This window comes from Rhinatrema bivittatum, chromosome 1, assembly GCF_901001135.1.
Source record: "Rhinatrema bivittatum chromosome 1, aRhiBiv1.1, whole genome shotgun sequence".
In the NCBI taxonomy this organism is placed as follows: domain Eukaryota; kingdom Metazoa; phylum Chordata; class Amphibia; order Gymnophiona; family Rhinatrematidae; genus Rhinatrema; species Rhinatrema bivittatum.
In genome coordinates this window covers 359,497,908-360,633,312 of record NC_042615.1, presented here as the reverse complement: position 1 = coordinate 360,633,312, position 1,135,405 = coordinate 359,497,908, and the positions used below count along the sequence as shown (strand labels likewise).

Genomic DNA, 1,135,405 nt, shown 5'->3' with positions numbered 1-1,135,405 from the left:
ATGTTTCATGACAAATTCACTACAAAACGCAGTAAAAAATCACCTAACTATATTGTACAGTAGTACTTTTCAATCAGTGTGCCATGGGAAAGTTGTTCCTGTGCCAGAGTGCTGGCAGCCTCAGCATGATTCTCCTCTCTGGGCTAATACCAGAGTCTATTGCACAGTGCCTCAAATCTCTTGAATGCTGCTTCAGCCCCTCCTTTCGGTATCCACCTTATCCAGCACTAAGGAAGACCAGAGAGAAGGGGCAGGAACAGCAGGGAATGACAAGATCCTCTGCTCCAGCTCCCCCTTCCTGTCGACTCCCCAACCCCATTTACTGCCCAGATTATAGGCCTCTGCTGTGGAGAGTCACTGCCCCAGGAACTGTGCTTCAGGGACTTGGGGGGCAGATGACAGCAGTCACACAGAGATGCAGCTAGGTGAGAATAACTTGTGGGAAAGGAAAGGGAGGTGAATGCTGAAGGGAGGTGAGGGGCAAAGGGGTGAATGCTTGGGGAGGGAGAGCAATGCAAAAGATGAAGCTGAGGCAGACAAAGAGGTACATTGATGAGACCTCCAGGGACATAGTAGTCAAGTCCCAAATCCAGTCTGGCAGCCCCAGTGCTGCCTTGGATCAGAAAGGTCTCCTGGTTGGAGACTATCACCCTGGTGTAGCAGGAAGTGATCCTGTAGCAAGGACCTGCTCTCCAGGTGATGTATTGTCCTCTCTCACTGAGGACAAGTCTCCCAGGGCTACTGCCCAGGAGGGAAGGGTTAGGCCGGCCATCATAGTTGGTGATTCAATTATTAGAAATGTAGATAGCAGGGTGGCTGAAGGACGTGAGGACCGCCTGGTAACTTGCCTGCCTGGTGCGAAGGTGGCAGACCTCATCAGCGTGCCCTGCTCTGCGGACCGCTATCATCACTACTGAGGAACCTCTCCAGTGTAACCTGCTTTGCAGACCATTACCATCTCTAATAAGGACCTCATTGGTGTACCCTGCTCTGCGGACCACTACCGACTCAGCTGAGGACCTTCTTCGGTGTACCCCGCTCCGCAGGCCACTACCATCTCTACTGAAGACATCATCAGTGTACCTCGCTCTGTGGATCATTTATACTCTACGGAGGTATCCACTAGGGGATATTCTCCTATCCACAGACCCTGTGTCTCTGGGTCTGTAAGACCTTTCTGGCACCCGCCACTCCGCGGTGGTCCACTGGTGGTCCTGGGAGCGATCTCCTGTTATCGGGCCGTCGGCTGCCACTCATAAAGATGGCGCCGATGGCCCTTTGCCCTTACCATGTGTCAGGGTATCCATGCCATTGGCCAGCCCCTGTCACATGGTAGGAGCACTGGCTGGCCTGCGCCATCTTTAAATATGGCCTCCGCCATCGTAAAGAGAACGGGAGATCGCTCCCAGGAGCACCAGGTAATTTTAAAATGTTTTGGGGGGATCGGGAGGGTGGGGGAAGCTAAGGGGTCACTTTTAAAGGGTTGGGTGGATGTTTTTTTTTTATCGGGCCATCGGCGCCATTTTTGAATGGCAGCCAAAATGGCGCCGATGGTCCGAGAGCGGGAGATCGGTCCCCGCACCCCCACTGGACCACCAGGTACTCGTAAAAAGTTTTGGGGGGTTCGGAAGGGTGGGGGAAGGTAAGGGATTAGTTTTATAGGGTTGGGGTGGGTTTAGGGGTTGTTTTGGTGTGCCGGTTTTCCCACCCTCCCCCCAAATAACTCCCGTTAGTGGACACTAACGGGAGTAACGATTTTTCACGATAAATCGGGAAAATTTCTATTGTATCGCGCACTCTAACGATTTTTGACAATTTAAAAAATATCGGACGATTTTTTAAATCGTCAAAAAACGATTCACATCCCTATAAATCAATATTAAAGCGTCGAGCACTTAATATTAATTTATTCACTCCTTCACTTATTGCCCATTGGTCCTTTTCACTGACATCTGTCAGTGAAAGGACCAATCCCCTTTCAGGACAGCCTTCTGAAAGGTGATTGGTCCTTTCACTGACATGTGACAGTAAAGGAACAATCAGCATTTGGTCCCTTCACTGTCACATGTCAGTGAAAGGACCAATCACCTTTCAGGACAGCCTTCTGAAAGGTGATTGTGTTGGGAATCCCGGCCGTGGACCATCGCAGCTAGGTCCCCCTACCTTGATCGGCAGACACCGGCTTCTGCCTTCCTCCACAGCACCTCCGGGTAAGCCGCTCCGGGCCTCTGCTATGGCGTTCTCCCCACGAGGGAGACGCCGCTGACTGCATCATGGGCTCCTCCCCCTTAGGCGCGTGCACACGGCCTAGCTGGGGTTTTAAAGGGGCTGCGGTGGGAAACCTCGGCCTGGCCCCAAAGCTGACATCATTGGCTGGAGCTATTTAAGCCCACTTCCTGCATCCCTTCCTTGCCTTGGCAATAGGACACCTTGTGAGAGTAGCTAGTTACCTGTTCCTGCGTTCCAGTCTCCGTTCCTATGTTCCAGCTTGTTCCTGCCTCCATTCTAATGTTCCTACTTGCTCCAGTGCCTGTTCCTGAGTTCCTGTGTTCCTGCTCCCGTGGTTCTGCCTTCGGTTGTCTCATCGTTTCTGACCGGCTTGGTATCCTGATTCTTCTGTCTTCTGCCTGTCCTGACCTTTGGCGTGTTCTCTGCTCCTGCTTGTCTTCTGCCTGCCCCAACTTCTGGCCTGGTTTACCGTGTTGCACCGCTGCTGCCCACCTCGACTCCTGAACCATCTCCGTTCTTCTGGATCTCTGCCAGCCTCAACTTGGACCACCAACTGGACTTCCTCTGCCAGGAGACCTCCACCTGAGTCCTGCCGGCCCCAGCACCCAAGGGCTCAACCTGCGAGGAACGAGGGCTGGTAAAGGTGAAGCTCTGACAGATCTCCTGGTCCTGCACCGCCTCCTGACTACGAGAGCCACTAGAGGGCCTTCCCGCAGTGGATCCACTAGCTTTCAAGCCGGCTCAAGGGTCCACAGTTCCAACAGATTGGTCCTTTCACTAACATGTGACAGCAAAGGGACCAATTGGCAATAAGTGAAGGAGTGAATCAATTAATATTAAGTGCCTGACACTTTAATATTGATTTATTAACTCCTTCTGGTGCCCCTAGTCAGGTTTGGAGAATGGACGCTGAATTTATCAGCATTCATTTTCCTAACCCCTGCATGTGCGCTGGTTAGGAAAACAGAACGTTGATAAATTCAGCGGCCGTTTTCTTAACTGGAGGACAGCCACCGACAGCGGACCTCTCTCCCGCTCGCGCTGTCAAGGAGGCGCTAGGGGCGCGTAATCGCCCCTAGTGCCTCCTAGCAGCATGAGTCTTAATTTAAAAATTGCATCGCAGCCTCAGGAGAGGTGCCTGGGGGCGCATTATGAAAGCGGGAGCTGAACACACAGCGCCCGCTTTCAGCGCAATGTTTGTGCATCGGCCCCTATGTGATTAATATCTACATGGTGTTATTATTTGTCATAGTTGTGAGTGGATCCTTGGGCTGGTGGCAAATGACCACGCCCCCGGGGGAAGATCCCGAGAGGGGCCACCGGTCAGGCTCAGAGTTGGGAGACAGTCATACACTAGATCTTTTATTAAACTGTAAGTGAACCACCAGAGGTGGCAGTAGTGAGCTGGAAGAGCCCTGCTGGGCTGTAGTCCCTCAGGCACTGGAACAGCGATCCCAGGATGGCTGAGCTGTAGAGAAACTGAATATAGTGAGTAGGCAGAGTATGCAGCGATGGTAACGCTCACACAATTGTCTCTTGAAGCAGCCCACAGGCTGGAATGAAGTAGGCCCTCAAGGAGCGAGAACCTGGTTCCAGGGAAAGCTCTGAGAGAGAGATGGTAACTCTCTGGTGTTGTAGGCAGCGGTGACTTCCTGGCAGAAGTTATATTCGGTAGCAGGTCCGGGAACGTGGGCCCTCTAGGAGCGAGTACCAGTTCCAGACTGCGACCTGAAAGGTAAGAGAGAGAGTGAGGCCCCCGAGGAGTGGGTACTCCTGGTAAAGTCCGAGGAGGCAGAGTAGCAAGGTATGCAGAGAGCGAATCCCATCCGCAGCGATACCTGGAGGAATCCCCCTTGCTAACTCGAATAGCTAGCAAAAACGAAGACCTTAAGTATCCGGTGAGGATGACGTCATCTCAGGGGGGCGCCCCTGAGGTTCGCGCCACAGCTGATACTTGAGGGGGCTGCGCCGCGCGCGCACCCTTAGGCATCAGGAGAACATGGCGGAAGGCAGCGTCTAGCCAGTCCGGGGACACCGGAGGAGAACGGCAAGATGACGCCACGGCAGCCAAACTTCCATCAACCAAAGAGGGAGTCGCAAAAGAGGTAAGGTGGGCGGAGTGGAGACGTCGGGCAGAGATAGTCGCAACACATGGACCAAGACAGCCAACTCCTCCCCAGCACTATCTAAAATCCTATCTGTGTGATGCGTGAGATCCGCCACCTTCGGATCAGGCTTACAAGTTACCAAGTTATCCTCATGTCCACCAGCCACCCAGCTATCAACCTTTCTTTTTTTTTTTTAAATTTTTTATTTATGCCAGATATTTTACAAAACAAACAGCAATAACAGTTTGCTAAATATACAGGTGCAAGCAAATTCACAAACCTAAATAGTAATCATTGTTTAAGGAATCAATCCCTGTTATAAAGTAATTAAAGAGCCAAGATAACATACATTATGAGCAATTTAAAGGAAAAATTTTAACTAAGAAATTTGTGGTACAACACTTTCATTACCAATGCTAGGAATCTGTATAGGTAATTTGGCATCAAGAAATTTCCTTAACTCATTAGGGTCCAAAAACACATACCTTTGCTGTTGATGTTTCACAACGCATTTACATGGATAATAAATTGTACTCTGAGCACCTACAGTTCTTAACTCTTGATTCATCTGAAGGAAATTCCTTCTGCGAATTTGGGTGGTCCTTGTTATGTCTGGGAAGGTCCATACCTTCTGACCCAAGAAGAGTTTATCTCTATTCTTTAAAGACAATTTCAATATCTTATCTCTTTCTGAATTTTTTGTAAACTTTACACATAGAGTTCCCCTAAATTCTACCTGTTCTGACATAGTTTGTTCTAAGAAGGCAGTTAGATTATTAATTCCACCTTGTGATGTTATATTTTGCTGAGCTGCTTCCTGCATTTCGTTATTCCTTTTTCCCAATGAAATAAAGAAAATTTTTTCAATAGAAGGTAACTCAGTTATATCAAGCATTAAATTTTCTAACATCAATTTTTTATACTGTTCAAATGGTGATATAAGTTTAACATTAGGAAAATTTAGGACTCTTAAGTTGTTATATCTGATTGTATTTTCAATCATTTCAATTTTCTTATTATTTATCAATTCCCCTTGAATCAGCCCTGATTGGACCTTTTCTATTTGCTCACATCGATTTTCAATCCTAACAATTTTCTCTTCATGTTTACACATTTCTGGCTCAACTTTCATTACCCGATTCTGTATATCTACTACTATATTATTCAACGATGAAATCATAGCCTTTACATCAGTTAAAGTAGACCATACATTTTCTAGGGTTACAGGTTGTGATTGAGGCACTTTTGAGTTAACAGATAAATTCACAGTTCCTGGAGAACACAGTGTAATCCTCTCGCCAGAGGCCTCTGTTCTCCCCTCATGCCCCGATGGTGTAGACATCAGGGGAAATTCAATCATTCCATTAGAATTTTCCCTGATTTTAGGCCTTGCCCCTAAATTCTCTAGATTCCCTCCAATAGTGACGGCTTCCTCAAACATCTTAGGTAGATTCCGCACGTCCAAAACTGGAGATTGAGCAGGGTTCGGTGGCTTCGGAGCATCGGGTTCTCCGGGGCTTAAAGAGGTGTTAAAGTCCAGCGGGAATTGTGATTGCTCTACACTCAATCCCATATCTGGAAGCCCTCCCGGAGTTAATATACCACTTCGTGTGAAAATGGAACCGATAGTAGGTTGAGGCAAACTAGGAGTGGTTGGGGTCGGGGGTTCCCCTCTCACTTTCCCCTTCCTTTTTGAATGCGGCATCTAAGCAAAGGAAATATGTCAACGGTCCTTTTCACACAAACAAAGACTGTTACCTTGATATCAACCTTTCTAATAATAGAATCACCAACTATAATGGCCGTCTTAACCCTTCCTTCCTGGGCACATTACCCTGGTGCGAGAGGATACTACATTACCTTGACGGGAGGTCCTAGCTACAGAATTGCTTCCTTACCATGGTGATGCTCTCCTTCGAGGTGACCTTTCTCTTCCAAGGCAGCACAGGGGCTACCATAATGGAGGTGGGACTGCTCTACGCAGGGCCGGCGCATCCATTAGGTGAACTTCAGCGGTCTTCTAGGGTGCCGAGCTGTAGGGGGTGCTGAAGAGCAGCCACGTGGTGCCGCAAGCGGGGCCTCTCCCGCTCGCTGCCCGACGTCTCCACTCCGCCCACCTTACCTCTTTTGCGACTGGGTGCCCAGAAATAGAGACTGTGTGCTTCTCAGGGCCGTGAGAAGCACACAGTGTCGCGCTCCCCCCTACCTGTTTTGGCGCCAACTGTTTCTATTTCTCTCATAACACTACAATTACTCTATTTATAACTACTGACTTACCCACTTTATTATCTCTTACTTTGATTAAATTCCTTCTGTATCAAATCAGTAGTAAATTTATAGTAAGGAGTTCTGAGGCGCACATTCTGGTTCTCTTCTGCTGCAAGGAGTCCGGGGTCTCTGGAAGATGGAGCTATGGAGACCGAAGCCTGATAACTAGTGGAGCCCTCTCCTTAGAGCTGCTGGGATAAGAAATGTAAATAAGTCTTCTGATCCTCTTCAGTTCCAAAACAAATATGTTCTTAGGGCCTTATTCAATAAAGAATTTTCTATAGGAATAGAATGTGAATAATTCCTTTTTATGCTTTCCAACAAATGGAATGTTGAAAAGAATTATATAAAAGGGACTCTTGGCCATGTGGCACAATAAATCTTCAAAAAAAAAAGATGGAAATTCACCAAATTTGGTATGCAGGGAAAAAATGGAAATATCTTTGCATACATGCACATGGACTGGAAGGGAATGGATCCAGTCTGTTCCTGAGTTCCAGCCCAGCCTGCACTCCATTCCTGAATTCCAGCCTAGTCTGCACAGCCTGCCTTGCTCCAGCCTCACCGGACCACCCAAGTCTAGCACTAGTCTCGTTATGCCATCCTGAGACACTCCAGAAGTGGTGTCCACCACCCTGCTCCAGCACCGAATCCGCAACAGTCACCCTCTTCTCCATCAAGTTATAGAAACTTCCTAGGACCCCAGAAGGCCCAGAGTACCCCAAATGACGAAGATGCCACTACCTAAACCACCACCTGAGAACAACACCTCAGTAACACCTGAGGATCCCCAAAGACACAGAAGTCCCCAGAGGACCTAGAGGACCTCAGAAAGCCCAGAGGACCCCAGAGGATGAGAACGCTACTACCTAATGCCACCACCTGAGAACTGCACCTCAGTAACACCTGCGTCAAGTGCCTATCATAAGCATCGGATAACCGACCTACAGTGCTCTGCTATTTGCTCCAAATAACACAATCAGACATGGATTTTTTTTTTTTTATTCTTTATTTGTCAAATTTTCAAATTACAAAAAAGTAATATTTTGCAATTACAGAAATCAAAATGGAAGTCAGGATAATAAGACATTCTTGAAATTAACTTGAACAAATTATAAATCAAAACTTTCCATTAAAAGTCCATAAATCAATATAGTTAAATTCAATCAGATCCGAAATATATTTATTTATTTATTTATTTATTTATTTTTAGTTTTTATAAACCGACGTTCCTGTATAAAATACATATCACACCGGTGTACAGTGAAGTAAAAAACTGTCGCCACGTGGGCGGCTTACATTATAACAAATAACAATTAACATTTAAATAACATTATAAATATTATAAATACATTTAACATTTTTAACAGATAACATAAAGATTAGAGGAGAGGTTACAGTAAACCATCGGGGTTGATTAAGATTCAATGATGCTCTTCAAGGACTATGGGCAACAAGTGAGTCTGGTCAAAGGCTAAACTGAAATAGTATTAGCTCATCCTGCTCTTAGTTCTCCGGGAAAGCTTGTGTGAAGAACCAAGTCTTTAGTTTCTTTTTTAATGTATTATGGCAGGATTCAAGGCGAAGGTCTGTAGGGAGTGAATTCCAGAGTGTGGGGCCCGCTGTGGATATTGCGCGTTTCCTTAGAGCGGTTTTTGCCGGCTGGGTGGTTAGCAGGTTCTTGTATGCGCTTCTGGTCGGTTTCTTGGAAGTATGTAGTTGGAGTTGGTAAGTTAAGTTGAGAGGCGCGATGTTGTGAAGGGCTTTGTGTATCATCATAATGGTTTTGAAGTGAATCCTATATTTAATCGGTAGCCAATGGAGCTGCTGAAGGATGGGGGTGATATGTTCCCTTTTTTTGGTGTTTGAGAGAATTCTAGCCGTGGCGTTCATTACCATCTGGAGTGGTATATATATACTGAGAGATATTCAAAATTAACAGTTAATTTAGAAAAAGAAATATGCACGACCAGGTACATTTATTATATATTTATGGGAGAAGAAGTGGTGGGGGTTTTTGATTGAATAAAGGATTTTAGTTGATCCAAGGTAAAAAAAATATGTATAGCTCAGACCCCCTCTTTACCCGACATTTGCAGGGAAATTTTAACATGAAGGTATAACCTAATGAAATTACTTCTTGTCGTAGGGCTAAAAAAGCTCTACGGCGTCCTTGGGTAAAGGAGGAAAGATCTGGAAAACTTTTTATATTTTCATTTAGAAAGGAAGTTGGAAATTTCCGAAAGTAATTTTTCATAATAATTTGGACATCTGCTAATGAGATTAAAGAAACCAGTAGAGTTGCTCTGTCCAAAACCTCAAATGTTGAACTTTCTAATATTTCTGTTAAGTTTTCTTGAAGATTGATTCTGTTAGATGTTGAAGCAGTTCTAGGCAAAAAATAACATTTGTTAATCGAAGGTAAATTCTCTTCTTCAAAACATAGGATCTCACGAAGAAATCTTTTAAAGGAAAAATAAGGGGTTTCTCCCAATATTCTAGGAAAATTTAGGATCCTTATATTTAAAGAGCGAGAGGCATTTTCAAGAGTTTCTACTCTTCTGGCCAAAAATTCTTTATTTTTCACCACAGCCACCTTAAATTTTTCGTTGTCACGTTCCTTCACTTCTAGTGTTGAAACTTGGTAGATATACTTTCAACTTTCCTTTGTAAATCAGTAGAAGTTTGATTATTCTGTAAGGCTAAAAGTTCAACTTTCTTACTCAGAGTATTCATCGAAGTTGCAACCCCCACCAACAAGTCCCATATCGCAGCGTTAGTGACGACTTCAGGCCGGTCAGGGATCATTAGGGGCTTAAATTCTAGGGTAGTTTCTTGTGATAGCTGCAGGCCGCTTCCAAAATTACTTACCCCAGCTGCCCCTTCTCCTGAGCCGACTGTTGCTAGCTCCACGCTAGTCTGTATACCCGGGGCCACCTCCGAAGATGTCGAAGCCTGAAAGGCTGCGGTCGTCGATGTATTCACTGCACAGGACCCGGATGGTGTTCCCTCGCAAAACAAGTCGGGTTGAAACACCGGCACTGAAGTTCGCATTGGGGCTGGTCTGAGATCTGGGCTCAGGGTAGTTTCCTCCGGCGCGGAGACTTCTCTCTCCGTCCCCTGCACCAAGGGTTCCTCGACTCCTGGAAGTGTTCCTGATGAGGTGAGGTAACGGGCAATTTCTTGCTGCATAGTTAGCGTTGGTGGGGGAGTAGAAGGGTAAACCCTTATCTTCTCTTTCCTTTTCGAGGGCATAAGTTTAGCGTAGGGTAAACATTTTAAGCCACGCTGCAAGAAAACGCTCCACTCCTACATTCAATGTGCAGCCATCTTGGATCCTCATCAGACATGGAATTTAAAAACAGGATACAACCAAAAACAGGACAAGGGAAAAATGGCAACCTTATAAACAACAAAAACAAAAATTCAAACACTACTTTAAAAAAAACTCTACAATGCACAACAAGCACTAAAAACCAATGCATCAAAACATGCCTACTGCTTACCCTACTTCTACTGAATGCACAATCTAGTTCAAGAAAAATCCCACTAATCCATGATATTATTTATGTATTTATTTATTTAGCATTTTTATATACCGACTTTCCAATAACAGAATTACTGATCAATTCGGTTTACATTCTAAACGATAACATTGACAGGTAAATGTCTTACAATGAACAGGTCGATATAACTTGGATTAGTATATATGGGGTTAATAACATAAGTAAAAGATACGGTGCCTAATGTAGGCTAAATAAACAGTTGATAGTTATGATACTGGGTTTTGAAATTATTATTACTTACCAACAACCAACAATATTCTGCATAACTGAAACCTGGCTAAATGACAAAGACAATGTACTGCTAAACCAATTATCACATCCAAATTACAATCTATTCCATATACCATGACAAAAAAGAAAAGGAGGTGGCCTACTAATTATCTGCAGAAAGGAACTCAAGTTAACACGAAAACTGAAATCTACCTTCCCTACGAAGTAGCCATTTTAAAATCAAAACAAATTAACATTGGATTGATACACTGGCCTACTCCAAAAGGACTGCTCACCCTTAATCGAACTTTTCATAAAAGAATTCCCTACACCAGAGACAACAATAATACTAGGAGACTTTAATCTTCATGTAAATGATTCTCTAAGATCCATCTCTTGTGACATGTTCCTAGAAGCAATGGAAGCCCTAGAATGGACTCAATACTTCTCTGAGGCCACACACAAAGCAGGTAATACTCTCGACCTCATATTTGCAAATTATAATAACTATAATATAAACACAAAATAATTCCTTGGTCTGACCATATCTAATTAAAGCAGATCTAATATACAAAAAACAATCAGAGATTAGCTCTGAAATCAAAACCTCTCAAACATTCAGAAGGAAAATTAAAACTGAAACTCTAACTAAGGCATTAGAAACCAAAATAAACAACCTAAATCTAAACAGCTGCAATGAGGCATTTAATTGTTACGCTCAGGCTTGTGGACCCTTGGCCGACGGGGGGATGGTATACCTTTCGGAGGATCCGTAGGTTCTCTCGTCGAGAGTCGAAGCAGGGCAGAAGACGGGACGAGCTGACCCTTGGCACTGGAGACTGAGATGGCAGCAAAGACTGATGAAGGGACGAGAAGAGGAGTGGTATCTTCACCCTCGGAAGTCTGTGGTCCCCCCAGGAGGAGCCCGTAGGGACCCAGACCGCTGGGACTTAGGCGGACCTTTGAGAGGTCAGGTGTCGGTGCAAGGGCTGACTGGAGCTTCGCCCTGGAAGCCCGCGGTCCCCCCAGGAGGAGCCCGTAGGGACCCGGGCCGCTGGGACTTAGGTGGGCCCTTGGAGACGGTGGTCTTGAAGGAGTCCTAGGTCAAGTGCCAGAGGGTCGATGCTCACCAGTCCGAAGTCGTGTACCAGAGAATCACCGTAAGCCAATCCGAAGTCAGGAACCAGGAACACCAAGTCGAAACAGGAACCAGAGTCCGAGCACAAGGAACTCACCGAAGCAAGCAGACTAGACAGTGTTGGAGGACATTGCCAAGTCGAGTAATGGGCAGAGGAAGCCTTCCTTTATACTTCCCCTGCTCAGGCTGATTAGACACAGGTGCAGCTGGTTAAAGGGATCAGGTCCCTTTAAGTCTAGGAAGGGGGCGTGGCCTCACGCCTAAAGATGGCGGTGGCCATCTTGGATTTTCTTCGCGGGGGAAACGCAGGACGCCGCGAGGGGGGAGCAGGGGCGGCTCCTCCTGCGGCGGTCGGCATGGGGGGACCCGTGCCGGAGCGAGGGCCTAGCGTCAGGGTCCTCCCCCGGGATTCCCGCGGCGGGTCGCCGTCGCGGGTGAGGTAGGGGGTCCACGGCTGTGGCTCCCATGGCCGCGGAGCACAACATTAATTTGTATGGAAAAAAAGATCATGGAAATAGCAGACAAATATGGCCCACTCCAAACCAAAACTTCAAACAAAAATTATGATAATCTCAAAAAAAGTAACTCCTGGTAAATGAAGAACTTAAAGAAGCAAAAAAATACCTCAGAAAACTTGAAAAACTGTCGAAAAAAAAAACCATCAGCTGAATGCCTAAGAAGATACAAATCATATCTATTATACTACTGAACACTAATGAATAAATCCAAAAAGAACTACTGTGCAAAACAAATAAATGGAGTTGTTTTCAACTCAAAACTTCTGTTCAAAACAGTTAAGAGTCTAATAAAAGACCCTTCCACATTCCAAACTTCAAACAATAATTTCTCAAAAACCTCATGTAATGAATACGCTACAGCATTGACTGAAAAAATCCAGAGGTTGAAACAGCAAATCACCTATATTTACCCTGTTAACACATCAGATGACCTTAATGCTCATGCTAATTGGTTATCATTTGACACAGTATCGAAGCTGGAGATAAAGAAAATCATAACTAAACTAAAACCACTCATCCACTTGACCTGATCCCTGCCTCTTCGCTGAGTCTCATCTAGAAGACAGTAAAACCCTGTATCCTAACCAATTTGGATTTTGGAAGAAACACTCAAAGGAAACGTTTCTACAATCCTTAACTGACCCTATATTACGAGGCTTTGACCCTAATAAATCTTATTGCCTAGTGCTGATTGATCTCACAGCAGCCTTTGATACATAATCTGCTTTGCCAACAGTTGAAAAACATAGGGATTGAAGGAAATGTACTTAAATGGTTCACCTCATTCCCAGAAAACAGATCTTTCCAAGTTAAACTCAACAATCACTTATCAGACAGATTCCAATGTTTAACAGGCGTTCTACAAGGATCAGTGCTTTCTGCAACCCTGTCAATATCTACATGCTGCCTTTGTGCAAATTACTAACAGACCTAGGAATAAAATTATTTCTATATGCTGATGATTTGCAATTCTATATCCCACTAACAAAATCATTTGAAAAAACAGCATCACTTATCTCTGAATATATGGTCACAATAAAATAAAAACTTGCACAAATGAAGCTATCAATGAACTAACCCCCCCCCCCCCCCCCCCCCCCCCCGAAATAATTTGGCTGAACCAAAACCCTCCAAAATCTATTCTACCAGGTATAGGTCTCAGAAATTGCCAATTTAATCCCAGCAACTCAATTGAGAGATCTAGGAGTTCAAATTGATGAAAACTTAACGATGAAAACCCACATTAACAAACTGATCAAATCTGGTTTCTACAATTTGCGAATCTTGAGCAGATTAAAACATCTACTAAACACCACAGACTTCAGAATGGTATTATAATCTCCAATAGTCCCAAACCTTGATTACTGTAATTCCCTACTTCTGGGACTTCCGACTAACTAGGGATGTGAATCGTGTGATCGATCGTCTTAAAGATCGATTTTGGCTGGGGGGGAGGGAAATCTGATCGTCATGGTTTTTTTTGTTAAAAAATCGTAAATCGGGGGAGGGCGGGAAAACCGGCACACCAAAACAACCCTAAAACCCACCCCGACCCTTTAAAACAAATCCCCCACCCTCCCGAACCCCACCAAAATGTTTTAAATTACCTGGGGTCCAGTGGGGGGGGGGGGGGGGGTGTCCCGGCGCGATCTCCCGCTCTCGGGCCACAGCTGCGTTAACAGAAATGGCGCCGGTGGCCCTTTGCCCTTACCATATGACAGGGCAAAGGTAGCGCCGTCGTCATTTTGGTTCCTGTCACCCGACGTCACGAGTGCAGGAGATCGCTCCCGGACCCCCGCTGGACCCCCAGGGACTTTTGGCCAGCTTGGGGGGGCCTCTTGACCCCCACAAGACTTGCCAAAAGTCCAGCGGGGGTCCGGGAGCGACCTCCTGCACTCGGGCCGTATTGCCAATATTCAAAATGGCGCCGGCGCTACCTTTGCCCATAGGGCAAAATGACGCCAGCGCTACCTTTGCCCTGTCATATGGTAAGGGCAAAGGGCCACCGGCGCCATTTCTGTTAACGCAGCTGTGGCCCGAGAGCGGGAGATCGCGCCGGGACACCCCCACTGGACCCCAGGTAATTTAAAACATTTTGGTGGGGTTCGGGAGGGTGGGGGATTTGTTTTAAAGGGTCGGGGTGGGTTTTAGGGTTGTTTTGGTGTGCCGGTTTTCCCGCCCTCCCCCTCCCCCGATTTACGATTTTTTGACGATAAATCAGGGGAATTGCTATTGTATCGCGGCTCTAACGATTTTTGACGATTTAAAATATATCTGACGATTGTTTTAAATCGTCAAAAAATGATTCACATCCCTAGTAACTACTGCAAGATGCTGCAGCTAGACTACTGCCTGGAACTAGGAAATACAACCACATTACCCCCAACTCTGATCGCTCTGCTTTGGCTCCCCATTCAATCAAGAATAATCTACAAAGTCCTCACAATAATATTCAATAACATGTATCAGAACAACGATCTGATGGGAATAACATTTAAACCACATAGTCCACTACGAACGCTCAGATCACAAAACAAAAGCCTCCTAGAAATTAGACCATAAGAAATTCTCATCTAATGCAAACAAGGGAAAGATCAATTTCAGTCACTGGCTCAACACTATGGAACTCCATGCCAGAGGACCTGCGAACAATAACAGACTTTAGAAAATGTAAAAAGTTAGTTAAAAACATGGCTATTCATTAATGCCTACTGTCTGACAGAAAACTCATGTTTGCCATGAGTCTGATAAACTCCAGTTCTCCATAAGTCTGACAACCAGAACTGTCCTAACCAATTCCCTCTGCCCTTGGCCCTTCTATTGCCCAGCTATGCCTTTCCGTAAATGTTTTTATCTTTGCACCCTCTGTCCCTGTTTCCCTAGTTTCCTACCTGTACATTTGCCTACCTGAGTTTTACATTATTTATTTATGAACGTCAAACCTGTACACCATTGTGAACTAGTGATTCTCACATGGAACGACGGTATGTAAAACACATAAATAAATCAATCTTGAACAAGTCTGAAAACTAGAAATATCAGGTTAGTATTTTCAGAGAACCAAATCTCCACACAAAAAAACCTGCCCACTGCTTTCTATGGTAAACATGTTAGAGCTGTGGAAGGTTGATCACCAGTCCAGTCCAAAGGGATCCTCCTCCCCCTCGCCCCACCAACCTTCCACACACACACACACATCCAGCTTTTTGATCCATAAGACAGACACACGGGAAAATAACTGAAGCAACTGGTGAAGGATGGCCCCAAAAGGCACCTTCAAAGCCATCTCCACCCACAAATCCAAAGTCAAAACATACACCTCCACCTCCGCACTCACAGGCTCACCTCTCATGCATGCACATATACACAACTCTCCATATACCCCCAGTCACCTGCCATCCCCACACACATCCTTATGTTCCTCCACCCCCACACACCACACATTCCTATACATAACCCCTTCTACCATTTTGCCTGACACGGAGTTCAGACTCACTGGTTTGTAGTTTCCCTGATCACTCCCTGATCCCTTTTTAAAATGATTTTAAGAATTTTTAAAGGGACAGTCATATGTGGAAAAAATCTGACAATATTAGTCAGAGAAAAACACTACAATAATCATAGTCCCCACTTTTTACTATTTCTTCAGTGCTCACCTTACATGTAACAATTAGTTTATCATATCGTCAAAAAGGAACTTTCCTGTATTAAAAGACTGCACCAGACACGTCCGAGTTTTGTCTTATTTGCTCCGATAATTAAAATGTCATTGACTACACTCCTGAAGCAGAAAATGAAACAATGACATGTCAGGTGCAGTCTTATAATACAGGAAAGTTCCTTTTTGACGATATGATAAGCTAATTGTTATATGTAAGGTGAGCACTGAAGAAGCAGTAAAAAGTGGGGACTATGATTATATTAATGGTTTTTCTCTGACTAATATTGTCAGAGTTTTTTCCACATGACTACCCCTTTAAACATGTTATCTTAAAATCATTGTGTTGTGTGAGTGAATGGTTTTGAAGGTAATCAGGATCTATACATTTTTTTTCAGTGAATTTTGTTATAGATTATTGGTATTTTTCTGGGTGACCTGCGTGGTTTATATTTCTGTAACCTGTAATTTTACTTTACTGTTATTATTTTGTATTTCTCCCTCTTTTATTTTAAGCGTGTACTACTTTGGCAAAACATGTAAAATTGTCATGTCAATAAAGTTATCTGAATGTCTTCTTCAGCTTCAAGCGTTGAGAAATGGCTCTCATCCTTCCCTGCACCCCTAGCTCCAGTGCCCGCTAGCCAAGGGAGAAATGCTGCTACCAATCAAGGTGGCGGGGGGGGGGGTCGGGGTTTATGGATCCGTTTCCCCATCCCATAAATTCAAGAAACTTTGAGCTTGATTTCTTAAGCTTTTCTCCCCTAGATACATAACGGGGGAAAAAACCTTAGTAAATCAGGCCCTTTATTAGTCTGACAATTTGTATTGCGCTGCTAATAGTAAACGAGAGAAAAGAAGCGCTGGATTTGCTGCTGCAGCGCTACAGAGGTATTCATGTCGGGCGGACCCTTTACTCCCTGGGCGCTGCAGATGCGGTTTCCTGTTTCCCACCGGCTTCCTTTTCTCGGTGCTCCCCAGCATGGCGCTGCCGGTCGCCCAGGTTGCTGTTGCTGCTCGCTTCTTGCAAACAGGTCAGAGCCGGTGGGAGAAGCAAATGGACCTTGGAGTAGGGGAGATGGGGGCGCCCCTATTGAAATATATCTAAGAATTTCCGTTCGAGGAGATCTAAGTAGAGAGCACGCCCAGCCCAAAGCAGGCTCTGCACAGGATAACAGAGGCTGCTGCTGGCAGGGTCAGTAGAGAGTCAGTATGTATAACCTGCACCGTGCAAGAATATGGGGAGGGAGGAAAATAAGTAGGTATGAATCAGCCAATGGAGCATGCTTGTGCAGCATCATAACATTGCTTGGTCTCTCCTGCCAGCTGGGATCCGGTGCCATGCAGCAAATGTCCTCAGGGTTGCTGGAAGGTCTCTGGCTCTTCATGACAGTGCGCCGCGCTCTGTCCCAGGCAGATCCTATGCTGCTCCCTCTGCCAAGTAAGTTTGTGGGGGGGGGGACTGTTCGTCTTTCCCAGTGTTAAGTTCGTTCTTTTAACCTTTATTTTTCTCTTTTCGAAGATGGAGCGTTCTTTTAAATTCTTTATTGGCTAACTATGGCTAATTAGAACAATGTATTATTAATACGCAGGTGGTTGGATTGCATTTTTGTCCAAAATTTACAGTGAGTGACGAAAGAGATATGCGAAGGGAGGAGACAGGAAATGAGGGAAAGATAACATGAAAGAGTAAAACGAGTGAAAATAAAGGGAGATGTCTGAAGAGAAAAATTAAGGAAAGATAAGGAATCAAGCTGAGATGGAGAGGATTAAAGAACAACAAAACTAATCTAAAAGTTTTGGAACATCTGCACAGATTTCATCTGCTACCATACAAATGTTGTCTTTAAGGCAGTCAATCTGTACACAAACTTCAAAGTGAAATGTTATTCCCTGGGAAGCTTTAGCAAGTTTTTTGGTGTAAGATTTTATTTGGAAGAAAGCATATGCAATAGATTTATGCCTGCTTTCCTAGGAGCCACTGCAATATTTGTGTGCAAAAAACAGGCGCTCAATGTTGAACACCTGCTTTCGTAATATGAGCCCAGTCACCTGTCCTGGGAGCGTGATCCAATATTTAAATGAAATGTCGCGCTAAAAAGGAGGCGCTAGGGACAAATGTACATCCCTAGTGTCTCCTCATCATCGGGCGCACAGGAGAGGTGGCTATCAAGTGGCTTGGGAAAACGGACGCTTAATCTACAAGTATCCATTTTCTCCCGCTACTGGCATATACACGCAAAACATACATGGCCTGGACCATGTATCTTGTGTGTGTATTGGGTGTCCAGAATTTGTTTTTCAAAAACTTTTTTTTTTTTTTTTAAACTACTAGCAAATCACCTGGACCGGCTGGTGTGCATCCTAGGACACTGAAGGAACTCAAAAATGAAATTTCTGATCTATTAGTTAAAATTTGTAACCTATCATTAAAATCATCCATTGTACCTGAAGACTGGAGAGTGGCCAGTGTAACCCCAATATTTAAAAAGGGCTCCAGGGGCGATCCGGGAAACTATAGACCAGTGAGCCTGACTTCAGTGCTGGGAAAAATAGTGGAAACTATTCTAAAGATCAAAATTGTAGAGTATATAGAAAGACATGGTTTATTGGAACACAATCAACATAGATTTACCCAAGGGAAGTCCTGCCTAACAAATCTGCTTTATTTTTTTTGAAGGGATTAATAAACATGTGGATAAAGGTGAACCAGTAGATGTAGTGTATTTGAATTTTCAGAAGGCGTTTGACAAAGACTCTCAAGAGAGGCTTCTAAGAAAACTAAAAAGTCATGGGATAGGAGGCGATGTCCTTTCGTGGATTACAAACTGGTTAAAAGAATAGGATTAAATGGTCAATTTTCTCAGTGGAAAAGGGTAAACAGTGGAGTGCCTCAGGGATCTGTACTTGGACCAGTGCTTTTCATTATATTTATAAATGATCTGGAAAGGAATACATCGAGTGAGTTTATCAAAAATGCAGATGATACAAAATTATTCAGAGTAGTTAAATCACAAGCAGATTTTAATACATTACAGGAGGACCTTGCAAGACTGGAAGATTGGGCATCCAAATGGCAGTTGAAATTTAATGTGGACACGTGCAAGGTGTTGCATATAGGGAAAAATAACCCTTGCTGTAGTTACACGATGTTAGGTTCCATATTAGGAACTACCACCCAGGAAAAAGGTCTAGGCATCATAGTGGATAATACTTTTAAATCGTTGGCTCAGTATGCTGCAGCAGTCAAAAAAGCAAACAGAATGTTAGGCCTTATTAGAAAGGGAATGGTTAATAAAACAGAAATATCATAATGTATTCCTCCATAGTGAGACCGCACCTTGAATCCTGTGTACAATTCTGGTCGCCGCATCTCAAAAAAGATATAGTTGCGTTGGAGAAGGTACAGAGAAGGGCAACCAAAATGATAAAGGGAATGGAATAGCTCCCCTATGAGGAAAGGCTGAAGAGGTTAGGGCTGAGAGGGGATGTGATAGAGGTTTTTTTTTTTTAATTTTTTATTTATTCATCTTTTAATAATATACAAAATAAACTTTTGCATTGAAATACAGAGAATTAATTAGTAACATATTTACTCTCTTAACATAGAGAGATTTTAATTGACAAATCTGGAAACTTCTCTTGTTACATAGGAAACATTAGGGGGGGTTGAAACAGTACTAAGGAGATTAAAGGAAATTATTTTAAATCATTCTTTAGCATCCTTAACCTTACCCTTAATACACATACTCCTTTCATGATACACTAGGTTGTCTCCTCCCATCCAAAAAGGCCCTAAGTTGGTCAGGTAAAAAGAAAATATAAGTATTTCTGATCAGCTTTATTATGCACTTACACGGATAGCGCAGTACGAAACTGGCTCCTAGTGCTTGAGTTTCAGACCTCATTAACAAAAAAGCCTTTCTACGCTGCTGCGTAGCTTTAGCTAAATCTGGGTAAACACGTACAGGTCCACCGCAATATAATTCATTCATATTTTTAAAGTAATTTTTCATTATCTTTGAAACACTGCTTCATCATAAAAGGTAACAAAACGTACAGCCCTGTCCACAATTTCAAGAGTTGAGTTTTCTAGGTAATCCGTTAGATTTTGTAAATCCAACTTTTGAACATTTAAAGTCCCAGAGACAGAGTTGTTTCTTTTCGGTAGAAAAAATAATTTTTTAACGGCAGGAATCTCATCTAACAGAATCTTTAAAGTCTCCATTACGTATTTCTTGAAGGTCAATAAGGGAATCTCACCCATAACAATCGGAAAATTTAATAACCTTATATTTAGATGCCTCATATAATTCTCTATAGATTCCAATCTCCTCGACGTGCTCGCCCTTTCAGATAATATAGTGGCATTTATACATTGGAGACTTTTTATTTCTTCATTAACTTTCTTTAAAGATTCTTCATGCTCCTGGAATTTCTGCAGATTTTCCCGTTCCTGTGTCCCAGTTTTAGCTACAATCTCGTCCAATTTTAAGGCCTGATTGTCTAGTTGGTTTGATATCCTCACCATGAAATCCCAGATTGTATCCAGAGTAACAACTGCTGATTTAGTACATTGCTGTGAGAATGATTTCCTTACCCCACTTTCAGCAGTCCCGCTACTTTCTCCCGATGTTGAAAGGGTAATAGCTCCTGCTTCCTGTACTTCACCTCTCAGCGAAGCAGACTCTTGGGTTTTCGGTTCATCTCCAAGCAAGCCGGCGTCTTCTGGGCCACCCAGCCCGGCGCTCCCGGTGACATCATCGGGTAGAGCTTTGGCTCCTCCGACGCTGACTTGCGCAAAGCTCTCAGCGGTGTTTTTGGAGTTGGAGGGCTCAACGAAAGCTCCCCAGGAGAGTAAAGCGCTCCTCTCGCCTGCTCTCCAGCGGGGGTTGAGACACTCAATATGGGTAAGGATGAGGCGAACTCCAATATTAAACGCTGTCCTGTTGAAAGGTCTGAGTCTGGTGGATAGACTCGGACCTTACCTTTTCTCTTGTGAGGCATTTTTAAACGCAGAAATATTGCCGAAGCTCACAGTAGAATCTCGGTAAGACAGAGCAGGAAAAGTTGCAGCCTCTCAGGACGCCATCTTGGTTCCACCCCGATAGAGGTATTTAAGATCATGAGAGGTCTTGAACAAGTTGATGTGAATCAGTTATTTACACTTTCGGATAATAGAAGGACCAGGAGGCATTCCATGAAGTTAGCAAGTAGCACATTTAAGACTAATTGGAGAAAATTATTTTTCACTCAACGCACAATTAAGCTCTGGAATTTGTTGTCAGAGGATGTGGTTAGTGCAGTTAGTGTAGCTGGGTTCAAAAAGATTTGGATAAGTTCTTGGAGGAGAAGTCCATTAATTGCTATTAATCAAGTTTACTTAGGTAATGGCCACTGCTATTAATTACATCAGTAGCATGGGATCTTCTTGGTGTTTGGGTAATTGCCAGGTTCTTGTGGCCTGGTTTGGCCTCTGTTGGAAACAGGATGCTGGGCTTGATGGACCCTTGGTCTGACCCAGCATGGCAATTTCTTATGTTCTTAAATACTGCTTTATTTGGTTCTTCCTACTTAGTATCATGATGATACTATTAGGAGGAATCACAGAAAGCAGGATTTTTCTTTTTTTCAATGCACCCTTGAGTGTGGCCACATAGAAAATTTATTGGATCGTGGGGATTAGCTAATAGCCTCATCTACATGAATTTACATGTGATGAGTGCTGTTAGCTATGCGGTGGCTTGGACGCGTTAGTCCCCGTATTGGAATTGGGGGTTATGGACATGCGTCCAAATCGTGTATTAAGCCATGCTCAGCGGCTAGCGCACGGTATTGCATCGACCACCTAGTGATGGAACATTATAGTGCAGTTCTCATTTGGAGGTAAGAGTGCCCCACCACCACCTCTTGCAGCACCCAGTATACTGTGGCAGTCTCATATCCATGTACTGGATAGGCCTGATCTTGATTTGCTTTTGAGAGATCACAGGATCAGAAGTAAAGATGGCATGACTGTATAATAGTGTTTAATTTTGACTATAGTGTTTCTGCTATACATAAATTTTAAGTTCACAGCTTCAGTTTAGAAGGCAAGAACTTCCGTATTTCTTTGCATAAAGTAAATACAGATATGGCTTTGCGTGACTCATAGTTTAAGGTTTTGCATAGTGCATACATTGGCAAGCTTAAGTGTTATATGAAGCTGACAGATTCTTCCCTCTGTATTAAATGTATGCTTGAGCATGGAACCATGATGCACTGTTTTTTCACATGTTCAGAGTTGACTACTTATGGAAACAGATTATTCAAGTGATACATAGCTGTTTGGGGATGTTGCCTCCTCAGCAAGGCTTAACACTGGTTCTGGGAAATGTTTTGCAGGTCCTGGGAATAGTTGAATAGGTAGACAATTCCTTAGGTTGACTTTGGCAGTTGCTTGTAAGTGCATGCTGCTTAAATGGACTGAAGAGGCAATACCCACCTTGATCATCAGAAAGTTTCAGAGGTGTATGTGGAAGCCTGGGATAATTTTTTTTTCACTAATTGCTTGCAAGACTTGAGGGACTCTCTACCTGGGTAACATCAAGCTAGGTTGAGAGAACATTGCCCAAATCTCATCTTGGAGTGAGTTTCCTCACTCCGAAGGCCAGCAAATCTTCACAAGAGACCACTGTTCTGTTCGTTGGTGTCACGTAGAATGTCAAAGTGGCCCCTAAACCCCACCTCGAGTTACTAGGTGGGCCTACCATAGGGATACAAATACCTACCTATGGGCCATGACATTATGGTCTGTCTCTCTCTCTCTCTCTCTCTCTCTCTCTCTCTCTCTCTCTCTCTCTCTCTCTCTCTCTCTCTCGTGTCTAGGTCCCCTGGTGGTTGAATGAAGGAAATACATCAGGTCTGGCACTTATCTCAGAATCTGAAAATGGTATCGCAATTTGCGCTAACTTAGCTCTTCGCACAGGTAATTAGCGCAAATTGCAATAAATGCTATATTACCATAAAACACGCCCCTTTTGCTATCGCATGGGGTACTTACCGCATTTTGATAAATCCACCCCTATGGCACTTAAGAGTCAGATGAAATCCTTATCCTTCTAAACTGAATGGGCACTCTTGGATTTCATTAATATATCTCACCCATCTCCTGATGAAGGTGTACGGCAGAGCTGGTTACGTTCATGGATATTGTGCTTTGTCCAGCATGTCCTGACTGCTGTTATCTGCTCCGAGAATGGCACAGGGAAATGGCTGTACTAGAGAGAAGGGCACTGTTTGGACATGGAATATTATGAAGATACAAAACTTGATCAGAATTTTGCGGCTGATGAGAAAGCTATGAAATTGTGTGGAAGGAGACTACTACCAGAATTGTAAGGAGGACAACAGTAATGAGTTATTTCAGCTCCACTCTTTCAAGTGGTCAGGTAACACATATTCCCTCCCCTATATCATAGGCATGTGCCACTGTATATCCCAAAACCGAAAACAGATTTTCAATAGAAGTTACTCTGACCCTAGTTTTGGAGTTTAAGTATGTGGCTTGCAGTGCTAACAGCACCTCACTGAGCCCATGGGGCTTGCAGTGCAGCTCTTTGAGATGCTGTATGCCAGGATGACCAGGCAGCCAGGAAAAGGCCCCAGTCTAGCTATTTTTTTTTCTTTTTTTTTTTTAAAGAAAAAAAAAACAAGATTGTGCTTGTGTAGCTCTGTATTTAACAGTATCCCTGTAAGGGTCAATTTCTACCCTGCTGACTTTTTTTTTTTTTGAGTGGGCCCAGTGCAGCTTAGCTAATTTTAATGTCAACTGGCCTGAAATTCTTCTCTCCAGATGTATAAAGCTGTACCTTATTGGAAGTAGAAATAATTGATTTTTCTTACAGTACACTCTGCTGTGTGCTAACTCCCCATGGACCTCCATCAGGACATCATTGCAGGAATGTGAGGTTCCCTAATAGGTTCAGCAATGTGCCAGTTGGAATGTTTTATTACTGAACCTTTTTTTTTTTTTTTTTTTTTTACAGCAGCATTTTTACCTTTTAGAGCTTTTTGAGTTGAGTAGGTGGTTGTGGCCTTAAAAGTGCCATTTCCCATTTGTATTCCATTTCTTCTGTGCACCTGCAGATGGTGTGTCGTCTGTCAAGCTGAGATCCAGCATTAATTTTGCTGGCTGACCGGGAGAGGAAAGGCTTTTATGTATATCCCTGATGTTTGGGTCTGAGTCGCTCTGCAGCTGTAAACATTAAGACAATCTCAGCAGTAGCTGTCAGAGAGCATTGCATACCAGAGCATCCATAACTGCTCGCTGTTTGCACTCTGCTACTCTCCAGTCACTTGGCATGCAGGCAAAATGGGTTTGTCAACATGCATACAATGCTACTTATCGGTTCTATACAAACACATAGGCAGCAGTCACAGTAAGTTTAATATGTATTGGGTTATTAGTCATTCTTTACGGAAAGTGTTGTAAAATGTCTTACACTGATGCTGATTTTTGTTTGTGTTCTTTGTCCTTTTTCAACTTTTTTTTTATATATCTTTTCATTGCTTGGAAAATTATGCATGTAAGTTCAGTGGAATTGGAAAAATTGGTGTGTGTATCAACTGTGTTGGATGTAGCAAAATGGCATCCACTGTCATGTTCAAATCCACATAAGCACCTATTTTTGTTGTGAGGAGCTTTCAAAACACAGACTGAAGTTCCCTCCCTCACGAGCTTAAACTACAGTTGGGTTTCTTGCTACAGCTGAAATTGCAGAATTAAAATCTATAAGGGTGGAAGTGTTTGGTCAGTGATATTAACAGGCACCTTTAGGCTGCTTTTAAAACAAACACAGTATCTGATTGTTAGGAGGAGGAAAGAAATCTGTAACTTTTTAAGTGCAGTTGAACTCCAGCCTAAGTTTTTATGCAGCCATAGAGTGGTCATCCAGGTAGGCAGAGTTCAGACTTTCTGCCCAGTGCAGAACCAGTGAGACCAGTGCTTCCTGAAAGAACATCATAGAGGTGCAAAAAGCCAGTCTTTCTTTCTGCCCCAAGCTGAGAGATAGAGAAGTGAGATAGTCAGGACTGGCACCTCACCCTCTTTACATTCTCTATAAAAACTGCTCTTGGTACTAGATTTCAGAAGCAGTGCAGGGGAAGAAGCTGGAGAACAGAAGAGGCAGAATTAGAGCCAATGGGTGATTGCATTTTTGCAGCAAGAGGAGTCATAGAGGATTGGAGAAAAAGACAAGACTGAGTCACAACCAGGAGGGATTTTTGAGAATTGGCTGCAACAAAGATAAATCACTGAGGTTGTGGGTCCCCCCCCCCCCCCCCCCCCCCCCCCTTTCTACCATGGCTTGCTTAATTGCTGGTTATCAGGTTCCTGCTGTCAAGGCAGTGGAGCCCAAGTGACAAAAAGAGATAAATAGCGGACTGCACTGAATCTGAGATAATGGGAGAGAGGGGCGAAATTACTTCCAGCATTATCGGAGATTTAATGACTGGAATTTCTACTGCTATCGGTCCCTTTGGGCTTGATAACTTGCTGCAGTGAGAAACGGGTTTGGATGGATTCAGTGAGACAAGTGCCCCACAGGGAAGGATTGAAAGTAAGTGGTTCCAGCAGTTTCTTGACATATATCTGTAAGGACACAGAATTATCAATTCAGCTCTAGGAGTGGCTGGACAAATTCCCCCACCCAAATATTACCAGGGGTTATAAAAAAATCGTCTTTGCCCTAAGGGGTGCAGTTTGAATTGGTACCAAATTCATAGTTTGAGGACCTTCCTAGGTATGAAAAACCTTTGAGTACAAACTATTGTTCTTATTCACTGTTTTTTTTTGTTCGGGGTGACCCACATCCTGTTTTCCCCTTTAGTTATTTACTTATTCTATTATTATTCACAGACATGTTCTTGTTGTTTTATATTGCAGTATTTACCTTATGTTCTATGTTATGCTTTTATTTCTTTAAGCAAATATTCTTCTATTCAGAGTGTGCATTTTCCTGATTCTGATGGGATCTGGGCAATTATGTGGGGTGATCCAGAGACAGAACAGAGTACCCCAGGTTGGTGGGGAGTTGGTACAGAAGCAATGTCTATCCCCAGTTAATCACAAACCACTGGGTCTCTAATTTATAGTGAGGCCCAGTGGGTTTCTTGTGTGCCAGTTTTCCCTCCATTGGTGGGGAAAACCTGAGGGAACGCTATATTTCTATATAGATGGAAATCAGCAAAGATATATACACTCACTCTCGCTCTTCTCTCTCTCTCACACACACACACACACGTGCCCATGCAAACAATGACAACGTGTCACTAAAAACACACATTCAAGCTCTGTAATATGCTGCCGACCACAGGGTACCTTGAGGTATGGTCAGCATTCCATACCTCAGGGTCCTGAGTCTAGCATGGTTCCTGGCATCCAGATCATCTGATGTATCCCACTGCTCTATCTAAGGGGCCTCACTCACTCTGTAGTTTTATAGGCACAGGATTTCCTGTGGGCATACCCTGATGACATCATCACTGCTTTCCTATAAAAGAAAGTCCATCCTCTGAGCCAGTGCCTGAGCAACAGGTTTTGGTTCCATGTGTTCCTGTTCTTGTTGCTGCTTTCATCTGTGACCTGGCCTGATCTTTGACTATGCCTTGTCTGCTGCCTGTCCTGACCTCTTGCTTGCCTCACTTGTGATTGAACTCTTCCTGCCCTGGCCTTGACCTGCCTCCTGACATTGTATGAATTCTGCCTGCCTCAACCCTACCTGTCTAACTATGCCTCCTGATTCTGTTCTGGTGCCTTGGGTCCTGATTGTTAGCTGCTGTTTGTCCACTTCTACCCCTAACAGTTTGCTCAGGTCATGAACATGGCTGACGTTCCCCTGCCAGATCATCTGCAGGGTCTCTCGCAGATGGTTCTGTAGCAACAAAAGAACAAATGTCATATTCTTAGTGTTCTGCAGGACCTGTCTCTGCAATTGAGCAAGCTGCCATTGTCTGTGGTAGCAGCTATACCACCCATAACCATTCCATGATCGGTTGCTGCTTCTGCCTCCTCACAAGACTGCTGTTGCAGTACATCTCCCTCTACTGCCCTGGTTTGAGGGACAACCATAAGACCTTCAGGGGTTTCATTAATCAATGCTTGCTTATTTTGAGCTTCAGCCAGCTTCACATGAGTCAACATGGCTTTTATAATCTCCCTACGCTCAGGCCAGGCCCTGGCATTGGCCTTCCCTCTGGGAAAGAAACAACCCCAGCCTTGCCAATCTGCAAATATTTCTGACTCAATTCAGGAAGTTCTTCAATGAGCCTCTTCCTCACCCTCTGACAAGGGTCTATGACCTCCGCCTGAGACGAGGGTCTATGATAGTGGACAGTACATGGTACAATTCCTTACCTTTGCCTCGGAGCTCTTCTGGAGTGATGAAGTGCAGGTGGCTGTGTTTTGTCAAGGTCTGTTAGACAAAATCAAGGCAGGCCATAATATCCCAGCCAAGTTGGACGACCTTATATCTGTGAAAGCTGACATCCAAGTAAAGATCCCGACAACGGGACCTGTCTTGATGCTGTGGCTGCCTGGCTCCCAGGTTTCAGAGACCAGTGTTGTCCCCTGTTTTGGCCTCTGCCAGAGCTGACCTCAGAGGAGGAACCCATGCAGCGAGCTCATGCCAGGCTCTTGGAAGAGGAGCAATGCCAACAACAATTGTTCAACCTGTCCCTACACTGTGCAGGCAAAGGCCATCATGTCGCCTTGTACTCCAAGAAGTTGAGAAATGCTCATGCTAAGGTTAATGTTGGAAGCTACCCAAGGCAATACCCACTCCACTCCCCCCTCAAAAAATTATTTTGACTGTCCACTTGAGCTCTGAACATAAAACCTTCTCAAAGGTAGTTTTGGATTCTGCTGCAGCCGGCAACTTAGTTGACGAAACTCTAGTGAAGGAATTCCAGATACCATGAATATCACTAAACAACCCTATGTGCATACAATTTGTCTATGGGGAGCTACTACCCAGCACTATTCTTTATATGATGGAACCTGTGATTCTAAAATTGGGACTTTTCCGTGAGGAATACATCTCATTCTTTGTGCTCTGAAAGACTGTCAATCCCGTGTTACTCGGCCTGTCCTGGCTCCAATGTCATTGCCCAGTTGTGGATTGGGAAAAAGGAGGGATCCTCTCCTGGAGCCCTCAGATCACTCACTATTTTCTAACTTGCCTATTTCTGGTGTGCCCTTTCAGGCAGCTTGGTGCAACAGACCTCTGCACACTTCCAAGATTACCCATGCCCTATGTTTCTTTTTTTGTGGATATTTTCAGTAGAAAAAAAACAGGCTGAGACTCTCTACCTCCTCATTGTCCCTATGACTGTGCATTGACGTAATGATGGGTAAGATATCGCCCTGTGGTGGAGTCTACCCTTTGTCTGTTCCAGAGACCAAGGCTATATCCAAATACATCTGATACAACCTTGAGAGAGGGTTCATCAGACAGTCCTCCTTTCCCGCCGGGGCTGGGTTCTTCTTCGTGGGCAAGAAGGACGGTTCACTACCCCATGTATTGACTATCGAGGTTTAAATGCCATCACCATCAAAAATTCCCCTTGCCACTAATATCATAATTGTTTGACTGGATGCAAGGAGATACCAAGGATCTGGAAGGAGCATATAACCTCATATGAATACGTGAGGGTGACGAGTGGAAAACTGCTTTCAATAAAGAGATGGCCCTTATGAGTACTTGATGATGTCCTTCAGACTCTGTAGTACCCTAGTTGTTTTTCAAAATTTTGTCAATGACCTATTTAGAGGCTTACTATATACTTGCCTCATAGTATACTTTTTAAAAATATTTATAACTCTCCTATCTACAATACTAAGTGGATAACAATTAAAAATATTCATAATTTAAAAAACATAAAACAAATTTAGAAACATTATCAATGTAAAACGAGTAAATAAACTATAAACAAAATACAGCAATGCACGTATTACCAAACAGTTCTGCTTTATAACCAGCATCTATCATACAGTCATGTAGTTTCTTACTGACAACAATTGATTTATTTATACATTTATATCCTGCCTATCTAAAATATTAGGCAGGTTACAATAAAACATACATATGATAAACAATGACATCACATGCATATAATAAATGTGTAAAACAGAAAAACAGCTTAAAAATATAAAGAATAAAAGCATAAAAACAAGCAAAAGAAAGCGAAAAAATACCCCACATCTCTGGTCAATATAAAAAGCTTGCACACAGGCAGGAATGTTTCTTCAGGCTAGAAGGTATAAACTGCATCATAAATCATAATACTCATAGTTCATAAACAAGAAAAAACCAATATGTTAAAAATATCACCATTTCACATAGAAAAAGGTAAACAGTGGAGTGCTTCAGTGATCTGTACTTGGACCAGTGCTTTTTAATATATTTATAAATGATCTGGAAAGGGGTACGAGTGAGGTGATCAAATTTGCGGATGACACAAAATTATGCAGAGTAGTTAAATCTCAAGCGGATTGTAATGAATTGCAGGAGAACCTTGTGAGTCTGGAAGATTGGGCTTCCAAATGGCAGATGAAATTTAATGTGGACAAGTGCAAGTTGATGCATATAGGGAAAAATAACCCATGCAGTAGTTACACGATGTTAGGTTCCATATTAGGAGCTACCACCCAGGAAAGAGATCTCGGCGTCATAGTAGATAATACATTGAAATTGTCTGCTCAGCGGCCAAAGAAGTGCAGACTTATGTTTCTGCCTGCAATAACTGTGCACAAAATAAAACTACCGACCAACTTGTGGGCTTACTTCATCCCCTGCCGGTGCTCCAGAAACCCTAGATTCATATACCTGTGGACTTTATTACAGATTTACCGTGTCAGCAGGACACACTGTTATCTGGGTGGTCGTGGATCAGTTTTCCAAAATAGCCCATTTTATCCCTAGAAATCTTACCCACAACCCTCTGCTTTTACCACCACTTTTTGCAGTATGTATTCCGCCTTCATGAACTCCCAAAACACATCGTTAATGACTGGAGTTCAGTTCACTTCAAGTTTTTGGCAGGCCCTCTGTAAACAGTTGGTAGTGACCCTAGACCTTTCCTCTGTCTACCACCCTCAGTCTGATGGCCACAGTTAATCAGATCCTTGAGGGCTTCCTCAGAAGCCTATATGTTGGCTAGGCAAGATGATTGGGTGTAACTACTTCTATGGATCGAACTGTTACAACAACATGTTGGTAATCTTCGGGATCTTCTCCATTGTACATCATGTATGGCCAACAACTTAGAGTGCCTCTACCTCTCCATGTGTTCACAGACATCTGGTAGTGGACCACCTTTCTGTCAACCTACAGGAGATATGGAAGAAGACTCATTTCCTCCTTAGGCAGGTAGTTGACTGCTTCGAGAAGAATGCTGACAGAAAGTATAGAACTGCTCCACAGTTCATTCCTGGGGACAATGTCTGGCTCAATATAAGGAACGTCTGGCTGAAGGTTCCTTTGTGAAAATTCGTCTCTAGGTTCATCAGATTTTATCAGGTCAAAAAGGAAATAAACCCAGTGAGCTATCAACGCAAGATTCCCCCCTTTCTCCGAATCCATAACTTATTCCGTGTCTCTCTGCTCAAACCTCTGACTCTCAATAGATGCTCTCTAAGGGAGGCAGCCCTTTGACTGCTCCATGAGCCCTTTGGACTGGTCGGGGTGGATATGTGAACCCTTAGGGCTGGTGCCAGAAGAAGAATGTCCAGTGTGAGCAGACCTGCGGATAGCTGTCAGATGACAACCTGCAATCCAGGCAAGAAGTAAACTAAGTCCGATAAGTAGGCAGGGCTCAAGGCAGGTGGCAGGCAAGTCACAATCAGGAACAGGTCAGGACCAAATGCAAGAATCCGCAGCTCAAAAATTCAAGATACACTGGGAGAAAACCTTTTGCTTATGTGCAGAAAGAATGTTGACATCATTAGGGTGCGCCACAAGAAGTCCATGATGCTGGGCCTATAAAACCATGAAGAGAAGAGAGTCTGAGCAAGGTAGGAAGCAAACAAATAGCTGGTGCCAAAAACTATGCCAGAACTCTCTCAGGTAGCAGAAGTCAATGCTGGGGCCAGAGATGTGGCACAGTGGGTGCCCTTCTGGGAGCAGAGGCTCGTGGCTGGTGGTATATTACATACTCGAAGAGAAAACCCCTCTCCACCCCTGTCTCTGCTGATTCAGAAATGGAGTTTGAAATCAGCAACATCATAGTTTCTCACTATTTTGGAGTCAAACTTTATTATTTAGTGGACTGGAAGGGCTACGGCCCTGAGGTAAGATCCTGGGAACCAGCTAGACCCTCAATGCCCCATTCTGGTCAGGGAAGTCTATTGTCTTTCTTCACAAGCCCAGGAACAGATAGCCTGGTGGGGGGGGGGAGTACTGCTATATCCTGCTAACTGGTTTTGAGTCCAGCATGGTTCCTGGCGTCTTGATAGTCTGATGTATCCTGCAGCTTTGTCTAAGGAGCCTCAATCACTCAGCAGTTTTATAGGCCCAGCGCACAGGATTTCTTATGAGTGTACCCGGATGACATCATCACTGCTTTCCTATAAAAGAAACTCAGTCCTCTGAGCCAATACCTGAGTAATAGGTTTTGGTTCTGTGTGGTCCTGTGTATTGCTGTTCTTGTTGCTGCTTTCACCCTTCTCACTGTCTTGTCTGCTGCCTATCCTGATGACTTGCTTGCCTCTTGACTGATTAAACTTGGCCTGCCACCTGATATTGCATGAATACTGCTGCCTCAACCCTACCTTTCTGACTATGCCTCTGGTGCCTGGTCCAGACTGTCAACTGCTTTGTGTCTGCTTCTAGCCCGTGACAAGTTCTTGCTCAAATACACACACAAACCTTGATTTTACGCACACAGACATGTAAACCGGTGTGATTTGTATCCGTACAGGAACATCGGTATAGAAAAATTAGAAATAAATAAATAAATAAATGTACAAATATATACATCTTGCCTCTTGCACCAAAAAAAATATATCGCTGTTCCCTTTGTTCCTTTCTCTCACATATCACAGAAATAGTAAATACACAAGCACATCCTCCCCTTTTCTCACATACACACACACACACACACACACACAATCACATTTTGGAAATTTTGTACTAGATTGTAAAAAAAACCAAAAAAAAACAACTTTTGGGAAGTATGTGTACTCAAAGTATACCTTTCCAATCTGGTATTCCAAACCTTTATATAAAAATAAGCTAAAACAAATATAGGAGCAGCATAAATTGACCTTCCAAATGGTAATATTTGCCAGGGAACCACTTGCTGACCAAAACATGGTTTTTAAATTTCATTATTTATCTTTTCCTACATGCTGGGCACTTACAACAATCTGTCTACCATATGTCAAAAAAGACACAAGTGAACTTCAAAGACCTTAGAGGTACTTGAATTTTCTGACTCTCTCTGCACTTGTGGTGTATGTTTAATTATTTTCTGCTTTTCAGCACTTCAAAGCAGATTACATTCAGGCACAGTAGCTATTTCCCTGTCCCCAGAGGGCTTACAGTCTAACTGGGTGATGCATCAAGCTGTGATAGAGCTCTGACATGTGTTAAATAGCATATATCATATGATATAGCCCTATCACAGCAACATGCGTGATATTTTTGCATAGCCCTGCCCAGATTCCCTCCTCTATTACAATGAGCTGCTTTGCATGCATGAATTTTACAAATCCTTGCAAAGCAGCTCATTAATATGCAGTTTTGGTGTTAGAAAGTTGTCAGCTGCACTACTTATTTGGGTCCCAAGGTTCCTGCATTAGATTTAAAAAATCCTGCACCAAAAAGGAAAAGGGGGTCAAAGCTGACACTTCGAGGCAGCCCAGACATGCCAAGTTTAAAAAAAAAAAAAAAAGTCACACAACTACTATCTTTTCAAAATGGCGCCAACCTGACCTTGCCCCAGTCATATGACTGGGACAAGATCCAGAGATCGGACCTCAGCTATGTGGCCTAGGTCCAGTCCTTGGACCTTGGTCTGCCCCCACACCAATGCGGAATCACTTTGCAACTTTCAAGGTTTATGGGGGGGGGGGAGGGGGGTGTTAGGTTTCTACTTGATACCAATGATTTTTTTTTTTTTTTTACATTTGGAGGGATTTGGGGGTGGGGGCCCTATACTGCAACGATTTGTTATTACCATTGGGTTGAGAGGAGGAGGAGGGCCAATGCCACCATAATTTTTTTAAGGAAAGGAAGGATGGGGGACATTTATTTTGTTCAGACAGGGTTGGGGGGTGTCGCACGACTTTTTTTTTTTTTTAAACTTGACATTTCAGGGCTGCCTCAAGTGGCAGTCCTAAGGTGAGCAGGAGGGTCAGCTTTGACCTCAGGTTTTTTAATTTTTGGCACGGGACTTTTGGTGGCATGGCCCTTTAAGGCGATGGTGGTCCCATGAGGGTTAGGACTGCCTAAAGGGCTGATATAATATTGCATTGTCCCATGGTATTTTGCCACAAGACAAACCCATGCTGTGATATGGCTGCAATGTTTTTTTCAAGGGAGGGGGCTATCATGGCTACACCCCCTGCGATTATGGGACCTTTCCTGTGAAAACAACATCACAATTTAGTACATCTAGGTCTCAAACTTTTTCCTGAGTCAACAGAGGGTAAAGTGACTTTCCCAAAGTCACAAGGAGTGTTGGGGTGCAGCATGGCACTTTTTTTTTTTTTTTTTTTCTTCAGTCAGCGTTGAGGGCCCTTGCCTGATACTCCTGTCTCACTGTGTCTTGGTTTTTCAAAGGACTGGCAAAAAGGCTTCAACAGAGGCGAAGAAGAAAAAGTTGTTTTCCAAAGTGGAAAAGGAGAAGCCGCAGAGTGATACCAGCCGCCCTAAACCTTTCCAGCTGACAACACGGGAGCCTGTTGATGATGTGTACATGGTACAGTATTATGCAAAGCCCATCTACGAGATTGAGACAGCCATCGACAGGCTGAAGCAGTTTCAACAACTGGACTTCACCGATCCTAGCCAGCTGGTCTATACTGAATTGAGACTTGATATGACATTGGAGAAGAAGGTAAGAGGGTTTTTTTGTTTTGGTTTTCCTCCTCGTATTGAATTTGACAGTTAAAAATTATTTCTCCAAATACACATACAAACCTCAGTTTTACAAATAATACTAAAATAAGGGGGCGCTCCATGAAACTAACAAGCAGCAGATTCAAAACTCATTGTACTAAGTATTTTTTTACTCTGTGCACTGTAAAACTGTGGAATCTATTGCCAGAGGATGTGATCAAGGTGACTAGCATAGCAAGATATAAAAGAGGTTTGGGCAAGTTCCTGGAGGAAATGTCTATTACACATTATTAGCCAGGTAACTTAAGATAGCTTTGATATCTCTGGGAGTGAGTAAGAGGAATTAGACTAACTTTATGGGAAATGCCTGGTACTTGCAAACTGGATTGGCCACTGTCAAAGGCAGGATTCAGGACTGATTGGATCTTTATCGTACCCAGCATGGCAATTCTTATGTTCTAAAATTTTATTCTTCAAATGCGTGACAACTTAAGGCTAAACTCACCCAAATTTGAGCCTTGGGGAAAATTTCTTGGCAAATAAATATTTGGCAATTTTTGTGAATAAAATTATTCCCATTCCAATAAACCAGCCATAGCTCAAACACCCCCTGTGTCTCAGGAGAAGTGAATAATCCTCCTTCATGCTAGATTTTAGTTGGGTGGGTGCCCTTGGAATTGCATAATTGTAATACATATTTGACTCTTAAGCACTGAAATGTGGTTCATCTAAGGCAAGATGAACTACATTTCAGTGTGCTTTAAGCTAAAATGAAAAGATTTTCTCTGAGGACAGTAGGATGGAAGTCTTAACACGTAGGTGACATGCATCCTTTAATCACTTCTTTTCCGCAGAGCCCACCAGTCATGGTTCCTCACTCTCCTGCCTATTCATCATAGGGCCCAGAGGTCTAGTTTCATCTCCTTGTAGTTCCCTAGGTAGATTTTCAGTTTTTCCAGGTTTCTGTTTTCCATGATCAGTCAGGGGCACCATCTGACTGATGTTAGGTTCCATGTTAGGAGCTACCACCCAAGAAAGAGATCTAGGCGTCATAGTAGATAACACATTGAAATCGTCGGTTCAGTGTGCTGCGGCAGTCAAAAAAGCAAATAGAATGTTGGGAATTATTAGAAAGGGAATGGTGAATAAAACAGAAAATGTCATAATGCCTCTATATCGCTCCCTGGTGAGACCGTACCTTGAATACTGTGTACAATTCTGGTCGCCGCATCTCAAAAAAGATATAGTTGCAATGGAGAAGGTACAGAGAAGGGTGACCAAAATGATAAAGGGGATGGAACAGCTCCCAAATGAGGAAAGACTAAAGAGGTTAAGACTTTTCAGCTTGGAGAAGAGACGGCTGAGGCGGGATATGATAGAGGTGTTTAAAATCATGAGAGATCTAGAACGGGTTAATGTGAATCATTTATTTACTCTTTTGGATAGTAGAAATACTAGGGGGCACTCCATGAAGTTAGCATGTGGCACATTTAAAACTAATCGGAGAAAGTTCTTTTTCACTCAACGCACAATTAAACTCTGGAATTTGTTGCCAGAGGATGTGGTTAGTGCAGTTAGTGAGCAGTGTTTAAAAAAGGATTGGATAAATTCTTGGAGGAGAAGTCCATTACCTGCTATTAATTAAGATGACTTAGAGAATAGCCACTGCTATTATTAGCAACAGTAGCATGGGATAGACTTAGTTTTTGGGTACTTGCCAGGTTCTTATGGCCTGGATTGGCCACTGTTGGAAACAGGATGCTGGGCTTGATGGACCCTTGGTCTGACCAATCAACTCCTGGCATCAAGTTCGATGTTTCCCTTTTTTTTTTCTGGCTGGCCTTGGATAAGCAGATCAGAAGTTTCCAACAATGCCCTCAGTATGCCAGGGTTAAGTCTATCATGGATCCCCATGATAGATGTATCCTGTACCTAGGGCATTGTATGGCATCCGAAGGTGACATTTGTGTATATCATGACCTCAAAAAAGGAACGGTTATGGATGGAGATGATGGAGAAGCACTTTGGGTATTGGAAGACTAATTCATCGGCACTGGAGGCATCGACCTTGATGGACCCAGGAGTTGCACTGGACACTGGTGATACATTGATACCGAGGGGGAATTCCACTCCCTTGAAGCCTAGTGTTGGTAGGGACCAGAGAGAGAAGCCATTGCCTGCCTTTTCACATTTGAAGAAGGCATTGAGTTCCACTTCTTTAACACCAGCATCGAGTGATGGCAAAGAAGCACAGGCATCAGTTTCCATTGGTGCGCAATGCAAGGAGCGAGGAGGGTCCAATGGTGGCCAACTACCCCCTGAAGTGGTCCCATGGAGAGTAGAGCTCATCCTTGCTGAAAGCCCAGAAACCGCACTGATTTCTAGGGATCCTAATGCCAGCCATCAGTACATCTCTCTGTTCCCAGGAAGACTTGGCCACCTACCTCTCTTTTCAGCCAGTCAGTGTTGACATTGACTGTCTTTGAAGAGGAGCTGGACAAAAAGAATCAGCAGGCCTTAGACAAGCACTGCGAGGACTCTGTCCTCTGACCAGTGTCAGCTAAAATTGAGCCTCTGCTTGAGTCCTTCCAGCTGCCTGGTGGCCTTGCAACGGTAACAGGTCTCGGAGGGGAATTGGTGTTAATGGCAGCTGCCCTGATAGACTGAAAATCACTATCAGAAGAGAAAGCTTCCCTGAGACATCTGAGTTCCTTGGGTTCCAGGCCCAAGAAGACTAATGTATTCCTTTCTGAGGCCCTGTCTGCTGGAAGAGCACTGTCTGGCTCTTCCCCTCCTGCCTACCAGTCGGGGTCTGTCTTGAGGTTTCTTGGGGGTATGGCTAAAGATCTATAGATATCTCTGACGAAGCAGGATTAACGGGTGTTTCCTTTACCTTCCTTCCTAAGAGAGAAGGAAGTCCCACCTGAGGACCTCTCTTTCATAGGTTTCATTAATTGAATGTCGGAGGCCATTCCCTTTACTTTGCTGCTCGAGGATGAAACCAGAAATATGACTTATTTATTTATTTATAAACTTTTCTATACCGTCGTATAGCACAGGCCGTCACAACGGTTCACAAACATAAGAAAATAAAAGTTGATCTGTAAAACAATATAAAAATACAGTAATAATAATAATGCTGAGCATCCTCCAGTTTGTGGAGCTCCCTAAGGAAGTTGTGGTAATCCCAGATCACAAATCCTTCAAGAGTTGTAGATGAGGATGTTGGAGAACCCCCCCCTCTCTGTGGCTTCCCTGAACAATATGGTGGATGTGATATATTTCATCCAGAAGACTTCTGGATTTGAAAAGTGGCAGCTACCGCACCATTCTTTGGTGGTCCTATATGCTCTTAAGAGGGTTAGGATCCATTCCATGGTGTTCTAGAACCTTGGACCCTCTTTGGAGTGGTGTTTTGGGGGTTATGCTAAAAGCCTGCATAGGCTTCTACCAAGTTTTCATGGATCAGAACTTGGAGGACCTGTTAAAGCAGATTCAGAGAGTGGTTGAGCAGCTTCCTTCAAAGCAGCAGGACTCCCTCCAGACACTGGTGGAAAAGGGAACAGAGTGCAGAAAACACATGGTCCACTTGATTTTTTATGTTTTCAAGATGGCATCCAGAGTCTGTGCTGTAGGCAGGCCCGATTTTAGTCATAAGCAACATGGGCAACTGCCTCTGGCACCAAATTCTTATAAGTTCCAGAGCATCGCCACTGCTATCCAAGCCTAAATCTAAATCTTCTGCCATGTTGCCATTTCTTTCTTCTGGCCGCATAGACTTCAGTTAGTGCAAGAAAAACAAAGAAAAATAAACACGAGGCCTTCAGCAGCCTTCTTGCACTGACTGACTCTATGGTGCCCAGCCCCTTACACGGGTTTCCCTGGTAACAGGAAGTGAGAGGAAGGGGACGGGACATCAGAGGATCCTTCAGCATGAGAAGGCTGTAGAAGGCTCCTTGCTGATTTTTCTTTGTCTTTTGTTACTGCTGCAGCCCAGACTTCAAGGTGAGGAAGGGAATAGAGGGAGTATTGCCTGAGAAAGAAGGCTTTGGATAGGATGGATCATATCCTCCCCCCACCCTCACAGGGAAGAGGTAGAGGATAAATGTTCTTCCCCCAATGCCTAAGAGCACCACATGCCCCTTTAATCCTACCTTGTTGTGGGGGATTTGTGCCCAAAGATTTGCCTGGCTGTGGGTTTTATACCTCTGACTTGAAATCCAAGAAAGACTCCAAGAGAGAATCTTTTCAAAGATAGGGTTGAGGAAGAGGTAGCACAGATATTTAAACTCTGTGCAATGCTTCAGCAGCTCACGATAGCCACTCTGGACCTGCCCTCCTCTTCTAGAAGTTATCTGAGAATGGGGCAGAGGAGTCACTTTGTCCAGCCAAGGAGATAATACCCTTCACCCCCTCAGACCCATACTTAGCAGGCCCCTCGTGCACATCCAAGGCAGCAGTGGGCCCTTAAGCCACAACTGTCACCCCAGTCAACACCTGAGATGGTTTTTTGATTGGATCACAATCATATACCCATGCCAGAGAACCTTCCTGTCAGGCTGAGATTTTACATAAACTGCTAGCCCAGTGTAACTTCAGATAATTGAGCCCTCGCCATCATAAGAAGAGCGTACAAATTACATCTATGGGATCTTCCGCCAAATCACCTTCCTGGACTCCAGTTGGGGTCACTTGCCACATCAAGAACTCTTTCAAAAGGAGCAGGAAAGAGGGGAGGGATTCTACTCCATGAACCTCTGACTCCAAAGAAAACAGGAAGCAGGAGGACTTGTCTCATCCTAGACCTAAGGGCCTTGAACACGTTTCTGAAAAAGAAACATTTCCCTGGGTACCTTAATTCTCTCCCTTCAGGGAACTGGCTATGTTCTTTCATTCTCAAGGATGCTTACACCCACATAGAGATTTTTCTCCATCACAGGAAATATCTCTGATTTGTTGTGGGGTAACGTCGCCTCCAGTGTTGCATGCTGCCTTTTGGCCTATCGTCAGTCCTGCATGTCTTCACCAAATGTCTGGCTATGGAGGCGACTCACCTGTGCAAACTGGGGATGCATGTGTATTCCCATCTGGACAATTGGCTGGTCGAGCTAATCACAGGTGAGTGCCACAGAATCGATGCGCAAGACCATTCAGGTGTTGGAGTTACTAGGGTTTGTCATAAACTACCCCAAGTCCTATTTGAGCCCATCATCTCAATTTGAATTTATCAGAACCCCGCTAGACATGACTCAGGCAAGTCGTCGTTCCATAATAGAAGGCTGTCTTGATATCCACAATGAAAATAATCCAGATGAGTTAGTGGGCATCAGCATGGGACATGATGAGGATGTTGGGTTTTATGGCATTAATTGTACATGTAATCTCCTTGGTACATTTCCACATGAGTAGCCTCGTATCACAGTGGCTGCAGGCCATTCAGGATCTGCAGACAGCATCCATGTCATGCAACCATTCATGGACAATTCCAATCTGACTAGGGGTATACTCCAAATTACTTTGATCGAAATTGTCCTCACCATAGATGCGACCAGCCTGGGTTGGGGAGCTCATGAAGAGGGGCTTTGCATCCAGGGGCTTTGGTCTGCTCAATAAAAGCATCATCAAATAAACTTCTTGGAAGCTGAGGGCAATTCAATATGTTCAGAGATCAGTTAGCCAGCAAAGTAGTCCTGGTCCAAATGGATAACCAATTTGTGATGTTCTACATCAACAAACAGGGAGATATGGGATCATTCCTCTTCTGACAGGAGACTGTCCAGTTGTGGGACTGTGTCATCTTCCAAGGTATAGTTCTCAGGGCATGTGTCTGGCATGCGTGGAGAATATTCTGATGGATAGGTTGTCAGAACCACATGAATGGTCAATAGACTGGGAGGAGAGGGTGGTAGCAAACCACATATTCTGTTAGTAGGACACACCCGTGGTAGATCTGTTTTGCATCCTCTCAGAATAGGAAGATTCTGCACTTCTGTTCCAGGAAAAGGACACAGATTAGCCTTAAAGGCCTTTGCCCTAGATTGGAGCAAGGGTTTGATGTAGGTATATCCTGTGATACCGCTAGTTGCAAAGACTGAAGCTGAAAGAACACTGGGGGACCATGATTCTCATTGCTGGTCCCACTCCTCAGGGAGATATCCATCAGGGAACCAATTAGGCTGGGGAATTCCCCAGATCTCATCACTCAGGATCAGGTCTTTGACTCACTGCCTGGATGTTGAGAAGTTGACCTTGCAACCTCTTAATCTGTCAGATGATGTGTCTTGCTTTATTTTAGTTTCAAGAATGGGTTTCATTAGGAAGTTCTATGGACTTAAATGGAAGAAGTTTGCCTTATGATATGAACAAAAGGCCCATCCCTCACCGCGATCTGCGCTCAGCGGGGAACGACGGGGGGGGGGGGGGAGGACTGGCAGCTCCCCGACTGCCACGCGACTGACTGACCCCGTATCATGATCCCCCCCTGGTGCCCACTGAGGATCCCTCGCCGCCGGGGAGGCAGGCCAAACAAAGTCCGTCTCAGGACAGGCGCGCCCAACCGGAGCCGCGTGCGCGACAAGCTGCTCTGCGCGGCATCGGAACAGAAACTGCAAAAATAATGGCTAAAAGGAAAACCAGCCGCAAGTAAACACCGGCGCACACACAGTCGCGGCAAAGAAAAACAAGGGAGAGTGTTGAGAATAAAATTAATTAACTTGCCTTTTATTTATTTATTTTTTTTAAATTAAACTTGCCAGTCTGCCGTGGTCTTTGGTCGGTGATGCTGGAGTGAGTGATCCAGGCTCCCTGGTATCACAGGCCAGAGGGCTCTCAGCCCCTGCCGCAGCTGCCTTACACCAGGGGGGGGGGGGATAGTCCCCTCAGCCTCCCAGGGGGTCGGCAGGTCCTGAAGTGCTCTCTCCGACAATCTTCCTTGCAAGTAAATTTATTGATCTTTTCTTTTTTTTCTTTTTTTTTAATAAAAGCTTTATAATTATAGCAAAAGGAGAAAAACCTAAACTACCAAGTAACCTATTCCAGACTGAGTTTGGCACCCCCACCATCTGCTGGAGACAGAGTAATACTGGCAGACTGTGGGCGGCACCCAGGTATATATGGCAGAGTCTGTCGCAACTTTCTCTGTCTCCATCTGCTGGACGGGAGGCAAAACCCAGGAGTCTGGACTGATCCGGGTACGTACAGGGTATTGTATTTATTGTATTTATTCTATTTATATACTGCCCAATTCATATGGGTCTCCAGGCAGGCATACAAAAACATATATAAAATGCAAAATAAAATTTCAATATGACGTGTGTAACAAATACAATAACAGAAAAGATGCCCTGACTCTTAGGCAAACTCAATCTTTTAAATAGAAGACTCCAAAAGCTTCTTTGAACTGAGTTAAAATTGTAACTGACTGGGCTCAAAAACGAAATACTTGTACATTTTCATATGTCACAAGACATTTACAAGGAAAACAAACATTTTTGCACCAACAGCAGAAGTTTCTGCATAGAGAGATTTGCTGCTTCTATCTTAATTCTCTGGTGCAGAAATAAAACATTTTTTGTACAAAAATTATTGTACGAAAAATCATCTGTTTATGTTCAAAAAATCATCTGTTTATGTTCAAAGACAAAAAAATACCAAAAGAGTTGGTCTGTCTCATCAAAGGACTGTTTCTGTATGGCAGTTTAATCCAAGCTGTCACATGACATACCAGTGCCCTTGCTATTCCAGTTTTAATTCTGTGCTTTAGGATAGGCAGTGCTGCCAGGAAGATGGTGGGCAGTGCTGAGGGGGCAGCAGTGTGCAGCGCCCCGTTGCCTGCTTGCAAACGTGCGTGGCAGAAAATTTTGATTTCCAAAACTTCTCTGAATGCAGAACAGCTAGAAGGCAGTGGAGGCAGAGTGGTTAGCAGGCCGTGTGCCGTGGATCAGCCTGGTGGGTAACTGTCTGTCTCCTTTTGTTCTTTACGGCTTTCAGAAAAAAGTGGATCCATTCGTCAGTACCCTCCATCTGCCCTATCTGTTTATAGCTGAAACGAACAAAGTCTTGGTATTCACGGAGGTACGTGTGAGCATGCGTGTGTGCCCAAGTATTCTTCACCTGCAAATGCAAGAAATTTCTCTTTTATACCTTGGGTTTAAATCCTAATTTTTGGTTTATAAGAAACTCTATCCTAAGAAAATAATTGCAAATATTTGCTTTCTTCATATTTATTTATTTATTTGTTGATGTTCAAGGTGATAACACAGATTGGCATGGTTTTTTGAATGGGGTATCAGATTTGATGCTTTTGTTCACATACTTTGACAGAATGCAGATGAAGCAGAAATTGCTGAAAACAACGGAGCTGCATTTGTTGGAGGAGCTGAACTGGTTGAAAAGGTACTGATTTTTGTATTTTTTTTTCCTGTATGACACACTGATAGCCAAACCATGAGTTTCACATTATCCGAATTAACACTTCAAGAAATGAAAACCATCTAAAGATGAAAATCAGCAGTTTGTTTTCCTTCTAGTTTTCATTTTATGTCTGTTTGAAATGAGAATTTGATATGTTTGAAGGCTTCTTCACCCTGATTTCCCTATATCCAGCACCCCCACCAGCATATTCACATGCACATATGTGCGCACCCATATATATGACTTTTATGACTCTAAGGGCAATGGAGTGTTGTCCTGGAACTCAAGGCATCCAAAGTAGGAGCACAGTATGGTCATCCAGGGTGGATGCTTACGTAAACTGAAAAGATCCATGATCTGTAAAATAGCCAGAGAATCTAGCCAAAATCGTATCACTAAGAGAGACATGGATACACATTGGAGCTGGGTACCCTGCTGTGCTGTACATCCCTACAAATAAATGAAATGTTTCTTAGCATCCAGAGACAGATGAATCCAGAACCAGTGGGTTTTTACCTCTACCAGCAGATGGAAACTGAGCAAACTGACATCACAGTGTATATATACTCCCGCAGTGACATCAGCCTGCCAGTATTCTCTTCAAAAGCTAACTGTGAACAGACTAGCAAAAAACTTGATTAAAAAAGTCAACCATAACTGTAGTCAAACAATACACAGCCGCATCTGTGCTGTAGGGCTTTATGCAAAGATAAAGTGATATGATGAATATGTGGAAGGTGTACATTTTGAAGTCATCTCTTCATCTATATACAAACATTTTATTGTTGAAATGCAGCTGCTTTGGAGGAGTTCAGCCTGCCAGTATTCTTTCTCTAGAAGATGGTAGGCAAGCATACCAGAGCTGAAGCCTGGTTAAGCTGAGTGAAGACTGAGATTTGGCAGGCTGCTCCTGAGGTGAGTCTATTTAGCAAAGTCCTGGACACAAGGGGCTTTTCACAGTCCAAAAAAAAAAAAAGTGTGAGAGAAAATGAACAAAAATGACTATAGTAGATGAAAACTCTGTGGGATTTTTTTTATTCCAGTAAACAGGTGGTGCATGTTTAATAAACCATATGAATATTTAGAACTACATGTAAACCATGCTTCAATATCAGGATTTCATGCAGAAGTCCAGCAAATCATAATGCAATAAAGCTTGGTACCCCAGAATTAGAGTGCCATGATGAAAGTCCACATAATCAAACGTACAAGCATACTAGGTCCCCTGACACGGCCATGTTTTGCTGGATGGCTTCCTCAGAAGGAACATTACTCAAAGCACTTTCGGCATAGTGTCCCGCTCTGTCAGCATCAGCAAAAAGAATTTCCTAGCGTGTAGCAGATGGACTCATGACCAATGGGTATAGTGTACTCCTGCTAGCAGTTGGAGATGGATCAGATTTCAATCTGACGTCAGACCCTAGAACATACACCCCTGCAGGAAGTGCAGCTCTTCAGTATTTTCCATCTCCATAGCAGTTAGGGACTATCTGCACGCTCTCACAGCGTTAGAACCAAATTCAAAGAAGAAAACCAAAAATTTAAAGGAGAAACCTACCTGAAGATGAGCCCTGCTCTCCTGCAGTGATACCCTCAGGTTCCTCCCCCAGTTGAGATTCCCGAGGTGATTTCCGAGGTCCCTTGGAGGTGAGCCTCGGTCCGGCGGCTGAATCGCGGCGAGGACCTAGCCCCCGATCCTCGGGCGCGGCTGAGAGGCAGCGGGTACACCCTCGAGCGCGGCGGTGAAGGTATTGGCCCTCTCCTCCCGCAGCCGGAGACCACCCGGGACGAAACCGGGAAGCGGCGAAGACAAGATAAGCTAGAAATCTTCTGCTTTAATCCGGTCTCCGAGGATCAAGGAGAAGCACAGGCCACCGGCCGGGACCAGTGCCACCGGGTTGATCCGCCCTAGCAGTGCCAGGCCCCGGTTATTTCCAAGGTTCTACCCACGTGGAGACCCTCCGAAAGGGTCGCCATATTGCCCGCATGCTTGCCGTCGCCAACTTGGCCCGATTCACCGTGCCGTTCGCTGTTCGGCCCGAGCGCACAAAACCGAGTTAGGTGCACAAAACACTTGTGCGCATAGACTTACACGCACATAAATCGCTGTGCGCATATCTACGGCTGGACGCACAGCTACGCGCACAACTCACAGGCTCATCTTGAACGCACAGAGCGCATAAGAGTTTACGCGCCAACAGCATGGCACCACCAGAAACAGGGATAAAAGCTCAAGACCTCTGCCCAGCATGCCACATCAGAGCCGCACAAAGCGAGGAGGCCGAAGCCCTGTGCACGCAGTGTGAGGAGGCCCTGGGAGATCCAGTTCAGGGCCAGTTTCACCCAGGGCCGAGTTCTAGCTCCTCAGGGAGTACCCCGGACCTAGCAGATCCCAGTGGGAGCTCCCCACAGACGGGGACCCCCAGGGAACCAGCGCCCCTCAGCTTGGATCCAGTGTCGATCTCATAGGTGGAGTTCTTCAAGGGGATTCACGCCTTTGTTCAAATGCAAACTGAACCTCCAGCTGGACAGCCACATGCTCCGCCGGAGGACCCTCAGGCCCGAGGCCCTTCAAGACCTAGTCACAGGCTTCCACTACCCAGAAGCCCCACCTATGGGGACACGGACATCTCTGAAGAGGAAGCCGAGCCCCTAGAAGAGGGGGAGCTCCCCCCGGGGACAGAGCCTCACCGAACCATGAGACGCTGCTTCACAAAGGACGAGCTCCCGGACCTGGTCACCCAATGTCTGACGGAGCTTGCTATCCCGGGCCCAGGTACTTCGGGGGAACCTAAACCGAACCCCCTGCTGGAGGGTCTTTGTTAGACCTCTCACCATTTCCCTCTGTTACAAGCGGCACAACAGCTGATTGACCTGGAATGGAATGCTCCGGAGTCCACATTCAAAGGGGGACGAGCTTTGGCAGCCATGTACCCCCTGGACCCGGCGACCAAAGATCTTCTTGCATGCCCAAGAGTTGATGCCATGGTCTGCGCGGTCTCTAAGCGCACCACTATCCCAGTAGAGGGAGGAGCAGCGCTCAAGGATGCACATGACCGGCGTCTGGAATCCATCCTCAGTCATTTGACGTAGCCGCTATGTCTCTACAAATTGCGGCCTGCTGCACAGTGGTGACACGTACCTGCTTATCCCAAACCAGGAACAACACCCCGGGAGAAGACATGGAATCCGCAGTATCATTCCTCGCGGACGCTGCCTCCGACCTAGTGCTTACTGCGGCCAGAGGAGTGTCATCTGCTTTGGCGGCCAGAAGGCAACTCTGGCTCCGAAGCTGGTCGGCCGATGCATCTTCCAAAACGCGCCTCACAAGGATGCCCTTCAAAGGATCCCTCCTGTTTGGCAGCGAACTAGAGAAATTAGCCGACAAATGGGCGAGTCCCCAGTGCCGCGCCTGCCAGAGGATAAAATGAAGAGAAACCAGCGACTCTTCGCCAGGTCCTCCAGGGGCAGAAGTTCACAGTGCTTCAATCCTTACAGGAGCAACTATCAAGCGCCCCGCCCTACGAGCAGGAACCAGTCCTTTCGGAACAAGCACAACAAGAGGGGTACCAGCTCGGGTACAGGCCCCAGCCGCTCCCCACAATGAGATTCAGCTGACCCGTCCAAGGGAAGAAGCCATAGGGGGCAGACTAGCCCTATTCTACCGCAGATGGGTCGATATAACTTCGGACAAGTGGGTCCTAGCCATCATTCGAGAAGGGTACTACCTGGATTTTCTACGTACCCCTCCGGACAAGTTCGTGGAGTCCCCCTGCCACGACCTCTTCAAGAGGCCGGCAGTGGAAGCTACACTGTCTAGACTACTGGCCCTCGAGACCATAATCCCAGTGCCTCCACAAGAAATAAATACTGGACATTATTCCATCTATTTTATCGTCCCCAAGAAAGAGGGAACATTCAGGCCCATCCTGGACCTCAAGTCGGTGAACCGCCACCTGAGGATTCCCCACTTCCGCATGGAAACCCTGCGATCCGTAATAAGGGCGATACAACCGGGAGAGTTTCTCACATCCCTGGATCTTTCGGAGGCCTACCTATACATCCCAATTCATCAGGAACACCAGCGCTACCTACGCTTCAAAGTCCTGAACCGTCACTACCAGTTCTGGGCACTATCTTTCGGGTTAGCCACAGCACCCAGGACGTTCACCAAGGTAATAGTCGTGGTGGTGGCAACACTGAGGAAGGAAGGAATCCTCGTCCACCCTTACCTAGACGATTGGCTGATCAGGGCAAAGTCACTGGAGGAAAGCCACCAAGCAACCAGCAGAGTCATAGCTCTACTGGAGAGCCTAGGATGGGTGGTGAACACAAACAAAAGTTCCCTACAGCCCTCACACCTAGGAGTCCGATTCAACACAAAGGAAGACAAGGTCATCCTGACCCCCACAAGGAGATCAAATCTGTTACCGGTTGCAAACCTTGCTGAATGATCCTCGTCCCACAGCATGGGATTACCTGCAAGTCCTCGGGCTGATGGCATCCACACTGGAAGTTGTGCCATGGGCGCGAGCCCACATGAGACCCCTACAGCGCTCACTTCTATCACGGTGGAATCCACGGTCCCAGAGCTACACCGTACGTCTATCACTCCCGGGCAGAGTCCGGACCCAGCTACGGTGGTGGCTGCAGGCCAGCCACATGAGTCGGGGATCAAGACTATCCTCCCCAACCCGGACCCTACTCACCACAGATGCCAGTCTACGGGGATGGGGGAGCACACTGCGAGGAGTTAACCGCCCAAGGGCAGTGGAACGCAGAAGAGGAGGGATGGAACATCAATCACCTAGAAGCGCGGGCAGTCAGAGTAGCCTGTCTGTGGTTTGCTCACAGACTTCGGGAGAAAGCGGTCAGAGTAATGTCGGACAACGCCACAACAGTGGCCTATTTCAACCGACAGGGGAGAACCAGAAGCCAACAGGTGTCCCTAGAAATAGACCCCCTGATGGCGTGGGCTGAAGCAAATCTCCAGGAGATCTCCGCCGTCCACATTGCCGGGAAAGACAACATCGCAGCGGACTACCTCAGCAGGGAAAGTCTAGACCCAGGAGAATGGAGGCTGTTGTCTGCAGCCTTCCAAATGATAGTGAAACGATGGGAGACACCGGACATGGACCTTCTAGCAAACAGATCCAACGCCCAAGTACCCAGATACTTCAGTCGCAGGTGGGAACCGCAGGCCCAGGGGATCGATGCCCTGGTACAGACCTGGCCACCGGGGACCCTGCTATACGCCTTCCTGCCGTGGCCCCTATTGGGCGCAGTCATTCACAAGATACAGCTACACAGGGGACTAGTTCTTCTGGTGGCTCCGGATTGGCCAAGAAGACCGTGGTACGCAGACATGAGAAGACTGCTGGCAGGGAACCTCCTGCCACTGCCTCCACACAGAGACCTGCTACAACAAGGTCCGATCCTCCACGAGGACCCAGCTCAATTCTTTCTTATGGTCTGGCCATTGAGAGGGCCCGCCTGAGAGAGAGCGGATAGTCGGGGGCTGTAATCGACACCCTCCTCCGAGCACGCAAGTTCTCCACATCGTTAACATACATAAGGATTTGGAGAGTATTTGAAGCCTGGTGCGAAGACCACAACATCAAACCACGCTCATTTAAAGTTCCCGTGATCCTGGAATTCTTACAGAACGGACTACAGAAGGGACTGTCCCTCAACTCCATCAAGGTACAGGTGGCCGCATTGTCATGCTACGGCTCTAAGAGCGAAGGCGACAGCATAGCCTCTCACCCGGACGTGTCACGCTTCCTAAAAGGAGTCAAACACATTTGTCCACCACTAAAGTGGCTGGTACCTCTGTGGAATCTCAATCTCGTTTTGGATTTCCTAGCGGGAACCGCCTTCAGATCCCTCCGAGGACTGTCCCTCCACCTGTTAACCTTAAAGACGGTGTTCTTGCTGGCAGTTTGTTCAGCCCGCCACATCTCGGAACTACAAGCACTGTCCTGCCGTGAGCCATTCCTCAGGTTCACCCTGGGAGCCATCCAACTACGCACAGTTCCCTCCTTCCTCCCCAAAGTGGTCTCACACTTCCACCTTAACCAGACCATCTCGCTACTAACGACAGATGGCTTGAAGAATTCGGAAGAAGCCCGTAGTCTACACCACCTCAACATCGGCAGACTCCTATCCAGATACCTGGAAATGTCGGAACCCGTACGAAAAACGGACCACCTTTTTGTCCTTCACAGCGGAAAGAGACAAGGGGAAGCGGCCTCGCGGGCAACCATTGCCTGCTGAATCAAGGAAGTCATCAAGGTGGCCTACGTAGAAGCTGGCAAGCCACCACCTCTACAGGTCAAGGCCCATTCTACCAGAGCCCAGGCAGTATCCTGGGCAGAAACTAGAATGCTGTCGCCTGCCGAGATCTGCAGGGCGGCGACATGGTCTTCCATCCATACCTTGTCCAGATTCTACCGTCTGGATGTTCAGGCTCGGGAGGACACGGCATTTGCAAAGACAATTCTAAGTGGGTCACGGGCAGCCTCCCACCCGGTTCGGGAGTAGCTTTTATACATCCCATTGGTCCTGAGTCCATCTGCTACAAGCTAGGAAATGGAGAAATTACTTACCTGACAATTTCGTTTTCCTTAGTGTAGATAGATGGACTCAGCATTCCACCCTTGGCTGCCGTTACTCATGGTCTTTCAAATGATTCAAGGGTAAGCCACGTTTTCATTTACCTAGGGCATCCACCCTGCTGGGTGTCGACGCTTTCCGGTTGAGTACACTGGCCGTCTCCAGCTATAGTCAATCAGCCAGTTCAAGTTAATCAAGTTTTAATGTTTAACTAAGTTATGAAGTTCTTCAAGTTAATCAAATTATTAAGTTAATCAATCAGTCAGTCACAATGCTTTTCGAGGAGAATACTGAAGAGCTGCACTTCCTGCAGGGGTATATGTACTAGGGGCTGACGTCAGATTGAAATCTGATCAGTCTCCAACTGCTAGCAGGAGTACACTTTACCATTGGTCCTGAGTCCATCTGTCTACACTAAGGAAAACTAAATTATCAGGTAAGTAATTTCTCCATTTAACCCCTGTCCTTCCACTTGTACCCCTTTGATATGATTATTGGTCCTTATCCTGTATGCAAGAGGCACCATAACAGTACAAACAGTAGGGAAGATAAGGGGATTCTTTGGCTTTCAAGGCCAAAGAATTCCCAATACCCACCATTTATTTTTATGGTAGCCTCAGGTAAGCTATACAGTTTCCTTGACAAGAGAGAAAAGTTATTTCAAATTCCCATTTTCTCTAGAGCAGTGGTTTCCAACCTGGGGTCCTCCAGAAGGGATACAAGAATGTTTTGCTGGGGAGAAAATGAATAAGCTGCTGCCACAGGCCAAAAGAGTGAGAGTGGAGCTTAGTATGGGCCAGAAAACCTCACCTCATATTGCTGCAGACTAGGAGAAGGAGGGACTGAGAGGAGCCATTCATATCAATGGGAAGCCTCAAACCGCACTGCCGCATGTTTAAGGGAATTATAGAAGAGAGGGAGGGATTGTAAACTCCAGTGCTGCACGTCATGATCTTTTCAGCTTCTGCACTTTGAGGAAAACTACGTTATCACAGAGGTGAGAAACACTTCCCATTACTGCCACACAGGGGCATAGGGTGACCGCTGAAGCTGGTGCTGCACCAGAAAATCTGCTGCTGCCAGGAGACCTAGAACACAGTCCACCCTCCTACATTACCTTGTGAACACTACTTTCTTGGATGTAAAATGCCTATCAATTTTATGCTCAGAGCAACCCAATCCTTGGAGGGAAAATTAGCTAAGTCCATCCCTTAAAATAATCACCTAATCTACTAACAGCAGTTACAATAAAATGTGAATAAAAAAATATTTTCTGCAAGAACTTTCAAAACCGATTTCTGCATGCAAATGAAATTAATAAAGCACAAACCTGTTTAAAATTAGAAATGAGGAAGAGAGGACCATAATGCCATAAAAGCCAGTGATAAGTATCATTTTCACAGCAAGAATTCAAGTTACACAAGACCTGGATCTTTAAAATATAGACAAACCTTCACAAAATACAAAATAGAAACATGCCAACAAAAATTTTACTGGAAATCCCATGCTCTACTATGTTATGCAATTTAACAATGGAAAAACAGAAACATCATCATTCTTCACAAACATCAAGCAATAAAATAGTTTTCTCTGTATGTACCCGGATCAATCCAGACCGTGGGTTGAGCCTCCTGTCCAGCAGATGGAGACAGATCAAAACTGAAAAGGGTATCCTATATCAGGACAGAGCCTACTCTGCAGCCCCTCAGTATTTGTCTGTCTCCAGCATATGGATCAGCTCAACCTGCGGTCTCCTGATCTGGGCTAGTTTAGCCCTATTTCCAGTTTCGGTTTTTTCCCTAGAGGATCAAGCAAGTACCCTTTTTGGTTTTAGTAAAAAAAAAAAAAAAAAAAAAGGGGGGGGGGGGGGAATTGGCTCTGCTGTTTCCAAAGGATAAAAGACACTGTCTCCATGCTCTTGGGGGGCTTGGCCCCTTGTGTTTTGTTTCTTGCAGCATAGCCTAAGCCCTGGTGCTCCTAAGGGGGTGAAACTGGTGGTCCAGTCACTCCCCCATCACCTGGCTGCCTTTAAAGTGGTCAGAAGATTACTCTCCTGTCAGTGCCTTTAGGGCACACACATACTCTTTTCCTTTTCTTTTGAAAAAATAAATAAAAATAAAATAAATAAAACCAGAGGTAGTCTTAAATATCTTAAGTCTCCCCACTAGTTAAGTCTTTTTACCTCTGTTGTCGGCAGCCGGGTGTTCAGTCAGGAGCGAGCAGGATTCAGTTCTCTGCCTCCGCTCCTCCCAGCAGCAAGGGAAGCCTAATCAGCTGATTTTCTTTGTGATTGCAGCTCTCTTCACGGACAATACCGCGATCACGCTGCTGCCAAGCCTGTGGGGAACCCTCGACATGATTTTCGCACGAGGGGCTCTGTTCTGCGTGCCTGCCGGGTGGGGAAGACCCCTCCCAGGCAGCGCAGCTAAATCCAGCCCGGGGTCGCTCTTCCAGACGCGTGGCCAGGCCATTCCCAGGTCGGCAAACCGTGGTAATGGCGGCCATTTTGAGTGTTTTAGCAGCTCCCTATTTGGGGCTGCTCGGTGCAGGGGATGACAATTTTGTGGGTTCTCCCCCTGATTTAAGCCCCATGCGACCCCCGGATGGAGTCCCAGACCCCCCCCCCCCCCCCCCCCGGCAAGTCTAGGCCTTGTTTTCTTCCGAATTTATTTATTTAAAAACTTTTCTATACCATCACAACGGTTTACAAATAGGCACATAAATAATTTTGCAATAGATTGTAATTTATCCTGAAGGTGCCGAAATTGTTCAGATAGATGATTCAAATACTCTATGCTATATGTAATGTATATTGAAATTGTATATTGAAATTCCATGCACAAATCCTACCTGGCCAGCTTGCAGGAGGAGGAGGACCCCTCCCCAGGTCTCCCGCCAGCCAAACGTCTGCAGTTGGACCCTCCGCTTTTCTCGAGATCTACCGGACCTCTATATAGTCTTGCCGTGCGGACGTCTGAAGCGGGAAGCGGTGGCTCAAACTCTTGCCAGGCTTCAACAGCTGGGAGCCATTGTCCCGGTCCCGGAGACTGAGTCTGGCGCCGGCCAGTATTCCATCTACTTCGTCGTCCCAAAGAAGGATGGTTCCTTCCGCCCGATCTTAGACCTCAAGAGAGTCAACCGGGACCTCAAGGTACCTCATTTTCGTATGGAGACCCTGAGGGCGGTCATAGCAGCTGTTCATCCCGGTGAATAACTGGCCTTTCTTGACCTAACTGAGGCGTACTTGCACATCCCGATTCGTCCCACGCACCAGAAGTATCTCTGCTTCCACGTGTTGGGCCAGCATTTTCAGTTTCGGACGCTTCCCTTCGGTCTAGCCACCGCGCCGCACACCTTCACCAAGGTCATGGTGGTGGTGGCGGCGGCTCTCCGGGAAGGAGTTCTAGTCCATCCTTATCTGGACGACTGGCTAGTGCGAGCCAAGTCGGAAGTCCTCTACAAGCAGGCAGTCAGCAGGGTTCTGGCTCTCCTTACCTCGCTTGGGGGGATAGTAAACTTTCCCAAGAGCCATCTTCAGCCCTCCCAGGTGTTGGAATTTCTGGGGGTGTGCTTCGATACTCGGGTCGGAAAGGTGTTTCTACCCCGTGCTCGAGCATCCAAGCTCGTCGCCCAGATACGCAACCTTATCTCGTTCCCACTCCCGAAAGCGTGGGACTACCTCCAGGTCCTGGGGACTATGGCCTCCACCATCGACCTCGTCCCCTGGGCTTTTGCACATATGCACCCGTTACAGAGAGCCTTGCTATCCCGCTGGCAGCCAGTGTCGGAACAGTTTCAAATGGTTCTCCCGCTTTCGGCCTCTACCATCGCCGACATACAGTGGTGGCTTTTGCTCCCGCATCTTCTGAAGAGAATGCCTCTTCGGACTCCACAGTGGATCATAGTCACCACAGAAGCCAGTCTCACCGGCTGGGTGGCAGTCTGCCAGTCTCAGGCCACTCAGGGTTATTGGTCCCCGGTCCAAGCACGCTGACACATCAACTGGCTGGAAGCCCGGGCAGTACGCCTGGCTTTTCAGGAGTTTTTACCCCTGCTCCGAGGTAAGGCAGTGAGGGTCCTCTCCGACAACTCCTCGATGGTAGCTTATATCAACCGGCAGGCGGGCACGCGGAGTCGCTTGGTAGCTCTGGAAGCCGGTCAACTCCTTGCCTGGGTGGAACGACATCTGGCTTGTCTAGCGGCCTCCCACATTGCGGGCAAGGAGCATGTGCAGGGCGACTTCCTCAGTCGTCAGCATTCGATCCAGGAGAGTGGGAGCTCTCTGACGAAGCCACGACCGTGATCACCAACAGGTGGGGCCTTCCGCACCTGGACCTCATGGCGACTTTGTCCAACTCCAAGGCCAACAGGTTCTTCAGCCGTTGGAGGGAGCACTGTTCAGAGGGAGTGGATGCCCTCGCTCTACCGTGGACATCGGATGTCCTCCTTTATGTGTTTCCTCTGTGGCCTCTCGTGGGAAAAGTTCTCCAAAGAATAGGACTCCATAAGGGACCAGTCATTCTGGTAGCTCTCGAATGGCCCTGCAGGCCGTGGTTCACGGATCTGGTCAATCTGGCGTTGGACGGCCCTCTGCGTCTCTGCCATCTTCTTCGTCTACTACGGCGGGGTCCCGTATTTTTCGACCAGGTGGATCGCTTTTGTCCAGCGGCCTGGCTTTGGAATGGCGACAGCTGAGGCGTAAAGGCTACAAGGAAGAGGTGATTACCACCCTTCTGCAGGCGAGTAAGACATCTAATTCATTAGCTTATGTCCGCATTTGGAAAGTGTTTGAGAACATCTGTGCTGACTCTGGTGTCTTGGCGCGTTCGGCGTCGGTGTCCGTGGTCCTTTCCTTCCTTCAAAAGGGCCTCTCCAAGGGTCTGTCCTTCAATTCGTTGTGCGTCCAAGTATCCGCTCTCGGTTTGCTTCTTGGTCATGTAGAGGGGCACCATCTGGCATCTCATCCGGATGTGGCTCAGTTCTTGAAGGGCGCCAAACACTTGAGACCCCCCGTCCATCCCACATGTCCGTCCTGGAATCTCAATTTAGTTCTCTGGTCTCTCTGTGTGGCTTCGTTCGAACCTCTCCGTCGGGCTACGCTAAAGGACTTGAAGCTTAAGGTGGTTTTCTTAGTCTCTATTTCTTCCGCGTGTCGGGTTTCGGAGATTCAGGCACTGTCATGTCGGGAGCCTTTTCTGCGTTTTTCAGATTCGAGAGTCTCTCTTAAAATGGTTCCTTCCTTCTTGCTGAAGGTCATTTCTTCCTTTCATGTTAATCAGTCGGAGGCATTCTCGGCGGAGGATGTCGCGGATCTCGATGGGGGCGGCTTGATGTGAAACGGGTGTTACTCTATCTTCAAGTCACCAATGAGTTTCGACTCTCCGATCATCTTTTTGTCCTTTGGAGTGGTCCGAAAAGGGGAAAACAGGCTTCTCGGGCTACTATTGCTCGGTGGTTGAAAGAAGCGATTGCCTCGGCCTACATTTGCCGAGGCCAGTCCGTTCCTGAGGGCTTAAAGGCTCACTCATTGCGTTCTCAGGCTAGTTCGTGGGCGGAGAGTCAGTCAGTCTCTCCGCAAGAAATGTGCAGGGCCGCTACATGGTCATCCCTGCATACTTTTGCTCGACATTATCGTCTAGACCTGCATGCCCCAGTTTTTGATTCATTTGGGCGGCAGGTGCTTCAAGCGGGACTGTCTCGGTCCCACCTGGTTTAGGAAAGCTTTGGTACATCTCACGGTCTGGACTGATCCGGGTACGTACAGGGAAAGTTCTTACCTGTTAATTTTCGTTGCTGTAGTACCGCGGATCAGTCCAGACACCTTTCCCTGTTTGTTTTCTTCTCTTCCTGTCGTCCGCTCGAAGCTCTTCCTACAGGTCTCTGGATGACTGTTACCTATCATTATCTTAAGGACACCGGAAGCATCTGTATGATGTCCAAGGATATGCAAGAGCACTATTTTACAGAGTCCATTCCTTGTTCATACTTGTTCATAATTGTTTCGTCTGTTACTCGTTTGAGTCGTGTTTACTTGCTTGATCTTTTTACTGGGTTTTCTTAATTCTTTCTGCTTTGACAATGGTTATACTGAGGTGCTGCAAAGTAGGCTCTGTCCTGATATAGGATACCCTTTTCAGTTTTGGTCTGTCTCCATCTGCTGGACAGGAGACTCAACCCACGGTGTGGACTGATCAGGAACAAAAATTAACAGGTAAGAACTAATTTTCCTATAAAGCATTCATAATATTAAAACCATGCTAATAAAAATAATTAATATCAATAATAATATCAAAACAGCATATGATTATCTAATTAAAAAAAAACTTGTATAAATTTATTCTAATATTTACCAAACACAAATAAAATATTTCAAAACATCTGATGAATAAAACATTCAACAATTAAAAAGTGTTCTAAAATTTCCCCCCAAAAAACCAAGAAAATATTTTAAAACAATAGAAATATCAAATTACATTCAATAGTTAAATCTAATAAGGATTAAAAAATCTCCTGCTTTCCATACCTGGGATCTTTTGATTTCCACTCACCCTGAGATTATCGTAGTTTGTGTGGCCCTACCTTCCCCCAATCTATCTCTTTTCTCTCTCATTCACACACACATACTAACACGTTCATTTAGCACACTCTCTCTCTCATATACATTACATGTCAGTGTTCTCTCTCTCTCACATGCACACGTGGTCTTTCTCCCTCAAACAAATTGTGTGTGTATACATGTCTGTGAGAGCCTTTGTGTGACTTGCCAGGCCCTAGAACACAAATACGCCACCTACTGGGCAAACAGAACAAGCCTGAGTGCTACAAATACCTACAGAGAAACTACACACTAGTCAAAATACTGCACCTCTGTCTCACATGCGCATCACAGACAGACCTTTACCTAATACAGAATAAGAGACTACAAATTAGAAACAGAAACATAGGGGGGCTGATGACGTCAGCGAATCGAGTAGCTGCTTAACCCGGAGCTTCTGACCAAGCCGACCAGAATCTCATTAATATCTTAGCCGTCCCAGATGCTGTTCGAGTGGAAACTCAAGATATCAGCTCTCTATAATCTCTAGATGTCGAGTCGGAAAAAATTGATTGACTTTCACAAGTATTCTTACCAAAAAATCGATCGGGAAGATACTGCTGAAAAATTCAAAATGGCGACCGGAGAAGAGCTGCTGGAGGTCGCTGACGACTCGCCTTCACTGACTGACTCTGAAGTACCCTCCCGGGGTGAGTTTAAAACTTGGTTTGGTGAATTAAGACACGATCTTGAGTCATTTAAATCGGAAATAAGAGAGCTTGTGGGGGACATGAACGAGGAACTGAGTGACATGGGGAGGCGTATTTTTGAATATGAAACTCTCACCGAGGCTCAACAGATAAATTGAACAAAATACAAAAAGAACATAAAGATATGGCAAGTGAATTACAACAACTCTCATCCAAACTTGAAGATTTAGAGAATAGAAATCGGAGGATTAATCTACGATTCCGTGGGATTCCAGAATCCCCAGAGTTTAATAATTGTATGCAGGTAATATCACAGTTCTGCACGGATTTATGACAAACAGAGAATGGAGAGGACGTAACAAACCCAGAAACAGTGAAGCAAGTGAAGATTGAAAGAGCACACAGAGTTCAAGGACCGCGGGTCGCTAACAAACCTAAAGATGTGATTGCTTGCTTTCATGAAAAAATTCTGGCAATTGCACGACGGAGAGGAAAAATACAACTAGAGGGCCATGATGTCCAGGTATATGCTGATATTTCCCCCACTATCATTAAAAAGTGTCAGGACATGAAACCTATTACTGCTGTACTGATCAAGGAAAACATTAGATATCGTTGGCTTTTCTCGTTTGGAATTGGGTTTACCCTGCAAGGCAAATCATATCGAGCTCAGTCAGTGCACGAAGCGGCTGGAATTCTTAAAGAACTTGGATTCAATGTGACGGAAGTGCAACCATCTTCCTCCCCACGTGCTGAACACAAAGATGAACCTTGTTGGCAACGGATGGGGAAGGGGGGGGAAAAGACTCCATAGAACCCCTGACCCAGAAATTGTGGCAGCAGCACCTACATGATGGGCCACCCGCTAAATATTGGATGAGATTGTTCCTTACACTGATTTCTGCAGAGATGGATGGCTAACCTACACAATGGCGTTTTTTCTTTCTTTCCATAAAGATGCTACCGGGACAGATAGCGATCAACAAGCTGTCTTCATTCACCCGTGCTTGGCAGCGGAACCCAAGAGATGATTGTGGTTCCTATAGGGTTGGGGGGAGGGGGGTGGGGAAGGGGTACATTTGGGATCTATTTTCTAAGTCACCACTGGGACCTTTTTGCCGAAGACCAGTGCTTGATGATTGCCCCAGCAGCAGTTTCATGCGGGGTCTCATTCCAGCTCCAGATACGTTGGGTTTCTTTTTTTTTTTTTTTTTCTTCTTTTCTTCGCAAGACAGATTTCAACTGCTTAGATGGTGACCTTCAAAATAATGTCCTTTAATGTTAAAGGGCTGAACTCACCCCGCAAGAGAAAGCTGATGTATAAGGATTTGCGGAGGGAAAATATTGCCATCGCTTTTGTGCAAGAGACACATTTGAAGAGACGTTTTGAACATTTAGGGGTAGATTTTCAAACAAGGCGCGTTGGCGTACTTTTGTTGGCGCTCCAGGCGCCAACAAAAGTACGCGGGATTTTAGTAGATACGCGCGGAGTCGCGCGTATCTGCTAAAAACCTGGATCGGCGCACGCAAGGCTATTGATTTTGTATAGCCGGCGCGCGCCAAGCCGCGCAGCCTACCCCCGTTCCCTCCAAGACCGCTCCGAAATCGGAGCGGCCTTGGAGGGAATCCTCTAACGCCCTCCCCTCACCTTCCCCTCCCTTCCTCTACCTAACCCACCCGCCCAGCCCTGTCTACACCCCCCCCCTTACCTTTCTCCGGGGATTTACGCCTCCCGGAGGGAGAAGTAAATCCCCGCGCGCCAGCGGGCCTGTTGCGCGCCGGGACGCGACCTGGGGGCGGGTACGGAGGGCGCGGCCACGCCCTCGGACCGCCCCGGGCCGTAGCCACGCCCCCGTACCCGCCCCCAAAACGCTGCCGACATGCCCCCTAAACGCCGCGACGACCGGGCCCGCCCCCCCGACACGCCCCCCTCGGAGAACCCCGGGACTTACGCGAGTCCCGGGGCTCTGCGCGCGCCGGTAGGCCTATGTAAAATAGGCTCACCGGCGCGTAGGGCCCTGCTCGCCTAAATCCGCCCGGTTTTGGGCGGATTTAGGCGAGCAGGGCTCTGAAAATCCGCCCCTTAATGCGTTCAGATCATTATCCTTTCCAGTGTTGGGCTGCTAGCTCTAAATCTGCTCGGTATACGGGAGTGGGGATATTATTTCAAAAAGACTTTGCTTTTGAGTTAATTGAATGTTTTTCTGATCCTCTGGGAAGGTATCTCATGCTTATAATTAATGTAGTGGGAGAAAAGTATACGTTACTCAACATTTATGCCCCCAGTGTACAACAATCTAAGTTTTTTGATACCTTATTGTCTCTGGTACAATTGAAAATGGAAGGACAACTAATTATGTTGGGTGATTGTAATATCCCTTTATATCCTACTAAGGATACTTCTGGGGGCAAAGGTTCTGTCTCCAAAAAAGATCGCAATAGCCTGCTTAAATTTTTAACTCCGTTTCAGTTAGTTGATGTGTGGCGTTTTTTACATCCTACATTGAAAGATTATACCTTCTTCTCTACGTACTCTAGGCTGGACTATATTTTTGCGGATAAGGGGATCCTACATAAAGTGCTTAAGGCTTCCATAGATACGACCACCTGGTCAGACCACTCTCCCGTCTGAGCGGAAATATCCTTCCCTAAATATGATAGGAGTCAGCATTTTTGGAGACCTAATGACAGTCTCCTAGATGATGAACCCTTTCTTGCTCAATGTAGGCAAGTCCTAACTGAATATATATCACTGAATAAGATGCCTGAATCATCTCCTATAATTATTTGTGATTGTCTGAAGGCAGTTATTAGAGGGACGTTTATTGCTCGTGCTTCATATGTTAAGAAATAGATTTGCAGGAGCGTTAAAAATTTAGTTGCTAAGTTATTAGACCTTGAGCATAAACATAAATTAAATCCTACTAAGGAGTTGGGCATGGCTTTAGATCTTTGCAGATCGCAGATTGGGGCGCTAGATCCTGCTAAACTTGCGCATGAGCTAGAACAAACAGAACAACTGTTCTTCGAGGGTGGCAACAAGGCGGGGAAGTTGCTTGCGAATAAGTTGAGAGCCAAACATTTGCAAAACATTATCACTAAAGTCAGAGATGAACAGGGCACTATGCTCACCTCTAACGATGATATTCGTCAGAGATTGTTGCGTTTTTGCTCAAAGTTATATTTTCATAATAGGAATATTGAGTCCCAAAATATCCCCGTTTTTTTACAGGATATCCCACTACCAAATTTGCCGGAGGAGGCCTGTGAACTGCTTGATAAGGAAATAACGGAACTAGAGGTTGTACATGCCATCAAGCAACTCAAAACAAATAAATCACCGGGCCTAGACAGTTTTACCGCTAGATTTTATCAGTGTTTTGTAGGCGACTTAACTACACCTCTTACTAATATGTTTAATGCTCTCCGAACGGAAGGTATCTTAAGTCCCAACTCGAACGTGGCCGGAATAACGATCCTTGCGAAACCAGGTCGGGAATCCCACACAGTGCGGCTCCTACAGGCCTATATCCTTGCTCAATATAGACCTCAAATTTACTGGTCAAAATATTGGCCAACAGGCTTAATATCCATATTGCTCAGATCATTCACCCCGATCAGGCAGGCTTCATCCCGGGACAGATGGCTTCTGATAATGTTCGGAAGCTATTGAACTCTTTATGGTGGGTCAAGCGTCAGGGGTTCCCTTTTTATTTATGGCCATGGATGCAGAAAAAGCTTTTAATTTGGGGTTTGGTAGTTTTTTTATTAATTGGATCCAGAAATTGTATGACACTCCACATGCTTGTATTAAAGTGAACGGTGGTTATTCCACATTCTTCCCAGTGGAGCAAGGCACTCGACAGGGGTGCCCACTTTCACCGTTACTATTTGCCTTGTTTATCGAACCATTGGCACAGAAAATACGGGACTCTACTGAGGTTACTGGTCTACAAGTAGGGCAATATGCATCTAAGCTAGCTATGTTTGCGGATGATGTCATACTTACCTTAACCGACCCCTTACGATCATTACCTGCTGTGGTTGATATTATTAAATCTTATAGTCGAGTTTCTGGTTATTCTATTAACTGGGGCAAAACTGAAATTTTGAATGTTACTTTAAGGGATGACCAAGTGAGAGACCTTAAGGCTAGATTTGCTTTTCGCTGGGTGAAAGAAAAGATTAAGTATCTCAGAATTTATATTGGTTCACATCAGGATATATATAGCCTTAATTATCCACCCCTCATTACGAAATTGTATAAAGAGATGGAAGAATGGAATCGCTACCACATTTCCTGGCTGTGCCGTATAGCCACCTTCAAAATGAATATATTATCAAGGATTAGCTATTTGTTTCAAACTATTCCCTGTAATATTCCCAATGCCATATTGCTAAAATGGCAGCGCAGAATATTGAAGTTCCTATGGCAGGGAAAGCATCCCAGGGTAGCCCAAAAGGTTTTATATCAACCCAAGGACAGGGGTGGTCTTGCTGTCCCCAATCTTGTAAGATATCATGCAGTGGCTCAGTTACGGGTTGTGGTAGAGTGGCATAGAATGTCTACTCGCAAGCCTTGGATAATTTTGGAACAAGAACTATCAGGGCCTATTCCCCTGGCAAACTTGCTATGGCAACCCCATAGAACCTGGCCCAAATTGGACAGTTTATCAACCCCAATCCAACACACCTTACAGATCTGGCACAAATGGAAATCCACGCTGGTGGGTGATAAAACTGGGTCCATACATCTTTCCACTTTTTATCAACCGGATTTTCTAGGGGGTAGGGCATCCATTGTTTTCCGATCATGGCTTGCTAAAGGCATATATAATTATAGTCACTTATGGGAAAATTCTAAATGAGTTGAGTTCTCGACTTTACAGTCCAAATTTGATTTACCACAGGTAGAACTGTATCATCATTTACAACTGAGTAGCTATATTCGGGCCTCTGGTATACAACTGGATTTAACTAAAACAGTAACTATTTGAAAATTATTGTAAGTCAGCAGACAAAGTCCAAAGACTTATGTCAAAAATTTATAAGTTACTTATCCAGGGCTTACGCATACACCCTACATTTATCACCTCTTGGGAGCGTGACTTTGGATCCCCCCAGGGATTGGACTTTTAGGCTGAGCTTTTTATGACTGGGAGTAAAGGGTTGACCTCAGCTATTCTTATAGAAAATAGTTTTAAGCTATTAATATAGATGGTATTTTACCCCTACTAGGCTGCATAGAATTAACCCAACATTCTCCGACAGATGTTGGAAGGGCTGTGGGGGGGGAGGGAACTTTCTTCCACCTTTGGTGGGAGTGTGCTATTCTTACTCAGTTATGGGGGGACCTGGCTGAATGGTTAACAACTATTCTACACACACCTATCGTACTTACACCCTCAATAGCTTTATTAAATTCTGCATATCCTCGGGGATAGACCGCTACAGCAATTTATCAAACTAATGGTCACTTCCGCTCGATGTGCAATTGCTCTTAACTGGAAAGATACGGCCTTGCCTACATTGGGTAAGATTCAAGCCCGTGTTTCTAAGCTTTACATTCTCAGTAAAATAACAGCCTATAGACTGAAACAAATGGGGGTATTTCATCGTATCTGGAATCCTTATCTACTCTGGAGGCAACATCAGTTAAAGGCTTGAACTGCTTTTGTACTCCTTACTTTTATAGTCTGTACCAACTCACATTTATAGAACCCAACTGGATTTTGAAACTGATTTTGATGCTGCTTTTCTTCTTTTTTTTTGCTTTTTGCAAGATCCCAGGGGGAATGGGGGGGGGGGGGGAGTTAAATAAGATACATAGAGATCGATTGGTGTTCTCAGTTTATTCATTTTATTGATTGTAATTATTTGTACAATGCTGGTTATATACTGTTCTTTGTTGCATTGTTATTTTGCATACACTTTCTCTAATACAATTTAAATTGAAAAAAAAAAAAGAAACGGAAACACACAGGCAAAACTGAATGGAAAGCCAGAGAAACCAGACTGTGAATTCTGAAATACTGAAGAAAAAGAAGAATACCAATATATAATAAATGCACATTCCCAAAGATAGCATATTCCAATCACTGAAAGACAAAATAATTTTTTTACCTTTTGTTGTCTGATCTTATTTTTCTATTCATTTGGTTCCAGCCTATTTTTCCCCTTGTCTGAGTGTTTGTATTTAATACTAACTGAGTGTTTGTATTGAAAAACAAAAAAAAAAAACCCCAAAAAGTAGCCAGAAGCTAGAAATAAGCTAGGAGCAGTGTATACCTAAGTAAAAAAGTTGAATAGTTCAGCTCAGTTACTCACCTTGGAAAGGTGTTGAGGTAGTATGATTGGGTTTGAATAGGGACCAATATTAGTTAATCAAGAGAGCAGTGAGTCACTCAGGCTGACTAACTGAAATTAGACTGTTTGTATCGCAATGACAGAGAGGAGCACTCGGGAGGAGGTGTGGCGCTTAATGTCCGGGATGGCATAGAGTCCAACAGGATAAACAACCTGCATGAGACTAAATACAAAATTGAATCTTTATGGGTAGAAATCCCTTGTGTGTCGGTGAAGACTATAGTGATAGGGGTATACTACCATTCACCTGGTCAAGATGGTGAGACGGACAGTGAAATGCTAAGAGAAATCAGGGAAGCTAACCAAATTGGTAGTGCAATAATAATGGGAGACTTCAATTACCCCAATATTGACTGGGTAAATGTATCATCGGGACACGCTAGAGAGATAACATTCCTGGATGGAATAAATGATAGCTTTATGGAGCAATTGGTTCAGGAACCGACGAGAGAGGGAGCAATTTTAGATCTAATTCTCAGTGGAGCACAGGACTTGGTGAGAGAGGTAACGGTGGTGGGGCCGCTTGGCAATAGTGATCATAATATGATCAAATTTGATTTAATGACTGGAAGAGGAACAGTGTGCAAATCCAAGGCTCTCGTGCTAAACTTTCAAAAGGGGAACTTTGATAAAATGAGAAAAATTGTTAGAAAAAAACTGAAAGGAGCAGCTACAAAAGTAAAAAAATGTCCAAGAGGCATGGTCATTGTTAAAAAATACCATTCTAGAAGCACAGTCCAGATGTATTCCACACATTAAGAAAGGTGGAAAGAAGGCAAAACGATTACCGGTATGGTTAAAAGGGGAGGTGAAAGAAGCTATTTTAGCCAAAAGATCTTCATTCAAAAATTGGAAGAAGGATCCAACAGAAGAAAATAGGATAAAGCATAAACGTTGGCAAGTTAAATGTAAGACATTGATAAAACAGGCTAAGAGAGAATTTGAAAAGAAGTTGGCTGTAGAGGCAAAAACTCACAGTAAAAACTTTTAAAAATATATCCGAAGCAGAAAGCCTGTGAGGGAATCAGTTGGACCGTTAGATGATCGAGGGGTTAAAGGGGCACTTAGAGAAGATAAGGCCATCGCGGAAAGATTAAATGATTTCTTTGCTTCAGTGTTTACTGAAGAGGATGTTGGGGAGGTACCCGTAATGGAGAAGTTTTCATGGGTAATGATTCAGATGGACTGAATCAAATCACGGTGAACCTAGAAGATGTGGTAGGCCTGATTGACAAACTGAAGAGTAGTAAATCACCCGGACCGGATGGTATACACCCCAGAGTTCTGAAGGAACTAAAAAATGAAATTTCAGACCTATTAGTAAAAATGTATAACCTATCATTAAAATCATCCATTGTACCTGAAGACTGGAGGATAGCAAATGTAACCCCAATATTTAAAAAGGGCTCCAGGGGCGATCCGGGAAACTACAGACCGGTTAGCCTGACTTCACTGCCTGGAAAAATAGTGGAAAGTGTTCTAAACATCAAAATCACAGAACATATAGAAAGACATGGTTTAATGGAACAAAGTCAGCATGGCTTTACCCAGGGCAAGTCTTGCCTCACAAATCTGCTTCACTTTTTTAAGGAGTTAATAAACATGTGGATAAAGGTGAACCGGTAGATATAGTATACTTGGATTTTCAGAAGGCGTTTGACAAAGTTCCTCATGAGAGGCTTCTTATTTGTTTCTTCTCTCTCCTCCTGTCTTTGCTTCCTCTGTGCGCGCTCTCTCTCACATGTTTTCTGTCACACACAAGCTTTCTCTCACAGAGGATCCCACTCTTGCATGCTCTCTCTCTCTCTCACATGCAGGTGCTCACTCTCACATGCTCCTATACGCAGGCTTCACTCTCACAAACACACACACACAGGCTTTCATATTCCGTCTCATATGCAGCTTCCCACTCCCATGCATATGTACACACATAGGCTCTCACTCTCACATGTTCTTGCATGCAGGCTGCCACTCTCTCTCTCTCACACACACACAGGTTCTCACTCACATGCTCTCACACACACACAGGCTCCCATTGCCCCTCTCACAGACCACACACAGGGTCTCACTTTTACATGCTCTCTCACACAGCTTCATAATCCCACACACAAACACAGGATCTCACATGCAGACTCCTAGTCTCATACATACGTACACACACACAGGCTCTCATTCTCACATGCAGGCTGACATTCTGTCTCTCTGTCCTCTTGTCTCTTATCTCTAATCTCTTTCACATGCTTCCTCTTTCACATACATATATGGGTTCTCACTCCCACATAATCGTACTCTCAAATACATGTACAGACTCACACCCACATGCTCTCTCTCTCTCACCTAGGCAGGCTTCCACTCACTTCCGCCCCCCCAACTAGGCCCCTTTACACAACCCCCCCCCCCCCCCCCCCCCCAGGTAGGTTGACAGACAGATAGACACATGGATGGGCGCATGGATGCACAGATGCAGACAGACAGGCACACTTTCACAGCCAGGCAGGCCAGGCTATTATTCACGCGCGCACACACACACATCCAGGCAGGCTACCATTCACCCACTTGCGCACTCATTCCCAGGCAGGCTCCCTGTTGGGAGCAGAAGGGAGAGTCTCTTCTGCTGCTGCTGCTTCTTGTATGCTTGCCCATGGTATTCAAAACTTGCAGGGACAGCACATCCTCCATGCCGATCTCGCAATTCATGAGATCAGCATAGGGCCCTTGCTGGCCGCACGTGGTCTGAGTGTTAGAGGTCAGGCACACTTAGAGGAGTGGGAGAATGGGCTCCTTCCTCTTCTTGGTCGCCAGTGTCCTCCTGGGCATGCTGCTCTTCTCAGCAGCCAGCAGGATTGGGACCACCGGTGGCCTCCCAGGCCTGCTCCTCTTCTTGGCCGCTAGCAGGATCGGGTCCACTGGCAGCCTCCCGGGCCTGCTTCTCTTCTCGGCTGCTAGTGAAATAGATTCCGCCAACGGCCTCCCAGACCTTTCTTTAGCCGCAGCGGGATGGGGTTTGCTAGCGGCTTCCCAGTCCTGCTCTTTTCGGCTGCCAGTGGCCTCACGGGCCTCTTTCTCTTCTCTGTTGCCACTCCCCTGAATGTGCATACTGTGGCCTTGCTTCAGGGCCTCTGAGGCTGCTAGGCAGTTTGTGGTGCACAGACCATCCCATTTAAAAGTTGTTGGTGTTGTGCATCACTGTGCACTATGGATGCTACACCCATGCTGCCACATGCTCTGCCACTAGCCTGAGAGAGAGAGAGGAGAGCTTTACAAAAAAAAAAAAGTGAATAGAATGGCTCAAAGGAGGAAATATACTATCAATCCCTGTACTGAGGAGAAAGATAGATGGAAGAAGAAAAGAGACAGGAATGAAGAAATGGAGGATTATGAGTGGAACAGGAATCTATGATTTAATTTGGTTCAGCCTTTCAGGAGAGAGAAGGAGAGAAATACCCAGGGATTATTCTGGACAAGTAGAGAGAGAGTGCCACCATGGTCTAGGAGGGGAGATGGGAAAGATGACCATCAAGGAAGAGGGAGGATGAGACAGCAGCCAGGTTTGGATATGACATTAAACCTAAAAGTTATTTCAGCGTGCACACAGACGGACATGGAGCCTTCTTCCCTTTGAAAAGTAGATTATTATTTTGCTTTCTCGATTCTAAATTACTTTGTGACTATTATGATGTATGTTTTTGTAAGAATCCTAAAAGAAAAGAAGAAAAAAAAAGTTGGCTAAAAAGAAGTCAATTTTTAGGGAGGGTAAGTCTCAAAAGTTTTTTTTGTGTGGGTAAACCCCTGTTTATCCATGCAAAAAGGCCCTCTGAAAATTGCTATTCCCTGCCACTGAGGGTAAACGTATCTATGCTGTGAACAGCGTGCATGCTTTTACCTGCGGGAGGGGGAGGCAGGGAAAGTACTTGCAGAGATCTAATTTTGAAACCCCCGAGCATGCTTTCATGCATGTACCTTGCACCTATTTCAAAGCAGGTGAAAATTATGCAGGAACAAAAGCACTGGCTTTCCCTACCAGCCCGAGTTTTCAAAAAAAAACAAACTCTATGGGATGTTTCTCTTTGAAAATTAGATTGCAGGTCTGCAGAACTGGTGCTGATTTTCAACCTTGAACTTGCGTCCTTTTCCTCAGTGCAGCTGGACTGGAAAGTGGAATGGCCTCAACCTTCAATTATGAGGGCAGTTTTTAAATAGCTTTGGAAATTACCTCTCTTCCCCATCTTTGCTAAACATTCAGCAGTGCGATTTGAGGATTCTAATGGGTGTGAATAAGCCCCTCTGTTCATCCTTTCCCGCCACCTTCTCCTCTTGGTCTGCAGCAATGTGTGATTAAGCTTTTGGGGCCAAAATAGGCTCCACTCTCACTTTACTGACCTGTGACAGCAGCTCAGCTAATCACAGGTAGCAGCAGCCCATTCATTTTCTCCCTAGGTAAACTTTCTGACATCCCTTCTAGAGGACCCGCCGAGATGGTCTTGCAGATCCCAGGTTGGGAACCATTGACTTACAGGATTGGTTGTTGATTGACCTGTTTCTTTCGGAGCAGAGCAGAAAACTAGATCTATTTTCCACAGTTCTACCCTCCGATCTCATACTGACTCAAGATGCTTTCCTCCTTGTTAGGGGGATAAAACTCGTGCATTTTTTTCCACCAATATCACTGATTTCTAGAACAGTGCAAAACCTGCTGCAAGACCATTCTTTCTTGACACTTAGAGCTCCTGCATGGCCCAGAAAGACATGAACATAAGAAAATGCCATACTGGGTCAGACCAAGGGTCCATCAAGCCCAGCATCCTGTTTCCAACAGTGGCCAATCCAGGCCATAAGAACCTGGCAAGTACCCAAAAACTAAGTCTATTCCATGTAACCATTGCTAATGGCAGTGGCTATTCTCTAAGTGAACTTAATAGCAGGTAATGGACTTCTCCTCCAAGAACTTATCCAATCCTTTTTTAAACACAGCTATACTAACTGCACGAACCAAATTCTCTGGCAACAAATTCCAGAGTTTAATTGTGCGTTGAGTAAAAAGAACTTTCTCCGATTAGTTTTAAATGTGCCCCATGCTAACTTCATGGAGTGTCCCCTAGTCTTTCTACTATCCGAAAGAGTAAATAACCGATTCACATCTACCCGTTCTAGACCTCTCATGATTTTAAACACCTCTATCATATCCCCCCTCAGTCGTCTCTTCTCCAAGCTGAAAAGTCCTAACCTCTTTAGTCTTTCCTCATAGGGGAGTTGTTCCATTCCCCTTATCATTTTGGTAGCCCTTCTCTGTACCTTCTCCATCGCAATTATATCTTTTTTGAGATGCGGCGACCAGAATTGTACACAGTATTCAAGGTGCGGTCTCACCATGGAGCGATACAGAGGCATTATGACATTTTCCGTTTTATTCATCATTCCTTTTCTAATAATTCCCAACATTCTGTTTGCTTTTTTGACTGCCGCAGCACACTGAACCGACGATTTCAATGTGTTATCCACTATGACACCTAGATCTCTTTCTTGGGTTGTAGCACCTAATACGGAACCCAACATCGTGTAATTATAGCATGGGTTATTTTTCCCTATATGCATCACCTTGCACTTATCCACATTAAATTTCATCTGCCATTTGGATGCCCAATTTTCCAGTCTCACAAGGTCTTCCTGCAATTTATCTCAATCTGCTTGTGATTTAACTACTCTGAACAATTTTGTGTCATCTGCAAATTTGATTATCTCACTCGTCGTATTTCTTTCCAGATCATTTATAAATATATTGAACAGTAAGGGTCCCAATACAGATCCCTGAGGCACTCCTCTGTCCACTCCCTTCCACTGAGAAAATTGCCCATTTAATCCTACTCTCTGTTTCCTGTCTTTTAGCCAGTTTGCAATCCACGAAAGGACATCGCCACCTATCCCATGACTTTTTACTTTTCCTAGAAGCCTCTCATGAGGAACTTTGTCAAACGCCTTCTGAAAATCCAAGTATACTATATCTACCGGTTCACCTTTATCCACATGTTTATTAACTCCTTCAAAAAAGTGAAGCAGATTTTGCAGATTTTGCATGCTTTGCATATCTGGCACATCTTTCCAGCAGTGTCCCCATATATCTGGGGACAGACCCCTATGCTGTTCACTCGGGATGAAAGAACGCTCTCTCATCCAAAGCTTCCATATCTTAATCTAACAGATTGGATGTTGAATGCTAAGTAACTGCTCATTTCTCTTTGCCTTGAGCAATCAAATATGGTTTTGTTTCAGCTACAAAGCCGTCCACCAGAAAGAGCTCGCTTTCAAAGGGATCAAATATTCCCAATGATGCAACACAAAAGCTTGATCATATTTTCTTGTGAGTCCAAGCACTTGATAATATACTTGCTCCTACTTTTTGTCTCAGGCCTTGCAACATCATCAATGATTGTACATCTTACGCCTTAGTAGCTTACCATGTTCAAGTATACGCTTAAACCCATTTCTACTCATCTCCTGTTATCGAGATTTATGAAAGGCTTGTGCCTTATTAAGCCCCCGACATGAAAACCTCTGTTTCCGTAGGTCTTTTTTTTCAGTTCATGAAGCGGTCTTTCGGATCACTACAGATGGGGTTTTTTTTCTTATTTTCCTGATCTGGAAAGTAACATTCCTCATCACAATTACCTCAGCTACAAGAGTCAACAAGCTCCAAGCTCATGTGCGCTATACGACATACATGCGATTCTTCCATGATCAGGTAGTCCTTTCCACTCACCCAAAATTTCATCAAAGGTTGTCTTGACTTTTCATATTTACATTTTTTACGACACTGCATGTCCATGAAGGAGAAGGAGCCTTTCATACCTTAGATTATGAAAGAGACATTGCCTAATACTAACTGAATTGCCAAGCTTTGCATTTTTGTTGTATACAACCCTCACAAACTTGGCGTTGCAGTCCGTCAAGCCCAGCATCCTGTTTCCAACAGTGGCCAATCCAGGCCATAAGAACCTGGCAAGTACCCAAAAACTAAGTCTATTCCATGTTACCGTTGCTAGTAATAGCAGTGGCTATTTTCTAAGTCAACTTAATTAATAGCAGGTAATGGACTTCTCCTCCAAGAACTTATCCAATCCTTTTTTAAACACAGCACTAACCACATCTTCTGGCAACAAATTCCAGAGTTTAATTGTGCGTTGAGTAAAAAAGAACTTTCTCCGATTAGTTTTAAATGTGCCACATGCTAACTTCATGGAGTGCCCACTAGTCTTTCTATTATCCGAAAGAGTAAATAACCAATTCACATCTACCCTTTCTAGACCTCTCATGATTTTAAACACCTCTATCATATCCCCCCTCTGCTGTCTCTTCTCCAAGCTGAAAAGTTCTAACCTCTTTAGTCTTTCCTCATAGCGGAGCTGTTCCATTCCCCTTATCATTTTGGTAGCCCTTCTCTGTACCTTCTCCATCGCAATTATATCTTTTTTGAGATGTGGCGACCAGAATTGTACACCGTATTCAAGGTGCGGTCTCACCAAGTTTTTGTTTTTTTTAAATTATTAGATATTCATATGCTGTTTTGATATTATTGATATTAATTATTTTATTAGCATGGTTTTAATATTATGAATGCTTTATAACTATTTTATTGCTTGATGTTTTCTTTTTCTCTGAGTTAGAAGCGAGAAATATGTGTGGAAAAGCCTTGTCCCTCAGGAGACGCTCATCCTTTCTGAGGAAGTGTGTTTCCTGTATAAAAAATACAGTAGCTTTGTAGGATTTGTCCTCCTCAAACAGCAATTGCCTCTTGCGAGGGTGATTTAGCCCTTTGACATTTAAGGATACTAAAATTACCTCAGCCATACCCAATGCAGGTGGTTCTATGCAAGGCTACCCCTTCAAGCAGAACTACATTTAGGTAAGCCCGATGCCATGGTTGTGCAAAGTGTCCTTCGAACTTGTACTCTACCCCCTGTCCCTCCCTCATCCCCCCCCAAGCCCCTGACCAGACCTTCCATGGGGTGTCTGCCCCCATCCTTTGCATAGCGAGGAATAACGTCATCCCCCGCAGCCCTTATTCTCAAACCTCAAGTTGTGGTGCTTCGAATCATAGCTACAAGTCTCCTCCCTTCCCCCTGATACCAATGCCCCCCCTCCCGGCGACATGTCGCAATGTCCCCCAGTCTCTGGATAAGTCTCTCTTACATTTTAACAGCCGTAGGGGACCAATTGTCACTGCGATAAGTTGCTGAGTTCAAACCATTTTGAATCCATCTCCCATCACCTTCAGGTATTATTATGGCCGGACACATCACTGTTTCCAGATTGCCTCCGTAGGCGTTTTCCACCTTTGCCGACCCTCTGCCATCTTGCCATCTCCTTATTCCCAGGTTGTGGTCCTGGCTCCGCTGATGTCTTAAGGGCAATGCCCTGCTGCCGAAGAAATTTTTCTGCTGCCTCGGGTGATCTTGCATTACAAGATTGACCACTAATATTAAACGATATCCCAAAGGGATAAAGTCACTTATACTGGATATTTTCTGCCCGCAGGGACTCTGTTATATATTTCATGGATTTTCGACATTGTAGGGTAGTAGATGATAAATCATTGTATATTTGGATTTTTGTTCCCTTCCATATGATAGTCCCCAGGGTTCTCGCTTTCCCCATTATAGCCTCCTTGAAACAGGGGTAATTGTGCCTATGATTAAAATTACCCAAATCTGAATCTTACCTTTGCATTCAGTTGCACATGAAGGGGCACATAAGGAGGCCCACCATAGGACTCTCCCTCTTATCGGGTCATCAGATAAGAGGAAAGGCCCTAAGGTGGAGGGGCAGAGTCTAGGTAAGCATGGTAACTGGTGAGGACAGACTCTTGGGAGAAAGAGTCAGGTAGCAGTTCTTCTCCCTTAATAAAATGCCTGGTGCAGGTCTTATCAGATTTTATATTCATGAAAGGGTTGAGCAGGCTGGACACAGGTCATAAACTAGACAAAGCAAGACTTGGAGGTGTGTGGGGTTGACAACAGAGACATAGCATGGGAATTCAGTAGGGGAACATGCATTAGGGATAAAATAAACCACTCGAAAATATATATGTACAGTATCTTTGTAAAATATTATGCAATAAAATGGTTTACTTACTTAACATTCTGAGACTTTTCTCAAGGTATTATTAGAAGCAGTGAAAAGTTGGTCTCTGGGGAGCCTTGATTGTCACATTTCTGCCAATTGACATTGAATAAAACTGCCAGAAGAACCAGGGAAAAGTTAAAAAAAAAAGTGAAAACACTGTATTTTTCCTTTTTATAAGGCTCTGGGTATCCCTTTTCTTTTTCTTTTTTGACCTGACAGTTTCCTCTTGAGTTGGAATTTCAGCTGCGTTAACATCGAGGCTGGGATCTGGCATCATGAGCCTTCATGTGCAACTCCCTGGGGATTTAACTCCCTGTTATATATCCCTTCCTAAATTGCATTAGCTCATTCATTTCAGTGACAGTGCTCGGCTCGGGGCTAGGCACCAGGGTGGCTTTTGAAACCCTACAATTCTGGGTGTCATCGTTGTATAGTGTGTGACTGACTCCCTCCCTCCCAGGGACTGTGAACGCTGCCTCTGCAGCATCCCCAGACCTGGCTGAAATGAGAAGCAGAATACCTGAGCCAGGAATCAGGAATCACTGGGCTGGCCTATCCCTTTTTTTTTTTTCTTCAAAGGGAAAAGGGACCAACAGTGCAAAAACTTCACTCTAAAAGGATTCACTGTTTTATGCAGAGATTAAATTCAAAAGTAATAGAGAAACTAATATTAAGCTGTACCCTCTCTTATTGCACTTTTATTTCATTCCAAAAGCAATATTAGTGGTGTTTATAGTCATTTGATATTCTTCTTTTTATCGAAGATGGCTTCAAGGTGATTACAACAAATTTAATAATAGAAAATAACCATTTTTAATTTGCTATACTGTTATAATCAAGTTTAGCGTTGCTTTCTTCATAGCTGGTAAAGCAGAAACAATCCAAAAGGTATGTGGCTTATGACTTTGTTCGAGATAGGAAGTTAGGTCAGTGAAATGGAGGTTTCTGCTTTAGCTTCTGCTTTGGCTTTCTTTTCTGAAACTTTTTGAATACTCATCCTCCTTAGCCTTGTTTGCCATTATAAATGTAAGCAAATTTCAGTGCAGCCATGTTGAGTCATGAGAACACCATGCAGGTACTTAAAACGAGACTCTAGCATGGGCAGCTGAACTTGGGGAAGAACTACTGAGAAGCTTTCCTCGGGCAGTGCCCTTTCTTTCGATGGAAAAAAGGAGACCTAGAAATAAGACCAAAAGAAAAGCCAGCAATCGAGCAGGTTTACGCAGCCAGCACTTGTGACTTATCAAATCAGTTTGCATGGTTAGGATGGAGTGTTCTTATGAGTTTGGCTGTAAGCATCTGAACCAGATCCCTGAAAGTGTGAAAAGATGGCACATGTCTTTTTAATTTTTTTTTTCTTTGATAAACTGATGCTTATCACGGTTAAACATCCGTATCTCTGCAAGTAAATGAAGAGACACTTCCATACCTTTTTTTGTGACTTGCAGATTTTGGATGAAGAAATCCAAGCGGACTTCTATATAGCTGTTCCACAAATTCTGCCTAAGCTAACTCCTTTGAAAGACAAGCTAAGAAAGAAATTTCCAAAAACCAAAAGAGGTAGGTGTGTCTCAGGCTTCCCTGTGCCTCGTAAGCGGCGCTGCGTGCAGTGCGTAGTAGTCATCTTTCGGGACTAGTTAGCAAAGTGCATTCTTTAGGCTGCCCATCATGCTTGATGGATGGTTATCTTAGAGCCATGTTCTGCAGGCACTATCGGCTTAGAAGAGTGCCAAAACTATGGAGCAAAACCGAGAACTGATTTTATTACAGAGTGAACCTTGAGCTCTGACCCCCTGTTATCTGCCCCTCTGACGCTGCCTAAAGCATTAGCATGTTTGGCTTGAAGGTTTGAAATCTCTATTACCTCTGTTAAAAACAATTGATAATAATAAGAGGAAAATAGAGCCCTTGCAGGGCAAATGGAACCCTTTTGCTTCTGTATCTGGAAACCAGTTTTTAAGTAACATGGGGACAAAACACTAGGAAGAGGCATTATTATACAGATGAAATATTAAATGTTGATATTTGTCATACATTTGCAAGTGTAAGTTGGCTTGTGACCTGCTGTACACAACTGCACTGTACCTTTTTGGTTTTCTATTAAAAAAAAAATTAAAAAGTACAAAAAATGTACTCCCCAAAAGCAGCATTACGTCCTAAACATGTTTTTGATAGTTTAATAAGCAAATGGAAGAAATAACTTGGTTAGGTTCCCCATGGTTTTTGCTTTAAACAAAAACACACATGCCTGTTCCTGGAGCCAGTTTCAAGGTGAAAGATTTGTATAAGCACTGCTTCATCAGTCACTAGCAGAAACCTTCTTCTATCCTGCTACAGATAAAGCTCTTTGTTTTTCGTTTTATATCCTGATAGGTTCTGTAGGCTCTGACATAGCCAAAATGCTGGAGCTATTCAAAACGGGTTTTGAATATCAAATCGAACGGGACTGTTTTGTCCGGACGGAAATAGCAACGGTGAGTTCTATAATTTTTTTTTTTTTGTTTTGCTTTTTTTTTTGCCTTTTGTAATACTATTGGTGCAGCAAATGATTTATTGGAAATACATCGACCACAGTTTTGGCTGCTGTTTTATTGTGCATGAGGCGTTAGGAATGACTTTACTGTTTTTACACTTAGTAAAGCTAATTACAGTTTTTGGTAATAAGTGGAAACTGGTAAATTTACACTGACTCACAAGTCCAGTCCTGATTGACACCAAACAAGTCTGGTTTTCAGGATATTCCCCAGGAATATGCATAAAATAAGCCTTACTATGTTGAGCCTGAGAACCAGATACATTTGCATAGTTGTTCTGCAGACTGGACCAGAGTTGAGAACCACTAGATAAATACCGTTGTACTATAATGTACGTAATTGAAAATGATTTTTTTTCCTATGCTTTTTTAATGTTTCCTATGCTTTTTGAATGTTTCCTATGCTTTTTGAATTTTAAGTTTAATTTGACAGTGTCAATGGTGACAAACTGCTGGCATCTTGCAAAGGCTGACGCCAAGGCTGATTAGTGCACAGTGCTGTTGCTGTGTCAAGAAAAATGAGACTTGCATTGTCTCATAAGAACATAAGAAATTGCCATGCTGGGTCAGACCAAGGGGTCCATCAAGCCCAGCATCCTGTTTCCAACAGAGGCCAAAACCAGGCCACAAGAACCTGGCAATTACCCAAACACTAAGAAGATCCCATGCTACTGATGAAATTAATAGCAGTGGCTATTCCCTAAGTAAAATTGATTAATAGCCATTAATGGACTTCTCCTCCAAGAACTTATCCAAACCTTTTTTGAACCCAGCTACACTAACTGCACTAACCACATCCTCTGGCAACAAATTCCAGAGCTTTATTGTGCATTGAGTGAAAAAGAATTTTCTCCGATTAGTCTTAAATGTGCCCCCTAGTCCTTCTATTATTCGAAAGTGAAAATAACCGAGTCACATCTACTCGTTCAAGACCTCTCATGATCTTAAAGCCCTCTGTCATATCCCCCCTCAGCCATCTCTTCTCCAAGCTGAACAGCCCTAATCTCTTCAGCCTTTCTCTTATTATGATGTCACAGACTTCATTTGTTCTTCTAATGCCCAACCTACCTTCTTGTCTTAGGCATTGATCAGGATATTTTCCAGGCCACTCAAATAATGTTTGGTCATAGCGGAGCCTAGCGTTGCACGTCTTCCTTCAGACTTGCTCTGTGTATCCTTTTTTACTTGCCATGTGCTTTCCTATCTGGCTATCATCAAAGAGCTGCTATCATTTTGGGTCAGTGGAAATAAACCAAATGTATAAACAAGTGAATTCCTCAGCATTTACTGCATCTACAAATTTTTTGGGGGAGTGTTCCCCTGTGGATTTTCTGTTGAGCCACTTCATATATGACTTCCAGGATTTTCATTGTGACAGGAAAGAGATGAATTCTACTTTTCTTTTTAACTTTTTCTTTAAACTCGCCAGACATAACACTCAACCAAAAATACAGAAACTCACATGTACGGTCCAACACATACGCAATTACACATTTTTACAATAATGTACCCCCAAAAGCATCAAACAGCTTCCAGTACAACCCCCAAATTTTATCATACATCTCCATCTGATTTTTCAACATGTATGTCAGCTTTTCAATTAATGTAGTATCATGCACCTCTGCCCATCAATTTGCCACAGTGGGAGTTGACTTCCATCTAGTTGCTATTACAAATCTAGCTGCCAGTAACATGGCGAATCAGTTTTTTTCTTTAATTTTCCAATTCCTTTATTATTCCACCACCTTAACATACTCCGCTCTGGAATTAAGGTGAAAGGCACTTCCACCATTTGCCCAATCAAGTGTTGAATTCTCCCCCCCCCCCCCCCCCCCCCCGAAGTACTGCACCATTGGGTACCTCCACCACATCAGCATGTATGATCCCACTTGCCCACATCGTCTCCAACAGAGAGGAGACTTAAGTGGCGCAAAATGTATGAAAATACAACTGTTAGCGATATGTGAGCAGAATTAGTTTAACCATGTTCTGCCCTATGTGCACACATCAAAGACCTATGCGCATTGCGCCAGATCCTTTTCCATTCCGCTACTTCAAAGTGGTGTTGTAAATGTTTCCCACTGAATCTCTGCAGCTAATAAGGGTGCTTTCTTCAAAGGAATCCTGGTAAGAGCTCTGTATAATGCCGAGCTAGCTTTACAATATACTGGGCCTGGCATCAGAGCTCGTTAGATTGAATTGGAGTCTACCCAGACTCCAACCCTCAACCCTGCTCTTATTCAGCTTCAGTACCAACTTGTCATAATATGATCTCATCTGCTCTGGTATCTCATACTCATCCTGGAGCTTGACAAAAGATTATAATTGCCCATCTTCATACATATGTCCCAGACTTCTCAAATCTGCCTCCCACCATTGCTTAGCTTCTGCATTAAAAGTATGAACTGAGAGCGCAGGGTTACCCAACAAGGCAGAAAGGGCAGTCTGATCCCTCCTCCTTAATCCAAACCTAAACCCCTATACATAGATGCCTACACCTTCACAGTACAAGCAATAAGGGGACTTCTCCGACTCGCCCTTCTTCCCCCAATGGACATTCGGGTTTGTAATATAATTCACATAAGATCCATCTCCCCTGCCATTTCGCCCTCCAAAGAGTACCCAGGGAGTAAGGCGATCATCTTTGATAGGGCACATAGAGCCCTGGCTAAACCCTGGGGCAACCAACCCCGGGATATAATAGTGTGTTTTCACTCCTACCAAATCAAGGAAAAAGTATTGTCAAGCGCAAGACAATACGCTATAGAAGTGTTTCAAGACTTATCTGCACATACCATCCGGAAACGACGGGAATTCAAGGACATAGTTACCACGCTGCGGAACAGAGAGGTCAGATATAAGTGGCTCTTCCATTTCGGACTATCTTTCACCATTAAAGGCTCTACCACACGAGTGCAAACTGTGGAGGAAGCCAGGAAAGTGCTGATTTCCGCTGGGATGATTACTTCTGATGGCAGTGATGATACACAGCACGAGTAGCTGGACAAGCGGGACCAGCCTCAACGATGGCAAAGGGTTCAATCAGGAGGAAAGAGACTGCGTCGAAATTCAGGAGGATCTACTATATCAACGGAACCTCATCGTTGAAGTTCTACCTTATGTGTTCATCAGTTTCCTGTTCGCTTTCTTTTCACATCGAAGGTCCTTGGACAATTGATCCTTTGACAATGTTCAATCTAGTTATTCGGTTGAGATTATGGATGATGTTTGAGAGTTGACTTATTAATGCTGCAAATGCCATAGTAGTTGGCCTTTTTACTTTTAATTTGGCCTATAAGAGATCGGGTTCGGGCTCCTGGGGGGGCCTCTGAGTGGTCATTCCTTCATTACATGAGATGGGAGGGGGGGAGGGAAGGGGGGAAGGTGGGAGAGGGTTTGTAAGGGACCTGTAATTAACAGTCTGGGGGTAAAGCGATGGCTATGGAAGATGAGGGGACCTTTTATTATGACGGACTGGGGTACCGAGGTAAGAGAGCAAGGGGCCAACTTATCCAATGGTGGGTACAATTAGAGTGCTATCTTGGAATGTGAAGGGGTTACAAACACATTATAAACGTAAGCGCCTGTTACAAGATGCTATCCAGGCTAAAATAGCTATTTTGTTGTGCCAGGAGACGCATCTACGAAAAAGGCATGAGAAGTTAATGTTATCGCATCATTTCACAGTTCAGTATTATGCAGCGGCTACGGTCCAAGGGAAATATAGAGGGGTTGGTATTCTTTTCTCAAGGAATATGACTGTTGATGTGCAAACTGTGATTCGGGATACGGAAGGCAGATACCTCCTTTTGAAACTTAAACTTGGACATCAAGTGTACACGATAGTAAACATTTATGCACCGAATGCGGGCCAAGGACCCTTTATCGATAAGCTAGCAGCGGTGTTGAGACAATGGGCGGAGGGCATGGTGCTCGTGGGGGGAGACTTTAATTTGCCCTGTTATCCGTATCTGGACACGAGCATGGGTGGCTCGGCCTACTCTAAAACACATAGAAAATGCTTGAAGAAATTCATGCAGGAATGGGATTTAGTGGACATCTGGCGTCATATTCATCCTTCTAAGAGAGACTACACCTTCTTTTCTGCGGCTCATAGCTCATACTCGAGAATAGATATGTTTTTAATTGATAAAAGTTTGGTTAACTTTGTACAGGATGCTAGTATTGATGTACTCACTTGGTCGGATCATGCAGCGATTCGGCTCACCTTACATGGCTTAGGAGAACAAGGAGGGGAAAGATTTTGGAAACTCAATGAAAGTCTGTTGGATGATGGACAGTATGAACTCCAATTCCATCAGGAAATGGAACATTATATTGTAGAAAATGATAATGGGGAAGTTTCTCCCTTAGTGATGTGGGATTGCCTTAAGGCGGTAGCTCGGGGTAAGCTGATTGTGCGGGCTACTCATGTCAAGCGAGAGAGGGAGAGTCAGAGATTCACTATTCTCCAGAGAATAGGGAAACTGGAAATTCGGAATAAGAGACATCCTGAACCACAAACCAGTACCCAGTTGAAAACTTTGCGGAAAGAACTCGAGCAATTGGATATGCGCTCTATTGTAAGAACATAAGAACATAAGAAAATGCCATACTGGGTCAGACCAAGGGTCCATCAAGCCCAGCATCCTGTTTCCAACAGTGGCCAATCCAGGCCATAAGAACCTGGCAAGTACCCAAAAACTAAGTCTATTCCATGTAACCATTGCTAATGGCAGTGGCTATTCTCTAAGTGAACTTAATAGCAGGTAATGGACTTCTCCTCCAAGAACTTATCCAATCCTTTTTTAAACACAGCTATACTAACTGCACTAACCACATTCTCTGGCAACAAATTCCAGAGTTTAATTGTGCGTTGAGTAAAAAAGAACTTTCTCCGATTAGTTTTAAATGTGCCCCATGCTAACTTCATGGAGTGCCCCCTAGTCTTTCTACTATCCGAAAGAGTAAATAACCGATTCACATCTACCCATCAATTAGACAGGGTGAAACAGGAATACCATGAGGGGGGTAACAAAGTAGGCAGGTTATTAGCTAGGCGTTTAAAAGCACAGATGAGTCTCAACCAGATACTCAAGATTCAAGATGAGAAGGGAGGCATGTTGTCTGAGAATGCGGCCATTAGAGAATGTTTTACTAGATTTTATCAACAGTTGTATTCTAGGCGACAAGATATCTCACAGGAAGATATTCAGACATACTTGTCTGACATAACTCTTCCCCATTTGGGGGATCTACAGCGGGAAATGGTCAGTAAGGAAATAACGGAGTTTGAGGTGGGATAAGCTATTAAGGGCCTAGAATTGGGTAAATCACCAGGGGTGGATGGGTTCTCGGCAGGGTTCTACAAAAAATTGAGTGATATTATTGTGGGACCTCTAACTAGGGCATTTAATCACTTGTTAGATGGTGGCATGCTCTCAGCCCAGGCTAACAAAGCGGGAATCACAATTTTGGCTAAACCAGGCAAAGATCCGACGCAATGCGGGTCTTATAGGCCTATCTCGTTAATAAATCTGGACTTAAAGCTTTTAGCCAAAGTCTTAGCTAACCGTTTGGGGGCTGTGGCACCCTTTCTCATACACCCCGACCAGACTGGGTTCGTCCCAGGTCGGCTTGCTGCCGATAATGTGAGGCGGGTGCTTGACTTGATTTGGTGGGGGCAGGAACAGCAGGTGCCTATGGCGCTTCTCACAGTGGATTTATTTTATTTATTTATTGTTTTTGTTATACCGAGTTTCATGATAGGCATCACATCAACCCGGTTTACAAATAACAAGGAGTGTAAAGCATAACGTAACGTAAAAAACAATATTTTCAATAAGAACCTTGAACTTTAAATACAGTGAATCAGAAAAAGGGAGAGGGAAAGTTACAAAAAACAAGGAAAATAAACTTGGGATGGAAGGGGAGAAATTGAACAGCACAATATTTACATTTCAGCCTATTGATACATTAGAATAGCAAGTGAAAAAATAAGACTATGAAACGGTACATAGGTAATCAAATGAATAAATATGACACAGTTGTGAATGGTAATTGTATGATAAATATTCAGCAGGAATTAGTGAGAGAGGGTTTGAGGTTGGTTGATTCGTGTTTACATTCCATTATTGCATACGGGTTAGTGCTAGTGGCATTTGATATGGTGCATTGGGACTATCTTATAGTGGTATTAGATAAAGTGGGGCTAGGTGGCAATTTTTCTACCTGGATTAAGGAACTGTATCGCACTCCCAATGCATGTATCAAAGTAAATGGGGGATATTCCCCAACTTTTCAAATTGAATGGGGTGCGAGGCAAGGGTACCCTCTTTCGCCATTATTATTTGTGCTGTATTTATTTGATTTGATTTATATATATATATATATATATATATATATATATTTGATTTGATATATATATCAAGAAAGTCGGTATATAAAAACCCTAAATAAATAAATAAATAAATAAATAAATATATAGAGCCGTTGGCAGCAGCCATTAGATCACAAACGAGATACAAGGCTTACAAGTGGGAGATCAAGAATATAAACTTTCTATGTTCGCTGATGATGTCCTGTTTACCATTTCTCACCTTGAACAGTCCTTAGAATATTTACTCTCTGCAATGAACCGATTTAGCGCTGTGTCTGGCTATCGTCTCAATGCAGAGAAATCTAAATTATTAAATGTATCTGTTCCCGCAGTCCACTTTGATCGACTGCAGAAGAAGTTCCCGTTTAAGGTGGTTCATCACAGTCTGAAATATTTAGGGGTTAAAATTGGGGGGATGACTTGAAACTGATATCGGTTTCTTATCTTCGAAAAATGGATTTTGAGGTTGTTTATGTATTATGTTCTATGTTCAACATACATGTCCAACATTTGGCCTCTGCTATGTATTTTGACTCTTTTGGAATTGTATGTGATGCTTCTCATTCCAATAAAAACCTTTTGAAATAAAAAAAAAAATTGGCCCTAGGTTAGATAAACTATATCAGCTCAACTATGGGGGACTTTGGCCCAAAGTTGTACAGGATCTACAGATATGGGAGAGGTTTGGTCTATCGTGGCTGGGTCGCATTGCGACGGTGAAAATGAACATTTTGTCCAGATTTAACTATCTGTTTCAAACACTGCCTATCGCCATTCCGGCGGAGTCCTTTACTATGTGGCATGAGGGGAAAATACCCTTCTATGACTCTGTGGCAGAGACAAAAAAGTTCTTGCAAGCCCAAGCTTCTGACATTACAATGAATAATGCAAGTGATTAGAGACTCACAATAAGGACGATGCCCGCTTACCTTCAAAAAAAGACTCAAAACTTGGCTGTTTGAGCAAGCCTTTCCCTAATTCGGACTAACATTCCAGTATTTCTTACATAGTCTATGAGTTGTTCTCCGAGTACCTTGGCGTCTGCCCTGACCTTTCCCGGCTCCAGGAAAGAGCCTTTAATTATTTGTTCTGTTGTTCATTACCTTGTTGATCCCAGTTCTCTAATCCCTTGTTTAATGTAATTGCATTCTTACATGCGAGTTCTCGTTCTTATGTAAACCGAGGTGATATGTAATTTTTTTTACATGAATTTCGGTATATAAAAATGCTAAATAAATAAATAAGGCATTGTGTCAGGAAGTAACCTCTTGTGGAAAAAACTGGAGGAATACCAAGGACATGTTTCTAACATTTAGGAAGTTTTAGCCTCCGACACTCCTGCGTAATTGTGACTTATTATTTTTTTTTATGTAGTGTGAGAGAGTTCTTACTGATGATGGCCTACACTGCAGTAACAGATGCTACATAGAAACATAGAAACATAGAAATGACGGCAGAAGAAGACCAAATGGCCCATCTTGTCTGCCCAGCAAGCTTCACACATATTTTCTCTCATACTTATCTGTTTCTCTTAGCTCTTGGTTCTATTTCCCTTCCATCCCCACCTTTAATGTAGAGAGCAGTGATGGAGCTGCATCCAAGTGAAATATCTAGCTTGATTAGTTTGGGGTAGTAGCCGCCGCAATAAGCAAGCTGCACCCATGCTTATTTGTTTTACCCAGACTATGTTATTAGCCCTTATTGGTTGTTTTTCTTCTCCCCTGCCGTTGAAGCAGGGAGCTATGCTGGATATGCGTGACGTATAAGTCTTCTCCCATGCCGTTGAAGCAGAGAGCCATGCTGGATGTGCATCGAAAGTGAAGTATCAGGCCCATTTGGTTTGGGGTAGTAACCGCCGTAACAAGCCAGCTACTCCCCGCTTTGTGAGTGCGAACCCTCTTTTCTTCTCCCCTGCCGTTGAATCAGAGAACTATGCTGTATATGCATTGAAAGTGAAGTATCAGGCTTATTTGATTTGGGGTAGTAACCGCCGTAACAAGCCAGCTACTCCCCTCTTTGTGAGTGTGAATCCTTTTTTCCACATTTCCTCTTGCTGTTGAAGCTTAGAGCGATGTTGGAGTCAAGCCTGTGTATGTTTATTTAATAAGGGTATTGACTCCAGGCAGTAGCCATCATTCTGGCGAGTCACCCACTCTTCATTGGCAGCCTCTTGACTTTATGGATCCACAGTGTTTATCCCACGCCCCTTTGAAGTCCTTCACAGTTCTGGTCTTCACCACATCCTCCGGAAGGGCATTCCAGGCATCCACCACCCTCTCCGTGAAGAAATACTTCCTGACATTGGTTCTGAATCTTCCTCCCTGGAGCTTCAAATCGTGACCCCTGGTTCTGCTGATTTTTTTCCTTAGGAAAAGGTTTGTCGTTGTCTTTTGATCATTAACACCTTTCAAGTATCTGAAAGTCTGTATCATATCACCTCTGCTCCTCCTTTCCTCCAGGGTGTACATATTTAGATTCTTCAATCTCTCCTCGTACGTCATCCGATGAAGATCCTCCACCTTCCTGGTCGCCCTTCTCTGTACCGCCTCCATCTTGTCTTTGTCTTTTTGAAGGTACGGTCTCCAGAACTGAACACAGTACTCCAGGTGAGGCCTCACCAAGGACCTGTACAAGGGAATAATCACTTCCCTTTTCTTACTCGATATTCCTCTCTCTATGCAGCCCAGCATTCTTCTGGCTTTAGCTATCGCCTTGTCGCATTGTTTCGCCGACTTCAGATCATTAGACACCATCACCCCAAGGTCCCTCTCCTGCTCCGTGCACATCAGCCTTTCCCCCCCCATCGAATACAGTTCATTTGGATTTCCACTCCCCATATGCATGACTTTGCACTTCTTGGCATTGAATCTCAGCTGCCATATCTTCGACCACTCTTCCAGTTTCCTTAGATCCCGTCTCATTCTCTCCACTCCTTCCGGCGTGTCCACTCTGTTGCAGATCTTAGTGTCATCCGCAAAAAGACAAACCTTACCTTCTATCCCGTCCGCAATGTCGCTCACAAAGATATTGAACAGGACCGGTCCCAACACCGATCCTTGTGGTACACCACTTAAAACCGCTCTCTCTTCAGAGAAGGTTCCATTTACCATCACACATTGTCTTCTGTCCGTCAACCAATTTGCAATCCAGGTCACCACCTCGGCACTCACTCCCAAGCTTCTCGTTTTATTCACCAGTCTCCTGTGCGGAACCGTATCAAAAGCTTTGCTGAAATCCAAGTATATGATATCGAGCGCTCTTCCTCTATCCAATTCCTTGGTTACCCAGTCAAAAAAGTCAATCAGATTTGTCTGACAGGATCTTCCTCTGGTGAATCCATGCTGCCTCTGGTCCATCAATTCTCCGGACTGTAGATAGTTCACTATTCTCTTTCAACAGTGACTCCATTACTTTTCCCACCACTGAAGTGAGGCTAACCGGTCTGTAGTTACCAGCCTCCTCTCTGTTCCCATTCTTGTGAAGCGGGACCACCACCGCTCTTCTCCAATCACTCGGCACCACTCCCGTTTCTAGGGATCTATTGAACAGGTCGCACAGCGGTCCCGCCAGCACATCTCTGAGCTCCCTCAATATCCTTGGATGAATCCCATCACGCCCCATGGCTTTGTCCACTTTCAGATTCTTTAGCTCTTCCCATACATTATCTACTGTAAATGGATTTTCCTCTGTTCCGCTTCCCTCCAGTTTCTTGTTGTGTAGAGATGGTCCTTCTCCAGGGTCTTCTTTAGTGAACACAGAGCTGAAGTATTCGTTTAATATTTCTGCCATTTCTTCGTCTCCCTCCACACATTGATCATTTCCACCTTTCAATTTCACTATACCACTTTGGACCTTTCTCTTTTCGCTGATGTATCTGAAAAATGTTTTGTCACCATATTTTATCTCCTTGGCAATCCTCTCTTCTGCTTGACTTTTTGCCAACTTGATTAATTTCTTTGTCTCCCTCAGTTGATACAAATATTCTTCTTTGTGCTCCTTCCTTTGGGATCTTTTGTATTTCTTGTATGCAGTTCTTTTAGCTTTAATTTTGTCAGCCACCTCCTTTGAGAACCAGATAGGTTTCATTTTTCTTTTGCTTTTCTTTACATTTCTAACATATAGAGCAGTTGCCTTGGCGATTGCTCCTTTTAGATTGGTCCACTGTTGATCCACATCTCTCTCATTTTCCCATCCATTTAGTTCTTCCTCTAGGTACTTCCCCATTTCCTCAAAGTCTGTGTTTTTGAACTGTAAAACTCTGGTCTTTGTGCTCCTTTTCCATATTCTTTTAGTGATATTAAACCATACCGTTTGATGATCACTGGTGCTGAGGTGGGCGCCCACCTTGACATCAGAGACGATTTCTCCATTATTGAGCACTAAGTCGAGAATAGTTCCTTCTCTCGTGGGTTCCAATACCATTTGTTTGAACAAAGATACTTGCATGGCATCCAGTATTGCTCTACTGTTTTTAGATTCTGCAGATGGGATTTTCCAGTCTACATCTGGCATATTAAAGTCACCAATGATCACCACTTCCCCTTTCTTACCTATCTTATGGATGTCTTCAACCAGATCTCTGTCCAGCTCTTCCTTTTGGTTTGGAGGCCTGTAAACCACTCCAATATAAATGGATGCTCCATCATCTGTTTTTAGGTCTACCCATAGTGCTTCTTCCTTGCCCCAACTTCCTTGCAGCTCAGATGCTTGGATATTATTTCTGACATAAAGAGCCACACCTCCCCCTTTTCTATCCACTCTGTCCTTCCTTAACAAATTATAGCCTGGTATTGCCGTATCCCAATCATGAGATTCTGTGAACCATGTCTCTGTGATAGCAACGATGTCCAGTTCTGCCTCTGTCATTAGGGCCTGCAGATCTGGGATTTTATTTCCCAAACTATGAGCATTTGTAGTCATAGCTTTCCAGGTACTCTCTTTACGGTTATTGCTTTTCCTGTACTCCTTATGAGACTTTAGTTGAGATTTGTTATTCACTTTACTTGTTCCTTTTGCAGTTGTGCCATTGATGACAGAGTTATCCATCTCAATGTTTTTCTCTAGAATTTCTTCAGTTAATATAGGGAGGGCTTTATGTTCTTGTTGCATTTGATACTGTGTGTGTCTCCTTGTTACAGGTCTAATTCTACCAGAGCCCACTGTGATCCTGTTTTTTAATGATTTACTTGATGAACTGATTGAGTGGGGGGGTATACTTGTTGGCTTCCCATCTGTCAAGAATGGGTGACTGTGGGACACATGTGTTATCCTACCTGAGTCTACTGTATTTCTTTTTCTTGACTCCTGGTTATTCTTTGGTGTTGGGGAATTATTTTCTGAGTAATGCAATATGGGTGTAATTCTTTTAATTGAAGCTAATTGAGCTTTAACCTCAGTCAGCTCCGTTTTCAAAGAAGAGAGCTGTGCACAGATCGGGCAAGCTCCAAGTCTCCAGATGTTTTCCCTCAGAATAAAGGCTCTACAACAGTTGCATTGGATAGTTCTCATATTGGTTACGTTTTGGATTGGTATGTCCTTAGCTGTTAACTTACTAATTGATCTTGTTGCTAATGCTAATTTAGACAGTCTATATTAGTAATCTAATCCCAGGGGTGGGTGGATAGAGGGGTAGGGTGGGAGGGAAACAGTTGAACCTGGGACAAGCAGGACACTTTCTGGAACTTTATTAGTCCTTTAGCTATTAAAGGACCCCCTCAGCACTTCTGTGCCAATATTAACCAGATTATTAAAGAACAGCTATACAATAATAGAAAAGCAGGTATACTGGATCTTAAAAATAACAGTTTGCAAGCAACAATTACAATTATTGTATAATAACAGACCTAGAGAAAGGTATAAAACACAGAAGTTCTACTGCTCAGAGAGCAGTAAAACGTTACTGGGAGTGATGATATGGGTTTATTAGCATGTATTTCTTTTGATCTTGGTCATATCTGAGCTGTTGTGCCGCTGATGTAACTCTGTCCTGCTACATGCCTTGGAAATGTATCTGTGGTGGTTTGCGCCCTTACGCATCTTATTTCCCCTGTTTGGTGACAGGCAAATGTAGATGTTTATGTTGGAATACAATTCGGTTTTGAAGTTGCTGTTAATGGTTATGCTGCTGGTGGGGGGGGGGGGTTTGTGGAAGGGATCTTGGGGGGGTGGGGAGGGAGGAGACTGTGGTGGGTGGTAAAGAGAGTGACTGCTGGAATCTATATGGTAGTAGATAAGATCTCCTGTTGGTAATGTTTGTTCTCCACATTGTAATCATCTGGAATCTTAGAATTTTAATTCAGCCCCTTATATGGGATGCATTGGAGGATATCGGGTTGTTACGAAAGCATATTTCGTGGAAATTTGCAAGAGAGGCCCACTGATACTGAATAGTGTAATAGATTGACAATGCCTAAGTTATAGTTAATCATGTGTAATGTTGGGCTAGGCATCCCAATTAAAAGGGAAAAAGTCTTTAGTCTCTTGCGTAGGCTTAAATGTTCTATAGTGCATCTGAATAATGTGGAGCATCTCAAATTAAAAGAGCACTGGGTTTCTCAAGTTTGTTTTGCCTCTGGTACCACTAAAAGCAAATGAGTTGCCATTTTAATAAATAAAAATCTCTTTTCAGTTGGAGAAATCCATCGTAGATAGCAAAGGGAGGTTTATTATACTGCTTGGGGAATTGTTCTCTCAAAAAATTATACTCCTGTCTGTGTATGCACCCAACCAGTATGAGCATGGATTTTTCAGCACACTGATGACCCAACTTGTCCCCTTAGGTAGTTTCCCTCTAATTTTGGGAGGTGACTTAAATTGTATTGTAGATATGGAAATGGATAGAATGCCATCAGGGAAAGGAAATCCTTTAGGTTCAAATAAGGGATTTCCTTTTTATGTTCACATTTAAAACTCCTTGTTGCATGGAGAATTTTGAACCCAACTATCAGATTATACCCATCATGCTAGGGTACATGACACTACTGATTAATCTGAAAGAGCTCCGTTGACCAAAATACATGCTCTAGGATTGTGATACAAAAGATGAATAAAATCTAAAAAAACAACCACCAACTCATACTTCTCAAGCACAGTAAACATATAGTTCCAATTTACCCGGTCGAATGCTTTCTCTGCATCAAAGCTGATAAGCAGAGTTCAGATGGAACTGTACAGAATGGGGGCTATGGAGGCAAGCACTTTACCCATATTGGATATAGCATAGCAGCCTTTTATAAAGCCCACTTGTTCTGGGGAAATCAAAAGCGGAAGGAATTTAGACAGTCTATCTGCTGATATTTTTGCCAGTAACTTGACCTCAAAATTCAATAAAAAAATTGGGCAATAAGGACTGGTCAGCTGTGGATCCCTCCCTGGTTTTGGTAGAACAGTTATGGTCGCTGTGAATATAAGAACATAAGAAATTGCCATGCTGGGTCAGACCAAGGTCCATCAAGCTCAGCATCCTGTTTCCAACAGAGGCCAAACCAGGCCACAAGAACCTGGCAATTACCCAAACACTGAGAAGATCCCTTTCCTAGCGTGTAGCAGATGGACTTAGGACCAATGGGTATAGTGTACTCCTGATAGCAGTTGGGAGACGGAGTCAGATTTCAAGCTAACATCAGCCTACATATATCCGTGCAGGAAGCTTAGCTCTTCAGTATTTCTCCATCTTCTAAGCAGTTAAGGACACTAAACACACTTGCACAGTGCTAGAAAATTTAAACCAAAGAAGAAAGAGAACTTACCTCTACAAGACGAGCCCCGCTCTCCTGCGGTGATACCTAAGGATCCCTCCTCCAGTCGAGAATTCCTGAGGTGATTTCCAAGATCCCTCAGAGGCAAGCCTCGGTCTGGTAGCCGGTTCCCAGCATGGACTTAGCCCCCAGAGTGGCTGAGAGGCAGCGGGTGCGATATTGAGCGCGGCGGTGAAGGTAGTTTCCCTCTCCTCCCGCATCCAGAGACCGCCTGGCACGAGACCGGGAAGCGCCGAGACAAGGTAAAGTAGAAAACTTTCTTAAAGTCTCCAGTCTCCGAGGCTCGGATAGCCGCACAGATCGTCCTTCCGGCATCTGTTAAATCGGGTTGAGCAGCCCCGTCCGGGCTAGACCCCGATCCGATGTGGAGACCCTCCAGGGGGGTTGCCATATTGCCCGCCTGGTCGTCGGCGCCATTTCTCCCCCTTGATCGCCGTATTGTCAGCATAACTGAGCTGTGCGCCCAGCAGCGAGCCGGACACACACAGGAGTTGTGCGCACAGTGGCGCGCGCATCTGTGCCGTGCGCACAGCGGCGCGCGCATCTGTGCCGTGCGCACAGCGGCGCGCGCATCTGTGCCGTGCGCACAGCGGCGCGCGCATCCCCGCTAAGTGCACAAATAGCACCCTGCACGCACATCTTCCGGAATTCTGCACGCACATCGTCAGTGCATCCGGAGCGCACAACTAAGTCTCCCGGCGCGCGCACAGACGAGTTTTGAGCCACTCCACGCACAAATCATGGCACTGCCAGCCAAGAAAGCCAAGGGACAAGCCCTCTGCCCAGCCTGCCACCTGAGAGCTGCGCAACCCAAAGTGACCTCTGCCCTATACCTGCAAAGAGACTCTGGGGGAACCGCAGCAAGGCCCCCCTCAGCCAGTAGAGGAATCCGGCTCCACCAATGATAGTACCCAGGACCGCTGTATCTCCGGCTCGGACCCTCCTCAGATGGGCACCTCGGGGAACTCCACTGGATTCAGAATATTGGGTGGGTCGTCAGTACAGCCAAGAGCTGCCTACCCAATCGCTAGAGTACCTGGGAGTCTGGTTCGACCCCAAACAAGCCGGGGTTGTCCTTCCCCCTACAAGGGAAAGGAAACTGATGACCAATTGCAAAAACTGTTGGACTATGCTCGCCCCAAGGTATGGGACTACCTCCAAGTTCTCGGTCTCATGACGACAACCCTAGAAGTCGCCCCATGGGCAAAGGCCCACATGCACCCACTACAATGTTCCCTACTGTCACGATAGAATCCAATGTCCCAGAACTACTCCATTCGCCTCCGACTATCGGCAGAGGTTCGGACCCAGCTCTACTGGTGGCTACAGGAAGGCCATCTGAGCACGGGAGTAAGACTATCTCCACCGACCTGGATCTTGCTCACCACGGATGCGAGCCTGTGAAGGTGGGGAGCCCACTGCCAGGAACTGACTGCCCAGGGGCAATGGGACAAGGAAGAGTCGGGATGGAACATAAACCGACTGGAAGCCCGAGCAGTCAGACTAGCCTGCCTACAATTCAGTCACAGACTCTGGGGAAAATCTGTTAGTCATGTCGGACAACGCCACAACAGTTGCCTACATCAACCGCCAGGGAGGAACCAGAAGCCAGCAGGTGTCCCTGGAAATAGACCCCCCTAATGGCGTGGGCAGAAGCAAACCTGCAAGGGATCTCAGCTGCCCACATCACAGGAAAAGACAATGTCACTGAGGACTACCTCAGCAGAGAGAGTCTAGACCCAGGGGAATGGATGCTGTCGACCACAGCCTTCCAGTTGATAGTAAACCGCTGGGGAACCCCAACCATGGATCTTCTGGCAACCCGGTCCAACGCCAAGTTCCCAAGTTCTTTAGCCACAGACGAGAACCGCAATCCCAGGGAATCGACGCCCTCGACCAGACCTGGTCACAGGAAGACCTGCTTTTTATGCCTTTCCCCCATGGCCACTACTGGGCGGGATCATCCGCAAGATAGAACATCACAGGGGGCTAGTATTTCTAGTGACCCCAGACTGGCCAAGAAGGTCATGGTACGCAGACATGCGAAGACGTCTTGCGGGGAACCCTCTGTACCTTCCTCCACACAGGGACCTTCTCAGGCAAGGACCAATCTTCCACGAAGACCCAACTCTATTCTCTCTTATGGTCTGGCCATTGAGAGGACTCGCCTGAAGAAGAGCGGATATTCTAAGGCAGTGATTGACACCTTGCTCCGAGCACGCAAGTTCTCCACGTCTCTAGCTTACATACGAATATGGAGAATATTCAAAGCCTGGTGTGAGGATCGTGATATCCTTCTGCAAACAGTCAAAATCCCCATGATCCTGGAATTTCTGCAGGAAGACTTGAAGAAGGTGGCCATGCTGGTCTGCTTCAGAGCCAAAGTGGATGGCATCAGTCTATAATCACATCCTGACGTTTCCCGCTTCTTGAGCGGGGTCAAGCAAATCCAACCACCACTAAAGTGGCCGGTGCCCCTATGGAATCTCAACCTAGTACTAGATGTCCTAGCGGGAATTTCCTTCAGACCTACACGTGGTCTGTCACTACGGCTCCTGACCTTGAAGACTGCATTCCTAGTGGCAATATGTTCAGCCTATTGCATCTCCGAGCTTCAAGCACTATCCTGTCGGGAACCGTTCCTCAGATTCACACCAGGATCCATACAGCTTTGCACTGTCCCCTCCTTCCTCCCGAAGGTGGTTTATCATTTCCATCTAAACCAAACTATCTTGCTGCCATCTCCAGACGAATATAAGGACTCGGAAGACTCACGCCTTCTTCGCCATCTTAATGTCTGCAGACTCCTAGTCCGATACCTGGAAAGATCGGAATCCGTACAAAAGACGGACCACCTATTCGTCCTTCACAGCAGGAAGAAACAAGGGAAAGCGGCCTCACGGGCAACCATAGCCCGCTGGATCAAAGAAGTAATCAAGGCAGCCTACGTAGAGGCAGGGAAGCCTCTGCCTCTACAATTCAAGGCCCATTCTACAAGGGCCCAGGCAGTGTCCTGGGCAGAAACCAAGATGCTGTCACCCGCCAAGATCTGTCGGGCGGCGACGTGGTCCTCCATTCACACCTTCTTGAGGTTCTACCTCCTGGATGTCCAGGCCTGGGAGGACATATCATTTGCAAGGGCAGTACTAAGTGGGCCACGGGCAGCCTCCTACCCGGTTCAGGAGTAGCTTTTGTACATCCCATTGGTCCTGAGTCCATCTGCTACACGCTAGGAAATGGAGAAATTACTTACCTGATAATTTCGTTTTCCTTAGTGTAGACAGATGGACTCAGCATCCCGCCCACGGATGCTCCAAAATCCGGAAACCTCGGGTGACAATCCCTGAGAGCAAGACAAGCACGGGTAAGCCAGGTATTACCCCTAGTTCAGGACACCCATAGTTGCCGGATTTTGGTGTTTTTCGGTTGAATGCACTGCACTGGTGGTCTCCAATTGGAAATCAGTTTAGCCAGACCAAGTTAATCAAGTTAGTAAAACACACACATATCCACAATTGCTTTTCGAGGAGAATACTGAAGAGCTAAGCTTCCTGCATGGGTATATGTAGGCTGACGTCAGATTGAAATCTGACTCCGTCTCCCAACTGCTATCAGGAGTACACTATACCCATTGGTCCTGAGTCCCATCTGTCTACACTAAGGAAAACAAAATTATCAGGTAAGTAATTTCTCCAATCATGAAACAAACCATAGTAATAAAAGAAATAATAAAATGGTCCTGTTCAAAAGTTTTCATACCCTTGAATGTTTGGGTGATAATATACCTTCAAGTTGACAAACAGATTGAGATGGCATTGAAGGATAGGTATCTCACACCTGTTCCTTGTTTGATTGTAATAAGTGTCTGTGTATAAATAGTCAATTAGTTTCTTAGTTCTTGAGAAACCCTTGTGCATTTCATCCAGGACTGCACTGACTTTGGTTACTGAAGCATGGGGAAAGCAAAAGAACTGTCAAATGATTTGCAAGCAAAACTAGTTCACCTTTATAAATCAGGAAAAAGATATAAAAAGATATTCAAAGATTTGAAAATGACAGTCAGTACTATTCAAATTCTAATCAGGAAGTGGAAAATTATGGGTGCTGTTAATACCAAGCCATACCAAGAAAGATTTCAGGCACAATTGCCAGGAAAATTTGTTGGAAATCAAAGAAAAGCCCACCAGCAACTTTTACTAAAATATATTTTTCTGAAACAAAATGGTGTGGGCATTTCAGCATTTACAATAAGGAGATACTTTAATAAAAATGGATTGCATGGCAGAGTTGCCAGAAAAAAACTATTGCTGCACTAACACCAAACAGCACCTAGAGAAGCCTCAAAATTTCTGGAGCAAAATAATTTGGAGTGATGAGACCAAAACTGAACTTTATGGTCACAACCATAAATGCTGTGTTGGAGAGAAGTTGACATCATCCCGACCATGCAGCATGGTGGTGTATCTCTGCTGTTGTGAGTGTGTGTGAGCTCCAGCGGCACAGGGAATTAGTCAAAATTGATGGCAGGATGCACGCAGCATCTTATCAGAAAATATTGGAGGAGAATTTGCAGACATCAGCCAGGAAGTCTTTGCAACATGAGAATCTGAAAGATAAGGCAAAGTTGACCCTTCAGTGCCTGCAGCAAAAGAAAATGAAGGTTCTGGACTGGCCATCACAGTCTCCTGTCCTCAACATCATTGAGCCACTTTGGGGAGACCTCAAACATGCAGCTCATGCTAGATAACCAAAGAATTTACAGGATCTGGAGGCTTTTTGCCAAGAGGAATGGGCAGCTTTTACCACATGGATCTTAATGTATTGCCACTTTTAATATTTTTTATTCATTTTATATATTTAATGTTATTTTAGGTGCCTCAGTGTAAACCGTTGTGATGGTAATTACTTAACGATGGTATAAAAAAAGCCATTAAATAAACAAATAAACATGAGAAAATAAAGGGCCTCGTTCACAACTATCACAAAAGACTGCAAGCTGTCATTGATGCAAAAGGGGGAAATACACAATATTAAGAACTAAGGATATGTAAACTTTTGAACAGGACCATTTTATTATTTCCTTTATTGCTATGGTTTGTGTAATGATTGTGCTAGGCTGTGATGCATAAAATAGCTTAATTTGAAACACATTAAAAATAACAAATGTGTTTTGTCTGATCACTCATGTTTTCTTAAAATGCTACACATCTTACAAATGTTGCCAGGGAGTTGTAAACTTACGAGCACAACTGTATATCCAGATAACTTTTAGACAAATACATTCAGCAGAACATTTATCCTGCTGAATATCCTTGACTACTTATTTGGCTATCTTTTCTGAATTTTATTTTCCTTGTACTTATCAAAACAGTCCAAAATTGGGTGGGAAAGAATATGATATTTCTGTTTCAGGCAATGCCTATTTAAAAATTCTATAGTACCATGTTTGTCGAAAATTAACAGCAATCAACTTAACCAACTGCCCCCTGCCAGGCTGGTTTCTCTGCAGAAGGAATAGACACTGTGGATCCTTAATATGCTTTAATAGCAGTGGTTCCCAGCCTGTGGTTCATGAGACCGTCCCAGTAGGTCCTCCAAAAAGGATGCAAGAAAGCTTAACTAGGCAGAAAGTGAGTGGGCTGCTGTCCCAGGCCAGGAGAGTGAGAGTGGAGCCTATTATGGCCCCAAAAACTTCATCCCACATTGCCGCAGACCAGGAGGAGGAAAGACAGAGAGGGGGCAGTTCACACCCATTAGAAGCCTCAAACCGCACTGCCACATGCTTAGCGAAGGTGGAGAAGAGAGAGGCCAAATGCAGCTGCCAGAACCCTTTGCAGCCTCTGCTGTACACTGAGGAAAGCTTGGGTTATCACAGCGGTGAGAAACATTTCCCACTACTGACATGTACTCTGCACTGGCCTGAGAGAGAGGGGAGGGGAAAGCTGAACCGCGCCAAAGAAGTGAGTAGAATGACTCAAAGGAAGAAAGGAGGAAATGGGATTGGGGTTGACAGTATAAGGAGAAAGACAGAGGGAAGAAAGAATGAGACAGAAATGGAGGCTAAAGAAGGGAAAAGGACCCATGATTGACCTGGCTAAGGGGAGTGAGAATGGATGGCAGCCTATCAGGAGAGACTGGACAGAGGTAGAGAAGGGAGGGGTAGAGGACCATCATGATCCAGGAGGGAAGGAGGGAAAGATGACCACAGGGCTCAAGGAGAAGGGGGAGAACAAGACAACAGCCAGGGGAGGATGTGACATTAACACAAGTTATTTAGGGGGATAGATAGACAGACGTAGAGGTCTCATTAGCCTTCTTTCTATTGAAAAGCAGGCTACTGTTTTGCTTTTTCTAAAATTTGCATTATGTTGTGACTCATTTTCTGTATGTGCTTCTAAGAATCATAAAATAAAATAATGCAGTATAAATACGGTCCTGCTTTGGAGATTGGTGAATAAAATGAGAAGCTTGGGAGCGGGTGCCAAGATAGTGGCATGGATTGCAAACTGGTTGACTGTCAGGAAACAGTATGTAATAGTAAATGGAACCTGCTCTGAAGAGAAAACCGGGCTAGGTGGCGTGCCACAGGGATCGGTTTTGAGACCAGTTTTGTTCAATATCTTTGTGAGCAACATTGCGGAAAGGATAGAAGGTGAAGTTTATCTATTTGCAGATGATACTAAGATCTGCCACAGAGTGGACACACTTGAAGGAGTAGAGAGAATGAAAAGTAGTTGAAGATTTGGCAGCCGGGATTCAATGCCAAGAAGTGCAGAGTCCTGCATCTGGGGTGTGGCAATCCAAAAGAGCTGCATGTGATGGGGGGCTGAAAGAAAAATGTGCACTGACTGGGAGAGGGACCTTGGGGTGATAGTATCTGATGATCTGAAGGCAGCAAGGTAATGTGACAAGATAATAACTAAAGCCAGAAGAATGCTAGGATGCATAGAGAAAGGAACAACCGGTAAGAAAAAGGAGGTAGTGATACCTTTTGTCCTGGTCCTTGATGAGGCCTCACCTGGAGTTTTGTGTTCAGTACCGGAGCCCATATCTCAAAAAAGATAGGGACAGGATGGACGTGGTCCAGAGAAAGGTGACCAAAATGGTGTGGGGTCTGTATCGGAAGACTTTATAAGGAGAAGCGGAAGGATACAAATATGTGTACCTTGGAAGAGAGAGGAGGTGCAGGGGAATGTGATACAGACCTTCAGATACCTGAAAAAAGTTTACAATGTACAAACATTAAACCTTTTCCGTTGGAAAGAAGGTCACAAAATGAAACTTCAAGGGGGAAGACTCAGAACCAACATAAGGAAATTTTTTTTTTTCACGAAGAGGTGGTAAATGCCTCGAATGACCTTCCAGAATAGGTGGTCAGGTTGAAAACAGTAAATAAATTCAAAAGGGCATGGGATAAACACTGTGGATCCCTAAAGGCTTGAGGATGATAATGAAGAATGGTGTGCACGGGGTGGGGTAACCTGCATGAAGCAGCATTTAGTACCCTTAACCAGAAGCCATGGGTGATTACTACCCTTAACCAATTAGCCTTCATGTTTTCGACACAGTTGGAACATCACTCTCCATTTTGACGGCGGGGCTGGGAAAAATAGGGTATTGGATCTGAAGACAGCCAACGCTGGGCTCTGACTTTTATGGTCTGGGGTACCGATATGCTGACATTGGGAATAAAGCTTCTACAGCAAAGAACATTAAAGCAGCATTGTCTGAATTATCAGGAAAGCTACTACCATGTAAAAATGTTGCAGTCATTTTGTTATAGGCTTGACAGTTGCTTGGTCTTGCTTGTAAGTATTACTGTCCTTAATTTTTGTCCTTAATATAAGGCATGGAGGGTAACCTGCACAGAGTGGCAGTTACTACCCTTAACAAACTCATAGGGGTAACCTGCACGTGACGGCAGCTACTGCACTTGGGGGTAACCTGCATGGAGCTTTGCTGCCATGGGAAGGTTGCTGGGCAGACTGGATGGACCATTTGGTCTTTTTCTGCTGACAATACTTTGCTATTGTGTTAAAATAAGAGCAGGCTAAAAGGGGTTCAATTTTCAGAGAGAGTATGTTTCAAAACTTTTTATGTGGGTAAACAGCTGTCTACCATGTAAAAAAGCCCTTTGAAAATTGCTATTCCCCACTACTGAAGGTAAAAGTACCTGTGCTGTGGACAGCATGCTGACTTTTACCTACGGGGGAAAAAGCAGGGCTAGATTGGGGGAGGGTAATTTAATTTTGGAGACTTCCTGTATACTTTCACGCATGTACCTTGCACCTGCTTCAAAGCAGATGAAAAATACGCAGGAACAAAAATTCTGGCTTCCCACCGCTGCCACGTGTTTGCAAAAGGAAACTTTGTGGGCAGTTTCCCTTTGAAAATTAGATGGCGGGTCTGCAGGTACCAGGGATGACTTTCTGCAGGCCATTCCAAGTTGCCAACTTGGAACTTTTTTGAATTTGCTTACTTTTCTCCATTGCAGCTGGACTTTGTTGCCAGGGGATGTGGTTAGTGCAGTTAGTATAGCTGGGTTTAAAAAAGGATTGGATAAGTTCTTGGAGGAGAAGTCCATTACCTGCTGTTAACCAAGCTGACTTAGAAAATAGCCACTGCTTTTACTGGCATCAGTAGCATGGGATAGACTTAGTTTTTGGGTACTTGCCAGGTTCTTGTGGCCTGGATTGGCCACTGTTGGAAACAGGATGCTGGGCTTGATGGACCCTTGGTCTGACCCAATATGGCATATGTTCTTATTCTGAATGAACTTTATATATTATGCATATCATTTCTTTTGCTATGGCATGAAAAAATGAAAGAGAAGTATGTGGGGATCCGTGAAACCTTTTGAAGCTGAAAAAGGGGTCCGTGTTCTCTGAAAGGTTGGGTGCCCCTGCTTTATAGAGTATTATTATTCTTAGCTTTACAGAATTCAGTGTTAGGTGAGGTAGGGAGGATGCTTTGTCAGGAGTCGTAGGGCTGGCATGGGCAGTGAGAGCAGTAAAGCAGAAGGCAGTGGGATCCATACAACAAAAGTCAGCAGACCGGCCTTGCCAACAACATTGAGAAAAAAAGGTTGCCAGGATGCATGGGAATGCTGGAGCTGGAGAAACAGCTGGGCTGGCCTCGGTAACCAAAGACTGATGGGCCTTAGCTACAGTGGCAGGATAGAGGGAATAACTGGTGAGGGGAGGGCCAAGGGCAGCATGCTGCTTTGCTGTGGTCGGTGGTAAATTGCACAGCTATTACCCCCGACATCATCACAAGCTAGAGGCAATGAGTACTAGTTGGTTTAATTGAAACTATATTTTCAGTAGTATGACCATGTTTGAGTAAATAGTTATAGTTCTAATCACTAAAGTTGGAGCATTGCAGAACAAGAAAAAGGGTTGTTTGGGCAGACAAACACATTGCATGAAATGTCACTGGACAGAATGAGATGAACATGGAAACCTGCCTGCTCTACTTTTGCTGTACAGTCTGTAGGAAGACAAAACAGATTTATTTGTCTGCAAAAGTGAATGCAGTGGAGATTGAACTTTTAGAAAGCACAATTCCATGACTCGTGTCCATTTTAATTCTACAGCAAAGCGTCTTTTCGCCCCTGGAAGCTTCATTATTATGCTTAGAATTAAAATGTAGCTAAAATTATTTGAAAGGTGACTTTGAACTTTTAAAACTTGGCGGCACTGGACTTTCATTTGGATTAATTCTGACGGTGATGGCGTTGCTGTTTTTCAGCTGGATATGCCCAGTGAGCAAATAATTGCCAATGTGAGTGCACTCATCAAGGATATCTGCACACACAGACCAGTAAGCTATGGTAAGTTGGAGAGAGAGATTGATACTCACTTGAACTTGCTTTACTGTTTGAAATTTACAAAGGAGGCAGTGGGACTTCTTAATGTACTGATATATTTCTCATTGAAGGTGGATAAACCTATTGAATCCCTTGTTCTTGCATTGTTTAAAACATCATTGGATTGGGTTTTAGAACATGGTTTCCACACAACTGCTGATTTGGTTGAAAAGGGGGAACCCTCATGAAGGTATATTTTTGTGGCAGAAACTGAGGGGGTTTTTTGGAATGTAAATAAATATTCTGGAGAATTGTTTTGCCTTTTGGAGCATCTACATCTACTAATAAACTTGAATAGAGTGTCAAAAGTTGTAAGCAGCACTGTACAGAAACACATAGCATAGAATGCTTACTCTGGAGCTTACAATCTAGTCAAGAAAAGCATTTGGGAAGAATCGGACTTTCGAGTAGGGAAGCATCTAGATAATTCTACACATCTATAATTAAATGGTTACTGTTGTGTATATATAGGTCTTACTATTTGCAATAGCAGATAATTATCTTGGTCACTTGGGTTCATTTTATTTTTTAATATTTAAGGGAAAAGTCTCTCTTAGATCATATGTATGGACACTGTCACATGCACCAACATGTAACCATTAATTATTTGGTTTTATTTATTTATTTATTTATTTATTTATTTATTTAAAGGCTTTTATATACCGGAGTTCATGTACTAGTACATACCACTTCAGTTTACACAGAACCAATATTGGAAAATTACATCAAACAAGTGGGTATAAAATAACAAGGCTAACTTTGTAGGAACTTAGAACTTGAGGTAAAGGAGAGAACAGGACCAAGTGGTAACAGATCAATGTAAATAGCTAAATAATAAATACAAATTCTTACAATAAATACAAATGCTTACAGATTACAGTTTTCTCTCCTAATTGTAAAATACTGGATTTAGAAAGATTTTAGCTATGAGGCAATTTGGTATCCAAGATTGTTTCTAAAACTGTAATAGATTCTGTTCAATATAAAACTTTAGCCCCTCATGCCCTGAACTAGCGCAGTGTAGAGCTGGAATCTGCACAAATTGCAGAGGGGCAGTTCAGGTACAAAATGGCCTGGTCCTGGAAAGAAATAAGCCGAGTGCCGAGTTGCTTTCTACCTTACCTGAGGTTTTGGGATTTTGTTCTCCCTTCTTTGTTGTCCCTGATCCTTTGTGGTTTTCTGGCCTGTTGTTTTCCCTGTGTTCTTGGCTTAGTGTGTATTTGGTCCATCTTTATAGTTCAGTTTTTTCTATGTACCATTTTAACATGAGTGAGTATCTGTATATTTGGGTAAGGTGCCACATAAAAAGCAGAATGATGATTTGTAATTTCTGCAGTTGTCGGATGCAAAGAAAATGATTTTACATTTACTGTTTACCATTTTTTGTTTTAGAACAGTAAATATGAGATGCAAATCCCAGTATTGTGTGATAATGTACACTGTAGGGCTCAGGACTTTCCCTGTTGAGCATTCTTCCAGCAAGAGTCCCATCTCTCCATCCTTAGTTATTATTTGTACTCTGGATATGCCCAGTAATGTTACATAAATGTGATTACCCAAAGTCGGACTATAGTCTGTCCGTATGTAATTGATGATTTGTGCTTTTTTTCTCCAGGCCCTTTTGTAGAGTGTGGACTTATCTGCAGTATGTCGAGTGAAGATTTGACATTCAAGTTTGAGCGTTTCCTTCCCCAGGTAGAAGAAGAAATAGAGCCAGAAGATTCCGCTTAATGTACAGACATTTACACATTCTGATTTTTATTGTTGAGTTAATGATGGTAGAAGCCTGAAATAAAATTGTATGGCACATTCTTAAGTATGATTTTATGTTACCAATTAGCACCAGATCGAAATTCCAGTTTTTTTCTTGCCATGCCACTCCATACCTGTGGCTCTTATTGCGATTCAGGGGAATGTATGTGGAGTGAATGAGGGTATGCTTGTGGATGGTGGCTGTGGGGGGAACATTAACAAAAAATGTAGATGGCGAGAGGTTAGACATAAATCTGTAATGCCATGTCTTTCATTTACATTTGTGTTAGTTTTTAAAATGGCATTGATGTTTGTGTGATGCTTCTCACTATAAATAAAGAGATTATTTAAAAAAATACATGATTTTATGTTGAAATCACCTGCTTTCTCTTTGGTCATCTGCTTTGTAAATTAATGTAATCCTTGAACGTTATTTTGTTAGAACAATAAAGATGTCTTTATGTTTTGTCTTTGCTGTGTATGAATTAATCCTCAGCATATGACAGAATGAGTGTGGAGATTGAGAACTTGTATACAGGCCTTAGATGCAATGTAAGATAGAAGGCCAATAGTCAAGTTCACCCAAGAAGTGCATTTAAATAGCTTAGTATACATTTTGCATTGTGCTAGTGGCAAATAAAATATCCTGTAATAAAACAGACCTCAATTTGTTTTAAAAAAAAACAAGATTTTAATCGTAATTAAACAGCTTATTAAAATTTTGGTGAGAGCAGAGGCCATTGTGTAATCATTATGCATGGCTAAATTGGGGTCCTTGACAGCCATAAACTGACTTGATTTTCAGGACTATCATAGTGAATTTCCATCAGATATCTTGCATATAAGTGACCACCAAATTGTTAATTAGCATATTTAGGTTATCCTGATAGCCCTGTTTGGACTTCTGAAGAACCAGAGGTGCCTAATCAGGATATAAGTTCTTAGTTGTATATCGGCTCTGTTGCTTTCTGTTGGTCTTAAGCTAGCATGCCATTCTTTTATGCCCAACATGTTTTATTTCTCATTTTTTCTTACCTTATTTTTGGAGGGGAGGAAGAATAAAATATTCTAGTATGACTGTGCCCCTTGTATTTGCAATTTAATACTTGGGAAATATACACATTGCCCCCGTGCAGTGGCCAGTCTGGCTGGTAGATAGAGGCACAGGGATGGGAGACTGGTTTGCCTGAGATCACGCAGAGGCTTAAGTGGTAGAGAGGAGTCTTGATCACATGTCCCCAAAATTTGGCCTGACAGAGTTATTAAACTAAACACTGACATTCACACACCAGCTGAGCACAAAAGTAATTAATTGGGAACAAAAAGCTTCAGTACAGCTGTGAGTGCCAAGATGTGATTAAAAAAAAATCAGTCTATGTTACAGTGAGCTATGCATATTCATATGACAGACAAGTCATTTCACAAGGAGCAAAATGAAGATGAGCTTGGTTGTTGAGTACAAAGAAATTGCCAGGGCAATAGGAAATAAGGCCACCTGTGCCAACATTGCACCTTTTGGGAAGGTGGCAGACAGGCCTGTCAGAAACATGTTGCCTCAACTGTGCCCAGCTCACCGTAGGAAAGGTGGGAGTGTCATAAGATTAGGAAAGAATCTGTAAGGTCCTGGATTTTGTTGTACTGTTTTCTTGACCATTCCAGGCAATGCACACTAATTAACCACTAGAAATGGGGGTACTGTAATCCAACCGCAAAAAACACCACCTGTAACCCACTTCTCAAAGAATATGTTAATAGACCATCTTACTAGGTGTCATCAGTGAAGTGTAACAAAACACTATGTAAACCGTCGGCCTTATATATAATCATCGGTCTATATCAGTGTCCCATGTCTTTTTTGATATTTTTCTTTGCACTTAAAAACAATAATAATTGCAATGCAGCATTCAAAATAACATGTAACTTATCTGGTAAGACAATTCCCACGATGAAGATAGTCTATCAAGGACTCTATTCAGATGATTTCAAGCTTCACTGGTGAAAAAGATGCCATCCAAACACTTTACAAAACGCCACCACTTTTTCAAAATTCCGATCACCTCTTCAAAACTCCGCCGACACGTATTTCCTGATCATGTGTTATTGCTGTAATCGACTGGGATATTATTACCCTGATGAAGAATGACAGTTCAAAATCAAGACCAGTGTTGGCCCCGTTTTGAAAAAGTGGTGGTGGTTGCTGGAAGTACGAAGAGGAGCTTGAAGCAGAGGCCAATGGAGGAACATGAAGATAATTGGAAAAATAAGAACTACGAGGAAGAGATTTGTTCCTTTAGAGCTATGTTTGGCTATTTTTCTCTGGAAGGACTAGATACACCCTTCAGGTCCTTTCAGAGTTTATCTTCAAACAGTTCTCAAGGACTGGATGGAGATGCAGTCCCTATGAGCCTTGTGGGTTTTTTTGTTATTCTGTAGGAAGGTTGGGATGAAAGTGTAGTTGAAACTCAATGCTTGAATGCTGTTCATTTTTCTTTGGTTGAATGTGTGAGTGAATGGGTGCTATTTCAAAATATTTCTATGATATCTGGTATCATTTGGGTAAAGTTTATATTTAGTATGATCCCATATTATACAGAATGGGAAACTGTGATGTTGAGGCTGAGCAGCCTCTCAGTCCTTTGGCTGTTTTTTGAATGCTATATTTTCTATCACTAGTACATTAGATATGGCTGAATTACAGATAGCCTCCTTCAATGTTGATGGAACTCATTTGCCAATTAAACGGAAAAAAATACTAAATTTATTTTAAAAGGCCAAAAGCCATAGGGCCAGATTTTCGAATCTACGCAAGGGCGTAGATTTGTGCGCACAACCCGGCACGCACAAATCTACGCCCGATTTTATAACATACGTGTGCAGCTGCACGCATGTTATGAAATCCGGGGTCAGTGCGTGCAAGGGGATGCACACTTGTGCACCTTGCGTGCACCGAGCCCTAGGGGAGCCCCGATGGCTTTCCCCATTCCCTCTGCCCCCCCCCACCTTCTCCTATCTAACCCGCCCCCCCCCAGCCCTATCTAAATCCCCTCCCACTTCCTTTGTTTTAGTATTTACACCTGCCTGCGCTGGCCAAGTGCCGGCACGCGATCTCCGGGCCCAGTGACAGCGGCGAGGCCTCTGGCCACGCCCCCGCCCATTCAAGCCCCGGGACATACGCACGTCCCGGGGCTTGCACGCGTCGCCGAGCCTATGCAAAATAGGCTTGGCGCGCAGAAGGGGTTTTAAAGGGTTACGCACGTAACCCTTTTAAAATCTGCCCCATATTGGTTTTCTACAAGGAACTCATCTTAATGATATGGAACATGGGGTGGGCCAAAGCCATTATGCTGCCTTTTCAAGTCGATAAAAGGATGTCACTATTTTGATTCATAAGGATTGTCCTTTTGTATTAGATAAAAAGATTGTGGATAAGGAAGATCAGTATCTTACGTTGAGTGGCGCTGTAGCACAACAACAATTGGTTTTATGCAATGTATATGCCCATAACGTCTTCAATCACACTCTTTTCTCTAACTTGGTAAATGAGCTGGGCCACTTCCTTCAACACCAACTTATAATAGGGGGTGACTTTAACTTGCCCATCAATTCAAAATGTGATACTAAATCTATTAGAGCAAGAAATCCTCAAAAAAAAAAAAGTGTCTATTTTCTTATGAAAGATCTTTAATTGATGGATAGTTGGAGAGCTCTAGATCCAACTGAATTTGATTTTACTTTCTATTCCAAAGTCCATGACTCCTACTGAAGGATTGACTATTTTTTGGGGTCTGCATCCCTTTTTCCCTAAATGTCATGCAGCATCTATTGATACATTTACTGTATCAGACCATGCAGATCTCACACTAAGTTTTGTCCTTGCAAGCACGGCCTTTCAATGGTGATTGCAGCCTTTGCTTTACTGAGACAGAGAATTTTGTACATATTTAAAACCAAAATGGGCAGAATACGTGGAATTCAATGAGATGGATGATATTTCTAGTGATATTTTCTGGAATGCAGGAAAGGCGGTCATGCATGGGCACATTATCGCATATACATCTAAAAAAAAACAAACTTAGAGGTAAGGAAATATTAAACCTGCATGCTTAATTAAATCTCTAAAGATGATGCATATGCAGGCCATGAGAGGAGCTTTACAAACACCAATGAGCTCCATTAAAGAAGCTTTAAATCATCTGTTATTTCAAAGAGAAATCCAACATATTCTACATTTCAAAAGCCAAACTTTTCAGCAAGGGAATAAAGCTGGTAAATTTCTAGCTAGAATGGTTAAAAATATCAAGCCTAGACATTATCTAATGGCCATGACTCCTAAAACTAATCAATTACAAAATAATACAAAAGCTATTTCTCAGGTAATGCTAGAGTATTATCAAAATGTATACTCTGGATAGATCCCTGAGGAGGGAGCCAAAGAAATGTTCTTTACTAATTTAGGGAATGGCCACTGCTATTAATTGCATCAGTAGCATGGGATCTTCTTGGTGTTTGGGTACTTGCCAGGTTCTTGTGGCCTGGTTTGGCCTCTGTTGGAAACAGGATGCTGGGCTTGATGGACCCTTGGACTGACCCAGCATGGCAATTTCTTATGTTCTTAAATATTCTTCACCTTTACTATCCTCCATAAGCAAATAGCAGATAAGCCCTTCTCTATAATGGAAATGACATCAGTAATTCAAAAATGAAAACTTGCTAAAGCTCCAGGCTTAGTTGGCTTTGGGGGCGGCATTTTACAAAATTCTGTTGACTGGCATATCACAAACACTGCTCCATATGTATAACAGCAGTCTAGCAAGTGGAGGTTTTTCTTCTGATATGATTCATGCCTTAATAACAGTTTTTCCGAAACCTGGAAAAGATCTTTTGCTTCTAGGCTCTTATCAACCAATCTCATTAATAAATGTGGACTTGAAGATTTTGGCAAACTGTCTTAGTTTAATGTTGCCAGCATTAATAGTGGATGATCAAACAGGCTTTGTTAAAAACAGGCATGGTGTAACTAACTTGAGAAAGCTAAGTGAAGCAAATCTGGTCAGGGGAAACATAGACAAGGTTTATTCATTAGTCTAGATGCACAAAAAGCTTTTGATAATGTTCAATGGCCTTATATGTTTTGGTATTACAACAATATGGGTTCCCTGACTCATTCAATGGATAAGATTGCTATACACTTCCACTAAAGCCAGAATCTTAATAAATGTTGGTGTCCTCTTTTTTTGTTGTATAATGGTACCCGGCAAGGACACACTTTATCACCTTTGTTCTATATATTAACAGTTGAACTTTTGGTGATAAAAAATAAAAGCAATCCCTGAAATTAAGGGTTTCACTTTAGGCCAGAAAGAATATAAAATTTGTTTGCAGTTGATGGGCTGTTATTTTTGGAGACTCTTTCTGTTTCCCTTTCTTTGACTAGATTTTATTAAACAATTTGGCAGGTTTTAAAATACATTTTTCCAAGTTGAAAGCTATGCCCATCCCAGAAACCACCAAGACACAATGGTCAGGAGAATTCTTTTTAACTTGGGCAGCTGGTTGCTTCAAATATTTGGGTATCTGGATGCCACAAAATATTTCCAGACTCTGTATTCTTTAAATATTACTACGGTCATGGAAGGGATTAAAAATCAATTCATTGCCTGGAAGGATCGCCCTCTTTCATTATTTGGTCATTGTACGTTATTTAAAATGTCCCGAGTTGTTATATAAAATGCAGATGGTGCCGATTTGAATGAAAAATAAATATATTGCCCAATTATGTACAGTGGTAATACAATTCAAATGGAAAGGTTAAAATATCTACACTTAGTTATTCTGTTCTATTAAGATCAAAAAAGTTTGGAGGATTAAAACATCCCCACTTCCTCTTCTATAATATGGTATGTCAAATGCGATACTCCTGGGAGTGGTACAAATAGCAATACAAATTTGAAGTTCCTACACTTATTACATAGATTGTACATCCTCTTCAGGAAGTGAATGTGTTGCAACTACTGATGCTTCTCTTCTACATCATATAAAATCCCATAATTTGATTTGGCCAGGGTTATTAGCTTGGAGCTTTTTTTTGTAAAATGAACCATGTAAATCCATATGCCACATAATTGATAGAGTTAGTGGGGAGCCCTGGCTTTACTCCCGGTGTACACAATTCCCTCTATAGCGGATTTTATTGTACAGCACAGCAAACCATTTTGTCATTTGAACAATTACAAAGTAAATATGATTTGAATGAACACTGTTTTTAATATGTATTTACTAACTAGACATTATATCAATAATCTGATGTTGCAAACATTTTAACCAAGAATTGTTTACCAAGGTATTTAACTGATTGAAAATATATAGTAACACTTATCATTTTGGTACAATTTGCATTTTGCTGAAGAATCATTTCTTTTGTGTATTACTATTGTCAATTTTGTTCAGCAATGTTGAGGAAGTCTATAACAGCAAATAATATAATCACTTATTTTGATTTGGTATTTAAAACAACACTAGATGCCAAAATATAAGAAATGCAATTAAGGATAATACACTGTGCTTATGTAGATACAATTAAAGCACATAAAGTAATTGATTTAGATACATGTATAAAATGCCATATTGAACATGGCTTTTTGGTACATAATTCTTTTTTGTCCTCTATATGATTTCCATTTTGGGCTGCCTTATTGAATATTATTGAACGGGCTACCAGTCTTAAGCTACCTTTTTGTGGAGAATTTCTTTTACTGGGATCCTTGAATTGGGTGCTTAATAGTACTAATAGCAAAGCTAAATTTGCTTGTACAATTGTATGGTTGGCTAAATCTTGTATATTATATAATTGGATTAAGACAGAAAAACCAGCTATATCTGTCATATCAGAAATTGGCAGGCTGGATGCAAATTGAAATTCACTAAGAGAAAGGTGTTGAGTGGATATGTGCACTTATGGGTGGCCGTTAATGATTTATTGACCATAGCTAATCAACAAAACTCGACTGGTAGTGGATACTCCCCTACTTGGTGGTCAGAAATGAAAGGATATATTAATGGGATTATTAAAATGGTGGTTTTTTTGTCTTTTGTTTAAAAAGGTATAGGTGTGGATGTGAGAATGAGTGCGTTGTCCCATGTTCATTGTTTTGTTTCCTTTTTGCTTCTATATAAAAAAAAATCATGGGGCCCGATGCAATATCATGCGCTGAGCCTAGTGCACAGGTTAACTAGCATTTGGATGCACTAAGCTAAGTAGGAAGGACCACAGAAAGCAGCACCATGCAAAAAAAAAAATGTAAAAAAAAATTTCAGGGCGCACCATATACACCCACAGTGTACACGCTCAGGGCCGTGTATATGTGTGTGCGTATTGTGCCAGTAAATTAGCTCCTGCAGGATAAAATGAATGCTTATAAATTGAGCATCCGTTTTGATAACTTGCACACACACACTTAAATTATTCACTGCTTAACTTGCTGACGATTGGTCCATTCACTGTCACATATTAGTAAAAGAACCAATCGGGAACAGCCCTGCTGGAGGTGGGGAGGGAGCTCTGGCCAAGCGGTTGTGGATGCACAACCACTTCTCCTGGGTGCCAATGTAGAACACCAGGGATGCACAAATATCCATTATGCATCCCTTTTAGCGCTGCTGCTCATTTGCGTATTGTATTGAGTGCCCAGGAGAGGTGGATGTGCACGCTTTCAAAAAACGTGCATCCACTTTGCAAGCATGTTTTTTACACGCATGATTTTGCATCAGCCCCCATGTGGGATACCATCAGTAATTGTATTTTGGCAAAGCAGAGAATTTGCTTTATTTGTTATTCTTTGGTTGATAATTGCTGTATTGTTCCATATGTTTAAATAAAAATATATTTAAAAAGTGTAGTCCGTAGAGGGAGCACTCAGGACTTCAGGTAAGTTTTTCCCAATAAGCACACTGTAGTATAGAGGATCCTGTAATTGTAACCCTTTGTTCAAGCAGGCATAAGCTAAAGCATATGGAAACTAGATTTGCAGCCAAGAGAGGGAGCAACGGGGGCATTCTGCCTTGGGTCACCCTCACAGAATTGTCAATATATCGTAGCAGCAGCTAGCCAGGCCTGAGTTGGAGAGTGCAGCAGCTCACTGCAGAGCAGTAACATGCCTATGGCCAATATAGCCACAGCCATGTGCCAATGAGAGCAGTACGGCCAGCCGCCGGCGAGTCCTCAGTAAAAGGAAAGCAGCACAGCCCCATCAGAATTGACTGCTTAGTCAGCGCAGCCTTAGTAAGCAGAAAAGCAGAGCAGCCCCATTGGCAATGCTGATAATTCTGGCGGGACCATGCTGCTTTTCCATTTACTAAGGCCGCTCTTAACCAAGTCAGCAATTTCAGTGGGGCCAAGCTGCTTCAGAGGAGGAGGAGCGCGCCTGCCGGAAGTAATCCAGTGGTAGAGCTAGCATGGCCCCATGGCTGGAAGTCGTTCCCTTGGCCATGGGGGGTGAAGAAGGAGATTGCTGCTACCTGCTCAGTCAAGGAGGAAGTTAGTGAGAGAGAGAGCTTGTGTGCAGGAGAGTGAGAGTGAGTATGTGTGCGGGAGAGAGCATGTGTGCGGGAGAGAGCATGTGTGTGAACAACTACCCCAGTTACTCACTGCCTGCTAATCCATTACAATTTCAGGGCATCGGGAAATCAAAAATTCCAAGGTATGGATAACGGGGAATTTTTTAAAATCCTTATTTTAATTGTTGGGTGTTACTTGATGTGTCTGTTTTGAAATATTTTATTGATGTTTGGAACATTTTTATATGAGTTTTTAATTTTTGAATGATATTCTATTCATTAATCATTTTGAATTATTCTTTTTATTGGTATGGTTTTACTAATTTTGATTTATGAGGAATGTTTTTGTTTTTTACATTGTTGCAGTGTATACAGAATTTGGCTTGTTGCAGTTTCCAGTTCAGATTTTGGCTGTACATTTCTATTTATACTGTATGGTCTCCTTATTCTGCATTTTAGGGTCTATCTGTGTTTTGCATGTGTGACTGAAATGAGTTATTTTATTACGGCCTGATTTTAAAAGGGCCACACACGTAAATTTTGGGGGTTACACGTGAGGCTGGGCCTTGCGCGTGCTGTGCGCATTTTACAATGGGCCCAGCCACATGCATAACCCCTATTATGCACCGAAGTGCTGGGCCTGCTGAAAGGGGTGGCCCAGGGGTGTGGTCTGGACGGGCAGTGGGCGGGTCAGGACAGCGCCATTAGCTGTCGGGAAGCCAGTGCATGGAAGATACTTCTGCTCCGGAGGAGCAGTAAGTATTAACATAAAAAATTAGGGGCTAGGTAGGGTTAGGTTAGGGGTCAGAGAGGGGAAAAGTTAGGAAGGGTAGGGTTAGAGTTAGGGAAGTTCCCTCCCAGTCATATCCTTAATTGGAGTGGACTAGGAGGGAACCAGAGACCAGCCGATTGCATCACCACATGTAGGTTATAAAAATCCCCTCCCCCCGTACACGCGAGTCACGGGCCACCTGCATATGCGCACATAGATTTAAAAATCCAGTGTGCATGTGCGCATGATGTCACCCATATGTGGGGACTAACATCCTGCTGTTCTGTGAGAACACCTGTTACAGGTAAGCAACATTTGCTATATTGATTTGTATGTTGGTCTGCCAGGATCCAGCAATGTTGAAGTAGATAAGATACAAGCACAGACAAAAAAATCTGTTCTCTAATTGTATCTTGTTAAGGTTACTCCGGCCTAAAATATTTGTTTGTTTTTTCATTTCTAGGTGGGGGGGATTCATTTTTCAGTTTAAGTTTTATTTTGGTTCGATTCATTTCCTGAACTGAAAAAAAAAAAAAAGCATTAAAGAGCCAAAAAACAAAACAGACCTCCAATACTGGCCCCACCCAGTAAAATCAAGGCAAGGGCTCGGGCCTACTCATCTGAGCTGAATGTGCTGGGGCTGGGCCTCTGATGGGGAAAGGGATCTTCCAGGATGTCCACTTGCTCTTGCCATGAACAATGTAGTACTTTAAAAATGGTGCCAGCAGGATGGCGACAAAGTGACGTCACTTTGGCACCTGTCTCAGGTATCCTTGGCACCATTTTGTGGTACAGCCTTGAATATATGGGGCAGAAGGGGGTTAGTGGGCCTGGGGGAGGCCCTTTTTTTAAATACCAAAATGAAAATAGGGGCTGTCCATAAATGAAAATGTCCTCATTTGTTGCGTTTTTCACTATCTAAAACCCATTGAAATTCCCTGGAGGTCTCCATTTCCTGTCCTCGTTCCCAGTTCATTCCCAGCACTCCCTTCCACCCTTCTCAGCCTGACTTCAGCACTTTCTTCCTGTCTCCTCAGGCCTTCCCTAGCATACTCTGATCCCCATTCCCCTGCCCAACTCCAGCACTCCTTTGCCCCCTTCCCCCCCCCCCCAGCAGCCCAGCCCCAGTACACTGCTGATCCCCCCCCCCTTCTCTAACCTGAGCCCAGTATACACCCAACTTCCCTTCACTCCCCATCTCATTCCCCACCGTCCCTTTCCCATCCCTGTCCCAGCACACTCTGACCATCCATTCCCCAACCGAGACCCAGCACGTCTGGACTAGGGTGACTAACTGTCCAGTTTTGCAGCCTGTTATTTGGTGTCCGGTTACAAGGGTAACCAACTGGACACTGTAAAACCCAGTCAGGCAAGGCCAGGGGCCAATCAGTGGTGGCAGCCTGGCAGCGCTCCAATCACCTGCCTGTTTTCGAGGCTCGGTCTGACTCTCCTCCTCCTCTGCCTCTCCCACAGCTGTGCCGCACTTGTTGCTACTTCACGTTGTCCTCCTGAGAGTCGCAGATGAAAAAGAGAGTCGAACATGAGCCCCAAAGACAGGCAGGAAGAATCTGCCTAGGAAATAAATCAAGGCTTGATTTGAAAGGGAGAAGAGGGGATGGGGGTGGCTGCAGCCAGCCCCCGCCTCCCCCCTCTCCCCCACCAAGTTTCCAGTCCTGCTCCGTGGAAACCTTGGCAACCCTAGTCTGGACCCTCTCCAGATTTAACACAGTCTAACTCTCCACTTCCCAACCCAACCCCAAGCTCTCTAGTGCCTTCTCCTGAGCACACTCCCGTTCCGGACTCCTGCGTACTCTGACCCTCCCCCGAGCTTGACCTAACACATCCTAGCACATTAATCGGCCTCAGACCCAGCACATTTCTGACCCCCCTCTCTCACTCAGCCCCAACAAAATCTGACCCCTTCTCTCCAGTCCCAGCACACTACCAACTCTGGTTCCTGGTCCAACCTGCCAGCCCTCCAGGGGCGGTTATATAATGAGGCAGGGTGAGGCGGCCGCTTCAGGTGGCAGAATTTTGAGGCAGCAAAAAATGCCCCTGCAGTGTCTGCCTCATTTCAATGCCTCATGTTACCAGAGCGGCCAGCACACGTTTAAAAAAGTAGCATGAGAGTCCCACATCACCGCCTCATGCTGCACTGCTTCACTGAGCATGGGGCAGGGATGAAGCTAAGATGCGATTGTCGTGTTCTCCTGCCTTGCAGCTTTGCCCTGCCATTGTGCAGGATGTAAGTAATAAAACAAAAAAAGATTAATGCTACGGGCATGGCAGCGTTATTATTTTTAGAAAGTTGGTGGGCAGCATTTCATCGGTCAGCCTCAGATGGTTCCCCGCAGTGGCATACCGAGGGGGGATCAGGTGGGGGCGCTGATGGCCAATAGAGAGGCCCATATGGTCACCAGTGGACCTCATCCCACCGGCGGCTGAGCAGGGAATTACTGCTGCTATGCTGTGCCGGCCATGGTGGAGCTCATCCCACCACGGCTCAAAGAAAAAGGTCACATCCAAACACAGCTTTTCTTCAGTATGTGGCCAATGCTGCTTCTCCTCCTTCCTGCCAGCGTGACCCTGGAAGAAAAATGTTGCTGGATCCACGTGGGCAGAAAAGAGGAGGACTAGCATTGGCCGCGTACTGAAGAGGAGCAGTGTTTGTGGTAGGGCCTCTGTGGATCCCACCTTGTGGCGACCCGAGAAGAGGAGAGCCAGAGGCGAGAGAGAGGCTGAGGCCTTGTAGAGTGTTTGTGTGTATTAGAGTGAGCTGAGAGATTATGTGTGTGTGTGAGACTGAATAGAGAGACTGTGTGTGGGAATGAGAGCCTGAATGGTCATAGAGACAGCATGTGAGAGCTTCTGTGTGTGTGTGTATGAGAGAGAGCTTGTTAGAATGAGAGCTGTGTGTTTGAATGAGGCAGCATGTGAAAGAGACAGTGTATATGTATGAAAGCATGTTAAAGTGAGAGCTGTGTGTGTGAGAGACGGCATGTAAGTGTGAGAGAGCATGTGAGTGATTATGCATGTATGAAAGAGCATGTGAGAGTGAGAGCTGTGTGTGCGTGAGACAGCATATGTGTGTGTGTACATGTAAGAGACAGCGTGTGAGAATGAGAACCTGCGTATGTGTTTGAGGGAAGAAGGGAGAGAGAAGAAACAGAAAAAAAAAGACCCTGTAAAAGGAATTGGCAAAAAAAATAAGAAAGGCAAGGTGGGAAAAAAAAGACTGTGACCAACCGATTAGAAAACTAAGATCAGCCAGCAAAGATTAAAAAAAAAAAAAAAAAATTTATTTTTTTTTTAATTTTTAGTGATTGGCATATGCTGTCTTTGGGAAAGTGCAAGAGTAGCACTTTCTCTATGCTGAGCTTGCAATATACGAGATCAGCATGGAGGAAGTGGAAGCCCCGCAAATGTTTAATACTGCGGGGCCTGCACAGAGGAGGCAGCAGATCGGGCTTCGGTGCCAGTAGCAGCAATCAGCGCCTCCCCAATAGCTCCACGGCAGCAATGACAGCAGCAGCAGAGGAATGAGAGAAGCACTGAGGTTGCTGACAAAAGAAAGGGGGGGGGGGGGGGGGGGGGGGTTGCCTTCAGTGTGTGTATGTGCATGAATGGGTGCTTTCCTGAGTGTTTGTCTGTGTATGAGAATGAATGGGTGCCTTCCTGGGGTCTGACTGTGTGAGAATTGGTACCTGCCAGGGTGTGTGTGTGTGTGTGAGAATGAATGAGAGCCTGTCTAGGGGTCGGTGTATGTGGGAGGGAAGCCTGCCTGGTGGTCTGTGTGTGTAAGAATGACTGGGAGCTTGTGTTTGTGTTTATCTGAGGGGGCCAGTAAGAGTGAGAGCGTGTGTATGGGGGTGGGGGGGAGAGAAAGGGTCATAGAGCCTAAAAGTGTGTCTGAGTCTGTGAGAGAGAGAGGTTGTGGGCGTGTATAAAAACATATATGTATGTATGTGACAGTGTATGTATGAGAGAGAATGGACATGTAAGTATGTGTAACACAGAGAGGATAAAGTTTGTGTGCCCTCTTAATCCCCTAATCCTCGACAATCTCAGGGTGACTGGAAATCAAGAGTTCTCAGGTATGGACAGCAGGGTCTTTTTAAAATCCTTATTAGTTTTGATTATTGGGTGTTATTTGATATATGTGCTCTTTTGAAATATTGTATTGGTGCTTGGGAAATTTTTAAAAAATGTATATGATTTTAATTAATAGAAATTATTCTATTTATCAGTAGTTTTAAAATATTATTTTATTAATATTTATTTATTTATTTATTTATTTAAAGCTTTTTTATACCGGCATTCATGATAAAATCATATCATGCCGGTTTACAGAAAACAGGGGAGTGATAAACATTGAACGAAAACTGGTGTTGATATGTAGCGAAGAAGTTACAATAAACAAGGGAAAATTAGAACTTGGAGAAGAAGAAGAGTAGCTGGAACGATTTAGTCAATTACAATAAATTAATTAATTACATAGTGTTCAGATTAATTACATAGTGGATGTAGTATTTTTGGAGAAAGTTATGAGAGTCCATTGTGATTGTCAGTTGTGATCAGGAAAGGCTTGCCTAAACAACCATGTCTTTAGCCTTTTTCTGAATGTAGGTAGGCAAGGCTCCTGTCTGAGGTCGGGGGGGATGGTATTCCATAATGATGGTCCAGCGGTGGAAAAGGCCTGTTCTCTGAATGTTTGATGGTGTGTAGCTTTTGTTTGTGGAACGTGTAGGGATCCTCTGTATGCTTCTCTGATTGGTCTTGACGAGGAGTATAGTCTGAGTGGTATCTGAAGATTGAGTGGGGCTTGAGAGTAGATGGTTTTATGGATGATGGTGATGGTCTTGTGGAGTATTCTGAAGTGAATTGGGAGCCAGTGTAATTTTTTGAGAATGGGGAGATGTGATCTCTTCTTCTGGCGTTTGTTAAAATCCTAGCAGTAGCATTTTGCAGCATCTGGATTGGTTTTAAGGATGAGGAAGGGAGACCTAGCAAGATAGAGTTGCAGTAGTCTATCTTGGAGAAAATTATGGATTGTAGGACTGTTCTGAAGTCTTGAAAATGAAGAAGTGGTTTTATTCTTTTCAATATCTGTAATTTGTAGAAGCCGTCCTTTGTAGTGCGGTTGATGAAAGTTTTACTATAAAGTTTTACATATTTACTATATGGTTTTACTATTATTATTGATGCTTTATGTTTCTTGATTTTATTTGTTTTATGAGGAATGGTGGTTCTGTTTTTCCATTGTTAATACACAGAGTCTGGCTTCTTGGGGTTTCCATTTCAGTTTTTGTCTAATTTGTGATCCTTTATTGTGTATTTGGTGAGGATATCTCTGCTCTGCGCTTGTGACCAAGATGAGAGGTTCTGCTAGCATGTAGTGTCTGTGTTGGGATCTATAGCAATCGGGTTTTGTTTTTTTAACCTGGTAGGTGGTGTATTGGTATTCTGGGACCCAGTGTAATAAGCGGGGTGCCATCTCATCCCTCGCCTCTGGCAGCAGATTGCCTTCCTCACCCCTGCAGCCTTCCTCAATATCACTTGCCTTTCATCTCTGCGGCTCAGGGAACAGAGCAGTCTGGCAGTCATCGGGCCGGCACTGGAAGAGGCAGCAGGAGCGTGGTGATGGAGTTCCCGCTGCTCTCCGGCCAGGTCTCTGTCTGTTGCAGCAGCAGCGGGAACTGGGGCGAGTAGAGAAATGAGTGGCTGGTGGGATGCACGTGTGACCTCCTCCAGGGCCACGACCAGCTTTATCTGCGGCTGGCACAGACATTCATAATTCATTATGGCCCCTCTCCCTTTTGTCTTATCAGTATCTGCTGTGGCACATTGCTGTGTCCTTAGGTGACAAAGGAACAGCTCTCCCTCTCTCTCCCTCTCCCTCTCTCTCCCTCTCCCTCTCTCTCCCTCTCCCTCTCTCTCTCTCTCCCTCTCCCTCCCCTCCTACCCAGCAACCCACTCTCTCTTCCTCCCACCGCTTGTCCAGCATCCCCTCTCTCTTCCCCTCCATTCCTTCCCTGCGCCCCCCCCCTTCTTTTTATCCCCCCACCACCACCACTTACCCTGGGTCCCCCTCTTTCACTCCTTCCAACTTCTTATCTTGCATCCCCTTTGACCCCCACCTATTCCTTAACCTGCATTCCCTTTCTCTCCCCCACCTACTCCAGTCCTTGCTCTGCATTCCCCTCTTTCTCCCGCACTCTCCTTGCCCTGGATCCTCCGCTTTCTCCCCCTCCAGCCTTTCCCCAGCAGCTTCCCCCCTTCTCCTCCTCACCCCCTGCACAGCAGCTTCCCCTCTCTCCGCCACCTCTCTGCTAAGCAGCAGCAGCGCCCCCTTTCTCTGCCCAGCAGCAGTCCCCCTCCCTGCTCCCTCTTTCTTCCTCTCGCCTCCCTCCTAGGCTCCTCTGGCTGCAGGGCTATAGATCTTTGTGTAGCAGCAGCAGCAATAGTTACAGAAACTTAAAATCAGCACAGGGCTTATGAACCATCCCACAGCCACAGGCCCTGAGGCAGCCTCAACCCTCCTCCCACACAAGCTTATTAATCATTACAGCCTCCTGAAAACCTGAATGGCTGCTTTGGACGCGCTATTCCCTTTATTGCAAAATGGGTTTTGGACGTGCGTCCAGAATGCGCATCCAACTGCGGGTTAACCTGTGCGCTAGCCTGAGCCCATGGTATTGCTTCGGCCTGTAGGTGTATTGGTGGTTTAGGTGCAGGTGGATTATATTTGCAGGGTTGCCTTTTCATACATGATTCTTGCTGTTTGAGTTCTGGGAATTCGTGCTGTTTGTTTATGGCAGGTTTGCTATATAGGTTCTGAGTGATTTTTTTGCAGGGTTTTGTTAGTTCACAAAGTGTCTGGTAATGGTGAGACTTGGTGTCACTGTTACTGAAGTGACAGCATAATTTGAATATTTTTCCTGTGGTGAGTAGTAAGGGGAAAACATTCCAGTTCATCCCAGCCACCCATTTTAGAGAGTACCTTCAACCAATGTAGTACATCTTTTAATTGATAAATGTAGGTATTTCTTCGGATTTTGGGGTTTTATTTTTGCAAATCTCCAAAAATCATAGATGACATATTATTCAGATATTGTGATATATTTTTGAAGCATATGTGTATATCATATATATATAGATATATAGATATAAATACACACACACATATGTATATGCCTTTAAATATTAAACTTTGTTTTGTATGTATGAATGTTTGTGTATATAAATTCCATTGAACTTCCTACAATTTAGTACAAGGGGAGTGGGTGGATTCCAACCGATCTTTCAATAATTGTTCCTCCCCAACTCCATATGTGTCACAGCAATAGTTATTATGACCATTATATTAGGCATCATCAAAATCATTTTACACTTATTTTAGGGTTGTTATAGTTGCTGTTATAGTGACAATGGTGACTATGACAAGCCTAAAGAGAAAAGCAAAAACACATGGATTAAAGCCCTAATTCGAACATTTTATTTGCAAAATCCTATTTAAAAAATATATTAAAATGACCTATGATTAAATTTAAGGTGGAGACTTTTATATGCGTAAAACATTTTCGATGATGTCTAGTACGGTGATCATAATAATTATTACTGTGACACATATGGAGTTGGGGAGGAATAATTATTGAAAAATGTATATGATTATATACATTCAAAACCAAGTTTACTATTTAAAAGTAAGATGTCCAATTATGTGATTTTACAGGATTGTTCTGGGAAGGGCTGTGGTGGAAATATACTAATTGTTTACTTTAATTATCAAAATTTCATGGGTGCTTACGGCTCTGAAAATGAATTGGGGAGGGGACATTGGGTTAAAGGTGGAAGAACCTAAGGAAGAGATTCCCAAACCTGGGGGGTTGAGGGAAGCATCTACCTGGGACAGAAGCACACAGGGCTCTTCCCCCGATCACTCTATTGGCCAGTGCCCCCAGTCTCAAGCAACAGAGAACAGCCCTATGCTTCCTGCTCCAGCACCTCTCCTCCCAGGTAACATGCAAGGAACAGGATGGCGGGGGTGGGGGGGGGAGGGATGAACCTGGGTGCTGGTTCCAGAAGTTTGGTTGATGATTTTTGGACTTGTCCCTTTGAGGTTTCCTTCCTGTGAGAGCCCTGGTACCCCTGGCTGGAGGATTTTGGGGAGACCAATATCTAGATTAGATCAGGAGGTAGGGAAGATTCCGCTGCTCTCCATCCCACAAACCATGGGTTGGATCAGGGGTGACTCTCTGCAGGAAGATTCCAGATTTTTCCCATTTTTGTGAAGATTTTTACCTTGAGTTACTGGGAAGGAAGTTTGTTGCCACCCTTCCTACTCTGAAGAGAGTACATCTGGGAGAGCTGCTGAGTTCCCTACTATCTGCACCGTTCCTATTTTGTCATCTGAAGAGAAGAACTTATATATTTATGTCAAGGTTTTATATACCATCGTTCCAAGTGGGAATCACTAGATCACAACGGTTTACAGTTTAAACATTCACAAATATGAGAGAACAGACAAAAGGACAGAAAACACATCTAGAATACTAAACGAGGTATGGTTAACAGGTAATAAGTGTAGGAGCTGGTAAAGCCTCTTCATACAATTGATTTCATAACTATGATTTGCGAGGGCATCATTCTATTACAGTTTGTTATTTAGATATTGTGGATCTGAGAAATTGGATATTTTATTATAAGATTATGTAATCAGTTTGTTATGCTACCTGCATTTTGGAACAGCCATGTTTTCAGGTCCTGTTTGAATTTCTTTTTGTCTCTTGTAGTTCTTAAGTCTTCTGGCATACATTTCCATAGTTCAGAACCTGCTATAGGCTGTACTCTTTCTCTTATTTGCGACAAGTGAGAGGTTTGTAATGTTGGGATTGAGAGGAGACCTTTATTTTGTGATCTCAGAGTTTGTTGAGGTTTATGCTGATTAAGTGACACCCCAAGCAGATTATTGATATTTAGGTTACTGTTATTGAATATGATCATTAATGCTTTATATTGGATTCTTGATTGAATTGGTAGCCAGTGTAGTGCTTTCAGTGTGGGAGTGATGTGTTCGTATTTTCTGGTGCCAGTTAATAGTCTTGCTGCTGCATTTTGGAGAAGTTGAAGAGGTTTTATGTGACATGCAGGAAGACCTAGGAGTAAGGAATTGCAGTAGTCAAGGTTCGAGAATATTAGTTTGTAAAACAGTTCTGAAGTCTGTAGCAGTTAGTATTGGTTTCAAGCACCTTAGTAGCCGCAACTTGTTATATCCGGTTTTAATCAATTTACTGATATGTCCTTTCATTGATAGGTTTTCATCAAGTTGTACCCCTAAGTCTCTTACTTGCGTCAATGGAATAATTTGGCAATTTCCCAAATCTACAGTAGGTGGTAATGATTGGGGGGGGGGGGGGAGGTTCAGCTCAGCCAGATGATTTCGGTTTTGTTGGTATTTAATGTAAGTTTAAGATAAATAAATAAGGGAATTTTTCCTCCCATCTAGGATACCCAGCCTTGCTTTTCCTTGTCCTGGGGATAAAAGTTTTCCTGGCCCAGATGCTGAGATACCCTGACATAGATGTGGAAGAGATTGGAGACCGGTGATTTCCATCTGCTGTGCCTACATTTGATGTGAACTGTGCCATTTTGCCATTTAAGAACTTTTTATAGTAAAGAATTATGATGGGCACTCAAATTGAGCCTCCAGAGAATTTTGTTGGCACTCACATCCTTTAATAGTGAGCTTGAACTGATACCTCCCCATGACAGTAAATTTGAGTGTCATCCCTGCCACCTTGGGCCTTGGAGAATCTATCCCCCCTACACACATCCACACCCCCCCCACACACACCCACCCCCCCCCCCCCCCACACACACACACACCCCCCTGTCCTGGGGCCCCTGGTCTGTGTTGGAATGGGAGAGAACTCGGATCTTCGTGTGTACCCCTCCTTTCTTGGCTCATAAACTGGAACAGGGGCTATACAAATATTTATTAGAGCGAAAAAGATTAAAGGGATAGGCAATCTCTAGTCCTCATGGACTCCCAATCCACTTGGGTTTTCAGGATATCCCAAATGAATATTTATGATGTAGATTTGTATAGAGTTGAAACAATGAGCATGCAGATTTATCCCATATATATTCATTAAGGATATTCTGGGAATCTAAGCGGATTGGTGTCTTTGAGGACTGAAAGTTGCCCTACATTTGAGCCTATTTTTTTATTATTTCATTTGTAAGTAAATACCAAGGCAATTGTCACAACTCACTGACTTGTATTACTTCTGTTTGTTTGTTTTTTTTTTATTTAAATGACAGTCTATAATTGTTGATTCTCCCAGAAGGAATTAGTAGATGTGCGAACATAATTTGATTTCAACAATAATGAGCAGGTGAGTAATTGTAGTACATTAGTGATGTGTCATTAAAACTGTTGCACTGAACAGAAATGAGTAACATTAACAAGTAGAATTCAGCATTCAGCGCTGTAGCCTAATTAGGCTGGATTTCATCGATTCATCATGAGCTCAATTCAGGCTTCCTACTTCTTAGGCAAACTGCAGACTTTTTACACTTGTATTGGATTGTGTCAGCCCTATCAAGGTTATCAACATATCATAATATAATTAAAATACAAAGTTAGTTTAATTAAATAAAGTAATTTGTAAAAAGCTCCATTCAGCTCCCTACCCCTGCCCCTCTGTATTTTTTCAGTTCCAGAAAGCAAATAATAATAACACACAAATGATAATTCTGCCTCCTGCGCGCCTTGAATTTTATTTTTTGGAATTGCAACAAATATCTTTTTGAATATCCTGAATATCTCTCACATATCCCCTTTTATGAAACCTAAATATCCTGAAATATTTATTTTTTTTAATGTATGTATCCACCCCTTTTAAATCCTATGCTAAATACCTTATCCACATCATCTGGCAGTGGCAACACATTCCACAGCTTGATTGTGCATTGAGTGAAAACATATTTTCTACAATTTGTTTTAAATATACTACCTGTTAGTTTCAAGTAGTGTCACCCTAGTCTTGCTACTATTCAAAAGGGTAAATTACTATTCCCTGCTATTTATCTGTTTCATATAACATAACATGCCAGGCTGGGTCAGACCAAGGGTCCATCAAGCCCAGCATCCTGTTTCCAACAGTGGCCAGTCCAGGCCATAAGAACCTGGCAAGTACCCAAAAACTAAGTATATTCCATGTTACTGTTGCTAGTCTGTTGGGGTACTGTTACTAGTTACTGTTGCTAGTACTGGTTGGGGTATACAGGTGACTCACAGTCACCTGTATACCCCAACCAGTACATTTCAACCTTACCTACCAATTATTTGCAGTTAACCGTATCATGTATTCATGTTATTTGACAAATTTTGTAGTCTATTTTATATTTAATATTTAATATTTATTGATTTACGTTCTATTGTTCAATTCTCTGTTTATTGTTTAATGTAACGCCGTATGTTTTTTGTTCAATACTCTGTTTATTGTTTAATGTAACGCCTTACCAGCGACTGTTTTGTTCTATGGAAACCGACTTGATTCGATATGTATATCGAGAATGTCGGTATATAAAAACCCTAAATAAATAAATAAATAAATAAATAAATAAAAGCAGTGGCTATTTTCTAAGTCAACTTAATTAATAGCAGGTAATGGACTTCTCCTCCAAGAACTTATCCAATTCTTTTTTAAACACAGCTATACTAACTGCATTAACCACATCCTCTGGCAACAAATTCCATAGTTTAATTGTGCATTGAGTGAAAAAGAACTTTCTCCGATTAGTTTTAAATGTGCAACATGCTAACTTCATGGAGTGCCCCCTAGTCTTTCTAATATCTGAAAGAGTAAATAGCAGATTCACATCTACCCATTCTAGACCTCTCATGATTTTAAACACCTCTATCATATCCCCCCTCAGCCGTCTCTTCTCCAAGCTGAAAAGTCCTAACCCCTTTAGTCTTGCCTCAAAGGGGAGCTGTTCCATTCCCTTTATCATTTTGGTCGCCCTTCTCTGTACCTTCTCCATCACAATTATATCTTTTTTGAGATGCGGCGACCAGAATTGTACACCGTATTCAAGGTGCGGTCTCACCATGGAGCGATGTTGTGATTCACTGCCCGCGGGTCCCCCCGCGAGCAGACTTTCACTCACCTCATGCTTTTCCCGACACGGCATGGACGCCGCTGTCGCCCCTGCCCACGTAGCCAGAGCCGCGGGCATCCCTGCTTTGTTGCGGCCCGGAGGCCATCCCTGGGTCCTGCCTTCGCTGCGGTTGGAGCCGCGGACCTTCTGCCGTCCCCTGCGTGGCTGGGACTGCCGCCGACATCATCTTGCCTTCGCGGCACGTGGGCCGCATCCCCGGGCTCGGAGCTGCTGTCATCATCAAGGCCTGCTTCCCAGGCCCAGCCTGCCTTCTGCGTGAAGACGTCTGTGCAGGCCACTGTCCGCGGTCCTGCACAAGTTCCTGCTTCCTTCCTTAGGCGCCGGCGCACGTCTCTCTTCTGTATTTAAAGGGTCAGACACAGGAAGTGTGCTGGCTCCGCCTAAAGTTTGGACTTCCTGCTTCAGCCCTATAAGAGGGCTGCTCCGTCAGTACGTCTTCGCCTTGCATCGGAGTGACATCCTTCTGGAGGCTCCTGCCTTCCAGAACCTTGTAAGGTTTCCTGTTCTTCGTGGAGCTCCGTGTCTCGTCTCCCCTCGTACCACGACTCGTGTCTTGATGTCTTGCCTGAGGTCCCTGTCCAGGTATCCTGTTGTTCCCGTCTTAATCTTCCATGCCCAGATGTCCTGCCAAGAACCCTCCACGTCCTGATGTTCCTGCCTTTCTGGATGTTCTTCCCTGCGTCTTCATCTGTGCTCCTGAGCCTTCTGACCTGCTGGGTCTTGGAGTGGCCTGCAGGAGGGATTTGTCCCTGTGCTCCTGAGCTTCCGTTCCTGCCAGCCGTTGGAGCTTCGGATGTCATTGGTCCCATCATCAGAGTTCCTCCTCGCCTGGATCTTCCCTGCGCATGTCCCGCTCTCCTCATGGTCCGTGACCAGCCTCCGGGTTGTGTAGGGCGTGTAGTGGGACAGGGTGGTCCGCGACTCAGTCCCGCGGGTGGGCTGAGTAGGGCGCCCTGAGAGACAGTGCAATTGTCCTTCCTTCCAGTTGCCCAATCCAAGTGTCTTCGTCTGTGATGCCGTTGCATCAACCCAAGTGTCTTCATCTGTGATGCCATTGCATCAACCCAAGTGTCTTCTCCTGTGATGCCGCTGCATCAACCCAAGTGTCTTCGTCTGTGATGCCGTTGCATCTACCCAAGTGTCTTCGTCTGTGATGTCGCTGCATCATCCCAAGTGTCTTTGTGTATGATGCCGTTGCACCAACCTTTGTCCTATCTACGTGTCAAGGCCTCCGTCTGCCCTCAACCTCAGGCCAGGCCTGCTGCTCCATGCTGTTCCTCGCAGCAGGTCCGAAAGGGCTTGGAATGGTCGGAGGACCATTCAACTTCCAACATCTCCTTGTTGTTGGCCATGGGAGCCTGCAGGCCTGGTGGAGGGTAAGACCGCCAGCCATGCTGTATACGCCATCAACCCTCGGCTTGGCCCTGGAAGCTCTGGGGTCGGACTGAGGCCCAAGGGCACACTAAACACCCCGAGTGGGGTTCGCTGTAGCACCCCATTCACAACAGAGCGATACAGAGGCATTTTGACATTTTCTGTTTTATTCACCATTCCCTTTCTAATAATTCCCAACATTCTGTTTGCTTTTTTGACTGCCGCAGCACCCCACTCATGATTTTATAAATCTCTATCTGTTAGGGTTTGTGGACACTTGGCCCGAGGTAGAGTTGGCACTACCTGTGGGGTGAGCCCCACAGGTCCCCACCATCAGGAGGCGAGGCCGGATGGGAAGCAGAGGCAGACAGGAGCTTTGCCCATACCAGCCCTCATTCCCCGCAGGTTGAGCCCTTGGGTGCTGGGGCCAGCTGGTCTTAGGTGGGCCTCTGTGAGGCTGGTCCCGAAGAGTGGCTGAGGTTGGATCTTGGGTCCAAGATGAGTGGAGCTGGAGATGATAGGCAACAGGGCGATCTAGTCCAGTCCGAGGTCAAAGGCAGGCGGTAGAAGGCGATGGTCAAGTCCTGTCCGAGGTCAAATGCAGGTGGCAGAAGGTGATGGTCAAGTCCGGTCTGAGGTCAAAGGCAGGCCTGGAGGGGCCAGAGCCGGAGACGTTGGGCTGACGTCCGACACTGAAGGGTGGAGAGGAGGCAGCAGAGCCAGGATATAGAAGCAGGGACTCCTGAAGCTGGAGCCTCTGAGGCAGGTACGTGGAGACCAGGACCTCCGAAGCAGGAAGGCTGAGACCAGGACCTCTGAGGCAGGAATGCTGAACAGGAACCTCCGAAGCAGAGATGCTGAAACAGGATCCAGAGAACTTGTTGCCAAGTCGGTCAGCTGGAGCTAGAAGCAATCTTTAAATAGGCCGGGAGGCCTGACGTTGTCACAAGGCCCGGATCGCGTTTCCCGCCATTGGCCCTTTAAAGGAAGCCAAGGCGGCGCATGCGCGTGCCTAGGGAGGGCCCAGATGGGTGCAGCGGTCAGCAGCATCTCAGCCACCATGCAACCTGCAGGAGGGCTGGAACAGGAGAGGAGCGGCAGCAGCAACTCGCTGCAGTTGCGAGGATGCCGGAAGCCAGAGGGAGTCAGAGGCTGCGGGTGAGGTCCACAATGAAATCTGTTGAAATGTGGGTCCAGGGCTCACTGGAGACTAGTAGAGGTTGTAGCAAACCCCAGGGGCGGCCAACCAAGGGTTTATGACAGGATTCAACATAAGTCTGGGTATCCTTCTTCATGTTGGGACACCAATAATAGCATTGAAGGGAGGCTAGCATCCGGGCTTGTCCGGGGTGACCTGCGACTCGAGAATCATGGGCCCAATAAAGTACCTTGTTGCAGAGCCTGCATGGAACTAAGGTCTTCCCAGGAGGAACAGGAGTGGTAGCAGCCAGCAAGACCCTGGAGGGGTCAATGTGTTGTGGAGGATCTGGCACATCCTCGGGGTTAAAGGACCGTGAGAGGGCATCAGCGCTGAGGTTTTTGCTGATGGGTCAGTAGTGAAGCACTAAATCCAACCTGGTAAAGAAGAGGGCCCAGCGGGCTTGGTGGGGGTTGAGGCGCTGAGCCCGGTGCAGATATTCTAAATTTTTATGATCAGTATAGACTGTGATCTGATGTTGGGCCCCCTCTAGCCATGGGCACCATTCTTCAAAGGTCAGAAGCTCCTTGTCGCCTATGGCGTAATTTTGTTCTGCTGGAGAGAACCGCTGGGAAAAGAAGGAACATGGATGGAGAGTGTTGTTGAAGAAGTATTGACTCAAGACCACCCCTACCCCTTCGGAAGAGGCATCTACTTCTCAATGAATGGGCGCTGAGGGTCTGGGTGCCGGAGACATGGCTCATGGAGGAAGGTGGCCTTTAAGTTCAGGAAAGTGCTGACGGCCTCAGGAGGCCAGTGCGTGGGGTCTGCCCCCTTGAGGGTTAGGGCTGTGAGGGGAACCGCCAACGTGGAATAGTTGCGAATAAATGACCGGTAATAGTTTGCGAAACCGAAGAACCTTTGCAGGGGTGCAGACCAGAGGGCTGTGGCCATTCGCAAATGCATTTAAGCTTTTGCGGGTCCATCCAGAAACCTTGGTTGGACACGATATAGCCCAGAAACGGTACGGTCTTCTTTTCAAAGGAGCATTTTTCTAGCTTCGCAAACAGTTGGTTCTCCTGGAGGCGTTGAAGAACGCGGGCGACATCCCGGTGATGAGTTTGGAGGTCTCTAGAGAATACCAGGATATCATCAAGGTATACTTCTACACATTCATACAGCATGTCTCGGAACACTTCATTCATCAGGTTTTGGAAGACAGCTGGGGCGTTACAGAGGCCGAAAGGCATGACAAGATATTCATAGTGGCCATCCCTGGTGTTAAAGGCCGTCTTACATTGGTCACCCTCTCGAATGCGGACCAAATTGTAGGCCCCCTGGAGATCCAACTTGGAGAATATTTTGGTCCCTTGGAGGTGGTCGAAGAGTTTGCAATGAGCAGTAAGGGATAGTGGTCTTTCAGAGTGATGGAGTTCAGACCACGATAGTCAATGCAGGGGCGAAGGGTTCCGTCCTTCTTCCCTACAAAGAAAAAGCCAGCTCCTGCAGAAGAGGTGGACCAACGGATGAAGCCCTTGGCCAGATTTTCGCAGATATACTTGGACATAGCCAAGGTTTCTGTGGGAGACAGCGGATAAACTCTGCCCCTTGGGGAGCTCTGTGTTGGGCATGTAGTTAATGGTGCAGTCGTAAGAGCGGTGAGGTGGCAGAGTATCGGCAGCCTTCTTGGAAAGATGTCAGAATCCAGAAGAGAAGCATTGTATGAAGAAACTGCATCTGAGGACTCCCAGAAAGAAGGTATTTCTTCAGAGACCGAGTGTCTTGGGAAGGTACAAAGAGAAATAGCATGCCCAGAAAAATCTACAGGATTGGTGACTGACTAGATCCATCAGCCAGAGATTCCACTAACAGAAAGAGCGAGGAACAGAGAGAAAAATCTCATCACCCAAAATGTACTGGGAGGGTCCAGGGTGAAAGGGTGCCTTCCTCAAGAGCTGACTTGTTTGGGAGGTAGTGTGGATTGTAAGAAGAGACTGAGTTTTATTTTTGGACTTTGTACAGTGTGGTGCACTATTCTCTAATTTATTGTTGGACTTTGAGTTGTTTTCTGCCACCAGTTTGCAGGAAAACTATTATGTTGAACAACAGTTTGGAATAAACAGGGGTTTTTGTGTAATTAGACTGGTGTGCAGAAAAGAGCACCAGAGAGATAAAACCTTCCAAACTTCCTTTCAACTTAGAACCCCCCTTCACAAAAGTGGTAACTCCCCCCCCCCCCCCCCAGTCAGAGCGAATAAAGGTAGGTGGGGGTTTAGATAGGGCTGGGGGGTGGGTTAGGGAGGGGAAGGTGGGGGGAGGCAGAAGGAAAGTTCCCTCCGAGGCCACTCCAATTTCGGAGCGGCCTCGGAGGGAACAGAGGCCGGCTGTGCAGCTCGGCGCGCGCAGGCTGCCGATTTTGCTCGGCCTTGCACGCACCGATCCCAGATTTTAACAGATACGCGTGGCTACGCGCATATCTATTAAAATCCCGCGTACTCTTGTTTGAGCCTGGTGCGCGAACAAAAGTACACGTGTGCGTAATTTTGTAAAATCTACCCCATTGTGAATAGTTTTCAATTTAAAAAATTGACTTTTTTTTGCATATTCTGAGGTATGAATTTTTATGCAAAATTATGCAAATCTGTCACATAATTGCAGATTTTAAAAAAATCTGCCACAGGACAGAGGCTCTGGATCAAGGTGATTGCCCGCATATTGATCTGATTTTATTGTCCTGGATTTCTCAGGCTTACTGCTGGAACTTGGTGCCTTGGACACAGCTAGCTGTATTACTTTCAGATTGTTTGACTTCCAGTATGCTTTCACACATTTGTTTGTTGTTTACATGGTTGAGTTGTGTGTTAAGAATTGTATGGTTGGGTAATAAAAATGGAAACATGTTTTATGCTTTTTTTATTTTTTATTTTCTCTCTGTTTGTTCATAATTTTGTTTTGTGGTTCTCAATGTGGGCCATTAACTCAATTTATTCCCTCTGTCACAAAATTGCAGTTTTCACCAAAAAATTGTCACACTTAACATCTCATTGTAACTCCATTCATCAAGGCACATAAAATGATGGGAGGGTTTTCCCTATTGGAGTAAGGGTTCATCTCTCAAATGTATTTAGTGGGTTCCAAATTATGGGTCATGCAGATTTATTTATTTATTTATTTAGTTGTGTGTTTTTATATACCGAAATTTGGAACTAGCCTTCACTCCGGTTTATAGGTAAAACAACTTGTTACAGCAAAAGTTATAACAGATAATTTTTACATTGTTAACAGATAAAGTTTGTGCATTACTCTTCTTAGCAGATAACGTTTAACTTTACTGCCAGTGAAATGGCCAGAAGTAATATAACTTTTAACTATATCAAGGTTATAAATATAACATCCTTTTAACCAATATCGCTTAGCTTTATTAACAGTAATATGTTCAGAAGTAATATAACGTTTAACATTGTTGACATATTCTATTCAGCGTTTTAAATGCAAATAGTCCCATAGTTTGATTATGTCAATCTGGGGTATAGTTGAGTAGGGTGTCAATGCATGCATAGAAAAAGGGGTGGTTTGAGGGAGGGAGTGAGTGCAGCGAGGTGTATAGTTCGGGTGGTAGTTGGTTTAGGGGGTTTTGGATGGTGATAATTTCTATCTATGGGTGTGAGGGACGGTGGGCTTCCTAGATTATATGCATGAAGAGTTTATGAGGTGGATACTAGCCAATGCCATCTTTGTAGGTTTGCTGAAATAACCAAGTTTTGAGTTGTTTTTTGAAGAGCTTTGTGTCATTTTGTAACCTTAGGTTTTCTGGTAGTGAGTTCCTTAGGCGTGGTCCGGCAATTGATGTTGCTCTTTCTCTGACTGTTGTAAGGTTAGCAGTTATGACTGATGGGATGGCAAGCAGGGCTTTGTTAGCAGATCTTGTGTTACGTTGAGGTTTGTGTAATTGGAATATGGTATTAGGCATTTGATATCATTGTTGTTGACGGATTTGTGTATGATGGATAACATTTTGTACTCTATGTGTTTTTTTATGGATAACCAGTGCAATTCTTTTAGGAATGGGGTGATGTGATCAGATCTTTTGAATCCGGTGAGTATTCTCGCTGTGGAATTCTGTAATATTTGTAATGGGCATGTGGTTGCTTTGGGTAGTCCTAGTAGTAGAGAATTGCAGTAGTTGAAGCTTGTGAATATTAGGGATTGAAGTATGGTTCTGAATTCTGGTTTGTTGAGAAGTGGTTTTAGACGTTTAAGGATTAAACGTTTGTAGAAGCCATCTTTGATTTTCATGGCTATATGTTTTTTTAAGCTTAATTCAGGATCGAGCCATATGCCAAGATCTTTCACGTTTTCGCTTAGTTTGATTATGGTGTTATCTATTTGAATTGTGTTATTGGGGTGGTTTAGCTGGTTTTTTCTTTCAAGTAGTATACATTCGGTCTTGTCCATGTTAAGGCATAGTTTCATTTGATTTAGCATATTTTTTATGTTGTTGAGATAGGTGATTGCGAGTTTGAGAGCATTCTCAATGGTATTTATTACAGGGATGATTAGTTGGATGTCGTCGGCATACATAAAGTAGGTGATGCTGAGGCTTGATAACAGTTGGCATAATGGAAGGATATAAATGTTAAACAGTGTGGCAGATAGGGCTGAGCCCTGTGGGACTCCAGTTTCTAGAGGAATTAATTCTGAGAGGGAGTTGTTGATGTTTACCTGAAATGATCTGTTAAGAAGGAAAGAGGTGAACCATTTTAGTGTTTTTCCAGTTAGACCAATTTCAGATAATCTGTGAAGTAGGGTTTGGTGGTTGACAGTGTCAAAGGCTGCAGAAAGATCTAATGATATGAGAATGTATCGTTGGCCTTTGTTGAAACCTCTTAGGATTGTGTTGGATAGGTTGAGGAGTAATGTTTCTGTACTGTGATGTTTCCGGAATCCATGTTGTGTTGGGTATAAGATGTTGTTTAGTTCTAGATGTTCATTTAGTTTTTTCAGGACCACCTTTTCTGTTAATTTGGCGAGGAAGGATAAATTTGATATGGGATGGTAGTTATTGAGTTCCGTGGGGGTCAAGGTTCTTTTTTTTTATAATGGGTTTAATTGTTGCCATTTTCAGTGAGTCTGGTAGTTCACCTTCTTCAAGTGATTTATTAATGATTGCTGTGATGATTGGGGTGATGGTATGAGATAATTCTTTTAGGGTTCGAATGGGTAATTTATCAAGATCACGGCACGCCAGGTTTAAGGTTTTGATTAGGTTCTCTGTTTGGATGGACGATATGGTTTTGAATGAGGACCATGGAGTTATGTCGTTGTTGATTAGCTGTATGTTTTGCATCGGGGTTTTGGATATGTTTTCTGTGATTCTTCTAGTTTTGTTTTTGAAAAAGATTGCTAGGTCTTGGTTTAGATTTGTGTTTGATTGTGTGTTTGAGTTGTTGTCAGAAGTTAGGTTATTTACTATGTTGAATAGAGTTTTTGGGTTGTTCGAGTGTTTTTGGATTTTTTTGCTGTAGTAATCTCTTTTAGTGTTGTTTATAGAGTTTTTGTAGTAAGCTAGATATGTTCGGTATCTGGCTAGTGTTATTGGGCATTTGTTTTTGCGCCCAAAGGTTCCACCTGAGGGGAATAAGCGCTGGTATAGGCGAAGGTCCTGCTGGGTCTCTGCTTCTCCTGGGTCTACCTGCCAACTGTGGGAATCTGCAGAGTTCCTCTCTGTAGGTTGCGCCAATCCTGCCGCGGCCCAAGGGTCCACGAATGCAATATAGGGTAGGAAGCGCTAAACCAAATCAAGAAGATCACAGCTCTCCTATGTGGGCTACTATGTTGGTTCTTCCTTACTACTATAAAAAGGGGAAACAACTAGAGCAGGGGTGGCAACATTTTTATGCTGGGGCCACATTACAAGTTATCGACTGCAACAAGGTTTGGAGGGGGGAGGCACCCTTGGAGTTCCTCCTTGGAGCTCCTCGACAGCAATCAAACCCCCAGCACTTGCTGCAGGGATTTCAATATCCATCATCATGGATCCCAGCCTCTACCAAAATCAGCAAAACCTTCAACCCAACAGGTACAAGGCATTTTCTAAGCTAGCAGACTACCTCACCTCAATCATAAATGCAGAATAAGGACAATCCCTCCCTAAATAAGAATAAAAAGACCATAAAGTATAAATAGAAAGGTGCAGACAAAAAAGTGAACCTGAAAACACTAAAAGCCAGACTCATGTGCATTCCTCATAAAACAAAATCATCAATCGTAACAGTGAGTAAACCACGATAATAAAAAAAATGTTCAAAATAGATGATAAATAGAACAAAATCTAATAATTAAGAAGAATAAGGATAATATAAATTAAACATTTCCCTAAAATCAATCAAATATTTCAAAACGGGTATATCAAACACCCAATAAGTTAAAGCTAATAAAGATTAAAAAAAAAAAAAAAATTCCCTCTCTCCATATCTGGAAACGTTTCATTTCCAGTCTCTCTGAAATTGTGGAGGATTGTAGTGATTCATTCACACCCATACCTTCATGCACCCTTCTACCCTCTCTTCTTCTCACTCCCCTCTTCTACTTCTTCCCTCTCCCTACCCTCTCACTCACTTTCCAGTCATTTATCCCCTCCCTTCTCATTCAGCCCTTCGCTATCATTCAACCCCTTTCCTTCTCAGTCATTCAACCCCCTCAACCTCTTCCCTTCCCTCTGTCACTCACCCCTTACTTCCACACACCCTCGCCTTATTCTCACCTTTCCTCGCAGTCACTCATTTCTCCCACTCACCCCTTCCCAACCTACTCCTCAATCACCCCCTCCCTCCCATTCACTCCCTTCCTTTCCCCTGTCATTCACCCTCCCGCTCAGTTCTCCTTCCTATCAGTCACTCACCTCCTTCACTATCACTCAGCCTCTTCTGTTTCTCATTTTCACCCTCTCCCTCCCTCATTCATGCCCCTTTCCATTCGGTCACTCACCACCCTCACCCCTTTCCCTTTCTTCTCTCTTTGTACTTTTCCATGCCTTTCTCTCACCCCCTCATTCATTCCCTTACTCATACCCCTTCCTTTTTAGTTAGAACCCATATTACTCATCCTTCCTCCCCCAGGATGTTGTTCTCAGCCTGCCGGCAGGTTACCACTGGACCTACAGAGCACGGGGCCTCTCCTTGCTGGTGGTGGGAAACCCCCCTAGCGTGTCATTACACAAGGTGTTTCCTTCTCGCTGGTGAGGGGTGGGAACCACGCCAGCACACCGTCATAATGGGTCTCTCCTTGCTGGTGAGGTTTGTTGGCACCTACGCCCGCTGGAGGGAAAGAAAAGGCATACCTCTCCGGGAAAAAGTAACAGTATCGCCCCTGCCACCCTGGGCCTTGGAGGAGAAATTCCTCCCCCCCCCCCCCCCCCCCCCCCCCCCCCCCCCCACCAGTAAGAGAACCCAGGCCTGGAGCACAGAGACTGAGCCTTGGCCCAAAATATGCAAATTCTTTTATGGCCCTATCGGGTTTAAGTTCTCACCCAGAGATGGGGTTTCACTTATTAGAAATATTCATAAGAATATAAGATATGCCATACTAGGTCAGACCAAGGGTCCATCAAGCCCAGTATCCTGTTTCCAACAGTGGCCAATCCAAGTAACAAGTACCTGGCAAGTACCCAAATGTTCAACTGTTAAGATTGTAAAAGGCATGAAAATCTGTGCAGTGGATTTATTATTTATAGAGGAATAGTTGCATGCACCACTAGGGAATAGACAGCAAGGCTAATAGGATGTTATGTCCATGTAGAAAGTGTGGTTTAAAGCCAATTTTTCTTAGTTTATTTATGAGACATGTGAGACACAGTCAAATGCCTTGCTGAAATAAAGATTTATCATACCTGCTGCTTCCTTCCATCTACAAGGCCATAGAAGAAACTTGAGCTGATTTGGCATAATTTGTTCTTCAGAAATTTACGTTGGTTTTTCTTTAGCACCTTCCTACCATCTAGGGGCTTGCAAATGCATTGATTGATTTGTTCCAGCAGTTTTCCGAGTTCTGCTATTAAACTAACTGGTCTATAATTCCCTGAGTCTGCCTTCCCTTTCCTTCTTTTTAAATAAGCACTCTGCTTGCCCTTTCCAAGTCCTCTGAGAACCAATTTGCTTTTTATGAGTTCTGAAAGATCACTGGCCCTGTGATAACGTCCATCAATCCTCTAAGTATGTTAGGATTCATAATGATGAGGTGTTTCACCTGAACCAAATACTGGATTTTATTGTGGGTATATAATTTAATAAAACTATTATCTGGATTGTTTATTCATCGATTATTGATATTCCTACCCCAATTATTTCTTCTATCGACAAGGCCTGGCATTCCCCTTTCCTTTACCTCTGAAATATGGTGTTTGCACTCACATATTATTATTATGTGTAATCTAAAATATCCCCTCATGGCTTATAGGGGTAGTCTGCTCTAATGCTCAAAAGCCACAAGTAGGTCTGTTTTTTTGGACATCCATATGAGATAGATTTGCATGTGACAGAGGCAGTACCTGCAGATCTATCTCATGCATACCCATCGTGGCTATCCTGAAACCCAGAGCTGTTTATGGCTCTTGAGCACCGGAGGTGGACATCCCTGACTTAATCAAGTGAATCATAGGTCATATCCAGTCACTGTGACTATTACTTTTTTTTAGAAACAATTTTGATAATGCAAATAAGAAGCACTTATCTGGAAGAGTTGAATACTGAAATCAAGAATGCAACTGACAACAAATGGCAATCAACTGAATTCCATTTAAGATGCCAGTTTCAATTGTTATTTCTGGAGTATGAATTAATTCTATAAAGCATATGAGACATTAGCCTGCAAGTCTATGAAAGCTAATGCACAATAGTATCCATGTTTACAGACTTTTTTTGTTCGACCAAGAAAAAGTATCTAGTTTTTCTAGAAACAAGTAAGGCAGCCAACATTTTAAGTCACAGGGTTGTCAAGCAGCACAAACAGCTATGCATAAAGACTACGTGCTCTTTTCACATACATACATTTTCTGGATCAATCAATGTGCAAAGTGAAACCTCCTTAAAAGGAACTCTCACTCTTCTTGAAAAGCAAATTAACCATTTCAGGAGTTTAATTTTATCAGGAGATAGAAGTTTTTCCACAACTCTCCCAGAAAAGTGATGAACTCATGTTGGATACATCATTCATATAATAAATATCCCATACCTATACTTCTATCTCACTGTGTTTCATCTAACTGAGAATCATGCTGCTTTTACATAAATGCATTGAATATGAAACAGATGAAAATATTTAAGCGGTGTCTCCATTAAAATAATCTATTCTTCCCAGAAAATTTCACTTTAATAGGAGGATATTTCTTCAACAAGACAGCAGCTTAGCTCAATTGAAATAGTTTGAAAAGCAATAAGATGTCAGGAAAAGTTCATTGTGTCAAAAATTGTCTGTGCTGCAAGAAGAGTGTTTTCTATAATAAGATCCCAGTTTACTTTCATCTATAAATATGCAACTGAATTTACCCACTCACATTTTGGGTTCTGGAAGGCAAATTTTTAGCAATGTTCAGGTCTTGCCGAATAACAGATGTTGAAAAGAGAGATATTTTAGATGGTCAAAGAAATATTTATCAGAGTCTGAAAACAAAATATTTGAAGGGGAAGTCATATTGGATGGCCCATTAACATTCTTTATAGAGCAGGTGCTAGATGCATGGAACAACCTCCTGTCATGGTTTCTCTGACTGGGGTACACCACTAAAGGTGCACTGCAAGACTTCAAGGTAAGGCAAGGGCCGGTCTTCCGCCTACCCAGTCCCTTCCCCGCAGATTGAGCCCTTGTGTTCTGGGGGCCAGTGGGTCTCTGCGGCGGCGGTACATCATGGTAAGTCCTGGTTAAACTGGAACAAGGTAAGGCTTGGTACAGGAGCTGGACAAGGCAAGGGTTGGTACAGGAGCTGGACGAGGCAAGGCTGGAGCAAGGTTGAACTGGATTCTGGGACTGGATATAGAACAAGGCCTAGGGCTGTGATAGACAGAGACAAAGCAAGGTAGTGAGTACATCCAGGGAGAGATACAAGCAAGGCAAGATATTGGGCAGAACACTAAGCAGGAACTGGGACAGGGAAGGAGCTGTGGACAGGATACTGGAACAGACGGGGAGCTGTGGATGGGATACTAGAGACTGGACTGGGCAGGGCACAACAAGACCAGACAAGGACAGGATTGGAAAGGACAGACTAGGACAGGACCGAACAAGGACAAGGCAAGACCACACAGGACAAGGAATACAGAAGCCCAAAGACAACAAGGCTGGAGGCCCATAGTATCAAAGGCCCCTTAGTATAGAGAGAGGCCTGAATAGGCCACAAGGTAGGATATAAGTATAGAGCAGGCCCAGAGGCCACAAGACAAGGTAAGGCCTAGATAGGCCCCAAGGCAGGAGGCAAGAAGGCCTCAAGGCAAGGACTAGGGTAAGCCACAGAGCAATGCTAAAGGAGCAACACATAAAACAAGGAAACAGTGGCCAGGTCAGAGAGCCTCTATGAAGAGGCAAAGGTGAATGGGCAAAGCAGGGTTACAAAAGGGCTGGAACTTAGGTGTAGTGCAAGCAGTGAGGTGGAGCAAAGCTCGCTGAGATCCCCTGAGTCAGAAGGCCAGTGAGGAGATGGCTTGGATAGCTCTGAACAGAGGTTACTGGAGGCCTCTGCAGGTGAGGGTGTGTCACAGCTGGTAGACTCAGCACACGGTAAAGCTGTGAAACAGAAGAAACCATGATACCTCACAGTGGAGGTGGTGGAGACAAAGATAGTATCGGAATTCAAGAAAGCATGGGAGAAACACAGAGGATCGCTGAGGGGAGTGGTAGAGATTGCAGAGTTAAGCAGTTGGTGTTGCTGGGCAGACTAGATAGGCCATATGGTCTTTTCCTGCTGTCATATGTTTCTATGAACTGCTTCTCCCACAGGACCTGCTTACAAACAACTATTCACCTCTATATACAAGTACCATTTATTTGCTTCCCAAGACCTTCAACCCCAAATACTCCTTTTCCAGGCTGCTGTAAGTGTGGAAGATCCTTGGCCATGGCTGTGCAACTCCTATTAGTGTCAAATAGGAGCATTCTTGATACTTTCTTTTCTTTTTTTTTTTTTGCCTGTTATGGTAAACATCGGAAACCTACCTAGAACAACTCATGACATTTTCCTCTATCATGTGGCAGAAAAGGAAATCTAATAAAAAAAAAATAACCACAAAACAAATTATTTGTAATCACCCACGAAACGCCATAAGGGTTAAGTCTGAGAAGTCTGCCATGGAATCTGTTTGCCGAGCTTCCATGAGATGTTTTCAAAGTGAAAGAAAAAATTGGACCGTCTAAGGGTTATGGGTGACTAGTGTATATTTTCGATTCCTTAGCACAGACCTGGCTAGGCTGAAACTCATGGGAGTCCAGATTTTTTTTATGACCTTTTTTTTTATAATGTCACACCAATTCACTTGCAGGTAAAATGTTGGTAAGTCATGTAACTGACAAGGTACTTGCATGCTTTTCAGCCTACAAGAACCAACTTGAACTTCAAACATAAAATTATAACAATTATGTGCATTTATGAGAAAATACTTATTCTCCCTTGTTGATGAGCACATCTGTGCCTTTGAATTCACTTAAGAATCCCTGATTTTGCCAAATTATGTGCTTTATAATTTGTGTTAGCTTTTTGGATGAATATCAAGATGGATAAGTTTTGAACCAGCAGACTCAGGGTTTTGATTGAGCAGTGGGGGGGGGGCAGTGACAAAGCTTCATTGAAGTAATGAAAAACAAACTAGAGACACCTTCTATACAGGGAGGAAGGCAGAAATCAAAATTAGAGAGCAGCCCTGATTGGACAGCAGAAATAAACCTGGTGGATTTTCTGACCAGCCTCCAAAAGTACAGCTGCCTAAAAATGCCCTTGGAATTTCTCACGTGGACTCAGAGGGCAATTTTCAAAGGTAATTTCCACAGGTAAATGGGTGGGGAAAGGAGGTTGTACTGGGGATGGGGCCAGAGTGGGCCCGGAAAAACAAGCACAGGTATTTAATTTTCAGATCCCCTCACCTGCTTTCTACTCATTTTAACCGCATACTGTGCACCTGCAAAGTATGTGTGTTAAATACTCTTCTATGATGTGGGCCTGCTGGGGGATTTCTGAAGGGAAACTCCATGGAGAATTTCCCTTTGAAAATTGGTTTGCAAGCCCACTGTCACCGTTTCACTTGTTATGCAGTCTCTCTGTGCCAAGATTCCGTCTGCTGTGCAATCTTCCTTCCACCAGGGGTCCTCAGTGAGCCTTGCTCACAGCTCTGTCAGTTACCTCCTCACTGGTCATACCACGCCTCAGCCTCAGCCCTACTTAACCCAGTCTGCTCAATGCCTCAGTGCCTCTTCATTAGTCACCTCAGCTCTCTGACCTGGCCACTCTTACTTGGTTATCCTGTCTTGCCTTGTGGCCTCTCTTGGCCTAGCTATTGCCTTGCCTCGCCTAGTAGCTTCCTGGGACTGCTTGCTTTGCTGTATGGCCTCCTAGGCATCCTTGCCTTATTCTGTGATCCCCCCCCCCCCCCCCCCCCACCGGACCTCTCTGCCATTGGGCCTTCTAGTACTCCTAACCAGCCTTTTGCCCTGTTGGGCTTCCCTGTTTATTGTTGCCTGTTCTGTCTAGTCCGGTTCTAGTCTAAGCCCTGGCCTTTTCAGTTCTGTCTTTGTCCAGTCCTCCTTCTGTCTTGAACCATCCATTACAGTTCCTTGTCTATTTCCATGTCCTTGCCTTTGTCACTGGTTCAGCCCTGTCTGTATCTAGCCCCTGCCTGCCCTCAATACCTGATTCCAGCTCTCAGCCAGTCTCTGGTTCAAGCCCCAAGCCTGTGCTCTGCCCTGCCCTAGTACTCAGCATTCGTCTCCAGTCCTGCATCCAGCCATTGTCTCCAGTCTTGCATTGCCACAGTACTCCCTCCCTATCTCCAATCCTGCACTGTCTCAGCATCCAGTCCTCACGTAGTACCTGTATTCAGCTTCCAGCCTGCGCCTGACCTCAGCTCCCAGCCTGCACAGAAGCTCCCAGGCTGTGTCTGCACCATGATGTTCCACAGAAGACAAGCCCTAACAGTCCCTAGAACCCAAGGCCTCAATCTGCAGAAGAGGGGTTGCATAGGCAGACCAGCTCCAGTCCTGTCCTGCAGCACTGTACTGTCTCTGTGGGGGTGCTCCCTGACTCCAGCCTGCCAATCCAAGACACCCACAGGTCCCTGAAAATTGCCCTCCCAGTGGAACTACCTTGTCTGGGACCGTGTGTGGACTATTTTGCATCAACCTTTACTTGGTGTACTGTCTGGATTTGCTTGCTGGGCTCCAATCTGGACTGGTCTTTCCAGATTAGTACTGGAAGTTGCTACAGGGCATAACCAACTGCCCAGGACTCTCCTTGTCGGATCTGGGGTAGACCCATCCAAGTCTCATCCAGACAGGTGTTTATCATTCATATCTATATCTGGTCGCTCATTTGCCTGATCAAAGAATCTTGACAGTTTGAGCAAGCACAAAAATATCTGAGGAGTTGGTTGGGGGGAGGGGAGCGGTATCAGAATGGAAGAGGTGACCAGAGCTAGTGCTTCAAGAACTAGTGACCCCCCATGTAGGCCATATAGGCTCATAAGAAGATAAGAACTGGTCAGTTATCTCATTGTCAGCGAATCCCTCAGTGACAAGAGCTAAAAGCTCATGAACCCCAATTGCTCTTTCAGGAAAATTTGAGGGAACTCTTAGGAATTTCTGCTACTTTTTTTACTCCAATTGTGGTTTTACAATGCAGACTATCTTAAAGTGAGACTCATAGTAAGTCTATAACTGCAGAGGAACTGGTATGGGTCATGTGCCTTCTAGAGCAGAGCAATCCAATCCTGGATAATCTGAAACAATTTGTAGCTGCATCAGCATGTACATTCCGGAAACCCAACAGACCCCCAACTTGCCAAGATGAATTACAGCAACATGTACACTCGACTGTTACTGAGTATGCTACAGAATTCTACAGATGGGCTATGGAATAGAGAATTGGAAAGCTCTATTAAGGATGAATTAGCCTAAGTGGAGCCCTCAGAAAATCTGAAAGCATTGATTACATTATGTGTCTATATTGAAAAATGTTTGCAGAACATTATCAGGAAAAAAAAGAAAGTGTCAAAAGAGCTGCAGTCAGGAAATACTCTCTCAGGAGCAGGGCAGGTCCGCAGGGTAGGACCTGGCTCTGTCTTCTGCTTAGCCAGCCCCTATTCCTCATAGGTTGAGCCCTTGGGTTCTGGGGGCCAGTAGGGCTTAGCTGGACAGCTGGATAAACTGGTCAGATCAGGGCAGACACAGACTGGAGGTTGTGGGCAAAGACAGACTGGAAAAGGCAATGAGTTGAAGACTGGATTCTGAAATAGGCAAGGAGCTGCGGACTGGATGCTGGAACAGACAAGAAGCTGTGAACTGGACACTTGAAAAAGCAAGAAGCTGTGGACTGGACACTGGACTGTGGAGGGCACAACAAGACCAGACAAGGATAGGATTAACTGAGGCAGACTAGGACAACATAGAACAGAGAACACAGAAGCCCGAAGGCAGCAAGGCTGGGGAACCGAAGGCCATTAAGCAAGATAAGGCCTGTGTAGACATAGTGCATAGAGTCCAACAGGATAAACATCCTGTATGAGACTAAATGCAAAATTGAATCTTTATGGGTAGAAATCCCTTGTGTGTTGGGGAAGACTATAGTGATAGGAGTATACTACCGTCCACCTGGTCAAGATGGTGAGACGGACAGTGAAATGCTAAGAGAAATTAGGGAAGCTAACCAAATTGGTAGTGCGGTAATAACGGGAAACTTCAATTACCCCAATATTGACTGGGTAAATGTATCATCAGGACACGCTAGAGAGATAACGTTCTTGGATGGAATAAATGATAGCTTTATGAAGCAATTGGTTCAGGAACCGACGAGAGAGGGAGCAATTTTTGATTTAATTCTCAGTGGAGCACAGGATTTGGTGAGAGAGGTAACGGTGGTGGGGCCGCTTGGCAGTAGTGATCATAATATGATCAAATTTGAATTAATGACTGGAAGAGGAACAGTAAGCAAATCCACGGCTCTCGTGCTAAACTTTCAAAAGGGAAACTTTGAGAAAATGAGAAAAATTGTTAGAAAAAAACTGAAAGGAGCAGCTACAAAAGTAAAAAGTGTGCAAGAGGTGTTGGTCATTGTTAAAAAATACCATTCTTTTTTTTTTTTATTTTATTTTTATTGCATATTAAACAAATTAACAAGAATTTTCTTGCATTGAAAAACATGAGATTACAAAAACAGGAAATAAATTTAACATGTGGTAAACTTCACTACTAATCTGAAATTAACCTAACCCCATTCTTATAGGAAACTTGGAGGGAGAGACATCAAGAAAACGGAGCAATCAAATACATTGTATATGTTACAATAAGAAAATACTGGACCCCCTGCTTTTAATTATCGGAGATTTATACAGTTTTTCCCAAAAGCCCCTTTAGATGTTCCAGGTCTGTAAAATTCTAGAAGCACAGTCCAGATGTATTCCACACATTAAGAAAGGTGGAAAGAAGGCAAAACGATTACCGGCATGGTTAAAAGGGGAGGTGAAAGAAGCTATTTTAGCCAAAAGATCTTCATTCAAAAATTGGAAGAAGGATTCAACAGAAGAAAATAGGATATTGCATAAACGTTGGCAAGTTAAATGTAAGACATTGATAAGACAGGCTAAGAGAGAATTTGAAAAGAATTTGGCCGTAGAGGCAAAAACTCACAGTAAAAACTTTTTAAAATATATCCGAAGCAGAAAGCCTATGAGGGAGTCAGTTGGATCGTTAGATGACCGAGGGGTTAAAGGGGCACTTAGAGAAGATAAGGCCATCGTGGAAAGATTAAATGATTTCTTTGCTTTGGTGTTTACTGAAGAGGATGTTGAGAAGGTATCCATACTGGAGAAGGTTTTCATAGGTAATGATTCAGATGGACTGAATCAAATCACGGTGAACCTAGAAGATGTGGTAGAACTGATTGACAAACTGAAGAGTAGTAAATCACCTGGACCGGATGGTATACACCCCAAAGTTCTGAAGGAACTAAAAAATGAAATTTCAGACCTATTAGTAAAAATTTGTAACCTATCATTAAAATCATCCATTGTACCTGAAGACTGGAGGATAGCAAATGTAACCCCAATATTTAAAAAGGGCTCCGGGGCAATCTGGGAAACTACAGACTGGTTAGCCTGACTTCAGTGCCAGGAAAAATAGTGGAAAGTGTTCTAAACATCAAAATCACAGAACATATAGAAAGACATGGTTTAATGGAACACATTCAGCATGGCTTTACCCAAGGCAAGTCTTGCCTCACAAATCTGCTTCACTTTTTTGAAGGAGTTAATAAACATGTGGATAAAGGTGAACCAGTAGATGTAGTATACTTGGATTTTCAGAAGGCGTTTGACAAAGATCCTCATGAGAGGCTTCTAGGAAAAGTAAAAAGTCATGGTATAGGAGGCAATGTTCTTTTGTTGATTGCAAGCTGTTTAAAAGACAGGAAACAGAGAGTAGGATTAAATGGTCCATTTTCACAGTGGAAAAAGGTAAATAGTGGAGTGTCTTAGGGATATGTACTTGGACTGGTGCTTTTTATATATTTATAAATGATCTGGAAAGGGGTATGACAAGTGAGGTGATCAAATTTGCGGATGACACAAAATTATGCAGAGTACTTAAATCTCAAATGGATTGTAATGAATTGCAGGAGGACCTTGCAAGACTGGAAGATTGGGCTTCCAAATGGCAGATGAAATTTAATGTGGATAAGTGCAAAATGATGCATATAGGGAAAAATAACCCTTTCTGTAGTTACACAATGTTAGGTTCTACCTTAGGAGTTACCGCCCAGGAAAGATATCTAGGCGTCATAGTGGATAATACATTGAAATCATCATCTCAGTGTGCTTTGGTGAACAAAAAAGCAAACAGAATGTTAGGAATTTTTAGGAAGGGAATGGCAAATAAAGCAGAGGATGTCATAATGCCTCTGTATCACTCCATAATGAGACCGCACTTTGAATATTGTGTGTAATTGTGGTCACCGCAACTCAAAAAGGATATAGCTACACTGGAGAAAGTGCAGAGAAGGGTGACCAAAATGATGGAATGGCTGCCCTATGAGGAAAGGCTAAGGATGTTAGGGCTGTTCAGGTTGGAGAAGAGACGACTGAGGGGGGGATATGATAGAGGTCTGCAAATCATGAAAGGACTTGAACAAGTTAATGTAAATTGGTTATTTACTCTCTCAGATAATAGAAGGACCAGAGGCAGTCCATAAAGTTAGCAAGTAGCTCATTTAAAATGAATCGAAGAAATTCTTTTTCACTCAGTGCATAGTTAAGCTCTGGAATGTATTGCCAGAGGATGTGGTTAAAACAGTTAGTGTAACTGGGTTTAAAAAAGGTTTGGATAAGTTCCTAGAGTATAAATCCATAAACTGCTGTGACGGTAAATAATAAGCAGTAGTAGCTTGTGATCTATCTAATGTTTGGGTATTTGCCAGGTATTTCTGACCTGGATTGGCCACTTTTGGGAAACAGGATACTGGGCTTGGGGCTTGATGGACCCTTGATCTGACCCAGTATGGCATATCTTATGTTCTTAAGAATCAATGGCAGCGGCTCAGGTAGCTTGGAACAGTGCTCACTGGAAGCCTCTGCTGTGGGGAGGTGTCACAGAAGGCTGAATGAGGCATGGTGAGGCTGCACGGCAGGTAGAACTGTGACAGAAAGGAATACATAGTTTGGGAGCAGGCCAGGTAAGTGCAGGTTACTCCAGAGCCACCTCTGGAGCCAATGATGATGGACAGTCTTAGGAAACGATTATCTGCAGAAGAAAGGAAGAGATGTCACAGAGAAGGAGTATGTTGATTCTAAGGCAGGGCATTTACAGGCATACAGACAATTACCGGCAGAAAACACATTTTATTTAAAAATGTTTTATATTCCACCTGTCTAAAAAATAAAATCATTCTAAGAGGATTACAATTCAAATCATCCACCATCAGATTTTGTAAAACATACAAACAAAGAACATAAATGAAAACATCTGTTATAGAAAGTGAAATACATTACAAGGCCATACAGCGTAAACTAAAAAGGGCTATTTAGGCCCGGACCAAAAGCAATTCTTCATCACATACATTCATCTTATTCAAACAATTCTTCATATGTTAATCAGCTAAAAATCTAAGAACTATTGCTAAGAAAGGCCTGTTGAAAATAAAATACTTTTAGTTTCTTATGACACATTTTATAATCAAATAACAACAACCCCAGTTGACGTCATAGGGTTGCCGTCCCAGTGATATGGAAACCAGCTATCCCCTCCCCTAACACTTTCCATCTGGCTAACCAGGGAATAATGTACACTACAAGCAGTTGCAATGGTAGACTCTGGGGCCTCCACCAGATTTGTGGCTATCACATTTGATCACCAATATCATATCCCAGCTCAGACCTAAGGTGATAACTGATGGTTCTACACCAACTTCAGGACCAGTGACCATCGAGACAGACCTATTAGTAATGACGACAATGCAAGAACATCAGCAGCCCTTTATTGTCCAGTAATCTTGGAATTACCTTGGTTAGAGTGGCATGATCCAAAAATCTAATGGATGAGGATGCAGGGTCATGTTTCTGTTAAACGTTCTGTCAATAAAACTGTTGTTAAATCCTGAGCTGGAATCTAACAAATTCAGGGAGTGCAGGAGACAGAAGAATGCTAACAGTGAATACCTCAGCAGCTTCCAGAGAAGTATAAGGATTTTCAAAGCATCTTTGTTAAGAAGGCTACAGAGGAATTGCCCCCACTTAAAACCTACAACTGTCCAATTGATTTATAATTAGGGGCACAGATTGCATTTGGCAAAATTTGCTGTAATGATCCTGGCTGCTAGGCAGCTCCCTTGCCAGCAGAGTCCTCACAGAGCCATGCTCTCTTCTGCTCTAGCCACCTCCTTGATAATGCCATAACTCAGCAAGGTCAGCTTTATTTAGCCCTGCCTCTCCCACAACTCAGTTTCTGTTCATTGAGTCATCTTGGCTCCTAGCATTAGCCCACTTTGTCTGGCTATTGTTTGGCCTCTGTGGCCTTGTTGCCTCACCTTGCCTGGTCTTGTGGCCTCCTTGGCCTGCTTATCCTGCCTTGTGGCCTTCAGGCCTTTTAGTCTCAACCTGCCTTGCCTTGTGTCCTGCTTAGACCTCCTTTTCTGTTTCTCCCTCATCTTGTCTTACATCTACCTTGCTTTAGTTTCCTGTTAGTCTGTGTTTGTACTTTCCTTGCCCTGTTCTCACGGTCCTGTCCATTCTTAGTCTTGTCCAGTCCTTTTCTCATCCTGCCTGGTCCTCCCGGTGGCCCCTGCTCCCTGTGGGCTTTCGTTTCCAGTCTTTATCTCCCACATCTGCCTTGTCTCTAGTTCCAGTCCCTGTCTCCAGTGGCAGTCCCCAGCTCCCACCTGGATCCCCTGTGCTGACTTGTCTTGCCTTGCCTTCTCTGTCAGCCTTCCTTGGATTGATCTTGTTTGCTGACTCGGACCGTCTCCGGCTTTGACCTCGCTTGTTCAGTGCCTGCCCTGATCTCTGCTGCCATGTACTGCTCCCGAAAATCCCTGCTGGCCACCACAACCTGCAGGGCTTAAACCCAAGGGGATCGTGGCTGGTCAGGCGGAAGAGCCTGTTCGGCTCTGCCCAAGTGTCTGGCCCTGCTCCTGCTGGGGGAATTATCCCATCCAGCTGGTTCCCCACTCCATGACATTTGCTCTCTATCAGAGACAGAGCTAAAGACATTACAAAAGCATTTAAAAGAGAACCCAGAAAAGGAATTTATTGGACCGTCCATTTCACCAGCAGGAGTTCCAAATGTTTTGTTCCGAAGAAGGACAGGTTGTTAAGTCTACGCATGTAAATACAGAAATGCTTCTGATCAGTCTACAAGCGATGGTTTATTGGGACAGGAGGCTGGAGCTTTGCCTTCAAGCCATTGGTTGGCTCTGATAAATAGAAGCTAAGCAAACCAGAAGGGGTTTACATAGCGTCTGAGTTGAGCCTTGCAACCCTGCCCTGAGGGACTGATCCTCAGGAATTACAAAAGGGATTGCTGGAAATACTTTGGGGGCCATATTCAGTAGGCTATCTAGTGGAGGCGTTTCTGGCTACAGTTAGCCGGATAACTTGTCGCGTATATTCAGTAGGATAAATATACTGCTGAATATGCTAGCCTAGAGTTGCCAGATAACTAAACAAAATCCTAACTGGCTCTGTTGGAAGCGTAAAGCTTAACTTCCAGCTTTGCTCTAAGAAAGACAGCACTGGAAGCAGAGTCAGTGAAGGTATCGGGGGGAGGGGGGCAGTGAGGAGGATCGGAGGGCATGTGGGGAACCGATGTGCCATATCTCCACAACTGGGGGGGAAGGAAGGAGAGCTGCCCAATCTTTCTTTTTTCATGAAAACCATGGCAGGAGGGCCGATCCAGCAAACTCGGGGATTTTAAACTTTCAGCTAAAGATTTGTGGATTTATGTTTTCTTTTTTTTAGTTTTGACAGCTTTTTAGGATATCTGTTTTTTCCAGCTACAAAAGGCCGGATAACTTTAGGCCTTGAGTTATCTATCTAAATGGCTTTTGAATATGGACCTCTTTGTTTCTAGCAATCTGAGGTCTGTTGAGCTGTGTGTAGGTGGAAACTGTTGCAAGAACCATAAACTTGATTGTTGAAGTATGTGAACTATTTATGTGTTTAGATTAATGTTCTGGAAAATTGGATGCGGGATTGAACTCGATGAGCGTACTGCAAACTGGACTCGTATATAGGTGCTGTAGCAAGCTCTTATTGTGCAAACAAACCCTGGAAGTAAAAATACTGTTTAAACCTGCAATCTGTAAGCCAGGATGCCAGTGGTTCTTAATAAAATCAGTACTGAAGATACTCAAAACCCGACAATGTGTGGATTATTGGGGCCTGAATGCAATCACAATTCAGAACCAGTACCTGCTTCTGCTGGTGAGTGAACTCGGCCCAAGTGCTTATGAAACTGGATTTGAAAGGAGCATTTAATTTGATTCACATCGGAGAAGGAGACGAGTGGAAGACCGCATATCAGACCCAATATGGTCATTTTGAATATTTGCTGATGCCATCCAGACTTCAAAACATGCCTGCTGCTTTTCAGGCCTTTGTTAATAAAATCTTCAGGGATCTGCTGGGCCAAGTGATGATTGTCTTCTAGATGATATTCTGACCCTTTCAGAGAACTCAGTGGAGCATGAACAGCAAGTACAACAGGTCTTCAGTTGCCTCAGGAATGATAAACTATTTGAAGAATTAAAGAAGTGAAAATTTGAAAGACAGAATATCAAATTCCTGAGGTACATTATTTCAGCAGATGAATTTGTGGAAAATTATAGAAATCTAATTTTAAAAAGTCCCCTTCCCCCCTAGATGTCTTCCTCCCCTCTCCAGAATGCCCCCAAGCACCCCTATCCCAGCTTATCTGCAATGTCTGAAGTCCAAAGAGGAGCAGGAGGAATCTCTTGTGGCTCCTGCGCCCTGCCCCCCCCCCCCCCCCCCCCCCCAGTGTGATATTTCAAAATGAAACCAACTGACCCACGGCCGGTAGCATTTTGAAATGTGTCCATATCTGAAATTGGCACTGACCTCAGCCCAATTTCGTGCCTTTTTGAAATATGGCACTAAAGCCAAAACAAACTGAAAAGAAAACAAAAAAACTCCAAAATGAAACAAATTGAAAACCTTGAAACAAACCCAAACAAAAAGGAAAAAAAAAAAACCCAAAAAATGTGTGCACATCCCCAGTTGTTTATACCATTGATGTATTTGAATGCCTCTATCATATCCCTTCTCTGGTTCTTCATATTAGGGTTCTTAAATCTCCCTCAGGGTGTTCGCAATGCAGTCTCTGCAGCATCAGAGAAGCCCTCGCCTCTGCTCTGTTTACATCCGACTGGAAACACAGCCTTAACAATTAGACACAAGACTCTGAATCAGGTCTCGCCAATAATTTGCGCAGAACACATCTGGAGCATTATCAGGGCCATCCTTGGGAAAGCAGGGGGCAATCTGGGGGCGACTGGCCTGGGCCCCTCAGTTTGGGGGGCTCTGCGCTGCTGAGGTGGCGCTGCCCCCAACACCACTTTCTATTCCTGAGCACTCCATGGGCCAGGAGTTGCTGCAGAGACCTCAGGTATAACGGCATAGGGTCCCCACGCTTCAAACTCGGGTGTGGGAGGGGGCCCTCTGGCAGATTCACCCCAGGCTCTACACCCCTCCTAGGGCCATCCCTGAGTATTATATCCAACTTTGGAGGCCAATTTCCAAGTTCAACAATGAAAAGCAGTAAACATATAATTTAACCAAGGTATGTATTATCTTGGGCAGTCTGAGTATGATGGAAAATATGTAAAAAAAAAAAAAAACATACAATCTATTTGGAACAATGGAAATTCTTCTAGCAAACAATATATGCTTATTAGATGGAAATCACCCAACATTCCAGACATGCTTATGAGGGCACTTAAAATAATTGATGCCTTGGAAGCTACTACATACTTGGAATTGGATGACTAAATAGGGAAGATATTTGAGAAAGGAGCAAGATTTCATTGCCACCTTGTCAGAGGTAGACAAAGTTTTTTAATTTATTATATTTTTCCAGGTTCATCTTGGTTCCCTACATGATCACTAGGACATCACTAGTATCTTGACTAACAGCTTTCCATGATGATCAAGTGGGCGCAGCTAACTTTTTGCTGAGTGATTTTCTGGGACAGTATATTGCTCGGTTTTTCAAACCTGTCCTTGTGAGCCCTCATGGTCAGTCAGTTTTTCAGCACATTCACATGCAGTGGAAACTCAGTATATGCAAATTTATCTCATGCACAATTCATTGTGAATATCCTGAAAACCTCATTAGCTGTTGGGTCACCAGGATATGGTTGAGGAAACCCTGAGTCTTCAATGATATTGATTAAATTAAACATGACTTTAATTACTTTATTATATAATTCAGTGTATATGACTAGAGTGCTATATTATATAGGGCATTAAGCCTTAAGAGTCTAGTAGCCATGTTTTGCTTTCACTCTGCACTAAGATAAATATATATGCCAATATAATTTCATTAAAAAAAACGTAATTCATGCAAACAAAAAAACCCTTTAAAAGTTAATATTCATTGTAGACTAATGATCTACTTCGGAATTAGGTTTTCTTTAATCAAAATACAGATTTTGCATCTTTAATTCAAGTGCAGCAGTACAGCTGAAATGCACAAAGAGGTTATATGCAGAACACAACACCCAGGATGCTTAGAGGCATATCAGCAATACCCATCCTAAAATAAAACTTATGGCTTGTAGTTTGATGTCTCCGGGGTTATATGTAGCTATTTCCAGATGAAATAGATGCTTCCGAGTTTCATTTTTCTTGCTTGTTGATTGATTGAAATGTCATATCTAAAAAATTCAGTAAAAAATAGTGTAAGATATATTTATCTATATACATCTGAATGCATATTATATATCTCTATGTCATTTTGGTTAATATAAAAAAAATATTTTTTTTTAAATTGATCTTGAAAGAAAATGTGCAGATTAATGAGATTGTATAAAATACTGCATAAAATAGGCCCATGTTTAAAATACTGCCATTCTAAACAAACCCCAATAGAAATGTTTTATTGAAATTAAATAATTATATCTAATGTATGCAAGATCTTTTTGGATGAAGCGCATAAAACATGACTGCAAAGCAGCAAGCCTAATTTTAATGGAGTATAAGTGAGAATATAATTAACACTCACCATTTTTCCATTAAGCCTTGCCCTGTGACTAATCAAACTAAAATATGTGTGTGTGTAAAAAAAGAGAATAGATCAGATTTCAGCAATCATTTCATTTCTTGCACTCTTGTAAATGTTTGCCATAGCTGCTGATTTTAGATCTGCTATACATGGGATAGCAAGAACATATATAGCTGATGTGGAATCTCTGCTATTTCCCTTGAATGGCACCCGCTGTGCTGAGGGGCTGCAATAGCGAAGTTAAAGCACAGTAGGCCACTGCCAGCCAGGGGCTTCATTGCCTGCCTTGGGTGAGACAATCTGCAGCTGCTGCTCCAGGGGCTCATGGAAACCGTAGCAAAGAAAGTGGGTCATGGGAACCCCAGCAGAGAAAGCTACGCTGGGAATCCTAAAGAATAAGGCTGGTCTGGCTTTTTGAAGGTGGAAAAGATAGCCAAATGAGACAGAGAGACTGAGAGATGACATGGAGAGAGAGAGGAGAGACAGGGGAGTGATAATGAAAATTCTCGGAAACGGTGCGTTAGGATATTGTGAACTAAATCAATTTAAAGTTTGCGAATAGAAACTGAATTTACATCTCGTCGTGCAGTCCATTCCTTCTCCTTGTCAATCCATTTCAATTCAAGACCCTTTATTGCCGTAACGCTTCGTACCTATTTTCCCAAAGTAAAGCATTTGTCTCTTTTCTCCACAGAGACAAACGGGAAACAAGATTTAGTGTTTCGGCCCCTAAACGATAAAAGGAAAATATAATCAAGCACAGATAAGAAATAAGCAAAGTCCTGTCCCTGAGTGGTACTCTCCCCCGCCTGCTAGTCACGGGCATTACGATGCTTCTCCAACAGGTGGCGCTCTGTACCTTCAGTACAGTAGCTGGCCTGGATTTATAGGCATCCTATCTGCAAAGAAACGCTTTATGTCCGTCCGTCTGTCTGCGAGCCCCTTAGTTGCAGAACTCCAGACCATGACGGGTGGGGGGGGGGGGGAGCACTCTGCCGGCAAAGACCAGGAAGGCAGCCGGGTCTGTGGTGCTGGTGCTATCGCTCGGACATAAGCGTCCGCATGTCCCGGGCAAAAAGGCACTAGAGAGAGAGTGCGGTGGCGGTGAAAAAGTGTGTGCCAGCTGCCCGATCCTTAGAGGCACTGAGCGCGCCCATCGCAGCGCCTGCTAGAGGGCGCTGTGGCAGGGAAGAGCAACCAGAGCCGTGGAGCTTGCAATCGGCCACACGGAGGGGGCCGGACCAGATGGCGGCAGTCGCGCCTCGCCGAGCCAGCAGGGGAAAGAACATCAATTACATCCCGACAAAACGCCACCCCCCTACCCCGGGAGTACAGCAAATGCAACTCGTTTTCTTCATAGGATAAATCTCGAGGAGCAGCGTTTTTTTTTGCAGAGCTAACAAAATGAAACGGCAGCGGGTTTGATGGGGGGGGGGGGGGGGCAGGAGATGTGGATGTCCTTGCCCTCAGCATTGGCAAGACTGTAGGGATCAGCCGGACTGCCTGAGAAACGGAACTCATCCGATAGGTTTAAACGGATTTATAGCCCAGGCCAGTAAAAATGCAGTGACAAGTTGATGGCCACTCACGTGAAGCATGCCTGTTGTTTTTTGCCACTAAGCATAGGACTTCTTAATGTCTGCTATCATTTTAGCTTTCCCCTCTTTCAATGAAAAAAAAAAAATGTTTCCTAACATTCGGGCCGATACAGTAAGGAGCAGTAGGAAGAGCTGCGTTAGTGCCGGGCGCACCCGCGTTTGCCGCACGCACAGTCCGGCTCACCTACCGCTCAATACTGTATTAAAATGGCATACAAATGCAAGCCGCGTCCAAGAAGCGTCTGTGAAGCATTAGGCCTGCGCAATCCATTTTACTGTATAGAGCGCTATACAGCGCCTATACAGTAACCTGGGTGCGCTGGTACCTGTCATTTGAATGACATTTGAAATGACAGGTACCAGGAAGTGGACGGTTCTCCTACGCTCGGGATTGCCAGTCCTCTCTACCCTCCTCCCGAAGCAACGAAAAGCAAAAAAGGAGAAAAGCGAAACGACATGTGAATTGTAACTTACTTTTCTTGCAGCCCTCCTCCGGAGACGCACCGCGGCTCCCCTTCCTCCCGGGGACTGCCCCCTGCCTCCCGGGGGCAGCCGGCGGCAAAAGTGGCCCCGCCGACGAAGATGGATGCCTGCACGGGACCTCTGACACGATCGCTCCCGGGAGAATCCTTTACTGAGCTGCGGCCACTTCTCCTGCGTGCATTCAGCCTGTGCGTGCAATTTGGCCGCTCAAGGCGTGACGTCACTACGTTTGGCGTCACGGCGAGTGACGTCGGTGTTCACTAATGCAGTGCCTTGAGGCACTGAGGGCCCGTGCAGGCATCCATCTTCGCCGGCAGGGCCGCTTTCGCCGCCGACTGCCCCCGGGAGGCAGGGGGCAGCCCCCGAGAGGCAGGGGAGCCGCGGTGCGTCTCCGGAGGAGGGCTGCAAGAAAAGTAAGTTACACTTCACATGTCGTTTCGCTTTTCTCCTTTTTCGCTTTTCGTTGCTTCGGGAGGAGGGTAGAGAGGACTGGGTTGCCTCGGAGACCGGCACCCATGGACGCGGCCAGGGCAGGTGAGTGAGGGCTGGGGGAAAGTTTGCCGCCTACCCTTACCCTGCCTCAAACGCAGGGGTAAGGGTAGGCGGTAAGTTAGCAGGTTAAACGCGCGGCAAAACTGCAGGTTCAAAAAGCGATAATCGGGGCGCGTGTTACTGTATGGGAGGGAATAGCTAATCTGATCGTTTACATCTCATATACATGCCGCGGGCGGAAGGGGTTACCCGTTGATTTAAAGAGGCGGTAAGGATGGGTTAAAAGGGTTAGTGAATCGCGGGTTGGACTAACACGGCCAAATTTTGAGTAGAAAGCGGGTTAGAAGCAGGGTAACCGTGGCCGCGCTTTACTGTATTGACCTGTTTGTGCATGAATCATACTTTTGGAGTCGCATATCATGACTCCTTATTCTAGAATTTTCCACTGGCGAAAGTTTTCTTGTGCATTATTATAATAGCTTTCAGGTCTTTGAATGCCTGTATCATATTTTCCCTGTCGTTCTTCTCCTGCCGGGTGTCAGCTATATATATTAAGGTAAGACTCATCTCATAGGGCTTTAGGTGCAGACCCAACACCATTTTGGTTACCTCGCTCTGGATCACTTTTACCCTGTCTGTATCATTCTGGAGGTAGGGCTTCCAGAGCTGGACACAGAAATCCAGTGAGGTCTCACCAATGACTTGTACAATGGTATAATCACTTTTTTTTTATATTATCCTAATTATGCCTCTCCCTGTGCAGCCTAGCCTCCCTCTTGATCTGACCACCATTTGGTCACACTGTTTTGCTACTTTGAAATCATTGGATATAAATGATCCAATGTCTTTGCTTCATGGAAATTAGTACATTACTCCCTATAATGTACGTCCTCAGATTCTGCACCCCAAATTCATAACACTGTATTTTTTAATATTTAAACTTAGCTGCCAATCAATTGACTACTAGATTAAGCATTATGGTCATATGCTTCTTAAACCTTTCAGGAAAATTCCCTTCAGCAGGAAATCCTGGAGGATTTATTTATGTGGTGGCCTGTGATGCCTTCCTCATGCTCCCCAGACTCACTTGGGAAGCCTGGGATGGGGAATCCCCTTAGCTTTTTTTTTTTTTCCAAAAGATAGCATTCATGTCAATCTGATTGTTTTTTAGCACTGTAAAATGAAAGCCTGCATTTGTCTACAGAATAGGTACAGCATGGCTAACAGAAGGCAAGCTTCCCCAAATAGTGAATATAAGAACATAAGGCTTGCCATATTGGGTCAACCAAGGGTCCATCAAGCCCAGTACCCTGTTTCCAACAGTGGCCAAACCAGGCCCCAAGTACATGGCAGGCTCCCAAGGGTAGATAGAGTTTAAGCTGCTTATCCCAAGAATAACAATGGATTTCTGCAACTCTACCTTAATATTTATTAATGGACTTTTCCAAACCTTTTTTAAACACTATTTTACTAATAGCTTTCACCACATCCTCTGGCAATGAATTCCAGAGCTTAATTATGCGTTGAGTAAAAAATTGTTTTCTCTTATTAGTTTCAAATGTATTACTCAGTAATTTCATTGTGTGTCCCCTGGTCTTTGTACTTTTCAAAAGAGTAAACAATTGATTAATGTTCATTCGTTATATTCCACTCATTATTTTATAGACTTTTATCATATCTATCCTCAACCATCTCTTCTCCAAGCTGAAGAGTCCTAACCTCTTTAGCTTTCTTCATAGGGGAATTGTTCCATCTCCTTTATCATCTTGGTTGCCCTTCTCTGTATCTTTTCTCTCTTACATCTTTCTTGAGATATGGTGATCAGAACTAAACACAATACTCAAGATGAGGTCGCACCATGGAGCAATACAGAGGCATTATGACATTCTCAGTTTTATTCTCCATTCCTTTCCTAATAATCCCTAGCATTCTATTTACTTTCTTGGCTGCTGCTGCACACTGAGCTGAAGATTTCAACGTATTTTCAACGATGACACATAGATCCATTTCCTGAGTGGTGACGCCTAACATGGAACCTTGCATTTTGTAGCTATAATTTGGGTTACTCTTCCCTAAGTGCATGACTTTGCACTTGTAAATATTACATTTCATTTTCCATTTGCATGCCCAGTCTCTTACTTTTGCAATGTCCTCTTACAATTTCTCACAATCCTCTTGTGATTTGTCAACTCTGAATAATTTTGTGTCATCAGCAAATTTGATCACCTCATTTGTCGAACCTATTTCCAGGTCATTTATAAATATATTAAAAAGTATCGGTCCCAGAACACATCCCTGGGCACTCCACTATTTAACTTTTTCCATTGGGAAAATTTACCATTTAGCCCTACTTTCTTTTCTATCTTTTAACCAGTTGGCAATCCACAATAGGACACTGTCACCTATCCCATGACTTTCTAATTTCCTAAGAAGTCTTTCATGAGGGACTTTGTCAAATACTTTCTGGAAATCCAGATACACTATATCAACTGGCTCACCTTTATCCACGTTTATTTATGCCCTCAAAAAAAAATAGCAAATTTGTGAGGCAAGACTTCCCTTGGCTAAATCCATGTTGGCTTTGTCCCATTAAATTATGCTTATCTATATGTTCAGCAATTTTGTTCTTTATGATAGTTTCTACCATTTTTCCTGGCACAGACGTTAGACTCACTGGTCTGTAATTTCCTGGATCACCCCTTGATCCCTTTTTAAAAACTGGCGTTACATTGGCAACCCTCCAGTCTTCAGGTACCATAGATGATGATATTGAAAGTTTACACATTTCCAATAATAGGTCCACAATTTCATTTCTCGGTTCTTTCAGCACTCTGGGATGTATACCATCTGGTCCAGGTGATTTGCTACTCTTTGGTTTGTCAATGTTCCCTAGTATATCTTCGAGACTTAATGAGATTTGTTTCAGTTCCTCTGAATCATTACCTTTAAATATCATTTCTGGCATGGGTATATCTTACATCTTCCTCAATAAATACTGAAGCAAAGAATTCATTTAGTCTATGGGCTATGGCTTTTCATCCCCAAGTGCTCCTTTTACCCCTTGATCATCTAATGGTCCAACTGACTCCACAGGCTTTTTACCTCAAATGTACCTGCAAACGTTTTTATTATGAGTTTTTGCTTTCACAGCAAGCTTCTTTTCAAATTCTCTCTTTGCCTTCCTTATCAATGCTTTGCATCTGACTTGCCAATGCTTATGCTGTTTCCTATTTCTTCATTTGGATCCTTTAACATTTCTTGAAAGATGCTCTCTTAGATATAGCCTCTCACCTCACCTTTCAACCATGCCGGTAGTCATTTAACCTTCTTTCCACCTTTTCTAATGCATGGAATACATCTGTTCTGGGCTTCCAAGATGGTATTTTTAAACAACATCCATGCCTGAGCTAAACTCTTAACCTTTGCAGTTGCTCCTTTCAGTTTTTTCCTAACATTTTCTTCATTTTATCATAGTCACCTTTTTGAAAGTTGAATGCTGTCGCAGATTTCTTTTTACGCTCACTCCAGTTATTAAGTCAGATTTGATAATGTGATCACTATTCTCAAGTGGTTTCAATACTGTTAACTCTCACACCAAATCCTGTGTTCTACTAAGGACTAGGTCTAAAATAGTTTCCCCTCTTATTAGTTTTTGTACCAGCTGCTCCATGAAACAGTCATTTATTCTTCCCTAGAATATCCTGATGTAACATTCACCCTGTCAATAAAGGAATAATTGAAATCACCCATTATTACTGTGCTGCCAATTTTGTTAGCTTCCCTAATTTCTTTTAGCATTTCATTGCCTGTTAGTTCATTGTGGCCAGGTGGACGGTAATATATCTGCATTACTATTTTATTCCCTTTTTCACCTGAAATTTCTATCCATAAAGATTCAACATTGCATTTTGTTTCCTGCAGAACTTTTATCCTGTTTGACTCAAGGCTCTTTTTAACATATAGTGCCACCCCTCCACCAATTTTATTTATTTTATTTTATTTATTTATTTATACCACCTATACAATAAGGGCCAGATCTTAAAAGATACGCTCGGGCGTAGATTTGTTCGCGCAACCCGGCGCGAACAAATCTACGCCTGATTTTATAACATGCGCGCATAAGGAGATGCACACATGTGCACCTTGCGCGCGCCAAGCCCAAGGGGAGCCCCGATGGCTTTCCACGTTCCCTCCAAGGCTGCTCCAAAATCTGAGCAGCCTTGGAGGGAACTTTTTTCTGGCCCCCCCCCCCACCTTCCCCTCTCTTTCCCTATCTAACCCACCCCCCATCCCTAACTAAATCCCCCCCCCCCCCCACCTTTGCTCGAAAAGTTACTCCTGCCCAAGGCAGGCGTAACTTGCGTGTGCCAGCCGGCTGCCGGTGCACTGGAGCATTCGACCCCGCCCCCAATCCGCCACCACGCCCCCGAACCGCCCATTTTGGAAAGCCCCGGGACATATGCGCGTCCCGGGGCTTGCGCACCGCCGAGCCTATGCAAAATAGGCTCGGCGCACGCAGGTGTAGTTTTCGGAGGTTACACGCGTGACCCTTTGAAAATCTACCCCTAAACAGTTTACGTGAAATAATGTGCATAATCATAAACAAAACGATAATAAAAACATTATATAAAGTAAAATTAATTACATAATTAAAAGAGAGACAAACTATAAAATAATACAGAATATAAAAGCAAAAACAGTCATGCCTGCAGTTTGTTAAATACAGTGGAACATAAGTTTTTACAGCCTTTTTGAACTCTGATCCATCCTATCATTTCTATATAATTTGTACCGTGGTATCACAGTGTCTTCCACCGGGTCTATGAATTTCCAATTATATCTACCTCTTCATTCAGTGCTGTACACTCTAACTCTCCCATCTTATTTTTTAGGCTTCTTGCATTGTATACAGACATTTCAAAGTATGTTTCTTGTTTGTATTAATAACCTGCTCTTCAGTTGACTGGTAATTTGGAAACTTTCTGCACTTTACTTAAAGGCACCTGGTCCACTTCGGCATTTATTGCAACCTCTCTACTGAGATGCCCTATTTTCCCTGTTCTCTTAGTATCCTTCAAAGATACATCATTTCAAACCATAAGCTTCTGAGCGACTATTGGCTTTCCCCATCATCTAGTTTAAAAGCTGTGCTACCAGTGTGCCTCTGCCTTGCCCTGGAGACTCCATTTATAGAGGTGAGAGGGTAATTCAGCCCTCACACCTGTGCAGTCTTTGGCCTGTCTGCGGAAACTCATCAGGAGGGTCAAGCTGTGCTGGCAGTTTTACACATACAGACATCCTACACCTCAAAGATCTGAACTGAGACCTTCACTTCATTTCATGTAGGACATGGAACGTAAATCGTGACAGTTCTAACAATTTATGAAAGTTTGTTTATTTATTGCAGTATCGAGCTGCTCTCGGCCCTGCAACCAGCCCTGCTCTCGGTCGCAGGGCTCCGAGCGAAGCTGAGTGATGTCACTGAGGCAGAGTCTCGGGGCGCCTGGCACTGGTCAAGTCCACTGTTTAATTTCCGTCGTGGACCCCAGTGTGTCTACCACCAGCCCTCCTAGTCATTCAGAACAGTACTATTTGAGTTTCATGTCTGGTTACTCTGGGTGTCAAATTTAAGCATAAATTATCCTGCTTGATTAAAGCCAGAACATGTTAAAAAAAAATGTGTCTGTTCCTTGATGGCAGCGAGACAGTAAATTCTGGTGCTTAGCGAACTTTCAGAAAAGACAGATGTAGAGCCTGATTCATTAAGGCTTTTTCTCTCGTACCGTGTCTATGTAAAAAAGTCCTCGAAGAATCAGGGCAGGGCCCCCTTATTCGTAAAAATTCTGAACCGGCTGCACTGCCAGTGTCCAAGTTAAGGCTGCCAATTAGTAACCACCAGCATGACGGCATGAACTTGATTGTGTGCTACCACTTCCCTCGCTGAAATGCAAGAGCAGTAGGGTCATGCTGGCACTCCCCCAAGCCAAGCAATGTCATGAAGCCTGTATGTACAGTTATGAACCATTTTTTTTCTTGTTCTTTTTCTTGTTCTGTTGAGCTGTGTGAGTGTGTGCATGGCATCAGGAGAGCATGTGGCACACCCCCCCCCCCCCTCTTACGTCCATCCCATATACACACTTTGATGCTTTGTAACAGCTAGCACAGGGTTTCCCAAACCTGTTTTATAGACTCCACATAAAAAATCTTAATGTAGAGCAATATGTGAATTACCCGGATGGAAGATTCAGACTGGTTCCCTGAGGTGGAAAGTTTGGAAACTCCTGAAATGTGGGCTAAGTTGACATGACAGTCTTTCTCCTTTCGGAGTGTAGTTGTGCAGTCCAGATGGGCCTTTCGATGGATTTCTAAGGTAAATTTTATTTTTCACTCATATTTACACTAAAAAATCTTATGAGCAAGAAAAATTAAGAAAAATTGGTGATAAAACTGGGAAGGTTGGTGGACAGACCGATGATTACAAATATACAGGCGTTAAAAAAAAAATTGGTTGCAGTGAAATTTACAGCAACAGATGATGCCTGTCGATATGATGGTCTTTGCCACCTTTCCAAAAATTTTGGAAAGGTGGCAAAGGTGGCAAAGTATGGCAAAGTATATTGGAAGGATTTTTTGATATTTGAATAAATGTACACATACCGGCTTTCCAGTGTATGCAGATTAATCTCATACATATTCCTTGTGGATATCCTGAAAACCCGACTGGCTGGGGGGGGGAGGGGGTTTGGTTTGGATTCCACTGAACTAGGAAGTCTACATCTGCTTCCAGAGGGTCACCCTGAGCAGGGCAGTGGGTGAGTTGTCAGCTAGGGAAAGTGATTAGACTAAAGGCTCACTCTGTGAAAAAGTGATGAGCTATTCTAAAAATCTGATTAGATTGCAGTCAGATGTTTGATTACAGTGATTAGAATTTCATAGCATAGAAAATGCTTAAAAGAAAACTGGAACCTGCATGTACTGCTCAATATTTCAAAGGTGCACACTGCAAGTGGAAATACCCATCCAAAGAACAGGGGAAGAAGGGGGAGGATAATTACTGACAACCGCAAATGTACTTACTGAATAGGAGCAAAAAGAGAGAGCGTGTACTATTGAATCACTGTGTACAAAAATGTTTTTGCAAATAGATACAACCTTAATTTAGTTACCCATCATGAATCAGAATAAATATGTTGCTACCAAGTTTTTTACATTTTGAAATTCTTTTTGCAACTCACCTACAGTTCCTTTAAATCAGTTAAATCAGCCATATTAGCAAGAAAGTCACAACATAGCTCACAGTCAGTTAATTGGACTGATCTGCTCTGACTGTGAGGTCACAAATGATATCACCCACATGCATGATCTAATCTGGTCTCACTCCATGATATATTTTTAGGAGCATCCTTCTCTCCTGAAGGAAACATAAATCATCTAGCATCCATTCCTTCTCTATGGCAATCTCCTTTCTTCAGAACCCCTCAAGTTTTCAGATTACTCCAGGGTTTCCCAACCTGTTCTGGGGATCCCACAGCCAGTCAGGATATCCACCATGAATGTGCATGATATAAATTTGCATATACTGACTTTTCTTGGTATGCAAATGTATCTCATGTATATTCATGGTGGATATCCTGAAAACCTGACTAGCTGTGGGGTTTGGGTAGCCCTGGATTACTCTCTCCCCACTTCAGTGATGTGCTGGAGCGGGAGTTCTCAGCCCACTCCACAACGAATATGCATGAGATCAATATGCATTTATTTTATTTGTATTTATATTCCGCCTTCCAGCACTTCAGAGTGGATTACATTCAGGTGCTGTAATTATTTCCCTATCCCAGAGTGCTCGTTTGTACCTGATGTAAAGTGACTTGCCTAAGGTTATAAAGAGCAGCATACTCTTACTACAGAAAATTATCTTCCCTGTACTAGTTTCTTGCATTTATTAAACTACAATTTTTGGATTCTTAATACATTTTGAGAAGTCGACCTTAGTTCCATCTCAGAAAATCAAATTCATCAGAAGCATGGATAGACTCACTACAGAAGACCATGTTTCTGTTATCAGATCTCAGGTGCCTGGCTTATCAATTCATGAACACGGATCAGGCAGCACCCAGGGAATTGCTAGTAGTTCTAGTCCATATGGCAGTGGTGGTTCATGTAGTGTCACTAACATATCTCCACATGCAACTCCTGCAATGGGGCTTCTGCTCCCAATGGGAAAAGCCCTTAAAAAGTTTAGCAATTATCTCACAAGAAATGAAGCAAGAACTCCGCTGGTGATTAGAACCCCACATCTTCAGAAAGGGGCATGTCTTTGACTACTTTCTCATCAAGCAACATTAGTGACAAATATCTCTACCAAAGAGATAAGGAGCCCATATGGGTCTTTTCCAAACCCAAGGATCCTGGTCCATAGCAGAAAGCACAGTTGCTTACCTGTAAAAGGTGTTCTTTGAGGACAGCAGGATGTCAGTCCTTGCACATGGGTGACACCATCCGATGGAGTCCGTCACGGAAAATCCACGTCAAAGTCTCCAGAACCCCAGCCGAGCCCCTTCAAGCATGCACATGTACTTGCCACACCATGCATCCACTGGATCCACCCAGTCTTATAACATAGAATTTCAATAAAATAAGAAAATAATACACTACCCAGGAAGTGGAAATCCAACTCTGCAGGGAGGCAGGTGGGTTTGTGAGGACTGACATCCTGCTGCCCTCAGAGAACACCTGTTACAGGTAAGCAACTCTGAGGACAAGCACGATGGCAGTCCTCACACATGGGTGGATCCCTAGTTAGAGGCGGGACCCCCCCCCCCCCCAACAAAAAAGGGGATCAACAAAATCGGTGCCAACTGGCACAGCAACAACATTTTCTTGGTAACAGGAAGGGGACTGCCTGAACAGATATAACGGGCCCTAGGGGGGAACAGAGTTGGATTCTAAACCTCAAGTTGTAAAGGACAGATTGGCCAAACCTGGTGTCGCATTGGCCATCCCTATCCAGACAGTAATGTGCTGTAAATGAGTAGATAGAATTCCACTTCACAGCTCTACAGATCTCCTGCATGGGGACTGCTTGCAAGTGGACCACTGACACTGCCATGCCTCGAACAGAGTGAGCCTTGACATGACCCCCAAGATGTAGTCCCACCTGGGCATAACAGAAGGAGATGCAGTCTGCTAGCCAATTGGAAAGCATCTGTTTAGCAATGGTAATCCCCAGCCTATTTATGTAAAAACAAAACAAAACAACAAAAAGCTAGGTGAACTGTCTATGAGTTTCTGTTCGCTCCAGATAGAATGCTACGTCTCTCTTCCAGTTCAAACTGTGCAGGCTTGTTCGCCGTGGAGTAAATGGGGCCTGGGAAAGAATGTTAGCAGGACGATGGATTGGTTAAGATGGAAGTCTGACGCCACCTTAGGCAGGATATTAGGGGGCATGCTCAAGACCATCCTATCATAAAAAACTTTGTGTAAATGTGATGCAGTACGACCTGGCCAGGGGCAGAAACAGCCTGGATATAGAAAAGCAGAAGCGGGCAGTACCAAACCTATCCACCGGAGGGCGCTGAGGAAAGCAACAAAGACTACACTTCCCAGGTTCCCTGAACCGGCACCTGACCCCTGGCTGAAGGGTGAGCAGGAACAGGTGGAGGAAATAGGGACTGATCCCTATGACTCAGCAGAACCCATGGAAGCTGAGGAAGAGGGCGTGCCGCCGTGATGGAGCTGGTCACAAAAGCCCAGCGCCTCAGAGTCAGGGAGGAGGAGATGGAGGTAAGCTGGGGAGAGGAAAGCTCCAGCTGTTCCTCTATGGAGGTGGAATAACCAGGAGGTTGGGGGATGGTAAATCCTGTGTTGGGAAATGATGTATGAGAAAGGTTGGAAGGGAATTGTGGTTTTAAAAGCTGTTTAACTCTGGGCTTGTTAAGGAGAACCTAAGCAGTTAGGCTTGGGGCTTGTAAGGACAACCAGGCATTATTACAGGACTGCAGCCGGTGAGGCTACAGGAACACATTAAACCCTTTTGTGATAAAGACCTTTTCTGTGTACTGTTTGGGAGTGCCAGGACTAGGCCTGGCACTCTGACTAGAGACCTGGAGGAGTTCATAGCAGCGGTGTGCAGGAGCTGTACGAGTGGACAGACAGGGGGATATGAGCGGAGAAGGAGTCCTGAGGCCCAGCAAAGCCCACACAGAGTGCTGAGCGGAGGGGCGTGATCTTGACAGTAAGGTGGATAAATCACTAAGGACTGGAGCCCATTGACTGCATGCTGAAGTGACTGCCCCCTAAAATACGACCTCCCAGGTCAGGTACTTCATCTCATACATATTCATTGCAGATATCCAAATAATTCTAACTGGGCTGGGTGTGTCTTGAGGAGTGGGCTGAGAACGACTGCACAGGGAAGGGGTGGGGGTAGAGGAAGGGCATTTGCGAGCCCCTTGTGAAATGATTGCAGAAAACAAAGACTGACAGAGTTAGTGAGAGTCCTTTCACAAGAAATTGGCAGCTTGTCCCTTCTCTGTTTTGTGAACATAAGAAGCTGCCATAGTGGATCAGACCAAGGTCCATCAAGCCCTGCATCCTGTTTTCAACAGTGGCCAATCCAGGTTACAAGGACCTCGCAAGTACCCAACCATTAAATAGATCCCTTGCTACTAATGCCGGTAATAAGTGGTGACTATTCCCTAAGACATCTCGATTAATAGCAGTTAATGAACTTCTCCAAGAACTTCTGCAAACCTATTTTAAACCCATTTACACTATCTGCACTAACCACATCCTCTGGCAACAAATTCCAGAACTTAATTGTGCATTGAGGGATAGATTTTTAAAGTTATGCGCGGGCGTAGATTTATTCACGCAACCCGGCGCAAACAAATCTACGCCCAATTTTATAACATGTGCGCGCTACCGCGCGCATGTTATAAAATCCAGGGTCAACGCGCGCACGGGGGTGCACAATTGTGCAACCTGTGTGCGCCAAGCCGAGCAGCCTGCCTCCATTTCCTCCGAGGCCGCTCCAAAATCAGAGCGGCCTTGGAGGGAACTTTTTTCCACCCCTCCCTTCCCCTACCTAACCCACCCCCCAGCCCTAACTAAATCCCCTCCTACCTTTGTTAAGAAACGCCTGCCGGCGGGCTGTCAACACACCATTCCACAGCCCAGGGGCTGGTTTGGAGGCCTCGGCCACGCCCCTGGAATGACCCCGGGCCAGCACCACTCCCACGGCCCTGCCCCCGGAACGCTCCCGAATGCCGCACTGCCCCCGACACGCCCCCCCCCCCCAAGCAAAGCCCCAGGCCTTACGCGCATCCCGGGGCTTTGCGCGCATCGGCGGCCTATGCAACATAGGCGTGTTGGCGTGCAAGTCCCGGTGGATTTACTTGCGCAGGGCTTTTAAAATCTGCCCCTGAGTGAAAAAGAATTTTCTCCGATTAGTTTTAAATGTACTACTTGCTAACTTCAAGGCGTGCCCCCTAGTCCTTCTGTTATCTGAAAAAAAATAACTGATTCACTTTTACCAGTTCTAGCCCTCTCATGATTTTATAGACCTCTATCATATCCCCCCCCCCCCCCCCAGCCATGTCTACTCCAAGTTGAACAGGCCTAACCTCTTTAGCCTTTCGTCATAGGGGAGCCATTCCAACCCCTTTATCATTTTGATCGCCCTTCTCTGTACCTTCTCCAGTGCAACTATACCTTTTTTGAGATTTGGTGACCAGAATTGTACCCATAAGTCAAGATGTGGTCTCACCATGTAGTGATATAGAGGTATTATTACATTTTTCATTTTATCCACCATTCCCTTCCTAATGCTGGTAATTCCTAACATTCAGGCCATTTCAGTACAGTGCGCTCAGGCTGAGGGCACTGTTAGCCCCCGTTTGGATGCGCATTTTTGATGCGCTATTATTACACCTTATACATTAAGGGGTAATAGCGTGTGGAAAATGCGCGTCCACCCCCCGAAACTAATAGCGCGCTCAACATGCAAATGCATGTTGATGAGCCTATTAGTTAGTCCCGCTCGATACAGAAAGTAAAATGTGCAGCCAAATTGCACATTTTACTCTCAGAAATTAACTCCTGCCGGCACTGGGAAAGTGTACAGAAAAGCAGAAAAAACTGCTTTTCTGTACACCCTCTGACTTAATATCATAGTGATATTAGGTCGGAGGCCCCAAAAAACAAAAAAAATTAAAAATCTTAAAAAAAAAAATCTGCCCACAGGTTGTAAAATGGACGTTCAATTTTGCTGGCGTCCGTGTTCCAAACCCATGGCTGTCAGCGGGTTCAACAACCGACGCCGGTAAAATTAAGTGTCGGCTGGGTGATCCAGCTGGCGCTCGCCTCGGAGCGCCGGCTCTCCCGCGCGGTTTACTGAATCGGCCTGAAAGTTAATTTTTTTGACTGCTGCAGAATACTAAGCCGAAGATTTCAATGTATTATCCACTATGACCACATTGTTACGCTGGAGGTGGACCCTTGGCCTGGTGCAGGATTGGTACGGCCTTCTGGTCGGATCCAGAGAGCGACTGTCACCAGGAGGCGGCGCACACGAGGAGAGAGAGCCTAGCTGGAGCTTCACCAATAACAGTCCAGAGTTTCCGCAGATTGAGCCCTTGGGTACCCCGACCGCCTGGGCTTAGGTGGGCCTCCGGTGGTCTCCTGGAGAGATAGCGGAGGGGTGTGCCCACCATGAGCAAAGGTGCACGGCTGATGCAGAGTGGATGAGCTAGACTTGAACCAGAAGCTCCGGAGACCTCAGGGAGGCAACAGTTCAGGGAGGTTCTCCGGGCGAGACAGGCAGCACCTGTAAGTCTAGCCAAATGGAAGCTGCGGTTGGTTTCCAAGCAGGTTGGCCCAGTGGTAACAGGAGGCCAGAAGAGAGTGTCTGAGTGAAGCGCAAGGGTCAGAGCCAGAGTATCAGTCCAGGAGAGGTCAGCCAAAGCAGAGGTCAAAACCAGAATCAGTCGGGGCGTAGTCAAGGCAAGCGAGGGTCAGTTCCAAGCGGCAGGCAAGAGAATGGTCAAACAGGCTGTGGTCGGTTCCAGGTGGCAGGCAAGAGAATGGTCAGGCAAGCAGAGGTCAGTACCAAAAGGTCATTCTGGAGAGGTACTACCTGGGAAGGATACAGGAACACACAGAGCCACTGGGAATGGAGGACACAGGAACACGGAGACGCTGGAACAGGAGACACTGGAACACGAAGGCAAACTCACTACACCAACGGTGTCGACCCGATTGCCAAGACGAGGTCCTGGGGAAAAAGCCTCGCCTTAAATAGTGCATCTAAGTGACGTCATCGGGAGGTGTCTCTGCGGGTTTTCCCACCCTGGGCCCTTTAAAGGGCTGCATGTCGGCCGCACATGTGCCTAGGGGCATGATTGAGGACGCCGCAGAGCCCCCAACGGGAGCTGTGCCGTGAGGCCTGTGAGGAGGATGGTGAACTGGGAGCCCGAGGATGCTGTGAACTGGCTGCGGTCGCAAGGGAGGGGTGTCCGGAGCTGGTTGACAGAAGCGCAAGGTGAGCAGGGCCGGCCACGGTGCCAACGCGGCCGGGACACACAGCACACATTACATTTTTCACCTTGCACTTGACCACATTAAATTTCATCTGCCATTTGGATGCCCAATCTTCCAGTCTTGCAAGGTCCTCCTGTAATGTATCACAATCTGCTTATGATTTAACTACTCTGAATAATTTTGTATCATCTGAAAATTTGATTTTCTCACTCGTCGTATTCCTTTCCAGATCATTTATAAATATATAAAAAAGCACTGAACCACATAAAGATCCCTGAGGCACTCCACTGTTTACCCTTTTCCCCTGAGAAAATTGGTCATTTAATCCTACTCTCTGTTTCCTGCTTTTTAACCAGTTTGTAATCCACAAAAAGATATCGTCTCCTATCCCATGACTTTTCTTAGAAGTCGCTCATGAGGGTCTTTGTCAAACCCCTTCTGAAAATCTAAATACACTACATCTATTGGTTCACTTTTATTCACATGTTTATTAACCCCTTCAAAAAAATGAAGATTTCTCTTGGGTAAATCCATGCTGACTGTGTTCCATTAAACTATGTCTTTCTATATGCTCTGTGATTTTGATCTTTAGAATAGCTTCAACTATTTTTCCCAGCACTGAAGTCAGGTTCACCGGTCTATAGTTTCCCGGATCACCCATGGAGCCCCTTTTAAATATTGGGGTTACATTGGCTAATGGCTACCCTCCAGTCTTCAAGTACAATGGATGATTTTAATGATATGTTACAAATTTTAACTAGTAGATCTGAAATTTTATTTTTTAGTTCCTTCAGAACCCTGGGGTGCATACCATCTGTTCCAGGTGATTTGATATTCTTTAGTTTTTCAATCTGGCTTTATATCTTCCATGTTCATTGTTATTTTGTTAGGTTCATTTGACTCATCACCCTTGATCACCATCTCTGGAACTGGTATCTTCCCAACATCCTAGTTAGTGAACACAGAAGAAAAAATTAATTTAGTCTTTCTGCAATGGCCTTATCATCTCTAAGAGCCCCTTTAACCCCTTGGTCATCTAATGGTCCAACTGACTCCCTCTCAAGTTTCCTACTTTGGATATATTTTTTAAAGTTTTTATTATGAGTTTTTGCCTCTACATTCTACTTTATTTCAACTTTTCTCTTAGCTTGGGTTGACAATGCTTATGCTTTTTCCTGTTTTCTTCAGCTGGACCCTTCTTCCATTTTTTTAAGGATTTTTTTGGGCTACAATAGCCTCTTTCACCTCACCTTTTAATCATGCTTGTAATTGTTTTGCCTTCCTTCCACTTTTCTTAATGCATGGAATACATATGGACTGCGCCTCTAGGATTGTATTTTTAAACAATGTCCATGCCTGTTGTACATTTTTAACATTTGCAGCTGCAACTTTCAGTTTTTTCTATTTTCCTCATTTTATCAAAGTTTCCCTTTTGAAAATTTAGTGTTAGAGCTATAGATTTACAAATTGACCCCCCTTCCAGTCATTAGTTCAAATTTCATCATGTTATGATCACTATTGCCAATTGGCCCCATCACCGTTACCTCTCTCACCAAATCCTGCGCTCCACTGAGAATTAGATTTAAATTGCTTCCTTTCTTGTTGGTTCCTGAACCAGTTGCTCCATAAAATTGTCATATATTCCATCCAGGAACTTTACACCTCTAGCATGTCAATATTGGGGTAATTGAAATCTTCCATTATTACTGCACTGCCAAATTGGTTAGCTTCCCTAATTTCTCATAGAATTTCCTCATCCGTCTGATCATTTTGACCAGGTGGACAGTAGTATACTCCTATCACTATACTCATATCCATCACACATGGGATTTCTTCCCATATGGATTCTAATGTGCATTTAGTCTCTTGTATGATCTTTATCCTTTTGGACTCTATGCCCTCCCAGACATAAAGCGCCCTCCCCCCCACCAAGTTGATCCTCCCTATCATTATGATATAATTTGTACCCTGATATAGCACTGTCCCATTGGTTATCTTCCTTCTACCAGGTCTCTGAGATGCCAATTATGTCTATCTCATCATTCACTGCTGTTACGTCGGTGGACCCTTGAGCCAAAGTGGAGTTAGCTCACCTACAGGGCAGGGCCCTGAAGATTCCCACTGTCGGCAGGCGGAAGTAGGAAGTTACAGAGGCTTAACAGGAACATCACTACTACCAGTCCTCGTTCCACGCAGGTTGAGCTCTTGGGTACTGGGACTGGCTTGACTTAGGCGCAAGCCTTTGAGAAGCATGGTATCCGAAGAAGGAACAAACTAAAAGGAGGTTCAAGCAGGCCGAGGTTGGGGCAGGCAGCAGAATAGCGAATGTGAAGACGAACCATGGTCAGGATAGGCAACAGAACAAGTAAAGTCAAGAGGAGATCCGAGATCAGCCAGAAATCAGTATAGGAAGAAGTCTGTGCGAGAGGACAATGCATCACCTGGAGAGCAGGTCCTTGCTAGAGGATCACTTCCTGCTATATCAGGGTGATGCTCTCCAACTGAAAGATCTTTCTGATCCAAGGCAGCACTGGGGTTGCCAAACTGGAGTTGGGACTTGGCTACTATGTCCCTGTAGGTTTTATCAATGTACCTCTCTGTCTGCCTCAGCTACTCCAGGTCTGCCACTCTAGACTCCAGAGATCATACTCGTTCTCAAGGAGCCAGGAGCTCTTTGCACTGGGTACACATATGCAAACTCTCATCAGTGGGTAAAAAATCATACATGTGATACTCGATGCAAAAGACTGGAAAGCGCTCCTCTTGCTAATGGACTGCTGCCTTCTTCTTAATTTTGTTGAGTTCCTTGTGTGATGAGTTGAGCCAGAGCAGAGTATCTGTGCTGAACAACTTTGAGGTGTTTTCCTCAATGGGATGGTTATTTTGCAGGAAGGAAACTACATTTCCCAGGTGCCCTGGTAGTCAGCCTCAGGAAGGATTGGGGGCAGGGAAACACAGAGGCGGTGTCTTCCTAGGGAGGGGCACTCTATCTGACATAAAGAGAGTAGCCCTCCAAAGGGAAGGGAGAGGAGAGCTGGAGGGAAGGCAAGTAAGATCTAAAGCCTGAGGCTGGGGGATGGTGCCCAGGCAGACCTTTTCCACTAAAAGCTAAGTCAGCTCTAACAAATGGTTTTAGGACTGCACAAGCCCAGGGAGCTTGTAGCAGGGAAAAGAGTTGTTTTACTTAAGGCAGCTGGAGGAAAAGAGGTAATTAGGACCTGGCAGCTGGCCTAAGGAGACGTTCCTGCAGTGGGGGAGGTTTCAGTAGTAGGTTATGCTTGGGGGAAGTAGAAAGTACTGAGGGAAAAACCTACTTAGCCCACATGTTGTGCAGGGGAACGTACACTAGAAACTCAGAGTGAGAAGCTTGGTGTTTTGGGGATTAATGAATCATGCAGGTCTGGTAATGCTTGTTAAGTTGAGTGTTTTGCCTTTCTGTGGAGTCTGGTTTAATTAATAAACTTCAATACATAAGAAGCTTCTGCCTGAATGTAATATGTTATGTTAAAGGGCTGCCAGGGAGGTGACCCGTACTCTAGTGGAGAATGAGGGAAGTTTGGTCTCAGGGGCGTATTTTTAAGAGGGCCTTCCCTTACAAGTGGTGCTGACCCATAGCCTCTTTGCCTTATGGTTATCCTCTACTCCTGTCTCGTGGGAGAAACTTCAGGAAGGGATCAGCTATAAAGGACTTTGTGGAAGCAGTCCTTGATAATTAGCCCCGAGCCTGAAGTCACCGCTGAGGACCTGCCACCAGGGGCACCATCATCACCACACTAGTTAAGTTTAGGTTGCTATGGGAGTTGGAATTAAAGTCCTTTAAGTTTATAGGTGTACTAGCAACTGTATCCATTCTACGTCCGGGGGACAAGCCTGTTTATTGGCACATATGCTCTTGTATGGAAGATTTAGCTGAAAAGGAAAAACAAAATTGTTTTCACCCAGGGCAAGGGACGTGGAGGCACATTTGCTAAAGCCAGGGCTGGCAAAGTTTATTTACCAAGCTGTCTCTCGCACTCCCCCACACCCCCTCTTCTCTCTCACACACACATTCTCTCTCACCGGCATCCCCCTTCCCTCATATAGGCTCCCTCTCTCTGAAACCCACACTCAAGCATCCCCCCACCCACCCTCTCTTACCTCCCATGCTCTCTCTCACACCCTCCCCACCCCCCTCTTACCATCCATGCTGTTACCCCCCTCTCACACACATATTCTCTCTCTCCGGCATCCCCCCCCATGCTCTCTCTCACACCCTCCTGCTCTCTCTCACTCTCCCCTCCCCAACACACATTCTCTCTCACCGGCATGCTGCGGGAGCTGCGCCATTTGCAGTGAAGATGAAGGCCCGGCGCGCCTTTCGTGGCACACGGGGGCCTTCCATTTTCTCCTTGAGCAGAAAATAGCAGCGGAAACCCCGGCATGCCGCGAACGGAGCACATCCCGCTGCACACGCTCCGTTCGCGGCGAAGATGAAGGCCCGGGCGCGCCGATCGCGGCACACAGGGGCCTTCCCTTTTCGCCGTGAACGGTGCGCAGGGCCTTCATCTTTGCCACGAACGGAGCGTGTGCCGCGGGACGCGCTCCGTTCGCAGCATGCCAGGGTCTCCTCTGCTATTTTCTGCCTGTCCCGCAATGGCCGCTGTCCTTCCGGTTTTGAATAGTCTTCCGGCGAGGGAGGAAATCGGCGAGGTGAGGGAGGAAATCTGCAGAAGGAGGAATTCTGCACAAATTCTGCATTCTGCGGTAGTGTTGAATTCCCCCAGGAGTACCTCTTGTAGCTGGTGTTGTGACATGGCCGCTGTACGGTGTGTTTGAGCCTCCAAGGCGGCCAGGGAGCCACCTGGGTTGGGGAACATGCGCGAGCACTGACGGACACATTACCAAGCCCGATATATTATGGATTAACTAATTAATCTGGTAGTGACCTACAACGGGATGATTAAACTCTCACTAAGGGCTGGTGAAATAGTATGATTTAGATTTTTAATCAGAAAGTATCTCTTGCCTATAAATCAAGGAGCTAGGGTTGGGTGGGAAGGAAGGACAAACACTAGAATTAAGTACCTCTGTTTTGCTTATTATCTCCGACACACACAGACTCTAAAGAATATACCCCACTATTTCACCTCTCTCCAAACTTTTTTAAGTCCTAAGATTTCCCAAAGCTATACTTACCGATCCTTTTCAACCACCAGTAAGTTGGTCTTCTCTCAATGAATTGAGAGGTTTGAATTTTGCATGCCTAATGGCTCGCGCTTCCATCCTCTTCTACTGAAAGGGATGTGGCGCCTCTGGAAGCTGGGGCTGTGGAGTTTGAAGCCTAGATCGCTCACTGTAACCTCTGGACTCCTCTCCCAGGGGATGCTGGGAACAGTATGCAGATAAGCCTTCTGGTCCTCTTCTACTGCAAGGGATTCAGTACCTGGTGTTGCCAGATGCCAACATTTTTCATAGCCCAATCAATCTCAAAATCTAGCCCAAAAGTAGCCCAAAACTAACAAATTGCAAAAAAAAAAAATTAAAATTTAATTATGCAAGATTCTGTACAAAATCCTGCATTGCATGCAGACAAATTGACAAAAATACCTATGGATATAAAAAAGTTTAAAAACAAGGCTAGAAAAGCCTAGAAATCTAGGTTGTCGGAGAGAAGATAGCAGATTCTTATGCCGGCGCTCTAGTTCCTTTCTCTCCACTGGAGTTTTCTCTTTTGCTCTTAAATATCATGGGGGGAGGGGGGAAATGCAGAAATCACATATATCTGAAAACGACAGTCCCTAATTATAGTGTACAGGAGGTATATTTTCTGTTAAGTAGAAAAAAAGATAAGCAGACAAGTCTTAGGCAATACCTTTTTAATGGGCTAAATACATCTGTGACTAGCTTTAAGTTAGTGTGACGATGTCATCTTATACTCAAAGCAGTTTCTTCATACTTCCAAAAATTAAGCTATTACTGCACTAAAAACTTTTTTTTTTTTGCTTCAAATCTCCAGTACCATTATTATTCTGCCTTTCAAATGTATGGGCATCTCTCCAAACCTTGCGACCTATGGACCTTTTGTAATTCTACACAAACTAAAATATTATTGAATTTCAGCAAGTAAAACCAGCTTCACTGATAGTGCACAAGATCTGAGAGACTCAGTACATTATTGAGCAAGTTTAAAGTATAGGTGTAGTTTGATTGCTTAGCTGGGGGAAGGAGCCCACCGAGTAGGGAGAGCCTATGGGAGGGGTGGAAAGGGGAACTGACTTAGCACTAGCTTCTAGAGCATTTGGTGGTGGGGCAAAAGTGCTTCCGGAGACCAGGCAGAAGATGTCCCAAAAGATGCACAAGTAAAAAGTAGCCCAAAATCCCACAACCAAAAAAATTTCCCACACACACATTCATTGAAAAGTAGCCCAAGTGGGTGTGAAAACCACCCATCTGGCAACACTAGGCCTCTGGAAGCTGGGGCTTTGAAGTTCGAAGCCTGGATCGCTCGCTGTGACCTTTGGAGTCCTCTCCCAGGGGATGCTGGGAACAGTATGCAGATGAGCCTTCCGGTCCTCTTGTGGGGTATTATGTTTGTGCTGCTTCAACCCTGTTTGGTTTTATTTCATTGCTGTGCTTTATTTTGAAGCAAAGAAATCACATTGATCTCCCTTCATAACAAGCAAGCTGGGAGTGCAGTGAACTTGTTTGCTATGCGAAAAGGTTTGGGGTGCTGAAGGCTGTGATTGCTCATATCAAATACTGTACACCTAGCACAAGATTTCCACTTGTTACAGCCAAGGGTTGTTACAAGGGGCCTGTTACATAGAAGGAGCAAGGCACGCATTTATTGCCAGGCAGATTTTCAGATTTGTCAGATTTTCAATCCGTGGTGCTCTCTTACAATGAGCTCCTTAGTCCTTTCACGAATAAGCACACCGCTTATCCCAGAACAATGTTCTTACTAACCTGTAATCAGAACCAGGATCCTGCGGAGTCAGCTACAGTGTTACTTGTGCAAAATATGTGATCAAGGATAAGGGGCTCAAGTTGCTTCCTCTTCCCTTACCTACACACGAAAAAAACATTATTATTATCTAAAATTATTTTTGAGAGACAAAACCAGCATCTGACTTCAAGAAAGCATGGAATAAATAGATGGGAACTCTAAGGGAGTGATGGGAATTATAAAGCTAAATTAATTGGGTAGATGGGAAGACTAGATGGGCCATACAGTCTTTTTCTTTTTTTTTGTAATTGTATGTTTATTGACATAAATACCAGTACACATTTCCATAGAACAGTAACAATGCAGGCTAATACAAATACAATCTAGCCCATAGTAGAAAACCAGCAACCAACATTGCAATAAACAGACGGTCAAGAATATTCATGTCTGTTATAACCCCCGTGGGAAAACCACCCGCGAGGTACCTCCCCACCCCCAGATCCCCTCTAACAACAACCCCTTCCCCCCGGCACCCCTGTCCCCCCCCCCATTCCCATTCCCGCTAACATGTTCCTGCTGAGCTCGGTAAGGTGGTATCAGACCAGTGTGTGTACAGATGCCAAACTTTGTCCAATTTGGCCATATTGTCTCTACGAATTGCCGTCAGATACTCCATATAATAGATCCATTTCAATCTCCGCAAGATATCAGACAGAGTAGGGGAACTAGGTTCCTTCCACCGCCTGGCAATTTCACCCCTCACCGCATGCGCCACTGCCCTGAGTAGTAAACTATGCATATGAGTGTCTTGCGAATCTGGAATGTGAAGCAAAACTTCCTTCGGGTGAAAGACTACAGGCACACCCACTAGAACCCCAAACCACTGTTCCACTTGTTCCCAGAGGACACGAATTACGGGACACGTCCACCACATGTGGTAAAAATCTCCCTCCAGCCCACAATTCCGCCAGCACAACGAATCCTGTCTAAGCCCCATCTTATACAGCTTATAGGGGGTAAGATGCCACCGGAATAGCATCTTGTAACCATTTTCCACCATAGAGGCTGACGTGGACGACCGTCCCACAGCGGAAAAACATGTTTCCCATTCAGCCTCAGATAAGGGGCCCCCCAAGTCTTTTTCCCAAGCTTTCACATGAGTGGGCTTGCCCTTCAGCGCTCCATTCAGAACAGTATAAAGCTTGGAGATTACCCCCCCGTATCGTATGTGCAGTAGCACAATAGCCTTCCAGTAGCGTCTTCCCTTTAAGCAAGTCTGTGCGCACTGGCTTAGAATGCAAAAAATGACAAATTTGTAAATAGGCATAATACTGGTTGGCCCCCAGATGGTAAGTGGACCGAAGCTCCTCCCAAGAGCGTACCCCCTGATCATACCACAGTTGCCCCAGTGTCAGCAAACCACTACGCTTCCATACTTGAAAGGTTCTCTCCGCCCATCCAGCAAGAAAAATCCTGCAGGCTCGAATTGTAGTTGAGTGCAAGAATTTCCGATCCCCAATAAACTGCGGTCGCCACTTACGCCATATCAGTAACGTAACCATAGTACATGGAGATTGGATACCCATATCATGTGGGATAGACTCCAGGCCCCAAAAACACTCATCCGAATAAGCACCCTGGATCAAGAAACTTTCTAGGCGGACCCATTGTTTGACATCCTGATGGTTATGAAAATCCACCATGGCTCGTAATTGTGAAGCAATATAATAATGTAGAAAATTTGGGACCCCCACTCCCCCATCGCGCTTGTGTTGATACAGCACCGCACGAGCTACTCTCGGAGGTCGTCTCTTCCAAATAAAAGAGAAAACTTTAACCTGCAGTTTTTTTAACACCAAAGCAGGCACCAAACATGGCAATGTTTGGAAAAGATAAGCAATCCGAGGCAAGAAGGTCATCTTAAGAGCCGCAACCCTTCCCATCCAAGAAAGTGTCAACCTATCCCAGGTTAGCAAGTCTAAGTCTAACTTCTTAAGTAAGGGCTCATAATTCAACTGGAATAACTCTTTGTACTCCGGACCCAGAAAACCCCCCAAATATTTCACTGATTTGGAGGCCCAAACAAAAGGAAATTGAGCTTTGAGTTGATCAACCAGAGGTGGGGCCAAAACAATAGGCAATATCTCTGATTTGTCTTTGTTGACCTTAAACCCTGAAACCGAACCATAATCCTCCAAGATAGGCAGCAGGCTCGCCAAAGAACAAGCCGAATCAGCCAGGGTAAACAACACATCATCCGCATAAAGCGCAAGTTTATAGGAAGCATCCCCAATTTGAATCCCCTGAACCCCTTCCGCTTCCCGAATCTTGGTGGCCAAGGGCTCCAAACTTAAGGCAAATAATAATGGTGAAAGCGGGCATCCCTGCCGGGTCCCCCGCTGCACCTCAAAATTCTCAGAGTATCCCCCATTAATTTTAATGCAGGCAGCCGGGGATCTATATAATTCTTGAACCCACGTGAGGAAACCCCCTCCCAGCCCCACCTTTCGGAGCACCTGAAACAAAAATGGCCAGTGGACCCGTTCAAAGGCCTTCTCCGCATCAACCCCAAACAACACCGAAGGGATGGATTGCCGTTTAGCGTAGTGTATAATATTGACCACTTTGCGAATATTATCGCCCGCCATCCTCCCGGGCATAAAGCCGGCTTGATCATCGTGCACCAATAAGGGGATAACAAACTTCAAACGGGTGGCCAAAATTTTAGCTAATAATTTTAAATCAATGTTGATAAGGGAGATGGGTCTATAGGAGCTACATAACATTGGGTCCTTTCCGGGCTTAGGGAGAATCGTTATACCTGCAACATTAGCCGCAGGGAGCATATGAGCTCCCGTACCCAATGCGTTGAACATGGCCACCAAAGGATTCACTAACACATCCTTAAATTTTTTATAAAAAAGAGGTGAATACCCATCCAATCCCGGGGCCTTTCCTGGTTTCAACTCAGCTATGGCTGCCAATACTTCCGCTGAAGTAATAGCCTGACCCATTCCCTCCGTCAGAGGGGCTTCCAGGCACGGTAATGTAACCCCATCTAAATAGTCCCGAATGGTGTCTTCCGAGGCAGCCTGTTCTCTAGAATATAAATGAGCAAAAAAAGTATTAAATTGCGTTCTGATTGCCGTTCCTTCCGTCGTCACTGCCCCTCCCGAAGTCTGAATCTTGGTGATCTGGGTTTGTGCTGCCCTAGCCTTCAAAGTATGGGCTAACAATTTCCCCGCTCTATTACCATGCTCATAATAAGTTTGGCGAACCAAATCTAGCTGATGGGCCCTCTCATCAGCGTCCAGCTGCTGCAACTGATACCGAAGTTCCCCTAATTCACGTAACAGAGCCTTAGAAGGTGCGGCTTTATGAGCCGCTTCCACGCGTCCTAATTTAGTTCTCAATAGATTGCTTTTCCTAAGCTTTTCCTTTTTCCGGTAAGATGCAATAGCTATCAACTTGCCCCTTACAACGGCTTTCAGACAATCCCAAACCACCACTGGTGTAGACTCCCCGTTGTCATTCAAGTGTAAATACTCCTGAATGGCGAGTCTTATGTCTTGCTCTATCTGCTTATCCTTAATAAGAGATTCGTTCAAACGCCAAAACCGGCGACCAGTATCAGAGCCTGCAGTACTAAAGGACCACCAGACCGGGGCATGGTCCGACCAGGTAATCGAACCAATACCGGTATCTATCGTGACCCCCACACATGCAGAGTCAACCAGCAGAAAGTCAATTCTAGTGTAGATCTCATGTGCTGTCGAAAAATACGAGTAATCCCTCGCCGCGGGGTTACGTTCCCTCCAGATGTCCACTAAATGCCATTTAGCAATAAAGGCATGTAGAGCTCTACTATCCACTTGGGCATAATGTCCAACTCCTGTGGAACAGTCCATTAGTGGATCACAAACTAAATTAAAATCCCCCCCAAAAATCAACCGCCCACAAGAGGATTTTAGCAGCTGGTCATCTATTCGCTGTATAGTAGCCCTCTGCAGCTTGTTAGGATTATAAACATTAACCAAGGTGTACAAAATCTGCTGAAAATATATGGACACTATGAGAAACCGACCCTCTGGATCCCTAAATACCGAATCCACCTGCCCCACCAGGTCCCTGGAGATCAAAATCCCCACCCCATTGTACTTAAATTGGGGAGTACTTGCTGCCAGAAACACCAAGGGATAACCCACGTGATGCAATAACTTTTCATGACGTTTACGCAAGTGCGTTTCCTGAAGAAATAAAATATCAGCTTTCATCCTCAACGCATCTTTAAATAAACTATTGCGCTTGGCGGGATGATTGAGTCCCTTCACGTTCAGAGACACTATTTTAAGAGATGCCATATTCATAACCATCCACACCTCCCCCTGTCTTACCTAAATTACGCCCCCCAACCAATCTGACCAGAGCAAGTTCCACAGATGGCCAATAATGGCTGTCCCACCTTACCGCAGAGAAGTCCAAAAAGAAATAAACCCCCACGAAAATACACCCCCCGACCCCCTCCCCCCTCACCCCCCTCCCCCCCACCCAAAAGACATGTTCCCCGCCAATGACCATAGGCCGGGGAATACAGAGGTGAAGTGCGCCCCCCCCCCCTCATCCTTTCATACAGAATAGTAAAAACAGCGTATAACTAAACACAGAAATTGAAACATACATCCAGCCCTTATCAAAAGACCACCCTATAGGGCATAAAACTTAGGAACCTATAACCGATTCCTGCAACAGTTCCCCATATAGATAACAGGGAATAAAACCCTGCAGCACAGGGTCGCCCCCGGAACAAGCAGTGCAAAGAATGCAAAGAAAAAGCCCCCACCCAACCGGGCGAATATGCAGGGAGGGCCACTCAAGGAACCTTGGCCTCAGAACTAATACTCAGAGTCATATTGGATTCAGATGAATTTCTACGTAGACGTGATCCAGATGTCCCCTTTCGTTGCCACCGGGGCCGATCCGCAGCCAGCGGCTTAGAGAAACCATGTCCCGAATCCGGAAGCTGCATACCTTCCTCCGCCAAAATAGAAGCCGCATCCGCCACCATCTTTATAAATCTCGTACGGCCATCTTTAGTAAAAGCAAGTCCTGCAGGGTACACCCATCGGTATCTCAGATTTGCCTCCCGGAGAATCAAGGTTACCGGCTGAAAGTCCCGTCGTCTCTGAAGCGTAGCGGCTGCCAAGTCGTTATAAACCGTAACACTGTGCCCTTCCCAGGTTATTGTGCCCAACTTACGGGCCTGTTGCATAATAGCTTCCTTCAGGCGAAAACTATGTAAACAGGCTATAATGTCTCTGGAGATATTCGGTCGGGGTGCCCTCAGTGCACGGTGCGCTCTATCCAGCATGATGTCGCCAGCCTTGGTCCCAGCCGATGCAGGGCTGTTATGGAGAATAAGCTCACATATTTTCTGTACCACCCCTGTGGCATCAGCATATTCCGCCGTGTCGGGGACTCCCCTCACCCGGATGTTTGCTCGGCGAGAACGATTCTCTAAGTCCTCCATTTTGAGTTGCAGCTCCTCGTTTGCTTTGTGAAGCAGCGCCACTTCTTTCTTAAGGGTCGAGGTTTCTACTACCTGCCCCTCAACAACCCCTTCTACATCTTCCACTCGCCTGCCAATATCTCCGATTTCAGTGCGAAATTCGGTCAACGCCGCCTGCATTTCGGAACGCATCGATTTAATGTCACTTTGAATTTCCCGGAACCAAAGCTGAAAATCACTTTTAGTCGGATCAGCCGATGCGGAACGTGAGTGCGGGTCCGAACCGTCAAGCGCCGCTTCAATCGCCAGCACCCCAGCGCGCGGCACGGCATCCGCCATTGCGGGAGCTCCTGGATCAGATTCTTCGCTCAAGGCCGCAAAACGGGAACCTCCCGGTTCGTAGGAAAAAGCCTTAAGATCCGCAGTTTTCCTCCTGGGGTGCATCAGTAGGGATTTAGACAACCCCTGATGCTGTCCAGAATAAAAAATTTGCCGTTAAAAAACTTTTAATGCTTAATGCAGGATGAAGGGGAGCGGAGCTAACGCCTCAGACGTCCATGCTGTTGGGATGACGTCACTTCCCCCCCATACAGTCTTTTTCTGCCATCATGTTTCTATGTTTCTATGACTATAAAGCTTGATCAGTGGCGCTCTGAGAAATGCCCTTATCAATTATAAATTGTACCTAAATTACAATACTGTATGGCTCTTCAGCATGGACTGGATTTTTTTTACCATTGGATTTCATGTCCTCTGTATGACTCCATCCTGTGTGAATCTCCTGTGAGCTAATGCATGCTGCGTGTCATTGCCGCATGGGTGGGCAGAGAACTGTGGGGTGCTGGGAAGTGGAGCGCTTTTGTTTTCTCTCTGGGCATGATGAGGTAATATCTCTTGCCCAGTCTGACATAGTCCTGACTACAACTAAATCTCATTAGAAACCAAGTACAATCAATTTCACATTCACAGGCGCTTTATTATATGTTTCTGTTTAGCTTAGCAATACTCAAAAGAATGATTTGCCTGATTTTTAAGTACACTGTGTCCCCTTTTAGTTTTATTTCAAGGTCTTCTCACTCTTTTTTTTTTTTAATTGTAGTCCAAATATATTCTTTTTCCCTTTTAAAAAAAATTCTCATTTCCTAGTATGTAGACAGATGGACTCAGGACCAGTGGGTTATGCTTCCCTGCCAGCAGATGGAGACGGAACAAGCTGACATCACAGTATATATAACCCTGCAGTGACACCAGCCACCAGTATTCCAGTATTCTCCATCTCCAGCAGATGGTGGACATGCATCTCCCTATGGGGATTGCTTCAGATTTTGGAAGGAGAATTTAAATAGAATAAGGAAAGCCCTGCTCTCATGCGGTGATATCAGATGGTCCCTTCCCCATTTGAGAATTCATGAAGTGATTTTTGTGGTCCCTCAGCTGTGTGCCTTGGTCTGGTAGCTGGGTTTCCCAGTGTGGACTTAGCTGATTGTACAGCTTAAAGGCAGTAGTACAGGAGGCCAAGTGCAGTGGTGACGGCACATGCCTTCTACCCCCCCCCCCGCAGCCGGAGACCGTCTCTGTACTCAGTCAGTAAGGTTGAGCTCGGTAAGTTTAAAAAATAGAAAAAAAGTAAAAGCAGAGACAGTGTAGAGGGATTTGCAGGACTTCCTCTGGTCTCCGCGCTCGGCACACCATTCCGATGTTCGTTCCTGCTCCTGAGGGGGGTTGAGCGGCCCAGAGGCTAGGCCCTGCAGTTAGGCTTTTTGCCTGCGTGCCACATGGTAGGTTGCAGCAGCGTTTCTGCACACTTCTATGCGTGCTTTACTGACCTCTACATGTTCGTCGGTGTGCACAGTGCATTGGCTTTATGCATGAGCTGTGCACTCAGTTTTGGGCGTGCCTTTTGTGTGCACAAATTTTTCAGCATTGGCGGTGCACCCAGGCTTTGGCACACAGTTTGTGTGTGTGCTTTTGCGGCACTTACTTTTGGGGCACCTAATTTTTGTGTGCATACATTTTGCACGCTTGAAATTTTCAGCATGAGCTAGCTGGACACACATTCCCCATCACCTTTGCACTGATGCCGCCGGTGAGCAAGAAACCTAAGTGCCTTTCTCTCTGTGTTGCCTGTCATATTCGGGCATCTCAGCCTGACAGGTCTTCTAACGTGTCAGCGCTATTTAGAAGCTCAGGGAGAGTTGTCTTCCTCTGATTTCCCTAAGTCTAAATCCTCTCAGTCTGATGATGGTCTGGTTAAGGATCTGTCTGGAGGTACGCCGGATCTTGGAACTTCCTTGACCGGTTCCTCCACAGGAGATGGAGGTTCAATGGGCACCGCTCCAGTTCCTTCTGGATTTGGCCGGGATCTGGCTGCCTTTTCTTTGGTGGAGTTTTTTCAAAGTTTGCAATCCTTTCTTCAGGCATAGTCCTCAGCTTCACCCACTCCTGTCAGGTCAGACCCTCAGCCAGTGGCCCCTCCCTCTTCCATTCCTATGTTTAAGCTCTGGAACACGCCTTGGTTCGCTGTGGGTAATCCCGACAGGAACCCGGGTGGCACTAATGATGAGACAGATCCTGATTCCCTGGAAGATGGGGAAATTCCTCCGGGACTGGAACCGTATCGGACCATGTTGCGGTTCTTTCATAGAGATGAACTGCCGGCCCTGATTTCCCAGACCTTAAAGATGCTGGATGTTCCTGCTACGGATTCCATGTCTGAACCGAAGAAGAATCCCATTTTGGTTTCCTTGTCTAAAGCCTCTTGTTTTTTCCCTGTTAGGTTGCCATTCAGGAATTGATTGATCATGAATAGGATGCTCCAGAGGCAATTTTCAAAGGGGGTCGGACATTGGAAGGCCTTACCCCTGGATCCAGATATGAGGGAGCATTTGCGTTTTCCCAAAGTGGATGTGCTGGTCTGTGCCATCTCTAAGTGGACAACTATCCCCGTGGAGGGAGGAGCGGCCCTGAAGGATGTGCATGATAGGAGGATTGAGGCTATCCTTAAGCAAGTCTTTGAGGCAGTGGTAATGACTTTACAGATAATTTCTTCTTGCAACCTAGTGGCACGATCTTGTCTGCTTCTCTCTCAGGAAATTGATTATTCTGGAGTGAATTCCAGAGCGGCTATGGAACTCGCTGCCACCTTTTTAGTTAATGTGGGCTGTGATTTGTACCTCGGCCAAAGGAGTGGCTTCGGTGTTAGTGGCCAGGCATCAAATGTAAGAACATAAGACATTGCCATACTGGGTCAGACGAAAGGGTCCATCAAGCCCAGCATCCTGTTTCCAACAGCGGCCAATCCAGGCTACAAGTACTTGGCAAGTACCCAAACACTAAGTAGTTCCCATGATACTGATGCCAATAATAGCAGTGGCTATTCCATAAGTCAACTTGATTAATAGCAGTTAATGGATTTCTCCTCCAAGAACTTATCCAAGCCTTTTTTAAACCCAGCTATACTAAGTGCACTAACCATATCCTTTGGCAACAAATTCCAGAGCTTAATTGTGCACTGAGTGAAAAATAATTTTCTCCAATTAGTTTTAAATGTGCTACTTGCTAACTTCTGAAAGAGTAAATAATCAAGTCACACATGGTTGTGAAATTGGTCAGCTGACAGCCTCCAAAGCTAATCTTACAAAAATGCCTTTTAAAAGCTCGCTCTTGATTGGTAGTGAGCTGGAAAAAATGGCCAGTAAGTGAGGCGAATCCCCGGTCCCTCGGTTGCCGGAGGAGAAGAAGCCGTTGCAGTGCCCCTCTGGTATGACGGGTCATCTCCAGGTTTCCAAGTGCTTTCATCCCTATAGAGACTTGACCTTTCAGAGGACTCGGCCTTTCTGTAGGTCTCAATCCTTTTGTCCCCGATAGCCCAAGAGAGGAGTGGGCTCAGGTGGTGGATTCTCCCAAGGTTCCCAATGAAGGTTTGTTGACCCACTTTTGGGAACAAGAAATAGGGGGACACCTCTCACTTTTTTTATCAGAGGTGGGTTACGATCATATCAGATCAGTGGGTCCTGGGGTGATATGAGACAGATATGTGCTGGAATTTTGTAGTATTCCTCTGGACACGTTCATGGTGACTCCTTGCCACTCCCTGCAGATGAAGCAGACAGTGGAATTTACATTTCTAAGGCTCCTCCAACTGAGGGCTGTAGTTCCAGTGCCTCAAGAAAGTATGGGGCAATAATTCATTTATTTTGTGGTGTCCATTTATTTTCATACCATCCTGAATCTCAATAGTGTCAATTGTCATTTGGGGGTGACTCATTTTCACATGGAAACCATATGCTCAGTAATAATGGCCTTGTAGTCGGGGTAAATTCTGACTTTCCTGGATCATCTCCGAGGCCTACCTTCATATTCCCATCCATTTGGAGCACCAGAGTTTTCTGCGTTTTATGGTGTTGGGGCACCATTATCAGTTTTGGGCTCTGCCTTTTGGTCTAGCCACCGCTTCCTGAATGTTCTCCAAGATTATGGTGGTTGTAGTGGCAGCGTTGAGAAGAAATGGGATCCTGGTACGTCCGTATTTGGATGACTGACTGATTCAATCCAAGTCTCTGAAAGAGAGCTGCCTGGTGACTTGCAAGGTGATCTCCTTGTTGCAGGAGCTCGGTTGGTTGGTGAACCTGGCCGAGTGCAGTCTTCAGCCATCTCAGTCATTGGAGTATCTGGGTGTTCAGTTTGACACGAGGCAGGTCAAGGTTTTCCTGCCAGAAGTTCGGATTCAAAAATTGATGTCATAGGTGCATCTGTTGCTGATCGCTATACGCCCGACAGTCCTCGGTTTGATGGCAGCATCCCTGGAAGTGATGCCGTGGGCAAGGGTGCATATGCGTCCTCTTCAGCGCTCACTGCTGTTTCATTGGAACCTGCAGTCTCAGAACTATTCGGTTTGGTTCCACTTGCAGATGGAAATCTGCTCTTGTCTCCAGTGGTGGTTGCAGGAGGCTCATCTGAGAAGGGGTGTTTTCTTGTCCTCACCAAATTGGTTGATACTCATGACAGATATGAGTCTCCAGGTTTGGGGAGCTCACTATCAAGAGCTGTTGGCCCAAGGATGTTGGAATGCTGAAGAGTCCCTCTAGAATATCAATCGCGTGGAAGCCCGGGTGATCCAGATGGCATGCTTGCAGTTCAGCCACAGATTGCAGAGTCAAGTTGTCCGAGTGATGTCGACAGGGAGGAACCAAGAGCCAGAAAGTATCACAGGAAATAGACCAACCTTTGGAATGGGTGGAAGGACATCTACAGATGATCTCAAACTCTCACATTGCAGGAAAAGACAACGTAAGAGCAGACTTTCTCAGCAAGGAGAGTCTGGTCCCAGGAGAGTGTGTTGTTGGACGAAGCATTCCAGCTGATAGTGGATTGCTGGGGCCTTCTGTTCTTGGACCTGCTTGCGACTTCTCACATTGTGAAGGTTCCTCGATTCTCAGTCGCAGGAGAGATCCCTGGTCCCTGGGCATAGATGCTCTTGTACAGGTCTGGCCAGAAGACAAGTTGCTTTATGCCTCTTCTCTGTGGCCTTTGTTGGGCAGGATAGTTCACAGGATTGAAAGCCACAGGGAAATGGGACTCCTGGTGGAACCAGATTGGCCTCAACAACTGTGGAATGCAGATCTGTGAAGACTTCTGGTGGAGTCCCCCCTTTGTCTTCCACCGCACAAGAATCTGTTGCAGCAGGGAGTTGTCTTTCATTAAGATCCGACTCAGTTCTGTCTTATGGTTTGGCCCTGGAGAAGGCTCGCTTGTTGAAGAGTGGATATTTTTCTGTGGTGATTGCTACCTTGCTCCATGCTTGGAAGTTTTCCACTTCCTTGGCTAATCTGTGGGTTTGGAGAGTGTTTGAGGCCTGGTGTGAGAATCGAAGTGTTCTTCCTCAATCGGTTAAGATCCTGCTCATTCTGGAATTTTTGCAGGATGGCTTAAATAAAAGGATTGGTCTTTAATTCCTTGAAGGTACAGGTTGCAGCTCTTGCCTAATTCAGGGGCCTGGTGAATGGTGATTCCTTATCGTCTCATCCTGATGTGGCCCATTTTTTGAAGGGAGTGACACATCTTCGACCTCCCTTGAGGTTCCCAGTGCCACTGTGGAGTCTTAATTTGGTGTTGGAATTCTTGGCAGGCCCTACATTCTGACTGCTGCATAACCTTTCCTTGCGGTTATTGACCTTGAAGACAGTGTTCCTGGTGGCTATCTGTTCTGTGTGTCAAATTTCTGAGCTGCAGGCCTTGTCTTGCTGGGAGCCATTCCTTCAGGTGATTCCAGGGGCATTGCAGCTACGTACTGTTCCATCCTTCTTGCCCAAAGTAGTCTTGGAATTTAATTTCCTTGCCGTCCCTGGATAAGGCCAGGGACACGGAGGAGTATCGACTCCTGCGTTCCTTGGATTTCAAGAGACTTGTCATGTGGTAGCTAGTGGTTTCTGAACCTTTCCGAAAAACGAATCACTGTTTGTCCTTCATGGTGGAAGGAAGTAGGGCGAATCAGCTTTGCGGGCTACTGTATCTTGCTGGATTAAGGAGGTAGTCATGACCATGTATGGGGATGCTGAAAAGTCTCTGCCTATTCAGGTTAAGGCTCATTCTTCTAGGGCTCAGGCAGTGGCATGGGTGGAGGTTAGATTGTTGTCTCCTGTTGACATTTGCTGAATGTTGGGGGAGCCCGCTTTTGGGAAAAGTGGTGTGCCCTTGGACTACGACGCAACTGTAAAGAGGAGCTCCTTAGAAGCACTGAGGCAGGTGAGACGTATCCCAGCATAGGCAGAAGACCAGGGACTCGCACCTCCGCCGAACCTGATGCATTAGTAGAGACCCATCAACGCAATGCTGATCTCTGGGGTAGCCCTCCGGCCACTTGATAGTCCTTTTGGACCTGCCATACGGGAACGGCAAATGCACTAGGACAGACAGAGGTCAAGGGCAGATGATGGAACTGGAACAAGATGAGACTTGAAGACTGAAGATGATCAGATGATACTTGAAGACGAGGATCAAATGAGGACTTGAAGACAAGGATGAGGCATGGCTGAGGAGAAGAACATCAGGGACACTGATGAAGACACTTGCTGAATGATTAGACGACAGAAGAGTTAAAACTCAATATGAAGGTATCCGGTCATGACTCGTAGCAGCATCCATCCTGGACAGAGCTTTGGGGACCAGGCATGATCGGCGCCAGGCCAACCTGAAGAAGAAACGGCTTCAGACCCAGCGTGGAAGACGCATCTGAAGGTCATCCCGAAGTTGAACTAAGGACGGTCCACTAGGAGGTATTTATTTATTAATTTTGTTGTGCTCCGGGTGTGGATCCTTGGGCCGTCCGGCAATATGGGACGGTCGGAAGGCAGACACACACAGTGCGGGATGGATCTTCACCTGGAAACCCGTGACCCCACCAGAGGAGCTGTTAGGGCCCGGGTCGCTAGGACTTAGGTGGCTTCGCCCTGGAAGTCCGAGGTCCCCCCAGGAGGAGCCCGTAGGGACCCGGACCGCTGAGACTTAGGAGAGTCACAGGCGTGAAGGGAAACCGAGGGCGGACAGAAGTCTGGACTGGTAACTGAAGACAGGAACGAGGAGGTGTACCGGAGTCTGGGTATGCAGCAAGTAGTGGATCCAAGAAGCGAGCCAGAGTCGAGGCAGGCAGCAGGCAGGCAGAAACGTGAGACAAACCAGGATCAAGACAGGCAGCAGGCAGGCAGAATCGTGAGACAAACCAGGATCAAGACAGGCAGCAGGCAGGCAGAATCGTGAGACAAACCAGGATCAAGAAACGCAGGATAGCAGCAACTAACTCTCTCCAAGGAGTGACCACGTTGCAAGGCAAAGCAAAGAAGAAAGCTGCGGGTTTAAATCCCCCTCCGGGTCTGACGTCAGAAGGAGGGCGGATTGGCACATCCGGGTGCTGGGAGCTCAAAAGGACAGCCCTCGCGCGCGTGCATTCCCCCGCAGGGGGCGGAGCTATCCTCGGGCTTGCCGGCGTCCCCACGAGGAGGACGCCGCTGCCATGCGGCCAGGCCGGCCCGGAATCGCTCGGCTCGCGGCGCAGGGAGGAGACCCGCGGGGAAGGTAAGAGCCCTGGTCGCTGCGTAAGCGACTGGGGTCGCAACAAATTTAGTTAGTTCACTTTTATATACCGGTATTCAATTTAGTTAGTTCACTTTTATATACCGGTATTCAAGGAAGGATATCATATTGGTGTACATATTAAAAGCAAAAACAATTTAAAAATATTATAAACATTAAAAAACATCTAAAAACCATATAATAACAATTTATAAAATACCTAACATTAACTGCACATTATTACCATAGAACTCTCTCCATTAATACTAAAACTTTAAAGGGAACAAAAGGAAAGGGTAAGAGAAAGACTCTTAGTTAGAAAAGGCCTGCTCAAATTGCCAAGTTTTTAACTTTTTCTTAAACGTGTTAGGCTGTGACTCCAATCTTAGATTGAAGGGTAAATTGTTCCAGATTTTTGGGCCAGCCTTGACACGAAGACAGGACTATGGTCGATGCAACGGCATCACGGACGAGGAACTTGACAGCAGCAGGGTTGATGCAACGGCATCACAGACGAGGAACTTGACATCCAAACAAGCACACATAAGGCATGGACATTGGCACTGTCTCTCAGGGCGCCCCACTCAGGCCTCCCACGGGACTGAGTCGCGGACCACCTTGCCCCACTGCGCGCCCTACACAGCCCTTGCAGGCTGGTCACGGACCACGAGGAGAGCGGAACAGCGCAGGGAAGATCCAGGCAAGAAGGAACTCCAATGACGGAGCCTGTGTCATCCGAAGCTTCCCCCAAGGCTGGCAGGAACGGAGGCTCAGGAGCACAGGGACACTTCCCACCTGCAAGCCACCTCATTCTCGGGCATACACCATCCGAGAGCACCGGCTTACAGGAACAGAAGGCTCGAGAGCACCGGACGAAGACACAGGGAAGAACATCCTGGCAGGCGGACACATCAGGATAAGGAGGATCATGGCAGAACATCAGGACATGGTCAGGGACCTCAGGCAAAACATCAAGACACCAAGACATGGTATAAAAGCAGACGAGACAAGGAGCTCCACGAAGAACAGACAACCTTACAAGGCTCTGGCTGGCAGGCGCCTCCAGAGGGAAGTCACCACGATGCAAGGCAAAGACAGACTGAAGCTGAAGTCCTTTTATAGGGCTGCAGACCGGCGACTCCCTGGGAGGAGTTTGGCAGGCCCACACCTAGCTGGCCCTATAACTATGGAAAAGTGCTGTGGGCCGGCCCCTAGGGAAGGGCGTGGCTCAAACCAGGAAGTCCATGCAAACGCAAGCAGCCTCAGGCAGGCCCCACGGACATCGAGGCCTCCCAGGCCCTGGAGCAAATCCTGGACAGTTCGCAGGCGAGGCCCTGGCTTGGAGTGGCCTCCAGGAAGAGATAAGGAGCCTCCTGTAGCCCAGTTACAGGAGGGTTCATAACAGATTTAAAGCATGACACTCCAGCCCTGGACCACACAGGAAGAGGAGGCAGCCTGAGGCACCGTGTTGTTGCTGCTGCTTTACTTTAAGGATTGGAGCACTTGGGTGCAGTGAGGTAGGGTAGTGTCCTAGCTTTGGTTGCCCACAGCAAATCCACAGAGAAGGAGGAATTCCATGGGAAGGTCTGGATTTTGTGGCCCTTCCTGCAGTCAAGGAATCATAGGAGACCAGTAAACCTCCCATACCAAAACAGCACTAATTTTCAATACTCAAACAGCGACTACCCTATGAGGAAAGGCAACACTGCAAATTTACACCAAGCCCTAAAACACCAATACATGTCCTTTCAGGAAAATATAAGTCACCAGGCTTCTATAGATCCCTACCCAGAAACTACAAGCTAGCAAAATACTTTACCTCAGTCACCGCCAAATAGAAATGTGCAGACCAAAACTGAACAGGAAACCGCAAGAAGCCAGACTCTGTATGCTGTGCAACAATAGAAAAACAGGAACATCGGCCTCATAAAACATAAAACAATACATCAAGAAATATAAAACATCAAACATGCATGCTAATAATAAATATGTCAAAACAGCTGATGATTAGAGTAACAATCAATAATTAAAAACTCATAGAGGTCCGTATTCAGAACCATTCAGATAGATAACTTAGAAGTTATCTGGCTAAATGAATATCTGGGCCCTTAGCCAGCTATATTATGGCCAGCTATTTTCTTAAGGGCATTCTGGGGGTATTTCAGAGAGGAGTTATGTTATACGATATTCAGAGATAGATGGATAACTTAGCTGGCTAAGTCTGGTGGGGCCAAAGACCTGTCCTGAAGTTTGCTGGATAAAGTTAGCCAGCTAAATTTAAGATAGCAGACTATATTCAATAGCGCAGCTGCACTATTAAATATACCTCCAACGTTAGCCGAATAAATTTATCCAACTATCTCTGTTATCTGGACAGTAACTGAATATTAATCTTATAAATGTTTTAAAAAAATTTCCAGATACATAAAAAATATTTCAAAATAGCAGATACATCAAATAGCCAATAAGGATTAAAAAAAAAATCTGTTCTCCATACCTGGGAATTTTTTATTTCCAGCTACCCTTTAATTGTCATGCATTAAGAGGGTGAGTTGGAGGACAGGGTGTGTGTATGTGTTCAAACTTTTTCTTCTCTCTCACATGCACACACTGTAACACACACATATACACACGCACATGTTCATTCTCACACATACATGCTTACACACATGTACTCACATGCTTGGCCACACACGTACTGTCATGTTCACGCACATGCTTTCTCAGGTAGCTTGACTCACTTGCACTCTCATACATACTCATTCTCACACACATTTTCACATGCTCAGTCTCACACACACTAGAGATGTGAATCGGAACCAGAATCGGATCCGATATCAGTTCCGATTCACATCTCTAACACACACACACCCACATTTTCACATGCTCACAGACACAGAAACATACACACTCACTTCTCTTCACTCCCTCTGCCACATGATTCATAAGCAGCAGCAGCCTTCTTCTTTGGCACTGATGGGACACCTCCTCTTTCTCCTTGCCATGTAGGCTAACTCTTCTGCTCCTTCTTTCAGTCGCTGTGATTGTTCCTCTTTCTTTATGCCTGCGTGAGCCCACACGACACAACCTCCTTTTCCGGACTTGCACAGGCCAATTATGGCACTATACGCAGACGTTTTCCAGTGCTTGCCCAGAGAGCCAGCAATTCCTTTACAATTCCAAAGTCTCCAGGTCAAACCCACAGAGTCATGGTCCAGTCCTGCCACTTCCTCTGCCCTGCTGCTCTGCAAAATTATGGCACACTAAGTGGCCACCCAGTGCTTCTCCTGACCTTGACAGGGCTTCCCCCATACCCAGCTTCATCAATGTCTCTCTCCCTCCTCCAGCCCTCACCACTGTATATCTATCCCGCCTCCCCATCAGTTGACAGAAGTAGACGGAGGGCAATCGATTTGTTTTCTTAAAACTGTGGTTGCACGGTACCAGCACTCCCTAAATGTTGCACCTGAGGCTGCAGCTCTCTGCCTGCCTACTCAGATTCAGATAACCGTACATGTGCTGCCAAAATAATATACAGAATGATTAAAATAAAAAGGGAAGGAAAAGAAAGGAATAAATTACCAATGAATAATAGTAAAGTAAAGTTACAGGTTTCAGAAAGTATAATATTTATTTATTTATTTATTTATGGATTTTATATACCGGGAGTTCCTGTATACAATACATATCACTCCGGTTCACAGTTAAACGGTAATAACTACTGCCGTGTAGCAGTTTACATGGAACAAATCAGAAACTTGATCTAATAAGCATAAGCGAAACTAACTAGTTACAACTTTAAACATATAAGTAAGGCAATATAAATCTTAGCTAAATAGTGTAGAGAATAATACATTAGAACCAAAGGACCAGGGTTGTTATGGGTTGTTATATCAGTTTGTTCTTAGCTCTCTGGGAATGCTTGCAGGAAGAGCCAAGTCTTTAATTTCGCCTTAAAAGTGGTATGGCACGGCTCCAGGCGGAGGTCTGGTGGTAAGGAATTCCAGAGGGACGGGCCCGCGGTTGATATAGCGCGTCTTCTCAGTGAGGATTTTGCGGGCTGAGTAATCATTCTGTTTTGGTATGCACTTCTAGTCGGCTTGTCCGAAGTATGTAGTTGCAGCTTGTAGTCAAGGGCATGTCTCAGGATTTGATGCTGATCCATATTGTCCCTGGTCAGATTTCTTTTCTGGCCCCGTGGTAGGATACATATTTTTCTGCTGTAGCTGCTGTTTCTCCCAGGATTATGCAGAATTTTTCTTGATCATACTTTTTTGGGAAGTCATTGATTTTCTCTGTCAGCCTTGGGAAATGTTTGCCTCTGATATCTTTGTAGTTTGCACAGCAAAGGAGGAAATGAGTTTCTGTTTCTATTTCGCTGGTGTTGCTTTGCATGCAGAGTCTGCCTTGGGGTTTTTCAGTTTAGTTTTCGTCTGCATCTTTCTATTTCTAGTCTGTAATCACTTATCCTGTATTTTGTGATGGAGGTTAGGTATTCTGCTAGCGTGTATGCTCTGTGCTGGGAACTGTAACAGTCCATCTTGTTCTGTTTTCTAATTTGCACCTCCCAATAGGAGGTATATTGGTGTTCTAGGGCACGTTGCTGCCTTTTTGTAGGCCAGCTTATGGTTGTTTGCATACTGGGACTACATGCTGATTTGGTATGGTAGGTTTTCTATGGGGTTTTTTTTTCCAGACTTTTGTGTTACTTCATGGAGTGCTTGATAGTGGAGAGAGTTAGTCCCCTTCCTCCCGTTACGAAGCTGGTTAGTCCCAAGGGTGCTGCTGCACCGCTGCTCCTCATCCGAACCCTGTGCAGGTATTGCCCTGAAACATGTATAGCATGGATACAGCACAGACAGCTGCAGAGTAGACTCAGAATGAGATTTCTTTTGCAAGCAGGGACTATAGCCATACTAAAAGGTGCACACCTTTCATTCCAGAATCAGACTGAAATGATAAGAAACAAATATATTTGGATAAAAATGAAGGAGTCATAGGACTCTAAAAAAGCAAAAGAGCTGCGAACAGAAGAGTTGACCGACCCTTAAGTACATTGGTGAACCCTCAGAACTAATGGTCATACTCCTTCCAAAGGAAATCCATGACAATCTATGCAGAATATTTAAATTAAAAACACTACCCAGATACTTACAATTATAGGGCATGAGGATTCAATGGCTTCTCTGCACTTTAGGGCCGATGCAATATTTGTGTGCAGAAAACGGGCGCTCAGTGTTGAGCGCCTGTTTTCCTAATGCACATACAGCCACCTCTCTTGAGTGTGCAATTCAATATTTAAATTAGGGGTCGCACAAAAATGGAAGCGCTAGGGAAAATTTGTGCATCCCTAGCGCCTCCTCGACATCGGGCGCACAGGAGAGGTGACTGTCAAGTGGGATGGGAAAACGGATGCTCAATCTACGAGCGTCCATTTTCTCCCACTGCCGGCATAGACACACACAAGATACATGGCCTGGATCCTCCTACTTAGTTTTGGTACAATACCTTTAGGAGGAATCACAGAAGACAGGAATTTTCTTTTTTTTTCAATGCACCCTTGAGCGTGGCATACCTCTACCCCAGCCCTGGGCTGGCATGAAATTTTCCACATTGCAATGGGCACATTGTCCACACGGGAAATTTTTTGCATTGCGAGATTAGCTAATAGTCTCATCTACATGGAATTTACATGTGATGAGCACTATTAGCTACACGGTGATTTGGATGTGCGCTTTGGACGTGCTAACCCCATATTGCATGAGGGTTATGGACGTGTATCCAAAACATGTGTCCAATCACGTGTTAAACCGTGTGCTAGCCGCTGCTCATGGTATTGCATCGGCCCCTTTATGTTTCACTCAAATATTTTCCCAACTTCTCACTTTCTTGTTCAGTTTTCCATTTTGTTGTTGCATTTTCCGTACTCTTTCTTCTAAACAGCCCTTTATTTCATTTGCCGTATTTTATTTAATGTTTTCTACTGTTCTCAGTTATGTCTTTATTTATCAGTTATGTCTTTATTTATCTGTTTTCAGTTATGTCTTTATCTGCTTTTCTTTCTTCCCAGTTTTTTTGTCATGTTTCTCTTGTTGAAAATTCTGCTGCCCTTACAATTGTTTTTATTTACAAATGCTTATATGTATTCCGTATTCATTACCAACAGGGTAATGAATACGGTTTGTTCGAAGAGGATCACAACAATTCATAAACAACAATCATATACATTAAAAAATAAAACATAAAATCATAATAACACAGGTCATTTAAAAGCATTTCATGTCTATTCTGGAGGATTTAGAAGATCAACATGGGAATTCTATATTGGTAACGTTGGATGTTTCCTCTCTACACACTAATATACCTAAAGATAAAGTGCTTGATATTATCAGGGAAGTTTTGGAAATGCATCCCCGTCCCACTCAATTTATTGTGCAGTTGCCATCTTTGGCCTCAAAATAATTTTTTTTATAAATTTGTAGCTAAATTCTAGACAAATTCCTTATGTAGTCAGTCTTAAGGTTGCTAACTGGCTCCATAGTTTCAGGTCAGGTCAATTCAATCCTGTTTTTTTTTTTCCCATTGCATACAGGGAACTGTAGTCTTGCTTTTCTTAGGCACTGCAATAGGAATAGCAAAACTACAAGTCCCTGCAGGTAATAGATGTAAAACCAGGCCTAGATCTGCCTGTCCTGAAAATCTGGAGCCAGTTGGCAGCCCTGGTAGGTCTGTGATTGTCAGTGTCAGTCTGTGGGAGAAGTTTTCCAAAACAGAGTAATTATTTTACAGGCTGGGGGAGGGGGTTGGGATTTGACACCATTTTGAGGTTGGAAAGGAGGATGAGGTGAAATGTTACTCAGAATACAAATATTTGCTGTCAGAGCAGGGGCAGAACCAGGGCAAGGGTATTAGGTATCCTGGGTAAACTTTACAGCCGGAATCTCTCCCTTTCCCCACATAATTAAAAATTAACACATTTTATAATAACAGATTGTTCATTGAAAAGGGCATTCAAAGGACAGTCTTCTGAGGTAAAATATATATCTTACAAAATGTATATTATACTCACATGCACTGCTGTATTGCCAAGCAAAAAATTCTGCAAAAAAGAAAAAAACAAATCACATTGAACTCATATGATATTAGGTCTATTGTAACACATGTCGGGTGTGGGCATAGCTCTCACAAAGCCATGAGTAGACTGAATTAAAGTTATAATATAGTAAACCTCCCATATTCAGACAACACTAACTGCCAGCACTCAAACAGTAACAACCTTACCTATGAAAAGACAACACTGCAAATATTACACCAGGCCATAAAACACATATTATACCTGATATTAGAAAAACAGAACAAGCCAAGCTTCAATAGATCCCTACAGAGAGACTTCATGCTGGCAGAATACCTCATTTTGGTCACACATACAGAAAACAGATAGACCCTCTCCAAATACTGAATAAAGAGACAGTAGAAATTCAGATACATAGAAATATGTTGGCAGAAAAAGACCATATGGCCCATCTATCTAATTTATCAAGCCCTTACAATTCTCAACATTCCCTCAGAGATCCCCTGCATTTATCCCCTGCCTTCTTTAATTCAGATACAGTTTTTGCCTCCAGCACCTCCACTGGGAGGCCATTCCATGCATCCACTACCCTCTCTGTAAAGAAATATTTGCAAAGATAACTCCTGAGTCTATTCCCTTTCACCCTCATCCCATGACCCCTTGTCCTAGAGCCTCCTTTCGGGTGAAAGAGGCTCACCTCCTGTGCAGAGAAACCTTTGAGATATCTGAATGTGTTGCATTCGCGGGAGGCACCCCCGAGCCGAGCTACTCACCCCTGACACCGCGCCACTCGCTTCTTCATTACGCGGCCATGGGCCCTTTAAAGGTTGGGCCTCCTTAGGCATGCGCGTGCCCAACGGCCCGGCCTTTAAAGGGCCCATGGCGGGAAAAGGCCATGGTGCCTGAAGATGACATCATCAGCCTGGGCCCTATTTAAGGACCTCACCGACAGCCCTTCTTTGCCTCAGCGATAGTTCCAGCTACCCTGAGTATTGCGTGTTGCTATTCGACCTGTTCTTGCCTTTCCCTCAGCCTGATCCTGCCTTTGCCTCTGCCTGTTCCAGTCTTGCCTGCCCAGCTTGCCTCTGCTTATCCATCTCTTTTCTCTTCCTCGGACATGTCCCTAGTTTGACCTTCGCCTGGATACGCTTGACCTCTGCCTGCCTTGGACCTTCACCTGGACTCTGGATATGCCTGTTCGCTGCCTGCCCCCAACCCCTGCCTGGACCCTTATCACACCTGGCCGCTGCCTTAGACCACATCTCCAGTCATCAACGAGGCCATGTTTTGATTCCCTCAGCGTCCTGCAGAAGACCAGTACAAGGGAGGAATGCAAGTTTAAACAGTGAGAGACAGCTTCAGGAGCGATTATAATGATGGGTGCAGGCTGACGAATTGGCTTCCCTTTTCCCGTGAAATACGTTGTGCATGCAGCCCAAGTTCAAGTATAAGAATTAGAACCTAAGAGGTAATGTGAAGCCATATCGGCTAAATTGAGATTGGTAATCCCAGAAGAGAGACACCCACAGCTGCACTATTTAGTAATCTATGGTCCTTTGTACGTCTAAGATTCCCCCTGAGGAGGCTGATTGGTGGGGGATCTGTGTAACTGACAAGCATTGTGCCAGGTTATAATCTATGCATGAGAATTTGAACAAGACTATAAAGCACTTTTTACACCAGTATTTGTTTTGAACATTTTCTATATTTGTATCATGTTTTTTGATCTATAAAACAAAACAAACAACTTTGTGTATTAAACATATTAAATTTGTTTGCCTGTGATTTCACATGATGAGGATAATGTTTCAGTTTGACTTTGGCATATGTGGTGTCTTGATCGTATTCTAATAGTTCTTATGTGTTGGTGCACAGGGCATGTTTTTAGTGTTTTTCAAGTGAATGTATATTTAAATGTTTATTTATGTATTTATTTATTAAAAGGCTTTTATAGTCCATTTATATCAAAATTATGTGCTAAATTATGTGTTTAATGGTTTATATAGTATTAATCACTAGTCAAAATGTGTATTAGAAAATTGTGCATTAATAATTATTGATCAAATAAAACACATTTTTTGTAAAACATAAAACATTTTTTGCATATATTTTGTATTTTTAAATAGACAACATTAGTGCTTGTACTTTAGGGTTATTGAATTGATTGTACTAACGGAACAGTTAAAGATACCGATTAGCATTGCCGATATCTTGTTATTCCATATATATATATATATATATATATATAAAAGGTATCCACCAGGCAGTCATACTGTTACCCAATGGCTGAAAGCCTCCTTTTTGTTTCTCTTCAAATTGCTCAAAGGAGGAAGCATGTACACACATAAATGGGCATAGAAAGGCAGACACCCACACCCAGACAGACACAGAAAAAAAACGATACCTCATATCCAGACACAGACACCCCACACCCAAATCAACAGAGAGAGTGAAACAGAGACCCAGATGGACATAGACAGTTACAGACATAGTCAGGCCTGGCGCCACGAGGTGTGTGGTGTTGGGAGCAGGGAGAGGCCTTTGTTGCCGCCGGTGGACCCGACCCTACTGGCGGCAGAAGAAGCAGGAGGCCGCAGCAGAAGAAGAAGCCCGTCCGGCAACTCCTCCTTATGTGCTGGCCCCGCAGTATTCAACACTTGTGGTGCTAGCACTTCTTATATTCTCATCTCGTGATGCATGAGATGAGAATACAGAAAGTGCTAGCACCTCGAGTGTTGAATTACCTCGGGACCAGCACATGAAGAGGAGCTGCAGAATGGCTGCTTTCCAAAAAGAAGAAGGTACAGGCTGGCAGCAGCAGCAGTAGAGGAGGAATGATCCATGGACCCTGACTGCCTGGGCTGCATGTGTGTGTGAGTGAATGGGAAGGCTGCCTGTGATGGGTGTATGTGTGTGAATGGGAGCCTGCTGGGATGGGTGTGTGTGTGAATGGGAGGCTGCCTGTGATGGGTGTGTGTGTGTGTGAATGGGAGGCTGCATGGGATGGGTGCGTGTGTGTGTGAGAGTGAATGGGAGGCTGCCTGTGATGGGTGTGTGTGTATGAATGGGAGGCTGCCTGTGATGGGTGGGTGTGTGTGTGTGTGTGTGTATGAATGGGAGGCTGCCTGTGATGGGTGTATGTGTGTGTGAATGGGAGCCTGCTGGGATGGGTGTGTGTGTGAATGGGAGGCTGCCTGTGATGGGTGTGTGTGTGTGTGTGTGAATGGGAAGCTGCCTGGGATGTGTGTGTGTGTATGAATGGGAGGCTGCCTGTGATGGGTGTATGTGTGTGTGAATGGGAGCCTGCTGGGATGGGTGTGTGTGTGAATGGTAGGCTGTCTGTGATGGGTGTGTGTGTGTGTGTGTGTGAATGGGAGGCTGCCTGGGATGGTTGTGTGTGTGTGTGTGTGTGTGTGTATGAATGGGAGGCTGCCTGGGATGGGTGTATGTGTGTGTGAATGGGAGCCTGCTGGGATGGGTGTGTGTGTGAATGGGAGGCTGCCTGTGATGGGTGTGTGTGTGTGAATGGGAGGCTGCCTGGGATGGGTGTGTGTGTGTGTGTGTGTGTGAATGGGAGCCTGCTGGGATGGGTGTGTGTGTGAATGGTAAGCTGTCTGTGATGGGTGTGTGTGTGTGTGTGAATGGGAGGCTGCCTGGGATGGTTGTGTGTGTGTGTGTGTGTGTGTGTGAGTGAGTGAATGGAAGGCAGCCTGTGATGGGTGTGTGTGTGTGTATGAATGGGAGGCTGCCTGGGATGGGTGTGTGTGTGAATGGGAGGCTGCCTGTGATGGGGGTGTGTGTGTGTGTGTGTATGAATGGGAGGCTGCCTGGGATGGGTGAGTGAATGGGAGCCTGCTTGGGATGAGCGTGTGTGTGAATGGGAGCCTGTCTGGAATGGGTAGGGGTGGGGGTGTGCGTGTGATTTGTGTGTGTGTGTGTACACTACATACATGCATACATGGGAGCCTTCCTGGGATGGGCAGGGAGTGTGTATGTGAGAATGGGAGCCAAACCAGCATGGTTTTAGAAAGGGACACAGTACTTAAACCCTGCTCTTATCCTCTTTTGACACCCTACTACATGGGTTTGACTCCCATACCGATTACATTTTGGTACCACTAGACATCTCTGCTGCGTTTGATACCCTAGAACACCACATTCTCATTACAGGCTTGCAATCAATCGGCATTTCTGGGACAGTTCTCAGCTGGTTTACTTCATTTCTGTCCAATCGCCTACAACAGGTAAACATCGGTTCCCACAGTTCTGACTGATTTACTATTCCCTCAGGTGTCCCTCAAGGTTCCTCTCAGACATTCTCTTTAATATCTATTTGCTTCCCCTCTGCCATCTTCTTGATGGATTAGGCTTAAACTTTAAAATTTATGCTAATGACATTCAATTTTTCATTCCCATTTCCTGGTCCAACACTTTGTCCATTGTTAATTTCTGCATCAAATCTATCAACTCTTGGCTTTCTCACAACTGTCTTAAACTTAGTGCTTCTAAAACCAAACTTTTACATTTATCCACTATTCCTCAGTCCTCTTGTGGTCCTCTATCTCACCTTACTTTTGATAACCTCTCTATTGCTATAACAACTAAAGCAAGCAACCTAGGCATTACCTTAGACTCTGAACTCTCCATGTCCCATAACATCTCATCTGTGGTAAAACATTCCTTCTACAAGCTTCATCTGCTGAAACGCTTAAAACCTCTGCTGTTGCCCAATGATTTCTGTTCAGTGTTACAAGCCCGAATACTCACAGGGCTAGATTATTGCAATGCTCTATACTTAGGTCTACCAGATTCTGCTTTATGTCCTCTCCAACTGGTGTAAAATGCTGTCGCCAGTATTTTAACTGGTACAAAAATCAGAGATCACGTTACCCCCTGTTCTCTACTCTTTACATTGGCTCCCTATCACATCACATATACACTATAAAATTTTATCAACTATTCATAACCTCCTTCATAAGAAATCTGCCATCTGGCTATGCACCTCCCTCTGCTTGTATCAACCCTCCAGACAGCTTCGCTCGATGAATAGAAGTTTATTTGAAGTCCCTTCTGACTGAACTGCCAGGCTTGATCTCACCAGACGTCGTGCTTTTTCAGTGGCAGGTCCCACCCTATGGAACTCCATCCCAGAATACCTTAGGCTTCTAACGAATACCAGAGAATTTAAGTAAAATCTAAAAAACTATTTATATACCATCGCATATAAGCAGGCTCCAGCAGATTAAATTCTATCTGGTCTTGTTTGTGCTGCCCTGCCTTTCCCATCCATTCCATGAGTACTCCTATTATCATTATGCTTTCTCTCTTTATTTTTAATGTCTGAGTTTTGTTTTATTTACTTTCATGTATGATTTTTGTTCTTTTTAATGTGTGATTTTGTTTTATTTATTTTAATGCATGATTTTATATTGTTTATTATTTATTTAAGAGTTTTTATATACCGTCATTAAGTTATTCACCATCATAACGGTTTATAATAGGGCACCTATATAAAAAAAAAATATGAGTCATACATTACATAGGCGGTGCCATTAGTTTTCGGTAACAAAAAGGCATTTATTTGGGGGATTGAGTGTTTCATAGCGATATGTCCTGATGGTTGACTACAGTTAAAAAAAATAGGTTGAACTAATTCAGTAAGTTCATTGTAATTTCCTCCTTTAACTGAGTTACTTGTAAACCGGCGTGATGTGCCTCACGAACGTCGGTATATTAAAAGTTGTTAAATAAATAAATAAATAAATAAATTAGGCATTCGGTGCTTTATGCCGCATATCCTTGATTAATTGCCTGCATCAATTTTCTTTCTTGAAGGCTTGTATTGCTTATGTTTTTTATGAATGTACCTTCTGTGAACCACTTCAATCTACCCACATTGCTTAAGCGGTATACAAAAATGTTTTAAATAAATAATTGTTTTCTTCCCTGTTTGGGCAGCCAGTATGCCCCCCTTCAGGATCATTCATGCCTCCCATAGTGGACTGATGTAATAAGGTGTGCTCAGCAGAGTGCACAGTTTAATCCACAGCTGTGCGCACATTTTTTGTAAGCAAACTTTATATTACGGAGCACGCCCTCAGGCCCTGTTAGGAGCTCGGAGGCGCGGTCCCATCTAAAGAAGGAAGTGAGCCCTTGGGCCGTGGAATGGCTCAGGGAGGAGCCCCAAGACACACCGCGGGAGGTGAGCTGGTACGAGCACGGGTGGAGTAGTAGCGAGGCTGGAGAGAAGACAAGGCGAGGATTATCTGTACAGGAACGAGGCAGGCTCAGCCCTCCACTGGACCTACATGCACCAATGAGATCCAGCAGCGCAATCCTGATCTTGAGAGTAGCCCTCTGGCCACTCGAAAGCCCTTTCAAACCCGCTGCTTGGGAACGATGAGTGCGTGATGCCAGATGGAGGCTGAGGGCAGGAACATGAAGACACGGACGAAGGCTCTGGATACTTGGAGGATTCAGACTCAGACTTGGATATTCAGAAGACTCGGGTGAAGACTTGGATACTCAGGAGACTCAGACAGAGACTTGGATACTCAGAAGACTCAAACGAAGACTGGGATACTCAGGAGGCTCAGACAGAGACTGGGATGCTCAGGAGACTCAGATGAGGATTCAGGTTACTCAGGAGTTTAAAGCAAGGATTCAGTTTACTCAGGAGTTTCAGGCAGGGGTTCAGGAGTCAGGCAAAAGTACTGGGTGATAACTGCACCACAGTGCACCCTACACAGCTGCCCATGGCTGGTTGCAGACCACGCTGAACGCGAAGCAGACTCCAGATGAGGTAGTGGAAATAGAGACTGGAACATGGCGAAGATTCAATAGAGGTCTGCACCAGGGCGCGCCCTACACAGCCGCCTGTGGCTTGTCGTGGACCACAGGTTCTGGCAGAGTCTTAGGCATGGACGGATGCAGGCACAAGGGAACTCTGTAGACTGGGAACAAGATACTCAGGAACAAGGCTTTAAAAACAGAAGTCTCCCGGAGGCTTGCGCTGCAGATGAGAAGAAGGCCTTGTACCACAAGGCGCCCTACACAGCCATCCCATGGGCTGGTCACGGACCACGACATGGCATGCCAAGAGAGGTGGACAGACAAGGGACCTGGGAACTGGACAAAGAGCTGAAGATGAGTTGGACTGAGTCAAGACAGGAACATCGGTCATCAGGAACAAGAAACATGGCACCTCAGGACACAGGACATCAGGTCATCTGGACACGGAACATCTGGAACATCAGGAACAGAAGACAGTTGATGAGGGAGCTCCAGCGAGGGACAAGACCAGGGACATCAAGGAGATAAAGTTTAGGAACACGAAGAACATGGAACAAAGATCCATCAAGGCACAGGAGACCATGGAAGACCTGGAACAGAAGGAAGATCACAGACACTGTGCAAACCCGATCCGAAGGCCCTGAGGAATGGCACCAAGGCCCTTTTATAGGGCTGAAGCAGAAACAGGTGGATGACATCATCGATGAGGGCCGCGGGGCTTTTCCTGCCGCTGGCCCTTTAAAAGTCGAGCTGAGGCGCGTGCCCGCGCCTAAGGAGAAGCAGGAAGAAGACAGGCATGTTGGCGGTGTCCCTGCCGTGTGGGAAACCTGACGAACAGTGGCGTTGTCGGCGGCAGCCCTGCCATGAAGGTGGAAGAAGAAACAGGCTGCATGAGCGGTTCGTGCCGCGAAGAAGAGACTCCCACCGGCGGTTCTAGGACCGCGGGGAAGCCCGGAGTGTCACGGCTTGGCCTGCCGCGGAACAGCGTCGGCAGTGGCCTGGCTGGCCGCATTCGAAGTAAGGAAAGGTAGGGAGACTGCCCGTGCCCGTCGTGGGTAGGCCCACAACACTTTACTGTTGATACCAGTACTGATTTTTTGGGTGGGCACAAGTTTAACATGGGTGGGCTGTAGGCATGCAGGTCTGAGACCTACTAGTTGTATTCTTATTGATAAATAATGCCATATACTGCATTCTACAATGGCTTTCTAAGTAGTTTGCAACTGCCATTATGCATCATGCATGAAACTTTAAAACATTTTATCTCAAATATTTCAAGCACTTACCAGAATTAAAAATTCCTTATTAATCTGTATTCATTTGTTTTACATTTATTGCAGTTTATAAATGCACAAGGATATCATGTAAAAAGCAAAGAATATAAACAGATCCAATCAATCATGTAATAAAACAAAAATTAATGTATTCTTTCATGAATCCTCTTTGCAGAAAGCCAGAAATCATTATAACTTCAATAAAATGTTGTTAATAATCAGAACAGGTGCAGAGCAGAGCTAGGATAATTCACATTACATGAAAAAAAAAATCAAATTCTGGTGTCACCTCATAAAAAAATATCCCTCCACTGCTATTTTATGAAGTAACACAAACTCCTGCAAAGAAAGAAGCATCTAGAACCTTGCCATATGGTCACAGCACTGACTCTTAGGACTCAAATAACAGCAACCTTATGAAAAAGCAGCAATGCAAATACTACACCAGACCTTAGAACATTAATACTTCACCTACTGGAATAACAGAGCAAGTTGGACTACTACAGAGAAACTACATATGAGCAGAAATACTGCACTTCAGTCACACACACAGGCAAAACAGAGACCGATCTTTACCTAATATAGAAATAAGAGACTACAAATTAGAAACAGAAGCATGCAAACAAAACCGAAATAGAAAGCCTGAGAAACTAGACTGTGAACAGAGGAATACTGAAGAAAGAGCACAATACAAAAATAAAAGACATGCACATTCCCAAAGTTGGTATATTCAAATTGCTAAAATCTCAAAAAAAATTTTTTTTACCTTTGTTGTCTAATCTTTATATTTTTTTTAATCAGTTAGTCATGGTCTTTTTTTTCCCCATTTTCCCCTTGTCGCTCATTTCCTAATTCCTTTTCAGTGTCTCTCTTCTACTGTCTTCTTCCCTTCCTCCCTCCCTCACACACACACATACGCTTTCTCTCGCAGACTCCCTCACATACAAGCTCTCACTCTCATATGCTCTCCCCCCCACACAAAGCTCACATTCTCTACACAAACACACACATACATACACAAAGCGCTCACTCTACATGCTCTATCATACACAGACATACACCCAAGCTCTCACTCTCTCATGACCTTAGGCTCCCATTAATATACAAACACAGATGCACACCCGGGCTTCCATTCCCCCCACGTACACACATTCAAGCTCGCATGTGTTACGACTGGGCTCCGGTCAGGAGTCGTGAACACCACCCTGAAGGGTGGCTCCAGGTTGAGAGAGACAAGAATGGCTAGTACAGGGTCTGGGTCCAGGCTGGGTCAGGGCAGGCGGCAGATAGCAGTGTCTAGGTCCAGGCTGGGTCAGGGCAGGCGGCAGATAGCAGGGTCTAGGTTCAGGCTGGGTCAGGGCAGGCGGCAGATAGCAGTGTCTAGGTCCAGGCTGGGTCAGGGCAGGCGGCAGATAGCAGTGTCTAGGTTCAGGCTGGGTCAGGGCACAGTAAGCAGGACAAGGCAGGTCAGAAGGCCCGTAGGCCACACACATACAGAGCGCCCGTAGGCCACACACCGTAAGCAGAGCAAGGCAGGTCAGAAGGCCCGTAGGCCACACACCGTAAGCAGAGCAAGGCAGGTCAGAAGGCCCGTAGGCCACACATACACAGAAGGCCCGTAGGCCACACACCGTAAGCAGAGCAAGGCAGGTCAGAAGGCCCGTAGGCCACACATACACAGAAGGCCCGTAGGCCACACACCGTAAGCGGGGCAAGGCAGGTCAGAAGGCCCGTAGGCCACACACCGTAAGCAGAGCAAGGCAGGTCAGAAGGCCCGAAGGCCACGCAAGGCAAGGCCCGAAGGCCGCGCAGGGCAAGGCAAGGAAAGGAAAGGCCCGAAGGCCGTGCAAGGCTAGAGCAGGGAGCCCAGGTGAGCTCGATGCCGAAGCACCGAGGGAACTGTCAGGCAGGGTTATAAGGGCCAACCCAGAACATAGAGTGGACAGGGGAGATGGCCTGGGCCTGTCAGGAGAGCCAGCACTAGAGGGACCCCTGGTGGTGAGGCGGTTGCACTGCAGCCAAAACTGTAACACCATGCTCACCCACACACACACACAAGGTCTTTTCATTAGGCACAGCCAAAGTCCTACTTCCGCCACTGCGGGGATGAGAAGGGATCCTGCGGTGGCCTTGCAGCTCCGGCCCTCCTCTTCACCCAGTTCGCCGTCACAGGGATGGGATCCCATGGCAGCATTGCAGCTCTGGCCTTCCCCTTCGCCACCACATCCCTGGGAACCCTTCCATTTGCCTCTCCAATTTTCTTAGCATCAGCATCTACCCCTGGGGGAATGAGAGGTGCACAAATGGCAGGGCGGTGGTGTGGTTGGGGTACGCTCTCTCACTCATTTGCCCCCATACATTCTTGCTCTTTATGTCCCTCAACCTTTCCTCCACCCTTTCCCTTTCCTCCCTCTTGCATCTCCCTCCCACTTCCTAACCTTCACCTTGCCTCACCCTTGCCTTCCTTTCACTTCCCTCAACAGCCCCTTCCCTCCCATTCACGCCTTCCTCTCACTCATCCCCTTCCCTTAAGCCCCTGCTGAGAGCATCTGATTTTCGTTCTGTTGCCCAGGCATTAATATTGCCTTGGTTAGATTAATGTAATGCACTTTCCTCAGGCTTACCAGGAACAGGACTGAAATCTTTGCTTTGCAGCTCTTGCAGAATACCGCTGCTTGATTGGTTTCTGGTGTTAACAGGTGGGATCATATCAGCCGTGTTTTGTTCGATCGTCACTGGTTTGCCGGTCGAGGGCTGAATTACATGCAAGGTTGCATTGCTAGTCCATAAATTGTTATCGCTTGATGCATGGGCTAATGTGATGCGTCAGGTTTATAACCCGACAAGACTGCTTCATTCATCACAGAGGGGCTTGTTAGATGTCCCTATCATTCTGCAAGCACGGTTAGCAGAAACACGGGAAAAGGCATTTTCAGTGGCTGCTCCAGAATTCGAGTTCCTTGCCACGAGAGCTTTGATTGATAACATGCACTAAAACATTTATGGCTATGTTGAAGACAGTTCTGTTCAGGCTGGCATTTCTGTAACTCGTTGACATTACTTGATACACACCCTTGGTTATAGCTTATATTCTGATCAGGCAATGATCTTTTTGCTTTACTATGTGGGTTAGTGATTTTAGTTTTGTGATTTGTATATTGCAGAGAACTTGTTTTTATTGTTTTTATTTGTTTTAATGTTTTTATTGTTTTAATCGGTTTTATTGCTATGTATGTGGTCTTGGGCACTACTTGGAGCCTTGTGTATTTAGCGGCATATGAATGAAATAAATAAATACATTCATCACCCCCTTCCCTTCCTTTCACTCCTTCCCTTCTTTCCCTTCACTTCCCCTCCCCTCATTCACACTGCTTCCCCTTTCTTTCATTTCCTCCCCTCTTACCTGGGCGTCTTCCTCTTCTGCCAGTGGGGGTCAGGAGCCCCGCCAGCACTTCCACCCACTTTGATGCAGGCATCTTGATAATGTGCCAAAACTGTAGGTCACAATTCCTCACTGCTGATGTTATGTGTCATCATATCTTGAGTGTGGTTCGTGCAGTTAGTATAGCTGTGTTTAAAAAAGGATTGGATAAGGTCTTGGAGGAGAACTCCATTACCTGCTATTAAGTTCACTTAGAGAATAGCCACTGCCATTAGCAATGGTTACATGGAATAGACTTAGTTTTTGGGTACTCGCCAGGTTCTTATGGCCTGGATTGGCCACTGTTGGAAACAGGATGCTGGGCTTGATGGACCCTTGGTCTGACCCAGTATGGCATTTTCTTATGTTTTCTTATGTTTAAACAAAAGAAAAATCAACAAAATGTTGTTGGTTTCTTTTTGTTTTATTTTGGAAAAAAAAAAGCTGGGAAAAATAACCCTTTGCTGCCAGTACAGGGCTCCCTGGGATTGACCTGAGGATTTTCAGGGGCTTCCCTAGGGTTTCCCCCCAAAAGAACCTGCTGGGTCCTGGGACCTCCCTGGACTCTTCGAATCCTCCTCTCCCAGAAACAGGTGCTGTGGTCTGGGCCTCCTGATCCCCTCTCCCTTCCTGAAAAAGGGGTCATGGACCACCTCAGCCTTCACTTATCCCATCTGTGGGGGTCCTATTGGTGAAAGAGGCAGGAGGGATGCCCACTTGCCTCCTGCCCCTCAGACAGCCCTTGAAAAATGGCATTGCCTGGCTTTGTGAACAGCACCATAGTGAATTTAAAATGGTGCCAGTCTCGGGGCAGGTATAATATATATAGCCAGCCATACAACAAAATGCCACCACCTGGCCCTGAGATCTGAGCCATTTTGACATCACTAAGGTGCCAATGTCAGGGCCACTTGGTGCCATTTTGAAGTGACCAGTGGGCATCTCTTCTGCCCCTTTCATTAATAGAATCTGTATAGCAGGGATAAATGGGGCTTGTCAGCCCCAGCCATGGCATATTTTTCAGGCTGGGGGGTGGAAAAGGGTATGAAGGGCTCGGGGAGGCCCTATATCTTTTTTTTGGGGGGGGGGGGTGTTAAATGTTTGTTTTAGTTTGGCAAAAACCCAAACCAAAATAAACATTAAAAAAACAAAATCCCTCCCTTAAAAGCAAACAAAAAAATGTGTGTGTGTGTGTGGGGGGGGGGAGAGAGAGGAGGCTGCACACCCCTTTTATACAGGGTGGCCCATGGAAAAGTAGCCTACCTGCATGGCACTGGTATTGGAGGTGGGCTACTTTTCCATGGCCACCCTGTACAACGAGGTCACCACGTGAAGGTATCCAGCTGCACTTAGCAGGAGAAATGTGCTCTATTCTTTCTCCCTCAGCAATGCACAGTTATGTGGTATTTCATTGTTTCATGTGTAACCACAAACTGGGAAATGAATTTGCACTTGGTGAAGGTACATATGTCATTGTAAGGTTGTGCAACATAAGAGGGAACCTCAATCAGTGGCGGCCAGATTAATTACAACCTAATTGTCTTTGTGAATTCTGTGGCGCAAACACATTAAGGCTTTGTTAATGGGTGCATAATGGGTCTAGCACATTAGTACAGATGGCCTCGTGACCTTTACGCCAGGATTCTGTGAAGAATCTCAATAAGCCTGACTTGCTGCAAGCCTGTTTAACAAGTATATAAGCAGATTTGGTATAATAGCAATAAGAAATGAACTGAAATGTAGTGCATTGTGAATCTATCTGTATGTGTCACTGCATGTTGAACTAGACTGCGAATAAGATTTCCATTTGGCAGCAAAATAAGTGCCTGAGGCATCACAACGTCAAATGTTGTGCAATAAAGACGGAACCTCAGCCAACAACACTAAATAGTCTGTGAATTAATAAAAGGGATTATGAAACAGACCGAACCAAAGACAGAATGTAAGACATTAACACATACAGAGTTTACCCTTAGTAATGTCTTTATGGTGAAAAAAGAAAATAAGATGACAATTTCCTGTAATTGGAGAGTTTCTGTTGGGCCAAAAAGTATAGAAAGCTTTCCAACATAGATTTGTAGGGGGAGACTCTGCTGGGAGGGAGGGGTCTGGAGGAATGGAGGGTGTGAGTATAGCAGGGGTGTGGGGGGGATATGTGTGCATTGATTTGGATGGGTAGGTGTGGATGGTGGAGGTGTGTGTTTGGAAATGTGGGGGAATGTATGTGGGAGTACAGTGCTGTGAGTGTGAATGTGTGTTGGATGTCTGGGGAGATGGGTGCTTGTGTTTTGGGTGGCTAGGGGGTTACGTGGGTGAGACAGGTTTGTGGAAGGGTGTGTATGTATGGGAGTTGTGAGGTGTGTTTATATGGGGGTAGGGTTGTGTTTGTAGGTAGAAAATGTGGTTTTGGGAGAGGGTATGTGTGGATTGTATGTGTGTGGGGTTGTGCATGGAGGTGTTTGGGAGTATGGGTGAGTATGTATGTATATGTGTGGGGGGTGTAAGTGGGTGTGTAGGTGTGTGTATTTGGGTAAGTTTGTGTGTGGAAAGAGTTCTGTGGGGGTAATGTGTGAAAGGTTTGTATGTGGGTGTCACTTTTTTTTTGGGAGGCATGGTTCTGTGAATGTAGGTGAGGGTGTGTGATTGGTGTAATTGTTAGTATGAAGTATGTGAAGGTATGTGTATAAGGGGTCGTGTGTGTCTGTGTGTAGGAGGTGAATTAAGAAACAGTGTCATTTGTTTCCCATGTTTCCATACAAGAAGTAGGCGTGGATTGGTGTGGGTCTGCAAGGAGCATTGTGTGTGTATATGTGGGGTAAGTGTGTGTGGTGGGTACATGTGAGGGTGTGTTTGCGTGTAGCCGTGTGTGGTGTTTGTACTTTTGAAACCCCTTTTTATGCCTTCCTTTGCTAGTTTCTTTAGTTATTTTCCTGTCTCTTTTTGTTTATATTGTTGAGTGGCAAAGTGCTGAAAGGTTGGAGGGGGGAGGCATTTGAAATGGGGCACTGGTCAGCACTGTTTCCTCTAAGCTGTGCGCATGCCACTTTTCTCACGGCCACGCACAGCTTTTATCCTCCAGCGCAGGAAGATCGGTGGGATTGTGGTGGAGCTCATGCCACCACGGCCCAAAAAAAAAAAAGATCCCCATTCCTCCAGGTGCTCTTTATCCATCCTGCCTGTGTGGACCTGGAAGAAAAATGTTGTCAGAGCTGCCCAGGCAGGAAGGAGGAGGAGCGTCGGCCCACGTGCAGAAGAGGCATAGCATCTCTAGCAGGGCCGTTGCAGATCCTACCTTGCGGCAGCTCGAGAAGAGGAGGCCCGGTAGTGGGGCCACTGCGGATTCCATCTCATGGTGGCCTGAGAAGATCAGGGCCTCCATGGAGCCCATCCTGTGAAGAGGAGGCCCAGAGGTGAGAGGAAGGCTGAGACTGTAGAATGTATGTGTATGAGAGTGAGTTGAGAGATTGTGTCTGTGTGTGAAAGAGAGTGAGTTGAGCGACTGTGTGTGGGAGTGAGAGGCTGTATGTTCAGAGAGACAGCATGTGAGAGCCTCTGTGTGTGTGTGAGAGCATGTGTGTTTGTGTGAGAGAGCATGTGAGAGTGAGAGTCTGTGTGTGTGAGTGAGATAGCATGTAAAAGAAAGAGCCAGTGTGTATGTATGAGAGAGAAACAGTAATGAAAGTGAGAGATGTGTGTGTGTGAGACAGCATGTAAGAGTAAGAGCCTGAGTGTGTGTTTGAGGGAGGAAGGGAAGAAGACAGGTGGAGGGAGAAGAAACAGAAAGAAAAAAAAAAGAGACCCTGTAAAAGGAACTGGGAAAAGACCAAGAAAGGGAACATGGAAAAAAAAGCCTGGAACCAATCGATTAGAAAACAAAGATCAAACAGCAAAGGTAAAAAAAATATTTAGAGTTTTTAGTAACTGGCATATGTTATCTTTGGGAATGTGCATTACATATTCGTATTTTGTTCTTTCAGGCTTTCCATTTTATTTTTGTCTGCATATTTCTGTTTCTAATTTGTAGTCCCTTATCCTGTATTAGGTAAGGGTCTGTCTGTGTTCTGCGTATGTAAGTGAGGTGCAGTATTTCTGCTGGCATGTAGTTTTTCGTAGAGCTTTGTAGCAGTACGGCTTATTCTGTTAACTCCAGTAGATGGTGTATTAGTGTTCTAGGGCCTTGCTGCCATGTCATAGATAAGACTCCTGCTGTTTGAGTCCCGAGATAGTGCTGGTATGGTATGGTACGGCAAGGTTCTAGGTGTCTTTTTTTGTTGTTTTGCAAAAGTTTGTCTTACTTCTTAAAGTGTTTGGTAGTGAAGAAAATGCAGTTAATGAGATGAGAGTGTGTGTGGAAGAGGAAGAGAACTGAGTGAATGCTCATGTGCGTTAGAGTCTGGGGAGTGAATGAGAGGCATGAGAGTGAGTGTGTGTTTGTGTTTGTGAGAATTAGTATATATGCATGTGAAAAGTGTGTGTGAAAGAGTAAATATGCATGTGTATTAGTTTGTGTGTGTGTGTATGTGAGAAAGTTTATGTGCATGGTGCTACCAATGTCTCCTCCAAGGATTGGGTTGCTGTGAGCATAAAATTGATAGGCTTTTTGCATCAAAGAAAGTAGTGCTCACAGGGTAATGAAACCAAAGATTTTTGCTCCCAAGCAAAACTTTTTGTGCACAGCAGCCAATCCTAAGAGGGAACATTGCTGGTCAGCATTCTAACGGTTCTAATAGCTTCTAGCCATTTCCCATGGAAAGCAACAGGGATTTGTTTTGGAGGCTGGGTTCTCTGAAAATACCGATCTGATGCTTCTGGTTTTTGAACTCGTTTAAGACATTCACATTTTCTTCCTGCATGCTATATTTGGTGAATTTCCACCCTTTTTTATTTGTGTTTAATTATTGTGCCTACAGACAGACAGATAAACATTGCTCCCTTTTGCATAATTCTTTCCAACATCACTGCATGTGATGGAAAAATTCTAAAAATCCATTAAAGTACTTTAGCCCAGGTAAACAAGAGGGAAAGAAAATTTGTAGCTATATAAATTATGGGTAATTGCACTTGCAGTTCATTGTAATTAAAATATTTCCATATCACTGCTTTTCAGTGTTCTTTTGTGCTGTTACACGTGTAACCATATACGGGGAAACAAGTTTACAGAAAGTAAAGGAACATTAGTGTGAATCACAATAATTGACAGAGCTGTTCCATAATTTGTAGAGGATGAACCTCATCCAGCATCTGGATATATTCCTTTGATCTGGAACTGGCCTTGTATGTCAGAGCCTGATAGACTACATAACCACTGGGATACATTTCAGAACAACTGAAATAGTCAAATAATCATTGTTTATACTGGCAATAAAGAAGTGGCCCTCCTAATGGTCACCATTACAGTAAAAGGAATTTACTGAACAATTGCTTTTATAACCACAAATGAAGGCGCGTCTTACCTCAAAATCCTAAATAAGGAGTTGAATTACTAAAGTAAGAGATCATAAATTCTTTCCTTGGAGAAGCATGAAGCCTGAGGCTTACTTGTTGTGTGTCTCTCTCCAGATTTTGCCTCGCAGGTCTTCCTTTTTCCCCATCCCTTTCTTTAACACATATATACAGTATATAGGACAGGACCATCAGTGGGCAGCAAAGTGTTGCGCTGGAGGTGGACCCTTGGCCTGGTGCAGGATTGGAACGACCCTCTGGTCGGACCCAGAGAGCGCCTGCCAGCAGAAGGCGGAGCACACGAGGAGACAGAAGCTAGCTGGAGCTTCGCCAATAACAGTCCGGGGTTTCCGCAGGTTGAGCCCTTGGGTACCCGGACCGCCTGGACTTAGGTGGGCCTCGGATGGTCTCCCGGAGAGGTAGCAGAGGGGTGTGCCCACCACGAGCAAGGGTGCGCGGCTGAAGCAGAGAGGATGGACCAGACCCGAACTGGAAGCTCCGGAGACCTCAGGGAGGTCACAGTTCAGGAAGGTTCTCCGGGCGAGGCAGGCAGCGCCTGCAGGTCTAGTTGGGTGAAGGGCGCGGGTAGAATCCAAGCAGGTTAGTCTGGTATTCATGGTAGGCCAGAAGAGAGTGTCCGAGTGAAGCGCAAGGGTCAAAGCCAGAGTATCAATCCAGAAGTGGTCAGCCAAAGCAGGGGTCAATACCAAGGTCAGTTCGAGCATAGTCAAGGCAAGTGAGGGTCAGTTCCAGGCAACAGATGAAGAGAGTGGTCAGGCAGGCAGTGGTCAGTTCCAGGCAGCAGACGAAGAGAGTGGTCAGGCAGGCCGAGGTCAGTACCAGAGATCAGTCTGAGAAGATACTACCTGAGAAAGGACACAGGAAGGAACACAGGATGCAGGAAAACTGGAACACGGAGACACTGGAACAAGGAGACACCGGAACACAGGATTAGGCAAACTAGAACACCACAGTGTCGACTCGATTGCCAAGGCGAGGTCCTGGGGACAGGGCCTCGCTATTTATAGGGCTACTAAGTGATGTCATCATACTGCGTCCGAATCGGTTTTCCCACGCTTGGCCCTTTAAATCAGAGCATGTCGGCTGCGCGCGCGCCTAGGGGCGGGGCCGAGGCGGCTGAAGATGCGGAGTTTTGATGGGAGCTCCGCTGTGAGGCCTGCAGCATGGAGGAAGCCGGAAAGGGCCGCGGTGAGCGTTGGGGACGCCGGGAGCTGCCAGCAGCGGCAAGGCCGGAGCTAGTGGAGGGCAGCGCGAGGTGAGCAGGCCCGGTCGCGGCACCCACATGGCCGGGATGCGCAACACAAAGTGCCCTGAGTGACGTCTGTCATTAGCACTCACTTCTCCCCCTCTCCCCCCACTTAGTCCCACTCCCAGCTGTCTGCTCAGGTGCCGCCCACCTGTTGGGACAGGCCGGGCCACTATGGATCAGCCCGGAGAGCGCAAGCATGCACATCCAGGGGTTGGGGGAGGAGGCAGAAGGCTGCGCAGCTCCCTCCCTTCTGCTGGGACAGACTTGGCCCTGAAGCATCCATTTACAAGTCCAGGGCAGGGCACGAAGGAGACAGAAGGGAGCTGGGGGGGGGGGGGGACGGGACGTGGCTTGCCCCACTTTTTCTGTCTGTTTGGTGCCCATCTTGCCTACTCATAATGACAGCCCTAGATGTCTGTGTGTATGTATAATTTATTTCTCTGCATTTCAACCTCTCTCTTTTTATTTTTGCATTTTGTTTCTTTTGGCTATTTCCCAATATCTTTATTCTCCTTTTTGCCCTATGTCTCTCTCTCCCTATCTTCCCTCATCTTTCTGAATTTGATTCAACTCAGGTCCTCAAGGGCCACAGCTTTCTTTGGGCCTGATTTACTAAGGCTTTTCTCCCATTCTGTTTCTACGGAAAATATGCTTAGTAAATGAGGCCCATTTGTGCAAATATATGTCATGCATATTCACGGTGGATATCCTGAAAAATCAGATCTGTTTGTGCTTCTTGAGGGCCACCCCTCTATTCTTTCCTCTGTCTTTCTTTCTTGGCTATTGTATATTTCTATTTCCATTGTCTCATGAAGTTTTTTTTTATCTTATCAGCTCCTCCACAATCCTCTAGTTCTCAAATCTGTCTATCTCGCCTCTCCTTTCTTTCTAGTCCCCTTGACACTCCTCTCTCATTTCTCATTTCCTGCTGCTGCATATCTTTCCTCTTCACTTGTCATCCTCAAGTTTTCTTGACGTATTATCCTTCCTGAAAACACAGCACTTCCCAGCTTTCCCTGTGCGAAATCCTAGCCTCCCAGTGTCCTCCCTTCACTGTTTGACTATGTTTATTTATTTATTTATTCGTTTTTCTATACCGACGTTCGCCCAAGCCCTTTTACCCTATTTTATGTTGTACTCCTGTAAGGGGTCTAAATATTCCTTACTAGTCAGGCATGTGAATCCACATAGGCACACACTGCAATGATGTCAGAGGAGGAACAGTGGCTTTTACCACACTCAGCCGTGAGAGGTATTGAAAAGTTGAGGAGTTTTAATAAAAAACTGAGCAAAGGAATTGTCTGGGACTCTTTCTTCTGAAGTAGTGCACATCTCAGGGTTGGGGGTCCCTGGAACTCCAAGAGAGGGAGTAAGGCTTGAGGGGCCTCTAAGCAGCAATCTTGGTAAAGATTCCTTTTGAGGGGGAACCTGCCTCAGCTTTCTTGCTCTCTTGGAAGTCATTTAGATTTAGCTTTGGTGAAGAAACGAATACACCTCCAGGAGTAGGACAAAGCTCCAGGGAGTGTGTGCTTGCAGCTGAAAAGGTTCTGCACCAAGAGAGCGACTTCTTTTGTTTCATGGGTGGAACAGCAGAGACTTGCTTTGTGGCTACCATCCTCTTTATCACTACTACCTGCATGTGTAACCTGTGATCACTACTACCCTTTCTGCCTTTGTGCATAAACCTACATATGCACATATATGAAGGGGTAAAGATATGTGTATTTTATAAACTGTGCATACATCATATGCACAGGAACTGGCAAGATAAGACAGCCAAGCATGTGCAGCGCTGACTGTGGGAATTACAGGATGCCGTTTGTAAAAAAAAAAAAAAAAAACGGAGAAAACAAAGACTTAATATTAAAAATTTTTGATTCAGTGGCAGGTGCAAGATAAGGATTATTGGAAGTTGTGGGCAAGAAAAGGGCCACTATGCAAGATTAGGAACAAGAGCAAATATGAGTCGGCCCAAATGATAAAGTAGTAGCACACACATATATATATATATATTGCAATTATGTTCTTTTACCACTGGTGGGGGCTGGGCTCTGGCTATTACCATATGTTCTTAGTGTTTGCAATGTAATTGGTACAAGGCTTCCAAGGGTTTGATCATCACTCCTGCACACCTAAAGCGCCCCCCCTGGATCCTTGCCTGCAGATCCAGGTTGACTTTATTGAATTAACCCAATGCCAAACTTACAAGTATGAAGGAAGCAATGTTTTGCAGCTTCTCAGCCTCGTCAGAATTGATTTGCCTCCAGGCACAGGTCACCTATTCAATTCCCAGATGGACTGTGATCTTTTCATCGTATTTTGAGATGTATGGGAACAGGGATCAGGAAGAGAAGAAAAGGGGCCCGTCCCTGCAACCAGGAACTTAATAATAGACCTGACATCCGAAAGAACCTGCAGAAGGCCGAAGGCTTTGAGGGCATGAGCCTCAGCCAGTTAAAAGCTATAACAGACCAAGTATGTGGAAATAGAGAAGTGGAAGAGAAAAGAGAGAAGCAAGTAGGGAGTGGTGAGTAGTACTGTGTATGGACCCTTCCATCGTGGTTTAAGAAAATCGGATTCATCCCAGTCTTTCATCCATACAGAGTTTCCAACTTGGAATGGATGAACTGGGGTTAGCAAAACTAATGGTTCAACGTTACATGTATAGTCCTGAATCGCGATGACTGTGTTATATAGTCCTTTGAGCTGATTACTGAGGGATAATTCTCCTTGTATCTGCAGTGATTCAGGGAAAGAGGGGAGAGGTGGAGGTCTTGCATACATCATCTCATACGGTGTTAGACCAGATCGCTTTGGACTACATCTGATATGTAGCAAAGCTAAAGGTAGGACGTCTGGCCATTTGGTCTTTGTTTCTTGGCATAGTTTAGCTATCTGATTTTTCAAAGTTCTATTAGCTCGTTCAACAGATCCACTGCTCTGCGGTCGATAAAACTATGTGTGGCTATATACCACGCATATGCCACCGCATTAATTTGTTTGAAAATTATCATCTTACTGTGAAGCAGAAATGAGTCACAGCTCTTCTGTGGCAGCATGCAAGGATTCTTTACATGGGAAACTGGGGTAGAAAGTAATAAACATTATATACACAGGTACAGGGTTCTGTACAGGCAATTGCGCTGGAATAAAACCAGCACAACAGCCAGAGAGAAAGATGAGGCCTGGACTCACTAGGATAGATTATATCCTCTCTAGTAAATCCTTGCAGTCCCGCCCCCTTCCCCTACAGTGTCAGGTGACATTCACAGGGTAACGTTAACCCTTTGCTCTCTGGTCTGTAGGATGGCCTTCTGCTGTTGCTCCTCCAACACCCTCCTACTGGGTGGAAGGACTGGAAGGCAAGGCTGGAAAGATGAAGCAGGAATCAGGAACACAGAAGAAGCAGCATGCACTGCACAGGAATGCAGGAGACCTGTTGCTGAGGCGAGGAAGGGAAATCCGGGAGGCCCTTAAATAGGGCTGAAGCGCTGACGTCATTGATGGGCGTCACAGGAACTTTCCCAGCACGGGCCCTTTAACTAGCGTGCGATTCGGCATGCATGCGCCTAGAGAGGGAGGTCCAGAGTAAGCAGCATGGTAGCATTCGTGCCGTGCTGGTTTCTGGAGGCATCGGGTTGAGTCCAGCGGCTTGCAGGACTTTCCCGCAAGCCGTGATTCCTAACACAAGGATAAAGTGAATATACATGTGTAAAACCTAGTTTTAAACATGTAAATGCTTTTGAAAATCAGGCTTATAGGGGCCGATGCAATACAGTGTGCTCAGCCGAGCGCACTGTATATCCTGCAGTCGGACGCGGGTTAAATAGGTGCTTATCCAACCCCTAATGCAATAGGGGATTAGCACCTATTTAATGCGCGTCCAACGCATCATCACATGCTCATCACATGTAAATGCATTTGAATGAAGCTATTACTCATTCACTCCGCATGTAAAAAAATAAATGTGCATCTCAGATGCACATTTATCACTCAGCTATTAACGCCTGCCTGGAGCAGGCATTAATAGCTGTGCGCATTGAAAAGAAGTACAGAAAAGCAGAAAAAACTGTTTTTCTGTACTTCTTTTAAAAGTTAAAAAAAAACCTCAGCCGGCTGCATTAAGAAGACTGACGCTGATATGCTCAGCGTCGGAAAGTGGGCGCTGACGTTTCAGCGCCCACTTTCCTCACTTTTTTTTGCATCGGCCCCATAGTATTTAGTTTCAAATGAGAGCTATATAAATGATTAACAGATGAAAATATCTTGGAATGTGGGAGGCGTAAACTCCTTGATTAATTGTTATAATAAATATTTTGAAAAAGCAAAATGCTAGCTTAGCTATGTTACAAGAAGACACACATCTTGATGACAAGGAACATCCTAACCTAAAGAAATGGTGAGTGAGAGAAATTAGAAATGGTTCCACAGTTAGAAAAAGAGCTGGTGTGGCAATTTTGGCACAGACGGCTCTGTCCTTGTCTGTTAAGAAGGGAGTGACGTGCAGTCAGGGCCTTCAAGGGATTCAGTGAATCCCCGGCCCTTGACGTTTTCTGGGGACTGCTTGCAGGCTGCATCCTTTCCTCTACAGAAGTGCACAAGGGGGGGGACGGACTGTGGCCACTGGGCCAATAACAAGGCAAACAAGGCACACTGCTGGAACAAGCACTGGGCTGTGATGGGGATCCTCACAACGACAACGGAGCTAATCAGCACGGGAGAAGCAATTAAGCCCCGAGATGCAGAGCAAGAGGCAGAAGGCGGGTCTTAGTCCGGCCTTCTACCTCGAGTGAAACGCAGCAACTGAGAGTGCATGTGTGGGACCGGGATGGCCTAGAGCTGCAAGCTGAAGCTCTGTTTATGGCCCTGTGCAAAGGTGACAGCAGGAAGACACTCAGAGGCTATGAGTGTGACCTTAACACGGGGGGAGCATGCAAAACTACTGGGGTTGGGTGTGAGAAGGGAGCTAGATGGGGCTGGGCAAGTGGGCAACAAGATTGCTTGGGACTGGGAGGGGGCTGGGGACCAAGACTGCTGGGGACTGGGAGGGGGCTGGGGACCGGATACTGGGAGGTATGGGAGCGTGGCAAACCCTTGGGATGAGTTTCATGTAAAAGGAATGGAATGGTACAAAGGGCATCAGCCAGCAGGGAGATGTATGTCACATGGGCAGTCATTATAGGAGGTGGGAGACAGGAAAAGAAACTGACCTGGTGACTAATCTATATATTTATTAGAATTATTCTTTGTAAAGCTTTAGCTTAACCTCACCAGTATAAGGTATGTTGACCCTTTATTTATTTGAATTTTGACTTTTGAATTGTTTAAAATAGCAACACTTGATGTCCCTGAAGAGTGAGATGTGGTTCTACCACCACCTCGGTGTCTGCCCTGACTCCCTGGAACCAAGACTGCTGGGGAATGGGAAGGGAGAGGGGGGTGAGGGACTCGACTGCTGGGGAATGGGAAGGGAGAGGGGGGGTGAGGGACTCACATGCTGGGGAATGGAAGGGAGACGGGGGTGAGGGACTCGACTGCTGGGGAATGGAAGGGAGACGGGGTGAGGGACTCGCATGCTGGGGAATGGAAGGGAGACGGGGGTGAGGGACTCGCATGCTGGGGAATGGAAGGGAGACGGGGGTGAGGGACTCGCATGCTGGGGAATGGAAGGGAGAGGGGGGTGAGGGACTCGCATGCTGGGGAATGGAAGGGAGAGGGGGGTGAGGGACTCGACTGCTGGGGAATGGGAAGGGAGAGGGGGGTGAGGGACTCACATGCTGGGGAATGGAAGGGAGACGGGGGTGAGGGACTCGCATGCTGGGGAATGGGAAGAGAGGGGGGGGGTGAGGGACTCAACTGCTGGGGAATGGGAAGGGAGAGGGGGGTGAGGGACTCACATGCTGGGGAATGGAAGGGAGACGGGGGTGAGGGACTCGCATGCTGGGGAATGGGAAGGGAGAGTGGGTGAGGGACTCGACTGCTGGGGAATGGGAAGGGAGAGGGGAGTGAGGGACTCGACTGCTGGGGAATGGAAGGGAGAGGGGGGTGAGGGACTCAACTGCTGGGGAATGGAAGGGAGAGGGGGGTGAGGGACTCAACTGCTGGGGAATGGAAGGGAGAGGGGGGTGAGGGACTCACATGCTGGGGAATGGAAGGGAGACGGGGGTGAGGGACTCGACTGCTGGGGAATGGGAAGGGAGAGGGGGGTGAGGGACTCAACTGCTGGGGAATGGGAAGGGAGATGGGGGTGAGGGACTCAGCTGCTGGGGACTGGGAGGGTTGGGAAGGGATGAGCTATAGCTGTTCTTGCTTCTATTTCTCTGAGAGAGGAAGTGGAAAGAATTTTAATTTTCTGTCATTTTTGGGAAATGTGTATCTATGAACATTTCTGTTGTTTACAGTGCAGGGAAATGCATTTTTTTAAATTTCTCTAGTGTCTGGCTCTTTAGATTTTCCAGTTCATCTTTTGTCTCACTATTTCTATTTCTAATATGTGGTCAATTCTGTATTTGGTAAGGGGCTGTCTGTGTTTTGCACATGGGAACAAGGTGAGTTATTCTTCTAGGAGGCAATTTCTATGTCAGGATCTGTATCAGTCCAGCTCGTTCTGTTTTCCAATCTGCACCTCCTAGTAAAAGGGTGTATTATGTTCTAGGCTCAGAGCAGTGAGCCTGCGTATGAGTCTGAAAGAGTGTGTGTGTGAGCCTGAGAATGAGTCAGTGAGCGTGTCTCTGAGTCTAAGAGTGTGTGTGAGAATGAACATGTTAGGGAGTATGTGTGTGAGCCTGAGAGTGAGTTAGTGAGCGTGCCTCTGAGTCTAAGAGACTGCATGTGTGTGAGAATGAACATGTTAGGGAGTGTGGGTTTATTTATACTTTTATGGTATCTCTGTTCTGTATTTGGTGAGGGTCTGGGTTTTGCATGACTAAGGTAAGACATTTTACTAATGTGTAGCTTCTGTGTAGGGCTTTATATCAGCCTGGCTTGTTCTGTTTTCCTAGAAGGAGGTGCATTGGTGATCTGGAGCCTGGTGTAGTATTTGCAGTGTTGCTTTTTCATAGGTAGCTTCGAGTGCTGGCAGTTAGTGCTGTTTCGGTATGGGAGGTTTACTATTTTGTAATTGTAATTCAGTTTACTCATGGCTTTCCGAGGGCCACAAAAGGCCTAATACCATATGGGTTCCAAGTGTCTTTTTCACTTTTTTGCATGTAAATATAATATACATGTTTATAAGTGATATTTTTACCTCAGAAGGCAGTACTGTGAATGTTGTTTTTCATGTAAAATCTATTATTAGCGGAAAACAGTCAAGTGTAGCCACAAATATGGAAAAAACAGAACAAGACCGTTACCTTGGAAAGTAAAGTATTTATTATAATTAATCCAGATTATTAAAAAACTGCCCGACTCTGGCTGAGTTTCATCTTAACGGCTATATCAGGGGCTTTGTCATCGCAATGTTTTAATATTCAATTTTGTTAAAAAAATGGCAGTGTATACTTTAATAAATGATATATCTTATCTCAACGATTCAGTTATGTTTATTCCTCTTGAGTAGCACAAATTCTTGTCCTTCTAACTACGTCCTTGAAGTGCTGCTACCACATTGCAGGAACAAAAAAATCTCGGCCAGAGTCAGGCAGTTTTTTTAATAATCCGGATTAATTATAATAAATACTTTACTTTCCAAAGTAACGGTCTTGTTCCATTTTTTCCAAATCTATTATTAGGAAAGAGCCTAGGAGGAGCTTGGTGAAGGGGAGGACCTAAGATGATGTTGGGAAGAAGGGATGAAAGGACATAGAGGTTTTTGTATGGGATTAAAGATTTACAATATAGATTAAATTAAAAAAGGCTAAATATATATGATATATTGATCGATTATGATTGTATTTATTTTCTTATTGTTACAATTTTTATTGGTGCAGTTTTTATAGTTTTAGGATGTAATTTGAAATATTGTTTTAGTTTCATTTTAGCTTTTAAATGAAATAGAGATGTTTTAGATTTTATTTTCCTTATTTTATGTTCCCTATTTTAAATGCAAATGTGTTAATTAACATTTGCTGTATGATGTAAACCGACGTGATATGTTTTTACATGAATGCCGGTATATAAAAATCATTAAATAAATAAAAATAAATAAATATGCAAAATAATATAATTCTAAATCTTTCCAGATTTATACGAGAGACACCCACCACCAGAAACATCTCACTGTTTGGCCTTCAGTCTCATTTATTGAGATGTTAAACATCACTCTTTGGGGTGAAGGTGCGGGGACGGTGGTGCTGGGGACAGGGAAAATTAGGCAATTAGCCAGGGGATGGGGGGGAGAGGAAGAGGGAAAAGAATGTGATTATGCCATAGGTAGAGGGGGCAGGGGAGGGAAGAGGAAGTTGTGCATTTACTGAAACCCTGCTTAGAAAGTCACCACATGCCACTGTAAGAAGGTGATTAGTGATCCAGAGGGTCGATATTTGATCCTGGAGTTGGAATGTTATGGTCATCCAGTGGTCTTGTGCCACATCTGTGCCCCAAATAATTATGACCATACTTTTTTTTTTCTTTTTTTTTAATTCTTTATTTATCAATTTTTCAATAAATCACATAAATGATTTACAGAACACAAATATATAATGGTTGAGAGTAAACAAAAACATCATACTTTCCAAGATTAAAAACACAAATGTAATTCATTATTACTCTAAGCCATATCCTATTCAATACAACCTTGAGAGATGTGATGGTTATCAGAAATTAAGGGAGATTATTAGGTTTAATATTCCATTAATCAAAAAGGGCTTAATACAGAAACTGGATATATTTCACTTATTATTAGACACTGGGGATGAGGTCGTGATCTTCCGTTGTTCTAAAAAATGTTTCAAATGGTCTGGAACAAAGAAAATAAAGGCTTCATCTTGCTTTGATATCAAACATTTGCAAGGAAATCTTAAAACAAAAGAAAACCCCAAAGCAATAGCCTCTTGAAGGAAGCCTAAAAAGGATTTCCGTCTTTGTTGTGTCGTTGCAGCTAAATCTGGAAATACCTTGATATCTTTACCAAGATAGCTGATAGGAAATTTGGCAAAATATTTTTTCATAACACAATTTATATCATTAATAGATGAATAGATGAAAAATTTGCCAACAAAGTACCCCTATCAATTATCTGTGCAGATGAATCCTCAAGAAAATTAGTTAAATCTCCTTGAAACATTTGATCAGCTGGTTGCAATAACTGATTCTTTGATTTAGGTAAATAATAACAATTAATTACCACTGGAGAGTCCTCTGAAACAAATCCAAGACATTCACTTAGAAATTTCTTCAAGGAAATTAAAGGGGCTTCCCCGATTATCCTGGGGAAGTTCAAAAATCTCAAATTTAAACGTTTGGAATTGTTTTCGAGGTTTTCAACTCTCCTTGTAATGTTATCTCTATCTTTCAAAACTGCAGTTTGAAAATCTAAATTTTTCTTTTCTTTCAATTCTAAAGATTTTATCTTCTCAGTTGATTCTTTTATTTGTTTTTGAACTTGAAAGAAATCTTTCTGGTATCCAGTATTCATTGCGTCTACCTTATTTTCCAGATCTTTAATATTATTGAGCACTCCCGCCATCATATCCCATAGAGTATCTAAAGTAACCACCTCAGGGCGGTTTATTGGGATAGGGGATGTCCTGCTGGTCAGTTGAGTCCCAGTCCCATCCTGAGGGGACAAGATCTCTAATCCTCCTACTGCTCCTTCAACATCCAACGCTTCCCGTATGGAAGCTTCTCCTAATGACCCATTACCGTTCCTCTGTGCAGGTGGCAGTCCGGTGTTAGGACTTAGGGAGGCCTCCTCTGCAAGTCCTGCCTGTTCTCCCTGACTGGCAGGATCACCAGTCTCCTTGGTACCTTCCTTAACTGATCCAGGTGAGATCATGAAGCGACTTATATCTGGTAGAATTGGAGAAGGTAGGGACAGAGGGGGAAATACCCTCACCTTTCCTTTTCTCTTCGGAGGCATTTTTTTTTTTTTTTTTTTAAGAAACTTAAACTAACACCAGATACCTTTAGTAGCTTCCTCGACTGTATTGCCAAATGATACCCCACAGATAGTCCGGAGATAAAGGCAAAGTGAGAAATTTAGAAAGGTAGTTTACCTTGATCGTATCAGCGATGTCTGGAGGCGATATCAGGTGGAATCCAGGCGAAGCCAGGCAAAGCCAGTATAGCGCGCACCCCTTGTGCGCGCGCGGCTTTGGCGACGCACCGGCTCTGCTACGCGCCACACCTAGCCCGATTTTATGGGGCTTCCTGCTTCCTCTCGCCTGGGTCCGCCCCCTGACTTCAGCAGATCAGCTGTGAGTCAGCCGTCGAAATTACAAGCTGCCGCTGCAAGTCCCGGGTCTCTTCAGCTGGTTAACGGTAGAGTAGCTTTCCTCCTTCCTCCTCACCTCCTCTGCTCTCTCTATGACCATACTTTTTTTTACAGACCTGGTTACTACGTTGATTGGATATGAGAAGATCCCAATAATTGTGGGAGGAGGCATAAATAGTGTTTATAGTCCTAGAGATAGGTTGCATTCTCAACCTCATGAAAAGATGAACAAGAGCAAAGGGATGCCATACCTGTGTAGTCAGGTGGGCCTCTAAGATGCATGGTGAACACTATATCTGTCAGAGAAAGGTTTTACCCATTTATCTAGAGCTCATCAGTCTATGTCCAGGATAGATTATTTATGATATATAGAAATATTTTCACTAGTAAGGCTGGTATTGGAACTATTGCAGTTTCTGACCATGCGTCTGTGAGGCTGGAGCTGGAATGGGGTGATGAAGGGCAGAATGTGGACTTGGATGTTTCCCAACTATTTAGCTCTTGATATCAGATTCAAGAAAAAATGGGATGGGTTTGTGGTTCAGAATCAAATTCTTATTAATACCCACATTATTTTGGGAAACTGCAAAAGTAGTGTTAAGGAGTGAAATAATTGAGGTCCATATTCAGTCACTGTCCAGATAGCAAAGTTAGGCATGGATTTATCAAAATGGAGAAAGAGAGAGAGAGAGAGCCATAATGCCCTCACACTAGATAGGTATTTATATCTCTATGGGAGGCCCACCTAGTAACTCGAGATGAGGTTTAGGTATTAGTGTAGGGGTTAGGGGCCATTTTGACATTCAAAGTGAGATGTACGAACAGAACAGTGCTCTCTTGTGAAGATTTGATGACCTTCGGAGTGAGGAAACGTCTCACTTTCAGGAGCAGTAAGACGATCCAAGTTGAGGCAGGCTGAAGACTGGAGAAGTTGAGAACGAGCCAGAGGTCCGGGCAGGCAGCTGAGATGCAGGACGAGATGGCAGGCCAAAAGTCAGGGCAGGTGGAAGATAGACGGAGCCAGAAGACAAGCAGAGATCAGGATAGCTGCAGACGAAGGATACCGAGAACCAGGCTGAGGTCAAACCGAGGAGTCAAGCAAGCAGGAACTGGATCAAGGAGCAGGAACGGAGCTGGAACAGGCAGGCAGGAACACAGGAATGGAGCTGGAACAAACAGGCAGGCAGGAACAACAGCAACTAGCACTCGTAGAGTAGACCTGTTGCCAAGGCAAGGCAGGAAGGGCAGGAGGAGCCTTATATAGGCCCTAGCTGCTGACTTGGGATTTGGAGCCGAGCCGAGGTTTCCCGCCATGGCCTCTTTAAATTGCGACATGCTGTGCGCGTGGATGCCTAGGGGACGGAGCTGCCCGATGCAGCCGGCGGCGTCCTCCTCATGGAGAGGACGCCAGAGGTAGGCCCAACAAGGGGCAAGTCGCCGCGGAGCGGGCCGTATTGCTGGTAAGAGGAAGCCCGGCAGTGGCCGACCGCAGCCGGGAATCTGCAGATGATACAAAATTATTCAGAGTAGTTAAATCACAAGTGGATTGTGATAAATTGCAGAAGAGTCTTGCAAGACTGGAAAATTGGGTGTCCATATAGCAAATGAAATATAACGTGGACAAGTGCAAGGTGATGCATAAAGAGAAAAATAACCCATGCTGTAGTTACACAATGTAAGGTTCCATTTTAAGAAAAAGATCTAGGTGTCACAGTTGATATTACATTGAAATTGTCAGCTCAGTGTGCTATGGCGGTCACAACAGCAAACAGAATGTTAGGAATTATTAGGAAGGGAAAGACAAATAAAACGGAGGATGTCATAATGCCTCTGTATTGCTCAATGGTTAGACTACACCTTGAATACTGTGTGTAATTCTGGTCACTTCATCTCAAAAAAGATATAGCTGTACTGGAGAAAATGCAGAGAAGGGCATGGAATGGCTTCTCTATGAGGAAAGGTTAAAGAGGTTAGGGCTTTTCAGCTTGGAAAAGAGACAACTGAGGTGGGGTATAATAGAGGTCTACAAAATCATGAAAGGACTTGAATAAGGAAATGTGGAAAAGTTATTTACTTTTTCAGATAATACAAGGACTAGGGGCACGCCATGAAGTTACCAAGTAGCACATTTAAAACAAATTGGAGAAATTTCTTTTTCACTCACTGCACAATTAAGCTCTGGAATTCGTTGCCACGGGACGAGGTTAAGGCAGCCAGTGTAGCTGGGTTTAGAAAAGATTTGGATAATTTCCTGGAGAAGTCCATAAATTGCTATTAATCAATAGAGAATAGCCACTGCTAGTTGCCAGCATCAGTAGCATGGGATCTATTTAAATGTTTGGGTACTTACCAGGTAGTTGTGACCTTAATTAGTCACTGTTGCAGACAGGATGCTGGGCTTGATGGACCCCTGGTCTGACTCAGTATGGCATATCTTATGTTCTTACTGACAGATTAGCTGGGGAATTGGAGATAGGGAGGGGATGGTATGCTTTTCTTTGGATGAGGGTGGATCCTCAGTGGACAGAGGCTTTGTAGAGTCAAGTGTGGTGAAGGGGGGGTACAGTTCTCTAGGTTTACTTTAAAACTGTTTATTAATAAAAGGCATTTGAAAACAAAGCTTGACATACATTGGTTCCTGAAGCATGTTAAGCAACTTACAAATAACAGTCATGGAATCAGTCAGATTTTTTTCAATTTGCCCCCCATCAATGCTCCAATAGACCCCACCCTCCCCCTGCCCAGTCTGAAGCTACCACCTGGATTAAACATCCACAACGCTTTCCATGTTTCACTTTTGAAACCTCTCATTCTCAGTGAGTTCTCTTCCAAGTCTCAGGAACCATCTCCCATCAATACAGAAGATGACCTAGAATATAAGGTCGAAGCCGTCCTTGATGTCAGAAGACGAGGCAAGACTTGGGAATACCTTCTTTCATGGGAAGGTTTTGGCATCGAAGAAAATTCTTGGGAGCTTCTGGCTAATATCCTTGACAAAGAGATGCTCCATCAGTTTCATCTCTCGCATCCTTGGAAACCAAAATCTGGTACCCGCAGAGGAGACCGTCATTTGAAGGGGGTTACTGTTGCGACCGTCACTTCCTGACGGCTTCACTCCGCTTACCTTTCCTTTTTTGCGGCTCCTTCTGCTCTTCATGTTCTATCTGGTCGCCGCATCTCAAAAAAGATATAATTGCGATGGAGAAGGTACAGAGAAGGGCTACCAAAATGATAAGGGGAATGGAACAGCTCCCCTATGAGGAAAGACTAAAGAGGTTAGGACTTTTCAGTTTGGAGAAGAGACTGCTGAGGGGGGATGTGATAGAGGTGTTTAAAATCATGAGAGGTCTAGAACGGGTAGATGTGAATCGGTTATTTACTCTTTCGGATAATAGAAAGACTAGGGGGCACTCCATGAAGTTAGCATGGGGCACATTTAAAACTAATCGGAGAAAGTTCTTTTTTTACTCAACGCACAATTAAACTCTGGAATTTGTTGCCAGAGGATGTGGTTAGTGCAGTTAGTGTAGCTGTGTTTAAAAAAGGATTGGATAAGTTCTTGGAGGAGAAGTCCATTACCTGCTATTAATTAAGTTGACTTAGATAATAACCACTGCTATTACTAGCAACGGTAACGTGGAATAGACTTAGTTTTTGGGTACTTGCCAGATTCTTATGGCCTGGATTGGCCACTGTTGGAAGCAGGATGCTGGGCTTGATGGACCCTTGGTCTGACCCAGTATGGCATGTTCTTATATTTTTATATTCTTATGTTCATGGACACCTGGCTGCTGCGGCGTCCCCCTGCCGTCCTCTCCGGTGTCCCCGGACCGGCTTGGGCGCTGCCTCCCGCCATGTTCTATAGGTACCTTAGGGCGCGCGCGCGACCCTCAATCTTATTTCCTCATTGGCGCGTTCCTCAGGGGCGTCCCCCTATGATGACATCACGCTGCCCGGATATTTAAGCCTACTGTTTATTGCTAGCCGTTGAGTTAGCAAGGGGAATCTTACGGACGGGACTCGCTCTCCGTACCCAGCTACTCTGCCTTTCCAACTTCTATTGGACTCTTTCTGCTAACGGGGTACCCGCTCCTCGGGGGCCTCTTTTGCTTCTTTCAGGTCGCTGTCAGGTAACCGGTACTCGCTCCTTGAGGGCCCATGTTCCCTGACCCACCGCCTGCATTTATCTCCTCTTCTACTTGGAAGAATTCGCTACAGACACCATCAGTGAGTACTACTATCATCCACCCCTCAGAGCTGTCTCCCTGGAGCCAGGAACTCGCTCCTCGAGGGCCTGCCCCCGTTCCAGCGCCAGTGCCATCTCCTACGTGGAACCGCTGGGTGAATACTTTGCCAACGAGTCTCTCTGCTCCCAGGGATCTGATACTCGCTCCTCGAGGGCCAGCTCTCCCTATCTCGGGGCTTCTCCATACTTGGGACTCTGTGAATGTTCTATTGTACTCATTCTCTCAGTTCTCTCCACTTCAGCACTGCTACCGGAGGAACCGCTGTTCCAGCGCCCTGGGGAATACTAGCCCAGCCGGGCTACACCTTGTACTCACTACTGCCACCGCTGGTGGCTTCTCAAACTGTCTAAATAAAGACATATCTGTGTTTGTGTGTCCAGAGCTGAGCCTGACCTGTGGACCCTTACGGGACTTCCCCTCATGGGTGTGGTCAGCTGCCACAGTGTCCAAGGGTCCACCCAAACCTCACTAATTATAGCAAGTGGGCATGGGAGCCCGTCTGGGGCTCCATTTTATAAAAAACTAGTCCAAATTAATAACCAACATTAAACATGATTTTTAAACTATGCAAATAAAAGACATATCGGATCATATGGCACAACCCCCACTTGCCCATCCTCAATATCTTCTATTCACTCAGCCCCCCCCCCCCCGCCCCTTAGCATCATTGCTATCTCCTTCCCTTCTTCCCCCACCATCATTGTCATGCCTCTCCCCTGGTATCATCATCCTCTTCCCTCCCCAATACCCACCACCACCACCAGCATCTGTAACATTACCTTCCCTCAACCAATACTGCATCCCTCTCCCTTGTATGCTTTGTACACAGGACAACCACCAACAAGTTTTACCAAAAATATTATTATAACTAATAAATAAAAACTTTTTAAATAAAAATATTCTAAATCACAGAAGCATTTACAGGGGAGGAAGGGCAGGGATGAGGAGGGGGAAGCAGGGGCTAAGGTCCATTGGGGCCAATGAGGATCATCATTGAAGGGGAGGTGGTGGCTGGCTTGGTGGAGCCCAGGCCATGGCCACCAGTGATTGAGCTGCTGCCATAGATAGCAGCAGCTCAATCATTTCCTTCTGCCAAGCTGGCCACCATCTGCACCATCAGGCCCTCCAGGGCATCCAGACCGCGGATGCACCTGGATGGAAGTAGCCCACCTTCTCCCATGGCCCTTCCCTGGAAGCTGTGCCAGCCTCCAGGAACCAACGACCCGCTGCTGCTGCCTCTGGCACGAGCCTGTCCTCGGCCTCCATAGACAGTGGAGTGGGAGAAATGGGTGCTGGGAGGAGGTGGTGGGGTCCTTTCTGCCTGCGCCCGACTGTAAATAAGGGTTCCAAATTTCAATGAATCATGCTGTTCTCTAGCTTTAAAGTTATTTCGTATTTATGCTTGATGGACATAAGAGTCAGTGTTTCCCAGGCCATATTGTACTTAATGAGTTTTTTTCTGTTTTTCTTCCCTTCTCGTTTCTTCATCTAATAATTTGAATCTCAAATCTACATGGATGGGTGGAAGAGGGGGGTGGGGTATGGAGTCAGGGGTGCAGGGGTGCAGGGTAAAAATATAAAAGTTTAACGTTTGGCAGTTTGTGGGCCTCCCCCGTGAACCACCGCACTTACCTCTTCAGCAGGGCAATCCGGAGGGGTCCCTGTTATGGACCGATGCCACCAATACTTCCTGCCACAAAACGCCGTGCTCCAGTGTGCAAGGCACCACCAGCCCTGCTCGCGGCAGGATGCCACTGTGCTCATCCAGCTGCTCTCCTCCTTAGGTGTGTGTGCACCCGATCTCACTCTTCTTAAAGGGCCTGCAGCGGGAAAAGCCCTGCGGCACACACTGATGACATCAGATGCTGAGCCCTATAAAGGACCTTTCCTGTCCTTCCCTCTCTGCCTCAACAACAGGTCCAGCTACCCTCGAGTAGAGGGTGTTGCTTTTAGAGTTCCTGTCTTTGTTCCAGCCTTGTCTTCAGTTCTTTATTCCAGCCTGGTTTTCAGTTCTTCATTCCAGCCTTATCTTCAGTTCTTCGTTCCAGCCTTGTCTTCAGTCCCTCATTCCAGCCTGGTCTTCAGTCCCTCACTCTAGTTTGTCCAGTTGTCTTCTGCCTTCGTCTCCTTCCACGTTGCCCACATTTTACCACCTTCCCTGCTTGCCCTGCCTCCATCCCTCCTCATCTCTCGGACAGATACATGGTTTGACCTTAGCCTGATCTCAGATACGCTTGACCACTGCCTGCCTATGACCCTGGCTATCCACGAACCACCTCTTCCGCCACCACAGAGACACCACCTAAGTCCTGCCAGCCCTGGCACCCAAAGGTTCAACCCAAGGGGCACAAGGGCTGGTATAGGCAAAGGCCTTGTTGGGTTTCTGCATTGCCTGGGCCCGCCTGCCAATGGTAGGAACCTGCAGGGCTCCTCCCTGCAGGCAGCACCATTCCTGCCTCGGCCCAAGGGTCCACAGACACAACAAAAGGTATTTGCCTTCTATCTCTGTTTTCTTGTTTGATGTATAGGTGAAGCACTGTATGTAAGACTTTGCTGTTTCAGTTGTTTTGGACTTTCAATAAAAAGTTTAAATATAAAATAACATATACATGCTAGCTGAGATCCTTTGAAAATGAAATGGGAGATCTTTGCCCCCCTCCCACTTCCCCAACCTGATGCCAGTATTTTTACCTCATCTCAGCAGCCCCTTCCCCTCCCCCCCCCCCCCCCCCCCCTCCTATATCTCCTGCTGTGGATATACTCTTCCATACTTGCGGCCTGTCCCACACCCTCTCTTCAACCATGTGACTATGACTTGTAGCCCCTGCATGGTTTTGTAAAGTGTACGCATTGAAAGGTGCTCACCCAAATAGAAATATGTGCGCTGTACAGCTGAGGGCACCCCCTGCCCAAATTAGCAGACAGAGAAAAACCACACGGGAGCCAAGTGTATTCTGTACAGTATATATAGAGATGGTAAATATCAACTATTACGGTAACTAATTCATAGTGTTCTTTTTCCAAATTGTAATAGCATCAATAGGAGTCATAAATTAGCTGGAAATGCACTTCCTGGGGACTATAGATTTTCATGCTATTGGTTTTCGGTGTTCTGATTTATAACTGCATGTGTAGTCAGGGGCTTAAAAGACCTTTTAGAGTGAAAAGTCAAAAATGTTTTTAAGTCACCCCAAGGTAACCTGGTATTCAAGAAGCAAACAGCAATAGGCTGCAGGAAAAGTTGATATTGATTTGTAGTTAATGAACTGGCGTAGGGAGCAGCCTGCACTTTGAGAGAGATTATATGCCATACAAAAGTGGGAGGTTATTTAGAGTTTGCTGGGCTTCTCTTTTGTTCTGTCAATTTTGAAAAAAAAAAAAAAAAAGTTACAAATGATATTGTTTTAATAAAATTACTTGATAAAAGGAAAGTCAATGATAAACTATTTACTAAGGAAAGAAAAACGTTATGTTCATACAAAGCAAACAGTGTTAAAAAACGTATCTTGGGTAAGTGAGCTGTAAATCTCCCCCCTCCTCTTTCTCACTATTATACTGGATCACTGGACTGTGCCTTTCCTTTGGTCATAAGGGCACTGAGGAACTAGGTTTGCTTACCATCGGTACATTGCAGTTAACCTAAAATAAGTCTAGAATGGCAAAGAGTGCATTTTATACTGCCAAACTCTGCTTGGGAGTGTTACAGATGCTTCGGGTATGTGTGCATGTGTCTTGCTTGTAGTTGCTCCTGGGAAGGCAACTGTGGGGGAGGGGGTCTTTTGGGGTGGTTGCCGTGAGCAACGGGTAGGTTGTATGGGCATAATGGTGGTGGTGGTGGTGGTGGGGGGGGGATAAGGAGTATATATATAGTGTGTGGGGATATTTGGGGAACTGTTACAGTTGCTGGGTGTGTGCATGGGGCGGGGGTTGTTGTTATAGGAGGTCCCACATTCTCTCTTCTCTCCACCTCCCTCTTATGCAATCTCCTTTCCACTCCAATTCCGTTATGATCTTCCCTCTCCCTCACTTCTCCCCCCTTCCCCCTTCCCCCCTTCCCCCTTCCCCCTTCTCCTCTGTACCCCTCTCCGTTTACCTCTGTGCTGCCATCGACAGAGCAGTTGGCGGGTGGAGGAGAGGTGCTGGGGCAGACATCTGTAGCAGCGGAAGGGCTGTTTTGCCACGGCCACTGGCTCCTCTGGATCTTCAGCTGGCAAGGTCTGGGATCGCCGCCAGCCGTTTTTATTTTTCCTCCAAGGATCTTTGGATGGTGGGGCCTGGGGATCCTTGCAAGACCAGGCTGCTACCTCTGCCGTCCAGAACTTTTTTTTTTTTTTCTCATTTGCCCGCCTGCTAGTCCCGCCACTGATGTCAGTGTCATAGACGGATGGATGGACAAACAAAACTGAAAACAAAAGTGCTCTTTTATTTTATAAAAAGTGCTAAATAAAAAAAGGAACTTCATAAAGAATTAGTGATGGGCGGTTATTTCACACAAACAAGGCTCCAGCAATGCAGCAGCAGCAACAGATATATATTATATAGTACAAACAGGCATCTGTTATGACTGCGGTTTTAGAGCATCCAAAATTGGATCTTTTATGCCTAAATCTTCATGATGCCCTACCGACATGTCTCCCTGGTTAGGTCCCCTGGGTTTACTTGCCCACTTGCTCCATCTGTGAAGGATCCTCCCCTGAACCAGTCTGTGGGCTGGCTCTCCAGTAGGCAAGGGGATTGTTCTCTTTCAGCTGGGATCTGGTCCTCCATTCAATTGCTGAGGTGAACTGCACCTCTGGTTGGGGTATTCTCTTCCAGTAAACAGGTGTGATACACTGCTTTGCCAGTTAGGGGGTCTGGATTTCCGCTGGGTAGCTGGAGTGTGCTGCTTCTTCTGTTAGGACGTGGCTGTGACAGATCCATGGCAGACCCTGGGGCTCTCTTCAAATTTAATTTTATTATCTTACTACCCACTGTCACATGGATACTTCTTCTGGAGATTCCCGTGCATCTTCCATCCCCTTCTTGGTCCTTTTCTCCTTCTAGGTCCTTCTCTTCAACCAGGCCTCCTGTTACGTTTGCCAGTCGCAGGAGGATCCCACGACCAGCATCGCTCACCACCAGGTGCAGACAAGCCTGGGAAGCTGCCAGTTTCCTCTTGGGCAATGGTAACACGGCCATCCCATAGGCCTCCTTAGGATTGCTTACGGCGCACAGCCACATAAAGGCCCCAAGCGCTTCTGGATGATGTCACATGGCTGGGTATATAAGTCCCAGCCGTGCACCCTAGAATTGCCTCAGCAACGGGTCTCCTGCATGAGGCGTGTGGGTGTTGCTCTCGAGAACCTGGTTCCTGCTCTTTCTGTCTTGCTTTCTCCAGCCTTGCTTCATCCAGCATTGCCTCGTCTAGCCTTGCCTGGCCTGTTCCTGCTTGTCTTGTCCAGCCTGTCTTGCCCAGCCTCATCCTCTTCTCCTTGTCTCATCCAGTACCTTCATGTGTCTTTGTCCATTCTGGCCTGATCTCCTAGTCCTCTTGCTTGGACCTGACCATGTTTGCCCGCTGCCTGCCATGATCTTTGGCCTATCTCCAGCTTGTGACCTGTCTTGACCCCAGCGTACCATTGAACTCTTGCTTTCTCCACCACCCTAGGGACCCACCTAAGTCCTGCCGAACTAAGGGCTCAACCTGCAGGAGAGGCGGCTAGTATAGGTGAAGCTCCCAACTGTTTTGCTATAGGGCACATTCGCCAGCTACCAGTGTAGACCTCGTAGTTTCATCTATGAGGTTGCATCAACTATGCTGCAGCACAAAGGGATCACTCCCACATTGTTTATTATAATTTTCTGAGGCCAGGAGTTCAGCAGACTCATCCCAGGCCTCTGCCATTCCTGGGCTAGCTAAGCAGCTAAAACTGCAGCAAGACCAATTGAATACTATGGGAAGCTATCTTCAGGGCATGGCTGCCTGTCCAGCTCCTATGGCACCAGCTCTGAGATCTCCGGTATGGCCTACTACCTCCATGCTTCATGTGCTTCCACCTCTGAGATACAAAGGGGATCCCTCCGAATGTAGAGGCTTCATGAACCAATATCGGATGCAATTCAAATTAAAAGCACCTCTCTTCCTGTCTGATTGCACCAAGATTACCTAGATCTTTGTCCTTGATGGGTGCTTCCTCTCTAGCCTGGGCTTCAATCCTCTGGGAGAGAGATGACCCACCCCTGGGGAATCTGAATAATTTCCTGAGGGAGTTTCATTTAATGTTTGATGAGCCTGGTTGCAAGTCATCCATGGCCACTGATTTGAGAAGGCTCCCAGTCTGTTGGAAAGTATGCAGTTCATTTTTGTATGCTGGCATCTGAACTGCAATGGGGCAGTGACAGCTTAATAGAAATCTTCAGGCAAGGGCTGTTGGAGCATATTAAAGATGAGCTGGCTGACAGGATCTGCCTGATACACTGGGAGGGTCTCATCAGTTTGCCATACTCCTGGATCTCAGGTTCCAAGAACGGGCTCGATAGAGAGGTCTCGCTTGGCACCCCATCCGCCTTGCCCCTAAATTCCAGTGCTCAATGGTATCCAGGGCACCGTCTGAGTCAGCACCTATATCAAAAGAGGCTATGCAAGTAGACCACCTTAAGTTATCGACAGAAGAAAAACAGAGATACCGATGCCTCCGCTTGTGCTAATATTGTGCAGCACCTGGGTACTTCACAAATTCCTGCTTGGCCAAGCCTAGGGATGTGAAGACACGCAGTGCACTCACTGGGCATCAGTAGGCACTGGGCAGTTTGCAGACTCACATATATATTATTGGGACAGCAGTGCTCTCTGAAGCCAAATCCCCAGTGGGCCTCTTTTTTAGTTACAAGCTTGGTGTGTGCATACAGCGGTCCCAGTTTTAGTGTACATCCAGGCCCAGCCTTGTGGGCCTGGGGGCACTTTTGCAGACTCAGGTATATTGGGACAGGGTGCTCTCTGAAGCCAAATCTCCAGTGGGCCTCTTTTGTAGTTACAAGCTTGGTGTGTGCACACATACAGCGTTCCAAGTTTTAGTGTACATCCAGGCCCAGCCTCGTGGGTCTGGGGGCACTTTTGCAGACTCATGTACATTGGGACAGGGGTGCTCTTTGAAGCCAAATCCCCAGTGGGCCACTTTTGTAGTTACAAGCTTGGTGTGTGCACACATACAACGTTCCCAGTTTTAGTGTACGTCCAGGCCCAGCCTTGTGGGCCTGGGGGCACTTTTGCAGACTCACGTATATATTATTGGGACAGCAGTGCTCTCTGAAGTCAAATCCCTAGTAGGCCTCTTTTGTACTTACAAGCTTGGTGTGTGCATACATACAACGTTCCCAGTTTTAGTGTACGTCCAGGCCCAGCCTTGTGGGCCTGGGGGCACTTTTGCAGACTCATGTATATATTATTGGGACAGCAGTGCTCTCTGAAGCCAAATCCCCAGTGGGCCTCTTTTGTACTTACAAGCTTGGGGTGTGCACACATACAGCGTTCCCAGTTTTAGTGTACATCCAGGCCCAGCCTCGTGGGCCTGGGGGCACTTTTGCAGACTCACATATATTGGGACAGGGGTGCTCTCTGAAGCCAAATCCCTAGTGGGCCTCTTTTGGAAATAATTCTTTTAATTGAAACCCCTAGTAGACAGGGACATTAAATCCATAATGTCAGGGAAAGCTGGACGTGGTCGAGTGATTGGGACTGGCATAGGAGGCACTTCAAAAGGCAGTGCTAGTCCCCCATTAAGGTTAAAAAGGGACCTGTTCCAATCTAAAATCTCTGGAGGAGTAGGCAGTCCCATCCGGAAAAACACGAAATTTAAAGATGATGCATTGCCACTAGAGATGTGCTTTGTTTTTTTCTACCGGGTCATTTTTTGACTCGGATACTTCGTGGTAAAATTCGGGTTTTCTTGTTTAGTTTTTTTGAAAAACGAAACGAGGAAACCCGAAACCGGGCCAAAAAACGAAGCGGGAAACGAAGCTAAAAAAAAACCCACCCCAAGCATTTAAAAGCATTTTCGTACATACATACAAACCCCCCCACCCCCATCCCGATCCCTCCCCAAGACTTACGAACATCCCTGGTGGTCCAGCGGGGTCCCGGGTGCCATTTGATCCTCCGTGCCCATGTGTGCTATTGCCAATGCCAGCCAGGCTTGCTCAAAATGGTGCCGAATAGCCTGAACTACCATGTCACAGGGGCTACCGGCGCCATTGGTCAGCCCCTGTCACATGGCCATCGGCGCCATCTTGTGCTCCTATCATGTGACAGGAGCTGACCAATGGCGCCGAAAGCCTCTGTGACATAGTATGGGCAAAGGCTATCGGCGCCATTTTGATTACTGGCAGCTGACAACGAAATCGCTTCCGGACCCCCGCTGGACCCCCAGGGATTATTGGCAAGCCTTGGGGGGGGGTCAGGAGGGGGCTCCTGACCCCTTTTTCCAGGCAGTGTAACGTGGTTGAAAAGGAGCAGAGTCACCCCACACCCTCAGCCCCTTCTAGCAGTCTGGTGGCAGGCCAGCAGCCCCCTGCCATATGGCAGAAGCGACAACCCACCATAGAGGAAATGGAGAGGTATGCAGTAATGCTATCCCGGGGTAGGAAGCAGGCAGCCTCAAAAGTTGTAACCAGGAGCATTGGGGAAATGATTGCCCTTGATGACCAGCCCTTGCAGATAGTGGAGAATATGAGTTTCAAGCATTTGCTGAAGGTCATAGTTCCAAATTACAAAGTCCCGTCCAGAACCACATTTAGCAGAAAGGTCATCCCCAGCCTGTACAATCAGTGTCGCAGTTGCATCCAAGTGCTGCTAGCTAAGGCACAGGGGAGAGTGCATTTCACCTGCGATATGTGGACCGCCATGAATGCTGCACACTCTTACCTCTCCCTGACAGCACACTGGTGGGACCTGGCTGAGGCAGGGACAGGCAGCAGCTCTATTAGTGAACAAGTATCAGGGTGGAGGTGGGTTTTACTGCACACCCACCTGACGGACGAGGCCCATACCTCACCAATATTCTAGCATGCATCAGACAGATGCTGGAGGGCTGGCAACTACACCAGCGAGACAGGAATCCTCAGGCAGGGTTCTTTGTCATAGACAATGGTACAAACATGGTTAAGGCAATAACTGATGGGTGCTTTCAGAACATCCAATGTTTTGCACACACTCTGCACCTGGTAGTGAAGTCAGCTCTGGGGTTGGAGTCCAATCACCAAGAGAATGAATACCTGCATACATTAATACACAAGTGCAGGAACATAGCAGCACACTTCCACAGAAGTGTGAAGGCGGGGTAGATTCTCTGACAAAAGCAGACTGATTTGGACATGCCTCACAAGCGTCTCATTCAAGACATTGCCACCCGGTGGAATTCCACCTTTATGATGTTGTAGAGGTTAGTGGAGTGGCAGACACCCCTTCATGAACTTTCTGGTTCAATGGACATAGGTGTGCAGAATCCCCTAGGGCATCATGATTGGTTAGTCATGAGTTAGCTGGTAAAAATTCTGCAGCCCTTCAAGGATGTCACGGAGGAGCTGAGTTCCAGAAGTGCCACCTTAGCTGACATCATCCCTATAGTTAATTTTCTGGAGGAAAATTTGGAGGGCTTTAAACAGGAAGAGGGAATGACAGCTGAGGTGTTGCATTGTGTGGACATTTTGCAGGAGCAGATGCAAAAGAGATTAGGGCCTTTAACATACATGCTTGCCACAGTCTGTGATCCCTGTGTAAAAGGGAAACTCGCCCTACAGTCCAATTGTCTCTCATTTGTGAAGGAACTGCTGTTAGCAAAGATCCGTGATCAGGAGCGCCATAGGCAGAGACAGATTAGACATGAAGCAGAGGAGGAAACAGCGGCGGGCACTTCAGAGATTTATGCTAGCGCAAGCATGAGCAGTACTCTGTCAGCAACAACTAGTACCTCCTCCTCCTCCACTTCAATACGCCAAAGGCATGTTGCCCAAAAAGATTCATCTTTTGTGCTACGGGCTAGAGAGAAAGCAGCTGGCATGAGTGACTTTCAGCCCACCCAAGCAAAGGAGACATCAGCACAGCTGTCAATGACACGATATCTCTCAAAGCTCACAGAGGACATGCAGACAGATCCACTGGCATATTAGGCACACAAGTCCACTGTCTGGCCACACCTATCCAAAGTGGCTCAGCGATATCTGTCATGTCCACCAACCAGTGTGCCCAGTGAATGTGTATTTTCAATGACAGGGGATATCATGAGCCCTCACCGCTCAAGGCTGGCACCAGAGTTGATGGAAATGCTAGTGTTTTTGAAAATAAGAATGCCTTTGCTTGGGTTTCCAAATTTTCCCTGTGAATGGCAAAATGAATAAAAGCAATTGAAAGCCTTGCAGCAGCTCCAACTGCCTCCTATGCTCCAGATAATATCAGCACATGTACCTGACCTGATCGCTGTGCCTGTCCGACCACTGTCCAGGCCGTATATCCCTACAAGGGCCTGACCTGAAATGCTGTGCCTGTCCGTCCACTGTCCAGGCCGTACGTCCCTACAAGGGCCTGACCTGAAACGCTATGCCTGTCTGAGTTTAGTTCTAGTATTTCTAATTTCAGTTTCATGTATTTGTGCATCACTTATTTTCCTGTTTTGCAACATTTGGAATGTAAGAACATAAAAAGCTGACTTAAGATGTTTGCTCAATAGTTTTCCTGACCTTCATAACATGGGCCATGTTCCCGAAATCTTTCTTAGGTGCTAACAGTAATGTTTCTAGTACTTTAGAAAACTGGTGGTAGTTGCACTCTAGTTCATCTTCCCATAGTTTACAGAGGCACTGTGTAAACTACAAAGTCAACATAGGATGATATTGTAGATTTGGACTTGAATAGCAGTTTTCGTATTTCTGAGAGCTCTTCATGTTCCTTTGTTATCAGCTGAAGTGCATAAGTACAGTTAATAGCTTCTGGGTATTCACAAAAAAATTTCCAGATCAGTTCTTGCTTCAGAAATAGCAGTCTCTATTGCTCTAAAAGCATTCTCTGTTGAATTATCTTTCAGAAATGAAAAAGATGCCATTTTCTTCTGGCAGTGAACCAGTTCAAAAAGAAGTGACAGATCAAACCACAACATATCTGCACAAAGGAAATCCTCTAATGCTGTGCCTGTCCATCCAGGCCTTATGTCCCTACAAGGGCTTGACCTTGAATGCTGTGCCTGCCCGTCCAGGCCTTACGTCCCTAAAAGGGCTTGACCTCGAATGTTGTTGTTATTACTTGTGATAATTGTGGGTGGATCCTTGGGCCGGTGGCTGATGACCACGCCCCTGGGGGAAGATCCCGAGAGGGGCTACCGGTCAGGCTCAGAGTTGGGAGACAGACACACACTAGATCTTTTATTAAACTGTATAGTGAACCACCAGAGGTGGCAGTAGTGAGCTGGAAGAGCCCGGCTGGGCTGTCGTCCCTCAGGCACTGGAACAGCGAACCCAGGATGGCTGAGCTGTAGAAAAACTGAATATAGTGAGTAGGCAGAATATGCAGAGTTCTCTTGAAGCAGCCCAGAGGCTGGAATGAAGTAGGCCCTCGAGGAGCGAGTACCTGGTTCCAGGGAAAGCTCTGAGAGAGAGATGGTAACTCACTGGTGTTGTAGGCAGCGGTGACTTCCTGGCAGAAGTTGTATTCGGTAGCAGGTCCGGGAACGTGGGCCCTCGAGGAGCGAGTACCGGTTCCAGACTGCGACCTGAAAAGCAAGAGAGAGAGAGTGAGGCCCCTGAGGAGCGGGTACCCCTGGTAAAGTCCAAGGAGGCAGAGTAGCAAGGTATGCAGAGAATAAATCCCATCCGCAGAAATACCTGGAGAAAGCCCTTGCTAACTCGAATAGCTAGCAAAACAAAGACCTTAAGTATCCGGTGAGGATGACGTCGTCTCAGGGGGACGCCCCTGAAGTTCACACCACAGCTGGTATTTGAGTTGGGGCCGCACCGCGTGCGCACCCTTAGGCTTCAGGAGAACATGGTGGAAGGCAGTGTTTAGCCATCTGGGGACGCCGGAGGAGGTCGGCAAGATGACGCCGTGGCAGCCAAACTTCCATCAACCAAAGAGGGAGTCACAAAAGAGGTAAGATGGGTGGAGTGGAGACATCGGGCAGCGACAGTCGCAACAGCTGTGCCTGTCCATCCAGGTCTTACGTCCCTAAGAGGGCTTGACTTCTATCCTCGAATGCTGTGCCTGCTGCCTGTCTGTCCAGGATTTACGCCCCTACGAGGGCTTGACCTCTATCCTCGAATGCCATGCCTGCAGGCTTTACGCCCTTACGAGGGCTTGACCTCTATCCTCAAATGCTGTGCCTGCTGCCTGTCCATCCAGGCTTTACACCCCTATGAAGGTGTTGGCGATCTGCTCCCCAGAGGAGAGGAGTTAGAAATCTGATGTAGATCTGCTCCTCCAGAGGGGAGGAGTTGGCAATCGCTTGTAATTCTGTTGCTCAGAGTTAGCAATCTGTTATTGAGCTCCTCCAGTAGGGGGAGGAGTAGCAGTCTGTTATGGATCTCCTCCTGGAGAGGCAGGAGTTAATACTCTGTTATCAATCCCTGCTTCTAAGAGTGGCAATCTGTTATAAGTCCGCCAGAGGGTTAGCAATCTGTTATGAATCCCCCTGCCAAGGGGAAGAGCTAACAATTGTAATACTCTGTAGGCGGAGTTGATGATTTGTGGTGGATTGGCTTCCCACAGAGTGGCAATTGTATAGTACCGCTCTAGTAGCGTAAAGGATGACACTGAGATGAATTGTGAATCCCTGGGCCGATGGCAGATGACAGCGCCCTCAGGAGGATATCCTGAGAGGGACCACCAGCTAGGCTGGAGTATGGAGACAAACACAGATAGTTCTTTATTAGACAGGAAGTAGAACCACCATAGGTGGCAGTAGTGAGCTGATGTGCCCGGCAGGGCTGAAGTCCCTTCGATACTGGAATTGCAGTCTCTGGGTTGCTGAGCTGTAGAGAGAGACTATAGGTAGTGAGTAGACAGGGAATGCTGGATACATAACAAGTAGAAGATGATACACTCACAATTGTAGATATCTTAATGGCTTCTATGCACAGAGTCTTCAGTATATTCAGGAACAGGAGCCTTAGGCGAATGCTGGTTCCTATATGCAGTCTGAAATGAGAACTCACATTATCTGTGTAGGAGATGGCTTGTAGAATAGAAGAGAGTATTTGGAGGGTTTTAGGAACATAGGCCCTCGTGGAGCGATAACCAGTTCCTATCTGCAATCTAATAGTACTGTACCAGATAAAGGTATAATAACTTCTGATATAGAAGAGAGTTGAGAAGGGATTTAGGAACATGGGCCCTCGTGGAGCGAGTACCGGTTCTTATCTGCAATTTATAATAATGACTCACGATCTCCATACCTGTGATAACGTCTTAGACAGAAGGGAGTCTTCGGAGATTAGGAACATAGGCCCTCGTGGAGCAAGTACCAGTTCTTATCTGTAATAGAACTCACTGTGTTCACGTCTGCGATCGCTTCCAGGTAGTCAGGAGTCTTCTGAGTATTCAGAGACATAGGCCCTCATGGAGCGAGTACCGGAGTCCGTCCTAACAATCTGAAATCAAGAAGAGAGAGCGCGGGGCCCCTGAGGAGCGGGTACCCCTGGGTAAGGTGGTGGAGGCAGAGCAGTGGAGAAAATTCCCCTTGCTAACTCGATTTGAAGTAGCAAACAAAGACCTTTTAAAGTGGAAGCGGATGGCATCACTACGGGGGACGCCCCCGAGGTTCACGCCCTTGTCAGTACAAACTCTGGAGTGCATATGCGCGTGCACCTTTACGTCATCAGGAACATGGCGGATCCGCAGCATCAGGCCAGCCTGGGGATTCCAGGAAGTATGATGAAAAGAAGCCACGGCAGCATCTGTCCGTGAGACCCGAAAGGAATCGCCATATAGGTAGAGATTTCTATACCAAGGTTCCTGTACAAATACAGATCACACCGGTTAAAGATGGTGGAGCGAGGGCGAGAACAGACACGAACGCAACTGAGGGCTTGACCTCTATCCTCGAATGCTGTGCCTGTCCATCCAGGATTTATATCCCTAAAAGGGCTTGACCTCGAATGCTGTGCCTGTCCATCCAGGCTTTACATCTCTAAAAGGGTTTGACCTCTAATGCTGTGCCTGTCCATACAGGCCTTATGTTCCTAAAAGGGCTTGACCTTGAATGCTGTGCCTATCCATCCAGGCCTTGTGTCCCTAAAAGGGCTTGACCTTGAATGCTGTGCCTGTCCGTCTAGGCTTTATATCTCTACAAGGGTTTGAGCTCAAATGCTGTGCCTGTCCGTCCAGGCCTTATGTCCCTAAAAGGGCTTGACCTCGAATGCTGTGCCTGTCCGTACACATTTTGAATGTAAGAACATAAACAGCTGACTTAAGATGTTTGGAGCTTGCATAGTTCATATGCTCAGTAGTTTTCCTGACCTTCATAATATGGGCCATGTTCCCGAAATCGTTCTTAGGTGCCAACAGTAATGTTTCTAGTACTATAGAAAACTGGTGGTAGTTGCACTCTAGTTCATCCTCTGTCTTCCCATAGTTTATAGAGGCACTGTGTAAACTACAAAGTCAACATAGGTTGATATTGTAGATTTGGGCGGGAGATGACATCAGCGCTTCTTTTGGTCCTAACGGCTGAACCCTCGCTGCAAAGGGAACTCTCAATCTCTGGCAATTCAAAATACTAATCCTTCACAGCATGGATCCTTAATTAACACAAACACGCTTTGAAGGCTCGTGCTCCATTCTAGGGGCCAATCCATTCCGTGGAGTCCTTTCCTGCTCAAAGGAAAGGGAACTCTCCCCGGGGAAGATGGCCTATCTCTTCGTACCTGTTGACCCATGTTGAACCGCTGTTCACATGGCACCCTGCTCCACATCGCCATGATTTGAAGGCTCATGCTCCACTCTAGGGGCCAACCCATTCCGGGGAGCCCTTTCCTGCTCAAAGGAAAGGGAACTCTCCCCGGGGTAGACTGCCTTCCTATCTCTTAGTACCTGTTGACCCATGTTGAACCGCTGTTCACATGGCACCCTCCTCCGCCTCAGCCTTGGAAATTCTCGTTTGTATATCAGATTTTAAAAGGCCAGCGAGAGCTCACTAGACACCAATGGAAACACCGCACTCTAGGGGTGAACCCATTCTAGGGAGCCCTTTCCTGTGCAAAGTAAAGGGAACTCTCCCCGGGGCCAGCCTGTCTTGCCCCTATCAAAACCAAAGAGACCTGACTACCTCAGCTCTGCCAGCCTGTCTTGCCCCTATCGGCTTTCTGCCACTCGCCTTGCTGCCATATACCAGATGACTCACTCAACTCCTTGTGGTGTTCTTGCCACTATCATGGTTCCTCAGTGTGTTGGTGCTAGTCTTTCTGCTTGCTATGTTCCCCCTTCATTGGGCTGTAGGATGTTGATGCCACTTGTCTTACCACTTTGCCTGTCCTGCTGCCTTCGAGGGTTCATGCATCTGTTATCGGTGCTCTCTTTTGAAGCTGTGGTGTGTTTTTTACACTCTTGCTGCTGCTTTGCACCTCTGTTAAAGCACTCTTGCCACTCCTGGTACCCCTTTGCCCCATTAAAGTGTCTTAGGCTATTCATGCCACTTTGGTGCCACTTTGCCACAGTCTAGGTACCTTGGAGCTCTTTTCTCATTCTGATGATTGCTCCCCAGAAGTTTCATCAGAATTGATAAGAAAACTCCAATTCTGCAGCCAAAAATAGGCTGCAAATACTTCCCCCATTGACTTTAATGGGAAATTGGAAAATGAATAAAACTAATCAACGAATTGGGTATCCCCCCCTGAAACAATTGCAACGGATTTGGGTCCCAGTGAAACGAATACCGAATCGAAACAAATTTTTTTCCTTCTGCACATCCCTAGCCAAGCCAGGAAACTAAGGACCAAGGTCTGGTGGGAGATGCCACCCTAGGTCAACCATGTACCGCTCCCCAAATTCTAGTACTGTTCGTCTCTCATTTGGGGACACCTATGTGGGCACCCAGGCCTTTTTCGATACCAGCGCAGGAGGCAGTTTCATCCATGAGTCCTGATGCGTTACTATGGGATTCTGACCATTCCACAGACACAGTACTTACAATCTTGTCTGTGAATGGGGCACCCTTGCCAGGACTTGTTACTAGAGTCATCGTTCTACTCACTAAGTAGATGGGCATCCTGCACCGAGAAAAAATCAGTTTATATGTCTTGCCCAAAGCGGTCAATGCAGTCATCTTGGGCCTACCTTGGTTACATAGAAACACAGAAAAAACGGCAGAAAAGAAGCAATGGTCCATCCAGTCTGCCCAGCAAGATTCCCATGGTAGTATCTCTCACACCATGCAGGTTACCCCCCCAGGAGCTTGCCATCCTTTTTATGGGCCAGCAAACTACGTGAAAAATTTTACAAAAGAAAATTAAGGCCTACTTTGGCTCCTCATTGTTCTTAATGTATATCAGGATCATTAGGCGGATAGGCAGCCAACGGGAAACAAATATATAGTTACATAAAGACATGATGTCACCTTCTTATGCAAATTTTCGCCATTTTTTGGGTGCAAATATCTCTACTGTATAGTTTTTATTTTTTTCTTTCTAATGTCATTTGAAAGGGCACCTTTTTTGCTACAAAGTTCACCCTGTTTCGTCTTGGACCCTGCCTTGCTTTGGTCAGAATTACAGTCCCAAAGACAAGCACATTTGCATGTGTGAATGCATTATGTTAAAAAGAGCCATCTTTGGCACCCAAATGTGAAACATGCAAATACGTTAGCAATGTGAAATTTTACAATGCAGCTCAGTTTACTGTGCTTACACACTTTTATCTTTTGACACATATTTGTTTAGACATATTTTCATAAATTAGTCATCAAAGTCAGTGCAAAACTTTGTAGGCTGATTAGTTGCATTGGTCAGTGGTGGCTAAGCCACTGCCAGTTCAGCAAAATTGACAACCCCATCGCATAGAGATCACTCCAGACAGCCAGAAAAGGTAGCAGCCACATGTTTCCAAGCTTTTATTTAAGCACAAAACAAGAAAAGGCAAGACACTACATATGAAAATTGCTTAAACTGCAGATTTCACAAAAATTCACTTAGTGATTTTTTCTGCCTTGCATATTTGATTTTTTATCTTATATACCATTGTTCCAAGTGAAGATCACAATGATTTACAAAAGTAGCATTCTTTCTTTTTTTTTTTTTTAGAAACTATTTATTAAGAAAATATTTGCAAACGTTTGACACACAAAACTCTGAAGCATGCCAGAGTATATGACAAGGTAAACCAGTCAAGTACAGAATTTTTATTTCTGTGTTTACCCCTTATGTTAACAATAAAACCAATTCTAGTACCTATAAAGCCTCCCTCCCCACCCTCCCCCATTCGACAGATAAAAAGGGAACATAAATTGGAGATCGCAGTTATCTGGTGTGTTCAGGGGTGGTTAATCACTTCTCTTCTGGTCCTTGGGGATAATTTTTGCAGACAGGGATGCCAGACGTTATATTATGGTGTAACACAAATTGGTATAACACATACTTTTGTAAGATACATTTAGGTATTACATATATGTAGGTAAGCTACATGCTTTTGAATGTCCCATCAATGTGTGACAAAGTGGCTTGTGAATAAATGTACTGCCTGCCTGATGAAGTTGTTATGGGTGCATAAAAAAACTAATCGGAGAAAGTTCTTTTTCACTCAACGCACAATTAAACTCTGGTATTTGTTACCAGGGGACGTGGTTAGTGCAGTTAGTGTAGCTGGGTTTAAAAAAGGTTTAGATAAGTTCTGGGAGGAGAAGTCCATTAACAGCTATTAATCAAGTTGACTTAGGGAATAGCCACTGCTATTACTGGCATCAGTAGCATGGGATAGACTTAGTTTTTGGGTACTTGCCAGGTTCTTATGGCCTGGATTGGCCACTGTTGGAAACAGGATGCTGGGCTTGATGGACCCTTGGACAGACCCAGTATGGCAACTTCTTATGTTCTTATGTGCATCAAGGGTAGCAATAATGTGCTCTTCTGGAGCCCAACAGGTGTCTCTATGGGGCGGCCAGTAAAATGAACTGGCAGAACCATGGGGGTGCAAGAAATTGACCAAGATATCACGTTCCTCAGTTGAGACTTCGCATATATGGCCAATCCACCAGGATTTATCATAGATGCAAGCTAAATACTGACATACAAGTACCTACCACATCATACAATTCACTCCTATACTTATCAGTTTCCCAGACCGTCAAAGTCAGGGCCTTGTTGGTTTCTATTTGGGTCCAATTCCCTGTTACCTTTTCCCGCTGAAGCAGAGAGTAATGTTGGAGTTGCTTCGAAAGTATCAGGCTTATTGATTAATGGTAGTAACAGCCGCATCAGCAAGTTACCCCCATTCTTATTTGTTTTACCAGGCTGTAAAATTCAATGTCCTTGTTGATTGCTATCTGAATCTAATTCCCCTTTTCCCACTGCCATTGAAGCAGAGAGCAATAATGAGTTGCATCAACAGTATGAAGGCTTATTTGTTAAGGGAAGTAACTGCCGCACCATCAAGTTACCCCCAAGCACTCTTTTCTTTATTTTCATTCTCTAGCATTTAGGGATCCACAGTGTTTATCCCATGCCCCTTTGAATTCCTTCACTGTTTTTGTCTTCAGCACCTCCTCCGTAAGGACATTCCAGGCATTCACCACCCTCAATGTGAAGTAATATTTCCTGACATTGATTCTGAATCGTCCTCCCTGAAGTTTCATTTTGTGACTCCTAGGTTCTACTGATCTCTTTCCAAAGGAAAAGGTTTATCAATTGTGCATCATTAAAACCTTTCAGGTATCTGAAGGTCTTTATCATATCCCATGTGCATCTCCTCTCCTCCAGGGTATACATATTTAGGTCCTTCAATCTCTCCTCATAAGTCATTTGATGGAGGCTCCCCATCATTTTGTTCGCCCTTCTCTGGACTGCCTCCATCCTGTCTCTGTCTCTTTTGAGACACAGTCTCCAGAACCGAACGCAGTACTCCAGGTGAGGCCTCACCAAGGACCTGTACAAGGGCATTATCACATCCTTTTTCTTACTGGTTATTCCTCACTCTATGCAGTCCAGCTTTCTTCTGGCTTTAGCTATCACCTTATCACATTGCTTCACGGTCTTCAGATCGCTAGACAGAAGTTCTCTTGCTCCATGCACAATAGCCGTTCCCCCCTCCCCATCACATACAACTGTTTTGGAGTACCACACCCCAGATGCATGACTCTGCACTTCTTGGCATTGAATCTCAGCTGCCATATCTTCAGCCACAATTCAAGCCTCCTTAAATCATGTGTCATTCTCTCTACTATTTCCAGCGTGTCCACTCTGTTGCAGATATTACTATCATCCACAAATAGACAAACTTTACCTTCTATCCCTTCCTCAATGTCGTTCACAAAGGTCTCAAAAAAATCAATCAGATGAATGGTGAATCCATGCTACCTCGGATCGAGCAACCCACTGGATTGTAGATAGTTAACTATTCTTTCCTAAGAACGTGCCATACTGAGTCAGACCAAGGGTCCATCAAGCCCAGCATCCTGTTTCCAACAGTGGCCAATCCAGGCCATAAGAACCTAGCATGTACCCATTCTCCATTAATTTTTCCACCACCAAGCTGAGGCTAACTGGCCTCTAATTTCCAGCCTCCTCTCTGCTCCCACTCTTATGAAGGGGGACCATCACCGCTCTTCTCCAATCTTGTGGCACCACTCCTGTTTCCAGGGATCTATTGAACAAGTTCTTCAGCACATCTCTGAGCTCCCTCAGTATTCTGGGATGTACCTCATCTACCCCTTGTCCACTTTCAGTTTTCCTAGCTCTTCCCATACATTCTCTTCTGTAAACGGAGTTTCGTCTACGTCACCCCCATCCACAGTCTTGTTAACTAGCGACGGTCCTTCTCCAGCGCCGGCCATCCATTGCTCCTACCATGTGACAGGGGCCGATCAATGGCACCGGTGGCCCCTGTGACATAGTGAGGGCAAAGGCTATCGGTGCCATTTTGAATACCTGCAGCCGACAGCCCAAGTGCAGGAGATCGCTCCCAGACTCCCCGCTGGACCACCAGGGACTTTTGGTAAGTCTTGGGGGTTCAGGAGAGTGGGGGGTTTATTCGTTAGATATAAACCCCCCATACGTGGGGGTTCACCATACGTTTCGTGACCCCACGAATACAACGAATAGGGACATATACGTTGCAGATTGCCAATACATCGAAAACGAATGCACACCCCTATGCACTATCATCTTTTTTTAGGATGGCCCATAATGCATCTTCTTTACCTCTCATTGCTTGCAGTTCAGTTGCTGTGATATTTTTTTTTTACATAAAGAGCTACTCCTCCCCCTTTTCTTTCCTCTTTGCCTTTCTTAACAAGTTATAGCCCAGGATGGCCGTATCCCAATCATGAGAATCTGTGAACTATGTTATGTCTCCATAACTGCTACAATGTCCAAGTTCGCCTCCACCATTAGGGCCTGCAGGTCTGGGATTTTATTGCCCAAACTGCCAACATTTGTAGTCATAGCTTTCCAGTTTCTCTCCCTTGATTTGTTGCACTTCCTAGACATCCTTTTTGCTTTTTTTGAGCTGATTGAATTTGTTATTTTCTCCTCCCACTTTCTGTGTTGCTTGGGGGTGACGTAAATTTAATTGGCCATCTCCTGCTATCCCCATTCTTTAGTTTAAATATCCTATAATATATGATCTGAATTTATCAGTTAGCATCCTCCTTCCTTACCATAGAGCCTTTTACTGTTCCATACATGACTCCAGCCTCCAATGTATCCAAAACCACTTTCTGTATACCAGGTTTTGAGCCAGGAATTGAAATTATCTATATGGCATAGCTTCTCATTTCCCTTTCCATGAACTTGTAATACTTTTGAAATTACCTGAGGCCCCTGAGAGGTGCTGTCAGGCTGCAGCACCTGGACAAAATGGCCATTTTAGGTTGCGCGGAGCATGGTACTCAGAGGTGACCTCCATTCAATTGCCTCTAGCTCTCCAACCAATGGAGATCCAGATGAAAAATTTAGTACAGTTTTGTTTAAGATCCTAGAGAACATTTGTGCAAATTTTTGTTTTATTTGGAGGAGACTGGGCATGGACGACCCCTGGCAGGGCCGGTGCAGAGTATTAGGCACCCTAGATGAACCTTCTGCCTTGCACCACCTCCCCGGGTCACACCCCCCCCCCCCCCCCCCCCAGTCTCAGCTTCGACTCCTACCTCATTCACACCCGCCGAGTGTGTGCTTCTCTGGGCCACGAGAGGTTGGGTGCCTCTCACCTCCTACCAAATCTCTGCTCCTCTTTGCCGTGAGCAGGTTAGGCTCTCCTTTCGGCCCCACATGGCAGCTCTTCGGTGTCCTCTAATGGTTGACACCCTAGGTGACCGCCTAGTTCATCTAATAGGACGTGCTGGCTCTGATCCCTGGTCCACTTGATATGGAATGACTCCATAACTAAAGTCGCTAATTTTAAAACTCTCCTATCTCCCGCTCGACAATTAGCTCACATAGATCCAGAGGAAATAAGGGGCACTGGGCTTCGATTTACGCTGGTTTGTGCGAACATTTGTTTTTTTTGGTGTGCAGACTTTACTATCAATACAGCAAGTAATTTTGTGCACAAAGAATGTGCTCCTCCATTTAAATTCCATGTCAATGAAGATATTAGCTACCACTCCCCAATGCAGAGAGGCACAAGGTCTTAACTCATGGTTTCTTAACGCTGGAAATGTAACTCATGGTCAGGGCTGGAGTTAGGTTGCTCAGGCTAATGTTGGGCCATAGGGCTGAACCTGAAGATTTTAGTATAGGGATTCTTTGCTCTGAATTTGTGCACAAAGACAATGTGTGCACAAATCAAATTTTCTGCATATAAAGCATTCTTTGTACACTTTTTTTATGTGCACAAATTGTGTTTTGTGTGCATAAATCTTGTGTTACATTCAGAAAATATTAGTGTGCATATGTTTTCTGTGCCTAAATTATATATTATGTGAGCTAAGCAGGTCTTCTGTACCCATTTTCCGATTTGTGTGCTTTTTTCAAACTCCTGCTGCATTAGCATACCCATTAGCCTACAGCAGCAGGAGTTAACTAATTTTTTCTAACTGAATAAAGAAAATATGAGCTGAAATGTTATTGTATTGCATCAGGCCCATATTTATAAAAATCAACAAAGCTGTCTTAAAAAATATGAACATGCAGTAATCACTGTTTAGATATGTAGATGCCATTAATGAAGTAAAGCATTCCTAAGGCCCCTGGAAGAAGCTGGTTGACCCTTTCTCACTTTGGCTTCACTAGGTTTTGAGAGCAATGCCTGACAGCCTCTCTGAGCAGTGCTTGGACAGTTCTTGGACCCTAACCCACAGTTCCTGTTTCCAAAACCAGAAACGGGCTTAGCATGAAAAGAGATGGCTGCTTTCATCACTTAGCTCTTTAAGCGGGGAACCAGACTGTCTTCTTCCTATTATAAGAATGGTCTTCGGTTTCTTGTAGTTGTGGCTTAAGAGAGAAAAATCCTCCTCTTTTATAGATTCCTCCCATGTATTGTTTTAATATTGTGAGAAGCCTGGCGGAATGGAATCAACCATGTGTTTGGCACTGATAGTAGTCATAGGGTTCTTTTTTTTAAATTTCAGTCAGGCCGATTCAATATAAAGTATGGGAGAGCCGGAGCTCCTTGTTGAGCACCCGCTCTCCCGCCGCGCGCCCAGACACCTCTCCTGGGCGTGCGATTCTCTATTTAAATTAGGGCCCGCTCTAATGGTGAGACCGCACCTTGAATACTGTGTACAATTTTGGTCGCCGCATCTCAAAAAAGATATAGTTGCGATGGAGAAGGTTCAGAGAAGGGCAACCAAAATGATAAAGGGGATGGAACAGCTCCCCAATGAAGAAAGGCTGAAGAGGTTAGGGCTGTTCAGCTTGGAGAAGAGACAGCTGAGGGGGGATATGTTAGAGGTCTTTAAGATCATGAGAGGTCTTGATCGAGTAGATGTGAATCAGTTATTTACACTTTTGGATAATAGGAGGACAGGGGGCACTCCATGAAGTTAGCAAGTAGCACATTTAAGACTAATCGGAGAAAATTATTTTTCACTCAACGCACAATTAAGCTCTGGAATTTGTTGCCAGAGGATGTGGTTAGTGCAGTTAGTGTAGCTGGGGTCAAAAAGGGTTTGGATAAGTTCTTGGAGAAGAAGTCCATTGACGGCTATTAATCAAGTTTACATAGGGAATGGCCACTGTTATTACTAGCATCAGTAGCATGGCATCTTCTTGGTGTTTGGGTAATTACCAGGTTCTTGTGGCCTGGTTTGGCCTCTGTTGGAAACAGGATGCTGAGCTTGATGGACCCGTGGTGTGACCCAGCAAGGCAATTTCTTATGTTCTTAATAAGGAGACGCTAGGGACAATAGTGCATCCCTAGCACCTCCTTATTAGCGTAAAGCGGCGGCAGTCAGCGGGTCCGATAGCCGATGCTTAATATTATTGGTGTCAGTTTTCAAACCCGCTGACAGCCACGGGGTCGGAAAACGGACACTGGCAAAATTGAGCATCCGTTTTTGAACCTGCGGACCGGCAGACAGATTTTTAAATTTTTTTTAATTTTTGGGAATTCCGACATAATTTCTCTATGATATTAAGTCGGAGGGTTACAGAAAAGCAGTTTTTGCTGCTTTTCTGTACACTTTCCCAGGGCTGTCTATGATTAAAGCCTGCCTTTGGGCAGGCATTCATTTCTGAGAGTTAAATGTGCGGCCGCACATTTTACTTTCAGTATCCCAGGCGACTAACTAATAAGCTAATCAACATGCATTTGCATGTGATAAGCGCTATTCATTTTTTTGAGTTTGGGCACGCGTTTTCAAGGCACTATTACCCCTTACAGTAATAGACGCGCGTCGAAAACGGGCAGCCAAACAGGTGCTAAACGGTGTGCTCCTCTGATCTTTGCCTGCATGGTATAAAGGAGCAGAGCATTTCATTACAATTTAAGTTTTTTTTTACCATGCTCTCATATTTAATAATTTGTTGGTTTTATGTTACTTATTTGTTTTTTAGCTTGTTTTAATTGTTTTTGACATGGTCAGTCTTAATGATTGTTATGGTGGTTAAAATTTAAAATTTTATGTCAAAATTTTATGTTATTTATGTATGTTTATTGTAAACCGTTTTGATTAATTCTTTGAATTGTAAAGGCGGTATATAAACATTATGAAATAAATAAATAAATAAATAAATAAATAAATTTGATGGGTATCTCTGGAAATCTGATCACTGTTATATGCCGCTAAAGAGAAATGATTTTTATCTTTCCATTATGACTGCATGGGAGTTCAGGTCATTCCTACTAGAACTGAAGAAAAAAAATATCAGTATACAGTAGTTCCGTCTTTGGCTTATACACGCAATTTCTAGTGGCGACTTGGTGCTTTCAATTTAGGGGGATGCTACGTTCACAGTCCCCGGCATTGGGGAAATTGAATGTTATACTTACTGGCCAGGCTCAGGGTTCAACCCCACTGGGCTCATTAGGGAGCGGTAGGCTGCGGGAGAGGGGGGGGAGAATAACCTCCGGGGTAGCTGGCATTTTGGCAAGGGAGTCTTATCGTGTGGTAGCCTCAGCAGAAGCCCGAACCAACAGCCCACAGGAGCAGGAGGTTCAGAAAGCGTCCGCTTCAACTTTGGAGAAACAAGGAGAGCGGGGAAGGAAAGCCCCCAGCGCAGGTGCTGCTAAGCCCACGCTTCCCCTCCCGGACGGTGGGAAGAGCAAAGCCCCGAGGCAGCGCTCCAGCAGAGGGAGGGAGGGAGGATCAGGTTGCTGCCCACGTGACCCGCAGCCCGTGCCCGAGCTCCCCGGGGCCGTGCCCACCCTGGCGAGGGAGGGAGAGGGGGGGGGAAAGCTGACTCTCTCCCCCCGGCTCCGCCACTAGCCCCAGCCCCCCTCAGGCTGCCGCCCAGGCTTGTCCCCTGCTCCCCTCGCTGCAGGTGGGAGGCTCCCGTCCAGCACGTGCCTGTGGGAACATTCACTCCGGCCCCTCCTCCTCCTCCTCCTCCCCCGTCCCGCGCTCACCGGCAGGGACGGAGCCATCGCTGCGGGCTTTGGGTGGCGCTGAGATTGGTTTTTTTTTCTTGCACCGAGGAGCAGAGACGACGAGAGCGCCGCCACCAGAACGACTCCCCGGGTCCTGTCCTCTCCTCCCATCCCTGGCCGGCAGTCCCTCAGGCACGGAGTTGTATTTTGGGGTGGGAGGTGGGGGGAGTCGGTCCCGAGGAGGAGCCACGGGGGGCGTCTGCAAGCGTTGCCGCAGCCGCGTTTCCTCCGCAGGAGGGAAGAGGAAAGGTGCGAGCCCCATCTCGGCTTTACTTTTCTTGCACTTGATCCGCGTGGTGGCGGTTGCTGCTTGATCGCTCCCAGGGACGGGGCGAGGGGAACTTCGCCGGCCGCCCGGAGGATCGGAAGCAGCCGAGAGCTTCGCTGCGCCAGAAGCCGGGAGGAGCCGCCGGGGGTCCCCCCTCAACCTGCTCCCCACGTTTCGTAGGCGCTTTTTCTTTCACTGTTTGTTTAACGTCCTACAAAAGGGCTCTGGCTGCATGCATTCGGTGGAATAATTTGCTGCTGAAGTTTTGTTCAATTCACATCCGACTTGTGAACTTATGAATACTAAGTGACTCGAAGAAAGAGAAAAAAAAAAGCATTAAATACTTCTAGCCTCAACTACTTCTAGAGCAGAGATTAACTGACTGCATCTCCTCCGGACTTTTTGTTCGCACTGTGAGGTCTGAAGGATGCTTTTTGCAGCGATCGGTGTTTTCTGAGCCCTCCCCGGAGAAGAATCCTTCTTCTAGTTACTGTTGTTGGCCTTACAATTTTTTTTTTTTTTTGACATCCCCGCGGCTATGGATTATCTGAAACTGGCGTTTAGTGTGGCTGCCGTGTGCGTCGGATTTGCAGCCTTGCCTAAGCAGTCAGAAGGTTAGTAAATGATTGTTACATCATTGATGTTCTTATAAAATCACCAAATGTTTTGGATTCTTTTTTTTTTTTTGAGCTGGGGGGAAAAAGTATATATTTCTCCATGTTTCGCAGCTTTTCTCCTCTCATTGCAACAATTACTTCTAGACACACGCGGGTCTGATTGCACCAGTCTCTTTATTTCGGAACTGTCCTCTGGCAAAACCCCTTTTGCTGCAATATATTTTGCATTAATGAATCAGGAGAAAGGATGCTTTTTTTTTCTTATTATTCCAGATTGGTTAATTCCCCCCCCCCCCCTAGTAGACCCAGTTGTCTATTCTCATCGACGAATTTATTTTATGTTAGCGTAATGTTTGGTTTTATTTTTTTTTTGGGGGGGGGGGGGAGGGGTAGGGCTTTGCCTGGAGTCTCTTGAGAGGGGAGCAAGACTGGACCGGCTCCGTCCGTAAGGAGGGGTCGCAAGAAAGAAAGCGCGGCACGATTTTGCATTGCTGATTAATTCTCACTTGCAGTCTCTGATGTTTAGATTTATTTTCTTTCTTTTTTTTTGTGTGTGTTTTGCCTACTTTACCCATAGGAGAAACTTCCCTGGCTTCTCTCCTCCCCTTCACCCCCCTTCCTTGTTGACATTCCCGGTCGCTGAACCGCAACAAAGTTCTCTTGTTGCAGAAACGGGTAATCAAAGGAGCCGTGTGGGTCTGAGATCCCCGGATCTGCGCCCCGGGGTGGCGGCTGCTGTGGAGCCACCTGTTGTGCTCTCTGCCGTACGCGTGGAGCTCCGAAAACCCCCACTTTCCTCATTACCAGAAGCCGCTCGGTTTTGCCAAGCTAACCGTATTGGAGCAGGGTTACTTTAGTCCCATATTTTTTTTAAATTAGCTTTAATTTTAGTTCGCTTTTAGCACTTTATTTTCCTTACAAACAAACAAACAAACATTTCTTCCGCAGTTGTATTTGGCTGGGTGGCTATGCCCGCATTAACTCCTGAAACGTTCAACCTACTGCAACCAAATTTTCAGGATAATTACATCTAAATAAAACCCAGAAACCAAAATAATGTTTTCTCATTTAAATTCCTGGCTCTAATCCAAAATCCAAAATGAAGAAAAGAAAAAAACAAACCACTCATACAAACTGCTTTGCAGTTTTTTCCTTATTATTATCAGCTTTAATTCTGAGCTATTGTTGTTTGGTTGTCCCGACTTGAAGCCTTACAGGTCTGGGGATTGCCAGATTCTTCTCACCTTAGGGACTTAGCCGGCTAAGTAGAATAGCAGGATATCTCATGGGCGTTTCTAGGCTGCCCTACTTATCCGGTTAAGTTAAGGAGAAGGTCTTAAGGGCAGGGTCATTTATCAAAATGTGTTAGGGCCTTAATGCGGGCGTTATTTTTTGCATTGTGAGCTGCGTGTGCAAATTCTGAAAATTTAGTCAAAGGGGAGGAGTTTATGAAAATGAGGGTGTTTAGCATGCTTTAATGTCGGAAATAACTACACCTTTTTTCCTGGCGTTATGCTATGCGATATGCCTGTAACAGGATTTGCGATATTTATCACAAATTCCGTTTTGGGGAGAGGGAGGAGAGGAAAGGGAGAGTGGAGTGGACAAGAGAGAGAGAGAGATGTGGCATACATATTTGCCATCTATTTATACCACTGTAGGTGGGTCAACTAGTAACTCCAGTGAGGTTTTGGTGGTGGTCTAGGGTTTGGGGGCCAGTTTTATAGGCAGAGGTATGAGCAGCACAGTACACATAAGTGAAGATTTGATGTGATTTGGAATGAGGAAAGGAACACAAAGATTAGATTTGTACAATGTACTCTCACTCTAGCCCAAGGGCCATAGTTTGGAGATCCCTGATCTAAAGTAGTGTGCTGTCATGGAACCAGAAGGTCTTGCCCAGCACTGTTTTTCACATACAGTAGCAGCGTCCCACTACCAGAATGAATTGAGAACAGAAGATCCAAAGTGAACCAAGTTTCACTGATATAGCTGCATCGGAGAAAGAGAACTATTTTGATACAAACATTCAAAAGTTTCACTGTGGCCAAAATCCCGCTAATGGCTTGGAAAAACATATACTTTCCAGGTACTACAGAGAGAATCTGAATTTCATGCCAAAAAAGCAACCAGTCACAGAATGGCCACCTCACTCTCAGGCCGATACAGTACAGTGCGCTCTGACGGAGCGCACTGTTAACCTGTCCTTGGACGTGCGTTTTCCCTTACCCCAAATGCATGTTGATGGCCCTATTAGGTATTCGCTCGCGATTCAGAAAGTAAAATGTGCAGCCAAGCCGCACATTTTACTTTCAGAAATTAGCGCCTACCCAAAGGTAGGCGCTAATTTCTTCTGGCACCGGGAAAGTGCACAGAAAAGCAGTAAAAACTGCTTTTCTGTGCACCTCCGACTTAATATCATGGCGATTTTAAGTTGGAGGTCCTGAAGAGTAAAAAAAAGTTAAAAAAAAAAAAAAAATTAGAAGTCGGCCGGCGGCTGTCGGGTCGAAAACCGGACACTCAATTTTGCCGACGTCCGTATTCCGAGCCCGTGGCTGTCGGCGGGCTCGAGAACCGAAGCCGGCAAAATTGAGCGTCGGCTGTCAAACCCGCTGACAGCCGCCACTCCTGTCAAAAAGGAGGTGCTAGGGATGCGCTAGTGTCCCTAGCGCCTCCTTTTGCCCGTTTTTACCGCCGGGCCTAATTTAAATACTGAATCATGCGCTCCGATGAGTGGGCGTTCACCCGCTCTCCCTCGGACTTTACTGAATCGGCCTGTCTGATTGATCTTTTAAACAGTTCATGAATACAGGAACAAATATTTTCAAAAAGTGCACAAAAAACCCCCCAAAACAGCCTATCATAAATGAAATGGTTTCCAACTATATTTGATTGGCTGAATTTAAAAATGGGTCAAATTTGAAATAAAGTATAGTAACTGCTGGAAAAAACATTGATTTTCTTGGGTTCTATGAAAAAAATCTTAATCTCACATCAAGAAAACTATCCAATCACAGGGGATGTCCTCACTCATGCTGTTTTTTCACAGAGTATTATAAATAAAGAAAATGAGTTCAAAAGCTGCACGCACCAAAGAGATCCAACTGATGAAAAATAAAAATAAAAGTCCAGCTTTTCCAGACTGTCTGGAAGTAAAAAAAAGTGCTAAAATTGAAACGAAGCCTGCTAATTACAAAATGTATTATTGAAGCCAAAGAGTTGTGTAGACCCTAGAAGATGTATCCATCTAACAGGCCGATACAGTACAGTGCGCTCCAATGGAGCGCATTGTTAGCCTGCTCTTGGACACGCGTTTTCCCTTACCTGCTCTTGGATGCGCGTTTTCCCTTACCCCTTATTCAGTAAGGGGAGGAAAACGCGTGTCCAACCCGCGGCACCTAACAGCGCCCTCAACATGCAAATGCATGTTGATGGCCCTATTAGGTATGTGCGCGGGATACAGAAAGTAAAATGTGCAGCCAAGCCGCACATTTTACTTTCAGAAATTAGCGCCGACCCAAAGGTAGGCGCTGATTTCTTCCGGCACCGGGAAAGTTCACAGAAAAGCAGTAAAAACAGCTTTTCTGTGCACCCTCGGACTTAATATCATGGCGATATTAAGTCTGAGGTCCCGAAGAGTAAAAAAAAACGTTTAAAAAAAAAAATTTTGAATTCGGCCCATGGCTGTAGGGCCGAAAACTGGACGCTCAATTTTCCTGGTTTCCGAACCCGTGGCTGTCAGCGGGCTTGAGAACCGACGCTGGCAAAATTGAGCATCGGCTGTCATAACCCAGCCGCCGCTCCGGGCTAAAAGGAGGCGCTATGGATGCGCTAGTGTCCCTAGCACTTCCTTTTGCCCGATTCTACCGCACCACCTCATTTGCATACTGTATCGCGTGCACCGGTGAGTGGCCGGTGCGCGCGCCGGGAGAGTGGGCGTTTGTCCGCTCTCCCGCGTTTTTACTGAATCGGCCTGTTTGTTCCTTATTTAATTTCTGAGGTTTTCTCATCTTAAAAATGTTTTTGACAAAAATCTTTGAAATGATCTCTTTTCTAAAATGTTTTGGTTTTTTTTGGATATGAGGAAATTGCCTTTATTATGATATCGGTGACATTTTCTTATTTCACCGGTAACATCATTGATTTTCTGATTTAGAATTTATTTTTGCCTCTTTTGGTCCCTAAATCTTTTCATCTGCCAACTGCATTTCTAGTTCATCAGTTTTATTCAGAACTTGGCAGAACATTGTAATTATTTCTTTACATAGAAACCAGAGAGAAAACAGCAACTTTCTGGAAAACCTTTGAAAACACCTTTTTTTGACACAAAAGGGCAGGTTACATTGTGGTGCTTTGTTGCCAGTTGAAGGTGAACCTTCAGCCTTTTTGCTCAGTTTGCCTTCAGAACCTGATATTTTCTCCCACTCATTCTTTTTTTGCTCTTTTTAACCGGGGAGGGGGGAGAAGAGCAGGCAGCAGGTTAACAGGTGCCATGAGATTCTGGATTCTGCCTTTTTCCCTTCCAAAAAAAGGCTCCCCCTACTTCAAACCCAGCCGCCTCCTGAAAAGCAGTTACAGGTTAAATATCACACAGAAATAGGGCGGGTTGTGCTTCTCAGCCTGTAAACCTGGCGCTGTATCCTGGCCCTGGGGCTCTGGGGAAGGGGGTACAGTAGCCGTGCACGCAGATTTGCCAGTGCGTGTGCAGCCCTTGGAAAGGTGCATGTGATACTGAAATGAAACCGAAGGCCATTAAGGTTTCAGGTGCACATCAACAGAGGTCTTCATTTTCATCTAGCAGAGATGTTTTATGTATTGTACACAGGGTCAAGCTGAGGAGATAGGTATACTTTGTTTATAAATAGGCTGGCAGTTCCCTTGCCTTCCTCTGAAAGTACACTTTGCTCTCCTGAAGAGGATTTGACTTCCTTGCAGAATTACATAAAACATAAGAACATTCAGCTTTTCTGCTTAATTTCAGCAGTGACTAGAGAAGGAAAATTCCCAGGGGAACAGCTCTCGAGGCACCAGCCAATGTGCTTAGAGCCCCTGGGCACTCAGAAGTCATTATTTTTGGATGTTGAATGAGCATTTAAATATTTCTAAAAGGCATTTCGGTGTCTGGGTGGCTGTTCCAAGTGCCAAAATATCTGGTCCCAAAAAAGGCTCTAAGTCCTGGAGTGCCAGCGCTGGGGTTTTATACATATGTTGCAGGTTTTGCTGTGGCATTCACGTAAGGCTGTCTCTGACAAATTTTGTTTGACATAGGAGCCAGCACAAATATCTAGGAGCCAGATTTGTGAATGATTGACTGGAATTTACTTCACAAACAAAATCTTACACCAGGCCTCATCAGCATACATGTGAAATGGTATCAGAGAGCGGGCCCAGCTGGAAGCTCTCTGTTTCTTTCTCTCTGTCCCCCTCCAGCAGTCACCCTCTCTCTTTCAGCCTCCCCCTGCCTTCTTCCCAGCAATTTCTTTGTCTCTCTCCTCCCCATAACTCTGTCCTCAGTAGTTGCTTTCCATTTCCCTTAATCTCTAGCAGTCTCTCTCAATCTCCCCTCTTCCCCTGTAGTCTCTCTTACTGCGCTCCTTCACCAGCCGCTCTTGGCCTTCTCTGGGCCGATGATGAAGATACCTTAATTCTGTCCACCTGGGCCACCCCACACAGGAAATTCTGAGGGTTAACCCTGTTGTTTGTTTGTGAAAGAAATACCCTCCATTGTAAAAGCTGAGAATGCAATTTCAAGGGATGGAGTGGCGAGCGAAAGAGGATCTGGGTTTGATTTCTCTAGGCCAGCTCCTCTGCTCTCTGGAAGAGGAGGACATGGGGGTTGCCTCATCACGCTCACAGGAACGCTGCCAGCAAGTCTATTTTAAGGAGCATGGTGCCCCAACGCTGCTTGCAGGATGCTAATCCACAAAGGGGCATGTGGTGAGGTGGGGCTAGCTGGGATCATGTATATGAAGAATAGCGCCTTTATGTTCCAAATTTGTCAATGGTATTTTTTTTTTTTTTTAAATAATCAAAAGTTTTATTGGCGGTAAACCACCAGTCTTAGAATCAATTATCATACACAACCAACTTCTGTTATACAACCCTTCTTCCCTGGGAGAGGCTCACGTATTGGGACGCAGCATTTCAGCCTACATAGCCCATGTGCTTACCGCATTTCAAACAGCGCCTTCAGAATTCAGCCGCCTTTAACTTACAGAACATTTCCCCCAAATCAGACAGATCTAATTTTAATTTTTGTGATCATGTTTTCACATGTTGCTGTGTCAACCTGTTATGCATATTCTTCCGAATTATTTTCCCGTTCCTTCACATACTCTGCATTGCTAATACTGAGGCCGTTCTACTCCATTTACCTCCTCAGCATCCGGGACTGCTCCTATCTGAACAGGAGCCCAGCCAGGATTTCGGAGCATTTGGAAGCCCGTTCCCCATTCAGCAAAATCTAAAGCTTTCTGCCAAAATCTTGGTATTGCTTGGCACTGGCATATTGTGTGAACATATGAGCCCTCTGATTATGGTCTGCCCGACACAGCCAGAAATAATTTCTGTGAATTTTAGTTTTGACCTGGCAGTTTTCTCCTATTTTCTCTGTACTCCCAGCTCAGCAGGAATGGAGGGCCAGAATCTGGCACCAGGAGCCTTCATTCACAGCTAGCAAGGAATTTGCCCTCTGCTTTGTATTGTCTCCTAGTTCAGTCATTGCAGTGGTGGCCATATGGCCATTCATCCTGCTATCTTGAGCCCTGAATCTGGCCTCAGGTGTTGTGTGGTGACTGTGATTCTCTCCTCTCTTCTCCCAGGGGCTGTGAATGCTACCTCCGCAATGTTTCCAGCCCTGGCTGACTCGGTGCAGAAGACCGGAGCTGGGAATTTTAATTCAGGTTACTGTGCATGGCAATGTATAGATTTGGACTGGACTTCTGTGGAAGAATTTATCGGCTGTCAGTGGCTAGTGTCAGACTTTTTCACAAAGTGTTTTTGAGTGGTTCTAATCTTCCCTCATGTTTCCTCTTCTATCTGATGGCAGTCTCTCGTTCCATCTCTTTTTCAGACTGAGAGGCATGTTTATCCCCTTGGTCTTATTACAGAAATCTTTCTTGAAATTTCTTCTTTCAAAAACATTTGCTAATCTTTAGATATGTCCAGGAGTCACTTCTCTGCAGACCAAATTCCATTTATAGTTCCATAAACTATTTCAGAATATTCTGATGAAAAAGCTGATGTAGATAAAGCATATTGCATACCTCTAGAGTCCCATCCTTTCCAGCAGAAGCTATTTATATAGTTCTTCTTTTCCAGATAGGCACCTTATGAGAACGTTAAGGCATAATTTTACATTTTATACACCTCTCTCTATATCTTTGTGCTGGCTGCAGTGATTGGATGAGTTTTATTCTCTTTGCCCTCCTGCCTGGCACTGTTCAAAACTATGAAAGGGCCGTCAGTGGGCATTCTTGAGGGTTGCTAATACTGAGGTCGATATTTAGAGAGCCGGTGAGCAGGTAATTTATCTGGGTAAAGGCTATGCGCGTAACTGTATAGGCTATTCGGTGGGACTTGCACGCTTAAGTTTGCTGCTGAATATACCCAGATAACGTTGCATGAATAACTTTCCTTGGACAACTTCAGGACAGGCATTTTTTTAATGCACATTATTTTAACCAGACAAGGCTGAATATCTGCGCCCACTGGCTAAAGCTTACCCCGTCCTGGAAGGCCCCACCCCCCAGTGCCGTCTCTTTTTAAGCAGTTGAATTATCTTCACACAACTTGGTGCACACAGAATGTATCCGCTCGGTGGGGAGTAATATTAAAAGCTTGGGCTTTTGTCCAGCTAACTCCGAAAGTGAATAGTGACCTCAACGTTTTTTTGTCATATCCATGCATGTCTCTGGACCTTGGATGTATGTGTGGATATAGGCATCCCAGAAAATAAGCTCCTTTAGTTCTGAGTGCAGTATCTTATTTATTTATTTTCTTTTTTTTAAAGCTTTTGGAGGGCTTATGTGAAGCAATCCCCAAGAGCCACACTTATTTTGTTATGTTTTGAAGCCATTTTTAATGCGCTAGGAGGCGACTTCTTTCAGTAGTGAAGAACTGGTTTTAGTGGTGGCAGATGGGTGCGATTCCCTGTAGAGTCCCTTGCCTGTGTGCAAGACTGCAGGTTGGCTGAAGCGTTCAGGACACCCTGTTCAGCCCTGTACGCCTTCCTTTCAAATTTTGTTTCCGTTGCTGATATATTGCCAACATCAGTATTGTACAATTATATAACTTTAGCCAAAGCAAAAAAAAACATCCTCGTGCAGTTAGACAGTTATAACAGAGAGAGGACAAAACCACCAGACAGCAAGAGCATTAATATGGGCAGCCAGGTCATCACTCGCTCACATCCGCCTTTTTACATTTCCAATAATAAAACAGACAACAGTTTGGGTTTAACAGGGCCACAGCTTTAATAAACACCAGGGAGGCCCGAGCCCCGCAAATAACATTCACAATTTCCATTCAACAAAATCCCAAAACCATCCGCTGCTCCCCCAGCAAGACGGCACCAGCCACGCGGCTCGTCATTCCAGCCCTTACACCGAGTTCAGACCTCCGCCACCTCCCAGCAAGGAGCCAGTCAAGTGGACCCCCCCGCCGCCTACCAGCAAGGAGCCCGTACCCGAGAACTGCCCCCAGTTGTCAACAAAAAAACAAAATTGTAGCAGGCGTCAATCTTAACAGATAACAAACATGAGCTGTAGCGGCTCAGGCCATCCGCCTCATCCCCCCCCCCCCCCCCACACCCGCTACGACAAATGATCCCCCATTACAACAACCACAAAAGAAGAAGGGTGGGTGGGAGGGAAGCGACCAGCCGGCTGCCGAGATGCCAAAGTGTGGCTGAGCCGGTGCCGCGCAGCCCGTGAACCCCTTCTACCTCTGCTGACCTCATACTGACTGGCCTATCATGGCCAGTCAGTATGAGGTCAGCAGCTCCCTGAAACTGCCCAATCCCGAGCCTTTCAGCCCAGAGCCTAACAACTCCTCCTTCTCACAGTGCTCCCTCCACCCCCCCTGTCTACCCCCCCCCCCCCCCCCCCACCAACCGCCACAAACCCGGGCTTGCTCCCCGAGCGTGCCTGGACCCATATTACCTTGGCCGACCGGACACTAGGTCCGATCGATCTCCCAAGAGAACAGGAAAAAAACCCCCAAAAACAGACAGCAGATAGAGAAGCATGAGTCACCCAAGTCTGCTGTTTTTATCATCATAATCCATAAATAGAGCCCATGTCTGATTGAAAGAAACTTGAGTTTGCTGACCAGGGAAGAGAGATGCTCCATTTCCAGTATACGCCAAACCTTGGACTACCAATTAGTCATATTAGGGGGGGTTAATGCATTTCTATTTAGAAGCTATCATTAACCTAGCTGCCAGAAGCAGGTAGACCTCTCCAACCGTCTTCCAACTTTTTCAAGCCCAACATGAACAAAAATGCTGTGAAGCACACCAGCCTCCAAGGGGCAGGCAGTGCAGACATGGAGAGATCTCAAATGACCTGAAGGCCCTACCAGTCTCTCTTCCAAATTTTAAACCAGACGAAAAGACCCACATGAATTTGTCACAGTGGAGCAGCACCATTTCCTGTGTGTACAAGTGCAGGAGGAGGGAGAAGTCGGAATGGTGCCGGCTGCTGGCTCTGTTTGTTACCTTGACTGCCACATGTGGTTGTCAGAGCTCCTCCGCTTCCAACACTCAGAGTGAGTCCATCCAGTCCTTGCTGCACCAGTTTCACTCAGCCTGGGGATAACAGAGAGTCTGCAAGCACCCAGAGGAGGAAGCTCAGGAGGTGTTGTGTGTGCTGCACAAAATGGGGTCCAAGTGCCTACCCTCTGCATGCTGCCCGTTAATTGCCACACTCTGGGGCTCATGCTATAGCTAGGAAGAAGGGACAGGCATGGTTGCACATATTCTCCAAATGGAGCTCTTAGATATTGAAGAGCCACTGCTGGCGTCTCTTGTTGCTGTGAGGTGCTGAGAGCAGAGCCCAGGTGCTGGCCTGGATCTGAGAATCAGGCGGTGGTGATTTCTCCGTGGAACACCTGGTCAGGTCTGAAGGTGCGCCCATGTGCCATGGCACACTGGTTGGGGAACACTTCTAGATTTCCTTCTGAAGAACAATATTATTTGGTTTATACCCACATCTCAGCATTAATAAGGGGTAATCCAGTGGTAGCTTTCTTTCTGTAATGATCTGTAGCTCTCTGGATTTCGCAGATGTTCCACCAAATATTTTTGAATGTGCCTTTAAAAGCGCACCCTCTCCAACAGGCTTTAGGGAGTTTCAGGCCAGATTTTATGCGGCTTTGCTGGTAATGAATTTGATATTGGTTGTCTGCATGAGTAGTACTACATATTTTTCCAAATTGTGGACTAGTGTTCCTCAGGTATTGGCACCTATAGGTCTGATTCCCATTTATACTCTTACAAATATTTCCTTTCAGAAGCTTTGGTGTGAAGGAATAGATACAATTTGGAAAGTAGTCCCCTGCTTCTTTGTCTTTCTATCTTTTGAAAACCATAAGAACATGCCATGCTGGGTCAGACCAAGAGTCCATCAAGCCCAGCATCCTGTCTCCAACAGTGGCCAATCCAGGCCATAGGAACCTGGCAAGTACCCAAACACTAAGTCTAGGAGATTTAACAAATTTGTACATATTTCTTGATCACAGCCTTGTCAGATCCCCTTGATGGCTGAGATTGTAACAGTGGATCCATGTTTTGGCTGCAGCTTCTGACTGCATACATTTTTCAGCCCCTTTATTTATTATTTATTTATTTTTATATACCGGTGTTCGATTTTATATATCACATCGGTTTACATTCCAACAAAAAATGCAGGAAATCATGCGTTTCCTTTGTCAATACATTGAACAATAATAAACATGGAAATTGTTAACAAGGGAAATAAAAACATGGGAAAGATTAACAGTAAGGGTTGCACGAATGGGTGCACAAAGGGGAGTGCCCCTTTGTTGCGCCCCTTCGGCGCACAGTGCCTGCTGGCTTGGTGCCTTTCAATGGTCCAGCTCCGATTGTGATGATGTTGGGGGAGGGGGCGGGTCTCTCAATCATGGCTTTCCTCACAGCATTCTCCTCTCATCTTCAAAGGTAGTTTTTTTCAGTTTTTTTGTCTCTTTTTTTTTTTTTTTATCTTGGAATTTGCAAGGTGTTCAGCACTGGTGGGTAGCCCTCCTCTTCATTAGCGCCTGTTGACTTGGTGCCTTTCAACGGTCCAGTTCCGTTTGTGATGATGTTGGGGGAGGGGGTGGGTCTCTCAATCATGGCTTTCCCCATGGCATTCTCGTCTCAGCTTCAAAGGTAGTTTTTTCAATTTTTTTGTCTTTTTTTTTTTACCTTGGATGTTACAAGGTGTTCAGCACTGGTGGGTAGCCCTCCCCTTACTCTTGTTTGTGCTTTACAGCTGCTCGCCTTATTAGGTTACAGTGGAAATGCTTTCAGATTTCCTGAACACGCTTTCTGTATGGTGCTTATTTTTTTTTTCTCTTTTGTTAAAGAAAGCTGTATCAGCCATGCCTCAAAGGCCATATGACACTTAATAACATGCACACTGAGTTTTTATTTTGAGTTGCAATTACTTAAATTACTTAAACAGTGCAGTGTAATTCTTCATAACCTCAGGGAAGCAGTTGCAGTAAGTGACATCCCAAGCATTGATATCTGATAGGTGCATGGTGAAGGTGATGGTTGTGACATCACAGCCAGCCTGGACCAATTAGATCCAATGTGTAGGAGGCCATGTGTGACAGTGCTCTGAGTGTGGCTGCCCACAGAGTCTCAGGAGAATGCCAGGGGAGAAGCTAGAATAACTTATGCAATAATTTAAAAGTAAAATAGAAAAGGAGCACAGGGTTATTACATGTTACTACTTATCATATGGTCTTTTTGAAAAACGGTACAATTTATTGTGAGTAGCGTTTTCATTAAGCCCTTGGGGTATTACTAGTTAACTTCCCTGTCATGTTTCCAGTAGGTGGCACTTCTGCTTGATGGTCTGCCCTAGGGTGCCTAGTGGAAGAATCAGTACCCGAGCTGCCACCTTTGCCATGTTTTTATATTTTCTCACCCTTAGCTTTCTGTTGAGTTGAAATGATTCCTGTTGGACCTGCTCAGTCCCTGGGACAACTCACTGGTGGCACGCCGTCCTGTGAAGAGATATTCAGAAGGCATGGTGTAAGCAGCTGAACGAGACTTTTAATAATTGATGCTAGATGAACTGGAATAAAGAAACCTACACAAAATCCCATGCAGTTTTCTTTCATGCATAACCAGTAGCATTTGAATATATCCTACTGCAAAATAACAAAAGAATGGTTTCGTAATTCAGACCCAAGTAATAGTGATATGAAGCCTTTAAAACTGTACATGTTTTAGTTTGTCGTCTTCCAAGTTCTACTTTTTCCACTTTTTGTTTCCTTTTGTTTTCTTTGTGTGGACCAAAGTTATGCCTGTCTGTGTCCCACACCTTCTGTGAAAGCCTAGTTGCAAGGGGTGAAAGCTGAGGTCCTCACTCCAAATGACCTCTCTGCTCACCTTCCCCACAGTGCATGCTTGACATTGCCAGTGTAGTGCTGCCACCCTCAGTGCCCTGGAGCAGGAGTGAGGGTGAGGCACAAACCCAGAATTTGCACTTGGTAGTGCACAGCATGACTTATGAATTACTGAGCTGGGCCTTGTATTTTATTGTCGGCGGTCACCTGGGTTGAGTTTTCCTTTTCCAGTATTCCATTCAAGCAGTGACTCGGTATAGAGTAAGGAGCCCTTTGTGGTCCCCTGATACCTTCATTATTTAAAAATCTTTTTGGCAGATTGTTTTCTAAGAAAATTGCTTGTTTTCACTTTGTGTGCACATTATCTCAGGAACTGTTCAACTAAAGCAAATGGATTTTCATGATAAGTATACAAAAGCTAGAAACCAGAGTCATATTTTTCCAGAAAACCTAGGGATCTAGCCAGAAATTGGGAAATCACTTATTTTACTGTGTACATGCTATCTCCTAAACCATTCAACCTACTGCAACCAAATTTCCAGGATAGCTAAATACGTATAAATCTTGAAAATGATATAGTGGTTTTCCCAGAAAACTTAGGGGTCTAGATGAAAATTGGGGTTCTCACTCTGAGCCTCCTGTTCTCTTCTGACCTCTTCTTCTTTCACAACTGTGGGATGGGATCCGCAGTGGCTTGCTGGGCCTCTTCGTTAGCCGCCACGGGATGGGGGGTCTACGTTGACCTGCTAGACGACTTCTTCGGCCACTGTAGGATGGGGGTCCGCGGTGGCATGTCAGTCCATTTCTTTGGCCGCTGTGGTGGCACCACCAGGCCTCTCCTTTTCATTGTAGCCCAACAGCCACTGAAGGAGACTTGGGGCACAGGTCCCTGTGCCCAGGGCTAATGACACCCCTGCCTAGGCTTTTTGTAGCAGTGCCCCTCAGTGCTTCTTCTTAGCAGCGTGGACTGAGCTCTTGATGTGTAGGGGATTCTCTCACTTTTCTCCCCTCCTCACACAGATGGCTGTTTTAGTGCAGATTTCACTCTTTTTTTTTCTGAGCAGCCGCACTTCCCACGGACCCCCTGTAGGATATGCATAAAAAAATGACGAGGTCTCTGTTCAGTCACAGTCCAGATAGCAACCTTATCCAGCTAACTTTGGAGGCATATTCAGTCGTGGAGCCGCATGATTTTAAGATAGCCAGCTAAATTCAGGTAGCCGACTAACTGTAGCTGGATAACTTTAGGACAGGTCTTTGGCCTGACCAGACTTGGCCAGTTAAGTGATCCGGCTAACTCTGAATATTGGAGTTAGCCGGATAACTCAACTCCTCCCAGTTATGCCCTTAACTTATCTGGATAAATTCTAGCCAGCTAACTTATTAGGCGGCTATAATTTAGCCGGCTATGTCCCAAATATTCATTTAGCCAGCTAACATTTGAGTTAGCCGGTTAAATGTTTTTGAATATGGACCTCAACATTGTTAGCAGGCATGGGTTTGGCCATCTCTGTTCCTTAGTTGTTACAGATCGGTCTGGTTTTCAGGATCCGAATGGGAATATTCAGGGAGTTTTCTCTGCAGTGGGAGGGGCACTAGTTTCATTTGTTTGCCTTGGGAACCAGCCCCATTTTCTGAGCATGCAAAAATAATCCCTGATACGAAAACATTGCCCTCCATGCCACCGCCAGGGTTGGGCATCAGCTCTGTTGTCCCATGTCACCATTCGTGAATGTAGATTGGCTAAAGCAGCCTCCCTGACCCGGTGTCCCAAATGTGTCCCCAGAAGGCTGATTCCCAAGGCTTACTGAACCCTAAGGGTTAATAGCGAAACTGATGCTGCTCCCTGCGACTTATCCTTCTCGGATATTGTAGCGAAAGTCCAGGGAGGATCCCAAAGGAGATTTCAGCAGAGCTGTTTTTCCTCCATATCATGGCCTGAAGGGAAAGGTTGACGTGCTGCATTTGCAATGATGTGGCTGGTGCCCTGTCCTTGCACTAACTCCTGTTCTTGTTTTGCTTTCTCCCAACAGGTGCCTGTGTCTATCTGGGCTCTGCGTTTGCGGTAGGTCGCTCTTCCTCTATTCTTTTGGAGCTTGCCTGCTCTGCTGTCGTCAGTGGTTTTAATTGCTCTGGGTGTCCGTGGCATGCAGTTGGGTTGACAGCCTCGTGAAAATGTGCCCTCTGTTTCCTGCCATTGTTTGCAGGACAGGCCTGTTGCGTGCGGCAGTGAGAAACGTACACACTCTGCGTTCCATCACCTCTCATCGTGGAAGGCAGTTGGCATTTTATGCAAGCTGGCAAAACGATAGCTGCAAGCAGGCCCTAGATTTGTTGAACAGTCCTGGGCAGCACCGGTTCCTTATGGTTGATCCGAGTCTTCCTTTGCAGTAGGTTCAGTTACTGTATTTTGGATACAGATTTAATTGCTCAGCTTTCCAAGGTGAGTTACAAATTCAGTCAGGTACATCTGATAGATCCCTGCTCCAGGGGGCTTACAGTCTTAAGGGCTGTATTTAATAAGCATTTTTCTCATAGACACAAAATGAGATAAGCTTTAGTAAATAACTCCTCAGGCTTGTACTTGGGGCAGTGGAGGGTGAAGTGAATTGCACAAGGTCAGAACACACATCAGTGAGATTTGAACCCTGTCTTTTCTGGTTCTCAGCTCCCTGTGCTAATAACTAGGCTACTCCTCTGCTCCAGCAGGTTTCTCATAGAGCAATATTTACCAACTCTTCTCCTCCTGAATCACTGAATATTCATGAGATAGATCTGCACACTTTTGGTTTTTGAATCAAGTGAATTTGACCTTTTGTGGTTTGTCTTGGTGGGTTCACAAGAATCAGTGTCTTTAGAAGAATATTTTTTAGATGAGATAAAAATGTTCTGATATGCAGAGAGACTGAGGTTAATTTCACAAGGCTTCTGTGCTGTAAATTTTAAAATTGGCCAGTACATCTGTTTGGTGGTTTTTTTTTTTTTTTCTTTTTGTCTACCTCTGCATCTATATCTCCTCTGTGAGGATACATTCGACAACCATGAGAGGTGAAATTTGCCCCAGAATGTTTTGATGTAGGAAAAATGTTCAAATACCAGGGGTTCACGCAGGTTGCTAGGAGTCTGAAATTGGCCCTACATGTTCTCTGCTCTGGCAGTGCTTCTTTAAGAGTGTGGTGTGTGCGGTAACCCTAATGGACTAATTTCTCAGAGATGCTAAATACTGATTTTAACACATTAAGAGCTCATAAATTTAGGAACAAGTTACGTGCCTATTTTTAGCTGAAAATTCACATAAATTTATGGTCCTAAATCTTAGAGGCCTACATTTATGGCTGTTATTGATTTGCCTAGATTTAGGTGTCTGACTTTCTTTCCTCATTATAACTCTGTCACTGTACTCACATACGTTTTAGGATGCTAAATTTAGGAGCCCAGTGAAACTGTGAACCTAAATGTAGGGACTCAGGCCTAGTAAATTTTTAAAAGGGCAAATTTAGAGGCCTAAATTTTTGAAACTTGGCCCAAGACTTCTGTCTTTTCAATAGTGACTAGGTTTAAAGGCCACAGTCTTTCATCATTTACATATTCAGGCTGGTGCAATATAGTGCGCTCAGCCAAATGCACTGGTTAATCCGAGGTTGGACATGCGTTTTGGATGTGCGTCCATAACACCTTATGCTATAAAGGGAGTAGCAAATCCAAAACATGCATCCAACCCCCCCCCCCCCCTGCGAAGCTAATAGCGCTCATCACATGTAAATTCATGTTGATGAGTCTATTAGCTATTCTCCTCCGATGCAAAAAAGAAAAGTACGCCTGACGCTCACATTTTTACTCTCCGGAATTAACACCTGCCCTAGAGCAGGTGTTACTTTTTGAGCAGCCCAAAAAGTACTGCTTTTCTGTACTTCCTCCAACTTAATATTGTGGCGATAATAAGTCGGAGGATCAAAAAAGGAGGAGAACATGTAGGGTTAGGAAAAGGGATGCTCAATTAATGAGCGTCCCTTTCCCTAACCCGCTGACAGCCACTTCTCCTGGGTGCTCGCTGCCGATGAGGCGGTTAGGGGCACATAGGGGAAACTATCGCCTCCTTTTTACCATGGCAGGCGATTTAAATATTAAATCAGGCGCCCCGGAGAGGTTGATCGGTGCGAGTTAGGAGATCGGGCGCTTAATCATGAGCGCCCGTTTTCTGCACGCGATGTTGCATTGGCCTGATTGATAATATTATCTGGAAATATTTTATCTGTGATTATCAGAACCTGAACATAAAAAAAGAACAAGCCCAGGCGTACTGTAAATGGCCCTGTGACCAATGATGAGTTTCAGAATAGTCAGGGCTGTATTATTTAGTGGACCTCTGCCCCTATTTTAAATACAACGCTTTCTTCTGCATTGTATTGTTTGCTGCTATGGGCAGACAATATAGATCCTTTGCTGTTCTCTCTTTTTGTGACCAAGCAGGCTTAATCCTCTGGCTTTGGCAATGGTGATCACACTTGTGTCTCCCCGGTGGATGGGGGTCAAGTGGCAGGTTGTTAATAATTTACAGGTTCTCATTCTCAGCTCATGAATCAGACCCTCTGCTTTGATGCCAGCGGAAAAGGAAGGGAAATGAAATATTGCCATCTCCTACAGTCTGAACCGGAAAGAAACAATTCATTAATACTGTTGATTGGGGATTTGTTAATAGTTTTATTTTAGGAGCGGTGACACGTTATTACTAAACACTTAGAAATCTGCATCCATTTCCGGTGGTTTGGGAAGACAAAAAGCAGAAACTTTAAGGAATTGTTTTCCTCAAGGCATCTGTTTGCTTCCTGGTAAATATACCACTGCTCTTCCCTGCCGAGAAGCACAATCCATGGCTTGGTGACCCACGGAAAGGACACTCTCCGACTCCTGCTTGGGTGGGTGTGCAGGTTGCACTGTCCCTTTGTCATGGGAGGGGTTGGGCTGCCTGGAATCGCTGGGGTTTATTTGGAAAGCTCTCCTTAAAAAGCTTGATTAGATTATGGTATTTGCATGTTTATAGCATCATTTCATGTAGGGCCAAACAAAGTTTTGGGCAATTCTGGACAAAGATCTTGTCTGCTAATCGCACCTGGTTCTAATTTTTTCCCTGCTGTGATCAGCATTTTTTGCGTCTAATTTGGCAGCAGAATTTCATAGCTGTTAGCATCCTGAGTGGGCCTGGCCTGATGGCTCAGTGACTGCTCTGGGCAGCGCCGTAGGTATGGGAGGATCAATGGAGTTCCTGCTGCTCAGGCAGGAGGCGGGGAGGGGATGCCAGGGATGCTGTGGAAGCACAGCCCTCAGTGGGGAGGGGGAGAAGAGGAGGTTCAGGAGAAGGGAGTCCCAGATGTTGCGAGTTGGTGGCACCTTCTGGCTGGCTAAGAACATGCTTGCGCAGTTCACAGCTCTCAGTCAGAGAAGGCTGTGAAAGGTATCAGGCTGAGCTCGATTATCAAGAGAAAGGTGGATTAAAAATGGTGGCTGCAGATCAGTGGCATTGCCAGTACTGAGTTTTTTGGTGGGCCCAAGGTTAACAAGGGTGGTCAGTAAGCATACAGGTTTGAACCCAACAAGTCGTAGTCTTATTGATAAATAATGCCTTAGCGTGCATCTTACAGTGGGTTCCTAAGTAGTCTGCAGCAGCCCTTAGCATCATGAGTGAAACTTTTTAGAATATTTAAACTCTATTATTTCAAGCACTTACCAGCATTAAAAATGCCTTATTAATATGTATTAATTTATTTTATATTGATTGCAATTAAATAAACAAGAATATCAGGTAAAAAGCAAAGACTACATAAATATGAGATCCAATCAGTCACGTTATAAAACAAATTTCAATGTATTCTTTCTCGAATCCTCTTTCCAGAAAGGCAGAGATCACCTTAACTACAGTAAAATAGAAATAATCATTAGAATGGGTGCAAAGCAAAACTACGACAGTTCACATTACAACCCAATATGAAATAAAGCTATATTCAAATGCTGGAGTTACTCCCTCCACTGCTAAACATTTTGTGAAGTAACACAACCCCTGCAAAAAATAAAATTAAAATAAAATTAAAAGGCGCCTAGAACCTTGCCATACCTTGTAACAGAAATGATTCTCAGGACTCAAATAACAGCAACCTTATGAAAAAGAAGCAATGCAAATATTACACCAGGCCTTAAAACATTAATACACTACCTACTGGGATAACAGAACAAGCCAGACTGCTACAAATCTTTACAGAGAATTTCCACGCTAGCAGCAATACTGCACCTCTGTCGCACACAGGGCAGAACACAGACTGACCCTTACCTAATACAGAAATAAGGGACTACAATTCAGAAACATGCAAAGAAAGCCTGAGAAACCAGACTCTGAACAGTGGAAAGCTAAAGAGCAAAATATAAAATTATAAGAAACGCACAGACCCAAAGATGGAATATTCCAGTTGCTAAAATCTCAAAATAATTTATTTATTTTTACCTTTGTTGTCTGATCTTTTCATTTTTCTAATCAGTTGGTTCTGGTCTCTTTTTTTCCATTTTCCCCTTGTCAGTCTTTTCCTAATTCTATCTCCAGCGTCACTCTTCTCTTTGTTTCTTCTCTCTTATATCTTCTATCCTTCCTTTCTCTCATAGTGTCCCTTACACAAGCTTTCACTCTCACATGTTTTACCACATACCCAGGCTCCCATCCTCATATAAATACCCAGGCTTCCATTCTCACGCACAAACACCTACATTAAGGCTCCTATTCTCACATGCACACACTGGAGCTCACCACCAAACCCCGTCTTCCGCTGCGGCTTTACTCTGGTGGGCCTTCTTTGCCGCCATGGAGATGGGCTTCTGTGGTGGCCCTGCTTCAGCTGGACGGCTTCTTTGCCGCTATGGGGATGGGGTCCCGTGGCGGCCTTGCTTCGGTGGCTCTCTCCTTCTTCATCTACTTCGATGAATGAGTCGGTGGTGGCCATTATTCATGCCTTATTTGGTGTCGGGCAGTTCTGAATGGGTGGGCTATGGCCCACTCAGTCCCACCTGTGGTTACGCCACTGTCGCAGGTGGTAGTCCTGGGCAACACTGTGATTCCTTATACAGTGGACCCTTGACTTACGAACTCAATTTGTTCCAGAGGGCCGGCTGTAACTCAAGTTGGTTGTAAGTCAAGACTATTTTTTCCATAAGAAATAATGGAAATACCCATAATGCGTTCCGAACCTCCCAAAGCACCCCTTACCTAACATTTTCATAATAAAAAAAAGGGTTGTATAATGTGCGTAATTACCAGAAACACCTATAATTTTCCTAGTGTACTCACCAAAACGTTATAAAATGTGCCTAGCCTACCGGAAACAACAATTTCATACTGTAGTCACCATTCAAGTTAACATCTTTGGCTTGGAGGAAGGGGATGATTTTCCCCTCCCCACCCCCTCAGAGCACATCTCTGGCCCCCAAACACTCATTTCCCCCTCCCAGCATACTTGTTCCTCCCCTCCTGATACCTTGCTGTAGCCGGCTGAGTGCTACACTCTCTGCTGCTGCGCAGAAGCTTCCTTGGTCACTAGTGATGCTGTTGCTTGCTGCAATGCCGTGCCGGGTCTGTCTAGGTGCTCCTGTGAACATTTGCAGCTCTGGGTGCGCCTGAGATGGACAAGCCTCATCGGCAGCAGCAGCAGCCAATCACTGCAACAGCAGAGCAGAAGTCCCACCTACCAAGCCCAAAAAAACGCGATTGACAGGAAAAAATGCCCAATTAGAAGCAACCGCACGCACGAGTGGATTCACATGGCCTTGGCCAGCATTCAGGTTGTAACTCAAGACTTTGGTTGTAACTCAAAACTAAAATTTTGGTTGTAACCCAAGTTGTTCGTATGTCAAGCCGGTTGTTACTCAAGGGTCCACTGTAGTTGTTCTAGGCCCTTCTTTGTGTCTCCAGTGCAATCAGGAATCTGCCTTGGTGGGGGCAGGTTCCCGATTGTATTGGAGGCCAACAGAAACTGGCAAAAAAGACTTTAAAGCAAAACATGTCAAGTGAGGGGATCCTAGTCATTAAAGAACCATGTATGCTTTTTTTAAAAACCTTGGAACAACTGGTTTTTTTCCTTGGTTTAATTGAATTGTAAGCCTAAGCCCAGAGAGAGCAATTGAAAGCTTGTTGTGATTAGCTGTGGAGAATGCCAGGTCAGTGGCGCTTCCTCTTCAGTGCCCGGTGGAGGTTTGATTGTTTTGCTTGTGGTGGTTTGTGCTGATACTTTATGGCTGTGGTGCCAACGGCTTCAGATCAGCTGCTGGCATTGAATCGAAGACATGTCCGGATGGCAAAATGAAAATAAACGCAGCAAGGAAAGCGTGAGAAAGTGATGGTAGCAGCACAGGTTGCATATTCATTGGACTGCGGAGAAGTTCAACATTTCCAGCTCTTTTTGCAGCTGTCGTCAGCACTGCGTAGTCTTCGAGTCTGTGTACAAGGCTGCCTCATTTTATCTTCCAGGTGGGTATCTATTGTCTCATCGTACACCAAAAATATGTTTTTGAAAAACATGTGATATGCAGCATGAAGGACTGTCATCCTCTCTTCTGCAGGGTGCCAGTGTTGCCCAGTCCCATTCCCATGGGGGGTGAATGCACTAATGCTTGTTATGGGTAACACACCTATTAATGTGTATTGAAATACATTTCATGTGCCTGTTGTATAATGTGCAGGTGCCTCTGGCTTGGTTAATGCAGACAGTCAGATCTATTGCCGGGCACTGCTGCATTACACTGGCCACAGTCTTTTTCTCGGTTTCTGTATCTCATTAATTGAGTACATTTAGCATTGGTTTATTAGGGCTGTTGACCATCGGCACTTCTGATTTTAATGCCTGTTAGTATGTAGACCCCCTCCAGTGACCTCAGGTACATGGGCAGATAAGAGTGACATTTGAGGGGGAGGGGAAAATAGGATTATGCCGCATCCCTTAAAGTGCAGTACATTGAATTATTTGCTTGTTTAATAGCAGTGTCTGAGCTGCATGTAGATGGAAAAGCTGCTGGGCCTGATCTGTGCAGGGCCTTAAGCTTTGGAGCTGCAGAAGTCATCAAAATAGCAATTTTTTAACACAAAGGAAGAATAGAAAATTTGTTGGCATAAAATCGTTAGATTTCATTTCATTTAATTCCTTCATTTTCTTTTGTGTCTTTCTGTATGAATGCTCAAAGCAGGTTACAAGATATTAAACCGAGATAACAGAAGTACAGCTTGATCAGAGTAATAGCAGTAAAACAAACGGAGACACTTTAATAGACACACTGGTGGAACTGGACCAATTGCAATGAACAGGCTCGAGCCCAACTGGGTTAACCCCTGCCTCCATGAGCTAGCCAAAAAAGAAAGCAAGAAATTACAAGAAAACCCAAAGGCTATTAGACTGATAAATAAAAACTCAGGGATAGGGACTGCGAACATTCGTAGTGATGGAGCAAATGGCCATGATTTCAGCTGGTGCCTAAACATCAATAGATATTCTAAGTGACATAGATATTGTGGAAAGTCAGTCCATAAATATGGAGCTGCTTACAGAATAGGCCACTTACGAATAGCAGACAGTTTGACATCCTTAAACTTGAATGAATATAGAGCAGGTTCTCTGTCTGAAAGCATAATACCCAGCCAGGCACATGTTTTTACAGATAGTTCCTTGAATAAGCCAGTAGGGATGTGCATTTGTTTGAAACAAATGGATAAAATGCAATGAATGAGACAATTTTTGATTCATTTGTGGACCTCCAAAATGAATGGAAGCAACATTTTCATCTGATTCGTTTGTTTCCCATTAAGGAAGTTCATCGAGTCTCCACAAGAGCACGCGCTGCATCAATAGCAGGCCCCCACATCTGGAACAACCTCCTGGCTCCTCTCAGAACTGACCCCTCTACACCTTCCTTCAGAAAGAGTCTCAAAACCTGGCTCTTTAGAAAAGCATTCCCTACAGAAAACTAACTCCTGGCTCCCTGTCCCCCCTTCCCTGGCACTGCCTGCTCCTCCCCACCCCCACTCTGCCTCTGTACATAGCAAGTTTAAACTCAGAACTTATTTACTGTTAGCAAAGTTATTATGTTAAGCAAGTTTTTCTTTATATTTACTCGGTTAATTTGTTATACTGTATCATGTCACCATAAGGCGCGCCCTTTGACATCCTGTTATATGTAAACCGGTGAGATATTTCGAATTGAAAATCGGTATAGAAAAATAAATAAATAAGTCTGTGGTTGTGCTAAGCAAAACACAGGTGCAAGCAGGGTCTAATTGGTAGCTATAGCTGCCACTCTGTCTACCTGCCATGCTCCAGATATATCACCTTGGGAGACTTGCTCCACCCTGCAGCCCTCAGCCATCTAGTTTCCTAAACACTGGGCCTTTCAAGGAGCAACCCGGATCCTTGAAGGCACGGCAGTGTTCTGGGCTAACAACCGGTCTGAGACTGCCTCATTTTAAACCATTCTGTGGCTTTCATCACCTTTAAGAGATCTGATTCTGAAGACTGACAATATGCATATACAGATATAGTAAAACCCTCAATCAGAAGGATGAAATGCAAGCACAACAGTAAACATACACAGGAGATACTTTCTGCATATTCTGAAAGTGGGAAAGGGTTTCAGTAGGAAGAGTGAAGTAATCCAACACCAGAAAATCAACAAAGGGAAGAGACTGTTTTCAGCTGCAGAGTAATAGAAAGTCTTTCTTAATAAAGCAAATCTCACAAATTACTAGGAAAGGCACATTGATGAGAGACCATTATCATGTTCTGATTGTGACAAAAGTTTCAATCAGAAAGCAAATTTCACAAGAAATCTAAAATTCCATTCAGCAGCAAGATTAATTTAAAATATAGGATGTAATAAAAACATATGTTACAGAAATGATATGGATGAGAGATCATTCTTTTGTACAGAATCTGACAAATGCCACACTGCCTTGCTGCTAGATCCCTTATCCTACATGTTAGGGATCTTTTTTCCATTTAGCAGTGCTGCCATACCGGGACTTTACACCTTGGAGTTCTTGTTGCCACTCTGTTTTCATGCCATATCACAGACTCTACACCTTGGGTGTTCTTGCCACTGTAGGTGGCTGCTTTGCACCTCTTATTGGGTCTTGTTCATGTTACTCTTTGCGCTTTTTTATCCCTCTTAGTGCCTGGGTGTTTTTCTGCCACCTTTGCTGCCTTGTTCCCCCTTCATGGTGCCTTAGAATGTTTATGCCACTCTTGGTGCCACTTTTGTGCTGCCTCTGGGGGTTCATGCCACTTTTACCTGTTTCCTCTTTTGAAGCTTTGGGATGTTCTTGACAGTCTTGATGCTGCTTTGCTCCTTTGACTGTGCCTTGAAGAATTCCTGCCACTGCTGATGCCCCTTTTCTGTGCCTTAGACTATTTATGCCACTATTGGTGCCACTTTTCCACAGTCTTGGTGCCTTGGCGTTATCTTCTCCCTTGTGATGTTGGCTGCCCACAAGTTTCTTTCAAACTGATTAGAAAACCCCAATTTTGAAACTCAAAATAGGCTGCACTGCTTCCCCCATTGACTATAATGGTAAACAAATAAAATGAACAAATGACAAATGTTTTGTTTGAAACTACCTAATGAAATGAATGGAGGTGTTCTGCGAAATAAATAAATGAACCAAAACAAACATTTCCCCTCTACTTATGCTTATAATCCAGCCTAAACACCTGCAAAACCATAAATGCTGTGATCGGTGCCGGCAAGTTACACAGAAATAAAGATTAACAAATATATATAAGGTGCTATCTTTTTATTGAACTAACTTAATAAGTGTAATTCACTTCTGTCCCTTACTTAAAGCGCGTGTTGAATACTATCAATGCCCCAAGATATTTAGTAATTCCAACAGTGCTCTTTAAAAGCAGGGTATCTACATTGTAAAGCCTCAGGACCGCAGGCTTGAGGAGAGAGGAGGACTACAGATCTGAGGGAGGTAAAAGATCCAGCAGGAAGAGAGAAGGAGGGTTGAGAGGCTGAAGGGAGGCAGAACGGAGAGAGGACTGCAGCTTGACAGATGGGAGGGGAGAAAATGGGAAGAGTGTTTGCATCAGGCTAGGACAGGGGCCCTGGCGTCATCGCCTCGCAGATGTTTTGCGGGCGTCTGCTAGTATAGTATGTAATTCTTTGATTCTGAATACTTGTGAAGTACGAACAAGCTGTGTTGGGTGGTCTGCTGGTGGCATCCTGTAGTACCAGGATGGAAACTGCCCTAGCTGCAGTGCTTTCAGCAGTAGTTAGAAATACAAATTGCAGTATTTTGCCTGGTGGGACAGCATGCAGGTGTTCACTTCATGACTGCAGAACGGCTGTTATAAATGATAGAGAAATGTGTTAAAAAAAACAAACAACTGAGGGCCTGATTTCTATTTTGGACAATAGAAGACAGAAAGCCTGAAGTAACTTTGAGTTACTGTATCTCATGTTGGAGGACTTAATTCCCTGCAGCATTTGGAAAGGGAAAAAAAAGTAGCCACAGGAAAAATTGTGGTAAGCAAAAAAAAAAAAACAAAAAAAAACTTCAGTGAAAAGCACTGCTGAACCTTTTGGGCACAGATGGTAAACTTAAGAATCAGGCAGCGTGTGAAATGGGATGGGTAGTAAGCAGAGAGAAGACTCTTCTTTCCTGAGGTGTGAACTAATCAACTTGCTGAGTTTTCAGGGGTTTTCTAATCAGTTCTCTGAGTTGAATCTGTCTTTCAGCCTAGCTTGTTCCATGTAAATGGAGTGGTATGTTATTCCTAGATAGTAGCGCCTTTAATAACGGAAGAGTGGTGATTAACGAGATGCAAGAATTGAGTTGGGAAGTGTGTTCCTACCGGCACAGGACTGAAGTAAATGTGTCAAGAGCCTGCATGCCATGTTATAGCTGCATTCGCTTGTTTCATTTTTTCGTTTTCTCCTGCTTTTGGACTTCCAGCTCAGTCGGAACCAGCCTCTGCTGGGGGGGGGTACAGTGCCATGAGCCTGCACTCACAGCTTCTCGGGGGTTCTCGCTCTCATTTTTAATCTGCCTTCCCTTTCTTCTAGCCCAGCCACTGGAGGTGACTGTCCTTGGACAGGGGAAACGGTAGCCGCATGTCCGATGCAGTTTACCACCAGGTGTCAGGTGTCGTTCAACGGCTGGGAATCCCTCTGTTTTTGGCGCTATGAACGCTGCCTTCCACAGTAGCTCTGGCTGGACTGGGCAGTAAAACCAGGTTTGGGAGTCATTCCCAGATCTCCCTCATGACAGTGCACAGCACTGCTGCTGAAATAAGGGGCCGGCTTTGACTGGGCATTTCCTGGGATATAATGCCTTTTGCTGTTCTGGTGAGGGATTTTTAGCCCTGGCCTAATGAGTTGTTATAGCATGGGACAGGCCCAATGAGCAGGGGCATGATTGGACTAATGAATTAAAACAAATTGGAATAAAAAGTAATTACAAAATACATTTTCTGCATTTAAATACAAATAAATTAAATAAAACCACAGCCCAGACCACAGGCAGTGATACTTCCTTCCTGCTTGCACTTAAGTTTGACATTACTTCTGATTTTGTGGCTCTCCGAGCACCAGTCTCACTTTGGTGATATCCCGAATGGAACACATTGGGGTAAATGTGGAGAAATGGCATGAGCCGATGTACCTAATCCAAACACTTCTGCGCACTGCCATTTATTTTCCTCCAACTAGTTTCATGATGCGGAAGCCAAAATGTTATTTTTGAGGTCACTGTGCATTGGATATACTTGTAATTTTGAATTCTGGCCGGTTTGCCTTGGTTAAGAATTTTCCATTAAGCACCTGTCCAAGTCCCCCTTTTAAGTTTCTTTTTTTTTTTCTCCTTATTTGGCTTACTATAGGACTTTTCCTCACTCGCCAGCCATTTCACGCTCACCTTTGCCTGCTGCTTTTTGTGGCACCTCTGCTCGTGCTTTTCAGCAGGGTCGGCAGGAGGTCTGCGGTAATATTAGAGCAGGAAAACTTGTTTTGTTTTGGGTTGGAGCAAAGCAGGATGCAGCATTTTTAGAACACCAAATGAGGCGTGTAGAGGCATAGCAAAAATAGATCTATATAACTCTTAACCATCTCGTTCACCGGGAACATATTTTTTTTTCCACAATTGTTATGGATCTTTTTTTTTTTTTTTCCATATTTAAGATAGTTATGCCCTTGAAGTTTATGGAGGTAAATGATAGGGTTCAGCATCTTTCTTTGAAGGTGTCGCCCTTACAATGAGAGTGAGCGGAGAGGATTGCTCTCTCCTTTAATTTTTTTGCACCACAGGTATCTGTTATTTCTGCCTGGCTCAGTAATGAAGCCTCTGGGGGCGCCGGTTCTTGGCAACCACGCGACGGCTGGTGGCTGGATTTAGGGCGCACTTGTACCAGGTTCAGAGGGAGAGCTTCGCGACCCGGGGCTCCAGGCCAAGGGCGGTCATGACAGTGCTTGGGCTGGACGGGAGAAGGTGGTTCTAAACTAGACTGAGAATGCTTTGGAGTGGTTGTGTCTGAAACCTCGTGGCGCTGTAGCCCAGTGGCGGCTGGTTCTGATTGAGCTGGAAGCCCAGTGGAGCAGGAAGAAACCCCAAAAGGCGTGTTTGCTGCTGCCTGGAATGCTCAGGACTCCTCTTTCCTGGCTCTGTAATCGGGGAGACGATGAAAGGGTGGGAAGTCGTGCAGGTGGAACTGAAGGCATGTTTTAACACAGACTGAGGCAGACAGTCATGTTTTCTTTAAAGTTTTATAAGAAACAGTGAAGGCTCTTTGGAAACAGTGACCTTACTTGTGTAGGAAAGAGGAAATTCTTGGTGAAGCGTAGCCTTACTGGGTCTGGATAAACAATGGGATGCTTTCATGCTTAAACCGGGCTGCAGTTAGTAACTACGAGTTAATAATGATCAGGATCTCAAATATGTAGGCAGCTTCCTCTTTTGTCCAACTGGCTAAAATCTTGGTAAGAATGCCAGACAGCCTGCTAAAAAGAATGTGCCATAAACCTCTATAAACAAACCAGCATTTCCAGGTGTTTTAGATTTTACATAAAAAATGATTGCGAAACTTGGGGTATGCCCGATGGCCCAGCGGCGTTGCTGCGTGTAGTTGTGTGGAGGATCTGGCTTCAGATTTGGGGGCCTGGACTTCCGATCCTCAAGCAGGTTGAGGCTGCGAATGCTTTAGAGTCAGTGGCCGCAATCCCAGGAGAGGGTAGGTGCCTGGCAGTTGCTGTATGGCAAGGGTGGAGGCCCTTCAGACCTGCAAGGCAGGGGCGGCTCAAGGCAATCTGCTGCCTGAGGCAAGGGATGAGATGGCATCCCCCCCCCACACACCCCATACATGCATACGCTCCATACACTCATTCACTTCTCTCCCTCTTCCATACACTCATTCACTTCTCTCCCTCTTCCATACACTCATATACACTCATTCACTTCTCTCCCTCTTCCATACACTCATTCACTTCTCTCCCTCTTCCATACACTCATATACACTCATTCACTTCTCTCCCTCTTCCATACACTCATATACACTCATTCACTTCTCTCCCTCTTCCATACACTCATATACACTCATTCACTTCTCTCCCTCTTCCATACACTCATATACACTCATTCACTTCTCTCCCTCTTCCATACACTCATATACACTCATTCACTTCTCTCCCTCTTCCATACACTCATTCACTTCTCTCCCTCTTCCATACACTCATTCACTTCTCTCCCTCTTCCATACACTCATATACACTCATTCACTTCTCTCCCTCTTCCATACACTCATATACACTCATTCACTTCTCTCCCTCTTCCATACACTCATATACACTCATTCACTTCTCTCCCTCTTCCATACACTCATATACACTCATTCACTTCTCTCCCTCTTCCATACACTCATATACACTCATTCACTTCTCTCCCTCTTCCATACACTCATATACACTCTCATTGTTTCTTCTCACCTCGATCTGCTAATAACACAAGTTCCTTTGAAGTAATGCCCAGAAATTTCCTACATCCAGTCTTGCAAGGTTCCTGAAGAGGTGGCATTGACTCAGGGCAACGCCAAATTCACAAACCAACATTGTGCTTCGACCAAGCATTTGCAAAGATTTCTCAGGACTATTCTTTGGGGGAATCTTGGGACAGACAGGTGGGAGCCCTGCGACAAGGGTGCCCCACTACCCCACTAAGAGAGAAATCAGGTGGCCAAGTGCCCCCTTCCCAAAACTCAAAAACGTTATTTCCTACAGCAGCAGCAGCAGCAATGTTGCATACCAAGCCACTTTGCTGCCAGCTCGTTTCCACGAGTCGTCTGAGGCATTAATGAGTACTGCGATCGCCCCGCCATATTCCACCTCCTTTCTTTACACACATCTTTCTATATATGTATATAAAAATAAAGGATTTCAAATTTGCACAGGGTAATTATGGGAAATATTCACAAGCCAAAATCATCCCACAAACATTGCAGGCTAACATGACATTTCCTCTTAGCTTTCATTAGGAAAGCTGCAAAGAGCAAGTTTGTGCCCTAAGGATGAGATTATATTGATGGTGCAATAATAGAGTTAAGCAGTTGTGTGGATGGACCATTTTTGTTTTTTCTTCTTTCGTGTTTCTAATAATAATTTTTAAAAAAACAACTCGCAGAGTTTCCCCCAAGTCTGCCAGGGTGGGGGAGGGGACAGATACCACCTCAGCAAGCAGTTTTCCTTTGCTGTCAACCCATGTGGTATGCACCCTCCGCCCCTGCTCCCTTTCAGCCTGTTCCCTAGCGCGGGTGATGCAAGGGCTGCATGGTGTTGCCCTCATTAAAGCTGCCGTTCACTCACCCCTTTCTGTCCACACGGGAGGGAAATGGCCGGGCGGTTGTTAAGGATGTCTTGTAGATTGAGGTCACGTGATGCGGTGAGCGGGGCGAGTCGCGATTGCCCAAGCTCCGGGAGCTCAACCCCGTAAACTAACAACCTTCGCCGAAATAAGTGGGTCCACCGAGCTGTAACAGACCGCTAGTCCTGTGGGAACTACGCGGCAGCATATCTGAGCCTCTGCAAGCTTATCCGCTACCAGGATGGCCTCAAAAGCCCCAAAGAAGGACAAAGGGAAGCCGGCCGGCGGGGACGACAAAATGGCGGATGGCGGCGGCTCCGTCGAAATCATAACAAGTGAGGAGAGGGGCATAGAAAAACTCACCGCGGCGGTGGTAGCTGCTCTGGATCATAAATTTGAGGGTATAAATGAGAACTTTGCTGCCCTGAAAGAAACGCTGGGAGGCATAGGGCACAGAATCGAAATCACTGAGGGCCGGATTTCTGTTGTTGAAGAAGACAATATGGCGCTGACAGCAAAAGTAACAGCGCTGGAAGCAGCTATAAAAGGTGCTGAAGAAAAATTGGAGGACCTGGAAAACAGGTCAAGAAGAAATAATCTAAAATTCCTCGGCATCCCTGAGGCAATCGCGGAAATTGACCTGAAGCACACATTGGAAGACTGGCTACCCCGCACGCTGCAAATACCAGAGCTGATGGGCAAGCTACAAATAGAAAGAGCACACAGGCTGGGACCCAGGAAGGATACCGAAGGCAGGCCTAGATTGGTTATTGCCAGATTTTTAGACTGGGGGCAGAGGGCTGCAATCTTTACAGCTTACAGAAAGAGTAAAACCGTGACTTTCAAGGAACATAAAATAATAATGTTCCAAGACTATTCAGCAGCGGTAGCAGCAAAGAGAAAATTGTTCTCAAAAACATGCCAAGACCTCTATAATCAGAATACGCGAATCGCCCTGCAGTATCCGGCTGTGTTAAAGATTTGGAGGGACGGAAAGATTCACACTTTTGCTTCCCCTCAAAAAGCAGAAGAATGGCTCAACATAGGCAAGGGACACCCATGAACTGACCAGTCTCAGAAATGGATGATCAGGCAGAGTTCATCAGCACCAGGATGAAAGACTGGGGTGACTTCGCAGCAGACGAAGAAGCCAGGGACTGGTGCAGTTTATGGAAGTTTACGAAGGTTAGCACGGTTTTCCTTTGCACAGCCTTCAGTTGTTTTTGGAACTTTGAGAGATGGGACTAGCCGGAGAGATTCTTAAGTTGGATCCACCAGTTGTAAGTTTATATATAGAATTATTACAGTTGGCGTTGGACTTTAATAGCGGTTCCAGGAGCTATGTTCGACAAGTGCCGCTACCCATTCAGGGGCGACAGAACTGCTAGCTCAATACCCATTATGCAGGCCAAACAGGTGTCAACAGGGACAGTCACCTGAAAACTGGAAACAAAAAACAAACATCAAACAGAATCTGCAACGGGTATAGGGTGTATATGATAGCCACTCATGTAATGTATGTTATGTTACAATCAGACAATAGTAAGAAGTTACCGGATGTCAGGGAGGGGCTAGTCAACGAAGGGGGGGAGCTCCTGAGCGCATATTACACGGACCTTGATCCCACAAGCAGGGGGGATGAGGGTTTCTCGAATTCATACAAATTCACAGATACAGGGGAGGAGGGGGGACCGAGGGAGGGGAGGAAGGGGAGGGAGGGGGGGGGGATGGGAAGGGGGTCTGGGTAGTCTGGTTGACCGTCAATGGAGGGGGATAGTAGGGATTGCTGACACTACGAATCTAGAGGTCCAGGCTGGGGGGCCTCGAGGTTCTCTTGACATATGGCAGCTATCACAAAGGGAAACAACAAGAGACAAAAAATGACTACTCTCAGATGTGGGTCATGGAATGTTGGAGGGATAGGATCCCCAATTAAACGACAAAAAATAATTAGCGCTTTACAAAGGAAAAAAGTGGGGTTGGCGAGTCTCCAAGAAACGCATTTGAATGAAGAAGAAAGTAAAAAATTAAAACGTAGTTGGGTGGGACAATGTTTTTACTCTCCTGCAGATCATAGGAAAGCGGGAATAGCCCTATTGGTACACAAGAATATATCCCTGGAAGTAACGTATCAAGCAAGCGATGATCAGGGTAGATATTTAATAGTGGCTGGGAAAATCCACGGAAAAGACTACATTTTTTGCTCAGTCTACAGACCCAATGGGTACTCACATTCCTTTTTTCAGACTCTAGTAGCCAAATTAATTCAGGTCCCCAAGGGTTCGCTTATTCTTTTGGGGGATTTTAATTGTGTAAATGATCCGACGCTTGACAGGACAGGACTGGGTAGTATTAGTAAAGGGGGGAAGAAAAAAGGAATTGAATATCTATGTGAAGAACTGAATCTGATCGATATATGGCGTACATTACATCCCACCGAACGTGACTACACCCACGTTTCGCGTGCACACGCTACGATGTCTCGAATAGACTACATACTGGTGGCAGAGGAGTTATTCCCGAGGATAGGGAAAGCGACAATCGGGCCTATAGAAATATCAGATCATGCGATTCTCTGGATAGATATCACTGGCAGGGTGGAGACTACGGGCAATAACATGTGGAAATTCCCGGGCTATTTGGTGGATCATCAAAAATTCCAAGAATTCCTAAAAGAAAAATGGAGAGAATATGAGCTTTTCAATCAGCAGCATAAAGAAGACCCGATGCTGTTTTGGGAAGCAGGGAAAACGGTAATGCGGGGGGAAATATTGGCCTATCAGATAGCTCGTTCTAAAAACATACACGCTCACATAAAACGACTGGAGGCGGAACTTAAAATAGCCAAGACACGTCTGGCTACAAATAACACAATGCAATCCCGAGACGAGTATCTGGCCATACTGCACTCTTTAAACGAGTGGCTACATAAAAAAGCGCAACAGGCGATGCTTTCCGGGGAACATAAATTATTTAGATTTGGAAATAAAGCCGGACGGCTATTAGCGAACATGACTAAATTAGCTAGGGGGAAATCTTATATAGCGAAATTGAGGGACAGTCAGGGTCTTCCCATAAGCAAAAATTCATCCAATTGCGCTGCCTTTCGGGAATTTTATGTACAGCTGTATACCGATGATAGACAGGGAGGAATCGAGCACGAAACAGAATTTTTCAGTGACATACAACTTCCACAAATTAGTCCGGAGCAGCTGGCACAATTAAATACACCTATCAGTTTGGTGGAAGTAGTGGGCGCAATTAAATCTAGTAAACGGGGTAAGGCACCAGGGCCAGACGGCTTTAGTGCTGAATATTATAAAACCCTACTCTATCAAATTGCCCCTGATCTTTTACAATTTTTCAAAGCAGCACAAATGAGACAACAATTCCCCGTAGGTTTTACTCGGGCTTACATCACTGTACTAGAGAAGCCGGGGAAAGATCCGGCTTTCACCTCGTCCTATAGACCGATATCTTTACTAAACTATGAAGCAAAACTATTTGCTAAGTGAAGAATATGTCTGATTAAGATAACCAAGAATACCCAGACTCCTCTTCTGTACTGGCCTGTCAGAGGTGAATGAACTTTGAGAGACTTTCTGACTATCACAGTTTCGAAGGATGCAGAGGATTTGGGAAACTTGTAAGCTCTGCAAAGCCTATAATTACAGGCCAGGAAGGCATCAATGACAACATTTGCTTTACAATGCAGAGAAACTGAGTCTTGGATGCAAGCTTTTATCTTGCAGATGCTGGTTTCAATGATCTGAAACCAATGTGAAAAGGAGATCTTGTGAGGTGATAGTTTTGAATGAATCCTGGTGCCAAGAAGTGGAATCCAAGTCTAGCTCTATTCAAAACCCAGACTGCAATTTATTTACATAAACAAAGAAGAACAACAGAAGAAAAGAAGAATACAGTGCATCAAAGCCAGTATGATACATGAACTTGTTTACAGTGGGAGGAGGAACAGGGTTAGAAGAATTCTTAGTTGAGGGAGGTCCTCACAAGCATTTCCTATACAGGATAGATTGTCATGACAACAGTATACGGTATTTTGTCTTTGGCCAGTTACGTCATTCATTCTGGAAGCTTCGGGAATGTTGTATTTTGATTATATAAGTCAGGGCAGGTCAGAGATTCACTGAGATGCAAGTTATTACAGATAGAGGGCAGTTATATTGCATCTCACAGGAACATTTGACTTTTAAGAAGCCAAATAAACTAAATTTGAAAACCTTTTGTGGATTTGAAATGTTCTTGTTGCCCTAAAGCTTTGAGTCCAGAGAAATTATACACTAAGATAATAGCGGATAGAATGAACATCGTTTTCCCTACCATAATTACGCCAAATCAGGTGGGATTCGTGAGGGGGAGGTCCATAAGCACAAACCTTACCAAACTTTTAATAGCTTTGGAAGAATGCAAATTATCAAACTCCCCGGCATTAATCGTGGGGTTTGATTCAGAAAAGGCCTTCGATCGGGTTTCATGGCCTTATTTATTTTCAGTGTTGGGCCGGTATGGATTTCAGGGAGATATAGTGCGCAATATTGAGATGTTATATAATGCCCCGCAGTCTGCCATTATAGCCAATGGCCATTTGTCAGAAGACTTTCAAATGTACAGGGGGACGAGACAAGGTTGCCCCCTTTCCCCGCTATTATATATCTTAACTATTGATCCCCTCTTACGCAAGATCGAAAACGATAAAGCTATCACAGGTTTCCAGAGGGGTTCACAAGAATTTAAAGTTTCTGCGTTTGCAGAATGATGTGTTGGTGTTCCTGACAAGGCCACAAGAGTCGCTACCGAAAGTGTTAAAGCATCAGAGATCGTTTGGGGCCTTTGCAGGCTTAAAAATTAATGAGGAGAAATCGGAGGCAATGGACATAGGAACTGGAGTGAAAGCGGGGTGGGAAGGGACATTCCCATTAAGGTGGGTAAACCAGACTATGCGATACCTTGGAATCCAATTAACTCGAGAGGTAGACCAGCTCAGAGGGGCAAATGTCCGACCGCTTTTTGAAAAAATGGAAAATAGATTTCGGGTGTGGGCGACGCTTCCTCTGTCTTTAATGGGGAAAATTAGTCTCCTAAAAATGATGGAACTGCCTCGCTGGTTATATGTGCTCCAGCAGATTCCCTTCTGGTTGACTAAAAGGGAATTACAGCACATAAACAGGCTAATACGCCACTTTATCTGGGGAGGCCGTAGAGCGAGGGTATCCCTACGATCTCTGATGCGCCCGTTCGATCAGGGTGGTCTTTCTTGCCCTAACTGGAGGGACTATAATGTAGCGTGTCTCTTACGACATGTGCAAGATTGGCTGCAGGGCACTAGTTCCTACACTCCATACGCTTTCATTACGGAATGGATACGCCCATATAAACCTGAAAATCTGCTACAAATAAAGGGAGCAGAATTACCAGTGTCCCTCAAACACAGTATGCTCATTAAAGCGTGTCGGAAGGCTTGGTCCTGTTTAAGCAGGGAGAAACTGGCCAGTCGTGGCGTACATTTACAATTTATGACATTCAGAGGGAATCCACAATTTGAAGCCGGGTTGTCCAACCCAGTGTTTCAAAAGTGGGAACAAAGAGGTTTGGTAAGGGCATCTCAATTGTGGGATGTACAGAATGCTGGGGTGCGAAGCTTTAGAGAGTTACAGGACCTCTACGGCCTGGATTCTAAAGACTTCTATGCATTTCTCCAAGCTAGACACTACATACAGGCCCTACAAAAAACGTATGGGCTTAGTCCGCATGCTGAACAATTAAAGGAATTCTTCACACCCATGGGTAAAAAGCAGAATTCATGTGCCATATTTTCCAGATCTCTGAGGGAGTTACATTCGGATGATACTTTAATAGAAATACAAAAGAAATGGGAACATCAGACAGGGATCTGTCTGTCGACAAAAGAGGTCTCTCAGCTCTGGCTGGACTGTTTAACGATTACAGAAAATGTTCCCCTACGGGAGACGGGCTATAAGGTTTTAAGATGTATGTACATGTCCAGATCCAGGTTGTATATCGCTAAGCTATGTACCACAGATATATGCTTGAAATGTACTAGAGAGCCGGGTACTTTAATACATGGCCTTTGGCAATGTGATAAGCTACAGCAGTATTGGCAACAGGTGTCCAGGGCCCTGGGCACAATGTTATCGGTTCCAGTACCGCTGACCCCGGAAGTATGCTTACTCCGCTATTTCCAAGGTTCTTTAGATACCCTACCAGAAGTGGACCAGACATTCTTGAAAAAAGCTCTGTTGGCAGCGCTACAACCCATTCTGATTGAGTGGATAACGGAGGAACCACCAAGGGTAGATCTTTGGAAACATAGACTCTATAAGCTCCTACAGTTTGAATATATGTCTGCCAATACCAAATCTCAAGAGGCGATAGCAAAGAGTCACGCGATATGGAGCAAATACTGGAGTACTCTAACATCCACCATGCAAGAATGCGTAAATAACTGTACTATCCCTTAAAAAGTAGACTTTGGCCTATGAACAGCACGAAGTATTTGATGGTCAATCGGGAGGGGGGGGGGGGGGGAGGGAGGAGGATCAGATAAAATCAAACCGGAAATAAGAAACTTACATGTTCATAGAGTGGTTTCAAGGTATGCCATGTACAAAGACAAAAGTGTAAGAGGTTTTTATTCTGTACTATGTACGCTTGTAAGTAGTTCATTTGTATTGCATATCTTATATTGTTCATTCCGCAATAAACATAAGTTAAAAAAAAAAAAAAAAAAGGATGTCTTGTAACCAGGATGCCCCTTTGATTTTGTGGGTGTTGAGCAGCGTCCTCTGTCTCTTGCGATGGTGCGGGATGGGCTGCAAAAGCTGCTGCTCCCTGCAGAATCGCCCCCGAACACCGAGCCAGCTAGTGGAGGAAGAAGCTTTCCGGCCACCCATGGGAAAATCCAAACTCTCACTCAGGGGCAGATTGAAGGAAAATAGCAGCTCGGGGGATTTTTTTTTAAAACTAACCCACAGGATATCTGTCTGATTCCCTTGTGCATTTTCCTTGCAGCATGTGTTTCAACAGTTCCCCAAAGCATGCCAAATTGACCCTTCATAGGTACATCATGTGACTGGAGCCTGGCGGAATTGCGTCAAAAAATCTCCAACATAAATTTCACATTTTTCCTAAATAGTTAAGTAGTAGAGCACACCCTAGACCAAGGGTGAGCTAACATGTAATTGGTTGCTGTTACGCCTGTCAGTCGCAGACGGCTGCAACCTCTCATACTCACCTCTTTTTTTTTTTTTCCTGCACCATCAATCCTAGGAAGAATGGCGGCCTCCGCCAACAAACGCCGACCTCCCCGGCGTCCCTGGGATGGTGTGGGCGCAGCCAACCGCCATCTTGTCTCTGGAATCACCTAAGGCACGCATGTGCGTGCAAGGGCCTCCTTTGTACACATCACGGCGGGAACCTCAGGGGCGTCCCCTCCGGATGATGTCCTCGCTGCTGTACTTAAGCTGACCGGCCCTTTGCTTCAACAAGTTAGCAAGGAGTTCCCTTGTTGCTGAATCCGCTCCATTCTTGGACTTCCAGTTCCAGATTCCTCTCTTGGCACGAGGACGCTCTGGGTACCCGCTCCTCGGGGGCCCTTCCGCGTTCCTGGCTATTTGCTCCTCGGATGGCCCCTCTTCTTTGGACTACTACCTGACTCGTTTCTCGGGTCACTCTCCTGTAACTACCACTTGTGGTACTTTACTACAGACTTCAACGATACTAGCTTTACTGAAACTTCTCTGCGGTGTACCCCATGCCTTGGGCCACTACCTTTCCTCTTCAGTAGAAGCTGTTCTAGTATTCCCTGTGTTGCAGGGTATTGCCGCACCAGCTACAAGATCCACTTCCGGGTTCCTGCACCTCAGTCTTCTCATCATCATCATCAGTACAGATATCCTCGCATACCTCGCTCTGCGGGCCACTACCAGATCTGCACTTCTGAAGTAATCTCTACTCGTCTGAAGGGACTTCCTGGTGTACCCCGTGCCGCTGAGACTGCGCCTACCGACGGTGAGGCTCACAGGGCTCTTCCCTGTGGGCGGAGACATCTCTCATCTCGGCCCAGGGTTCACATCCTTAAAATACATAACAATTGCCATCTGCCTCCAAGTCTATTTACATCTCTCATATCTTGGATTCCTGGTTTGGTATTAAAGTCACTTGTCAACCAATCAGCTCTTGAAGTAGTTCCCAAGTAATGTGACAACCACATTGCCAGCCAGTGTCAGACACACACAGTTTCTCAAACACAAACACCCACACACACTCTTTCAGTTACTCACTTTGTGTCTGAGAGAGGGTGTGGTGGGTGTCTCTCTCTCTGACATAAAGATACACACACAATCACACACTCTCACTCTGTGTATAGGTGTGACATAGAGAATGTGTATACAGGTTTCTCTGTGTCACAGAGAATGAGACACAAACATACACACACACACATGCTCATTCTTTCTCTCTCTCTGTCACACACATTCCATCACTGTGCTGCTGCTCATATGCTCACACAATGAGAGCCCCCACTCCTGTACTACAACATAATTATCTAAAACGTTTCTGCTTGCTGCCAGCCCTTTCCCAGCCTGCAGCAGCCCTCTCCCTTTCCCATTCCTGCCACTTCAGGAGACCCACTGTTAGGTGACCCTTTCAGGAGGAATGTCCAGACTACAGAAGCCTCCCCAATACTGCACAGGCACTGCCTCTTGGCTCACCCCATCCCTTTTTCTGACTGACTTTTTCCACTTCTCCATAACCTCCCCCCCCCCCCCCCCACACATGCATTTCTGTGTGTTCCCATTGGCCGAGTGCTACAGAGTCTGCTGCTGTTATGGTTCCCCAGACTTTGCACTGCCTACTACTCTAAAGGAGGGGTGGGGAAGGGAGACCAGACTAATCTATAGTTTTTCTAGGACTTAAAAAGAAAATGAAGCCATGGCCAAGACTGGAGCGACCCAAAGTAGCACAGCTCAAATACCGTGCTTTCCCATGTGGATCCAATGCAGCCAGGACTGGTGCAAGGGTATTAAGGGAATGGAACAGCTCCCCTATGAGGAAAGACTAAGATGGTTAGGACTTTTCAGCTTGGAGAAGAGACGACTGAGAGGGGATATGATAGAGATGTTTAAAATCATGAGAGGTCTAGAACGGGTAGATGTGAATCGGTTATTTACTCTTTCGGATAATAGAAAGACTAGGGGGCACTCCATGAAGTTAGCATGGGGCACATTTAAAACTAATCGGAGAAAGTTCTTCTTCACTCAACGCACAATTAAACTCTGGAATTTGTTGCCAGAGGATGTGGTTAGTGCAGTTAGTGTAGCTGTGTTTAAAAAAGGATTGGATAAGTTCTTGGAGGAGAAGTCCATTACCTGCTATTAATTAAGTTCACTTAGAAAATAGCCACCGCTATTACTAGCAACGGTAACATGGAATAGACTTAGTTTTTGGGTTCTTGCCAGGTTCTTAAGGCCTGGATTGGCCACTGTTGGAAACAGGATGCTGGGCTTGATGGCCCCTTGGTCTGACCCAGTATGGCAAAAAAAAAAAAAAGTGTCTTAGGGGAGATACAAGGCTGTAAGCTTTACCTATCTCCTTCCTCCTCGCACACAATTAAAAATTATACATTTGTAATAGTTTTTACATTACAAAGCCATTCAAAGTACAGTCTTATGAGGTAAAAGTATCACTGTCAGCATGTACATTATATTTACATGCACTGCTATGGTGCCAACCAGAAAATTGGAAAATAAAAAATAAAGAGACACTTGAATCCTATATTGCATTAAGCCTATTGTAATACATGGTGGATATGGGTTTGGCTCTCAGAAAGCCTTGGGTAAACTGAATTACATTTAAACTATAGTAAAACTTCAATACTAAAATAGAAATAACTGCCAGCATTCAAACAGTGACAACCCTACCTATGAGAAGGCAATGTTACAAAAATTACACCAGGGTCTAAAACACCAATTTGGAAACCAGAACAAGCTAAGCTACTATAGGTCCCTATACTGAAATTACAATCTAGCAGAATACCACACCTCTGTCACACATGCAGAATACAGATCGACCCTCACTAAATACAGAATAGAGACCATAAAGTATAAATAGAAATGTGCAGACAAAAACTGTATTGGAAACCGCAACAAGCTAGATCCTGTATATAGTGCAACAGTGGAAAAAGAGAAACATTTAGGGATGTGCATTTGTTTGCAATGAAATAGGAAATATTGTCTCTATTTCCTATTTCATTACGTTTTGGGGGGGCTGGCGAAACGATAAGAAAACCCACGAAATTTTGTGTGGTTTTCTCATCGTTTTTGGGGGGGGGGGGGAGAGAAAGGGCACATTAAAAAAACCCCCAACCCAAAACCACCCCAACCCTTCAAATGTAATTAATTGCAACCCACCCGACCCCCCCCCCTCCCCCCACCAGACTTACCGAAAGCCCCTGGTGGTCCAGCGGGGTCCTGGGAGCGATCTCCCCTTCTCGGGCCATTAATCAAAATGGCGCCAATGGCCGTTTGCCCTTACCATGAGACAGGGGCTATCGGTGCCATTGGTCAGCCCCTGTCACATGGTAGGAGCAATGGATGGCCAGCGCCATTTTTTTAAAACAGCAGACACATCAGATTAATAACAATAACATTTTAAAAATTCCCTCTTTCTATACTTTTCAGTCACCCTGAGATTGTTCTGGATTTGTGGTGGGTGAGGGAGTACGTAGACTTTCTCTTCCTTCACACACATGCTGACACACATACACACTCGCTTGTACATGCTCACACACACACACATGCTCCCTCACACCCAGTGATACCTGCACACATATGCTCTCTTGCACACACTGACACCTACACACATTGACACCTACTTACACACACACTCTTGCACCCCAATGACACGTACTCACACACACATACACATGCTCCCTCGTGCCCACTGACACCTACACACATGCTCCCTCATGCCCATTGACCCCTACACACTCCCTCGCACATGACACCTACACAGATATACACACGCTCCCTCGTGCCCATTGACACACACATGCTCCCTCGTGCTCACTGACAGCTACTCATACACACACATGCTCCTTCGTGCCCACTGACCCCCTACACACTCTCTCGCACACGACACCTACACACACATGCCCCCTCACACCCACTGACACCTACACACACTCCCTTGTTCCCACTGACACCTATACACTCTCCCTCACTCCCATTGTCACATACACACACATGCACTTCCTTTCACCAGCTGACACCCACCCACACTTGCTGGCTCTCTTGCATACTCCCACTTTATCTCTCTCTTCTCCCCTGCTGCCCCTGAATATGTAAAAAAAAATTATGCTTACATTGATGGTCGGGCGGGATGCAGGCAGGGTTATGAGCTGATGGCACTGGTATGGGAAGAGGAAGGCATGCCCAATGCAGGGGCTGGGGTTATTTTTGCCCACATTCTTAATATAAGGGGGCCATCAGCAGAAATCAGTGAGAGGTGTTCAGCTGTGGTGAAGCAGCAGTGGGATGTCTGCTAGCAAAGAGAGACAAGGTCGGGTTAGGGAAGTCAGAGGAGGGAGAAGCAGTCCCACAGCAATCAACGATGCTGTGAGGACAAGGACCAAAAAAAATAAATTAAATAAATGCAGGCTCATAGTTCCTTGTAGGCAAAGTAAAAGAAGCATACGTCCCTGGAACCGTGGCTGCAGCCACGGGAAAAGCAAAGAAAACAAAAAAAAATCTCCCCTCAGAAATGAGTGGAGAGCCTCGGTAGAGCCTCCTGCTCCACCAGAACAACTACCGCGGGCTGGTGGTCATCGCAGTGGGTCCGTGGGCATAGGGCCACTTCGATCAACACCAGTGTCACGTGACTGCCCTAACTAGCCCACTGGGGCATGCCCGAAGCCCTGATAGGCCAATCCACCCCAATCGCTTTTATTCTTCACTCTTGTCCTCTTCTGCTTTTGGGTTTTTTTTTTTTTTTCAGGGTGACTGGCACGGTGGGGGGAGAAGCAGCGGCCAGAGGTTCCCACCCCCCAAAAAATCCCCAAACCAGCAAAATCACAAGGGGGAGGGGGGAAGGAAAAGAGACAGAGCCGGTCTCTCCTCTTCCTTTCCCTGCCTGGGCCTTTGGCGAGCAGCCTGCACATACGGGAGAATCCAGAGGCAGTGGCTGCTGCTTTCTCTTCCTCCTGTGTTTGCCCAGGGCCGCTCCACTGGCGGAGGCCTGCAGGTCTTTTGTTGTTTTGGCGGCAGTGTGAGGGGGCCAATAGAGGTGTTTTGGGGGGGGGGGGGCAGTTTTTGCCGCTTCCAAATTTTGCCACCTGAAGCGGCCGCCTCACCCTGCCTCATTATAGAACCACCCCTGCTTGAAGGGGATTTCTGGATTTCCTTAATGAATATACATGATATATAGCTGCATTCACCACCCCCAATGTATGTAAATTGGTCTCATACATATTCATTAGGGGTATCCTAAAAACCCTATGTGGTCCTTGAAGGCTCCCCCCCTGCTCTATGGTGATACCTGCTGGCTAGGAACACAAGCATACTTGTGCCATACTTCATGAGGAGATGCAATTTATGCCTCTTGGTCAAGGGTTGCTTCAAGGGTTGGTTCGGAGAGTGAGGAAAAACCATTACAATTGTGAACGATGGATCATGGCACTTAAGAAGGCAGCCAGAGCTGGAAGCACCACACGGAGCAGTAAAACACTGGTGGGAACAAAATGAATGGATAAAACCAAAAGCTATTACTAAACGCAAAATCTTATCTCGACTCTTTAAGTATAGCCAAGTGTAAAACAGCAGAAAGTGATGCTGGGCTGGCGAGTTTTCATGTTAAAATGCTTCCTCTGTTCAGAAACGTTAAGCTTGAGGCCTCCTTCTTTAAAAATTGTCCCAGGTTGCTGTGGGTTTCTCTCTTGTAAGGAATGTGTACCAATGCTTCACTAGGCATTCTCCCTTAATCTGTTTGTGTAATCATTTTCTACACAAGATGTTCATTGTGTACTGAGGTTATCTGTCCAGGGAGCAGTGTGTGCTGCAAGCATTCCATTCCATGGGTTTTCAGTAATTGTTGTTCTTTCTCGGTAGGTATGGAATCTGTAGTTTGGTAGAGGTTCATTGTTTGGAGTATTCATGGTATATACTGTTGTATGTGAAATGTTCAAATTGTGAGACACCAAATAGGTTGTTATGGGAGAGGTATCACAAAGTTATTTGTGTTTGTTATTGAGGGGACCACTACGAATGCAACAGACATTGAGTAAAGCAGTTTCTTATTTCGGAATATCCTGTGGCTGATTCTATGGGGTTAGTTGCAAAGAAGAACATAAGAACATGCCATACTGGGTCAGACCAAGGGTCCATCAAGCCCAGCATCCTGTTTCCAACAGTGGCCAATCCAGGCCATAAGAACCTGGCAGGTACCCAAAAACTAAGTCTATTCCATGTTACAGTTGCTAGTAATAGCAGTAGCTATTTTCTAAGTCATCTTAATTAATAGCAGGTAATGGACTTCTCCTCCAAGAACTTATCCAATCCTTTTTTAAAAGCCAGAGATCAAGTGGGATTTGTGACTCATTGCACCAGGAAGTAAATTGTGCAGACCAGTTGGGCCTTACAGGCCGTATTTGCTGTTATGGGCTCTGTGTCTGCATTAATTTGTTGAGTACATTTCAGGCCATCTGTGTCATCCTGCTCGTATGACAATGAATCCACAGAGCAGCTGGATACACCACTGACCTGGTAGAAAAACTCAGTCATATAGATCTAGGCAGTGGCAATTTTTTGGGAAAAAAAAAAGGTACTAGGAGAGAATCAGCAGCTGCTTTGCACCATTTATTCCAGCTGTGATGAGGGAAAAGGAAATAAGTTCAAAAGATTTCAGGTCAATGATCTGGCAGAGAATCACCACTGGCGCTATGCTTTCAGATGGAATCTAACTTATGTCAGTGGCTGTTATGTGGTCATATAAAACAAGCTGAAATCTAATTGATGACGTGTTCTTATTACTAAAGTTACTCTTGGTTAGCCCCGTCTGGTACTTAAGGTTTGAATTTCAACAGAGTGTCTGAGGGGTGAGTAAGTGGACTTGGATAGTTCCCACTCTTTACAATACAAAGTTGAAACACATTCGTAAGGCAGCCTGGGGAACCTTCTAAGCAGGGATTCCCAAACCTGTCCTAGTGACCCCATAGCTAGTTGGAGGGAGGGAGGAGGAATAGCCTAGTGGTTAGTGGACTACGAACCAGGGTTCAAGTCCCAGTGTTGCTCCTTGTGAGCCCTCTGGGGATAGGGAAATACCTACAGTACCTGAATGTAAACCAATGTGATATCTCTCAAATGTCGGTATATAAAAAATAATAAATAAAATTTCAGGATATCCACAATGTATGTGCTTGGGATACATTTCATATATTAGAGACCCTGTATGTGCAAATTATTCTCATGCGTATTCATTGTGGATATCCTGAAAATCTGTCTGGCGGTGGGATCCCCAGAAGAATTTTGGGAAGCCCTTCGTCTACTGCCCCAATTCATCTGTATCTTCTCTTTGAATAAAGGGACATCTGAAGTTTCCAGTGTAGTTACAAATGTCTGAGATTAGAAAGAGGCTCTGGATTGAATATAGTTAACCTGGTCTAGGACACTTTGCAGCAGGACTGCAGCATAAATATCTATTTTGTTTATTCATGATGCGCTCCTGAATTTATTGTATGATATACATCATATACTACTTACTTATATTGCATCTTCACTGTACACAAGATCGTTTAACCAGTCTTTGGTGTGCAAAATTACTGAGCTCTGCAAATGATTGAATATCTGGAGATACTATTCTTTATGATGCTATGTCAACAAGCAGCATGAATTAGCATGGGTGACATCATCTAACAGCGCCAACATGGACCCAGCTTTTAGTGCTCAGTTAAAGCCTTGTTAAGCATGTGCAGGAATTTCCACGTGCACATGTTGCCTCGTGAGCTCCTCAGTCTTTCTTCATCCGAGCTATCACACATATGTGTTCCCAGTCTGTCTCTTCTATCTTGCCTTTTGGCTTATTTCTGGCTGTTTTGTACCTTGTTGCAATTTTTTCTTGCTGCTGCCTCAACAGCCCCTCAAAAGAACTTTTAAGTTTTAAGAAAAAAAGTTCAGAAGATTATGGAGAAGCCTAAGATCAAGAAGACCACGATCAGTGGTTTTAAGATCTGCATATATGAGAACCGGATATCCATTACAGATTTTCATTCAGTTTTCTTCTATCACTGTTTGGGCCCGGATCATGATGCCTCCTACTTCTACAGTTGTTGTAGGATGTCTCCAAGGGCACAGCAGCACCATGCCTGTGGCAGCCATTGCCAGGTAGAAGCTTGGCTTTACGGTATGAAGAGAGAGCAATGGAGCTGCTCCTCATTTCAGAGCAAGGCATCAATGGACTCCAGGCACAGAAAGTCAAGATGGAATGCCTCTCTCTCCTTATCCTGCAAGTCTGGGAATGCTCCCCCCACCCTTTGGTGCCGATTCCCGGATCCATCATAGGTCGGGGTTGACCATGATGGAGAAGATTAAGGTGCTGGGTGTAGTACAGAGAAGGGCACCCAGAGGCACCTGTGGGACTGTTGCCTTTGGCACCTGCATCTGCCAGATTGGAACTGTCTTTGATTCTCAGAAGGGAGGTTGCCTCATTGACACATGAACCATCATCTTTCATGGCGTTGAAGATCCTCATGGTGCCGGGCCACCTATTCTACTCGGACTTGACACAGTCCATAGTATTTTCTATTTCCTCAGCATGGAACACCTCCTTGGTGCAGCCTACTAAGGCTTCAGTTTTGTTGGTGGGGAGTGCCTTGGCACTTAAGCGCTGGAGTCCTGTTATGGCACAGAAAGAAATATTATTGGTGTCTTTGATCAGACCTGGCACCGGTGTTAGTGAGAGATATTGATGCAACTGACATGAAGTGTGTAGGGGCCAATCTCTTTTTCTGCTACAGTTATGGCTCCAAGCTCCCATTCAGCATCCCTGCCATCAGCAGCCCTTAGTGAGGATGAACTGATTTGAATTTCTAAAGGTGATATCTCTTTTTCAAATCCTATGCTAATGTGCCCTCAGCTGAGGGAGCTAGTGAAGAATTTCCTTTCTTCCTTAAGTCCTAAGGACAAGAGAGGAAGTTTGGAACTTCTTCAGCCCAAGATGGAGGAATTTTTCCCACATAGCAGGGCTGCTCAAATAGACTCAGACTTCACCATAGGAGCTCCAAGCAATGAAAACAAACCCCTCCCTGAAGTGGTAGATTTTCCCCTCCAGGGTAGTGGGGTCAATCCATTTTGAGTTCCTTCTGGAAGTTTCCCCTTCAGACCAATTGAGGTTGCCCTCCTCACCATTGGGGGTTCATGGCTCAGCATGTCCATGTGGTCAGGGGAGGAGGAAGATTTAACGCAGATCCCTTCAGACCCCCTTACTGGAATTGCCCCAGCATACTTCTCCTCTGGAAGACTTCTGCTACTCATGTTTCCTTCATAAGCTGGTGAAGACAGTGTCAGGAAGTAAGAAGACCTGATAGCAGATGTTTTTGAGCTTCTTCAGTTTCTTCAACCTTCAGCGGCCTCTACATTCATTCCATGCACAGACTTCAGAACAACCTACAATTTAGGATGTGGCAGTCGCCAATATCATTCCTTCCAGTGGCCCAAAAGCTTGACCTTTATTAGGGTGCATGCCTTCCCAGGTTTTTTGGAGGGGGGGTGTCAGAAATCACACCATTCTGTAGTGGTGGAATTGGTGTTGAAGCCTGTGAAGCACACTCATGATCACTCTAACATGCCTCCTGAGAAGGACCTTAAAGTGTTGGATTTGTATGGAAAAAGGGGTCTTCTAAGTATCCATATTTAACACTCTGATCGTGTGCAAATACTGCACCATGTACATGGTACAGTATTTGCACAAATATGTGCAGAAACTGAAACCTTTGATGGAATCATCAGACTCAGCATAGATGGACTTCTGTCAAGCAGTGGAGGACAGAGGAATGCAAGAAACATCTGGTATGTTCTGCATATGAATCTTCTGCTATTGGGGCCAGGCTTTGGCAGCTTCCATAGGGGCTTGAAGGCTCATGTGGTTGAGAGTGAGTGGTCATCATGAAGATGTGCACAACCATCTGGAAGATATTTCCTGTACAGGGGCCAATTTGGAAAATAATGAAAAGGATGGTGGCTTTGATTAAGCAGCATCAATCTACCCTACAGTTGTCACCAGCAATATTGGGAGACTAGCTGCCCAAGCTTGCCAATAGAACTTCTTGTACTTCTTCCAAAGATGTTCCTTCTGTCCTGTTCAATAACATTGAGCTCCTCCCATTTTTCAGCAGCTGCCTGCTAAAGGTTAGCAGAAATGCAGGAATCAGCCAAAGGCCTAGTCACAGCCTAAGCCCAGGATAAGTTTTGGACATCTTCCGCATCCTTTCTTCTGAAATGGATCAATGTCACCAAGGACCAGTAGGTCCTGAAAATTGTGGAGTATGACTAACAATTACATTTTTCTCACTCTCATCTGACTTATTGGATTTCAGTCTTCAACTCCAACTCTGAGCCTTTTCATTCTAGCCAGCTGCAGCTGGAGGTAAATTCACTCCTTCAAAAGGCATTCAAGCAGATCCCTTCACAGCACTGTGATCAGGGATTGTATACCCAGTATTTCTTAATCTCTATGAAGTCAAGGGAATTGCAGCAGATACTGGACTTGCAGAATTTGAATAAGTCGCTGATCTAGGAGGTTTCTCCTTTTATTCAACAAAGGGATTAGATGTGTGCTTTGAAAGATGCTTACATGCACAATTCCGTTCACCCCGCCCATTGGTAGTTCCTCAAATTTGTGATGAAGGATGTTTACCACTAGTACAAGTTTCTTCCCTTTGGCCTTGTTTCAGCCCTGAGGGTGTTCACAAAATGCCATGTGGTAATAGTGGCAGAGCTTCATAGTCAGGGAATCTGCATATTCCCATATTTGGATGGTTGATTGGTGATAGGTCAGTTTCTATTAGGAGTTCTGATCTATCTGTCTTCTCCAGTTGTTGGGTTCCTGTGGATAAACTTGCTTCAAGAGAAAGTATTTCTCTCTGTTGAAAGAGCAACATTACTGATGGGCCTAGTATTGTCTTTTCTACAGCAAGACCCAGAAGGCCCTTATTTATTTATTTATTTATTTTATTCCAACAATTTCGATACAGTAAGGAGACCCTTACTAAGTGGATTGCAGACAGAATAAAATCAATTAAAATACAAATCAATGTAACATATAACAAATCAATGTAACATATAGCATCTTCAAATAAACATTCCATGCTGTTGCTAGACAAAAGACAAAGCTAACTTCAGGAGATTACAGTCTGTTGAATATCAAAGCTTTCAGCTGTTTCTGAAAGATAGTACATTTCTCAATGGCTCTTATGGAATCGGGCAAGGTGTTCCATAGAATGGGACCAATCACTTGGAAAGCACGATTATGTGTCTCTACTAAATGGGCTGCCCTTAGGGCCTATTTATTTAATTTAATTTATTTATTTATTTAATATTTTTTATATGCCGACATTCATAGGTACATCATGTCGGCTTACATCGAACATTGTTAACAATAAAAGACAAAGTTACATGGAACAGGGCATGTAATTTTTTAATGGAGATACATAATCATGTCCCTTCAGGACAAAGCGAGATTACTCCACATCTCCAATTCCTTTAGGGATGTCTCGGAGTCTCAACAAATAAAAATGGCAGCAGGTTCTGCCATCACTGTCCCTCATGGCATGGAAGTTGAGTGCCTAGTAGTTTCCTCCTTACTCTTTCTGAAGAAGGAGGAGGATGGGCTAATTTTGGCTAGAAAGCCTTCAGCCATAAGATTCTACAGTTTCAAGTGGCAAAGGTTTACTTGTTGTGGACCAGACAGCTAAATTCCTTCTCCTGTGGTCTGAAGGACTTATTTCAGTATCTGTTCTTCCTCTTGTTCTTAGCACCTCTTCAGTTAAGATTCATCTCAACACCATTGCGGCGTATCTCTAGGCTACAATTTCTTTCCACCCTTTAGTTTCAAAGGTCATGAAAGGTCTTTGGCATTCTAAGATAAAAGGTCAGTAAACTTCCAGTGCCTTGGATCTCAATTTGTCCTTGTTCATATCACGAAACCTCTCTTTGAAGCTCTCAAGTTGAATTTGAAAGATATCTCACCTGGAAAGTGTTGTTTCTTGTTGCTGTCCCTTCAGCATGAGCAAAATACAGGCTCTAATTTCCTGTTTGCCATATTTGCAGTTTTTTCTACCTGAGTTTCTTCCAAGGGTATTGTATGTATTCCATGTTAATCAAACTATCATGTTGTCTGCTTTCTTTCTGAGACTGCATATGCGTAGAGAGCAGGCTCTTCATTTCTTGGACTGTAAGGGAGCATTCATCCTCACCATCAATCTTCTCAAATGTTCATGTCCTTTGATCCCAGTAGATTGGGAAGGGTAGTTGCCATAAGAACTCTGTCTAATTGACTGCCATATTGTATTGTGCCCTGTTGTATGCTGTCTAGTTTACAGCTTACAGACTATGTCAAAGCTCATCAAATGAAAGCCATAGCAACTCCAGTAGCTCATCTTAGAGCCATTTCAGTTGAAGACATATTGAAAGCTGCTACTTGATTATCAGTTATCTTGACATCTTCATACTGTTTTGACAGCGTATCTTGAGGGGCTGGTAACTTTGGACAAGCGGTTTTGCATAGCCTGCTCTTCCAGTAGTCCACTCTCCACTGGTGGGGTCTGGGTTGCCCGTTTTAGTAGTTGCTCTGCAATGCAACTCTCAGCTTGGACTCCCCACACCTTATTGCTGATCCCATGCCTACTTGTCGATGGAAAAAGCATGTTTGCTTACCCGAAAACAGAGTTCTCTATGCTATACTTAATATCTGCTCGCCTCCTGGGAGAGGTGACTACCTCATTAAAGCTTAAGCTCTGGAAAACTGAAGGGCTCATGAGGGAGTGTACACACTCCGAAACTCTCGTGAATGCTTAGTAAGATTTTTATTGAGCTATGAGACTGGTTCCATGTTGGCAGTGTCAGATGAATGCACTCATGCAATATGGCTAACTCATCCTGCTATCTATGGTGAACCCTGTTTACAGGTAAGTGAACGCTGCATTTTAAAATGTTGTACATTGATTCAGATGACTTTGGCTGGAGAGGAAGCCTAAAAAGTATATAAATAAATAATGACCTTGCAGGCCTGTGACTTTTTTTTTTAACAACTGAAAAGTAAAGATTCAGATTTGTCTTGGGGATAACCCCTCTCCAAGAGAGAGGGGGTTATCTCTCATTCCTGTGTGTGATTTTTTGCCCATCTCAAAATCTTGCAGAATTGATGCCATGCTTACTCCAATCTTAAGCAACATATAACCTTGAGTTTTGGTACAGTTTGAGGTCATTAAGTGCAGAGGAATTAAATTCAGGGATCTCTATGTTTCACAGCTTGGTGTTCTAACTCTAGACTGCTTTGCAAGCTTCATTGTTATGGTTTCATCAGCTATATGTATAACATATATTAGTCCTGGGGGAATTCTGCGCAGAATTGCCATTTTCTGCACAGAATTTGGCGAAGATGGAGGAGGCCCAGGCGTGCTGCGAGCAGAATTTGTCCTGTTCTCGGTGAAGATTAAGGCCCCAGCATGCCATGAGCAGAGCACGGCCTGCTCGCGGTGAAGATGAAGGTCCTGGCGAAGATGGAGCAGGCCCTGGTGAGAGTGAGTGTGTGCAGAGGTGTGTGTGTGTATGTGTGTAAATCTGCAAGCCTTGGGGGGTGAGAGAGCGCATGTGTGAGAGTGCATGAGTGAGGGTACCAGAAAGAGGGAACCTATATGTCAACACTATGTAAATAATTTATTCCTCTCATTGTTATTGTTTAAATTATTCCTTCTACTCTTTCTTCTCCTTGTTCCAATTTCCCCTGTTTTATTGTAACTTACTTCTTTGCCTCTCAACACCTGTTTATTGTTCAAAGTTATCACTCCCCCTGTTTCCTGTAAGCCAGCATGATGTGATTGTATCATGAATGCCGGTATAAAAAAGCTCTAAATAAATAAATAAATATGAGGAGATTGTGAAGGAGTGTGTATATGTGTGAGAGATTGGGAGCTGGTGTGTGTGAAAAAGGGATTGTATGTATGTAAGGGTGCTAGCCTGTGTGAAGGGATTGTGTATGTGTGAGAGAGACATAGGTAGCCTGCGTAAGGGTGTATGCGTGAGAGAGAGAGAGAGCCTGTATGAGGGTGTGTATGTGTGCGAGAGAGAGAGAAGCCTGTATGAGGGGGTGTGTGTGTGAGACAGTGAGTTAGCCTGTATGAGGGGGTGTGAATATGCACTAGAGAGAGGGAGCCTGTGTGTGTGAGAGAGAGAGGAAGCCTCTTTGAGGGCCAGTACTGAGAGAGGAGTCAAACTCTGGGAGTGGAGATAGAGTGGAAGAGGTTGAGCCGGGGGAGGGGGAGAGTTACTGGTAAGAGGAGGAGTTGGGGGCCTGAGAGGGCAAAGTGGCCAGGGGAGTAGGGAGAGTGAGTGGAAGGGACACTCTTACAGTGAATTTCTAGGGAAACTCTGCTCAAAATATTTAAAATTTTGCATCTTTAAGTAATAACTTTTTTCTGTATTACATTTTAAATTAATTACTTAGACTCAAGTATATTGTGTTATTTTGACCAATATAAAGTAGGCAGAATTTTGCAGAATTTTAAGTTTTTTTGCACAGAACCCCGTAAGATATATATATATATGTATATATATATATATATATATATATATATATATATATATATATATAATGCTGCTCCATGGGCATTTGCAGATATGTATATTTACTGGTAGAGTTTGAAGGTTAAGAAAGCAATCATCTGATTCAACCTGTACGTTCAGCTTGCAAACACCTCTTAAAGCAGAAGGCCTTTACACTAGTGTTATGCCTGTTTAATACAGAATCATTGTAAGATTGGGAAAGAAACCAGGGCCTGTTCGTTGGACTCTGTACCTCCATTTTACATTTTCTCCTTGTACAGAAAAGATTTTTAAAAAGCCAGGATCTTGTACAGGGAGGTGCAATATATTTTCTGCATGGCCCAGTAACCTGCTTGGGATGTAGTGTGACAGTCCCTGTGGTGTGTGTGTTTGCCTGTCAACCTTCCCTGTTCCCTTCCTTTGTTTTAATCAATGCATAGACAGAAATCCCTTTTTTTTTTTGGCTTGGCAGTCTTCGGATGGACCTTGGGCTGGGGTTTGGTTGGCTTTGATTTATTCTAGTAATAAGCGCGTGTGCATGCGTGCTGCTGTACAGTGTGCGAGTAAGTGAAAAGGTCATGTTTCCTGAGCCAAACACTCGGTCAACAGATAAATTATTAGAGGCAAACACTTTTGAAGTCTGGGAACCAGAACCACGGGTTGCTGTGTCCTAACACACTCCAAAGCCGGCTCTGATGTTTTTTTAGAGTGCAGTGCATCACGTATATCTTGGCTATGGATCTCACCTTTCTTGTTGCCCATCGAAGAAGTTGTGAGCTTCTTTTAACTGAGCGCAACTCTTTATTCCAAGTTTTGAAATGCTCAGACTGCTGTGGAATTAGATGTAGAAGGATTTGAGCTTTAAAACAATAGATGGCTTGCATTTATATCAGATCTTTTGGTACATTTTAAATAGTAAGGATCCTAGTGCTAGGGGCAAAATTCAGTCAGTTGCTGAGCCCTGAGAACCTGGGGAGTTTCTCTTATAAAATGTGCTAAAACGTATGCAGGTCCAAAGGTACCGGCCTATACTTGCAACTGCTGTATCTGCAGGCGGATGTGTTTGCTGAATAAAATACCCATACGTATCTGAAAATTTGTTATACATGTGTACTCGCACCCTCCTGACCTCAAGTTCTTCCAGGAACTGCCATTTTTTATGTTATGCTTCTGGAGGAACATTGTTTGGGCGCAGGTCAGGGGAGGGAGATATGCATGTATAACTAAGTATATTCGGTGGAACACGTAACCAGATAAGTTCTGCTGAATATTCAGCTAAAGTTATCCAAGTCACTTTAGCCCGATGTCTTTGCCACTTGCTGGTTTACTGAATATTGACTTAGGTATGCATAAGTGGTGATGATTTTGGTAATTTAAAATGTTGTTTTCCAGTGTGTTTTATGTATATTTCTGTGTAAATTTGTCAGTGTGAATATATATATATTATCCTTTGAATTTGTTTTACAGTTTTTTTTTTAAACTATAATTGTTTAAACTTGTTTCATTTTTGCTTAAGTTGTATCTCACTTTGAGTGCATGGAACAGAATGACGTGAGAAATGGATCTAAATATATGAAATGGATCTAAATATATGAAATGTGCTGATAGCCAATTCCTAGGTAACAGAGAAACTTAACATAGTAACATAGTAATGACAACAGAAACAGACCAAAATGGTCCATCTATTCCGCCCAGCAAGCCTCCCAAGGTAGTAACTGCCGCTCCGTGCCGGTTAAGCTTTTTTATTTATTCCCATCCTCTAGCCTTTTAGGGATCCACAGTGTTTATCCCATGCCCCTTTGAAATCCTTCACAGTTTTAGTCTTCACCACTTCCTCCGGAAGGGCATTCTAGGCATCCACCTCTTTCTCTGTGAAGCAAGTGAGCAGGATTCCAAACAAAAGTCTGTTTATTTGCATAAATAAAGTTATTTACAGCATCCAGTCCACAGGAGATTTCACGGTAAGCGTTCTTCCAGCAAAACTGTGACACAGAAACAGCACCATTCATACATTACGCCCTAAGAACTGAGTGACTGGGAAATATGGAGTATTCAAACTCCCTGGAGCTTTAGGAGTAATTACAGCAGTGCTGGCTGATTCCCCTGCTTGCATGAGCTGATGAGTTTTGTTAGCCTTCCATCTTCCATAAAGTCCAGTCACTAGCTCTCCCCTGCACTTTACCCAAGTCCGACCAATAAGGTATTACTCACAGGTCTTTAGGCAGTCACCACTAGGACTTCCTGGAAAAAAAAGAGGAGATATTAAAAGGCAATGTGTGATCTTTTTAGGGGTTTGAATAGTCCTTGCCTAGGAGTAGGCTAGAAAGCTTGGATCTTCCCTACTGAGCAAGAGCTAACTTGGTGTGCTGGTAACTCCATCACTGCCTGCTCTCCCGCGGACTTTACTGTATCAGCCCGAAAGTCTCTTAGTCACTTTGGAAGCATTCCTTATTTACACTGAAATTTCTTCTTCTCCCATTTACTAATTTCCTCAGATTATGTAGATTGACATTAGTTCAATCCCCTTTCACCTCCCAATTCTTAAATCTTCCCACTGAAAGTGGTTAGAAAGTGTACAGTCCCAATACTTAATCAGAACTTAGTCCCAGATTTAATCTCTTCCAAGAAATCCTGTAGACATCCTTTACCTCCTCAGACAGCACCAGAGGGCTGCTTCACTCCCTTTCCTGATTCTGTTCACTCCTTAGGCAGCGCCCGGTGGGCACTGCTCACCCCTTATGTAAGACTTCCCTCAATAGCAACAAAGTTCTTCTTACCTTTGTTATGTCTTCTTTGTGTCTCCTGGCCGTGCATTTTACTGGGATCCCTTGCTTTAGATGGAATTTCTAACATCTCTGTATCTTTCCAGATGAAAGACTTTGCTCTTCCAAAGGTTGGGTATAATGACTCCCAGGTATCATGGGTTATGAGATCCAAGTGGAAAAAATATTATAATGAATCCAAAAAGGGGAAAAAATCAAGCAAGAACAGAGGAGATAGTGCAAAAAGACAGTTACAGCGAAAATATTATTCCTCTGCATCGGGTCACTAGTCAGCCTAAATCCTCTGGAGGAGAGAGAAAAGACTGCCAGAATCTTCCCTTACACATGATCTAACCTTACACAGCAGATGCCCCAAGGCTCTCACAGGGAATGCTCAAAAATTGGTGTAAGAGAGTCCAAAACAAGCTTAAAGACTGAAATAGGCGAGTCAGCAGAGGCTGGCTCCTAAATGGGAAAACTTCCTTACTTCTTTCTTATAAATTAGGAAAACTTAAAGCAGGAGACAGAGAGCAACCTGTTAACTCAAGTTCCAAACTAAAAATCCACAGCGAACACAGGTGCGTTGGGATGACCATCTTCATGTTCCCACATGGGAGAGCAAAACCCAGATCTGATGGTACACTCCTGCAGTAAGGAGAAACCAAAGGTCCCTTACACCAGTGTCTGTGGGGTTGTGACAGGGAGGCTACATAGATGGGCCTGGAGATTTTACCAGCTGACAGTTTGTAGGTCTAGCATGATCTTAAATGATCCATCATTCTTGTAGCATCCCCTTATTAAAATTGGGGTTGTTTATTTCAGTTTAATTTTGAAGAAAACCTCAATTGATTTGACTAAATTCATCCCTGCAAGACCAGACTAGCTTGGGACGGTCCTTGTTTTTTTCTCACATCAGAAAGATATCACTATGGGATTATGATTGTTTTAAAGGTTTCTTTTTAAATCTATCATTATAGCAAAAAAAAAAACCCAATCCCTAGAATTAGTCTGTCCCGGCAAAGGAACTGAGACTGTCAGCATCTTGCATGCTCAAGGATGACTGTGTTTGTGAGACTGAAGATCTTGAGACTTCATGTTGGCCTTACACATAGCAGGCTAAGTTAACGCACGTTTCATTTACAACAAAGAGAAAGCACAGATCAAATTTGCACATGTAGTGAAAACAATTATAAGAGATAATTGTATATACCTTGCAGACAAGAGCTCCCCTAAGTGAAGCTTTCTTTCCTTTTTGTGTTTAATTACTATTATTTTTTCAGCCTGGCAGTCTTTGCCCTAGGGTTAGAGACTATAGCTCCCTCTGGAGCCCGCTGTGCGTACACTCCAGGTCTGGCCAGTAGGTGTCACCATTCTGCAAAGATTGGACCCTGTCCCCACCCCCACCCCCAGCCTCTGCAGCTTCCTCTACCCCTGTAAGCTTGGGAATTGAATCCAGGACTTGCACAGGGCAGTGCTCAGCATTTGCTGCTGTGCCATTGGGCTGGTGCGCATGCAGATCGAAAAATGGGAAGGGGAGGAGTTAAGATGGTAGCGTACGTGGTCATATGCCATTTACCTCTTTCTTTGTTGTCTCGATAATTTGTCCAGTATGCCACTCAAGAGGAAGGGGGAGTCTGTAGACATAGACATACCCCTCTGAGGGTGCGAGTCATGGGAGTTGGTCCCCACTGTTGATTCCAGGCGAGAATGATCACCATGGGGAAGAGGTTTCTTTGAGCCCCGCCTCGACTGTATACTGCCGATGTGGCCTGAGGCACCTGGAACTTCGGCGCGGTGCTTGGCATGTCTGGATGACGTTGCACCACAGGACCCTGCAGGAGGAGCCAGAGCCGTGTTTCTGCTGGCTGCAAGATTCAGTGGCCATTGCCTGGCAGCGTTAGTCCCTGGTTGCGGCAGTTCAGAATTTAAAAAGAATTCTTTTAAAATGTATAGCTTTTTTTTTTGTAAATTACATTTTCTGGAGGGTGTAGACATTTGTGGCAATGGACTAAAATAGAAATTTAATGGCCCATGCTGATAAATTAGATTGTCTTTTATTATATATTGCTGTCATCATTTTGTGTGTTTGATAGCCAAATATGTAGGCGGTGATGCTCTTTTATAATAAGACATGTATTAACCCCTTTCCAGTCCACCCCGAATATATTCGTCAGTGAGCCTAATGTATTGTGCAGTCTTCCCCGAATATATATGTCCGTGGAAATATAGAAGGATGTAATACCAGACAATACCAAAAGGTTTTCACGTCCTGAAAGGGATTAATATGTTATAAAGCACTTCTGAATTTCATTTGCAGTTGCTTTGTAGTAGATTGGAATTTGTTTCAATTTAAATAACACCATGGGGAACAATTTCTTCCACCCCCCACCCCCCAATAATGGGACAATCCAACTAGAACTGCAAATGGGAAGGAAAGTCAACAAATCAAGCATTTTGATTGGCTGAATGTCCATCCCTGGCACTTTATAATTTCTTGCAGCTGACCTTGCATCTCGTTTGGGATTTCTAATTTAAAGTATGGGTGGTTGTCTCACAGTAGATCTGGTTGAGTGTAGTAACTTGATGCTTCCATAGGCCATTTGGTTTAGTATTTGTAGATATTTACATGTTTCTACCGTAGGAGATCGGCCTCCTGATTTTTAATAGAAATGGGCTTCCCAGGAGCTATTGTTACAAGGGCATCTGGTCAGATTAGTAAAATACATTTGTATTTTGCATTAGTTTCAAGCTTAGCCACTTGAATCCTTTGGTATTTTATATCCTAAATAGTGTATTTTTACATGTCTTTAGGCCATTCAAGTTAATTGAAAGCCAACGTAAGTGTTATCATCATGTTTTTAAATAGATGTCACATACCTTATCCATGGCAGCTTTAAACAAAAAAAGTTAGTGAAAGACACTATGCCAGTGAATGAATAAAACCAAAATAAAAAGAAAGATGAATTTCACCTTTTCCTTTCCATCTTTTCTTTCCGCTCATGGGTGCCCTTTAATGTTTATTGGCTCAGCCATTTCCTCCGGCTCCTTTGGACTTCCAGCTCGGTTGGAACACTTTTTGCTGAGGATACAGTTACCCAGGAGACTTTATTCAAAGTTTAGCCAGGGTTCCCCCTGCCACTCCCCACCTTTAAGTCTCTCCTCAGGCCTGTCTAGTCATTGCAAGGATAGTTTGACTGCTAGAGCCAGGCCTCATTTTCCTCTGGGATCCTGACCATCAGGCAAATGGCTGAAACTCCCTCCCCTCCTTGGTGCAGGAGCCTCTGCTGTATCCCCAGCCCCAGCTAACCAGGGACCAGAGCTGGGAATCAAACCCATCTCCCTCTGCCTGGCAGCACTGCCACCAAGCCGTCGTACTGTGCTTCAAGGAGGCTGTTTGAAAAGAGATGCCTGTCTTATTTATGAACTCACTGCTACTTGATGACCCAGATGTACTTAGGAAGATCGTTCCAATATACTAAACATTACAAACAATAATTCTGCTTTTTCCCCCCCTCTCCTGCTCAATACAATATTGGACTAATTCTTTGAGAGAAATCCGCTTTTATGTGATTGTCGATGGCATTAAAAAAAAAAAAAAAAAAAAAGCCCATGCATTTAAGTATTTCTTCCAGTGCGCAGCACTAATTGGGATCTGCCTTCACTAATGTGAGCATCCTGACAGGAGCCAGGGTGTGGCAGGAGTAGATCAGCATGGTATAGGTCCAGCCCTGCTAGGAGAAAGGGACTATTAAAAGAGGCTTAGGTTTCAGAACTGTCCTCACTGAGTACTGCTCTCAGGGATACTGGGCAAATCAGGGGGTGGGCTGGAGGGGGAATAAAATTAAAAAAAAAAAAAAAAAAAAAAAAAAAAGGGAATGATGAACTTGTGCAAATGGTTGACTGGCATGTTGCCATGTATTGTTCAGCAGCTGTTTATATACATAAGCTAAAAGGGAGCCTGGCCCACATTTTTCACTTTGAAACGAAGAGTGTATGCGTGTGCTTTCTGTGCAGGCCTCACCTGAACCAGCAGGCGCCCAGTTTGCTCCAAAGTTGTTTCTCTCATCCCCGATCATCATTGGCTGACGACGCAAGACACTGCTTCCAGCTGGCAGGGCTGCTGTGACCTCTCTTCTGCTGAATCCTTCAGCTGGCTGTGCCTGCAGACACTTGCCCTCAAACACGTTCAGGATGTGTCCAGGCTCCAAGGTCATAAGTCCTGATGCCCTTCCGCCAGTAGAGCTTTGGAGGCCACCTAATCTTTTAAACAGAGGATTCCACATGGTGATTTTTGTGCAGGTGGCAAAGGAAGCGGGGCTGCCAGTTGCGTATGCAAAGGAGAAAAATAGGTTTGTTCTTTTTTCATGAAAGCATTGAACGTAAGGATCCTAGGAATTAAGGATCCAGACAGTGGTAGTGCTGTGCAGGAGGGGTTGGCTTCTTCCAAGTTCGAATCGCCTTTCAGCCTGAATTTAGTTCTTGATGCAGATGTTAATTAGATGAGGAGCCTGGTGCATCAAAGAGTCCTGAATTGTTCAAAAGGACTGTTATCAGTTCTCATTTTAGTACTTGCCAAAGCTGGGTCAGGTTGACACCAAAATTTTAAAAGTAGGAGTTGGACCAGAAAATGTAAGGTCCATCTGTTTGTAGTTTGTTGTTTTTTTTTTCACAAATCCTAATGGCTTTGATTCTTAGCTGCAACCTTCAGTGGGCCAGTGGAGATCCATATAAACCCATGACCCTAGGAAACCAAGGACTTCTTCATTCACATTTTCCCTTTCACGACCAGTATGGGAGGGACGCCTTGATCATTCAGCACAGGTTTAACTCTCGAGACCTCAGAATTCTGCCTCAGTCTGGGCACACGGGTCAGAGACTGGAGCCCACCTGTGTGGAGACATGACCTGCCCACGCTGTAATTCTGCCAAAGTTCGTTTCGGCTTGGGCAGTTGAAGAAAACAATCCCTCAGTTAGTGGCAGTAGAAATAATAATTTGGATCTATGGGAATGCATTTCTACCAAGCAGAGTGTTTCCTGATACGCATTTGTCGGTTCCACCAATGTCCGCTGCTGACATTGCCAGCACCCTCTTCTCCCGCCTTTCAAGGGAATCAACAGAATGAATACGACCATCATGGTTTTTTTTTTTTTTTTTTTTTAAATCTTTTTCCACAGGTTAACTGTTATGTATCTGCCCTTATTTGCCATATAAACATTCCCTAGTATAGGATATATAAAATCCCAGCACAGATGGAGTAATGAAGTGGAAGCTCACTGTTTACATTATATTTGAATGAACAGACTTGGGTGTAAATCTTTTTATTTTTTTTTTTCCCTTGGGGTATTTCAGACTTCTAATTCAGGCATGAAAACTGTTAGAACTGTAGCCTGTGGGATGGCTCCAGAAATCTTACTGCTGTTAGTTGGGGAGCCCTGCATCAGTCACCGGTGCCAGTTCCTCATTGATCTGGGCCTATGGCAGATTCCACAGGCGCACCGGGCAGCCCGTTGGTAGCGTTTCTGCCTGGAAGAATTCTGAGGAGTGGTAATTACAGCCAGCTCGGTGGGGAGCTTTTCATTGCTCTGCTTTGTAAGTGCAAATGAGCTGTGTTTGATGCTTGCCTGTGTATTGGAGGGCCTAGAAGAGATTTCTTATCCCCCCATCCCCCTCCCCCCCCATTAATTCTGTTGCTTAAAATGGTATTTGATAGAGAAATAGTACCTCAACTTATTTCAGCAGTGTTAACATATAATCTGCTTTACCTGAGTTTGGAGTTTTGTTACTTTGAAACAGTTTAGCCTGCTTAAAACTGTTTTGTGGGATGAGTAGATGAGGTGTAATTTAGGGGTATTCAAGCTGTAAGGCCAGTCTTTTGTGTGAATCCTCATTCTGGTAGCTCATTTACTTTCGGGCAGCTTTGGTGACAAGTTGTTAGAATAGCATTTGTAGCTGGCATAAACTATTCAGTTAAGAGAGAACAAATGCTTCATTAAAATAATAAAAAAAAAAAATAATAATTCTAGGGCCAAAACACTTTTCTGCAGCCTGGTGAGAAGTGATTATATCAGAAATGGAGCTGTGGCAAATGGAGAAACACATAGTTCACAGCAAGACGCAGCCAAGCCAATAGAGAAGATTCCTGCAAAATATTAAACCTGAAAATATTGCTATGGGTATCTAAAACTGGGATTTACGCCTGTATTCTCTAGGGGGTTTGGCTTTGCCCAGCCTCAGAGCATATTATAGAGCAGGCTAGTTGGTCCCAATTGTTGAATGGTTTAGAAGAGATCCAGCTCATATTTCTGTTGCTATTGAGATGTAACTATGGACCCATGGTCCGAGGCGGGTTTGACTCTATCTGCAGGGAGGAGCCTTGCAGGTTCCCACCATCGGCAGGCGAACTGAGATGAGGCAGAGACCTGTCAGGATCTGCACCTATACCAGCCCTCATTTCCGTAGGGTTGAGCCTTTGGGTGCTGGAGCCGGCAGGAATTAGGTGGGGGTCTCTGATAACAGATAGGTGGGTCCATGGTTAGCTAGGGTCATAGGTAGGTGGAGGTCAGGCATGTGCGAGGTCTGGCAAAGGTCAGAAGCAGGCAGAGGTCAATGGTATCAGAGATTCGAGCAGAGATCAAGCTGAAGATCTGTCTGAAGGAGGGGACAAGGGACGGATAGGCAGGGCAGGAAGGAGGGGAGAAGAGCAAACAGGGGTAAGGCTGGAGACAAGCTGGACGAAGAACTGAGGACAAGCTGAAGACAAGCTGGACGAAGAACTGAGGACAAGCTGAAGACAAGCTGGATGAAGAACTGAAGACAAGCTGGGGACAAGCTGGATGAAGAACTGAAGACAAGCTGGGGACAAGCTGGATGAAGAACTGAAGACAAGCTGGGGACATGCTAGACGAAGAACTGAGGACAAGCTGGGTTAAGATGTGAGGACAAGCTGGACAAAGAACTGGAACACTGGAAGCAACACGCTCTACTTGGGAATAGTGGGACCTGTTGCTGAGGCAGTGAGAGAAGAAGCGAGCGAGCCTTTTATAGAGCTTGGCATGTGATGTCATCATTTGGCACCAGAGAGTTTTTTCCCATCACTGGCCCTTTAAAATAAATGAAGTCTGGTGTACGTGCACCTAAGGAGGAGCACGTCAATTGGGCCGGCGGTGTTCTGCCATGTGAGGAGTTGGTGGTGTCTTGCCGTATCGGAGTATGGCAGCTCACCGCGAGGAGCACCGGCAGTGCTTTGGGAGCGAGGAAGAAGGACCCGGTCGGGGAGGTGAGTATGGCAGTCCACGGGAGAAGCCCGCAGACCACCAAACGAACCATGAAAAATAAAGATTAGCAAGCAAGATGTAGGTGACATTTTTTTATTGACCTAATTTACCATATTTATCAGATTATAAACTGCACCAGTCTGTAAGTGGCATCAAGGAAAAAAATCACTGTCCACATAGGCTAGTACAGGGTTTCCCACATTTTTCAAGCTACAGTAACTGAAATGTTGTGTGGTGCTTTAACCTCCATGGAGCAGGTGGGCATAGAGGATTCATATGGGCCAAAGAAGCACTAAATCCCCATCAGCCTCTCTTTCAAATTTTAAAACAGAGAGAGAGGTTGCAGACACTCAGGAATTCATGACAACCCTTTCTATACCCTCTCTACATGGGTGCAGGAGAAGGGAGAAGTCTGTTAAGCAGCGGCTCAGTTATTTTGGCTGCCGAATATGGCTGTCAGAGCTCAATCATTGCTGCTGCTCCAGTACACTCAGAACGAATCACATTCCATCCAGTGCTCGGTGCACGCTTTCCCCATCTCATTCTGCCTGGGTTAGGACAGAGGCTGGAAGGACTTAAAGGAGGAGGTGCTATGCTCACTATGTGTGCACTGCACAGAAAGGGGCCTGTATACTGCTCATTGATTAGCACACTCCAGGACTCATGCTCCAGGTAGGAAGAAGGGGCATGCAGGATTACACATATTCTCAGAATGGAGCTCTTACTGGTGTCTCTTGTTGCTGTGAGGTTCTGAGAGCAGAGCACCAAGGTGCTGGTCTAGATCTGGGAATCAGGCAGTGGTGACTTTTCCATGGCACACTGGCCTTGTAGGTAAACACAGTCTGATAAATACTGTCTCCTCTCTTTGGCGATTGGTAGAGTGGGTTCCACTAGCCAGACCTGGCTGTGTCTGCCAGTGCTCCTGGGGCCATCTCTGCTCTTTGGCATATAGCAGGATGGGCTCTACTCTTTGTTGGTTGCAGAGTTGACAGGAGCCGGTGTATCTTTGGAGGCCATTAGAATATAAGATGCAGGGCAATTTTAACACACTAATTTAAAAATGGTGTATCTTAAATTCTGATAAATTAGTGACATACATTAGTGACAGCATGCAAGAGTTATACTCCCATCATCAAGTTAAGCAGACACATTGCTCTAGTTGTGCTAACAGTTTGCTTGAGAGTTGGTAGCACTCATATTCTACAACAAGTACATCTTAACGCCTTCAGAATTATTGCATAGGTACCCAAATTCTTCTGATACCCATTTTCGATGCGCTCAACCACATGTAGACTTTTTTCACATATCCTGGACGCGTCTCAAAATTCATTCACGCTGGAGAGAAATCAGTAGGACAGTACCCGCTGTCTTACAAGCGTGAATAGCAGCTGATCCCAGAATTTGTCTGTTTGTACGGCTGGTAGGGATTGTTCTGTCCAAGCTAACAAAGGTGTTCTCTTGTGCTTGCATTGACAGTTGCAAAGGAAGGTGCTGCCTGCTTTTTGGAAAAACTTGGAAAAGCCTTTGGTGTGTTTTCCTGAGTTTCAGAACTTAAAATGATTGCACCTGTGGAGAACAGATCAAATATTCTCAGAGGGAAAGCAATATCTTCTGGGAAATGCTTGATCCATTTCTGACTTTAATGATCACAGTGGTGACATAGATTAACCTGTTCAAATCACTGCCTAATATGCTAAGCCGACATCAGTATTGATCCCTATTAAATGCATTAAGAGTGCTTAATAAGAGATATATCTATAGACTGTAGCTTAGAGCAAATAAACAGGGCAGAGTTATTCTCAAGACTACTTTGTTTGCTCCTGTGGGCGTAAATTCACAGACTAGAGCAGGGATCGTCAGCCTATGCAACGCATGCCACTCATGACCCACGAGACCATTTTTATTGGAATAGCAGCGGTGATGCATACCATCTCTGCCAATGCTACCGTTAAAGGCAAACCGCAGGCAGCCACTGATATAGTATAGCTGCTGCTTCCCTCTCTCATACCCACTACTGTCTCTAGGTTCCGCTCTTGGCTAAAGGCCTAAGAAGCTGCAGTAGCAGTCCTGCAAAGCTCGTAAGGAGAAGTTAAGTAGTGGGGGGGGGGGGGGGGAACCATTTGGAAGGAGCAGATAGGGGCCTATGCATGACTGGGCCAATTGCAGAAGGTGTCTCAATCGCGGCTAATGGGGGAGGAGTTAGCATTGGAGGGAGGCTGAAGGCCTAAATCTTCCTCAGGAGTCCATGCTGCATGGAGGAAGGTCAGTTGTGGGTACAAGAATTGTGTGGGATGAATCTGACTGAGGTGTCCCTGCTGTATAAGGTCGGCTGCAGCCAACATTCGGGCTGATACAGTAAAATGTGCTCAGGCCGAGCACACCGTTAGCCCCCGTGCATGAAGGTGCCAGAGAGAGGGAGCCTATGTGAGGAGATTGTGAAGGAGTGTGTATATGTGTGAGAGTCTGGGAGCTGGTTTGTATGAAAAAGGGATTGTGTGTATGTGAGGGTGCTTGTTTGTGAGAGAGGGAGCCTGTGTGAGGGTGTGTGTATACGGAAGAGAGAGAGCCTGTGTAAAGGGGTGTGTGTGTGTGTGTGTGTGTGTGAGAGAGAGAAGAACAGAGGGAGCTCAATCCTTTCAACTCTATCTGGAGATAGAGTTGAAAGGATTGAGCCTAGAGGGGGAGTGGAGAGATAGTGGCAGGTGGAGGAGATGGGGCCTGAGAGGGCAAAGTGAAAGGAGACTGGCCAGGGGAGTAGGGAGAGAGGGTGGAAGAGACACTCTTACAGTGAACTTCTAGGGAAATTCTGCCCAAAATATTTAAAACTCTGTATCTTTATGTAATAACTTTTTTCTGTATTACATTTTAAATTAATTACTTAAAGACTGTCACGTGTATTGTTATTTTGACCAATATAAAGTATGCAGAATTTTGCAGAATTTAAAGTTTTTGTGCACAGAATTCCCCCAGTATTCTCTGTGGCTGTAGCAGCTGTTGGTTGAGTAGGGTTGGTTGGGGGGTGGGAGGTTCCCGAGCAGCTTCTATATTCTGTATTATTCTCTCCATGGTCGCTTACAAAACAGACTCGCGATGGACATTTAACTAATTGGTAAGAAGGAGTGGAGAGTCTGTAAAATGTATAAAATATACATTTTGTGTGTTACTTGACTGTTTTACATCTTGAGTTTGACTTGCACCAGAACTTAATGTATGTTAAAACATGTACTGTATTTGTTCATTTCTAATAAACAGTTTAAGCATCAAATTATTATTATTATTATTTATTAATTTCTATACCGGCTTTCACGACCAAAGGTTGCATCAAGTCGGTTTACATTTAACAAGTCGTGTAATAAACATAGAACTAGGGTAATTGAACTGGTGCAGAAAATAATAGTTACAATGAACAAGGAAATTACCAACTGGGATAGGAGGAAAAAAGAGAAAAGGGACAGGAATATTTACATAGTAAAACGCATTTACAGTGAATATTTACATAGTATGCAATAAAGGATCTGTGTCAAGAGTTGTGTGAAAGGAATCTGGGGTGTGCCAGCTGACTTGTGGCCTTCGAGGACCGGCGTTGCCTGCCCCCTATTTAAATCTTGGCACACCACTTCAAAACAGTTGCCAACCCCTTGACTAGACTATACAATTTGCATTAGAATTTAGATTATAGAGCCCCGGGACAGCATAAAAGAAGGGCCCTGCGGCGAGTGAGTCGGGGAAAGGAGGTGAACCGACTACGAGCTGACCCCGAGACGAGTGCCTTTGAGCGGTGAGAGAAAAAGAACTTTGAACTCCTCGTCGAGGGAGAAGGGAGGCGCGGCCGGAGAGCACGCCCCCTTGGTGACGTCATTTTCAGGAGCCCCGGGACAGCATAAAAGAAGGGCCCTGCGGCGAGTGAGTCGGGGAAAGGAGGTGAACCGACTACGAGCTGACCCCGAGACGAGTGCCTTTGAGCGGTGAGAGAAAAAGAACTTTGAACTCCTCGTCGAGGGAGAAGGGAGGCGCGGCCGGAGAGCACGCCCCCTTGGTGACGTCATTTTCAGGAGCCCCGGGACAGCATAAAAGAAGGGCCCTGCGGCGAGTGAGTCGGGGAAAGGAGGTGAACCGACTACGAGCTGACCCCGAGACGAGTGCCTTTGAGCGGTGAGAGAAAAAGAACTTTGAACTCCTCGTCGAGGGAGAAGGGAGGCGCGGCCGGAGAGCACGCCCCCTTGGTGACGTCATTTTCAGGAGCCCCGGGACAGCATAAAAGAAGGGCCCTGCGGCGAGTGAGTCGGGGAAAGGAGGTGAACCGACTACGAGCTGACCCCGAGACGAGTGCCTTTGAGCGGTGAGAGAAAAAGAACTTTGAACTCCTCGTCGAGGGAGAAGGGAGGCGCGGCCGGAGAGCACGCCCCCTTGGTGACGTCATTTTCAGGAGCCCCGGGACAGCATAAAAGAAGGGCCCTGAGGCGCGCAGCCGCCGGCGCGCAGCCGAAGCCGCGCGCCAAAGGGGCGCGCCCCTGGTAAAAAATTTTCTTTCTACCCTATCCTTTAATATATAGTTTTCTTTTAACTTGCTGGTAGTATGGGTAGAAAACGTAAATCAAAGACCTGGACCTCTTCTCCTGTAACATCTGGTCAAAAGAAAACTGGACCCATGGACGACCATATTATACATATGGGTGAGTCCTTGGTTAGGGACGATATAGAAGGGGACTCCCAGCTAGGGGTCTCCTTAAGTCCCAGGTCCAGGCAACCTCCCTTACAACCCTTAGGAGAAAGTATTGATTTGATAAATAACCCCCTAATAGCGACCCAAACTTCTATTGGGTGTACATTAGGAGGGAATAGATTGTTGGTAAATGATACGGAAGAAATTAGAACTTCAGTTAGTAATAACAATGTTGCCCCATGTGTGGGAGTCCCATGCCCAATGGTACTGCCAGATATAACTGAAGAGGGTGATGAATGCAATGTAGAACCAGAAAGTGTTACACTTTTGGATGTATGGAGGTTATCGGCAAAAATCGATAAAAAATTATCTAAATCTGTTTCACAAGTGCATGAGTTCTCCCTTCAGGTACGATCCAAATTTGAGGATTTGGAAAGTAGGGCTACTAAAGCCGAACAAGCGCTTGCAGTATTAAACCCACAAGTAAATGTGATATATAATACCAATACTACTTTCATTAAAGACAATTTGGCAATGCACAATCAAATAGAAAGTTTGGAGAACGAACTTAGATCATTTAATTTGAGGTTATTGAACTTCCCTAAAACTCGATTGTTATCAGCTGTCGAATTGTTTAATAAATATGTTGTGGAGATATTGTCCTTTGAGAGTAATAAGGTCCCAGTATTATCTAGATTGTATTATTTACCTAATAGAAGAGTGCTCCAAGTTCTAGAGGGGGGTACAGATATATTAGGTAGCCCAGGAGTCTCCACATTTTTGGAGGACTCCATGGATAACGTACATACAAGAGCCACTTTGTTGGTTTCTTTTTCTTTAAAAAAGGATAGAGACTTATTTTTTTCAAAATATTTTCAAGTAAAAGATTTCATATTTTGCGGGCAGAAAATCCAGATTTTTCCGGATGTTTCGCGTGCTACCCAAGCACGTAGAAAACAATTTTTGAATTTAAAAAAACAAGCTCTCGATCTGGGAGCTAGTTATTTCTTGAAATTTCCCTGCAAATGTTATATTACTTACCAGAATAATAAGTTTATTTTTACTGACCCCACTCACTTGGATCGCTTCTTAAAGGACAAATCACCAAGTGAAGTTTTGAATGTTTAAGGAGTTAAGGTTGCAAAAAGGAAAAAAGTGCAGCAGGTAGGATCTCCTCCCGTACCCCTTGATGTGGACTTGACTATGATTCTATAATGAAGAGTATAAATGTGACCTGTTTAAAGGTTAAAAATGTTTCTTGTATGCCTTGATTATTGCATTTTGTAAATAAATGTTATAATTAATAAAACATAAATAAAAAAAAAAAAAAAAAGAATTTAGATTATAGAATATAGATTAGTATATCTAGTTTTGCAAAACTTGGTGTTGTGGGAGTGGATCTGTTATGGAGAACACTGGAGGGGATCCTATTTCTGAAGATTGTGTACCCTTGGGCCAAGATTCGACCGCAGAGGAGCTCTGGGGAAGTGCCGAGGCAGGCAAGGAGTGCCCAAGCACAGGTGAACAGGCTGGAGATACAGGACCCTGACCTCCGCTGAGCCTGAACGCATCAAAGAGATCCAGCAACGCAATGTTGGTCTCTGGAGTAGGCCTCCGGCCACTCAATAGCCCTTTCGGACCTGCCGTACGGGAACGGCAGATGTGATAGGACAGACAGAGGCTGAGGGCTATAACAAACAGGTTCAGACGAAGACTCCGGTTACTTGAAGAGGTGAGACGAGACTCAGGATGTTTGCCGTGTGCCCTATATAGCCGCCTCCTCCTCCTCAAAGCAGGTCACGGACCACGCGGATGGTGAAGCAGGTTCCAATCTCAGGAGAAGACAAAGACTCTGGCAAGGCCTGTACCGAGACGTGCCCTCCACAGCCAATCAAGGCAAGGCTCGGAACAGGTTTAAGCAGAGGCAGACGCAAGGGACTCCGAAGACCCGGACAGGATTCGGAATAGGACCTCAGGATCCAAGACTCAGAGCAAGGAACTCTGAGTCGGGACTCGATGCAAGGAACCTGAAGCTTGGAGAATTAAAAACCGGGATCTTCTGGAGGCTTGCGCTGCCGAGGAGAAGGACATCTTGATGAAAGAAGATCAGAAGGACAGGACACCTGGACTTCAGGGGCTCTGAAGGACAAGACATCTAGGACATCAGGAGTTTTAAAGAGAAGGACGACAGGACGTCTGTCTCAGACATCAGGATGTCTGAGACCGACTAGATGGAGACACAGGATCAGACGAGAGACCATGATGAAGATATGGAATTCCAACGAAGAACATAGTGCCTAGGAGAAGCTGAAATGAAGAGAAGTCCTAAGGAGGACTGGCTCCTTGCGAAGGCAACGAAGCAATGAAGACAGGCCCTTCTTATAGGGTTGAAGAAAAACACCCACGATGAGGTCATCAGGAGGGGCCATGGGGCCACTCCCACGCTGGCCCTTTAAGATCCGGAGAGAGGCGCGGCCTTGCACCTAAGCAGGTAGGAAGCAGGACCCTGGAGAGCGGCATCCACTCCACAGAGAAGGAGGAGAAGCAGGACCAGACCGCAAACCAGGCCCAGCATCGGAGGTGGATTCCAGCCGCTAGAAGGAGGACTGAGGGCTGCTCCAGCTGCAAGGAAACACCAGCGGCAGCCTCCAGGCCGCGAAGAGGAGCTTCAAGGCAGCCTCCTGGCCACAAGAAGAGGAGCTGAAGATGGCGGCTCCTGCCGCGAGGAAGAACGATGGCGTCGGAGGCCCCCTGGCTGCAAAGGACAGGCAGCAGCTCCAGCCATGCAAAGAGGACATCGGTGGCCTCCAGGCCGCACAGAAGAGGAATCGGCGGTGGCTCCCCAGGCCCCTTGATGGACAGGCGGCGGCAGCGGGCCCGCCGCAGACCACGGCGGCTCCCAGCTGCAAAGCAGAGAGGAGCAGGAGCATTGGCGGCCTCCTGGCCACGAGGAAAGGCAGCGACTCCGGCCGCACAGAGGGGACGTTGGCGGCCTCCGGGCTGCTGAAGAAGCTGAAAAAAGAGATGAGAGGCTGCCCGTGGCTCTGGCCGTGGGTAGAATCGTAACAGGAACCTTGGACTGAGGTGGAGTTGGCGCAGCCCACAGGGAGAAGCCTTGTAGGACCCCACTGTTGGCAGGCAGAGCTGGCTGGAGCAGAGGCCCAACAGGAGCTTCACCATTACCAGCCCTCGTTCCCCTTAGGTTGAGCCGTTAGGTGCCGGGGCCGGCTGGACTTAGGCGCGGGCCTCTGAGGAGACGTAGATCCCTCATGTAGGGCGTTACAGGCCAGCACGGAGACAAGTGGAGTCAGTACAAGCAGTGGTCAGGGCAAGCGGCAGGTAGCAGAGACTGGTGCAGGCTGTGGTTGGAGTCAGGTGGAGTTTGTTCAGTGTCGTGGTACGGGCAGAAGTCTGGGCAGGCAGAGTTCAAGCAAGTTGATGAACAGTGGTCAAAGGTAGGCGGCAATCAAGCAGCGTCAAGGTACAATCCAAAGTCAACCCCAGGAGTCCAAACTGAAAGGGTGAGGAGAGGAGCAACATAAAAATACTCTCTTTTCCATATTAGTCACAAAACAGTTTCCATTCCCTGCGGTACATCAATGTAGTTAAAGAGAACGTGGTAAAATTCCCCCTAAGAGACCAGGGAGCGAGTTTGTGCAATAAGAGACTGTGGTACATCACTGCAGAGAAAGACAGAGAGCACATGAAGGAGTATTGCTTGGCTGACCGCAGGGCTGTCCCACGCCGGTCTCGCCAGGACCACTCCCTGCATGCACACATGCCTCCTTCAGGCTTATGGGCTCCGCAGTAGGAATGCAGGTGCGGCACCTGAGGATCGGGCATTTAAGCTTCCCCTGGCTAGCCTGCACTGCAGGTTGCTACTTTGTGGTTTGCTTTCTGACTTGCTCCTCGCCTTCCTGCTTGTCTCCAGTCCAGCTCCTTGTCCTGCCTGCCCTGTACCATGTCCTTCTCCTCGCCTTGTCCAGGCCTGCTCCTAGCCGTGCTCAGTCTAGTCTCTTCTCTGTGTTTTGCCTTGTCCTGGTCAGTGTCTAGTTGTGGTTCTCGTCTCTCCTGCCTTCTCCCCTCCGACTGACTCTTGATTTTGACCTCAGCTTGGATTCCAGCTTCCCCAGCTTGCCGCCTGCCTGGATCATTGCCTGGATTCTGTCACTGCTTGTCTGCCGCCTACCCTGAGCACAGCCTGCTCTCTGACCGTGCCTGTTGCTCTGCAAGGGACCCTCGCCTGTGTCCTGCCAGCCTCAGAATCCAAGGGCTCAGCCTGCGGTGAAGAGACTGGTATGGGTGAAGCCCAGAGTTGGTCCCTGTCCGAGCTCATCTGGCTCTCCGGCCGGGCAGTGTCAGTCTCACCACAGTGCAAGGGCTCACACGGTGTGACAGAAGGCAGATGTTGGCTAGGTTATGCAGGGCTTTGAAAATGTAGAGCAGAGCAGTAAAGCCAGCGGCTCCGAGTAATTGCAGTAGCCCACCCAGACCCAGCCTCCTTGGCAGCACTCAGATTTGTTCTACATAGATAGGGGCTGGCCCGCACAAGGTTTGTGGTATGAAATAAAAAACCAAAAGAATTTCTAACTGAAAAAAGTAAAGACACACCAGAGGTTTGGCACACCAGAAAAATTCTTTAAATCCACTTGGAGTAACAAAGGATAAATTAGTCAGAAGAAGGTGTGATCAATAGAAACGTGTACCTAAGTGAAACTGCCGGTTCTCATTGTACTATAAAAGGTGGATTTAGAAAAACAGCTTTAATACCTTCTTTGTTCATTAACTTGCTTGAACAAACTCCCTTCACTCTTTTATACCTTAACGCTGCATCCTGCTGTATTAAACTGGTATGTTAATTATTTTGCCTCTCTGTATTCTTCTAGACTTTCCTCGTTGGACGTTAAGTCTTGTTTATAAGGAGGAGCGCTCTTTCCTATAAAGCTTAGGGTATGATTAATACCAATTTATCCTTGGCAGTGACTCCATTGGCTCCTCAGGAACTCGTTGGCTGAAAAATTAGTAGGCTTTTATAGGTAAAATTCCTCTTACCACAAATTTTTTTGGAGAGGGGTAAATACCACTTCACTGATAATCTTACTTCTGGGGGAATTCTGCACACAAAAATGTAAAATTCTACAAAATTCTGCATACTTTATATTTGTCAAAATAACACAATGTACACCACAGTCTTTGAGTAATTAATTTAAAATATAATACAGAAAAGTTATTCAAAGTTGCAGAACTTTTAATATTTTGAGCAGAATTCCACTAGAAGTACACTGTAAGAGTATTCCCTCCACTCTCTCCCTCCTCCCCTGGCCAGAACTCTTTCACTCTGCCCTCTCAGGCCCCAACTCCTCCACCCTCCACTCTCACTCCCTTCCTCCTTCAGGCTCAATCCCTTCCACTCTACCTCTACCCCCCACGCCTCCACTCGCAAAGTTTGTCCCCTCTCTTAGATAGCCCCTCACATAGGCTCCCTCTGTCCCTCGCAAACACACACATCCACACCCCCTCACACAGGCTTCCCTCTCTGTCTCACACTCTCCTTCACACAGGCTCCCTCTTTCTGGCACATACATGCTCACACAGGCTATTTCTGTCTCTCTCACACCCTCACTCAGGCTACCTCTTTCTCACTCACATACACCCTTCACACAGGCTCCTCCTCTCGTGCACACGTACACACATACACACACACACACACACACACACACAATCCCTCTCTCACACATACAGACTCTCTCAGTCTTTAACTCGCATACACACTCCCTCAAACAGGCTCCCTCTCTCTCTCACATACACACACACTTCCTCTCTTTCACACAGGCTCACAAGTTTTTTGCCTTTCACACTCTGCCTGTGGCCACCAGGCTTGCTGATCTTTGCTGTGAGCAGGATGGGCATTGCATGCAGCTTGCTGATTTTCGGCGGGCCTACTGATCTTTGGCCACAAGCCAGACATATATGCATACACACACACACACACACACACACACACACACAATATGGATGTGTATTCATTTTTTTTTGTTGTTTCAATTAATATTCACTAAATGGGATTTAAATGCATATTAAATGGGATTTAGTGCACACAAAACGTTTAAAGGGTAATTTTCAATGGAAAATGAAAATGTTGCATTATTGTAGCGATTTTCAAAAGCCCATTTAGCCACATTAAAAGGTGAATTTTAAAAGCCCTGGGTGCTCCAAAATTGGGAGATGCGCATGTATGTAGCAGTTGCTCATGTCCACTGTATTTTAAAAGCCACCTACAAGCGTGCATATCTTCCGCTGCTTGCATATCTCACTCAGAAGCATAAAGGGGCATGGTTTGGGTGGGGCATAGGCATTTTGGGTGCAGTCAAGTGATGAGCGTGCAAATGTTTTCACGTCCTGGCGTGTGCCTGTATCCTCTGCCGCGTACCTTTACTTCTGCTATGGAGGAGGTGTAACTGTAAACAAAAAAACAGGGGTTTAAGGGTCTGGGGTAACTAGGGGAAGTGCAGTCTCTTAAACCAGGGATGTTTGGAGGACCTAGCTCTTAACTGGGCGGACTGGTGGACAAACTGGTGAAACTGGCAATGGTGTGGATGTGCACCCGTTTTAAAATACCCTGACTTATGCCGTGGGATCGGGGTTTATGCACACATGTGCACCCATTTAAAACTGGGTGCACATGTGTGCGCATCCCGTGTATTTTATAACATGTGCACATATGTCCATGCAAGTTCTAAAATGTCTGTGTATCTGGGCGTGCGCCGGCACACACGCACAAAGTGCACCCGCTTGCCGGTTTGAAAGTTACCTTCTAAGTGCACTTAACATGCCTGTTGACAATTCAGTAGCATATATTGTAGTCATTTTCAAAAGCCTGGGAAACCTGATGCTGGTGCCCAAAACTTGAAATGAGGGGAGAGGTGGAAGGTAAGGGAGAGAGAGAGTTTGGGTAGAGAAGAGAGAGAGAGCATGGGGGAGTGAAGCATTGAGTTTGAGAGACTGCAGGTGAGTGCAACACACGCACTCACGCACACATGCACCCATTCATAGCCCACCAACCACGCCATCCACACCCTCCCCCCAAAACAACTGCAAGACACATACACACACTCACATGCACATACCCCCAAATCAGCTGTAACACATGCCGGTCATATAGTTAGAAAACACACTCTCTTAAACTGCAATGCAACTCTAGACTTGTTTAAAAATAATATTGTGCACTCTCTTTTTTTTGAAAGCCACGCTCCTTGCTCTGAAAATTTTCCTACTGAGTGTGCTCTTCATTTGTTCACGCTTTACGTGGATCGGTGAGGTGCCTGTGTGGAATTCTAATAAGGAACAGCACAGCAGTGCCCTCAGTTTGTTCAGCTCTACAGTGGTGAAAACAGTTCAGCGGTTGAGTTCAGATTCTTTAAGTGTGACTACCACTGGGCTGGCCTGGTGCACTGCCGTGCGGAGAGTCCTCAGTTTGATTCCCTGATTGGCCCAGCCACACCTTGGGATGGCTTCGGCTGGGGATGCTAGGAGAAGGGTGGCACTTGGTGGGCCATGATACAAAGCCCTGAAAGGAGCCCTGGCGCACGGCCATCCACATGAAATTCTGACCCAGACCACTGAAAAGATACAAAGCACACAGATCCAGACCCAGCCCACACACAAGGAAATGCTAGCGCAGCGCCACAGAAGGGCTACTTTTCAAATGACCCACAGTAGGATAAACACCGTGGGCACTTTGAACCCATCGATTTTGTACCAGTTTTCATAAAGAACGTTCCCATGCGCTTTCAGTTTGAAGCTTGCCATGGGAACAAAGAACCCACAGACATTAGCACTTGTTCTTCCTACCGATACATCTTTCATGGAAAGTAATGCATGTGGAGTTGAAAATTATTTATTTGCGCCTACAAAATTGTAATGAAATTCATAATTTTTAGTATTGTTTTATATTTTGTTTTAATTTGTATTACAAAACTATGTTTTATATTGTCTGTATTTGTCATTTTGTTTTAATTTGTATTATGAAACTGTGTAAACTGGTATGACGGTCCCACCAAATACCAGTATAGAAATTTAAACAAATAAATAAAGCTAAACCCGCCCCTTGGAACGCCTCCACTCACTGCGGGATTGTGGGACTTTAGACACTCTGAGGGAGAGCAGCTTTCAGCCACAACCGATTAATTCAAGTAAAGCACTTTCAAGACTGTCCTCGTATTTCCTAGGGATGAAAATGCATGCGACTATTTATCTGCCCAACAGATAAACAGCAACACATTCCAACAAACATTTGTGTGAAAGTACTGGGGCCTGTCTTTGGTCTGAAAAGTAAAATACCTATTTTGCTTGCACGCTGAAGTATGAATTTCTCACACTGTAAGATGAGAAATGTTAGAGCAATAAATGTGATTTTTTTTTCTATTTTGCACACACAACGCGGCTTTAGATACTGAAGAGGGGGTTTTTCAAGACATGCAGTAGTCTCAGAAGGCCTTGAGCCAGGGCCATCATCCCAAAATCTCCACATCCCCTTTCTTCTTCTTTTTTTGGGCAAAATAGAATCATTAAACGTTTTCTGAAACAATTCAACCGTTTCAGGTGGGGGTTAGGGGCTTGGTTTCCAGACTCTGGTGAAGCTCATCGGGCCACAAAGTTCAGCACACATCAGACACCAAGGCCTGTAAATCCAACAGCTTTTTTTTTTTTTTGGAGGGGTGGGGGAAAAGGCTGGTTTGCCATCTGTCGTCATTCAAAATATTTGATCAGCTACAGCAAAAACAAAAGCAAAATAAAAAGCAAATATGGAGCACAACGCTAAAAAGGATTAATACAAAGTCAGCTTCTAAATGTTAGCACCGAGGCGCTGTTAAAGTACTTAGGGGCACCCTCTAAACAGTCCATAGGAAAAGCACATACAGAGTAAACCATTCTTTAAAGGATCATTACCATGGACCAAAATTATTAATAAATTAATAAGTTGTATTCAGCCACAGCAGTATACCGTGGTGATTGAGCCATGCATGGGCAAGATAGGAGAGGAACCATCCTCGATATTTGCTTGCTAGCTCCCAATCTGAGTTGGTATAAAGCGAAAGAGATGCCTTGCGAGAAGGATAAATGAAATATCGTTTATGGCTTGGGTTTTCGGATGCTCCTGTTCTTGACCAGAAGATGACCTTTGAAGTTTTGAAGCCTCAGTGAGAGGATTGTGTGCAGCCGTGTAGGCGGCTCCTGGCTGCAACAGCTTTTGGAGTGGTGGGAGTTGGGGGGGGGGGGGGGAGGGAGTGACACTTACAGACTGACTGAGAGCACACTCGTGCCTGCTTTTGGAGAGATCCTCGATCCTCGTTTGTCAGAGGACTGTCACTCTGATGACTGGGATAGAGGGGAGGGTGCAGAACATGGGGGGGGGGGAGTATGGTGCTGTAGTCCAAGCAGAAGCCTCTTCCTACCGAGTAGGAAGCTGTTGGGCACGAAGGGCTTCCCAAATCCTCTCTGGTGACCCTGCAGCCAGTCCGCAAGTAATGTGCATGAGATAAATTTGCATACACCGAGTTGCCAATGTATGCAAATTTGCCTCCTGCATATCAGTGGATATCCTGAAAACCTGACTGACTTGTAGGGGTCAAAATAGGTTTGGGAAGCCTTCCCAGACGTCAATTGATCTAATACTTCCAAGCCACCCCTAATCTCCATCTACACTATGGTCGACCTTATCTCCTATCGTTTACTTGTGTAAATTAATAACCTGTCCTTTCTCTTCCTCTAAGCCAAGTTCTTATCACCTTGTTATATGTAACTGCCTTTTCAGCACCATTGTTATTGTTATGTTTACTTTGCACCCCTGTTTTATGTGAACCAGCATGATGTGACTGCTGTCTCGAATGCCGGTATATAAAAAATCTAAATAAATAAATAAAATAAATAAAATGGTGGGGCCTAAAGAACAAGCCAACACAAATTGAACTCCTTTATTCTGTTTTCCTGTCATTGTTCCTGACTTTTAATATCCGCTTCTGATATCTCTGTGGAACAATTGCAAAGTATGATTTGCATACAAAAGTAATTGAGTATGTGCATGGAAATAAGCTTGTGATTTTTAATGGCTAGTCTAATTTCTTGAAGGTCATTAATGGGAGCTCCCCAGTGGTTGCAGACTATATTTTGTGCTAATAGAAAAGTGAATGACATGCATGCAATAGATGAAACCACACAGGTAAGAAAAAGACTTACTGCCACTAGAATGAATAGCCATCAACTGGGATTTCTATTCTTCTCAGTATGTAATGAAATTTTTATCATAGGTGACAAGAGAATTGGAAGAGTTGACTAAATTGTTAGTTTTTAATTTGCAAACTAATTGAATATCTTTTTCAATTGACTAAAGAGGTCGCAAGATGCATTGAGCTGAAGCAGACGTGTGGCTTGAATTTTGCAAATAACTCCCTGGGAAATGTATTTTGAACATTTTAAATAATTCTATAAATGAAATTGGGATCAAATGCTGCCGCGTTTTCCTCAAAAACAGAAGAGAAAACTGTGGGAAAACTGACCCCAGAATGGTGGTCGGGAAAACAGAGGAAGGCGCAGCTTAAGGAAGCAGATGAGTTGTTAATACAAAAGGTAACCTGCTCCATTGCAGCTGTGTTAAAAATGGATTTTGATAGAATTCATACATTAGTTTGACACAATAAATACAGCAGATGTTGGCAAGAGAATTAATGCAGTAGAGCAAAGAGTCTCAGCAAGGGAGGATGATATTAATGAGATTATAAAACACAACTTCAGACTCTGCAGAAACTCAGGGGCCGATGCAGTATCATGCGCGAAAAAGCATGCGTCAGTCTGGGTGCCTGTTTTTTCAACACGTGCACATCCACCTCTCCTGGGCGCCCGATGCAATAGTCAAAATGAGTTGCCACGCTAAAATGGACGCACTACGGGTAACTTGTGCATCCCCAGCACGTCCTTGGCATCGGGCAACCAGGAGGCATGTTCTTTGTGCGGGTTACAAAAGCGGGCGCTCAGTACAAGCGTCTGTTTTCTCCCGTGGCAACAAATTTAACGGCACAATATAAACGGTCTGGAGTTTGTATATTGTGGGTGGATATTGTGCGCCCCGCAATCTTTTTTTTCCGTCGAGGCTTTTTACTTTTTCACGATGCTGCTTTCTGTGGTCTCTCCTGCTTAGTATCATGATGATAGTAGGCAACACAGAAAAGCAGTATTTTTGCTTTTTAGTTGAGCGCTTGTCGCGCGGCAAGACTTTACGCCAGCTCTGGGGCAGGCATTAAATCTGATGGGTTGAAAAGTGCGTGTTGAGGGGGCGCTCTCGCCGCGGAGCAAGATGGCCACCTAATCTAGAGCTCCCGCGCGTTCCGGGCCGAAATCCGCCGGTACCCCCGTGAAACTTGCAGTAAAAGCTGGTAAACCACCTGATTCCTCAATCGGAAACAATCGCAATGGCACAGCGCAAAAAAGGTACTGACTTAAAGCAGTTTGCGTTCTCAAAACTTCCCGATTTAGAAGAGGGGCCTGAGAGCACGCCGGAAGCCTCGGTCTCGAGTGAAATGGCATCCGAGGGGGAGAGTATGTTGAGTGGCACACAGACGGCAGCTTCGGAGCTCCCCACAAAAGATGATTTTCGCCGCTGGTTTGGGGACCTTCGTAAGGAAATGAAGGACAATAAAAAAGACCTCATGGCAACCATTCAGCAACTAAGGGAGGAAATGACTGAAATAGGCAGGCGAGTGGATGATTGTGATCTGCGTCTGGATGTGCACTCTGAGAAAATGGAGGCACTCACTAAAATGGTGACCAGGGTCACACAAGACTCAGATGCTTTTTCAGCTAAAATGGAAGATTTAGAAAACAGGAGCCGACGAAATAACTTGAGATTCAGGGGCATTCCTGAAACGGATATGTATGTTGACTGTGAAGCCACGATACAAAGGCTATGTACTTATCTCCTGCAACAAGCATCCATGGGCACGGCAGAACAGGACTCAGCTATAAGGGTTGATTTGGAAAGGGCACACAGGACCTTGGGCCCTAGAATTGCTGGAAAACCTCGAGATATAATAGTCTGCTTCACCAGATTCCCTGTGAAGGATAAAATTTTTCAAATCGCAAGGAAAAAGGCAACCTGGGACTGGGAATCCCACAACATACAAATCTTCACAGATCTGTCTCCCCTGACATTGAAGAAACGCATGGAGTTTAAAGAAATCACGACATTGCTACGTAAAGAGAATATCCGATACCGCTGGTTATTCCCCTTTGGTATCGCTATCACCATCGACGGCGCCACGACCACAGCTAAGAATCTGCAGGAAGCGGCCGCCATTTTGAAATCAGCAGGCCATCATGTGAACGCTACTGTCCCAACGGGGAGTTCATCTTCATCTTCTTCTACTGCTCCCCTGGAGACCCCACGATGGCAGAGGGTCCGAAATGGGGGAAAGAGGCTGCGACGTCATTCGGAAGACAGCTCATCGGACCTGGATAAGGGGAAGGGATGACCCTGTCATGCTTAAACTGGTGATGTTATAATCTGTTGGACTCAGGTTCCTGGTCACTGCGATGTTGTTTCATGTTACCTTTACCTGTTTGGTTATGGTTTATATAGTGGCTTACACTGTGGTTTACTTACAAAGTACTAGGGGGGGGGCCGGTGGAGGGGGGGCCGGAATTGGGGGAGCGGGCTTCGCTGGTGACTGATACCCCCGTACCTTTACGGAATGTTATTTGTACAGTTCCGTGAGGCTTACTGGTGGAAGGGGGGTGGGGGGGAGGGGGGGAAGGGTTTGTAAATTCAATGCACAACGGAAATAATGCACAATACCTTCTTACAATGGGGGTCACAAGTTTTGACATGCAGCAGGGATTGTTTACTGGTCTGCGAGGGGGGTTGTATAGAGGGCGAAGGGTGGGGCTGATGCAGTGTCTAGGGTGGAGATTAATGCGAAGGGAGGGTGGAGAGGGGGAGTACCATGATGTCATTTAAAATATGGTCCTTGAATGTGAAGGGCCTCAACAGTCCTCAAAAGAGGCAGCACTTTAGACGAGAAGCCCAGATGTCACAGGCAGATATCTTGCTTTTACAAGAAACACACTTGCAGCAAAAATATGTCCATTTGCTTCAGTGGCATCTCTACCCCCACCAATACCATGCTGCAGCCCCTAAGGAAGGCAAGTACACTGGCGTTAGTATTTTAATTCGGAAGGACTTCCCTGGCACAGTCCTTCAACATATTGCTGACCCAAAAGGTCGGTTTTTACTGCTCCAAGTAGCGGTAGCTAAGGAAATATACACTATTGACAATGTATATGCTCCAAATACCTCTCACTCGGCATATATAGATCAGATTGATAACATTCTCTATCCCCAGACCTAAAAAAAGAGGGGGTGGAATAATGTTAATAGCAAAAAAAGAACTGAGACTGTCCCAACAAGCCTTCAAATCGACGACCAAATTAGAAATCGGACTATTCAAATCCTCCCAGCTTCAAGTCTGCCTTATTTACGCCCCCCGGGGCTCCTAGAATCCGACCCTTCTCCACTCATCGAAACCATAGCCAAACACATCAACACTAACTCACCGGCTATTATCTTAGGAGATTTCAACATCCATGTTAACTCCCCTACCCTATCATCTAATTGCGAAGCTCTTCTCCTTTCTCTCCAGGCTATGGGATTCAAACAAATTATAAACAACCCCACACACAAGGCAGGCCACACGCTTGACCTGATATTCACTAACGAAACCATCTCGCCCATCACCCCTCCTTCCTGCTCTCCCATCCCCTGGTCAGATCACTCGATGATAACTACAAAATTATATATAAAACAAAAATTGACCCCTATTGTTACTAAATCCTCGATCCAGTTCAGGAAACCCTGTTCCATGGACACTCTCAACAACAGCCTGGCCGAAGAACTAATTAAACTGGACTTCTCAGATGCGGATACCGCTATGAACTCCTGGCAAACTATTACACACTCAGTAGCTAACAGAATTTGCCCTGTAACAACAAAAGTTATCAACCCAGCCCGCACGAACAAGAAACCCTGGTTCTCAACCGAACTAAGGAAACTCAAACAGGATCTACAACACAAAGAACAACGCTGGCGGAAAGATTCCTCCCCTTCCTCACTTGCTTCGTACAAAACTGCAATGAGCTACTATAGGACATCCATTACCCGCACCAAACGAGATTTCTACGCCAAAAAAATACACGGCTTCTTATATGACCCTAAAACTCTGTTCTCATATGTAGCTGCCCTTACCACACCTATGCCCCTCACCATCCCAGAAGAAGAAGCCCAGAACAAATCTACAGAGTTGGCTATCTTTTTTGATAACAAAATCAAAAACCTTCTTGCCCCCCTGGCTTCAACTAACATGGCTCCAAACCCTTCGCAACCATTAAGCCTCGCAACTAATAACCCTCCACCAAATATCCACAGACCGTCACTAGAAATTCTTGAACAGACATCCTCCCTGGAAATTGAATCAATAATCAAGAAAATGAAACCTTCCACTCATCCTCTGGACCAAATACCGACCAAACTACTTCTCACCATCCCTAACACCATTGCTAAACCGCTGGCAGACATCATAAATTGCTCCCTCAATCAAGGATCGGTCCCGGACTCCTTAAAAATTGCTTCACTTAACCCTTACTTAAAAAACCCAACCTGGACCCAGCCGACCCTGCAAACTTCCGCCCCATTGCAAACCTACCTTTTATAGCCAAGCTAATGGAAAAGCTTGTCAACATCCGACTCACAGACTACCTTGACTCCCACAATATTCTCTACCCCTCTCAATTCGGATTCAGGAAACGCCTAAACACAGAATCCCTCCTTCTTTCTCTAACGGACAACATCCTGATGGGCCTTGACAAGGGACAATCTTACCTGCTAGCCCTTCTCGACATCTCTGCCGCGTTCGACACGGTAAACCACAATATCCTCATTAACCGCTTAATGGAAATAGGCATATCCGGCTCTGTACTGCTCTGGTTCACATCCTTTCTGAACAACAGACACTACAAAGTCAAAATAAATGACAAAGAATCTCACTCCATTCCATCAAACCAAGGTGTACCTCAGGGTTCGTCTCTTTCCCCTACCCTGTTCAATATATATCTACTCCCTTTATGCCAGCTACTCAATAGTCTCAATCTCACCCACTTTATATACGCGGACGATGTACAAATCATAATCCCCATCTCAGACCCCATCTCTACTCTAAATTTCTGGAACAACTGCTTACACGCCATCAACCTTCTGCTCTCGAGTCTCAATTTGGTCCTAAATACTTCCAAAACGGAACTACTGGTTATCTCCCCTTGTGACAACAACCCCCTCGCAAATAATGCTAGCATCCCATTAGCAAACCAGGTCAGAGATCTTGGGGCCACCCTTGACTCTAGAATGAATTTCAAAAAATTCATTAACGCCACAACCAAAGAATGCTTCTTCAAGCTACAGGTCCTGAAGCAACTTAGACCGCTCTTACACTTCAAGGATTTCCGTTCGGTGCTTCAAGCCATACTGTTTTCAAAGATCGACTATTGTAATGCCCTATTACTTGGTCTGCCCGCTTCGTCCACCAAACCTCTTCAGATGCTGCAAAACGCAGCGGCTAGGATCCTTACAAACACTCGTCGCAAGGACCATATCACACCAATACTAAAAATTCTACACTGGCTGCCCATCCAATATAGAATACTTTTCAAGGCTCTCACCATCATCCACAAATCAGTCTACCAGCAATCCACTCTCCAACTCACCTTCCCACTTGAATTACATACTTCCGCAAGACCGATCAGAACTGCCTACAAAGGTTCGCTCAAGGCCCCCCCCAACAAATCATCGGTCCACAACACTATTCACAAGCGAGCTCTTTCAACAGCAGGTCCACTACATTGGAATTCACTTCCACAAGACTTACGCCAAGAACAATGCCATTCAACTTTCAGAAAGAAATTGAAAACCTGGCTTTTCGCAGAAGCCTACCGCTGAAGGATCTCCTCAACCATCACTGACTCTCACTCCCCCACCCCTCCCCAATCCCTTCCCCCCACCCAACCTCACCCATTCCTTCTCCCTCTGGACATACCAGGCTAATAACTGCCTAGGATAAACCTATGTTTTTGTATCTTACAGTTTTTGTTGATTTATATATTTATCTCTCTCTAATTGTTTCTTAGTTTAAACTCTGTACTGTCTTCCATTGCCCAGGTTTTATGCTCCCTGTTTAATGTAACTTTACTTTCTACCTTGATGTTAATTGGTTTCCCCTCAGTTACATTGTAAACCGGTACGATAAGACCTAGTCTTGAGCATCGGTATAGGAAAAGAAATTAAATAAAATAAATAAAATAATCATTTACTTCTTGCGGGGGATTTCAATATCACCATACAGCCGAGAGTGGATAATTCTTCTGGGGGTGGATTAGGTTCAGTGGACGGTCGCAAGCGTCTCAAAAAATTTATACAGACCAGGGAAGTGCTAGATATCTGGCGTCATAGGAATACTGCTACCAGAGACTACACATTTTATTCCCACCCCCATCATTCTTATTCCCGCATTGATTATTTTCTACTGGACAAAACACTTAACTTTCGGGTGAAAGATATTGGTATTGGTCCCATAACTTGGTCGGATCATGGTGCGATTTGGTTGTCCTTGAGAACACAGGTCACTCAGACTGGGTTACGTTATTGGAAACTTAATGATTCTTTACTGGAGAATGATGTATTTTGTCAATCCATACGATTAGCGATAAAGGAATATCAACAATTTAATGGCTCCGATGCACACTCTAGGCCTACTCTGTGGGAATGTTTAAAGGTGGTTCTCCGGGGTAAATTTATATCTCAGGCTTCTCACCAAAAGAAGGTCACTCAAGCACGGGAGGCAGAATTACTGTCCACTATCTCAGGCTTGGAAAAACAACATAAGGTATCCTTGTCTACCAAGGTTTATGGCCAACTACAGAGAGCTCGCATGGCTTTGAAAGATCTTCAAGCGAAAGATATTGCCCATAAATTACAACTTATTCGGCAAGAACACTTTGAGTGGGGTAACAAAACTGGTAGGCTTTTAGCCCGCAAATTGAAAAAATTGTTCACCCAAAATCAGATTACCAAGGTTAAAGCAGCGGATGGTACCATATTGGACTCTGCAGAGCAGATCCAGAGTCGATTCCAGCAATTTTATGGGGTCTTATATACGGCAGACTCTGGTATTTCTACCGAGAACATAGATGATTACTTAGCTACTATCAATTTACCCCAATTAACAGATGTTGAGCGGCAGTATTTTGAGAAACTTATTACGCCAGCTGAACTTTCGCTTGCTATTAAGGCCCTCAAACCTCATAAGGCGCCAGGTCTCGATGGCTATACTGGCCTTTTTTACAAAAAATTCACAGACCAGGTGTCTCCTTATCTGCTTGAGACTTTTAATGCTTTGCGAGACGGTGAGTCCCTGCCCGCTGAAGCTAATGTAGCCGGCATTACGATTCTGGCAAAACCAGGACGCGACCCCATGGAGTGTGGGTCTTACCGCCCAATCTCCTTGATCAACATTGACTTAAAATTATTGGCCAAGATTTTGGCTACACGACTGAATAGGGTGATGGCGAAATTGACTCATCCTGATCAAGCCGGATTTATTCCGGGGCGAAAGGCAGCGGACAATGTCAGAAAAATTTTAGATTTACTATGGAATGCCAAAAGGGATCAAACCCCGGCCATATTGTTCGCTATCGACGCTGAAAAAGCGTTCGATATGGTCCACTGGCAATTTCTCTTTCGTACGCTGGAGAAAATGAACTTTGGTCCCAAATTTTTAACCTGGCTCTACAAACTTTATGATAATCCCCGAGCGAGAGTAAAAGTTAATGGGACTTACTCGAATCCATTTCCAATCACTCGGGGCACAAGACAGGGGTGCCCCTTGTCTCCTCTGTTATTCGCTCTATTTCTAGAGCCCCTCACTACGGTCATATGGGGCGACCAGACAATATCTGGCATAGGGGTGGGGGTGGACGATTATAAAATGTCGCTTTTTGCGGATGACGTGCTGTTCACCCTTACAAACCCCCAACAATCTCTGAAGGGGGTAATAGACCGACTATCTGAGTTTAGCTCGGTGTCGGGCTTTCGCCTTAACCTTGATAAATCAGAGGTTTTGAATATATCTTTGCCCCCTGCGCAAACATTGGGCCTGCAACAACTCTTTCCATTGAAATGGGCTGGGTCAAAACTTAAATATTTGGGGATACAAATTGGCCAGAACTTGGATGATCTGTTTAAATTGAATTACCTACCCCTAGTGTCTAAGATTTTCCAGGATCTGGATACTTGGACTAGTTTGCCTATATCCTGGACTGGGAGGGTAGCTGTAGTCAAAATGTCCATACTTCCCAAATTCAACTACCTATTCCAATCTTTACCGATCTCGATCCCCACGGCTATGTTAAAAAATTGGCAGAAACGTCTGTTCGCTTTTATTTGGAAGCGGAGACCTCCTCGCGTAGCACAAGCTACTCTTTATCGCCATAAGTTACGAGGGGGCTTGGGGGTTCCAAGACTCCAATGGTACTATGCTGCGGCCCAATTAGCTGCCATTCTGACATGGCATAAGTGTGGTGAGAAACCTAGATGGGTAGACATAGAACAGGCCAACTTAGGCTCCATCCCGATGCGCGCCCTTATATGGCAACCTAAGAAATCTTTGAAAATTGAAGGTTGTATTTCTTTACCTTTACGTACTACCCTACAATCCTGGGATCGGTGGAAAGCTCTATTGGTGGGCACGAGAAGATACTTTATGAACACCCATTTATTCCATCATGCATCCTTTCCTCCAGGGTGGGAATCTGCATTATTACATGAGTGGAAGCGCAAGGGAATAACGACTATAGCCAAGCTTAGAGATAGAACTGATTTTATGACATTTCCACAATTGCAGGAAGTGTATAACCTCCCGTCTACTGCCTATTTCTCGTATTATCAACTACAACAATTCCTTAAACAAGAAAACATAAAGGCAGAAATAGCTAAAGGTCGCTCGCAATTTGAAGGCTGGTGTGATTTGGCAGATCGCATAAAGGGCGGTCTATCGAAAATATATACACTATTACAAAACTCGTTGTCATCACGGCCCAAATATGTTTCTAAATGGGAAAGTGATCTGGGAATGATACTATCGGAGGAGGAGTGGGATCAGATCTTTTTCCATACTAAGGGATGTTCAGTCTCCTCCTCCCTCACTGAGAATGGGTATAAAGTCCTGTTCAGATGGCATCTCACGCCGAGTAGATTGTACAAAGCTCAACTGTGTGCATCTGACCAATGTTGGAAGGGGTGTGGCTATAGTGGCACGTTCTTGCATATGTGGTGGGACTGTGTTCAAGTCAAGAGATTATGGTCGGATGTGCAGGATATTATATGTAGTACATTAAAGAAACGTGTTGTCCTATCACCGATGCAAGGTCTGTTAAATGCACTGGTTGACGGCTCCAAATTTGAAAGTACATTGGTTGGTCAGTTCTGTCTAGGGGCACGATGCATTTTAGCGCTTTCCTGGAAACACCTTACTGTACCCACTAAATCTTGCTTAATACAAAAGTTAGACAATATGTGTGTAATGTACAAGATCACAGCCCAAAAGCACAGACAACTCCCCAAATTTGACAGGACGTGGGCACCCTATCTTCAGTGGAGAGGGGAAGAGGGTTCTCTTGATGAGGACGCCACTACCTCCCCTACACAATAGGCATGGATCCCAAGAATTCAATCAGACTCAGATGATTATGGTACTGATCTCCTTTATTCACTTGTTTTGTTATAACACGTCATAGTTTTACCTCACATTTATTGCTGACAGCAGTATCCAATCCCATGAGACGAGCAGATGTTTCCTTAGTGGCCACGGGAAAACTTTTATTCTTCACATTTGTTTATCATATTTGTGCATTCTTATACATATTTTTCTTTTTGAAACGGTTGTACGATAGACCTTTGTATGTCTTTTATCTTTTGATTCTGTGTTTTACTTGGTTCTTGATTGCGTAATTTTGTAAATTTATGCATCTTATTGTACAACGCTTCATAATCAGTGCATTTTTGAATAAACATTATATTGAAAAAAAAAAAAAAAGAAAAGTGCGTGTTGTGGGTGCATGGCGATTTTTTGCTTCGGGGGTAATAGCTAATAGCCTCATCTATATGGCAGTTTCATGTGATGAGCGCTATTAGCTACGCCTTTGTTTGGACGCACGTTTTGGATGCGCTGATCCCCTTATTGAATAGAGGATTAGTCTAGCGTGTTCAAAATGCGCGTCCAAACCGCTCGTGTGCTAGACTGGGTGCATTTTATTGCATTGTCCCCTCAATGTGGAAATGGATACTTTGGCAGACCTTGAAAACAGGTCTTGACTGTTACATGTGCATGCTGTGAGTGTGATAAAGCACAAGGCTGGGATCCTCCAGGCAGCTTCCCTGGCGAGATTCACTAATGCAGAACAACACTGGTATACTGCAAGCTCCCTTCCTGACAGGATCCGCTACACAAATTGTGCACTTCATGTCACACTCATGCACTCCCACAGAGTGAGCACAACTGTAGATGCCAGGATAAGCAGTGTCTTTATTATTAATGCTAAGTTATGCTCCATAGAGCAGTGCAACAAAGGTAATGTTGTAATGTTTGGCTGGTTATGGGGAAGGCCCGCGACTGGTCGCACTCACCCCAGGCTGCCACTAGTCCACCCCAATGCCATGCTTTGTCTTCACTGCACGAACGTCACACGCCTGGACTTGCTTCCACCAGGCTTAAAGGTTTCACGGCGGGAAACCCTATGTGGCGCCTCTGGATGACGTCACTAGAAGCTCCCTACAAGTACCCAATGGTCTGCTTCCTGGCACCTCAGGAACAGGTCCTCCTGCTCTACAGTGCCTGTTGCCTTGTTGCCTGTCTTGCGGCCCTGAGCCTGCCTTATTTTTCTGCCCTTGCCTTGCGTCCATTGCCTTGCCTTGCCTTGCCTTGTCCGTCCTGTCCCTTGGTGTCTTGTTTCTGTCTGTCTTGTTTGTCTTGACCTGATTCTCCGGTTCTGATCTTTGCCTTGGATTCAGACTTCAGACCTGGATTGCTGCCTGCCTTGACCCTTGGCCTGGATCTGGATATCGTCTGCCCGCTGCCTGCCCTGACTCTTGGCCTGGACACGGACCACGTTTTTTTTGCTGCCTGCCCTGATCTCCGTCTGTACCTGGATTCTTTCTGAATGCTTCTTAAAGGGTCACTCACCTAAGCCCTGCCAGCCCCTGGAATCCAAAAGCTCAATCCGCAGGGAACGGGGCTGGAACAAATGAAGATGAGCTCCTAACTTCCTCTCAACTGGTCTTGCCAGAGCACTGCTATAAAGCCTTACCAGGGGATATGGCCACTCCAGAACCCTCAAAGGGAGGGGCTGCATTTGAATGGAAAACTCCCTCATCAACCATCCTGCACTAATCTAGCTGACACCTGAGAACCCAGGATTTGCTGGTAGCGTGACCATAGCTATTTGAGAGAACACATAGACTTGGAGTTAAATCAACCGAGCAGAAGAAACCCTGGGTGGTTATTACGCATCTGTTAAATTATGCCTAGAAATCTGTGATTCTGCAGGTTCACAGGAAGACAGGCTTGAGCCTACACGAGAGGAAAATACTGCTTTTCCAGGACTTTTCTAATAAAGTTTCACTGAAATGTCTCCGTGCTCCCTGCTTGGTACTGACCATTTTAATAAAAAGATCAAGTTTGTGCTAAAATACCCTGCTTATTTGAAGATTTGGCATATGGGACAAGTGAAGTTATTTGAGATGTTCACAACAGTTCAGCATTTTATAAAGTCTTTACAGGAAGACGTTGCATGATTATGTCTCAAACTTTTATCCATTGGGTGAAATTGAGGCAAACTGAGTTAAAGAACCTTTCCTCGCAGTTCTGGTCTGATGGAGTTACCTCAGTCTCTGTGTTTCTAATTGGGGGGTGGCACCCAAATGCTTACTCCATGGGCCTATGATCTAATTTGGCAAATTCAGCTATGTCTGCCTGATTCTACCAGACTGGACCCATAACAGCAATGAGCCTAACCCTAGACTTAGCTTGATCACCTGATGACTTGGCACATCAAGCAGGCATTCACCCGTTGATCTTAAACTTCATGAGAGCCGATTGATCTTCAGCAAAGAACTAATACAAGTAGGAACTTCGCTACTTAAAACCTTATGAATCATTGGCAGAATTTAAAATTGGACCCTCTTTTCAACAGGTTACCAGTGAAAGGCATATAATACCGGTGTGATATGGTCAGATCTTGTAGTTCCTGTTAGGATCCATGCTGCAGAATTTTGGATTATTTGCAAGGGCCTTAGTGTGTAATGTGATAATCCCAAATAAATTGAGTTGCAGTAATCTAATCTACTAGAGATTGCAGCACAGTTCTAAAATCATTGGACACAAGATAAGGTTTTAATTTGTGCAGCATTTGAAGCTTCCAGAAAGACTGTGCACTACTTTCTTGACATGGGCTTTATTGATGTTTAACAGAATGTGTGCTTTCAACTTCTGTGAATTTTTTTTTTTTTAATTTATACTTTATTGAATTTTTAATCTTCATGACATAGCATGCCACAATACAATACGGGTATCTATTTTTCTTAAAAATGCAAAGGTAAACAATATTACATGTTATACATCCCCAAAAGAGATTTCTCAAATCAGTTTGACAATCACATTTTTATCTTCCATTAAAGATTTATCAATAGATACCCTATTACCATGAAATTAGCAGTAACCAAACGTTTTAGTTGAGCATTAATTTAAAGTAACACTTTTTAGGAAAATGGAAGTATAATGCCCAACCCTTTCTTATAGAGAGATAACCCTCTTAGCCAACATTATTCCCCACTAATTTCTTGGCTTTTAGGAACACTAAGATCTGACTGTTCAAAATAAGTATATTTCATACTATTCAATCTTAACATGTATTTGCATGGATAGCGCACAACCATTTGGGCTCCAATTTGTTCAGCGAGCTGTCTCATTGCCAGAAATTCTTTCCTTCTATTTTGGGTCACTTTGGCTATAGCTGGAAATATCCAAATTTGTTGATTATAATATTTGACAGCTCGATTTCGTAAGAATAAATCAAGAACCATATCCCTATCTGATGGAAATATGAATTTTACCAATACAGTTCCACTTTTTTCAACTATATCTTCATTTGATATCTCAAGAAACTGTGTCACATTTAAAGGAGGTATTTGTCTTCATTCACTCTGTTATATGAAACATAATATATTTTTGCCAGAAGGGGATTGCTTCTCATGGTATTTTTAATACTTAATTCATATATCATTTAAATTGGTCTTGTATCGATAAATGTCTGATTTGGGGAAAATTTATAACTGAGATTTAAATATCTTGACTCATTTTCCCAATCTTTCCAGGTTCTTCATCTGGACCATTTTCCTTTGTATTATCCCCCCTTGCACTTTCTGAACCTGTGATACTTTCTGTTCTAGTTCCTCCAATTGTATTTCCCATGTTTCAAGCTGTAGTTCCGTTTTTATTACCCGTTATTCACATCCATTGTCACAGTTAATTTGGATATGGATCTTTCCAAAGTCATAATTGCAGTCCATACACTGTCCAAGGTGATTACCAGTGGTTTTTCCAATTTTTTTCCAGGAATATTGACAGTTTATTCTGACCCCCCAATGTCCAACACTTTCCTGTGTTCATTGATGGGTCCTCCCTCCTCTGTGCATTTTTTTTTGGTCAATGATTGAGTAAAAAAGTTGAATCCTTCAAATGATTAAAATATGATATCAGAGTAAGTGGATAATAGGACTAGGGGGCATTCCATGAAGTTAGCAAGTAGCACATTTAAAACAAACCAGATAATTCTTTTTCACTCAGAGGATGTGGTTAAGGCAGCCAGTGTAGCTGGGTTTAGAAAAGATTTGGATAATTTCCTGGAAAATACTGCTGAGGCGGGATATGATAGAGGTGTTTAAAATCATGAGAGGTCTAGAATGGGTAGATGTGAATCGGTTATTTAGTCTTTCAAATAATAGAAAGACTAGGGGGTACTCCATGAAGTTAGCATGTGGCACATTAAAACTAATCGGAGAAAGTTCTTCTTCACTCAACGCACAATTAAACTCTGGAATTTGTTGCTAGAGGATGTGGTTAGTGCAGTTAGTATAGCTGTGTTTAAAAAAGGATTGGATAAGTTCTTGGAGGAGAAGTCCCTTACCTGCTATTAATCGAGTTGTCTCAGAAAATAGCCACTGCTATTACTGACATCAGCAGCATGGTACTTGCAGGTACTTATAGCCTGGATTGGCCACTGTTGGAAACAGGATGCTGGGCTTGGTCTGACCCAGTATGGTATGTTCTTATGTTCTTATAAGTCCATAAACTGATATTAATAAGGAATAGCCACTGCTTGTTACCAGCATTGGTAGCTTGGGATCTATTAAGTTTGGGTACTTGCCAGGTTCTTGTGACTTGGATTGGCCACTGTTGGACACAGGATGCCAGGCTTGATGGACTCTTGGTTTGACACAGTATGGCAATTTCATATTTCTTATGATTGTGAATTTTCAAGAGAAAATTCTTCCTAGGTTATAATTTTCTCCAACTTTGAGTATAGTAGTGGATATCTTTACCTGTAGTCATCCCTTTGTTTGAAATATAGAACTAATGACAGAAAAAAACCAGTCAGGCCCAACTAATGTAGTCAAGTCATTGTCCTACCTGCCACATACCTATTTGATCTAGGACTTTACCTTCCCTTTCCCGTCCAGGGCCGGATTTAAGATTATGGTGCCATAGGCAGAAGACGGGGTAGGATGTTTTGCCCCCAGAAATCGGAGAGCAGCAGAAGGGTCTCAGTTTTTGGGTGCCTTCAGAATTTGGCTGCTTGTCTCCCAGCCTCCTTGGCCAGGAAGCTACTGTATGAAGTACTTACTTTTCTCTTGAGTCTATCCCCCTCCAGCCTTATAGGACTGGAGGGGGATAGACTCTTACCTTGTTTTAGAGTCTTCTATCCAGTGAAAAATGCTTTCTTTTCATGCATTATTTAAGGCACTTGAAGGTCTCTGTCATATCACCTCTCCTATTTTTCCTCCAGGGTATGCATATTTTGGTTCTTAAGCCTCATCTCAGAGCGTACGTTGCAGATTCGTCATCATTTTGGTACTCTTATTTTGGACCGTCCTTACTGATAGTTATATCTGTGGAAATGAGCTCCCTAGAGCTGGATGTAATGCTCCCATATGCCATGATCCCTCTTCTGAGAGAGAGTCGTCAGAATCTCTCCTCCATTAAGTAATAGGCTCCCTACAATTCTGTGTATTAAATCTTAGCTACTACACACTTTTCTTTTTGGCATGACAGTTTTCTTCATTTCATTTTTGCATTTATAGACTGCCTTGTGCAAATAAATTCCCCTATGTAGCTTACAGCATTAAAGTACAGTAAAATATCTCTGTAAAGACACATCACCATAAAAAACCTAAAACATGACCCAGTCCTATACTCCACTTTCACTAAGGGCAGAGTAGAACCATGTAACACAATATAACAAAATAGCATAATATATAACAACAACAAATTATAAAATACAAAATGAGCTTAAACGTTAATAGATAAATGATCCCCTTCCCAAATAAAATTGTCTAGAGACCCTTATTGCCACAGTACTAGGATTCCATCACTTTCAGGCCGATACAGTAAAGTCTGCGGGAGAGCGGGCGAATGCCCGCTCTCCCGGCGCGCGCACCGGCCACTTGCCGGTGCGTGCAATTCTGTAATTAAATTAGGTGGCGCAGTAGAAATGGGCAAAAGGAGGCGCTAGGGACACTAGCGCATCCCTAGCGCCTCCTTTTGACCTGGAGCGGCGGCTGTCAGCGGATTTGACAACCGACGCTCAATTTTGCCGGCATCTGTTCTTGAGCCCGCTGACAGCCACGGGCTCGGAAACCGGACGCCGGCAAAATTGAGCGTCCGGTTTTCGGCCCGACAGCTGCCGGCCCATTAAAAAATTTTTTTTTACCCTTCGGGACCTCCGACTTAATATCGCCATGATATTAAATAGGAGGGTGCACAGAAAAGCAGTTTTTACTGTATCGGCCTGTTTGGCAGGAAATGTTGCAAAAATGTCTAATTCTGCACATTTTTTTCTCCTGAAGAATATGATGTGAAAAATATTGCCAAAAGGACAAACTTTTTCATGCACTATTTGTAGAGTGCAGCCCAACGGTGATTATTGCAAAACGTATCCTATGCGCCTGTGGTAAATGCGTTTGCCAATGCGATGATTTTGTGGACTGTTTGCAGAGTTGGCAATTTCGACAAAATGCCTTTACCTGAAACTTGTTTGTCAAATTCTATTTCTCCAAATGAAAAATGTTGACTTTTCATCCATCCTTGCTCCTGAGGCTGAGTGAACAATATGCATCTCGCTTCAGAATCCAGTCCTGGCTATGAGAGGCAAGGACTGGGTTTTCCTCTTCTGCGGGGCACAGCAGCACACCAAACACATGGCTAACTGTCTGGCCCTGAACCTGAAGCTTTGATTGCTCCCTAGTTTATTAAATTTTCATTAGTACCTTTGTGCTAAATCCTTTCCTGTTGTCCTTTTATGTATAAATAGTTTAATAATGCATGTTTCACTGCAATCAAAACAAAAACAGATTTCTTAACACCACCTTTGTAGAACACTTGATTATTTTTGGCAGCTTCGTAAGCTGTATTTGTCATCTTGCTATTTATAAAAAAAAAAAAAGGACATTTTTGTGTTAAGAAGGGAAAAAAATTTTAAAAACAAAGACAAGAAAACTGATTTTTCATGGAATACAGTTGTCACTAAAATGAGCGATCTTCCATTGTGTAATGATTCTAAAGCCCCGGGATACAAACTACAGTTATTAAAACTCAGCATGATTTCTTAGTGGGTTTCTGTGTTATTTGCTGTAAACCACATCACTAATTATGAACACCAAATTTGGTTTTCCATGAAAGGTGATTTATGTGATGGCTCGTGTAAAACACAGTGACACAGTGGGATCTGATTTCTTGTTGGAGCAGTTTTGATAGTGTTTATTTAAGGGAAACTCACCAGTAAAGTCTTCATTTTCTGCTCTCTTGTCTTAAGCCTGATTTATTTAGCTCCTTTTCCATTACCCTTTGTTATATACAGAAGTTTGAAGGAGACATGCTCATATTCTTGCACTGCTGAGCCTGCTGAATGTAGCAATAGTGGGGCAGAATGGAGTAGTGCAGCCTGCTAGTGGAGGGCATGTTGGATACTGTGGCCTAAATTTTCAAATGGTTGCATGGAATTTAGATGCCTAAAAATCTCCATTTAGATGGCTACCAAATTTTCAAACTCCCTCAGGAGTCTGCATCTAAGTATCTTAAACACTTGACTTTAGTGGCTATCTGAGTGGGCGGTCTGGAGGCGTGGCTTTCCTTTGCTGTCTAGACGTAATTTTCAAAACCTTGAATGTCCAAATGCAATGCCATTTATGATCTAAATCCATAGCTTGACAAATCCAGATTGCCAGGATGCTATGACAGCTGGAAATTTCACCCTAGTGCTGGGATTTTCTTTCTCCTTACCGCTGCTGCCCCCTCCTATACCAAACAGCTGTTTCCTTTGGCCAGCTCCGTGTGGCTGTTCGCGAGTTCGAGCTGTGCAGTACCCGAACTCCCGCTCTGATCTGACTTGAGACCAGCACAAGAGTTCACTTACTGCACGTCTCAAGCAGCCCGACAGCCATGTGGTGCCGGCCCAAGGAAATAGCTGTTTGGTGATAGCAGGCAGCAGTGGCTACAGGTGAAGGGGAGGGGTGACTGGCTCAAAGTGGCTAAGGGAGTGACTGGAGCTGGCTAGTTGGGAGGGGTGGGTGATTGGATGAAAACATGGATAGAATGCACTAATATCCTAAGGAAATGGATAAAATGCATTTGTAAAACTTGTTTCTGTTCAGATCATAATGGCTATGGATTTCAGATGTGCTGTGGGAAATGTGTTTTTGCATCTTAAAATAAGTATAAACTAGCTGAAACCTGCTGAAATTCCCCAGAGCCCCCCATTCACTGTCTTCCTCCTCAGCTCTACCCTTACATTTACTTCCCTTCTCCTCAGCCCCTACCCAGCACACTCAGATCCCCCTTCCCACCTTCTTACTCCCTTCCGCTTTCCCTCCTCATGGCATAATCCTAGCCCCCTTTGACTCTCCCCTGGCCTGACCCCAGCACACTCTGAACCCCTCACTGGCCCAACCCTAACACAGTTTGCCTCCCCTCCCCAGCCTGACCTCAGGACACTCTGACCACCCCAACTTCAGCTCACTCTAACCCCCTCTCCACAGATGAACTCCATCACACTCTTCCCCCCTCATCAGTCCAACCTCAATACTCTCTTCCCCCCTTAATGGCCCAGCCCTAGCATGTTCTGACCTCCTTCCCTAACCCAACCCCAGCACAGTCTGAGTCCTCCCTCCTCAGTCTGAGCCTACCATACTCCAAACTCCTCCCCCTGCACACTAAGACCCACCCTTCCAAGATCAACGCCAGCAAACTGTGACTCCCCTCAGTGTTCCGGGGGCAGGAGCAATCCACATTAGCTTCTGCCTAGTTGCTCTGCCATTCCAAAATGGCTGCTAGTCAACCCAAGGCCAGTGTCATTATGTTGTGTGACAGTAGTCTGCCGTACAACTAAATGATGCCAACCTAGGGTTCATTAGCAGCCATTCTGGAATGGAGGAACCCCAGCACACTCTGCCCCCTCCCTTGTCCCACCCTGGCATACTGTGGCCCCCAGCTCTATTCCAGTACACTCTGCCCCACACGAACCTGAACCCTGTCATCCATGTCCCATCTCCCCAGTCTAACTCCCATTAGCAAAGATGAAAGTGACAGTGAAAAAGAGAGGCCAAAAATAAACCCCTGAAACACCCAAATTAAATAAAAGTACCCCCTTCTGCCTTCCCCACAAACTCACTTAAAGAAAGGTCTCACTAGCCCTTGGGCCACCCCAGCATCCTGCCATGCCATCCTTTACCGCTTTGTGTCTTGTGAGGACTTCTGGGGATAGGAGTTGATCCCCAGTCGCTCCTGCTCAGCTGTTCCTCCATTCCAGAATGGCTGCTAATGAACCCTAGGTTGGCATCATTTAGTTGTACGGCAGACTACTGTCACACAACATAATGACACTGGCCTTGGGTTGACTAGCGGCCATTTTGGACTGGCAGAGCAACTAGGCAGAAGCTAATGTGGATTGCTCCTGCCCCCGGAAGATCTAGACCATAGAGTGGGAGAGGCTGGGAAAGTCCTTGGGGGCAACAAGTTCCTTTGCTCATTCAGGTTTGATGGGGTGAGGAGGATGAGGGACTGGAACTGAGACTTTGCATTCAGGGGAGGGTCCATTGTTTAAGTGGGTTTGGTTTAGGGGCGGCTGTACATTCCGGTTCAGCCCAGCCTGTTGGGAACTGACGGTGTGCATATGTGAACCTCATCAGCCGTCTGCTCCTCTCTGCCATACATGTTCTGGCCAAGCCAAGCTTGCTGGGGAGCGGGGAGTGCAAACGCACTGATGATGTGCATGTGTACCCCAGCGACAGACAGGCAGCATCCAGATAAGCCTATTATACATAGAGATTAAGTAATGATTTAAAAGCAGACTGATAAATCCATATTGGGAAACAATGTCATTGCTGTTAATTATGATTAAATAATTTCGGTTAGTATCTTAATTATTATAAATTAAGGCAAATTAATGTTTCTACCCAAGGTTATATTTGAATAAACATTTTTAACATTAACGATTACAATTAATACTTCATCCAGTCAGTGCATTTTAGGCTCCCTTTTGCCTATTATGTTAGTTTGAAGGCAAAAGGGGAACCACCTGGAACTGAGCGATGTTTTGAAAGGGACTCTGTTGCTTCGTACAGGAGAGCACGGTAGATTCAAAATGCATGTCTGGCATGCAATCCCTGTTCCGCTGGCTGGTCTGCTGCAGGGGCTCGCTTGAGAATACTCCAGCCACCTTCTGACCCGTGCTCCTGGGTTCTTTTCCCAACAGGTGGGGGGGATAGGTTAAGTCTTTCAAGATCCGTGACTGTCTGGAGATCTCTTGCTGTCATCCGCTAAAATAAAACTCACTGCAAACAGTCGGCTGTTGTAAAAAAAAAAAAATAAATAAAATCATTTTACTGGTTAACTTGATTGCAGATGAAATTTCACAGCATGTGCACTTTAATACAGGAATAAAGTCCAATAAATCCCAGTCACTGGTAAATCTGCCCTCCCTAGTAATAGGTACTATTAAATGGGACCTTTTCAGAGTATTAGCCCTGGATGGTATCTATAAGCTTGATGCAAGCTCCTTTACAGTAGGAAATTGGAAATGCTTCCTGATACAACTTCAGACGAGTCTCTGTTGAAAAGATTCTTTCAACAGCAGCTCTGCAAGTGGATTTTCCACTCACACTGTCTCCCACCACAAATCCTCTCTTCAGAACTCTTAGGTGATCCCCACCGAGAAAGAGGATCTTACCAGTGGAGAGGATCAAGATACCCTTGTCCTTTCCACTCTCAGGATCCTCCTTGGATTCCAATAAAATCTTCCATGTGCCTAGGAAAACCCCACCCTTGGGCCCCATCCACCCTTCCTGGACTGGAGACTGAAGGAACAAAATATGCGCTTCTGAGTTGTGTTACACACACTCCCTACATGACCCCCTCCCAGTAGGGCATGTCATGGAAATCTGCGCACTCCTACTCTCTCTGACATCCCACATCCAGGGTCTGCAGAGACTATTGCGACTAGCACCGGGACACCTTTTGGTGACATCCTTACCTGTGGGCTGACCCAGAGGCTCCATGGCAGTGATGTCTACTGCCGCGCGGTGGACATGGAGGCTGGCCTGGACAAGGATGGAGATTTAAGGGAAAGAGGGAGAGACTGCTGGGAGGATGAAAAGGGGGAGCAGGAGAGTCTGATTTAGTATGCCTGTTTTCCTCATAGAGTCAGTGAGAAACCAGTCGTTATACGTCGGGCCTTAAAAGAGCTGCAGCAGACCTTGGTGGGGGAAATCAAGTGGTGTTGGTGTAGTGGGTGGGGGGAGGACAGGCTCTTCTTCTCCTTCTCCTTAAACTCTGGAATTTGTTGCCAGAGGATGTGGTTAGTGCAGTTAGTATAGCTGTGTTTAAAAAAGGATTGGATAAGTTCTTGGAGGAGAAGTCCATTACCTGCTATTAAGTTCACTTAATAGCAGGATAGAGAATAGCCACTTAATAGAGAATAGCCACTGCCATTAGCAATGGTAACATGGCATAGACTTAGTTTTTGGGTACTTGCCAGGTTCTTATGGCCTGGATTGGCCACTGTTGGAAACAGGATGCTGGGCTTGATGGACCCTTGGTCTGACCCAGTATGGCATGTTCTTATGTTCTCTTCAGCCTTAGTGAAGGCTCAAAGACCTCTCAACTGCCTACTCCTAGATCCAAAGAAAATTTGTCAAGGCCCACTATAGCAAAAAGGCTGCTTTCTTATACCTTATTGAATGATATTAGAATGTCATTATCATAACACCGCTTTTCCTTCTTTCTTCTGCAGAATACAAGCATATAGTGCAGACCAGGCATTGTTTTGGTGGCTATCCTTTGAATTTCTTCTATTTTATCAACACCCTTTTATCGATCTGTTCTCAAGAACTGGACAAAGTATTGGTGAAGTATCACCAAGGCAGGGCTGGAATTAAAATGTAGGCACAAATAAATAAAAAAAGCAAGCAATAAGGAGAGGGGGGTCTCCCCCAGAAAAGAAATAAAATAATTTGAGTATGCAAGAGGGTGTCCTCCCCTCCTCTCCCAGAAATCATAAGGAGATATAAGAGGAATGCTGCTCCCCCCAGAAGTCATTGGAAGTGTGTGGATGGGGGGGAAGGGTGGGTCCTCATTGGTTCACCCCCTCACCAGACCTTCCCCTCTTCCAGTGTCCCCATTTACTTTGCAGTCACAGTGCTGCTTGTCCACTAGAGTGGGGCTTGCCCCGCAGTTATCTGAAACTCTGGGAAGAAAATTGAGCGCAGGGGCCTGCAAGCTGTTGTGTGTTCCTGCCAGGCCCTGCGGAACCCCCACTCCCTCATCCCACATGGGCTCTCTGTTACCATGGAAACCCGTGCCAGGGGTGGAACCACAGCAGGGCCTGGGATAATGGCATGGCAACAGGACTGGCATTCCAGCGCCTAGAAACATTTGATGCTGGAGGCCGTTTCCTATATTACCGCTGTCAAAATCCAGCGACCTGTACAGAGGTTAATATTCCCTCTTTCTACCAGTGCTACCTTTCTTCATGCAGCCAAGAATACTATTATCTTTCCCACCTGCGTTGTCAGAGTGCCTGGCTACCTTGAATTCATCCGAGAGGATGTCCCCTGGAGCCTTCTCATGTTTGGTGGCTGCTAGTTCATTCCCTCCCAAACGATATTTGGTGTTTGGATCTTTTACATTCCAAATGCTTTTTTTTTTTTATTCAAAACGTGCCAAACCTTTGACCATTCTTGAAGTCTTTTAAAGTCCTTTTTCCATTTTATCTGTCTGCCCTGGCATGTCTGCTGTATTACAGATTTTCATATCTTCCGCCAATCCATGTACTTTCCCCTTCTCTTCCTTTTGCTGCGAAACTTAGAGCCAGGCATTGCATCGGTCACTCTTTCCTCACCAGAGCAGGCCCCACTGACCGTGCCCTGAGTCCTGCTGCTTAACTATATCCTCATCCTAGTTCATAATTTTTTTCTTCCATAGAGAGCGATGGGGATAATGGGGGAAAAAGAAGAACAAAAATGTTTAATTCCTGGCGGAACAAAACTATTACTAGAATTTGGTTAATGAGCATGCAAAAAGAGTTAGGGAAAGCTATGTATGTAGAAATCCTGAAAAATTAAAACTCTTTCATCCTCTTTCCTCATTTTACCTTGCCCTATCAATAACATTTCACAGGAAGGAGGAACAATCTCTTTACGGATAACACATGCCTGCTTTTTACTTTCCACTCCCCCCTCTCAAAAGTCGGGATTCTTTGGCAGTGCAGAACTGAGCACAGAGAGCAACCTGGTCCAGGAAGGGTAAGGTTGATGGGAAAGGGACACTTGCCTGTCCTGCAGAAACACAGGCACCCCCAGCCTTCAGAAATGCATACCCCGAAACACACAGCAACCAGCAGGGAAAGGCATTACAAACCAGACAACTGCATTACATGGATACACTTTATTTCATGCGTGAGCCAGCTTAGCTGGCGACACCCAATCCAATCAGCTCAGCTTCACACTTATCTTACAGGACTCTGCTGAAGTATTGATTTTCAGTCTGATCCCTCTTAAATGGCTGCTGCAACAACTCTCCAGCAGTCATGACTTATGAGCACTGCTGCTTGAGTGGTATAATTGATACCAGCAGTTTGAAAACTCAAGTTGCACCTTTGTGCTGCCTCTCTGCCGCTTCCTTTTCCTGCATCTACATCTGCTTCCTTATCATCCGTTCCTGTTGTGTGAATTCCTGTGGCAGTCAGGCCTGACCCTCCCATGAATGTTTTGGGTATTCTTCTTGCCAGTGCTATGGACTAAAACGTGGTATTGAAGAACACTACGGTGACGTGCAGCTCAGGTTAGGAATTGCTGTAGAACTGGGTAGGAAGGTGCTGCCGCAGGCGAGGAGTGAAGGCAGGATAGGAGGAGCTATGGTGTGAAACTGCAGGTCTCACTTATGCTTTCTGAGCAGTAATACCTACAGGGCCTGACAGCTCTAGAAGTTAATAGAACAGGAATGGGGGTAAATGTTTTCCAAAAATGGAGTCGTCCAAATGGGAAAGACACACACTAAATTGATAACTACCGGTAGAAGTCTGTCCCCTACAAATCATTAAATTAACTTCTTAAACCACATGATCTCATACCTGGTAGCGAAAAGCAGTCACTATCTGGTCAACTCAAAAAAATGCTGCTTGTTTTCATCATAATCATAGGCAATATTTGTGGTTTTCACTTTATATATATATATATTTTTTTTCTTGCGCTATCACAGAAAACCAGGCATACTCCAATACAAATAAATGGTGCCAAACAGTATTTCGGCTTAAACTAAGCCATCCACGTTTTTAAGTGTCTCAGGAGACTTATCTCTGAATGTTGTAAAGTGTCCCTTTCAAAATTTCCCCAGCACTGGCTGTGTTTCGAAGAATTTTAATCTTCTGCCTCAAGGGACATCTGCATTTCTTCCTCCAAACAGCTGACTTCTAATACGATTCATCTAAACAAGGCATGAAAGATAATATATGTATATTTATACCTCAAAAGTCACTCAAGCGCTTTAAAAATAAACATTTGTTAATGTATTGTTAAACAACGCAGGCTTACTGCCTACTTAGAACGCTGTGATCTCCGGGATTTAGATGCAGCCACCATTACTTCACCTCTTACTACGATGGTTTTGCGCATGTGGCCATCAAGAATAGCTGATTATGTACCAGTGACGTTCATACATCACCGATGACATCAAAAACAGCTGGAAATATGCTAATGGCATAAATGTTTTGCAGGTAACATCACACTATACTATGCCATTTGATGTCATTATTCAACCTAGAGGGTGAAGTGCATCATTTAACTTAAAAATCCAGAACAATTACCTTAGATTTAACATTTCCTGCCGGTCTCCACCTCTCTAATTCAGTGGAACTTGTTCAGTGATGACCCACTGGAGGTCGGCAAAGACCTCCCCCCTTCTCTCTGCAATGTTTTGTATTTTGTTTCTGAGATAGAATCTTTCATGGCATGGCTTAATTCAAAAGAAATTAATTAAAATTCTTTATGACATTCCATAAGAACATGCCATACTGGGTTAGACTGTTTCCAACAGTGGCCAATCCAGGTTACAAGTACCTGGCAAGTACCCAAAAACTAAGTCTATTCCATGTTACCATTGCTAATGGCAGTGGCTAATCTCTAAGTGAACTTAATAGCAGGTAATGGACTTCTCCTCCAAGAACTTATCCAATCCTTTTTTAAACACTGCTATACTAACTGAACTAACCAAGTCCTCTGGCAACAAAGTCCAGAGTTTAATTGTGCGTTGAGTGAAGAAGAACTTTCTCCGATTAGTTTTAAATGTGCCACATGCTAACTTCATGGAGTGCCCACTAGTCTTTCTATTATCCGAAAGAGTAAAAAAATGATTCACATCTACCCGTTCTAGACCTCTCATGATTTTAAACACCTCTATCATATCCACCCTCAGCCGTCTCTTCTCCAAGCTGAAAAGTCCTAACCTCTTTAGTCTTTCCTCATAGGGGAGCTGTTCCATTCTCTTTATCATTTTGGTTGCCCTTCTCTGTACCTTCTCCATCGCAATTATATCTTTTTTGAGATGCGGCGACCAGAATTGTACACAGTATTCAAGGTGGGGTCTCACCATGGAGCGATACAGAGGCATTATGACATTTTCCGTTTTATTCACCATTCCCTTTCTAATAATTCCCAACATTCTGTTTGCTTTTTTGATTGCCGCAGCACACTGAACCGACAATTTCAGTGTGTTATCCACTATGACGCCTAGATCTTTTTCTTGGGTAGTAGCACCAAATATGGAACCTAACATTGTGTAACTATAGCATGGGTTATTTTTCCCTATATGCATCATCTTGCACTTGTCCACATTCAATTTCATCTGCCATTTTGATGCCCAATGGCTATTGTCTATGTCAACTTAATTAATAGCAGGTAATGGACTTCTTCTCCAAGAACTTATCCAATCCTTTTTTAAACCCAGCTACACTAACTGCACTAGCCACATCCTCTGGCAACAAATTCCAGGATTTAATTGTGCCTTGAGTGAAAAAGAACTTTCTCCAATTAGTTTTAAATGTGCCACATGCTAACTTCAAGGAGTGCCCCCTAGTCTTTCTATTATCTGAAAGAGTAAATAACTGATTCACATCATAAAAGTATTGGATTGTGAAAAAGAGAGATCGGTTTGGACAACAGTCTACTACAAAGCTACTGACTACAATAATTGCGTTTTGAAAGTCCGCAGCCCTATGGACTTAAAAATAATTTACCAGTAAGTCAGTTTGTCAGGATCTGTTGGTTGTGTTCAGATATCGACGAGTATAAGAGACAAGCTAATGAGATGAGTAAGCGGTTCTTGGAGCAGGGGTTACCCTGGTCGACAGTGAAATCAGCATATTGACGTGCTCTATTTTTGCCACCTGTGATTTATTATTGCAGTATCAACACCCTAAAAAGGCAGATGAGGTAGTTTGCGTTCTGCAGTATATGAATTAAACTGTGGCACTAGTAGTGGCCATAAGGAAACAATGGAATATTTTGCAGTTACATTCGGTCTTTCAGAATCCACCAATTTTTGCATATTCCCAAGCACAGAACATTAAGGATTTAGTAGGACATTCAGCCTTTGTGTCTCATCAAGAGCATTCTTCTGAAGAATGGGAACATTATCGCTGGGGGAATTGCACTATATGTGCCTAGTCCTATGAAGGAGGGGAGTGGATGCATCCAGGGAGTGTTTTGACGTTACGACTGAAGAGTAGGACTTCATGTTTATCCTCCTTTGTTGTTTATGTCATCACATGCCCTTGCCACAAAATGTAGGATGGACTGCCTATCCAATACGGACTCATTTAATAGAACATCACAGCTGTTTAACCAAAGACAAAATGCATGCCCTTCTAGTATAAAATTGCAGAGAGAAGGGGGGAGGTCTTTGCCGACCTCCAGTGGGTCATCACTGAACCAGTTCCACTGAACTGGAGAGGTGGAGTCCGGCAGGAAATGTTAAATGGAAGGCAATTGTTCTGGATTTTTAAGTTAAATAATGCACTTCACCCTCTAGGGTTGAATAATGACATCAAATGGCATAGTATAGTGTGATGTTACCTGCAAAACATTTATGCCATTAGCATATTTCCAGCTGTTTTTGATGTCATCGGTGATGTATGAACGTCACTGGTACATAATCAGCTATTCTTGATGGCCACATGCGCAAAACCATCGTAGTAAGAGGTGAAGTAATGGTGGCTGCATCTAAATCCCGGAGATCACAGCGTTCTAAGTAGGCAGTAAGCCTGCGTTGTTTAACAATACATTAACAAATGTTTATTTTTAAAGCGCTTGAGTGACTTTTGAGGTATAAATATACATATATTATCTTTCACGCCTTGTTTAGATGAATTGTATTAGAAGTCAGCTGTTTGGAGGAAGAAATGCAGATGTCCCTTGAGGCAGAAGATTAAAATTCTTCGAAACACAGCCAGTGCTGGGGAAATTTTGAAAGGGACACTTTACATCATTCAGAGATAAGTCTCCTGAGACACTTAAAAACGTGGATGGCTTAGTTTAAGCTGAAATACTGTTTGGCATCATTTATTTGTACTGGAGTATGCCTAGTTTTGTGTGATAGCACAAGAAAAAAATATATATATACATTGAAAACCATAAATATAATGAAAACAAGCAGCATTTTTTTTGAGGTGAGCAGACAGTGACACTTTTCACTATTGGGTATAAGAACATAAGAAATTACCATACTGGGTCAGACCAAGGGTCCTTCAAGCCCAGCATCCTGTTTCCAACAGTGACCCATCCAGGCTATAAGTACCGGCAAGTACCCAAAAACTAAGTCTATTCCATGCTGCTGATGTCAGTAATAGCAGTGGCTATTTTCTGAGTCAACTTGATTAATAGCAGGTAAGGGACTTCTCCTCCAAGAACTTATCCAAACCTTTTTTAAACCCAGCTACACTAACTGCACTAACCACATCCCCTGGCAACAAATTCCAGAGTTTAATTATGCGTTGAGTGGTCATGTGGTTAAGGGAGTTGTTTAATGATTTGTAGGTGACAGACTTGTAGTCACATATTTTCTACCATGTTTTGATTAGCATGACTTAAGCCATTATTTGTGATCACTTTGGTTTGCCATATTTTATATATTAATGTAAACTGGTGGTGATTGAATCTTTGCTCAGATTTGAGCAAATCTGTTGACTTGTGTGCTAGTGTTTCGGTCAGGCTTCCTAAAACTCATTGGATGAATAAATGCTTGGAAATGCATCTGTACAAAAGTATAAACAAGTGCTAATCAAGGGGCCTGGATGTTTACATTCATTCCAGTGAATGCTCGACACACAAGTATCTAACACCTTTAAACTCAAGTTCTTTTTTAGATATCTAAAACCATGTATACTTTCTTACCAGGCTGCCAGATCCTTCAAGCCAGTCAAAACCCCAGGCAGTTTCTGCTTCACAGCTGAATTCTTCCTAGGACTTGTCAGGCAGTGTTCTCTCTAAGCTGTGTTGGAGGCGGGCTGACGGGTGCATGTCACTTGTCTTGCGGTTTGAACCACGTGGGACTGGCAGCTCCCGTGAAACTGCTTGGCTCCAGGAAGTTCAAACTGCAAGACGGTTGGAATACATGGTGGTGTACCACACATATTAGAGGAAACACTGGTGCAAACTCATTGCTCTGGAGCTGTACGAGGAGTTGACAGAGGTTGGCAGCATGACATGATATGGTACCCTATCTCTCTCCTGGAAAAGGTGATGGCTAAGAGACTAAAGAGTGTTATTTTAGCGGTGATACACCGGAACCAAACATGCAGCAGGCTGGGATGCAGGATCGGTGGCAGCCTGGTTCTGATCGGATGTACAGTCCAATAGGCAAAGGATCGCCAGATTCGAGTGGTGCTCGTGGGCTTTGACCAGGAGAAGGATTCAGCCATGTCTCCCAGGACTTCCTGGACAGGGTGCTCTGCAGGTCGGGGAGAGATGAGTTCTCTAAGTTTGACAAGGTGATCTGCACTTGCCCTTGATACTCACAATCACGTCCCACCTGGTTGGGTTCATTTTTCCCCGGTGTTTAATAGAAGGCTGTTCCTTCGAGCCTGCCCTGGGCTGAGTGGGCATGCATTCATGTGCAGTGAAGCAGTCAGGCAGGACCGATTGGATGGAGAATTTTTACAACGCCTTGCATTTAGTGAGCCTAGTTTGGTTTCTTTACTGTTCCTAGCTACACAGTTAATCAGTGTGCAGCTAGCTCTTGGGATCTCCGAAACATAAGTCCCAGCCTGGCCATTGGAAAGGAATATGAGTGTCATATGAGATATTTTGTTTATGCAGAAATCACGCTTTGAAAGTGATTATGGCTGTAGACTGCTTAGAACAGATTGTTAATCAGTATTTGCGGTACATAAGACCATTACAGAGACAATAAACAGTAAAAATGCAGACCTCAGCTCGACAAATAAATCTGAACATTTGTGAATATTAGAAACCCACCACTGCAAGAAACAAGAAATGAACCCCCAAACTTTCAACAACCCATTCAGTGGGCAAATTATAACAATTAGAAAAAAAAACAAACCCTGGAAACTAACTACCCACTTTTTATTTTGGTGAAAATTCAGTATGGGCGGCTCTCAGCTGAAGTGTTATGTACTGCTTTGCAGAGGGACCTGGGTCTGATTGCCAGTTTAGGTTTTCCATTCCCTGGGCTGACTAGGGGTTAGGGCACGTTTTAGAGCCCCTGGTGGGGAGGGAACCATGGCCATTGCTTAAGGGTGATTGCTAGTGAATGGATTCAGTGCCCAGGATTGCAGGGTTCCAGGAGGAGTCCTGGTGCATTGCCCTCCCTCACCCTCTGAGGACTACGCTGCAGTGACTACGTCCCCTATCTCCTTCATGCTTCATATGCAGTGGCAGTCGAGAAAACTTTGAATCACACGCATTGCCTTCACAGCTATCATAGCTGGGGGTGGGGAACGCTGTGGATCTTGGGTCTGAAGGTGCTAGGTCTAGGACTCTGAAGGGGATCAGCAGGGTGTGCAGAGTCAGGGGTTAGGGAGGGATCGGAGGGTGCTGTGGAGAAGAGGATTGCTGCAGGAGTGGGAGAGTTAAATGGAGGGAGGGTGGTGGATCCGGAGCAGGCTTTTAGGAATCTGTAGATTTGTATCTCCTTCTTATTATGGGCAAATCTACATCATAATACTCATGTGCATTTTGAAAATGAAACGTATGTGGTTAATTTTCTTTCCTGACCTAGTTTCGCCCCTTTTGAGAAAAAATAAATGTAGGCACTTTTAGCCTTTGAAAATGTATTCCTAACTGTGTCAGGACAAAAAGGCAAGGAGATTCAGCGCAAGTTACCTGGTAGGAGAAGCCCGTTAGACTCCTGCTTCTGATGTATTGGTTTATGGGGGGAAAAAATCAACAATTTAATCTAATTAGTAAAAATGTTTTTAATTTGGCAACAGGCTGTCTCAGCTGCTCTTGCCCTATGGGTTAATCTTCATTTTCATTTTTCATTTCATTTATTAAAATTTATTAATCGCCTACCACAGGGAAGGCCTAGGCGATTTACAGCATTAACATATATAATAAAAACATAAAAATAACAAATACAATAACACGTGAATTACATATGTTTCACAGAAACAGAAATAGTCAATGTCATGTAAATAAAATGAATAATCGATCACCCAAAGTATGTAACAGAATCTGACAACAGAGGCTGCTGCCGCGGGCCCTGACACGTGAATTACAGCTGATGATGCCATAATAGGAAGGAAACCTGCAAGGTGATAACATGTAAAGAATGGTCTATTGGCTGGAAGGTTTGATTCCACACCTAGCTTCTGATCCCTGGATCAGCTGGGGCCGGGGTTGCTGCAGAGGCAGCGTGCACAGCCCTTGGAGGAGGAGGAGAGAATCCTGTTCATTGCTTCACAGCGAAGCCTAGTGGCCAGACTTACAGGCCGATGTAATACAGTGCGCTCAGCCAAGCACACTGTTTAACCATGGTTGGACGCGCATTTTGGATGCGCGTCCACAGTACCTTATGCTATAAGGGGATTAGTGCGCCCAACACTTGTGTTCGCCGCCCCCCCCCCCCGGTGAAGGTAATAGCGCTCATCCTGCTTTTCTGTTCCTTTTTCCGGTTCTCTCACTTAATATCGTTGTGATATTAAGTCTGAGGAACCGAAATAGGAGAATTAAAAAAAAAAAAAAAAGTGTGCCAGCGGTCAGGTTAGGAAAAGGGACGCTCATAAAATTGTGCGTCCATTTTCCTAACTGGCTGACAGCCACCTTGCCTGGACACCCACTGCCGAGGAGGTGCTAGGGGACCCTATTTACATATTAAATTGGGCGCCCAGGAGAGGTGCTCGGCGAGCATTAAGGGAGCAGGCGCTCAGTCATCAGTGCCGATATTGCATTGGCCTGGTAGCGTCTACCTTAGCCCAAGTTCCAGGGGGAGCTGTGGTTTATGGGCCTCTGGCCAAAGGCTTTCGTTGAGAATGTGGGTGGGGGGAGGGTGAAGTTGAGAGGAAGTTATAAAATAGGGGAAAACCCCTGGATAGCTGAGAATCAAGATTCATGGTTCGGTAAACCAGCAGACGCTGGTTCTAATTGAACCGGAAGCCCAAAGGAGCAAGTGGAAACTGTCAGGTCAAAAAGAAAAAAAAAATGATAAAAACAGGGATGCACTGAGAAACCAGACATCTGACTGCTCCAGAGACTGATCGTTGATTAGTTGTAATGCTTCAGAACAGGGGCAGGCACAAACAGGTCCTGGAGTGCCACAAACAGATCAGGTCTTCCGGATAGCCACAATGAAGATGCACGAGAGAGATTTGCATGCACCGCCTCCGTTGTATGCAAATGCATCTCATGCATATTCATCATGGATATTCTGAAAACCTGGCCTATTTGTGCCTGCCCCTGCCTCAGGACAGAAAATATCAGGTTTAATTGATTCGGCAGCATTCACGGCTTGAGCACTTGGTATGCCCTTTGGTACCAGCGCTCTCTAAGAAATGTCACTTTGCTTTTCCTCCAGGGGACGCATAGCGAGGCTGTGCTGTGGTCCTGCTTTTATTTAGCCGTTCCCTCTGCAGTGACTGTGCCTAATTTACTCGTGTCACAGACCTATGGGAGCTGAAGCCTTGGTGACTGCCAGCTACCAGTGCTTGCTTTAAACTGGCTTCCCTTCCAGGTTTAAAGCTTAACATGTATTGGGTTAGTCAGCGGCAGAGTTAATAGTTTTCTCAGTGGCATCTCTAGGTTTCCTCTTGCAAGCTACACATTTCATTTTGCTGACACTCTGGTTTGTTTTTATTATTTTAGAACTTTTTCTGGTTTGCTCTCTGGCATAATATGTCAGTGACGATTTAAAATGTAGTTATGCAGAGTTAATTGGCACCAGAGTTGACCCTGCCTGCCTTCAAATTGGCCTACTTTTCAATGCCCTTTCATACCTAGCTGTTAGGAGCAGGGAAAAAAATGCCATTTACCCTGGTATTTTCCTTCAGAACTTCTGTAGAGAAGCAGAGCTAGGGGGAAATAAAAGTTTAGATAATTCAGTTGGTGGTAATGCAGTTTTATAAATTCTGTTTCCAAAGAGCTATCAGTGTTCTAAAATTCTTGAAAGCTCCTTCCACTTAGCCACATCCACCAGCTTGAATCTCAGTAAGTTTTGGTGCTGCTGTGTTGGTTACATCAGAATATTGTGATGCGGGCATTACATACCTCTACATGCAAAATATGACAATAGCATAAATAGCTGAAGAGGGTTTGTTTTTTCAAATGAACATGGCTATTATAAAAGGTGCATGTGAAGAACATAAGAACATGCCATACTGGGTCAGACCAAGGGTCCATCAAGCCCAGCATCCTGTTTCCAACAGTGGCCAATCCAGGCCATAAGAACCTGGCAAGTACCCAAAAACTAAGTCTATTCCATGTTACCGTTGCTAATGGCAGTGGCTATTCTCTAAGTGAACTTAATAGCAGGTAATGGACTTCTCCTCCAAGAACTTATCCAATCCTTTTTTAAACACAGCTATACTAACTGTACTAACCACATCCTCTGGCAACAAATTCCAGAGTTTAATTGTGCATTGAGTAAAAAAGAACTTTCTCCGATTAGTTTTAAATGTGCCCCATGCTAACTTCATGGAGTGCCCCCTAGTGAAGTTAGCATGGGGCATGTTAGCACGGGTTTTGCATGCGTTGCCATTTCTTGTTTTGCCCTGTGACTGTTTCCATAGAGAGCTCGTTTCCTCTGTGCTGGCCTGAGGGTGGTGCTTGACCTTTTCATCGGTGATCAAACTGAGTCTCGTGATGCTGATGGCTCAGAGTGAGACTTGGACAGAATTCATATTCCAGGAAGCTGTCAGGCTGTAGCATCCTGCAGTGCCATTGACGAGAAAACTATTAGTAGTCAGAAGGCCATTGGTCATGAAGGTCATACTAGTACTTTATACCCTAATTGGTCCTTCCGACAGTTGATAGACTCCTCTAGTCTTGGCTGGGATTAGAGAGAGAGCAGTTCTCTGTGCTGACCTTGCTCCAACTTTGGCGGACAACACATTGCCTGAAGCTCCCCAGTGTGATGAATCCAGTCTCTTCTCAGGCTGATAGAAAGGTTGCAGTAGAATGAAAACACAGTCTGTACTTCAGTCAGTTAACTCCACTCTGCAGGATACTCAAGCATGAAACATTTTAAATTTCAGAAAGTCTCAAGTTTAAATCACAGTCTGGCTTTGCTACAGCTGAATAGCATTTTAATCATTGCTTAGCTCAGTTTCTCTGGCTGACTGGTTCTGCCCTAATTCACCAGCCTCTTGTGGATGAGTTTAATCTCTTTCATTTTTTTCCTGCAATTTCTTTTTCTTTTCCTTTGGTTGAATGTATCAGTAATAGAAATGTATCAGCCACAACCACCCCAACAAGTCAGGAAAGTATTGAATATCAGAGTTTGGAAAACAAAGCTAACTTTAGTTGCTGTGTCTTTTTCCTTTGCTACTTATGCTTCCCCTTTCTCAGACTGTGTCCTCTGTCTCCATGGGCTCTTCTCTTATTAGGTCTGGGATTCCTGGTTCCAGTGTTTCCAGCTTCTCTGGTTCTGTGTTTGAGGAGAAAACCTGCATCTCTTCCTCCTCCTTAGTCAGTCCCTCTTATCTGAGCAGGCTCCACAGGAACTGATCTTCTCCTCTCTGTTGGGATCCCTTTTGGATGTTCCACTCTGGCCCTGAGATCCTAGGGGGAGGGACCCACTGAATCCAGTTCTGCCTTCCTAAGGAGTCCTGATCTCTTGCTGTCACCCAGACCATGTCTTGGCTCTTTCCTAGGGGTGAACATTTCTCTTTAGGGAAGTGGGGTTACCTCACCACACCCTGCACTGATAACTAGTGAACAGTGTTTAGTTAATTTTTAGTATTTATTTTACCTGTGGTGGTTGCAGGTTTAATCATCTTCTGTTCACTGTTTCTACGTTTTGTAATAAACATTTGTTAGCTCTGCCTGTCAGACTGATTACGATCCCAGTATTGTATGAATTTGGTCTGTGGGTATATTTGTAGGAACTGTGTGACCCTTGGTTGTTTAAGATCCCAGTGTCCCGAGAAACCAGATAGCTTGTAGACGGGGTACTTACCCAGAGGCAGCAGGTGGAAGGTTGCCAGCTTAGGAGCATGTGGGCTGGTGCAGGTGGGTCTGGGCAGTGCTCGGCAAGACCCTCCAAGTGGCCTTGGTGTGAACCCTGAGTGGGTATTAGGGGTGATGCTAAGGTATTGTGTGACAATACACATCAGTCTCTGAGCCTTCAAAAACTGCTCATTGTCATCAAAAAGGCATAACTAGAGTCGTTTACATTGTACTAAATTTCAGATCGATACAGTAAAGTGCGGCCGCGGTTACCCTGCTCCTAACTCGCCTTCTACCCACTTTCCGGCCGCGTTAGCCCTTCCCGCGATACACTATCCCCTTTAACTCATCCCTACCGCCTCTTAAAATCCCTGGGTAACCCCTTCCGCACGCGGCATGTATATTAAATGTAAACGAGCGAATTAGCTATTCCCTCCCATACAGTAACGCGCGCCCCGACTATCGCTATTTTACCCTGCCGTTTTGCTGCGCGTTTACCCTGCTAACTTACCGCCTACCCTTACCCCCTGCGTTAGAGGCAAGGGTAAGGGTAGGCGGCAAACTTTCCCCCAGCCCCTGCTCACCTGCCCTGGCGCATCCGGTCTCCGGTGCAGCCCCAGTCCTAACCCCCCCCCCCCCCCCCCGAAAAAAAAAGTAGCAAGAGAGACTTATATTGCATTGTATATAGGGATCATGCGCAGTAAATAACATTGGGACCTACGTGCTACAGGTAGATAATGGTTAACATGCTTTAAATAGCACCCAGAGTAAAAAGCCCCTAACAAGGGCCAGAACTTGCACTATTTAGCGCATCTGCAAGCATGTTAAAACTGTAAACCCTAGCAGTTTAGAAACAGGGGGGGAGGAAGGCCCCAGGGCATTTCCCCCATCCACTTCTTTCTCTTCCAGATCCTTGCTCCCCCAGGGCCTCCTCTTTTCCAATTTCTCTTCTTTCCAAGTCAAGAAATGCACCTTCATCCCGGTCTCTCTCTATTGCCCTCTCCCATCCCAGGTTCCCCTTGGAAACCCACCAGCCTGATCAGGAGGGAGGGGGAGCCATACCCCCCTTCTGGCTTGGCCTAGGAAGTTTATTGAACAGGGGAGGAATTTCTTACTTTGTAGAGGGTGGGGGTAGGGAAAGATAAAAAAAAAAAAAGTGAGGAAGCTGTCCCCTTCAGCCCTTTGATTTTGGACTGGTTAGTGCAGGGAAACGTGCCAAAAATATTATCTGCAGGCTGTGCATGTTGTGAGGGCCGGGCTCACTTGGGAGTGCTCGTGCTTTGCATATACAGCATTTACCTTGGTATACACAGCGTTAAGTTGCATTTTAACAGTAGCATTAAAAGCAGCAGATCTATGTGTTAACATGCCAATTTGTACCATTCGTTCAGTACATAAGCCCCGTTTATTAAATAATGAAGAACCCAGCTTGTGATCTGACCTATTCAGCATTTCCATCTCTGTATCCCAGTGGAGTGGACGGAAGTACTGTGGCTCGTCTCTCACTCCTAGAACAGCCTATCTAATTTTGATGGCTTGTTACCTATTCTATTATATATGGATAAATTCCCCTGTTTCACCTCGCTTCTGCCAACTCTTATTTGCTTCTTTGTGTGCTTATGAATTAGAATGATGGGGGTGGCCTGCAGGACCTCAAAACTCCAGCTACAGAGGTGACAGGGAGGGTCTCAGTACTTAGGTTTATTTCTTCCCAAAGTTCAGAAGATGTATCTACATTTCATGCCATAGACCATTTTTTGACCAATATAGGGATTCTTAAAAGTTTTCTTTTGCAGATAAGGATTTTGTAATATTTTGATAGTAACCCTTTTAGACTGTTACCACTCTATTTTCATATTGGATGAAATTCATCAGGTTGTAATAAGATGACATGGCTGAGTTGTAAATATTTAGACCTCTAAACCAAATTCTTTTCCAATATCTTCCACATTCGTAATTCTGGAATCTTGAGGAAATTTTAAAATATCCATCTAAAATTGACTGGCGACCTATTTCTTTCTTGTGAATAACATGGAGTGAAATAAGGAGTCATCCAACATTTCCACAATCTAAATACTTCTTTAATTTACAACCTCCTAATATTTCCTTTCAGATTTTAAAACAATGATTGGCTTATCAATTAACTCAATGGAAATGTAGCAAGTTTCTCTTTAAGAATGGCAAAAAAAAAAAACCCAAAAACACATGAGAATTTCCGACAACCAAGTTGTTCCATTTTCACCTGGGCTATATCATTCTTCTTTATTAATCATTGAGCCAAAAGGGCCAGTTGAGCTGCCACATACTGGTTTTGAAAATTGCATAGATTGAAACCACAAAAGACATTGCAGTTCAGCCATCCTTGATTTCTTCCCAGACCTACTTAGTCAATCCGTTTATATACTGCAGGATTTCAGCTGCCATTTTAATTGGTAATGCTTGAACCAAGATGAGAAAACTTGGCTACATGTTCATTCTTAGAATTTCAATTCTTCTGTTTAGTGATATATTCCAGCAGTTAATCTCTTCAATTATTTTGTTAATCAGACTTGGTCCTTTTATACACATCTTTGTGATCATTAAAAACCTGCTTTGTAATAATAAAGGTAGACTTTTTACTCATTTCACTCAGTGCTACTTGTCCTTTGACTAAAGAATCTGTTTTGTCAGCATTGATTGATCTTGTAACCTGAATTTTCCCCAAAATTCAGCGTAAAACTGATGGCGAAGTTCATAGTATGCACTCTTTTGTCTATATTTTAATATTTTGCTTAGAATGACTGTCTAAATGCGCAAGTTAAAAAAAACTGTGAAATGAATGAATAAAATATATCTGAAGGACCGATACTGCAGATTTATAATGGAAGTGTTTTCCTTCTTGATGGTACTAGTTGTAATAATCAATAGCATCCTTGGATATTAGGGAACCGTGACCAAGAGACTGTTTATTCTGAGAGAGTTTTCTTAAGAACATAAGAACATAAGAACATAAGAAATTGCCATGCTGGGTCAGACCAAGGGTCCATCAAGCCCAGCATCCTGTTTCCAACAGAGGCCAAACCAGGCCACAAGAACCTGGCAATTACCCAAACACCTAGAAGATCCCATGCTACTGATGCAATTAATAGCAGTGACTATTCCCTAAGTAAACTTGATTAATAGCAGTTAATGGACTTCTCTTCCAAGAACTTATCCAAACCTTTTTTGAACCCAGCTACACTAACTGCACTAACCACATCCTCTGGCAACAAATTCCAGAGATTTATTGTGCGTTGAGTGAAAAAGAATTTTCTCCGATTAGTCTTAAATGTGCTACTTGCTAACTTCATGGAATGCCCCCTAGTCCTTCTATTATTCGAAAGTGTAAATAACCGAGTCACATCTACTCGTTCAAGACCTCTCATGATCTTAAAGACCTCTATGATATCCCCCCTCAGCCGTCTCTTCTCCAAGCTGAACAGCCCTAACCTCTTCAGCCTTTCCTCATAGGGGAGCTGTTCCATCCCCTTTATCATTTTGGTTGCCCTTCTCTGTACCTTCTCCATTGCAACTATATCTTTTTTGAGATACGGCGACCAGAATTGTACACAGTATTCAAGGTGTGGTCTCACCATGGAGCGATATAGAGGCATTATGACATTTTCCGTTTTATTAACCATTCCCTTCCTAATAATTCCTAACATTTTATTTGCTTTTTTGACTGCTGCAGCACACTGAGCTGACGATTTCAATGTATTATCTACTATGACGCCTAGATCTCTTTCTTGGGTGGTAGTTCCTAATATGGAACCTAACATCGTGTAACTACAGCTAGGGTTATTTTTCCCTATATGCAACACCTTGCACTTGTCCACATTAAATTTCATCTGCCATTTGGATGCCCAATCTTCCAGTCTTGCAAGGTCCTCCTGTAATGTATCACAGTCTGCTTGTGATTTAACTACTCTGAATAATTTTGTATCATCTGCAAATTTGATAACGTCACTCATTGTATTCCTTTCCAGATCATTGATATATATATTGAAAAGCACCGGTCCAAGTACAGATCCCTGAGGCACTCCACTGTTTACCCTTTTCCACTGAGAAAATTGACCATTTAGTCCTACTCTCTGTTTCCTGTCTTTTAACCAGTTTGTAATCCACGAAAGGACATCGCCTCCTATCCCATGACTTTTTAGTTTTCGTAGAAGCCTCTCATGAGGGACTTTGTCAAACGCCTTCTGAAAATCCAAATACACTACATCTACCGGTTCACCTTTATCCACATGTTTATTAACCCCTTCAAAAAAATGAAGCAGGTTTGTTAGGCAAGACTTCCCTTGGGTAAATCCATGTTGACTGTGTCCCATTAAATCATGTCTTTCTATATGCTCTACAATTTTGATCTTGAGGATAGTTTCCACTATTTTTCCCGGCACTGAAGTTAGGCTCACTGGTCTATAGTTACCCGGATCACCCCTGGAGCCTTTTTTAAATATTGGGGTTACATTGGCCACCCTCCAGTCTTCAGGTACAATGGATGATTTTAATGATAGGTTACAAATTTTAACTAATAGGTCAGAAATTTCATTTTTGAGTTCCTTTAGTACCCTGGGATGCATACCATCCGGTCCAGGTGACTTGCTACTCTTTAGTTTGTCAATCTGGCCTACTATATCTTCCAGGTTGACAGTGATTTCGTTCAGTTCGTCTGACTCATCACCCCTGAAAACCAACTCCGGAACTGGTATCTCCCCAAGAATAATGATTAAAGATTTAAGATAATTTTGTCTTTAGTCCATACTTAAGTGCAGTACTGAAACACTGTTCTTTTTTTTTTTGTGTGTTTCATTGGGATTACCACTTGGGAGCACATTGAACCCTTAATTTTATTTTAAAAAATCCCGTTTAAACCCATGATTATACAGAAAATGTTGGCACCATCTGTCAAATCTTTGGACAGGTGCTGATTTTCGCTACCGAAAATCATCATAAAAGATTTTGTTTGATATGCTTTTGGATTGACCTTTGTGTAATAATTACTTGCAGAATATCCGAGTGATATTTGAAACAATTCGTGTTATTTATTTATTTAACAGTTTTTTGTTTTTTTAATGGGAATGGGTTTTGGTGTTATGGAAATGGGTTTTGTTTGTTTTCCCATAACACCAAAACCCATTTTTATGGGAAATGGGTTTTGGTGTTATGGGAATGGGTTTTGGTGGTGCTGGTGGAGAGAAATGATAGAAGTTCACAGACTTTGGCTCATACCACAAAAGGAGCTGCTAAATTTGGAGGGGGCTACGGAAGAAAAACAATGAAAAAATATTTAAAACTAAATTACTCTCAATCAAAACACTAATGAATCATGAAATTGCCCTTTTTGATACTAATCATTTTCAAATCTGCCTGGTCTACTGCCCTCCCAGTCTCCTCGAACTAAATATCTCCCCACTAATAGAATTTTTCACAACTCATCTAAATCCCTCTAAACCCACCATAATATTAGGTGACTTTAATCTACATATGGATGCTCTCCCCCTATCTAATACCTGCCAACACTATTAGACATAATGACTGCTTTAGGTTTTAAATTGATCACGGACAAACCAACACACAAAGCAGGCCACTCATTAGATCTAACCTTTATTAACAGTAACCTCCTTGAAAACATAAAAATCGAATACACACAAATCCCATGGTCAGACCACTTCCTCATTAACTCCCGGATAAAGCACAAAGGACCAATAAAAAAACAGAACATGGAACCAGCTGAATTCTCATACCGCCCCCTTATAACACAGAAATTCTTAAAGACAAACTATCCGAAGAAATAACACACATCAACTACGTAGATAGCCACAATGCTACAACTGACTGGCTAAACAGAATAACTTCTTTAGCTAACAAACTAAATCCTCTAAAAACGGGCTGCATTAAAGAACCAAAGTCAAACAATCCATGGTGTAGTGAACAAATCAAAGAAGTAAAACGGATACTTAGAAAAAAAGAAAAAGAATGGAAAAACAACAAATCAACCGAGAATCTAACTAAGTACAGAAAACAGCTAGCATACTACAAAAAAACAATCTTAGACACACAAAAAAAATACTATAGCTCAAAAATAGAAAAATTTGCAAACAACGCCAGAACCCTATTTAATATAGTAAACAACCTAACATGTGACAACACAAACAATCATGTAACCCTACAAGAAAATCAATGCAATGATGTAGCCCAATTCTTTAAAGACAAAATTGAGAATCTAAGGAAAAAAATCCCCGTAACTACAAAACAAGAGATTTTGATGCCCACTAGAGACGTCAGTATCTGGTCAGAATTTGAGGAGGTATCACACCCTGAAGTAGAAAAAATGATTAAACAATTAAACTCTGCTACCCACATAAGCGTACCCATTACAGAACTTAAAAAAATAGCCGACACAATAACCCCAACCTTAACTAAAATCATCAATCTCTCACTAGATGAAGGAGTAATTCCGGATACCCTGAAAGGAGCCGTAATCAAGCCAATTATTAAGAAAAAGAACCTTGACCCCTTAAATCTTAGCAACTACAGACCAGTCTCCAACTTACCCCTAATAGCCAAACTAATCGAAAAATCAGTTCAAAAACAACTATCAAACCACCTTGAAAATAACAACATACTATACCCAGCACAACATGGATTCCGCAAACACTACAGTACAGAAACGTTGCTTTTAGCTCTATCAGACAGTATCTTAAGAGCAGGGGTGGGCACTTCCGGTCCTCGAGGGCCACAAACCAGTCTGGTTTTCAGGATATCCCTAATGAATATGCATGAGAGAGATTTGCATGCACTCTGCCTCAGTTGTAATCAAATCTATGTCATGCATATTCATTAGGGATATCCTGAAAACCAGACTGGTTTGTGGCCCTCGAGGACCGGAAGTGCCCACTCCTGCTTAAGAGGATTCGATACAGGAACGCACTACATTCTGGTTCTATTAGATCTCTCTGCAGCATTTAACACTGTAAACCACAGAATACTAATCAATAGACTGAAAGAAATAGGACTCACTAATAAAACACTAAAATGGTTCGAGTCATACTTAAACAATAGATGTTTCCAGGTACAAATCAAAAATGCACTTTCAGATAAAGTCACACTAACTGGTGTCCCACAGGGATCAGCCCTATCTGCAACACTCTTTAACATCTACCTCCTCCCAGTATGTCATTTACTAGCAGGACTGGGAATCATACATTACATTTACGCAGATGATATACAATTACTGTTACCCATTCCAATCACCATCGAAGAAACAATGAAACTAGCCAATATGTACCTAGAAATAATCAAACAGCTCCTAAACCAGATGGAACTGCTAATAAACATTAACAAAACTGAATTCTTACACCTTGAACGTAAAAACACACACCATACACAACCAACATTCACAATCAAAAATATTCAAACCGCCGAGTTAGCAATAAAAGTTAGGAATCTAGGAGTAATAATTGACCCTGAGCTAAACATGAAACAACACATCTCACAGAAAATAAAAGAAGGATACGCAAAGCTAATGATTCTGAGAAGACTAAAACCTCTACTAACGATTAACAATTTTCGCACAGTTCTACAAGCAATGATATTCGCTAGCACAGATTATTGTAACTCCCTGCTTTTAGGACTACCTCAATCTACAATTCGGCCTCTGCAAATATTGCAAAATTCTGCTGCCAGAGTTTTGACAGGCAAAAAAAAGTGACCATATTACAGGAACACTTGCTGAACTCCACTGGCTTCCAATTGGACAAAGAATACAATATAAAGCACTTTGTATAATCCATAAACTAATCCACGATGAAAAAGCCGACTGGCTTAACACGGCACTGCGCGTGCACGTACCACAAAGAAACCTGACATCTGCAAATAAAGCTCTACTATCTGTCCCCTCTGTCAAATTAGCACATCTCACGCAAGTAAGGGAAAGAGCACTGTTACTGGTTGGTCCCGTACTCTGGAACACCATGCCACTCGAAATAAGACTACAGAGAAATCTGAAATTATTCAAAACTAATCTGAAAACCTGGCTTTTTAAACAAGCATTTTATAAAGATAAAGAAAAGGAGAAAAATAGTTGATAGATAAGGATGCACCAAGCTAGAAGTTATTAGTAACCTACATAAGCATATTAATGTTAAAATCAAACTGCCTAATTTGTTCCTAACAATCAGGTTTAACTTACACACTTAGTTTATTATTTTAAATTGTTACCGTACTATGATGGCACATGAGTAATTTGTAATCTATACCACCCATATTTCTCTTTATCGTGCCCTTCTGTAAACCGTTGTGATGGTTATTTAACTTAACGACGGTATAGAAAAATCTTTAAATAAATAAATATTTGGTTTGAGTGTTATATCCTGTTGTTGGGGAGCTGCAGTCTACAATATGTACTTTGTAGTACTAAGTGTTAATTATTAATAGCGGCAATCCTAAAAGTAGTAGTAGCAGTGCTTCAATTATTGGGAATGTGCCGTGACACAGACGTTCTGGGAGTATCTGAAAACCTTCATTTCATAGATTTTCGATTCTGTGCCATTGCAAAATGTTGAAAATGTCAGTCTTGCTTATGAGCTTTGGGTATTTCATTATTGGATAAGGGGTTTGAGCGTAGCTTGGGTTTGGCCAGTCTGTCCATCCGGCAGCAGGAAAACAGGCACTCTGTTTTACCTGTGTCAGACCTCTCATGGTGGTTGAGATTGCATCCCTAGGGAAGGAAAATAACCTTTGGGGTGATGGGGGGAGAGGAGGCAGGAGAGAGAGGGGTTACAACTTCTCTGAGATCTATTTTTCTTTAGGTTTCTGTTTCGAGGCTTCTTGACCCTTAGAGGCCTGTAGAAGTTGGATTCCCCAACACAGCTGGTATCGTTGTAAGAAGACGTTTTGCCAACAGACAGGTCAGCATAAATCCGATGCAGCCAGGAGACCTTTGAGGTTTGCTCTGCGGTTGTTGCTCTGGTTATGTTTCCAGTTGTGTTGTCAGAGTAGACTGTCTGACATAGGAATGCGTTGCCTCTGGCTAGGAACTTCCGATTCCCTGGATGTTTATCTCTTGAGGTGCCGGTGACAGCAAAGTCTCTCAGTGTGAGGCTTGGGGCTCTGCCTACCTTTCACCCCAGCTCCTCATGGACAGAGGTTTTCCTAGTTGTAAGTTTAGTAAAATGATTCCTGAACCTTTCACTGGACTGAGTGAGCTAAAACATGGAAACAGTGTGGATCAGATGGCTATTGCCCTCCCAACTGCTCTTCTGCTTTCAGATCCCAAGTGGTTTTTTTGTGACCAGGATGGGAGAAAGAACAGATCCTGTAATGGCTAGAAGATACCTCCCTGTAATATGCACACCATTCAAGAGTTAAATGTGGAAGAACTTTGATTGAATGGGGAGCAATTCCTACACATGAACCAACAGGAAAAAGCCTGCTTGTTGATAAGGGAAAGGCATACATGTTTATTTCTTGAGATAACAGAAGAAGTTTACTTTTCATTTTTTCCCCTTTTGTCACCAATTTCATTTGTTTGAATGTATAGGACTGAACCACAAATAATTTACTTAGCCTCTCTTACAATTAAATATATATTTAATGTCTAATGATTTCGAGAAATTACTGTATTCTGTGAAGTTTTAATGGTATAACTGTTTATGCAGAATAATAGATGTGCATGCAAATTAATTGAGATCTGCAGGAGTCCTTTATATAAACAGAAATGGCCTCTTTATACAACTTTTATTTAATGTAACAATTACAGAAGTAAACATTTCTCATAGCAAAGAAGGCAAGGGAAATTACTCATATAAAGCAGTGCAAAAAAGAGTCGCGCAGAGCTCTGTTCACACAGACCTGCATATAGAACATGAAAAAAGTATTTGCCATTTTCATAATAATAATTCGGATTTTTATATGGTCCCTTGCAATAAATATACAATATAAACAATACATAAATCAATGGGAAATGATTCACAAATAATGTTAAAACCAACAGAAGCCCTTGTTATATGAAGACTTTGCCATAGCCGTAACAAACACTTAGCCAAAGTATGACCTCTCAGAGTAGTAGAGGGCAGGACCTACTCACTCCTCCCCTAGAGACCTTTCAGGTCTGCACCCTGCATCTTCCACTCCAGCATTCAGTTGTAATATCACTACGAAAAGGGCCTCATACCAGAAAGATTGAAAGAATCTAACTGGTTGATGCCTTTATTACACTATATCATATCATGGTAAATTTTCATGAAACAAGAGCAAAATAGTGCAAAATTAGTGGGTCATTGAGAATAAGCAATTAAATGTTGTCAGGAATTCCCTCACCCTTGTGCCTCACACTAGAGTTGACAACGCTCTGGGTTTGCCAGTTCCACTTCCGTAGCAGCTCCAGGCTGGCTCCAGAGTCAAGAGAGACTCTCATCTCTAGCTCCCAACTACTCCAGGAACTCCTGCTCTGCTCCTGAGCCGCTTCAAACTGCTGCACCAGCTCTGGCTGCTTTACCAGGTTCCAGTTCCGCAGTCACGGAGGAAGAAGTATGATACTATTCTAATATTTTATAACTGATGTTACAGGATAGTAAATATTCCAAGATAATTCTGCATTAGAGTTTACAAAAAAAAAGAAGATGATACTTAAAAGCTGTTTATTAAACCTGAATTGTTTTATTTGTATATCTAACAAGTCAGCAACTTTACTATGGCATAAAGAATAGGGCTGAGAAAGTGATCTATTCCTCATTTAAAAAACTGACACAGAATATACATTTGTATGACATTAATTGCATACTAAAACAGCTAAAACAAACCTCCTAAATAAAGATTGGTTTCCATTTTTCTCCTTCCATCCCCTGTTCAGTGCAGACTCAAGGATAGGTGACGGTGTCGCAAAATGATTTTCTCAACACTTGCAGAACTTGGTCTTGTTCTGCCATCAGTGATTAGGTCTCCTGCTTTAGAGAAGAGTCTTCCGCTTTCTACAGATGTTGCTGGTGCACACAAGAAACGATGAGTCAGTTGTGCCAAACAGAGGCAGCGAATCTTTGCATGCTCTCCGAAAAGCTGGTGGGCAGGAATGAAGAGGCACCAATACACCTTCAGCTCATTGTGCAAAGGGGATGCGACGCCTTCCCTGCTATCATCTTCAGGACTGCTTGCAGATGTATGTGCTTTCTTGGCTGGAACTGGCAAGGAGTCCAGCACATTTTGTACAGAAGTTGCAATTTGGTTTCCAGTAATTATTTGAATGACGTCTTTCCAGGTGTCTTTTCTGATTGAGAGGCTTTTCACTCAGCTTCTCATGGCAGAGTTTGCACTGTGCTTTACCCTGATGTAAACGCTCAAAACAGCCAGCAACATCAGTACAACTTCATTTTGCTTTTGCAGTTCCTATGACTCAGCCAAAATGTCAAACTGGAGACGAGTACTGGTTCAACCCCACCAAGCAGTGTCTACTCTTACGCTAGACAAAATGCCTCTGGTGCTTTTCCCCTCACATCCTGACCTCCCCCTCTCTACACATGCCTAGGAATTCAAACAGAGTGAGATTACATAATCATAATCAACTCTAGAACCAAGAAAAGGAAGGCATCAAACAGATTACATTAACAAAAATCCTCTTTCCTAAATAGCTGGAATCAGGTTTGATTGTTTTGCTCTTATGAAATGAACTACATACAATGGTGTGGCAATGCGGCTGAATATCGCCATTAAGTTAGCTGGATAGCTATATCTGTGGCTGAATATCGGTCCCCATGATTAATAACAGTTTATAGACTTCTCCTCCAGGAACTTAAATAAACCTTTTTTAAACCCAGCTACCCCAACTGCCTTAATCACATCCTTTGGCAATGAATTCCAGAGCTTAATTGTGTGTTGAATGAAAAAGAATTTTCTCTGATTTGTTTTAAATGTGCTACTTGCTAACTTCATGGAATGCTCCCTAGTCCTTGAATTCTCCAAAAGAGTAAATAACCGTTTCACATTTACCTGTTCTAGTCTTCTCATGATTTTAAACACCTCTATCATATCCCCCCTCAGCCGTCTCTTCTCCAAGCTGAACAGCCCTAACCTCTTTAGTCTTTCCTCATAGGGGAGCTGTTCCATCCCCTTTATCACTTTGGTTGCCCTTCTCTGAACCTTCTCCACTGGAGCTATATCTTTTTTGAGATGCGGCGACCAGAAGGTTGAAGCCGAAACCCATTCTTTGATTACTGGAAAATTGGCAGAAATCAACCTGTGCCAGGGCAATGTGATGTGGATGCAAGGGAAAGGGTTCCAGCGCTTAAGCACATCCACAAACCTCAGTTGCACTGTGTTCAGATAATGAAGAATAGCTCATAGCAAAATACAGTGACTGAAAATAAAAAGTAATTGATGGAAAAGTTGGCATGTGCCAGAAGGGAACCTTTGGACTTCTTTGTTATGATCTTCTCACCCCCTCGCTTCGGGAGATCGAAGCAGGACCCTGCCTGCTTGAGTAATTACTGGGTCTCTTTAAGAAAACAGCTAGCCTCAGACACAAAAAGCGATTGAATTAGCACAAGTTTAAAACTTGTGAGCGGTAGCATTATCCATCAAGGTTTCAGCCCTTGCTACTCTCTGTTCGTGCATCTTTCATTTTTTTGCAAAGAAGGTAGTCAGGATACTGACCTTGGGACTGAGGCTGATGTCATAAAAATATAGCAAGAATCATACATAGAGTGGAGGAGCAGCTTAGTGGTTAGAGCAGTGGGCTGAGATCCAGGGAAGCCAGGATTCAGATCCCACTACTGCTCCTTGTGACCTTGGGCAAGTCACTTTACCCTCCATTGCCTGATTTACTAAGACTTTTCTCCTTTTCTGTGTCTGTGGGAAAAATGCTCAGCAAATCAGGCCCTTAGACTTGTAAGCTGTCTGAGAATAGGGAAACACCTACAGTACCTGAATGTAACCTGCTTTGAAGTGCTGAGAGAAGAAATATAAATCAAATAAATAAACATTGTTACGGTCCTCATGCTCCTCCTATATATATTTCACAGCAGCTTCTTTGAGGCTTTAGGACTGCCCATTTTAAAGTGCTCCTGGCACTCTCATAACCCACATACTGAGGCCTTTTGCAGTGTGGTTCTGTGTTTTCTGATATATCTTGAAAACGTCCTTTTCTTGCTGCTGTAAAGGTGGTACATTTTGTTTAGAGCGTTCCTGCTGTGAAGAGCCATTGTGTCTCGTTCATTTTACCCACTGTTTGCTTTGGATGAAGGTGTGTTGTGTGTAACATGTCAAACTGTCTAGCATGCTTAATAGAATACAGAATAAAAAAAAACGAGCCGTGCAGTGTCTCCTTACAAACTCTGGCTGCTCCTGGGCAGAAAGATAGCTGTGAGGCATAATCAGAATTAGGCCCTGCCATCTTCCTATTAAAGAACTCTCAATGGGATTGCTAGCAAGGTCTGTTTGACTGGACAAAAATGGTGCTGCTGTTTTATGGTCGTTAATTGAGGGCATTCGGCATTCACTTATTTTGTATCCTCGAGGTCTACGATGAGAAGCCTGTCCAGTGCTTTACGGTAGCACCTGAATTAGAGCCTGAAATGTGTCATGCCTAACAGATGATATGATTTAATTCATTTCCAGTTTTTAGATAGTATGCCCGTCCAGCTTATAAATTTAGCACAGTATGGGGTAGCTTCCAGTGTGCCCGTTCACCTTTCCCATCCAAACTTACTAGTATTATTTCCTCCTCATTTATATGGGAGGAAGGGAGCAAGAAAGCTCTGTCTTCCCTTCATGCCATTCCAACTTAAAAAATGTATGCGATGTGAAAAAAAAGGTAAATTGAAGAACCAATTCCGGACAAGGATTACGTTAAAACAGGCCTAGAAGATGTGACCACATGGTCCGCACACTCCGTTCAATTAGAACTTCTTTAAAACCTACCTAGTGAACCAATTTGAGGAAGCTGTGCTAAATCCCGGGATGCGGGTTTCCATCACATTTTTTTTCACCAGTCTTTTGTAAATCAAAGGGTTTCTTCTCGCCAGATTCTGAAGTTGATGGAATTCTGCCCAGCGGGGTCGTTCAAAATCTGCTTCTGGCTTCTGCTGCAGATTACGCTTTGTTTTGGCAATTTGTGGTCTGTTCAGCTGGTGCGGTGAACCCATTTGGAGATTCTGGGAATACTCATTGGTGAAGTAGGGTTGTCCCCGATATTGGATTGAGTACCTGAAAATTCTGATCCTGGAATGAAGCTGATGTGAGCATTGCAGATGGCACTTGTCTTCAGATGCTTGGATCTGAAATTCTTCCTGTGCAAACAACCTTTCGAGTAAAGGTACTGTCTTGATCTTTGAACCTGCAGTCTGTAAGCTGGGATGCCAGTTTACGCTTCCATTCTTTAGAATGCAAGCTTGAACTTTTACAAATGTGCGGCTTGCAGTTGTAGAGGTTCATAGCCTGACATCTGCGTGTCGGTGCATTTCCTTGATTCCCCTTTAGATTTTGCCAATCCTGGGTAAATCCCCCAACATTTGCTAGACTGAAAGCGAACACGCAGTGCTGATTATGAGCTTTATTTTGAAATGAACCCTGGAGGGTTGTTTGTCTTGTCTGATGCAGTCCCTGAGTTCTGCCATCTTATCTGAGAGTCATACTATGCTTCTGTGGAAATTATGTTTCCGGCTGATATCTCATTGATGGATATTAAATCATTTATTATGATTAATACGACAATTTCTGACCTGGATTCCTCCATTGCAAAGGAAAGAAAATGGGAATTCTCTCTCGTACAGCAGGCAGAACGTGAGCAGTTGGATTGAAAAAGGCTTTTGTTCTCACCTCCTTCCAACAACAGACCGGCAGTTACTTTGCAGGTTTAATATTTTCTACCGAGTCATGGCTGGTAATACCAAGTGGCAGGAACCCTTGACAGGTGACGTATATGCTAAATTCGGAGATATTGTTCAGTCATTGTTCGTCCTGTCCTGCTGGAAGTCAGAAGATCTATGTTGCTGATGGCAGACATTGCTGCGGAAGAAGCCGCCCTGATTACAGAGTTTGCACTCCATATTGTTTGAGAGAAAGCGCCTAGGAAAGGGGTAAGTATTCCGGATCAATCTTTTGATGCCTCAAGTCATCGGTCACCTTCCTTGACCTTCTGTCATGGAGAGTGTCTCCAAATTACCTGCCCAAAGAACCCGAGAAAGCAGATGAGGGAGTAGCTCGGTTGGGATGTTCACACTACCTGTTAGATATGTCTAAATCTTCTGAGGGGGAAATTTTCAGCTTGTCTGCACTGGGACAAAGTCTGCATAGATATTTTACCTGTGACCTTTGTACCAATTTCAGAGCGAGAATGAGAAGCTTATTTGGGTTTTGCTGACTAGCTGTGGTCATTCAGGGAGCAGTTTTAAGGCTTGTAGACCTTGGGAGAAAGTCCGCATGGACTTTTTTGCTCACGGATTTTGCAGCAATGTTCAAAGCAAACTTTTGCACAGATATTTCCTTTGAGACTTGCTGTGGGTACAAAGTGCTTTCAGATGTTTGGCGGAAGAGTACGCATGAAGATCTGAAAGTATAATCTGGGCATATACCTTTCCTCCCCCGACCTAAACTCGCCCCCAGGAACGCCTCCTCTCAGCTTGGCTAAAAGTGAGCATGCTCTGGAACATGAGTGGTTTTAGCTGCATTCAGGGAAGGCAATCTTCAGATTGCAGATTAAGGCGGGTAAAATGCTGTGAAACTTGCCGCCTTATTGAAGAGACAGACACAAAAAAGGGCTTGAATTAGCACACATTTGAAACTTGTGAGCAGCAGCATCAGTCAAGGCTTGAGTCCTGGCCCTCTCACAGTTTTCGTTTTTGTAAAGAAGGTAGCTGGGATGCTGACCTGAGGTGAAAGTCACAGACATAGCAAGAGGCATGCTTTGTCACTGATCCTGCCACAGTCCTCTTGCTGCTCCTATATACATTTCAAAGCAGCTTCTTTAATTCTGTTCAGGCTTTTAGATTGCCTAATTTAATTAAAAGTGCTTTGGGCACACTCTTAGCTAAGTTAAAAGAAAACTATACACTCTGTATCCTGTGGAGTATTTCAGACCTGCAAGTAGTAATACACAACCTTTATCAATTAAATATTCTCTTCCTACATATTATTGTACCTTGTGGGAATGGGAAATAAGCATGGTTAATGAAGGTTACAATTTGTTTTAATTAGCATAGACTATCGCTGCACTCAGCGGATGACACATGAAGAATAATAAGTCTTTTATATGGAAATGAAAGAATAATTTGGACAGACACACTAGGGAAGATGCATTTTACATTGACATGCGTGTAAATGAGTCATCCTGTGTCAGGTTCCAGTTTTGAAGTAGTTTAACAAAAATAAAGTAGTTTTTGCTTTAAAGAATTTTACTAGCATTTTTAAAATTGTTTAAGCTGCTATTTTGCGATTCCACAGGATGCCTCAGCGAAGCCACGCTCAGGATCACAGTATCTGAAGTGACTTCCCATGGAATAGAAATCTCGGTGGCTCATGCAGAGAGAAAGAGAGAGAGAGTCCTGGCCTGGGACCTGACCCACATGTACCTCAAAAAAATTTCAGGAATAATGTCTTGGGGAAAAATGTTAGTGGTTATTGGTGAATTTTACTCCTAACCATTTACATTTGTGAAAAACTGGATTCTTCTTTCTTTGCACCCAATGTGTTTATTTCCATTCATCCCACAAGCCAATGATCGTTCATTAAGTATCTGGGCTTTGTGAAAAAAAATTATTAAAGAAGTCTTTGGAGGGCCTGGTGACTAAGCCACGTAAAAATTGGCCATTGCCTCATGTCAGCAGCAGATTTTAATGCGGATATTAGCTGTGATTTTAACGCTTGATTTACGTTTTGATGTTGGTGCAGTGCTGCCACCGGTAGCAATTATCCACTACCTCTGTTGGTAAGGTCAGCTCTGACAGAGCCCACCCACCTCCCCGTAGCTGAAGCAGAAGCTTCCCCTACATGGCGGCACTACCCAGCCCCAAACTCTTCAACCTTGACTTTCTTCCCTTCCCCTGGCGAGGTAATGACCGTGCCTACCCCATTGGCTGATATCCAGCTAATACTGGACCAACGAGCTAAAATGTGTTAAATAATGCAAGCTTTAACACGTGTTATAGACGGGGCCCCTAGTTTCCTGCAATTCTGTGGCTCCTTTGTGCGTTTACAGCCCCTTCATGCCAGCTAGTGCCAGCTTACCTCTCCTCCCTCCTTTAGCAAGGGGGCGTGTCCTGGGCATTACAGGGGCATGACACCCTCCCCTTCGGGGAAAAAAAAGTTAATTTTTTTAAAACTCCTTTATACTGGTTTATAGCCCCCCAGTGTTTCTCAGTTGGCAGGCGGAGAAGACTGGCAGCACGCCAGGCTGTGCCGGCCAAGCTCGATCGCTGCTTTTAACCACGGGACCAGGCACTGCCCAACAGCTGAAAGCAGCGGTCGGATCCGGCCAGCAGAGGAGGGGGGTGTGAGCGACATGCTGCCGTCTTCTATCTTCTCCTTGCAGCATGACTGGTCCTGGTGGGGGAGGGGGGAGGGAGGTAGTTAGAGAGGTGGGGGGAGTATGGGAGGGGTATGTGTGTGGGGGAGGGGTTAGGTTGTCTGAAAAAGGAGAGGCTGGGGATAAAGGAAAGGAGAATGGGGCGTGAGCGGCAGTTGAGTGAAACAGAGGATGGGGTTGTGATAGAGAGGTGGCAGGGGTTATGAGAAAAGGGCTGGGAGATGGGGTGGTGGGATGGAGGTAAGTGATAAGAGGCTGGGGGGACTGGGAAATCCGGGCTTCTGTGAAATAGATGCTGGGGAAGGATGGACGGATGTGTGTGAACGGGCAGGGGGATGGGGCGGTATAAGAACTGGTGATGAAAAGGAGAGAGAGGAGAGGGAATGTGAGGAGGGGGAGGAGGAGAGGGACACTTCGGTCTCTTCTCTCCAGATCTCCCCTCCTGTTTTCCCCATCCCCAATTTTTCTTCCTTCCGACTCCTTCCCCATCCCTGATTTTTTCCTCTCTCTCTCCCCCATCCCCAGCGCTCCCTTTCTTTCCTCCTCCTTATCCCCATCCTGACACTTCCTCCTTCTCTTCCACCTTATCCCCAGGCCTCCCTATCCGCGATCCTCTTTCCTCCCTCCCCTCTCCTCCCCCTCCTCCCCTCCTCTCATTTCCTTTCCTTTTCCGTGAATCTCACATCCCTCCTTCCTCTGTGCCTCTGGCCCCCTCCTTTCCTACTGCCTGAGATCCTTTTTCATTTCTCTCGTCCGTCCGAGATCCTTTTCCTCTTCTGACAATCCCCTCTTTCCCCATTCTCAGATCCCTTCCCCCGCCTTCCTTCGCAGTCCCAGTCCCTACGATCCCGTTTCCTCTAATAAAGAGCCAAATAAATGAACTGGACAACGAAATGTCAGAAAATGACTATTTTTATAAAGTAAAGAACGTAGACTTTTTAAGATTCAAATATGTATATATATATATATATATATATATGGTATTATGCAAATTTGCCACATAATTGCCACAGGAATTTGAAAAATCTGCCATGGAATTTACTAACTCTTGCTGCAGAATTTTGAAAACTCTTCCCCAGGACAGTGGGGGAGGGGCTCTGGTGGTAGTGCGGTAATGCACTTCAGTACCTGTATCAGCGCTAACATACTTCAGGAGGTCAGACTCCTGAACCGTCTCCCAGCCAGCTAGGGAAAATCAGTTTCCATGCCCTACAAATGAATTGGAGCAAGACATCAAAACCTGCTAGTCTCTGGGCTGCGGAATGCGGGTCTTGGGCTGTTTCATCCCCTTTTCTGTGTCTGTCATAATGTGTGCGGTATACGTGCCCCCGGACTTTTCAGAGGCATTGGAAGCCATGAGAGAGCCCTGCCAGAAGCGCTCCATCACTGCCTCAGAGAAGTGAAGATATTCCGAGGGGGAGAGTGGAGCGTTACCTGGCTTGTTAAACTCACAAGGCGCTAAAAGGAATAAAAACCTTTAGTACATTGTGCCCTAAAAGGCAGATTCTATATCTGGTTGCAAATAGTCATAGGCCAATCTAGCCTGGCCTATGACTATTTGCAACCACCATCCCTAACCTCAGCTCTCCGAAACAGTCCGAAGACTTCAACTATATTCTGCTCTGCACCGCAAGTCCTCTGCCCAAGCTGAGCCGACCCTGAGACTCAAAACATCTGAAGATTACACCCTCCGTCGTGAACCAGGTCATGAACCATTGCTCTGTTAATAACCTATCGCTGCCGCCTCCTGCTCAGCACTGAAACTTTGCTTTCTCAGAATATTGCACTGTACTGAAGCTATTCAACTACCTTGCGCCCACCTCCTTTCCCCACGCTCCCATCCCTTATACACTTCACCTATCTCCCCCACCCCTCCCCTTGGATTTTACACTCCCACTGCCTACAATTAATCTCCATCCCACCATGCCCCCACAAGCCTACACCCTCCCCAACTCCTTCCCCATCCCCCATATACATCACCCTTCGCGCAGACCACACTTCTTCCGCTATGCGAACCCTCAAGCCCAGCGCAAATCCCTCCTCCTCCTCATCCTCATTTCCTCCATAACCCAGTTCCTCGGCCTCACCACACTATACATCATGCTACTTAATGCTCATTCCCTCTCCAAACACACCCACATCCTCGATGACCTCCTTCATGGTCAAAAACCTGCAATATGTGCAGTCACTGAAACCTGGCTCAAGGACACTGACACTGTGATCCTGAACCAACTCCCCACACAAACCTATGACATCTTCTCCCTGCCCAGACCGAAAAAAAGAGGTGGTGGCATACTCTTAGCAGCCAAAAAACCCCTCAAACTCAGGCCAATCAATATGTCCCCCTCCCAAGCTCGAAGTTGGCTTATTTAAATCCACTGACCTCCAAATATGCCTTGTTTATGCCCCTCCAGGCCTCCTAGAACACAATCCCTCCCCCTCTCATCGAACTCTTAGCCAACAATATTAACAACGAAAAACTGGCCATTCTACTGGGAGATTTCAATCTCCACGTAGACTCCTCACCCCTTTCACCATCTTGCGAAACCTTCCTAGTTGCCCTACAGGCCCTAGGCTTCTCCCAAATTATAGCCACCCCCACACACAAAGCAGGGCACACCTTAGACCTCATATTCATCAATTCATGCATTCAGTCCCCCTCACCAGCCTCATGCACCCCTGTACCGTGGTCTGACCACTCCCTTATTGGAACCCACCTCACCATAAACGCCAACCCCACCTGCACCCATCCTCAAAACAACTCCTTCTCCTTCCGCAAAACCTGCTCATCTGAGGAATTCACCGCAGCCCTCTCTGATTCTATAAACAAACTTGACTGCACATCCTCTGATGCTGCACTCGACTCCTGGAATAAACTTACCCAGGACATAGCTAATGACTTATGCCCACTCATCACACACAAACAACACACTACACCCTCTAGCAGCAAGCCCTGGTACACCACAGAACTACACCAAATGAAACACACTCTCAGACTCAAAGAAAGAACATGGCACAATGACCCATCTTTACAGCACTCCACATCCTACAAAACATACTTGCACACATGTATTTATTTATTTATTTAACATTTTTCTATACCGACCTTCATGGTTAAATACCATATCAGGACGGTTTACATCGAACAGGGGTAAAAAATAACTAGGTAAAGGAAGAAACAAAGTTACATTAAACGAGGACCGTGAACTTGGAAGCTTAGGTAGCTGGAAGAAAAAAGATAAAGTTAAGTTAAAAGGAGAAATAACAAATTCCGGACTAGAGATAGTTCGGATTAGAGTTAGTCCACATGTTAGAGTTGGTATCCATGCTGTCCAGGTAATCAGAGGAGTAGATAACGTCTAATGTGTATCCCAGGGTTCTGGGAAGGCTAGGCGGAACAGCCACGTTTTGAGTTTTTTCATACCGCCTCACTATTCAAAAAACCAAACGTGACTACTATGCCACCAAGATACACCAGTACATGTTTAACCCCAAGGCCCTTTTCTCTTACGTTGCGGCCCTCACTAAACCTATCACCCCCACTATCGCTGATGATGAAGCCAACATACTCCTCAGCTTCCCCCACACAACCACTCCCATGCCCAACACCACCACACCCAATCACCACCCTCCCTCTCCTAAAAATTCACTCCACACCATCGATCTCACCTCCTCCAAGGAAATTGAGTCCATCCTTAAAAGAATCAAGCCTGCATCCCACCCCTCTGATACCATTCCCACCAAATCACTCCTCTCTATTCCTAACACCATCGCAAAACCATTAGCAGACATCATCAACTGCTCCCTAGCTTCTGGCTCTGTTCCTGATTCCCTAAAACATGCAATAGTCAATCCCCTCATCAAGAAGCCATCCCTTGACCCCAAAGACCCATCAAATTACCGCCCCATCTCAAATCTTCCCCTCATTGCCAAAATCATGGAGAAAGTAGTAAACACCCAACTAATGGACTATCTAGAAGACAATAACATCCTTCACTCCTCCCAATTCGGTTTCCGTAAAAACCTGAGCACTGAAACCCTCCTACTATCACTCACCGACTCCCTCCTCATTGGCCTTGACCAAGGACATAACTATCTCATTGCCTTTCTTGATATATCTGCGGCTTTCAACACGATAAGCCACAATCTCCTCATTTCCCGCCTAGCTGATATAGGCATCTCCGGCATAGCCCTTCTCTGGTTCAAATCATACCTGACTAACAGATGCTTCTCTGTTAAACTTGGCAGCTCAGAATCTTCACACGTTACCCTCACCCAAGGTGTCCCCCAAGGCTCCTCCCTCTCTTCTACCCTCTTCAACATCTACCTCCTCCCCCTCTGTCATCATCTTTCAGATCTCGGCCTCAAATTCTACATCTACGCAGATGATGTTCAAATCATCATCCCCCTACGTAAATCTTTAGCTGCCACTATAAGCTACTGGGAGGAATGCCTCACATCCATTAACTCACTACTCACATCCCTACAACTTGCCCTCAACTCATCAAAAACTGAGCTCCTCCTTATCCACAACCATCAGACCCTCAAGCTCCTTCCCCCCAATGACCCTATGGCCCTCTCCCTCACCTCGCAACCCACTGTTCGAAACCTCGGCGTCCTTATCGACCCATTACTGAATCTAAAAAAACATATCAGCTCCATACTCAAAGGAGGTTTCTACAAACTCAACGTCATAAAAAAGCTCAAGCCACTGCTCCACACACAAGATCTCAAAATGGTCATTCAAGCCACCTTATCATCCAAGCTGGACTACTGTAACTCTCTGTACCTTGGTCTCCCCTACTCTACCATCAAACCCCTACAGATTCTTCAAAATGCAACGGCAAGGATAATCAGCAATGCCAGTAAAACAGACCACATAACCCCCATCCTCAAGGACCTGCATTGGCTCCCCATCCCATCCCGCATCCTTTTCAAAACACTCACCATCATACACAAAGCTATCTACAAAAACAACTCCTCCTGGCTCAGTGAACCTATCCGTCTCACACAATCTGCCCGCCCCACCAGAGCAAACCACAAATGTACACTGCAAGTCCCACCCCTCAAGAGGGCCCGACTCACTTCAACCAGGGACCGTACTCACTCAATTGCTGGTCCAACCCATTGGAATGCCCTGGAGTCATGCCCAACTAAATTCAGAAAAATTCTAAAAACCTGGCTCTTCCACCAGGCCTTTCCAGATTAACCCTGATACAAGCAGCACACACCATGTAGTTTTTGTAAATAGTCTCTTCCACCTCCCTACCCCCCCCTTCCCGTTCCTCTATGCTTCGGGCTCTCTGTTAGAGCCTCTCTGATTCTTGTATTCTGGTTGTCCACCCCCTCCCCTGTTCATTGTAATTTCTACCTACTGTTATAATGTAAACCGATATGATGTGTATTTTAATGTCGGTATAAAAAAACTGTTAATAAAATAAAAATAAATAAATATCAATGCAAAATTTCAGTACACCCCTGGATGGCTAACATTTTATGTGAACAGCGATGTTAACACAGATTCGTTTATTAATGCAGCCTGTGTTATCCTGTGGTAATTTTAAGTGAGCTGATTTGCATATTTTTGCATCTGATTGGCTCATTTTCTGTTTTTTTTGTTTTTTTTTTTGTGGTTGACCTCATGAATGGTAATGTGGACCAACAAGCTGAAGTGTGGTAACTATCACAAATGTTAACGTGCACAACAAGGCGTTTAATGCTAACACAATTTAGTGCATTGGCACCTAAGTTTACACAAAACTCAAAGCAGGTAGACCCAGAGAAGCTGTAAGATTAAATGCAGAAGGAATATCAGGATTGGGCCCAACATGTAGAGACATTTAATAAAGAAGAGTTAATTCTTGCAGTTTTACTGTGCTCATAAAGCTGCTGTAAGCAGGAACCATGTAAATAAGAACTGGCTAGAGGCTATAGCAACCTGCACATATCACCTTTCACAAACTGGTGCGGGCTTTGTATTCAGACACTGGAATAATTGTACTCAAACATATGAAAGCAGTAGTGCTGAGTCAGTTCTGCAAGGTATCAATCTGCTTATTTATTGTCTATGATTTGTATTTTTATGTCCAGGACTCCTTGCATTTTTGTTATAATATATTTTATTTCTTATATTTTAACCCTTTGTGGCTCGGTGTACCTAGTTGTACTTGAGCAATTGGTGTATGCTCATTCCTGATGTATCATGGTTGTAAAAAAACCCATTTAAATGAAAGGCAGATTGTAAATTCAACACTTCTGTTGTCATCAGTGGTAATATACAGAGGGAAATATGGAATTCCTAGGAAAAGCTGGTAAGATGGAAAATAAACAAGAATAAAATAGAATATGACTGAGAAATATACCTCGTGAAGGTCTGATTTCAGGGTGGATGGTTCACAGACGATCTTCATGTGACTGGGCGCAAGTTGTGCAGATTGGTGCACAAATGCCGCCATGCCTGGACACCAGAGTCACTTCAGGCCTAAGTCAAGATGACTATGTATAAGGACTTTGTAGATGTGGCAAAGAAAACTTTTGTTTAGTTTTCTAATTCATTCAGCTGGTAGAGATACGAGGCAATTATTTAAGGTTGTAAAGAACTTGACTGGTTTTTCTAACAGCTCTTCCTGCAGTGTAGATAGCGGTATTGATCAGTTTAGCTGTAATGCTATTATGGATTCTTTTATGACAAAAATGCCTAGGTTTTCTGCAACATTTGCTGCTCTGACTTCATGATTCACTGAGCTTGCTGAAAACAGTGCCTGCAAGTGGTCTCTGGAGAGTGAGGTTTTGTAGGTTATTTCCTGGTTGAACCCCTTCTTTTGTCTTTTGAATCCTTGTCTTGTTGCCATCTTGAAATCGTTGAAGGACATTATTGCTCCTGTTTTTAATCTTTTATTTACCAGTGGCATAGTTGCTAAGTGGGCTGAAACAGGCCTCAATTAGGCCCCAATTGAAGAAACCAGGTCTGGATTCCACCAAGCTGGCTAATTATTGATCTATTTTGTCTTTGATTTTTTTTTTTTATCTTAGGTCATTGAATCTTTGGCCCTATGACAGCTAAATGATTTCATTCAGGACCATCAAATCTTTGACCAGTATGAATTTGGTTTTCAGAAATCACAGAGGCTTTACTGATTTCCAGCCTGGATGTGATTAGAAGGGGATTTGATGCTGGGTAGTTTTATTCTGGTGGTGCTGGACATCTCTGCCACTTTTGATACCTTAGATCATAAAATCTTCATCTATAGGTTGAGTGGTGCTTTGGGATCGGTACTTAGCTGGTTTAAAACCTACCTCTTTGACCATTCCAGCAGGTAACGATTGGGAGCAATACATTTTCTTGGTATCCTGAGGTTTCCCAACGGGCTCAGCCCTGTCAGCAACCTTATTTAACATCTACATGTCACCTATATGTATGCTTTTGGCTGGACTCTGTACGGAATGCCATCTATACAGTGACATGGTTCTACATGGCCTGAAACATCAGAGATGCTAGCCATTTGTTTATCCACCTTTAAACAATTGTTAAGCCACAATAAGCTTTGTCTGGATCTCTCTAAAACTGAGGTAACTGTGTTACAGCATATATACATTGAAATAATTATCTTGCATTTTGAGAATACTGAAATACCAATTGTCCCATATGCCAAAAGCCTGGGCATCTTTATTGATTCAAATCTGAATTTCTATCAGCAGATTGTCAGTGGCCCAGGCTGGTTTCTTTAAGCTTCAGCGTCTGAAGTCACTGTATTGAATGCTCCTGATATTTGCTTAGTTGTCCAAGCTCCAATACTGCCTTTTTTAGATTATTGTAATTTAATTTAATTAGGTGGGGGCCTCTTGCTATTAGCTAAAAAAAAATTTCAGCTGATTCAACAAAACGTGAAATTCCCAACTAGATATGAAGTGGCATTCTTTAAGTCTCAAGTGATCCAGATAGTTCTGGTATATACACCTCCTGGTCTTTTAGATCATAACTGTTCTCCTATTATTGAATTTTTGGCTTCTTCTATTGATCTAAATATTCCCACTATTTTGTTAGGTGATTTTAATTTACATGTGGATAAGTTTCCTTTACCATCCAGCTGCGAGACATTTTTAAATTCGGTGGAAGCTTTAGGTTTTACTCAGACTATCAAAACTCCGACCCATAAAGCAGGACATATTTTAGATTTGCTGTTTATAAATGACGCTCTTCAGATTGAATGCCAACCCAAGACGGTTCCAGTGCCATGGTCAGACCATTTTTTAATTACTGCTTCTATTTCCTTCAAAAATCCCTCAGTTAATTCAGTAGTATCTAGTAAACTAGAAATTGAATTTATAAAATTGTGTTCTTCAGAGGAACTTATTAATAATCTTCCGGAAGTACTTACCAATCTTGATAATACTGATACGCATAAAGCAGTGACATCATGGACCGTTTCCACAGCTGATCTAGCTAATAAAATCTGTCCCAAAATTAAGAAATGGATTACCCCGTCTAATAATAAACAAAAATCTCCTTGGTTTTCTCAGAATTTAAAAATTCTTAAGACAGGCCTGAGAAAACTGGAAAGAATTTGGAGAAAAAGTCGTAATTTTGATACCTTAACCAATTACAGAAGAGCTCTACATACATACAGGAAAGAAATAAATGTAGCTAAACGCAATTTTTATTCGGAAAAGATTCATAAATATCAATTTAACCCTAAACTATTATTTTCTTATGTTTCTGATCTTATTAAACCAAAGGGTAATAACCATTCTTTTGAGAACCAGAAAGAGAAAGCAAATGAGTTTGCATCTTTCTTTAAGAATAAAGTCCAACTGGTTTTAAAGGATCTAGATAATTTACCAGTGCAGAATATAATCCTTCCTTGTAATCCCTCAGTCACATGGGATGCTTTTGAATCAGTCTCTTCACTGGAAGTTTGTAATCTTATTAAAAAGATTAAACCAGCTTTCCATCCGCTTGATGCTATACCCACAAAACTGCTGAAGTTAGTTCCTGATATTATAGCCAAGCCTTTAGCAGATATTATTAATATATCGTTGGAAGAGGGACATTTCCCAGATCTATTAAAATGTGCAGTTGTTAAGCCGTTATTGAAGAAAAGTAATCTTGACCCGGAAGTTTTGGCAAACTATCGTCCCATTTCTATTCTTCCTTTTCTGGCTAAACTTCTAGAGAAAGTAGTGAATCGTCAGCTAATGGAGTATCTTGAGGAAAATCATTTGTTATACCCCTCTCAATTTGGTTTTAGAAAATTTCATAGTACTGAATCTCTATTGATTTCCTTGACGGATACAATACAAAGGGGTTTTGATCAGAATAAATCTTATCTTCTAATTTTATTAGATATTTCAGCGGCTTTTGATACCGTTAAGCATGAAGTTCTGCTAACAAGGTTACATGAAATAGGATTAAAAGATTCAACTCTGGCATGGTTTAAATCATTTTTAGCTAATAGATCTTTTAAAGTCAGATTAGACATAACAGAATCAGATTCAGTATCAATGTCTACAGGGGTCCCTCAGGGTTCCTCGTTGTCACCTACACTTTTTAATGTTTATATGGCACCACTTTGTAGATTTTTAACTGGCTTGGGATTGGTGCATTTTCTTTTTGCGGACGACGTCCAAATTTTGTTACCCATTGATGATTCTCTTCAAGCTACTTTGAAACTTTGGGAACTCTACTCTTCATCTATAACTCAACTATTATCACATATGTCTCTTTCGCTAAATAGATCCAAAACGGAAATCCTATATTTGAGTAATAAAGTTACTGAGAAAATGGATAGTGAGATAAAATCCCTCTCACCGGCATATAAAATTAACTATGAAGTAAGAGATTTAGGTCCTATTCTTGATGCTGAGTTAAATATGAAAGCTTATATTAAAGCTATCAATAAAGATGGTCTTTTTAAACTTCACATTTTAAAAAAACTAAGACCGTTTCTTCATTCTGGGGATTTTCGCACAGTGCTTCAGGCTCTGATTTCTCCAAAGTTGGACTATTGTAATGCATTATTGTTAGGAGTACCAAATGTCACTCTTCACCCTTTACAGCTACTTCAAAATGCAGCAGCCCGCCTTTTGTCTAATAGGAAGAAATTTGATCATATTACACCAGTTCTGATAGAACTCCATTGGTTGCCGATTCATGCAAGAATTCAATACAAATGTCTAACTCTTATTCATAAGACAATATATGGGGATCATTCCGAATGGCTTAATGCCTCTCTCAGGATCCATACTCCGGTTAGAAATTTAAGATCTCTGGGAAAAGCATTGCTTACAGTTCCTTCTCCAAAAGCGGCACATTTGAATTCAGTTAGAGATAGGACTTTGTCTTTGGCTGGTCCTAAAATTTGGAATTCCCTTCCTGTTGATATTAGAACGGAAACTTGTATCCAGAAATTTAAGAAATTGATAAAGACTTGGCTATTTGAACAGGCTCTTTTAGAGTCAAGTTGAGTTATTTAACATCTTAGATTCTCTTATTGATTATATAGAATTTTAGTGTTATTGTTTTTTAAGTTAAATTAATCTATTTTTAGATTTTTTAGTAATATTTTATGTTTTAAGATGTACTACATGTGTATTAAATAGACTTAGAAATGTCTTTTATAGAGATTATAAATGTATGATGTATTTTATTATTGATGTTAATTGACAAAAATGTGCGTCTCTATGATCGTATAGATCTGTATTGACGTTTTACTCTGTTAACCGTCTTGATTTCTTTTTGAGGAAAGTCGGTATATAAAGATTTGTAAATAAATAAATAAATAAGGCACTTCGGGTATTTCAAAACACTGCAGCTTGAGTGATCTCAGGCGATCTGAAAGGGACCACAATCACACCTTTGTCTTATGATCTACATTGGCTTCCAGTTCAGTGGCGAGAAACATATAAAACAGCTTTACTAGTGCATTAATTGCTTGGTTTGGATTCCCTTGCCTGGGCAAACATTTTGCTTGATCTTCACAATCCAATGCAGTTGCTGCATTCATTACAGCGGGGACTCTTGATGTGCCTTCAAAGCGGATGGTTCAGTTGGCTGAAACTAGAGAGAGAGAGCCTTTTCAGTAGCTGCTCCCACTGCTTGGAACTCTGTATCTGAAGGTCTCTGTTTGAATACAGATTTGAAGTCTTCAAAATGCGTACTGAAGATGTTTTTGTTTCAGCAGGCTGTTAGAACCTTGGGCCTGCAGCCTAAGTGACGGACTCACCCAGGCCCTGCCGCTGCCCCAGGACAAGACGTTACCATCGCACGCCGACGGATGAGATCCGGGCAACATGTACCTTAAGTGCACGCGTGTACACGCAGAAAATACATGCACTGGCACAAAACCCCCGGTGGCGCCCCTTGATGACGCCATCCGCTGGCCCTTTTTGGCCCCTTCCTCCCGGCACCCCTCGCCTTGGCAACAGTTCTTCTGAGAGCCTCGTTTTCTCTGCCGGTTGCTGTTCCTGTTTGCTCTCCATGTGTTCCTGTGCCTTTCCTGCCTCCTGATTCTTTTTGTTCTTGTTGCTCCCTCATCCTCCCCTGTTTATCCTCTGTCTGCTCTTCTGGTTTTGACCTCTGCCTGGACTGATGGCAGCATGCACCTGACCCCTGTCTGGATAGGTTGCCCGCTGTCTGCTTCCTGCCTCAACCCATGGTCTGCTCTTGGATTCCGCTGTCTTCAGTCTACCCTGACCCTTGCTTGGACTGTGACTTGTGTTTCTCGGGCCAGCTCCTGGGACTCATCTAAGTCCTGTCAGAATCCAAGGGCTCAACCTGTGGGAAAGATGGTTGGTATAGGCAAAGCTCCTGCTTGTCCCACCTCAGAGTATGTCCACCTGCTGCAGTGTGTCTTACTGTAACCCAAGGGTCCACAAACGCTAACATTGGCATTCACATGACATTTATTTACTGCTGCTGAGGTGGGTTTGACTCATGAATGTGTTTTCTTATGCTGATGTGATGTGTTATGTTTTATTTTCTTAATTTTTTGGATAATGTGTGTTTTAGCCTGTATGCTGCTTAGGACCTTTGTTAGTAGGTGGCCTATAAGTGCTTGAATTAAATAAAAAAAAAAAATTGTTAGATACATATGGTACAGCCTGATAAACTACAGCCTCAGCTTTTGAAAAAAGATTTATTTTGCTTTTGTAGTTGACTGTTCTTTTTCTGGCAATATAATTAGTTTGACTTATAAAATATAAGGCCTAACCTAATATTGCTTATCTTTTTTATAACGCCACTTTTTTTTTTATAAAGCACACAGTACTGTACAGACACACACGAGAGACATTTCCTTCTCCATGAGTTTGTAGTCAAATCAACACACAGACAAAGCAAATAGGAGGTTTAAGGAAATTTATTACAGATGATATGGTTCAAATCAATAAAGCTGAGATCAGGGAGCACCAGAGTTTAATATTTCAAAGCAGGTTCAAAAAGGTGGGATATTAGGTAGGATTAATATTGCCAGAGAGGGAAAATGCTGCTCAGGAAGTCAAGTCCAGGCATATAGCAGAGCCAGGTGGAAAGCACAGAGTTGGTTGTTGGCAGTAGAGGAGGAGGGCGCAGATGAGAGCTGCTTGCCCCACAAATGGAAGTCATAGAGAAGGGCATTTTTATATATCTCTCGTTGCTTTTGTCCATGGTATTTAAAAAAGTGAATCTAGATATACCCGGGGAACTTCCAGAAAACACGCTGAAGCTGTGTGGAATCGCCGGCCGAGTGAGAATGGAGAAGGTACTAGGTTCTGAAAGGCAAAAGCAGACCAGCAGCACTTCCTGGAAAATTGTACTGGATTGAAAATCAGATTGCTGATGCGGTGTAGCTTTTCAGTTTGTATATTGTGGAATTACTCACTCATGTCCTGAAACATGCATGTTTATATCTGTAAAACAGTGCTGTTCTCCAATACTCTGGATATCGATGAGGAATCTTCTGTGCCCTGCTGGATTTAAAATGAAAGAGGGCGGAGAGAAAAATTGTCAAAGTACAGAATATGGATGGGTTGCGGAGAATTTATAAAGTGCCTCATATACAGTCAGAGCATTTAGGAAGAAATAATCAGGGAAGCTGGACCCCTTAATACATAAAATCAAGCCCATCAAGTGTGGTCATTGAGCAATGATTTTCATAATTATTCAGCAAAAGTTATAAAGCTGGACTGGCGTCTTTCAGTGTCTTCACTACAGGGATTTTTTTTTTTTTTTTTATAAGATAAGTGATCTTTTCTCTGCATACAAAAAAGACTTGAAACATTTTAATGCTGGTGAGTGCTTAAAATCTGGTGATGTGCAGCCTGTCATAACAGTGTTGACAAATTGAGTATTGCACTTACTGCTTAGAGTTTGTGTCCTACAGCTCTTAATCTCTTACTGAGTATGACACCAACTTGAGTAAAGTATGGTGATTAAAAAGCCAAGTTAAGACTCCTGCAAATTTGTGTGGTGATATTGTGAGATATATTGTCACTGTTCCTTTATGTTCAAAAGTAAGTTTGGTCAAGATATGACAGGTAGCTGTTGTTCCCCTGTGAGACTTGAAAAGGGATAGAGGAAGATACCAGTACAGGCACGGATGCCTGTGACCCAGTGGTTGTAACATGCTGTGCCTGGTTTCTCCTGTCTGTGTCTCTGATATGATAGGTTTATGTTCTGTGTCATGCTGCATCTGGGTGTGATGAGGACACAAAGCCCCAATCCTTCAGACTCCTGGACAGGATCCAGTTCACTAGACCCTTCACAAACTATAGAGATGCTGCATATTACACTCACAAACTCACGGAAAGACTGTAGATTCCAGGACAATTAATATTTATTATATGTGCCCAGTTATGGTGGTAACACAAGATGAAATTTATATATATATATATATATATATATATTTATATATATAGGAAATAGGAATAATAAACATCCCTTACATAAAGCTGCAAAGTCTATAGAATAGCACAGGGTCACAACATGTCTCTCAGTCCGTCTGTCTTCCTTCTGGTCTTCTCTGGCTGTCTCAGTCCTTTATCTTATGCTGTGTTGGGGGAAGGCAGCAGACAGAGCAGTACCTGGCATGTAGCACTGTTCCCCTTTTCAGTAAGCTACAAGGAGCACAGTTCAGGTTTGAACAGGGCTGCAGGTTAACATATAGTTAACAAAAGACAGCTAGATTCATCCCTGAGGTTATAGGTTAACATACCCCCTGACACAATCTGCTTTTGATGAATCTCTTGCTACATGGCAGGTACTGCTCTGTGTGCTGCCTTCCCCCAACACAGCATAAGATAAAGGACTGAGACAGCCAGAGAAGACAAGAAGAAGGAAGACAGATGGACTGAGTGTTACGACTGTCGTTGCCCAACATCTCCACTCCTCTCTCCTTATCCCTTTGGCGACTCCTCCCGCGGTTGATGGACGTCTGGCTGCCGCGGCGTCTGACTGCCATCCTCTTCATCTCTACTCACTACTGCCACCTCTGGTGGCTTCTTAACTCTGTTTAATAAAAGATTATTCTGTGTTGTGTGTCCTAAGCTGAGCCTGACCTGTGGCCCCTCACTGGACTTCACCCCGTGGACACCTGTCACAGTGTCCAAGGGTCCACCCAAAACCTTACAAACAATAACACTGAGAGACATGTTGTGACTCTGCGCTATTCTATAGACTTGGCAGCTTTATGTAAGGGATGTTTATTATTCCTATTTCCTATACATAAATATTAAGGAGAAATAATCAGCTTTTAAATGCCAGAGAGCAGAAAGGAGGAAAGGATGTTTTTTTCTTATACCTTAACCAGTAGAATTCTTTACACCAAGGACTGGTAATCATTGATTCTTCTCAATCACAGTTAACAGTAAAGAAGCTGGCACAATGTAAAAAAGCATCAGGGGGGTAATTTTGAGAGAGACCAGAGAGGTTACAGTTCCATGAATTTTCAAGGCAAAAGTTTCTCATTGAAAATAGAGCAGTGGGGATCGCAGATACAGAAGTAGATATAAGTAGCCATGATAAAGTACATGCAGAGGTTTCAAAATGAAATCCACGTATGAAGCTTCCCATTTTTCAAATGGCTCCCATCTAGCCATGTAAATATGTTTTATTGTGGTGACAAGATCTGTTTAAAAGTTGGCACTCTAGATGTACAGTACCTATGAGAAGGCATGGAGCAGCGTGAGCGCTGAGTTCACATCTGTGCGGAAAAAGAGCTAGCACAAGAGGCAGCTGGAGACCTAATGATATCTCTGTCTCCGAGTTGAAATGATTGGTTTTCAAGATCGGTCTATTGTGCTTCTCATTATCAAAGGAAAAATATGAGGAAATGAGAGAAGAAGTAATCCCATAATTATCAAAGAAGGATGCTCTATTGGATGTATAGATGTAGACTGGCAACTTTTGTTTTATAACACTGTACATACAGACTGCTTTCTTCTCTCTCATATCCATATGTGGAAGCACCTGTGTGTGACACAGACGTGTAAGATACAATGATTAAAAAACATCAAACAGAAAATTGGCTTCATCGGCACAGTTCAGACTTAGGTTCTCCCTGAATGTATCTTTAATGTAGGGAGGAGGGGAGAGCTGCATTTGCTCAGCCGTCTCAGAAATGCTGAGCACACAAAAGCCAAGTAATTAATATAAACCGTGCATTCTGTGCAGGAGTACTTCCAATCTTCTTGTGTTGAACCAGACTGACTGCTGTCTAATTTGTTCAGTATGGGGTGACATGGCAGTAAATTAGGAAGGCTGTTCTTTAATCCTTCCCCAGAAATTAAGCTAAGAGATGGTCAGACTTTTAATTTGGGTGAATGGGGGACTCACATTTCAGCCATGAATTGCAGTTGAACTGCACCTGTTGCTTTATGTACAACTAAGTCGATAACAACACAAATATTTAGCACGAGTATATATTTCTGCATTTATACGGGGGCTGATAGAATTTCCTTGAGTCATGTTAAAGATCTTTCTGATAGGTGACATATAACATCTTCCACCAGACCCCCCCTCCCCACCCCCAAAACAGGTCAAGTGGCTGTAAGCAGAACCCAAGTTACACTCTAATATAACAACATAGTAAATGACAGCAAATAGACCAAATTGGTCCATCCAGTCTGCCTAGTTGAGATTCTCTCACTTTGGGGAAATAAACATACAATACTTATATGCAACCCAACACCACTTGCCTTCCTTCCCCACCATGACTTTTACCTGAAAGAATATAAACATGGCTGCATCCAGGGAGCATGTGCTCTTGATAAAATGCACAACATTGTATTGAAGTCAACCTATGTAAAATGATTTGACTTCAGTAACGATGTTCGTTTTTGTCAAGAATTGCAACCTTTCAGTTTTTTTCAGACATTATTCACAAAGGATTTTCATCTAGAGTGACTCATTTATTATGTTGATCCAGCGAACCTTTGCAGTGTAAATCGGACTTGTATGTACAAAGCGGAACCTTTTCAGAGGGTCCTATGTTGTTTATTTTCTTTAGGGTGCCACATCATTGCACAAAAACAACAAATTCCTGCTGCTGCTTTTGGGCTGGGCCGTCTTTTGGCTGAAATGAGGCCCTGTGTAATAATGAAATGTGGGGCTTTTCATAGGCCCCCCATGCTCAATAATTATCTCCCACCACCATGCTTTCCTAGAAGCTGACCGCACAAATGTCCACAGGAGGTTTCCCTGGGTACTGTCTCCAAATGGTTGTGTTCTGCACCACCATGACCAGTATGAACCTCACTCACAGGCCAGAGTAGGTTGGATATGATCTCAGTCTGTCAGATTTATTGCTAGTACTCACTAGCATTGTGTCAAAGAGAGCTTCTTTTTGGAGTTCATAAGGAGGAAATTTTAAATAGTTACAAGGGGGTTGGATGTGCAAAATTAGCATATATGTGCATAAGTAACGTGCACTTGTATATTCCGTATTATAAATCTTGATAGTACTCGTGTACTTGCAGCGTCACGTGTAAATGTTAAAAGTGAAACAATAAGGGGAAGTTTGGGGATGTTCCAGGGTGGAGTTTTGAATGTACCTGCACAAGTTTATATTTTGCAAGTGGTATGAATGCATACATTACAAGGCTTGTCCATATGCTTTTATATCTGCTAATCAACTCGCACAGCTGAGATCACACTTCTTTTTTGTCTGTAGTTCTGGAGTTGGAGGTCTGGATAAACTATTGAGGATTTAGGGTGAAGTGCGGGAGGGTCTAATTGAACTGGGGAAGGTGTGTGTGTGTGTGTGAACCGGTGGAGATATTGGCGAGCTGGTGATTCCAGGTATTTTCAGAAGCAAAGAATGCTCATGTTCTTTTTAAATAGTCAGTCAAATAGTCAGTTTTAAATAGTCAGTCAAATGGTCAGTCAGTCAGTTAAATAGTCAAAACAGCAAAGTTGACCCAAGTTAGAGAGAGAGCACTATCTTTGGCAGGACCATTATTATGGAACACATTACCACTTGAACTAAGACTAATGAAAGAATTAAAACTCTTCAAGAAAAGCCTAAAAACTTGGCTTTTCAAAAAAGCATTTCACAGTGAGAGCGTTGAATAACAACAAATACTTCCAGCTGAAAGTCACCTATATATAAAAAGTAGAATTATTTTATTTTTTTACTCATAATTAAATATTAAATGAAAACAGTATACACATATATGATTATCCTGACAGTCATATAAATGGTAACCTCATCCCATGTCTCGTTTAGAATATATGATTGATCTATGTAACCGTAAATATTGGCACACTATGGATAACCTAGAAACTAAACCTATTCATGCCTAAATGTAAACCGTTGTGATGGTACATTACTAAACGACGGTATAGAAAAGTTCTTAAATAAATAAATAAATACCTGCCTCTGCATTTAATTCTCGGTTATTACAAATGCAGTGTTATAATTATTATGAGGATAACTTTCATACTGGTTTGTAGGCGCACATGTACCCACATATACCAGTTCGTGTGAATGGGCATGGCCATTTTATAACATACGCACATATATGCATACGTTATAAAATCAGCTGTACACGCATATATGTGTGGAGAATTTTATTCGGGTATGCACAAATGCCGGCTCTACAGCATAAATTGGGGGGGGATTTTAAAAACAACACGCACCAACACACTAGCCCCTTTTTCCCAGTTTGCCTAATTAACAGATCAGACTTCCTAACCTCCCCTGTTATTTAGCTCCCTTTTACCCCAACCCTTACATCCCCGTTGACTCGCATAATTTTTTTTTATTTTAATGCTTAGATGCCGTTCATAGCAGAAGTAAAGTTAGGCGGTAGGAAACCCCGACATGCTCTTGCGTGTGTAAATATGCGCATATTCCAAGGTCACTTCTCTTAATGCCCATTGTCCCGCCCGTGCTCTGCCCAGACCACACCCATGCCCCACTCCCCTCTTTAAACTTTTTGATTTGTGCGCGTAGCACTTCTTAAAATCCACGCGGCAGTGCGCCAGCCCGAGTTACTCGCGCACCTCCCGGCTTTGGCGTGCGCAGGGCTTTTAAAATTCACCTATATGCATGTAAAATTTATGTGCATATTTTAATAAAATGGGTAGAAAAAACTGTTTGTTAAATTTTAAACCCCAAAACTTTAGAGGGGCAAATAATAAATTCATTAAATAAAACATTATGGGGTAGATTTTAAAAAAATTTTGTGTGCACGCGCTACCCAATGCACACACATGGACATGTGATTTTATAACATGCGCATGTTAAAAATGCCAGGACAGCGTGCGCACGGGGGGGGGGGGGGGGGGGAGATATATGCAATTTCGCGCGGTGACGCATCGGGGGCCTTCCCCAGTTCCCTCCCAGTCCGCTCCAGTTAAGATGCTCCACTATCAACTGCTAGAAACAGAGCATTCTCCATTGCTTTCCCAAAAAAATGAAACTCTCTACCGACTTATTTAAGAACTCTATCTAACATCAAAAAGTTCAAGAAGGACCTAAAAACTTTCCTCTTCCATACAGTCTACATCAATGATCATCTATAACAACAATCCATCTACAATCAATTCAACCATTCAAACCCAAACAAAAAAATAAAACAGTAACTACAACTGGCATCAACCTTAAGCATTACAATTTCAGAAATTTAAATTTAATATTAAGCCCTCCTTTAAGATGAATTAATACCATTATTGTTACTTTCCTTTTTACATCTTTCCCTTCTCCCCCTCTTTCACCCCACCATCTTCCTCTACCCATCATTTCACTTTTGTTATTGTTTTCTTCTTTTGCAACTATGTATAATTTATCTGATTTTGTTTGATTCTGTAAACCGTTGTGATGGCTAAACCGAATGACGATATATAAAAACGAATAAATAAATAAATAACCCCCCTAGCCTGACATCCCTTCCCCTTCTCCTATCCTGCCCTCCCCCTATCCCTATCTTAAATCCCCCCAAAATCTTTATCTTACCTTTTGCTCTTGCTTCTGAGCAGGAGCAGGTTGCGCGCGCTGGCACAGCGGCAAATGGCTGTTGTGCCGGGCACCTCTAACCACGCCCTGGCCCCCCAGACTGCCCCTTCACTAACCCGGGACTTACACACGTGGCTGGGCGCTTTGAAAATTGGCTCAGTGTGCATAAGGCCCGGCCACGTGTAAACAAATTAAAATCCGGCCCTATAAACGTATGTGTGACTGAAACATACTCATGTATTTTTGGGGCAGAAATCTGCAATATTTTATAAATTCTGTGGTTCCTGCCACACAGTTTATAAAATACTAGCATAAATTTCCGGGGGCCCACTTACATGCACAAAAGATGTACCGCGGCCAGTTTTAAAAGTTGCACTCAGTATGCATAGGCAGCATATCAAGGTGCACCTATGTACCTATGTTTCTTATAATCAGCCTGGTGGCACCCAGTAGGGACTATTTCTGTATCTTTCTGCCACATTTTCCTTGCCACTGATTGCATCTCTTGGTAATGAGGACCTTCATTCTCTCCATATGTTGTACTATGTTTCTATGTTTCTGTGTTTATTGGTTTTTATATACCGACACATCAGACAGGCCTTCACATCGGTTTACACATAATAAAATTAGAAATACAATAATCATAAATAGTAACAGCTAAAACTATATAGGTAAAAGAATAAATTAGCTGTTAAGAGAGATAAAATCATAGATTAAATAAATAGCATAATCATAAAACACTAAAATACTATTAAACTAAAATAGAGGGAATAGCTCATCAGACTGGTTTTCTTATTTCTGTTCATGCTGGTTAGCTGATTCATATTCTGCAAATGCACATTTAAACAGCCAAGTTTTTAAATCAGCTTTAAATTGCTTTTTTTCAGTTGTTAGTCTCAATGCTGTAGGTAAGGTATTCCATAGTTTTGTTCCTGCAATGGAAATAATACGATCCCTTACATGGGACAGTCTAGCTGATTTGATAGTTGGTATTGACAGAAGGCCTTTGTCAGCCGATCGCAGGTCTCTTTGAGGTACGTGAAGACGAATTGATGTGTTCAGCCATTCTGTGTTTTCGCCATAGATAACATTATGAATTATGCAGGCTGCTTTGTACTGAATCCGGTATTGGATAGGGAGCCAGTGCAGTTCGATCAAAGTTGGTGTGATATGGTCACACTTTCTCTGTCCAGTCAAGATACGTGCTGCAGCATTCTGCAGCACTTGTAAAGGACGAATACTAGATTGTGGCAATCCAAGAAGTAAAGCATTGCAATAGTCAAGATTTGTACTGACCAGTTGCTTTGTCAGCAGTGTCGTTCTTGTGTTTTTCTCCTTTACCTTTTGGGGAAGGGAGGAGACTTTTCTGAAAGGACGGGCTCCACCTTAACAGGAGTAGAACCAGGCTGCTGGCGCTAACTTTTAAAAAGGGGATAGAGCAGCATTTAAACTAGAACAAGGGGGAAAGCCGACAGTCACTCAGCAGTGCATGGTTCGGAGGATTGCATCCTTGAAGGATACTAATGAAACAAGAGAGTTAGGGTATCCCAACAGAGAGGTTCCAATAAAAGCAAATGTAGTCCATGTGCCTCTAGGTAAAGAATCACCTGAGCTAAAGAATACCAAATTATCCGTATCAACTGAATACAAACAACACACTTTGAAAAGTCTGTATACCAATGTCAGAAGTCTAAGAAGTAAGATGGGAGAGATAGTGTAGAGCAGTGAATGATGAGATTGGCATCTCAGATACCTGGTGGAAGGAAGATAACCAATGGGACAGTGCTATATCAGGATACAAATGATATCACAATGATAGGGAGGATAACTTGGTGGGGGTGTGCGCACTTTATGTCTGGGAGGGTATAGAGTACAACAGGGTAAAGATCATACAAGAGACTAAATGCTCCATAGAATCTATATGGGTAGAAAGCCCATGTGTGTTGGGTAGGAGTTTAGTGATAAACATATACTACCGTCCACCTGGCCAAAATGATCAGACAGATGATGAAATGCTAAGAGAAATCAGGGAAGCTAACCAATTTGCTACTGCAGTAATAATGGGAGATTTCAATTACCGCAAAACACAAAAAGTGCAGATACGTATTCAATCCTGACAGAGCACTCGCAAAGTGTTCAACAGTCAAACGTTTTATTCATTCAATACGGCAACTCCACTGGTTTATACAGCATATAACTTAACGGCGTCCCCCGACACGGTCCGTGTTTCGCCTCGGGCTGCATCGGGAGGGCTCGCCACCAGGAATTCAAAAGAACAATACTGAAAAGAACAGATAAAATATCAGGATACAGAACAGGACTTACAACCGAACATATATAAATAAATCACGTTACAATGTTACCTGACAGCTGGTATGCTTAGAAGTGACAGGGAGCGCACTTCCCCTAAACGCTGACAGGTATTTAAACCTAGCAGAAGGCGCCAGAAACTACAGGTGAACCAACCACGTGGGTCAGAGGACCTCGTTCATTGGTTCCCGTTCCTGTAGTGCACCTAACCAGTATTGCAGACAACCAACCCTACTTATTAAAAGCCTAGGTGAACAAGAACCATTCAATCTCCCGGTTAAGGCCCTTAGGGGAAACTGTATCTAGGGTGAAAATCCAACGCTGTTCAATGCGACCAAGTTGTTCCGCATAGTTCCCACCCCGAGGGGGCCGCAGGAAAACCTCAATTACACTATACAGCAGATCTGAAAGAGTGTGAGATTTTTTTATCCAATGATTAACGAGGGGTTCATTTTCGCGTGAATGTCGAGTATTCTGACACTTCAGTTACGAATTGTATTTTACCTTTTTCAACTCTTCGTCGACAAATCACGACTATGATCCACAGACACTGGCGGGCCCTGTCTTTAAATACTGTATTCCCTGGTCCCCTTCGGTTTACTTACAGTAGGGGGAAGAACTTGCGAGACAAGCTTGTTCATACGGACTTACCTAAGTCACGGCATTCTGATACTGTATTAGGCCATTATCCATGCGGTCATTGTACCATGTGCTCTCATACGGTATCTTCTACCTCCTTCACTCATCCCGTCACTCGAAAAACATTTCAGCTTAGATCATACTCAGACTGTACCACGTCAGGTGTGATTTATGTTATTACCTGCCCATGCCCCCTGATATATGTAGGGAAAACCTCTCGCATGGTCAAAACTCGTATTATAGAGCACTGCTCAAATATTCGACATTCACGCGAAAATGAACCCCTCGTTGATCATTGGATAAAAAAATCTCACACTCTTTCAGATCTGCTGTATAGTGTAATTGAGGTTTCCCCGCGGCCCCCTCGGGGTGGGAACTATGCGGAACAACTTGGTCGCATTGAACAGCGTTGGATTTTCACCCTAGATACAGTTTCCCCTAAGGGCCTTAACCGGGAGATTAAATGGTTCTTGTTCACCTAGGCTTTTAATAAATAGGGTTGGTTGTCTGCAATACTGGTTAGGTGCACTACAGGAACGGGAACCAATGAACGGGGTCCTCTGACCCACGTGGTTGGTTCACCTGTAGTTTCTGGCGCCTTCTGCTAGGTTTAAATACCTGTCAGCGTTTAGGGGAAGTGCGCTCCCTGTCACTTCTAAGCATACCAGCTGTCAGGTAACATTGTAACGTGATTTATTTATATATGTTCGGTTGTAAGTCCTGTTCTGTATCCTGATATTTTATCTGTTCTTTTCAGTATTGTTCTTTTGAATTCCTGGTGGCGAGCCCTCCCGATGCAGCCCGAGGCGAAACACGGACCGTGTCGGGGGACGCCGTTAAGTTATATGCTGTATAAACCAGTGGAGTTGCCGTATTGAATGAATAACACTTTTGACTGTTGAACACTTTGCGAGTGCTCTGTCAGGATTGAATACGTATCTGCAATTTTTGTGTTTTGCGATATTGCTTCAAGTGCAGTTTTGCTCTTCTTGTGCTTTTGGTCTTAGATTTCAATTACCCCAATATCGACTGGGCAAATGTAATATCAGAACATGCTAGAAACATAAAGTTCCTGGATGAAATAAATGACTGCTTCATGGAGCAATTGGTTCAGAAACCAACGAGAGAGGGAGCTATTTTACATTTAATTCTTAGTGGAATGCATGATTTGGTGAGAGAGGTAACAGTGGTGGGGCCACTTGGCAATAGTAAGAACATAAGAATATGCCATACTGGGTCAGACCAAGGGTCCATCAAGCCCAGCATCCTGTTTCCAACAGTGGCCAATCCAGGCCATAAGAACCTGGCAAGTACCCAAAAACTAAGTCTATTCCAAGTTACCGTTGCTAATGGCAGTGGCTATTCTCTAGGTGAACTAAATAGCAGGTATTGGACTTTTCCTCCAAGCACTTTTCCAATCCTTTTTTAAACACAGCTATACTAACTGCACTAACCACATCCTCTGGCAACAAATTCCAGAGTTTAATTGTGCGTTGAGTAAAAAAGAACTTTCTCCGATTAGTTTTAAATGTGCCACATGCTAACTTCATGGAGTGCCCCTAGTCTTTCTATTATCCGAAAGAGTAAATAACCGATTCACATCTACCCGTTCTAGACCTCTCATGATTTTAAACACCTCTATCATATCCCCCCTCAGCCGCCTCTTCTCCAAGCTGAAAAGTCCTAACCTCGTTAGCCTTTCCTCATAGGGGAGTTGTTCCATCCCCTTTGTCATTTTGGTAGCCCTTCTCTGTACCTTCTCCATCGCAATTATATCTTTTTTGAGATGCGGCGACCAGAATTGTACACAGTATTCAAGGTGCGGTCTCACCATGGAGCGATACAGAAGCATTATGATATTTTCTGTTTTATTCACCATTCCCTTTCTAATAATTCCCAACATTCTGTTTGCTTTTTTGACTGCCGCAGTACACTTAGATCAAATTTGAACTAATAATGACTGGAAGGGGGCACTATGTACATCTACGGTTCTAATACTAAATTTTCAAAAGGGAAACTTTGATAAAATGAGGAAAATAGTTAGAAAAAAACTGAAAGGTGCAGTTACAAAGGTTAAAAGTGTACAACAGGCACGGACATTGTTTAAAAATACAATCTTAGAAGCACAGTCCAGATGTATTCCACACATTAAGAAAGGTAGAAGGAAGGAAAAATGATTACCAGCATGGTTAAAAGGTGAGGTGAAAGAGGTTATTTTAGCCATAAAAGCATATTTCAAAAATTGGAAGAAGGATCCAACTGAAGAAAATAGGAAAAAGCATAAGCATTGTCAAGTTAAGTGTAAAACACTGATAAGGCAGGCTAAGAAAGAATTTGAAATGAAGTTGGCTGTAGAGGCATAAACATATAATAAAAACCTGTGAGGGAGTCGGTTGGACTATTAGATGACTGAGGGGTTAAAGGGGCTCTTAGGGAAGATAAGGCCATTGCAGAAAGACTAAATTAATTATTTGCTTCTGTGTTTACTAATGAGAATGTTGGGGAGATACTGGTTCCGGAGATGGTTTTCAAGAGTGATGAGTCAGATGAACTGAACCAAATCACTGTGAACCTGGAAGATGTACAAGGCCAGATTAACAAACTAAAGAGTGGCAAATCACCTGAACCAGATGGTATGCACCCCAGGGTTCTGAAGGAACTAAAAAATGAAATTTCAGATCCTTTATTTAAAATTTGTAACCTATCATTAAAATCAGTCATTGTTCCTGAAGACTGGAGGGTGGCCAATGTAACGCTAATATTTAAAAATGGCTCCAGGGGTGATCTGGGAAACTATAGACCAGTGAGCCTGAATTTAGTGCCTGGAAAAATAGTGGAAACTATTCTAAAGATCAAATTACAGAGCATATAGAAAGACATGGTTTAATGGTACACAAGCAGCATGGTTTTACCCAGGGGAAGTCTTGCCTCACAAATCTGCTTCATTTTTTTGAAGGGGTTAATAAATGTGAATAAAGGTGAACTGGTAGATGTAGCTTATTTGGATTTTCAGAAGGTATTTGACAAAGTCCCTCATGAGAGGCTGCTAAGATAGGAGGTGATGTCCTTCTGTGGATTACAAACTGGTTAAAAGACAGGAAACAGAAAGTAGGATTAAATTGTCAATTTTCTCAGTGGAAAAGGGTAAACAGTGGAGTGCCTCAGGGATCTGTAGTTGGACTGGTGCTTTTCAATATATTTATAAACGATCTGGAAAGGAATATGAACAGTGAGGTAATCAAATTTGCAGATGAGAAAAAAATTATTCAGAGTAGTTAAATCACAAGCAGATTGTGATAAATCGCAGGAGGACCTTGCGAGACTGGAAGATTGGGCATCCAAATGGCAGATGAAATTTTATGTGGACAAGTGCAAGGTGATGCAAATTGGGAAAAATAACCCATGCTGTAGTTACATGATGTTAGGTTCCATATTAGGAGTTACCACCAGGGGCGGCTTGGCCTATTGGGGCATTGGGCATCCCCAGGTGGGCCGATCGCTCCAGTCATGTGGTCTGCCGTGCGCGGCTGTGACAGAGCCGTGCTCGGCAGACCACGTGATGTGTCCTGGACCGGCCTGGGTGGCAAATACCCGGGCCGGCCCGGCATTGTGAATCCACCGCTGGTTACCACCCAGGAAAAACTTTTATCTAGGCATCATAGTGGATAATACATTGAAATTGTTGGCTCAGTGTACTGCGGCAGCCAAAAAAGCAAACAGAATGTTAGGAATTATTAGGAAAGGAATGGTGAATAAAATGGAAAATGTTATAATGCCTCTGTATCACTCCATGGTGAGACCGCACCTTGAGTACTCTGTACAATTCTGGTCGCTGCAGCTCAAAAAAGATATAGTTGCACTGGAGAAGGTACAGAGAAGGGCGACCAAAATGACAAAGGGGATGGAACAGCTCCCCTATGAGGAAAGGCTAAAGTGGTTAGGGCTATTCAGCTTTGGAGAAGAGACGGCTGAGGGGGGATATGATAGAGGTCTTTAAAATTCTGAGAGGCCTAGAACGGGTAGATGTAAATCTGTTATTTACTCTTTCGGATAATAGAAGCACTAGGGAGCACTCAGTGAAGTTAGCAAATAGCACATTTAAAACTAATCTGAGAAAATTCTTTTTCACTCTGTGCACAATTAAGCTCTGAAATTTGTTCCAAGAGGATATGGTTAGTGCAGTTAGTGTAGCTGGGTTTAAAAAAGGTTTGGATAAGTTCTTGAAGGAGAATTCCATTAACTACTTTTAATCAAGTTAACTTAAGGAACAGTGACTGCTATTACTGACATAAGTAGCATTTGGATTCTTGCCAAAGTTCTTGTAGCCTGGATTGGCTACTGTTGGAAACAGGATGCTGGGCTTGATGGACCCTTGTTCTGACTCGGTATGGCAATTTCTTATGTTCTTATTTTCACAAAGTTTGGTTTTCTTTTATTGGTTGGATTGGGAATGTCCCTGGTAATCACAGATTCTCCATTCTGGGTTGTGATCCCCATGCTTTTCAAGTACAGTAATGTTTTAACATATACATGCTTTCCAGTGGATAAGCCATGCTACCTTTTCATGTCTCTCTCCATACAGGCCTTCTGACCCCAGCACGTCACACCCAGCAATAAGTTGTGTAACTGTTTCCAGTTTTGCTTTACAGAATCTGCATTTGTCCATTTTACCCTTTTTTGCTATGCTGGTTCTGAACCATCTTGTCTGTAGTTCACTGAGCTGTACTGAAATGATCAATTTCTCATCCTCAGGTTTAACTTCATCTCTTCTTAACCTTTCTGTGCCAAGTTTTGATCTCCCTGTGGTTACAGAAGTAACTGTCTGTGTTTCCCACTGTATTTGTCCATTAGCAATTGCTTTACTTTGTTGGTCTGACTCTTTAAAGAATTTTATTTATAACATTTTATACTGTATAACCTGGCCAAACAATAAAAGCAGTTTACAGTAATTCACATACATAATAAAACAATCAATAAAACAAAAAAACAATATATAAACTTACCAATAAAAACCATGAAATAAAATAAACCCCCCAGGAATAACACATTAACAACTAACATGCTGCCAACAACTCTTCACCTGCTATCCACCTCACAATCCCCAGCTTATCTGTTCTTGTCACTATCACTAAACAATTTTACAAAATAAATATGATTATCGGTTTTTGGAACCTAAATAATTACATTAGTTTCTAATAGTCACTGGTAAAACACTCCAAATTCAAGGAGTAATAGCTACTGGTCCTAAACTTACATCCATGAAATAACTCTAATAGTACAGACTGTGATGACTGAATAGGCCACTTAGAATTATGCTAACCCAATTTAGAAGAAAGATACTATGGGCCATTCAAATTTAAGCTAAGAACAATTTATGTTAATTAGCTTTCTTGTTTTGCAAATTCTATTCCCTCTTTCCCTAAGTAGATTCTGACTCATTCTTTCTGCTCTTCGGAATGATTGTTCAAGCAGGCAGATTGTGGTGGTTCATTTTTGTACTTTAGCACTTTTTCAGTATTTAAATTTGTTGATGATGTTAGATATGCTTGGAGACCTATAATCATTGTTCCATGGAGGTAATTTTCAAATCGATTTATGCACTTAAGACTGGCTTTTTATGCATGTAAATGCACTTTATGCATGTAAGTGGTCTTTTGAAAATTGCTGCAATATATTAATTTTATATATTTATTTATTTGGTTTTATATACCGACATTCGATATGGCACTCATGAAATAATATCACAGCGGTGTCTTACTATTCTTTACATGGTAACAGAGTAACTTAGTTAACAATTTGGCAATCTCGTTTGATATTACAGAGAACACATGAGATGATGAGACGGGGATGTCTTATTCTTCTTTAAAGAGCAACTAACAAACACTTGGCAACTTAAACAATTGAATAAGGTCTCAGTAACTAAAATTATGTAGAGGACCAGGGAGTGGGGTAGGGAGGAGCAACTGTTTTGGGGGCTTAGCTCAGATGTGCTACATGTAGGTGGTGAAGAAAGTGTGTTAACCAAGCATGTGGGGTGGAGTCGTGTGGGGTTCATAGTGATTGGGGGGTGTCGTTAACTCGCTGGCTGGAAGGCTTTCTGGAATAGCCATGTCTTTAGGATCTTCTTGAATGTCTGGGTTGAAGGTTAGGATCTTCTTGAATGTCTGAGTTGTGTGGGTAGTTTATTCCATAGTGAGGGGCCTGCTATTGAGATGGCGCGTTGTCTTATTGTGGTAAGGTGAGCCAGTTTTGTAGAAGGAATTGTTAGCAGGCCGGTGTTCCTGGAGCGCAGGTTTCTTTGCGAGTTGTATGGGTGGAGGGTGTCTTTTAGCTATTCAGTCTTTTCATTGTTGATGGTCTTATGCATAAGGGTTAGGGCTTTGTATTGTATTCTGTGAGTTATGGGGAGCCAGTGGAGGTCTTTAAGAATGGGTGTGATGTGGACGGAGCGTTTGCTGTTTGTGAGAGATCTGGCTGCTGCATTTTGCAGTAGTTGCAGCGGTTTGAGGGTGGACGCTGGTAGCCCGAGGAGAAGAGAGTTGCAATAGTCTAGCTTGGAGAATAAGAGGGCCTGGAGCACTGTCCGGTAGTCATAAGTGAAAAGGAGAGGTTTGAGTTTTTTGAGGACCTGTAGTTTGAAGTAGCCCTCTTTTATTATTGTGTTGATGTGGTTTTTTTAGGTTTAGTTCAGAGTCTAATGTGACGCCTAGGTCTTTTACTGTGGATACAAATTGACTGTTTAGTTGTGTGATGGAGGGGTCTTGAATGTTTTTGTGGAGGATTTGTTTGCTATGTATAGTATTTCGGTTTTCTTGTGGTTGAGCATGAGAGATATCTGAGTTAGGAGTTTTTGTTTTTGAGATGAGTAGGACTTCCATTGTAATAGGGTGTTCTGTATGTTCTCTTTCATGGGGAGTAGGATTTGGACTTCATCTGCATAGACGTAGTAGGAGAGGCCCAGGTCAGAGAGGAGTTTGCAGAGGGGGAGCATGTATATATTGAAGAGGGTGGAGGAGAGTAATGATCCTTGTGGGACACTGTGTGAGAGGGGGAATTGCTTTGATTCAATAGTATTGAGTCTTACTTTGTATGTTCTGTTTGAAAGATAAGAGCCGAACCATTTTATGGTGGTGTCACGTAAGCCAATCTCCCTTAGCCTGGATAAAAGGATATCATGGTTGATGGTATCGAAGGTGGCAGATATGTCCAGTAATATCAGAAGGTAGGAGTGACCGACGTCAAGTCTTTTGAGTACTGTGTCAGCAAGGGTTAGAAGGAGTTTCTCAGTGCTGAGTGACTTCCTGAAGCCGTGTTGTGTGAGGTATAGTATTTTATGGGTTTCCAGGTGTTCTGAGAGTTGGTGGCTTACAATTTTTTCCAGAATCTTCGATATGAATGGCAGATTGGATATGGGCCTAAAATTTGCTGGATCGGAGGCATCAAGTTGTGGTTTTTTGAGTATGAGTTTAATCACGGCACATTTTAGGGCTTCAGGGAAGATACCTTGTTCGAGGGATGTGTTAATTATGTCTGCTATTAGTCTGGCAATGATTTCGGGGATTAGTTTAAGGGTTTAACTGTGATAGGGTCGAGGGGATGGGCGGCTGGGTTTATTCTTTGTATAATTTTTTTAACCTCGGACGAGGCGATGAGCTCGACGTTGGTCCATGTGGAGACTGTTGTATCCAGAGGGTTCAGCATTTCCTTATCAATAGATTTTACCCATGTTAGATGCACTTAACCTGGGTAAATAGGCTTTTGAAAATTACTGTGATAGAATATTATATTTACACGTGTGACTCCTTTGAAAATTATCTCCTTTACGTGTAATCTGTTTCTATTAGAGCTCTTGGAATGTATTTCTAGAGATCATCTGGCAGAAATGGAAGAGTTTTTATGTTCTTACATCCAACTGCTTGAGATTTTTGTGAGGCTATTCTACAATTTCAAAATTGTAGGGTAGTGTGGGGGATATAGCATATATCTTATTCCGTGTTGTTAAAGTACTTTTCATTATCAATTTCCATTTCCTGTAGTATTATTTGCTGATCTTTTATCTCAGCAACTTGTACTGGATTTTTTCACTTTCTTTTTCTCCTAGATATTTATGTATGTCTTCCTGCTCAAATTCTTTTATGTTACAGTCTTCAGTCAGAGGGATGTTTTCAGCTTTGCTTATTTTCCTTTAAGGCACGGTGCCTTAGCATATTTGTCTAGGCCAAATGTCACCCTAATGTAATCTGAGAAGCTATTCACTATTTGAAGTTGTTCCACTAAGTGACAATCACAGGAGCTGTAAAGCTTTATGTCATCTACAAATGGTAGGTAGGATGTTATGAATGTATCATTAGAGTTTACAAGATTAAGGCTAAATCCATAGCCCAAGGAGTTAATAAGAGTTCTTAGTGGATTCAGTGCCAGACAAAACAGGAATAATGAGAGGGAATCTCTCTGAAATATTCCTGGCTGAATCTTCATGTTAAGTAAGAATGACATATTGTCCATCTTCATAATTCAGATGGAGTGTTGCCTGCCACATTTTCATGGTAAACTTGATGTACTCAATCAATCCAGAGTTCAATCTGTTCTTTTTAATGCAGTTTATTATCCAAGAGTATGGATGCTGTCAAAAGCTCTTTTAGTCAATCCATGCTATACAGAGGTTTTAACTTTTCTTATAGCAGGTCATGATGGTTCCCTATTAGGAGTTACCACCAAGGGAAAAGATCTAGGCATCATAGTGGACAACATATTTTATTTATTTTATTTATTTGATTTTTTTATATACCGGCATTCGCGATGGGAGTCGCATCATGTCGGTTTACAATTAACAGGATGTGAACAAAAGGATAAGAACTTAGAACAATATCATGTGATGTAAGAAGAAGTAGCAGTTACAATAAAACAGGGACATAATGCAACTTGGAATGGAAAGAAAGCGATAGAAAAACATTAACAGTGAGATAGTAGAGTAACAAGGTAATAGACCTGTCCATTAAAAATAAAGATCATTTTGGAGTTGTCCAGTTATTGATTGATTGAGATCATCACCTCAGTGTGCTGCAGCAGTCAAAAAAGTGACTAGAATAGGCCAAATTTTCATAGGTCTACACGCGTAAACCCCGGGACGCGCACAAGTGCCGGGCCCTGAAAAAGGGGCGAGCCAGCGGGCGTGGTCTAGGCGGGATGGAGGCTGGCCGGACAGCGGCCATTAGTCGCTGTTCCGTGGATGCAAGCCGGCCGATGCATGGAGATTACTGCTGCTCCAGAGGAGCAGTAAGTAATAAAATTAAAAAATTTAGGGAAAGGTAGGTTAGGTTTAGGGGGTGGGGAGGAGAGGAGAAGAGGGAGGATGTGTAGGTAGGGGGGGGGGTAGGGAAGTTCTCTCCCAGTCTGCTCCTTAATTGGAGCAGACTGGGAGGGAACCGGGGAAGGCCCAATTGCGTCGCTGTGCGTATTTTATGAAAATTTGTACTCCCCCCCCCCCCCCCCCCGTGTGCGCCACCTGCACATGCAATTTTATAATATGCACACGCATGTTATAAAATTGCATGTGCTTTGAAAATTTACTCCAGTATTAGTAACTATTAGGAAAACAATGGAAAATAAAACAGAGAATGTCATAGTACCTCTGTGTCGCTCCATAGTGAGATTGCACTTTGAATACTGTGTGTAGTTCTGGTTACCGTATTCCAAAAAAGATATAGTTGCGATAGAAAATATACAGAGATGGGTGACCAGAATGATAAAGGAGATGGAACAGCTCCCCTATAAGAAAAGGCTAAAGAAGTCAGGGCTGTTCAGCTTGGAGAAGAGAAGGCCGAGGGAGGATATGATAGAGGGCTATAAAATAATGAGAGCACTAGAAAAGGTAAATGTGAATCGGTTATTTACTCTTTCAGATATTAGAATGACTAGGGGGCATTCCATGAAGTTAGCAAGTAGCACAATTAAAACAAATTGGAGAAAATTATTTTTCATTCAATACACAATTAAGCTCTGGAATTTATTGCCAGAGAATGTGGTAAAAGCTTTTAGTGCAGTTCGGTTTAAAAAAGGTTTGGACAAGTCCCTTGAGGAGAAGTCTATATAAACTGTAGGGAATAGCCACTAATTATTTTTGGCATTAGTAGCATGGGATTTATTAACTGTTTGGTACTTGTAATCTAGATTGGCCACTGTTGGAAAGAGAATGCTAAGCTTGATGGACCCAGTATGGCAACTTCTTATGTTCTTATATTATGTTTTATTCAACATCAGCTGGTCATTGGTTCTGGATGCTTTTCTTTTGTTGCTCTTTTGTTCTGTCACCATTATTTTATCTTGTGATTGTGCTTTCTATCTGCATCTGTTGCAGTGAACAGCTTGTAGGTAAGCATGTTATTGGTCAGTAAATTTTGGGGATATTGCTTGGGTCTTCCTTTGGAACAAGTGTTCTTCCTGTTATTATTCATTTTGGTGTTGGTTCAGGGTGTCCAATCATTTGAATTTTGCAGTTTGTCAGGTCTTGGTTGAGAGACGTTAACTGTTTGAGCCAAATGTTGGGCACTCGTCAGGGCAAGGGCTTTTCCCGTTTGGGGCTCTTTTGTTGTTACTTCAGACCATTCCAGAGTTTCCATGTTTGCCTTTCCCATGTTCACCTGTACGCGGGGCGAACGTTCTGCTTCTCTATTGTGTTTCACGGGATCCTCAGATACATTTCCCCAGGACTTTTCTGTTTCAGCTTTGGTTGGTGATGTTTTAACCGCACTTGAGTTCTCTCCCAGTTACCTGTAGAATTGCTTTGCATTCTGTCTGAATGTTCTATTTTGCTGTTTCTCATTTCTGTTTTCTTCATATCACTGCAGCTTTTGAGTTTTTGCTGTTATTTTCAGTTTGTTGTTGGAGTATATGAATTTAAGGTCTTCTGTTAGTGCAGCGTGCTTCAGTTTTGAGGTTTTGCATTTTTGTCATTATCTTTGGCGTTTTCAGTCCTTTGAGGTACTCGTCTGTTGGTGACATCTCTGCATGCACTGATTACATGTTTTCCAAGGAGGACTTTTCTTTTTCTTCTGGCCTTGTGTTCTTGGTAGAACTCTCTTAAGTTCTGAGTTCCACTGCACAATATTGTATCTGATTTATGTCAGCGATATCAATAGATCATTCCTTTATGCAAATAATGGCCTTGTTGATCTTACATAAGATGTGCCATACTGGGTCATAACAAGGGTCCATCAAGCCCAGTATCCTGTTTCTAACAGTGGTCAATCCAAGTACCCAAAAATAAATCTCAAGCTACTATTGCTTAATAATTAATAGCAGTTTATGGATTTTTCCTTTAGGAACTTATGCAAACCTTTTTTAAACCCAGTTACACTAACTGCTGTAATCACATCCTCTGGCAATGAATTCCAGAGCTTAACTATGCACTGAGTGAAAAATAATTTTCTTCGATTGGTTTTAAATGAGCTACTTGCTAACTTCATGGAGTGCCCCCTCGTCCTCCTATTATCTGAGAGAGTAAATAACCAATTTACATTAACTTGTTCATGTCCTTTCATGATTTTGTCGACCTCTATCATATCCCTCCTCAGTTGTCTCTTCTCCAAATTGAACAGCCTAACTTCTTTAGCCTTACCTCATAGGGCAGGTGCTCCATGCCCCTTATCATTTTGGTTGCCCTTCTCTGCATTTTCTCCAGTGAAACTACATCTGATTTGAGATGCGGTGACCAGAATTGCACACAGTATTCAAGGTGCAGTCTCACCATGGAGTGATACAGAGGCATTATGAATCCATCATTTTATTTTCCATTCCCTTCCTAATAATTCCTAACATTCTGTTTGCTTTTTTGACCATCACAGCACACTGAGCCCACGATTTCAATGTATTATCCACTATAACGCCTAGATCTCTTTCCTGGGTGGTAGCTCCTAAGATAGAACCTAACATTGTGTAACTACAGCAAGGGTTATTTTTCCCTATATGCATCAACTTGCACTTGTCCACATTATATTTCATCTGCCATTTGGAAGCCCAATCTTCCAGTCTCGTAAGATCCTTCAGCAGTTCATCACAACCCGCTTGAGATTTAACTACTCTGCATAATTTTGTGTCATCCGCAAATTTGATCACCTCACTCGTACCCCTTTCCAGATCATTCCTAAATATATTAAAAAGCACGGGGCCAAGTACAGATCCCTGAGGCACTCCACTGTTTACCTTTTTCCACTGTGAAAACAGACTATTTAATCCTACTCTCTGTTTCCTGTCTTTTAAGAGTTTGTAATCCACGAAAGGACATTACATCCTATCCCATGACTTTTTAGTTTTCTTAGAAGCCTCTCATGAGGGAATTTGTCAAACACCTTCTGAAAATCCAAATACACTACATCTTCCGGTTCAACGTTGTCCATGTGTTTATTAACCCCTTCAAAAAAGTGAAGCAGATTTGTGAGGCAAGATTTCCCTTGGGTAAATCCATGCTAGTTGTGTCCCATTAAACCATGTCTATCTAAATGTTTTGTGATTTTATATATAACAGTTTCCACGATTTTTCCTGGCCCTGAAGTCAGGCTCCCCAGTCTATAATTTCCCGGATCACCCCTAGAGCCCTTTGTAAATATCGGGGTTACATTGGCCACCTTCCAGTGTTCAGGTACAATGGATGATTTTAATGATAGGTTACAGATTAACTGAAATAGATCTGAAATTTTTTTGTTTTTTTTGTTTTGATGATGCTTTTTACTTCGGGTGTCACATTTCTCTTAGCTAGTCCTTCCTTCTCCTGGACCCCAGCATACATATCCATTACCACATAGACCCTGCTCAACTGCATCTCTTCATCTCCTGGTCTCTCTCTTGCCTTTCCTCCTCACTCTGCTTCCTTGCCTGATTTGCATGGCATTCACCCTCATGTTCTTCATTATTCTCATTCACTGGTGTCTCACTCATTACTTTCTCCAGTTGCTCTGTTCTGGCACCTCTTAATTGGAGCTACTTGACTGTTTCTATGTCTTTCTTCTGGTGCTCTTTGGCTGTGCTGGCACCTCTCTTCTGGTGCTTCTGTGCAGACCTCACCCTTTTGCTCTCTATTTCTCTTTCTGCATCAGCTGTTAGTTATTTTAAAATGTTGTCACTTGTTTGCTTAGATTTTTCCAATTAGTGATCTTCAATTTGTGTCAGTTGCTTTTTGCAGTTTTTCCTTTGACAGGTTTCTGCTTTCTTCAAGTTTTGGTGTGCTGACTTTCTGTTGATTTATCTTCAGAGTTCTACGTAACTGTATGTCTTCCTCGTACTTTATTCATTTGCTTCTGTGGTCTGTCTCCTGCTGCAGTGGGTCCATGAACAGAGTTACCATGGCCTATGATTGTATGAGGAGTATTGTCTTCCCCTGAAAGGTCTGCCCTATCACTACTGCCATGATTAGTAGTGCCGAACACAAGGGTGAGCGCCATTTTATCCCAGGCCATGTGCAGTCAGTATAAATTTGTCTTTTCTTTCATATTTTAGTATGGCAATCTTGCTGAGCTTTGGCTTAGATGTTACACAACGAGGTCACTCAGCTAGAAATGGCAAGAGAAATATACTCCATTTTATTCCTCTCAGAAATGCATAGTCTTCCCTGCAGATCTCCCGCTTTAAGAGAAAGCAGATGTAGAGGAACGGTGGGACCCCCACGCCTGACCCAGCTCCCTTCTCCTTGCACTGGCCCACGTTACAGGGCCCCCCCCCCCCCCACCTAATCCTGTCTGCTGTGGCTGCACCTGCCTCAAGATGGCTGTGTTTTTGGTGAATGTTTATGTTTCCAGTTGGGTTTCAGAATTGTAGAGATGTGGTTAACAAACCCAATGTGCTGAAATTCTGAAGGAATAGCAGCAACTTTTTAATGTTAGAGAAAAATATTTCTGCCGTTAAATACCTTCATATTTTATTGCTTGAGAAGCATCTCTGCTTCTGATGTGATTTGACTATCTCTGTGAAATCAATTCTGTACTTTATTCCTTCTCTGTGCCTGTCATCCCCTCTCTTGACAATTACTATTCCCTCTCTCAAACTACTTGAGCAGTCTGGATGGCGTCCATTATTCTGAATACTGCTGCAGCTGTTGTTCTTTTCTTTTTAATCATAGAGCGGAGTTCAGATAAATTCAATAGAAAATAAATCCTCTCAGGATAGCCGTTCTGCTTAGTGAGTCATTTCAGTGGTAAGTCGGGTTTCAAGAAAGCACTCTTAACATAGAAGTATAAACTGCATTCTCTCCTGTGATGTATCAGTATGTGTGTGGGTGTGAGAGAGCCACACTGAAGGCCTGGAGGCCCTATTGTGATCTTTATTGATTCCGAGTCAAACATTTCTGGTAGAAGGTTCCAGCAGTATGAAAAAGCAGAGTCTAAATGCTCAAGAGAGTAGTATGTGCAGTAGAAAACCAATAGTGATAGGCACAGCAAGCTAATTTTTACATTAAAAAATACAAGCATGCTAAAGCCAATGGCCTTGAAAAGTAAGACTGGATGTGTTTTACAAAAAACCCCCAAAAGATTTGTAGTCTTTGTGGATGCGATTCATTCTCTGTATTTTTTGGGCTCTTGAGGATGATTGTTTGGTCTTTCTTTTTGATTGTATTTTTGGCTCAATATTTTCCTCTTGCTTCTTTGGACTTTATTGGGCAACAGTATCCTGAGCTTTTCATTTGCAACTATCCGCGATATTTCCCTATTTTTATAATCTTCTCTAGACTAGCTATTGCCACAGCCCACAGCTCCCTATGGAACCCGGTACATGTGCACTCTAGTTCCTGCCAGTAGGTGTCACCATTGAGAAATGGCTGGTTCTTCTTCCTGATCAGCAGCATTAAATGCTTCCTCTGCAGCATCCCCATTCCCAGCCAGCTCAATAAGTGAAACCTGGACTTGGGAATCGGGAACAGTACTTGCCTTTGAGTCACCAGCCCCAACACTTTAGCTCACTAACTGACCCCCCCCCCCCCTGCCCTTAGCGAATTTCCGGGCCATCAACCAAAAGTTCAGATGAAGCCATTGCATTGTAAAGATTGCATGAGAGCTTCAGCCCCAAGGCTAAATGCACCGTTGCACTTCTTTTCCAATTCCAGCCTCATAATGCAGGTTAGACTGTTCTCTTGATTTATTGCAATCCTGAATATTTATAGCAATGAAGGGCACAAATTATAGGCAGTTCATCCAAAACCGATAATTTTCACAGTGGTTAGGATAAGTGGCCATTATTAATAGATGGGCTTGATGAGCAAATTGCTTCTTGGATTTTGTTCTTTTACATTAAACTAAATTTGTCAAAATTATGGACTTCATAATAATTTAAGAAAGGCGTTTCTTTGTCTGTGGCCCTTCTTAGTCAGCAGTTTGTCTTTTCACTGAACACTAAACTGGACTCATGGGGCAATAAGCACATTTTTTTTTCTTTTACATGGATAAATATGTGTTTACCCACATAAAACTGCAGTTCTATTATTCCTTCGCTCTAAGTGTGGGTGAAAGGATATGCTTTTCACAATCCGCATATTTAAACCTGCATAAAAAGGGGTGGGGAGAGACGGGACACAAAGTAGACAGGGAAGCTGCATTTTCGAATGGCAGAAAGGGGCACTGTGCGTACCAGATGTCAGCATTAAAGGGAAAGGGTTTCCTTCCGATAATGGGCTTGCAGTACCGGTGGGCAATGTCATCCTTGCCCTCTGAAGTGTTTGAAGAAGGACCTGGTAACAGAGGAGCAGGTCCCCCCTCCCCCTGCCTGCAGCACTGGAAAGCTTTTGTAAAGGAAAACCTGGCTCCTGTAAAACTGATTTTTTTTTTGTCCCTGCAGTACTTTGCACTACTTCTCGATAGCACACGCCTGCTTTTCCTTTGAAAGTTTCCCCAGGAGAAAGCGCCTGCAGAGATTTGCGCCTGCTCTTTCCGCAGATTCATTTTCTGGCCAAAACTAAGCGCGTCGTATTCTCCTCCGCCCTAACCCTGGCCCAGTGCGGGTACGAGTGCATGTCTTACTCATACGGGCAACTTTCAGAGAAGGCATTCCAGGGGAAGGGGGTAAAACATTGTTTTTACCTATGGAAATGGCTTTGAAATTGCGCTCCCTACTGAAGCAAATTTGCATATTCATCTCGAAAAGTTGTTTCTACTTTTTATGTATAATAGCTTTATGGGAAAGCGATATCAGTCTCTCCAAATGTCCATGAATAAGTCGAACGTCTTATGGGTAGAAATTTAAATATCAACAGTTGATGTGACCTTATTTTCCACTGTACCAGGGTGGGTCCCTCTGGTACTATCCAACTTGTCAGGATCGATTTGTTAGCAATCAGAAAGGCTTTCCTTAGAAGCAATCTACAAGCTTTCATTAATTGTACAATTCTTCATCAAGTAGATCAAATAAACAAATACTTGGTTTGTTAGGTATAGTATAATTTATAAGACTTCCCAAATATTTCAGACGTTCAGGCAAGAAAATGTAGATTTATGCACATCCCCAAAAACTATGAAAGCAAGAACCTCTTTCTATAGTACATTGGACATTTTTTAGATAAAGATGTTTTGGCTCTATGCACCCAAGAGTTTGGGATGTAAAGAATGTCTCTCTCACAATAACAATTTCTGATAAGGATTTGATGTTTTCGTCACAACTTTGTAATTTCGGTATTGTCAGCTGAATCTCTGTATGGGATTTCCACTTATTCAGTAAAAACTCAAATCCCCTTTCTGTGCTGATGTTACATATTGTTTTATTTATTATCACACATGATCCTACTTTTACTGCTGGGCTAAAAAAGATCTTTTTAATATCACTCTTAACTTGGAAAGATGAGCTGCTCCTAGCTGAGAAGCTTATGTACTGCCATGCTTGTAAATATGTGTAAAAGTCTTTGGATCCTAGGGAGTATCCTCTCTTTCAAATCTTGAAAACTTCTTACTACCATAAAGAATCTATGAAAAACTGACGAAGGAAAACTAAAACTTTTTCTTTCCATATCTTAAAGAGATCATTGCTCGCCCCTGACGGGAACTGTGGGTTACTATAAAGGGACATGTACGATGTACTATGACTTGTTCTCTTTAGTTTTTTTTTTTAATAACGTAATCCACTCCTTCCTACCCGAGGCCACTAATAGGCTTTTCTTGCTGTTTTCTGGAAGATCTTCTTGTTTCACCTGTATAATATTATTCAAGGACAGTGGATAGGGGCCACTCTTGCAAAATCTGAGACGGGGAATAATGTTGCGATTCTTGTACCCAGTCTCTTATGTGTCTCGACGTGCATGCTAAATTATAATCTTGCCAGTTCGGGCAAGCCAGACCACCTTGATTCCATGATCTCTTCAAGGTCGAGAGGAAGGCTCTTGCTTTGCGATTGCCCCACAAACATTGTCTAATATAGCAATGGATCAAAGTTCTCTTTCTTTTTTGTAACCATATTGGTAGTAATTGCATTACATACATATCATCTTTAATAAATTAATTTTCCCAATTAAAGATAAAGGCAAGGAGCTCCATTCTGTTAATATCCCCTTTATATTCTCTATCAAAGGTTGAATGCTGACATCATAAATCTTGTCAACTGGCACAGGAATCATTATCCCTAGATATCTCATTTCTTTTTTCCACACACTTCAAAGGGAAAGGATCTTTCCAAGTATTAAGTATTGTTTCAAATACATCCAACGCTTCAGATTTATCTAGGTTAATTTTTAATCCTGAGAAAGTGCCAAATGCTCTCTGCAACTGCGTCATATGATTTAGAGATACCAGTGGAGAAGTTAAGTACCGGAATATCATCTGCGAATGCTGCTGCTTTGAAGCTCTGGCTTTCTTCTGCAAAGCCCTGTATCATATCACAGTTCTCAATTTTTCTTAGCAAGGGATCTATAGACAGAATGCACAATAGAGGGGGTAACGGGCAACCTTGTCTCATTTCTTGTTGCAACAAACATTTGTCGGACACCTGATTGTTCACTATGACGATAACTTTCAAACTGGTGTGTGGGCGCAGGTGCGCGTGTTCGTCGGCCCGCGCCCAGGGACACGGCTATTTTATAACTTGCGTGTGCATATGCACACATGCCTTAAAATAGTCTGGCCGTGTGCACATATGTGCCAAATATTAAGTGGGCGTGGGAATGCGTACTAATGCTGCTTTTACCATGTATATCGGGGGATTTTAAAAGGTGTGCGCACCGACGCCATTTCCAGTTTTACCATTTCACTTAGTTAAGAGAAGGGCCCTCCAAACCCCTTTAGTTTAATACCCTTCACTCCCTCCAGTTATCCCCGTCCCTTAAAACCCCATAGATCTGCCTGTTTCTCTTTATTTTCTAACTTACACAGCAGCCATAGCAGAAGTAAAGTTACGCGGCAGAGGGCCTTGGTGGGCGCCGGATCGCGCAAGTATTTACGCGCACATCTCAGGTTCCCGCACAGACCATGCCCACGTCCCTTTTTGAAAGCTTCCAAGATCTGCACACTGCGGCATTTACACACACACATATCCCGGCAGCTTTTAAAATCCGCTCGGTGCATGCAAGCCCAACATTTTCACACATCCCCTGATTAATACGCGCGTTGGGCTTTTAAAATTCACCTTTAAGATTGCCGACTTTGGCTCTTTATATAAAATGGATATATATTGCAAAATGTCACCATAGAACCCATATCACCTTAATACCAAGAAAAGATAAGGCCACAGAACACGGTCGAATGCCTTCTCTGAGTGAAACTCCACTACTATGGATGAATGTTGGCTTTTGTGTGCAAGATTCTATTGCTGTTATTAATTTGACAAAGCTAGGGAGTATCCATATTAGCCTATCTGCAATGATCTTGGCATGTAATTTCAGATCATAAATTAGAAGAGAAATTGGACTATATGAGGCTGGCTTAGTGGGATTATTTCCTGGGTTTGCTGTCACTGTGATATGGGCAGGCCTGGATTTACCAATAGGTTGAACTTTAAATTACTCCCTGCAGCTTTCAATAAAGTTCTTTACAAAAAAAAAAAAAATGGGGAAGGGAAAAAGCAGCCTGAAGCTTCTGCATGCAAGCAGATTTTTTTTTCTGCTTTGTCTCTTTGGCTAGCCTGCCCTCCACCCAACCCCTCCAGGTTAGTCAGTCGGCCATTTTTCTTCTAATCCCCCCCCCCCACCCCTCCTTTTCAGATTGGGCAGCAGGAAGAGGTGAACTGTGGCAGCTGTCAGGCCACGTCTTCTTTCTCTACTGCCCGGAGTGACCGTTGCATTGAACTGTGCGGAAACACAGCCCTCATGGTTCAAAGCAACAGTCTGGCGCTGGGTGACAGGGAAGACGATGCAGCCCAGCTGCTGCAGTGGTTCACCTCTTCCTGCTGCCCGATCTGCCAGGTGGGGGAAGGGTAGGGAAATCAGCCGGAGGAAAGGAGGGAGTTAATCTCACAGATCCAGCTTGGCCCCCCTGTCTCCCACGACAATTCCACGGGAACTGGCCAATTCTGTGGTGAGAGTTGGATTTTGCGGTCCTTTCTGTGCCCATGGAACCATAGGAGACTGTGGGTCCTGAGAATAAGAACATAAGAAAATGCCATACTGGGTCAGACCAAGGGTCCATCAAGCCCAGCATCCTGTTTCCAACAGTGGCCAATCCAGGCCATAAGAACCTGGCAAGTACCCAAAAACTAAGTCTATTCCATGTTACCATTGCTAATGGCAGTGGCTATTCTCTAAGTGAACTTAATGGCAGGTAATGGACTTCTCCTCCAAGAACTTATCCAATCCTTTTTTAAACACAGCTATACTAACTGCACGAACCACATTCTCTGGCAACAAATTCCAGAGTTTAATTGTGCGTTGAGTAAAAAAGAACTTTCTCCGATTAGTTTTAAATGTGCCCCATGCTAACTTCATGGAGTGCCCCCTAGTCTTTCTATTATCCGAAAGAGTAAATAACCGATTCACATCTACCCGTTCTAGACCTCTCATGATTTTAAACATCTCTATCATATCCCCTCTCAGTCGTCTCTTCTCCAAGCTGAAAAGTCCTAACCTCTTTAGTCTTTCCTCATAGGGGAGTTGTTCCATTCCCCTTATCATTTTGGTAGCCCTTCTCTGTACCTTCTCCATCGCAATTATATCTTTTTTGAGATGCGGCGACCAGAATTGCACTCCCTTACATTGTGAGTGCTTACAGGCTGTTTATCATAACTCTTCTCTGTTTTATTTCTTCACTTGAATGTTTTTCTTCGTTCTCCTCATCAGTAATTGTCCGATGGCTCACTTTGTTTCTTTGTTAGTTGTATTTTATGACCCTGTACTTGGCCTCATGATTTTTTTGTATTTAAGTAAAGAAAATACAACAGTCTGGTGTGACCGCACTTGGCGTTTCCCAGGTTTAGTGAATAAAGTCACGATATGCACGCCAGTGCAGAGGGGACACTACTATTGTGAACCCTGTATGTTGAGTTTCATGAGACAATTTACACCCAAAATACTTGCTTTAGTAAACGAGCTAGAAATCCTTGGCTTGCACGGCATTTTTAACTAGGTGCAGAAGTTTTCCTATTAGTTAGAGCAGGAGGAGATCCGATGGGGGCTTCTGGACTTTTATCTCCTGGCATGATGTTATGCTTCTCCTACCAACGGAAGAGAATGTTCGAAGCCATTCCCTCAGGTAATTAAGGGTTTACCCGTGTAAATTTGCTGCCTGCTCAGTGCCCTCCGTACAACTGAGCACACACGGTGATCCACAGCTCATGTGTACTTGTGGTCACATTTAGGGGAAGGGGGTTCAAATTGTACCCACACAAAAAAAAGACAGGTGCTAGAGTTAAAACTGGTGCTGTGGGCGGCAAAAATCAGTCACCCCCAACAAGTCTGTTACTGGTACCAGAATGTGACACGGGCCATTTTCTTTCTCTTCTCCCCCCCCCTCCCCCCAAATGAATATCTTTCTTTTCTTTGTCACTGTGCTGTTTTCATACAGGGATATAAAGGAGTTTTACATGCACTCTGTATTTGAAAAGTGTGGTGTCGGCTTTTTGTAGTTTCATGTTTTCTTTATGTTTAAATCTGTTTTATTGATTATCCAATACAAACTTTCAAACACAGCAGAATTCATGTTTTCTTTAAACAAAATGATTTGTATTATTACTTTTTGACAAATGAATAAAAGTATTCACACACACAAAATACAGTAACGGGGTACTGCTCAGAGGCGTGCTGGCAAGGCTGAATCCCCAAATAAAGCACCTTGTGCAGAGCTTTCAGCCTTATTCAAAAGGGCTTTTCCCTATTCTGTGCCTGTGGAAAAAAAATCTTTAATGAATAAGGCCCTTTGAGTAAAATTAATCTTTTCTTTTGACAGAGGAGAAATCTCTTATCCCTTAAAAGTTTGACCTCTTCGTTTTGTTTATAACTGCCTTGATAAAAAGATCACCCACGAGATATCTGTAGCGCTCTTAATATATTTGTTTAGTGTAATTATATTTTCTATTATTCTGATGTAAATAATTCGAGTCTGGGCAATCTTTTTCAGCATATGCAAGCTCCTGTGTCATCTTTATTAGCGAACTGCATTTATAAGGAGAAACCCATTACAGATCTGATCAGCCATGATATAGATGTCTCATTTAATGTTAACAAATCTGTAATATAAATCCATATTGGTTTGGCTATCAGTTGATCATAATTAGAAAGGTAAAGGGCTAATAACGTGTTTCGGTATTCTAACTGGTAGGGATGTGCATTTGTTTAAAACAAAATGCGCTAAACAGGATGAATGAGGCCATTTTCGTTTTGACACCTCCCCCCACCTAGCTTGCCAGGGTCAGGGACCTCTCTCCCATCACTTTCTCTTTCCAAGGGGATGCCCAAGAAAGGGGCAGGAGTGATAAACTTTGCTCCTGCCCCAACTGATTCCTTTTATAAATGGGACCAGCCATCTGCAGGATGGCACCAAATTGACGTCTCTTTGACTCCTGTCTTAGGTGTCAGGTGTGCGGCTGGTGCCATTATGTTGTATAGCTGTTAATTTGCACTTCGGTGCCATCCTGCAAATGGTCAGTGCCGTTTAATTGGTGGGGGCAGGAGCAAAGAGCATTGTTCCTGCCCCTTTCTTGGGCATCCTACCCCCATATTTATCTTAATTTAGCTTTATTGACTCCCAGTTAAATTTTGGATACTGTTTAAGACCCTGTCTAGGGGGTGTAGTAAATATTTAGCAGAGATTACTACTACTACTATTACTACTACTACTACTATTTAGCGATGGGCATTCGGGAGAAACGAAATAGGAAATAAGATGAGATTTCTTATTTCGTTTCATTTCGTTCTCAAAGTGAAACAATTGAAAATCCGATGAAATTTCGTTGGTTTTCATGTTTTGTTTTGAAAAAACAAAATTGATCTGATGGGCCTAGGCCCAAGCCTGAAGCCAGGGCCTTGCCTAGAGAATAGGCCAAGGTCCAAAGCAGGGGCTTCTGCCTACGCCTGAGTGCGATGCAACTGCATAGGCTATGGCAAAGACAAGAGCCATGGCCACGGAGTCTCAGCTGAGGCCCCGTGGCCATGCTGGGGCTGATCTGGAGGCTGGGTCCTGACACTTAGGCCTCGGCCTAGGCCTGGGATCAGGCCTACAATCAATGCTGGTTGACCAGTCTGGAGACCAGGTCCCAATGCCAGGGCCTTGGCCTAAGGTCAAACCCTGGCCCGGCGCCCATGTCTTGGAGGTCTTTAGTCTTCTTTCTTCTTTAGTGAAATGATGCTGTTCACTTGGGAGGTGCCGGGCCCTGGCCTAGGCCGTGGTAGGTTGCCGCAACCTTGGCCTGGGCCTCAGTGTCAAATTCCCCCTGGATTGGTTAATTGGTGGCTGGGAAGGATCCTGACCCCGGCATTTTTTTGGGTGGGAGGGATGGGTGGGGGACATTGGAGACCTCAGGAGGCCCCATTACTTTCTTTTTTTTTTTTTAATGTTTATTTCGTTTTTATAACAAAATAAAATAAACATTAGATGAAGTGAAATTCATGGAAAACCAATCCCCCCCAAAATGAAGCAAAAAAGGACACAAAATGTTTTCTTCTTCCCACCCTTAAGTACTATTATTTCTCATTCTATAGTTCTATTAGACATAAGCAGCGCTGTACAGATACACACAAGAGACCGTCCCTGCTCCATAGAGCGTACAGTCTAAACATACAGGACTAAAGAGACTTGGGGGGAATTAATTTATTAAGAAAATAGTTAAAACCAACAAGGCTATGATTAGATGAATGAAGGGTTAAGATTTAAAAGTAGTCTAAGAAAAGGTGAGTTTTCAGAGAGGGAGAATAATGCACCAGTTCAGGAAGTCTGATCCAAGCGAAAAGGGGCAGCAAGGTGGAATGTGTGGAGTTGTCTTTTTGTGATGGAGGAGAGGGCCACAGTTAGGGGTAACTTTCCCAGTGAATGAAATTCATGAGGAAGGGTGTAGGGAGAGGTAAAGGAGCTTCCATTAGATGAACTAGGCGATCGCCTAGAGCACAGCAGTTTTGGGGCAGCACTCATGGCTCTGCTCCAACGCCCCTAAAGGCTAGTGTCCCAAAAATTCAGACAGCAGAGAACATCCCTCTGCTTCCTACTGCAGCCCCTCCCCTCTCAGGCAATGGGCAGTGAACAGAAGTGGAGGGATGAGGCTAGAGCGGACATATTCAAGTAGAGAAGAGCTACACTACTCTCTAAAGCAGCCCCTCCCCTCCTATTGTAGCCTGCCCCTGCCTTTCCCCTCCCTTCCTGTACTACAGGGAACAGGAAGAGAGGGGTGAGGCTGGAGTAGACAGAGTTCAGCTTTTCTCTGCATATTTCTATTCATAATTTTTGGCCAATTCTGTATTTGGTGCATTTTTTTTCTGTGCTCTGTCATCTGACTATGAAGGTTTCTGCTAACGAATAGTTTCTGCGTAGTCCAGCTTGTTCTTTTTTTTTCCCCATAGGAGGTGCATTGCTAAGAACAAATTTGGATTTCGAGTCCATCTTTCCAATAATGCTCAAGGCGGCTTTCGGCATTTTTAGAATTCAGATACAAGAAATCCCTGCCTGAAAGAGCTTGCAGTTGAAGTGGATCCCTGAGGCGATGGGAGATAAAGTGATTTGCCCAAGGTCATAAGAGTGTCAGTGGGGGAAGTGGGATTTGACTTCTGGTTGGTTCTTGCTCCCTTGCTCTAGGCCACGCCTTCTCCCTGCTAGGGAGAAGGCGTTGTTCTGGGGCCCAGTGTAATATTTGCATTTCTGGCTTTTCATAGGTAGAGTTGTTGCTGTTTGTAGGGTTATTGCTGGGAGCTAGTGCTGTTTTGGTATGACAGGTTTGCTCTATATAGCTTTTGAGTGGCTTTTTTCGAAGGGAATTCTAATACTTTACAAAGTGCCTGGTAACAGAGGGAGTTTGTGTCACTGTTACTGAGGTAAATGCTTTTTGTGTGGTGAGTAGTAAAGGGAAACATCTTGGTACATTTCCTCGATCCAGGCCAACCAGCCATTTCAGAGACCACCTTCAGCCAGTATTGATTTTTAAATTTATAAATGTATGTATTTTTTTAAATTTTATTTTGCAGTCTGCTCCCAAAAATCACAGAAGACACATTTATCAGACACTGACATAATTTATGAAACATATTTGCATTATGCATACATTTATATATTTGAAACAAAGTTTAATTTTTAAAAGTGGAGGGCGATTTTTAAAACTACATTTTGCTGCTCGGTTCCCGAGTACTTTTACCTATGGGCTTTGCACCGGTTCTCAAAGGGAAAGTATGAGCATATTTTGTCTTAGAAAACTGCCCAAGGGCAAGAAGTGCCTGCAGAGATTTGTACCTTCTTTTCTCCTTTAAAATAATCTGTGTAGTTTTGAAAATGCAAAGCTTCTTGCATTACTGCCTCTCCTGACCTAACCCCGCCCAGGAATGCCGCCCTCTATCTGCACCTAAAAGTGCACAGGTTATGTTGCAATGAGATGCATGCGTTACCTGGGTAAATTGGTATATCCCAGTGTCAGTTATGCGTTTTTACAGGATTGTTCTGGGAGGGGTTGTATTGGGGTCTTCATGGTTGTTGGGTTTAATTACCAAATCCTGGAGGTGGAAGGGCGGATTATGGGTCTGAAAGCTATTTGGAGGGTAGGGGAGCAAGACTGAAGGTTCGCTTAGAGTGCCTTAAGGTCCTTGCATTAACTCTGGAGCTGCAGAATGAAAGAGGGAGGAGAAGAGGAGTTGGGCGGATTAGTAGAGGGCTATTGACATGGTCGTTTCTAGATAACTCGTTGAAGTTTGACCCAAACTGGTACTAGCAGAAAATTGGTACCATGTGAAAGCCATTCCGGGGGGAGGCGGGGGAAGGGAGACACAAGGAACTGAAGCTTGTGTTCTGTTCAGCTCCCCCCTGGACAGGCATTCATATCACTATAAAACCACCATCACAAGGAGGTCTAATCGGAACCCTTCTGTGGGCAGTCTTAGCAGAGAAGCCAAGGGGTGAATGGCCATAGAGGCTAAATGACTCTGTTGCAATGAGATGTCGCACATCGAGTCACTTTGGTGGAGCAGCGCTTGTTGTTGTCCCTGTGCTGTGAATGGCAGGAAGACCTTGCTTTCCAGTGCTGTGAGGGTCACAGGGTTCACGAACCATTAAACTTGATAGGGATAATAATGTAAAAAGGAAAGTGGATCCAAGCACAATCAATCCATTGCAGTTTTAGAAAATATAAATGTAATGGCTCACAGAAGTGAGAAAAAAACCTCCTCTGCCTGTTCACCTTTTCACTAGTGTGTTCACTAGTTTGGTGGCAGAAGTCCAGTTGAGATTTGGCAACTGAAAAATTGAGAGGCAGGTCAGTTTTGTGGCTTCCATGGGTTCCTCCCCATAGCCATTGGATTTCAGTCAGTTTCCAAGCTGTCCTTTAGGTTTACTTTCTTGTTACGTTCTTAGAAACTTTTGATGTTTCTTGCTGTAAAAAAATAATTTAGAATCTTTGCTTTCTAAAGTCCTGTATGGACTTGCTGCTTGTATCTCATGTGCTGGAGCCTAAACTACTTTGGGCTGTGGGAATGCACCGATAAAAGACAAGCAGCAGAACGATGAAAAGATCTATCATTATGACACACGGAGGCTTCCAAAGTGCATTTGTTCCTTCTCCACAGCCTCCACTTGCCAGAATGATAGATCTACTAATTTTTCTACCTCTAGTTATGTCTGCCTACACTAGTACTAAATGAGTATTTCTGGCTAAACTTCAAGTGTGAGAGTTGAAGATAATGATTACTGTTCTTGCAGCTTGTTTTTCATTTGTTTGCCCATGTAGAGGAGTGTAAGTTAGACCCCTTTTAAAAGTACAGGGCCAGGCATTTAGCCTGGTCCCCTTAAAGACAGTCTACAAGGGAATCCTGGTTGCAGGGCATTGCCCTTAGGGAGAGGGATAAGAAGGCAGCACTGCTGAGGTAAGCAGGCTCTTGGTTGTTTAATTTGCCTGTAAATAATAAAAGTCTGTAGAAGAATAGCCGGAATCCAGTCTAGTCTGATCTCCTCCAAGCCAAAGACCATTCATAGTGTGTGTTACAGCCTATCAGGTTCTTCTTACTATTTGGGTGCCCTTTGAAACCAATGGGGGTTACAAGGCTATGAGCCTTAATTCATAACTACCTATATTCCTAACCCCATTCTAATTTTAACCCTCTCCTCCCTTTCATCTAGCCCATCCATGGCAGTGACAGGCTTTGGCCAGGGACCACAGACTACAGCTCCCTCTGGAATCCAGTACACATGCACCCATGAGGCTGGCACAAGTGTCACCATTGTGCAGGAGATGAGACTGCTCCCTCCTTTTTCTACAAAAAGTTGTCCTGTTTCATTTTGGACCCAATCTTGATTTGGTCAGAATTAAGGCCCCAGCGATACGCATCATTTGCATGCATGGGCGTGCTATGTTATTTATTTTAAAATTGTTTGTATACTGCTTTTACAAAATTAATATTTGATCAAAACAGTTCACAACTAAAACAGACATAATTTGTAAAACAATAAAATAATAAATAAATCTAAAAATAACAAATTAACAAAAGTAACGACAATTATCAACTCTAAAAAGACTTTAACATAAGTGCCATAATAAACCACAATCATAAAGGATTTAAGGCAAACCAAGGGAAGGAAGGGTGGTAGGAGGAAGGGCAGGATGGAAGACTAACACTATGAAAGGAAAAGTATGGCTCAGTGAGGGTACAGGACTTATTGTCTCGTTAGATGTTGAAATGCTTTTTGAAATAAATGGGTTTTTAATGCTTTCTTAAACTCTTGTGTATGAGTTATGAGACGGAGTGAATCAGGTAAAGAATTCCAAAGGAAAGGAGCCGCCACTGAGAAAGCTCTTTTACGAGTTAACTCAAGCCTAGCAGTTCTTGCAGAGGGTAGATCTAAAAGATTTTTTGATAAAGATCTCAGATGTCTTACTGGTTTGTATATTCTTAGCGTCGTACATAGCCATGTAGAAACAGGATTGTGAATAAGAGAATGAATAATAGGCAGGATGTTATAGAGTATTCTAAATTTTACTGGAAGCCAATGAAGGGAATAGAGAATAAGTGTAATGTGATTTCTGCAGGAAGAACCAGAAAGAACACAAGCTGCTGAATTTTGGACTAATTGTAATGGATGAATTGTAGTATCCGGTAATCCTAAGTAAAGTGCATTGCAGTAGTCCAACCCTGAAAATATCAGGGCTTGCAGAATGGTACGGAAGTCTTGAGTGAACAATAATGGACGCAGTCTTTTTAAAAGATGGAGTTTAAAGAAGGATTTTTTTGTAAGAGCAGATATATGGTTTTTCATAGATAAATCAGGGTTTATTGTTATTCCCAGACTAGATGCCTGGTTTCGAATTGGAATAGAGATTCCGTTGAAAATAAAATGAGATGGAGGACCTATTGTAGATTCGTAAATTGAAGTAACATAGACCAATTCAGTTTTAGCTGGATTTAGTTTTAGCCTGTTATGCGAGAGTGTTCAGATACAGTGTGACCATAGACAGAGTAGATGACCAAGAATTGTTTGTAGGGAACCAAAAACTGAATGTTGTCTGCATAAATTTTGAATTGAATATTTAGTGCTGAAAGAATATAACAGAGAGGAAGTAAATAGATATTAAAGAGAATTACAGATAAGGCTGATCCTTGCAGTACACCAGAGGAAATTGTATAATGTTCAGAAGAATGATTATTGATATTAATTTGTTGTGATCTGTTAGATAGAAAAGAAGAAAACCATTTCAAGACTAATGCTGAAATACCAATGGGCTGTAGGCCGGAAATTAGAATCTGGTGATCTTTGGCGCCCTGCTTTGTAACACACTAATGAGCTAGAGATGTGAAATTCCACAATGCGGTGAAGCTTGTTGTGCTTACCATGCTTGTATCTTAACAAGTCTTACTTTGACATACTTTTATAAATGACCCCTCAAAATGGACATTTTATTGTGCTGTGCTATTTACTTTTGCAAGCCTGAACATGCAAAAGTATCACCTTCACAAGGAACTATGGTAATGTCATGTTAGCAGTGTTTTGTGGCAGAGATTTTGGGAACATGACCTGGCCTGTGACACTATTGTGCTCTTTGTGTCCCTGTTATCAAATTTTTCTTTGTGCCAAAGGAGGAAATTGAAGCAATCAGACCTATTCAGGATGAGATGTTTAGCAAAGATTAAACAGTGGCTGGCACAAGGGAAATTCATCAATTCAAGCCATTGATGCAACTAAAATTTGTATCAGCAAAATTTCGAATGAAGTCACCTCATTCATTGCAGGTGTTCTAGAACATGAACATTTTCCTGCCCTTCAAGTATCAAGCTTCTACCCTGGTCAGTATTTTGCTTGCATCTATGGATAAATCCTGGTGGATTGGCCATATATGCGAAGTCTCAACTGAAGGTCATGATGTCTTGGTCAATTTCTTACCCCCAAGGTCTTGCCAGGTCATTTTACTGGTCGCCCCTTAGAGCCACCTGTTGGGTTCCAGAAGAGCACATTATTGCTTCCCTTGATGCACCTATAACAACGTCATCAGGCAGGCAGTACATTTATTCACAAGCCACGTTGTCACACATTGATGGAACATTCAAAAGCTTGTGCAAGGCAGGGAAAAATCACCAAGTGAGTTTTTGTGAAATCTGCAGTTTATGCAATTCTTGTATGAGGTGCCTTACCTTTTCTTGTTTGTGCTTAAATAAAAGCTTGGAAACCTGTGGCCGGTAGCTTGTCGGACTGTCTGGAGTGGCCCCTAGGCAATGAGGTTGTCAATTTTGCTGAATTGGCAGTGGCTCAGCCACCACTGACTAATGCAAGGTAACTAATCAGCATACAAGGTTTTGCACTGACTTTGATGACTAATTTATGAAAATATGCCTAAACAAATATGTCAAAAGTTAAGAGTGGTAAGCACAGTAAACTGAACTACATTGCCAAATTTCACATCTCTAGCTCATTTGCATGTTTCACAGTTGGGTGCCGAAGATGGCTCTTTTTAACAGACTGTATTCATGCAGTCAAATGATGTTTGTCTTTGGGACTGTAATTCTGACCAAAGCAAGGCTGGTTCCAAGACAAAACAGGGTGACTTTTGTAGTTTTTTTTCAAATGACATTAGAAAGAAAAAAATGAAATACTACACAGAAGAGATATTTGCACCCAAAAAAGATGAACATTTGCATAAAAAAGTGACATGCCTTTATGTAAGTATATCTTTGCTTCCAGTTGGCTGCAAAGCCTCCTAGTGCATACCCTAGTTGTATGTCATGGGCCATGACTACTGACCCAGTTGTGGCCTGAATCGAAGTATACAACAGGAGCAATGAGGAGTCAAAGTAGGCCTTAAATTTCTTTGGTAAAATGTTTCATGTATTTTGCTGGCCCATAAAAAGGGAAGCAAGCTCATGATAGGTTCCAAACTTTACTTTACTTCTTAAAAATGGATTCAAACCACATCATACCATGCAATATCTCTAAACATCCCTGCAGATCTCATTTAAAAAAAAAGTTCAATAGGAAATCTTGCTTGCCTCTTGCCTAATGCGCATTTCATTTAGGGAGTGGGGACAATCCATTTCATATTTTGGGAACCTCTCCTTTTTGGGCTGAAAAATGGGTTGAAGAAATATGGTCCTATCATTTTTCCTACTTTCTTTTTGCAGTCTTTTTTTATAATAATACTTTGATACTCAGTTGGTGTCTGTTCAGGAAACATGGATACCTTGTGGCCACCGTTGGTGTAAATAAAGCTTGTCAGAAGTGTGGACCCTTGATACTGAGGGGTGGTTGTTGCCACCTAGTGAGCAAGCCCACTAGTTCCACCCTGTCAGCTGGCGGAGAAGCCCTGTGGTGGGACGGGATGGAGCTTCGCCTATACCAGTCCGGTTTCCCACAGGTTGAGCCCTTGAGTTCCGGGAGCTGGCAGGACTTAGTTGGGTCCCTAGGGCAATCCAAAGAGGTGAGTCCAGGCAGGCAGCGTACAGCAATGATGGTAGACAGGCTAGAGGTCGGAGCAGGCAGCACAAACGAGGAACAGGCCAGAGATTGGGGCAGGCACCATACCAGCGAGGCTGGGTCTGAAGCAAGGCGTCAGGTCCAAGCAGTAGTCAAGGATGTCCAGCTCTAACGCAGAGGTCAATCCAGAGGATCAAGCTGAGGAGACAAGGCAAGGGAAATTCAGACAAACAGGCAAGGACCGGGCAAGACAAGGGATAAGCAAGAACAAGACAAGGCATTGACAAGACAAGAACACAAGCAAGGCAAGGATAATGTAAGGAAGACATGCATTGGGACACTGTCTCTATTCTTTCTGAGCTGCAGTCTCCCGAGCTGAATCCAGTATTCCAGGTGAGGCCTCACCAGTGCATAGTCCCCTCCTTTTTCTCGCTGGGCATGCTTCGCTCTGTGCAGCACGGCATCCCTCTGGCCTTAGTCACTACCTTTTCACATTGCTTTGGTGCCTTCAGATTGTCAGTACTATCACCCTGAGGTGTCTCTCTTGGTTCCTGTGCATCAGGTTCTTGCCCCTCCTATCACATGCAGCTCCTTTGGATTACTGCATCCCGAATGCATGGCTCTGTACTTCTTAGCACTGAATCCCAGCGGCCAGATCTTCGACTACTTCTCGAGCTTTCTTAGATCGCTTCTTATTCTCTCTGCTCCCTCAGAGAACGAATAACTAGAAATCCTATACTTACTGAAATATTGCTACAATAAAAATATTAATCTGACAGTAAATATTTTGTAGTTTTTTGGCTAGTAAACAATAGGAGCAGGAATGAATCACGAAGCAGAGGATTTAGTAGAATGTTTTTTGTTAACATCTTTGTTTTAATTAACTTGAAAAGATTATTTTTCATGGGCATTTTCAGACTTGTGTCAGACTTCGTGGAAGCACCAGGCTCACAGAAGGGATGCTACTATCATACAAAAGAGTGGACATATTTCATGGAAAATATAATTATCTGTTGATAAGGAGGGAACAGGGGCCTCTCTGTTTTTTTATTGTAACTGGTAATGAGTGGGATTGCGCTCAGGCTTCTGTACAGCTGCCTTGAAAATAATGAAGATTAGAGGGATTAAAGTTGGTTTTCTGGAGCTACAGGGGTTCCCCCCCCCCCCCCCCCAAATCATCCACCGGATGCTCTATTGTAGCAAAGATCGATATTCAAAGAAGCCAAGAAATACTTCAGATCTGGGACTAATGCTTTCAGACCTGGATCCTTTTGGTAATCGATGACATACGTTTTGTTTGCTCAGATTCAAATTCTTACCTGTCAAACCTTGAGTTTTGAGATGGTCAGATTAAAGGTGCTAGAAAAAGCAAAATCCTCAGCTTGATTTTCTTTGCCTTGGTTTAAACCACTTCTCTTTCAGTTCTGACGGGTCGCTGCGATTCAGTATTAAAAAGTCTCCCCTGTGGATGTTTACTTTCATTCGTTTAATCACTTCATCTGTCTTAATAACATTAAGCCCTGCCAGCTCACACAAGTGCTATAATAACTTAGCATTAAAAGGAAATATGCATGACTCCATGCCGTGCTCATGTAGAGATGCCCCGTGTTCTGCAAAACATATAATCACCTCCTGATAAAGAGGAAACCAGGGCCTCCTTGGACTTTAAAGTAATCGGCAAAGAATGGGATTGTGTTCGGGTTTCGCAGGCCCTTGTACAACTGTTACAAAATATTGAAAGTATGAGCTAGAGGGATTAAAGTCGGCTTTCTGGAAACACAACATCTTTTCACTGTTTCAGCGGCCCTGTTGTAGGAGGGAGGGCCTAGGTTTAAAGCAGAGTTACAACCTGCCTCAGGTTGGAGATGTACAAAATGAAAATAAAACATCTTGAACCTACATCTCCTTGTCATAGTAATATAGTAAATGACAGCAGATGAAGACCCAACTGGTCCATCCAGTCTGCCCAGCAAAAATATTACATCTAAAGTTTCTACAGGCTACCCTGTTTCTTCATTTCCATCCTCTAGTTACTAGGGATCCCCTGTGTTCATCCCATGCTCTTTTGAGCTCCATTAATGTTCCCGTCTTCACCACCCTGCATTCCATGCATCCATCACCCTTTCTGAGAAGAAATCCTTCCTGATGTTGCACTTGAGTCTACCCTTTTGGGGTTTCATATCACAACCCCTAGTTCTACAGCTTCATTTCCATCAGAAGAGCTGTGATTCCAGTGCATTATTAATACCTTTCAGGTATATAAAAGTGTGTATCCTATCTCTCCTGTCTCTTTTCTCCTCAGGGTATACATATTTGGGTCTGCCAGTCTCATTTCAATAACCTTTCTGTGCAGACCCCACAGCATTTTGGTCGCCTTTCTCTGGACCACTTCTATCCTGTCGCTCTTCTTTTTGAAATACGATCCCTGGAACTAATCACAGTGCTCCAGGTGAAGCCTCACTAATGACCTGTACAGGGGCATTATCTTTTCCTTTTTTCTGCTGGTTATGCGTCTCTCTAGGGTGCAGTGTAGCATCCCTCTGACCTTAGCCACTGTCTTGTCGCATAGCTTTGCTTCTTTATTTATTTATAAAATTTCTATCCCTCTGATCTACAAATCTTAGTGGGTAACAGAAAATATAAAATGCAGTCAAACGACAGTAAACAACTAAACATATTAGCACAGAATACAGCAAAACAAATCCAAAACAAAATATTAAATGGCTGCGTAACCAAGCTTAGAGAGTCCTAGACTGCAGTCAGTGATGTCTTTCGGCAAAAGCCATGGCAAACAGATTAATTTTAAGTTGTTTCCTAAAGAGAAGTAGGTTGTTTTCAGTTCTAAGCTCCTCAAGCAGTTCATTTCATAGGATCAGACCACCTATACTAAACATATGTTCTCTGTTAGAAGCTAGGTGAGAAAGTTTCATCGCAGGCACTTTAAGGGAGGTGCTGAGATGAGTGGAGGATGCATATGGGAGAATACTGGCAGGTGGCAAGTTGGAGACAAAGGGATGTTAAGTTGTGCAAGGCCTTATGGGCAGTAATGAGAATCTTAAATCTAATCCTCCACTCCCTAGGAAGCCAGTATAAGGACATCAGCAGACGTGAGAGAGACTCAGAGATCAGCTATGTGGCAGCATTCTGAAATAGTTGCAGAACTTTCAGATGTGAATGTGGGAGGCCTAGAAACAGGGCATTACAGTAATCCAGGACATCTTTGTACTTTCTCCATTCATTGTCCCTTCTATCATGACAAGTACCCAGTCCTGCTGATGATAAAAATCGTTATACCACTTCCTGTGACTGTGCTATGGGAGGATGCTCTTTGCCACTTCCACATTTGGGCTTAACTCCACCGTGCTGCAGTGTCTCCGGTCTGGCTGCTACTTCTCTTGGAGCTGCTCTTCCATTTGTCTGCCCACTAGTGACATCATCAGGGGTGACAGAATTAAGGCCCAGGTAGATGCAAGAGTCATCTCTGCCATGGCTGCCTGTGACTGTTCCTGGACTGTGGGAAACTGCCCTCTGCCTGACTCCACCTTTGGGCTCATCTCCACCGTGCTACAACGTCTTCTGGCTGGCTGCTACTTTTCCTAGAGCCACTCCTCTGTCTGCCTACTTCATTGGTAACATTATCGGGAGGTGACAGCAATAAGGATCAGGTGGACGCCAGAGGCATGCATGGCAAGGCATGTGGGCACTCTGTTACATGCATAAAAGAGCACAACAAAGGAGTTCCTTTGTTACAGTAATCACAGAAAGTAATCTATGATTTGCTAACCTGTCCTAATTGTTGAAATTGCTATGCTACATGAAATCCAATTGATGACCTCTCCAGTTGTTAACTTTTTTCTTGTTTACTGCCCTCCTGGCCTACAATTAATACCATCTAATTGAGCTATTAGCCAATGCCAATATTGAGCTAGGATTCACAATTATACTGGGTGATTTTAATCAACATGTTGACCAGTTGCCAGTCCTGGCCTCTTGTGAAGCCTTCATAGATTCTATGTCTACTCTGGAATGGAAGCAAATCTTTCAGGCTACCAGTCATAAACTAGGCCATACTCATAGACCTAGTATTTCTTATCTCTTCTTATTTCTCAAATAATCCTTCCTATATTGTGTTTGAAAAAATATCTTGGTTTGACCATTACCTGTTATCATTTTCTATGACACCTTTTGTTGACAATAAGGCTATTTGTTCTGCAAACTTAATTCGTTTGCTGTGGTCACACTGACTCTAATCAACTAAGGGCTCGTCTACTTCCCCAACTGGCTTTCCTGCCTGAGGAGGATACTTCTTCAGCAATAGATGTCTGGAATTCTGCCCTTTAAACTGTTGTTAACAAATTTGCTGCCTTAAGGCCTGTCTGTCAGTGGCATTCTAAATATATTCCTTGGTTTATGTCTTCTTTGCCTGACACAAAGCGCACTCTATGTCATTCTGAATGTCGCCGGCAAAAATGCCCTTGTTCTGACCATTTAGCTAGTTACCTTCCTTGTCTTTGTATAGGACAATGACAAATACTGCTGAAAGGATTTACTTTTTCCACAAAATACAAGCAGCCGGAAATGGACCTTGAGAATTATTACAAACAGAGATATTACAAAAAACAGTTAATGGGTCTGAGAATGATTGTAATTCCATCTTGGTTCCAGTCTACTGTAATGATTTTGCTATCTTCTTCCTAGAATAAGTAACTGATATTTGTAAATTGTCTAATCTTAATGGAAATATGGTGATGCGTGAACAGAGTACAATTGGAACAAACTGGGACAAATGTTTCTTAGTAACAGAAGAGGAGATTTGTCAGATCATTATTAAATTGAATAACTCTTCCTAGTCACTGATCTCCTTTCCCTTGAAAGCTGTTGGGAAGGACATTATAATTCATGTTGGTAAGATTGTATACCTTTCACTGATTTGTGGTAAGCCACCTGTCTCACTGACGTATGCGTCAGTTTGCCCAATCCTTAAGAAACCCTCTGCCAATCCCTCTGACTTCAGTAACTATCATCCTATTTTGGCCCTTCCATTCCTTTTAAAAATAATTGAAACAACAGTGTTCAAACAGTTAACTGATTTCTTAGATGAACACTCAATTCTTGATCAACAACAGTTTGGATTCTGTAAATGTTTAGTACTGAAAATGTGTTACTATCAAGTCTTGAAATAAGGTTTGGTTGGCTTTGACAGTGGAACATACTACATCATGGTACTTTTAGACATCTCCGCTGTGTTTGATACACTAAATCATCAGATTCTTCTCTCTTGTTTAGTCAATATGGGTATATCTGGTACTGTATTTGACTAATGTTTTCAATTTCCAGGTGGAATACCATCTCTGCTGGTGTCCCCAGAGCTTGGCTTTGTTTGCCATCCTGCTTAATATTTACTTGACCTTACTTTGCAATCTACTTGCAGGATTGAGGGTTTATTACAAAATATGTGCTGATGACATCCGGTTCTTTGTACTGGTAAAATCATGTTGGGTTGCCACCTTTGTTTCTTTCCATTTTTCTTTCTGCAGTTAAACATTGTTATCCCATAATAATCTTGCTGTGAACCTAAGAAAGACCCAGATTATTGCCTTAAGTAGATTTCCCCCACCTAGATCTCTTTTAATTTAAAGATTGTTCATTACCCATTTTAGGTCATGTACATAACTTAGGAATGATCTTCGACTCACCCATCTCTATGCGTCCTCATGTTAAAATCAATCTTAAGAACATCTTTTGTTAAGTTATTCATGCTACACAGACTAAAGCCTTGTTTGGAAGATATTTGGACAGTTCTACAGGCTCGTTTTGGCCAGTTTTGATTATTGTAACTTTCTACATTCGTTTTCCTGCAAATACCATCAGTGCTTTCCTAATTGTTCAGTATGTTACTGCACTTGTACTAACTGGCTCAAGGATGAAGTACCACACTGCTTTTGTTCTTTATTCCCTTCAATGGGTCCCCCATTCACAGGTGAATTAAATTCAAGCTTGCCATGCTAGTTCATAAATGATTAAATAATGCTCCATCAGCTTTGATTGCCTCAGCTTTATGTTTTTACAATCCCACACATACTAAAAAAGTTTACTGCACACTAAAATACGACATAAAATGAAACAAACTTCCCCCCTCAAAATAAAATGAAATCAACCCCCCCCCCTCAAAAAAAAATAACGAACATTGTTTGGCTGCACACCCCTACCTGGAAAGCTCCACCAGTCTCTCTTTCAAAGTTTAAAACAAAAGGAGAAAGGAATGGAGATGCACAGGAACCCGTCACAGCAGACCAGCTCCTTCTATATACAAGTGTAGGAGAAGGGAGGGGTGGATAGCCGGTTTGGTTTGTTATCTTGTCTTTTTCATTCCTACTACACCTAACATTCAAAGTGAGTCATATCCAGTGCTCATTGCATGTTCTCCCCATCCCACTCAACCTAAGGATAAGACAGAGGCTGGAAAGAGTCAAAGTAAGAGGCTTGCGGGGGAAGATGAGGTGCTGTGTATAATGTATTTGCTGCACAAAGCAAGTCCCAACTGTCCATGCCTTGCATGCTGCCCATTAATTACCATTTTCTGGAGCTCATGTTGTAACTAGGAAGGTGAGGCATGCAAGATTACACACATTCTCAGAAAGGAGCTCCTGCACGTTCAGCAGCGACCACTGATGTCTCTTGTTGCTGTGAGGTGCTGAGAGCAGAGTCCAGGTTCTGGTCTGAATCTGAGCTTCAGGTAGCGGTGACTTTCCCATGGCCTTGGGAAACACTGTACTAGAGCATATATTACAGTTTCAATACACATATATCTCAAAGAATTGCAAGAGCTTTTTCTAAGCACTCCTGGCAGGAGATACACATATCTCAAAGAATTGCAAGAGCTTTTTCTAAGCACTCCTGGCAGGAGATACATATTAACTTCCAACGTTAGAGTCCAATACTACTCTTGACTACTCACTTGAGATTTTAGAGACATATTCAAGCCATCAAACTGATGGGAACATTCAGTTCTTGAATAGTAGACCCACTGTTATATGATATATGTTTGTTTTATGAGTTTTATGTATTTATGATTATGAATGTTATATTGTAAACTGCAATGATTTATTTTTTGTAATTTGGTGGTATATAAAAAATACAAATAAAGAAAATAAATAAATACAAATCCATAACACCTTGGTTTTGACTGAATTTAATTTTAACATATTATCCTACATAACAGTTGCAGATAGCCTGTAAACATTGATTAATGATGAAAACAAATCTATCAGCATCAGCACCTAAATGGCAATAAAGCGGAATGTTGTCAGCTGAACACTGAAATTTCATGCCAGAAGACCTAATAATTCTACACAGTGACTGACAATAAATATTGAATAGTGTGGGGGACAGGATACAGCCTTGCGGGACTTCTCAATATAATGTCATAGATGCAGATAAAAAATTATTCCACAAAACTTTCTAGGAACTCTTGTCTGAAAAAAAGGCAAACCATGGAAGAAATTCACTACTTAAACTTGTCTGCAAGCTGCTTTAATAGAATATTCTAGTCAATAGAATCCAATGCAGCTGCAATAACAAGAAGAACAGGGATTGATGACAAGCCCCTGCACAAGTCTTTTTATAGCTTATGGTCCAGTGCAGTCAGAGCGGTTTCAATGCTCATACCATCTAAACTCAGACTGAAATGAGTCTAGATAATTGGTACTAATTAAAAAATCCTGGAGTTGCTGAAAAAATAGATCAATAATGTTATCCACAAACAAACGATTTTAGATCAGCCTAAAGCTCTCAATACTATTAGAGGGTAACTCTGCATGGTCCCATATATATAAACACATATGTCTGTGTGAAGATCTACTACAGTATTATATAACCTCTTTCTTTCTCTCTCTCTCTCTCTCCCCTGCCCGAAGAGGCATTTACGATAAAAACCTTTTCGGTTATCAGTAAAACCCTCGTTGCTGTGTGTTACCCTATCACATTTGACGTTAAGAGCTGCTTATTACCATTAACGTCACCCAAACTCCTCCCACTTGCATAGCAAATGTCACATTTGCATACTTACATGCGTTAGTATGACCCACTTGGCGAGGAGTTTCTTTATCTCTCTCATCAAGGAGACGGAAGGAGACTTCCAGCCTCTCCTTTCTGTTATCGCTGCAGCGATATCACAAGCTGGAATGTCGATATCACCTATAAGGGTGAACTCATCATCAGAACCCTTGCTTAGAGGTTCTTCATCGTACATTGCAGTAGATTCTAGTAGGTCAGAGGGGTTAGACCAGACAGCTCTTCCTCCAATTCAGCTGGAAGCCCCTCCTGGTTTGCCTTCTTTGTCACTGTAGTCTTGGGTAAGCGACCCAATACCTTTAAGCTTGGATAAAGACTCTATTGTCATACCCTTCGACCTTCTTCCAGATCTTCTGGACCACACCTCACCCCCAGAAGATTTTACCTTTTCTAAGTTTGTGGAAAAAATGGTTAAAGCAGTGGGTATCCAGGTCTGCAAAGACAAGGACCCCCACTCTGAACTTCTTGAGCTTCTTAAAATACTGGACATTCCGCCAAACCAGCTGCCGTCACAACATCTTCAATGTTCTACAGATGACTGAGCAGACTCATGAAACAACGCCCATGCGGAAACTCTTGCACATGCCCAGTAAAGCTCAAAGTTGTACTAGCTTGGAGAGATGAGTACATCCTGTGCTGCTGATGTCACCCACATGTAATGGCTATTTCATTCTGCTATTTATGGAAAGCACCATTTACGTTAAGCAAATTTACTTTTCTCTTATCCTGAATGCATGGAAATAAAGGTTAGCAAATAAATAATTTTATTGAATTAATTTAATACATTTTTTAACTAGCTTTTTGGAGCTGAAATTCCTTTCCTTAAGTCAGAACAGAATGAGCAAAAGATGACTGTTCTGTTCTAACCAGAGGATGGGCGTACTACCTGCCGAAAGTTGGTCAAGAAATGTTAGTCCAGAAATGTTAGTCCAATAAAAAGGTATCACTTTATTTTTTTGTTTTCATTTTTCTGTATTCAAGTTCACTAATGTTACTACATATTACTTTATCCTATCCTGAGTAGCGTTGATAGGGGCAATGCCCTTCACCAAAATGCTAGTACTAGAACATAGACACACCTTAAAATAATACTTCTAGTTTCAGCATCAGAGATAAGCCCAGGGATCAAACAGACTAAACTATCTAACCAAAACAGCCTACACTACAGGCAACAAGCAAAATAGGAATAAGAGGAATTTTGATTCAAGAAGAATGCCTCCCCCATCCACCTGAAAGAACTGTGCAGCGTCTCAAGCATTCTTGTGCTTTCTTTTAAGAACACTCAGGCCTTTTCAGTGCAGACACTGATAATAATGCAAGAATCTCTGAAGTGATTCATCCAGGCTTGTTCTGGCACCTGAAATTGCATTGTACGCCCCTTGTAGTGAGAGTGAGGCGCCTGTCTGATGAAGTGTTCAACAAATTGTCAAATGATTGCTCTGTTATTATATTCTGTGGTATTGCTTTGCACGCTGTAGGGGGTTTCTTTCATGGGCTTTTAAAGAAGAGTCTAGGCCAGGGGTTTCCAACTTTTTCTGGGAGTGTAGGCCCCTTTTCAGTCTCCAAAATTTTAACAGATCCCCCCCCCCCCCACACACACGCTTCTCTTTAATTTGTATATGCAGTTATTTGCCATGTATGGAAAAGTTATTAATGTAATAATGAAGAAATAATTATAAGCACACCAAAATTATTCAGAACCATTTTTATAAAAAGAAAGCCACCCTGTCTCCTGTCCTGCTTCCCTTCACCCATGGCCCCTTTCCAAATTCAGCTCCTTCTCCTTTGCCCCTTCCTTTGTGCCTTCCCTTCTTCACCCATCCCTGTTCTTCCCCCTCTCTCCTCTCACATGGTCCTCTCCCTCCTGACCTCCACCCATGGCCCCTTTCTCAGGGCTTCCCGCTTTCCTCTCCTTCCTGCCCTTTCCCCTTCCCCTCGTGCCTTCCCTCCTACCCTCTCTCCCCTTTCCTCTCCTTCCCCCAGCCCCTCACCCATGGCTGCTTGCTGAGTGCTGCCCCTGTGGCCCTCTTGCTCTCTATCCCCTGCGTCTCTGCCCTTTCTCTCCATGGCACCTTTCCTCTTGCCACGCTTCCTTTCACCCTTCACCCCTTCCTGAGCACTGCTCGCTGGGTCCCTTCTGAAGTGCCTTCCCTCTTTCTGTCTGTCCTCTGTGTGCCCCGTCCCCTCTCACCTACCCTCTTCCATCCATTGCCCCTTCTCTCCTGTCCCCTTCCCCTTACCTATGGACCTCCTTCCTGAGTGCTGCCTCTCCCCACTTTCCACAGTACCTTCCCTCCTGCCTTTTGCCTTCCTTCCCCTCCCGGTCCTCTCTCTCCTGCCGCGTCCCCCTGACCTCTTCGCAAGCATCTTTCCTCCCCTCTTCTGCCCCATGTGGCTACTTCCCCTCCCCCTCCCCCTCCTGCCCTCCCCCTATGGCCCCTTCCAGGGCTGGCCCCCTTCCCCCTGTATTCCCATAGAAAAGTTTTGGTCCTCTCTTTTTTTCCTTAAGACAGTCAGACTTGTCCGTTCCTTCAGATTTTATTCAGTGCAGAACCGTGGCTGGCAGCAGTACAGTCCTCTTCTCTCCTCCCGCGTCTCGCCCCTCGCTCTTCTTCGCCCAGGGCTAGACTTTCAACGGTGGCACGCTCTGGCAGGCCTCTCCTCGTGGCTGGTGCTGGCTCTTGGCAGCAGCCCTGATCCTGGCTCTTCTCACTTGGGGGGACCAGGCTTTCAGCAGTCGCGCTCCTCCTCTGCTCTCTGCACCGACCGGGCCTTAAGCAGCAACGCGCCCTGCTCCTTCCCTTTTTTTTAGCAGTCAGGGACTGGGCTCTTCCGCACCGTGCGGTGCTCGGTGCTGCAGTCAGGTACAGGAAGAAGCCTTTGTGCAGAGCCTGCATTTTTTTTTTCTGGGCGGCTGCACGTCCGGCAGCCCTTCCCCCTGCGATGGTCTCGGGCCCGCGAACCACAGGATAGGAACCGTTGGTCTAGGCTCACTAAAGCTGATCTTTTGTACAGTTCACTTTGGAAGGAGGTCAAAAGGACGAGGAAGATAGGGAGAGAGATAACAGTTGTACATCATGGACAGACCTTTATTATCACGTACAGCGCCAAAAACACGGATGGTATCTTTATACAGGAGATAAAAAAAAAAAAAATGTCTAAAATATTGTGTTATCGTTTTAGGCTGGTGTTTGGTGGTGTTAGTTTGGATCACTTGATTTTCAGTAAGTGGAAGGACCTGATACAGGGCTAAAAATTAACATTTGTAAGAGAGGCGCAGTGCCCCATGGGCTAAGCTTATCTTATTTTTATTTATTTATTTATTTATTTTTCATTTTGGTTTCTTTAACATACACTAAATGTTTTTTGTGTGTACACTGCAACCATATAATGCACGCGAAACATGTAGCTTGCACTGAATGAAACAAGACAGGTGACAGCACATCCCTCAGTTTAGGTTGCCCAAGGTAATGGTCCTGTAGGGTAGGGGCCGTGGAGGGCTGCAGACAGGGCCTGGCTTTCAGTGTATCCACAATAATTATCAGATCTATTTAAGAAAAAAGGCTGTTTGCATAGCTTGGGTACCCTGGAAATTAGACTTGTTTGCCTCCATTGTGTGCCAGAGTTGAGAACCACTGCGCTGGGGACAAGCGATGGTGCTACCTGCCAGGAAACATTCCCTTACAAATATTCTCCTACGGCTTCCCGCCCACAGTCCCCCAAAGAAGCTACTACCTTTCATCTTCCTGCTTCGATAACTTGGGATCTGAAGCTATTGTGCACCTTCCAGACCTCTGTCTCATAGCCAGGTCTCCCCGTAAATAAGACACAGTTTGGTCCTGAGTGGTCCCAGCTTTGCATCCCCAGAGAAATTCTTAAGAATTGAGGGGAGGGGGCGGGGGGAATGACCCACATCTGGGCCTCCCATTTATCTTTGACCACAGATGCATTTGAAACCGGTTTCAAAATACTTTAAAATTCATTCCAGGCTCATTGAAAGCAGTTCATTTAAACTGGCTTCAAACCAGTTCCATATCAATTTCTCATTCATTTGGGGGTGAAAGTGGAATGAGGGCTGCCCTGCACACAGCGGTTAGCAAAATCAGGGTGGAGGATGGGGTATGGACAAATGTAGGGTCTCATTTACTAAGGCTTTATTTTCCCCATTCTGCCTCTATGTTTAGCAAATTAGGCCCTTAGCTTTCAATAAAGCAGATTTTTTTTTTAAATATTTGGCAATGCATTGGCTATCATGTGCCTAGTTATACACATATAAACTATGTAGCTGTTGAACTCTGCAGAAAATTAAAAAAAAAAGACACTGATGAATAATGTCAGCTGTTATTCTTTTAGAGAACAAAATCACATACCTTTACACATCTGCATTGATCAGCTTCAGTTTGCTTGAAATGTTCTATAAAAATGTAGCTTATCACATTCTGTTGCTCTGTATTTTGTTAGATTTGCTATGGTTTGCAAAATAATTACCATGGGTGATAGGTTTCATTCCCTGACGTATTATGGTTGCAGAGTGTCACATTTGCCAGAAATGGTAACAGATCCATGTCCAGCAGATGGAGCTGGTTAGGATGACCAGGTAATCCATGTCAAATATAGTAGGACGGACCTGGATTTCCTCTGTTCAGCTGCTCAGCACACAGCCCTGTTGCCATGTTGCTCCGATGAAGGTAAACCTCTGGAAATGGCAAGGGAAGATGTATTACAGAAGGGGATTTATCATTCTATTTTCGTATCAAGTGCTTGTTTGTTATCGGAAGTGACCGGCAGCCATGATTTATTGAGTTCTTGATTGCTTGTTTTAGAATCCTTTGCATACAGAGACTCTTGCCGGCTATGTGAGAGGGTCAGTTGGATAACCATTTTGGACCATCCATCTATGTCTCCATGAAATGGATGCAGAGTAAATCTGCATGCAGTGCTAAAAGAGCCCTCATTATGTTTACATTTTTCATTTTGTGCACTAATAAGTGGATTATATCCTCCGACTATGCTTTGACTTCTTGTCATCTCATTAATCATTAACACTGTACATTTGGCAGTCCCTGCTGCATTTATCATCTGTCAGTGGTCAGATTTCCCCAGCGACCTCTGAGAAGAAAAGGGCCAGCTTCATTTTAGAATTTTTGAGCCGTCACCCGCTTTGTGGCAAACTCAAGAGGGCACAACCTGCTAATTCTGGCTGCATTCACGTCTGACCAGGCACAGAAGTATGCAAGAAGCCTTGTCTTGTGCAGTGTTATTCTGCAGAAAGTACCTCTTCTCCGGATCATAAAGTCACAAGATAAACATGGCCATAGATCGCAGACAAGGATAAAACCATTCTTCCATATGTCATATTTTGTGTCTGACGTTGGAATTTCCAAATGAGGGCTGCCTTTTCCCCAGCCTGCAATTACTGATCGCCAAAGGCAAAATATAAAATGTTATTTCCCACTTGTCAAAATTTTTTTAATCTAGATTTTATTTTCTGAGTTGCCAAAAATAGCGTTATTTCTTTGGCTTCTGATCATATTCTTGGGGACTTGATTTTACAAAAGTGTTTGACTCATTTTATGCCTGCAGGAAAATTCTCTTATAAATCAGGCCCTTAGCATCTTAGGGGAAAATGGTTGGGTACATTCTTTAGACTTTCATTCTGTTGCTGTTTTTGAGCTGCAAATATGTGGACAGCAGGAACCATTTAAAAAAAAAAAAAAAAAGAAAAATGCCTTAAAATTTGTGGTGGCCTATTGTCCAGGCAGTGAAAGTGCTCCTACAGGTTGGACAATTATGTTTTAGACGCAAGTGAATTGCAAGTTGGCATTCTATGAATAGGCTGTCCTTCTGTTCCTCGTTACATTTATTTTCTGCTAGTGGAAGAAAAGCAGTGATGCCAAAAAGCCTCTTCCTTTGTGGGAAATGAGAATATACTAGCATTGCCATGGCTGTTCTGGCACAGAAAGGATGCTCCCAGCATCGGCAGAGAGGTCCATGTGAAAGTAAGCTTGCTCACTGCTTGCCTAGCTCTTAAACGTTTTGGTATAGTCATGGAGGTTGGGAGGATGGAGGAAATATGAGGTTCTTTCATCTTTGGATTTTGGGCAATTAACAGCTGGAGGCTAAAATGCTTGTCATTTCCCTTCTTATGCTTTCTAAAAAGTTAAACAGCCTGTAAACACAGCATCCACGACAGCAGCAGTGCTGCTGTCGTGGATGCTGGATTGGATAACCTCTGGATTGGATAACCTCTGAAGTAACATAACATAGTAACATAGTGGTTGATGGCAGATAAAGACCAAAGAGGTCTATTCAATCTGCCCAGCAAGCTTTATTTGTTTATTGTTTTTTAGGGTAGTAGCAGCTGCCGCACCATGCAGGCCACCCCCAAGCTGTAACGTAAACTTTAGATGTAATAAGAAAAAGCTACCCCATTTCTTCATTTCCATTTTCTAATGAGCAGGGATCCTCTGTGTTTGTCCCACGCCCCTTCTGAATTCCATTACTGTTGTTGTCTTCACCACGTCTTCCAGGAAGGCATTCTATATATCCACCACCCTTTTGTGACATTGTTCCAGAGTCTTCCCCCTTGGAATTTCATATTGTGACCCCTAATTTTACAGCTTTCTTTCTGTCGGAAAAGATTTGAGTTTTGTGTATCACTAATTCCTTTCAGGTATTTGAAGGTCTGTATTATATCTCCTCTGTTTCTTCTCTCTTCTAGGGTATACATATTGAAGTCCTTTAGTTTCATTTCATAAGGCTTTCTATACAGACACCACACCATTTTAGTCGCTTTCTCTGGACCATTTCCATTCTGTCCTTGAATTGAACACAGTTTTCCAGATGAAGTCTCACCAAGGAACTATGCAGTGGCATTATCACCTCCTTTTTTTGTTTAACACAATTTTATTAAACGGAAAAGTATTACAGAATACTTAGTCTACATGTGGTTCTGGAGTAGACCAAGCCAATTAAAGAACATAAGTTATAATTTCCAATTTTTGTGATAAACTTCCCCCCTTCCCTCCCTCTCGCCCATAGAGTAAACCAAAGATACGTGACCTTGAGTCATCTCTCTTAGAAAAAGAGAAGGAAAAAAAAGCTAACCATTAAGAACAAGGCTGCGAGATCTGTGGGACAGTGACTGAACATAGGCCTCCCAAATGAACAAAAATTTCTTCTGACTCTTAGGGAAGTGGCAAGATAAATAATTTTCCATTTGCATCATTTTATGGAAAAGATTGCGCCATTGCTAATAAGATGTTGCTACTGAGGACTTCCACTATGTTAAAATTAATCTTTTCCCCAATAAACAAGCCTTCTGGACCAACATCTTGGCTCCCCTCTAGTGGGGGAAAGGGGGACCGACAAGTCTAAAATATCTTCAAAATAATGTACAATTTTGCCCCAAAAAGAACGAATACTTGAACATTCCCAAAAGGCATGGGACAAGTGGTTCACACATTGTTGACATTTGATACAAATCTCAGTTTCAGACAGTCCGGCTTTATAGGCCACTTGTTGAGATATGTAAGCCTTTCTAAGAAATTTATATTGCATCTCTAGATAGTACATATGAACAGGCACAGCATATAGATGACAAAAGTTGTACAGCAAAAACTCCTTCCTTGTTCCATCTCTCTGCGGAGATATTGGAGAAGCCCTCCTTTTTGAATTTCAAAAGGGCTTTGTGCATTGCTGAGAGTGATATACAATGGGTATTGACAAAATGAAAAATATCCTCGTACAAATCAAGAACAGAAGAATGAAGCGAGCCAATGTAGTGGCGAAGTTGAAGATACGAGAAGTATTGCCCATGGGTTAGACCATGTCTCGTCCTCAGTTCCGCAAAAAGAAGGACCTTCCCTTCACAGTCAATCACATGAAACAACAGTATCAGTCCTTCCTTCTGAAATACATCAAAGCCAATGGAGTCCATCCCTGGTGTAAAATCCAAATTCCCATGAATGGGCAAAAAAGGAGAATAGTTCGCCGAGGTACCCATCAATTGAGATAACTGAAGCCAGGCCCATAGGATAGGTTCAAATAGAATATGATGAGAGATCCGAGACAGAAGTAGGGTGGACTTTACTTGTAGAATATAGCGTAGATCTAAGGGGGCTTCCAATGCATGTTCGCCTTGTATATTAATATAGGTGGATTTATCCAACAACCAATCACACACAATGCATAAGAGGCTGGCAAGATTAGAGCATTCCAAAGTCAGTTTTACTTGCTTCAGGTTTCATCCATAGGAGGTGAACCCCTCTCCGAGCATTGTGCAGTCCACTCCTGTGTAAATGCCTGGGCTGCTGACAGCTGAGAAAACCATTGAATTCCCGTTGGGGTAAAGACACACAATTTCACCGGGTATGTAAGAGTGGCTCGGAGACCAAGATTATACAGTTGGGCACATATTGGTGTAAAAGTACGGCGGATCACTGAAAGTTCTGCCGAATAATCCGAAAAGACCAAAATCTTACGGTTGTCATACTGCAGTTGTTTTATGGATCGTAGCACTTGCAAGATCTCTGTTTTGTGGGCGAAGTTTAAATCACCTCCTTTTTCTTGCTGGTCATGCCTCTTTTGAGGCAGCCCAGCATCCCTCTACTCTTAGCCACTGCCTAGTTACATTGCTTCACCACCTTAAGATCATCAGATACTATTACCGCGAGGTCTCTCTCCCAGTAAATGCATATCAGTCTCTTGTCCACCAACACATACAACTCCTTCAGATTGATGTAACCCAAATGCATGACTCTGTACTTCTTGGCATTAAATCCCAACTAAATTATATTAGATAAAAAGATCCAATCATATCTTCTACAAAATCAATACAATATTGAAACATACATTCATTTTACAAATATACATGTTGCACACCCTTCACACCACAAATATAAACATCAGACACCTATTATCTCTATTGTCAGACACACAATACAATACAATCAACAGTAGCCCATCCTACTCGGCAGTTATGATGTTACAATACTATATCTAAATGTCACAGTTACTTGTATAATCCCATACAGTCACAGATTAAATTACACCTCACAAGTGCTTGTATAATCCCTACAAAGGGCCCTTGTTTCGCTGTACCCAACAGCTTCATCGGAGTTATTGAGGACTGCATTTTAGGGGACCAATGGTCCAATCAAAAGGTTATAGCATAAACCCCAACTTCTTTCATCAATGCTGGTTCAATATGGATTATTAAAAATGAACCCTTTACCCTTTGTGTTCCACTTCTATCCTAGACATTGACGCCTTCCTGTTTCCCTGAGGATCATATTTCCATGTGTTTGCACCCGGAGGTGGCCCTTCCATTTGATGAAGTGGCTTTGTCTGTGACTTAGGTGCCAAGACTTAAAGAGTTGCACACACTCCATGGCCTGTTTCTCATACAGAGACTCTCAGAGGGTGGAGACTTAGATAAGTAAGTTCTTTCTTCAGTTAAGTCCCACCAGACCTTGTTGATTTTAACCTAAGCCTCTTATTTGTCTTTGTATGTGTCTTGACTAAGCTCTTTAGAGCAGATACTGGCTTTATGTGTTTCTATATAGCAGTGGGTACGTCTGGTCATGCTGTATATAAATGATTAATAGTAGGAATAGTAGTTTCAGGAGGTTGGTATATGGAGGATACAAGAAAAATCGACCATTAAATTGTATTTTATTAAATTTGCAAGGTACTAACTTGTAAAGGCCATCTTTCATCCAAGATTTTTAAGTGCAGTATAATTTTGGAGCCAGTTGGCACTCAGGCCAAGACAAATTAACTTGCTCATTTAGCATGGCAGCTAAGAGAATTAAGTTCCCCTTACAGCTTATTATATTTTGTTTAACCCAGTTAAATTCTCATTGCTTGTGAGGCATGAAATCTTTTTTTAAATTCTTAAATCTGACAACCCCCCAACAAACCCTCCCCACCCAAATCACTAGTTCTGTACAAACATAGCACGATCCCTCTTTATCACGTTTTATAAAATAAAAAAACCGCTTATGTTTTTGCTGTTGTCTGTCAGTCTCTCCTGTTTGTGGCACTGGTGTCAGAGATGATGTCACAGGCTGAAGGAAAGAAAAGAAGAGGAAGTGGTACAGCCCCATGGAACCGACGCAGCCCTGCTAGCAGATTTTAAAAAGGGAGGGAAAAAAATGTCAGGTGAGGAGCCCCAGGTCTTGCTGGCAGATGAGATCTGGATGAGCATGGCTTCCAGTGCAGGGTCGAATTAAGATTAGGCAGGGTACCAGAGATGGGAGGTTTTGTCCCCCCCAAATCAGACAGCAGCAGCAGAAGTTCCAGTTTTTGAGTGCCTTCAGAATCTGGCTCCCAAGGAGCGTGTGCCTATGCCGTCTGTGCCTAAATTTGGCCCTGTGTTGCATGTGATCATCCAGCTGCCGCCATAGTCTGCACTAAAGCTTCCCTGCAGCTGCAGAGCTCCCTGCCTGATGTGCCATCTGCAGCAGCGGTCGGAGGAAGAGCAAGTGGGATAGAGTTGACACTTGCCCATATTTTCTGTCTCCAGTAGATGGTGGAGACAGGATTCTTGGCTTCCAGAGCTTTGTATTTTTTTTTCCTGATGGAGCATTCACAGTTTCACCCCCAAAGCAACAGCCTGGGGGCTGCTTCCTCTAGTGGAGCTGGATCTTCGACTCCTAGGTTAACAATTTGATATACAGTATGTTCCCCTAGACGAGTAGGCCATCCAGTTCTGCTCTCTCTAGTGGGCCCCTGGTAGAGCAGGACCTGGTTAGGTGGCTCTCAAGGTTTCTTTCAGGTCCTGGTTGAGACACGAGGTACAGGTAGGATCTGAAGAGGAACCCTAGAGTGGGTGTCTCCTCCCTGGGGGGTTAGATATCTTCCTGAAGCTTTTTCCCCTCCCATCTGCCTCTGGCCTATTCCATCTCATCTTTCTCCCTGTCCCTTCTCGGGTCTTTGGCTGGGAAAGGCAGCAAACACAGGCAACTGGGTTTTCGCTGTTGTACTAAAAAAAAAAAAAAAAAGAGAAAAGGTTTTCAGCTCCTGTGCCTGAGAGAACCCAGAAGCACTGACTGTAGTATAGGGAATTTTTTTTTCCTTCTGGGAGTCCTTTGAGCAGGCTCCAGATTGAGCTCAGCAGGCAGTGGTGTTCAGTAGGCCCTCTGAAGGCTAAACGCTGTTTCTTGTCAGCTGTGGGGTAGAGTTGTGTATGGATCTGACTGCCTTGGGTCGTCTTAACTGAGCTGGAGTGACACTGTGAGGGCTGCAGGGGACAGCACATGTATAGCGTGACTGGCTGCTTCTCACCTTTTTGTGACAGATGCACCGAGGCTGCTTTGAGGGGAGCCACTCTATGACCCTCAGCTATCTCACACATGACAAAGACCTGGAGGGAAGGAGCAGTAGCTCCCATTAACGTGGCCTACTGTGCTGGCAGGAACAGCCACTGTTTTAAATTCCCCACGTGGCCCAGCTCCAGTTGCAGCAGCTCTGGCCCTTTCTCTGGCTGGCCTTCTGGCCAGCCAGAGAAAGGGCCAGAGAAAGGGCCAGAGCTGCTGAGAGTTTTCTTGTCCCCCCCCCCCCCCCCAAAGTGGCCTTTCATGCTTGATTTTGTCTTAACTGTGCATCAGCCCTTCTGTACCATTCAGAAGCCTGGTGCAGGAGATGGCTCTGGTATTATTTGTCTGGTGTCCCTGCCCAACCTTCCTCTATAAGGAGGCTCTGCTCCCAAGCGCCCCAGATGCTTGGGAAGCATTGGGCCTGTCAGAGGGTCCTGCACCCACAGTTTCAAGCTTATTGGGGGAGGAGGAAATGGAGGTGCATAGCCTTCTGGGAAGCCTGTAGGAGTGAGAGTTGTCCTCTGAGGAAGAGGACTCCTCTATCATTAGAACTCAAGTCTCTTATTTCCCAGGTGGTTTCTTCCTTCTGCATGGCAGACTTGACAGTTAAGAAGGCTCTGGAAGGAGATGCCATCTTTTAAAGGGTCAGGAAACTGGTTAAGGCCTTTCTCTCTGCAAAGCATTTAAGCATCTGGTCTTATTGAAACTGGAGTCCCCGGTTTTGGCCTCTCATAGGTAGGACTCTAAGAAGAATAGAGCATCACCCGTCGCTTGTCCTTCTGTTCTACACTGGTCAAGAGGACCATGCTATATGGACAAGTGAGGCTGAAATTGGGTGTTTATGTTCTTGTCCTGCTGTTCTAGACTGGTCAAGAGGACCATGCTATATGGACTAGTGAGGCTGAAATTGGGTGTTTATGTTTTTATGTCCATCTTTCTGTTCATAGCCTGTCACTTTCCTGAAGGACCTTTCCTTAAAGATGACCATATGTTCAGCAAGGCATATTGCAGAATTACAGGCCTTATCTTGCAGAGATCCATGTCTGATAGTCATTTTTGGTTTCTTTTTATCCAGTTCCCTCATCCTTACTCAAGGTCGTGCCATCGTTTCTTTTAGCCCAAACAATTTCTCCTTCTGCATTCTTATAAAGGGAATGTCATGATAGGAACTGATTGCTCCATTGTTTGGATGTTGGTTGCATTCTTCTCAGATATTTGAAGATGACAAATCCCTTTTGGAAGTTTGATAGTTATTGGTTTGGTTCAGTGGACTTTGCAAGGGAAAGACAGCTTCAAAATCCTCTTTGTTAAATTGGATTAGAGATTTCCTCCTCAGCTTATTTTCTGAAGAATTAGAAGGCTTCATGTTCATTCTTTGAGGGCTCAGGCTTCCTCTTGGGTGGAGACTTCAGGAATTGCTCCAGAGGATATTTGTAAGGCAGTCACCTGATCATCTTTACATTCATTCACTAACAGGCCGATGCAATATCATGCATGTAAAAAACATGCATCCAAAGTGAACACGTTTTTTGACCGCATGCACATCCACTTCTCCTGGGTGCTCGATGCAATATACAAATGAGCTGCCGTGCTGAAAGGGACATGCAATGGATAATTTGTGTGTCCCTAGTGCTCTGCATTGGGCGCCTAGGAGAAGTGGCTGTGCGTCCACAACAGCCTGGCCAGAGCTCCCTCCCCACCCCCCAGCAGGGCTGTTCCAGATTGGTCTTTTTCACTGACAAGTGTCAGTGAAAGGACCAATCCCCTTTTAGGACAGCTTTCTGAAAGGGGATTGGTCCTTTCACTGACACTTGTCAGTGAATGCGCCAATCGGCAGTAAGTGAAGAAGTGAATAAATTGATATTAAGAGCTCTGTATGTGCAGGTTACCAAAATGGACTCTCAATTTATGAGCATCCATTTTATCCTGCAGCATCTAATTTTCTGGCACAATGTGCATGCACAATATACACAACCATCTGCGTGTTTATTGTGGGTATATATTGTGCGCCCCCACATTTTTTTTTTTTTTTTTACATCAAGATTTTTTTTTTTTTGCATGGTGCTGCTTTCTATGGTTCTTCCTACTTAATATTGTGAAGATACTAAGTAGGAGGAACTACAGAAAAGCAATTTTTTTTGGGTCTGATTTTAAAAAGCATTTACATGCGTAAAACTGGGTTTTACGCATGTAAATGCACTTTACTCGAGTAAGTGGGCTTTTGAAAATTGCTACAATATATGCCATTGAATCGTCCATAGGATTTATTCACATAAGTGCACTTTACGTGAGTAAATGGCTTTTGAAAATTGCTACAATAGTAGTTACATTTATGCACGTAACTCCTTTGAAAATTACGCCCTTAGTTTTTAAGTTGAGCCCTTGACGCACAGAAAGATTTAACGCCTGTTCTGGACAGGCATAAAATTTGACGGGTTAAAAAGTGCACCTTGGGTGCACCGGGAATTTTTGCATCATGGGGTAATAGCTAATAGCCTCGTGTATATAGAATTTACATGTGATGAGCACTATTAGCTATGTACAAGTTTGGACGCGCTGATCCCTTTATTGCCATCGGGGGTTATGGACACACGTCCACAATGCGTGCCCAAGCGCTCGTTAACTTGCGTGCTAGGCTCGGCGTAAGATATTGCATTGGCCTGAGTGCATTACAGGCTAGATGTGCTAGCCAATAGAGATGTTGCATTTAGGGCAGGCATTCTCATAGCAGACATGTCTTCCATCCACTCACAATAGAATAGGCTTGAGTACTTCCTCTATATTTGGATTGGGTCTGTCAAGAAAGAAGAAATTTAGTCTTACCTGTTAATTTTCCTTTCTTAAATCCTGCTAGACCAATCCAGGACCCTCTCAGGAATTCAGCAGCTGCAATTTGGCCTTTCAGAAGGGTTTCTTTTTCTGTTTCTCACTCTAGAGAGAACCCAAGGATTCTCATAAGAACATGCCATATTGGGTCAGACCAAGGGTCCATCAAGCCCAGCATCCTGTTTCCAACAGTGGCCAATCCAGGCCATAAGAACCTGGCAAGTACCCAAAAACTAAGTCTATTCCATGTTACCATTGCTAGTAATAGCAGTGGCTATTTTCCAAGTCAACTTAATTAATAGCAGGTAATGAACTTCTCCTCCAAGAACTTATCCAATCCTTTTTTAAACCCAGCTACATTAACTGCATCCTCTGACAACAAATTCCAGAGTTTAATTGTGCGTTGAATAAAAAAGAACTTTCTCCCTGTTTCCTTTTTCTGGATCCTATTTCTTCTCCTTTTCTATGTTGGAATCCTGAGAGGAGATTTGCTGTTGGAGGATTTTCTTCCATTTCTAAGATTTTCCATAGTTGATTTTTCTTAGAGTTTTTTACCACTCCATTGCTTTGATATAAGAATATTATCAAGTGTCTGTGCAGCATCACTTTTATTTTAGCAATGGTACTACAGAAAAGTTGTGGTTCTGTCTCCATTTGCATAAACAGTAGGATGGCAAATCTACGCATTTAGGATGGTCTAACAGGATTCAAGGAAATTAACAGGCAAGACTAAATTTCTCCAGGCAGATTATAGTACCATAAAATGCACTCCATTGAGTTGCCATGGAATTACAGACATGTTTGTTTATTAGACAGAAAGTTGGCACAAAATAGCTTGGTCCACTGTAATCTTGGATCTTCAAGAGAACTATGTTTTTTGGTTGTTGATTAAACATTGTACAAAAAATCTCTTTAACTGCAACATATTTCTAATAGATCTGTGTGGGCCTACATGAGATTCAGACTCAGTTTTATAAAGGGCCTTGAAGTTCACTTTTCCTTACTGCTTGTGTACTTTTTCTGTTTCTGCCTTAAATGTAGGAGTGAAGAAGAGAGCAGCGACCAGCATTGCCCAACAAGAAAAGCAAAGTTGGAAAACAAATACAATTTTGAGAGGGGAAATAAGAAGTTTAATGCACTTTGATGTATTCATAACTATTTGCTCTAAGATATTTAAATACTGTTTATATTTTTTCATTTTCTTAAAATCATTGGTATAGCTTCAGAAGAATAAAACAGTAATTCTGAATGTTTATTTATTTAGACATTTTATATACTGTCATTCCATATATAGATCACAACAGTTTACAAAGGGTCATTCATAGTTATAACTCAGCAAACTAACAAAGATTGGTTACAGGGTGGTATTCATTGGCAGGCATTCATTTCTATCAAGTGAAATTTTCTAGTAATTAATAAAATTGATCTAGTACATATGGTAAAGAGTATGGATAAATAAAATGGAATTGTAGCTTTCACATTCTAGTCAGTGGGTTGTTTTGAGAATCTTGCATTCTCTCTTTTGATTTATTCTTCGGGATTCGATTATTATCCTTTGTCCTTATCTTTGTGGTTCTTTATATTTTGATATTTTTAAATTAAATTATATGCATTTTTGAATAACCATGTTTTTAATTCATATTTAAATCATTTTCTATCTGGTAAAATACGTAATGTCTCAGGCATAGAATTCCAGAACTTTGGACCCACTATGGAAAATACTTAATCTCTTATTTGTGTCACATGTGTATTCCATATTGTGGGAATAGTCAGTAGTCCTTTATTTTGAGATCTTAGTATTTGCTCAGGATTGTAAGGTGAAGTATCATTCCTAACAAGCCGGTGTTATTGGAATGAATGTTGTTGAATATTAACGTTAATACCTTATAGTAGATTCTGTTTTGTATTGATAACCAATGCAGTGACATCAGCGAGGATGTAATGTGATCAAATATCCTGGATCCTAATAATAATCTTGCTGCAGCATTTTGTAATAATTGTAATAGTTTTAAGTGGCTTGCTAGAAGACCTAATAGTAAGGAGTTACAGTAGTCAAGGTTTGAGAAGATTAGACTTTGCAATACAATACGGAAGTCCGCAAACATTAATAATGGTTTCAAATGATATAGTATATGCAACTTGGCATAACCTGTCTTAATTAATTTACTGAGGTGCATTTTCATTGTGAGGTTCTCATCTAGCTGTACTTCTAAATCCTGAACTTGATTTGAGGGATTAATTTGAAAATTACCCAGGTCTAGGGCTGGTGATTTAACTATTGATGAGTTTCTGCTCAGCCAAATGATTTCAGTCTTTTTAGGGTTTAAGTTGTGACAGTTCTAGTTGTATTGCTTTTATATAGGTAGAGAGTGTCGAAGCTGCATTTTCAAATGATCTGGAGAGTGGGATGTAAAACTAAGTCGTCAGCATATAAGAAGAAAGTTATTCCTAGATTCGACAGCAATTTACACAGTGGGAGCATGTAAACATTGAATAGGGTTGCTGAGAGGGCTGAACCTTGAGGTAACACCTTTATCACACTGGAAAGTGTCAGTTACATGGTTGCCCAATATGACTTGGAATGTTCTGTTGGATAGAAATGAAGTGAACCAACTGAGAGCCATGCTGTAGATCTCAGTGTTTCTCATCTGATGGCATAACAGGTTATGGTCCACAGTGTCAAAGGTGGCTGTTAAGTCTATTAGCACAAGGCAATAAGATTCATCTGTGTCAAGCCCTTGTAAAACTGATTCTGTTAATGAGAGGAGTGATGTCTCAGTTGAGTGATGTTTCCTAAATCAAAATTGATTTGGGAAGAGAATATTTTGATCTTCTAGGTGATTTACAAGTTGGAATAATGCTGCTTTCTCAAGAACGTTTGCTAGAAATGGCAAGTTGGATATTGGACGATAGTTGTCCCATTCATCAGTTCTACCAGTCTTATATTTTAGTATAGGCTTTATCACCGCTTGTTTTAATCCATGGGGTATAATTCCTTCTGATAGTGAATGATTAATTAAGGTTGCAGTGATAGGCTAGCTCAAGGCAGTGATGGACACAGAGAATTAGCTTTATTGTACTGCAACAAAGATGGTGACCCGAGGAACAGGTGATGATTCCAGCCAGGAGATGAGGAACCAGATGGCAATGTTCCGTCTGTAGGTTGCAGGGTGGAAAAGGCAGTTCCACAGTCTCACCAAATCTCAAGAGGGAGATGGGTCCGGGAGTGGTGCGGGGTAGGCCGAGGATCTATGATGAGACAGAACTGAAGCAGCAGTACTCTGATGCTGGTAGTTGAAGAGAGAGGGAACCCCTGAGGAGCGGAGGTTCCGGACGAACAAGGCCCCCGAGGTGTGGGTACCGTAGGCATCCTGGTAACTGAGTAGGCAACCCCGGGGAAGGTAGGAGTACGGCAAGGTCCCTGAGGAGCAGGTACCTTAGGTGTCCTAATTGGTAGAAGATAACCCCGGAGGGTAAGGAGGAGCGAGGCACCTAAGTCGTCCTGAAGCGAGCGGGAGCGTCTGGTAACGTGGAGAGAACAGCATGGAGGATTCCTTGCTAACTCAATCGTGAGCGGAGATTAAATACCAGAGCTAGTGAAGTCATGTGGTGTGGATGCCCCCAAGGTTCCCGCCATGGCTCACGTAAAGGATGGGGCTGCGCGCGTGCTTTAGGTGACTCCTGGAGAAAGATGCCGAACGCAATTGCCCATGCCTGGCCGAGGATGCCGGAGGGTTCAGTGAGGAGAAGCGGAGGCAGCCATCTTTCCAAAATGAACTGAGTCAGAGAGAAGAAAGGTAGGCAATACAGGGTGCAGCTGTCTGCAGCCGATGGGCGCAACAGATGGACTCTCTACCTGGGTAACATAAAGCTAGGTTGAGAGAACATTGCGCAAATCTCATCTTTGGGTGGGTTTCCTCATTCCAAAGGTCATCAAATCTTCACAAGAGAGCATTGTTCTGTTCGTACGTCTCACTTTGAATGTCAAAGTGGCCCCTAATGCCTAACCTCACCTCGAGTGACTAGGTGGGCCTCATATAGAGGTATAAATACCTACCTAATATCAGGGCATTATGGCTAAGTGCGCTCTCTCTCTCTCTCTCTCTCAGTGGTTGTAGGAGGGCCCTGGTATCTAGGCTGGCTCTCCAGGAGCTTAAAACAACTACAAACAGCATTTGCAAAAACATCACAAACCGCAATAAACCAAATGAAAAAGGTGTACTTAAAATATGCATTAAACCCGTGCAATACAGCTTTGCAAATTATGAAGCCAGCCCACTTGGCTTCAGATCCCACCCCAAACTCCTCCCCTTTTTCTAATTTGCATCGTACTATGCATTATGGCGTATTCACATGCGATAAAGGCGTTTTTTGCATGTGAAAACCCCTTAACACATTAAAAAATGCCATATTGCAGTTTGATAAATGACCTCCTTAGATTGTAAGCTCTCTGGGATAGGGAAATGCCTACAGTACCTGAATCCACTTTGAAGTGCTGAAAAAAAGTGTGAAAAGTGGAATATAAATCTAAAATAAATATATAAATGGTGTAGAAAGTAGGCACTGCTGCGGGGAGGCGCAGGTACAGTCACTGGTGTAGGCACTGCCCTGAGGAGCGAGGAAGCGTGGCGTTGAGTCTCCAAAGCAGTAAGGCGGTTCCGAGGGACAACCCAGAGGAACAGGGAGGCTGGCAGGCAGGAATTCTGGAAGGTACAGGGCTAGCCCTAGGAGTGGGAAAGCCCGGAGACATGATTTCCGACTAAAGCGCAAGCAGGCCCCCGAGGAGCGGGTACCTGAGCCAGAGTGCAGATAGATCCGATATGGGAACCACGGGTCCAAGGAGACAGGAGCAAGCACCAGTAGCAAAGGAGCTCAATGCCAAGTCGGCTAGCAAGGGGCGAAGGCGGTGCTTAAGAATCCCAACCTTGTGATGTCATCAGTCGAGGACGCCCTTGAGGTTCCCGCCATTGGACCTTCAAAGGAAGGCCCGGTGGCACACGCGCCTAGGAAGGACTGGAGTCAGTGTGGGTGGCATTGGCGTCCTGGCCGCCATGAGGAGCCCTGAGAAACTTGGAGGAATGCAGCAGCAGAGGCTAGCCCCAGCCGCAAGTAGCCTGGAGAGGAGAGCAGGGCAGCACTTGATGTGAGATGAATCGGTCGCAGCCGCCTGCGACCGACGGTCATAACACGATGTGGAATTGGTTTGATTTAGTTCATGGATCTTATTTTCTTTTGCTTCAGCAAGTACTTCCATCTCTAACTTTTTCCTGAAGGTAAAAGTAAGCTTGTTATCTATACTATTATGGATTTGGTTGGTGAAGGCTATAGCCGCTTTTATTAATTGGTGATCAGACCAGGGCAATATCATGTGTGAGAGGTATTGATTAGGCAATTACTTGTAGTAGCAAATATTAGGTCTAGAGTGTGATCCACTTTGAGTATCTTTCGAGACAAATTGTGACCATCCCAGGGCTTCCATTGCTTCTAAAAGCATTTCACAGGCTAAGGTTCTCAGCGTTTTGTCTACCTGGAGGTTAAAGTCTCCTACAATAAATGTAGATTCTGGTGATGGAAACACTTTAGCAAATACTTCAATCAGTGGTGAGCAGGCTTTTTGAAGTAAACCTGGAGGACAGTAGACCAGTCCTATGTTTAGTTTATGAGATTTTAGAATTGCCACTTCATAGGGTGGGTTAATCTCTACTTTGCAAGGTACTATTTATTTATTTTTATTTTAAAATGTTTGTATACTGCTTTTACAAACTATGTTTAATCAAAACGGTTTACATGTAAGGTCATTTCTAAAAATAATTAAATTAAATTAAAATCAAAAGAAAAAGAAAGAAAAATTATAAAATTACATAAAACATTTTATAAAATAAAATAGATTATTGGGATATAAAGAAAATTAATTAATACTAGCTTAAGTTCTTTTTAAAAAATTATTAATAAACCCCCATCTTTTTGTTTAGATCTAGGAAAGTGAAATACGTCATAGATTGGGTGGAACATTTGGTTTAGGAGTACATTTTCTTTGTACGTCAGCCAGGTTTCTGAAAGGAATCTCCACTATGCAATTGTTTTTTTCAGCATTAAAATGATTTGTAAGCAGTCTTTCAAATAAAAACTATACTTTTAAAAGGATTCTGGAATTAAATGAATACTTTTGGTATTAAGGCAGAGGAAGCCAACTCCTGTCCTTGAGAGCCACAAACAAGCCAGGTTTTCTGGATATCCAAATGAATATGCATGAGATAGATTTGCATACAATGGAGGCAGTTCTTGCAAATCCCTCTCATGCATATTCATTTGGATATCCTGAAAGCCTGGCCTGTTTGTGGCTCTCGAGGACTGGAGTTGGCCACCCCTGTATTAAGGGAACCTGTGCTCAGCTTTGCTGTCTGGGTATATGTCTCTTTTTCTTCCTCCTCTGTGATGCCATGCCCTCAGGCACTTAACTGCTTTGTAGGGACTCTTGAGGTGCACCTGATTGGTGACCGAAGGGATGAAGTCATTGGAGACAGGAAAGAAGAGGTTTGTGCTATTTCTTTTTAAGTCAGGTAGCTCAGCATGAGTCTAGCAATATAATTTGTAAGGTGTAAGTCTTGCTAAATGATATAACTGTTAAAGATTTGAGTTTTGCAGTGAGTATCAGCAGCTACTGCTTTGTGGTATAGTATTTAGCAAGTACCAACAGTTAATGCCATGCCTGGAGAAGGTGAGAGCTGGCAGTGGAAAGTACTGAGGCAGGTTCCAGCTGGATTAGAAATTTAGGCATGGAGGAAGGCGAGTCAGATCAAGGAAACTAAAAAGACTGTAAGCCCCATGAATTGAATTTTACAGCATGATACACTCAGCAGCAGAGCTTTGAACATACAAAGGCTACATGGTTTAAAAATATGGGTTTGTAAACATGTAAGATAAAGAAAACATTTTCTAGTTCAAAAGACTATTGTCCAATTCAGTTGCTTTCCCTCTCAGTAGTTCTTACTTGGCATAGAGCTCATGGAAACCATCATATAGCTAGGGAATAAGAAGAAATGGTGTGCAGGCATATGGCAATGCAGGTACATGTCAAGCACATTGTCAGCTGAGCAATTTCAGCACCTGTATAATGAGCCATTCCCATCTGTTCCACCAACAGCTCCTAGATTAGAAGGATGCATTAACTTTTGGGAAAGGGATGCCAGGTGCAAGCTCCAGCCACATTGATATGTGTAAATAGTAGAAATATTGCCCTGGCTTTAATTGATGTGGGTTTTAGTTTCAGTAACAGGCTGTGGTCATTTTCATTCAAGGTATCACACTGCTGTGTGTGTTGCTTTAAAACTAGCATAATGCTACCTTAGAGCTACAGAAAGTATTTCCTGCCTCAGAGGCACACAGTGACTTGCTGAAGGTTGCATGGTGAGTGCTGGAGAGGGGAGTTATACCATAGTCTCCAGGTTCCTAGTTCAGTGCTGTAGCCCCCGTGTAGCATGCCCCATTTTAACCAGAGTTAAAATGGGGCATGCTATGTATTGGGAAGCATAAAATAAGTATAGAAAGGGAAAGATAAGCACCACGGAATAATGAAACTTTTACAACTTGAATAACTGAAGTAGCCCTAATGCTCCATAGTTCGCGGAGGGTAACAATCATATGTACATAATCACGAGCGCTAAAATACCACACACATGAAAACATGAAACAATAAAATGAACAAACAAGAAAGAAGGTAAGACAGTATCTCACTCTGGGCTAAGATTCTGCAGGATCCAGCAAGAGGTTGTGGGTGGAGTGAAGGATGGGGTGAGGTACAGGAAGCCCCAACCTTTATTTCTTTATTTTATTTCTTGTCTGCTACATCCAATAGTTTGTAGATTACAGGTGAACATACACAGTTAAAACTTAATAACAAACTAACATGATTAAATGCCTTCTCAGCGACAATATGGGAAATGTCCCCTTTTAATCAGTTCATTAAACAGCGCTCCCAAAGAGATTTAAAACTTCTCCCATATCAAATTGAAAAACTCCGCTGAGTACCCATCAGGTCCTGGAGTCTTAAGAAGTTGGGCCCACTTAATTCCCTTTTGTATCTCCCCTCGTTATATGGGGACAGTCAAAGCCTCCCGCCGAGTCTCTGTTAACTCTGGCATATACTCCTTAAGGTGTTTGCTCCCATCTGTTCTAAACTGGTGGATCATCATATAAAATTTATGCTTTAATTCCCGGCGAAGCTTAAAGTGACATACCAGAATACTTCCTATACATTTGAGTCTCCTGGTGAAGCAAAGGGCTTCTTGGTTGGAGTCTCCAGTATCTAGCCAGAGGGATGGGGGACCTGACTGAACTGCAAGCACGTGGCATGTGGAGCCCTGCGTCATCCAGCTTTGAGTAACGGCAATGGCTATACAATCTAGAGCAATTGCTACTTATTTCTTGTAAACATTATTGATCTATCTTTACTGGGTTTTTGTGGATTTGATTAAGAAGGGAGAGGAGATCTCTGAGTTCAAGTGATATTGTTATCAGGTAGATTCCTCATACCAATGATGTGAAACACTGCAGATTGTAGGGTTCCCCCCCCCCCCTTCTCTTTACTAAGAGGTTTGACTAAGCTTCACCAATGAGCAAAAAAGCGGACACTATATTATAAATTTCGGTTTTACCAATTTGGAAACAAGGTGGGTAGGCCTCTTGCTAATTTGGCAAGGAATTGGGCAGGTACTAAACTTATACCTACGGTAAGGGACGAGACAAGTGTTTTGGTACATTCGGGCAAAGGAATCAACAGGTTTTTAAAGACTATTAATGGAAGTTATATACAGCTAGTCCCGGAGATATACACAACATCAGGAATTACCTACAATCCAGTGTGTTACCCAAAGTATCAGTAGAGCAATTGGCCTTATTGAATCAACCCGTGCAGTTACAGAAAATTTTAGATAATATTATGGAAGCTAAATTATTGAAGGTCCCAAGTCTGATGGTTTTTCCTCTGAATTTTATAAATTAGTTGCCCAAAAATTAGACCTTCCATTAGGAGCTATGTTTGAAAAATTAATTGAATTGGGACAATTCCAAATAAAGCCATGATCACAGTTTTGCCTAAAGGAGGTAGGGACACGTTGTCCCCTGCCTTGTATCGCCCGATTTCATTGTTAAGTTTTGACATTAAACTTCTATCCAAAATCATGGCAAATCTTTTAGCTAGGGTGGTCCCATCATTGATTGGAGAGGATCAGATTGGGTCTGTGCCTGGGAGATAGTGTTACCAACGACCTCAAAATTATTGCGTCAAAAGAATGGAGCCGCAGACAGCAGTTTGTCTATATTGTAGAGTCATGACGCAAAAAAAGCCTTTGAAGGGCGGGACTTGAATTTTATGTTCCAGCCCCTGCAGGCTTTTGGAATAGAGGGATTGTTTGTCCAAACTGTCCGTGCTTTATACAGTGATCTGCAGGCTATTGTTCTTGTTAATGGATATATCTCGGATAGATTTCATCTGAGTAGGGACGCCAGACAGGGGTGCCCCTTAACCCCGCTATTATTCATTTGAGACTTGGAACCTCTGCTCTTTCATATTCGGGGGAATGAGGGCATTCAAGGTATACAGGTAGGAGTTAAGCCTAGTGTGGAAGTTAAATTAGCAGTTTTTGCGGACAATATGCTTCTTCATGTGGCAAATCCCAGAGCCTCTTTGAGCATCCTAATGAATGAGTTGACTCAATATGGACAGTTAGCGGGTCTGAAGTTAAATTATGAAAAGTCAGAAGCTTTGTCAGTTTCACAGCAAGTGTCCCAGTTATGGGATGGTGATTTCCCGATGAGGTGGGCAGTGGACTCCTTTGTGTATTTGGGAATCATATTATTTAAAGATCCGAGGTTAATGTATAAACTTAATTTCCATGAAGTGTTGGGAGACACCAAAACTACTGAATAATTGGAAAGATTTTCCCTTATCTTTAGCAGGTATGATTGCTCTTTTCCAAATGGCATATACTGTCTCCAGGTATGCATATATTTTCTCCTATTCTAGAAGCCGTGTGTAACTGTTGATAGTATGTTTTAAAAATGCCGCATATATCCCTGGTAGAATTCTTAATCCTTCCCTCTTCATACCGCAATGCCCTAATATATCTGGTTCCACCCCCACCCCCACCCCCATGAGCTAGTTAAATTCGTGAGCATCTGTCCTGGCTAATGACCAAAATGATAGAACCTTCCTTTTTAATATACAAGAGACTTCTGGGCTCTCCTATGCAATAATGTATTGAGTGCGTTCTGTTCTTCTAAAAAGGCAGCCTTAGAAGCAAGCATCTTGCGTGTTTCATAATTTCATTTGGATACCGGTAATTGATGTTCCAGTTGTAAAATGTCTTTAGTCATCGCTTTTTTCTTAGTGGCCTCATGAAATTATTTCTCCCTCAATACAGATTTAGCTGTTTCCCAATAGAGAATAGGTGTTTTTAGGTGAGCCTTGTTAAAAACAGAAAATTCTTCCCATTTTTTCAACAATTATTCCCAGAAGCCCTGGTCTTTATAAAGATATTTAGGGAATCTCCACCGAGTGCACAACTCTGGTGCACGAAGCACTTCCAAATCTACCCACACAGGAGCGTGGTCAGAAATCTCTGGGGTTTTCTCAACTCTCGAAAAGTCACTACTCTGCACCATCAAGTAATCTATATAGGAAGCCGTACCATGTCCTCTGGATATGTCCTCTGGATATATTCCTTGGCAAGTGGGTTCAGGGTTCGCAATATGACTACCAAATCCACATTTTTACACATATAGGGTCATATACATAATTGAAGTCTCCCCCAGTACATAGAATTTTAACGTTTTTTTTGCACAGAATCTTGCTTTGATCTAATTTTCTGCCATTAGATCTTTTCCGTGCTTGCTTTTCAGATTTTCTATTGTTGCTGTAAACATGCTTGCAATTTGTTTGATGATCTCAAAAAGCTTTCTTATTTTTCATTTCTGTTGCTCTCTTCTGTGTCTTGACATTCCTCATTGGTACCTCTTTTTTTTATATTTTCTTGCTTGTTGTTGGAATTCCCTAGTCAGTCCTCTGGTTTTCTGTAAATCATCTTTAACTTTTTCTTTCCGTCTTTCCTCTGCAATCTTAATTGCTTGTTCTGAGAACCAATTTGTTTTCCTTTTTTTTTTTTTGGTGTGGCTTTAGGGATGTTTTCTTTTGCATCTTCTGACAGTGTTTCTTACTTCTTCGCAGAGTTCATCTGTCTGTCTGCCAGTCAGTCAGCACGAACACAGCAAATCTGGTGTTTACCTCTGTTATAAACTTTGTTGGGATGTCTTCTAACTGTGCTTTATTGGTCTTGGAGTATAGTACTCACAAAGGGTTGTAGGTGTAGCTTTTGATCAGCTTTTCAGCAAAGTCTAACAAAACACTTAGGGCCTGATATTAAAAACATTTACAGGCTTAAAATTGGGTTTTACGCATGTAAAAGCACTTTACGCATGTAAGTGAGCTTTTGAAAATTGCTACATTATATGCCATTGAATTATCCATAGGACATTCAAGCCCCTTTTTTTCAAGCCCAGGGACATACGCTCGTGCCGGGGCTTGCGTGCGTCGCCGGGCCTATGCAAAATAGGCTCGGCACGTGTAACCCTTTGAAAATCTGTCCCTAAGCTTTTTTTTCCCATCGACACACAATAAAAGTCTTGGTCTGACCTCCAATTTGTTTGTTAACCTTTACTTCTCCATATACAGTGGTAAAGTGATAAAAGCAATTCGTACAGGTAGTTCAGAATTCCTTCAGCCTGGCTGAATCTCTTTTACTGTACATATTATATTCCATGCATTGTACTTACCATGCCGTTAACACTGTAGGTTAAAAAATAGGGTACAGGGGATACAAGCTGGTGTACAAATGTATGCTCGATTTTATAACAGGCATGCGCAGCCTCGCGCCTTTTATAAAATCCGGGGTTGGCGCGCGCAAGAGAGTGCACACTTGTGCACCTTGTGCGCGCCGTGACCTAGGGGAGCCCCAATGGGTTTCCCTGTTCCTTCCGATGCCGCTCAGAAATTGGAGCGGCCTTGGAGGGGACTTTCCTTCCGTCCCCCCAACCTTCCCCTACCTAACCTGCCCCCCAGCTCTACCTAAAACCCCCCCATACCTTTATTTTTCAAGTTGTGCCTGCCTCTGGGCAGGCGTAGGTTGCGTGCACCGGCCAAGGGCCGGCGCGCTATCCCCCAGCCTAGAGGCCCTACAGAGGCCTCTGGCCACGACCCCACCCCGGACCGCCCACGCCCCGCCCCTTTTTTCAAGCCCAGGAACATATGCGCGTCCCGGAGCTTGTGCGCTTTGCCGGGCCAATGCAAAATAGGCTCGGCGCGTGCAGGAGCGGTTACACGTGTAACCCTTTGAAAATCTGGCCCTACATGAGTAAATGGCTTTTGAAAATTGCTATGATAATATATGTTACATTTGCATGAGTAACTCTTTTGAAAATTACCTCCTTAAGGAGGAAGTTCTCATGAAGGTGAATATTCACTTTTAGTGAAACCTGATGTTTTGCCAGCTTGTATCCCCTGTACCCTCTTTTTTAACTCAGTGTTAAAGGCATGGTAAGTACAATGCATGGAATATAATATGTACAGTAAAAGAGAGATTCAGCCAGGCTGGTGGAATTCTGAACTACCTGTACGAATTGCTTTTATCACTTTACCACTGTATATGGAGAAGTAAAGGTTAACAAACAAATTGGAGGTCAGACCGAGATTTTTATTTTGTGTCGATGAGGAAAAAAAGCTTAGGGCCAGATTTTCAAAGGGTTGCGCGTGCCGAGCCTATTTTGCATAGGCCCGGCGACGCGCGCAAGCCCCAGCACGAGCGTATGTCCCTGGGCTTGAAAAAAAGGGGCGGGGCAGGGTCGTGGCCAGAGGCCTCCGTAAGGCCTCTAAGCCGGGGGATAGCGTGCCGGCACTTGGCCGGTGCGCGCAACCTACGCCTGCCCAAAGGCAGGTGCAACTTGAAAAATAAAGGTGAGGCGGGGTTTTAGGTAGAGCTGGGGGGCGGATTAGGGAGGGGGGAGGTGGGGGGGGGGGGGGGCGGAAGGAGAATTCCCTCCAAGGTGGGTACAGGTAAAGTCATCGGGGCTCCCCTAGGGCTCGGCGTGCCGACCCCGGATTTTATAACATGCGCGCGGCTGTGTGCGCATGTTATAAAATCAGGCGTACATTTGTGCGCGTTGGGTTGCGCGCACAAATGTATGCCCGCACGTACCTCTTAAAATCCGGCCCTTAGTGAATTCAACCCTTATTGCACTTGTGATTAGTGTTGAAGAGTTGTTGGTACATATTTCTGTGGACTGGCACGACTATGGCATTTACTGTTGCACAAAATCATCTCTGAGGATTATGGGTGTGGGAGGTGCTTGTTGGGAAAGAGGTGCACGAGCTGTGGATCTTAGTGTCTTCCTAGCTTTTCTTTACTTAGATACTGGATTTTCTCTTTTCGTTTATTTGTGCTGGCTGTTTGTTGACTGTTCGCGTACCTAGTCCGGCCCAGCTGGATGGGAAGGGGGAGAAGGAATTTGTTTTTTCGCTTTGTAAGTATGACTATAGAAAATTTAACCTGCAGGCATGGAATAATAATTATATCTGAGGAAAATGTGAATGTTGAAGACTGTGTCTTGACTGTCAGTAAACCTGTGGATTGTAAGAATATTATATATTTTTTGTTGGTTGTGTACCATTCCGGTCAGCTTTTGCTGAGTGCAGGGTATATAAAAGTTGGAAAATAAAAAAAAATAAATATATATGTATGCATCCAGAATAAACAAGAGTTGTTTTTATGAGTATGGAGAATTTAGCTAATAAAGCCATTGCTAAGGGAACTGTAATTCAGAACATTTAATATTCAGGTCTGCTTCCATACCAGTAGTACAAGTTGTTATTTTAAATATACCAACATTTATTAGTAACGAGCAGGTTACAAAAGAGCACAGTTGCTATGGAAAATTAAGCACCCCTGTGCAAATGATTCATTTTGGCAGTAAATCACCCAGAAGATAAACTGGTAATGACCTTCAGAGGACAGGAATTCATGATTCCGAGCACTGTGACTAAAATAGTGGTTGAAATACAAACTTGATGGTTTTGATTCCATTGTTTTTGTAAGCAGGGAATAGGTGCACTGAAAAGATATTTTAGAACAAGGGGTGTAGACTGAGGGTGTAGACTGAGGAGGAGAGGAAATCTCCCTTCACGGAAAGGGTGGTGGACGCATGGAATGGCCTCCCAGTCACGGGGGTGGAGAAAATACAATCAGAATTTCACCTTGTATATTGCACCTCTCTCTTGGGTTTTACAGCACAGATGCATTACTCTTCATTTTTTAGCATTGAATATTATCTGCCAGACCTTAGACAATTGTTTCATTTCTATATCTAACAAGTGTGCCACGATGGCTTAATGTATATGGCTGGGAAAGTGATCTATCTCTTTTTTAAACAGCTAAACAATTTTAAAAATCATTCAGCTGAAGCAGTTTTTTTTTCTCATTTTCTTGCTGCTTTAGTATTTTTGTAATTATTTGAATGACGTCTTTCCAGGTGTCTTTTCTGATTGAGAGGCTTTTCACTCAGCTTCTCATGGCAGAGTTTGCACTGTGCTTTACCCTGATGTAAACGTTCAAAACAGCCAGCAACATCAGTACAACTTCATTTTGCTTTTGCAGTTCCTATGCCTCAGCCATAATGTCAAACTGGAGACGAGTACTGGTTCAACCCCACCAAGCAGTGTCTACTCTAGACAAAGTGGACCCAATATTGGAAAGAAAACGTCTGTGCAAGTTAGCTGGATAACACTTATCCGGCTTTCTTATATGGGATATTCAGCAGCACCACTATGTTGCTGAATTATCCCTGTGTTTGCTGCCACCTGCTCTATGGAAGGACTCACTTTTCCGGTTAACTTAACCGGATACGTATGACTATCACTACTTATCCAGTTAAGCTAACCAGATAAGTAGTGCCGCCCCAATCGGCCCACAACGTATCTGGCTATCTACTTAGCCGGATAAGTGTCTTATCTGGGTAGGCCACTGAATGTAGCCGGATAGTTAGCAGCCGCCCCTTAGCCAGATAAGGGGCGGCTGCTAAATATCTGGCTACATTCGTATTCGGCTAAGAAGAATTTAAGAATCAGGCCCAGTGAAACTAACCTTTTGCCTCCGGTGCTTTTTTCTACACATCCTGTCACCTGACCTCCCAGTCTCCACCCATGCTTGGGAATTCAGAGTGAGATTACATAATCAACTCTAGAACCAAGAAAAGGAAGGCATCAAACAGATTACATTAACAAAAAAAGCTCTTTCCTAAATAGTTGGAATCAGGTTTGATTGTTTTACTCTTATGAAATGAACTACATACTGCATTTTGTTAGTTTCAGTAAACTTCATCAGTATTTAGAGACCTTCGTTTTTAGTTTTTATTTTATTTTCCAGCGGATCTCAATGTGATAACCAAAATAATCAGTGGAAAGATGACTTTTTTGCTTATCATATTGAAATTCCCAGGCAAAATAAAATAAAAACAGAACATGAAGGTTCCTGTCAGTATTTTACGTTAGCAGGGAGTGGAGGTTTGGACTGCCTGAAAAAGCAGAATATAAACGTAAATAAATAAACCTCAGTTCCAGCTCTAAGCTCTAAAGTACTGTTCCATTCTGATTCCAGCTCTGTTTTGGCTACAGATATTCCAGCTCTAGCTCCGCTCCAGCTCCAAGAAGTTGGCTTCAAGCGCTGAAACCAGAGCCCCTGCCATTCCTGTTTTATAGATAGTAAGGCTGAAGCGGGGAGTAAAATGGAGGCTGCAGATGAAGACAAGGGGTTAGAGTTAATAGATAAAGGATTTTGGAGTGAAGGGAATTTTTAAAGGCTACCTTTAAAGGACTAACACAGGTTCCTTCTTCAGATGACTCGGCTACCAGAACTGCAAGAGATGGGCTGGAGGCTGGGGGAGAGAGAGAAAGAGGGGATGGCATGGGGGAAAGAGAGTGGGTAGGGCCTGTTTCGGTTCTGCCTCCATCAGGCGTCCTTAGCAAATCCTGCTCCCAGCTGCTTAAGTTACTTCCTCGCTGATCCCTGATGCCTCAGCCCCAGGCCTACTTAACCCAGCCTATCCAGTCCCTTGGAGACTCTTCATGGAGTCACCTCGGCTCTTTGACCCGACCAGTCTTGTCTTGCTATACTTTGCCTTGCCTTGCAGCCTACCAAGCTTTTTGCCTTGCCTTGTGGCCTACCCAGGCCTCTCTTCTTGCTCTGTGGCCTATCTTGGCTCCTGCCTTGCTCTGTGGCCTACCTTGGCCTCCTGCCTTGCTCTTTAGCCTTCCATGCTTCCTTGCCTTGCTCTGCAGCCTTCTCCAACAAGTTCATTTCTGTTCAATATCTTTGCAAGTGACCTGGCTAAAGGGATAGAAGGTAAAGCTTGTCTATTTGCAGTTGATACTAAAATCTGCAACATAGTGGACATGCCTGAAGGGGTAGAGAGAATGAAAAGTGATTTAAGAAAGCTTGAAGAGTGGTTGAAAATTTGGCAGCTGGGATTCAATGCCAAGAAGTGCAGAGTCGTGCATCTGGGGTGCGGCAATCCAAAAGAGCTGCATGTGATGGGGGGTGAAAGACTAATGCGCCCGGACTGGGAGAGGGACCTTGTTGTGATAGTGTCTATTGATCTGAAGGCAGCGAAGCAGTGAGACAAGGCGATAGCTAAAGCCAGAAAAATGCTGGGCTGCATAGAGAGAGAAATAACCAGTAAGAAAATAGAGGTGATAATGCCCTTGTACAGTCCTTGGTGAGGCCTCACGTGGAGTATTGTGTTCAGTACTGGTGCCCGTATCTCAAAAAGGATAAAGTCAGGATAGAGGCAGTCCAAAGAAGAGCGACCAAAATGGTAAGGAGTCAGCATTGGAAGATTTATGAGGAGAGGCTAAAGGATCTGAATATGTATGTCCTGAAAGAAAGGAGGTGCAGGGGGGGGATATGATACAGACCTTCAGATAGCTGAAAGGTTTTAATTATGCACAATCATCAAACCTTTTGCATTGGAAAGAAATCAATAGAACTAGGGGTCACGAAATGAAACTCCTGGGAACACGACTCAGAACCAACGTCAGGAGATATTTCTTCACGGAGAGGGTGGTGAATGCCTGGAATGCCCTTCCAGAGGAGGTGGTGAAGACGAAAACAGTAAAAGAATTCAAAAGGGCATGGGATAAACACTGTGAACCCCTAAAGAAATCAATAGAACTAGGGGTCATGAAATGAAACTCCAGGGAACACGACTCAGAACCAACGTCAGGAGATATTTCTTCATGGAGAGAGTGGTGGATGTCCAGAATGCCCTTCCAGAGGAGGTGGTGAAGATGAAAATAGTGAAGGAATTAAAAGGGGCCTGGGATAAACAGTGTGGATCCCTAAAGGCTAGAGGATGGAAATAAAGAAAAGAGTGCATGGGGGTAACTTGCTGGTGTGGCAGTTGCTGCCCTTAACAAATAAGCCTTGATATTGTTAATGCAACTCCATTAGTGGTCTCTGCTTCAACAGCTGAGAGAAAAGGGGAACTGGATTCAGACAGCAACTAACAAGGGTCCCAACTTTTATGGTTTGGGGAACAAATAAACATGGGGGTAACTTGCTGATGCTGCTTTTACTACCCTTAATCATTAAGCCTGATACTTGTGATGCAGCTCCAGCATTGCTCTCTGCTTCTACAGCAAGGGTTAAGGGAAATTGGATTCAAATAGCATTAAAGGGCCCTAACTTTTAGGGTCTGTGAAACTGATAAGCATGAGAGTAGCCTACACAATGCAGCAGATACTGGCATAAGTTTGCTGGACAGACTGGGTGGATCATTTGGTCCTTTTCTGTCATCGTTTCTATGTTTCTATAATATCTCAAGCATTGGGATGGTCTGTAAATCTTCAATAATTCTCTGATACAAGCAAGAATGATAGAATGGAACACCTTAAAAATCAAGAGTAAAATCTTACAGGTGAATTTTCAAAAGAGTTACACATGTAAATGTAACATGCTATCGTAGCAGTTCTCAAAAAACCTTTACCTGCATTAAGTGCACATAACGTGGCAAAATCTATTGACAATTCAATGGCATATATTATGCCAATTTTCAAAGGCCCACTGATATGGGTAAAGTGCATTTGCACATGTAAAACCCAGTTTTAAGTGTGTAAATGCTTTTGAAAATTAAGCCTTTAAATTTTACCTGCCGTAACACAGGAAGCCAATGTAAAAATTTCAAAATAGGAGTAATTGCTTCCATCTAGGAGCGACGACAATGATACGACCGGCTGCATTTTCTGAAATTTAAAGAGTACGCATTGTAGAAGCAGGAAACCTTAGAGGAACAGAGTTAGAATAATCTAGTCCATTTAGGACTGATGCATGAATTACAGTTCTGAAATCTTCCAAGGACAGAAAAGGCCTTAAACATTTCAAAATTCACAATTTAAAGAAACCATTCTGCACCACTGTCTCGAAATATGTTTTTAAATGTGATGAAGTATCAAAAAACACCCCAGGATGTGCTCCTGAGTGATGATAGAAAACATGCTCATTAATCTCAATTTGAGTCAGGAACATCATTTTTAGAATGTCTTGCTTAACAATAAGATAACTGTTTTCTTCAAATTTAATGATAACTTACTGTCAAACAGCCATTTCCCAGTACTTCCTATTACTGTTTTTATCTTTAACAATGAGGCTCCCATTGAATCACTCACAGGTAAAACAAACTGTATGTTGTCAACATAAAATTTCTAATAGAGATCCATATGATATAAATCCTAAAAAGTGTAGCTGACAATACTGAGCCCTGAGAAACGTCTGTTGACAGAGGAGACCATGAAGAAACATCACTATCAAGGGCCACTCTTTGAAAGCAATTAGTAAGAAAAGACCTAAACCAACTAAAAACCTTTCTGCATTGTCCAAAATCTGTTAGCCTAGATCAGGGACTGCGAACTCCAGTCCTCGAGTGGCACAAACAGGCCAGGTTTCCAGGATATCCACAATGAATATGCATGAGAAAGATTTGCATACATTTCCTCTATTGATGCAAATCTATCTCATGCATATTCTATCTCATGCAAATCTATCTCATGCATATTCTATCTCATGCAAATCTATCTCATGCATATTCTTTGTGGATATCTTGAAAAGGAAGAGCCGGTGATGCCTTGTCCCCCTCCATCAGTCCTGACCACTCTGGACTTTCAGGAGGAGTTGGACCGCAGGGTGCAATCCATGGTGCTTAAGGCTCTCCAGAGCGTTGAGCCGCCGGTGCCACCAGCCCCTATACCGGAGCCCGAGCCTCCGCCCTCAATGCTAACACCCCTGCTAGAGCGTCTGGATGTCCTTCTGGGCGCCCTTCTAACACAGCCAGTGCCTGAGGGACCACTCGTTCCCCAGCGGCCACCGATGTCCTTCACCAGAATGATCCCGTTCTCGGGTCTTCTGAGGAGGAAGATACGGCCGGTACCATGTTTCCCAGACCACAGTGCCCTGAGCCTTTGCCGGGTCCTTCTGTCCTCCCGTGACCTCCGGTCCCCTCGATGCCAGGGGAACCTTCGATTCCCGAGGTGCCCTTGAGGCCTTCGTAGCCTTTGGAGCATTGGGCTAATGCCCCTCACTGACCTTACCCATGGCATACTGGTTCTAGTGAGGAGGAAGGGCCTTACAACCCTTGGCATGATGATTCCATGGACTCGTCCTCTGATTATTCGGATGAGCCCCTCTCAGAGCCCTCTCCACCGGAGGAATGGCGCCAGTCGCTCCCAAGGACTTGTCCTTTGTGGGGTTTGTCAGGGCCATGGCTGAAGCCATTCCCTTTCAGCTGCTTACTGAGGAGGATGTGCGTCATAAGATGCTGGAAATACTCCAGGAGATTGTGGCAGTTCCTATCCACGATATTTTCTGTGACCTCCTCCTCCGCATTTGGGAGCACCCCATTTCTATCTCCCCTGTCAATAGAAAGGCTGACGTGATCTACTTGCTGCAGCAGGCTGTAGGGTTTGAAAGCAGCATCTCCCCCACCAGTCTGTGGTCGTGGAGACCACCTTGAAAAAGGACAGGCGTTCCCGCACCCATGCCTCCGACCCTCCGGGGCGTGAGCACAGAGAGCTTGATGCCCCGGGCAGGAAAGTTTTCCAAGGCACCATTCTGGTGACCAGTATCGCCACCTACCAGCTTTATATGACCCAATATAACCGCAATCTCTGGAAACCGGGTCCAGGACTTTGCTGAGGGCCTACCTCAACAGCAGCAAGAGGCCCTCTCGGCCATTACCCTGCTAGGTCTTGAAGCAGGAAAGCATAAGGTGTGTTTCACCTACGATATTTTTGAGACAGCAGCCTGCATAGCAGCATTGGGCATTGGTGCCAGGAGAATAGCATGGCTTCGGGCCTCTGACCTCTGGCCGGAGGTCCAAGATAGGCTAGCTGATCTCCCCTGCACAGGTGACAAACTCTTTCGGGATAAGGTCCGGGATGTGGTAGTGCAATTGAAGGACCATCATGATACCGCTCAACAGCTGTTCGCTTGTGCCTCTGAAGGCTCGGCCAGGAAATCCTCCAGGCTGGGTTCCCAGAGGCCCTTTTACCGGCAGAGGAAATATCCTTCAGCCTCCCGGGCTCGATTGCCATGCACTGGTTCTAGGGGCTGTCCTCGCCAACAGTGAGCACCTAGACCCCAGCCAGCGCCACAGCAAGCCCTGGCCACGGGCATTTGACTGGTGGTGAGGGAGCAGTAGTCGGTTGACCATACCCCTGGCATCAGATCCTCTAGTCAGAGGCAGGCTCATGAGCTTTGCACATCGCTGGGAAGAGATTACATCGAACCGCTGGGTCCTCTCTATCATCCGTCACGGGTAACGTCTAAATTTCAGTCGACTCCCAGAGACCTCTCCCCCATGTCCATCGTGGGATTCGTCTGCCCAACTGGTCATTATTCAGACGGAACTCTGCCCTCCTTGTAGCAGGCACAGGGGAAACGGTCTGTGAGTTCAGTGAGACCATTGAGGATCTATCACCATTCCCTCAATCCTTGGAGGTACTGGCAAGAGGAACAGCTAGGGGAAGTATGTCAGAAGGCTTCCTGCGACCATCAGCAGGGCCGAGGGTTCTATTTGAGGTACTTTCTCATTCCGAAGAGGAATGGCGGCTTGCGTCCCATTCTCAGCCTCTGGGTGTTGAACAAGTTTCTAGTAAGAGAATAGTTCAAGATGACCTCCCTGGGCTCACTGATCCTGCTCCTCAGAGGAGGAGACTGGCTTTGCTTCCTCAATCTCAAGGAGGCTTACGCACACATTGCAATTGTTCCCAGCCACCGAAAGTACCTTCTCTTCATGGTGGGGAAAGCACATTACCAGCACAAAGTGCTGCCCTTCGGGTGGTATCGGCCGCCCACATTTTTACCAAATGCCTAGTAGTGGTGGCTGCCTACCTCAGGTGTCGCTTGGTGCATGTGTTCCCCTACCTGGACGACTGGTTGGTCAGGAGTGACTCCCGCTCCGGAGCCTTGCATCCTCTGGTCTTGATGGTGCAGACGCTTGCAACAGTGGGTTTTTTAAAAAATAAACTTCCCCAAGTCTCATTCCTGCCCGTCTCCTCAGCTGGACTTCATAGGCACCAGGCTGGACATGGCGCAGGTGAAAGTTTTTTCTGCCCAGAGACAGGGCGATCGCCCTTGCCTCGCTGGATAACCTTGTCTGGAACAGCCGGAGGGTGCCAGTCCACCTTCTGCTCCACCTGCTGGGCCACATGGTGGCCTCCATCCATGTGACCCCCTCTGGCTCGCCTCTGCTTGAGGAGAGCCCAGTGGACTCTACGGTCCCAGTGGGAACAGGCTTCTCAGGATTTCGAGGCTCCGGTCGCAATTACGGACCCTCTGAGAATGTCTCTATCCTGGTGGGTAGATCTTTCCAACCTGGAAAAAGGACTTCTCTTCCAACCTTCTCCGCCTCAGGTGATCCTCACCAGTGATGCTTCCGCTCAAGGCTGGGGAGCCCATGTGAACGGTATCCACACGCATGGTCTCTGGACTGCCTCCAAAGCCCATTCTCAGATAAACTTCCTAGAGCTTCAAGCAATTCGGTATGCTGTGTGGGCTTTCGGTATGCTGTGTTGTCATTCAAGAATGTCCTAATTCGGACGGACAACCAAGTTGCGATGTGGTATATCAACAAACAGGGCAGCACAGGTTCATTCCTCCTCTGTCACGAGGCGGTACAAATGTGGACCTGGGCCCTTTCACAGGGAATGTCTCTGCGAGCGACCAACCTGCCGGGCCATCTCAACATGCTAGCGGACCACTTAAGCCGCTCCTTCTAGCCACACGAATGGTCTCTCAACCCGGGGGATCTCTTCGCCTGCCCACACAACCACAAGAACATAAGAACATGCCATACTGGGTCAGACCAAGGGTCCATCAAGCCCAGCATCCTGTTTACAACAGTGGCCAATCCAGGCCATAAGAACCTAAGGGGTAGATTTTCAAAGGGGTATGCGTGTACCCCCCGAAAACCTACCCCAAACCCCCCCCTGTGCGTTGAGCCCATTTTGCATAGGCTCGGTGGTGTGCACAAGCCCCGGGATGCGCGTAAGTCCCGGGGCTTGCATGGAGGGGCGTGTCGGGGGCGTGCCGCGACTGATGCAGCGTTTTGGGGGCGGGCCCGGGGGCGTGGCGCCGGCCCGGGGGCGTGGTCGAGGCCTCCGGACCAGCCCCCGGGTCGGGTAATGGCGTGCCAGCAGCCTGCTTTCCGCAGGCGTAAATCTGCCAACAAAGGTGGGGTTTTTTTTTAGATAGGGCTTGGGGGATGGGTTAGGTAGGGAAAGGGAGGGGAAGGTGAGGGGAGGCGGAAGGAAAGTTCCCTCCGAGGCCGCTCCGATTTCAGAGCGGCCTCGGAGGGAACAGGCAGCGCGCGCCGGGCTCGGCGCGCTGCCTGTTCCCCCTTGCGCTGGGCCCCCGTGCGCCGGGCCCCCTTGCGCGCGCCGACCCCGGATTTTATAAGATACGTGCGGCTACGCACGTATCTTATAAAATCCAGCATACATTTGTTTGCGCCTGGTGCATGAACAAATGTACGCCCGCGCGTACATTTATAAAATCTACCCCCCAGTCTATTCCATGCTACTATTACTAGTAATAGTAGTGGCTATTTTCTAAGTCAACTTAATTAATAGCAGGTAATGGACTTCTCCTCCAAGAACTTATCCAATCCTTTTGTAAATATAGCTACACTTAGTTCACTAACTGCCTCCACTGGCAACAAATTCCAGAGTTTAATTGTGCGTTGAGTGAAAAAGAACTTTCTCCGATTAGTTTTAAATGTTCCCCATGCTAACTTCATGGCATGCCCCCTAGTCTTTCTATTATCGAAAGAGTAAATAACTGATTCACATTAATTCAATAGACCTCTCATGATTTTAAACACCTCTATCATATCCCTCCTCAGCCGTCTCTTCTCTAAGCTGAACAGTCCTAACCTCTTTAGCCTTTCCTTATAAGGGAGTTGTTCCATCCCCTTTGTCATTTTGGTTGCCTTTCTCTGTACCTTCTCCAGTGCAGCTATATTTGTTTTGAGATGCAGCGACCAGAATTGTACACAGTATTCAAGGTGCGGTCTCACCATGGAGCGATACAGAGGCATTATGACATTTTCCGTTTTATTCACCATTCCCTTTCTAATAATTCCCAACATTCTGTTTGCTTTTTTGACTGCTGTAGCACACTGAACCGATGATTTCAATGTGTTATCCACTGTGACGCCTACATCTCTTTCTTGGGTGGTAGCTCCTAATATGGAACCTAACATTGTGTAACTATAGCATGGGTTAATTTTCCCTATATGCATCACCTTGCACATCCACATTAAATTTCATCTGCCATTTGGATGCCCAATTTTCCAGTCTCAGAAGGTCTTCCTGCAATTTATCACAATCTGCTTGTGATTTAACTACTCTGAACAATTTTGTATCATCTGCAAATTTGATTACCTCACTTGTATTTCTTTCAGATCATTTATAAATGTATTGAAAAGTACGGCTCTCAATTCAGATCCCTGAGGCATCCCACTGCCCACTCCCTTCCACTGAGAAAATTGCCCATTTAATTCTACTCTCTGTTTCCTGTTTTTTAGCCAGTTTGTAATCCACGAAAGGACATCGTCACCTATCCCATGACTTTTTACTTTTCCTAAAAGCCTCTCATGAGGAACTTTGTCAAATGCCTTCTGAAAATCCAAATACACTACATCTACCGGTTCACCTTTATCCACATGTTTATTAACTCCTTCAAAAAAGTGAAGCAGATTTGTGAGGCAAGACTTGCCTTGAGTAAAGCCATGCTGACTTTGTTCCATTAAACCATGTCTTTCTATATGTTCTGTGATTTTGTTGTTTAGAACACTTTCCACTATTTTTCCTGGCACTGAAGTCAGGCTAACTGGTCTGTAGTTTCCCGGGTCGCCCCTGGAGTCCTTTTTAAATATTGGGGTTACATTAGCCACCCTCCAAGGTAAGCAGGTTTTGCTCCCTGGTATCAGGGGGTAGCCATCCGGCCTGCAATGCCTTCTCCCTCCACTGGGGGAGGGGCCTGCTGTACACATACCTACCTCTACTGCTCCTCTTGAGGACTGTGCTGAAGCTGCAGCAGGACAGAGCGACCATGATACTCGTGGTGCCTTCTTGGGCCCTGACAGGTCTGGTTCCCGCTTCTGCAGGACTTGTTGGTGCAGGCACCCATCCGGCTGGGGAATGGCACCTGATCTCATCTCACAGAATCAGGGCACCTTGCACCATCCAAACCTTTGGGCACTGGTCCTCATGGCTTGGATGTTGAGCGCGTAGTCCTCCAGCCCTTGGAGCTCTCCGACTATGTCTCCCAGGTCCTGGTGGTGCCTCGAAAGCCCTCCACCAGGAAGTCCTACAGCTTGAAATGGAAAAGGTTTTCCCTCTGGTGCGCGGGTCATGATTTCGATCTTTTCTCATGCCCCTTCTCCCAGCTGTTGGACTACCTGTGGCATCTGTCCAAGTCTGGGCTTCAGAGTAGCTCAGTCAAGGTGCACCTCTGTGCTGTCAGTGCGTACCATCGAGGTGTTGCTGGCACGCCCATTTCATTCCAACCTTTAATGGGCCGTTTCATGAGGAGCCTCCTCCAGCTGAAGCCTCCTCTCCGGCCTCCGGTTGTGTCTTGGGTCCTTAATGTCGTCCTGGCACGGCTCATGCATTCTCCTTTTGAGCTGCTGCAATCCTGTGACCTGAAGTTCCTCATCTGGAAAGTCTTATTCCTGGTGGCAATTACTTCGGCTCGTAGGGTCAGTGAGCTTCAGGCTCTGGTAACCATGCATGAAGTTCTTTCACATCGTGAGGTCTTGTGTATGCATCCGAAGTTTCTGCTCAAGTGTTATAGACCTTGCTAGTGAGTTAGCAATCTGTTAGGGCTCACCCCGCCAGGAGGGCGGAGTGAGTGGTCTGGGAACGATCAGCTCCTCCCGAGGGGAGGAGATAGCAATCTGATAGGCTTGGCTCCTGTAGGAGGAGGAGTTTAGCAATCGGTTAGTGCTCTGCTCCCCCAGAGTGGAGGAGTAGCAAACTGTTATGCTTTGTTCCTGTAGAAAGATGAGACAGCAACCTGTATGATCCCCACTGGGAGTTAGCTATCTGATAGGGATCAGCTTCCGCAGAGAGAGGAGTAATGGTCTGATGTGGGTTGGCTCCCTCAGAGTGGCAGATGATAATACCGCTCTATTAGTGTAAGGAGTAACACTTAGTAGAAATAGTGAATCCTTGGGCCGATGGCAGATGACAGCGCCCTCAAGTGGAGATCCTGAGAGGGACTACTGGCTAGGAAGGAGTATTGAGACAAACACAGATAGTTCTTTATTAGACTGGAAGTAGAACCACTAGAGGTGGCAGTAGTGAGCTGATGTGCCCGGCAGGGCTGAAGTTCCTCTGATACTGGAACTACGATCTGAGCTGCTGAGCTGTAAAGAGAGACTATAGGTAGTGAGTGGACAGGGTATGCTGGACATGACCAGTGGTAGATGATACACTCACAATTGTAGATATCTGTAATGTCTTCTTATGCAACAGAGAGTCTTCAGTATTCAGGAACAGGAGCCGCAGGCGAGTACTGGCTCCTACAGGCAGTTTGAAATACAACTCACAATAACTGTGTATGGGATGGCTTCTGGAATAGAAGAGAGGCTAGGAGAGATTTAGGAACATAGGCTCTCGTGGAGCAAGTACCACTTCCTATCTGTTAATCTGTAATAGTAATCCATAAGATATAGGTATGCGATATCTTCTGAGGAAGAAGAGAGTCTGAGAAAGGTATTAGGAACATAGGCCCTCGTGGAGCGAGTACCGGTTCCTATCTGCAATCTGCAATGGTAACTCACGATCTCCATACCTGCGATAACATCTTAGACTGAAGGGAGTCTTAGAGATTAGGATCAAGGGCCCTCGTGGAGCGAGTACTGGTTCCTGTCTTTAATAGGACTCACTGTGTTCACATCTGCGATCGCCTCCAGGCAATAGGAGTCTTCTGAGTATTCGGGAACGTAGGCCCTCGAGGAGTGGATACCGGATCCCGTCCAGCAGTCTGAAATCAAGAAGAGAGAGAGCGGGGCCCCCGAGGAGCGGGTACCCCTAGGTGAGTTTGTAGAGGCAGAGTTGCGAGGAAGGGATTCCTACTCTTGTCCTTGCTAACTCGATTCGAAGTAGTAATCGAAGACCTTTTATATTGGAAGCGGATGACGTCATTACGGGGGGACGCCCCCAAGGTTCGCGCCCTTGCTGGTACAAAGTCTGGAGCACGCGCCCATACGTCATCAGGAACATGGTGGATCTGTAGCGTCAGGCCAGCCCGGGGATTCCAGGAAGAAAATGGCGAGAAGAAGCCGTGGCAGCAACTGTCCATCAGACCCGAAGGGAGTCGCCATAAGGTAGAGAGGGTGGAGCGAGGGCGAGAATAGGCACGGACGCAACATCAAGGTTGTATCTGCTTTTCATATCAATCAGTCCATCATTTTACCCACCTTCTTTCCGAGGTCTCATTCCCACCCGGGGGAACGTGATCTTCATACTTTGGACTGTAAAAGAGCCTTGGCTTTCTACCTTGATCACACTGCCAGCCACAGAGAGTCCACCCAGCTCGTCGTGTCCTTTTGATTCCAACAGGCTGGGACTAGAGGTGGGTAAACAGACCTTGTCAAACTAGCTGGTGGATAGCATCACCTTCTGCTATGCACAGGCAGGCCTTCCGCTAGCTGGCAGAGTAGAGGCTCACTCTGTGTGGGCTTTGGCGACATCAGTGCATTTGTATGTAGTCTCTGTCGTCAAGATTTGCCGGGCCGCAACTTGGAGTTCTCTTCACACGTTTAGGGCTCATTATTTCTTGGATAAAGAATGGGCATCAGGACAGTGCCTTCGATCAATGTGTCCTGCGCAACCTGTTCCAGGCCTGACCCAATTCTTAGTGCCTTTGTGGGAACCAGATAGTCCCTTGCTGATCCACAGCATCACAGTTGTGTTGTGCCTATTGGAACCTTGTTCGGTCGCTTTTGGTCTCTCCTGTTAGCAGGGGCAGTCTGGAGCTTGGTATTCACCCATATGTGAGAACTACCATCCTGCTTGTCCTAGGAGAAAGTGCAGTTGCTTACTGTAACAGGTGTTCTCTTAGGACAGCAAGCTGTTAGACCTCAGGAATCCCGCCTGCCTCCCCATGGAGTTGGGCTCTCCTTTCGGTTTGTAGTTTTATTTTTATGCTTGGATAGTAGCAGGCTGGGCAAGCTCAGTGTGCTGGTGAAAGCTTCTAGAAACGTTGACAAAAGTTTTCCGTGCTGGGTTCCATCAGATGATGTCACCCACATGTGAGGACTAACATCCTGTTGTCCTAGGAGAACACCTGTTACAGGTAAGCAACTGTACTTTCTTCACTATGATTGCTCTATCATGATAAGCTTACATATAGGACAAATAAATTGAAGCATCACTATCAGTTCTGGTTTTTCACCAATGTTTTTCGGCCCTATGTAGAAGGCACTTTTTATCCTTAAGAGTCTTATGAAACCACAGGGCAATGTGAGATCGTACCATGGGTTTTTCCTTAAAGGGAGAAAACCTATCACGACCATGAGGCAGCAAGTCTTGCCAGACAAGAACCATAGTGTTAACAGTCAGATCTAAAGTCCATTTTGTAGCCATTCCTTATATAATATATTGGGATAAACAGGACGTGTAGTACTTAAAATGAGTCGCAGTTTTGTTTTCTGTACAGATAAATTAAAATACTCAAATCAGCAGGGAAAATCATATGGTTCAATCATAAAACTTCATGTAATATGGCCATTCCATAAAAGCTGATTCCCCACAAAAAATAACTCTAATATATGGCTTGCCCTATTTATTGATCTGTCAGTAAACTGAGTCAGGCCTAGACTAATCATACAAAGCACAAAATCTTCGGTTGCAAAGGAGTAGGGGACCTCATCAAAATGTTAATTAAAGTCACCCATTAAAATCAAATGCCGCAAGTTGAAATTGGCAGCAGCTGAATTCTCAATCACTGGGGAGCTATTCCAGGCCATCATCCCGGGAGAGCAATAAATTCCTACAGGCCAGATAACCCCTGATTAAAACAAACACTCATATTGGACATCAGTCTCCAATGAGTATTGAGTCAGCGAGTCAGCTAACAAAGATTTAATGGCTAATAAAACTTCTTCCCCCCCCTCTTGCCAACCCATAATTTGGAAACAATAACATAATCAGGGGGACATAATTGATTTAAATCAACTAAGGCAGTATCTAATAGCCAGGTCTTAGTAATACCTAAAATATCAGGGGAGTATAGTACTAGCAGATTAAAAATAAAGGACATTTTATTCGTGACAGATCGAGCATTGATCATTATACGCAACTCAATATATGCCATGATAGGAACAAGTTCTTGTAGTCAGGTAGTGTTCACCAGGATAAGGTTTTGAGAATTTATCCAGATTCTAGTCTTTTTTTCCAGGAATACAAATTCCCATAACACCCATAAGAACATGTTATACTGGGTCAGACCAATCCAGGCCATAAGAACCTGGCAAGTACCCAAAAATTAAGTATATTCCATGCTACTGTTGCTAGTAATAGCAGTGGCTATTTTCTAAGTCAACTTAATGGACGTCTTCTCCAAGAACTTATCCAAACCTTTTTTAAACACAGCTACACTAACTGCACTAACCACATCCACTGACAACAAATTCCAGAGTTTAATTGTGTGTTGAGTGAAAAAGAACTTTCTCCGATTAGTTTTAAATGTGCCACATTGTAATTTCATGGAGTGCCCCCTAGTCCTTCTATTATCTGAAAGTGTAAATAACCGATTCACATTTACCTGATCTAGACCTCTCATGATTTTAAACACCTCTATCATATTCCCCCTCAGCTGTCTCTTCTCCAAGCTGAGCAGTCCTAACCTCGTTAGCCTTTCCTCATAGGAGAGTTGTTCCATCCCCTTTGTCATTTTGGTTGCTCTTCTCAGTACCTTCTCCAGTGCAACTATATATTTTTTGAGATGTGGCGAACAGAATTTCAAGGTGCAGACTCACCATGGACTGATACAGAGGCATTATGACATTTTCCGTTTTATTCACCATTCCCTTTCTAATAATTCCCAACATTCTGTTTGCTTTTTTGACTGCTGCAGCACACTGAACCAACGATTTCAATGTGTTATCCACTATGATGCCTAGATCTCTTTCTTGGGTTGTAGCACCTAATATGGAACCCAACATTGTGTAATTATAGCATGGGTTATTTTTCCCTATATGCATCACCTTGCACTTATCCATATTAAATTTCATCTGCCATTTCGATGCCCAATTTTCCAGTCTCACAAGGTCTTCCTGCAATTTATCACAATCTGCTTGTGATTTAACTACTCTGAATAATTTTGTATCGTATTCCTTTCCAGATCATTTATAAATATATTGAAAAGCATGGGTCCCAGTACAGATCCCTGAGGCACTCCACTGCCCACTCCCCTCCACTGAGAAAATTGACCATTTAATCCTACTCTCTGTTTCCTGTCTTTTAGCCAGTTTTTAATTCACGAAAGGACATTGCCTCCTATCCCATGACTTTTTACTTTTCCTAGAAGCCTCTCATGAGGAACTTTGTCAAATGCCTTCTGAAAATCCAAATATACTACATCTATTGTTCACCTTTATCCACATGTTTATTAACTCCTTCAAAAAAGTGAAGCAGATTTGTGAGGCAAGACTTGCCTTGGGTAAAGCCATGCTGACTTTGTTCCATTAAACCATGTCTTTCTATATGCTCTGTGATTTTGATCTTTAGAACACCCCATACCCACCAAAGGTGAAATCTCAACTATATTATGCTCAGAAGACATTATCAATGAAACGCAATATACTCCAACTAAATGAGGCTATGCCATCAGTTTAACAAAAGTACCAACTTACCCCCAACAAACAATATACTGCCAAACCTCCAAAAATGCAGCATGTGCAAACCAGAAGAATCATTGAAGATGGAAAGGAGCCCAGTCTGAAATGAATTCGATAAATACAGATGACAGTCAAAAGCGGCAAAAGTTGCAACACAACACTGTGAAGGTGCACATGAAGGAGTGCACAAAGGAGCTCCTTAGTGCCAAGTCTTTGTGACCCTTACTTTGAAATCATCTGCTTGTTGTAAAGTGGTGATCAGTAAAGCAAATAGAAAGTTTGTAATAATCTGGAGAGAAAGGAGAATAAAACAGAGAATATCATAATGCTCTGTATTGTTCTGTGGTGCCACCGCACCTGAGGTAGTATTATGTGCAGCTCTGATCAGCCTCTCTCAAAAAAGGCATAGCCGAACTAGAAACAGTTACAGGGAAGGGCAACAGAAATGATAAAGGGGATGGAAAGTCTCTCCTATGATGAGAAGCTACGCAGGCTCTTCAGCTTGGAAAAGAGACGGCTGAGAGGGGACAGGATAGAAGTTGATAAAATCTTGAGTGGAGTGGAATGGGTAAATAAAGGATGGTTATTTGCCCTTTCATCTAATACTATCACAAGGGAATGCACCATGAAACTTAACAACCAGCAGATTCAAAACAGATTGTAGAAAGTGCTGTTTCACTCAGTGCACGATCAAGCTGTGGACTCTGTTGCCAGAGGACGTGATCAAGGTGACTAGCATAGCGGAGTTTAAAAGAGATTTTGACAAGTTCCTGGAGGAAAAGTCTATGACATATTTTTAGCCAGGAAGACGAAGGGAAGCTATTGCTATCGCCCCTAGTGAGTAACAGGAATTATATCTCCTATTGGGGCTCTGCCAGGAATTTGTGACCTAGGCACAGCAACTCTCAGGGTCTTGTGCTGGCAGGATTTTGCTGCCCCCAAAACTTTGGTGCTCTAGGCAAACCGCCTAATTTGCCTAATTGAAGCATCGGCCCTGGGTGCTGGGCTCGATGGACCTTGGTCTGACCCAGGATGGCACTTAATTTGTGCTGATGGGTAGTTGTGAGTGAAGGCTCATGGTGCCAAATCCCAGTCCTGGTTCCAGTTGAGCTGGAGGTACAAAGGAGCAGGAGGAAATTGGTAGGTCAAAAAAATAATTTTGTGTTGATAAATTGAAACTTTTTTTGCCTGCATTTTTTTGTGTGCTGAAGAATTGATAGTTTTGAAATAAATTGTTTCAGAAGTCCTCTCTCTCCTACATGCATTTTGCGTGTTGGTTTTCTGTGGGTTATTAGACTACCAGTTGCTTCATGCAATTGGCTCATTGGAGAAAGACCGAGCAGTGAAAGCGGCCTTAATAAGCTGCCAAGTCCCCTCACTTGCTGCTGCCTGGGGTGAGGCTGATAATTGTCCTGGCACTGTAATTACTCTGGGCCCTGCCTCTGGATTTAACAAAGCCGCCCTTGCAGTCTCCCTGGGCGACATTTGATGCCTGCCTTTCTTCACCGGCTCTCTGGCAGGCAGCTGCAATTGAAGTACGTCCAATTGAGCATTCTTGTTTATTGTTCGGGAACACAGCCTCTGTGTTCAGCTCAATGCCGGAGCGGATCGGTTGCCCTAACCTCTTTGTCAGGATGCCATTCCCAGAGGAACGAGTTGGCAGTTCCGTTTTTCTGTCAGGTTGGAGTGACAAAGGTGCCTCCAAACAGGTGCCAATCACGTCCCGCATCCACAAACTGAAGGAACAGAGAAATGTACTTCATAGGTTTCTAGCGGAAAAGGAAAAGATTGCTTTACTTTCAGCATCACAATTTTGCATCACGGGTTGGCAGTCACAACAATGAGGACTGGCTTGCATTTACCCCGAGGGGAGAGCCCCGTCCTCGAGAGCAGGGTTGAGTTTGATGGGTAGGACAGTGTGGGGAATCTGGTGCCTAAGCCGTACTTGGGCTGAGGAGAAATGATGGATTTTTGATTGCTAATGCTGTCAGTCTGGCACCTTTAATAACTTAGGCACTGGAGGCCTGGCCTCAGCATGGCCCCCACTATTTTATTTATATAGTGTTAGATTTATAAGCCACCTCTTCCCACAGGGCTCCAAAGCGGTGAACACATAGAACATAAACCCTAGTCATATGACAAACAATATCATCAAAATATGGGACTGTGTAAAAGCTTGTAGAAAAAGCCAGGTTTTGCATAGTTTACGGACTGCAGAGTAATCATCTCTAAGCCTGAGATTTATTTAGTGGCAAAGCATTACACAGTGCAGGACCAGCACAAGAAGAAGCTCATTGCTTTCAACTAACCTGACTACAGGGATAAAGCGCAGAGCTTGACTAGATTGATAATAAGTCCGTCTTGGACAGATATTGTGGGGCACAACAATTTGGAGTGCCTTGAGTACTGGCTATGGATGATCACGCATTTTAACAATAGTCAAAACAAGCCGCAGTGTTTTGAATCATGTGGCGCCTATGGATTTGGTACTTCATGGCACCAGCCAGCAGAGAATTAACAATAGTCAGTTCGTGTTGTGTGACAAGTGACTGCACTATGATGTGAAGATTATCTTGGCTTAAATAAGGACAAAGATATTTTAGATTCCATAAGTGGAAAAAGCTGGTTTTTTTTTTTTTTTTTTTTTTTTGCACTAATATGTTTAATCATTGTTAATGCAGGGTCCAGTCATACTCCCAAAACTTTGGGGCTTGGGAAAATGAACTATGAACCAGTCTGAAACTGAGAACGCTTCAGTTGCCAGTGTGGCCATTTTAACCATAAAGTTCCGTCTTAGTAGGATCCAACTTCATTTTGCTGCCCGGCAACCAGTGATCAACTCAGGAGTTTACATGTGCTATGGATTCTGACTGACTGCTGTCTAACAGGCAATAAATTTGCACGTCGTCAGCATCCAGTAACGTATGAGAGACCTCAAGACTTGATCAAAGCAGCAAGAAGGGGCCACGGAAATATTAAAACAGTATCAGGGAGAATATGGATCCCTGAGGAACACCAGATATCAACTCCTACACATGGGAATGGCAGTTCTTCCAGCACATCTGTTGGGTTCTTGACCATAAAAAGGAGAAAAACCAGGCCAGCACTTTGCTCCTGACACCAGTGGGGTCCATATTCAGCTATGATCCGGTTGAGCTGGATAAATTTAACTGGCTACCTTGGCTGAGATGAATATACTTGGCTATCTAATAGCTGGATAAGTTTAACTGGCTAACTTTAGAGCAGCTGAATAGCTAGTCTCACTTATCCAGCTAACTTTGCTGGAGGAAGCCGAACATCAGAACGTATCCAGCTAGGTTAACGTATAAATTCACTTTGAAAATTCACATGGAAATGCCCTGACTCATACACAAACCTGCCCACACAGAGCCAAGACTGCTCCTCGGGCATCAAAATATCAGGGCATGAAAATTGGCCTCCTCAGCATTAATCCATTTCCAATTCAAAATGCATTTATTATATAGGATTAGGGTATGTGCAAGCTGTTCATTTACCATACGTTTTTTCCTCAATAAAGTTACTTCTGGGAGGAACTTAAGAACATAAGATATGCCATATTGGGTGAGACCAAGGGTCCATCAAGCCCAGTATCCTGTTTCCAACAGTGGCCAATCCAAGCCAGAAGTACCTGGCAAGTACCCAAACATATTGCTTATTATTTAATAGCAGTTTATGGATTTTTCCTCTAGGAACTTATCCAAACCTTTTTTAAACCCAGTTACACTAGCTACTGTAATCATTTCCGCTGGCAGTGGATTCCAGAGCGTAGTTATACACTGAATGAAAAATAATTTTCTTCGATTTGTTTTAAATGAGCTATTTGCTAACTTCATGGAATGCCCCCTAGTCCTTCAGTTATCTGAGAGAGTAAATAACTAATTTACATTAACGTGTTCAAGTCCTTTCATGATTTTATAGACCTCTATCATATTCCCCTTAGTTGTCTCTTATCCACACTGAACAGCCCTAACTTCCTTAGCCTTACTTCATAGGGCAGCCGTTCCTTGCTCCTTATCATTTTGGTCACCCTTCTCTGCACTTTCTCCAGTGTAACTATATCTTTTTTGAGATGCGGTGACCAGAATTGTACACAGTATTCAAGATGCGGTCTCACCATGGAGCGATACAGAGGCATTATGAATCCATTGTTTTATTTTCCATTCCCTTCTTAATAATTCCTAACATTCTGTTTGCTTTTTTGATCACCACAGCACACTGAGGTGATGATTTCAATGTATTATCCACTATGACACCTAGATCTCTTTCCTAGGTAGTAACTCCTAAGATAGAACCTAACATTGTGTAACCACAGCAAGGGTTATTTTTCCCCCTATGCATCACTTTGCACTTGTCCACGTTAAATTTCCCCTGTCATTTGGAAGCCCAGTCTTCCAGTCTCGCAAGATCCTCCTGCAGTTCTTCACAATCCGATTGAGATTTAACTACTCTGCATAATTTTTGTCATCCACAAATTTTATCACCTCACCCATTGTACCCCTTTCCAGATCATTTATATAAATATATTAAAAAGCTCTGGTCCAGACTTTCGGTGATGACATTGGTTGGATAGGAAGCAGCCTCTACTCGCTCCCTTGGATCGCGTGAAGAATCTGCATTTACTCTAACCAAATCCATACAAAGCTGCCAAATAATTATCTAGAGGTACTCAGAGATATAAATGGACAATTTTGTTTGTCGTCTAACAGACAAAATGTCGGCACATCCTAAGAGAATGGGGACGGAAAAAACAGGGCCTTCTGCTGAGGAAAAAAACATGGTAGCTGAGACGTCGTCCACGGCGGAGGGGCTGAGGGAGGCTATGATTCGTGACATTACCAAAGCAGTATCTGCTGTGATCATGGAACAGCTAACAAATAGAGAAGTATTTAAACTTTACCGATAAAAAAAAATTCTGGTGGCTTACCATATACAAAAACAATTCCACATGGCTCAATGAACCTTTCCGACCCACATACTCCTCCCGCCCAACCAGAGCAAACCTCAAAGGTACCCTTCATATCCCATCCCTCAAGAATGCTCGCCTCACCTCAACAAGGGATCGCGCCCTATGTATTGCTGGCCCCACTCGTTGGAATGCTCTACCTACAAACCTCCGCCTTGAGCCCTGCCCCTTTAAATTCAAGAAAATGCTAAAGACCTGGCTTTTCCACCAGGCATATCCAGACTAGATCCATGTACCTCCATATCTCACCTTCCTGTTAACCTATAAGGCGTTTTCGCATGCGTTAAGGGCTTATCGCATGCGAAAAGCCCCATTAACGCATGCGATCGCACCATATCGTATGGTGCGATGCAAATTCAGAAAATAGGAGGAGTTAGGGGCAGAGAGTGGGCTGGGTTAGCCTGTCTGTGAAGAGCTATCGCACAGCCGTAACGCCAATTTTAACTACACCTCTTTGGATTGCGTTAGGCTGTGCGATAGCTGCCGTGACCATGCACTAAGCTTTCATTGTCATTTGTGATGTTTCCCGTAAGTCCTATTTCAGGTGAATTGACGGGTCCAGAGCCTGAGGGGGGGAGAGAGAGAGAGAGACTGGCCATAATGTTGTGGCCCATAGGTAGGTATTTGTATCCCTTGGTAGGCCCACCTAGTAACTCGAGGTGGGGATTAGGTAAGAGTGTAGGGGGTTAGGGGCCACTTTGACATTCTACTTGACACCTACGAACAGAACAGTGGTCTCTTGTGAAGATTTGTTGGCCTTCGGAGTGAGGAAACTCACTCCAAGATGAGATGTGGGCAAGGTTCTCTCAACCTAGCTTGAGGGACTCTCTACCTGGGTAACAAGGAAATACAACAGGTCTGGCACTTATCGCAGAATCTGAAAATGGTATCACAATTTGCGCTAACTTAGCTCTTCGCACAGGTAATTAGCGCAAATTGCGATAAATGCTATATTAGCATAAAACACGCCCCTTTTGCTATTGCATGCGGTACTTACCGCATTTTGACAAATCTACCCCTTAGTTAGTACGTTGATATGCCTTTCTGAGTTAGCAAGTTAATTTTGTTACCTCTCCAGTTCTCTTTATCAGGCTCACCAGTATAGCCGCCTCTTGCTGCAATATGTTTGCTTTATTTTGTCCCCTTCCCCTGTCCCTGTTCATTGTATTTTCCATCTATTGTTTGATGTAAACCGATAGGATGTGCCTACTAATGTCGGTATAGAAAAGCTGTTAAATAATAAATAAAATAAATACATTGAAGGACTGTTGTAATTCATTGTATCAAGACTGTACTGCAGTAGCACATAAACAGTTATAATTACTTCAGAATGCTAGTTTGGGCCAAAAAAAATGTGATCATGCCACTCTTCTGTTGGCTGAGCCTCACTGGCTCCCTGTTGTTCTTAGGATTAAACTTCATGGGGATTTTTTTGTAGTATTTAATGTCTTCATAAGGGTTGTACCCAATAATTAGCGGCGTTACTGACCCTTACTAACCCAGTTGTTCACTTGGTTCCTCGGCAGCAGATTTGCTGAAAATTTCGTCTGCCTCCATAATAAGAAAGCACCCATTGCTCTGCAGTTTGCTATTTTGCTTCTCTGTTGTGGCATGCTCTTCCCTTTCAACTCAGATAAGAACAAATGTATCTGAAATTTTGTAAAGGGACGAAGGCATGCTTTTTTAGGTAAGTGTTTGGGATAGATTGACTTCCATGTATTTTACCTGGGATCTGGATGGATGTGACTTTTGGGTGTTTTATTATGGATTTTATTTTGATGCCTTGGTCTGTGCTGTTTTAAATTTATCTTGTTAGGTCTTTATGTATAAGTATTGTTTGCTTTGGCCCTGTTATCCATAGTTTTACACTCTTCTTTTTCAGACTATTGTAGTTTCATTGGTTTTATTTATTTTTATTTTTATAATATTCTAGTCTTAGAGTAGCACCTATTACATATTTGTATTGTTGATGCTTTTTATTTTAGGTATTTATTGTAATAGGGCTTATCGCATTAGGATAATTTGTGTGTGTTTATTTATGAGTGCCTGTATTTTAATTTTGTTCACTGCTTTGCTGTATGTGAGGAATGGAATTAAAAGCGAGTTAATAAAACTAACTAATCCACTACTCTCGAAGCGGTAGGTCCATTGTGCCTAGGTCCATTGTGCCGCCACATAAACTGAATTTCTCTTGAGAAAGACACAAGCTTGGCCCTTTCAAATCCCACTGAAAAGGTTAGTGCTTGAATCTTTCCTCATTCAGCAGGGGTGAAGAGTCGTTCTAGCTTCATGTGTGGCAAACAGTTTGAATGTATTCTGTTTTGTCTTTTTTTTCTACTTGTTGCAGAGGGAAACTCATAGCAAATACATGGCTGTGCCCGTACTCTGGAGAGTGCCATTAAAGTCCTTCTAATAAATATGTTCCTGTTTTGCAGACAATAATGTTGCCTCAGTGCTCACCAACTGTACAGTATGATCACACAATGCAAGGTTTTATCTGGTTCAGCCTTTGCCTGTCTGCCAGAGCGTGCTGTTCAATCTACCATGCCAGGATGGTCACTTGAGACAGTAAGAAAATGGAAGTTGCTGATTGAGTGGTGGGTGTATGCTCAGAAAAACAAAGCATAAAGACAAAGCTTGGCAGATTCACTTTGAAGTGTTCAGTTTTTTGGGTTTTTTTTATTAAAGTGGTAGATTTTCTTAAAATTTTCATTTTTAAGCATGTTTCTGCTCTTAGACTGTATAGGTGAAGCTTTTCACGCCAAAATAATTCTTGGATATTAATTGTGATAGCAGCCAAAGACTCTTGATGGCTCTTTGGATTATTGTGGGGCCTTGGGGTTAGACATGGAAAGGGGAGGGGTGCTGGGTATGAACTAAATAGGGGGTTTGCATGCTCAGCTACCTAAGAGGGCGGGGTATAGAGGAGGATGAGAACAAACCATCCCGGATTGGGAGCGATCTTACGAGCGGCCCCACCTTATGGCTAGCAGCTGGGATATATCCTTAGCAGTGAAGACAGGAATGATCGGGCAGACTGGATGGGTCGCTTGGTCTTTCCCTGTCCTCATCTAGAGCAGTCACTGGATGACATGACTCGCAGGTGAAGGAATGCTTTTGGCGCCCCTCCTCCCTGTCAGTTTGCATGCTCACAGGCTCACTCCAAAAGGCACCCAGGATCATCGCCTTTCTTGTCCATCCCTTGTAACTGCCATGTCCTCATCTACTGTATTGCTTTGTTTCATAATGAAGTGTTCGTAATAATACTTACCATTTTTATAGCACTACTGGACATATGCAGTGCTGTACGGTGGTGCTAAGTATTCATGAACGATAAATCCCTTCCCCCAAAAACTTAAAATCTAAAGAGGTAATTTTCAAAGGAGTTGCTTGCATAAATATAACATATTATCGTAGCAGTTTTTGAAAAGCCCATTTACGCACTTAAATGCATAAAACCTATTGACAATTCAATGGCATATATTTTAGCAATTTTCAAAAGCCCCCTTCCAATTGTAAAGTGCATTTATATGCATAAAGCCTACGTTTAAGAGTGTAAATCCTTTTGAAAATTGCCCTCTCTGTTTGTACCTGAGGCAGTGGAGGGTAAAGAGCTTTCTCCAAGGTCATGAGAAGCAGCAGTGGGAGAAGCAGGATTTGAATGCTGGCTTCCTGTTATTAATCTGATGTTAGCAATCTGTTAGGAATCTGATGCCGGATGGGCGGAGCAATCAGATAGGAGTAGCAATCTGTAATGAATGTGTATTGAGGGCTCCTGAAGAGGGAGAAGTTAGCACTCTTGTTAGGAAAGCTCTGTGTAGAGCTGGGAGTAGCAATCTGTAATTCAGATATAGTAGTGGGTGGATCCCTGGCCCGGTGGCAGATGACCACACCCCCGGGAGGATATCCCGAGAGGGACCACCGGCTAGACTTCAGTATGGAGACAGACACACATTAGTTCTTTTATTAAACAGGTTTTTGAAACTACCAGAGGTGGCAGTACTGAGCTGATATGCCCGGTAGGGCTGTAGTCCCAGATGGCTGAGCTGTTGAGAACTGTAGAAAGTGAGTAGGTAGAGTAGGCAGAGTTCATGAACAGAACTAGATAACAAAACTCACACGTAAGGTCTCAAGGAAGCTCACGAGCTGGAAAGGTTTAGGCCGTCAAGGAGCGAGTACCTGGTTCCAGAGAAAGCTCTGAGAGAGCGATGGTAACTCACAATTGTTTGTAGCAGCAATAGTTTCCAGGTAGTAGAGAATCTTCAGAGTGTCCAGGAACATGGTCCCTCAAGGAGTGAGTACTGGTTCCTATCTGTAATCTGAAAGTAAAGAAAAGAGCGAGGCCCTCGAGGAGCGGGTACCTCTGGTAAGTCCAAGGAGGCAGAGTAGCTTGGATAGCCGAAACGAGTCCTTAGCAAATCCTCAAGGCGAATCCTTGCTAACTCAGTTTGTTAGCGATATCAGAGACCTTTAAATATTGGAAGCGGATGACATCATCTCAGGGGGACGCCCCTGAGGTTCGCGCTCTTGCTGGTACTTCAGTCAGAGCGCGTGCGCACGCCCTAAGTCTTCAGGCAACATGGCGGATCTGCAACATCAAGCTGGTCTGGGGACGCTGGAAGGAGACGGCATGGAGACGCTGTGGCAGCCAGTCGTCCATCAGATCCGAAGGGAGTCGCCACAGAGGTAAAGAGGGTGGAGTGAGGGCGTTGAGCAGCGACAGTCGCAACACTTCCCTCATTCTCAGCCCATTGCTCTAACCACTATGCCATTCCAAGTGCCCATTGGCTTTACCTTGTCTATCCATCTGTATGCATACATCTGGCGTGCACCGCAGGAATACACCTAATTTCTGTCACATGGCCAGGGTATAATTTTCCATCTTGTAGAGTATATTATTTTTTTTCTAGTGCTTTTCAACTCATGTAGAAGCACATGCATGTGGTGACTTAGTCAGTCTATTTTCAGGCATGACAACTTCTGCAAAAAATCACCCGTCGGATCCAAACTTGGGGAAAGAGGGAGCACTTAGCTTCTTGAGAATGCCCTTGTTTCGATAAGGGTAAAGTCGTTTTCAACAGGGTCAAAGCTGAAAAGTTGGTTTTCACGCCCTTTGCTGTTTAATTAGTAATGTGGTTTTACTGTAAGAGGGCTCCCTCATGGGGCGAATTGAAGCCAGAATCGTTCTTCTCTAGGCCTTACTCCTAAACAGTAAGTGGCACACAAACAGATCAACCACATTTATGTGCAAAATAAAATAATTATTTCTTGAAAGGAAAATGGATGTCCCTCATATTGATAGATGTGCATGCCTTGGGTGTCATTGGAGTGCCTTGTATTATGGAGCAGAACTCAAAGGAGAGGGAGAGGGTTGAAATACGAGCTCTAAGTTCAGCGTGACACGCTTATAACTTGCTTTGCTTTTGTTGCCCAAACTGTAAATATAAATCTCATCAGAAAGACAGTTTCTGGGCTTGTGCTGTGACAACCGCAACAACTGCAGAGAATCCATTATCTGTTGTTGGAGGGATAAAAGAGAACCTTGTTCTCATCCCATAGCGTTAGCTCACACAGGTTATGAATTCAGCCCTATGGTCATCCTTTTGCATAAATCCACCTGGAAGTCTGCATTTCAAAAATCTGGGACCTGAGAAAGGATCAGAAGTTTGTTTGCTTTTGCACCGTGCACAGGACATAGTCTCTATAAGAGAGTTGAAATGCATGTTATGATTAGCTTGGTGTAGAGATTGGGCACAATTAACAGGCAGACGGCGTTTCTTCTGCCCTGTTCACACTGTTGACTAAGTGAGAGCCTGCACCGCAGGATTTACTTTTGAATGGCATTTCTGCGGAAAGCTGTAATAAATTCCCAGTACTGTAGTTTGCAGACTACATGACAGCAGGTTATAGCCACTGTGTAAATAGAGATACTGCAAACAGGAAGCTTGCGTGTTCCAGCGCCAGCTGTTTTTGCGTGCGTACAGGGAATGCAGTGGGGTCGCGGCTTCAGTCAGCGTGTCTATCTGCAGAAGCCCAGAGCATTTGCACCTTATTGCAAGAGATTATGACAGGCTTAAGCCATGTCACTACCAGAAGACGCTATTTGATCAGATTATTTAATGTACAGTTCACAGAACATGAGCATCTTGTTAAGAAGCCTTCCAATACTGGACTTTCTCACTAGAATAAAATGAATAACCCCACTGTATTTCCAGGTTGAACTGAACTGTGTGTCTCATTATCCTTAACTTTGCTGTGCTTGAAGGAATAGTCTGACCTGGTTGCATTTTTTTACCCAAAGGAATTATGTTGTGTCAAGGGATCACATGAGGGAAACCCAAGCGAGTCAGGAGAAAAATCAAATTCCAGGGCTTCTGCTTGAGCTAAAAACAATTGGAACAATTAAAAAGGAGGATTTTGAAAAATAATTGTAAGTCCATAAAGGCCTTTCATATGCAGGTGTTTAGACCCCTTTTGGTGGCATAATTTTGGGCCTCCTGCATGTGAGGAGCAGAGCTTGTCCGTATATATCTGAGTAGAGCAGGAGGAGTGGCCTAAGTGGTTAGAACAGTAGTTCCCAACTGCTGTGCTGCTCGGTTGTGCCACGGAAAAGTCACCACCGCGTGATGCTCAGATCCAGGCCAGCTCCAGAGCTCTGCTCTCGGCATTTCGCAGCAGCAGCAAGAGACCCAAGCAGTGGCTCCGACACCTCCATGAGCTCCCTGCTGAGCAGATCTGTAGTGATGCATGCCTCCCCTTCCTAGCGACAGCTAGGCATGCAGGGCATGGAGAGCTAGGCCCTGCTTTGTGCAGGACACACAGTGCTCACGGTATCTCTTCCTCTTCCCTCTCCTGAGCCCTGCCAGCCTCTATTTTATCTCTAGGATGAGTGAGATGGGGAGAGTGTGCAACGAGCACTAGACGCGACGCATTCCATGTTGGGACCGGCAATCGTGGAGCTGCTGAGGGAGCCACATGCAGCAGCCCAAGGCAGTCTCACATGGACTCCCTTCCTTCTCCCGCACTTGTGTTTAGAAGGGTCCATGTGCGTCTCTGCACCTTCTCCCCCTTTGTTTTAAAATTTGGAAGAGAAGACTGGTGGAGTTTTCAATGCATCTCTAGATGATCTTTTCACAGTCTGAGTCCTCTGCAAGTCTGCACCGCCTGCCGCCTGGAGGATGGTGCGCCACACAATATTATTGTAAAGGCAAGTGTACCTTGGGAGTGAAAAGATTGGGAAACACTAAGCTAGAACAGTAGGCTGGGAAGTCGGGAAACCAGAGTTTGAATCCCATACCTTCCACTTACATTCCTTGTAAGCTTGAGCAAATTATTTCCTATCTTGTTGTTTCAGGTACTGACTTAGGGCCTCATTTTTCTAAGCATTTTTCCTTTAGGATGGGAGAAAAGCCTTCTTAAATCAAGCCCTTAGATTGTAAACTCTTTTGGTGCAGGGATTGATCATACCTACATTATGGTAATCCGCCTTGAGTTTACTCTGCAAAAGTGGAATAGAAATACAAATTGCATTTAGGCTTTTGGTGTAGATCCCTTTTCACTTAAGAGCTCTCTTGCTTGTCTCATAAAACGTGCAGTATTTCTAGCTTGTTGCCCACTCTTGCGGTTTCAGAATTGGAGTTTTGTTTTGAAAATAATAAAACTGCACCTGCTCCTGGAAAAGGAGTTCACATTAGATTACATTGCTCCAGGTCATGAAACCCAGTGCAGGAAAAACAAACGATAAAGTTATCACCTTAGCAAAATAGGATTTCATTACAGCATTGTGGGAGTTCAGCTGTAAGTCAGAAAGGCAAAGGTGGCTGTTCCTTGGTCTTGTATGGAACCCATAATAATTGGATGGATCCTGGGGAAAATTAGAATCTTTGCATGTTGTGATGCTTTTTGTTGGAACAAGGTACGATCTGTCCAGAGATGATGTGGTGCATGAGCTTTTGAGACCACTTGGGTGACTTTTGCCGATGTGATCTGTGCGGCCTTGAGAACTCATGTACAAAAAAGCATTGCAGCCTGCAGGGAACCCAGGCATCTTGGTTCTAACACTATTTGTCGTCTTCTGCTTTCCCAACCAGAAGGGCTTCTGTCTTTCCTCGTACACTGAGAGGATAACTTTCAAAACTGCTCCCGTAAGCACATATACACCCATCTATGGGCACAGGTTAATCTACTTATGTATTTTATCACCTGTGCGCAAATGATGTCTGCAGATAATAAAATAAGAGTGCATACGAACATACATGCTCATGCATGTAAAAACCACAAGTTGCGCAAGTTCGGACTTATCCAGAAAATGTTGCGCTTGGAGGTGGATCCTTGCCCTGGAGCAGTGGAGAATGGCTCCCTGGTAGGGACCAGGAAGCACCTGCCCCCAGGGGGCGGAGCACAGGAGGAAAAAGAGGCTAGGATGAGGTTCACCACTGGAAGCCTGCAGTCCCCTGGGTGGAGCCCGTAGGGACCCAGGCCGCTTGGACTTAGGTGGGCCTCACAGGGTCTCCCAGAGAGGTAGTAGAGAAGCATGCGCACAAACAGCAAGGGAGTGAGGTCGGACTCTAGACTGTAGGTCTGATGGAGCAGGGAAGACCAGAATAGCATAGGCGATGGCAAGGGAGAGAGCCAGAATCAGGAGATGTGGTCAATGGCAGCCGAGGTCAGAATCTGAGGATCAGTCTGAGGAGTAATCAACGAGGCAGGGGTCAAGTTCCGGAGGTCAGACGAGGTCACAAGGCAGGCAGAGGTCAGGATTCAGGCAGCGGACAGAATGGTCAAGGAGCAAGCCGAGGTCAGTACCAGAGAGACAGTCCGAGGGTACTACCTGGGGAGACAGGACAGACAGATGCTGGAATAGAAGGACGCTGGACAAGGCTGGAACAGTAGGACGCTGGAACAAGATTGAAACAAGACTGTGAACGCGGAGGCAAACTAGTACACATGCAGTGCCGACCCGATTGCCAAGGAAAGGAAGTGCAGGCAAGGACTTCCTTATAATGAACGTTCAATCAGGGCGCGCCACGGAGCTAGGACCCTCCCTTGGCCCTACAAGAGGCCGGGCGGTCTGCGCATGCGCGCGTAGGGGCGTGGCCAAAGCCACTGGAGACGCCGAACTCTGGCGTGAGGCCTAGTGCGCAGTGGAAGGCCCGGATACCGCCGCCGCAGGACGCCAAGGCCTGGAGGAGCTCGCAGCTGCTGCAGGGGAGGCCGACCTGTGACCTGCAGAGGAGCTAGCGAGGTGAGCAGGCCCGTGCGCGGGCTGGGCGAGGACGGGGCGCGTAACAGAAAAGAAGTGGCACTTCTCCAGATAAGTTCCGAATTGTGCAGCTAAGTAGCAGCACTTAGCCAGACAAGTAGTGCTTTTCAGACTTCATCTAATTGGCACTTTTCGGACTTATCGGGGTATATAAGATAACTGGATAAGTCTAAAAAAAGAAAAGTGCTACGAATGCGAATGAGTTCACATTTGTCCATCTATGTAAAGGCAAAGGTGCTATTTAGCTGGATAACTGCACACAAATAATATACCTGCGTGTTTGTACTCTGAATTTTAAAGGGATACACAAATAGATTTTATTCATGTTATTTAGGCACATTTACCCTCCAGCTTTTACATGTGTAAATAGGGGGATGAAATAACCAGTTTTACCAATTAGTCTGCCAGTTCACCTGGTTCACCTACAGCTCATGAAGACCCTCCTGGCTCTTCAGCCTGAAGTCCCCACATTTTGCTCAGACTCCCCACTCAGTCATTTTTTTTATTTTTGAGATGTTTACAATTACTTACACCAGATATTAGGCAGTAGTAAATATATGCAAGAAAAAGTCTTACGCGTGCCTCTTTTCGTAAAACAGCAACTTACATGTGTAAATGCTGTCTCCTCTGGGACCACCCCATTTTTTACACGTACAAATTTACTCATGTCCCCCAATATCCGCACGTATGTTGCAGTTTTTAAAATACCATATACTTGCGTATATGCCATTGTACGCATGCAAGTGCTATTTTTTACGCATGCATTTTTAAAAATTCACCTCTAAGTTTCTACCTACTAAAATTTCCGCCTGCCTTTTTGGTAATAAAGGGAGTGTCACGGTTGAGAGCCTTTGGACTGCGGTGTGGTTGACCCAGTCTAGTAAGCCTACTAGGCCCACACCAACAGCTGGTGGACACACCCTACTGAGACTAGAGCTGGAGATTCACCTGTACTATCCCCATTCCCAGCGGGTTGAGCTTTTGGGTTCTAGGGGCTGGCAGGGCTTAGGTGAGTGTCCGTTAGGGAGTGGTCAGAGAGAGTCCAGGTATGGACAGAGGTCAGGGCAGGTAGCTAGCAGATGATATCTGGGTCCAGGCCAAGGGTCAGAGCAGGCGAAGTCAGAATCCAAGGCAGAGGTCAGAATCAGAAGTCAGGCAGAGGATGAACAAGAAAAAGACAGGGACAAGGCAGAATACAAGGACAGAAACAGACAGGGGGACAGGTCTGGAACAAACAAGACAAGAACAAGCAAAGCATGGATTGGAACAAGGCAAGACGAGGAGCAAAACTGGAAACAAGCAGGCAAGAATAGGAGTAGCAACACACACCGCAGGCAAGGTATGGAGTGCGACTGGGGTTTAAATACCCCAATGTCATCATTGGGTGCCGATGGCCTGCTTCTCGCCAAGGAGTCGTCAAGAATCAGCGTGCTGTGCACGTGCCCAAGGACATTTCGAGAGGGAGGCAGCAAGGTGCTGTGGCAGCCTTGGCAGCAGCGTTTGGGGTGAGTGTGGCCGGTCATGGAACCATCCTGCGGCCAGCCAAAAGTTACAGGGAGTTTCACTAATGTGCAACAGGAAGCATATATTTAATATCATTTGCCAAGGAAGTGTAAAAGATTACTTGTTAATTCCTTTGGCATGCAGACCTAGTTCACTTTTTATGCCAGCAATTAAGACATCTTGCCTTAAGCTTCTAAAATATCTGTTGGCAAGCAGAAATGGCTCCAGATTAATCTTTAAAACAAGTCTCTGCCTTCTCCCAAGTCAGAGCCCATAGTACATTATACATGCCCATGATTAATGGCATTAAAAAAAAAAGTTTACTCTCCATCTTCTCTTAAAAGAATACCTTTAAGAACTGTGGCAAGGAACGTCTTTTTTTTGTTTGCACCAGAAAGTATAGGAATGAATCTGGCCTGGCTGTAGTGACCATTGATCTAATTGGAACCAGGGTTAGAATTAGATTGGTGAATGATATTGGAGGAGGCAGTAAGGGCTGGGCTGGATGAGGTTGCATGAGGGATAATTGATGGATGGATAAGGATGGGATGGGGATAGGTCAGTGGCATGGGGGTGAGGGATAATATGAAAAGGGGGCGGAGGAAGGGGATGTGATGGGGAAGATGGGAAAGCATAAAAAGATAGCTCTCGTGCTGTTGGTGAGTTGGCCTCAAACTGTGGGTTGAGGCCTAGCCTGGCTTTTATTTATTTATTTTGTGTGCAGTTGTCTGGGATTTTCCTGTTTTTAATTATGTCCCACAATGCTGTTTGGTAAGAATGAATATAATTTTATACTTTGTTAAAATACTATGTATACCGCTTTGTTTAGATTAATATATATATAAAAAGCTTGTGTCTGGAGAGGAAGTGATGCCATCCAAGGGAAATGGCTGCCTAATACAACAGCTCTAAGTGGCGAAGTTATAAAATATTTATTCCTACCCCTGTGTACAGTCCCAATTACTTGCACATTTAAGACTGTGTCAGACGTGAAAATTGATCGAGCACACCAATCATTTATTTATTTATTTTATTTAATACTTTTTTTTTTTTTTTTATATACCGGCATTCGTGGTTACATCATACCAGTTTACATCCGAACTAAAGGTGGAAAATACATAAAACAGGTACTGGGGATGGGACAAGAGAGAAAGAGAGGCCGAGTGGTAGCAAAAACAGAGCAACAAATAATATAATAAAACTAACAAGCAGCAATATCACTAACTGTATACATAGGTACAGGTCAAAGTGGAGATACGGCATAAGATTAATGGAGGGAGGATCTACTCTGGGTAAGCCTGCTTAAAGATCATTGGGGAAACCACTGTGTAATCAGCGCAGAGATATAGTGGCGTGCCACCACCATTTTCAAATTAGGGAAACGGGGGTCCATCACATGGAAGGGACACCCCATTCTGTTGTTTAATGATGTGGCAGCTATTTCATTTCAGAAGCGCAAGGGATTAAAACCCAAAAGGCCTAATTTTTAAAAACCTTGCGTGGGATGATTCTGGGAGATATGCACGTGGCTGGGCCATGCGTGTGCCGCATGGATTTTAAATGGCTCGCAACCACGTGCATATCTCCCTGTACATGCCAAAGAACGGGTTTAGGAAAAAGGGGCAGGCCAGGGAGGGGTCTGAGTGGGGTGTGGGCAGGCCGGGACAGCGCCATTAGGCACTGTTCTGCTGAAGCGCGCTCCGGGAGCCGACCAGCCCATGGAAGTTACTGCTGCTCTGGAGAGCAGGTAAGTTCTGCAACAAAAAAAGGAAGGGTAGTTTGCGGACTGGGAGGGAACTGAGGAAAGGGCCTATTGCATCGCCGTGTGCATCTACTGAAATCCCCCCTACTTACACGTGCGATTGGGCATTCGCCAACACATGCGCACGCCAATATAAAATCATGCATGCAGGTAGTGGATTTTATAACATGCACATGTCGACGTGCGCATGTTATAAAATCGCCACATCCATGTGCATGTGCCGGGAACCTTGCACACATAGACGCCCACGTGCGGGCTTAAAAATCTCCCTTTTAACAGCTAATTTACATGCTGAAAATATATGCAGCTGATGGCTTTACCCCTTCGGTCTAGCATTTATGATCAGTGGAGTAACGTCTAAGTTGAAGTCCTTGGATGAAGCTATACCTATACTGACAAAAGCAGGAATAACTGTGAAAGAGAGAGTGGAAGTAGAGAAGCCATTGCCATGATGTGAAACAACATGATGGGAAAGCGAGTTAGAAGAAATTCTGATGGAGACCGCCTGACTCGAGACTCTGGCACTCAGTAAGGGGTATACTTGAGTGGGAGCACATCTGATAAAATGGGGATTAATCCAGTATACTATATTGATCTCTTATGGTTGCTCTTATAATTTAATTACAAGGGGCAAAGTTGTTCTAAGTTCTGTGTTTTCTTATGATATCTGCGTTAATAGAAATTTGCTGTATGCATGTGAAAGAGGTTGGTTGTGTTGTCAAATTAAGTTTCACAGCTGGTTGGGTGAGTCACTCTATGGGAGGCGTTTTTCCTCTGGGGGTGGGGTGTGTGTTATGGGGCATGCACACAAGTGACTGAGTGGGGGGTGGAATAAAGGAGAGGGTAAGGGAATGTAGGAGGTGGGGATGGGTCTGGGGAGGAGGAGGAAAGGACTGGGGAATTGGGCATACGTGGTCAAAGGGGAAACTGGTGCTTATAGGTGACTGTCATTCTTAGGTATAATGGCGGATATTACAGTTGTAACAATGAATATGAAGGACCTTAATTTCTGGAAAGCGGCAGTTGTTATTGAAGGAGGCCCAAGCTAGTAGAGTCTCAAAGCAAGTCATTTATGAATACCCTTTTTGCATCTATTCTTCTTCAAAGGAAGCATAGGGGGTAGGTATCATGTTGTCAGCAGAACTACGATATGAGATTCTAGATTGTCGGAGGCCCAGAGAAGGTCGATTCCTAGCAGTAAAATTAAAAATAGGTACGGAGAAGCTGGCGTTAGTGAATATATATGCTCCCAGTGTGAGGCAGGGGAAATTTTATACTACTCTGGGAGAACAGTTGAGCGAATTGGTGGAAGACTGTCTAATATTAGGGGGAGGCTTCAACCTTACTATCAGTCCAGCACTGGATAACAGTCCTGACAGTGGTGCGTACATAGGTCACAGAACTAAATTAAAGTCACTGTTGGCTGCCTGGGGTCTCTTGGATAACTGACGAATATTGAATCCAACTGAGCGAGATTATACATATTTCTCCAGTCCATGAACCATATTCCCGAATTGATCTGTTATTAATGAACAAAGTTGCAATGAAAGCCTGTAAAATTTAATATCGGGTCTAATACATAGACTATGCGCCAGTGGGATGAAATAGGGACGGCAACTTTAAAACAGCTGCGCGGGCGTATGTGAATGGGCGTATGCCGGCTCGCGCCCATGGACGCAGCCATTTTATAATGTGCGTGTGTGTATATGCGCGTATTTTATAAAATCGGCTGACTGCGCGTAAATGTGCGTGCCTTTTTCTATGGATGCGCAAATGTGCCACTTCTACCCCATAAGTGGGAGGGATTTTAATATACATGCGTGCCGATGCAATTACCAGTTAAACCAGTTTGTTCCCACTTTGCCCGGTTACAGGATAGGTCTTCCTATCTCCCATGGCTAACTAACTTCTCTTTTACCCTACTTGCCCCAACCCTTAAAATCCCACTGACTAGTCTTGTTTTTTCTGTTTTACTTCTATAGCAGAAGTAAAGTTACGTGGTAGGGGAACCTTGTCATGTGCTTGTGCGCGTAAACACTTACATGCTGGTTTCCATTTAAATTCCCAGAATGCCCATGCCCTGCCCTTTTTGGGACTTTTTCTTTTGTGCGTATACTGGGACATATGTGCGTCCATGGATGCTGCTTAAAATATACTCGCAAAGTGCCATACCAAGAGACGCGTGTATCTCCCTGTTTTGGTGTGCATAGAGCTTTTAAAATCCACCCCTTAGTGTTAATGCATAAAGAATCTAGACGAAGGTAGTGGCGATTGAATGAGTCGTTACTGAGAAATGAGCAGGTATGCGCAAACATTAGAAATGATGTCACAGAATATCTGCACTGCAATGATAGAGGAGATGTCTCCAGCAGAATGTATGGGACTGCCTTAAGGTGGTTCTCTGTGGTAAAACGATAGTCTAAGTAGCAGCTCTGAAAAAAGAGAGACAAAAAGAGAAAACATGTATTTGTTTATTTAAAAACTGTTTATAAACCACATAAATCAACAAATATTGTACTATGTGGTTTCCACATAAAACATACATCATCAAAATAAAACAAATATGCAATAACAAAACATCAAAATCACAAAAATTAAATTTAATAGGGGAAATTAAATAATTGGAAGCCGAGCATAAGAGGTATGGACAACCTAAAATATTACAGAAGTTGGATACCTGAAGAGAGCAGTTGAAGATAATATTGTAGGAGGAACTTCAATATAAATGTGTCAGTAAACAGGCTCATTTTGAATGGGGAAACAGCGAGTAAGCTTCTTGCTTGGCAACTAAAAAGGAAACAGGCACAGGGTCAAATATTAAAAATAAATGACCAAAAAGACAGCTTTATTTATGATAATGATCAGATCTGGCAGTGCTTTGTAGAATTATATCAAGAATTTTATATGCAGTGGATAGCACTATACAAGAGGAAGTGATGGACCAATATTTAGAAGCTTCCCCTCTGCCTTGTATTTCACAAGAAATTAGCCAAAGATAAGATTAGTGAAATAACGGGACCTGAAATCTTAGCAGATATAGCTTCTCTTAAATCAAACAAGGCTCTGGGCTGGATGAATTGTCAGCACAGTTTCATAAAGAATTTAAAGACCTGCTGGTCTCACTCCTGTTGAAGATGTATAATACCTTACTGAGTGATCCCGTTTTGCCTAGCAGGAATGACAGTACTGCCCAAATCAGGGAAGGATTTTACTTTATGTAGCTTGTTCTGACCCATTTTCCTCCTTAATCTGGATCTGGAAATATTAGCTAAAATACGGGTGACAAGGCTAAGTCAGATTATGCCATTGGTAGTACATGCTGATCTGGCAGGTTTTATACTGGGAAGACAGGCGGCAGACAATGTTAGGAAAAATATAATCTGGAGAGCAAAGAAAGAAGATACTGGTGGTACTATCAGCGATAGCTGTGAAAAAGCTTTTGACCACGCTCATTGGGTTTAAGGTGTTACAAAAAGTGGTTTGAATCCAAAAGTCCTGTCACGGCTGAAAGCCTTATATCCTCTCAAAGCATGTATCAAAGTAAATGGGAAGTATTCTCTGGGATTTGCTCTGGGGAGGGAAACGAGGGAAGGGTGTGCTCTGTTACCACTGCTGTTCGCATTGTCTGCGGAACCATTGCAGAAAGGGTGTGGAGAAATGAGGACATACGAGGCATCTAAGATATCATTATTCGCAGGTGATATTCTTTTTATACTAACACAGCCCGGTTTTTTTATTCACAGTACTGATTAGGGAAACGAAAATGTTTGCGAGGGAGTCTGGTTTTAAAGTTAACGTGGGAAAATCAGCAATTTTAAATCTTAAATTTGGAGGAGACCCAGGTGCACCAAATATAAAATAACTTCCCCTTTAAATGGGCAAAAGGAAGTATTAAGTACGTTGGAGTATAATTAGGGGCTGATTGGCAACAATTATTTTCATTAAACTATACACCTCTGATGGAAAAAACACTTAAGAGAGCTGGAAACATGGTCTAATTATAGCTTCTCTTGGATAGGGTAGCATTGATACGATAAAGATTTATTTATTTTATTTAAATTCTTTTAATATACCGATGCTCAAGACAAGGTCTTATCGTACCGGTTTACAATAAACTAGGGTGGTAAACCAGTTAACACTGAAAGCGAAAGTCACATTACAACAGGGAATGTATAACAAGGCTTTTTTGAAGAAAAATAAGGGATAGATTAACAATTTCTAACTGGTGAGCAGCGCATGTAAGCAGAGAGCAGTTGCGTACATGGTAAAATTATATACAATATATACAGTGAAGTCGATTAGGCGAGTTACAAGAGGGCGTAGTTAGCCGGAAAACAGTTCCTTTGTGAGGCGAAAAACACCAGACGTTACTGAGGGGTGTTGGACCGTGTGGGTTACCAAATAGTTTCTTCAAGGAAATGCTTGGGTGAACAGCCAAGTTTTTAATTTTTTTCTAAATGTCAAATGACAATGTTCCTGGCAGAGATCTGACGGGAGATTGTTCCAGTGATGCGGACCAGCAGTTGATAGCGCTCGTTTTTCAATTGTGTTGTGTATAACTGATTTGTTAGGAGGCGTCTGTAGGGAGTCTCTGTATGCCGATCTGGTTGGTCTTGCTGAGGAGTGAAGTTTGAGGGGTATGGTGAGTTGACTATATTGCCTAGATGGAATTATTTGTTTCAGGTTTTACCTATTGAAAGTGAATAAATGTATGCAGCTATTGCAGAAAAGAGTCTTTAATTACATTTGGGAGAGAAGATCACCTTGATAGCGAGAAAGGTCCTATTTTTTAAAAAAAGAGAGGGGAGAGTTGGTGGTGCCAACTTTTTGGCAATATTAGGTAGCAACTCATCTTACTTCTCTGGTCACGTTATGCCAAACAGTGGGTAAGGCTGGAGCTAGCGGGGATGTAATAATGATTCTCTATATGCTTGTAGTGGGAGGAAGGATGGAGGTTTTTGCCTCGTAGTCTGGATCACAGTAACTTGGATACCGGCGTGCAGGCGCATATGTACATGCATTTTCCAGCTCGCTGCAAAGGATGCAGCCCTGTTCTAACATACGGCCATATTCTAACTGGTAATTGCATTGTGTCAACGCAATTACCAGTTTCCCCAGTTCGTCCTGGAAAGGGATAGGACTTCCTAACCCCCCCCCCCCTCCAAGCTAAATAGCCTCCTTTTTACCCTGTTAGCAACAACCCTTAAAACAACCCCGCTGACTAGCCTAGAATCTTTTATTTTATTACTTAGCTGCTGTTCATAGCAATAGTTAAGTTACTTGGCAGGGGACCCCGGCACGCGCTTGCGTGTGTAAAGACTTACACGCACATTTCACGTTAAAGTCCCAGAACACCCATGCCACGCCCAGACCATTCCCATACCCACATTCTTATTTGCGCACGTACTGGAAGATGCGTGCGTACTCTGGTGCCTTTTAAAATCCAGAACTGCCAAGAGTGGTTGCCGTTGAAGAACCCATGCAATTGGGCAATTCCCGACTCTCGCCTGATGAGAAACAAAGGCGAAGATCACACAATCCCTGTCTCTACTGTGGTGCACAAGACCATTTCATCAGTCAGTGTCCTGTGAGACCGGAAAATTCAGCTAAAAGGATGTTCAGCAGCACGGCTTTGCCGCTGAATATTCCCAAATAAATAGCTGGTTAGCTGGATAAGTCTTATCCGGCTAACTTTAGACCTGCTGTTGAGCAGGTCTGATTTATCTGGCTAACATAACTGGATAAGTTTAAATATTGCTCCTTATCCGGCTAAGTGGTAGCCACTAAGCAGGACCAGATATTCAGCCGCTGCCACTTAGATGGATAAATCCCTACTTATCCAGCTAAGCAGTACTGAATATCGGCCTCTAAGTGACTTTATAATTTTCAGTTTGCTTTAGTATTGCATTGTATACATTTATTTTGGTTGTAATCCATTTTGAACTTATTCTGGAAAGGCAGCCTGGGATTGTAAAATTGCTTTTCTTAATAGGGTCTGATGTTGCTGCCTGTTTCTGTAAATATTTTAGCTACTGTATTTTAGAACAGACTCTTAATGTTCTTCACTTGACTATAGCAACATAAGTATCTGAATCAAAGAACTGCTACATCAATGACTTTCTCTTCTGCACTAGTGACATGCATTATCAAAGTAGAAACAATGCCCTGGGAGTTAACTACTGTATTTTGTCATCAGGAATATTTGTTATAGCAGGGTTTGAGATTTGTTTACTGAAGGGCATTAGCAGTAACAGTTATGTAACATGCATTAATGCCTTCATTATTGATTTTATTTTATACAATGTATTAAGTTCCATAAAATAGTTCAAATTTGGCTCAACTTTTTATTTTAATTGAAACATACTAGGGACGTGCAGTTAACAAATTTTCATTTCAGTTTGTTTTTTTGTTGTGGAAGGGGTTTTTTTTGTTATTTTTCAATTCATTTAATGTTTTTTTTTTTTTTTCACTTCAGTTCATTTCTTGTGTGGAAAAAAAAAACATGAAATAACCAAAAAAAATCCCAAACAAAAAAACAAAACAAAATGGGCCTCCTCAAATCCCTACAACCCCCCTTTTACCCCGCTAAAATAATCCTTCCTAGTCCCTCTGATTTCCCCCCCCCCCCCGCCTAACTGAGCTGAACTGGGGCTTCCCTAAACCCCGCTGACCCCCATTCCCACTCCGTAAAAATTGCCAGGGCCGGGGATCTCCCCGGCCACCACTTACCTCATTCATGGGGTTCTGCTGAGTCTAAAGGGCAGAAGCAATGCCCACTTACTCCTGCTATCACAAAAATGGAGTTGGAGGCTCTCAGGTCAGCGCCAAAGTGATGTCACCTTGGTCAACTGCTATAGGGATGGCTTTCCCATGGCTATTTGAGACTGGGTTAGCCAGATGAGGGGTGAATGCAGACTTATCTGCTGCTTCTTGGGGCGGATGGGCTTCATAGGGCAGCAGTCTTTAGGATGCTTTCTCATGGCCCCCTTTCCTCTCCCACATCTCATGCCAGCACGAAGCCACCCACTCCACCCAGTACCTCCAAAAACCTTGAGCCTGAAACCCTGATGTTGATTGTGTAGGGCTGTGGATAATACTTTAAAATCGTCGGCTCAGTGTGCTGCAGCAGTCAAAAAAGCAAACAGAATGTTGGGAATTATTAGGAGGGGAAGGGTTAATAAAATGGAAAATGTCATAATGCCTCTGTATCGCTCCATGGTGAGACCACACCTTGAATACTGTTTACAATTCTGGTCGCCGCATCTCAAAAAAGATATAGTTGCGATGGAGAAGGTACAGAGAAGGGCAACCAAAATGATAAAGGGGATGGAACAGCTCCCATGTGAGGAAAGGCTGAAGAGGTTAGGGCTGTTCAGCTTGGAGAACAGATGGCTGAGGGGGGATATGATAGAGGTCTTTAAGATCATGAGAGGTCCTGAACGAGTAGATGTGACTCGGTTATTTTCACTTTCGAATAATAGAAGGACTAGGGGGCATTCCATGAAGTTAGCAAGTAGCACATTTAAGACTAATTGGAGAAAATTCTTTTTCCCTCAACACACAATAAAGCTCTGGAATTTGTTGCCAGAGGAGGTAGTTAGTGCAGTTAGTGTAGCTGGGTTCAAAAAAGGTTTGGATAAGTTCTTGGAGGAGAAGACCATTAACGACTATTAATCAAGTTTACTTAGGGAATAGCCCTGCTATTAATTGCATCAGTAGCATGGGTGGTTCTTAGTGTTTGGGTAATTGCCAGGTTCTTGTGGCCTGGTTTTGGCCTCTGTTGGAAACAGGATGCTGGGCTTGATGGACCCTTGGTCTGACCCAGCATGGCAATTTGTTATGTTTTTATGTCTGGGGAGTCTTGTGGGGGAGGGTGGTATCAGGTTCAGTTCTCCATATCATTTTAAAGCCTTTAAGATAGTGTATTAATAAACGCATAATATAACAATAAAACATTAACAAGTCCATTATCAGTGCATTTATTCAGCTTAATTTGGCACTTAGCTGGAAAATCCAGTTGTGCCAATTGCCCCTGACTTAGCCTTTTAAATATTTTGCCAACTATAAATTTATCCAGCTAAGTCAGTTGTGGTTCAGGGATGTTATGTGATGGAGCAGATTTATGCAGCTAAGTTAGCCGATATTCAGTGTTATCTGCCTAACTTAGGCCTGGATTTATCAAAATGCACTAAATATCACATGTGATAGGAAAAGGGGAGTGTGTTATGGTAATAGTACACTTTGTGATAAACTGCCTATCTTAGCGTTTTGCATATATATTAGTGCATACTAGAAAGGTATTTATACCTTTATATGAGGCCTACCTAGTCACTCGAGGAGAGGTTTGTGCAATGTTCTCTCACTCTATCTTGATGGACTCTCTACCTGGGTAACATCAAGCTAGGTTTAGAGAACCTTGCACAAATCTCATCTTTGGGTGAGTTTCCTCACTCCGAGGGTCATCACATCTTCACAAGAGAGCACTGTTCTGTTCATTCGTCTCACTTTGAATGACAGAGTGGCCCCTAACCCCTACACTAATACCTAAACCTCACCTCGAGTGACTAGGTAGGCCTCATATAGAGGTATAAATACCTGCCTAGGATGAGGGCATTATGGCTAGGCTCTCTCCCCCCAGTGGTTGTAGAAGAGCCCTAATAGCTAAGCTGGATTTTCAGGAGCTTAAAACTACTAAAAACAGCATTCACATAGCACAATAAAGTCCTATCACATGGTTTTACACAAATGAAAAAGGTATAGTTAAAATACACATTAAAGTCATGTGATATGGCTTCGCAAATGATGAAGCCAGCCCACTTGGCCACAAATCCCGCCCCAAACTCCTCCCCTTTTTCTAATTTGCATCGCACTATGCGTTATGGCATTTTTACATGCATTAAAGGCATTTTTGCATGCGTTAAAAAGGCATTTTTTTCATGTGAAAACGCCTTAACGCATGCGAAAATGCCATATAGCACTTTGATAAATGGACCCCCTTAGCCATATAACTTTAGGACTACCTCAAAGCTGTCCTAAAAGTTATCTGGGTATGTGTACCCGAATAACTTGCTATTTAACCAGATATATTCAAAGTATTTTTTCACACAATGCGCAATCAACTTGAGGAATTTGGGGCTGGAGAATGTGGTCAAGGCAACTAGCATAGCTGAGTTTAAGAAGGATTTGAACAAGTTAATGAAAGAAATGTCTGCACATAGTTATCAACCAGGTGATTCTGAGAAACCCACCACTTCTCCCTGGGAATGAGCAACAAGAAGTTGGGATTGGCTACTATTGAAGACAAGATGCTGGACTCTATAGACCCAGCCTGGCACTTCTTATGTAAAAAAAAAAAAGAAAGCACCTATACATGACAATATGCCTGTGGAAATTTTACAGAACAGAAGCAAAGGAGTTAAATCTTATACAAATCTGATGAATCATTTTGTGAGACATCCGACTTTTTTCTAGATCCCTTTGGACCAGCGATGGAGCACTGTCAGTGCTGTGACTTCCAGCCACTCCCCTTTGGGTAGCCCTCATTGTGCGTCCTTCTTCTGCACTTCTGTGGTTAGCATTCCTGCCCTTTCAGAGAGACTCTCTTTCCTTCTCTCTTTTCTGCAGGCTCCTCTCCATACCGTTGTTTCCTCACCTGCCCCTTTTCTGGGCCTCCCTTGGCGTGTTGACTTGGGTAGAGCTTGGTCTCTCCCTCTTTCTAAACTCCAGGAGCACCATTTTTCTCTCTGTTTTGTCCTTTTTCTTCAGTAATTTCATTCACAGCCATTTGTCTTCACTTCCTGGGGTTTTGTTTGTTACCCTGGCTTGCTTGGGCTTGGCAGCTCTTCTGCCTGAATTCCTCCTGGGGAGCACAGGCCTCTTGTCACACAGATATATGACACTGGAGAATTCCAGGAAGACTTCCTTGTGAGCAGTATTATTCCAATTCCCCAAATTAACATAGTGCTGCAGAGCGGAACTCACGATGTTACATGCATCAAAAATTATTTTGCAGGTTGTTAAAAACAGAATCAAGTCAGCTGTTGATCCACATCTAGATGAGAACAACTAGGATTTAGAGAAGGAAAAGGCATAAGAAATGGTATTTATTACAAATGATATCTGAAGGAATGTTTCAGAAGAAAAAAGATACATTCCTTTGTTCTGTTGATTATTCCAAAGCTGTGGACAGAGTGAATCACATTAAACTGGTTGAAATAATGTCTAGAACTCTTATATCAGAATATGAAATTAGGTTAATTGATAATTTCTATTAGAGTTAAATTGCTACAGTGAGGACAACAGCAGGTGACAACTAAGAATGTGGAAATTAAAAAAGGAGTTAGAAACGGATGCATTAGAAAAGGATGCATGCATACTCTTCTCCGTTCTGTTCAAGTTATGCAGGGAATCTTTAATCTCAGAGGCTCTGGAGGAATGGGAAGGCATAAATATCCATAAACCTAACACACATTTGATATGTTGATGATACAGCACTAATGGCATCTAACCAAGAAGATCTAAAAGAAATGATAATTAGGTTATGCATAACCCGTCAGACCTATGGAATGAGCTTGAACACCAAGAAGATGAAAAACAGAATAATCAGCTAAATGAATTCTAATTTGAGAACAGTTGCTGAAGAACAGAAACTGGCTCAATCAAAAGACTTTAAATGTTTAGGAAGGTGTAAAAAGTTGAAAAGAAGTTGAAAGAATTGAGAAAGCTAAAAATGTTTGGGATTGTAAGGCATTCCTTAGGAGAAACTTGGGCTACTGAATGACGACCTCTTTCCAAGGATAGGATATGGACATGAAACATGGATTTATAGGAGAGGGATTAGAAAGAAAGCGTAGACCTTTGAAGCTTAGCTGGAAGGGGCATGATCTCGAATGAAAATGTAGATGAGATGATAGGAAGTGGAAGATTCCTAACAGAAGATGTGGTCAGCAGGAAAATGAGATTTGCTGGTTATACTTGGATATACTGGGGGCATGATAGAGGGGGGGGGGGAAAGGGAGAGGAAAGAGAATGATCGGGGAGATGACATTAAGAAATGGTAAAGATTTGAAGCATGGACAGAAGAAAACAAAGCACAGAGAACTGATGCATCATAGTTGCCAACCTTTGCATTAAAGATGTCTCTTGACGATGATTTCTGCTTTTTTCCTGGTCACCCTCCACACATTCTTCCTTTTCATCAGTCTGTTTTACAATTTCACCTCTGCATTATTTCCTTTCACTAACATATCCAAAAAAGTTTTGTTACTTTGCTTTATTTCCTGTGCTCATGTCTTGCTATCCTGAATACCTTTCCTGCTTCCCTCAGCTTTTCAAATATTGTTCCCTGGGCTATTCAGCTCCATCGTATCTTTTGAATTCTAATCTTTTTGTCCTTACCTGTTTTAGCAACTCCTCTCTTGAAAATCATTTCCTGTTACTTTTCTAGCAAAGATTACTTGCTCCTTCCGCTGACTGCTTTTAGTTTAGCTCGATGCTCTTGTACTTCCCACTCTGCCAGTGCTTTCATAAGTTACTTTCCCATCTTAACAAAGTTGGTACTCTTAAATGAACTCTGGTGTCTGTGTGAACAGTCTCTGCTTGCTCTTATATTAAACCTCGCTGACTGATGATCACTGGAGCTCAGGTGACCCCCCCTTGCTGGGAAATTATTAATGCTTTGCCTGTTTGTAAGTTCTTGGTCTAGTATTGTCCACTGTCTTGTGGGTTCTGTTACCATTTCCTTCAGGAAAGTTACTTAAAAGGAGTCCAGGATCTTGCACTTTCTAACTGTTTTTATAGATGGGATGCTCCAGCAATACCCCATCAGCAACCTCCCTCCATTCGTTTCAGCCTTAGGTATAAGAAGTGCCATGCTGGGTGAGACCAAAAGACCTTCAAGCTCAGCATCCTGTCTTTGACAGGGTCCAGTCCGGGTCACTATGAGGTACCCACAGATCCCAAAGAGTAGATCCATTTCTTGTTGCTCCCACTCGGGATGAGCGGTGGCTTTCCCAAGTCTACCTGGCTAGGAATGACTTATGGATTTTTCCTCCAGGAACGTCCAAACTCCTTTTAAACCCAGCTATGCTAGATACCTTGACCACATACTCGGGCAAAAAATTCCATAGCTCGATTATGCGTTGAGTGAAAAACTACTTTCTCCAATTTGTTTTACATTTACGACCTGTTAGTTTTGTGGAGTATCCCCTTGTGTTAGCACTGTTGGAAAGGATAAATCACCATCCCCTATTTACTTATTCCATCCCACACTTGTTGTTGTCTAAATCTTTATCCATCTCTTTCCCTGTGCTGGAGATCTGCAGATTACACTAGTGTACATCGAAGCTCTGTCTTCCCTTTCCAAGGTAACCCACAGAACTTCCTCCATTCCCCCATACCCTCTACACTTCAGTTGCTGCCAGTGAAGTGCAGACACAGCAAACATGAGTTACTCTACAAGGTTCCAAGAAGATCCAGATGATGGTTGAAGTTCATGGTTGCAAACCTAACTCATTATCAATTTGCTTATCTCTGATATTTTTCTGGTGATTTTTCTTGATAGGCCCTCACTTCTCTGAACTGAGGTGAACATGAAACAAGGAGGTGTGTGGACATTTCATGATTCTGGGATTCTTCTTTGACCACAGGCCAGCTTTCAAAATCCTCAGTGGCATCAGAATGTGCCATGACCTCCCTAACATTTCATCTTTATTAAATATAATATACCAACCAGTCACTACAAGGTTTTACTTCTTGTTAAACTTTTTATCTCTCCTCTAACTCTAATCCCAGTTAGAATAACCCCTGTTTTATTGTAACTTTTTCTTCTATGCACTTGTTATACTTTTGTAATGTATACTCTTACGTTTTAGCTATGTACGTTATAATGTATTGCTCACCCCTTGTTTTATGTAAACCGACATGATACGAACTTCCGTGAATGCTGGTATAGAAAAACACAAATAAATAAAAAAAATAAAAAATAATAGTAAAATTTAACATGCGATATATATATATATATATATTACTATATATTATGAGGTAGATTTTAAAAAGGTGCGTGCGCTACCCGGCGCGCGCACATCTACACCCGATTTTATAACTTGTGCGCGCAATTTATAAAATCAGGGGACGGCGCGTGCAAGGGGGTGCACAATTGTGCATGTTTCATGCGCTGAGCCGCACTGCCTTCCCCTTAACCTGACCTTCCCAGCCCTTCCCCTAACCTTCCCCCCCACAGCCCTAATTTAACCCCCCCGTCCTTTGTCTTACCTTTTGCGTCTGCCTCTGGGCAGGTGCAAGTTGCGCGCGCCGGCAGGCTGCCAGCACGCGATCCTCCAACACAGTGGCAATGGCCGCTCTGTCGGAGGCCTCTGGCCCTGCCCCCGCCCCCGGACTGCTCCCCCGCCCCCGTCCCGGGGCTTTACGCACGTCGTCGGGCCTTTATAAAATAGGCCCACCGTGCGTAAACCGGTTATGCGCTTAAATCCTCTGGATTTAAGCGCGTAACCCTTTTAAAATCCGGCCCTATATGTATTTAATAACTTTGAGGTCAAAGTTTCAGCCTTAAGTCTTCCCATTTCACCCAGATCCCTTACCCAGTCATTTTTTCACTTTTAAGATGTTTCGAGCACTCACACCAGATGTTGAGCAGTGTTTCACTTTGGAACATTGTAAAATTCTCTTAAATGTTGGGCCTCTTCCCAGAACACCCCTGGCCCGCCCCTTTTGTACACACACAAATTTACTGGCGTTCCCCGATGTTCGCAGGTATGTTGCGGTTTTTAAAACAGAATACACTCGTGTATATGCCATTTTAATGTGTAAATGCTGTTTTTTTACACGGGCAACGTTTGATAATTCACTTTTTAAAGTTTGTTTGAAAATTATTCCACTGAATTTCCCCACACAGGCTACACCTGCAAAAACGTCTGCACAAGTTTTAGTGTAAATTTAGGCACATGTTTTTTTACAAGTCCAGACCTCTCCACAACTCTGTTGTCAGGAATGTCTCTGCTCAGTCCAAGTAAACTTATGAGCAAAAATGGTGTGCGTGCATAAATGTATACCCGCAGATCGGGTGGGCTATTTTGTAAGACCATTGTCTAACAAGCAATTTATGTGTGTAAAACCGCATTTTATGCGTGTAAATGGTTTTGAAAAGTTGGCCCTTAATGTTTAAACAGTCTAATATAAAATTAAATCTGAGGTAGGATAGGGACTCAGTATTAGCAATTTACTCTTACAAAATGCGTTTTCCCCCTGGTTACTGTAAATAGCAGACATAAAACCAAGGAAGTAAGGGAGAAAGAAGCGAACTAAAAATGTCTTTGTGGGAAGGTGGGGAATACAAGATTTTTTAAATAAATAAATAAGAAATGAAATGGGAGAGATAGGAGACAAACCTGGATAGAAATAAAGTTAAGTGCAGTACTGTTGGCCTGATCCTGGTCTCAAAGGTTTTCTGGTAGGTTGTTTTGATAGAGAATTCGACCTCTGGTGGGGAGAACACCGCACTCAACGTTTGCCACAAAAATTGTGTCTCCACACCGGGCTTGGTTGTTCCAAAGGACTTTTACTTTATTTTAGAGGTAAAAATGTTGCGGCGGATTACTGAAAACAGTCACTTCACTCCAGAATGAACAAATATCGCGCTCCTCTGCTCTTGCTCTACTCTGTGCCAGAAGACTGACTCTCCAAAGGCCTCAGTTCAAGTTTTGTACTTTGGGTCCCAGGGCACAATGATTTTGGTTTCAGGCAGAATAGTTCCCAACAGTGTCCTGCCCAAGTGATTAAATCCAGCAGTGTTGGCTTTCTGGCCACCACCTCAGAAATTGTGGCTTTTCACGCTCCTCCCACTGGAAAATGGATACTGGGACTCAAGGACACTTTAAGGCATCTGCGCACAGATCCCATAACACTGGAGTCCAGGCTATTGATGAGTTAGGTCCATTGCAAGGCTGGCAGCATCTCCTAGGATGGCCATAGGTAGTAGGGAGCCCAGACTCACTGGACATCCTTCCCACGACAGAGACTTCAGCTCCTTTCTCTTGGTCCTGGGAAAGGCGTCTCTCTAGACGTTTCTCAGGTTTCAGATGCATCCCCTCTTGGCAAAGAGCCATCTGCGGCACATCCAGAGGGGGTGCACAGGATTATGCCGTGGCCTGTGGTAGGTGTGGATTTACTTTACGTGAAGTGAAAGGGCCTTACACAAAGAAATAGTCTCGCCACTGAATTATTCTTCCTTATAGAAGGATATTAAAAACATTTAAAAAAAAGAGTACTATGAGGAATAATTTTGATATTTGCATTTCATAATGGCAGTACACTGCAGGGCACGTTAATATAATGAGATGGTGGCACTTTTCTCAGTGCACCTGTAGTGTGACTTTATTCAGCAGTATCCTGTGTGTTGCTATGTATTATTCCATAGTAATAGGAGAAATGAAACATTTTGAGGAAATGTCAATTCTGCAGAGCCTAATACTAGGTGTAGAGAGGACAGTTATCAGTAGGGGCTCACATGTAAATTGTGGGGCCAGTATACTAAAGAGGGTTGATGCTAGTATAAATGTTAACACACGTTAAACACACGCTAAAGCACACTAGCATTACAGTTTAGTGTGTTAGTCTGCATTAATGTTAATACGGTCTAATGCAGAATGTTAGTGAACTGTGTCGTATGAAAATTCATGAAAAGCAGCTCATTCAAAATTAAAATAGGTTACCACAAATTGTACTATGCTACCCAATTGGCATTAATCTGCTGGCAACTCAAAAACATAATGCAGCTCCTTAAGGTGTAGTAAAGTTGTTAAGTTGTTGCATTAGGTATTCTTGACTAACACAAGCACCTTGCCAGCTGGGCCTTCCTGACTTCTCATCAGGTATCCCCCATCTCCGACCCCCAGCACGGTTGGCTCAAAAGACCGCCTAAGGTCTGCTGATGCCGTTTTGATCCTGACCAGTTGGAATAAGAGGTGGTCATCCTTTTTCTTGCTCCCTTTGTCTGTATTACAACTTTGGATGGGGTAGGCTTGTGAGGGGCATCAGAGAAGGAATTGGGGTGGGGGTGTCAGTCAGGCATGGTTCATGGTGGGGGAGCAAGGGGGCTTGGGTGGAGTGTAGACTCCTTTGGAGATGGTGTTAGTTGTGTTGCTAATGCATCGTTGGTAAGTACTGCCAAAGTCCTACTGTAATGCTTTATGTTCTAGGCAATGTCAGCCCTGGAGTGCCAAAGCCAGGTCTGATTTTCAGGCTGTCCACAATAAATATGCATGAGGTATATTTGCATGAACTGCCTCCATTGTAAGAACATAAGAAAATGCCATACTGGGTCAGACCAAGGGTCCATCAAGCCCAGCATCCTGTTTCCAACAGTGGCCAATCCAGGCCATAAGAACCTGGCAAGTACCCAAACACTAAGTCTATTCCATGTAACCATTGCTAATGGCAGTGGTTATTCTCTAAGTAAACTTAATAGCAGGTAATGGACTTCTCCTCCAAGAACTTATCCAATCCTTTTTTAAACACAGCTATACTAACTGCACTAACCACATCCTCTGGCAACAAATTCCAGAGTTTAATTGTGCGTTGAATGAAAAAGAACTTTCTCTGATTAGTTTTAAATGTGCCCCATGCTAACTTCATGGAGTGCCCCCTAGTCTTTCTACTATCCGAAAGAGTAAATAACCGATTCACATCTACCCGTTCTAGACCTCTCATGATTTTAAACATCTCTATCATATCCCCCCTCAGTCGTCTCTTCTCCAAGCTGAAAAGTCCTAACCTCTTTAGTCTTTCTTCATAGGGGAGATGTTCCATTCCCCTTATCATTTTGGTTGCCCTTCTCTGTACCTTCTCCATCGCAATTATATCTTTTTTGAGATGCGGCGACCAGAATTGCACACAGTATTCAAGGTGCGGTCTCACCATGGAGCGATACAGAGGCATTATGACATTTTCTGTTTTATTCATCATTCCTTTTCTAATAATTCCCAACATTCTGTTTGCTTTTTTGACTGCCGCAGCACACTGAACCGACGATTTCAATGTGTTATCCACTATGATGCCTTGTTGTATGCAGACATATCTCATGCATATTCATTGTGGGTGTCCTGTGAAAGCCAGTCCTGTTTATGACACTCCAGGACTTCAGCTATCTACCCCTGTTCTAAAGGCTTAATACTGTTTAAAATACATCAGGCGTGAAATTGGCTGCTAACACCCATATTAAAATTGGCGTTAATGCACATTAATGGCCAATAGAACGCAGCTTAGCACAGTGGCCCTTGTGTTTGAGTATTAACTTATCGTGTAGACAAAAAGTATGCACATATAGTTGCACTGTGTAAAACAAGAGTGTGAAGTGTGCAGGTTGACTATGCCAAATACAGTTCTGAAAATTTCAATGTAGATGGGTAGTTTTCAGCCTCACCTTTGAAAATGCCCCCCTCCCATGCCCCTTTTTATTTTGGCTAAAACTACAGGTGTGCTTTTAGTCAGCTGAAAATCCACTAAGGTGGATTCAACCATTTTCTCCTGGTAGCTCTGGATTTTACCCCTCATAGTTTCTGACCAGTCTTTTGAAAAATGTCGGTAAATGTTTTACATTACCGGGAGTGTGCTAATGGGGGCCCTTTCTGGGTGTAAAATGATTTTAACTTAAAGCTAAGACTCTAAACTTGCTCTGTTTCATGGTTCTGATTTTTTTCAGAATATTTGTGTTTTCTGTTACCCCTAAAAAAAAAAAAAAATCTTCCCCAAAGTAGCTAAAAAGGCACTCGTTTAGCTTGTAAGTAGCAGTATCCCTCCTGGTCAGGAGCTTTGTGTTTAGTTAATGTTTCATCATCTGTGAATATAGTTCAGTTAACTGACACATCCTAAAAATATTTGTTATAATGGCCGTTATACTTGTTTAAAAAAATAGACAGAAACTTAGCTAGATCATATAAATGCTGTGTTTAGAACATACCCTGGGTAAAAAACAGTCTTTCAAAAATATGTGAATGATAGGACAGAACATTTTCTATAAACTACTTAAAGCTGTTAGCCTAGCACCTTACAGCATTTTCACTCACTATTGACAGTGCAGTAGATTTTTTGAAAGGTTTTTTTTTTGTTTTTAAAGCAGTAACACTTGCTAGAGCCATATTCACATATGTTATTTCCCTGAAGCTTGCCCAGTGGTTCAGTGGCACTGCTGTGCGGAGGGATTGTGTTCGATTCCTGGCTCACGTCCTCCGCTCTCCGGGTTGGCTGAGGCCCAGGGTGCTGCGGAGGCAGCGTTCAGCGCCTCTTGTGGAGAGGAGGAAGTCACAGCCGTCGTACAATGGCGCACCTGGTGGTCAGCCATGGAACCCATGGTTTCACAGTCCTGAATGAGGCTTAGAACACTGCCTCCGACTGAGGGCTGGCATTGCAGTGTCTGAGAGGGGAAAAAATCCCTGAGGAGGCTCATGGTACCATATCCCCAGCCCTGGTTACAGTTGAACTGGAAACCTAAAGGAGCAAGAGGAACAGCTGGCTCCAAATATATATTTATGTATTTCTCTCAACACTAGAAAACATTTCCTATGTTTCTTTCCTCTGCTTTTTTTTGTTTGTTTTTTTAATTTTTAAGGCTATCTTTTTTTCTGGGTCTATCATGCTGAAGCCCAGGGCTACAATGGTTCTTTCTCTGGTTCTGCCAGGTACGTCTGTAGTATCCCACTATTTCTCTCATTTCTTTTATTTAACCAATGGGATCTCTCAGAAGAGGCATGGCTAGAAATACAGAACATTTGTCAAGTGTAAGTTTAATATTGGGTCTTCAAAAGATTATTTTGAAAAGTATTTCTTTTCAGAGGATTCTTAGAGTGAAAATATTTGCTGTTTTGCTGGGCCAGAGAGGTGGAAATTATTGTGAAATTGAAGAAAACCAGAGCAAGTACCATGTGTGATGCTGCAGTTTCTCTGTTAGTGAGCTCCTTGACTTGTAAGTAGGTGAAAAAAAAAGTGTGTTCTCTTAGTGATATTGCTGAACATAGAAATAGTTTGCTGAGCAAGAGTATTTAACCAGCAGCCGTAGACAGATTTTTTTTTTTTCCCATTTATTCTTCCCTCGTTCTACAAGGCTAATTCTGCCCTAGGCTTGCTGTTGCTGATCTCTTCAGTTCAGATAGGAATAGATGTACAAGTACAGTTTCAAACACTGTAAAAGGTACAGTCTGCTGGGCATATTAATCCACCATAGAGCTGAAAACGTTAAAATAATTGGGCAAATCTGCCAGAGCAATGCGTCATTAGGTTTTATGTGAAATCGAGAACATTTTCTATAACTGATTTACCGCATTTGAGGCCCATTCTCTACAGATCCTCAGCGGCCGTGTTTCTCTGATGTCCAAAGTCAGGGCGGGGGAGGAGAGTTATAAGGAAAATGTTGGCGCTCTCTATCGACAAGAAAGCATGAATTAGCCATAATTCATGGGCAACGTCATCCAACAGTGCTGACATGAACCTAGCTCTCGAAGCTCAGTAAATACACTGCCTCGTGAGCCCTCCAGTCTTTCTTCAACTGAGCTACTGCAGACTAGATGGATCATTTGGTCCTTTTCTGTCGTCATTTCTCTGTTTCTATGGCTAATTCATCCTGCTGTCTACAAGGGACTTGCATCTGCCTCTCATCCTAAAACTTGAGGACGAAAGGCAGAAAAAAAACTGAAGCAGATCCGTCAGGACACAGGAAAAGGGATCCAGCTGGCTGGTTCTACACCAAGTTGAGAAACCTCATCCATTTGAAATCAGGATCTTCTGATTGAAGGTTTCCTGGCAGAAACCAGAACATCATCCAGATCTTTGGGGAGGCGTAAGGAGGAGATTACTGTGTGTTCAACATCCATGCCATGAGAGCCAGCTCTGGCAGAGTCTGCCTTTTCTCAAATAATGGCTAATTCATCCTGCTGCCTAGGAAGAACCCTGTTCACAGTTAAGCTGTGTTTATGCCCGAGCCAGAACCCATCCCACTCACCAGTACTTTGGGGTTCTCTTGCTACCCTCTGCCTCCCCCCTGATAATTCGTAGGCGCTTAAAACCCTTATTGAATCGTGACAAATTTAGACCTGTTCTTCAAGCTTTGCTATTTATCAATATAGATTATTGCAGTTCACTTAGACCACTGCAAGTTTTACAGAATGCTGCTGCTAGGCTCCTCTCCGGTACTAACAAAAGAGATCACATTACCCCTGTTCTTTCTGCATTACGTTGGCTACCAGTTGAGTATAGAATTAAATTTAAAACTTTACGTTTGATACATAAAGCAATCTATGCAGAACAAGTAGACTGGATGAATGCAGTTATACGCATTCACACACCTCAACGAAATCTGCGTTCAGAGGGTAAAGGCCTTCTTACAATTTCTTCTATTGCCACTGCTAAACTTACCTGTGTAAGGGAAAGAGCTCTTTCATTAGCCGGCCCAGGTCTGTGGAATATGTTACCCGTAGAATTAAGGCTCCAGAAAGATTTAAAAGAATTTAAGAAAGCACTAAAAACATGGCTTTTTTGTACAAGCATTCCAAGTAGAAGTCAGCCAGTAATTCTCAATGTTTTACATATTTTGATGCTTTTTTAAAATTATTTTATGTTAATGGGCATGTTTTAATGTGATTATTTAAATTTTAAGTTTATCATTTTACTTCATGATTTATTTCTTTTATATTAAGTTAAGAATGATTCTGATGTATAGTTATTTGTTTGATTGGTTTAAAATTTTTTATTGTATTTAATGACTTTTAGCGACGAAAGATTGTAAACCGGTGTGAAGGTAAATACCAACATCGGTATATAGAAAATTAAGTAAATAAATAAATGTCTCTGAAATCCAATATTTTGTGCCTCTTCTAGTCTATTTCTCCTCTCGTTGCACTCTGTTCACAAACCACAGTAGGACGTTTTATTTTGTCAGGTAGATACAAGCAGTATTTTCTAGAATTTTCAAACATCTGTCACCTGGACTATCGCAAGCTGCTCCTTGTCGTTCTCTCTAGCTCCCATTTTGACACTTTCCTCTCTTCATTGGCACTCCCTCTACTTCCTACTTCAAGCTTCTTCTTCTCCCTTTTAGGACCCTTTTCTTCCCTGCCCCCTGAACCTCATTCCGAGTTTCTTTTCTTCTGCCCTCTCTTTGCCTCTTCAGCTCGTTTGTGCCATCAAACATGTTTCCTTGCTCTCTGCTCTTTCCAGAATTCCCCTTTCGATTTGCCACTCTTAAGTTGTTCCCTGCTTGGCAACACACTTCTTCAGTTAGCCTGACCTCCATGGTGGAAAAAAGAATAGAATCGCTGCAAAAGAAAAAAGGTAATGGAGTATTTTGAATGCAGCAAATCACAGCATTAGAAAGTCGGGGTAAAGAGGAGGTCATGTCAGACTGTAGAGCAAAGCTTAAATTTTGCTTTGAACTGCTTGAAGACTTTCAGTTCCTAGCACATAGTCTAACCCTGAAGCTTCCACATTATTCATATAAATGTATTTTTTGTTTTACCTTCCAGTCTCCTCCTGCTCCTTTTGGCTTCCAGCTTAATCAGGCCAGGCCTTTATTAGGCTTAGGATACCATGAACCTATTTTTATATCCCACATCCAAGTCAGCTGGGGGTTGCAACGCATGGTTTCTTCTAGGACTTGGCAAACGTGGGCCGTAAATCTGGCCTCCAGGTACTGGTGAGGGATGGCTAAGGCTCCCTTTTGGTGTCCCACCCCCATCCCAGGCCTGTGAATGCCGCCTCCACTTCATCCCTAGCCCTTGCTGGCACAGGATGTAGAAGCCTGGCCTAGGAATGGAAACCAGGGCCTCCAAATAACAGCTGCAGCACTTGCAACTGAACAACTGGCCCAGCATATATCCAGGTGCTTTCAATGGGACCATCCTGTTTGTTATTTGTAGGAATTAGAATAGGCTGTTGAAATGCAAATGCACTACCAGCTATTGTCTTGATACAATATTTCATGCATTTCTCTGATTTTATGAAATTTCTTTGCAGATTTTTTTTTTCAATTTTGTTAAACAGAAGACCGCAAGTATATTAATTCTGCTTCCAGATATGGTGACATCCTCTTCAATCTTCTGCCATGCACTAACTCTCATTCACACCTACATTCACACATACCTCATATATTTAAAACATTTATATCTAATAAAGCTCAGTTTCTGCATTTGAAAAATGACATATCATTAAACAAAAAATCCAAGTAGATTTTATGTATCAGTAAGGACTTTGTAGAGTATTCCACCAGCAAAGATGTAAACCAAATGTAAATGTTGAAGTCCTCTTGGTTTACATGCTGATTGGTGGAATATTTATAATCTGGTTCATTTTTAAAATCCTATTTATTTTGAGGACTTTGGAGCTACATCTTTTTTATTTTTTTCTTTGAGGACTTTGAAATTAGGTTTTGAGGGTTTTTGTTTTTGGAGGTTTGCTTGGAAAACTCTATAAAGTCCTTATTGACACATAAAATCTACTTGGACTTTTTGCTTTCATGATGTCATTTTCCAAATGTTGTAGAAAGTAATTGGATATAAATGATGTTTTAAATATATGTGGTATGTGTACGAATGTAGGTGTGAATGGGAGTAAATATGTGGTTGCTCTTAGATTAATGGGTATTTAAAGTGTAACATGTTATAATAAGTTATAATATTCTTAAATGTATGATTAAGACAAATAAAAGTAGTGGTATATCATTTCATTTAGGGGGATGTAATTTATTGCCCCTATTTTGCATTTTGTACAAGTGCTATTTAAGAATATACTGTGTATATATATGTGTGTATGTGTGTGTATATCTATATAGATATAATTTTATGATTCCGTGAACTGGATATGTGCCTTATAGAAGGTATCCTGTACTTGCTCTGTTGGGGTGAAAGAATGGGGATAGATGGGGGAAGGGAAAGGGGTTTAATGGGGAAGTGTGGGTCAAAAGGCTTGCAGGGGGTGTGTGAGAGGTGGTGCATGTGGTGTTGGTTGTGTATATGGTGGTGGGTGGGGGTCTTTCGGCACTTCAAAGCAGATTACATTCAGGTACTGTAGGTATTTCCCTATCCCCAGAGGGCTTACGGTCTATAGTATGTGCTGTGTGTGCGTGTGGTTTCCTCCCCTTACGCTTTCCGTGTTCTCTCCATACACCTCTCCTCTTCTCCCACATGGGGATGGTGATGTGTGTTTTGTGGGGATGGTGTGGGGAGTGGAGGATGTATGAGTGGTAAAAGGAGGTGTGTGTGTGTTGGGGGGGAGAGGTGAGCTTGGATGGGGAATCCATACCCATCTTTCCCCTTTCCTTCCTCCTATCCCTTTCCCTCCCCGTGTGAGAGTTGCGGGGTGAGTGTGGGCGTGTACTCTTTCACCCTCCTCTCATTGCACTCTCCTCTTTGAGCCCCTTTCCCATTCCGCCCTCTCTTCCTCCTCCATGTGTGGGTGGGGGATGGAGGATATGCATCTGTTGTGAGGAGGTGAAAGTGAGTGTGTATGTGTTAGGGGGTTCACTCTTTCTCCCATAAGTGAGCGACATTCCCCCCCTTCCCGTCTAAATGCGTGGGGTGTGAATGTGGTGTGGGGGTGTCGAGTTGAGTGTGAGTGTACGCTCCTCCTGGCATTTTACACTTTTCCCCTCTCCCTTTGTGTGTGGCGGGGACATGGAATGGAGAGGGGTTATGTGTGGGTGTTGGAGAGTGAATGGGAGTGTGCACATGTGCACATCTTTTCCTCATTGTACTCTATTTTCTCCCCTAGCCTCCCTCGCCTTTGTGTGTGTGGTGGGTAAGGACTGTCTCATGGGTTGATCGTATGTTCAGATTGTGAGCAGAAGGTGTGTGTTTGTGTGGGATGGAGCAGTAGAGGGTGAGGTTTTTTTTCTTTTTTTTGGGGGGGGGGGAGGATACACCCCCATCTCCCTCTCCCAGCACCTATTCCTCCCTTCACTTGTGTGCCTGTGTACAGTTGGGGGTGACAGGGTATGTGTGTGTATGGGGAGGGTATGTGGGTTGGTGGTGTGAGGGTGTGTGTGTGTGTGTTCTGGGGTGCTATTTGGGAGGGTAGTTGTAGGTGGTATTGGGGTGTGTGTGTGTGTGTGTGAAGGTTGGAAGTGTATGAATGATGGAGGGGTTGGGGTATGTAGCAAGTGAGAGTGAGGGGAGAGTGTGTGTGTGTTTGTGGGGGGAATAAAGTGTAGGGAGATGTGTGAGTGTGGGGCTGAGTGTGTACAGTTAGGGGTACAGCTGTTGTTGTATCAGAGGCAGTTGTAGGTAATGCTGGGGTGTGAGTGATGGAGGGGTCAGAGTGTGTAGTGGGTGTATGCGGGGGGGTTGGGGGTATTAGGGTTGCCAGCTGGCTCCAAATTTTTCAGAACAGACTGATCCAGTCCTGGTTTCATCCCATGCCTTCATGGACTTTTCTCAGGGAAATCAATAGGGACACCAGAACTACAAGTCTATGCAGGCAGTACAGTAAAACAAGGGCTGGATCAACTTGTCCTGAAAATCTGGAGTCACTTGACAATGTTGGGGATGTGTGTGTGTGTTTGGAGAGTATGGGAGGGAGTGAGGGTGGGTGTGTGTGTGTAGGGGTGGTAGAATGAAGGGTGCATTCAAAGCTGGGGTTGGTGGTGTGAAGGTGTGTGCTTTGGAAGGGGAGTATTTTTTAGGAAAGTAGTTGTATTTAATATTGGGAATGTGAGTGATGGAGGGATTGGGTGTGTATGGGGAGAGTGGGGATGTGTGAGTATGTGGGGTGTGGGCACAGTCTTCCCAGCACACCCCCCCCCCCCATGTTGTCCCTGCTGCTCCCATATTTCCCCTCCCCTCCCTCTTCCACTTCTCTGATCCCAGCTCCTTCCATTTCAGTCGCCCCATGCCCATCCCTCTCTCCCACCTTCTTAAGGCACACTCCTCCCCTTCCCTCCTGTGCAGAGATTTGACTTGGTATTCCTGTTGCTGATGGGGCTTGGGAACCCTCACCAGGCGTTTGCTGCTACTTGCTTATTTTTGTTTGGACTGGAGGGGCCCGAAAAGCCCTGCTCTTGTTTTGAGCTGGTGGGACCTGGCACCACCAGTTCAAGAAAAGTGGTGGTGCCAGGCCTTCTGCTCCTGACATCGCCAGTTCTTTATGTCCTGTGCTGGTGGGGCCTGGAAATTCCCGCCAGCCTTTCCCCTGTTAGCTCAGATGGTCTTCTGTTTCTCTTGGGCTGGTGGGGCCCCGGGAACCCCCACCAGCTCTTTGGCTCCCAGTGCTACCCCTCCTCTCTTTCTCTTGGGTCAGTGGGGCCCAGACACCCCCCCACCAGCCTTTCCGCTGCCAGCGCTGACATCACTGCTGTCACGATGTAGATGCCATATTTTCTCCCATTTCTCCAGATGAGGTCATTATGTACACGCATGGGCAGATGCAACACAATGATCACTTAGAGACCTTAATATTTTTATAATATAGAGTCCCCCCCTCTCTCTCTCTCTCACTCCCTCTCTCTCTCTCTCTCTCTCTCTCTCTCGCCTCTCTCTCTCTCTCTCCCCGCCCCCCTCTCTCTCTCTCCCCGCCCCCTCTCTCTCCCTCTCTCTCCCCCCTCTCTCTCTCTCCCTCTCTCTCTCACTTCCTCTCTCTCTCTCTCCCTCACCTCTCTCTCTCTCTCTCTCTCTCTCTCTCTCTCTCTCCCTCTCTCTCTCTCTCTCTCTCCCCGCCCCCCTCTCTCTCTCTCCCTCCCGCCCCCTCTCTCTCTCCCCTCTCTCCCCCCCCCCCCTCTCTCTCTCTCTCTATATATATATATGTATAAAGAAAGAGAGAGAGAGAACATTCTAATCTACTAATGGAGGCAGAAATAATCGACTGAGGTTCCAGGTCCTGTGCTTCTGGGTGCCCTCTGCCAGAAAGCTTATAAATGGGGCCACTTGTACCCTGACAAGTCCCTACAGAGTGAGCGGGGAAGACATACTAATGCACCCTGCAGGGTGAATACTTTTGAAAGTAACATAATGCACCACTGGAGGACATTGAAAAATGCCTTTTTCTCTTTAAACCTTCTCCCCACCCCAGATACCACGCGCAGGAAAGGCTTCAGGCCTAGTGGTGGCCAGCTTCCCTCCCTCTCTATGATTGAACTTGTGGCCTCCATGGGATACCCAGCTCCAGCCGGCCTTGATGGACTGGGAGACTCAAACTTCTTACCGTGCAGCACTCTGCGTTGGGACCTGAACCACAGGCCCTCCATGTCCTTTCATTGCTGCAGAGCTGACTTTTCAAAACGAGTATTTGAAGTGACTTTACCCCTGAAAATTTGGTTTTGGAGTCTTGTCTTTACACGATTATACGGCATTGGAGTTTCCTTCTGGCTGGTGACTTTTTCCCATGTGCTCTAATGGTGTCAGAGATAATTGGAGACTGCACTCCTTTTTTTGGAGAAGGGGCCTTAACTGCCACCATAGAGCTTACTTCAGATCTTGAGGTCCTGCTCTGCAATTGTTTACATTTCTGTACAGCTTTATGAGTAACACAGTGAAAGGCAGAACACAGCAATAGTTGCTTTTGTGCAAGAACACGTAGCACGCTGCTGATGGATTTAAAACACCAGTAGGCATATTATGCAGACTGTCTGTCTCCTGTTGCTCTCAGCCTTGAGACACTTGCTTCCGAATATTATTACTGTGGTCTAGCACTGCAATAAAGTCTCAGTTGTTGGTCTTGTGTTTTACATTTGGCTTTTCTGTGATTTTTTTTCTCACTAGATCTGCCACGTTCATAATGTTAAAAGTCATTTTATTGTGATCATAAATATTTCCAGGTAGAGGTTTTTAAAAAGCCGTAGAACATAAAAAAATGTGTGCACCCAGTAATGTGCTCTTACCTACTGGGCGCTGCAGGCTTGCGTGCCATCCGTTACGTTTGGAACTGCTGTTTTCATTTCTTAGGTGGCATGAATGGTACTTAGTTTTTTACTTCTGGGAATTGTATCTTCTGTGATCCATATGTGAATCTCTAATTTGCTTTTATTCAAAAATGAAATTCTGTAGTTCAATTCAATTTATTTCATTTATAATTCGCCTTTCCAAAAGCTCAAGGCAGATCTTACAAACGTAAAAACATAGCAAAGCAAACTATACATTAAAACAGAAACATCGTGGGATGTTTGCTGGGTATTATCAGGTGCGCGAGCATGGAGTTAGCACAGAAGGAACTGCCTTCATCCTCCTGTGTTCGAGTAATGCAGGCATGGTATGTTGTCTATATTTCAAGATGTTTTTTCACTTATATTTATATATTTTAATTGTTTTTGCAGAATAACTCTGTTTGGAAACCAGATTCTTGTCAAGACTGCAGTTGTCATGGTGACATTGTCATCTGTGAGTCGACTTTCTGCCGAGATCCCCAGTGTGACTTTCAGAAGGTACGGTAACTCTAGCTGCCAAATTTTGAGGTTTATTATCTCATTAGGACAATAAAACATTGTGACTGGTTTTTTTTTTTTTTGATGTAAGAGAGAGATCTTGCCTTTCTGCACACCTCAGCTTCCATCCCAAATTAGTTCCAATCCCAACCCTGCTACCATTTATGACAGATGGGGGGTAGGAGGGGAGGTGTTTCCAAAAGGGAGGTCTTGTGGGCCTCTATCCTCAATAGTGTAGGTTCCTCCCCCCCCCCCCCCCCCCCCCTTTTATTAGACTCCCATCTTCTCAATCCTGGTGCTGGCCTAAGTGGTAGAGAATTAGATAGGAGGACAACTGGGCAGACTGGCTGGGCCAGTTAGCCCTTATCTGCCATCATCTGTAGGTTAACAAAGAGCTACGGTAGACACTGGTGTAACAAAATACAGATTTTGACTTTCTCTAACTGGCATAGTCCTCTGGCTCAGGGAACTGATACAAAGGTACAATGTTATTTGCGAGTGTAGGCGAGTGATTAGAGGGGCTGTCAGTTCTCTTTAAGCCTGAAAAGTACATGAAGGATGTGCTCTGGCGTTTCAGAAATGCTGTTTTCTTTATTATCATTATTCTTTTGTACAGAGCTGCCAGATGTGTGCAGCACCGTACAGAGACACCCAGTGTTCTTGGGATTTATATCTTGTCTTTTTAGACTGGTGCATCTCAATCTTTTTTTTTATTTCATGGCACATTTTCAAGTTTGTTTAATCCTTATATCAACACCAAACCAAATTTTGCACGATTCTCACCCTCCCCTCTCCTCCCCCCCCCCGACAGGAAGAAAGTAGCAATTTTTACCTGTGTGTGCCGGCTTCAGTCTGACACACGAATGTATGGAACCAGTCGGTTCAGTGAGATTACAGGGCCCCACACATTCAGACATCAGATTGAAGTTGGCAGAGGAAGCGCACACATCCAAGAAGCACTGCCAGGGAGAGGGAGGGAGAATAAGATTTACCAGAGCTCTGGCGGGTGAATCTGGACTACTTGTTCCCTGTAGTGCTAGTAATGAGTGAGCAGTGGTTTTGGAGGGGAGAGGTCTGGTGAATTGTCCCTATGGAAAATTGTAGTAATCTACTCTCAAAATATACCTAAAAGCATATTAAGTTTTGCTTCCACAAAATATTTTTAGGCCTAATACTGATGCTGGTGGTTATGTCCTGCATAAAATCCAGCTCTTTCCAACATGTAAATTCTATGAGGGAGACATGATTTCCCTGACTTGCTTTTCTGGCTTGTTATCTTTTTTTTCTCATTCACTGGTTTTCTCTGTTTCTTTTTTTTTTTTTTGTAGTTTTCCTTCTCTTTCTGGTGTCCTCTATCCTCCTCCTTTGTCTTTTTCCTTCGGTGTGGATATTTTAATACTTTCTCTTTCTTCAGTCTTTCTGCTCTTTCCTTGATGCTCTCTTTTCTTCATTCCTCCTCCTCATTCTCTTCCTCTCTTGCCTGCATTCCTAAATGCACCCAAAAATTTAAGGTCTTCTCTCTCTCACCCCCCCATCCCCATCTCTCTCCTTTTTCTGTCTTTCTTTCTCTCTCTCTCTCTGTCTGTCTTTAATTATTACATGTCCCTTATCCCTCCCTGTCCATCCAATAATTGGTCCTATCTCCTTTTTCCATCCCCTCTTCCTCTTCCCTTTCCAATATGTTTTCTCCTTTTCCCTACTCCCCCTATCCTTGGATCTCTCCCCCTATTCCAGGTCCCCATTTCTCTCCCTATTCTGAGTCATTTCTGCATTTTCCTAGTATCTCTCTCTTTCTCTATAGTGGGTCTTTTCCCCTCTCTATTACCTGGGATCCTTCCTCCCTTCTTCCTCTCCCTGTCCCTGATCCTCTCTCTCCTTTCTCTAGCTTCCTTCTCCCTCAGACCTGATCCTCTCTCTCTTCTCCCGTCCCCCCACTTTTCCCTCTCCTGATATGAGCCAGCTTGTCCTTCCAATCCTTTCCTCCTCCAAGGCTGGCAAGAGCCTTGGAGGAGGCACAAGATGCTAACAGGATATTATGCATTGCTATGCATAATATCCTGTTAGCATCTTGTGCCTCCTCCCCCAAGAATTGACACCCTCTCCTCACCTCCCACAACATTCACCACCTTTTTCAGTACCTCCCCATCCCCACAAGCGTTCACTTCTTTCTTCCCTCATCTTTCAAGATTCAACTCCCTTCCCTTCCCACAAATCATTCTCACCTGGCTGGAGCTCAAAGAGTGTGGCACAGACGTTTAGATCCTGGGGCAGTGACTCTCCAAGCACAGAGAGCATAGCAGAGAGGAGGCTTATAGATCAGGCTGCAGGTCGGGGTGGGATGGGGTGTGGACAGATGGGCAGGGGCTGGTGCTCTTTTTGTTAAGAAAGTTGTTGGAAAACTTTTCACTGATCGTTTTTGGGTTTTTTCTCGCGTTTCTCTCAGTGCGGGTCTTGCTCCAGTTCCCTCTTGTTTCTTAGTCAGGTTTTTTGTTCTGTCCCCCCTTGGCAACGGTTGCCTTCATGCCTGCCGGTGTTGGTTGCTTGCCGCCTCTGTTGTGGTTTTCACTCCTTTCAGTTTGTATCGTCATATCATCGTATTGTGCCTAAGGACTATGTGCATTATGGACCCACACAATATGGGTATCCTCTGCTTGGGGGCATTGCACGAAGTTTTGGAGTGCCGCCTGTGCGACCAAATGACCCCGAAGGGACGCCATGCTTGCCTCGACAAGATGAGAAGCTCTTTGGGGCGAGAAAGTCTGAGCCATTGACATTGGCATCGATGGCATCAACACTGAAGGACCATGGAGGCGCATAGATGGACACAAAGCCATCAACTCTGGTGAGGCCATCTGTTCCGTTGATGCCACCAGCAGATGGGGCTGCCGGGGACCTGGCCCCTGTTGGTCTCTTCCAGCTCGAGGACATTGGTTTTGTTGTCTTCGACCTTGGCACTGGGGAAAGACTGGGCTGAGCACCGAGGGAAGCTGAGGAAACATTAGCACTGTCACCTTCAATGCATGGTACCAGGTTTGGGTTGGCGCCAGTGCTTGCCGTGATGCCTCTGAAGTGACCCCGTGGTGAGCAGTGCCCATCCTCCATAGATGCCGGGGTCCACGATGGTCTCCACTGGTCCTTCTGTCAGTCATCGATTCACCTCGAGGATCCAAGGAAGATCTCTCCACCCATCCTGCCTCCCAGTCTGTCTTACCATTGGCAACTTTCGAGGAGGAGTTGGAGCGCAGTCTAGTTGGCGGTCGATCAGGCACTGTGGAGCATCAAGCTGGGGGCACTGACAATGGCGGTGCTTGCACTCTCCATGCTGGAACTGCTTCTGGAGTGTCTCAGTGTGCTCATCAGTGCGTTACCGAGCCAGCTGGTGCCGGTTCCTGGGAATCCATCAATCTCCGACCCACTAGCTTCCCCCATCGCCGGTTTCTCCAAGGAGGAAGCCCCGTTGGGGCCAGCAGTGTCACCGCAGCCTGAAGACCCTTCCCCCTCCAGCTTTGCTGGGACTGCCACTGGTGCCTAGGCCTCTGGACAAAGGCCAAGCACCCAGGGCCTCATCCCCTGGGAGGATGATACTGCATAATCCTTTTCAGAGGTCTTGGAGGGTCTCCCCTCAGAACAGTCTCCTCCGGAGGAATGAAAGAGGTCTTCACCTGAGGACCTGATCTTCACAGGCTTTGTAAGGGCAAAGGTGGAGACCATCCTGTTTCAGTTGATGACGGAAAAGGATGCCAGGCACAAGTTACTGGAATGCCTCCAGTTTGTGGAGGCTCCTTAAGAGATAGTGGCAGTTCTGGTATACGAGATCTTTAAGGAGTTGCTGTTGAGAATTTGGCAGTACTCCCTCATGGTACCTCCTGTGAATAGGAAGGCGGACGCAGTTTACCTTGTCTAACAGGATACTGGATTCGAAAAGTTCAACTAGCACACCAATCAGTAGTGGTCGAATCTGCTCTCAAGAAGCCAAGCGCTCTCAGACTTATGCCTCGGCACTCCCAGGGAGAGATCACAGAATGCTGGAAGCTCTTTGGAGGAAGGTCTTTCAGGGGGCTATGCTCATTGCCCATATTGCCTCCTACCAACTCTACATGAGCCAATATTTTATTTATTTATTTATTTAACGGCTTTTATATACCGACGAACATTGGGAACATCTCATCGGTTTACAAAGAACAAAATTAGCAACAGGCTTTACAGGTAACGCATGATTAAAGGAGGAACAAACTTTACAGGTAACAAATAACTAAGGAGGAACAAAATTATCAATAGACTTTACAGGGAAAACTTAAATAAACTTAGTGGAGCAATAAATTCTTAAACGTTGAGGAGGCATATATACACAGGAATGCATGTAGGATATAGAGATAATGCTATATATAAGTGATGTACAGGGATAAGATCGTAAGAGACAGGGGTAGTCGTGGAGAGAAATATACAAAGAGGTGATGGAGTGTGGGCAGTTAGGTGTAGGAGTGTTAGGGGGTGAAATGAGGATGAGTTCCGTTTTAGCGGCGTTGAGGGTGAGATAGTTGTTGGATAGCAGGCTGCTGATAGCAGAGAGGGCAGATTTCCAGGTTTCTATAGCTTTATGTATTGAGTCTGTAACCGGAATCAGTATCTGCACATCATCCGCATATATAAAGTGTGGAAGGCCAAGTTTAGCAAGGAGATGGCAGAGGGGGAGGAGGTATATATTGAAAAGTGTAGAGGATAGAGATGAACCTTGTGGTACTCCTTGAGCTAGGGCATGAGGTTTGGAGGTGGAATTTCCAATTTGTACGCTAAATTGTCTTTCAGCCAGGTATGAATGGAACCATTGCAGGGCCGAGCCTGAGATACCAATGTCGCTGAGACGTTCTAATAGAATGTGATGTTTGATGGTGTCAAATGCAGCGGATATGTCAAGAAGAATTAGGATGTGTGAGAGACCTTTATCAAGACCTTTTAAGATATGGTCGGAGAGTGAAATGAGCAAGGTCTCAGTACTATGGTGCTTGCGAAAACCATATTGTGAAGGGGATAGGATGTTGTTTTCATCCATATAGTCTGATAGCTGTCTGTTTATAGCTTTCTCAAGGACTTTTGTGATCAGTGGCAGGTTGGAGATAGGTCGGAAATTGGAAAGATCCGAGGGGTCCATGGAGGGCTTCTTCAAGATGGGTTTCACAATGGCATGTTTAAGGTTTTTGGGGATACTGCCAAGTACAATGGATTTGTTTATGATGTTCGAGATGGGTTTAGCGATAATCCCGGGAATGGAGAGGAGATTTTTTGTGGGGATGGTGTCTGATGGGTGTGGAGAGGGTCTGATTTTTTTTAGGATAGATTCGATTTCCAAAGATGAGGTGGTGTCAAAGGAAGAGAGTTTAGCAGTAGTTTAGCATTGTAGGGTTTCAGTGGATGTTTGTATGGGGGGGAAGCGTGACATGATGTTGCTTATTTTATTGTGGAAGAAGGAGGCTAGGTTTTCACATTTAGTCTGGTTGTCTATGTCAGGTATGGATGGAGTGCAGGATTTCGTTAGGTTATTTACTAGTTCAAATAGGGCTCTTGGATTGAATTGCAAGTGGTGTATGCGTTGTGAGTAGAAATCTCTTTTGGTTTTATCGATAGCTACTCTGTAGGAGTGAAGGTAGGATTTGAATTTATTTAATTGAGTGGTGGGTGGGGTCTTTGCGCCATGATCTTTCGAGCTTTCTTAAATTACATTTCATATTCTTTAACTCTGGTGTATACCAGGGTTGTTTGTGTCTTTGAGATGTGTCAATTTCGCGTTCTTGTATGGGGCAGATCTTATTGGCAATCATGCTGGTGATATGGTTCCAGGAAGTGAGTGCTGTATCAACATCTGTTAGGTCGAGGGAGTTGATGTCCGTGGAAATGGCTGTTGTTAATTCTTCTTGCTTGCAACTACGTCTAAAATGTATGACTTTTTTGCCTTGAGTGGGATAGGGGGTCTTAATCACAGAGCATGTTGCATCAATGCGATAGTGGTCAGACCAGGGGATGGGTGTGCATGAAGGGGGGTTGGTACGGATCTGGGAATTGGTGAATAAGAGATCGAGTGTGTGGCCTGCTTTGTGAGTAGGTTGGGAGATAGTTTGTGTGAAGCCGAGTGCATCTAAGGCAGTTAGCAGTGAATCACAGGAGGATGAGGTGGGGATGGTATCAACGTGGAGATTGAAATCCCCAAGGATGATTGCTGGAACATGTATGTTTACATTTTTGGATATGTATTCAATCAGGAGGGAGGGGTTAGCCTCAAGGAGTCCTGGTGGGGCATACACTAAGCAGATTTGAAGGTTGTGAGCATGAAAGAAGCTGATTTCTAGTCTGGGGGGTGGGGGGGGGGATAGGTTTCCTTGTTAATTTAAAAATATTTTTGGACGCTAGGAGGAGGCCACCTCCTCTTTTCTTAGGTCTGGGTATGGAAAAAATGTCATATTTTTCTAGTGGGAGTTGGTTCAGTAGTATTGTGTCCGTATCCTTTAGCCAAGTTTCTGTGATGGCTAGGATATCAGAGCTGTCATCCAGTAGGATGTCATTGATGAGGGCAGTTTTTTTGATGATTGATTGAGCATTGAGTAAGAGTATGGTGAAGGTGGTGAGGCCGAGTATTTGGGTGAGTGGGGTGGCCATGATAGGGAGGAGGTTTCTGTAGTGTACCTCATGTGGTTTGGGATGAGGGGGTCGCAGTGGGAGGGGATAGTGTTTGATGGTGGCAATGGGGTAGGTGTGCATAGCTGGTGGTATATGAGGTGCGTAAGGGAGTTGGAGACTATTCTATGAAATGGGAGGACGGTAGGGAGAATAGGGGAGTAGTGGGAGATTGAGGGGGGAAGGAGAGGTTCAAAGGGGGGGCACAAAGGGGCGCACTAAGGGGCAAGCTCCTTAGTCGCGCTCCTTCTGCGTGAGACGCCCGGCGCAAGACGCCGGAAGTCCTGGATGCTGTGAAGTAGGGTCTGCAGCGTCGTCGGTGGAGGGCGGTCCCAAGGGCGTCGTCAGCGTCTGTAGGCCAATCGGGTGCCAGGCAGAGCTAGGCCGCAGCCTCGGCCTCGATTTGTAGTTCTGCCAGGACCCCGATGGGTCTCCCACGCCGGTAGCGTTGGGCGAAGGTGGTCGGGAGGCAGAAGTCCAGCGCGGGTGCGGTGGCGAAATGGACGGTAGAGGGGCTGCCTACCAGGTAAGTAGGGTCGGCAGCGTTGTCGGTGGAGGGCGGTCCCGAGGGCGTCGTCAGCATCTGTAGGCCAATCGGGTGCCAGGCAGAGCTAGGCCGCAGCCTCGGCCTCGATTTGTAGTTCTGCCCGGACCCCGATGGGTCTCCCACGCCGGTAGCGTTGGGCGAAGGTGGTCGGGAGGCAGAAGTCCAGCGCGGGTGCGGTGGCGAAATGGACGGTAGAGGGGCTGCCTACCAGGTAAGTAGGGTCGGCAGTGTCATCGGTGGAGGGCGGTCCCGAGGGCGTCGTCAGCGTCTGTAGGCCAATCGGGTGCCAGGCAGAGCTAGGCCGCAGCCTCGGCCTCGATTTGTAGTTCTGCCCGGACCCCAATGGGTCTCCCACGCCGGTAGCGTCGGGCGAAGGTGGTCGGGAGGCAGAAGTCCAGCGTGGGTGCGGCGGTGAAATGGACGGTAGAGGGGCTGCCTACCAGGTAAGTAGGGTCGGCAGTGTCGTCGGTGGAGGGCGGTCCCGAGGGCGTCGTCAGCGTCTGTAGGCCAATCGGGTGCCAGGCAGAGCTAGGCCGCAGTCTTGGCCTCGATTTGTAGTTCTGCAGTCGCCTCCTGCTCAGTCGCCTCCTGCACCTGCACCTGCAACCTCTGGATGCAGGTGCAGGAGGCGACTGAGCTGCTGCCTCAACAGCAGCAAGACATGTTTCTATCGCTGGTGCTTCAGGACCTAGATGTGGAAAACCCGAGCTGCACTCCACCTACAATTGAGATGGCAACAAGAGTTTCTGCAGCGGGAATCGACGCCTGCAGAATGGTTTGGCTGTGGGCCTCAGATCTCTGATCGGAGGTACCGGAAAAACCCGCTGATCTGCCGTGCTCAGAAGAGAATCTCTTCGGAGATAAGGTGAGGGACACGGTGGCCCAATTGCGGGATCATCATGAGACCCTCCAGCATCTCTCTGCCAGCACTTCGAGCCTTCCCTCCTTAGCCCCACAAAGTCAATTTTCCTTTAACCATATCCCACACCTCCAGAGTCCACTTCATGTAAGGATTTCTAATTGCCAAGGATCGCCATTGGTGTCTACTTAACCTTGGAAAAGCGTGAAACGGCACTCCTGGCACCATGTAATCCTCAATGTCCACCCATTGTTTCGTCCCCATTCTTTTGTGCCATTCCATTACAGCGCAGATTTGTGCTGCCTTGTAGTATCATGTCACACATGGTACCCCTAACCCTCCACATCCCTTCGGTGTGAACATAATTTCCCTGGCAATCCTGGGAGATTTCCGTTGCCTAACAAAGTTTAAAAAATGTCTCTGAATCTTTTTACGTTGCTGCTGTGGAAGATCCACCAGAAGTACCTGAAAAATGTAAGAAAGCCTCGGTAAAGTGATCATTTCTGCCTAACCAGGATAGCCCACTCTTTCCCCACTTAAGTCCTGCATCAAGTTTGTGAGCAGCTGATAATAGTTTACAGTAGCCAATTGAGAATGATCCTGGACAGTTCTTACCCCCAAATAACGAACAAAATCGGAAGCCCATTTAAAGGGAAAGCTTCCTTTCAACCATTTCTCTAGCCCTGAAGGGATTGAAATGTTTAGTATTTCAGATTTATACATTTTCACCTTAAATCCCGAAACCTTGCTATATAACATTAATTCTTGCACTACACTGGGTAGGGAAGCCAATGGCTTAGATAATGTGAACATGACGTCATCTGCAAACAGAGAAATTTTATAGTCCATACTGCTGATGGGATCCCAGTAACATTTATATTTCCTCTGGTCCTTTTTGCTAAAGGCTCTATAACAAGAGCAAATAGAAGGGGAGACAACGGGCATCCCTGTTGCGTTCCCCTCTCTAAAGGGAAGCGCTCTGATAATCTGCCATTTATTTTCAGGGCAGCCTGAGGGGAAGCATATAATTTCCGTATCCAAATATTACATTTTTCTAAACTTCTATACATGAATTGCCAGTGGACTCGATCAAAAGCTTTCTCAGCATCATTTAGATAAAAGTAAAGCATCATGATTGATATCCTTTGCTACCCAGATCAGAGTCAAAACCTGTCTAATATTATCCGAGACTCGAGCTCCTTCTGCCATTGCTGTCGTAGCCCAGATCCTTCACTGCAGGGGGGCAGATGAAATGCAGCCAAGGACGCATCCAGCCCACCGGTCATAGTTTGGGGGCCGCTGGACTGTGCAAAAAGAATTTCTGCTGATGAGGGTGAGATATTTACCATAAGAAGGTGACTAATGGGATCCTAAAAGAAAATGCTATCCTCCAATGTAAAACTGAGTCTCTGGAGAAAACCGTTAAATGAAGAATCGCCAAATGATTTAAATTCCCCAGAGTTTCAGATGTTTCTGCTATGGAACTTTTTCAGTGCTGTTTTCTGGAGACTGTTCAGGTTCCTCAGGAGGCTGTTTCTCCTACATCTAGTGTATATTATTTGATGATATAGTTCTCTCTGCTGTCAAATTAAATACAAGTGCACAGTGGGTGGGGGATGTGCTGGGTTCGGCATCCACATAGAAATCGAGAGATCGATATTCCAAAAATTTGCCTGGCTAACTTTGAATGGGACAAATCTTGCTGTTTTAATTTCCACTGCCCCCCCCCCCCCCCCCCCCCCGGTTGTAGTAATAGAATTCGGGTTCTCAGACCTTCAAGGATTCCTACATTCCCTAACTTTTCTTATCTTTTGGTCTTATCTTCAGAACCCAGTAAGGATGCCTACACTGCTCACTGGCTAAAGTTTGTCACAGCAAATCATTGCACACCCAGAGTTTAACTGTATAAAAAGAGGCGGCACTGGGGTAGTTTCTGGGGTGCAGTTTAACTTTCCCTGCTGAACGCTGATATTTAGCATTGGCCAGGTAACTCTGCTAGGCCAAACAGCGGGTCTAAAGTTAGCCAGATAACTATTCAGACAAGTGCCTCTGGATATAGAGGAAACTTTATCCAGATATCTTACCAGTTCAGTGGATTTTTTAATATGGACCTCTGTGTACTTCTTTTTCAGCTCAGTTAGTTACTGTATAAATGCAAAATTCTGGCTAGAAGCTCATTGCTTAGAGCACAGTCCTTGCATTCAAGTGGTCATATTGATGTTGACCAATTTAAAGCTAATGTTTTACCTGTGCATCACAATCTGACAGATGAGAGTCACTTACAGCTTTGGACAACCTATGGGATCTAGTGCCTTAGAAAGCCAAATTTTAGAATTGAAAAAATTGTGCCTCCTATTTCTACATCTCTTAGAGAACTTGAAATGCTCTCTTCATAGTCTAGAAAGAAATTGGTGCAAGCACTCCTCAAGTGAAAATGTAACCACATATAGAGAGATGTTGTCCCAGTACTAGTTGGCTGTAAATTCTGCAAAAAAAAGTATATTAATCAAGTTGAATAGCTGCCACCATGAATAACCCGAGAGAATTATTCTACGCAATTCAGCAACTAGTCAGACCCCACTTCGTAAACGATGTGTACCCACCTGTAGGCCCTAATACCACAATATCTGAAACCTTTGCAAGGTACTTCAATGAAAACATCAATAAACTTTGTGCCTCTTTCCCTGGTTTTTCTGACGGGATGAGATGAGAAAGCATTTCCACCATATCTCAATCTAAAACTCTTCAAATTATTTCTAATATGAATTTGTCTTCATGCCCATTAAACCCATGCTGTACTGCATTGCTTAAAGTAATATGCCATGAGACTACAGAATTTATAACAAAAATTGAAAATGTATCACTCATCATTCGAGACTTACCATCCCCTTAAAAAAAGCATCAGCTGACCGAAGAGTATTTTTAGGGTATCGTCCCATCTCATCCTTTCCCTTGCTAGCCAAAATAATTGAAAATGCTGTTTTATGTCAGTTCTCAAATTTCCTTACTGAACACTCAGTGTTAGATCAATACCAATTCGGATTTCGAAAATACCACAACACTGAACGTTTATCAAGTTTAGACATCATATGTGGAGGCTTTGATTCAGGAACAACATATATAGTTCTGCTCAATTTATTGTCAGTTTTTGACACTGTAAATCACAAAATTTTACTGTCCCATCTTTCTGCGCTTGGGATTTCTGGTACTGTACTGTCTTGGTTCTCATCCTTTCTTTCCCACCATACTCAGCAAGTTAAGGTTAAAATAGAGGTGTCATCTTGGCATTTGATTCACACAGGTATACCCCATGGTTCAGTATTAGCAGCTCTTTTTAACATTTACATAGCACCCCTATGCTGCCTGCTCGCAGACCTTGGGGTCCACTAAAAACTATGTGCTGACAATATCCAGTTTCTCTTTCCATTGACATCATCATGGGACCTGGCCACTGATTCATTTGCTTATGTTTATCTACTATCTGCTGTTGGCTTCGCCATAACAGACTAACACTAAACGTCAAAAAATCCGAAATCATTATTCTGTCATGATTTCCTATGGAAAATTTACCATCGACCTTGATATTCGATAATCAGCATATTCCCATAATTTTTGAAGTATGAAACCTCAGTGTAATCCTGATCTAGGTCTCTTCATAAAATCTCATATTAAATCAGTAGTTTATACCTCATTTGTGAAGCTACGACTACTACGTCATTTAAAGCGACTTCTCAATAGCTTTGATTTCCACCCCGCTCTACAATCACTGATATTACTTGATTACTGCAACTCTCTGATCTTAGGTTGAATCATGTGCACCCTTAGATGCATGCAAATCATTCTGAATTCCACTGCGTGATTACTGACTGGTTCTAGAATTTGTGATCACATAACCCCAATTTTATATTCACTTCATTGTCTTCTAGTATATTGGCTCATCAAATACAAAATGGCTGTCATTCACATTCTGCTCTATAATGTTTCCTCCCCGTGGATTGCTGCAATATTAAAAATGTATATTCCATCACATAATCTTAGGTTGTCCATCCAACACTTGCTTGAGATCCCCTTTTAGAATGGCACATCTTGAAGAAAAGAGAGGAAGTGCCTTCTCGTCAGCAGGCCCAATGGTATGCAATTCGTTACCTATGTCCATACGCATGATCAGAGGACCCAGAGCATTCAGGAAGACCATAAAAACTCACCTTTTTAAAGAGGCCTTTGCATCCTACTAGTAGAGCTTCTGAATCGATACAGATGTATTAGCAGCTACTATTTTTAAGTGCTTATTGTTTTTGATTGTTATTGTGACTGTCCTGTTTGCTGAATTATTTTATGTATGTACAAACTGTAACCCTCCCCGAACTTTGGAGGGTGTGGGCTATAAATACTTTTAATAAATAGTACATTCTGAGCATATCTCTTGCCGAAATATTCTCTGTTTTCCATTGAAAGAAGAGGCAAATATGGGAGTCTGCTGCTGTTTTCCAACATTAAAAGAAGCCAGTAAATATCCTTTATCACTGTGTGTTTCAGCCTGAGAGGCCAGCAGCAGAGGAATGAAGCCCTGATGCCCTCTTCCTAGAACAGAAATATTTAGCACTTGTAAACCAGTCAGGCTGTAATTGCCTATTGAGCTGTGTTTTTTTCCCCCCTACTCTGTTTAGGGAGAAACTCTTCGAGTAGCTCCTAATAAATGCTGCCCTGAGTGCATCTCAAGGACTCCAGGGTTTTGCCATCATGAAGGACGAATTCATGGGGTGAGTTTTTGTAAATATACATGTTAATTCGCTGCTTCTTCCAGGTCGCAATAGGAGGGTAATGGGAGAGATAGACAATGTAAATGGCTGGTCCTGTGGAAGACAGACAGAGATTCCCCCATGTCCCTCTGTCTGTTGACTTGGCGCTTTAGTTTAAGGTACTTTCCATGGGCTCTTTGACAGCATTTGGGCCAACATTGGAATCTTTATTAACAAGTATGCCTTAAAATATTTAGGATTTAACCCAAACTTGCCGCATAGAGATGTCCCCCTGACTTAGGAAGTTTGAACTTACCGAAAGACGCACTGTATCAGGGGAACCCCTAATGAACTGCATGTTGAAGATAAGTGATTTGCAACCTGAAGTTTCGAGAGTGTTTTTAAATACATATTTTAAAAAATTTACAGAAAGTTCATAAGACAAGAATTACAAGGACTAATGATTATGCCCAGGATCTGTGAAGTTACTGCAGTTTAGCAGAGAAGAGCATACAGCCCAGTTATATATGAAGGTCCTTTAAATTATCATTTCTGGACTGGAAAATATCATTGTGAGGAATGGTGGGGTATTTAGATTATTTAGGGACACAGTTTCGAGTTTCTGTGCTTCTGCTTCTCTGCAGCCATGAACAGTATTCTTGCATTTACATGCTTACAATGTGGATCTACACTAATATATTTATGGCAGAGTATTTTTATTTTATTTATTTATTTCAAAATCTTGACCATTTTTCCACATGCTCAAAATGGTTTACAATGCAAAAAAAAGAAAAAAAAACAAAGCTTACCCTAATAAATATAACATAATCAACCTAAAACACAAGAGCAAGCATAAAATATGTAAAAGCAGAAAGACAAATCCATAAAATTCCCATCTCCATCTTGGATAGTACAATCATAAAACCTCTGTAAATATGTTTAATTTATATAGATCACTGTAGAATGCGTAAGCTTATAGGGGTATATGAAAGCAACATATTTTCTCTCCATTTACTTTAATCTTTTCATAAAGTACTACTTCTGTTTATAATTTGTGTCCTGGCTGAATTATAGTCAAAGGCATTTGTCATTCTCGCCTCAGATACCCATTGAACTCTGTGAAGATAAGATGGTTTTGGTAGATTCTCACAAAGCCTCAGACTTCAGTGGAGTACCACATGTTTAAAGCCCCCTTCTTACAATCCGCTGTCTCATAATAGACACCAGCTCCCATGCAGTATTTCGTGTACACTGCCTCATGTACACACAGTCACATATACTAACAGACACGGTCACACTCTCTCACATACAGGGGTAGAGCCATCTCCTTCCCACTGCTGGGACCGAGGTGGATTAGACTGATAAACGAGGGAAGGGGAGGCAACGGGCCTGTCCAACAGAACTGTCTGGCATGCGTACGATTTAATTTAATATTTTTACATTTATATTCCACCTTTTGGGACTGATCAGTCCCTTCAAAGTGAATTACACTCAGTTATTGCAGGTATTTTCCTGTCTCCAGAGGGCTCTCAGTCTAAGGGGCCTGTTTACCAAAGGTTTTCTTCCATTTTGTGTCTATGAAAAATTGCTTAGTAAATAAGCTCCTAAGATAACAATCTACTTTATTTTGGCTCTGGGTAACCTCTTTAGGTCTTATTACTAGGTTTCCTTTCTTTCTTTATATCCTTGTACATTTTATTCTTTTGTAATTTTTTGGTTTTTATTTTTTTTAGAATAAAACATGAACATCAAGGCATACAGACGCTGATTATCAAACTATCTATTTTGGGGGGATTTGTGGATTTGAATGATTTGGGTTTTTTTTTTTTAAAGTATCGAGGTCCATATTCAGACACAGTTCAGATAGGAAAGTTAGGGCCTCATTTTCCAAAATGGGTGTACCTTATGCTAATAAGCATGTGTATCACAAATTGCAATATCAGCTATGTGAAAGGCTGTTATCGCAAGTTGCACTATTAGTGCAATTTGGGCTACATTGCCAGTATATCGCAGTTCACAATGTCTCCTAACAGGCCTGTTTCAGTATGCTGCAGGCTGAGAGAGAGCATAGTGCCCCCTCCCTAGACAGGTATTTGTATCCCAATGGGAGGCCCACCTAGTAACTCGAGGTGAGGGTTAAGTATTAGTGTAGGGGGTTAGGGGCCACTTTCACATTCAACGTGAGAATTACGAACAGAGCAGTGGTCTCTTGTGAAGATTTGATGACTTACAGAGTGAGGAAACTCACTCCAAGATGAGATTTGTGCAATGTTCTCTCCACCTAGCTTGATGGACTCTCTACCTGGGTAACAACAAGCTAGGTGGAGAGAACATTGCACAAATTTCATCTTGGAGTGAGTTTCCTCACTCCGAAGTCCAGCAAATCTTCACAAGAGACCACTGCTCTGTTCGTACGTCTCACGTTGAATGTGAAAGTGGCCCCTAACCCCCTACACTAATACTTAACCCTCACCTCGAGTTACTAGGTGGGCCTCCCATTGGGATACAAATACCTGTCTAGGGAGGAGGCACTATAGCAAGTCTCTCTCTCTCTCTCTCTCATATACTGAAACAGGCCTGTTAGGAGACATCGTGAACCGCAATAAACCTTTACTGGCTGTAGCGCACAATGTAACGCAAATGAAAGAGGTGTAGTTATTGGCCGCGTTAGGAGCCACGCTAACAGTGCGGCTGTTTCGCGGCACATGATAAATCCTCCCTACTTTACATTTGCTCCGCCCCCTGAATGCGATTTGCGAATGCAAATTTTGTGTTAACTACTGTTAGCGCGATTTGCGGAATTATCACACGCGGTAACTCCTTGGAAAATGAGGCCCTTAGTCAGATAAACTTATCCAAGCTCCTTTGGAGGTATATTCAATAGTGCAGCCACACTGTTGAAAATAGCTGGCTAACTTTATCTAGCTAACTTTAGAACAGCTCTTTGGCTCAAGCAACCTTAGCTGGCTAAGTACCTGATTCTTAAGGTTTTTTTTTCCCCATAGACTTAAAATGAGAGAAAAGCCTTAATGAATCTGGCCCTGTTAGCCAACTAACTTTGAATATTGGAGTTAGCCAGCTAACTCAACTCCTCCCAGTTATGCCCCTGGAATGCCCCTATCTTAGCCGATAAATTCTAGCCAGCTATCTGGAACTTCTGAGTTAGCCAGCTAAATGCTTTTGACTTATGGACCTCATTATTGTTTGTATAGTATACACTTGGTTTTGTGAATTTTTATTGGTTTATAGTGGAGTGTTGTGCTGTTGTTTTTGTAGCTGCTATCGTTTACTGTGGCCATAACTCCTGTTTTTAGAAATGTCTTCCCCTGACTTCCACCCTAAAGTCATCAGTGCTCTATCCCTTCTTTGCCCGTGTTGCCTGCACGGGATCCTGATCAGGAGTAGTACCCAAGCATCCTGATGTACGTACGTCCATAACACTGGGAGCGCATCAGTTGTAGACACTTTCAAGAAGCATTCATGCTTATTTTGCCTTATATGTGAAACGAAAGCCTCAACAGTAAAGTCGGAATCAAGTACGAGTTTGTCTTTTTAAAAATATATTCAGATGCACTTGCAGAAAACAAATAAATTGTGCTGATACTTAAACTAAGTTGTTACAGGGAGCCCCCCCCAGTACGTTCCAAGGGAAGCTGTGCTTTTCACAGAAATAGTTATGCAAGGAGGAAAGCCATTTAGTAGTTGCAGGAATAGTTAGCAAGCCTCCCCTAACAGACCTGTCCTGCTGTCGGCTCCAGCAGGGTTTTGTTTTTCCCAGGTGAGCAGCTTGGTGGTTATAATAACCCGTCGCGTGGCAGACGTCCAGTTTAGCAGTCACATTAAATAAAGCCCATCTCTGCATCTGCGATCTTTGCTCGCTTCCACCGAACAGTTTGCTGACCCTGGTTGTCAGCCTGTGAATCTGCTTGAGGCTCTGCAGTGCACGTATTTATTTATTGCTCATGAGAACTGGCTCGGTGCGGCATAGGGTTTATGGCCCATATGACCCGCCCGCAGCGGTCACGTCAGATTGACTCTCGGTCAGGCTCTCAAGATGGAAACTTGGCATGGTGCCGCAGTCCAGGTCAGCGGGAAGTCACAAATGCCTTCTTTGAAGAATAACCTGAAATGTCCTCATGCTGGTGGAAGGCCTTCGTTCCTGCAGCTTATCTTGGAAGGCAGTGAAGAAGAGCCATTAATCTTCCCTGCCAAGGCAAGCGGCTCTAACTTAAACAGAAAGTGGGAAAGGGTGTAAGTTACAGTTTCTCAAAATATTTATAAAGAAATGACAGTCGAGTACTGTATGCAATAAGGGGATTAGCGCCTCTACAACGCACGTCCAACGTGGAGTGAGTCTAATAGCGCTCATCACATGCACATGCATGTGATTGAAGCTATTAGGCATTCACTCCCGATACAAAAAAAAAAAAAGTGTGTCTAGGACGACGTACAGATTGTGATCCCTATAAAAGATTCAATCTCGTCAACAATGGAATATTGGGATAGTTGCTTATTAGAAATCAAACACCTCCTTACCAGCTTAAACCTAGTCCTTAATGCGTCGAAAACGGAATATCTCCTTATAGCACCTGAAAACAACATCACGCTCTCAAAGCCACCTACCCTCCTACAAACCACCCATGTAAGAGATCTAGGAGCCATCCTAGATAACCGTCTTAACCTCAAACCATTCATAAACCGAACTACAAAAGACTGCTTCCACAAATTACATATTCTGAAAAGAATAAAGCCACTTTTCCACGCGCAAGATTTTAGATCAATCCTGCAAGCAATAATCTTCTCCAAACTAGATTATTGCAACTCTCTACTACTAGGCCTCCCAGCTTCTTACACCAAGCCTTTACAAATGGTACAGAACACAGCAGCTAGAATACTTACAAACTCCAGGAAAATCGACCATATCTCCCCCATCCTCAAAGACCTTCATTGGTTACCGATCCACTTCAGAATTATGTACAAAACCATCATGATTATCTACAAGAACATCCATCAACACACTCAACTTGACTTACAAATCCCTTTTAAAAAATACACATCCGCCAGACCCATCAGGGAACATTACAAAGAATCACTTCAGGTACCTCATGCCAAAACTTACCTACATAAATCCTACAGTTCAAGAGCTCTTTCATCAGCAGGTCCAATCCTTTGGAACTCCATCCCACCGGACTTAAGACAAGAACCATGCGCCCCAACTTTTAGGAAGAGACTAAAAACGTGGCTTTTTAAAAAAGCGTTCCCAGAACTGGATTAAATTCCCCACCCATCAGCACAAACACAAAGTTAGTGAACTGTAATAAACCCACTAACTTCATACGCAGTCACAGCATCTTATTATTATACTTCACAACAGCATCATATTTGATCATTTTTGCTACTCATCTATATTTTTATAATACTATACATATTTATTAATTGATACAGTTGGCTAAAATGTTAATATTCTTCCTTCAATTTCCTCCCCCTTTCAGATCCTAGTTATTTTTCCTTGTTTTTTGTAACTTTCTCACATCCTAAATATTGTTATTATATCTGTTAAGTTTCATTCTATATGTGACGTTGAATTGGGAAATGTTTTACTATGTTACTCTCTGCCTTTACTCACATTGTTAATTGTAAACCGGGTTGATGTGATTCCTATCATGAAACTCGGTATAATAAAAATAATAAATAAATAAATAAAATAAATAAATAGGTCGCATATTTAGCGATCAGAAATTAACGCCTGCCTGGAGCAGGCGTTAATTGCGGAGCACTCCTTAAACCACTACAGAAAAGCAGAATAAATTGCTTTTCTGTACTGCCTCCTTTTAAGTAGGGGGGAAAAGTAATCAAATTTTAAACAAACAAAAAAACATTTTTTTTTAAAACCACCGGCAGTCGGGTGCAGGGAACGGACGCTTAATTGAGAAGCGTCCATTTCCTGAACCCCCTGGCTGTGCGGTGTTTAGGAAAACCGATGCCGATAAACTTGGGCTCTCCTTGCTAACGCGACCCCCTAATTTAAATATTGCATGTCGCCCCCAGGGGGGTGCCTGGGGCACGTTAAGAAAGAGGGCGCTGACTGTTCAGCGCCCGCTTTCTGCGCCAAAGTTTTGCATCGGCCCCTTTGTTTGCTATGAAAAAACGATTTATTTTTCTTGCATTGCTGGTTGGAAGCAGGATGCTTGTACAATCCTTTAAAACTGAAAAGTATTTAGCCAGAACTGAACTGCTAGTCAATCCCACGTGGAGGAAAAGGATACAGATAGGATGGGGCATCAAATTTTATGAATGAGTGAGGCAATGAATGCTTTTTACAGATTAAACATTTGGACAAGAACATGTGCTTCTAGGAGCAGATAAGACATGGATGATTATTACCAATGGCTCAACTTCAACAAGAAACTAAGCTACTGGATAATATATCACATAAATGTATATTTCCTGTCGTGTAGCCAGATGGACTCAGAACAAATGGGTATAGTATGCTCGTGCTAGCAGTTGGAGACGGATCTGACGTCAGCACGGGTGTACATATACCCACACAGGAAGTGAAGCTCTTCAGTAATTTCCGTCTCCAAAGCAGTTTGGAGTGCCTGCACGCTCGCTGAGCGTGTTTCCAATCTACTTCTACTTTTCTACTTATCTTTACTGGAACATCGAGCCCCGCGCTCCTGCGGTGATACCACTGGTCCCTCCCCCAGTTGAGCTTCCCGGGGTGAGTTCCGTGCTCCCTCGGTGTTTAGGCCTCGGGCCGGTGGCCGAATCGCGGCAGGGCCAAGCCTGCGGGCTAGGAGGCACCTCGGTCCCGGTGTGGACCTGGGAGGCAGCGGGTGCATTCCTCAAGCGCGGTGGTGACGGTACTTCCCCTCTCCCCCGCAGCCGGAGACCGCCCGGGTTCTAGCCGGGAAGCGCCAAGGATCAGGTAAGGCGCACAACTTTTACTTTTGGTCTCTGAAGTTGAGGATCGGCGGCGTTGCCTGTATACGGCACGTCGCAGTGGTCGCCATTTTGTTGGCCCGGTTCAGGTATTGAGCGCCCATGATAGGTGCCTGTATTGAGCGCATACTGCTGACTGCATATTATTGAGCGCATATTCTGTTTAGCGTATATTGCTGACTGCATATTATTGAGCGCATATTCTGTTTAGCGTATATTGCTAACTGCATATTATTGTGCGCATATTCTGTTTAGCGTATATAGCTGCTGCTTTGTATTGAGCGCATATTACTTTAGCGCAATGGACCAATCTAATGCCCCGGTGTCCCAGGCGGCGGCGCCTCCTGATTCCGGCGTGAAAGCTCACGGCCTCTGCTCAGCATGCCAGCTCAGAGCCAGACTCCCTTTGTGCCCAATGTGAGGAGGCAGTGGGAGCCTCAGGCCAGGACCAGTCTCAACCAAGGTTTGTGGATAGTTCTCCAGGGGCCACCCCGGATCTCGCAGGCAGTCTCGAACAGCCGGGAATCCCAAGGGATCTGGTAAGGCGACTTGAGACCACCTCCATTTCATGGGTGGATCTCTTTAAGGGGATCCATGCCTTTGTACAGATGCAATCCGCTTCCCGTTCAGGCCCTGCTGTTACAGGGGCTGCTGCTTCTGCTGCTGCTCCAGTGGACCCTGCCCCTGGACCTTCGCGCCCTTATCGTGCACCGCCTTCGGGCAGTCCGGTTCAGGCGGACCCTGATGTCTCGGAGACCGACTCAGAACCCTCCGAGGAGGGGGAACTTCCCTCAGGGATGGAGCCATATCGAACCATGAGGCGTTTCTTTCCCAAGGAAGATCTCCCCGACCTAATATCTCAGTGCCTGGCGGAGTTGGATATTTCGGGGCCCAGCTCTGCGGTGCCACCTACACAGAACCCTCTGCTGGAAGGTCTTCGTCCTTCAGCCCGCCATTTTCCCTTCTTGCAAGCTGCACAGCAACTGATAGATCTGGAATGGGCTGCACCGGCGGCCTCATTCAAAGGGGGGCGGGGCCTGATAGGCATGTACCCCCTGGATCCGGCTATCAAGGTGATGCTGGCGTGCCCTCAGGTGGACGCCTTAGTTAGCGCTGTGGTCAAGCGCACTACCATCCCAGTTGAAGGGGGGGCGGCCCTTAGGGAGGCCCATGACAGGCGACTGGACGCCATCCTGAAACAGATATTTGAGGTGGCAGCTCTGTCTTTGCGAATCGCAACTTGCTGCACAGTGGTGACGCGCGCCTGTTTGTCACAGGTTAAGAACAATGCTCCGGCAGCGGACATGGAGTCCTCTCTCTCGTTCCTCACGGATGCCGCATCCGACCTAGTCCGTACAACAGCTAAGGGGATCTCATCTTCTGTGGCTGCCAGAAGGCAGCTCTGGATACGGAATTGGTCTGCTGATGCTCCTTCGAAGACACGCCTCACCAGAATGCCCTTTAAGGGGTCCTTCCTGTTCGGCAGTGACCTTGATAAACTGGCCAGCACATGGGGTGCTTCTCCCATACCTCGACTGCCAGAAGACAGGTTCAAAAGGAACCAGCGCGCCTTTCCAAGGCCCTCCAGAGGCAGAAGTTCTCCACGCTTCAATCCCTATAGGGGTAGCCACCAGGCACCTCGTCCTCAGGCCAGGAACCAGTACTTTCGGCCCAAGCAGCAGAAGAGAGGAGCCGGCTCGGGCTCAGGTCCCGGCCATGCCTCCCAATGAGATTCAGCCGATCCATCTGGGGGACGGGGCCATAGGGGGCAGGTTAACCCTCTTCTACCCCAGATGGGTCGAGATTACGTTGGACCAGTGGGTCCTCGCCATCATCCGAGAGGGGTATTATCTGGACTTTCATCATCTCCCTCCGGACAAGTTTGTGGAATCCTCATGTCCCATACACAAGAAGGCGGCATTGGAAGCTACCTTGGCGAGGCTCCTGTCCTTGAAGGCCATCATCCCAGTACCTGCCTGGGAAGTGAATTCTGGACACTATTCCATTTATTTATTTATTTATTTATTTATTTATTTATTTATTTAATTAAGGGTATCTTATATACCGAGGCACGTTTGCAAAACATCACCTCGGTTCACAATGTAACATAACTTAGCAACAAGCTTTACAATAATAATAATAATAATAATAATAATAATAACTTAGGAACAAGCTTTACAATAATAACATTAACTGGTAGCGGTTAATAGGGCAGGGGATGATAATACGAGATATATATACAAATGTACATGTTAGTTTTAACAATAAAGTTATATAAAGCAATCAGGAAAATCAGCAGGGTGAAGTGAACGATGGAAGGGGAAGATGAGGAGATGACCTAAAGAGGTTGGGAGGAGGGGAGAGAAGATAGCGAGGGTGAGGGTCAATTGGGTAGGGAGAGAAAAAAGAAAGGGCGAGGGTCAGGTGGTCATGGTACCCAAGAAAGGGGGCACCTTTCGGCCCGTACTGGACCTCAAGTCAGTCAATCGATACTTAAGGGTCCCGAGGTTTCGCATGGAAACTCTGCGCTCCGTCAAGGCCGCAGTACAGCCAGGAGGATTCCTCACGGCATTAGACCTGTCAGAGGCATACCTGCATATCCCGATCCATCCGGATCATCAGCGCTACCTACGCTTCAAAGTTCTGGGACGCCACTTCCAATTTCGGGCTCTGCCCTTCGGATTGGCCACGTCACCGCGGACCTTCACCAAGGTGGTTGTCGTGGTAGCAGCGGCCCTCAGGCGGGAAGGAATTCTGGTCCATCCCTACCTAGACGATTGGCTGATCAGGGCGAAATCCCGAGAGGAGAGCCATCGGACAACCGACAGAGTGATCGCCCTTCTGGAAAGCTTGGGCTGGGTAATCAACCTCAGCAAGAGTTGCCTACAGCCTTCCCAGTCACTGGAATACCTGGGAGTACAGTTCGACACCCAGGCAGACACGGTCAGTCTCACCCCCAAGAGAAGGTTGACATTTCAGACGCGCATCCAGTACCTGATGGGAACCAGTCGGCCCATGGCTTGGGATTATCTGCAGGTTCTTGGTCTCATGGCATCTACCCTGGAAGTGGTTCCTTGGGCAAGGGCCCATATGAGACCTCTACAACACTCCCTGCTCTCTCGCTGGAGCCCCCGTCTACGGCACTATTCCACGCACCTACCTCTGCCTGCCAGAGGTCGGACCCAGTTACGGTGGTGGTTGCAGCCCAGCCACATGAGCAGAGGGTCGAAGATGTCCTCTCCTACGTGGACTCTGCTCACCACAGATGTCAGCCTGAGCGGATGGGGAGCACACTGCGAAGAACTCACAGCCCAGGGGCGGTGGAACAGTGAAGAGTCGGGGTGGAACATCAACCGACTAGAGGCACGGGCAGTCCGGTTGGCCTGCCTGAAATTTGTTCACAGACTGAGGAACAGAGCTGTCAGAGTGATGTCAGACAACGCCACCACGGTGGCATACATCAACCGACAGGGCAGAACCAGAAGCCAACAGGTGTCCCTCGAGATAGCCCTGCTGATGGCTTGGGCAGAGGCGAATCTTCAGGACATCTCCGCCATACACATTGCCGGAAGGGACAACACCACGGCAGATTTCCTCAGCAGAGAAAGCCTGAATCCGGGAGAGTGGCAGCTGTCTCCCAAAGCCTTCCAAATGATTGTGGATCACTGGGGGATTCCGGACATGGACCTACTAGCGGACACGTCCAATGCTCAAGTACCCAGATACTTCAGCCGCAAGCGAGATCCGTTCTCTCAAGGTATCGACGCCCTGGTGCAGCCATGGCCTCCAGGGGCCCTGCTATACGCCTTTCCTCCGTGGCCCCCTGCTGGACACACTTATCCACAAGATTCAGAAGTACCGGGGCCTAGGTCTTCTAGTGGCACCAGACTGGCCAAGTAGACCCTGGTACGCGGGACATGAGAAGACTACTGGCAGGAGAGCCCCTTCCCCTGCCTCCGCTCAGGGACCTGCTACATCAAGGTCCCATCCTTCACGAGGATCCAGCTCAATTCTCTCTTACGGTCTGGCCATTGAGATGGCTAGACTGAAGAAGAGAGGTTACTCGGAGCCGGTGATAGACACACTCCTCCGAGCCCGCAAGTTCTCCACCTCCCTCACCTACGTCAGGATTTGGAGAGTGTTTGAGGCCTGGTGCGACACCCATGGCACCAATCCCCATGCGACTACCATCCCTATGGTGCTGGATTTCCTGCAGGATGGGCTTCAGAAGGGTCTCTCCCTCAGCTCCATCAAGGTTCAGGTGGCTGCGCTGTCTTGCTATGGTCCCAGGAGGGATGGCAAGACCATTGCCATGCATCCGGATGTTTCTCGCTTCCTGAAAGGAGTCAAGCACTTTCATCCGCCACTGAAGTGGCCAGTGCCTTTGTGGAACCTCAATTTAGTTTTGGATTTCCTCGCGGGATCCACTTTCCGACCCCTTCGGGGCCTGTCTCTACGGTCTCTCACTTTGAAGATGGTGTTCTTGCTGGCTGTATGTTCAGCATGCCGCATCTCGGAGCTACAAGCACTGTCTTGCCGGGATCCTTTTCTCAGACTCACTCCTGAGGCTATCCATCTTCGCACAGTTCCATCCTTCCTGCCTAAGGTAGTCTCACGATTTCACCTCAACCAGACCATATCCTTGCCAACTACGGCAGGCCTGAAGAAATCAGAAGAAGGGCATTTGCTATGCCATCTCGACATTGGCAGGTTGCTGCCAAGATATCTGGAAATGACAGAAACAGTTCGAAAGACTGACCATCTGTTCGTCCTTCACAGCGGGAAGAAACAAGGAGAAGCGGCCTCTTGGCCCACCATCGCCCGCTGGATTAAAGAAGTCATCAGAGTGGCCTACGTGGAGGCTGGGAAGTCACCGCCTCTACAAGTCAAGGCTCATTCTACCAGAGCCCAAGCAGCATCTTGGGCAGAATCTAGGATGCTGTCGCCTGCAGAAATATGTAAAGCGGCGATGTGGTCCTCCCTCCACACCTTCTCCAGGTTCTACCGTCTGGATGTCCAGGCCAGGGAGGACACAGCATTCGCAAGGGTAGTTTTACACGGTCCTCAGGCAGCCTCCCGCCCAGTCCGGGAGTAAAGCTTTTGTACATCCCATTTGTTCTGAGTCCATCTGGCTACACGACAGGAAATGTTGAGATTACTTACCTGATAATCTCGTTTTCCTTAGTGTAGACAGATGGACTCAGCATCCCACCCAGCTGCCTGTCTACATTGCTTTCACCGATTCTAGGTAAGCCTCATCACTTCTTCCATGAGTGCGTCCACTCTACCAGGTGTCGACGCCTTCCGGTTGGGAATGCTGGCGGTCTCCAGCTACTATCAATCGGTCAGGGGAATCCTGTTTTCACTATTTCATTGAGCGTCAGTACACATATATCCATAACAGCTTTTGCAAGGAAGATTACTGAAGAGCTTCACTTCCTGTGGGGGTATATGTACACCTGTACTGACGTCAGATCCGTCTCCAACTGCTAGCACGAGCACACTATACCCATTTGTTCTGAGTCCATCTGTCTACACTAAGGAAAACGAGATTATCAGGTAAGTAATCTCAACATTGTAAGCTGAATGTTTGGTGTGTGGCATCTCCTGCCACAGGCTTTACATGTCAGTCAGTGTAAGATGGCAGAAAGATGACCTCATTAAGGAAGGTACCTTAGTAAATCTGAAAATGTATTAGAAACATAGGAGAAGACTTAATGTAATTCACTTCAGAACTATCCACCTTTTGGAAAGGTTGAGAATCCCCTCAGTGCAAATTGTAAATGAGTAATGTAAACAATATAAAGGTACAGTGCAACAATTCACAGAAAGTTAATATAGCTCATGTAGCCTCCAAATTTGTACTAAGGACATGGGAGGCTAGAGGAAAATATGGGCAAATGCACGGGAGCCGTGGGGAGACTCGAAGTTCAATAAATCAGTCTCTTTGCTTTCACAAGGTTACCAGTAAAGAGCGCAGAATGGGGGAAAAATGTTCCTATTTGAATAAGGCCCCAAATCGGGCAGGTCCTGCAGTCTTGTCACATGGATCCATGAACGGTGATGGCTCTTCAGTCTACTGCCCAACTGTTAGCCTCATCGAGGACCCCTGCTCTTTAGAATGTGAGTGGCAAATTCCCTTCCTACAATCTCACCCCTCAGATTAAAAGCACCTTTTAAAAATGTGGCTGGCCAAGAACATTGCCACAAAAATAAAATCACAGCATTAGTTGCTTTTTAGCCAGTGTCGGCCCCTCTTAATAACTTTTGAACTGTTCATGCAGATGATAGAGCACCCAGGCACCCCCTTGCTGCCCCCTACACTTGGAATCACTGCTCGTTTCTTTACCGCAGTTTCCTGTAGGGAAACAGGGCCCCTTTGGTTCTGTTCGGTTGTAATCTCAGGGAGGTCAGAGCACATTGTGACGTCATGGAGTAGCCCTGCTGCTTAAGCCCTCAGGTCTCTGATCACGTCCTTTGCAATATAGCAGCTCTCAGGGAGGACAGACACAGTTTACTCGAGTAGGACAGAGCGCATTGTGATGTCATTAAGGATTCTGAAAGCTGCCCTGCCACTGGTTGACACTGAGCATTTTGAAAGCTGCCCTGCCATTGGTTAGTAGTCATAAGCATATGCCAATTGGTGTACCATAGAATGAAGTGAGGCATCATGAAATGTTCAGGTCTCCTTGCTTTATCTTTTATAATTCTGTTGAAGGTGAACTGGAAATTAAACTGCAATGCCAAGTGGACATTGAGGGCACTTTTTCAAGCCATTTATACATGTAAAACAATGTTCTGTGCGTGGAAGTATGGTTTTTGAAAATTGCCTACTGTATCTGTATAAAAGTGCGTGCATAGTGCCAGGACATACATACTTTTACACACAAAGAGCAGAGGCATTTCTGGAGGTGGGATCTGAGTGGGGTGAGCACGCGTGTGCCCGTGAGAATGCAGGCATACGCGTTTGGATACCCGCATGAATAGCAGATGCAGGTCTGTGCTTGTAGGTTGTTTTTTTTTTTTTCCCCCGAGTTAATTGTCAAAGGGAAAATTTTTCCTTTTGCAAGTTGACAGTTAAAAAGCACCTGCAGACTTTACATTTCTGCGCACAGATTGGAAATTGCCCTCTACAGAAACAGCCCTAGCAAGAATGGTTTTTGAAATACGTTGATCAGCAGTTTAAACAAAATCATTGAAATCCCTTTTGTCTGTTGCTGACTTTTTTATTCAGATTTTTATTTGGCTCTTGAGAAGTTGTTGGGATTGAAATTTTTGAAACCAGCTCCTATTTTAGCAGCTCCCACTATGATTACCCTGAGTAAATCAAGGCACTGCTGTGCTGATAAGTGATGTACTGCCAGTTTCTTATCGGGGATCACCGCAGCTCTGTTCCACTGAGTAAGGCACTCTTTGTTTTCACAGAATAATTTACCAAGGAGCTCCTGGGAGCTCCCAAGAGCCCCATCCAGCAACTCTCTGATGCTGATTCGTTTCAAAATCTTGTACAGGCATCACATTGACGACGTGGCCCTGTCTGAGGGAGCATTTTGCACACACAGGCAGTCGACCTCTTTGAGTCCAAGCACAGCATTTTATCATCCCTGCTTACAAAGAAACAGCTCCAAGTCAGCAGCTACTTGCCTGCTTCCCTAATTTTCTGGTCCTCCCCAACAAATGAGATGAATCGTTCTGGCTGTCCTGGCCCCAGAGGTCTCCCTTTCATTTCATTTATTAAAATTTCATAAACCTCCTGTAAAAACATGGGATCCAGGCAGATACATAATAAAATAAACATACGGTACATAATTAATCAAAGAACACCTAAGAAAACCAAAAGAGATCCGTGTGGCTTAATAAAACTAGCTACCTGTTTTCTCTTGGCCTCGCACCTTTAGAAAATGACCCCTCTAGAAGTCCCAAGGTTTCCCATCACGTCTTCTCATCTGCTCACTTCTAAGACACAAATCTTCAAGCTCGTGCAGTTTGCATTCACATTTACCTATCTAGCATTTAACACTGTTTTTTTGTGCTCCTCAGGATGTAAGGCATCCTGGTAAAGGGTGCCATATCAATCCAGACACGCATTAGTCAAAATAAATAAAAGTGCTTCTGCCCGTACAGACGTGTGCAGCCCTTCAGAACAGAGGTTAGTTGAAGAGCTGGTGCACGTTATCAGGGGAGGCTCGGCTATGGTGTGTAATTGTCGCTGCTGTTCTGAGGGCTGCAGGGTTTATCGGTACCCGTTGAATCCAGCAGACAGCCGGAATTCTCTCAGCCGCACAAATCTGTATCCTGACACCTTGCTTGACAGGCCCGGAGCCTGGAACATTCAGCACACAAGCAGCTTAAGAAATAAGGTCTTTGCCATTGTATGTAGATTAGCTTCTACTCAACAGCTTTTGACTCTGTGGAACCATTGAGTAATTGGTTTTAGAAATATGCTGATTTGGTATGCTGCTACATCTGTGACATGCAGAACGGGTGCTGAAATCAGTATAAAACAATTTTCTGCATAATGACTCAAGTGGGGGTTACTTGCATTACAGAGCACTCCTCAGATGCAGGTTAAACAAGCATTTGCATGTACTGCACAGTGTGATGGCACGGATCTCCATCCATTTCCACAGTGTGTTAGACTTTCTAAATGTAACTGACAATGTCGCAATCATGTGCCTTCCCGTGATTCCTCCCCGCCCCTTCTCTTAGCAATCCAGAACTAAGTAGAATGTTGAGTTTGATTGTGAGCAATCCGATTGGCTGAAACTTGCAACATTGGTTCGCTAGGAATGCCCCACAATCGCTGACTTCCTGGTTTGGAATCTCTTGTCAACTATTTTTAGAAAAAAGATGTATTTATATAGCATGGCAAAAATGATCCTAAAAGAACTCCTTAAAAAAAAAAAAAAAAAAAAAAATTGTACCCGATGATATCCATGATCAACTTTGAACAGTAAATTTGCCGCTTAAGTCAAAGGTCCTTAAACCTTGCCTGGAGCTTTCAGCTTTTCCAGGAGTTGAGATAGCTTCAGTTAATACCCAGTGCTGTGAAAATGAATTTACGTTATCAGCTGGGCCTCTGATTCAGTGACTATTAAAGTGGTTTATCCAGCTACTTTCCTGGCAAACAGATTTCTATGCCTTTTTTTTTTATTGCCAGTGCCAACATGATATTTTAAGTGTCTCCTCCAGAACAAGTCTCTTCCATTTTGATGCGAGAGAGGCTAGCTCTCCCCTGTTGCTGTCTTCCCTTCAGATTGTTGTTGTTGCTCTTACAGCTGAAAGATAATTGAGAACCAGACAATTGCTTTCAACTGAGCACGTGGGAACAAGGGTAAAAATAATAATAATAATAATCTTCTATTCTAGCTCACTTCCTTCCCCACCAAAGAAAAGATGTTTGATTTAAGGGTTATGGGGCTATCCTTACAGCCTGTTCAGTTTACAGAATTGCTTGGTGCTGCATTGTGTGACTGTGACCCACCTGCTCCAAGATTAAATTGGCACCAGAGTTTCTTGATTTCACGTATGATGATGATGATGAAGGGCACGCTTTTTTTTTTTTTCTTTCTTATAAAGTTCAAAGTGTCGATGTTCATCTCTGTATGTAATGTGAATTATTTGTCCTGTGCCTTTCCCCTCTTTTCTCGTTCCTGATCACAGAACGACACTGAATGGACAAGCTCAGAATGCAGCATGTGCTCGTGCACACATGGCAAGGTGACCTGTGCCCCCAAGCCCTGCCCGAGCCTTTCCTGCCGGGGAGAGGAGAGAGAGTATGTGGCAGGAGGAGAGTGCTGCCCGCGGTGCGCAGGCACTGGTGGTGAGTATCTGCCTTGCGTGCCGAGCAGGGTTCACTTTCCGAAAAAGTTCTGACCGATGTCAATTTAGTTTTGCGAACATGTTGGTGTAATTTTTGTGTAACTTATAGATATCTCTATATAATGATTAGACCTTTTTTTTATTCTTTTTTTTTTACTATTTGTTGCTCCTTTAGGCTTCCAGCTGAATCGGAACAGGCCTCAGCTAGGGCTGGGGTTCTGTGAGTCCTCATTCAGAACTGCCTGAGAGATCCCCCTCCGCCCCTTTCTTTCCAGCCCAGCTGTTATAGTAGCAATCCTTCAGCCAGGGATCACAGCACAAGGTGCTCTCTCCAGAACCTGGCATATGTGCGTCCTGAGTCTGACCACTAGGTGTCACTGTTGCACAGTGTCTGGGACTCTCTCCCGCCAGAGGTTGTGAACAAAAGCATTGTGACATTCATAGTGTGGGTACTTTAACCATGCCAGAAAAAGGGGCTTGCCTTTGGATGTGTTTAGGTCAGGGGAAGTAAAACAGCACAGGTATTTTGCATTTTCAAAAGTGCATGCGATGTTTTATCCCACCCCCTCCTGGCCGCCTGCAGAGATAAGAGGTGGGAAGTTGGTGGACGTTTTTATCACAAGTATTCTGCAGCTGCTGATGTTCAAAGGGGAGCAATGTGCATTGTTTTCCTTTGAACGCTGACTGTGGTGGACGCAGGCTAGACGTTCCCGTGGTATGTTGCAAATGCTGTGGACCATTCAGAATAGCTCCTGATGCACATGCAGGAAGCAGGCAGCGATCTACTTCCACTGTCTTATTAGGAGGCTTTCGCCCCTGCCAGTCTGCTTACATTTCGAAAATCTCTTTGATACTATAAAATGATTTCACACGATATTTTCCTGGAAACCTTCTCTTGAACATCACTGACAGGTGGAAGGGAGGGTCTTGGGGGTTCTTATGCGCTGCTCATGTGAGTAGGTCAGGAAAGAACCAGAAATACAAACAGGAGTCGAGACAATTCTTTTATCTTCCTGACTTTCTCCAGCTCCGTGTTTGTGTGTGTATGTATATATGTGCATATATATATATATATATATTTCTGAATTCTCATATTTATAATTCTTGGGTTAAGGTGGGATATGTTTTATTTTTATGAAAAGAATGTGGGAGTGGGTTGTTTTATCTGGAACAAAAGGTGTAGATATTTTTATGTGTGGCAGTGCCAGTGTGGTTTCTCTGAGAGATACATGTATGTATGTATTCCCAGCATGCAGATGTATTCAGGCAGCAAGCATACTTTGATCAGCATTCAGAGAGATCAAAACATTGGAAAATTGTCTATCCTAACCAACTGAATTTGTCCCCCTAAATTTCAGCAGACATATTCTGGGCAGAGCTGGGGGCAGGTTTAGGGCAGGGCCAGAAAACTGAATTCCAGCATTATCTGCCTAACTTGGCTGGACAATTCTAGGTGCAGCAAAAGTGGCCCCAAATCTGACCAGCTAGCTCCTTTTTGCATGAAAAAAAAATCACCTAAGAACATAAGAACCAAGGGTCCATCAAGCCCAGCATCCTGTTTCCAACAGTGGCCAATCCAGGCCATAGGAACCTGGCAAGTACCCAATGTTCCTTCTATTAAGCTGATCAACTTTTCTTATGAGAGAGGGAGGAGAGGGAACTTTTCTGTGCTGCCAAAGTGTTTACAGTGCTCTTGGACTTTGCTCTAGCTGCCTGTGTGATGATGTGACTTATCGGCTTGGAAGCCTGACCCAACAATGTGACATATAAGAACATAAGAAATTGCCATACTGGTCCAATGGTCCATCAAGCCCAGCATCCTGTTTCCAACAGTTACCAATCCAGGATAAAAGTACCTGACAAGTACCCAAATATAAACTAGGTCCCATGCTACTAATGCTGGTAATAAGCAGTGACTATTCCCCAAGTCAACTTGACTAATGCAATTTATGGACATCTCCTCCAGGAACTTGTCCAAACCTTTATTAAACCTAGCAAAGCTAGTTGCTTTAATCACAGCCTCTGGCAAGAAATTCCAGAGCTTAATTGTATATTGAGTGAAAACATTTATCTTTGATTTGTTTTATATGTGCTACTTGCTAACTTCATGGAGTTCCCCCTATTCCTTCTATTATCTGAAAAGAGTAAACAACCAATTCACATTTAACCAATCTAGTCCTCTCATGATTTTGTAGACTTCTATCATATCCACCCTCAGCCATCTCTTCTCCAAGCTGAACAGCCCTATCCATTTTAGCCTTTCTTCATAGGGGAGCCGTTCCATCCCCTTTATCATTTTGGTCATCCTTCTCTGTAAATTCTCCAGTATATCTATATCTTTTTTGAGATGCGGAAACCAGAAATGAACACAGTACTCAAGGTGCAGTCTCAGCATGGAGCAATACAGAGGCATTATGACATTCTCCATTTTATTTATCATTCCCTAACTAATAATTCCTAACATTCTGTTTGCTTTTTTTATTGCCACAGCACACTGAGCCGACTATTTCAATATATTGTCTACTATGATGTCTAGATCTTTTTTCTGGGTGGTAAATCCTAACAATGAAACTTAATATTGCGTAACTACAGCATGGGTTATTTTTCCCTATATGCATCACCTTGCACTTGTCCACATTAAATTTCATCTGCCATTTGAATGCTCAATCCTCCAGTCTTGCAAGGTCCTCCTGCAATTTATCACAATCCGCATGTGATTTAACTACTATGAATAATTTTGTGTCATCTGCAAATTTGATCACTTCACTCTTTCCCCTTTCCATGTCATTTATAAATATAGTTAAAAGCACCAGTCTAAGTACAGATCCCTGAGGCATTTTACTGTTTACCCTTTTCTACTGAGAAAACTGACCATTTAATCCTTCTCTGTTTCCTGTCTTTTAACCAGTTTGCAATCCACAAAAGTATATTGCATCCTATCCCATGACTTTTTAATTTTCTTAGAAGCCTCTTATGGGGGATTTTGTCAAATGCCTTCTGAAAATCAAATACTCTACATCTACCAGCTCACCTTTATCCACATGTGTATTAACTCCTTCAAAAAAAAAGTAGCAGATTTGTGAGGCAACGCTTCCCTAGGGTAAATCCATGTAGACTGTGTTCCTTTAAATTGTGTCTGTCTATATGTTCTGTGATTTTGTTCTTTCAAATAGTTTCAACGATTTTTCCTGACACTGAAGTTAGGCTCTCCAGCCTGTAGTTTTCCTGATCAACCCTGGAACCATTTTAAATATCAAGGTTACATTGGCCACCTTCCAGTCTTCAGGTACAATGGACGATTTTAATGAAAGGTTACAAATTACTAGTAATAGATCTGAAATTTCATTTTTGAGTTTTTTCAGAACTCTGGGGTATATACCATCTGGTCCAGGTGATTTGCTACTCTTCAGTTTGTCAATCTGGCCTACTACATATTCCAGGTTCTGTTATGCCCGCCGGCCACGGCCACCCGCATCCGGCTCCACGTCATGCTTGGCCCTCTACTCCCGGTATACTCACGGCCATGGCCAGTTGCTGCTGCCCCATTCCTCCTGGCTCCCTGTGCTCCACGTGGTGGCTGGGATGCCGCCGACCAGCGTTCCGACCCTGGGCCTCCCTAGGCATGCACGCCATCTGTCCTCCCTTTAAAGGGCCAATGGTGGGACCTCAAGCTTGTCCCTGGCTGATGACATCACTGGCCCGGGATACTTAAGGGCTACCTCCATCCACCACTAACTGGCTTGGCAACGAGTTCCCTGGTTCCTAGCTGGTGCTTGCTCCAGTACTCCGGACCTGTTGTTCCTGCTTTACAGATCCCTACTCTACTCACTGGTATCCTGTTACTGCGCTTCCTGCTCCTCGGGGCCGGGCTCAACACTTCTACATCTGGGACCCTGCCTCGGCGCTTCCTGCTCCTCAGGACCTGGCTCAGCGCTTCTCCATCTGGGACTCTGTCTCTGCGCTCCTGCTCCTTGGGATTGTCTCAGCGTCTCTACATCTGGGACTCGGTCTCTGTGCTCCTGCTCTTTGGGACCAGTTCAGTGCTTCCACTCTTCGGGATCTGCCTCAGCACTTCTACATTACAGGACTGTGTCTAGGTGTCCCCGCTCCCCGGGGCACCTCTCAGCGCTTCTACATCACAGGTTCCTGTTACTGCACTGCCGTTCCTCGGGCAGTCCCTCTGCTACAGCGGATTCCCCACTCTAGCCTGCTTCAGCATACCACTATACAAGCCTCTGCTCCTGCACTTCCTCTCCTCGGGGCCAGACCCACGTGTCCTGCTCCACTGCCTTCGGAACTGCTGTAGCACCTCACCTTTTGAGGCCTTCTTCTCTCTCTCTCTCTCTCTCTCCGAGAGTACCTCGGTCTTGGACTGTACCTAACCTCTCTGACACTCTCTGCTTCCAGCCACTTGCTCCCTCCGGGACCAGCCACACAGAGGTGCACCTAAGACCAGCCAGCCCCGGCACCCAAGTGCTCAATCTGTGGGGAATGAGGGCCAGTACTGGTGAAGTTCCTGTCTGCCTCTGTTCCAGGCCAGCCTCGCCTCTCGACGGTGGGGACCTGCGGGGCTCAACCCCGCAGGTAGTGCCAACCCCACCTCGGGGCAAGGGTCCACAGTTCCTAACAGGTTCACTGTGATTTGGTTCAGTTCATCTGAATTTTCACCCTTGAAAACCATCTCTGGAACGGTTTATCTTCCCAACAACTTCATTTGTAAATACCAAAGCAAAGTATTCATTTAGTCTTTCTGCGATGGCATTATCTTCCCTAAGAGTCCCCTCCTTCCTCCTGTCAGCTGCAGGAATCTTTAAAACAGATTCATCTGCCATCGCAGAGAATGCCCTTTAGGGAGCCTGTTGGAGATCACCGGGGAGTACAGGGTGTATCAGGTGTGGATTAACTGACTGTGGGATAAGACAGTATGTGTTGGAAAGCGGATGTCAAGAGTTCTGGTGGGAGGTCTGTTCTGCTTATGACAGGGAGAGGTAACTATGCATAGGGGAAAATGAAAAAAACCTTGGCTTTATAGGGGTGAGCAGTGTTTAACTCCTATAGTTATTTCTAGGGTTTGGGAGGATGATTCAGCTATTGGGGGAAGGATCAGGTTTGATATGTCTTTTAGTAAATGTTTGGTCTATCCAAAATAAGACTTTCGTTATTTATGATCTGATTGGGGAAGATAAACCAGAATTTTTATTTATCACAGCGACATGGCAGTTGAGGGGCTCTGTTGTGTCAGGTTTGCCCACCTGAGTACGGGATTTTATTTTAATCTTGGTTTAGGAAGAGGCTGGGAGTGGAGTGGATGTGGTTTTTAAAGATAGATGCAAAGTATCTCAGTTCTTTTTGGAAGCACCAGAGGGCTGTGAATGTTTTTTTAATGTGTTTGAATGATAGTTATATGATTGGGATATTGGTCTATTACTAGTCTAGATTGATGCAGGTAACGGTGGATACTTCAGTGGAATGTACTGTGAATTTGTCTCTTAAATTTCCTAACTTAATTTTAGTAATGGATTTTGAACCTTCAGATATTCAGGATTGTGATATAATACAGTTCTTTATTTCTTCTTTTGGGTTTTTTGATTTGAGACAGATAATGGGGGTTCCTATGCATGGGGAGGTGGGTGGTGTCATATATTAGACCTAATATTTGGGTTAGACTGTTTAAATGAAGATGGATGTTTTGAAGATGGTAGGTGTTTGATCAGTTCCTATGAAGGGTAGTGGGTGTGTGGGTCCTTTGTGCTGCAGGTTAGTTGACGTGGCCTCAAGGGCGAACCTAAGAGGCCTTCCCAGGCATCTGGCGAATGCACCATGCAGCAGGATAGTTTGGAGCTTTACTTTTACTAGCTGCCTTCTCCGCAAGTTGAGCCCTCAGATTCTGGCATCCAGCAGGACTTAGGTAGGTCCATAGGGCAGTGAAGATAACTAAAGTCCAGAAGTACACCGGGATCAGGGCAAGCCGCAGACTAATGGACTCAGAGACAGACCATGGTCAAGGTAGGCAGCTAGCAAGAATGGTCAGGTCCAGGCAGAGGGTGAGGTCCAAGCAAGATGTCAAGATCTGGAGAGTCAGACCAAGGATGGATGAAGACACACTGAAGATAATGGACAAGATGAATAGGACATGGCAAAGCTTGAAGGGAAGGCACAGGAACCAGGAACATAGACAGCAATCAAGAACCAACATGCACTACTGCAAGAGTAGGAGACCCATTGCTGAGGCAAAGACAGGGCATGAGAGTGGGGTTTAAGTAGGGCAATCTCTGCTAGAGATGTGCATAGTTTTTGTTGATAATTTCAGGCTTCGTTTCGGGGCCCATGGGAAATTTCTTTTTTCCCGCGGTTTGGGGGGGGGTTTCGAGGGGGGGGGAAGCCCCAATTTTCGGGTTAGTGCGTGCTAACTCTCGATAGTGCACAGTAATGGGTCAAAGTTAGCGCGCACTAACCCGAAAAACAAATGTTTACGAGATTTTGGAAAAATTCTATTTGTTTTTTGGTTCCCCCGAACCATACCGAATTAGGCAATTTCATTGAAATTGTCTAATTCGGGAAAAACGAATGCACATGTTTAATCCCTGCTGATGTCATCATTAGGTGCTGCAGGTCTTTCCCACCACTGGCCCTTTATATATAGCTGAGAAGCGCACTCGATGAGCAGGATGGCGGTGGTGTGTTGGCGTCGGAGCTGCATCGGAGACTGGCGTTTGTAGCTCTATCGCGGCTTTTCCTGCCATGTCTGAAGGGCTTCACTGGAGTTGGGGTGAGTGATGCTGGTCATGGTGGCTCCTGAGACCAGCGAGCACTACAGTTCCATGGTCTGATTGCCATAAAAACATAGGGATTTTCCATAATGGGTCAGACTAACAGTTCAAGAACCCAGTATACTGTTTCCAGTAATGGCCAATCCAGGTCACAAGTACCTGACAAGATCCCAAAAGGTAAATTGATCCCATGCTACTATTGCACAGTGATAAGCAGTGGCTATTTCTTAAGTCTCCTTGGTTAATAACAGTTTGTTGACTTCTCCTCCAGGAATTTGTCCAAATCTTTTTTAAACCTAGCTACACTAACTGCCTTAACCGCGACCTCTTCAATGAATTCCAGAGCTTAATTATATGTTGAGTCAAACAGATTTTTCTCTGATTTGTTTTGAATGTACTACTTACTAACTTCATAGAGTAATCCCCTAGCCTTTCTATTTTTTGAAAGCGTAAATAACTGATTTGCATTTACCCATTCTATTCCACTCATGATATTGTAGACCTCTGTCAGATCCCCCATCAACCATCTCTTCTCCAAGCTGAACAGCCCTAATCTCTTTAGCCTTTCCTCATAGGGAATCCATTCTATCCCCTTTATTATTTTGGTCCTTCTTTTTTATACCTTTTCCTATGCAACTATAAGGAATCTCTGGTTTCCTTACCAGAAGAAATGTACTAACTAGCTGGGGAGGTTTAGAGAGAAATTTAGTAAACATTGGGCTGGATTTTACTCCCCCAATTGGGAAACTGAGATGGTATAGCCTTAGCTTTTTTGACCAGTAGGCACCATCTTAAGGTATGGAATTTTAGTTAGTTAAGGCAGGAGTTATCTGTCTTCAGTCTGTTTAATTTGCTAATTTATTGGAAAGGGTTTTTGCAGTTTTGCCCTTAGAAGTCAGCTTGCTAACATGACTTAATTTTGCCTGGGTTTTTAGTCTTGTTAATTTTCCCTGTGAGAGCCTTTGTATCCCTTCACAGATTCTGGCAATGGTCTATCACTCCTCCAGGGGATAGACCTGTCCGTGACCCGATGCCAAGGAATTTCAACATTGAGTTGTCTTTCTTCAGTAATGGAGGCGGTCCAGAGAAGGGCGACCAAAAAGGTGTAGGGTCTTCATCAAATGACTTATGAGGGGAGATTGAAGAATCTAAATATGTACACCCTGGAGGAAAGGAGGAGCAGCGGTGATATGATACAGACTTTCAGATACTTGAAAGGTTTTAATGATCCAAAGAAAATGACAAACCTTTTGCCGTTGCAAAAAAATCAGCAGAACCAGGGGTCACGATTTAAAACTCCAGGAAGGAAGTCTCAGAACCAATGTCAGGAAGTATTTTTTCACGGAGAGGGTGGTGGATGCCTGGAACGCCCTTCCGGAGGAAGTGGTGAAGACCAAAACTGTGAAGGATTTCAAAGAGGTGTGGGATAAACACTGTGGATCCATAAAGTCTAGAGGTTTTTGAATATCTGCCTCATTGCATTTACACCTGCATGATATGGGGGAACTCCTGTCTCTACCTGTCTGTATAAGCTGCTTATAAAGGCTGTAGCTCTTAAAGAAACCCATGTTTTTCCCTCTTCAGTATCTTGGGAGGTAGGAGCTAGAGCTTCTATATGTTTGCGCAGACAGGCAGAGTTAGAGAGTCCCCTTATAACATGTAAGTATGAACAGGTACAGTGCACTCTTGGCCAGAGTACATGTGGCTGCCATGGAGTGGCTGAAGCCAGCACTCAACTGCTGGGGATACATACATACATATATAATAGTATACTTACATATAACAGATAAAACAATACCCCACTTCTTTTTCTCACACTGGCACTGCCCATTGTCATTCTTCTACATGAGGTGACAAGTCTATTAAGGGAAGTACTGTCTGTAATTTCAGCCAGTCAAGCAATATGACTGATTGAAAATTTGTGCCTGCTTTATATAGTTATAAAGATTAATGTCCAGAATAGTTCATCGTATTTAAAATTATAATGAAGTTGGGCACAGGCTATGAGCTCAATAATGGTGATTCTTTTGAGTGTGGATTTCCATGTAATAATATTTTGAGAATATAATTTTCAAAAAGGCCTAGTGGCAATTATAAACCTCAATTGAGATATAGAATTCTCTCTTTGAGTTCCCTGATGCAGTGACTTTTTAATTTTGTAGTTAAGATATTTTCATTGTATTGCAGTACAGAAAAGGAAGTTCTTATAGGGACCAAGTTTTCTTTTTATATGAATATTTGTTTAGCAAAACAGGTTAATGTAATAGAATTGTTGATCTGGAAGATCAAGAAAAATCTCTGATAGAACTGCCCAGAAATTGGTCAGATCTGCAAAATAGAACCTACAGATCTCTAAATGACATGCTGAAAAGTTTAGTTGACACTGGGCTAGTTGTCCACACGTCCATAATACAGTGTTACAGTACAGCATTGCTTACACAATAGTGATCTGCATGTGAGAGTTATCAGAAGGAAACCTTTTTTTATGACCTCATCACAAAAGTCATTGTTTAAAGCAGCGGTTCTCAACCGGTGTGTCGCGACACACCAGTGTGTCACCAAGCACCGGCAGGTGTGTCGCGGCTCCCGGTGTCCCACTACCCCGCTTGTGCTTCTCTTCTCCCCGGGGGCGGGGCTGAAGAGTGGAGAGACGCTGCACGCCACCGCTGGAGGCCAGGCTGGTGGGGCTGAAGAATGGAGAGACCTTGTGTGCCACCGCCGGAGGCCAGGCCAGCGGGGCCGAAGAGCGGAGAGACCCTGTGCACCGCCGGAGGCCAGGCCGGCAGCAGCTGGAGAGATATTGCATGCCGCCGTCGGTCAGGCCACGGGGGCTGATAAGCGGAGGCCAGGCTTATTGGGCCAAACAATGAGAAGAGGCTCCATGTGAGCTTGTGTGTGTGTATGATAGAATGGGTGTCTGGGTGTGTGAGTGGCAGCTTTGTGTGTATGTGATAGACTGGGTGCCTGGGTGCATGAGTGAGAGCTTGTGTGTGTGTGTGTGGTTGAAAGTGACAGAGTTTTGTGAGCTTGTATGTAAGTGACAGAGCATGTGTGTGATTGAGAGTGAGATTGGTCAGGAAGATGACTGTGTGTGTGAGAGACAGACTGGTCAGGGAGGAGACTGGTGTCTGTGAGAGATGACTGTGTGTGTGAGAGACAGAGACTGGTCAGGGAGGAGACTGGTGTCTGTGAGAGAGACAGAGACTGGTCAGGGAGGTGACTGATGTGTGTGTGAGGAAGAGAGGCTAGTTAGGGAGGTTACTGGTCTGTGTGAGACAGAGACTGGTTGTGACTGGTCGTGGGCCCTAAGGAAGAGGGCTGTGAGGACAGAGCTTCAGCAGCCACTGCTGCTTCTGGTGAGTGCTACTGGCCTGCAAGGGAAAGGAGTAGGAGAGTTGCTGGAGAGGGTAAATAAAGGCGGCCTTTTAAGTTTATTTTTCTTGATTGGCTGCCATTTTAATTATTGGGTATTATGTGATGTGTCTGTTGTTTTGAAATATTTTATTGATATTTGGACAATTTTTAATAATTTTTGAGTTTTTAATTGTTGGATGTTATTCCGTTCATCAGCTGTTTTGTAACATTTATTAGTATAGTTTTACAATTATTTCTAAGTGGTAACTATTTATAGCAGCTTGACTTGCTCTGTTTTCCTAATAGGAGGTGTATTAGTGTTTAGGGCCTGGTTACATATTTGTAGTGGTAAATTACTGTTTTTTCATAAGGAGAGGTATTGTGCCTGCCAGTAAAGAGAGTTTGTTTTGCTTTTACTGAGGTGTTGTCATCAGAACCAGAATATCTTTTTTTGTATGGTGAGTTGTACGGGTAATGTCCTAGTTCTGCTCTGCACCCATTTTTGGGGGTTGAGGGGGTTCCTGAAGATGCAGAATGTATATTTACATTTTGCCCCATGACGGTCACATGTTCAGTGTGTCACGCATGTGAGAACCATCTGTCAGGTGTGTCCCGGCCGAAAAAAGGTTGAGAACCACTGGTCTAAAGTATGCAGAACAAAACCTTGATATGCTTGAAATTTTTGGAACAAAGTGTTTTGGACTGATGAAACAAAAATTGAACTATATGACCACAGGGACACAAGATACTATAACTTCCATTTCTTAACAATGCTTTTGATGGTTGAAATTGCTAGCGGCAAGCATTTAGGGCAGGATTCATTATTCCTCGCGGAATGATGAATCCTGCGAAAAAGAGGGCCAGGGGCGAGCCTGCAAAAGGCCGCAGCCGTTCGCACTGCGGTGGTGCAATTTTGCTGGCCGCATTGCGGCCGGCTGCAGCCTTTCACACAAATAGTGCCACCGTAAAAGGTGGTGCTATTTGCCGTTCTACTGCCGGCGAGAATGTTCCTCACATTATTGCCGGCAGTGGTGCCGCGGTCGACTCCTTCCTCTCCCTGCCTCGACTCCTCCCCTCCCGGTCATTTACATCCTAAAGCACACAATAAACCTTTAGAAAATAACCCCCTTAGAGAGGGATTTTTAAAATAGTTTTTCCTAGCTTTGACAGTATCTTCATTTTCATATGCTTGGGTAGCTGTTTAGAATTCAAATAAGCATGAGATAAGCACAGAGGAGCCCTAATTGTGAAGAATTGAGGGAAAGTCAAATACATCTGGGGTCTATGGCATTGTGCAAGGAAGTAAATTGGGCAGACTAAATGGGCCTTATGATTCTTATTGCCCATCTTATTCTCTTTTTCTATGCATTTCTGCTATTTCAAATTTTCCTGTACCTCATGGGCTCTGCTCCCAGTCCCTAACTCTAGATATAACCAAATAGGACTCCTCACTTTTGGCTTTCTTATTTAGAGTACATTGCATATTGGTGATGTTCTTGAAGGCACTTTGAGAATAAATAAAGCATAAGGCACAAGTTTGTATGTCTCACAGGGCCCTGCTCCTTTGGTGGCCGCGTGCTTCAGGATGGAGAGGAGTGGCAGCCGAGCCAGTGCGCAAGGTGTATATGCAGGAATGGGGCAGTTCAGTGCTCCACTGTGGAATGCGTGCCCATGTTATGTGACAAGGTAAGAGCATGGGGGGACTTCTTGCCACCCCCTCACAATTTACCACCGTTTTCCTTTTTGAAACCTACAATTCCTTCTCAAAAACCATTTGTGACCTAGGAAATCGCTATCGGCGAATGAGAAACAAATCACAAAAAAAGAGGTCATTGTTTTTGTAATTTATGTTGAAAGATGTGCAGTAGCATGAGCTTGTCTTTTGATATCAGTACTCTTAAAACAAAACTGTATCCCTGAGCTATGTGTTATTTTGAAAGGGCGTGCAAAAGGAAGCAGGACGCAGCCTGTTTCAGCTGAAAATTTGGCTTCCAAATTATTACTGTTGCTATTTTTTCGGCATGTCCCTGAATGTCCCCTGAACATCTAGGAATAATAGCCACATTTGGAGCAGTTTCACAAATTACCTGGTACGTGTAGACTGTCACTGTGCCGGGTCTGTAGGTTGGGATACCCTTTAAGATGGTGAGATCTTGAAAGCTCACGCACTACACCATGAATTTCATTTCTAACCAGAACCAATGGCACCATTTCAGACTCACGTGACCAAACACGTCTTGCCAATAGGATGGGAGCTATTTGGTGCAAGAAGCACACCAGCCTACTAGAGTTGAGTTTTTCTGGCATGCATCTCCACTCCGTGCAGAACAGAGTCCACAGCCATGGAAGTTTTGAGTTGGTACCCGTGTTTCTAATCATCAAAAGCACCACCTTGACCTCCTATCATGTTCCTACCGTGCTCTGTGAAAATGCTTCTTTCCTTCACAGAGAGAAAACACCCAGCTGCAGAATGATAAGCAAATGAGGGAGGTAAAGCTGTTCTGCTTTTAATCTTTTGGAATCTCATAATGTTACCCTTTTGATATTTTTTGTCACTCAAGCACATTCCAGTCTGACTTGAAAGCCAGAGGGCTACTCCCCCGTTAATTACATAGCTCTTTTATTACATTGTTAAAACAGTGTCTTTCATGTACCCTTTAGTGCTTTAAATCGCTGACTACAGTGATTGGTCTCACCATACAGGTGCTCGTACAAATATAATAGCACATATTATACATATTATATATTATTATACACATATTATACATTATATATATTATATGCTGACACCAGCACCCATTTCATTGCATACTAACAGCATAATGGAATAGCACGGGTGAGCCTGTGCATTTTATTTAGTATTGGGATGAGATTGGATCGCAGCAGTGTATGCCTCGTTGTGGGCCACAGGCATGCCTTGGGAAACTTTTTCAAGGTTTTATTTCTGTGTGTCATGCACATTTTGTGGCAGCTTTTCCTAAAGCACTTTAGAGAATAGCAAACGTCAAATCAGGAAACGGTACAGAGCCAGAGTGGAAACCAAACCAGGGCAGGCAAGTCGCAGGAGGAAGGAAAAGAAATGCCAGATGAGTCCGCCATCACTAGTGAAGGCAGGGCAAGGAGATGAAATAAAGGCAGTTTCACTGGGGCTGAGGAAAGAGAGAGGCTGGAGGTCTTTAGGGATGAAGGTGGTTGGAGACCAGTGGATATGGATCAGTGTGCAAATTGACTTTAAAAGAGGAAAAGGTGAGGGATAAAATGGATATTGAGTGAAGAATTATTCTGGAAGATAGGAGTAAGAAAATGGAAGGTCTTCCGATAGACCTGGTGACAGGGTAAGTGCTGAACATCAAGAAAGGCTACAAAAGAGCAGAGTCTAGGGATATAGGCTGCTAAGAGAAGATAAAACAGTAACGAAGCATTTTGAGTTGCTAAAGGAGACATATGATTAATTAGTATATATTTTAGAGAAGAGTGGGTTAAGGTAATGGAAGTGGTCCCTCCTGCTGTGGCATGGTTGATGCAGCCCAATAGATGATCCCACTAGGCCCACGCCGACAGCTGGCAGATGTGCCCCGGGCCAGGGCAGAGCTGGGGCTTCACCTGTACCAGCCCCGTTCCCCGCAGGTTGAGCCTTTGGGTTCCGGGGGCCGGCAGGACTTAGGCGATGGCCCCACAGATCAGAGATGAAGAGACAGTCCAGGGTCAAGCTGAGGTCAGGGCAGTCAGAAAACAGAGAATCACCGGTTACAGACCATGGGTCAGGGCAGCAGTGAGAAGGGCGTAGTCCAGGTCCGAAACAATGGTCAGTGGCAGGCAAGCAGGCAAGAGATTAGTCCGTGTCTGAAGCATTGGTCAGAACAAGGAATCAGGCCAAGGCAGACAAGACGGGGAGAAGACAGGACATGGAGGACAAGTACAAGGCAGGATGACTAAGGCAAGACACAGAGGCAGGGCATGGCAGGAACTAGGCACCTAGAAGAGCTCGGGGGAGGAGCCATGTGACGGCATTCCACTCCACTTTTAGTGGTGCTCGGGGTTTGGCAGTATTCCTTCCACGGAGAGTGCTGACTAGGACTGGGGCGAGGTGGAGGCAGAACAGGGTGAGAGTGGCCGGTTATGGGACCGACCCGTGGCTGGCCAAACATTACAGATAATATGCTAATTTGGAAGGACTTAAAACAAACTTTGAAAACTGCTTTGGAAACGTGTAGTAAAGAGAATGACCAGACAATAGAGCATTATAATAGTTCAGACTAGGAAGCATAAAGGCATTAAGAAGTATGCGTGAAGTCAAACGAAAGAAGAAAACAAATGTGTGTCATAATCAGGACTTCATAATGGCAGGATTTGACTACAGCAGTGATGAGGGATATGTAAATTAAAGTAAGGTGGAAGATAACACTGTTGCTACAGGGCATAGAGGAAATAAAGAGTGAGAATTCAGGAGAGTGGATCAGAGGAAAAGTAACTGAGAATAGAGAAGAAGGACAATCCTAAGATTACGTTGATGGTTGAACACTGAGGGAGAAATAGCATAGAAGAAATGTTGTCTAGGATGTCAGGTGTGCTGGAAGGAAAGGAAAGACACTACTTAGCATGATTGGCATGAAGATAAGAAGTAACATCAAGGGATGAGATAAGGCTCAGAGATCAGGTATAGAAAAGAAAAGTGAACCAAGCATTGAATCATTACCGATGCTGACTGAGAGAGATGGTGAGGCAGGGTCAGCAGTTGATACCTTGAAAGAACAAACAGAATGATAACATTTGAACCAGACAAAGAGAAAATCTGGAGAGACTGGGGAACGACAGAACGGTTGATGGAATCAAAGTCTGCCAAAGGTTAAGAAGAATACTGAAGACACAGTCACCGATATAAAGCAGAGCAAATTGAGTGGACAGACATCTCATTTCGGAGGATTAAAGAGAAAACTGGAGGCATGGTGGGAAGAAAATTGGGAGAAGACAGATTTTTGAGAATCAGACTGAACGACAGGAGGAGATACTGCTGGCTTGTTAAAAATAGGTGTAACAGTTGTTTGATATATTTTTGCCCAATAGCAAAGAAAAGGGAAGAGAGGGAAGGAATGAAAAAGGTAAGTGGTCACAAGAGCCCATGGCAAAATGAAATGTGGCAATGAATGAGGTAATGTCAGACTTTTTGAGAAAATAGAAAAAAAACAGAAAGGTAGATTATGCACCAGAACTCAAAGGAATGTATCAACACGAGCATATTGCTGTGGTGGCATGTACATGTATGAGTAATCTAGAAAGATCTACCAGCTGCACTGCCAGCCCTTTTAGTGCAGTCACGCATTGCTCCCCACCAATGTGTGGCTTAAAAGGCTACTGTCCCAACATGTGCAAGGTTACTTCGTGGTTCTACATGTTTAATCATCAGATTATCTACTTGGGTATCCATAATATATCGGGCTTGGTAGTTTGTCCGTCAGTGCTTGCGCATATTCCCCAGCCCGCCGATAGATGGCGCAGGCGGCTCAAACGCGCCATACAGCGGCCATTTCACAACACCAGCTACAAGAGGTACTCCTGGGGGAGTTCAGCGCCACTGCGGAGTGCAGATTTTGCGCAGAATTCCTCCTTCCCGCAGATTTCCTTCCTCACCTCGCCGATTTCCTCCCTCACCGGAAGACTATTCAAAACCGGAAGGACAGCGGCCATCGCGGGACAGGCAGAAAATAGCCAAGGAGACCCTGGCAAGCTGCAAACAGAGCGTGTCCTGCGGCACACGCTCTGTTCGCGGCGAAGATGAAGGCCTGGCATGCCGTGACAGAGGGGGGTGACAGAGAGCATGGTTGGTGAGCGGGGGGTGGGGAGGCTGTGAGAGAGAGCATGGGAGGGATGCTGGTGAGAGAGAATGTGTGTGTGAGAGAGGGGGGTGACAGAGAGCATGTTTGGTAAGAGGTGGGTGGGGAGGGTGTGAGAGAGAGCATGGGGGGGGGGGATGCCGGTGAGAGAGAATGTGTGTGTGAGGGGGAGGGGGTGACAGAGAGCATGGTTGGTGAGCGGGGGGTGGGGAGGGTGTAAGAGAGAGCATGGGGGGGATGCTGGTGAGAGAGAATGTGTGTGTGAGAGAGGGGGGGTGACAGAGCATGTTTGATAAGAGGGGGGTGGGGAGGGTGTGAGAGAGAGCATGGGAGGTAAGAGGGTGGATGGGGGAATGCTTGAGTGTGGGTTTTAGAGAGAGAGAGGGAGCCTACATGAGGGGAGGGGGATGCCGGTGAGAGAGAATGTGTATATGAGAGAGGAGAGGGGGTGTGGGGGAGTGTGAGAGACAGCTTGGTAAATAAACTTTGCCAGCCCTGGCTTTAGAAATGTGCCTCCACGTCCCTTGCCCTGGGTGAAAACAATTTAGTTTTTACTTTTCAGCTAACGCTTCCATACAAGAGCATATGTGCCAATAAAAAGACTCGCCGCCCGGGCGTAGAAAGCGTACAGTTGCTAGTTTCAATACATGTTTAGCTGGTGAAGGCTGTATGTGGTTGGAGCATATGTTTTAACGCACTGTTATCTCCATGATCACAGGCAGTGGTATAATGCTGATGATTCCCAACATGAGGGAACAGGATTCAGGGAGCTTTAGGAGTATGATGGGTAGTCGTCTTTGCCAAGCACCTTACAGTGTGTACACATCCCTCATGATATTATCTCCTCTTGCATATAGGCTGCCTGTGCTTCTCTCTTTCTCAAGCACCATGTCCTTTTTTTTTTTTTAGGATGAAAGCCTGGCGATCATGCCTGGAAAGTGCTGTCCAGAGTGTGTCCTGAAATCCTGCTCTGTCTCTGGAAGAGAGTTCCAGGTAAATCATTTCTTGAGCTTCACAAAGCCATTGGACAGACAGAGCTTTATCTTTCTTTGCCAGCTCAGGGCTACCAATGAGAGTTCCCTTCGTTGTGGGAAGCTGCAATTGCTGAAGGCGTTCCGAGGGGGAAAGGAGTGCCAGTTGGATAAAACCTCGCAGCTGACGCTGATAAGGCAATTCCCCACCTCCTCCGTCTTCAGAGGGCAGCGTTGCGAGGAGAGCGTGTCGTCTGAAGGGACACTCTCTGTGCGTGAAGACTCCCTCAAACACCACGGCGAGATGTGGCAATGGCATGCCCTGTGGGTGCTGCATACGTTGACCGAGGGAACACTGTTTATCATGGCTATGTTTTTTAATTTATTAAATACTCAACATAGGTGATCATCTTGAAAGAATCCAGAAGGAAGTAATCAAAAAGTCTAAAACAAAAATGAATATAGCAATCAAAATGATTCAAAGGTGGGGGGAGGGGGAGCAGAAGTTTTAAAATATATATGTACAATAATGTATACAGAAAGGACAGAAAAAAACAAGATTCATACATTCATCTTCTGTTTTTTCATTCTGGAGCAGAATCAGCTTCTGCTCAGGATCCCCAAAAGCATAAATTATGTAATTTTAGCTTACACCTGCACAGATAGTACAACTACAACTCGGCTCCCAGCTGTAAAATATCTGATTTTCCCCCTCAGCTGAATAGCATTTGGCATGTCAGGATGGATTAGCGTTTTCCCATATAGAAACAAAGATCCCCTTTTGGTATAAAATATTCTGAGGCGCTACTCCAGATCCTTTTCAAGATGGGGAATCACCAGAAATGTTCTTGTGGCAATTACTGTTAAACTGCTGTAGTTAATTCCAAAGACAACTGTACAGGTACATCCTCAGGATTGCTAAGATTAGTCGGCTCTTTAGGTGGAAGGTAATGACCTCCAGTGAAGATGGAGGAGAAGCCTCTTTTGGAATCAACAGGCATTCAGGCATGTATTTTTTTTTTTTTTCAAGAGGTCGAGGGAAAGTCTTCTTGAGCACAGGAAAATTGATCAATCTAGTGATTTTATATTTCAGTGTATCTCATATTTCTCCAGTCTTCTGCTTAAAGCAACATTATCTTGACCAGCTCATTAACTGCTAAATCCCTTAACCCCCCCCCCCCCCCCCCCCGTTTTCTTTAACAAAGATCCCAAATCTGTTTGCACTTTTCCCATCACCCCTTTAACTCTGAAACAGTTTTATCTTAAGACGTGGCTGTGGCTGGATCCTTAGAATTTTTTAGTTTTTCGAAGCTATTTAACCATTTCTGTTTGTGTGGCCCTGTGTAGTTGGAAGCTGTTCTCGTCGCATAAGATTCTGTGCTCTCTCTCTGTCAGTCACTTCTGCAGCAGCCGCTCAGGGGGTAATTGTGTAACGTGGCACATAATTCAGCCGGAAAATACGCGCGAAAGTTGCACTGATTTTCCAAGTGGACTCACGCCCATCAGTTCTGTTTTGAGAATTATCCTAGGGAAAACTGAGTGCACACAATTACACCTGCCGTTAGCCAAGAGCAGTTACGCGCATACATTTTAAAATTGAAAAGCATGCACGTACGTCCCAACCCCACCCAGACTCTCGCCCCCCTCTCACTGTGCATGTAAAAGGACATGCAATGTGTATGAATGTAATTTTACACATGCTTTGGTTGTGCAGTCTTCTAAAGGACCAGGTCTGCAGTTAAAGCACTACTTTGCCCACAGAAGGCCTGACTGAAAATGACCTTCCCTTAGGGGGCCAATTTTCAAAAGGATTTACACATGTAACTGTAACATCGGTACTATTGTAGCAATTTTCAAAAGCCAGTTACCCGTGTAAAATGCACTTATGCGGGTAAATCCTACGGACAATTCTGTGGCATATATTGTTGCAATTTTTAAAAACCCAATTACACAGGTTAAGTGCATGTGTGCAAAACCCAATTTATTGTTTAAATGCTTTTGAAAATCAGGCGCTGTATGTGTCCACATGATTAAGGTGGATAAAGTGTCAGAGATGGAAAGCACAAAACTGTGTTTACTCTCTTCGTCCGGTGAGTTTGGAAATCAGTTCTAAAACTGGTTTACAGCTTGCGGCGTGCTGCATTCCGCTCTCTTGGGCTGCATTGACGACTGCTTTAGAAACTGCTTTCAGAGGTACTGAGAAGAAATTAACACAGATTGTAATTTAAGTGAAATCTGAGTATTGAGCACAGTAGTAGGATATTAATATGATGCTGTTCTGAATGAGGGAATTACAATTCGTACAAATATAATGACGGCTCTCAGAGTGAAATCCTGGATGAAGAGGTGCCCGGAGTCTTAATGGGCAGTCTAATGTGGAATAGGAACAGAATTTTCCTTTGACATTTTTATAATTATTTGCATTACCTTTGGATGAAGAAAAGATAAATGAATTTAAATTAATATTTACCAATAACCAGTTCTTGTTGTTTTTGCATAATCCAAGGTCTCGCTCAGCTTAATGAGGGAAGCCAAGCCCTCCCCATGCTCCTCTCGGCCCTCTCACCGATACCGCACTGAAAATGTAATTTTTGTTGTCATGATCTGGAGGGAGATGGGATTCGCTTGTGTACATTTAGCAGATGCTTTGGGGCTCCGCTAACCCAAGTCAGTCAGGGCAGTCAGCCTGGGAGGGAAGGGATGATAGGTGCGCTGCTGCCCCCTGAGCCTCTGCCTTTACTGACAGTCTGGCGGGAGAGGCCTTGCCGCCTCATTTGCATAATTCTGCTGCTGCCCCACAGCAGTAAACAAACCTCAGCCATGACAGTGTGGCAGCCGCTTGGCCCTGTAAACTGAAAGATCGATAAAGAGAGTTGAGCACGAGAAGAAATACATTACGTAGTCAAAGGTTAATTCAGATTTATCATTTTGCATATGTTCAGGTTCCCACTTTCAGGCCGATGCAATATCTGTGGGCGTAAAATGGGCGCCCGCTCTCCTAACGTGCGCCGATCCACCTCTCCCGGGTGCCCGATTTCATATTAGGATTAGCTGCCATGGTGCAAAGGAGGTGTTGGGGAAATCATTTGTCTCTAGCGCCTCCTCGGCATTGGGCGTCCAGGAAAGGTGGCTGTCTGTGCGGGTTGGAAAGGGATGCTCAGAACGAGCATCCATTTTCTCCCACTGCCGGCACAGTATACACTCACAATATACACAGCTTGGACCATGTATATTGTGGGTGTACATTGGGTGCCCAGAAGTTGTTTGTTTTTTTTTTTGCAAATTTTCTTTTACATGATTCCTCTTTCTGTGGTCCCTCCTACTTCGCATTGAGACAATACTAGTAGGAGGGATCAAAGAAAGCAGGAATTTTGTTTTTTTACAATGAGCCTTTGAGCGCGGCAGACCTTTACGCCAGCCCCCATGTTGCAAGGGTGCATTGGCCATGCGGGAAATGTTTTGTATTGTGGGGATTATCTAATAGCCTCATCTATGTGCACTTTACATGTGATGAGCACTATTAGCTATGCTGTCGATAAATAGGCAGATAGACAGGCCGATGCAATACCATACGCTGCGGCCAGCGCACAGCTCAACATGCGATTGGACGCACGTTTTGGATGCATGTCCATAACCCCCAATGCAAAATGGGGATTAGCGAGTCCAAAACACACGTCCAATCACAGGTTGATCCATGCGCTGGCTGCAGCGTCCGGTATTGCATCGTCCTGTTTATCTGCTTATTTATTTAGGGTTGATTACCTATCTTAACATTAAAAGGTGATCAAATGGATTACAGAAATAAAACATAAAATAAAGCATACCAAATAAGCATTAAAATCCAGACATACGGTGGAATAAAATAAAATAAAATAAATAACCAAAAATGCAAACCTATCAGCTATTAGCAGCCAAGACAGTGTTCCCTTGAAACAGATCAGACATCTGGCCGAACAGACTGTACACGCTTTTTCAGGTAGGTGCAGAAAATATTTTTAAAGCAGATGGTTTGTGGCATGTGCAGATTGTGTCAGGTTTTTAATCTATCGGTGGCAAGTCTGCAAATGGGCAGAGGTGCATTGCACTGTCGCGAAGAACAAGCTTTGCCAGTGTGTAAAAGGAATCCCCGACATGTCACTGCTTTCTTGTGTGCTTTTCTTCTTGATCCAGCATGGGGAGCAGTGGAGGAAAAGCTCCTGCACGACCTGCATTTGTGACAGAGGCGAGGCCAGGTGTTACACGCAGACATGTGCTCCTCTGACGTGTGAGAAGGTATTCCTGACCTCAGCATGGATTTTCTTCCTGTACAACTTGTCCATACTGGCATCAGCTGTGGCTAGAGATGTGCAGAAGCTTTTGCCGGAAAAGCGAAATGTGTTGAGATGTGGAGTATATGCGGTTTGTGAATATTTGCATGACATGCCCTTTCTCAGCAAAAAATGTTTGCCTCCCATTCTTGCACATAGATATAGTGTAAGGCTGTAGACAGTGTGGTCCCTTTACAGGCTACAAATTGGTCTACAGACTAGATTTGGCTTGCTTGGGAGCTTGAGACTGAGAGCAGACTAAATGTTATTCTTTTGTATTGTTCTTTCTGAGTATTTATCTTAAATAGATTTAGTGTTTTCTACCACCAAAAGAGGAGCGGGAGCCCCTGCGTTGCCCAGTAGTGACTGGTAATGTTGAAGTGCTTCAGTTTTAGTGAAGAAATTCCCTGCTTTCAGTCTCATAGGACTGGTATGCTGTTTGCAGCCGGTCTGAGGGAAAGAGGATGAAAGCTGGAAATCGTCAGGGGGAGAGAGGGGTGACTGGTGAGTTATGCCAGATTGCACATTGCAAGGCTGGGGTTAGGAGGGGGTGGGGGTGCGGGGGAGGTGGTTTGCAGTGGATAGGAAGGGCCCTGACTCTTCAGAACTCCACTGGTAGATGTGCGGTAAGTGGGGTGGAGTGATGGTGTGGGGGGCGGAGAGGGCGGGGTGGAAGAGCGCTCCCTGCTCGGCTTTGTCATGACAAGTGATTCATTTTCCCAGGGTCAAAACAAAGTGAAGCGTGCCGGGCAGTGTTGCGAGGAGTGTGTGTTTTCTAAAGGACACTGCCTGCATGAAGGCTCCCTCAGGTACCACGGCGAGATGTGGAATGGCCCTCACTGTGAGTTCTGCATGTGTGACCGAGGGCAGGTCATTTGCCAGAAAGGAGAATGCACGAAAGTGAAGTGTGCTTGGGTAAGGACACAGACTACGTGGAGATAGTCATCCAGATTCATGTTTCCTTGTGCTGAAAGATACCTATATATCTATTTGGGCCACTTCTGGGATAGTCAGCTCTGTCCCACGGCAAGTGATGCCTGTGTGTAATATTTTTTTCACATCTCTGAATTTTCCCTACCTAGAGAATCTTTGCTGTGTTACAGTGAAGAAAAGGTGCATGGTTTCCAGGACAGATGACTGTTTTATGAACTTGGGCATGAAACATGGGAAGGAAAATATGATGAAGTCATAGCACATCAGACAACAGGCAGGCTGGCTTCCTTGACTTGTGATAAAATGAAGAAGGAGCAGTGATCAGAGCTAAGGGAGTTTGGCTTCATTATTTTTAATAAATGAATGCAGCTAAAGATCAGTCTGCCCAGTCTAGATTCCTTCTTTATTACATTGGGTTAAAAAAGCATACAAATTCCCATGCTTAAACCAGTATTAGCCAATCCTCTCCTGGAGGCACATCTAATCAGTTGAGTTTCAGGATTGTCACAATGAATATGCATGAGATAGATTTGCATATCGTGTGTCTCCAGTGTATGCAAATCTATCTCATGCATATTCATTATGGATAACCTGAAAATAGATGTGCCTGCAGGAGAGGTTTGGGAAACACTGGCTTAAAGCATCACTAGCAACCCCCACACCATCATCCCATGTCTTTTACTCTGAACCCTATTTCTGTCCTCCATATCTGTACCAAACATATCCAAATTCTGAGACAGTGTTGACCACCACCCCATCTCCTGGTAGGCCTTTCAGCCATTGTCATCTCTCTCTTTCACTCTTACACGGCTAGTACTTAATCCAGCACTCAGGCCCTCTTCCATGTTCACCACCAAGCTCTGCAACAATCCACACAACCACCAAAACTTGTGAAGCTTTTCTACAAAACCATCCGACCTCTCCATGCTCATTGATTTTTGGTTTTAACCATGGTTGCTCCCTGCAGCTTACCCCAACCTTCTTGAAAGCCTGATCCAGTTATATCACTGCTGTAACAGTTGAAACTGCTGCTCTGTGCAGGATATGTGCCCACATTTGGAAGAATTTTCATATTTTCAGAATCTTAATAAACCTGGACACAGAGAAATATGACGGTAGAAAAAGTCCATGTGGCCCATCTACTCTGCTCATCTGTCCAATTAATTTAGCATTATAATTCACATCACTTCCTTAGAGATCCCCTGTATTTATCCCATGCTTTCTTTCATTCAGATACTGTTTTTATTCTCCACCACCTCCACTGGGAGGCTGTTTCATGCATCCGCCACGCTCTCTGTAAAGAAATATTTCCTAAGATTACTCCTGAGTCTACCCCCTTTCAACCTCATCTTATGACCCCTCCTTCTAGAGCCTCCTTTCTGTTGAAAGTGGCTTACTTCATGGAAACCTTTGAGATACTGAAATGTCTCCTTCATATCTCCCCTATCTGGCCTTTCCTCTAGGGCAGTGGTTCTCAACCTTTTTTCTATCGGGACACACCTAAGAGATGAGGCTCACATATGTGACACACTGAACACATGACCATGATGGGACTTAATATAAGCATATGCCCTGCATCCACATGAGTCCCCCACTCCCTAGCAATGGGTACTGAGCAGAACTAAGACATTTCTCTGTACAACTCATCATACAAAAAAGATATTCTGATTCTGGTGTCATCTTAATAACGTGTACATAATAAAGGGAACCCATACAAAATAAATCATAACAGGAGCTTAAGTTTTTATCTTAAAGATGTCAGCAAGCCAGATGGCGTGTTCAATAACATTTGAAGCACCTGGTCTTTTCTACCATCCACCTTGTGTTTTAAGTGAGTCAAAATAGTGAAGCTAAATCAAGGTTCCAAACTTATCTTCAAAACCACCAATTTCATTGACTGAATATTACATCCAAATATCTACAAGAAATATACATTCTGTTAACTAATTTTTTAATCCTGATGATGAAATTCCAAAGGAAGCCCAACACGGCTGATGTTTCGCTGGAAAAAGCTTCATCAGGGGTCACATCAATAAATGGTTTTTCAATTCAAAAACTATAAAAAAATCAACAAACAATATCAGCATTTCAGAAAATGTTTTTTAAATATTCTAATATTTATCTGCACAGTCCCACAAAAAAGGAATACTGTGCCCCACATCACCCCCCACTACTCAATGCTCATATCGCTGTCTAACATTCAACACCCTCCTCCCACATCCTCGTCCCCATGCTCCCTCTCTCCCCTATTCAGCTTCTTGCCCTTTCCTCTCCCCTACCCAGAATACCTCTGACCACCTCTTTCCTATCCCTTCCTGCTCAGCATCTCCCACTCCCCGCTCCCCTATCCCCCAATCCAGCCGCCCCACACCTCCATTTCTCCCCTTCCATCTCTCTTCCCTGCCCAGCAGCCCCCAACTCCTCTCTCCTCCACCTTTCCCTACCCAGCAACCCTAACCTCCTTTCCTCACCCCTGACTCCTTATCTCCCCATGCCTTCCTGCCCAGTAGACTCTTGAACTATCTTTCCATGCCTTCCTACCCAGTACATTTCCCCCTCTTCCTGGCTACCAGCCAGCAGAAAAGACTTGTCCAATCCAGAGTCTCCCTCCCTCTTTATCAGCAGCAGATGAGGGCAAGAAGCACTGAGGAGAGGAAGATGAGGAGACAGCAGCAGTGGATCTACAGAGCACGCACCTCTCTCCCTCATGCTCCTGCTTTCACATCCAAGCTCCATGGGGTGAAGGGAGAATCAGCAGCCTCAGTGACAGGCCAGGCAGAGGAAGATAAAGTTGGTGTCCTGCCGGGCCTATATGAACAGGAGTTGGTGATATTGCGCTCTGATCTGGATGAAGGAGGAAGGAACAACCTCACTGGCCAGGAAGAGGAGGAGGAAGCAAGAGCAGCTTCCAATCACACCCAATAAAAGAGATGTTAGCCAACTCCTGCCCTGACTGATAAGGAAAGATCAGTCTTCTGCTGGCTCTGCCCCACACCTCCTGGGACTTCGCGACACGGTATACATGTTTTGATCTTTAAGTCTATCCCCATATGCTTTAGAACAAAGACCATTGATCATTTTAGTAGCCACACTCTGGACAGACTTCATGCTGTTTATATCCTTTTGAAGGTGTGGTCTTCAGAATTGTACACAGTATTCCAAGTGAGGTCTCAACAGGGACCTATACAGGGGCAATATCAGCTCCCTTTGTCTCTTTGCCATTCCTTTCCCTAGGCAACTGTATGTGATGGGGAAGTGAAAGACTAAAGTGCATGGACTGGAAGGGGGACCTTGTGGTGATAGTGTCTGGCAATATGAATATGGAAAAAGCAATGTGACAAGGTGATAGCTAAAGCCAGAAGAATGCTGGGCTGCATAGAGAGAAGAATAACCAGTAAGAAAAAGGAGGTGATAATGCCTTCGTACAGGTCCTTGGTGAGGCCTCACCTGGAGTAATGTTCTGGAGACCGTATCTCAAAAAGGATAGGGAAAGGATGGAGGATGTCTAAAGAAGAGCGACCAACATGGTGTGGGGACTATATAGGAAGACTTATGTGGAGAAACTGAAGGATCTGAATATGTACATCCTGGAAGAGAGGAGGTGCAGGGGAGATATGATGCAGACCTTCAGATACCTGAAAGGTTTTAATGATGCACAATCAACAAACCTTTTCAGTTGGAAAGTAGACAGTAGAAATAGAGGTCACAATATGAAACTCCAGGGGGGATGATTCAGAACCAACATCAGGAAATCTTTCTTCACAGAGAAGGAGGTGGATGCCTGGAAGAGGTGGTAAAGATGAAATCAGTAAACAAATTCAGAAAGGCATGGGATAAACACAGTGGATCCCTAAAGGCTGGAGGTGGAATAAAGAAAAGGGTGCATGGGGTTAACCTGCAAGGAGCGGCAGCTGCTACCCCCTAACAGAGAAGGCATGGGCATTACAACCCTTAACTAATTAGCTTTTGATGCAACTGCAACATTGCTCTCTGCTTCGACGGCAGGGTGGGGGAGCATTATAAAAAAAAAGGGGGAATTGGATTCAGATGACATCCAATACTGGGCCCTGACTTTTACGGTCCGGGGTATTGAAACACAGACATCAGGGGAAAAGTGCAGGGTGCTTCTGTGGCCAAGTCCAAAAGCAAAGCACGTTCAAACAGCATTGTCTGAATTATCAAGAAGGCTGCTCACCCTGTAAAAATGTTGCTAGTAGTAATTTTGTTATGGGTTTAACAGTTACTTGGTTTTGAAGGTTAATATAAAGCTTTGGAGTAAACTGCACGGAGCAGCAGTTACTACCCTTAACAAAAACATGGGAGTAACCTGCATGGAGCGGTAGTTAGTACCATAAGAAACTTGCTGGGTGGACTAGAAGGATTTGATGGTCTTTTTTTGCCATCATTATTATGTTATTATGTATATTCCTGTATTGATCCTCTCCCCCTCATTCCCAGGATGCTTGACTTCTGACGAGAGCTCCGTCAGAAGGATGAGGTTTAAAAGAAACACTCCCATGTACTGTCATACTTATCTTTTCTACTTTGGGGGGATTTCAAAGAGATAGAAAAGTAAATTATATTTATAAAGACTTGTCCCCATCTTAACCTCTCACCAACATTCTTAATGTTGATGGTAATGAAGTAGCACCTCTCAAAGCAAGGCTATAGATGACATGGTTATCTTTCAAGGTCACTCCGACTTTGAATCTTGGCAGACACATGCCATGCCTTCAACAGAGTTAACAATACTCAGCAAAGTACTTCTTTTTTTTTTCCTTCTCTTTCTCTTTTTTATTTTCTTTCACTGTCTTGGAAATAAACATTCTTACTATATAAATTTTTTGGGGAATTCTGAAAGGAGCCAGTAAAGGCAACACATATTTACATTAGGAAAGTTAAAAAAAAAAAAAAGTAAAGAAAAAAAGAAGTGGTTGAAAAGGTAAGAGCAAAAAGATTTCTTTGCTAACTTTTATTTCCCTGCAAAAGATACAAGGAAAAAGGAACAGGGGGGGAAATATCTAAAATGGCTGAGGGAAGGAGGGAAGGTAATCAGGATAGCAACAACAGGAATGGAGGAAAAAATAGCAAAGGCATATAAAGAAAGGTAGAATGAGTGGAGGTTGGCAAAGAAAAAGTGAAAATATGAGCAAATACTTTTGTCCAGTATTCCCTGCAGAAGGGATTGCTCAGATACATTCAGTGATTACAAACATTAGGGATGTAGACACCACTCCATTTACAGAAAAGAGGGTTCACATGAAAGTTACAAAATTGAAAGAGGACAAGGCAGTGGAGTCAGATGGGACATATCCTAGAATATTAAAGGAGCGTAGACGTTCTGGCAATCCCACAGATAATACTGTTCCATCATTCTTTGGGGACAGGAGTGCTTTTAGAGGATTAGCGAATTTGAGGTCAATATTCAAAACTAAACAGTTAAAATGGTAACTTGGAGTTAGATGAATAACTTGTGAGTTATCCATCTAAATGGCTTTGACAACATGGTTTTACCAGAAGAAGATGTCTGACAATCTGATCGATTTATTTAACTTGGTGACCAAAGATTGGATCGGGATGGGCTCTGGATGTGGTGTAATTAGTTTTCATTAAGGCCTTTAAATCTGTGGCACAAAGGAGGCTCATAAGTAAATTGAATAGCCTAAGGTAAGATTCAAAAATGGTAAACTGCATTAGAAACTAGTTGTGCGATAGATTCTAGTAGTAAATGTAAACCGATGTGATCTTTATTTCATATAGGAACACCGGTATATAAAAATCTAAAAATAAATAAATAAATAAATAAATAAATGGAGGGGTAATATCAATGGGGTGCCTTGGGGATCAGTCCTGGGCCTAGTTCTGTTCAGTATTTTCAGAAGAGATATTATAGAGAGGCTAGTGGGAAAGGTTTGTCTTTTTGATACTAAGATCCATAACAGGGTGTATAGTCCAAATAGAATGGAAAATACGAATGATCTAAGTATGTTTGAGGAGAGATTGAGGGTTTGGAAACTAAAATTTAATTTAACACAAAAAATGCGGAGCCATGCACTTAGAGCTCAGAAATCCAAGAGAGAAGTACTTGGATGGGAGTGAGAAACTGATGTGCAATAAACAGGAGAGAGCGACCTTGGGTGATCATATCTGATGAGCTGAATGTTGCAGAACAGTTGTGATAAGGCAATGGTGAGAGCAGAGGAATGCTGAAATGCACAGGGAAAGGTATAACAGCAGTAGTAAAGTATCATCTCCAGTTCTGCAGGCCGTATCTCCAAAAGACTATATATACATTGGGCAGAAAAAGTCCAGGGGAGAGATACCAAAATGGTGCAGAGTCTGCAGTATAAACCCTATGAGTTGGGAATTAATGATCTAAATGCGTATTCCCTAGAGGAAAGGAGGGGGCCAGGGGAGATGGTAGAACATTCAGAACTTCAAAAGCATAAATAAGAAAGCATTTTTGAGTGAAAACAGAGTTCTAGAACAAGAGATCATGATTTGAGGCTCAAAGCGGGTAGCCTCAGGAAGGAAAGCCATTGCTGTGAGAAAGTGAATGTGAAGCTGGATTTCAAGCAGATTTTGCTGTACTACCACAGGGAAAGAATGTGGGTGGATTGCGTGAGCCTTGCAGTCTGCCTGCCATCGTGTCCTGTGGTTCTGGGTTTGTGCATAAGTTTGCACAAGATTACAATTAAAGTTTTCCCATTGGAAACGACGTTGCTTATAATCATTCTTGTTCTGAAGCTTGCCATTCTTGGCCACTTACCTACACTGAGGTTGACCACATTTTTTGAATGTCTGTCTAATACACACACACACACACACACACACATACATATTGCTGAGGTGTTGAAAACCTGGCGAGTGTAACTCAATGCCTGCATGCTGCTGTGTGGCCTGGAAATGCTAATTCTCTGCATAGCGCTGCAACTTTCTCCACAGGGTGAAGAATTAGTTCATTTACCAGGGAAGTGCTGTCCTGAATGCATTACAAGTGGTAGCTACTGTGTATACAAAGGACATACCAAAGAGGTGCGTACCTACAAACAGAAACAATGGTATTTGTATTAAGACCAGTAAATGAATGGGCCTGGCTTGGATATTATTTAGTGTAGCTAGCAGATACAGATATTAGCTCTGATGATCTCTTTTCACTGTAAGAAGGAGGAAAACAAATCAGTCTGTGACTAATGCATTCAGAAGTAGCAGTCAGCTTAAGGCATGTCTCATGCATACAAGGCCCATGACCAGTCAGTCTGATTTGCCAATTTAAGAGGCACTAAACTGCAAAATGTCTTCGCAGAAGGGGTGTTGGCATGAAAAATGATGCAAAACCCCCAGAAATGCACAAAAATACCAAAATATTGATGTTTGACACATTTTTATTTTCACACAGACAACCCCTTCTGTGAAAAAAATTCATAACTTTGGGCCAATCTCTGTAGTAAACTTTCATGCATAGTCTGCTCTCTGTGAAAGTTTATTTAAATTCCTAAATAATGAGCTGCTGCGATGCAAAAAACAAGCATGCCGGTTTTTGTGAAAAACGCTAACTACACCTTAGTGAGCTGTACTTGTCTTTTTTTCCTGCCATCTGGGAGCTCACATTTGTGCACAAGTTTACTACTCAGCTCACTTGTGGCCCCTAAGGTTGAAGCTTGTTTGTGTGTGTGTGTGTGTGAGATGAGGAGTGTGGAGATGAGGGGTGGGCAGTGGGGTGCGATAGCATCTCCCCGCTGCTTTGGGTATCCAGCTCAATTTTAACCAGCCAGTCTTGGGCTTTGGTACTATTAGTCTTCACTCACAGCTGCCTCCTTAGTGTCCTATGCTCTTGCTGTCCCAAACAACAGCAGTCATATCTAGGAGCCAAGTCTGGGTTCCCTGCACACAACACACAGCAATGCAGCTGAGCCACTGGGCTGGTCCCAGGCTCAGAATTGTATTCTCTTTTTCCTATAATAATCTAGCTCTGTAAAAATATATGCAGATATAAAGAAATTATATATGCACTGCTTTAAATTAAATTAACATTTTCCTTCCACCTTTCTTGGCGCACCACCAATCCAAAGCTGATTACGATAGCAATAACAGAGTTACTAAGGAATAAAATAAAAACAAGGATAAAAACCGTGACAACACATAAACAATAGCATATATCCCACCAAGAAAATCAGTACGATTTGACGGCCCAACCGACCAGTTCCTACCCTACCACAAAACACAGTACTTCCACTAGCCCCCAGTATCAATACATATGAATATGTAAGGGTGCAGATTAATTTTTAGCATTATTTCTGCATCATTCACTTCCTGCTACTTTACTACATAGCACACAAAATGTCATTCTTTTCTGACCAAAGGTATTAATTATTGTGCAAACAGAGGTCCAGTGTGTCTTTCAGGCGTTGAGCTGTGGGCCTATGGCCTCTCACCAGTACAGTATTCCTTTCTTTCCACAGACTTCTCCCTCGGTCCTGAGTGAATTAAAACACCTCAGAGTAAGTGCACTTTGGATTTCATCTTTTTGACATTGTATTTGTGATTTTATTGCTGAAACTCTAAATAAAATAAACCCAGAACATTTTGGGCCAGATTTTCGAATCTACGCCCGATTTTATAACATGCGTGCGCAGCTGCGCACATGTTATAAAATCCAGGGTCGGCGCACACAAGGGGGTGCACGCTTGTGCACCTTGCGCGTGCCGAGCCTTAGGGGAGCCCCGATGGCTTTCCCTATTCCCTCCGAGACTGCTCCAAAATCGGAGCGGCCTTGGAGGGAACTTTCCTTTCGCCCCCCTCCACCTTCCCCTCCCTTCCCCTATCTAACCTGCCCCCCAACCCTACCTAAATCCCCCTCCCTACCTTTATTATTTGTTGCAGCTGCCTCTGGGCAGTCGTAGGTTGCACGCGCCGGCCAATTAGGCCTTCGGAGGTCTCTGGCCATGCCCCCGACCCAGACTGCCCCCACGTCCCGGGGCTTGCAAAATAGGCTTGGCGCGCGCAGAAGGGGTTTAAAAGGGTTACGCGCATAACCCTTTTAAAATCCGCCCCTTTGAGCTTCCATGTTGGAAGCTCTTAATAAACCAGGGTGGGAGTCTCTGATCCAGACTGCTGCAAGCAGAGATGGTTGGCTACAGAGAGATTTGGACTGTCTGATTTGACTCTTCCTGTGGGACATATCTCTCCTTTATGTGGAAGATACTACGTTCCCGTGGGAGCAATTTGAACCAGCCCCAAAATGCTCACCTCCATTTTGAGGCAAGGCACATTTTTAAAGGTAGGTTCAGAAAGCTGATTGTGGATCCTTGGATTTTTTATTTCACTTTTTAAAACAAAGATAGCAAGTTTGCGTACCTTAAATGGTATTTTCCATAGCTAGTAGGATGGATTAGCCGTAACATGTAGGTGACGTCATCCAGTGGCACTAAATGGACCTCTCTTTCATAAGTGATAGAGCTTTTGCTGTACTGAGCATGTGCGGAAATTTCTGCTCAGGCATTGCCTTGTGAGCCCCTCAGTCAATTTTAGAGCTAAATTTAGCTAGATAGTTGAATCTCTATGGAGGCGGGCAGGCACATGAATTGTGGATGTTGGGGCTCTCTCTGTCATGGAAGTAAAGATGACATCCTGGAAAGAAAAGGTTGCATGGTGCCCTCCTTATCCACTAATGAAGGAAAGGAATCTCTCAATAGGAGTGGGTGGTAGAACATCCTCTTCTGATGAATGGAATCTTGTACATATTCTGGACTTTGCAGAATTTGAAATGGAGTCCGAATGGAGAGCAAATAGGATCTGTGGTTTCTAGATGTGGATCCTGTGACAGTAACTGGTGGAGGAAGAAGGATCATGTACACTTCTGCTCCTTGACTAGCATATAGCAGTGTAGAAAGGTTTGTGGTACAATGCATCAATGCTTCCGATGGTTTAATGGGCAAAGATGCCAAAGAGTTATGTGTCAGTGATGCTGGTGACTTTTGCAACGATGGCACCAGGGTCTTATGTTTCGACTGCTTTGATGGCGCTGATGCAGTCTTGTACTTAGATGATGCCAATGAAGCTTTGCATTGATGGCGCTGATGGAGATTTGTGCATCATTGGTGCTGAAGGTGTTGACAGCACCGAAGGGGCTCTAGGTGTCACCAGAGGGGCAGGGTCAGCATTTGGAGAGGAACAGCATAGTAAAGAAGAGAAAGGAGTGATAGGGAAGGATCATTAAGAAAACAAAGTATAGGGATAGAGGGGAGGGGGGTTAGATGGAGTAAGAAGTGGAAAAAGTGAGGTGGAGATAAAAAGAAAGATGATCAGACAGAAAGAGCAAAATGGTGAGGAAGACTCCCAGGCAGCGAGCACTTTTATATTTATGCTGTGGAAGATCAATCATAGGAAGAAGTCATCTGTTAATTTCAGTTACATGGAGAAACGCACTCCACCATAAAGAGAGAGGGTAAGAAAAAAGTGGCAAAGGAAAAAAAGAACAAGGGAGGCCAAATGCTAAAAGAAGAGCTATGAAAACTGCAGATACAAGTACAATTTAAAATGAAGTGACATCAGATATGTACAAATCCTTTCAATGCTGCAAACCATAAACTTAAAAACAATCTATAAACCAATATAAATGTGTATGCACATGACTGTAAAATAATGTAACTTACAATCAATAAAATATATCAGAATAATAATAGTATACAACAACATAAGTGAACTGGTCACAGAATACATAAAACAGAAGTCCCAACTTGGCCACGTTTTTCAGTGGAAAAATTAAAACCATATGATGAGTAAATGGAGTAAAATCTTCTTTTCAAAAAAACCAGTGATCCAGTATTAAAGGGTGGGATAAAGAGAAAAAAAAAAAAAGGTTAAATGACTGAAAAGAAAAGGGACCCAGGAAGGAAATAAGCAAGTGAAGACAGAAGCATGTGGAAGAAAGTCTGAGAGACTTCGGTGGTGCTTCTCAAAGTGTTTTTAATGCAGGGGGAGAAAGGGATTGTGATGGCCTGTGATGTTCTACCCTGAAAAAATTTGTCCTTAGAATTTAGCAGGTAATATTGATAACAGGCCGCATAACTTTGCGGGCTGTTGTGCACCCAGATTTCCAAAGCGAACCTTGGCATGGACGTCTGCTTTGTTAATTATCTCTGCAAAACTGTTGCACGCACAATTACATCCCCTCTGGTGCACGCAGTTTTGCTGAGGAAATTTATGTGCAGACATTTTAAAATCACAGTGTGTGCGTGAGTACAAATGCGTCCAGACTCCAGCCCCAGGCTCGCCTTTCCCCTGTGCGAGTAATTTTCTGAGTGCATCCAGCACGTACTGCTCTGAAGGGCTGCGTTACCCTGCCAACGTCCCTCTGACAATTACCCTCTTTATGAGATGTTTGTTGTTGGGTTTTGGGGGTTGGGGGTGGAATTGTTTTGACAAGTTAATGTATGATACCAAATTGTTTTTATGTTTTGTTAACTAATACAAAAGTCAAACATAAAAATAGTTCCCCCTTGGCAGCTCTGCCACATGGTAAGTCCATAGTGAATGGTGGGTAATGTTCACACTGGTGCCCTGTGCCTTTACAGGCTTGAGTGGTAAGCAGTGACCATGACAGAAAGCAGAAGCAATGTAGGGAACCCTGCTGAAGCCATTCGCCAAGCCCCCTCTCCCCATCCCCAAACCCAGCCAGAGCTAGCCTGCAGCTCCCCAAGGAAAACTGCAGCAGCTGTCATGGCGCCAGCCGCTATGTTTTCAGGCTGGACGCTGCTGGGTTTGCTGCCCTTGAAGCTCAGCCTGTTCATGGCATTGCTTTGTTTCTTACTTAATGCTCAGATTTGGAATTTGGTAATGACCGAACCAGTCCTTTTTTTCCCTCCCTCTTTTGAATACTGCTTCCTCTCCGCAGAGCAGGAGCCGTTCTTAGTGCTTCCTTTCCATTTGAATTCTTGGCAACAGAGAAATTCTGTGCCCAGGCAGATGCAGGCCCAGTCTTCTGCTTTTAGACTTGAAAAATAACAGCACCTCAATTTCCCAGCGAACTGCTTTGGAAGACAGCGTTTCCCCAACCGTAGACTGGGAACAGTCAGACCCCCTCCAGATGGCGATTAGCTGAGGCCTGGCCTGCCCTGGCTCCGGTTGGCTTTAGGAATGCAACGAGATCATGGAACCTGCTGGTTAGTGTACTGAATGGAGTTTTATCCTTTGCAGAGTGGAGTAAAGTGGTCAGAAGGTCTGTGCAGGGAGTGTGAGTGCCGGAAGAGTGACGTGACCTGCTATACACCCTCCTGTCCTTCGTGTCCAGTTGGCACCCTGACAGTAATGGTGCCTGGGGAGTGCTGCCCAGAGTGCAGAGCAGGTAGCTGACCATTTATTTTCAATGATACATTTGCCTGCGTCTGTTTCTACATGGAAATGTTTTGATGTCCTTTGTTTTTTGAGTACTTTGTAAATCGGGTGCACCTGAGGGATGTTAAACGTTCAGGATTTGCAAAATAAAATAAAAACAAAGCAGCTGCCCATGAAATAAGAAACGTTTATAAATTCAGCATAAAGAGATCAATGTACAAAGCTGGGCAATTTTTTGCACAGAAGTTGTGATTTTCCATGTGTATCTTTTCTACCAATACTTATAAGCAGATGAGCCCGGTATAAAAGTTACATGCCTAACTTTCTTATGATACCTACACTTTACTGAGGAGTAGCTATTTTATTTATTTATGGCAAAAACTGGCACGCGGAGATGTCTGTGCGCTGGTTTGCATTGAATTCTGAGTTAATGCGCTGCATTGCAAGATATTGCATCGCAGCACCTCATTAATCCAGAAGTTTTGCAAGCTTGTTCGCATCCGTTTACTTTGTGCGAAGAGGCCTTTTGGGAACTTTTTCACAAACGGGCCCTACGTGTGCAAAAATGCACAAAAGCCTGAAATGCCAGTGTGCCTGCGTATTTTGGGGTGTCTTGTGTGTATTTTCCTCTGCCTTGGAAAAGCGTCACACCTTAGTGCATTGCCCTCAAGCACTGAGCTCAGCCTGATGACTGACATTACAGAGGCACAGTGGGCAAGCTTTTGTGAAGCAATGTGTATAGCTGCATACACCCCCCCAGATGGAGAGAATTTGAGTGGACAACAATAAACAGAGCAGGGATGACTTAACCCAAAAATATCAAAGGATTGTTGAAGGGGATGTGGATAAACATACGGAGCTGATCTACTAAAGATTTTCTCCTATTTTGTGTCTGTGGAGTTCAGCGCCCGTAGGCATGGTGGCGCTCCTTTGAAATAGTGCCTGCACATAGTCCTAAAGCAAGCAGAAGCAGGATCCTCTTTGGCTTAGGTTTTTGGCACCTTCAGAATTTGGGATGATAGGCAATAGTCTTTGTTGCCTGTGCCTATATCTGGGTCTGGGCTATAGGACAAATGCTTAGTACATAGGACCCATAAGATGGTCCTATCCAAGAATAACTAATAATTGGTATAAAATCTCTGTAACAGTAAATGATTCCATAGCTATTAATGCCTCCAGAATCTAAAGAGGGTAAAATATCTGCATAGAATTCTCATTATATAGCAGCATGGAAAGGTATTCCATCAAATTGGTTGCAACCAGCACTGTCATTTTATGATTTCTGGTTTAATAAGGTAGTACAAACTCAGGGAATGGAAACTATGACCGGAATAATATACAGCTAGTAGAAAAACATAAAAAATTGGAATTAAGCTGATTTACGGGAAAGATTATTGGACGGGAGGTTGGTGCAATTTTTAAAAAGAAGTAAAAATAGAGTTAATTAAGAAAAATCAGAAGATAGTAGAGTAGAGAGAAGCAGTACTAAGAAAACATCTGATGATGGCTTATTAGTTGTTCTTTCTCCAGTAATTAAACCCCGGGGATTTATGTGCCAAAAAGTTCTAATTTATACACTGAAGTATCATAATTATGTGCAAACAAATAAAAAATTACACAGCAGTAATTGCTCTAATTTTTTACACAGTATATTAAATCGAACAGTATTTGAACATTCTTAAGAAACGTTTGAAGGTACTATAACACATTACAACAATTTAATAACGCTTACATCATTCCAATAAACAAAGAATACCTCTGGGATCAAACTCCTAAGGCCTCTTACTCCCTTTTCATCTCTCACATGTACACACACAAGCACATGGGGCCATGATGCTCAAAACGAGAAGAACATAATTTTGTGCTGCGGTGAGTGCAAATTTTGTACCAAATTAATTTCTAAGTAGCAGGGAATAAACATTTTTGTCTGGTTTTTTTTTTTTTCTTTCTTTGCAGCCACCCTTCTGTCTTTTCCCCTCACCCTGCTCTCTCTACCTCTTTACCTCCTGTATGACTCTCCTCCTCCCGCTGCTACCCCATCACCCTAAGAAACTGATCTGTTGCTGCTTTCTCAGCCCCTTTTCCTCCCTCTTTCCATTACAACATGCTGCTTTCCCACTTAGGGCACCCTGACCCGTTCAGAACCCTCTCCTCCCCCATAAGGCCCTCCCTTTTCTCCTGCTGTGCCCATTGGGGAACTCTCTTCCCTACCAGGACCCTCCTTCTCTCCCCCTTCCTCAACAAAACAATCTTGTTCCCTGCCATCAGGCTTCCTCTCATTTCTCATTAGGACCTAGGTTAGGGTCTTACCACTAGTCAGTTTACTTGGCTAGGAGGGACAGCGGTAGCATTGGATCAAGGCCAACACATGGGTAAGAAGGAGGCTGAAGCTGCAGATGCAGTTAATTAAACAGTTCTTCAACCGATTATCGGGGAAGGGCAGGGTTAATAAATCGGAAAATGTCATAATGCCTCTGTATCGCTCCATGGTGAGACCGCACCTCGAATACTGTGTACAATTCTGGTTGCTGCATCTCAAAAAAGATATAGTTGTGATGAAGAAGGAACAAAGAAGGACGACCAAAATGATAAAGGGGATGGAACAGCTCCCCTATGAGGAAAGGCTGAAGAGGTGTTAGGGCTGTTCAGCTTGGAGAAGAGACGGCTGAGGGGGGATATGATAGAGGTCTTTAAGATCATGAGAGGTCTTGAATGAGTAGATGTGAATCGGTTATTTACACTTTTGGATAATAGAAGGACTAGGGGGCATTCCATGAAGTTAGCAAGTAGCACATTTAAGACTAATTGGAGAAAATTCTTTTTCACTCAATGCACAATAAAGCTCTGAAATTTGTTGCTAGAGGATGTGGTTAGTGCAGTTAGTGTAGCTGGGTTCAAAAAAGGTTTGGATAAGTTCTTGGAGGAGAAGTCCATTAACTGCTATTAATTATGTTGACTTAGAAATAGCCACTGTTATTAATTGCATCAGTGGCATGGGATCTTCTTGGTGTTTGGGTAATTGCAGGGTTCTTGTGGCTCGGTTTGGCCTCTGTTGGAAACAGGATGCTGGGCTTGATGGACCCTTGGTCTGACCCAGCGTGGCAATTTCTTATGCTGTTATGATAGCTCTGTTTACACTGCACTGCGGGGGCATCACAGTGAGGAGTGAGCAGGAGATGCGATGTTCCCAGGCCCCATCGTAGTTAGGGTTGGTGCTAGTGAATGCTGTATGGCTTCTGGACCGTGCCTTGGTGGGGGCTACTGCTGCTTGGTATCGGAAGGTGCGCCTGGAAGGTGCCCTAGGGCTGCTTTGGAGGCCTGCAGTACAGTAAGGAGCCAGGCAGTGGTGGTGCCAGCTGAGAGTGGGTCAGCAGGAGCGCTCTTACGGGCATCAGCTGACGGGTCGTGAGCAGGCCAAGAGCTTGACTGTGCACACAGTTGCTCAGCCAATCAGGGAGCCATGTGTTGGGAGATGAAAAGCTGGCTGCAGGCAGGAACATCTGATGGGCAGTCCTGCAGGGGCGAATTACAAGATTTCTGGTTCCATTCTGGTGCTTCTTGGTCAATGCAATATTCCTTCTCTCTGCCACAGACTCTCCTTGCACTGGCCCAGCTCCTTCACCCAGGGGAATTATGCATAATTATGCGTACTTTAATAAATTCTGCATAATTCCCATGGGGTGTGTGCAGTATTCCTTGAATTGGCCTGTTAAATATGCTGAATATTTGATAAAAATACCAGTAATGAAAAAGCAGCAAGCAATCTTAATGATATCTTGACAATTAGAAATCAGCAAAATAATTTGGTGTGTAACCTTAAAAAAAACCAAAACAAAACTGGACCAGGACTTTTAAATTAATGTATATGATGTCAAGAAAATGCACCCCTGGTTCTAATTGCTGGCCCCTGAAGGCCCCAATAGCCTGAGCACTTTCCCTGTAGATCCAAAACTGAAGAAGCTCCTTATTGTATCTGAGCCTTAGTGAGGAAAAATTAGTCTTCATGACTAGGGCCTGGATCAGGCATTGATCAGGAGACCCAACAGTATATATGTAATGCCCTGCCATGGTAATGTTTGGTTCAAAGGGAATCCTGTTTACCCGCTCTTCCCCCAAACACACTGAAAGCAATTTCTAAAGTTCTTGTCCTCCATCACTAGAATCTGGATCTGGAAAAATATGTTGAAACCATCAGCATCACCTTGGGGTTCATTTTAATGTATTATTTGCACATTGATTCAGGCCTTAGGTAAAGGGTGATCCTGGAATTGGACCACCGCAAAACTCATATTGGAATGCACCCCCGCTCACCCCCTTCAAGTCTCCTGGGGCTAAACCAGTAGCAGTTAATAATTGTCTGCTAATGCATTAACTTAGCTCTGAGTGTGGGGTAACTTTCCATATACAGTTATTTTTCCCCACAGGATATCGTAGTCTCCCCTCATTTGCATTTTATAGTTGGTGGGTTTTATTTTCCGGAGGGCATGTTTATCATATTGGCAGGTGCTCTGGTTGCGTCAACTTCCTCTGGTTAATCACATAACTCTAGGTAATAGTTGATCACGGAAAGGAAAAAAAAAAAAGGCTATGCCATTTTAATTAGGCTGTCACTGCAGAAGTAGCAATGTGGGCCTGCAAGACGAATGGGTTTGTCTTCACTATTGCACAAGTGAAACAAGCCATTCACATTTTATAGAGTCAAAGGAGCCAGTCTGCTGATGATAATTTACCCCTGCGTTACCTTGCTGGGAAATGTGCATTATTTGTGTAGTGCCAGAGCTTGGGGGATGAAATATTTTTATTTGTTGTAAAAGCCAGAATCTTGATACATGACCCAAGTTGTAAACTTTGCTTTTCAGGTTTTCTTTGTATCACCCTCCATCCTTGCAACGTTTGCAAGCATTGTCCAAGAGCGATGATTAGGAACCTGGGGGACCTTCTCCTTGTTACCTTGGACAAGCCAGTTTATCTCCCATTACCTTAGATACCCATTTGGATTGTTAGGTCTTCAGAGCAGGGTCTCATTGCGCTTTTTACATAATTTGTTATTAAAGTGCTCTGGTGTAGGGCACTGTCTGCAAATGCCAAAATAATAATAGTTGTTATTATTCAAAGCTGTTTTTTTGCCAAAATAAATTTTCTGCTCAGGGCACTGAATAGCAATATACTGCAGCCCAGTGTTTGCTAGCAGCCCGCAGGTGTCGCTCTCATTAACAGGTCTTGTGAGACACCAGGGGCATTTTCGGCAGAGATGGACCAATTGGCTTACCCACTGTGCCCGGTTGTCCTTGTCTACCTTGATGCCACAGATTGCCGTCTCTCCGCTCACCTCCTTCCCACGCCTGTACCATCACCCGCTGAATCTGTTCCAAGGCATATTTCTCGCTAGCTGGCATTTTGATAACTCAAAGGTAGCCAATGCTGTGGGTATCATTGGCTTCGTAGGTGCTTTCTCTTTCATTCTTGTTCACCGCTTACCAAAACTGTTGGTTTTATGCTCAGACTATGACTTTCCTTCAACATTCCTTCCAAATTGACTCTAAATGGATCCTATAGAGGCGGTGTCAGAGCCGGTGAGGCTGCCACGTAAATCTAGCCCCAGTGGCAACTGAAGTTTGCCTGCTTGTAGCACGCAAACCATGTGCAGCTGTTTGCAAGCGGCACTCATGCAGCCACCCTTAACTTTCCGTAAGAGAAGCCTGGTGTGATGTTCTTTGACCAGAATGCCTCTCTTGCTGTGCTGACCGCACTCCAGGTAAAACCCCCAACAGTTGACACTTTTTTTTTTGTTTGTTTCTCTTTCTGATCTAGCTCTGTGTCACTCAGACTGCTTGGCCTGCTCTCGGTCTGCTGACCATTGTGATGTCTGCCTGGATGCAAGCAAAGTGCTGCAGGAGGGTCGCTGCCTGGAGAGCTGCGACGCTGGATTCTACCAGGACAGCAGATTCTGCTTAGGTACAGTGCGTCTGTCATTCTTCAAAATAAGCTGCTGTGTTTCATATGCAGCTGCGTCTGCTTGGCATTTGCGTGAAAGTGGGACCCTCCCCCCCCCCAACCCCCTTTTGTTTTAAGAAAAGTATGGGGTTATCAGGAAATCTGATGTATTGTGTGCAGTTTCCTGTAAGAGCGGTGGTCCCCATGCACAGGAGCAGTTACTCCTGCACAGTGCTGCGCGTGTGTCCCTGAAAAAGCCACACAGCAGAGAGGGGAACATTCATCTGCAAGCTACATTGCTTCGCTTGTTAATTAGTGAAGGTTGCTGACAAAGATGTCAGATACATGTTGTTCTGAGAAATGAACACATTTGTGCTTTATTCTCTCTGTTTGTCCCTCCCTCTGTCGCCGCCACTCACTCCTTCTTGTTCAGCTCTGGCCAGAGAGCCATCATTACGCCAAGCTCCTGGGATTTCCCGCCTCATTCCCGCAAGCCAAGCAGCGCGGCGGCCTCTTCATGGATAAGAAAGTCGATGCAGCATCTACTCTATTCCCAGTGTTCAGAGCAGTGCATGAGTTTCTTCAGCCCTTCTAACATTCCTGCCTCACTTATGTGCTTATTTGTCATGACCCTTTGAACTAAACATTTGCTCTCTTGTTTGGCGCGAGCAGCCTGTAAGGAGACATGTGGCACCTGTGAGACGGGATTTGAGTGCATTTCGTGCACGGGCAATCTGCTGCTGAAGGAGGGTCAGTGCGTGGCATCCTGTGGAGAGGGATATTTCCAGGATCACCTAAGCTGTACAGGTAATACACTGACAGGGAGGATCCAGGCTGTCTGTCCAGCTCAACCATTTTCCCTAACCCTTCTGTTCCTGCTGGAAGCCTGAGGCAGGGGCATTTCACGACAGAATGAAGGTAAGTGATGAATGGATTAAAGGCAGATTTTCCAGCAGCCCTACTCTAGCAGATCTTCTGCTGCAAGCATTCTAGTTCAGGGCTTCCCAAACTTTCTCCTGGTGACCGCCACAGGCAGTCTGGTTTTTAAGATATCCACAATGACTATCCACGAAATCGGTTTGTATGTTCTTGCGCACAGTCGTTGTGGACATCCTGAAAACCAGTCGGGCTATGGGGGTCCTCAGGACAGGTTTGGGAAGCCCTGGTCTAGCTGTAATACTGACACAGCCTCCTGTTAACTTTACGTCTTAATTATTTCAGCAGTTGTCTTATACCCAAAAAAATTAAATGTGAAAGAGATTTTTAAAAAATCTAGACAATTGAGAATTATTATTGTTCCTTTTTTTTTGGTAGAAAAGATAGGGAATATCCATTTATGTAAAAGGTTTCCAGGATAAGGTAGTGATTTGGACAGCCAATGGTCATTTAAAGAGATGCTCCTGTAGTTGGACAAAATTAAAATTTGTGATTGTTTACCAAATCTTTTGACTTTCACTTGCTTTGTGGCATTTCCTTTCCTAGGCCTGTATATAGTGAATTTGCTGTACATTGGACTACATCTACAGGCCAGGGAATAGAAGTGGCCATATCAACTGCTCCTACACACAACGATTTTCTTTTCAGCTTTTATTGTAAACGGAGAAGTCATGGCAACTGTTACTCTAGGTACCTGTGACAGGCCAGCTAAGAGAGTGACATTCGAGGCCAAGCCCAGCTGGACATTTTGTTGTAAATGCCCACTTGTGTTCTCACCCTCTGCCACCTGGAGACCCTGTAGGACTCTGGGGACTGCTGGCGATGCTGCTTCTCCTACAAAGATACAGGGAAGTGCTCTGCTTCCTCTCTATCTCAAAGCAGAAGGGGTTGGCACGGCTCCCTGGGAGCTCTCTGGGGAGCCTTGCTTTCTTCCAGAATTTAAACGGATCTGACTGTCTCACGCAGCCCACAGATTGACTCTGCACAGGGCTGAGGAGTTAGCACTTTCCTGCATTCCTGTACCCTGTGAGAATGCAGTCAACTTCCTCCCTGCAGCAAGCACAGCTTTTGCAGCTGTAGCCCGGCAGGTTTTAATTCTATTTTTGCAAGCTCCTGTGTGGGGGTCTACTCAATCTGTCACAGTAGGCTTGGCATGCTCCTCAACCAGGGAAATGATCATTTGATTGCCAGGGAGCTTCATTCAGAGCTCACAGCTGGTTCTGAAAGGCAATTCATTACGTTTTATTGTACCCCACCTAGAATATTAGATAGAGAGGGGAAAAAATGTCTTAAATAAATAATTTCTTCAAGGACAAGCAGTATGGCAGTCCTTACACATGGGCGACATCATGTGATGGAGCCCAGCATGGAAAAGTTCTATCAAAGTTTCTAGAACTTTGACTGAGCCTCACTGGGCATGCCCACGGCATTCTATTATGTCACACATCCACGCAGGATCCCTTCAGTCTCTCATTTTTCACAGAGCCCATAGGTCATGATTTGAGCCTCTTCTTTTCTGAAGTATTTGTATTTCCCTGTACGTACCAGGATCAGTCCAGACTGCTGGGTTATGCCTCCCGTCCAGCAGATGGAGTCAGAGAGAAACTGAAAAGGCACCACTGATATACCCTGGTGCGCCCCCTGTGATCCTTCAGTATATCTCTGACTCCAGCAGATGAGAGAGCATAACCTTGCGGTCCTGATCTCCTGTAAATTGAATTGTGAAGGGGTTTCCCTATCAGGTTTGATTAGTATATAGGAGAAATCCTGTGTCTGGATCAAGGTAATATTTTGTACCTAATGAGGTACTGCTAATTTGGTATTGCTAATAGGAGCCGTAGCAGGCAAGGCAGGGCACTGCCCTACAGCCTTTTCCCGGGGTTTCTTTCAGCCCTACCCAGTGAGAGGAGGGGAGAATTAATCGGTGGGCCGGTCACTCTCCCTTTCCGACTCCTGAGAAGTTTAATTCCTCGGAGAAAAAGTTTAGCCGGGTGCACTACACCCCCTACCGGCTCCAATAATAAATTGTTTGTGAGGTAATTTACTTAGCTGCCGGTGGCAGCGCTCTCAATAAAAAAAAAAAACAAAAAAAAAAACAAAAAAAAAACCCAAAAAAAAAACAAAAACGAGGTAATTTGGTCCCAGCCTGCTGTACTCACTGTGGTCTCCGGAAGGGGTGGCTTGTCACCCAGCCCTTGTTCGCGCCATTTTTCGCGCCGTTTTTCGTGCCGTTTTTGGATTTTCTTAAAAAAAAAAAAAATGCCCCGAGGAACTGTTTGTGCGGCGTGTGGGGATCACGGCCGCCGGCTCTCCCGCGAGGGCCTTTGCTCCCGGTGTCTTCCCGGGGGTGAGGGCTCCTCGCGGGGGCCAGCCGCGGCCGGGGGCTCCCCTTCCCCTCGGACTGGTGCATGGGCAGCGTCGGGCAGATCTCGGCAGTCCTCGCTGCCGATTCCGGTTGCGGCGGCCATTTTGGAAAATTCGGCGGCCATTTTAAATGAGCTCGAGGGCGACGCAATTTCCTCCGAAGAAGGGGAGGACCTCCCCCTTCTGTCCCCGCCGGACCTTAGCCCCCGCGGGCCAGATTTGCCACCTGGGGGAGCAAAAGGAGGTTCCTTGAAAAGACCTCATCCCTTTACCTCACAATTTGTTCTTTTGCTCCATAAGGCGTATATGGAAGCCGAAACGGAATGGGATCAGGGTAATCCTGGCCCAGCTAAACAGGGAAGAGTTTCTACAGGTCTCTTTGGATTGGGAGATCCAGCTCCGGCTCCTCCTAAACCCCCGCAGCAGGCTTCTCCGGCTCCCCCTCCAAAACCACAGCCTGCAGCTCCGGTTCCCCTTTCACAGGCTCCGTCCCCTCCGGATCCTGATACGGACGTGGGGGGTACAGACCCTGTTGACCCGGTTGAGGGGGATGATCCTCAGATTCTCCGGTTATTTCATAAGGAGGAATTGGATCCGTTGATTACTCATGTCCTTAGGGAACTAAAGATTCCAATACCCCAGATAGACTCAAATGCCCAGCCAGGGGATTTTGACTTGGATGGGCTCCGCACTCCCGCGCATGCTTTTCCTTTTCACAATAAACTGTTTCAGCTTGTGTCCCGGGAATGGGATAATCCGGAGGCAACTCTTAGAGTCAGCCGGGCTATGGATAAGCTTTACCCTCTCCCTACTGAATCCTTGGAGCTCCTTAGGGTGCCAAGGGTGGATTCGGCGGTCACTGCCATGGCAAAACATACCACCATTCCCGTAACAGGGGGTACGGCCCTTAGGGATCTTCAAGATCGGAAGTTGGAGACGTTGCTTAAACGCATCTTTGAGGTGTCAGCCTTGGGAGTACGGGCGGCAGTTTGCAGTTGCATGGTACAAAGGGCTACCCTTCGCTGGGTACAACAGATGTTGACATCTCAGGATCTGCCTCCGGATGAAGCAGAGCAGGCAAACCGCATAGAATCTGCGGTGGCTTACGCCGCAGATGCCTTCTATGACCTCCTCCGCACTTCGGCCCGGTCTATGTCTTCGGCAGTGTCGGCTCGGAGGTTACTCTGGCTGCGTCACTGGGCAGCAGATTCTTCCTCCAAGGCCCAACTCGGTTCCTTTCCCTTCGGGGAAAACTGTTATTTGGCACCGAGTTAGAAGACCTTATCCGGTCTTTGGGGGAGAATAAGGTGTTCAAGTTACCAGAGGACAGGCCTAGATTTTTTCGCCCTTCGGGTACTTTTCGCGGACGATTTCGCGGGCAGCGACGTTTTCGATCGGGGAGGGGCTCCTCCTTTGCTACAAGGCAGCCATCTACGCGCTCCCAGTCATGGACTCCTTCCTTTCATGGTAGAAGGCCGGCCCGCGCAGGGGCGTCTCATACCTTCGCCACCTCTAAAGCGGCTCAATGAAGGAACGCCGGTCCATTCCTCCGTCCCGGAGGTCGGAGGACGACTCTCTTACTTTCGGGAGGAATGGGCCACAATTACCACGGACCAATGGGTCCTCGACATTATCTCTCACGGATACGCCTTAGATTTTGCAAAACCCCTGCGCGATTTGTTTCTAATCTCTCCCAGCGGTTCTCTAGTAAAGCAACAACGAATTGCTCAGACCCTGGAGCGGTTACAGGAGCTGGAGCGATAGTGCCAGTTGCCGCCCGCCGAACAGCGCACAGGCCGTTATTCCATCTATTTCATCGTTCCCAAAAAGGAGGGCACGTTCCGGCCGATTCTGGATCTCAAGCGGGTCAACAGGGCTTTGCGCATACCGCGGTTTCGGATGGAGGCCCTGCGCTCGGTCATCGCCGCGGTACACAAAGGCGAGTATTTGGCTTCCTTAGATCTCACGGAGGCTTACTTGCACATAGGAATCCAAGAGTTCCATCAAAGATTTCTGCGCTTTATGGTCCTGGGATCTCATTTCCAGTTCTGCGCTCTTCCGTTCGGTCTGGCGACAGCTCCGAGAGTGTTCACCAAGGTAATGGTGGTCGTGGCGGCGAGTCTTCGGAGAGACGGAGTGTTGGTACACCCTTATTTGGACGACTGGCTCATTCGGGCGAAATCGCGCCGTCTCTGCGAGGACGCAATTCAGGCAGTTCTCCATTGCCTCCACTCCTTGGGGTGGGTAGTCAATTACCCCAAGAGCCATCTGATCCCCTCCCAGAATTTGGAATTTCTGGGCGCCTCGTTCGATACCGAAGTGGGGAAGGTTTTCCTGCCACGGGCAAGGATGGAGCGGCTGATGGCGCACGTTCGCCGTCTTCTCGCCCTTTCCTTGCCAGTGGTATGGGATTACTTACAGGTCCTTGGATATATGGCGTCCACTCTGGATTTGGTTCCGTGGTCTTTTGCGCATATGCGGCCGCTACAGAGGGCCCTTCTGTCTCGTTGGGACCCCAAATCGGAAGAGTTTCAGATACCTTTGCCACTCTTACCCCCAGCGCGGACCAGTTTGCAGTGGTGGTTGGATCCGGTCCACTTGCTCCAAGGTACCGATTTGGAGCCACCCCAATGGATTATTGTCACGACCGATGCCAGTCTGACGGGCTGGGGAGCAGTCTGTCAGTCTCAGTCCGCTCAGGGACGTTGGACGCCTTCTCAAACCAAGTGGTCTATCAATCGTTTGGAAACAAGGGCGGTTCGCCTAGCGCTACAACATTTTCTGCCTTTGATTCGGGACAGAGCAGTTCGGGTTTTGTCCAACAACGCAACCACGGTAGCGTATATAAATCGGCAAGGCGGTACACGGAGTCTACCGGTGGCAACCGAAGCCAGCCAATTGATGGTGTGGGCAGAGCAGCACCTGTCTCGGATTGCGGCGTCTCACATCGCAGGAGTCGACAACGTTCAAGCAGACTATCTCAGCAGGCAACGCCTAGATCCGGGAGAGTGGGAACTATCTCCCGAGGCACTCAGACTCATCTGCCGCCGGTGGGGAACTCCACGGTTGGACCTCATGGCAACTCGTTTGAATGCCAAGGCAGCTCGCTTCTTCAGTCGCCGAAGGGAACACGGGTCGGAGGGCGTGGACGCGCTAGTTCTTCCCTGGCCCACGCACGTTCTTCTGTATGTGTTTCCACCGTGGCCGTTGGTGGGGAAAATATTGCGGCGAATAGAATCCCACGCGGGACCCGTCGTTCTCGTAGCCCCGGAGTGGCCAAGGAGGCCGTGGTTCGCCGACCTCATCAATCTAGCGGTGGACGGCCCCTTGCGTCTCGGGCATCTGCCTCGGCTCCTTCGGCAGGGTCCAGTATTTTTCAACCAGGCCGATCGCTTTTGTCTAGCGGCTTGGCTTATGAGAGGCGGCAATTGAGAAAGAAAGGATATCCGGAGTCGGTCATTACTACTCTTCTGCAGGCTCGTAAACCCTCTACCTCGGTTGCTTATGTCAGGGTATGGAGAGTTTTTGACTCCTGGTGTCAGGGTCTGGAGGTGCCGTCGCGGAAGGCTACGGTGTCTCATATTCTGACTTTTTTGCAAGAGGATCTAAAGAAGGGTTTATCTTATAATTCTCTGCGTGTGCAGGTGGCAGCCTTAGGCTGTTACCGCGGTAAACTTGACGGAATTTCCATTGCCATGCATCCGGACGTTGCACGATTTTTAAAAGGAGTTAAGCATTTGCGACCCCCGGTACGACCTATCTGTCCTTCTTGGAGTTTAAATTTGGTTCTCCGGGGTCTTTGTACTTCTCCGTTTGAACCCCTACGAAGGGCTACTCTCAAGGATCTCACTCTCAAAACTGTTTTTCTCGTCGCTATTTGTTCGGCTCGCCGAATCTTGGAACTTCAGGCGTTGTCTTGTAGGGAACCTTTTCTCCGTATTTCTAATTCGGGGGTTTCTCTACGTACCGTTCCCTCGTTTTTGCCTAAGGTAGTTTCCGCTTTTCATGTCAACCAGACGGTGGACCTACCGGCCTTTGCGGTTGACGGAGCGGAGGCGTCGCGGCAACCGGAACTTCGCAAGTTGGATGTTCGAAGGACGCTCTTGCGGTACCTGGACGTTACCAACCCTTTTCGGTTGTCTGATCATCTGTTTGTCTTGTGGGGTGGTCCAAAGAAAGGGAATAAAGCTTCGAAAGCTATGATAGCACGCTGGTTGAAAGAGGCGATTGTTTCTACTTACATTTCCCAAGGTCGCGCCGTTCCGGAGGGTCTTAAGGCTCATTCTCTGCGCTCCCAGGCGGCGTCTTGGGCAGAGAGTGGTTTTATCTCCTCACAGGAAATTTGCCGAGCGGCTACTTGGAAGACGTTGCACACATTTGCGAGACATTACCGTTTGGACGTGCGCGCTCCGACGGTGGACTCCTTTGGCAGTGGTGTGCTTCGTGCGGGACTGTCAGGGTCCCACCCCGTTTAGGGCAGCTTGGGTACTTCCCAGCAGTCTGGACTGATCCTGGTACGTACAGGGAAAGGAAAATTAGGACTTACCTGATAATTTTCATTCCTGTAGTACCAAGGATCAGTCCAGACGCCCGCCCATATCAGTGAAGAGTATAAAGTCCCACAACTGTTGTTCTTTTTTTTTCGGGTTCCGTTTTTACGGGTACTTGTTCTTTTTTGTATGGTTGACTGCATGGTTTCCTCGTTTTCCACATGTTCATACTTTTCATCTTTATCTTGATCTAGTCACAGAGTTTGCCATAGTTTTCTAATTTTCATACTGCTTTGTTATGGATTATACTGAAGGATCGCAGGGGGCGCACCAGGGTATATCAGTGGTGCCTTTTCAGTTTCTCTCTGACTCCATCTGCTGGACGGGAGGCATAACCCAGCAGTCTGGACTGATCCTTGGTACTACAGGAATGAAAATTATCAGGTAAGTCCTAATTTTCCTGTTTTTTTCGTGCATTTTTCCTTCAGCTTTGGCTGTCCATTATGGGGTCCGGTGTGTTCTTTCTTGTAGTTCCATTGGCAATTTTTGTGGAGAAACTAGAGAAAAGGATTCAGCAGACCATGGAAAAGGCGAGAACTTGATGCCAAGGTATCGAGGGCACTGAGACCGGCATCAGAGTTCTTCGAGCTGCTGCTTGACTCCCTTCAAGTGCTCACCTGTCTGCATTGATGCCGATGCCCAAAAGGGCATCGGGGTTGGTGTCTGCCAGCCCATTGCTAATTTCTGGCTCCTCAGAGGAGGAAGCTTCTCTGAGAGGTCAAGGTTCCTTGGGGTCCAGGACACAACATCAAGTTGGACTAGTCCATGACCCACTGGCTGAAGACAAAAGCACAAGAGAACCCTTCCCTGCTGAGTACAGTGAGTCAGGTTTTTAGTATTCCTGGAAGTCACCGCTACAGCTCTAAGATGTCTCTTGAGATGAAGTGTCCATGGGTCTGCCTTCTGATCTCTCTCCTCCACCAGACAGAAGGAAGTTCCTCATGATGACCTCTCCTTCGTGGGCTTTGTACAGGAAATGGCTGAGATCATTCCATGCTGATCCTAATCAATAGTAGCCACAAAGTCTTGAGAATTGCAGGGGCAAGTCCAATGTCTTTGCAGGTATATCCTTCCCAGAAGGGCTCCCTAAGTTAAGTACACATTTTCATGGAAGAGAGCTGTGAAAAATGGGACAAGCCATAAGCTTCCAGATGGTTTGCCTCAAGATAAAAGTATCACAGTAGATACAGTGAATAATAGTCATTATGTTTATTTGATTTGAAAGAAAATTCCTTGAATCTGATAAAGAATTAGCAAATTATCTTGTTACCAATTACTGCAATTATGTACCCCAGCAGGAGTATATTAGAAGTGCAAGCCCTGGGGTGGGCGGGCAGAGGGGTAGGGAGGGAGGGCCTTTAACAGTCAAGGCTATCGGTGAAAAAAATATTCCTTGGTATATACTTATTGTGAGTTTATCTAATCCACTGAAAGTTAGGGGGGGGGGGGTTCCCTTAATTCTCTAAAACTATAAAAGCAATTTAAACTTCACACTATAACAAACAAAATATAAAATCTACACTTTAGTGTTTAAATCTGAGCAGTTCCCTCAAAGGACCCAATAATGAAAATGCAGAACACTTTTCTGCTAGATCCCAGATAATTAAGGTAGAAAAGGAGTTGACTCACCTTAAATCTAAATTAGCTACAATAAAAAAGGAATCAGCAACCAGCAAGAAAACCTCACCCACTTTACAGCATTCAGGATTCTTTCTCCCACTACCCCAGAAGATTCAGAACCCAGAAACAATTGGTTTATAGTGGGCTCAGGTAAGATAAGATCTGTGACCCAAAGACACCCATTCTTCACAATTGATGCCCTCCCCCCCATTTGCACAGAGCATCCAGAAACCCAAGAATAAATGGATTACAGTGGGCTCCAGTAAGATAAAACCTGCGTTGCAGAGATACCCATTCTCTCAAGATATTCAAGTACAAAATGCCTTTTCTGTATTGGAAAATGAAGAAGCTTTAGCAATAGAGAGTGAAATGGTATCTGAAAGGAAAGAAGAAACCCAATGCATCCAGAAATTCCATAAGGCAACCAAAATCCATAAGAGAAAACTAATTCTGCTGGGAGACTCAGTCATCAGAGACACGGATTTGGGAATTCTTTTGAAGGCAAACACTATAGTTAAATGCCTTCCAGGTCCTCAGCTAGTAGAAATGCAAATAGGATAGTCAATGCAATTACAGGCCGATACAGAAAAACCCGCGGGAGAGCCGACGAGCGCCCGTCAGTGAAGAAAATAAGGATTTTGAAGTTGACATTAACATCCACCTGGGAAGCAATGACCTTGCTAGAAACAGCATCCAAGTGGTACAGAGAGATTTCCAGATTCTGAGGAAGCAGATTAGGCACATGACGAAGACTATTGCCTTTTCAGAAGTGTTACCTGTTCGTGGAAAGGGGAAGGAGAGGCTAAGCCATATTGATAACTTCAATGCATGGCTCAAAACCTGGTGTAAGGAACAAAGTTTTGGATATATTGGGGGCTGGGACCAAGTATGGAACAGTAAAAGGCTCTGTGTCAAAAATGACTTACATCTGTCTGTGGCAGGAAAAAGGCTCCTAAGCAGGGGCGGATTATGGGAAAATAGTGGCCTGGGGGATTTTTCTCCATACTGGCCCATGGGTACCCAATTACACATACATGTTGGTGAGTCACCAAATACAGAATAAAGGGACCATAACATATACACAGAAATACACAGACAAACTGAACTGGAAATCACAAGAAGTTAGACTGTATGTAATGTAGCAATGGAAAAACAGAAAATACCATCATTCCTCATAAAACATCAAACAATAAAGTCAAGAACTATAAAACATCAATCACAATAGGAAAATCATACAAAAAATATATATTTCAAAACTGCTGATGAATAGATCCTCCAGTAATTTAACTCATATACAAATTTTTGAAAATTTCCCTAACACCAATAAAATATTTCAAAAAGAGCAGACATCAAATAATAAGAAAATGCCATACTGGGTCAGACCAAGGGTCCATCAAGCCCAGCATCCTGTTTCCAACAGTGGCCAATCCAGGCCATAAGAACCTGGCAAGTACCCAAAAACTAAGTCTATTCCATGTAACCGTTGCTAATGGCAGTGGCTATTCTCTAAGTGAACTTAATAGCAGGTAATGGACTTCTCCTCCAAGAACTTATCCAATCCTTTTTTAAACACAGCTATACTAACTGCACGAACCACATTCTCTGGCAACAAATTCCAGAGTTTAATTGTGCGTTGAGTAAAAAAGAACTTTCTCCTATTAGTTTTAAATGTGCCCCATGCTAACTTCATGGAGTGTCCCCTAGTCTTTCTACTATCCGAAAGAGTAAATAACCGATTCACATCTACCTGTTCTAGACCTCTCATGATTTTAAACACCTCTATCATATCCCCCCTCAGTCGTCTCTTCTCCAAGTTGAAAAGTCCTAACCTCTTTAGTCTTTCCTCATAGGGGAGTTGTTCCATTCCCCTTATCATTTTGGTAGCCCTTCTCTGTACCTTCTCCATCGCAATTATATCTTTTTTGAGATGCGGCGACTAGAATTGTACACAGTATTCAAGGTGCGGTCTCACCATGGAGCGATACAGAGGCATTATGACATTTTCCGTTTTATTCATCATTCCTTTTCTAATAATTAAAACTAATAAGGATAGAAAAAAAATCCCCGTTTCTCCATACCTTTAATTCCAGTCACCTTGAGATGGTCATGAATTAGTTGTTCTCTAGCACAGTGGTTCTTAACCTTTTTTCTGTCGGGACACACCTGACAGATGGTTCTTACATACGAGACACACTGAACACATGACCATCATAAAGCTAAATGTAAAAGTACAGTTTGCATCCACAGAAACCCCCCTGACCCACAATTATGGATGTAAAGCAAAATTATGACATTCCCCATACAACTCACCTTACAAAAAATATATTCTGGTTCTAGTGTCATCGCAGTAATAGCAACAAAACTCCAACTACCAGGCTCAATAGCCCTACTTATGAAAAGACAGCAGTTTATCACTATTGCATGTCCTCTTGAGAAAATACAACAAATAAGACTGATACAGTAAAATACCTCACCTCGGTCACATACACAGAACCGACCTAACATACTCCCAGGATCTGCAGTAATGCACATAAACTAATCCGCACACAGTTACACTTGTATTATGGAATGCACTCAAACAGTAACAACCCTACCTATGAAAAGGCAACTACAAATATTAAATCAGGCCCTAAACACCAATACACCTCCTATTAGGAAAACAGAACTAGCCAAGCAGCTATAGATCCCAACACAGAAATAATTGTATAACTATACTAATAAGCAGAATAAAGGACAACTATGAACAGAATAATATCCAACAATTAAAAACTCATAAAAATTATTTAAAATTCTCCAAACACCAATAAAATATTTCAAAACAGCAGACATCACATAATATTCAGTAATTAAAATGGCAGTCAGTCAAGAAAAATAAACTTAAAAAGCCACCTTTACTAACCCCCTCCATCAGCTCTCCTACTCCTCTTCCATGCAGTCCAGTAGCACACATCAGAAGCAGTAGTGGCTGAAGCTCTGTACTCATGGTCCTCTTCCTTAGGGCCCACGACCAGTCTCTCTGTCTCTCACAAAAAAACATACCAGTTAAACCCCCATGACCAGTTTCTGTCTTTCACACACCAATCATCTCCCGACCAGTCTTTCTCTTACATACACACCAGTCACCTTCCCCAGGCTTCTCACTCCCATGCTGTGTCTCACACACACCCAGGTTTCTTACTCCTATGCTAGCTCTCGCCACATGCACAGGCTTCTCATTCCCATAATTACTTTCTTTCTCTCTCACACACACATACCAGTCACACTCACATACCAGTTTCTGTCTCTCACACACCAATCATCTCCTGACCAGTTTTTCTCTTACACACACACACACACACACACACACACACACACACACACACACACACACACAAACACACCAGTCACCTTCCCGAACAGTCACTCTCTCTCTCTCTCTCTCATGCACACACACACACAGGCTTCCCACTTCCATGTTCTGTCTTACATATATATGCTTCTCACTCCCATACTGTGTCTCACACACACACATGTTTCTCACACCTATGCTAGCTCTCTTCACATACACAGGCTTCTCATTCCCATAATCACTTTCTCTCTCTCACACAGACACATTCCAGTCATCTCCCTGACCAGTCACTTCCATTGTCTCTCCTATACACACACACACACACACACTCACACACACATCACCTCTCTGACAGTTTCTCTCAATCACACACATGCTCTCTCTCACACACTTTACATAGATGATCTCAATCAAATGCTCTCACATACAGGCTCTCACTCACAGTTACACATTCACACTCTCAATCACACATACATACATACACATACATTCTCTCACTTACTGGCTGGCTGGCTTTCTCTCATTTCCTGCCCCCCCCCCCCCCCCCCCGAGCACAAATAGTAGCTGCAGCAGCCTCTTCCTCTAGTCCCCGCATGCCAAGAAAGAAGAATCCCATTGGCCACGGGAGGCTAATTCTGCTGTCTCCTGTGCCGATTTCTGGCTGCTTCTGATTTTGCTTCAGGCGCACGCTATTGCCCGGGGCTGACGCAGCCCGACGCTACTTTTTGGTGCGGCATGGTTCTTTCTTTTTCCCGCGCACCCCACTGCACATCACTTCTTGTTCCAGGCCAGGGGGGCAGGTGCGGGAAGAAGCAAAGGCCCAGCCGCAGTTGCCATCCTCCACTAGCACTGCTGCCGTTCCCATCCAGGCTTGAATGTGCTGATAGCCCGGGTGGCAACGGCAGCAGTGGAAGATTGTCCCTCTCGCTCGGCGAGGGAAAAGGGGGGAAGAACAGCGGGAGACAGGTTGAGAAGCGCTGCTTTGGAGGGAGGGGGTGGCCATTTGGGTAGGAAGGCGGCTTGAGAATGAAAGGAGCCTGCCGCAGAGGAAAGCTGTGGGAGCTGGGAGGCAGGCATTCAGTCCGTGGTGAGGCAGTGGCAGGAAGTGTGCTGGCTGCCTCCCACTGGCAAAAATGCAAGCGGGGCAGGTGCAAATGGAGGCGGCGGGGCACGGGAGAAGTGCTGCGGGGAAAATTCAAAAGCAGCACTTAAGCCGAGGGCCTCGGGGGAGGCTTCCGCTCTCGGAGAAATGTCACATGGCTGCTGTTGGTCACCGTGACCAACACCTGTCACGTAATTGTGCGTTGAGTGAAAAAGAATTTTCTCCGATTAGTCTTAAATGTGCCCCATGCTAACTTCAAGGAGTGCCCCCTAGTCTTTCTATCAGGGCCGCCATCAGGGCAGTATTCTTGGGCCTGCAGTATGGGGCCCCAGGATCTACTGCCACATATGGGGGCCCGCAGCCGCCAGGCGGCAGGTGCGCTTGGGGGATGTATTAGTTCATGGCAAAGAGGCCCACTGAGGCTCTCTCCGACAGTCTGTCGCCCAGGGGCCTACTGAAACCTGGAGCCGGCCCTGGGTGCGGGCCCCAGAGAAGGGAGAGAATCAATGCTATGCGTGTCTTTTAGACACACATAGCATTGATTTACAGAGCACCGCAGACAGAGACTCGTCCGCACGCTCTGTCCTGCCAGCGTTCACTGTCTGACGCGGCTGTGACGTCACCGCCGCGTCAGACAGTATGCGCCGGCAAAGCGCGCGGGCCGTCGCTGTCTGCTTGCTAGCTGGAGGCCGAGGAGCCGCGGAGCCCCCGGAGCGCAAAGGGTAAGTAACAAGTTTGTTTTGCCGGTGCATTATCTATTTATTACTGGGGGGACGTCTGGTGCATTATCTATTTATTACTGGGGGGAGCTGGTGCATTATCTATTTATTACTGGGGGGACGTCTGGTGTATTATCTATTTATTACTGGGGGGCTGGTGCATTATCTATTTATTAGTGTGAACTAGGCCTAACAAGTCAACCGCTGAATGAATGGCCACATGAGGGAGGGTTTACATTGAATTTTCGGCTTCCGTAATCAAGCACATAATGTGTATGATCGGGAAGGCCCAAAGCATAGTAAGACAGTTTTTTATGTGCGAGAAGCACTTTTTTTCTCTTTTCTTGATTAAATGCATTTTTTTATTATAAGCAGCAGCTACTAAAATGATTTTGCAACAGACTTTCTTTGTTATATAGAACACAGTTGGAACATGGCCTTATACATAGTAAGCAGTTTATCATAGACCTTGATTACTAGCAAATGTTCATTATTTGTCTCTAGTAAATTCTGATAACCCCAAAGAATGTACCATCACAAATCTGGCTCTCAAAAACGGAAGGTCCCTGCATGGTTTAAGTGACACTCGGTGGAGTTCAAGAATAGAGGCTGTACGTCCAATTGCGCAGAATCTGCCAAGCATTTTAAAGGCTCTGGAAAAAGTTCTTGCATCCAGAAAACTCACAAATGATGCGCATTCAGATGCCCAAGGTCTATATGACTATTTTTTATCCTTTCGGGCAGTGGTTTTAGCAACATTCTGGGTAAAAGTGCTTACCAGCTTCGAGGAGAGAAACAAAATACTTCAATCAAGGTCTATTTCTATGGAAATTGGTGTCGCTAACATTAAAGCTCTCTCTGAAGAGATGAAACTGCTTCGAGAAAAGTGGCCTGTTTTACTTTCTGAAGCTAAAGCTGTGGCAGATTGCATGGAGATTCCCAAGGAACTACTGAACCCTCAACAATTGCGGCAAATAAAGTCAAGGCATCATGATGCAATAGATCCTGAAGATCATTTTAAAGCTAATGTCTTCCTTGTGGCAATGGACACAATAATTTCTGACCTTCATCAACGCTTCCAGTCTATGGAGGAAGTCTGCAAGCTATTTTCTCCAATCTTAAAAGTGAGAACAATGAGTGAAGAAGATCTGATGGCATCGACTGAGGAATTGATCTCAGCATACCCTGAAGATTTTACATCATCTTTACTCAGTGAGCTGCAACATCTTCGGAAAGTGTACGAAGCTACATTTCCAGAAGACATGGGTCCCTTAGATTTGCTTAACTCAATCTACAAACTAGAGCTTCAAGGAATATTCGGAGAGGTGTGTATTGCTCTTCGGATTTTCACCACCCTCCCACTTTCAGTGGCGGAAGGAGAGAGGGCATTTAGCAAACTTTCATCAATCAAGAACTATCTGCGTTCTACAATGAGTGAACAACGTCTAAACGGCCTGGCAATTCTCTCTATTGAGCATGAGCTTGCCAGACAACTCAGTTACAAAGACTTAATTAAAGATTTTGCAAATCAGAAAGTAAGAAGACTGATTGCTTCATAAACCTGAATTTGCTGTTATTTCCACTATGAGTCGAGATGGACACAATTCAGTACTCACACTGAACTGCTTTATTGGATAGAACCCACTGGATTTCTCAGATACTGTGCATTTATCTAAGTGATTTGAGTTTGTTGACTTGTTTTTATTTTTTTACACCTATGGTGGAGTTTACACATAGGTATAAACATTGTTGCATATACTTTATCCACTGAATGCTTGTGGCCCAGACATTTTGGCTGTATGGGGCCTCAAAATTCCTGATGGCGGCCCTGCTTTCTATTATCCGAAAGAGTAAATAACCGATTCACATTTGATTTTAAAGACCTCTATCATATCCCCCCTCAGCCGTCTCTTCTCCAAACTGAACAGCCTTAACCTCTTTAGCCTTTCCTCATAGGGGAGCTGTTCCATCATCCCCTTTATCATTTTGGTCGCCCTTCTCTTGATTTAATAAATCAAGCTTTGCTTCATATTACTTCAACATCCTGGTCTGCTTTTAAGGCTGGTGGCGGAGAAGCAAGAGAACGCTCATCTTCATGTGCCCGTGTCCCCCCGTGTATTGGGATCTTTTTTTTCCCTTCTTATTTTGTTGAGCCGTACTGCTCGCTGAGGTCTCAGCAGACCCCAGTGGTTTTTAATTGGCACTCCCTGGTGCCCTGCTAATTTTCTTGCTTTGAAAAGCTAATGCTGTTTTATGACTGATTTTTGCAAGTCTGCAGCTGAAAGTGGCTGGGAATATTTGCCCAGGTCCTCGAGGGAACGAAACCAATTTGCTTTAGTTCAGCCTGGCTGCATTGATTGCATAAAACCAGAGCAGCCCCATCCATAATTCATGGCCACGCCCTCATTGTTTCAGAGCACACCAAAGGCAACGCGCCAGCAGAATGTCCACGCTGCTGGGACATTAGGACTGGGTAGCAGCCTTGCTTTCCTTTCCTGGAATTTTGGTATTTATCTCCCTGGTTATTTCTCGTTGGACTGAGGTCTGCGGTGCATATTTTCTCATAACAGTTACCATGGAGTGAGATGGAATGGTTGACCTGCAGCACAAAATCCTGAGGCCCAGGAAAACCAGAGATCAATGCGAGGCAGCCAGCAACTTGAATTCATCCTTCCACAGATCACCACGTCAGGGAAAAGCTGCAAAGGTGGTATTGGATGAGAAAATTCAATAAGCTTTGTCATGAAAAAAAGACCAGAAGGAGCACGGTCTCTGCTAGTGTATCCCTCCCCATGACAAATACAGAAGTGGGAAATATTTTAACCCGATTCAATGCAATCATCCAATCTATCCCAGCGATTTGGCTAGAATGTTTGGTTATATGGAGTCCTCAGGGTAGCCAACCGGGGCTGGCAGTCCCTGGAGTGCTGTAGTGACTGGCATGGGGTAAAGTAGAAAAGACCAAGGTATCTTAATTTCGGAATCCTTATCAGAATGCTAATCAGAGGGCAGTGCACTGTGGAATATTTGGGGATGGATTTTACATCGCCCTCTTCCATAGCTCCTCTTAGCTGTGTTGTTCCCATGTTGACCCCCCTCCGTTTTAGAGGTGGCCCAAGTCACCCTTTGTCAGTCAGAGGTCATTTTTCAACCATGGGTCCAGGGGGTGTTAGTCGAGAGGTAAGCAAGTCTCCATCGTGCATTATAAACTTTAGTTGTCCATTTTTGGAATAGTTGAAGTACCAGTCGGTGTCAGGAGTCCAGAATACAGTTTATAAGTACCTTCTGCCCAGTCTGTTAGTGTGTGAGTTAATCCCTCTTGCTGATATCTGCACAATTCTCACAGTTCAGACACAGAAAGAATGTAGATGGATATTTTTTTAATCTTTTATCTGTCTGTTTCCTATAAGATATTTCTGCTTTAGTCAGCACTTCTCTAAAATGGCACAGTAATACCAGTGCAAGAAAAGAGCGGGTGGATGTCTAAATAAGTCTTAGGTTTTTAATTGGGGCAATTTCTGGGTCGGATTATTTATTTATCTATTTATCTATCTATCTATTTATTTATTTATTTAAAACCTTTTTTATACCGGCATTAGTGGGTACATCGTGCCGGTTTACATTGTAACAAAATGGTTGAAAATACATATAACAGGAATGGTAAAACATGGAGGGAGGGGTACAATTAAGACAGTATGGAAGGATAGTGCAACAGCAGAAAAAACTTCTTAACAATGTGAGTCAAAATTATACATCGATATAGAGGCAGTTCTAGTTGCTACTAGAGTAGAGCTAATTGATTACATTTGTATCGTTTGTATATTTTGTGTTTGATATGTATTGCATACGTTTTAACGTTTGTTTAGATTGTTTTCTCTCTGGTGGTGAAGGTTTGTTGTTTGGTTTTTTTTATTGTTCAGCTATGATTTTTGAATTACCTATTAAATTTGCTTTGAGGGGAAGTATTTTATTATTTGGATGTATGTGTAATAGGTATGGATAAATCAAAGAAAATACTATAGCAATCCCTGTTCACACTGCAAGAGGGATACTGTCCTCCTCCACTCTCCCATTGTTGCGTTCGTGCCTATTCTCGCCCTCGCTCCACTCCAGCAGCAGCCGCAGCAGCCGCAGCAGCATCTGTCCGTCAGACCCTTCGGGTCTGACGGACAGATGCTGCTGCGGCTTCTCCTCGCCATTTTCTTCCTGGAATCCCCGGGCTGGCCTGACGCTATGGATCCGCCATGTTCCTGATGACGTATGGGCGCGTGCTCCAGACTTTGTACCAGCAAGGGTGCGAACCTCGGGGCGTCCCCCCATAGTGATGTCATCCGCTTCCAACATAAAAGGTCTTTGACTGCTAATTCAAATAGAGTTAGCAAGGACAAGGGTAGGAACCCCTTCCTCGCAACTCTCGGGGAATCCTTTCTCCGCTGCTCTGCCTCTACAGACTCACCTAGGGGTATCTGCTCCTCGGGGGCCCCGCTCTCTCTCTCCTTGATTTCAGATTGTTGGACGGGATCCGGTACTCGCTCCTCGAGGGCCTACGTTCCCGAATACTCAGAAGACTCCTATTGCCTGGAGGCGATCGCAGACGTGAACACAGTGAGTCCTATTATAGACAGTAACTGGTACTCGCTCCACGAGGGCCCCTGTTCCTAATCTCTAAGACTCCTTTCAGTCTAAGACGTTATCGCAGGTATGGAGATCGTGAGTTATGATTGCAGATTGCAGATAGGAACCGGTACTCGCTCCACGAGGACCTATGTTCCTAATACCTTTCTCAGACTCTCTTCTCCCTCAGAAGATATCGCATTCCTATATCTTATGGAGTACTATTACAGAATTACAGATAGGAACCGGTACTCGTTCCACGAGGGCCAATGTTCCTAATACCTTTCTCAGACTCTCTTCTCCCTCAGAAGATATCGCATACCTATATCTTATGGAGTACTATTACAGAATTACAGATAGGAACTGGCACTCGCTCCACGAGGACCTATGTTCCTAAATCTCTCCTAACCTCTTTTCCATTCCAGAAGTCATCCCATACACAGTTATTGTGAATTCTATTTCAGACTGCCTATAAGAACCAGTATTCACCTGCGGCTCCTGTTCCTGAATATACTGAAGACTCTCTGTTGCATAGGAGGACATTACAGATATCTACAAGTGTGAGTGTATCATCTACCACTGGTTATATGTCCAGCATAACCTGTCTACTCACTACCTATAGTCTCTCCTTACAGCTCAGCAACTCAGAGATCGTAATTCCAGTATCAGAGGGACTTCAGCCCTGCCGGGCACATCAGCTCACTACTGCCACCTCTGGTGGTTCTACTTCCAGTCTAATAAAGAACTATCTGTGTTTGTCTCAATACTCCTTCCTAGCCGGTGGTCCCTCTCAGGATCTCCACTTGAGTGCGCTGTCATCTGCCATCGGCCCAAGGATTCACTATTTCTACTAAGTGTTACTCCTTACACTAATAGTGCGGTATTATTCATCTACCACTCTGAGGGAGCCAACCCACATCAGACCATTACTCCTCTCTCTGTGGAAGCTGATCCATATCACATAGCTATCTCTACGTGAGGATCATACAGGTTGCTGGCTCCTCCTCCTACAGGAACTAAGCATAACACTTTGCCAACTTCTCCCCTCTGGGGGAGCAGAGCACTAACAAGATTGCTATTTCCTCCTCCTATCAGATTGCTCCCTCCGCCCTCCTGGCGGGGTGAGCGCTAACACCCATTTCTGGGGTTGTTGAGTTTCCATCATTTTTAGTTCCTCTACCTGAGCAAAATGTATCCTTTTTTGTCCTTTACCATGGCTCATCTTCCTGCTGAAGCCTTTACCCTGACTTCTGTATCTGTTTTCCACAAAACTTTCTACCGTGCTTAACAGAGTACAGTGAAATGTGCTGAACCTGTTGCCTTGAGCCATGATCCTTCGAGAAAGTGCTGGGAGGTCTGAGCAAATATATCCCTCTTAAAAATAGCAAGAATGTACTGGTTGGCTTAAAACATTTAATAGTCTGTGATCTAAAATTAATGGTAGCAAACATGACAGCCATAGTAATTCCGTGCTTAATCGCTAAAGGTTGCGAGCACAGCTGGGGTATTTGGTAAGTGCTCTATTTTAGACAAAGTCCATGCATGGCATTTTCTGGGGCTGTTTATAGTACAATGATATATAGAGCGTAAGGCAAACGACAGTATCGAATATCCCCAGCTAACAAAGGAAAAATGTAGCAGAATTTATCTTTCCGACATTCCATTCTCTCTATGGTGAAGCATTTCACCATGGAAGGGAGTGGGTATGAATGCATGAAAAGTTCTTTTTTCGGTTTTAAGCCTGCCCCTTGATTATTTCCAGCCAGTGACCTGGAATAAGAGTGAGCAAAGCACGGATTTACCATCCCTGGACCTCTGCAAAGAGGGCCCAGGCGGTGCAAGGATATCTTTGCGTGAGCATCACTTGTTCCCTTTTTTTTTTTTTTTTTTGCGTGAGCCTCTTGAATGCAGAGAAGCTGCTGCTGTTTGTGTGCTAGAATTACAGCCATGGGAATCGCTAAAAGAGAAACGTCTTCCCTCCCCCCCACCTCCCTAAAAGGTCCCCCAGTTATGAGTCAAAGCCGGAATAAATTGCATGTCATTTCTATAGGCTTGAAAGTTTAAATCAGCACAGAAGGGTCCCAGGATGAAGCGTTTGTTGTTTCTGTTGCTGCCTCAGAGAGCAAGAATCATCACGGTTTAGTGGAAACCTTACAGCGGATAGTGAGAAAAGGAAAGACTCAGCCTCCCCTGTGTGCTTCTGATATTCCTTGGGCAGCTGACGTCCCACTCTTGCTTTTTTTTTGCTAGATTCAGGGATTTGAATGGCCTGACAGGTACAGAAATTGAATTGCTGCTTAAATAAGAAAAAGCTTTTAAAAGCTTTCTGACGGCTCCACACGAGAAGCCAAAGCCGATTCGCCCATCAGTTTCAGTAAACTCTGGAGAGCATTGGAATTGGATCTGATATCAGGGTTCTCCCGTGGTCTGTCTAGAGACCAGTGGTGCTGGAAACTATTGCTCAGTTTAAATAGCAAACAACTGCAGTAAGGTACAGAAATCATGATCAAAGTACAATAAATAAAGTGCCTCGTGCTGAAGGTGATCCAGTCCAATAAAATATAAAGGCTTCTAGACCAGTGGTACTCAAAACGGTTCTCAAACTGCCCCCCACCAGCCAGCCTGGTTTCAGAATATCCCTAATTAGTATGCACGAGATATATTTGTATGCACTGCCTCCAGTACATATTTGTTTTAGAGTTATTCTGAAAACCTGACTGGCTGGGCCTAAGAACCATTTGAGAGGTATTGCTGGTCTAGAAATCTGTAATTTTATTGCCTTGGATTGCCTTCAGCAGGAGGCACATAATTTATTGTACGTTGATTATGACTTCTGAACCTTTCTGTATAGTATTAGTGCTTTGCTTTGTTATTTAAGTAGTACCATTAGTGTTTTATAAGGTAACTCTCTTGGCTTTATGGACTTTACAATGTAGGTACGAGCATGTATGGAAGTTAAATGATTTGCTCAAGGTCTCTCGGCAAATCCTAGATAAGGGAATCCAACCATCTTCAAGCCTGAAGTTCTGTGCTCTGACTACTGCCTTATTGCACACGGTGCCTGACCCTGTAACTTGTGAAATGCTCAGTCTGAAGTTCTGCAGCAGAAGATTCTCAGTGGGGTTGGATGTCAGGAGCTCACATTCTTGTATGTGGCATTCCCAGAGCTCTCCAGCAATAAGTCTGATTTATGGATTTCATACAGTATGGCTTTAAGCCGTATGGACTCGCGTTCCATGGATTTAATGCATCCCTGTGGTGAGCTGCAGTGTGCAAGTTTACACTGTTTTTGAAATAATAATAATAGTAGTAATATTTATTATTCTTATTTATTTTATTTGATGTACTATGTTTCCATTCAAATAAAGTGATTTACAAGAAAAAACAAAAATATACAAATAAACACTGTTAAAAATTACAACAGTTTCTCAAAGAATAAATAAGCAACAAAGTACAAAATATTACAAATAATTAACATAAAAGCCAGAAAATAAATATTAGAAAAGTATTTTTAATTAAAAAGGTCCACACTATAATAATTTATTATGTGCTTTACTGCCAGAAGTGTCCAGAGCATGGTACAAGAATAATACTAAAATATAAGAAATATAAATTGACATACCCATCATAAAAACACTCCCTCTCTCTTCTTATTGTTTTAAACTGTACTTTTGTACCTTCAGTTTTAGCAGGCAGGATTTTTAAAACTTGGTGTATTTTGAGGCTGGTCTTTCTTGAGTTCAGTGGCTGCAATGCTGGCATGTAATACTGTTGCATCAGTCCCAATTATGGTAGTGACAGGCTGTGGAAGATATGCCCCACTCATGAGAAGGCCTGGGTTCTCCTGACCCCTCATTACATTCTCACTAAGCAGAGGAAGTGACTATTCAGCCCATGGTCCCGTCTGATCGCAGTATACTTGATCTTTTTTTCATTTTTTTTTTTGTTTATAAAAGGCTGGGTGCTCTTCCATATAACCAGGAATCCACATTTTTCTCCAGTCTAAAAGTGAACTAACTGCTGGTAGATTGCTCATTGCATTGGATAATATGCCAAACCTTTTTGCAAAAGACCAGTTAGAAAATGTGGTTGATACCTGGAATTCTTCTCTGAGTCGGGCTCTTTATCTGACAGCTCCATTAAAAGAAAGGTCTTATTTACTCATAAAACAGCACTTTGGTTCTCTTCAGAACTTCACACTGAAAAGAAAGGATAGGAAACGTGAAAGGATTTGATGACACTTTCTGATAGGATGAAATATAGACTACATTTGAAAGAATATAATTTAGAGTTAAAAGAAACCAAAGAGAAATATTTTAATTCTCAGATTTCTCAAGCAAAAAAATCACGCTAAGGCCTTAATTTTAGGTAGTAAAAAACCTGCGAAAGCCTACTGCTGAATTAAATAATTCTACTCTTTTGTCCTTGGGCTGTGATTCGCCTGCGCAGCACTTTGAGCAAAAGATCATTCGGATCTGAGAAGAGCCAGATGCTAAGCCAAATGTTACATCATTTGTGAAATTAAGTAGTGACCTAGATATTGGCCTGGTCTTGAACACTTTTGATCATGGAATGCATAATGAAATGGCTAAAGCTGTGCGACTGGCAAAGCCTAGTATTGATGCTTGGATTCCTCTTTTCTGATTAAGGAATGTATCCACTCCTTTAATATTACACCTCTTCAACTGATTGTAAATTCCTCTCTATCGTCAGGAATGTTCCCTGCCCAACTGAAAGAAGCACTGGGATCATGACCCTGATAAAATTGTAGAGAATAAAGAAGTTGAGGCCCATATTCAAAAGCATTTCGCCGGGTAACTCAGAAGTTATCCGGCTAAATGAAGATTTGGGCATTTAGCTGGCTAGAATTTATCCAGATAAGTTAGGGGCATTCCAGGGGTGTAACTGGGAGGAGTTGAGTTATCCAGATAACTTAGCTGACTAACTTTGGTTGGCCTGTAGACCTGTCCTAAAGTTAGCCGGATAAACTTAGTTATATATATTCAGCAGTGAGGTTGTGCTGCTGAATATGTGGGCTAAGTTAGCTAGAAAAGCAGGCATTGTAGTAAAGGAGAAAAGCACAAGAACAGCATTGCTGCTAGAAGTGTCAGTACTAAGTGACTATTTTCTGGATCATATGGAGAGAGAGACAGAAGGATCCGTAAGTACTTAGGAATGCAATCAGAGGTCAAGAAAATGTGGCAGAAAGATACAAAAATAGTCCCAGTTGTATTGGACACCACCAGCCTAATTTAAAAAAAACTTCCAAGCGCACCATAAAATACTGCCTTAACATATTACATCTTGTGAACTCCACATGGAAGCTCTCTTTGCCACAATGCATGTATTGAGAAGAGCACTAGCAGTCAGTTTAAGAGATTGAGATCACTTCTAACGTACTCTGGCATAGGAGTGAGGTTCATTTCTGTCTGGATATGTTCAAAACAACCCTATTTGGACAGCTTGTCCCTCAGAGCCCCTTCACCTCCACACATAGCCAGATACCCCATGCCAGCCCAGTCACAAATCAACAAACACAGTATGAACCCCTCTATATCCAACCACAACTAGATGCCCATCCCTGCACAGTGACAGCCCAGGAGACATAGCCTGAGGCCCTCCGAATCACACGCAGCTAAATCCTCCCATCCACCAGTAACAACCCGAAACATACAGAAAGAGCCACTCCACATTCACACGGATCCAGATCCCCCACTTCCACACAATTATAACCCAACACACACAGCCAGAACTCACAAACCCTACTGCCATAATCAGTATCTAGTGGCTACCCTTTTTGTGAGGTCAGATGATGGTCTTTGAGGAAATGTTAGCAGAGCCTGTACAATAATTGCTGAGAGGCCACATATGGCCATTGTTGGTGAAATGGAGCAAGCCTGGTGTCTTTCAGCAAAGCTGACTTCTGAAGTGCTGCATTGGAGCAGTGATTCCCAACCATTTTTATGTTGTGGCAGGCCCGGCATTGGGTTCTTTTTGTTGTGGGACCACCATCACCTTCTTTCTCACCCACCCCACTGCATCATCACCTTCTCTTCTCTCCCTCACACTTCCCTCCAGCATCATCATCTTTGTTTCCCTCCTCCCCTCTGTCATCATCACTTCCCCTTCTCTCCTTTCCTCCTGCCATTATCACCTTCCCTTCTCTCCTCCTCACCTGGCATTGCCATCTTTCCTTTCCTTGTCTCAACCACCCCCCTCCCCTTTCAGGAATCACTGTCTTCCCTCTCATCCCACCCTCTTGGCATTACCACCTTCCTCCTCTGGGTCATCTCCAGCCAGGAAGAGGAATCGGGTGAATAATATTTTCTGCTGTCTCCTCCTATGCTGGTTTTTTGAAATCAGAGCTGCATATGGCCCTAAGGTCTCATTAGACCAGCAGGCCCCATGCAGTTTGGACTCCATAAGTGTAAATAGAAAAAAAAATTAGTTTTTTTTATTTATTCCCCGATGTGGTGGGTTTGGGAGGCTCTGAGAGCGGGGCAGTCCTAATATTTATTTTTGCTTAGGAGCCACATGGAGAGAGGCAGAAGGAGCAGGAGTCCGGCAGGGCTGTTGTTTGCGGCAACCCGAGGGAGTGGGGAGATCAGGAATAGCCACGGGAACATATTTGTTCAGTTCTTCTTGCTGGTGGTGATGGGGGAGCTCGAAGAGTGAGACCATGATGGCTGCACTGGCTTCAATGCAAACCTAGAAATAAAGTTAGGTCATGGCCCCGCTGAAAGCTGCCACCCCGGGAGGGATGCTGAAGAGAGTAGAAAGTGATGGGGAGCATTGTGGTCTACCACCACCACTGCCATGCAGCCGGGGGGGGGGGGGGGAAGAGTGTTTAAGACCCATGGCAAACCTGAAAGTACCAGACACCCCGGGGGGAGGACTGATGCCATACTGAGTAAAGCCTGGCAGTGGCGGGTGCAACCTCCCCCCTCCACGCTTCTCACTGGCAAAAACGTTTGTGGAAAACCTCATGGCCACGGGACGCTGGTTGATTTGGCTCTGGCTTCTTTTGTAATATGGAAGCACATCCTTATTATGATTTGATTTGGCCTTCAGCTTTAGGAGGACAATTATTAAAGTGATTTGCATAGGTAAAAAGCATTTTCCCTGCCTTAATCAGCCATCTGAAAATGTCCTTCTCTCAGTATGGCCCGAAGTCCGTGTGTGTTATTCCGTAGCGCATTGACGTTTAACCACATGGAGAGGAGGCATTCCTGAGGGCATGCTTAGGTCGGAGGAGGAAAAGTATGTGGGTAATTTTCAAAAGGATTTACATACGTTAATGTAACTACTACTATAGCAATTTTCAAAGTGCACTTATGCAGGTAAACCCTCTGGACAATTCAAAGGAATATATTGTTTCAATTTTCAAAAGCCCACTTACATGGGTAAAGCACATTTTCATGTGTAAAACCCATTTTTAAGCAGGTAAATGGTTTTGAAAATCAGGCCCTCCGCACGTAGAAGACATTTTCTCATTTTCACACATACTTTTCCTGCAAAAGCCCAGCTCATGAGAAAAGCAGTTGCAAGGGACCACTTGGTCTTACTCCCCAGAGCATGTTTCAGAGTGAAAGCATATGTGTACATCAGCTTTAAAAACTTGCAAAATGTGTAGCTGGATATATGCACGAGGTCTTTGTCCAAGCGCGGACCGTTTGCAGGTCACCCCCTGTAAATGCCAAGTGCATATTTATGGCGGAGCAGCAGGGATTGGCTTTCTGTACAAGGAGCATAGGAGTTAAGTGGGCACAATGAGAATGAATGTCAGTTTAGAGGGTTTATTTCGATGGCGCTGCACTAAATAATCCAAATGTTGCTGCAGTGTACAGTTTATCACCTAAAACAATATATCATTGGAGGCATGAAGTGCAATCTTTCTGGTGCTGGGCAGCATTTTGAATGTAATGTATGTACTGTATAAGCATACTTCTGAGAACACATTGAATGAATGCACTAGGTTTGATTTGTGCTGTTTGTGGAGGTGCGTGCGCATGGGAAATGCTGATTAAGGATTATGTGTGCTCTGTCTGCTTCCACAGAGAGATACGATCACTTTGCAGAGTTTCAAATTGCATATATTTTGCTCAGGCTAGAAGTTTCTGAATTTTCAGGAAGAGTAACAACAATAACAACAACAAAATACCCAAAGAGCCAAAACTTCTACAAATAAATCTTTGGAACTATCAGGTTGAGGACCTCTTGCATATCTATTAGAGATGAGCTTCGTTTTTTTCTACCGGGTCGTTTTTTGAGTCGGACGCTTCGGGGTAAAGTTCGTTTTTCCTCGGTTAGTTTTTTGGAAAAACGAACAAAAAAATAAACGGGGACAACGAAATGGGCCCAAAAAATGACACGGGAAAACGAAGCTCAAAAAAACCCACCCCAAGCATTAAAATTTACAATAATACATTAAATACAACCCCCCCTCCACCATCCCGATCCCCTCCCCAAGACTTACTAACATCCCTGGTTGTCCAGCGGAGTCCCGCGAGCGATTTGGCCTGCCTCACGTCAAAATGGTGCCGATAGCCTTTGACCTACTATGTCACAGGGGCTACCGGTGCCATTGGTCAGCCCCTGTCACATGGCCATCGGCGCCATCTTGTGCTCTTACCATATGACGGGCTGACCAATGGCACCGGTAGCCCCTGTGACAGAGTAGGTCAAAGGCTATTGGTGCCATTTTGATGCGAGGCAGGCCACACAGCCCGACGGCACGGAGAGACAAATCGCTCGCGGGACCCCGCTGGACAACCAGGGATGTTAGTAAGTCTTGGGGAGGGATCGGGATGGTGGAGGGGGGGTTGTATTTAATGTATTATTGTAAATTTTAATGCTTGTGGTGGTTTTTTATTTAAAAAAATAAAATGTTCCCCTCCCCCCACACAAACCCGAAAAACAAATTTTTCTCGTAGTTCGGGGAAAATCTGTTTTGGGCGGGGTATAGCCCCCGAACCACGACGAATTAGGCAATTTCAGTGAAATTGCCTAATTCGTCATAAACGAATGCACATCTCTAATATCTATGAGTCTCTTGCCATCTCACAGTAAAACAGATGTTTATTCCATTTAACACAACTTAAGCAAGTCCTGACATATATTCTGCAGGGTAAAAAACATAACCCAGGCTTCAGGTGCAATACATAAACAGAATATGCTGGAACAAATACATTCTAAGATGCAGGCTGGGTCAGATAATCCAGGTTACACAGATCCTCTCATGTTTCTGCTTACAAGACGCACAGGTCTCTTCCAGTTCCATGCAGCTCCGCCCTCTAGCCATCAAGTTGTCAGGGGCACTGTAGTGTGTCCAAAAGTCCCTTTTGAACCTCTGAGGACTAACCTGGATCCTCAGGGGTGTGGCTGCAAGTCCTTGCTTCAGGCTGGAAGCAGGTCATTTCTGGGTTGCTGGATCTTTGCTCAAAGGAGCCACACAGGAGCTCAAAAGCAGTATCCCAGCCCCCGCCCCACCTCAAATGGGACAGGTGCCAGTACAAAGCTGGCCAAAGATCCTTTTGCCCCAGAAGGAATTGGCACCCGAATGGGTTACATTTAAGGATCAGTCAATGGTTCTACAGTGCTTTTTGCAGATGTGTTTTGTTTATGTGCTCTTTTTTTTTGCTATGAAATGCTTTCCCTTCAGAAGTTGCCAGAAATGACAGCCATGGGACAAAAGATGTGTGGTTCAAAAAATGTGTGAACAGACTGACTCACAGAGGAGGAGAGTGTGTGTACTTTTTATTTTGCTTTACTTTTGTCTATAACTTAAATCTTGTCTGTAGTATAATATTGATCGTAGTAAAAAAAACAACATAACCCAAACAAACTATAAAAAGACAAAATCTATTTGTGTTTGATTTTGACACAAACACACATCTGACCCTATTCTCTCTAATGCTGGATGTGTGTGATGAAAGGAGGAGAGAGGTGCTGAAATACCTCCTTTTGGCAGAGAAGCAAATACACTTGTACAAGGATCTGCGTTAAGGCAAAAGAAGGCTAATAGTTGCAAAACCCTCCCTTGCCCTCACCGTCACAAGAAGTTGCTTTTTTTTCATTAGCTTGGTGAGTGCTTTCCCTTTCTTCTTTCAGAGTGCCATGAGTCCTGCTTGGTGTGCCAGGGGCCCTCGGAGGAGGATTGCGTGATCTGCAGAGAGCAGACTCGTGTACTGAAGGCCGGGGTCTGTGTGGCGGACTGCGGTCAGGGATTCTACAGGCAGAATGGAATCTGCAGTGGTAGGTATCCAGCTTGCACCCATCTGAAAGATGTTTCAGCCTCTGCCTCGTACCGTTTTGTGTAAACCTCAGGGACTGGCACTTGTGGTTTATGCAGTGGTGTTTGAAGCTCTTGAAAGAAATTCTGCCCCAGGATAAAAGCTAGGTATCCCTATAAATATTTGGTGAAGCGTTTGGGTAAAGTACTCCATGTGCAACTCCAATAAGATTAGCACGTAAAATAATGAGATGATCTGAAATCCTGCTTGAAGGCCATTTTGCTACCTGGAGCCAGCGGAGGTCACTGAAGAAGGAGGAAGAGGAGGACAAGGAAGCAGAGTGCTGTTTGATGTGATGTGCAGCAGTCGATCAGCTGGGGGAGGGGCTTGTCTTTGGGAACTGTACCCCAATACTGGAGGCTTATTATAAAATACTAGAAAACCATGAAACTTACACTCATCGACTTGCTGAGTACAGAATAGCTGTTATTTCTGCCTAAAAGAACTGTTACTCTAAACAAATTCAAGCATCTAACAATAATCCTCAGACTTATCAGCAATCATAACAAAGGACTCAACTATCCTAAGGCCAATTCCCAATTCGAATTGTGTAATGCTTTTGGCAACCACTTCAATTCAAAAATTGCAAAGATTGTCAATTCATTTCCGCCTCATATTCCTCCTTTATCTGAAGTCATGTCTGATAACATCTGGGACACCTTCGATGATGTAGCAAGCAGTGAAATTGTCCAGATTATCTCCAAAATGAAAACCCCAACTTGTCCCCTAACTCCTTGTTCAACTGTTTTGTTAAAACTAGTCAAACATTTCACCAGCTATTCCTAAAATTGTTAGGTCTTCTCTTTTAACTGGAAATTTCCACATTCTTAAAAAACTGCCTCTATAATGCCCATCCTAAAGAAACCATCTGTTGTTGATCCAGATTTGAGTAATTTTCAGCCCATCTCCTCCTGCCCTTTCCTTTGTAAAATCATTGAATCGGTAGTCCTAAAACAGCTCACCAGTTATCTTAATGACCGTTCTCTTAGACCAGCACCAATCTGGCTTCCGATCTCACAACAATACTGAAACCTTATTATTATCAAGCACTGGCATAATTCATTGTGCTTTCGATTCCGGAACCTCATATGTTCTTATTTTCCTAGATCTCTCTGCCACCTTTGATACAGTTAATCACGACATAATTCTCTCCCAACTCACTAGCATTGACATCACTGGCACTGTTTTTTCCTGGTTCAAATCCTACTTATAGGACCGTTCACAACAAATTTGTCTCCATACTACATCCTGTGCACAGTTCTCAATCAACATGGGCGTTCCTCAAGGTTCAGCGCTCTCAGCCATTCTGTTCAGCACTTATCTTCCACCTCTTTGTAAACTTCTTGCTACCCTTGGGGTTTCATATCTGCTCTATGCAGACGACATTAAGTTTTTCTTTCCGTCTTATCAGACTTGGCAATCAACATCCCGATTCATTTCCATTTGCTTATCCTCTGTCAACAAATGGTTATCTCATAATAAACTTTGAATTTGTGAAAAACAGAAATAATGATTCTTGGTAATCCAGCCTTTTCTGATCCACCTACAACTTTTTCTTTCGATAATATTACACTTCAAATCTCACAGTCTGTTCGCAATCTCGGAATCATCTTTGACACCAGATTAAACATGAAAACACACAGCAAGTCAGTACTACAGACATCTTACTATAAGCTCCGCCTCCTCAAGCACATCAAACCCTTACTTCAACATAACAACCTTAGAACTGTCCTTCAATCCCTGATTCTTACCAAGACCAATTATTGCAACTCTTTGCCAGTCTCCCTCAGTCTACAGTCAGGTCCCTCCAACTTGTACAAAATTCAATTGCCCGACTACTGACAAATACTCGATTACATGATCATATCACCGGTGCTTTGCACTCCCTCTGCTGGCTCCCTGTAAAATGGAGAATAATATATAAAATATTATTCACAATGCACAACCTAATGTACATGTTAATAGTCCCTGGTCGCGTGCAATCCTTCGTTTCTGTGTTCCTTCACAAAATCTTAGATCACAAAATCAATTCCCGCTCAAAGTACCCTCATCTAAACAAACCAGACTTTCAGTGACTCACGATTGTGCCTTTTCCATTGCTGGCCCCATAATATGGAACGCTGAACCACTCCACATAAGATCCACATCCGGTGCAAGAGACTTTTAAAAAAAGCCTTGAAACATCTTGTATTTAATCAAGCATATAAAGATCTTTTCCCCTCCTAGCCTTTAGTCTAGCCTCCTTAGTCTAGCCTCCTTCACGGATTCCATCCCTGAATGACAGCATGTTTTAGTTTGTTTTGTTTTTACAGGTTCTGCTTCTCTTATTATGATTATTTAATTATGAACATTTTAAATGTAACTCACCCCGAACTTTGCAGGGTGCAGGCAACAAGCCCTTCCACATAAATAAATAAATAAAAGAGGCAATGCTGAAATAAATATTCCCCATATGCACTACACCCTCATTGTGCACAATCTGTGCCAGCAATAATGGTCTCAGAATTATCCAAAAGAAAAAATGATGAGGCTGACGATGGCATGATTTTCCGTACAACTCCACGTACTTTGCTGAATAGAGAGGCCCTACTGAGCAGCAGGGTATCCCAGAAGCCTCCCTTCCTACCACACATTCCTTGCTTCTTTTGTATTAATGTTATTTATTAATGAATCTAAACCATGTTGTTGCTACTATTACTTCGTACTACCACTCGTTACCAGTTACTCGTTGTTCTTGCCTGATTCTAAGCCATGTCGTTGTTTCTACTTACAACCTAAATTATATTGTTACAGACGATACAAAGTTTCAGTGTAAAATAAGAATCCTAACTCTTATTGAATACTGTTGTAATGTAAACCGTTGTGATATGCCAGATCGAACAGCGGTATATAAAAAATAAAATAAATTAATGTAATTTTTTTAAATTCATTCAGCCACCCGCAAACCATTTTGTTAGGCATTCTTTAGAAAGAAGAAAACACTTTAGGGGGAGTTGTGTCCATTCGCGTGTGACCTAGTACAGCAGGGAAACAGCAAATGGATTTTGATGATAATTGATATTTGAGACCGGTATGCAGATAAGAGTGACAAAGTGATGCTTTGGTTTAGTAAAGAACGCCTTTTATTTGCCTGTGTACAACCAGTGAGAGTACACGTTGTCTACCTGTTCATTAGCAGTGTTATAATTAGGGACTAAGCACTATAAAAAGGGAAGAGAGAGTTTTCAGGCCTTACATTCATCTAGGAGTAAGTAATAGAAACCAGAAAGAAAGAAAACAAGGAAGGATCATTTATGTGACGACTCAGGCCGATACAGTACAGTGCGTTCTGATGGAGCGCACTGTTAACCCACGTTTGGACACGTGTGTTTGACGTGCTAACTTTACCCCTTATTCAGTAAGGGGTAATAGCGCGTCAAAAACGCATGTCCAACCCCCCCCCCCCCCCCCCCCCCGAAACTAATAGTGCCCACAACATGCAAATTCATGTTGATGGCCCTATTAGTTATTCCTGCGTGATACAGAAAGTAAAATGTGCAGCCAAGCCGCACAATTTACTTTCAGAAGTTAGCGCTTACCCAAAGGTAGGCGTTAATTTCTCTCGGCACCGGGAAAGTGCACAGAAAAGCAGTAAAAACTGCTTTTCTGTATGCCCTCTGACTTAATATCATGGCGATATTAAGTCGGAGGTCCCAAAAGTTTAAAATAATCAAAAATAAAAAAATAAAAAAAAATTTTAAATCGGCCCGTGGTTCGCGGGTTGAAAACCGGACGCTCAGTTTTGCCGGCGACTGGTTTCCGAACCCGTGGCTGTCAGCGGGTTTGAGAACCGACACCGGCAAAATTGAGCATCAGCTGTCAAACCCGGTGACAACTGCCGCTCCTGTCCAAAAAGAGGCGCTAGGGACGCGCTAGTGTCCCTAGCGCCTCTTTTTACCACGGGCCCTAATTTGAATAAATTATTTTTCTGAATCCCGCGATTTTTACTGTATCGGCCTATTTGAGGGTCTGTGTATTAAAGCTTAGAGTGCATGCTAAGGCCGTTAACATACACCCTGAATATATGTACCAAGGCTTAACAGGTGAATTTTCATAAGGATTTACACATGGAAATATAACTACTATTGTAGCAATTTTCAAAAGCCATTTACACATTTAAAGTGCACTTTCATGAGCAAATCTTATGCCCAGTTCAGTAGCGTATATTGTAGCAATTTTCAAAAGCCCTCTTACTCAAGTAAAGTGCATTTACTCACTTAAAACCAAGTTTTATGTGAGCAAAATCAGGCCTTTAACGTGCATGAGTAAATAAAGGAGCACGTGTTAAGGAGCACATGCAAATTAGCCTTCAAAAAGGTGTGCAGGAAATAACAGCTTATGCTCTTCTGTAAGGCTTAAAGGTTTACCAACGCCCAAAGTTTGACATCTGCCTTGGACCAAGCGTCAGCTTTTTAGCATGCATGCTGTTGAAAGGGCTCAGCTACCAGCAAGCACTGTGGCTAACAGAGGGAGGAGATATTCAAGAAGTGACACTGTAAGATTTTATCCACAGTCCCCTCAGCTCTTATCACTTCTAACTACACTTCTCTTTGGGAAAGAAAAACACAAAAACACAAACTTTAGAACTTTCTACACAAATGTACTTTTATTGACACAACAAAAAATATCTTTTCAAACAAAAAGGTAACACAAGAGATTTTCAAACATTGTTGTATTCTCTAAAATGGTTTTACTGTTTCTAATAAAGGAAAATCCCACATATTCCTAGAATGGCATTGATTCTGATGAGCACTGCTGCCCTTGCTGTGGTTAGGAGACCATTGTAGGCATAATATGGGTAGCCAGGACATACAGCTCTCCCTGCATCTGCCCTTTTACAACAAGGAACAAACACAAAAAAACACACTGACACCTGAGTGGAATCAAACAGGCCACAGCTTTATTACAGAACATAACCAAGAGCCTGTTGTGTCCGTCGGGCACAGACGGCTGCAACCGCTCTACCTTATCTCTTTTTCTCCCCTTTCTCTCTCTTTGGGCAAGATGGCTGCCTCCAGTGCCGAGTACCGAGGGTCTCGGAGTTTCCAGACCAGCATGGGCGTCCCCATCCGCCATGCTCACTCCCGTGGCCTCCTAGGGCGAGAGCGCGCACATCTTCTACGCTCAAATACACGTCATGGCGGGAACCTCGGGGGCGGCCCCACCGCATGATGTCAGTACCTCCGGGTATATCTAGCCTCCGCTTCCGCTACCACCTTGAGTTAGCAAGGACTTCGGTTTAAGCTACTCTGACTGCTCTAAGCTGAACGCTTAGATGCTGCTTCACTCCAAGGGCCTCACTCCAGTAGAAGCTCAAGATACCCGCTCCTCGGGGGTCTCTTGCTTCCAACTACCCTTTGGGGTCCTCTCTAACTAAGACAACCGCTCCTCGAGGGTCTTTCTCTCTCTTCTACATTTCAGGATATCGGACCATCGGGTACTCGCTGCTCGAGGGCCTACCAGCCATTATATCCTGCACCACGGAACTTCGGTCCCAACTTTCCACCATCAGGAAGACACCATCATTCCTGTGAGTACCTCTACGATCCGGTGCTCCAGCTCCACCCACTGCGGGCTTCCGCCTATCGTGAAACATCTGGGTGAGATTTCACATCTAAGCCTGTTGAACGTACTGGCACTTCTTGGATCAGTGCCTTACCTTCCTGCTTTACCATCTATCTACAGCAGTACAATAAAGCCTCTATCCATACTGTGTCTGCTATCTGAGTTAAGCCTATCGCAGTGGTTCCCCACGGGGCTCCTCCCCATGGGCTGAGTCATCTCCATTGCGACCAAGGGTCCACAATGCCACAAACACAACAGAGCCCGAGCCAGCAGTACACAGAAAATGGCTAACCCACAGTGATCATCCGCCACCAACCAGCAAGATGAACACCCCAAGCCACCCGGCCTGCAGGTTACCAGCATTTCAATGCCGCAGCTCCCATTACTCCCACCTCAGCCCAGCAAGGAGCCGTGCATGGAGCCAAGTGCACCCACTTATTCCATCCCAGAATTCCAGACATGATCACCGGTCAAGTCAGCAAACCATTCAACATATCGCTGAACTCAAAACCGACTCAGGCAACCCGCATACCTTCCCCATTGCGACAAGCAAGAACAAACTTCCCCTAGCAACAGCTGACAAGGAATATAAGGGCGGGTGCGTGGGATGCAGCACCAGGCGACGACAGCAGGCAAGTGAGCCTGGCACTGCTGATGTACCACCTTTCCCCACTTCCCTGCAACTCTATCGCCCAGAGTGCAGTCGGATCCCAGTCCGAACCTGAACTGCCAGTCATAAATCAACCACCTCCTCCCCCCCCCCCCCCACCCCAGTTGATCGAGGTGAGCCTGGCACCCATTATTACTCTGGGCGGCTGAGTACAAGACCCATCTGCCCTTCTCTTGTGAGGCTTAAGCCACAACAGTGATCTGAGTGATGAGGACTTCTTTGACATGGTGAACTCTTTTAAGAGAACCGTGAAACCATCCGGATGGAGTCCTTGTGGTGTTGGAGCCTAAATCAAGACTGCATGCATCCCCCGTCCCCCCCAAATATCTTTAGATCACCTACATAAGGCACCTCCACAAGGTGCTCAGAGAAGGTGCATGGTCAAATACTATTACCCTCCAGGTCAGAGCTGGCAGATTTCCCCCCATGGCATCAATGGGATGAATGGGCTGGGGCTGGCTTAGCCACCATCTGATGCCTGTCCTCTTGGCAGACTCTACTGGCTTGATGTTGTGTGGGGATAAGGGTCGGTTATCCTGGGTATGTCTTCAACAGCCTCCAGGATAATGTCTTCACTTCCATGTTTTGATTCCTCTTTGCTATCCTTCTCCTTCGCCTCTATGTCTTCTACCTCTTTAGTGGCCATCAGAGGCATATCTTTTTGGGCTGGGTTTTCCTCTCTTTGAAGACTCCTGTTTCTTTCACCTCCTTTCCTTGGGGTTCAGATGCTTTCCTTTTTCTGCCTTCAGTACTGACAAGCAGCCTCTTATGCTTGCCTTACTTTTACATGTTTGCAGCAAGGGGGAAGAGCCACGAGGAAAAAAAGACAGCACATGTTCAGCTTAGCACGTACATGCTAATTTCTGTAGCATCTGCAGAAATTAACTATCAGGCGGATTTAGCAATAAGTCGCCATACATTTGCATTAGTGGGCGTGCTAATATTGTACACACACTACTGAAGCAATATTTTTTGCTCATGCGTGCAAACATTTTTTGTGCAATGCCCATTAATTAGCATTTTAGTGTGTACATAAAATTTTTTAACACATGCATGATAAAGTCTATTTCCTGAACATACCTAGATCAGTCCAAAAAAGTGGGTTGTGTATCCCTACCAGCAGGTGGAGTCAGAGAACAATTAGAACTTTGGGCACTGCTACATAACGAGAGTGCCACCTGCAGTCCCTCAGTATTTCTCTGACTCTAGCAGGTGGTAGGGTGCATCTCCTGCAGTCTTAGTTTTTTTCGGGGTAGTTAGGAAATTTGTTATTTTATGTTTCCTTCTCGTTTGCTTCCTGAGGTGTTAGGCACCTTCGTGAGCCATCCCTCAGTGGAAGCCGGGTGTCTGGGGGGTTAGACACCCCTGACTGTGTTTCGCCCGCTCCGTCCCGGGGTGTACAGGCCGGGGGCTCCTGGTCTTCCTACCCCCGAAGCTGCTCCCTCGACCCCTGTTAGTGCGGGCTTCAGTAGTTTAGTTGTTTAAAGTTAGTTTAAAAAAAAAAAGTCTCTTCAGTCTGAGGTAAGGAGTCGGCGTGGGGGAGCCTGTTGTGCAGCAGGCTGTGGGGACAGCTTTGAGCCGTCGCAGTTTAATTTCCTTCCTCTCCTGGGGCTCCGGGTTGATAGTGAAGGTAGGCAATGTGTGTACTGGGTCCAGGCCGTGTTTTCAGCACCTGGGTGGCTGAACAGCGCGGTTCCTCGCAGAAGCCTTGTTTTTCTATTTTTTTTTCCATGCTGCCGGCGACGCTCGCGCAGCTGCAGGTCTCGGGCCTATTTTTTTCTTCCCTCAGCTGCTCTGACTGCATAGCTACGCTGCCTGGCATGGCGCTGTGAAAATCAGTGGTCTGCCGCTCCTGTGGATTGGGAGGATCACTTCTCTCTCACGGCCTGGCTTTAGAGAGGCGACGTTTACGCTTGAAGGGTTATTCCGAACAGGTTATTTCCACACTCCTACAGGCTCGCCGTCCAGCTACGTCTATGGCTTATGTTCGGGTTTGGAAACTGTTTGAGGCATGGTGTCTCCAACGATCCTGCAATCCGTTGACAGTGGACGTCATCCGGGTGCTTGAATTTTTGCAGCAAGGACTCGCTAGGGGGTTAGTGTTTAATTCCCTTCGGGTTCAGGTGGCAGCGTTGGGCGCCTTGCGGGATCAGTTGAATGGTGTGTGTCTAGCTGTCCATTCAGAAATTGCTTGCTTTCTCAAAGGGGTTAAACATCTGCGTCTGCCTGTCCGGCCTTTATGTCCCGATTGGAGTTTGAATCTAGTTCTCCGGACACTGTGCGGAGCCGTCTTTGAGCCTCTGCGCAGGGCTTCCTTGAAAGTTCTGACTTTAAAAACAGTGTTTTTGGTGGCTATTTGCTCGGCTCGCCGGATTTCGGAATTGCAGGCATTGTTGTGCCGTGATCCCTTTCTTCGATTTATGATGATAGAATTTCCCTGCGCATGGTTCCTTCGTTCCTTCCCAAAGTGATTTCGGCCTTCCATGTCAATCAGGCGGTGGATCTTCCCGGTTTTCGCACTGGGTTCGGGATTCCTCTCAGGGCAGGGACCGTCATCTATTGGATGTCCGGCGTATTTTGCTGCACTACCTGGAGGTTACTAATACTTTCCAACGTTCAGATCACTTGTTTCTCCTGTTTGGGGGGCACAAACAGGGTGATAAGGCGTCTAAGGTGACCATCTCTCATTGGATTAAGGAAGCCATCGGCTCCGCCTACATTTCCCGAGGGCGTCAAGTGCTGTTGGGTCTCAGAGCACGCTCAACCAAGGCACAAGTGATCTCTTGGGCGGAGTGTCAACTCCTGTCACCTCAGGAGATTTGTAGGGCGGCAGTGTGGTCTTCTTTACACACTTTCACTAAACATTATCGCTTGGACGTTAAAGCTGATGATGAATCGTCCTTTGGTGAGAGTGTATTGCATGCGGGTCTTTCGGGTTCCCGCCCAGTGTAGGGTGGCTTGGGTACATCCCACTTTTCTGGACTGATCTGGGTATGTTCAGGAAATGAAAATTGGTTCTTACCTGCTAATTTTCATTCCTGTAATACCACAGATCAGTCCAGAGGCCCACCCCTTTCTTCAGATACCAAAAGACTGCATTGCCTTACGATTTGCTGTTTTTTTAATTACGGAGCTCCGTGTTGACAGAGTTACTCGATGGAGCAGTTTCTGAGTCTGTTTGTTGAGGCCACAGGTTGTCGTTTTTTTGTTTGGGTTTCAACCTCGGCTGCTAGTTAGTTCTGTTAGTGTGGGCTTGGGTACAGGCCAATACTGAGGGACAGCAGGTGGCACTCTCGTTATGTAGCAGTGCCCAATGTTCTAATTGTTCTCTGACTCCACCTGCTGGTAGGGATACACAACCCACTTTTCTGGGCTGATCTGTGGTATTACAGGAACGAAAATTAGCAGGTAAGAACCAATTTTCATTTAGCGGTAGTTTTAGTACATAGGCCCCTATGAGCCCATTGCTGCTTCATCAGAAATGCTTAAGTTACTGGATTAGTAACTTTAGGGAAGGCTACACTCTGTTTCAGAGCACTGATAAATGTTGCCGACTCTCTCTCTCTCTCTCTCTCTCTTTCCTTAGCTTGTGATCCATCCTGTCAGACCTGTCACAAGGATAGCCCTGAGTGTTTAACCTGCGAGAAAGGAAAAGTCCTGCATTACAAGCGATGCATTTCCAGATGTCCTGATGGACACCATGTGGACACCCTGGGCAGATGCCAAGGTAAGAGAAAAGTCCTGCATCACAAGCGATGCATTTCCAGATGTCCTGATGGACACCATGTGGACACCCTGGGCAGATGCCAAGGTAAGAGAAAAGTCCGGCAGGGCCCGGTCTGGTCAGCGAGCAGAGAGAAACCTAAAGAAAATGAAAATAATGAGTTCTTTGAAAAATGAATAGGTAAAGAAATAACGCGAGGCTTACGTCAAAAGACTTCCTAGATAACAAGTTAAGAAACGGCATATATTATGGGAAAATTCTGTGAGGAATTTTTTTTTTTTTCACTTTTCCTGCCATCTACCTGTAATTTTTTTTTTTTTTTTGGGGGGGGGGGGAATCTTTCAGAGATTTCCTTCTAGTTCCAGTGATGCTTAGTTCTTTCCCTCCTGTCTCTCTGCCCCCCTCCCCCCACTCACCCCCATGCAGGTAAGAATCAGATGGTGGTGGTTGTTTCTAGAAAGTGCTGTTTGGGGGGGAAATGAAAGAGAGCCCAGCCTTCTGGTAGCTGGGATGTATCCTTAGCTGCGTGGACAGGAGTGACTGGATGAGTTAGTGGCTCTCGTTTACCGTGTCACTGTGTTGGCTTTGAACTGCTGCTAAAGTCCTTACAGCCTTTACATTTCCATTTAGTGTTTCAAAGCAACAGATTTCTAGTGCAGCCCTATCAGCAAGGAATAAAATCAGTATTGACGTAATGAAACCACAGAGGCATCAGAGCATTTTAGCTTTATTAGAAGTTCATCAGTAGGAGCAGTTCATCCATGTGCATAATCCTTTAACAGTGCCTTGTAAAATGGCAGTAGTATTAAAACAAACGTTCTTACTTTATGCAATAAACCTGACTGTAGCTGCTGTATAATGGCGGGAGCTTTGGCACATGCTGGAGCCTATGGCTAGGCATCGTGCGGGCATGTGAGCAGGAATGGAAATGCCTAAGGAAATCTCACGGTCGATTGATTGGCAGCATTTTAGTGCTGGCCCTCATTTCTTCCATGTCTGAGGGACCTAAACCAAAAAGTAGATTATTTTCTCTTCCTTATATATCCTCCCTGACCACTTGGCTGAGTGACTAAGGCAGCTTTGCTGGCCCCTCTGAGGCTTATCCGGTAAGATCCGGTTCTTATAAGTTGTGTGTTTGCGGCCTGAAAACTTTGCTTTTTACTCGCACTTCCATGCTGTCATCTTGCCTCTCATTGACTACTGTAACATTATTTATACCGGTTTACCTTACATATTACTAAGAGCACTACAATTACTGCAAAATCCAGCGGTGCGACTGATTTCAGGGAGTGCTCGGCGTGAACATATTACACCAGTTCTGTTTGATCTCCATTGACACCCCATTAATCCCCGGATAAAAGATCCCTTCTTTAAGGCATTCTCGGCTTTGTGAGACTTGGGATTGTTCCTTTTCCATCACTACTCCTTCGCTTTGGAATACTTTTCCTGAGGACTTACGCTTGCTAGAATGTACTAAATCTTTTAAATCGCAGCTGAAGACCTTTTTATTTAAAATTGTCTATGCTGAATCTTTATTATGAAAACTGCATTTTTGTCTTGAGTGATAGATTTTATTTCTTCTGCTTTTATTTATATTGTTTTTCTTGGAGGGATTTAATTGGTTTTTTTTTGCCTATTTTTGCTTAATTTTACATTGTTTGTCATAACTTGATTATGTATGTTAGATTTTGTTAATCGGTTAGGGCTTCAGCAGGTAGGTGATCAATAAATATGAATGAAGATTAAATACTGAGTTATTCTCTTTGCATGCCCTCCTCCCCCACCCCCAAGCTAGAGCTTGTCATGTTGGAAAAGAGACCAGAAGCCCTGTCTCCTCTGGTCTGAGTCACAGAGCCAACCCAAGAGTAAAATAGTGCTTGCAGATGTGGCATGTTTATAACTGGTTTTTATTGTGCATATGATAGGGTTGTCAACTCACCCTAGGTTGACCAAACAGATTGATCCAGTCCTGGTTTCGTCCTGTTGCATGCATGGAGTTTTAGTTCTGATTGTCCCATTGATTTTCTCTTAGACAGTCAGAACTACAATTCCATGCATGCAATGGAGCAGAACCAGGCCTGGATCAGCCTGTTCGGATGACCTGGGGTGAGCAGCAATCTTAACATATGACAGAAGGAAGTTGTTAAATGAGGGCTGGCTTTATTATGGAGAGCTTGGGATTGGTACTGGGGCAGGCCTTCTAGCTAGAAAGCCTAGGCTGCTGAAAGCAGGGCACTGGATCCAGGGCTCTTGAGCTACAGTCCTTGTTTATCCTCAGTTAAATCTGTTGACCTTCATGTATCTCACCATATCCATCCTTTACTGGGATAATTCTCATTGTTTCTTCCCTGTCCTTTGCTGCCAGAAGCTGTTAGTCGATGCACAAGCGACAATATAGCCCTCATTTAACCTTCCCTCATGTGTCTGAAATGCATTTCCATTTCAGTTTCGAACACATTAAATCAAATACATTTGGCATCTGAAGTAGAATGAATACCAAACACATCTGAGGGAGAGTTAGATGGGGCCTGTACTGTTGTGACCTGAAACCCATCTCAGTACGGATTCAGATAATGTTCAATTAGTATTGTACTCAAACTACAGGAGATAAAATATAAAATGGAAAAAGTATTTGATTTCTAAAATTATATTTTTGTTGTTTAAATTTGTGATCCAGAACATAGTAAAATGGTAAATGGTGACAGGAAAAGACCCAAGTGGTCCATCCACTCTGCCTAGCAAACTTTTTTTTTTCTTTTTTTAGTGTAGTAACTATCGCTCAGTGCAGGTTACCCACCCATGCCTTCTGTTAAAGACAGCAACTACCACTTTGTGCACATTACCCTAGTTAACACAGGTTACTCCTTTTCTTCATGTCCATCCTTTAGCCACTCAGGTACCTCTGTGTTTATCTCATGCCCTTTTGAATTCCATTCCTGTTCTTGGGATGTGCAATCGTTTTTCCCATTCGGAATGGTTCGGGAGAACCGAAAAACGATTGAATTTTTTCCGAAATTTTGGAAAAAATTCATTTTCGGGTTAGTGCGCGCTAACTCTGCCACGTTAATGCGCATTATCGGGAGTTAGCGCGCACTAACCCGAAAATCGGGGCCCCTGAAAAAAAAAACCCTCGAACTGCGGGAAAAACGAAATTCCCGCCGGGGAGGGGGGGGGTGGGCACGAAATGAAGCCCGAGACAAAATCCTAATCCGAAGCACATCTCTCGTGTTCACCACCTCTTCCGGGAGGGCATTCTATCCATCCACCACCCTATCCGTGAAGAAATGTTTCCTGATGTTGGTCCTGAGTCTAGCCCTTGGAGCTTCATATTATGTCCTCTAGTTCCATTGGAAAGGTGGGATTCCTGTGCATCATTAATGCCTTTCAGGTATTTATCTTATCCACCCTGTCTCTCCTCTCCTCCAGGGTGTACTTAGTTAGGTCCTTCAGTCTCACTATTTTGGTTATCTTTCTCCAAACCGCTTCCATCCTGTCTCTCTGCTTTTTGAGAAATATGTGAGTACTTCTAAATGTAGGTACGGGAACTTTTTGAAATTCCAGATTGTTAAATGTAACTGATCCTTTAAGAGGGAAATTTGAGGTGAGGAGGATTGGAAAACGAAGCTGTCATACCCTACCATTGAATTTCTTGTGTGTGTTTAACTCACTTTTTTTGGAAGGGGGCATTAGAAAATTGGAACTGGTTTTGGAAGAGAGCGAGTTTTCTTCTAATTGGGGGGGGGGGGCAATTGACCACTCTGCCACACGTATACTTTTGAAATCCTATAACTGCAGCTGTTATTTTGATTTAGATGCTAATTATGATTATAAACTGCATTTTACAGACTTTGTACAATGTTTCATAACACAGCTTTGAGTTTTCTCATGTTTATTAATGAAAATCCCCCTCAAGATGGTTTGCCCAGGGGACACAGGGTTCTTCAGTGGCAGAGAGCTGGAAGGGGAAGTCTCTTCTGAGACCAAGCCCCCCTCAGTGGCACTCTTCTACCAGCAGTGGTCACGTTCCCTCCCTCCCTGAAGCTCCAGTACTCCACATAAGACTGGCCAGGATGGGTCAGACCCGTGGTCCGTCTAGTCCAGCATCCTGCCTCTGACAGTGGCCCCAGAGTCACCAGATGAAAACCAGAGTTCACCTATGTGCTCCCTCTAGATCTGTAACAGTGTTGAAGCCGCTTGACCGCCACCCAATCTCTAATATCCGTTTATATCCTTGACTTCCAGGGATGCCTCCAGACCCTTCTTGAGCCCTGCCGTGCTGCTTTCTGCGACTACATTGGGCGACAGCAGATTCCACAGTTTAACTAAAGCAATACTGCTTGTGTTCGTCTTGAAATTGCTAGCGTAGAGTTTCATTTTGATGCCTCCAGGTCCTGCTGTTTTTGGACATCGTAAACAACCGCTTGCTTGTAATTTTTTTTTTTCCATTCATGCTCTTGCAAATCTCTGTCGAGTCCCCCCTCAATCTTCTTTTTTCCAAGCTAACAAGCTGTAAACTTTTTTTAGCCCTTCTTCTTATAAGAAATGCTCCAGCACTCTCATCAGTCTGGTTACCCTTCCTTGTGCCTTCTCAAGCTCCTCCACATCCAGTTTGAGATGGGGGCGACCAGAGCTTCATGCAATACTCCAGGTGTGGTCACACCAGATCTCTATACAGAGGTGCGGTAATATCTTCAGATTTGTCATTGACACCTTTCCAAAGCATTCCTAACATTTGTTTGGCTTTTTTGGCTGCTGCTGCTGCCCATTATGCCGATGGTTTCAGTACGTGGTCCATAGTAATTCCAAGGTCCCTTTCTTGATAGCGGATTTTCAGAGTGGACCCCCGGCAGTGTCTTCTGGGAGTTTGGATATTTTTTTCTGCCATTGTGCATCACTTCGCACTTGTCTGTATTTCATTCCACTTGCCATTTGGATGTCCAGGTTCCCAATTTTTCTAGATCCTCCTGCAGTTTTAAACGACCAGTTTGTGTGTTAACTATTTTACATTGTTTGGTATTGTCTGCTAATTTGACAGTCTCTCTCTCATCACTCTGTTCTCTAGACCATTTATAAACAAACTTGAGTACTGCCCCTTGGGGGCAGTCTGTTATGTACCCCCACTACAGTTTGAGAACAGGGAGTGAAAGCAGCCTGCTAAAAACGGAGTGATGGGGCCGGACAGTAATGGATGCCTTCTCCTGGCAAGATCTGCATTGCAGCGCTTTCCAGTCTATGAATTCCTCACCAGAAGTGGATGGTGGTTTTAGAGCAAGGGAAATGAGAATGTCGGAGCTGCTTTTTGGGGGATCTGCTAGTGTTCTTCCTCTGATCCCAGGAAAGATGGGGGAGGGGGCCTCGGGGAAGACACGACACGACTTGAAGTGCGTATACAATTTAAGAAGTGCTGACACTAAGCCTTGAGTGTGCGTATGGCTCCTTTTTGTCCCCTCGTAAGGCAGTTTTTCCTTAGTAGGCTGTGACATGCTTGCCCCAGTGTGACCTGGCCTGCATTTAGCTCCTTGACCGCTGGCCTTTGACCTGTAATTGTAAACTTTCCTGTATTTTGGGAAAAACCCCAGAACAAAGAACTTCCAAGACACAGCAGAATTCTTTTTTTTTTTTTTTTTTGTGGCACAAAAGGTCTAATTTATCAAGGGCTTTCATAATGGTTTGCTTTAAATCCGGCCCTTTGTTTTGACCAAGTCTTGCTGTTAGTGGGTTTTTTTAAAATATAACTTTCTTTATTGTATTTTCAAGAAATAATAATAAAGTCTATTGACATTCCAAATAAAGACAGAAATATAAATTGACAACGGGAGGCTCTGCTGTTAGCATTTCCAGCTTTTCAGTACCGTACCTTGTTCAACAAGGTTCAGAGCTGTGCCTGTAGAGCACTTTCGAACCTGAATTTCATTGGTCCACCTACCCACCCTTTTTCTGTTACCCATCGCTTATCGGCATCACACCTTATCATTCATCATCAGGTAGGCAGAAATGCGGCAAGCTGTATATGGGAGGGTTGGAGGATGGAAGCAACGAGGCACAGCAGAGAATGCAACAACTTCTTTAGCCACCGAGTACCAGTGGCCAGATTTACTAATTGTAATCTGAATTCCTGCGTTGGCTATCACACGTTAGTTGTGCTTGTGATTCATTGTGAATTTTTCTCTTTTCAGTTTTTATAGCGCTGTTGCTGCCATTACGATATCACAGTGGGATTCGGGTGGCTGCCAGCCAACTTTTTCTTGCACAAATTCTGTGTTGGCAGCAATCCATGAGCAGAGAAAAATGCATCTGGTAACTTTACCCGCCTGTGTGGTTCTCTCCCCTCAGCCTGTCACGATGTCTGCGCCACCTGCGTTGGACCACTGGCTACTCAGTGCACTTCCTGCTCCGGGTCTCGTGCACTGCTCCAGGGACTGTGTCTGCCTGGCTGTGGAGAGGGATTCTATCCTGATCTCGGGGTCTGCAAAGGTAATCTGTGTGTCTAGTGCTGCTTGCAAAACAGCGGTTTTAAAGGGAACAGAATCATCTGACAAACTTAGAGCAGCAGGACTTGCTAGATAAGAAAACAATACTAAAGTGTTTTCTTTCATCCACGGAAGAAATGAAAATTTTCAGAGGGGTGGATAAGCCATTTTAGTCTGGTGTAGCAAGAATGGCAAGAGGCAGGTGGCACCTTACAGACTAACCAGTTTGATGAGGTATGAAAGCTTGTGCCTCAATAAATTGCTTAGTCTATACGGTGCCACCTGCCTCCTGTTACTTTTGCCACAGAAGTGTTTTTCTTGGCTTGGTCCACCTGACTGAGGTTTGGGCCTACCTCAAAATTTTTTTGCCCTAATTCTATACAGTGCAGCCCCAATATCCCTAGACTTGCAGTTCACAGCTCCAGTCCTCATGGCTCCCAAGCAGGTTTGGTTTTCAGGCTAGCCACATTAAATATGTGTGAAGCACTTTTGCATACCTTTTGCTCTAAACGCTAAGAGGACAATTTTGAAAGGAAGCAGAATGCCTGACGTAGGAGCCTCAATTTTAGCCTCCTGAAGTTGAGAAAAATTTCCGCCATATTTAGGCTGAAAATTCATCAGATGCAGACTTCTAAAACCGATGCCCTGAAATCTTAGACTGCTGTTTGTTTTCCTAACTGTGGGCCCTTAAGTTAGGCGTCCAACACTGAGTGCTCGCATTACTTTCCCTGCCCCTGCTCACGTTTTTAGGAGCCTACGTTCCAGGGGCTCAGCAGGTGGAACTTTTCAGTTATGAAGATCGGAGCATCTCTCTCCGTATGTTACATGCCTAAATCTTTGCAGTATCAATCCCTTAACTGGTCTGCATATTTTAGCTAGGTTACCCTGAACACCAGACCTGCCTGGGAAGCTGCAAGGAGCAAGCTGAGAAGCATTTCATTCTCACTGCGTTTTCAATCAGAACTTGCTTTCTGCAGTGGAGCGCACAAAAGTCTGCCAAGTGCGCCAGAGACCACATTTCGCACAGAACCTCAAAAATATCTACACAAGGATTTTTCTACTATCTCCATGTAATGTGGGAGTAACATGGTTGCTTAGTTGAGGAGGTAGATCGCTGAATGTTTCACTCAGATTTAACCAAATTTGCATCAGCACAAGGTGCTGATGTTTTAAATAACAAAGTGCAAAGGCTTGTGCTCACTGTTGGTTAAAACCAAAGATGATGATAACTACAGACCCTTAAATGGCTTACTATGGCTATGAAATCTTTACTGTTATTTAAAAAAAAAAATGACAACCCAGATTTTAATACAATTTAACGCTGTCTGTGCTAGAGACTTTTGAGTCGTCTCTTTGTGCCTGCCCTGTATCTTGACAGACATGTCTGCTCTGCTCAGTTTTCTGATCAAACATCCTCGTATAATACGTTCAGTTAGTATATTATCATGTTGGGCTGTAAGTCAGCAACGGTCTTTTCCTGAACTGATGACTTCCCATCATGGCCATCCAGTTGCCCGGTCCCCTCTGGTAAGGATGAGTCAGAGCTTTGCATTTCACTTTGGACTCGCGTCATGTTTGGTTTGCGAATATGTGACCTTTCTTTATTTTGAGCCACGACGAGAGGGAAGAGCTCATGAGGTGTGTCCTTTAAGCGAGTATGGGACAATTGGATAATGGTCATGGCTTAGTTATGAACCAAATCCCTATGCTCATGATCTTGGCAACAGATGGCAAGATTGTTACAACTATCGAATCAGCTGGCTTGTATTTTTTTGTTTAATTTTGTCAATTTGGTGAATTTCTTGGTATCTTGCTTCTTTTATAATTAGCACTACAGTTGTCACAAGAACTCATTAGCCAGATATCTTGAAATTGTTTTGCAAATCACAGCTTTCTTTCTAGGAAATTTTCTGAGGGGGTGGCAATTAGTATGGAAAACAACAAATCTGCCACCTTAAAGTTCTGTTTTTCAGGACCCAGTTAAACAGCTTGCAGACGTGAGCATGTTTCTTTTTGATGCTGAGACATCTTGCGCGCGATCCCTTTATTGCGGGACCTTGTTTTTCAGCTTGCCACCCGTCTTGCCGTGCCTGTGTTGGCCCAGGGAGCACTCACTGTACGCAGTGTCGAAAGCCAGAGGAGCTACTGCAGGCCGAAGAGGAATTTAATGGAAAGCCTTACGGTGCCTGCCTGTCTGAGTGCAAAGCCCAGTCGTACCCGGACACTGCAGGAGTGTGCAGAGGTAAGCAGGACCCAGGATGCCTTGTCTTGTCACTCTCGTTTGCATTCTGCTCTGCAGCAACTTATAGCAGGGATGTGAAAAGGGAATCCTGGAGGGCCGCAAATCAGTCTGGCTGTCAGGATACCCCTCACGAATGTACAGAAGAGAAAACAGCAGGCACTGGAGGGAGTGCATTCAAATCTACCTCATGAATATTCATGAGGGATATCCTGATAACCTGGCTGGTTTGTAGGCCCCCAGGATTGCAGTTTGACACCCCTGATTTAAGACCAAATATTGTTATTCCTAACTTCCTTATAAACTCCAGGAGGCTGGAACGTTATTACTGTAAGTGCTGCTTTACTCTACTTATGCAAGCGGTAAAATTATTTTTCTTTAACGAGGCTTTAACTTAGTTTTGTGCTTCTTAAGACTGCTTTCATTAGGTAATTCAGTTAAGAAGTAAAATAAAATTATTCTGGTACAGCTACCATTATCAATGTCCATGTAAGCCATTTGGTCCAGAACTGAGCTGAACCTCGACAGAACCCTTTGCAAGCAGGCATAAAGTTTAACATGACACGTTACAGAATGGGCTTTACAAAGGACATTTTCAAAAACCGGGGTGGTGGCTGCGATGCAGTGGGGCCATGTTTCATTCCAAAGAAAAAGCAAAGCTATTAGAAATAAAACTGTAACAGGGCAAAGATCACCATTGACAGAATGCCTCAGAAGGCCAAAAGAAAAGCAAAGAGTCATAGGGCACTCCAAAATGTTGAAGACTTTAGTTGAAACTGCTTCTTTAAGAAGAACATTGGGAAAAGACTCTGAGGAGGAGGAGGAGGAAAGGGCAGATGATGTATAGACAATGAGACACAGCAGAGAGAATGAGGAAAAATCCATAATGAAGTTGCTCAGGGTTCTGGGCACTTATACAATCCTCACATCTGTCATTCTTGTAATATTTTTATATCACTTGTGCCAGCATGATCCTGTATGGTTGGAGATATGCTTGGCCTGTCTATTATATTTTCCTAGTAAGGTATACGTAAGTGTGTGCAGAATGAGCAATTATGTAACCTGTGAAACCATGTTACCAAAATCCCCACACAGGTAGCAGCTTGGGCTCTGGCGCTGTGGTATCTCAAGCTGAGCATGGCTGCTATCACTGGTGCTTGAATGGGAGACCTGAATGGCACACCGGAGGCTACCAGCGATGCTGATGGTGACTCAGCGGAGGAAACTTCTCCTTGTACCAGTACAGAAGCTCTGCCCCCAGGGTGCATTGCCTGCCTTTCCGGAGTGCTGGTGTTTGGATGAGACATTAAGCTGAGGTCGTATTCATTTTGTGGAAATGAAGATCCTTATGTACTAGGGAGGTCATTTTCAAGGGAGGTACGTGGGTAAGAGAGTGGCATATATCGTAGCAATTTTCAAAAGCCCATTTACACGTGTTAAACCCAGTTGCATACGCGTAAATCCTTTTGAAAATTGCCTCCTAGGTTTTTTTTCTAAAAGACATTAGACTAGAGAAAAACTTTAGTATGTAGGCCCCCAGGTCTCCCCTGGTAAAGTTCCCCAGAATTGGAATGTTAATTTTCTTGTCATGACCATATCCCAATAGTGTAGCACATTTTGATATTCCTGTTGTAGAAAAAACTAATTAGAGCTGGAAGAGTCTCTGCTGCTGTATCCTTTATTAAATTACTGAACAGTTATTTGAATAAAAAGTACTATACAGCATGAATGCATAATAATAATAGTAAAGTAATTTAATGTAGGACAAGAGTGTAGAAACTGCTGTAATAGCATTCTCTTGATTTCTGCTGTGTTTTTCTGAAAAGAGGCAGTCAAGAAATCAGACTTGCTTGCCAGACCCCCCCCATGTTCCTTTAGCTCAGTTATGCAAAGATGAATTAAGGTCTCAGGCACTGGTTGCAATACCTGATGTGGTCCCCATTGCCACTTGCAGGTCCCCCATCTCCCCCTTTCAGATTCTTCTCTCACCCCCATCCCTTTCTCACTGTCATCAGCGAGGAAGGGGGGTTTGGAGGAGGAGTGGGCTCTCCTCAGCAGCTGGCGGAATGGGGTTCTGACTTCCCTCTTTTTGCGGTGCTGAAAGGGGGCCAGGAAGGCGAACGTACAGCCCCGGCCCTGACATTCTTGGGCCCTCAGATGCCTGGCTTGTCTGCGTGCCTGCCTTTGGCTCGTGCCTTCGAAAGAGAAAATGGGACGGATTTTTTCTGCTTCCTGTTCATTTCGCCAGGAGGGAAACCTAAATAAGATGTGACAAGCAGTTTAATTTCTCATTGACAGCAGTGTCACAGTGTCATGGGGTAGAAGTGCTGCTGTGTACCTGCAGAATCTAATAAATAGAGAGAGGTGACGAACCCTGGCAATCCAGTAAGCAATCAGTATGCTGTACTGTCCGCTCTGAGTGCTGCACATTGCTTAATCTCTAGGGATCACTGCAAAATGAGCAGCAACAGCAAACACACACTGGGCCCTCTTTCTTAATTGTGACTGACAGTGACATATAAGCTATCAGTGAACTAGCCATGCATGTCATCTTTTCTCCGTATGATTGTATCAAGGAGATGTTATTCCTGTTGGCACTGCTTTAAGGTCAGACAATTGTCTTTGAATTAAAATCACTCTTCCAAAGTTCTCTTGATTCAATCACCCGAAGGTAGATTAAAATCTGAATTATTGATGCATGCATGTTGTAACAAAGGGAAGAAGATTGCTAGCTTGTAATGACAGCTCATTACAAATCACACGCACTCATGGAATACGTTACTTAAATGGACAATGTCTATTATTCCTCTGTATTATATTTTGTGTATCTTTACTTCCATCACAAATTAAATGCATGTCAGTATGAATTCATGTGTTAATATCATCCAGTATATTCATTAATCTGCCAAATTCAATAAAGGAAGACAAAGAATAATAAAGTTCCACTCTCAGTTGGTGGAGATAAAACAAATCTGCAGATGCATCGAAAATAAATAAATAAAACCAATTAAGTGCAGATATACTAGAGTAGCTTAAACTGAAATAGAACAAACATTTTTGCTAAATAACCCTCCATTTATTCCGTTCTTTCAATATAGACTTTACCTTTCAGATTTTGAATCTTAAAAACAAAGAATTTTCTCATCCACTGTAGCCCACTTTTCCAACTTCTTATCCAATAACAGTTTTGTACATCAAAGTCATAGCACACAAACAGCATTTTATAATCTGCTAAAATGAGTCATAATGTAGCTGGATAAAATATGAAAACCTAAGCCTTGAGTTTTTGAAATCCCCTCCCAGGGGACCATTTTCAATGCCATTTTGGTGGGTAAATAGTGATTTATGCATGTAAATTGGCCGTCTGAAAGCTTAGCTCAGCTAAAAGGAGGCACAGGGGTCCACAGGACACTCACTTTCACCACATTAGGAGGGGGGATTTAGGTGGGGGGGAAGAAAAGTTTGCATGTAGAGAGCGTTTTCAAATACCTGTGTCTTAAGACTCCGTATAGCATTCAGCAATATTGTAAAATTAGACACCATAGAGTTCTGAAGTGAAATAGTTTCAATTGAATCATCTTCGTTCCCTTCTACTGGAGCTAGACAGGATGCTGTTGAGACTTCACAAAGTTGAGGGAATTTTTCAGCATTCTGGGATGATGCATCACAAACTATAGTGTCAAGGGGGTCCCAGCCTCTGCAACCCAGGCAGAAACCACAACGGATTCCAGAGAGGACGTCCCAGTAGCTGGCACCCCAGCAGATGCAGCTGTTCATGATCTCGTGCTGTAATGGTCCTTTGGGATGGCGGATGATGTTGTAGTGGATGCTCCCTCCAGCATACTGGGGTCAGTCACTTTAAATGGCATGTCCCTACAGGAGGCATTTCATTAAAAAAAAACAAACAAATCTCTAATCTCTTTCTGCCAAAACTTTCTTAGTAAATTGCAAAGGCTCCAGCACCTGCACTTCAGATTTCAAAAGCAGGAAAAAAAGAAAGGGTTTCCTAGATTTCTCTGACCAACGCCAGTTTCCATACATAGTTATAATTTTCTCTTACATCTTCAATTATCAAAGTCAGCTATACATTTTCACCAAACAACTTGGCCAGGAGGCTCACTGTTCCTTCACTTCAGTGACCAAGTAATCAAACAGGGACTCTCGCTACTTTCTTTCTGGCCATGATGGGGCCCAACTGAAGAACTCCACTGTCAAAATCCCACCTCTTACACCACTTCCTCAAGGGACAAGACAGCAAAGAAAACATCTTCATAAAGGAAGGCATGGCGGACAGACTTCTCTGCTAACCAAAGTCAGCAGCTGCGCTCCCTCTGCAGCGAGCACATCAGCCTTGGCCCCTAACAACACCCAGCAAGCCCTGAGCTGGCCAAGTTGGAAGAGGATCCGGCATCAGAAGGCCAGACAGTCCAACCAGGGTCACCAACCTCAACAGAAAGGCTTCTACTGGTCTATCGGGAAGCAAAGATGGGACGACCCAGAGAGGTTCAGGCCAAGTTTGTTCAAAGCAACTGTAGAAGACCAACATCAGTGGCTTGCCTCTGCAGTCATTCTGGCTCCACATTTTGTTTCCCATTAATAATGTGGTCTATGCATGATTCATTTCCTTTACACCAGGGAGATAATACATGGTAGAGCTGTGATTTACAAAAGCCAAGACAAATATGGTAAAGGGAAGCTTTTGGCTCTTGGTATGGATGCCCCACGGCCTCTTTTCGTGGAGGTCTAGTCTGGCAAGAGACTATGTTGGCAAGGCTGGTCATGTCACTTGTCTGGATGACATGTCCTGATCTAACCCCCTGATGCCTGTGAACAAAACAGCATGCTTCAGTGGAAATGAAAAATGTATTCTTGTTAGGCAGCTGATACAAATGGCATGTTTTTCTTGGAGGCATTCCAACATTTGATCTAATCTCTATTTTTTTATTTGTAGGTTGTTGGTTTTTTTTTTTTTTTTTTGCAATCACCAGCACATTTTTTTTTTTGTTGCTAAGTTGGCAGGGAGGTGCAGCAGGGCAGAGTTAGACATGAGGCATTTGCTTTGCTTTCTGATCACTGGCCTGGTCTCTATTAGCAATTGCAACACATAGCATACAGCAAAGAGGCTTAGGACAGCTGAGTAATAACCTTGTGAAACGTAAAGCCTTAAAGGCTATTTAGGGCAAGGTTACTAAGACAGGTCTTTACAAAGTGGGAGGATTATAGCAATCTATATTCTCCTTATATAGGATACTTATTGTTAGGCTCAGTTTGTCAATCAGGCCTACCACATCTTCTAGGTTCACCGTGATTTGATTCAGTCCATCTGAATCATTACCCATGAAAACCTTCTCCATTACGGGTACCTCCCCAACATCCTCTTCAGTAAACACCGAAGCAAAGAAATCATTTAATCTTTCCGCGATGGCCTTATCTTCTCTAAGTGCCCCTTTAACCCCTCGATCATCTAACGGTCCAACTGACTCCCTCACAGGCTTTCTGCTTCGGATATATTTAAAAAAGTTTTTACTGTGAGTTTTTGCCTCTACAGCCAACTTCTTTTCAAATTCTCTCTTAGCCTGTCTTATCAATGTCTTACATTTAACTTGCCAATGTTTATGCTTTATCCTATTTTCTTCTGTTGGATCCTTCTTCCAATTTTTGAATGAAGATCTTTTGGCTAAAATAGCTTCTTTCACCTCCCCTTTTAACCATGCCGGTAATCGTTTTGCCTTCTTTCCACCTTTCTTAATGTGTGGAATACATCTGGACTGTGCTTCTAGAATGGTATTTTTTAACAATGACCACGCCTCTTGGACATTTTTTACTTTTGTAGCTGCTCCTTTCAGTTTTTTTCTAACAATTTTTCTCATTTTATCAAAGTTTCCCTTTTGAAAGTTTAGCACGAGAGCCTTGGATTTGCACACTGTTCCTTTTCCAGTCATTAAATCAAATCTGATCATATTATGATCACTATTGCCAAGCGGCCCCACCACCGTTACCTCTCTCACCAAGTCCTGTGCTCCACTGAGAATTAGATCTAAAATTGCTCCCTCTCTCGTCGGTTCCTGAACCATTTGCTCCATAAAGCTATCATTTATTCCATCCAGGAACGTTATCTCTCTAGCGTGACCCGATGATACATTTACCCAGTCTATATTGGGGTAATTGAAGTCTCCCATTATTACTGCACTACCAATTTGGTTGGCTTCCCTAATTTCTCTTAGCATTTCACTGTCCATCTCACCATCTTGACCAGGTGGACGGTAGTATACCCCTATCACTGTAGTCTTCCCTGATACACAAGGGATTTCTAACCATAAAGATTCAATTTTGTATTTAGTCTCATGCAGGATGTTTATCCTGTTGGACTCTATGCCATCCCGGACATAAAGCGCCACACCTCCTCCCGACTGCTCCTCTCTGTCATTGCGATATAATTTGTACCCCGGTATAGCACTGTCCCATTGGTTATCCTCTTTCCACCATGTCTCTGAGATGCCAATTAAGTCTATGTCATCATTTACTGCTATACATTCTAATTCTCCCATCTTACTTCTTAGACTTCTGGCATTAGCATACAAACATTTCAAAGTTTGTTTTTTGATTGTATTTTTATTCTGCTTTTTAATTGATAGGGATAAGTTAGAATTTTTTAGCTTAGGTGAGTTTTTAGTTACAGGCATTTGGACTACTTTTCTAATTATTGGAACCTCACTGTCGGGATGCCCTAATTCTAGTGCATCATTAGTATCCTTTAAAGATACATCTCTCCGAACCATGCGCTGCTGAGCGACTGTCGGCTTTCCCCTTTGTTCTAGTTTAAAAGCTGCTCTATCTCCTTTTTAAGGGTTAGCGCCAGCAGTCTGGTTCCATCCTGGTTAAGGTGGAGCCCATCCCTTCGGAAGAGACTCCCCCTTCCCCAAAAGGTTCCCCAGTTCCTAACAAAACTGAATCCCTCTTCCTTGCACCATCGTCTCATCCACGCATTGAGACTCCGGAGCTCTGCCTGCCTCTGGTGACCTGCGCGTGGAACAGGGAGCATTTCAGAGAATGCTACCCTGGAGGTTCTGGATTTAATCTTTCTACCTAAGAGCCTAAATTTGGCTTCCAGAACCTCCCTCCCACATTTTCCTATGTCGTTGGTGCCCACGTGTACCACGACAGCCGGCTCCTCCCCAGCACTGTCTAAAATCCTATCTAGGTGACGCGTGAGGTCCGCCACCTTCGCACCAGGTAGGCATGTTACCAGGCGATCCTCACGCCCACCAGCCACCCAGCTATCTACATTCCTAATAATCGAATCACCAACTATGACGGCCGACCTAACCCTTCCCTCCTGGGCAGTAGGCCTTGGGGAGATATCCTCAGTGCGAAAGGACAATGCATCACCTAGAGAGCAGGTCCTTGCTACAGGATCCTTTCCTGCTACATCTGGTTGGTGCTCTCCCATTATGAGACCTTCTTCCTCCAAGGCAGCACCAGGGCTGCCAGTCTGAAGTTGGGACTGGACTACTATGTCCCTGAAGGTCTCATCTATATACCTCTCTGTCTCCCTCAGCTCCTCCAGGTCTGCCACTCTAGCCTCCAGAGATCGGACTCGTTCTCTGAGAGCCAGGAGCTCTTTGCATCGCGTGCACATGTACAACTTCTCACCGGTGGGTAAAAAATCATACATGTGACACTCGATGCAAAAGACTGGGAAGCCCCCCTCTTGCTGCTGGACTGCTGCCTTCATCTCAATTTTGATCAGTTCCTAGTTAAGTTTTAGGTTGCTATGGGAGTAGGAATGTGTCTAAGTTCCTTTAAATGTATTAGTGAATTCACTATATGTCTGGTAGTGGCCTACTGGGGTCTGATCGAATCCTCAATAAAGTTTTTGTTGATGGGGTTTTTTTTTGTTTTTTTTTGGGTTTTTTTTTGTGCAAGTGGCACCTGCCTATAAATTAAGGGATGAGCTTGGGGTGGGTGGGCGAGGGGTGGGAGGGTTGGGAATTACAAACAGTCTAACTTTAGTTAGTCAGCCTGAGTGACTCACAGCTCCCTTGATTAACAAATGTTGTTCCCTATTCAAACCTAATCACACTACCTCAACACCTTTCCAAGGTGAGTAACTGAGCTGAAATATTCAACTTTTTTACTTTGGTATATACTGCTCCTAGCTTATTTCTAGCTTCTGGCTACTTTTTTGTTGGGTTTTTTTTTTTTTTTTTTTGTGGTTTTTTTTGTTTTTCAATACAATGCACTCAGTTATTTATTAAATAAGACACTTAGCTCTTTAAAAGTCTGGAGGACACTTTAATAGTCAGGCAGACTTTTTAAAAAATAAACACACTACCTACTGCTACCTTATTGACTGACTATTTAAAAATGCAAACAGTCTAACTTGTTTTATTTACTGACTGACTATTAAAGGCACAAACACACTAAATAATATTCCCAAATAGTTAACTTTGCTCCAATACTTTTAAAAAAGTCAATGTCAATGTCCCAAGCAAAAACTTACTGATTCCTTTCAGCCACCAGCAAGGTGATCCTCTCCTCTCAGTGTTTCCACTGGAATGTGGAGAATGCGGGCATCGATCCCGCTACCTCTCGCATGCTAAGCGAGCGCTCTACCACTTGAGCTAATTCCCCAATGGTGGTAGGCCTGATTGACAAACTGAAGAGTAGTAAATCACCTGGACCGGATGGTATACACCCCAGAGTTCTGAAGGAACTAAAAAATGAAATTTCAGACCTATTAGTAAAAATTTGTAACTTATCATTAAAATCATCCATTGTACCTGAAGACTGGAGGATAGCAAATGTAACCCCAATATTTAAAAAGGGCTCCAGGGGCGATCCGGGAAACTACAGACCGGTCAGCCTGACTTCAGTGCCAGGAAAAATAGTGGAAAGTGTTCTAAACATCAAAATCACAGAACATATAGAAAAACATGGTTTAATGGAACAAAGTCAGCATGGCTTTACCCAGGGCAAGTCTTGCCTCACAAATCTGCTTCACTTTTTTGAAGGAGTTAATAAACATGTGGATAAAGGTGAACCGGTAGATATAGTATACTTGGATTTTCAGAAGGCGTTTGACAAAGTTCCTCATGAGAGGCTTCTAGGAAAAGTAAAAAGTCATGGGATAGGTGGCGATGTCCTTTCGTGGATTGCAAACTGGCTAAAAGACAGGAAACAGAGAGTAGGATTAAATGGGCAATTTTCTCAGTGGAAGGGAGTGGACAGTGGAGTGCCTCAGGGATCTGTATTGGGACCCTTACTGTTCAATATATTTATAAATGATCTGGAAAGAAATACGACGAGTGAGATAATCAAATTTGCAGATGACACAAAATTGTGCAGAGTAGTTAAATCACAAGCAGATTGTGATAAATTGCAGGAAGACCTTGTGAGACTGGAAAATTGGGCATCCAAATGGCAGATGAAATTTAATGTGGAAAAGTGCAAGGTGATGCATATAGGGAAAAATAACCCATGCTATAATTACACGATGTTGGGTTCCATATTAGGTGCTACAACCCAAGAAAGAGATCTAGGTGTCATAGTGGATAACACATTGAAATCGTCGGTTCAGTGTGCTGCAGCAGTCAAAAAAGCAAACAGAATGTTGGGAATTATTAGAAAAGGAATGATGAATAAAACGGAAAATGTCATAATGCCTCTGTATCGCTCCATGGTGAGACCGCACCTTGAATACTGTGTACAATTCTGGTCGCCGCATCTCAAAAAAGATATAATTGCGATGGAGAAGGTACAGAGAAGGGCTACCAAAATGATAAGGGGAATGGAACAACTCCCCTATGAGGAAAGACTAAAGAGATTAGGACTTTTCAGCTTGGAGAAGAGACGACTGAGGGGGGATATGATAGAGGTGTTTAAAATCATGAGAGGTCTAGAACGGGTAGATGTGAATCGGTTATTTACTCTTTCAGATAGTAGAAGGACTAGGGGACACTCCATGAAGTTAGCATGGGGCACATTTAAAACTAATCGGAGAAAGTTCTTTTTACTCAACGCACAATTAAACTCTGGAATTTGTTGCCAGAGAATGTGGTTCGTGCAGGTAGTATAGCTGTGTTTAAAAAAGGATTGGATAAGTTCTTGGAGGAGAAGTCCATTACCTGCTATTAGGTTCACTTAGAGAATAGCCACTGCCATTAGCAATGGTTACATGGAATAGACTTAGTTTTTGGGTACTTGCCAGGTTCTTATGGCCTGGATTGGCCACTGTTGGAAACAGGATGCTGGGCTTGATGGACCCTTGGTCTGACCCAGTATGGCATTTTCTTATGTTCTTATGTTCTAAAAAAAAAATCAATGATGTGAGAGGTCTTTTCTGTTTATAACTGCAGAATTTCTGTTTGGTAATCCAAATATCTTCATGATTATACTTTTGAAGGCAGTAAGCAATTATTTACAGTCATAGAATATTCCATAATCATTCTAAGTTATAGGATCTGGGCATGCTCCAAAAGTCCAGAGCATCACGTCCCTACAGCCCGAATGAGCCAAAGGGAACAGGGTCAGCTACTGACTATAGATTTAAAGAGATGAGGTGCTAACCGAGAAAGTCAGAAGAAATAGGTCCATACTGATCTGTCCTAATCAACCACAATTGAGTCCTGGCTGTACTGAGATAAGTAGCATCAGAGGTTAGAGTGATACCATAGCATGTATCACTGTTTGTCTCACTCAGATATAAGCAGAATTGACCTAGTTAGAAGCACTGCTGCTTTAAACCAGACTCAATAAAAAACATAGTGGGTAAAGCTAGATGTATAGAAAAGGTGAGTGGTGGAGGATTATGGAGCTGTGTTTGAGGAAAATGGGGGAGGGTAGGTGTTTTTGGGGCATAGGTGGGGTATGTAGACGAGTGTGTGTATGTTTATGGGTGTGTGTGTCTGGGGGAAGTGTGTGAGGGGGTGTGTGGTAGGGATGTGGGTGTAAAATATCTTGGAAGAGTTTGAAAACCAGAAATATCAAGTCAGTATTTTCAGAGAACTAAGTCATAAAAAAATAAATAAAATAAAATCCCTATTGTGTTCTACAGGAAAACTTTTACAGGAGATAGACGTGCGCTCCATTCCAAAAGCCTCCCCCCAACTTCACACTTCCAACAATTTGGCACATCGCACCACAGGCAAATGGAGATAGGGAAAAATAACTGAGGCAGCTGGAGTGTGTGGGGATGTGTGTAGGAATGTGTGGGGTGAGTCTGCGTGGGAGTGTGTGGGTGTGCGTAGAGGGGAAAGTAGAAAGCAGGAGAGTGGAGGTATATAGGGGGTATGTGTGTGTGTATAAAGGCAGTGTGAGTGTATGTTTGATATTTTTTCCACACCACCTGATTTCTTTTGCATTTCTGAATCCTGGTTGTTAGACTCTGACCAAGTATAGCTTAACCAGTTGTGTGTTCTCCTGGTTATACTTACATTTTGCAGCTTCGCCAAAAAGGTCATGGTGGTGGTTTGTTAATAATTTATAAAGATGAAAATATGTGTGGGTGGCAGGTGACTGGGGGTGTATGTGAGCAGGTGTCACCATAGATGTTTGCATGTGTGGTGTGTGAATGTGTGTAAGTTATGTATGTGTGTGTGTGTGTGTGTTGGGGGGGGGGGAATGGGGGTTGGGCTGCACTGGAATGTAGACTGCATGTGTGTGACTGTGGATATATGGGGTGAGATGGCTTTGAAAATGCCTGTTGGTACCATCTGCCTCCAACTGCTTCAGTTATTTTTCCCTATCTCCGTTTGCCTGTGGTGCAATGTGCCAAACTGCTGGAAGTGTGAAGTTGGGGGGAGGTTTTTGGAATGGAGCGCTTGTCTACCTCCTGTAAAAATGTTACATAAAATATTACTTAAAATGGCACTTGATCTGCACTCTAGCATCAGCGGGAAAGGAAAGCACGCCAAAGAAGAATATACATTCAATGTGTGAGTCTGACGTCACCACAGCATATGTGACTTATGGCCAATAAAGTACTATAAAAGCGGAGGCATGCTCGCAATGTCATCTTTAGCATGAGGGAAAGTGTGGCAACGGCGTGTACGCCGAGTAATTGCAGCAGTGGCTGCGACTATTGACTACAAAGGCATAGCAAAGGAAACAATAAACTTTCCATTCAACAAATAATTATTTATTGAATTTACGGAACATTCCGGTCTTGACTGCTAACTAGTGACATCAACGTCTAACATAAGATATGCCATACTGGGTCAGACCAAGGGTCCATCAAGCCCAGCATCCTGTTTCCAACAGTGGCCAATCCAAGACACATGTACCTGGCAAGTACCCAAACAGATAGATCACAAGCTGCTATTGCTACTGTTATGGTTTTATCGAAACCCAGTTACACTAACCCATTTACACTTGTGCAAGGCAGCAAAAATAAAGCAGTGCAGCTTTTAAAGAACAGCATTGCTGAGAAATCTGAACTGAAGCTGACTTTTTCTCGAGGGGGCAGCCCAACAGAGAGATGATTTGTGAAGAAGTGTATGCGGTATAAATCCTCGGAGGCCAGTGGGTGAGTGACACAGTGGTACCTGTCTGTGGACCTGCTCATGTTTTCAGACTTACCGAGTTGGCGTGACCCTTGCAATATAGAGTGGTCCTGCAAATGTCGTTTGCTGGGACCTGGAGCTATTCTGGCGGTCGGGTGCATAGACTGCCGAGCCTGCAAACGCCCTGAAGCGTGAATCCACATTCCTATTACTGCAGTAGCGCTCTGTTTCAGGACCCTGGGGAGAGGGCCCTGGGATTACTGTAGGATGGAGAGAAGGCTCTTCCACTACCAGTGCTTTTTGTCGGATGGCGATTCACCAATGTGGTGATCAGACTTCTGCGGAAGGATCAGAGGAGAGCAGTGGCAGTGCCAGGAAAGACAAGGTGGTGGCAGTTGAAAACCTTCTCTCGCCGAGAGTATTATGTGCCCCAGTGGGAGCTAGCGCACCCAAGCCTGAGGCAGTGTGGTCGAGCCTTCCTCAGCGGGGCTAGCCCTGACGTGGGAGTGGAGGCCACCATAGAAGACTCCCCTGCGGGTGGGGCCAGCAGTGATCCCAGTAAACATATGAGCCGAGCAACAAGAACTGGAAGCAGCAATGATTCCATCATTGGGTGAGGCCGGTGGACAGTAAAATTGATTGAGCCGGAGACCACGCGGCCTTTGACCTCAATACAAATCCCTCCTGGGTAACTCAAAGCCATGTCTGCCCCTCATCTGGGTCGAGACAGAGCGAGGTCGTTGGACACCATATCCACCAGCTCAGTGTCGTTGGGCTGCCCGAGGCCTGCATCGTTTCACCAACAAGCCAACTTTAAGGAGTGGAGTATGGCTTTTACGCCAGCTCAGGCCAAGGAGCTGTTCGGGGTAGTTACCCCAAAAGTTAACCTCATTGTCCAGGGACCTAAGACCTTCTGAGAATTGTGCTGGATGACAATAGAGCGGTCTGCCTTGCCATCCAGTTTGGGAGTCTACTCTGGAGCAGAGTCAGTTTGATTTAGATTCAGAGCAGGGTGGCTGGTGGGCGTGAGGATCGCCTGGTAACTTGCCTGCCTGGTGCGAAGGTGGCAGACCTCACGCGTCACCTAGATAGGATTATAGACAGTGCTGGGGAGGAGCTGGTTGTCGTGGTACATGTGGGTACCAACGACATAGGAAAATCTGGGAGGGAGATTCTGGAAGCCAAATTTAGGATTTTAGGTAGGAAGCTGAAATCCAGAACCTCCAGGGTGGCATTCTCTGAAATGCTTCCTGTTCCACGTGCAGGTCCCCAGAGGCAGGCAGAGCTCCAGAGTTTTAATGCGTGGATGAGATGCTGGTGCAGGGAAGAGGGATTCAGCTTTGTAAGGAACTGGGGAAACTTTTGGGGAAAGGGGAGACTTTTCCGAAAGGATGGGCTCCACCTTACCAGAGTGGAACCAAGCTGCTGGCACTAACTTTCAAAAAGGAGATAGAGCAGCTTTTAAACTAGAACAAGGGGGAAAGCAGACAGTCACTCAGCAGTGCATGGTTCGGAGAAATGTATCCTTGAAGGATACTAATGAAACAGGAGAGTTAGGGCATCCCAACAATGAGGTTCCATTAAATGCAAACATAGTTCAAATACCTATATGTAAAAAATCACCAAAACTAATGATTTCCGAATTATCCCAAACAACTGAAAAGCAGGTTGTTAAAACAAACAAAAAACACACTTTGAAATGTCTGTATGCCAATGCCAGAAGTCTAAGTAGTAAGATGGGAGAGTTAGAGTGTATAGCAGCAAATGATGAGATTGACATAATTGGCATCACAGAGACTTGGTGGAAGGAGGATAACCAATGGGACAGTGCTATATCAGGGTACAAATTATATCGCAATGATAGGGAGGATCAACTTGGTGGGGGTGTGGCACTTTATGTCCGGGAGGGTATAGAGTCCAACAGGATAAAGATCATACAAGAGAGTAAATGCTCAGTAGAATCTATATGGGTAGAAATCCCATGTGTGTTGGGTAAGAGTATAGTGATAGGAGTATACTACCGTCCACCTGGACAAAATGATGAAATGCTAAGAGAAATCAGGGAAGCAAACCAATTTGGCAGTGCAATAATAATGGGAGATTTCAATTACCCCAATATTGACTGGGTAAATGTAACATCAGGACTTGCTAGAGACATAAAGTTCCTGGATGTAATAAATGATTGCTTCATGGAGCAATTGGTTCAGGAACCAACAAGAGAGGGAGCTATTTTAGATTTAATTCTTAGTGGAACGCAAGATTTGGTGAGAGAAGTAATGGTGGTGGGGCCACTTGGCAACAGTGATCATAACATGATCAAATTTAAACTAATAACTGGAAGGGGGACAATAAGTAAATCTGCAGCTCTAACACTAAATTTTAAAAAGGGAAGCTTTGATAAAATGAGAAAAATTGTTAGAAAAAACTGAAAGGTGCAGCTGCAAAGGTTAAAAGTGTTCAACAGGCATGGACATTGTTTAAAAATACAATCCTAGAGGCGCAGTCCATATGTATTCCGCGCATTAAGAAAGGTGGAAGAAAGGCAAACGATTACTATCATGGTTAAAAGGTGAGGTGAAAGAGGCTATTTTAGCCAAAAAAACATCCTTCAAAAATTGGAAGAAGGATTCATCTGAAGAAAATAGGATAAAACATAAGCATTGTCAAACTAAGTGTAAAACATTGATAAGACAGGCAAAGAGAGAATTTGAAATGAAATTGGCCATAGAGGCAAAAACTCATAATAAAAACTTTTTAAAATATATCCAAAGCAAGAAACCTGTGAGGGAGTCAGTTGGACCATTAGATGACAGAGGGAATGTGGAAAAAAGGATTTGCACTCACAAAGTGGGGAGTAGCTGGCTTGTTACGGCGGTTACTACCCCAAACCAAATAAGCCTGATACTTCACTTTCAATGCATATCCAGCATAGCTCTCTGCTTCAACGGCAGGGGAGAAGAAAAACTGATACTTCACGCATATCCAGCATAGCTCCCTGCTTCAACGGCAGGGGAGAAGAAAACCTGATACTTCACGCATATCCAGCATAGCTCTCTGCTTCAACGGCAGGGGAGAAGAAAAACTGATACTTCACGCATATCCAGCATAGCTCTCTGCTTCAACGGCAGGGGAGAAGAAAAACTGATACTTCACGCATATCCAGCATAGCTCTCTGCTTCAACGGCAGGGGAGAAGAAAAACTGATACTTCACGCATATCCAGCATAGCTCTCTGCTTCAACGGCAGGGGAGAAGAAAAAAGGATTCGCACTCACAAAGCGGGGTGTAGCTGGCTTGTTACGGCGGTTACTACCCCAAACCAAATAAGCCTGATACTTCACTTTCAATGCATATCCTGCTTCAACGGCAGGGGAGAAGAAAAACTGATACTTCACGCATATCCAGCATAGCTCTCTGCTTCAACGGCAGGGGAGAAGAAAAACTGATACTTCACGCATATCCAGCATAGCTCCCTGCTTCAACAGCAGGGGAGAAGAAAAACAACCAATAAGGGCTGAACAACACAGTCTGGGTAAAACAAATAAGCATGGGTGTAGCTTGCTTATTGCGGCGGTTACTTCCCCTACTACCCATAAACTAATCAAGCTTGATATTTCACTTGGTTGCAGCTCCATCACTGCTCTCTACATTAATGGTGGGGGTGGAAGGGAAATAGAACCAAAGAGCTAAGAGAAACAGATAAGTATGAGAAAAAAATGTGAAGCTTGCTGGGCAGACTGGATGGGCCGTTTGGTCTTCTTCTGCCGTCATTTCTATGTTTCTATGTTTCTATGAGGGGTTAAAGGGGCTCTTAGGGAAGATAAGGCCATTGCAGAAAGACTAAATGAATTCTTTGCCTCCGTGTTTACTAATGAGGATCTTGGGGAGATACCAATTCCGGAGATGGTTTTCAGGGGTGATGAGTCAGACGAACTGAACGAAATCACTGTGAACCTGGAAAGATGTAGTAGGCCAGATTGACAAACTAAAGAGTAGCAAATCACCTGGACCGGATGGTATGCATCCTAGGGTTCTGAAGGAACTAAAAAATGAAATTTATGATCTATTAGTTAAAATTTGTAACATATCATTAAAATCATCCTTTGTACCTGAAGACTGGAGGGTGGCCAATGTAACCCCAATATTTAAAAAAGGCTCCAGGGGCGATCCGGGTAACTATAGACCAGTGAGCCTGACTTCAGTGCCAGGAAAAATAGTGGAAACTATTCTCAAGAACAAAATTGTAAAGCATATAGAAAGACATGATTTAATGGAACATAGTCAACATGGATTTACCCAAGGGAAGTCTTGCCTAACAAATCTGCTTCATTTTTTTGAAGGGGTTAATAAACATGTGGATAAAGGTGAACCGGTAGATGTAGTGTATTTGGATTTTCAGAAGGCGTTTGACAAAGTCCCTCATGAGAGGCTTCTACGAAAACTAAAAAGTCATGGGATAGGAGGCGATGTCCTTTTGTGGATTACAAACTGGCTAAAAGACAGGAAACAGAGAGTAGGAATAAATGGTCAATTTTCTCAGTGGAAAAGGGTAAACAGTGGAGTGCCTCAGGGATCTGTACTTGGACCGATGCTTTTCAATATATATATAAATGATCTGGAAAGGAATACGACGAGTGAGGTTATCAGATTTGCAGATGATACAAAATTATTCAGAGTAGTTAAATCACAAGCAGACTATGATACATTGCAGGAGGACCTTGCAAGACTTGAAGATTGGGCATCCAAATGGCAGATGAAATTTAATGTGGACAAGTGCAAGGTATTGCATATAGGGAAAAATAACCGTTGCTGTAGTTACACGATGTTAGGTTCCTTATTAGGAGCTACCACCCAGGAAAAAGATCTAGGCATCATAGTGGATAATACTTTAAAATCATCAGCTCAGTGTGCTGCAGCAGCCAAGAAAGCAAATAGAATGTTAGGATTTATTAGGAAGGGAATGGTTAATAGAACAGAAAATGTCATAATGCCTCTGTATCGCTCCATGGTGAGACCACACCTTGAATACTGTGTACAATTCTGGTCGCCGCATCTCAAAAAAGATATAGTTGCGATGGAGAAGGTACAGAGAAGGGCAACCAAAATGATAAAGGGGATGGAACAGCTTCCCTATGAGGAAAGGCTAAAGAGGTTAGGGCTGTTCAGCTTGGAGAAGAGACAGCTGAGGGGGGATATGATAGAGGTCTTTAAGATCATGAGAGGTCTTGAACGAGTAGATATAAATCGGTTATTTACTCTTTCGGATAATAGAAGGACTAGGGGACACTCCATGAAGTTAGCAAGTAGCACATTTAAGACTAATCGGAGAAAATTCTTTTTCACTCAACGCACAATAAAGCTCTGGAATTTGTTGCCAGAGGATGTGGTTAGTGCAGTTAGTGTAGCTGGGTTCAAAAAAGGTTTGGATAGGTTCTTGGAGGAGAAATCCATTAACTGCTATTAATCAATTTTACTTAGGGAATAGCCACTGCTATTAATTGCATCAGTAGCATGGGATCTTCTTTGTTTTTGGGTACTTGCCAGGTTCTTGGGGCCTGATTTGACCTCTGTTGGAAACAGGATACTGGGCTTGATGGACCCTTGGTCTGACCCAGCATGGCAGTTTCTTATGTTCTTATGGTGAGGCCTCCCTGCCTCATCAGGATCTTTATGTTTTTAAGAGGTTCCTCTCTGTGCACACCCTGCCAGAGGGATGTCCTGTATTTAGTTGCAGTGAGATAGATTTTTGCCTGATTCCCTTTGGGGGAAAAAGGGCTTTCATCCCAGAGACCTGAAGGCTTGTGAGCCCCTCTGCATCCTATATAGGGCAAGCACCAGTGACAGATCCTTCTGAGTGAGATTTTTGATGGCCAAGATGTATCCTGACTTTTTTTCAGAAGGGACTCCTGCTTAAACCTTGAGTCATTTGGAGAAGGCCCTCCCCGGACACAGTGGACAAGGGCTAAAGACCAGTGAGCCTTAATCTACATCCTCGATGGGGCAAGCACCAGTGTTAATAAAGCAGCAGCCACCGAGTGGTTTTCAGGCAGCAAGAATTTGGGTTTTGTTTTGGGAGGTTTTTGACTCACCCAGGGTTCCCAGGCTGGCATAGACTGGCTCCCATGTTCAAAAGAAGTCACCAGTATTAACATTGAGGAGAAGGACCAGAGTTCTGGGAGTTTCCACTCGGATGTCCACCCCATGGGACCAGGACAGGCTGGGCAATCATGAATAAACGGAAGTCGGGTAGGACTTTCCCATGTTCGCGGGGACCCCCTCCAATAGGATTCTTGGTTAGCTGCTGGGTGAGCCTTGTACAAGTAAAATCACCATGGGAGCTCTGCCCGGTGCCTGAAATAAAAGGACACCTACCTACAGAGAAATGCAGTCATGCACCAGCTGTCAGATGCAACTTAAACATTATGGACAAATGGATTTTCATTTAATTTTTATCAAATCAGTAAACTTTATTTTAACACCCAGATCCTGGTCTGATTTGTCCCAGCATCTCACCCCATGGGATGCACCTACTCTCTGCACACACTAAAAGCAAGATCCCATGATCTGGGCCAGAAGCAAGAGCTTCCCTCCCCCCCCCTCCCCATAAAAGGGATCCCCCCCAAGATAAATAGTTAAGCATGGGAGTAAATTACTAGCCGGAACAGCCCTGAAGGAAACTAAATTTGTTTGTGTGCCCTTGGGACTAAAACCCCCAAGTAAGGGTTACATTATAATAAGCTGATGAGCTAAAAATTCATTAAAGGAATTTTAATCTCTCTCCCCCCCCCCCCATATCTGTCCAAGGGTGGGCTCTTATTACTCCTTTTTCTTACATGAGCTTGGTGTATTTAAGAATGTGAAAAATATATTCTTGGCATGAGCTGGAGGATTTTCCTTCCCTTCAGATGACTTTTAAAATATAATGACAAATGTCCGTTTAGAATTTTTATTTTGGAGACTCGCTCATCAAATGAAAAAAGCCCGATTCAGGCCGAGTTTCACCCACGCAATTGGGCTGCCTCAGGGGCTGTATGCAATATCTCTTGTATGTGTATGATTGTTAGAAGGAGACCGGTGTGCTGCTGAAATGCTGTCGTGAATGTACGAACAGTCACGGTTTTTGCACGTTTCACAGACCTTATGATATACCCGATGGTAGGAGATAACAATCATACACATACAAGAGATATTGCATACAGCCCCTGAGGCAGCCCAATTGCGTGGGCGAAACTCGGCCTGAGTCGGGCTTTTTTATTTGATGAGCGAGTCTCCAAAATAAAAATTCTAAACGGACATTTGGCATCTAATCTATTGTGTTGCCCTCACGGCTTTCTTAGATCGCCTACCCTCTTGTTTTATCAACCCAGAAATATAATGAGGCATTTTAGTGCCTGGGGTATTATATCAAACCCTGTTCCCCCCTCCCGTTCCCTTTACCCCCTCCACTCTGAATCTCCAGTCTCTTTTTTTACCCCTCTCCCTGAGCCTGAATCGGGAAGTAGCACTCTTCTTGGCTCCTCATCTGCTGGCAACCCACACTTGCATTTCTGTCATTTTTCCACCCCCGAAGGGCCTGGCCCCATGGCCAGCTGTCCCTCTCACACACCCCTAGTTATGGCCCTGGTCCTGTCTTGTGCGGTGAGCTGTGTGTCTCTGAGATCAAGGCTGAGGGAACAGAGGAGTGCTTTGAGACTGACGGGAGGGAAACAATTTGCTTGCTTTAAAATTATTAAGTTGGCCTAGGTTAATTTCCCCATCTTTCCTTTAGGCTTCTTTTATTTTAGTGGGTTTAGATTGCGTAATTATTGTAAGGAGCCCTGGACAAAGCACTATGTTAAAGCCAAAAGTACTATTTAATATTTGTCCCTATTTCTTTTAGTGGTAGTCGGTAGGCAGTTGTCAACTCTTGTTTAAGCTGTGGCACTCTACACTGTAAATGATCATCAGCTTCTTGATTTCTTCAAATGTTTGGTTTGTTGCTTTGTTAGGACCTCCCAAAGCCTTTCACTATGTGTGTAGTAGGGCGGTGGTAAGATTTGTTACATAACTTGTTCCAAGAAATAATAGCCCATCACTCCAGTTTGTTCTCTGAACCCTCCGCAGACTCACCTCTTCTCCTCTAACTTCATTTCTGTTCACAAATCTCCCTATTCTCACAGTTCTTCTGTTTTTTGTTTCCTCCTGTCCTGCCTCATAATCTAACCACAGTTGGTGGCAGATCAGGAGCAACATTTTCGCTGGAGTAAAAGTGGAACTAACATCTGATTAAACTGCCCCTCTCTGGAGTACTGTGGTAAGGTTTCACACACACTCTTTGTCCAGTTGAAAAACTCGGCTCTCTTTTTCCCTGCATGAGCGGCAGTTTTATCAGCTAAAGTGTCCTGGTTTATTGTGTTTGACCGTGTCCATATCTGTGATTATAAAAGTGTTTATGTAAGGATAGTTCTATGATTCTGTGTAGGTATTTAAAACTGCATCCATTTTCACACTTTGTAACACAGTAATGCAATAGTGATGGCAGAAAAAGATCAGTTATAACCCATCCAGCCTGTCTGTCTGTACTGCAATGCGTGGGTGCTGGATATCCCAGCTGCCAGCCGTAGAGGCTTGACCACTTCACTCATTATTCTTCCTTTGGAAAGCATAAATAATAGGACTATATTAACACAGGATGCTGCTGGCCTGATCCTTTCTTCAGGAATGGGTGGAGATGAACTCGCTGTACTGTACGGTGTGCAAGTGAATGCATGTGATTTAAATCCAAAGTTTATCTAGGGTGAAGGTGCAGCAGTGTTTGAGGCTGGATGGTTTGAGCTATTTTTGGTTCCTGAGAGTTATGGGAAAGCTTAAGGCAATTTTCATTGCTGACATGGGCACAGAACCAGGACTTGCCAGCTAGCAAATTTCAGTGTCATCTTTCATTTTTATTTGGTAAGGTCTTTTAAGTTGATTTCTTGTCATGCAAACTCAAAAAGAGGGCAAAAAATACATTATAGATTGCACTACATTTCTAAGGAATAAAGTATACCATTTCTCTAGCCACCTTTCCCCCTCTTAAATTTCTTTGTATCTCTACTTATTGCCTATCCATGCAATCTCTGTATTTCATTGATTTCTTTCTATTTAGTTATCTGGTCAGTTTATCAGAGCAATTTATCTCTCTCCATTTATCTGTCTCTCTCTAATTTACGTTTATCTGTGTATCTGCCTGCTTATTTATATTATCTCTGTCCATTGTCTGTCCTTGGTGCTCTCTCCTCCACAGATGCAGTTAGATGCGGGAATTGTATCAGGATGTCTGGCTTGCTTTCTTTAACTGTTTACAGTGATTCTTCTTATTCTGAACAGGCTGAATCCACAATTTTGGTTCTTCTAAAGAAGGTTTCATTGAACAGAACCTGGCTGCTGAATTATTTTAACGAATGTTTGTGAAAAAATAGGTTTCTGGTAAAAATGGACCACTGTAAACAACTATGGCAGGGGGCAGCAACTCCGGTCCTGGAGAGCCACAAACAGGCCTGGTTTTCAGGATATCCACAATGAATATGCATGAGATAGATTTGCATACAATGGAGGTAAGTGCATGTTTGGAAACAGGCCTGTTTGTGGCTCTGGGGAAGCGGAGTTGGTCCCCTCTGAATTATATGTGGTCACTGCGCCTAAAGTGTGTCAAGGGACTTTTAGCCAGAAAGAACTAAGGCCTTGCCTGGATTGGTCGCGATGCAATGAAATAGACACACGCCTTCAATTTTTGCAATATTAAAATTAAATGTATACACATTTGACTGGTTTCAGAGGTGGAAAGTCAAAATGTCAGTAAGATGAAAAATACCAGCAAGTGGGTTTTCATTTGACTCTGCCCAGGTTCCCCGATTCTCTGAGGCACCTGTGATCCAGAGAAGGTTCTGAGCTGGAGTTTGAGCCCGGCCTTCCCTAGACAGAGCTTTCATCGGCAATGTTTCCAAGTGAAAGCAGAGTCTGCATCTCTCCTTAGCCCTCTCTTGCTCCCCTCTCTCTCTGTTAGCAGTGGAAACAGTATTTCTTTCTCACGTCTTATTTTGCTGCACACCCCAGCATCCATTGTGTGTGGTTCTCTTTCCCTCCTCTGCATGTGTCCCTTCTGAGTCCTGCCTGCCCCTCAGTTCGTCTCTTTCCCTCCCCTGTTTTCTCCAGGTCTCAGCCAGAAAAGGTAGTTGTGCTTGAGGCCTCCACAGTCTCTCTGGCTGTGGTGCGTCTTGATGAATCCTAATAGCAGCATGCGGTTACTTGTCATTCTTTCTTCTATGGCGGAAGTACATTCACCAGGATACACAGGTGTGTGTCTAGGGGGTGTCACGTTTTCTTGCCGGTGCTGCCACTTCTGGAAGTATTGAGATACAGTGAAACAAGCTGGAGAGAGACACTGCAGGCCACGGTGCCCCAGCCCCAGAAGCATTTCTCTTCCTCTCTCTGCCAAACCCCACCACCACCACCCAGCTCCAGAGCGTTCCTCTCTCCCCCTCCAACCCCAGGACCCCGGGGTATATTGAGAAAGCAACAGAGAGTGTTTCTGATGTCCGTCACCACCACAAGTGAGATCGTGAGTCTGCGGCTGGCAGGAGCCAGAAGTTAAGCCGGGTCATGGCGCGACTGAAAGCTGACGCCGGGGGGGGGGGGGGGGGGGGAGCCGGCAGAGTAAGGGAGGTAGAGAAAGTGGCAGGGAGCACGCCGGCAAGCTCCCGCTGCTTTGGCAAGGCTCAGGCCCCCAATCAATGCCAACCCGGTTCAGTCCTCCCACTGCCGCCCCCAGAACAGTGGGGCTGTAGGTGGCCCACCTTGCCCACCCAGAGCTTCCACCAGCCCTGGTGTACTGGTTTATCTTTCCTAGCTGCGAGGTCCATTCATCCTCCCCCCTCCCCCCCCCCCCCAAAGATGCTGGGAGCTCTGCCAGATCTAGAGTTGGAAGCCCTGAAGTTTCCACTCACATCCAAAGAACGCTTCGCTGTGCCTGCTTTGGTTTTGAAATCGTCAGCTCAGTGTGCTGCGGCAGTCAAAAAAGCTAACAGAATGTTGGGAATTATTAGGAAGGGAATGGTTAATAAAACGGAAAATGTCATAATGCCTCTGTATCGCTCCATGGTGAGACCGCACCTTGAATACTGTGTACAGTTCTGGTCGCCGCATCTCAAGAATGATATAGTTGTAATGGAGAAGGTACAGAGAAAGGCGACCAAAATGATAAAGGGGATGGAACAGCTCCCCTATGAGGAAAGGCTGAAGAGGTTAGGACTTTTCAGCTTGGAGAAGAGACGGCTGAGGGGGGATATGATAGAGGTGTTTAAAATCATGAGAGGTCTAGAACGGGTAGATGTGAATCGGTTATTTACTCTTTCAGATAATAGAAAGACTAGGGGGCACTCCATGAAGTTAGCATGGGGCACATTTAAAACTAATCAGAGAAAGTTCTTTTTTACTCAACGCACAATTAAACTCTGGAATTTGTTGCCAGAGGATGTGGTTAGTGCAGTTAATGTAGCTGTGTTTAAAAAAGGATTGGATAAGTTCTTGGAGAAGAAGTCCATTACCTGCTATTAATTAAATTGATTTAGAAAATAGCCACTGCTATTACTAGCAATGGTAACATGGAATAGACTTAGTTTTTGGGAACTTGCCAGGTTCTTATGGCCTGGATTGGCCACTGTTGGAAACAGGATGCTGGGCTTGATGGACCCTTGGTCTGACCCAGTATGGCATGTTCTTATGTTCTTATGAGTTTGCTCCCCCCCCAGCAGCCTGGTTAGGGTCCTCGAGGCAGGCAAGCAAATCCTCAGGCTTAGAAACTGGAGCAGTCTTCCTTTGATATTGATGTGGTAAGTACAGTGCATGGGGCCTGGGCGCCTGGCTGTTGTTTCTTATTGTTTGAGTGTGATGGCAAGGCCAAAAGCAAGTCTCCTTTCAGTACAGATTATGGGACTGTCCTGGTATGAGTGAGGGATACTGTGCCGCTGTGCCAGGTACTTCTGGTAATTCTTCCTGCTTAAAAACACAGATTAATTACTCATGGCACACATGAACTGTAAGAAATGCTTTTCTTCTTGTCTGTTCCATTTCTTTATTTAGGGATGACAAATTAGAGAAAGCTGAAAAGCTTAAGGGAATGCACAGGGAGAGTCTTGCTCCTTCCTCTGTTTGGGTGTGTGAATGACTCCATTAGAGAACTTGAAAAATATCACAAGAAGCTTGATATTCAAAAGAAAGGTAGTTGGAAAAATAGGACTTATCTGGCTAAGTGGCACCACTGAATACCTGGCTATGGTCAGCAGATGCCACTTAGCCGGATAACTCAGGAGCAGGGAATGGGCGGATCGGGGAGGAGCCAGAAAAGTTTTCCAGCTAGCTCTGATATTCTGTTAGCCGGATAACATATCTGGCTGCCTCTGGTTGGGTCACAGGTCTGTCATAAAGTTAGCCAGATATACTTGTCCAGCTAACTTTAAGATAGCTGGGTATCTTTAGTGGCGCTGCTGTACCACTGAATATCCTGACTTAAGTTAGCCAGATAAGTGTATCTAGCTAACTTGCCAAGCAGCACAGTGGCTCAATGTGGACTCTATGATGTTTGACTAAGGGAAAAAAAAATGCAGACCAGCTTGTGTTGAATGTGTATCTCTGTAGGAGCAATCACAACCTCTCAATGTGCCCAGCGAGATAGCTGCTAATCACAGCTCCTGGTACTTTCTTTTTTTCTTTTATTTGAATTTTATGTCAAAAAGTGATGTCCGCGCTTAGTATGCAGTACAAAATATTAAAATTGTTTGTAATCTTTTTTTTGCGATATTAGAAGTGTTGTCCTCCGGTGCAGGCGTTTCCATTCAAAACTTAGCTGAGTTGGGATCCTCAATTTGAACCCCAGTAAGCACATTTTTTTCAGAGAAGTACCCATTATACAGCCACTGCCTTTTTTGCACGGCCTATGTGATGCACACTTGGCTTTTGTAGGTTTTGGTTTTTTTTTTATTTTTTATTTATTGCTTTTTAAGATACATCCAAGTATTCACTTGTTAAAGAAATATTTGGGTACAATTAAGGTAATTCACACAAAATGAAAATTATTCATTGTCTAATACAATTTAACTACATTGTACTCAATTAATAAAGGAAAGCATGGGAGAGCTGGTAACGAGGAGCATTATACAAAGAAATAATAAACTATAAACTATTGTTACGCCCTGATTACCTCCACCTTATGTATTCACATACACCTAAACAGTAAGTTTAAGTGGGGTTGGTGCGAGAGTCGAGAAAGGACCTTAACTGGGAAGGTTCTAGAAAAATATATCTCTGTTCCCCACTCTTAACATGACACTTACAGGGAAATTGTAACTTAAAAGTTCCTCCCAACTGGAGGACTTCCGGTCTCATATTAAGAAATAATTTTCTGCGCTGTTGTGTCTGTTTAACTAGATCTGGGTAGCACCATATCTTTTGCCCAAAGAATAAAACATGATTATTACGAAAAAAATGTTTAAAGACATTCAGGTCTATCCTGTAAAGTGCGTCCGCGGTTTCCCCGTCCCTAACCGGCTCTCTACTCACTTTCCGGCCGCGTTAGCCCTTCCTGCGATCCCGAATCCCCTTTAACCTATTCCTACCGCGTCCTAAATTCCCCGGGCAACCCCTTCCGCACGCGGCATGCATATTGCATGCAAACGAGCGAATTAGCTATTCCCTAGCATCCCGTAACCCGCGCCCCGACTATCGCTAGTTTTCCCTGCCGTTTGTCGCGCGTTTAACCTGCTAACTTACCGCCTACCCTGACCCCTGCGGTAGAGGCAGGGGTAAGGGTAGGTGGCAAGCTTTCCCCCAGCTCCCGCTCACCTGCCCCGGCTGCGATCATGGGTGCCAGTCTCCGGGGCAGCCCCAGTCCTCTCCCCTCCTCCCGAAGCGAAAAAACCAAAAGCAAAAACTAAGTCGCTTCACAGTCAGTGTCTCTTCTTCCCTCCTCCCGGAGCAAGGCTGCTTTTCGCGCCCTGCTCCGGGAGGAGGGGAGAAGAGACACAGCGGCGAAGCAACTTTTTTTTTTTTGCTTCGCCGCTGTCAGTCTCTTGCTCCGGGAGGGGAAAAGAGACACTGACAGCGGCGAAGCAAAAAAAAAAAAGTTGCTTCGCCGCTGTGTCTCTTCTTCCCTCCTCCCGGAGCAAGGCTGCTTTTCGCGCCCTGCTCCGGGAGGAGGGGAGAAGAGACACAGCGGCGAAGCAACTTACTTTTGCATCCCCGACTTACTTTTGCAGCCGTCCGGTCATCTGAAGAAGATATCGTGGCTCCTGCCTCCCGGAGGAAGATGGCTGCCAGCACGGGGGAAAGCGGCCCCTGTGCATTCAATTGGCTGCTCAAGACGTGACGTCACGACGTTTGGCGTCACGGCATGTGACGTCACGTCTTGAGCAGCCAATTGAATGCACAGGGGCCACTTTCCCCCGTGCTGGCAGCCATCTTCCTCCGGGAGGCAGGAGCCACGATATCTTCTTCAGATGGCCGGACGGCTGCAAAAGTAAGTCGGGTCAGGTCGGGGATGCAAAAGTAAGTTGCTTCGCCGCTGTGTCTCTTCTCCCCTCCTCCCGGAGCAGGGCGCGAAAAGCAGCCTTGCTCCGGGAGGGGAAAAGAGACACTGACAGCGGCGAAGCAAAAAAAAAAAGTTGCTTCGCCGCTGTGTCTTTTCTTCGCGCCCTGCTCCAGGAGGAGGGGAGAAGAGACACAGCGGCGAAGCAACTTTTTTTTTTTTGCTTCTGGCAGTCCCGACTTCCTGGTATCTGTCATTTCAAATGACATTTGAAATGACAGATACCAGCGTGGCGTGAAGCGTTAGGCCCGCGCACCCAGGATACTGTATAGGCGCTCTATCCAGTACAATGGGTTGCGCGGGCCTAAGGCTTCACAGACACGGTTTACATTTACATAAAATTAGTGTTCAGGATCGAGCGGTAGGTGAGCTGCACTGTGCGTGCGGCAACCGCGGGTGCCGCAGGCACTAACGCAGCTCTTCCTACCGCTCGGTACTGGATAGACCTGATTGTTCTTATCCATTAAAAAAGCAAAAGAAACTAATAATGGTCTTCTATAAGAAACCACCATCTCTTGTGAGGATTCCAAAAGGGCTGTTATATCTGGCAAAGGTATATCTTCCACATTGCTTTGATTAGAATTAGAATCAACAGGAAACAGGTAATAGGCTTTGGTAATTACAGGCTTAATTTCATCTGGAATTTTCAATACCTGAGATACATATAATTTAAACAAATCTGCTGGAGAAATGTTTCTAAATACAGGAAAACTAATGAACCTCAAATTATGAGCTCTTAAATTATTTTCTATTCTTTCCAGTCTTTTATTAGCTTCTATTTCTGACTGTATTAAATTTGACTGTATTTTCTCCACAATTTCCATCCGCTCTTCTGTTTTTCCCAAATTTTTTTTTTTGAATAGCCAGTTCGTTAGCATTTTGTTTGGTTTGTTCTTTAATACTTTGAACCTCTCTTGTCAGTCCTCCTATAGCAGTCTCTAAGGATTTGAGTGCTGACCAAATCATGGAAAGGCTTTTGTAGGTTTTTTTTGGTTTTTTTTTACAGGCTTATTTTCAATGATATTCACTGATGCAAAAAGTTGTTTTGTGGGCTGACACAGTTTAACATGAAAATTCAGAAATTGCAAAGAACACAGTAGGGGCTACGAGGCCTATATTCAAAGAGTTTGTCTGGCTAACTTTTGGAGTGAGGTGGACAAATCCCGATTATGAAATTTTCCTCCCACTCTCCAGCTGAATTTTGTCCAGGCAAATAGTTGCTCAGACAAACTTTATCCAGGCCAAAAAAAGAGGCGGCACTGGGAGGACATTGCCAGGGCGCAGTTTCACTTTGAGCAGCACTGTTATTCGGCATTGGCCAAAGTTTACCCGGTTAACTCTGGCTGGAGAAATAGCAGACCTGAAGTTACCCGGATAACTTCATCTGGATTTATTCAGCAGCACCTTTAGCCGGATAAGTGCCACCAAATATCTGGCTACAGTTATCCAGGTAAAGTTATCCGATCAACTTGCCTGCTTGGCAGGTTTTTGAATACAGACCTGAAATATTATAAAAAGAAGTTTCTTATTTTATTAGTTTTGTTATATTTATTACTTAACAACAGAAGACACTCTAAGCAAATAACACTAAAATCATAACATATCATTTAATCAATACCTTTAACAATCAGACATCACTACCAACCTATAACGTCAGATTTCCAAAACCTAAACCAGACAGAGCATAGAATCTCTCATTATCTCTTTGGGAGCATTGTTACCCTGATCGAGAGGTTGCATATAGGATTGCGCCTTCATAGGGACATCGTACATTCCACACAAGCTTGGGTTTACGGTTTTATCCTTAACCGATCATCTGCTTATTTTGTTTTTCCATCCATTAGACTACCTGCTGTAAACTGTGTTTATGGACCAGGCAGGCATACTTGGGGTTTTCTTCAGTTTGTGCCTGTAGGATAAAAACAGGGGGAATCTAGTTCTAGGGGCACTGCCTGACTAAGCAAAGTGTACAACTGGTGAAGTCTTTCCATTCAGTGCATGTCTGTCCCTCTGTAAAATGAATGTACTGGCAGTTTTTCTATAAAAAGCGCTTATTATATAGAATAGATGAATCCTGCACATGTGTTACTTTGGGGACATGATTTTAGTTCATTATAAAATGGGGCAAGTCTATTAATACTTTAATGTTCTTTGAAAGTTTTGGATTGCTGTTCGCATGCAGTGAATGAAAGGAAAGGGAATCCTGTGTATCTTAGGCAAGGTACCGTGTTCATGCAATTGCAAAGCCAACAGAAAACACGAGATCGATATTCAGAGGCATTTATCCAGACCATTTTTGAACATATTTGCCACTTAGCCATATAAACTCCATATAACTTGTAGGCATTTTGGGTGTTTCCAAGGAAGAATTGACTTAGCCAAATAACTTATCCTGCTATTTCGCATATTTAGAATTAGCTGAATAAGATATTTGGCTAAGTCTACACATGTTCCTGGATTACTGTAATCTTAACCGGCTGTATTCAAGAAATATGGTAGGTTAAGTGGCGATCAGTGATCAGCCCCCACCCCATGAAACAAATGTTGGGCCTTTGCAAGCATAACCCCTCCCCCTAGCCCCCCAAAATATGACAAAAATGTAGCGGGCCTGTAGGCCTGAAAAGCCTCCCCTCCCCCTACCTTGTATTTGCAAAATCTAAATTTAAGGTAAACCCCCTCCAGAAGCCCATCTCTCCTCTCCTCCCCCCTCGTAAACATAACCCGAATCCTTCCACCCATTTGGAACCCCTCTCAAACTCCTTACCACCAGGAGCTCGGTCCAGTCATCCAGCTCCTAGGGTGACCAGCATTACGTTTGACATTTGCACCGAGCTCCCGGCAGAGGTAAGGTGTCGTGGGGGGTTCTGGGTGAGGCAAGAGGGTTTGGGCTGACTTAACGGGGGGGGGGTGAATAGGAGAGGGTGGGTTTCTAGAGGAGGCCTACCTTACATTTATATTTTGCAAATAAGTTATCCATGTATTTGAATATTGACCTCAACATGGTGTTGTCCCATTTGGCCCGTTTCCTTCCTTGTCTGCGTATCAGTGGTGTACCCATAGTATGTACTGTAATGTGATGTGTTTTATTGTGACAATATGGGTTGCTTGGTTGTCCTGTGCACGGTTGGTAGCGAGCATCTTTAAAGAGGCACTAGCATATTTTTCCTTCTAGACTTATTTCTGCTTGGCTTCGTAGAGCCATAAAAAACGCATACTAGTTTTGAAAACTGTAATAAAACTGCGCCAGCATACCCCATATCAAACTGACATTGGTGATGGGTATCTTAGTCTGTGTGTGTGTGTGTATGTGTGTGTGCACGCAAAGCAACAGAGAGAACCAAACTATGCTGTCCTCCACTGCCTGAGAATCTGTTCCGTCATGGGCCAGCTGCAACAATTAAGCTCCTTGCTTACAGGCAGAGTCGCTGGTAATTCTGACTGATCCCTTTCAAATGCTTCCAGTTAAGGGACTACCTGGGGGGAGAATCACACAAAAGGATGATTTACAACTGTAGCTGTAGCTGTGTTTGCTCTATGAAGCATCAACAGTGCTGTGCTTTGGTGGCATTGGGTATTCATAGATTTTCTTCACTACATACAGGTAGCAGTATGACAGCTCCCTGAGAGCACAACCATTAGAACTAAGATGGATCCGTAATAATGTGAATGGTGTTTCCATATTGTTTCTGCAGGATGCCATTCCTCGTGTGCGAGCTGCATAGGGAATAGTACCATGGATTGCACAGCCTGCGCCTCTCCCAGGGTCCTCTATGATGGTCAGTGCCTGCCTAGGTGCCCTGATGGATACTACAGCCAGGACAGCACCTGCTACTGTAAGTGAACAGCACAGGCCTAATTTTAACAATAGCATATACATTTGGTCAGTCAGATTCTAAGATTTACTTATTTTGCTCAAGAAAAGACAATATTTTTAACAATTGTGTAATATGGCCCAGATTTAAGGTTTAGATAAAAGCCTGGAGCACTGGGGTTTTTCCCTCTTCGTGTGCACAGTGTGACACGCGTCTGGGTGAAATCTAAGGCTTGGGGAGTGGGGGAGGATGGAGGAGGAAGAGAAGAGGAGCGTAAGGGAGGATTCTCTCTGTCCCTTCCCATCCATCACAGATCTTGTTCTCTCTCTCATACACCCCCCGCCCCCTCCATAGTCCATCCCATCCTCTCTCTCACACAGACACCCACACTGCCATAGATCTTCCAATCCCCCCTCTCCCCATCCCTTGGCACTGATTCCTTCCCCTCTCCACCTAAGTCAGTCCCCTGCCCCTCCCCCATATCTGCTGGTAGGAGGAGGAAAGTGTCAGTGCCTCTGGCCACAGTCTCCACTGCCTGTAACCAGACATACAGTCTGAACCATGAGGAATGCCATAGTGCCACGTGGCTCCCGCTACAGCTCCCGCTCTGGGTGGCAGAGAAGGAAGACAACGTGACCCAAAGCACTGTCGTTCTGCTGCTCCTCCTGCCAACCAGCTGGAGGGCAGGGGGATTGGTGACAAAGGGAGAGAAACCCCTTCTACTTGTGCTTGGTAGTCCACCTGTGGTTTCCTATGGGGATGGGGCAAAGACATGATTTTGAAGCCAACGCTGTGAAATCACAGGAAACTGGGTGCCCTGAGTATATGGAGAGAAATAGGAACATTAGGAACAGGAAATGGATCAATGTCAGAAAGGACTGGCAGATCCAGTCCTGGTTTTCCCCATTGCATGTATGGACGTAGAGTCCTGCTATTCTTAGAGAAACTGAAACCCAGAAATTCATTACTTCAGTGGGGGCCAGAAGAAGGACTAGCTCAGCCTGCCCCGGACGACCTAGAGCCCCTTACTAGGAAGAGAAGCAAAATGATTTAGTCCAGATTATTCTAATCCTCCGATCTTCACAGATGAGAAAATAAAAGCCTTTCCCAAAAACAGACAGCAGCGTGCTTGTGCTTTGTTGGTTTGTTCCGTTGTGAAGGTGCCGGCTTTCTGAAGCCTCCTTTTGCCGCTTTCCTACAGCTTGCCATCCATCTTGCAAGGAATGCCGGGGTGACTCGGATGCAGAGTGCGTGACCTGCCATCCCCACGCAGCCCTTATGGGAGGATACTGCAGGACCAGCTGCAAGGAAGGACAGTACCTCAACCTCGTTGGGTATTGCATTGGTAAGAAATAACGGCCCCATTAAGTTTAAGAGAAACACACACACATACATACTGTATATACATACACACAGACACCCGGTCACAGGCAGGTGTAACTTGCAATTGTGGATATAAATATTTTAGTTTTCAATTACAAAGGTCTAATGAATATTTATGTTGCAATGCTTTGGTATTAGATTTTTTTTTTTTTTTTTTTTTAAATAAAAAACACCGCAACGTTTCTCCTGGGTTCACTATGATGACATTTCAGACAAGCAGGAAACCCAGCTCTGCCTCTCCCTTGGCAATGGATGTTTTAGCAGTTGACTTTAGTCCTTGACTTGATAATGTATTTCCTAATGCGTTTATCGTTCTTCACATTCTTCGCACTTTGCCAGTGCCTTGCAGAATGGGCCAGCAGGGCTTTTCAAAAGCTGAGATTCATGGAAAACTCACCTATGTTGGTTGGGTGACACAGGGATAGAAACAGAGAAACCTGACGGCAGAAGAAGACCGTATGGCCCCATCCGGTCTACCCCATCCGTCCAATTAATTCAGCTTTATAATTCCCATCACTTCCTTACACTTCCTCCACTTTACCCCATGCTTTCTTGAATTCAGATACTGTTTTTGTCTTCAGCACTTCCACCGGGAGGGCCGTTCCTCACATCCACCACTCTCTCTCTGTAAAGAAATATTTCCTAAGATTACTCCTCATTCTAGTCCCTATAGAAGCAATGAGTGAACGGGCTACGCACAGTGTCAGACACTCAAGAACTTGTTGGATTCTCAAGATCTGGCTCGTGACCTCTCGACGTTCCTGAAGGCATGAAGAGTCAGATTTGGGTTGACACATATTCATCCTTCATTTTTTCAGTGAGTCGTGCTGTGGGATGTGTTTCTGAATATGAAGTTGCTTGAACTGTCACTAAAAGATTATATACCACGCGTGTGCGAGGATATGCAATTTAGATGGGGGCAGCAGCTTATCTTTTTACTTAAGGTAATGAAGTATTTAGGGCTGGCCCTGACCAACAGAGCCACAAGGATTTCCTCTCGTCAGGACAGGACATTGCGCAGGCAAACAGCTTTATTTCAGCAGTGTTTAAAGAAGAGAAAAAGGAGTAATCCCACTACTCACAGACCGTAAACAAACAGGTATAATTCTGCGAAGGCCTTGAAAGGTTTAATGTAGCAATTCAAAAAAATGCAGCCTGCTCTATTCTTTTATCCGCGTAGCTTCGCGAATAGAATTTTTTTGTTTTCCCAAAGGCTTTGTATTCTAGAGTTGGCTATGCATTACACAAAGATGCACTTTTTATGCTTTGTTAGGAAGTCTCAAAGTGCAATTTAACTGCTTGAAATTGTAACAAACTAATTTAATCTGTCATGCACTTGACAAGTGTAAACATGTCCCAGGACTTGTTCCATCTATAGCTGAGCCTGGTTGTCAGTGTGTTGTGTGGTTTTTAAAGGGAGGATGCGGCTTTTGTGGGGGATGGAGGGGTTGGCCAATGGTGGAAAATACAAGAAAAATCAAGCAAAAGAAAGGTGTAGACACAATAAACGCGGCTTTTCAGTCTCTATTATCTCCGAGCTAGGTGGATTCCCTACTTAGTTTCTCTATTCTTTTTTTTTTAAATCTGCAATGATCTTTACAGGACTTATTTTTTTCCCCTATCCCTTGCAGAAATGCAACAATGGGAGGATGCCCTGGGCCAATTGAAAAGGAAAGTCTCTTAGCATCCCTGTAGGGGAAGTCTGGAGCAAAATTTCAATGCTGCTGCATTTCGGATAATAGAAGGACTAGGGGGCACTCCATGAAGTTAGCAAGTAGCACATTTAAGACTAATCGGAGAAAATTCTTTTTCACTCAAAGCACAATTAAGCTCTGGAATTTGTTGCCAGAGTATGTGGTTAGTGTAGCTGGGTTTAAAAAAAGGTTTGAATAAGTTCTTGGAGGAGAAGTCCATTAACTGCTATTAATCAAGTTTACTTAGGGAATGGCCTCTGCTATTAATTGCATCAGTAGCATGGGATCTTCTTAGTGTTTGGGTACTTGCCTGGTTCTTGTGGCCTGGTTTGGCCTCTGTTGGAAATAGGATGCCGGGCTTGATGGACTCTTGGTCTGACCCAGCATGGCAATTTCTTATGTTCTTATGAGATGGGGTGAGGTGGGCAGTATTGTCAATGTGTCCTTAAATTCCAGTAGGGCTGTAGCTGGGCTAAAAAGTGTGATCCTCACTGTGCAGTCACCAGTGCCCCCGTGGTTTGTGCTGTACGCAGATGCCGGTGATGGGAGGACAGTGGGCCCTGTGTGAAGTGGGATGCAGCTCACTTCTGAGGAACCAGCGCTGCACCTACTTACACGTACTTGTTCCTGTCACCCAGCTTTCATTGCTTTTAGTTACTGGTTACTAAAAATTGTGAAGTAGCTATGTAGGGGTTTCCCCAGATTTACATTACAGGTAAGCAAGGCTGGCTTTTGGGGTGTGCGACCTGTGCGGGTGGGTGCCGTGGATGTGGGTAGGGGGAAAGAGAGAGGGGGTCAGGGGGATAATTGTGGTGGGGGGAGGAGAGAGAAAGAGGGATCCATGCTCTGCTGTTGCCCCTGCCACCAGTGAAGGAGGAAGAGCTGTGCTGGAGTTGCCATTGCGAAACGCAAGGTTGGAGGAAGGGAGGGGGGAGGTGCCAGTTGCAGTTTTCACCCAGGGCACCAGTTAGCCTAGAGCTGGCCCGGCATGCAAGAAAATAGATTCCATGTGTAAGAAAGAGCCAGACATTGGTGCACAGATTCTCTAGCACAAAATATAACTTTAACAATTCTAGTTTAAATCTGCAATACCGTGGTTTGTTTTTTTTTTTTTTGGGGGGGGGCGGATTCACCAGATTACATCAGAGAGTAATTTATTTCATGCAGTATCATTGCTCAGACAGAATAATAGAAGAAGATGTATGTTCGCAGTTCATTTTAGGATATTGCAGACGAACGTGCACAAAACAAGCAGTGGATGGTTATCAGTTGAAAAGTGTAAATGTTAGTCCTTTGAAACTCTTAACCTAAGGGAAAATGGCCAGGTTAGAATGCTCCCGTCATTTCGTTTCTTAGAACTTTAAAAGCCAGTAGTTTTGCCTGAGCTATGTGCATTTTCTGGTTCTTAATCCTGCATGCACAAGTGTATTTTAGAGAAAATTATGATCTTAGATCCTCTCAGTAACTAATAAATCTTCTATGAGCCTGTGTACGCCCTGCGGACATCTGGGTAAATCCTAACTTTATAAAAAAAAATATTTAGTTCTCTTTTTTATATAGCATATTTGTTTTTATGTATTCAGCAAGACACTGAATTAGAAGCAAGAAATAAAAGAAAGTTAGCAACGTAGTCAACAATGAATGCACAGCAGTGGAAATATTTAGAAACCGATTTCCTGTGAGCTGCTATCACTGAGGTTCCCAAAAGAGCAGCTTTTGGCTTGGAAATTTGTGGGATGCCCCCAGCAATGTCCAAATGATCAGAAGGTGTGTGGAGGTGACCCGGGTAAAGCAGCCTTAGCAGATGTGGAGCCAGGTGTCTTAGCAATGTGCTCTGTAGGTGAAGCCTCTCCCTTCCCCTTCGGGTACGTTGCAGGCCTTAGCAACTTGAAATGTTCTCTGAAATGTTTTTTTTTTAACATAGTTCCATAAAATATATTTTAAGTAAACCCAAGGCAGAAATATATAATTTAGAAAAATAGCTAAACCTAAGGATTATTATTATTTTTTTTTTTTGCTTTAAGATATTCTCTGAATTTTCAAACTTACAATTTAAAGGAATTACAGTTATCAGACAACCATTTGGTGGAGTTTGAGGTACCAGGCACACTTTGTTCCTTTTCCATTGCATCCTTCTTGCTTTTCTTATTTTTTTAATTATATTGTACTAATTTGATTAGTTGCCAAATCAGGGGATACTCACAGCAGGGAACAAAAACCACAAATTCAACAAATATACTCGAGAAATATCCAACACACCAAACAACAAATGACAATGACAATCAACACATGCTGTTTGTTATCCCTTCGGGAGCATAAACATGTCTGCTTCTTAATCCTTCTCCTCACGCTTTTCCACAGCCACGTGAGGTTGCTCATGGAATAGACCCTGCTCAACCCCCTCCCATCCATCTCCATGCCTGCGTCAGGCCAGAGTCCAGGGGTGGAAGTCCCTTCCAAACCCAAGGTCTTGTTCTCTGAGCACCATAACTTTGGAGGCCTGGCTGATCTTACAGTGCCAGTTCCTTCCTTCCTTTCACACTTCCCCAGGTGTCTCGTACCTTTCTTTCTTATTGCACTTTTTCTTCTAATTTTTTCACTTGCCTTTGACCTTCTTGCCTTCCTCAGGCCCTGCACCGTCCCCTTTCACCTCTTGTCTGTACCCTCACCACCTGGCTATGAAAGCTCCTCTCACATCCGTATCTTTAGTTTCCCTGTGCTGGTGATGTCTGTTCACCTGATCTCCCCCTCCAGATAGGGGATCCGAGCCTCCCTACTTGGCCATTGTGAAGCACATAAATTTGGGGAGGGGTTCAGTTTCCTTCACCTGCTTTCTGATCAAGACCTTAGATGTAGCTCACCCCTCTCCTCCCCCCCCTGGTTTTTAATGTGGTTGTAAGTCCTTGCCTTTGATCCAGGGCTCACAGATGTAGCCTTCAGGTGAAGGATCATCTGATCCCTTCTGCCTGCTGTCCATGTGGCCTGTGGCCATGGTGGCAATGTAGGTTCTAAGATCACCATTCTGGCTCCTACCCCACACTGCTTCATACAGATGGTGTGGTAGTCCGATTCTTGTGTCCACTAATGCTCTCCTCACAACTGCATTGGCAATTTGCCAGGAATTGCTATGTAGCTGGCCTGTGACCACATTGCAGCCCCTAATACCTTCTCCCACCTCATGAGTCCTTGTTCTCCTTGCCTCTGTTCTACATCTGGGCAGTATAGGAGTGCTCCCACATTGCCTGTGGCACATCCATCAGGTGATGATAACCACTGGGCCCTCGGGTCCCCTCACACCCGCCATGTGGCCACCCCCTTCCTCCTCCCATAGGCGGCTTATGCATGTTTGGTAACAAAGATTACTGGGAGTGCCAGGGAGAGAGGCGTGAGAATAGACTTGGTGGGGGGTGGAGAGGGGAGCATTGGAGGGGAGTCCCTATGTTATGTACTGTCAGCTTTTCCGGGCACCAGCCCTGGTTCTTCTTCTTACTAATAGCACTTGTAGGAGGGAATTTTCAAAGGCTCTTACACTCACAAAACTCAGGTGTATGCGTGCAAGTGGTTCTTTGATGTTTGATTCGTGGACCGAGGTGGAGTTGACGCAACCTGCAGGGAGGAGCCCTGCAGGTCCCCACAGTCAGCTGGTGGATCCGGATGGGGCAGAGGTCTACTGTAGTTTTGCCTACCCCAGCCCATGTTCCCCCTTGGATTGATCCTTTGGGTGCCGAGGCCAGCAGATCTTGGGTGGGGGCCACTGCCGATGAGATGGAGATCCATGGAGGGCAGAGCAGATATGGCACAGGTGAATCCAGAAACTGGCTGGGATCAGTGGCAGGCGGTGTTCAAAGAGGTCCAGTAAGCCGGCTGTGGTCAGAAGTAGGTGAAGGGAAGGCAGGACGGATAGGCAGGGAAGGAAGGCGAGGAGCACAACAGGCGGGCAGACGAGACGTGGAGCACTGAAGAACTGACCACGAGAAATGAAGAACAAGGGCAGCAAACACTGGAACTGAAGAGCAAGGATGAAAAAAGCTGGAACTGAAGAGCAAGGACGAAGGACGTTGGAACTGAAGATGAAGACACAAGAATCAGAGAAAAAGAGACTGCAGCAACTCACATCACTTAAGACAGTAGGGAGACCTGTTGCCGAGGCAAAGAAGAGTTGCTCCAGAGGGCATTTTATAGGCCTAGCAATGTGAGGTCATCAAGGGGCACCGCTGGCCTTTTCCGACCACAGGCACTTTGAAGGAAGGGAAGCCTGGGGAGCATTGGCAGCGTCCTTGCCGCAAGAGGCATCGGCAGCGTCCAGTCGCACCGGAGCGTGGAGCAGCTTGGCAGCAACAGGGCATGACGGATGATGCCCGGCCCTGGGTGGGGTGGGGTAAATGCAGTGGTTCAAGGGAAAGACCTGCGGATTGCCAAATGCCACATTTGAAAATAGCTGCATTGGGTCCGTGTGTAAAAGGAGGTGTGGGAAATAATTTCATGCATACTAAAAGCAGGCGTCCTGGGGATGGAGCTGGGATGGGATCGGGATTTCTGTGCATACTTTTCAGTTTTGGAATGCACACATGCAAATCCACTTGCGTAACATACACGGAGAGCTGTGCATCTGTTCATGCTTGAAAATTGTCAAAGCGGATGCAGGCACAGAAATCTACTTTGAAAAAGAAGGCTGAAGTTGAGAATAAAAAGCCCCCACTGTGGACTTTAGCCAGTGCAGGCTGCTTGAAACCGACCCTCCCGGTAATTAGGTAACTAGGAAAAGATCCTGGAACAATTAACCCTCTGCTGAGGACTTGCTGCTTTGCAGCTCTCCATTCTTTATTGCCTCAAGACAAAAAATGCAAAGGTTCATTTATAATTGTATTGAGGTCAGATGGGGGCAAAGCACTTCTGCAGACTGACGCTGGGTGATTCAGCCTTGGCAACCAACAGTTGGCATTTAAATGTATCCCTTAAGATGCCTTGCTGAACAGCCCCCTAATCCGCAGCAACATCCTGCAGCCTTTCAATGTGCCTGTATACATCCATGAAGCTATGCAGCTATGAATTCTATGTGAAGGGAGTGTTAATAGAAATAAACGGTGAGGATTTCACAGCAGCCCCCCCAGGTTAGCTGTAGTCTGTGCTATCTGCAAGCGTTTAGAGTTCAAGCAGATCTGGGTTTCAAAGAAACCAGATCTTGATGGTTAACCTGGTTCTTGAGCCAAGTGCATACATATCGATCTGAATATGGGCCGCTGGCCTGCTTTTTAAAGAGGGCACTGTACACCTTAATGACATGATTAGTTATCCCTTCACTGTTGGTCAGAATCCTTGTTCTGTTTGTTTACGGGGCAGGGAGAGCAGGGAACTTGTATGCAGAAAATTAGTTTCTAAAAATAGCTAGATACCTGGGGGGAGGGAAGCCGTTTGGTGAATGCGGTGCTGTGTCTAGGAGATTGCAGTTCAGGTTGGCTGCTAACTCATAGTGATCATGTTGCTGTAAATCTGTATGATGAGTGTTCATCCAAATTCCCAGGATGTGAAGGTCCTTTGATTAAAGATAAGAAATATTGTTCATTCAAATTAAGAGATTTTAGAGAAACCATGCAAGAGATAATAACTGTCATTTGTTACATTTTTCCAAAATCTTCTCTGATATATTGAAAAGATTCTGTCAGGACATCTTAAAGCTTCCTCTAGAATCTGTTCCACCGGTGGCTTAAGATGTCTTATTTGCCTACTGCCTCTGAGAAAGTCTCTGATTTAGACATCTCAGCGAGAGCCTTCATCTTGCTGTTTTCTTACAAGATACTCGGACATTTCCTCTAGAGCTACTCTGATAATTTTGGCACTTGAACCACATAACTGGACTTAAAGATTTTTTTATTGGAGCTACACAGTCCGGGGCCAATTCTGGAATCAGGTTCCTAAATTGGCCCTTTTCAAAAATATATTTATTTTATTTATCTGATTTTTATATTCTGCTTTTTGGCATTTCAAAGCAGATTACGTTCAGGTACTGTGGGTATTTCCCTATCCCCAGAGGGCTCACAATCTAAGTCTATGCTAAGACTGAGTACCTAAATTTAGGATACTAGTTTCATTAAGCCCTAAACTTAGGGCCCTGAAAAGTGGCTGTCTACAGGAGTGGCGTTATGGCGGGAAAACAAAGAGGCCAATACAATATCAGCGCGTAAAAAATGTGCGTCCAAACTGGGTGCATGTTTTTTGAACGCTCGCACATCCACCTGTCCTGGGCGCCTGATGCAATAGGCAAACGAACTGCCGCGCCAAAAGGGACGCGCAGAGGGTAATTTGTGCGTCCCTAGCGCTCTGCATTGGGTGCCCAGGAGAAGTGGCTGTGTGTCTAGAACAGCCTGGCCACAGCTCCCGCCCCACCACTGGCAGGGCTGTTCCTGATTGGCCCTTTCCACTGACACTTGTCAGTGAAAGGACCAATCCCCTTTCAGGACAGCCTTCTGACATGTGACAGTGAATGGACCAATTGGCAGGACAATAAAATGTTAAGCAGATTCTCCCACTCACCCATTCATCAGCATTCCCGTCTCCCATCTCCACCCCCATCCCTTGCTTAGCACCACCTCTCTCTCTCTAACCCCGACATCCTGCTGAGAATCTCCCTCTCGCCCCAGTTCCCCTGCACTGCAACAGCATTCATCCTTACCGGAGGTGGCTCCAGGCGTCTCTCTCTTTTGGCAGCAGGCTGACTGAGAATCCCCTGCTTTTGTGCAGGGGCAAGGAATCTGCCAGGAGGTGCTTCTGGGGGACCGGGCCTGCATCAGACACATTCATGGCACCAGACAGCAGGCACTTTGGCTGTTTGGGGGGGAGGAAGCAGGACTTGAAACGCAGCACGTGCTTTGGCCCACACTGGCTGGAGGCCTTGAAATGCTGCATCTGCAGTCCTGGAAAAGCTTTTTAATCATCCTAAAATTAGGGTGAATATCGGTTTAAACTGATTGTCACCTTTGGAAAAATGTGGGAATTTATGGGTGAAAATCAGTTTAAACTGAAAACGAAGGACCCTAAATATATCTTACAGCACAAAGATCCTTTTATTGTTAGGGATCTTTGTGTGGCCCACCGGTCGTCATAGTCACCAGTTAGTGAATATATGGGCACTCTGGGTTGCATTTATGAAACAGTGAAAAAAACATAGAGACAATGGCATTTAAATGTTGAGAAGTTTCATCTTTTTAAAAATAATCAGATTTGACTCTTGTGGTCAGAAAAATAACCTTATCGCATTTATACAAGCTCTAACTTTTTTCTCTAGGCAGGATGGCTCCATTTCCTGACCCTGTTGCTTACAAATTTGCTCTTACCTGTTTCACATTCCTATAATCAGATGAATCACTAACCCTTTCAGAGTCCTTTGCAGGAATTCTGCTTCCTAGAACAAACAATTCAATGATATTTAAGTACTAGCCAGGAAAAGTGTTTGCACAAAGCCAGTTTATCTATAAACCTCACAAATAAGGTTTCTGACCACAGGAATGTGACAAACACAAGGCGCATTCACGTAAAGGTAAACAAAGATTCTTAAAATCTTAGTCAAGGAGTACCAAGCAGAGCAAACCAAATAAATAGAGGCCTTTTTGTTTTATCTAGAAGATCCACAGGACAACACTTTTAGCAGCATTTTAAGAGGTTTCCCTTCTGTCTTTGGCAAAACAATTTCAAAGCCATAGATCCTGTTGGATTTTGTGTGCGCAAATATGCTTTACTTTTTAAGAGCATATGTGGTAATATAAGTTTTTCAAATACATTCAAAGTAAGAAGCCTGTGAAGGAGTCAGGCCACTAGAGTTTTAACAGAACACAAACATGAAATTGCAGACCTGTTTCTGACTATCTGCAACCGATTATTTAAAACAGCTACAATACCTGAAAACTGGAGGGTGGCCAACGTGAAGCAAGCTGTTACAAAGGGCTTCAGGGGTGATCTGAGAAACTTCAGACCAGTGAGCCTGACATAGGTGCCAGATAACACGATAGAAGCTACCCTTAAAAACAAAATTACTGACCACAAAGATAGACATGGTTTAATAGGGAGAGTCAACATGGCTTTTAAGTTTTGCCTTGCCAGTTTACCAAATGTTATTAAAGGTATAGATAAAGGTGAGCTGGTTGATATAGTATATTTGGATTTTCAGAAGTCACTCATGAGAGACTTAACAGAACAAGACTTAACAAACCTTGGTACTCTTTCTGGAGTAGCTGTGTTTGACACGAGCGCCTGTGGAATCTGCCTGCAAACCCAGCCGATTCTAGGCTTCTCTTTAGACAGCTCTGGAGATCTTACCACCTCCAGGAGGAGGGAAACGGAGTCCCTTTTTGCTTACTCTACTCCAGCAGCAGGATCAGTGTGCAGTACTGAGTGGATGGGGGAAGGAGACGAGTAGATGTCTCCGTTCCCATTTCAGGACACAGAATGGAGATGCTCAGAGGCACCTAGGAGCTAGTTTAATAGCAGAGGAATGTTCTGACTAGCATCCACTGTCACCTTCGCTGATGCTAAGGCAACCCATTATTCAGACAATTGTGCTTTTTTTCAGTTCGTCTCACGTACTTTGCCACTTGGGCCAAATGACCGGTTGTAATTTCCATGAGAAACCTGACAACAGGTGATGTGATACCCAACATCACTGATATATGTTTTATAAGGTGCCACCAGCCTCTTTGTCATTTTTGCTGCTACGGACTATCCCAGCTACCCTTCGTAATGTTTTGTTTTTTACTTCAGTGATATCCTCCCTCACAATTTTCTGAATAACCTTAATGTGCCTTGTAGTTTCCCTAAATGCATACATAGCAAAGGGCTTGCTGTGAAAAAGCCTTTGAAGCTGTAAAAGTTCAGGGGAAGGTCAGTAGGCGTTAATTTGTCTTCTTTTGAAGAGGAGGTGTGAGAGGGTGCCTAATCCCTGCTGTAAATTCTGTTCTTGGCTTTAGCTGCTCTCAGGCAAAGGCCTCTGCAGTGCTGAGTCTGTTGCAGGCCGATACAGTAAAGTGGGGCCGCGGTTACCCCGCTCCTAACCCACTTTCTACTCACTTTCCGGCCGCGTTAGCCCTTCCTGCGATACACTATCCCCTTTAACCCATCCTCACCGCCTCTTTAAATCCCCGGGTAACCCCTTCCGCACGCGGCATGTATATTAGATGTAAATGATCGAATTAGCTATTCCCTCCCATACAGTAACGCGCGCCCCGACTATCGCTATTTTACCCTGCCATTTTGCCCCGCGTTTAACCTGCTAACTTACCGCCTACCCTTATCCCTGCGTTAGAGGCAGGGGTAATGGTAGACGGCAAACTTTCCCCCAAAAGGAAACCTCTAAAAACCTAAAATCCCCTCCTCCTGAAGCGACTCGACATTACTTTCTGTTGTTTTCTAACCTTTTGTTGCTTTTCAGCCCCTTCCCTTCTCTGCCGCCCTCCGGAGGGGGCAGCCGGTGGTGAAAGCGGCTCGCAGCGGTCCCCCCCCCCCCCCCCCCTCCGCGCAGGTCCCGGTTCTCCTGGCTCGGCAACAGCAGTACAACAGCTAGGGCTCCATCCACCCCAATCCTTCCTTCCTTCCTGGCTCGGCCAAATTGTGAAGCGGCTTGCAGCTTTCATTGGCCGGAGCGCCCGATTTGGGCGCTCCGGCCAATGAAAGCACATCCGTGAGGGAAGGCTGGGTGCCAGTTGTGCAGGCAAGCAGTAGCACAGGGCTTCCCAAATTGTGGGTCCTCACCCCCAAGGGAGTTGCTAAATCTCCAGCTCTGGTTGGGAGTGGCTTACATGGTAGGAGCGGGCGGCATTACCTGAAAGGCACTGTGGAGTTTATGAGTAAATGCATGTTCACGGCCCTGGAACTGCCCTCGCTCTTACATGGGTTACTCTCATCAGACAAAGATCACGTGGGAGAAGAGTATCACCTGCCTGTCTGCACCACGTCGGGGAGCCCCTGTTGGGCTTACATTTAACATTTCTGCCTCTTTTAGGCCCAGGCCTTGGTTGACGGTCAGGGGAGGGCTTTTCCTTTCTGCTCTGCTGCTGGCCTGGGGACCAGAGAACAATGTTGATGCCGACCCTGCTGGGTGGTGAAAGTGACTTAAAGGGAAGGGTGACGTGGAGACTTGGCTCACAGCGCTGTTTCAGAAGAGGCTTCAGCTGGAGAAGGTTGAGAGGAATAGGAAAGTGAACTTCTGAGGGAAAAAGAACACTGTCCCGTGCTCAGTTATGATCCACAATGCTTACAGATTTATACAGCATTGTGTTTCTAACGCTGACTGCACCACCCACCAGGTTGTGAAGTACCTAATGGCAAAATTTTGCCTTCTAAGGAGGAAGGAGCTGGTCCTCCTGCAAAACTCCACCAGTAGCACCAGGCTACAGAATGTGAGTGTTAATCTGTTAAGAGTGGACCTCTTTGTATTTATTTATCAGTTGCTGTATTATGGGAATAATTTTCACTTGGCTGTGTAAATGCATTGGTACAATAAACATTCAACTCCATTTTGCAAAGGGAACAATGCACGTTATTCCCTTTGTTCATGATTTTGTTAACATATGTATTTAAAAAAAAAAAAAAAAAAATCATTACTAGCCAAAAACACAAAAAGGCTTGAGGCAAGGTATTGCGCAAACAAATCTAGCAGGAACAAGTATAAGATTACATGAATAATTTTGCCAGTGTATGCTGAGCATGTTAAAACCATATACAGCTAAAAGTCATACCAACAAAAAAAATAAGCACTTTCAGCGCCTTCAGGGAAACAATGGCTTTGTTTCTGATCTGTTTTTTTGTTTTGGCAGTCTTAACATATTTGGCAACCTGTATCTTCCCCTCTCTGTCCCAGGAGGTATGCAGAGTCCAGAGAGAAGCACTTTCTTGACAACCTGCGTGAATGGTTGGAAATTTCTGTTATCACCGTTGGTATGATTGTCTTTTCACAGACGACCTGAACACCTGCGCTGTTGGTCATGACTTAAGTTCTCAGAATCTTAGTTAACTCAGGACGAGGTGCAGCCCCTTTTGCAACCCTAGCAGGTGAACCAAGTTTTCGGGCTGTATACACATCATGATGAGGAAGTCCCTGTGCACGCACTGTGCTGCAAAGTATGCGCAGACGCACAGGGACTTGGCTAGCACTCTGTGGTATTGTGTTAGGCCCACACTGAGCTATCAGAGTACGGATATCTTAACTAAAGCATTTGTATTGCTTCATTGCGTGCAGCTGCAAATGCAGGACCAATGCCGCAGAGTAGACAGCCAGTCTAATGTACGTAACCATGGATTCTACTTTCAGTATTCATAGTCCTCTTTCTTTTTTGCTTTCCTCATTCAACAAGATCATCCGGGTCCCCAGAACCTCATCCATGCTGGAGGAGGAGGCTGAAGGGCAGAAGGAGAAAGAGACGGAGGAGGAGATGATGATGGTGGAGTAGAGATTGTTAGAGACAGAGGAGACCCAGCCTCTTCCTGCCACTCCGCTCCTGCTGACAACACAGCCTGCCTTGCTGTCTGGCCTGCACCAGATGCACAGCCGCCCCCTGCTGGCCAGGCCCCCCCATCCTCGGCCTCACTAGGCCACATCATAATTTTGGTGCAGGCCCTACAGGTCTTCAGTACCATTCTGATGAGGGAGGTGCAGGCTATGAGGGCCTCCAACACGACCCTCACCCTGGAAGTTAACATCTTGAGGGGATAGCTGCGGACCATCAGCAGCAGTTGGTGGAACATAGTTCTGCCTTTTCTGTCCTGTTAAGATTTTTATGGTTTTGTGTATATAGTTTCTTTTAGAATATTGTTTATCTTTGAAAAAATAAAAATGTTTATAATTAGCTTCATATATTGTGTCCATGTTCTTTAAAAATTAATTTATATTCCTTATTTGACAGAATAAACATTACATCGTATACTGTACATATGCGTCTTAACTTACTGTAAAACACATACATAAGTGAAGCTGGTGTCCTCAAGACCTAGTGCATTGCCATCCTGAAGAAACATTAACATAGTAACGACGGCAGAAAAAGACCAAATGGTCTTTCCAGTCTGCCCAGCAAGTTTCTTATCGTAGTAACTGCCGCTCCAGGCAGGTTACCCCATGCCTTATGTTAAGGGCAGCAATATTTACAATTAAAATCAAGCAATTGTCAAACTCGTAACAAAATTACTGCTAGCAACATTTTTATGGGACGAACAGTCTTCTTGATAATTCAGACAATGCTGCTTGAATGTGCTTTGCTTTTGGACTTGGCCGTAGAAGCAGTCCAGTGCTTTTTCACTAATGTCTGCGTATCAGTACTCTGGGCTGTAAAAGTTGGGGCCCAGTGTTGGGTGTCCTCTGAATCCAATTCCCCTTCATCCCCCTGCTGTCGAAGTAGAGAGCGATGTTGCAGTTGCGTGAAAAACATCAAGGCTAATTGGTTAAGGATAGTAATCCCCATGCCTTCTGTTAAGGGTAGTAACTGCCGCCCCATGCACCCTTTTCATCATTTCCAACCTCTAGCCTTGAGGATCCACAGTGTATAACCCATGCCCTTTTGAATGTGTTTACTGTTTTCATCCTCACCACTTTTTCTGGAAGGGCATTCTAGGCATCCAGTACCCTCTCCATGAAGAAATGTATCCTGATGTTGGTTTTGAGTCATCCTCCGTGGAGTTTCATTTCGTGACCCCTAGATCTACAGTTTCCTTTCTAACGGAAAAGGTTCAAAGTTCGTGTATCATTAAAACCTTTCAGGTATCTGAAGATCTGTAGCATATCTCCCCTGCCTCTTCTCTTCCAGGGTATACATATTATGCAGGAAAGAAGAGGCAAAGATATTGCGTGACACCCTCTCCCACAAGCAGTAACTCTGTCTCCAAAGCCACATCATGGCTGTGTTCCACAGGCCCTCTCAAGCCCAGCCAGGTTTTACTGGAGGGTGAGGAGCTAGTAGAAGGGAGCACAACATCTGAGCTGGCCCTGCTACGAATAAATGCACGGGTGGAGAAGTATGGAGATTTATTTATTCATTCCATTTTTGTTCTGCAATTTCCATCAATTCAATGGGGATTTCATCATAAAACATATACAATATTTATATATACACCATAAAACACAATAAAAAGATCATAAAAAACTCAATCTAAATACAATTGACAAAATAAAAAAGCTTTTAATATTGAGGAATAGAGTTTCATAATTTTGAGATGGGTAAAGAAAATGTACATTTAAAAGTAGTTTGTAGTTGAATTTGATTATTTGAAGGTAAAGCTAGTAAACTTTGAGCAGAAGAGCATAGACTTAGGGTGGGAAGCTAACCAAATTGGTAGTGCAATAATAATGGGAGATTTCGATTACCCCAGTAGTGACTGGGTAAGTATATTGACTGGGTAAGTGAAACATTGGGACATTCTAAAGGGATAAAGTTCCTGGATGGAATAAATGACAGTTTTATGGAGCAATTGGTTCAGGAACCGACGAGAGAGGGAGCAATCTTAGATCTAATTCTCAGTGGAGCACAGGATTTGGTGAGAGAGGTAACGGTGGTAGGCAATAGTTATCATAATGTGATCAAATTTGAATTAATGACTGGAAGGGGGAAGGGAAGCAAATCCATGGCTCTTCTGCTAAACTTTCAAAAGAGAAACTTTGATAAAATGAGAAAAATAGAAAAAAACTAAAAGGTGCAGCTACAAAGATAAACAGTGTGCAACAGGTGTAGACATTATTAAAAAAAATACCATCCTAGAAGCACAGACCAGATATATTCCACACATTAAGAAAGGTGGAAGGAAGGCAAAACGATTACCGGCATGGTTAAAAGGTGAGGTGAAAGAGGCTATTTTAGCCAAAAGATCTTCATTCAAAAATTGAAAGAAGGATCCATCAGAAGAAAATAGGGTAAAGCATAAGTGTTGGCAAGTTAAACAGGCTAAGAGAGAATTTGAAATGAAGTTGGCATAGAGGCAAAAACTCACTATAAAAACTTGTAAAAATATATCTGAAGCAGAAAGCCTGCGAGGAAGTCGGTTGGGCCATTGGAGAAGATAAGGCCATTGTGAAAAGATTAAATGATTTCTTTGCTTCGGTGTTTTCTGAAGAGGATGTTGGAGAGAGACCCATTCCGGAGAAGGTTTTCATGGGTGATGACTCAGATTAACTGAACAAAATCATTGTGAACCTGTAAGATGTGGTAGGCCTGATTGACAAACTGAAGAGTAGTAAATCACCTGGACAGGATGGTATGCACCCCAGGGCTCTGAAAGAACTAAAAAATGAAATTTCAGACCTATTTCAGTTAATTTGTAACCTATCATTAAAATCATCCGATGTACCTGAAGATTGGAAGATGGCCAGTGTAACCCCTATATTTATAAAAAGGGATCCAGGGTGATCCGGGAAACTAGACAGATGACCGACTTCAGTGCTGGGAAAATCATGGAAACTGTTATAAAGAATAAAATCACAATACATTTAGATAGACATGGTTTGATGGGTCATAGCCAACATGGATTTATCCAAGGGAAGTCTTGCCTCACAAATCTACATTTTTTGAAGGGTGAATAAACATGTAGACAAAGGGGAACCGGTAGATGTAGTGTATTTGGATTTTCAGAAGGCGTTTGACAAAGTCCCGCATGAGAAGCTTCTAAGAAAACTAAAAAGTCATGGGATAGGAATCGATGTCCTTTTTGTGGATTGCAAGTCAGTTAAAAGATAGGAAACAGAGAGTAGGATTAAATGGTCAGTTTTCACAGTGGAAAAAGGTAAACAGTGGAGTACCTCAGGGATCTGTACTTGGACCAGTGCTTTTTTAATATAATTATAAATGATCTGGAAAGGGATATGACAAGTGATGTGATCAAATTTGTGAATGACACAAAATTATGCAGAGTAGTTAAATCTCACGCAGATTGTGATGAATTACAGGAGGATGTTGCAAGACTGGAAGATTGGGCTTCTAAATGGCAGATGAAATTTAACATGGACAAGTGCAAAGTGATGCATATAGGGAAAAGAAAAGGAAAATTGGTTCTTACCTGCTAATTTTTGTTCCTGTAATACCACAGATCAGTTCAGACAATTGGATTTTGCATCCCTACCAGCATATGGAGTCAGAGATCAACATTTTTAGGCACTGCCACATAACCAACAGTGCCACCTGCAGCCCTTCAGTATTAACCTGTACCCAAGCCAAGATTAATCTTAAAACCCCTTGCACAGGTGAATAGGTCCAAAAGGTTGGAAACTCCCAAAACTACAGACTTTACTCGTCGACAAACATAAAAACACTGGAACGGGAACACGGCAGATCCTGCCCAAAAATGATTCTTTTTCTTTTCTATTTTTTTTTTTAAAGGTAAAACCTCGAGTATCAACTTGGCAGGAAATTTATTCTTTCAGCATCGATGGGGTGGGTCTCTGGACTGATCTGTGGTATTACAGGAACAAAAATTATCAGGTAAGAACAAATTTTCCTTTCTTGAACATACCCAGATCAGTCCAGACAAGTGGGATGTAGCCAAGCACCTCTAAACTGGGCAGGAACCCGAAAGATCCACACGGAGAACACTCTCACCAAAGGACGCCTCATCTTGGGCTCTTACATCTAAGCAGTAATGTCTGGTGAAAGTATGAATCGAGGACCACACCAAACCATACAAATCTCTGGGGGCGACAGCAGCTGACACTCAGCCTCGGACGCTGCCTGCGCCTTTGTGGAATGCGGTCTCTGACCCACAGAAATCTGGCGACCTTTACAGATGTACGCTGAACAAATCTCCTTAAGCCAACGAGAAATGGTAGCCTTGGAAACTTTGTCCCCTTTCTTTACTCCGCTGAACAGGACAAAAAGATTATCTGCCCGGCAAAAATCATTTGTAACCTCTAAATAATGTAACAGAATCTGCCATACATTCAAGAGATGCATCTGTGTCGTGTAGGGAATCTCTCGACCACTCCGGAAACCCCAGTAGCTCCACCTTCTGATTGACGTGAACAGAAGACACCATTGTTGGTAAAAAGGAAGGTGCTGTGCGCAACGGAATCCTGTCACTGTAAATCCGCAAAAATGGATCCCTACAATACCAAGGCCTGCAGCTCCAAAATTCACCTAGCAGAACAAATGGCCACCAGAAACGCCTTCAGCGTCAAATCCTAACTTTTTATTTTATTTTAACTAGACTGCAGGTTTGCACCTCTACCATCTGCTGGAGTCAGAGAAATACTGAGGGACTGTAGATGGCACTCTCGGTTATGTAGCAGTATCTCAAAGTTTTGTTCTCCGACTCCATCTGCTGGTAGGGATGGAAAACCCACTTGTCTGGACTGATCTTGGTATGTTCAGGAGCCCTTGCTGTAGTTACACAATGTTAGGTTCTATCTTAGGAGTTACCACCCAGGAAAGAGATCTAGGCATCACAGTGGATAATACATTGAAATTGTCGGCTCAATGTGCTGTGGCGATCAAAAAAGCAAACAGAATGTTAGGAATTATTAAGAAAGGAATGGCATATAAAACAGAGAATGTCATAATTCCTCTGTATCGCTCCATGGTGAAGACCGCACCTTGAATACTATGTGCAGTTCTGATCATCGCATCTCAAAAAGGAAATAGCTGCACTGGAGAAAGTGCAGAGAAGGGCGACCAAAATGATAAGGGGCATGGAACAGCTGCCCTATGAGGAAAGGCTAAAGAAGTTAGGGCTGTTCAGTTTGGAGAAGAGACGACTGAGAGGGGATGTGATAGAAGTCTACAAAATCATGAAAAGACTTGAACAAGTTAATGTAAATTGGTTATTTATTCTCAGATAATAGAAGGGTACTTGTGATCTGGCTTGGCCACTGTTGGAAACAGGATACTGGGCTTGATGGACCCTTGGTCTGACCAAGTATGGTATTTCTTATGTTCTTGTTCTTATGTTGACCAGTGAGCACTCCATGAAGTTAGCAAGTAGCTAATTTAAAACAAATCAAAGAAAATTCTTTTTTTCACCCAGCGCATGGTTAAGCTCTGGAATTCATTGCCAGAGGATGTGGTTACTGCTATAAGTGTAACTGGGCTTAAAAAAGGTTTGCATAAATTCCTAAAGGAAAAATCCATAAACTGCTACTACGGTAATTAATAAGCAATAGTAGCTTGTGATTTATCTAATGTCTGGGTATTTGTCAGGTACTTGTTACTTGGATTGGCCACTGTTGAAAACAGTTATTTATGTTCTTACAACCCCTGTGCTGTGGAAGCTCCCAAGTTTACAGAGATGAAAGATATTGTCCTAACAACTGGCTTACAATTGCCCTCTAACTATGAATCATTAATGTCAGCTTTTCTGGATAGAGAACCAGTACCATTGGTCAGACTGTGAATCTGAAGGAAAGCTGTGAGAATGAAGACCAAAGAGCATTCTAAGGAAATTAAAGATAAAGCTATGGACATTCACAAGATAGGAAAAGGCTACAAAATAATATCCAAATGCTTAGATATCCTAGGGAAGACTGCTGGATCAATTGTGAGGAAATGGAAGCTGCATCATACCATCCAAATGAGTTATGTGCCATAGTTAAAACTTTGAATTGTACTCTCTCTTGCATAGATAGCCAATATAATTATTTTTTAAAAGGAGTCAAACTTGCTCCCAAGTCAATTTATATATTATTTGGACAGCAGCATTTTGTGCTAGGTCCAAGATTCGCATCAAATATTTATTTTATTTATTTAGCCCTTTTATATACCGAACATTCGTGTTAACTTCATGTCGGTTTATAATACAATAAAACTTTCATCATAAAATAATTCCTAAAATAATTCTTAAAAAACAATAAAATCAGATAAAACAAAATAAAACAGAAATAAACATTGCCCCCAAATAAAATATATAAGAACAAAACACTAATAACAAACTTCCAAATTACAATGTACAATGATATTAAATTAACTAAAAACACAGATCAAAATAAAATAAGTACTATCATGGACTAATTCCATGGTTACTATTAGCAAAAAGGGAGAGTATCTGAAACCGGGAATTAGCTTGATTGGGTAAATGCCTGTTCAAACAGCCATGTTTTCAGAAGTTTTTTAAATGTGTGTATGTTTGACTCAAGCCAAATATCGAGGGGGAGCGAATTCCAAAGAGCTAGTCTTGCCAAAGATAAAGCTCTCTCCCTGACCAAATTCAAATGGGCTAGTTTTGGTGATGGTATTGATAACAATGCTTTTCCTAAAGACCTTAGGTTACATTGGGGGGTGTGGATGTGAAGGGACGCACATTTATATTGAATCCGGAACTGTATTGACAACCTTTGGTAATCTTAAGTACAATGCATTGCAATAAGCAAGATAACTTAATGCTATTACTTGTATAACAGCCTGTAGCTCGCCAATAGGAAAATGTTCTTTAAAGGACAAAGCATTTTTAGTTAGAAAAATGAAATCTGAGCTATTTTAATTATCAGCGCCTTCATTGACAATTCTGAGTCTAGTATAACTCCAAGATTTTTTGTTTGCTTATCGATTTGTGCTTATTGACTGTAAATCTTAAAATTATCCAGATTAACGGGATCCATCCAAAGAAATACCATCTTATTATGATTTAAAGATAATCCATTTGACCACATCCAATCATTAATAGTAGTCATATTTGAAGAGAGAAGACTAATAGGGAATTTTATTGATATTAGTGCTAAGAATAAAAAATTGCATGTCAGCATATATTTTAAACAAATAACCCATAAATTCTAATATAAATATTAAAAAGGACCGAAAGCAAAGACGATCCCTGAGGGATACCTAACAACAGAGAAAACCATTCAGAATCAATGTTATTTAAAGACACTTTATGCATCAGACTCTCTAAATATGAGTGAAACCACTGAAGAACCATTCCACCTATTCCTAAATCTGCCATCTTCATAAGAAAATTGTCATGACGTACGGAGTCAAATGTAGAAGTGAAGTCTAATTGAATAAGGATTCCAGTTTTTAAAAGATCTAATCTTTTAAGTAGCTTATCAAATAAAGAAATCAATAAAGAATCCATTCCAAAGCCTTTACAAAATTCAAACTGTTTCTTATTTTCTAAATGATCGTCCAGTTGCATTAGTACCCATCGTTCCAATATTTTGCTTAAAATGCAAAGATTGGAAACAGGGTGAAAGTTTTATAACAGGATGAATTATAGTTCTTTGTAATATGTCTGGAACCACATCAGAAGTCAACGACTGATTCATTATCTCTTAAATTTTCGCTAAAAATTTGATAATGAATTTTAACATGCAAGATTTCAGTTTGACTTTACTTAAGGTGTCCTCCAGTCTCCTAACGGTCATAAGCCTAAAAGAGTCCCATTTAACTAAACCATTGTTTCCCAACCTTTTTTGTGTTGTGGCACACCCGGCTCAGGTTTCATTTCATTGTGGCACACCACCACCTTCACAATCATCATCTTCTCTTCCCTGTCAATCCACCTCTGGCATCATCACCTTCCCTCTCCCGCTACCCCTTGTTCTCATCAGCCTCCCTTTCCTTTTCCCCCACCCCTGGCACCATCACCTTCTCTTCATTCAACCACCTAGCATCATCACCACTTTATCTTTCTTCCCCACCACCCTGGCATCATCGTCTGCTTTTCCTTTCCCCTGAGATCACGTTCTCTTACCTTCTCTCTCCTCCACACCCTGGCATCATCACCTTCCCTCTCCCTCCACCCATATGGCATCACAACCACCTCCTCTTCTGTCTCCCTTCACCCTTCTGGCGAGTATCACCACCATCTCTTCCCTTTCTCCTGACATCACCTTGTTTCCTTCTCTCTTCCTCAATCCCTCTGTTGCACTTATGGCCCGCACCAGCCGTGCTGGCCTTGCTCCCCGCGGTCCCCTATGTTGCGGTGCCGGCCGGCTCACCCCGGACCCCCCACGCCTCCTTCCGACGGTCCTACCTCCGTTCCTTCTGTGCTGGGTCTCCATCGGGGTGTGGGACGCCGCCGGCCTCCCTGCCTGCTGGGTCTGCTCTCTAGGTGCGCGCGTGCGACTATGGCCTCCACTTAAAGGGCCAGTGGCGGGAAATTCCCGCAGGCCCCACAGGATGATGTCACTACGCTTGGTCTATTTAGGCCTGCTTCCACTACACCTCCCTGACTTGGCAACAAGTCTCCTGCTTTGCAGTCGTGTTCTAGTGCCTCTTCTTTCCGGTTCCTGCCCTCCATTCCAGTTTCCAGTCCCTGTTCCTGTCTTGAGCTCTGACTCCCTCCTTCCACTCCTGTTCCTGCTCCCGGCTCCTCGCTCTTCGCTCCTTCACCCCTCGGACGGATCTTTTGGCTTTTGACTTCGGATCGGACCTCACGCTGTTTGCTCGCCGCCTGCCCAGGACTTCAGACCGGACCTCACACTGTTTGCTTGCTGCTTCCCCAGGACTTCTTCCCACCTGACCACGTCACTCCTTGGAACTTGCCTCTGGTACTTCGTCAGAACTCCTGTACAGGGGCCTACCTAAGTCCAGCCGATTCTGGCACACAAAGGCTCAACTAACGGGGAACAGGATTCGTACTGGCCCCTGCCTTCTGTCAGCCTCGCCTCCGGTCGGGAACCTGCGGCAGGTCTTCCTACCTGGTTGCGCCAATCCCAACACAAGGCAAGGGTCCACGTCGAGGTCATAACACCTTCTCCCTCCACCTACTGGCATTATCACCACTTATTCTTCGTTCTCCCTCCACGCCCTGGCATCATCACCTTAATCTTTTCTCCCTCCTGGCAATATCACTACCTTCTCTTCCCTTTCTCTCCAGTCTTTTGGTATCATTACCATCTTCCTTCTTACCCAGCCTCTCTCCCTCCATCCTCATTACCACTTTCTCTTCCCTTTCCTTCCCTCTCTCTCCACCCTTCTGGCTTTATCACCACCTTCTCTTGCCTCTCCCCTGGCATCATCACCTATTCCATCCACCCCCTGGAATCATCCCCACTTTCACTTCCCTTCCCCTCTAACACCATCATGATCTTAATCTTCCCTCTCCCCTGGCATCATCACCTTCTTCCCTCCCCTCTCCCCTTCTTTTTCCAGCCACCCAGCCCCAGTCTAGCCCTTGTCATCATCGTCTTCCCTCTTTTTCACTCCCTGCCATCATTTCCTTCCCTCCCCTCTCCTCCCTGGCATCATCACCTTCCCTCTCCCCCACACCTTATGGCACACATTCATCTTTCTCTCCCCCCACACCTTGTGGTACATTTGGCTGTTGTTCCCCCCCCAAGTCTGAGCAGCACTTACCTGCCATCGCTGCTTACTCCTTTGCTGACTTGCCTCTGCAATAGTAACAGCATGAGGCCAGCCAGACTTGCAAGAGAGAGGGAGCAGAGAGGGGAAGCAGCAGGAACAGAGAGGTGCTGCTCTCCGACGCCCTCTGCTGGCAGGAGGATATCCTGCAGGCTAGGAAGGAAGAAAAACCCAAGGCTGTGGGCACCTCCTCTTTTCATGCCCAGCTCTTTGGGCACACTTGCAGGTCAGTCACGGTACACTGGTGTGCTGCAGGACAACGGTTGGGAAACACTGACCTAAATTATCTCCATCATAACAATGAGTACTGCTTTCACTAACAGATATTGTGATTGTTGCTTTTAATTTTACATGTTTATCTTGGAAGCTCTTATAGCAAATTCTTGACTAGAAGTGAACAGACTTTGATCTTTCTTTGGCTAATCTGCAAGATGTTTTTCTATTGAAAATAATTCTAAAAGCCTACTAATTGAATCATTTATTAAAGCTGAATATTATGCTCTTTTAGCAGTATTCAAAGAGGCTTTGTAATCCTGTGGAGCAGCTTTAGACAGCAATAGACTGTCAGCTGTCCTAGATTTATGCCATGCTCTTTTCTTAGAGCGTAATAGTCTATGTTTCAGCACTAAATCTTTAGTAGAGCATGTTTTTCATGTATCTTCCTATGTACAGAGACAGGTGGAGCAGCTGCATCGTAAATATGATGAAGCGTGAAATTCCACCAGTTTACCAAATCATCCGCTGAGCCAATAGGGGCTGCAGATTTGCAGTTGTTTCCTCTCATAATATCTTAAATATAATGTCTATCTTCTTATGAATCACTGTATTTTTGTATTGCACAGTACAAATCTAATTTTTAATGAAAATTTTAAAAGCTTGTGATCAGACCACTTAACAACTCCATCAACAGCAGAGGATAAATTACCATTGTTCTTCAATAATTCAGGCAGTAAAATCAGATTAATTGTATCAAGTTGAAGGGTGGGGATGGGAAAGGGGATAAAAGGGTATGTTATTCACTTTGGGGTCGATTTTAAAAGGAGCATGTGTGGTTCCTGGTGCGTGCACATGGATGCGCTGATTTTATAGCATGCACGCGTGCGCATGTTATAAATTCCAATAACCACGCGCATAAAATCCGTGTGCGCTCGCGACTCACACACTCAGGGGAAATTTTACAAAACAACGCGCGGGTGACGCAATCGGGCCTCTCCCAGTTCCCTCACAGTCCGCTCCAATTAAGGAGCGGACTGGGATTTACACGTGTAGCCCTTTTAAAATCCGAGCTTTTATGTTAATGCCTTGTTCCCTCACAATTCACCTTCTCTTGCCCTGTAAATAAACGTCCACCTTTTCAGTTAAAAATGCTAGTTGAATGAATCTGTTTCTTTGAGAAATAGTGGCAGTTGATGCTTGGCAGTGCATGGTTTCTATGTCTGCTTCAGAGTCAGAATCTGTATCACTGTTTACATTGCTCTCCTTTTCAGGCAGCAGTGGCTTGCAAAAGTATTCGACCCCCTAAAAAGTCAGATTTTTGTGGATTACAAATGGCACGCAGATTGTTCCACATACTGTTATTTATTGCAAACCAGTATACTCTTGAAGTACATTTACAGAGTCACAATTCATTATTTCTCTTCATCTTTTGTAAAATAAAATTAAAAACTGAAAAATGCTGCTTGCATAAGTCTTCAACCTCTTCAGACTAGTACTTGGTAGAACCACCTTTTGCTGCAATAACAGTTTTAAGTCTGTTTGGGTAAGTTTCTACCAGCTTTGCACACTGTTTGGGAGCGATTTTTGCCCATTCTTCCTGGCTGTTTGATTTTAACAACCAAGTTTTCCGTGGGTATCCCCAATCACCTGTTGTGGGTGGGGCAGAGGGAAGGTCAGAGAGGCAGCAGCTCAATTTCAGGGCCACATGGTTAGAAGAACAAGAGCAGAAATGAGGCCCCTAAAAATGGGATGGGACACAGTTAATAGTGACTCATGTGTCATTTCTCTTTAATAGGACTATAGTGGAAGCAGAAGGTGCCACAGATTGTAAGCCACTATGCCACTGGGCCACTATAAGTACATAAGTAATGGAAGGGGACAGAGAGTGGGGCAAGATGAGAAAGAGTGAAGGTGAAAAGCAGGAGGTGAAGCAGACTCTCCCAGTTCACAGCCCCTGACTGTAAAAGCAAAGGTCATACAAAGCAATTTTTTGATAAAGATAGGACATTGCTACTTACCTAGGAGTCAGGCATTTGCTGTGTGCCTTCTCTCAGCTTTCTTTGCCAGTCCAGACTGGGTGAGAATGTAGGAATTGTGGCAGGAGCTGGGATACCTGGCTAGGATGTTTGTGAAGATTCCTCAGGCATTGCAGACAACCTGCATATTCATGGAGTGGAAATGTCCTATTTCTACAATTCCCCTCATACTGATGTGGAGGCCTAATTGCCACATGGGTCAGTGGACTGCCCCCAGGACACAGCCAGTTATGTTCTAGAGGTTGCTCTTAATTTGCTCTTTCTGTCCACTCATGTTCTTTGGAGAACAGATTGAAATACATCCATCAGGTCCTGTGGCCTTATCTGCCATGCTAGGCTGGACCAAGTCCATACTGTCTCCACCAGTGGCCTGTTTGGGTCACAAGCACCTGGCAAATCCCAGACAGTGGATCTATTTCTTGTAACTCACTCCCGGGATAGCAATAGCTTTCTGTGTTTTAGTACTTCCTGCTCTGTAAATGGGTTTGTGATCATTTCCTAATCATTTATGTCTCTGAATCCTCCCTTGGACCTATCACCTTCCCCTTCTTCTCTATATACTATATTGTGAAAAAGAATTTCTTTGCTTTTTGCTCGATCCCCTCCTCGCTAACTCCACTTTCTGCTTTTAACTTAAATATCTCCCCTATGGTTTTATGTCTCTCCCCTCCCTATGTAAAGGATGTTTAATCTTCTTCTTTTATTGATTTGGTAATTTTCTTTACTGTTTACTCATCAAAACGCCCTTCCTGCCTCCTCTGTTTGTGTTTCCTGATAATTCTGCCAGCCCTCCTCCCCTTGTGTTGTTGTGCTTTCTTTCAAATAAGACATTTTTGGAGGAGAAGGCCAAAGACAGTAAGATTTTTCTCAATTATTTTGCCACCAAGCATAGTCTTCTGGTTGAGATGACCCATACTTTAAAATGACGAATATCGCCATCAGTCCCAGGATTGAACAGGTTTCCAGTTTTATATATGCTGATCAGCCCCTTGGTGAACCTGCATGTATGTGAGGCCGCTTCACTTTTTCTGAAGGCTCCGTCGAGCGGCCGTTCCTGCACGTGAGCTGGGGCAGCGGGGTGAGCAGGATGTCCCGCATTGTACTGAACCTGCACGGACCACATTCTGTTTTCCTCTTGCAGACTGCCATCCTCTGTGCCAGCAGTGCGTAGCCGACCTTCACGACACCGGTAGCGTCTGTTTGACGTGCCAAAACCCCCGTCACTTGCTGCATGGGGACCACTGCCTTCCCGAGTGCGCCGAGGGATACTATGCAGAAGAGGGAGCTTGTAAAAGTGAGTAGCACCTACAGACCCCATGCAAATGTCAGTGAGCCTGTCCACGCTGGTTGCATTTGTATTGCCCTAGGGGTAATGGAGGATTGGTGCCACATGCATGGAAATGAATGGAACAGCTCATGTGAATTTCTTTTTTTGGGTACCTTCAATATATCTCTCTGTTATCGTCATTTATTTATTTCATGCTCAGAGCGTGTTACAACATTGCAGTGTTGTTTACATTCATTATATTACAGATAATATAAAATAAAATAAAAAGGCACCGTGTTACAATCACTGTTAATGATTCTAACTTCTGCAATAAATGCAGACATAGAAAACAGCAGTACAGCAAATTATGTCAGAAATAAGGAAACAATCATAGTTTAGAACCAGGAATGCATGAAATAAATACATCATAAAGGTCAATAGCCACAATGAAGAAGAGAGAGAATGTCTGTAACTACATTGCAAGGGAATAATTGTGGTATGATAAATGTGTGTAAGGTGGTTTTAATAAATATCAAAGGTGTGACGCAGTTCTCCATAGCATCCGGTTCATGATCAGAGAGCTCAGATTATGGCTGCGGTCCAAAAGCTGTTTCAGAACACCAGATTTTTATTAGCTTCCTGCAAACTAGGAGATCTAAAGCTAGTCTGATGTGTGATGGAAGAGACTTCTGTAGCATTAGGACAGAAACTGAGTGGGTTCCCTTTCAGGTGCAGAGGATGGGGAGATGTGTGTATGGTCAGATGGCTGTTGAGGTAGAATAGCGCATAAGTCTTTGAGGGCCTTATAGTCCCAGCTTAGGATCTGAAACTTGCCTCAGTAGGGTGTTGGGAGCCAGGGCAAGGTTTTTAATGTTGGCATGAATCTTTTGAATTTGCTTACATTCCGCATCATTTGAACCACTGCATTCTGAATGGGTTGCAAATGTCGGCTTAGAGTATTTGAAATCCCAATGTAGTGTGAGATAGAGAAATCCAGGCAGGAGATCGCGCAAGCCTGGCTGACTGTGGCAAGGCAGGGCCTTTGAAGAAGTAATAGAGGTGGCCCAGTTGGAAGAAAGCAGATTTGGCCATTGCTAGGACTTGGTCTTCAGCAGTGAGCAGTGTGAATCCTTGGCAGCTGTAGGGAAGGGCTCTACCTTGAGGGGTCATCATTGAATTTAAGCAACTGAGACTTTTTTTTTTTAAACAAACCATGGTATTTGTGTTTTGTGGGTTTAGCCTCAGTTTATTTTGGTTAGGCAGTCAGAGATTTTTTGCCTAAGCACTCATTCAGGCTGGTAATTGCTTGGTCAGGGTCTGGGCTGAGAGGGGCCAGCAGCTGAATGTTGTCCATATAAGAGAAGTAGGTGATCTCATATCTTTGATAGATTAGCTGGGGGGAGCCATGGAAATGCCAAGCAAAGTAGTTAATAATATAAATCCTTGTGGTACACCACAGAAGTATGATAGTGCTTGACCGAGAACAATCAGGAAAGTAGGATTTGAGCCAGGAGAGTGCTGGGTTTGCTAGTCCTAAATCTCTTAAGCAAGTAGTTAGGACTTCATGGTCTACAGTGTTTAATGCTGCAGAGAGGTCAAGGAGTACCAGCAGGGCTGTTTGTCTGTGAGTTGTAATTTATCAGCTCTGCTCATTAGTACAGTCTCCATGCTCTGGTGAGATCTGAATCTGGATTGGAATGGCTCCAGGATGTCTGTAATCCACAGGAACTCACAGTTGTACCAGCACAGCTTTTTCAGTGATTTCGGTTAGGAATCGTAGGTTGCAGACTGGGTTGCTAGTTCCTCAAAGGTATATTCTTCATTTAGGCTTCTTCACGAGATAAGTTAGACATTTATTTCAGCCAGCTTTGAAAACAATTCAGGTTTGGGTTTTAACTTTGGCTTGCTTTTCAAATTAGATTCAAACAAGTTTCAAATGCATTGCCTGGCATGTTAAATGAAGACAGTGCTAAACCTTCTTAGACATAGAAATATACTCTCCCCAATATAAACAGAATTAAATCTTACAAACAGAATTGTTTTTCATTATTGGGCAAAGCACACACATTATAATAGTATGCTACCAATGAAGACCTTGAACATTTTCTTGGAAGAGGTTTTTTGTTTTTGTTTGCTGTTCGTGTTGCTGATTTTGTTTTTGTTTGCTGTTCGTGTTGCTGATTTTATGTATAAAAGGACATCATATGAGATTAGGGAGGCCAACTCATCCCAGGACCACCAAACAAAGCCGATCCAGTTCTGTTTTGCCCTATTGCCTTCATGGAGTTGTACTTCTGATGATCTAAGGAAAATGAACGGGAGAACTGCTGATCTGGGGTGAACTGGAAACCCTCTATGAAATGCCTAGCACTAGCCATTGTCTTGCAGAGCCTTGCACAGGTTTGAAAAGTCACAGTGAACCCTAATCCTGTACCTTTCAAGGCCACATTCTCTTTGTTGTGTTCCCTCAGAGTGTCATTTCTCCTGTAAAACCTGCCGCGACCAAACGCCGTTCTCTTGCACATCCTGTCAAGCCAGTCTGGTTTTGGCCCACAATGGCATGTGCACGTCTGCGTGTCTCCAGGGATACTACAGTGGCGAGATGGGGACTTGCAAACGTATGTGCCATTAAGAATTTTCTTAAACTGTTTTTGCTCATTATTGTGCCATTTTGTTATTGTCCGTCTCATTAATGAGAGCATAATAGTATTTGTAGGAGATTTAAGAGACATCTGTAATGTGGAAAACGATGGCCTGGATGGTGGTGTACTAATTCCTGGAACTCATTCCTAAGAAAAGAATTTCAAAGCAGGGCATACAAGAGCTTTGTATGTCAGCAGGCTGTTATATGCCTCATGAAGAGCTTCAAGATTGCAAAGTTCTTATAATGTGCATTAAATTATGCACCAGAATACCAGCTTTGTAAAATATTGTGCTCTTTTGAGCTATAGCAGGTCTCTTATTGGTGCATTTGAATATTATCTCTTGATAAAATGTACAATGTATAGTATTCTAATCACATACGGGCCGATACAGTACAGTGCGCTCCGGCGGAGAGCACTGATAACCCGCATTTGGTTGCGCGTTTTCGACGCGCTAGCTTTATCCCTTATTCAGTAAGGGGTAATAGCGCGCCGAAAACGCGCGTCCAACCCCCCCCCCCCCCCCCCCCCCCCCCCGAACCTAATAGCGCCCGCAACATGCAAATTCATGTTGATGGCCCTATTAGTTATGCCCGCACGATTCAGAAAGTTAAATGTGCAGCCGAGCCGCACATTTTACTTTCAGAAATTAGAGCCTACCCAAAGGTAGGCGTTAATTTCTCTTGGCACCGGGAAAGTGCACAGAAATGCAATAAAAACTGCTTTTCTGTGCACCCTCCGACTTAATATTTATTTATTTATTTTGAACTTTTATATACCGACATTCATGTGGCAAGATACATATCATATCGGTTTACAGTGGAGCACAATATTGCAACAAGCATTACATAGAACCGGGGTTACATAGAACATATCATGGCGATATTAAGTTGGAGGTCCCCAAAGTTAAAAATAATTTAAAATAATAAAAAAAAAATTTAAATTCGGCCTGTGGCTCGCGGGTTGAAAACCGGACACTCAATTTTGCCGGCGTCCGGTTTCCGAACTCGTGGCTGTCAGCGGGCTTGAGAACTGACGCCGGCAAAATTGAGCGTCGGCTGTCAAACCCGCTGACAGCCGCCGCTCCTGTCAAAAAAGAGGTGCTAGGGATGCACTAGTGTCCCTAGTGCCTCTCTTTATCGTGGGCCCTAATTTAAATAAATTAATTTACTGAATTGTGCGCACAGGAGAGTGGGCGCTCGCCCACTCTCCCGCGCTTTTTACTGTATCGGCCTGATAGAGTTCAATTTCCAAAGACTTTAGAAGCCTAACTTACAGGGAGATTCATCAAGTTGCGGTAGTGTTCTAACACTCTTATATCACGTATATTGTGTGATAAATGCAATATTTTGCATCTCCCCTCTCAGGTTCCCTCCCCTATTACAATGACCTTCTTTGTGTGTGATTTGCATGCTTTAATAATGCAAGTGCATGCAAAGAATGTCATGCATAGGCAATCTTATGCAAATATTTTATCGCAGCTGACCGAGAAGGCGGTAAGTCACGATAAAATATCTACATCTCTTGGAAAAGGTGACCCCCAGCTCAACCCAGGACCACCACTTGAGGCGGCCACGCACCCCCCCCCAAGTTTAAAAATAGAAAAAATGAGCCCACGTGGCCACAGCCCCCCCCCCCCAGAATCCATCAATAAAAACAAGGTCTCACTCCCAGCCCCCCCCCCCCCCCCCACCACTGATCTATACAAGGGCAATATAACTTCTTTTTTCCAACTGATGATACCTCTCCCTATGTACTCAAGCATACGGTTAGCTTTTTCCATGCTTTATAACCATGAATGACAACCTTCAGGTCATCTGACAGCATTGCAGGTAGGTCTCTTTGGTGGTCCCAAACAGTGGCAGTACAATAATGTGCTCTTATGGAGGAGTGGGAGCAGCCGCTGATGGCACAATTGTTGTCCATTCAGGACCAATCATGAGGTCAGCCAGGGCTGATTCGGAATAGAATGGTCAAAATAATGAAGCAAATCTGCCTTGCCTGTCCCTAGCTAATAGAGCAATATTTTACTTGTTAGTGCTGTGCATGTGTGCTGCATTTCAATGGAACTGGCATGAGACAGAAGGAAACGTGACTTGCTGCAGTTACTTTTCACAAATGCTAAAATGAGGAGGCAGGTACCCCGCCTTACTCTCTAAAAAAAGCCGCTATCATTACTTTGTCCTCATAGACGTTTTTATAGGATGACAGGACTTTTCCAAGTCAAGAGGATAGCATCCTAAAATCTAATATAAAATGATAAAAAATAATTGTAATTTGATAATTTCATTGCTCTGTTGCACTGATGTCGTTTCGGGCTACATATACAACTCTCCAGGGCAATTCTCAAAGTGCCCGCACTACTGCAGAGTCTGCAGGCATTTTATGCCCGCAGTCTTTGCCTCGATTGTCAGAGTGAATGCCCATGAGCACTTTCTCTGAAATTGCCGAGGGTACAAAAGTCCCCACTGAAACATGCACCTGCTTTTTTTTTTTTCCTGTGGCTTCTATTTTTGCTTGGAAAATGACGCGCCTGGATTTGAAAATATAATCTGTGTGTGCCGTGCATTGGTTTCCTGCCTCACCCCCTGGGAGCACCTCCTCGTGGGGATAGAAGCGCAGGGGCTTGATGAGAGAACCACACATCCTCCTAGCCGGGTTAAGGGTGGGTGATTTTCAGACCATTTCTTTACCCAGGTTTGAAAGTTGCCCTTGCTGAGAACAGAAGACGATTCTTTTGGCCTGCACCCTTCTGCTTTCCTTGCCCAGCCGTTTTCCTCAAGGAATGTGACTGCATGCTGATGACATGCCTGTAGACCTTTTAAGGAGAAGAAGAAATTCTTCTCTTGAGATAGGAACAGATTTGCAATGCAGGATGCAAAGAACTTTAGGCGACACTAAGGTAATAACAAGCCCCAGCAATGTGGTCAGCAGAAGCTGTCTAAGTAATTCCTTATCCACCTCACCAGTGCACAAGGAATTACATAGATACTGAAGCTTCCGCTGACAATAATGCTGGGGTTTGTTATTACTCTAACTCTGTGCCAGCTTTCCAAGAGATTTCTACACCTCCATTCAAACAAAACTTGAAGCAGATCATATATACCAGAGAAAAAGATGGCAGACAATAGTAGTCAAGAATACAGTGGAGATATCTGTTACTTTTACTCAGATTTTAGCAAATTGACTAACTGGGATCAAGCATTCTAATCCCACAAGTGCTGCCACACAGATTATCCCAGGTTTTGGAGAGGGATTCTCAAATACAATCAGTAATCACTCTTTCATGGCTCCTCACTAACAGTCCAGGGGCTGGCTTAGAAAATGTGTGCAAAAAAATCTAAGGGAATTGTTCTTTTCTGATTCATGTTGGATGGGTCTCATAGTCTTAGAAAGTGATCTTGTCACGCTCTTATGTGGTCTGATAGCAAGATGGTGCCTTAATTAAAAATGGCAGCTAAACATGTTCCCCTCCCCATCTCTGAGGCCATATCCCAGTAAGTAATGATGATCGAGCATTGAAACAAAAACTGCATGAAACAGAGGATAGAGAGGATATTTTAATGGCACAGAAGTGCTTTTGAACAAAAACCTGAACAGCAACACAAATTTTGGACCCAGTCATTTAGCTGTCACAGGTAAATTACAATGGATTATGACATTATTGTATTGAATATTTATATTGTGTCTTTCGTACACTTCAAAGCAGATTACATTCAGGTATTGTAGACATTAACCTTAAGCAGGCAAAATCAACCTGGTGCTTATACGGAATGTCAGGAGGATATTCCAACAATTCAGAGTTGTCACATATCCCCTGTGGCATGCCAGGCTGCTTAGGTTTAGGAGCCAGAGTTTTGCTGTGTGCAGCCACCATGCTCTTGAATGTTTTCAGATTTGTTCAGCAGGATAGGCTCAAGGAGGAATTTTGTTTGATTTTGCCAGCAGTGCCTCAGAGATGGACTGTACTTATTAAATTGCTGGATATGCAACACATCTGAACTTGTGTCAGGAGATGCTACAAAGGATGTGATGGTGTTGTGAAGTCTTCCTTCTGCCCCATGTGCATCAAATGGATTTTCATGGGATTCAGTGAAATTCATGATCCGTTGCACAATCCTGTTTTCATCCATTCTGCTTTTGGACTGCTCTTTGTGTTTGATGGATAAATCTGCTGTTGCATTGCTGGCAACATCACAAACACTTCTAAGACAGTAGACTTGTAACTTGTATGCCTTTGATGATTAGTTTCTGCCTTTGCGCTTATACTATGATACCTTCACAAATTTTAACGAATGATTTACGACAGGAACCCCCTAACTTGGTCCTCAAGTGTCTCAACCTAGTCAGGTTTTCAGGATTTATTATTGATTTATTATTTATTGATTTATATTATTTTATATTCTGATATTCTAATTACAATCATAACGGTTCACAGCATAAATATAAATAAAATAAATCAATTAAAACAATTTTTAAATGATAAAATCATGAAAACAAAACATCATTAAAATTCAACATAAATATTATAATATAAATAAAAACATCTATAGATAATAAAATAAAATGAACAGAAATCTCAAATAAAACATAGAATACAAATCAAACTCAAGGAGTCATAAAATATATATAGTATCAGATAGAAGCCTCACTTGCTCATGCCAACAATTCTGCTCGATGTATTACATCAGTCATTCTCCATAGTTTGTCTTAATTTTAATTTATATCTCAGTATGCTTGTCTAAAGAGCCAGGTTTTTAGATTTTTTTTAAAAATTAAAAAAAATCTGTCTGCAGTCTTAAATCAACTGAGAGTGAATTCCATAATTTTGGCCCAGCTATTGATATGGCTCTTTCTCTTACTTTATTTAAATGTGCCGTACGAACAGGAGGAATAGTTGAAAGACCTTTAATTGCTGACCTTAAATTTCGTTGTGGCGTTTGGATATGCAAAAATGCATTAAGCCACTCTATTCTGTCATATATAGATTTATGTATTAGTCAAAGAACTTTGTAGTCTAGCCTGAATTTTATTGGCAGCCAATGCAGGTCTATTAGAATTGGGGTAATGTGATCATATTTCCTTCCTCCGGTTAGGATTCTTGCAGCTGCATTTTGCAGATTTCCACAATAAATATGAATGAGATTATTTACATGCACCAAACTCCCATTATATGCAAACAGATATCATGATATTCATTGTAGAAATCCCCAAAACTCGGCTGGGTAGCAATTTTTGAGAATAGAGTTTGGAGGTTCCCTGATTTGTGGTCTGCTCAAGTGTATGATCTGCAGACAACTGACTGGAAGTTCCACAGGACCTTTTCTTACCAAAGTTACCAGCCTGGAATTCGGGGTTTACCATTGGTACGGTTTCAGAAAGCACATGCGTATGTGTGAGGTGAATTGCTGGCCAGCGTGCATTGTTCTGGTAGTTAAATGAAAGATAAATGGAATCATCTTTTGCAGTGGTGTTAGATGTGCATGGAAGATGCTGTCACTCCCTGCTCTAATGAAATTTATCAACATCTCAACCGTATCAAGGCATGAGCTGCAATATTTAAATGTCTGGGACTTCAGTGAACTGTGCTTGACAGCCTCATCAGGCTTCATTTTCTGCCATCTTTGCACTTCCTTGCCTTTTCTCCTTGTGAGGTAAATTTCCTGTAAGGTTGCTAACTGGCACTTTGTGCAGCTATGTTTTAGCCCTCACCAAATCCAGCTGATATTCAAGCATATGGTTCCCTTGTGCTTTGTGTTTGAATATCAGCTTGTTGTATGACAAAAAGTACACAGGCACAGTTATGCCTTCTAAGATGATGATGTAAAGTGCGGGTGCATATGTTTGAGACTGTCACGTGTGCAGTTCTCTCTCTGACCAAGTTACACGGCTGAGATTCCTCTTTTTACTGCAGTTAAAACGGAGTATGTAAAACTGCAAGTCTACTTTCAGCCAGCTGAAAATTGGCTTAGGCAGATTCAGCCTTCGTACCCATGGTAAAACCCCATGTTTACCCACTTAATTTCCAACTAAGCGTTGAAACTGATCCCCAGATATTTTTGCATCCTGAACACCAAGAAAAATAGATGTCAACCGCATCATCGCTTCTGCAAGTAACCTATATGCCCTTATGCTTCTGTTGGATGGATCGCCACAAATAAACTGAGGAAAGTGTGTTCTGTGCTTAACACTGTAATTCGGTTAGAACGTGCTTTGCACTCTTTCTTGCAAATATTTTTCTAATACAGGCAGGAATACTGTAAACCTCTCCCCTATGATGAGGGGAGAGGTGGGGGCCACAAAAATAACTCCACCTTCTCAGCTGTGTGTTTATGGACAGACACATGTAATGCGCCCACAGAACTAAAGAGTCTCCCAAGGATGGGGAGGAGAGGCTGGAGCAGAGAAAAGAACAATAGGCGATAACATAAAAACCCACCTAATGTAGCTACAGCAAGTATTGCATATAAAATCAGTGCATGCACAGTTACATAGCGCACTAGGATTCTTATATTCTATAGCAAACACAGACAAATGACATTATAATAAAAAAAGAGAGAAGATTTTACTAACATGGAAAAGTGAGAGAAATTAGGTTGCGAGATATAAAAGAAAAATCACTAGCCTTACTCTGTATCTCAGTTCAGATCACTTGCAAAATACTTTAAACTACCACCTAAATTCTGGCCAGAATAATAATACAAGTTCTCAGTTGAGTTTCATGTGAGTTCTGTTTTCCTTTTCTTTAGACAAGTTGCTCCACTGTATGCTTGACAAAGCCGATGCAGATGCTTGAAATCCTGGGCTCATTTGAGCTGCAGCATCCACTTCCTTCAGGAGCTTGGAAGTCCCAGTTCTCACAAAAAATGCTTATGTGTGAAGTGAATTGCTGGCCAGCGCGCATTGTTCTGGTAGTTAAATGAAAGATAAATGGGATCGTCTTTTTCAGTGGTGTTAGATGTGCATGAAAGATTCTGTCACTTTCTTCTCTAATATGAGAGTAGCTTTTCCCTACTACAAAATATCAAACCACTGCTTTCTCAGCACTGCTATATAATTACTCTCCTACAGACTATGGTTATGAGGAACGCTCCCATCTATCTGCAACTGCCCTTTCCTTTGTGGTAGTAGCCATGTGGCTGGGGTAGGAACCTCACCTCATTGCTATGTCCTTCTGTCTTTTCCTCGCTCTGCCTGACTGTATACAAAAGACAACCTTTCTTTTATACCTAATTAAAAATGTTCATTAACAATCAGTCCCCTGCTCCTCATTGGCTCTGGTCCAGGATTACACCCCAAGTTCTGATTCAAAGAACTGTCATAGGTCCATCCAACTCAAATTGTTCCTTCTGCGGAAATAAGTCCACTCAAACACTGGAGCGTAATTGCACTCAACAGCAGTAGTGTGAAGAATAGAAGTGCAGAAAAACTTTTTGGTCTTGTTCACATATAAGTTTTATTTTCAAACAATGGCTGCTCCTTTTAGTGCAACGAAACTTTCACAGCAAAACCCCCAATACAGACCGTGTTTCGCCAGTCCGGCTGCCTCGGCAGGGGGGGGGGGGTACTTTTAACAAACAAGCATCTGCAATGCAAAAACAGGTACAAATAGACCAAAATAACCAAATGGGTCCAAAAGCAAAGACAGTATAATACAAAACTTTCCAGCACATCCCCCATTGACAATTGGTGTACAGATGGAAAACATACCTGTTGTCATCATAGATCTTACATGGATTAAGGAGCGCATCACAGCTATGTCAAAGCTGACATTTAAAGACCATAGTTTTGGCGCGAACACCCGTCCTGGTGGCCGACGGGAACTTGCTTTAGCCAATCACACTGCTGCAACCAACACTGACGTCAGAGCTATTAAATAAAATAACTCCATTCCAATTCAGCATTTAAACCATGTGGAGAAACGGTATTAAGAGTATAAATCCATTTCTGTTCTCGTCTAATCAGGATGGTCGAGAGATCGCCACCCCGCACCGGCGGAGTGACCACCTCAATCACAAAAAACTTTAAGTCTGATACTGTATGAGACAGCTGTGTCCAATGGGACACCAGAGGCGCTTTTTCTTTAACAGTTTTGATGCTAGACTATAATCCGTGTTCTAATCTTACGAGAGGTTTTCCCAACATACAATTTCATTCACGGACAATAAATCACATAAACCACCCTAGACGACTCACAGTCAGTATCAACTTTCAATTTATAGCTTTTGTTAGAAACTGGATGACTAAACTCTGTGATTGTGCACGTATGGTCGCATACTGAACAGTGGCCACAAGGTCTATGTGTACCTGTGTGAAACTCTGATTCAGCGGTGGCAAAGATGGAGTGAACTAGTCTGTCTCGTATATTCCTGCCTCTACGAAAGGTAAATCTAAGCCTACTCTGCAAATGTGCTTCAAGGGCCAGTGCTACCCAGTACTTGCGAATGATCCGAGAAATGGTATTACTCACAGTAGAGAACGGTAAAAGACAATTCACAGTTGAACTCGTATCCCGTGATGAGGGTGAAAACAGTAAGTCCTTGTTGACATATAGGGCCCGTTTATAAGCTTTCTTCAACACTCTTACAGAGTACCCTCTTTCTTCAAACCGAAGCATCATCTGCTTAGCTTTACTGACATAGGTAGAGCGCAACCTTCTTAATCTTAAAAATTGCCCTGTGGGGATATTATTCTTGAGTTGACGAGGATGGAAACTGTCATAAGACAAGAGTGTGTTGCGGTCTGTCTCCTTACGATAAATAGATAAATAGATGTATTAAATTTTGTGTCATGGCATGTGATAAGAATATCTAAGAAAGCTATCTGATTAGGATGAATGATGAAATTAAACTGTAAATTAGAATTACATGAATTCAACCAGTCAATAAAACTAAAAAACTGGTTGTCTTAGGCAATATCCATAGCAAGGAGATTTCTCCAAGGGTCCAGATGGGGAGCGGTCAGGCAGAGTCAGCATCCAGGCACAGATCAAGGCAGGCGGCAATCAGGCAGTCAGTATTCAGGCATGGATCAAGGCAACAAGAAATCAGAATAGGGGAAAAGGAGAACAGAGGAAGCAGCATAAAAGGACAAGAGCAAGGTAGGCAGATATAGGCAGAGGCGGGGACGAGGTAAGGCAGGACTGGAACTAGGCAGGAGAAGGACCGAGCAGGAACAAGGCAGGGACGGAGTCAGGAACTAGAACAATGAACAGCAGCAGAACTGCAGGAGGACCTGTTGCTGAGATGCCATTTTCCTGAACAGCTGGGTTTTAAATACCCAGCGAGAGATGACATCATCCCTTTGCGCCACAGCCAGGTTCCACCATGGGGTCGTTATAGGGAGGAGATACGTACATGCCTAGGAGAAAGCAGCATAAGAGAAAACACCTCTGCGAACACAAGCGCGGACAGCGAAATGGTAAGCTTCCGTGTCGCTGCCTATTTCGCGCCGAATAACTACACCTTTTATGGCAGAACTTTCCAAACTTTTCATGTTGGTGACACACTTTTTAGACAAACATAATTTCGTGACACAGTAATTCAGTCTACCAGCAAACCAGAGGTTAAAGGTTAAACGAACAAAATGTATTTCGACAATTCATGTATGTTTCCTTAATATATACATAAATAAAATGTTTCATGACACAACCTATCTCATAATAAATATTTGCGGGCTTCCACTTCCTCCATGCTGAAAAGTATTTTTTTTTTTTACCTTTGCTGTCTGATCTTAGTTTTCTAATCGGTTGGTCACAGGCTTTTTTTCCCACCTTCCCTTTCTTGTTTTTTTGCCAATTGCTTTTACAGGGTCTTTTTTTTTCTGTTTCTTTTCTCTCCATCTGTCTTCTTCCCTCAAACACACAATCAGGTTCTCATTCTCACATGCTGTCTATCTCACACACACACACACACACACACACACACTCTCTCACATTCACATGCAGTCTCACACATCCACAGCTCTCACTCTCACATGCTCTCTCTCATACATACATACACACTGTCTCTCTCATGCACATGCTGTCTCACTCTCACACACACAGGCTCTCACACTCACATGCAGTCTCACGCATCCACAGCTCTCACTCTCACATGCTCTCTCTCATACATACATACACTGTCTCTCTCATGCACATGCTGTCTCACTCTCACACACACAGGCTCTCTCACTCCCACATGCTCTCTTGCTCAAGCACAGGCTCTCACTGGCACATGCTGTCCCTCTGCGCGGGTTGCCGAAGGATGGGCTCTGCAGCGGCCCTGATCTTCTCTGGCCGTGACATGGGATCCGCAGCGGCCCTGCTATCAGGTTTCCTCCTCTTCTCGGGCCGCCGTGACGTGGGATCCGCAGCGGCCCTGCTATCGGGTTTCCTCCTCTTCTCGGGCCGCCGCAATGTGGGATCCACAGCGGCCCATTAATACTCTTCTTCTGTACGCAGCAGATGCTCCTCCTCCTTCCTGCAACGTTTTTCTTCTGGGGCTGCACAGACAGGAAGGAGGAGGAGTGAACGTGACCCTTTTCTTCAGACCGTGGTGAGGTAAAGCTCCACCAAGGCCCTGCCGATCGTCCGGCTACAGTTCCCTGCTTCCACCGGCCCTGTGGACCGAGCGACACACCTCTACACTGCAGGCGACACACTAATGTGTCGCGACACACACTTTGGAAAACTCTGTTTTATGGTGTAGTTGTTTGGTGCGACACTGGCAGCGATCGCACCGCGGAGGTGCTATCGCTTCCGGCTAGCGCAGGACCCCCGCCCCCCATTACTGCCAGGATTCACTATGCCTTGTGGCATTAGTGAATCCAGGCCTTAGTGAACAGAGAGTTGGATCAAGGGAGAGCGCTAGACATAGTGTACTTGGATTTTAGCAAGACCTTAGACACGGCTCCATATAGGAGACTTACAAATAAATTGTGCGCCCTTGGTATGGCTCCTAGAGTGACTGACTGAGTTAGAAACTGGCTGAGTGGGAGGTGACAAAGGGTAGTGGTAGATGGAGTTTTCTCTGAGGAGGGGGTTGTTACTAGCGGTGTGCTTCAGGGATAGGGCCTTGGACCACTTCTTTTCAACATTTTTATGAGCAACATAATGGAAGGGCTGTTAGGAAAGGTTTCTCTTTCTGCCAATGATACCAAAATCTGTAATAGCCAGGAAGGAGAGGAAAACATGAGAAGGAATCTAGTGAAGCTCGAGGAATGGTCTAAGGTCTGGCAGCTAAGATTTAATGCTAGAAAATGCAGAGTAATGCATTTAGGTTGCATAAACCAAAGGGAAAGGTACAGAATTGGAGGTGAAATTCTTTTAAGCACAAAGGAAGAGTGGGATCTGGGGGTAATTGTATCTGATAATGATAAGGTGGCCAAACAGATGGCTAAAGTGATAGTAAAAGCTCGGCTTCATAGGGAGAGGAAAAAGGGATGTGATCTTTCCCATGTATAGGTCCCTGGTGAGACCTCACTTGGAATACTGTGTACAGTTCTGGAGACTGCACCTTCAAAAGGATACAAACAGGATGGAGTTGATCCAGAGGGTGTCTACTAAAATGGTCAGGGGTCTTTGTTCTAAAGCATATGGGGATAGACTTAAAGGTCTAAAAGTGTACCCTAAAATAAAAGCGAGATAGGGGAGATATGATAAGAGACATTCAAATATCTCAAAGGTTTCCATGCACAGAAGGTGAGCCTTTTTCAATGGAAAGGAGGCTTTAGAATGAGGGATATGAGATAAGGATGAAAGGGGGTAGATTTAGAAGTAATCTTAGGAAATATTTCTTTACAGAGAGGGTAATGGATGCGTGAAACAGCCTCCTCCTAGTGGAGGTGGTGGCAATATAAACAGTATCTGAATTCAAGAAAGCATGGGATAAATACAGGGGATCTCTAAGGAAGTGTTGCTAAATTAATTGGACAGATGGGCAGACTTAATGGGCCGTACAGTCTTTTTCTGCCATCATGTTTCTCTGTTTCTAATCCATCTCTTGTCTCCTCAAATCTATAATTTCTAAACAGGATTAGAGAGCAGCTATTGGTTGGAAGAGTACAGTTAGTGGGAGGTAAAATATGGGACTATAAGATCTGAAAGACAATGGGTACCCTCACTAAGTTCCATTTTATGGACTATAGTCAGTATCTTAACCTTTATCTGTTGTTCTGTCGATTACCTGTGTAACTTCTTTAATCTAGGAGTAATCCGGTATCCAGTCCCAGTAACTACTCTTGCCAGAGCATTTTGCATGAATTGTAAACCTTTTTTTAGGTAGCCCTATATACAGATAGTTCACAGTAGTCCACATGATTTAGGACTAATGCCTGTACAACTGCTCTAAAATCCTCCCTTAAGACATAATGTTTCGATTGGCATACTATACAAAGTTTGAAAAAGGCAGTCTTGGCTATCCTTCTTATCTGTGACTTTAATGCTAGTCCTGAATCCAAATAGATATTGGCATCCTAATTCTATTAAACTTCAAATAGCCATCATCATTCTTCCCAGTGAGGCTTTTGTTGACAGTTTTCCATCAATCAGTGCTATTAGTTGTTGAAACTCTTCAATAAAATCATTTTTCCTTCTTCGAATGGCATTGTTGGTCCCAGAAGGGCTTTGTTAATGTAGTCTCTCTGGCATGGGTCATGTCTTCAGCTGTGCAATGCATTAAAAATACAAGTAAAAACATCATCTTCTTTAAGTGATCTTTCGACCATTGACTTTTCACATGTTTTGTAGATTCTTTCACTCTTATTTCTTTATTTTCTTTGGCAAAAGATGCAAAACTTCCTGCCTCAATTGCAAGTACTGTTTTGTGTTTGCATTTTCAGTATCTTTGTAGTATGTAGACATTCAGTGTCTTCCACTGAAACCATTTCTTCTTCATTTATATTTTAAAATATGTTTCCTACTCCCTCCAAAGTTCCGGGCCATGTACATAACAGCATATATAATTTAAAATAAAACAGAAAACATCATCTTTGAACTGCCGAAAAGCGGAATATAAAAAAATTAAATAAATAAATAATCCAGTGGATCATAACACAATGCTGCAGAAGACATACATAAATTAGTGGATTGCGGATGCCATTATCTCAGAAATCATTATTCTTGAAATGTTTATCTGAACAGATACGTTTTTAAGACTTTTTTTTAACTCTTTAGGATCCGTAATAGAGCGAATCACAAGGGGAATAGAATTCCAGAGGTGGGTCTGGATATGGAGAATCTTTTTTCGCGTGTGACTGCTGAATGTATCTTGAGGCAGGAATGTCAAGCAGTAGAGGACATGAGAGTTCTAGTAGGAACATAGAAATGTAAAATTGAAATGATCCATGGAGAGGTGCCTTTGTTGAGTAGTTTACGAACTATGATAGCCATTTATATTCACCATTGGACAGGCAATCAAAGAAGTGATTGTAGTAAAGGAGAGAGGAGGTCACATATTCTAGTACCAGTAAGCAGCTGGGCAGCAGAGTTTTGTACCAACTGGATCTGAGAGTGCATTGTGGGAGACCTGTATATAAGGAGTTGAAGTAGTCATGACCAGTAAGGATTAAAGACTGCAGCACAATACAGAAGTCAAAGGGGTCCAGAAGTGGTTTTATATGATGGAGTAGTTTAAATTTAGCAAACAATGCTTGAATTACAGATATAATCTGAGGTTTCATGGACAGTTGAGAGTCAAAGCTGATAACTACATTTCCTACTTTGTGTTTAATGTGAAATGAATGATTATCAAAAGTTAAGGTTGCAGGGATTTGGTACAGTGATGAGCGGCCTAGGATTAGCATTTCATTTTTTTGGAGATTTAAGGAAATTTTATTATTAGCAAGCCAAATTCTGATGGTGGAGACACATAGAGAGGCAAAGCGAGCAGTGGCAGACCATATGGACTTTAAAGGAAAACGGAACAGTATAATATCAGCATAAAGACTATGGGCTAGATTTTAAAAGCCCTGCGCACCGGCGTGCCTATTTTGCATAGGCCGCCGGTGCGCGCAAGTCCCGGGGCTTCGTAAAAGGGGCGGGAAGGGCGTGTCCGGGGCATGTCCGGGGGTCAGGGGCGGTCCGGGGTGGGTCCGGGGGCGGGCTGGGAGGACGGTCCCGAGTCCCCCGGCATTGCGGCCTGTGCCGGGGGATGCAGGTGGTGCGCGCAAGTTACGCCTGCTTCAAGCAGGCGTAACTTGCCCAACAAAGGTAGGGGGGGATTTAGGTAGGGCCGGGGGGTGGGTTAGGTAGGGGCAGGGAGGGGAAGGTGGGGGGACGCGGAAGGAAAGTTCCCTCCGAGGCCGCTCCAATTTCGGAGCGGCCTCGGAGGGAACGGAGGCAGGCTGCGCGGCTCGGCGCTCGCAGGCTGCCAATTTTGCGCAGCCTTGTGTGCGCCGACCCCGGATTTTATAAGATACGTGTGGCTACGCGCATATCTTATAAAATCCGGCGTACTTTTGTTCGCGCCGGTTGCGTGAACAAAAGTACGCGCGCATACTTTTTAAAGATCTACCTCAGCATGAGGTGGAAAGTAGAGAGAAAAGAGGCATGAGATGTATATTAAATAACCTTACCTCAGCTTAGTACTATACTCTCTTTCTGCGATATTTTATGTCATGCACAAAGCTGAAAGTAGTTTCAGAATGTTTTTTCTTTTTTGTTTCAGCAGTCTGTGTAATTTTTGGGGTACTTTACTTATCTCATGTGGATTCAGCACTGTCTGTTGTTCTAATGGCACAGGGCTCATTCACATCCGAGGTTTTTATGCAGTTTGGCTGAAAATGTTATTGTGGAGGAAACCATTTGGTCTTCAGACCTGAAAGAGAAAAGACAAAGGGGCCTATTTATTAAACAGTGTTAATGCTATGGCATGCGTTAATGCACATTAAACACCTATATTGTAACTTATCTCACATTAATGATTCATTAGCATGCATGCTTTAATGTTATGAAGATTTTGCCGTTAGCATGTAAAAAAATATAAATGGGCTGCTAATATGCAAAATTTATTTATATTCCGCTTTTTGACACGTCATCACAGCGGATTACATTGGGTACTAGAGGTATTTCCTTATCCCTACAGGGTTTATAATCTAATTTTGTACCTGAGGCAACAGAGAGTAAAGTGACTTGCTCAAAGTCACAAGGAGCGACAGTGACATTTGAACCCTGGTTTCCCTGGGTCATAGCACGCTGCTCTATCCACTAGGCTACTCTGCCACTTGGGTCGCGTAAAAGCTTGCATCCATATTAATGCTGCATTGAACGTGCCCCTGCGCTATCGGTGAAAAGGCATGAGCTGGATCAATTTTCAAAAGGCTTTGGCATGTAAAATTGGAAGTTACCTATGTAAGTAGCATGTGTGGTGCCTTTGCAGTATTTTGTAATAGCCTGAAGTATGCACATACTAGCAGTGTCACATGTGAATGTTAAAAGGCAAAAGAAGGTGCGATTTTGGGGCATTCTGAGGTAGGGTCCAGATGTTTGCGCACAAGTTAGTTTTTGGTTAGTGGTACACATGCATACATTAGCAGACTTGAATGCACGCAGTTACTCCTGCTAATAGAAGCACAGAGATGAAATCGCACTTTGCTTTTTGTCTGTAGTTTTTGGGTGAAGTGGTGGAGGTGTTGCTTGAAATGGCGATTGCAGGTACATGCACAGGTATTTGCATAAGTGGAGTATGGGCATTCCTTCTAAAATTCCTTCCTTCCCTGCATAACCTGCAGTAATTACATGCCCCTGTTACAATTTTGTGCATAAAATATGTGCATGTTCTTGTCTGACATAGTGGTAGAAAATATACGACTTCCTGCATTAAAAAATGTGCATGCAATGAAAGAGAAATGCATGCTTTAGGGGCGGAGATATGCGTTATGTAATAAACTCTGTGGCTCTGGCTGCACGATTTTATAAAATGCAGGCTGAACTTTCCGAGCACCTGCTTCTGCATGCATCTTAGGGGCATGCCCCTTAGGGGCAAAGCTTTTATTGAATAGTGCGTTAAATGTCCTACAATAAGATGTATTAAAAGTTGTTTTTGTTTGAAAGGGAAATAATTTTCCTCTGCTTTTAAAATGTAAGCTTTGTCTATACTTCTGTGAGGAATAGTTTTTCCATTTTTGTGCCATTAGAATACTCTCACAGATCTCAGCTTTTGTTCAGTTTCAAACCTCTGTCACCATGTGTTCCAAGACAGCCTGAGAAATGAGTTGTCATTCTGAATTAGGGCTGTCATCTCAAAATCAGGCCTCACGTTAAGTTGACAGTATCACTTTTCTAAGTCTGTGGGGGTCCATACAGCATGAATCAGAAAAGAACAGCTCTGGTATATTTCTTTTTGCACACAACTTGTTTGCCATCTCTCTCTAGGTAAAGAGCACCAGGCCCATCTAGCCTGCCCGATGTCCCTGCTTACTGCGTAGACCCTGCTTCCACTCTGATTTTAACCATCCCTTTCCGGGACCCTCGTTGTTTGTCCCATGCCTTCCTGAATTCCAGTACCTTTATTATTCTGCCACCTTTATTTGGAGACTGTTTCTTGCATCCACTGTGCTCTCTCTTACTTCTGAGTTTCTCCTCCTTCATTACATTATAACTCCTTATAGAGCTTTGTTTCCACCAAAAAATGCTTAAGCTCTTTTGCGTTATATGTGCTCTTTAAGGTATTTGAATGTTTCTCCTCTCTAAAGATTCTAAGTCTCATCCTCGTTTGCATCATTTTTGTAGTTCTTCTGTGGGCTGCCTCAAGTTCTGTTGGTATCGCTCTGGAGATGCATCTTTCAGAAGCAGACAAGATACCCTGGCTGAGATATCGCAAACGATTCCCCTGGCTTTGTGCAGGGTTTTATGATAACTAAGAAAATACTCTATTTAAAAGTATTCATTTACACCCTCTGGAACTGCTAGGTTCAGATTCATCTATTTTTGCATTATTAGGGAGAGATGCTTTTCACTTGAAAAGAGTAGAAAATTTCAGCACAGTTTCCTGTTTTGTTTTGTAAACAAAATGAAATAAAAAGAAACAAAATTTTTCTTTGTTTTTGTTTTCACTGAAGCAGGCACCAGACCCGGCCCTGTTGCCTCAAAATTTAAAAAATTGAAGTACCCGCCAGATCCAAAACGATGCTGGCGAGCCCTGAGGCTGGTGTCATTTTCTTGTATGGATTTACCTCTGAACCCCAAAATTGGGCCGGCCTCAGAGCCTGCCAGTGCCATTTTGAAATACTGAGCTAGTGGGACAGCAATGAGTATGGATTGCTCCTGTCCCATCTGGATTTATGGACCTCACAAACAGGGTAAGATGGGTCTTGAGGGGTGGGGAAAGGCTCAAAGGGACTTCAAATATTTAATTTTGGGGCACTGGGCTGGTTTTATTTTTTTTTTGGGGGGGGGGGGAGGGGGGGAGAATGTTGGCCCCATGTTTTATTTTGTTTAAACAAAACAAACCACAAATGAAACTAAAAACAATGGAAAAAAATGAAACGAAAAACAAAATGAAAAAACCTTTGGGGCAGATTTTCAAAGGCTACGTGCGTAACATACGTGCATAACCTGAGGAAATCTGCCCCTGCGCGTGCCGAGCCTATTTTGCATAGGCTTGGCGGTGCGCGCAAGCCCCGGGATGCGCGAATGTCCCGGGGCTTGCTAAAATGGGCGTGTCCGGGGGGGTGTTTGCGGTCCGGGGGCGTGGCCGAGTGCCCCGACACAGCGGCCTGTGTCGAGACCTGGCCAGCTGGCGCACGCAAGTTACGCCTGCGAGAGGCAGGCGTAACTCCATCGAACAAGGTGGGGGGGGTGGGATTTAGGTAGGGCCGGGGGGGTGGGTTAGATAGGGGAAGGGAGGGAAAGGTGGGAGGGATCCAAAAAAGAGTTCCCTCCGAGGCTGCTCTGATTTCAGAGCAGCCTCGGAGGGAACGGGGAAAGCCATCGGGGCTCTCCTTGGGCTCGACGCGCGCACAAATGTATCCCGCGCGCGTAGGAATTAAAATCGGCCCCTTTGTGTGCACATCATTGCATTATTATCTTTGTGGAAAATCCTGATTTCAGAAATGAACAGGTGAGAATTTAGCGGTGTACTGACTGAGGTTGGCTCCTTATTCAACCCAAGATTCATTTAGAATGAGTTAGATAAAATATTTGTTTTATTAGCATAAATGCCGTTCAGCTTTCTGATTGCGCAATAATGACTAAAGTAAAACATTAGAATGTGATTTAGTAGAAAATAATCTTCCAGTGAAATGGAATCCTGATTATTCTTAATTCCTCTTTATGCACGTAGATGCAAACTTCCTGTTAAAGGCACACTCGCTACAACTTTCCATAGGCTGAATTGTTGATGCCAGTATCTAATAATACAACCTTTTTGAAAAGATCCTTCTTCGTTTTTTACACCTCCCCGATCGGCTGCCGTTGTAAAGATCTCAAAGTGATCAGAGGAAACTCATTTACAGCTGTGCCCTTTAGGCCTCAAACAGAAAAGAAAAAGGGCAAAAGCCACAGTTCCAGAAGGCCATTGCATTCAAATCAATTACGGATAACACATTTAATTAAATGGAAGGCATTATTGTTATTTCTATGGTATGGTTGCTTCTTTGATTGCAATTTTTTGTCTTATATTTTTTTTCTGTGCAGCTTGTGACAGCCAGTGTTTGACCTGTGATCCAGCAGCTGGCTGCATCTCCTGCAGAGATCCAGCCAAGGTCCTGCTCTTTGGAGAATGCCAATATGAGAGCTGCACCCAGCAGTACTATCTTGACTATACCACAAGAACTTGTAAAGGTGAGTACAAAGACCCTGCAAACAGAAAACTAAGCAAGAGGTTTAAGGGATAATGATGGGCGGAGAGATTGAAATGAGGGTGATGATGCATTTTATGTCTCAGAGCTGGGACCTGTCCTAAAACCTAGGCTTACCCTCATTTGCACAGTGCTTCCCAGGTATGTGCCCTTTCTAGTCAGGGAGGATAACTTTCAAACTGTTTATCTGCACCCATCTGCACGCACATTTACTACTGTATTTATAACCTGCGCGCAAACAATGGGCATGATTTTAAAAAGGTTACACGCTATTTTAAAAAGGCCCGGCAACGCGCGTAAAACCCCGGGACACGTGTAAATCCCGGGGCTTGCACAAAGGGGCTGGGAAGGGGGCGGGGCATGGGCATGGAGTGGGCGGTCCAGGGGCGGGGTCAGGCTCCCGGCACAGCGGCCACATTTGCCACTGTGCCAGGGATCGCGCACTGACAGTTGGCCGGCATGCGCAACTTACTTCAGCCCGAGGGCTGAAGTAAGTTTAGAAACAAAAAAAAGTCATCAAAGGTAGGGAGGAAAGGGTGGGGGAGGTAAGGGAAGGTGGGGTGGGGGGGTAGGAAAGTTCCTCCTGCCTGGGAGGGAAAGGGGGAAGGTAGCGCGGCTTGGAGTGGGCTCGGTGCGCACAAGGTGCACAATTGTGCACCCCCTTGCGTGCGCCGACCCCGGATTTTATAACATGTGCGTGCATGTTATAAAATCGAGCATTCATGTGTGCGCGATGGGTAGCGAGCACACATGTACGCCTATGCGCTTTTAAAAAAAATCTACCCCAATATGCGCAGGGTATAAAATACGAGTACATATGAGCTAGGGATGTGAATCGGGTGCCCGATCGTTCCCACTTTCGGGTTCATCTGGCCGCGGGAAATTCTCATTTTCCCGCGGATCCCCGGTTTTTTTTTCATGAAAAATCTGTTTTCGGGTTAGTGCGCGCTAACTCATGTTGGCGCACACTAACAAAAAATAGCAAAAAGTAACAAAAAATAAAAATAAATGGTGTTTTGTTAGTGCGCGCTAACGGGAGGTAGCGTGTACTAACCCGAAAAATGATTTTTACGAAAATTTTGGGGGAAAAGTGATCATTTCTTCTTTTACCCGATATATAACGAATTTAGAAATATCCTACGATATTTCAATTCATTATAAAAACAATTCACATCCCTAATATGCTCTAACATGCTCATGTATGTAAAAACTGTGATCCATGCAAGTTCGGACTTATTTGGAAAAGTCTGAAAAGCGCTACTTAGCAGATAAGTCTTAAAACGCTACTTTTCTGGCAGTCAGATAGCTGGATAAATCTAAAAACTGCTACATATCCAGCTAAATCTCATAGCCGGATAAGAACTTTTTGACTTATCCAGTTATCTGACTTGCAGGTCGATACAGTAACGTTGAGTTAAAGATTCCCCGTCTGTAACGTGCTGGGAGCGCACAATACAGACGAGTAAGGCCATCCAGCGATACAGTCTCCAGTTTCACGCGTCCTTAGCGCTTCCTAAACCCTTTCCTAAACCCTTTCCGCACCCAGCATGTAAATGAACGAAAAAGCTGTATAATGAAGGAATTAGCTATTCCCCTGCGATACTGTAACAGGCGCTGATATTATCTCCTCCGTAACCCGCTGTTCTGCCGCGGCCTTAACCTGCTAGTTTACCGCCTCCCCCTAGTAGGAGTTAGTGTAGTGTAGTGTAGGGTAAAAACATTGCTTACCCGCCCTGGTCCCGTCCGGTCTCCTGCAGCCCCGTCCGGTCCCCTCCTCCCGAAGCAAAAAAAAACCAAACGAAAAAGTAGCAAGGCTCGGGCCTGCTACGGTAAGTGTAAAAAGTGTAAAAAAACAAAAAACCTGTGTGTTATATAAAAAAATAAAACAATTTTAAATACCTGTCGGAGGGCCGTGGGTCCAGGCGGCCGGTGGGCGGCGGGCAGCCATCAGCGGCATCCGGTAGTCCCTTCTCCCAAAATCGCACGGGCGGGTCGGCAGCGGGGGGGCGGCAGCAGGATCCGGGAGCGGCGGGTAGGCAGCAGCGGGGGCCGGGGGGCAGCGGCAGCAGGATCCAGCGTGTTCGATCGGGCAGGTAGGTGGGAAAAAAAGATGGCCGCCTGCACGGGGGAAAGCTGCAATTGGCCGCTGAAGACGTGACGTCACACCCCGTGACGCCAAACGTCGTGACGTCACGTCTTCAGCGGCCAATTGCACGCTTTTCCCGTGCAGGCGGCCATCTTTTTTTGCCACCTACCTGCCTGCCCGATCGAACACGCTGGATCCTGCTGCCGCTGCCCCCCGGACCCCGCTGCTGCCTACCCGCCGCTCCCGGATCCTGCTGCCGCCCCCCGCTGCCGCCCCCCCCCCCCGCTGCCGACCCGCCCGTGCGATTTTGGGAGAAGGGACTACCGGATGCCGCTGATGGCTGCCCGCCGCCCACAGGCCGCCTGGACCCACGGCCCTCCGACAGGTATTTAAAATTGTTTTATTTTTTTATATAACACACAGGTTTTTTGTTTTTTACACTTTTTACACTTTTTTACACTTCCTGGTGCCTGTCATTTCACATGTCATTTGAAATGACAGGTACCAGCGCACCCAGGTTACTGTATAGGCGCTGTTACAGCGCCTATACAGTAAAATGGGTTGCGCGGGCATAACCCTTCCCTAACGCTTCACAGCCGCGGCATGCATTTGCATGCGATTAGAAGAGAGAATCAGGCGTTAGGTCAGGAGAACTGTGCGTGCGGGGAGGAAGGGTGCGCCTGACACTGCCGCACTGTTTTTACCGCGGCCTTACTGTATCGAGCCGTTAGCTGGATAGCAATGTTTTAAGACTTGTCTGGTTAAGTAGTGCTTTTTTTTTTTTTAGACTTATCTAGCTAACTTGCATATCCGGATAAGTCTGAAAAATACTACTTAGATGGACAAGTATCGCTTTTCAGATTTATCTGGCTAAGTAGCACCTGTTGCTACTTAATTGGATAAATTGGAATATAACCGGATAAGTTCAAATTTGTCTAAGTTGCGGCAAAGGTGATACTTTGCCAGATAAGTTGGAATTTAACTATATAAGGGTGCGCAAATAATATATCCATATATTTGTACTTCAGATTTTAAAGGGATATGTGAGTAGATTTTACTTATGTTATTTAAACCCATATAACCCCTTGCAAGTTGGCTTTTACACGTATAAGTCAGGGGATTTTCTAACATGCGTATGGCAATGAAATAACCAGTTTTACCAATCAGGGTATCAATTCTCCAAGTCCATCTGCAGCTCATGAAGACCCTCCTAGCTCTTCAGCCTGAAGTCTCCCCATTTTACCCAGACCCCCCTTCCCAGTCATTTTTTCACTTTTAAGATGTCAACGATCACTTATGCCTGATGTAGAGCAGGAGTAAATATATGCAAGTAAGATGCTAAATTTACATGTGTAAATTGCTTCTAAAATAGCAACTCTATTTATTTAAAATAATTCATTGCCCACACCCTCCAAATAGCTTGGAGTGGGTTACAGTTGGAGTGATAAAAACCAGACAAACATACAATATTAAAATCAAATCAAATCAAAATAAAGACAAAGATAAATGCCAGATACATTATGGTGACTAAACAGCTGGCCCTTTAATATAGTAAAAATAGGAGGAATGAAGAAATAGGATGGGGCTAGCCTGGAATCTCCAACATTTGCTTGAATAAGAAAGTTTTCAGTGCCCGCTTAAGCATTTTTGCATCAGTGACGTTCTGAATTGTGAGAGGCAAAGAATTCCACAAAATTGGCCAGGCTGTGGAAAAGGTGCTTTCTTGCGTTTCGGTCAAACGAGCGAGCTTGGGGAGAGGGAGCATCGAGCAGGTTTTGGTTAGCTGATCGACGATTGTGAGTGGGAGTCTGCATTTTCAGAACAGAGAGAATCTAGGGTGATTTGACTTTATTTGACTTGGCCCCTGCCTGGAATGGCCTGGCCCGCCCCTTTTTTTCATGTGTAAATGTACTTGCGGACCCTGCTTTACATGTGTATGTTGAGGTTTTTAAAATAGCACGCACTCGTGTATATGCTATTTCCCATACATAAGTGCACACATGCAACTTTTGAAAATTCACCCTTTAGAGATTTTTTTTTTTTTTTAAATATAGCACATGACTTATTCGCTGAAACCAGTGAATAATTTTGGGCCGTACATTTTTCAAAGCCACAAAAATACTCTTATGTAAACAGAATTTTCTCTTTATGTTGGAATATAACGCTAAATGCTTTGGGCCTTCTGGTAGCATTTTAACCTAACCAACATTTTGTCTAGAGTTTGAAATGCACAGCTTGTAAGGAAGATCTCCGTCAAGATGTTTCCTCTCAGGAGTAAATGTAGAAGAGTGCTAGTATCCTCAAATAGTTTGATCAGCTAAACCATAGTTCAAAATAAAGCTGATTATTATTTAAATGCAAGACATAGCACAGCCTTTAAAAAGGAGATAAATAATGGCTCTCTCTTTGAATTTTTAAAGTATTATGGGGGTAATTTTCAAAAGGATTTGCACACTTAAAACTGGGATTTACACGTGTCAATGTACTTTATCCATGTAAGTGGGCTTTTGAAAATTGCTACAATATGTGCCATTGAATTGTCCAGAGGATTTACCTGCATAAGTGCATAAGTGCACTTTACGCTTTTAAAAACCTTTATGATAGTATGTTATATTTACACGTGTAACCCCTTTGAAAATTACCTCCTCTTTGTTTTGTTTATGGAGCCGTGCAGATAATAGTACTCCTTGTCAGTATACATAATTGCAAAAGAGGCTGCCCAAGCCGTGCGTCCCCTTTTCAACCCGGGGAACGCCCGCCAGGCCCAGTCCCTCGCCCCGTTCCCGTCCCCCCCCCCCCCCCGCCCACATTGTGCTCGCTTCCCCGAGAAGTCACGAGTTCTCTATATCTTGCTTTACAGTTGAGCATGTGCACCTCTAGCGCTCGCTCTGCTCTGTCTTTCTGTAGCGGGCAATAACTGGATCCCAACAGAACAGCATGTTTATCGTTTTTGTTTAAATTAGAGGTTAATACAACCATCATTCTCCATACCATCCCTCACTTTCATGAACCACTGAAAAGATGAGGGCAGACACCGGGCTTCCTACATAAATAGTTTGCTCTACCAGCAGAGAGCAGGAGTTTTTTTGAAGAAGATTTGTCTGCATTCTCCACGATGCATTCTCCTTCAGGAGTCCCAGTGCCAGGTTCAGTATTTTGATACTTTTACACACATGGGGAAGAGGCGTTCCTGGGGGTGTAGTCTGGGCAGGATCGGGACTTGCGTGTGCGGTTTTTAATTTTTAAAAGTGTGCATGTAAGTCCTCTTTAACAAAACTGCATGCATCAAATAGCAGGAGCAATTATGAGCTTAGTTTTGTCAGGATGAATTTCAAAGTGGAACTTATGTGTGCAAGTCCCAATTGAAAAGTGCTGTAACTTGGGTGCATATTTGCTTGCTGTCTTAGACATGATGTTACCCAGTTAACCCCCTATATTGCTAAGACAGGCAGAACATCTTATCATCCTCCCCCTGCTCTCTCCCTCCTCTCTGCCCTCCTCCCCCTGCTCTCTCCCTCCCTCTCTGCCCTCCTCCCCCATTTGTCTCTGTGTATACAATCCCGTCATGCTTCCAGTCCCCTCAACCCATAACCTGGAGGGGGGGGGGGGAGTAGAAGGACTCATCAGTCCCACACTCTCCTCCTTTCCATACACCCAAAACACTGCTAAAACCACTTTCCTAAACCCCTTCCACTCTGCCTGATCATCTTGCTTCTTTTTGGTTTGCAGAGTGTGACTGGAGCTGCAATGCCTGTAACGGTCCCCTGAGCACTGACTGCCTGCAGTGCATGGAGGGCTATGTTCTCCACCGTGGCATCTGCCTGGAGCATTGCCCACCTGCTTTCTACCGGGATGGACACGACACATGCCAGCGTGAGTCGTCCTTAGAGGAATGCCATGAGCTCTCGTTTCTCATTCCGTCTTAAACCAACTGTACTCTTTTTTTTTTTTTAAATATACAAAACAATATACTCATCCCCACCTGTTTTCAAAATATTAGAAAAGTAAACCAGAAAAGTAGTTTGACATAGCATTTCAGCATAACTGACCAAAATGTTCCCATGCTGAAATACCTATATCTGCTAGTTCAGAATGCCATAATGGAACGCTCTATCCTTTAGTGTGGTCAAATTAGACTTTTTCCAAAATTGTTTTTCCTACATTTCCTGATGGCCTGACTATATAGAAAATGTTGTGTGGGGCTTTTTTTGTACCTCTGAAAGGCCTGTGATGCTATGTAGTAGTGCTGTAGGATTTATTGATGCACTTCTGCTTACCCAACGTTTTGTCTAAGTATGTGGAAATATTTTTTCAAAATTGATTTGTGTACTGGGGAGAATGAGAACTGGCAGCAGGTAGGGATGGTGTTTCCGAAACTCTAAGCCTTTATGAAAAGGCTGGGAAGGCAGTGAATGCTGCTGTTGTACAGTATGTGGGCTGTCATCGGTCCATGCTGTTGGTTTTGTCTGGTATTTCTATGTTAGTTTGGATTTTTTGCATCTTAGTTTACCTTGTATTCTTTGCCCTGAGCTTGCTGGATGGGCAGATGATCACTTGCATGAATGAATGAATGAATAAATATGTAAATGGCATAAGAAATAGCTGAACACAACCACAATGTAAAACAAATCCCCATTGTCCTACCCAGTCCAAGGGGTAGGACAGAGGGAATATCGTGCACATCATGTGACCTTGCTAACTCTTACCTTTGCACACTGCAGTACAGTATCACAGTTTGGAAAGATGTAGTCATGGCAATATGCTTCAAAGTGAAATCTGCATGATTGTGTATGTGCGCTCTGTAGGATGCGAGGACCGCTGCGTCCAGTGCAATGGGCCAAATGAGTGCACTGAGTGTGAGGATCCGTTCTATCTCTTGGGCGGAGGGTGCGTCAGCGAATGCGGGAAGCAGTACTATGCAGACCGGGCTCAGCGGAAATGCACAGGTAACCAGACCGAGACAAAGGAGAGGAAGAACTCAGGCCTTTGGAAAATGAGCCTAACTTTATCCAACTATCTAACCAACCGCTGGCCGCATAAGTTACATAGAATATGGACCGCAAGGCCCAGGCAGTCTGTCCATAGGCTCTGTGGTATTTGCATCAGGAAGGGACATACCGGCTGGGTCTGGCACTTCTCGTCTGCTGTCATATTCTATGTAATTTATGCTGCCAATGTTTGCATCTGACATTCAGTAATTAAAAACACAGAGGTCGTAGCTGGATTGTGTTTATTTTATATATTGCCTGCTCATTCAATTCAATTTTTTAAGTATAGCTATTTGGGGGAAGATAGCCATGTTTTCCTCATGAGTGGTCTTGTTTTTTTTTACTAAGAGGTACAGCGCTATTTTTCAGGCCCTATTCATCTTCCCACTGTTCTGCTTCTGTCTTTTAACTTTTCAATAGCGAGTGATGTGCATGCCAGATGTGCCTTGTCTAGAATCTCTAGCACTACGGTAATGATGAATCCAAAGTAAGACCTTAGCACACAATACACGTACAGTCAAAGATAATTAGATAAAGAATAGATTGTACTAGACAGAAGTTATATTTCAGATTTGGAATAACCAAATCCTCTCACTTAGTTGAAATGCTGAAACCCATTCACGTAATCAGTCACAGCGCAGGAAGTAATTTCTTTTCAGCGTGGCAGAGTAAAAAGGATTTGGGAACGTCAGCTGTTGAGCTGCACATGAGTGTAACGCACTTCGGGAAGCTTTCAGTAACAGCAACCCGGCTTTTCTGTGGCTCTGTGCCCCTTGGCACTTTGATTTGGTTCCTAATGATGCTGTTTTTTCTTTGCCTTCAATCTTCCTGCCCCCGGGCTAGCTTGCCCAGCCAGATGCTTGGACTGCGACAGCTGGAATCTGTGCCAGCGCTGTGACAATCGGGCATTCCTGCAGAGCGGTCAGTGTGTGCCAGACTGCGGGCCTGCTTCCTATGGCAATCCAGACACTGGAGTATGTGAAGGTGAGTTTTTAGCCAGGCACCTGACCACGGGTGATTGAAATGGCCTGGGGGAATATTTATTTTATCTAGCAAATGGAATTCATTTGACTGCTTCCCTATTCTGATCAGAAGGAACTTTTTTATATTTGTCAAAAAAAAAAAGTTACATTGCAGAGCAAACATCGGTTTATATATATATATATATATATATATAGTAGTATTCCTTTGCAGTATAATTAAGGGGGTAATTCTGCAGCTGTCTGCATTGGTGTAAAGTCTGAGGATAATTTTTACTTGCAGAATTTAGGCTGATTGCAGTCCACACCCAATTACACCTGCTAATGTGTATGTGTAGGTTTTTTGGGGAAAATTATGCACATATTTTTGAAAATGCAAACGTGTGCGTGTAATCACAGCTCCCCCACTCCAGCCCCTTCCCGGGGAACGCCTCTTCACAAATGTGCATATGGGCTTTACTTTTGCTCGCATATCGGGTGAGTAATTTTATAAATGGCTTTGTCTGTGGATAAAGCACTATTTTGCCTGTGAAAATTACTCTCCCTATGTTTCAGAAAGCAACAGCAGCAGGTTTGCTTCCTCTGACCTCTGCAGTGGAGAACAAATCCCCTTTTCGGTACTAGGAAGGTCATCATTACTCCCCGTAGGATCACTGCGTAGCTGGTTTTGTGGTGCTTTAGTTCACCAGAAGGCGCTAGGAAGAATTATTGGCTGGTATTGCTATTAATCCTTAGCTGTTGAAGTGTAAGTGATTTAATTGCCGCCCAGCTGTGGACGCTAACAAAATTTGCATAGCATGAAATGGACAGGAAGTGATTGATATGGCTAGGGCTAATGATTGTGGATGTCACTGTGCTAAGTAAACTTGAGCACTCAGAAAAAGAAATTAAAATAATTTAGCACTTTATTACATATCCCTTCAAACAGAGGGTTGAATTAGAATGAGTTTGAAACTTGGGAGGATTAGTGCCTTAGCTGTTAACCATTCACGCATCTCTCAAGTATGTTCAGAATTCAGTCACCTTTAAAAAAAATAAAATAAAATAAATAGGCATGCTCTTCGTGTTTCAGCAGGGGTTTTGATTGGTACTAGGGATCGGTGTGAGCTAATACTGTGGTTAGTGCAGTTAGTGTAGCTGGGTTTAAAAAAGGTTTGGATAAGTTCTTGGAGGAGAAGTCCATTACCTGCTATTAATCAAGTTGCCTTAGGGAATGGCCACTGCTATTACTGCCGTCAGTAGCATGGGATGATCTTAGTGTTTGGGAACTTACCAGGCTCTTATGGCCTGGATTGGCCTCTGTTGGAAACAGGATGCTTGGCTTGATGGACCCTTGGTCTGACCCAGTATGGCAATTTCTTATGTTTATGTTCTTAATTTAAGTATCAAGAGGGAAGGAGAGTTTGCGGGGTTATGGGGGATGGTGGGATAAATGGAAAAACATATTTCCAGCTGTTCTAACCTTGGATGCATTTAGTTTCCAAATCTGAGCTCAAGCTACAAATTCAGGTATAGTTGGTAAGTCCTTTCCCCATAGAGCTTACAGTAAGTTTGTACCTGAGAAATTGGAGGGTGAAGTGACTTGTTCAGAATGACAAGCAGCATTAGTGGGAGACATGGGAATTGAACTCTGCCTTCTCTGGCTCTCTGTCCATTGCTGTAGCCACTAGAATACTCCTTCACTTCTTCTGCAAACTGGCAATCATTTTTCCTATTTTTCCACCTTCCTAAAAGTTAAGTTTCTGCATACCGTGTTGCTAAAATAACGAACATCATGAATCCATGCCTAATTCATTAAATGTTTGCCACCATGAACTGCAGATTTATGTGTGGGCTAGAAATGTTTTAAATAAATAAATACTGCTGCTGTTTTCTTACGCCAGCCTTGCCTGTCTGTTTACAAGTTGCCTACTACAATAAAATTACAATAATTGCTCTTGTGATCATCTACCTGGTTGACCTGAACCACAAGACATTAGAGAGTAATTTTGTAACATCATGGGTAACTTATACAACAGTTAGCTGCATAATTTACACTAGATTTCAAAGCAAACTTATGCACATATGTTTGTTTTGCAGAATAAATGAAAGTACATACAGAAACTCACCTTCACAAAGTTACACGTATTCTTTGCAAGGAGTAACGTGTGTGTGTGAATTTGCGTACACTTTTTAAAATCAAAGTATGCTTGTAAATCCAACTCCATCCTAACTGTATCCCTTTTCCCCCCAGAATGTCTTTTTTGTGCACATAAAAGTATATGCAAAATTGGGTTTTGGGCATGCTTTGATATGCAGAAGCTATTATACACATTACATGCATACTTTTACCACAAGCCATTTATGCACATAAATCTGTGTTAAAAGCACATAAATAGCTTTGAAAATTATCCCCAAATTGTCTCGTGATTGTCTACTGATAACTGGTCTGTGCTGCTTGAATTTTGATGGCAAAATGCCCGGGAGCTTGTTTTGGGGCTAGATGCATATTTGTTTCATGAGTACCCTTCGTTTCAGGATGAGTACCTTATTCTGTTGATTCCATATCTGCATACCATTTTCCATCTTGGTTAATCAGAATAATAGCTAATCCTGCAGATCACTGAATGATTAATCCTGTTTATTGTATAAATCAGAGTTGAAATGGAGTTTGTCAGTTGATTCAGATAACTCTTTGGTGTCAAGAGGTCAGACTTTCAAATTGGCAAAGTGAAATTATTGAGATCAATATTAAAAGTCATTTAGCCAAATAACTCAAACATTATTCTAAATGACAAGTTTTCCTATCTTTCTAAAAGTTAACCATATTCAGCTAAGGTTTAGTTGAATAAGACAGGGGCATTTTGGGGGTTGAGTTAGCTGAATAACTTATCCATATATCTCTGATATTTTGAGTTAGCCAAATTAAATTATTTGTCAAATTCCAAGATGTGCCTTCTGGCAGGTCTAAAATTATCTGGCCCTGTTTAGGCCCAGATAACTTTAGACTTGCTTTAACTGGCTGTGTTCAAAAGAATATAACCAGATAAGTGCAACTTTTGGCAGGACTGGGGAGCAAGCAGGGAAAGGGGTAGACCGGAGGCTGGTTCTGGTCCTTTAAAATGTACATTTATAAGATGACTTTGATGGGTGTGGGAGGAGGGGAGTGCTGCTGGAGTGGCTCAGCAGGGTCATATATTTCTAGCTTGGGTGGGTGCATCTAGGTCTGCAACCTTTTTTTTTTTTTAAACCTGCAGTTCAGCCCTTAACCGGCTATATTCTTTTGAATATAGCTGGCTAAGGCTAAAGGTATCTGGCCACATGAGGTTGGAAAAATGTAAACCTAACCGGTGATATTCAGAAGATAGTCGGTTAAGTTTAAAGTTATCTGGAAACAGTTAGTTGGATAATTTTTATTAGGAATATTAATGGGACGTTTATCCCACTGAATATTGGGGACACATTAACTGTAGCAGGATAACTTATCCACTCTCGAGCTTACTGGATATTGGGGCTAATTTTCAAAAAATGCTGAGATCATAAATTTAGGGTCTTAAATTAGGAGCCTAAGCTAGGCACTTATTGTCATCCAAACTTAGAAGCCTAAAAGTTAGGACTCTAAATTTAGGCTTGCTGTTCATTTGCCTCGATTCTGAAACTCAGCGCTGAGCTCTTAACGTCGTTTCCTCACCCTCCTAACTGCACCCCAATAGCCACCCACTTTTTAAGAACCTAAATTTAGGAGCCCTGATGAAACTAGGAGCCTACATTTATGCACTCAGCCCTAGTAAGTTATTAATAGGGCCAATTTAGAGGCCTAACCCCATAAAGGAGGAGCCCAAACTCTTTGAAAATTGACCTCAGGGTTTCCAACAGTAGGGATTCTGAAACTTCCAACTTCAAAAGGTTGTCCATGTATATTTATGATTAAAGCTAGCCCTACTTTTAAGTATTTGATGTATTAACAAGCCCTTTTTGTTTTGCTCTGCTTAGGCAATGTCTCTGCCCCTGTGCTTCACGTGAATGGATCGCTCATAGTGTGGATCGGGGCAGTAAAGGCACTGGACTTCTCCTTTATGGAAGCGCGTGGTGCAGCCAACATAGAGGGACGTCTCCAGTTCCATGTAGTGAGCCCCCCTACCACTGGCAAGCTGGTGAAAGTGGTGAAGGGCAAGGAGGTGCCACTGAATAAGGATAATGTTTTTAGCTGGAAAGAGCTCAAAGAGCAGAAAGTGAGATTTAGACACAGTAAAGAAGAATCAAGGTGACTAGAGTGCTTATGTTTTTTTTTTTTCCTAATCTTATGATTGATGGGCATATGGCATTTTCAAGTTTGTTACAATGCTTACATTAGCTATGTATTTCTACATGGATATTACTAATACAACCTGAATGCTGTTAACCAGAGGGCTCTGTTTTCAAACGTTTCTCCCATTTTGCTTTTTGCCTTAAGACACTGAATGGGAGAAACATTGTTGAAGATAGTGCACAGGGTATACCCCCAGCAAACAGAATCAGGAATGCATATTGCAAGTTCTTTGCTCAAATCTTTTCGATATGTACAAAAGCTCCAGAAAGAAAAGGATGAAAGCATTGACTTAAAAATATCCTGTATGATAAAATCCAGTTTTCGACTGTCTGTCATACTTGGCTCAGCCTACAGCGTAGGCCCCATAGGCCCTCATCGACAGCTGGTGGAGCTATGCAGGGGAGAAACTGGAGCTTCACCTATACCAACCCCTTTCCCCTTGGGTTGAGCCATCAGTTTCTGGGGTCTGGCAGGTCTTAGGCGAGAGTTTCTGTGGCAATGGCTTAGGCTTGGATCCAGGGCCAGGCTAGGGTCAGAGGCAGGCAGCAAACAAGAATGGTCAATATCCAGGCAAGGGTCAGAGGCAGGCGGCAAACAAGAATGGTCAATGTCCAGGCAAGGGTCAGAGGCAGGCGGCAAACAAGAATGGTCAATGTCCAGGCAAGGGTCAGATCCAGAAGTCAGACCAAGGGAAGACAGGGAGATGAGGCAAGCGAGGATTGAGGAGGAACGAAGCAGGAAAAGGAACACAGGAACCAGGAGCAGCAACACACAATGATGCAGGAGGCCTGTTGCTAAGGCAGAGAAGTGTTGCAAGACTGAGGCTTACATATAGGTCCAAAGAGATGATGTCATCAGAGATCGCTGATTCTGGTTTCCCACCAAATTATGTGCACCAATGGGGAAGTAGAGCCTTGGCGGCAGGGTGGTCATGGAGGTTGGAGCCAGCAGCGTTCCAGACATGTTGAGGATAGCCGTAGAGGTTGTAGACATGGCAGCATGGGAGAGGGGCTCTGGTGGCTTCCTGGTGTGTGGAGACTGAGCAGTGTTGGGAGGAGAGTGTGGCAGTTTGCAAGCTGCCAAATGTAACAAGGCGTTTGATGTCAGTAGTCTCTTGCTGACCAATCAGCTTTTGAAATGCTCACCTAGTAACCAGGAGGTCCATATTGAGTAAATCAATGAGCAGAAAAGTTATGTGAATAAAGTTATCCCGGATAACTTTTAACTGGTCATTCAGCAGAACATACTTTGAAAAGTCTTCTGTTGTCCAGGCAGCACTATATATTAGTGCTACCCAAAGTGAAACCAAACCCTAGGATTGCCATTAGCGCTGCCCAGGTAAATGTTGTGCAGGCATCAAGTTGCCCAGACAAAATTTAGCCAGGGAAAGGGGGGGAATATGTAAATCTTGGCTATTGTCTGGCTAACCAGTGTTAGCTGGGCAAATTCTTTGAATATTGACCTCCAAGCAACCCAGTGCCTGCCAGTGGCTCAAAGCCCCAGTTTTGTTTCTTTTTGAGTGGCTGAAAGGAGCTTTTCTCCCTCTGGAATTGAGAAAAGAGCTGACTTATCTGGAGACAGAGGAGTGACTGCTGCTAACCGTGTCTTCTAGCACCTTCTGGAAGATGTAAGTAGCCAAAATAGCTCAGAATGGATATAAGTCTCACCTCGGCAGATGCGCTATGAGAGTGGCCTATATGGAAGTCCAGTTGGCCATGGAGCTTCCTTCAGAGCTGAAGGATGAGAGTTCTGGGTGACCTGAATCTAGTTAGGTACTCTCTCAGAGAAAACTCCTCCTGCTGGGATACTGTGTAATCAAAGGCACTAACTTGTGGGATACATTTTGAGTGACATACAATGGTTAAAGGTCTTCCAGGATCTTCAGCTAACAAAAATGCAAACTAGATTGTTAGTGCAATTAAAGAAGGAAGTAAGGCCTATAAGATCAATGTTATTATCCAAATGGGGGCCAATGACCTTGCTAGAAACAGCATCTCTGGAAAAAATTTGAGATCCAAGATGGCGGAGAGGTAAGACGTGTGTGAGCGTCTCTCTCCAAAATTACCTTACCGTTGTTTGATGCCGCATTCGGGCCGCAAGAAGAGAGCGAGGGAGCGGCTAGCTCTGGAGCCCCCCTCGACCCATGCGGTCCTGCGACCAATGGACGCTCACATCCGTCGGGGAGCCGAGGTCTCCGGCATGAGCTCGCTGGCGGAACCTCGGAGGGAAGATGTGTCCGAGGGAAGCCCAGAGCAATTCTTGTCATTCTCGCCGGAGGATAGACACCCTCCCGGGAACCCTGCAGAAAGGCATGCCGAACAGCGTCGAGAGGAACCAGAGGTACAGGGAACAGGTGCCTCAAGGGAATCCTTTCTAGAGCCCACGCTGCCGGAGGTTAGTCTATCTACCCCTTTACATCCGGGCCCCGGGAGGGGAGGAATGCCTGAAGCTGAGCCACAACGAGCAGAGAGCGGGGAGACGCCAGAACGACCCGAACGAGAAATGAGAGGAGGAATATCACCAAGTGAAGGGAAAAGTACTGAGAACGTGGCCCAAGTTTGCCAGCTGGTAAGACCACAAAACTTTACTTTGCAAACGATATGGGAAGCGATAAAAGACACTAACAATAATATTCAGAGGCAGATTCTTTCAGCTGCAAAAGCAGTGGAAAATTTAGAAGCAAGAATGTTGACTGTTGAAAAAGACCTTGGGGAAAATGTGAAAAAGGTGCATCTAATGGAAGTGAAAACGGACAGTTTAAATAATCTTCAAAGCAATTTAATTAAAGAAAATCAGATTTTACAACAAAAAGTGGAAAATTTGGATAACCAGATACGAGCTAGACATCTCAGATGTATTAATTTTCCTAAACTATCATATATGACTGCTAAAGATCTTTGGAGGAAATATATGATAGAAATATTAAAAATTACTGAGGAGACTTTGCCAATAATATCAAAGGTTTTTTATATACCTTCAAAAAGAATCACGGAAAGTAATTTGGATAATTTCCAAATATTAGCCCCTAGGGAAACAACACCAACTATGAATATTTCAGAGCTGCTGGAACAGTCGGAAGAACATGCAGTGACTCCATCTACACTTATTGTGGTTTTCTTGTTACAATCAGATAGAGAATGGGTGTTCAAAAAGTACTTTTCTCATCGCCATGAAAATTTTTTGGGTATTAAAGTTCAGATATTTCCTGACCTTGCGAGAACGACGCAGAAGCGTCTCAACAATTTCTTTTGTTAAAGTCACAGGTGTTAGATTTGGGAGGGATGTTTATACTAAAGTTTCCATGCAAGTGCTTGGTTAAATTTCAGGGGAATTCGTTTTTGTTTTTTCAACCCTCGCAACTAACATATTTTATTTCTAGTAGAAGGGATCCTCTGGTATCCTCGTCTCCTGTGAGTTGAGGTATACTTCTAGAAGCATTTTAAAAGTCTACAAAATAAATGTGACTCCCCTTATAGCAGAATGTATTGTTTAATAATATTTCTTTAAGGTTGTGGAAATCTTGGATCAAATTTTGTGGGCTATAAATATACTTCACTGATTTCATTATTAGGTTATAATGTGTATTATTTCTGTGTTAAATAGATATATATTTTGTTTCTTGTAATTAAGGAATTGACTATTTCTTGTTTGAATATTAATGAGTGAAGTATTTATATTTCAAATTCAAGTTCTTGAATTAAATTTGTAAAACTGAATAAAGAATAAATAAAAAAAAACAAAACAGCATCTCTGAAGTTCAGAGAGATTTCTGAATTCTGGGGAAGCAGTTTGGGCACATGGTGAAGTCCATAGCCTCTCACAAATGTTACCTGTTCATGGAAAGAGAGAGGAAAGGCTAAGCCATGTAGACAGGTTCAATATATGTGTAAAAACATGGTGTAAAGAAGAATGTTTTAGATATATTGGGGGCTACTGCTATGTATGGAATAGTGTATAAAAGGCTATGTGGTAAGATGGTCTGCATTTTTCTGTGGCAGGAAAAAGGATTCAAGTTCAGATCGTATGTCATCAGGCATTTCAACTAGAGAGTAGAGGTGGCAGATGGCATCTATGGCATTAGAATGTCTCCCCTGACAAATACATGGAGTGGGTGAAGAAAATAAATCAGCTCAGTAGTCATCAAAAGGGTAGACGAGGACAATGGGAAGAACGGCAAATCAAGGAGGAGTAGCTGGAAGCTACGAGTACAAATTTTCGGAGTCTGGGCAATAAAATTCCAGATCTACAGGCACTAATAGTAGAGGCAGACTTGGAATTTATTGTGATTTTAGAGACATGATTCGGTGAGTCTCATGAATAGGATATAGCCATACCGGGCTACAATCTGTTGAGGAAGACTAGGCATGACAGAAAAGGGAGGAGCTGCTCCTCATGTCAAAAGTAATTTTCTGTTCGTATCCCAGATCAGTCCAGGCAAGTGGGTTTTGCATCCCTACCAGCAGATGGAGGCAGAGAACTAAAAACTTTGAAGCCCTGCTACATATCCAGGAGTGCCACCTGCAGTCCCTCAGTATTTCTGTGTCTCCAGCAGATTGCCACCTGCAGTTAAGAAAAAAGAAAGAAAGGATAGAAGAAGAGAAGTTAGAAGACACTCCCCGAGGTGTTAGGTTCCTTCGTGGGCCATCCCTCAGATTGGGCTGGGTGAACGGGGGATTGGTAATCCCTGATCAGCTTTAGCCTGCAGCAGATCCAGGAGTCTGACAGCCAGGGGTCCTGGTTCCTTCTTATCCTATGAAGGCTCCTTTCCAGAGGTGATGCCAGCAGCATGGAAGTATCCCTTTTTTTTTTGTTTAAATTTCTTCCTTTGCTGTGGCTGTTGTTTCTTTAAAAAAAAAAAAAAAAGTTACATTTTTCTTTCAACAGCAACTTTTCAGGCTGTTTCTGGTTTGATCATTGGGGCAGGCTTGGGCTGGGGAAGGGAGCAGTGTAGCAACTCTGGTCATAGCTTTGGAGTGTTTGGGGAGCCGGAGGCTGCATTTGGCCGTGTTCCCCTCCTCTCCTGTGTGCCATGATCATGTGGCTTCTGTACCTCTGCAGCAGGCCCGGCTGCATGAAGACAAGATGGCGCTAACAGCAGTTTCCTAGTTTGGGAAAGCTTGTCAGGCCAGTTGCCTGGCTTGGGACAGCTGAATGCATCGGCGCTATGCTGCAATGTGTTTCTGGAGGGGAGGGACCCTCCTGGGCGTACGAGGCTGGTAGGAGAAGCAAGGTTCCCAAGGCCCTGTCAGGTTTAATACTGGGATCCTAAATAGCCTGACAGGCATTTGGGGGGGGGGGGGGGGGGGGGGGGGAGGAGATGTGAGATGCGAGCTCTGGGCCTGACAGGGGAGAGGATGACATGGAGTTTTCCTCAGAATTTGTCTTGCTTAATCATAAGGCCTTTTTAACCAGGAAAAGCACTGGCTATAAGAGGTCATTTCTGTCAGCCGTCTCATCCGGCTGCAAAGAGGTCGAGGGGCTCCTTGGCCAGGGGCCCACAGGTGGTTTGTCTGTTCTGTAAGGAGGAGTTGAGGCCCCTTATTTCCCATGTTCGGAAAGAACTTGGTATTAAGGTGGTCCAGGAAGAGTTGAACAATGAAGGGGTGAATCCAGTATTGGTTGGACTCCGGGGCCCACTGAAAGCCTTTCCTCTCCCTAAAAGGATCAAGAAATTGGTGAACCAGGAATGGGACTTTCCGGAGGTGGATAGAGCCGTAGAAAAGTTGTATCCCCTCACGGGATATCCTGCAGCTGCTGGTATTGCTGAAGGTGGATGTTTCAGTCTTGGTGGGCACTAACAAGACTATTGTTCTGGTTGCGGGTTTGTCAGCATTAAAGGACAGTGCAGGACCATAAGCTAGAGATTCATTTGGAGAGGATGTTTGAAGTCTCGGTGCTGAACCTGCGAGCAGCGATCTGTGGAAGTCTGATGCAGAGGCCCTGTTTACCCTGGGTCTAAAAGTCTCAGAAGAAGTCTTCAGCAGATGTTGGTGTTAATTGCCAGTCAACTCAGGAGGAGGCCGGGATTGCATATGAGGGTAACGTGCTTTATGACTTGAGCTGGACTTGGACCAGAAATATGGTCGCGACGGTCTCGGTGCGATGTCTGCTGTGGTTGCGGGATTGGTCAGCTGATATGTGGTCCAAGTCTCAACTCTGTAATCTTCCCTTTAAAGGAAGGAAAATTGTTGTTCAGGAATCAATTGATGAAGGTTTTGGGGGAGTCTAATGGGAATAAGGTGCCCCTGGATAAGTTGATAATCAGGTAGTCTTTTCTGCCTCACTCTAGGTTTCAGGAGGTGCGGCGGTTTTCATCCCAATAAGAGTTCTGTACTGTCTTCAGGGCAGAACCAGGGGTCCGGCAGGCAGCAGTCCTTTTGAGGCACCCATAGACTTCCCTGCGAGGGCTCCGACCAGGGGCCAGTGCGGTAAGGCTTCACAATGAAGCCAGACTGGTTCACTGTCTAGAGATAGCGGTGGAAGGCTGTCTATCACAGTTTTACAGAGTGGACCAGGATTACCTCAGATCAATGGGTCCTAGAGGTAATAAGGGACTGCTATGCTTTAGGATTTTTTTGTCCCCATCATGAAAGCTTTCGTGGTGTCTCATTGCAGTGTCTGAGGCAAGCAAGTGGCAATTCGGGACTCGTTATGTTGCCTTCAGTTGCTGGCATGATGGTGGCCAGGGAACATGGTCACGAGAGGTACTTGATTTACTGTGTCGTGCCAGAAAAGGAAAGAGCCTTTCGTCCCATCCTCGATCTGTAAAAGGTGAAATGTGATACTGCGAGTTCCCCGTTTTTCCATATGGAAATGTTGCGGATAGCAGCAGTTTGTCTTTTGGAGTTTTTCAGGCTTCGCTGGACTTGATGGAAGATTTTCTGCACATACCCATTCCAAGAAAAGCATCAAAGTTTCTTTGTGCTATGGTTCTGGAGTAACTTTTCCAGTTTCGGGCCCTTCTGTTCAGTTTGGTGACTGCACCTCGCACGTTCACAAAGGTGATGGTTATGGTGGCAGTGGCTCTCCGCAGTGAGGGGATCCTATTTCATACTCATCTGGATGACTGGCTTATCTGAGGGAAATTGGGGAGGTATGCTGGCAGTTTGTGCATACGGTGATGGATATATTGTGGTCTTTGAGCTGGGTGGTGAATTTGATGATGAGTCACCTGAGCCCTACTCAGATGCTGGAATACTTGGGGTCGAATTTGATACTCAGCTCGGCAGAGTGTTTCTCATCTTGAAGGGGATTCAGAAGTTAAAATTTCAAGTGTTGCAGATTTTGCAGATACCAGTGCCCAGGGTTTGTGATTATCTTCAGGTCCTGGGTTCAATGCCATCTACGTTGAATTTGGTACCATGGACTTTTGTCCGCATACATCCTCTACAGGGGTGTTGCTGTTGCACTGGAATCTGTTGTCGGCGCATTGAGAGGCATTGGCCTTTACTGCTGCAGGGTACTTCCAGGTCCAGTCTCTCATGGTGGCAATATCATCCCAATTTAGAGAAAGGGATTGGCCTGGAGGTTATGGGCTGGGTTATAGGGATTACAGATGCCAACCTCAAGGGTTAGAAGTTGATCTGTCAAGAATGGATGGCAAAAGGACTGTGGTTGCCAGTGGAAGATTCGTAATCTATCAATCGCTTGGAAAAAAGAGCAGTGTGCAAGGCATTGGTGGAATTCCTTATACATGTCCGGGGTCAAATGGTCAGAGTGTTTTCAGACAATGTGACAATGGTGGCTTATATCAATCGGCAAGGGGGAACGAAAAGCCGCGTAGTTGTCCAAGGAGCCCAAGACCTTTTTTCTTGGATGGAGCATCACTTGCAGGGGATAGCCACTTCACATGTTGTGGGAGGGGTCAATGTGCAAGCGGACTATCGCAGCAGGCAAAAGTTGGACCCAGGAAAATGGGAGCTGTCAAAGGAGGCCTTTGACCTTATCCAGTCACGTGGGGCAGTCCCCTTCTGGATATGATGGTGTCAAGGAGCAATGCCAAGGCAGCAAGTTTCTTCAGCCACAGAAGATAGGTCACAGCCAAGGGCATTGACGCATGGGTTCTTCCATGACCGACAAGGATCCTGCTGTATGTGTTCCCTCCGTGACTGTTAATAGGTCGAATGTTTAGGCACATTGAGAGGCATCCAGGCCGGATGGTACTGGTGGTGCCAGAGAGGCTGCATCATCCGTAGTTCACAGATCTGGTTCAGTGCACAATTGACAGGTCCCTAAGATTGGCTCATTTGCAGGGGCTGTTAAGGCAAGGACCTATTTTCTTGGATTGGGAGGATTACTTTTATCTTGCAACTTGACTTTTGAGAGCAGGCACTTGCAACAGAAAGGATACTCTGAGCCCATGATTTTCAAGGACTTAGTTTACAATTCCTTGCGGATTCAGGTGGCAGCCTTGGGGTGTTTCAGAGGTATACTCCAGAGAAAAGGTCATTGGCCTCATATTCGAATGTTATGAAGTTTTTGAAGGGGGTCGAACATCTGCGGCTGCCGATGCATAGATTGGGTCCAGTGTGGAATTTAAACTTGGTCTTGCAGATGCTTTGTGGGCCTCCATTTTGAGCCATCGAGGAAGGCGTCATTAAAAGACCTTATGCTGAAGGTGGTTTTTTGGTGGTGATTTGTTCATCCAGAAGGATCTCGAGCTGCAGGCTTTGTCCTTTAGAAAACCATTTCTGAAGATTTCGGATGAGGGGGGTGTCTTTGCACACAGTACTCTCATTCCTATCTAAGTGGTAGCTTCCTTTCACCTGAATCAATTTCCTGCCTTCCCGAATTGGTCTGCTGAGTCACTGGAGGCAAAGGTCACAAACATTTTTTGGTGGTTGGATCATTTGTATTGTTTGGAGGTGCCAGAAATGGATTCAAGGCCTCCAAGGGCACAATAGTGCATTGGCTGAAGGAAGCTATTGTTTTGACCTGTCTTTGTAAGAGGAGAAGAATTCCAGAGGGGTTGCATGCGCACTCGACTAGAATACAGGCAGTTTCGTGGGCCGAGTGTCAGTGTCATCGCAGGAGATTTGTAGAGTGGTGATGTGGTCTTCTCGCCACACTTTATCTTGCCATTACCGTTTAGATGTTCAGGCTCCAGGAGAGCCGACTTTCGGTGAAAATGTGTTGAGATGGGGTCTTTCCCAGGCTCGCCCAGTGTAGGGGTGGTAAATCCCACTTGTCTGGACTGATCTGGGGTACGAACAGGAAAGGAAAATTGTTTCTTACCTGCTAATTTTCGTTACTGAAATATCATAGATCAGTCCAGAGACCCAGCCCCTTAATGTTCTCAAGACCATTACAACAAGTCCATGTTCTGGCATACTTTCTGGGAAGAATTGTCAGAATGTATATACAGTATACAGAACCTAAAGAAGTTTTCCAAGTTGTGGTTAGCCCCTTGGGTTGATTTATGGTCTTTCTGTTTGGGGGGCTCCAACCTTTGGATTTGGCATTTGCTCTCATTTAGGGGGTTGTTGAGATATTGAGTGTTATGCTCAGGCTTGTGGAACCTTGGGCCGATGGGAGGATGGAATACCTTGGGGGAAGACCAGAAGGTTCTCCTGTCGGGTGGCGAGGCAGGAACCGAAGATGTGACCAGTGGACCCTCAATACTGTAGACAGGCGTGATGGTGGAGGCGGACGAAGAGTCGTGACATCGAGGAACGGAGATGTGTCTTCACCCCTGGAAGCCCGCGGTCCCCCCGGGAGGAGCCCGTAGGGACCCGGGCCGCTGGGACTTAGGTGGGCCCTTGGAGACGGTAGTCTTGAAGAAGTCCTAGGTCGGGTGCCAGAGGGTCGTCGCTCACCAGTCCAAGTCGTAAGCCAGAGAATCACAGGAGGAATAGCCTAGTGGTTAGAGCAGTGGACTATGAACCAGGAGACCAGGGTTCAAGTCCTGCAGTCGCTCCTTGTGACCTTGGGCAAGTCACTTTACCCTCCATTGCCTCAGGTACAAACTTAGATTGTAAGCCCTCTGGGGATAGAAAAATACCTACAGTACCTGAATGTAAACCGGTGTGATATCTCGAATGAGATCGAATGTCGGTATATAAAAATAATTAAAAAAAAAAAAAAAAAAAAAAAAACACTTGCCAATCTGAAGTCAGGAACCAGAGAGTCACCATAAGCCAATCCGAAGTCAGGAACCAGAGAATCATCGTAAGCCAATCCGAAGTCAGGAACCAGGAACACCAAAATGAAGCAGGAACCAGAAGCCAAGCTCAAGGAACTCACCGAAGCAAGCAGACTAGACAGCGATCGAAGACGTTGCCAAGTCAAGGAATGGTCGGAGGAAGTCTCCTTTTATACTTCCTCTGACCCTGTGGATAGGAATCAGCTGTGGCCAATTAAAGGGACGAGGTCCCTTTAAATCTAGCGAAGAGGTGTGGCCTCGTGCCTAAAGATGGCGGCAGCCATCTTGGATCCGGGCCGTGAGGAGAGCAGTGGCGGCCGCGGGGGAGGAGCAGGGACAGCTCTGGTCCCGGCGGCCAGCCCGGGGATCTGCGGCGCCGCGTGGGGGTGTCGGGCTCGGCGCAGGGCAGTCGGCCTCGTCACAGTCGAGAGTCCGGTCGGGGAATGAGGTAGGGGGCCGTGCCCGTGGACGGTTGCGGGCGCGTAACACAACATTGAGGAGCTGTTACTCTATAGTTGGCTTGGGTACAGGCCAATACTGAGGGACTGCAGGTGGCACTCTTGGTTATGTAGTAGTGCCTCAAAGTTTATAGTTTTCTGCCTCCATCTGCTGGTAGGGATACAAAACCCACTGGTCTGGACTGATCTGTGGTACTTCAGGAATGAAAATTAGCAGGTAAGAACCAATTTTCCTATCTGAGCAACTGAAATGGAGAGAGTGGGGGGAAAGGAGGAAGTGCTGAGGGCTGTATTAAAAAGAGGCAACGGCACTTTAATTTGCATTGGTGTGTACTACTAGCCTGTGACTCAGACAGAGGACTTGGACAGAAATCTGGCCGAAGATATACAAAAGATAGGAAGGAAAGGAGAGGTGTTACTGGCTGGAGATTTTAATCTGCTAGATATGGATTGCAGTTTCTTTTCTGCAGAATCTGTAAGAAGTAGAGACAAATGGATAGTCGCAAATGGAACTCACTCTGAAGAAAGAATGGTGATCAGTGGAGTGCCTCATGGATTGTTCTGGGGCTGGTTCTGTTCAATTTCTTTGTGAGTGATATTGCAGAATGGTTAGAAGGATAAACAAGTTTGGCTATTGGCAGATGACACTAAGATCCAGAGGCCACGATTTTGACATTTTGGTACTACAAGGAGAAATCAGAGCTAGGGAGTAGGGGAGGGGGGAATCCCAGCTGCAGAAATTTATTTTCTGGATGAAATGGCCCGTTTTCCGGGGCTGGCTAGTTCGGCCTCTAGGGCCTAGGCAACGCAGATGGGAGGGAGGTGGGGGATAGGCTGTGATTTTTTTTTTTTTTTTTAATGGAAAGTAACTTAACTGGATATATTCTTTTTTGAATATATCTGGTCAAATCTAAAGTTATTCGGCTAACCATAGCCAAATAACTTTATACATAACTGGTGATACTCAAAAGAATATCCGGATGTGTTTAATGTTATACAGCTACGGTTGGTCGGATAACTTTAAGCAAGTATATTCAGTGAGATATCCTGCTGAATATACGGAACAAGTTATCTGGCCAACTGTAGCCAGTTAACTTGTCCCCTAAATGTCCTACTGAATATGGATCCGAAAGTCTCATCTAACCCCCTGTGCAGTTTTATCACACTCCTGGATCTCCTCACAGTACTTGGATGGCACCAGTTCTCTTCTCCCTTTTAGTGTCAGAACGATACTGGTGCTCCTCCTCCTCTCCAAAATCACCAGTGGATCCAGATAAACCCGAAAGGGGTTCATGATGACTTCTTTCTTCTCTGCATTCTCCTTTTCTCCTAAGGATGGCTGAAAGTCTTCCATCTCCAAAAATCCCAATGATCTCAGATTCCTCTTTGGTAAAGGGTATCTCTCCCATGGTTTTTAAATCAGCAAAAAGAACGTAACTGTGTCCTTAGTTAAGGGGTATTTAGAACTTAAATAAATCAGCAATAAAAAAATACAAAGGATAGGGAGAGTGGAAAAAACTCCCAACTACAAGTCTTCACGGAGGCATTAAAATATAATAAACAGAAAATTCAGGGAGCACCCATGGCTTGCTGTCCCTGTAAAGGGAAACAGAAAATCCACACATTACAATGGTGAGCTGACTTTCTGTACCAGAGGACCCTACCAAATACTCTTTCCTACTAGGGGGAGCCAAACTACCTACATTACTACTAAATTCCTCCCCATAGAGTATTCTGTATGGTTCTTGGTAGAGATCTAACAGGATCTCTACACAATTCTTAATGGTAAAATATGGGGGAATGGGGGGTGTCTTGGAGTTGGATGAAGTCTGGGACTTGTAAAAACCAAAGAAGAAAACAAGGTCTGAAATAGCCTACCAGTGGTGCTGTTGGAGGCTAACACTGTGTTAAAATTTAAATATGCTTGGGTCAGATCTAGCATACTTGATAGGAGCAAGGTTGAGAGATTGAATAAATGACATGGGAGGGGAACTGGTATTGATTTAGGTCTGGGAATCTATTTGCTCATCTACCAGAAGTGGTAGAAAATGAGAGAGAAAGACAGTTGGGCAGGCTGAGTGGACCAATTGTTCTTTATCTGTCATCATATATTTTGTTACTGTGTTTAAAGTACAGCCAAAGATTGTGTGAGGGACCAGCTTCCATGGTTTTCATGGAGTGGAAAAGAAATATTATTTTGTCCTATATGACAGAATGGGAGCTATTGGGGAAAAGGAAGGCTGCCCAGATTTACGATTGCCCTGAGTAGGAGTAAATGTATTCTGGGTAGAGGCTTCAGAGAGGTGAATAAAAGGTATATATGTTGGAGAGTGAATTGCAAGCTGTGGGTGGGAGCAGAGGCAGAGCAAAACTTGATAATGGTGAGTTTCGTAGGCTCCACCTTCTGCCCACCGTGAATATCATTTTGCAGGCTTTTCTGAATGTCTTTTTGAAAGTTTCAAATGAGCTTGAATAGTAGCCAAATATTCCCTCTTATGACAGTAGATTTTTGGCAAAAGCTGCTATTTTCTCGCTAGTCATCAAAAGGAAGTCTAAAGCTCAGCGGTGGAATTGCATGAATCAACCCCATAAGAATTTTTGAAAGATGACGCACATGAAGGCCACCGAGATCCGAGACCCCTTCTTTACATCTTAGCTATGTGATCTCGAAAACTACGCTGATCCAGCAAAAGGAAACAAAATAGGCAAATAATTCAGTTTTTCCAAGATCAATGCAGCAAAGTCTATTGTTGCCATAAATAATTGCAAACAGTTGCCAAAAAGCAAGGTGGTCCGATGCTTTCATTCAAATTATGTAAGGTATGTACTGGTATTTCTTAACTTGAACACTTCAAAGAAATTCAAATTGTAGAAGAAAATTCGGGGTAGCCTCTAGTTATCCTTTCCATCTGATTAACAGCGTAGGTGCAGAATATCTGAAATCTGGTGCCCTCCTCCCTGACGGGTTTCATTCTTTTAGTAAAATGACAGGAGCTGGCCTGGAGGCTCAGATTTCATTCCCAGGTCTGACTTTCAGTCCCTGAGCTGGCTGGGGCTGGGGATGTCACAGCAGTGTTCACAGCCCTTAGAGGAGGAGGGAGCCCCAGCTGTTGCTCAATGGTGACACCTAGTGGCTGGAATTAGGATGTACATGTGCTGGGTCAGGAGGGGCTTGCAATCTGTCTCTCCTGCCCAGGTACTGGCACTGTAATGGCTGGGCTAGGGAAGGTTATAAATATCCCTAGGTAGATGTGAATGAAGACTCATGGCATGATAGCCCAATAGAGGTTGCGTCCGATTGAACCAAAAGCCCAGAGAGGCAGGAGGAAATTTCTGATCTGTTGGGAGTGTAGATCCTTAGACCAAGGGGGAGTTGGCGCAATCTGCAGGAAGGAGCTCTGCAAGTCCCCACTGTCGGTAGGCAGAGTGAACAGGAGTGGAAGCCCAGCTGGAGCTTCACCAATACCAGCCCTTGTTCCCCTTAGGTTGAGCCCTCGAGTGCCAGGGCCAGCTGGACAAGTGCGGGCCTCCGGGTAGATGAAGATCTGACAAGATGCAGGTACAAAAGGAAGAGCATGCAGAATCAGGTTCGGGAAAAGGTCTAGGCAGGCGGCGAGCGAGCAGAGTCAGGAGGGAAGCAGAGGTCAAGCCAGAGTGTCAATCTGTGAAGAAGCCAGGAGCTGGTCTGAGGTCAAGATCCAGGAGTCCAATCCAAGAAGCAAGAAATGAGGAGGGCGGAGAAGACAATACGCTGAAGACAGACGAAGGGGAACTTGACTGGAAGACAGGAATGCACTCAGGAACAGGCACACAGGCAATCCACTTCTCTAGATGAGACAATCTATTGCCAAGGCACTGGAGGAAGGTGAGTGGTGGCCTTATGTAGGCCTCTGCCTATGATGTCATTGGGGAGCACCGCCGAACAGTTCCTGCCACTGGCCCTTTAAAAGTGGAGGAGACGGCCACGCACGCGCTTAAGGAGGCAGACGAAGAGGCTGGGAGGAAGGCACCCCTGGTCCTGAAGCCCTGACGGCGTCCTGCCACACCGGGGGGGAGAGAGGCAGGACGGGTCAATGCGGCTCCTTGCCATGCTTAGAAGAGGCTGCCGCGACGGGCCCAGCAGGAACGGGGAGAATGCAGCATCGGGAGACACATGGCTGGGCCCAACTGAAAGGCAGGGGCGGCAGGCAGTGGGGATGACCCAGCAGACGACCGAGCATAACACGGTCTCAGGTGTAATTAAAAACAAAACAAACTAGCAGCTTAGATCACATGCAAAAAGGGCTGGAGCATACACAGAGGTAATCATTCTGGTCCTTCTTCTGTACTGCTCAAAGATAAACATATTTTAATTGAAATCATAATGCTACTCTTCGTACGACAGACAAGATCAAAACAAAAGCTGTGTTTATTATTTTCTATTCCATTTTAAATGCAAATGAGGTTCGGCAGCCCCTCAAATTACTTAGGAAAGTGTGTCTAATAGGGAGGGAAGGGATTTTGTGGGACTGGAGAGAAGCCAAGCCTCCCTCTCTTTGGCAACGGCAGCATCTGTTGCATAGTTTAATGCAGGTGGAAAACATTTGAATCCCTGGAAACATCTAGGAAGAAGAGAGGTTTTTTTTAGATTTGGTAATATTATATTCACTTTCTACCCCCCTCGAACCCATAGTGAAGTACTTACCTATCCCTAATAGAGTGATACAGGCATATTTGTGACTTTTGCTTGACACATTCTGCACGGCGATGTGTTATCCCAGCTCCTGTTCAGTGAGCACAGTTCTTTATTTGAGATATTGACTTTCTGTCCCATATATTACTTTATAGAAGATGAATGGGTGGTTGAGGGAAGAGGGGAAAAAGGAAGGGGGTGTTCATATGAATCTCTTCTTTTAGGGGCTTTGTGTTTCTGGTGGTATAAAGTACTGTAAGTTATATAAAATGCTCAAAATTTCAGTTTTCATTTACTGTGCATTTAGTGTGCATCAGAAGCAAATGTACAATAACGGGATGTTTATGTTTCTCTTTATTCTCAGTAAAATGACATAAATGTAAATGAGGTTTACGCTCTCTTCACAGCAGCACATTGAATCATGACGCAGACTTTTAACACTATAATGCAGTCATAAAGACTCTGTCAACTTAACCTCCATTTGGGGCTTTTGTTTTTTTCACTTAGGAGTGGTTACTTCTCCTTGAAGGTCAGTGATGGACAGTTCTTCTCACAACCAGAAACCGTTAACATCCAAGCAGTTTCAGCAAAGGTAAAATGACTGTACGCGTGGTAAATGGACATCCACTTGGATTTGTTAATGTGGTAGAAAACCATTTTGTCGTTCTTTCCAGAGCTGGTACAATGTTTCTGGATGTCCTAGGCAGCTTCAGATTTTGAACCCTCAATTCCGGCATCTTCTTCATCCTCCTCTGCTGCCTCTCTCCCCCCCCCCCCCCCTTTCTCCTACGCTGACATCTCCCTGCCTGCAGGTCTTCAGCATCCTCCTCTGTCAACCCAACCCACCCCCTAACCTCCAGTTCTGCTAGGCCTCCCACTGGGCATCTGCTACTAACAATTCCTCCCCCCTCCAAACACACATCAAATGCTGGTCCTGCTCCTCCGGCCAGTCCTTGGCCTCCTCTTCTGGCCCTCCTGGTGGGGCTTAGTCACCTCCTCTGCAAGGTTTCTCCTCTTGCTGAGTCACCATACACAGCTGCTCAGCTACATTGCCATGTCTGTCGGCCCTGCATCAGGCTGAGAGTGTATATGCGTGTGTACGTGACTGAGAGAACTGGGCGCCACACAGCACTCACAGTCCCCTCAGCACCAATGGCCTTGCCTGCTCCCTCTCCTGGGCACTCTTCCAAAGGAAGGATAGGAGACAGGCTCGACAGTGCAGGCACTGTGAGAGCACGATGCAACCTTTCTGGCCTCATAGCATGGAGCAGGGGATGGGAAGAAGGAAAGGTGGGTGCACCTGAAATTGGTGCAGTTTGAGGTAGCTGGGCTCAGCAGTGGGGGACTGCGGTGCATTTCTGACACCCCTTGCTACATGCTGCTCTAAGCTAGTATTGGAGGACGCCTTAGTCAGTCAGGTTTTCAGGGTATCCATAAAAAATATGCATGAGATAGATTTGCATGCACTGTCTCCATTTATATGCAAATCTACCTCATGCATATTTACTATGGATATCCTGAAACCTGATTGGCTAAGACATCCTCCAGTACTAGCTTAGGGCAGCATGTAGCAAGGGGTGTCAGAAATGCCCCGCAGTCCCCCACTGCATACTCAATGTGGATATCCTGAAAACTGGACTTAACAAGGGGCTACTCAAGTACTGGCTTGAGAAACACTGCCCTAAGCGACTGTCTCTGATGCCTAAGGGGTTGCACTGGCTCTGATTTGTTTCCTAAAGTTTCTTTACAAGTAAGAAGCTTTCAAGTTCTGTTTATTGCGACACAATCAGGATTATCTTTTAAAGATGAAGTAAAGTACAGCTTTCTTAACTAAATTAAGATTAATTTATATTGTTTGAACTCTCATCCTTCCACTTCCAGTGAATTAATCCAAGTACTGCTTTTTTTTTTTAAACCCAGGCCCTATTTGTACAGAGGAATGAACCTCTTTTGGTTGGAAAAGGTGAAGTTGGAGCTATAACTAGCTCAGTGCTAGATATTCAAGATGATGACAATCCCCAAGACATAGTGGTAGTTGTGTTAGACCCACCACGCCATGGCCGCCTGGTTACAGGTTCTGGAGATGCACCTGCCCTCTTGTTCCGGCTCGATGACATCTCAGGTGGCCTTCTTCACTATGTCCATGATGGTTCAGATAGCCAAGATGACGTGGCTCTCCTACAAGCAAACGATGGGCATTATTTCCAGAATATCCTTTTCCACATTCAATTAACTCCCAAGGTATGTTCTCTCTGTTAATCTGAGCACCACAAAAATAGATTTGTTAAATTATTCTTCCTCTAGATTTCAAATTAGCTTCTGCTATTCAAATTTGGTCAAGCAATTTTTATTTTGTTGCTCAGTGCAGAATATCAGTTTTTTTTTTATTTCTGTTTGTTCCTCAGCTCAAACAATTTCAAGTATTTGATACTGAGATAAAATAAATACTAAAGTTTGATATGTGGTCAGTCAGTATATTTTTAGAAATGAACTAACGTATGAAGGTGAATCATTGCTAAGTGTTTTGTGAAGTAAAGTCACAGTGTTATTCTCCACTGGAGTGGTAGCCAGTGGAGAGGCTACAGTATAGGCGTGATATGAATATCGCAGGCAGAACCTGTCAGGATCCTTGCAGCAGAGTTCTGAATTGTCTGCAAAGCCTTTAAGCTAGAAACAGGTAGGCCAAGGTAAATGGAATTACCATAATCAAGTTGTTATAGCACAAGACTTTGCAGGACTCTACGAAAATCAGAAAAGTTGAGATATGGTATTAACTTAGGAAAAAATTACTTTAAAGTAAGACATTTTTTATAACAGGTTTAATCTGAGTTAGAAAAGATAGGTTAGATTGAAACATTACCCTCTGATTTGTAATAAACTGAGCAAGAATGATGGCAACTGAGCTACTAGTATTTCACCGGATGGCATTCAGACGAAGTTTCAGATCTAACGTGTTCACTGATAAAAGTGAAGTTCTTATGAAACTAATCTGAATCAATAAAGTGTGGCGGAAGAGAAGATTTTAGTGAGTTGGGATCATGGCTGGATAAAAGAATGGACTTTGTTATTAAAAGGTTAAGGAATCTATTATGTAACATAGAGTAAACATTTTATTTTGGAGTACATTCCTGGGACTTTACACATGGTCTCAGAAGTGAGTTTTTCTGAAATTAGTTATTCAGTCTAATTCAGTTTCCTGTTCCTACCCAGATCAGTCCAACCCTATCAGCAGATGAAGGCAGAGAACAAAACTTTGAGGCACTGCTACATATCCGAGAGTGCCATCTGCAGTCCCTGAGTATTTCTCTGTCTCCAGCAGATGGTAGAGGTGCAATTCTGCAGTCTGTTAACAAAAATAAAAAAGCAAGAAAAGAAGACAGAATTTGTTGCAGTGCTCCCTGCAGTGTTAGGTACCTTTGTAGACCATCCCTCAGGTGGAGGGACTGAGGGGTCCTCCTAGTGCCTTCCCTTTGCCTAAGAAGATTTAAAAAATTGGTTAACTGGGAATGGGATTCCCCGGAGGCAGGTCTTAAGGTGGGGAAGGCGATGGTAAAGCTATACCCGTTGATGGAAGAGACCTTAGACCTGTTGAAGCTGCCAAAGGTAAATGCTGCAGTCTCTGCTGTCACCAAGAAACAACTATTCCAATGGTGGGTTCAGCCGCTCTGAAGGATGTTCAGGATCGTAGACGGAAGATGCAGTTAAAATGGATGTTTGAGGTTTCTACCTTGAGTCTCTGGGCAGCGATGTGTGACAGTCTGATGCAGAGGGCCTGCTTATGCTGGGTGCAGAAGGCTCAAGAGCAGAGTTCTACTTGACTCAGCAGCTCCATGCAGTCAGCCGCTTGGAAGCTGGAGTGGCTTATGTGAAGGGTGCGCTGTATGACTTGGTGTGGATGTCTGCCAGAAGCATGGTTTTGGCAGTGGCGGCTTGCAGACTGTTGTGGTTATGAAATTGATTGGTGAACACATGGTCTAAGTCCCAGCTGTGTAATCTTCCCTTCAAAGGGAAACTTCTGTTTGGGGAGGATCTGGACCCAGCTGATGAAGAGCTTGGGAGAGTCAATAGGGAATAGGTTGCCTGAAGATAAGATGAGTGGCAAGAAGAATTTCACAGCCCGTTCCCAGTTTTGGGATACAAACGTTTTTGTTCTGTTGTTGGGACAGAAGCAGTCTTCAGGAAGACAGCTGTCCTTTTGGGGTTCCCGCAGATCCTCCAGAGATTCCACTGGTCAGGGAATTGAGGGAGGAGAGTTAGCATAATGAAGCCAGAGTGCTCCATTCTTCCTTGGAGGCTGTGGGGGGAAGATTAGCCCGCTTCTACGGAGAGTGGACCAAGGTCACCTCAGACCAGTGGGTTCTGGAGGTGTTAAGAGACAGTTACACCTTAGAATTTTCACACCCCCATCAGGGAGGCCTTCCTAGAGTCCCATTGTTCGTCTTTAAGCAAGCTGGAGACAGTGTGGGATATTCTGTGGAGGTTGCTAAAGTTGGACACAGTTGTTCCAGTGTTCTATCCAAGCAAGGAGGGAGTAGGTACTCAATTTATTTTGTGGTTCCCAAAAAGGAGGGCACATTTCAATCATTCTGGATCTGCAGAGGGTCAATATGGCCCTGTGAGTTCTGCATTTTCACATGGAAATGTTGCACACAGTGATAGCATCAGTCCGCAAAAGAGAGTTCCTAGCATCATTAGATCTGATGGAAACCTACCTGCATATTCCCATTTGGATGGATCATCAGAAGTTTTTGAGGTTCAAGATGCTGGAACAATATTTCCAGTTCAAAGCTCTTCCATTCGGGCTGGCCACTGTGCCACAGACTTTCAGAAAGGTGATGGTGTTGTGGCGACAGCCCTGAGACAAGAGGGTATTCTGGTTCATCCATATCTGGACGACTGGCTCATCCGGGCAAAGATGGAGGAGGAACGCGGTCGCTCAGTGCAGTGGGTTAAGGACAGATTGTGGACGCTGGATTGGGTAATAAACCTGGTGAAGATCCATCTGGTTCCAACCCAATCGCTGGAATATCTGGGGGTGCTTTTCAATACTCAGAGGGGCAGGGTATTCCTGACCTCAGAGTGACAAAGTTGCAGATGCTAGTGACGTGCCTATTACATCTTCCGGTTCTCAAAGTCTGGAATTATTTGCATGTTCTTGGTTATATGGCATCCATATTGGATTTGGTTCCATGGGCCTTTGCTCATATGCGACACTTACAGAAGGCGCTCTTGTCCAGGTGGAGTCCATTGTCAGAACAGTATCATCTGGAGTCTCCGGACTTGGTAGTGGTTACTACAGACACCAGTCTCAAGGGTTGGGGGGCAGTCTGTCAGGAACAGTTGGCTCAAGGTCTGTGGACGCCGGCGGAAGCAGCCTGATTGATCAATCACCTGGAAACAAGGGCAGTTCGCAGAGCCCTGTAGGCATTCCTGCCTTGGATCAAGGGTTGGATGGTGAGAATCTTTTCCGATAATATGACAGTGGTGGCGTACATCAATCATCAAGGAGGGCTGAAGTCACGGGGTGGCTGTGGAGGCCCAGCATCTCTTTGCATGGGTGGAGCTTTTCCTTGTGGGAATAGCAGCTTCTCACGTCATGGGAATGGACAATGTGCAAGCAAACTTCTTCAGCAGGTAGCAGTTGGATCTGGGGAAATGGGAGTTGTCCCCGGAAGCCTGGACTATCATTTGCGACAGGTGGGTTGACCCCCAAGTGGACATCATGGCCACATGGCGCAATGTCAAAGCAGCCCGATTATTTAGTCGCAGATGAGAAGTCAGGTCAGAGGGAATAGATGCGCTAGTGTGCCCGTGGCCGAGAGGAATTCTGCTGTACATATTCCCTCATTGGCCTCTCATTGGATGTGTCTTGCGATGCATAGAGACGCACCTAGGGAGAGTGGTTCTGGTAACACTCTGGTTCTGGTAGCATCAGTGTGGCCACACTGACCGTGGTTCATGGATCTGGTGTGTCTTGCGATGGACTGGCCTCTCAGATTGGCCCAGCTCCCAGGGGTTCTTCCTCAAGGGCCCATATTCTCGGATCGGAAGGATCACTTTTGTCCTACGGCTTGGCTTTTGAGAGGCAGCAATTGTGACTAAAAGGATACTCAGAGCCGATTATTTCCACCTTGCTCCAGGCTAGAAGGCCTTCTACTTCTCTGGCTTATGTCAGGGTCTAGAAGGTTTTTGAGTAGTGGTGTTTGGAGCAGCGGCTGGATTTGCTAGGTGTGGACATTCCTCACATTTTGGCCTTTTTGCAACAGGGGTTATCAAAGGGGTTGGCTTCGCTTTGAGTGCAGGTATGAGCCTTGGGTTGCCTTAGGGGGAATGCCTTGGCCTCTCACCCTGATGTCATTCATTTTCTGAAGGGCTTAAGCATTTGTGTCCTCCGGTGAATAAGGTTTGCCCTGATTTGAGTCTTAATTTGGTTCTGAAAGTGATCTGTGGACCTCTGTTTGAGCCCTTCGAGGAGCTTTGGTAAAGGACTTCACCTTGAAGACAGTGTTTTTGCTGGCCTTTTGTTCAGCCAGACAGATTTTGGAGCTTCAGGCTTTGTCCTGCAGAGATCTGTTCTTGCGTATTTCCAAGCACAGGGTTATGTTGTGTACAGTTCCATCCTTTTTACTAAAGGTAGTGTCCTCTTTTCATATTAATCAGATGGTTGAGCTGCTGGCCTTTCTGAAGTGGTTTCAGGATTCATCGCAATCTAAGGAACTTCATCTTTTGGATGAACGTCGGGTTCTGTTACGGTATCTCAAAGTCACTAATGGTTTTCAGTGATCAGATCATCTCTTTGTGTTTGGTGAAGCAAAGAAAGGAGTCAAAAGCTTCTAAAGCCACGATTTCCTGTTGACTGAAAGAGATCATTTGTTTGGCTTATATTTGTAGAGGTTGAGAAGTGCCGTCAGGTCTGCGAGGGCATTCTACAAGAGCGCAAGCTGCCTCTTGGGCAGAATGTCAGTTATTTTCACCTCAGGAGATATGCAGAGCTGCAACTTGGTCTTCACTGCATACTTTCACCAGACATTATCGTTTGGATGTTTGGGCACAAGAAGATGCTGCATTTGGTGAAAGTGTATTGCAGACAGGTCTTTCAGGCAATGTAGGGATGGTTGGGAACATCCCACTTGTCTGGACTGATCTGGGTATGAACAAGAAAGGAAAATTGGTTCTTACCTGCTAATTTTTGTTCCTGTAATACTACAAATCAGTCCAGAGATCCATCCCCATGCTTCCAAAAGACCGAAGTTCTCAGAGTTTATCCACAAATCGTAAATAGGTTGAGCCATAGAGGTTAAGTGGTTATCGTTGCTTGCGAGGAAGTGGGGGCTGCAGTTAAGGAGGGCTCCAACCCTGAGTTAACTATTTGCCCTGGGTGGTGGGATCAATTTTGTTTACACATTGACTTGGGTACAGGTCAATACTTGAGGGATTGCAGGTGGCACTCTCGGATATGTAGCAGTGCCTCAAACTTTTGTTCACTGCCTCCATCTGCTGGTAGGGATATGCAAAACCCCCTTGTCTGGACTGAGCTGTGGTATTACAGGAATGAAAATTAGCAGGTTTTCTTTTTGTTTAGATAAAAATTTAAAAATGAATTAGCTGAGAGTCATTCTGCTCAACTCTACAGTATTCAAGAGCAATACATGTTTGTTATAAAAGACATAATCATTTCTAAAGTTAAAAAAAAGGACAAAATGAGAGCCTTTATGGTTGCAAGGCAGAATCTGTGTCATGATTCAATGTTCTGCTGTAAAGGGAATGCACACTCCAGTTTGCATATGTAAGCTAGTCTGGGAATTCTATGGATTTGACCCAGAAACGCCAGGAATTTGCATAACTTGCCAGGTGGATCTCTGGGGAAACATGTGAAAGCTTCATGCAGAGGCATTTTTAGGCATGGGCTCATGCCCTGAGTCTGTTGGATTGTGCTTATAAACAGCTCTCTGCTTCCTGCTGCAGCCCCTCCCCTCCCAGGCAGTGTGTTGGAATTAGAAGTAGCTTGGGTGTGCCTGGAGCAGACAGCGCAGAGCAAATAAGAGCCACTCTGTTCCCTAATCCAGCCCCTCCCCTCTTGTTATTCAGGGACAGGAGAAGAGAGGGTAAGGATGGAACAGACTCTGCAGAGCAAAGAATCCTTTCTGTTCCTGCTCCAGGCCCTCCTGCCCCTTCCTCACCCACAAAACTGGCTATTAAAATCTGAAACAAAGCTAATATACATCAGTGGCTCAGCCAGAACTGATTTTTTAGGGGGGCCCAAGGTTAACATGGATGGGCAGTAGGCATATAAGTCTGAGCCCTACTAGTTGCACTCTTATCGATAAATAATGCCTTAGAGTGCACCCGACAGTGGATATCTAAGTAGTCTGCAACTCTTAAGGTTACCTTCGGTCCCCCTAATTTTAGGATTACAGTAGTAATGGGGTAAGGATGACTGTTCCCATGTATGCAACCAATATTGAGGAACCATTCATGTCTCAGACTGACAGATTTTACAGAGTCCTTTAATGCCAGCGTCCAAGCAGACTCCAATCAGCCTTGCTCAGTCCTACCCATTTATTCCAACAGATGCTTGCAAAGCTTCTGGATTAAGGCCCTCAGAGGCAGATTTCAAAATAGGGCCTAAAGCACAGTCCATCAAAGGACAGTCAGAAGAGCATAAGAGGTATCATGCTGGCTCAGACCAGTGGTCCAACGAGTCCGGGACACTTGCAAGATCCCTTCACTATTGCTCATTCCCAGCCGTAGAAGGTTCTGATCCCCACCTGTCCTCCAGAAACTTGCCTAACCCTTTTTTAAATCCAGCAGCGCTAGTAATCTTGACCAAATTCTCCAGCAACAAAATCCATGGCTTAATTGTGAATTGACTGAAAAAATATTTAAATTTATTTGAAATCTGTTACTAGTCAGTGCACATTTAAGCTATTGCTTGAGAATGTGGTCAAGGCTGCTAGCATACCCTGTCCTTGTTCAAATGCCTGCTCTGCCCATAAACCACACACTTCATTTTGAGAGGCAAGTCATAGTGCAGAGTCTGATTATAGATAGTTCCTGGAGATTTGACTTTAGGTCTCACCTGGAAGTAGTTTTACCTCTATTCTTCCTGTTTCCTTTTTGGAGGATATTTAATTGGTGACGTTGTATGTGCAGCAGAGCTCGCCTCCAGATTCTTATTTTCCTTTGCAGCAACTCTCAGGATAGGGAGGATCTGAGTTCTCCCTCCTAGGAAATCCTTTAAGAGTTCTTAGGGTCAGCTGTCAAGTGAGAAGTCAGAAGTCTGCCCTTTTAGAAAACCACAGCCAGAATACCAAGGGCAGGAAATCTTGGCTTGATAAAAGTTCTCCACCAGCTGTGCAACTGTACCTAGGGTTTGTATTTGTGAGCCCCAGCTCTGTTAAGTGAGCCCATGTTGTTAATACAAGTAAAACCTGCTCCAGTGCAATCCAGTCCAGGAAGTCTTCCTTGGAGCTCCACCTGGATCACAGACGCCTTGGTCACTGCCGGATCTCCATCTGGGTGACAGAAATCAGTGAAACGCAGGGCAAAAATTCACAGATGACAGCAGCATAAAATTTGTTTGGTTTGGAACTGATGATCATAGGCATTCGGGATCAAATCGAGCCAGTCCAGAATGGCAGTTTTCATCATGACCTGTTCTTCAAAAGCAGCCCAGCTTCCCTTATTAACGGGAGAGTCCCGTCACCTCCAACAAAGCAGCAAAGACATCAACAAATATATCTAAATCATCATCTGAGCATATTTTGTCTATCAGGAGTTAGCTGGACTTCTGTGCTTGATTCAAAGATGTATTTATTTATCAATCACCTTACTGTTAAAAATGCCCAAAGCGGCTTTGCTGCTGCAGTCAGTTACATCAGATGCAGTTACAATACCGCCTCTTGCTGCTGCTGATAATCAGCCTACTGGTACCGAAAGCCTACCTTATTTATTTAACACTTTTCTATACCGACCTTCATGGTAACGACCATATCAGATCGGTTTACATCAAAGAGTGTAAAAATCTGAAACAAAAATTAAATTAAACATATGAATGGAGGCGGCAAAGTTACATTCAACAAGGACGGTGAACTTGGAGGCTTAATCAGCTAGAAAGAGAGGCCTAGGATGGCAGAAAACTAGTAAAATAATACAATAAGGTGAGCGGGCTAGCGCTTAATGAACTTTGAGGTACAAGGTTCCATCGTTCATGAAGGGAATTAGGTCATCTAGTGTGTATCCGGGGGATCTGAGAAGGCTTGGCGGAAAAGCCAAGTCTTAAGCCAAGTAACCTTCAACTTCTAAAATTTGACCTGCTGTAATTGAAGTGTGTTACAGTGCCACATTTACATGTCAGCGACTGTGGACCAGGTTCAGCTTGTGGCTTTTTATTCCTCGGCTTCCCCAGCAGCCCAGGATCTTAAACTTTAAAAGGCAGCACAATAAATTGCAGCTTTTCCTCGGCAGCAGAACAAAAGGCAAAATTATCAGGAAAAAAAAAAGGTTTACCGTCCCGTCCCCCCCCTCATCTTGGTAAGAGGGGGGTCCTAAAAGGAGCAGTGGCAGTGAGAGCCACAACCTCCTGAAAGTCTCCTGTCTGCTAACAGAGCTCTTTATAAACTGCCAGAAAACAACCCCCTAATTAATATGTGACAACGGCTGCCCGTCCGGAAGAAGAAAGCTGAGGAGCTAGTAAGAATCTGATCTGCATCCTGGGTTCAAGCCGCAGCCGGATCTATGTCCCCTATTATAATTGTATGGCTGAGGCAGAGAGAGGTTAGGGTGTATCTGTGGTTGCACAGAGAGAGCTGAGAGTAGAATCTTTAGGCAGTGACCTAAAATGCCCATCTGTCACCCTCCGTTCTCCTCCCAGTCACACTCTGTGAATTTTAACCTCTAATACAGCTTTTTAAAAATAAGTGCTCCTTGCGAGGACATTATGCTATAACCATGATGATATTTAGAAATTATGCTTTTGATGGAGCTATAATCCAGCTGAGAGCAGAGCATAGGATAGAACTGGCAGATACCTTACTTCTGGGATATCCTATTTATTACCTTCCCACAGTAGCCTCAGGCAGTGAATGAGTCAGGATTTTACTTCTGCAAAGATGCTGTCTAGACATACAGCAGAGAATATTCTTTTTTTTTGATTGTTTTCTAAAATGTTGTTGTCATTGTAGTATGTCTTTAGCTGTAGGGCTTCCTAATGAGTGAGTGGATTATTCAATGTGGCATAAACTGAACATACCTTTTATTTATGGATTTCATGTTCAAGATGTGAACATTACCTGTTCACATCTTGAACATATATTATATTATAGATGCTTAAAACTGTAGTCCATAATGTAGTTGCTTAAGTGGGACACATATTGTATAATTTAGAACATTGCCACTGATAGAATTGAATAATGTGCAGTCAGCTTTTTTCTTGCGTTCTCAATGTTGACTTTCTTTCTAATATTTTTCAGTGCCCTGAAGTCTGAGGGCCTCCATCCTTTCCTGGAATTGAGAAGCACCAGGCATATATACATTCATTGTTTGACATGTTGACACAGATTGCCCGACTAAGCAGTAACCAATGACAAGATCTCAGTGTAGGAGAAGCCATAGTGCTAAGAGATTATTCATACTGTACAATCATGTCATGGGCCTTTCTTGACCTTTCTCTTTTGGCCTCACAGATTGAGGAAGATGTTTTTTAAAGCATTTGGTGCTCTTTGTCTGTGTAATGTACTGCTGGTTGTATGTACATCAACCATTAATTTCCATCTAAATGCATACAGAGTAGGGTTGCCAACAAGCTTCATGTTTGCTGAGCAGGCTGAACCAGCCCTGGTTTTGCCCCACTGCATGTATGGACTTGTTTTTCTGTTTTTGTTAGGGAAATCAAAGTGCTTACAACGGGGTGTAATATAGTAAATGATGGCAAATAAAGACCAAAAAGGCCCATCCAGTTTGCCCCATTGAGATTCATCCTCATTTATTTATCTATCTATCTGTCTATTTATTTATTGGCATTTGATATTCTACTTTTTACCATGAATGGTCCCAAAGCGGATTACAGTAAATTTAAAATGGTTACAATAGTGTTAGATCAACTTCAAATAATAAAACATCTAAAACCTCTACTTCACCCCCATGATTTCAAAACCGTCCTTCAAGCCCTCATATTTTCAGGTTTGGATTACTGCAACTCCCTTTTGATCGGCCTTCCAAAATCTTCTTTGAGACCCTTGCAGCTCCTTCAGAATGCTGCAGCCAGAGTACTAACAGGCAAAAGAAAAGCTGATCACATTACACCTGTTCTCAACCAATTACAGTGGCTCCCTATTGAAAAAAGAGCAGAATTCAAAGTTCTCACCATACTCCACAAAGCAATATACAAAGCCGACTACTCCGCCTTTGATGACATCATTCACATTCATTGCTCTCAACGAACTACAAGAACTGCCAGCAAAATTCATCTAGTGATTCCCTCACTTCCACAGGCCAAATTATCCTCCACCAGAAACAGAGCCTTTTCCATCATCTGCCCAAAGCTCTGGAATTCGTTACCTCATTTCCTCACCAATCAAGAAAACTTAAAATCCTTCAAAAAAGACCTAAAATCCTGGCTACTCAGCCAATCTTTTAAAGATAGCACTCAATGACTTTAAAGTATTTTAACATATACTGCTATTTTTCAACATCCCCCTTGATCAATCTCCCTGTTTCAATGATACAGATGCCCTTCAATGCTTCATGAGATCTTTGTTCATCTTTTCAGGGTTCTACCCTGTGTTATCTTGTTATACTCATATAGAAACATAGAAACATAGAAATGACGGCAGAAGAAGACCAAATGGCCCATCCAGTCTGCCCAGCAAGCTTCCCTCATTTTTTCTCTCATACTTATCTGTTTCTCTTAGCTCTTGGTTCTCATTCTCATTCTCCTTGTTATGTCTCTATTCATCGTCAATTTTTAAATTGTAAACTTCATACATCGTTCAATGTAACATGTTGTTTTTGTATGTAAACCGGAGTGAAGGCAACTCTGCTATACCTCGGTATATAAAAAAAATGCTAAATAAATAAATAAATAAAACAGACAATATAGGTTGGCATTTATGGAAGTCATGCATGTTAAAAATCCCAAAAGCAACTAGACACCAACTCTCTCCTTGGGTCTTCCACAGGCTCGTACAACCCCTCTCTCATATCTGTCTCAAGCATTGCCAGGTCTATCAGCGTTGGCCTCCCCATGCTTTTGTTTGAATCCTGATGAAGACAGACCAGTGCTTAGATGGTGCCTAGATCATCCTGACAAGCAAAAAATTTAGCCAATTGGCAACCCTAGCTGCATAGGCGGATTTTGAATGTACACCAAAAGCTGAGTATCTGAACTTACAAAGTAACTTGGTATTCCTAAAAAGTTTGGTAAAAAGTAGAATATTTTGAGCCACAACAATCTCCAAAGCCTGGTATGCTGATCTCTATGAAAATAAAAGTTGATTTTTTTTTTTTTTTATAAATAGCCTGACCTTAACATATTGTCCTCAAGATAAATTAATATGAAAAGAGGATGGAATTCAGACAGCAACATTAGAAAATAGATATAAATAATGCAATTACCAGTTAAAGGAAATAAGAACATTAAAATCTGCATTTTTTTCCTTCATGCTTTTTATTTAATTTCCGAGTAGATAAAATTGGTACTTAAAATATTTTCCCCACTCATTAGAACGATTCCCCCTACTACTACTACTACTACTTTACATTTCTATAACGCTACACAACATACGCAGCGCTGTACAAACATACAAAAAGACAGTCCCTGCTCAGTAGGGCTTACAATATAATAAGGCAAACATACAGGACAAGAGACTTGTTTAAAAGAAAAGAAAGTTAGTCAAAACTAAAAGCAGACAATCAGGCATAAGACTTAAAAGCAGTTTCAAAAAGGTGAATCTTTAGATGGGATCTAACCATGGCAAGAGAGGGAGCATGACGCACCAGTTCAGGAAGACTATTCCAATCCCATGGTCCAGCCAGGAAGAAAGCACAGAGTCTGGAATTGGCATTAGAGGAGAAGGGCACGGACAGGAGTGACTTAGCCAATGAGCGTAGTGCACGAGGAGGGGTGTAAAGAGATATAAGAAAGGGCTGACAAATCAAGTGAGAAAAATGTTTTGTTTTCATGTAATTATTTTTACTTTGCAATCCATGCTACTACCTGTTTATTTCTACATGTTCTATAGAAACATAGACATGATGGCAGAAAAGGACCAAATGATCCACCCAGTCTGCTCAGCAAACATATGCCAGTATCTGCTGCACTGTGCAGGCTACCCCCATGCTTATCAGCTTCCCACACCATAAAAGTCAGGGCCCTCAGATGCTGTTTGAATGCAATTTCCCTTAACCCTTGCTGTGAAAGCAGAGAGCAATGTTGGAGCTGCATTAAAAGTATCAGGCTTAGTGATTAAGGGTAGTAAAAGCAGCATCAGCAAGTTACCCCCATGTTTATTTGTTCCCCAAACCGTAAAAGTCAGTGCTGTCTGAATCCAATTCCCCTTTTCCCTTAGCTGTTGAAGCAGCGACCACTGATGGCGTTGCATTAATACTATCAAGGCTTATTTGTTAAGGGCAGCAACTGCCACACCAGCAAGTTACCCCCATGCACTCTTTTCTTTATTTCTATCCTCTAGCCTTTAGGGATCCACAGTGTTTATCCCATGCCCCTTTGAATTCCTTCACTGTTTTCATCTTCACCACCTCCTCCAGAAAGCCATTCCAGGCATTCACCACCCTCTCCGTGAAGAAATATTTCCTGTCATTGGTTCTGAGTCATCCTCTCAGGAGTTTCATTTCATGACCCCTAGTTCTATTGATTTCTTTCAAACGCAAAAGGTTTGTTGATTGTGCATCATTAAAACCTTTCAGGTATCTGAAGGTCTGTATCATATCTCCCCTGCACCTCCTCTCCTACATATATAGGTCCTTCAATCTCTCCTCATAAGTCGTTTGATGGAGACGCCCCACCATTTTTGTCACCCTTCTCGACCGCCTCCATTCTGTCTCTGTCCCCTTTGAGATACGGTCTCAGAACTGTACACCATACTGTAGGTGAGGCCTCACCAAGGACCTGTACAAGGGGATTATCACCTCTTTTTTTCTAACTGGTTATCTGGCTTTAGCTGTCACCTTCTCACATCACTTCGCCGCTTTCAGATCATCAGACACTATCACACCAAGGTCCCCCTCCCAGTCCATGAGCATTTTTCTTTCACTGACCATCACATGCAGCTCTTTTGGATTGCTGCACCCCAGATGCATGACTCTGCACTTCTTGGCATTGAATCCCAGCTGCTAAATCTTCGACCACTCTTCAAGTTTCTTAAATCAATATTCATTCTTTCTACTCCTTCAGGTGTATCCACTCTGTTGCAGATCTTAGTATCATCCGCAAATAGACAAACTTTACTTTCCAACCCTTCCGCCAGGTCGCTCACAAAGATATTGAACAGAACTGGTCCCAAAACAGATACCTGTGCTACTCCATTTAACACCGCTTTTTCTTCAGAGTAGTTTCCATTTACCATTCATGCTGTCTCCTGTCAGTCAACCACTTTGCAATCCACGCTACTACCTTGGCAACCACTCCCAAGCTTCTCAATTTGTTCATGAGTCTCCTATGTGGGACCGTACCAAAAGCTTTATTAAATCCAAGTAAATCACATCCAGCGTTCTTCCCTGATCCAATTCTCCAGTCACCCAATCAAAAAATCAATCAGATTTGTCTGATAGGACCTTCCCCTGGCAAATCCATGCTGCCTCGGGTCAAGGATTGTAGATAGTTCATTATCCTTTCCTTCAGCAGTGTCTTCATTAATTTTTCCACCACTGAGGTGAGGGTAACTGGCTTGTAGTATCCAGCCTTCTCTCTGCTCCCACTCTTGTGAAATGGGACCCACCAGCACATCTCTGAGTTCCCTCAGTATCCTGGGATGTACCTCATCTGGCCCCATGGCCTTGTCCACTTTCAGTTTTCATAGCTTTTCCCATACATTCTCTTCTGTAAACGGAGTTTCATCTACTCCATCCCCATCCACAGTCTTGTCAACCAGTGATGGTGCTTCTCCAGGGTCTTCTTTAGTGAACACCAAACTGAAGTATTTGTTTAATATCTCTGCCCTTTCTTTGTCTCTCTCCACACTTTCATCTTTGTCATCTTTTAATTTCACTGTACCACTTCGGACCTTTCTCCTTTCTCTGATATAGCTGAAAAATGTTTTGTCATTTTGCTTTACCTTTCTTCCGCCTAACGTTTTGCTTTCTTGATTTTTTTTTCTTCGGCTTCTTCAGTTTCACCAGGTATTCTTTCCTGTGTTCCTCTTTTGGGATCCTTTATATTTCTTGAATTCTGTTTTTTTTTGCCCTTTATTTTATCAGCCACGTCCTTTGAGAACCAGATCGGTTTCTTATTTCTTTTACTTTTGTTTACTTTTCTAACATATAGATTTGTTGCCTATGAAATTGCTCCTTTTAGTTTGGCCTACTGTTTCTCCACCTCTCCCATTTTCTCCCAGTCTTCTAGTTCTACCTCTAGGAACATCCTAATTTCAATAGAATTCGTATTTGCAATATCCTATTTGTATCCTATTTGCAATATCAAACAAAACCATTTGATGATCACTGGTGCTCAGGTGGGCACCCACCTGGACATTAGAGACATTATCCCCGTTAGTGAGCACTAGGTCGAGTTTAACTCCCTCCCTCATGGGTTCCATTACCATTTGTTTGAACAGAGCTCCTTAAAGGGCATCCACTATCTCTACTTCTGGTAGATTCCGCAGCAAGGATTCTCTAGTCTACATCTCGCAGATTAAAATCTCCAATAAGCAATACTTCTCCCTTCTTTCCCACTTTTTGGATGTCTTCAACCACATCTCTATCTCCTTCTTCCATTTGAGTCGGACGCCTGTAAACCACGCCAGTAAAAATGGATGCACTATCATCTTTTTTTAGGATGGCCCATAATGCTTCTTCTCTACTCCACATTCCTTGCAGTTCAGTTGCTTGCATATTGTTTTTGACATAAAAAGCTACTCCTCCCCCTCTTCTGTCCTTCCTTAACAAGTTACAGCCCGGTGTGGGCATATCCCAATCATGAGACTCAGTGAACGAAACAACCCTTGTAGCTCCCAGTCTATTTTAAATTAACAAACACAGCTACTTAATACAGACTAGCAAGATCAATACTTGGAAAAATAGAGAGAGATTTCAAAGCATGCAATACAGAAATGCAGAAGAATATCACCAAGAAAGTAATTTTTAATATGGCTAACTTTAAATATTGCAACTTAACTGGCCACAAGAACAGGTAGCAATGTGTGTCTCCTTGCAGTCAATTCTGACTGAGGAAATTCTTGATGACCCCCTGCAATGCACTATGAGTCACCTGCCCCAAAGGAGAAAAGCCAATTTTTATTTTTTTTTTAACAAGTGTTTTTTTTGCTTGGATGCAATTTGTTAAAATTAAATTAAAAATTAAAAACATTAGTTTTTTTTAGCTGCTTCTACTTAGTTACTGCCACCATCTTTTGTATGAGTGGAACTAAGCTCTGCTATTCTGGGTCCTCTGGGAACCCCAGTACTGGCGCCCATGGTTAGATCAAAGCATGAATACAGCGTAGGCCAAACTGTGCTCCGCAGAAGGGAGGTGCCTAAAATTAGAAGTGGGTGATAACAAGTGGGGTACGTCCTTAATTGCAACAACCACTACAATCTTGGCAGATCTGCCAGCAAGGATCGTTGGGGAAATGCCCCGCAGAGGACCAGAACCGCGGAAAATCTTTCCCTGACACAGTTTGCGGATGCAGAAGCTAGGGAGGTAATGAAATATTTTACCAGGGCTGCCCGTACCATGCCTCCCATGTCACCCCCTTTTCCTCAGATGGTAGAGAGGAGCAGTTTTCAAAGGGTTTTGTTTTTGTTTGTTTGTTTTAGGAAAGGTAAGCTCTCGCTCACCCACGGAAATCCCTTTGAAACTTGCCCCATGAGGCATAAAAAAAAAAAATTGTAGGAAGGAATCGATACCTAAGATTAAGAAGGAGACAATGAAATCACGACACAGGCAAGCTGATACAAGATTTGAATTAGTACTGCTGCTTTGAAAACAGTACACTCACCCAGGAAAAAAAACATAAAGAAATACCAAAATAATCTGTATAGAAGATAATTTATATCCCAGTATAGCAATGCTTGAAATTCATTTCTGAGATTAATAGCTCGAGATGAAAAAGTTTCTTTACAGGGTGGCTTGTTTTAATGATTCATTTCTGGGCCCATGGGAGCCATGGCTGGCACAGTGGGCTTGTGATCTACCTGCAGCTGCTTAAAAATGGAGACAGGGAAAGTTGGGAAGGGGTGGGAAGAGCTCTTGCCAGCTTCTTTCTGCCTGGGAGTCTAGACTGGGATCAGGAGTGCAACACTTGGGAGTGGTTTTAACCCTTTGCTGCCCTGGAGCTAGGACTTGCTGGATTAACAGAGTGCATTGTAAGTAATGGCAGCGACTAAGAATCTGCAGGTGGTGAGAAGTTACTGAATTTTGCAAGGAGATTTGCTGAAGTGATGACACGTCTGCTGCACAACAGGAAACACAATAGGATTTGATTGTTCTGGCAGAGCTGAAAAGCTCATCTCTGCCATCTATGAGCCTGTGGTGTCTGTCTCCCCAGCAGAGAAGCTTAGTATGGCTGAATTTTTAGTGTTCAATTGCTACTGTAGCACTAGACCCCTATTTCTTTTCTTTTTCAGCCTTTTTTTAGTTCCTTTGGTGTCTAGTGTGCATCTAATTCGGTAGCTGAGCTGTTGTGAACTTCCACCACTCCAGGCCTGCATGGGTTTACCAGGTGCCATTCAGCCATCATTGTAAGCCTGTCGATCTGAAGATGGGAACAGACGTCCACCAGACTCCCATAGATCCGCAGAGTAATGAAGCTTTTGGATTTCAGGCCCTCGAAAGCTTAAACTTGCAATGTGGACTTGATGGAGCTTGAACAAAGCTGAAATCATTTACAGTGCAGTAGGACCTAATGCTGACTTTCAAGGAAAGTCTTATCCAAGGTTGGCGAAACCACCTAGTGTCATTTTTATAAAGTTAAAAGATTAGGTAGGAAGAAAGGACATTTCACTGACCAGGTTTTTGTTTATTACATGGATTACTGCATCAAAGCCTGCCGGGAACACTGGCATGAGATGACTTGAATTTCTTATGAAGGGAACCCTTCATTGCTGCTTTCAGAAACCGGTCAGCACCACTGTTCCTCTTAAACCTTGGCCTTGCATTTAATTAAAGCTCAGTCACTTGATAATCTTTTCTTTTTTTCTGTTAACTGCATTTTGTCCCTCGAAAGGCTCTTAAAATACCAGGTTTTTTTTCTTTCCAATCCTTGCTTTCTACCTGTACCAATAACTCTCACAATCTCTGTGAGCAGGGAGCAGTTTTCTGCTGTGAGGTTGTGCTTTGATGTTGCGTGGTATTGCTCGCAGGCAGTGCATGACTGTGGTCATCATCACCCAGTAGCCTCATGCTTTACTACTGCGGTATGGTTGGTTCTACGTTGATCTTGTAGCAGGCCAGTTTACTCCCAAGTAATTTTGTGGCACGCTACTGGTTGGCAGCACGTTGATCTTATTAGGATTAGGTAAACCATCCATAATTTTGCTTTCACTGTTTGTTCCCTAGTTTATTCTTAAAATGTCTTTTGCTGGAGTATTTTTTGAAGTACAGTTGTTACAGTCATGTAACCCCTCTTCTCAAGTTGCTACCTTGGCTCCCCATCTGCTTCTGCATAAAATTCAAACTGCTTGTACTCTATACTAAGGATGCATTTCCTGTGCAGCACCTCTCTTTCCATTTCCTCATATACCTGGTCTTCCCAAGCCTCTCTGCTCTTATCTATGTCCTTTTCCTCTATTGCTGAGTCTGGACTCTGCGTAGGGTTGCCAACTTTCAACTATGAAAAATCTGAACACTTGGGCTTGCGGAGTGTTTCCTATATGTCCTTCAACATGACAACTTTTTATTACTTGCCTTATTACTAGAAAACTGTGCACCAAATGATCCCAAATATAAAGATATCAATAACGATCCATTAGAACAGTCAGGAAAACTGTACTTACTTAAGAACTGCCGTCCCACCATTAGGAAATCTTGACTTTTTTATTAGATATCGCACCCCTTTACCCTCCACTACCATCCCAGAACTGCTGCAAGGGTATTAGGTGCCCTAGGCAATGTTTACAGCATTGTGCAATTCTCCCTCCCCCACACACAAACACATAATTAAAAATTATGCAGTTATTGTAACATATTTTATATGGAAGAGTTAAAAATATCACAACATGTATATTATATTTATATGCACTGCTGTAGTGCCAGCCAGAAAACTGTGCAAAAAAAAATACTTGGAACCTATATGATATCAGGCCTATTGTAAAGTGCTTTCTATGTGAGCTTGGCCACCAGAAAGCTATGAGTAAACTGAATTATAATTAAAATATAGTAAATCTCCCATACCAAAACAGCACTAACTGCCAGCACTCAAACAGTAACAACACCACCTAAGAAAAGACAACATTGCAAATAATTACACCTGGCCCTAAAACATCAATATACCTCATATTAAGAAAACAGACCAAGGCAGGCTGCTATAAATCCCTGCATAGAAATTACATGCCAAAAGAATATCTTACTTAAGCCACACATGCAGAACACAAATAGATCCTCACCAAATACAGAATAAAGAGGCTATAATGTATAAACAGAAACACATAGACAAAACATAAATGGGAAACTGCAGCAAAACAAACTGTCAGTATAAAGCAAGAATGGAAAAACAGAAACATCATCAACATTCCTCACAAAACATCAAACAATAAAACCAAGAAATATAAATCATAATAGTGACACCATACTAATAAGAGAGAATATTTCAAAACTTTTGATGACTAGAATAACATCCTATAATGAATAACTTATATAATTTTTTTTTAATTTACCAAACTAAGAAAATATTGCAAACAGCAGACACATCAAATAAAGCCACTTATTAAAACAGAGTGACAAAAAATAATCCCCCGCTCACCATACCTGGGAATTTTTTTATTTCCATTCACCCTGAGATTGTCATGCATTAGTGGGGAAGAGTAAAGGTACACACTTTATCTTCTCTCTCTCCCTCATGTACATCAACTCCCTAATACCCACACACACTTTCATTCTTTCTCACAAACATAAACACACAGGCTTTCTCACACTCACTGGCTAACTCACTCACAGGCTCTCTCTCCCTCCATCCCACTCTCAAATACATGCACAGGATCTCTCTTATCACTGGCTCACTTTCTTTCCCTCCATCAAAGACACACACCACAACTCTCTCTCTCCCCACACACACAAGCTCTCTCAATCACTGGCTCTCATTTTCTCTCTTCTTCACACACACACACACAGGCTCTCACTCACTGGCTCTCCCTCTCTCACATACACACAGGCTATCACCCTCACTAGTCCTCCCTCCCTCCCTTAAACAGACACACACAGACTCTCTCATCAGCTTTCTCTCTCCTTCACACACATACACAGGCTTTCTTTCCTTCACTGACTCTCACTGCCTCCCCCCCCCCCCCCCACACACACACACATGCTCTGACATTCACTGGCTCTCCCTCAAACACACAGGCTCTCATACACACAGGCTCTTGTATTCACTGGCTTTCTCTCACATACACATACACAGCCTCTCTCACCCTCGCTGGCTCATTCTTCCTTTCTCTCTCTCTCTCTCTCTCTCTCACACACACAGGCTCTCATCCTCACAGGTCCTCTGTCTGTCCCTCCCTTACTCAGACACACACAGGCTGTCTCACCAGCTATCTTTCCCATCCTTATACACATACACACACAGGCTCTCTCCCTGTCATATACATGCAGGCTCTCACACTCATTGGCTCTCTCCCCCTTGCACACATATACACTGGCTCTCTTCCCCTCACACACACACACATGGGCTCTCTCACCCTCCCTAATTCATACACACGCACTCTCCCATTTTCACTGGCTTTCTCACCCTCCCTCACACACATACTCTCTCCCCCTCACTCACATAGGTTCTCTCACTCACTGGCTTTGTCACCCTCACACATACAACCAGGCTCTCTCACAATCAATGGCTTGCTCTCTCACATACAGGCTTTCTCACTCATTGACTATCTCGCCCTCTCCCTCACACATTGGCTCTCTTACCCTCACAGGCTCTATCTCACCCACCCTCACACACACACACACATTCTCTCATGCTCACTGGCTTCTTTGCTCTCACACACACAGGCTCTTTCACACTCACTGGCTTTCTCCCTCTCTCACATACACACACATACACTCACTCCAGGCCTCTGTTTCAGCAGCCAAAGATGTTGAAGTCCTGGTTAGGTTTCTTGCTTTTGCACTGCAGATGGGTGGGGAGATGCTGACATCCCGCATCCCATCCCCATCTCATCCCGCAACCCCTGTCCCGCATCCCAGATGAGTGGAAGATATGCTGACATTCCATATCCCGTGGGCCTCTTTATATTGTACCACAGGAGGGAGGAGATATATAGCTTCTTTCTATTGTTGCCGCGGGTGGGAAGGAGGAAATGCCAAAGGCTCCCTGGGCCTCTTTCTGTTGTGCTTTGGGCAGAAAGGAGGAGATGCCAATGGCTTCGCTGAGCTTCTTTTTATTGCCACAGCACACTGAACCGACAATTTCAATGTGTTATCCACTATGAAGCCTAGATCTCTTTCTTGGGTTGTAGCACCTAATATGGAACCTAACATTGTGTAACTATAGCATGGGTTATTTTTCCCTATATGCATCACCTTGCACTTATCCACATTAAATTTCATCTGCCATTTGGATGCCCAATTTTCCAGTCTCACAAGATCTTCCTGTAATTTTTCACAATCCACTTATGATTTAACTACTCTGAATAATTTTATATCATCAACAAATTTGATTACCTCACTCATCATATTCCTTTCCGGATCATTTATAAATATATTGAAAAGTATGGTCCCAATACAGATCCCTGAAGCACTCCACTGCCCACTCCCTTCCACTGAGAACATTGTCCATTTAATCCTGCTCTCTGTTTCCTGTCTTTTAGCCAGTTTGTAATCCATGAAAGGACATTGCTACCTATTCCATTACTTTTTACTTTTCCTAGAAGCCTCTCTAACTTCTGTTTATTAGCTGCCTTACTGACTATTAAAAGCACAAACACACTAAATAATATACCCCAATAGTTTACTTCTCCCCAATACTTTTTTATACAAGCAGAAAACTACACAATAATCTTAGAATGATAATATTAGAGCACGTTATTTTCAAGAGAATGGCACATGTTTGGGAGAATTTCACCCAAATTTTTCTTCGAGATGTTTAGCTGGATTAACAGCACCTACTTGCCGATGTGGAGGACCTCCTATTGCTTTTTCATTCTTTTCACCCAGTTCAAACATTAACAAGGAGGGATGACCTATTGGCAATTTTTCCCTTCTTCTCAAATTCTACTCCCAATGGGAAATAATCTCTTGCTTCTATTTCTAATGTTGCGGGTATTAGAGATTTCACCTAGAACTCAGGAAACACTTCACTCTGCCATTCCTTTTAAACGACGCTCCCCCCTATAGCGAATATTTAAGACATTGTATGGAAATCGAAAGTAAACTGCAAATCTGTTGTAACACAGCACCCAGCAGTAACCCAAAATATTTTCTCTCCTCCCAAGAAAAAGTGTAATAACTCAGACTATTGGGCCAATGCAATACCATGCAATTGGATGTGCGTTTTGGACTCATGTCCATAACCCCTGATGCAAAGCATGGTTTGTGGAGCCATGATAACAGCAACCGCTTGAATATTGAAAAACTGTTGACTAAGGACTCATTTTCTACTAGAGTAGAACACTAAAGATTTTACCAAGAAAAAAAAAGCTTTTCATGTAATTCCCACAGAATAGAAACATCCGACATTCTCTGACTGTTTTCCAGGATGAGAATAAAAACAAGCCAGCAAACTTCCTTTGGTTCTCATTTTCCAGGCACTGGAGGGTTAAGATGATCTCCACAGCACTCCCTTCACCTCAATCCATAACCTTAGTTTATCCGGCTAAGTAGTAGTAGCTGAATATCTGGTCACGTTTACTTATCCAGCTAAGTAGTTAACCAAATAAATGGTGGGCAGGATATGGACAGAACAGGAAGGAGCTACTTAGCTAGATAAGTAGCGATATTGAAACTTATCCGCTTATGTTAACCAAATAAGTTAGACCTGCTTCAATAGCAGGTCTAAAGTTAACCAGATAAGACTTATCTGGCTAAATAGTGATTTATTCAGGGATATTCAACAACAGAACTGTGCTGCTGAATATCCCTTGTAAGATAGCCGGATAAGTCTAATTCGGTTAACTTTCTTAGCTAGATATGCTTGAATATTGATCCCACCATTTTTATATTCCAGGTGGTCATGTAATTGAGGGGAGGTGAGAATATCAGCTCTGGTTACACCAATGGGATCTGGAGGACAGGTTTCGGTAAACATTTCTCCCGCAAAACCAGCAGTTTTCATGTTCTCCCTTTCTGTGCGGCTTAATAAGAAGTTGTCATTTTTTTCAAAGAAAGCTTTCAAGTCACAAGGCTGGCAAAAGAAAGAGGGTTGAGCGGGAGTAAGAAGTGCAAATGTACTACCAGTGTCTTTAGCTAGGAGGTCTCACCAGCTGTGCTCCCCGTGGCTAGAAAGACACACTGTTTCTGTAAAATAATTGGACAAGGGGCTTTCTAGGAGCCCCCTCAAAGCCTAGGTGAGGAAAAAAATATGGGTCAATGAACATATACAAAGAGAAAACACAACATTCTGTGACTGTCTGTGAGGCCTATGTACAAAGCAATTTTCCCATGGACCGAAAATGGGAAAAACCCTTGAGTACATCTGGACCTGTATATGAAACCCTGCTCTTGTGACACCCAGTGCTGGGCTGCTTTTTCTTCTCACAGGCTGATGGAGGCCCTCAACTTGTTTCCAACTCCTTGGTGTGGGTCCCAGAGGGAGGGATGCTACAGATCACCAACAGGCTCTTACGGGCCAGGGCCTTTGGCGCCAGTGATTCTGAGATCTTCTACACAATAACAAGCGGCCATCCTAGATTTGGTAACTTCTGTTTTGTTTCTGTACAAGTACTAAAGTGTACTTATATGTATATGTTTTTTTTATTGTCACTACTTTTATTGTCAGTACTTATGAAAGTGAGGTTTCAAAATTAATTGCCAGAGGTAGGCATGGTGCAGGATTCGTGTTGTGCAGCCTTTCACATGTCGCCTTGGCACGTTACATGGTTCAGACCTATAGTGCCCCTGCTGTTTCAGCACCGTGCTATGGCCGGGTTCCATTCCAAAGTGGGATGTGGCTAGCGGCTGTGGTACAGCGTTAAGTGTGGAGGCAGGTCTCCTCTAGCAATGCTACGTGATAGAGCAATAAAAACGATTTTTGATGGCATCCTCAAATATTCATTTTAAGAAGTCCAGTGTTGGGGATGTGTCAGAAGTGGTTAGGCCTGTTCAGTTGCTGCTGTTATTTTTACTAGGTATGCATATAGTGGTTTTATTCATAACTAGCTGAGAAAAATGGTGAATTAGTCCTGATTAAAAATGTCCAAAATCATGAAAACTGTCTATGAAGTCTTATATATATATATATATATTTTTTTTTTTTTTTTTTTTCTTGGCAAAACAGCCTTTGTTTTGAAGTGTTCATATCTGCGGCGCCTTTAAGAAAATCATTGGTAAAATGAGGTACTCAACAAGAGCAGTATCCTTGGCTGCAGGATAGTGAAGGTCAAACTGGAGATCAAGCCCCAGGGTCTTTGGAAGTGCAGCAGAAAGGAAATTGAGCTGAGCCGGTGGACCTTTTACAGCCCTTATCTACCCTCATAGAGTATAAGGAAAACATCTGGAAAGTGAGGAATGATATTTAGGATCGACAGATGGCAGATGGCTGTCTGCGCCTAGCAGCAAAATGTTCCACTCATATTAAAAAAAAACCCCCAAAAAACCATCATCCCCCATTGGATAGCTGATGACTTTTTCCATTGTCAATATAACCTTGAACAAGTCGTTTTGCTACTCTTTACTGAAGCTTCAGTGATGAGATCTTTGAGTCAGAGCTGTGATTTCTGTAACGCAGTGCTGCCAGTGTATGTAAGTAATTTATTAATGTTGTCATCCCAGGTGAATTAGTTCTTCTAGTTCCAATGCCAGCAGATGGTCCAGCTGACGGGTCGCGGCTCCTGCCTGATGGAAGAATGGCCACGCGAACCACTTCGTTTACCCAGCAAGACATCGACGAAGGCGTCGTATGGTATAGACACTCGGGCTCCCAGTCACAGAGCGATTCTTTCCAATTCCAGGTACTGGGAAGGCAAAAATGAATTGAAAAAACCACTAAACATATAATGACTTTGAAGGGTTCTCCTGGCTCTGAGCTCCTTCGAATCTTTTTTTTTTTTAAGGTTTTGATTCAGCCATACATTGGTCATGTGGAAAACTAGAGAGAATCCAGTGACCCCCGACTTTTATAAATTACAACTTCTAGACAAAGCAGTGTGCATTATCAATAAAAGCAATAGCATAACATAAAAGGACAAACAAGTTCAACACAGACCTCCCCCAACGCAAAAACCCAAAATAACATCCCCATGCATAAGACCTATCACAGGCTTTCCAACCTCCTTGCCCCTCCACTCTCACCACATTTCCCTCCAAAATTTCCATCCCCCCACTCTCCCCTAAAACTGTACTCTTTCCTTATCCAAATATTCCCATTTAAATAATACCTTCATCATTCGGCCCTCCTGTCCTACCTTTCCTTTTAATGATTCCCCACCCTTCACATCCTGTGTCCTTATATCGTATGGCAGAAGTGAGTTTACTCACCTCCCTCTCTTTCTCCGCATCAGCTCATTTTCTTTAAATCTGATCAGTAACTGGGGAAAAACAGAAGCCTCCTAGAGATAATAGATCCAGACGATCAGGAGGCTAACATTTACCCTTTTGCTGGCATGTGATTTACACAATTCCTAGCTTTTTGAATTCCATTTCTGCTGCCATGCCCACTTCATCAACGCTATAACTATGCGCTATCTATATTAAATTGCTAGTTATTGCAGGATCCAGTTTTGGATCTTTCTCCCTATCAAAGCCATGATTTGAAGATGAATGTGATAGTCTGGAAATATTCTCTAGGCTGCTAAAATACAGGTTTTCCTTGGGGCATGGGGTTCCATAAATTTCCGACTCAGGTACCGGGTTCAGTAGATCAGCGCATACCTGCACATGCGCACACACACACAGGAGTTTGCCCTTCTGGAAAGTTGCTCTACTCTAGGATTCCAAGATCACTCTCATCTGGTGTGTATTTTTATTTGTTTGATTTGATTTCCTGGTTTTTCTGAGATCCCAAAACAGTATAAAAGAGTATAATTGTTTACATACAATTTTGACATATATCTACCAAGTATACCTCCCCAACCTATCTGCAGCCAACCCTTCCCCCTTCCATAAAATCTATCCACTTAATTATATCCATGTTTTTTCTGGCAATACAGTCATAAGACCTCCTAATAATCGTCCTAATCTCACGATGCTCCAATAATTACAGCTTCAAAGGCTAGTTCCTACCCAAAGGAAGTAAAATCAGGATAATTCCCACCACAAGCCTTTCCAAACAATCATGCCTTGATTTGCTTATGGAAAGCTAATTTCTTTTCAATATGATCCAAAATACTGGAGCAAAGCAGTTAGGCACATCTCCTGGTGGTGGCCAGCTGGCAGATTGGCGAATTGGCGCAGCCTAGTTCACGTGGGCAAGGACTAGGCCCCAACAGGTGGCAGCTTTTTTATTTTATTTGTATTTATTAAAATTTATTAATCACTTGTGCCTAGGCCTTAAGTGATATATAATAACATACATAATTAGTACAAAAGATTCAAACTTAAGGCAAACTTAAACAAAAATAAGGCAAGTTACAATTTAAGGCAAAAACAGTCATTGCCAAGATCGTAATAAAATTTTCTGCAAGCTCGAAAGTATTCTAAACACACAAAATCAAGTAAAAGCTAGTTCCAGCAAAAAAGAGTTTAGAGGTACTTTAGAGGATTTTGTGCATTCCATAAGTCTTAAAGCTTCAGGTATTGTATTCCAGATGTAAGGTGCAGCCACAGAGAAGGCACAGTCTCTTGTCATGGACAATCATGCTGCTTTCGTTGAGGATATCTCAAGGAGTCCTCTTTGCTGAGATTGAAGGATTAGTGTTGGTTGGTAAATTCGTAGCAAAAAATGTATCCATGGGAAAGAACTAGTACTGAGCAGTTTGTGAGTTATAAGTATAACTTTGAACCCAAAACTGGACAGGCAGCCAATGAAGCTGGAATAGCATCGGTGTAATGCGGTCAATGTGGTATTTTCCCCACTGAATAGACAAGCTGTAGCGTTCAAAAGCATCTGTAGTGGTCTCAGTGATAAGGCTGGCAATCCTACATAAATGGCATTGCAATTGCCTAGCTTAGGTAACATGGATGCCTGTACCACCAGTTTAAAGTTATCAGTTTCCAGTAAATTCTTTAGGCAACAAAAGACCCAGTGCTTGAAAAAATTTTTTTCTTATTATCATTCTATTGTGATGATGGAAAGATATTTTAGTATCTGACCATACCTCAAGGCTCTTGGCATGCAAGAGAATGGGAAACCTATGGTTGTCCAAAATTACTGAACAGGGATGGAATCATTTTTCAAATGTTGAATTATCATAAATTAAGTTTCGGAAATATTTAAGGCCAATGTTTTGTAATTGAGCCATTGTTTAATGGCTGACAGGCAGATTCCAGTTAAGTTGACTGTATTGGACTATGTGGGGAGTATTTCGACAAAAAAATGGATGTCATCAGCAAAAATTCTGTAACCTACACATAAACTTGCTAAGATCTTACAAATGGGCACAGGGTAATTGTTAAATATAGAAAAGAAAGATCAGAGCCTTGGGATACGCCAGTAGGGTTGGTAATTCAAGCAGAGCTCTTGCCTCCTATTCTTATTTGTAAAGATCGTTCAGACAGGTATGATGTAAACCAGGATAATACATGCCCAGCGATACCACATTCCCTTAAATGGAAGAGCAGAATGTTATGATCTATGGTGTCGATATGGACAAGATGTCTAGCATTACTAAAACATAGCTAGAACCGCAATCTAAACCTCTCCTTAAGTTGCCAAGTAAAGAAACCATGAGAATTTCAGTATTTAATAAAGAGTTTCCTAAAACCAAAGTGGTATAGATCAATAATGTGATATTCTTCTATGAAATCAGACAATTGCTTAGATGTAAAAGATAAAGAAGAAATTGGCCTGTAATTAGTAGAATTGAGGGAATCCAACCCAGGCGTCTTCAAAAGGGGTCTTACAGAAGATTTTTTTTTTTTAATACAGTGAGGACAGTTTCTTCTGAAAGTGAAAAATTCACTTTGGCGATAAGAGCAGGAGATTACATCTCTAGAGACTTTTTAATTGGTCATACTGTAGGTAATTAGAGGACAAAATGAAGGATTAATCTTTGCACTAATAGTGGAAATCTCATTCACAAATGTGTTATTGAAGGCTGACCATATAGGTTCCGATAAACGTGAGGAGTATGTGTGCCAAAAAGGCACCGCTTGGAAAGCGGTTACCAAATCTGAGATTTTGGTGTTCAGATAGCATCTAAACTCATCACAGCTAATTGAACAGGAAAGGCCAATTTATTTATTTTTAGAGGTGGTCAGTTCGTTGGTTAGTTTTTTAGCAATATTAAATAGGGCTTTGGAATTGAAACCGATTGCATGAATCTGCTATGAGTAGTAAGTCTTCTTTATTTGACAAATTAAATTTTTGTATTCAAATAGTAGTTTCTTAAAGATTTCAAAAGACTCTGTGTTTGAGATGCTTTCGCCAGGCACGTTCTGATTTACATAAATGACGCCGAGCATGATTAAGCTTGCAGGCGACGGTCAGGGCAGCCAGAGTCCGTGCAGAGACAGAAGGCAGACTAAGATCAGGGCTGGCAGAGTTCAGGCAGAGATGAGAAGAGAAGCTGAAGTCAGGGTAGGCAGAAATCGATGCAACTTCAAGGGCCAGCTTGGGTCAGTAGCAAGAAGTTAGTCCAAAGGTGAAGGAAAAGGAGGTCAAGCAGGAACCAGGATGGGTGAGGAGCAGGTGGGTAAATGGCAAGAACTAGAGTGGAGGCAGGAGCTGGCAAGCAGGCAAATAGATGAGCAGGAACAGGAGACAGGATCAAGAGAGATGACAAAAAACCTTGACAGAAGAATCCCCAAAGGACCTGTGGCTGAGGCACTGATCTGTTGCACTGAGCTTCTTTATATGACAGGGAGGTGCTGATGTCATCAATGGATGCCACAGGAAGTCCCAGCTGCTGGGCCAATAAAGGCTGAGGAGCAGCTGGCTAGCCTTCAGTCAGGTCCAGAGGATGGAGCACGATGCAGGGGGCCATGTTGAGACAAAGAGAAGGTAAGGAGTATCACCACCGGGGTACGCAGTAGTTGCTCCTTGCCATTGGCAACCTCCTGCTGTGAGGATCTCATATTTCTGTCTGGTACATAGTGTTGCTTCTGGTCCACCAAATAGAATGGAGTACCTTAATGCAAGCATTTAAAAATTATGGAAAGGATTTTAAATTTCAGTTTAAAATCTGTTGGCAGCCAGCATTACTCCGTTAGAATTGGAGTTGCATGATCTTTTATTTTACTCCCCTCCCCCCCCCCCCCCCAACCAGTTAGTGGTCTTGAGCAGTATTTTGCAGTAACGGCAGATATTTACTAATTGTCTGGAGAAGACCCTGATATGATACATTTCAATAGTTGAATCAACTGGTAACTAATGCATGTGTGATCATAGATGTAGAGCAGCATCCATAGGTGATTTGTATGCGAAGGAGATTTATATTTGGGCCTGCAACCTGGCAGGGCTAGGGTGCGTGTGTGTGTGTCAGGGCTAGGGTACCTGTATGGGTCAGAGCAAAATGTGCTCTGGCTGACTTTGAACCAGGGTGTTTTGCATTTAGAGCAATGGGTTGGCTTAGCTAAATGCAGGCTCAAATAGTCTTTGTACAGAGCCAGTGCTCCTGCCCCTGAGGAACTTGATTGGTTCCTCAGGGCTTTAAGAAGGAACTTGAGGAGCATCTGTGTTCCCAGCAATTAGAAAGCTGAGGCCAAGCTGTGAAGACCTGTGAGTTTTTGTATCTGTGCCTAGATGCTGAAGTATTATATAATGTGTGTATTGTTGAAGGACAAGTGAAGACTTACTGTGTACCTAAAACGTGGACTGGATTATGGCACGGTAAAGCCAAGCTGCACCTAGAAAGAGTGATACAACTGAGGTTTTTTTTGTATTCCTGAATAACCCTGCAGCTATTACGCCAGGTACTGCCTTTGCTCTAGTTGTATGTGAATAAATTCCTGTTTTCAACCTTACTTTTGAGAGTGGCTTATAACTGCAGGGGTCCCATCCTGAGAGTGTGGAATGATGGCAAGCAGTTACCTGATGCAAGGGCAACCCCAAATAGACAAAAATGAGCACTATAGGATTCAGCCTTAAATGATGGCTTTCTGACCGTTGATGGTTCACCAGGTGTGAATGTGTGTAAAAGTTTGTGCGTGGCAAGTCAGCATCTCCTTATAATTTAGATTTTAGCTCATCTTTCAAACTAACGCTAAAGATGGCTTACAGCCTGAAGAGCTAACAATTTTAAGTGGGTACCTAAAGCAGCGGGAAATAAGCGACAAGTCCAGGGTCACAAGGAGCATCAGTGGGATGAAGTGGGATTTGAAACCTGCTTTCCCTGGTTCCCGGCCCATTGTTCTAACCAGTAGGCCATCCTTTTCTGACTGAATGCAGAAGAGTAAAACTCTTTTAAAGCTTAACTCTAGTGCTCCCATCTTTTTAAATAAAAAATGCTAGAAGGCTGATGACTTTTGATCTAGGAGAACTACTGTAAGGGGAAGGAGGACAAGAGAATTAAAAAAGCAAGAAAGTGGGAAAGCCAGATTGGTTTAGTCTTGGAACCCAATGATTGGAGTTAGGAGTTCATGGTAGGGAGAGGGCATTATTTCATAGTTTAGTACCTACTCCAAAATGTTCCTTGCCCCTCCATGGACCCCCATAACCTTATGGATGGCAAGCAATATTTTAAAAAGCTTCAAGATCACAAAATATTTGATATGTTTGATAATCACCGTTAGATACCAAGGGGTATTGGTGGTGACCCTCCCATACAGTTGCATCTTTCTGCATCCACCTCCAGGGCACGTACAGCAGCAGTCACTCCCTGGTGTCCGATTGCGTACATTGCCCATATTCTGTGCCTTGTGGGAATGGGAAGAAAGGGCGCAGAGTGAAGACTCGAGAGACTGAGAGGAAAGCCTGCCATATGCGCAGAACTAGTAGTACTAGCTTATAAAACATTTAGAAAAAAAGCCAAGATATTATACTTCTCTGGGTGACTGATGCTAATCAATTGGAATCTTTAAAATGAATTATCAAAATGTTCCGCATGTAAAAATTAGCATAAATGTATGTAAGTAGCCTTTACATGCATATTCCGTATTTTATAAACTTCGAACATCCGCGCGTATATCTGCTTTCGTGCACACACATGCGTGTGTGAAAGGGGACAGTGTAGGGCATTCTGGTGTGGGGCCACACTTACTCGCCAAGGTTGCTGATTTAATAGTCATGTGCTTACATTTGTGCACTCATTCGTGTATATTTACACTTGCTAATTATTTGGTGTAAGTAATAATAAATGTGTTTATTGTGTACTAGTGGCTATATGGGAGGTCTGGGTGAAATGGGGAGAGTTCAAGCTGAAGAATCGGGAAGGTCTCGAGTTGCGGAGGGATGGGATGAACTAGTGGACTAATTGGTAAAATTGGTTATTTCAGTCACGCATGTATGTTTTAAAATACACCGACTTTAATATGTAAAAGCCAACTTACAATAGTCCTATTTTATTTGCATACATAAAATATACACACATATTTTTTTTTAAAAATAGATGGATAAAGTACGCGTGCTCCATGCATGCATAAACATGGTTTCAATGCATTGCATGCATTCGCGTGTAAGCCTGCTTATGCTTGGGGTAGATGTACGCATATTTTATAAAACGCACATATATCACACGCGGGTTTGGTAAAATATTATAATAAATCTCATGGCTATATATTCGCATGTATGGTGCCGCGCACACAGGCCAATGCAGTATCGGTGCAGGGAAAACGGGCGCTCATGATTGAACGCCCCCGCTCTCCTAATGCGCGCCAGTCGACCTCTCCGGGGGATCCGATTTAATATTTAAATCGGCTGCCTTGGTAAAAAGGCAGTGCTGGGGGAAATTGTGCGCTCCTAGCGCCTCCTCGGAAGCGAGCGCCCAGGAGAGGTGGCTTTCAGAGGATTAGGAAAACGGACGGTCAATTTTAATTGAGCACCCCTTTTCCTAACCTGACCGTCGGCACACGTTAAAAAAAAAATTTTTTTTTAAACGTTCTCCTCTTTTTGTTCCTCTGGCTTAATATCACCACAATATTAAGTCGGAGGAAGTACAGAAAAGTAGTATTTTCTGCTTTTCTGTACCCTTTTTGGGCTGCTTAAAAATTAACGCTTGCTCTGGGGCAGGTGTTGATTTTGGAGAATAAAAATATGCGCATTCAGCGCACATTTTGTTTTTTGTATCGGAGGAGAATTTACATGTGATAAGTGCTATTAGCTTCGCGAGGGGCTGGACGCGCATTTTGGATGAGTTATTCCCCTTATAGAATGAGGGGTTGTGGACACGCTTTCACAATGCGCGTCCAACCACAGGTTAACCAATGCGCTTGGCTGAGCACTCTATATTGCATCGGCCTGACATTTGTTTGAAAGTTATCTTCTTTGTGTGCTATCATTTTTGTATGTTGTAGCAATATTTACCATAGTGTTAATAAAGAAGCTATTAAAGCAATATGAAAAAGTAACTCAGAAGTGCAGATAAGACCCCCAAGTGAATTTGGAAGCAAAGCTAATCTTTTTAATGCCGAATTGTAATATACTGTTCTAATGAGTTCTATATTAATTATTAGGTTGGAAGGGTTATGATTTAATTTATAGTTTACAGAGCACAATCAATCTCCTTGTGTGGTAGGAAGAAAAGTCTGATCTAAAAAAAACAAACAAAAAAACAGTGCTTGGCCTTCAAAGCAGGCCAGAAGTATTTGAGTGCACTGGTTCAGGTTTTAACAGGCCTGTCTGGGATATTATTGATAGAAACATAAACCGCAGGTCTTGTGCTTGGCTCAAAACACGTGTATCATTCTTCTGGTTTTCCACCAACACCCCATACAGGTGATGGTACTAATTTCATATGTGCTTCACCTCACAATGTGGTTCATGCATCAGCTCAGAGCAAGCCTAAGAGGCTGGGTAACAGCATTGCTAATTTATGATAATTGTTTAGAGTATTAGAAAATAATTGTGTAGAGTATTATAAAACTTGGAGGTAAGGCTTTGTTGAGAGGGGAGGGTGGTTTAGGTATAGGATATTAATGCTCATTTACCTGGGTATGTAGAGGATCAATGTGGAAGATAACAGAAATTGAATAAGATAAGAAGTGATATTCTACAGGTGAGCAAATTACTACAGCTCGCAGCTGGGATATATCCTTGCAGCTGGGCAGCCTGAGTTGGCCAGTTGGTCATTTTCTAACATCACCTACTATGTTACTATCTTAGAGGCTCAAATCCTAAATAAAAAAAAATGAATAAATAAATGTACTAAAATGTGCCTTAGGTTTTCACGTGCTATTTTTCTGTCCATGCAAATGAACTCAGTAGAAAAAGTAGCTTGCATAATTTTGCTGCAAAGATTTTCACAAAAAAACCCCAAAACTATATTTCATTCAGGCACTGTTTGGCATTTTAGCACACTAAACACTATTAGTACATCAGCTTACTTGTATGTTTTAAAGTTGTATAAAATGATTGGCTGAAGTATTGCTGAAGCTAGAAGCTGCCAGAAATAAGTTACGCCTATAATCTGTTGAGGAAATTTCTTATATAGATCTCTTTAAGCAGAAATATTTTGAATTAAGTTTCAAGGCTGGCAGGCTTTTATCCCAAAGATTGAAGCACAGGATTGCCCAAAACCAGATTGTCAAAGTTAAAGATAGGAATGGGAATTTTGTGCTGGATGACAGAATCAAGAGGTGATTTGCTGAGTTCTATGAGGAACTGTATGCTGCAGATACAATGATTGATGATGGTGGTATAACCGTTACTTGGCAGATGTTTCTATTACCATGGGGATACAATTGCAGCTTAATAAGGAAATAATATCTCAGGATTTTTGATACTATTGAGGAGCTAACAACTTCTGGTAATATGTATATTTTGAGCCCTCCCAGTTTGAAAGCTTTTTAGAGAATAGGTCTTCTTAGGTTATTACTTCAAACCCAGTTCCTTGGGGGGTATGCGATATATGCTAGATGATTTCTTACAATACAGCTTCTAATTGTACTGCATTTTCTTTTTGTTATTTGTCTCTTTTTCTCCTCTCCTTCCATTGAAGTCAGAATATTTTGGGCTATTAGAATGATTCTTTCCTCTTAATTGTATTCTGTATCAATCTTTATTGTGTGTTTCATGTGACAATGGCCCTCTTTTCAGTAAAGCATTTTATTTGTGCTTATAATTGATGAAAATCATAAATAAAGAGTTAAAAAAAAAATCAGCTAACTGGAAAGACTCCTGGACTAGATGGTTATTAGGGATGTGGACCCTTGTGCTGTGGTGTGGTTTGTAGTGCCGAATGAGTAAGCCTGTATGGCTCTCACTGACAGTTGGCACCATATCCCACGTGGGACAGACAGGAGCTTTGCCTTTGCCAACCACAGGTGGAGCCCTTGGGTTCTGATGGCTGGCAGGTCTTAGGAGGGTCCCTGGGGTTGTAGCCAGGTGAGAGTTCAAGTCCAGGCTAAGGTCGGAGCAGGTAGCAGGCATGCAAAAATCCAGGAGACAGGCTGAAGGTTGCGGCAGGCAGGTAAGCAAAGATCCAGGCCCAAGGCAGAGGGTTGAGTCCAGGAGGCAATCAGAGGAGTCTGAGAGCAAACTGAGGTCAAACCAGGAAGTCCAGCCAGGGGAGACAGGGCAAGATGAGAAACAAAGACATACCACAACACAGAGGAACAGAAGAAGGACTAGTACAAGGAGACATAGCAGGAGACTGGGAAACAGAAACACAAGCCAACAGGAAAAACGTCAGAGAACGCAAGGAGAAGCAACATGCACAGAGGAACAGATCCATCAGGAGACCTGTTGCTGAGGCATTGATGATGGTTCTGAAGTGGGCTTAAGTGCTAATGGTGTCCGATGTAATCATCACTGAGGACCCAAACCTGGATTCGCGCCATGGTTCCTTTAAGAGGGGCTGCATGCCTAGAGGAATCATTGGCAGGGACAGGAGGAGAGCAGGGCCTGAGCGCTGCATCAGTGTACAAGCCATGTGGCGTGACTCAAGGATTGGTGAACAGCGTTCTGCCACATGTGGAGCCAGCCGGTGCCAGGGGTGACTTCCGCAGCTCGTGAGGCCTACCCACGGGCTGCGAATCCTAACATTAACCCCCCTCCAAAGAACCCTCCCCAATCTTCTGGGGTTGGGTTTCCTGGGGAACCGTTAGTGGAATTCTTGAATCAGCTATGGAACTTGGAGGTTGATAGCAGGTTCCCATGAATTCTCTTCTGGACCATAATTTTTCTATGACATGAGGTACTATAATTTATTCTTTACCCTCCTTGAGTCCAAGATCCCTGCAATTTCATACTGTATGTCATCTTCTAGGAGAACATCAATCAGTCCCAGCAGGGTTCTTCTTTGTAGTCATGTTAAGGCCTGATAATTGATACACAGGTGAAGAGAGCCATCCTTCTTCCCCACGAACAAGAATCCAGCCACTGCGGGGGAGGAGGACAGGCGAATGAAGCCCCTTTCCAAGTTATCTCAAATACAGAAGAACATAGCTTCGGTCTCCGATGCGGACAGCAGGTAAAACCTACCCCGAGTTGGCATCTTCCCCAGAACGAGATCGATAGGACAATCGTAGGCCCGATGTGAGTGTAGCGAAAATACTGCTGATGGGGCTGGCGGAGTCGAGACAGTATTCATTTAGACTGCAATTCTTTCTAGCACCCCCATGACTTGATCCAGAATGTTCTGCTGCTGCTGCTGTATCCTATGGGCCATGCTGGGAATGGGCTGTAGGGCTGCTAGTTCCTCCGGGTCCATGGTCTCAGCAAACTGTTAGGGATGTGGACCCTTCTTCCGTGGTGTGGTAAGTACTGCCAGATGAGTAAGCCTCATTGACAGCTGGCGGTCATACCCCACGTGGAAAAGACAGCAGCTTCTCCTTTACCAACTGTCTCCACCGCAGATTGAGCCCTTGGGTTCTGATTGTCAGTAGGTCTAAGGAGGTTCCCTGGGGTAGTAGCTAGGCAGGAGCATGTCCAGATAAAAGTCGGGGCAGGCAGCAGGCAAGCAAAGGTCCAGGCCCAAGGGAGAGGATCGTCCAGGAGGCAATCAGAAGAGTCCGCGAGCAAGCCAAGCTCAAACCAGGAAGTCCAACCGGGAGAGACAGGGCAAGATGAGAAACGATGACAGACACAACACCGAGAGACAGGACCAGGCAACGAAAAAGAATCAGAACTTGGAGGCACAGCAGGAGAACAGGAACACAAGCATACAATAACAAGGGCAGACAATGCAAGGAGAAACAATATGCACTGAGGAGGAGATCCATCAGGTGCCCTGCTGCTGAGGCATTCATGAAGTGTCTGAGGGGGCTTAAGTACCAGCAGCATCTGACATCATCACTGTGGACCTGAACCCAGATTCCCACCATGGTTCCTTTAAGAAGTGGTGCCTGCCTAGAGGAAGCATCTGCAGGGAGAGGAGGAGACTGGGGCCTGAGCGCTGTATCAGCATGTGAGCTGTGCAGCACTGCCCAAGGATTGGTGATGAAGACTCTCCTGAAGCTTCAACAGGATGGGGAACTATGATCCTCATAGCCCCTCACTGGCTGAGGCAGATCTGGTTCCCATTCATGTGGGATCTCTCCCTTTGGGAACCGATCAGTCTGGGGCCCTCCCCAGACCTCATCATACAGGATTGGGGAAGGCTGTTCCATTCCAACCTCCAGACCTGATGGCCTGGATGTTGAGAGGGTAATTCTGTAACCCCTTGACCTTTCTGATGATGTGTCTCAAGTCCTGGTAGCTTCCAGGAAGTCTTCCACTAGCAGGTCTTAATGGCTTGAAGTGGAGGAGGTTTTCCTTGTGGTGTGAGAGCCATGGCCTGGATCCATTCTCCTGCTCCACACCAAAGCTACTTGAATAGCTCTTGTACCTTTCGGATGCTGGCTTAAAGATCAACTCCATTAAGATACACCTGAGTGCTATCAGTGCCTACCACCGGGGTGTGGATGGTTCGCCTATCTCTGTGCAAGCCATTGTGGAGCGATTTATGCAGGATATGCTTCAGCTGAAGCCTCCCCTACGGCCTTCCACCATGTCCTGGGACCCCAATGTGGTGCTGGTCCAGCTCATGAAAGCTCCTTTTGAGCCACTGCATTCTTGTGCCCTCAAGTACCTGACTTGGAAGGCCATGTTTTTGGTTGCGGGTCACATCAGTGCGCAGAGTCAGTGAGCTTCAGGCCTTAGTGACATACCCACCCTACACAAAATTCTTCCATGATAGAGTGGTTCTGCGCATGCACCCTAAATTCCTGCCTAAGGTGGTGACAGATTTCCATCTTAACCAGTCAGTCATCCTGCCCACCTTTTTCCCCAAGCCTCCTTCACACCAGGGCGAACAGGTTCTGCACAGTCTGGATTGCAAGAGAGCCTTGGCCTTCTACTTGGAGCGCACAGCAGACCATAGGCAGTCTACGCATCTCTTCATCTTTTTTGACAGGAAGAGATTAGGAGTTGCAGTTGCTGATCAGACCCTGTCCAACTGGCTTGCAGATTGCATCTCCTTCTGCTATACTCAGGCAGGACTGCAGCTTGGGGGCCATGTCAAGGTTAATTCAGTCAGAGTCTTGGCAAATTCAGTGGCCCACTTGAGAGCGGTCCCCATGGACGAGATCTGCAAGGCTGCAATGTGGAGTTATCTCCACACCTTTCTCTTACCAAAGTCTGGATAGGGATGGCTGATGCGATAGCAGCTTTGGCCAGTCTGTCCACTGGAATCTCTTCCAGCTAAAAAACCCAATCCTTCCTTCGGCCCATTATTTGGATTCAGGCTGTCTCCCTCTGTTACTTGTTGTGCCTGATGGCACCTGGTTAGGTGCCTTTTGGTCTTGCTTGTTCTTCAGGGAACAGCCTGTAGCCAGAGATTCACCCATGTGTGAGGACTTCTGTCCTGCTTGTCCTAGGAGAAAGCAGAGTTGATACCTGTAACATGTGTTCTCCTAGGATAGCAGAATGTTAGTCCTCACGAAACCCACCTGCCACCCCGCGGAGTTGGGTTTCTACTATGTTTGTTATTTTATTTTTTCATAATTCTGTTACGAGATTGAAGAGAGACTGCATGTGGATACATGGATAGTGACATCCTGGGCATGCTCAGTGTGCCAGTCAAAGTTTCTAGTGCCAGGCTCCATCTGATAATATCACCCATGTGTGAGGACTAACATCCTGCTGTCTTAGGAGAACACTTGTTACAGGTAAGCAACTCTGCTTTACCTTAAGTACACCTGAGTTTTCATTGAAGTTGTTGGTTGATGAAATAGAATGTTTGAGAAAGTAACTCCAGTTTCCTTTTAAGTGGGTAAAAGAAAAGCTGAAATATTTGGGGGTCTTTGTTGGTGCAGGGCACAACAAGCTTTTTAAGTTTAACTATTTACTTCTGATTGCTGCTATTTCTAAGAACTTGGAAAATGAAACCAGCATGGTTTATCTTGGTTGGATAGAACTGTATCAGTCAAGATGAATGTCTTGCCTTGCTTTTATTATTTGTTTCATACCTTGCCGTCCTTGGTATGTGACACATTTCTGAAAGGTTTACAGAGAAAAGTTTGTAAGTATATATGGAGACGTAGACCACCAACGGTCGCTAAATCGGTTCTCTGTTAACCTTAAGTATCAGGTGGTCTGGGTGTCCCCAATATCAAAAAATACTATTTGACCTTTCATTTGAGAATTATTGTGGATTGGCATGGGGGGGCAGATGATAGACGATGGGGTCTGATTGAACAAACAATTGTGGAGACTGTTTTCTTAGAAACAGTGTGGTTGCCCTCGAGATCGAGACTTACCTTGGCTGTAGTGTCACCTTTTATGTGGCATTCCCTTTGGATATGGGATAAATGGAAAGCCTCATTGGCTAGGAATAAGTTTAATCTCCCTTATGATTTAATGTTGATTTTCAACCTGGGCTTATCACTTCAATTTTCCAGAGGTGTGGGACATGTTTAGGATTAGTTGATTTAAACATATTTGGGGGAATCAAGTTATGCTAAGTTTTGATAACCTTTTGGGATAATATCCTTTGATACCTTGAAATACATTTCTCTATCTCCAGTTGAAGCATTATGTGGATTTAGACACTGTTAAATTGAATCTAAGGATGGGGAAAACTCTGTTTGAGGGTTAGTGTGATAAGACTACTAGTACTAAAGGTTTGATTTAAAAACGTCATGCTTTGCTGAATAGAGAGTTAACCATCAAACTAGGCATTTAGGGGTAGATTTTATAATTTTGCGCGAACGGGCAGATCTGGAATGACCTCCAGGGTCCTTTTTTGCTGGTTTGCAGGGGCATATTTTGGTTATCTTGACACTTTAATTTTCCCACGTGATCATCAGGGACCCATGTTAGAGGCCCAATACTCCCTCAGGAAAATAACTACACCTCCCTCAAACATGCTAAAATAACAGGGCTGACTTTTTTCAAAGTCTTCTGCATTATTTTATAACCATAGAATTGCCTATACATAAGCTGCTTTGCTTGCCTTAAGCCAGGGGTGGGCAATTCCAGTCCTTGAGGGCCACAAACCTGTCAAGGTTTTAGGATATCCTAATGAATATGCATGACATAGATTTGCATACAACTGAGGCAGAGTCCATGCAAATCTCTTTCATGCATATTCATTAGGGATATCCTGAAAACCAGACTGGTTTGTGGCCCTCGAGGACCGGAATTGCCCACCCCTGCCTTAAGCAATTTTATACATGCAAATTAATGCAAGGCAGCTTATTTCCATAGGGGGAGGAAATCAGCTCTGTCGTGCAATATCACGCTATAATGCCACAATATGGCGATATTGCCTGATAAACATAATTTAATGCATGTTGCATGCTGTTTAACTCTCAATATTGCCTTATCATAGCTTAGTAAATCCACCTATAAGCTCTGTAGGGTAAATGTTCACAGATTAATATTTGGCCTACACATTGGGCAGAAAGAATAAGGTCAAAAGATGTGTGTTCACTTTCATTTGTTACCAATTTGTGGTGTCATAAGGGTCATGGTTAGCTAGGAAAGATAAATCTCATATTTGTAATGATGAAACAATGGATCTATGCATTGATGCAAAATAAATCTTATATTGATAATGATGCAAGCAGTCTGGATTTATTACCTTTTATCCACACAGTGTATGCATGCATGTTACAATTATAATACTTTTTTTAAAAAAAAGGCTCTCTGGTGGATGGCCTATCAGGATATTTTTAGAATCTGGTCTGTAAAAAGGTTTTGTAAAGAGCAATCGGAGAATGGTACTATTATTATTACTCAATTGTTTGGGAAACTGAAACCTGAAAAGAGAGAACACTTTGATCATGGTCCCGCAAGAAGTAAATAAATAGGTAGGATTTGAATTTTTATTCATTGAGTTCTTCTGAGGTTGTAGGTCAGTTTCCCAACCACTTGGACCAGAGGTGGCCAACCTTTCACAGCCGAAAAATCAAATCAAAGAGAGCTCAAGAGCCACACATTTTTGTAACTACTTTTTAACATTTAAAAAGTTATTATTAGTAATAATAATGGCATTACCTTTATCTTCTCTGTCTCTCTCTCTCTCTCTCTCCTGCTATGGGTTCCAGGAGTCTACCACATTCTGCCTCTCTTCTGATTCTTGGGTCCTCCCTCTCCCTCTTGCCTACCCTCTCTCCCCATGACTCCTTTCTGGATCTTACCCTTCCTTCTATGCTCCCTTCCCATCCCATGGCCCCCCTTCCATGGTACTCTCCAGCCTTCCTGTTCAATCATGAGTGCTCTTGTTCTCAGCAGTAGAGACCTTCAAGTGCAGCTATAGCACAGAGCCTGCACAGCACTCACAGGCCTTGAGGTGGCCATGCCCCTTGTCTGGGTTTCCTTGGTAAAAAAAAAAAAAAATAATGCCCAAGCATTAAAAGAGGATGAGACCACAGCAGGGCCTGTGAGTGAATGCCTGATACAAGTCCAATGATGATTTTTTTGTGCTATAACTGCATCTGAAAGTCTTGCTCACTGCCACCACTGGGTCCAAGGCCAAGCTGTGCTTGCTTTTAGCACGTGCAGGGTTTCCGGGTGGCATGGAGCAATTGACCTGGTTGCCCCTAGTACCAACCCCCTGTCTTCCCCCATGCTTTGCCTATTGTTGCTTTCTTTCTCTCCCATGCTGTTTCTTCCGCTCCCTCTTTTCAACCTTCCTCCCTTTCCACAATTTTCTCTTCCTCCCCATCTCCTTCTTCAGCTTTCCCCAATTTTCTCCTCCTCTCGCCATCTCCCTCTTTTCTTCCCTCTCCACCATCTCCCTCTTTTCTGACTTCTGCCCCAGCCCTGCCCCTCATCCCCACCCAAGATGCTGAATTATTGTCCTATCGGGGTCAAGCAGAAGCGGTGAAGCAACAGATTCCTGGCCCGGGCAGTCTCTTCGGCTCAACAGAATAGTGCTGCGAAGAGAGTCGCGGCAGAAGAACAGCGCAGAAAAAACAGCCTCAGCCATGAACAGTGGTGGCAGTGGCATGGCGCAGCTCAGTCACCAGTGGGGGAACGGTGTGACTCAATCTAGCAGTGGCAGAAAATCAGCATTACACCAACAAGATACTCATGCTTCTGCATGTGGCGATCCTCCCCATTCTCAGCAGCTTGGCTGAAGTGAAAGTTCGGTATTACAACTTCCGCTGCAAGTAGACCACTGAGAACGGGGAGGATCGCCATGTGCAGAAGCACGAGTGACTTGCTGATATATGTCGCAAGAGATGCCAATTGGCCACCCCTGCACTAGACCAAATTGCCTCATGCTGTGCATGATTACAGAATCTTGAATGTCTTCTCCAAACTTCTTTTCAAAATTTCATGTTCATCATTACCATCTTACATTTACAGGTATCCCACGGAACCAGTCCATGGAGGCAGCTGGACAGTCACGTCTTTAATATTGGCATTTTACCACAGATACCTGGGGCTCCAATACTCTCTCCGGGATCCTCCCTGCACATGACCGTAAGGCTGAGCCAGAGGCATACTTCTTCTTTCTCATTTGGGCGGTATTTCTCGGTTAAGGAAAATCTCTCTCTCTCTGAGGCCGATGCAATACAGTACGCTCAGTCTAGCGCACAGCTTGCCACGTGTTCGTTCGCATGTTTTGGACATGCTAGAATAACTCAGTATGCAATAATGGGTTTAGCGCATCCAAACCGTGCGTCCAAATGAGCGCTTAGCTCATGTAAATGCCATGTAGAAGAGGCTGTTAGCTATTACCCCCGATGCAAAAAATTACCATGCGCCCAACGCACACATTTTAACATGCAAAACTTAATGCCAGCCCCGGAGCTGGCGTTAAGTCTTCACATGCTCCAAGCCGCCTCAAGAAAACCAAAAATACTGCTTTTCTGTGGTTCCTCCTATGTAGTATCATCCCGAGACTAAGTAGGAAGAACCACAGGAAGCAGCATGAAAAAAATAATAGACGGCGGTCAGTTTAGGGAAAGCGATGCTCAATTTATGAGTGTCCGTTTCCCCAACCCTTGGCTGTAGACTGGTTCGGAAAACGAACGCTCATTAACTGAGCATCTGTTTTCCTAACCATTGCAGAGCCACATTGCCTGGGCGCCCGATGCCATGGACATGCTAGGGGCACACAGTTTATCCCTAGTGTGTCCTTAGCACAGCACCTTGTTTTCCTATTGTATCAGGTGCCCAGGAGCCCATTGTGCGCCCACTGAAAAAACATGAGCCCAGTTTGGACGCCCGTGTTTTTGCACTTGATATTGCATAATGAATGAATGTATGTGGTCCGTTCAGTGAAATATATTTTTATGCAATGTCTGAAACGATACATGAGCACCATGGTTGTTTGTGTTTGTGAATATTGTATGTTACCTCATAGTAACGTGGGAGCACAATAGAAAGTGGTTCAAGACAGCAGTGAAGTCGGCCCCGCTGTGCCTCTAAGAAAAACCCGTGCTGAGTCAGACCTAGAAGAGAGCAAAAACTAACTGAATACATAATAGGCTTTTCCAGATTAATGAGTGTAACGAAGACCTCCTCCACCCACCCCGCCCCGTGTATGTCTGAAGAATATCTTTGTTTTATTTGTTTCATTTTAATTTTGTGTATTCACCGTAATTTTGTAGGCACTGGAAGATCGTTTGTCCGTGATTAAGCCAGATCATCTCTCCTTTGTGGATTTGGAGAATCCCAGTGAAGAAGTTGCCTTCAATGTCACGATACCTCTACAGCCAAAGCAAGGCAAGCAATGGCATCAGCCCGGTGTGGTTCCTGCAAACTGCTGCAGCCCTTTTTTTTTTTTAAACCTCATGTTCTTAAAAGCGTGCCAAATTACGTGCAATGACTGATTGTAGACAGATACTGTTGTAGCCTCCAGATTTTATCTAGCCACCCAAAAGATATTTAATCACTTCAACCTAGCTTCTATCCTACAAAATGCTCAAATATCTGCAAATATTTAACCCACATCATCTTTTTGTCTCATGCTAGGAGAAAGATATTTAGGATGACTTGGAACCCTGGCTCTTTTCTAGAATAGTTAAAAATCTTGTACTTGATCCTTTGCATACTGCTTGATTTCTCGCAGCAGAGACCTTTGTTGCTTTGTCATGAATTGCAGTTATGCATCACTCTTATTGGGTAAGATGTATTAAAGTGTGCAGAATTGGACAAAGTTCATATTGCATGCCAAAATTGCTAATAGTCAGGCCTATCCTGTAAAGTGCGGCCGTGTTTACCCTGCTCCTAAGCCGCTTCTAACTCACGTTTCGGCCGCGTTAGCCCTTCCTGCGATCCCGAATCCCCTTTAACCTACTCCTACCGCGTCCTAAATTCCCCGGGTAACCCCTTCCGCCCGTGGCATGCATACTGCATGCAAACGAGCGAATTAGCGCGATATTGCATGCAAACGAGCCAATTAGCTATTCCCCTAGCATCCCGTAACCCGCGCCCCGACTAACGCTACCTTTCCCTGCCGTTTTGTCGCGCGTTTAACCTGCAAATTTACCGCCTACCCTGACCCAGGCGGTAGAGGCATGGGTAAGGGTAGGTGGCAAGCTTTCCCCCAGCCCCCGCTCACCTGCCCCGGCCGCGATCATGGGTGCCGGTCTCCGTGGCAGCCCCAGTCCTCTCCCCTCCTCCAGAAGCCAAAAAAAAAAAAAAAAGCGAAAAAAACGTTGCAGCCCCCCTCCGATGTCCGGACTGGGGCTGCCACGGAGACTGCAACGGCAAAGCGAGTTTTCAGTGTCCCCCCTCCTCTCGGAGCAGGGCGCGAAAAGCCGCCTTGCTCCGGGAGAAGGGGGGACACTGACGGCGGCGAAGCAACGCAGAAGCAACGGCGAAACGACTTTTCAGTGTGTCCCCCCCCCTCTCGGAGCAGGGCGCGAAAAGCAGCCTTGCTCCGGGAGGGGGGGGGGGGACACTGACAGCGGCGAAGCTTTCCCCCAGCCCGGACACCGGCAAAACTTGCTGTTTTGCAGCCATGAGCCACGAGCAGGAACGCGAAGATCTGGCTCCGATAGCTCCTCCCGACAAGATGGCCGCCTGCACGGGGAAAGAGTACAATTGGCCGCTGAAGACGTGACATCACGACATCACGTCTTGAGCGGCCAATTGTACTCTTTCCCCGTGCAGGCGGCCATCTTGTCGGGAGGAGCTATCGGAGCCAGATCTTCGCGTTCCTGCTCGTGGCTCATGGCTGCAAAACAGCAAGTTTTGCCGGTGTCCGGGCTGGGGGAAAGCTTCGCCGCTGTCAGTGTCCCCCCCCTCCCGGAGCAAGGCTGCTTTTCGCGCCCTGCTCCGAGAGGGGGGGGGACACTGAAAAGTCGTTTCGCCGTTGCTTCTGCGTTGCTTCGCCGCCGTCAGTGTCCCCCCCCCCCTCCCGGAGCAAGGCTGCTTTTCACGCCCTGCTCCGAGAGGGGGGGGGACACTGAAAAGTCGTTTCGCCGTTGCTTCTTCTGCGTTGCTTCGCCGCCGTCAGTGTCCCCCCCCCCTCCCGGAGCAAGGCTGCTTTTCGCTCCCTGCTCCGAGAGGAGGGGGGGGGGGACACTGACAGCGGCGAAGCAACTTACTTTTGCACCCGATCGGACCAGACTTCCTGGTATCTGTCATTTCAAATGACATTTGAAATGACAGATACCAGCGTGGCGTGAAGCCTTAGGCCCGCGCACCCAGGATCCTGTATAGGCGCTCTATCCAGTATCCTGGGTTGCGCGGGACTAAGGCTTTTCGGACGCGGCTTACATTTACATATAATTAGGCTTCAGGATCGAGCGGTAGGTGAGCTGCACTGTGCGGGCGGTAACCGCGGGTGCCGTAAGCACTAACGCAGCTCTTCCTACCGCTCGGTACTGGATCACCCTGAGTGTGCATTAAATGGCATAGCATTCACTATTTTCTCTTTTAGCGCACAAAATTTAGCTGCCAGTTTGGGAAATAGCAATTTTTCACATGCAGTTAATTTTGATGAAATTTAATGCAATTTCATAGTTAATGAGTGACTGTGATGCAAAATTAGGCAAAGTAGATCATTCGTTATGAATACACAGTTAAATTATGAGTAAAAAAAAGCTTTGCAAACTCCATTACACATGCACATAAGTACGCACACCGCTGTTCATGCATATTTGGGCATGCGTGCGCATGTTTTAAAGTTATCCTCCTCGTCTTTCTGGAAGGCAGCGGTGAGCTTGTCTTTAAATAAGGGGTGTGTCTGTATTATATGCCAGGATTTCCTCACGATCTTTTATATGTTATAGGAAAATGGCAAATAACCCATCACACACACTTTGAATTTGGTTTTCTTTTTTTTGGAGCTTTCTAGTTGCAAACAGATATTGTTTGTATGCCTTTTTTTATGTATCTGTGAGGACATAGTAGGGATGTTAAATTTTAAGAGAATAATAATCAGACTCTTTGGCTAGTTTGCAATGCTATGGATACATTTGCAAGCTCATTTTCAAAGGGAAACCCTGTGCAGGCTATCCATTTGAAAATGTGGCTAGCCATGAGAATGGGACCCAGACCTGCTTTGAATGAGGTGCAGATGTAGCTGTAGAAAGTACTCATGGTGCTTTGAAAATGCAAGGCCCATGCAGACTTTCCCCACCCACTGACTTAACCCATCCCTTTTGTACTGTGGTTAAAGCTAAAGTACCTGCGTTACGACCAGCACAGATACTTTTACCCACTGTGGGAGTGGGAGGGGGAATCAATACTCAAACTCCCCATTTCTGCAGGAAAAACACTTCTGCACCTGTGGAAATGGCTTTCAATATTGCCCTCCCTACGGTTATGATTAAATGGTGACTAAAGTCTTAAAGGTGAATTTTAAAAGTCGGTTGCGCACCAAATTCGGGAAATGTGCACATATGCTGGACATGCGCATATCCACCTGATTTTAAAAGCCGCCCACATGCGCTGGAGGTGGACCCTTGGCCTGGAGCAGAATTGGTGCTGCCCTCGGGGCAGACCCAGAGGGCTCCTGCTGCCACGAGGAGATAGAGGCTAACTGGAACTTCGCCAATACCAACCCCGTTCCCCGCAGGTTGAGCCCTTGGGTTTGGGGGCTTGCTGGTCTTAGGTGGGCCCCTGTGAGGAGAGTGGCAGGTGTCAGCGAAATCGTTCCAAATCAGTCCAAGATCAGAAGTCCAAGGGTCGCTGATTGCCAGTCAGAAGCCAGAGAAGTCACCGAAGACAGTCCGAGGTCAGAGGCCAGTCCGTCCGTCCGAGAAGTGGTCAGCCAGGCAGGGGTCAGTTCTGGGTGGTCAAGCAGTGCGTGGTCAAAGTCCAAAGCCAAGGTTGAGTTCCGAGTAAGCAGTCCGGTAGAAGACAAGGAGCACGAAGACGGAACGCTGGAGAGACGCAGGGCTGGAACGGACTCGGGAACGCAGGAGACACAAAGGAACGCTGAATGGCAACACACACACACATACAAGTGCGTAGACCCGTTTGCCAAGGCAAGGAACTGGACACTGAGCCCTGCCTTTTAAGCAGGGCTCAGGTGATGTCATTGGGCGGCGCCGCAGACTGGTCTCCTGCCACAGCCCCTACATAGGGTCGAGTGGCACGCATGCGCGCGCCTAGGGGCGGACCAAGGAGGCCGAGGACGCGGAGCCCCGATGCGAACCCCACCGAGAGGCCTGGGAGCTGGAAGGAGCTGGGGCCATGGACGCTGGGCCTCTGGGGCGCAGGTGATTCACCGTGGCAGCCAGAGAGAAGGGACCGGGACCCACGGAGGAGGGAGAGAGGTGAGCAGGTCCGGCAGTGGCCCTAGCGCGGCCGGGGCGCGCAACACATGCGCATACAAGTCCTGATACACAAATATCTCACTTCGAATGAAAAGGGGACATGGTGTGGGCAGGGCATGGACCTTCCAGGGCGGGGCCAAGAGATGTACATGTAAGTAGGTACATGCCTAGGCTCACCCACGTAACCTTGTCTACTATTGAGGAGGCATAAGTCTAAATAAAACTATTTCCAGGCATCTCTGGGGTGTGTTAGGGGTCTGGAATAACTGGGTGGAGTGCAAGCTAAAGAGCCAGGGGTTTAAGGACCTAGTTGTAAACTGGAAAAACTAATGGATGAACTGGTGAAACTGGTCATGGCTTGCACACATGCTTGATATAAAATTTCTCACTTGTGCAGCTCAAACCCGACTTTATGCAGCTGTGCGTGTCCACTTGCAAATTTAGTTGCACACACACACGCTTCAGGGCTTTCTGTAACATACATGCATATGCTACTGTCTCTCTGTTTAATCTCCATTTAATTGTTTAATATTGCCAGGCACCTGCTCAAATTGGCTTGTCCCTGACTTCCAGGTCCCGTTTTCCCAGCATGCTGTGCTTTTCCTTATACAGGGGCAGGCCGGGCCTCTACTGGACAGCTGGGGAGCACATAGACACATGGCGGTGGGGAGCAGAAGGGTTGCAGCTGCAAGTGCATCACGATTTGATATTAATTAAAAAGTTAACCATTTAAATTTCATTTAAATGATACTTAGATCCTTAGGCTATACCCCCTTTTTGTAGTGCACAGTGAATACACAAGAGAGAAATTTTGATGTACTGCCTCAGTTGTATGCATGCCATTGTGAATATCCTGAAAATCTGGAACAGATTTAGGAACTACTGCTCTACCCCTTTGTTTCCTAGGTTTCCTTAATTTGAGGATGCTTCCTGATGGAAATAGTAAATGTCTACACAGCTATTACAAAAAGCAATGGGGAAAGAGGGCTTCTCCTAGGATAAGCAGGATAGTAGTCCTCACAGGTGGGTGACATCATCCGATGGAACCCGGCAATGAAAACTTTTGTCAAAGTTTCTAGAAGCTTTTACCAGCACATTGAGCATGCCCAGCATGCTGCTATCCTTGCGTCCACGCGGGGTCCCCCTTCAGTCGCTTCTTTTCCACGGTGACTGTGCTGTGCCATGCCACTGCCACCACTGTTCATGGCTGAGGCTGTTTTTTTCCACGCTGTTTTTCTGCCGCGACTCTCTTCACAGCACTATTCTGTTGAGTTGAAGAGACTGCCTGGGCCAAGAATCTGTTGCTTCACCGCTTCTGCTTGATCCCGATAGGACAATAATTCAGCATCTTGGGTGGGGATGGGGGGCAGGGCTGGGGCAGAAGTCAGAAAAGAGGGAGATGGTGGAGAGAGAAGAAAAGGAGGGGGAAGAAAAGAGGGAGATGGAGAGAGGAGGAGAAAATTGGGGAAAGCTTCTTCTTTTCCTCAATCAAGTTTTGATTTCTGGCATTTTTTCCTCGTCAGGTCCCCCTTTGCGGTCGGTGCCTCCTTGACGTGGTAGGTTTTCTTATTTATTTTTTCCCATCTCGCGGTTGATTCCCGACTCTCGCCTTGTGGTGACCACCAGTCATCGACCGTACGCTGGCTATTTTTATGGGCTCGACTGTCTTTCGGCAGTGCCCCCAGTGCCCGTGGACCATGTCCATCACGGATCTGCATGAGGTTTGCATCCTCTACCTGGGGGCCTCACACGACGTCCGTGGGTTCCGTCTGTGTGATCAGTTGACCCCCAGAGGGCGTCGGGCGTGCCGCGATAAGATGGAGAAACTTTTCTGGCCTCCAAAATCTTCTTCTATTCCTGCGTCGGTTTCATCGACACCAAGAGATCGTTGGGAGCCTTCAGCAGATGTTCCCTGGCAATCACCCTCGCTAGTATCTCTAAGGATCGAGGAGATGGTGATCGATCCTCAATGGTCTCACTGCTCTCCCGGGCATCAGGATTTTCTACTTCGGCGCCAGGAAAAGACCGGGTTGAGCACCGGAGGAGGTCCTGGAAGCATCTCCACTGGTTGCCATTGATGCACAGCAATGGTTCCGGGGCTGCACCAGCAGCTGCCGAGCCACCACCGGAGCAACACCCGCCATTGGAGGCCCCATCCTCTGATGCCCCCAGTAGTCCTGGCCATTCCCCACCAACACTGGTGTTGGGCACCGGGCCACCTCGGAGACCCAAGGAAGAGTCGGTGGCGCCTCGTCCTCTTCCTTCAGTCCTGGCCACTCCAGACTTTCAAGAGGAGTTAGACCACAGGGTGCAGTCTGCAGTGCTTAAAGCCCTCCAGAGCATGAGCTGCCAGTGCCACCGGACCCCACACTGGTACCTGAGCCTCCGCCTTCAATTCTAGCACCCCTGCTGGAACGTCTGGACATTTTCCTGGGCACCCTTCCGACGCAACCAGTGCCTGAGGGACCATCGGTTCCCCAGCAGCCACCGATGCCCTCCACCAGAGCCATCCCGGTTCTCGGGTCTTCCGAGGAGGAAGATGCAGCTGGTACCATGTTTCCCAGACCACAGTTCCCTGAGCCTGTGCCGGGTCCTTCCGGACTATCGCGGCCTCCAATCCCCTCGATGCCAGGGGAACCGTCAATGCCTGTGGTGCCCTCAAAGCCTCTGAGACCATTGCCCATGGTGCACTGGTCTCAGTGAGGAGGAGGGGCCTGACGACCCTTGGAGAGATGACTCCACGGACTCGTCCTCCCGTGTATTCAGATGATCCCCTCTCAGAGCCCTCCCCTCCGGAGGAGTGGTGCCAGTCTCCACCTGAGTACTTGTCCTTTATGGGGTTTGTCAGGGCCATGGCCGAGGCAATCCCCTTTCAGCTCCTCATTGAGGAGGATGCGTGACACAAAATGCTGGAGGTTCTCCAGTTCGTCGACGCTCCTTAGGAGATTGTTGCGGTCGCTATTCATGATATTTTTAAGGACCTCGTTCTCCACATGTAGGAGCACCCAATTTCCATCTTCCCTGACAATAAAAAAGCTGATGCCACCTATCTGTGCAGCAGACCATGGAATTTGACAAGCGGCAACTCCCCCACCAGTCATTGGTCGTAGAGTCCGCTTTGAAAAAGACCTGGTGCTCCCGCATCCATGCCTCTATTCCCCCAGGATACGAGCACAGGAAGGTGGATGCCCTGGGGAGAAAAGTCTTCCAAGGCCCCATGCTGGTGGCCTGCATCGCTGCTTATCAACTTTACATGACCCAGTACAACCACAATCTCTGGAAAAGGGTCCAGGATTTTGTGGAGGGCCTTCCCCAGCAACAACAGGATGCCCTTTCTGCCATTGCTGGCAGAAAGGGCAGAAAGGCCCTTTCTGCCAGGCTGGCGAGGCTTTCATTTTACCTTCTCCTCCTCCTCGTCAGCCCAGGCCCTCCACATTCTTCCTGCCCGTGACCAAGCACCATTTTCATTCAGGCCAAAATGTATTACAGCTGAGATAATAAAGCATCTGCTGGGGCATTTCTATTTCGCTGTATCACAGGGAACCCAGACAGCATCCCCAGGTACAGTAATCCCTCCTATCTCACTACATCACTACATCATTAATGCTTCAAGCACATTGTCTGACATATATACTCTCTCTATTTAATCCCCTGCTTCTTTTTCTATGCTCCAAGTTGTATTACTCCCTTGTTTTATTGTAACTGCATTCCTTAGCCTTTCTCTTGTTTAATGTGTTAATGTTTTATCATTACTATTATCATTATTTATTACTATTATTAGGATCAATGTTATTTTTTACCTTTTTGTTCCCTATCCACTTGTTAAATGTAAACCGGCATGATGCGATATTTATCGCGAATGCCGGTATAGAAAAACTTAAAAATAAATAAATTGCCCTATTGGGTCTTGAGGTGGGAAAACACAAGGTGCGTTCCTCCTAAGATGTTTTTGAGACAGCGGCCCACTTAGCCGCCGTGGGCATTGGTGCCAGAAGGATGGTGTGGCTCCAGGCCTCTAACCTCAGCCAGATGTCCACGACAGGCTGGCCGACCTCCCCTGCACAGGTGAAAACTGCTTCGGGGATAAGATCCAGGCAGGGCCCTTGGAAGCCCTTTTATTGGCAGAGGAAGTATTATCCTCTGGCCGCCCGGACTCGACCAGCATGCACTGGTTCCAGGGGCCATCCTTGCCCTCAGCGAGCGCCCAGACCCCAGCCGGCACTCCAGCAAGCCCCAGCCATGGGCTTTTGACTGGCATTGAGGAAGCAGAAGTCAGTTGGCCGTACCCCTGGCGGCAGATCCTGCAGTCGAAGGCAGGCTCATGAGCTTTGCCTGTCACTGGGAAGATATAACATCAGACCACTGGGTCCTCTCTGTAGTTCGCCAAGGGTATCATCTACACTTCAGCCGGCTCCCAGAGACCTCTCTCCCATGTCCATCATGAGGTTGATCCGCCCACCTGGTCATTCTTCAGGCAGAACTCTCTTCTCTTCTTACAGCGGGCGCTGTTGAACTGGTCCCTCCCCTTCAGCAGGGTAGAGGGTTCTATTCGAGGTATTTCTTCATTCTGAATTCCGGGCGTTGAACAAGTTTCTCGTAAGAGGAAAGTTCAAGTTGGTCTCTCTAGGCACACTGATCCCAATCCTCAGAAGAAGAGACTGGTTCTGCTCCCTCGATCTCAAGGAGGCTTACACACACATTGCAATTATCCCCAGCCACCAGAAGTACCTCCGCTTAGTGGTGGGGAAAGCCCATTACCAGTACAAAGTGCTGCCCTTTGGGCTGGCATCAGCCCCTCGCATTTTCACCAAATGTTTAGCGGTGGTGGTTGCCTACCTCAGGCGTTGCTCGGTCCATGTGTTCCCCAACCTGGACGACTGGCTGGTCAGAAGCGATTCTCACTCCGGAGCCTTACATGCTCTGGCCTTGACGGTACAGACCCTACAGGCTGTGAGATTTGTTATAAACTTCCCCAAGTCACATATCTGTCCGTCCCTTCGGTTGGACTTCATAGGCACCAGGCTGGACACGGCACAAGCAAAAGCTTTTCTGCCCAGGGATCAAGCGATCACCCTTGCCTCGCTGGCTACCCTAGTCCGCAACAGTCGAAGGGTACCAGCCCGCCTTCTGCTCCATCTACTGGGTAACATGGCGGCCTTTGTCCTTGTGACCCCTCTAGTTCGCCTCTGCATGAAGAGAGCCCAGTGGTCCCTATGGTGCCAGTGGCTGCAGGCTTCCCAGGATCTTATGTGCCCGTCATAGTCACAGATCCTCTCAGAGTTTCTCTGTCCTGATGGGAAGATCTCTCCAACCTGGAGAAAGGACTTTCCTTCCAGCCCTCTCTGCCTCAAGTGATTCTCTTTACCGATGCTTCCCCTCAGGGTTTGGGAGCCCATGTGAACGTTATCCATATGCAAGTTCTCTGGACTGTCTCCAAAGCCCTTTCTCAGATAAACTTCCTGGAACTTTGAGCGATACGATACGCTCTATGGGCGTTCAGAGACCTGTTGTCGTCCAAGGTTGTCCTAATTCGGACGTACAATCAGGTTGTGATGTGGTATATCAACAAACAGGGCAGCATGGGTTTGTTCCCCCTCTGCCGCGAGGCGATACAGGTCTGGCCCTGGGCTCTTTCCCATGGAATGTCGCTACGCGAGATATACCTGCTGGACCACCTCAACACACTGGCAGAACGCTTGAGCTGCTTCTTCCAGCCACATGAGTGGTCCCTCAACCCGGAGGTGGTGCCAAGCTGTTTCACCACTGGGGCACGCCGGATGTGGATCTCTTTGCCTCCCCAAACAACCACAAGGTAAGCAAGTATTGCTCCATAGTGTTGGGGAACAGCCATCCGGCCTGTGATGCCTTTTCCCTCCACTGAGGGTCAGGCCAGCTGTATGCATACCATCCGCTACCGCTCCTCCTGAGGACCCTGTTGAAGCTTCAGCAGGACAGAGGGACCATGATATTCATGGTGCCTGCTTGGCCCCGACATGTCTGGTATCTGCTTCTGCAGGACCTGTCAGTATGGGCACCCATTCGGCTGAGGACGGTGCCCGACCTCATCTCGCAGAATCAGGGCAATCTGCACCACCCGAATCTCCGGGCTGGCCCTCACAGCTTGGAGGTTGAGCACATAGTCCTCCAGTCTTTGGAGTTCTTGGACTTTGTCTTCCAGGTCCTGGTAGCATCTTGAAAGCCTTCCACCAGGAAGTCCTACTGCTTGAAGTGGAAAAGATTTTCCGTCTGGTGTGCAGGTCATGATTTTGATCCTTTCTCATGCCCCCTTCCCTGGCAGTTGGACTACCTGTGGCATCTGTTCGAGTCTGGGCTTCAGACCAGCTCGATCAGGGTACATCTCAGCGCTGTCAGCACGTACCACTGAGGTGTCGCTGGCATGCCTGTTTCGGTCCAACCCTTACTGGGCTGTTTCATGTGGGGCCTCCTCCAGCTGAAACCCCCCCTGCAGCCTCCGGTTGCATCCTGGGACCTCTATGCAATCTCCTTTTGAGCTGCTGCAGTCCTGTGACCTGACGTTTCTCACCTGGAAAGTTATGTTTCTGGTGCCGATCACTTCGGCTCTTAGAGACAGCGAGCTTCAGGGTCTGGTTACGTACGCAGCATACACAAAGTTTTTTCACGATTGTGTGGTCCTGCGTATGCATCCTAAGTTTCTGCCCAAGGTCGTGACTGATTTCCACCTCAATCAGTCCATCGTTTTACTCGCCTTCTTTCTGAGACCTCATTCCCACCCAGGGGAATGGGCGCTTCATACCTTGGACTGTAAAAGGACCTTGGCTTTCTACCTGGATCGTACTGCGGGTCACAGACAGTCTACCCAGCTCTTCGTGTCTTTTGATGTCAACAGGCTAGGGGTGGCAGTGGGTAAGCAGACCTTGTCGAACTGGCTGGCGAATTGCATCGTCTTCTGCCCTGCGCAGACAGGCCTCTCGCTGGCTAGCAGAGTGAAGGTTCACTCTGTGCGGGCTATGGCAACATCGGTGGAGCATTTGTGTGCAGTCCCCATCATTGAATTCTGCCAGGCCACAACCTGCAGCTCTCTTCATATGTTTGCAGCCCACTACTACTTGGACAAAGATGGGCATCAGGACAGTGCCTTTGGTCAATTCGTCCTGCGCAACCTGTTCCAGACCTGAACGCAACTTGTCGTGCTTGCGTGGGAACCACACAGTCCCCTGCTGACCTACAGCACTCCAGTGGTGTTGTGCCCATTGGCACCTTGTTCGGTCACTGTTGGTCTTCCCTGTTCACAGGGACAGTCTGGAGCTTGGTATTCACCCACATGTGAGGACTGTCATCCTGCTTGTCCTAGGAGAAAGTGCAGTTGCTTATCTGTAACAGGTGTTCTCCTAGAACAGCAGGATGTTAGTCCTCAGGAATCCCACCCACCTCCCCACAGTGTTGGGTTCTTCTTCCAGTTTGTTGTTTTATTTTTCGCTTGTATTTTTCTATGTTACGAGACTGAAGGAGGACTCCGCTTGGATGCACAGATAGCAGCAGGCTGGACATGCTCAGTGCGCTGGTCAAAGCTTCTAGAAACTTTGACAAAAGTTTTCCATGCTGGGCTCCATCGGATGATGTCACCATATTTGAGGACTAACATCCTGCTGTCCTAGGAGAACTCCTGTTACAGGTAAGCAACTGTGCTATCCTATCTGGGATCTCTCTGTAGTGTAAAGTGTACATGCTGGACTGCACTTATCCTGACCTGACTCTTTAATTTCTGTACATGACATCTATCCAGGATGCATTGTCTGTCTGTTGTCCCAAAAATATGCAAGACAGATCTTAAAAACAGCCACTCCGCTCTGTTGTAAGCTTCTTTCAGCATCAAGAGAGATGAACCAAGATACCTCATCTCTCCTATTAGGTAGGCAAATGAGGTCTGTAATACATCTGATATTATCTTCATCCTGATGATCTCTTATAAATCCTATCTGATATTTACGGATAATATTAGATATCTTTCTAGCACCATGAACCAGAAATTTTACATCATAATTTTAAAAAGAGCTTGATGATGTGAATCTGTAATTTATTGAATCCTGTCCAGTATTTGGATGTTGCTATCACATCCCTCCTTTCCTCTAGCAAGTTGATTCGGATTGTTTAAGCCTCTTAGTTTAGGGTGTGTGTTGCACACACACCCTAAACTAAGAACCATTTGAATAGCCCTTCTCCAAAGAAGTTCAACCTGCTTTTGATTATTGAATTGTGTTTTTTTTATCAACAATTTTCTTTCAGAAAATCTTAGATTTCTTTCTTTTGTTTAATTTTTAACAACTCAGTAAGTTTATTATAACATGTTTTCTGCGGCATGTTTTTCATTTATTAGCAAAGCATGAGCTCATAAATTGTCTTTGAATGATTGCCTCTGCTGCTTCCCAGGGAGACCCAGATAAAGCATCATCTGTTTTGTTACATTAAAATCTTCATTAATAGTTTTAATTAAAGGAGATGAAATGTGAAACCTTTAACTGTGTTATCTTCCAGGCATCATTTCCTCTGAAATTTTTAGTTTGGCCAATAGGAAAATGAAATTGGTACATAAACCAAGAGATATTTTCAGCATCTGCAGAGCGGATAGCTTGCTTGGCATTTCTGGAACAGAAAATTAAATCTGTTTGAGATTGTGATTCATGAGCATTAAATATATTGAATAATCTCTTTGGGTAAAAAATACATTTTCACCAAGAATCTATTAAACCTGATTCTCACATCAAAAATGTAATATCTCAAACATATTACATAAGTGAAATTGAGTTATTGAAACCACGGTCAAAGATTAAATTGAGGTCATCAGAGTTTAAAATGTCATGGTCCATATTCAGGTACTGTATGTCTCTGCTAGTTAGCCGAATAAACTTATCTAGCTAATTAGTGCTATATATTTAGCGGTGCAGCCGCGCTGCAAATATATTTGGCTATCTTAAAGTTGACCAGATAAGTTTATTCAACTAATTTTAGGACAGCTCTATGGGACAACCAGATTTAGATGGATAATTTTTCTGGCTAACTCAGCTCCTCCCCAGAATGCCTCTGGAACGCCCGTCACTTATCCAGCCAAATTCTAGCCAGACAAATAGTTATCTTAAAGAGCCAGCTAAATTTCCTTCAATTAAAATAAATATGCTGTTTATATTCCTCTTAATTTTCTCTAATTTATAAGGTAGAAAGCTTAAATCCAGAACCTCCAGGGTAGCATTCTCCGAAATGCTCCCTATTCCATGCGCAGGTCCTCAGAGACAGGCAGAGCTCCGGAGTCTCAGTGCATGAATGAGACGATGGTGCAAGGAAGAGGGATTCAGTTTTGTAAGGAACTGGGGAACCTTTTGGGGAAGGGGGAGTCTCTTCCGAAGGGATGGGCTCCACCTTAAGCAGGGTGGAACCAGACTGCTGGCGCTAACCTATAAAAAGGAGATAGAGCAGCTTTTAAACTAAAACAAAGGGGAAAGCTGACAGTTGCTCAGCAGCGCCTGGTTCGGAGGGAGTTATCTTCAAAGGATACTAATGACGCATTAGAATTAGGGCATCCCGACAGTGAGGTTCCAGTAATAAGAAAAGTAGTCCAAATGCCTGTAACTAAAAACTCACCTGAGCTAAAAACTTCTAACTTATCCCTATCAATTAAAAAGCAGAATGAAAATACAAACAAAAAGCAACTTTGAAATGTTTGTATGCTAATTTATTTATTTATTTGAGTTTTTCTATACCGGCATTCACGGAGAATCGTATCATGTCGGTTTACATAAAACAGGGGTGATCAATACATTATAAACGTGTATAAATATAACATGAGTATACATTTTATATATTTACAAATTATAACAAGTTATAACAGTGCGCAGAAAAAAATCAGTTACAATAAAACAAGGATGGTTCTAACTGGGAAAAGAAGAAGAATAAGACGATAGAAATTTAACAAGAATAAGAACGTGTAGTGTTTGGTATGTCCGTATCAGTTTAGTGGGAGATAGACCGTCTTTCTGTATTTGGTGAGATCATCAGTCAGAGTCCGGAAAGGCTTTCTTGAACAGCCATGTCTTAAGTCTCTTTCTGAAGGTTGGAAGACATGGTTCCTGTCGTAATTCTAAGGGGATTGAGTTCCATAGTGGGGGGCCTGCTGTAGAGAAGGCCCTGTCTCTCAGGGTTATGTGTTGGGTGGTATTGGCGTGTGGTACCTGTAGAAGTTCTCTGTACACTTCTCTAGTGGGTCTGTTGGAGGAGTGTTTTTTAAGTGCTATTTGTAGATGGAGTGGAGCTAGTCCATGGATATTTTTGAAGATTGTGGTTAGGGATTTATGGATTATCCTGAAGTGGATTGGCAGCCAGTGAAGGTCTTTAAGGACCGGCGTGATGTGATCTCTTCTTTTCTTGTTAGTTAGGATTCTTGCTGCCGTGTTTTGAATCATTTGGAGAGGTTTGGTATGGGATGATGGGAGGCCTAGTAGTATAGCGTTGCAATAATCTATTTTCGCAAAGATTATTGCTTGGAGCACTGTTCTATAATCATGGAAATGAAATAGGGGTTTTATTCTTTTTAATGTGTGTAGTTTGTGGAAGCAGTCTTTAGTTGTTTGCTTAATAAATGCTTTTAGGTTTAGTCTGTTGTCTATGGATACTCCTAGATCTCTTACTTTTGATATTTGTAAGTTGGCTGGCGGGTTCATAGTGATTTTGCAGTTATCCGGTGAGATTAGCAGGAATTCACTTTTTGATTGGTTTAGAATTAGGTTTAAGCTGGATAGGAGGTCATTAATTTCTTTGAAACAGTTTTCCCACAGTTTTAGGGTTTTATTAATGGATTCTTGGAGGGGGATCACAATCTGGACGTCGTCGGCATAAATAAAGTGTTTTAGATTCAATTTGTTTAGAAGTTGGCAAAGTGGGAGAAGGTATAGATTGAAGAGTGTAGGTGAGAGAGAGGAGCCCTGAGGAACTCCTTGTGATGATGGGTATCTATGGGATTCTTTGTTCAGGATTTTGACTTTGAAACCTCTGTTTTCTAGAAAAGTCTTAAACCAAGTCAGCGCTGATCCTGCAATACCGATGTTAGCCAGTTGGTTTAGTAATATGGCGTGGTTTACAGTGTCAAAAGCTGCAGATAGATCTAATAAAATCAAAAGGAAGGCCTGTCCTTTGTCAAGGCCCAAAGTCAGGTAGTCCGTCAGTGATATGAGTAGTGATTCGGTATTTGAGGCTTTTCTGAAACCGAATTGAGTAGGGAATAGAATTTTGTGTTCTTCTATGTAATCCGATAGTTGCGTATTTGCTAGTTTCTCCATCACCTTGGCAATGAAAGGAAGATTGGAAATTGGACGGTAACTATTAGGATCTTTGGGGTCCAAGTTTGGTTTCTTGAGAAGCGGTTTGATTGAAGCTAGTTTAAGGTCATCGGGGTAGTGACCCTGGGAGAAGGAGCAATTTATGATGTCTGCAAGAGTTTTGTTTATGGTGTCCGGGATTAGAAGTAGTAGTTTAGATGGGATTTGGTCGAAGGGATGGGAAGAGGGTTTCATTTTCTTCAGAAGTGTTTGGATCTCTGCGGATGTGGTGAGTTCAAAAGATTGGAGGGTTATTTCCTTGTTGTGGAGTACGTATGTGCTGGCTGTTGTGCTTGTACTGGGCTTAAGTTGTGTTAGAAGGTTCGTGATTTTATTACTAAAAAAGAGTGCTAGCTCATCCGCTCTTGATTGAGCTAGGTTAGATGGTATGTCCGGTGTATTTGCCTGAGTTAAATTGGAGACGAGAGTGAAAAGCGCTTTGGGGTCGTAGATGATGTCATGAATCTTGTGTGCGTAATAGTCTCTTTTTGTTTTTAAGGTGGAACTCTTGTATGAGTGGAGGGCGAGTTTGTAGATAGATAGTGTAGCAGCGGAAGGGGCTTTACGCCATTTACTTTCTTTCTGACGTAAATTAAGTTTAAGGGTTTTTAGTTCGTTTGTAAACCAAGGCTGTCTTTTTGTCGCACCTTGTTTGACTTTTTTTGTTATCAGTGGACATAGTTTGTTTGCCACTGTTTCCGTTATGGTTGACCAGGAATTTATCGCTGAATTAGGTGTCGTATAGTCTATGCGTAAGAGATCTGTGATTAGATGATTGCTGAGTTCGTCAGATGAGCATAGTTTTCTGTAGATAAATGAGTGTTGAGGTGGTTGTTTGTTGCTCGTTTGGGTCATCGACAAGGTTGTGGAGATTAGTGAATGGTCCGACCAGGGAACTGGTTTACATGTGTGGTGTGCTGAATTTGTTATACCTGAGTTCAGAAAGATAAGGTCCAGTGTGTGACCTGCCTTGTGTGTAGGTTCATTGATTATTTGTCTGAATCCCATTGCGGACATAGCGGTAAGGAATGTTTCGCAGCTGGTTGAGAGTGTGGGGTTGTCTACGTGTAAGTTAAAGTCTCCTAGGATTATCGTTGGGGAGTCTGGTTTGAGATAAGATGCTATAATTTCTAGGATAGGCGAAGCGTCTGCTTCTAGGAGGCCTGGAGGGGCGTATACTAGAAGGATTTGGAGAGTGTCTGATATGAACAGGCCTGTTTCTAGTTTTCTAATGCCAGAAGTCTAAGAAGTAAGATGGGAGAATTAGAATGTATAGCAGTGAATGATGACATAGACTTAATTGGCATCTCAGAGACATGGTGGAAGGAGGATAACCAATGGGACAGTGCTATATCGGGGTACAAATTATATCACAATGACAGAGATGAGCACCCGGGAGGCGGTGTGGCGCTTTATGTCCAGGATGGCATAGAGTCCAACAGGATAAACATCTTGCATGAGACTAAATGCACAATCGAATCTCTATGGGTAGAAATCCCTTGTGTGTTCGGGAAGACTATAGTGATTGAAGTATACTTCTGTCCACCTGGTCAAGATGGTGAGACGGACAATGAAATGCTAAGAGAAATTAGGGATGCTAACCAAATTGGAAGTTCGGTAATAATGGGAGATTTCAATTACCCTAATATTGACTGGGTAAATGTATCATTGAGACATGCTAGAGAGAGAAAGTTCCTGGATGGAATAAATGATAGCTTTATAGAGCAATTGGTTCAGGAACCAACAAGAGAGGGAGCAATTTTAGATCTAATTCTCAGTGGAGCACAGGATTTGGTGAGAGAGGTAACAGTGGTGGGGCCGCTTGGCAATAGTGATCATAATATGATCAAATTAGAATTAATGACTGGAAGAGGGACAGTAAGCAAATCCACGGCTCTCGTGCTAAACTTTCAAAAGGGAAACTTTGATAAAATGAGAAAAATAGTTAGAAAAAACTGAAAGGAGCAGCTACAAAAGTAAAAAGTGTGCAAGAGGCGTGGTCATTGTTAAAAAAATACAATCCTAGAAGCACTGTCAAGATGTATTCCACACATTACGAAAGGTGGAAAGAAGGCAAAACGATCACTGGCATGGTTAAAAGGGGAGGTGATAGAAGCCATTGTAGCCAAAAGATCTTCATTCAAAAATTGGAAGAAGGATCCAACAGAAGAAAATAGGCTAATGCATAAACGTTGGCAAGTTAAACGTAAAACATTGATAAGACAGGCTAAGAGAGAATTTGAAAAGAAGTTGGCCATAGAAGCAAAAACTCACAGTAAAAACATCTTTAAATATATCCGAAGCAGAAAGCCTGTGAGGGAGTCAGTTGGACCGTTAGATGATCGAGGGGTTAAAGGGGCAATTAGAGAAGATAAGGCCATCGCAGAAAGATAACTTTTTTTTTTTTGCTTCTGAGTTTACTGAAAAGGATGTTGGGGAGATACCCGTATCGGAGAAGGTTTTCGTGGGTGATGATTCAGATGGACTGAACCAAATCACGGTGAACCTAGAAGATGTGGTAGGCCTGATTGACAAACTGAAGGGTAGTAAATCACCTGGACCAGATGGTATACACCCCAGGGTTCTGAAGGAACTAAAAAATGAAATTTCAGACCTATTAGTAAAAATGTATAACCTATCATTAAAATCATCCATTGTACCTGAAGACTGGAGGGTAGCTAATGTAACCCCAATATTTAAAAAGGGCTCCAGGGGTGATCCAGGAAACTACAGACCAGTTAGCCTGACTTCAGTGCCAGGAAAAATAGTGGAAAGTGTTCTAAATATCAAAATCACAGAACATATAGAAAGGCATGGTTTAATGGAACAAAGTCAGCATGGCTTTACCCAAGGCAAGTCTTGCCTCACAAATCTGCTTCACTTTTTTGAAGGAGTTAATAAACATGTAGATAAAGGTAAACCGGTAGATGTAGTATATTTGGATTTTCAGAAGGCGTTTGACAAAGTTCCTCATGAGAGGCTTCTAGGAAAAGTAAAGAGTCATGGGATAGTTGGCGTGTCCTTTCGTGGATCACAAACTGGCTAAAAGACAGGAAACTGAGAGCAGGATTAAATGGACATTTTTCTCAGTGGAAGGGAGTGGGCAGTGGAGTGCCTCAGGGATCTGTATTGGGACCCGTACTTTTCAATATATTTATAAATGATCTGGAAAGAAATACGACGAGTAAGGTAATCAAATTTGCAGATGATACAAAATTGTTGAGAGTAGTTAAACCACAAGCAGATTGTGATAAATTGCAGGAAGACCTTCTGAGACTGGAAAATTGGGCATCCAAATGGCTGATGAAATTTAATGTGGATAAGTGCAAGGTGATGCATATAGGGAAAAATAACCCATGTTATAGTTACACAATGTTAGGTTCCATATTAGGAGCTACCACCCAAGAAAGAGATCTAGGCGTCATAGTGGATAACACATTGAAATCATCAGTTCAGTGTGCTGCGGCAGTCAAAAAAGCAAACAGAATGTTGGGAATTATTAGAAAGTGAATGGTGAATAAAACAGAAAATGTCATAATGCCTCTGTATCGCTCCATGGTGAGACCGCACCTTGAATACTGTGTACAATTCTGGTCGCCGCATCTCAAAAAAGTTATAGTTGCGATGGAGAAGGTACAGAGAAGGGCGACCAAAATGATAAAGGGAATGGAACAGCTCCCCGATGAGGGAAAGACTAAAGAGGTTAGGACTTTTCAGCTTGGAGAAGAGATGACTGAGGGGGGATATGATAGAGGTGTTTAAAATTGTGAGAGGTCTAGAACGGGTTAATGTGAATCGGTTATTTACTCTTTCAGATAATAGAAAGACTAGGGGGCACTCCTTGAAGTTAGCATGTGGCACATTTAAAACTAATCGGAGAAAGTTCTTTTTCACTCAACGCACAATTAAACTCTGGAATTTGTTACCAGAGTATGTAGTTAGTGCAACTGTGATTAAAAAAGGATTGGATAAGTTCTTGGAGAAGTCCATTACCTGCCATTAATTAAGTTGACTTAGAAAATAGCCACTGCTATTACTAGCATCAGTAGCATGGGATAGACTTAGTTTTTGGGTACTTGCCAGGTTCTTGTGGCCTGGATTGGCCTCTGTTGGAAACAGGATGCTGTGCTTGATGGACCCTTGGTTTGACCCAGTATGGCATGTTCTTAGGTGAATTTTTTGCTTGTAAGAGGCATGCACCTTTCTTCTTTTTCTTAGCTAAGGAGATTTAAGATGCATCAATTTGCTTATGTGTTGAAGAGAATTTTCTATTTCTGTAGAAATGAGCTTCCTATATAAAGAAATTTGCAGGTTTAAACTTATAAATTTTATAGTCTGATTTCCTCATTTTAAAATGGGAGTTTTAAGTCTTTTTCATTCAAAGAAAAGCAGGCGAATTGAGCCCATTATGTTAGAGAAAAAAATTTGCTCCATTCTGACCTCCTGCCAGAAAAATAAAGAAGATCAAATTCTGACATTAGTAAAGGAGATGAGATTATAAAATCCTCATTAAAAAAAGAGGAATCTCACAGAAAGTAAATTTTGAGAAGGTGAATCCCAGTCATATTGAAACAAGCTGTTTTATACATTTGTGACAAATTTTGAAATAAAAATAATGTAAAATAAAGGAAACTATGTGAAATATAAATTGGAAAAATGATTAGGAAAAAACAAATGGGGCAATATGAAATTGATAGGAAGGTTGAAGTATACAGTTGTTTGGGAAAGCCAGTGAATAAAAGTAATCACTGTTCAAAGCTGGAGCAGAATAGGGGCAAATTAGTGGAAATGGGTGCATAACGAAGCATTTCAGAGCTGTTCTGCTTTGAGCTAAGGATTGCATTAGCTTCTCATAATGCTTTTTTGACAGGTAAAGCTGCTCCGGTGACATTGGTTCCTATAGAAAAAGCTGAGAACAAATGCACTGAGTATGCTCAAGCTGTGTTGTCACAGATTTAAGGGCAAGTGGTCAAAAATGCTTGCCCACATTTCTGTCCGTGCTGCCTCATTTGCATACTACTTTGAAAAAAACGTATTCACCTGGGCTCCACATATATGTGGCCAAAAGGGAGACATTCAGGACTGCTTCTGCTCTGAGCAGGAATAAACATATTCAGGATAGATGCCCCAGAAAGGTGAATAAGAACCTCTTACCTAGGTGAATGAATAAGATAGGCAAGTCATAAATATTTTAAATTACATTACATTAGCTCTTTGGTTGTGGGAATGGTGGTGAAGAGGGGCTGGAGAATGGAAAATATAGATTGATTTTGCCTCCTGTGTACTCTAAAAAAATCTTTAGTTGGGTCCTTGTAAATAACTTTAGGAGTGTTACAAAATATACTGAAGAATGACCGAACATTCCCCTTCAAGACAGTTGATGTTTGGGAAAATCTGATATTTGGCCATTCTTCACATCCTGGAGGCCAAAGCTGCTATGAAAGGGGGAGAGCGTGAGAGCTTTCACTGGAGTTTACATCCATTACCATGGACGGCTGGAAGTGCTGTGCATTGCCATGCAGAAGAGTTGAACTCAACTCCTAGCTCAGGTCTTCTGCTCCCTGGGTCAGCCAGGGCTGGGGATACTTGGTGAGATCATTCACAGCCCCATTTGAGAGGGAGTCTGAGTCACTGTGGAAGCCCAAAGGAGCAGACAGAAACCAGTGAGCATAGGGGGAAAAAAAAAAGGAAGATAGCCATTAACATGTTGTGGTTATGCTAAAACGATTGCCTAAATCTGAGGCGACTTATTTTTTTATTTATTCTTTATTAATTTTACAACTTTCAAACAAAGCATCCACTTTGTGCAGCAATATGGCATTCACAAAAAGAAATACAGATAACAAAAAGAGGGAAACTAGATATGGAGATAACCATTAATTTTCTTTTTTTTTTTTTTTTTTTTACCCATTAGACCACAATGTTGGGGGTGAGTAGCACAGCAAAAAAAGGAGAAAACAGTAAGCAATCATTAATAAAAGAAATGACATAGCTCAATACGGCATGCATTAATTCCAATAAGGTGAATTAACCTAGATATTATCAACATGCAGCATAATCTTCCTGGAATCTATAAAGCTCTTAAGCTGTTCCAGTGAAAAAAAGACATAATTATCTCTGTTGTACTTAACAATGCACTTGCAGGAGAACCTTAGGAAAAAAGTTGCACCAACAGCTAAAGTCTCTTTACGTAATGCCAAAAATTCCTTCCTTCTCTCCTGAGTGGACTTCATCAGGTCTGGAAAAATCCTGATTTTTTGGCCCATAAAAAGAGCATTAGATTTTTTTAAAATAACTTTTCATTTCATCACTCAAATCTTTTTCAGTGAAAAAAGATATCAACAGAGTAGCTCTTTCAGATACTTCATAATTAGATGACTCTAACAAAGCAGTTAGATTATCTAAATCAACAGGGAGGGCCTGAGATGGAACATTAGAGGGAGTAGGCAAAAAATACACTTTATCCAGGGGGGGAACAGATTCTGTTGTAAACTCCAAAACTTCAAGGAAATATCTTCTCAAGGTAATTCGAGGAATTTCTCCCACAACCCTGGGAAAATGTAAAACTCGCAGATTTAGGTGCCTTAAAGCATTCTCTATAAATTCCACCTTCCTATTTAGAACTTCACAGTCTTGAATGATCGTAGACTGGACTCCTTTAACATGTTGTAATTCAGCTTCCACATTTTTTAAACTTTTCCAGGGTTTCCTGTCGGTGAAGATCATTATTCTTACAAATAGTGTCCACTTGCTGAGAAAGTGAATTAATTTTCAACGAACAGTTAAAAAACACTTTAGCCATTGAAGATGTTAAGTCCCATAAAGAATCGAGGGTAACCACTGCAGGTTTCTGAGATGCAACTAGTAAACCACTAGTAAAAGGGTTCAGTGGCAGACTTCTCACGTCCATTTGCCTTCTGGATGGTCAGTCCAGCCGGCTCAAAGATACCGGCGTCGTCCCCATTAATTCTAGAGGAACTGAACACTGGGGGTTCCAATGACGCTGCTCCCTCATCCTCCGCTGCTTGGAATCCCTCTTCTGAGTTCCAGGCAGAGCACAGCGACATGACTACCCATGTTAACGGCGGTGGACGTTCATCCAAGGGGCTAAGCAACGCCTCCTCCGAAGCCAGGGCGGGCTCTCCTCCACCCGGTGCGGTAGCCGAAACGCTGGCCCCAGTTTGCAATGTCGTACCCGTGCACTGCAAGATCGTTTTCTGCCCGGATAAAGCTGGGGGGTGCGAGGGATACAATCTAACTCTCCCCTTCCTCTTCGCAGGCATTGTAAGAAACAAAACTAAGAAAATTTCAAAGGAAAGCAACAAGCTGTGGACGGCTCAAGCCGCCATCTTGGCTCCTCCCCCAAATTCCCCCTGAGGCAACTTAAAAAGAACAAGGTTTGATGTTCAGCTAATGCATAAAGGAGGCGACTGGGAAGAAAAACATCCCTTCCGGAAAGAAGTTAGCAGGAAATACAAGGGAACTGCATCTCTCCTCTCTCTCTCTGCCCCAGCCTGAAGCTAACTGGGTAATACAGAGAAAAATGTCAACTTGACAGATTCTTTAAAGCAGAAAAAATGAAAACAAATTACTTGGGATTAAATCATCTTGTACTAAGAGTATTGAGAAGAGCTGCTATATATAATTACCTGTCCTTCAGGAAAAGAGAGCAGGAAGTTAAAAGATGACCACAGAGAATATTGCTGGAGTCAGGGTAATTGCTGATGAAGACATTCAGCTAAAAGAAGAAAGAAGCTTAGGAAGCGATCTCTGTCTCTGCATACAGTAATAATAATTTCTAATTTCAGGCACATTACCATGTGCGAGCTAACGAATATAAAAGAACAAGAATTTGCTCCCATAGGGATCCAGTGATACATATTTAAGGTTTCATTTTATCTTTGAGGGCAGAGGCGGTTAATTAAAGAAGCAGAGAATTTCCCGGGTGAATTTCAAGCCACTAAACCAAATTCTTCCCATCAATTGCCTCAAGGAGGCATTTCAGTAGAAGGAAATACAAATAATAATTAGAAACTGAAATGTACTTCAGATATTCTTACAGCACTGAAACACTGAATGCATCATTTAAAACAATAAAACCAGCACTGGAGACAATAAAATTTTCTTCCAGAGAGAAACTTCCTCTATGGTTGCAATGTCATTTTTTTAAGGCAGCTCTCATGCATCCTAACACAGCAAAAAAAAAGAAAGATATTGTGACCTAAGCATAACGTTATTATGAAAGAAGGACTCCACATTTATATTCTTTCTTGGAGAAGGAAGTTATTTATAAGTTTGCTGTTCCTTAGTTCACAGTTACCGTTCCATGTAAAGGCAGTGCCTAAAAGTTTTTAAGTTATCTGTAAACCGATACGATGTGCAAACGGTTGTCGGTATATAAAAGTTTCTAAATAAATAATAAATAAATAAGGAGACAAACCTCTGAAAACACATTCAAATAGCATAAGGAGAATTTGGTTTGAATCGATATTCACATCAGTATTTAAGAGAACAGCAAAGAAATGTGAGATGGTCCACAAAGAGAATTCATAATCATAGTGGCTCCAAGAGGGCAAACTCTTTTGCAAAAAGCAGAGTTTCGTTAACTTTCAACTTTGAAGGCCATTCTCTCATGAACCAACATTTTTTCTTTGAGAATTACATTGCAGATAAAAAGGGTCTTCAGAAATATCATCTAGAATTCTGCTCGCATCCCTGTCGTCAGTCTTAATGTCCTTGGGTTGTAATTTTGATTTGTGAAACGTCTTCATTTACCTGAGACCTGCTTCTGCTAAGTTTAAAAGACTAAATTCACTTTCTTCAGTATTTTCCCAAGATATATTGCTTTTCTCACTGTTTTGAATCTGTTCTTATGTGTGGCTGAATTATTGTTGATTTCTCAATAGATATTGCAGATTTCTGTTGTGTTACTATCTGTCTTGTATGTGGCTGATTGATTAAGCTAAGGAAAAAAAACCTCCAATAGACAGTGTTTTATTTCTGCTGTTCTTTGTCTTGGGGGTTGCTGGAATCTTACACCTGCTTTCTGGGTGGAAATATATTTGCTAATTATTATTTTAATTTCCAAGTCTGTTATTTAAGTGAGGAACCCAGTGCACTAGTATCTCCTAGATATTTGGGGGTGGTTTGAAACTATTGCGCAGCTGGAGGTAGCCACAATCTAGTTAGAGGCAGAATTTCAAAGCACATAGTGACCTGGCTGAGAGGCTGAGCAATTTACCTGAGTCCTGCTTCTGCTAAGTATAAAAGGGATAGCTCTTTATATCAAAAACAATATCCAAGCACTGAACTGCAAGGAATGTGGAGTAGAGAAGAAGCATTATGGGCCGTCCTAAAAAAAAGATGATGGTGAATCCATTTTTACTGGCGTGGTTTACAGGCATCCGACTCAAACGGGAGATCTGGTCGAAGACATCCAAAAGGTGGGAAAGAAGGGAGAAGTGTTGATTGTTGGAGACTTTAATCTGCCGGACACAGACTGGAGAATCACTTTTGTGGAATCTACCAGAAATAGGAGATAGTGGATGCCCTGCAAGGGACTCTGTTTAAACAAATGGTAATGGAACCCTCGAAGGGAGGGAGTTATACTCGACTTAGTGCTCACTAATGGGGATAATGTCTCTAATGTCCGGGTGGGTGCCCATCTCAGCACCAGTGATCATCAAACGGTATGGTTTGACATCGCAAATAGGATACAGAGAAGTCACACGAAGACCCAAGTTTTGAATTTAAAAAATACGGACTTTGTCAAAATGGGGACATACCTGAATGTAGAACTAGAAAACTGGGAGAAAATGGGAGAGGTGGAACAACAGTGGGCCAAACTAAAAGTAACTATTACAAAGGCAACAAATCTATATGTTAGAAAAGTAATTAAAAGTAAGAGAAATAAGAAACCAATCTGGTTCTCAAAGGAGGTGTTTAAAAAAGGATTGGATAAGTTCTTGGAGGAGAAGTCCATTACCTGCTATTAAGTTCACTTAGAGAATAGCCACTGCCATTAGCAATGGTTGCATGGAATAGACTTAGTTTTTGGGTACTTGCCAGGTTCTTATGGCCTGGATTGGCCACTGTTGGAAACAGGATGCTGGGCTTGATGGACCCTTGGTCTGACCCAGTATGGCATTTTCTTATGTTCTTATGTGGCTGAAAAAATAAAAGCAAAAAGAACAGCATTCAAGAAATATAAAGGATCCAAAAAAGAGGAACACAGGGAAGAATATCTGGTAACTAAATTATGTTATCTTCCAACTGTTTCTGAATTTGAAAGGGAAAATTTAGATAGGGAGTCGGATCAGGTCGCTAATTTAGATTTGTCTGATTTTCTGCAGGATTCAAATGTTGATTGTCATGCTACTTTATTGGTTGTATATGTTTTAGAATTAAAGAATGGACCTTGAAACAGTTTTTCAATTGCAGAACAAACTTTTTCTGAGTCTTAGAGTAGCCATATTCCCAGATGTTTCCAGAGTTACCCAACAAAAAAGAAAGAAGTTTTTGACATTTAAAGAAAGAGCTATTGCTTTAGGACAGAGGTTCCCAAATCTATTTTGGAAGGCCCCCAGCCAGTCAGGTTTCCAGAATATCCACAATGAGATAAAATTTGTATGCTGTGGAGATAGTGCATGCAAATTTACCTCATGCATATTCATTATGGATATCCTGAAAACCTGATTGGCTGGGGGTCCTCCAGGAGAGGTTTGGGAACCACTGCTTTAGGATTTACCTTTTTTCTTAGATTTCCTTGTAAGTGTTAACTTAAGGCTTGGAATGACAGGTTCCTGTTTTTTTGACCCCAAACATTTTGAATCATTTCTCCAAGCTAGAGTTTCCTCCTCAACGTCTGTCCACATTTCTAGGGAATCTTAAAGAGCTTGTTTAAAAGTAGATTTGGCATTATTGTAACTATTGTGTCTTTCTCAATGCTTCTTCCCTCAGTTGAGGACAGATTTTTATTATACTTTTCTTATTTTTGAAAAGTTGTGTTAAGATTTTCTTTTTGTTTCTTGTATCGAGTTTTTTGTATTCTTGATGTTTATCTGACCATAAATAAAGAGATATTATAAATAGAGAACTGCACCCATCACGTCTTGGTTCTGTTCTGACACCATCTGTAGTAGCTTTCCATTTTTTAGGAAGGTTGGCTCTTCATCAGACCTTTATTTCAGCGCCTGATATTTACTATTACAGTATTGTGGCAGATGGTTGTCATACTTTTACTTTCTCACGGTGTTGCAGTGTGATCACGAGTCATTCTCTGCCACTGGCTGTATCCTCACTTGATTTTGTTATGGGATATCATGTAGTCTGTGTTTATATTGTAAACATGGAGGGCTATTGTTTCAGGAGGATTTAATGTTCTTTCTACAGCAACTGAGCTTTAATGATTTCATCCACAGAACGACCACTTTGCGCTCAGAAGGGAGGAGGTGATAGTTCAAAAGTTCCCCATGCCGCCAGGAAGCAGGGGGATAAGCAATATACCAGAGCATTCTTATTTCCCCCTTGCAAGAATTGAATTAAAAAAAATTGTTATACATTTGTCTGTCGGTATTTTCTCTAAGACTTATCAGTTGCTTACGCGGTTAGGCACTAAACAATGTACAGTTGAATATATATACAATAAAACAAAGTGAGTTAAAAAACAATATAAAACATCATAAAAATTCATGAAATAAAGAATACAAACAAAAACAAAACTATTAAAATCATCATATATAAAAGAATAAATCGGCTATTATAGTCAATTAAAAATAGGCCTGCCTGAATAAATAAGTTTTTAAAGTTATTAAAGCTTTCTTTCTGGCAAAAGTCCGCTGTAATGAATTCCAAAAAGTAGGAATTGAAACTGTGCCTTCTTGGGTGGATGCGAACTGTGCCTGATTCATGGAGGGCACATAAAAAAAAACCTCTCTATGCAGATCTTGGATTACCAGTAGATTGATGTACTCTTACCAACAAATTAGCCCATTTGAGTAAAGCAATTTAAATGTCATTACAGCACGTTTGTACAGTAAATGCTGTGAGATGGGGAGCCAATGTAAGTCAATTAAAACTGGGGTAATATGATGTATGTCTAAATGTATCAATGAGAGTTATAGTGTGATGATGTATTATAACGTGATATTTGGTAGGTTTCTTGAGGCTTGTTAGAGAAGTATGTTTTAAAGTAGGTTGTGGCTGAGCTTATTATGTGATAGTATGAGCCATAGCCATAAGAGTGATAGGTGCTTGAAAAAGTCTTTTGTTGAATTCTTATATTGTATCATAGCAGCATAAGTGTAAATAATGGTGTTTGTATCAGCTAAAGTCTCCAGGATGTGTGTGTGCCTTACATTCTAAAGTACTTATGTTTGTGAGATGCTGCTGTGCAGAGTATGTACAAAGCATGTAGCATGTAAGAGTGTGTGAGTGTGTGTGTGAGAGATATGACTTACTGTGTGAAAGAATAAAAACTGATACGAATGCAAGGAAACGTAGGTTTAAATAATGAAGAGAGATGGTAGCAGGTCTGATTTTAAGGGGGAGGGGTGCAAGCAGTGCAATTGACCAGGGCCACAGCACTACAAGGGGTCGTCCTTGGCGAAGCTGAGAGATGTCACTGAGGTAGACCCTCAGAGCATGTGGCCCTAGCCTGGCCCACCTGTTACTTTCTACCCTGGGCCCCAGTGTATCTAACACCGGCCCTAGATGGTATGTATGTATTAGATGAGATTCTAGCCCTTAATGTAGGACAAAGCAGTTTTTGAAAGTGGGTGCTGCAATCCCTGGCAGGAACAGGAGTGTACAGGCCCTTCTAAAAGTAACTGTTTTTGTGTGTGATAAACTGTAGCCAGTATTTAAAAATAGTGGGTGGTTGCTGCAATTATTTTTCAGGTGTTATGTGATCGAGTGAAAAAAGAGGTCTTGTTGCAATAACAAGCAGGATCAGTGGGATCACAGAGATGGGTCATGTGACTCTGTCTCCCCCTGAGCCCAAGCAGCTGGCCAAGCTGGCAGTCTTGAAAACGTGATGCTTTTGTATCAGTTGGCAAGCAACCAGATAATCCAAAGTGCTTGTTTTCCTACACTTATACATTATTCTTTGTTTCCTAGGCAGTGAGCAATAGGTTTGTCCTTGAATCTCCTTCTCTCATAATACTTCCAGTAGTCTCTTGTAGTGAGATGTAAGGTCCAAACAGACTAACTCATGCCCAGCTTTCAAGATTTCATATGGTTTGCTTGGGTTCATAGCTATCTTGTATGACTGTATGCCCCCTTACCCTTTGACTGAAGTGAGGTTGTCTCCTATGCCTATGAGAAGGACCACAATTCATGTTGTTTTATTCATGCCCAAACATTTGGGTACTTGTGCACTATTCAGCTTTTCTTCTCCATAGGGAATTTGTTTGTATTTTTCTATCTCTTTGTAGAAAGGAAAATACAAACAAATTCTCAATGGAGAAGACAAGTTGAATATACTCTGTGTGTGTGTGTGTGTGTGTGTGTATGTATATATATTACATACTGTATCTCTTGAGTTGGTTGAGTTTTTATGCCTTGTGATCTATTTGCTGAGTGCTCAGCTCCTTCCCTCCTGATCTTCTTCTAATTGTGGATATCAATGTGGATTGCCCTCAGACAGACAGAGCTCTGGGAATTTCCGTCTGTGAATCCACTGGGCCTGCTTCTTGTTAGAGAAAGTAAAATAGCTTACCTGTAATTAGGGTTCTCTAATAACAGCAGCCCTATGATTCACACAACACAGCCAGGGACATTGCAAGGAAAATTGGCAGCCTAGGCAACCTTTGGGCTTGCACGTTGTGCCCACTCCTGAGCCTTGCGTACGAGTGACGGCTTTGGCCACCAGCAGGATGGTCTCCACTGTTGGCTCTGGGCCCTCTTGCTCTTTGGCTTCCAGCAGGATGGGTTCTGTCTGCAGCCAGGGCCCTGACGCTGGTGGGATGTCACCATCTTCCCAAATGTCTGGCACTCTAGGTGAATGCTTAATTTGCCTAATGGAAGCCCAGGCCCTGAATCCAACCACCTCCCCTGGTGGAGTTGCTCATTGAGCTCTGTTTTGAGCTTTGCAGAAGCAGAAACTGGGTCTTTGAGTGGTTTCTGGCTGTATGCTTACCTGAATGTTCAACAACCAGCTCAAAAATATCACATTTCCAAAACTGTCAGCTTAGGAGTCTGCTTCAAGTCAACATGATACTAAATCAATCTCTTCAATATTCTCATTACCTGCTGTTTATAAATGTGGTATGATAAGAAGGGTAGTTTCATACACTAATACTGTATATATACAGTGGCTTGCAAAAGTATTCAACCCTCTAAAAAGCCAGCATATTTGTGTGAATTATAAATGACAGTTACACAGATTGTTCCAGACAGTATGGGGCGGATTTTCAGAGCCCTGCTCGCGTAAATCCGCCCAAAACCGGGCGGATTTACGCGAGCAGGGCCCTGCGCGCCGGGAAGCCTATTTTACATAGGCCTCCCGGCGCGCGCAGAGCCCCGGGACTCGCGTAAGTCCTGGGGTTCTCGGAGGGGGGCATGTCGGGGGCGTGTCGGGGGCGGGCCCGGTCGTCGCGGCGTTCCGGGGCGTGTCGGCAGCGTTTTGGGGGCGGGTACGGGGGCGTGGCTACGGCCCGGGGGCGTGGCCGCGCCCTCCGTACCCGCCCCCAGGTCGCGGCCCGGCGCGCAGCAGGCCCGCTGGCGCGCGGGGATTTACGTCTCCCTCCGGGAGGCGTAAATCCCCCGACAAAGGTAAGGGGGGGGTGTAGACAGGGCCGGGTGGGTGGGTTAGGTAGGGGAAGGGAGGGTAAGGTGAGGGGAGGGCAAAGGAAAGTTCCCTCCGAGGCCGCTCCGATTTCGGAGCGGCCTTGGAGGGAACGGGGGGAGGCAGCGCGGCTCGGCGCGCGCAGGCTATACAAAATCGATAGCCTTGCGCGCGCCGATCCAGGATTTTAGTGGATACGCGTGGCTCCGCGCGTATCTACTAAAATCCAGCGTACTTTTGCTTGAGTCTGATGCGCAAGCAAAAGTAGGCTGATCGCGCTTCTTTTAAAATCTACCCCTATGTTTATTGCAAGCCAGTATGCTCTTAAAGTAAAATTTCAAAGTCACAAGTCATTTCTCTGCATTTTTTGTAAAATAAAATTAAAAACTGAAAAATGCTACTTGCATAAGTATTCAACCCCTGTGCTGTGGAAGCTCCAAGTTTACACAGATGAAAGATATTGTCGTAACAATTGGCTTACAATTGCCCTCTACCTGGGAGTCAATAAAAAAAAGGTCAGCTTTTCTGGATAAAAGACCCCCTAATTCTAGTACCATTGGTCAGACTCTGAATCTTAAGGAAAGCTGTGAGAATGAAGACCAAAGAGCACTGTTGGATCAATTGTGAGGAAATGGAAGCCTCATCATACCACCCAAACACTGCCTAGGCCAGGCCCATCCCTAGGAACTCAGTGTCAAGAGCAAGAAGGAGACCTGCGTGGGAAGCCATAGAGGCCAAAATCGCTTTGAAGGAGCTACAGAGTTCAGAGGCCGAGACTGGAATAGAGGAGCACTAGCCAACCATATCAAGAGGTCTGCATCCAACTGGTTTGCATGGGAGAATGGTTAGAAAGAAACCAATGTTGAAGAAAAAAACACATCCAAACAAATCTGCCAGAAAGCAATAGAGTGACCCAGCTAAATGTGGGATAAGGTTTTGTGGTCAGATGAGACAAAAATGGAGCTTTTTGGACAAAATTCAGAGCGCTATGTGTGGCACAAACCTAACACTGTCCATCCAAACAGTAAAGTGTGAGAGTGGTAGCATGATGTTATGGGGATGCTTTCCTCAGCGGGGACTGGGCATCTTGTTAAAACTGAAGGATGGGTGGAAGGTGCAACATATAGGGAGATACTGCAAAACAACCAACTTCAGTCTGCTAAAAAACTAAAACTTGGGAGAAAATTCACCTCTCAGCAAGACAATGATCCCAAGCACAAGGCCAAAGCAACACAAGAGTGGTGGAACAACAAAGAGGAGAATGTTCTACAATGGTCAAGTCAAAGTCCAGATCTCAATCCAATTGAGAATCTGTGGCACTGTTTGAAAATTGCAGTCCATAAGCATCATCCAACCAACCTGGAGCAAATCAGCCAGGAACAATGGGCAAAAATCACTCCCAGTGTGCAAAGATGGTAGAAACTTACCCCAACAGACTTAAAACTATTATCGCAGCAAAAGGTGGTTCTACCAAGTAGTAGTCTGAAGAGGTTGAATACTTATGCAAGCAGCATTTTTCAGTTTTTAATTTTATTTTACAAAAAATGCAAAGAACTAATAAATTGTGACTTTTAAGTTTAATTTTAAGAACATACTTGTTTGCTTTAAACATACTGTATGGAACAATCTGTGTAAGTGTTGTAATCCACACAAATCTGCTGACTTATTAGGGGGTTGAATACTTTTGCAAGCCTCTATATGTTATAGCTTCGCCCACCATATGTTATCATAATCATTAGAGATGTGATTTGGCCGAACCTTTTGGTTTGGCCTTCGTTTGGAGATTTTGTTTTCCCACGGTTCGGGCCAATTTTATTTCGGCTGCCCCCCCAAAACGAAACTCGAAACCCACCCCAACCCTTCAAATTTAATTAATTGCAACCCCCACCCTCCCTACCCCCAAGACTTGCCCGCCCCCCCCCCCCCCCAAGACTTACCGAAAGTCCCTGGTGGTCCAGCGGGGTCCCGGGAGCGACCTCCCCCTCTCGAGCCATCGGCTGCCACTAATCAAAATGGTGCCGATGGCCCTGTGCCCTTACCATGTGACAGGGGCTATCGGTGCCATTGGCCGGCCTCTGTGACATGGTAGGAGCAATGGACGGCAAGCGCCATCTTAAAAAATGGCATGGGCCATCCATTGTTCCTACCATGTGACAGGGGCCGACCAATGGCACCAATAGCCCCTGTCACATGTTAAGGGCAAAGGGCCATCGGCGCCATTTTGATTAGTGGCAGCTGACGGCCCGAGAGGGGGAGATCGTTCCCTGGACCCCGCTGGACCTCCAAGGACTTTTGGTAAGTCTTGGGGGGGGTCAAGACTTACCTTGGGGGGTCGGGAGGGTTGGGGGTTGCAATTAATTAAATTTGAAGGGTTGGTGTGGGTTTGGGGTTTTTTTGGTTTTTGTTTATGTGCCCTTTCTCCCTCCCCCAAAAACGATAAGAAAACCACACGAAATTTCGTGAGTTTTCCTATCGTTTCGGCGGCCCCGAAAACGCAATGAAATAGGAAATATCGTCTTTATTTCCTATTTAATTGCAAACAAATGCACATCCCTAATAATCATCAACTCTTTATCTTCATTATGGTTCATTGAAGGACTTATTTGTGAAAAATGTTCTTGGTGCAATTAAAAATTATCAGAACTTCACATTCCAAAAATGTTCAAAGTGTCAAAATTGCTCCCATAGAAGTAATGGGAGCTGCATGGTTGTGGTTGAGTTTGAGTACAAAGTTATGCTGGCCTTGAGCACAAGAAAATATATTTGAGTTTGGGGACTACTGGAGGTGAGGAAAAGATGCATATGTATGTGGGGGGAACAGATGCTTGAGGGCATTCTATGGACAGAAGGGAGGGCATTAATGGAACATCTGCAATTGGCTCCTCCTCCATGTTCCAAATATCTTTTCTACAGGCCATGATGGATGCCTTTCTATGTGTAAAAGATCTAATTTTATGACAGGAGCTATTTGTCAAAACCCAGATATTTCCCACTATTCACCTTCCAGAAACCAAAATGAATTTGCCTGAATCATGTCCAGATGTTCTGAGGCATGTGTGTTCCAAAAGAGTGGAATCTATCCATCCTGAAAGTGGCTGCATGTAAATATTTCTGAGCTGCTGTGACTGTAAATTCATCCAGGAGGTCATCAGCAAATGCCCCATATTTGAATGTCTGATTGGAGGAATCATTGGCACCGTCTGATGCAGATGGCGTGGATGACTGCACGCCAAGATCCCAGGCAGCGGCGGCGGTTTCTACAGATATGGGATCCTTACATTCAGACATTGCCTCATAGAGCTTGGAGTTTGCTCCTTAATGACTGATATCTCTAGCCATCCTGTCCTGCTCTTTGGGTCAAGGGGGGTTGTAACCCCGCATCACAGTATGGTTTACTTGACTTGGGTTGGGGGGGGGATTGGGGGGGTACTCTAGTTGTGCGTTGATGTATCAGGGATTGCATTTGTTCATTTCGGTGCTTGTTGGATACTAAAGGACACCTGTGTCCAACATGCTGTCTGTTTCTGTTATTGTCTGCTAAAATGCAATAAAAATTGTACAAACAAAAAAAAAAAATTCATCCATGAATTCTGTTGGGGATTAAAACAGAGATGCCTAAATGCAAATAATCACTAGTTACTACAGTTGGTGTGATTAGGATTGGATTAGGATTAATGATGGTAATGTGCAGGTGTGTGTTATATTTTGCCAGGTATCCTGGAACACAGCGATCGGCCCCGCTCCCCCGTTAAGTACTTCACACAGGCTGACATTAACCAGGGCAAGATAGCTTACCGTCCACCTATTGCAGCACCACACCTCAGAGAGATGATGGCCTTTTCCTTCACTGGTAAGCATGATAGCGAAAAAGTCAGAGGAGCAGCATGGATCCTAAACTAACGTTACAACAGCCTATGGACAGACTTCACCTAAGTCATGTTTTCTAGACTTCTGCAGCAAGCACCATTCATCAGGTCATATTCCTGGTATACCTCTCATGTCTGCAGAGCTTTATTTTGCAAGCCAGAGGCTCAGCAGCGTATTGTGTTGATGAATAGACAAAGGTGTTAGGGTAATGTCGGGCATTTATTTATTTAAACAATTTCTAGACCACTTATAAAACTTACTAAGTGGTTTACAGTAAATAAAATTCATAAATAAGTAAAAAATGTCTGAAATAACATAAAATCCTAGACATAAAATGAATAAACATATAGCAAAAATATATGAAAGCATAAAAATACTGCACCAAAATCTATCTATTTATTTATTTTATTTAAGGCTTTTTTTATACCGATATTAGTAGCTACATCATATCGGTTTACAGCAGAACTAAGATTGGAAATTACATTAAATGGGAATCGGGGATGGAATAACATAGGAGCAGAGGTGTAGCAGGGGGAAAAAAAAGATAAAAACAAACGCAACGGGCTTCTTGAAGTAACACGGAAGCCGGTAAACAAATGTTACAGTGAAGAATAAACATAACTTTATACATGGGTTCAGGTTAGTTGCTGAACGCAGCAGTGTAAGCATGCAGAAGAGTTATTGAGGGTAAACTTGTATGAAGAGCCAGGTCTTTAAGTTAGCTCTGAATTTAATAGTGCATGGCTCAAGCCGGAGGTTCGTGGGTAGTGAATTCCAGTGTGTAGGCCCGACAATGGAAAGGGCTCGGTCCCTCGTAGAGGTGAGGTGTGCCTTCTTGAGGGAAGGCACGTGGAGAGTACCTTTGTAGGAAGCTCTGGAGGGTCGGTTGGAGCGTATGAGGCAAAGTGGCTCATCAGGCCATTTGGAATTGTGGGTGTAGATGGATTTGTGGATCATAGTAAGAGTTTTATAGAGGATGCGAGAGGGGATCAGGAGCCAGTGAAGGTCTTTAAGGATGGGAGTGATGTGGTCATATTTACGGGTATTGGATATGGTTCTAGCTACCGCATTCTGCAACATTTGAAGGGGTTTTATGGTGGAATAGGGGAGACCTAGGAGTAGGGAGTTACAGTAGTCAATTTTAGATGATAGGGTGGCCTGGATGATGGTGCGGAAATCACTAGCATGGAGTAATAGTTTTAATTTTTTCATCACACTGAGCTCATAGAAACCTTCCTTGAGGATTGTGTTGATGTATTTTTTCAGGTTCAGTTGTTGGTCGATCTGAACCCCGAGGTTTCAAACACAATGCTGCGTGGGAATGGCGCTATATGCAGGGTCGTTTGCAATCATATGACATATACATAAAATTTGAAAATCTCTGTATTTGTTTAACAGTTTCACTCCTTGATCCTGCCCAAGTTACTATAAAGTACTATTATAAGGAATTAACCTAATAAGAGTGATTTGAGGAACCTGGATAAAGTAGCTAGGTTTCTCTTACAAGTGTAGCTAAGAGACCTGTACCTTTAGATCAGATGTAGAGTCCCTGGTTTGAAAGCAGAAGAGTACAGGCTCAAATCCTGAGGTCAGCAAGTGGAAAAAATAGCTGGGGATTCTGTGGAGCACAGTGAATGTGGAGCAGTCACACCAAGGGGAGGGTGACCCAAATCAAACTGCCTTATTTCAGCCAGTTGTGAACATTCACTGTTGTAAACTTTGTGTCTCAGGATAACACTGGGGAACACAATTTTCGTTGAGTTAGATCTGACACGTGTTTTTGACTAACTTTTGGCATCTGAATCCAAAAATGACCGCAGTTTTTCTCTATCACATCAACTTTTTAAGGTACAAGATACCCTCCCTTTGTCCCAAAACTCATACAAGATGTACATACAAAGGAAATAAAAGAAAACATTACCTGAATATGCTGTTTATTTAGAGTTATTTTATTCACACAAAGGCTATATATTGTTACTATAAGTCAAATTGTGTACAAGTAGTAAAGTTCTGCTACCAAGTATACATATTAAGGTAAACATTTACACTTCTAGCTTTTCCGGCAGTATTCAATCTGTGGACAATCTCGCCTGATGCTCCAACAATAGTCAGCCATCATATGTACACCATATGATACCGTGCCTCCATGACCTTCAAATCTTGGTGGAATTGTTCACCTTGCTCATCACTGACTGCACCAAGGTTTTTCAGGAAGGCAGCAAGATGGCTATGCAGAAAATGCACCTTGATGCCATGTTGCAACGAAGCATTTTGAAGCTCTCCAAGAGTTTCTGGACAATTTTGGTGTAATTCTGTGCTCATGTATTTCCAAGAAAGTCCTTGACAAGGTTTTTGAATGACAACCAAGCATTCTTTTGGAGTTCTGACATTGTCCCGATGAAATGTTCATCTTTAATGAGCTGCCGAATCTGTGGACCGTCAAACACACCAGCCTTTATCTTTTCAAACGACAGGCTAGGAAATGTCAAAATGAGATACTTGAAACAGCCTCCTTCAGTTGGCAAAGCTTTATCAAATTGCTTCATGAGGCCTAAGTTAGGCTGTAGAGAAAACACTTGACGTGATAGAAGAAAACTAACTGCAGTTTTGAAATCTGCATGCCTATTTAAGTCTAAAACAGCTGAAAAATCGAACTCAACAGGAATTATGTTAAAAAGTGTTTCCCATTATACTGTTTTTATAACATACATATGTTTGGAAATGAATTTCTTGAATCTGAAAATAGAACACAAAAAGACTATAACATAATTCTGTATTATTGATCCTGACATCTTCAATTTTGATCACCCTTTTCACTACCAGTTTAGGACAGTCCTGGCTTTACCTCATGGCATGTATAGACCTGCAGTCCTACTTTTCTTAAGTAATTCTGCCTTGTACGTCTATCGTACAAATCCAGGGCTAGTTCAGCCTGCCCTTGCTGACCTGATTCCATATAAAAATCTTAAGAACTAGCCCAGCCTACCAAACCGTACCAGAGTCTGGTGAGAATCCAGTTTGGAATAGATATGATCCAGCTCTGATCTGACTCTCATGTTTATGAGGGTGAAGGTTCAAATATTGATCTACCTCCACCCCAGAAATATTATCCCTTTGTGCAAAAATTGTTGTGCATCTCATTTCAGGACACCCTGTGAGGAAGAGGTATGGAATGTATTTATTTTAGTAGGACTAGATGGCAAGAGGCTAGAGTGAAACGGTCAGGTATACTGTGGGTGAAATTGTCTGAAAATTAAATGGGGCCATTGTCAGGAATTTTAAAGCCTCAGTCCTGTGTGCTTAAATGGGTACCTCCCTGAAGTCAGAGCCCCAAAAATTGAGTGAAAATAATTGATATCTAGAAACTGTCTTTTTATTCTTTAAAAGAAAGGTGTAGCCTCTGTATACTGTTCAGATGTACACAGGACAGGAAATCATATCTATCCTTTATCCATTTAAAAATATTACTCTATTCTGTATTTTGAATTTATTCAGAAAGGTTCCCTGGGAATTCACCTGGATGTAGCTGTGTCGTTAAGAATCACAAAAGATACCCACATTCTGGTGTCTAATTGGTCCGTGCTATTGCTATGATGTCATTCATGACATAGGCAGCAAAGACCAGTCATATCCAGTGTGAGTAATGTAGCTCATAACTGTTACCAGAATGGTTTCTTGCAGGCCTGCAGTGGAGTAGTCTAAAGCATTTTTTCAAAACAATGTCTTAATAGTAATATTTATGTTTATTTTTTATTAAAATGCTGACCATGAACTTTTCAATTAATCAGCATTGGATACTGTTTTGTTTTAAATATTGAGGGCCCAATATTCAGTGACCCACCAAGTTATCTGACTAAAGTTAACTTGATAACTTGTACCAGTTATTCAATGGAATAAACACCTCATTGAATATCCCCAAATAAAGTTATCCGGCTAACTTTAGCTGGAGATCAACCATCTTTTGAATATGGCCGGTTAGGTTTGAAATGTGGCCGGATAACTTACCTCTTAACTGGATACTGGATACTGTATAGTCAAAAAAAAAAAATCAAGTAGCAGTGAGGATTTAAAAAAATCATAATCCATGTGGGCCTCCTGACCTGATTTTGAGCCCCTCCCCCCCCCCCCCCTCCACTGAATATATAAAAATGTCCTCTGCTGGCTAAGCTCCCCCTTCCAAACCCCTACTATAGGTAATTTAGAAATGAAAGTGTTAAATTTTGCGCTGGTCTCCTCCTCTACCCACCCCCTTACGTCAAATAAGATCCCCTTTTAAGGCTCAGGGATAGGCCACTGCTGCACTGTCTTCATAACCTTACATTTTTCCAGGATTTCACCTCTTTCTTTTTGCTGATGGAGAAGAAGAGGAAAGCTGAAGTTCAGGTGCTTGCTTCTGACTCATTTCCAGCCAGGAAGCAAGCTGTTTATAGTCTCGTGCATGTCGGCACTAGAGTCTGGGTTAATGCGTCTTCCTGCCAGAAGAGTGGAGAGGGCCTCTCTTCGGCCTGAGGTTGAGGTGTCACTTAGCTGCACCGAACAGAAGAATCCCCTGTTAACAGGAAGAAGCAGTTTGGCTGGTGGGGGAGAGTCATCATAGGATAATTTCCTTGGTTAGACCTCCCTATTTGCAGCCTCTACTTTGCTGGCCACAGAAGCACCAGAGATGTTGGCATCTGCTGTCTAGAGGCTTGGTGTGGGGTTGGATGAATGGAGAGGTCCTACTGCAGAGCGAGCGTTACTGCCAGAAGGAGTAAAAAGTAATGATTCGACACATAGCAGCGTGGGCTTGTAGCAGATTCCAGGACTTTTCCCTAGCGCTGGAGTCTATAGTTCAGTTAAGCCTGAAGTTACCACACTTGAGACTATTTGGAACACCATCGCAGTTTGGAAAAGACTGTGAGTACAAGAACTGAGAGCATGGAATCTTCCCTTAGAGAATACAAAGAGCAAGTTACTCAATTAGACAACATCAGTCTCTCTCCCTAGTAGTTTTTGGAGGAGCAATTAACAGAGGTGCAGAAGGTAGAATACTATCTTTATGTGAGCTAATTTGGGAGTACAGCAAAATGTTGGAAATTTGGGAGTACAGCAAATGTTGGAAAACAGATTGAAAGCGTTGAATTTAAGACTCCTCAGCTTCCCTTAGGTTCCTATGATTAGCCTGAGTGAGGTGTTCAAAAGATATTTGAGGGAGAACTTGGGGAGTCCTTGCACTGAATGCTTTTCAGTTCCAAATCAAGAACAAAAGACGGTTTGAAATTGACTGCATCTCTGAAACTCTCAGGATGAAGGAGTTACATGTGCTACTCGGTTAGTCTTTTTTGGTTTGGCTTTTCTTCAGATCTAGATTTCTGGGTCAGTTGGGACGTTTCCTGATTTATGTAGGTTGCCGCAGAGTAGGAGGAAGGAGATTCTACAGATGGGAGGTGATTGCATTGGGTGGTGAATTTTTTCTTTGACACCCTTGTAAATATATCTTAAAGTTAGCTAATGCGCCTTATGTTTTTTTGTTTTTGACCCATAGCATCCTGGAAATTTTCTTTATGCTAGAGTTACTATGCAAGCTAGTAGTAATTGATAGAAGGTTGGTGTAAGGAATAGCTGTCCTATCTGTGATTTTATTTTCAGATGTTTTTATTAGAATAATACAAACAAAACAATAACAGGATGGCACACAAAAAGTAGGACAGTGTAATGAACAGAGGAAATATATCAAAAGAGTGGAGCCCAGACCTTTTTAAAACATTGTAAATGACGTAATCATTCTTTTCTTATGTTTCTTATGTTTCTTATTCCGCCACTGCATTCTCATATTTGTAAAATTGAGATACTGCATTCCACCATAATTGCATAGGCAATACAGTATTATCTTTCCAATGTGACATTAGCAAGTGTAAGGCCACTAATATCAAATAGGGCACTCTCACTTTTGGAGAGTGGGTGAGATAGCACTGTAGACCTCTATATAACTAGCGGGAAGGTAGGGCATCTCAAATAGGGAGTATAGTTCCACACAGAGATGCACAAGGTATGCAAATTTCTACAATAAAACAGTAAATATGAAGAGGTTCCTTTTGCTAACTTGCAGGATCAACAAAGACTATCTTTCACTCCAGAGAGCTTATTAACCTTCAACTCAATGTGCTATAAAAAAAGGGACTATGGGATGGAGGCAGACGAGATCTTAAAGGACATCTTACAAAAAGAAGCACATTTTTGTTCATCCAATCGCATAGAAAGCTTTTTCCCAAACTCACTCTGTTCCCCGACAATGCTTGGGAGATTTGTCTCTCATCAATTTGTAAAAATTATCCGCCGGCTTAGTAGATGCCCAAACCACCTCACATATGTTAGAAAGCTTAAGGTCCTTCTCTAGTTCTGATGGTTTGACTCCATAAGATACAATGGGTTCACTGAAGCCCATCAAGAACTATCATGGTCTGGAATAAGAGAGAGAGCTGCTGAAGAGCCCTGAATGATAAAAACTTAAAACATAATCACCAGTCCCAAATTCCAAATGCCAGAGTCCTGCCAATGTACCCAGTTAATTACCAGTTTGTTGATCCTGAAAGCTGGATTAAGCCAAAGGAGCTTAGATCGGGAAAAACAATCAGTAATTTCTAGTCTCTGGCCAAACTTTTGAATTGCCTCAGTTGTAGCCTGCACTACTAACAAATGGCACATCTGCACAGAGAGAGATATGAAAGGTAAGGAAGAAGCAGGAAGTGAGGCAGTCAAAATGTTCCTCAACGCAGTCCAAACCAGGGACTCCTGAGTCGCCTCATCAAACAGCCAGCGTATGCCCTGATGCTAAAGGAAAGCGACATGCTAAAATTTCACGGCAGGAAAATATTTTCTATCCTGATCTTTGGGAATTTCATTTTCCAGAGGGCTATTGTCTGGAGGTTTTGCTTCCACGGAAAACTAGTCATGTTCTTTTCTAAACGACAGTATACAGACTGGTTCAGCGGTAAAAGGAGCATATTAAATACATAATGCAACTTTGGAGCAATTACCATTTTAATGGCCTCCAAGTGGCCCCACCAAGAAGGATAAAGAGGAGACCAATGAGAAGTCAACTCTGAAACTATTGACTGCATATATGATACCTTCAGTTCAATCATTTCAGTAACATCACGGTCTAGCCAGACTCCCAGGTGTTTGAATCCAGAACCTGCCTGTTTAAAAGGAAAGGAGTCAACATTAGAAGGAAAAGTGTCTTTGGTAAGCAGTGGCACCTCTAATTTGGACCAGTTGATTTTGTAGCCAGATATCTTTGAATATGCCTCAATAACTTCCAGTAGGCTAGAGATAGATTGCACCTCATCATCAACCGCATATATTGCAAGTTTGCCTGCCACATGTCGATATTTTACTCCCAACATCTAGGGTCCTAACGAATGTCTATAGCCAAAGGCTCCAAAGCAATATTAAATAATAACGGCGACAACGGGCATCCCTGCTGCGTCTCTCTATGTAAGGCAAAATAAGCAGAAAAGATATTATTCACAAAAAGTCTCACCCTCAGTGTAGTATAAAGGAGGTTCACCATTTTAATGCAAGAGGCTCTAAAACCAAACCATTCCATCACTAAAGCTTGATATTTCCATGCGACCCTTTCGAAAGCCATTTCAGCATCTAAGGATAGGGCTACCATAGGAAGAGGCTTGTCAGAAACCACAGACAGAATATCATGAAACAATCTAGAATTTTCAGAGGCAATTCGGCCCCTGTCTATGATATTTAAATTCTCACTATGTTGGGTGAAATGTCTTTCCCTTAGTCCTTTTCCTGATTTGCAGGCCGATACAGTAAAGTCCGCGGAAGAGCGGACGAACGGCCACTCGCCAGTGCGCGCGATTCAGTATTTAAATTAGGCCCGGTGGTAAAAACGGGCAAAAGGAGGCGCTAGGGGCACTAGCTCGTCCCTAGCGCCTCCTTTTTGACAGGAGCGGCGGCTGTCAGCGGGTTTGACAGCCGACGCTCAATTTTGCCGGCGTCGGTTCTTGAGCCCGCTGACAGCCACGGGCTCGGAAACCGGACGCCGGCAAAATTGAGCGTCCGGTTTTCGACCCGACAGCTGCGGGCCGAATTCAATTTTTTTTTTTTTTTTTTGCTTTTCGAAACTTTCGGGACCTCCGACTTAATATCGCCATGATATTAAGTCGGGTGCACAGAAAAGCAGTTTTTACTGCTTTTCTGTGCACTTTCCCGGTGCCCGAAGAAATTAGCACCTACCTTTGAGTAGGCGCTAATTTCTTAAAGTAAAATGTGCGGCTTGGCTGCACATTTTACTTAGTGAATCGCGCGGGCATACCTAATAGGGCTATCAACATGCATTTGCATGTTGAGGGTGCTATTAGGTTCGGCAGATTGGACGCACGTTTTCCGCCCCTTACTGAATAAGGGGTAAGGGAAAACGCGCGTCCAGTGGTAGGTTAACAGTGCGCTCCATCGGAGCTCCATCGGAGCGCACTGTACTGTATCGGCCTGAATGTGATTTTCTTTCTGTCTTTTCTTGATGATTGTGTTAGCTCCTCTTTTTTCTTTGGATCATCCACCCCTGCCTAGGGGGCACATGGTAGAAGAGTGGCATGTGTATTGTGCTTGCCTTTCTCTAATCAGTGATGTTTTGTTATGATTTACTGTCTGATTGCTAACACCTTATGTTCTGGCAAATATGCTTTGTAACTTATTTGTTAAAAATGTATACATAAATAGTTAAATGAATAAGGCCCCCTCCTCTACTTCCCTCCCCTCCCACCCCAACCCTGCCTCTCCCATCTACCCACTCAGTAACTGTGTGAACCCTGAGGCCCCCATTTCACAGCGCCCAGGCCTGGAAACAGGGGGGATGGGGGGGAGGGAGTGGATGGAACTTTATTTGAAGCTAGATTTACCAGGGAGGGGAGTGGGAGGCCGATACAGAAAAAACCTGTTTACTTTTAAACTATTTGGGGGAGGTAGGTGTTGGCTGGCAGGGGACTTTTTTATATTCAGTGGGAAGGATGCTTGGAATCGGGCCAGGAAGTCCGCAGGCAGCATTTTCTTATTTTAAGCAAACAGTGCCACCTAACTGGATATCTTTTGACGATATTATTTTGACTGCCAGAAACCAGATCTTGTATTTTTTTATTTTCACAAATGTAAACTTAACTGAAGTAAAACTCTTTGCTATTACCTCTCAAAGATCTCCCTTTTACCAAGTACGTTTAACCACCCTTTTTTTTTTTTTACTAGGAATCAGAAACTTCGCCTTCGAGCAGGAATGGTGAACTCTGATTCTTGAGCACTGTGCTAAAAATAATTCTGTTTTTCAAGATAACCTAATTATGTAACTTAATCTATTTTTATGCATTGCTACCAGTACTGCAGTTTAGTGATTCTTCTCATTAGTGTTACAGCCATAACCTTTTCTGTTGTCAAAATATTCCATCATTTTACCATCAGTAAAAATTCCCTTTTTTTTAAGATAGTAAAATCTATCACCCCTTGAAATTGCAGAATGCCCCTTTGTTTGTTCGTTGTAATGTCATTAAAAAGCAAGCATGTATTCAGCATCATAATTCATTTGCTTAAACATGAATTGTTTTTATTTTAGGTCTTCCTGAATCAGTGAACTTCTTTTTCACAGGTATGAAAATTCTAATATATTTGTATGTATTGTGAAGCTGCTGGGTCCAAGCTGAGTCATCATCACTACACAGGCTTGACTTTCTTCTCTGAGTCTCTTCTGCAGGACATAAAATTGTTTTATGGATAGCCTTTGGTTACAGTTGCCAACTTCCTTGCTCCTCATCCCTATGCCCTAGCAGTCTAGTCTATAAAGCAAACAAACTCATGTCCTTGAAAAATGTTACAAGGAAACTGAGGCACAATCTCATCTCTTCTCCACAGCAATTATACTAGCAAATGCAGGCCCATGTCCTGGCTTGTGGCTCTGGTGGAAAAATAACATTAGGAAAAATGCCAAGGAAAATGCTTCTATTACAGTCCTCTCCTGTGAAACACATTTAGGTGTTAATCCTTAATGCAAATAGTCCTCATGCACCTCATCTTCCCTTAGTCACTCTCCATATCTGAGACTTCATAGGTGGCTGCCTCCTCAGCTTCCATTGTTTCTGGCTTTATATCATCAAGTACTTCACTTCCTGCCTCATGTAGGGCTTTGGAATCTCCTTCTTCCTTGTCCCCAGAGTGTCTATCCTCAAAGTTCCCTCTCCGTCAGACTTCCCTAGATATTCTTGTGACTGTCATTTTCCTCAGTCTCTACCTATAGCTCTGCCTTGGGTGTATCTGTTTCTATCTACTACCGGGGCCTAACGGAACCCATATTCCATCATTGTATATAATCTGTGTGTAGAGACCTAGAATTTCAATTTAATGTTTATGAAACCATGTTGTTGGAAATATAACTGGAATGAGACCAGGAATTGATTGATATTACAAGAATTATTTTCTGATCCGTTTCATTCTTGGTTTATGGAGGGTTTTGGTATGTTGGATGGGCCAGCAAAGATTAGGTCATCCTTCTGCGCTATGGTTCAGATATACATAATGCACTGATTGAAAAATGGTGAACTGCCTCCAGTTAGAAAGGATGTAAACTTAACCGGGCAGTTGGCACCCCTAGTTTACTGATGTTTGCTTTGTTCTCACACATCCATCTGGCAGCAAACTCTACACCTGGGGAAATTCTGTGCAAAACAAATTACAAATTCTGCGCACAATGTCTTAAAATTCTGCAAAATTCTGAGGGTTTTATTTGTTCAGTCAGTATAATAACTATCTGAGGAGTAATTTATAATGCAATACAGAAAAAAGTTAGTACTCAAAGATGTAGATTTTTTAAATTTATTTTTTTTTTGCAGAATTTTCCCATCACAAGGCCTGGCCCCTCCAGATTGTGCTCATCCTCCACCAGGCTCAATGATCTTCCCAGCTCTCTCTCTCCCTTGAACCTCCTTCCCCATTTTTTGATCTCTCCCCACTAATCAATCCCCCAGTTTGCTCACTATTTATTTATTTTATTTATGGTGTGCAGTCATGGCGGTTTACAATATTTAAAATACAAATTTTACAAATTTTAAAACATTCATATCAACACAAAATAGACAGTGTAATAATATTCCCTCCATATTTCTCATTCAGGCAAATTTCATAACTTCAGCTTTGGTTTTAATGATCTCTACCCTTAGTCAACCCAAGTTCTTGTCCTCAAATGCTCATTTGAATAGCCAGGTCTTTAGATCTTTTTTAGATATCTTGAAATTGCTCTGCACTTGTAGTTCAATAGGCAAAGTGTTCCATAATTGGGGTCCTGCTATAGAAATGGCCCTTTCTCTCATTTTGTTTACATGGGCCCTTTGTATTGATGGTACACTTAATAAGCCTTTATTGGCAGATCTAAGGTTGCATTGCGGCATAAGAAAGTGTAGTTTCGCACTCAACCAGTCAGATTCCTTAATGTTTACGATTTTATGAATTATACATAGAATATTGTATTGCACTCCAAATGTTACCGGCAACCAATATAACGACATCAGTAATGGAGTAATAGGATCGGGGTTTCTGTTTCCAGAGAGAACTCTTGCAGTAGCATTTTGAAGCACTTGCAACAATCTTACTGTGCTAGCTGGGAAACAGGGTTGAAACTATCAATGTTTGTAGGGCAGTATGGAGGTCATCATAATTTAGTAAAGGTTTTAATTGTCGCAACAGATGTAATTAGTTATACCTATCTTTGATTTTGTTATTAATATGCTTTTTTTTATAGTTAACTTACTATCAATTATGTTTATCAATTACTATTTCCCCCTCCCCCAGAGTTGATTCCCCCATCCCTTTCCCCACACCTGCTTTTTCTCTGTTCCACGAAGCTCAATCCACATCCCCCCATTCTCTCTCTTCCACCACCCACAGGGAGACTCCCAGCTCTCTCTCTTTGCCCTCCAGAATTCGGGTTCTCTCCCTCCCAGGCTTGACTCCCCTCCCCAACTCCTTTTATGCTCCCTTCAGCAAGACTCCCAGCTTTCTCTCTGTCCCCCCCCACAAGGCTTGAAGCCCTCCCCTGCTCTCTCTTTCTCTGCTCTTCTCCAATCCTCTCTCCTCTCCCCTGCAACAACCCAAGCTTTCCCTCTGTCTGCACTTCCACTCTCCGCTTTAGGAAGCCCCCACTAGCTTTCTCTCCATCTAACACCCCACCCCGCTGCTTCAGTGAGACCCCTTAGTTTTCCTTGTCTGCCACTTCCTATTTAGCAAGACCCCCTTTTCCCAAGCTTACTGTCTGCCTCTTTCATTCAGACTCCACCGGACCATTTTTGCTCCCTGTTTTGTTTGGGTCACGCAGGCCAAGGCCAGCGCTGATGACTCATCCCTTCCAGCCTGCGTGGGCCAGTGCCAACTTTCAACTCTTTTCTGGTGTATGTAGACCGGCCTGCCATTGCTCCTTTCGCACATCCAGCTGCCACCAATTCTATTCTTTCCTCTTTTCTGGCTCACGCAAGTTTCCACTGCTGTTTCCTGGTCCCCTTGCTTAATTCTTTGGGGCAAATTCAGAATTCTTCATAGGAGGGGAATTCTGCACAACTATGCAACATGGCATTCTTCCAGGATTAACTAAGTTCTCCAGGGTCCCCTTGCTGCCATGATTGAACATTGGCTGTCCACATTTTTTCATGCTGCATGATAAAGATGCTCAGGTTTGCTTTTGGCATATTCAGCTATGTCCAAAGGAGATTTATTTCTCTGTTTGATTTTTTGGACATTTTTACAATATATTGGCCATAATAATCCAGCTTAGATAAAAGATGTGATATCCATCTGATCTGCTGTCATTATATTTATCAAGGAAGTAAAATAAAATAAAAAAACCACACTGGTCAGAGTACAATGAAATCTGAGTTATTCTGTTAATAGGCTTTGCTGTTATCATCTTAAAAATAACTAGGAGAGTCCCATATACAACAGTTTGTAGAGAGGTACCTTTTACTTTGGCATTATATTTGCCTTATAAGCTGTTTTTACAGCATTTCTGTTCTAAGGTTGTAAAGCCCCTTCTTAAGGGGAAGAATTGTTGTCTAGTACAGTCATTCTCAGACCCAGCCTAGAAGAAGCGCTAACCAGTCTGGTTTTCGGGATAACCACCAGTGCTAGGTTAAGGCTATAGTGATCTTTTTGACTGCATTGGACCCTGCAGTTCCTGGAGACTCCAAGCGGGCTGGCTGAGAGCAGTGGCAAGGAATAGCTCCCAACGCTCCCTCTGTAGTTTCTGCCTGTGTTGCTGTTCTGCTTCTATTTCTGCCCTGCCAGGGACAATCCCGTCAATTTGGAGGAAACATAAAACAAAGAGCATGTGAAGAAGTATAGAGCAGCCATTTGCTAGGCAAAAAAGGTCTACTCTGTATGAACCATTTGAGTAAACTGTTTGAACTAGTTAAGAAGCTATCCAAATGTGTTTCTCGGACCACTTTTACTTTCAAGGGAGGCCACACAGCAGAACTCTTTGCCAAATTCTTCATGGATAAGATCCTAGTGATACATTCCTTCTTTAACAACTCTCACTTCTTCACACCTTCCTTAATAACCTCATCCTCTCTATCCATAGAAACATCTCAACTCTCTCCAGACAACACCATGCTAGCTGACTTCAGAACCATCATCCCTAAAGAGATGGAAAATATCATCCAGATATTTAACCTGTCCTTCAGCCCACTGGATCCAATTCCCCCAGGGTTCATTTGCAATCTTAAGCAAGAACTAGCCCCATGGCTTTTCAATTTAATGAATGGTATCCTATTGCAAGGCTTGATTCCTGACACGCTTAAGGAAGCAGTAATCATTATCAAACCAAACCTGAAGAAACCAAACTGACCCCCAAATAATCGATAACTACCACCCAGTCTCCAACTTCCCATTCTGATCTAAACTAATTGAAAAGGTAGTCTACTTCCAGCTACTTGACTTTTTGGAAGACAGGAACATCTTGCACCTTCACTAGTCTGGTTTAGGAAAGTTCATGGCACTGAATCTGTCCTACTTGACTTAACTAATGGAATCCATCTAAATGCAGATCAAAGTGGTGAGTCCATCTTAGAGTTACTGCACCTTCCTACAGCCTTTGACACGGTTGACTGCAGCCTCTTGATTCAGTGCCTAGAGAATATCGACATCAAAGGTAATGCCCTTAGGCGGTTCCAATCTTTTCTGTCCAACAGAATTTGTCATGTGGGCCAACAAACAGTCCACTTCTAAAAACCTCGTTTGTGAAGTACCTGAGAGTTCTGTTTTTTCCCCAATTCTTTTTAACACCTATATCTGTTCTGCAAGCTGATACTGCCATTTATCATCGAATGTCACCTGTATGCATATTACGTAATAAACCAACAATGAATAGCACTAAATAATGTTTAGAGGGATTTAACTAGAATGACATTAGAACAAATAACAATATTACCTCTTCTCTAGAACGAAAATGTTTTAGAATATTTTGGAAGCTTTCACCAAAATTATACTAGATCTACTTGAAGATCTCAATCAGTAATTTTGTCTATATGTTGACCTATTTTTCAAAAAACCTGTTCTGCAAAAAATATTTTTTAGGATAGTAGGAACATTTCATATATATTGTTTCAAAAACACCATCCAGGTGTTATTTCATAATTTTAATCATTAATGTTCCTTCCTCCATCCATTTTGTTTTTTAAGTGTGAATAAGTGAATTGTGTGTTGAACTTATTGCAAAAAAAGGGTTTTTTTTTACCAAAGGCGTTAAATATCCAAAGTGCTTGTTGAGCTTCTCAATAGATATCTGTCAGTGATCACGTACTAATGACTAAATGACATAGTTTAGTCTCAACTTTTTCAATTAGAAGCAATATTGAACCTTAAAGTCTCAGTTCTTTTCATTAGAAACAATGTTGAACATTATCACAATTATCTGTTCTCAACTTATCTGCTTCATGTTGAAAAGTCCAAAGATCTTGCCGGTAAACAAACTCTCAACTTATCTGCTTCGTGTTGAAGAGCCCAACGAGGCCTCGTTTCAAACCCCGAAAGGTTTTTTCTCAAGGGACGTAATGTATGTTATCGATCAGTCGGTATGTTTATCAAAATAAAATGAATCTGAATATACTCCTTGGAGTTATCTCTCTTCTCTGTTCCAGCCGACTATCCAAGTCTTGCGCCACACAGAAATAATCAATCTTCAGCTTTTTGAAGCGAGACACGCTCTGTTATAGCCTTCACTGTGCTTTGTGAATATACTCCTTGGAGTTATCTCCCTTCTCTGTACCAGCCGACTATCCAAGTCTTGCGCCACACAGATAGACATATAGATAAAATTACTGATTGAGATCTTCAAGTAGATCTAGTATAATTTTGGTGAAAGGTTCCAAAATATTCTAAAACATTTTCGTTCTTGAGAAGACCTGTATGCATATGACATTCAGCTTTGCACTAAGCTCTGATCTGACCAGTCCTCTCTCATTGCCAATCTCAACAGCTGTCTGACCGCAGTAGTACAGTGGCTCATCGACCATAAATTCAAACTTAAACCCTCTAAATCTAAAACTCTTCTGGTTAGGGCAACGAGTCACCCCCTACAGTCCATTCCCTCCCTATCAGGCCCCCCCCCCCCCAGCTTAAAGACTCTGTACAAAGCTTAGGGATCCAACTTCATCCTAATCTTACTATTGAAGTCCATATCTCTAAAGTATTGAGAGAATCCTTTTCGAACCTCCTGCAGATCCAGCTACTATCCGACTACTTCAATCAGCACAGTTTTGCATTGATTATCCAGGCACTAATCACTAGTCATTTAGATTACAGTAATTCTCTTCTGAATGGTATCTCTCAGACCTGCTTAAGACAACTACAACTCGTGTAAAACATGGTGGCCAGAATCTTGGTAGGAGCCAAACCGGTAGACCACATAATACCCATCTTCTACAGCAACCTTTGTCAACCTTTTTACCATGGAGGAACTCTTGAAATAATTTTCAGGTCTCAGGGTACCCCTGCATAAGAATTTTTATCTCTACAGCTCATGGTATATTAGCGTGATCAGTAAGTTGCAGATATATTAATCTGATAAAAATCGTCAATGCTCTTTTGCGTAGGGAAGGAGATTTTGCTGCAGATCTGCTTATTTTAGCCACTCATTAGCCTCCTCTTTTTGTTTAGTTCCCCCTCCATAAATTTTAAAACCTTGGTCTCTTTTATAGGCCTAAATATGCATAAAAAGTTAGTTTTTCAAATCTAAAAATAAAGAATGAAATGTACTACTTTAATGTGAAACCTGTGCTTGCTTTGTTGTTGCACAAATATAGAATTCTGTGTTGAACTTGAGATAGCGCACACAGATTTCATCTTCAACTCTAATGAGACTAAGTCTGCCCTTACTCACTGATGCTTGTTAAACAAGAAAAAAGCTTGCTCACACGCGGAAGAAGTTGAGAACTGCAGCAAAATGTTCATTGCTTTCCTGTGAATGGCAGGAGGGCACGCAAAGCTCAAAAAATGATGCTTTTTTTTTTTTTTAATCAGGATCTCTCGTGGAACCCCTTGTTACCTCTCGAGGGAACACCAGGGCTCCACCGAATCCTGATTAAGAAAGGTGGATCCACAGACTGTACTGGCTACCAGTTGAAACCAGGGTTAAATTCAAAACCCTCTGCTTAGTCTTCAGATATGTGAAGGAACAGTGTTTCACCCAGCTCCTTGCCTTCCACACTTCGGTTAGAGAGCTCCAATCATCAAAAAAGGCTCTTCTTTCTTCCCCATCCCTGACATCTGCCAAATTGAACTGCCCAAGGCTAAGAGCCATCAGCTGCTGTGTTCCCAAGTTCTGGAATGAGGTCTTTTACCCAGCGGCCAGGAACCAAATCACCTTGCTTTCTGGGAAAAGCCAAGGCATGGAATTCAAGCAGGTTTTTGTGCAGCCAGCTCATAGGAATATTACAGTTTTTACCACACTTGGTCCTTATTCCATACAATAGCACTCAGTGTTAACTACATTTAACCACGTTGTACCCGTTTAAGTCTTAATTTCTGTAATCTGCTCTTGAGACCAAACCTGGCAAAAAGCGGAATATCAAATGTCCATAAATAAAAAAAAAACAATGCTTTCTTTGCTATGCCAACTCACTTCAGGTTTTCTATTTGTTTGGCAAAAAAGGATAAGAGGGGATGACTGACAGAGTCAAGACAGGAGTAGCCAGTTTTCATTTTATTTACCACAAAATATGGGAAGAGAGGAGGGATGGCAGAGTGAGACAGGAGGAGCTAGGTGTGGGATGTAATAATACATTTCTTTGCCACAAAATGTGTGTGTGGGGGGGATGAGATGATAACCTTCCAAATCTGGTGTTACAGATCTGGGCGAGAGCCCAAACGTTTCTTAAACCATTGCTGATATCCACAGTGAATATGCATGTGAAATGTTTTCTGAATGCATGATAATTGACCTCAGAGACTGAAGCTGGTCATCCCCAAACTGTAATATTGCAAGCTATTTGTTTGTTTGTATGATATGTACACCAGAAATCATATTTCTTTTGTAGTGTCTGACGGCGAACATACAACTCCAGAGATGCCATTCACCATTCACTTGCTCTCTAGCAACCAGCACCCTCCAGCATTCCAGGTCACATCTCCATTTCTGGAGGTCATCCAGGGGGGCAGAGCACCTATTGGTAAGAAATAGATAAGGAGGGTTTGTTTTTTTTTTAAATTTTAGATTAACATGACCTCTTGGAGTTTCAGTGAGATCTGCAAATGTCAATATCATTTCTGCCTACCCATATCCATTCACTGGGGAACCACTACTGCGGTATCTCATGATCAGGAGCTTCATATGAGTGTTTCTTTTTTCATTTTATTGAGCTACAGGTTACCTAGGATACTTTGATGGCAGAGGAAATGTACTTCTAACCAGGAGCGAGCCAAACAAGCTCAGCCCCTGTTTCTGTGTCCCACTGCCTTCCTCTCTCTTCCCTTACCCCACCTCTCACTTCACCTGCCCCCACCTTTCTCTCCCTGCCCCTCACCACCTCCCTTTCTCTTCCCCTGCACCTCTACCACCTTCCTCTCACTTTCCATTTCTTGCCCCCCCTCCACCACCCCCCCTGCCCTCCAGGCACCTCCTTCTCCACTTCCGCGCTAATCAGCAGCAGGAGGAGGAGAGCGGTGATACCTCAGATCATATCCACCACCTTCTTTGTCTCCTGATCTTAACTGCGACACAGAGCAGCAGTCGGACCCAGAGCTGCAAAGGTAGAGGATGCGGTCGATGATTCTCCGCTCTCCTCCTCCTGCCACAAAACAGCTGCTGCCTGCCCAATCCGTCCTGGTGTCTCCCATAGTGATTCTACAGGAAGGACCAGATTTTGTGGGGGCCATGGCCCCTATGCTTCTTCCCCCTTTTATCAGAATGTCCCATTTACCCAAAATAATATTGCACTATGTCCCACCAAAAGTGTCCTTATGCCCATTTTGTCATGTATGTCAAGCTTTAAACATGCACGACCCCATGACAAACCACAGTGTTGTGTGCAGCAATCCAGGAAGCTTGGGTTTTATGTACAGATCTCTCCTCTGATTGGGCTGGAAAGCTTTCGATCCTGAAGAGGACAGGAAAACCGCTAACTGTGGCAACTCTTGCTGGTCATAGAGTGGCACTGAAGGAAGGTCTCAGAGGATTTTTTTTTCTCCAGCCTTTGGGGGCCGGTGAGGGCGCATGTACTCTAACTTTCAGACTGGCAGATTCCATGGGCGTAGCATCCATAGTGCCCATTGGAGCTCAGGCACCACCAGCTTTAAAATGGGGTGTGCCATGCACCACCAACTTGGGAAGCTATCGCGTCTTCTCTGGCTCTTCCCCCAGAACAACAAGTGCTGCTGCCCACCACTAGCTGCAAACATGCGTAGAAAAGGTTCTGCACTCAGCACACGCTTGTAGCTCTAAGCTGCACATGTACGGTTGTGTATAACTTTTCCTACAGGTGCGTATAGCTTGCCCCTTCCCAGTGCAGGAAGACTGGCTGGGCAGTGGTGCTGCCCATCCCATCCCACCCCAGCCAGAAGTGAAGAGGTCGGCTGGGCTGTGGTAGAGCCCATCCTGCCACGGCCTGAAGTGAAGAGGAAGATAGCAGGCCCCTGGTAGTGCCCATCCCACTATGGCCCAAAGTAGAGGAGACCGTCGGGGCCATGGTGGTGCCCATCCCTCCTTGGCCGGAATTGAAGAAAAGGACAGCTGGCCGTGGCAGAGCCTATCCCGCCAAGGCCTGAAGTGAAGAGGAGGCCGTGTGTATGTGTGTGTGTGTGTGTGTGTGTGTCGGTGTGAGGGCCCATGAGTGTGTGTATATGTCTGTACAAGAACCTGAATGTATGAGAGCCTGTGTGCATGCATGTGTCTCTGTGAGATCTTGTGTGCATGTATGTGTGAGAGCCAGTGTGCATGTATGTCTATGTGAGAGGTCATGTGGGTGTGTGTGTTTAGAGACTGTGTGTATATTATGTGTCTTTGAGAGCATGTGTTCATGTGTTTGTGTGTGCGTGCCTGTGAGAGCCTGTGTCATACACAGGCACATGCACACACACACAATGTGTGTGTGGAGAAGAGAAAGCTTGTGTGTATGTGAAAGCATTGACATGAATATGAGAGAGGGAGTGTCTGAAAAAATGAATGTGTTAGTATGTGTGACAGTGTGTGTGTGAGTGAGGGAGAGAGAGAAGATAGTTTATACGGCCCTACCTTCCCTAATGCATAACAATCTCAGAGTGACCAGAAATCAAAAGATCCCAGGTACGTAGAGTAGGTGATTTTTTAATCCTTAGTAGATGTAATTATTGGGTGTAATTTGCTGTTTCTATTTTATTTAAATATATATTTTTTAATATTAGAACATTATTTAATTATTGGATATTTTATTCATTAGAGGTTTTGAAATATTTATTGGTGTTTGGGAAATAGAACCAATATTGCAAGTTTTTTTTTTAATTATTGAATATTTGTCTGATGTTTTGACATTTATTCTTTTTATTTGTATAGTTTTAATATTATGAATGATGTTTTTATATCTTCGATTTTATTGCTTGATGTTTTGAGAGGAATGATGATGTTTTAGTTTTTCCATTGTTGCAGTGTGGTTTCCAGTTCAGTTTTTGTTGGCATGTTTGTATTCTGTATTTGGTGAGAGTCTGTCTGTATTTTAAAGGTCCGGTTCTTGTGTAATTTTATTTCTTGCTGTTAAAATGATGGTACTTATCACTGTCTTTTCCGGGATTATGGTTCTCTCTTCCTTATTTCTATTTTAAACAGAAGTTTGCTCTTTATTAGTTTCACTTGAATATAGAAATTGTTTTTGAATGTTCTTGCAGGAAATATTTTTTCATTACATATTTTATTGTAACTGCTGTTAGTAGATTAGATGCTTATTTTAAGGTATTAGCTAATGTTCCCTCTAAGGACTAGGTCGCTGTGAGCATAAATTTGATAGGCTTTTTGCATCAAAGAAATTAGCACTGACAGGGTATGTAGGAGGGTGGATGTGTTCTAGGGCACACGGCAGCAGCAAATTTCCTGGTACTCCACCAGCTTCAGCAGTCACCTTATTCCCCTGGCAGATTCAAATATTTGAAGTAATATTCTTTGACAGGTTGATGCTCAGAACTCAAAAAATGAGGCAACCACAATTTTTAAATTATAGAAACCATTTATTGATTCACTTCCACATGACCAGCAAGAGACAGTTAACAATGTTTTTCCAGCACTTACATGGCAAATTACATATCCAGTTAAGTAAATCTTTCTTTATAAGGGTGAATACAAAGTACAAATTACATGTGCACCTTTACTGTGTATTCTGCTAATTATGATGATCCCTTGTGTGATGTCAGATCACTGATGTATTCATTCTCTAACAATAATCCACATTCTGGATTTTTATTTCATAGGCATGATAATGAAATAGAAAATTTGAGTATTATGTGTAAACACAGGGATAGTAACTTTTATTCCAGTGCGCGGGCATATATATACACTTGTATGCTAGCTCACGTGAATGGACACGGCTGTTTTAGAACATACGTGCGAATATGTGTGCATGTTATAAAATTGGCTGCATACACGTCCATGTGCGCGCAGTTTTATAGGGATGCCTGCATATGTGTGCAAATGCCAGCTCTGCCGCTGAAGTGGGGAGATTTTGCTAGGTACACACGCTGACACAATTACCCATTTTCCCAGTGCACCCAGTTAACGGATCAGACTTCCTAACCCCTCTATTTTTAAAGGCTCCCTTTTCCCCTGTTAGACCCGACCCTTGAAACCTCGCTGACTAGCCCTGATTGTTTTATTTGTTTACTTACACGCCAGCCATAGCAGAAGTAAAGTTACGTGGTAGGGACCCCTGGTGCGCGCTTGTGCACAAAAGTATTTACACGCACATCTCTGGGCCTTCTTCCGACATGCCCACGCCCCATCCAGACCATGCTCACATCCCATCCATTTTTCGAACTTTTTGATTTGTGCGTGTACCAGGAGATATGCGTGTACTCAGATGCTTCTTAAAATCCGCGCAGCAGTTGCCGGTCCAAGAGCCACATGTATCTTTCAGCTTTTGGCTTTTAAAATTGACCTCTTATTGTATTATATTTCTGTAATGGAAGCACTCATTCTCTGTTGACAAACAGGATTAAATTGGCCATAACCAGTGGCTGGCATCGTTTGATGACACCTACACAGACCCAGCTCTCAGAATTCAAAGTCTGTCTGAGCATGTGCGGAAGTTCCCATGCACAGTCACTGCCTTGTGCAACTCTCAGTCTTTTTTTCATCCAAGCTAGCACACAGACGGATTTTCATAATCTCGCTAACGGTTTTTTTTTTTGTTTTTTTTAATTTATTTTTTTTAAATTCTTTATTTATATCTTTAAATTCATAGTAAAAGATACATGTATATAATTCTTAAATGACTTCAAGAATTTTTAAACTGATAACAGATCACATTTAAATACATCCTTAACTTATACTTTCACATAAATATAACATCTGTTATCACCTCATCAAACAAAATAGGGGAGCTAAACAAGCAAGCCTTACTTCACATAATTATTAACATAACTACAGACATTACAGGTTTAATCTCAACAAAAAAACCCCCAATATTCCTATTATAAACTATTTCCTGTTTCTCCCTGAGACTTAAATTCTGCTAGATACTTCTCTAATTGGTCTGGCTCATAATATATATATTTATTCCCATTAACCCACATGATACTTTTACACGGGAACCTTATTATTACCTTGATACCAAAAGTTCTGGCTTGATTGGCCAGAGATATAAACCTCCTTCTCCTTGTTTGTGTTTCCCTTGAGACATCAGGATATAGCCATACTTTTTGCCCTAAATAGGGAGTAGTCCTGTTTAACATATATAACTTCATAATTTTGTCTCTATCAGAAGATAGTAAAAATTTCATAATAAGGGTTCCCCTGCTAATTATTTGGGCACTAAATGAGGATTCAATTAATTCTGTTACATTCAAGGTGTCCTGATTTTCCTGTATATCTTTGGCTACTATATTCTCTGTCCCTAGGAAAAAAGCGTTTGCTAGTACAGGTTGTTTATCTAAAGGAAGGTGTAAGATTTCAATAAAGTAATTCTTTATTTGCTCCTTAGATGATACTAACTTACACCTTGGGAAATTTACTGCCCTAAGATTTAAATATCTTGCTGCATTTTCTAAATTTTCCACCTTCCTAGCTAAACTCTCTTCTCCTTTTATAATAGCACATTGAACATTTTTTATTTCTCTGATATCTTTTTCAACAGTTTTTAATGTTGCTTCATTATTGGAGACTAAGGGGTTTATATTAATCAAAGCTACTTGCATATCTTTAATACTATTGTTCAAATTAACAATGTTCTTCTGTAAGGACATCATGGCTTGCCACAATGTCTCTAATGTTATCTGTTTTGGGCTCTCTGCATTATCACCGAGGATATTTGGGAAATGTTTTGTTTCTAGAAGCTCTTGTGTAGATTCAAATCTCATGGTCGTCGCAGGATCTAGTCCTTTAGGATTTACAGATATTATTCCGAGCCCGACGGGCTGTTTCCCTTCTTTCCATTCCTCCAAAACTTTTGAGGGGTCTACCATCCCTTGATTTTCTAACAGTAACATTCCTGCAACTGGACTCCCCTCAAACGGGATCATTCAAATTGCGTGTTTTTTTTAATCACAGATTTGACAGCCCCTCAAAAACTTTTTACATTTTGAAGTAAAAAAAAGAGATGGAAAGTCCAAAGTTGAAGAAATTGCATTCAGTGGGTTCAAGGTCTGTGGGCATGGATGCAGTAAATCCATGATGGACACCCTCACTCTATGTTACTGCTGCCTGGGCCCAGACCACGATGCTCTTAATTGCTCTAATTATAGCTGGGTATTTCAGGGGCATGTCAGGAAGATGGAAAGCCCCTGGAAGTTGGCCTTGGTTGCGCCAGGAATCTACTTCCCCTATCCTGCAAATTGACTGAGAAGGCTCTCCCATTGTGGTGCAGGTTTCTGGGACTGCCTTCAGTTCAGGATATGGCGCAGAAATCCAAAGTTCTAGTAGAGGCACCTAGAAGAGTGCACTGGTGGCAAGAGAGATCTGCTTGAGGGCCCATCTCCCTGAGTACCGGAGAGGACAGCACCATGGGAGCAGACCATGACTTGGCTTTGGTCTCCTTAATGAGGAGCTCTTTGGTGCAAATGACATAGTATTTCATGGTGTGAAGGACCTTTATGGCACTAGAAAGCTTATTCTTCCTCAACACTCAAGCTCCAGGGCCGTCAAAGGCATCTTCAGTCTCATCGGCATAAACTGTACCAGTGCTGTCTAAGCTGCAGTCAGTTTCCTTAATTCAAATCACACCGGCACAAGCCAAAGTGCTATCTTTTTATTCTTCATGGACTTAGCTGGTCAAATGGTGAGATTTGAAAATCCCGCTATACTGACTGACCCCAAGATAGCCAGATAACTGTTTATCCAACTAAAAAGTTATCCAGCTAGCTTGGGGGCATTCTGAAGCAGAACCAGCTATCTCGCTATGTTAGTTGGATAAACTCAGATATTCAGCGTTATCCCAATAACATACTGGGTCATTCACTAAGCTACAGTATTTTTCCTCGAATGGTAAATAACTCCAGGGCTTGATGAATCACCTGCTGCTTCGTGAATTCTGTGGTATTTCTCCTGACAAAATACCACAGCAGCAAAAGAACCCTAACAAAACACACAGGATGGTGGCCCCAGGACTGCAGGACCGTTATTGCTTAAAGGGGCTGCTCAGCCTTGTGTATGGCTGCCCCCACACCCTGGGGGGCCGATGCAATGCAGTGTGCTCAGCTAAGCGCACTGTATAATCGGCAGTCAGACGCGGGTTGCTTAGGCGTTAATGAATCCCCTAATGAAATAAGGGGATTAGCACCTATTCAACGCACGTCCAAAGCAGAGTGAGTCTAATAGCACTAATCACATGCAAATGCATGTGATTGAGGCTATTAGCATTCACTCCAGATGCAAAAAAGAAATTGTGCGTCTAGGACGCACATCTAGCGCTCAGTAATTAACGCCTGCCTGGAGCAGGCAGGCGTTAATTCCTGAACCTGGCTGTGAAGCTATGCGGCGTTTAGGAAAACGGGCGCCGATAAACTCAGCGTCCGTTTTCCTAACTGGCGGACCGCCAACGCCGATCGGGTTCGCGTTAGTAAGGAGGCGCTAGGGGTGCGCAAGCACCCCTAGCGCCCCTAGCGCCTCCTTACTAACACGACCCCCTAAGAGAAGGACATTATAGGACATGTATGAGTATCCTATTAATCATATAAATGGAAATCCCAATCCACTTTCCATATAGAGTATATTATTGAAACATGTAACCGAAACATTTATTGGCACCCTCTGGATAATTTATAAACCAAACCAAACTTATTTCATGCCTAATTGTAAACCGTTGTGATGGTGCATTACTAAACGACGGTATAGAAAAGTTTTAAATAAATAAAAAATAAAAATAATTTAAATATTGCATGGCACCCCAAGAAAGCGTGTGCTGACTGTTCAGCGCCTGCTTTCTATGCAAATGTATTGCATCGGCCCCTGAGTATATAAAAACCCCAGGGGTCTGGGATTTTTATATACTCAGGGCCCCCAGCCACTCATGATGGCGGCCAGTTCTGAAAAAAACTTTTAAGCATTTAGTGGATCCGTGAAGATGCTCTACCCCACACCTACAACTCACCCCTTTACAATAAAACCCAGCCCCTGTAGGCCAGGACCCTGACCTCCCGTAATAAAAAATGAACACTGCTGGTCTAGCAGACACCTAATTTCCCCATAGCCCCTCCCCCGGATCCTTTTACCTCAAAATTATCATTCGTGAGACAGTGGGAGCCAGGCATGCTCCCTAGGCTCTGGACGCGGGCGGCACCATTTTCTAAAATGGTATGACCCTTGGTGAGGCCTCATCTGGAGTACTATGTTCAGTTCTGGAGACCATATCTCCGTAGGGACAGAGACAGGATGGAGGCGGTACAGAGAAGGGCATCCAAAAAGGTGGATGGTCTTCATAAAATGACTTATGAGGAGAGATTGAAGAATCTAAATATGTACACCCTGGAGGAAAGGAGGAGCAGAGGTGATATGATACAGGCTTTCAGATACTTGAAAGGTTTTAATGATCCAAAGACAATGACAAACCTTTTCCGTTGCAAAAAAATCAGCAGAACCAGAGGTCACGATTTAAAACTCCGGGGAGGAAGACTCAGAACCAATGTCAGAAAGTATTTCTTCACAGAGAGGGTGGTGGATGCCTGGAACGCCCTTCCAGAGGAAGTGGTGAAAACCAAAACTGTGAAGGATTTCAAAGAGGCGTGGGATAAACACTGTGGATCCATAAAGTCTAGAGGATGTGAATGAAGTGAAGAGGCATGGGGGCGGATTGTGGGAATGATGGCTACTTCCTGGAGATTAATATCCTAATTGAATAAACATACACACGGTTAATGTGACTCCAACATTGCTCTATGCTTCAACGGCAAGAGGAAATGTAAAAAAAAGGATTTGCATCCACAAAAAAGCAGGGGAGTAGCTTGCTTGATACGGCAGTTACTACCCCAAACCAAATAAGCCTGATACTTCACTTTCAATGATATCCAGCATAGTTCTCTGCTTCAACGGCAGGAGGAATGTTGAAAAGATGATCTATATTCGGACAACAACCAACAAGGACTGAGTTGCACAGGCTGGATAAACATGCGTGGGAGTAGCTTGCTATGACGGCGGTTACTACCCCTAACCAATTAGCTAGATACTTCACTTAGATGCAGCTCCAGCACTGCTAACTACATTGATGGTGGGGGTGGAAGGGAAATAGATCAATGGCAGGGGTGGAAGGGAAATAGAACAAAAAAAGTCACTTACAAGGGACAAGAGTAACAGATAAGTATGGGGGAAAAAAGAGAAAAAAAAAGTGAAAGCTTGCTGAGCAGACAGGATGGGCCATTTGGTCTTCTGCCGTCATTTCTATGTTTCTATGTTTGCCCCTATCACATGATGGGGTATAGGCCAGACGATGCCATTTCGAAAAATGGTGCCACCTAGAGCCTAGTCATTCCTTGTTCTACTAGGCCTCAAGGCTGCTGCAGTCTATAGTTTCCTGACTTGCCTTCATATGTGGGATCTTCAGTGGGCCCTCCAGCATTTATGGGATCAGTTGCTTCAACCATTATCTCATCAGATATCAGTAACTCGCAAACTGCAAGTATCTCTTCATTGGTGGATAAATCTAGAGGATCTTTTTCTATGACTTTTATTGCAGGTCTCAACGAATCAAATAGTGCTGTATACCAATGCTTCCACCAGGTTGGGGGGCATACAGTGGTTCTTCATGAACCAAAGGAGTGTGGTCCAAAGTGGAAAGTCTTTTGCAGATCAGCCTTCTGGAATTGTGAACCGTTCAATATGCACTGAGAGCTTTCTCCCACCTGCTCTTAGACAAAAGAATCTTGATCCAAAAAGAAAATAAGGTGGCCATGTTTTATATAAACAAGCAAGAGGACACAGGCTCATATGACCTCTATGAAGAGGACCTACGGATCTGGCCATAGGCCTGTAATCACAGCTCTTACCTCTGGTATCGTATCTCCCAGGCATTTCAAATATGCTGGCAGACCAGCTAAGCAGAGTCTTCCAGCTTCATGGGTCGTCCCTAGAACAGAAGGTCATGATTTCCCTTTGTTAGGGAAACCCAGAGATCGACCTGTTCACATTGGAGGACAACTGGAAAGTCAAGTCAATTCTGTTCTATGACACCAAGCACTACAGATCAGCTCCTGATGCTTTCATACTAGACTGGAGCATCAGTCTGCTCTACACATACCCTCCAATTTCAGTCATCAACTGAAAATTCTGTAGTAAAGGGCAAGGGTTATTCTCATAGGCTCACTTTTCTGTGTCAAGTATACAAGTGTACTTTCTTTACCTTCTCCATCTGTCACTTCAGCCCCAAATCCAACTTATCACCCAGGAGCGTGGAAACCTCTGCTGTCCAAATCTATCCTTGGCCCACATTGTGTGGATTTTGAGCACATGGTAGTATCCTGCTTACTTCTTCCCAGATCTGTGGAGGGAATTCTTATCTCTGCGAGAAAATCTTCTGCAGGAAAACCTATAGTTTCATCTGTGTGGTTTGAGAGACAACCCTCAGTACCTCTTCTTCCTCTCATCATTAGGCCTATCACTTCTTCGGTAAAGGTTTATCTCAGCAGGTGGACAGTATACCTATCTCACTGAACCCTTTGGCACAAAGGGACTGTGGCATACCAAGCTTTCAGTCAGTAGACCACCAGTATCGTAAAATATAAAACAAATCATAGGAAGTATTTTTTCATTCAGCGCAGAATCAAGCTATGGAATCTGCTTCCAGAGGGCATAGTCAAGTCAACTAACATAGGTTCAAAAGAGAACTGGACAAGTTTCTGAATGAAAAGTTCATAAACAGTTATTAGCCAGTTAGACTTGGGAAAGCCAGTGATTATCCCTGGGAATGTGAGATACACAAAATAGATGAACCATTGGGATCTGTTGGGTACTTGTGATCTGGACTGGCCACTGTGAAAGATAGGATGTTAGGCTCAGTGGACCTTGGTCTGAACCAGCATAGCATTTCTTATGTTCTTACTGCAATATGGTCTTGGCTCAGCTTATGAAACCTCCTTTCAAATCGCGCAAGTCAGAGGACCTGAAGTTTCTCACATGGAAGTTTCTTGTTGCTGTCACTTTGGCATTCAAAGTGAGTGAGTTTCAGCTCTGGTCTCTTATTCACCATTCATTCAGTTTTTTCACATCAGGATGGTTCTACTCATCACCCCAAGTTTCTACAGAAGGTGGTATCTGCATTCCACATTAACCAATCGATTGTTCTGCCCATGTTCTTTCCAAAACTACATGCACACAAAGGAGAATGGAAGCTGCACTCCTTGGGCTTTATGAGAGCCCTAGGATATTACTTTTGGAGGATTCCGCCTTACCGTCAATTTTCTCAACTGTTTTTATTCTTTGATCCCAACATGTTGGGAAGGGGAGTTGCCAAAATAACTCCTTTGAATTGACTAGCAGACTGTATAGCACACTGCTATGCGCTGGCTGGTTTACAGATTACAGACTCTTTCAGGGCTGCCATGGCAATTTCAGTGGCTCATCTGAGGACTACTTCTATTGAAGACACGTGTGGTTGTCAATCCACACTTTCACACCCCACTAGTGTCTGAACTCCATCCCCTGAAAGAACTGTATCTTTGGACAAACAGTTCTGCGTAACCTTTCTGCCTAGAAGAACACGCTCCACTGGGTGGGGGTCGGGTTGTCTATCTATTTGTTGCTCTGCAAGGCATCCCTCAGCTTGGGACTTCCCATTGGTTATTGCTGATTTAATTCTGCTTGTGAATGGAGAAAGCAAAGTTGCTTACTTGTGACCCCAGGGTTCTCTGTAGACAGCAGGATAAATCAGCCATATTTTTATCACTTGCCCGTCTCCCTGGAGAGAGGACTACTTAAGCTTAAGCTCTGGAACAGACTGAGGAGCTCATAAGACAATGATTGTGTGTGGGATCTCCCGCGCAAGCTCAAAGTATTCTGAGCTCTGAGAGCTGGTTCTGTGTCGGTGCCATCGCATGACATCACCCACTGGTTGTGGCTGATTTATCCTGCCATCTAAGGAGAACCTGTTTACAGGTAAGCAACTTTGCTTTCTCTCGGGATCAGTTTGTTTCTTCTGTTCTTTGTGTGATCCCTGGGTGGGATGTATCCTTTACTTGGTACCCAGGGGCACACAGAAAGAATAAAGGATGGACCCTTCCATGTTTAAACACCTCCACAGTTTCTATATATTGTTCCTTTGCTCCACAGATGGCTTTAGTCTCTGAGGCCAGGCTCCTAGTTGCGGGGACATACAATAGGTCTTATACCCTGCTTGTCTGCAACCAAGCCCTGTCTCAGTCCTTTGGTTCACAGCACTGCCAAATTACACTATCTTTGCATCCAATAAACACACAGGAGAAGAATGGTGGTTTCCAACTTCCTTACTGATAGTTTGATCAGATGACTGAATAATATTTACACTTCTCGTATTCGATTGATCAGCTGCAATACATAATAAGACAGCAGATAGATATAATTAACTTGTGATTTCATGTCTTCTAGCAAACTCTCTTAGTCACTTTTGAAGCATTCCTTATTTACACTGAAATTTCTTTTTCTCCAATGTACTCAATTTCCTCAGATTATCTTCCCACTGAAAGTGGTTAGAAAGTGTACAGTCCCAATACTTAATCAGAACTTAGTCCCAGATTTAATCTCTTCCAAGAAATCCTGTAGACATCCTTTACCTCCTCAGACAGCACCAGAGGGCTGCTTCACTCCCTTTCCTGATTCTGTTCACTCCTTAGGCAGCACCGGTGGGCCCTGCTCACCCCTTATGTAAAACTTCCCTCAATAGCAACAAAATTCTCTTACCTTTATGTTATGTCTTCTTTGTGTCTCCTGGCCGGGCATTTTACTGGGATCCCTTGCTTTAGATGGAATTTCCAACATCTCTGTATCTTTCCAGATGAAAGACTTTGCTCTTCCAAAGGTTGGGTATAATGACTCCCAGGTATCATGGGTTATGAGATCCAAGTGGAAAAAATATTATAATGAACCCAAAAAGGGGAAAAAATCAAGCATGAAGTAGGAAGGGTGGAATAAAACTTCCTTGCTTCAGAACGGAGGAGATAGTGCAAAAAGGCAGTTACAGCGAAAATATTATTCCTCTGCATCGGGTCACTAATCAGCCTAAATCCTCTGGAGGAGAGAGAAAAGACTGCCAGAATCTTCCCTTACACATGATCTAACCTTACACAGCAGACGCCCCAAGGCTCTCACAGGGAATGCTCAAAAATTGGCGTAAGAGAGTCCAAAACAAGCTTAAAGACTGAAATAGGCGAGTCAGCAGAGGCTGGCTCCTAAATGGGAAAACTTCCTTACTTCTTTCTCATAAATTAGGAAAACTTAAAGCAGGAGACAGAGAGCAACCTGCTTCTTGGAAAAGGTAACTAAAAGTCTATGTGGATAGCAGGTGTCTGGATGATAAACAACTAGGTCACACCATTTGCATGGGGTTGCAAAACTCAAACCTTTCTCAATTATCTCTTCAATGAACCTCCCCAGCTTAATGGTCCTCTCCTTTAGTAAGGTGAAACCAAAGGTCCCTTACATGTGTCTTTCGTTTTGATTTCTGTGCTGTATAGAGTAGAGATGTGCAATCGTTTTGGCTGAATTGGACTATTTCAAAGAAATAGTCCAATTCGGCATGGGTTGGAGGACTCGAACCCCGAGACGGATTTTCCCCGAACCTCGGGGAAAATTTGTTGTTCGGGTTAGCGCGGAGGGGCACCTTTATTTAAAAAAAACAAACTACCCAACCCTTAGAATTTCGTTTTTTACAACCCCCCACCCTTCAGACCCCCCCCCAAACTTGCCTAAAATCCATGGTGGTCCAGCAGGGGTCCCGGGAGCGATCTCCCGCTCTTGGGCCGTCAGTAGCCAGTAAACAAAATGGCGCCGGTGGCCCTTTGCCCTTACCATGTGACAGGGGCACCATTTTGTTTACTGGCTGTCAACGGCCTGAGAGCGGGAGATCGCTCCCGGGACCCCCGCTGGACCACCACAATTTTAGACAAGTTTTGGGAGGGTCCAGAGGGTGGGGGGTTGTAAATAACTAAATTCTAAGGGTTGGGTGTTTTGGGGGTTTTTTCGGCAAAAATGGCCAAGAAAAGAAAAAACGACCCGATGGAAAACGAAGTTTTCCACGGGTTGGCCGACACGTAGCCCGACCCAAGATGCAAAAACAAAGCACATCTCTAGTATAGAGTGCAAAAGAGATAAAGAAAAGAAGAGCTCAGTCTGGGGTCATAACATTAAAAAAAATGGTCAAGATCCAGAAACATGGACACAGAAATAAGTGGCGTAGCAAAGTTGCCAAACTTCTTATTGCAGATAGAATTTGATGATGATGATCATGACGAAAAAAATAATTATGCCATCCCTGATCCCTTTTTATTCACTGGTGAAACCAATCCAACTGCCTCTGATTCGAGGGGCATGGCTTGATTATTTTCTGTTGGCAAGGATAGTCTCACATTGCACAGAGAGGATCAGTGCAGAACCTTATGATTTGTCTGACAGGTGTCCAGCTGACCGTGAGTGACTCCAGCACTGCCCCTGAAGACCTAGTGTTTGAATTGTTGGATCCTCCTCAGCATGGTGTTCTAATCAAATCTGAAGCTGGTGTCCAAACCCACATGGGTGCAGGTAGGCTGAGCGGGTGGCCAAGTCCCGTATTAAAAGGAGGGTTTTCTCTATTGGCATGGCAGGTTATGCAGTCCTCTGGCACAACCTTATTCTTCTCTTGGTAGGGGGAATGAGAAAAATACTGAGTAAAAAAAATACTTTTTGTTGATGTTTTCAAAAGTTAAACAAACAGGAAAAGACTTTGCTGTATGAAATTAAACTGTGTATTCTGATTAATAAATGTATACTGAGATATAAATTATTTAGATTTTAATTAGCTTAGTTTTTTGGTGAGAAGGTAAGACTTGGAATTTCTAGCTATGCAGATTTCAACATCTATATTATTCACACACGGATCCTAGCTACTCAAATCTGTTTGGAGGTCATTAGGTAAGTGACTGATGGCGTTCATGCTCATGCAGGCTAGTATCTTTGGAAAGGATTTGATGAGGGTAATTTTCAAAGAAGCTGCAAAAATCCACTTGGAAAATTTTCAGGTGTGTGCGGAACGCCATGAGGTATATACATGCACAAAGTTATGTGTCAATCCAATCCCGCCCCAACTCCGCTCCTCATAACTCCTTTTTAGTATGCATGTAAAAGTGCGCACGTACAACCAGGTTTTATGCATATAAGTGCTTTTGAAAAGTACCCCCTTAACCTGTCGTCCGGATCACATCGGGTCCCTGAGAATTAAAGACTTCAGGGACAGCCAAAGGCATTTTGTAATCCAGGAAAGCAGTAAGAGTCAGCAGTTCCTCAGATTCCGGCCCTATTCCTGCTGCTCTGTGCCCAATGTTAGCCCTGTATGTGTAAGTTAATATCTGGCACGGTAGAAGAAGAGACAGATTTCTGGTTGCAATAGTGGGAATATAGGTGACCCTTGCTTGTTCTGGAAGCCGCACTCATCTGTTATTGGGGGACCCGTGTATCACTTCCGCCTGTCAGCGTAATCACATGGCCTCTCAGGGGCTGCATGCAGTGTGCACGCCTGACTAGTAGAGGCTGGTGGGCCAGAGCTGCTGTAGAAAGAGCCCTCTTTTTCCCCCGGTTTCCTGTAACCCCGGGCTGGCTAGTAGGACATCTGCTTCCACGTATGCTTCTAAGAATTGGGCCTTAATAAATGCAGCAACAGATGTTAGGTATATAGACAGCCAGCTGCCGTCCCTTGTCTGCCACTGCTTGTGTTTTGCGATGTTTAGAAAATGACAAGGAAGAACAGTTGTAGCAGTGTGGCACCACAGCTGATGATGTAAAACAAGTGACCACACAAGCAGGGTGCCTGCCCTACTCCTCCTGCTTATAAATCTGCCCCTGCATATATGTGTCCTTATGTCGCATACCACGTCTACTGGCGTTATGGTGCACAGAATCCACTGAGGCAGAGCCTGGGGTTCATAACTCTGTATAATAATGTAGTAAAACATTGTAATCAGGGCCTGGCTGGGACTGTTTGCCACTACTTAGATCAGGGATCCCCAGTTCTGGTCCTCAAGGGCTTCAGACTGGTCTGCTTTTCAGAATATCCCTAATGAATATGCAGGAGATCTGTTTGCAGGCCTTGCATCCATTGTGTGCAAATAGATCTCATACATACCGGTAATCATTATGGAAATCCTGAAAACCTGACTGGTTTTCAGCCCTTGAGGTTCAGTTTTGGAGGACCTCTAATACCTATCACAGGTAAGCAAAAATGAATGAGATTCGGCATTCAGTGATTATACAAAGAAAGTCAGTTGAGCTCAATGATCAAAATGTATTTATTTGTTGTTATTTATTTATTTTATTTTGCTTATCCACTTTTAATTTCCAAAATACCAAAAAAAAAGGTTACATGCACAATCACACAATTGATATAATCCTCAGATAACAACATAATCTCCCTCCATATCCATCCCAAACACCATCCTCCTTTTCAATTACAAAAGAGCCAAAGTGATGATGTGTCTGTTGGAACATCAAATGGTCTGTGATTTGTTTTTCCTGAGAGTGCTTTATTCTGAAAGGTGATGCCTTTACCTACGAGGATGTGACCCGGCACACCTTGCATTACATCCACGACGGCTCAGCAGCAGTCGAGGACAGCATGGACATCTCGGTCACCGATGGCGTCACCACCACCAGGATGACTGTAAGGGTGGAAGTGTCACTCACGGGCAGCAGCGGGCCACGGCGTGCTCCTAATTGCTCGCTCAGCATCACAGTAGCCAGTAAAAGCTCGGTTACCCTAACGAGATCCCACCTGGCTTATGTGGTAAGTTGCATGCATCAGCATGGCTGCAAGCGTACTCCTAGAGTGGTCAAAACCCTTCTCAAGCTTGGTAGTCTTTGGTCGTGTACTGATAAAAACTGGTGGCCAGCTTAATTTTTATGGTTATTGCTGCTTCCTGTTAGAGTAAACTGCACGAGGGGTTGGCTGAGTGCAGTGCATCCAACATCTCCTTCCTTGCCATTGGGCAGACGGGGATTTGATGAGCGGTAAGGAGGTATTTTGGAAAGGTTATACCTTCAAAACTGTTCAAGTCATTGGACTCCAACAGATGTGCCTTCCAATGTGTTGTGAATGTACATTTTTTAATAACTGTTTTGATAGCTTTGGAAAGAAAAATAAGGCTTTATTTTGTATTTATTTACTTGTTTGCATTTTAAATTAGGATAGCACTTCTCCTGATGCCAAGATTCGGATTCAGTTAATTTCTCTGCCTATGTACGGTGTGCTTACAAGGACGGAGCCTCCACAGGCAGCTGAGGAGCTCTCCGAATCTTCTGTTTTCACCATGGAAGACATCAATACTCTGAAAATCAGGTGCTGTGCAGATTTACTTGACCAAACATGTCAGAAAAAAAGTACTGAGGCAGTCGTGTGCCACCTGCTGGAGCTGCACTGCAGTTACACCCAGCTTTATGTGATAACATACAGTGTGATATGTGGCCGTTATTTGAGTTTTATCACAGGATATTTCAAGCTGTCTTGTGATAATTCCAATTTTACTAAACAGCTTTCCTGAGGTACATTATAATGTGATAGTGTGCTATATATATATATATATATATATATATATATATATATATATATATATATATATTCCTATTAATGAGGGAACAAAATATAATAAAATTCTATTGTAGCAAAAGAGAATTTTTTATTTTATTATAACAAATAACGTAAGGTTAATAGCAGTATCCACTTGTCTTAAATTTTGAAACAGATAATATAAATTAGAATGAATTAATGAGTGACCAGTGATCGAACTATAATCATATTAACTGTTGTTAAGAACATAAGAAATAGCCATGCTGGGTCAAACCAAGGGTCCATCAAACCCAGCATCCTGTTTCCAACAGAGGCCAAACCAGGCCACAAGAACCTGGCAATTACCCAAACACTAAGAAGATCTCATGCTACTGATGCAATTAATAGCAGTGGCTATTCCCTAAGTAAACTTGATTAATAGCAGTTAATGGACTTCTCCTCCAAGAACTTATCCAAACCTTTTTTGAACCCAGCTATACTAACTGCACTAACCACATCCTCTGGCAACAAATTCCAGAGCTTTATTGTGCGTTGAGTGAAAAATAATTTTCTCTGATTAGTCTTAAATGTGCTACTTGCTAACTTCATGGAATGCCCCCTAGTCCTTCTATTATTCGAAAGTGTAAATAACCAGTTCACATCTACTCATTCAAGACCTCTCATGATCTTAAAGACCTCTATCATATCCCCCCTCAGCTGTCTCTTCTCCAGGCTGAACAGTCCTAACCTCTTCAGCCTTTGCTCATAGGGGAGCTGTTCCATCCCCCTTATCATTTTGGTCGCCCTTCTCTCTACCTTCTCCATCTCAACTATTATCTTTTTTGAGATGCGGTGACCAGAATTGTACTCTCCCCTGATGAAGCTGCTATGCGGCGAAACATCTAGGCCTTTGTGTCTGGGATAGAAGATAGATTCTAAGGTTCTCTGCTATTTTAAGATTCATTGGCGATAGAAGATTTCTTTGAAAGTTTCTTTTGATACCATCATATTTACTATATGGAACATGATCCTTTAATCAATAACGACACCGATTCAGATGAGAGCATTATTTGTCGCTAAGTACACATGTAAGTACTTTTTTTTATTGCTTTATGAGAGGACATTTTTATGGTTATATTTAACAATATTTATATGGAAATTTATTTGATAAAAGATTTCGAATGAAAAGATTCTCTGTATAGCATTTTTAACAAGTGGATATTGCTATTAACCTTGTGTTATTTGTTATAATAAAATAAAAAATTCTCTTTTGCTACAATAGAATTGTATTCCCTCATTAATAGAAATATACTTTGTAGTGTGGGTGGGGACTATTTATCTAAATATCTTTTCTGTCTTTTTTTGTTTGACTATTTTTATATATATATATTATTAATAACTCATGTCTCATCTGTAGCAAACTAAGGGGGTCATTTTCTATCGCTTATCGCGGCTATTGCACGCAAAAAGACCCTTTTCGCATGCAATAGCTTGCCAGGGGCGGCGAGGGGAGGAGTTGGGGCGGCGAGGAGGCAGACGCAGCGATGTCTTGGCTGGCGGCGATAAGGTAAGCACCGTTATCGTTGCCAGTAGCGCGCCCAGTAGCACCACCTTTCACGGTGACGCTATTTGGTGCGAAAGCTGGCAGCAATAACACCACGGTGGCGTGAAGGCTGCCGACTTTCGCAGGCCACCCCCTCTTCAACCCCCGCCCCCCTGTTTTCGCTGGATTCACCAGTCTGCGTTAGAATGGTGAATCCAGGCCTAAGTGGCCAATGCATTGATGTGCATAAAGGGTAACGTAGCATTAATGCAGCTTAAACCCACATTAATACAGGTTTACATACTAAACATTATGTCATCCTTAATATATGTACGGGTTAGTCTGCATTAATGTTAGGTGAGCTTGCATGTTAAAAATATTAGCAAGCTACAATAATTACAAATTCTGCTTATTAGCTCATTAACATTAAAATAAGTCTAATGCAAATCACATTAGGCAATGTGATTTTGCTGGTGATGCAAAAACTTAACTACATGTCAGTTTTCGCATTACTCTCCAGGGGTTAACGCAAGGCCCGATAAAGGCCGCAAATGACCCCCCTCCCCTAATGATAGTAAAAGAACCCCATGAGTCATGTGGCCCCTGCAGGCTGAAGGAACTCCCTTCCTTGCCCTTGTCTCTCTCCTGCCTTTCCCAGCAATGACGGATTGATAGGGAGTGAAAGAGAGCATTACCCCCCATTTTGCCCAGCCAGCTTCAGCAAGCAAATTAGTTGTCTGTGGTGTGCAAAATTAAAATGCATTTTGATTCCTTCCGTCACTGTTCCCTCCCCCTCTCTTATTTTGGCAATGAGAATTTGTCAGAAGAGACCGCCTTTCAGTTTTGAGATAATGCAAGGTTGAGGTGGAGTTACACGAGCTGCAGATAGTGAAGTTGCAGGTTGTGCTTTGGTCTATAGATACAACCCCAAAGGTCTCATGTTTGTTATGTTCTATTGATTTTATTGTATGGTAAGGCTTGTAAAAATCATGATTTGTGCATTTTATGCCTTGCAAGTCTGTACGCCGTTTTGAATAGATGTCTGGTGAGCGGTGTATAAAACAGTTTAAAATTAAATAAACATATGTCGCTTAGGACAGATACTGCTGTGTATTACCATTTCTGTGAAGAACTATGTTTTTCTTGTTTAGAGGATTTTAAATCTGAAAGAGAAAATCCATGTTGCTTTTCCTCCATGCAAACAAGTTTGCTTTTTGACATCTGTAGGTATTCTACTGGCTTTGAGTCTCACAGCAATCCAGTGACCGATGTTTTCCACTTCATTGTCTTCAATGCTGACAGTCAGTATCTTGACAACCAGATGTTTACCATCACGATCACCTCAGTTCTGAGCCAGCCGCCAGTTGTCACTGCTGCTGACCACATGTCTGTGAGTAATACGCAGTGCAGTGACTTCTTACACGCTTGATTTTATCAAGTGAAAACAAAGCAACCTTACTGAAACAAAGCAGTGTCTAGAGTGAATGCCACGGTGGGATAGAAGTTGCAGGATGCTTATACCTGTCCCCAGATAATGTACTTAACTCTTGTGTTTGACAGGCCTCGGCCGTGCCCTTGCCATCCTCAGGCATTTTAGCTGTAATCATGGTCACATCTGGTCCTTCAGCATGTGGGCACAAGCCCAGACAAGGCATCTTTTGTATGTAGCTTATCTCCCACCACTCAAAAATATTATTTCATGGGTCTTATTAACCTTCCTGAAAGACTGCTCTAAAGTCTTGGGTAATCCTGCCCGAAATGGGTTTTGAATTGATATTTGTCTTCAAGTACTCATTCTATCCCTTTCCACAATCTGTTGTTCTATTTGATCTCATATGTTTCAATTTTAAATAGGTAGAGTGTTACAGTCATAGCAAAGTGGAGATGGAAGTGGTCTTAACTGGTCATCTAAGCCATCCCCTTCTCTCCAGGAAGGATTCATTGTATCCACACTATTGCAGACAGATGTTTATGTAACCTGCTCTCAAAATCTCCAGTGTCAAGGATTCCGCCACCTTAGAAAAATAATTGTTTCCAGTTGTTGACTACCCTCACACATGCCGAAGCAATAATCTGGGCACTAAGAAAATGTGCACTGGTTTCAACGCACATTTTTATTGCCCAGATTATTATTTCTTGTAACTCCTGATGCAGTAAGCTGATGCATCGGGAGTTAAAGAGCTCACTAAAATTTTAGACTGTGCATTTGGCCTGTGCTGAACGCACATTTTAATTCAGGAAAGGGGGGGGGGTGCTATCTCTGACAGGTAATCCCATAAGTGGCAGCAGTCACCGATACCACTTAGCCAGATAGCCAGATAAGTCAGTATCTATATGGCTAAGTGGTAGCAGCGGCTGCCGGCACTTACCCAGATAGTTGCAGGCTTTTGCTTTTTGTCATCTTTTTACTATTTTTTTCCTTAAGGCTGTAAACTTAACTGCAGCCCTGACCCAGTTAAGTTTCCAGTGCTAAAGAAGGTGTGCTGACCAGATGCAGTCTCTCTGTATCGGGGAGTACTTCTTTATGCCATCATTTGCATGGGATTTCTATGCGAGAGTGCTAAGCAGTACTCCTATTAAGGAACGCACAATTTCTGTATGAAAACTCCTTGCTGCATCGGGAGTAAGTTTTGCACGCAGAAAATGCGCACTCAAATGCAGACAAAAAAGGTGCATTCGACTGAATGCACCTTTCTGCTTGGCCTGACAGAAAGTTTTTCCTCCAGTCTAATCTAAATCCCTCCTCTGCCATGTTCCTGTGGTTAGTGTGCTGGATTGAATTGCACTCCGCTGGTTTTCATCCTGACCCTCTAGGTAGGCTAGTTTTTGCCCTGATTTATCCAGCTGTGATTGTGTAATAATTCTGAGGGAAATTAATGATGACCGAGTACTGTTCCCTGTTGTCACTGCCATTGGGGGCAACTGAATGTTGTGAAGGGCAAGCTAAAAGTCATATCTGAAACCGATTTGATGCTCACCTGGTTTCTGATTTACTGAGAAGGAAGGTAAACCATCCTAGAAATGCCATCAAAGTTTGTGAGATGTATGCAACTTCCATTAACCTTTTTTTCTTACCCATTTTTCCCTCACCATTAAATCCTCATTGCCACCACATGAGACAGCATGCCCAGGGGGTATCAGGACCCTCACAACGGGTAGATGTGAGGGTCCTGATACCCCCTGGGCCCCAAGGCCCAGAGGGTCTTCTGTTCCTCAGTGCCTTTGTATGATTAGATAAGTTCTTGGAGGAGAAGTCCATTACCTGCTATTAATTAAGATGACTTAGAAAATAGCCACTGCTATTACTAGCAACATAAGAACATAAGAAAATGCCATACTGGGTCAGACCAAGGGTCCATCAAGCCCAGCATCCTGTTTCCAACAGTGACCATTCCAGGCCATAGAACCTGGCAAGTACCCAAAAGCTAAGTCTATTCCATGTTACCATTGCTAATGGCAGTGGCTATTCTCTAAGTGAACTTAATAGCAGGTAATGGACTTCTCCTCCAAGAACTTATCCAATCCTTTTTTAAACACAGCTATACTAACTGCACTAACCACATCCTCTGGCAACAAATTCCAGAGTTTAATTGTGTGTTGAGTAAAAAAGAACTTTCTCCGATTAGTTTTAAATGTGCCCCATGCTAACTTCATGGAGTGCGCCCTAGTCTTTCTACTATCCGAAAGAGTAAATAACCGATTCACATCTACCCGTTCTAGACCTCTCATGATTTTAAACACCTCTATCATATCCCCCCTCAGCCGTCTCTTCTCCAAGCTGAAAAGTCCTAACCTCTTTAGTCTTTCCTCATAGGGGAGTTGTTCCATTCCCCTTATCATTTTGGTTGCCCTTCTCTGTACCTTCTCCATCGCAATTATATCTTTTTTGAGATGCGGCGACCAGAATTGTACACAGTATTCAAGGTGCGGTCTCACCATGGAGCGATACAGAGGCATTATGACATTTTCCGTTTTATTCATCATTCCTTTTCTAATAATTCCCAACATTCTATTTGCTTTTTTGACTGCCTCAGCACACTGTACTGACGATTTCAATGTGTTATCCACTATGACACCTAGATCTCTTTCTTGGGTTGTAGCACCTAATATGGAACCCAACATTGTGTAATTATAGCATGGGTTATTTTTCCCTATATGCATCACCTTGCACTTATCCACATTAAATTCCATCTGCCATTTGGATGCCCAATTTTCCAGTCTCACAAGGTCTTCCTGCAATTTATCACAATCTGCTTGTGATTTAACTACTCTGAACAATTTTGTGTCATCTGCAAATTTGATTATCTCACTCGTCGTATTTCTTTCAGATCATTTATAAATGTATTGAAAAGTACGGCTCTCAATTCAGATCCCTGAGGCATCCCACTGCCCACTCCCTTCCACTGAGAAAATTGTCCATTTAATCCTACTCTGTTTCCTGTCTTTTAGCCAGTTTGCAATCCACGAAAGGACATCACCACCTATCCCATGACTTTTTACTTTTCCTAGAAGCCTCTCATGAGGAACTTTGTCAAACGCCTTCTGAAAATCCAGTATACTATATCTACCGGTTCACCTTTATCCACATGTTTATTAACTCCTTCAAAAAAGTGAAGCAGATTTGTGAGGCAAGACTTGCCCTGGGTAAACCCATGCTGACTTTGTTCCATTAAACCATGCCATGTCTGTTACGATCCCCCCTGTTGCTGCGCTACAGGTGGTCTCTCACCTTCCACCGGAGGCCGCTCCGAAGCCAGGGCCTCGCCTGTGTTCCATCCGGGACTTGCTCCAGGGCCTGAGAGGCCTAGCTGTGCCTGTGGCTTGCATGCCAGCGTTTGGACTTCCTGTTTGGCGACGCCCTTCTCCTAGGGGCCGGCCCGCAGCTCTCCACCTTATTTATAGGACCAGTGAGGGGCGGTCCTGGCAAGCTCCTCCTAGGGAGTTGCCTTCTACCTCCAGTATATAAGGACTTCCTTGTCATTTGCAACTGGCCTTCGGATTGTGCATTACAGTCGCCTGTAACCTTGCCGATCCAGGTCCTCCATGTATTGATGGCTCCTTGTCCTGTCTCTGTCCGGATGTCTGTTCCTGACCTTGCTTTGATGTCTGTTCCTGAAGCTGCCTGATTCCGTTCCTGTTCCAGTTCCGGGTGTTCCGCCCTATGTCCTCGTCTGGTTCCTGAGCCTTCTGTCCTGTTGGGCCCTGGAGTGGCCAACAGGAGGGATTCGTCCCCCGGGCTCTTGAGCTTCCCTGCCTGCCAGCCGAAGGGGCTTCGAATGTCAGTATCCCAGCATCGGAGTTCCTGTTCGCCTGGATCTTCCGCTTTGTCTTCCCTGCACCCTCCTTTCCCCAGCGTGGTCCGCGACCAGCCTTCCTGGGCTGTGTAGGGCGCGTCTGGGACGGGGTGGTCCGCGACTCAGTCCCAAAGGTGGGCTGAGTAGGGCGCCCTGATGGACAGTGCCATGTTTCCTTCCAGCCTTGTCTACGATGTCTGCACCTGCCTTGTCTACGATGTCTGCTTCAGCCTTTGCCCTGATGTCTCCAACGTCTTGCTTCAGCCTGTCTTGGATGTCTGCTTCAGCCCCCGTCTGACGTCTTCAGTGTAAAGGATTCTGTCTGCCCTCGCCTCTGTCCGGCCTGCTGCCCATTGCCGTTCCCAGCAGCAGGTCCGAAAGGGCCGGGAACAGTCGGAGGACCGTTCATCAGTCAACTTCCCAGTGTTGGCTACCATGGGCGTGCAGGTCCGGCTGAGGGTCAGACTCTGTGCCTGCTTCTGTACCCGCCTGGCTCACCATGCCTGCCCAGCTCACTTCCCACGGTGTGGCTGGGGCTCCTCCCTAGCTTTCGCCGTGGCCCAAGGGCTCACCACCAGCTCGAGACGACCGCGCCCGCGCGCGCTCGTAACAATGTCTTTCTATATGTTCTGTGATTTTGATGTTTAGAACACTTTCCACTATTTTTCCTGGCACCGAAGTCAGGCTAACCGGTCTGTAGTTTCCCGGATCGCCCCTGGAGCCCTTTTTAAATATTGGGGTTACATTTGCTATCCTCCAGTCTTCAGGTACAATGGATGATTTTAATGATAAGTTACAAATTTTTACTAATAGGTCTGAAATTTCATTTTTTAGTTCCTTCAGAACTCTGGGTTGTATACCATCCGGTCCAGGTGATTTACTACTCTTCAGTTTGTCAATCAGGCCTACCACATCTTCTAGGTTCACCGTGATTTGATTCAGTCCATCTGAATCATTACCCATGAAAACCTTCTCCATTACGGGTACCTCCCCAACATCCTCTTTAGTAAACGGTAACATGGCATAGACTTAGTTTTTGGGTACTTGCCAGGTACTTGCCAGGTTCTTATGGCCTGGATTGGCCACTGTTGGAAACAGGAAGCTGGGCTTGATGGACCTTTGGTTTGACCCAGTATGGCATGTTCTTATGTTCTTATGTACCAAGCAGCCAGCTTTCCTCCCTCCCCATTGTTTTAGTGCATCACCTCCTTGATGCTCCCGGGTCCTGCAGGCTGTCAACGCTGTTGGACAAAAACTCAAACACAAGTTTGCTTTAGCACTGTGCTGTGGCCTGAGCCATGAGACCTTTCCCTTTTCTTTAACATTGACATTTTGGATTATAAGGTTAAAGTCATCCCCCCCCCCCCCCAACCAAGTAAATATCAAGACCGAATTTCAAGTGAAGGGGTAGTTCAAAACCAATTTGAAATTAAAAGGGCTTGGACTTTTCTATGTTGTGCCTGCAGGTTTAGGAAGGATATCATCTGCCTGTCCCTAATAATTATCATATGACTCTGGACTCTCCAGTGCACAGGAAAAGAGTAATGAAAACAGAATATTTAAATCCTGCCATCCGCTGAAAATTCACTGGAGACTCTCCAGCCCCATGCCCAGATAAAACCTAGCACTCTCCTCCCTTCTTTCCCCCTGCTACCTTGGCCAACTCAGCCCCATAACACTTCTCCACCCGTGGGCCCAACCTGAGCACCCCCTCTCATACCTCTCGAGCCCTGGTCTCCTCTGCCGCCCTTCAGTGCCCACGGGTTTGCAAGGATCATGTGCCAAGGCTCTCTCCCTCCACTTCCTTCTGGAGCTACGAAGGAAGTGCAGGGAGACAGGCTCCACACCAAAGCCCCTAAGTGTGTTATATATATATAGATCCTTAGACCTTGTTTTTTTTTTTAAAGTGGAGCAGTCTCTGCATATTTTACCTGTTTACTCTTGAGGGAATCAATTGGTCAAAAATGCAGAAGTTTATTGTTTCCCTGCATACAAGTGAAGAAATTCTGTCTTAACTCTTGGGAGCTCTGACCATTAATGCACGACGTGGCTGTCTTGTTTTTAATAAGCACATTGGGGTAGATGTTCAAAACAGCGTGTGGGCGTACATGTGCACGCTCTACCCAGCGCGCAGACATGTAAGTCCGATTTTATAACATGCGCGCGCAGGCACGTGCAAGTTATAAAATCGGGGGTCGGCATGCACAAGGAGGTGCACAATTGTGTACCTTGCGCGCGCTGAGCCGCGCTGCATTCCCCCGTTCCCTATCCCCCCACCCCACCTTCCCTTTCCTCCCCCTACCTCCCCTGCCCTATCCCCCCTACCTTTCTCTTCTTTTTTTTTTTTTTGTTTCCAAACTTACTTCAGCCTTGGGGCTGAAGTAAGTTGCACGTGCCGGCCAAGTGCCGGGAGCCTCTGATCCCGCCCCCGCCCCAGACCGCCCCTTTAATAAAGCCTCGGGACTAACACCCGTCCCGGGGCTTTACGCGCGTCGCTGGGCCTTTTAAAAATAGGCCCAGCTCTCGTAAGACCGGTTAGGCGCGTAACCCTTTGAAAAACCGGCCCATTGAGCATCAAGCTGTTTATGTTTATGTGTAAACTGCTTAGCATGTTTTTTCTATTATCAGCGGTATATAAAACCTTTTAATAAATAAATAATCAAGCCGGCGATTAGACAAGATATCCAGCTATAGTTAGCTGGATAACTTGTGCTAGATATTTCATGGGATAAACGTCCTGCCGAATATACTCATTTAAAGTTATCCGGCCAGATAGCTTAAATACCTAACCGGCTATAATTGAATATAACAGTTATGGGTATATTTTAAAAGCCCAGCGCGCACTAAAACCGGGAGATAGGCGAGTATGTCCATTCGGAGTGCATCGTGCGGATTTTAAAAGGCACCCGAATACGTGTGTAACTCCCGGTACACGCACAAGTAAGGAGTTGCAGAAAAGAGACGGAATGGGACATGGGTGTTCCGGAAATTTAGCATGAAATGTGCGCGGATGTATTTCCATGCACAAGCGAGCGCTGGGGTCCCCTGCCACATAACTTTACTGCTGCTATGGTTGGCGTATAAGTAATAAAATAAAAAACTCTAGGCTAGTCAGCGGGGTTTTAAAGGTTGGTGCTACCTGGGTAAAAGGAAGGCTATTTAACTAGGGGAGTTAGGAAGTCCTGTCCCTTACCTGGGCAAATGGGGAACGAACAGGGGAAACTATTTTATACCATGTGCACATATATGCACTTATGTTATGGCCGCGTCCTTTGATGCGAGCTGACGTACACGCATATGTGTGCATCCTCACGCCAGTATCAAAGTTACTGTCCCTGGTTTTAAAGTTATCTGGGTATGTGGTAGAAATCACATATTGGGATTCACCATGTGTCATTTAGTAAGAAAAGAATTGTCAGCGCATGTGTCTGCCTCACCAAGTCCAAAATTTCCAAGAAAAAAGAAGAGCTGCATGAGCAGCTACAACACATAACTGAGTCAGCCAAAGGGTCAAAGTATCCACCACAGTAAACACAAGTGATTCAGGGAAGCACCATATTAAGTGGACATCATCTACATTTACAACAGTTAATAGTCTGTTACTACCTGAAGAATAGCATGAGCATTGCATAATCTTGCATTGTAGATGGTCCAGTATGGCATGTCTCTAAGTTCACTGCCTTTAGTAGTCTCAGACTGGACTGCAGATCTTAAAGAAAACCAAAATAATTAAGCTGCTGTCTTGTAAAGGTTGAAAAGGATGTTCCAGTCTTTGTGTGAAGCTACAACTCTGGACCAAAGTGGGTGCTAACACCCGTCATGGGGGCTACTAGACCTTTGTGCACTGTAAGAACGCCTGATGGACTGGTCTGGCGCCATCAGGCTGATAGACGTTGCAATTGCGCAACATTAGAACAACACGTCGTTTCTGCTTCTCCTTCATCTAGCCCAGCTGTAGCACTACTCCCTCTTCCAGAGCCATCTGAAACTGTGGCACAACAAATACATCTGTTGAGTTACGTGTGCACAGAGCCACCATTTTTTTCACTATGGACATGGTCTTTGAACACCTACCCAAATATATCATGAGGCCCCTGAACTTAGAATGATTATATCACTTAGAGGGAGAGGTGTTATATAATCACCAAAGCATGTAGTATTTGCCCCATCTACTGGGTGGCAGTAGAGTGTATTATAGCCAAGAGTACACTTGCACCTGATGTATCTGCAGTTGTAGGAGATAATATGTGCAGGCTATTAACTCCTGGTTAAACCCGTGTTATATCTTCTGCCTCACCGCACTCACTTTGGGAAATGATGCAGGCCCTCATTATACATTTCTAAATGCCTTTTTTTCTATTGTAAGCGGTATATAAAAGCTTTTAATCAATAAACAAGCCAGCAAGCTAACTTTAGCTGGATAACTTGTGCTAGGTATTCCGTGGGATAAACATCCCGTTGAATATACTCATCCAAAGTTATCCAGCTACACGTAGCAGGATAATTTATGAACCTAACCAGTTATGATTGAATGTAACCAGTTAGATTTTAAAGTTATCTGGATACGTGGTGGAAATCGCACATTGGATTTACCAAGTGTCAGTCCGTAAGGAAAAAGATTTCATCACATGAGAGCTTTTTAACCTTTTGTTTTGCAGGTTGATGAGGGAGAAAAAGTACTCATTTCTTCACATCATATCCTAGCCACTGATCCTGATACATCCGAGAAACAACTGAGGATTCACATAGTCAGTGCACCAACCAATGGCTACATTGAAAACATAAAAACAGGTACATATCTTTCTTTCCTTTTATAGCAGTCATGGCTTTAACCATACGCTACGTTAGAGATCGGTTCAGAAGGTTTCTAAAGGTATCAATAGCTAAGACTTTAGGTATCAGTAGGTTCAGACAGAGGCAGACATGATCCCATAAAGTACAGGGGGCAATTCTGAAACACCATGGCACTTTTTCCCTGTGAACCTGCAAGCTAATTTTCAAAGGAAATTCCTTTCAGATTTTCCTTTTGAAACTTGGGGCTGGCAAGAACGAGGACTTTCACCTGCTTCACAGAAGGGACATTGTGTGTACAGTAAATTATGCACAGGGATTTCATAATGCAATCCCAACGCATCCTTCACTTCTGACCCCCAGCCTGTCCCTTTTTGCTGCAGTGAAAAGTTTGTGTGCTATTTCACAGCTCATGGATTTTTGACTGCTGAGGGAAGGGCAGTTTTCAGCCAAGTGGTTTTACCCAGGTGCTTAGTTACCTAAAAACATAAGAACATGCTGGGTCAGTCCAAGGGTCCATCAAGTCCCGCATCCTGTTTCCAACAGTGGCCAATCCAGGCTACAAGTACCTGGCAAGTACTCAAACACTAAGAGGATCCCATGCTACTGATGCCAGTAATAGCAGTGGCTGTTCCCTAAGTCAACTTGATTAATAGCTGTGTTTGGACTTCTCCTCCAAGAACGTATCCAAACCTTTTTTCAACCCAGCTACACTAACTGCACTAACCACATCCTCTGGTAACAAATTCCAGAGCTTTATTGTGCGTTATTTATTTATTTATTTGTAAGGTTTTATATACCGACATTTAGAAAAATTCCATCACAACGGTTGAGTATCCTTCCTGTGTCCAGTGAGAGGAAGAACTGTGGAAGGACATAGACTATATGACTAGTTTTATCCTGGTGAAGAGTCTGGTGTCTAGAAAATATTCTTGAAGTTTGGCTTAAGCTCAGGGGGACTATTATCAGTGGCCAGATAATAATGTTGGCATTTTCAGAGTGCCTGATAGGAACATAAGAACAGGTATATGTTGTTTCATGTTTTGAATGTTTATTCAAAGTATTTGAGTATAGTTTTGCAGCACCTTACAGTATTAAGCCTGATGAAAGGTTGTATTTTATAAAATTACTGGAGTATACAGGTGTAAGCAAGAATGCATGCCTTTTATAAAATTTGAAAGTAATAAACCACAAAATTATATAGCAATCAATATATATAAATATACAAAATTGTATTTAAGCAAATTTCAAAATTTTAATACCGTAATAAAATCTTTGAAAAAATGTATCCATTGTATCACATCACCCAAAAGAATTAAAAAACATACATCACATCCACTTACATCCACACCAACAAAACATTAAAAAAAAGTCACAGATGATTACCACCCAACATGTTTCGCTTAACAAAGCTTCTTCAGGAGAAGGTCCCCACTTCCTATCATCATATAAAATACAGTGGAATACAGTTTCTAAATTTCAAAACTTGATCGAGGAATGTCTTCGCCCAAGGAGGAACATAGATGGTATAACATTGGAGTAATGATCTTCCTATTCTCCTGTTTAGAGCTTCTCACATACAAAATAAATTCTCATGAGGTCTCTTCATTGACCAAACAAATGTTACCTCCATTTCATATATACAGTCAAAGAAAGAATTAGAGTGACATCTCCAGCATGCGAACAAACATTAAATATATAAACTTCAAACCGTTCTGTAGACATGGTAGAGATAACTCAGTCACACAATATCGCCATCTTAGGGTGGGTGTTCGCACGCTGGAGATGCCACTCTAATTCTATCTTTGACTGCATATATGAAATGGAGGTAACATTTGTTTGGTCAATGAAGAGACCTCATGAGAATTTATTTTATATGTGAGAAGCTCTAAACAGGAGAATAGGAAGATCATTACTCCAAAGTTATACCATCTATATTCCTCCTTGTGCGAAGACATTCCTCGATCAAGTTTTGAAATTTAGAAATTGTATTCCACTGTATTTTATATGATGATAGGAAGTGGGGACCTTCCCCTGAAGAAGCTTTGTTAATCGAAACATGTTGGGTTGTAATCCTCTGTGACTTTCTTTTTATGCTTTGTTGGGGTGGATGTGATGCATGTTTTTTAATTCTTTTGGGTGATGTGATACAGTGGATACATTTTTTCAAAGATTTTATTATATTTTTGAAACATGTTTAAATAAAATTTTGTATATTTATATATATTGATTGCTATATCATTTTGTGGTTTGTTACTTTTGATATATGATATATGCGTTATATGGCCTTTGTTTAAAAGTGTTCTTTTATAAAATTTGGACAACTGGCCACTAGAGGAGATATCATTTGTGGGCAGAGCCTGCTGGGATCTGTAATTTCAAGAAAATTTGTCCTGGGAGGCCAATCAGATGTAACTAAGAAACTAAGAGGGAGATTTCAAAAAGGGAATGGCTGACAAGAAAGCAATCAGAGAGATAGGGCTGGAATGTTGTCAAGATGGCCGTGGACCCACCGGATGGGGTCAGGATAGCCCAAGAGCAATACTCTAGTAGGGAATTTCTAGTTGAGAACTCAAGGGTATCCAACTGCTAGGGCATTTAGCAGTTTTCCAGTATATAGAAGAAGAGGTTGTTTTCTCATTGCATGGAGTTATGCTATCTTAGATTTAACACCTGTTATATATGTTATATGTCACCCTGTAGATCTTCAACTTAGTTTTTTTCCCACCACGTAGGATCCCTTGTCATACTCAAGTTCCAACTTGTTTCTAATTTTCCGGACTCATGTTACTACCAAGATGTTAAGACGCCTCAGTGGATGCTCTCCACTCAGTCTAAAGTTCTCTAACTAAGTTACTCTGTTTCCCTGTTATAATGTTGTAAGTTATAATGTTATAATGTAACAATAATAAGACATCGTAGTCATATTATTCACGAGTTATAATGTAAACCAATGTGATATACCCCAATGAATGTCGATATCTAAAAACAAACAAACAAATAAATAACTATGCTTGAAACACTATGTTGACATAGTCCATAAAACAGTTGTGTCCTGTGCATAATTGGCTTTAAAATAAAAAAAAAAGAGCAAAACCATTGCTGTGTCTCATGCCTTATCTCGGGAAAGAAGACTTTTACTGAGGAGAGTTGAAATCCATAATAGGTTTACTTCTTCTCTGTGCACACACACATACAACCATACCTCCCCTGAGTCTGTGATTTATGGTAAACATATGTTAGTGTTTAATTTTAACCCCGCTATTCCTCTCAAGAAAGCTATGATGAGGAGAGGCCTACCACCTGCTGACTCTATTTTTTGAGGGTGCATTGCACAGATTTCACTCACACATAGCATTCTCCATATGCAAGTAGGATAACATTAACCCCACAAATGGGTGACATCATCTGACAACACCGAGACAGGAAAATTCTTATAGAGTTCAGAAAGACTAAGAATGTCTTTCTGAGTTTGTGCAGCTTTTCCTGCATCGCTCCTGTCGCACAAGTTTCTTCAGTCTTTGCAAGGGCATAAAGACATAAAATTGCTCTTCTGAAACATTTTTCAGACACATTTTTTTTACATTATTTCTTTTTCTATTGCATTTTTCTTAATTCTTTTTAGTTTTAAAGTGAGTTACTTAAAAAAAATGTTAAGTCTACCCTTTTTGATATTAGCCAAAAATCCCCCTTTTCAAAATTGAGTTCAACATCCCTTTAGTATTTTTCAAAATGCTGAAATCAAAACCAGGCTTGAAGATTTGTGTGAATGCTCTAAAAAGATGTCTTTGACTGACTTCTTCTATCGCTGTGTGAGATGTCTCAGGCCTTCGCACATGCCGAACTGCACCCAGTTCTCAAGGCCAGGAAATACAGCAGCTGTTCTATGACTTCTTAGAATACCCCTACTGTTGTGTCCGTTGCTGTCCAACATCTCTGCTCCGCCCACCTTACCTTGTTGGAGACTCCCTTCGGGGCTGATGGAAGGCTAGCTGCTGCGGTGTCTCTTGGCCGTCCTCCTCCAGCGTTCCCGGACCGGTTCGACGCTGCAAGCCGCCATGTTGACCAGATGCCTAGGGCGCGCGCGCGGCCTGATTGATCTACCAGCATTGGCACGTACCTCAGGGGCATCCCCCTGAGATGATATCAGCAGCTCCAGATATTTAAGGTCTCAGTTTTCGCTAACAAGACGAGTTAGCAAGGGTTCGCTTCCTCCAGGTTACTGCGGATGGGATTCGCTCTCCGCAAACCTAGCTACTCTGCCTCCTTGGACTTCACTAGAGGTACCTGCTCCTAGGGGGCCTCGCTCTCTCTTTTTCATTTCAGGTCGCAGTCCAGAATCTGTACTCGCTCCTCGAGGGCCCTCGTCCCGGACCAGCTCCTGAATACCATTTCTGCTAAGAAGTCATCGCTGCTTACAACATTAGTGAGTTTCAGTCTATCTCTCAGAACTTTCCCTGAGACCAGGTACTCTCTCCTCGAGGGTCTACTGCATTCCAACTCCTGGGCTGCCTCAAGAGACTATGGTGTGAGTGTTATCATCAAGGACTTATTCCAGAACTCTGCATATCCTATCTACTCACTTTCTTAGTTTCTCTACAGCTTAGCCACCTGGGGATTGCTGTTCCAGTACCTGAGGGACTACAGCCCAGCTGGGCACTTCCAGCTCACTACTGCCACCTTTGGTGGTATAATATACTGCTTACTAAGAAGTCTTTGTTGCTTATAACATCAGTGAGTTTCTATCTATCTCTCAGAGCTTTCCCTGGAACCAGGTACTCGCACCTCGAGGGCCTAATGCATACCAACTCCTGGGCTGCCTCAAGAGACTATTGTGTGAGTGTTACCATCAAGGACTTGTTCCTGAACTCTGCATGTCTTGCCTACTCAGTTTCTCTACAGCTCAGCCACCTTGGGATCACTGTTCCAGTACCTGAGGGACTACAGCCCAGCCAGGTGCTTCCAGCTCACTACTGCCACCTCTGGTGGGTTAATATATTGTCTAATAAAAGAACTAGTGTGTGTCTGTCTCCTACACTAAGCCTGACAAGTGGTCCCTTTCGGGATTTCCCCCGAGGGCGTGGTCATCTGCCACTGCTCCAAGGATCCACCCACAACTATTCTAAATAATAACAGATTGCTATATTCAGCAACTACGTTAATACGGATTGCTATCTCTCAGCTTTAACAGAGCTTTACTAACAGATTGCTACTCCTTGCAACAGATTACTAACACCTACACTGCGTCTTGTGTGAAGAGGAGAAAGCTTACATCTGCAGAGGAACTTTTACCATCGGTGAAGAGGGCAAGTTCTTCTCATGCTTGGAAACAGCATTTGTCATGCCCCCTCCAATAAAGAGGGAAGTAAGTCACACTCTTCTGTACCAAATGGTACCAATGCAGAGAAAGAGAGAGGCAACTCCCACACTCCAATGTCAAGGATCACTGGTACAGTAAAATAGGGGAAGTCCTCCAAGGCGCATGGCACAGAGAGATGATCAGTCTGAGAGTTGTCGCTAATCACTGAGTCTCTCTTCAGTGCAGCCAGTAAACTGGCACTATCAACTAGCATAGGCACTGATGCTTTGCCAGCACACAAGTCTTCTCAGTACTGATGTTTTTCCTTTGGAGTCAAGCAGGCCAAAAAGACTGAAAACATTCTAGCAAAACCTCTGCCAAAAGGAGAACAGTCTTCACCAATGAAAGACAATTCTGGTTCCAGAATCAGTTGGTTCCTTTCTTGCAATTCCTCCTGCTTTGATGGATCAATATTTGTTTGTATAGATAATGTGGGAAGATTTTGTAAACCATTATTTTTCTGATATGCCAACATTGCCCCCCCCCCCCCCCCCTCTGTTAGGACTTGACCCTTGTTTTGGACATAATGACATCAGATTACCAATTCCACTATTTCATCATATAAATGCAGGGATGAAAAAGTAGCCAAACTCTGAACCTCAGAGTTGTTCTATCAAGGATGACTATTCCAGAAGTCCCTCCAATGAAATATTTGATCCTGAAGAAGGCTTGTTTTTTTCCATTGCCTCACTCTTGTTTTCTTAAAAAAAAAAAACAAAACAATCCACAGGTGTTCTGTCTGATCCCTCCCCTCAGCAGCTTAGGAGTACATCTTCATTTGAAGATATGTCTTATCCTACATTTGTGCAGAATTTGGCTAATGAAATTCCTTTTAGATTGCAGGCTGCTCTTGAAAGTCCTGAAGCAACCTGTGTACTGGAACTGCCACTGCTTGCCTAGGTGCATGAATGCATTTAAGCGAACGAAAAATATCTTCTCTATGTTCTGATTCTTCCTGCAATTTGGAGAAAGCTTGCTTGGTTGCATGTATCTGGTCTTCATGAAGATGTACACAAAAATTTTGCAAATGCACCATGCACTGGTGACAATCTCTTTGGGGGAAAAGTAAAGGAAATAGTGAATATTATTAAGGATCACTGTGCTAATCTTCTTCCCATTTCAGCAGCTACAGTGGAGCAACCCATCACCTCCCGAAAGGCTCAGCCTCAAATTTATACAAGGCGATATCACTGCCCATGGGGTTTCTACATTTCCAAGAGCACACATCCATAAGGGAGGCGTGGCGGAATAGCCTAATGGCTGGAGCAGTGGACTGCAAACCAGCGAAGCCAAGGCTCAAATCCCCCTGCTGCTCCTTCCGACCTTGGGCAAGGCACTTCATCCTCCACTAGCTCAGGTACAAACTTAGGGGCCTACATTACTAAAGATTGTTTTCCCATTCTGTTCCTATGGGAAGAATGCTTAGTAAATAGGGCCCTTAGATTGTAAGGCCTTTGACGACAGGGAAACACCTACAGTACCTGAATGTAATCTACTCTGAGGTGCCAAAAGGCAGAATATAAATAAAATTTAAAAAAAAACCAAACAAACCTCTTCATACTTCAGACTGCAGAAGAGCTTTACATTTCTATTTGCAAAATAGAAATGCAGTCCCACAGAAAGTCCTGACAACTGTTGGAATCTTTTAATGCAATCAAACGGTGTCTTTCTACTTGAATCTCTGACTGCATCATTTACTGCTACAGTCAAGAAGGACTGGCCTGCATCTTCAAAGTAAGGTACAGACCCTTCAGGCCAGCGCGACAGCAGCTTCTTTAGTGCATTTGCACTTGGCCTTCCATAGAAGAAGAAATTTGCAAAGCTGCCTCCTGCTTTTCCAGCCATACCTTCACTGCTCATTACTGCCTAGAGACTGCTTCACATCAGTACAGCAGCTTTGGACAGGCACTTCGAAGCCTTTTTAATTAATTCCTTCAACTACACCCAGACGGGTTGCAATGATCTACTACTGACATGCAGAAAAATAACCCTCAGCTTGGGAGTCCCCACTTGTGTGGCCGATTTATATTGTTGTCTACAGAGAGCTCCTTTTTCAGGTAAGCAACTTCGCTCTCTCCTTTGATTCCAAGCACAGCACTTTATTTTCCCTGCATACGGGCCGGGATTGGACGCACATTTTTGATGTGCTAGCTTTACCCCTTATTCAGTAAGGGATAATAGCGCATTGAAAATGCGCATCCAACCCGCCCGAAACTAATAGCGCCCGCAAAATGCAAATGCATGTTGATGGCCCTATTAGTTATTCCTGCGTGATACAGAAAGTAAAATGTGCAGCCAAGCCGCACATTTTACTTTCAGAAATTAACGCCTACTCAAAGGCTGGCGTTAATTTCTGCCGGCACCGGGAAAGTGTACAGAAAAGCAGAAAAAACTGCTTTTCTGTAAACCCTCCGACTTAATATCATAGCGATATTAAGTCGGAGGTCCCCGAAAGTTTAAAAAAGTAAAAAAAAAAATTTTTTTAATCAGCCGGCGGGTCGGAAGACGGACGCTTAATTATGCCGGCGTCCGTTTTCCGAACCCGTGGCTGTCAGAGGGTTTGAAAACCGATGCCGGCAAAATTGAGCGTCGACTGTCAAATCCGCTGGCAGCCACCGCTCCTGTCAAAAAGGAGGCGCTAGGGACGCACTAGTGTCCCTAGCGCCTCTTTTTACCGCGGGCCCTAATTTGCATCTTCTTCCCCCCTGAATCGCACGCACAGGAGAGTGGCCTATGCGCGCGCCAGGAGAGCGGGCGCTCTCCCGCTCTCTCACGACTTTTACTGAATCGGCCCGATACTCAAGTTACAGAAAAACATATAACAGCCAGCTACCTCTTGCCTGCCCCCAAGTTTTCTGGCCTTCTCCAAAACAGGATTGGATCACGCTGGCTGTCTTGGCAACAGAGATCTCACCGAAGACCTAGAGAAGATCCTGGGGCAGGATTTCAGCTAAGCATAACGCCATCATTTCTACTCCCCCATCCAGCCAGAGTTTTAATTTTTAATATAGTTACAAGATGAGTAGCAGTGGGGAAAGGTTTGCCTCCTGCATCTGCATGCTGTCTACTTACCACTGCTAATTTTTAATCAATGGAAGTTTGAAAGGTAGTTGCATTTTTACTTCACTTTGAAGTTGCAGCCATGGACAGAAATTTGAAACCAGTCAATGGTAGTAGAATTAGAACCAGAGAAATGCTGAGTACAGACTGTAAATCAATTGAGCTACTGGAAGGATTTGTTTTTAATGTGCATTAGGGTGTGTATTATTAATGGGAAAGAAACCACAAAAAGAATATTTATTTCAGCATTTATGTGGCAACATACAACAAATTGCATGCAGGTGCAATTAATTTCTGTCTCAAGGGGCTTTCTTTAACTGAGTATCCGAGGCGATAAAAGATAAAGTGACATGTCCAAGGTTACAACAAGCAGTAGTACAATCAGGATTGGAATTAGGCCTTTGATTCCTTGCCTATTATTACTCCAGTTACTAGGTTCCCTCCCTCATCCAATCAGTTGAGTAGCACAAACTCAGTACAGTCCATGAGTGTTAGCAAATCTGATACTGCAATTAAGGCAGCACGTCATCTCAACCAATGTGAAGTTGATCACATTGAAATGTGCCGTTTAAGTAGTTATTGCTAGACTATAGCACTATGTGTAATTTAAGATTTCTGTTTTGCTTTTTGTGGCTGGTCAGTCACTTCAAACTGAATTTTAGTGGTTAATCCATCTGAAAAGTATTACATGCAGTTTTCAGCATAGAGAACATAATAAGTTGCTACATAACATGGTCAGGTTACATCAATATTGTTCAAATTATTGTATTTTAATATAACCACTCAGGTATTTGTCCCCTAAGGTGCCCCCTGAGAATCAGTTAATTACAGTGCCTTAAATCGGAGTAGATTTTCTGGCGCAAATCAGCCGACGGAAGAGTCATTTCATTTTCATTTCATTTAATAAAATTTATTAAACGCCCAATACAAAAAGGCCTGGGCGATATACATAAAAACATACATAACCGATGCGATGTGCGAACGGACATCGGTATAGAAGAGACGTTAAATAAATAAATAAATAAATAAATAATAAAAAAAAACAAACATTACACTTATAAATATCAGGTTCCATAGGAACCATACCAAATTATACCAAACAAACAGTCATGTCTTCCATGTCTTTTCTTGCTTTTTATAAGAGAGAATTTTCTAGTACTCATAGTTTTCCTGTGACCCCTGCATGGTGCAAGTTCTGCAAGAATAGATTTCTTCCACCAACCCATCACCAGTGTTAGATCACTGCTGAGGAGAGGATGTGGAAATCATCTAGAGATAAGTAACCTCGCAAAATTAGATTGATGAACACGGCTGACAGACTTGAGCAGAATCCTGAGAACTTTGTTGTATCTGTGAGAACCTAATTGCCCATAAAATTGGCACAGTTAAATCCATCCTGAAATGACAGAAAATCTGCTGATCCACAGAGAATTTCCATCAGATCAGTGCAGATTTTCCCACAATGCTTTTTTTCTTTTTAAACATAAGAAAGCCAGCATATTGTGAATAATGGGTAAATCCAAGTTAGCACATCTGTAGCCTTGGCACAGGTGAAACCTTCGCTCTCCTGCATTTTTTTGCCTTTTGTAAAGCATCTTTCATTTTTTTTTTCAATTTTCAGTCACCACCTGCATGCTGAAAGTCCCTGCAGTTAGTACAAAAGATTTTATACTTTTGAGCGATGAAAATTTGAAATTGAACTAGCTTAGGATAAAATAAGAAGCCCTTCATAAGCAGATGTGGTAATGATTTTGTTGCACGTCCCGGCCGTGCTAGACCCGCGCCCAGGCCTGCTTACCTCGCTCACGCTCCAGCGGGGCCCGGTCCAACCTCTCCCGCTGCCTGTCAGTCCCCTGTGTCCGCAATGCCGTGCGGAAGCATCCCCAGGCCCTTTGGGGCCTTCTACCTCCCAGCTCTCCTCACGATGGGGCTCGGCGTCCTCCTCGGCGTCGGGTCCGTCCCTAGGCGCGTGCGCACAGACAGTCCATGGCGTGCAGTTATGACATCACCTAGCTAGTATTTAAGCGAGGGCCTGCTCCTCAGACCCTTGCCTTGGCAATCGGGTCATCACCTCTGTGTGAGCTAATTTGCCGTTCTCGTTCCTGTGCTTGTGTTGGGTTTGTGGCATAGTGTGGATTCTTAGTTGCAGTGGTGATGACTCCTCCCACGGGGAGGGGCCCAGTGGGGAACCACAGCAATAGGCTAGACTCAGAAAGCAGACACTTGTGATGGAAAGCTTTATTGTACTGCTGTAGATAGATGATACTTGCGCAGGAGTGAATGGCACCAAAGACCAGCAAGGTGCAAGTAAGCTCAGACAGTCTCAGATGTAGATGGTCTCACTCGGATGTACTAGGTTGGTAGTGTTCCGCAGAGTGGGATAAGCTGAACCTGGAAGGTGGAATGGAGAGCTGGAGCATAGAGGTACTCACTGAAGAGTAATACAGACATCCTCCTGGAAGATGGTAAGGTGGGACCCAAGGTCTGTGGTACAGGATACCTTGAGCTAGATAGGCCCTCGAGGAGCGAGTACCTAGGAGCGCAGATGATCCTGAAAGAGAAGAGAAACCCCCGAGGAGCGGTGGTCAAAGATAGTAGTTGGAAGCGAGAGACCCCCGAAAAGCGGGTGCCCAGAGCTTCTTCAGAAGCGAGATACCCCGGAGGGTAGTGAGGAATCCAAGCAAGCAGCTTAGAAGCGGTCAGAATAGCTAAACCGAAGTTCTTGCTAACTCGTTCGTTGGGAGCTGAGCGGAGGCTTAAATACCCAGAGGTATTGACGTCATGCGGTGGGAATGCCACCAAGGTTCCCGCCATGACGTGTAGATAAGCGTAGGCAGCGTGCGCGCACACGCCCTAGGAGGCCATGGGAAGGAGCATGGCGGACGGAGACGCCCATGCTGTGTTGGAGATGCCGAGGGTTTCGGCACTGGAGGCAGCCATCTTACCCATGGAAGAGGAGAAAGGTAAAAAAGAGGTGAGGCAGAGCGGTCGCAGTGTTCCTGCATTCCTTGTTCCTGTGCTTGTTCCTATGCCTGTTCCAGTGTTCCTGCCTTGCACCTTGTTCCCGTGGTCCTTCCTGTGCTCCAGCGTTTGTCCCTGAGTTCCTTCATTCCTGAGTCCTATTCCTCATCTTGCTACCCAGGTAGTACCTTCTCGGACTGATACCCTGTACTGACCTCAGCCTGCCTTTGACCATGCTTGGACTGATACCTGGAACTGACCTGTGCTTGCCTTTGACTCCGCTTGGACTGATACCTGGAACCGACCTCTGCTCGCCCTTGACCACGCTCGAACTGATACCTGGAACTGACCCTCGCTTTGGCTGACCATTCTCGGACAGATACCCTGGCTTTGACCGTTGCGCTCCATTCGGACACTCTCTTCGCTCCTCCCGTGATCACCAAGCCTGCCTGCTTTGACACTACTCACGGTCTTCTTCGAGCTGGACCACTAGGCGCTGCCTATCCTATCCAGAGGACCTTCAATTCCTGTCTTGTTCCAGTGGTCTCTGGTACTCTCGGTTCCAGTCTAGCTCACCTGTTTACTGACAGTCACGCATCTCTTCTCTTGGTGGGCACACCTCTCCGTCATCTCTCTGGGAGACTCCCAGAGGCCTACCTAAGCCCAGGCAGCCCGGGAATCCAAGGGCTCAACCCGCGGAGCCCCCGGACCATTACTGGTGAAGTTCCTGTCAACCTCTGTCTCCTTGTGTGCCAGACCAAGGGTCCAACTCCAGCGCAACAGGTTGCCAAGGCCATGGACTCGGCGGAGTCCTCCACCTTGCAGGCTATTCCAGGCCTGGTTACAAGTATCTAACAGCAACAGCAATATCTCGAGGCATTGGCCACCTCAGTCGAAGAACTGCTATCTCAACTTGCAGAGTCCGCTATGGACAACCCTGGGACTCTTCCTAACAGCACTTCCTCTGGTTCATCGCCCTCACGAGCACTGCTGGCCCTCCCAGCTCCTCCCCGATTCATTGGGGACCCTTGTCTCTGACGAGGCTTCATTAACCAGTGTTACATGTAATTTGTGCTACAACCTTCCTTGTTTCCAGACGAAGTGACCAAGATTACGTTTATTTTCTCATGTTTGGAGGGAAAGGCCCTAGCATGGGCCTCCCCACTTTGGGAGCATTCTGATTCCTTACTCTAGCAGCTCCCACATTTCATTTCCACGTTCTGACACACCTTTGATGATCCTGGCCAACAGCCGGTCGCAGGATACCATCTCCTCCACCTCCACCAGGGCTCCCATTCCCTCACGGAGTACACCGTGGAATTCCAAACCCTGGCAACGGAATTGGGATGGCAAGAAGTCTGCCTGCGGGCACTTTATCTTGAGGGCCTGTCTTCTGCCCTAAAAGATGAACTGGCAGCCCGAGAGATTCCTGCGTCTTTGGAGGACCTCATCTCCTTGGTTGGACGGATTGGCCACTGCCTCTAGGAACATCATTGGGAAGTAAAGGTCATACGAAGAGTGACCCTGGAACCACCTCGGTCCACTGGACCCAAATCAAGGGCATTACCGGCGGTCACCCCATCACAAGAAGAACCGATGCAGATCAACCGTGGTCATCTTACTCCCGAGGAATGCCTCCGAAGAAGGAAGTCTGGTCTCTGCCTCTACTGCAGGGGTCCAGGCCACCATATCTAGCTTGTCTGGTGCGTCCGGGAAACTCTAGAGCCTAAGCCCGGCAGGGGTCTCGAGCTTGGGTACTACAGTTACAGGCCCCAACTACTGCTTCCCGTCTCCCTCTTCAGGGAGGCACGTTCATTCTCCACCACCGCCCTTGTGGATACTGGGGCCAGTGGGAATTTTATTCTCGAGGAGTTAGTCACACTGCTCCAGATTCCTATTCAACCCCTGGAGGTTCCACTGCAAATTGCCTCCATCCATGGAGAACCCTTACCAGATTGCATCACCCATCGCACCATAGCCATCTGGCTGACCGTAGGGACTCTCCATGATGAAGAGATTCCTCTCTTGGTCCTGAAACGGTCAGTACACCCCATCGTCCTCAGTCTACCCTGGCTACAAATGCACTCTCCCCACTTCGACTGGAAGTCACTTCAGCTCAATGAGTGGGGTTCCCGGTGCCAAACACACTGCTTACGGCAGGTGTCCCCGTCCGTACCTGTGTTAACCTCTACAACTCTTCCTGGACTACCTACGCCCTATGATGACTACCAAGATGTCTTCTCTAAGCAACAAGCCAACATCTTACCACTCTTCGAAAGTTTAACTGCCCTATCGAGCTATTGCCCACTACTGTGCCTCCCAAGGGGAGAACATACCCACTCTCGCTTCCCGAGACCCAGGCCATGTCCGCCTACATCAAGGAAAACCTGGCCAAAGGATTCATCAGGCCTTCCACGTCCCCAGCTGGTGCTAGATTTTTCTTTGTAAAGAAAAAGGGCAGTACCCTAAGGTCGTGTATCGACTATCGCGGTCTGAACGCCATCACCTGCAAAGACCGGTACCCACTTCCGCTCATCAGTGAGGTATTCGATCAGCTCCAAGGGGCCCGCATCTTTACCAAGTTGGACCTGCGTGGGGCCTATAATTTAGTCCGTATTCAGCCCGAAGATATATGGAAGACAGCATTTAATACGCGAGACGGACACTACGAGTACGTAGTGATGCCCTTCGGGTTATGTAACGCTCCGGCCATCTTCCAGAGAATAATGAATGAGATCTTCCGAGACCTTCTATACTCCTTCATCGTGGTCTATTTAGATGACATCTTGATCTTCTCTAAGGACCTGGAATCCCATCGCCCTCATGTCAGGATCATCCTCCGGCGGCTTAGGGACCACCATCTCTACGCCAAATTTGAAAAATGTCTTTTTGAACAGTCCAGTCTCCCAATCCTGGGCTATATCCTCTCCAACCAGGGATTCACCATTGATCCCGATAAACTCCAAGGGATTCATGACTGGCCCCAGCCTGTTGGTCTGTGGGCTCTACAAAGGTTCTTGGGATTCACGAACTACTACCGGCACTTTATCGCAGACTACTCCACACTAGCTGCACCACTTACTGCCATGACTAGGAAAGGATGCAACCTTCGGGAGTGGGAGTCCCAAAGCCCAGTCTGCATTTCAAGCTCTGAAGGAGGCCTTCCGTATTGGTCCTTGTCTCCGTCACCCAGACCCAAACCGCCCCTTCATTGTAGAAGTTGAGGCGTCCGCCATTAGCGCAGGGGCGGTCCTCAGCCAGTACTCCACGAAGGGAGCCCTAGTCCTGTGCTCCTTTTACTCCCATAAGTTTTCACCTGCGGTGCGCAAATTACACCATTGGGGACCACAGACCTTTGGCCATGAAGCTGGCTCTCCAGGAGTGGCGCCCCTGGCTTGAGGGGGCTCAACATAAGTTTACCATCTATACAGACCATAAAAGCCTAGAACATCTTAAAGAAGCCAGCTACTAAATGCACGACAGGCCCGATGGGCCCTCTTGTTCGCATGGTTCAATTTTGAGTTGTGCTACTGCCCTGCTGCAAAAAATCTCCACGCCAATGCACTCTCACGCTCGGTTGAGCCAGAGGATATTCCCGAAGGTCCATCCCACATCATTGACCCTGCCTGCATCTCCCTTGCAGCCATCACTACTCTGCCACCCGGAAAAACCTCATCGCCTCCGAGAGCGAGTATTACGCTGGCCCCATGACTTCAGATTCGCCGGCTACCCAGGTCAGACCCCGGACCCTAGAGATGCTTCGTTGCCATTATTGGTGGCCTTCCATGATTAAAGATTCACGTGATTTGATCGACTCCTGGGTGTCCATGGGGCCTTTTGCAGCCCTTACCAGCTCCCACCGGACCGTGGTCCCATTTGCCCACAGATTTCATAGTGGACCTGCCTCCTTCCAAGGGAAACACATTCATAAGGGTCATCATCGACCGTTTCTCTAAAATGGCCCATTTTGTCCCTCTACCAGGCCTACCATCAGCACCAGAACTGGCCCGACTCTTCCTGCTCCACGTCTTCTGCCTCCACAGCCTGCCTCAGGACCTTCAGTTCCTGTCTTGTTCCAGTGGTCTCCGGTACTCTCGGTTCCGGTCTAGCTCGCCTGTTTACTGTCAGCCGGTCACCTATTCTCTTGGTGGGCACACCTCTCCGTCATCTCTCCGGGAGACCCCCAGAGGCCCACCTAAGCCCAGGCAGTCCGGGAATCCAAGGGCTCCTTGGATTCCCGGAACCCCCAGACTGGTTATTGGTGAAGTTCCTGTCAGCCTCTGTCTCCTTGTGTGCTCTGCCTCCTGGCGGCAGGTGTCCTCTGGGATCCCTCAGAGGGCAGGACCAATCCTGCGCCAGGGCAAGGGTCCACCTCCAGCGCAACAGATTTGCTAATATACTGGTGTGTGGTTCAGTTGCAGAAGCAGGTAACTCCCACCATTGTTGGATTTTTGTGCTGGAAATTAAGAACATAAGATGTTGTCATACTAGGTCAGAATGAAGGTCCATCAAGCCCAGCATCCTGCTTCCAACAGTGGCCAATCCAGGTTACAAGTACCCAAACATTAAATAGATCCCATACTACTAATGCCATTAATGGCAGTGGCTATTCCCTAAGTCATCTTGATTAATAGCAGTTTATGGGCTTCTCCAGGAACTTATCCAAACCTTTTTTAAACTCAGCTATAATAACTGCCCTAGCCACATCCTCCAGCAATGACTTCCAGAGCTTAATTCTGCGTTGAGTGAAAAAGAATTTTCTCAGATTTGTTTTAAATGTGCCACTTGCTAACTTCATGGAGTGCCCCCTAATTCTTCTAATAGCTGAAAGAGTAAATAACTGATTCACATTTACCCATTCTGGACTTCTCATGATTTTAAAGATTTCTATCATATTCCCCCCTCAGCCATCTGTTCTCCAAGCTGAACAGTCCTAACCTCTTTAGCCTTTCCTCATAAGGGAGCCTTTCCATTCCCTTTAACATTTTGGTCTCCCTTCTCTGTACCTTCTCCAGTGCAACTATATCTTTTTTGAGATGCGGCAACCAGAATTGTACACAGTATTCAAGGTGTGGTCTCATCATGGAGCGATACAAATACATTATGACAATCTCCTTTCCCTTCCTAATAATTCCTAACTTTGCTTTTTTGACCGCCATAGCACACTGAGCCGACTGTTTCAATGTATTATCCACTATGAGGCCTAGATCTTTTTCCTGGATGGAACCTAACATTGTGTAACTACAGCATGGGTTATTTTTACCTATATGCATCACCTGGCACTTGTCCATGTTAAATTTCATCTGCCATTTGGATGCCCAATCTTCCAGTCTCGCAAGTTCTCCTGTAATTTATCACAGTCTGCATATGATTTAACTACTCAGAATAATTTTGTGTCATATGCAAATTCGATCACTTCACTTGCCATATCCCTTTCCAGATCATTTAAAAATATATTTAAAAAAGCACTGGTCCAAGTACAGATCCCTGAGGTACTCCACTGTTTACCTTTTTCCACCAAGAAAACTGACCATTTAATCCTACTTTCTGTTTCCTGCCTTTTAATCAGTTGATAACAACATCACTTCCTATCCCATGCCTTTTTAATTTTCATAGAAGCATCTCATGAGGGACTTTGTCAAACACATTCTGAAAATCCAAATACACTGCATCAACTGATTCATCTTTATCCACATGTTTATTAACCCCTTCAAAAAATGTTGCAGATTTGTGAGGCAATGTGTTTCTTGGGTAAATCCATGCTGGCTGAGTTCCATTAAACCATGTCTACCTATTTGTTCTGTGATTTTTTTCCTTTAGAATAGTTTCCACTATGTTTACTGGCACTGAAGTCAGGCTCTCACCGGTCTATAGTTTTCCGGATCACCCCTGGAGCCCTTTTTAAATATCAGGGCCACATTGGCCACCCTCCAGTCTTCAGGTACAATGGCTGATTTTAATTATATGTTTCAAATTTTTACTAATAGGTCTGAAATTTCATTTTTCAGTTCTTTCAGAACCATGGGGTGTATACCATCCAGTCCAGGTGATTTGCTACTCTTCAGTTTGTCTTATCTGGTCCACTACATCTTCCAGATTCAATATGATTTGGTTCAGTTCATCTGAATCATCACCCTTGTAAACCATCTCTAGAATGGGTATCTCCCCAACATCCTCATTAGTAAACATGGAAACAAAGAATTCACTTAGTCTTTCCAAGATGACCTTATCTTCCCTAAGAACCCCTTTAACCCCCTTGGTCATCTAACAGTCCAACTGACTCTCTCGCAAGTTTCCTGCTTTGGATATATTTTTTTAAGTTTTTATTTGTTTTGTATATGTGATTTATTGATCATGGGATTGTGCAGAGGTTCAAACTGTAGGTCAGAGGTCAAGGTACAATCATTTGACCAATCATAGTGCTTGATATTTTCTTTTATAAAGTTACTTAAGGATCTTAAATTGGCTTATTAGAGTTTTTACCAGTTTGTATTTACTCCACAAGGCAGTTACAATTTTTCAGTGCTTAGAGAGTAGTATAGAAAAATGACTAGATACTATAAATCCCAACTAGCTTTAAAAGGAACTGCAAGGACAAATGGTGTCCAGCCATCAGGTAGGTAGGTAGGATCCAGCAGAAGTGTTTCCTGTAGGTATCAAAGCATTGATTCACAGTTTCAAGTTCTGAGTCTGACAAAACATAGTCCAGCTGCTACATTACCTAGAAATGCTACGTCTGGTCAAAAGCTGAGAATAAAAGTGACTCCTCAGATGTGCACCTTGTCACACAACCAGGTGTATAGAGAAGGCCCCCACCTTTATTCACAGGTGTCTTTTCTATGGTTGCTAAATCTGCCTGAGGTTTCTCCTGCCCAACCAGCATAATCTGTGCCTTTCCAATGTCTAGCTAAAGCAAGTGTCTGCTGCTTCCATCACGGATCTGAGGCGGCACATGCCAGGGCCCATGTCATCCAATGAAAGCATCACATAAATTACTAAAGTGCACATGCAACAGAGAATGTTTCTCTAGTGAATGATTTCCACAGGCCAAAGGAAACTTAGCAGAGAAAAACAATCTTGTGCTGTGTGTCCAAGCTATTTGCATTGTCTCTCTTGGTTTCTGCTGCAGTGGTGGGAACGCTGTTGGATAAGGGCGATGCGTCACGGTGTTTTGTCTCTATTGTTTGCAGGTGGGAGATCTGGCATAGGCGGAGCTCCTGGCTCAGGCCCGCTATTCTCCATCCAGGATATCCTGGAGAACAGTGTCTTCTATGTCCAGAGCATCCATGAAGGTACCGAGCCCACCAGTGACGGTTTCAGCTTTTATGTGACTGATGGATCTAGCCAGTCTGAAACACATAGCATCAGCATCACCATTCAGGTACAACTGTATTTTGAAAAAGAATTATTATAAAGCACTAGCAGGGTGCACGGCCCTTGCATAAGAATATTTACATAGCTATCTGTTCCAAACCATTTAACTAAGCATGAGGGGGGTGAAATGACTGGCCCAAGGTCACACTGTGAAAGACGAGTTGAAGTATTGGCCACAAGGTCACAGCTCTGTGCTTTTACCACAGGATTACCCTGCCAGTCATATTAAAAGCCATCTTTACAAATTATCATCAGACATGAATATTTGAGTGTCTTTAATGGCATTTAATTAAACCTTGGCATGTTATAGTCCTTTACACTATTTTTTCATTTTATGGACTAGAAGATTTATCTTTTGGAAACTGCGTGAGTGGACTTTCCTAGATGCACATAGGGAAAAAAATAATCCTAACTACAGGTATGCAATGCTGGGTTCTGTACTGGGAGTCCTTACCCAGGTAAAGGACCTTGGAGGTCTTGTGGATAGTGCATTGAAATTCTCAGCTCAATGTAGAGCAGCGATCAACAAAGCAAATAAAATGAGAGAAATGATCTGAAAAGAATGGAGGAAAACAATATACTGGGTAACAAAAAAAACAGGCCACTACATATTTTACAGACATTAGTCCTGGTGTATAGATGGTGTGTGTAGTGCAAATTTAAAGAGGGGGCTACTGCCAAGATGAACATATCCCTACTTAAAGGGCAGTATCCCTCCCCTTCACTGCTCTCTGCACCCCTAATCACATCCTAAATTTCCTCTTCCGGAATCCCCCCTTTAGTTATCTGGTAATGCTTAGCAGTACTGGTAGGCTTCCCTTCTTTTAGTTTACATTGGGGGGAGAACACCAACATCAGAAACAGACCAGGGCTTCTTTGCGGCCCACTCTCAAAAATATTTTGGTATCTCTAGCATGCTTGACCTTGGACATATCAGAGCTGTGATAGGTAAGTAAAAGCTGGCGGAGTGCACGCAGCTTGCAGGGAAGCTTTCGAATCCCCAGCCTGCCAAAAAGCCAGCTTTCACCTCCAGGCAAGGATAAGAAATATGCTATTTTTTGCCATAGGACTAAAGGGTGGGGATTTGGTAAGAATGAAATAGGAGGGGTGTCGCCCAGATAGTGGCGATGCAGTTGTGCAGTCATGCACACTGGAACAAAATAGTCAAAGACTTCCTTATGCTCACAGTGAATTCCTGCCTTTTTGGTGATGCAGTACATTGGAGCATAGATCAGAGGCTGGCATTGCTTTTGGTGGAGTGCCTAAAAAATAGGCAGTATTGCCTTTGGAAATGTTATTTATTATTTATTTATTTATTTGTTTGTTTGTTTATTATTACTTATTAATGATGCTTAATATTCCACTGCTGCCATTTAAATGACCGGCGTGGAATACACCATATACAAATGAATTACGAAACAAAAAGATGTAAAGTACAACTGATAAAAATCATTTCCAATCAGCCTGCCTAAAAAATTCAGCCTTAAGTTACTTCCTCTTCCCTCAATTGGCTGGTCAATCCATTCCACATCAATGGTCCTGCAGTGGAAAAAACCTTATTATGTATTTCCTGAAACCAAAAGTTCTTAAAATTAGGTACACTTAATATTCTTGTCCTCCAGAACACAGTACCTGGGCATTAGAGTACAGCTATATCAAATCAGCTAATGGATGTCCTTCATTATAATAAGATTTATGTAGCAGCATAAGGACTTCGAAAGAAATTCTATCTGCAGCCTAGATTTACTAATCCGCAGTAAGGCAATATTGTGAGTTAAATAGCAAGTAACACATGTTAAATGCTATTTAGCAAGTGATATCATAACACTATCCCACTTGACTCCAGCATAGATTACATTCTCATACTCCTCGATATTTCTGTAGCCTTCGATACCATAGATCACAGCATTCTTTGTTCAGATCTTCAAAATATTGGCATTAATGGCCAAGTCCTTCAATGTTTCAAGTCTTTCGTGTCACATAGACCAAACAAATTAACTTCCATCCTCACCTGGTACTTCACCAACTCTGGAGTCCCCCAAGGTTCGGCCCTTTCTGCAATATTATTCAATATATATCTGTTACCACTATGTCACTTCTTATCTAGTCTCAATTTAAACTTCAAAATATACGCTGATGACATACAATTCATTCTTCCTTATAACACGTCTTGGAGTCATACCTTATCTCTAGCTACCCTCTACTTAAAAACAAAAAACAAGTGGCTATTGCACAACCTTCTTATCCCCAACGCCACAAAAACTGAAATTATATATCTATCCACTATTCCAAATTCTTCCTGCGCCCCTCCCCTGGAATTCCAATTTGAAAATTGCTCCATTCCCAGACAAACTCGCAATCTAGGTGTTATAGATTCTAAATTATCCATTTCTATCAATACTTCAGCTGTTATAAAATCCTCATTCTACAAGATTCACTTATTGAAAAAATTCAAACCCCTTCTTTTCCCAAATGATTTTCGTTCTATTCTCCAAGATTTAGCTTTGACAGGTTTAGACCATTGTAACTCTCTTTATTTAGGCCTTCCTGACTGCACCCTTCAACCTCTCCAACTGATCCAAAACTGTACAGCTTGACTTCTTAACAATATTCCACGCAAAGAACATATTACCTCAGTTTTGAAACAATTACACTGGCTACCCATTCATCAATGCATTCAATACAAATCCTTAATGATCCATTCACAACTTGTTACACAGTGCATCATCTATTTGGTTATGCTCATCTTTACCTCTCTTACAATCTCCTCGTTACTTACGCTCAACAGATAAAAACTGTCTGCTTTCCAACCGTCAAAACCGCTAGACAAGATCTAACCCGCAAACGTGCCTTTTCCGTAGCGGGCCCAGTACTCTGGAATTCTTTACACAATATTATTCGACAATATACCACCAAAAATGAATTCAAAAAACTGTAAAAACTTACCTATTCTCACTAACTCGCAAACATGATGATAAATCTTCCCCCCCAAGCCATCATTAAACGCTCTCTTCTAATTTCTTATTTTAATGCAATTGTTTTATTATTATTGTTTTTTTTGTGTTTGTATTTTTAAATGTAAATTGCTGATTTTGTATGTATTTTAAACTGTAAACCGCTTAGATCTGCCAAATAAATAAATAAATATACTTGAAGATTTCCTCCCCCTATGGAAATAAGCTGCTTTGCATATATTTGCATGCATACAGCTTCCTAATGCATGTAAAGCAGCTTATGTATAGGCAAACTTATGTTATAAAATAACAAGGCTGACTTAGAAAAATGTCAGCCCCGTTATTTTAGCGCATTTGAGGGAGTTGTATTTTCCTGAGCAAGCATTGAGATGCCAACGTGGGTTCCCAATGATGCCATGGGAAACTTAAAGGGCCAAAGTTCCTGAAAATAGCCCCCCAAATTAGTATAAAACCACCTGGGATCTTTGGAGACTCCAGCTACCCACTCCACTCCTCCTAACAAGGTAGCGCCGGGCCCCAAAAGCAAAAAAATGATATAAGGGAAAACGTGCAGCAACACCCTGCTCCCTTCCCCTACCCCTCTTCCTAAAGCCACAAAAGAGCCCCCTTTGGCTTAGCCCCCCCCCAATCACCATCCCTTCCCCACATGCCCTCATCCAAATATTGTTATATTCCTGGGGGTCTAGTGGTTCCTATCCCCCAACCAAAACAAAAATGACCCTGGTGGTCTAGGAGGGGGCTAGTGGACTAATTGCAAGGCACTAATTGCAGCATCTTAGGCAAACCAGATACAATGCGTTTCAGTAGTTCAGTTTACTTAAGACTAAAGCCTGGACCACTGTACACAAATCATTTGGAAAGAAGGGGGGGGGGAAAAAGCTGACTTTGCCACTGATGCAGTTTGAGGCTTCAATGAAAATCATTATCTGAAAGTACACCCAAATTCTTTGCTCCTGTGACAATGTGGAGAGCATAAGCTTTAAACTGCATCTCCCCTATGTCAGCACCCACCCCTTGCCTGCTCAAATAGAGTACCGCTGTTTTGGGTTTTTTTTACATTCAAGATCAACTTCGATTGACCCAACCATTTCTGCACTGTTTCCATGCAATCTTGAAACTGCTGCACAGGTAATGTTCCAGCCTCGTTAATTCGTTAACAGAATTCTAAATCATTGGCATAAATACGATACCCCTCCTTTAAAGACTGGAAAAGATGACCCAATAGGGTGCAAATAAATGTTAAAATGGAAAGAGGAAAGGAAGAACCTTGAGGCACACCTAAAACCAAGGGCCGCCAAATAGAACATCTGTCGTCTATCACAATCTACTGCTTTCTGCCTGACAAAAAATGACATAAACCAAGTCAAAACCAGCAAGGAAATTCCTGTAGATTGTAGTTGGGGCAAAAGAATATCATAACCAACAGAATCAATGGCTGAAACTACATCCAACTGGACCAGAAGCACCAAATATCCCATATCCAATTCTCGGTGCAAGTGATCCAACAAGAAAACTAACAAAGTCTCAGTCCCACAGTTCCTCCAGAAGCCTAGTTGATATTTATCTAAAATATTGTTATCTTCAACAGATACTGATCTAATTGCATATATATATATATATATACCTACTTTTCCAATATCTTAGCAAGAGTCGACAAATCAGAAATTGGGTGAAAGTTGGCTAAATCAGTGCACGGCTTATGAATATCCTTCTAAACAGGGCAAACTACCACCTCATTTAGGAGATCAGGAAACTGACCCTCTTAACAGAGGCTTGTTCACTATTTACACAATTAAACCGTACATAGTAGTACCATATTAGTGGCAATCCAAAATGGTATAGGGTCAAAAGGAGAACCAACCATTCTCATCTGAACCAGTATTTTTTAGATATCTTCCTGAGCTATCAAGCAGCCCACCCTGTGGAAATATTAGTACAATACATACTCATAGCATTAAACTGACCAGAACCTTGCCCTTGATTGTGAAGATTAGCCATTTTAACATTAAAACAATCAGCTGAGGCATTGCAGTCTACATCTGACAGATCCAATGCTGATGATTTCTTTACTAAAGAATGGATCATCCTAAACAATTCCTTAAGCTAATTTAATGACTTGTTTATAAGATTCGAATAAAAATCTTTTCTAGCATCAACAACTACAGCTCTATAAAATTTTAAACATGAGTAATATTCATCCATAGCTTCCACTGTGCTGACCTTTTGCCATTCAAATTCCAATCTTTGTAACAACTGGTATTGGTTAGTTAAGTAAATAGAATACCATAGGAATTTATTTTTCCTCATTCTCACACAAACAGGGTGTTGCGTCCGTCGGTCGCAGACGGCTGCGACCGCTCTGCCTCACCTCTCTTCTACCTTTCTCCTCCTCCATGGGGGAGATGGCTGCCTCCGGTGCTGAGTGCTGAAACCCTCGGTGTCTCTGACGCAGCATGGGCATCCCCGTCCACCATGCTCCTTCCTGTGGCCTCCTAGGGCTCACGCGCGCACGTTGCCTTCGCTTATCAATGTGTCATGGCGGGAACCTCGGGGGCGTCCCCACCGAATGACATCAATACCTCTGGGTATTTAAGCCTCCGCTCCGCTTCCATTCAACGAGTTAGCAAGGACTTCGGTTTAGCTACTCTGACCGCTTCTAAGCTGCACGCTTGGATTCCTCGCTACCCTCAGGGGTATTTCGCTCCTGCAGAAGCTCTGGGCACCCACTACTTGGGGGCCTCTCGCTTCTATCTACCCTTCGGGTTCTACTACTTAACCTAAGACAACCGCTCCTCGGGGGTCTTATCTATTTTATTTCGGGATCCCTCAGTGCTCCTAGGTACTCGCTCCTAGAGGGCCTTTCCAACCCAGGGTATCCCGCACCACAGACCTCGGGTCCTTTCCTTCAACCTGCTACCAAGGAGGATTCCTGCACTGCCTCTCTGTGAGTACCTCTACGCTCCAGCTCTCCATTTCCACCCTTCAGGTTTGGCGTATCACGCTCTGCGGAACATTACCAACCTCTGCTACATCCGGGTGAGACTATCTACATCTGAGATTGTCTGAGCTATTGGAATACTGGTGGACTGCACTGCTATCTATTTCCTATGCAAGTATCATCTACCTACAGCAGTACAATAATAGCTTTCTTCCTCAGTGTCTGCTTTCTGAGTCTAGCCTATCGCTGTGGTTCCCCATGGGGCCCCTCCCCGTGGGAGGAGTCATCGCTACTTCGACCAAGAGTCCACATCATGCCACAAACCCAACACAGGGAGGATAATTTTAAAACAAATTCATGTGCACATGTATACGCATGTATATGGGTGTGTCAAATTTATTCCTGTATTTCATAACCTGCGTGGATATGATATGTATGGGCTATAAAATGTGCACAAATGTACCCTGTAACATGTATGTGTATGTAAAAAAAAATGCGCAAATAGATATTGCACTTATTCGGATAAGTTCCAACTTATCTGGCTAAGTAGCAGCATTTCAGCTTCTTAACCAGATATGTCTTAAAAGCACCATTTATTTGGATAAGTAGCTCTGTTTGAGATTTATCAGTGTATCTTACATAGCTAGATAAGTAGCTCCTTTCAGACTTACCCGGATAAATGGCTGCAAAGCTGCTACTTAGCTAAACAAATCAGAATTTATCTGGATAACTGGCGTGCAACTGCTATGTCTGCGTATTATTATGTCTAACTTAAAAAATGTATGCATAGAGATTTTACCTACGTAATTTCCATGCGTTTATTCCCTGTAAGTCATTTTTTACACATGTAAGTCGGGAGATTTTCTAACATGCACGTGGCAGTTTTACCAATTTGTCTATCAGTTTGCCCTTCCAACTGCAGGTCATAGAGACCCTCCTGGCTCTGCAGCCTCAACTCCCCCCATTTCACCCAGACCCCCTTACCCAGTCAGTATTTCACTTTTAAGACGTTTACTATCACTTTCAGAGCAGGTGTAAATATACACGAGTAAGCTGCCAAATCTACATGCATAAGTTGCTTATAAAATTGCAAGGTACATGCGTAAATGTTGGCCCCGCCCTGGATCACACCTAGCCACCCCTTTTTTACATGCACAAATTAACTCTCAAACCCTTAATTATGTGTGTATGTTTGAGGTTTTTAAAATTAGCATATACATGAATATATGCTGCACGCGTATATGCTGATTTTTATGTGTGTAACTTTTGAAAACTCACCCTTAAGCTTTCAGGAGTCACTTGATCATAAATGGTTCTTAACCAGCCAAGCCAAAGAGATGTAAGAACATCAACTGAAGCAGTAACATAATCTGACCTAAAACCCACTTGTTCCCATTTCTCTTTAAATGGGTCTAATCTTCAGCTGTGGAGTGGGTGTGTGGGCAGGGTCCCCTCCATGAACATGCCTCCAGTACACACCGCTCAGCCTGCTCCTCTGCTCTCCTATGCCAACACCACAGATATTGTCCACACTCACAGGACGGCTGTGATAATCTTGTGCATGGATTATTTTTTTTCCCACTGATTTTCTGTCATTTTTATTTGTTATAATAAACACTGATAAATTCCTAGTAAATAAATACAATAAAAAACTGAAAATGAAGGTCCCTATATGTACACTACAGAGCAGGATGTGATGGGAATGTGTCCAATAGCTTTGCTAAATGTGAGTTATAGACACTTTTGTCATACATGATTAGTGAGAATAAACGTGGCATGTATGTACATGTGTATATGAACTTTTTAATGGGATGAACAGGTCAAAACATTCATCCTGAAGGAAGAGATAGTGACCACAAGAGGGAATTTTATTGCCTGAGGCTTTTTCAGTCACTATTCCCTTCCTCAGAATCAGTGTTTTGACCTGTTGATCACATTGGCAATTCATAGACATACAGATTTGGCTGTAACAAATTTGGGGCCGGCCCCATGACTCAGGTTACAGTTTTACAGCGCAGTAGACTCAGATAGTCTCCTGTCTGAGGGGAGCAGCATGCGTCAGATGCGGCACTGAAGTGACGCACTAGGTCCCAAGGAGGGAGGGAAAACAGCTGCCGTGTGGCAGATACTGTCAGCCGGCAAGTGCTGATGGTAGGAGTCAGAGGGTGCTGTCCGCCTGGCCGGCAAGGGCATGGAATTGTCCGGGCATGCCATTGGGGGTGGATGGTTACATAAAAAGAAGAGAAAAAGGGGTAAAAAAACCAGAAATGTAATAAAACCCAAATCGTTTGGCTTTAAGTTAGTATCAAAGAGGACTGGCCGAAAATAGTTATTGAAAAATTCTTTACAAACCTGTGAATGTTTTATTAATGTGTTGCTATCTGAAGCATAGACATAGTACATTTAGGAAGCATTTAAACATCCTGAATGGCAAGATTATCCAGTCATCTGTTTTTTGTTCTTTCATGATGTTTTGGTTGAGCACATTTTCTTTTTAGTTCCTTTGTTTTGATTTTGTGACTGGTAAAAGTGCATAAAATAAAAGGGGCTGCTGTAGATGCTGTGTGTATCTATACACACACTGTATTGTGTATTTGCCAACTGTATCTATGCCACCCTTGAGGTTTGTTTCTCCATAATGAACAGTTGCTCTGCTTTTCCACAGAGGAGGAACGACGAAGCTCCGGAGATCTCGCTGCGCCCTGTCCCCGTGCAGGACAGCTCTGGAGCGGTGATCAGGAACAGCTCTTTAGCACTCAGCGACATGGACACGCCAGATAATGAACTGGTTTTTATAGTAACTAAAAAGCCTGACCATGGTATGCTCTCTCTTATGTATATATATATATATATATATATATATATATATATATATATATACACGTGTGTGTATGTGTCTGTGATACCAGTGATTCCCAACTTTTTTCATTTTGTGGCACATCCGGCACTGGATTTGTCTTGCCACACCATCACCATCACCTTTCCTTCCCTTCCCCACCACACTTCCTGCTATCATCACTTTCCATTCCCTCCTCTCCACCCCCTTGGAATCATCACTTCCCTTCCCTCCCAGGTCCCTGCCATCAGCACCATCTTTCCTTCCATCCCACCCTCCTGTCTTCAGCAACCTCCCCCCCGCCCCCAGCATCACCATCTTCTCTTCTTTCCTGCCCCCCTGGCATCAGCGCTACCCTTCCCTTCTCCTACCACCTCGGCATCAGCATCTTTTTTTTTTATTCTCACTCCCCCTGCCATCACTGCTGTCCCCTCCTTTCCTTCCCATCCCTCTGCCCCCTCCTCCATCCTGATATCACCATCTTCCCTTCCCTCCCACCTTCTGGCACCGCTTTTTCTTCTGTCCTCATGGGATGGCAAGAGGAATCAGGTAAGCCCAGCACTCCTTACCTGCTGCCACCGCCTCCTCCCCTGCCAGCTGTCTTCTGAACTTGACCGCACTGGCCAGCAGATCTTGTTGAGACTATATTCTGATTTCTGAAGTCAGCTGCAAAGGGGGTGGCGGCGGCAGGTAAGGAACGCTGCTCACTGGCTCCTGCCGGCGGGCATCCATGATGCAGGGCAGCGAGGGGAAAGAGAGGAAGAGAGAGCAAGACGTGTTTTCCCAGCGGTGGCTGTGACCCAGTCCCCTTTTCTCTCCAGGGAGGGAGACCCAAGAGGTCATGGCTGACCCGAGGTTCCCCCTCGGCACACTGGTTGGGAACCTCTGTGTTATACAATGGAAAACTCTTTTACAAAGCTAATTGACTGATTATAAATTTTAGTTTACAGTTGAATATTGAATACATTTAATGCATAGAGTACCCGATATGTTTAAGGTATATCACGAATCAAAGGCTTGTCAGTTAAAATATAAGCGGAATTAGCTCTTTACAAACTCCATCCGATCTGTTGTCTTGTCAGCTGTTTGCCTTTCTCTCTATTTTGCCATCTGTCTGTCTGAACCATTACTCTGCCTGTTATCTATGTAACAGTATCAGGCCTGGATTTCGGCATAGGCAGCTGCCTAGGGCGCCAAATTTCCCGTCCAAAGAGGGTCCTGCTTCTGCTTGCTTTAGGGCCATGTGCCTGCACAGCTTCAAAGAGGCACTGCCGTGGAAGCTTAAATGCAGCCCCAAGCTATGTATGTTTAATACTTATTACAATTTTACCTAACAGTCAATTCTTTAAACGTGTGCACTTGTTCTGAATTCCCCTCATTCAAAATTCTTTTATAGAACTCCCAAATAAAGAGAGCATGCCCAGGTGATACACACATACTTTCTGTGGCTGGGAGAGGTAGCTCCTCTGAGACTTACCCTCTATGCCTATGGCCTGTGCCTGGCAGCCATTTTCCCTCCTGAGGCTTTAGCACATCACCCACATGGCGTATCTGAGCCCTGCCAGCCTATTGGATGGATGACTCCAGCTCCAGTATCCTGCACTGCAGCATCTAGGGCTGAGGCTTGAAAGATAGGCCAGACCCAAAAAGTGTGCTTTCCACGAGCACACCATAACCACTAGATATATATATATAGAAGTAGAATGGGTTTTTTTGTGTGTTTTTTTTTTTAAAATAATGGAAACAGCCAAAGAGAATAAAACACTCTGGTCTTTATTTTAGTTCTTTCTGAGTTTAGAGCTGTGATTGTGCCTCTCTCAAGGGTGGCTCAGCAGTTTGAACTGAAGCAGATATGAAAGTCTGCTCTGTTGAAATGCTTGTTCCCTGTACATAACCCGGATCAGTCCAGACAGCTGGTTTTGCCTCCCTTCCAGCAGATAGAGACAGAGAAAAACTCTGGGTGCAGCACCTGCTTCTCTTCAGCATTTCTCTGTCTCCAGCAGATGGAGGTGGTGCACAACCTGTGGCTCTGACCAATGTTAGTTTTTTTGCAAAATAAATAAATAAATAAATAAATAAATAACAAGCAGCTCGAGTAAGGACAAGAAAGAACTGTTATTCCTCCCAGGGGGTTGGCAGGTCCTAGTGGGACCATCCCCCCTAGTCGCAGGTCGGTGGCCCAGAATTGTTCCCCTGTCTTCAGTGGTGCCGGGGGTGATACCGGTGGCCCGGTCTCGCCCCCTTCCTCCTTATGGATCTGGAAAAGTTTCCTGGGCCAGTAAAGTTGAAATAAAAAAAAAGACACAAAGAAAGGAGGTTCACTGCCGGCAGCCTCCTTTCTTCCCGGCACAATTGCTGATCATGGTAAAGCCCCGATCAGGCCATTGTCCATTGCCTCGAGACCTCAATTATATTTTTTTTCTCTGTGCCCCACTTTTCCCGCCACGAGGCACCCATTGTTCGGCCTGCGGGGAGCTCTGTTCGTGGCTCTCCTGCGATGGGCTCTATGTGCCTTGCCTCCCCAGAGAGGAAGGTTCCTTAAGAGCGGCAGGGGGCGAACGCAGGCAAGACTCGTGGTGCGGGCAAATGACCTGCTATTTCAGCGCTCGAGACCGTTCCCGCTAAGCGCGGGAATGGTGGCTATTTTGGAACCCTTCAGTGTGGCTCAGCAGAATGCAGCGGGGAGAGGGGATCTCCCGCCCGATCTGTCTCCGGCTGGATTAAGTCCAGATTTTTCAAAAGAGGAGCCCGATCCTCTTGGGGGTTCTAGGGGCCCTTCCAATTTCCCTGCGGTCTTTGGGGGTTCTGGGGGCCCTACTAGTTTTACAGCAGACTCCATGCTTTTGATGCATGAAGCCTATCTAGCCAGTCAGGCCCATTTGGGGGGCCCCCCCCCCCCCACAGCGCAGACCAGCCGAAGGCTTACCTGCTAAAGTCCCCAAAAGACAGGATCCACAGGGGGCCATTCAGAAGATTAGGGAGCCTGCTTCTCGGAGCAAAGCTGGTGACCCTCCGTCAGGATCGTCTGACCCCTCGGTGCCCGCAGCTAAGGATTCAGCTGCAGACCCTCCTCGCCTTAGTGGAGATCAGGGTGAAGAGCCGGACAAGTCAATTCCCATAGACGGTGATGATCCTAAATTTCTGCATTTATTTCAGAGGGAGGAATTGGACCCTCAATCCCGCATGTCCTGGTGGAGCTGGGCATTGCGGCCCCCCAGGATAATCCAGGCCAGGACACGGTGGACCCTGTCATGGCTGGTTTGCAAGATCAGGCGAAGACTTTTCCTATTCACCATATATGCAACAGTTAATGGCCCAGGAGTGGGATGCTCCAGAGTCTGGCTTTAGAGTGGGTCAGGCGATGGACAAGCTCTATCCATTGCCAGAGGAGACTCTGGAACTGTTGAAGGTGCCAATAGTGGACAATTCAGTGTCAGCTGTCACCAAGAGAACCACCATCCCGGTCGTGGGGGCAGCGCCCCCAAGGACCTAAGGGATCGGAAGCTCGAAATGCATCTCAAGAGGATTTTTGAGGTGTCGGCCCTCAGTATTCAGGCTGCTGTCTGCAGCAGCTTCATGCTTCATGCAAGTCTCCCGTGGGTGCAGCGCTGTTGAGCGCTAGGGATCTTCCACTGCAGGAGTCGGCGCAGGCCAAGCGCTTGGAAGCAGCAATGGCCTATGGAGCGTACTTCCGAACGATAGTGTCAACAGTCTCAGCGAGGCGGCTTCTCTGGCTCCGCAATTGGTCGGCAGATGTATCCTCCAAAGCTCAGCTCAGTGCGATGCTATTTAAGGGCAAGTTTCTCTTTGGCAAAGACTTGGAGCAGCTGATCAAATTTTTAGGCAACAACAAAGTAGACAAACTACCAAAGGACAAGCCTAAGGGGGTTAGGAGTTTTCTCCCCACCCTTCCGCCAGAGCAGGGCACTGGTAGCAGGCCAGCATCAGCCCTCGGGGAGGTCCCAATCCTTTTGAGGGTGCAGAGCGAGCCGAGATGGGGCCAGTCAGGGGCCACGTGGGTCCAAGTCCTCTCAATGAGACACAGCTGACCTGTTCCTCCATCCCAGTGATAGCCGGCCAGCTGGCCCTTTTTCACAAGAATGGGTCAAAATAACATCGGACTAGTGGGTTCTAAGTGTCATACAACGCGGCTATGCTTTAGATTTTGCTCGGCCTCTATGACCATGTTTATGCTCTCTCCATGCAGCTCTCCATTTAAGAAAGCGATTGTTCAGCAAACTATCAAGCATTTACTCAGTCTGGGGGCCATTGTTCCTGTTCCCCAGGAAGAATGGGGAACTGGCCGTTATTCCATTTACTTGGTGGTGCCGAAGAATGAAGGCTCCTTCCGCCCGATTCTGGACCTGAAGCAGGTGAACAAGACCCTCAGAGTCCTGCATTTTTGGATGGAGACCCTGCGCTCGGTCATAGCGGCCATACGCTGAGGGGAGTTTTTGGCTTCTCTAGATCTGATGGAAGCATACCTGCACATAGAGATCCACAGGGTCACCAGAGGTTTCTTTGCTTCATGATCCTCAGAATACATTTCCAGTTCTGTGCCCTCCCCTTCGGACTGGCTACAGCTCCGCACATGTTCACCAAGGTGATGGTGGTAGTGGCAGCGGCCCTCTGGCAGGAGGGAGTGCTAGTTCACCAGTACCTGGATGACTGGCTCATCCATGTGAAGTCAGAGGAGCTCTTCAAGCAAGCGGTGGACAAGGTATTGTTCTTTTTACAGGTCCTTGGTTGGGTCATCAACCAGTCCAAGAGTCATCTTCATCCTTTTCAGGTTCTCCATTTCTTAGGAGCATGAATCGATACCTGAGTGGGCAAGGTCTTCCTAGTGGAGGATCGAATCAGGAATTTGCAGTCTCAAGTTCAATATCTATTGGCAGCTTCGGTGCCCAGAGTCTGGGATTATTTACAGGTCCTTGGTTCCATGGCGTCCTCTCTGGAGTTGGTCCTGTGGGCATTTGCTCATATGACCCTTACAGAAAGCATGGCTATCCTGTTGGGCCCTGTCGTAGGAATTCCAGGTGGCCTTATTATTCACAGAGTCCGCCAGGTCCAGTTTTGGTTGGTGGCTTGTCCAAAAACACTTGAGCCACGGGGTAGACCTTAAGGTGCCTCAGTGAGTGATAATGACCAGGGGCGCAAGCCTCTCTGGTTGGGGGGTGGTGTGCCAGTCCTACTGAGTCCAGGGCCAATGTTCGACAGAGGAGGCAGAGTGGTCCATCAATTGCCAAGAAACCAGAGCAGTACAGCTGACATTACAGAGGTTTCTTCCACCCTTGCGCAACCGGGCAGTACAGGTTCTGTCGGACAATGCGACGACAGTAGCCTCCATCAACCGTCAAGGGGCAATCAAAAGTCATCAGATAGCTCTGGACGCAAAGCAGCTGATGTCCTGGGCAGAACAGCATCTAGCCTTGCTGGAGGCTTCATACATAGCTGGGACCGACAATGTGCAAGCAGATTTTCTGAGCCGCCAAAGGCTAGACCCCAGAGAGTGGGAGCTTTTGTTGGAAGCAATGACCTTCATCTCGCACAGATGGGGCACTCCTCATCTGGATGGGAGAAGCTAAGGGGTCATCTTTAAAGGGTCGGGTGGGTTTTTTTTTAATCGGGCCATCGGCGTCATTTTTGAGTGGCAGTCAAAATGGCGCCGATGGCCTGAGAGCAGGAGATCGGTCCCCGCGCCCCCACTGGACCACCAGGTACTCGTAAAAAGTTTTGGGGGGGGTTCGAGGGGGGTGGGGGAAGGTAAGGGATTAGTTTTATAGTGTCGGGGTGGGTTTAGGGGTTGTTTTGGTGTGCCGGTTTTCCCGCCCTCCCCCCAGATAACTCCCGTTAGTAGACACTAACGGGAGTAAGGATTTTTCACGATAAATTGTGAACATTTCTATTGTATCGCGCACTGTACTGATTTTTGACGATTTAAAAAATATCGGACGATTTTTTAAATCATCAAAAAAACGATTCACATCCCTAAAATTAACCATCTGCAAACACCCTTGTAAAGAAAGAAGTAATCCCAAAACCTATCCATCTATTCCCACTTCCCTGCAACAGGCTAATAATATCTCACAGTCCACTATATCAAATTCATTGGATAAATCAAGCAGTATCACCAAGACCATTTTATTTATTTGTGTATTTACTTAAAAGGACTTGTTGCCCATGCCCTCCAAAGTTTAGGGTGGGTTACAATAAAAAAAACATCTAACTGGGTTAGTATTTCCTCCATCAAAGCTACCATGATAATTTCCATACTATAACCTCACTTAAATCCAGTTTGCGCCTTATCTAACTTCTAGTATCATCCAAGAAATTGGAAATCTATACTGTAACAATCTTCTTCAACAATTTTGCCACCAAAGATAAATTAGACCCGGTCCTATAGTTTTTACAATCTTCTTGGGACCAATTTACTATTCTTTAAAGTAGGAGCAGTCACAGCTGTCTTTAATACTCCAGGGACCAGCCCATCCTTCAAAGAAGAATTAACTAATTTCAACACCTCATCAGGTAAATCATTAATCAGCTAGGAAGGACAGGGATCCAGTGGAGAATAAGATTTCCTAATTATCTTCAACTATGACTTTAAATACACAAAAACCACCGGGGGAAAATTCTTCCAATTTTTCCTGAACCCTGAACCTTATCTGACATGGGAAGCGACCAACAACACACATTTTAAAATAAAAAAAAATGTGTGTACAAGTCCCAACCCCACTCACCCACTGAAGTTCCTCTTCCCTGGGCACATAAAAGTACACGCATACTGTATGTATGCACAGAATTGTGTGTGTCTCCATCCTGCTATTTTCTAAAGAGCTAGTTATGTGGGCAAAGCATTATTTTACCCCCAAAAGTCACTGTGATAATTACCCTCCCTAAGCACAGCAATTTAATTGACTTCCTGGTCAATTCAATTCATTTGCCTTTTTGTATGGCTTTCACTTTTCTCCTGTTCTATTAAAATGAAGTTTCTGCTGAGCTGTAACACAGTGAGCCTTCATTTGCAACTATCCAAGGTTTTCCCCTATTTTTATACCTTTCCCAGCCATCATAGCAATAGCCCTTTGTCTGGGGCCATAGATCATAGGTCCTTCCAGGACCTGAGTTTGGCTAATATGTCCCTGTTGTGCGATAGCTGTGAATTTGGCCTCTGCAGAATCCATATCTCCTGTGTGGGAGTGACCTCCAGAACCGTAGTATTGTTTAAGGATGTGCTGCCTTTGTATTGTTTTCCTTCATTTAATCTTCGCAATGTTTTCTAAGTGCACACTAAATTGAATATGAATATATATACAATTGAATTTCTGCATACTGAACAAATGTGCTCATATGAAATCAGTATTGTGGGCACTAAATGGGATTTTATACACCCTAAAAACACGTAGTGCATAGTAAAATGAAATAACATAAAACATTTTAAACACAAAATGAAATGAAAATGAAACAAAACATTATTTTTCAGCTGTACACCTCTGTTGTTTTAGGTTTTCTTGTCAGTGCAGTTTCTTTCTGTTCATCTGTATCTCCAGCTCAGTTGGAACTAGGGCTGGGATCTGGCATCATGAGCCGACATTAGCAACTACCCATGGATTTTTTCCCCCCTATTTTATATTCCTTTTCCCTACCCAATGTACCTAGTCTAATTATTGCAGTAACGATTCTGGGCAAGGGGCCATGCACCAGGGCTCCTTCTGCATCCCTGCATTCATGGGTTCTGAAGCCAGCCAGTAGGTAGCACTCTTGGGTTATGATCATTATTCCCCCTTCAGAGGCTGTGAGTGCTGCCTCTGCCACATCCCCAGCTAACCCAGGACATGGAAGACCCGACTGGATGATCGAACCGCAAAGCTTGTGAATGGTACCGCAGGCTGTTTAGCTAACTGAAGGCTATTCAGCTGTTCATCTATACACATTTGGAATGGCCAATTGTATTGGTAAATTATAGAGATGAATGTAGACTTTGTGCTTTAATATGCAAGTAAATTGCTTATTAGTTCTGTGTATTTACAGAAACCAGCTCCTCTCATTATCTGCCTGTGAAAATATGCTTCTGAAAATAAAGTCCCTTTCAGTAGATGTTCAGTGAAAAGGGAAACCCTCCCATGTGATCAATTTTCCCAGTATGTTGGCACAATTAAGATGTTAAATGTGTTTGTGTCAATAAAAGAGCAAATGGTAGTCCTGAGATAGAAAACTGTAATTTTGGAAATAAATGGCATAATAAGCCCTTAGGAAATAATGTAAATGGGCATTTTTCACAAATGACATGTATACAGTATGTGCTGACTTGTAAAAATAGTCTGTTGCACAGAGGGTGGAGATCACAACCAGATGTTTAATGGATTGCTCTTCTGTAAAGTACGTGTCCATCTTCCCTCTCAGGCCAGTTACGCAGACGCCAGTTTTACTCGGAGCCCCTGGGAAATGGCCGTGTCTTGTCTCAAGGCTCCACCTTCACATACCAGAACATTCTGGATGAGCTAATCGTTTACACTCCAAGCAGCCAGAGTGTGCAGCTGGACGGGTTCAGCTTCTCCCTAACGGATGGCCTGCACACCAAGACTGGACAGCTGGAGATTTCCATGCAATTACCAAAGAATGAGTCGCCGCGATTAACCATGAACAGGGGCCTGCAGCTCTCTGCTGGTATGTAGCTCCCTACAATCATCATTTTTGAAAATAGCTTGAGAACAATGGGCAACTAGCCACAAGCAGTTTTTGTTAAAATAGTAACAGAAGTAGCTGTCACAAACACATACTTTGTCTTAGAAGGAAGATCAGAAACACATTATAAGTGGTACCTTTTTTTTTTATAAGACTGACACCTTTGATGATTAGCTTTTCGATGTGCTGTTCCCTTCACTAGGCCAGGGCAAACTAATCTCAGGATGATGTCACCTGATATTATTTCAATCACAAAAACTGGCCCAAAAACCCCACGGTGTACTCCAGTAAACCTTATAGTATTAATACAAATATGCAAGGTGGGGATTAGGTAAGAGTGTAGGGGGTTAGGGGCCACTTTGACATTGTACATGACACCTACAAACAGAACAGTGGTCTCATGAAGATTTGATGACCTTTGGAGTGAGGAAACTCACTCCAGGATGAGATTTGGGCAAGGTTCTCTCAACCTAGCTTGATGGACTCTACTCATCTTGGAGTGAGTTTCCTCACTCCAAAGGCCATCAAATCTTCACAAGAGACCACTGTTCTGTTCGTAGGTGGCCCCTAATCCCCACCTCGAGTTACTAGGTGGGCTTACCATAGGGATACAAATACCTACCTATGGGCCATGACATTATGGCCAGTCTCTCTCTCTCCATCTCTCTCTCTCTCTCGGACCATTAACAGTGGTTGAATACAATAGGTCAGCACTTATCGCAGAATCTGAAAAGGGTATTGCAATTTGCGCTAACTTAGCTCTTCGCACAGGTAATTAGTGCAAATTGCGATAAATGCTATATTAGCATAAAACACACCCCTTTTGCTATCGCAAGCGGTACTTACCGCATGCGACAGCCCTAAATTTGAAGACCTGGCCCCTCTTTTGTCTAGCTAATTCTGTATGTACAGAAATTATAGCTGAAGAAGGTAGGGGAAGGGAAATTTTAATCAGAGTTTTCCAATTCAAAGTTGATTTTTAATCACATAAATCTTTTGAACTTCATGGTTTTAGACTAAGGATTGGATAAGACTGGTCTGATTTGTAGGGTGCTAAAGAAACACTTGGCTCTCTTATTCATCATATCAAGGAGTGTGGTATGAGAGATATGTGGAGGCATATGCATCCTAGTAGTGCTTATTTCATCCCCTACACAATTTTTACTCTAGAATTGACACTGGTTAGAAGTTCCCTTCACATTATATAATAGACTTAAATAGGGATAGTTGTATGATTAGATCAGACCCCAGTTTTTGTAACCTTGGTCGGAAGTTGTAAACTCGGGGGAGATGGATTTGACTGTCTTCTTAGAGATCTCCTTGTTGGAATCAGTGGCTTCTGCTCTAATGGTAAGAATGATGTAACAAGGTGGACCTTTATGGGATGGAGCAAAAGCAGTGGTCAGAGGGAAGCAAATCCACTTACAGTGCTGCAAAAAAAATAAATCTAAAGATGTGGAATATAACATCAGGAAAAAAATACTGTTGATAACAAAAGATAACACTTTTCACGTCTTAAGAAAATGGTGATGCAAAAGTGAACTTTGTTAAATGCTGTAATAGAAGAGCTGGACATATCAGAAGGGTTAAACAGAAGCATTTTGATAAGGATAATAAGGCAGACAAACTGGACTCATAGACTTAAATCTCAGATGAACAGGAGCATTATATAGGCTATTAGATTGCTGAAGGCTGATGTAATTCATGGTACAAAAAAAAAGTCACTTTTTGCCAGGTGTTATCAATCACTCTTAGGAGAAGCCAGACAGAAATAGAAGGGTGTCTAAAAGGGATATTTTAAGGCTCTTCAGTTTAGAGAAGAGACAGCTGAGGGGAGATATGATAGAGATTATAAAATAATGAGTGGAACGGATTAACGTGAATCAGTTGTTTGCTCTTTCAGAAAGTATAAAGACTAGGGGACACATATTGAAGTTACTAGGTAATATATTTAAGACGAATAGACCATATTTTTTAATCATACATAATTCAATTCTAGAACTTGTTGCTACAGGATGTGATAAAAGTTGTTAGTATAGTTGTGTTTAAAAAAGGTTTGTACAACTTCCTAGAAGAGAAGTCCATAAACCATTATTAAGGTAGACTTGGGGAAATCCACTGCTTACCCTGGGATTAGCGGCATAGAATCTTTTGACATTTTGGGATCCTGCCAGGTATTTGTGATCTGGATTGGCCACTATTGGAAATAGGATACTGGGCTTGATGGACATTTGGTCTGACCTAGTATAGCAAGTTTTATGTTCTTATGTTGCTTTCTTTATCTAAAGAAGCTATCTGGAGAAGCCCAGGTAAGAATGGGTCATCAATATGATTCTTGTACATTCGCTCTCAGCTGTATTGCAATAAGGCACATTATAAATGTTTTTAAATAAATAAAATAAGAATGGCTATTCTTTTCTATTTTAAAGAACCTTTCAAAGTGAACTTTCTGTCACGCTGCCAGATATCTTTAACAAAATAATTGAAAGCAATGCTTTTACTCAATCCATGAAGTCATCAACTATTTCAGTAATATAAAAACAAGGTACAGATCCTAAAGCGTGTAGTTGTTATCATCCCATTTCACTTTTAAATTTTGATATTAAGATATTGGCCAAAGTTTTGACTACTAGAACAGAGCATCATCTTCCCACCCTGATTCAGAGAGACCAAACAGGTTTTATAAAGGCACAGTGGGTTTGAAATTAATACACATTCAGTCAAATACAGCACATAATGCGGGAGAAGAAACTGTTTTGATTTATCTGGACATGTAAAAAGCCTTTGATGGGGTGGAATGGCAGTGTCGTTACTCAACATGGAGAACTGTAGGCTTGGGAGTTAATTTTCTAAAATGAATAGATAATGTTGTGAGCTTGTGGCCCAAATTAAAGTAATTGTGCTTTTCAGTTAATTCAGTCAGAAGAAGAATGAGACATGATTGTCCTTTTTATTTTATTTATATTTCAATTTTTTTCAGCCTTCAACATGGATTACATTCAGGTACTGTAGGTATTTCCCTATCCCTAAGTTTGTACCTGAGGTAATGGAGGGTAAAGTGACTTGCCCAAGTAGTCCACTACTCTAACCACTAGCCTGTTCTTCCACTCCTCCTTGTTACCTTCTCTTATTTAATCTAGCTATAATGTTTAAGCAATTAAAAACTGGAAAATTTGAATTTGTTGGGCATATGGACAAGATTATATAATAACATTATCTGAGGACAATATTTTATCGTATGTTTGCAGTCTGATACAGTTCTTGAGGGTGCTGATGAACATTTGAAAGGAATTTGCCACACTCTTTGACAGTAACTTTCATTCTGGTGTACAGGTGTATATGTAAGTGCGTATGCCGGCTCACATGAGTGGACACAGCCATTTTATAACATGCGTGCATTTGTGTGTATATGTTATAAAATCAGTGGTACACACATGTGTGCGTGGAATTTTATATGGATGCGTGCATATGCACGCAAATACTGGCTCTACTGTGTAAGTGGGGGGATTTTGATAGATACGCACGCCGACACAATTACCTATTTTCCCAGTTTGTTCCTAGTTTGCCCGGTTAATGGATCGGACTTCCTAACCCCACCTAGTTTTAAAGGCTCCTTTCTCCCTGCTAGACCTGAGCCCTAAACCCCCCCCCCCCCCCCCGACTAGCCCAGATTTTTTATATTTTTTATTTACATGCCAGCCATAGCAGAAGTAAAATTACATGGTAAGGACCCCAGTGCAAGCTTCTGCGCATTAAGTATTTACGCGCACATCTTTTGGACTTCCCCTGACACGTCAATACCCCACCAAGACAAGGCCCATGCCCCGTCCCTTTTTTAACTTTTTGATTTGTGCACGTACTGGCAGATACGCGCATACTCGGGCGCTTTTTAGAATCCACACAGCGTGCACCAGCTCAAGAGACACACGTATCTCCCAGCTTAGGCACGCATAGTGCTTAAAATCGACCTCTAAGGATACAAGGTTAATGAAGGAATGATGAAATATTGGAGGTAAAAGATGTTCCTGGAAAGAAAAAAAGGATTATGGAGATTGAATTCCCCTTTACATGGTGTCACAGTTATGTAAAGTACTTAGGGGTTAATCTGTCCTTTTAGACAAATGTTGTGCTCTGAATTCCATGCCACTTCTGAGGAAAATCAAACATACCTGGTCATCATAGCATATCTATTGCTAGGCCAGGATAGTCATGCTAATAGTGCATATCTTTTTTCATGCGATTGTTTTTTTTTAATTATTTATTTTAAACCACACAGAATAAAATTAGTTCATTACAACATATATCTTAACATTGATACATACTTCCCTTTAAAGACCAGCATCCCAAAACACAGCAATACTAACACATTAGATGTAAACACACTGTGCACCTCATCCTCGCTATACTTAAGAAAACCCTTCAAGCTTTCTCCACTCCCACTAAGTCTCTTTCATAATTATCCACTTTGTTCTTTAACTGGAACGTGAACTTTTCCATCTAAGCAATTTCTGTAATCTTGGCTGTCCAACAGTGAAGTGAAGGAATCAGTTTCCACATCTGAGCCACTGCCAGACGTGCTGCATGAAGAAGATGTCTGTCCAATCTTCGATGACCTCACATGCTGAACCAATTCGGCCAATGGCCCAGTAAATATAATGCTGGATCAGGCTCCAAAGGCTGGGAGCATAGCTGATAAGCCGCCTGTAACGCCCTCCCAAAAAGCCTGTACCTTCCAACACCCCCACCACATATGGAAATATGTTCCCTCCTTCCCACACCCCCGCCAACACTCCGTCCCACGTTCACTAAATTTAGAGAAAAAAACAGGAGTGCGATACAGTCTGTATACCAACTTATAAAGCAACTCTTACCCTTTACAGCAAATTGTTATTCTTTGAGATTGTTTCCATATAGATTTCCAATCTTTACTGCTCCAAACTTCATTCAGATCTGCATTACATTGTTCCATCAAGAGAGGGGAGGTCCTTGAGCCACGCAATTTGTTTCTAATGTAGACGTAAAGTACCACAATCAGATGCCGGGCCCTGGATGTACAACAAACCACCCCCTCCATGCCCACACATTTCTCCAAAATCAAATTAATTGATGTCGACTGTGTTAGATCTCTACACAATTGCAAGTATAGATATCTAGTGGAGGAAGGGTTATCAAAGTCTCCCATCAGCTCTGTAAACGATCTTAAGTGGCCATTCTCCAACAGCTGACCCAAGTACCTTAATCCAGCTATCACCCAATGTTCCATATCTGGGAAAAACTACATTGTGAGACCTGTGAGTTACATAACAAGGAGGTCATGTACAATCTGTGACCCTCTGTAGGGACTAGAGAATGCTGAACCACTCTGCATGCCCTTAAAGTGGGTGCAGTAATCCTATGGTCCCTCATTATTGCCCTTAGAATAGGAGAGGAGTATGACATATGTAATAAAGATGCTAAGTTACAATCCTTTGCCACTTCCTTTATCTCTGACCAGGCCTGGGAAGTGTCAGCTCCCATCCATTCCCAAAGACACACTAGCCAACATGCCCAATAATCCCACTGAAATTTAGGGAGACCCAATCCTCCCACATTCCTATGTTTGACCATTACATTGTATTTTAATCTGGCTGGTCTTCCCTTGTTAGGGAAGCGCTCGCAGACGCTCGGAGAGCGGTTCCACTTTCCAGGGGTTTTGTGTGTCCTAGGACCACGGCTCAACCCTAGAGGAACTCCGAAGATGTGCCGAGGCAGGTGAAACATGCCCGAGCATGGGCTGGACAGGAGCAAGGCTGAAGTGAAGACAGACTATGGAATCTGGAGCAGGAACCAAGACTGAAACGAAGACAATGTTGATCAAAGGTACTGACCCTCCATCAGACCTGCACTCTTTGGAAAGACCAACAACGCAATGGTAGTCTTTTGAACAGTCCTCCAACCGTTCCAAGCCCTTTCGGACATGCCGCTGGGTAATGGCAAGAAGCGGTAGGCCGGACAGAGGTCAGGGGCAAACGAAGGCCTTGGACGAAGACTCAGGCAAAGATGTAGGTGCTTAGATGAAGACTCAGACAAAGACACTTGGAGGAAGACAAAGGAGTGAGGTTCTGTAGACAAGGAATCATGAACGGGGTTCAAGAGCTGGGTTGAGGCTGCGACGCAGCTCGCCCTACACAGCCCAACAAAGGGCGGACCCACAGGACTGGTCACGGACCACGCTTGAGTGCGAGGCAGACTCCAGACGAATACGTGGAAGATGAAGCTGGAACATGGCAAAGATTCAGTAGAAGCCTGCACCAAGGCGCACCCTACACAGTCGCCCATGGCTGGTCACGGACCACGCTAAAACGGAACAGGTTCAGAGTCTTAGGCATGAACGGAGCAGGCTCAAGAACATCCGAGGGCAGGAAGTCGGGAGAAGGACCAAGGCGAGACTTGGCTTCAAGCAAGGATACGGGACCAAGACCCGACTTGGCTTCAAGCAAGGATTTCCCTCTGGAGGCTTGAGCTGCGGTAGTGAGGAAGGCATTGTATCATGAAGCGCCCTACTCAGCCCACCCTTGGGACTGATCGCGGACCACGACATGGCATGCCAGGAAAGTTGGCGACAAGGAACCAGGGGTACAGGACATCAGGACTGGATCACTGACATCAGGAACAGAAGACAGACATCAGGGCTGGATCATGGACATCTGAACAAGACATGGAGCTCCAACAGGAAACAAAGAACACAGGACCTTGAAGAAGAGCTGGAACAGAGAAGACTCCTGGAGCAAAGAACTGGAACAACCAGGAGCATCTAACCCCTTGCGAAGGCAAAGCTGGAATGAACGCTGGACCCTTTTGTAGGGCTGAAGAGGACTATGCCCAGGGAGGAGCTAGCAGGGGGCCACACCTGGCTGGCCCTTGAAATACCAAAGAGAGGCACAAGCCCACGCCTAAGGAAATCCAGGAAGCAGAGCAGGATCGTAGGTGGTGTTCTCAGCCATGTGGAAGGCCCGAAGAGAACAAGGCAGGCAGTGGGAGCAGCCCTGCCGTGGAGCTAGAGGAAGGCAGGCTGCAGGAGCGGCTTCCTGCCACGAAGATGGGCGAAGACAGCAGCAGGCAACGGCAGGGATGGCCTCCCTGCCGGGAAGTGATTCCAGCATCGACAAGGACGGCCTCCTTGCCTCCAAGGACCCCAGGAAGAAGCAGGAGCTGCTCCAGCTGCGTCGGAGCACACAGGAGCAGCAGCGGCGGTCCCAGCCATGAGGGAGGACTCCCAGCGGCTCAGCCCTGCCGCACAGGGCAGAAGAGGAACACGGCCTCCGTGCCGCAGAGGAACAGCAGCAGCGGCCCGACTGGCCACGGGGGATAGAGCAGAAGGCAGTGTCAGCAGCCTGACTGGCCGCAGGTAGGTAGGGGGCCTGCTCGCGAGGAGCACGGGCAAATTCACAACAGCCCTGCCATAGAAAACTAGTAACTGCACCCCTCAATTGCAGAAACATCCTCACAGGGATATCACAAGGCAAGTGCATAAACGGATAAATTAAATGAGGTAGTATGACATTTTTAGCAAATTACCTCTACCCGGAGATGAACCCAGCTATCCAATCTTTTAATTTTGGCAAACAAGGGAACATAATTGTCATGATATATTTTATTGATATTTCTGGATATCCAGAGACCCAAATATTTGAACCCAGTTTGTGCCACATGAAACATTTCTGCCCTCCTGGCCATCCTTTCTCCTTCTCCCCCACGTACATGATTTTGGACTTAGTGAAATTTATGGTATAGCTGTTGCGAGCGGAGGGGTGGACCCTTAGGCCGGCTTGACGGAGTGAAGAGGTGGAAGAGGAAGTGCACTCCATGGAGAACAGCAAGCCGGGAGGCGGATACAGACAGGCGTTGAGCAGGAGTCTTCACCCTAGAAGCCCAGATCCCCCTGGGAGGAGCCCGTGAGGACCCGAGCCGCTGGGACTTAGGTGACTGGTGCGAAGAGACGACTTCACCCTGGAGACCCGAGGTCCCCCCGGGAGGAACCCGGGAGGACCTGAGCCACTGGGACTTAGGCGAGAAGAGGAAGCAATCCGAAGTCGAGGCAGGCAGCAAGCAAAGAAGACCAGGAACAGGCTGGAGTCAGGAACCAGAGAATCAATACCGAGAACTGAAGGAGATCTGGAACTGGAACTGGAACTGAAGTGGGAGCTGGAACAGAAGAAGATCCAGGACTGGAACTGAAGCAGGAACTGGAACAGAAGAAGATCCGGAACTGAAGCAGGAACTGGAAAGAAGCACAAGCAGGTCCAGGAACCAACAGGCAAAAGACAGCCGAGCACAGCAACTAACTTCCAGCAAGGAACCTCGTTGCAAGGCATCTGACTGAAGCAGATGCTGGCTTTAAATACTTGCCGGCGTCTGACGTCACACTGAGGGGCGGTCCGTGGTCCGACGGGAAAAGCCCTTTAAATTGGGCTTCTTCACACGAGCGCGCGAGCGTGCCTAGTAAGAGAGGGGCTGGATTCGGAGGCCTGGCGGCATCTCCCTCGTGGTGACGCCACTGCGAAACAGGCGGAACAGGCCCAAACGCCCGCAGGCCGTCTCCCCAGCCTGCCGACCCAGAACGCGGCGGTCTGAACCTTGGATCCCGCCAAGGAAGCCCCGTGAAGAGAGGTAAGGACCTGGTCGCAGAACCTGCGACCGGGACCGCAACAATAGCCAGATAGAGAACCGTAAAAATCCAATAACTGTTTTAATGCGGTCACCAAACTTTTAACCTTTGTTAAGTAAAAAAGTGTATCATCAGCATATAGGGAAACTTTATGAACTATACCACCCAGAGTAAACCCTTGAATGTGTACTGTATGCCGTACCGCTTGAGCCAGCAGCTCTATCACTAGGGCAAACAATAACGGAGACAGGGGACTGCCTTGTCTCATTCCTCTCTCTTTGCTGACAGTTTCCCCCACGTACCCATTCAAGCCTGAGAGTTAGTATATAATGCTCGTATCCAACCCAATAAGGCTTCAGGAAACCCAAAATGCTTCAGCATAGCAAACATAAAAGGTCATGCACCCCTGTTAAATGCCTTATCTGCATCCATTGACAAGATTGCCCCCTGCAATTTCTTTTTCGATGCCACATGCAAAATATTAAATAACCTTTATAAAGCCAGTCTGATCTGAATGAACAATATCGGGCATGAGATCTTCTATCTGAAGCAGGAGGATTTTAGCCAGAAGTTCACATCTGCATTAATTAATGAAATAAGCTTATATGATGCACATTCCAAAGGATCTTTAGGTTTTTTTATGTATCAGTATTATGAGGGCCTCAGTCAAAGAATCCACCCAAGCCCCAGGCATTTGCAGATAATTAAATAGCTCACTCAATTGAGGGGTCAGCAGGTCTGCAAACATAAAATTCTATGGAAAACCCATCGGGTCCTGGGCTTTTCCCCCCAGCCAGTGTTTTCAAGGCCCAACATATCTCCTCTTCTCCAGTAGAGGCGGTAAGGACACCCACATCTTCCTGAGCCAAAGACTGCAAAATGTCCTTCATTACCCACCACCCTGGTGTTATGGTTGAGCGGTGTTCAGGTGGATCCTTGGGTCCTGTGGCAGATGACCACGCCCATGGGGAGGGGCCCCGTGAGGAATCACAGTACTAGGCTAGACTCAGAACGCACAAACACAGTTCTTTATTATACAGCTTGAAGAGTACCACCAGAGGTAGCAATAGTTTATTAACACAGGTACTCGTGACCTGTCGACAGGCAGGCACTCAGCCGTTGCTCCCCTTACCCTCCACAAATTAGACATGACAACTGTATGGTATAACAAATAAGGCCGCAGTTTATTAAAACTAACCCGAGCCACTTTTAACAATATTCCAAACTTAACTCCCTCCACCTCCACCACCTGCCGCGTGTCATTCTTCACTTACCATCGCGGCCCAATGGTAAGCCTCTCGGAGCCCCTCCCCCTTGTCCTTACCCCGCCACGCTATCAGCGAGGGTAAGCTTGCGGCCTGAGCATCGGCCCCCTCTTGCTCTTTAGGCCTTCTCGTGCAGCAGCCCCAAACTGCACGAGCATTACCCTCCCATCAACGTGCACTTCACCCTTACCCTAAAACACACTCAAATATGGCTCGGGTTTCCGCCTACTGCGACAACCACCACAACAAAGGACACACCAAGAACAAACGGGCGGGAGGGAGGGAAGCAAACCTCGCTGCCTGCTTCGCTGCCGAATCCCTTAATGGCTGCTCCCAGGTAGCACCGCGCTCCTTTTATCTATACCAATGACAGTGCAGCCATTCAAAAAATGCTGCACTGCCATTGGCCCCCTCTGCTCCTCCTCTCCCTCTCCACCCCCCCCCCCCCGACTTCCGCCCGCCCTGCCTCCGCCCGATCCCGTGTTACCCTCGGCGAACACGGGACGGGCCCGGTTCGCCTTCCTTAACACAGGTACTCGTGACCTGTCGACAGGCAGGCACTCAGCCGTTGCTCCCCTTACCCTCCACAAATTAGACATGACAACTGTATGGTATAACAAATAAGGCCGCAGTTTATTAAAACTAACCCGAGCCACTTTTAACAATATTCCAAACTTAACTCCCTCCACCTCCACCACCTGCCGCGTGTCATTCTTCACTTACCATCGCGGCCCAATGGTAAGCCTCTCGGAGCCCCTCCCCCTTGTCCTTACCCCGCCACGCTATCAGCGAGGGTAAGCTTGCGGCCTGAGCATCGGCCCCCTCTTGCTCTTTAGGCCTTCTCGTGCAGCAGCCCCAAACTGCACGAGCATTACCCTCCCATCAACGTGCACTTCACCCTTACCCTAAAACACACTCAAATATGGCTCGGGTTTCCGCCACTAACAAGGCGACTTAAGTGCCCTTTCACCCACCCGGCAACTTAAGGCCCTTGTTCCCCCACTGCGGCCGGAACATGCAACTGCAACCTAAGAGCTTCCTCCAAGGCATTATTGAATAAGTCCATGCCGATGTCGGAAAGGTGGACCCCATCACCCAAGAAATACCCTTCCAAAATATCCCAGGACCATTCATGGCGGATCCAAAACCCGCCTTCCCGCACCAACCATTTGCCTATCTGACGATTCAACTTCTTAACGCCATGGCGCCACATGGGCTCCGCCTGGTGGCGAAGACGAATGATAACGTCAGACCACCCCAATTTAGTATACGGCAAGCGATTCAGAAGGAAAGCCAGGTCTTTCCGTATGATTCTGATGAATTCGCGGCACGTCAGCCTGCCAATATCATTCCCACCCAAATGAAGGACAAGAAACCTGGGGAATCCAAAGGTGTCAACTTGGCCTTGCAAGAAGTCGCAGAGGTCGTCCCATTTCATACCCCCCCGGCCCAGCCATCGCACTGCGCCCTCCTGCTCAGCCACGTTCAGGTTCTCCCCATACGGCCTCTTCCGGGCGCGTCGGTGCGCCCGATGAACAAAAGAGTGGCCCACGATCCAAGCACAGTCTCTGGGCAGCTCGACCCCCAGGCAATCTGAAAGACAAAAGACAGGCATTACCCACCGGCCAGGCCGCACGCCCCCCCACCGCACCAGGCAATCCCCGCCTAACGCCTCACGTAACCCCGGTAGACGGGCGACTTCCACCTGCCCAAGGCCCGAATCCTATCCCCCGCCCACCCCAATTCCGCCGCCGCAGTGGCGGCTCCTATCCGGAAGGAATGGGAAGTATAACACCCCGCTTCCCAGCCTAATGCAGCCACGACGCGACGCAAAACGGCCGCAAACTGAAACCGGGTTAATGGAGTCCCGTCTGCATGCACAAGGAAATGCCGCCCAGCAGGCGGCCGCAGCGCTGCGTAGGCCAAAGCCGTTTGCACCGGACATGCCATAACATGGGGCGCGCGCCGGAGTGACACCCACGCACCCACCCCGGACTGATCCGTCTTAGAATGGCGAAGACGAATCGTAACGCAATGAGGATACAAACAGACATCACTAGCCAGGAGCCCGTCGATCCCCACGTCCCCTTTTGACCGGGCCACTAGTTCCCCAACCCGCAGCGCACCAAAGAACGCCCAGACGAAAGCAACGCGGAATAGCGCCGATTCGTAGTCAGACAGACAAACGCTCGGCAAACCGACGGAAAGCCGAATGAGGTCGGGGAAACGGATAGGCCGTCGGCGATCACTCCGACGACCAGCACTCCTGCCCCAACCCCCTAACAGTTTCCTGACCAAGAAACTGCGGAGCGGGCTAACGAATCCGGCCAACTTGTGAAAGAAGGCGAAACCAGCCAACTGACTGCGCACGGATGCTATGGAAGAACCCCCTCGGCAAGCCCACAGGATAAAACTAGCAATGTCCGCATCCCGCACAGCCCCCCCGGCCCAACCCAGAGAGAACAAAAAACGAGCCACGTAACGTCTGCCGGAGAGGTACGCCGTCCAAGTGGCCGGCGCGACGGAGCTCCGGATCAGGTCCCATTGCAGTCCGTGCCAAGCTTCCACAGGCGGACAGGCACCTGTTCTCCCTCCAGGTTCGCGCCCGGGGCCGCTGCACGGAAGGCCTCCCACTTAAAACGAGAGAGAGCGTCAGCAATTAAGTTCAATGATCCAGGAACATGGCGCGCACGGACGGTCACATTCCATTTAAGGCATAACATCACCAATTCCCGAACCAAAGCTGATACCCTCGGGCACTTAGCCGCCAGCCGGTTGACCACTTGAACTACCCCCAAGTTGTCACACCACCACAGTACGCGTTTGTTCGCTAAATCCGGGCCCCACAGCGTAAGAGCTACCAGAATAGGGAAAAGCTCCAAGAAGGTGATGTTGCGCACTGCGCCGGACGTAACCCAACTGGTCGGCCAACGCGCGGCGCACCACCGGCCCCCAAAATACAAACCCAGACCCGTCGCCCCAGCCGCGTCCGAATACAAGTCAAGGTCCAAATTGGACACCTCCGCCTCTTGCATTATGCACACGCCATTGAAGGAGACCAAGAACTCAGCCCAAACCGCCAACTCGTCTCTCACCGCCGCCGTAATCCGAATAAAATGATGAGCCGCCCGAACACCAGACGTCCTGGCAGACAACCGACGGATAAACGCCCGTCCGATGGGGATAACCCTGCACGCAAAGTTAAGGGAACCGATCAATGCTTGCATCTGCCGCAACGTAACTTTAGTTGACCCCCGAATTACCGACACCAACCCTTGAAGCTGCACCACCTTGTCTGCCGGCAACCGGCAAGACATGGCCCAGGAATCCAACTCTATACCGAGGAAGGTCAAGGTAGTCGTCGGACCCTCTGTCTTGTCGTGCGCAATAGGAACACCAAGGCGCTCAGCCGTCCGCAGAAACCCGTCTAACTGCCGGCGACACGTGTCCTCCTGGCGAGGCCCCACAAACAGAAAATCATCTAAATAATGTACGGAGGCCGCGCAGGCCGTGTGCTCCACGGTCGCCCAATGGACGAACGTGCTGAACGTCTCGAACAAGGCACAAGAGACCGCGCAACCCATTGGTAGACAACGATCGATGAAATAATAGCCATCGAAAGAAAAACCGAGCAACGGAAAGGAGGCCGGATGAATGGGTAACAAGCGAAAGGCAGATTCAATGTCCGCCTTAGCCATGAGGGCCCCCGGTCCCGCCGCACGCACAAGGGCGACGGCATCATCGAAAGAAGCATAGGTAACGGCACAGACCTCCGGAGGGATGAAATCGTTGACGGAAGAACCAGCCGGAGAAGAAAGATTAAGGATAAGACGGAATTTGCCCGGCACCTTTTTTGGAATGACAGCGAGCGGGGACAAATGCATCGTCCCAAAAGGGGGCGCCGCGAAGGGGCCGGCTATCCTCCCCAAGGCGAGCTCATCTTCCAACTTGCTGCGGACAACCGGGGCCAACCTGGAGACCGAGCGAGAATTCCGCGCGCGCCCGCCGTAACCGGGGCCAACATAAGGAATACGAAAACCAGACCTGAAACCGTCGGACAACAACCGGGCCGCCCGGCGATCCGGATAACGCCGCAAACTCGCCTCCAGCTCCGGAAGGATGACAGGCGAGACAGCCTTCCCGAGAGCGAATCGATCATTTGGGTCCCTTACCGGCCCCAGCCCCAGCTCCCTGGGTGCATCGGAGAGCCGAATGGGATCCACCGCAGGTAGAGCAGGCATGCCGGAATTTGCAGTCGGGAAAAAGGCAGGTGAGTTTGTTGAATCGCCAGCAAACATCCGGTCCGGCTCCCGAACTTTTGACTCCCGGGTCACCTTTGCGACCCGCTCCGGTCCGAAAGGACTGCACTGCGGGGGCCCCTGCAGAATCCGGATGCGAGGGAGCCCCAACACCCCCCGCGCGCAAACCAGCCCTGTGAGTCGCCGACCCCTTATTGGTCATTTGGGTAAGCCATAAGTGAATATCCTGGTACCCCCAGGACATGAACCTGTTCCCGGCCATCTTATCACGGAACTTCTCATCGTAGTTGAGCCAAGCCCAACCCTCGTAGTCCCGGAACGCCCCGAGGATACTATCGGCATAAGACAGCAAGGACCCATACTGGGACGTGTCGAAATGACTAACTACGCTAGCCAGCCGCAGGAAACCGCGCACCCAGTTCACCACGTTCTTGGCTATACGGGGCCCCGCACCCCTGCGCTTGCTGCGTTTCTTAGCTTTTCTAGACCCTCTCCTGCCCCCTCGACGCCCCTCCAGTAATTTGAAAATGTTGACGAATTTGCGTTTACGTATGCGCTTGACTAAACGCCGCGGCACCTCCTCCCACAATTCAGTCAAGGGCGCTAAGGCGGGATGGCCGGCATCACATTTGGGACCCTCAGCGAGGACAGTGCGCGGACGCACAGAACCATCGCTGACTTCAGAAGACGAAGAGGAAGACGGCGAGCCGGAGTCAGCCCGAGACCGCTTGCCCCCCGCTTTGCGAGCGGAACCCGCAACAAACTTGCTGTCCTTACCTGATGCCGGCTCCTCCCGGACAACTGGACCCGCGTGCACGCCAGGAACCACACCACACCCGGCAGCGCCACCGCTCCGTCTCCGCCCACTCCCTGTGTGCGGCAGGAGGTTCGCTGAGTCTACGGCCCGCCACGCCTCCCTGCTGGATGGGCCAGGGAGGTCGTCATCAGGTAGCGGAAGGAGGGAGACGTCCGGATCCAGTGATCCGGACCTGGCAGGCAGTCGACTGTCCGGTCTCTTCCCGCGGGAGGAAGGTCTGCCACGCGCTGAGGGTGAACCGGAGACATGCGCCCCGAATGGAAAAACCTGACCACCCGAGGGGGGGGGGGGCCGGGCCGGACTGCCAGGCTCCTAAGCCCAGGTTGGTCAGTGACTGGGCCTCGGCAGCCACAGGAAGGAAGGCATAGCCTGCCTGCGCCATGCGTTCCAGGAAGGCAGAAACCACGGCTGCCTCGTGTGGCGCACACTGGGCGACAGGAGGGGGCAGGGGGTAAGGGGAGCTGGGCGCAAAGGTACCCAGGGGCTGGGAGGAATTCTGACCGGCATGGGACGAACAGGGCTTAGCAGCCCGAGGCAGTGTGCCGCCCCGCCGCCGGCAGGCAATGCTCTTAGGGGGAGCCGGGCTGCGAACAGGAGGGCTCCTAGTGCGCCGAGCTCTAGTGACATGCTGGCCGGGTGGGTAGCGACCGCGCGTGCCGACGGTTCGCGGGAGCCCCCGCGGCTGTAGGGGGGTAAAGGAGGGGGGGATATGGCCGGCCCGGGCGGCAGTGTCGTCCACAGGCGAGGCAACGGGCTGTGACGCCCGCGAGAACGGCAGGCGTACAGCATGGGGGCTGGCAACTGCCATGCGCGGGGGTTCCAGAAAGCTAAAGGCAGAGATAGGCCCAGCAGGCCCCACAGGGGCGGTATCGGCAGGCGCGCGGGGCAGGGAGGGGGGGGCACCCGCTGTATGGCTTGGCGGGGAAGGTGAAGGGGGGCCTGTCGCTGCCTCGGGGCCGCTCTCTCCCGAATCAGAGAGGTAAGGGATCAAGGCCGAAAGCGGGCGATTAGGAGTCGGAGGGGAGGCGGGGACAACCACTCTGGAGGCCGAACTTACCGGCATCGGGGCCGGCTCCTCCCTCACTTTCGGCAAGCGGCCCGTCCTTGATCTCGCCGGTGGGCGAGGACGCGACACCGCCGTCGACCCGCTCACCTGCCTGGGTTTCGATCGCCGCATTTTTTTTTTTTTTTTTTTTATAGCGCGCCTGGCCTGAGTCACCACGGGGGTTTCGGCACGGGGCAAGCAAACCTCGCTGCCTGCTTCGCTGCCGAATCCCTTAATGGCTGCTCCCAGGTAGCACCGCGCTCCTTTTATCTATACCAATGACAGTGCAGCCATTCAAAAAATGCTGCACTGCCATTGGCCCCCTCTGCTCCTCCTCTCCCTCTCCACCCCCCCCCCCCCGACTTCCGCCCGCCCTGCCTCCGCCCGATCCCGTGTTACCCTCGGCGAACACGGGACGGGCCCGGTTCGCCTTCCTTTATTTATTTATTTATTTATTTATTTATTTAAACGCTTTTATATACCGACAACCGTTTGCACATCGTGTCGGTTTACAAATAACTTAAAACCAGGGTATATATAGGCATAGCCTTTACATAGAACAGTGAACAAGTATAAAACAGTAGTAAAACAAGTACTAAATAAATTTGGGGAGGGACTCAACAGGGAGCAACAAGGAAGGGATGGGGTGGGAAACAGCAAGGAGGGGGTGAGGTTATATACAAGGCATCATAGAAATGTACAATGTTGTTTCAGGCGATTGTTCGGGGGAGGGAAGAGGGAAAACAAGGAGGAGGTGGGGTTATATACAAGTCATCATAGATACGTACAATGTTGTTTCAGGGAGAGAAGACGGGAAACAGCAGGGGGGCTGGGAAAAGGAGATGGCTATATGTGGGTCACAGAGGGAAAAGGGTTATCTATCGAGGGTGAGGGGGGGTAGGCTTGAAGGAAGAGCCATGTTTTGAGTTTCTTTTTGAAAGTGGGTGTGGAGGTTTCAGTACGTAGGTCACTGGGCATAGAGTTCCAGAGGGATGGGCCAGCAAGGGAGAGGGCTCTGTTAGTGGTAGATATAAGTCTAGTTGATTTTATAGAGGGAGTGCATAGGGTTCCGAGAAGGGCGGTACGGGTTGGTCTTGAGGAGGAACGAGGAAGGAAAGGGGGGGTTAACCAGTTGTACTGTTCGTTTATGATGCTTTTATGAATGAGGGTAAGAGTTTTATATATTATGCGTGATTGTATGGGAAGCCAGTGGAGATCAATGAGGGTGGGGGTGATGTGGTCTTTCTTGCTGACATTTGTGAGTATGCGTGCGGTGGCGTTTTGGAGAAGTTGCAATGGTTTGATGTGAATGGCAGGGAGGCCAAGAAGGAGAGCGTTGCAGTAGTCTATTTTCACAAATATGATAGCTTGGAGTACAGTGCGGAAGTCTGAGAAGAAAAGTAGGGGTTTGAGTTTTTTAAGGGTTTGCAGTTTGGAGAAACAGCTGCTGAGGATAGATTTGATGTAGGGTTTGAAAGTGAGTTGGTTATCAAGAATGACACCCAAGTTTCGTGCTTTAGAAGGGAAGGGGTTAGAGGAGAGGGTAGAGGGAATAGGTATTGATGAGTGTTTGGAGGAGATGAGAAGGAGCTCAGTTTTATGGGGGTTGAGTGATAAGTGCATGTCAGCGAGAAGCTGGGTGATAGAGGCAAGAATGGTGTCCCAGTTTTGGAGGGCGGTGAGAATAGAGTTGGAGAAGGGGATGAGGATTTGCACATCATCGGCGTAAATGAAGTGCTGACCCCAATTTTAGATAGAAGGTTGGTGAGGGGAAGCATGTATATGTTAAATAGGGTTGAGGAAAGTGATGAGCCTTGGGGAACACCACAGTCTAGATTTATGGGAGAGGATTCGATGTTGTCTGTGAGGACTGTGTAACTACGGTTTTGGAGGTATGATTTGATCCATGATAATGCAGAGCCAGTGATTCCAATGCTGATGAGAGTGTTGAGGAGGATGTTATGATCTATGGTATCAAAGGCGGCGGAGATATCAAGCATGGCAATGAGGTATGAGTTGCCGGCGTCCATTCCTTTGATAAGGGTGTCTGTAAGTGAGAGGAGAAGGGTTTCTGTACTAAGGGTTTCTGTACTAAGGTGTACTAAGGTACAATAGTGAGGCAGTCTGGTAGTTGCAGACTCAGGAACCTCAGCAGAGGGAGCCCTTCTCACCCCGTTGGTCTTGGCAGGTTCTGAAGCAGGTTTCCCAGCAAGGAAGTACTGTGGATGAGATAGACTGAGAGTTAGAGTACTCACTAGGTGTTTGCTGTAGATATGTGATTCCACCAGGTTGTAGAAGGAAGTGCAGGCAGGGAGAGCAAGTCCTCGAGGAAATTCTTGAATGGATTCCCGCATTTTAGCCTGAAGAACTTTGTCCTCCAGCAAAGACACATTCAGCCTCTAGGGCTGAAAGGGTCACTGATCCCGCTGGGACCCAACTTCAGTGGATAGCTAGCGCAGTGTGATCTGAGAAGGTACATATCAAAATATCCGCATTCACTACCGCTGCTGCTAAAGAACCATTACATAGAAAATAATTTGTACGGCTGTAGGTGTGATGTCTAGGGGAAAAGAAGGTATAATTCTGACTACTAATGTTCCACTCCCTCCACTCATCTACCAAATTATACATTTGTAAAAAGTTGAAGAGACCTCCTCTGATATCACACCTGTATATATCACCCTTGAATCTTTCCAGTTTTGAGTTTAAACACATGTTCCAGTCACCCCACACACACAAATTTGTTGTGTCAAACTCTAGCAGTACAGTACATAGATGATTATAAAAATCAGACTGCCCGCTATACAGGCCATATACTGCCATGAGCATCAGAGCTTGATCAAAAAGGCTGCCCTCCGGAATAACACAGTGCCCATCCAGATCGCAGCGAGAGCAATGTATCTGCAAAGGGTAATCCCTATGAATAAGAATACACACACCTACACTATTTGAGGAATAGGAAATTGCATAAACTTGCCCCACCCAAGCTCTTTTCAATTTTTCATGTTCCCTAGCTATCAGATTTGTCTCCTGTAAAAGCGCAACAGAATCTCTTGTTTCTTGAGATATTGCAGAATTCTGGTTCTCTTTACTGGAGAAGAAATACCGCTAACATTTAAGGAGACAATTTTCAAGTTACTAGTCATCTGGACAGGTTATAAAACATAATCACATATATCACGTATACATGAAGCTGATCTCTAAACCACTATAAGTACTGCCAGTTACGTGAACCTTTAACAAAAAACCACCCTGTCAACCATGTGGATTTTTTAAACTTTATTTCCCCACCCCACATTACAGCAATAACATATCCCCAAAACCCCCATATACCAACCCCCTGCCCCTTCCAACCCTATATATAACACACCTGTAGCATCTACACAATTTGAAATACAAGTTCCGCTGACCCTCAACCCCTTCCCCAGCCATTTCCCCCTACCTAATTGTAACAAACAGTACCAAAACTCTCCCCCTCACCCCACCATGTAACTCCCCTATTCCTCCCTTCCAGACCCCTACCCCAGTTCTGATTATGTACCTGGATGCCCCACAAACGCTGCTCACTCCTACAAAAACCTGGTAGCAAGGGGTCACCAGACCTTATTTGGTTAAAACCTCAACTAGCGATCGTCCTCAGAGCCCAGATGGTGTCCAGAAATCCCCACCCCACCCCAAACCAAAACAAACCAACTCCGATAAAAACAGACTAGAAAAAATGATAAAAATAAAAATAGTAACATAACAGTCACCACCATAGGGATAACCCCGAGGAAAGTCCAGCTCCATATCAAATAATTATCGTCAATGGAAGCTTGTAGAATCTTGCCGGGTCTGATCCACATAACCCGGGCCTCTAGGTTTGCCAAATTGCATTCGTATCCACTAAAAAAAAAGATGAGAGGGTAGATCCTGTCGAATATAGACGCAGTCCATGAAACAGGATTCAACTCAATACCATAATCAGGGTAAACTCTTGTGTTCACCTTGAGCTCTTGCGCTGCTGGCGAGAGCAAGACCTCTCAGCATAACATTGTCAGTATACCATGTGGACATTGTGCTGCACAGTCTCACTAAACCAGAGCTCCACAGTAGTGACTTTAGAATCTTTATGGTCTGCAATAGAAGGTTTGGGTCTGCAATAGAAGGTTTGGGAAACCTGATAGTAAATAAAATTCCTCCCATAAATGATAACACTTAAAAGTGTTATCTCACAGAATACAGAAATTAAAACTTTACTGAGTTCTAGTAAAATATCACAAGAAATTTATGATGAAGGATAATATAAAATTGTTAAATAAACTGGAGAGTATGAAAAATACACTAAAAGCTAGGAATTTGAGATTTGTCAATTTTCCTAAGCTATTACATATATCTCCAAAAGAGATGTATAGGAAATATTTAATTGAGATACTAAAAGTACCTGAAAAAAATATTTCACCGGTAGTGAGAGCTTTTTATTTATCATCAGGAAGGAAAGGATTAGAAGGTGGGAATAGTGAAGAAGATCGAGAGTTGGATAAAAAGATCTCATTACTAAATGAGACAGAATTGTTAGAGACTTCAGATTCAAATTTAGCCGAACCTTGCACTATGATTGTTACTTTTGCATTAGAGATAGACAGAGAGTAGATATTCAGATTGTTTTTTAAGTATTGTTTACATAATTTCCTAAATATGCATGTGAGAATATTTCCTGATGTGTCTAGGTCAATGCAAAAGAAAAGGAAACAATTTTTGCTTCTAAGAACTAAGGTTTTACAAATAGGTGCCAGTTTTTTACTGCAGTTCCCTTGTAGATGTCATATTAAGTATAAAGGGTCGAACTATCTTTTCTTCCTCTCTTCGCAGTTAATCAAATTTCTTTCTGACAAAATAAAAATACAAGAGGGAGTGGAAGATAAAAGTCCAGTTACACCCATATCCCCTAATAAACTGTGACTAACTCTCAATAGGAAATACTCCTTCTTTGCAGTTTAATTGGTGTGGTTTCTTTAAATGTTTTTTAAATTCCTTTCTCTCTAAGTTTAGAGAATGAAAGTTAGATGAATGGATCCTTATTAAAGTATAGAGGATCTCATGTATGAAATATAGTGAAATGATAAGGGTGGAGTTAATTATAATGTTGCTTTATTTTTTTTGTAAATTGCACATAATTCTTCATGTTCTATATCAAGTATTTATCTTGGTTTGTAAATTGATAAAATTCCAATAAAAATAAAATGGGAAAAAAATGTATTGGACACAAATTATTCCTTGGATCCATAGGACTACAAATGTCTATTTGCCACTTGAGCCTGTGACTATCAGGCCGATACAGTAAGGACACGTAAGAAAGAGTGCAGTAGTGCCGGGCATATCCTCGTTTGCCGCGCGCATATTTTGGTTCACATACCGCTCGATTCAGTATTCAAATTAGACGCAAATCCAAGTGGCGTCCAAAGCGTGTCAATGAAGCGGTAGGCGTGCGCAATCCATCTTACTGTATACAGCGGTATACAGCGCCTATTCAGTATCCAGGGTGCGCTGGTACCTGTCATTTCAAATGTCATTTCAAATGTCATTCCACCAGGTAAGTTCTGTTCTACAGACCCCGCTGCCGTGAGCACCCGGCTGGACGTCCAAGCCGCAACCTTGGACGTCTGGCTTGGACGTCCAGCCGGGCGCTCAAGGCAGCGGGAAGGTTCATGAACGGACGCCGCGACTCTTGTGGAATAACAACGTTCCTCCATGTATTGCTGATGTCCTTTACCAAACTGCCACTTCCTCTGAAATCTCTCCAGACAGTGAATCTACAGCTCTGCACAGGCGAATGCAGTGAATCTACAGCTCTGCACAGGCGAATGCAGACCCCTGGCTTTCCTTTCCCATTAGCTCTTATTTGTTAACTCTTCCTCATGTGTGTGTGTGTGTGAGTGAGAGAGAGAGAGAGAGACTCACGAGCTCGGGCTCTGCCTTCAGTCTCTCGCAGGTCGGGAGCCATCTCCAGGCGGGGAGGCGGGAGAAGGAGATCCCAGATCCCAGAGGTTAGCGTGACCCGAGTGCCTCCCAGGCAGTGATTCCCTCCCCATCGGACGCGCTCCTTTTGGAAGCCCCAAGATCTCCGTGGCCCACGCCCACCCCCGCCGCCACACATGGCCACGGAAATGCCACCCTGCCGGCTCCTCGGACGCCACGACGTCCCGCTGCCTTGGTCGCGGCATCTGTTCATGGACCTTCCCGCTGCCTTGAGCGCCCGGCTGGACGCCCAAGCTGTGACCTTGGACGTCCGGCTTGGGCGTTCAGCCGGGCGCTCAAGGCAGCGGGAAGGTCCATGAACGGACGCCGCGACCTCCCTGCTAAACTGCTCCGCCAAGCTCAGGGAGGAGATGAAGGGAAGGCTTTCGGGGTCTCCAACTCCCCTCTCCTCGCAGGGTGAACTTTCCAGAAACCTGACACAGCGGGGGGTTGTCGCCTGCCTCTTTAGGGCGTCCCCGCGGAGAGGAAAGGGTTAACCCCCCCTCCCTGACTCCCCCGACATACAGGGCACTGTGAATTAGAACTCTGATTCTATGCCTGCGGTGGCAGGGCAAGCGGGCCCAGATCGGGCCTTCCCAGCTGCCCGGCACTAGAGTGAAAGGAACATGTTTTAAATGACTTTTGTGCAGAGAAGGTTGAAGGAGGGAGATCCAGAGGGGCGAAGATACAGCTCAAGGCAGCGGGAAGCTGACTGAACACCACACTAACGCCAGGGTTAGGGTAGGTGGTAAATTTGCAGGTTAAAGACGCGGCAAAATAGCTGGTTAAAAAGGCGATAATCTGGGCGCACGTTACTGTATCGGAGGGAATAGCTAACTGGATCAATAACATATCATATACATGCGGTGGGCGGGGACGGATACGCATCCTATCATTAAAATCATCCATTCCTGAAGACTGGAGGGTGGCCAATGTAACCCCAATATTTAAAAAGGGCTCCAGGGGCGATCCGGAAAATTATAGACCAGTGAGCCTGACTTCAGTGCCAGGAAAAATAGTGGAAACTATTCTAAAGATCAAAATCACAGAGCATATAGAAAGACATGGAACACAGTCAACATGGATTTACACAAGGGAAGCCTTGCCTAACAATTCTGCTTCATTTTTTGAAGGGGTTAATAAACATGTGGATAAAGGTAAACCGGTAGACGTAGTGTATTTGGATTTTCAGAAGGTGTTTGACAAAGTCTCTCATGAGAGGCTTCTAAGAAAATTAAAAAGTCATGGGATAGGAGGCGATGTCCTTTCGTGGATTACAAACTGGTTAAAAGACAGGAAACAGAGATTAGGATTAAATGGTCAATTTTCTCAGTGGAAAAGGGTAACCAGTGGAGTGGCTCAGGGATCTGTACTTGGACCGGTGCTTTTCAATATATTTTAAAATGATCTGGAAAGGAATATGACGAGTGAGGATATCAAATTTGCGAATGACACAAAATTGTTAAGAGTAGTTAAATCGCAAGCGGATTGTTATACATTACAGGAGGACCTTGCAAGACTGGAAGATTGGGCATCCAAATGGCAGATGAAATTTAATGTGGACAAGTGCAAGGTGTGCATATAGGGAAAAATAAATCTTGCTGTAGTTACATGATGATGGGTTCCATATTCGGAGCTACCACCCAGGAAAAAGATCTAGGCATCATTTATTTATTTATTTATTTATTTAAATTTTTTTAATATACCAATGCTCAAGACAAGGTCTTATCGTACCAGGGTATTTAAAAATATATTTAACGGAGGTCATATTCCAATAAAATACAAACAGATGAGGGTAAATAGCTCTCTGAAGACTTTTTTAAAACACAGAGGTGCTCATCATTTTGTGATCAGCAGTGATAAAGTGTTTAACAAGACTTTAAAATGCAAAATGGGGCGCTACTTTATATCGTGCCAAAACAGTCAAAAATCATATGCAAACGAAATAGTAAAAAAAAGCATTGCAAATAATACATTTAGAAATTAAGAAATACAGAGAACACCTCTTAATTATTTAAATGGGGACCATCATACCACCCCGCGGATGATGAAAAATGTTTTCTTTCAGTATTTTCACCACTAAAGGTCACTTTTAATCATTGTCCAGGAATGAAGTATTTTTTTGAAATTTTTAAATGCTTATAAAAAGAGATACTTCCACTTCAACATGGCTCTGTTGAAGGGGAAATATTGCACCACACTTTTTGATATGAAAATGTATTGTAGCCTTTTATGCTTAGCTATAATCATAGCTTTCATTGAACAATACAGGCTAGGCCTCTTGATGTAACAGCCTCAGACTCTCTGCAGGCCTGGAAAGCAGTATATAGGGATAATAACAAACATGAACCCTGTAAACCCTTTTTTAAAAAAGAGGAATCATCTTAGACTTTCAAAATCTAAAGGGAAATTTGAAAAAGGTTACGAACAAATATGGACCGATGAGATATTTATAATAGATTTTTAAACAAGGGGCAAAAAACAGCATACAAGATACCAGATTATGGTGAGGAAGCCATTCAAGGTTCTTTTTATCCTTACAAGATAGAGTTTACCACATTGATAAGATTCTAAAGGTAAAAGAGAGAAATGGAACAAGTGTTTCATGAAATGGAGGGGATGGACTGAAAAATGTAATAGTTGGATAAAGGCAGCAAAGATATAAGATATTTGTTTTGAAAAAGGCCTTGCATCATTTTTAAAAACTGGAGGGTTTTATATTACACTGCCTAGTAACGCCTTTGAGAAGATGTTTCCACAAAACACCGGCTCTATTTTCATCATACAAATAGCTAGACCACTGGACCTACAAGGACCATGGGGAGTAGGGCTGATAGAAATACAGTACCTGCATACATGGGATAATGTTAAAGACGATCAGAAGTATATGGCCATCTCTGGAGGAGGAAACGTGGAGCGACACTTTGTTGTATAGTGAGGGACCAACAAAGCCATTTCTGATGATGATGTAGTGGGGCATAATTGGGGGATGGGGGCATGGTTCGTTTGGAATTCTGGTGATGTTATCAAAAAATGGTCAGGGACCATTTCAAATGACATCAGAGGGACTGTGATTGGGGGTGGGCTGGGGCAGAGTTTAGTGTGGGAAGAGGTGGGGCTATACTCACTCATGTCTGTAGGAGTGGGTGGGGTGTAAGAGCTATGGATGGGGCATATGCATGGTCTAGACCAGACGTGAATGCTGATTGGGTGACATCATCCTTATCTCATTTGTCAGTCATTTTGATTGATGGTGTACCAATTCTGCTACTGATGTAATGTGTTGAATATTTATAAGGTTGAAAATTTTGAAAACAAAAAGTGTTGTGAACAGAGTGTTAAAATCACACCTTGTCAGGATTGAGAACAGAAGCTGTTAAAGGCTCCCATAATGCCTTATGAATCCAATGCACCTTCAGCTACTGAACTTCTGTTATTTGATACAGGTGTTACTAATCCATTCAGCACCTCCTAAAGATACCATGGGGGGAATTTCCATCCCAAAAAGGTCTCTAGATATATAAGTGTCTGATCTTCATGTCTAAAAAAAAAAAAAACCTGAGTTGTCTTGAGATCTGCACCGTAGCATCTTTGTTGTTGCTCCAGTAAAAGATATCACAACCTATAAAAGCTTGCAGTTTTCTTCAGGACCAACATGTCCATTAGAATTCTGCGCTACAGAATGAAAAGGTACAATTTCCCAGACTTTAGAAATGCAGCCAAAGGTGAAGCTGATCAAATTTATGAAGGGATCTGAGCCAGGTTTATCAACTGATTTACTGACAGTAAAAAGAAAAAGCATACACACAAAAAATGACATGCCCCTAAAATAATTTCATATCTTTAAAAACACCAGTCTCTAGTATTTTGGGTTCAGGTTGGACTGCTTGGGAGCTAGAGACTACTTCTCAGTTCATAAAGGAGTGAATGGCAGCAATAAAAGGTGTGAGCGTTAAAAGTTAGCTAACCCTGGATTTGGTCAGTAATGTGCAGTTGCATCTCAGATGCTTGTCTTTGATCATCTTCCAGGTTCCGGTGCCCGAATCACAGAGCAGCATTTGAAAGCCACGGATATTGATTCAGATGACTTGAAAGTCAGGTATGTGCTGAAGAAAGACCCTCTGGTAGGACATCTGCAGATGGCAAGGAGTGAAACTTTGGTGCCAATTTCCGTGAAGGGACCAGTCAAAAGCTTTACCCAGGTTGAGATCAATAAAGGTGAGCAAAGGTTCACGCCGTTAGCTCTTGCTGGTTGAAGTGGATTTCTCTTACTTTTTAGAAGACGTGTAAATGTATTTGCTGAAATTAAGAGGCAAACCGTACATTTTTTTCTGCTCAGGATTGCTGTAATATGCCTGTGTTTGCTGGTGTTTTATATGTCAAGAGAAAACGAAATACATTTTCAACATTGTATATAGAAAACATGGTATTAATCCCAGTAACAATAATACTGATTATGTGTTGTGATAGTTTTACCCCATAACAGGTTTGTACAGTATATGTGCTTTAAACACATGACATTATTATCAGTCGTAATCAAAATGAATGGTAATAAGCTTAGCTTCTTATGAATCACTAAAAGAGATCTGTGTATTTAGGTGTATAATATTCACAGTGATTACTCTTATATTTTTATAATTCTTTAAACTGTAGCACTCTCCAAATGTACTGAGAGATTGTAAAAGGGAACAAAGGTTTCTCCAGACCATAACCATATGCTCTCCATAAGACGAATATTGGTATTTGCCACTTTGGACTACCCATGTTGGAATTTAATAATGACATACAGATTGATATTCTCACCCTTGTGAAAGTGCCTTGGGATTTTAAATGTTCCAGCTCACCAAAACCTTGGTTTAACATGTCATCTGAAAAATGCCACTCCCAGCATAGGTTCAGTACTGATTCAGAGAGTAGAGCATTTATTTTATTTATTTATATTTATTTAAAAGGGCTTTTATTCCACTCATAGCAATAAATCATGCTGAGTGGATTACAAAAAAATAATAATCTTAACATTATGTTCAATCAAATAAAACATTAAAAATATTCAATATATTCAAGTTAATAAAATAATAGATTCCTGATGAACCACCAAAGAGCAATACTATTATTTGAAAGTCTGCTATTATTTGAAAGTCTGCTTTCAGCTGATTCCTAACAAAACTAATGTTATTAATAGCACGGAGGACTACAGAGAAAGAGTTCCATAATTTTGGCCCAGCTACAAAAAGAATCTTACTCGCATTACCTGCAATCGTGCTGCCTTTTACTGTGGGGATTACTAATACATTTTTTATCAACTGACCACATTGTATGATTGGGGATATATATTGTTTCAAAAGATATGCTAGGTAAGAGGGGCCCTATAATTTCAAAACCCTAAAAATCAGAACTAAACCTTAAAATCAATCTGATATTTAACAGGAAGTTCCAGTAACTGGGGGGCAGGGGGGATACGTGCTCCCATTCCTGCCCACCCGTCACTAGTCTAGCTGCAGAATTTTGTAGCACTTGCACTGCTTTTAGAGAAACAGCGGGTTACCCAATCAAGAGGGAATTCCAGTAATCCATTGTAGACAGCACGAAAGCTTGGACTACAGTCCAAAAATCATTTGTATCTAATATGTACTTTAAATGCGTTAACAACTAAGTTTAAAATAACCATATTTTAAAATGTGACGAATGTGCTCCTTCATGGTAAGTCTACTGTCAAAAGTAAAACCCAAATTATGAACAGATTCCCTAAATTGATCTCTGGTTTCCATATTAGAAAACAAACTCATATTGGGGTAGATTTTAAATACTTGCGCGATCGCATACTTTTGTTCGCGCACCAGGCGCGAACAAACATACACTGGATTTTATAAGATACGCGCTTATCTTATAAAATCCGGGGTCAGCGCGCACAAGGGGGTGCACATTTGTGCAACCTGCGCGTGCCGAGCCCAGCGCGCGCTGCCTGTTCCCTCCGAGGCCGCTCCGATTTCGGAGCGGCCTCGGAGGGAACTTTCCTTCACCTTCCCCCCACCTTCCCCTCCCTTCCCCTACCTAACCCACCCCCCCGGCCCTATCTAAACCCCCCCTACCTTTGTCGGCAAAGTTACGCCTGCTTTAAGCAGGCGTAACTTTGCGCGCGTCGCCGGCAGCCCCGCTCTGTACTCCGGTCCCGGGGGCTGGTCCGGAGGCCTTGACCACGCCCCCGGGCCGGCGCCATGCCCCCGGGCCCGCCCCCGAAACGCCGCGTCGTTTCGTGAACGCCCCTGGACACGCCCCCTCCTGCCCTTTTTCGAAAGCCCCGGGACTTACGCTCGTCCCGGGACTTTACGCGCGCCAGCGGCCTATGCAAAATAGTCGCGCCGGCGCGCGCAGGCCTTTTAAAATCAACCCCATTGTGTTTAATTAGGCAATCAGGATCCCTTGAAAAACAGATTGCCTCTATCTTCTGTAAATGCAGGATAAGATGATTGTCTTTCATCCAATCATTTATCAATTGGACATTTACAGTTATATGATTAAGAGTAGCATTAAAGTTTCCATTCAGTGGAAAAAACAACTGTAAGTCATCAGCATACTGTTACGTTCTGTTAGGTTAGAACTAGATAGTGGGCCCTTGAGTCGTGGCAAGAGCTGGCTCCACCCACAGGGAGAAGCCCGGTGGGGACTCACCACGACAGGCGGGGTCTCAGCAGTAATGGACACAGGAGGCAATAGGTTTCATTGTACGGCAATGTAACCCAAGGAGTGGGTAAATAGGCACGGTCCAGAGTAGATGGTTCTCGTAGCTGGATTCTCCGGTAGTGGCCCGCAGCGCGGGGTAACCCGGGGAATACCTCCTCCAAATGAATCTTGCACAAGCTGTCTCCAGTAGTGGTCCGCAGCGTGGGGTAGGCCGGAGGTTGGTAATAGCAGTAGCACAAGACAGCATGGATCCGGTAGTGGTCCACAGAGCGGGATAACCCGAGAATCCACACAGCGACAGGAGAGCAGGAGAGTAGAGCAGGTCTTGTACTCACTCCGAACTGAAGCAGCAAAGCCATAGTTGTAGATGCAGTGACGACCCAAGGCAGGGAGCCCGGAGGGTCATCCGTAGAATCAGCGAGGAGACTCACTTGGTTGGAGAACGTGAGGCTAGAAGAAATGCTTCTCCGAGGAGTGGATAGCCCTGAGTGCGGCAAGGCCCCCGAGGAGCAGGTACCTGAGTCACTCAGACAGGAGCATAGGAACAGCGAAGTGAAGTCCCAGAATGGCGGAATTAAGCAAGCCAGGAATCCTTGCTAACTCGTAGGTAGGAAGGCCCAATAGGATTATATACACGTAGGCAGTGATGTCATGCAGTGGGGATGCCCCCGAGGTTTCCGCCATGACGTATTTAAGAAGGGGGCAGGCGTGCACGCGTGCCCAAGGCCACCCTAGAAGTAAGATGGCTGCCGGGAGTGCCCACGCCATCCCGAGCACGCCATGGAGGTCGGCGTGCAGAGACAGCCTTCTTCCCCAGACTCGAAGCTGCAGGGAAAAAAGAGGTGAGCAGCAAAGGTCGTAGCCGCCTGTGACTGACGGGCACAACACATACATTCTGAATTTGATTCCATGCACATTCAAAAGAGTAAACAGAGGCCTTAGGTAAACATTAAACAATGCTGCCAGAAGCTTGGACTGCTGTAAGAAGCATCAATAGTACCTGAAGCACCAAATGCAGAGGTAGCCAACTCTGGTCCTCTAGAGCCATAAACAGGTCTGGTTTTCAGAATATCCAAATGAATATGGATGAGCCATACTTGCATACAATGGAGGCAATACATGCAAATGTATCTCATGCATATTCATTGTGGACAGCCTGAAAACCAGACCTGTTTTTAGCTCTTGAGGGTCGGAGTTGGTCACCCCAGACCTGATATTTCTTGGTGGTTTTGTATACTTACAGCTCCTGTGGGGAGTAATGGTTGTTTTATCTTTAGCAGGTATCAAAGAATATCTTGGCATGGGAGCTCTCCTTCAGTGTGCCAACCCATCAAAGGTTTATGCTTAATGAGGTCTAGCGAATCATGATTTTAGCTGAGCAGAACTGCACGTGTATATGTGAAGGGTTTGGTAAATCTTTTTCATGCATAGCTAGTTTAATCTGTGCACTTCTGTCCCCATATAACCGATAGGGATGTGAATGCCCCAAATTTTTATTTTGGTTTGTTTCAGTGGGGACTTTCTTTCATTTCATTATGTTTTGTTTTCGTTTTTTCATGTTTGGAAATTTGTGCATGCAGTTCGGTAGCCTGAGTGCCTATTGGAAGTTGCACACCTAATTGGCCAGTTTATGCACAAATTAACAATAAAAAACCAAACTGTCCCATCCAGTCTGCCCAGTTGAGGTTTGTCCACTTTGGCTAAATGAGCATATACATTTCCATATGCAGCCCAACTCCTGTTCCCCACCCCCAGCTCATGTCTTTTAACTAAACCTCCCAGTCCTTTTCCTACCATTGCCATCCACACCTTTCCTAAGCATGCCCAAATTCTGTTAAAAGTGCTGGCCGTCACACCTGGTCATCTTCAGCTTCCATTCTTACAAGACCAGTGCTTAATCCAACAGCCATGCTAGATAACTATCAGGTCGATACAGTAACGTTGAGTTAAAGATTCCCGGTCTGTAACGTGCTGGGAGCGCACAATACAGATGAGTAAGGCCATTCAGCGATACAGTCTCCAGTTTCATGCGTCCTTAGCGCTTCCTAAACCCTTTCCTAAACCCTTTCCGCACCCAGCATGTAAATGAACGAAAAAGCTGTATAATGAAGGAATTAGCTATTCCACTGCGATACTGTAACGGGCGCTGATATTATCTCCTCCGTAACCCGCTGTTCTGCCGCGGCCTTAACCTGCTAGTTTACCGCCTCCCCCTAGTAGGAGTTAGTGTAGTGTAGTGTAGTGTAAAAACATTGCTTACCCGCCCTGGTCCCGTCCGGTCCCCTCCTCCCGAAGCAAAAAAACAAACAAACGAAAAAGTAGCAAGGCTCGGGCCTGCTACGGAAAGTGTAAAAAGTGTAAAAAACAAAAAACCTGGGTGCGCTGGTGCCTGTCATTTCAAATGACATTTGAAATGACAGGCACCAGGAAGTGTAAAAAAGTGTAAAAAACAAAAAACCTGTGTGTTATATAAAAAAATAAAAAAATGTTAAATACCTGTCGGAGGGCCGTGGGTCCAGGCGGCCGGTGGGGGGCGGGCAGCCATCAGCGGCATCCGGTAGTCCCTTCTCCCGATTTCGCACGGGCGGGTCGGCAGCGGGGGGGGGGGGGCGGGCAGCCATCAGCGGCATCCGGTAGTCCCTTCTCCGATTTCGGACGGGCGGGTCGGCAGCGGGGGGGGGGCGGGCAGCCATCAGCGGCATCCGGTAGTCCCTTCTCCCGATTTCGCACGGGCGGGTCGGCAGCGGGGGGGGGGGGGGGGGGGGGGGCGGCAGCAGGATCCGGGAGCAGCGGGGTCCGGGGGGCAGCGACAGCAGGATCCAGCGTGTTCGATCGGGCAGGCAGGTAGGTGGCAAAATAAGGATGGCCGCCTGCACGGGAAAAGCGTGCAATTGGCCGCTGAAGACGTGACGTCACGACGTTTGGCGTCACGGGGTGTGACGTCACGTCTTCAGCGGCCAATTGCACGCTTTTCCCGTGCAGGCGGCCATCTTTATTTTGCCACCTACCTGCCTGCCCGATCGAACACGCTGGATCCTGCTGTCGCTGCCCCCCGGACCCCGCTGCTGCCTACCCGCCGCTCCCGGATCCTGCTGCCGCCCCCCCGCTGCCGCCCCCCCCCCCCCGTGCGAAATCGGGAGAAGGGACTACCGGATGCCGCTGATGGCGCCCCCCCCCCGCTGCCGACCCGCCCGTGCGAAATCGGGAGAAGGGACTACCGGATGCCGCTGATGGCTGCCCGCCGCCCACCGGCCGCCTGGACCCACGGCCCTCCGACAGGTATTTAACATTTTTTTTATATAACACACAGGTTTTTTGTTTTTTACACTTTTTTACACTTCCTGGTACCTGTCATTTCAAATGTCATTTGAAATGACAGGTACCAGCGCACCCAGGTTACTGTATAGGCGCTGTTACAGCGCCTATACAGTAAAATGGGTTGCGCGGGCATAACCCTTCCCTACCGCTTTAAAGCCGCGGCATGCATTTGCATGCGATTAGAGGAGAGTATCGGGGAGTTAGTGAAGAGAACTGTGGGTGCGGGGAGGAAGGGTGCGCCTGACACTGCCGCACTGTTTTTACCGCGGCCTTACTGTATCGAGCCGTATGGTTGGTGCATTGATGATGCAATGAATAGTGCTGTGTTAGTAGTACAGAATGCTCCAGTGCATTATTAATTTACTGCTTGGGCTGTTTACAGGACAAGTGGAATACAGACACGAGAAGGGGGAGCCCGGAGGAAGTTTTGCTTTCAAGTTTGATGTGGTTGATGCAGAAGGCAACGAACTGATTGACCAGTCCTTTTACATTAGTGTACTAGGTGACTATTTGTTTAATCTTATTCTATGCTAATTTTGGGTGCTTGGGTTTTGTTTGTACTGAATTGGTGGAGCTCTTTACACGTGGGACAAGCCACCTTTAGGGAAACTGAAAGTCCAAGGTTTGTACACATAGGATGATACAAACAATGCCTTGGCAAGTGTACAGGACAGCATGTATACAATGGATGCTTAATATTCACAGTAATTTTCCTGTAACAGAATAACATTATGCAAGATTCAGCTGGATCTCACGCTGCATCAGGACGCACAAGCGGGTCATGACTTGTAGATGAAGCACAAATGAAGAATATTATTTATAGGAGGCACACACTCAGCCTACAGATTAGGAATCATATTGCTCTTTTACACCACATCATTTTAAGTAGAGGGAATAGCCTAGTGCTAATTCTCCTGTCTGTATGTTAAAATGAAGAAGGGAGGATATGAGAAGGTGGGTTTTTTGAGACTCTGCTCTTTCAGCTTGTGGAATCCTGACTTACGTTGCCGCCAAACACTCCCAGGCTGCTTCAATAGAAACAAGGTGGATGACGGCAGGAAAAGGCCCATCTGGCCCATCCAGTCTAACCAGTTATTCCTGCCCACGCTTCTCAGGATTATAGCCAAGCTGCCAGCCACAAAGGACATTTTTTTTTTATTGTCTTCCCCTTTGGACTCCAGCAATCTGAGTAGCAGAGCTCCCTTGCATGTGATTATTTTGTAAACCGCCATGATTTGAATATGGAGCAAGGGTATATAAGTAAATATCTATAGCCAAAGAGAAAAGGAAGGGTTCGAGCCCTTTTCTGTTTGTCAAGTGTGTGGGTTCTCTCCAGCCGGTCGCATTGCTGGTATTACAGCATTGCCAACACGTGGAAAAGCACTGTTCATTTGAAAGGGCTTTAGTTCACTTTGTGTTGGAGCTCCATAGTTGTGTTACAAGTACTGAATGTTGAAATATTTTGGAATTGCTGATGTACACAGTAATTTATAGTACTCTTAGAGACTCTGAATGGATACGGCATTTCAATTCTCATATTTTGATAGTATGATCGATTGTGCTTTGCTTTGGCTATCCAGTGCTATAGCACCTGAATCCAGGATATTTATCTTTATCAAAAATGTATATGCCGCCACATACTAAGGCCCAGGGCGGAATACAACAATGTAACATACATAATCAGTTTGGTGGGAATTACAGTTTAGCTGGCTTATAAAGAAAGGAATTTCAGGGGAAACGTGCCTAACCCATCAGTATCAAGAGTCAGATCTCATGCCTAACATACAAGGACATATAGTGGCACATTCCTGTGATCCAGACCACGCAAAGGAGCAATGCGCATCAGCAAGTTCCAGTATAATTTGTGCTTCTTCTCTATGTTTATGCCTTCAGCTGTTGAAATGTGTCTCCCATTAAGTCAGTGCATCCCTTGGTAATGTGTATATATGCTGCATAAGGCGTTTAGATGCTGTATGCTTTCTGAAAAGTAAATCTGTAAGGCTAGGGAGCTTTGAACATCGCTATATCTAAAGCAACTCATGTTTTTGATGTTTTCAGAAGACAGACTGCCCCCATCTATCACTGTTAACAAAGGCTTGGTTCTGGATGAAAACTCGGTGAAGAAAATCACAACCCTTCAGCTGTCAGCCACGGACCAGGATAGCGAGCCTGGGGAGCTCCTTTATCAGATCACTGAGCAGCCCCAGCTGGGTCACCTGGAACACGCAGCCTCGCCAGGTGTGCATTCCTATCACCCTTACTCAGTTAAGAGTGCCCGGCCAGTGTCAGTGTCAAGTACGCGGCCGCTCTCAGCGCGTGTTCCTTCTGCACCGCCCTCTTTAAAAATGAGTGTGCTTTTGAAAATGTCTCCCGACCTCAGCGCGTCCTCGGGAATGCCTCCTTTTAACCCGACTAAACATACATGTGCTATGGAAGCCCACGTGCACTTCTACCAGGTTGAGGGCAGATGATTTTCAAAGATACTAAGGAAAATTAGAATCTAACCACGCAAAGGGTTTTGAAGATTGCCCTGACTACAATGCATGTCACTGTATTTTATTTTAAGAAATCAGAGTTAATATACTGGGCTCTGTAATGGCTTGGCTCTTTGACTTGCATAAGGTGATACAGAAAGAAGGCAAAGCTGGGAATAGAGCCCACGTGCTCCTAAACCCAATTTCTGTGCTTCAGATACTTCTGGAGTATTATTACGCACGGAGAGTGTGAAGACTCTCCAGGAAATAATCGGTAACATTGTGTGGCAGGTTATTCAGACTCTGTTCCCTTTGTTTGAGAGAAGCTATCAAAAAGTTAATATTAACCAGAATGAAAGGCCACAGCTTACCAAGCACAGCTACTGCTTGCTTACATAGTCAAGAAAGAAAGCCAATTCTTTAAAAATATTTTACATTTATCGGTGTGAGCAAAGTTGGTTTACATGTTGGCCCTCAACTAATCTCTCCAGGACAAAAAAAAAAAAATCCATTCCATTTCACTATCTCAAATTTAAGACGCCCTTAAATTGCAAGGGGATCCTGAAGGCAGGGCGGGCATTGCACAGTGTGTTCTGAGAGATGAGAGAACACCAGATGTTAGCTGCACACTGAAGCACCAGCACGGCTCTCAGGACACTTCTGAAATAAAATAGACTTTAAAGCAGATGTAGGTGACTTTCATGTAACTTTGCTGCTGAGAGATAAAGTGAGTGTTCTTCAGAGCCATCCTTAGGGGATGACAAATAGGGGCGATTGCCCCAGGCTCCGTGCTACCATGGTAGCCGTACCCACCAGCACTATAAATTCCTGAAGATTGGGAATGGAGCTACATGCATCAGCATTCCAGGGCCCCACCATGACTGATTTATTAGTTTTATTATAGGCTTTTAAGTATTTTATGTACGTTGTCTGTTTTGCTTTGCATATTGTTCGATGCTGAATTAATGTGATTCGCTCTGAACTACATGAGTAAGGTAGAAAACAAGAATTTTTTAAATAACTAAATGACTCATCCCGAGCCCCATACCTCCTAAGGTCATCCTTGGCACTCTTGGAGAGATTGCAGCTATGCTAGTATACTGAATGCAGCATACAGTAACTCTCAGTGGCAAAAATCATGATTTATTTCATTTGATTCTAGGTTTACTTGAGTCAATCTCTGCTTGAGAGTCACATTTCTCTGGTAGTAGTCTTTGGAGGTTGCATTTTCCTCTCACCTTGATTTTTTTCATGGTTAAATATAGTGTTTGTGGGCTGAGACCAGCACACAGAGCTTGCCTTAGGTGCCTCCAGTGTTGTCTGTTTCCCAGTCCTGAATTTTTTTTCACATTTGTTCCGTTTCTCTTCCCAACCCTACCTGTACTTTAAAGGCACAAAGATTAGTTCCTTCAGTCAGGCAGATCTGGCCTCCCGCAGCATTCAGTACATCCACACCAGCGAGGAGGAGAAGCATACTGATGAATTCAAGTTTACAGTCTCTGATGGCGTCAATGAGGTGAGAGGATAGCCAGTCTCTTCACAGACTGCTAGTTTTAGTTCTCCATCAAGCGATTTGGTTTATATAATCACTGTACATGTTAATTTCTTTTTTTTAAATGCATAACTTTATTGAGCGTTTTGGAAGTAATTTTTTTTTTAACACCAGCCCACATGAATTTTTAAATTAAATACAATGCATAAGTTACACCCATTTTCAAAGGGAAAGTTCCTTCATACTTTCCCTTTGAAAACTATCCCACCAAAACTACCCGCGCACAATTACAAGTGCTAATTTGTGCACAGATTGTTTTTGTGAGAAAATTAACGCACATACTTTTGAAAATGCAAAGGTGTGCACATAAATTCAAACCCTTTCCCAGCCTGGCCTCTGGGAATGCCCCTGCTCAGTGCAGGCTATATGTGCATAAGTTTACCTGCATATTGAGCAGACAATTTTATGACAGGTCATTTTTATAGGTAAAGCATTGTTTTTACCCATGGCCATCCCTTTGAAAATTACCTTCCTTATGCTTACAGAGTACATAAAATAAAGGAAATGGATAAAGAAAAAATCCAAATTTAGTGAGAGAATGTCCTTCATACTTCATACTGAACAGACTTGTATTTGATTTGATTTGAAGAGTGCTATTTCAAATTAAGGTGCAGAGTGTATGGTCTGGAGTTTGAGGCCATGTTCTTTCTTTGTGACTAACAGAAGGCCACTACCTCTTTTTTCAATCCTGGGAATAGAGATAATGTCGTAGAGGTGAGTAGGTAGTTGGTTAGTTAGGACTATGTCTGTCTGTTTGAGCCATGTTTCTGTGATGGCGCATATATCTGGCTTGTGGTCTGTTAGGATGTCATTTAGGATAGGGGTCTTTTTTACTAGGACCGGGCATTGAATAATATTAGAGAGAAGACAGTGAGAACCAGGAATTGGGTTACAGGGGATATCAGGATTGGGTTTAATGATTTTGGGTGAATGGCTATTCTCTTGTTAAGAGGGGTTTTTTAGGGCGTGGGTTTGTTTTCTGATAGTGGGTATCTGATATGTTTCCATGATGGGTTTTGAGCTGCGGTTGTTGTATGAGGGGTTAAAGTAGTTCTGCTGGGGTGCTGAGGAGGGTCTAAGGGGGGTGGGTGGAGGGTTGTAGGCAGTAGAGCTCCGGCCTGGGGTTGTGGCTTCGGAAGGGGGGAGATGGGGAATTCCACGGGGGGTTTGGGATAGGTGGGGGATGGATGGGGTGTGTGAAAGGTGGAGGGTTTCTGTGTATGGGATTGAGAATTGTCGTTTAATTGAAAGCTGATTGGGCAGTGCAGAGGGTGCAGCGCAAAGGGAGCAGCACAAAGGGGTGTATTAAAGGGTAGGTCCCTTTGGTCCCGCTCCTACGGCGCCTAAGGCCTGCGCCGGAGTTTAAAGGACCTTCCCTGTCGCTCCGAGTGATGTCACTAGGGAGGCGGGCCTCAGGATCGAGGGTGGGCACGGTTTCAGTCGGGACTTCGAGGCCCGTGAGTGGGAGCGGATGGGCTCTTACCCCGATGGGTATGCGCCGATCGCACGAACTGGTGTGGAGGTAGGTCGGTCTTGAATTTATCCAACATTGTGTAACTACAGCATGGGTTATTTTCCCCTATATGTATCACCTTGCACTTATTCACGTTAAATTTCATCTGCCATTTAGATGCCCAATTTTCCAGTCTCAAAAGGTCCTCCTGAAATTTATCACAATCCGCTTGTGATTTAACTACTCTGAATAACTTTGTATCATCTGCAGATTTAATTACCTCACTCGTCATATTCCTTTCCAGATCATTTATAAATATATTGAAAAGCACAGGTCCTAGTACAGATCCTTGAAGGACTCCACTGTATACCCTTTTCCACTGAGAAAATTGTCCATTTAATCCTACTCTCTGTTTCTTGTCTTTTAACCAGTTTGTAATCCACGAAAGGACATTGCTATTCCATCTATTTTGCCATGCTCAAGAAGAAAGAGGGCTTCTTTTGATGCCTCCTGGATTGAAAGGGGTTAAAAGTCATTTGCGTATAGCGCACTTTAGAATGAAATTTTGCACTCCTTCATTATGGCAGTGCAGAAAGAGGACCATCTCTCAATCTGACAGAAGCATAACTACATACCCCTATATGAAAGGAATGTCGGCAGTTTCTAGAGTGGCAGTTTCTAGCGTGGCATTATCAATGTCAAGTCTGACTGTTTAGTTTGGCTATGAGGCTCAAAACCTTCTCCAAGATCATGGGGATAGTAGCAGCGTCTCTGCACAAGGAGAGTATTTTGGTCCATCCATATCTGGACAACTGGTTGATTCAGACCAAGCTTGCAGAACAGAGTCAAAGGGTGTCTCGCAAGGTGATCTGCATTCTTCTCAAAGCTGGTCTGCATAGTGAACTTAGCCAAAAGCAGTCTACAGCTAACACAGATTTGAATTATCTCATAGTGAGATTCGATACGATGCGAGGCACGACTGCCAGAGTAATGTATCTGACAGTTGGAGATTCAGGTGCAATCCTTGAGATTGGCCATCTGTCCAACAGTGTGGAGTTATTTCTAGGTCTCTGGGGCAAAGGTAGTTCCTTGGGTGAGGGTGCATATGTGTCTGCTTTAGCAAGCTCTGCTGGTGTGGTGGAATCCACGGTTACAGGTGTAGGCAGTGAGGCTATCCTAGCCGTTGGAAGTGAGCACAAAGTTGCGGTGTTGATTGCAAAAGGAAACTCCTCCCGAGAAGGATACCCTTAGAGACCCCAGAAGGATAGGTGCTGACAATAGGGGCAAGCCCTCTAGGTTGGGAGGCTTGATGGAATGCTGAGGATTGATGGGACCATCAATTGATTGGAAGCTCATGGAGATTTCTTAGCGTTCTTACGGTTTGCCGAGCGGTTGACAGGTCAAGCGATAAGGTGATGTCAGACAAGACCACCACAGTCACCTATATAAACCATCAAGGTGATAACAGTGGTCACCACTTGTCAGCGGAAATATATGCTCTCATGAAATGAACAGAACAACATATCCAGACCATATCAATCTCACACATTGTCAGGACATGACTTGGATCAGGAGAGTGGGAGTTGGCAGAGAACGTTTTTCCGCTTGTAGACTCTTAATGGGTCCAGATATCTGGATCTCATAGCGGGTTACACATTGCAATGGTGTGGTGGTTCTATAGTTGCAGACAGGATCCAGGGATTTTGAGAATCAATGCGCTCATTCGACAGTAAACCGAGGAACGAAATTCTATATGGGTTTCCTCGCCGATGTTCGGCAGGATAATACGGAAGATTGCAAGTCATCCTTGGACTGTACGCTTGGTGGCTTGGATTGGCCTCAGAGACCATATTTTGGTTACTGATAGACAGTCTTATGGGGCGGCCATTTCCGAAGGAACTTCTACAACAGGAACCAATCATACATGAAAATCCTGGTCAATTTGGTCATACCTTTTGGCCCTTGAGAGGGATCACTTGCTGAGGCTTGGTTATTTTCTGGCAGTGGTGTCCACACTGCTCTGAGCTAGGATGTTTTCCACATCTCTGGCTTTTATCAGGGTTTGGAGAGAGTTTGAAAGTTGATGCAGGGTGAGAAATTATCACCCTCAGAGTGGAAATACCACTTATCCTGGGTTTTCTGTAGGAAGCATTAGTAAGAGTCTGGCCCTAAACTCCTTATGGGTTCAAGTTGCAGCACTGGCATGTTATAGAGGTCCTATTAATGAGAGACTGTTGTTCTCCTATCCAAATGTTTCTCTATTTGTGGAGGGAGACCAACATCTATGACCCTCTTGGCGCATGCCAGTGCCACTTTGGGACCTTGGCTTGGTGTTCAGTTTTTGGGCAGGCCCCACCTTTTGATGGCTGTATGGTCTTTCCTTGTGGATACTTACCTTGAAAATGGTTTTCCTGGTTGCTATATGTTCAGCAAGGTGCATTTCCAAGTTGTAAGCTTTCTCTTGCCATGAGCCTTTTCTGCGGATAACTCCAGGGGCGGTGCAGATTAGATCTGTACCTTCCTGTGTACCAGAGACAGAGTCAGAGTTCCATTTGAATTACTGTTGGGTTAAAAGAGGTTAACTCAGCAGCCTACGAAGGTGCCTGTTGGGAATTATTAGAAAGGGAATGGTGAATAAGACGGAGAATGTCATAATGCCTCTGTATCACTCCATGCTGAGACCGCACCTTGAATATTGTGTACAATTCTGGTCGCCGCATCTCAAAAAAGATATAATTGCGATGGAGAAGGTACAGAGAAGTGCTACCAAAATGATAAAGGGAATGGAACAGCTCCCCTATGAGGAAAGACTAAAGAGAAACATAGAAACATAGAAACATAGAAATGACGGCAGAAGAAGACCAAACGGCCCATCCAGTCTGCCCAGCAAGCTTCACACATTTTTTCTCTCATACTTATCATTTTCTCTTAACTCTTGGTTCTATTTCCCTTCCACCCCCACCATTAATGTAGAGAGCAGTGATGGAGCTGCATCCAAGTGAAATACCTAGCTTGATTAGTTAGGGGTAGTAGGGGTAGTAACTGCTGCAATAAGCAAGCTACACCCATGTTTATTCCCTTTTCAGCTTGGAGAAGAGACGGCTGAGGGGGGATATGATAGAGGTGTTTAAAATCATGAGAGGTCTAGAACGGGTAGATGTGAATCGTTTTTTTACTCTTTCAGATAATAGAAAGACTAGGGGGCACTCCATGAAGTTAGCATGTGGCACATTTAAAACTAATCGGAGAAAGTTCTTTTTCACTCAACGCACAATTAAACTCTGGAATTTGTTGCCAGAGGATGTGATTAGTGTAGTTAGTATAGCTGTGTTTAAAAAAGGATTGGATAAGTTCTTGGAGAAGTCCATTACCTTCTATTAATTAAGTTGACTTAGATAATAACCACCGCTATTACTAGCAACGATAACATGGAATAGACTTAGTTTTTGGGTACTTGCCAGGTTCTTATGGCCTGGATTGGCCACTGTTGGAAACAGGATGCTGGGCTTGATGGACCCTATGGCATGTTCTTATGTGTAGAGGTACCATTGCCTAGGCAAGTCAGGGTGCATTTCACTAGAGCACAGGCATTCTCAGAGGTGGAGACTCGACTGTGGTCTCATGCTGAGATTTGTTGGACAGCAACATATTCCTCCTTACATACTTTCTCCAAGCATTACCGCTTGGATGTTAAAGATCAAAAGGATGTAGCCTTCATGAGAGTGGTGTTGATGGGAGGGCAGGCAGCCTCCCACCCATTTTGGGAGACGCTTTGATACATCCCACCAGTGTGGATGGCCTGCCTGAGTGCAGAGGAAGGTGAAATTACTTCTTAATTTATAATTTCCTTTCCTCTAAGGAAGGCAGGCTAATTCACAATCCTGCCCTGGACTGCCTACTTGCGGATTTGTTTTTAGTTTATCCTTTCCTTCAGGGACGATGCAGATTGTTCCTTATTCTGGGTCGTTTGAAGGATTGGTAAGTGAGAACCAGCCTATGTAATCAGTTATAATTAATATTTTGTCTGAGTTCAGTACTTCCAAGTTAAGTGGAGGTAACGAATTGTTGATTATTAGTAGTCATGTTTCGGATATATTCAGTTGCCACAGTTTGCTTTTCTAGAGATACAGGTAGGCTAATGTCGGGGCAGAGCTCTATGTTGTGACATCAGTGAATCATTTGTTTCTGTCTCCATCTGCTGGTAGGAGTGTATAACCCACCGGTGTGGATTGACCCGCCTTCCTTAGAGGAAAGGAAATTATCAAGTAAGAAGTAATTTCACCATTTATGTTAACGAAGCCTAAACCAGACAGACTAAAGTCACAAACAATACTCAGTCTTCTAATGATTCAGACTCAAACAATCTTTCCCTGTACTCATGTTGATGGTTTAGTTATCCAGATCAAGCAAAATATAACCACATTGTTGATAGTATACCTTACATGTACGCAGATATTTCAAAGAGAAAGTAGCCCCAATGACATGCACTCAAGGTCTTAATGACAGACGTTTCTGTCTGCGAGCCTGAATTTCACTAGTAACATCTGGAAATACTCTTATTACTTGTCCTGAAATTGTTTTATCATGTCTAGAAAGAAACAGTTTAAAAATCTAGTCACACCCTGTTCCACCCACAATGTTACTAATAAAATACTTTTATCTTAATGATTCTGGTAGAAGGACTACAAAGGCCTCCCCCAAGGAGTCATCAGGTTTTACATTATTTCAGGCAGCCGTTTTTCAGTTCTTATTTTTCAAAGATGAGTTCCTTTTTTTTTCTTATTTACTGTTTATTAGCAGTAAGAGCATATACAACATCATCAACATCAAAGCAAATCAAAAACAGGCCATCAAAAACACAATGCCAAATACAGATTAGTAGCTCCAACCACATTTTGACTACCCCTGGAAACCAGTCCACCGCCCCCCCCCCCCCCCCCAAAAAAAACCAATCCTCAACCCCCCACCCCTCCTCTCCCAGGATTAGATCACTTGTAGTTATGCACTTTAGAAACAGTGGCCTGTAGATTACAGGACCCTTATCTTGTACCTGTCATTGACCACCAGTTTAACTTATACATAGTGAAAAGTCTAGACATCCTCATTTCCAAATGTAATTTCTGTGGGACTTCGTTTTTCCTCCACCAAGCAGCTAATTCACACCTGGCCCCCACTATAATATATCCAATAAGATGTTGAAAGCGCTTGTCAATTTCAAGAAGGCCTAGAGAAAATAAGAGTAAACCCAGGGATTTTGATTAAGTTAATTTCAGTAATCTCAGCCACAAATCCCAAAAGCCCAAGAATTTGGAGCAGGACCACCAAACATGAAAAAAATGATCATTATCCCCACAACTATGCCAACAGAGATCAGAAGTCCTTGGATACATTCTTGCTAGTTTCTCTGGGGTGAGGTACCACCTGTATAGTAATTTATAACCCTTCTGCAGAATCAGAGAGGATACAGAGCTCTTCCCCAGCACTTGATCACACCGGTCCCACTCCTCATCTTCCAAGGTTGTAGAAATATCTTTCTCCGAAAGCAGGAAGTGCTTTGGTTTACAATCAAGATCCACAATCAGCAAAATATAAAGTCTGGAAACCATCTTTTCTACTTTATCTGCCCTAGCACAAAAAACTTCAGACATAGATTTACTTCTGCTAAGATCTGTAGCAGTATTCTTAGATCGAACAAAATAGAAGCCAATTGCAGATATTGAAATCAATCTCTCTCCTCTAGGGGAAAAGAGCAGCGCAGGGACTCAGAAGAAATGATGGATCCAGCATCCCTTACATGTTCCAACCTCTCAATACCTATACTCTTCCAGTAAACTGCTGCAGCAGATGACTGACCCGGTGGAAAATCCTTGGCGTACAGGAAAGAGATAAAATGCCAATAACGTTTAGCCCCCACTAATCGTGCACGATACCGCCTCCAAACACTCAAAGAGTGGGCTATAAAGGGAGAACCCCTATGGTACTCCATCTCAAAAGACCCTGCTCGCCACACTACTATGTCTAAAGGTGGTAACCCAAACATATCCTGCTCCAGAGTTACACATACCTTACTCTTACTTCTATAGTGCCATTCCCAGATTGACTTTAGTTGGACTGCTGCATAATAAAATTCCAAATGCGGAACTCCCACCCACCCTGATGTTTAAGTCTAAACAGCACCGATCTCACAACCCTGGGCGGCCGTCTCTTCCATATAAAATGCATCAAAGCTTTCTGCCAATCTTTTAGTAGCCTTAAGGGGACAGACACTGGTAAGGTCTGAAAAAGATAATATAGACATGGAAGAATATTCATCTTAACAACGGAAATCCGACCAAACCAAGACAATGGAAATCTGTCCCACCTCTCAAGATCTTGAAGAATGGCCTGGAACAGGGGGGTATAATTTAAAGCAAATAAAGGCGACAAATCAGAGCCCAATCGGATCCCTGAATATTTCACACATCTAAAGTCCCATTTAAAGAGGAGAAGCTGACGTAAACACTCCACCATAGCACCCTCTAATGATAGGTTCAAAATCTTGGATTTGTCATCATTGACCTTATACCCTGATATAGCGCCAAAACGCCACATATTCCCTAGAAGTGCCCGAAGGGTCTTTTCCAGATATGTTAGAGTGAACAACAAATCATCGGCAAAGAGCATCATCTTATATGACTTCCAAGTTACATTTACCCCATGAACGAGGCCGAGCTCCTGACTTGGCACACAAAAAGTTCTGTTACGATATGTGGATCCCAATAGAATAGAGTAACAGTCTTACCTTAAATCTGAAGACTGATTGGGTTCTGAAGGGAAGTGTCAAAATTCGACACCTGAGCATTCCTGGATCCTGCAAGGGGTACCAGAGGCATGCAGCAGATAATCCAATGCCAGAGTCCAAGCAGGGGTCAAGGCAGGCAGCGGGCAATTCCAAAACCAGAGTCCAAGCAGGGGTCGAGGCAGGTAGCAGACAATCCAATCCAAGGTCCAAGCAGAGGCAAACACAAAGAGACACACCACAAAGCACCAGCACAAGCAAGTCTGTTGTCGAGCAGGAAGATGCAGTGATTAAATCCCCAAGTCCCGCTTTCAGTGCAGGAATTTCCGGCGGGGATGCCCGACATGACGAGGGTGAGGAGCCACGACGGAGTGCGCATCCTGCCACGCTACCGTCAGAGGAAGCTGCTGCCGATGATGGCCATTGCTGCGCCGCAGGACCACCGGACAGGGGTAAGCTCTGGCTTGCTTCCTAACAGGTTCCAAAGATAGCACAAACAAAAGAGATAGTGGACATTCCTGTCAAGTGCCTCTGCCCACGTCAAATAATCCTGAATGTCTACCATTGACCCGTACACAAGATTTAGGTTGCTCATAGAGCACTCCTACCCACATCGGAAAGAAGAATCCTAACCCAAATTTTTCAAGAACCTGAAAGAGACATGCCCAGTATACCCAATCAGAGGTTTTCTCAGCATCTGTGGCCAAGAGGACCGCCGAGATCTTATGATGCTGAACCCACCAACTAAGATTAAGTACTCTCCGAACATTATCGGCCACTAATCTGCCTGGCACAAAACCAGACTGATCCCTGTGTATTAACAAGGAGGCAATAAGCCCCAGATAAGTTGCTAAGATCTTAGCTAAAATCTTGAGACCTAAATTTAAAAGGGAAATAGGATGAAAGGAACCACAAAGTGTGGGGTCTTGTCCCTCCTTCACCAGGACCGTAATACCTGCCACATTTGCCCCTGTCACTAATGAGCCCCCATCCCAGAGGTTCAAAATAGCCAGCCTGCAAGCTTTGTAGAACCTGGCAGAGTATCCATCGAGACCAGGTGCTTTTCCCACCTTCAACTCTGAAATGACAGTAAAGATCTCCTCCTTCTATACAGGGGCATTTAGAAGATCCCTAGCATCATCAGGTAGACAAGCTAGAGATGTAGAGTCCAAATAGGCTGTAATGTTGGCCTCTCGGATGTCACTATCTAAATCATAAAGTTCACCATAAAATTGAGCAAAGCGATCTGAAATCTGCTTATTATCTATCATAGGGCATAGCACCCCCTTGGTCCTTGACTTTAAGAATCTGATTTTGCATACTTTGAGATTTAAGGCACCGAGCCAGGAGGCGTCCTGCCTTATTGCCAAATTCAAAAAATAGTTGCTTTACCCTAAGCATTTGGGATGCAATCTCTGCCAGGTCCAAAGCCTGAAGCTCTTGTCGAGCCTCTTCTGTCTAATTTCCAATTTACCTATACGACACATCATCTGCAACCTATGCTCAGCCTTCTGCTTTTTAAGAAAAGAAGCTCGAGAGATAAGTTTTCCCCTAATCACAACTTTCATACTGTCCCATAAGGTCGCTGGACTAACATCCCCTGTATTGTTAAGTGAGAAATAGGCCTCAGAATCCTGATGGAGACTTGCAGAAAACTCTTTATCAAATAGAAGAGACTCATTGAGTCTCCAAAAACTATTATCCGGCATCACACGCCCCACACGAATCTCCACCCAGATCAGTGTGTGATCGGACCATGTAATATGTTCAAAGATGAGCTTCTAAACATCCTTGTATGAAAAATATGGATAACATACCAAAAGAAAAACATATGGTGTTATCTTTTTATTGCACTAACTTGATAATTTCTTGACCAGCTGGTTATTTGTTTGTTTGTTAAACTTTATTTCAATGCATTCAGCTAGACAAAAGTGGCAACTACACTACTCCTATACATCCTTGTAAACGTAGGCTCAGATGTTCCTACCATCCTGAAGCAGAGAGCTTTGGGCCAACTTTGTCTCATCTCACTCCATCACATGTTTGATGCTTGGTTTTTAGACTGACCTTGGGATACATTTTTCTACCATGTGATGAAGCTCAGACCTGCCAGTTGATGTAATCATTTATTTATTTATTTATTTAACAGTTTTTTATACCGACCTTCATAGTAGATAACCATATCGGATCGGTTTACATTTTAACAAAGGGTAAACTGAGGTAACAATTCTTGGTAAATAATAGATAACAAAGGAAAAGGAATAAGTCAAAGTTACAATCAACGAGGAATGGAAAACTTGGAGGCTTAAAGACAAGCTGGAAGGAAGATAGAGGCAGGTAGAATAAATATAACATGATACGAATAATTTAACGGGTTAGAGCATATGCTTTAACCTGGAAATGCCAGTGTCCATTGTTCAGGAGGAAGTGTGTCAGAGTCCTTGTAAGAAGTGAGGCTCAAACTAGTGAATATCTGGTGGATCTGGGAAGGCTTGGTGAAAGAGCCACGTCTTTAGTCTTTTTCTGAAGGTTAAGAGGCAGGGTTCCAATCTGAGATTTGCTGGGATATTATTCCAGATAGCTGGGCCCACAATTGAAAAAGCTCTGTCTTTGGTCGTAGAGAGGCGTGTGGCTTTAGTAGGGGGAAATTTCAGAGTGCCTTTGTGGATATCTCTCGTTGGTCTGTTAGAGGAGTGGAGTTTGAAAGGGATATCCAGGTCGAGTTGGAGTTGCTGATGGATGGTTTTGTGTATTAGTGTAATAGATATTAGTGTAATCATGTGTATTGATATCATGTCTCTTCCTCAACTAGGACGCCTGCACAGTGTACCCCCTGATCTATTCTCAGGCATGCATGCAGCCACGCCTGAGGGTGATGGCACAGCAGCATCTTTTTTTTATCTTGAGTAAATGGAGGACAGGAGAACCAAAGACAATAACTTTAAAACGAGCAAGCAAACATAATTCTCATATCTTCCTTAGGACTTTGTCGGCTTTAATGCACGCAGGAAAGTGGATTTTAAAAAATGCTCATGTGAAGGACATTCCCAGTTTTACCAATTAGTCCACCAGTTTGCCCAGTCCATCTCAAGGTCATCCAGACCCTTCTGGTTCTTCAGCCTGCACTCCGCCCTGTTTACCCAAATCCCTTGCCAAGTCTTTTTAGGCCTAAAGAGAGATTTATGCAGACATACACCTTATCAAGAGTAGAAGTTGACATACATGGCTAACAACTCGCTATGTGCTGCGGCCGCCAGATTTAAAATATGGATTTACATGCATAATTGTTGGCCCCGCCCCAAAGCACACCTGACATGCCCCAACTCCATCCCCCCCCTTTTTTTTTTACATGCACATATACGCACATAATATGCAGCTTTTAAAATACAAGTCACTCATACTTGGCCCCTATACTCGCATATATATAGGCCTTTTATCACAAGTAACTCTTAAAATTCAACCCAAAGTGTTGTATTTATAATATAGAATGAGTGTTAGATAAACTGAGAAAAAGATGTATTTGTAATTTGGTCATACAGGGGTAATTTCATAACAATCCGCAGAAATTTGCAGACGGTTCTGCCCACAAGCTACACCAATTTTCAAAGCAAACTTATGCGTAAAAGCTTGTTTTAAAAATTATCTTGACAAAACTGTGCACACAAATTGCACCTGCTGTTTAGTGTGCACAGCTTTGCTGAAGTTACATGCATATTTTTAAAAATTAAAAACATCACATGCATGAGACCCAAACCTACCCAGACTCTACATCCTGGAGTGCTTTTCCTCTATGTGTGTAATGGTATTTTCCTAGCACATAGACAGATGGGTTCAGGACCAGTTTGGTTATTCACCTCTACCAGCAGATGGAGACAGAGAATACTGACTCCATCTATCTATATTAAGGCAAAGGAAATTATCAAGTAACTAGTAATTTCTCATTTAGCATGCTTTTGTCAAACAGTTTTCTGAGGAACTTCTGGGGGTAAAGAAGTGCAAGGAGCAGCTACTCTCTGCATTGTCTTCTGGGTGGAACTGGGTGAAAGTAGAGGGGGTTGGTAACAGATCCAGAATGTAAAGCTCGAAGGCAGCATCCACACTAGTGTTTGTTCAGGATTTGGTAATAGATACATGGTCATATTTTCCTGCTTTCACAACTCCAAACATTTCCTTTAAGTTCATTTCAATCAACAAATGTGGTAGGAGGGGAAGGAAAAATTTCCCATTTTTTAAAAGATAATATTTATTTGTGACAGCCATGTTTATAACAGACACAGGAAAATGTTATTGTTATGTTTTAATCAAAAGGTGGCTCAGACATTCTATATCAGCATAAATCCAGTGGACGACTCTTTGCCTGTGATCCAGAACTCTGGAATGAGGGTGCAGGAAGGAGTGAGGAAAACCATCACAGAGTTTGAACTGAAAGCCACAGATGCTGACACCGAGGTGAGGCTGGTACAGTGAAAGTTGTTGGGTTGCCCTGTTTGGAGGCTTGGTGGCAGAGTAATGTAATGTGAAGCCAGGGTAATGAGAACAGTGTGGGGAGTCCTGGTCTCCATGAGCCAGCAGCTTGCTGGCGATGAAACAGCTGGTTGTAGGCATCTTGAGCACATGCTTATATGTGAAATGACAGCCAAAGGAACTGATTCAGTTGTAGCTGTCGAAAGAGATATAGGGGATCAAACTAAGGCAAATACTTAGATTTCCTTACTTCCTCTGAATTCTAGACATTTTCTTTTTTTTTCCCTAGTGTTTTCAGGGTTTCACTCTTCAGCCAGTTATTAAATAGATCCTCCATATCCTACCGAAAGATGGAAATCCATAACACTGAAATTGTTAACTAGCATACTGTATATTTATCACTCCCTTAGAATAATTGCTGTATTTCTTTTAAATAGTGAGAGAATAATATTAATTTAGATGTTGCTACTAAGATTAGCTCCATTTTACAATCATGGTATCAGTGCATAATGAATTCAAAGTATCTTAGCATCCATAGGGGCCTTATTATCACTGTGTGAAGACTATTCTTTTCTGGGTTTATCCGGGCAGGGTAAATCCAAACATAATCTGGCTATGATGGCAAGGAACTAGAATTACAGTTGTTGCATTCAGTGCAGTATTTCTGAAAATCCTGGCTTCTCATTTTTCATACTTATATGCCTGGTTGCTATGATCAAAAAAGTAGACATTAGTGTATTGAGTTCAGCCATCCTCACATTTGGGTTATTATGAGTTGGTAATGATCCAGGGGAAAGCAAATAAACCACAACAATGTAAGCCCTTATGTTCCCAGATAGGATTGCCAACTGGCTCAGTGCTTTTCATGGACAAATTGTGGGGGCAGTTTTTAAAGTGACTGCTTTGGGACTAAATCCATATGTGCCTTCACTGTGAAGCTTGTCGCAGGTACATATATCTGCTCACTTGCACCCTCACTTGCACCTGCTTGTTTTGTGCAGGTTGAATTTTGCTAGAAGAGTTGAAAATACAATCTGAGCATGGACCTTTCCTTCCCCTGACCAGAATGCATCCCACTAAAAGGATGCACATTGTAGAAGAGCGTGCAGACTCCTTTTACCTGCGGTGAGGGAGGACAGCCTTCAGATAGGCAACCTACACCAGTAAAACACTTTTTACCTGCAAAAATTGCTGTGAAAATTATCTTTTGCACGCCTGGACTCGTAGTTCAGATTTCCCTATTGATTTTTCAAATAAAAGGAGAACTATGTGCAGTGAGGTAAAACCAGGACTGGATCAGCCTGTCCTGAAAATCTGGAGTCAGTTGGGGAACCGCATTCTATGGGATAAAAATTCATTCCTGTTCCAAGGAAGGTGTCTGGCACCAGCCTATGTGAATTAATTTAGTAGGGCTGCTTTGCCCTCCAAAGATCAAAGCCACTCATGTCTGTAAACAGAGTGCTTCTTTGGAAGAGAAACTGTTGAAAAGTATATTTACAGCTTCCCCCTAACCCCCTTTCTTCTTTTCTTTTCCTAATCAGGCTGATTCGATTACTTTTACCATTGTGCAACCCCCACGATATGGTACCATTGAGCGCACCGGCAATGGGCAACATTACCGTCAGACCACCACTTTCACCATGGAGGACATCTACCAGAACAGGATCAGCTACAACCATGACGGCAGCAACTCCCTGAAGGACCGCTTCACCATCACCGTGTCTGACGGGACCAACCCCTTATTCATCGTGGAAGATGGAGGAAAGGAGGTAGGCCTCAGAAAGAGATGGTAGAGGGTGAAATAGAAACAGAAGGAAACCCATGCTGTAACATCTTCCTAGGTTACCCATGTTAAAGTTCTCTGCTGCTCTGTAACAGTTCCTCTGAGCACCTTCTGCTTTTGTGGCAGAGGACGTTTTTTTGAGCACTGCATTCTAGAAAATGTCGCAGGTTTCAGAGCTCACATATATGCAAGAGAAGGGCATGGATAAAGTGACAGTGCCGCATGATATCTTGCAAAGTATCACTGTCACAGAGCCACGGTGGACATCCTGTAGTGAGTGGCATCGGGCTGTTGGCCAAGTAGGTTCCTTGATATGATCAGGTTGAGGAGCCTGTTGCCTGCGGTCAACCTGATGTCTCTTTAAGGGCCCTGCTGTCTGGCTATGTATGGCTTAGGTCTTTGGCCTGCCGGGACAGAATACCACAGGCAATTTGAAAAATTCAGCTAAGAAAAGAATAAAGCCCATCAACGAGGTGCTCTGGGCTGTGTCCTCTGGAAGTATAAATCAGGCAAGATCCTAGCTCCAGGCCACATCACGCAGATTAAGTTCAGTCTAGGCTCGAGATGGCTTAACCCAATTCCCAACTATGAAAGGTGATTTTAGCAGCCCTGCTTTTACCACAGGTTGTCCCAACGGTTAGGTTTCTTACCACATTTTTCCTCCCTAGTAAGACCACTAAAATAATCAAATTTAACTAAATAAATAAATAAGACTTCTGAACTTTGGAGTGTTTGGCCAGCAAGGGTTACAACTCTCCAGTTCCTGCCCAGGCTCTGACAACCTATCTCCTTAAAGTTTGACTTTTTTTGAAGTCATAGAGCCTGGAGGACTAGGCAGCTAGTTCACAAGGCCCACGGAGGACCCCAACTGGTAGGAGGCAAGAACTGCCCACAGATCTTCACAAATAGTATTATGATTGGTGACTCGCAGGATGTCCTCACAAGCCAACTTACTGACCCCCAACACCACCTGAGGCCTTCTGCGGTTGGGACACTGCTCCATTCTGCTAAGGCTGCTCCCCGCAGTCACGTGCCTTCCGACAGCCACTCCTCTTGGCCCCTCCTAGGCGCAGGAGCCAATGTTCCTATTCTTAAAGGGGCCACGGGGAAAGTCCCCATGTTGCCCTTTGATGATATCAACGGTCCCTCCCTACTTAAGGCTGATTGAGACACTTCACCGACGCTTCAGCAACGGGTCTCCTGATGTGCCTCAAGCCTCAATGCCTGATGCCTTCATGCTTTATTCTGTGTTCGTGTCTTGTTCCCGAGTTCTTATCTTGTTCCTGAGTTCCTGCATCCTTGTGCTCCAGCCTTCTTCCTGCCTCCGTGTCTTGCTTCTGTGTTCTCATCTGCTTGCTTTTTCCTCCTCTTGCCTCTCTTGTGCCTCCATGTCCTACCGAATCCTTGTTGTGGTCTCTGTTCTTGTCTTGTCCTTCCCTTGGTTTGCTTCTCTGGATTCTAATGTCTGCCTGGACATTGACAATCCTTGATTGCCGCCTGGACCTTACCTTATGCTTTGGACTCCATCTTGCCTTGTCTACCGCCTGCCCCGACCTCTGGCTTTCCTTCTCAGATCCTCTTCTGCTGCCTGCCCTGACTTCTGGCTTGCCTTGTCTGCTGCCTGCTCAGACCTTTGCCTGGCCCTGAATTCCCATTCTCTGGATCACCTTAGGGACCCACTAAGTCCTGCTGGCCACCAGAACCCAAGGGCTTGACTTGCGGGGAAGGTGGCTGTTATAGGTGAAGCTCCAGTTGGTCCCGCCATAGGGCATGTCCGCCAAAGGTTGGCAGGGGCCTAGCGGGCTTGCTCGCTGGTCTGCACCAACCACGTTACAGCACCAAGGGTCCACTCATATTGAATACGAAACAAATAGCAAGCCTAAATTTAGAAGCTTGAGTTTTAGGTACCTAAAGTTAGCCGAATTTTCAGCCTGAAACTTAGAGGCCCCAAATTCAGCTGAAAATCCACCTAATTTTAGGCCCCTGAAACTGAGGTGCCTAGGTCAGGTGTTCACTTTTCTTTGAATATTGTGCAGCATGACATCGGTTTTCAAAGCAATTTATCCAATTGAAAACTTTTTCCCTGTACGTACCCGGATCAGTCCAGACTCCTGGGTTTTGCTCCCCCCTCTAGCAGATGGAGACAGAGATGTTCTTAAACAAAACTCCGCCTTATATAGGATGGTGCCACCTACAGTCTGGCAGTATTCCTTTGTCTCCAGCAGATGGTGGAGGTGCAAAACCTACAGTCTGGTCGGTGTATTTCTTTTGTTAGGACAGTTGGTCAGTGTTAGGGGATAGATTTGTTTTCTACCTTAGCTATTTGGCTGTAAAAAAAAAAAAAGAAGGCAAAGGAAATTTTGAATTCCAAATTCGGCAACAGTGAGGTCAGCCTCCCAGAGGGTCGGCAGGTCCTGAGAGGGCCATCCCCTGCTGCTCTTGAGGCAGCTGCAAACCAGGGTTGAGGACCCTATTATTCGGCTTTGGCAGCTCGGGTGCAATACCGGGGAGCCCGGCTCACTCCACCCTGACAGATCAGTACCATGGACCACAGCAGGCAAGTTTAAAAAAATAAAAAAAGTGTATTTCAATTTACTTTCGGTTTAGTAGCGGGCCGGCTCTCTCTCTCTCCTCCTGGTGTTTGTTTTCGCCGCGTTTTGGTTTGGGGTGGGGGGGCTGTTTTTTTTCACTGAAATCGTGGTTGTTGTTCTTTCTTCTCCTCTCCCGATGCCGCGGACTGCCTCATGCCGGCGTGGGAACGGAGGCCATTTTGCAGACATTCAGGTCTGCTACGCAGGCAGCCATGGGGGAGGGGTGCTTACCATCTCCGCTTTCTCCTCAAGAGAGGTTCCCTGGGGAAAGAGAACCGGCGCAGCCTGCTTCCCTACCTCAGAGGACAGCCCTGAGGAGGCTTCTGACTCCTCCTCTGCTTTCTCCTTTTCATCGGAGTCATTGTATTCCTTCACAAGGCTTTCAAAGCACGGAAGACAGGGAGGCTGTTCGATGGGGAGAAATTCGTCGCCCTAGGGACTAAGTCCCATGCTAAGAAGCGTGCTAGGCCTCGCAGTGGTGTGGGTCTGGCCAAGCCTAAGCGTCCTGTCCGCACTGGGGTCCCTCAGCTAGATTTGGATTATTCGGGGCAAGATACAGACCCAGGGGATCTGGACTCTCAACCCCAGCCCCCGCAGGGAGTGGATGCGGATCCTGATCCACAACAGGCAGAGAGGGGCTCGCAGGCTGCAGAGGGCAATGACCCTAAGGTGGTCCGCCTCTTTCGCAAAGAGGAGCTTGGACCTCTCCTTCCAGCTATTCTGACTGAGTTGGGTAAAATGGATCCTGTGTTGTTGGGCCTGAGAGGTCTTGCCACCACCTTTCCTTTCCATTTCTCGGCTTACTGTTCCAAGAATGGGATACCCTGGACCTCGGGTTAAAGGTGAGTAAGGCCATGGATAAGCTATATCCTCTGCCAGAGGATGCTTTGGATATGCTGCGAGTGCCTAAGGTAGATGCGGTGGTTTCCGCTGTAACCAAGAAGACCACTATCCCAGTCACAGGGACGACAGCACTCAAGGACCTACAGGACAGGAAATTGGAAGTGCAACTTAAGAGAATCTTTGAGGTCTCCACCATGGGAGTTAGGGCAGCTATGTGCAACAACTTTGCTATGAGAGCAGGACTCCGCTGGGTACAGCACTTGCAAGCCAATGCTGGCTTCTCGGATGAGGAGGCGGCCCAGGCAGGCCATCTGGAAGCCTCGGTGGCTTACTGCGCTGATGCCTTTCACAACCTCTTGCGGACGTCGGCAAGATCCATGGTATCAGCGGTCTCCGCCCGTAGGCTCTTGTGGTCATGGAACTGGTCGGTGGACGTGTCTTCCAAGGCACAACTGGGATCTCTGCCCTTCAAGGGTAAACTACTTTTTGGAAAGGTCTTGGAAGATATGATTCAATCTCTGGGCGACAATAAGGTTCATCGGTTGCTGGAAGACAGACCTCAGTCTCGCAGTTCCTTCTCATCCCGGGCCAAATTCAGAGGGAATCAACGGTATCGGCCGACCAAAGAGCCCAGCTCTTCCTTTCGTCCAGCACCAGCGAAGCAGCAGTCCTGGTCCCAGTCTTTTCGAGGCCGAAGGTTCAGCAGAACCGGTTCGGCTCAGCTGACTCCGGGGTCAAAATCTTTGCAATGAAAGAGCGCCGGTCCACTCCTCGGTGCCGGCGGTAGGGGGCAGGCTGTCCCTGTTCTTCGAAGAGTGGGCCAAAGTGACTACAGACCAGTGGGTGCTGTCCGTGATAAGTCAAGGCTACGCTTTAGATTTTGCACAGTGTCCTCGGGACCGGTTTCTCGTCTCCCCCTGCGGTTATGCAACCAAGTGCACAGCGGTTCAGGATACGTTGCAGCAACTCTGCAACTACAGGCCATCGTACCAGTTCCTCCGGAGGCACAAAGAGGGTCGCTACTCCATGTACGTGGTGCCAAAGAAAGAGGGATCTTTTTGGCCCATTCTAGACCTCAAAAGTGTAAACAGATGTCTCAAGGTGCCTCGCTTTCACATGGAAACGCTTCGGTCGGTCATTGCCTCGGTCAGGAAGGGAGAGTTTCTGGCATCGTTGGATTTCACGGAGGCTTACCTTCATATCGGCATCTATCAAGACCACCAGCGGTTTCTTTGCTTTTCCATTCTGGGTCAGCACTTTCAGTTTCGGGCTCTGCCCTTCGGTCTTGCCACCGCGCCCAGGACATTTACCAAGGTCATGGTGGTGGAAGCAGCCCATCTTCAGAGGGAAGGACTTCTGGTTCATCCCCACCTGGACGACTGGTTGATTTGAGCAAAATCGGAAACGCTGGCCAGGGAGGCAATTCACAGAGTGCTCCAGTTCCTTCAGTCACTGGGCTAGGTGGTCAGTCTCTCCAAGAGCAAACTCGTGCCCTCTCAGTCTTTGGAATATTTGGGAGCTCTCTTCGACACTCAGAAGGGAAGAGTTTTTCTTACCACAGAACACATTTCCAAATTGCAAAGCCAGGTGAGAAACTTGTTGCTCAAGAGTACTCCCAGAGTCTGGGATTACTTGCAGGTTCTCGGCTCCATGACATCAAAATTGGAGCTGGTGCCCTGGGCCTTTGCTCATATGCGGCCTTTGCAGTCTGCATTACTTTCCTGATGGAACCCAGTATCTGAACTATTTCTTCTGCGGCGCGGTCCGGTCTCGCGTGGTGGCTGGTGACAATCTATCCCGTGGAGTTCCTCTGGAGGTGCCCGACTGGACAGTGGTTACCATGGATGCCAGTATCTCCAGCTGGGGAGCGGTGTGCCTGAAGAGTTCGGTACAGGGCGTGTGGTCGTCCGAGGAGGCCCAGTGGTCAATCACTCGTCTAGAGACTCAGGCAGTGCGATTAGCGTTGCAAGCGTTCCGCTCTCTTCTCCAAGGGAGATCAGTCAGAATTCTGTCGGACAATGCGACCACGGAGGCGTACATCAATTGCCAAGGAGGGACCAGGAGTCAGCCTGTAGCAGTGGAAGCTCATCAGTTGATCAGCTGGTCGGAACAGCACTTAGTCAGCATCGCAGCGTCTCACATATCCGGCATGGACAACATACAGGCAGATTTTCTCAGCCGGCACCATCTCGATCCCTGAGAATGGGACTTGGCAGATGCAGCTTTTCAGCACATATGCAGCTTGTGGGGCAGGCCCAGCATGGATCTCATGGCAACATTTCGAAACACCAAAACTCCAAGATTTTACGCTCGGCGCTGAGTGATGGGAGCAGAAGGGGTAGATGCCCTGGTTCTGCCCTGGCTGACCAACGTTCTGCTGTACATCTTCCCACTTTGGCCGCTGATCGGCAGGGTGCTCCAGCGGATAGAGATACACTTTGCACACGTAATTTTAGTAGCGCCGGAATGGCCGAGGTGCCCATGGTTTGCGGACCTTCTCAATCTGGCGGTGGCAGCACTGCTTCGGTTTCCAGGAATCCCGGATCTGCTCAGTCAAAGACCTGTTTGGAAGAAGTCGATCACTTCTGTCTAGCGGCATGGCTTTTGAAAAGCATCGCCTAAGTCGCAAAGTTCATTCTCCAGCCACTTTTCTGCATTCACGTAACACATCCACTAACCTCGCGTATGTCAGAGTGTGGATGGTTTTTGAATCCTAGTGTCTAGACCGGGAGGTTTCGCCAACCCGGGCTTCAGTGTCGGATATTCTGGGTTTTCTTCAAAGTGGACTGTCCAAGGGCTTATCATGCAGTTCTTTACGAGTACAGGTAGCAGCTCTTGGTTGTTTGCGTGGTTCGGTTCAAGGTGTAGCATTAGCAGCACATCCAGATGTGACTCGTTTCCTTTGGGAAGCAAAGCACTTGCGTCCTCCGGTCAGGCACCCTTGTCCGTCTTGGAGTCTGAATTTAGTTCTTATAGCTCTGTGTTTGGCGCCCTTTGAGCCTTTGAAAAGGGCGACGCTGTAGGATCTTACCTTGAAGGTGATTTTTCTGGTCGCCATTACATCGGCTCGTAGAGTGTCGGAGCTCCAGGCTCTTTCCTGTAGGGAGCCTTTTTTGAGGATTTCAAATTCGGGAGTTTCCTTGCGGATGGTGCCTTCTTTTCTGCTGAAGGTGATTTCCCAGCCTTTGGGGAGTTAGACCGGTCGGATCCCTTGTCTGGGGACTTGCAGAAGCTGGACGTTTGCAGGGCATTGCTGAGGTATCTGGAGGTTACCAATGAGTTTCGTGTGTCGGACCATCTCTTTGTGCTATGGAGTGGTCCCTGTCGAGGTCAAATGGCTTCCAAGACTACCATTCCTCGCTGGCTGAAAGAGAATATCAGCTTGGCCTATTTGCTGCGGGGCTCCGTGCTCACTCTACTCGTTCGTAAGCAGTGTCCTGGGCAGAGTGCCACTTGGTTTCTCCACAAGAGATTTGTAGGGCGGCTACTTTGAAATCCTTGCATACCTTTGCGAGGCATTACAGACAGGATGTGCAAGCTATGGAGTTGGGAGGATTTGGAGAAGGCCTGCTGCGAGCGGACCTCTCCAGTTCTCATCCCAGGTAAGGACAGCTCTGGTACATCCCAGGAGTCTGGATCCGGATACATACAGGGAAAGGAAAATTAGTTTCTTACCTGATAATTTTCGTTCCTGTAGTACCACGGATCAGTCCAGAGTCCCACCTGAAAAAAGTCATGGATGTGAGGGAGAGCCCGCTCGGTTCTTACCTTTTACTCAGTTTTCAGATCTGCAGAAATTTGATTTGCACGTCCTCCAGTGGTTCTACAGGTTCAGGTCTTTGAAGGGTTCAGTGAACTGGTTACAGTTTTTTTCTCGTTGAAGGGTTAGTGTACATAGTTATGGTGTTTTTGTGGGAGCCATTCTGCTTTTACATTGCGTAATACTGCCGGACTGTAGGTGGCACCATCCTGTATAAGGCAGAGTTTTGTTTAAAAACATCTCTGTCTCCATCTGCTAGAGGGGGGGGGGAAAAACCCAGGAGTCTGGACTGATCCGTGGTACTACAGGAACGAAAATTATCAGGTAAGAAACTAATTTTCCTTTACCCATGTTAAGTGGCCTTCTGAAAATTGCCTAGCCTCAATGTGACTAAAATTTCTGTGTTCCACAATACCCATACTTTTAGCCACATTGAGAGCAAGTGTTCCTGGAGACAGGTTTAGGTCAGGTGAGGAAAGGTTCATGTTTAGGAGTGAATTTTCAAAGCATTTTTCACATAAAAATAGGATATACCCATGTAAGTAGTATGTATGCGAATATATGCTATTTTATAGACGAGAGTACTGTATTTTCCATTTCGCATGTAAAGTTTACTAGGGAAATAAAGGGGTGAGCTTGGGGCATTTTGGAGCAGGGTTCAGAAGTACACACAGTCGGGCGGATTTTAAAAGCCCTGCTCGCGTAAATCCGCCCGGATTTACGCGAGCAGGGCCTTGCGTGCCGGCGCACCTATTTTCCATAGGCCGCCGGCGGGGCGGGATGCTGCGTTTCGGGGGCGGGCCCGGGGGCGTGGTTTTGGGCCGGGGCGGGCCCGGGGGCGTGGCCGCGTCCTCCGGAACCGCCCCCGGGTCGGGTCTCTGCGCGCCAGCAGCGCGCGTGGATTTACGTCTCCCTCCGGGAGGCGTAAATCCATGGATAAAGGTAGGGGTGGGTTTTAGATAGGGCCGGGGGGGTGGGTTAGGTAGGGGAAGGGAGGGGATGGTGAGGGGAGGGCGAAAGAGAGTTCCCTCCGAGGCCGCTCCGATTTTGGAGCGGCCTCGGAGGGAACGGAGGCAGGCTGCGCGGCTCGGCACGCACCGGCTGCCCAAAATCGGCAGCCTTGCGCGCGCCGATCCAGGATTTTAGAGGATACGCGCGGCTATGCGCGTAACTTATAAAATCCAGCGTACTTTTGTTTGCGTCTGCTGCGCAAACAAAAGTACGCGATCGCGCTTTTTTAAAAAATCTACCCCAGTAGTTGATATTTTGTAAGAGATATATGCATATACATTAGCAAACTTGTTCGTACATTTTAACACCTGCTAATTGACTCGTACAAGTGAAATAGGACTTGTCTGTTGGCTGCAGTTTTTGGGTGGGAGGTCTGGGTGAACTGCTGGGGGTTCAGAGTGTTGAGAGTCTGGGTGAACTGGTGTGTCCAAGTACTCGGATTAGTAAATATTTTCAAAATGACTCTGCATATAAATCACAACCATTATACGTACTTGTTATATTTTTATGTGCTTAAAATATGTGCATGTATTTTTATAAAATATGTATAGAATGTATGCATTTTCTTCCACTGGGAATATATGCAAAACTGAAATATGCGCGCTTACGTTTGGAGCGGAGATACACAGTATTTTATAAACTGTTCAGCTCTCTGTGCATATTTTATAAAATACTAGCATTAGTCTCCACGCATCTTCTTATATGTGTAAGTGCTGTGCAGCGGATAGGTTTGAAAGTTAGGCTCATAGAATCCCATGTACTTTTCCAGCAAAATTCTATCTGCAGAAATAGCAGGTGCACGGGACCGTGCATATTTTATATCCATAGGAAGTTTCAAAGCCAGAATGCACATGCACTTTAGTTTTGAGAGTAAAACGTATGGGCAGTCTTTGTTCCAGTGCAAACAGCTTGAAAACTGCCCCCACATTAACTATGAGGGCTATATTGAGCCACTGGCTGGCTAGCAGATAAACTTATCTGGCTGACGTTTCAGGAATATTCAGTAGTGCTGGCACGCCACTGAATATACTTGGCTATGTTAAAGTTAGCTGGTCTTTAGCGTCCCTAAAGTTATCCAGCTATATTAGCCACATAACGCTGCCAAAAGTGCTTACCTCCCAAATTCTCCTGCACACAGAAACATTCTTAATCAGTTAAAAGTATGATGCAAACTTCATGATGACCATCTGATCCTTGTCACTTGTCAGATAGTGACAGCAGTGCCTCAGAAGATGAACGTGGACATCCTCCCCGTGGATGATGGGACCCCGAGAATTGTTACCAACCTGGGTCTTCAGTGGCTGGAGTACATGGATGGCAAGGTAGACCTGTTGTATTCACTCGCCACCTGTTGTTTGGCTTATTGCTCTTTTCTGTTAAAGAGTCCTTTGATGGTTAAATCAAAACAAAGAAATTCTGAAGGACACAAGAAAACCTTAACGTTCAAATTAAATGTTTTTTTCATTATGTACATATACCAATTTGTTATGCTTCAGTGAGAATGCAATTCAGCAAAAAAAAAATGAAGCATGACAAACTTATTTAGTGCATACATTTTATGTGTGGGTAGGATTTTTTAAAACATCTTTTGAAATATAATTTTTCTAGCAGATGTCGAGCTTTGGAAAAGTGCCAAATAGGCAGCCCTGAGATGAGAACATGTTTTGTCTCCATGGTTCAGGTAAAGTCTTTGCAGCAGCTGCGTGATTCTCTCACACCGCTCTGCCGGGAGGCCTTAGCCACCTTTAGGGCTCATTTTCCATTCCAAGCTCAACCTGAGAACTTGGGCTACATTTGCATCATAGGTGCAAATTAGTGCCGTCGAGATACAAATATCTGTCTGTTAGCAACTGGGCTCAGGTCAGCAGGTCACTTCATACAGACCACCAAATACCTCTCAGATGAGACTGGCTTTCAGTCTGTACTCAAATTCAAACTGGCAACCTAGAGGTAAAAGTTCCATAGAGCCTGACATCCACGGTATCCTAGTATTTAAATTAGGTGTTTATTTATTTATATAGTGCTGATACAGACAGTGATAGTCTTGCAGAAAAAATAAAATTCAGAATTAAAAGTGAGGTGAATATTTATTTTTATTTTTACAGCAATGTCTGATTGTATTGATTAGAGGCAAAGATATTGCTGGAAAAATGCTGATCAGTACCTAACAGCCTGCTTTATTCAGTGAGCCCCCACCCCCAGCTTTTAGCTTCAGTTGCTGTTCCACTCTGTTAGGGCAGAAGGCATAATCTCTGGTTTTGAGACAGGGTCTGAATGAGTCAGGGCTGGGATTTTCTGATTGAGCCACAGAATGGCTCAGACAAAGCTAATTCCACATTAAAGACAGCCTACTACATGGCCTCACCCCTAAGGATCGGGATTAGTCCTCAGGGGACTCAAAAGGAATGCTGGGACACCTCACAGGTGTTCTCAGCATTTAGATGGCACAGTGGGATCCCAGAGGAGACCCATGAGTTTCTACCAAGATATGTTAACGTGATACTGTATTGTGGAAGTCGCTTGTCTGCAAACTGTGTTAGTATTTTATGGAGAGATTCTATGGTCCTGAGACCTGTACTGGTATTATGGACTGAGTATAGGCCTGCCCCTACCTATCATAAGACATGCACTGTGTTAAGTTCATTATCGTTTATAAATAAAACCACTCTTGCAACCTTTCCTGTGTCCGTGTGCTGCAGACTTCGTTGGGCCTAACACGCTGCACAATAACTTCTCAATAACTGCTGGCCCTGCCAAATTGTAAGAAAATTATTGGTGATCCAGATACATGTTCATATAAAGTCACTTTTCTGGCTCTATTAAAACACCATTTTCAGCCTTGAAGACTATCTTTCAACATCCTTAAAAGCTTCGTGCAAATCCCCTATATCATTTAAAAAAAATATTTTCAGTACAAGTGTTAAATTGCCCATTAGCCTGGGGCCTGACAAAATAGGTGCCCCTCTTCATAGAGCCTCCTATTTTGATTTATCTCTGATAAAGTGTAAAATCACATCATTTCCTTTTGTGATGATTTAGGTTTTATTCAGTTAAGATTTTTTCTCATAGGCACAGAATGGGGAAAAGTCCTTTCTGAACAAGGTCCATTGTAAGGAATCAATCTGAGCTCATCATTACATGCTTTTATTTATTTTCACTGCCTTCACTGTTGCCTCTTGTCATGATTTTTCTCTTCTTTTCATTCATATTTCAATCTGTAATCATGCTCTGTATAACATTCCTGACAAGTGATGAAAGTCATATTGGAATGAAAAGCAGCACTCCTGAAATTGGTGTAGAAAAGAATTTAAATAAATAAATAACAGTAGTACTATTTCCTCTTTAAAATATCTCCTGTCCTCCCTTATCCCCCCCATCCCCCTGAGAGCTAAAAGAATATATAGGCATATGTTTAGGGATCTTCCTCTTCTCGGGATTCATGGTAAACCAAGTTTCTTTCATTGTGTAGACATCCTTGCTGCCTGTGGACTCAGTAATCCATGCATCTTGTCTCCTCTCTGTCACCTTGTGTTCAGGAACAGTTCTTCCCTCTGTATTATTTGTAAAATGTGCCTCTGTTCTAGGCAACAAATCTGATCACCAAGAAGGAGCTAATGACCATGGATCCTGACACTGAGGACAATCAACTGATTTACGAAGTAACAGATGGGCCCATGCATGGGCACTTGGAGAACAAGCTGAAACTTGGAACATCTATAACTAAGTTCTCCCAAGGTAAGGAAGTGGAATCTGGTACTTTCCATGAACAAGTAGGATGAACGTGGCACCATATATAGAGAGTGTCCTAGCCCTGGCTGCATATCAGCACAGGAACTCCTCCCCTTGACGTTAGCACAGTTGCCATTGATGCTGGAAGAGCCTGTATTAGCTGCATCAAGAAACACAGCACATCGTCCTCTCTGCAGTGGACATCACAGTGCCTTCTATCAGCCCCTTTACCCATTCTGTCCCCTGTAGCTTCAGGGCCAGTGTCCCCTCTCCTGAAAAAGTTCCTCATCTGTGTCCTTGCGGGGACCTGGACAGGATCATATAGGGGGCAATTAGGCAAGCACCTGTCACAGCTTCAGACACTCTTGATAACTGCAGCCTTCCCAGGACCACCTTCAGCTCCAAATGCAGCTCACCATAGTTCCTCAGTGGCCTTTCAGGAAATGCTGCACGCCCCTCCATCGGAAGACTCTGCCTCAGACTTTGCCCTTAGCATGTGACAGTGTATCTGTACCATTGGCCGGCCCCTGTGACATGATAGGAGCACTGGATGGCCCACGCCATGCAGGGCGAATAATCCCTGTGGCATCAGCCTGCCAAGGTTCAAAATTGATCTGTTTGTCTTAAAAATTTGATTAATTTTACTTTTTGTTTCCATGAAGGCTATATACAATGTTAATCATGCCTTTCTGCCAGCAGAAACCCCACTGCAGTCTGATGTTCCAGTCTCAAAGTGGTTCTCAAGCAAGTAGTCTGTTTCAGACTGCCGAGTTCCATCTGGGAAATGTTTCCCTTGTTTTAGTGGGAGCACCTGTTGGACGGACAGCATCTTGTAACACCTGAAATTCAGATCCATTCCCTCCCCTAAATCTATCTTGCAGTTTGCTTCCTTTCTGACCCAGGGAAGCATGAGGCTTTGCAAGATATGTTTCATATCCAAGGAGCCCCTTAACCATCTGACTCAAAAGTAAATGAGATTGAGTATGGATTGACTCTGTAGTGCATCTGTGTATGAAATTCATACTAAAATTCTTTCTTGCTGGGCCCACATAGAGGATGTGAACCTGGGATTAATTCGATATGTACTGCACGAAGAGAAGATTCAGGAGACCACGGACACTTTCAAGTTTCTCGTGAAAGACAGCAAGCCCAACGTAGTCAATGACAATGTCTTCCACATCCAGTGGTCTCTCATCAGCTTTAAATACACCAGGTAAGTCGAGGACACCTCAGATACCAGACTGTGGGCGGAAGCTGGTATTGGTTTGCCAATAAATAAGAGTCACCCAGGTAAGGATAAAAGAATGGCTCTGAAAAACGTTCAATGTGATTTGCAGTATAGCTGTTTGATCTTAGTGGTATTGGTGATAAACGTGAAGGATCAGATCTGTTTAACTGAAAGAATCCATTGAAAAGCAACTCTGAAAGAGTCTCTTGTACAATGTCCAGAAATAAAGTACATTGACATTTTTCGGCCAGGCAGCCTCCTCCTACTCCTTCACCTTCCTGCCCATTTTGAATCTACATTAACCCTATTCGTGGTCATTTCTAATAGGGGAGGGGGAGCTTAGGCTGAGACACCATGGACCTTCATTCACAGCTACCTGGTGTTTTTTCTCCATTTTTAATCCCTTGCCCCTTCCTGTCTAACCCAGAAATTGCAGCAGCAGTGCTCCATCTAACCATGGAGCATGGTTCTCTCTCGAATCCCTGGCAAGTGCGCACTGGAGCCAGCCAGTAGGTGGTGATGTTGAGTGACGACTGGAACTCTTCACCCCCGGAGTCCGAATGATGCCCCCAGCACTTGCCGGCACGAGGAGGAGCAGCAGCTGAGCCCAGGAGTCAAACCCTGGTCTGCACGCCGCAGTGCTGCGAGACAGTCAGTCTGGCCCCCACATAGCACTTTTTTGCTGTGCAGATCTCTGCCTCTCTAAGGTCTCTTTCAAACCGTCGGAAATATTGTTAGTGGATATTCTGAGGCAAACCACGTTTTCAGCATCAGCAAAAAGTGAATGCATTCATGCTTTGTATTTACAGCTACAATGTCAGTGAGAAAGCAGGCTCTGTCAGCATAACCGTGAAGAGAAGTGGAAATCTCAACCAGTATGCCATCGTCCTGTGCCGCACAGAACAGGGCAGTGCCACCTCCAGCTCCAGCATGGGCTCAAAGCCTGGGCAGCAAGACTACATGGAGTATGCAGGCCAGGTGAGCATTAGGGAAGGAGGCGGCAGACGATTGAGATGGAAATCTACAGCGGCCCAGTTCAGGATGCCAAGTAACGTTCTGCGTATGACTCGCCAATCTTTTCTCCTAGTGGCTCTTGCACCTTGTGGGCAGAGCTGCAGGAAAGAAACAATTGGAATGAGCCCTTTTCGGATTGGACTGGCACCACCAGGATATTTGTGTCTTCTAGCTAGAAACAGATCAGCATTTTCAGATAAAATCAATTCATATAATATTCCAAATAAACTGGAAGAGCAAAAGTGCTTGAGATTTTTTCAGGCAGGCAGAAGGTGCATTAGCAGGAAAGGGGAGAGCTGCAAATTATCAGGCTGTTAAGAAAGCACATGGAAAGGGATTGGTTAAAAAGCAAAAGTAAGCATTTGTTAAAAGTGTTAGGACTGCTTGCAGCTCTTCAGTGTGAATCCGCATGCCTACGTGATGTTTGGTTGGTGCCTTCCAGGTACAGTTTGATGAGAGGGAGGACACGAAGGCCTGTGCCATATTCATCAATGATGATGATGTCTTTGAGAACATTGAGAGCTTCACCGTGGAGCTCAGCATGCCAGCCTATGCTTTGCTGGGGGAGGTCACCAAGGCCAAAGTCTACATAAACGACACAGAGGATGAGCCAACCCTTCAGTTTGACAAGAAAACGTACCGCACTAATGAAAGCTCTGGCTTCCTGTTTGTTCCCGTTGAGAGAAAAGGTATGTTTCTGTTTTTCATACAGTAAAATTGTGATTAAAGTAGCAAGAATTATCAAAATATATTCTAATAGTGCTAAATCCCATCTGTTCTTCCATGTAGTGACATATTGTTGCTTTTGGTGAACGCAGATCATCTGACAGCGTATTCTGTCTTGAGTCAGTAGGGTAGGCAACCTCATCTGCCAAATAACAGCTGTGACACTTGAAATTGTACCTGTGTACCATTTGCAGCCGATGTTGGGTTTACTGCTAGATATCAGCACAGCACTACATCACCAATATAGCGTGCCTGAAATTTGTCCAATTGACAGCTGCAGTTTGGGTAGCAGCAGAGGAAACTTTCACCGGCTGCCCAGGAAGTGTACTTTAGCCTGCCTTCCAGAGACTTCACTTCAAGGGTGAGAGCGTAGTTCTGGTTTATATACCTGCTCTAACCTTGACTTCCTGGCTGTAGCTGGCCATCCAATCCACTTCCTGTGTCCATCCGTCACTACCAGTTTGAAAGAAACAAGTGAATTATTGCTATAGAAATTGCAGCAGAGGACAACTTAGACGAAGGAGTGCAAAATATTATTAATATCATTGTTGTTAACTTTATTTCAGGGGACTCCAGCAGCATTGTGTCTGCTGTTTGCTACACTGTGCCACAATCCGCCCAAGGCAGCAGCCTGCATGCACTCGAATCTGGCTCTGACTTTAAGTCCAGGGGGATGTCCAGTGAGAGCCGCGTGGTGTTTGGACCTGGGGTCACCATGTCAACCTGTGACATCAAACTGATCGATGACAGCGAATATGAAGAGGAGGAGGAGTTTGAAGTCGCCCTTGCTGATGCTTCTGCAAATGCCCGGATAGGGAGCATTGCTTCTGCCAAGGTTCTCATTAGCGGCCCCAATGATGCAGCCACAGTTTCCCTGGGAAATGCAATGTTCACTGTCAGTGAAGATGCAGGTACATTTTGGAAGCAGCTGTGTGGTATTACTGCTGTCTTCGAGTCCTACACCTTAAAGGAAAATTGGTTCTTACCTGCAAATTTTCGTTCCTGTAGTACCACAAATCAGTCCAGACTTCTGGGTTTTGCCTCTCTTCCAGCAGATGGAGATAGAGAAAGTTTTACTGACACTGCTACTTAACCACGTGTGCCACCTGCAGTTCCTCAGTATTTAACTGTACCCAAGCAAAAAACTAGGCAATCATAAAATCTTTCCAAAACTTTCAAAACCTTAAAAATGTTTTTCTCTTTTCTTTTTTTCTAAACAAGTCTGAATTCAATATTATAAAAACAGAATGAGCGGACGACTCTCCCCCTTTACAGATCGGGCGGGTTCTGGACTGATCTGTGGTACTACAGGAACAAAAATTAGCAGATAAGAACCAATTTTCCTTTCCCTGTACGTACCCAGATCAGTCCAGACTCCTGGGATGTACCCAGGCTCCCTACTCAGGGTGGGACCTGGAGAGTCCCGCTCGCAGAACACTTTCGCCTAAATATGGGGAACCCATGTCTCCCACATCCAGCTGATAGTGCTTTGCAAAAGTATGTTGTGACTTCCACATCGCTGCTTTGCAAATCTCCTGCAGGCTGCCTCTTCCCACAAGGCAGCCTGAGAACAAGTAGAATGAGCATGCAAGCCCTCAGGAATCAGACGACCCTTAGTAATATAAGTGGATCCAGCAGCTTCCTTAAGCCAACGCGCAATAGTAGCCTTAGTTGCCTTCAAACCTCTATTCGGCCCACTCCACAGAACAAAAAGATGATCCGACCTTCTGAAGTCATTAGTCACATTGAGATTGTTACGGCGCGTGGATCCTTGGGCCAAGGGGGAAGTTGGTACCACCTGTGGGGAGGAGCCCCACAGGCCTCCACTGTTTGCAGGCGAGGCTATGAGAAGCCTGAGACCCCATTGACGCTTCACCACTACCAGCCCACGTTCCCCTCAGGTTGAGCCCTTGGGAACCAGGGCTGGCTGGACTTACGTGGGGTCTCAGGTGACAGAGTTCGGGTGCCAGCGTAGCTCTTGGCAGGCGGTGGTGAGTCAGAGACAGGAGCTGGCAATGCTAGGCAGGTGGTGTAGCTCAAAGGTCGGGTGCAAGCAGAGTCTTGGCAGGCAGCGTATCTCTGAGGCCAGGCACAAGCCAGAGGTTTTTGTGGGCAGTGTATCTCAGAGGCCAGGCACAAACAGAGGTCTTGGCGGGCAGTGTATCTCGGAGGCCAGGCACAAGCAGAGGTCTTGGCGGGCAGCGTATCTCTGAGGCCAGGCACAAGCCAGAGGTTTTGGTGGGCAGTGTATCTCAGAGGCCAGGCACAAACAGAGGTCTTGGCGGGCAGCGTATCTCGGAAGCCAGGTATAAGCAGAAGTCTTGGCGGGCAGCGTATCTTGGAGGCCAGGCACAAGCAGAGGTCTTGGCGGGCAGCGTATCTCGGAGGCCAGGCACAAGCAGAAGTCTTGGCGGGCAGTGTATCTCAGAGGGCAGGCACAAGCAGAGGTCTTGGCGGGCAGTGTATCTCAGAGGTCAGGTACAAGCAGAGGTCTAGCACAGACAGGTCAGAAAGCAGGAACGCAGGAACGGAACTTCCAGGAACACAAGTAGGAGCCGAGTAGCCAAGGCAAGGTCTTGCAGGAAGGCCTTGCCTTAAATAGACCCGGGTCAGAAGGGAGAAGCCCTGGCACGTCCCATAGCGATTCCTTTAAATGTCAGAGGTCGCATGAGATGTACATGCGGGACCAGACAGGGCACCGCCACATCCCGGCCGAGAAGGAGCAGTGGCATCAGAGGCCTGGCGGAGGCCCTGTGCGGGTGGAGCGCATGGCCAGGAAGGAGCAGCAGCGTCAGATGCCTGGCAGGAACCTGAAGCCGGGAGAGCACACCGACCGAGGCGTCTCTGCAGCTGCGAGACTCCCTGGGCTGACGAGCGGTGGGGGGCTGCGGCGGTAAGTGGAGGGAGTAGGTTGCGGCATACCGTGGCCGGTTCCCATAACAGAGATATGTCGATAGCGCTCTCCTGACATCCAACAATTTAAGCTCCCTTGCAAGAGGGGCGGAAACGTCCATTTTAGGAAAAGTGGGAAGCTCCACTGTCTGATTCACATGAAACGCAGAAACCACCTTAGGTAAGAAAGAAGGTACTATCCGCAATGACACACCTGAATCCGAAATCTGAAGGAATGGATCACGGCAAGACAAAGCCTGCGACTCAGAAATTCTCCTAGCCGGGCATATGGCCACCAGAAAACAACCTTAAGAGTCAAGTCCTTAAGAGTACTCTTCTGAGCGGTTCAAAGGGAGCCTCACACAAATCTCCGAGGACCATATTAAGATTCCAGGATGGACAAACCTTCCATACCAGTGGGCGTACGTTCTTCATCCCCCGAAGAAAGCGAACAACATCTGGATGAGTCGATAAAGTAGAGCCCTCTATTTTGCCTCGAAGACAACCCAGAACTTCCACCTGGGACCCTAAGCGAGCTCAGAGCCAACCCTTTGACCAAACCTTCTTGAAGAAAAGACAAAAGGTCAGAGACTGAAGATTTGAGAGGCCAAACCGTGTTAGAGCAACACCAGGACTCAAAAACCTTCCATACCCGAATGTACAAAAGATTAGTAGATCTTCTCAAATCTTCACCCAAATATGGGTCTCTGATGAAGCAGGCCCTCTAGGTGACCTAGGTGAATCAGGCCGTCGACTGCCAAGTTGATTAGATCTGCAAACCACGGACGATGTGGCCATTCGGGAGCCACCAACACCACTTCACCCTGATGCTTCTCTGTGCGACGCAACACCTTGCCCATGAGCGGCCAAGGAGGAAAGACATACGGTAGAACCAGGGGTGGATTGCAGGCAAATATCAGCCCGGTGATGTTTCCAAAACTGGCCCACGGGGTATCTGACTCATGTGTGCGCTTTCTTTGAGGCACATACTTTAAAAGCTCCCAAAACCACACCGAGCTAATCATTGAAATGTGCATCTTGTGACCTAAGCCTGGCAAAATTTAGAAAAGAATTTCCAACATAAATTTCACATTTTTCCTAACAAACTAAGTAGAGCCCACCCTAGACTGGAGGTGAGCAAATGGAGCTGCAGTCCCCCCTCCTATCCAGGCAATTGGTTGCCCCCCCCCCCCCCCCCCCCACACACACACATTTCTGGATACATCTCTCATATATTCTGGATTCCTGGCCTAGTCTTTGCCAACCAATCTGCTCTTGAACCAGTTGCTGAGTAGTGAGACAACCACCCTGCCAGCAGTGGTTCAAATACACACAGGCATTTGCTGTTGTGCTGTTTCTTTTGGACTCAGTGAGTGTCCTCCTGCCCCCAGCACTGCTGCATCATTATGTAAAAGTTGAAGCTTGTTGCCAGCCTTTCCTCAGCTTGCAGCAGCCCCCCTTCCTTTCTCATTTTCACCCCTTCCTGGCACCCTCACTCTCCAGAAGACTCATTAGATCCACATTAGATCCCTCTCAAAGCTCAGCCCAGCCACCTCAGACAGAAGCCTCACTAACACTGCACAGAAACCTCTTTCTGGCTCACCACCCCCCCCCCCCCCCCCCCCCCCCTTTTTTATTACAGCTGCTTTCCTCCACTTTTCAGGGCTTCCCCCAGTCCTATACAGTCTGCTGCGTTTATAGTTCCCTAGGCTCTGCTCTGCCTACATACTGCTAGAGAGGGAGATCAGAAGTGATCCCTACTGCCTGCTTCCTCTAGGATTTAAGAAAAAGAAAATTAAGCCATGTCAAGACTATGCGCATCACTGCCGCAGCTGAGGCTAGGGAGAGCCTGCCTGTGTGTGCACAGCTGCAGATGGAATTCTGCTCTCCCACATGGAGCCAGCGCAGCCAGCACTGCTGCTAGGGTATGAGGCATCTTAGGCAAAACTTATAGCCTTGTACCCCCCAGTTCCCCCACCCCCCGCAACACATACACAATTAGAAATTATGCATTTGTAATAAGATTTTGCATGACAAAAAAGACATTCAAAGTACATCTTATAAAGCAAATATATCAACATGTATACTATCTTTTCATGCACTGCTATGGTGCCAACTAGAAAACCCTGAAAAAGTGAAAAGTAATCCGCTTGAATGTTTTCGACACCGGTGATGTGTGACGTCCCTATCCACTCCAGGTGTTGCTCCTCCCAAAGAATCAACTCTTGTGTCTCCTGAGCCACTGCTCGGCTCTTGGTTCTGCCCTGTCGATTTATGTAAGCTACTGCCATCACATTGTCCGACAGGACCCGCACCAAACAACCTCTCACCAATGGCAGAAAAGTCTGTAAGGCTAAGCGTACCGCTCTGGTCTCCAAACAATTGATAGACCAAGCAGACTCATGGACCGACAACCTTGCACCAACTGCAGCTGACAAAGTGCTCCCCAACCAAAGAGACTGGCATTGGTAGTAACCACCACCCAATCTGGAACTTCGAGGTCTTCCCTCGAACAAGATTAGAGCATAGCAGCCACCAGGACAGACTCCCGTGCAGCACCCTTGAGTGGCAAAGGAAGATGAAACCCCTCCAAGACGGGGTTCCACCATGCCAAAAGAGCCCTCTGTAAGGGTCTCATATGAGCAGATGCACACGCTACCAATTACAGAGTTGAAGCCATAAAGCCCAGAATTTGCAAATAGTCCCAGACCTTGGGCATTGGCAACCCTAACAAGTGCCGAATCTGTCCCTGCAGCTTCTGAATACACTCCTCTGTGAGAAATACTTTGCCTTCCAGATTGTCGAATTGGGTTCCCAGATACTCTAGGGACTGTGATGGCTGCATGTGACTCTTTGCCAAATTTACTACCTAGCCGAGCGGCTCGAGAATACCAATTACCTTCTGAACCTATTGGCGACAAAGACCCTCCGAATTCACCCTGATAAGCCAGTCATCCAGATAAGGATGCACCAGTACACCCTCCTAACACAAAGCCACTTCACCACCACCATTTCCTTGGTGAAGGTGCAAGGTGCCATCCCCATTCCAAAAGGAAGGGCCTGAAACTGGAAATGGTGACCCAGAATCATGAACCACAGAAAACGCTGGGAGTCTGGAGAAATGGGAATGTGCAGTTACGCATCAGATCCAGAGATGCCAGAAACTCTCCCTTGTGAATCCCGCACCCAATGACCTTAGGATAAATGAAATACCTTCCCAAGCCTAGTTCCCCGCAAGGAACCGGAATCACCGTCCCCAGGCTTAGCAGATGGTCCAGGGTCTCTCGAACTGCCACTTGTTTTGCTACAGAGCTGCAAGGGGAAACCAGAAACAAATCTTGGACTGGACGAGCAAATTCTAAAGCATAGCCTTCTCTTACCACACTGAGAACCCACTGGTCCTGAATAATTTTGGCCCACACTGCGTAAAACCGCACTAGGTGACTCTCTATAATAGGAACAATGGAGTTGACCAGCCTGGCCTCATTGCGAGGACTTAACTCCAGCTGCACTAGCACCAGCAGCACCTCTGAACAGCCTCTAGTTCCTCAAAAGGACTGACCCCAGGACTGTCCTCACAGGGAAAACTGCTTTTGCAGACCTTGCGCTGCCCTTGCCAGATGAGACCTCTGAACATCCCGAAAATGGGAACGAACCTGAAAAAATCTCTTGCCCTTAGGCTTATCTTCCGGCAATCTGAGAACCTTATTATCACCTAGAGATTGTATCAACCGTTCCAGGTCCTCCCCAAACAGGAGCCGGCCTTTAAAGGGCAGCGAACCTAGCTGAGACTTAGAAGATACATCTGCCGACCAGTTACGCAAGCAAAGCAATCTTCTGGTAAAGGCACAGACACCATAATCCGAGAGAATGTCCAAATCATCCGCCCTGTGAGCCACTGCTTCCTCAACACACTCAGCCCTGTCCGCCTCGCTTCGACAGACTTTTCTGCATCTGTTGTACCCAGCGCAGGCAAGCACGCTGCATAAAAGTAGTGCAAATAGCAATGCGCAAACTTGAGGCCAACACCTCAAATGTCCTCTTGAGATGTACCTCCAATTTACGATCCTGCACGTCTTTCATTGCTGCAGATCCTACAACCAGGTTGGTAGTCTTTTTAGTAACCGCCGAAACCGCAGCATCAACTTTAGGAAGGGCAAAAAGCTCAAGCTTCTGCTCAGGCAATGGATAGAGCTTCGCCATGGCCCTTCCCACCTTTAAACCTGAGTCAGGAGTTTTCCACTCACTGTCAACCAACCTCTTCACTGACTTGTGATAAGGGAAGGCCATTAGGGGACTCCGTAGCCCATCCAGACTGGATCCACCCACTCCAAATCAAACTCCTCCTGAGGAACTTTAACTCACAGCACCTGAGTAGCCTGAGGAATTAAAGGATCAAGTTCCTCTTTTCTAAAAAGATGAACTACCTTCAGGTCATCTACCAGACCCACACCTCCTGCTGCCAGATCTACTGACAAGTCATTGCCAGCAGGGTCTCCTGTCCCCACTGTGGCATCCTCAGAGTCTTCCGAGTTGTCACCAGCTGGCCCTGAACCCGATGGAGGCCCCAACTCAATGGGGAAATGCACTTTCTACCCGAAGAACTCTGCTTGGGCCGCACAGCACACCCCTTCAACAACTGGAGCCGGGAATCCATGCTAGAACAATCTGCTTGCTGCTTGGCCAAATACACCTCGTGCAGCAGCAACACACAGTCAGCCAAAAATGGCTTAGAAACCCCATCCCCAGCAGAAAAAGGCCCAGGGAAGGGCAGCATGAGAACCTCTTCTCCGAAGCCTGAACACGCCAGGGACAACCACGGGGGACATCCCCCCCCCCCCAACACAGGAATGGCTGAAAGCAAATTTAAAATGGCCGCTGCTCCCATGTTGAGCGGGAAGGGATCTTTACCTTGGAGTGAACCTCACAGAGATGCAGGAGTGGGAGTCCTCCGCCTCTTTTTTCGCACACCCGGCCGTTGGACAAGCCCTATTCACCCGCCAAACAGCCGGAGCACAAGCCGAGCCTATTAAACCGCAACCACACTGAGCCGCATGCACAGCATGCCGACCCGTGGCCCATCACTGGTGCCAGAAAACCCACCTCAGAGCAGGAAAACAACACGAGCTAGCACCACCAGCCAAACACTCCAGCCACCAAATCAAGAGGAGGAAGTCGCCCACACAGCAGAACTGTGCTGCTGCCTGAGGCTCTGGTTTTTTAGGGTTTTTTTAAACTTTATTCAAACTTCCTCCAAGGCTGGGAAGAGAGGCTCAAGGACACAAAAATAGAGTGCCTAAGAAGGAAAAATTACCCCGAGTCTGCAGCCGTCTGAGCGGCCTTGTGAAGGGGAGAGATCTGGACCACCAGATTTAAACCCAACGGCGCAAGGATCGAGCATACTAAAGGGTCACCTCAACCAGACGGGGAAGGACCCACCAACATCCAAAAACTCCCGGGAGGAAGGCTCAAAAACCAAAAATTGTCCAGATTGCAGAACTGCAGGTTTTTCACCGTCTACCATCTGCTGGAGACAGAGAAATATTGAGGAACTGCAGATGGCACATGTGGTTAAGTAGCAGTGTCAGTAAAACTTTCTGTCTCCATCTGCTGGAAGAGAGGCAAAACCCAGGAGTCTGGTCTGATCTGGATATGTACAGGGAACTTGTTTTGTTACTAGACATGCTGCAAGAAGTGGCACTGAAGACATATATGGACAGGGTAAACCTGTGTTTGCTAAAAAGTCTCTAATTGCTGGATCTGAGATGAAGAAGGTGGATAGTCCAACGGACTCCTGTGTTATTACAATGCACACTCTGTGCTGTGTAGAACCATTCATTTTAAATCAGACACTGCACTGACCCAGTGAAGCAAGGATAACACTACAATTTAGACACAAATGTATTAAGGTGGGGGGTTGGGGGGAAGGGTCCGTTATGAGAGGTTTAATCCTTATGGTTTGGTCATTGTTTACTGTATATTTAGTTACCTCTATTTAGCTATTTATGCTTAATCTCTGTATCCTCTGCCAAGTTCCGCTGCCCCCCCCATATTACCTGTTATCTTGTTATCTTGTTTCAATGTAAACTGCCCACTGAGGCGTCAGTTTGAGTTCCTTGTAAACCGGTGTGATATGTATATTATACAGGAACATCGGTATATAAAAACAATAAATAAATAAATGGTCCAAATGGTTTTTTTCCCTCAGTGGGTTTGATCTTATTATACACTTCTCAATCTCAGTGTAAAGGCCAAGAAACTGTCCTTAAGCTCATGATTCACACTTCACGTTTGATCTTAATCAAATGCCAAGAGGCAATTTGGATTTTATGATTTGCCTTTCCAAAGCCATGCTCATGCAAGTTACAAGTCCGGTACAGTAGGTGGGTTCCTGCCCCAAAGGGCTTACAGTCAGGAAGGGACTTTTTCAAAGCCCATGTCTATAGATAAAACAGTGCTTGACCTGTGCAAATGTCCTGTAATAAATTTTCCTGCCAGATATGTGGGCAAGCTTACATGGGTAGGGGCCATTATGCGCCCGAGAAAGTTGTGCACTTATGCACATACGTTGAATTTTTAAACGTATGTGCTTACATTTTTGGAAAATTTTTCTGAACGCATAACAGCAAGTTTAATTATGTATGGGTAGTTTAGGTGAGAGAAGTTTCAAAATGGCTTAATGCATGCAAGTCTGCTTTGAAAATTGGTGTAATTTATGTGTGCACTTGCCACCTAATTTAGGAAGGCTGTTGGGAGTAATTTTATAAGTTAATACCTGAGGCAGCTGAGGCTGAAGAGACTTGCCTAAGGGCATAAGGATAGCCAGGATAGAAATGGCAGATTTTCAGGCTGTTGGCCCACAGCCCTCATCACTGCACTACACCTCTGATCCATAGTTCCCTCTAAGGTGAACGCTTGAGCGATTACTCATACATTTCGGAGCATCGCTCATAGGTTTTACATAGTCGCTCACATAAATTTTTTTTTGTGCCATGTACAGAAATGCAACGCTAATACTGGCGCTCAAAAATTATTGGTTTAGAAATATTGTTGCTCACATGGAAAACAAATTGTACACACCTAGTCACTCCTTGGAGGGAGCATTGCTCTGATCCTGTTAAAATTGCCATCACCTGTAGCTTAGCTACTGTCTTTTATATCTGCATCCCGAAGTGGATTTAAATTGATCCTTACACTGAAAGGTCTTCAACCAGAGATGGTAGGCTTGAGGTGACATTTCCCTTCTGTACCAGTTCTAAAACAAAATTAAGGCCAGATTTAAGAATCGGACCAAAGAAAAAAAATCTAACCCTGTGCACACGTACCTAAAATTGTGAGTATTTTGTGTTTGTTTGGAAATTTAAGGGCTGCATAAAAATCCCAAAAGGTTCCGCGGCCGCCACTGTGCAACAAACAAACCACACACACACAAAAAAAACCAAACAATCCACCAAAATGCTGCAGATTGTTTCATTCACTGAATGGGTTTGAAATGGCACAAGTTCTGTCCAAGGTAAAAAAAAAAAAAAATTGCACTCACAAATTGAACTGAGGAAGATCAGAATTACAAGTCCATGCTGGCAGCTGGATAAAGCCAGGATTGGTTTAAGCTGCCTTGAAAAAAAAATGAAAGCAGCTGGCAACCCTATTTGCACATTGTAGCTTTCAGTTTTAAAGTCTGCTGTTGCTTTTCTGCCTCTTAATTTTAGCTGAGCAGAGTGTTCTGGTGGGGGTACCTCTGCCCTAGGGACCATGAAAGTCAAAAACCAAATGTCTCTGCAGCTTTCTGTGGTGCAGCGATAGTGATTGAAAAACATATATGTATAGAAGTTATGCTCGCTGAATTACCATTTACATTTTTTTCTCAGTGGCAAGCCAGTCAAAAGTGGACCACCTGGGGGTTAATGTTCCTGGGTCTCCTGAAATTGAGGGTTAATCCTCCTTTATAAGTGGGTTGTTTCTCATTGTTACAGTCCTCTGATTATGTGAGGATTTAATCCTGGAATTGTGGTTCTCCACTTCCTCAAACAGCCTGCGGACTTTTGTGTATTAATTCTTGCTGTCTGTTTGCTTATTATTAAATTTATACTGATTTACACTTTACATAAAAATGGTCTTCTTTTACTCCTAAATACTAGTTCCCTGCTCTCTTAGACATGGCTCTGATTTTTGAGTTATGCCTTCCACCTGGATTCTTTGTGGAAGAGCAGATAGGTAGGCTTCTGAACTTCCAAACAAAATTTCATTCTGGTTATAATCTGCCATGTGCAACAGGTACCGTTGAAATCCCAGTGGTTCGGCACGGCACAGACCTGTCAGCACCCACCTCGGTGTGGTGTGCCACGCGGCCCTCAGATCCACCTTCTGCTACTCCAGGAATTGACTACATCCCCAGCTCCAAGAAGATAGAGTTCAGGCCGGGCAAAACTGAAGAGGTAAGAAGCGCAGTCTGGCTGCAGTCTGGGGCATATACCACATGTAGTACATTTGTCGCTAAGGGCTGGAGGAGGGCTGAGCACTTAGGACAGTGATCAGTCAACTTGCAAATCAGAGCATGTTAAAACAATTGTGTTAATGGTTATTAGAGCCAGAAATGAGGTTTGCTGATTGGTGTTTCAACAGGGTGTTTGACTCTAGACAAGCAGGAGTGACAGACCATAGCTGCCTCACAAACCTGGAGTGAATTGCCCCCAAATGTATGACTGTTGTGCAATAGCCAGGATTCCCTCCCAAGTAGTGTGAAGATTTTCTGGGTGCCTCGGGACATGGTTTTTCTATGCTTGGGTCAGTGAGTGGTCACATGTAGATGTCTGTTCCTGGCATTATCTTCACCCAAAAATAGCAATCCCATACTGATATCTCTTCTCTACTGTGCACTCTTTCCCATCTCTGTCATGCCTCCTCTTGCTCTTTCCTATAAGCCACAGTTTTTTCCTCTGATTTGTACATTTAGAGATAATTTTATAATAGCCACCATAAACTAGACAGCAAATACACACAGTAGCTAAACCAGTTTTCAAAGGGAATGTATGCACATACTTTCCTTTTTGAAAGTTATCCCGCCTGCTAAACCTTGCGCAGACATTTTTCAGGAAATTCTATGTGCATTCTTTTGAAATGCAAAAATATGCATGTAAGTGCAGTCCCCTCCCCAGCTCTGCCCCTGTGAACACCTCCGCTCTGTCTGGGTAAACTTAGTTCCCTGTACGAACCCAGATCAGTCCAGACTCCTGGGTTTTGCCTCCCCTCCAGCAAATGGAGATAGAGAAATTTTTACTGCCCCTGACACTTAAGACTGCCACTTGCAGTTCCTCAGTATTTCTCTGTCTCCAGCAGATGGTGGAGGTGCAAAGCCTGCAGTCTGACTAAAACAACAAAAAGAAAGCATATACTGTCTTCGCCTCCCAGATGGTTGTTAGACCCTGGTGGGGGTCATCCCTTCTGGTGGGTGAGGCTTGCAAGCAGGGGTCGGGGATCCTGTGTTGCTTGGATCTCTGGCCGGACAGGGCTAATACCCGGGGGTCCCAGATCACTCGCCCTGTGGGATCTTTGGAGCCTGTCGTCTCTTTAGAAGCCTGCTGCTTATACTTTTTCTAAGGAAAGTGCCCATTTTATTTTCTGTTGGTTTAAAGTTGCATAAAAAAAAAAAGAAGAGGTTTGCTTTCTCTGCTTCGTGGCACCAGGGAGCTATCTAATTGGCATAGGGGCAGCGCGTTTTCTGTTCTCCTCAGCCCCATCTTTTGGAATCCAGCTTCTGAGGGTTTGTTTCCTCCCTCCCCCGACTCCTTTGCCATGCAGCATAGTGCGGCCTGTTCATCCTGCGGGAATACGCACTCGCGTCTTTCCCGTGCCAACCTTTGCTCCCGATGCCTTCCAGGGGCAAGGGGCCATCGCGGAGCAACGTTGGCGACACAGGCATTGTTCCCCATGTCTTGGGAAAGCAGCCTTCAGTGCGGTCAACTTCTGAGGATCCATTCCCGTTAAACTTGGGAACGATGGTCATATTGTCTTCATTTCGGGCGGCAGCACAGGCCACAGAGGAGAGTAGTGTGTTACGACTGTCGCTGCCCGACGTCTCCACTCCGCCCTCCTTTCATCTTTGGCAACTCCTCCCGCGGTTGATGGACGTCTGGCTGCCGCAGCGTCTGCCTGCCGCGGCGTCTGCCTGCCGTCCTCTCCGGCGTCCCCGGTCCAGCTTGGGCGCTGCATCCTGCCATGTTGTTCAGCTCCCATAGGGCGCCGCGTGGCCCTGCTTCTTATTCCTTCTTTGGTGCGAACCTCAGGGGCGTCCCCCTGTGATGACGTCATGAATCCCGGATACAAACGCCTACTCTGTTTGCTAGCTAATCAAGTTAGCAAGGGGTGAAGGGACTCCTTATGGATGAGATTCGCTCTCCGTATCTAACTATTCTGCCTCTCCTTAATTGGACTTACTCTATTGGGGTACCCGCTCCTCGGGGGCCTCTCTCTGTTCTTTCAGGTCACTGACTGGAACCGGTACTTGCTCCTCGAGGGCTCATGTTCCCGGACTCACTGCCTGAGCTCACTTCTGCTTGGAAGAAACTGCTGCCCTACACCATCAGTGAGTTACCATCTCTATTCTCTCAGAGCTGTTCCCTGGAACCAGGTACTCGCTCCTCGAGGGCCTGCCTCTATTCCAGCTTCTGTGTTACACAGCGGTTTCTCCCGGAAGGTAAGTACTCAACCAATGAGGCTCTATACCAGAACCCTGAGTATGCTCCACTGTACTCACTATCTCAGTTTCTCTCCACTACAGCACAGCTATTGAGGGATCGCTGTTCCAGTGTCCTGAGGGACTACAAGCCCAGCTGGGCTCCATCTCTACTCACTACTGCTACCTCTGGTGGCTTCACAACTCTGTTTAATAAAAGATAATTCTGTGTTGTGTGTCCTATAGCTGAGCCTGACCTGTGGCCCCTCATGGGACTTCCCCCCGTGGGTGTGGTCAGCTGCCACAGTGAACAAGGGTCCACCCAAGACCTTACAAATAATAACATAGTGATCTTCCTCCCCTGTTGTCGCTGGAGACTCAGACCTCTGGCAGAGGTCGTCAGCAGGCTGGGGGCCCTCCTGACAGCAATGAGGACCCCGGGGATCCCTCGGATTCATCTTCCTCCTTGCTAGGGTGGATCGTCAGTCTCGCCAAGAATCATCTGGTTCCTTCCCAGACTCGGGAATTCCTGGGGGCGCTTTTTGGCACGAAGGCAGGGAGAGTGTTCCTTACCAAGGAGCGCATTGCCAAGCTTCAGGTTCGAGTGTTGTTAGCCATCGTATGAAGTTGTTACACTGTAAACCGGGGTGAAGACACTCAGCTATACTTCGGTATAAAAAAGAATATAAATAAATAAAATAAATAAATAAATAAAAGAGTTCTCAGGGTCTGGGATTATTTGCAAGTGCTCGGGTCTATGGCTTCTACCTCTGAGTTAGTTCCATGGGCTTTTGCTCACATGAGACCTCTGCAGTCAGTCTTAGTGTCTAGCTGGGACCCATTGTCAGAGTGTTATCAACTAGCACTCCCTCTACTGGAGCCTGTACGGTCCAGTCTCTCTTGGTGGCTTCGCCAGGACAAGTTGAGTCGAGGAGTGTTCCAATCTGAACGATCGTCACTACCGATGCCAGTCTATTTGGCTGGGGAGTGGTCTGCCAGCATCAGTCAGTGCAAGGCTGCCTGTCTCCAAAGGAAGCCTCCTGGTCCATCAATCGTCTAGAGTCCAGAGCGGTATGTCTGGCTCTGCTAGCGTTTCTCTCCTTGGTGAAGGGCCGGCCGATGAGGATCTTGACGAACAATGCGACAGCTGTGGCCTATCAACTGTCAGGGAGGTACCAAGAGCCATTCCGCGACACAAGAAGCCCGGCTTCTGGTAGAGTGGGCAGAGCAGCATCTGGAGCACCTGGCAGCCTTGCACATAGCAGGCTCAGACAACGTGCAAGCGGATTTCCTAAGTCACCAGCAGCTAGAACCTAGGGAATGGGAGCTGCTTAAGGAGGCAATGTCCCTCCTTTGTCGTCAGTGGGGGATGCCATGCGTGGACTTGATGGCGACCTTCTGAAATTCCAAGACTCCACATTTCTTCAGCCATCGATGAGAAAGAGAAGCAGAGGGAGTGGATGCCTTAGTTCTGCCTTGGCCGACGGACGTCCTGTTGTATATGTTTCCTCCCTGGCCTTTGGTGGGCAAGATTCTATGAAGAATAGAGGCTCATCCAGGTCCGGTGATTCTGGTGGCACCGGACTGGCCATGGCATCCATGGTTCATGGACTTGATAAACCTTGCAGTGGATGGTCCTCTTCGGCTTGCCCATCTACCGAACCTACTGCATCAGGGACCTGTTTGTTTGGATCAGGAAGATCGATTCTGTCTAGCGGCTTGGCTTTTGAAAGGCAGCATCTGAAGGAAAAAGGTTATTCAAACGAGGTTATTGCTACGCTCTTGCAATCTAGAAAGCCTTCCACTTCTCTCGCCTAAGCGAGGTTGTGGAGCGTTTTTGATTCCTGGTGTTACGGCTGGCAGGTGGACCCCAGGAGAGCGTCTGTGAAACATATTTTGGCCTTCCTTCAAGATGGTTTGACAAAAGGGCTGTCCTTTAATTCGCTTAAGGTTCAGGTGGTGGCGCTAGGTTGTTTCCGAGGCAAGGTTTGTGGGACATCGCTTTTGGCTCATCTGGATGTTGTCCATTTTCTTTGAGGCGTAAAGCACCTACGCCCTCCTGTTCAACAGCCATGCCCGGCCTGGAACCTTAATGTGGTCTTACGGAGCCTCTATGCCCCCTCCTTCGAGCCCCTCTGGTATGCGACTATGAAGGATTTGACTTTGAAAGTGGTCTTTTTGGTGGCTATCTGTTTGGCGTGCAGAATTTCTGAAATTCAAGTTCTTTGTTGGAGGGATCCCTTTTTGAGAATCTCAGACGATGGGATTTCCTTGCAGACTGTCCCTTCTTTCTTACCCAAGGTAGTGTCCTCCTTTCATGTTAATTAGTTTGTGGAGCTCCCGTTCTTCTCAAACTTAGATCTGGGAGCGTCACACACTAGGGATTTGCTTCATTTGGACGTCAAGCAAGCCTTGCTGAGATATTTAGAGATCATAAATAGTTTCCGCATGTCAGATCACCTTTTTGTGCTGTGGAGCAGTGCCAAGAAAGGACGTAATGCATCAAAAGCGACTATTGAGAAGTGGTTGAAAGAGGCAATTACTTCAGCATATATTTGTCAGGGTCACCCGATTCCGGAGGGTCTCCGGGCGTATTCTCGCTCTCAGACAGCCTCTTGGGCAGAATGTCAGTTGATCTCTCCTCAGGAGAACTGTAGAGTGGCTACTTGGAAGTCATTGCACACTTTTGCCAGGCATTATTGTTTGGATGTCCAGGCCCCAGGGGGTGGAAATTTTGGCGCAAGTGTGCTGCAAGCGGGACTCTCCCAGTCCCACCCTACTTAGGAAAGCTTTGGTACATCCCAGGAGTCTGGACTGATCTGGGTACGTACAGGGAAAGGAAAATTGGTTCTTACCTGCTAATTTTCATTCCTGTAGTACCACAGATCAGTCCAGAGTCCCGCCCTTGATTAGTAAAGGTTAGTGGGAGAGTCCGTTCGATCTGTCGGTTTTTGCTGTATGCTCTCTGAAGAAGCACAGGTTTTGTTGATCCCACATATGTTTTAAGTGTAAGGTCGTTTTGTTGTTGAATGTTTTATGGTTATCCTCTTCCCCCTGCTCATTTAGGAGAGTATGCATAGTTTACTGAATTTTTCTGTGTATTTCTAGCTTGGGTACAGATTAATACTGAGGGACTGCAGGTGGCACCTTGTCTTAAGTGTCAGTAAAATTTTCTATTTCTCTATCTGCTGGAGGGGAGGCAAAACCCAGGAGTCTGGACTGATCTGTGATACTACAGGAACGAAAATTAGCAGGTAAGAACCAATTTTCCTTTGCCTTAACCAAATCCTTGGGCAATAAATTTCCACAGCTTGATTCTGCATTTAGTAAAAAAATGCTTTCTCCAATTTATTTTAAATCTTCTACTTGTTAACACAAGGACTAGGGGACACTCCTTGAAATTATCTAAAAGAATAAATAACTCTTCCTTATTTATTTGTTCCAGCCCACTCGGGATTTTATAAACCTCTATCCATTCCATCCATTTATCATTTTAGTTTCCCTTCTCAGTCCCTATTATAGTTCCTCCATGTCTTTTTTGAGATGGGTCAACCAGGGCTAAATACAGTACTAACAGTGCAGTCACACCATAGCTCTATACTAAGTCATTATGATATTCTCAGTTTTCTCCATTTCTTTCTCAATAATCCCTAACTTTCTATTGATTTTTTGACCACCACCACACTCTGAGCCAAGGATTTCAAATTATTATCCACAGTGAACTCCATTTATCACTACCCTTTGTCACACCCCCCCCCCCCACCCCAACCATTTTCTAACCCACTCACTCAGTTTATTTATGTCACTCTGCGGAACAGTGTTAAAGGCCTTACCGAAATTGAGTTACTCTACATTTAATATTCTTCCCTGATCCAGCTCTCTGGTCAGATTAAATCAAGTTGTCTGACAAGACCTATTTTTAGTAAAACCATGCTGCCTCAGATCTTGCAATCCAGTTAGCAGTGATTCCATTCATTTGCTCACCACAGAGATCAGATTAAGTGGCCTCTGGTTCCAGCCTCCTCCTTACTTCCACTTTTATGAAGAGGAACCACATTCTCCTATCTCTAATCCTCCAGAACTGCTCCTGATTCTAAAGAAGCATTGAAAGCTCAGCCAGCAGAGCTCTCAGAACTTCTCTTAGGTCTCCTTAAAAGCCTCAGATGTATCCCATCCAACCCCATCACTTTATATAATTTTAAGTTTAGCTAGTTCCTCACAAATACACATGTCTGCAAATTGAGATTTAACTCACTTCCAGTCTTATTTGGGTCCATTTTCTGTGGTCCTATTCCTGGCCCTTTCTCCGTGAACACCAAACAGAAAAATGTGTTAAACAATTCCACTTTTTCCTCATCAGCTTCTACATATTCTTCCCCTTCTCTTTCGAGTCTCACTATGCCACTTTTGCACTTCCTTCTGTCACTAACATGTCTAAGAAAAGGTCTTGTACTCCCGCTTTACCTTTATTTTCTATTTTTTCTTCCATTTGCATCTGTGGTCTCATGATTACTTTCCCAGGTTTTGGGGTTTTTTTTTACCTTTACCAGATATTGTTGGATGTCTTCCTGCGATCTCGTCTAGTTTATGAATGCTAACCTTTTTTCCTTACTTTTTCAGCTACTTCTTTAGAAAACCATAGCAACTTCTTTTTCCTCTGACATCTGTTTATTTTTCTTTAAAAAAAAGTTTAGCTGCCTTTATAATATTTGCTTTTAGTTTTGCCCCCTGCTTGTCTGCTTCCTCCTAGATTTTGATATCCAGCTAATAACTCCATTTTAAGAAAGTTCGTTTTCCTGAAGACTAAGACCCTTGCCTTTAGAATGAAACATCATTGCCAGTTCTCTAATACTGAACCACATTATCCTAGATGATCATCCACGCAATATCAGAAACACTGTCTCCATTGATAAGCACCGGGTCTAGTATCGCCCCTCCCATATGGGTTCTGTTACCAGTTGTCCCTGCAGAGAATTCAGAATCTCCATGCTTCTAGAACAGTGGTTCTCAACCGTTACTATTGTAGTTTTATTTATTATTTTCCCTCCTGTGATTATCTTAAATTTGACTTCATTATGGTCACTATTTCCAAGCAGCTCCATCACCAGATCCTGTATTCCAATATGGATTATCTTATTTATATTCATCAATCTCATTCACAGTTCATCAAGTAAAAAAAAAAAAATTTAAATAAAAATCTGTTAATTGCAAAAGTGTAATCATGTTATTCATGGAGTAAAGAGGTTGTTCTGTGTTTCTCTATTAAGAGATTATATTGTTTAGTTCCGTATTGTGTTTGTTTGTTCTTTTATGGTAATTATGAGTATTTTACTATGTAAGCTGTCTCAAAACCTGGTAATGGAGGCGTGTTATAAATTTTAATAAACTAAAGTAAACTAATCCAAGTTGAGCCTATCTGTTGCGCTGGGACGAGTGGACTGTGCCCTTAGACCTCTGCTCCAAGGAAGCACCGAGGCAGGTGAGATGGAGCCTCGTCTGGGCGGAACCGGAAGCCCAGACCCCCGCCGACCACCACTGCCTCCAAGAGGCCAACCACGCAAGGTTGGTCTCTGAGTAGTCCTCCGACCACTCCAAGCCCTTTTGGACCTGCCACTGGCTAACGGTAGAGGCAGCAGGCCGGACAGGAGGCAAAGGCGGACGAAAGCCACTGGCACTGGACAGACTCAGGGGCTGAAGAAGACAATACTCAGGAGTTGATGAAGACAAGACTCAGACACGGGAGGCAAGGCAAGACATGGCATGGCAAAGCAAGGCAAGGCAAGCTAAAATCAGGCAAGTAAAAGTCCGGAACTTCCAAGAGAGCACAGGACCTCCCGCCGCTTGCGGACACTCGGTGAAGAGCAGCAAAGAAGCGCAGGACAGACAACAGTCCCTCAGGAAGTCCAGGAACAGGAAGACAGACTCTTGAAGTACGGACAGACGACAGCAAGATAAAACTCAGGATGGAGTGGAATCCGGATAACACGCTAACTCACACAGCCAGAAAGGAGGCTTCAGTGGCCAGAACGGCCCTCAGGCTATCCACTGACTGCACAATCCGCCGGAGGTTAGGCGAAGCCGGAGCCCAAGACATCGGAGGAAGGCTTCAAAAAGAGGAGCCAGAGAAGGAGAATGCCGAAGGGCGGAACATCTGGAGACTAGACACGGAGGACATTGGAACATCAGGAACATGGTCGTGGTCTGATGAAGGACGTGAATCCTCGGCAATGACGGATGGAGCTATCCCACCGAGCTTCCTACACACCCCAGCTGGGGTGGTCACGGACCAAATGGACCACTGCGCGCCCTACACAACCATGCAGGGACAGGACAACATGGAGCCTCAGGAGACACCGGACCACAGAACCTTCGGAGACAAACAGGACCTCAAGAGATCTGGACACACGACGGACCTCGGGGATATCTGGAGACATGGCGGACGACAGAAACATCTAGGCACATCAGGAACAGAAGAGACATCGAGACCAGGAACATGGATGACGAGGGATCCCAAGAAGGCAAGGAGATGCCAGGCAGGAGCAGGAAGCGAGGAGTCCTAAGGAGGACTAGCCCCTTGCCCAAGGCAAGGGAGAAATGACGGAGGAGCCCTGATGTAGGGCTCTGCTGGAGACGCCCAGGGAGGAGTCCACAGGTGGGGCCCAGGCATATCCAGCTGCAGGCCCTTTAAATAAGGAAGAGAGGTGTGGCCTCGCCCCTAGGGGCGAAACCAGAAGCGGAGCGATGGCAGCATCCATGCCGCTGCGGAGCAGGCCTCTGGGCCTGCCGTGGGACGGCAGCGCCGGCGGCCCCATGCCACCAAGGAGGACCGAAGTCCACAGCTCCCTGCTGTGGTGAAGAGGGCCAGTTCACAGCGGCTCCTGCCGTGCTGGGGTGACTGGGGCAGCTCCTGCCATACGGATCATGACGGTGGCCTCTGGGCCGCAAGGTAAGCACCTGCTTGCAGCACAGCCTCCGAGCAGAAGCGCAACACTATCATGCTGATTCTGACCTGATCTATGCATATATGTACTCCCAAATCACATCATATCTACAGACTATAGTTGCTACTACAGTCACAAAAGATTTTAAAAAGTAGAGATGACAAGAAAAACCCACATTTCACTAGCTTGATGGACTCTCTACCTGGGTAACATCAAGCTAGGTTGAGAGAACATTGCACAGATCTCATCTTTGGGTGAGTTTCCTCACTCCGAAGGTCTTCAAATCTTTACAAAAGAGCACTGTTCTGTTCGCACGTCTCACTTTGAATGTCAAAGTGGCCTCTACACTATTACCTAAACCTCATCTCGAGTTACTAGGTGGGCCTCCCAAAGAGATATAAATACCTATCTAGGGTGAGGGCATTATGGCTAGGTTCTCTCTCTCTCTCACCTTGTCCAAAATTCCCACCCCAATATCCTCCCCTTTTTCTCATTTGCATCGCACCAAAAGTTATGGGGCTTTCGCATGTGAAAACACCATATAGCACTTTGATAAATGACCCCCTTAGAGTGTAAGCCTGCTGGAGATAGGGAAATATCTACAGTACCTGAATGTAATCCACTTTGAAATGCTGAAATATGTGTGAAAAGCAGAATATATATCTAAAATAAATAAAAATAAAAAATAAATTTCTTCAGGGAGTTTGAAAATAAGCCCTTTTATGTTCATACTGAATCTAGTAGCAAATTCATGTCCCCTTTTCCCCAAATAAAGCTCATGTTCATATTTTTTAAGTGGCAGAAGATTTTTATAAAATTAGAATATTCTTTTTCATTTAGTATTGCACCTTGACAATCCTGGATGACATTCAGCACCCAGTCATCGAAGGCTTGGAGACATTTGTTGTTTTCTTGAGCTCAGCACAAGGGGCTGAACTGACCAAACCTTCCCAGGCTACAGTTGGCATTAATGACACCTTCCAGGATGGTAAGTTGTGTATTGTTCCCATTCTAAGAGCTCCTTCACATAATTATCTTTGCAGTTTGACTAGTTGAAACAATTTCTTTTGTCTAATAATCTACCTCTACATTGGAAGAGTATTATTTCTAAGGAGCAGTGATGGCAGCCCCATAATTTCTACATTGCATGCTAATTGTATCTGCCTCACCTTCATCATATATTCAAAGTGGATGCATCTCTTTCTCTCTCGTTATTGTCTCATTTGTATTAAAATTGGTAGCAATGAAGATGTTGTTGTACATTATGCAGTGCCGAGTATGCAGTTTGGCAAGGATTCATATGCAGTGAAGGAGAAAGAGAGATCACTGCATATTCCTGTCGTCCGAACTGGAGACTTGAGCTACGAATCTTCAGTGAGATGCTACACCCAAAGTCAGACGGCAGTCGTCATGGGGGACTTTGAAGAGAGGAGGAATTCAGATGATTCACGCATTACGTTTTTGAAAGGAGAGAAAGTGAGTGAGGATATTACTGGAAAGACCTGAAAGAAAAAATCTAGAACGGATGTGAACAGTAGCTTTAAAAAGTAAAACATACAGGATCTAAAGCGATGCAGCAGTTAGCATAGTGTATGTAATAGGTATACTAGACTGAAACTTATTAACAAATGTATCACATGTAATATAAATGACATCATTTTCTTACTCTACTGTGCATTGGTAAGGCCATTGTTGGGGTACCATATTTAAGCTTTTGGGGAAAATTCAGAGGAAAGCAACAAAAACGTTAAGAAGTCAATGATAGCATGTCTCACCTGGTGCCATCATCTGTAGTAGGAATGTGAATTCATTTTAAATGACTGTGCTAAATGGAAAAAAGAGACCATTTTAAGTTCATTCCAAATGAAATGAACCAAAAATGGCCTTTCATGAAAATACCACAACATTTTCAGGTATTTTTTTTTGTGTGCACATCCAAAAAAAAAAAGCTTCCCTGAGGCCCTCTAATCCACCTCTCACCCAGCACAGAGAAACCTAGGGTCTGGGATTTCTCCAGGCCCCTCTGACCCTCACCAGTAGAAATCTAGCCTGAGGCCCGGGCCTTCTTTGCTGGGCCTCACTGAGTCCTTCTGACTCCATTCGTACTGGTACAAATCTAACATACTCAGCTTGGTATCTCTAGTCCCCTCTAACCCACACTCTCAGTTAAATGTTTTGAGGGCCAGTACCCTCCCCAGCCCCCACTTACCCTATTTGTGGTCCAGCATCGTGGAAAAGGCAGGAATGATGCCAACTCACAACTACCTTCTCTTTTGCTCAAATGCTGGTGGTGGGCTACCAGATGTGCCAAAATACAGCCATATGAAAAAATGGTGCTGGCCATCCCTGAGATAGATGCCAAACTGACATCACGTTGATGCCATCCATTGGGTCACCAACATCATTCTTAAAAGAGCAAGGGCAGGAACGAAAAGGCATCACTTCTGCCTTTTCCACAATGCCAGACCCACAGATGGAGTAAGTGGGGGCCAGAGAGGTCCCCAGTCCAAGAAATTTTACTGGGAAGTCAGAAGGACCCAGGCCTTGGTGCTCAGGTAGTCCCAGGCCATGAGCTTCTCTTTGCTGGGCAGGAGGGTTAGAGGGCCTCGGGGAGGCTCTTTTTGCTTATTTTTTTGTTGTTTTTTTTGGGGGGGGTGTTGTAATTTATGTTTATTGTTTTTTTAACAGCCAATTTTACAAACAATATCATGTGTTAGCATTACAACAGTAAGAGCAAGATATCCAACACAGGCATCAACTCAAGCTACTCATAAGCTAGTAAGAACATTACATACCAACACTAACTAACAATATCATATAAGCAACTCCCCACCCCTAAACTCCCCCCCTTCTCCCCCCTTCATCTCCCACCCATTCCATGTGTGTGTATCAAATTCTAAGTACCACTTTCTTGCTCCAACGTGTTATAGGGTTCAGGTAATCATTCAGGGGTTTCCAAATTTTTTCCAGTTCTACCCTGTGCTTATCAGAAGCTTCCTTTCCATTTGTATATTCCAGCATGTATAGTTTAATTAACAGCCTGAGCCACTGCTCATGGGTAGGAATGACCTCCGATACCCAGCAGGCAAGGATTGTTTTCTTCCCTGTCAAACTCACTTTTTGTAGGAATCTGAGACCATAGTCATCGATACCATCTATGGGCAAATGTGCAACTCCGAAGAGCCACAGCATGGGATCGTTTGGGAGCTTTGCTACCAATAACTGACAACAGGTGGAGATGATCTTTTGCCAAAAGTTCATAATTTCTGCACATGTCCAGAAATTGTGTGGAAAGGAACCAGTAGCCTGCTTGCATTTGGTGCAGAGTGGGGAATCAATTATGCGAGCTTTATGCGCTCTATCTGGTGCCATGTAGAACGATCTTAAAACTTTAAGCTGCAGTTCCCATATAGTACGTTTTCCGACCATTCAGGCAAGTCTCGAAAGCAGCTCATAAACTCCTGCCTTGTGAACGTGAACTCCAGCCAGCTTTGCCAATTTGACAGTGGGCTAATCATGGTGTCTTGTGCAATGCTGACTTGTAGAGTTTTACTATAGGCTGCTATGGTTGGTTTCTGTAATTTAGTGGCCATTACAATACCATATAATGCCCAGAATTGAGGGGAGACTTTGAGTATAGTCCCCTGGTTATATTGAATTGGATTAGATGAGATATTTTGTTGTTGAAGAAATCAGCAAAGTCATCACTTCCATGTTTGGTGCATGAAGACTCTTGGGTGGTTTTGGTAAGTTTCTGAACTATTGCGAATAACATTCTGGGGTATGATGAAATTTGGAGATTTTGTTGGAGAAGAATTCCTTTTTCGCATTGTTGATGATATTTTTATATTGAGCTAAGTTGTTCCGATAATTATTTAGTGTGGTAGTATTTTTGTTTTTTCTCCATTCTCTTTCTTTTTTTCTGAGTATGCGTTTGGCAGTTCTGATATTTTCGTTATACCATTGGTTGTTGTGTTTGGGTTGTTGTTTAGTCTTTGTAATAATGGGATTGATGTTGTCTGCAACTTGTTTTGTGATGTTTAGCCATGATGAGGTAGCGTTTTCGGAGTTAGATATATTGAAGTTGTTTAATTCGGATTGAAGAGTTTTTTGTAAAAGTTCTATGTTGAATGGTGGACGGTAGGATATTTTGTTTGGGGTGATTTGAGGGGGTTTAATATTGAGGTTGGTATGTAAGTCAGCTTGGATTAGATGGTGGTCGGACCAGGGTATCTCTGTGGTGTGGGTAGAGAATGATTTCCAGATTTCAGTGTTGACAAAAATGAGGTCAATTGTGTGGCCTGCTTTATGAGTTGGAGATTGGATTATTTGTTCTAGATATAGAGTTGAGAGTGCATCAATGATAGTTTGGCAGGTTTTTGAGTGAGTTGGTAAGTTGAAATGTATGTTGAAGTCACCAAGTATGATTATGGCTTTGTTGAGGGAGATGTTCATAATATATTTAATTAGAGGTGAGCAGTTTTTATCGAGTGCTCCTGGAGGACAGTAAATGAGGCATATTTGAAGTTTTGGTGAATCAAATAAAGCAATTTCAAATGGTAGAGGAATGTTAGATGGGCAAAGTGTTAGTTGCAGGCTCTTTTTAGATATAAGCATTAAGCCACTTCCTTTTTTATTTTTTCTGGGGATTGAAGAGGTGTTGTAATCTTGGTTGGATAGTTAGTTTATTAGAACGGAGTCCGTGTTTTTTAGCCAGGATTCCGTAATTGCAATGAAATCTGGTTTGTGGTCACTGAGTAGGTCATTGAATAGAGGGATTTTTTTTATTATAGAACGAGTATCGATGAGTATGAATGAGAGAAGCATATAGTTTGAGAGTTGGATATGTGTGTTGTTTTTGTAGTTTATTGGTGGATTTAGTTTGTGTGGAGGTTTCAAGGATGAATGTTTCTTAGAGGATGTAGGTTGATTGTTTGGAGATGATATCTTGTTGTTCATCTTCATATCTTTTTGAGATTTTGAACTGAAAGTTGATTGAGATAGCAATATGAGAGTATAGCTTGCTTTTTAAAGGTAGTTGTTAGTGATGCAGTTTTGTTTGTTTTTTTTTATTTAGTGTTTGGGAGGAGCGGGTGGAGAAGGTAAGGTTTAGGAAGGGGGTGTCTTTGAGGGCTGCGCGAAGGGGCGCACAAAGGGGCCTGCTCCTTTGGACGCGCTCCTTCGGCACACGGTGCATGGTGCGCAGCGCCTGGGGTGAGTTTAAATTTAAACACCACTCACCCGGCCCCTCCTCTGACGTCAGGGGGCTGGCTTCGCTTGTCAGGTGCTGGCTTCGCTTCAAGATGGGTGGTGCTGCTGAAAGGAGGCCTTTCTGAGGAAATTACAATATAGTAAATCTCTCATATCAAAACAATACTAACTGCTAGCACTAAGTGCCATCCCCACCTGTGAAAGGGCAAAACTGCAAATATTATACCAGGCCCTAAAACTCTAATACACCTCTTATTAGAAAAACAGAACAAGTCAAGCTGCAATAGATCAATTCACTTAACCTCCATGCTAGCAGAATATCCCACCTCACTCACACATGCAGAACACAGACAGACCCTCACACATGCAGAACACCTCACACATGCAGAACACAAAGCCATGGGGCCTGATGGGATTCATCCAAGGATATTGAGGGAGCTCAGAGATGTTCTGGCAGCTCCGCTGTGTGACCTGTTCAATAGATCCCTAGAAACGGGAGTGGTGCCGAGTGATTGGAGAAGAGCGGTGGTGGTCCCGCTTCACAAGAGTGGGAACAGGGAGGAGGCTGGCAACTACAGACCGGTTAGCCTCACTTCGGTGGTGGGAAAGTAATGGAGTCACTGCTGAAAGAAAGAATAGTGAACTATCTACAGTCCGGAGAATTGATGGACCAGAGGCAACATGGATTCACCAGGGGAAGATCCTGTCAGACAAATCTGATTAACTTTTTTGACTGGGTAACCAAGGAATTGGATCGAGGAAGAGTGCTTGATATCATATACTTGGATTTCAGCAAAGCTGTTGATACGGTTCCGCACAGGAGACTGGTGAATAAAACGAGAAGCTTAGGAGTGAGGGCCGAGGTGGTGACCTGGATTGCAAATTGGCTGACAGACAGAAGACAATGTGTGATGGTAAATGGAAACTTCTCTGAAGAGAGAGCGGTTTTAAGTGGTGTACCGCAAGGATCGGTGTTGGGACCGGTCCTGTTCAATATCTTTGTGAGCGACATTGTGGATGGGATAGAAGGTAAGGTTTGTCTTTTTGCGGATGACACAAAGATCAGCAACAGAGTGGACACGCCAGAAGGAGTGGAGAGAATGAGACGGGATCTAAGGAAACTGGAAGAGTGGTCGAAGATATGGCAGCTCAGATTCAATGCCAAGAAGTGCAAAGTCATGCATATGGGGAGTGGAAATCCGAATGAACTGTATTCGATGGGGGGGGAAAAGCTGACGTGCACAGAGCAGGAGAGGGACCTTGGGGTGATAGTGTCTAATGATATGAAGTCTGCGAAACAATGCGACAAGGCGATAGCAAAAGCCAGAAGAATGCTGGGCTGCATAGAGAGAGGAATGTCGAGTAAGAAAAGGGAAGTGATTATTCCCTTGTACAGGTCCTTGGTGAGGCCTCACCTGGAGTACTGTGTTCAGTTCTGGAGACCGTATCTACAAAAAGACCAAAGACAAGATGGAAGCGGTACAGAGAAGGGCGACCAGGAAGGTGGAGGATCTTCATCGCATGACGTACGAGGAGAGATTGAAGAATCTAAATATGTACACCCTGGAGGAAAGGAGGAGCAGAGGTGATATGATACAGACTTTCAGATACTTGAAGTTTTAATGATCCAAAGACTACGACAAACCTGTTCCATAGGAAAAAAATCAGCAGAACCAGGGGTCACGATTTGAAGCTCCAGGGAGGAAGATTCAGAACCAATGTCAGGAAGTATTTCTTCACGGAGAGGGTGGTGGACGCCTGGAATGCGCTTCCGGAGGATGTGGTGAAGACCAGAACTGTGAAGGACTTCAAAGGGGCGTGGGATAAACACTGTGGATCCATAAAGTCAAGAGGCCGCCAATGAAGAGTGGGTGACTCGCCAGAATGACAGCTACTGCCTGGAGACAATACCCTTAGGGGCGGATTTTAAAAGGAGCGCGAATAGCCTACTTTTGTTTGCGCTCCAGGCGCAAACAAAAGTACGCTGGATTTTAGTAGATACGCGCGGAGCCGCGCGTATCTGCTAAAAACCTGGATCGGCGCGTGCAAGGCTATCGATTTTGTATAGCCGGCGCGCGCCGAGCCGCACAGCCTACCCCCGTTCCCTCCAAGGCCGCTCTGAAATCGGAGCGGCCTCGGAGGGAACTTTCCTTTGCCCTCCCCTCACCTTCCCCTCCCTTCCCCTACCTAACCCACCCGCCCGGCCCTGTCTAAACCCCCCCCTTACCTTTGTTGGGGGATTTACGCCTCCCTCTGGGAGGCGTAAATCCCCGCGCGTCAGCGGGCCTCCTGCGCGCCGGGACGCGACCTGGGGGCGGGTCCGGAGGGCGCGGCCACGCCCCCGGGCCGCCCCGGGCCGTAGCCACGCCCCCGGGCCCGCCCCCGGAAAGCTCCCGACACGCCCCGAAAACGCCGCGCGGTTCGGGCCCGCCCCCCGACACGCCCCCTCCGAAAACCCCGGGACTTACGCGAGTCCCGGGGCTCTGCGCGCGCCGGTAGGCCTATGTAAAATAGGCTTACCGGCGCGCAGGGCCCTGCTCGCGTAAATCCGCCCGGTTTTGGGCGGATTTAGGCGAGCAGGGCTCTGAAAATCCGCCCCACATTCAATAAACATACACATGCTTACTGTGACTCCATCATCGCTCTAAGCTTCAACAGCAAGAGGAAATGTGGAAAAATGGATTTACACTCACAAAGAGGGGAGTAGCTGGCTTGTTACGGCGGTTACTACCCCAAACCAAATAAGCCTGATACTTCACCTTCAATGCATATAGGGGCGGATTTTAAAAGGAGCGCGAATAGCCTACTTTTGTTTGCGCTCCAGGTGCAAACAAAAGTACGCTGGATTTCAGTAGATACGCGCGGAGCCGCGCGTATCTGCTAAAAACCTGGATCGGCGCGCGCAAGGCTATGGATTTTGTATAGCCGGCGCGCGCCGAGCCGCGCAGCCTACCCCCATTCCCTCCAAGGCCGCTCCGAAATCGGAGCGGCCTCGGAGGGAACTTTCCTTTGCCCTCCCCTCACCTTCCCCTACCTAACCCACCCGCCCGGCCCTGTCTAAACCCCCCCCTTACCTTTGTCGGGGGATTTACGCCTCCCAGAGGGAGGCGTAAATCCCCGCGCGTCAGCGGGCCTCCTGCACGCCGGGACGCGACCTGGGAGCGGGTCCGGAGGGCGCGGCCACGCCCCCGGGCTGCCCCGGGCCGTAGCCACGCCCCCGGGCCCGCCCCCGGAACACTCCCGACACGCCCCGAAAACGCCGCGCGGTTCGGACCCGCCCCCGACACGCCCCCTCCGAAAACCCCGGGACTTACGCGAGTCCCGGGGCTCTTCGCGCGCCGGTAGGCCTATGTAAAATAAGCTTACCGGCGAGCAGGGCTCTGAAAATCCGCCCCATACAGCATAGTTCTCTGCTTCAACGGCAGGGGAGAAGAAAAAAGGGTTCGCACTCACAAAGCGGGGAGTAGCTGGCTTGTTACGGCGGTTACTACCCCAAACCAAATGTGTCTGATACTTCACTTTCGATGCATATGCAGCATGGCTCTCTGCTTCAACGGCTGGGAGAAGACTGATACATCACGCATTTCCAGCATAGCTCCCTGCTTTAACAGCAGGGGAGAAGAAAAACAACCATTAAGGACTGTATAACATAGTCTGGGTAAAACAAATAAGCATGGGTGTAGCTTGCTTATTGCGGCGGTTACTACCCCTACTACCCCTAACTAATCAAGCTAGATATTTCAATGGTGGGGGTGGAAGGGAAATAGAACCAAGAGCTAAGAGAAACAGATAAGTATGAGAGAAAAAATGTGTGAAGCTTGCTGGGCAGACTGGATGGGCCGTTTGGTCTTCTTCTGCCGTCATTTCTATGTTTCTATGTTTCTATAAATAGAAACATACAGACAAAAAATCTGTACGGGAAACAGCAAAAAAAACCTCACTGTATACAGTGCAACAATGAAAAAACAAAACATCACCATACCTCATAAAACAATCAATAAAATCAAGAAATACAAATTATCAGTAATAGTAAACCAATACTAACAGAATAAATATTTCAAAACAGCTGACCAATAGAACATCTGTTAATTAAAAACTCATATAAAAATGTTTAAAAATTTCCCAAACACCAATAAAATATTTTAAAACATCAAATAACTACTATTAATTAAAACTAATAAGTCATCCTGAAATTGTCAGGGATGGATATGTACATAAACCTTCTCCTCGTCCTCATATATTCACACTCTGTAGCCTACATGTTAATTCTTATATACTCATATGCTCACTTGCAAATGCTCAGACACACATATACACTCACTCACATACACATGCTCTCTCATGCTCACACTCACTCATGCCCATTCGTATGTTCACATGCATGCCCAATCACTTGTTCTTACACACATACATGCATGCTCTCACTCACACATGTGTTCACTGACTTGTACTCTCTCTTGCTCTTCTCCCCTCCGCCACTGAATAAGTAAAAAAAAAAAAAAAAATAATGTTTATAATTACATTGGCAATCATGGGGGATCTAGGCAGTGCTGAATGTTGATGATCCCGGAGGTGTCCCTTGGCGTGGGAAGAGATGAGCTGAAAAACTTCAACGCTTGAAGCAGAGAGGGTTATTTTTTGCCATGTCCTGAGTATGAGGAAATTGTACTCCACCATTGACCAGGAGTAAAATATCCAGTGTATAGAGACCATGATTTAAGCCAGCACACCTCTCTACATTTGGCGAGGATGGTGGTAATTGCTAATGCCTTTATTATCATGAAATTTAAATGGGTTGCTACTAACTTGAATGCACATTGTTGTGCACAAACTTTTCTGTACACAAAGCTCTTTACTGCATCAGGAGTACAGTTTGCACACAAACCGAGGGTAAAACTGCTACGTGCACCTTATTACATTGGCCTCAAAATTATCACAGCTGTCCTGGGAGGATGCAAAAGCATACTTTAAATTTTTTCATTATTATTTTTGTGTGCTGTTTAATATTATAATAAAAAGAAATTGAGAAAAATGAAGGGCCATTAAAGCGTGTTTCCTGGTTGTCTCCTTGGCTTGTAGGTGAAGAATTGCACAGTACTTATCAACGACGACTCCGTGTTTGAGCCAGAGGAGCAGTTCAGGGTCCATCTCAGCAACCCTCTTGGGAACCACTGGAGCGGAGCAAGGACTGGAAAGATTGATGTGGCTACCATCTCCATCTCGAATGACGAAGATGGTAAGGAAAACTGCAGGAAACAGATGAGCTGAGGAGGGTAGAGATTTAAGAGATGTTCTCAGGTTCACAGATTGGCATGGTTGGTGCCATCTTTCATCTTCCTGAGGTAGATAAAATGAGGACCAGCTGTGACTGGCTAATAATAACTGTTGACACATTTCGAATAAAAAAAGTACTACATAGGAACTTAAATGCTAGCTCATACTCTTTTAACAGTAAACAAAAATTGGACATCAAAATAGATTGCTCAAAGTCTAACAATTTCAATAAAAATCAATTCTTTCAGTGCAGGTCAGAACTATTTTTATGTAGTGCTTAGTGGGGAAACGTACAGCCCCATATATTAGCGTTCCTATGTGTTTTACTTCACCATCAATGTCTCTTTTAAAATAAGTTAACTTTCTACCTTATTTGCCTTTTTGTTTCGAGTGTTTATTCTCATTAAAACCTTTTAAGCCATGGAAGGAAACACCTGATAAAATCCCCAAGATAGATGTACTGTAGTTGCTGTTGAGACTCCCTAATGGTTAGATTCATTGCTGTTTGAAATAATTAGCATGAGGCCTTACTGTCTCTGTGTCACCGTAGCACCCTGATACAGGTTTTCTTAATGCTGCTGAAAATTGTATTTTTCTTTCTTTACATTATTTCTTCAGCACCTACAATAGAGTTTGAGGAAGCAGCCTACCAAATCCGGGAGCCACAAGGCCCAGACAGTGTTGCTGTTTTAAACATCAAGGTGATCCGAAAAGGAGACCTGGATAGGAATTCGAAGGTCCGCTGCAGCACCCGGGATGGCTCTGCTCAGTCTGGTGTCGATTATTATCCAACAAGCCGAGTTCTCAAGTTCAGCCCTGGTAAGGAAGCCATGATTCAACTTTTTTTCAATTGCAGTTTTGAATTGCTAAGTTCTTTTTTATTTATTGATATTAACCATGAAAGTATTTACTTTGTGGTTTATATTGCCCGCTCCTGTGATACTGATATCATATTAAACCCCTAGAGCATATTAAACCTCAAGAGCCACATGTGGCTTTTTCTTTTTTGTATTTAAATCTTTTATTGGCAAAAGTATAAAAACCTGTACACAATCCGCTATAAACAAAACAAATCGAAAACATAAACCTTCATTGTGATTAGACATTAAGGATAATAAATGCCATTATAATTATAGGTCCCCTTAGTCCCCTCCCTCCCCCCGTAGAGGTGTACAACTAATACCGTAATGAGAATTTGGATGTAAAGATAAAGGGTTTGACAAATTGAGATTCACAGTATAGATGCAGGCCTCGACTTGCCAACCAGATAATAATACCTCAGGGCCACCCATTTTAACTGGGATCCCAAAAGATGCTTAACCAGACCCAATTCCTGTGTGTGTTAATATGTCCAAGCCATTAGGCTATCAATCAACCGGAATAAACTTGCAGCCAACGGTCATATAGCCCCCATATCTTATGGAAGGTATGTAGTGATTTGTTCTTGTAGGCTGTTATTCGCCCCAAACTGTGCATATTCCTGACCGAGGCCTGTACCATCTGTAAAGTAGGTACCCTTGGGTCCTTCCAGTATTGTGCTATGAGACATCTCGTTGCTGTCACCACATATTTAATAAAATAATCATGAAATTTGTAACCATCTTTCCTTTCTTCATTCAGCAATGCTTGCGTCGGATTCAGCTGAATCTTGGTGTTCAGTATCGTTGTAATCCATGCAGAAACCAGTTTCCATAGCTGGTTTATTTTGGGACAAGACCACCAGAGATGGAAGAATGTTCCTTTACCCTGACATTGTTTCCAGCATAAGCCAGTTGAGCCCGGCACAATATGTTGTAGATGAATAGGTGTAATGTACCACCTAAAAAACAATTTATATCCATTTTCGATATGCTGGGCGGAGATTAAACCTTTCCTCAGCCCTTGAAACACTCGTAGCCAGTCCTCCACTGTCCAGTCACATTGTAGATCTGATTGCCATGCTTTTATATGAGACGCCGACATGTTAAAACTACCACATAATAAACCATATATATTGGAAATGTGTTTGTCAACCTTGTCAGCATGTCTACACATATTTTCGAATGAAGGTATACCCTTTGTCAAATCACCTTCTACCTGGTTACGTAGAAAAAAATGTCTGACTTGCAGATATTTAAACTGGTCGGCCATGGGTAATTGGAACTGGTCTCTGAGGGTAGAAAATGGAATCAGCCCTCCTGGTGCCCATACATGTGCTAGTTGTGTTATACCATGTGTAATCCAGTGTGAGAAGGCCAGTGGGTGACCCGCGGGCCGAAAAGCTTTATTATGAAATAAATGTGTACTATGGAAAGAGGTTTGCGTGCCCACTAGGGTTTTTTTCCATTGGTTCCAAACTGATAAGGTGGCCTCTAAAGTCTCAGGTAATTGCACCACCGGAAGCCAGGTAGCCCGCTTTTGCCACATTAAGGCACCTATAGGCAGAGTCCCGAGTATGGCCTGTTCCAGCTGTACCCAAGGCTTGCAGTGCTTAGCGCTATGCCATTCAACAGCTGCTTTAAGCTGAGCCGCCCCTTGATACCGAGCTAGATTGGGCATTCCTAGGCCGCCCTGTAACCGGGGTAGATACTGAGTCTCTTTTGCGATCCTAGACTTTTTACCCTTCCATAAATATTTGTTCAACCGTTTTTGCCATTTATCCAGTAGCTTAGTAGGATTACTAGGGGCAAGGTTTTGAAACAATATAATAATCTAGGCAAATATTCATTTTTAGCACCGCAAGTCTCCCCAACCATGAGATATGGTTAGCGATCCCATTCCTCAAGATCTTTGTATATTTAGCCATTAGTGGCGGATAATTCAATTGAAATAGATCAGTGCCCCGCCCCTAAGTTTACCCCCAAGTATTTTAACTGTTGCTTGGCCCATCGAAATGGAAAATGTTGTGTATCTGGGCTACCATCCCAGGGGGTAACGAGATATTTAATAATTCAGATTTTTCCCAATTAATAGAGAATCCCGATACTGAACTAAAAGCATGGAGTTCCTTGGTAATTGTCCGTAAAGATGGCATTGGGTCCGTAATGGTAAACAGTATATCGTCCTCAAAAAGGGACATTTTGGAGGAGAATTCACCAACCCGTACCCCCGATATACTCTTGTTATTCCGAATCCTATGCGTGAAAGGTTCCAAAAACAGGGCAAATAATAAGGGAGATAGGGGACAGCCTTGCCTAGTCCCTCTCTTAACAGCAAAAGAGGGAGAATACCCCCCATTGATTTTTAAGCAGGCTGTTGGCGCCTCGTAGAGTTTTTGGATCCACCTTATAAATTTATCCCCTAAGTTAAACCTTCCCAGAGTTTGAAATAGGAATGGCCAATGTACAAAATCAAAAGCCTTTTCGGCATCAATGGCTGATAGTGTCATAGGTATGTTCTGGGATCTCGCCCACCACATAGCATCAACAGCCTTTCGTACATTATCTGAAGCCATCCGGCCAGGTATAAAGCCAGATTGATCTCAATTAACCAACTCAGGGAGAAAGGTGTTAAGCCTATGAGCCAAAATTTTCGCTAATATTTTCATGTCTAAATTTATCAAGGAGATAGGGCGATAAGAGCCGCATGCCATAGGGTCGCGCCCTGGTTTGACTAGTAAGGTCACTCCAGCCATATTTGCCTCTCTGGAAAGTGAGCACTGGCCTTGCAACGAATTAAATAAATTTACCAGGGGTGGCACTAATATAGTAGCAAATTTTTTATAAAAAACGGCATTAAACCCATCCAATCCTGGAGACTTGCCCGATTTTAATGATTTTATTGCCCATAAAACCTCTGCAGCCGTGATATCACGTGTTAAAAAATTTTGAGCTGCTAACGATACCTGTGGAAGCTGTATAGATTGTAAATACACTTCTATCGCATCTGGGCAAATGTTAGGGTTAGATACGTACAATTCAGAGTAAAAGCAAATAAATCGTTGCCTTATTTCCGCATTTGAAGTAAGAATTTTCCCCCTTTCATCTTTCACCTTTACTATATTAAATTGGGATTTCCTGGCCTTCAACTTACGCGCCAAATTTCTCCCAGCCTTATTCCCACCGTCATAGAAAAGCTGTTTTACACGTTCTAGTTGATAGGCTACCTGTGCAGCCTCAATTTCCACCAAGTGCATACGTAACTGATCCATTTGTACCAAAGTTCGAGTATCCCCTGTTTTAGAATGTATGAGCTCCAGCCTTTGCAAATGCTGAATAGTCTCCATTTTATCCCTCTGCTTTTGTTTCTTAATAAAGGCCCCTTTAGCTATGAGTTTACCCCTAAGGACTGCTTTAAGACAGTCCCAGAGCGTTATTGGGGAAATATCTGGATTATCATTGATCAATAAATATTCCTGAATATCGGAATACAGAAGGGCACAGAATTCTTCATCTTCTAACAGGCTATCATTGATTTTCCAATATCTGAGGCCTTTATCGTACGCCGAAATAGCTAGCTGTAAAGACACTGGACTGTAGTCCGACCATGTAATAGCCCCTATAGCCGGTTGAGCGACCTGGTTAGAGCAGCTCTTATCAACTAGAAGATAATCAATTCTGGAGTATGTTTTATGAGCTCTAGAATAAAAGGTGTAATTTCGCATTTTAGGGTGCCAGACTCTCCAAGTATCAATTAAGCTATAACGGCGTAAAAAGCCATGGAAGCTCTGACGCTCCTTCCGCTTATTTTGTGTGCACCCATTGGAATTGTCCAGCCTAGGATTGGTAGTTAAATTGAAGTCCCCCCCTATTATGATATGACCCTCTGCACTTTGATCAATAATCTGAGATAAGCGGTCCAAGAAAGTGTCCTGGGCACTATTGGGAGCATAGACGCTAAGCAAAGAATATTTTACACCAGCAATGGCCACAATTACCAGAATATATCTACCCTCTGGATTTGGGTAACAGGCTATATTTTCATAGAGCAGGTCTTTATGTATGAGAATACCCACCCCTAGATATTTGTGGGCCAGTGGTCGCGCAGCCAAATACTGCCCAGGATAGCTGCTATTTTGGAGCAAGCATTCATATCTTTTCTTTAAGTGCGTTTCTTGTATCAGCGCAATCATAATATTGCGTTGAGCCAAATCAGAAAAAAGGGACTGTCGCTTTAATGGTGTATTTAGCCCCTTAACATTAAGGGACAATATATTTATAGTCGTCATGGCGATTTAGTATTAAGCGTGAGTGAGACTAGCATAGATCATAACAGAAATATATGTCGAGCCTGCCATCGAAGTATAGTAACTTGTACTTCCCCTTCTATAGAGATAAAAGTAGTGTAATCCCACCTCTATTCCCCCTCCCCGCTTCCCCACCCCCCATACAGCATGTTCCTCGTCAAAGGCCCATACCATTTGTGTGTGGGAGGACAGAATCATTCCAGCAGTAGCCTTCCCCCCCCCCCCCGACAGCTAATAACCTGAAATATTCCTCAAAAGTTAGCATACAAACACTCCTATTTGAAAGATATACACAACCTCAATCCAGACACTCTAATGCTGCCAATTCAGGTAGATTAGGCAAAGTATAACTTCAACGTAGAAAATATAACTGTAATGTCAGGTATACTCAGCGCCTTTCACGCACAGCGCCGGTAACTTTCCTTCTGCCTATTAAGGACTTATAGTGGCAGCTTATCTTCCCGTCTGAGTGTCGTCAGCCCTGTGGTTCTTTATCCGGATTCCTCCTCAGCCTCTTATCCCCGCGATTCACCCTTTGCCATCTAGGAGGGTCTTCTTTACGTGTGGAAGGCTTAGGGAGCACAGTAAGCTCCGCAATCGCACTGTAGCCCGCCTCCGTTAAAACCTGTGAGGCCTCTGCAGGAGTTTTCACACGGTGCGATTCCCCTTTTACTGAGAAAATCATCCTGAAGGGAAACAGCCATCTGTATCGGACGCCTTCCCGTCTTAGTAGCTCCGTGACAGGTTTAAAGTCCTGTCTTTTCTTAATTGTCGCCGGCAAGAGGTCAATAAAAACCATTATCTCGTGCCCTTGCCATTGCCATTTATTTTGTTGTCGAGCTATTCCAGCTATTTTTTCTTTAATAACATAGTCCTGATAGCAGGCAATGATATCTTTGGGTAAATTGTTAACCCGCAGTCCCAAAACACTATGTGCCCGGGCTATTTTTATCTCTTCCACCGCCGCCGGGATCTGGGCCGCTGCCCCTTCAGTGAGTAACATGGCGCTGATTTGTGTCACAACTGCAGTGCAGTCTAAGTAGTCTGGAAGTTCCGGCACTCCCCTAAACCGGAGGTTGTTCCGCCGCGACCTGTTTTCAAGGTCTTCGACTTTTTCCTGCAATCTTTCCACTTCTGATTGCATAAGCGTTAAGTTTTCACGGTTTGCTTTTACATCCTCACTGTTGGCTTCTGCCCTAGTCTCCACCTCGATTATTCGCCGACCGTTCTCCGCGATATCCCCTTTAATTTCCTCGATGGAAGAGCGAATATCAGCAGTGTTAGCAGCTAATTCATTTTTCAGTTCCTCAAACCACCTTTTCATATCGGCCTTGGTAGGCAATTCAGAATTGTCCGTCGGCTCATCCGCCGTCAGTTCTTCAGTGTCCACGTTGACGGCCACCATGTTGTTTCCCAGCGATTCCCCTGCCAACGCCAATTTATGATATGAATACTTCTTGAAATCAAGAGGTTTCCGCCGATTCGACATCTGTTAAGGGTCGCGCAGCTCAGAGTGCTGTTTGGCACCGATTTAGGCCGGTTAGAGTGCTTGATGCAAATAGATGCTGTCGGTAGTCGGAGGAGACTCGGGTTTAGGCTGCCATCTGCTTGGATGACGTCACTTCCTCCCATATGTGGCTTTTTCATCTGCAAAATGTGGCTTATGCCCTCCTGTCTCCATGGCAACTAAGCACAACCACAGAGTATAGGAAGGGAGAGCCTGGAGTAGGGAGCTCACATAGCAGAATAGAGTAGAGGAGAATTATTCTGCTCTCTACTCCTACTGTCCTCCCAGCACTGCTCTGCACAGTAGAGGGTGGGGCAGGTGAGGGGAAGTGGATGTTAGGGGGATACTGGGGCTGGGCAGAGGATAAGGGGGCAAAGTAACACAAGGAATGGGGTGGGAAGTGATACTCTAGGCCTGCCAAGCCCCCTGGCATTCTTATTGGGGATTTGACTAGGGGGGGGGGGACAGGGTGGAGGAATTGAGAGACAGACAGACATTGAGGAGAGCATGGGTGAAGAAAGAGGGAAATGCTGGTCAGAAACTGGTGGGATAGTGGGGAGGGAGTGAGAGAGGCACTGATTAGGATGAAGGGAAGGGGGAGCGCCTCGTTGGGCCCCACCCTGGAAAACAGGAGGGCCCTTTGGTACTGCGCATTCAGATTCCGGTTGGCCATTCCTGTCCTAGAGAATTGGATTCTAATATATTGCTAATGGTGCTAGTTTGAAAATCTTGATTTCAGATACCAAAGAGTTAGTGGCATTCAGAGAAACCTAGTTCTCAACATGAAGAAGTTGCCCTAACTCCATAAATGAATGATTCCTCAATTGTTTTGGTGTTGTAAACAATATTTCATGAAGATATTCTCTGTCACTTGCAAGTGGTAGATGAGTCACTCTTATTTTTACTATGTAACAATCCAATAATTTATAGGCTGGGACCTCACTTTATCATGCAAGCCAACAAAATAAAATGAAAGTTGGGTGGGGTTGTTTCTGCCAAAACTGAAAATCAGTGCATCTTCTAACAAGGTGTGAAACAGCTGCTGAGGACCCGATGAAGAGAGCGCTGGGATGCTGTGGCTGCCAGGCCATATCAGTGGCAAGATTACTGCCTGCCACTGCAGACTTTCCCCCAACCCTCAGTTGATCCTCAAGCTTCAGTTACCCCCCGTGGCCAGCAGGCAAAAGTCAGAACTTAGTTGTGTCTACCTTCTCCTCCACTGACTGGCTAGAGTCTGGCAGTTTGAATCTGCCAGCATCGCATCAGCCAACATCACCATCTGGCAGAGGAGGTAGCTGCAGATAAGCGCCACCCTCCTCCTGCCAGCCAGGTGGGGAGGCCTGAGGATCAGTTGAGGGATGGTGTTGTTCCATGGCATCCTGGGGGCCCGCTTTCTCAGGTCGCAGCAGTGGAAGGGAACAAGGTTGCCTCTGCTGCTGCCTGGCTCTATAGTGTCCAGGTGATTGTGGGGCGGGCAGGTGATGGGGAGGGAGTGAGGAAGGAAAAGGTTGTAGAAAAGGCATCAGATGGAAAAAACACACGAAATGCCCCTCCTCCCTTTCAATAGTTGGATTCCTGCATATAGGTACCATTCTTAAAAAAAATATATATCTTGCACGAGAAATCTTTTTAATACAGTCATTGGTCAACAGATTGATGGCTAGAAAGAAAAATGTGCAATTGGTGTATAACTGCCTAACCCTAGAAAACCAGAGAGTTGGGATTGGCATGGGCAGGACTTTTATTGATACAAATTAATGCCAGGGACTGAGCAGTCGCACAGGGTACTGCCACTTTAAAGGTGCCTCTATGACTTAGAAAGTCTGCTGCCCTCCCCCCCCAAAGCACACCCAGGTGGACTCCCCTCCCCCCGGCTACACAGCGCATTGCTGTGGTTTGGAAAGGGCGCCAGCGCCTGCAGTGCTCCGGAGAGGGTGGAGTGGAACATCCCCTCAGCCACAGAGGGTGCCATTTCCTGTGGTCGCACAGGGCACTGCCACTGCTAAAGTTCGCCCTGCTTAATGCACTGTCTTTAAAGTACTGTTCCCAGCAAGTGTTATACGGCCAGAGCAGAGCAAATGCAATAGAAAGCAGCTGGCAGCCTGCAGCAGCAGCCAAAGCACAAACAGCTGAACAGAGAACAGCTCGCCCTCCTCCCCCGCCCCCTGAGTCCCACAGATAAGGAGAAGCCAAGTAAATATCCCGCAACTGCGGGGGGGGGGGGGCAACCCGCCCGTGGGCCTCAGCCACCACGGGAAAAGTTTACATGGGCATCGCTCTACCCCCACTCCCAGCAAAGTACTGTAACGACAGTGAAAGCCAGAGCCCTGCTCCCTCCTCCCTCTCAAGCCCCCGATCAAATTTATTAAAGCCACAGGTCTCCTAGAAATAGAAACGTGTGCTTTCTCTTTTCTTTCTTTTCCATAACCAGACTGAGCCACAGCAATGCGTGGCCGGGTACAGCTAGTTTATAAATATATAAAAAGCACCGGTCCAAGTACATATCCCAGAGGCACTCCACTGTTTACCTTTTTCCACTGTGAAAACAGACCATTTAATCCTACTCTCTGTTTCCTGTCTGTTAACCAGGTTGCAGTCCACAAAAGGAAATCGCATCCTATCCTATGATTTTTTTAGTTTTCTTAGAAGCCTCTCATGTGGGACTTTGTCAAATGCCTTCTGAAAATCCAAATATACCACATCTACTGATTCACCTTTGTTCACATGTTTTTTCACCCCTTCAAAAAATATAGGAGATTTGTTAGGCAAGACTTCCCTTGGGTAAATCCATGCTGGCTGTGTCCCATCAAATCATGTCTATCTAAATGTTTTGTGATTTTATTCTTTATAACAGTTTCCACAATTTTTCACGGCACTGAAGTGAGGCTCACCGGTCTATAGTTTCCCGGAATACCACTGGATCCCTTTTTAAATATCAGGGTTACGTTGGCCATCTTCCAATCATCAGGTACAATGGATGATTTTAATGATACGTTACAAATTAGTTGAAAAAGGTCTGAAATTTCATATATACCATCTGGTCCAGGTGATTTACTACTCTTCAGTTTGTCAATCTAGCCTAGCACATCTTCCAGGTTCACCATGATTTGGATCAGTTCATCTGAATCATCACCCATGAAAACCATCTCAGGAATGGGTAGCTCCCCAACATCCTATTCAGTAAACACCGAAGCAAAGAAATTATTCAATCTTTCCACGGTGGCCTTATCTTCTCTAAGTGCCCCTTTAACCCCTCAATCATTTAACGGTCGAACCAACTCTCTCGTAGGCTTTTTTGCTTTGGATATATTTTAAAGTTTTTATTGCAAATTTTTGCTTCTATGGCCAACTTATTTTTAAATTCTCTCTTAGCCCTTCTTATCAATGTCTTATATTTAACTTGCCAACACTTATGCTTTATCCTATTTTCTTCTGTTGGATCCTTCTTCCAATATTTGAATGAACATCTTTTGGCTAAAATAGCCTCTTTCACCTCACCTTTTAACCATGCCGGTAATCATTTTCCCTTCTTTCCACCTTTCTTAATACGTGGAATACATCTGGACTGTGCTTCTAGGATGGGTATTTTTTAACAATGTCCGCGTCTGATTGCAGACTTTTTACCTTTGTAGCTGCACCTTTCAGGGTTTTTTTTTTAACCATTTTTCTCATTTTATCAGCGTTCCCTTTTGAAAGTTTAGCGCTAGAGCTGTGGATTTACTACTATCCCCCTTCCAGTTATTAATTCAAATTTGATCATATTGTACTCACTATTGCCAAGCAGCCCCACCACCATTACCTCTCTCTCACCAAATCCTGCGCTCCACTGAGAATTATATCTAAAATTGCTCGCTCTCTCATCAGTCCCTATAACAACAAAATCTATACCATACTTGGGAGAGACCAGGGGAATCTTACACCCTGAAATGAACCCTGCCTCTTTTTTTGCTTATTAGAAACATAGAACATGATGGCAACTAAAGAACATACAACTCTCCAGTCTTCCCATCCACTCTCCTTCTCAGCTTTATATTCTCTTCTGCTTTCGAGATCCTCTGGATTTGCCCCATACTCTCTTGAATTCCAGTCCTGTACTTGTCTCCACTACCTCCAAAGGGATACTGTTCCATGCATCCACCACCCTTTCTGTAAAGAAACATTTGCTTAGATTATTCTTAAGTCTGCCCTTTTTCACCCTTAACCCATGACCCCTTAATCCAGAGCTTCCTTTTTGTTAAAAGAGGTTCACCTCCTGTGCATTTATTCCTTGGAGGTGTTTAAATGACTCTATCTTATCTCCCCTTTCCTCCAGAACATATATGTTTAGATTTTTGTCTTTCACCATATGCTTTTTTTTATGAAGACCATTGAGTATTGTAGGAGCTGCTCTCTGGACTGACTCTGTTACGCGGAGAGGTGGACCCTGGACGAGATGAGGTTGGCGCTACCTGTAGAAGGCTTCCTATAGGTCCTCATCGTCGGGAGGCAGATGTAGGCGGTGGAGACCCAACCAGACCTTCACCTATACTAGCCCTCGTTCCCTGCAGGTTGAGCCCTTGGGTGCCGGAGCCGGCGGGACTTAGGATTGGTCTCCGAGGAAGACGATCCTGAAGACGAAAGACAAAGGCAAGGTCAAGCGATCCAGAAGTCAGGGCTGGTGGCGAGAGAGGAAGATCCAGGGATGGGCCGGAGGTCAGGGCAGGTAGCTAGCAGAAGAAATGGAGAGCAGGCAAGCAGTTGGGGCAGGCAGCAGACGAAAGCAGAATCCAGGGATGAACCAAGTCAAGAACCAGAAGAGCAAGCCAAGGAGACGAGGAGCCAGGACAAGAACGGAGGCACACGGGGCAGGAAAGGAGCAGGAACGAACAGGAAGCAACTAGCAGCTCAAGGCAGAGCGAGACCTGTTGCAGAGGCGAAGGTGAGGCAGTAGGAGCTGCCTTATGTAGGTCCTGGGGTGGGCCACACATCCGGGACTGCGGGAGGTTTCTTTCACCGCGGCCCCTTTAAGATAAAGGGGGGGCTGCGTGCGCATGCCTAGTGGAGGCTGCGGCTGGCGACGCGGCGGCAGCAGGGCCGGCTTCCCACCATACCGAGGAAGGACGAGGACCTCTGCTCGGGGGAAAATGAGGAGGACCCAGGTCCGGCTGAGGGGTAAGTGTGGCCGGTCGTGGCGTTCCACGGCCGGCCACCGCAACAGACTCCATCTGGTTTCTGTCATTTTGACGATGCATTCTCCAGAATTTTGCATAGCACTTCAAAAGAGATCTCACCAGAGACTTACATAAAGGCAGTATCACTTATTTTCCTCCTGACTATTCCTCTCCCTTGGCACCCAAGCATCCTTTTGGCTTTTTCGTCTTCTTTAGCTACCTATTTGGCAACCTTAAGATCATCAGATACAATCACCCCCAGATCCCACTCATGTTTTATGCACAGAACTCATCCCTATACTGAACTGTTTTCTCTGGCTTTGCAACCCAAATGCTTAACTTTGTATTTTTTTAGCATTTATTTTTAGCTGCCAGACTCTAGACCATTCCTCAAGCTTTACTAGATCCCTCCTCATGGTTTCCACATCTTCCAGAGTGTCTACCCTATTGCAGAGTTTGGTATCATCCACAAAAAGGCAAATCTTTACTGCTAGTTCTTCGACAATATCAAAGACAGTAATTTATCAATCAGATGGCTCCTGCCTGAGATAGCTTTATCAGGGAAAAATCTAATATAATTAAAAAAAAAGAAGGGGAAGCAAAAATGCCATATTTTGACTCTATAGTGTAAAACTGAATAATTTGTCGTCCCATTTTTGTTATGTTTTATAAAATATTGAAAGAAATGTGCTTGCATTCTTAGAGTGCCAGCTGTGCTACAACCCAAGAAAGAGATCTAGGCATCATAGTGGATAACACATTGAAATCGTCGGTTCAGTGTGCTGCGGCAGTCAAAAAAGCAAACAGAATGTTGGGAATTATTAGAAAGGGAATGGTGAATAAAACGGAAAATGTCATAATGCCTCTGTATCACTCCATGGTGAGACCGCACCTTGAATACTGTGTACAATTCTGGTCGCCACATCTCAAAAAAGATATAATTGCGACAGAGAAGGTACAGAGAAGGGCTACCAAAATAAGGGGAATGGAACAGCTCCCCTATGAGGAAAGACTAAAGAGGTTAGGACTTTTCATCTTGGAGAAGAGACGGCTGAGGGGGGATATGATAGAGGTGTTTAAAATCATGAGAAGTCTAGAACGGGTAGATGTGAATCAGTTATTTACTCTTTCGGATAATAGAAAGACTAGGGGGCACTCCATGAAGTTAGCATGTGGCACATTTAAAACTAATCGGAGAAAGTTCTTTTTTACTCAACGCACAATTAAACTCTGGAATTTGTTGCCAGAGGATGTGGTTAGTGCAGTTAGTATAGCTGTGTTTAAAAAAGGATTGGATAAGTTCTTGGAGAAGTCCATTACCTGCTATTAATTAAGTTGACTTAGAAAATAGCCACTGCTATTACTAGCAATGGTTACATGGAATAGACTTAGTTTTTGGGTACTTGCCAGGTTCTTATGGCCTGGATTGGCCACTGTTGGAAACAGGATGCTGGGCTTGATGGACCCTTGGTCTGACCCAGTATGGCATGTTCTTATGTTTTCTTGCTTTCTCATCTGAAAGACACACATGAAACTATTCTTTTAGAATTCTAAAACTGTCTGTCACGTGTCATATAAATATATAGGAGAGGGTTTCTGAGATAATGACCTGATTCCATAGGAAGTAAGTATTCTGTTGATTGAATGTAAGAAGAAGAAAGGAGAATGCCTTGAAAGCTGGTATTTTGACAAAGGACCAAGCTGGTGGAGCCTTGCATTAGATAGAGAGACTTAAAACAAGAATATAAGGGGAGAAACGTTTATTTCCACCTTACTGGCTTGATCCCTCCTTTGTGACACTGACCTTGCTCCCAGCGCCACTGGGGAGACCGACAGCCCATAAGCAGAGGCACACAGTGGCACGCCGAAACCGCATGTCAAAGGGGACACTCCTAGGAGAAATTTAGTCAGGCTTCAGCTTTTTTCTTCCAAATTTCTATGGGGAAGAAAAGATGAGGAGTGTCCATTCTCGTCCGACCCAGTTAGGGCCCAACTTCCTCTTCACAGCCGACATTGGAGTCTTTCTATTCACCAGATATGTTGGGTTCAGTAGAACTTGGAGCGACTAGCTCTATTCAGGAGGAGTCTTGTGTCTCTCTGAGCCCATCTGGGCTTCTTCCTCCTTTGGCCACACTACTAGCTGCTGAAGGAGCTATCGGTTAGAATTTAGGTGCTGTATCATCTCCCCTTCCCTCTAGGGACCAAAAGCTCCTATCACCTGAGGACTTGTCCTTTGTCAGGCCTCCAGGATATCAAGCTGGATTATGTGTGTGTTCAGAGATTCCAGCATTAATAACTTTGGAAACTTTATGAACAGCAGTTTCAAAGTTAGACCATTCTGTATCCACCAAATTTGATTAACTGGCATCCACAATACAAGGAATTTCTTTAAAATTGTCTGAACATTCACAGAATTTGAAAGAACTTTCTGAGAAATTGGAATTCGATGTTAGGTGTGTCAGGATTCATGAATTTGAAGTAGCTAGCACCAAGGGCTCTCAATTTCTCCATCAGAAGTTAGAGAATATAGGTAATCACCTTAGAAGGTGTAACCTTAGATTCTTGAATTTTCCACATTGTGCTATGATCGCTCCCTTGGAAATGCTGAGCAGGTTCTTCTTGGACTTCCTCAGAGTTTCCAAGAAAACCATTCCAGATTTTGTTAGTTTATTGTTTGTCTGGTAAAATGAGTTCCTCTCTTGAGGTTGATCAGCAGACTACTTCTGCAGCAGCTGTCGATATTTCCACCTTATTGGTAACTTTTGCTAGGGAAGTGGACAAACAATGGACTATGAATTTACTTTTTTCAAATTGCTAATAAATCCTTTATGGGTCAAATATTTTCTTGTTTCCTGACATGGTACGGGAAACTCAGGCTAGAAGAAAAGCTTTTCTTTAAAAAAAAAAAAATCTAGAATTTTGGCTCTGGGGACAGCATTCATGTTGTGATTTCCCTGTAAATGTATAATTCAATATCAAGATGATAAATATGTATTTTTTTATCCCATTCAGTTAGAAAGTTTTTTTGCAGGCTAAGAATGTTACTACTTGTTCAATAACTGCAGTTTCAAAGGTTTCCGTGGGGAGGCCCAATATAGAGAATGTGAAATATTTTGTATAATTTTTTTTTCTTTCCCCTCCTTGTTGGGGGTCTAACATATGGTTGGATATTTGTTTTCTTGTATCCTTGTAAACTTTGATTGTACAGATTATTTTCTTTAATAACCCATCATGTTTGTTTCCTTAAACAAGGTTCACTTGTATGATTTTTTTTCTAATTTAATAAATAAATATTTTTTATAAAGGAACAAGAATACAAGGAATCATGCACCAGAAATTTTTATTTTCTAAGAGATGCAGTTGTAGAATGGAACACACAGTTGTAGAATGGATCCCTGGTTGAAAATGCAGCTAAACTAATAAGATCAAGGGAATTCAGCTAAAACGGCTCAGATGGAAGACGTGGTGCATCTAGGGTCATCTCCCATTCTGTCCCTGTGGGAGAAACACGTTATATATAAGGTCTTGTGTGTTATCTGCTCTGCTCCAGCTGATTTATCTCATGGAGTCAAGCAGGAAGTGTGGAACTAATCTGTCTCCCTATTGTAGGCATGGACCATATCATGTTCAAGGTGGAGATTTTGTCCAATGAAGACAGGGAGTGGCACGAATCGTTTTCTTTGGTATTGGGCCCGGATGATCCAGTCGAGGCTATCCTGGGAGACGTCACCACTGCAACAGTGACTATTCTAGACCAGGAAGCAGCAGGCAGCCTCATTTTACCAGCCCCTCCTATTGTGAGTGTCTTCCGCTATATACATGCAGTATAACACCATCTAGAAATGCGATTTGTCTTTGCAGGGAATAGAACCAAAGTTTTGTTTTACATGGGAGGGGGGGGGGGGGGTCACTGCTGAGGTTTGATGCTTACATATTCAAAGTGGTTTGTCTGGCTAAGTTCAGACTTAAGGTTAGCCTGGGTAAGTTTTAACAAATCTTCTTTAACTAAATATATTACAAAACACGACAAGAAGAAATACATTCACTGTATTTTTTACATTTATTTGACGCAACATTTATTAACCATCTAACTAACATTTAAAATCTATCTAACACACCCATTCACACGCACTCATCATAATAAAATCAATCACATTAATGACAAATTATATTCTGCTTTACCAATATTTAAATACCTGTACATTAATACATCTCCGGCGATCAGCGTCACTGATCGCCGGAGAACGTGATAACGTCAAAAGGGAATCCCAAAGTCGCTCTCAGGCCCTGATGATATAATCTCAATCCACATGTGTATAAAAAAGTACAAACCAAAAAAAATGTAATAATCATACATGGTATCTCAAATGTGTATCCACATGCACTTATTAAAGAAATACTTGTAGTTCCAATGAAGTATTTAATCCAAATGGATGTATGGTATTCAGAGTATGTATCCAGCTCTGTTCTGCTCGCAGCAATTTTAAATTAAAATCACCACCCCACCATTGGTGTATTATTTGTTCTAAGACATACTTTCAAGTCCTCAAATTTATGTTGGAACTCTACACAATGTGCTACTAATGGGGCCGTCAAGCGCTGATTTGTAACATTAGATCTATGTTCAATTATTTTGACTTTTAGAGGATGCTGAGTTTTCCCCACATAAGATTTGTTGCAGAGGCACTGTATAATGTAAATAACCCCTGGTGAAATACACATAGTCACTGAGCGCAACAATATAGTTTTCTGCAAAGATGGAAAAACCAAAGAGTCAGTTGTCAGCATCAAGTGACACACTGAACAAGAGCCACATCCTGAATGCGACACCAAAATATTGTATGAGATTTTGACAGATGTATCGGAATGCACTAGCTGATCTTTTAAACTGGCTCCTTTAATATAAATGAAACGTGGTTGTTGTTGGAATTCCTCATAGTCTTGAAGAATAAACCAGTTTTTTAACCATTGCCGACATGGAGGAGAAAGGAACCACACATGTTAACAAATCTTCACATTCTCTTGATTGGGGAAGAAATAACCACTCCCGATGTATATATTTAGCTCTTAAATAAGCTCTTCTGATACATCGTTTCGGATAGCCTCTGGCTGTGAATCTCTGACTCAAATTCAATGATTGTCGTTGGTATTTACCAGAGGTCATACACAATCTCCTAATTCTAAAAAAACAGACTCATTGGTAAATTTTCTTTCAACGATCTGGGATGAGCACTCGAAAAATGCAATAAAGTTTTGCTGCTTACTGCCTTCCAATGGACAGAGGTTATAAACCCCTCTTTTTCTTTCATGGTTTTGATAAGAGATACAATGGGATTGGATATTCGATGTAAATTTGAGATGACGGTTCCATCTGAATTTTTATTATCGCTCTTGAAGTTAGCATTAACAGAAAACTATTTTGCCTTTGAACAACAATTTTTTCAACAAATTCGTGGAGTATCTTGTGTATGATCTTGCCTGCCACTTCCTGATTTGTTGTGAACTTCATCCCAGGAATAGTCATCACTGTTGGAATCAAAAGTTACCCAATTGCTTTTAAGGTGTAATTTCCCTTCTTTCATCCAAGAATACACGTATCCTCGAGTGTAATCACGTTCATCCCTATTGAACATTTCTAGTTTCATCTTTTTAATGTCTGATCTTAATTGCTCAGTGAAATTCTTCATATCTGGAGAACGTGATAATTCATCCTTAAGTGATGATATCTCTTGTTGTAATACAGTATCCTTTTTCTGTGCAGTTTTTATAATTCGTATTATCAAATCGAGACTACATTTATTCAAAATTGCATTCCAATCATTGACGAACTCATCATCTTCTTTGTAGAAATGGGGTTCTTTTAAAACTCTTAGACCCCTAGGGATCCATTGATGACGGCAATATTCTAAGAGATTATCCCTGTGTAGTGTTGTTTGAACAGACCTATGTGAAAGTTTAATCAGTGTATTCCATTGATCATTGTTAGATGGACCTAAAGTTTCTCAAAAAATTGAAATGTGTGATAACATCTTGAAACCGCAGGTGATCGCTTAGTCCGGAAGACCTTGTCGGTGGACGAAGTACTTCATCTGGCTTGCTGATGTGGCTTCATAATTAACTTAATAATTCAAGAGTTTTGAGTTTTTTGGAAAATTGTTATACAATAGAAATATTTTGAATATATAAAATATTGTTGGAGTGAGTGTTAATACAAATAATAGATAATTGGTGTTCCCCTTTTTTCACATGATTTAGTCACATTTGGGAACTTACATGCTCTCTTTTTTTAAGTTCAGACTTATCCAGACAAGTCATGTGATTGGAAATTCCAGCCACGTTCACTGCTGTCAGTTTAACTGGTGAAGTTTTTAACCAGATAAAAATGTTACCAGATAAATCAGGGGCGTTCCGGGATAGTTCTAATTTATCTGGATCCTGCTGATACTCAGCATTATCTGGATAAGTCTGGTCTTGTAACGAGGCAGTCCTAAAGTTATCTGGATAACTTTGATTTATCGTGGGATGTTCGGAAGTATAGCCACACCACTGAATATCCCATCTTAAGTTTATCTGGATAATTTAGCTGGAATGCCTGCCGCTGAATATTGACCTCTTAATCTGTGCCTTTAGATCTCTGGGAACCACAGACATGGCAAAGACAATATTCTCATGCTTCTGGGGGAGGGGGCCTTGCGTTTCTGTTTTACACCCTTTTTCCTTCTTATAGCTGGCAATGGATTGATAGTATGAGAACTCAAAATGTATCTGCTAAACTGAGAACCTGCACCAGGGGTCTGCCTCCTAAGTTTTACTCATTTTCAATGAATAATAATTGTTGTAGTCTTTTTGCATCCCCTTCCCCCCCTTGGAGAAGTGCATTTTACTTTGCACCCTTTAAAGTCTTTTATAGCGCACTTCTCAAGTTTGTATTCATTTGGAGCCAGAAGCAAGCAGCCCAGTCCTTGTGTAGGAAATGGAACGCTCAGAAGTTGCTTTCACGAAAGCTATCAGTGTAAGAACCCCAGAAGAGGCTGCCTCAGCTCATCTGTTCTTAGAAAGAGTACAGATTCTGTTGTTTGTGGGAGAGAGACAAATTGAAACGAAGAGGAAAGGCTGAAAATGTTCTAATTGTCTGTATATCTTGGAGGGGGTAATTTTCAAGCCTCATATTTTTGGACAATAGCCACAGGTACTTGTTTTCCACACTGTCTTTGTCTCGAGTTCAAAAGCATTCTTTCACTTTGAAACTTTCCATGGATACAAAGTCCCCTCAGACGTCTGCACCTAATCCTTTTGTCAGTATTTTTTTTCATGGAAAATAATGCGCGCTGATTCGAAAATGCAATCTTCCGCATGTTATTTTACTTCCTCCAGCCAAAACCCTGCCCTGGGAGCCCCTTGCTGACTTGTACACTCGCTTTCATGCTCACACACAGGCTCCTTGACTCGCACACTCTGTCTCACACGCTGTTACACCCTGACTCTCATACTCTCTCTCACGCTCATATACAGGCTCTATGACTTGCACACGCCGTCACACACAGGCTCCCTGACTAGCACACTGTCACTCATGTTCCCACACAGGCTCCCTTACACATGCTGACTCACACACATACATGCTCTTTCACACACAAACTTAGTTACACTTGCACACAAGGTCCCTGAATCACACCTTCTCGCTCACTCTTCTCCCCCTCCAAATAAGGAACGAAACATTTTTTTTCATACATTAGCGGTTAGAGTGGATCCAGAAAAGTTGGATGAGCTATCTATTGCTACTCCTGAGGGATGTGTCCATTGGTGTGAGAAAGAAGTGGACTGGAAGGCCCTGATGCTTTTCTTTTTAATTTGTTGGTTTTGCCACAGCCTGAGCGGGGGGTGGGGTGGGGGGGGGGATTTGAGGGGCCACAGGTTTTAAATTTCCATCAAAGCTATTGAGTTTCTTGAATATTTCCCACTTGGTTTTGTTTGTTTTGGGTTTTTTTTGCTACTACATGGTGCAATTCTTTGTGATTCTGTTGCCACTGCCGCTCTTTGTGACCTTGGGCAAATCACTTCACCCTCTGTTGCTGCAAGTACAAATTTAGATTGAAGTGGCTGAAAGGCCGAATATAAATCAAATCAAATAAATGAAACAAAAGTTGGACTTGGGTCTGGTTTCCACGCTGCCTGGCCCTTCTTAAATGCTTCTTTTAATGAAACTGCAACCTTGCTCCTTGCTTCAGTAGCAGGGGGGAAAGAGGAATTGGATTCAGACAACAACCAAGAGGGCCCGACTTCTACAGTCTGGGGGTACTGATACGCAGACATAAGGGAAAAAGCACAGGATTGCTCTACAGCCAAGTCTGTCTGGACTATTTGGTCCTTTTCTGCCGTCAATACTATATTACTATGCATATATATGTTATGTATAGTATAATTTACACCAACCATTATGGATTCAATTCATGTTAATCTGCTTAGTGGCACGATGTGCAGGTACTTTTATACCCATGTAACTTTTAGCAAATTTCAGAGAGAAACTACCTGGGTTGTTGCTCTATGAAAATTCACTAAATGTTTCCTGAGTACACAAGTACGCACATACTCTGTCTTGCATCTGCTTAACCTGTGGATAGACTGCGCACTGGAAAATGCATGCGTATATTTAAAATATAATATATGGGCATATTCCCTCTCTCCCCTGACCTTATCACGCTGCTCAGCGACAGTAAATTTTGAAAGCCGTGGTTTGAGCCACCTTACTCCAGAGCTAGATTGCTTTGAAAGCTGCCTTCTGTAAGTGTTATTTCTCTTGTCACGTAAATCCTAACTACTGTCACAAGTATAATATTACTCTTGTGCTCTGAACTGGGAGATGAAGCAGTTGTGTTTTCTGCTACACCAAGTATTTTTTTTTAATCCATTTTCATCACTCTGTCCACAGCCGTGCAGAAACAAATACTCCAGCTTTCTAACCCCTTTAGCTCGTGAAATAAATACTCTCTGCTGTAGAAGAAGTGCACAACAAAAAAAAAAAAGGAATATCTTTTTCTGCAGTCTTTTTTCACCAACTGCTGTTTCTTCCTCAGCTAACAGAAATTGTTTTGTTGTCCCGTAGGTGGTCTCCCTAGCAGACTATGACCAGGTGGAGGAGGTCACAAAAGAGGACAGCAAGAAGTCCCCATCCCCGGGCTACCCATTGGTCTGCGTGACACCGTGTGACGCCCACTTCCCCAAGTATCCCGTGATGAAGGAGCGCTGCAACGAGGCTGGAATCAACCAGTCTTCCATCCAGTTCAGCTGGGAAGTGGCAACCCCCACGGATGGCAGTGGAGCCAGATCCCCCTTTGAAACAATCACAGACAACACGCCTTTCACCAGCATCAACCACATGGTGCGTGCTGAATCATCAGATGTGTGCGCTTTGACAGTTCGCATGGGACTTCCAAATGAGAAATGAATTTTTAGTTCCCAGCAAAAGAGATCCCATCAGAGACTAGTGTTCCCTCATTTTATCAGGGAAACCTAACAGATCCCTTCTAGATGTGCTGCAGAGGGCCATGTGCCTACAAATAATTCTTGCCTGCCCCGTTGATGTGGTTTCACCACAACACTGTATGTTTAGAAACCTGGGGGGGGTGGGAGGTGGAGAAAAAGAGGGAAAAATAAAAGAAGCTGGAGAGAACAGGACGAAAACACATAATTAGGGGAGTGTCCAAGAAAAGAAAAAGCCAGGAAAGGGGGGGAGAGAGAGAAGTTGTCAAAAAATCTGAGCCAGAGCTAAAAAGCAGGTAATAGAAAATGCAGGAATATAGCTAGAAGAAAATACTCTGTAGGTTGGAGAAGTCAAGGAGGGCAGTCTGCTATGGAGTGTGTGTGTATAAGGTGGTGAGTCCCACTTTGGTTATTATTTGAAGGCAAGAGTGAGCCTGAGCTATGGCTCCTCGCTTCTTGAGAGGCATGGGACCCCCCCTCCCTCTGTCTCTAAAAGGTAATTGGGACTGGGCTTAGCCTTCCTTCACTAGCTAGAGAGGCTCCTTCTTGTGATCCAGCTTGTCTTGGGCCACAGCGGTCCCTGCAGCCCGAGGGATTGGACTTGAACTCGCATCCCTTTTTTCGGTGGAGGAGAGGGATAAAACTTAGCATAACAGAAAGAAGAGGGAGATAGGAGCCAAGATCAAGTCCCGTTCCTCCTCTTCCCCCATTCTTTCACCCTCATTATTATACCAGCTCTAACCACACAGGTGCCACTCCTTCCCTCCCTCTCTGTCTTGCTGATATTGCTACAAAGCATTCCTATCCCTCATCCCTGCCTTCTAACCTCAAAGAAAATGAAAATTAGTAACAGAGAATTGGGAATGGAGGGCTTAAAACCACACTCCAAGGGAAAGGAGAGAGTGAAATGAGAAAGGGGTGTGAGCGAGAACGAAAAAAAAAAAAGAGAGTGAGACAAATACAGGCGTATCTAGTGCCCTAGAGTTTATTTTTTTTCTGGCAGTATAATCTTTAATACATCAACCTTAGAATAGTCTGAGGCTGACACTGGACCCTTGCAGCAGGTCTGCCTTTTCTCTAATTTTGTAACCCTTCTAGTTTTCATTTTAACTTTCTCATTGTTTCCTCACTGTCATTCTCTTGCTTTCTTTTCATTCTGTCTCCCTGTCCCTTCCCCCTTTGCTTTCCTTCCTTAGTTACATATAAACTCAAATATCAAGCTAAAATGTCTTTATATCCATGGGCATACTATGTATTATACTTTCTTATAACACAAAATTCACGTAAAACATACAGAATTGCAGTCACATCACATGTAAATGTTACTAGATCTGCTAGAGCAAGCTAGTAGGTACTTAGTCTTATAGAAAGCAAGGGCTAGTCTGGAGCACAAGAGATCATCTAGTCCCACCGTTGCCTCCAGAAAGGTTCACCCCAGACAAATGCTTATTTAATCTGCTCGTAAAAATTTCCAATGACCAAAATTCTGCCCTTCTCTGGGTAACTAATTACAGTGCTTAACTACCTTAACAGTCGGAAAGTTCTTCATGTCTAACCTACTCCCAGCTTTGTTGCATTTTGTCCTGCCCCTTGGGAAGATGGAGAACAATTGATCCTATCCTCTCTATAATCCTCTTCCCCTTTTCGGGTGTGAGTACTGCTCTGAAATAGTCCCCTTAACTCTTCTTTAGACTAACTAAAAAAATGCATTCCCTTGCTATGGTTATAATCTTCCTGTCACCAGAGCAACACTAGGAAATGTCCTTTTTGTCTTTCCAAAATAAGTAATACTTTTTTCAGTTCACTGTCTGATAATCTTATTGTTCAGCTGATGCTTAGCAGCTTGTACTTTCCTATCTGTGTGAACAGTACACGGCAGTTTGAGATTTAGAGGCCAATATTCAGGTTGGAGCGTGGCTGATTTTAGGTGCTAAGGGGGTCATTTACTAAGCATTTTACCCATAGACACAAAATGGGAGAAAACCTAGGGATAGTAACTTTAAAATGAGCGCGTTTGCGCACATAGGGGTAGATTTTCAAAGGGTTACGCACGTAACCCCCGAAAACCAAACCCTGTGCGCGCCGAGCCTATTTTGCATAGGCTCGGCGGCGCACACAAGCCCCGGGATGCGCATATGCCCCAGGGCCTCGAAAAAGGGGCAGTCCGGGGGCGGGGCGGCGATCCGGGGGCATGGCCGAGTGCCCCGACACAGCGGCCTGTATTGGGGCCTGGCGAGCCGGCTGGCATAACTCAACGAAATAAGGTAAGGGGGGAGGGATTTAGGTAGGGCTGGGGGGTGGGTTAGATATGGGAAGGGAGGGAAAGGTGGGGGGGAGCAAAAAAAAAGTTCCCTCCAAGGCTGCTTTGATTTCGGAGCGGCCTTGGAGGGAACGGGGAAAGCCATCGGGCCTCCCCTGGGGCTCGGCACGCGCAAGGTGCACAAGTGTGCACCCCCTTGCGCGCGCCGACCCTGGATTTTATAACGTGCGCGTGGCAGTGCGCACGTTATAAAATCGGGTGTACATTTGTGCGCGCCAGGTAGCGCGCACAAATGTCGTCCCCCCCCCCCCCGTGCATAATATTAAAAATCTGTCCCATACTATTTAAAATAAGCCTAGTGCACATATGTGTGCTCCTAATTTTAAGTGGTTACGTGAGGAAACCTTATTGGCATTTCTTTCCTTAAGGCTTGTCGGCTTTTCAACCTGCAGGTGAGCACATTTTAAAACATGCGTGCGTGAAGGAAATAATCAGTTTGACCAACTAGTCCACCAGTTTGCCCAGTCTGTCTCTAGGTCATCAAGACCCCTCAGTTTCTTCAGCCTGCACCTTCCCCCCCTCCCGTTTTCGAAGACCCTTCACCCAACCAAGTTTTGGCTATAATGATTGTTTTGCAGACTTACACCTGTTAAAGAGCAAAAGTAAATATGCGCAGGTAACAGCCCAATGCGCATTTTAAAATCGGGATTTATGCGTGTCAATATTGGCCCCGCCCTGGAATGCCCCAAATCCGCCCCCTTTTTTTTTGCATGTTCTTTTGCTCGCACACGCTATAATTTGACAGTTTTAAAATAAGAGGTGCTCGGCCCACACACTCATCTATATGGGTCTTTTAAAATTCACCCTTTAGTAAATGTGCCCATTTTCAACCAATTTTGGGCACCGAAGTTTTGGACTTAACATAGCACCTATCTTTAACTTTACATTCTTAAATTTGGGTCAACTATTTTTTCCCCTAGGTTAGGTGCCCAGTGTTGAAAATCAGCCCTCAGTGATTAACTTCATTCTCCCACCCTGGCGTTACCCTTTAGCCCGCCCACTTTTAAGGCACCTAAATTCAGGCACCTACTAAAAGTAAGAGATCAGTTGAGGAGAATTTTTATTTAGGAAGATTTAGGTGCCTGACACTTAAAGTTAGGTGCCTAGATCATTTGAATTTTGGCCTCTGAATATGATCTTGAAAAGACGTGTGTTCCTAGATGGAAACTATTTTAGATGCATTTTAATCCACCTCTTGGTATATTTTCTATCAAGTGTAATGTTTTCTGCTCGGTAAGTGTAATATTATGTTAATCCATGATACAGGGAGGAAGATAGAGGAGGGCAACCATCATAATATACCATCAGATTTCTTGGTGGTGATATAGCATGGTTGCCATGTTTGTCCACTCAGATATGAAGAAATGAAGGTCAGTTGTCAAGCTGTAGTTGATGAATATTGACTTGTTGAAGGCAATATAACTCTCAAAAGATGTACCACGTTAATCCAACAAGAAGGCATCACCTACAATGTGTTGGTTGACCTTTATTTCTACATATTAATGAAGCAAAAATGCCAAGTATGATCCTGGGAAGAGGGAAATAAAAACAGCCAAATTTTCTAGACTCTGCTATTCCAAGGTATCAGTTGGATCATAATGTAAAGATATGGGAGATGCCAGTTTGGTGGCACCGTGAGACTGAGTATTTAACATGTGTGCAATCTTCTTTTTCATCTTCCTTTCCCTAAGGTGCTGGACAGCATTTACTTCAGTCGGCGCTTCCACGTACGGTGTGTTGCCAAAGCTGTAGACAAGGCAGGGCACGTGGGTACTCCATTAAGGAGCAACATAGTGTCCATAGGGACGGACAGCGCAATCTGTCACACACCCGTGGTAGCGGGGACCGCCAGGGGATTCCAGGCACAGTCATTCATTGCAACACTGAAGTATCTGGATGTCAAGCACAAGGAGCACCCTAATAGGTACGTAGGATTGTGATAGGCCTCGGTTAAAGGGGGAAGCAGCTCACCCCCCCCCCCAGAAAACAGTATTTATTATCTACTTCAACAAGCCCTTATTTGCTAGTGTAGTTTATGCACCATGAACGTTGTCCTAGTCTCTCTTCCTGTTAATGTATTGCGCTGTCATTTATCTGGCTTTTTCTTTAACTGTAGGTTTTGTGCAACAACAATAAGAACCTGCATACACAGGAGCTGCAGAAAAAATCATTTTTGCTTCCATGATCAGTAATACTGCGTTACTCTTTTCTGCGGTTGTTCGTACCGCTCCTCGACACGCTCATCGGTGCCTTACTGACTCAACCTGTGCTACCGGACACGCTGGCACTGAGTCATTCATCGAGGCCTCCTCAGGTCCTGATTCCAATACCGGGTTCCTTGGAAGAGGAAGAATAAATTCCCAGCCAGATCCTTCCACGGGAACCACCGATGCCGGAGCCCATGCCAGGTTCATTGGGGCACCCCATCTGCTCCAGTGCCCTCGAAGCCAGCACGGATTCCATCGATGCTGGTGCCGCATCCATCGAGGCCTTCCCTCCCTCTCGGCTTTGGCATACTTCCTCCCTCAGGAAGCCCACCAGGAGAAGGGGAAAGCCCCTATAATCCATGGGAAGATGCATCCTCAGATGATTCTTCACAAGCTTCCGAGGACTTCCTCTCAAAGCCTTCACCCCGGAAGAAAGGTGACGATCTCCTCCGGAAGACCTCTCCTTTGCAAGTTTTTGTCAAGGAGATGTTTGAAACTATCCCATTTTCACTAGTTACGGAGGAAGATCCTCACCACAAGATGTTGGAGGTCTTACAATTCGTAGATGCTCCAAAAGAGATAATGGCAATACCAGTGCATGAAGTTCTTCTTGACTTCTTGCACCACCTGTGGGACCAGCCAGGTACTGTACCTCCAGTCAACAGAAAAACTGATGCTTCGTACCTGGTCCAACAAGCCCCAGGTTTTCAGAAAAGTCAGCTACCCCATCACTCTGTAGTTCTGGAATCAGCTCAGAAAAAGGCTAAATGATCGCGTCCACATTCCTCTTCTCCTCCTGGTAAGGAACAGAAGGCATTGGACGCATTAGGACGAAGAGTTTTTCAAGGGTCCGTGTTGATAGCGCGAATAGCAGCATATCAACTATACATGACCGAATATAATAGAAATCTCTGGAAACAAGTCCAGGAGTTTGCGGAAACATTACTACAGCAATAACAGGAAACCTTGACCTACATCCCTCAAAAAGGATTGGAAGCAGTCAAACATGAGGTCAGAGCTGCCTACAACTCTTTTGAAACAGCATCTAGAGTTTCGGCAGCGGCTATCAGTGCTAGGCACTGGGCCTGGCTCAAGGACTCAGACCTACACCCGGAAGTGCAGGACAAACTTGCAGATCTACCCTGTACAGGAGAAAACCTGTTCGGGGACAAGATCCAGGACACAGTGGCCCAGTTAAAAGACCATCATGAGACCCTGCATCAGTTGTCAACTGTCTCCCCAGATATTCCCTCCGTAGCCCACAGGGGCATATGTAGGGACTGCAGGAAACAGTTCTACATGCCACGCAGATATTACCCTCCTGCGTCCCATGCACGACCAGCTTGGGCACCTCAGAGGGGACATGCACGCCAAGCGAGAACACCTAAACCACAGCCAGCTCCACAAGCTGGTCCTGCAGCTGGATTTTGACTCCTTTCCAAAGAGCAGCAGCCATTCTCCAGTGGGGGGGCCGCCTTAGCCACTTTGCGACAAATTGGCACCCAATTACCATGGACCAGTGGGTATTGTCCATCATAACCCACGGTTACCATCTAAATTTTTCAAAAATATCCCTGGACTTTCCACCCAATCCATTCTGGACCTGTGACAATCACACAGGAATACTCGAGTCAGAGCTCTCGACCCTTCTGTCGGCCAGAACCGTGGAACCGGTTCCACTGAATCAGCAGGGGAGAGGGTTCTACTCTAGATATTTCCTAATTCCAAAAAAGACCGGCGGCCTCCAGCCTATTCTGGATCTCCGTGCCTTGAACACATTTCTTCACAAGGAACGGTTCAGAATGGTATCCCTAGGCACCATGCTTCCTCTGCTACAACAGGGGGATTGTCTCTGCTCTCTGGACCTTCAAATTGCATACGCCCACATAGTAATCTTCCCTCCTCATCGCAAGTATCTGCGATTCGTGGTGGGTCACAGGCACTGTCAATACAGGGTACTGCCATTCGGCCTCGCCTCGGCACCCTGAGTGTTTACGAAGTGCCTGGCAGTTGTGGCTGCACAGTTACACAGCAGGGGCATGTACGTTTTTCCATACCTGGATGACTGACTCATAAAACGCCAGTCCAAACAAGGAGCCCTCGACTCCCTCGGTCTCACAATAAGACTTCTAAACTCATTGGGATTTCTAATCAATTACTCCAAATCCCATTTAACACCGTCTCACCATCTCTCCTTCATAGGAGCAGAACTGGACACAACACTAGCCAAGGCATTCTTACCCAACAACCACGCAATTACGCTGTCCAACCTTGCCAGCTCTATCCACCGTCGGCAAAAAGCCTTCGCTGGCCACCTACTCAAGTTGCTCGGCCATATGCCATCAACAGTCACCCCAATGGCACGCCTCACCATGAGAGTGACACAGTGGACTCTAAAAGCTCAGTGGCGACAAGCTATTCAACTGCTTTCATCTATGGTACACATCACCAGCCAGCTTCGTCTGTCCCTTGCCTGGTAGACACACAGAGCCAGCTTACAAATGGGTCTTCCTTTCTAGCAATCGGCTCCTCAGGTGACCTTAACCATGGACGCCTCCAACCTAGGTTGGGGAGCCCATGTCCAAGGCCTTCAAACTCAAGGAACTAGGACAACAGCCGAATCAACCTTTCAGAACAACTTTCTGGAGCTTCGGGCGATGCAGTTCGCCCTTTATGCATTCCAGAACTGCCTTTCCAAAAATGTTGTCTTGATTCAAACAGACAACCAAGTTGCAATGTGGTACCTGAACAAACAGGGATACGGGCACAGATTTGGGCCTGGGCCCTGTCGCCACTCATGTGGCGACAGGGTTGGTGGCATGCTCAGTGTGCCAGTCAAAGTTCTAGAAACTTTGACAAAAGTATTCCATGACAGGGCTCCATCTGATGATGTCACCCATATGTGAGTACTAACATCCTGCTGTACTGGGAGAACACCTGTTACAGGTAAGCAACTCTGCTGTGTGATTTTCTTGAATTGTTTCACAGTGAAAACAGTAAAACCCAATTTATGAAGTGCAGTCTATTGGGCACATACCAGCCTCCAAACGCTCCCATTTTTTTATGATAGGGTCAGGAAAATGGAATTGTGAACCCATCCCATTCATGCTATCCAGAGAATATTATCTCTCTGTGACAAGTATAAGTAGTCTGGGAAGGCAAGCATAGAGTTATGAACATAAGTGTCATGCTGAGTCAGACCAAGGTCTTTTGAGTCCAGGATTCTGTCTATGACAGTGGCCAGTCTGGGCTTTTGAAAATTGCTATAAGATATGTTATTGAATTAGGTTTTATCTGCATTGTCCACATAACCATGGGTAAATGGGCTTTTGAAAATTCCTACGACAGGTATAACATTTACATTTTCCTTTTAAGGTTCCCTATTAGCCTGCTTAATTTCTTTTTTACATCTAACTTGCCAGTGCTTATGCTCTTCCCTTTTTTCCTCATGTAGCTTTACTTTCCATTTTCTGAATGATGCACTTTTGGTTTTAATTGACTTTTTCACTTCGATATTAAAACACGCCAGCAGTCGTTTGGTTTTCCTTCGACCTTTTTTAATGCATAGAATATATTTTATCTGGGCCTCAGGGTCAGTAATTTTAAACAGTAATCTCTCAACATTTTATATTGTTTCCTCATCTTGGCCAGGTGTGTGGTAAGGTATCCCCTACTACTATACTCTTCCCTTTTACCTTTGGAATTTATCCATAGGGATTCCAGAGTGTGGTTTGTTTCCTGCAGAACGTTTATCTTGCTTGACTCTAATCTACCCTTAACATATAGTGCCACCCTTCCCCAAATTTTATATGTCCTGTCATATTGATATAATTTGTACCTCTGATATCACAGAGTTCTTCTTCCACCAGGTCTCCAAAATGCCTATTTTGTCTATATCTTTCTTTATCACCATGCATTTTAACTCTCCAGTCTTATTTTTCAGATTTTTCACAGTTGCTTCTAGATATTTTAAAGTCACTTCACTTTCTTCTCCTCCTCAAACTTGGACTGTACATTCTATGCAGTAGTGACATTGTAGAAATGAGGCACTTGCCCTTCCTTAAAATAAGGAATCTGCCTCTAGAGATTCAGATCAGTGAAGGGAAGTATATAAATTATAAAATATTCATTTAATTATAGTCTAATTAAGACCAAATATATCCCTTCAGGGGACAAATGGAAAGAGGTATAAAGCCCAAGGTCAATGTATTTGTATGGTAGCTAGCATATCTGGTTGTAACAGATTGATTACAGCTTGGATTTCTGGAAGCTTCCGCTAATTTCTGCTTAAGCAGTTTCTCCCCCCAGAGTGCCTTAGTTATCAGATTGCAAAACCAGTGGCATCTGCTGGTTTTTAAGACTGTGCAAGCACTCATCTATTAGGTACATTACTCCAAATATTTAGGGGCAATTTGTAAAACTGTGGATTGTTGCAAAGTCCACGGGTTCATTTTTCCCTGCACTTTCCGCCAATTTTCAAAACACAGGTACTTTCCCTTTGTAAACTGCCCAGGGAAAAAATACCCACGGAGATTTGCAGCTGCTTTTTTTCTGCAGAATATTTTTCTGTTCCCTGAAAAAAAAACAACAGGCAGAGTTTTGAAAATGTAAAACTATGTGCGGCGTTGTCTCACCCAACCTAACCCTGCCTCTAATTCTACTTACTCTGTGTCCCATGGGTAAATGTGCATGCATTGTTGATCCCAACCTTCAGGAAAAGACTTAAGACTTGGTTGTTTAAACAAGCATTCCCGGACCCCAACTAATTTCTCTCTCCATCAACATATATCACACAGGCATTTCAGTTTCAGCGATTTGTAATTATCCTTAGCTGACGTTATCCTTTCCTTTTATTTCTCTCTTTGCCCAGTTCATCATCCTTGTTATTTGTAACTGCTTTTTTCCGCACTATAGTTCCAGTTTGAAGTTTATTATGCACCCCTGTTCAACTGTAAACCAGCATGATGTGATTGTATCATGAATGCCGGTATATAAAAAACCTAAATAAATAAATAAATGTACTTTTACCTGGGGAAAGGGTGGAAAATCTTCAGCTTGCCCAATGGCGTTTGAAAATTGTCCTCCCCAAGGCTTTGCTTCTCTTGCTGTTTGAATGTACTGTGCCTGTATTTGATATGTTTTCCAGCAAAAAGTATGGATGACCCTTTTATAAAACAAAACTTTATTACATATTAACTGGCATGATAATGCCTTTCTGAATTGTATACCGCTTGGGTATTTTTTAATTTCCTTTGGGAGGGTTCGTAGGCCCAAGAAGTGGTTTATTAATGTACAAATGAAATTACATCTTGAAAGGATAGCAAGCTTTTCAGTCAAGAACTGTGATCTGAAGCTCCCCTTGAAGAGAGCCAAAATCATAGCGACATTATCACTAACTTTCAGCTGACCGAAATAAAAGAGTAATAAAGTGTTAAAGTCCGTGCCGGCAACTTACTCTGAATTCCCTGAAGTCTTGTCATGTATACCATATTGAAAGAAACCAGAGATGAGAGATGATTCCTGTTCAACTTGTGGGTCCTCTTTTCTGGAAAACAGAAGCTATAACACAGCACAGGAAACTTAGGGTCAATAGAGAGGGAAAATCACAATATAGTTAGCTAAAAAGAACATTCAGTGTCACTGTCCCTGAGCTGTATGTAAAGTGCGTGCATCTTGAGATACTACAGCTTGAATGCTGTCTCTGGCCTGCGTGCAGGAGTAATATAACAGTGCAGTTACAAGCCCTCTTGGTCCTCATAGCTGTCTGGTTATCAGAGCTGCCTGTGAGTCCTCTGCTTGTAGCTTATTAGTGGCAATTGGTTGGTGACCGCAGCACTGCCTAGCCTGCAAGTTACGAAGATCTTGAAATCTTGAAGCTTGTGCTTAGTCTAGCATTCAGGAACAAGTTAAATCTCAGTGACAAAATACCCCTTTAATTATAGTAGTCTATGCCTTTATTCAGGCAGAATGTACCGCTGTTTGCAAACCATGGCCTAGATTCATCAAAATGCTATAAACATAGCAGAAATAGCACCTGAGTTTTAAGAAATGGGTTGGTTAGGCTAATTTCCTATCTTCCGCATCACATGGGCAATTTCTGCTAAGTGCAATACGGTATAAGATCTCACGTCATTTTACACAGCATGCGTTGATTTATGAGTGGTGCGCTATTTGGTTTATGTATATAACAGCTGCCTCTTCGAGAGAGAGAGCACTGAAATAGGGAGAATAGGGCTCTATATATATCTAGCACATTCAACTCAAATTGGGTTTTGGGGTGTGGTATTATATATACACTCAGAGGAATTAACTGCAAATTTTAAACCATTGAAGAATTTTTTATCATTTGAATCAATGAATGATACAACAAAAGGAGCTGATTTGCACGATGCAGTGTCTAGCTGTCTTCAACAAAAAAAAGCTATAGTTATTTCTGAGATTAAATCCCGCATTACTCTGTGTTAACTCCTCCCACTTGCATAGCAAATTTAAATATTTATCATGTGCATTAGACCCATTTAAGCATGTTCAGGGCTTAATGCATTTTGACCCCGCATGTGTGCACCTTCCTGTGACACAGTCTTTTTGTCTTCTGCAACATTTGGTTGCTAATGTGTTGCTTAACATTGTGCTTTGATGTATACAGGATGCCCTGTTCAGGGGAGTGGCTCTGTTGAGAAAATGTTAGGAGTGTTTGTTGTATTTAAAGCCATTCTAGCATTGGGCCTATGGCCGTATCGGACCACTCGCCGGTATGGTTTGACATATCAGGGGTATCCCCCCTGGGGATGAATCAGAGATGGAAGTACCTCACACATCTTAACTATGATACCGCATTCTATACATATCACGAAACAAATGGCGTGAATACGCTCATTTTAATAAAAGACACCAGGACCAACCCATTTATTTTGGGAGACTGCGAAAGCAGTAATGCGTGTGGAGGTGATAGCATATGCCGCAAAGAAAAAAAAATGAGATGGCTAGTGCCATTCTACGCCTAGAAAAAACAATTGCAATAGGCTAACGGCACTACATCAAGATCCTAGCCCACTAACAGAACACAATTCTTCACAACCCAGAGTGCACTTAACGAGCTAATAAACCAAAAAACCAAAGAAAGTCAATTATACTTTAAATTTAAACTGTTTCAATACGGGAACAGAGCTGGGAAGCTCTTGGCCAATCTTACTAAATTTTGAGGAGGGACTTGTAAACCGAAGCGATGTGCAAACGGATGTCAGTATATAAAAGATTTTAAATAAATAAATAAAAAAATAAAAGGGTTTGCTCCAGCATTCTACCCAAGAGATTGGAAACATCTTTTATAGATATTACCAGAAACTAAATAGCTCCGAAAGTATTGAAATCAGTTCAATTCAAAACTACTTAACATTGATTCCACTACCTTTGTCTCGGATCATAATCTTAAGCGATTAAATGCTCCAATCACAGCCTCAGAAATCATAGAGATCAAAAGTCTAGCTCTGGGAAAATCCCCTGGACCAGACGGCTTACCCAATGAGTTCTATAAGATCATACCAGAGGGAATCAGCACGCCCTTAATTAGTTTTTTCGGAGGATTGGAAAAACAATAAGGCAACTATTTGTGTCCTCCCCAAAACCAGGCTGAGATCCCACATTGCCGAGATCCTATAGGCCAATTTCATTCCTAAATTGTGATGTGAAACTCCTGGCCAAAATCATGGCAGATCATCTGTCTACATTTTTACCACAGCTTATCATCCCGGCTCAAGTGGGGTTCATTAAAGGCAGACAGGCTGTGGTAAATGTCAGGCGGGTGCTAGCATCAATAGACTTTTTGCTCCAAAGGCAATTAAACTCTCTTCTCAGTTTTCAGTGCAGAAAAAGCCTTTGACAAGGTTAGTTGGACATTTCTTTTTGAAGCCCTATGAAAATACGGATTTCAGGGGTGTTTTATTTCATTTTTACAAGCTCTTTACTCCACACCTCAAGCAGCTATACTAGTAAATGGGGAATTTTCAAAATGTTTTACCTTGTCGCGGAGCACACTGTTAGATTCGTGGACCCTTGGACCGATCGGAACCAGATCGGTGAGCTGTTGAGTGAGAAGACAACGGAGGGTCCGATCGGCAGGCAGCAAGGTCGGAGCTGAGAGTGGCTGAAGGAAGACCCGGGAAAGCCCTATGCGACCAAGGGCCGTGGCAAGGAAGGATGACACGGTGGAGCTGGTGCAATGGTGAGGAGATCTTCGCCCTGGAAGCCGAGCCTCCCCCGAGAGGAGCTCGTAGGAGTTCGGCCGCTGGGACTTAGGAGATTCACCCTGGAAGCCGGTGTCCCCCCAGGAGGAGCCCGTAGGGACCCGGCCGCTGGGACTTAGGAGAGCCCGCGGGGGCGGAGTCGGACGGAATCCAAGGTTGTCACTCCTCAGTCCAGGGTCGTGTACCAGAGAAGCGTTGCTTGCCAGTCCGGGATCAGAAGCCAAGGATTGCCGTAAGCCAAACCGGGGTCCGAGAGCCGGGGGTCGTCGTAAGCCAGTCCGAGGTCCAGAGCCAGAGGGATCACCGCAAGCCGTACCAGGGTCAGAGCCAGGAATCGTCGTAAGCCAGTCCGGGGTCAGAAGCCGAGAATCGCCGGAAGCCAGTCCGGGGTCAGAAAGCACAGGAAACCAAGAGGGAACAGGAACGCAGCAACTGGAGACAGGGTAAACCTGGGAACCTCGTTGCAAGGCAGAGAAGAGGAGCAACTGCAGGGCTTAAATAGCCCTGCAGCGTCTGACGTCATCGGAGGCCGTCCCCAGCTTTTCCCGCGCTGGCCCCTTTAAGAAGGGAGCTCAGCCGCGCGCGTCTAGGGGGCGGAGCCAGCCGTGGAGAGACGCCGGCTGCTCCACCGAAGCGAGGACGCGACGGCAGGGGAGCCTGCAGGCCCGGGCGAGATGGAAGCGCGCCGGGCCTGCGGCGGCAGAGGCCCCCGGAGGTGCGGGGAAGGCGGCCAGGAACCGGGGCTGCCACGAGGTGAGCGGCGATTCCGGAGCCGACCCGGAATCGCAACACACACACCAAGGGTGTCCCTTGTCATCTCTCCTCTTTGTACTTACAATAGACCCCTTATTATGCAGGTTCTCCCATTCCCAAGACACCCAGGGGATAAATATTAGTAGGGCTACTTTCAAGGTGGTGGCATTTGCAGATGACCTTCTGCTGCATATTACTGACCCAGTACATTCCCTGCAGGCTGCCTTGGAGGAGATAGTGACCTATGCTCCCCTGGCAGGCTTTAAATTAAACTTAGATAAATTGGAAACTATGGAACGTAAAAGTATGGGGAGATCGTTTTCCCCTTAAATAGCGGGAAACCAAATAAAGTATTTCGGAATATGGATACTGGATGATCTTGCACGCTTATACACGCTTAATATCGATATATTACAAGAAAAAACAGAGAGATCCCTCTCAGCGTGGCGCCACCTACCTCTTTCTTTATTAGGTCACAGTCATTTGTTAAAAATGACAATATTGCCCAATGGTTATATGTGAGGGAGTAGTTCCTATCTATTTCTCCGGAGCCATGATAAAAAACAACTTTTGTAGGGTATTTAGCGATTTCTTATGGGGAGGCAAGAAACCAAGACTGGCATCAGGGATCATAGTGAAGCCATTTCAGAAAGGAGGTTTAGGATTTCCTAATCTACAATTATATAATCATGCAATAAATCTACACCACATAGGGGATTGGCTATTAAATACAAATTATTACTCAGACATTCTACTAGAAAAGGGTCTAACGGCCCCACTTTCTTTGCCTTATGTACTTCATGCACACTCCATATTCATATCAAAACACGTACAATCTGCAATTTTTGTATCTCCTCTTCGTAAAACATGGAGATGGCTCATGTCCCATGCTTCTTTGAGTGTCAAATTTTCCCCTTTTCTCCAGTTAACAGGGAATGCCAAATTTATACCAGGACTGGGGTCCTCTAGATTTCAGGCCTGGACCGTAGAAGGTCTAAAATTTCTTGCCCAACTGTACAAAACAGACGAGTCCTTAATACCTTTTTCAGAACTGAGTAATCGGTATAACTTATCCTCAGATTTGTTCTTTTATTATCAAGCCCGTCACTAAGTACCAACATTGAAAGTGGAGGGCATACTTGACCCCGCTGGAAATTCTTACTAGAATGGTTCGATATAGAGGACCCAAGAGGGCATTCAATTTCTTGTTTTTTACAAAGCTATTGCAGATGAGTTCAACAAATGGACCCTAGATAATGCATGGGGTAAGTGGACTCAAGAATTGCAGACACAATTCCCTTGCCAGCTTTTCTTAAGAGTTCTACTGAAACTTGTAAAATTACATGCAGTGTACTTATGAGAGAAAGAAGATATAAAATATTATATAAAATGTATATTTCACAGCATCAAGCATATCTAGCTAAATTTACCGATAATGATTCATGTGTTAAATGGCAGCAAGCGGTGACTCATTTAGGTCACTCACATTGGCATTGTAAACATATTCAATCCTTCTGGAGAAAAGTACATCGGTATGTGGGTTGGATCCTAGACCTCCAAGTCCCTTATTCTCCATCAGTGTCCCTCTTTGGGATGTTTCCAGCAGCATTTAAATGTAAAGAGCCTTTGACTGGCACACTGAGCATGCCCAGCATGCCACCAATCCTGCATCCAGCAGGGATCCCCCTTCACTCTCATTTGTAGCAAATGTACGAGCAAAAAATAAAATAAAACGTAAGTGAACCCAACTCCGCAGGGTGGCGGGTTGGTTTCGTGAGGACTAATATCCTGCTGTCCTGGGAGAACACCTGTTACAGGTAAGCAACTCTGCTTTCAGGACAAGCAGGATGGTAAAAAGAACTGGTAAACACCACGGATTCTTAATTCTTTATTGAGCATCAGAAAAGCCCGACTCAGGCCGAGTTTCGCTCAAAAGAGCTGCTTCAGGAGCTATTAGAAACACATATAAAACATGTATAAACAAATAAATACTTATAAATACATTTAAAAACATATAAGACGTATGAAGCCAGATATACCAACATGGATTGAAATAATAAAAAATAATAAATTATAAATAATAAATTAAATAATAAAGACGTACTAAATTGTTACCATATACTTAAAAACATAGAAATGTAACAATACTTTCAGTGTTCATGTATATGAATTCAATCTTTGAAAAAATGTGATTAAATCATCAAATTGAAAATTAAAAATTACCCAAGGAGAGCAAAATGGAAAAAAGGGGATCATCTAAAATTATGTCAATAAATACCTATGCTCAGTGTGCCAGTCAAAGTTCTAGAAACTTTGACAAAAGTGTTCCCTGATTGGGCTCCATCCTGATGATGTCACCCACATGTGAGGATTAACATCCTGCTGTCCTGGGAGAACACTTGTTACAGGTAAGCAACTCTGCTTTCTTTTAGCAATGGCAGCAATACTGAGAGTGTGGAGACAGTTGGAAGTGCCATCGATGGTACAATGGAAAAACAGCATACATAATATCATGGAACTGATGATAAGTCAAAATTTGACATCCATTCGTGTCAAAATGAAGACTATGGACATTTGGATGCCCTACATATTGTCCTTACCACACAGAGCACGAAGTCAGATATTGAACACTATTGCTCTATAAGTTCAGGTTTAAGAGCCACAAATTGCACCTTCTTAGCAGCGGAGGGAGGGAGAGGGTGGGGGAGGGTATTTTGGAGGAGAAGTGGAGAGTTTGTTTCATTTTCTATATTGTAATACACACGGTGCATTGCAGAACAAAATGTGTATTGTGTATTTTGATCGTTTGGAATTTGTTATACGCTTTGAATAAATAAATTTCACATTAAGCCATTCTAGCTGCCAAACCCTTAAAATCAACAGGGAAGACTTGTTCCGCCTTCTAAAATCCTTTGAATGAGTTATTTCAAGTCCTGCATGCACTGGGAATATTAAAGAACTTGTGGAACATCTTGTAGGTGTAATGATGTTAGTTCTGGGCAAATTCTAGCATGAAATGCGATACAGTAATGACTGTGCTATTCTCCACCTCAGTGACAGACGTACTTTCTCGGTATAATTTATTATTACTGTTTTTGATGCTGCTTTATAAAGCTGCACTTCAGTGTATGACCGATTCCCATGCAGTGGTATAGCACTGAGCTTAAGTGGAAAATTATTTTTTTAAAAGCTTGTTCCTATTTCCTTCTCTGGAGACACTGCGTCCTTATTAGGCCCCTGTTAGGTCAGAACTGCAGAGAATCACAGCACATCCAGGAGTGCAGTATTCAGAAATATCTTGGCAGCAGTAGGAATTAAACCACTTATGTTTTACAGTTAGATTGCCTCCTAGGGGTGCAATTGTAAAATAACAGTGTTAGTCCACAGCAGCGTGCGTCCTCATAGCTGTTGGCTGTGCTGAGCATTGTGTTTCATGAGATCACCAAGAATAGCAGATTCAGTCATGCCTTTCTGACAATGGTTATAGTAATCATTGTGAAATAGACTTACAGTAATAAGATATTTCAATAGCAGCATTTTCCTTCTTCTAGAATTCATATTGCCGTGCAGATCCCTCACCAGGATGGAATGCTTCCTCTGGTGTCCACCATGCCACTCCACAACCTGCATTTTCTGCTGTCGGAGTCCATTTATAGACACCAGCACATCTGTTCCAACCTTGTCACCATCAGAGATCTTAAAGGCATTTCAGGTAATGTCTTTGTGAACTTGCATATTGGTTTATAGCTTTTCCTATGTGGAAAGTAAACAAGAGAGCAAATAAAATAACTGGGAACACTTCCACATAGGGCAATAAAAAGTACCTCACTCACCAAAACTGGAAAAGGTAACAAGAGCGACCCACCTAACAGAGGTGTGCCTTTGAAACATACAGTGTATCCCAGCACACAGTCTGCCTCCTTTAGACATTTGTAAAATGTGACTCAGGGTAATTTGGGTGGTGTGCACATATTGCCAGAATCACTTTATTTTGCAGTATTTAACTTGTACATCCATGAAGCCCCCCCCCCCCCCCCCACCTTGTTCTGCGGCAAGGATGAAAGTTAAAGGCCCATGACACTGTAAAAATCAACCGTGCATTTCCCCAACATCAGCTCACTTTCCACGTAGCTGACTGTTCTTTTCCAGTGAATAGAAGGCCTTGGAGGCAACTCCAGCTTAAGGAGCGGCAGCCTTACACTGGCACATTTCTTCTCAAGATACGTCCTAAACAGTGGTGATAATGTGGCTTTCTCACATTTCCCTGTGGCAGCTTGTTGGTGTTGGATTGGCCAGGCATTCCAGCTCTGAGTAACCGTCTTCTTCACAAGGAGGAATGCCACCGTGTGCTCACACACATCTGAGGCCATCTTGTGTAACTGCTGACTTCTGGACATTCATCATATTTTCTAGGTTCTTTCCTTCCCCTTAACATTTTATAGAAAAGGGCAGCCATTGAAAAGAATATAACAGGTCTGCCAGAAAGGAGAAAACATCAACAGATTGATTTTTTTTTTTTTAAACTTTGGAGCAAGTGACATCGGTTATTGAAACTCTGACCCTGGTGTTATTGTTCACAAGTTTCCAGCGTTTGCTGATTTACCAGGATATACTGTGGACTTTCCTTTTGTTTGTTTTACTTTGGTTGGGAGTTTTCTTTTTGGATGGAGTTAATGTCTCTCCCAGAGAGCAAAGCATGCCAACAAATGTTCCCATTGTTAATCACCCACAGCACAAAAGGATGTGTGGCAAGGTGATTGACAGCATTTGTTCGTATTTTATCTCAGCATTTCTTGTTGCCATCTGGCACACAGCAATGATAGATGATCAGAGTAAATATCTCCTCTCCTAGTCACTGAAATGTCAGCTGGTGGCATCTACAGCCGGGTTCCTTTTAATAATGAGAGGTGCTTACTCTTTTTCCTCCTTCATGGTTTCTTTTCCTTCCTCCCTCCCTGCCTTTCTTTCAGAAGCAGGATTCCTGGATGAGGTGACCTATGACAGCATTGCCCTAGGTCCCGGCTATGATCGTCCTTACCAGTTTGACCCCAGCGTGAGAGAACCCAAGACGATCCAGCTCTATAAACACTTGAACCTAAAGAGCTGCATTTGGACATTTGACGCCTACTATGACATGACCGAACTCATTGATGTCTGTGGGGGATCCGTCACGGCAGACTTTCAGGTAGCACTAATTGAAAGTGATTGGCACATTGTCGCTCAGAGAAGTGCAGTCAGCCTCAAGGTCTGTCCACGTAGACACAGAATGGGAGAAAAGCCTCAGAGGACTAGGACTTTAGCCTGTGTCACTAAGGCACTGAGTAATTAGATAGCAACAATGTATATGTCCTCCAGCAGGTTCAAACCCAATGCAAAACTTTTGGTGGCCAATTTCCATTCCGCTTTGCTCCATCACATTCAAAATAACCTCGCTGTACATCTTATAACACCACAGAAATGATGATTACCCTGTTTCCCCGAAAATAAGACATCCCCCGAAAATAAGACCTAGTAGAGGTTTTGCTGAATTGCTAAATATAAGACCTCCCCCGAAAGTAAGACCTAGCAAAGTTATAACTTATAACACCACAGAACACCAGAGCATGCAGCTGTGATTTTTTTACCCTGCAGGATTCACAGTTAGTTGTCATCACAAACCAGCATAACCAGACAACTATTCAGAATATAATAAATGTTCATTTTTTTGTTCAACAATATATGTGAATTCTTCTTCATGGAAAAATAAGACATCCCCTGAAAATAAGGCCTAGTGCATCTTTGGTAGCAAAAATTAATATAAGACACTGTCTTATTTTCGGGGAAACACGGTAGTAGTGGCAGTAAAAGGCAGCAGTGCCTAGAGACGATGTTTCTAAAATGACACCTAAGGAACTGCACGGAGATCATCATTTGATTCTGAGATGGTGTCAAAAGAAAGTGATTTTCTCCCTGTGAATATGTGCCTGGTGTGTGACAGGATAAGAAGTTTGGAAGCCCTTACTAATACCTCATTGTACTGTTCTGCTACTTGTAGGGCTTCCAGCGTAGTAGCAGCAGTTACAGACCTGTTACAGCTCTTGTGCTTTTATGGTCGGGGCAGGCCTTCTGTGCACTGCAAGAAGAAATGGATTAAATAAAGTTGGGGGTGTGTGGCCATCATCTGCTTTTATGGCTTGGTTGGGACCTCCTTACCCTTAGGTTAGTCAACACGGGAGCGGCAGTTACAACCCTGAACACCCTGCTGGGCATACTGGATGGGCCACGTTATCTGCCAACACTTACTGTGTTACTATATTTAATACTGAATAGGGTGAACATAAAGAGTCAATGATTTCCACAAGTCATACAGCTGAGGGACCCTCCAGTTCAGCTTACCACAACAATATCAGAGTTTCAGCATCATTCCTCAGGGCAAGGTCTTCTCTTCTTCATGGATCAGCATTGGCGTGTACATCCTACATCAGTACAATTAGCCCTTGCCCAGCCTTTGCGAACTTTCTCCAGAGCCACCCGTAACCCAATTTGTCTTCCTTTTGTTTTGTGTTGGGCAGGTGCGAGATTCTGCCCAGTCTTTCCTGACCGTGCACGTGCCCCTCTACGTTTCTTACATTTATGTGACGGCTCCCAGAGGCTGGGCCTCCCTGGAACATCACACGGAGATGGAGTTTTCCTTCTTCTACGACACCGTTCTCTGGAGGACAGGTATCCCCACTTCCATCTCAGGTCCTTCCTGGAGGCCTGGGCCTCGCGCTCGGCCTCAGCTGAGCCAGGAGGCACCATTGTTAATGCGCTAGATGACATGAGGCAGGTCCATCTTAGATTTGGTGAAGGTTTGCTGAAAACCTAAAGAAAAACATAAAATCCTTGCAGTATGTACAGTATTTTGTCATTTATACCCCTGATCACAAAAGTTACTGCATGGAGACCTCTAGCTGAAAATTGGCCTTCTATGAAGCTACAAATTTAAACTAACTTAAATCTTAGTGAATCCTTATTTTGAGGGCAATTTGGAAAGCCATGTCCATGGGGAACATAGTGTTTTACCGGATGTAATGGGCTTCTAGAAAGCTGGCCCTCCCCGTGTTTGGGTAAAGGTACGCACCTAGTGACACCGCACGCATAACTTTAGCAGCAGTGAGAGGAGGCGTTCCCCGAGGGAGGGGGGGGGGGTGCACTTACACGCATACTAGGGAATTTTCAAAAGCATGCACGGACTTTTTCCTTGGGAAAACTCCCCCTCCACCCCCAAATTAGCAGGTGTAAATGTGTGTGGGCAGTTTTCCTGGATTCATTTTCCTAGTGAAAGTTTTCCCTTTGAAAACTGGTGCAAAATCCATGGGTGAAAAGTACCAGTGTGAGCAGGTAGGAAATTACCCGCACCATGCTTTCGTGGAAGGGGGTGGTGGATGCCTGGAATGCCCTCCCGGATGAGGAAGTGATGGAATTAAAAAGGGCGTGGGATAAATAGAGGATCCCTAATGACAAGAAGATGGAATGAAGAACCGGGGTAACCTGAGGGAATTTTTCTGCAAGGGGATAAGGGGGGGATAACTTGCACAGAGCAGCAGTTACAACCTTAAACACCTTGTTGGGCAGACTGGTTGGACCATTTTGTTCTTTATCAATTGTCATATACTGTAGTATGCATTAAGGTACAACAGAGGTTTCACGTACCTTCCTATGATGCCGGACAGCATAATACAAAGTCAGGTGACATTTGTGGAAGGGAGTGAATAATGAAGTTGTCCACAGCTGCTGGAATGCTTTTTTTTTGGCATTGCATTTTTGCTTACCGCAGGCAGGGCCGGAGGAACCACTAGGTGAGCTAGGCCTGTGCCTAGGGCGCCGAGACTTAGGGGGCACCGCGGCAGGCGGCAGAATTTTGAAAGGGCAAAAAGTGCCCTTTCAAAATTCTGCCAGCCCCCGCCTCACCCTCCCGACGCCCCCCTGATGGTCCAGTGGACGGCCTGCGAATGATCTGCCGCTCCCGGGGCCTCGGCTGCCACTAACCAAAATGGCGCCGGTGGCCTTTAGCCCCTACCATGTGACAGGGGCCAACCAATGGTACCAGTTGCCCCTGTCGCATGGTAGGGGCTGAAGGCCACCGGCGCCATTTCAATTAGTGGCAGCCGATGACCCAGGGGCAGCAGATGGATCCCGGGCCCCCCGCTGGACCACTAGGTGACTTGTGAGTTTTCTTTTGGGGGGGGGGGGAGTCGGGGCTGTGACCGGGGGGGGGCGGTGCAAGGTTGAAGGTGCCTAGGGCGCCCAATCCCCTTGCACCGGCCCTGACTGCTGTCACTTCAGCAGTGAAGTTCTGCCTGGCTTATCTCACAATGGTGACTTCTATTTGAAGCCTGCCATGATAAATGATTTTGAGGCTTCCTTGCTCAATTGCCCTCTTTCCTGATGCTGCACAGGCCATGGCTGTTTCTCGATCAGGCCGTTATCACTTGCTTCCTGATCAGTCTGCCTCTTTCTCTCTTCTCCCTAAATGGTCTTCTTCCACCACTGCTCTTTTCTTTCCCTACCCTTTGCTCCCATTAGGCCCCTACTGCCTTCTCCTCCTGGCCACCTCCTCTTCCCAGCTGTGATTCTGTCACCATCTGCTCCTTCCTCTTTCCAGCCCTACAGGGACCAGTGATAATAACATCCACTGCTTCATCTTGTCAACCTACAGTAGGCAGAGATGGAGGCTTACTCGGGTGGCCACAGGTGCAGTAGTATAGGATAGGCCAGCCCTAGGTAACAGCAGCACAGGAGGATGAGGGGACAGAAGTTAAAATAAGCCAAAGAAGTACAGGGCTAACATCATGGTTGTAACAGATTATTTATTTGCAAATTTTTTTATACCAACATTCGTTTAGTAACATCACATCGGTTTCCATTTAACATAACGGATAGCAACGGTGCTTTACAATTGAACAGATGAGATAATTTGAATAATAAACAATCTAGTTAATACAAAAAATCTAAAGAAAAATTGGGATACATAAATAACCAAAACACATAATAAATATTGTGGGATAAAATACAAGTTGAAAACATGTGCAAAAAATTGAAGATATGTAAAGTAGCAGGGAGTTAGCACATCCCTTTCTAGCCAATCAGGATTGTACAAACCTCCATGTTCTATATTCCAACTATTAGAAAGGAACCGAGGATCTTTTTTTTTTTTTTTTTTTTTTAAGAAAATCAATTGTGAGATAAGCCAGGCAGAACTTCACTGCTGAAGTGACAGCAGTTAAGAGGAATGTTAAAAACAGGAAACATTGAGAGGTTAATATTCAAAAGCCATTTAGACAGATAACCCCAAGTTATCCATATAAGTAGCAAATTTGGCTTATTCAGCCACTTATCAAATTTAGCCAGATAAGTCATTATCCAGCTATAATTTGCTGGATAGAAAAGGGGCGTTCCAGAGGCACTCTGGGGAAGGGTTTAGTTATCTGGCTGATTTAGCCAAATTTCAGATATATCTAGCTAAATTAGCCGGATTACTTTAGGCTATTATATATGTTACCGTCAGAACAATGGGATGTTTATCCCACTGAATATATGGTGCAAGTTATTTGGCTAATTTTAGCCGGTTAACTTGTCCACTACTCCACCTTTCTGAATATGACCCCTATATTTTTTAATATATTTGAAATTCCATTTTCCAACAATGTTGCACCCACACCACTGAATAGCCAGTATAGGTTTATTCAGCAAACTTAGCTGGCCCGTTCACAGCATGGTATCCACCTCCTCCTAGTTTCAATAAATATAGGAACCTTAAAAGTAGATGGCTATGGGCGATAGGCGCATGTTAGGAACCTAAATCTAGGCAAATGAATAGAAACCCTAAATTTAGGTTTCTAAATTTTAGGATTTTAAATGCAGGAGAATTTTCAATCAAAAATTTCAGCCCCTAAGTATGACCAAAAGTATGCTCCTAATTTAAGTGCCTAAATTTAGAGGCTCCGGAGTTTTTTAATATTGTCCTCAAAATTATTTGTAATCTTTCATACTGCTATTCATCTCCTATTCCTCACATCTTTCAGGGATTCAGACAGACAGTGTGCTTTCTGCGAGGCTTCAGATCATAAGGATTTACATCAGAGAAGATGGCCGTCTTGTCATTGAGTTCAAGACACATGCAAAATTCAGAGGTAAGGTGCCCTGCAGCATTTTCCCCACAGGAATATTTCCTTCTCTGTTGTGATAACAAAGTTAAAAAAGATCAGGATTTTACGATGCAGTAGAAAGAACGCCCATCATGAATGACAGGATTTGAGAAAATTTCACAGTGGGGTAGTCACTCAAGCCATTCTTTCTCAAGCGTAGAAAGGTGAACTCCATGGAGTACACACAATTTCCAGAAGCAATTTTTACATTACGTGCAGATTGAGGTAGATTCTGTGGCAAAGCTTCTGAAATTCTGTGGCAACTACACTGCACATTTGCATACATTTGAATTCTTTGCATAATGTTAATTTGTTTAAATAATATTAATCTAACATAAGAATAATAAGATAGTACCTTGGTTTGTATTTTAATATTTGATTTTGTTCTTTTGGGACTTAATGGGTGGGCAATTTCAGGTATCACGGAGGAGAAAAGGCAGAGAAGATCTCAGGGATGAGGTGGGGAGGAAATTTCAGGAATGGGGAGGTAGGAAGAAAGGGAGGAGTAGAGATGGGGTGGAAAGAAGGAGAAGGGGATAGGAATAGAGTGAGGAGGAAAGGGAGGTTCTGGGATCATGGGAGGATACAAAGTGGGATAAGAGATGTGGGGGGATCCTGAGAAAGGAAAAGAAATGTCCTTTTATTGGCTGCAGCCCTGCACCTCCTCTCATCCCTTCCCTCCCTCTCCCTCCAGCCCTTACCCTCTCTCTTTTCCCACCCTGTCCTCTTTCTCTCCTTTCCTCTGTTGACCTCCACTTCTTTTTCTGTCTTCAACTCAGATAACCCACATGCATACAACCACCCTACCCCAGCTCTTCTTTCACAAACACCCTGAATCTCCAGCCCCCTTTTCACACCCCCACCCCCTCCCTGTCAACCCAGACTGTGTCTCACAACCCCCAACCTTTCTATCACATCTTCCAACCCCTCTTTCACATAACCCCCAACCTCTATATCACAACCTCTCATCAGAACCCCCGCCCCTCCTTCACATAAAGCCCTCAACCTCTTTCACGACCCCCATCCTATTGCACACAATTCCCCCCACCACATGCCCCGTCTCCCAGCCCTTTCTCACATTACCCCCCCCATCCCATTTCACACAGTCTTCCTCCTCTCTCCGTCACATCCCTCCGGTCCCTCTTTCACAATTTCCTCCCCCAGTCACCTTCCTGATTTTTACCCGCTCCTACCCTGGCAACGGTGGTCACCACAGCAAGGAGGATAAGAGCAGCAGGACAGGTTTGCTTTCTCCTCCTCTGCCTCTAGATCCCTGTAGTGGGTTGTAAGAATGGCAGCTTTTACCTTGTAGTCTGGATCACCAAAAACACACTAAGAAAATAATAACACCTTACTAAGGCTTATGTGAAAGTATGAAAAGCTATATTCTCTGTATAATATGTGCACAGAACAAATACTTATGACAATGTGTGAGAAATAAACAAACACAGGTTATATTATAAATCCTTATATTCAGACAGATACCAAAGGTTATGATATAAAGAGCAGTAGCAAAAGATATTTACAGTGACACTTCTCTCACGTTCCCAGTACAAGAAAACATCATGATCAGGGGAACCCAGTATTGGAGGTTTAGTCTCAGGTCTTCAGGATGGCTGATGGCTCTCTCCTTACCGAATTTGAATCTTCATCCTGATTCTCTCAGCTTTTATGCAATATTTTGGGCTCCCTGCCCAACTATTTTATGTGAAGCTGCAGCTGTTCTGTTCCTAACCTAATCTTTGTTATGTAGGAGAGTTCTGCTTCTAACCTAATCTTAGTTATATAGGAAACAACCTTGTAGCTGGTCCGTGAGTTCTGAGTTCTGCTAGTTCCAGCTACCTCCCACCTTTCATGTACATTTGTCTTCACATCCTCCAATTAACTGCCTACGAAATTTTCACACACCCCACTCCATCCGCCTTCTTTGGAACAAGCAGATTATATGTATTTATTTTGCTGAGCGTGTAAGTACATGCATAACACAGTATGTTTCTCAGTAATTTAAGCATAAATCTGCATGCTAATAACTATCTCATTATAAACAAACCATAAATGTATAATGGCATTTCTCATAAGGGATTAAATTAGCCCTTCACATGATACATCTGAAAAAGACCGTCCTTACACACTAATACAAGCCCAACAACTGCTCTCAGCTGTCGGGGACACTGTAAAGCCTCATAGTTTAAAACAGCTGCTGTTCCAGGCAGCAGAAGACGAGGATGCAGCCTGACCTGCTCTCACTGTTTTCTTCATGCCATGGTGATTAGCGTTGGCAGTAGGTGAGTAGAACAAGGAAAAGGATTGGGGGGGGGAGAGAGTTGGAACACATCACCACAGTCCTTCACCTTCCCGACCTGACCTGGCTGGAACAAGCCCTCTGGTTTTCTGCTGCAGTTCCACGTGGAACAACAAATTCTGTGGAAAGGGACAGATTTTGTGGCCCTTCCTGCAGCCGTGCAATCACAGGAGACCTGATGCCCTGATTATGTGTGTTTATATGTGTCTGCTCAGTCCCCAGTCCATTCTCTTTCCCTCCCCCAGCTCAGATCTTAGTCCTGTTTCTCCTCACCCACTCAGTGCACCCTTCTCTCAGTTCCTCCCCACGCAGCCTCAAACATTTAGCTCAGTGCCCCATCCCAACAACTCTTCTCAGCTTCAGTCATCCCCCTCAGCCTCAATTGTCTCACTTATCGCCACCACCCTTACTTCAATCTTCCCACTCAACAGCACATATCCTTATTTATTTTGATTTATCTCTGTAGAATAGGTTGACAGCACCCCTCCGCCTCAGTTCCCTCCCTCAGCCTCAAAAGTCCTCTCACCTACTTCCCCAGCCTTAATTCCTCCCCCTTCAGGATCAGCATCACCCCCCATGATCCTTAATTTACCCCTCACTGTGAATGGATCCCCCAATTCTCAATTCCCCTGTTTATGTTTGTGTGGGTGAGAAATTCCTAAAAGCAATTCAACACAAAATTGTGACTTTGAGCTTCAGGCTAGCAATGTGGTTGCCTGGTTTTTTGACGGAGGGTTGAAAAGCAGATTGGTTTGCAAGGGACTTTATGGTGTGTGAGGAGCCTTCAAAAGAAAGAGAGAAAAGGTTTTGAAGTCCCCTCCACCATGAGCTTACATTATAATGGTTTCCAGTTTACTGGCTGCAAGTTTTGACCTGAAATAAATAAGGAGAACTAGTGTCCATGAACAGCGATTTTTGCCAGGCACTAGTGGACTGATCCTGTAATCAGTGTTGTCCAACCTTTTGGTGCAGGGGGCCACATGAACAATTGTTGAACAGCTCGCAGGCTGGATTAACAATATCACTATTATTAAAAACACCAAATTACAACTTGAGAAAGTTTTTAGACCAGTGTAATCCAACAGTCTACTCTACTCTAAAATTTAGATTCTAAAAAGTTAACCAAAGTCTCTCATATCATAAAGACACAATATCATAAGCTAATCACGTTCAGTGGGAAATCTGACACTGCTTTTGTTTACACAAGTAGTCTATATCAGCTCCAACTGTAGAGCTTGCAGTGCGCAATGATGCTGTTAAATGTTCATCTGTAAGCAGAGACTGTGACTTTGTTTTAGCGTTTTTCATTCTTGAAAATAACTGTTCGCAGCAGTAGGTGCTACCTAACAAAGCAATGAACTTCTTGGCATCTTGTGACAGATTGGGGAACCTGTGCGGTGAAACATAAGAACTGTAGAATCTCAGAAGATCATGTTCAGTAAAAGCTCTCTTCAAGACACTGTCATTCTTAATGTCAATGAGTTCCATCTGGTATTTATCAGCACAGTCTTTTGAATCCGTTTGAAACGGATTACTCAGTAGCTTCATGACGTCAGTATGTTTTCTGAAATCCTTGAACCTTTTTTGAAGTCATTAATCAGTATGACAACCAATTCTGAGTACTTTGCATGTTGCACTGTCAGTAGGTCTTGTGGAAAGGATTTCTTCAGAATCAACTGTGAATGAATAAGCTCCAATTTCTCAATGAATGTAACGACATGTTCATACAATTTGTGTGCCAGCTGATTCTTTCCTTGAAGTTTCACATTCAAGACTGCCATATATTTGATCATATCGACCAGAAACTCCAAGTCACTCTCCCACGAATTATCATCTAGGAAACTTATATCCTTCCCTTTGTTGGCCATGAATGTCTTTATTTCATCATGTAAACTCCAGAATCTGGATAGCATGGCTGACCTGCTGAGCCATCGAACTTGGCTGAAGTAAATCACATCATCATGATCTGAGCCCACTTCCTCCAGAAAAGATTTAAACTCCCTATGATTCACACCTCTGGGTCATATGAAGTTGACCCTTGATACAACTTTTTCCATCACATTCTTCATTTCCAGTTTGTTGGCGCACAAGTTTTCCTGTTGAATGATGCAGTGGTGTATGCTGACTTCCTGTGGCACTGATTTCTCCAACAAGGTCGCAAATCCGTTCCACTTCCCTGCCATGGCTGGCGCTCCATCTGTTGTTATGCCAATCAGCTTGTTCTCACACAGATTGAACTTCTCCATTACCTGTTTGACTTTAACAAAGATCTCTTTTCCTGTTTTCGTGCCAGATATCAAGGACAGATATCAAGCAGTTCCTCGATGATGGAAAACGTTTCTGTAACTCCTCTTACAAATATTGCCAGTTGAGCTGTGTCACTTATGTCTGTGCTCTCATCAACTAAGCTGTAAAACTCACAAGCATCAAGTCTTTTGATCAAGTCTCTTGAATGTTTGTCACCAGGTCATCAACTCTTTAGCAATAGTCTGATGAGAAAGGCTGACATTTTGCACCACAGACTTCTTAATCTGGACAAACCACATCCGTAAACAGTCACAAGCATTCCTTAACCAAATTCCCATCTGCAAATGGTTTTCCTCTCTTGGCTATGGTTTCTGGTATTAAAAAGCTGACCTTTGTTGCTGCTTCAGAACTCTGATTGGCTATGTTAAACAAAGACTGTTGGCTGATGATGCTTTGTTTCAACAAGTTGATGTGATCAGTTCGTGGTTGACCAACGAGGCTATCGAATTTACTTGCATGCTTTGTAGTGTAATGTCGCTTTATGTTGTACTGCTTTTGAACAGTAATTGTTTTTTGGCAAATCAAGCACAAACCTTTACCTACATGCTTCACCACAAAAAGTCATCCATCCACGAATTTTTGAATATGCGGTTTTTGACATCACCTTTACGTTTTTTACTCATCCTACTTCCACTCGCAGATACCACCATTTTTGTTGTCATATTTACAACAGGTGTCTGTAAAAGCTGGAATGGACCGAAACAGACTTTAACTCTCTCCCTCTGCCCCCCTCCTCAGGCAACTCTGTGTCCCCTCCTTATGCAGCTCTCCCACTCACCCCCTCCTTCAGATCCAGCACATCTACAGCTCACTTACACACACACACACACACACACTGTCCTCTTCCCTCGTACTCCCCACCCTCAGATCCCCGATTCTACCCCCTCACCTCCCACCTGCTGGGTCCCAGGTCGATCAGCACTGGCGGCAAAGGCAATTAAAGGTTTCCTTCACCTTCCTCTGTTGGCGTCGGGGCCTTTTCTGCTACACAGCATTCTGCCCATGTGACAACAAGATGTTGCATCAGAGGGGACGGGACGCAGTGTAGCAGAAAGGCCCCAACGACGGCAGAGGAAGGCGAAGGAAACCTTTAATCACCTTTGCTGCTGGCACTGATTGACCCAGGACACAGCGGGCGGGAGGTGAAGGGGTAGTGTGGGACATGGGAGGACGAGATGTGGTCCGTCCACCCCTGTTGCAGCACGTGACTCAGAATGTGCGGGCTTGTTTTCCCTGTTTTGTTTTTTGTTTTTTTTCAGAATTAGAGGTGGGGTGGTTTCCCATCGGAAGGCAGCCGCAACCCCAAATGAGAATTCTGCGACCCACTATTTGGGAACCACTGCTTTAATGGCTGCTAGATATGGAAGGGAATTTTCCCTCACACTTGATCCTCTTCCCAGTAGTCCCCGCACTCCTCCTTCGCACCTGATACGCAGGCCAGATAGAAAGGCTTGGTGGGCCACATTCTGGCCTGCGGGCCATACGTTGGCCAACCCTGCTGTAAAGCATGGTTATCAAAGGAAAGAAAAGTGGCATCTCTGTAACTGTGAACATTAATAGACTGTTTCCTTATGGGACCATAGACACAGTCCTCCAGAGACAGTGTCAGCCTGTGTCTGTGGGAACAAAGCAGTGAGACCAGTATGCTCTGCAACAAGATAATAGAGTCTGCTATACCTTCTGCCCCCAAGATGGACAATAGAGAGAGTTGTGCTCCAATCAGAACCATCTGTTCACCTGGTTGAATTCCTGACCAGAAGCCAGGATGTTGGTGCCAAAAAGATTCTCTGGAAGTTGCAGGGAAACAGATACAGAGTTGAAGCACCCATAGATAGAGACCAGGAGCGGATTGCAGGCAAATATCAACCCAGGGGATTTTTTCCAAAACCAGCCCACGGGGTATCTGTGACTCACTTGTGCACTGTGTGGCATATACTTTAACAGCTCCCAAAAGCACACTGAGCTAATCATTGAAACATAACATCATGTGACCTGGAGCCTAGAAGAATTGAGAAAAAAATCTCCAACATAAATTTCACATTTTTCCTAACAAATTGACAAGCCAATGCAATAAGGTGCACCCAGCCTAGCACACAGGTATACTCACTGTTGGGCATGGTTTTCAGGTGTGCAATAATAGCATCTAATGCAACAAGGAGATTAGCGTGTCTACAATACATGCCCTAACCAAAATGTATCGGATAGCGCCCATGGCTTATAAATTCCATGAAAATGAAGGAATTAGCTATTACTGCCCGATGCAGGAAAGTGTGCCCAAAGGCTGGGCACCCAACAGAAAATTAACTCCAGCTCTGGAGGTGGAGTAAGAACTCATGAGAAATATATAAAATTTGGTCTTGTGTGTTGCAATAAATGTGCCCCTTGTAGGGTAGGGTTGTTTAGAGAGATTAGTATAAGGATTAATTATTTGGGGTTAAAACAAAAAATAAAAAGATGTATATAGAGTAGTGGTGCAGAGCATGATGATTAGCTAAAAGATACTTTAAAAAAATTGTAGGTGATTGCTTTCCTTTTGGTAAACATGTATTGCATATTGCTGTAATTTTATATAAGGGATGCACTTTTGCTAGGCCCACACAATTCAGATGTCTGTGCACCCAATGCAATAAACGTCTGATTGCTTGAAACGTGCATTTCTCCTTAGCGCACCCTTTTTGTGCACCGCTCCACTTTCTCTCTCATTTAAATATTGCATCGAGCACACAGGGGAAGTGGATGCATGCGCCTTAGGTAAATGGGCGCTCAATATATCCCTCTCAGAGCTCAGCCCAGCCACCTCAGTCAGAAGCCTCACCCCCTCCCTTTCTATCAGCTCGATCCAGTAAAGTCCGCGGGAGAGCGGACGAACGCCCGCTCTCCCGGCGCGCGCACCGGCCCCTCGCCGGTGCGCGCTATCCAGTATTTAAATGAGGCGACGCGGTGCAAACGGGGAAAAGGAGGCGCTAGGGACACTAGCGCGTCCCTAGCGCCTCCTTTTGGCCTGGAGCGGCGGCTGTCAGCGGGTTTGACAGCCGACGCTCAATTTTGCCGGCGTCGGTTCTCGAGCCCGCTGACAGCCACGGGCTCGGAAACCGGACGCCGGCAAAATTGAGCGTCCGGTTTTCGGCCCGACAGCCGCGGGCCGAATTCAAAATTTTTTTTTATTTTTTTTTTTACTTTTTTTACTTTTGGGGACCTCCGACTTAATATCGCTATGATATTAAGTCGGAGGGTGCACAGAAAAGCAGTTTTTACTGCTTTTCTGTGCACTTCCCTGGCGCCGGAAGAAATTAGCGCCGACCTTTGGGCGGCGCTAATTTCTTAGAGTAAAATGTGCGGCTTGGCTGCACATTTTACTTACTGGATCGCTAGGGAATACCTAATAGGGCCATCAACATGCATTTGCATGTTGAGGGCGCTATTAGGTGCCGCGGGCGGGCCGCGTGTTTTCCTCCCCTTACTGAATAAGGGGTAAGGGAAAACACGCGTCCAGAGCAGGGTGACAGTGCGCTCCGACGGAGCACACTTTACTGGATCGAGCTGTATGACAGTAGCTTGCCTCCACTTCTCAGGGCCTCCCCCACTACAACAGGTGCTCATTGACTGTGTGCTACACAGTCTACTGCTTTTATGGTTCCTTAGGCTCTGCTCTGTGTACCTACTCCTGGGGAGAGGTGACCAGACGTGATCTTTACTGTCTGCTTCTTCCAGGGTTTAAGGAAAAGAAAATTAAGCCGTGGCCAAGACTATATGCATCACTGCTACAGCCAAGACTAGGGAGAGCCTGGCCCTTAATAGCACAGCTCCATATGGAATTCTGCTTTCTTACATGGAGCCAGAGCTGGTGCAAGAGTATTAGCCATTCTTGATAAACCTTACAGCCCCAATCCCCCCTCCCTTGCCCACACACACACAATTATAAGTTATGCATTTGTAATAAGATTTGCATGAAAAAAGGGCATTCAAAGTACCATCTTATGAAGTAAATATATCACAACATATATACTATCTTTACATGCACTGCTGTGGTGCCAACCAGAAAAACTTGTAAAAAAGATTGGAACTCATATGGTATTAGGGATATTCTAATATGTGACAGAGGTGGGCTTGGCCCTCAGAAAGCCATAAATAAACTAAATTACAATTATAATATATTAAACCTTACATACCAAATGTTATGCCTGTCAGTCGCAGACGGCTGCGACCATGAGTACTCACTGCTTACACCGCAGTCCTGCCCTCCGCGGGCCTGCCTACACCCCCGTGTTCCTCAGGTCTCCTTATGGCAGCATGAATGCCGCTACTTCCTACTTCGATGTTGGGCCTTCCTAGGCGCGCACGCGCGGGCGTCACAGGCCCTGCCTTTGAAGCCTCTTCGGCGGGAACCTCAGGGGCATCCCTGATTGATGATGTCTTCGGACACTTGTACTTAAGCTCCACATTCAGCCCCAGCAGGCCAACTTGGCAACAAGTTCCGTACAAGTGCTGTACTCCTGCCTAATATTCATGAGACGCTGCTACCTGCCTAGCTCTTGGACCCTGTCTGGCACCCACTCCTCGGGGGTCAGTGTGTGCTCCTACGGGGACTTTCTCCTCTGCCTACCCAGCTCCTCGGGCTGGCTCCGCGCCTCTTGGGTCCTACCATACTACATCCTACCATCCTACATAACGAAATTTACAAAGACAACAATTCATCCCTGGACAACATGATCTCAATTCGCAAATCACCCCGCTCTTCAAGATCTTCTGACAAATTACAGCTATTCATTCCTCCTCTCTCATCTGCAAAACTATCCTCTACTAGACATAGAGCCTTCTCTATAGCTGGACCAACAGAATGGAACTCTATCCCAGGATACCTAAGCTCCATCAAAGATTCCAAAAATTTCAAAAAAGAACTAAAAACATGGTTGTTTAGACAATCATACACAGAATGATATGATCTATATATTCCAATTCCAACCTTCATCTTGAACCCTAATACTTCTATTATAAGTTTATGCAAAAATTAAACCTGTATTGTCTCATTCTAACATGTTATACTCTGCTTTTGCCGAGATGTTATATATATATATTTTCTCTCTGTATTGTGTTATAATTTATAATTTATAACTGTTCATTGTATGAATTTGTTACACTGTAAACCGGAATGAAGGCACTCAGCTATATTTCGGTATAAAAAAGAATATAAATAAATAAATACCCAGCAACCAGCTCCTACTACTCAGGTCTCCCTTGGAACACTGCGGCAACCTGTGAGTTCCTTGGCTGGCCTTCCCCGCTCCTCGGGTTGCGCTCACCATTCAAGAGACTACCTTGAGCCTCCCCACTCCATGGCGTCTGCTTCAGGGTGTACAACCACCATCAGCTGTCCTGCTCCTCAGGCCTGCTTCTCCACTGGTCAGCCGGTTCTCCGATCTCCAGATACTTGTCTACGTAAGCTACTGAGACCGGGTTTGGATTTCCCTGCCTCGTGGGTTGGCCTGCGCCTTCCAGTCTACATCCACTACGCTGCAGCTCCGCCCCTCGGGGCTGTCTTCCCGGAGAACCTTTTGCAAGGCTATTCCTGTGCCTACCGTTCCGCGGTCTGTCTGGTGCTTCTCTCTCTTCAGGGCCTCACTCCAAGTACTGCTTTCAGTCTGTTACCCTACGGGGTCACTTCCTGGTCTCTGAGGATCTCCCCACTACTGTGCCCAGATCTTCCTGCTGCATCTATAACTTGCGTCCTGACGGTGCGGACCTGTGGGGCTCCTCCCCATAGGCTGAAACAACTAGCACCTCGGGCCAAGGGTCCACATATCCACAAATCATAACACCCAAAGAGCACTAACTGCCAACACTCAAACAATAACAACCCTACTCATGCAAATGCAACACTGCAATTACACCAAGCCCTAAAAACATCAATAAACCTATTAAAAGGAAAACACAACAAGCTGACCTACTATATATATCCCTACATAGAAACTATACCTTAATAGAATATCTCACCCAGTCTGGCACAGGCAGAACACAGACAAATACAGAATAACTAGACCATAAAAGTATACGTAGACACAGAACTGAACTGGAAACCACAACAAGCGAAACGCTGTATATAAAAAAACACAAACATAACTATTCTTCATAAAACAATAAAACCAAGAAATAAAACATAATAGTAAAACCATATTAAACAAAAGAACAAATACTTAAAATAGAATATTCAATAAGTAAAAACTCATACCTTTTTTTTTAATTTACTGTTTTTAATTTTTTTTTTTTTAGTGTTTGGGAGACTTTTCAAACATACCCAGTAATTAAACTAGTAATGATTAAAAGAGAAATACCCTGATCTCCATACCTGGGAACATCTGATTTCCAGTAAATCCTAAAATTGTCATAGATTTAATGAAGAGAGGGAAGTGCGCAAATTCTCTTCTTCCTCCCATTCTCACTCACATACACAAACTCTTCCCTCACACACAACAGCCCCACCCTCCCGCCACACACGCAAGCAAGCTGCCCCCTCCCCCCACACACACATATAAACTGGTTGCCCCTTCTTCCTCCCACACACATAAGCTGGCTGCCATCCATACACACACACAAATTCAAGCTGGCTGCCTCACACACACACACACACACACAAATTGTGCCTTTTCTTCTTCTTCAGCCACCACCAGCTTGGGATCCGGTGGCAATTTGCATCCTCTTTTTTGATTTCTTCACCACCTCCAGTCTGAGCTGCAGCCTCCTTTCCCTTTCTTTGGCCACCACCGGCTGAGCTCCGGTGGCAGCACGCAGTCGCTCTTTTTCTTTCTCTGCTGTCACCGGCCTGGCCTCTGGTGGCAGCCTGCGGCTTCCTTTTTTTTGGATGGTAGCGGGCTGGGCTGTGGCCACCATTCCCTTTCTTTGGCCCCTGCCGGCCTGGGCTCCAGCAGCAGCACGCAGTCTCTTTTTTTTCTTCATTGGCCACCACCAACAGCCCACGGCTTCTTTTTACTTTCTCTGCCACTTCCAGCCTGGACTCTGGCAGTAGCCCTCGGCCTCCTTTCTCATTCTTTGGCCACCACTGGCCTGGGCTACAGCAGGAGTCTCTCTTTTTTTTTTCTTCCTTAGCTGCACTCGTGCCCTTCGCTTAATTTCTTGGCTGCCAGCAGCCTGCACTCTTGGCGGCCCACTGCCTCCTTTTTTTGTTTTCCTGCTGCCACCAGTCTGAGATACGGAGGCGACCCCAGCCTCTCCTCTTTCTTCGGCCACCAATGAAATGAGCTCTGGTGATGGCTCCTCTGGGCCCTTCTTTATATGCTAACTGGAGTCCTGGGGATACTGTAAACAGAGGTCACATGGCCAATTTGATCGGCCCACCAGGGCGTGCCTGAAGCCCTGAGAGGCCAATCCACCCCTGACAGAGACTGCTGGAGTGAAGAGATTGCTGGCTTGGTCGTCCTGGTGTAACCGTCTCTTTTTAGTCAGTAAGGAGGTCCAGACAACTGATCCGTAAAGATAGACTTTTATTGCCAGCAAGATGCAGCTAAGACAAAGGCTCAGTACAACTGCATGCCCCTCCCCTCCAGGAGCAGACTCTTATGCACTTTACAGTTCTTATCTTTTACACATGCGTCCTAAGCATTGCTGAGCAAGCATATTCCGGCTGAAGGGGCTACTGGCCCCCTCCCTAGACACCCTGGAACTTTCGTGAAACTTCTCCCAAGTTCTGCAGGAGAGGCTGCTGGGACTTGCAGTTCTGGAAAGGAATTCGCGAGTCTGCAGTAATACAGCCCATCACATAATACATCCATTGTTCTAATCTAGGTTACAGCAGTGAAAGCTTATCAGAGAATAAGAACAGCGAAGCCAAAAAAAATGAAAATGTGCAATGTGCTGACAGAGAGTTTCTCAATGTCCTAATTACAGCTGTATTGCAGACTGTAAGTAAACCCGTCATGAAGCAGGGAATTCTGGTACATGAAGTCCTTTGTCAGGTTGAAGCGTTCAGACTCCTTCATTCCCCCCTTTGATACTTATCATTCTTTATGAAAAGTATCACACCATCACAACGCAACTGTGGAGCTGAAAGAAACAGAAACAAGAAAAATTAGCAATTTGAGTTCTCAGGGGGCCCTAATTTCCCAAACAGTCCGATGGTTTCTTCACGGGTTTGAGACGGATGGGCCCTAATGGCTCCACCCCCCTTTGTAGCCCGAACTTGTCATGTATGGGAAGATGGCCCAGGATAAAACATGAGGATGGTTAAACAGGTTCTATAGGCTCAGAGGAATACATGTACAGTAACAGGAGCTACGTGGCTGTTTTGCGTTCAGCAATGTCCTTCATCACCCGACGAAGGCGGTTTGAGCAAGAAAGGAATAATTCAGGGTCCTAAAAGACAAAACAGAATTAAACTGGCTGGGATAACAAACAAGCTCTTAAATCCATCGATCATGGAAAACCAACCACGGAATCCATTGGCCCATCCCAAGCACTATTCCACTGCTGGACAGGGATGTGTGCCATCTTGACCATGCGATCAGTGATGTCTTGGATAACCTTGTTTTGGTCATCTACCTGTAAACAACAATTGGAGAGGTTAAATGTTCCACAAACCCTCCTTCCTGGGCCAGAGGATAATCTAAAACCAATCTATTCTGGTACACTGCAGTCATAATTTTGGTATTTTGTTTTGCCCAGAGTTTAAGAGCGAAAGCAGTCGTTGGTGATGAGCTCCAGGACTGCCTGAAGCCTGATTGTTCAGTTGTTTTCCCTCTATAATGCTCCATGCACTTGAATTGTAAGAAAGGCATATTTAGAGTCTGTATAGATATTTACAGTTTTTCCTTCTGCCAACTGCAGAGCTCGAGTTAGGGCAATTAGTTCAGCTTTTTGTGCAGACGTTCCTGGGGGAAGAGGTTAAGCCTCAATGATTTCATCTTCGGATACAACAGCATATCCAGCAGAACGTATCTCATGAATGATTTGGCTGCTCCCATCAGTGAATAAAGTCCAAGCTCCTTGCCAGGGTTGATCCTCAGGTCTGGTCTACTGGAATGTATTGTAGTCATGACTTCTTCACAGTCATGGGCAACTGGTTCAGGTGCCGGCATAAGAGTGGCCGGGTTCAAATTTTTGCTGTCTTGTATTTGAATTTCAGGTGTTTCACACAGTAAGGCTTAATACTTGACGAGACGTGAATTAGTCATCCATTTTGGTCCATGGGTCTCTCGTAGTCCTTGAATAGTAAGAGGAGTTGTTACTTGTAAAGTCTGTCCAAATGTTAGCTTAACAGCTTCGGATATCAGTAAGCATGCAGCAGCAATGCTTCGAAGACAACCTGGCCATCCTTTTGCAACATTGTCCATTCCTTTTGACAGATATGCAACAGGTCGTTCCCATGAGCCTAGAGTTTGAGTCAATACCCCAATGGCCATGCCTTTCTTTTCATCGACGAATAGATGGAATGGCTTCATTACATCTGGCAATCCTAGAGCAGGTGGTTCAATCAAGGCATCTTTCAGTTGTTGTAAGCTTGTCAGTTCATGGGTTTCCCACTGAAAAGGCTGAGATTCTGCCTCCTTTCCCCGCAGCTTGTCGTACAGGGACTGGGCAATGACAGCGTAGTTAGCAATCCACAGTCTACAGTATCCTGCAGCTCCAAGGAACGCTCGGAGCTCTTTCTTGCAAGTGGGTACAGGTTGACCTCGTATTGAACTGGTACGGGATATTCCAAGGCAGCGGGTACCTTCCCGGATTTGGAATCCCAGGTATTCTACTTCCAATTCACAAATTTGCACCTTCTTTTTACTTGCACAGTATCCTTTTGAGTACAACGTCTTTAGTAAGTGGAGTGTGGCTATAGCACATTCGTGATACATTTCACGAAACAACAGAAGGTCATCCACATACTGTATTACTGGCCCATACGTGACTTGGTACATCTTCAAGTCTTTTGCCAGTTGCTCCCCGAACATCGTGGGTGAGTGCTTAAATCCTTGCGGTAAGCGAGTCCATGTGTACTGCTGCTTGATTCCAGTTTGTGCATTTTCCCATGTGAAGGCAAAGATCTTCTGGCATTCTTCTGCTACTGGAACGGAGAAGAAAGCGTCTTTGAGGTCAATGACACTGTACCACTTGGAGGTAGGGGAAACTTGAGCCAAGATTGAGTATGGATTTGGTACAAGGGCTACTAGATCTGCTACTTGATTATTCACTTTCCGTAAATCTTGTACAGGTCGGTAGTCAGAAGAACCGGGTTTCTTTACGGGCAGTAGAGGGGTGTTCCAAGCAGATCGGATTCGCCTGAGAATTCCCAAATCATACAGTCTTTGCAGATGTACTTCAATTCCTTCTCTGGCCATATATGGAATGGGGTATTGAGGTTGATTGATCACCTGTGCATTCTGCTTCATCTCTATCCATATGGGGGTAGCGTCGATAGCTATTCCTCCCGGGATCTGTTCGAACCATACTTGGGGTACACTATCCATCAGTTGTCTTCGTTTTTGTTGAGGGGGGGTGTTGTTTTCATATCGATGTTCGATGGTTCGTTCGACTATGGGAAGATGTAGTCTCCATTCTTCTTGGAGGGGACAGATGAGTATCACTGGATGGTCCCCGAAGGAGGCTTTAACTTCCCCTGTTGGTTGAAATCTCAATGTGGTCTGAGGCTTACACAGCAGGTTCCATCCGATAAGGGTCCCGCCTACTTGTATACTTCATTTTTTCTGCAGAGGGGCAGTGAGTACCTGACCTGAGGCACCCACTATAGAAACAGTCTCTTTCGTCGGGGGGGCCGATTGGTGCAGTCATGACAGATCGTTGGCCTCTGAGTCCAACAGGCCCCTGATTTTTGTTGTGTTACCTCGTGGATCTCCACCAGAGGGTCAGTGGGGATTCTTCCCTCCCGGTCTCTTCAGGCTGTATGCTCCTTGTCGCCTCCCCCGCCATCTGCCAGTGGGGGTTGTCCAATCTCCATACTGCTAGCCATCATCTACCTTAATAATTAATACTCTCCTCGGCCCCTTTGTGTAGGTGCAGGTCCATTTTTGTCGTTAGTATTCACTGCAGGGCTCCCGTATTTCTTTTGCCATTCTTCACAGTCTCTCTTCCAATGGCCTTCATTTTTGCAGTACGCACACTGATTCTTTCCCAAAGGGGGGTCTTGTTCCCCCTCCTCTTCGCGGTCTGCCATTGTCTTGGCTCCTTCCCGTCCGCGTGTCCTCGAGAGCGGCGGCTAACAGTCACTTTCTCCTTCATGTCTCTACTTGCTTCTCTCTTTTCTCTTCCACTTCTCTATTTCCACATACCTGGTCTGCTATAGCTTTTAACTGGCTGAGGCTCATGCCCTCAAAGCCTTCGGCCTTCTGCAGGTTCTTTCGGATGTCAGGTCTATTATTAAGTTCCTGGTTGCAGGGACGGGCCCCTTTTCTTCTCTTCCTGATCCCTGTTCCCATACATCTCAAAATACGATGAAAAGATCCAGTCCATCTGGAAATTGAATAGGTGACCTGCGCCTGGAGGCAAATCAATTCTGACGAGGCTGAGAAGCTGCAAAACATTGCTTCCTTCATACTTGTAAGTTTGACATTGGGTTAATTCAATAAAGTCAACCTGGATCTGCAGGCAAGGATCCAGGGGGGGCACTTTAGGTGTGCAGGAGTGATGATCAAACCCTTGGAAGCCTTGTACCAATTACATTGCAAACACTAAGAACATATGGTAATAGCCAGAGCCCAGCCCCCACCAGTGGTCAAAGAACATAATTGCAATATATATATATATATATGTGTGTGTGTGTGGGCTACTACTTTATCATTTGGGCCGACTCATATTTGCTCTTGTTCCTAATCTTGCATAGTGGCCCCTTCTCTTGCCCACAACTTCCAATAATCCTTATCTTGCGCCTGCCACTGAATCAAAATTTGTAATATTAAGTCTTTGTTTTCTCTGTGTTTTTTTTTTTTTTGTTTTTTTTTTTACAAACGGCATCCTGTAATTCCCACAGTCAGAACTGCAGCTGTCTTATCTTGCCGCTTGCTATGCTCTGTATATTTAACAAAGCTTTAACAAAGGTCCCATTCTTAATCATTTCTCCTCTAATTTTCCCAGAGACAGCTTCAAAATAAACTGCGTAAGCAAAAGAGAGTTCATAGTTTATCATGCGTTCCAATGTAACTTTTAAATAACAGATAATATATAGGAGACAAGTAAGAACAATAATTAACATGGTATTAGAGAATAGAAAGATAAGCATAGGGAGGACACTGGGATAGAAGATATGAGAAAACTAAAACTTCTGATTAGCAATGCCAGCATTGAAACGCACAGCCATATTGAATGCCTACGCACTACGTACTGACACGCAGTGGGACGCACCACCATTCCACTTTGTACTGTAACAATTAATTTGCTGCTATAAAATGTCTTAAAAATAGCCTGCATCATAAGGCACTAAATGATTTGTAAGGGACCCTTGGTTCTGGTATTTCTTTGCAAGTAGCAATCCTTTGTCAGATTACAGACAGTTTTAGCAAGGACCTTGGAGAATAAATTTAATCAGCAGAAACTTGGAGCTACAATCTTCCTTTCTTTTAATTAACATACCACAATTCTATCTTTATTCACATACGCACACCATCAACTAACTTTCAATAATGTTCTGTTAAAACAAACGAAACAATTTTTCTTTCTCTTTGTCTTCATTCACCCAGGCTAGCCCAATGTCCCTTTTTTTTTTTTTTTTTCCTTTCTCTTCTCTCTCTGGCTCGATCCCCTCCTCTCTCCTGTAATTATCTCTGCCGTTAACCCTTAACTGCCATCAAGTTCTAAACTTCAACACCAGTAAATGCATTCTCAGTAATCAAATCAGTATTTTAACTTAACACTGTACATTAATTTGTTGTATAGTAGTCTTGTGCAGCATCTGTAAACCAAAATCTCTTCTTATTAGGGTTTAAAACAATTAAAAAAAATCCCTGGTACATGTGCTTGCAATTCACAGATAGCAGTTATCAAAAGAAATAATGCATTTGATCACAAAAAGAAATTTGTCTAACCGATCTACCACAGTAGAATTTTTTTTTTTTTTTTTTTACAGGTACCTTACAGACAGACAGACACTGGGGACTTCCGGTTCCCCATTTTGCGTACTTGAGTTACCATTACGAGGGCGGCTCCCTCTACTAGCTTCTTTGCCCACGATGGAGGATTTTCAATAACTGCGATCCACGCGGTTATGTATGGTATATCCTCAGGGCAACCCGGGTTTCCTTCTCGTATGACTATTTTATGGACCCGTGTGGCCGTTTGGAAATTAAAAGTTCCTGTAGGGGGCCAATTTACACAGAAACCGGGCCACCTATGGGTACATTGTTGAATCATTCCGGGTTTAGTACATTTATGTTCATCGAACACTTCGCTATAGTGTTCCGTCATGACTTTTAACGGAGTCGACCCGCTCCCTCCCATTAGGATAGAATCACAGACAAAGGAGGGAAGGGAAGACGGATAGGTAAGGGGTCCGTATCCGTCAGACACAAAGGGTCACAATCGCCCCGACTAGGACGCGGTCAGCCCGGCCTAGAACTGCGAGGCCATTCACTCTCTTTCACACAACAAGAAACCTATTCCCACTATCGTATACGTTTACTTATTATTTCCATACATATCATCCGCGTGGTCTTCGGAATGTAATTCCTACTAACACACTGCGTGGGGTGTGATCAAGGCCCCCTCGGTCAGCCAGAAAAGACCGGGCTAGTTCCTTAGCTAGCTAGTCTTTACTTATTTCCATATTCCCATAATACTCGCCTGCAGGGGTCTTCCGATCGTCATGAAAGCCTTCTTCCCGGATCATCAACCCAGAGGTCCCGGCAGAATTTCTGTGGAACGATCCCCTCAGAAACCTGATCGCTGAACTCAGCGGTGGCCACTCACCAGGTGTATCAGGGGGACTGCTCCGCCACCAAACTACCGGACCTTCTGGAGAGCTAAAATAGCGTCTCCGGTACCTCCTGGCTGAGCTCGCCAATGTAACCGTCTCTTTTTAGTCAGTAAGGAGGTCCAGACAACTGATCCGTAAAGATAGACTTTTATTGCCAGCAAGATGCAGCTAAGACAACGGCTTAGTACAACTGCATGCCCCTCCCCTTCAGGAGCAGACTCTTATGCACTTTACAGTTCTTATCTTTTACACATGCGTTCTAAGCATTGCTGAGCAAGCATATTCCGGCTGAAGGGGCTACTGACCCCCTCCCTCGACACCCTGGAACTTTCGTGAAACTTCTCCCAAGTTCTGCAGGAGAGGCTGCTGGGACTTGCAGTTCTGGAAAGGAATTCGCGAGTCTGCAGTAATACAGCCCATCACATAATACATCCATTGTTCTAATCTAGGTTACAGCAGTGAAAGCTTATCAGAGAATAAGAACAGCGAAGCCAAAAAAAATGAAAATGTGCAATGTGCTGACAGAAAGTTTCTCAATGTCCTAATTACAGCTGTATTGCAGACTGTAAGTAAACCCGTCATGAAGCAGGGAATTCTGGTACATGAAGTCCTTTGTCAGGTTGAAGCGTTCAGACTCCTTCACTGGAAACACAGTTCCTGATGATAGCTGGGAAAATCAGATGCAGTATACATATGTTGCTACAATTAGTGTCGGTTCATACCCATCCTTGGTACATCATTTGCATGCATATATGGAGGTGCGGAGAGGAATGCTAGTATTTTATTATCTGCGCAGTAGGAGATGCACAGTGTATAAAATACTGTGTATTTCTGCCCCAAACATACTCGAGTATGTTTCAGTACATTCAAATATTACCAATATCAGAAAATGCATTCTTTCTCTACCCATTTTATAAACATGCATGCTTATATTTTACACACATTCAATTATGGCACTGCATTAGTAAACACCCAGGATTAAATGCAGAGGCAAGTATTTTATAAATGTGCAAGTACTTAGAATCACCAGTTTGCCAATGCATTCACCAGGTCACCCAGTTCTCCAGTTCACTTAGACCTCCCACCCAAAACTGCAGCCAACAAGTCTGATTTCACTTGCTAATACAGCTGTAAAAGAGTACAAACAAGTCTGGTAATGTTTACATGTATGTCTCTTACAAAGTAGCCACCACCGTGTGTACTTTTGAACCCTGCACCGGAATGGCGCAGCTCACCCCTTTATTCCATGGCAAAATGTGCGCATGAAACCAAAAATAAGCACGTACTCTAGCCGGTTATAAAATAGCAAATACATGCATATTTATTTATTTAAAATGTTTTTTCTGTGCGTACATGCTACCTGTGCACGCATTTCCTGTTTTTACGCACAAAACCCCTTTGAAAATTCACTCCTTGAAATAGGAATGTAGGTAAGCAAAGGGACCAGGAAGATGCCAAAGAAGTTGTGACAAACATGAGCTTATTTATTTATTTATTTATTTTATTAAAAAAACTTTTATATACCGGTATTTAGTATGCATACATCATACCGGTTTACAATGTAACTTAAAAGGCAGAAATTACAATGAACAGGGAGGGCGAACAAGGAGGAGTATACAAAGAGCAGGAGGTGGAGGAGTTAAAGCAATAAATAAAACTGCAACGGACTATTTACAGGAATATACAAGGCGTAGGCAAGATACTTGCGGAAGTCAGTGTACTTAATCAGGGTAGGCTTGTCGGAAGAGCCATGTTTTAAGTTTTTTTCTGAACTTGGCGTAACATGGCTCTAGCCATGGGTGCAAGACATCCGGAAAGTAATTTAGATACTTCTTGCATAGATTTAAAATTCAGTTACCAATAGACTTTATACCAATTTTCAAAACCAAAGTGCATGTGTACTTTCACTTTGAAAATGATGCCACCAACAACTACCCGCATACAATTACACATGCTAATTTGTGTGCAGATTTTTTTCTTTGAGGAAAAATACATGTATACTTTTGAAAATGCAAAAGCATGCATATAAGTGCAAACCCTTATCCAAACATTTGCCCGCCCCCCACCCAGGAATGCCTCTTGTCACTGTGGGTAAAAGAATGCACAGGATGGGTAACTTTCAGATTCCTCCGCGTGGCAGACTATACGTGCATAGGTGCTGCCTGGTGATCTACGTTACTATTTTATAACCCACATGTATCAGATATGCACGTATCAAAAAATATGCTCATCTCCACTCCGCAACATACGCACACATGTATGCTTATGCACAGAAACATTTAATACACATACTTTTCCTACCTAGTTTTAAAATATACACACAAGTGTTTTATGTGCGAAAATAACGTAGGACTTGTGTAAAACCCGATTTACACGCCTAAATCGATATATGTGACAGCATACACATGTAATCGAAATTAACCAGTTTATCAATTACTCCAGCAGTTCATCCAATCCTTCTCCAAATCATCGAGACCCTCCTGGTTCTTCAGCTAGTCACAGATGTATTAAGTTAGTCTAATAAAAAAAAGTGTCACCTACAGTTGATTTTTTGAAGTATATATCTGTATATTCAAGTGGAAAACACTTATAACTACTACACTACTTCATACATATATAAATGTTGTATGCTGAAATGAAAAAAACATCTGGTTTGTGTCTGCTATAGAGGCGTTCTGCGCAACAGCTGCTCTGTTTGTAACAGGAAACTTCCCCACACAGCAATAGTGGCAGGTGCTCCTATGCCTTGCTGTGACACTAGACTGCTCACGGTTTTGATGGCACTTTAGGGGGATGGTCAAGTTTTAAACGTCTACCTCGATAACATTAGTGAACCCTGCAGAGACTAGCAACTAAACCTCATCCCCCCTTCCTCCCAAACCAAAGTCTGCTTTTCATGATATCCACAGTGAATATGCATGGGCACATCTGCATAATTTAGGATGAAGAGTCAGGTTGCTGTGCATGCCAGTGTATCTCTTATATGTTCATTTAGATATCCTGAACTCCAGACCAGCTAGGGAATGGAGCGGCAAGACAAGGATTGGGTAGAGTACCACAGAAATAAACAGAAGCAGATGACCTTATGGAGGCTTGGGAAGAACCCAACTCCTATTTTGAAGTACAGTCTTCCCAGCCTGAGAGGATGGGAGTTTGGGATTCAATTGATCTATTTTGATTCTTCATTCCCCAATAACATATATTAATTTTTCTAGATATGTGTTTGTATTCACATGTGTCTTTCCTCTCTATAGGGCAGTTTGTGATGGAGCACCACACCATTCCAGATGTCAAATCTGTTATAAAAGCTCCAGATCATCTGGGTGGTATCGAGTTTGACTTGCAGCCTGTATGGCGTGCTCAGACTTTTGACTCGCCATATCAACTCTGGAGGGCTACCAGCTCCTATAGCAGGTAAGAAAGGAGTAATGAGAGAATGGAGGTCATTTGCATTTTGTATTACATATGAGTATGCCAGAAAAAAATGTGTAGTTGGGGTCCCTTGCTTGCCAAAACGTACACTTCACAATATAAGGTAATTTCCTAGCGTGTAGCCAGATGGACTCAGGACCAATGGGTTTATGCTCCCCTGCCAGCAGATGGAGACAGATTCAGGCTTCAAAGCTGACGTCACCCTAGATACACCCCTGCAGTGACCTCAGCCTTCCAGTATTTCTCCATCTCCAGTAGATGCGGACATACTTTCCCTATGGGGATTGCTGTACCTTTTGGAAGAAGAAATTCTACTTTTAAATTGGAGAAAAGATTGAGCCCCACTCTCCTGCAGTGATACCTAAAGGTCCATCCCCCAGTTGAGAATTCCTGAGGTGATTTCCAAGATCCCTCAGAGATGTGCCTTGGTCTGGTAGCCGGTTCCCGGCATGGACTTGCTACTTGTTTAGCTGAAAGGCAGTGGATGCAGGAAGCTGAGTGCGGGCAGCCCCCAACCATCTCTATACTTAGCCGGTAAGCGCTGAGCCCAGGTAAGTAAAAAAAAAAAAAGAGAGAGAGAAGAGGATTTTCTCCCGATTCAGAGGCGTTGGAGGTGTTTCAGTAAAACTTCCTCCGGTCTCCTTGCTCGGTGCGCCATACCAACGTCGTTCCCGATCCCATTGGGATAAGGGGAAGTGAGCTTCTGAGCAGGTTGAGCGGCCCTCCCCGTGGGTTAGGCCCCGCTTTAGGCTTGGTCGGCACACCACTTGATAGGCTATGGCGGAGCCATCTTGCACTCATTTTTGTGCTTGTATTACCCGCCATAGAGCTTCAGTACGCACAGCGCATGTTGGCACCTAGCACACAACTTACTAGGCGCAGAATACAAGTAAACCCGGGTGCACAGGCTGTGCGTGTGGCCGCGAAGGCACCCGAAATCTGTGCACATAGAATTTTAAGCACGAGCCTTCTGAACACTCAGTTACAGTTGCCAATGGCTCCGACAGCAAAGAAACATAAGCACCTTTCTCTCGGCGCCGCTTGTCATATTAGAGCTGCACAGTCTGACCTGGATTCTTGCTTATGTCAACACTGTGAGGAAGCCCAGGGAGAGGTGGCATCCCCTGACTTTGCTAAGCCCGGCTCCTCCCATTCAGAGGATGGGCAGCCACAGCCTTAACCAGAAGTACCCAGGATTTGTGTAACCCCGGGCCTGGGTTATCCATGGGAGAGGGAAATTTTGCGGCACCTACCCCAGTACCTCCTGGGCTAGGCATGGACCCGGCCGCCTTCTCTTGGGTGGAATTCCTTCAAGGCCTTCAAGCCTTCATACAGCCACAGTCTGCTACCTCACGTGCCCCTGTCCGGACAGAACCTCGGCTGGTAAGCCCTCCCTTTCCCAGTCTTATCTGCAGACCTCGAGGCATGTCTCAACTCACTAAGAGTATCCCTGGCAGGGACCGGACAGCACAGATGAAGAAGACGATCCAGATTCCTTGGAAGATGGAAAAATCCCCCCTGGTTTAGAACCATATCGGCACTCCCTGTCACCTGTTATACTGCATTGAGAGAGAATAATTTCCTAGCTGTTGTCCCTCCCGATGCAGCCAGCTTGGCGAAACACGGGGTCCATGTTGGGAGACCTGTGCAGTTATATTGAAATGTTGTATGTTTAAACAGTGGAGTTGCCATATTAAAATACAAAATTATTATTACAGCGTATTTTGGATCTACAAGAAATTTTGTCTGTGCTTGTCATGTATTAACTGTCATATAAAGTGCAGCCCCAGCTCTTGTTGGTTTTTTGTTAGAACCATATCGGACCATTTTACGGTTTTTCCATAGAGACGAATTGCCAGCCCTGATTTCCCAGACCCTGAAGATGGTGGGAGTTCCTGGGGCGGATTCTATGATGGAACCAAAGAAGAATCCCTTTCTGATTTCCCTATGGAAGCTACTTTCCAGTACTGGAAGCCATCCAGTTGATTGACCTGAAATGGGATGCCCAAGAAGCAAGTTTTAAAGTTGAACAAGCATTAGAAGCTCTGTACCCACTGGATCTGGCAGCGAGAGAACGATTGCATTTCCCTAAAGTGGATGCGCTGATCTGTGCTGTCTCTGAGCGAACAACTATCCTAATGGAGGAAGGAGTAGCCTTAAAGGATGCGCACGATAGATGGATGGAGTCCATCCTTAAACAGGCCTTTGACGCAGTAGCAATCACCTTACTGATTGCTTCTTGTGCCTTGGTTGCTCGTTCGTGTCTGCTCCTCTCTCGGCAGTTAGAGGACTCGGGGGCAAATTCCAGAGCGGTTATGGAACCCGCCGCCACCTTTTTAGCTGATACGGGCTCGGACCTAGTCAGTAACTTGGCCAGAAGAGTGGCCTCAGTGGTGGAGGCCAGAAGACAACTATGGCTGTGGAATTGGTCAGCAGATGCAACCTCCAAACATATCTCATAAAGATTCCCTTTAAAGGATCACTTCTCTTCAGAAGCGAACTGGAAAAGCTGCCCAATAAATGGGGTGAATCTCCAGTACCCTGGCTACCATAAGATAAGAGAAAGCAGTTACAGTGCCCCCTTGCCCATGACTGGTCGATCCAGGGGCTCCCTTCGCTTTCGCCCCTACAGAAACTCAACATTTCAGAGGTCTCAGTCCTTTTGGAGTTGGCAGCCCAAAAGAGGGTCAGCTTCAGGTTCATCCCAAATCCCCCATTGAAGTTTTGCTGAACCACCCTTGGAACAAGGAGATAGGGGGTCGACTGTCACTCTTCTACCAACAGTGGGTGGAGATCACTTCAGACAAATGGGTACTGGAGGTCATATGAGAAGGATATCTGCTGGAATTTCACAGCACTCCTCAGGACATATTCATGATATCTCCTTGCCACTCCCAGCACAAGAAGCAGGCAGTACTGGGAGTGGCAGGCTCCTCATACCTGCACCCCAGGAAAATATGGGGCGTTATTCCATCTATTTCATTGTACCCAAGAAGTAAGGTTCCTTTCGTGCTATCTGGGACCTCAAGAGTGTCAACCAACATATATGAGTGATTCATTTCCGCATGGAAACCCTACGCTCCATAATAATGGCCGTACAGTCAGGAGAGTTTTTAACATCCCTGGACCTATCCGAGGCCTACCTACATATTCCAATCCGGCAAGAACATCAACATTTCCTATGCTTTGCAGTACTGGATCGCCATTATCAGTTCCGGTACTGCCCTTTGGCAGGGCCACCGCCCCCAGAACATTTTACAAGATTATGGTGGTCTTAGCAGACCTGAGCAAAGTCTGTGGAAAAGAGTCTCCGGGTGACCAACAGGGTGTCCTCCTTACTTCAGGAACTTGGTTGGGTTGTAAACCTGAACAAAAGCAGTTTCAAACTCTCCCAGTCCTTGGAATATCTGGTAGTCCGGTTTGACAGTAAGTAGGGCAAGATCTTCCTCCCGACCCCACAGATAAGGAAGTTCATGTCCCAAGTACATTTGTTGATGAACACAATATGCCCGATGGTGTGGAGCTATCTTCAAGTCCTCAGTTTGATGGCGGCAACCCTAGAAGTAATGCCATGGGTGAGGGCACACGTGTGACCACTTCAGCGCTCCCTGATTTCACGTTAGAACCCGCTGTCTCAAGACTATTCAATTTGCCTCCACTTACCGATGGAGGTATGTTCTCGGCTCCAGTGGTGACTGCAGGAAGCTCATCTGGGAAGGGGTGTACCCCTGTTCCCTCTGAACTCTCTGGTCCTCACAACAGACACAAGCCTCCAGGGCTGCAGAGCTCACTGTGAGGAACTGACGGCCATGGGGCATTGTATCAAGGAAGAGGCCCTCTAGAACATAAAACGCCTGGAAGCCCAGGCAGTCAGATTGGCGTGTCTACAATTCAGCCACATACTCCAGGGTCAAGTGGTCGGCCTAATGTCGGATAACGCAACAATGGTAGCCTACATCAACCAACAGGGTGGTACCAAAAGCCAGCAAGTGTCATAGGAGATAGATCTCCTTATGGAATGGGTGGAAATACATCTACAGATGATCTCAGCCTCCCACATCGCAGAAAAAGACAACGTCAGAGCAGACCTTCTAAGCAGGGAGAGTCTGGATCCAGGAGCGTGGACGTTGTCAGTCAAAGTCTTTCAGCTGGTAGTAAATCGCTGGGGTCTCCTGTCCATCGAACTGCTGGCCACATCTCACAATGTGAAGGTTCTCCAGTTCTTCAGTCGCAGAAGAGATCAGTTGACCCTGGGGATCGACTCTCTTGGTCAGACCTGGCTGGAAGAAGATCTGCCTTCCATCTGTGGCCCCACCTAGGCAGGGTAATTCACAGAATCGAGCGCTACAGGGGATTAGTCCTACTAGTAGTTCCAGAGTGGCCTGGGCGTCCATGGAATGCGGACATGCGGAGACCCCTGGGCTTCCCATCACACAGGAACCTGCCACAGCAGGGACTGGTCCTTCACAAGGATCCAACTCTAATTCTGTCTTGAGGGCTCGCCTGATGAAGCGAGGATATTCGGCAGCAGTAATTGCCATGTTACTCCGCGCATGGAAGTTCTTTACGTCCCTAGCATACATGCGGGTTTAGAGAGTATTTGAGGCCTGGTGCGAGGAATGTAGTGTTTCCCCTTGGATAGTCAAAATCCCACTAATTCTGGAATTTTTGCAGGACGGCTTGAATAAAGGTTTGACCCTTCCTTGAAGGTCCAGGTAGCAGCTCTCTCCTATTTCAGGGGTGAAGGGAACGGAACCTGCCTGTTGGCTCATCTGGGCATGGCCTGTTTTCTCAAAGGGGTGAAACATCTCCAGCCACCCCTATGATGGCGGTTCCCTTGTGGAATCTTAATCTAGTATTGGAGTTTTTGGCAAGGCCTTCTTTTGGCCACTGCACAGTTTTTCCTTGCGTTTATCAACCCTGAAAACGGTGTTCCTGGTGGTTATATGCTCAGCACATCACATCTCTGAACTACAGGCATTGTCATGTTGGGAACTGTTCCTCCAGATAACTCCAGGAGCATTACCACTTTGTACCATTCCATTCTTCTTGCCCAAGGTAGTCTCAGAGTTTCATTTGAAACAGTCCATTTTGTTGCCATCCCTAGATAAGCAACAGGACACAGAAGAAAACCACCTCCTCCGGAATTTGAATGTCAGTAGGCTTTTGGTGCGGTATCTGGAAGTTTCAAAACCGGTCCGAAAGATGGACCACCTGTTTGTCCTTCACGGTGGAAGGAAGCAGGGAGAACCAGCTTCGCAGGCCACCATAGCTGGCTGGATTAAGAAAGTGGTCACAGGAATCTGCATGGGGGCAGGAAAGCCATTACCCCTTCAGGGTAAAGCTCATTCAACTAGGGCTCAGGCAGTCTTATGGGCAGAAGCTAGAATGCTGTCTCCTGTCGACATCTGCTAAGCGGCAATGTGGTCCTCCTTGCAAACCTTCTCCAGGTTCTATCGCCTAGATGTTCAGGCCCGGGAGGACGCAGCCTTTGTAAGGGCGGTGTTAACCGGACCGCGGGCAGCCTCCCGCCCCAATCGGGAGTAGCTTTTGTACATCCCATTGGTCCTGAGTCCATCTGGCTACACGCTAGGAAATGGAGAAATTCCTTACCTGATAATTTAATTTTCCTTAGTGTAGACTGATGGACGCAGCATCCTGCCCACGGCTGCCCAAGAATGGTGCCAAGGATTCACCTGTGTAGTGGATATCGATTCCAAGAGATTATGGGTAAGCCGTCATCCAGTCCCTAGATCAGGGCATCTATAATGTTACTGGGGTTCGGTGTTTGTTTAGTTGAGCACAGTTACGCTTATCCGGTTTTAATCAAGTTTTTAATCGGTTTTTTTTCGATAGTATGTCCACAGTGGCTTTTGAAAAGAATACTGAAATGCTGAGGTCACTGCAGGGGTGTATCTAGGGTGATGTCAGTTTTGAAACTTGACTCAGTCTCCATCTGCTGGCAGGGGAGCATAAACCCATTGTTACTAAGGCATTATCAGCTGTAACTCGTAATCCTCACAACAGAAGAATCACATTTGAGTGGAATGGGTAGTCTTTTCCATACCATGCAAGGTGAAAGGATTTAAAGCACAGATGTCAAACTCCATTCTTCAAAGGCTACAAACAGGGTTTCCTCAACAAATATTCCATTACTGTGCAGTCCAGTTGAGGTTATCAAATCCTTGTGATAGTGCAAGCATAGACAGTACAATTCTCATTGAACTTTCTTTCAAGCAGTTTAAAATGTTTTGCATGATGATTGAAGACCATTTGTTTTACATTTTATAACCAATTTAAGCCCAGTTTGGAAAATCCTTTGGATGAAAAGATTAAATAAGGACTATAGAGCAGATGTATTACAGATGTTTTAGAAATTTTATGTTAATAGATTTATTTTAGATTCTGTAATGTATGCTAGTCTTAAGTTTTACAATGTATGCTAGTCTTAAGTTTTACAATGTATGCTAATTTTAATTGTTCTTATCTGTTGTGAACCATTTCGATGGACTCTGAGCGACAGTATATAAAAAAAAGTTAAATAAATAAATGTGTATCAGTCCAGGATAGGCAGAACTAAAAAAATGCAGTTGTGTATACACAGATTAGATATATAGATACAAACTTAGCTCAGCCCATGGATTGGACGCCACATGTTGCTATAGAACATTTTGAAAGCAGCATCAAATATTTCCAAATGTTAAAATGCAAGAGCACTGAACCAGTCTCTTTTTACTCACTGATCAGACAGGTTTACTTCTACTACTATATGGCCAGAAGGGCTAAGGGATTTCTCCCATTTTGAGTTTATGTGAGAATGCTGAGCACTTTGAACCCCATGCAGATGTATAAAGGTCTCAGTCTACAAATATTTTCAGATGATGATAAAGATAATAGACAGCCCTAGTGCTGTAAGAATCACATGCAGTCAGTAAATTGGGAATTTGTTTCCCTATTAATTGTGGCTAGAGATTCTGCTTTTCCTTTTGGGAAACATAAGCATGCTGTCAGGTCTCGTTTTCGTCTATAATTTCATGCTTATCTGTTAAGGGGCAATTTTCAAATCTCTGCCAGTAGTTGCAAAGTCTGAAGTTACTTTTGCCCGTTGACTTCTGCACTAGTTCTCCAAGGGAGAGGACACACGTATATTCCCTTTGAAAATTGCCTTGAGAAAAAGTACACTCAGAGACTTGCACCTGCTTTTTCTGCAGGCATCTTTTCCCTTCAAAACAACCTGTGTAATTTCGAAAATGCAAAACTGCAGCTCCCCTGACCTTACCCTGCCTCTGATCCCATCTACTTTTCCTGGGGGGGGGGGGGGAAGGAATACAGGCAACATTGATTTGTGCATTCAAGGTGAGCTGTTTTCAGACTGTTCTTTTACCTGGCTAAATGGCTTTGAAAATGTTCCCTCCCCAAGTATTGCTGGAAGATTGTACATAAAAGACTGGGCAAAACCAGCAACTCTGAGCTTTTCTCCTCATGTATAGGATTCTGTGAGCCTGTTGTCATTGCTGGGGATTACCACGGAACTCCTGCTGATCTACTGTACCTTCACTCCTTCCTCATTTTGGAGAATTAACTCAGTATTCAATAAAGTGACAACTGTTCCCTTCTTCTTTTCCAGGAAGGACTACTCTGGCGAGTACACCATTCACTTAATCCCTTGCACGGTGCAGCCCACACAGCCCTGGATAGACCCGGGAGACAAGCCTCTGGCCTGCACAGCGCACGCTCCCGAAAGGTTGGGAAAATCTATTGTTTCACTAGCAGCATTAGCCAAACTGAAACCTGCACACTGTCACCAAGCACCTGCAGTAACATGAGACCAAAAGTAGGAAGGGGGGAGGGGGCAGATAGCTTTGGGTTCAGGAGCTTGCAAACCCAAAAGTGAAGCATTTTTTGTGTTCAAAGTTCATTTTTGCTCCAACTGTGATTTTTCTCTTCCCCCATCGGAACAAGATGCGGATAGTTGGCAAATCTCGTTCAGATCTCACTTCAGCACCATAAACTGTAGCTCCAGTTTTCAAGGCAGCCCCTAACATGCTTTCACTCCAAACGCTTTGCTCACCTGCCTTACACAGCTTGCATGGCAGCAGGAATCCTTCTGCACCAAAATTATTGTCTTCTAGTAATTTAGTAAACTGTTCATTTGTTTTATTTTTTCCTGCTTGATGCAAAATAATTTTTGAAATGTGTCTCAAAAGCCCCTTTCCTATTTAACTCCTTACCACAGTGGTGCACTTTTAAGAAAATTAAGATGTTGCTATAGAGATTGTTATCAGTAACTTTTACAAATGTCATTGTAATGTCTCTGCTGTTAGTATGTGTCATACCCAGTTCAAGAGCAACCTCCAGAAAGGAAAAAAAATTAAACACTGTAAGAAATACTGTTGGGTAAAACAATAAAGGAAACCCGGGAGAATGATATGCAAAGAAAGAGTTATAGCCACAATACAGGCAATGGTTAAAGACAGGATAACTTTTCACCAAAAATGATTTCAGCAAATTCTAGGCTTTTTCATTTTTAATAGAAAATATCTATTAAAAAACATTTTTCCCACATAGATTTTCTTGTAAAAGGTTTCGATGAAATGGGCAAAAAGGGCAAAATTAGCTGCAGATTATCGGGTAGATTTTATAAATTTACGTGAGCGCGTACTTTTGTTCGCGCACCAGGCGCGAACAAAAGTACGCTGGATTTTATAAGATACGCACGTAGCCGCACGTATCTTATAAAATCCGGGGTCGGCGCGCGCAAGGGGGTGCACATTTGTGCAACTTGTTCGCGCCGAGCCTGGCGCGCCCTACCTGTTCTCTCCGAGGCCGCTCCGAAATCGGAGCGGCCTCAGAGGGAACTTTCTTTCCACCCCCCGCACCTTCCCCTCCCTTGCCCTACCTAACCCACCCCCCCGGCCCTATCTAAACCCCCCCTACCTTTTGTTGGCAGATTTACGCCTGCCAAAAGCAGGCGTAAATCTGCGTGTGCCAGCGGGCTGCTGGCGCGCCATCACTCGACCCAGGAGCTGGTCCGGAGGCCTCGACCACGCCCCCGGGCTGGCGCCACGCCCCGGTCCCACCCCAAACTGCCCCCTGACCCCCGGACACGCCCCCTCCCCGCCCCTTTTACGAAGCCCTGGGACTTATGTGTGTCTCGGGGCTGCGCGTGCGCCGGCGGCCTATGCAAAATAGGCACACCGGCGTGCGAGTGCCCTGCGCGCGTAAATCCGGCCGGATTTACGCGCACAGGGCTTTTAAAATCCGGCCCAGTGGGTCAGCCAGATTTTGCCAATTTCCAGTAACTACATCTGCAAATTTTGCAGGATTTAATGTATTTATTAATTTAGTTGTTATGACTTGTTGATCCTGTTAATAAAAATAAAGTTTCACCCAAGGTGGTGGGTGCGATAGAATTAGTTATAAGCTACTGATACATCTATCATATAAGGTACACATGAAAGTAAACAATAACATTGGTGCAGCTGAATTGACGGATTATACAGGATGACATTACACACAATTCTAAGGATGTTGATGGATATAAATAGTTCCTTAGGCCTTAGCCGCTGACAGACAGATGATATTGGTACAACAGTCATATAAATAACAACATTTGATATAAAGTACATAGGGGCCGTTTCAGTAATTTTCGCGGGTTGTTTTTATTCAATTCCCAGACTACTTTGTTTTGTTTAGTTCATTTGCCAAACCAGAAAAAAAAACCCAAACCAATTAAAAACAAAAGCAAATGGGCCTCCTAAGCCAAGGTCAGATGCAATGCCAAGGTCTAGGCCTGGGCTGAGGTTTCCAGTTGCTGGTCCTGCCACTTGAAAAATGACGCTGTCTACTTGGATAACTGCACCAGGGATGTTACTTTGGCACTTTTCACCAGGGCGGCTGGCGCTATTTTAATGTACAGACGAACATCAAAATGGCATCATCCGCAACAGAGGAAGGCACCGAATTGACACCACAGTCCTCCGGGTGGATGCTGTCATTTTTCATGCGTTGGGACTAGAAAGAGCAATTGGAAGCCCTGGCCCGGGCCTAGGCCTCAGCACTAAGCCTGCAGAGTATATGTGGTACATAATTTTACACACATATCGACAGGCAATTATCAGAAGGGCCATTTCTGCGTGAAAAAGACTGTTTTACCTGTAGAAGTCCCTTTAAAAATGACCCTCAACTTGACCATATAAAGCAGTCATTAACGACTGAAATCAAGAAAAATCACCCTGAGCTAACACGTTTCTCTCCCTTTTCCCTGCTTTAGGTTTTTGATCCCGATTGCGTTCCAGCAGACAAACCGCCCAGTGCCTGTTGTGTACTCTCTGAACACAGAGTTCCAACTCTGTAACAACGAGAAAGTGTTCCTGATGGACCCCACCAAGACTGAAATGTCCTTGGCTGAAATGGATTACAAAGGAGCGTTCTCAAAAGGTCTGCTTTTCTGTGGCCCTTACAGGAGACGAGACGGAACAGGGATGGGAGAGGATGTGGTCTGATGGTCAGAGTAGCGCAGTACAATTGAAGAAAGTGCAGAGTTCAAATCTTCCTCTCCACTGGCTCTTGTACCTGGGCAAATCACTTGATCTGTCTTTGCCCCAGTTCACCTGAATGTAATTAAATAGTAATAATATGGCTCCTCCACCCTTCTCCAGTCTAGAAGTTTTCTTGCAAATTTAGCATCAAAATTGGTAGCCAGAAGTCCCACCTGAAAGGCAGGTGTCTGCATGTGTCTGAAGTACTAAAGTATAAAAGGTTAGATGAATGGCCCTGTATAAATATAAAGGGAAGCCAATATTCAAAAAATCTAAAACAGATAACTTATCCTGCTAAATTTAGCCAGATGAGTTGTCCTGAATATTCAGCAGGATAAACATCCTGCTGAATATCCCCAATTAAAAATTATCCAGCTGCTTTTAGCTGGGTAATAATTAAACCTCACTTTTTGAATATCACTAGTCAATTTTTACGTTATCCGGTCTCGAGTGACTGGATAACGTAAGCTGTAATCTGCTATATTCAAGTGAATATAGCTAGTTAAGTGGCATGGTAGTGCTAAAAAAAAATGAATTGCCTAGCAGCCCGAATGACAGTGCCACCTACCCGAGCTATGGCAACTGGCACTACTGGGCCGAGCATCCGAAACCCCTCTAAAGAAATGAAATAAATTAAAAACGGAAGTGATCCGGCACCAGCCCGCCCCCAGCCGCCTCTCCCCCAGTCCATATTTTTATCTGGATTTGTAGGTTTCATGTTGATGGGTGCACAATTTTTTATTCCTCGTGATGTGAATGGAGAGGTCCCCACTGAAAAACTCGTGCAGGCTTTTGAAAAGGCGCAGGATTGGTTACGGTGTAATGGCTTGTTTTTAAAACTGTTATTCTGGAGGTGAGCAGAGATTGCCTCCTGTTGCCCCAGGTATAAACGTACATATTGGAAATATTGCTTTACCTGTACAAGACAAGGCTCATAATTTAGAGGTGGTAATTGACTGTAAACTTTCATTCAAAATGCAAATTAGAGAAATGGCGAGAATAGCCAGATAAATGTATTTGGCCAACTGACCCTCACTCCTGAATGCCCTTGATACACCCCTTTCTTATTCTGCTAATTCTTACCTGAATAATGACTTGCCCAGCTAACCTTTAGCCAGATAAGCAAGGGGAACATTCACACTTACCATGTACATGGATAACTTGTGCATTATCCAGCTGAATGGCTTTGAATATGGACCTCAGTATGTTTAATAGCAGCCTATAAAGCACTGTTCAGAAAATGAAACTGTTAGTAATAATGACTTAATGGCCTAGATTATCAAAGACAAGCAGTTGACAACATGCTCTAGATATTAGATGCATACAGATAGACAGAAATAAAGAGCAGATCTGATGTCTACATTCTGTGTCCAAATCTCCATTTGTATATGGGATGGGATGCTCTACCTGGGCACCTAACTAGGCATAGAAATACCTGATGGAGATTGACATGCCTAATACAGTATAGACAGGTATAACACGATGGCAATTAGTTCAGTAAGGCCATGTGTATGAACCGCCTGATTTTATGAATGTTTAGCCCTAAGCATCTAGCGCACATGACATTTCATTAGGTGCCTAACTGACCTGTTTGCATTTTCATATTTCTAATTTAGCCAGCTAGCTATAGGGGACAACGTTTGAACATCTAAGCCACAGGTTGCCGAGTTCTCAGAACGTAGATCTTGTCTCTCTTCACATGACCGGTGCAGTTTAACCTTTGCAGGTCAAACCTTGTATGGACGGGTACTGTGGAATCCAGACCAGAACCTGAACTCTGCCTACAAGCTGCAGCTGGAGAAAGTCTATCTCTGCACCGGAAAAGATGGCCATGTGCCTTTCTTTGACCCCACTGGGACAATCTACAACGAAGGCCCTCAGTACGGCTGCATTCAGCCCAACAAGTACCTAAAGCACAGATTTCTCCTTCTGGTGTGTGATGTATTTATTTATTTACTGGCTAACTTACCTATTGACAGCACAGGGATCCCAAGATTTCTGTTGCATGACGAGGCCTTTCCTGTTGAAATGTGGCATGCTTGGGAGGGGGAGGGAGGACTGTCCCGGCCAACCCACCAGGCCCAATTTCGCCCACCCAAATGGGGTTTGGTGCCCTCCTTTCTACTGCAGGAAGTTTAAATCCTGCCTTTTACCAAGCGTTAAATTTCCTGCAGTAAAAGGAAGTGTACTAGGCAGCCTCCCCACTAGTATTAACTAGTAAGTAACTAATAAGTCTTATTACCCTGCAATTAGCATGAGATGCACTTATTTTGCCACAGGTTTTGAATATTGTTTTAGTGCGTGTTTTCTGTTACATAACAAGGTTAGGGTAGCACGGAAAAAAACGGTACTAAAACAGGAGTTAAAACCCACAGTACGGTCTACGCAGCTTATTACATTGGCCCTTTAGCTCTTTAAATTTAGGAAGCATTGATCAATACCTACTGTACCTGGATGTAATTTGCTTGAGCTACTATTGAAAAGGCATGAGCTAAAGGTAAATAAACAAAAGAGGCTTTTCAACACCATTTGAAAGCTTCAGAGCAGAAGACCTTCCTTTGCCTGCTTCTGTTTTAACATATATTCAACAAGGATATCAAACAGCACAGCTCTTTTTAAAATCACTTTTTCACAGTGTGCACTGTATGTTTGCACTTGTGCAGGTATATTCACAAGAGGGTCTCTCCTCTCTTTCAGGCCGATACAGTACAGTGCGCTCCGGCAGAGCGCACTGTTAACCCGCGATTGGACGCATGTTTTCAATGCGCTAGCTTTACCCTTTATTCAGTAAGGGGTAATAGCGCATCGAAAACGTGTGTCCAACCCCCCCGAACCTAATAGCGCCCGCAACATGCAAATGCATGTTGATGGCCCTATTAGGTATTCCCGCACGATTCAGAAAGCAAAATGTGCAGCCAAGCCAAACATTTTACTTTCAGAAATTAGTGCTTACTCAAAGGTTGGCGTTAATTTCTCCGGGCACCGGGAAAGTGCACAGAAAAGCAGTAAAAACTGCTTTTCTGTGCACCCTCCGACTTAATATCATGGCGATATTAAATCGGAGGTCCCGAAGGGTAAAAAAAGAAAAAAAAATTTGAAGTAGGCTCGCGGGTTGAAAACCGGACGCTCAATTTTGCCGGCACCCGGTTTCCGAACCCGTGGCTGTCAGTGGGTTTGAGAACCGACGCCGGCAAAATTGAGCATCGGCTGTCAAACCCGCTGACAGCCGCCGCTCCTGTCCAAAAAGAGGCGCTAGGGACGCGCTAGTGTCCCTAGTGCCTCTTTTTGTCGCGGGCCCTCATTTGAATACAGAATTGCGCACACAGGGGAGTGGCTTGTGCGCGCGCTGGGAGAGCGGGCACTCTGCTCTCCCGGGACTTTTACTGTATCGGCCCGTTTATTAGTTAGCGTGTTCATTCCCTCTTCCTGTATGCTTTCCTCATCTCTTGCCTCAGGGAACAATAACAATACCTTGGAGTTATGGTCTCCCTGTGGAAGTAGTGCCATGCATGAAACAAAACCTTTGCATTGGTCAGTTATGCTCCACATGTTTATTGAGATACATTAGTTCCCAGGCTGGCAGCAGCACATGGTGGTTAAGAGCACAGAGCTGCACACCTAAGGACTCTATACCATTCCCTTCTTCACTTATCACTCTATGTCCTTGAGCCTCCTCGTACTCGTCCTTAAGGGGTAAGGGCACTTGGTGCCAGGGAGGTTGTAGAACTGCATGAATCATCTTGAACACCACCGCACAGCTGTATAATTCATACTGTAAGGAGTATGGATGGTATTCTGGTTCCCGGAGAACAGCTGGGCAGCCCTTAACAAATTGTTACACAGAGTATTTCCCATGGCATAATATGGCTATCTAGAAGAATTATTTTGGGGTTCAACCAAGAAGTATTACAAAGAGGTTTCTAAGAAGGGCTGGGGTAGTGGGTTGTTTTTGGTTTTTTTATTAGATTGCGATCTGCAGCTGGATTTTCTTGGGTCACTGCAGTCCGATCATGATCCAAAGAAAGTTCACCCTCTTGGAAAATACCTAGAGAAAGCCTCGTCTTCTTGGATGCTTTCATTGCAAATTGGCCTCTCTCTCTCTCTCTTTTTTTTTTCATAAAGAGGTGCCACTGTATTTTATAGTCTGTCAGAAGTTCCGTCGCATGTGGTTTTTATTTATTTATTTATTTATTTTATTTTAGCATTTTTTATATACCGAGGTATAGCAGAGTTGCCTTCACTCCGGTTTACATACAGAAACAACATGTTACATAGAACGATGTATGAAGATTACAATTTAAAATTAACGATAGTAAATACAACAGGAGAATGTATAACAAGATAACACAGGATAGAACCCTGAATAGATGTACATATATCTCATGAAGCATTGAAGGGCATCTGTATCATTGTAACAGGGAGATTGAAGATTGAAAAATGGCAGAATATATAAAAGAATTTTAAAGTCATTGAGTGCTATCTTTAAAAGATTGGCTGAGAAGCCAGGGTTTTAAGTCTTTTTTGAAGGATTTTAAGTTATCTTGATTGGTGAGGTAATGAGGAAGTGAGTTCCAGAGCTTAGGGCCGATGATGGAAAAGGCTCTGTTTCTGGTGGAGGATAATTTAGCCTGTGGTAGTGAGGGAATCACTAGATTAATTTTGCTGGCGGTTCGTGTAGTACGTTGGGAGCAATGGATGTGAATGATGTCATCAAAGGCGGAATAGTTGGCATTGTATATTGCTTTGTGGAGTATGGTGAGGACTTTGAATTCTGCTCTTTTTTCAATAGGGAGCCACTGTAATTGGTTGAGAACAGGTGTAATGTGATCAGCTTTTCTTGTACCTGTTAGAACTCTGGCTGCAGCATTCTGAAGGAGCTGCAAGGGTCTCAAGGAAGATTTTGGAAGGCCGATCAATAGGGAGTTGCAGTAATCCAAACCTGAAAAAATGAGGGCTTGAAGGACAGTTTTGAAATCATGGGGGTGGAGTAGGGGTTTTAGATGTTTTATTATTTGAAGTTTGTGAAAGCCTTCCTTTATTTTTGTGGAGATGTGTTTTTTGTAGATTAGGTCAGTGTCTAACCAGACACCCAGGTCTTTAACGCTCTCTTTGAGAAGGACGAGGGTCTTGTCAAAGTAGAAGGGTGGAATTGTTAAATGTCCAGGATTTTTGTGTCAGGTGAGCCGGGGGGGAAGTCCGCGTTCCACTGTTGGGTATCTCCTGTGCAGTCTTGCTTTCTCCTTTCCATGTGGACAGACATGCACACTCTGTCGCCTATCATAGTAGCAGCAGGAATAAAACATGTGCGCTTTCTTCAGACCTTATGCAGACATTTCCTTTCTATGCTTTCCAGGACCGAAACCAGCCCGAGGTAACTGACAAATACTTCCATGATGTACCATTTGGTGCCTCCTTTGCTTCTGAGTCGCCCGACTTCCAAATGATGGGCACAATGCCAGGAGTAGATGGGTTTACTATGAAAGTGGATGCTCTTTACAAGGTGAGGTCATTTTTGTAAACTTTTCCAAGTTTTGTGCTCACAGAAATGGCAACTTTCACACCGGCATGCCGATGCACACCCAGGGACGTGGCCGTTTTTTAAAAAATATGCACACGTTATAAAATAGTCTGGCCGCACACAACGTGTGCTGAATTTTAAATGGGTGCACACAAATCCCACTTCTACCGCATAAATCGGGGGATTTTAAAAGGGGGTGTGCGGATGCCATTGCTAGTTTTACCAGTTCATACCCAGTTTAGAGAGGGGGTCCTCCAAACCCCCCCTAGTTTAATAGCCTTCACTCCCCCTAGTTAGCCCTGACCCTTCAAACCCCACAGATCTGCCTCGGTTTTTTTGAATTTTAAACTTACACCTCCTCCATAACAGAAGTAAAGTTATGCGGCCGGGGACCTCGCGCACACCAGGGTGCGTAAGTATTTATGTGCACATCTCATCCCTTTTTTAACTCTTTGCAGTTGTGTCAGTGCGGGACATATGCGTGGATCCGTGCGGCCTTTAAAATTCGTTTGGTGCACACGAGCCCAACCTTTTCACGCATCCTCTAATGCACGCCAGGCTTTTAAAATTCACCTCTTAAGAAACTGTGGGCAGGTGCAAAGTCTATGTGTACTATTCCCCGTGGACTTTGTGCCAGTTCTCAAAAGGAATGTTTATGTATACTTTCCCTTGGAAAATTTCTCCAGGAAAATGTACGCACAGAGATTCACACCTGCATTTTGGGGTCAAAACAATCACACAAGGGGGACGCGTGACGTCACACGCCTAGATGGTAGCTTGATCCGGGAGCTCCTGCCGGCCCTCACCAAATCCTCCAGAATCTGCGTTTTATTCTATCTGAGTCCTGCTATCTTCTCAACGTAGAGATAGCCTAACACTGGAGCAATGACTACTAGACAAAAAAAATTGGACTTTCAGCGTTTTTCATATCGCAAAGACGGAACAGACAATCCCCCGAACCTCGAGGAGGTGGAACAAGATGGCGCCGCTGAACAAGCTATCGGCCCGGATCCTCCTCAGAGTGCTGTTGATTCAGCCGAGAGCCAGCTTACTGAGCACCCCACCAGGGCAGAATTCCGGGAATGGTTCTCCAATATACGGGCTGACATTAAAACCTACCGTCAGGACCTGCAGGCGCGTATGGAGGAAATGCGGGACGATCTTAATTCATTAGGCCATCGGGTAGATGACCTGGACGTCAGACTCTAAGGTACAGCTGTGCTCGCTTCCTCTAATAAAAAGTCGTGCGACGAGAACCGTGCCGAGAGCGTTCAACTTTATGCTAAACTGGCCGATTTGGAGAATCGCACCCGGCGGAGCAATCTCCGCTTTAGGGGTTTTCCCGAGGGGACGCCGTCGGAAGATTGCCACGCACTAATTAAAAGTTTCTGCCTCTCCCTTCTGCAAGAGACCGGTCAAAGTGATGCAGAAACTCTACCCCTCCTCAGGTTTGATCGGGCGCATCGAGCACTGAAAGCCCCCCAACCTAATAAAGCGAGAGACATAATTGTTTGCTTCTCGGATTATTTAACCAAGGAAAAAGTGGCGTTTGCAGCGAGAGCAAAACCTCAATGGCCTTGGGAGGGACACTCTATTTCCATTTTCCCGGATCTCTCCTTTGCCACTCTGCAAAACCGACAAACATTCAGGGACATAACGGCGTTTCTACGTACCAAAAATATAAAATACAGATGGCTGCACCCCTTCGGTTTATCCTATGCTTTGGATGGGGTCACTCATAAGTGTATCCACCCTGATGAGGCCTATTCCAGTCTGTCTGCCATCGGCTACTCTTCACCGCAGTCCCCCCTGAAGAGGGGGAGTCTTCAGACGTCGCGACCGCCCTATCCGGCATGGCAGCGGGTCGGCCCTCGCAACAGTCGCCTGCGCCGGCAGTCTGGGGGTTCTTCATCCAGCCAGGGTCCGGCCAGCGTTCCTTGAACTGGGGCAGGGTTGACCTGCAATTTGCACAAGCTTGCAGTTTCTCTGCTGCATATGACCATTGCTGCCACGTTGGCTGACTGTTCATATTGCTGAACTTGAGTGTTTTGGGGAGTACCAGTTTATGACGCAGTTTACTAATTTTTCATTTCTTGTTGATGTTTTCTACCTTTGGAGGGTGGATGGGGGTGGGCAGTGAGATTTATACTCCTGTGATCCTACCTCTACCCCCAATTTAGGATGGGAGGAAGCCTGCCTGGAGGGGATTAGCAGGCAGTTCTTTGGGGATAGGAGGATGTTATTAATCCTTCTGGGGATCATGCTGTTGTTTACTCATGGGTTGTGTATTAGAATGCCCACGCAGGTTTTGTTTTTCATGCTCTGGGAAGGTCGGACGGCCCTCGACTGTATGTTACCCCAGGATTGGGGCTTCTTATTTCTGATTTTTCCAGAGGCCAGCGCTACCATGGTTGGTACCGTAGTGGAGGAGCTTCGGGTCCTCCTGGTGGTTGGGTTTTTTGACCCATATCCATTTATACCATTATGGCCCAATTGAAAATTCTGTCCCTTAATGTTAAGGGCTTTAATTCGCCTCAGAAGCGCTCCCTTTTTTATAAGGAGATGTCCCTTATCTCACCTGATATAATACTATTGCAGGAGACCCACTTACTGCGCAGTTATGAATCCCTCATGAAATCTCCGAAATTTAATAGCCAATACTATGCTGCTGCCTCCAAAAAAGCTAAATATACTGGAGTGGGCATTCTTTTTGCTTCCCATCTGGCCCTGGAGTGTAAAAAATGTGTTTCTGATCCGGGGGGACGATATTTACTTCTTTGTTTTTCTGTCCATAACATGGATTTTACCATTTTAAATATGTATGCACCAGGCTGCTTTTTTCAAACAAATGCAACATCTCATTCTACAACATGCAGAGGGTAGGCTCATTGTCGGTGGTGACCTCAACGTTACTATTGCACCCTCTCTAGATACCTCTAAAGGTCACTCTCACACGGCTATAGCGCACTCCCGAGCTCTTAAGGACTTAATGCAGGCGCATGACCTGGTAGATCCGTGGAGACTCACCTATCCCCATTCTAGATCATACACATACTATTCCAAGGCCCACGATTCCTACTCTAGAATTGATTACATGCTGGTGGATAAATTCCTTTATCATTCTATTCAATGTCCTGAGGTGGGAATAATTTCTTGGTCTGACCATGCCCCGATCATGATTACGTTATACCTCCACGGCGGCGATTCTGGATGTAGGTTTTGGCGCCTTAATGACTCGGTTCTACTGGACCCTTCCTTCACTGAGGAAACCAGGTCTATTATCACCGATTATTTTCACCTAAATGACTCCTCGGTACCTTCCCCCATTACACTGTGGGATAGTTTTAAGGCCTACATTAGAGGACATTTTATATCACATTCAGTGCACCTCAAAAAACAGAGAGAAGCAGCCTGTCTCCACCTGAGAGATCAAATCCGATCTCTTACGATTCGACACGTGCAGACAGGGTCTAAAAAGGTCCTTGCTCAGCTATCCCAAGGCTAGGGAGGAATTGCAACGGCTTGACCTGGCCCACATCGCTCATGTGCTTAATCTTACCAGACAGACTTACTTTGAAGGGGGCAATAAGGCTGGACGGATTTTAGCCCAGTAATTGAAAAAACAGTCCCTCCAAAATCATATACTAAAAATTAAGACGGATCGGGGCGATATTGCATCCTCCCATTCTGTTATAGCTCAGCAATTCCTCAAGTTCTACCAGACCCTGTACACTGCGGAATCTCATATACAGTTGGGAGATATAGATAATTACCTACAATCTATGCAATTGCCCCAGTTGTCCCCTGAAATGACGGATCTTCTCAATGCAGAGATATCTGTCCTTGATATAATGATGGCGATCAAAACTCTAAAGGTTGGGAAATCCCCAGGCCCGGATGGCCTCACTGCCAAATTTTATAAATCTTTTGGCTCAAATATTGCACCTTATCTAAAGCGCCATTTTAATACCTTGCGGGAGGGCGGAGTCTTACAGGCTGACTCTAACAAGGCAGGCATTACCATCTTAGCCAAACCGGGTAGGGACCCCACGCTATGCGCCTCCTACCGACCGATCTCTCTCATTAATTTGGACCTTAAATTGTTGGCTAAGATTCTAGCCGATAGGATTAATCGTTTTGTTGCGCGAATCATACACCCAGATCAGGCGGGATTTATCCCGGGGCGCATGGCCAGTGATAATGTCCGCAAAATTATTAATATTATTGGGGGTTCCTCCACTCAACCAGCTGCCCAGCTTTTGTTAGCAATAGACGCTGAAAAAGCTTTCAATATGGTGCATTGGCCATTTTTATTTCAGACTCTGCATCACATGAACTTTGGCCCCTTCTTCCAGAATTGGATCAGCACACTATACCATCTCCCTACCGCCTGTCTTAAGATCAACGGGAGGTATACGGCACCCTTTCCAGTGTGTAGGGGGACTAGGCAGGGATGCCCCCTGTCACCCTTATTATTTGCTATTTTTCTCGAGCCCCTGGCAATCAGCATTAGGCATAATCTGAATGTGTGGGGATTTGCTGTCAATGCTCAGCAGTACAAGCTGTCGTTATTTGCAGACGACATCCTTTTCACAGTGGGTAAGCCCAACACTTCCCTACCGGCAATTGAATTGGAGTTAGCAACTTTTAGTGCCCTCTCCGGCTTTAAAATCAACTGGGACAAATCGGAGATCCTTAACCTGACTTGCCCACCAGATTTGGTGCGCTCGCTGAAAGCTTCACACGCCTTTAAGTGAGCTTCCCATAAGCTGAAATATCTCGGGGTTCACCTTAGTAACAAAACGGCGGATTTGTTCCAGCTTAATTATGCACCTCTTATACAGAAGATAGATAAAGACCTCGACAAATGGCAATCCCTACCTCTTACGTGGCTGGGCCGACTTGCGACCCTTAAGATGAACATTCTTCCACGACTTCTCTACTTCTTCCAAACGCTACCTATTCCTGTGGGCAATAACACTTTGCGCCTATGGCAGCGGAAACTCCTGCGCTTTCTCTGGCACCACCGCCCACCCAGGGTTGCACGCGCCATACTATATCTTTCCAAAGCGGCGGGAGGTCTCAACTTGCCCAATTTAGAGTGGTACTATGCCGCGTCACAACTGCGACCTATAGTCAGCTGGCATGCACGGGATGATCCCAAACCCTGGATGCTCCTCGAACAGGAATGGCTGGGAGATACCCCTCTTGCATCGCTTATCTGGCAACCAAGAAATACGTGGCGGATGGGACTTGTCATGTCTCCCACTACCAGACACACATTGCAGATATGGAAGCGGTGGAAACCGAAACTGGTGGGGGATTTTGACTATTTTCTCCAATCTTCACTCTTCCATAATACTCATTTCCCATTGGGCCTGCCCAACCTCGCTTTCCAGCGCTGGAAGCAAGCTGGAATCACCAATATTTTTCATCTTGTTGCACAAGGTACTGAGATCTCCTTCCCTAACCTGGCGGACATGTACCATTTGTCATCTCAAGATTTTCTTTCCTACTTGCAACTTCGCCACTTTTTACTACAACTCCGATCTCAGGGAAGGATCTCCCTGACACGTTCTCTTTTTGAGGGTTACTGCGCATCGGATAAGACTCCCAGAGGGTTGGTGTCCAAACTCTACACACTCTTATCCCAGCGTCCGTTCACAGTATATACTCATTTGAAAGCCTGGGAGCGGGACTTGGACAGGCCGATACTGGAGGAGGACTGGATTGGCATTTTTACTAGGCTCACGCAGGGCAATATCTCGGCCAGGATCATTGAGGCGAACTATAAAATGTTGTTTCGTTGGCATTATACACCCGTCCGCTTGCACCACTGCTTTCCTTCAGTATCTCCACTCTGTTGGCGCAAGTGTCTCCAGGAAGGCACATACTTACATGTTTGGTGGGACTGCCCCTACATTCAGCCGGTGTGGACATACATATCTACAATCCTGTCTACTATCTTAGCGACCTCCTTTTCGGTTCGGAAAGAACAAGCGTTATTATCCCTTTTTCATGATGACCTAACCCGCACCCAACAAACTCTCATCTCCCAGGTGTGTGCCGCTACCAGGATGGAGATTGCTCTTCACTGGAAACGGGTATTTCCACCCACTCCTCAGGAAATTCTGAACCGCCTTGATAGAAATTGTCTTCTCTACAGACTTACCGCCTTGAAAAATCACCGACTCTCAAAATTTACTGCCATTTGGGAACCATATACCACCTGGAGGGGCCTGACCTTTTAACGTCTCCTTGTCACCGTGGCCATGTGAACTTCTTTTGATGTCTATTCCTATACCTGTGGGGCTCAGAGCATTGGGCTTTGTATTTTTCTTTTTTCTTCTTCTCTGCTCGGCATGATGTCTTGCTATTACCATTTTTTCAGTTGTTATCTTGGATCAGCATGATGAAGGGGGTGGGGGGTGGGAGGGGTTGGGACTATAGAGGATGTATTCAATTTGTAATGATTATTATCTGTTTTTTGTCTGACATTACCTGTTGCCTGTTGCTGTTTATGCACTATTTGTCTGTCGGCAATAAAAATTACAAATTAAAAAAAAAAAAACAATCACACAAAACTATGTGCATTGTTGCCTCCCCCGACCCAGGAACACCTCTCCAAAAATGCGGGTAATGCGTGCAATGCGGCAGAACACGTGTACCTGTGCGTGCATACCGGGAAGGCGGGTTTCAGTCAACGTGCTTATCCAAGCAATGAGAAATTACTACTTACATGATAATTTCCTTTTCCTTAAGGTGCATAGATGGATTCAGGGCCAGTGGGTTATGCACCTTTACCAGCACATGGAGATGGTGCAAACTGACATCACAGTATATATAGCCCTGCAGTGATATCAGCCTGCAAGTATTCTTTTCAAAAGCAACTGTGGACAGACTAGCAAAAAACTTGATTAAAAACAGACAACCATTTCTCTACTCAACCAATAAGAAACACTGAACTCAAGCAAGAACATATGCATACTAGTCTAGGGACTAGATGAACAGTTACCAGCAATCCCCTGGAACACGCAGCCACACAGGAGGACCATCACACAATCATTCAGCAGCCAAGGGCGGGAAGCTAAATCTATCTATCCACCTTAAGGAAAAGGAAATCAGATAAGTAGAAATTTCTCATTTCCTGGCATGTGGATAGATGGATTCAGGACCTGTGGGATGTACCCAAGCTACTCCCGAATAGGGCGGGAGGCTGTCCGCAGTCCAATCAACACCGCACATGCAAAGGCTGCATCCTCCTGGGCCTCCACATCCTGGAAAAAGTGTGTAAAGAGGACCACGTTGCAGCTCAGCAAATGTCTACAGGAGATGACAATCTAACCGCTGCCCATGACGCTGCCTGAGTCCTAAAGGAATGAGTCCTAACCTGAGTAGGAAACTGCTTTTCAGCAGCCACATATATGGGCGTGACCTCCTCCTTAATTGTAGCCCGTGAAGCTGGTTCACCCAGTTTTCCTCCATCATGAAGTACAAACAGGCAATCTATCTTTCAGAACGGTTTAGAAAACCTCCAGATACCTCATGACATGTCTATTGACATCCAAGGGATGCATCCGGCAATATTCTTCCACATCTCTTTCCTTATCCAAGGACGGCAAGGAAATGGACTGATTCACGTGAAAACCCAAGACCACGTTAGGCAAGAATGAAGGAATGTATCGCTCCTGGAGTCACCCGAAGGAACTGCTCCCGGCAAGACCAGGCCTGCAGCTTGGAAATTCGACACACAGAACAAATCAGAAGAAACACTGTTTTCAAGGTTAGTAACCACAAGGAAAGATTGCACAGCAGTTGAAAAGTTGGGCCCGCCATGAAATCCAACACCAGGTTAAGACTTCACAAAGGAACCGGTAACCACAAGGGAGGACGAAGATGTTTCACTCCCCTCAAGAAACGGGCCACATCAGGGTGAGACGATAAGGATTCACCATTCACCTAAAACAGGCAAGAGCCAATACCTGTACCTTCAAGGAATTAAGGGCCAAACCTTTATTTAACCCATCCTGCAAAAATTCCAAAATGAGCAGGATCTGAACTGAACGAGGAAGAACACCTTGATCTTCACAGCAAGCCTCAAAACACTCACCAAATCCGCACATAAGCTAAGGAAGTGGAAAATTTTGAGCTCGTAGCAAGATGGCAATCACCGCAGAAAAATATCCATGCTTCAATAAGTAAGCCCTCTCAAGGGCCATACCGTAAAACAAAACCGAGTCAGATCTTCATGAAGTATAGGCCCCTGCTGCAACAGATTCCAGTGTGGTGGAAGATGAAGAGGGGCTTCTACCAGGAGTTTTCACAGATCTGCTTACCATGGTCTTCTGGGCCAATCTGGTTCAACCAGGAGCACCATCCCCCTGTGGACTTCGATCTTTCGAACTGTTCTGCCCAACATGGGCCACAGGGGAAAGGCATACAGCAGCTTGTCTTCCAACCAGACCTGCACGAGAGCATCGATACCCAAGGACTTCAGATCTCTCCTGTGACTGAAGAATCGAGGAACTTTTGGATTGCGAAAAGTCACCAGCAGGTCTATAAACAAAAGGCCCCAGCAGTCCACTATTAGCTGGAAAGCCTCATCTGACAATGCTCATTCTCCTGGGTCCAGACTCTCCCTGCTGAGAAAAACTGCTCTTACATTGTCTTTTCCTGCAATGTACAATGCCAGAATCACCTGAAGATGCATTTCCGCCCATTCCATAAGTTGGTCTATCTCCTGTGATACCTGCTGGCTCTTGGATCCTCCCTGTCAACTGATGTAAGCCACCATCGTTGCGTTGTCTGACATTTTTCGGATTGCTCAACCTTGCAGTCTGTTGCTGAACTACAAGCACACCAACTGGACTGCCCAGGCTTCCAGCTGATTGATTTGCCAGAGAGTTCCCCAACTTTGGAGGTTTGCATCTGTTGTGAGTAGCAACCAGTCCAGCAATGTCAGAGAAACTCCCTTTCTCAGATGATCCACTTGCAACTACCACTGGAGGTGAGAGCAGTCTTCCTTTGGCAGGTGGAGCTGAATCAAATAGTCCTGGGCCTTCAGGTTCCAATGAGACAGCAGGGAATGCCCACTTCACCATTTCCAGTCATGGGATAGGAGGCGATGTCCTTTCATGGATTACAAACTGGTTAAAAGACAGGAAACAGAGAATAGGATTAAATGGTCAATTTTCTCAGAAGAAAAGGATAAACAGTAGAGTGCCTCAGGGATCTGTACTTAGACTGGTGCTTTTCAATATATTTATAAATGATCTGGAAAGGAATACGACACGTGAGGATATCAAATTTGCAGATGATACAAAATTATTCAGAGCAGTTAAGTCACAAGCGGATTGTGATAAATTGCAGGAGGACCTTGTGAGACTGGAAGATTGGGCATCCGAATAGCAGATGAAATTTAATGTGGACAAGTGCAAGGTGTTGCATATAGGGGAAAAAACCAATGCAGAAGTTACGCGATGTTAGGTTCCATATTAGTTGCTACCACCCAGGAAAAAGATCTAGGCATCAAAGTGGATAATACATTGAAATTGTCAGCTCAGTGTGCTGCAGCAGACAAAAAAGAAAACAGAATGTTAGGAATTATTAGGAAGGGAATAGTGAATAAAACGGAAAATGTCATAATGCCTCTGTATCGCTCCATGGTGAGACAACACCTTGAGTACTGTATACAGTTCTGGTCACCGATATAGTTGCGCTGGAGAATACAGAGAAGAGCGACCAAAATGATAAAGGGGATGGAACAGCTTCCCTATGAGGAAAGGCTAAAGAAGTTAGGGCTGTTCAGCTTGGAGAAGAGACGGCTGAGCGGGGGATAAGATAGAAGTCTTTCAAATCATGAGAGGTCTAGAACGGGTAGATATAAATCGGTTATTTACTCTTTCGGATAATAGAAGGACTAGGGGACACTCCATGAAGTTAGCAAGTAGCACATTTAAAACTAATCAGAGAAAATTCCTTTTTCACTTAACACACAATTAAGCTCTGGAATTTGTTGCCAGAGGATGTGGTTAGTGCAGTTAGTGTGGTTGGGTTTAAAAAAGGTTTGGATAAGTTCTTGGAGGAGAAGTCCATTAACTACTATTAATCAAGTTGACTTAGGGAATGGCCTCTGCTACTACTGGCATCAGTAGCATGTGATCTACTTAGTGTTTAAGTACTTGCCAGGCACTTGTAGCCTGGATTGGCCACTGTTGGAAACAGGATCCTGGGCTTGATGAACCCTTGGTCTGACCCAGTATGGCAATTTCTTATGTTCTTATGATTATGCTATATTTAGCAAGCTGCTAATTAACAACAGTGTTTCGGTACTTTCCAGGTTCTTGTAGCCTGGTTTGGCCACTGTTGGAAACAGTGACCCACTATGGCAATTTCTTAAGTTCTTATGTTCTTAGGGTTGCTGCCATCAACCCAAGTACCTGTAGAAAGAATCACACTGTCAGGCGTATAGTGCTCACCAAGAGACACACCTGAGACATCAACTTTTGAATAAGACCTTCTGGCAAAAACACTTTGCCGTGCATCATGTCGAATCGCACACCCAGATACTCCAATGACTGAGATGGCTGAAGACTGATTTTGGCTAGGTTCACCACCCAACCGAGCTCCTGTAACAGGGAGATCACCCTGCAAGTCACCAGGCGCCACTTGGCAGTAGTGATCATATCATGATCAAATTTAACTAATGACTGGAAGGGGGACAATATGTAAATCTACAGCTCTAACACTAAATTTTCAAAAGGGAAATGTTGATTAAATGAGGAAAATAGAAAAAAAACAAAAGGTGTAGCTGCAAAGGTTAAAAGTGTAAAACAGGCGTGGACATTGTTTAAAAATATAATTTTAGAAGTGCAATCCAGATGTATTCCACGCATTAAGAAAGGTGGAAGGAAAGCCAAACAATTACCGGCATGGTTAAAAGGTGAGGTGAAAGAGGTTATTTTAGCCAAAAAATATCCTTCAAAAACTGGAGAAGGATCCATCTGAAGAAAATAGTGGAATGAAAAAATGTTTAGCAAAGGACAACAGGAAAATAGAGACAGTGTATTTCTCATGAACAAAAGCCTTTATTTCTTATGCACATAAGGAAGTCAGCTCGTAAGCCTAAGAAACTGACTTGATTGGTGGTTGAACTGGCCAATCTTAAATACAGTTTTGCCTGGTAATTAAAACAACACTCCTTTGATTTAGGGTCACAAGGTAAAAGGAAACATTTGCTTACTTCTAACATTCCACAGAGCCCTGGGAAACTAACTAACCTTGAAGATAAGAACATAAGAAAGAACATAAGAACATAAGATCTACATTTTATGACTACATTTATGACTACATTTTATGACTACAAAAAGATACATTACTTCTTCTACTTATCTAAAGAGAGACAGTTCGAGAGAATGCCTCAATTTACAAGCAAGCAGTACCCCCTGGAACCCTTTTGGTGAATTTCCACTAAACAGATGGCCCTAATAAATTTTATTATCACAATAGGAAAAAGCATAAGCATTTTCAAGTTAAGTGTAAATCATTGAGAATTTGAAATGAAATGAAGTTGGCTATAGAGGCAAAAACTCATAATAAAAACTTTTTAAAATATATCCAAAGCAAGAAACCTGTGAGAGTCGATTGATCTGTTAGATGACCGAAGTGTTAAAGGAGCTCTTAGGGAAGATAAAGCCATTGCAGAAAGACTACATAAATTCTTTGCTTACTAATGCGAATGTTGAGGAGATACCGGTTCCAGAGATGGTTTTCAAGGGTGATGAGTCATATGAACTGAACCAAATCACTGTGAACCTGGAAGATGTAGTAGGCCAGATTGACAAACTGAAGAGTAGCAAATCACCTGGACCTAATGGTAATCACCCCAGGGTTCTGAAGGAACTCAAAAATTAAATTTCAGATCTATTAGTAAAAATTTGTAACCTATTATTAAAATCATCAATTGTACCTGCAGACTGGAGGGTGGACAATGTAACGCCAATATTTAAAAAGGGCTCCAAATGTGATCCGGGAAACTATAGAACAGTGAGCCTGACTTGTAGGGACAAAAAAGCTTGGAACGTCTGAGACAAACCCTCATACCAAAGGGGCGCAGCAACTGCTTCTTATCCTCCCAAAACCGAGGAATTGGAGATTCGCCCCACTTACTGGCAAGTTTCTCCAACTCACTCCCAAACAAGCGTGAGCCTTTAAAAGGCAATTTTGTAAGGTTAGCCTTAGAGGTTGCATCAGCCAACCAATTCCTTAGCCATAACTGGCGTCTGGCCGCTATTACCGAAGCCTCTAGTCTGGCCGAGGTGCGGACCAAATCGCAGCCTGTTTCTGCTAAGAAGGTGGCAGCGGGTTCCATAACTGTCCTGGAAGACACTCCAGCCTCCTGAGAGAGAAGCAAACAAGAGTGACCCACCAGGGAACAACAGGAAGCTATCTGCAAAGTCATTGCCAGTGCTTCAAAAGCTTGCTTAAGGACGGCGATGGCCTCAATTCTATCATGCACATCCTTCAAGGCCACTCCTCCCACCACAGGGATAGTTGTCCTATAGAGACAGCTCAGACCAGCACATCCACTTTCGGGAAATGTGGATGTTCTCTTGCCACTGGATCCAGGGGGTAGAGGCCTTCCAAAGTCTGACCCCCCTTTTCAAAATTTGCCTCTGGTGCTTCCCAATCAAGATCAATCAATTCTTGAATGGCTTCCATAACCTGGAAAAAAACAAGAGGCTGTATGCAAAGAGACCAAAATGGGATTTTTCTTTGGATCAGACATGGAATCTGCTTCAGGAACTCCCAGCATGTTCAGTGTCTGGGAAATCAGGGTCAGCAATTCATCTCTATGAAAGAACTGCAGCATAATCCTATATGGTTCTAGTCCTGGAGCAATTTCCCCATCCTCCAGAGAGTCAGGATCTGCCTCATCATCAGTGTCCTCCGGATTCCTGTCAGGAACACCTGCAGCTTGATGAGTACTTTGGCGCTTAAATGTAATACCAGAAGAGGGAGAGGTCAGTGCCTGAAGAACTGACCTGACAAGATTGGACGGGGCTGAGGACTGCGCCTGAAGAATGGATTTCAATCCCTGAAAGAATTCTACCCAAGAAAAGGCAGAGGATCCATGCCAAACCAGGAGGCACTTTTGTGGTGCCCACTGAGCTGCCGTCCCCTGCTGAGGAACCAGTCAAGGGAGTTCCAGTATCAGGTGTTTCTCCTGACACATCTTTACCCATAACCTCACCAGGCTGGGAAGAACCAGGCTTAATAGAATCAGAGGAAGATAATTCTCCCTGATCCTCTAAACAGGGCTAGCGCAAGCTAGAGATCACTCCAGGCTGAGACACCCGAATATGACAGGCAGCGCACAAGGCAAAGCACTTAGGCTTCTTAGCTGTAGGCGCCATTCAATTTATTTTATATATGTGTCCAAAATTTAGACATCCAAGAGCTAGGCATCCCAAGACTAGGTTCCGCAAGGCTAGATGTCTCAACTTAAGCACACACAAACGTACACCCAATTTGTGTGCACAGGATAAGCGCGTGCCCAAGCCAGTCACCGCTTAACCTGGATGCCCAAGTCAACTCTCAACTAAGCGTCTGAAACCTGGACGTACACCGAGACGCACCACTGAACCAACGTCCGATAGAGGGCAGCTGAACGTGTAGGCAAAAGAGCAAGAAAACACTGTCGTAGCCTACCATGCGGAGCACAATGGAAAAGCTTCAGACTGAGGCCTAGCCAAAAGGGGCTGCTCAACTTGCAAGGCTGCCCATCCCCCCCCCCCCCCCCCCCCATCCCTGAAGCACCCTTGTGGCGAGATGAACTTCAGAATGGTGCGCCAAGCTTGGAGACTGGAGAAGGAGAATCCCTGAACAACCCTCCTTCACTGTCTCTCTAAGGTATCTTTTTTTTTTTTTTTTGTTTAAGTAAAACTTAGCTTCGCTCATCTCTTCTCGGCTGAGTACAGAGATAGTCTCCAGCTGCGGGAGGAGAGGGCATCTGCTGTTACCGCCACACTTGGCTTTGTTCACCCACTGCCTTTAAGCTGTACAATCAGTTAAGTCCACACTGGCTGATAAACCAGCTACCAGACCAAGGCACACATCTAAGTGGACCACAGAATTCACTTCAGGAATTCTCAACTGGGGGAAGGACCATTAGGTATCACTGCAGGAGAGCAGGACTAATTAATGTTCCTTTTATTTCTCCTTCCAAAATGTGAAGCGATCCCCAGTAGGGAGATGCACGTCCATCATTTGCTGGAAACGGAGAATACTGGCAGGCTGATGTGACTACAGGAGTATATATACTGTGGCATCAGTTTGCTCAGTCTCCATCTGCTGGTAGAGGTGCATAACCCACTAGGCCTGAATCCATCTATCCACATGCTAGGAAATAACCATTTACACCGGTAAATGACTTTTCAGCATTAACCTCTAAGGGGGTAATTTTCAAAGCCATGTATTGCATAAAATAGAAGGTTATGCATCAGTGGCTTGTTATAAAATTGGCAGAGGGTGGTGCGCATAAAAGTACATGTGCTACCTGATTTTGCACACACTTGTATGCGCACAAAACAATAGGCTTTCTATGGGGGAGGGGGGCGGAATTGGGATTTATGTGCATACTTTTGGTTTTAAAAAGTATTTGCATAAATTACCTGTGCGAGTTACGCCCTGCAAAGAAGCAGGTACAACTCTGTTCGGGTGCTTTGTGCACAATTCTTAGGGATCATTTTCAAAGCGAACTTCATCACATAAGTTTGCTTTGAAAATGTGCATAACTTATGTGTTTTGGCAATGCATAAATTAAGCAGGTTGTCGTGAAATTACCCACCCTAAGTCCAGATTGCGAGTGGTGCGCTGGATCACAGAATCCCCATTGGGCTATTTTATAAGGGATTGCCATTAGGGGACCACCAACCTTTTAGCATCTTCATAAAAGTAGAATCCTCCTTTTTATGATTTGCCTGCTTCCCCTTGTAAAACAAGCAGAGCAAACTACTGAATAGGTAGATCGCATGGCAAAGCAACACTTCTTACAATATTATTATTATTATTATTCTGCCCGTTAGCTCTTGTAAACTAACTTAAGGATAAAAAGGTGTGCGTCACATTGCTCCCAAGTTGCACGGCACTTGTGGTCCTTAGAGGTGTGCATGGAAAAGTCTTTTGTTTTATCTCTCATTTCATTTTCATTTTCAATTTATTTTTGGTTTTAATGTTATGTTGTTTCTTTATGCCCTTTCAAAGGGAAATGACATAAAATGAAACAAATGTTGTCATTCTTTCCCTCTCATTTGAAAATGACAGCTCATCGCTATGAGTTTTCAGACTGCGGGCCTCATTTACTGTTCTAGTTTACGTTTCTGTGATGACAATCATGACCTCAGTTAACTGCTCTCTGGCACTGCCCACATCTAGGCAGCTCCATCATGGAATATGCAGTGCAAAATGTCTGCTTTCTAAAAAGTATTACTGTAGAAAGAAGAGTCACCTATTTCATTCTTCTTTGTGAAGGTGGAAGCTGGACATCAGTGGTACCTTCAGGTGATCTACATCATTGGCCCAGAAACCATTGCAGGCCCTCGAGTGCAGCGTTCACTTGCCTACCAGCTGCAACGCAGTCGGCGGGACCTGGTGGACAAGAATGGCGGACTGACCCTGGACGACTCCCTGATCTACGACAATGAAGGTGACCAGATCAAGAACGGCACCAACATGAAATCGCTGAGCCTCGAGATGGAGGCAGCAGCTTCCCCTTCCTCCTCCTCCCAAACAGGCACTTCCATAGGTGGGGCCTTTGCTGCCGTGATGTTGCTTCTGCTGGTGCTCTTGGCTGTTTGCTTCTTAACTAGGAAGTGCAAGAAGCAAAAGAAGAGCAGGCCTGCCAAAAATGTAATGGAGGAGTATCCTCTCAACACGAAGATGGAGGCTTCAAAGAAAAGCACAGACCAGTTTGAGAAAAATTTTATCAGACACTACTGCACTGTGAGAAACATTAACATACTGAACAGAAGTGAGGATGCGTATAAAGTTAAAGGTGTCAAGGTGAAACAAGTCAACCTAGAGGTCAAAGTTCACAACAACCTACATGACGGAACAGAAGTTTGATTGTGAATGCATATGTATATTTTTTAATGGCTTTTTATAAATTGTACAAAGAAAAATGCTAGTATTTTTATAATCTTGTGAGCAAAAAAAGGAAAAATGGCATTTCTTGGTGTCTAGCCATGCATCACATCAACTTACAACTGAGCTACCTCATTACACAATATGCAGAAGCATTGGTGCACAGGATAGACAATGCTTTTAGGCTTTCCTGTAGTACCTCCTTCTGCACTTTGCTATATTTCTCAGCAAACCTACTGTATCTTTTCTTTGACATCCCAGGACTCAAGCAGTCATAGTGTCAGGATGCAAGGGTTTTAGGCATCCTAGATGAACCTTTAATCTTGCTCCCTGCCCCGTTAACACACCTGCCTATCAGTGGTAGCTCTGGCACAGCATCCATCTCTCACTATCATGTCACCCTTTGCCAGGTCCTGCAGCCCCGCTCTCTTTGCCCCCCTATCCACAGAGCCCAGCATCCCATCTCTCTATTCCCCTATCCAGCATCTCTCCTCGCTTCTTCCCTCTCCAACATCCTTTTTTCCTGTCACTCCCTGCTTAGCACATCAGCAGTCTCATTGCCCCTTTTTTTCAGGGCTCAGCATCCTCTCTCTCTAAATCCCCTACTGCCCAGAATCCTTTCTCCACCCACCCAGCTCTACAACTTCCCTGCACACCCAGCTTCCTCTCTGTCTCCACCCCCTACATCTACCTAGCATCCATTCCCTTCTTTTTTTTTTTGTGATGCCTTGCCTTAAATATGGGTAGTGGGCACCTAGAGTTTTCCAGGGTTTTTGCTGCCACCTCTATCCCAAAATAATTTGTCACCTAGGCATCTGCCTGGTTCATCTAATGGAAGAACCATCCCTGCATTATATTATCCAGTATGAGAATCAGGGTAATTATAGCAAGGTTAGCAAACAGTAATGGGCATTGTATGTGCTTAACATTGGCCTGAGACAAATTAGCATGTGCTGCACCTATCCATTAGGATTTCCAAGGTCCATTACATGAAATTAGTGAAAAGGAAAAACAGGAGGATATTTGGGTAAACATGACACCTTTATAATATTAATGAGTGTTTAAATATGCTGTAATTCTAGACTACTAAAGACCCTGCCGCAGATAGTGGAAGGCCCTGTTATCTCTTCCCTACTACTTTGATATTTTATTTTAGTTTTGTGTTGTGATTGCTTTACTCAGTGCTCCCTTTCTACAAGGCCAGGGGTGGACAACTCTGGTTCTCAAGAGCCACAAACAGGCCTTGTTTTCAGGATATGCATAATAAATATGCATGAGATCAGTTTGCATACAATGGAGCAGTGCTCACAAATCTATCTCGTGTCTATTCACTGTGGATATCCTGAAAACGAGACCTGTTTGTGACTCTTGAGAACCAGAGTTGGCCACCTCTGTACTAGGCCCATTTTATAATTTTAAATTGTTTCTAACAGTTTTCCTCCATTAATTAACTCTTCCCGGCTGATCACTTTGCATCTTTTTATATTATTTATTTTACAAAATCTTATATATTCCACAACCTTCCAATAATTTAACAAAATAAAAAAAACAAGAACAGTAGTGAAGTCAACTGTTACTTATGTTTTTGTTGGGGGTTGGTTTCTTTTTTTTTTTTTTTTCTGGTAATTTCTTTAAAGCATTTGGAAGCCTTTTGACATACGATTAAAGATTTTCGACAAAACAATAGAGCATAGCAAATGAGTTAAAGAAATGTGGGAAATTAAGCAGTGAAGTTTAAGTCTGCTGCCAGAATGACTGAGCATTACTGAATTAGAAAGGTTTTGCTACACTAACACCCTTCTAGATTTTCCCTCCCCCCTGTACCTCAAGCTTCATCTGAACAGATGCTTCTCCATCATGGCGCACAGCCTTGCTGCTGTGAGAAAATACCACATTATATGCCATCTCTTATTTATCAAAGATCAGGCCCAATAGATGAGAGATTCATGCCAATTACAATCCAAAAGGGCAAGGCTCAGTTTGAGCATTGACAGAAAACTATACCTCCTCTGACACACATGTACGTTTTTGGATAGGTATCTGCAATATGATTTTAATAATTCCTAAAATCAAGTTTAAAAATAATCTAGATCTTTCCGCTGTATAGTTCTCTATTATTGATGCCCATAGGAATCCTGGCCAGCATGAGGGATGGCGGAATATCTCCTTAGAGACGCATACTCAGGGCCTCTTCTTCACTGGGTAGGGGGGTCACCTCGGTGGTGACAGCCGTCCTTCCTCCCACTGTCTCGCCCTCGGCCTCAGATTACCCATGTCACACTCCATAGCACTTGTTGGGACTGTTAAGATCTGATCAGCATCCAGAAAGTGAACTGGTGCCAGTAAATACCATGATGATATCAAGCCCCCTTGGTTCATAATTAAAAAATCAGCACATAAGGGATGGGAAGTTCAGATAGGCTCAACCTCGCTCAAGTTTTCCCATATATTTCTGATTTAGCTATATAACCCTTTGACAACAATCCGAATTCTAATGCCTTATCCAGTTTTACAAGATTTGATTTGTTCAAAATTTGCAAATGACTGGAAAGAACTGCAGTGTGAGATTTCTCTGACTTTGAAGGAAGAACTTGTTTATATTTGCTGAATAAGCTGAGTGGAGAAGGGACTGGGAGATCTTCTCTTGGTAAATTTCACACTGTCAATGTGATTTATGATAGCAATTGTACGACAGTTGGGGATCAAATGCGCAAGCCAACCCATGTGCTGGCTCAAGGAGTCATCTTAAAAGTTGAGTCAACATAGTTGCAATTAGCTTGAATTTTGGTAAGCTGTGCCAGGCAAGTCAAAATTCAGTTCCACCAACATGTGCTCAGAACTGGCTGGAGAAGAAAAAATGAAACAAGTTGGGCCAATCACAAAGCTTCCTTCAAGCCAGGTCTTCTCCAGCCTGTTCAGGAGACCCCACAGTCAGTCATATTTTCAGGATATCCACAATGAATATGCATGAGATAAATTTGCATACACTGGTCTACCATATGTGCAAATTTATCTCTTGCATCTTCGTTATGGATATTTTAAACTGGACTGCTTTGGGGTCTTCAAGATTGGTTTGGGAAGGCTTTGTTCACGTACTTCAGTTTGAGGACGGGGGTTGCAACTCATCCATCCCTAGTTCCTACTGACTTCATGAAGCACTATTTTTAGTTGCTTGTTTGGAAAATAGCAGCTTTCACCTCCATGCTCCCCAATTGGCAGCAGTGTAGACAAGCCTACATTTTGTGGGTGAGTGTAAAATTTTTACTTGATCTTTCTGTATTATCTAAGTACTAAATTAAAGAAAACTTCTATTAAAAAATCAGTTATTCTTTCTTCTATAGAGGAAATACAAGTACGGTGCCCATTTGTTCACCCTTATTGTATTCTTCGATGCAATCAATAAGACATGCACCTCTTCCAAGTTCTTTCCTGGTAGCTCAGGCACTTGCATTTGATATTATATATGTATATCCACAAAGACCGTGTCATATTATTCATGCACACATTACTAATTTTACTGTATGTGTATATATACTCACTTTCATTTTCTTCTTGATGTATAAAGTTTCATTGATGACTGGCTTAATTTCTGTAAATATAATTGTGCAATCTGCAGGTCCTGCATGAAATTAAGACTTGATTATCCAGGTTCTCTAATGTAACTTCATCTGGTGCATTGTGGGCTACTGTATTTGTGCGGTTTTATTGACTGAAAGGATCAGGCTGGTTGGGGATTTGGATTCCACCGTGTCACATTCTCCAAATTGCTTTGATTTGCACATTGCACAAAAAAAGAAGAGGCCATACAGTTCAATAACTGGGGACAATAATCAAGATGTCAAAGAGAAAAAGCCCTCAGAACAAGCTGTTATACTACTTTAGAAAAATATTTTAATAAGCATATCTTTCTCAAACACATGAGAACAAAACTAAAATTGAAAATTAAAATTATTTTTAATAATAAGTGAAAAAGATGTGTTTATATCAGACACAATAGTCCCTCTTAACCACAGGGAAACATGTAACTCCAAATAATCATTTCACATCAAAAAGCTCTTCCCAGTGTTCCAAAAAATTTTAACCAAATTCCCTAAATATAAAAATACAAAACAATTGAAACTGAAAATCTTATAAGAAAGCAATACTTAAATATTTCCAATCAGCTAATACCAGATGCAGTCGACAAAATAGATGTATGTCCGAAAGATATACAAAAGTTTGCCATCAGCTGGAAAAGAAACTCCTGTTTAGAGGAAGCTGGGCACTGCAATATATGGTTCATGTTTTGCCAGAAAGCTTCTTCAGGAAGGCACAAACATCTCGAATCAGGAGATAAATATATTGTGTCAAAAGAGAATGCTGGGCTTTTATTTATTGTTTTTTCTACAAAACAATCTTTACGCCAATCAAACTGACATGACAAATCCATTTTATTTATTCAAAAATATTCAAAAATAAAAAGCCTTACATTCTAATAAAATTGACAAAAATATTGTATATGTCAAAATAGCCACATAAGTGGTAGAAATGGTCAACCAGGAAAGCTTGTAATATTGCTGCGAAAATTAAAAAATGAAATAATTATATATTTTCTCAGTGAATGGTTTTACTAGCCATAAGCAGAATAATTCTGGTATTTGGCAGCAATTTTATAGAGGAATAACTGCTGCATATTCAAATATGGGAACATACCAAAGATTTCTGTTAAAAGAAGTGCCTTCCATTCTCCCTCCTAATTTAGCAATAAATCCACCATTGTTCTCTACGGTGAAGAGACTACGAAACATCACCCCCACATGAGAGCTAAATTTTCTCACCACAAAATAAGGGGGACAATTTGAAAAGCAGCGTGTGGTTCCCAGTGCGCGCACCTGGGCGCGCTGATTTTATAACATGCGCGAGCTGGCGCGTGCATGTTATAAAATCCAATAGCCGCGCACACATGTGCGGGCGGCCTGCGACTCGCGCACGCGGGGGGAGAGGGAATTTTATAATGTAACACGCAGCAACGTGAGTAGGGCTTCCCCAGTTCCCTATATCCCTATCTAACCTTCCTATCTTCTCCCCTCTCCTCCCCGATCCCTACCCCCTACCTCTTAGATTTTTTTTACATTTTTTTACCTTGCTGCTCCTTTGGAGCAGCAGTAGATTCCACGCGCCGGCCAGCTGCTGGTGCGTGCTTTCCCGGCCCACCCAGACCATGCCTCCCCATCCCGCCCCTTTGGAGAGGCCCGGCACTTCGGTACGTAACCCCCCCGTTTTTACGTGTGTGGCCCTTTCAAAATCGAGCCGTAAATGTCTACTGGTAAATTATTTGAATGTATCCATTGTGTTAACAGTGAGAGTTGCAGATACAATTCAGATGTTCAATAATTCTAGTTTTGATCCTCTTTGTGTTTTTTTTCCCAATACAAAAATGCCCACATGGGCAGACAATCATATAGATGGCTTGTGAAGTATTATAGTCAGTCAAGGAAGTCAACATATGGTTATCAAAATAAATAAGGATGTACTGGACTGCAGGTTTTCAAGCAATATTCATCTACAGAACAGTTACTACACTTATAATAGCCTGCAATAGAGGTGACTGTCAATAAAGAGACTGGATGCCTAAAAAACACCAAGCAATCTCTCAAATTTCTGTCCCACAGAAAGGCAAAATGAGGTGGTGTCTGAAAAGCAGTCTGGCTTTCTGAAAGATGCAAAAGGATCAATATAATCTTTCAAATTAAATAAACAGACATAGAAACATGACGGCAGAAAAAGACTGAATGGCCCATCCAGTGTGTCCATTCATCCGATTAATTTAGCATTATAATTCTCATCGCTCCCTTAGAAATCCCCTGTATTTAACCCATGCTTTCTTGACTTCAGATACGTTTTTTTTTTGTCTCTGCCACTTCCACTGGGAGCCCATTCCATTCATCCACCACCCTCTCTGTAAAGAAATATTTCCTAAGATTGCTCCTGTGTCTACCCCCTTTCAACCTCATCCTGTTCTCACTTTGTTTCCAAATGTTTGCCAAGAAAGATGTGGTTATCAAAAAATGACTTTGAAATAGTATAATAGTTTGTTCTTTTTTCCTTTTATTTTCCCCACACCATATCGGAAATGAACTACACTCTTAAGCCAGGTTATGTGCAGTTACCATCGTGATGTTTGCATTACGTGAGACGGACTACCGCATAATGGGAAATGCTGGTGGCAATAACTGACCCATCTAAGCAGGTTCATCTTAAATGCCTAACATTTCTTTTTTATAATTAGTAATTTTATTGTCAAAAGTCAAAAAGATAACAGTAAGAATGCAGATTAAGGCCTACAACTTGTTAGGACAACAAGTACCAGGAAAAAGTATGTCAGCTCAGGTGTATTCTTTTTTCCCAGTGTGGATTCACATTTGCACTGAAGATCTTGTGTTCTGTCATTTAACCACTGGAGGACGCTGCAGATTTCTGCGACTTTTACTGGAATGAATGCTGTCATTTTGAGGCTCCTAATGCATACTTTGTGCTATACAGTCCCGACCGCATGCCCATTCTGTATTCCTCTACTTATTGTAGCCGTTATTCTGCAAAATTCAGGAGGTGTGACAGAATAATTACATCCAGGATAAAATATCAAATGCTGACCCAATTCCTCCTTTATTTTTATGCCTGAGGGAAAATGTTAGCTGAATATCTCCAGCTGTTTGGTCGCATACAAGGTGCAGGAGTTTTGCAGAACTGAGCCTTATTTCCCTAGCTGCTCTTTAGAGGCCTTGGTGTAATCTAAGTAAATCAGTTGTGGTGCTATCAACCTGTATAATTATGTATTTCAAATTACCAGTCGTCTTATTATGGACAATATGTTATTAATAATACATGGCAGAAAATGTGTTTTTACTTAATAAAAATAATTTTGGATATACAGGGAAAGGGTTGGCTTTGTTGTTTATGTACCCTCAGATCTTTCACAGATTTTCTTTACAGTATCGGGCGGATTTTGCATAGGCCGCCGGGGGGCGCGTAGGTCCCGGGGTTTTTCGAAGGGGGCGTGTTGGGGGCGGGACCGGATGAAGCAGCGTTTTGGGGCGGGGCGCGGCATTTCGGGGCGGGCCTGGGGGCGTGGTTTCGGCCCGGGGCGTTCCAGGGGTGTGGCCGCGCCCTCCGGACCCGGTCCCGGGTTGGGTCTCGGCGCGCGTGGATTTACGTCTCCCTCCGGGAGGCGTAAATCCATGGATAAAGGTAGGGGGGGTTTAGATAGGGCCGGGGGGGTGGGTTAGGTAGGAGAAGGGAGGGGAAGGTGAGGGGAGGGCGAAAGAAAGTTCCCTCCGAGGCCGCTCCGATTTCGGAGCGGCCTCGGAGGGATTGGAGGCAGGCTGCGCGGCTCGGCGCGCGCCAGCTGCCCAAAATCGGCAGCCTTGCGCGCGCCGATCCAGGATTTTATAAGATACGCGCGCCTACGCGCGTATCTTATAAAATCCAGCGTACTTTTGTTGGCGCCTGGTGCGCCAACAAAAGTACGCGATCGTGCTTTTTTTAAAAATCTACCCCTATTTGCGTACAGAGACACTAAAAAAAAATTTGTTTTTATTTTGAAATTTGCATTAGACAAGAAGATCTTATCTAAAAAAGAAAATATTTGACCTGAATTATTTTGGTTTTCATATTTCTGATTTTCATGCAGTGTGAACCTTGATTTATTAAGGTAGCAAAGAGTATTTTTAGGGGTTGTTCCCGAGTATATGGCAGCTTAGTGTAGGTTAACAGTACAATCTATAGGCTTCATCGGATGAGGCCTGTCTTGTCCATCCCATAGACAGACATTTCAGTAGCTGGTGTTAATAATAATAAAGCAGAGTTCCTTACCTGTAATAGGCGTTCTCCGAGGACAGCAGGATATTAGTACTCACACATGGATGACATCATTCAATGGACCCAGCACAGAAAAATTAAATCAGAGTTTCTAGAACTTAGACTGTGCCTCATTGGGCATGCTCACGTATGCCATTATACCGCACGTCCACACAGGGACCCTCCAATGAAGAAAAATATTTATGAAGAAGCCAATTCCAGGGGGAGGTGGTCAGGTTTCGTGAGGGCTGATATCCTGCTGTCCTTGGAGAACCCCTGTTACAGGTAATCAACTCTACTTTCTCTGACACAAGCAGGATGACATGTCTTCACAAATAGGGAATCCCTAGCGCTAGGCTGCCTCCAATAAAAAAAAAAGAGGAAACAATGTTTTTGTTGGCAACAAGCCCTTTTTTTTTAACCTATGAGAGGCAGCATGGAACAGAAAGAACAAGCACTAGGAGGAAAAAGAGTTGTATTCTGTACCTTAAATTCCAAAGAACAGATTGGCCAAACCTACTATCATATCAACCATCCCTATCCAAACAGTAATGAGATGTGAATGAATGGAGAGAACTCCACATTGCAGCCTTGCAGATCTTCTCCATGGGGACTGATCACAAGTGAGCCACCGACACTGCAAATGGCTCGAACAGAGTGAGCCTTAAAATGACCCACCAGATTCAGGTCTACCTGGGCGTAACAAAAGGAGATATAGAAATTATAGAAATTAGAAATATAGAAATATATATATATAGAAATTAGAAATTATAGAAATATAGAAATTAGAAATAGAATGTTTGTAAACAGCGATCCCCAGCTTATTTGTGTCAAAAGAAACATAAAGTTGGGTGGACTTTCTAAGGGTACAAGGCCAAGGCTTTCTTACAATCCAAACTATGCAGTGCTTGTTCACCTTGGTGTACATGTGGCCTGGGAAAAAATATTGGCATGATAACTGACTGGTTAAAGATGGAATTCCAATACCACCTTAGGCAGAAACTTACATTGGGACCACCCTATCATGATAAAACTTAGTATAAGGAAGATAAGTTACTAGAGCCTGAAGCTTACTGACTGCACATTAAAGTGACCACCACCAAAAGCATAACCTTTCAGGTCAGGCACTTCAAATCACAGGTGTGCAAGGACTCAAAGGGAGTTTTCATCAGTTGGGAGAAAGCCACGTCAAGATCCCAAGACACCGCTAAAGATCTGATTGGAGGCTTCAGATAAAGCAAACCCATATAAATCAGACAACTAAAGGCTTAATAGAGATGTGTTTACCTTCTCCTTGGTGACGGAGATCTGACTCAGACAAATGTAGAAGGTAATCAAGTAGTTTGTGTGAAGCAGGAGAAAAGATCTTTTGCTCACACCACTCTGAAAACAGTAAAAAAATAAAATATATAATTTGTGATAGGTGAGATGGTGTTTTTCTCATTTCCTAAAAATTTTGACTGGCACCTATGTTTTTTTTATATAAACGTGTGTGTGTATATATGTGTGTGTGTGCGCATATATATATATATATATATGTGTGTGTATATGTGTATATACACACAAACAACACCAAAGATGTTGACAGCAACCAACACACCACAGCAGAAAAGACACAGACACCAAATAAACATACCACAAATGAAAACTCTCAAAAACATTATGAGATAGATCTTCAAAAAGTACGCTGGATTTTATAAGATACGCGCGTATCTTATAAAATCCGGGGTCGGCGCACACAAGGCTGCGCAAAAACGGCAGCCTGCGCGCGCTGAGCCACGCAGCCTGCCTCCATTCCCTCCGAGGCCGCTCCGATTTTGGAGTGGCCTTGGAGGGAACTTTCCTTCGCCCTCCCCCCACCTTCCACCCCCCGGCCCTATCTAAACCCCCCCCCCCTTACCTTTGTCGGCAAAGTTACGCCTGCTTTCAGCAGGCGTAACTTTGCGCGCGTCGGCCGGCAGCCCCGCTCCGTCCTCTGGTCCCGGGGGCTGTTCCGGAGGCCTCGACCACGCCCCCGGGCCGGCACCACACCCCCGGGCCCGCCCCCGAAACACCGCGTCGTTTCGGGAACGCCCCGGACACGCCCCTCCCACCCCTTTTCGAAAGCCCCGGGACTTACGCGCGCCGGCGGCCTATGCAAAATAGGCGCGCGTAAATCCGGAACTCCAGTCCTCGAGTGTCACAAACAGGCCAGGTTTTCAGGATATCCTCAATGAATATGCATGAGAGAGATTTGCAAACAATGGAGGCAGTGCTTGTAGATCTCTCTCCTGCATATTCATTGTGGATATCCTGAACTGTTGGTAGCACCTTTGCATTTAAGGTGTTTACACACCGCTCTATGGTTGCTGGATCTATGCAATCTATGGAGGTGAAAGCTGGGTCCTTTGTCAGGGAGGATTTGGGCGTGGTATGGTGGGAGATAAATAGCAGTTCTGTTTTGTTGGTATTAAGGGCAAGGTGGAGGTTGGTGAGTAGGGAGTTGATGGATGAGAGGAAGATTTCCCAGTGCTTTAAGGCATCGGAGATGGAATCCTGGGTAGGTATGACGATTTGGATGTCGTCAGCATATAGATAGAACTTTAGGCCAAGGTCTGAGAGTAACTGGCAGAGGGGTGTGAGGTAAATGTTAAAGAGGGTTGTATATGTGTGTGTATATATATGTGTGTGTTTGTGTGTTTATATATATATATATGTATGTGTATGTATATATATGTATATATGTGTATGTATATATAAATATATATGTATGTGTATATATATATATACATATATATATATATATATATATATATGTGTGTGTGTGTGTGTTTATTTATTTAATTAATTCTTTTCTATACCGGTTTACATCCAAACTGAAGGTAGAAAGTACATCAGACAGGGACAGGGGATGGAACTGTAAGGAACAGGAGAGAAAGGTAACCGGAATATGGCAAACAAGAGGTCAGAATAAATAGATAAGTTATGTTACATTGTTTAACTTGTTAACAAATAAGTTCAAGTAACATACTGATGCAGCAGGGGGATGAGGCGCAAGGGATCTAATCTGGGTAAGCCTGTTTGAAGAGACAGGTCTTTAACTTATTTTTCAATTTGATGGTGCAAGGCTCAAGACGGAGGTTTGTGGGTAGCCAGTTCCAGCGGGTGGGACCAGCAATGGAGAAGGCTCGGTCCCTCGTGGAGGTGCGGTGTGCCTTCTTGAGGGATGGGATATGGAGGGTTCCTATGTTATTTGCTCTGGTGGGGCGGTCTGAGAGTGTGAGATGGAATGGCTCGTCAAGCCAGTTGGAGTTGTGTCTGTAGATGGATTTGTGAATAATAGTGAGGGTTTTATAGAGGATACGCGAGGGGATCGGGAGCCAATGCAAGTCTTTAAGGATGGGGGTAATATGGTCATATTTATGGGCATTTGTAATGGTTCTTGCGACCGCATTCTAGAGCATTTGAAGTAGTTTTATGGTGGAGTAAGGGAGGCCTAGGAGTAGGGAGTTACAATAGCCCATCTTGGATGAAAGGGTGGCTTGAATGACAGTACGGAAATCATAGGTATGGAGTAAAGGTTTTAGTTTTTTCATGACATTAAGCTTATAGAAACCTTCCTTGAGGATAGAGTTGATGCATTTTTTCAGGTTCAGTTGTTGGTCAATCAAGACACCAAGGTCTCGTACGAAGAGCTGAGAGGAGATGGACCTATATGCAGGGTCGCTTGCGAGGGAGGGTTTAGGGATCTGGTGTTGGGAGATGAAGAGCAGTTCAGTTTTAGAGGTATTTAGGGCGAGGTGGAGATTCATGAGTAGGGTGTTAATGGAAGCAAGACATTTCTCCCAGAATTTTAGAGAATCAGAGATTGAGTCATGAATTGCTATGATGATTTGGACATAATCAGCATAAAGGTAGAATTTGAGGCCAAGGTCGGATAGCAGCTGGTAGAGGGGGGCGAGGTAAATATTGAATAGGGTAGATGAGTGGGAGGAACCTTGAGGAACTCCTTGGGAAAGGGAGTAATGAGTAGATTCAGCATTGCCTATTTTGACAGAGAATTGTCTATTGGACAGGTATGATTTAAACCAGAGGAGGGCTGAGCCTGAGATGCCTATGTCAGATAGGCAGGAGATGAGGTGGTTGTGGCTTATTGTGTTGAACGCCGAGGAGATGTCAAGTAGGGTGAGGAGGTAGCAGTGACCTTGCTCCATGCCTCTGATGAGGTGGTTAGATAGGGTGAGGAGAAGTGTTTCAGTATTAAAGTGCTTGCGAAAACCGAATTGTGAAGGGTGTAGGATATTGTTGCTTTCGAGGTAATCCATGAGTTGGGTGTTGACTACCTTTTCTATGATTTTAGCAATAAAAGGGAGGTTTGAGATAGGACGAAAATTGGTTGGGTTGTTGGGGGTCTAGCAAGGGTTTTTTTGAGCAGGGGTTTGACAACTGCGTGTTTGAGTGTGTCTGGGACTGTGCCAGAGGAGAGGGAGCAATTGATGATGCTGGCTAGGGGTTTGGTGATGGTGTTAGGAATGGTGAGGAGTGCTTTGGTGGGGATGGTGTCTGTGGGGTGGGATGCGGGTTTAATCTTTTTAAGAATGGATTCGATTTCCTTGGATGAGGTAAGGTCAAGGGAGTCAAGGGTGGTAGTGGTTGAGCTTGGGCCAGGAGGCATGGGAGGTGGGGTGAGGGGGAATCTGAGGAGGATGTTTGCTATTTTTTTGTGGAAGTAAAGTGCTAGTTCTTCACATTTGTTACTAGCTTCGTTGTCAGAGATGGGAGGAGTGGAGGACCTAGTGAGATCCACAACATAGGAGAAAAGGGCTTTGGGGTTGTACTTGTATTCATGTGTTTTTGATGCATAAAAGTCACATTTGGACTTAAGTGTAGAGAGTCTGTAGGAGTGCAGGGCAGATTTGAAGATGGAAGTATGTTGGGGTGAGGGGTCTTTACGCCAGATTCTAGGGATGTGAATTGTTTATCTGACGATTGAAAATATCGTCCGATATTTTCAATATCGTCAGATATCGGGGGGTCCCCGATAGCGATAGGAAACCCCACAATTAATTTAGAGGGTTTTCTTATCATTATGGGGGGGAGGGGGGGGGCGGGAAGAAAGGACACAACCTAAAAACACAACCTGACCCTTTAAAATGAGTTTGTTAGTATCCCCCCACCCTCCGGACCCCCCCAAAAAATTTTTAAATACCTGGTGGTCCAGCGGGGGTCCCGGGAGCATTCTCCTGCGCTCGGGCTGTCGGCTGCCACTAATCAAAATGGCGCAGATGGCCCTTTGCTCTTACCATGTGACAGGGGCTATCGGTGCCATTGGTCGGCCCCTGTCACATGGTAGGTCCACTGGATGGCCCGCACCATTTTTAAAGATGGCGCCGGCCGTCCATTGCTCCTACCATATGACAGGGACCGGCCAATGGCACGGATACCCTGTCACATGCTAAGGGCAAAGGGCCATCGGCGCCATTTTGTTTACTGGCAGCCGACAGCCCGAGTGCTGGAGAATGCTCCCGGGACCCCAGCTGGACCACCAAGTATTTAAAAAAAAATTTTGGGGGGGGGCCGGAGGGTGGGGGGATACTAACAAACTCATTTTAAAGAGTCGGCTGTATTTTTTGGTTATCGGCTCGGGCGCAGCCGATTAAAAAAAAAAAAAAAAAAAACCCGATCGGACTGCAAGATAAAAATTCACAATGTGAATTGGAACCGGAATCCGAACCGATACCGGTTCCGATTCACTTCTCTACCAGATTCTCTCACTCCTTCTGAGTTTATTTTTCATTATTTTTAACTCAGCAGTGTACCATGGTTTTTTATTTTTTGATGCTGGGTGAAAGTTTTGGCTGGTGACTAGGCATAATTCGTTCGCGATGTCAAGGGTGAGGTTGCTCCACCAGGCAAGTGCAGTTTCAGGGTTGGTACAGTCGAGTTTGGGCAGAGAAGTGGAGAAAGCTGAGATCAGGTCCTCACTGGAGCAGGATTTTCTGAAGACAATGGTGGCATTTTGTGCAGGGGTGCACAAGGTTGGGGGCATTTATCAAAAGCAGGGTTTTGATGAGGGAATGGTCAGACCAGGGAACAGGGGTGCATGAGGGTGTGTTAGGTGACTGGATGCAGGAGTTAATGAAAATAAGGTCTAGGGTGTGCCCAGCTTTATGTGTGGGGGAAGAGACGAGTTGTTTAAGGCCAATGGCATGGAGTGAATTAAGAAAGGTTTCACAAGATGATGAGAGGGGGAGGGAGTCTACATGGAGATTGAAGTCTCCTAGTATAATGGCTAGGATTTCGATATTGATGTCAGAAATGAATTCAATCTGGGGGAAGGGTTGAGGTCTAGAAGGCCAGGGAGGGGGGGGGGGTATAGACAAGGCAGACTTTGGAGTTCAGGGGATTTGAACAGGCCAATTTCAAATCTGGGAGGGGTATCAATATTCACAGGTTTGAGTTTTAGATGCTTTTTAACTGCTAAAAGGAGGCCACTGCCTCTTTTCTTAAGTCTAGGGATGGTGAAAATAATCATAGGAGAGCGTGGGGAGCTGATTAAGGAGGACAATGTCGGAATCCTTGAGCCAGGTTTCTGTGACAACGCAGATTTCCAGCTTGCAATCAAGTAGTAGATCGTTAAGGATTGCTTTTTTTTTAGAGAGAGATTGTGCATTGAAGAGAACTAGGGAAAGGGTTATAAGTCCCAGTAGTTGTGTCAGGGGGGAGATGAGGATGGGGAGAAGGGATTTGCGATGAGCGGGAGGGTTGGTGAGGGTGGAATGGGGGTCTGTGGGAAGGATAGTGAATGTGGGGGATTGGATAGGTTGTCATGGTGGGATACGGGAGATTGAGCAAGGAAACAAATGAGAACAGAAATAGCAAAGGATGACAGCCAGGGGGGGAGGAGCGGGTTGGCACAATAGAAGCCCATTTGACAATAATTAGCTTGATTACCAAAGGGTGAGCAGATACAATAGTAAAATAGGAGTATAATTAACACTGAGGCTAGAATAAATGTACAGTTAACAAAAGCGGTGCGGCAATAGTAAATAGACAATAGAGGTACAATTAATAATGAATAGCTGGGTTAGTTTAGAGGGGGCGAATACTGTAGTGAGAAGGGGGTAACGAGATAAAGTAATGGTTCTGGTACATTGGTTTAATCAGAAAGGATGGGATGTTAAGGGGGGAGGGGAGGGGCTGGGCGATCGGGAATGGGGGGTAGGAGAGAGCACTAAGGGGAGCACAAAGGGGTGCACTAAGGGGCAGGCCCCTTGGTCGCGCTCCTTAGGCGCACGACGCCTGCGGTCAGGGCCTTCCTTTTACAGAGCAAGGTAGGCCGGAAGCAGCGTCAGCGGGTGGGGTCCTCTCGTGGTGAGAGGGCCAGCCTTGCCTGATGCTGGTCTCGGGTCCAGGTGGTCGCGGTGTATGTGTATATATGTATGTGTATATGCGTGTGTGTGTGTATATTTATATATATATGTGTGTATATATATAAATATATATATATATATATGTTTATATATGTGTGTATGCAGGGCCGGAGGAACCACTAGGCGAGCTAGGCCTGTGCCTAGAGTGCCGAGACCTAGGGGGCGTCGTGGCAGGCAGCAGAATTTTGAAAGGGCAAAAAGTGCCCTTTCAAAATTCTGCCAGCCCTCGACTCGCCTAGGTGGAGACCAAGCACCAAGACTTAGGGGGCACTGCGGCAGGCAGCCAGCTCCCGACTCGCCCTGCCTCCCCGCCAGTGCCACCCTCCCGACTCCCCTCTAGTGGTCCAGCGGAGGTCCCGGGAGCGATCTGCCGCTCCCGGGACCTCAGCTGCCACTAAGCAAAATGGCGCCGGTGGCCTTCAGCCCCTACCATGTGACAGGGGCCAACCAATGGCACCGGGGCCCCTGTCACATGATAGGGGCTGAAGGCCACCGGCGCCATTTTGCTTAGTGGCAGCCGAGGCCCCGGGTGCGGCAGATCGCTCCCGGGACCTCCGCTGGAACACTAGCGCGGTGTTGGGAGGGTGGCACTCGGGGGGAGACATGGCGAGCGGGAGCTGGCTGCCTGCCGCAGCGCCCCCTATGTCTCTGCGCCGATTATTTTTCTGTGAGTGCGTGTGTGTATGTATGTGAGAAAGGAATCTGCCAGTTTAAAAAAATGAAATATGATAATACATATACCTCAACTTTTGAAAAGTTGGATGAAAGATGAAATTACTGAATTTTAAGCATCCCTCTTCTGGAAAATAAAATTTAACTTAAAGTGGGTAGAAACAAATACTAAAGCAAAAAAAATTAAAGTATTTAACATGTTCATCTCAGCAAAATCACAAATTTAAGATACTGATGCCAGGTAGGGTTTGGGTTTTGTTTTGTTTTTTAAGCATAATTTAAGCATGAAGACTAGAATAGAATCTGAAATGGTTTTGCTTTTTTTTTTTTAAGCCTTTAGAAAATGGAATCTTCCCATTTAAAAGGGAAGCCGACTAAGGATGTCTTTCTGTTTCGTATCTCCCACATGAATAATCATACGACTGATAGTTTGAAGAAAGACACTTGCTTTATTGCCTGAAAGCGTAAAACTAGAGAAGCTGTAGGGTGTGGGTGGCTGTCCCTTGGGAGGACAGAACCTGAAGGAAGGGTGTCATTTCGCCTTCTGATAGGAATGTGGTTTTCTTATTTAATGGTTGGGAGCATCGCTTTCACTTTTAGTAAAAGAGAAAAATGCTGCAAGTCTGAAAGCAAGGTTCTTCTGTGAGAGTATAATGTGTATGTGAGACAGGGAGGGTGCTTCTGTATGTGTGTGGTGTATATGTGAGACAGGGAGGGTGCTTGTGTGCGTCAATGTCTGTGTGCGAGAGAGATGGAGCATGTTTTTGGCTGGCTTGTGGGTGTGAGAGAGGGCATGTATGTGATTGAGAGCTTGTGTGTAAGTGAGATAGAGAGAGCATGTGTGTGATTGACAGCTGTGTGTAAGTAAGAGAGAGCAAGAGCATTGTGTGATTGAGAGAGACTGGCCAGAGAGGTGATGTGTGTATGTGTGAGAAAGACTGATCAGGGAGATGACTGGTGTGTGTGTGTGTGTGTGTATGTGTGTGTGTGAGAGAGAGAGAGAGAGAGAGACTGGTTGGGGAGATGATTGGTGTGTAAGAGACAGAAACTGGTCCTGAGGGTGTGACTGGTGTGTGTGTGTGAGAGAGAAAAGAGACTGGTTGTGGTCCCTAAGGAAGAGGACCATGAGGACAGCTTCAGCAGCTACTGCTGCATTTGGTGTGACCTGCAAGGGAAAGGAGTAGGAGAACTGCTGGAGAGGGTAAGTAAAGGTTGCTTTTTAAGTTCATTTTTCTTGATTGACTACCATTTTAATTATTGGGTAGTATGTGAATGTGTCTGCTGTTTGAAATATGTTATTGGTGTTTGGTAAAGCTTTCAAAATTAGCATGAGTCTTTAATTATTGGATATTCTATTCATCAGCTGTTTTGAAATTATTGTATTTGTATGATTTTATAATTATGATTAATGATTTATATATCTTTATTTTATTGATTTGTTTCACGAGGAATGGTGAAATTTTTGTTTTTCCATTGTTACACTGTATAGAGTCTGGCGTGATGCGTTTTACAGTTCAGTTTTTGTCTGCACATTTCTATTTATACTTTATGTGGCTTTATTCTGTATTTGGTGAGGGTTTGTGTTCTGATGCAAAGACTGAGATGAAACATTCTTTTAGCATGTGGTTTCTCTGTAGGGATCTGTAGTAGCTTGGCCTGTTCTGTTTTCCTGATAGGAGGTGTATTGATATTTTAGATTCTGGTGTAATATTTTTGGTATTCTTTTTCATAGGTAGGGTTGTTATTCTTTGAGTGTTGGCAGATAGTTCTATGTTGATACGGGAGGACCATGCCGAAATATATCATAATAGGTATGATGCCATATGAATTCCAAGATGCAAAGTTTTCTTGTTGGCATCACAACAGTGCATGAAATTATCACAACAACTTGTATATTAATTTTACCTCAGAACGTCATTTTTCATGTAAAATATGTTATAAAAGTATAATTTAAAATTGTGTATGGGGAGGGGGTGCCAGACTGTAAGGTTGCCTAGGGTGCCTAATACCCTTGCACCGGCCCTGTGTGTGTGTATGTGTGTATGTGTATATATATATATATATATATATATATATATAAACACAACCACAAACACTCATTATGGAGTGGAGTACAAGCACAATTATTTTTTGTTAACTTTATTTGATTTCTTATACCAACAATTGTGATGGTTATAACAAATTATAACAATGATAAAATGACACACCTAATCTTTATCTTACTAAAATCACCATCCATTCATACTCAACCACACCTCTCTCACTTTTTGTGCAACATATGCAAAATAGACCTTACATGATATTCACTTAAAATATTACAATGACAAATATTTATGTAATTTTATACAACTTGATATAACTCATCTTAATATTACCATATTGTCATCAATATACATGTTACCAAATTAACCCTTAAACCACTGTAAGTGATAACGAAGTGCTTGACACTGATGTTGTTCTTATCGGTTTCTGTCTATCCCAACCGGGCCTTGGTTTCGCCTTCCGGCTTCTTCAGGGGAATATATATATATATTATTCGACTAGTGCTTAATCTCTCACAACACTTCCATATATGCTCTTCTATTCCATAAGGGTACTTATGTTCTTCATTACATCTGTAACTTTATATTGTGTATATGTGTTGCATATCTGTATTAAAAAATTTTTTGTCTCATGTCAATGAGACAGAAATATATAAATGTATGAGACATAAATATATAAATGTGTGAGTTTATTTATTTCACGCAAGTTGAAAAGTAATTGTTTTGAGTGAGTGAGGGCTTTGGAGTTTATATATTTAAAATGAACATATTATTATAAAGTGAGGTTAGTGTAATTAAAAAAATGTGAAATGAATATGTGGAATGAATGTAATGTGAGTTGCCTGTCACGACGTAATGATTTCTTTGTATACAATGTTTGCTGTGTGACCCTCTGGCTGCAGTATGATGAGGCTATCAGCTGAGCTGACTCTAGAGCAGGCCACGTACAGCTGGCCATGCGAGAAGCAGTGGTGCCTCAAGTCAACACCAATGACCTTAAGAGTCTGACCCTAAGATTTATTAATAGTCATCGTGAAGCACACTCTGACTGGGAACTGCAGGCGGTTAAATTGAAAGGGTATGTCTGATGGTATAAGGGGGATGCGAGGGATGAAAACTGTTTTCCCTCGTCCACAACCTGTGAAAATGATTGCTTCAATGACATTTCTGTGGAGGGACTTGACTTCAAGTCTGGTGCCATTGCAGAGTTTTGGTGGCTGTAGATTTCTTAGTAACATAATTGGTGCGCTGACCTTCAAAATGAGATTGTGCTGAGGAATGCCTGGAGGGTTGAGACTGTGCAGGAACTCGACAGGGTAATGTACTGCGTCATCAACTTCGATGACCGAGTCCACAGACTTATAAGTTTTTGTTTCTGAGGTGAATGCCTGCAGGAGTGTGTCATTGATAGAGTTTGTCATGTCATTTGTAGAAGTTAAAATTAGGGATGTGAATCGTTTATCTGACAACTGAAAATATCGGACGAAAATTTAAATCTCGTCAGATATCAGGGTGTCCCCGATAGCGATAGGAAACCCCACGATTAATTTTGTGGGTTCTCTTATCGTTATGGGGGGGGGCGGGAAGAAAGAGCACTTAAAAGAAACCTAAAAACACAGCCCGACCCTTTAAAATTAGTTCTTTAGTACCCCCCCCCACCCTCCAGACCTCTCCAAGCCCCCCAAAATTTTTTTTAAGTACCTGGTGGTCCAGTGTGGGTCCCAGGAGCATTCTCCCGCTCTCAGGCCATCGGCTGCCAGTAAACAAAATGGCACCGATGGCCCTTTGCCCTTAGCATGTGACAGGGTATCCGTGCCATTGGCCGGCCCCTGTCACATGGTAGGAGCACTGGATGGCCCGTGCCATTTTTAAAGATGGCGCCAGCCGTCCATTGCACATCCAGCCTTTTGTGGTCAACCATGTCAAATGCTGCGGAAAGGTCGAGGAGTATTAGAAGATGGCTTATTTTGTTCTCGAATCCTCTTAGTATGTTGTTTGATAGATTGAGCATTAGGGTTTCCATACTGAGATTTTTTCTGAAGCCGTGTTGATTGGGGGTGAAGAATTTTGTAGTTATCTAGGTGTTCATTGAGTTGTTTTAGAACAGTTTTCTCTGTCATTTTTGCTAGAACAGGTAGAATTGAGATTGGGCGGTAGTTGTTCAAGTCGTCTGGGTTCAGGTTTTTTCTTTTTAGTATAGGTTTGATTGTTGCTGTCTTTAATTTGACTGGGATCTCTCCTTCTTCGAGGGATTTATTGATAATTGCTGTTACTGTTGGGGCTATTGAGTGTGCAATTTCCTTTAGGTCTCTTGTTGGGATTGTGTCTAGCTCATGGCGAGCTGGGTTTATTTTTCTTAGCATTTTTTCCGTTTCCATGGTGGAGATGGGTTCGAAGTTGGGCCATGGCATTGTATTTGTTGTGTTTATTTGCATTTCTGCAATTTCAGTGTTGATGAAGGCGTCTGTTATTTTGGTTATTTTGTTCTTGAAAAACATAGCTAGGTCTTGGCTCAAATTTTTAGATTTGGTATTTATTTATTTAAAATCTTTTCTATACTGTCGCTAAGTTATATACCATCACAACGGTTTGGTAGTGTCGGCGTTGGTTTTTTCAGAAATGAGGTTATTTACTATATTGAATAGAGCTTTGGAGTTATTGTTGGATTTTTTTATCTTTTGACTGTAGTAGTTACGTTTCGTGTTGAGTATCATTTTTTTGTAAGCAGCCAGGTGTGTGCGGTATTTTTGTGTTGTCATGAGACACTTGTTTTTTTGCCATTCTTTTTCAATTTTCCTGAGGTTGGATTTCATGCTTCTTAGTTGCGAGTTGAACCATGGGATTTGTTGTTCTCTGGGATTCTTTATCTTTTTTCCATTTCTCCGGGTTTATGTTATTTGCGTTTTTTTCTGTTATTTGAAACCAGGATTGGATCGCGTTGTTTATATTCGAGAGGTCCAGATTTGCTAGTTGTTTTCCCAGTTCTTGTTGTAGCAGGTCAGTTTGGAAAGGAGGTCGATATTTGAAGGATTGTTGTGTATCATTTGTTTTTGTCGTGTTTATGTTTGCTTGCGTGTTGCATTGTAGTAGATAGTGATCGGACCAGGGGACTGGTCTGTATGAGATAGTCGTGTCTGAGAAGTATATATTCGTAAAAATCAGGTCAAGTGGAGTTCGCCATCACTGAACTAGGTGGGGGGTCTGGGGAATATGGGGGAAACTTCAGGCTGAGAAGCCAGGAGGGTCTTCATGGGCTGCAGAGGGACTGGGGTGAACTGGTAGACTAATTGATAAATTTATTTTTTTTGCATTTGGAGTGAATGAAAAATAGCCTCATTCACATGCATTTGCATGCGATGAGCGTTAACTCTGCGTGGGACGCGCATTAAATACACTCTAATCCTCTATTGCATTAGGAGGTGGATTAGCGCCTATTTAACCCGCGTCCGACAGCGGGTTAAACAGTGCAGTCGGCTGAGCGCACTGTATTGCATCGGCCCCTTGGCATGTAAATGGCTCATTTTTTTCCAGAAACCAAAGATGAGATCCTGCTTTCAACCCTCTTCTCCTTACTTGGAAAATGGGGTGGGGGGGGAATGCTCTAAGGGGTTTTTCTTGTTTTATTTTTCAGACCATTCTTTATATAGAATTTATGACATATTTTGGAAAACTAAACAGATCTGTCTTAAAAATTCTTTAGTTTTTTTATCTTAATTTTGGATCTTTTATTTTTACTTTTTCTAAAGGCCTGTTTTTGAACTGTAATACAAGTTCACTGATTGTGCTGATCTGTCATTATAGGTTGTGTATGGTGCTTTATGTATCTTTATTTACTTAGCATACACACTTTGTCTCTGACACACTTGAAGTGTGGAAAATAAAATGAATGCTAGGGAACCACATTGCTCAATCCATAGACTTTTCTGCATTGGCATAGTCTATATGTTTCCATAAGGACATGCCACAACATCTTGTGATTTAAGAACTGTTAACTGATTTTCATTTCCCATTATTATGACTTGATTCCTCTCATATACATCATTCACTAGAAGTATTCAAGCAAATGTTTAAACTTGTTTTAGTATCAGTGTCTGATGTTACTGACTCACAGGCCTTTTATATGTTAATTTTTCTTTCTTTCAGGACCACAGTGCAGATGATCCTCTTTTACCAATACTTATCTTGCAGCATATTAAGTCATTGTGCTGAAAAAGTTACTTATTATTCCTGAACTGTAAGCATACACCCGTTCCATATGTTACACTCAGGGCATTAGGCGCTCTAGGCAAATCTTCTGCCTTGCGCCGACCTTATTCATTCAGACAGGCCCCCTGTCTTACACACACTTAGGGGTAGATTTTCAAAGGGGTACGCGCGGACCCCCCGAAAACCTACCCCAACCCCCCCCCCTGCGCGCGCCGGGCCTATTTTGCATAGGCTCGGCGGCGCGCGCAAGCCTCAGGATGCGCGTAAGTCCCAGGGCTTGCATGGAGGGGCGTGTCGGGGGGCGTGCCGGGAGTGACGCGCCATTCCGGGGGCATGTCGCGAGTGACGCGGCGTTTCGGGGCGGCGCCGTGGGCATGGTTTCGGCCCGGGGATGTTCCAGGGGCGTGGCCGCGGCCTCCGTACCAGCCCCCGGACCGGAACATGGAGCGCGGCAGCCGGCCCGGTGCGCACAAAGTTACGCCTGCTTCCAGCAGGCGTAACTTTGCCGAGAAAGGTAGGGGGGGTTTAGATAGGGCCAGGGGGGTGATTAGGTAGGGGAAGGGAAGGGAAGGTGCGGGGGAGTGGAAGGAAAGTTCCCTCCAAGGCCGCTCCGATTTCGGAGAGGCCTTGGAGGGAACGGAGACAGCCTGCGCGGCTCGGCGCGCGCAGGCTGCCGATTTTGGGCAGCCTTGCGCGCGCCGACCCCGGATTTTAATGGATAAGCGCGGCTACGCGCGTATCTATTAAAATCCCGCGTACTCTTGTTCATGCCTGGTGCGCGAACAAAAGTACGCGTGTGCGCAGATTTATAAAATCTGCCCCAGCGGTTCCTCTTCCCATTCACACACGCACCCTTACACAGGCTCCCTCCCTCTTAATAACACCATTGCTCTCTCATACACACTCACAAACAGAGGTGCCGCTCATGGCCCACCGAGACTCCGTTTTTCTCCGCCATGAGTGGGATGGGCTCTGCTTGTGGCCC

General features: G+C 44.3%; 2 protein-coding genes, 1 long non-coding RNA gene and 1 other non-coding gene across 7 annotated transcripts; 2 read left to right on the top strand and 2 right to left on the bottom strand.

The window, feature by feature from the left end:
- The first annotated feature begins 16,428 nt into the window (after positions 1-16,428).
- On the top strand, positions 16,429-118,799 carry MRPL1 (mitochondrial ribosomal protein L1). Of its 3 annotated transcripts, XM_029600407.1 has the most exons (9): positions 16,451-16,729; positions 17,022-17,136; positions 33,518-33,794; positions 41,786-41,869; positions 42,119-42,190; positions 73,000-73,111; positions 73,925-74,025; positions 97,971-98,052; positions 99,704-100,306. In XM_029600407.1, the coding sequence occupies exons 1-9, from the start codon at positions 16,678-16,680 to the stop codon at positions 99,817-99,819; spliced, it is 1,011 nt and encodes a 336-aa protein (XP_029456267.1). In that variant the 5' UTR covers positions 16,451-16,677; the 3' UTR covers positions 99,820-100,306. The 3 variants fall into 3 exon arrangements, with proteins under 3 accessions (XP_029456277.1, XP_029456280.1, XP_029456267.1); XM_029600417.1 differs by lacking the exons at positions 97,971-98,052; positions 99,704-100,306 and adding an exon at positions 118,671-118,799 and having other exon boundaries at positions 16,429-16,729; XM_029600420.1 differs by lacking the exon at positions 97,971-98,052 and having other exon boundaries at positions 16,435-16,729.
- A 28,436-nt stretch (positions 118,800-147,235) lies between these two features.
- Positions 147,236-148,947, bottom strand: LOC115080813. Its single transcript, XR_003853678.1, has 3 exons — positions 148,702-148,947; positions 148,418-148,571; positions 147,236-147,495 (listed from the first exon to the last, which is right to left on the bottom strand). It is a non-coding gene; the product is annotated as an uncharacterized LOC115080813 (long non-coding RNA).
- Positions 148,948-249,364: 100,417 nt separating this feature from the next.
- On the top strand, positions 249,365-1,117,390 carry FRAS1 (Fraser extracellular matrix complex subunit 1). 2 transcript variants are annotated; one of them, XM_029600388.1, is made up of 74 exons: positions 249,367-250,416; positions 265,032-265,063; positions 528,928-529,035; positions 541,775-541,867; positions 558,452-558,611; positions 570,287-570,420; positions 575,475-575,558; positions 579,707-579,808; positions 580,567-580,758; positions 587,722-587,811; positions 589,239-589,277; positions 592,975-593,122; positions 598,924-599,067; positions 599,719-599,853; positions 628,390-628,533; positions 638,432-638,572; positions 644,903-645,043; positions 647,108-647,281; positions 678,072-678,212; positions 679,393-679,536; positions 705,913-706,065; positions 708,510-708,656; positions 727,294-727,440; positions 733,273-733,416; positions 734,349-734,489; positions 735,375-735,515; positions 739,484-739,754; positions 755,578-755,662; positions 756,991-757,311; positions 780,155-780,308; positions 781,385-781,563; positions 798,603-798,719; positions 799,853-799,967; positions 833,817-833,954; positions 843,573-843,605; positions 851,533-851,664; positions 865,740-865,865; positions 867,851-868,098; positions 868,499-868,650; positions 871,628-871,790; positions 880,353-880,485; positions 899,056-899,246; positions 907,818-907,971; positions 916,392-916,655; positions 942,733-942,921; positions 949,085-949,204; positions 950,761-950,940; positions 952,568-952,692; positions 965,268-965,408; positions 966,965-967,192; positions 976,620-976,733; positions 978,996-979,146; positions 980,194-980,353; positions 981,178-981,346; positions 981,825-982,071; positions 982,675-983,019; positions 993,275-993,435; positions 1,003,454-1,003,601; positions 1,003,884-1,004,089; positions 1,012,904-1,013,060; positions 1,013,717-1,013,917; positions 1,028,529-1,028,716; positions 1,034,020-1,034,295; positions 1,038,408-1,038,640; positions 1,051,471-1,051,631; positions 1,052,890-1,053,104; positions 1,054,471-1,054,621; positions 1,057,966-1,058,073; positions 1,079,873-1,080,032; positions 1,087,678-1,087,794; positions 1,090,324-1,090,490; positions 1,092,318-1,092,523; positions 1,095,945-1,096,091; positions 1,111,641-1,117,390. In XM_029600388.1, exons 1-74 carry the CDS (start codon positions 250,341-250,343, stop codon positions 1,112,232-1,112,234), a joined length of 12,036 nt encoding a protein of 4,011 aa, XP_029456248.1. In that variant the 5' UTR covers positions 249,367-250,340; the 3' UTR covers positions 1,112,235-1,117,390. The 2 variants fall into 2 exon arrangements, with proteins under 2 accessions (XP_029456255.1, XP_029456248.1); XM_029600395.1 differs by lacking the exons at positions 1,028,529-1,028,716; positions 1,034,020-1,034,295; positions 1,038,408-1,038,640; ... (8 more) ...; positions 1,095,945-1,096,091; positions 1,111,641-1,117,390 and adding an exon at positions 1,014,719-1,015,051 and having other exon boundaries at positions 249,365-250,416.
- On the bottom strand, positions 655,840-655,912 carry TRNAA-AGC. Its single transcript has one exon. It is a non-coding gene; the product is annotated as a tRNA-Ala (tRNA).
- Positions 1,117,391-1,135,405: the final 18,015 nt, after the last annotated feature.

What these genes read in the sequence shown, in the direction of transcription:
- FRAS1 (XM_029600388.1), top strand. Translation starts at nt 250,341, where the DNA reads ATGGATTATCTGAAACTGGCGTTTAGTGTGGCTGCCGTGTGCGTCGGA. An exon ending in ACATGGAGTATGCAGGCCAG is followed by an intron (nt 981,347 to 981,824) that starts GTGAGCATTAGG and finishes GGTGCCTTCCAG; the next exon opens with GTACAGTTTGATGAGAGGGA. An exon ending in CATCTCGAATGACGAAGATG is followed by an intron (nt 1,013,061 to 1,013,716) that starts GTAAGGAAAACT and finishes TTATTTCTTCAG; the next exon opens with CACCTACAATAGAGTTTGAG.
- MRPL1 (XM_029600407.1), top strand. Translation starts at nt 16,678, where the DNA reads ATGGCGCTGCCGGTCGCCCAGGTTGCTGTTGCTGCTCGCTTCTTGCAA. An exon ending in GAGCTGAACTGGTTGAAAAG is followed by an intron (nt 42,191 to 72,999) that starts GTACTGATTTTT and finishes TGTGACTTGCAG; the next exon opens with ATTTTGGATGAAGAAATCCA. An exon ending in ATTTCCAAAAACCAAAAGAG is followed by an intron (nt 73,112 to 73,924) that starts GTAGGTGTGTCT and finishes ATATCCTGATAG; the next exon opens with GTTCTGTAGGCTCTGACATA.